Here is a 1,119,757-nt window from a genome sequence, read left to right as displayed (position 1 = left end):
AAATAGGTGTTAAGCACCTACCTACTTTGTGTCAAAGACTCTAATACACAAAGACCCATGTGACCCACTCGCTGCTCTCCATGGATCTCCTTTCCAAGAAAGAGAGGAAGAGAGATGCACATGGAGGGAGAGAAGGGTGTTAGGGTTCCTTTGGTGCCGAGATGGTGTGGGCCCCGTCCAGTGGGGACAAAGAAAGAGAGTAGTCAGTACCTCCCTGGAGGGCCAGAAAAGGGAGTATTTAAATGAAGCTGTGAGGGGCTGGTAACTGGAGAGAGAGAAAGAGCAGATGCCATCATTGGTGGCAATGAGAGTAAAGACGAGCCATGACGCAGCCTGTGCTGTTAGGGATTGGGATGATGGGGGTAGCTGCCCATGAGTTGAGGTGTGGGGGATGGCCAGAGGCAGACAAAGAGGGGGGCTGCTCCACAAGGCAGAGGGGTTTGGACTGTTGATCCTGCACTTGGGGTACCACTCAAAGGTTGTAAGCTGGCAGGGGCAGAAGGGTTGTGCCTCAGAGTAGCCTTTTCAAATTGTCTGTGGTCAAGAACCATAGGACTCCAGAACAGCAGAGAGAGGGGGAGAGGAAGAGAGGGAGGTGCTGAGGACTCTTCACCTTGCGTACATGGTGCTTTCACTATAGAAAAGGCTGTGAGGTTTTAAACTAAGGCCCATAGAGGTTCTCTGCTGATTGAGATCTGGTAGACCTCCCCAGGTGTCTTACGTGGTCTCTTGAGCACAGCCCAGGTGAGGTGATTAGATCTGCCAAAGCCTGGTAAAACCAAAACCAACCAAACAACAAACATATACTGTGTTTTCCCGAAAATAAGACCTACCCAGACAAGCAGCTCTAATGCATCTTTTGGAGCAAAAATTAATATAAGACCTGGTCTTATTTTACTATAAGGCGGATCTAATATAATATAATATAATATAATATAGTATAGTATAGTATAATACAGTATAATATAATATAATATAATATAATATAATATAATATAATATAATATAATATAATATAATATTATATTATATTATATTATATTATATTTTATTACATATTACATTATATTACATTATATTACATTATAATACAATACCTGGTATAATATAATACTGAGTCTTATATTAATTTTTGCTCCAAAAGACGCCTTAGAGCTGATTGCCCGGCTAGGTCTTATTTTCGGGGAAATGTGGTAGAAGAGAAGGGTAGTACCTGATCGTTTTAAAATAAGCATATCCCAAACTGTCACAATAAAGAGCAAGATGAGTTGAGAGCAAACAAGTTTCACCTAAGTAACAGGACCTTTTGTCAATTTCACTTTGCATTCAAATATAAAATATACTACATAAAGAAAAAGAAAAGCAGTGAAACAAATATACCTAAATAGAAATACTAAATTAGCTGGCAAGTCACTCTCCTTAAAAATTGGGTTAATTGTCTTTTTGCCCTTTGGAACATGTATACTTCACAAAGGTACTTTAAAAAAAAAAAAAAAAGATACTTTTTGAAATGAGATTTTGGCCACTACCTGTTTATTAATTTCTGTGTGTGTAGCCCAGTTATCAATACCACAAGGTGAATAAATATCAGTAAGGGTTAGAAAGATGAGGTTGGCAGATCCAAGGAAAGAAGCTCTCCTCTAATGAAATATGTGAACTTCTCTGACCTTACGAGCCCTTCCTCACTAAAAAAGAAACTCATCATTAATCACCCAGGACTCTGGTGTAATAAACACTGTCTGTCCCTTCAGTTCTGTGAGATGCCAGACACTGTCAACACTTCTCCTGCAGGGACCATTCAGGTACCATTTCCCATAGAGATAGATTTTCGGCTTCACGTTTACATTCCTGTCTGTTGATTGCCTTATAAGAAAATTAATTTGCTTTTTAATTTTTAATTTTTTAATTTTTTTTAATTTTAATAAAAACTTACTGTTTTTCTCATGTTAGCAATCCAATCACTTTGCAAATGTATTAACTATTTATTAAGTTACTGAAGTTTGAATGTGGGAGATGCTGTGCTTGAGAAAGCCTGATATCCTCCAAGTAATTCCTGGCATTCTCCATAGGTGTTTTGTGGAAAAAAAAGAAAGGAAGGGTTTGATTATTGAATGAGTTTATTAACTATCAAAATAAACAAAAATATATGAATATGTACAACAAAACCTCCCATCACTTTTAACACACTTTTGGATGATGTGAACCCATTCCTAGAGGAAAGGTCACTTTTTCCCAACTTACCAGACTGCACAATATTATTATTCTTATTATTCCAGAACCACCCATTAATAAATCAAGGAATACGAACATTATGCAGGAGATGGTTCGGGAAATGCTAATCTAAATGCTAATCTAATGCTAAAGCCCTAAAATGAAAAGTGGCAGAATCAAGGCTCTGGGGTTAAATGTCCTGGCTGAGATCAAGGAGTAGGAGCCAAGCTAAGACGAGAACACCGGTCTCCTGATGCCAGACTGGGCTGTTTCTGCTTTCCCTGTGCCTTGAAGGATTATTCGCCCAAATCTCTTCCACCACCTTCAGTAGACTGCATGTGTGTATTCAGTCAGCATTGAGGCAAGCTGTGAGGAAAGAGCATGTGTGTGTGTGTGTGTGTGTGTTCATACATGCATATACACCAGAGCCCCACAGGGCATCAAGGCCCACTTCACACAAGACCCAGGACATGCACTGGAGCCAAGAAGCAGGTGTGGGAACAGCAGACTGACAGCCGCAGTGGGTTCAGAGGCCCCTTGTTTGCAGTCCGCATTAACCTTGGGCTGTTGCAAAGGCCAGAGCTTGGCTTGCATTTGAGATTTGAAGCGCTGACATTCAAGAAGCTCCAAAGCCAATGAACCTGAGTGAGTCAATAATTAAACCACGAAGAAAAAGCCAGTGTTGAAAAAAACGTTAGCGACCGGGTGTAAATTCCAGAAAGTCAGGCTGTTGAGAAATAATCTGGCCTTTACCTGTCCCCTGTGGCTGTTCTGGGCACCAGAACATGTCCAGAAGAACAGGACTGAGCCGTCCTGTGTTTGTGACCTTAGGATGGTGAGACAGGTACAGACCTTTGGGGCTACGGTGTACCGTCAGGACAAGTAGGGAAATAATGTGTTGATCGGAGTTACGATTGGTTGTTGGAGACACTGACATCCAATTGCTTGCATTTCAACCTCAGCTCTGTCACTCACTCACTAGGTGGCTGATCTGGGTCCGTCATTTATTTCTTTGTGCTCTGACTCCTGTGTGTTACATCTGTATTACGTGAATAGTGATTTACTACATCAGAGATGTGCTGTGAGAATTGGAGTGACATCATTTCCGATGCTAGAAACAGAGCCTGGCAGCTAGGAAGTGCTCGAAAAGTGTTTCTGCATTTATGCTGTTGTTGTTATTCTGGGGCCTATGTGCCTTGAGGTTAAAATAAAAAATAGGGCCTTTGGAATCAGACATACCTGTAACCTCAACTTACACGGTTGAATCCCAACTCTAGCTTACTAGCCCTGAGACCAGAGCATGTGTACAACTTAACCTCTCTGAGCCTCAGTTCCCTTATCTGTAAAACGGTGGGGGGAAATAGTGTCTATTCTGGGACTTAAAGAATGAAGGAGGGTTTCTAACCTGCACTTAAGTCATCCATAGAAGCAGCTCTGTTTATCTCTGAGGTTTCTCCTAGCTCAAACCTTGATGCATTCCTTAAACTCCACTATGAGGCCACCCTCAGGGCATTGAAAGGCTTTTCATCATCAAGAGAACTGGTCCTAAAATTGTTCCCTCAAGGACATGCAAGAAAGGAAAAGAAGGTGCAGTGTGTGTGTGTTTTTTCTGATCCCAGGTAGAAAGAGCCCAAGGAAATATTTCTTGGACACATTCTGGATGATTTTGGATAGAAACAGAAAAAGAAATAGAGGAAATGCGTGTGCACAACTGATGTTCTGTGGAAAGAGAAAGGACAAGCAAGGAGCAAAGAAGGGAGGGTGGCAGATAAGCTGAATCTACATTTGGGTATAGACCCTGGCCAATGTTCAATCAAGAGTGAGCACCAGCCAAAAACATGGGTTGTAGCTGGCAAATGTCCCAGATCATTCTGTAGAATGAGGGCCCACGAGTGGGAAAATGCTGCTTGATAGATGAATTGGATTGTGAATAAAATGCTGCCTTCCAGGCACCAGCCTTTGAATTACCCTGATATGTTGATTTAATTCAGATCCTTGATGTTTCCTGAACATTGACTTCTTAACCTTAATTGTCTTCTGATTTATTGGTTGATCGCTGGGCTTTTTATGTTTCCTTGGTAGAAGTTTAAACCTTGCTTCCCAGAAAGATCCTATAATCTGGGGCAGATCTTAGGGCAGCCAAGTTCGATTCATAGATGCTAATCGAGCCTATCAACATGAGTTTAGTGTCCCTGAAGGTTTAGCCCAGTGCCTGCCCGGTGAAGAGGAAAGCCACTTATTGGCACTGCACGTAAGAAGTCCTGGTGAATTAGTAAAATCTTCCCCCATTTCCAGAGGAACAGCGTTCAAGTTCCAGAAAGTTCAGTGGCATGGTACACCTTTAAGCTTGAGGGCTGTATGCTCTCCCAATTCTTGAGTCTGGGATTAAGCACACAGCGTCACAAAACCTCCCATAGTCCTAAAACAAATCCCTCTTCCCACCACAGCCAGGACTGCATTCAGCCCTCCGGCCAACACTAGTTTGGAAAGAGCAAGAGGAAAAATAGCTCCATTATTCCTCTCCTTGCAAAGGAAACTGACAGTCACAATGGATGACATAAAACACTGAGACAGGCTCATATGTTAAGAGTATCAACACAAACTTCACCCTCAGAGGTCCTGATTTCAAGCTGCATCCCATTCACTCCAAGCCAGCTTCTGTTCGCACTGCAGAGGAAACAAGAGAAAGCCCACAAGACGAGCTTTGTAATAAGGTGTCTGCCTCTGCAGAGAAAATAATGTCATTTTATCGTCCATCTTGTAGGGATAATAATCAGGAAGCCCCCAGATACCAAAGCCCAGAAGGGTGAGCATCAGGAATTTAATCCTAACAGCATAATACCACCAGTATATACACTCCTCACAGCACCTTGCACCTCCTCTATCTGCTATGCTCTGCAATGTTCCCCTGAGGTGGGCGGAGCTAAGTATGATTAGCCCCATTTAACAGGTGGCACAACGTTTCAAAAGAGGACTCTTATTGGCTGTCAACATAGAAAGCTGTCTTGCTGTCATTCTTAACAAAGTAGACAAAGGCAAGCATCATAAATCTTTGTAGGTGGATGTGGCTTCGCCCAGTCTCCTCCTGCTGGCCTGAGGGCCCTGGCCATGACTGCACTCAGGAATTAGAGCTGTCAGCTGACATTTGTTTACCGCTTCAGGATGCGATATTATTGGACACTTTTCATAAAATATCTTCAGTTATCCCAGCTCTCTTGGTAATAGGCACTATTATCCCAATAATTTTTTCCAGTTTTATTGAGATATAATTGACATATAACTTTGTATTTGTTTAAGGTGTACAACATAATGATTTGATATGTGCCTATATTATCACGTGATTGCCATGATACATTTACTTAACATCCTTAATCTCACAGTTACAACTTTTTTTTTCTAATGAGAACTTTGAAGATCTAGTCTCTTCGCAACTTTCAAATCTACAATACAGTATTGTTAACTATAGTTGCCATACTGTGCGTACCGCAGCTCTCTTCCAATTTTAAAGGTAAAGATATTGAGCCTCCAGAAATGAATAATCTGTCTAAGATCAAGTGCCTGAATCTGAACTTGAATCCAAATCTGTCTGATGTCAAAGTTGGTGCCTTTTCTCCTCTATGAAGGTGCTGATTTGAACAGCTCATTTCTTCCGCAATTTTCAATTACAGTGCCTGTGAGCCACCCTGCCCCTCCCCTGGCGGGCTGTTCCTCTCACCTCTGCTGTCTTGGTCTGGAAGTTGAGCACAGAGCTGAATGCTACCTTAATAACTCCATGAAAGAACTCGCATGGGCATTCTGGCTCTTAAAGGACCCTACGCAAATCTGAATTTGCTTCCCATTGCTATCCAAGAGGTCAACTCCAGGCTCTTCAGTATTTTTCTGCCTGGAACTATATTCCTGGAAATGTCCCGTTTTTCACTTTATTCCTAAGCGTTTCCTATTTGTTTGGCCCGTTGTTCTAGGATGACATCAAAGGAGCTGCCTTACTTGAATCAAATTCAATATGCTATTGGCAGTGCCGATTAGAAGTTTGACTCACTTGTGTCTCAATCCACACTCTTAAAACAAAATGGTAGTTAGTGAAAATTTCTGAGTAGAATTATCATCCATAGTTTCAAGGACGGTTTAATCAAGTTTGGTCCATGGAGATGATTACAGAGGTATATGATTCTACTCTGTAGAGTAGGGTGATATGTTTTTGTGTGGAACAAATGTGCTATTTTGAGTCCTTGGTGGTAAAGCTGCTGGTTTTCCTGTAAGAATTTGGAAAGAAAGTATTCCAGACTCTAAGTGCTAGCAACTGATCCACACTGATACAAAATCACAAATGGTTCTTTTATAGAGAGTCTCTGAGGGAAACAAAACATGGTTTAGGTTCAAGAAAACTCACTTGATGCAATTCAATATTCCTTATTTTTTTCTTGACACCATCTACTGTCCATATATTGGCTGGCAGGGAGGAAATATGTGACAGTCTTGTTTCTCTATTTATGTATTTCATGTAATAGGCTTATAGCTAGAGGAGTTCCTTTTGGTTACTAAATTTGTATTTCTGCAAACCTCTGTGGATGTGAATTTGGGGTAAGGGGCCTTCAGAGTTCATTCACTGAGCAGAGGCTGATCCAGGACCCCTCTGTGCCCCCTCTGTGGGCACTGTGGTTAGAGCAGTGGCCTCACGTTTTGTTCTCACAAAGGTAACATTTTGTTCTCACAAAGCTTACATTCTGGTCTCGGTGGTCTCAGACGACAGCAACGCAATAGGTCTCTAATATAACCTGAAATATCAGTAAATGCTGAGGAGAGACCAAAACAAGTTCAGAAGATGTGGAGTATAGAGACTCTGGGATGTAGGTTGACTGGCTGTGTTTTCATACTAATGCCAGGACATGTATTTTGTAAACTGATTGCTAAAATGAGACTCAGGAAACAGGATTTTGTTCAGTGAACTGTTTTCAGGGCTCAGCATTATTCGATTACAACTTACATCTCATGACAAACTGTGCTTTCGTAAGGTTGAACTGAGGAACTTTTACTAGAATTTGTATTAAAAGAACCAATTTCATAGATCATAGATCACAGAATCTCAAAGTTAAGGGGGACCTTAGCGGTCACCCATCCCCAAGTAGCTTCTCTGATTTGCAAATACCTTCTGTCACAATCCTCTGCTAAGAAACAATTCTAGTTGCCAGAAACTTCTTACTGTCTGAGACAACCAAGTCTGCTTCTGAGCAGCCCCAAGCCTCCCTGTCTGTCATCTTCCCTGACAAGCAGGAATGTAGAAAGGAATCTCCAAAAGCCTTTTTCCTTTTTGTCAAACATGGAGGCAGCTTACCTGGAATGAACCCATAGAAGCTTCCAGCAAGAAGACAGGCACTCTCTACTCCTGCTGCCTGTTTAAGAAACAACTTCCTGTTCTCTAGATTATGTATGTGTAGCAGGTAGAAATGTTGCAAAGCCTGGTTCTAGGCAAATAGCAAGGGCCCTGGATGTGAAAGCAGGAAAGACCACTTTTCTAGGCCTGTATGGGTACAGCCTCTGCAAACCATTTATACACCCGTAAAATGACAGGCTTGTGTTAGACCACTGGTTCTCAAAGTGGGGTCCCCAGACCAATAGCCTGGCAAATTCCAGGCCTCATTCTGAACCTACCGAATCAGAACCTGTGGGGTTGGGGACCAGAGATCTGTGTTTTAACAAGCCCCCCCAGACTCTGACACACACTCAAGCTTGAGAAACCCTGTTCTGGGTGATCTTTAAGTCTCAATTCCAGCTATAACATGCTGTGTGAATCCCCAAGGCAGGGCAATGAAAACGGGGCAGCCTACTTACCCTCAGTGTCACCATAATCTCTCAGGTTCCAGTGACTTCTCTCTCTCTTTCTCTCTCTCTCTCTCTCTCTCTCTCTCTCTCTCTCTCTCTCTCTCTCTCTCTTTCCCCCGTCTTCTATCTTCTCTCTCTCTCTCTCTCTCTCTCTCTCTCTCTCTCTCTCTCTCTCTCTCTTTCCCCCGTCTTCTATCTTCTCTCTCTCTCTCTCTCTCTCTCTCTCTCTCTCTCTCTCTCTCTCTCTCTCTCTGAGCCAAGCTGCAAAGCCATCGGCTTCATGAGGTGACTCTAACTCCCAGGACATGTGCCTCCCTCAAAAAATCTATATCCAGTCTTACATGGAATCAATGCTTAGTCACCTTGTATCCAAGCAAATTGAATAAAGCTGGGAGCTCGAGCAAACCTGCTTATTTATCTCATGACAAGGGAAACAACTTTCAGTTCTGCAAGACTTGACACCTTTGTCAATAAAATCTGCAGATTGCACAATATAGAGTTGTTTTAGAATTCATCTTTCTGACAATAACAGGACTTTCCCAGGAGAAGAGCATCCAGGGGTTATTATGGCAGCCAACCTTTGCCCCACAACCACCCACTGCCTTGCCCATGTTCACACTTTACATCGGTACCATTCAGTGAATTTACATCAGAGAAGAATAAGGAAAGAATTTGAAAGCACATGCTCCCTCTTGATTGCTTTTTTTCCCTACATCTAAAGAAGGCAACCAGATATCATTTTTTTAAAAGAAGTACTTCAGTTTCATAGCTGATTAGCCTACAATAAGGTCGAAGTTGTGCTTTGTTTCTAATTAGCAATAAAAACAACAGGGTATTACGTCTGCAGTTGCTTCGTTGTAGCATCTTTCCAAGATTTTCTATCCACGCTGTTCAAAAGTGCCATATACATTGGAAATGTGCATTTGTATTCAAAGCAGGCTTATTGTCGGAAGCACAGAAAAAGATCCCCATAAAGCGGAAGTTTGGGGAAGGTGGGGTGGAGTTGAGGGTAGTAAAAGCCCCTCAATTGCTTGATTGTGTGAACTGAGGTTGCTGGTAGAACATACCATCATTTGCGGTTTCACAGCTCTGGAATAAATGACACTTCCAATAACATTATCCGATACAGGTGTAAAATATACAAATTGGGTGAGGAAATGGTAGCATCATTGAAATGCATAAAAGCAAAAAGCCTAGGAAGCAAGCATATGGCAAGGAGCTGGCCTGGGGAGGCAGGGGACGCCGGCTGGGGCTCCATCCACACACCTCCGCCTTCTAGAGCAGTTGCCTCAGGGGGGCTGGAGCACGAGCTCCATCCTTCCACATCTAATTTGGATAATTCTGTGATTATTATATCATTTAGGGTATTCCCTGCATAGAGCCTTTTTTTTTCTTTATTCATGGCTCTGATTTGCCGGGCTTCTTTTTTCTATCAACTCTTCTGAGTTTTCCATGAGTTGTGCAAAAGCATATTAAAGCACCAGTGCAACTTTTTGATTGTATCCATACCGGTAAAATAAATTTAGAGAGCAGTAAAATAAATTGTTATCCATGTAGATAATTATAGAAACCGAAAGTGCTCTGTTTTATGTGTTTCCCCCATAGCTGAATATTTGACACGACCTCGTATTTTATCTCTGTTTCTAGTCGGTCATATGAAATCTACTTTCAAAAGGCTTTGGAAATGAATGTGGCATTGTGGGGGCACCCACAGCTTTAGTGAGGAGGTAGGGGCTCCACTACCAGTTTCCTCTGCAAACGCAGTCCGTGCCCTGAGGTCACCTGTGCTCCTGCACCTGACTTTAGAAATGGACACCAAGATCGTGAGCAATTAAGGACATGCCCAAGGTCATGGGATGGCTTAATTTCAGCCATGACTGTAGTTGTAATTACAATATGTGAGCCCTCTGAAGAGCTATTGGGAACCCCTGTCTGATATTTCCTGTGGACCCTCAGCCTTGTAGGGAATTTATTAGGTGGGAGCTGGGCCTATTGAGTAAATCCGGATTAGGGACACTGAAAAATGAGGAAAGGATAACCATGAAGGGAGCCATTTTAATTTACAAAATCATAGGATGGAATGCTTTTGTGCATATCAAAATAAACATGGGGTTGGGGTATGAAATCATTTTTTTAAATAGTAAGTAATTGTTAAAGGCTTTATAAGTGTTAGGTGCTATTCTAAGTGTTTTATATGCATAATCTCATTTCTCCATTGATCAGCCCTAATAAATAGATACTACCATTATCCCCATTATACAGATCAGGGAAATGAGGCCCAAAGAGGTGAGGTAGATTTCCAAGGACATAGAGCTCACAGGAAGTAGAACAAAGAATTGTCCCAAGCCATCCTGATTCCAGAGTCCATGCTCTTCACCACTGTACCATAGCCCTTCTGGTCGGAGGAGGTTTGCATGTCTTAATTTTAATCCCTCACAGTGTAGGAGAAGTCCTGTTCCTCTCGCCAAGTAACACCAGATATGGCCATGTCAGCTTGAGTGACTTCCTCCAAGGTTGATGACAACTCTAAGCCATTGGGCTGGTTCAATAACCCCCTGCTTTTCACCCTTTTCCCATGGATTCTGATGGTATGAAACTGGAGGAAGAACGACGACAGCAAACCCCTGTTTGCTACCTGCTTTTGCACCTATCTTTTCCAAATTTCAGTTTTGTCATTTGTCAGAAAAGATGACTGTTCCCTCCCTGCCTGTCTTATCAAAGCTACAGAGTCACAAGACCATATATAACTACAATGACGTACAATGACAAGATGTTGTCATTGTGATTATGGTTCGGATTATGCACCGTACTGGTGTGGTGTAGATTAAATGAAATCCTGCATCTAAAGAACTTTGCTCTAAGAGTGCCTGGCACATAGTAGGCTGGTTATTACATTTCTAATGATTATTATTCACATTACTAATGTACCCTGCCATGATTTGAAGTTTACATAGAAGGCTCAGTCCGTGCTCAATTATCAGAGACTGCTCAGAGCCTCTGAAATAAGCAGTGGGTACTACTGTTCTCATTTTTAGATAACTTCTAACTTTTTTAGAGTCTCACATTGCCCATATTTTACTTCTTAGAGCTATGCTATTCTGTTGTCTCTCTTTTAAATGGCCCAGACAACCTCTCATGTAATGACATAACAGTAATAATAGTAATTCTGTCTTAATGCTCTTATTAACGTTGACTGTTTTAAGCTGTAGAATCCATTAAGGAGCACAGTTGCATTTCTTTTGTAAGAATCTTACACAGGCCACAGTTACTCATGTGATGTTTCTTTTTCTTCTCCTAAATGGTCTTCATTTAAATCTACAGTACAACGGTTCTGTTTTTACAGTGTCTAGGTACCAGTCTGTGCGTTTGTCAGTACTCACTCTGTAATCCATCATTTAGTAACTGCAGAGTTACTTTTAATCAGCTTTTAGGACTATGGATTCTCCATTTTTTTGTTTTTAGTGTTCAACCGTTAACCAGCTATGCTGTCCTAAGTACAATGATTGCCTTGCAGATTTACAATGATGGCCAGAGAGATCCTGCAGGGAAAGCTAACATAAGATTTTCTGTTTTAAAAACAATATTTGAAGCATTGAACTAGAGTATACAATACTCCATTAGAGATTTGTTGCCAGAGGAAAAGAACAGGCAATTTCTAAGCTTTTGGTTTTAAAGTGAGGAAGCAAAAATATGCATTGCGCCACACAGTATCCAAGGAACAACTGTAAAGTGATATTTTTCTTCGAGTGTGCACAACCAAACATCTTTTCCCAAACATCTCCTCAGGATGTCATTGTGTCACTTTATCTTAGAGACACGTTCATAGACTAACATATTCAAAGGTCCTTCTGCAGAGCAGCCCTCAGAGTGACTTTGTTGACCGCTCTCTAGTCATACGTGATATTTGAGCTATACAGGAATAAGGTGGCTTTTAAACGCCGAGCCTCATGAAACCACTGGCACCCAAACCTCTCAAATGAGGATTGCCCTCTGCCCAGCAACGGCTCGTCAACACAGATTCTCGAGCCTCCACTCAAAAAGTATTAGAGCTCTCTTGGAATGTTTTTCAAAGCCCTGTCACATTTTTTTTTTTGACTGTCTGAAATATCTTTGTCTTTGGAAGGAAGATGTGATTTATGGACACAGTCAAATGACTTAGAGCCACATCTGGCGGGGAGGTCAAGATGGGTAATGTTAGTTCAGAATTACCCATTTTAGATAGGACTGCTATCCGGGTTTTCTGAGAGCTGACTGGTTGGTTCTCTCAGTGAAGATCAAACAGTTGATTATTCTTAAACTTGGAGTAGAAAAATACACATAATTAAAACAAACTTATTATTGATAACCTCAGTTTCTATTCCCATTTACTACTGCCTTTCAGCAGAGTCGCATATGTGGGCATGTGTGTGTGGATTCTATGTAAATAGGCAAATCGATCTCTGGTTAGACAAACAGATATGCATAAATATAGCTATATATACTGTTTCTCATGGGATATTTTTCACTCTCTTTTCCCAGACATAGCTTCCAGAATTCTCCTATAAATGTGAACCTTTTTCATTGTTGATATTCCTCTAAGATAAGCAATTCTTAACCTTTTTTTTTTTTAAGGTTACATACTTATTTTAGAATCTGCTAAACAATATAGACCCTTTTATAGAAAAAATAGAAGTGTATATAATTTATGTGATTTGTCAAGGAGGGGACATAGATACTATATTGAATAGTTTTGTTTTATGGTTTAGAAAGAAAAATGGCTTAAAATTACATATCATAGGATGTATTTATAGAAATGAGTTAAACATTCCTTTTCAAAAAGAAGCTGCAATTTATTTATTGTATAGCACCTTTAGTTAATTAACTGAATTTCAGATTGCCTGAATCAGGCTAAGAAAAAAAATAAGTGATGATAATAAAGGAGAGAAATTAATGGGTCGTTTTGTATTAACATTTGCAATTAAAATCACAAACAAAAATATTTCTATTTTCAAGACATAATAGACAACATATACTTTAAAACTCTTCTGATACAAACCCTTTAAAAACTGAATAAAGTGTAAAAGACATATTTTTAAATGCATATCCAGGTGTGCATGTGGTGATAGGGTCTTAGAAACTAAGACACATAAGGACTTAAAAAGATCAGATGGGATCTTAAAATTCGTAATCAAGAAATAGCCTGGTTATAAGACATACACCTAAATATAGGTATATGAAAACATATAACTGAAAATGAAGGCATGAGAAAAAAAATATACCAGACAAATAGTAATAGAAAAGTGGTATACTGATATATTAATATAAGCCAAAATAGCCTTTAGTGATTTTTCCCTAAAAAAGGTTATGGCATTCAATGGGTTATAACATAACCTTAATGATATATTGTTCAGTTGAACACTGTAACTTGTGTGTACATAATAACATAGGTTAAGACTACATAAAGCAAAGATGACAAAAGGAGAAACATTGATCTCTGAATGGTACATTTCAATCAAACTTCCTCAATAATGGATCAAGCAAACAAAAACAGATTGAGTAAAGGTATAGGAAATTGGAGAAAACAACTTGTATCTCTCATTTAGTAAACATACATAAACGCCACATCCAACTAACAGAAAATACAGCAAAACATACCTAGCACAATAATGAAAATTGATGACATACTGGGCCATAGGGCACATCTAACAAATTTCAAAGAATCAATATCATAGAGGTCATATACTCTAACAAATGGCAATTAGAATAAAATGCAATAACAAAAGGATCACTTGAAAAACCTCAAATTAATGGAATTTGGGAAATATACTTCTAATTAACTCATGGGACAATAAATTTATAATTGAATATTAGTGAAAATATTGCATATGAAAACTTGTAGCATGTGGCTAGGTTGATTCTTGGTGAGAAATTTATAAATTTAAAGATTTCGATTAGAAAATATGACAGACAAAAAAAAGAAAGGTTTATTGTGCACCTTAAGAGATTAGAAGTTATTTTTTAATGATTAAACCTAAACAAAGCAGAAGAAAGGAAATCATAAAGATAAAAGCAGAAATAAATAAACACAAAACAGATTAACAGTTATACAGATACAAGACACAGGGTCAACTAAGCCAGTCATTTGTTCAAAAAAGACTAATCAAACTAATGAATTTGTGGTAAGAAAATCAAGAGGGGAAGGGAAGAATAGAAGGGAAAGGAAGAAAATAGAGGAAGAAGGAAACACGTAAAACCATATTATGGAGGGTATACAAACTATAAATGCAGTTGAGATAAAAATATTAATACTTAGATGGCAACATATTTGAAAACTTAGATGAAACAGACCCAGTTTTAGAAAGAATATAACTCACCAAAAATCGATTCAAGAAGGAATAGAAAACCCAATTTTTCCTTTAATGATTAAACAAATTAAATCAATAGTTTAAAATCTTCTCAATAAAACCCAGTCCAAAAGATTTTCAGTTTGTTCTACCAAGAATTCCATTCTTACACAAACTTGTCCATAGCATAGAAGAAGGAACTCTCTTCAAGTTGCAGCCTAGATTACTATCAGACAAACACAGAATGAGAAAAAGAAATCACTAAGTCAATAATAGACCAATTTCACCCATAAACATAGATATAAAAATTCCAAACAAAATAATAGCAAACCTAGCCTAGCAGTGTATTTAAAAGAATATGTTCTGACCAATCTTGATTTAACTCAGAAATACAATTTTGATTTGATGTTAGAAAATATATTAATATAATTCCCCATATTAACAGAACAAAGGAGAATAGCCAGATGATTATCTCGATTGATGCAGAAGTCATTCGATAAAAGTCAACATTCATTTATGATAACAGCTCTTGGCAAACTAAGAATAGAAAGAATCTCCCTCATCCTGATAAAGGATATCAAGAAAAACCCTTCAATAGGCATCATCTGTAACAGTGAAACATTAAAAACCTCCCCTTTAATATCAGGAGCAAGGCAAGGATGCCCACTGTCACCACTTTTATTCAAAGTTGCATTAAAGGTCTCCGCCAACAAGATAAGGAAAGTCAGAGAAATAAAAGGTAAGGTTTGGAAAAGTAGAAATAGAACTGACATTATAGGCTTATGATATTATTACATTGAAATCCAGAGAGAATATATGAACAAGTTATCAAAATTAATAAAAATATAAGACTGAGAGTTATGAAATAAATATGGAAAAGCCTTTTTGATGTATATTTCAATTTGTCACTGGTATATAGAAACGCAGATTTATTATAACAAAAGTAATATGGTACCTAGAAATAAATCTAACGATATAAATATGTGTGTGATTTTATTTTTAAAAAGGAGACTTATTGAAGTATATTAAAAAATGAAATTAGGAAAGATAGGTATTGATGGATAGATAGACTCATTATCATGAAGGTACCAAATTTTTTTCACATTGATCCATAGATTTAACAGAATTCCACAGTTTCCATAAGCAGATATTTTTGAACTTGGATAACTCTAAAACTCACATATGGTAGGTACAGGAATACGTAATGTACTCCTAAAGAAGAAAAGTAGAGAAACTTACCCTACCAGATATTAAGATACACAGACCCAATTTCAGATAGATTATATAATTAAATGTGATAGGCAAAACTTTAAACTTTTAGAAAACACTTTGTGATCTCAATACAGGAAAGTGTTTCTTAAAGCAAAAAGTGCAAACTATAAAGAATTTGTAAAGCTATCTTAATAATTAATGTTTATCAAAAGACATTATAAAACTGATAACCTATCAACTGGGAAAATATTTGCATTTTATATAACCAAAAAAGAACTCCTACCATTTAATAAGAAAAAGACAAGCAACCTGATTAAAGAAAAAACAAAACCTGGATAAAAGACATGAAAAGGCATTTCACATAAGAGGACACAAGAAATATTGTTAACCTCACTTATAATCAGGAAAGCGCAAATTAAAGCCGCATGTAAAAGATTGGCAACAATTAAAATCTGATAATACCAAGGGTGGGAAAAGTTGTATAGCACTGATAGTGGGAGTGTATACCCTGGTAGTGAGAATATCAGTTGGCACCGTCATTTGGAAAACAGTTTGGCATTCTATAGTGAAATTAAAGATTTTAATACTCTTTCTTAATCCTCTACATCTTAATACTCTGCGTTCCATTCCTAGGTATCTACTCTAGGGTAACTCTTGCACCCGCATGCATAGAAAATAAATATCAGAGTATTCACAGGGCACTTTTCTTCTGTAATAACTAAACACTGGACACAACTTGGCTGTGCCTTGACAGGAAATGGATCAATAAATTGCCGGATATTCATACAAAGGAATGCTATGAGCAAAAAAAAAAAAAAAAAGAAAGTGAATGAGCCAGCCACATCTACACATGTGGCAGTACTGACCAAGAAAAACGTGTAACTATTTCTATAAAGTTCAAAAGTATGAAAAAATAAATAATAGGGATGGATACCAGGGGTGCCAAAAAAAGTATACACATTTTAAGAGCTGTTATCTATGTATTACTTTTCGAAGTGGAATTGAATGACAGTAGCAACGTGTAGTATGACGTCTGCTCAAAAGATGGCGTTCATCCAATGACAGCATCATTTGATGATTGCAGTAGTGATGTTAGCATCACCATGCAACAGACAGGACAATCAAAGAAAACGGAGGAAGCACGGTTATTGTTTGAGGAGCGCAAGACCATTATGGAGTCGTATTTGAAATTCGAGAACATTATGGAAGTATAACGATAATGGAGGCATGAGTATGCAACAGAACCTCCAACACGCCCAACAATTGTACACATTCGTGGTAAGTTTGAGACGTGTAGCACTGTGTGTGAGAGAGTTCTCACACAGCAAGTCCTGCTTCTTAGGCTCTGGTGTTGGAACAGCTTACAGGCTCACCACAGAAGTCTACCAAACAGTGTTCGCCATACTCAGAAGTGTCTGGACGCTGATGGTGACCACGTTGAACACCTCTTGTAATTGCAGAAGTCAAATGTGATTTGTATTCATCTTTTGTCGTCGGTTGTATATTGAGTATTACAATTTTAATACAGTTTTTTTCCTTTCTTAAAATGTGTCTACCTTTTTTTGGCACCCTCTGTATCTGATAAAACTGCAAAGAAGAGTAGGTTGAGCAAGGTTGCCTACGTGTTTTGGAACATTGCACCAGGACATCCAGCCAAGAGGGTGATGGAGGTAAAATCTAGTTCTTTAAAGCTACTCCCAAACCTTTTACCCTGGTGTGAGCAGTGCATCTCTACTTGAAGGAAAGGGGAGCTTTTTCAAATTTACTCAAAGGAACCATGTTGGGGGTGGAGGTAACACACATGGGAGTGTCAAAAGTATTGGGAACATTCTATGTCTTCAGCTGGGTGGTAGTTTCTAACTGTACATGTTATTTGTAAGGGGATATATGAAGAATGCATTCTTTAGATATATATATACACATATCTATATACACAACATACATAGATAATTACACATATAATGTATGTAGCTTAAATAATATATGTATGGCATCTGCACATTCTATGTGCTTTGTATGTAGGAAATGTGATATATCTTACAATTTTAAAAATTTGCAAAAAGCATGTGGCATTAAGTTTTCTTAACGTGGCTATCAACTAATTTAAAAAGGAGTAAATAATAAATTTCCTATGGCCAATCACTATTTCTCTTAGGCAAATAGTATATATTTTATGTTATATATTTGTATCACCTTGCCAAATGATTTTGACTGATCTTTGTCAGGAAAATGACTTTTCCCAACTTTGAGAAATTAAAACTCAACAGGCCTGTAGTCAGATTTGAATGAGGCTACTCCAAAAACCCAAAAGAGTTTGTATTATTAAACACAGGTACCTCCTATTCTTGTTACCTTTGTTAGCCTCTCTCTCTCTCTCTTTCTCTCTCTCTCTCTCTCTCTCTCTCTCTCTCTCTCTCTCTCTCTCTCTCTCTCTCTCTCCCTCCCTCTATCTCCCCTAACCACCGCAAAATATATATTATATATATATATATATATATATATATATATATATATATATATAAAATGAATGAGGCTGCAGAGAATGGCATCTTTAAATAAAGCATGATGGCCAGCATGGATTTTACCTGGACAGTGAAAAGCTTCCCAAAACAATCTCTCAGGGCATTAGAGACACTGGAATCTGCTCGCCCTGGCCCAGAGTCTCAGTAAAGTGGGGCTATCAGTGTACAAAATACTCAGAACCTGTGGAGGAGAGGGACTTCCTGTGTGGAGTTCAGGGGTCTGGACTGAGCCCAGCTTCTCTCCCGGGTTTCATTCAGCTCTACACTCACCTCTGGGTGGTGTCTGTATGTGTGTCTGCACCACAGTGAAGAGGGGAAGCACGGCTGCCTCTGCCTTCACTCGGTCAAGCGCTAGTACTTCTACCCGTGAAGATAAAATGGTTGCACTGACTCTAAGACTCCTTCCCATCTATATTCAACTTTATAATTTCCAAAGGGTTTCCACATGTGTTATCCCATTTGAGCTTCCAGGCCCTGCTGTGAGAAAGGGAGAGAACAGCAGATGTTAACATTCCACGTCATAAGATGGAGAACCTCAAGTCCCGAGATGTGAAATGACTCTTGTCAAGTCAGGTGGGTCTTCTGGCTCCTCCTCCAATACTCTTCATTTTCATTCCACAGAGGATTGGATTAAGGCACACACAAAAGAGAAGAGAGAGGCAAAGGGGGAAAAGACAAGGGACCGGTTGAAGAAAAGGAACATAGGTAAAGGACAAAATGGCAGACACTCCTGTGCAAAACCAGTGGGAGCAAATAGGGGCAGGCCTCCACCTACGGATACACCCAGAGTGTTCTCTTCAAGCCCCATCACTCACTAGAGGAGAGCAGATTAGAATGAGGGGCACCATTTGCCAAATGGATCGTGGTGTAATCACGAATGAGCAGGCCCGCTTGAGGGTGAGGCTGAGAATTGAAATTTAGGTCTACCCGTTCCAGGACCTTCTCTTTGTTCTCTTCTTTTCTTGCAACCCCCATCAAGCAAGCAGCTTCTGCCCTGTGATACTGGCTGATCATCCACCTGTCTAGATAGGCTTCCCTCGGACAATGTGGACCTCACTCATAGCCACCATGACATCAAGATGGGCATAGGTCTTCCCAGAAGCCCTGCCAGCCCAGGACCCCACTCTCCAGCAACCACACATACCTTCCACTGTTGGAACACACCCAGGCCTTACGCTTGGCCTCTTTGCCAGTTGGCTCCCAGCTCCAATCCTTAAGTACGGCAGCCCATTCATTACCAGTGTGGTGCTGAGTATTCCTGTAGAACTCTTTTGCAAAGTTCTTGCCAAACCCTGGAAAGATGCAATTGAAGACAACAAACAGTCTCCCCTTAGGTGGAGGTCACTATACAGTGGTACAGTTCTTGGAATCTAAAGATTGAGGTTTTTTAACTAACCATTTGATCTCCATTGCCTTAGTGTAAATTGGAAATGGATACCATATCTTTAATGCTAATTAGGCATTGCATTACTTAGTCTTCCAGGCCTCATGTAAATAACAATTAGCAATAATTTAGCAGTTGTACATGCTGGCATCTTCTAAGCCATACTATTGTATACCATTCCAAATTCCTTTGCATTAATTAGGATCATAAGCCAATCAGTACTAATTAGGAAGAAAATAAGTATAATAATAAATGCAACAAAATTAGGGATTTGTATCTGGTCGGTAGTTCCTTCCCTCTGCAGTTCATCAAATAGTCTTAATGCGTAGGAACTTCTCGTAATTGAAACTAATTATGAGGTTTCCCCTGCTACTCTGAGCCTCATGTTCAAATCCCACGAAGCTCATTAAATAAGTAACAAAACTGGAATCTTTAACACATATTGTAACTTGGATCATGTTAATTAGCACCACACGCAAAAGGCAGCAAGAGGCCGTTTAGCAGCCCCTGCTCTAGTTAAAGGAAAGGGAGATTGGGATCTTTACAGTTCTTCAGGGCTTTTAAGAAGCCAGGCCAGTGGTGGGTGGGCACTGTGATGAGAAAGTCTGTGTGGTATTTCATGGGCACACAGGGGACTTGGAATCTGGGGCTAAGCTACACCATGACTGGGACATTTCCAGCAGTCCCAGCTGTGTATGGAAAACATGTAAGTGTGATGGTGGTGGCCCAGTTACAATCTCCCGTTACTCCAGGAACTTGCCCCACACTTGACTCTTCCATGGCTACCTCTCCCTTACTTTGGGCCAGGTGTAGAGCTTTTCTCTTAAAGGTTGAGTGGTGAGCATGAAGGACCCCAGAGTATTCACTTGCCCTACACAGACTAAATCATATACACATAAACCCATGTGTCTGTTTCCAGGCAAACATATGTACCACTCAGTAGACATATTGACTGTATTCTCAGCTTCCAGCGCTGATCTAAACGACTGCCGTTCCCTTTCCGTGTACTGCTAGATCTGTAGATGACTCTCGAGTCCTCATGGGAAGATGCGTACAAGTGCACGCACCCTCCGTAGTGTCTTTTACCCTCCTGTCCAAGCACTGAAGCACTCTGAAGTCAAGCACTGGCGATAATGCTGGGAAGAGTCAGATACAGGGAGGTAAACCCACAGGGATGTTGGTTTATGGTATACCTACCTACAGTACCAGGACTCCATAACAATATCATTTACTGCTGTTTTATGGGAAGCAGTTCTAAAATAACCCTAACAGAAAACACTTGTGACTCTACCACTATGACTTGTCAATTTGGTGGCTTAATGAGACAAAAGACAGGACAAGAGATTTCCAGGCAACCAGCTTTACCAGAGCTAATGATGTCTTAAGCTGTTAATGTTAACTTTATACATTTGGGGATAGAATCTTCTAGTTCTTACGTAATAAACAATTAATAACTCTGAGCATCCTTCTAGCTGCCACTAAGCCGTCACTCCTAAATAAAGCAGCTCTTACTATGTATTCTAGCTCATCAAAATCATTTCTATGTCCTTTTTTTTAATTTTACTCCCATAGCTCTAGTTATTGATATGAGATCTACTTAGGTGTGGTTCCAAGTTGTTTGATGAGAATCTTCAGGCAAGTCTGGTCTCCAGAACCAGACTCTCAGTTATGCGAGAGCAGGAGTCCTCACATGTCATACTCTATCTGAGCCCTGCAATGGCTGCCACAGGCTACACACCACAAGTTTCCAGTAAGTTCTGATCCATTCATGAAGTAAGCATTTAAAAGAGCACCCAGAGCTCAGCATCAGAATGACACTTTGCAAGGACAAAAATACAGTTTTGATTATTCTTATAGCATTCTCAGTATTTTTAATGTTATATCCTGTGAGTGGGAAGGAAAGTGCAGTCTTGATATTATCTACTAAATAATAACCTGAAAAGAACTCTGGGACATGTGCAGTGTGCCTTGTGCAGCCATGTCACCTGCATTATTTTATCAGATATTAATGGATCGTGAATCTGGGGCTTTGTCTACACAGAGGCATAATGGTATAGAAAGTTAGAACAGCCTCATGAAAAGCACTCTTACTCCATAGTAAAAGGGAAACTAATAATTATTGCTAAAATTAGCTGACCTGGTGAATCCGTGGCATACTAGGTGATTCAATTTGTCTGTGTATGCACAGCCCCCAACATGACACACAAGTATTTTCGATGACATAATTCTGCACCAGGTAATGCTGAATAATTGACAATGAAAGTAATAACAGCTACGCCCTTCCACTAGTAGTTTACCGTCTAGAGGTTTTCTTATCAAGAGCTTGTGACTGACTATAAATTAAATATAGCCAAATTAAAATGTTTAACCAAGAGACAGATAAAAAGCAAAACACAACAAGCTTGTTAGTCTTTCTTTTTTTAACCAGACGTTATAGTTCCCAATATTCTTTTGTCCATAGTCCAGTGTTACCTTATATGACAGTGACCTGTCGCATGCCTGCCTCCCCTACTAGTGCTAGACTCTGGCTCCCTTGCTGCCATGAAGACCAGCAATGGTCCTCAGTGTTTAAGCAAAAGGAATCCGATTTGGCTTAAGAACGCCTAGGCTGGGCTTCTAAGCCAAAACCCCCATTCCCAGTAGAGGATGAAACAGGAGGCTGGTCTTGGTTATAAGGGAACCAGTGTATACATTTGGACTTGGACAGACAAAAACACACGTGGGTGAGTAGAATCAAGTCATTAGGCAGAGGCATAACTGAGAACAAGGCTCAGGGACAGAGCAGGAGCTGCTATGACCAGCCAGGACGCTGGGCAGCCCCTCTGTTGCCCTGAGGTCTTTTGTTCGTGCTCCTGACAGACAACAGGGTCCAGGGTTGGGGGGCTGAGGTCGCTGTGAAGGGGCAGGTCAGGGGTTAGGGGGAGGAATAGAGACTACAGTTACAGAGAATCCTGTGGGTCATTACAGAGCCCCATGTCTGTTCAAAATTTGTCTAAATTTTACAAAGATAGTTTTAAAATTAAAACTATACGTGTGTGTTTTAGGCTTAATAGGGAAACCCCCCAGACTTGTACAGCGTGACGTCTTATGATTTTTTCATTGTCAAAAATAAAGAAAAAGCAGAGAAGTTGTATAGGAATTTAATGAAGACCTTAAAACAGTAACTAAGATTTTGCGAAAAATCTACATCACTAGATCTGGGGTCCACTATTGAAAATGCATATAACACACACACACGAGGAAAACTAGACAGTGTGCACGCTACAGTTTTATCCACTTAAATGTGGTGCTGCTGAGTTACAAACACAGCATGAGCAGCAAAGATGAGGCCAGGCGGTCCTGAAGGACCCCAACAAAATGGAGGTTGCAGTGGTCCACGGTTTCCTTACTACTTTGCAGATGTAGGATGCTTCTTTAGAAACATGTGCGTCTGTTCATTCATTCATTCATTCATTCACTCTCCATGTGCTAAGCACCTCCTCTGAATCTAGCACTACACTGAGTGGTCCAGCTGCAGAGGACAGCAGTGCAGCCGGAGGGTCACCTATGAACTGGGGGAGTCGGACTGATTTGGGTTCGAGTCTCAGCTCTTCCACTTGCAGTGTAAGACATTTGTGGGAAGTTGCCTTGCCACTCAAAGCCTCAATTCCCCCATCTATAAAATGAGGACAGTATTAAGTCCTGCCTCATTCAGTGTCATCAGATTAAATCCAATGATGACGGAAAACCTCTTGGGCCAGCAGCACATAGTACGAAGTAAGTGCGCAGAAGTGTTAGTTGTTTTTGTTATTGCTTTTAAATGTCGGTATTCTCAGTGAGTAGAAAGCCAAGGGAAGCAAATGTTGGCTCACAGTAAGAGCTTTCTAACAGTGAGAGCCGTCCACGCAGGCTGGGCCGCTCGAGCAGGTGGTTGAGCCTTTCATCTCATCTCTGCCGTCCTTAGAGCAGAGCTTAGAGTCCCCATCTGTCCGGTGGAAGGGACTCCTCCTTGAGGCAAAAGCTGGCACAGATGTGCTTTCCAGACTTTTCCAACCTGCAATCCTGATCGTGTCATTCTCCAAGGGACTTGCAGCGGAACAGGAAACAACATTTTGACTGCACCTTGTCTCCCTGCCGGCTGCTAGTTGCTTTTCAGATGCATTCTAATTTGAGCTTTGCAAAAGCCCTGCAATGAAGAGAACATTCCTCTCCTTTTGCAGTGCTGGAAACTGAGGCTTAACAGGGCCAAGTAACATCTCCAAAATGGCACAACCAGGACAAGGTAGAAGAGATCCATGCTCTTTCATTCACTTCACTGCCTTCACTCGCAAGTTAAAATTCTTCCGAGAATCATCAGAAAAGTTGTCCAAGACAGAATAAAATCAGGAGGTATTTTGTCGCTGCAGAGGTAGAGGGAAACGCTCCTGTTTCAATCTCTAGATCTTGTGATTATCCAAAGCCCATGCAAAAAAAACAAAAAAAAAAAAAAAACCTGCCTAAAAATACCTTAGATCCAACAAGTCTGAAAAGCTCCCTCAGAAAATCTTCCCTTCCTCACATTGATCTCTTTAAAAAAAAAAAAAAAAAAAAAAAAGCTGCTCCATCATCTAGCTACACTGATGAAAGACAAGCCCAAACTGAACATTCCAGAAATTCGCTATAGAATTCCATCTTTCAGATCTGGGATCAGAAGAGGGCAAGGGGGTGGAAGGGGTGGTGGAGGGTGAGAGTTGAGGAGAAATTTTTTTTTTTTTTTTTTTTTTTTTTTGTCAAGAGGAACAGATTACATTCTTGAATCCTTTGCCATGTTATAAACAAGACTAAGCACACAGCATTCCTTCCGAAGCACATGGCCCTATTTTTAAAACACAGGTCTGGTCTCTCCTGGAACTCAGTGTTTGTCTCAATACTGTTCTTCCTATTCACTTAGGATTTGTTATAATTCGGTGCTATTAGTAATGGTGGCCAGGAATGGAACAGTTCTTTCATTCATCTTCTCTCCCTCCATACCCTCCATCTTTTGTAATTATGTGTTTAAGCCTGTAAACGTTTCCTAGGATGGTGCCCAATTTTAAGCGCTGCTTGTTATTACCTTGTGTGGGTGGTTTCACCCTGCTACCTGTAGCCTCCAGTTTTTGCTGGCGTGTTGTGGTTGCCTTCTCCAAAGTACTCAGACCTCAGCAGACACCTTACCTGAGGAGATATTACTGAGCTCCTTTCCCTTTCATGGGAAGGTGTTGGTTCTTTTCACTTTTTCAGGACATTTTAAAGGAGGTCCATTGAAAAAATGATCCTCAAGGGACAGTGGAAACTTGGCTGAAGACAAGCACACTGGGGACCTTCCCTCTTCACTATTTCTTTGGGGATTGGTAGTTAAGGACTTGGGTGGTTGGGGTGAGTGGATGGGTACCTTGGTGTATAAGAGATACTAGTATTGAGTAATTTCATGTATCCATTTAATAAATATACTGATATGTACTGACCCAAAAGAATAGGTCCTTGTCTCAAGAGGACATTGTATCACATTCTACAAAGCTGCCATTGCTCAAAGAATTTTTGGAATATTTCTGGGATGGCCTCTAGAGACTTTGGTGCCTATTCTTTTACATATTCTCAAGTAGGGAAAAATCTTCATCCTCTGTCCACAGCACTTGTGAATCAGTATATTTTTTAGTTCTCAAATCGATGGTTATTACCAGATGCTGAGACTGCCTTTGTTGCTTGGCTCGCAGTCCGGTTCTGATGGTGCCACACTTGGAGCCACATTGGGGCAAAGGCGGTGGCACTGGGATGCAGATTTGCATCCATGAAAACTCCCTTCCATTTCGACCCATGTATGTGTGTCAGTCCAGACCTACTCAGTGGGCCATCGTCCTATGCAAGCAGCAGAATTACACTGGTGGTCTGCACAGCCGAGCACCATCCTGAGCCCGTTCCGTGGGCAATGTCTGTTCTGGGCACAGCTTCAGAGCAGGTGCTTCTCACTGTAAATACGTGAGGAAGACCACCTACATCCTCACTGTCAAACCATCCCCATCTGAGTCCAAAGGGCCCCTTCCCCCTTAGATGCCCTGGGAATAGCGATGTGATGAAAAACAGAGACAGCAGTAATCTGAAAGTCACGTCTTCTAACTCTGTAGAAGACATTTAGTTGCACAGGGACCCAAATATCGATTGATGTTAGCCATCTATCATGGTGGCTTTCTTTTCAAATTAAGGATCAGTGACCTTTCTTAAAGTTGTGCTCTATGATTTGGGTATGGATAGTCTTTTGGTAAATTATATCTCACTAGAGCAGCGGTTCTCGCCTTGGGGCAGTCTTGTCCCCCAGTAGACATTGGGCAATGTCTGGAAACATTTTTTACTGTAACACTATGTGTATGTGTGTGTGGAGGAGGATGGGTGTGGTTGGGGGGAGGGCGTCATACTGTCATCTAGTGAGTAGAGACCAGGGACACTGCTAAAAATCCTACAAGTCATAGGACCGCTTACCTCAAACCCTCCCCCCCCAAAAAAAAAAAATCACAGAATTTTCTGAACCAAATGTCAAGAGTTCTGAACTTGAGAAGCCATATAACCAAACAAGTCTCATCTGATGAAATCAAGGCAGCCCATGGCATAAGCGTCAACATAGCCCTGACAAGCCTCTTCCTGTGGTTCTCTTAAGCTCATACCATGCAAATAGGAACGCTCCAAGTCAATGCTGCCCTTGGCATCCCAAGTTCATCCTTTCTGCACCCATGTGCGGTGTGAGCATTGCCCTTGTTTTACCCTGGGCACGGCACATCCTATCATAGGTACTGTGCGGAAGACACACACGTCCTCTGGCCATGCTTTTGTGATCTTCACTTTCTGTTGTGTAACCAGATGCCTGTTATAGAATCAAAGAATATTAGAAGTAAAAAGGATCTCCAGGTTTTCTTACCTGTGAGGAAACAGACATCTCAAGAATTCAGGTAATGCTTTGGATAGATAGAAATGGAGCCACGGAGGAACTGGGTCACGGGAGATCTAACCTGGTGCTTATCTCACCACCTCATTTCTACCACACTTTCTTGTCGGCGTGAAAAGCCGCAGCCCCAGGTCGATTGTACCAAGCTTGTAACAGATTTCCTTACATGCCCAGGCAATGAAATCACGGGGCCCACTCAGGGTGAGAGCACATTTCTCTCTGTTGCTGGACCCTGCAGAGTCTCTGAACTGTAAAGCTCAATTCCCTGACTTTGCTGCTGAGATTAGAGAACGGTTTTCTTCCTTCAGTTCACACGCCATGTCATTTTTAAAACACCATTAATTGACACTGGGAACAATCCTGATAAGCTTCCTCATCATCAGAGTCAGGAAACGCATCGGGAATACAGCTGATGGAAGGACAAAGGAATGTCATGGTTACGATTGTTATTTTTAAAGGAGAAGCTCAGTGATTTGCAAAGTACTGTAAGGGTTTTGCCACAATATCTTAGTGAAGGAATGAAACCAATGTTGTGACAAGACAGACACCAACCATCATCACTACAGGAAGAAAACAATTCTATAGTAAGAATGTACCACCACCTCAGTATACTCATTAGTCATATTTTGTTTTCCTTGGAATTTACTAACACAAAAATCTTGATGGTCAACCCTTTGAAAATTCCCCAAATTAAGGTGCTTTTCAACACAATCTTAGTCTTACAATAGAGTAAGTGAAAGCAGGTATAATAGTGATATTTCTGATGGGAAAACTGAGCAGAGGAATATTCAGCCCACCAGCCGGGAGGTGGGCCCGGTCTAAGATGTGGCCTCTAATTAGAGTTCCAGTCATGGGGTCAACAGAGTTTTCCAAGTGAGAAAGAACTTCTAGGTCACTCAGACCAGCTTATAGAAAGTGCACAGTGGATTTGGGTTCAGGACTTTATAAAAAAAAAGAAGAGGTGTGAAATCAAACTCAGGGAAAGAGATGAAGCACTCTAACAGTGGTCGGAGGGGCTAGAATGCAAACTCACTTGAAGACACCAAATCAGGGAATAAGCTTTAAAAACTATCTGAGGTCTGACTTGAGCCCTCCCATCTCCATGAAGTTGTAAAACTCTCTTCATCCTATTTCTCCCTTTCCTCACCACTCTGATTAATATATAACTGTTTCTACTAACTCTCCCTTTTATTGTTCTTTGTAGGTTTATTCAGTGTCTCCACAACTGCCTTAATTTGCCAGGGCTGCCATAGCAAGGTCCCAGAAGCTGGAGAGCTTAAGCAGCAGACATGTATTCTTTCATAATTCTGAAGGGTAGAAGTCCAAGATCGAGGTGTTGGCAGAATTGGTTCCTTCTGACAGCCATGAGGGAGAATCTGTTCCATGCCTCTCCTTGCTTCTGGGGGCTTCGTGGCGCACTTTGGTATTCCTTGACTTTTATACACATCACGGTGATCTCTCTGCCTTCATGTACCAGGACCTTCGCCCGTGTGCATGTCCATCCCAAATATCCCCTTTTGATAAGGACACGAGTCATGCTAGATTAAAAGGGCAGCTCAGGATTCCATCTCAAGGAAGTGGTAAAGCAGAACGTGAGAGCCTGCCCCTCTCCCAAAAGGAAACGGCAGCTTGTGGAGGGTCAAAGAGCAGAGACTTTGGAGTTTGCTAGACTAGGCAGCTTCTTCTAGCTCCACCTGTTTACCAGCTCTGACCTTAGGCAAAATATTTGAGATATCTAAGCCTCAGTTTTCTCCTCAGAGAAATGGGGATAGTAATGTACACCTCAAGATACAAAAGAGGAAGCAAAATGAAATCCCCAGATTTCCGGGTACTCTTTCTTCCAGTTAAAGACAAGGTTCTGACTGCCCTATAAGCTAGAAATAGCAGCTTCTACCTCCCATCGTGGGCCCTGTGATCAGCATGGCGACAGCCAGGTGGAGAAGAGGAATCCAGGCTCAGGTTGGGTTTGGAGCCCCCCTATGTTAACAAGAGCTCTGACAGCAGAGCAGAAAAAGCAAGGTGGCAGAACAGCTCATCTCCTTGGCTATAGGGGCAGAATGTGGTACCTCCCCCAGAGCCCACTTCTACAGATGAGAAAATGGAGAGGACTGGAAGGCAGTTGCCACCTTGCACGGTGGTGGCAACACTCATTTTAATGAGGGCTCCTCAGAAGTCATGTTCTCAGAAGGGAGGATGCAAGAAGAGCTGTGTTTCCTCCCGGCCGCCAGCCGTACCTACAGGGCACCAGACGGAGCTGCACTCTCGGCGCTAGGCCCTGCAGCCAACCTCGCAAAATGCTTTTTGGTGTTTGCCAACGGGTCTGCAGCTGCAACAGCAGGTGCTGGCTGCCAGGTTCCCCGTGGCAACCCAGGTGTACGCCAGGTTAGCAGCTCTGCCTAGGAGAAATGGCCTCCATCTCAGACGCAGGTGGCCTGAAGCATGGAGGGGGCTGTGTCCCCCCATGGTGGGAAGATAATGATTGTGCTGGTTTTTATGGGGCACGATATAACCTCAGTGGGTGGTTCAGTAGAGCTGTGGTTTTTAGAGGGCATGGGAGATTGTAACACACTTGGTGGTGTTTCTTGTTGGAGGGATTTTTTTTGTTCTTTTTTTTTTTATCGTCATTCAGCCCGATTCATTATTATTCACAGGTTTCCTCAGGCCCTCGGTTAATACATTTATGACTCTAGGAGAGTATTGCTTCCAGCCACATGATAATTCAAGTTTGTCTTTGTGTGTTTTGTGGAAGTGTTCATATCTAGGATCTTATGTGGGGCTCTTTATGGAATGATGAATGAGATAGATTAGGAATTGCTAACCTGGTCTGGTTGGTAGGTAAACTAAGGCCCAGAGACTCACTTGCTTGGCTGTACACCGTGTGTGTTAGGGAGCAAGGACCACAGTTCAAGTCTTCTGAGTCTTAGGGCCTCATCCTTTCCAATCTACCATGCCATTCATGCCTCCTGCTAGTCCCTGTGTTTTTGTTTCCAGTTGCCAGTGAACTATTTAATCACAAGTCTTTCCCTCCGATCGGCTGTGGGCTATCCTTTGGTACACAGATCAATGCCTGTTAACCACAGTCTCCCACCTCAGAAGCTCTGTCACTGAGCACGACGGGAGGGAGAGAAAAGGGAAAATCCTCCCTGGTAAAAGTATCGCGTCCCCTTCAGGACACCTATCTCCTGCATGCGCTCCCCCTCCTTCCAGCCCACCCCAAAATGTGTATTTGGTCATGAACAGTTCTGCCTCTTGGAGATTCAGGCCAAGTGGGGCCTTTCGGGAGGCTGAACCAGGGCCCGAAATAACTTTGGTTAAAGAGCATCTGGTGCTTTTGCCCCAGCATATCGGTAAATTCACACCCGAATGGGCTGTTTGTTATTTTCTATTTCTTCTCCATTTAGGAGGAAACCTGGCCCTAGAAAATCTATAAAGTTGATAATCCCCAAACTACATCTGTACATCTGTACGCGCGCACGCATGCATACACACACACACACACACACACACACACACACACAAGCACACAAATGCTTTTTTCTATACTTTTTAGGAACTTGACAGTGATATGTGGCAGGACATTTTTTGGCTTAGGCAGATGTTATAATGTGTTTGCATTCCTTAAACAAATAACTAAGTACACACTAAAGCAGCCCAGAAGTTTATAGAAGCACAGTGCTGAGAACGGATGTATCATTAATGGTTCTCGTGGGCGTTACCAACAATCCAGTTTCTAGGACTCCTGCCCCCTCACTTAATTCACAATTAACTGAAAATAATAACAACAGAAGCAATAAAGGAGCAGTTACCATGTGCCAGACATTATGCTAAATACGGTGCATGCGTTACTTATTTCTCACCACAACCGTGTAGAGTTGAGTACTACCGATATTTACAGATGAGAAAATTCAGGCTTGAGGGGGTTAAGTAATTTCTCAAGGTCACAGCTATTATAGCTGGTATAGAGTTGGGCTAGAGCCTGAAGAAAGACAAAGCTCTAATTTGTTTTTTGGCTTTATAGCAAGTTTTTGTTTGTTTGTTTGTTTTTAACCATTTTATTCAGTTATATTTTACTGGTAAATCGTTGTACATAATTCATGTACACAACCTTTGTGTTTGGGGATAAGTGTGCACCATGAAACCACCATGACCGTCCATCACCTCCCAAAGCTTCCTCCCACCACCTTTATTAATATTTTGTTGTTGTTGTTGTAAGAATACTTAACATAGCATTGGCCCTCTTGGAGAATTTTAAGTATACACTACAGTACTATTGGCAGAGCTCTAATTTGAAAAGGCGAATTCCTTTAATAACTGGATGCTGACAGAATTACACACGATATTCAGTAAGAAAACATAATTCATACAATCGAGTCAAATCAATCAATCAAGTAATGTGGATGCTGTGGGGAGGCCACAGAAATACTAATCACAGTTCTAGGATTAGAGATTCCACAGTGTGTTAGGGATAAGGAAGTGACACACAAAGGAAAAAGTCAGTCACCAGTGACGATTCTGAGGTGGCTGGGACAGGACTGGGTTGTTAGAGGTGCAGACTTCTGGTGTAGAAGAGACTTGCTCTCCATCCAGGTGGGCAGGGACATGTGTTGTGACACTAGCATGCACCACAGTGCCACGCACCTAATAAAGGTTTGGTCAATGATGAAACAAATAAACCAGCAAGATCATTTTATTCACGGTCAAGTGCGGGAATTCTCCAAGCCCCAGTCCTGTACTTCAGAGAGTATGGTGCATAATATTTCCATGAGAGCCAGACAAGGAAAGGATGTCTTAGTTGAAATCACCCTACTGCTTCCTTCATCCACAGAGTCTCACTAGAAAAAAATAAAATAAAACAAAAAAATGGAACTAAACAGTATACTCAGTGTCATACTTGATTTATACAAGGTCTGACAATTAAGTTCGCAAACTCATCCTAGAAAAAGTGCCACATCACTCATTGCTGAATATCACTATGGTCACCTTCGAAGTACTCCCCTTGGGAAGCTATGCACCGACGCCAGCACCTAGTCCACCCTTCAAAGCAATTTTGGAACTCTTTTTCTGGAATGGCCATCAGAGCTGTCGTTGTATTCCCTTGATGTCCTGAATGTCATTAGAATGTGTTCCTTTCAATATTTCCTTTATCTGTGGGTAAAGAAAGAAGTCGTTGGGGGCCATATAGGTGAACAGGGAGGGTGTTCCAATACAGTTATTTGTTTACTGGCTAAAAACTCCCTCACAGACAGTGCCGTGTGAGCTGGTGCATGGTAGTGATGCAAGAGCCATGAATTGTTGGCGAAAAGTTCAGGTTGTCTTAATTTTTTTTCACGCAGCCTTTTCAGCACTTCCAAATAGTAAAGTTGGTTAACTGTTTGTCCAGTTGGTAAAAATTCATAATGAATAATCCCTCTGATATCAAAAAAGGTTAGCAACATGGTTGCCACAAGTTCGCAAACTTAATTGTCAGACCTCGTACACAGGTGCAATCTCTTTCTCTCGGGGGCCAAGTCACAATCGGCTGATGAACAGTCAGGTCACAAACCATTCTTTGAGCAGCACTGTTCTAGAGCTGCACACAGTAGGTCGCAGTGCTCCCTAAAACTCCGCTTCCCAGGCGTGGCTGCTCTCAGGGTGCACCAGCCCTGTGTGCTGTCTGAGGAGTCACACTGCCGAGGTCTGAGTGCCACCTCTGCCAAGTTGTATGGCCTTGGACAATCCACTCTTTTGTGTGGAGACCACAGATGGAGATTGTATGAATGAAAGAAAATAGCCTATAAAAAATGTCTAACCCGTAGTAATGCTTTCTACCTGTTAGCTCTTATTGCTGTGGTTGTTGATAATCTTGTTGTTGGAAATGCTTGTCAAGTTCTTTTTTCTTTTTTTTTTCACATTATGATCCCAGAAAATAAATATCGTAGCATAAGATTAAAAAATACAGATCCCAGCTTGTTTTAAGGGACTGAGAGATGGTAGGAAAGTAACCTCTTTTTCATTCTCCAGACTTAATTCAAGGGCAATGGGAAGGTGTAGGGATCAACATGAATCTTTACATGTTAAAATGCACTCGGGAATTGCTTTCACCGGGTATGATAAGACATGCAGACATGAAAACGTTAGTCATAAAGGAAGAAGTTTATACTCACCGATCACTAGACACAGAGGGAACACCACACTGTGTGTCTGGTATGCAAGGCCACACCGAGAAGCACCAGGGCAATAGTCTTTCCTGTGGTTTTCATAGGAAGGACCAGGCAAGGCAGGGCTGGCAGATTTAGGATTGGCTGGTTTGAATCATTTGAGCAGACTGCAGAGTGTAGAGATTGCCCCTAGTTGCCTGGTACCTGGCCCTGGGGTGAAATTAGGACAGTGGGATAGTGGTTCAACCTCTGCAAGCTCCATACAGGAGGTACTTGGTGGATATGGGCCCTGGATTAATTGGTTTGAGCATGAAAGGCATGCTGTCGGGCAGTCATTTGCTATCTCTAGGAATTAGCTAGCTCTGGGATAGACAGTCTCTCTAGGATCAGTAAGGACCCAAATGTCAAAGCACCATAAAATATGAAAAATAAAAAAAACCATGATGAATGCACATGACCTGGCAGGAGTAGGGTTGATAAGAAAAGGCATATGATTGTTTGTATCTAGCTCACAGTCAATTCTGACAGCTTTCAGGTGAAGAAACCCCATGGGTATTTCCACTGTAGAGAGCAGGATTCTGGGGAGGTACCAGCCACAGTGCCGCCACTCTACTACCATCCCCAGTGATCACCCCTTTGGCCTTCGACCCTCCCTCCATGCTTTCGCTTTGATAACTCATTCCATGAGCGGCGCTACGAAAATCCGGTTGCCTCAGCCCAGTGGGAATTTTGCGACACCTGTTTCTAGAGCTGGATCCACTTAGCTACACACAAGTTAGGGCGGTAACTGAGTGTGTTTGAGCAGCAGCCACGTAATGCCCTTGCCCTGTGTCGTCACTCGGCGTGTGTAGTCTGAAGCTCTAAGGGTTGTGGTTGACAGACAAAACTCACCCACCAGGTTTCTCCCTGCTCTGGTTTTAAATTTGCTTTCAGGAAAAGGCAGGTGGTGTCCATGACACTTGGGAATACACTGATGTGTTTAAACAACTTGGTTTCTTCTCAGGTTCTGCCTTAATTCTATCATCCATTCATTCTTTCATTCAACACGCAAATGATGTCTGGCAGAACTTTTTTTGTTGTTTTCTGAATTCCCAGGCAGCATAGCAAAATGAATCACTGAGCTTTGGGACTCAAATTCTCCAAAGTGGGAGGGGCAGGGAAAACCAGCTTCTGCTGTGCGATCAGCAGTCAGAATGTTGGCTGAGGGAGTTAGAGAAGACAGCCGGCAGCCATCCTTTAAGTAACAACTGGACTTCCTACTGTCCATAGCAAGGAGATGGAGATTTAAAGGACTCAAAGGAATTGGTTTCATTCCCTTGTCACCCAGTTAGCTCTGGTCTGCTTCACTGGCTACAGTCTTCCCCTCACTCTGACCCACCATCCTACACTGAAAGAGCAGAGGAGGAGAATGTGCTGATGAATCAGGGCACATCCACCCCATCGCGGGAAAAATAATTCAGGTGTGTCCTCCTGCTGTTGGGTCGGGATAGCATATTTCAATGTCCGCCCATGCCATCAAAGACATGGCTCATAGAGATGGAAATACGTGAACTGGCAGACTTGGTTCAGCTTCCTGTTACCCTCCTGTCTAGTGGCTACATATGAGTTTTCTCCTGGCACACACTCAGGAAACCAAAACATGAAAGGAACCCAGTGTCTAGTTCTTGAGAGCGCCACATAGCCAAGAAACCAGGACTGTATGGCATTGTTTAGTGGTTAAGTCTTTGAAGCCAGCTTGCACGCATTCACATTCTGACTACCACCTGCTAGTTGTAGTAGCAAAGGACAATAACTTGCTTATCCTCACTGTGCCTCCTCTGTTCAATGGGAACAAATATAATGCCCCTCCCTCATAGGCTTGTTGTCAATATGAAATGAGTTAATACATGTAAAGAGCTCGGAGAGTGTCCTAGCATAATATATGCATAATTTAAGTATTTGCTATGACCATTATTATAACTAGCATGCTTGTGAGGTAAAGAGTTTCAGCAACTGGAATGCATGCCTCAAACAACCAGCGGGGAGCCTTCTCTGGCCTTTCCACCTTGCCATCAGGTGTTCCCCGAGTAGTGCCGAGCATGGGGAAGAAGCTCCTGGAAGCTGGACCACCTCCCCACAGGTTTTCCAGGGTTCAGGGCACAGAGAGTAGAAAGAAATGGCTCTGAACCTGGCCAGAACTGAAAAGAAGGAACTGGGTGCTCCCCAACACCCAATACCATGGACAGGTAGTAAGGTGCTGGAATAAAACCAACTTCAGTAGCATCATCTTGGGGGTCTGAGCGACATGGGTGTGTCAGGCCATGTCACCTTTTGGGTCCTAATTCAGAAACCTGCCCTCTCTGCCAGCACTAGGTATTGGTAGCCAATGCCTGGGTTTTGATCGACCTTCACTGCTGTCACCATGACACTTACCTAAGAAGCTAACCTTAATTAATACACATACAGTGCTTAGAAGCACAGCACTCTTACCTTTCCCAAGGCCTTAAAACTTAACAGACTTAACAGACATACAGCTGGTGTTCTTCGGGTGACCATCAGCAGGCTTCTGACCACCGTACCCATGCCCAATGCCTCTTATAATTGTCCAAAGACTCAGAAAGCTTCTGAGGATGTGTAATCAGCCATGCTTGTATGAAGGAAAAGAGGAGTTTTGGACCACACTTCTCACCTGTTAATTTTCCTTTCTCAATGTTTCACACCAACAAGCACCTTTATAATGAAATGCAGTGAGGGAGGAAGTTAGAGGCAAAATTATGCTATTGCAACAATCTTGGGTTGAACAGAGAAAATAATAGATCAGTGGTTCTACGTACGTAGGCCCATAAATGATCTCTTTAACTGAGAGAAAGAAAAGAGATTTGACATTTGGTCATGGGAATATTTTGTCCTTGACTTGGATGTTTTTGTAAGACATTTTATTCATTCAGTCCTCATATTTACCATATGAGAGGAATTCTTACCATTTTACACTTAAGGAAACTGAGGCCCAAAGTCCAACCCACAATCTCCACCCACTAGAGGTGACTTCTTAAAGCAGACGGTTCTACCCAGCATCACTGTAAGATATCAAACAACAAAAGAAAATGCAGCCCAGACGTGATAAAGCTGACCAGCTACTTATTTTGCTTTGTAAAAGCAAATCATTAGCTTGAGCTCTTGCAATTTCCTATGAACCGGGCTAGGGGGGTGGGAGAGATTTTCCCTTACATGTATTATTATAGGGAAGCCCATAATTGAATCTAATTTCTGCAGCTGCCATTAGAAAGCAGGATGGCAGCAGCAGCATCTGGGAAACAACAGAGGCCCATAGAGCAGGGTAGAATGTGCCAGAGTGCAACTGCGAAACCCAAGGTACAGGGCAAAGCCACCTGCCCTAAAGTGGCAGGAGAGTGTGGCCCCCTGCAGCCCCCACCTCCAAAGGCGAGCGGCGCACAGAGTTCCTGTGGAGCAGAACCCCCTGTATCTTTGTTCTCCCTCTGCCACGGCTTGTAAGTATTAGCCTGATGTTGTTTACTTCTTTTCCCAATCTCTCCTAGGAATATGATTCACACGTTTTCAGATTTATTTGAACAAAATGCAATAAATATGCTGCTTCAATTTTAACTGCTGGCCTGTAGCCAGGGTTTTTAATGAATCTGGCCTGTGCTACTGAAGTGTTCCTGGATCTCCAGGGCTCTGGGTACTGTGTGATTACACACACACACACACACACACACACACACACACACACACACCCCTCCCCACCTCCTATTCCCTGGAGGGCCAGTGACTCACAGTCAACTGCAGGTTTTTCAGAGCAGACTGGTTAAAATTAGCAGGAGCCCTTATTGTTCAAGGAGAAGAAGGATTCCTCCATCTCCTTTCACGGCTGCATGGAAATGCCATCTTTTCATTTTTTCCCCCCTTCTGTTGGAATCGCTATACCCACCTCTGAAAGCTGCCATCATCAGCCTTTTTATCTTCCTTTGTTTCCTCACACATGGTCACTAGACCAGGATTAGCCTATGGGAATGGTCATATAAAAACAGCTGGATATTGGGGCTTCATGTGGAGATAAAAGGACTCTGAATAGATTTTCACCACAACCAGTCAGTGCCCCATGCTCTTGAGGCAGGAAGAGGAACATTCCCAAAGGTAGTCCCAGGCATGGCACCTGTTCTCAGAGGAAAATGAGAGATGCCAACAGCAGATCTGAGGCGCCCATCTCCCAGACCCCACCCTCCAGTAAATACAGCCAACAGAGGGTAAAACTGAGGAATCTACAAATGGGTCCCTCTTCGAGACCCCAGCCTCCTCTTTCTACAGGAAGAAGGTCACCAGCACCCCCTCCAGCTGCAGGAACCCGAAACTCAAAAGTTAAGTGCCCATAATGAACACTTAGGGCTATTATTGGTTGGCATCTGGGAACTCCTTAGGAACGAAGGGACTTACAGAGAGGGGTAATTTTAGGGCCTGGGGCATGTTTTCCCACTGGCAACAAAAATGTGGCTCCAGAGACTCCATCTGTCAAGATGGTGGCCAAATGCTGCCTTGTTGCTAGTGAACTCTATCACCTATTTTTCTTCTTTCAAAGAAAAATCCAAGGTCTGATCTCTGCTATTGTTACCCATGATTTTTAGTGATGTCAGGAGCCCCTGTTGCTTTTTCTCTCTTGAAGTTACTATCAAAAGCAAATTATAGCTTGTTCTGCAGGGGGTCTGTCCACCCCACTCTATCCCCATCTCATTTCATCACATCCCCTGATGGGGCCTTCAAAACCATTAAACAAAATTCGCAAAGAAACTTGGAAGTCAGGCACCTGGACAGGCAAATAACGTGAAAGGCCTGGGTACCCTTATGACTAGGGAAGAGGACCAGAATCCAGAGGTCCAGGTGGGAATAGTTTCACCAAAAATACACGGTGGGGCTCCTGAGAGCCTTCATTTCCTCGTCTGTGGAATGACAGAATCCATTAAGTGATCTTTCCAGCCCCTTTATTCGGAAATTCTGAGATCCGGGCAGCAGATGTTGAGTGGTTACTCCCTAACTTTTTTTTCTCCTAGTGATATCTGAGAATAAAGACACAGCTAAACACCTCCTTCTCTGTGTTTCACTTTCTTGAAATGGAATAATAAATGGCTCTTATTTCTGCCATGATTGCTCAAATCATAAAAATCACGCCCCCTTATTTATCATATCCATAGAATTGTGGAATGTTTTCTTATGGAGACTGGAATAAAACACCATCTTGTTTCCACTTCAAGGTAGTATTCGTGGTGTGTATTTAAGTGTGTCTCTCCTATGCCCCTTACAGGCACCGAGGCAGATTCATAAGCACGCCTTGGTGATCACATGATCTCTAGCTAGCCCTTTGCTAGCCCTTTCTCATATGAGAAATACAGAACACAAACTCTGTTCTCAACTTTTTACTTGTCTTCTTGGGAAGGCAAGGTCACCGTGCATAATAATAACAACAGCAACACACGTTGTTAAGAGCCAGGCAGTGTGCTACATACTCAATAGATCTTTATTTCATTTAAGTCTCAGGAAATTCCATAAAGTATTTCTTTTTATTTCCATTCTACCAATGAGGAGTCTAAGGCTTAAATTCATTCATCTGCCCAAAGCTGAGCAGTGATTGAAATGTATCTGACTAATTTTATGAGTTTGAAATGTCGTATAAGCAGTGTTAGCCTGAGTGAGTGTACGCCAGGTGTACAGAGCAGTGATGGAGGTGGGGAGCTCTCTGCAAGGTCAGGGATGTGGAAGTTGTATGTTAGGGAGGTTACCTGGTCCTTGAGTTTATACTGAAGGGAATAAGTAGGAACTAACCCTGGGCAGTGGAGAGGAGGCACTAGTTCAGAGGTGAGAAGGAGAGTAAGGACTCCTGATAGGAGATGTTAAAAGGGACACTGGAAGACCACTGCTTCACCACCCCCTCGGTCTGCTTTAACAACAGGAGAGAGAGCTTCCATTTGCCCAAAACTAGACCCTGGTAACTCTTTACACTGGATGGCCTTCAAGAAAATTCCTGGCTTGACAAAGGGTTGACCTCAGGTAATTTTGATTATTTTTAGAATGGAGCTTATAGAAACAAACACATTCCACTTATTACATAACCAAGGCTGGAAAAACAATGTTTTACTGTCAGTTTTATTACTTGGGAAATGCAATAATTTCCAATTTTGAGAAATACAGTCAGGGAATTATTTTTTAAACTTTTTAAAAAATCCTGTATTGGCTTCATTGGCACTTCTTGTCCACTCCATTTGCTCCCTGAACTCTGGTTTCAGCCTCCTTTCTTTTCTTTGGTAAGCTTAGTTCTCAGGTTCATGTCAAACATGGAAGTTATTTCTTAGCTCTGAGTTCATGGAAATTTTCCAGAGTTGTAGCCTAATTGCACATTCAGTCAGAATTTTTTTTTTTTTCAGCAGGTTTGGCAACTTTTTAATCCCACATTAGGCCATTATCTGCTTGTATCCAGGGCCAACTAGACAAAAGAAACACGCCACTTGCTGACAAGAGTTCTTTTCTTAAGCCTTTGCCTAAGGAAAACCTCTGATTCTTTCTGTCACTTTTTGGAATCCAGACAATAAGGTGTCAGTCTGTATCTCTAGTAGCCATGGGAAAGGAAGACTCCCAGAAAGACTTGGGTTCAAATTCCTGCAAACATTTAATTGTGGTGAGACGCCGAATATGTTTCTTAACATTGCTGTGCCTCATTTTCTTCACATAAATGTGCTTAATATTATCTTCCTCGCGGGGTCGTGGTAAGTTTCGATTAAAAGTGGCACATGTACTTGTTTAGTCTTCAACCAAGGACAGTTAGTAAAGTAACCAAAAGGACATCATTACAAAGTGGCTTCCCTTGTAGGGCAGCTCTAAGGCGTTCCCTCCTGAGTCATTGTTACCGTGAAGTACCCACAACCCTTGGGTGGGACACATGATAGAAACACCCAGACGAGCCTGGACCTGACGGCGTTTCCCAGGCCTTTTCATGTCCGGTAACTACTGCATTTTGTTTCATTTATCTAATAGAAATGAGATCTTTGCTGTCTTCTCAAAATAGAAGTGCTCCCACATTTGGTGCTCAGATTTTCCCTTACAATGGCCAGGTGATTTCCCCCCTGGTTAAGGTCACAGGAAATCTACCTATCCAAAGTGCAGAATCAGGAGGAATTAGGGACCATAAAGAAACTCGAGACAAAAAGAAGTGACATGCCCAAAGTCATAAAGCTAAAGACGAGTGAGCCTGGGAATGCCATCTCCCGAGCCTCTGTGCCCCTACTTCCTCCCATGCAGCTTTCCTTCGGGAATGTAAGTCATGTGTGGAGTCACCGCATGTGAAGATGCTTCTGTCCAGCATGGTGCCAAATATTCCAGTTAACATCAGTATGACGTGGCTGGTTCTCTATTCCGTATTCATCCATGAATGGGGGGGGTGTTTCTGCATTGAACTCATGCCAATGTTCACTATTCCTAACTTCTTCAGTGGTCAGAAATTCAATTTGTATGGCTTGTCTTTCGTTAGGGTGAGAATCATCGCTGCCCTTTCTCAATTATTTTACTAATCCTTGCCCATCTTAACGTCGTGCACCAATGGCATTTTTACCAAGGTCTGCCGCCAAAGTTCCTCTTCGTTATAGATGCTCAGTAGATGTTTGATGAATAAACCAATGAATAAATATATGAATATTCCCAGGATAAATCAGTCCAGCAGCATCTATCATTTGCTGGACTGACTTCAGCTTAAAAATGAAACAAGCCAGGAAATTTCAATTTAGTAAAAGAATTTAGTTTGGGGCCTCTATGCCAATGAACAACTATCTTGACTCCTACTTAACAAATTGTTAGGATGGCAAGGTTTGAAGCTGTAATATGCTTGCCTTCTCCTGGCCATCTCTGTTCTGCTGGTTCACTACCTGCATGTTTTCTACCTGCATGTCTGTCCTCTTGTAGTGGTAAAATGTTCACTCCCAGTTATTGTTCAGTTATTTCCTCTTCTCTCCCCAAACCTCCCATTTCCCCACCCCGTGTTCAGAGCGTCTTTAATAATTTGAGATTAAGCATCAGTAGGAAATTTTGTATTGGGAATAAAGTCCTCCAAAAACTATATCAAATATCCAGGTCATGAAAACAGGAAGAAAGTGTGAAAACCTCAGTATACAAATCCACACTTGTAAAACACACATTGGGTGGGGACTTACCTTCTTGAAAACACATTATAATTTTCTAAAAGTCCTCACCTCCAGCTTCCTCTAAGCAGTGAGCTGTCCAAATGAACAAAACAAGATTTGATTTACAAAAATGATTTGAACATGGGTTTAGGTGTCTTCATGGCAAGATTGACTTACCCATGAGTTTGTCCATCGTGCTGTGAAGGGAACTTCTCATGTGGGGTTTGCCCAGTACAGATTGAGGAAGGGAAAAGGAAATAGAGGAAAAAGGGCAAGTAGGGTTATAAACAGTAGGGCAGACTGGTGAACCATGCGAGATCAAAGGGTCAATTTCTACCCTTGATTTAAAATCATCTTATCTTGGCTGCCTTCTCAGAAACCCACTGGGCACGGCTTTTGTCCCCTGCAATCCAAGTAGTACACATAGAGAACAAACCAGCTCTTTGCCGTGGCTGAGTGTTTGTGTGTCTACAGGGAAATCCTTCATGACGCCCCCTTACTCACATGTGAAACCCCAACTCCTAGCACCATTCCCAGCCTGCCCAGGGCAGGACCCACTGTTACACTTCACCTGCCCGTCACACAGAATTCCTTCCATCCCCAAACATGCCAGTCTGTTTTATGCTTAGTGCCATGCACTTGCTGCTCTCTCTTCCTGGAATTTATTTCATCCCCTTTCAGCCAATACTTCCAAATTATTAGAGAGACCGGAGTGTCACCTACTTGGTGAAGTCCTTCCTGACCCAGTAGGGAAGTCACTCATTCCCCTACCCGCACCCCCACACGTCCCCTCCCCAGTCAGGCTCTTAGGCCTGACTATTGTCTTTATCACAGACTGTTAAAAACTAGTATTTACACGTTTGCCTCCAGCACTCTGAGAATTAAGATTTATGTTTGTGTCCTCACATTTACACCTGGGAGATAGGTACTATTATTAATTTCATTATTGATGAGACAGCCAAAGCACAGAGAGGCTGAATAATTGTCAAGGCTCAAACACCCAGTACCTTGTAGAACTATGATTTGAACACAGGGCACATGGGCTCAGAGCTCACCCTTTGAACTATTTTGAAATGTCCCCCTTCCTTAAAACATGAGCATGCTGGTTACCTTGGCACTTGTACTGTGTTACATATATTAATAGGACTTCTTGTTCTTAGCCATCCAGATCAATTACGGAAGTTTGTATGTGAGTGTTATACCGTTAATAAATTCCATTTTAAACTATTGTTCTAGAATACATGCTAGATAAAATTTCCCCGTGTGGCCCCAGGAGCAATGGAGAGGAATGTGGGTGGTGTTTTTAGCTCAGGGGAGATTGTTATTTTTATTTAAATTTCTTGTTCCTGCATCTTGTTTCTTCAACTAAATTGGTGACTGGCCCAAGACGGGACTGTTTCTTATACCTTAAGGGTCCCCCTAAGGACCTGGAATTGTTGTGTTCACAATAGGCATGGAAACTTTTGCTGACTAAATTAGCACAAGAACAAAACTGCTTCCTGATTGCCAACCACCAAAACTGTCTTGAGAATGTAGCATCATGTTGAATATTCAATAGCTGACCAACTTTCTTACCGCGTTCCCAGCTCTCAGCGAGTTGGAAGTTAGTTGGGAAGGCAGAGATGGAGTGATCACTTGGCCAGCCACCTCTCCTCTCAATCTCCAGCCCTTTAGTCAAGCTTCTGGTAGTCTCCATCCTAATCATCTTGTAGTTATCCGATGTCTCCTGTACTTGTTCCTGGCTGGCTTGTTCTGAGCACATCCTCTGTGCCAGCCAGTGTGCTAAGCATTTTGCAGGTATTATCTCGCTTAATTCCTGTGCTAGCCCTCTGAAGTTGGTGATTTATTAAACCATTTTTTTTCTTAAATAAGGAAACTGAAGCTTCGAGAGGTTAAATAATTTGAACAAGGTGAAATACCTAGTTAAACAACAGAGCTGGGATTTAAACCAGGGGCCTTCTTACTCCAGGGTCACAGCCTTGTCCACCAGTTGAAAACGCCTTTCCTTGTAAGTAAATAGTGCGGTTCTCAATAACTGGCTAACAACATTTGCATTCCAGTTCTCTCTTATGCAGAATGTTTCTGTCTCCATGTCTTTTTTCTCAGGTTTCTCCACTTGAACCCCCCGCCCTTTTGCATAAGGACTAAAAAATTGTACAGATTTTAAAATTCTGAACTAGCATCTTATCCTCACCTCCCTGATTCCATGACCCTGGATAGTTTGAGGCTGTGTTTTTCTGAAATTCGTATTCCTTTTTTTTTTTTTTTTTTAATAATAGAATCCTGCCTCCAGACCCATTTCTTGGGTCTTCCAAATGAAATCCAGAGTGCAGACATCCTTATTCTCTATCTGTCTCAAGATGAGGCTCTTCGTAACTGGACTGACTCCCTGAGAATCTGGGAGTCTAATGCAGTATTCCCTTTACCAGTCCCAAACCTCCCCAATGACTCAGTTTCATTCTCTGATCTCAAGCCCCACCAGGGGCTCCTCATTCCCAGTGTCCACTTCTGGAAATGTCCCTTCACTCTCATCTGGGTGACGGAGAGACCTCCTCTGATGCCCTATTAAAATAGTCCCCTTTTATCTTACATCATAGTATCAGTCTTGCTGCCTGTAACGGCACGTTGTCCATTAGCTCTGTTTGTACACCAATACAATGGTGGTAACCAACACAGGCATTATCCAAACCAAACATCTGGGACCACTTTGGGTCTGAAATTTCCTTAGAGGATGGTTGGGGAAGAAAAAAAATGCACTTTATCCCATTTCTTGAACAGAGGCTTGCATAATCAACCAAGTAGAAAGAAATGTTGAGATGCATTTAACCTCATTAGTTTCAGTAGGACTGGCTCTCCCTAATCCATCAGAATTGAGCTACATTAGTGAAACTCCACTATCTCCCAATCTCATTTACATAATGGATGAGATGTGAAATGAGCCCAATGCAAGGAGTGCCGCCCGGAGGCATCAAAGTTTATCACAATATGTAAGAGTTCTTTTAGATCATTGCATTAAATTTCCACTAACAAGATACCAAATTAATTGTCTGTGTTACTGTACTAGCCCAAAGTCTAGCGAGTAGAGAGTATCAGTGAGGAAGGTAGCTGGGGTTTCAAGGACTGTGAGCGGGGAGGGAAGTGATGAAGGATACCTTAGCTTTCTTCTGCCCCTTTAAGAAATCCTAGGCACCTCTGTAATCTGATGGTGGACTTTGGTTTTATTAGTGAGGTAAGCGAGGATGAGTAAATCAACTGTATCAGACAAGCCTCAGGACATCTAGAAATTGATCATTCTGCCGAAATAAGCACTCTGTGTTTATTAGCTGGGAGTTCATCACTATCACTTCTCCTCATCCAATTCCTAAGAGATTTCAAAGCCATCATCATGGTATTAGCTCGTCTGACTGAACTACTAGAGATAAAGATTAGGAGATCTATCTAATGATGGGTCTGAGTTTGTGTGATTTTTTTTTCTCTTCTATTGCAAAGAAGAGAGCTTTTGTAGCACACAATCTGTGTCTATATATGTATGCCTGCACACAATTACAATGTGCTTGCATTCTGAATTGAAATAGTGGAACGAAGTAGGTGGTTTGAAGAAAGACACCCAGTAAAGCTCTTGAAACAATGCAACTTTCCCATCCCTAAGGAAATAACTACTGAACAGGGGGACGTATGCGAAGCTGATTTCTCTAGCTGACACAGTGTGCCTATACAGTGGGTGACGTGGCACTAAGAAGATTAATTAGATTCCATAACCACATTTATAACCCAACATCCATTCATGGCCAGACTCCTACAGATATGTCTATAAGAGATGAGTACATATCGGACTGATCTCTCACAAACCAGTAAATATGCATTTATCTATTTATGCATATATTTATAGACACACATGCACTTAAGCTCCTGATATCAACCTCTTTTCTCAATGTGGCTTCTAAATAAGCAGTAATCAAAATGCAAATAAGGTGACCCAGTTAGCATCCAGATCTGTATTACCATGCAGATGTGCTCTGTGACTGCTCTAAAGGTAAACAGGAAGACACTATAAAAGGGGCTCATATTAACCAGCATTGACTACTAACCCCTTCCTATTAGGGAGAATCTAGGGAAGACTCTCCCAGAGTCCATGGTCTTAGAGCTGGGATCAAATCTCTCATTTTTGGTTTGATCTGTTTCTAAACTGCTCTGTGAGTGTAGAATGAAAAGCATGTACCGGGAGAGCAAGACTGCTTCCAGGAAGTTTCAGGATGTAACCTGTGTGGGAGAAAGCTACCATGTTGACCTGACACAGTCCCAGAATAAGGCTGGAGTCAGAGGCACAGTTCTGCCATCCTCCCTTGTGTGACACCAGGCAAAGCAAGTTATGCCCCCTTCCTGGGGTTCAGTTGCCCAGGAAGAAGTGTGCTAACTCTGAACTGCCTTGCCATTACTTGGCTGAAGCTTCTCTGTGTTTATCTATTGATGAAGCATGTAACGTGCCTTAGGAACATTACAGTAGCAAATTTTTAAACTACCTGAAAGCCAAGGACATAACAAGAGTATACTTGGTGCATTGTGTTATTAAATTGATTTTAATTACATGTATGCATTGTTTCTTCCCTTGTTGATACCAGTTGAAAATTCCTTTGTTCTGCTTTTTAGAGAACAGGTACCACTCAATTGTCTCTACTTTTTTTTAAACGGGAGCAGTTACATCAGCATTCTACTTAGTTCTGTCTGTCTGCCCTTTGTCCTTCTGTGGCATGTTCACTGTCCACAGACACGTGGCTTGAGGGGAAAGTGGAGCTGAAATCTAGTCCATCCTATTCCATAAGCAGTGGTGATACATTGCACATAGGAAGCCATGCCTTTTTCTGATTTTCTCAATGGTACTCTCTCTTTACTAACACATGGGTCCTTGGTCTCTATCCACCTAGACAGGATGCCTTTTTCTTATTCACCTAAAGATAACTGTTTGAGTAACAGAGGCTCTGCCTTTTGATGATTAAAAAGCACTTTGAGATCTTTTGGTGACTTTAAAAAAAGTTACAGCTACCTTATGCTACACAGAGATTATTAGAATGTAATTCTTAGAAAACAGGAACTTCGACTGTTTTGACCAGTACCGTGTCTCTGGTATGGTAAATGTTCAGAAAATATTTATTGATCTAAGGAATAAGATGGTGCAGCAAAAATAACACTTTTATTGACTTTGGTACAAAAAAATATTATTTCCCAAATCCTAGGAGTATCTCTGGCTTGCTTCACTTTCTTCTGTCACATCTATCCCTCCTATTGCCATGAGTGACAGTCGTGTGCAAACAAGAAAAAATAGCCATGGAAGAATCTGAAAAGATAACCAGTATATTAGAAAGGGAATTATTATCAAGTTTTCAGGAGCAGTTTCCTCTTGTGAAAAATATGTTATTTACCGCTTTACCCAAACGTCAATGTGTTTTAGGAAAGGAAAGAACATCAAGTTGGGTCAAGACGCATGGATTTCAGTACCATTTTTTTTCCCATACACATGATATGAGAGCCTGGGCAAATCATCTAGTCCTCTGTGCCTCAGTTTCCTTATTTGTGAATTCGGACTTTCACCATCTGCCTCTTGTTATCCACAGAGATGCTACAAGAGGCAAATAGCATAAAGCACATCCAAGTTCTTTGCAAGATTAAAAGCCACTGACTGCTCAATATAACATGCCTCTCAGTCCATGCCAAGCCCTGTATTCTACGGAGTAAATGGGATCAGGGAGGTGACTGCAGGAAGCAAGCCTCCCAGGGGTGTCAGCCTCTCCCACTATGCCAGCCTAGGTTTTATCACCAGGAAACATCGGCATTTGCAAATCTTACAATTAAAAAACTAATTAAGGTGTTCAACAAGCCTATATTAATCACATACTGTTTCCTAGATATACTGCTTTCTGCAGTGTATGTTACAAAGTAAATTACCTATGACTCCTGGGGTATGATCCCAATCAGTCTCTCAGGTTAAAGAACCTCGGAGATGAGGACCCAACTAGTTCTTCCCACTTCTTACAAGCTGTGTAATTTTAGATAAGTTATGTGACCTCTCTGAACCTTCATTTTCTCATCTAGAAAAAGGGAGTAGATATTAGCCATCCCACAAAGGACTTTTTGTTTGTTTGTTTGTTTGTTTGTTTTCCCCATAGAGAAAATAAGATGAAGAAGGTAAGTAGCTTTATAATTACTCTAAGGTGAGGCTGGTTTTTATTATCCAAGGTCACAGAGCTCATTAAAGGGATCCTGGGAAAGTCGGCCACCAGAGCCTGCTTTCCTCCGTGACCCCTGTGACCTTGAGCAACCTGGGGAAGAGGTAATTGAACAGCAACTACTACTTCGGAAGAACCGGAATCAAAATATCGAAGCTATTGACTCACCCTTAAGGCAGTAAACAGTGCTTTGGTCTCTGACCTTAGTGCATCCTGGGGCAGTCAATAACCCGGCCGCTAGATGCAGCACCTGCCACTGATTCTGATTTGGGAGTACTTTAACCTTGAACTGAGCTCCAAGTAACCAAGGCAACAGGAAGTGAGCTTCTGCGTTGGAGGAGTAGGAATCCATAAATCAAATCCCTAATGCAAACACGGTGTGCAGGTAGAGGTTTGAGGGGATAAGTGGTCTATGAGAAATTACCTTTGAAAATGAGTGACTGTCCCTCGATACACTGCAGCACAGTTTCAAAGACTTTGAAAAGAATGTATCAATAGAGGTCAACAGGTTATAGCAGAATGTTTTCATATAGGTTTCACTTTTTTTTTTTATTTCCTCTTGGCTCTGTCTTTAATTATGAACAGATGTTGGACCCACAAAGTTATTAGCATTGTTATTTCCTCCTTTAAAATCGTGCTGGCCTCCACCTCAGCAAGCTGCAGTACAATTTGTCCTGTGTTGGGGTTCGGAGATGCTCTGAGCTCAGCGACCAAGTGTGCTCTCCATAAAGCCTGTTTCTGATGTTGGCCTAGGGATCCCTTCCCAGATTAAGGTGTTTTCTTCTTCCCTCACGCCCCAGTGTAAGCAGCTCAGTGGTCCAGTCTGTACGATGCTCTGCGTAGAGCTCAGTTTCTTTATGATCAATCTCCAGCCTTAAAAATTTCCTTCCCATGGAGAGAGAGAATCCGGGCTTGGGCTGGGAGGACACTGTCCAAATGCCCACCACCCTGCCCTCCCCAGTGTGTGTGAGCACTTGGTTCTGAACTGTTTTACGTTTGCCTAGTCATTTGGGTACCTTTCCATGGAGCATCGGCTGCCACCTGGACTGAGGGGAAACAAAGACTTGCAGTGGCCAGCCGGCCTGATGCCCTCGCTCAAGAAGCCTCCCATTCCAGTCTCCTGAGGCCTCTGCTCTCACACAGATTTTGTGGATTACAAGTGCTGTTAGGTTAGCCTTTGTTGAAAACATAGCCAATATTTCTTGCCCGCGTGCGTATACCATTTCTTGGATTGTTTCCATAATCCTTTCAAAACTTGCTAATATCTGAGAAAATGTCAGGGCTTTTTTTTTTTTTTTTTTCAATTTGTTTTCAAATTCATTGGATGGCAGCTAGCAAACAGCCTATAATAGAAAACCCTAAATTATCTAGGGTTTTCAAGACAGCTAAATAGTGACAATCTGAATTAGAGAGTGTTTTAAGTGTCATTTTCTTACTTTTAACGTATTCCGTAACATAAACACTGGAGTAGGAAAGTATGCCCAATAGAGGTATGATCGGATCAACTTTAATGAAGTGATGTGGACTGAGACTAATTTGGATTGTGAACATTTGCATGAAAATGGGTACAACTGAAATGACTTGAAATCAGTTTGTTCCCAAGTGAGAGTTAAATATCCGCCTGCTAATCAGGCTTACGGCTCATTCCCTGAGCATGTCATAATCTGAGCAAAGAATTACCTGCCCAACCTGTGTCCACAGGTACACAGTTGACATATCGGTGAGCTTTTGCAAAGGAGCTGTTAGATCAGATAGCACTCAGACAGTTATAGGTGCAGATGTGATCTGTGGACAGGACGCCAGCGTCCATTTGATGGGAGCGAGGCCGTGGCCCTGTGGAGTTCCGAAAGGGGATGTTCATCAGACTCAGGACTGTGGTCCCCACTTCAGATTTGTTAGCGGCACCTCCGTCTGCCCCAATGCCAGGCTCTGGTAGGCGTCTAGATTTTTCCTAAAGTATGTTTCTTTTCTCAATGGAGAAAGAGTTCAGTACATGTTTGTGGTTTTAAAAGGATGAACAATAAAGCAGGCTAAGGAGTAAAGGTTAAAACTCCCCCTTCCTCACCAGTCTCCCTGGTGCTTTCCTTCCTTGGAGTAAGCACTGCTAACTGTGCGGATGTGTCTCCTTGCGGTGGTTCTGTGCACATTTTACACATGTGTGTGTACTTGCCTATTGCTGGCACACCATATGCATTCGCGGCACTTCCTGGTTTCCAGATGCTTGTGCCTTGCAGTCTTTCTATCACAGAATTTGGTGTGTGTCTACCGCCACTGTCAAAATGCTATGGAATGTAAAATTTTTTTAAAAAGTCTACATGGTATTATTATTCACAGCATCTGGCGCAAGAGGTTCAGAAACAGGGACGGAGAGTAGGAGGAAGGTAGTCGAAAGGAAATGAAAATGTCAACATGGACTTTCTTCCACAGATACCTTTTTTAGGTGCCTGGAAAAGTGACTTCTCAAGGTGTGGTACTAGGGGCCTCTGTGTCCCCAGCAAGAAACATGCTGTCAGCAGACTGGAGTCGTGGTCAGGCGTCAGGCGATGGCCCGGTAGAACAAGATGATGCTAGGTGTAGTGTCTGGCTACTTCAAAACTTCCAGCTCTGACATTAAGAGCTGCGTGGGTGTAGTCACTTCTCTCTTAACCGCTCAGAAATGGGTTGTCTTCATCTGTAAAATTAAGAAAATAGTAACCTCCACACTACATGATTCACAGGGCTGTCATTAGGCCCCGGTGAGCTGTTGTCACAGTGGTGGTAAGATCATGTTACTCTGGGAGAGTACCGCTCAAGTTGGTTGGGGTAGAAAAACAAAGTCAAGAGCTGCCGTGTTTCCCTGAAAATAAGACCTGGCCAGATAATTAGCTTTACTGCGTCTTTTGGAGCAAAAATTAATATAAGACCCAGTATAATATTATGTTATGTTATGTTATGTTATGTTACGTTACGTTACGTTACGTTACGTTACATTACATTATACTGGGTATTGTATTTTGTATTGTATTGTATTGTATTGTATTATATTGTATTGTGAGACCCGATCTTATATTATAGTAAAATGGGACCAGGTCTTATATTAATTTTTGCTCCAAAAGACACATCAGAGCTGATGGTCAGGCTAGGTCTTATTTTGGGGGAAACAGGGTACTGTGATGAAGCCCCATATGTTGTTGTTGCTGCCAGTGAGTGCCGTGTAGCCTATAAGTGAAGAAACTCTGAGCAGGTGACCATTTCACATGGGTTCATTCACCGCCAGCCTCTGGACTTATGCTTGGATGAGTTGGAGAGTCACTTTTTGCAGTGGAGGATGTAGAGAGAGCCCAGAAATCCTCAGTCATGCCAGGGAAGAGCATTGAGCCTTTGCTGGCTGGTTTCGGTTGGGCTTGAGGAAATAGCAGGTTATCATAGTGATAGTAGCAATCACAGGGGCGATAATGAGAAACACTTACCTTGCGTGGACTGTGTGCCAGACACTGTTCTAAGCACTTTGCATAGACTGACCTGTGGGAGCTGCCAGGCACCTCTGCAAGGGTGTTCATCCCATTTGTGCAGTTAAGGAAGCTTAAAGCTTGGAGAGGTTAAGTCACTTGCCCATGATCACACAGCTGGAAAGTAAGAAAGCCTGGATTCAAGCCCAGGAAACAAGGTTCCAGAACATGTTGTACAATTTGTTACATAGTAAATTTCCAGGCCCTTCCCGAGGCACCTCGCAAAAGTCTACCCGGGCTTTTCAGCATCATAAGAACATGACTTACGATGCTTGAGTGCTTACAGACACTCAAAGGCCCTCAGATCAGCTCTCCCTTAGCCTAATGGCTGTTGTTCCACACCAGTCCCCGGTCTCTCATCTGGATCGTCTTCATTTCTCCATCTATGACAACATATGCCTTTCCCTCATCCGTGCTGCTCTAGCATGAGATGAGCTCTAGAAAACCTCTCTTCACTTCTCCCCACATGAATCCCTACCTCCTGAAAACTCCCCAAGCACCTAGGACGGATGACACACATGCCTGCCCGTAGTTGTTGCCCTTTTTTTTTCTTGTTATTTAGTCTTGCCTCGCCAGCTGGATGAGATGAGAAGCCTCACCAAGGTGGGATCCACTTCTCCCCCTCATTCTGCACACAGCGTACAATACTGCCTCTGCCGAGATGGGCTTCTCAATCCCTGGGCGGCAAAGCATGCCACATGAAGGAGTCTACTGTTTCATTAGGCCGATGCCCCGACCCTGCTTCCAGGCTGCCAACCTGGAAAGTCTTCGCCACTCACCTCAGCCACAAAACCAAAACCAGTCATGCTTCTCTTTTTTTTTTTTTTTTTTTGCTTTAAACATTCTAAAATTTCTCATGCCAGAAGGAGGTCAGATCATTTGATGATTTCCTCAAGTCGTTTTCAGCTTTTATGTTGTCTGTCTTCCTGTTCCTTCCAAGTAACTACAGGCTTTGTGGTTCTTGTGTGTTTTTTTAGGGCTGCCAAGTCCCCACTTAAAAGTGGACCAGACGGCAACACATGGTAAGAACGAGGGCTGCATGTCCACCATGATGACCAGGAAGAAGCCAGCTGCAGCTGACAGTGTCGCACTTCCCCCGGCCCCAGTGTTATCTCTCCTTGCTGCGTCTGCAGCAACCTCGGACGCAGGTGAGCACTGTTACAGTGACGGTGGGCATGGAGATGGTCCCCTAGGAATGTGCTGTTGATGGGTAAGAGTGCTCTCTTCAGCCAACCTCCCATAGACACTGAGCATGTGAGCTGTTTCAGCCCTGGACTTTTCAAGTGGGAGGAGGTCTAAGAAAAGAAGGAGATCAGCTAGGAACCTGGACGCAAAAGACCTCTTGAAGAAGCTTTCCAGTTTATTCTAATACTGGTCCAGTGAGGAGCACCAAAATGATAACAGTATCAATTAATCTTTATCGAGCTGTAGTAACTATGAGTCTTCATCCAGGGTCTTATGTGTGTTATCTCATGTTCCTCATAAAAAATCTCTGTGAGGTAAATACTTGTATCTTCATTTCAGAAGACGAAGTCAAGAGTAGAGGAACTTGCCCCAGGAACCTGCGGGCAATCAGGATTCCAATTCAAGACCTACACCCATGCTCCCAACCACTGCATTTCAAACCACCTCCCTTGCTCCCCAGGGTTTGGAGACAGTACTAGAGTTTACCTGAGGCCTTGATTCATTCGACCCCCATGATGTCATGAGTTCCTCAATAGTCACAAGACTTCTCACTGGCAGTTGATGAAATATAAATTTTTTATTCTGACATCCCAAATGCTCTGCCTTCCTCCATTCTCCACATAATCTCTCACCAGCACCCCCTTTGCCACATGCATCCCTACAGCCAGGAAGGTAGGCCTTGGACTTGGCTTAACACCTTTCTTTGAGAACAAGCTCCCTCAATTCCTGTTCACATCTCACCAATCGTCAAGGCCCAGCAGTCACACCTCCTTCCAATACCTGTAGCACCCAATGTCTCTCCCATGGCTTCACACCTGCTCATAGGCTGCATGAGAAATGTCTTCTATTTAACTTTTCCCTCATAACAGAATTAATTGTACATACTTCCAAGGTAGAACCTATGATTTAGGTTCTTGCTCTCTTCATGGCATATGGAACGATGGCCCATTCCATAAATATTTATTGAATTAATGGATTGGTAATTGGTAAGCACATTATAGTATTTAGAAATGCCTATTATGACTAGAAGCCCAAGAAGAGATGCATTACTGATATTCACTCCAAACTCATCTTCTAATTCAGCGGGTTGCTTTGAGCAGAGAACTCAACTTGTCTGCGTACCTACCTCTTTCATGGAAATTATCGGTAATTAGAAAATGAGCTTAATTGAAATAACAGAAAGAAAGAATTGGGAGGATACTTCCTACAGGGAGTGCAGCAAAATATTAGTAGGTGTTTTGTGGTAAAAGATGTTTTCATAGTTAAACGAGTTTAGTGAATGCTGCCTTACACCTGCTTCCTTCCTGCAGGGCTATTTAGAGCCTTCAAATGACCAGTGTTCGTTCTCGGGTTCCAGGAGGGAGACACACAGAATTTCACAATCTTATTTGACCACAAGAACCCATTTTTCTGGAACTAGTTCTTAACATCTCCTTGGAAATGGTATTCCCTCCAGCCATTTGGGAAATCTTGCTCTGAAGGAATGGGATCATCTCTCAAATACGATCATAAATCTTCCCATCTTTGACACGCTAACTGTGAAATGAAAAGGTTTGGGTGGAAGTGCCAGGTAAATAATGCCAGCGATGACTACAAGAAGAGATCAGAGGAGGGAACCTCACAGAGGAATGGGAAAGAAGCCACCCCCAAGGCTTGTTGGATCAACAGCCCCTTGTGGGAGGGCGTGCAGGCAGAGCGAGCGATATGGACAGAGTCCTGGAAATGGGAACTGGTGCCATGCCTGGAACTCAGGGAAGCCATCCCTTGGCTGGAGTGAAAGATTTGGGCCGCAGTCTGCACTACCCACCCAGAAAATTGCTTAGTCGACCTTGTCAGTTAAGCTCTGGAGACCTCCCTTTATGGATTTAGAAATTGGCCTGCATGTTTCTGCCTGTACTTGCCAAGCACAGATATTTCCCAGGGGCAAAAGACAGGTGGTTCCCCATTTTCTTCCCCCTGAACTCTTTCCATTCATTGTAAGAGAACTCATTCTTGGTATCCCCGCCTTCCATGGGCTTGCCTCCTCTATTTGCGTTTCATAATTTACAAATATGCCAAACAGGCACAGAAATGGGTGGGTATTAAACTTTTAAACCTGCCTCTCTGGTAATCAGAGCTGAACCAAAGCTCTCCTGTTTCAGGATGCAGGAATGAGCTATTTATTTTTGGCAGTGCTAAATTGAGACCCTCATGAGAGTTTCAGATTTGGTCCATTTCTGGGTCTCAGGCCGCTGAGCAGAACTTTTGGGGGAAAACAAACGCAAGATCAACCCCAAGTGTTGCAGGCCAGACTTCCTGAGATTCTTCCTGAGATCCCCACAGATACACAGCTTCCCACAGAACCAGAGAGAGATAGCATACCTCAGGCTGGGCGCCTGTCCAATGCCCTATTTCACATGTGATTCAGAGATTTGCCTGAGGTCATACAATTGGACTGGAACCCAATTTCTTCATTTACCTCCTGGTTTCCAGTGAAATCTCACTTCTGTCATAGGCCCAACATTACAAAAAGCAGATTTCTTTCTCTCTAGCTGTGGACTCCACTTCTTTTAGAGACTAGTGAGTGAAACTCATAATTTGGTGGAGTGCATAACTTTAACAATGTCAAGCACACGGTAGGCAGTTAAGTCATTTCTGGGTTCTATTTTATTCAATTGGGTGCTTGTGCATTCATTATTCTTTTTGTTTTCTTATTCATCTCTCCCTGTAAGTGGGGTAATTTAGAATTACTTCTTGCTATATACAGAAATCAACTTATTTTTCAATAGGTCTACATTGTTAAAGAATGGTTTTGAAGACCCAGACAAGCAATGGGGAGCAAGGAAGCCAGTAAAACTTAGTGGCTTATCGAACAAAATTAATTTAAGAAATGTATGGAGATAAACAATACTGAAATAATTCTATTAATTAGAAATCCTTTTCATTTAAAAATAGTGGATGCTGAAGTGTCTAGGCCAGTTCCTAACACATAGTAGATGCTGAGTAAATAATCACTGAGTGAAATGAATGGTTGGGAGGCAGGGGCTGCTGCCGATACAGCACCAAACGTGGTGGGAGGCATCTGAGCAAAGCATGCTCCGTCTTAGAACTGCCTGCAATCACATGGCAAACACTGGACAGACATGTGGTAGGCTGTTGAGAAATAGTTGCCAAATAGATAATCAGTCTATAGTCTTAGCAGTACTTTTTCAAACAGGTGATCTTTGGCAAAAGGAAAAAAGGAAACATTTCCCATTTTATGTTATGAACAGGAGTAATGAAGACGGGTCAGAGGTTTAACAATATGTCTTTTCTAGCTCCTGTGGGGTGTGTGTATGTTTTGTTTAAGACAATTTTTTAGCTTCTCAGAGTCTGGGAGGCATGCTGATTATGAAGTTATTGATTTGGAGGAGGAGGTGGAATCAGATGGCGGGGCAGGGTGGCCAAACTGAGAACATGTCATTGTGTGAATTGCTGGGGGAAAGCGGTAGCCATGGCTGCCATGGTGCTCAAGCAGGTCAGCCCTCGTGATCAAACTGCTCCACAGCTATTGGTCATCTGCAGTCCCCTGGCACTAGAATGAGGTCGGATTCAGGGAGCAGTGCCTCGTCATCATGAGTCATTAGGGCCAATGCAGTCAAAGCTTCAATCAAGTTTGTTCAAAGGGACACATACTTTGAAATAACCTCTATTGCTGTCCCAATAATAATGTAATAACCATATCAGATAATCCAGACCTGAATGGGTCAGGCCAATTTTTCTGATCGTCTCCGTATTAAACTACCTTCTCAGGAGGTCATGCAGGCATAGAGAATTCATGATTTTATACTGAAGCAGACCTCTCCCCCCACTTTGCAGTATTAAGATGAGACTAGACTGCTAAGTAGACTACAGTAAAACTAGACTGCTAAGTAGACTACAGTAAAACACCAAGAAAACAATCTCTAGGGTTCTGCCCCTGAACGTCTAGAGTAGGAATGAGGGAAAAACAAGCAGACATATCCTTCTTGTTTTCTCTCTGTCTCTATCTCTCTGCCTCTCTCTCTCTCTCTCTCTCTCTCTCTCTCTCTCTCTCTCTCTCTCTCTCTCTCTCTCTCTCTCTCTCTCTCTCTCACAGACACACACACACAGTACTCTCTGATCTTAAATCCAAGGAGAAAAAAAGACACATATCAGGGTTGCTATCGCCAAATCTCAACTGCTCAAGGTGTTAGCCCAGTTAGAGATAACAGAGGGAAGCAGAGAGCACAGCACTTAGTTTGTATCTGTTTTGTATCTGGGCTAATCCATTATTCTCTTACACTAGATAATCTGCCTTGTTTAAAACTACCAGAGCCTATGAGTAAGTGAAAACATTTAAATTTCACAAGTCTATTAAATTTTTAGACATTTTTCTCTGAAGACGAGGACTGATATTAGGTAAACCATTTAGTCATTAAGCAAACTGTCAGCCCTATTGGAACTGACTGATGTCTGTAATCAAGATGCAAAATCTTAGACTTGGAAAATGGCCTCTACGAATGAAAGAATGGATGCTTCATTCTAATGGACTCAGAATGAAACCCGGTAGTCTCGTAGCTGGAGCAAAATGATGGTGAAAAGTGCCTTTAACTCCCAAATTCTTGGATCCCGAACTTTTCTCGTAAGCAGCTGCCATCTGTGGAGAGGGGCCCAGAATAATGAAATTATATCCAGGTGCAAAAAGCAAAGAACAGGAATTTAAGAATTATACAATTATTTATTTCACTTGCTTTTTGTCCTGTGTGGAATCATGATCTGAAACTCCTAACCAAAATAACAGGTCACTTCAGCCAAAAGTCTAGTCTTTCAAAAGAACCTAAAGGGAGCAAATAAATGTGCAAGTTAATAGGATTTGGAACATCCAAGGGCCATAAGTATACAAGTTGAAGAAGTCTTAGAATTGTAAAATAAATTCCTACAAGTCCAGACTAATCACTTAAAATATAAAGAAAATACTAAAAATCATCATCATCTAGAGAAAACAAACCTGTATTTTAGAAACAAAGCCTTCAAGTTGTTTGAAAAGTGCTACTTTCGGGCCTGTTTTCAAGCAGCACAGAGTAAGTCTGTTTGCCTAGAGAGCTCTTCTGAAGGTGAGGCTCCTAAAAAGCCCCCTTGTCCTCAGCTGTACACCATGAAGACACCCACAAGGGTTGGAAGCTTCTTTGCTTCCCTGAAGACCCCATCATACCAAAAGCTTTCAGAAAAACCTCCAAAAATTCTTCTGATTTTTGTCCCAAAAGGATGAAATCAGCTCTTCCCTGATTTAATCTGGAAAGCCTAACACAGCTCGGCTGACCCCATAGCTGTGGCTGTAAACATCCAGAGAAGCACCAGACTCTCCAGAATCTGGCTTTTGCCTCTGCTCCAACCCCATCTCCTAGGCAATGTCAATCAGCACCAGACTTTTTTGGAATCCCCACTGTCAGAGTGTAATTTTCAAAAAACTATATACCCACGTCAAAGATCCATAGAACTCTTTGATGAGGAAACCAACATGGAGATAGAGCTGATCCAAAGAACAAGTGGAGGAAAAGAGCATTATAGGAGTGTGGGCATCAGAGAAAGAACACCGAGCAAGATTGTCCTAACAGGCAATAACACCATAATCTCTGAGCTTTTCTACTGGCCAGAAATCATTTGCATCTTTTTCTGGGCAAACACCTACAAGTTATCATATTACCAGGCAGAGTCTGGGCCTTTTAATCAGTAATGGTTAGTGAATCCAACAAGGGTACATTTCCCTGGATAATTAATAATCACTAGGCAGGCCTGTAAAACGATACCCTCGGACTCCAAAAGAACATCCACCCTTCCATTTGTTTCTAAGTTTTGGCTCATTTTTCTTAACACCACACATAGGCCACACAATGCTCTAGTTGAATTCATGTGTTCTTCACTTCAGATCTCCTGCATTGAAATCTCAGGACTGCACTTACCAGCTGGATGATCTCACACCTCAGTGTTTACATCTGTAAAGTGGGGGAAAAGCATACCACCTAGTGTAGAAGATTGTGCTGCAGAATAAATGAGATAATTGTGAAAAATCTTACCAGGGTGCCTGGCACATAGGAAAAGTTCGGCAAATGAATACTATTGTTGCTGCTGCTGCTACTGTTGTTGATATTATTGTTTTTGCTATTTCTACTTCCCACTCTGGAATGTTCCTCCCTCCGCCACCTACCCTTCAAACTATCTGGATGGCTAATTCATGATTATTCTTTAAGACCCAGCATAGCCTCCTTTAATTCTGAGAAGCCCTCCCTTGTCCCCACTTTGAGAACCAGGCCATGGCCAATTTAGATACCACCGCCTCAGAGCTCCATGGCTTCCTCTGAGCCCATAGATCATTGATCTCTACATTTAATAGTGTCTATGTCCGTGCCTGTGTCCCAGCTGGACTGTCCACTCCCCTATTGGCAGACTTTGTTCAACTTTGAAAGCCCAGTCCATAGCACTGAGGTGGGCGAGCAATATACAATCATTAAATGTTGATGAAAATACTTTGAACAAGAGTTTCCTGCACAAAACCATCTGACTCATGAAAAGACATATTCTAGCATTATATCCATTAAAGCTGACAGTCAGTGATGTGACTTTATTTTCCACATCAGCACCAGCAAACAGCAAACCATCCTGGGAATGTTCAGCGTGGGGAAAAATCTGAGAGGGACCTCGTGAGCCTACAGAATCCCTTTTGCAGTCAGGGCAGACCAGCTCCTGGCTAATCCACCAGGATATCCTAGGAGAAGATTATTGTCAAGTGAAAAGAGTCAGCCTATATGGCATGGCATGTGCAGTACCTGGGTGTGGGTTTATTTTGAGAAGGAGGAACTTGTGTCTCCCTTCACTCGGAAGTTCTGTGGGATTTTCAGGATGAGCCACTCAGTGGAAGGCTGGAGATGACATCGGCCTAGACTGTTCTTGATATTATATGTGATTGTCTTGCCTTGTGGTTGGAGTATTGGTTTCCTGAGGGCAGCGACCATTTCCCATTTAGGTTTTGTTTAATTCAATTAAGTACTGAGTCTCACATGACTTCCTGGAAACTTGGGTGATATGGGATGATAAGAAGAGAAGCCAAAGCCCAGAGCACTGCTGTTACACAACCTGTCATCATATTTGGATGTCAAGAACCCCACACAGTGTTGGATACATCGTAGATACTCAATGAACATGTCTAGACTTGATTTATCCAATTTTTTCTCCCCAGAATTCAGATTTTAGGGAAGACGGAAGGTTTAACAACAGGTTTGAGAGTTTGTGTCTGTGAGAAGTTTAACTCGATTTAGCTTCTCAGAATTCTTCCTACAGATTATGCTCCTAACTACCTCTTGCCACAGCCAGACCCTCTTAAAAACAGAGTAATGATAATAATACATTTTATCTTCTTCCCAGTGATAGTATCATTCACACCTCCATTGAAGCCCAGTGGGAGGCTTGGCTGTGAGGTACCATGCTCAGGGGGAGTCAGGTGCGATTATTGTAATGAGGACTCCGGGCTCAGGCGAAATGTGGGAAAGAAAACCTCCCATACGTGAAGCGATTTCTATTAAGATACTCATTTTATATCAAATATTCTTTATAAATGGGAAAGAATGAAAGTAGGCTCATCCAGGTGCAGATTTTATGCAGCCAAGAATGAAAGGGCAGAAATATTTTATGCTCAGTTTTGAGATCATGGTGAGCCTGCCTTGTTCACGGGCTCTTTCCATTTCCAGAAGACTAATTAGATTGTTGGTTTTAATGGTGGCGAGATAATTTAGTGGCAACTGAAAGCAACTGTGTTAATGAGAAGGGGGGACCATGCTTTGGGTTTCCTGTAATTAATGGAGAGTTTTTAAAAAACTTATTGGTTCCAGTGAAGTTGGCATACTGAGCCCAGCTGTTGAGAAGCGGGGCAAGGTCTTTCCTGCTCATTGCTGCAGAAATGGCCTTAGGCAACGTGGCAGAACTGTGTAATGACTGTCATTAAGAATGATCTTTAGTGGTCCAGGCAGGCTGTAGTCAGTCTAAGAGAGAAGAAAGACAGAGAAAGAGGGACAGAGAGAAAGAATGCAGTGGAGAGAGAATACAGTAAGGATTGAGAGACAGATATAACTCAACAGACAGACAGGCAGCAATAACATTCACCATCAGCCCTCTTCATTCTACCTCTGTGAGCTACTAGAGTCATACCAGAGTATCCTCCCAGAAGGTCTCCTTCTCCTGCTGCTTAAACTGGAATTGACTATGTAAGGCTGGATTGGAATAGACTAGAAGGGACAAAATCCTTTTGTGCTGCAGATGAGGAAATTAAGCCCAGAGAGGAGAACTGTATTAAAATACTACCTGGCTAGGAATTAGGAAACCTGGAAACTTTCTGGCTACCACACAAATGTATAGTGGAAACTGGATTTGGATCACTGTTATTGTACATCCTGCAGTAATTATTCATTCCCTTAGGTAAGCCACTGAGTCTAATTGAGACCTCTGAGTCTCGGTTTTCTCATCAGAGAAATGGGAAAAAAATGTCTGCCTTTTAGGCAGTGGTGAGAAAGAAAGGAAATAGCAGATCAAAACACCAATCACATATTCAAAACAATATATCACTTTTATGACTCGTCTTATGTCAAAAATGGAGTCATGTCATGTTACTTGTATGATTCATCATGTTAAGTCATAATTTAGTCATGTTAAGACTCAGGTCATAATATCCATTAACTATCTTTAGAAGTTTTATCCTCACTCCACCCTCCAAATATCATTATCTTACGGCACAAAAGCCCCCTACCCATAAGGGTATTAACTGCTCCATGGAGCTCATCTAACTGGAACTTCTACAACAAGTCTTTGTTAGAAATTGTCAAACATTTTTAAGTACCTGTCACGTTGATACTTGTAAGTATAAGATTAGACCTGCCCTAGGGAAACTTTTACACCATTTGGGAAGGCCTGGTTCCAGAAAATGAGATGACCAAATAATATTTTTTAAATGAATAGATTTAACAATAATCTCAGATACTAACAGAGCAATAATTTAGCAATTGACAAGTCCTTAATTTCCAACTGAAAGGTACTAATGAAATTCAGAGGACAATGAGATGATCTGGAAAGGGAAGAGGTAAGATGGCCTTCTAAGGATGAATCGAGTTCAGTAAGCAGAAAAGCAAGAGAGGTATCATCTCTGAGATAGGCGTGTATGTGTACGTGAAATAATAACAAAAGAGGCTGGAAGAGAGGTGTAGGGTAAGAACATGGTCTTCCTGAAATTCTACAATCAGGTATGGTGACCATTCTGAAGGGCAGTGATAAAATGGCAGTCATGGGCCAATAGCCTGTCCACAGTTGTATTTTGATTGGACTACAGATGGTTATACGTCTTTAAAACATGAATAAGCATCTTGTAAATGTCAGAACATTGACATAATAATCAAGATTTCTGGCTTTTTGAAACTTACACTGTTTCATAACTTTGGGCTCATTGCTACCTAGAAGCAACTGATTGATACAGAATATTTGCCCATTTAGACGAGCCATATTCTCTTCAGTTTCCCAAGTCCTCTCCCATGCCCCTCTACCTTCCTTCGTAATCCAGACAAACTTCACTCATTATATTGTCTGTCTGGCTCCCTGTGGGAAACCATTAAAAGAATTTGAACCAGAGAAAGCAACAGGATCCAAACAATGTACAGGAATTCATCATCTAGCAGAAATAACATGGATAATCTGTAGTAATGTCTTGTGTTATTTAATTACGGAATTTGGGGTTGGAAGAGCCCTTAGAGATTGTGAAATTGAGAGAAATTTGGCACTCTGATGCAGTCAACAATAGAAAATTAACAGGGAAACCCAGGTTTTCTCACTCCTTATCTAGCTCTGTCTTGTTAAGGAAATGTGGTATAAAACTGGCTTTGAAATAGGGCAGCCCTTGCTTGAATTCTTGAGTCCATGTTCTCTTAGATGTGTGCCCTTGGAAAACTAATTCAACCTCTGAGTTCTCAGTTTTCATCTCTGTACTATAGAGATAGGAATGTCCTCATGTGGTTGCTATCATAATTAAATGAGGGAATATGTGAAATGCTGCAGACTGCACTATAGATTCTCCAGAAATGTTGGTTTCTTCCTCTTTCCTTAGTTTCAAATGAAAGCAGGAACGATGCATTCCAGTTACCTTGTATAGTCTATGGTACAGTACAAAGAGTGGATGTTACAAAAATAATCGTCGAGTAAATGAGTGATGGAAAAACCATGTGCACCAGCCCTAGCAAAGAATAAAAGTCCTTTTTCTCCCCTCTCCCCGACTCAGGACTCCTAAAATGTGACATCTGTTATTTTTATGTCATTTGTAACTACTCTGTTGGTTTGTTTCATGAGGTCTGCTTTTGAAGCATACACAGGGAGGGAGCTGGGCTGCTTCCACCTCTGAGTTTCTCACCTGTTGAAGAATCTTCTTCCCCAGGAATTGTTAACATGTTTCCTTGATTCCTCTTTAAACGAAGAGAGACCAAATAGCTGTCATACAACACGAGGAAATGTGAGTTAGGGCTACCAGCGGACAGGTTCAAAAGACAGAGCGAAGGTACTGATGGAGGGAATTTCCACTGTGCACTGACCCCAGCAATGCTTGTGAACACCCTGTGTGGCCTGGACCCAGGGCTTGCCCCATAAAGATGACAGAGTTCAGAACAAAAGAGAGTAAGCCTCATATTAGCTTTAAATTCAGCAGGGGATCCAGACCAGCCTCAAGCAGTGTCCCTGGGTCGCTAGAGTTTCAATGTTCAAAAACACTTCTCTAAAGGACTTTCATGTCCTCTGATACCTGAAAATATTTTGAGATGATTTCCCTTATTTTGAAATCCAGTTTAGTTAGTGCCTAAATAGCCACAATCCTGGTCTTTCTCTCGTGCAAGTTGCCAGAGTTAAGTGATTTGGGCTTACATATGGAAAGTTCATTTTGTTGTGTAATTAATGGGAAGCAGACTTTGGGAAGCTGATGGTCCAGGCCCTTATTTATATGAGAGCATATGTCTGTGTTTTGTTTATGACTCACTCTCTTACTCCACGCATTGTAACTTGGGTTTGTTTATACTAACTTTTCCTAGAATCCCAGCCACATGGTATATGAGCCAATAATTTATGGTCTCTAAAAGGGAAAGATGATGAATGAGCTTTTTCCTGTTAAATTGTCAAATCTTAAATTGAGGAAGGAGTATTTGCTGCCTTGAGTCTGCCCAAGCTTCTATATGGGGGAAAAAAAGAAGGAAAACAATAACTTAAAAAAAAAAAAAACTACTTGTATAGTTCTCAGAACTTGAATGTATAGATATTTGCCAAGAGAGCATATGATCACTCCTCCACAAGAAACCATTATAATTCTGATCCAAATGTTCAGTAATGAAAAGACCATTCATAATGTCTCTGTCTCTCTCTCTCTCTCTGTCTCTGTCTCTCTGTCTCTCTCTTTCTCTCTCTCTCTGTCTCTCTCTCATCCCCCCCTCCCGCACCTCTTGTGCACATTTTTGGTGTTAGATAATTAATATGTAATATATACATGTCTCCGTTATCCAAGGACCCATGGTTTTAATCAATCTACAGGATTAAATGTTCAAGCTGGTTTTCTTAATGGAACTTAATAAGTTCCAAACTTTCTTTTGTCATTGAAACGCCACTTCTCCTACAGAGTGGTTTGGATATCAGTCTATATTTCATGGTACTTCCGTGCTTTTGGTCATAGCTGAGATACTCCCAACAGTTAATGGACCTCTGAGGAGAGTAGGGAACAGCTGAAATATGTGAGGATCCAATTTAATTTATAGTGATTTGGATCCCCTTCCATAAATCCTTCCATATTTCACACACAGACTTTAAAAAATAGATGTTAAGCTTTGGTTTAGGTCAAGTCCCGTAGATTGATTTCAGTTCAAGGAAGTCAGCTGAGTTCTGTGCTGGTCACAGACTTGAATGCCCAGCACATACCTGGCACAAAGCGGGGCTCAATCAATATCTGCTCCAAGATCGAACAAGAAAGGTTAAGACATGGTCTTCATCCCTTAAGAAAATACATTTTAAGAGGAGAGATAAATGTAGATTAATTTTGTCATTTCAGTATGTGACAGACCATGAAGTGTTATCAGAGAGATCCAAGCTACGTAGAGGGGACCAGAAAGATTCATGTTGAAATGAGAGTCCTTAGATGGCTTTTAGGAAGAGAACGGAACTGGAATTTTAAAGAGTGTGTAGAATGTATTGAAATAAAAATATCAATAAAAAGCTTTAAGACGAATTATCAACTGAATTCCAGTGGGAATTTGAAAGCACTGCTACCATACCTACCGTGTTTCCCCAACAAATAAGACCTAACCAGAAAATAAGCCCTAGCATGATTTTTCACGATGATATCCCATGAATATAAACCCTAATGCATCTTTTGGAGCAAAAATTAATATAAGACCCCGTCTTATTTTCGGGGAAACACGGTAGTCTTGTTTGGTTTTGTTTTCGTCTCTTTCTTTCTCACTAAGGCAGGAGAATTGCCTCTAGATGAAAGGAAAATGTAAGACCTTTTTTCCCCAATGCAACATCAGATGCAATATCCTTTTTGACAGAAATAATAGAGTCAGGCACCCACCTGTAGGCTATGCAAAGTTATTGTTTCTGTGGTACATCCATCATCTACTAACCAGACACAAAAATATGTGAAAGTCTAAAGCAATGGCTATACATTGCTTATTGTTTTTATGAAGAATGCAGGGATACCTTGCTATATAAATTTAAAACTTTTTCTTTGAAATGTTCAGTAAAGAGAAAATGAATAGCATTCAGTTGAGTACTTGAATCATGCCCAGAAGGAGTTAAAGGGACAGTCATTAACTTTGAGAGCATTTAAACCCTATAGATATCCCTACATCTGGACACTTGTTGAGAAAACAAAATTAAGATTCAAAACTTTCACAACAGACTAGAACACTAGACTAAAACCAATAAAAATTAAACTTTGCAGATTTAAAAGGAAGGTTTGTATTCAAGCTCAAAAACCAATTTCATATAGCAACGGCCAGTTTCGGTGGCAGTTTATTTGAAAGCATTGAAGGGAGTTAATTGAGCTTCCATTTACTATGAGCCAACAGTTTGTTGGTGCTGCAAAAAAGAAAAAAAAAGTAGCAGGGTTATTGTTTTGTTTTGCTGTTTAATGTAGCCTTATTATTAGACGTGTCGGGCCTTGATCACAGAAATTAATCAACCCAATTTTTCTTCGATAATTACTTCAGACTTGGAAAATCAATTCAATTCTGGGCACCAAAGTTTAAGATGAGATTTGGTAGATGATAAACTCTCCAGAGGAGAGTGATCAAGATGGAATATAGTCTAGAATTCATTTCATTTAAAATATAGATGAAGGAAGGAATCAAGGAGGTCTTACCTAGAACAGAGAAATGACTTGGAGGTGAGTGACTTTTTATAGAATTACATGTATCTAGAAGTAAGGTTCCTGCCAAGAAATTAAGTTAAAAAATTTGTCTGGAAGCACAGAACTGAGGGGTGAAAAGTCAAGACGAGAACCTCATTCTTTTCAGGTCCCAATCAATATGCGTTCTATTAGACTGAGTATTTAAATAAACAAATGCAATTATTAAGACTAGGCAAAAAAAAAAAAAAAAAAAAAAAAAAACATGGCTATCTAACATTTGATGTAATTCTTGAAGTTCAAGTGTGGTCAACCAGGATTTATTTCATCCCAGCCTAAATGTTAAAATTGTAAACATTTTCATAAGAGCATGTTTGTTACATTATTCTTTGTTCTTCCCTGTTCTTCTGGTTTTCGTTTGGGGTTTCAAAATTTAAAAATGAGACAGGAAATCTCTCACAAATATGAATATGATCTCCAATAGGTAGACTATTATATAAGGGGCGGTATTTATGGTTAAGGATACAGCTATGCCATGTTTGAAAGGAAAGACAAAAGAACTATAAAGAGCCTTTTGAGAGGGTGCGACCACCCCCGCCATGTGACCACCTGGCACGCTGTGAGACTCAACAGATGTAGCATTAAACTTTTTGGCATCAGCTACATTTCGATCTAGCCTTTCGCATTGTCTAGTCAGTCTGATGGGTCCAGAGCCACACGCAACATACAAAAGCCAAAGTTGACTGCAACAGACTAGGGCTAAATGGCCCTAGTATTCCTCCGTTTCTGAGAGCAGCCACTCACAATTCACTCTTCTCCAAAAGCCTGGGAAGCCACTCTGACCCTAAGAAGTTTCACCCCGGAAAAATTCCTAGACTTAAAAGACTCTTCTGTAGACCCATCCTGGGTCATTCCTGTTCATGAATACGTACAGTATGTCTTATAGGCAGCTGCAATCTCCTCTGTTGCTAGTTCTCTGATCTCGGAGCTCTTTCCCTTCCCCTAACTTGCCCAGGCCTGCCAAAGTCCTGGTTACCTTCTTTAGAGGTTCCCTGAGCAAACTAGCAGTGCTCTTATTTGGCTCAGGCTCTCTCTGGAGACAAACTACCACTGCCTTTATCTGTCCAAAGTCACCAATGGATTGTCCAAAACCCAGCTCATGAAATGACTGGTATTATTTCCCTGTAGTCAGAGAAGTCAGGGATTCTGAAAATCTAGGGTCCAGGACCTCAGAACTGCCTAAGCAAATAAAGGAGGTGCCTCAAATCCCGTTCCAGAAGATCTCCATGGATAGGACACTCCTCTGACTGCCTTGGATTTGCATGCAATTCAATTAAAGGTGCACTGGGGAATATGAAGATTAATGATATCCAGGCTTTCGTCTCTAGGAGCTTGCAATCTGAAACAATCCAGCAGGAAATATTAATTAAGCATTTACTAGGAAAAAGGAACTGTTCTTTGTCATGAGGGGTAGGAAGAACACATACGATCTGTCTTCAAGAAGCTTTAAGGCTTCTTAAGCCATGCACTCATGTAAAGTAAAGATTTTCTAGGATTAAATATTGACTGGATAAACTCTTCAGGAACTTAGAAAAAGAAAGGAAAAAGAAAGGAAAACTTTAAAGCAGTCCAAATTTTTGATCATGTGGTGATTTCCATAGCATTATTTTGAACAGAATATGCAAATACACATTCAGATGATATGCATTCATCTTTTCAAATATTAAAAAAGTTGAAATAAATACGAGATAAGTAATCTTAAAATAATTTTAAATATCGTTGAACTTTTTATTATTAAGGAAACAAAAGCATTTTCACTGTCATCAACATTTTAGGCTAATTTTAATATTTTTAACGACGTTTTCGGGAGGGCCAAAGTGATTGAGTTTGAACACTTCTTTTTAAAAAATGACTGTGTGTTTTTTTTTTAACACTTGTCATAAAACAGTTGAAGATCTGATCCCGAATTCAGCGTGTTCCAATATGGATGTAGTAGGGTCAAAGGCTGTTTCACATCAATATAGATCCAAAAGGTTTTCCTGATGCACTTTCTAGTGCATCATTTTGCTTAATCCTGTTTTTTTTCAATCCCATCCGTCAATTAACCAAAGGTTTTTGTTGAAATCTGGCTAACCATCTTCCTTCTTAATAATCAAATGCTCTTGCATATCCAAAGGATTGCATTTTCTAATGAATTCAAATCTCTGAAACTGGTTGTTTCGAAATTAACTGTTTCCAAGATTTTTTTCATTTGCAGATTTCAGGGATTTTATAGGTTATAATATATCATTTTCAGCAACAAAATTGCCAAAACAGTGGAACCGAATGGAAGCACCTTTATATGGTGACAAATCCCCCACATCTGCAAACCTGTATTCTAGATGACGGCTTCCAAACTGGAAAGCCACGCTATAGATGACCAGCAGCAGCTCAGATGTGCCCTGCCTGGCAGAGGTCTCACTCACAGAGGCAAGCTGCCATCTTTGTCAAAAGCACTATTAAGGCCACGACTATAGATCAATTTAAATCCTAAGAAAGAATGGAGAAAGTTTGCATGCCAAGGCAAGTTGCTTCACACATCCCATTAAAATATATAAAATGATAAGCAGCATTAGGAAAACAAGAGATCGAAGTACAAAGTAATAATTTTAAAAAAATGCACCATTTGCATGGGAGAACATTGAACAGTTGAGTTCCCTTGAGCTTGTATTTGCTGAGCAAGTACTACGTACCAGATCATGCACTGCTGCAGGAGTGACCTGTGCCAGGGAGAAAAGTCAGGCCTCTGCCTTCGAAGAACCTTCTAACATGGATCAGCAAACAGTGCAGTTCCCACTGCACCTCTCTGCCTGGAGTGAGGCAGATGGTGTTCAGCCGTGGCCATCCTGGAAGGCAACTCAACTCCAGCCAGTTCACCAGTCCCCAATATTATACCGTGTCCCCTTAGGGGTATTCAAACAGCCAGAAAAATTCTAATGAGTCTAGAGATCATTTTGCGTCCCTCTCTGACCCACCCAAAAATTCCTTGTAAAACTAGCCTGTGTCATACACATGGGCAAAGTACAGTCTCCAAACTATTAGTACCTATTCCTTGGTAACCTATGAAACTACACCTTGTTAGCCCTTCTTTTGCTCTGAGCACGCACACTACATCTCTAAAGCCAGTGTGCAAAAAAAGAGTGCTAAGTCCAGTCTTTGATTATCATAAACGATGTGGCTAAATCAACGAATGCTGATGAGCCAATCCTCTGATAACGCGAGTGAAGAGATAGAAAATCTAGATTGAGACCAAAACCAATGGCAGTTTTAAATACAGAGAAGTGTCTAAAAGATGATTTGCATTGCAGAGTTAAGAAATGAATTTGCATTTTTGCCTTGGCCACTCATAATTATTTTTTTAAACTAACAAAGAAAAGGCAAGATATAGGACAATTATAGGAAAGACAGCAAATATGGAATCAATCTTGCTGCAAGAGCCCAGAAATTACTGTCTAATAATGAAACAATTTGAAGAGAGAAAAATCTGAAAACATTTAGAGGGACAGTGCAATCATAAGCAATAAGGAGAAAGATTTGTGAATAGCAAACCCTGCCAAGTCCAAAGTCCTCCCCCCACAGTAGGATTTCAGAATGATTAGATGAAATAAATGTGTAGAAAGTCACCTCACATTTGGCAAGGCAATTGATAATGAGTATAGGAAAGAATTATAACAATCTTTAGAAGGGAACTTTGAGAGCATCTAGTCTAAGGCTCCAATGTCACAGATGAAGAAAAAGAGACCCAGAGAGGATAAGAGGTTCGTCCTTGTCCAACTTGGTTTCCAGCGGCACCTGCGCAAAGCAGAAGCTCCCAGCGCTCTGCTTCTGTCACTCACAGGGATGACAGTCAATCTTGTTTCATCAATGCTTCCACATACCTTCCTTATTATTGTGAAGTCCATCCAGATGATACCATATGATTTCATCTGTAAATATTTGAGTATTTACTTCTAAATGATAGGTACTTTTCAAAAAGCATGATCCCAATGCAATGGTGACACCTCAGAAAATTAACAATAATTGTATATCATGAAATGCCCAGATAGTATACACATTTCCATGAATTCATGAAATATGATCTCTTTGGACAGTTTAGTTAAATTGGTATCCAAATATGATCATCTTTTTTCTTAGGTCTCTTTTAATTTACACTTCCACGCTCTTCCCCTGACAGTCTCTCCTTGCATCTTATTTGTTGTTGAAGACACCAGGTTGTTTGACCAGAGTTTCCCACCGTCTTTGTGTTTTATTGAGTGAATCCCAGTATGTCCTGTATATTTCGAGATGGTTAGGTCTAGGGCTGTACTGCCCAATACGGTAACTATTAGTCGCATGTAGTTATTTAAATTTAAATTTAATTCAATTAGAAATTCACTGTTCTCAGGCACACTAGCCACATCGCAAGTGCTTAGTGGCCTTGTGTCTAGTGGCTACTGTATCTGACAGCACCGATAAAGAACATTTCCACCACTGCAGAAATTTCTATTGGACAGCGCTTCTCTAGAGGCTTAATAAGGTCCCAGGAGATAGCTTTGGAGGGAAGAGATACTTACCTCTCATCCACCCCGTCTTTGGCTCTCAGCTGACTTCGAGCACTCTGGTACCTTTAAACGTCCACACCTGGACATGGAAAATGAAATAAAAATTCAAGGGATCTCTTTTTTTAATTTGCATACACGGCTCACTTAAAAATACGTTTAGTATATACATTTTTATTCAATCTATTTTTTTTTAGATTTAACCATGTTACACTATTTATTTGTAGTTTACTCCTTTTCACAGATGTGTAATATTCCATTGTTTGAATGTATCACAGTTGGTTGATTACCCTTCAATTAACATGTAGGTTTTCAGTCTTCAGAGCTTTAGGGAACATCCTTGTATATCCTTGGCCTCCTGTGACAAACGAGTAATGGAGGCAACCTGGACATGGAGTCACCGGGGCATCGAGCACACCCATCTTCAACTCTAGGAGTTATTTCCCAGTCGCTCTCCAGAATGATTATACCAATTTACACTCCCACCAACAGTGTGCAAGTGTTCCCACTTCCTTACAGCATGACCAACGTTAGGGGGTTTCAGACTTTTAATTTGTACTGATATGGGTTCGTGTACATGCAGTAAAAGTATGAACACAAGCATGAAAATAGAAGGCGATGGAATTGAGAGGGCATCACTGACTTAGCTGAATCTATAATGTTTTCTTTCTTTAAAAAAAAAATAAAGCATCGATGGCACGAAGTTAACATTTATTACATGTGCATGGTGGGTACAAAGGAGTTGGTTATGATATTTTTAGTAGTTCGGTAGGCTTACACTATTCAGAACTAATTTTTATTTCATAATCATTTTTAATGCAAGGGCTTAATAAAAAATAGGCAGCATATAAAGAATTATTGAATATAGTATTATCTAAAAGGTTCCCTAAAGCTCAGTTTGTTTTTGGCATTTGATGCTAAAAAAATACACTGAGAGAGACATTCCATTGGTTGGTTATCATTGCCCCAGATGATCCTGCTCATGGATGTTTCCAGTCAAGCTTTACTTGGTCAAACATTGCCAAACTAATCGCCCAAAGTGATTTACTTTGTAGATGCATGCTCTATTATATATCACAGCATTTTTTTTCCCCTGTGGATGGTATAAACGAAAGAGAGAGTCAACTGTAAATGGGATCTGTATTTGGAATAAGGCCGAAGTTTTGTGGAGTAGTTCTGACTGGTTTTCATTTACTCATAAACTATGTGGACAGGGTAAATTGCTTGGCTCTCACGTGGTGGCCTGCTAACTCTTACTGTCACTCTATTTGCAGTGGTTGTTTTAAAAATCCAAACTAGAACGCTTAGAGAAGAATCTGACTGTAAGGTGACAATGATTAGTGTGCTTCATCAGTCCAGAAACAATTTTTAAATCCTTCCACGTAGAAGGCACCATGCTACGCCCGTGAGGGATAGAAAGACCAGCAAGTGTTGGAACCCTGCATCAGAAAACTTACAATCAAGCAAACTTTTCCTTTTACTGACAGTACAAAAATTTCATTTTTGCAGTCAGAACCACATTCTGGCTTTGTTCTATTTTGATCCTTATAACTGATTTTAAAGATTGTTTCCTAGTTACTCATTGCTCAGTAAGTCTTGCTTTGACCTTTGACCAAAAGCAGTAACATTTTGACCTGTCCTATGGAACTCAGAGATTCTCACTCCACACTGCGAGTGGTGTAAATAACTTCAAATAAAACCCTCTTGCAGATCTGTGTTGGGCACAGCATGAGAGACAAATGGGGTAAAACATGGGAAAGAACAAAGTGGGAGTTTCCAAGAATAAATGAGAGTGGTATCCACATTTTCGGCCTTTTTTCATCATCTCACGATATTTATTCCACTTCTCCACCACTAAGTTGAAAAACTTGGGGCTAACACAACAAACCATGCTGCTAAAATGAAACACATTTCCTTATAGTCCTGAGATATTTGGTAGGGTCAACATCTTCAACCCTACATCTGGGCTTCTTTGGAATTGAGCACTTAGGGGTAGTTATAATAGCAAAGAACTAAATGAGGACATACTTCTTAAGTTTATAAATGGCCAGAGGGAGAGGCCGGTGTAAAGATGGGGCAGCAAAGTATATGTGAGTGCCCGTGTGTGTGTGTGTGTGTGTGTACATGCATATACATGTGTGCCTGCTTGTGAACAACACAAGAAAAAAGAACACCCTAACCGAGGAAAAGTCTGCTACGTCTTGAAGCCATTCACACTTTATGGTGTCTAAACTTTAAAATGAAGCAGTTCTAAAGGCTATTTAGTGGCGGCAGTACGGGACTTCCTGAGACTAGAAGTTTGGCTCATAAACTAGAGGAGCATCTGGTCCCCAGGACATGAAAAGAGCTCTTTGCAAACAATAGCCGGTAGCACAAGTGTAAATGATTCAGAAACGCCTCACTGATATTTCCCTGCAGGTTCCCAGAGGATGAACTAGTTAAGGATGTGATCAAGTGGACATCAGGCAGCTTGACAAGTGCAGAGCATTTGGGGGCAGGGAGGGGGGGATTAGAGAGATGGTGTCATCCCAAATCGAGAGTCCCAGAAAATAATCCTGCCTTCTGCCAGTGGAGGAGGGTTAGGAATAAAATAGTTCAGTTACATATTCCAGTTCAGGTCAAGGCATCTCTTTTTGGAGGTTGACGGTCTATATGAATGACCCAGATGGCTTGATGATGGAGGGCTGCTTGTCATCCTATTCATTCAACATTTTCTACCAGAAGAGCAAGTATAACGTAATGCTACACTGAATCAGATGAAGTGTCAAAGGGCCATAAAAAAATAAAAGCCATAGTACGAGAAACTTATAGTGGGATTCTGACACTGACTCCTGAGGTAGAGCTCCTTACATGGCGAGCCTCAGTTTCCCAATCTTTCAAATGGGAACAAGAGGATTTCACAGGCTTGTTCTGAAGATTGAAATAATATGCATAGAAATGCTTTGTACACAAAAGATATTTAACTGATGTCTAGCATGTTTAATTTTCATTTAAGGAAAGGACGATGATTGGGTGCTAAGTCATATCCATGGCATTAACTCTCCATAATCTTCATAGCCTAATAGAATGCCAGTTGTCACCCACAAGGCTAGGTTTCAGGCGGCTGGCATCCCGTGCTCAGTTTCTTCTGTCTTCCCCTCCTGCAGCCAGCCCCTCGCTGAAGAAACGATTCAAGAGGCGGGAGATCGAAGCCATCCAGTGCGAGGTGCGGAAGATGTGCAACTACACCAAGATCCTGTCCACCAAAAAGAACCTGGATCACGTGAACAAGATCCTGAAGGCCAAGCGGCTGCAGAGACAATCAAAGACAGGCAACAACTTCGTCAAGAAGAGGAGAGGGCGTCCCCGAAAGCAGCCCACCCCGTTCGATGAGGACTCCGGAGACCAAATGCCGGTGCTGGAAAAATGCATCGACCTGCCCAGCAAGAGGGGCCAGAAGCCCAGCCTGAGCCCCCTCGTGCTGGAGCCCGCCGCCAGCCAAGACACCGTCATGGCCACCATCGAGGCGGTCATCCACATGGCGCGGGAGGCGCCGCCCCTGCCCCCGCCGCCGCCCCCGCCCCTCCCGCCGCCGCCCCCGCCCCCGCCGCCGCCCCCGCCTCTGCCCAAGACCCCCCGAGGAGGCGGAAAGAGGAAACACAAACCTCAGCCGCCTGCCCAGCCCCCGCAGCTGCAGTCCCCGCCGCAGCCCCTTCCCCAGGAAGAGGAGGTGAAGGCCAAAAGGCAGAGGAAATCCCGAGGGAGTGAGAGCGATGTCCTTCCCTAGGGTGGGTCTGGGCGTCTGGACCTGGGGCGGGGGGACTGACGCTTTGGAAGTGCAGTGAGCCGGGGTGGGGGCGGAACCCCCGCTGCAGGGACACCGTTGCCCTTCTCTCCAGAAGCTGAGCAGGCAGCATCGGGCCAGATGACGGGTTTGAGCCATCAGTAGTTCTTGGGAAAGCAAAGCAGGGGCGGGGGTCATCTTCAAAAGAAGCGTGTCTGTGCGTTACAGGAGTTCCCAACCAAGCGGCTCTTCGGTAAGGCTAGAGCCTTTACAGGTGAGTTGGAGAAGACCCATCAAGGAGGAGAAAGCTGGTGGCGCTCTCTGACCACCTGACCTCCTACATCCAAGGTGCACCCTCGATTCCATTGCATTTGCTGGCCAGGAAAATTCAAAGGGAAATACCTTCAATTAGGAAACATTCCAAGGGGAGAAAAGCTGCAAATTTCTCAACTGGCTTTGTGGTAACCCACTTCCCATTTAATTGGTTTTTTATTTCTTTTGGGTTTTCAAGCGTGGCTAGGCTTTGGGCCTCCAAATCGTCTTCAAGTGACCTGAATCTTTCCGTTCACGACAGTTTCTCAGATGGACTCCTGTCATGAGAAGGTGGAATTTTAGTGATAGGCAACCTTGGACTTCCATTCATGTTCTTCTGATGCCTCCTCTACCACACATAACACTGGTTGTAGCATTGTGTGTCCCTACTTTTCCTTTGCCCATTATGTACTTCCATATATTTTTTTCATTAACTTACTGGCTGCCTTCTTTTCCTCGATACTCACCTACATAATGTAAACCTTGCCTGTGTTTTAACATTCACCCTTGGCATGCTGTCCCAAGGAACTTGGCTTTGAATCCCACTCATTGCAAAACAGATACTCAGTATTGATAGAGACTTGTTAATGAGTGAGTTAGAGCAGCTGACAATATGTTGACCCAGGTTTCATCCAGGTTATTTTTATACTTAAAACATATCATCAGATATAGGCAGAATAAAATGGTTTTAATACCCCACAGCAAATGACATAACTGACAAATTACCAAAAACTGAGACCCCAGACCCACCAGAAAGATAAGTGTCTGCAATGCCTTGGTATGCTTTTTTTTTTTTTTCATACTACTAACTATCATAGGTCATGGGGAAAAAAGGAAACAAAATGACAATAAAAGTCCATTATCTCTTGGTAATTATTTCTTAAAAGCAAATGGGAGTAAGTGTTCTTATCTGAAAAATAAGTAAATAAACAAAAAGCTCCAAGGGTATCACCACTCCAATGGTATCAAGCCACCTTGGAAATAGTATCCAAATTGTGGTTGCCTTAATAAACTAAAACATTTTTGTACATAATGTAATTATAAATCTATCAGTCTGCATGGATGCAAACTGTGTGTGACAAATCGTCTTTTAAATGGTCAATTTCAACTGTACATTTCTCATCCAAGTTGTACTCTAGCCGTTGGTTTAGCGTGGACAGATATTCCATCCCTATTTTCCATTTCCACAGCCCAAGTAACATGTTAAGAAGACTCAGAATCATGAAGTCATTCCATTGCCGTAGATGTTTTCTAAAACTCACATGTGGAAATTTCAAATAAGTATTTTCAATTTCCTCCCTCCCTCCTCCCTTTACCTTCCCCAAGACATCCAATACCTGGCATGGTAGATGAGAGACACTGAGAGACAAAATTAAGCTTTCTAATGGGAATTAGAATATCTGGTTTACCTCTATGTTAAGTTTCTTTACAGGAAGTTGGGACTGGCTGGAAATTGTATTATTACTTCAGAACGTAACATATTGCCTTTAAAAGAGAGATGGATTTTTGTTGGGACCATAAGAGAATAAGGGATAGGGTATCTATGGGAGTAAATTTAAAAATTCCAAGTTAATATGCTTGCAAACGTCACTGCTCTGTCATGGCACCATCAGGTGGTTGAAATTACGCATGGAGTCACCCTGCTCTGTGCAGTTCGCGGACTGCTCATCATTTGCGGCCCACTAGGTCAGTGGCATTTAATCCTAGCAATATGTAAGTGTAAAGTAACGCATTCTCCTGTACTTTAAAGCATGTATCATAGATACTCAGTTTGTGACCTAGGTTGACCTTTGGCATTTCACATAAGTTGAACAGCAAAATCAAACCTGCCACTTCAATTTGTTCCCAAAGCCATGTCTGAGTGGTTCCAAAGTCACCAGAGAGGAAGTTTTAAATTAGCCCCCATCACCCCACCATTGCTATGAAAGAGCAACCATTTTCATTCCAATTAAGCTGTAAAGGCGTTTCTCTCCTGTTGGAATCTGAGAATCATTTCCTTTCTTTCTTTTGCCCTTCTCCTTTCAGTGTTGTACAGTTTCCCCTACCAAGTCTGTGAGCAGACTAATCTTCCTGCAGAGGAAGCTTCCTCTAAGCACTCTAAGCTTCTTAAAGAAGGACCCGAAGCTTAACTGGCATTCACCTCTAGTAGGTGAGAAATTTCAGATAACTGGAATTTTCAAACCATTGAAAGGTATGCCAGGAGACATACAGCTGAGTTGGAACTTATACGTAAATTCAGTTCCTCAGTTGTCATGTGAGGTAAATGCAAATCCTCCATTTTCAATCCTAAGAATAGGTTGCAAAACAGCAGAGGACCAAAACTGAGGCATACTACACAGCTGTTTGCAGGTCCGGTCACCTGCACGGCTGTCTCTCCACCACCCAGCTCCTCCCTCAGTAGCACGCTTTTTTTTTTCCTTTGCTTTTATAACTCATCTCATTGGTACGACCATCTCCTTATGTTCCATCCGTCACTTTTCCATTAGTGTTCCCTCTCTTCTCTTGGCTCAACAATGGGCCAATCTAGTTTCATATCTTGTTGGTTGGTTAGAGAACCCTGATTGGAGGTCTCCAGCCAGCCAACAGTGCCTTCTGTGGCTGCGTTTTATTTAGAGAAGTTATCCTTTGGGATGCACCAGACTGCATACACAGCTCCACAAAGTGTTTTATTATAAGAGAAATCCCTTGGTTTTCTTTTCTGGAATACTTGCCTTCAGCAAGCAGGAGTGAACCCACTTATAATAGAGGGAGTCCAATTAGGGGTAAGCAAAGGATGAAATCGAGATAATATCAAAAACCTCCTTGAAGGGGATGATGAGTCTCTGATCCACCTCCCTAAGTGGCTGGGGAGCCACTTGCTCTTCAACCCCTCATCTCAAATGAGAGGAACAGAAGTTTAACTTCGTCTGGTGGCATGGCTCTGGCTACAACCCACGGAAGACAGGTCAAAGCAAAAGAGAACATGTTAGGGGCTGGTTTGTGACTTGGCAGGACCAGGCCTCAACAGCCACTGACAGCCCAGAGTAGGTGACTAAGGGCTGACAGAGGATTAGCATGTTTACTTGGCTGCGGTCTGGAGTGGGAGGCCATCTTCAATGGCAGTCAGAATTTGTGTTCTGCACATTGCTGGGTCTATAAATATGATAAGCAGGTGGTGACAGAATTACAGTATAAGGTGATGTACTACATGCAAATCCTAAAGGATTTGGTTTTAGGACTTAAGTAGAAAATTCCGATCTTACAGCTTATTACCCAACAATATTCAGATAATGAGCTTTTGGGGAATATTCTTTTCCCTACCGCTAGGAAGATTTACCTGGGAACTGTCTCAAGTCTATACATATATTTCCAAAGCCTTTAAATGCCAACTGTAGCATGGAGAGAGAGGGGGTGGCAGAAGCCGAAATGCCTCAAAAGCCATTTAAGTGTTATATCGCAGGATTTTCAATCTTCATTATGTAAAAGTAGATAAATATAGACATTAGTCTCAACACTACCCTGTAGCATCACAATGGTCCAAATGCCAGAGCTTACAGATAATGTCATCACAGTGCCTAGAAACTTGAACTGTAATATACCGTAGCATTTTCTTGGTGTTTTTTAAAATTTCCATGATACAAGGCTCCCCCTGCCTCTTGTTTCTTGGAGAGTTCGCCCCACAGATGAGTCTGCCTTCCTCGTTGGTCTCAGTCACTCGGGGAACAGTCTTAGAAGCACATATCAGAAACTTCCTGGATATCTATTGCCTACTTGCCCAGGTATAATAAACACTAAAAGGGGGGGGGGGGGAATTGAAAAGTGCTGCCACTGGTCAACACAAAAGGGCAGTTCCAACCTAGGTTGGTGTCTTTCTTTTTCTTCCTTTTAAAAAAAAATCTATTTCTTAAATAATAATAAATGCACATGATGTGTTAAATATGTATATATATATTTCAAAAGAAAAAAAATGGGGCACAAGATTGTCTTACAAGTCGTGCTGGCTAATTTTTAGTTTGTATTCATAAGTGGTTTTTAAAAGCCTTTTTTAAAGTGTAATTTGCATGTTCTACTTTGATTGTATGTAAACATATTTTAGAACAAAAAAATGTATTTGTATTTTATTGAATATAGAGGCAAGAAAATTGTACATTGTTTGAAATGTTCTTTTTGTAACAGTTTTTATTCATAAAGCATTTTTGTACATTTAAAATGAACATGGACTTGCTGTTATTTGAGGCGTAGATACATCTGGCATGCTTTACTGTCATGCTCCTCCATGGTCTTAGATGTTGGGTTTTAAACATTTTTTCTAAAAGAAAGCTCCATCTTTTTCGCTACCAGATCAGGTTAGCACAGTATAGAGCACTTAACTATTAAAAAAAAAAAAAGTTAATCCTATTCATATGTTATTCATTGTGTGAAATTAAAGACATTCAATTCAGTCTAACACGAGTTGTGAATTCTTTTGTTTTATTTCCCATCTGCTTCACATCACAGCATTTGGGGGTCTTCATTCCCACCAACTGAATAGAGAATCATTGAGAAAATTCTAACCCAACTCTTGCCTTTTCGTATGAATCTGGGACGTACATCGTGGGCACGGTTTGAATCTGATTTACTGGGTTACTGTTCTGAATATATCACACCTGAACATCAAGCATGGTTGATTCAAAGAACCAGTCAGACCTCTGCTGAAAGCAATCAAAATGTATTTGTAAGATGTGGGAGACTCATCCTGTCCTAAATTTTTAGAAGAACATTGTGGGTGAGGATTAAGCTTTCTTACTAATATCCCATGCTGTCAGATACCTGCAAGATGGACCCTTGGCTGCACTTCAAATTGGACTGGGGGTTTATTTAATCAACCACAGAGAGTTCCTGGTGGTCTACTGAAGTTGACCAGTCTGGGCAAGTCCCTAACGGCAATGCCAGGAGTACACAGTCCTTGCTCTGAAGGAATTTACAAGGCCAGCATGTGGAAAATGAACTAGCAGTTCTAAGCAGAATGTGGCAAGTGGCAAAAGAGTGCCAGGGTCTCAGAAGGACGGTGGATCCCCCCAGACCAGATCTTGACTCTTTCGGTTCCAATGGTTAGTTTATATTCGTAAGTGGATTTTAAAAGCCCCTTTTAAAGTGTAACTTGCATATTCTAAGTTGGCCATATGTAAACATACACACATTTCTGTATTTCTTGCCTCCTTTCTTTATCGCATCTTCGGATGTGCCTTTTCCAACCGCCAACAAGGTAAGTAGGAAATGTTCTGCTAACCTCCGCATTCCTAACTGTCAATCCGACACACCATGACATTTATTCTAACTTTCGGTATTTGCAGCACCCGCAGCGGAATAACGGAAGTCGGTGGAATGAATGGATGTCTTCATGAGTAGATTATTAGAGCAGCGTCTGGATGGTCGGAGCACTTGTGCTGAAGGTAGCCTCCTGAGATCCACAGAATTTAGTCAGCAGCTTCTCACAAAGGAAAACTTTCCCTCTTCTCCCCCTCCTCTGCCAACTATCTTGCACTGAACCAGGAGAATTTAAAGCATTATATCATCCTCTTTCTAACTCGGGTTCATGAGACCGTTAGTATTTTAGAAATCAGCAATGAGTTCTGAGAGTGCCCCTAATCTCTTCCCCCCAGCTTTTCAGGCAGAGACAAAGCTGTTGCCTTGAAATGGATAAGCTCAACTTTCAGGGTTTTTAAATCAGTCCAGAGTCACAACGTGCTGACAAACATTCTAAGGAAAGTCTGATGTGTTCACACATGTGGCAGATATGAATCTCAGTCTACAGACAGACAGGAGGAAGGAATATATATATATATTTTAAATTTCTCTGCAGCTCACTTTTATTAATTTTTAAGACCTCATTCCACCAGCATAGCAGAATCTTAAGTTTCAGACCTAGAGAATCCTTTTCTAACCTGGAGGGGAAGGAAGGAGGGGTCATTTAGAAAGCCTTGCTCCAATTTTTTTCCAAATTGCTTCTCTGTGCCCAAGTCCTTCCTATTAGCCTAGTGTCTAGGCATTTAAAACTGAAAAGCCAAAAAAAAAATGTTTTTTTTTATTTTTTATCCCTCTGCTTTCTGCTGTCAGATACATGCCCTGAGGGGATGAACATAAACCAGCCTGGCTGCCTATATGGTGGGGAAGAGACTAGTAGAAGAATGGGCATATAGGAAATCAGTTACCTCTTCAAAAATTTTAACCTGTCACAAATGTGATAGGGAGTGAGGACAATGGGATGTGAAAAGCTAAAGGCTGTACCCAAGGTTAGAAAAGGCTCTTTATAGGTCATACGAGATAATGAGGGGGTGTGAAAGGGATTGGAAAGGTGGCAAACAGTGGTGTGCATTTCTATTGTTTGTAATTAGTAATGGTTTTCACTTTTATGGGTAATGTCAATATCCAGGTTTTTAATTATTATAAAGCTAAGGCAGTAAACTCCTAGAGTGTCATGAGGGCTTTTGTTTCCAGAATTAATTACAGGAAAAACTGGTTCCAAAGTGTTATTCACATTCACATATGCTAAAATTGGGAAGTTATAAATGAGAAATATTCAACCTTCAGTAGAGTTAAAAACCCCACGTATCTCTCATGGTTAAGCTTGATTATTTTAAAACTTTATTCTCTTTTTAGTGGACAGCGCTGCAATAACAGTCAAGATACCCGGGATGTATCCCTGCTTGATCACTAAAGAATTCTATGCCCAGGAGCAAAACTTATTTGAGTCACACGTGACACTCTAAAATGAGAAGTTAAACTTTCAATGATACCTGCAGTTCCTTCCATCCAGGTCGAAGTCTCCAGTCTGTCATTTTTTGTACCTTCCAAACAGGCCTTGTCTTTAGTATCCAACTTCATCCTCCACCATTGTATACAGCCAGTGAAATTTTGGAGTTGTTACCCATAGTCTATCCTATCCTAATATGTTCGAAAGATGTGAAGGTATGGAAGAAGATTTTTTAAAAAACAGAATCATGGGGACACGTAATCAAGTCATTCCTTCCTTCCTTCTTTCACTATCCGCATATTGCCGACTACCAAAAATGCAAGGATGAGCCAGAAAGGCAAGGCCTCCCTGAGCTTTATTCAAGCTAATCTAGATCTCGAACTTGTGCCTCCCATTCTCTGCCTGTCCAAATTCTATTCAAACCCCACCTCCTCCAAGAAGTCTTCCTGGCCATAACCCACAAACCACTCCTTTGGAAATTGTCCTTAACAATTCCACATGTGACAGAGTATTATAATCCAGGGCTGCCATGTAAGGTTGCTCAGGTTCCTCCCTACATAAGGGGACCTGGCTGAGGAAGAAAGTGGGAGCTGAAATCCAGTCTGCACTTTCCTTGTCAAGCTGTTCGCCCTTTGCTGTATGTACTTCAGAAGACCCCTGAGTCCACTCCCAAACTAAACAGTTGGAAGAAAGCAGTGAAACCAGATGTTACTGTTAATTTTATGTATCATTTTGACTGGCGATCGGGTGCCCAGATTAAACACTTTCTGCCTGTGTTTGTGATAGTTTTCCAGATGAGATTAGCATTTGAATCTCTGGACTTAATAGAGAGCCTTCTCCACTGTGTGGGCATCATTCAATGCTTTAAGGACCTGAATAGAACAAGAGATGGAGGAAGGAAAGTGCCCCTTTTTTCCTGCTTCACTGCTGAGCTGGAACATCTCATATCTTCTGCCCTGGGACTGCATTTACACCATCGGCTCCCCTGGTTATCAGACCTTCGGACTTGGACTACTTATATATCCAGCTTTCCTGGGTCTCCAGCTTGCAGAGGACTGATCCTTGGACTTCTCAGCCTCCATAAATCATGTGAGCCAATTCCTATAATTGTTCCACAGATAGCTAGATAAATAGATAATTGATAGATCATTTGCAGAACCTTGAGTAATGCACCAGACAACACAGCCTTGTGCAAATGTGTCAGTTAGATTCAGTGTCACATCTGCATGAATACAATTCACTAAGCTAATAGACAGCTGATGTCCCAAAAGGTCTACTATTTTCCAAAGACTTCGGGACTTTTATTTTGAAATAATTATGGATTCACAGGAGAATGCTAAAAAATATACAAGGAAGTCCAGTGGGACCCTCTCCTAACCGCCTCTCCCCACCCTATCAACATCCCATACAACTGCAGTACAATATCCAAACCAAGAGTAACAGTGAAACAAACCATGGAGCTTATTCAGATTTTACCAGTTACACATAACTCACGTGTGTGTGTATGTGTGTGCGGTTGTGTATGTGTGTAGATCTCTGCAATTTTGTCACACGGATAGCCTTGTGAAACCACCACCACAAGAACGCTACTCAGTCATACCATCACCACAAAGATTTCCCTCTAGCTCACCACCCCTCCCCCTCACCATCCCTAATCCCTAAATCTCTCCATCTGCTCCAGCTCTACAGTTTTCTTATTTCGGGACTATTACACAATAGAATTGTGCAACATGTCGCCTTTTTAAAATGAAGTCTATTTTTAGAACAGTTTTAGATGTACAAAGAGTTGTGAAAATAGTGCAGAGTTCCCATGAACCCTGCAGCAAGCCCAGGTTCCCTTGCTTTTAACATCTTACATTATTATGGTACATTTGTCGTAATTAATAAAACAAGGTTATTACGTTATGAACTGCAGTCCACACTTGATTCAGATGTTTTCAGGTTTTAGCTAATGTCTTTTTTTCTGTTCCAGGAGCCCATCCAGGATACCACATTACACTTAGTCATCACGTCTCCTGAGGCTGCTCTTGGCTGTGACAGTCCCTCAGACTGTCCTTGTTTGTGATGACCTTGACAGTTTTGAGGAGTAGTTGTCAGGGATTTCGTAGAATGTCTCTCTCAGTTAGTTTTGTCTGATGTTTTTCGCTTAAGTTCTTGAAGATGGTCCTAGAGGTAAAGTGTACACCCTGTCAACATGATTCATTGCTATTGATCCCCCGACTGAGGAAGTGTTTGTCCCCTTTCTCTACTGTAAAGGTACTTCTCCCCTCCCACCCCTTTCCATACTTCCTGCTTTGGAAGGAAGTCACTACCCAGAACCCAGAATTAAGAAATGGAGAGTTGTGCTCCCACTTCCTAGGAGGCTGAGTATCTACATAAATGATTTGAAATTCTTATGCACTGGATCTTATTTCTTTTTTATATACTTTTAATTTTGAAATAATTTTAAGTTTACAGAAAAGTTGCAAAAGAATTCTATTGAATTTTTCACCCAGCTTTCTCTAATGTTAACATCTTACATAACCATAGTAGACTTACCAAAAAAATTAACTTTGGTCCAGTCCTATTCCCTACACTACAATCTTTGGATTTCAAATTATTTTTCCAGTAATGTCTTTTTAAATACCTTTTTTGTGGTGAAACATCTATAACATTAAATTTACCAGTTTAACCATATTTACATGCACAGTTCGGTAGTATTGATTCTATGCACACTGTTGTGCCACTAATCTCCACAATTCTTTCATCTTGCGAAACGGAAACTATACTCATTAAACAACTGAATGAACCCTTCCCCCAACCCCTGTAAACCACCATTCTACTTTCTGTTTCTATGAGTTTGACTACTCTAGATACTTCATGTAAGTGGGATCATAAGAATTTGTCTTTTATTCCCATTTATTCATTTAGTCAGGGTTTTATTTATATTGGCTTGGACTCATGGATATTGATTTTACATTTTGGATTATATTCTAATACCACTTGATTTACTTTGTTGCTTACATTATGAGAGTTATATATAGCCTTTGGGAGTTCTTTCAATTGACTCCTGTGTGCCTTTGACATATTCCCATCATGATGTGTGTATACTTCTTGTTTTGTTTTGTTTTTGATAGCACTTTTTTATTTTGTTAGTGTCAGGTGTACAAAACAACATGATGATTAGACATTCACACACCTCACAAAGTGATAACCCCACCAAGTCTACTACCCCTCTGACACCATACATAGTTATTACAATACCTTGACTATACTCCCTATGCTGTACTTTACATCCCATGAATTTATACTTATATTTATATTTATGTTTATATGTAAAATAGTAAATATAAATTATATTTTAAAATGTAAATATTAAAAATACATATTTTAGTTATAGTTGACATACAATATTATTTTATATTAGTTTCAGGTGTACAGTACAGTGGTTAGGCATTTATATAATTTATGAGGTGATCCCCCTGATAAATCTAGTACTCATCTGACACCATACATAGTTTTTACAACATTATTGACTATATACTCCATACTCTATTTCACATCCCCGTGACTATTTTGTGACTACCAATTTGTATTTCCTAATCCCTTCACCTTTCTCACCATGCCCCCCATCCACCCTTCCATCTAGCAACCATCAGTTTGTTCTCTGTATCTATGAGTCTATTTCCGTTTTGTTTGTTTGTTTATTCTGTTATTTAGATTCCACATAAGTGGGATCATATGGTATTCGTCTTTCTCAGTCTGACTTATTTCACTTAACATTATATCCTCTAGGTCCATCCATGTTTCTTGCAAACGATAAGATTTCATTCTTTTTTATGGCAGAGTAATACACCATTGTATAAATGTACCACCTCTTCTTGATCCAGTTGTCTATTAATGAGCATTTTGGTTGTTTCCATATCTTGGCTATTGTGAATAGTGCTGCAGTAAACATAGGGATACATATATTTTTTTGAATTAGTGTTTTGGATTTCTTTGGATAAATATCCAGGAGCGGAATTACTGGGTCATAAGGTGGTTCTATTTTTAATTTTTTAAGGAACCTCCATACTGTTTTCTACAATGGCAGCACCAATTTTCAATCCCACAAATAGAGCACAAGGGTTCCCTTTTCTTCACATGCTCCCCAACACTTACTGTTTGTTGATTTAGTGATAATAGCCATTCTGACAGGAATGAGGTGGTATCTCATTGTGGTTTTTGTTTGCATTTGTCTGATGATTAGTGACTGAGCAACTTTTGATTTGTCTATTGGCCATCTGCATGTCCTCTTTGGAGAAATGTCTGTTCAGGTCCTTTGCCCATTTTTTAATTGGATTGTTTGTTTGTTTGTTGGTATTGAGGTGTATGAGTTTTTTAATAAATTTTGGATATTAACCCCTTATCAGATGTATCATTGGCAAATATCTTCTCACATTCAGTAGAATGTTTTTTTAGTTTTGTTGATGGTTTCCTTTGCTGTGAAAAACCTTTTTAGTTTGATGTAGGCTTATTTCTTTATTTTTTTCTTTTGTTTCCCTTGCCCAAGGAGATATATCAATAAAAATTTTACAAGGGTAACGTCTGAGAGTTTACTTCCTGTATTTTCTTCTAGATGTTTTATGGTCTGGGGTCTTACATTTAAGACTTTAATCCGTTTTGAGTTTATTCTTGTATATGGTGTAAAAAGATGTTCCAATTTCATTTTTTTGCATGTATCTGTCCAGTTTTTCCACCAGTATTTATTAAATAGACTCTCTTTACCCCAGTGTAAATTCTTGCTTTCTTTGTCATAGATTAATCGACCATATACAGATGGATTTATTTCTGGGCTCTCTTTTCTCTTCCATTGATCTATGTGTCTGTTTTTATGCCAATACCATGCTGTTTTGAATACTATGGCCTTGTGTATAATTTGGTATCAGGTAGCATGATACCTCCAGCTTTGTTCTTTCTCTGGATTGCCATGGCTATTTGGGGTCTTTTATGGTTCCATATAAATTTTAGTATCATTTGTTCTATTTCTGTGAAAAAATGTCATTGGTATTTTTATATGGATTGGTTTGAATCCATATATTGCTTTGGGTAATATGGACATTTTCACTATATTCTTTCTATGCATGAGCATGGTATATGCTTCAATTTATTTATATCTTCTTTAATTTCTTCATTGTCTTTTAATTTTCTGAGTACATGTCTTTTACTTCCTTGGTTAATTTTATTTCTAACTATTTTATTTTTTGAGGCAATAATAACTGGGATAGTTTTCATAATTTCTCTTTCTGATAGTTCATTATTGGTGTATAAAAATGCAACCGATTTCTGAATATTAATTTTGTATCCTGCTACTTTACTAAATTCATTTATCAGTTCTAATAATTTTTGGTGAAATTTGTGACGTTCTGTATATATTTTATCATGTCATCTGCAAATAATGACACTTTTACTTCCTCTTTTCCTTTTTTAGATGCCTTTTATTTCTTTTCTTGTCTGATTGCTGGGGCTAGAATTTCCAGTAGTATGTTGAATAAAAGTGGTAAAAGTGGGCATCCTTATCTTGTTTATGATCTTACGGGGAATGCGTTTAGCTTTTCCCCATTGAGTATATTAGCTGTGGGTTTATCATATATGGCCTTTATTATGTTGAGATTTGTTCCCTCTATTCCCACTTTGCTGAGAGTTTTTATCATAAATAGGTGCTGGATTTTGTCAAGTGCTTTTTCTGCATCTACTGATATGACTATATGGTTTTTATTTTTCATTTTATGTAGTGTATCATGTTAATTGATTTGCAGATATTGAGCTAACCTTGCATAGCAGGAATGAATCCCGTTTGATAAGGGTGTATGATCTTTTTAATGTATTGCTGAATTTGGCTTGCTAATATTTTGTTGAGGATTTTTGCATCTATGTTCATCAGGGATATTGACCTATAGTTTTCTTTTTTTGTAATGTCTTTGTCTGCTTTTGGAATCAGGGTAATGGTGGACTCATAAAATGAGCTTGGGAGCCTTCCTTCTTCTTGAATTTTTTGGAATAGCCTGAGAAGGATAGCTGTTAATTCTTTTTCGAATATTTGGTAAAATTCATCTGGTCCAGGATTTTTGTTTGTTGATTACTGATTTGATTTCATTAGTTGTTATTGGTCTGTTCAGATTTTTTGTTTCTTCTTGACTCAGTCTTGGAAGATTGTTTGCTTCTAAGAATTTATCCATTTCTTCCATCTTGTCGTATTTGTTGGCATATAGTTTCTCATAACATTTTTTTTAATTTTTTGTATTTCTGCGGTGTTTGTTTTCATTTATCCTCTTTCATTGCTGATTTCATTTATTTGGGTCCTCTCTTTTTTCTTGATGAGTTTGATTGAAGGTTTGTCAATTTTGTCTATTTTTTCAGAAAAACAGCTTTTGTTTTCATTGATCTTTTTTATTGTATTTTAGCCTCTATTTTATTTATTTCTGCTCTGATCTTTGTTATTTCCTTTTTTGTACTCACTTTGAGCTTTGTTTACTATTTTTGTTCCAGATTGCTTACGTGTAAAATTAGATTGTATATTTGAGATTTTTATTGTTTGTTTAGGTCGGCTGGCATTCATATGAATTTTCCTCTTAACACTGGTTTCACTGTGTCCCACAGATTTTGGGTCTTTGTGTTTTCATTTTTGTTTGTATCAAGGTATCTTTTGAATTTCTTCTTTGACCCATTCATTATTTAGTAACTTGTTATTTAGCCCCCATGTGTTTGTGTGTTTTTCAGTTTTTTCTTGTAATTGATTCCTAGTTTCATACCATTATGATCAGTAAAGACACTTGATATTATTTCAATCTTCTTAAATTTATTGAGACGTGTTTTGTGGCCTAAAATATGGTCTATCTTGGAAAATGTTCCAAGTGCACTTGAAAAGAATGTATATTCTGCTGTTTGGGGGTGAAATGCTCTACAAATATCCATTAAATCCATCTGGTCTAGTGTGTAATTTAAGGCTGCTGTTTCCATGTTGATTTTATTGTCTGGAAGATCTGTCCATTGGTGTCAGTGGGGTGTTAAAGTCCCCTACTATGATTGTGTTATTGTTGATCTGTCTTTATCTGTCAATATTTGTTTTGTGTATTTATGTGCTCCTATGTTGGGGCATAAATGTTTACTGGGGTGATGTCCTCTTGTTGTATTGATCCCTGTATTATCTCTGTCTCTTATTATAAAGTCTGTTTTGTCCATTATAAGTATTGCTACCTTAGCTTTTTTTCTTGTTTCCATTTGCATGAAGTATCTTTTTCCATCCCTTTATTTTCAGTTTATGCATGTCTTTTGATCTAAGGTGGGTCTCTTGAATGGGTCTTGTTTTCTTAGCCACTTAGCTATCCTATGTCTTTTGATTGGAACATTTAATCCATTTGTATTTAAAGTGATTATTGATAGGTACATAGTCATTGCCATTTTATTATTCATATTTTTTATCTTTGTTTTTTTTTTTCCTTTCTTCTGCTTAAAGAAGTCCTTTTAATATTTCTTATAATACTGGTTTGGTGGTATGAATTCCTTTAGTTTTTCTTGTCTGGGAAGCTCTTTATCTCTCCTTCAATTTTAAATAATAGCCTTGCTGGGTATAGCCTTGGTTGTAGGCCCTTGTTTTTCGTCACTTTGAATATTTCCTGCCACTTTTTTCTGGCCTGCACAGTTTCTGTTGAGCAATCAGATTATAGTCTCCTGGGAGCTCCTTTGTAAATAACTAGCTGTCTTTATCTTACTGCTTTTATGTTTCTCTTTGTCTTTAAACTTTGTCATTTTACTACTTATGATGTGTCTTGTAAGCCTCTTTGGGTTCATCTTGTTTAGGACTTTCTGAACTTCCTGGGTTTGTATGTCTATTTCCTTCACCAGGTTAGGGAACTTTTCAATCATTATTTCTTCAAATAGGTTCTCGATCCCTTGCTCCCTCTCTTCTCCTTCTGGTACTCTTATGATGTAAATGTTGTTACACTTGATGTTGTCCCAAACTTCCTTAAATTATGTTCGTTTTTTGTTTTTAATTCTTTTATTCTTTTTGCTGTTCTGATTGGGTGTTTTCTGCTACCTTGTCTTATAAATCGCTGATTTGATCCTCTGCTTCATCTAATCTGCTGTTGATTGCTTCTAGTACACTCTTCACTTTCATTACTGTAGTTTTTTTTTTTTTTTTATTTCTGACTGGTTAGTTTTATGGTTTCTATGTCCTTTATTCATACTATCTCTTTGTTGAAATTCTCACTAAGTTCCTTAAGCATTCTTTTAACCAGTGCTTTAAAGTCTGTCTCTGATAGGTTGGTTAACTCCATTTCATTTAGTTCTATTTCTGGGGTTTCTCCTGTTCCTTTATTTGAAATATGTTTCTTTGTTCTCTCATTCTGGCGGCCGGTCTCTGTTTGCTTCTGTGATGTATTAGGTAGATCTCCTAAGTCTCTCAGCCTATGCTGGGTGGCCTTATCTAGTATGTATTCTATGTGGTCCAGTGGCACAGTCTCCCTGATCTCCTATGTGTGTGTGTTCCTGAAGTGTCCCTTGTGTGTGTTGTGTGTATTCTCCTGTTATAGTTGAACCTAGATTGCTTTTGGCATGTCAGCAGATGGGATTGACTCCCAGGCTGATTGGCTGTGAGGAATGGCTATGCCCACAGTGTATGAACTGCTGTGTGGGGGCTGACCCCTCTAAGTGGGTTTCTCCCCCAAAGGCTTTTGTGCCTATTTAGTCTACCCTTTGTGTATGCTCCTTGTGGGGCTAACCAGGTAGTGCTCTGGTGTGGTCTGAAGCCAGCCGCTGGGTGTGTTGTCTCTGGTATCTGTTGGAAGGGGTTTCTGTGCAGGCCTATTCCAACCTTGCCTATGACTGGCCCCAGGCTACCTGGTAGGAGCTACACAGCTCTACGTAGCTGTTTGCTGCCTGTGTTGGACCTGGAGGCATGTTGGGGTGGTCATGCTGTGAACCGAGGCTGACCGCCAGCAGTATTGGGTTTGGGGCAGCTTAGCAAAAGGCCCAGGGTCCCCTATGCCTGTTGCCACCTGCCCACTACCCATAAGGCTCAGCTGTTGAAAGAGCCTCCTTAGGTGTGCAGGCCAGGCTGATTGACCCAATGTTGAGAGGACCCCTGACAATGCAGCACTAGGTGGATGGGGCAGGGTTCCAGGGAGTTACGGGGTTTGGGTGATGGTTTTTACAAAGTTCATGTAGTTTTGGCTTCTGCATTCGTGTCGGGTTTGCGACCACTTCACCAAAATGCTTTGAGAACACTGCAGCCAACTACTGCTCCCTCAGGCCCACAGGTCTCCAAAAGCAGCCTAAGAGCGCCTGCAGTGAAGGTTGTGGCTTGCTGCTCACCACCAAAAAATCCCCATGCATCCACGGGCCATCTACTGCTGTAAAAGGCTTTTGCAGCTCATGGGCTGGAACCTGTGGCTAAGCAGCTGAGAATGCCTGCAGCAAAGCAACACCAGCTGTGAGGGGCGGGGACTCAGGACGTAACTAAGATGGCGTGTTTGCGCGGATTTTACCAGACCAATGCGGTCTCAGATTCAACCCTTTGGGGGAGGGTACAACACAGAAAAGATGGCCATATGTGAGGCAGGCTCCACACAGGTACATTGCCTGGTCTCTCCAGCCCTCTCTTCAAAGTCACACAACTCAGTCTTTCCCTGTGTCTGTGGTGCTTCTCAAAATGCCACCCCTTCACTGGAGACCAGGTGAGTACTTGCAAATGAGTGAGTCTGCATGCAGTCCCCTTAAGAGGGTGTCTGAGTTTCCAGCCTCCTTCCATCTCGCCAGGATGGAAAGACAGAGTCCTTGCTGATTTTCCTTGCTGATTTTGTGGGAATGCCTCTTCCTGAACGCCAGGGCTGGGGAACCCAGCATGGGGCTGGCATCCCCTGCCTCCTTTGGGGAGACCTCTGCCAAGGAGGGTCCTTCCTGGTGTTCAACCACTATTTGTGGGCTTGGGGTCAGCCCACATCAAGTCTCTGCCTCTCTTACAAGTCTCGATGAGGCCTCTCCCCCAGATCCCCAGTTATAGGGTTTCTTTTAAGCTAGTCTTCAGAAGATTTTTGAGGTTTATTGTTCTATAATTTATTTGTAATTTTGGTGTGATTCTGGGAGGCAGGAGGCATAGTGTTTACCTAATCTGCTATCTTGGACCTTCTCTTGGTAGCACTTTCTTAATTTCTGACACTAGTAGATACTCCAGGCTCATCTTTTATATTTCCTATCCCAGTCTTAGAATCAGTCATTTCTCCAAGAATTCCTAGTTTCTTTTATTGAAGGATGGTACTAGAAACCCATATCTGGGCACTAGGTATGCACATTGCTATTGGTGTATCATTACTTCTTGACCCTATATGTGTATAACAACCTTTGTATGTACACTATATATGAATATTTCTATGTGTGACCATCTCTATCTACATTAAGCTAAACATGAGTCTAAACTGGTATCTCTAACTCTAATACATTACCACATGGATCAATCTAGCTTCCTTCTTCCTTCTTCCTTCTATTGATTATCTGTAACATTCCACTCCATTAGCGCGAAACCTGGCTCTCACCACCTGCCATTCATTTTCTCAGTTGCTTAATTCCAGTATACCAGTATCACAATAGTTGATGTATACTTATCCTTTTCAAATTGGCTTTTTTTCACTTAGCATAATTGCTTTGAGGTTCATACAAGTTGTTGTGTGTATCAACAGTGGGTTTCATTTTATTGCTGAGTAGTATTCTATGGCATGGATATACCAGGGTTTTTCAATTATTCACCCATTGAAGGACACTGTAGTCTCCATTTTGGGGCTTTTACAGATAAATGGACATTCATATATAAGTACCTATATGAAAACAAATTTTAATTTCTCTGGGAAAATTGCCCCAAACTCCAGTTGCTGGGCTGTACAGTAAATCCATTTTTCGTTTTGAATGGAATTGACAAACTATTTTTCAGAGTGGTTATACCATATTACATTCCTAGCAGCACTGTATGAATGATCCAGTTTCTCTGCACTCTTGCCAGCATTTGATGTTATCATTATCTTTCATTTTAGCCCTTCTGATAGTTTCATGGTGATAATGCATTGTAGTTTAAAATTGCATTTCTTGACTAATAATGCTGAACATTTTTTCATGCATTTACTTGCCATCTGTGTATCCCTTTCAGTGGAATGTCTGTGCATGTATTTTCCTCATTTTCTAATTAGATTTTTTAATGTTGAGTTTTGAGGTTTTTTTAAAATATATTTTTCCTAGTCTGTCATTTGTTTTGAGTTTACATTTAAAGTTTTAAAATACATGTGAAACATGAATGTTATTCACATTTTAGCATGAGAAAGAAAGGCTCAACAAGACAAAAAACTCATTTTTTAAATACACAGTTATTAAGGGCATAGCTGAGATTAAAAGTCAGTACATGTTAGCTCTTAGTCAAGTACTTTTCTATAATGGACAATAATTTTGGTGATGTCACCCTTGGCAATGTGTTTCTTTTTCTTGAGGCCAAAGCGTCTTTCAATTAATAATAGACTGTGATTTTGGAAGGAACCCTAGAAAGCTTATAGCTCAAGTCCCTCAATTTGCAACTGATAAAACTGAACACAAGGAAATAAAATGAATCAGCAATACTCACATGGCTTATTAATTAATGGTGGAGCCCAGCCTAAAGCCTGCAGCCTGGACTCTCTGTCTCATACTTTCCCTATTCTACTCCACAAATCTCTCCATTGTTAGCATGCTCATATCCTAAGAGCTTGAGAGGAAGGAAGGATAATGACTTGGGAGCCCAGAAAGGAGTTCTTCACTTTGGAGAGACTGAGGGAAAGTGAAGACCTGCAGCAAAAAACAAGTGGTACCAAAGGAAGAGACGTGGGCACTTCCTGTGACTGAGAAGGGGGGCATTGGAAGTTTCACCAGTGAGAACATGGGGGCTGCTGGTGCCTGTGAATGTTATCACCCAAACCAGATATGTTATTTATTTCCCTGCAGCATCTGTTACAATTTTAATAGAAGTTTTTTTGTGTGCCTAATAGTTTACTCAAAATACTAGAATATATTTCTCTTAAATAAGTGAATCTCCCTCAGTTTAGCAATTGCTATATACTTTCCATTGCTCCCTCACCACCCTACCACCCTCATCCAGCACACACACATCTTGATACAGGATTGGGTGGGGTGGTGATGATGTAGAGTGAGGGAAAGACACTCTGCTTCTCTTTCTGCCAGAGCCAGAGCCACTGACAGGAGAGTGTAGGCTACACATTGATATGTTCTTGGTAATCCAGGAAATGTGCGTGTTTTGAGATAACCATGAAGTTCTCCAAAGGCTGTGAGTCTCAGGGGACATTTTGTTTCATTTTTAAAACCTTATATTGTAAAATTAACAGGTGATGTAGAAACCACACAAAATAGGACTTCATGAATTATTGTAAGGTAAACCTTTTATAAGAGCCACCCAGGTAAAAACAAACAAACAAACAAAACAGAACCTTTCCAGCCACCCTCGACTTGCCCCCTTGTTCCTCATTACAACCCAGCCCAGCCCACCTCCAAAAGTATCCTGACTTTTGCAGTGATCACTTCAGAGAACTTCTTTATGGTTTTATTAGCCAAGTGTACATCCCTAGACAGGAACAATTCATCTTACCCATTTTTTAAACCTGGTGTGGCTTCTAGATTTTTTTGAATCTGCTTGTCTCCCCTCCATCTCTTACCTTTCTTACATGGACCTGTCGGAGAACCTTGGCCATTGGACCTGCAGAGTTACCCACAGTAGGGATGCTGCTGAAGGCTCACCCCTGGTGCAGTTAAACATGTTCCTCTGTCCTCAGAATTCCCTGTACATTGGCAGCTAGATTTAGAACCGGATCCAGAAAGAGCTGGATTCAGCTTTGATCCCTTTGGAAAGATTGTGGGTAGAATTGAATCCATTCATCAAAGAGGTACATAATGTTTGGTTGTCTCTGTAATGTTAACAGCTCATGATACTTAATGCCTAGATCTATTTATTTAGTAGGGATTGAAAAGTGGTGATGTTTAACACTGGCATTACTTTTCAATCGTTAGTTGGCATTCTTTTATAAAGAGATGCTTTTGCTTGTCTCCTCTTTGGTTACCTGTCATGGTACAGTTTTTATTTAAAATGTGAGATAAATATTTGATTCTTTTATTTTCAGGATAATACATTCGTTCCCTAGCACCTTCCAAAGGTGACCAACTAGTCGTTTTTTAAAATATTATTTTGAACTCACAGACTTAACACATATTTGAAGGGTTTTACTCCCTTAATAATTGCAATTATTATCGAGACTGAAGTTCAGATTGCCCCATCTGTGTCCAGTTGGAGTCTCTTCAATCCTCTTTATATAACCCCAGCAGTTTTATATAACTTAATAGGTTTTGATAGCTTCTTGGCTATCAGGTGTGACACGATGTTCTGAGCTCATCTTGTAATTTTTCTGTTCAGACCTTAACCGTGCCATTTTTCTCAGGGCTCTTGTTTTATTATTTTAAGTGAAGAATGATATTTCAAAACCACAATGTGTGTGGTAGGGATAGGTAAATGATGATGGATAGGCTAGATGATGATAGATAGATAGATATAGATAGATAATCTGAAATAAATTTGAATTGGAAATACCAGCATGAACGTGTGTGTATGTGTGTTTACTGATGCATTCAATTCAAATTTATTTCAAATTCCTGGATTTGAATTACAGTAGTGTTTACATATATATATATATATATATATATATATATATATGTATATATATGTATATATATATGTATATATATACATATATATACATGTATATATATGTGTGTGTGTGTGTGTGTGTGTGTGTGTGTATGTCCTTTCTTTCATATCAAGAATCTTAGGGATGTACACATAAGGGCAAAAGAAAAAGAAAACCATAATTATTCATTTTTTTACTCCACATCGTAAATCCAACAGTCTCAGTGAAACAACATTATCATCAGTATGATTTCTGGAAAGAGGGGCAAAATAACATGTGCTTTTCTCTTTCTCTCATTTTTACAGTTGTTCTATATCTACATCTGTCTATTTAGTGCAGGGGTGTCCAAACTGCGGCCCGCGGGCCAACTGCAGCCCGCAGGCCAACTGCGGCCCGCAATCCATTGTTAATTGGCCCACAGCAAATTCCAAAAATATATTTAGTTTACTTAAATAAACCAGGTGAGGCAATACGCACTTCACCTCAAGTGAGTGGCCCGGCTGTTTGTGTATTTTACCGCATATGGCCCTTGGTAAAAATCGTTGAAAAAAGTTTGGACACTTTAGTGCAAGTAACTGTCTATTTAGTGCTTACCACCAGAATTATGTCAATGCCTCCCTCTTCTTTTTGTATCTGAAGCTCACTATTAAGTAAATTCATAAGAAAAGACTCGTGGGAATACAATTGCCTGAGTTTTTGCATGTAAATAAGAGTTGATGCCCTTTATACCTGAAAGTCTGTGGATATAGAATCCTTGGCTCACACCTTCCTCATTTTAAATAGGTTCCACCTAATTATCATCTGGCATGAAATGCTGCTTTAGAAAATCTTAACTGTAATTTAATTTTCTTCTAAGTCACTTGCAGTTTTTCTCTTTAAATCCATTAATTTTACTAGAATATATTTTTGGGTTGGTCAATAATCTCTTTAAATATTTGACAATTTTCAAGGGAAGTTTTCTGAATCACACTTCTTAGTCTTTATTCTGTTTCTTTGCTTTGGTTTTCTTCTTTAGGGATTCCTATTACCTTTAGGGATTTTTTTTTTGCGTAGCTTCAATTTTAGTCACTATATCACGAATTGTTTTTATTTCTTTATTTTACTTCTTTTTGATTTTTAAAATCTTCCTTGATTTAAGCTCTTATTTCTCTTCAGGTATTTTCTGTCATGGTTATTCACTTTTATATTCCTTCTGGTTACATCTTCATTTTTGACATTGTATTTTCATTTATTTTAAATTGTTTCCTGAGTTCTGTAACTTCATTTCTGAGGTTCCTAAGTCTAGTCTATGCTGTTCTTTAATGTCTTTTAGCATTTTCTTAATATCTTTGAGCTCATTTTGAAACAGTACGCTAGAGTTTTGTTTTATGGGCATGTTTCATGGGTACACGAGTATTTTTATTCTTCCTCTTAATTCTCCTCTTCTGTTAATAACTTGTAAAGGATTTAAGGTTGATACCTTTCTGTTTCTAATTTTTATTTGATATTAGTTTTCCTGAACTTTTAGAAAGAGACCAGGTCGAGGATAGTTTTGCTAATTTGGTAGTTCTCCACCTTCTGTTGTTCCTGCGTAGTATTAACAACGTTGGTTTTTTTTCTAAGATTTTCTGACCCTGTTTCCCTCATCCATTTTTATCTGAACTTCTTTCTCCATCCTCTCTATTATCCCTATCCTCTCTATGTCATTCTAAATGACACAAGGATTGGACTATCAACTATATTTTCAAGTAGTCATGCCTACATAATGATATTTCTATCAACAAGACCACATATACGAAAATTGTCCCATAAGATTATAACAGAGCTGAAAAATTCCTAGTGTGTTGTGATGTTGCAGCCCTCATAATATGGTAGCATAGTGCATTACTCACGTGTTTGTGGTGATGCTAGTATAAACAAAACAGCTGTGCCGAAAAAAGCGTTGTATTGTACTGAAGAAAAAAATAACTTTTCTAAATGTAGTGCAGCCTACGTATGCAGTAGTGTACGGTGATGTTCAGGCCTTGACATTCACTTGCCACTTGTGCACTGACTCACCCAGAGCAACTTCCAGTCCGGCAAGCTTCATGCATGGTACCTGCCTTATACAGGGTACCATTTTTTATTTCTTATACTGTATTTTAACTGTCCCTTTTCTGTGTTTAGGTATCTTTAGATACACAAATGTTCGCCATTGTGTTACAATTGCCTACAGTATCTAGTACAGTAATAATCCAGTAACGTGCTTTACAGGTTTGAAGCCTCAGAGCAGCAGGCAGCACCACACGGCCTCGGTGTGCAGTGGGCTAGACCATCTAGGTTTGTGTACATGCACTCCATGATGTTTGCATGATGACAAAGGCACCTAACGACACATTCTCAGAAGGTATCCCCATCATTAAGTGGTGCATGCCTGTGTATTCTTGAAGACTATGTTCCACATGCTGGGGAGATTGTAAGAGGCCTAGAGGCCATCTCTGCTCACAAGTTAAGGTTGCCTCCAACTGTAATTGTGAATTTGGCATGCACAGTGTATGGCCAGAGCATCTGAGGAGTTAAAAGGGAAAAAAGAACCGACTTACTTATAGATAGAACCTTAACGGATGGATGGAGACAGTCTGAGGAGGTGAAGAGGAGGCATCCTTTTTGCGTGTGTTATAAATGGGAGGAAGAAAATACAAGCAGATCTGCTGTGAGAGTTATGCACACAGTACGCTTAGGGAACAGACACAGGAGATCAACCTGTCTGGTGGAGAAGAAAAACAAAAAAACAGTGGAAAGTAGAAGTGAATAAATAGGAAAGGATCATAATGGTAAAAAGAAAAAAACACTGGGGCTGACATTGCTAACCATTTATGATACATTTTAAAAACAATAAACCAGGATTCAAAATTCCAGAGAGATGGGTGTATGGGCCAAGTTTTATATTTTGATTATGTGGTCCCTATAACACTTAGTACCATGCCCATAGAATATTCCCAAATATGCTGATTCAACACAATAAATTACTGTAAGCCTACTCCAAAAAAAAAAAGTCTGTGAGAGCCAGTCTAAATACAGCGGCCATAAAACAGGTGTGGATCCTCATGGAAAGTATATCCAATGATGGCTGACTTAGTTGATATAAAAAATTCACAAACCAGTGTGGCTATGAATGACCATCAGCATAGCTCAATTAAAAAAAAAAGCCCACCGCTTTTTAATAAGTTTGAGATGTTATTTTCAAGAACCACTTACATTTGTGAAGCAAGCGAAGAACAAATGAGTTTAAACTCAAACAGAGGAAAATGTCAGTACTTCATCAATGCTCTTTTTCTCCACCTTCCTCTCCTCTTCTTTCCCATCATAAGTGGGATCCTGTTTCTACTAAACCAGGAGTTGGCAAGCTATGGCCCTTAGGCCACATACAGTCCATTGCTTGTTTTCGGATGACCCATGAGCTAAGCATAGTTTTTAATATATATATATTTACATTTGACATTCATTATTGTTCAGTTTCAGCTTCAGGTGTACAGTGCAGTGATCAGGCATCTACATCATCCCTGAGGTGGTCTCCCTAATGAGACAAGCGTCCATCAGATACCCTACAAAAGCTTTACAACATTATTGATTACATTCCCCAAATTACTTTTCAGAACCCCGTGGCCATCTTGTGGTTACTGACTGTTTTCTAATCCCCTCGCCTTCCCCCTTATCCCAACCCCCCCATCTAACAACCCTCAGTTTTTCCTTTGTCTCCAAAACTGTTTCTGATTAGTTCATTCACTTATTGTTTTCTTTAGATTCCACATATAAGTGAGATCATATGGTATTTGTCTTATTTCACTTAACATGATGTTCTCTAGGTCCATCCATGTTGTTGCAAATGGTAAGATTTCTTTCTTCTTTATGGCTGCATAATACTCCATTATATAAATGTACCACAGTTTCTTAATCCGGTCATCTACCCATGGGCATTTCGGTTGTTTCTATGTCTTGGCTATTGTGTATAGTGCTGCAATAAACATAGGAGTGCATTAAGTTTTTTGAATTAGATTTTGGATTTCTCTGGATAGATACCTAGGAGTGGAACTGCTGGATCATAAAGTAGTTCCATTTTCAGATTTTTGAGATACCTTCATACTGTTTTCCATAGTGGCTGCACCAATCTGCAATCCCACCAACAGTGCACAAGAGTTCCCTTTTCTTCACATCTGTGCCAGCACTTGTTGTTTGTTGATTTATTGATGATAGTCATTTTGACTGGGGTGAGTTGGTATCTCACTGTGGTTTTTATTTGCATTTCTCTCATGGTTAGTGAGGTTGAGCATTTTTTCATATGTCTATTTGCCATCTGTAAGTCCTTTTTAGAAAAATGTCTCTTCATGTCCTCTGCCCATTTTTTAATTGGGTTGATTGTTTTTTTGGAGTTGAGTTGAGTGAGTTTTTTATAAATTTGTGATATTAACCCCTTACCAGATATATCATTGGCAAATATCTTTTCCCATTCAGTGGGGTCCCTTATTGTTTTATTGATGGTTTCCTTTGCTGTGAAAAAACTTTTTAGTTTGATGTAATCCCACATGTTTATTTTTTCTCTTACTTCCCTTGCGCGAGGGGATATATCAGTAAAAATCTTACTCCGGGTAATGTCTGTGAAGTTTCTTCCTATATTTTCTTCTAGGAATTTTATGGTTTCAGATCTTACATTTAAGTCTTTAAGCCATTTTGAATTTATTTTTGTATATGGTGTAAGGAGGTGGTCCAGCTTCATTTTTTGGCATGTGTCTGTCCAGGTTTCCCAGCACCATTTATTGAATAGACTGTCTTTACCCCATCGTACATTCTTGCTTCCATTGTCGTAGATTAAATGGCCATATCGGCATGGATTTATTTCTGGACTCTCTATTCTGTTCCATTGATCTATGTGTCTGTTTTTATGCCAGTACCATGCTGTTGTGATTACTGTAGCCTTGTAGTATAACTTGATGACAGGTATTGTTATACCTCCCACTTTGTTCTTATTTCTCAAGATTGCTGAGGCTATCCTGGGTCTTTTATGGTCCCATATAAATTTTAGGATTATATGTTCTATTTCTGTGAAAAACATAGTTGGTAGTTTGATAGGAATTGCGTTGAATATGTATATTGCCTTAGGCAGTATGGACATTTTAACTATATTAATTCTTCCTATCCATGAACATGGTATGTGTTTCCATCTATTTGTATCTTCTTTCATTTTATTCTTCAGTGTCTTATAATTTTCTGAGTACATATCTTTTACTTCTTTGGTTACATTTATTCCCAGGTATGTTATAGTCTTTGAAGCAATTGTAAATGGGATTTTTAAAAATTTCTTCTTCTGATGTTTTATTATTGGTATATACAAATGCAACTGATTTCTGAATATTAATTTTGTATCCTGCTACTTTACTAAATTCATCTATCATCTCTAATAGTTTCTTGGTGGAGTCTTTAGGGTTCTCTGTATATAGTATCATGTCATCTGCATATCAGTAAAAATGAAAATTTTACTTCCTCCTTACCAATTTGGATGTCTTTTATTTCTTTTTCTTGTCTGATTTCTGTGGCTAGAACTTCCAGCACTATGTTGAATAGAAGTGGAGAAAGTGGGCAACCTTGCCTTCTTCCAGATCTTAAGGGGAATGGTTTTAGCTTTTCCCCATTGAGTATGATGTTAGCTGTGGGTTTATCATATATGGCCTTTATTATATTGAGATATGATCCCTCTATTCCTACTTTCTTAAGGGTTTTTATCATAAATGGCTGCTGGATTTTATCAAATGCTTTTTCTGCATCTATTGATATGATCATGTGATTTTTATTTTCCATTTTGTTAATGTGGTGTATCACATTAATTGATTTGCGGATGTTGAACCACCCTTGCATACCAGGGATGAATCCCACTTGATCATGGTGTATGATCTTTTTAATGTATTGCTGAATTCTGTTCGCAAATATTTTGTTGAGGATTTTTGCATCTATGTTTATTAGAGATATCGGCCTGTAGTTTTCTTTTTTTGTGGTGTCTTTGTCTGCTTTTGGGATCAGGGTGATAGTGGCTTCTTAAAAAGTGTTTGGGAGCATTCCCTCCTTCTGGATTTTTTGGAAGAGCTTGAGGAAAATAGGTGATAAATTTTTTTGAACATTTTGTAAAATTCATCTGTAAAGCCATCTGGTCCAGGGCTTTTGTTTGTTGGGAGATTGTTGATTACTGATTCAATTTCCCTGGTGGTAATCAGTCTATTCAGGTTTTCTGTTTCTTCTTAATTTAGCCTTGGAAAGTTGTATGCCTCTAGAAAATTGTCCATTTCTTCCAGATTATCAAATTTGTTGGCATATAGTTGCTCATAGTAAGATCTTAAAATTTTTTTATATTTCTGCAGTGTCTATTGTCACTTCTCCTCTTTCATTTCTGATTTTATTAATTTGCGTCCTCTCTTTCTCTTTTTTTTTAATGAGTCTGGCTAACAGTTTGTCAATTTTGTTTATCTTCGCTAAGAACCAACTCTTGGATTCATTGATCTTTTGTATTGTTTTCCTGGTTTCTGTTTATTTTATTTCCACTCTGATCTTTATTATCTCCTTCCTTGAACTCCCTTGGGGTTATTTTGCTGTTCTTTTTCCAGATCCCTTAAGTGTGAAGATAAACTATTGATTAGTGATGTTTCTTGTTTCTTTAGGTAGGCTTGCAATGCTATGAATTTCCCTCTCAGGACTGCTTTCGCGTCATCCCATAAAGTTTGGGTCGTCGTGTTTTCATTTTTGTTTGTCTCGAGATATCTTTTGATTTCTTCCTTGATCTTCTGGTTGACCCATTCATTATTTAGTAACATGTTATTCAGCCTCCATGAATTGGTGTGTCTTCCAGTTTTTTTTCCTGTAGTTCATTTCTAATTTCATAGTACTGTGGTCAGAGAAGACAATTGGTATGATTTCAATTTTCTTAAATTTATCAAGACTTGTTTTGTGGCCTACCATATGGTCTATCTTGGAAAATATTCCATGTGCGCTTGATAAGAACGTGTATTCTGCAGCATTGGGGTGAAATGCTCTGAAAATATCGATTAAATACAACTGGTCCAATGTGTAATTGAAGGCTGTTGTTTCCATATTGATTTTCTGTCTGGAAGACCTGTCCCTTGTTGTCAGAGGTGTGTTAAAGTCCCCTACTATGATAGTGTTACTGTTGATATCTGTCTTTATGTCAGTCAATACCTGTTTTATATATTTAGGTGCTCCTATGTTGGGTGCATAGATGTTTACTAGGGTTATGTCCTCTTGTCGGATCGATCCCTTTATATAGTGCCTATCTTTGTCTTTTAATATGTTCTTCATTTTAAAGTCTATTTTGTCAGATATAAGTATTGCAACTCCAGTTTTTTCTCATTTCCATTTGCATGAAATATCTTACTCCAACCCTTCACTTTCACCCTTTGAGTGTCTTTTGATCTGAGGTGAGTCTCTGTATACAGCATATACAAGGGTTTTGCTTTCTTATCCACTCAGCCACCCTATGTCTCTTGATTGGAGCATTTAAGCCATTTACATTCAAAGTGGTTATTGATAGGTACATAGTTATTGCCATTTTTAAATTTGTAGTTAGATTGTTTTCATCTTTCTTTTATTTACAGAAGTCCTTTTAGTATTTCTTGCAATGCTGGCTTGGTGGTAATAAATTCCGTTAGCTTATTCTTTTCTGGGAAGCTCTTTATATCTCCATCAACTTTTAATGATAGCCTTGCTGGATAAAGCAATCTAGGTTGTAGGCCTTTGTTTTCCATCACTTTGAGTATCTCCTGCCACTCCCTCCTGGCCTTCAATGTTTCTGTAGAAAAGTCATTTGATAGTCTTATGGGAGTTCCCTTGTATGTAACCCTCTGTCTTTCTCTTGCTGCTTTTAGCATTCTCTCTTTGTCTTTAACCTTTGCCGTTTTAACTATAATGTGTCTTGGTGTGGACCTGTTTGGGTTTATCCTGGTTGGAACTCTCTGCACTTCCTGGGCTTGTATGTTGGTTTCCTTCATCAGGTTAGGGAAGTTTTTGGACATTATTACTTCAAATATGTTCTCAATCCCTTGCTTCCTCTCTTCACCTCCGGGTATTTCTATGATGCGCATGTAGTTGCACTTAATGTATCCCAGAGGTTTCTTAAACCATCTTCATTGTTTTTTATTCTTTTTGCTTTCTGTTGTTCTGTTTGGGTGATCTCTGCTAACTTGTCTTCTAAGTCGCTGATTCGATCCTCTGCTTCATCTAACCTGCTGTTAATTCCTTCAAGTGAGTTCTTTATTTCAGTAATTGTGTTCTTTATTTCTAACTGGTTATTCATTATGATTTCTCTATCCTTCTTTATGTCATCTCTAAGCTCCTTAAACATTGTTATCATCAGTGTTCTGAACTCTGTCTCTGATAGGTTGGTTACCTCTGTTTCATTTGGTTCCACTTCTGGAAGTTTCTTCTGTTCTTTTATTTGGGACATGTTTCTTTGTTTCTCCATTCTGGCTGACTCTCTGTGTTTGCTTCATTGTATTAGGTAGATCCCCTAGAGCTCTTAGTTCTTGCTGGGTTATCTTATGTAGTATGTGTCCTTTATATTTGACTTGCACTACTTTGTTCTTCTCCTCTGCGTGTGCTCCAAAGGTGACTCTTGTGTTGTGTATACTGTCCTGTTAAAGATCTTGAATTGCTTTTCGCTTGTGAGTAGGTGGGGTTAACTCCTAGGCTGACTAGTTGTGAGACTTGGCTCTGCCCACCGCAGAGTGTTCTGTTGCGTGAGGGTTGACCACTTAAATGTGGTTCGGCCTCTGTGGGCTCTTGTGCCTGTAGAGAGTTCCCTCTGTGTGTGTGACTTGTAGGTCAAACCTGGTAGTACTCTGGTTTGGTCTGGAGTTGGCCTCTGGGTGTGTTGAATTTTATGCCTCTTAAGCTGGGCCGTGGTGTAGGGCATTTCAGAACAAAGCAAATCACCAAGCATAACAACAACAACAAAGAAAAAAATTAAATACATTCACATGTAAGAACAACCAATATTCCCCACTCAACACAGGCAAAGATATCAAAGATATAAAGACAAAACAAAACAAAACAACAACAACAACAAAAATAGCAGTGCCAGTCTTGGCTGAAGCCCACCAAGTAGTCTCCAGGTTGTCCTCTGCTGTACCAAAGAGTCTTTTGTGTATTGTGCAGGCACAGCCGGTCACCTGGTGCCCAGAGTGACGTTGGGACTGCAGATTTAGATGCGTGGGGCTGAGGGGTCTGGATGGTAGTATCTACAAAGTCAGTGCAGTTTCTGCCCTTGCCTGCACATATGTGAACCGAGAGTAGCACCATCAGCCCTGTGTCCAGTTCTTCTGAGTCTTAGGGCACTTCTGTGTGTGTGTGTGTGTGTGTGTGGTGCGGGCAGGAGATTTCTGAGCTGCTGAAAGCCGGGAGCTGCATCTGCCACTTACTGCTGATCCCTGGGAGTGCCTCCCCAGTTGTAATTGCCCCGCCCTAGGCAGACCAGAAAGGATGGTGGCTGGGGATGGGGGCAGTCTTCTCTCTCCCAGCCCAGCCATGTCACACTCTTCCCGCAGGCCAGAAAAGGTGGTGGCTGGGGGTGGAGGAGTCTCTTCTTTCCTAGCCCAGCAAAAATCACAATTTTCCCAGCCTCTTCCCTTGGTCAGAGCTGCACACCTGTCTTCCCAGAACCTGAGCACTGAGGATTGTCTGTAATCTGACACTACTCCTCAGTCAGGGGCCAGTTTAAGTCTCTGGAAGGGCAGGGGTAGGATTGGAAGAGCGGGGGGAGGGGCCCAGGTATGAAGTTTGTGTCCTTTGTCCTACCTAGAGCCCAACTGGCTGCCCCCTCAGCAGGAGAGATCAGCTGTGGGACGTAGGGAAAGAGCCCACCTCCTGGCTTTTGTGTTCTGTCCTAGGATCCCCTGCGTCTCTGCAGCTGCGGATGCGGGCTGCGTTTCCACCATCGCAGATGTGGGCCGCATCTCCACAGACACAGATGCGGGCCGTGTCTCTGCTCCGCTCCTGTCCCTCTTCCCCTGCTCGCCCAATTTGCCCACCTCAAGTAATCCTTGCATGAGTGTCTTAGCTGTTCCGCGTGATGAGCAGAGAGTCCGTTGATGGGTTATAGATGTCCCGTTTGTGATAAGATCCGGAGGAGAACTCAAAAAGTGCACCCTGCTGCCGCCATTCCTATCTAGTTTTTAACATTTTGAAATGGGTTGGAAAAAAATTTTTTAAAGACGAATCATATTCCATGTCCCATGAAAGTTACATGAAATTCAAATATCAATGTCCATCTGTAAAGTTTTATTAGAATACAGCCCCACTCATTCATGTTGTCTGTGGCTTCATTCCCACTACCACAGAGTTGAGTAGTTACAACAGAGAACATACAGCCCGCACAGACTGCAATGTTTACTATCTGACCCTTCAAGAAAAAAAAAATGAGCTAGCCCCAGGAATAGACTAATTTGACAGTTGGTCCCAGGAAGTTAAAACACAGATCGTGTGCACATGATTCAGTTCATTAGGAAATTGGCCTGGCAGCATTTTACTCAGCGCCTCAGAGGGAATAATAATCCTCACTGCATTTGTGTAACTCCCCACCAGTCACTTTCATCCCATTCCTCAGTGTCCCTCAACCACTGGAGCTTTGAGTTTTTTGCTTAAGCTGTAGTTATTAGGACTGTTCTTACTAACCCCTTGATGTTTCCATTATATCCTGGTTTCCAGCACAGTTAAAGCCTCCTGGCCCCTGGACTCCCATCCTGTGTGGTACCAAATGAAAACAGTTTCCCCTCTGCCCCCTGGAGTATTTAGGCACTGAAGCCAGGCAGTCGATTCCTGATTAATGATGAACTGTCTCCCATTTTTATCAGTGGTTGGAGTGTCTGCTCCAGTCGAAGGTGAGCACCTCAGGGGCAGAGCTGTGTTGAGCATTTTGGTGTGTTCTTCCTACACAATGCCGGTCACAGCCCCTTAGCAGGTGATCCGTATGTGTTTGTTGATTGACTAATTGACCGAATGATTGAGCAGCTGACCCAGTGAGGTAGAAGCCTGAGGCAACAGAGGAGCAATCAGAAAGTTCTTCGTAGGAACACTGCGCCTCAGGCAGAGTTTGTTTTCTTTGTGCTCTTTCTCCTTCGAGTTCCTCTGGGTTCACTGGTTTTGAATAACATTTGAGAAGGAGAGAAGATGGTGCAACTGAACCAAAGCAACTCGCCTCCATCTGCCTTCAATTCTCAGACTGGGAAAACATTTCCATAAGGCCTGGTGCATGAGAACCTGATGCAGTGACAGAACGTTCTGTCTCCCTCTTGTTCCACGAGCAGCGTGCCGAGTTTCTGCAGGCTCATAAATCCTGAGGGCCTTTTCCAGCCCCAGTGCTCGGGCCACTGGCCCCCATTCTTGGAAATGAATGCTTTGAACCCCCCATCAAAAGAGAACATTGTGTTTCTGCATATCCAGGCCCACTGTGGGTTGATTTCTCCCGGTGCAAGTAGGCTGGGCTGGCCTGCTAGGTCAGATGTGCTTTCTGCTTCCTAAGCTCCTGCCCTTCGGAAATATGTAGGAACACACCATTGCCCAACGCTGTTCAGTTTGAGTGAAGTATTGTTATGAATTCATCAAATTAAAATTTCCAGGAAGTGACCCAGGGGCTAATTCAGCATGGCAGCTCACAGAGGGGAAGTATGGAAAACCAGTGCACAGAAGAGGGACCAGGTCAGACCTGAGGAATCTGCAGCAGGCCACAGGCAGTCATCTTCCTGCTTTGGGGAATCTCCCCTAGCTGCCACGGAGGAGAAAATCTGGTGTCCATCCTGGAGGTGGAAGGAGGGAGGAGGGAGGAAAAACGTAAAAATCATCCAGGTTCAGATACATATGAGCCACAGCTCAGCCCAGCACCATGTCCCACATCCCCCACCACCCCCAGGCGGCTCTTGTGTCTTGGTGCTGTGTTTTCTTCTGCTTCTTTCCCCATCAAGATCTGCAGTGTTCCTGGCCACATCTGGAGCCTTTAGTGTTTGGCAATACATTAAACAAGACATGTCGTAGAGTACTGTGTGCTGGCTCGAAGGCAGAGCACTGGATGTGAGAACTTGGGCAAGCAATACCTGTACTTCCCTCTTCTGTAAAATGAGAGACTGTGATGCCTGCCTGCTGGTGTTATTGTGAGAGTGACATAGACAATGGCTGTGGAAGTGCTTTTTTATTAACCACTATACACATAGAAAACATTATTAGATTGCCTGGCAATGCTATAGGAGCGCTACTGTTTTACTTCTTCCTATAACTACACGTCCTGCTGATACTCCCGGTAATACCAAGCAAAAGTCTGGATGACTAGGGTGAAGAATCTGGAAACCACATCATACCTGAGAGGAATGGTTGAATAAACCAGCTGGAGTTAGCCCAGCAGAAATCTCAGTGGGAAAATAACTGTCTTCAAAAATCTGAAGGTTTTCCATGTAGAAAAGGATGCAGGCTTGTTCTGAGTCCCTCCCGTGAAAAGACCACAGCGCAGAATTACCAGGAGATATATTTTATTACAGGACAAGAATTTGCTCTTAATATAATCATCAAACAATGCAAAATGCCATCTTGGGACACAGTGAAGACAGTGTCCTTGGAAATGTTGACGTGGGGAGAGATGAACATCTATACAGACTCTCCAGTCCTTCATCCATGAGTTTCTTTATGCCACAGTGTCTTCTGCTGACCCACTGAATGCCAGGCAGTGCTTCAGGAAAGGGGTCTGCCACAGCGAACAAGACCAACCCCTGCTCTCTTGGACTTTACATTAGGTCACAGCACCAGGTGGCAGTTGGATACTATGTCACAGCAGCCTTTTCCTGTTACTTCTCTCATTCTGATTCTTTTAAAATCCTATGATTTCACAGGTATACCATTGAGTGGGCAGAGAGGACAATCAGCCTGTTTCTGCCCTGCCTGTACAGGCTCCTCTGGCCTGGCAGGAAATGGCCCTGGCTGTAGAGAGGGTAGTAAAGGAGCCTCCAGATTCCCTGGGAATCCCTTTTCCTAACTGAGCGACTGCCCTTGGCTGAGGATGCCCTGTTCTCCCCTACTGAGTTTCAGGCGGTGGTTCTCTGGGGAGCTGGATTTCCAGGAGAGTCGTCAAAGAAGAATCCCTGGAGGATGATGGACCCCAAGCCACCAAGACCTCTTAGAAGCTTCTGCAAGGTGAGCAACAAGGTTGTTGCACTTGGGCAAGTGTGATGGCAAACTGGATGAAATAGTCCTCCCCTGCCTAAAATACATCTCCTCTCACCCTGAAGACAGTCTGCAATTCCTCAGGCAGCCTCTCTTAAAATGCCAATATTCCTGACGGGTAGCAGTACGACCTGCATTCAAGTAGTTAGCAATTCCTAAAGATTCACCCTCGGAGAATCTCACCTGGCCATTGCCACCTCCCTTTGCATCACCCCTGCTCTCCATACGTTGTCTAAGCAGCTGCAATACCTTCTGGCTGGGCTCCCTACCTCCCGTTGATCCTCATGCCCATCCATGTGTCAAGACTCCGTGACAGTGGTCCTTCTCAAAAGCCTGTGCCACTCCCCAATTAACTTTCAGTGGTGTTGCTGAGATCATGGTCTTTAAAACAGAAGTACACATGCCCTTGGACTCTGGGAAGGCGATGCTAGAACTTTTATAGATAGATTTTTCTAAAAAGCGAGAGAAATTAATCTGTACTGAAAGAACTAATATAGAGAACAAAAGGGGTTTCTTATCCAGTCCTTATGTCAGGCTGTCAGGGGCCACTTAGGATATTTACCAGGCAAGGAGGTGGCTCACAGGAGTTGGCGATGGCACCCTCTGGGCATCCATCTGCATTACCACTGAGATAGGTGCCGGTAAGTGGGTTGGAAGTTATGCTGTCCAAACTATCGAAACCAGTCTCCACAGATTGACAACTGACTTAACAGTTTACTACCTAAGGAAAAAAACAATTCTGCTGATTGCAAACAATTCTAATCATGCAGACGGGAGCAAACAACAGGGTAAGACAAGGCTGACAGCTCCCTGTGTTTGTCATCAGCCTCGTGACAAAATAACCTAAGCAATGACAGTTACCTAAAGAGAGCCAATAAGCAGGCTAAATCATGGTTTAAGTGCTTAATTCAGAAGTCTACCAGAAACATGCTCACACCCAACACAATTAACAATAGACCACACCCTACAAATATGGGCAGCCTTGAAACATAATGTGATAATATTATGACATTAGCAACATATTTAATACCCAAGCAGTCACCCTTTTGTAAAACAAAAGCAGATAAATCAGAATATGAGCTAATAAAAGTTGTTGAATGTGAGGACGGAGGCGGTAAGAGAATGGGGCTAAGGTGGGGCAGAACTTCTCCGTTTATATGTTTTTCAAATCATGGAGATTTTGAAACAATGTAATGATTAACTATTTCAAAATATTAAATGAGGAAATTAGCTTTGAATACATGATGTCAAACTATAATTCTTTAGCAAAATGTAGAGTCATGTGATAGGTCCAGCTCTTTGCAAAATTACACTAAAATTCATTACAATGTATAGAAATATCTTTCATATTTTCGTAAAAAATAAGAGTACAATTGAACATGTATAAAATATAGATACAAATGAAGATAGATACATTGGAGCTACATGCCCAAAATGGTTTTGCAAAACAGTTATGTGCAAACAGATGTTTGATGATAACTGGGCTCAAGGGTCATGTCCAAACCTTCAGGGCTGCTCTTCTATACCTTCCCAGCCTGTGGTTCTTCTCTTCCCCCATGAATGCTAATGTGCTAATCACACTCTGGTCCACTTTCACCTACAACCTGCAGCAACGTGTCCAGGAAACCAACCCCTTTTCTACAATCCAGGAAACCAGCTTGTGGTAAATCAGACTTGCAGAAAGCCAGAGTGCTATCTCCAGTGATAATCCAGGAAGCTAAACAATAAATTAGGTAAAATTTGGCCCCAAATATCCCCAGGACTTGTTCATTGACAGCATCTCCAATTTTTGTCTCTACTCCCAACATAGGACCAACTAGAGAAAGCCAAATATGCCCTGCTAACCACTCACATAGGAGGCCAGGCTTCTAGTTAGCCCACCTACAGCTTCCCAATGCCAACAGCCTCCAAACAGGATACACCTGAAGCTTGCCTTCCCTTTGTCCCACTCTAAAGCTTTCCCACTCCTCTGCCTGCTTTTGAGTCTCTACTAAAATGCAAGTGTCGGTGGCTGACTCCCTCACTATAGCTGCTCAGAATAAATAGCCTTTGTTTTTCTCATTTGGTTTATCTTCATTTATTTCCATCCCCGACATGGGTTTCCCAGGTGTCCAAACCTGACATTACACGCTGCCTCAGATGCCTGTGTTGCTCCTCTCCCTTAGTCTTCCCATTGCACTGGGAGTAAAAGCTGTTCTCTTTACCCACCTAGGCCCCCACCATCCTCTCCCTCCCTACTTCCTGCTGTTCTCCTCCTATAAAAACCACTCTCCAGCCACACGCAAATGTGTTCAACTGGTCCTGGTTCTGGGGCCTTCACATGCTATTCCTTTGCCTGGAATAGTTTGCCCACCTCCACTCCTACTCCTTTCCCAGTTACCATTCAATGTCAGCTTTCTAAAAAGGACTTGCTTACATATACCCTTCCTCCCGTATGCACACTACCTAAATTGGTTTCCCCTCTTATAGCACTTAGGAATTTTATTCGTAGTATATACATTTTTATAATTTATAACTAAACATTTAGTTCAGATATTTATATGTGTAATACCTGTTTTCCCCCATTAGAGTGGAAGCTCCATGAGAGTAGGGACTAGGTTTATTTTTCTTCCATCAGTATGTAGTCATAACATAGCCTAGTGCTTGGCACAAAATAGATACTTGATAGCCATGTGTTGAATGAAGGAATGAGCACTGAAATCATAGTCATGCTATAAGATCCATGACTGCTATCCCTCCCTTTCTGGAGTGTTTCCCAACACCCCCAACAGAATGTGAGCCTTTTCCTCTACTCCCAGAATGCCTTGCACATGTTTTTATTTCAGCACATGGAGTTCTGTTGTAGTTATTGATGTGGATCTGCCTTTACCTCTAGCCTAGGACCTGTTTATTAAGTCCAGAAACATTTATGTGTTCTACAGCCTAGTGTAATGTCTGCCGCAAATGGATGTAAGCTGTGCTAACGCATTGAATTCATGACTGAGTGTTATATGTCATTGCAAACATTTTTATCAAAGGACTTTCTCTCTAGACAAGGAAGTTACAGAATCGAGGGAAAGACCTGGAAATGGCAGCAGTGGGTAAGGGTGGGGGGAGGGATTGGCAGAGGGAGAATGTAAGTGAATTGGAGGTAAACAGCATACGTGGTTTCATATTTCAGAGAATAGAAAGACCCTGGACTCCGAGAGACCTGGATTCAGTCTTGTTCTGCCATTTCTTGGTGGTGCTACCTCGAGAAGGTAACTTACATTATCACTCATGACCACAGCATTCTTTTCTGTGAGATGGACACGAGAGACTTACTGCATATTCTTGCAGTAAACATTAAAAAACATAATGCATGAAAAATGGTTTTTTAATTTAATTGACTCTAGGATGTAGGTAATGCTCCATAAATGTTAACTATGTTATTATTATATAATACAAACTAATTTATATTTTTGACCAGGTTTGTCTGTGAGCAAAATTTACAAAATGCTACTATTCAAATGACTGAGGGAATTAAAGATTATCCTGAACTGGATAGTCAATGCAGAATTTGCACGTGAGGTGTGATTGGTGGTGGAGAACGATATATACGACGGAGATGTATGCCATTACATTTATACAACCACATGAAAAATGTCCAAAGTTTCTATCCATTCATCTATCCTCTTTCGCTTCCTTCCTTCCCTTCTTCTTTCCTTCTTCCTCCCTTCCTTCCTTTTTTCCTTTCCTCTTTTTTTTTTATTTCTTTCTAATTTTTTCTTTCCTTGTTTCTTCTTCCTTTCAGTTAGGACCAGAAGAAGCAAGAGCACTGCTTAGGTGAGGAGAGAAGCAAAAGTCTAGCATTCATAGATCATATTTCTTCAAGTGCTTGAAGCTCAGTTCCTAAATGAAACCCGGAGACATAAGGGCCACAGATGGGTGAAATGGTGGTTTGAGATATCCAGGGGGAGTGGAGTTTGGTACTTTTTGGTACTTTACAAAAGAATTAAATACAGTAATAACTGAGGGAAGCAGTTGGATCAGAAGAAATCATTTGCTGAGCAATTTCAAAACCAGAAAATGCTTACAATGCAAACCACAAAATGAAGACAATCTCAAAGGTTAATGAAAACCTGAAACAATAGACAAAGGAAATGAAGAATTGTAACAGAGTCCTCCTCCCAAATCTATTAAGCAGTCGTACCAACAACTTTCCAAACGGGGAATGCTATCCAGCTCCATTTATTCTGAAATAGGACAAGATGTTAAGATATAATAATGCCTCCGTGACTTCTCTCTTCGCTAGACAAAGAGTAGACACTAGTCCCTCCTAACATCGCTGAGATAGCCTGGCTCATGCAGTTCAGCCTGGAAGGTGTCTGATGAGGATCTGTTGAATGCATTACAATCCCTGGGTCTAGCCAGTCAAAAAAGTCAGGCTTTTACTAAGAGCCAGGGAGAAAAGGAGTAGAAAAACTGCGTGGTAGGTCTAGGGCAGAGCCAAAAATACTGGTTCAGGGAAGGCATTTAGACAAAGTCAAAACTTCAACACTCATAGGAGTGACAATTAAATTTAAAGAGTAGTGACAGGGAGCTTGAAAAAGTCAAACTGCGTAGTATGTTCTGGATTGACAGGAGAGAATGCCGCACAGTAGGGATCACAAGGTCAAGATTCAGGGATTCAGAAGTGTGACCAAGTCTGAAAAAGAAGAGTACATCCATCCCTGAGAACAGGGATGGAGGCATGGGCCTGGTAGGAGGAGTGAGTTGTCTGTATACGGTTAGGACTCATACATCATAGGTGATGAGCCTACTTCTGTCAGAATGCATTCTTAAAACAGTGCCATGTTCCTTGTTGTGGACTTTGGCAGTGAATGCCTGAAAATTAAGAACTGTGACTTCCTGCCAGTGCCTTTTCCAGTGCCCTTTGAGAAGCCACTGACCTACATACAAGAACTGAGAAAAGAACTAGTTCCCATGATACTAAATAGCCAGGAGAGGAAGACCACTGGACAGTTGTCAGGAGACCTGGTCAGGGCCCAACTCCATACCCAATTCATGTGTGGCCTTGAATCACCTAGACTCTGTGTTTTAGTTTACTCACAAAGAAGATGGCCTTAAAGTGTCTTATAACTTGCTCCTAGGGTTATTGTGGAACCCACATGAGATCCTATTTGTAAACCTGAAAGCACTGTCCAGACATCATGACTCATTATTTTGATGTGACAGAGGGCATCTAAGATTTAAAACCATTACTTAGGGCATCAGCCAGCACCATCCTAAAATTGTACCTTTTTTTTTTTCCCCTAAGGAAGAACTAAGGTTTGTTGTTTTTGGTTTATTTTGTTTTATTTTTCTCTTCAAAGTCTTTAACTTTCTCCTTGGGCACTTATGGTTGGCTGGATCTAAGCCTGGCATGCTCATTCTTTTCTTTACCTGGCACATGCTTTCAGATGCTTTGATGTCAGACCTTTCGGTTAGCATCTCCAGCACAGGTTGCATTTACCTGCTTGTCTTCCAACCTGTCAGGATATCAGGATATTTTGGAGTTGTCATTAGAGCATAACCCAAGCAACCTGGACTCTGTTTTCTCTAAAATATAAGCTTAGTTGACTGTGAAGGCGGATGGAGGGCAATTCTGCAGAAAAAGGGAATTAGCCCATTTGGGTGCCAGGTTGTGGAGATCTCCTGTGCTTTGGGTAAATTGATTTTCAATGGAAACATCACCTCTGTCTGTTCCTTTTTTGCTGCCAGCACACAAAAGAACTGCTGAGTTACGAGAAATGATTGCAAAGTTTGGCCTGTGGTTTTCCCCAAACACGTAAGCATCTATGAGCAGAAACAGACTCTGGTGGGGCAAACTCAGTTGCAACCTAATTATAGATGTGCCCTTTCATGCTTTTTGTCTCTTCTACCTCGATAACCATTGTTCTCTCTCCTTATGGGCCTTCAAATTTTGTTTTCAGAAAAGAGTCTATTATCACTAATTAAGCCTTGTAGTAAAGTATGATGCAATGAGCCCAAACAATGAATAAGAGGCACAGGTTCAGTCCTGAGTCTCCCAGTGTGCATTTGAGTGCCATCAGTGCCATCTGGGATGTCCAGCTGCTTCTGGTGCCCACAAAGTGAGGGATAATCATACTACTTGCCATATATACTTGTGAGGGTCAAATAAAATTAAGAAGGCACTTTGAGAAATGAAAAGTTACAGAGATTTAGATGGGGTTTTATTATTGCTATTAGTAGTAGTATTTGTATTGGTAATAGCAGCAGTAGTATCATTGGTAGTTATTGTCTTTACAGAATCCCAGAATCTCGGTATCCGAAAGGACCAATTTCTTACCACGTACAATAACACTGTATTACTTGTTAACTTCATTATCATAGTTACAGTTTTATGGGCTTGGGCTTCTTCTACTCTATTTTCTCTAGGGCGTTCACTGAAGTATAATGAACGTCTTTCTGTCCTCTTCTGTGTCTCCCCCATCCATACTTGCTCTTAAGAAATGAGCTGATCTCAGTCAATAAACTCAATGGTAGATGTAGTAGAATAAGGATTCTAAACCTAGAGAAGAAAAAAAGTGAAAAAGAAGGAAAGAGACCAAGAAGGAGAAGGTGAGCCTACTCCCAGACTTAGAAATTTGTGGGGAGAGGGGAGAAGAGAGAAAGACTGTGTTTTATGTCTCCCGTGGGCCTCTTCCTCCACTTCTCGAGGCCAGAAGCCGTTTGGCCAGTGGTCAATTTCATGGCTGGGTTTGACTTCCGCACTCTGGGAAAAGGCAGCTCTTATGAAAGTCCCGACAGGATTTGGATAAAGGTAATTCTGTAATTCAGGGTCCATCTCTGTGTCATTTTACACAATTAATTACTTCCTCCACATTTGCTTTAGGATGCTATTTTCAGAGGAGAGAGAGACACAGGAAGCACTAAGCCTCCCTGGGCTGAATGGATGGACTACGTCCTGGTGATCAAAATTAATTTCTGAGTTATTTCCTGAAATGATATTTTGATACCTGGGTCATATGTTAGCTTTATGGCACTCCTCTATGGCACTCCTTTATGGCAATCCACACTGCAGATATGCAATAGGATGTTATTCACAAAGAGGTAACATGGCAGTTCATTGCTGCTGGTCCAACTGCATGAGGTAAATGTTTAAAAACATCCGATTTACTTAAATGCCAAATGCAAAATGGTTGGTTTACTTTTTAGTTGGGAAGATCTTTTGTAGCATCATTGCTCCAGAGTCTGTTGTCTATAGCAGAGCCTTCGTAAGGCTCAGCTGAGAATCAGAATTCCCTATCACAGGGCTAGAGGCGTTCCAAGGGATATTTTTTTTCCAGATATCAGCCTCTGGAAAAACATTATTATCTCCAAGTTCCTGGGGGGCAACTAAGGCGCAGAAGTTTGAGTGAGTTAGGCACAATCATGCACGGATAGGTGGTGGCCAACGGGCTCACACCCAGGGCTTCATCCTAAGTAGAAAGCTGCCTCTAAGTATCATCCATAATCATTCAGGACTACTGTGGCAGGGAACAATGAAATATTCTTTATCCTGGGCTTGAGAACGACCTAGAAATCAGTCTCCCTTGACTTCCCCATTATAACTGTTAGTGTTTTCTCTTCACACATTGGGCCAGCTCTATGAGTTGGTAGAATAGGAAACTATTAACAGGATGTGAACAGCCCTACTCAGCCCTCCAGGACCTCCAACGCTTGAAATACCTTCACCCAGGGTCCACATCTCTCTTTCTTCGTTAAATCAGAACACTGAAAATACAAATCTTTGTATGGCATCATGCTATCTTGATTAAGAGAACAGGTCCCTATTTAGGAACCCCCAGGACCAACTGGCTATGTCACCTACCAGCTGTGTGTCCTGGGGCAATTATTTACATATTATGATCTAGTTTGCTTCTTTGAAAAACAGTAGTACAACACCTATCATATGGAGATAGTAACTGATTAAATGAGATCATATGGTCCCACAACATAGAACAGATACATGGATTCCATTGTACCAACATGAAGAAATACAGCCCTCTTTGGTTCCGTCCCCCAGATCAGCTTTTGAAAAACCGTACCAACAAGAAGCTAATATGGATTCCAGGAACTAGTAACAATCACAGGGAGGAATCCTTGGGAAACTTGTGTATTGGGAGATGCCTGGCTACACGGGGCAAGGTGACATCTGCTCTGGCCTCTCCCGGCGTTAGCATAACTTTGGGACAATCATTGTCTGCACTTTTGTGCCATGAACTTGCAGTAAGAGCCCAGGCCACCAGGGGAGGTCAAAAGTCTTGCTGGGTGAGTAACTGAAAAACAGGTGCAAGAAGCTGGTTGTTCTCAGGCATTCAATACCACCTTCGCCATCTTTCTTGTAGGCTCTCAGCTGGTGTATTCATTTTCTACTGCTGCCGTAACAAATTCAGCAGTCATTTCTGTATGTCAGTTTCTGGGTACAGCATGCCTCATTCAGGCCCTCTGTTTAGTCTCCCTAGGCTGAAATTAAAATGTCAGCAAGTCTGTGTACCTTTCTCAGGCCTTGGCCAAAGTCAGTTCCTTGCAGTTTGGGCCCTGAGGTCTCTGTTTTCTTGCTGGCTGTCATCCAGAGGCTGGTCTTCGCTCCTAGAACCCACCTGTATTTCTTCTCATGCTTTCCTATGGCCTCTTCTAGCAATAATGGGTTGAGGCTTTCTCATGCTTTAAATTTATCTAATGTCTTTTTCTGCTGCATCGCTCTCACTTCAGCCAGAGAAAGTTATTTGCTTTTAAGGGCTCATGGGATTAGGTTGTGCTCACCTGACTAATCCACAATAGTCTCCCTATCTGAAGGTCTGTAACCTTAATTACATCTGCAAAGTCCCTCTTGCCATGTAACATGACATAGTCACATGTTCCAGGGATTAGGGCATGGACATCTTGGGGGGGAGAATTCTGCCTACAGCAGCTGGCATGTATATAGGCATATTTTTTCAGCACGAAGAGCTGTTCTATCACCTGCTCATAGTTAATCCCTTCACCTGTGTGTGGATTCTTTCTCTCTTGCCCTTATCCATCAGTTATTTCCTCTTATGCCTGTATTTTTGAACTGTTTCCCCACAGTTCATTTCTCAAAGGCTGTAAGTATTTCCTACCTTCCCCCATCTTTTAAAACCCACTTTTAATCCTTGACTCCTGAATCTTTTTTTTTTTCATATTCTCCAAATAACATTCTTCACCCATCTCTACCGTTGTTCATCTATTCATTTCTTAGTCACCATAACAAGGCTTTTGGTCCCCAACAGCCCAAGGAAATTTCTTCAGCAAATGTCATCTGTGACTTCCTAACTTTCTAACCCAAATGAATACAAATCCATGATTATCTTATGTAATCTCTTTTTTTACATTTGATGTTATCCATGACACCTTTTTCCTCAAATGTTCTCATCTCTTTGTTTCAATCTCCTCCCTATTTCCAGGTTTCTCGCATTCCTCTGGCCACTCATGGACTTCTCTTGTCCACCCAATGCTTTAAATGCAGGAGTTCTTTTTGAGGTCATCTTTTCTTTTCACCTCACATTCTCTCCTTAGGCAATCACAGCCATTTCTGAAATCTCAGTTGCCATCAGTATGATTTTTATCTTTATTATGAACCCAAGCTTCTAAATTGAATTCCACATGCTTTGATCAAACCACCTGCTGGATATTTCCACTTGAATTCAAGACTTTTTCCCCAAATTTCCTCCTCTCTCAGTTATATACCTATCCATTTTTGTTAAAGGAGAGAGAGAGAGAGAGAGAGAGAGAGAGAGAGAGAGAGAGAGAGAGATCATCTGTGATTCCTATTTCATTAACTCTCGACATGAAATCAGGGACCAAGTCCTATCCAGTATTTTCCACTTCCTTATCATCTATCACATCTCAAGACCCTTCTACCCCATTGCCATGCCTTTATATTAGTTACTATTTATTGAGTTCCTTTATGTGAGCTATGGTGTTAAACTCTTTAAAAGTTATTTCAGTTTATATTCACAACAGTCTTAGAAGGTAGATAACATTATTTCTATTTTACAGCTGAAGAAACTTAGGCATGGCTAAGCTAAGTGACCTGGCATGGGTCACATTTCTTCTAAGTAGCATTCCGGGTCAATCTGGTTCATAAATCAATGCTCTTTCAAATGCATTGTTCCAATTTACTATTTTGGCTCTTAGTATCCTTCATATGGACTCCTGCAAAGTTTTTCTGACTAGTGTCCCTACAACTCTCCTTGTCCTCTGCTAATCCCTCCTCCATACCTGCAATTGCAGAGTATCTATAAAATAAAATTTCAATCATGTCACCGCCTGTCTTAAAAGCTGGTATTGGATGGCCTTTGCCACCCTAAGATAATTCTTACCTCTTAAATCTCCTTTGTGATCTGCTTTTGTCTCCAACTTCTTTTCTTGTTTTATCCCATCTACTCCACACATCAAGCTTCTAGCAACTCCCAAACTTGTTTTCCTGTTTTGCACTGCACCCTCTACTTGGGGTCTCCTTTCCTCCCTTGTATTTTGGAGAACCTCTCACCACCATGCAATATAATTCAGCTCAACTTTCTCATGGAAACTTTCAGCCTCCCAGAAAAATATTCTAGGCTTTCCCCCCAAAAAATGCAATTACATGTTCTGTTTTTGTGTGTGTGCGTCTACCATGCCCTGTACATTCTTCTTTGGTTGAGCTCAACCTTGCTGAACTTTTTTTTTTTTTGCTTATTTGCATGTCTTCCTCCTTCTACAAGAGCTATGAGTTCCATGGATCAAAGAACACAGATTATTTGTATTTATAGTCTTAATGCAGTGCGTCTCACATTTGAGGATTCAATGATTGTTAAATGCTTGGATTCGTGAAAGACAGAGACTTGAAGGCCAGACTAAACAGTCTGGATTTTATTCCCTAGACAGAAAGGAAAAAGAAAATAGACATTGAACTTTGGGGGGCATTTGTTTGCTTGTTTTTGAGCAAGAGAGTGTGGTGCCCAAGGCCGATGTAACTGGCAGCAATGTGTAAGAGGGACAGCAATGGGGAGAGCGAGGCACCGTGGAACCTTTACTGGGCCAATTCTACAGGCCAGGTAAGAGATGAAGATGAGGTGGAAGGGGTCACTGCCAATGGCATTCAACAAATGAAAAATGAAAGCATCATAATGATTGTGTAGTAATACTCTCTTTTCATGTGACACATCCACAGGCGGAGGACATGGAAAAATCAAAGGAAAGTGTCAAAAGTGATTTCATAATGCGTTTGGATTTTGGAAACGGTGGGTGGATTGGGGGAAGGGGGAGTTTATCATGTCTTTTATACAAGTCATAAATATTCATGGCACCGACTGAAACTAAAGGCAACAGCCAGAGTGTTTATTTAGATTTTATGGTCCATTTATTGTCTCATATTCTCCCAGTCAAAGATAATTATTTCTTAATTAATCATACGTAAACAGTCTATATCCTTTGCAGAACTGGCTACTTAAAATAACATTTATCATAGCAATTGGTCCCATATACTGAACTACAAATCACCCACTTTGGGCTGGTTTTGCTCTAATTGACTCCTGATCATTTTTGTGTTTCTGATGGTTTGTGGGGAGGAAAGGAGTTAAGAAGAGGCCAAAGAATGAATAACATGTGGAATTATTCATTCTTCTTGTTATTTCCTTTCAGAGAAAATGTCCGAGGATTGAAAGAAAAGAAACCTTTGTGAGTAGATATATTAGCAATTTGTCTTAGAGTTGGTCAAAATGTGATTTTATTTCATCTACAAGAAAGATTCCATCAGGAATTTGCTTAACAGAGCACAGAATATTTTTAGGGTACTAAAAATACTCTGTATGATACTATGATGGATACATGTTATACAGTTGTGAAAACTCATAAAATGTACAAGACCAAGAGTGAACCCTAATGTAATCTATGACTTTGGGTGATTATGATTTGTCAATGTAGGTTCATCAGTTGTAACATGTACCATTTTGGTGTGGATGCTGATAATAGAAGAGGCTATGAATGTGGACGTATGTTGGAAATCTCCGTACTTTCCTTTTAATGGTGCTCTGACTCTAAAACTGCTCTGAAAAATAGTCTTAAAAAAGTTTGCTGAAGAAGAATGGCTACCATCCTATTTAGTCTTGTGGGGGTAATATTTACAAATGACCCAAAACTGTAGAACTGGACCAGTGCCCATCTTGGTATGGATTCTGTCATCCTGGAAAGAGTACCGAGTGTTTCATCTTCCTGGATTCCCAAGTAAAGATACAATGATAGCACTTTGGCACTGAATGAAAGAACATCTCATCATTCTGTCTAGTGGTTCCTCAGTTTATTTAGAAAGTGCGGATCAGCTTTCTCTATCTCCTGTGGACCATAGCTGATTGACATACAACACAAAACATTTAAATGAGGATGTAGAGAGCCCAATCACCTGGGAACAGTTAGTTGTTGCCTGGAAAAATCTAGAGTACTTTATCCTAGAATCTAAGTGATCCCAGTCCTATATGATGAATGTTAAGTCTAAACAACAACAGGTTCAGCCTTCATATTGATCCTTCTTTCTCCTTGAGAGCAAGAACGCTGTCTCCATCACTGTGCCCATTTTACAGATGAAGAAACTGAGGCATTGAGAAGGTTAATGACTTAACCCAAGTCTGCACAGCTAGTATGTGCAAGTGCTTAAACACATGTACATCAACTGAGATTGAACTGAATTGTGGGCTCAAAGATGAACTGAGACAGAGTCTCAGTAGTGTTGCTTGTAGTGCCTTAGATGTGAGGTGATTCCTCTCTCTCAGCACATCATTGAAATAAAAGTTAAGAACAGTCATTCTCTGGGCCTTTTCTACTGCCAGCAAATCCCTGGAGATTAACTGGCATTTACTGTGCCATTGGGACAGGTTTCATGGCCAAGCCCACTGTTCCCAGTGAAACCTTCTGTATGTCTCCTTCAAATGAAGACTTGTAGGAAAATCTGCATTCTCTCTCCTCTCCTTGGCCCTCTCCTTTGTATTTTTCCTGTCCACGTCTAACCTGTGGATAATTCTGAGGAGAGGAAACATGTCTTCTTCATGTTTATTTTTCTGACCCCTTTATACAAAGCAGACACACAATACACACATGGTAACATTAAAAAATTGGAAAGTTTGATGAATTCTTTCAGAGCACTAAATTCTCACTTAATTGTACAAACAAAACTTTGTAAACCATCCAGTCTAATTTTCCTCTCACTTAGAGATGAGGAAAGTGGAGTCCACTGGAGGGAACTGATCCATTGCCAGGTGGCTAAATTACAGGAACCTAGAAATTAGGCTAATATGAACTATTCTTCCTTCTTTCTCTACCTCTCCTTGCACTTCCTTTCTTCCTTCCTCTCCGCCCTCCCAATAGTCATGTGTCTGATGCTGTTTTAAGCGACTTATTTATTTACTATCTTTGAAACTTTGTATTCCTTAGTAACCTATTTCTATTTCCCCCACCTCCTCGCCCTTGGAAACCATTTTCCTACTCTCTGTTTCTGAGTTTGACTCCCCCCCCCACACACACATACAAGTGATGTCATGCAGTATCTGTCTTTCTCTATCTGGTTTATTTCACTTAGTATAATGCCCTCAAGGTACATCCATGTTGTTGCAAATGGCAGGATTTCTTTCTTTCTCATAGTTGAATAATGTTCCATTTTGTGTGTGTGTGGAGGGGGGCGTGTACCATGTTTCTCCGAAAATAAGACCCGGTCTTATATTAAGGTTTGCTCCAAAAGATGCGTTAGGGCTTATGTTCACGGGAATGTCATCCTGGAAAATCATGCTAGGGCTTATTTTCCGGTTAGGTCTTATTTGGGGGGAAACATGGTATTATGCTTTCTTTATCCACTCATCCATTGATGGAGACTTGGTTGTTTCCATATGTTGGCTATTGTGAACAATGCTGGAGTGTAGAGATGTGTCTTTGATATCCTGTTTCCATTTCGTTTGTTTATATACCCAGACATAGGATTGTTGGATCATATGGTAGTTTTTAATTTTCTGAGGAATCTCCATACTGTTTTCCATAGTGGCTGCACCTATTTATATTCCCACTAACAATGCACAAGGGTTTTCTTTTCTGTATATCCTTTTTTTTCTTTTAAGACTAAAAAGCATTTATTTCAGCCAAAAGAACTGCAGCCTGGGAGACACAGATTTAGGTAGCAACCTAAATGGTGTACCACTAAGCCAAAAGGAAGGCTGCCTGTTATAGAAGAGAAAGTTCCCACCTAGGTTCCCAATTAGGTCCATTTTATATAAGTGAGATATCCAAATTTCTGCAGTTCTGACTGGTCCAAATAATGTGGTGCTGATTAGTTGGCATGTGCCCTGATTATTCATTATGAAGCAGTTCTTTTTTAAAAAAATATTTTTTGTTTTTCAACTATAGTTGACATGCAATGTTATATTCGTTTCAGGTATACAACAGTGATTCAACATTTATATAACTTATGAAGTGATCACCCTGATAGATCTAGCACCCATCTGACACTATACATAGTTACTACAATATTACTGACTGTATTCCTTATGCTATACTTTACAACCCCATGACTGTTTCGTAACTACCAATTTGTACTTCTTAATCCCTTCCAATTTCACCCCCCTAACCCACTCCCATCTATAACCATCAAAATGTCCTCTATAACTATGAGTCTGTTTCCCTTTTTTTGTTGTTCATTTATTATTTAGATATGTAAGTGAAATTGTATGGCATTTGTCTTTCTCTGTCTCACTTACTCCATTCAGCACAGTACCCTCCAGATCAGGGGTGCCCAAACTGCGGCCCACGGGCCAACTGCGGCCCGCAATCCATTTTTTATTGGCCCGCAGCAAATTCCAAAAATATATTTAGTTTACTTAAATAAACCAGGTGAGGCAATACATACTTCACCTCGAGTGAGTGGCCTGGCTGTTTGTGTATTTTACTGCATATGGCCCTTGGTAAAATACGTTGAAAAAAGTTTGGACACCCCTGCTTTAGATCCATCCATGTTGTTGCAGATGGCAAGATTTCATTCTTTTTTTAAGGCAGAGTAATACTCCATATATACCACCTCTTCTTTATCCATTCATTCATTGATGGACACCCCTGTTGCCTCCATATCTTGGCCATTGTAAACAATGCTGCAATGAATGTATGGAGGCACACATCCCCTTGAAGTAGCGTTTTGAGTTTCTTTGAATAAATACCCAAAACTGCGGTTACTGTGTCCTTCTTGGTCTCTTGTTATAGCCTTTGTTTTAAAGTCTATTTTGTCTGATATCTCTACCACAGCTGTTTTGTATCTCTACCACAGCTGTTTTGTTCATTTCCATTTTCAAGAAGTATCTTTTTCTATTCCTTTACTTCCTGTCTCTGTGTGTCTTTTGATCTGAAGTCTCAGCCCTGTGCTGCCGTGGTAACTAACATAGAGTCCCCGAGTAAAAGGACAGATTCCGTGTCATCAGCAGGTGGCCTGGGGAGGTACTTTGGCACCCTGTCAGCCTTTTGCCTGATGGTGTTAACCTTACTTAGTGATTTTTGCCTGAATCAGTATTTCACAGGGAGTATGACTTGTAGGCAGCATATGTAAGGGTGTTATTTTCTTATCCATTCAGCCACTGTATGTCTTTTGTTTGGAGAATCTAATCAATTTACATGGAAAGTAATTGTTGATAGAAATGTAGTTAATGCCATTGTATTATTCATATTCTTGATTTTTTATTTTATTTTTTTTTTGTCTTAAGTAAGTCCCTCTAAAATTCCTTGTAATACTGGTTTGGTGGTGATGAACTCCTTTTGCTTTTTCTTGTCTGAGAAGCTCTTTATCTATCCTTTAATTCTAAATGATTGCTTTGCTGGGTAGAGTAATCTTGGTTGTAGGTCTTTTTCATTACTTTGAATATTTTCTGCCAATCCCTTCTGACCTGCAAAGTTTCTGTTGAGAAATCAGCTGACAGTCTTTTGGGAGCTCCCTTGTAGGTAACTAACTGCTTTTCTCTTGCCACTTTTAAGATTCCCTCTGTCTTTAACCTTTGACATTTCAATTATGATGTGTCTTGGTGTGGGCCTCTTTGGGTTCATTGTGTTTGGGACTCTCAGCACTTCCTGGGCTTGTATGTCTATTTCTCTCACCAAGTTAGGGAAGTTTTCAGTCATTATTTCTTCAAATAGGTTTTCCATTTCTTGCTCTCTTCTCCTTCTGGTCCCCCTATAATGCAAATATTGGTACACTTGATGTTGTCACCAAGGCCCCTTAAACTTTCCTCATTTTTTTGGATTATTTTTTCTTTTTGCTTGTCTGATTGAGTTTTCTGTTATATTATCTACTAAATCACTGATTCCTCATTTTTTTCCTCATTTTTTTGGATTATTTTTTTCTTTTTGCTGTTCTTATTGTTTCCTGCTACATTATCTACTAAATCACAGATTCATTCCTCTGTTTCATCTAATCTACTGTTTATTCCCTCTAATGTATTCTTTTCTTTTACAGTTATTTTATCCTTCATTTCTGAGACTGGTTCTTTTTCATGTTTTCTAGCTCCATTTTTATGTTCCCTATCTCTTTGTTAAAATTCTTCCTGAGATCACTGAGCATCCTCATAACCAGTGTTTTGAACTCTGAATGTGATAGATTGCTTGTCTCCATTTTTCATTCTTTTTCTGGAGCTTTGTTCTAATCTTTCATTTGGGACATGTTTCTTGTGTCTCTATTTTGGCTGTCTCCCTGTGTTTGTTTCTATGTATTAGGTAGAGTTGCTATGTCTCCCAGTCTTAGTAGAGTGGCCTTATGTAGTAGACGTCTTGTGGGACCCAGTGGCACAGTCTCCCTGATCATTTGTGTCAGGTGTGTCCCTTGTGTGGGTTGTATGTTACCTCCTGTTGTAGTTGAGCCTTAGTTGCTGCTTACATGTCAACAGGAGAGCTTGACCCTCGGGCTGATTGGTTGTAAGGACTGGTCGTGACTACAGTGGAGGGGCTGTCATGCAAAAGCTGACCCTATGGAGTAGGATTTGCTTTAGAAGGTTTCTGATGCCCACTCAGTTCTGCCCTTTGGGTGTGTCATCTGTGGAGGAAGCTAGCTGTCACTCTGGCATGGTCTAAAACTGACCAGGTATGTCAGCTCTAGGGCCTCCTGGGAGCGAACCTGCTGTAGGTTAGTTCAGCTGATGCATGTGCCCTGCCCAGGACCACCCAGAATGAGCCAAAAAGCAATGTGAAGATGGTTGCCACCTATGCTGGGCTTGGAGGTGCCTGGAGAGGCTAAGACTCAAACTCTGGCCAGCTGTTGCCAATGCCAGGCTTGGGCTGCTTAGCAAGAGGTTTGAGGCATGCTGAGGCCAGATGATGCTTGTTTGGGGTTTGTGAACCTTTGAGAGATTTTAGAAAAGTTCATGGCATGAGCCAAAACAGGTTGTTTGTATGGAAAAGCCACTGGAAGTGGCTTGGGTGGGTCCACAAGTTAAGTGCAGCAGTGTCTCAAGGTATCACAGGGTGGAGCAAACAGTGTTAGCGAACCTGATGGAGACTCAGATATGGCAGCTGCCTGCATCTGCACACTGGGAGTAGAAAGGGCTCCATAAAACAACAATGGCTCTTGTCAGCACTTCTCTCTGGCAGAAAGGTGCCCCTCCATCCGTTGCTCTGCAGACAATTCCGTTCCTCCCCGTATGTTCCTGATGCCTTTCAAGATATTGCCCCAGTACTAGAGCTCAGAGTGAGTGAGTCCTTCAGCAAGCAAGTCCCTGCATGTGCCTTTTAACAGGTCTCCTGGGACTCCAGCAACCCTCTAGCCACAACCACTGCTGGTTTTCACAGCCAGGAGTTGTGGGGACTTCTCTTCCCAGCAGTGAATTCCTAGGCACTGAATTCCAGTGTGGGGCCTGGACCCCTTGGTCCTCAGTGGGGACCTCTGCAGCTGATATCTCTCCTGATTTTTAACTACCATACATGGGTGTGGGGCCAGCCTGTTCTGTGTCTCTACCTCTCCTTCTGGTACCCCTTCTTCTGTATGTCCTTAGTTATAGGACTTCTGTTCAGCTAGAATTCAGGAAATTCTCAATGATGGTTTTTCTGTAGTTTAGTGTAATTTTGAGGTGGTTGTGGGAGGAGGCAAGCACATTATTTATCTACTCTGCCATCTTTAGCAGAAAAATTTCTGTTTTTTCCATATCTTTGCCAACACTTGTTAGTTTTTGTCTTTTCGATGATAGTCATTATAACAGGTGTGAGGTGATATCTCATTGTGGTTTTGATTTACTTTTCCCTGACGATTAGTGATTTTGAGCACAGTTTCATATACCTGTTGGCCATTTGCTTGTCTTCTTTGGAGAAAAGTTTATTTGATTTCAGTGTCCTGTTTTTAGTTACGTTGTTTGGTGTGTGTTTTTAGTTTTGTTTTTTGTTTTGCTATTGAATTGTATGAGTTTTTATATATTTTTTATATTAACCCCTTGCAAATATTTTCTCCCATTCCATCAGTTGCATTTTCATTTTGTTTATGGTTTCCTTTTCTGTGCAGATGCTTTTCAGTTTGATGTAATTCCTCTTGCTTATTTTTGTCTTTCTCACCTTTGCTTTTGTTGTCAAATCCAAAAAAATCATTGCCAACACCAATGTCAAGAAGCTTAACTGTATGTTTTCTTATAGGAGTTTTATAATTTCAGGTCTTATGTTTAAATTTTTAATCCACTTTGAATTGATTTCTATATGTGGTGTAAGATAGGGGTCCAGTTTCATTCTTTTGCATGTGGCTGTCCAGTTTTACCAACACCATTTATTAAAGAGATTCTCTTTTTTCTATTGTATATTCTTGGCTCCTTTTTGGTAAAATAATTGATCATATATGCATGTGTTTATTTCAGAGCTCTCTATTCTGCTCCATTGATCTATGTGTTTGTTTTTATTCCAGTACCATACTCTATTGATTACTATAGCTTTGTAGTATAATTTGAAAACAGGAAGTGTGATGTCCACACATATAGTTAGGCCTCATAATAACTTTGTAAACAGAATATTTTGCCCCCACATTATAGATTTAAAAACTAAATGTTTACAAATGTTAGGAAACCCACCCAAGGCACATAGATAGTAGCTTATATGTCTGATGCCAAATTCTGTGTTTTTGCCTTGTCTACTACAAGAATTATGTGACTTCATGAAAGAGAAACCTTTTGTATTGATATGGAAACATCATGAAAATATACTGATAAAAAGATAACAAAGATATACAGAAAAGAGCATAGAGTATGTTTAGAAAAAAAGGAAGGAAAAATATATATGTCATTGGCTTACATATGGCAAAATATTTGCAAGAATGAACAGTAAATTAATCTCAGGAGTTACTCGTTGAGAGAAATGGAAATTGGGCAAACAGGGCAAGGGTGGGAGATTTCTGGTTGTGTTTTTAAAATACATTTTAATATTTGAAACATGCATGTGGATTATCTCTCAAATATTTTAAAATTTGAAACAAGGTTTAGAGAGTATAAGACTTTTTGTCTTCGCTGTTTTGACGTTGGGCATTTTAACATGGTTTTAAATATACAGCTTTTTCAACTGTGTAATTGCATGTCAGACACACTCCATTCCATTCCTGAGCCATGCCAAATTCAAACCAGTACAGAAGCCTGAGGATTACATCCAGAGCTTCTGCTTTTACCAAAAGAACTTGAGAAATTTGAGAGTCATTATGATGCTGATTCCTCAGCCTTTGGCTGTCTTGCTACCACAATGTCTCAGGCTAGCCATGCCACGTTGAAATAATCACATTCTGTGGCCAGTTCTTCGGTTTATGTGCTCATATTCTTGAGTTTTCCTCTTGACCAAAAGTAGATTTGTATCTCCAGAGTAAATTCACATTATCTAGGTTTACAAAACTTGGAATATAAAACACTGAGCCAGCTTAGTAATTTATAATAATAACAGAAAAGCCAACACATTCTTTCCCTGAGGACAAAGACACATGGCAATGCAACCTGTATTAACAGATTGTTTGATCCATATGTCATGACAACAGGGGGATGTGCTCTGTGGTGGTGAGTGGTAGGTAATGCTGATGCTGCCTTCTCTGCAGTAGAAACACCCCGGCCACCAGGACCTCGTAGGTTATTTTCTCTCCCCTGGCTACGGCTCGAATGGGCACCACCAGTATCGGGCCCTGGGACTCCACCTTCTTATGCTTCTGATAGACACATTCTCTCTCTCGAGACAGGTTAAAATATTCATCCTGGTTCATTTTGACCTGGTGACTGTTTAGCTCTTTAAGATGAATCCACATGGTTTAGTTCTAATCACTAATTTGTTGAATTACGTGAATCTACAATGGTCAGTCTCATGTCCCTTAATCGACTATTTTAGAGGCTCTTCCTTGTCAACTCCATGCTACACCTGCCACAAACAGTTTACAGAATCTTATGTCTCACTCCGCCAGCTTTTTAAGTCTCCTCATTTACTGTCCCTGGGGGCTGGCCAGTGGAAAGAGGTGGCCAGCTAAAAATACTCAAGTCTGATACCTGTCATCCAATCATAATGCCTTTTTTTCCTTCAGGCTGGAAAACTATATTTTCAGTACCTCTGTTTACAGGGGAAAGAAATGACCGTATGTCTGTGTTAGGGCTGCACAGTTGTGTAAGAGTGAGTAGACAGTCACAGTGAGTGTCAGAGGGGGCATGGGGATAACCTCTAAGGCAGCTCCCTAGGAGGGGAGGTGGAGTGACTGTGAAGCTTAGCTATTGGACGGTGGCAAAAGAGGTACCTACAGACTTGGACAACTTCACCGTTTTGCAAAGAGGCGATGCTAGAAGAGAAAATCCAAGGGGATCTACAATTTGCAAGTCAATCCTCACTCCTTGCAAGGTTGCTCTGCTAGGGTAGGTCACTGGCATTTTTTTAAAAGACGCAAATTTTTTGAACAGATAATGTAGCCAAAGTCAAAAGTATAGGAAAGTGTATGGCAGTGCCAGTCCATGAACTGTTTGCTTCTGGTACATGACAGAAAGTCAGAGTAAGAATTAAAGAGTTAGGAACTTTAATAGCAATGTGACATTGTCAACCAAGCATGAAACAAGTGAACTCCTCTCCAAGAAAAGGGAAGAGATCAGTTCGGATGTTGTTTGACTCAGATGGTGAGTCACACACAGAGTAGGCGGCACGAAAACATGCGCCACAGGCCCACGTACTGGTCTGCGATGGGTGAGAGAACAAATATTGGTGCCTCCCCCAACAGGTAGTTTGGAAAGCACTGATGTAATGAAAAGTCTTCCTTCTGTTTCTATTCTTCAGCCATCCAGCTCCATCCTGAAAGCAATGGAAGGTATTGGTCCCTTGGTGTCCTTGCACGATTCACAAACATGTGTATATGTGTGGGTAGGAGGGTTGCACACACACACACATGGTAGCATACTGAATGTTTTACCACTTGCTTTACATTTAATAATATAACTTGAAGATTATTTTCCTCATTTTTTTAAACAGGTGCAGAATAGTTATTTGTATGGAGGCATATCGTTTATTTAACCACGTCTCTAATTTGCTATAAGTTAATGTTACAATGAATAATTTCATATATATTTCATGTCACACTTGCAAATAACGTATTTGGCATTGAATAGCCATGAGTATTTAAAAGCAGGGGGCAGCATAGTATGCACATAGTAGGCATTTACTAAATGCTTGCTAAAATAAGTAAAAAATGCAAAAACTGGTAGAGCTTCTGAGGGGAGTGAGCAGACAAGCTGTGAGAGCTTTAGTGCAGGGAGGAGTTGGCCTCCTGGGCTGGGGAATACAGAAACGGTGGGACAATTCACAGAGTGCTCAGTGCCACTTCTGCCCTTCTTTGTGAGAGGGCAAGAAAGGGGCAGAACTGGGCCCCAAACTCAGGCCCCTCCTATCCCACCTTCCTGCCTGTAGACTCCACCTGGCATGGTCTGCTCCTTCCTCTCTGTTAAACGACATTGTGCTCATTCATTACCTATTTATTTGACTTCCATCTTTCCTTTTAGCACCTATTAGCACCAGGGGACAGACTGAAAAAGCAGAGCAAGCTCAGGCTTTGGTGTAGACAGAAGGTTCTGACTTCAATACCATCTCTAGCTGTGTGCCTTAGGCGAGTTGCTTAACCTCCCCAGTTCTTGTGTTTTACATGCAGGCTGTAGTGTGTCCTCGCTGAGTGGGGAAGAGATGAAATGAGCTGGCCCACGTGCTGCTCCTGTCTTGGTGCCTGGGATGTAGCCAGCGCTCAAGGAATTTGAATCCCCCACTCTTCCTTGTTACCAACGTAGGCACTCTATAGATGCTCTCAGAACTGAATCTAATGACATGAAACACCACAGTACATTTCTGTGCCTCTTCCCCAGGTAGGTCGCTGCACTCTGTCCTCTTTATGTCTCCAAGATGCATTTGCTCCCAACTCTTAGAGGCTCCATTAGAATGAGAAAAGCACAAGGAGCTGATTTCCCCCCAAGGAGAAATAGGCAAGACATCAAAGAAAAGTGAGACTTGCTATTCTAGGAGTTCAGTGAGAAACACAGTCATTAGAGCCAAGGCCTGCTGCACAGAAGACAGGCCGAAGTGCGAGAACGGTTTGGATCCAATGACCTGAAGTGCGTGCTCCCATCTCTTTGCTGCATTCTTACATGACCTTAATAAATGCCAGCTTAGCTGCCGAAGGTACACGCAGTGCACTGCACAGAAGGAACTGAACCAGTTTTAAGCTCAGTGTTGATACCTCCAAAAGGGCAGAGTGGGAGGGAATCACCCTAGCGAAAAGGCAACTGTTGCGACGTGGCCAATTCGAGTTGTTTTCTGGGAGATTTGTTCAGGGTGTGGGCTGATGGTGCTTGGTCAGCTGAGGGCTCCTGTTATACATAGCCGGTGAGCTCTTTAGCCCAAGTGCACACAGATATTCACAATAGGCACTTAAATAGCACTTGTTGGACGAATAGCAAATGTGTCTGTACAATCTCCTGTAGGATTAATTAGCAGTTTCCTGGCCATTGGTGTGATATCCTTATTGCTCAGCAACAGTCCACCATAGGTCAGAAACCTGCCTAATGACCATTACTGAATAGAAGTGGAAGCTAGGACTCTCTGCCTTTTGTTATAAACAATTTAACTCCTTCTACCTCTCATGAAATGCGTATTTTTGAAATTTAAGATGCACTTACACCCTTAAAGGAAGGCATTTTGTTTTACCTTGAATACTGAGAACTATCCAGCTCCTCAGGCCAATAGGGGGGCATGATCTCTGTGTTAGTCTTTTGGTGACTAACCAAAACGATTACCCGTGTAATACAAATGTCAAAGTTCCTAATACCAGTATGCGAGGTTGGACAATTAAGTTCTCAAACTTTCCACCATGGAAGTCCTTGGCTCTTGAAAGGAGCTGCTAAAATAGGATGATCTACGAGTGAAGAAGAGGATTTGGCCTCTCCAGGAGGACAAGACAGAGATCACAGTAACGCTAAACTTTTCAACTGAGCCCTAGATCATCATCCATCCATCCCTCCATCCATCCCTCCATCCATCCACCCATCCATCCATCCATCCATCCATCCACTCAGTCATTTAACACATATGAAACATCTGCTATATGCCAGAAAGTGTGCTAAGGAATGAAGGGTGAAAAGGTCCTGGTCCCTGACTTCAAGCTTCTAGACATGAGCATCCTCACCAAGAGCCATCCCTATGTGCTCCATGAATGACAGAAGGCTGTCTGAATTCAGCGCAAGGAATGAACGATAAGGCAAGAGAAGGCCTAACTGATGATGGATATAAGAACAGCTATTCCCCTCCAGACTTTTGTGAAGGTACAAGATTGCTGGGCCCTCTCCTCTTATGTACAATAACACTGAGCAGAGAATGCTTACCTGATTCATTCCTGGTGATTCCTGCCTCTCAAGCCAAGGACTCTGCTTCAGTAATGCCTAGCATTTGGTCAACTCCCGGACCATAGAAATCATATCTTCCAGAAGGCCAAGGTAATTATAAATGCGTAATTAATAGATGCCTCTCTGGCTTGTTATAGCTTTGGTATCATCTTTATTAGGTTGCATGGGTGTAGAGTAGAACCAGGAGACTTGTAGAAATGACACTTACCACACTACCTGTCATTTCCTCTGCATTCATACCTATCTCCTAGAGAACCTCTTGCTTAAGACTCAGTCCCAAGTACCAGGGGGTCCACAAGCCTGACCATAGATGCCTGCACCAGGCCCAACTTGGACAATCCCTGTCTCTCCTCAGGATTAGAAAACAATGAATTCATGGATTAAATAGATCAATTGAATCAGTCTTCAGTGCTTCCACTAGAAGGCCGTGTACACTCAGGGTTGTGGCCTCTTTGGAGGCTGCCCTGGTTTACGTGATGGGTACATAAGTAAAGAAGCTCATCTGTGATAGAGAAAGATGCAGCAGAGATAAGAAACCCTCATAACTCTCTAGGTCTTATGACACCCCATCATGATGGCAGCCACTGGATTCAGAGGTATATGTGTATCTTTATAACTCCCTTTCCTAAATTTAGGCTGGTGTGGGTGGACTCCTAATAATTCTAAGCAAAGGAAAACTGACTAATATAAAGAGAATAAAGATCTAGGTCCTTATTAGGTATAAGTCAAGATGAAAGTCTATTTAGAGGAAAAGCATAAAATGTAGAGGTCAGAATGCATCAGTCTGTGAAAATCCAATAATCCAATGAAAACAGGGAAAGCTATCGCATCGACAGCAGCTTCTAGCTTCCAGACTTTTTGAATCGAATGCATTTGGTCCATTTCTGCTTCCCTGAGGACCTTTTTGGCATCAAATCCTTGAGTTGTCTTCATCTATGGCTATCCCAGGGGTCATCAAGTCTCTGTGACTTTATAGCCGCACTATTCAATGGAACTTTCTGTGATGATGAAAATATTTGATAGCTGTGCTGATGACAAGGAAGCTGATGAATAGTCACAGCCACGTGTGACTATTGAACCCTTGAAATGTGGCTGGCATGATTAAGGAATTACATTTTTAATGGTGTTTCATTTTAATGAATGTAAATGTAAATAGTCACGTGTCACTCTAGTAACTATTAATACTATATTGGATAGAGTAGCTCTGGAATAGAGTACAAAATCCCAATAATTTTTGCTATCTGCATGCTATATCCTACCCTGTTTCCCTGAAAATAAGATCTAGCTGGACAATCAGCTCTAATGTATCTTTTGGAGCAAAAATTAATATAAGACCTGGTATTATATTATATTATATTATATTATATTATATTAAAGTCCCGGACTTATATTAAAATGAGACTGGATATTATATTAATTTTTGCTGCAAAAGACGCATTAGAGCTGATAGTCCGGCTAGGTCTTATTTTCGGGGAAACATGGTACTCTAATAGCCACCTAACAGTTCCTCATGCTTCATCTTTGTGCTCCTAAGGTCATTCTTCACAGAGCTGCTGGAGAGATCTTTAAAAATACAAATCAGAATGAATTTCTGTTCTATGTTTATATTTAAATTTGGAATGAAATCTAAACTTCTGTAGTCTGCAAGGTCTTACTTGATCAGGTACTTATCTACCTTTCCCTCCTTATCTCTTCTCAACACGCCAACCACTCTGTCTCATATCCACATCCTTTCAGCCTCAAATACTCCAAGGTCACCATCAGCTCAGAATCTTGATTTAATGTCTTTTCTACTTGGAATATTTTCTCTGAAATCTTGCAGTAGCTGGCTTTTTCTCATCATTCAGACCTCAGTTCATGTGTCATCTTCTCAGAGAGATCTTTCCTGGCCACCTTGGCTAAAAAAAATTTCTGCAGTGGTGCAATGGATCCCTCCTTTTTATTTTTTTACCCTGTTTCATTTTCATTCATGGGACTTACCACTTTTTAAATTTATTTCATGTGTATTTATCAATCTGTGCATTCATCCATCCATCCATCCATCTAACCATCCATCCATTCATCCATCCATTATTTACCTCTGTATCCCCCGCTCCCCACAAAAACGTAAGCCCTTAAAACAGGAGGATTTGTCTGTCTTAGTCACTGCTGAAGCCCCAGAGCCTAGAACGTTGCCTGGCACATAATAGATATTCAAAAATACTGGTTGATGGATAGAATGCCTGCCCACTCAGGGTTTGGAATCCTCAGGTGTGACCCTCCCAAGGCTCCCTTCCCAGCCCAGCACAGGACCCACTGGGAAGATCCCGATACGTGAGAAACTGAGCTCCTGACCTTTGTCCCAGCCTAACTCCTCTGCAGTTGTCTCCATGCCTGGTAGTGATAGCATCATGCAGGTAACTGTCCAGGTCCAACATATCAGTGTCATCTCTGGCTCCTCGCTTCCTCTCATTTTGCATCATATTGGGCAGCAAGTCCTGTTGTTCCAAATGACCACCTCTCACTACCTGTCCTGCTACCTCCTGATCTAAACCACTATCGTGTCTTCATCTTTTGCTGAAATTAAAGTAGGTCTCTCCTAACATCCCATACTTATGACCTTGGACTCCTCATCCTAACCCTAATAGAATAAATCTGTTAAATCAAATCATGTCACTCATTTGCTCAAATCCCTACAGTACCTTCTCATTTTACTCAGAGGAAAAGCTAAAGTTTACTTTGACCCACAAGGCCCTACACCATCCAACATCATCTCTCTGAACTCAACCTTAACAAAGCTCCTTCTTCCTCTCTCCTCTTACACCACACTGGCCTCCTGGAGCAATCAAAATGCCAGGTACACCCCACCTTGGGCATTTTCCCTGTGCTGCCTTTTTTAACTGTAAGCTTCTATGCAAGCCATCAGTATTCCCATCCCACTTTATTTTTCACCATAGCCCTTTACATCAATAATACACTACATAGTTTTACATTTGTGTTGCTTATTTTTCATCTGTTCCCCCCAGCATGTAGACTCTGTGAGGTCAGGGACTTTTGCTTGCTTTTTTGTTTAATTCACGGCTGTATCTCCTATACCTAGAACAGTGCTACAAAAGAAGAGTTCAATTGAGATTGGTTGAATGAATGGTAAAATGAATGACACATGACAGCCAGAAATTTAACTGGTTAAGGTGATTTAACATATTAAGCGAGATTTAATATTATAGATAAAGTGAATTGATTTTCTACACAGATGAAGGTCACCTAAATAAGTGCTAAAGGATCAACTTACTCAGAGACTTAGGTCCCAAAGTCTTGAGGTCACTGAGAGACCAAGTTGATTGATCCAATTATTCAATTTCAGAGCAGAATATTCTCCTTAATCATAGTCACTTAGCACTGATGACCTTTCAGACCCCCTTGACTAACATATAATATGGCAGTCAGCTAGCCACAAATGCAAGAAGGAGAAAGTAAATAAGTCAAAAAAGTGAACTAAAAATCTTTTCTGTCAGGATCTTATTGTTAGCCTTGTTTATAAACAGCAGGCACCTTAGAACTGCTTGCCACCATAGGAGATGACACAGGGGGTCAGAAAGAATCAAAAGGGATGTTGAGAAAATGTGTATTTTGCTCCAGGATTGGAATGGTATTCAGACTACTCCATTCCAAGAAAACTGCCCCTGGAAGTGAAGGTAGAGCTGCCAACACCTCAGTAAGGTATGGGTCACTGTCAAGAAGAGAGAGAAAATGCAAGCTGGACTCAGAGCTGCACCGCTCGCTTTTCATAACACTGCAACACCTACCCTCAGGCTTCTTAGATGAAGCTAACAATAAAGCAAGCAATAGTGGCGCGATGTCTTCCATATAAAAATAATAAATCAAGGACATGGAAAGGCTAACTAGTTTAGTTTCATGAAATCCGCCTAGTGTATATAGTAGAGAAGGCCAGAAAAACTACTCATTCACATCTCTGAATCCCCAAATATCTAACTCATATCCAGAAGCTCCAATGAATGGAAGCATTCATATTTTGGTCACTAAATGTATATTGAGTATCTATTTTGTGCAAGGATCTATACTAGAGATTGGACCTAGAAGAACAGAGAAGGGACACGAGTCTGGTCCAACTCAATAAATAGTCCAACATGTAAATAGTAAAGGAAGGGTGACAGTTCCTGCAGTTGATCGCTTATGCTAGAGCCGTCTTATCTGAAGAGTGGTTTCTAAAACCCAAAAACATGATTGGAAATCAAAATTATCTTGAAATCCCTGATGAAACACCACACTGAGGACCAATTTTACCACTTCTCAAGAAGTCCAACTCAGCCAGTTTTTCCACCACAGAGCTAGCTGTTCCTTGGCTAAGCCCCAGAGAAGAGCTTGACTTTTGTTTAGGGGTCATGTAGAATACAAAATACAAATCTTCAAACAGCAAAATCCCAGTCAACATGAAAAGATTCTCGCAGAAGAAAGATCTCAAACTGAGACCAGATTGAGACAGAACACTCATTAAGTGGGATGGACTACAAAATCACCAAATTAAGTAGCTTAATGTTATCTCTCTCCCTCCCTCCCTCCCTCCCTCCATATAGTTGAATATTAGTAAGTCTAAATGCCTGAATAAAATAACTGGCACAGCAAGTTAGCAAAAGTCCTTGTGTCAGTTACAGATGACACAATAAAATTAGAGATTTGAGGATAGTTTAATAAAAAACAGCAACTCTATTTTCAAAAATGTGAGCAGGGTGTAGTGAACTGTGATAGATAGTGCGAGATCGTGAATCTAGTGACAGAAGTTGTGTTACTACCTCCCATCCTAAAAGAATGAGGGGATGGTAGTAGTTATAGAAGCATAAGGGGAGAGAAGGTTGACAGCACTCCTGATAGAAACCATGGTTGTTAAGTTGGAGTATGCAACCAACCTAGGTGCTCAATAAGGAAAGGTGCTAGGGGAGTAAATAACCCCCACCTTCTCACCACTCTCAGTCTACTGCTTCTTTGCAAGATTCCCCATTAACATAATCAATGAGAAAGCAGAGAGCCAGAGACCCTGTTGATATAGTCCATATGGCTCAGTCTTCTGGGATGCTGAAGAAGGCGGATGGTTAATCAGGAGAGGCAAATGGAAGCTAACCAGCACCATTCTGCCAGAGAGTAAGTAATTCCTTCAGGTCAGTACCAGCAATATCTTAGTCATCGTCACATTCCACTGAACAATGGTCACATAATAAATGATTAATTTTACAAATTTATTAATACTTTCCCTCCCTTTCCTCTCTGCTCTTTTGTCTCCAAGACCTCAGGCCAAAAGTGAAGATGGCATTGTCAGCCGACTGTGGGCAGCTGGGGATTACCTAATAAGGACAGTGTTGTGCCCTTCTTCACCCCTCACCATGGTATTGGTGGTGTGAGTGGAGAACATTCTAGAGCAGGATTCCCTCTTGTAAAGGCTCCATGTGCCTTGCCCTTATGCAGTTGGCCTGGAGGCTGAGAACAGGGAGGGTGGAGTGTTTCTTTTTCTGGGGATGCTTCCAAGCCATTTTGTGGAGCATCAGCAACTTTAATTTGGGTCATGACCAAAGTTTGAGAACCAAGCTATTCAGTGAACTTCTTTTTAAGAGTTTGAAAAGCAAAAAAAGAAAAAAGAAACCACTGTTTTTCAAGTGACCAAAATTGTTGTCAGAAGCATTTCAGATTTGAATCATACTCATGAGAAAAATGTGGCAGAGGAGAACTTCATATCTGTTCCTTCAATTAGTACTTAACTATCAAGTGCCCTTGTACCAAAACCAATCAACTAGAGAGGACATTAAAGAACGAATAGACATAGTTTAAAGGCTAAAACCAATAATGATTTGTTTTTTGTCCTCAAGGCCCCTCCCAAAAATTCAATGTCTCAAAAACAAGTCAATCCTGCTCTAAGGAGGTCGTCTTGCTCTAGTTGGAGTTTTTGTTTCTTACAGACCTTTCATATGATTGTTGATGGTCTTTTAACCACAAGCAGCTGGGATCTCACTATTTGTTCATATTTCTCTGGACACATTTGCACAACAAGAGAATGTGTATTGGAATCTTCAGGCTTGAAGGTCCTGGAGAGGTCATCTGGTTTGTCCTCCGTAGTTTTTTGTACTCAGCCTTTCCTATACTACTTGATAGGAATCTTCCTGAGGTGAGGACCCTGAAGAAGAGAAATTCTCCTCTCTTACAATTTGCCTTATCTTGCTGTAAGAAAGCAAGCTGCTCTCTTTGAATCTTGCCTGTTCAGAATTAAAAATGGAAAGCACAATAGTTTAATACATTTTATGACCTTCATGTTTTATTAAATTTCATAAAGGCATTCCATCCAAAAGAGGGTCAGATTTTAAATTAAGGCTCTACAACAAATATTTAAACTCAGTTTTAATAAAAAAGTTACTGTGTATTCATGCAATTGCAATAATCAATAGAAGGCTGTGGTATTGAAATTTTAAAAGGGTAATAGATACTGTAAATGGATAATAATGTTTAACAGGACACTGAATTTTATATTTATTTGGCCTATTATGTACATTTTGAAAATTTATGGAACAATGGCAATAGTTTTTTAGGTACAAGTTCTTCACACATAGAAGGGGCATAATAAATAGTGATGGAAATAATGCGTGTATTATATGGGTGAAAACTATCTTCAAACTTTACACTCTGTTTTGTTAAGCGGACTAATACATTTTAATTAATTCAATGTAACCAAATTTCGTAGAGTGTATAATTTGTTGTAGCATTGCAACAAGCCTTGAAGGAGTTATGTGAAATGTTCATGCATTCTTAAGGAATTATGGAAATTCTAAGGAACTATGTAAAATGTTCATGCATCCTTAAGGAAGTAAGCATTGAGATGGAGAAGCACGATCTATACAGACATAAAACATTGAGAGAACAAGAAAAAAAGAGATACCGGGCTCTGTTCCAGCTCTCAGGGGAGCTGGAATGGTTGGCTAAGACTTTATGAAGGAGGTAAAATTGAGGCAGCTCTGTATAACTTCCAAAAGGGCATATAATCTCTCCCATTTTATCATAACAAGCATTTAAAGATTGTCAAAGGATTTGCCAAATAGTCTCCGTTTCTCAGTAAGGCAACATATAAAGTCTATTTTAAAAAAGTTAAACTCCCCCCTCCATATCAATATTTCTCTCTATTGAGAATTTCCCCTTAGTTCTATTTCCAGAAGTTTTACTATATGGTGCCTAGATGTTTTTGTATTTTCACACTTAGGGCTGTCTGAGCTTTTTACTCTGTGAGTTGGTGTCTTTCATTAATATTGGAAAGATTTTGGCTATTTTCCCCCCAAATATTGTTTTACACCTAGTCTTTCTCTTTTCCACTCCTAGTACTGCAATTACATATATATTAGATAGTTTAATTCATCTCACACATTTCTTTCTGTTCTATTATTTTTATTGTTTTTCTTTCCCTTGCTTCAGTTTGAGTATTTTCTAACAATGTCTCTTTAGCTTCAGTAATCCAATCTTCGGTTGTGTCCTGTCTGCTGTTTAACCCACCCAAATTCAGATACTGTCTTTTGTATTTCTAGACTGTTCATTTAATTACTTTTAAAACTAGAGTCTAATTCTCTGTTGAAAGATATTATCTTGATATCCATTTCATACATTTCCCCCCATTTTCTTTCTTCCTTCCTTCCTTCCTTCCTTCCTTCCTTCCTTCCTTCCTTCCTTCCTTCCTTCCTTTCTTTCTATTAGTTTCAGGTGTACAAAGCAACATAATGAGTAGACATTTACATTGCTCCCAAAGTGATAACATCCCAAAGTCTGCCACCCCTCTGACATTGTACACAGGTATTACAATACCATTGACTATATTCCTTATGCTGTAATTTACATCCTGTGAATATATATATATATATAGTTGTATAGTAAATATATATATTTATAAACACATACATTTATATATGCATTTATAAATATATATAAACATATATTTAATTATAGTTGATATTCAATATTATTTTATATTAGTTTCAGGTGTATAGAGCAGCGGTTAGGTGTTTATATAATCTATAAAGTGATCTCCCCAATAAGTCCAGTACCCATCTGACACCCTACACAGTCTTTACAATGTTATTGGTTATATTTTTCATACTATATTTCACATCTCCGTGACTGTTTTGTGACTACCAATTTATACTTTCCAATCTCTTCACCTTCTCCCCCATTCCCCAACTGCCCTCCTATTTAACAACCATTAGTTTCCCCCCTATTTTCTTTAACATAATTTTGGAAGTGTTTGTCTATTAATTCCAACATCTAGATTGTCTGTGGATTTGCAACCACAGACAACCATTAGTTTCCCCCCTATTTTCTTTAACATAATTTTGGAAGTGTTTGTCTATTAATTCCAACATCTAGATTGTCTGTGGATTTGCTTCTGTTAACTGTCTCATATCTCTATTGTCAGTCACTTTTTTCTGTTTCATTTTATGTCTTTAGTAAATAATGTAGTAAATTTTAGTAGTATGCTGGACATTTAAAATAATGTTTTATGGAGGTTTGGAATAATGTTATCTTCTATAAGGAATTGAGTTTTATTCTGTTAGGTGGTTAAATTACTACTGAACCCCCTCCATTCTTTTAAGGCTTGGCAAAAGATTTCTTAAAGCAGATCAATTTCAGTTTTTGTTGTTGTTGTTTTTTCTTCTCCTTGTTATAAGGGCATGGTTCTTCTACAATGTGGCCTCCTTAGGATTTCTAATTCTCCAAGGTGTTTCCCAAAGTACCTTCACTCTGGCTGTCCCCTATGGGATCTCTGTAACCCCTGATCGTCTCTCAACCTCTCAGCATCTTCTATCTTCTAAGCTTCCTATATCTCATGTTGCAAGTTCATAGGCCAGGAGTTGGCCTGAGAGCTGAAGGATATTTCCAGACAAATTTTTGAAATACTCCCTCTGTCACCCTGCTCCAAAATCCCAGTTACATTAGCATTACCCAGATTCTGATTTTACTTTCTTTGTCAAGATCACTATTCTTTGCTTGGGCTTCTCTTCCCTGCATCAGAGCCCAGGAAATATCCTCAAGGAGAAAGTCTGAGTGGATGTGGGAATCATCTCCTATGCCTTTATTCTCTTAAGGAAAACAACATTTCATTTAGTTGCTCCTCAATATGTGCAAATATTTATTTCTGATGATTTATCCAGGCTTTATAGTTATTTGGTGGGGAGGTAAATCTAACATCAGTTACTCTGTCATGGCTAGAGTCTCCCTACTAAAGAAGATTCAAGGTCATATATATATACATGCATAATATTCTAGTTTACTTGTGTACCACACACCACATATGTATGTATATATGTGTGTACATGCACACAGTTTGCTTGTGTTTGTAGATATATACGTATGTGAATGCATGTATATATCTATATCTATTTCACTATATCTATATCTATATCTGTATCCATATCTATATCTAGTCTATCTATGTATTTATATATATCAGACATTACAAGTTTACTTGTACATATACACATATATGACTGTCGACACACACACACAAACACACACGTATATGATGGAGGTTTAATTCATACACCCAGAATTGGCTGTGGGTCACTTGAAGGTAGAGGTTTCTTTCCGCACTCTCAGATAGTCTATTAGAGATTTATTTGGTTAATTGAAGATTCTTGTGAGGATTAATTCACTAATCATTGACTCCTTACTGTGGATTCCTTGAAATAGGCTCTCCTTCTGACAAAGTCTCACCAGGGTAAATGCTAGACCTAGCATTCCAGAACAGGTCTCCAGATGTCTCAGCCAATGCTCTTTGCACTACATCAAATTGTCTGTCTGAAAAAAAAATAGTCTTTTTCTGGTATTCCTCACTCACTCCCCAGGAGACACAGCTCCTTGCTGCACTGAGTAGTGGCTACTAATCGAGATGTTCTGAGTGGGTCCCTGGAGACTCAAGTCTTGTCTCTCTGCTTTGGTGTCAGGCACAAGCCTTAGCAAGCTTTCTTTTCATTCTTTCCAAAAACAAAAGTAGCTATTGCTCACTCAAGCAGGGGAAGAACAAAAAGTAGAACTAACATTTAGAAAGAAGAAAAGGCCGGAATAAAGCAAAAGTGAATGGCAGTCCTGGGCTACTTGTCAAGTCAGAGGCTTCTATTTTTGATGTCCCCCCATGCCCGCTATGTCTAATTTCATCACTGTCATGGTAGATTCCAGAGCTCCTTTATTGGGCTTCTCATTCTCACCCTCAATTCCCAGTTCTCAATTTGAGGTGACAATGATGATATGCTAAAAGTAACTCCCCTTGGAGACACTTGCATTTTAACAAGGGGTCTAAACCTTGAACTAACAAAACAAAACTCAAAGAATGGTATTTCTAGAATTTGAGAGTAAGGGGCACGGAGATGATTGGGCTAGGGCTTGGGTGGGCAGAAACATCTGTGTGCACACCTGAAGTCACGCCCCAGAGTTAGATGAGGAATTGAGAATACAAGGTTGCAAAAATCCCAACATTCTGCCCTTGGCACCTTGGAGATGAGACTATTACCAAGCCCATAGTGAAGCAGTATTACACAGAGACTTTATGAAAGTAAAAGAAAATGCAACTCCCTGAAGTCCTCTTTCTTTTGAGATTTTTTTTTTAAGGCAGAGAAAAATAAGTGTCCTGATCAAAGTTTCGTTTAACAAAGCTGTTTATTGATCCTAAAAAGCTGTGCATGGTAACCAAACCCATTCCTCATGGAGCAATCAGATATACTTTTTAAAATGTAAATGATGGCACTCCTCTTTGCAGCTTAACGTCTTCCAGTGTCTTCCCATTACAGTAGTACCTCGGTTTTCCAACGTCTCCGTTGACGAACATTTCTGTTTACCAACGCCATAAACCCGGGAAGTAAATTCTTCAGTTTCCAAACACACCTCGGAAGTTGAACATGTCACGCAGCTTCCACTGAGTGCAAGATCCTGCAGCCTAACTGTCGGATGTTTTTGAATGTTTCAGAATTCCTACGGTCTTCCGGAATGGATAATGTTCGAAAACCGAGGTACCACTGTATATGGAGTCTGGACTCTCAGTCCCTCTGTAATCGGGTCTCGTCTCCTTTTCCCTCTCCAAGCTGGAGCCACACTGACCTTCTGTTTCCTGAAGAAGCCCATCTTATTCCTGCCTTGGGACCTTTTCACTTTTTGTTTTTAGTGTCTGAACAGCTCTTCCCTGAGGTCTTTGTTCCTTCTTGTCATTCAATACTCAGTTCCAATGTCTTGTCGTAAGAGTTTCCATGACCCATCACACTACACTGCATTCCTAAGCTGCATTTTTCTTCAGCAATGACTCACGTGTTTGTGGTCTGAGCCTTCCCTTCCCCACGAGAATGCTGTCTTTGAGGGCAGCGACCATTTTTGTCCTGTTCACCACTGTATGTTTGACTGCCAGAAACCCTCAGGGCAGGTTTCCAGTAGAGTATCTTCAACTGAGGAATTAATGAATCAGTGAACAAATAGTTAACTCTGGTATGTTTACAATGGAATCCATGAATCCATTTCATTCATGGATTCATTGAATGCCTAAACCGAGAAGCCCACAGAAAGCCTTTAGTTTGATTTCCACTTAATGTAGCTCCTACCCCATCACAGGAGAGGAATGTACTGATAAAATGTCAGACTTTGCTATTGAACTTCTCTGGGTCCAAGTTCACATTGGTAGAGTGACCTCAGGTAATAACTTTTGTAAGCTCTGAATTGCTCACTTGTACATTAGGGAAATAAAGTCTTCTGAGAGATATTGTAGGGATTGATATAATCTTTCTAAAACTGCCCTGTATACTGACATGGAATAAACCTTCAATAAATATGAGGTACTACAATTGCAAGAATAATGTTTATTGTGATGACCTTATAAGTAAAAGAATAAGTTCTGTGCAGTAAATTTTATGAATATCCAACACCATTACTCTTTTTACATTTTAGTATAAAATAAAACTTCAAGTATCCAAACACCCTGGCACAATTCATATCAATGCTAATGTAACTTTTATTTTTACAATATTTTATGTTTTGCAAACCATTTTCAGAGATAGTCTCTCATTTGATGATTCAGAGCTGCTCATTCACTGAATAATGTAAAGCTGTCGCACTATTTTGTAATAAGAGTTACCTGTATTCCAGTTCAAGAACCAGCTGCATTTTGAACTCTTCAGTTTTAATGTTTTGTTTGGCCAAGTCAGCTTTCCTAGGCCAGAAAGTACAGGGCCAATTTGTTCTCTTGAAAGCTCAAATATTAAAGGTAAAGAGGAAAAGTCTTTATCTTAAAAAGGCAGCTTGGAGGTGTCAGTTAAATTCGCTGCCACCCACAGATGCTTAACCTGGAGAAATCAGAAATAATGGAGGATTAAAGATTATGCGCCTACAGTAATTTTGGAAAATGAAGGAGTCCCTCAGGTAGAAACATGATTCATTAGCCCCAAACTTTTCAAGTTACAGCCTATAAATATTTGAAGTGTTTCACTTCTAAGGAGGCAAAGGAGTTATTCAACCCAGTACAAGGAGAGGTGACGAGGAGTAATGGGATGACATTAACAAAGAGAACATTTCCTCAATAGGGAGAACAGGTAATGCAAAGTCTTCACTTAAAATGGAGACTCCTCCATTTAGAAGAGTTTAAACAAGATGGCGCTTTATGGCTGGAGCGGATGACTGACTTCCATTTTAAGTTCCTGTGGCTAGTGACCTGCACAGAGTACACGGAGTGATTTTAATGGTTCATTCAGCACCTTTTAAACTGGTTTAAAAAAAAAAAGAAAAAGATCAAAATAAGAAATGTTGATGATTCTCTGGCATGTTGGCATCCACTTCTGCTGTTTTTTTTTTTTTTTTTTTTTAATACAGCACTGCATGACGATTATACTTCTTTTTGCCACTGCTGTCTGTTCATTTGCTGGTTCTTAATGATAACTAAAGGAAGGAAAAATACAATAGGTGAGTGCAGGTGGGGGAAGGAAGTAGGAAGGTGGATATTAAACTGACTCTCATGCACACTGGCGCATATAAATGCTGCCCTGAATGGCGAGCAACAAGGCTACTATCCCTATTCCTACATGTGGACTTCTTTCCAGTTTCCTTTCCTGAATCTTTGCCAGTAATCCTGCCTTTTCTATTATTAAATACAAGGAGATAAGAAAACAAATATTAATAATAGAGGACCAGGGTCAAGATATTTCTGTCCTCTAATTTATCAATCTTGAAGTTGATTATGAGCTTTTCAAATATTTAGATGAAGTAAATGCAGTTTAAAAATATATTGTATAATTCCACTTACATGAGATACCCTAAACTAGGCAAATTCTTGGAAACACAAAGTGTAATAGAGGTTACATGGGCTGGGGAGAGAGGAAATGGAGACTATTATAGAGTTTCTGTTTGGGATTATGACAAAATTCTGATGATAGATAGTTGTGATGGTTGCACAATATCTACGTGTATTTAAGGCCACTGAATTGTACACCTAAAAATGGCTAACATGGTCAATTTTATGTTATACGTGTCTCACCACAATAAAAAGTTATTTTTTAAAAAACTTCAAAACCTGAAGTCATTAATTTTGACTGATTTGCTAGCTACCAGAAATTTTTTTTTTAAGAAAAGTTTGTTTTTCAAACTCTTTAGACATCAAAATCATTCCCTAATCCCCCTTTTCCCCATTGCCACCATGAATAACTTTCTAAAATTTAAAGTAAACATAAAGATTACACTGTAATATTTATTGTGGCCACATATTGATTTTAAATTCATGGTATATTATAATTGATGATAAGGTAAAATTCATTCATTTACTAATTCATGCACCAAATATTGAAGCACTTTATGGACAAGATTTAATTCTAGGTTGTAAAATAATTAATGGTAGTTTGTGCTAAGATATTAGTGATATTAGTCTCTACTCTTAATGAGATTAATATCTATTAGGAAAAACAGGACATGTATACCAACAATTGAAAAAAATGTATAATGATACATGTATAAAGATATTGCAATTGTATTGAAATTAATATCTTACATTTGGCTAAATTCTACCGTTCGGCCAACATATTTGCATGAAAGGAGGCAAATTTGTTTTAATAGTGAATCTTCATGAAATATTGGAATTTTATCCAGGCCATAGAAAATGGCAATTATATCTATTCCCATTTTATAGATTATATAGACTTTATTTGTATAGACTATGTACAATTCAACAATTTTAAAGGATTATAGATGTTATAGTTTGAAAGGGAACCTTGGGATTTGAAATCAGACCTAGATTTAATTGCTAACTGTACTGATTACAACTGTGTAATTAAGGGCAACTTGACTACTCGGACTTTCAGTGTTATTTCCCAGAAAATGGAGGCAGTAGCTCCCTTATGCTCAGGTATTGACGACTGAGGTAACATATGTAAAGTACTTGGATATATAGTAAGTCCTCAATAAGTATTAGTTTCTTCTCTAGTTGTGGTTGTTGTAGCTTGTGTTATTATAACATAATGCTGATTGAATCCATGATTTACTTGGTGTGATCAGGTCTGGCACACCACTTCCAATTTTAACATTTTTCCTATCTGAAAATATAATTTGGCTCTCAGTGATCTGTGTTTGATGAATCCTTTTTCTGGTGTGTTTTCCAGGAACATGGCTCGATGAAAAACAAGGACTGTCTTATATGAGTGTGTGTGAATACATATGTACATATATAAAATATCTATTTGTACTATTTTCAAGTACTTTAAGTAATGCAGTCTAGTGTTTAGCAAAGTATTAGAGAATAGGGTTCCTACCAGATGTGTTTGAATGACTGGCTATCAATCATTTGTAATTAGCACACAGTATGTAAATTTATGCAACTTAAGTGTGTGAAAACAATTTATTCTTGTAAGTAGATTAAATTGTCCTTTTTACAATCCTATTTACATTGGTAATTTATTTAGCAGATCCTCATTTCATTGAGGGTAAACTTTACCCCTGCCCAAGTTCAAATTCTCTCATTTTGGCTAAGTGCCATCTAAATTCATGAGCTTATATTGCACTAAGAATAATAAAATAAAATAAAAGGTGGAGTACCAAATTCCATCAGTCAAGTGCTGGCTGTCAGTGACAGGAAATTGGCACACACACAAGGCCCCCTGACCAGATGGTAGACATCTGTGCTTTTCTCATCAGCAGGGCCAGGTCAACTGTGTACCCTCCACAGATAGGCCTCAAAGAGTCAGGGCCCCATAGGTGGAGGGCACCTCAGGGCTGTTAAAATATTTGGGTTATGAATAGCAACGAGGAAACTGACACCTTGGGATGTCTTGAACTTTTTAAGACATTATGTCATAGAACTTAGGACAGGAGCCAAGTTTTATCTCCTTGAGAGTTTGCAAGAGGGGGTTAGAATCTGCATGTTCAGAATGTAGGAAAACATACAGAGGAGCAATCCTACAGCAGAACATTCTATTAGAAAGTGTTCTGGGAGGGAGTCCTGAGGACTTTGGCTCTAACCCGATGTGAGAAATTGGGCTACTTCATAGGCTGGGTCTCCATTTCTCTGTGCAAAGTGGAAAATATACTTTTTGCTTCCGCTACCTCCTAGGGAGAGTTTGATGGTCCCATGAGCTGGAGGATGTGAATGTCCTTCTTGATTCCAGAGACAACTGAAGAAATCATTGTACCACAATTGACTTAATTCCCTTCATTCACTTAATTCCCAGTCATCCTTCACGACAAAATTAAGGATTTTGTCCTCCATGACAACCACCCCAGTTCTTGCCATTCAGGCTATGCTTTCCAAATCTGAAGTGCTAACAGGGCCTTATACTGTGCTTGACTCCACTCTGAAATGCTAAGGGATTTGAGAGCAGGAGCGTGTCTTCTCATCCTCTTTCACAGGAAGATGCTAAATAAAATGTGTTAACTGATTCATAGCTCTGACATTTCCACTCATATTCACAGCCCACTAGGCTGCAGTACTTTTCCCTCAAATCTCTGGCTGAAATCCTGTTAAAAGGACAAGCAGGATATTTTCATTCTGGGGCTTTGTCAGTAAGTGTCAGTCCCACCGATGCCCACAGATGAATCCCTGCCTCTTCTGTTTTGTGAAAGTGCAGGGACTTCATCAACAGCCTCTTGCACTCTGAGCAAGTCACTGACCCTCAAACACATGCAAATCTGACTCTCTTGAAAGACTGTCGCTATTAAATTTTCCTCAGCAATAACGGTAGCAAAGAGAGGAAGAGATGAGAGAGAGACAGAGACAGAGAGAGACACAGAGAAACAGAGAGATATGATGCAGAAAAGCACAATAGAATTAGACATCGTCCCTGGCTTTGAGGAGTTTCTCCATAAAGAAAGACAAGAGAACCACTAAGACCCTGTGGATTCAAAATATACTGAAATAACTGCCTGCAGAAAGACAAAATGGAAAGATTAAGCAATCAGATTCTATGAAGCTAGGAAGGATCTACAATGCCTGAAAATTGTGGTGACTGTCTTTGGGAAATCTAAGAAATTAATTTATTTTCATGAAGTCATGCCTCAGAGTCATTTCTCACGTTAAGTTATTACATTCCAGCTTTTGCTTGAGGATGTCCAAAGGCCTTCCATTGTCTAGAGGATAATCTCTCCCCATAGCCCTGGCTGGCAGTCAAGGTTTTTCAAAACCTCGTCCCAGTCAGTCCTTCTAACTATTCTTACAGCAAGCTCTCCCTTTAATGTCTCAGATCACTAATTATCTACCTACCATTCATTGGTTGTGTGTGTGTGTTCTTTGGTAATATTAAGATTTTACTTTTTTTCAGAGCAGTTTTAGGTTCACAGCAAAATTGAGAGGAAGGTACGGAGAATTCCCGTATATCTCCTGCTCCCACACATGCATAGCCTCCTCCGTTTTCAACATTCCTCACCAGAAGGTACGTTTGTTACAACTGAGGAACCTACGTTGACACGTCATCAGCCAAAGTCCATAGTGAACATTGTGTTTCACTCCGGTGTAGTATTTCTATTGGTTTGGACAGACATATAATGATAGTTATTCATTACTACAGTATCATATAGAGTATCTTCACTGCCCTGAAAATCCTCTGCGTTGTGCCTCTGCGTTATTCATTTTTCTGCGTTATTCATTTTTTTCCCTAACCTCTGGCAACCATTGATCTTTTCAGTATCTCCATAGTTTAGAATGTCATAGTTAGTATTATACGGTGTGTATAGCCTTTTCAGATTATCTCCTTTCACTTAGTATTATCCATGTCGGTTACCTCTCGGGCTTTTCGTGGATTGGTAGCTCATTTATCTTTAGCATTAAACAATATTCCATTTCTAGATGTACTACAGCTTACTTATCTGTTCACCTACTGAGAGATATCTTGATTGCTTTCAAATTTTGGCAATTATGAATAAACCTGCCATAAACATCCATGTGCAGATATTTGTGTTGCTAAGTTTTCGACTCCTTTGGGTAATACCAAGAGGCATAACTGCAGTATCATTTGGTAAGATTGTGTTTAGCTTTGTAAGAAACCTCCACATTGTCTTCCAAAGTGGCTGTACCATTTTACATTTCCACCAGCAATGAATGAGAGTTCCTGTTACTCCACATCCTCACCAGCGCTTATTATTGTCAGTGTTCCAGATTTTGGTCATTTTACTAAGTGTGTAATGATATCTCATTGTTGTTTTAATTTTTCGTCTTTTAATAAGTGTTTGCCTCATCTCCTCAAACAGATCGTAAGCTGTGGGACAAATGAGACTTTATTTTATAATACTTTTTTTTTCCTGTCCACTACAACAGAGCTGTTATTAAATGGACACTTAAACATGCTACTTGAATGAGTGAACAAGAATAAATCAAATATGTCTTTACCTGCTAGTCCTAGTATTTACCCAGATGTAATGCAACTAAGATAAGGGAGGAGCGAGGTGGTAGATGACGGTAAAGGGGATCAAATATATGGTGATGGAAGGAGAACTGACTCTGGGTGGTGAACACACGATGGGATTTATAGATGATGTGATACAGAATTGTACACCTGAAACCTATGTAGTTTTACTAACAATTGTCACCCCAATAAACCTTAATGAAGAAAAATAAATTAAAAAAAAGAAAAAGATGTGTAGAAACATTATGGGGTGGTGGGTGAACCATTGGTGTAGTCAGCTGTCATTTTTCTAAATTTTAGCAAAATATAAAATGAGGTAACTTAAATCAAGAGTTGGTGCGTGTATTATTTGTGTTCAGAGAATTTCATGCAACTTCTCTCAAAGCTGCCCTTTTTCCTCTCCTGTCATGTAAGCCATGACTTATTTCCACAAAAAGAGAAAAATACTGCTGTGACCCACGGGCCTTAACTAGAGTGAACAAATAATTGATCTCCTAAGCTGGAACAATTTTGAGAATGAAAGGGGATGATAATAAAAATTACACCAGATAAACTGGCAGAAGCCAACACTGTCCTAGATATCTTTTCTGCATCATAGACCCCTTGGAGAAAGGATGGAAACTATAGTTTCTTTCTCCAGAAAGATTTTACCTTAAGTTACAGGCTATCCTCATCAGTTATTGTCTGTCCCAATTCACTGATTAAGAATCCCTGATTCACACTATTTCATGTGCTTCTGAGTGTGTTGCTCCTTTAGTAAAACTCACAGCTCACATAAGAGGGTTAATATGATCTTCAACGGCCTCTAAATTAAACCAGAAAACCACAATACATAGATGTTATTTGCTGTAGCTGATACATGTTTTCAACTACAATGTCTATAAAGTCTATCTACAGAGAAAACCTTACTTTCTATAGCTGCATGTTCAAGTGGGAGACATGTTCCCATTTAGAAAACCATAGTTGAATATTTTTCTATCTCTAAGAGCATAGTAATTACTTTTGAAATAGATCCATATTTTTCAGTGCTTTCAAAACCAATCCTAAGCCCTTTTCCTTGAACTCCTGTGGGCGTCCTTCACACCCACTTATTGTCACCTAACCTGTTACAGTGTCTGAGGGAGCTTGGTTACTGTACCGCATCACGCCAGTAGGTGCCGCTGTAACATGCTAGGCTTCCCTGGGAAAAGAGTTCTTCAACTTTGTCTTTTTTGGTGATTTCCAATTTTCAGCAATGAGATTGTAAGAATAACCCCATTACAAAGTCTCAAACAAGACTTTGTCTGTTTGCATTCTATTCATTCTGTCCCTTCGATTTTCTAAGCACGATGAGCAATGTGCAAGCATGTACATGGGATGAGAAGCATCACAGTATGCAGACACACACGCATTTTTGAAAGACTATGTCTTCAGGACGATTTTTAAAAATAATACATTAAAAAAAATCTAACATCACTACAATCTCATGGTACAAAATTTGAAATCACAAAAAAGCAGAAAGTAGAAAATGCTTTTCAATCACCTCTAATTCTACCATCCAGAGATAACCACTAATAACATGGTTTTTCTATTTATTTTCTTATGTAAAGTATACACATAAACAAAGTGTTTAGAGAGATATATACACATAATAGCCTGCTTGTCTTTTGTTCAACTCATATAAAAGTATAGAAACTTTCCAAAAATCTAGAACGTAGAGTCAGAAAAGGCTTTCATGATCTCATTCTGGTTTAATATTATTACATTACAGATGAAGAAATTTAGACATCTGTTTTGTGCCCCCTTTTTTATTTTAAATGAATAGACAAAAAGCCTATATTTTCATAAGTAAGTTATTTATTGATGTGTAATCTCAAATTTAGATGTCATTGAATAATTCAATAAACCTATATAGACTCTCTACTGTAAGTACAGTTATGCTTTTTTGAATAGTACTTAAGAGGTAACAAGGAAAATTTTGGTGTATTATTTCTTGAAATCTCCAGCATCTGGGAAATACCATAATTGTTATAATCCCCATTTTAGACATTAGAGAATTGAGGTCTCAACAGGTCAAACATGCCAAAATCATACCGGCGGTAAATGTATGAGTTGAAACTTGAAATTGAACGCTCTGATTTCAAACCCCTTGTTGTTTTTAGTATAGTATTCTAATCCAAGTAGTAAAATTTATAAAATAGAGTCAATCATTAAGCCATCTTACAGTTTTGTTGAAGAGACAAGATATATTCAGACAGACAAATAAAAAAATAGCTAGAATTTATTGACTAGTCACTAGGGGCTGAACACTGTGCTAAAGAACTTTCCTGCATTATCTGATTTGATCCTTAACCTCTGAAGTAGGAACTGTTTCCCCCATTTTATATATGATAAAACTGAGGCTTAGAGAGCTCAAATGATAAATCAATTAAACAATAGGTTCCAGTCCCAGGCCACTGGACCACAAAATCAATATGCTGTATAATGATCAAAATACCATGAATCATCTTCACTTAACAAGTATAGTTCTGGTTTTGCCATTACATATGACATCGTCCCCAATGCTGGGAGTTGTGGGAAGAAGTTTCACAGATGTTGTAGAGTGTTAGGCTATTGATAGTCAAGGAGGGACTTAAACTGGACTTTGCTATTGAGTAGCACACGTGGATGGAGGTAGAGCAAGACTAGAACTGTTGTCATTGCATATGAGGGCAAGAGCAAGAGAAAGGTAGAAATGAGAAAGAATGTGGTATTTATGGGAACAGTACAGCAACCCTACAGCCAAAATCCTCAACTCACAATGTGAATAAGTGTTGAGAATCAGATCAGGAAGGGCCAGGAATACCTGGATGAAGAATTGAGGGTCACTGAAGATTTTTGAGTATGAGTCTGACAGTAGTGTGCCACTGAGGAGGTGTGCCTGGAAGGGGAGGACATCTAGGTTGATATAACTGGCATCGAGTAGAAGCAGCTGTCAGGAGCCTCTCCTTAAAAGCTCATCTTCGGTTTTGCCTACAGAGATAAGGAAAAGAATCATTGCTGCCCATGGTTCTGTTGGGGCTACAGCCCGGGGCAAGTTTGGAAAAAAATAAATGTCAGTCTGATTTATTCTGGTGAGACGCAAAAAAAGTATAAACTGTGCTTTGCTTCAGCAGTGTGAATTTTAGGATTCACATTTCAATTGTTCTCAAGACTGGCTGCACATTAAGAGTGTACCTGGGGCACTTGTCAAAAGCACAGATGCTCTGGATTCACCCCTGGAAACTCTGATTTAGTTTCCCTAGGGAGGAGTCCAAGCTTTAGGAATTTTGAAAGCCCTCAGATTGTTCTATTGTGCAGCAATGGGTCAAGAACCATAGCTGCAACGGAGGAAGTGAAAGCTAGTGTTGTGTATCTTTCCTTATAGTCTCCAAGCAAAATTCTGCTTGTCAAATCTATTGTTTAAACCCAAGCATCTTGTCTCTTATAGCCAGAATGTGCTCAAGTGTGAGTGTGTCTTTGGATATTTTCTTCTACATTCCTGTATAACTTTGCTGCACAGCCCAAGAGAATGAATGGGAAAATTTAATTTTCCTCTCAGATTTTTTTTTTCTCCCCTTGACAACTACTTGTCCTATGTCTGTCAAATATTAGTGACAGGGGCTGATCTTACATGTGAACTTACATCCAGACCTACCTTTCTGGTTCATCTTCTTATTTTCCCTCCACTAACTCTCCCTACTCATCCAACAGCTGCCATGTTCTTAGCAATTGATGCCCAATGCAAGTAAGACATTCTGTTCTCAAAAAGCCTTGGGCTGCATCATTCTTTAGGGCTCAGCCAAGGCATGTCTTATCTCCTCTATGAGTCTCCCCCATCCTGAGAACTTATTTTTTCTCACTTATTTATACCTACGACATGAAAAGTGCCTTGAGGCAAGAAGCTTTTTGTATGTGTCTTATCTCTTTCCCTCAAATTGCAATACCTGAGGTACTAGTCTGTCCTGTTCATAGCACATGCACAGTGAACCTTCTGGAAGTCTTCTATGATAAATTTCTCCCCACATTTACCACTCTTTAACTTGGCTTTCGAGTTCTGATACTTAGGTCATACCATACTCTCTCTCTTTTGTTCATTTTATCAATGTTTCTCTTCTGCTCATTCTAATTGGAGTTTATGATTTATGGCTTGCAGCTTGTTCTGAGACAGCCTCCACAGGTTTTTGGACCCCTCTTCTTAGGGTGGGACTTGGAAATTTGTGTATTTCTTATAGCTTGTACCGTGTTTTCCCCCAAATAAGACCTAACTGGAAAATAAACCCTAGCATGATTTTTCAGGATGACATCCCCTGAACATAAGCCCTAATACGTCTTTTGGAGCAAAAGTTAATATAAGTTCTGGTCCTATTTTCGGGGAAACACGGTGGATGGTTTTGATTGTTAGCCAAGTTTGGAAAGAATTTTCTAGAGCAACATTTTAAATTTCTTTTGTTACAGTGCATAGTAAATAATACATTTTCACACTGGCTCAACACCCCTCATACCCATAACTAAAACCAATATGTACCTACCTTTAAGATATGTGAAGTATTATATTTTTTACCCTATTTTATTTCATTAAAAATGACAACCTTACAATTCTCTACTGGGTTGCAACCCTTAGTTTGAAAAATACTCTTCTAGAACCTAGCACAGAGTTACTCACATAGGTACTTGAAAAATGCTAGTGGTATTGATTTATATCTTTTTATTTTAGACCTAGAGAGTGTTTTTTACTTAAAAATTTTCCCTATCCCATTTCTCTCTCTTTTAAACTAAATTATGCATATAAGCCACTTCCCTGAACTGCTTACTCCATTCCAGCTCTTTAAATCTTCAGAAGTCATGGTGCTTCCAAGAGGCATTTCTTAGGAGAACCTCATCCTTGATCCAGCCCTTAAGGACAAGAGACTGGTCCCTTTCAACACAAAAGAAGCTTAGCATACATCTTGGTTAGTAGGTCTTCTTTGGTGGACTTTAGCCTTCTAGGGTACACAGACCTTGCCTGCCTCTATTTTTATTTCAAGAAGTGGCAATACTGCTGAATGCCATTTGCTTATTCAATACATAGTTGTTGAGTGTTTATCTTGCACCTGTTAACTTGGTCTATGTGTAATGAAACTTGACATCAATTTATTCAGGCAGAGACCTCTTAATATACCGAGCTGTCACTTCTAGCTTTCCAGTTTAAAGACAAGATGGTTGACATTCACACCAAGATGGATTGTGTCACCTTTTCTCCAAAGTGAGAAAGGAAGGGACAGGAGCTAAGCCAAAGGTAATCAATGATACTGGAGTGGATTCGTTCTTCTCTTTTGTTTTGGTAATTGCTGAATCAGGCCCTAAAAATAACGGACCAAATAATTTAATCACAGAGTTAGAGCTATGAAGAGCCCTCTCAAATTTTAATTCAGTATTAATTAGACCAAGAGAGGTGCTAAGAGCACCTTTCAGAGCTTGAAAGTCTCTCAGTTACTTGGTGGAAAGCACCTCTCCATGTGAAAGTTAGATTTCACACGGATGCTGCCCAGAGAAAAGGTCGAGATTTAAAAATTGGTTTCTGAGTAATATAACATAATGTACTCTGCATGAAATTCATAGGGTTAAATTTGGGCTTCCCATTTAAAATGTTCCATTTTAGGTATGTAGGTTATGTTAGGGTACATCATGACCACATTACAGAAACTGCGTAGAGAAATAATAATCGTTAAGAAACAGAGAGGACATCTTTAGGCCTAAAGGCTGATTTTTATCACAGTGAGATATAGTTAAATTTAGAGGACCATATTTCATATACATATGTACACACATATATACATACAGATATGTGTCTGTGTACATAATATATATAAATCTATACATACATATATTATCAGTATAAAAATATGTATATATTTGTGTGTGTGTGTGTGTGTGTGTATTTAGCAAGACTAGCCAACACCATTAAAGAGGTCCAAATTCTATTGGGCAAGTGTAGTAGCGTCAGGAGAAAGAATTGACTCCTTTGAACTGACTATTGATATTTGAGGCTGATAACTTCTTTGAATGAGTTAGATTAAATAATTGCTTGAAGATCATAAGATACAATTTCCTTTTGATTTTTATAAATTTGCTTTGCAGATTTCTTTTCATTCATCCAACAATAATTTATTGAGTACTCATGATATGTCAGGCAAAATGCCAGGTTCCTGACATTAAGAAGCTCTCAATCTAGTGAGAAAGCATGTAAACTAAAAGGTTTTTTGAATAAGTTTCAATAGAAAACATAATAGGAGCCTTCTCCACTGATGTAATTCAAACCAGTATTTTATTTGTTGAGAAAATTAAAGAGAAGAACTGTAAAAAAAAACACACTAAATGCTATAAATATATATTTTGCTTAAAATGATAATTAATTAACTAATTTTAATTTAAGACCAAGAATTTTTTCATATGCATTCAATGATTGAAGTTTCACGTGGTCTTTCTTTCGTAAATAATGCATTATATATAATCCCCCACTTTATTTTTCTTTTTGTTTTGAAAAAGAGTGAAAGTTTAAAATGCCTGCATCAAAACAATGTGAGTCCTGAACACCTCTGGAATTTTATGTATTTTACCCTATTCTTCTATAATTTTTCACCCATCCCTAACTTGACTTGCTTTTATCGAGTCTTTCCAAACAAATAAACTTAATTTTCACAGAAACAACAACCTCTTCTTTTTCACATATTTTATCAGTTTAAATAATATATGCTTTAATTGCATAATTACAACTAAAACTTCAACTGTCTCAAAGAAACTGAGGAACAAGCAAGTGGACTCTTGGGAAGCGAGCCACTCAAATACTAGTGGGAACAAAATATGAGTGTACTAGACAGCAGAGTACCAGCCTCACACATTCAGTGTGCCCTATCAGCTGTTTTATAGAAGAAGAAAAACCCAGGCTAATGTGAAAAATTAATTATGTGAAAAGTCAAGAGAATTCCTCATGTTGTAAGTAGGTTTTATAATTGAGAGGTGAGCAAACTGGAGCAGAGGCCCACAGGAAAAAGTGTCTAAGTGGCTGGGGAAGTTAGAGGTATCACAGAGGTGATGGCATTTAAACTGGATCTTGGGGCTTGAGTAGGAGTTTTGTACATGAAGAAAAGAGCAAAGGATATTTCAGCCAGAGGAAACAGCTTGTACAAATACACAGAGACAAAAAGGATATGGACGTTGGAGGCGGGATTGGGAGTTGAAGGTTATTGCAGCACAGGATTCAAGGGGTAGAAAAGAGAATGAGAAAGTTGATTGATAGAATGAGGTAGATTGTAGAGGGGCATGCTAGTTAATTAGAGATGTAAAAAATAACTTAGAATACATGATTTATTAATTTGTAAAAGTAGGCAGGATACTCATTAGGTATCTACTAAATGAATGCAAAGGAAAACAGCTGAATTCCTATTATTGTGCGTGATATCACTTTTGACAGAATAACCAGGTCAAGGTTAAATCTTGCCTACAATGTAAAAATATAAAAAAGACGGTTTGTCTTCCAAGAACACTTGAAGTAAATACTTGTTATGTGAAAAAGACTTGTGTGTCTCACAACTCAACATAAAGAAAAACAATCCAACTAGAAAATGAGCAAAAACATGCATAGATAGTACACTGAAGAGAATACAAAGATGGCAAAAAGACACATGAAAAGATGTTCAACATTATTTTCTAGTAGAGAAATACAAATTTCAACCATAATGAGATACCACGACACTCCTATCAGAATGGCTAAAATGTGAAATTATGGTAAGGAAAAATGGTGGCAAGGATGCTAAGAAACTGGATTACTCACACCTCACTGAAAGGAATGTGAAATGATTCAGCTACTTTAGAAAATAGTATCTTTCAGAATTGAAAATCTACTTAACATACAACCCAGAAATTTCAGTCTTGAGTATTTATTCCAGAAAAATGAAGACTTGTTTTTATGCAGGATCATGACACAAATGTTCATAGAAACTTTATTTGTAATAACAGCCAACTGGAAACTACTCAGATGTCCTTCAACAGGTGCTTAGTTAAATAAACTGTGGCAATCTATGCCATGGACTACTAATCACCAATAAGAAAGAAAAATACTATTGGTACACACAAAACTTAGGTGAACCTTATGGGAATTATGCTGAAAGAAAACATCTCAAAAGGATATATAATGTGTGATTCCATTTATGTAACGTATGTGTGATAACATAATTGTGGAGATAGAGAGCAGATGAGTGATTTCCAGGGAATAAGGGTGTTGAGGGGAGCGTGAAAAGGGTAGGCATGGCTATTAAGGGATAGCATAAGAGAAATCTTTGTGGTAATGGTGCAGTTGAATATCTTGATTGTACTGGTAATTATGCAAGGCTACAAAAGTGATAATGTATTATAGAACTATACACAGCCCCCCACATAAATGAATGCATATTTAATTGCTTAAATTTTAATATAAATGAGTGCACATATAACTGGTGAAATCTGAATAAACTGTATGGATTATGCTAATGTCAAATTTCTAAATTTAATAATGTACTAGAATTAGGTAAGATGTAAAGATTGGGGGAGGATGGAAGAACGGTGCACTCGACTTCCCTGTACATTTTCTTGCAGCTTCCTGTAAATCTAATTATTATAAAAGAAAAGGTTTTTTAAAACTTGATATGTGTAGGTGTTAAAATTTTGATACGTTCAATCCATGGTGCCAAGTATCAATGTTCAGCCATGTCTGTCACTTGGTCATAGCCTCTATGTTGGTAATTCTTTGCTAGGGTGTGGAAAATCTATTAAGGAATCAAGTTTAGGCCCAAAGCCACAACACATGTGATAGATATATCTGTTATCTTGACTAAGTGATAGGCTTTGTGATGACTGGCTTCACAACTTCTGACATATCTTGTGTAGAATAGGTCTTGGCAAGAGCGAATTGTTCATGGGAAACGCATATTGATTATATTGAGTGATATCTGCCATATGTTCAACCTCAGCATATTAATGCATCTTTTCTTTAGGGAAGGGAACATAATATATAGCACATTCCAAAACCAACTAACTGAAACCTAAATGATATCTCTCTAATCAATATCATACTGAAAGCAAGAAAATCACTTTATGTGAATATATTTGAAATTAAGAATATTCTAAAGTCATTTCTAAGTAGTTTTATTCCCCATGCAAACTGTTAGAGCGATCTTCATTTGCAGGCCTGCAGGGTGGGGTTTCAGAATTGTTATGGAAATGCTATCTTTTACCTACTTCCCCCCCACACACTTTTTTTTTTTTTGATGCCTAAACTTAAATATCCCAAGACAATGTTTTTCCTTTCTGATGCAGAAATCAGACATACTGCAAGTCCCCCTAGAGGGGGAATAAATGATGACTTAAATTTCTCTTAAGGGTTAGGTTACTGGTATGAGGCACTTTGATGATTACAGGTTTGATTAGAAAAGCTAAGGGTCACTTGAAAAGAGGGCAGGGATATAGCTTCTGAAGAGAGGGGCCAAACATGAAAATGGGAGATGGCAACTATGGCTCCCAGCAGGCTCAAGAGACAGACTAGTTGGGTTTAAATTCAAGTTCCAGTGCTTGTTAGCTCTGCCATGTTTCTTCCTTTTAAAACAGGTATATTCATAGTAACTACCTCATGGAGTAGTCATAAAAAGTACACAAACCCAGAGCCAGGTCATAGGGGCCCACAGTCCATGGTAGCTGGAGGTAGTGGGAACAGTGATAGCTGTAGGAGTGACAGATCCCAAATCCACACAGTACGTCTTTCATGTACTCTACATTTTCTACCTTGTCTCTCAGCCATCGGAAGGACTATACAGATTGCAGACCCTGTGCTCCTACAAGTGCCACAATTCTACCCAATATTTAGAAAAATCTTTCCAACTCAGTTATAATTTCCTAAAGAGCAACAACTTCTTGTTTTGGTTTTGAACATTTCTGGCAGGGTATAGTGTGCTACCTACAGTGAATAAGTGATCCATAAATATTTGTTGACAATCAGAAAGAAAGCAGATTATCATAGCGGTTGTCTGAGTCCATGAAACAGAAACCTACTAAAGCCAGTTTATCAAAAAGATACAGACGTGAGTACAACCCAATTGTGAGACAAGCATTGGGTTTTATGCTCAGGACCTGGGAAGTTGTCAAGCAGCCAGCCATTCTTTCTCCACTTCTCTGAGACAGTTTCTCTCTACACTTCCACTTATGTCTTTCAGTCTCCTTTGTGCATTAGAACAGCTAGCTGCAAGACTCGTGGATTCCGTTCCCCATAATGTTGGCTTGAGTGTGGCTTTGGTTCCCTGGCACCAACTCCAACTTGGAAGAGTGGCAGTGTAGTGTCTAACATTTTCTGACTGGCTCCATCTCCATACTTTAATTCCATTCTCCTGCGAGACTAAATATGCCTGACTCACCTCAACCAGGTATTCATCTCTGGTTCAATGAACTGTGACAAGGAATGAGGTCATGTAGTTTGAATGCTTTCCCTGTTGGACGGTGGGTATAGCAGCTTCTCAACAAGAAAAACTTCACAGGGAGAGTATAATGGATATCTGTAGAACATGGATCAATAATTTCAGATTATTTTTTTCCTCCAGAAAGAACTATCAAAGGAATTTTCAAATTGAATATGAGTGCAATTTGCTAAGTAACTTCCAGGATAGATCTTGAGATTGACCCGTCTTTAGATTCAAGTTATGAGGGCCATCCTCATGTGTGTGCAGAGTAAGTGCTCTCCTGAAATTTGGGAATTCAAGGCTGGCTGGAAAAGACCTTTCTTCAAGAACTTGACTTTTGATAGGCCCATTGCCCTTGGATGATTTAAATGTAATGCTGCTGCTATTTCTGTCTCAAATGGACAATGGATGTGCATTTTCCCTGCCATAGGTGAAGATTCACCCTGGTAATGGAGCGCTTCTGCCATCTGAGTTACCAAGGCAAAGTGGCCAGCTATGAGCCTGCCACAGCCCTAAGGCGCCACCATGTCGTGGGTCCTGACTTTGCATTCAGTTCCCTTGGTCTTGTCTCAGCCTCTGGTGCCTCAGCTGCTCTCTGCAGCACATTAAAGACTTGCTGTCTCTATTAGCCACCAATAATGCACTAATACATTTGTTCTCCTATTACCTCGGACACTAATTTGGTGGAATTGGATAGTGACAGCACATTGATGTTGTTGAAGTTAATGACCCAGCAATTTACAAGTTAAGTCACATTAGTAGTCAAATTGATTGTAATCATTGTTTCACTGAGCAGAATCTGAGTTAAGTACAGTATGTTGTGCTCTGTCCTTCACCACCCCATTAACGGGGAAAAAGAGGTGATCGGAATCTTCGCCTTTCATACCTTCCCTCATGTTTCTGCAGTGAGTATGTCGGATCTTCTACTTTATCTTACGTCTTTAACAGAAAGATGCTAAGTACACAGGGAAAGAAAGGAATTTTAGTTTACACGCTTACAAATTCAACTAAGCCAATCAAATAATTATGATTATATTTTTTCTTCTTTTATTGGATATCTACTCTTTTCCTGGTCTTGTAATTTTTGCTAGGGGCTCCAGGACAAATTATAAGACCTGGTTTCTGCCATGAAAGAGCTTACGTTCAAATAAGAATCACGCATCTGATGATAAGACAGTAGAAGACCTTCTGTGCAATTCCCAATCGATGGAATAATCACTTCGGAGGGGGAGAGGCGGAAGTAGACAGGAAGACTGCAATAATGGAGATGGAATTTCAGATGAGGATTAAAATATCTCTAACAAACATTTTAATAAATATCAGTGATTAAGTCTTCATCCTTTAATTTATAGTTAGAAATTATATTTATCTCTTATAGTTGTATAATTCTGGCAAATTATTAAATATTGTTTTCCTCCTTTACTAAATGGGGATAATATTGTTGCTCTCATACGAAGTCCGACAATTAAGTTCGTGAACTCACCCTAGAAATAGTGCTACATACCTCATTGCTGAATATCACTATGGTCACCTTCAAAGTACTCCCCTTGGGAAGCTATGCACTGAGGCCAGAACCTGGTCCACCCTTCAAAGCAGTTGTGGAACTCTTTCTCTGGACTGGCCATCAGAGCTGGCATCGTATTACCTGTGAGGTCCTGAATGTCATCACAATGTCTTCCTTTCAATATTTCCCTTGTCTTCAGATAGAGAAAGAAGTCACTGGGGGCCAGATCAGGTGAGTAGGGAGGGTGTTCCAATACAGTTATTTGTTTTCTGGCTACAAACTCCCTCACAGACAGTGTCGTGTGAGCTGGTGCATTGTCGTGATGCAACAGCCATGAATTGTTGGTAAAAAGTTCAGGTCGTTTAACTTTTTCACGTAGCCTTTTCAGCACTTCCAAATAGTAAACTTGGTTAACTGTTTGTCCAGTTGGTACAAATTCATAATGAATAATCCCTCTGATGTCAAAAAAAGGTTAGCAACATAGTGGCAATAAGTTTGCGAACTTAATTGTGAGACCCCGAATGTCTTTGATAAGATAAGAATGATCAAAGAGGACCCAAATGAAACTTCCTGGCAGGATTTTGGTATATAATACATATTTCGATAGAAGCTATTTGATTCCACATCTGATTTAACTTTTTTAAGAAAATTAAAAGCTACTGGAAGCCAAGATGGAAATAAGGTGACTAGTCAGACTTAGAAATATCATTTGGGTTATAAATAAACAAGATGTATCCCTGAAATGATCTGTACTGTGTGTGTGCACATTGTACGTGTATGTGTGTCCACATATGGCCATGTATGCAAATTAACTCTAAAGGAATTGGAAAGGGAGAAGTTCTAGAACTGTTTTAAGAGTCAGTAGACTAGCCTGGTAGCATGTGAGTGGGGGAGGGATTGCTGAGGAACCATGTGGTACAACTTCTGAATTTCACAGGTTATGAAACTACAACCAGAAGAGGGGAAAAAGTGGCTTGCTCCATGACACACAATGAGGTAAGCACAAAATGTGGATGAGAACACTGGTGAACTAGCTCCTAGAAAAATGTTCCTTCCACTAATTCGAGACCGTAAGGTCTCTCTTGAGAAGGACAATACTGATTATCCCGTTTGGCCTGTCTTCAGGGTGGTTAGTCTCATTTCGTCTTGTTTATCGATCCTTTAAGAAACCCTTTCTCTCCTCTGGTTACTATTTTTATTCTTTAATTTTTCTGAAAAAGAGGACCTCCTCACATGCTGGCCTGTGCTCATCTGAGCCTATAGCCCTTACTTTGCCTGCTAGTTATATTGCAAGTGGCCTTGACTGCAGCAGATGAAGTGTCCTGATCTGGGCTGAGAACCCATTGTGCCACCAATGCCGGTCAGGTGACTTTCTTCATCTGGAGCTGTCCAATCACAAAGCATCCCCATGTCTTCACAGGAGAAATCTTAGGGTCTTGAATTAGTGGAAAGAACATTTTCCTAGGATTTACTCCATCGGGGTTCTAATCCACATTTTGTGCTTACCTAAATAAAAAATAATGTTTGATGTTTCCTCATTTGAACCCCCTGCTTTTGGGCTGATAGAGAGACGGGCCTGCAGAAAGCCCTTCTTGCGACTGGGATGTTTGCCAGGTTTGCAAGCCCTAGAATCCTTTAACTAATGCCAACGAAACAGTTGAAAGCAAAAGAAGAGAGAACAATATCAAAATAATAATTAATAATAGTAGTAATAATAATAATACATGGGTTCCTTCAAGTCCAGATAAGCCAGAGGAAGGGCATGTCAGCCACTTGTGGTGTGATATATTGTGGGAATGCAACCGCCCACTCTTGACCAACATCATACACCAATTTAAAATATAAAACATGCTTCACTGACGGGGGCAGCCATGTTCTAGCAAAATGGAACGGCAAAATTACCCCATGGTACACTTTTCTATTACGTATCTCATCGTAATTTAAAGTTGTTGGGATACTGAGTTTTCCCTAATCTTTTCTTGATCTCCTTCGGGTATTCTTGTGGGCTGGGATTCAAACTGTCTTAGGTTACTGTGGTATCATGGTGATGTGGCCAAAAAGGACCAATAATATCACGTTCAAGAATGCTGGAGATATATGGAGGAAGATAGTCAGGAAATCACAGTTGAATATATGTGGAGAAAGGTTTGGCACCAAAGGAGGATATCAGGTAATGTGGAGTCAGCAGGATAACAGAAATGGTGTCCCTACGAGTGACAGGAACGGACAGGGAGAGTGGATCACCAGGCTCAGCATTTAGAGACAGAGAAAGTCAGATGGGCAAAGTCAGAAATAGATTCAGGAGGCCTTAGAACTCTTCAGACGTTAAGCTTGATTTCAGAGCACAAGGAAAGTGGGGGTTCAGAGAGGACAGGGTACATGCCAAAGCCATGCTAAGGTATGGCAGGTTAAAAACGTTAATTCTAAGATGCTGGAGTAAGCTGTCATATGCCCATATAGTGCCCTGTGTTTTTTTCTTTCAATCTAGTGATGAAATCACTCTCTCAAAGAATCATCTGCTCTCCTATGTACATCCCAGCATTATTTACAACAGTAAGGGCATGGAAACAACGTAAATGTCCATCGATGAATGAATTGAAGAAAATGTGGCATATATGTACACAATGAAATATTATTCCGCCGTAGAAAAGAAGGAAATCCTGATGTTTGTGATAACATAAATGGAACTTGAGGGCATTATGCTAAGTGAAATTAATCAGCGAAAGACAAGTACTCTAGGATCTCACTTATATGTGCAATCTAAAGACATAAAACTCATAGAAACAGAGAGTAGAAAAGTGGTTGCCAGACACTGAGGGGGGAGGGAAATGGGCAGATATTGGTCAAGGGATACAAACTTTCAGTTCTAAGATGCGTAAATTCTGGGGACTGAATGTACAGTTTGGTGACTATAGTTAATAACGTATACTTGAAAGTTACAGTGAAAACAGAGCTGTAACAACAACAAAATGGTAATTATGTGAGGTGAGGGGATGTGTTAACTAACCTTATGGTGGTAAACATTTTTCAGTGTATATGTATCAAATCATCACGTACATCTTAAACTCACACAGTGTTATACGTCAATTACATTGCAATAAATCTGGAAAAAGAAAACATATTCAAACCTGAAGAAAGTAAACAATGTGTATGCAAAGAATATATGAATATATATAGTCTCCAATTGTGGAGTGTGATACTCGATATGTATCTATTAGATCTAGGTCATTATCCTTACTAATATTTTATCATCTGGTGTCTTATTACAGAGAAAGATGTGTTGAAATGTTCCACATCTCTAATGATGTACCTGTCAATTTTGCCTTACAGTATTGTCAAAATTTTGCTTTATGTCATCTCAGGCTATACTGTTGAACACAAAATGAATTTAGGATTTTTAGACATCTTCTTGGTCAGTGGAATCTTTCATCATTAAATTGTGACTGACTTTATTTCTAATAATACCCTTTGTCTTGTAGTCTATTGTATTTACTATCAATATTGCTATCTCAACTTTCTTTTGGTTAGTAATTGCCTGACATATCTTTTCTCCCTTTATATCATCAATCTTTCTATATCTTTATTAAGATTCATCTGTTGTAGTAGTAACTAGGTTTAGTATTTATAAAACATGCTGATAATCTTTGTCTTTTAACTAGAGAGTTTCGTATACCTACAATTATTGTCACTACTGATAAATTTGGACTTATTTATATCACCTGATCATCATGGGCTTCTATTTGTTTTTCCTTTTCTTCAGTTTTTTTCTCCTTTCTTGCCTTCTGTTAGATTGATTTTTTCATTTTTCTTCCTTTGTTATTTTTTTTGTAATACTTGTAAACTTTCTGGCGTGTGTGTGTGTGTGTGTGTGTGTGTGTGTGTGTGTGTGTCTTACGTTTTCTTTATGCTTTGTTCTATTGATGAACAACTAACTACATTGTTTTGCTCTCTATATAATTTTGTGTATCCTTGATTTTCTGTCTCCTTCTTCTACTGATTACTCTCTAACTATAGTTGTATATTTGTTTATTTCCCCTTTCAGTTCTATCAATTACTGCCCTATGTATTGTGAAGCTTTGTTTTAAGCTGCATATACTTTTAAGCTTAACTATTTTGGGTCAATTGATCACCTGAAGATTATGTAACATCCTTCTTTACCTCTAGTAATTTACCTTGTTTTAAATCTACTTTTTCTAATATTAATATTAGCTGCTCTAGTTTTCTTTTGATTTATTTGTATGATATATCTTTCTACATGCGTTTACTTTTAATCTATGTACATATTTATATTAAAGATGTGTTTTTTTATAGACTAAATATTTTTGGACCTTGCTTTTTTATCTAGTATTATAATCTCTGACATTTAATTGGTGTGTGTACAACATTTATATTTAATGTAATTATCAGTATGCTTGGATTTAATATACACTTTGCTAGTTGCTTTTAATTTGCTCCTTCCTTCTGCTTTTATTTATTTTTTTTGTTCTTTTTGGATTAACTGAGTATTATTTATGATTCCACTTTATCTTTACTATCAGCTTATTGTTTACACCTCTTTTTAAAGTTTTGTTTTAGCAATTACCCTAGGATTAACAATATACATATTTAATTAGACACAGCCTGCTTTCAAATGATACTATACCACTTCATGTGTAGCATAAGCACATTACAACACCATATTTCCAATTCTTCCCTCCCATCTGTTATATTTACCATGCCTTATACTATTATGTATTTCTTATGGAGTACATCTGCTGGTAATGATTTTTCTGTTTTCATTTGTCTGAAAAACACTTTATTTTCTTTTTATTTGTGAAAGTTCTTTTTATACTGGTAGAGGACTCTGTGTTGACTTCATGTTTAGCACTTTAAAATTATTTTCTATTGTCTTCTGGCTCAGATAATTGTTGATGCATAATCTGCTATAGTTCTTATATATTTTTTCCTCTATGTACTGTGGCATTTGCTTTCTCTGGCTCCCTTCATGGTTTTCTCTTTATTTTTGATTTTCAGCAGTTCAATATGATGCATATATGTGTTTTTATTTTGGGTGTATGTATTTATCCTGATTGGTCTTCTCTGAACTTGGAATTGGGATCTGGTTGCTTTCATTTATTTTGGAAAATTCGTAGTCATTATGTCTTTCAATTGTTTTCTTTTTCCCTTCTTTCCCTGTTCTTCTTCTGAGATTTCAATTATGTGTATGTAAATTATTTGACATTGAGCCACAGCTCTTGGATGCTCTATTTTGCCTATTTTCTTTTTTTCATTTTTATTTTTTTCTGTTTTAGTTTGAGTATTTTTTTGGTGACTTATCATCAAGTTCACTGATTTTTCTCCCCCCTGTGTGGATTCTTCTTCTGAGTCCATCAAAGACATTCTTTATCTCTTTTATCTATTTCTATCATTTTCATTTGATCCTCTCTTATAGTTCCCATTTTTCTGTCTGTTCTGTATTTATCTCCTGTACCTTCATATGTGTTCTCCACTTTTTCCACTGAAGTGTTAGCATATTGATTATAGGTACTTAAAATTTTTGAACTGATAGTTGAAGCATGTGGATTATATTTGAGTCTGGTTTTTTGACTGCTTTTTCTCCTTATACTGTGTTGTCTGAGTTCTTGCTTCATAATTTTTGTTGAAAGCTAGGTATTTTGAGTAGGACGGTAGAGACTAAGACAAATAGTATTTTTTTTATTAGAAATGGGTATGCATTTTCCTTTATTATACCTTCAGTAGTAGTCGTGGGGGGTGTTAAATCAATCTGGTTTGGAGTTGAGCTGGGTTTTGTTCTTGCTATGTTTACTCTTGGTCTACCACAGGCTTCAAATTCCTCTAGCATTACCTTGTACATAGGAGAAGGACTCATTTTGCTAAGCTATTTTTCCAATGTCTGATTCACCATTAGCATTGGGTCTTCTCTGTAGGCCTGAGACTTACAGATATGTTCCTGAAATTAACTCTGGATGTTCTTGACCCTCCCTTCCCCATAAACTGCTGTTATTTGTTACTCACTACTTGCTAGCCTGGTTGAGGGCAGGGGGAGCTGGTGGGCATTTTCTACTGTCCTGGGTCAGCCTCATTTAGGCGGATGCTTTGTCCATGGGTCTCATGTATGGAGGAGACTTCTCCATGATCCTCTCTCTCTCTCAATGGTATGGGATCTCTATTGTTCTGGATACAGGATGTTTTTCTGTCCCACTCTTTTCTCTAGGGATAGAGGTTTTTTTCTGCTCTTTCCCCTCAGCCATGATGTGTCTTCACTTGTACCTTGTACTTTGAGAGTTACTGGGCTTTATACTATTCTCCTAGCCTTTTATTCTGTAGGAGAGACAGAGGAGCCGAACCCATGTGGGACTTTTTGTCTTTCCTACAGTTGCTGCTACTCCTTTCTTCCAGTCCTGCACCACCTGTACCACATGGGAAGCTTTCTGTACTATCTTACCTTCCCTCAACTCTCTTGTGAGTGTCCAGTGTGCTCCATGAGACCAATCCTGAGAGTGGATACCAATTCCCTTTGTGTCTGTGGCTCGTAGTGCTTCTATATTCTCTCAGTATGCCATACTTAGCCTTCAGCAGCTGTTAAAAATTTTACCTGAGTACTTCTTTCCAGCTTGTATGATGCTCATCGCCTGGCTCAGATGTACTTGTGGCTTATCTCTCTTTGGAGAACTTCCTTTTTCATAGGTTTCAGGCTTGTCAGTTGTCCTACAATCCTGGCTTTCTAATGGCTTTAAGAAAAACTGTATTTTCATAGATTATCTAGCTTTTTCTTGTTCTTAAGGTGAGGATGTTTTTTTTATTTTTCTGTGTTTTCTATATCCTACACAGAAGCCAGCTATTTTTTTCTGTTGTTATTTAATTTGCTAACCTTCTTTTTATGGTGTTCCCTGGAGATATGTGAAAAAGATTTTTAATATTTTCAGACATAGATATAGTAAAATCAGTTGTTATAGTATTTCTGTGATATTTATAAAACATGAAATCTTTGTGACTATATTTTTGCTGTCTGTTGTTTCTACTGCTTTATGAACATATTCACTTATTTGTGTCCCTGCTTGTCATAACTATAGGCTGTTCATTTCACTTGAACATTTGTTTGTGGAAGTCCCCCAGGTCTTAGAATGAAGATATTTTCCTTCCGAAAAAGCTTGTATTTCTTTCGCTGCGTCTTTAGTTTTTAAAGTAAATTGATTACATTAAATCAATTCATGAATGGTTTGAGGTTTCTTTGATCATATTGGGGAGTCAAGGGTGGGATGTACACCCATCCATATGACCACCATCTTGGGATTGGACTGCATCTCTCTCTCCTTTCTGTCCTTCTCACCCCCCGCTCCCCACTCCTTTCCTTTGTTCTCATTAATAACAAGATAATTACCCTCCAGTTTTGGTAAGGGAAGCTGTCAGGATGAAACACTCTAGAAAGACTCACTCATACTGACACATAGAGACATAGAAATATGGGAGCACTTGAATTCAACGAATCAATCCTTTATCATAAAATACCATGCTCTCGCAGCAGAATATTAAAGGAGATAGTCTGTGGAAGAAAGAAGGACTCCACCAAGGGACCCTACAATCTCTGTTGTTACCTGTCTCTCTTACACAGATACTTGCCTGTCTCTCTTACACAGACAAGTAACAGCTGGCCCTGAAGGCCCATTTGCTACAAAATAGACTATAGGAAGAAAATTACTGGATGCTGGATCAACAACTCACTAGGTGGTCTAAGAACCCCAGGGTAGAAATCTGGGCAGAGACAGCATTATCACTTTGTTTGAGGGCTAGGCTGGGAATTTCAATTGGCAAGAATTCATTCTACAGAGAAGGTCACTGAGACCTGTCCTGAGTCCATTTTCCTGGAGCCAATCAGTGGTTTCCTGGGGTTTTCTGCATGCTGACCACTGAAGCTGTTTTTCAGTAAGCCTACTCTCATATCCTTCACAGGCCTTCAGCAAAGATCAATTTGTAAGAAATTGATCTTAAACATTTTTTTGACATAAAAAGTTATACCTCTCTGGCTCTCCCTAAGCCAGACAGAGTTCAGAGTTTATCAAAATCAATAAAATTTAAGTAAAGAAATATCTTTACAGCCTAGCAAATCAGGAACATAAACAAAAGCCAGCTTTGTCCACTTCCTACCTTTTAGTAGATGAGAACTTCAAGGCCAAAAATTATCTTTTTGTTGCTCAGACTTGAGGACTCCAGGAGTAATCTTTGAAATTCACATCTTGGCTTTGTTTCGATTTGTTATGATCTTGAAGCAAATACAAACAAACAAAAAACAGCTTTGCTCCTGTGTTCCTTTAGGTGACTCTGCCTATTTTTCCCCCCACCATTCATAGAACAGACAAACAGCCAAATATTTCCCAGAAAATTTATCCCTGAAAGTTGTAATGTGACCCTAGCCCAGTGTTAGCCCTGTGCTACACACTTTGATGCTAAAAAAAAAAGGCAGTACAAAGATTATTTTTATTTATTTAGAAGGGATTGTTCAGTTTAGAAGGGACTTAAGGTAGCTTACCAGGATATGCAAAATATAGCAAAATGGCAGAAAGAAAGAAAGAAAAAGAAAGAAAGAAAGAAAGAAAGAAAGGAAAGAGAGAGAGAGAGAGAGAGAGAGAGAGAGAGAGAGAGAGAGAGGAAGAAAGAAAGAAAGAAAGAAAGAAAGAAAGAAAGAAAGAAAGAGAGAGAGAAAGAAAGAAAGAAATGTTAAATAGAGTCAAATATTCCGCAAATACTACCTATGATTTTGCCACAAATTTGGTTATAAAATACAATTTATTGTTCCTTAAAAAGGAAAATCTGGTGTATTATCCAAATTATATAGTATCTTATCAGGTAAAAAAACAGATGTATTGTTCAGGAAACCTAGAATTGTCGTAATACTAACATCAGCTAGGAAGATCTCTCATGGATCATCATAAAGAGAACCCTGAGTAAAAGCATAAACAACATTTTTAGAAAACAATTTAGGTAGTGACATAGCACATGGTCCTTGGAAATTTTTCTTGTGGGGCCCCTCAACATTGAACAATGCCATTGCACAAAAGCATAATCGATATAAATAATACTATAGTGGACAAAACAGTATACAATGGGAGTCCTGGGCATTAAAGAGTGTTTCTGTGTTTGGGGAGATTATAGTAGAATGAATTCATGGAAGACACATGCATGAAGATGAATGTTTGGACAAATAAAATGATGATGTTGGAAATAAATATTTTATACGCATTTGAAGTCTTCTAAATATATTGAGTAGATGCATGGGAGATACAAGTTCTCCTAATAACTCTAAGTTCCTTGAGAGCTAGTATGATAAGACTTTGTATCCTTAACAAAGTGTCTAAGATATAGTAAATGCTTAATAAGTAGTAGTCATTGAATTAAGCCACAGAGGTAGAAGTGTACATGGGAGGCACAGAGAATAGTGAGAAGACCGGCCTGGCTGAAAAGGACTCTTGTTGGAGAGAAGTTCAAGACTCTCTTCTTTCAGGAGACTTTTCTTGGCTATGCGTCTTCAAACTGAGTTAATCACTTCTCCTACAAAGCTATTTCTCTACTTACTATAAGCTCCTACCAGAGAATATCCCCTTTCATTACAATTATTTGCTTACTGGTCTGTGCCCCCTCTCCTTCTCTACTGCCAGGCCAGGAGATCCTTCGATACAAGGGTTCAAGATTTTGCACTATTGTATCCCAAGTCTAAATTTTCAATTCATGTTTAATGAATTTAATTAATAGGGATATTAGGGCTGATTATTTGACGGTCCTAAAGGAGTTTGAACTCCATCCTGTAAGAAGACTGTTTTACAGAAAAGAAATTAAGTCTCTTGAACAAGTGAGTTAAATAGAAAACTTTTCCAGGAATATTAGTTATAAGAACAAAGGCCTGGAATGAGAAGGGCCAGGATATCATCATAAATAAACACAAACCTAAGACGGTTGTCCCAGCAGGTAATTTTTCACATCCAAATAGCTCATGCAGATGAAGCTTTGAGATAAAGTTTTGCTTAAATTATATTTCTTCCTTTCCTTATCACACAAAAGATTTTCCCAAGTCCAAAAATAAATGTCTTTCCTAGGTGTATTCACATATCTTTAATATCTTTGGGGGAAAACCATAAAAAGACAATGAAAAAGGCAGTACTGAGAACTGATGTGAAATTTGTCTCTTTTGAAGGGAATGAGAATAAAAGGGAAGTCGCATCTCTGAGAGACTGAGAAAGTTGAGATTTTTCCTACTACACTACTAGCACTGTGGAGTCACTTAACGTTTCTGAGTGTCCATTTTCTTATTCCATTAAAGTACGGATAATAATATTTTTCACACCTTTGTCATGGGGCCATTGTGGTCAGGTTCTCTGTCTTATGCCCTGACACTTAGCACAATATCAATGATCAATAAATACGTGTTCGAAGAATGGATCAATTATATCATGAATATTACAGTGTTGTGACACGGCTACATACCCCAGGAATTGACATTATTATAAAAAATAAACCTTCTTATATTTGTGCCATTCCATTTGGAACCTCAGCCACACAGAGGCAGTTTTTGCTCATGTCCTGTGGCTCTCTGGGACATAGCTGATTGTGGGGTGGGGGCAGAGAGTGTTGGTCATGAAGAAATGGCAAGACACTTTGTTTAGCTCTGGAAGAGCTAGTGTCTTGGAAGATATCTACAAATCCTGGTCATTTCTGTAGAGGATTCTGGATTCCACCCTGCTTGTCAGAGGCTTCTGTGTCAACAGCCGGAACGGATGTGTGTCTAATTTTAACTCAAGTGGAGCAGACATTTATTTTGGGAAGACAGGATCCTATTGTGAATGGCTGCAATTGCCTGTGGGCTGGGTCAGAACTGAAATTTTTCATCATCTTTCTTAGCTGGTGGGAAAGATTTTATTGAATTTTCACCTGGCCATGATATGATCTCTTCCTCTAACTTTCTAACGGATGATTAGGAGAATTTATTTTTAACTTCACATCTTGGCTTATCTGTTGCACACTTCTTGGAGTCTATCTGGTTTAGCCTTCATATATATCTGCAGGAACGTTCAGGCAGTAACCTTTTATGGCATTTTGGGGACGACATTTCCTTCAAGATACAACAACTGTAATGAGAAGAAGGATCACTGAACTGATAGATAGACCAGGAATCCATTCCCAGATCTCTACTTACTAGAAGGATAACTTAAAGCACCTCAGACATAAGACCTGCTAAGAGCTTCTATTCTTTTATAAAATACATATTTATATATAATAATGGTGCTTTTCTCGACTCCATAAATATGCCTGTAACTTAGGTTGTTCATCTTAACATCTAAATCTTTCAAAACATATGTCAGTTATTTTTCTTGGAATCACTAAGGCCTGATTTGACAATCATTCTTCATGTCTTCTTATACTGCTTTAAAGATGGAATTGGGCATGGGAAAAGAAAAAGGTAAAGGAAATTTCTCAAGAATGCCTTCAAGAGTGGGCTGCTTCTATTTGGGAGTTAGTGACATCAAATACCCCAAGTAGGACAGAGTTACCTCTTTGTAGGGAGTTGGTGGCCATGGATGAGTCCAGATTGGTGTTTTTCCAAGAGCATGTGACTACATGCTTTTCTCAAGACCAGGCGCTATTACAGAGGTACTTACAGGATCATTCTGAGAAGCATTCCATTCAAGTTGAGGAATGTTTACTGGAGTGTATTTTATACCTGAGCATATGGAATATACTGCTGGAATTACTATTAGGAACGATCCTTCCTCTCAAGAAGTTCACAGTGGACTATGGGTATGTGATAGAGACGCAAGAAATAATCAGAAAACAATGATAGTGTATAATAAAACCTAAGTGGAACGCAACTCAAGTAGGGTGGCAGAAAGATCAATGGGAATGTCTGAAATGTCAACTCAGATTTCACTAGCGTTGTCGACTTCAAAAAATCATTTTGTTTTTCTGGGCCTCCCTTATTTCAACTTTTAAAGGAGGGATGGTATAGTATATTAGTCAAGTGTGAGTCCTGGACTCACACGGACCTAGAGTCTCTACCAGTAACTAGCCCGTAAATGTGTTTTTAGTGGATTAAAAGAATACTTCCTTTCCTTCGGGAAGGGACGTGCAAGGGATGGAACTTAAGGGATGAGTGGAGTTCAGATGAGCACATATCTGAGTGTTGGAGAAAATCATCGAGAGGGTGTGACCACCAGCTGGCTCGAGAGCTGGGCCCGGGCAACCAGAGGCTCCTCAACCATTCTAATGTGTTATTGAGAACACCTGGATGGTTCCAGCAGCTCCTCATCCACTCCATTGTGTTACTGGAAGCACCTGGATGGTTCACGTGAAAACAGTCCATTAAGGCCTCCACACAAACTTTGAAGCTTCTGGCAGATGGGTGTGGAGATCTACTCATTCTGCAGCAGCCATGACCAGCCTCATGGTAAGTTCCCTTGTTTATTAAAACTGCCGTCTCCCAGTGTGGAGTAGCCTGCGTCTTTCTCCTCACCGATCTATCTTTACTCAACTCTGTGTATAGGAGCCAGTTTGGGAACCACCACTGGGATAACATTCCTGGTCAGAGGAACTCCATTAACACTGGAATAAATGTAGCATATGAAAGAAAAGCAAATGAGCAAATTTTCTTTTTTGTAATAATAGGAACTTCATGTTGGGAGAGCCCAGAGGAGGGCATGAGTATTCTGATGCTGCAGGGTATATTTAGGCATGAAAAAAGAATTGTGAGAAGAGCACTGTTGCTAAAACATTCAGATTACCCATTTCAAGTTCTCAGGCTAACATATGTGTTCTGCCAGAAAAGAAATGTTACCTAGAATGCAAAGGTGCTCTATGATTTCCTAATGAGACAGATGGCTGATGTTACTCTATTCTCATCCCTTTGTGTGTGTGTTGGGCGTGGGGGTCTGCATTTTCTCTCCGGCAGATTTTAGGAATTTCTCTTCCCTTTGGTTTTCTGAAATTTTACAGGCTATGTATCTAGGTATGTTGTAGTTTTCTTATTCTTCTCAGGTTTTCAAATTCTTATAACTCAAAGATTCATGTGTGTTTTTTTCTTAGTTTGGCGACATATTCAGGCATTATTTCTTTAAATATTACCTCCTCGGTTTTTTTCTTCTGATGGCTGTTTCTAAAACTCAGATGGATTTGGAATTTCTGGTTCAAGTTTCCTTATCACTTAATATTTGTCTCATATTTCCTCTTTCCCTTCTATATGAATTCAACTTAACATTTAGCTTGTTTGTTACCATTCAGCTACCTTCGTTTATTTTTTTTTTTGAACCATTATATTTTTCATTTTAAAATCTCTGGTTCTTTGTCATAGTTGCCTACCCTTGTTTCATAATCTCCTATCTTTGTTTTATAGCTTTTTTTTCAGGAATGTCACTATCTCCCTAAAGATATTTAAATATATTATATTAAAAGCTTTTCAGATTACTCTGTTATCTGTTTCCTGTTATAGTGTTAGCTTTCTTCAGATTATTGTTGGTTGTTGGTTAAATGCTTGTCTTCAAGAAAATTTTTCCACATGACTTTCTCACACGTTTTCTTGTTTTTCTTTTCTTTTCTTTTCTTTTTTTTTTTTATTAAAGTTTATTGGGGTGACAATTGTTAGTAAAGTTACATATAGGTTTCAGGTATATAATTTAGTAATACATCATCTGTGTAGCACATTATGTGTTCACTACCCAGAGTCAGTTCTCCTTCCATCACCATATATTTCATCCATTTTACCCTCATCTACCACCCCTTCCCCGCTTACCCTCTGGAAACCATTAAATTATTGTCTGTGTCTATGAGTTTTTGTTTCTGTATTTCTTTGTCTTGTTCCTTTTTTGTTTTCAGTTTTATATCCCACATATCAGTGAAATCGTATGGTTCTCGACTTTTGTTGTCTGACTTATTTCCCTTAGCATAATAATCTCAAGATCTATCCATATTGTTGCGAATGGCACTATTTCATTTTTCTTATGGCAGAATAGTATTTCATTGTATATATATATACCACAACTCCTTTATCCAATCATCTATCGAAGGACACATACATTTTCATTATCCCTGAGAGTCTCCTTCTGCGGTGACAAACAGCAGGTGTCTGTCCTCATTATCACCATGGCAGTGACTCCTCCTGGCTGTCTATATTTCTCTTTAGCGATATTTTTGTTGTTTTTGAGGATGGCTTTGTGGTAGCTGATTTCCTTCTTATATCTGAGATGGTTTGGTACAAGGTGTGGAGATTTTTATGAAGTGCGCAGTCCACTTTCTTAAAATCAGACATATAAAAGTACCTCTTTCTAAGATCTCCTATAGGTCTACAATTCTATAATTCTTTAAGTTCCTCAAGGTATCTATCTACCTGTTGAAAAAAAAAATATAGGTTCTAAATCTTCTCTTTGTTTTTTTCATTTCTTAAAAAGGTCGAATATTTCCGCACAAAACTGAAACCATGTTTAATTTTTCATATGATCTAGAACCTCACTATCCAATATGATAGCAACTAGCTACATGTGGCTATTTAAATTAAACTAGTTAAAATAAAATAAAACTAAAAATTCAGTTTTTTAGTAATACTAGCCACACTTTAAGTACTCAGTAGCCACACACGGTTAGCAGATAGGACGGTGCAAACATAGAACATTTTCATCATCACACAAATTTCTGTTGGACAGCATACTTATTTAAAGCTTTGAAATTCCAGTGATATCAATGGAATCTGTCTTTACAAATATATGTATTTATATTTATGTGGGTGTGTAATTTCACAGATAATTCTGAGTTTCTTTAGTGAACAATATTGACTATGACTAGCAAACCACAGAATTTAGTTCTGTGACATATTGAATATATTTATTTAGACACTTTAGCTAAAATCCTATCCATGTAAATAGACTATGAGTTCTTCACTGGTAGAATTCCAACTGGAGTAGTCCCAATTATACTGCTATAAATGCCTTGTATTTATCTGTCTTGATATATGAGGAATCAGGATCGATCAGAGTAATTTTAAGACTTACATATTCCATCTTTTGGGAGTAGAAGTAACAACTACATATATTATTCATTTATGTCTGAATAAGAAAACCACTTACATAAAGATAATGCATTCATTTGCTGGGGCTGCCACAACAAAATACCAATATGAGTGCCTTAGAACATAGAAATATTTTTGTTCAAAATTCTGGAAGCTAGAAGTCCAAGATCAAGGTGCTGGCAGGGTTGGTTTCCTCTGAGACCTCTCTTCTTGGCCTGCTGATGGCCACTCTGCTGATGTCTCTTCACATGGTCTTTTCTCTGTGTGCATCCCTGGTGTCCCTCAGTGGGTCCAAATTTCCTCTTTTTATAAGGACAGCAGTCATATTAAATTAGGGCCCATCCTAAGGACCTCATTTTGACTTAATCACTATTTGAGGCTCCATCTCCAAATAGTCATGCCCATAACATATGATATCTACAGAATTGAAAAAATATTATGTACTAGGTGTACCACTCCTGATGTACTAGAAGGCTCGTACATCCTGGTAAATGTAATTCTTTGTATACTTGAGGGACAGGTAGAAAGTTTCAGTGGTTTCACAATGTTGTTTCCTTGTAATTGAAGTCTATTGGGAATTAGTACTTGTTTTTCCCACTAATGAGTTGGCATTAGAGCCAGGGAGTAAATATTCCTTCCAAAATCATGGAAAAGGCTTGAGAGTCATCTTGGGCTTGTCATTAAATTTCTTGGAATGTCAGTGTCTTCCAGTATAAAATGGAAATAATCCGAACTACCTTATAATGATGTTTTCAGAATTAAAGCCTTTAAAACCACCTAGCATCATCAATCCTATTTCATAGTTCATACTTTGTAAATATATTTTGGAAAGGGAGGAAACTGAATCTTCCAGACAACCTATATTTTTTAAAAAAAGAAAGAAAATCATCTAGAATGTTGTTTTTCCCTTTCTGATAAAATTTAAATGTTCAGTGTACGTAGTAAGATCCATGTAATTAAATATTCCAGTTAGATGAACTTTAGCTTAGTAAGGTTTAATGGAAATTCAGGAGAATTAGGATGAAATATTTCTCTTCACCAGAAGACATATTTCTCTTCACCAGAAGATTGGTGGTGATCCCTGCACAAAATTCTTGGGCTAGTTGAGTAAGGGCCTAGGGGAAGTGTCTAGTTTGAAAAGACCACTATTCCTGACAGTTTTCCCTTGGGAGAGTCCCTGTGCTCTTACAGTCCAAGAGAGGGCTCCCTGTAGGAATTTGCTCCATTATGTGTTTTTTCAATTAATTACATAAGTCCAAGAAATAACTGAGAGAAGAACACAAATACTTTTGAATTAAAAGGAAACACAATACAACCTCCCATCCACTGGAATTATCCTTTCTCTTACACCTTCAGGAGTCTCAGCATCTTGAACTCACTATCTGACAACACACTTCTTTCTGTTCTGGGTCTCATTGTTAAGAATTCCTACCATACGTTGAGAAAAAAAGTCTCTTCTAATCTTGGAAGCATTTGTAACATCTCGTAGCCCAGTCTTAAAAACACTGTTTAAGCCACATGTATGAACTAGAAAGAGAACAAACGCTTGGATTTCATGACAGCATTTATGTTCCACTGACAGCCGTTATAAAATGCTGCTCTGAGGACTTTCCCTGCAGTTCACAATGGGACCATCCCATTGTGAATTGAGTCATTAAAGGTGTGTGGGTGAGTGGGTGATGCCAACCTCATGGAGAGCTGGCTAAATGATTAATGGCCTTGGCTTCTGATTTTAGAGCTTCCCATTAATTACAAGGGATTGAGATTTTTTCATGAAGACTCTGTTATAGCTTCTCCTGTCACCTCTTTACCTCCTTTTAAAGTGAGTAACATGAACATTTTTAATTTTAGAGTGTGGAAACCATTCCTTATCATTTCCTTTTGAAAATTTCTGGACCAAATCACTCTAAAAGCACAGATCTTAATCTTATCTGAAGAGTTCTGGAATGAGAAGAAAACGGTTAAAATGGCAACAAATGTACTTCTGCAGCTCTACCTGTGGAGTCATTGCTTTTACCATGAGCCACTTCAAGGACAGTGTTCATAGAAATCTTAACAAAACAAGAATGTCAGTTATCACCAGAGTTATTAAAATACTGAAGAAGCGCGTATTTGCCATCATTGTCTCTTTACCATGGGTGGATAAAAAGTTAGATGAGATGAGAGCATGATGGAGAGGAACCAGCCCCAAAATACGGGTCAGGAAATCTGGGTTCGACTTCTGGCTCTGAAACGAATTAGTTGTGTTGCACTTAACTCTTATTCACCTCAGTTTTCTCATCAGAATAACAAGTGAGAAATATAGATAAAGTCATGTGAAGAACATGGAAAAATCTATATAAATATTAGTCAAATTCTAATTTAACCCCCATTCACTTCTTGTCAGGATTGTCCTTTTGAACTCCTGGATTTTAACCATATTGTGCAAAATTGAGGTGGAAAGTAGCATCACGAGGGGGAAAAGATTTGGAATCATAAATTCCTAGGTTCAAATTCTTGCTTTACCTATGTAATCTTAAATAAGTTACTTCACTTAATGCAATTTTCTTTATAAGATTATTAGAAGGATGAAAAAGATAACATATTTAAAGTAACTACACGGTACCTGGCACCTAACAGATACTGAATATTATGAATACGTAAACACCTCTGCTCCCTCCTTCTACCTCCTTTTGTTCCTCCCTTCATCCCATAAAAATCACTTAATCTCCAACCAGCCAGTATGGAGCATGTGTTAGGCGATGGAAGAGGTGGAGTAAGCAGTAGATTTGGCTGGATCCAGAGAATCAGCTGGGCAGGAAAACAGTCTACAGTGATCTTGGCCCGTTTGTTAAAGGACAAGAATTCTGTGAAGAATTTATTCTCTTTTTCATCACAGAGCCCTGATAGGTCCCGTCTACAAAAACAATGGAGGAGGAGAAGGAAAAAGGGCAGGGAAAGATCCTTGATCTTAAAAGTTTCTACAATTGCTTTCCTATAACATCTCATTTCCCAGGCCAGGACACTGGGCTGAAAATAAACAGTCAACCTCTCTGAGTTACTGGGAAAAATGCTTAAAAGTTGCATTTTTGACTTGTAATTCCAATAGCAACTGGGAAAATTTCAGATTCTATTAGCATGTAACCACACTGAAGGCTCCGTTATTCTCAAAATGGATTTACTTAGAAACTATTCCCTGTAGTATTTCTCTAGTATGCGTAGGTCACAAATACTCAAGGTCATTCCTGCCAATCCAGCAAGCCAAGTTGAAGTTTATCCTGGTGACTATTAATCTCAGACTCCTTGGAGTGGACAGGGTGAGGTCCTAATTAGACAGGTACCTGGAAGGTTCAGGGTACCTTGAAGGTTCCAGGTCATGTGAAGAGCCCCGTGTGGTAAGTTCTCAGCCCTGGATGCTAGTCCAGACCACACCATGATTTGTGTGGGACCTTAGGCAAGTCTTTTGAGCTTTCAAGGACTTGATTCTTGAGCTTTAAAATATAGATAATGATCATTACACCTCTTTGCCTCACAATAATATGATGAAGATTAATGCAGATTATAGGTGATTATAGGTGTGAAAGTGTTGGATAAAAACAAAATGCTATGATTATCTTTAATAATAGTCTTCTGAAGTCTTGCCATAACTGTCCTGGGGCTCTAATCCATGAGACCACTTTATAATGAGGACGTTTGGGAATTTCACTAACCAAATTTCCTTGGATGCCTTTCAAATTGGACCAGAATCATAGCACTACACAGTGTTAGAGATGGAACATATTGTAATACATTTAGTCCAAACTTCTCATTTTACAGATGAAGAAAAGGAGTCCTAGAGAAAGAAAGGGACTTGCCTCAGGTCATCCAACTACAAAATGGAAGAGATGGTGCAGGAGCCCACTGGCTCTATATACCTTATCCACTGAATGCTTCTTTTACATAGAGAGTGCATAAATCGAATCTATTTCTTCCCTTCATCACTGCCACAGATATAGCTTGATCCTTCCTCATTTCTTACCTGAAGTCTCATAATAGTTCTTCCTAGCTTTCAATTTGTCAGGGCAATCTCATTCTACTTCCTGCCACTGTGAGCTTTTTCAAGTACAGATCTGATCGTAACACACACACACACACACACACACACACACACTCATACACTATAATACACTCACCATTTAAGTTCTTTAAAGCTTCTCCATTATCTTCAATATAAAGTTAAAATTTCTTAAAAATAGGAAATAAAATACAGAGGATGCCAAAAAATGTATATACATTTTAAGAAAGGAAAACACTGTATTAAAATTGTAATACTCAATATATAGTGGTAACAAAGGATGAATACACACAAGTCATGTTTGACTTCTGCAATCATAAAAGGTGCATCAGCGTAATTTTAATATGTTTTTTTTTCCTTTCTTAACATGTGTATACAGTTTTTTGGGACCCTGTGTATTCTAGGATCAGCCATTCTTCGACCTTACCTCCAAAGTCCCTTTCACAAGGACTTTACCCTCCAAACCTCCTGACCTGCTTGCCTGTTTGGCAAGTGCTTTATGCTTTCTCTTCCTCCCTTCAAGTAGAGTGATCTTCCCTCTACTTGAAGCCCTGTTTTTCCATATCTTGATAAGGCAAATCCCTCCTAGTCACCCATCCTGTATCTTCCCCTCCACTCCCATGCCCCCCAGCTACAGGTGCATTATTCTCACCCCAGACACACATTTATCGTAACATTTCCAGACTGTGGGAGTTGGAAAATGGAGATGAGACCTGGCATAAATGACCTTTAAAGTCTGTGCCAACCTCAAACTTCTATCATTCTATGCAATCATTGAGGAATGGAGCTTCAGGGGAGACTTCTCATGAATAGAGGATAGAGGAGTTTACGTGAAAGAGAACGATGTATCAATTTTAAATTGTCAGTATGTTGTTTTACAAGACACTTAAAGCTGTCTGTACCCAAGTTATGTTATAATATTTCTAATAGGCAGGGCTCATTTCTTTCTAATTCTTGACTCTTACTCCCTCCTTGTCCCCACACCTCGTGCCCAAACAGGACTCTCTGTATGCAGAAATGTGGTATCACAATTAGGTATATTTGTCTTAAAACAGACCAAAGAAAAATTGCTACCCTGTCACTTCTGCTGCATTCAAGGAATTCTCCCATCCTCTCTCCCCTTCTCTCCTTTCTCCTCTCTCTCTCCTTTCCTCTTCCCCCTCTTTCTCCAGGTAGTATCTCAGGGGAAGACGTAGGGAGGATGTAGGAAGCATGCTCCACATCACTCAGAAGGAACTGTTCAGCTGTCTTTAGTAACTCTATGCATTCTAGACTGAGTGAAGAAAACTAGTTTTACAACAGGATTCAGTAAGTATAGCATAACCCTACAGATTTATGTCTATACTGTTCTAAGGCGTCGTTCTTCGATGTCATTAAAACCCATGAAGCAGGTGAAGACCAATGTGATTGTAGTTACTTGCCAGATAGGAAAACTGAAACTAAGAGGATTTAAGGTACATGCCCCCGGAGAAATGCTGGGATTGAAAGCCAGCGCCCTGACTCCCTATTCTGTGATTGCCAAGGCCAAAGTTCTGCCACAGATGGAGAGGGCTGAGCCTCAATTCTGGTCACTTTCTGACCAATATTTTGGTAAGGGAGGAGTCCACTACCCTAAATAATACAAAATGGTTGAACACCTGACACCTGGACACTGGACAGATGAGATTGATGTCAGTTTATTAGTAACAGACCCACAGTCTGGTGGCGGAGGGGCGGGCGAGGGGAGGGACAGGGGAGACTACGCTGCACACCACATGGGAGTTGCTTTTGGGATCCAGTAAAGAATCAGAGATTGGAGGAAGCAGGATTCGTAGTAACACGTGGGTGAGGTGACCATTGTTCCTGCAGGAGGATGTGATTTGAACAGTCTTGTTTGAACAGTTCTGCAGGCTGTCAGGGAGGTGAAGTCATTGGTCTGAGGACCGAAAGTGGGGTAGCTGGTCCAGCTGATAGGGGAACTAGCTAGGTGGGGAGGCTTTCTGCTGGATGGGGGACAGATGTGAAGAGAGTAAAGGCACTCACAGTTAGGCTTTGTGCCCCTGTGGGGCTCAGATATGTCAAGGCAACACATGAAATTTTCGGTCTTACAAAATTATAGGTCATGTAGCTCCCCTTGCCTGTGCTCATTGCATCTGCTCTACATAAAATGCTCTTATTCACTGGCACTTTCATTAGGGCTCCCACCAAGATTTTCTCTCTCACACAAGTGACTGTTCATAAAAGAATCCTGTCAAGGAGCTGGCCTGTCCCTTGATGGCCCAGTAGATAAAGAGGCCTGACATTAATTTATTTGCCTAATGAATAACATGGTAAAATCTTGGTTTGATAAGTACACCACTTACACCAAGGCCTTTCATTCACATTCAGCATGGTAAAATGGACACCCCTGTAGAAACGAACTGAACCTTGTTGGTGTCTGGGATAATGAACAATGTCAGCACACTTCAGAGATTAAAGAGCCACACCAAAGGGAAGTGGCAGCAGAAGAAATTAGCTGTGCTTACTGGAGACAATGGCTAACGCAAGAGGTCACCGTGGCTTCTTGTGGTTGGACCATGTTCCCCACTTCCGGCACCATGATGTACAAATACCACCCTCTAGTTTTTCTTTCTTTAAAGCCTATGGGTTTGAATCTAAAGATTCCATTAAAAACCCCTGATTTTCAAGAATGTTCATGTGGAATGAGCTTCACAGCTTCACAGCAGATCACAAGACTAAAATTATAGCTTGATTTCCAAACAGGTTTGCAGTTACTAGTAGGGTTATGTTAGGGCCCCTACTCCAAACTTCCCAGTAGTGATCAGGGGTATGATCAGTGGGGCTAGATGGAAATATGAGATGCCTGTGTGCTGTCTCCCTAAAGATGTTGCCTCTGCACGAAAATGTGCAAAGACTAAGTCATTGTAGTAGCCCTATTAAGTGGCACCTGAAGGCACAGTCTTTTCTGGTTTTGTTTTTGCTACACTGCAATGGGCAAATGCAATTTTGGACTTACACAGTAGGAAAGTGCTGGTCTAAGGGAACCATGGCTTAATGCCCAATTAAGTGCTTTTCATCCTTGGCTGTGCATGAGAATGATCTGTGGGTGCTTCTGTTCTTTTTTTGCTATTTTTTTCCTTTTATTAAAAATGCAGGTACCTGGGCTTCTCCTATTTCTGCTGAATCAAAATTTCCAGAGCAGAGGCTTACCACCGACTTCACATGTGATTCTCATGCACAGCCAGGGTTGAGAACCCCTCATACCTTTGCATAGGAAGAATTTGGCCGAGACTACACATCCAGGAAAGCCATGAGTTCAGATAGGGGACCAGTTAATATGGAGGAGAGCACATGGATCCAGAAGAGAGAAAGCAAAGGTGGTCAAAGTCACTAGGAAAGAAAATGAAATCCAAAGTCAAGCAATAAAAAGGCAGCTGGAATGAGGAGGACAATAAGAATGGCTTTAGAGGAGAACATGGCTATGAACTTTATTCTAGTTAAGGCCTGTTTTCCCTTAGCCCTAGTTTTATGTTCCATACTGTGGTGGAGTCAGGGCTCACAGAAGACAATTTGGAGTTGTTGCTGGAGTGTGGGATGGCATTTGGACAGATTCTGATTCCACGGAAGCCCAAGAGTGGGAGGGGTGATAGGATGGGGTTTGTCACAGTAAATTCTGCAGAGTGACACATAGATTCCAAATAAAGTAAATTTAAAAATTAATGAATGCATGAATGAGTATGTACAATATCCATCCATTTTGGTAAGTGTTGTTGACGCAATTCGCTACTTTTATTAGTAAATAACTTATGACAAAATTTTACTAGGGGGATGCAAAGAAGTAAATATTACTGCACTATCCTCAGTGGATTTAACATCTGGCTTTGACTCACATACTAATTATACTAAAGGGAGGGGGGATATCAGTATGGGTTGAATTCTTCTTTTATTGGCCCTCCACCTGCTCCTACCCTCTGAAGATATCAAACAACTTCTAGTTTTCTAATATGCCAGACAGTTTCACATCATCTACCTTTACTGATGCAGCTCGCTCTGTGTGAACTAACCCTCATTCTCCATCGCTATCTGGCAATGCCTTCGCTTCGTTCAAGATCCATTTCAGTGTCAGCCCTTCTTTAAATCTTTCTCCCCCTCCAGCTGTCTTCAGAGAAATGATGCTTTCTCATTTGTAAGTCTGTCTTCTTGAATGAGCCCATTTTGTTATGACTATTAGAAGATTCGCCATTGAACCAGGTCATTATTTTTACCCATTACCTGGAGTGGCCTCCTTTCTGGTTCTACAAGGAAATGGGAAAGAAACACACAGAATGGTTACAAGAATGCCTTCTTGTTTTGCTCTTGTGTAAAATGTTCACTGTACAAGCAGAGGAGAAATACCGAGAAATGTTAAGGCCATTTCATAGTAGTGAAGAAAAATCAGAATTGGACTGAATGAATGGCCGGCACAAGACTTGATTTTTTTAGCTCTTGAAGTGAGGTCCCTTCACTAACTTATTATCATGACAGCAAATATCTTTCTATGACTTTTTTTTCTGATTGTAATTATATATGGTACTATTGACTTAGTTAATATTTACTGAGTGCTGCCTGTGCCAGGAAATATTCTAGGTGTTTTCCATGTATTAGCCCATGTTAACCACGCAACATAGGTCTTTTTGCAGCTAAAGATGCTGAGGGTCAAAGCAACATGGGCAGGAATGAGCAGAGATGGGCTTCAAATCTATGCTTTCTGGTTCTGGAGCCTACGCACTTAACCATTATGCAGACTCTAAGTTCTAAAGCTGGGAGAGCTCTCAGCAGACCAGGACAAGTTGGTCACTCTAGCTGTGCTCCAGGACCAGGGCATCTGCTGCGAGGTCTTGAGGGCTATGTTAGTTTCCCAGCACTGCCATAAGAAAGTACCAAAAACTGGGTGGCTGTAACAACAGAAATGTATTGTCTCACAATTGGGTTGCTTAGAAGTCTGAAATCGAGGTGTTGACAAGGCCATGCTTTCTCTGAAGATGCTAGGGAAAGATCTGTCCCAGGTCTCTCTCCTTGGCTTATAGGTGGCCATCTTCATGTTTACTTGGTGTTCTCGTTGTATATGTGTCTGTTTCCTATTTCCTCTTTTTTTTTAAGGGCCCCAGTAATATTAGGTTAGGGTCCACCCTAATTTTTTTTTTTTTTAAGCAAACAAATAACAGAAAAACAGCACCTTTAGGCTCCACATCAGGCCAATTAAATAAGAATTTTGATGGTGGGCCAAAGCATTGGAAAAAATTTTAAAGCTCCTCAGGTTATTCTAATATATAGCCAGGGCTGAGAATCACTGAGCTCTCTGAGCTGAGGACCCTGCAAGAAGCAAGATCAGGAGGAAGAAAGTTAGGGGAGAAGGTAAGACACATGCGAGGCAAAGCCAAGGTCAAGGGACCCCATCAATAGCCAAATCTGTAACTGAGGCTTGGCATGTGGCACAGGATGACAGAGGAAGGTGACACAGGGTCAGGCAAAGAGAAAATGGACAAAAGCAGGGTGCAGACTTGGGCCCAGCTCTTCGGTCTTCCAGTCCTGGTCAGAGTGGCTTCCTGGATGAGAAATGGAGAGTAGCTTACCAATGGCCAAATGCAGGGGCTAGATTTGCTCAAGCACCTCTCAGAGGCACCTTCTCACCCTATGCTGCTGTCTTTTATTCACATTGCACATTCAGCCAGAATGTAGCTACCTGCACGCTCACGTTCACCTCCTTTTCAGTGGATATATGGCATTTGAAAATCCAGATTTGTAAAATGGATGCATTAAATGATATTTACTTCATCAAATGATTCACAGTGGGACACATTTAAAAGGTGAGGTTCCCCTGGGCCAACTGATTGTATTTAGCAGAAATTATTTCACACAATAATTTTCCAAAAGCACATCTCAATTGTGAACGAAGTTTCAGGAGACAATATTCCTTGTTTTTCTGACACTTAGCCGTTTTGAACTTAGACACATAATTTACCTCTCTTGGACTCAGTTTACTCATTTACAAAAGAAGAATCCCACCAGTCATGATGAATTCAATATTTTAAGGTAATCAGAGAGTATTGTGAAAGTAATTAGAAAATGCTAAATGTTTTAACAAAATATAATATTTATGGAAGTCATCAATAACCCTAAAAATGAACTTGAGGAAATCTCATGGTTCCATTGACATTAGATATGACATTAGATATGACATCATGATATTAGATATAAGATGGAGACACTGCATAATCAATGGTTTGAGGGAGGATTCTTAAGGGTATGTACACTGTTCCAAATCAGAAAGTAGATTTCCTACAGGGAAGGAGCAAACAAGAGCTCAGGGAAGAATGTTGAAGCTAGAGAGGTGACTGCAGGCATATCCAGTCACTTCTAGAATTGACAAGCAACGCAGGCGGCTAGCATTTTGCAGAACATAGGAAGGCAAGCCAGGGCTCCAGAAACTCAAGTTCACATTGAAGTTGGGGCATTTGCTGATGGAAAGACTAAACATTTAATAATAAGGGCCCCGGAATGCAAAACAAAAAGTCAGCAGAGTGAAGAAAAGCTGCAATGAGTTAGCAGAAATGGGACATGGCAGAGGAGCGTTGCAGGTTGTCCCAGAGCAAAGGGCAGTGTTATTGGATGTTTTATTAAAAGATTATTAACACGTCCTTTATGGGGATGAGCTAGGAGCTAATATTAGAACCCTGCTGGACAGTATTTATAGCTAATTATTCATAAGCTTAAGACAATTTGTAATGAAAAAATATACCTCTTATTAAGTCTGTTTTTGACCCTTCTTGTCGCCCAAATAATAAAATCTTATAAATAATATCTCTGAGTCCTTTTATATACAGAATGGTCCTGCCTAACTCTTTGAGGCAAGCTTCAGATACCCTGGTGGATATAGCAATGACCAGCATCCTTACAAAATGCTATCTAATAGAGGCTTATTTGGGTCTGGTCAGCATGCACATTACACACCCATGCCCTTTCCCTCCTCCCTTACCCATACCTTCCCCTGAGCACTCCTAGGGGAAGTTATAAATTGATGACCAGACAGATTTTCACTTCTCTCTCTTCCTATCCATCCTCAGCAGCAAGATATATGCACACACAGTAGTTCCCACAGCCAGAAGGTTAAGCAGATGCAAAGTGCAAACAAAGCATGTGGAAGGTGTGATGAGATGGCCACATCTGAAGAAGTCATGTTTTATGCCAAGCCAGTTGGGAATACATTTTTATAAAGAGAAGGAGGGGTTATAATGTGGCAAGCATTATTAGCCTAAAGGAAAACATTGAGGTCTGCTTTCAGCAGTCTTGGGTCAAGACTGGCTAATCATTCTTTTATGAGTCTGGCTACTTCTCCTCCTGTATCTTTTATATTTTTATATCAAGCTAGACTGAGCCACATCTGGGAATTTCAGTGGATAACTGCATTTCTTCAGTGAGTTGCATGGGAGGTAAAATAGGCAACTGATAGTATTGCTCTCGAGAACATAGTACTTCAAATTCCTGAAATAGTAAAGCAGGTTGAACGGTTACGGCTAAGGTCACAATCTGGGTCAGCTGGAAACAGATCTTTTGGAATACAGAGCATTTGATGATACATATGTCTAGAAAATGTCTAACATTACAGCGGGAGTCAAGGTAAATGAATTGTCAGAATAACTCCCCCCCTGTTTCTTCAAGCAGCAGAGAATACATGTTTTGGAAGGTCTGTAGTGGGCTTGCCTAAGAACTTGAAAATATTGTGCAAAGGAATCTAAAAGCGGGTTTGGTATGATGGCTCTGGCTTGGGTCGATTCCTCTTACTAGCGTTGGAACACATTCTAAAGAACATCAAACCCCTGTTATCATGCTCCTATTTGAGAAGAAGATTTCCCTCAATATGAAGGTGATAGAATTTATGATCTGACTCACAGTACACGTGACCAGGTAGTCTATATTTGCTTTCTTTCACCTCGTAAACTGCGTTTTGAAATGTGCTAAGCTGTAACGCAAACATTGCTCAACATAAGCACATGGTCATGAAGATCTTTCTGGCCCTAGCCCAGATTCTATTCCTGAGTTTAAGTGGCTGGACCTAGTATAGATGCCGATCTGCTCTGATAACCACAGACTGAGATCAAATTCCAGTTTCACGGCTCACCAGGCTCATGCACTGGGCAGTTAACATAAGTTTCCCAAGCCCTGTTTGCATCGCAGTTGCTGCAAGAACAATGCCAACATTCCATAACAACTGGGAAGAATAAAGAAGTTAATGCATATAGGCACCCAGTATGGAGACTCATTCTCCATACTGGCCATTCAACACATGGTCAATAAATGCTACTCCTGTTTCCCCTAGATGATATGTAGTTACTTACTCCTGTTCTCTGAGGCCCCTGGCCTGCATCTTGTCCCCAAGCTGGTTTGGCTAAAGACCCAAAGAGGGCAGTGCCAGCCTTTCTGACTCTTGGGGTTTAGTCGCCCTATGGTCTGGCTTCATAATCCTCTTGATGTGGTAAAATAGGCTAGTGGAAGGAACTCCAGGTTGCCCACGAGGGTCCTCAAGGGGATGTTATGGTCAGTGAGGAAAAACTCAGCTAACCACAGCTGGCCCTGCATTCTGATAATGACACAGAGAACATCCATATTTCCATTTCCTACTGCTCCACAAAAAGAGGTTATTGCTTTAATCAGCCGCTTAATACGAGTATGTTTTATGTTGACAATGTGGATGTAGTGACTTTCAAACACGGTTTCTTTTTTACTGCACACCATTTACTACTGAATGACGTTACCGTCCTTGTGAGTGCTAACGTGCAATTGAGGCAGCGTCAAGCCTCAGTGCAGCCCTGGATGTCAGTTTCTCCCAAAAGCCAGCAAGCATGCCTCGCACAACCAGTGAACTGACCACAACCACTAGAAGGTGAAGCAGGCATTTGGGAGCTAAGGCTTTCCTCCTAAAAACTCCAAACAGGAAAGCACAGACAACACAGAGCGGACATATTTATTTGACTTGGACTGCGTCAAGCATCGGGGCTGCACACGGCTTCAGTGTATGCTTTCCCTCATCACCACGTTTAGAGAGGCAGTGAGGCATAGTTATTAAATCTAATCCCTATTTTCCAGATTATACCAGTCTGTGAATGAACTATTCGGTGGTGGTTTCTGACTCAGGAACTCCCCCAGTGAAATTGGGGGATCCTCGGCCATCTGTCCCCAAGACTTACCTTTCTATCAAGAGCCCCAGAAAATTCACTTTCCCACCTTCCTTCCAGGCAGTAACTCTGCTGCTCTTCTGATGACTTCAGAGCTGGTGCTTGTTCCCAGGGTTTCCAGTTGTCTGATTTTGGACCAGATAGGATGTTATTTGAGCTCTCTGCGTGGGAAACAAATGGAGACACTACTCAAATATGAAGTGAGACATAGCATTTGTTGTTTCCCAGTGAAGTTCTGCAATGGTGGGTCACAAACTCACCTGAGCTCGTATTTTCTGTGCAGGCCTCCTCCACATGTCACTGGGCTGCCTTGCCATTTGTATGATTATGTATGAGTCTGGAGCAGGCCTCATTGCATGTCCACCTCTACGGAGTGTGACCAGCTCAACAAACAGCCAGCTTGTTGAATAGCTTGTTCAATAGCCCCATCTTGATGTCGCTTCATATCGGCAACTTCGTATTAATGCTGACATTCGCTTTTATAATCCTATGGTTGGTGACAGTGTCATCCTTGTCAAGCTTGATCGTTCTTCTTTCTTGCAACTTTCTTTTAAAGTAACACCATACTTGGCGAAAAGATGAGTTGTTTCACTTTTAATTTATTTCCTAAATTTCTCAGGGAGGGGCTAATATGATTTGTAGTATGAAACTTGTGTTTATTGTAAAAGCAGACTATGTACCAGTTTGTGTAGCCAATAGAATGTGGGTTCTGCAGCAAGACATTTGGATTTGAATTCTGGCTGAACCACATGCTACCTTTGCATCTATGAGCAAGGTGTTGACTTATTGATGCCTTAGTTTCCTCATGTGTAAGATGGAACTAATAAGAGTAGTGCCCACCTTTTATAGTTTTGTGTAGATTAAATTCAACCACAAACAAAAATGTTTCGAACAGTACCAGGCATACAAGAAGCACTCAGTGAATGTTAGCCTATAATAAAGTTTTTGAGATGTACTTATATTTGAAGAATAGCTCTTACACACGAGTCTTTACATCTTGGTAAAAGTGACTTCCTTTTGAAAATTTGCCATATTGCGATCTAAGTGCTAAGAATATGGCTGATCATGAGAAATCTTCTTTTGATGAAGCATTCCAATCAGGGTATTGTTTTGGTGGATAAAAAGAGCTCTCTTTTTATGAAACAGTCAATGCCTTGAACAGGATGTCACAGCTGATGACAGAACAGCCCTAAAAATATTCTTTTTTAAAAAAAATGGGTTTTCAGCATAAAACGATGCTCCAAATTTATTAAAACTTACTAGATATTTTAATTCCTGTGTCAAATGTTGTATAAAGGTGTGTTTATGACCTTGGTTCATGGGGCCGAATTAACTGAGGACAGAGGTGGTGCCTACTTTATTTATTGCTCTCTATGGGCCATAGCTCAGTGCCAGCCACGTAATAGCAGCCCCATGAATATCTGTTGACTAGATAGATATAAAACTACTGAAGGTTTCACAGTTTGAGTCACTAAGAAATTAACCATATGGGTTGTTGTTTATATACATTTCTCTTATTTCAACATTCTGGGGAAAAAGGAAAAACAAAAAAAACCACAAGAGCTTTGAAACAAAATGGCTTTGATAAAAAGCCATGTGATTTAAAGTCAATTATTTGCCACCAGGTAGATTGTTGATGATAAACCTCCCAGGTGAAGTATAATAAATATTTTTAATTTGACCATGTTTAACCTCGCAGCATATGGAATTTTTATTCAATTAAGTTGGTGCAAAAGTAATTGCGGTTTTTGCAGTTATTTTTAACCTTTGAAACCGCAATTACTTTTGTACCAGCCTAATATTTGGTGACCAAATATATTCTGACATTGAGACCTGTGATTGCCACATGTCATCCTACACATCTGACTCCATCATTGACGCGAGAGCCAACCCCAACCTACCTGCTCCTCACCCAGTCCTCTCCATTCCCTTGATGATTCATATCTTTTCTAAGGTTTCTCCCACTGTTGTCACCTCCAGTGCTCTTCCATGAGGCTAAAATCACAGTTACCTTAGATTTTAACAGTGGCCTTAGCCTAATAATACCTCTTTCATGTGCCTCTCAATCCATTTATGACAAGTTACCCTGAGGTTGGTTGAATACAATGAGACACGGAGAAGTTCTATTCCAGATTATTTCTTCCCTACCACAGTTAGCCTGTGTCCCTGGAATAATCTAGGGTGTGTTTGCTCCCTTTTGTCATAGTTGCTTCTCCATGTTGAATACTGTCCAGGGAGAGAAGGGCAGCCATAATCCCTTGCTCACCAAAGTCTCAGGCATGGGGTCCAGCATTTGGGCAGCACCACCTATCCATTGTTTCTTCCCAAAAGAACCCTCAGGCTGTCAGGATACTACAACTCCAGAGGCACACCCTGTCTCTGCTCTTAGCACAGGGAATAGTTTTATCTTGGAACCTTGCCAACAGCAAAAACATGACCTAAAAAGGACTAAGCACCTCAAGAGAGCTACAAATATAATGCTGCCTGGAGTTAAAGGAGAGGGAGAGGGAGAGAGACAATTTCTGGCTGGGCTGATGAGGACAGCCTTTTAAAAAACGTGGTAGCTGAAGGTGGTTCTTGAAGAACGAACTTCAAAAGGGTAGAAATAAAAGACTTTGGGAACGTTTTTGAGTCATGGCTCTGTCCTTCTGCCACAGAGTATTGTTGAATAGACCTGAGGTTCATCTTTTCTTCATACTTAAAGTGATAGTGACACACCAGATTTCTAGAGCCCCTTTATTCTACAACTTCACAAACCAGGAACTCTATGAATGGGCAGGATTTAGAAAGGCAGAGATAGTGAGCATTACAGACAGAGGCAGAAGAGCAAGCAAAGTCTCAAGCTATGTTTGAGAAATGATGAGTAATCTATGGAAAAACTAAGATTTGAAAGGGAGAGGACAGATTCAGCATAGGAATGAAGTTAAAGGAATTTAATTTGAGGAGAGAAGTGGATCAATGGTGCTGATATTCTGGGGAAGGGATACACAATACTGAATGTTACCATATGGACATAAAAGAAACTTACTAGCTTATGAGACTTTTCAAACACATCAGGAAGTTTTGTGCCCTCAAAATGGAGCTGGTAGGTTAAGAAAAATGAGGACACAATTGGCAAGCTGAAAATTCAGCTTTGTAAGTGATCTTATAGTACTTTTCAGTTCACTAGAAATGATGAGATTAACTTAAATTTTTCATTGTCACTGATAACACTGATCAACTGTTGGGGACCTCAATTTTAATTTTCATTGAGTCCCATCCAATTTCTTTGTGGGTGTGGGCTAATGTGGAATGATTATATTATCTTAGCTTGAGGAAGAGTCATTCTGTGATTTAATAATTGGGATCAAGTACATGGAATGTGAAGGAGTCTCAGAGGAATCAGGCAATTATGAAATGATAAAAAGTGTCATTGGGGGTAGGAAGAGATCCAAAATGTCTAGCATCCAGTTCTGTTTCTCTGAAAATCAGATGGATACAAACACTCAAAATGTTGGCTAATAATGTAAGTGCACATAGAATGGTTCAAATGAAGTTCTACAGGACTTCTAGAATGAAAGAGGGAACTCTGGTCAAAAGAAGGATTACTAAAGTTAGCAAATAAAAATACAAAATATCCAATTAAATTTGAATTTCAGATAAACAATAATTTTTAGCATAGGCACATTCCAAATATTGCATGGAAGATACTTATGCTAAAACATTATTCGTTGTTTATCTGAAATTCAGATTTAAGTGGATGTAGTGAATTTTATCAGGCAACTTTATTTTTTAAAAAGTTTACTTTATCTTATTGCCTGACGGATGTGAAACCTTTAGAGAGAATGGGACTTCAGAGGAAAGAGGAAGTATACAATTTTTAAAAAAGGCCATCATTTGCAATGATGGTGAATAAAACAGGTAGTCTAGAATGTAGAGCTTATGTAGAAGAGAAAGGCGGGCCAGCAGGAATTCACCGTTCTAATTACATGGAAATTTAAAACTGACAGCTCCAATGACCTCTGAATTGAAGATATAAAAGTTAGGTAGATATGATCTTCATTTTTTATAAATAAAAGTTCATGGGCAATTAATACTGGAAGAAATCTTAATAGTCATCTCTCCCTTCATTTACAGAAGAAGAAAGCACAGCCCAAATTCAGAGGTCTGAGACCAGAACCTTGATCACTTAATTCTCAGGCAATATTCTTTCCACTTCACCATCCTACTTCATTTTTCCTAGTTCTCAAATGAACTAGTAGTTCCAAACCAACAGTGGACCCAAACCAACATTCTATTTAGTCATGGTGGTGAAAGCTAAGTAATGCAATTCTTTGCTAAGTTCCATAAATCATAAATCACCTCAAACAACTTTGGAAACCTTCCTTGGGTGATCAGATTTCTCTAGGGTATAACTCCTTTTAATAGCCCTCAGTGGGGCAAAATGCTACTGACGTCCTAAAAAGTTTAGAGAGGCAGTTTTCCATCAGAGTTCTGGTAGTTGTTATTTTCCACAGAAAACTAAATTCTCCACACGCTGATTTGTGCCAGAAAATAATCTTCCATGTGTATCAATGTCGTAAGCACTGATTGGCTTGGGTTGAGCATGTAAATAAGTCTTGACTTCACTGGAAGAATAATTCCCTTAGTTACTTCATTTCCTCTCCAACCTTTGTGTTACACTTTCCTCAGGGATCCTCATGCTACGCTGGCTCTGAAGATTTACCTCAGGTGACCTCGCAAGCATGGCCTTTCCCTTTCCTAAGCCAACCAATGTGTTCAGCCATCATCAAAGTAATTTATAGAAAAGAGCCCAATGATTCATCAAGTTAATTCAGTGTTTCCTATTTAGGAGAGATGATGTTTATTAGAAACCAGTGTCATTAACAAAGTAAAATAATGAAGAGTCTAAGTGGAAATGTCATCTCAGAAGTCACCAAGGATCTGGGGTTCCTGTTTTATTTAAATGTTTATGGATATTGGTGGCAATTGGAGTTTTCCTGGCAATCCTGAGCTGTGTCTTCTGGATTATTATGTACCTTCTCTGTATAATCAGTAGGTCATAGAAATTCATGCATTCACTCACTCATTCATTGATGTACTGTTTTTGGTATCTTCCTCTTGCAAGGAAAGAATATTATGGTGGCTTTATTCAAAGTTATAGTTGGGGAGGGGTGGTGCTTAGAAATTGTTTATTCTCTTGATCTTATTTTGTATATTAGGAAACAGAAAGAGAAGTGGCTTTCCCTAAAGTTACCACTTGTGAGCAAATCTGTAACAAAATCCTAGTTCTCCTTTCTTCCAATTCTGACTCACCCATAGATCTCCTGAACCCTAATGGGAAAGACTTCATAAAATGTAATCATTATAATTGTATCAACAATACAAAACAGCTACTGAAGATTACAGCTGGTATTTGGAACTTTCACTATTAAATAAACACTAAATTGGTTCTATCAAACTGTCAAATGCTCTCTCCTAATTTAGGATGAGTAAAAGCATGGGGAGCAATGGATTAATGTCACACTGCTTCTAACAGGGCAAAATGGAAGCCACATACTGCCATTGTTAAGATGCTAATGGGACAGATGACTGACAGGTAGTGAGTTCTCTGTCAGCAAAAGTGTTAAACAACTAGATGATCCTTGGGCATGAAAGCTGCGTAAGGAATTTTGAAATGGGGGAAGGTGGAGCTGGATGATATTTTGAATGTTTCATCCATCTCTAAGATTTTATAATTAAGCTTAGGAAGTCTTAAAGAAAAGCCCCTATCTAGTCATTTACGTCAAGCAGCAATGAGAATAACAATAGTGGTGAAGTATTATATAAGATGACCAGTAGCAGTACTGGCTCAAATATGGAAGGCCAATATCAGTTTACATGTTCCCCATTTATCGACATGCAGATGAGAGTTGAAGTGTCAAGAGTAGAGATTGTCTTTATAACAAAAAAAAAAAAGGAGAAATCAAGGCAAAAACCTCATGGATGGGAGGAGGAAGATGACTCTGCAAAATATTCTGATATTTAAAACTGGTAGGTATGCTATGAGCCCAGCTGTTTGGGAGCTGGAGGGCTGGCGAAGAGACCAATGCCTTTGGGTGGTGGCAGGTGGGAAGATTCAGAACGTGACTTGCAACATGAAGCAAAGGTGCAGGACCACAAATAATTGTCTATTATTTTTAATTAGTGATGAGTACCATTTAAGTGTAAGTTTTCTTTAAATGCTTGGGAACTAAATTTATGGACCTGTTTGACAGCCCCTATGGTCCTTCAGAGAATCGCAGTGTGATGAAACGAACAAAGGGTCCTGACTCATTCCCCTATTTTACAGAAGAGGAAACTGAGCCCAAGAATAGTTCAACTCGGCTCAGGACACATAGCTAATAACTGACAGAACTTAGATTAAAATCAAAGTCTCCTGTTTTTACTTTGATTGGGTTGGTGGTCATATTTCAAACCATTGTCTGAGTTTCACTTTAAAGAATATTAAGGAGTAAGCCATTACCACCTATGAGTGTCTATTATATGTCAATTCTTACATTTGACTATGCTTCCTCCACACCTTGAGCAGCCCCTGAACTGGGCTTACCAATTCTATTTTTAAAGCACAGGGTGGATCAGATAGGTACACCTAGGGAATGAGGGTTTTTTGTTTGTTTGTTTGTTTTTTCCTGGCAGTGAGTAGGTCACAGTAGAGCTCGCCCTCCATGTCAGTATCTCTATCAAGAATGACACTCTACCTTCCTCCTAGCGATGACAGAGTCCTAGCCATTTGTCTTCTTTACAGTGGATTTCCAGGTAACTGACAGGTGGTTGTAAGAGTAATTCCTCCTGGACAATTTCCCCAAAACCTATTCTTTGCTCTACCATTTTCCTAAACACTATCTTGAGAGTAATTGTTCTAGGGGGACCATTCGAGGAAGGTTACACATAGTCTCTCATTTGCACACTTCTTTTAGACCAGGGAAGAAATAAAACTATAAGTGGAGAGAGTCTGCCAGAATCACCATTTTTAAAAAAGTGAGAGTGTGAATGTCAGTCATAAATTATCATTCCTCTCTGCTTCTTTCCATACCTAGTACTAGTTTTACGTACTCCTTCTACACATACACATGCTCAACATATTTATTAATAGGGAATTCAGGCAAAAGTGGGCCCTGACCAAAAACATAAAAATTGTATGCCAGAATGGTGTGCTAAAAATTACAGAAGGGGAGGGTTGCATGTTTAAAATATCTGAGAAAAAGAACAATCCAATAGATGGAGGGTTTATGCATATGAACAGGCAGTGAACAGAAATGGAAATGCATTTTATATGCTTTTATATGAAAAGATGCACAACTCATACATAATAAGAGAAATGGAAATTAAAATTACACTGTGATCCCATTTTTTTACTTATCAGATTGGCAAAAATCCAAAAGATCAGAAAACATATCCTGTTGGCAAGGCTGTGGGGAAACAGACCCTTTTTGTACAGTGCTGGTAGGAATTTGTATTAGTAAAACCCCAATGGAGGGCCATTGGTGATATCTGTCAAAATTACAAACGCAAATCTGCTTTGACCCAGTAATACTACTTCTGGGAATTTACCCACAGACATACTTGCACAGGTACTAAATGATACACCTACAAGGTTCTTCATTTCAGCCTTGTTTGTAATAGTAAAAGATTAGAAATAAAACACTAGTCTGCCAACGAGTGCCTTTAAAATAAATCATTGTATATCTATACAATGGCATAATATACAGTTTTGTAAAAGAAGGGAGCTCTAGATACTGATATGAAAAGATCCCCAAGAGATATTAAAGAAAAGGAAGGGGAAAACAGTCATAATATACATTACATTTGATGATTCAGTAAATGAGGGTGAGGGAACAATAATATAAAACAACAATAACTCTGAAAGACTTGTGAAAGACTGATAGCTTTTGTCGCCTGTGGCAGAACCAAGGTCTTTGTGTGATAACGAGGCAGGTGGGAAAGGCAGGATGTGCCTCTTCACTTAATACTATTTGACTTTTGTGACTTATGGAACCATCATGCTCAATGGAAAACAAGACCACAGACCTGAATTCTTGAATAGGCTGTTTTCTAAGGTGACAGGCAGGAAGGGATAAGATTTGGGTTCAGTAAGTCGTGCCACAAGCTGTTCAACGTGATGGGTTACAACGTTGTGAAATATTTTGTGGTGTTGACTTACAGTTGGGCCACGGGGTTAGCAACCTTGATGAGCCTGCTGTAAAGGGTGCTGACAGTATCCTTTGAAAGGTATCACACTCTCTGAACACTGTTTGTTCAGAGGAGTAAAACATTAAGGGTCTTTTCAGTTTGCTGAGTCCTTAATTGTCAGTCTATGTGACAAGTCGTTCTGTCTGTTATGAGGAGCAGATCTCTTTTTCAAGTACCTGGTTTAAATAAATAAAAAATTATAACTGTAGCATAAAGTAGTCTCTGGCTAACAGCCTTCTGTTACCTTCCTTCATTCATAGGAAGGAACAGAAAATATAATTTATTTTAGCTCCTGGGGAAATGGTGGCAACAAGCCTGGAAAGAGAACAATCTTGCCCACTTAAAGTAAAAATCATAGCGAATACTCACTGTGTGTTCCTAAGTGCTAGGTACTGACAGAGGTACTTTGCAAATATTAATTCATTTAATGCTTATAATCACAACGTGTGATAAATAATATTTGATCCCCATTTTGCAGATGGAGAAGCTGGGCACAAAGAACTTGCTTACGTTTCCTTAGCTAGGGAAGAAGCAGAGCTGGGATTTGAACCTAGCTACTCTTAACTCCAGAGACCATGTGATCCTTCTGTCACATCAGCACCACTCTAACCCCCCATCCCGACTCCCACCTTTGTTAATTCAGAAGCACGGGATTTGCAGCGTAGAGAAAACTGCCACGCAGTAGGTGCTGATTGTCCAGTCTGGGTTTTCTCCTTCACTTCCTCTTCTTCCCAACTAGTGCTTCCATTTGGATATCTACTCACAGATGGAAAACCCCAGAATATCATTTTTACAATCTTAGCTAGAAAAATGGGAAACGTGCCTAAAGGTGACAAAATTTCTTATTTGATTCGATATGTTGACCATTACTGCTTCTGGAAACCTGTACTTCCTTCAGTCACTTACACACACACTCTCCTGATTTTCTTCCTACATTGTGGACTACTCTCAGCTGGACTGGTTTGCTGGCTCATTCTCCTCCCTCAGCCAATAAATATGGAGTTCCACAAGGTTCAGTCCTACCCCACTTCTCTATGCACGTTAATTCCTCTTCCTTGGAGATCTCATGGACATCCATAGCATTGATTACTGTCTAGTCATCAAACACTCACAAATTTCACAGATTCAGCCCAAACCATTATTTTGAACTCCAGATTTGTATCTAGAGCCCTCTTGACATTGTTATTTAGATGACTCAACAGCTTCTCAAACATCAATATTATAAAAAATATTCTCATGCTTTTTCTTTCTAAACCTATTTTTAAAACTCATATCAGCCAAAAACTCTACCATCCAGCCAAGTTGTACAAGCCAGGATCTAAGAGCTCTCCTTGACCCTTCTTTCTCCTTCTACCCCATTCTTCCATCAAGTTCTGTCGCTTTGCTTTGCATATCTATCTTCAATCAATCCACCTTCATCCCTACACTAGGATCTACACTTCTACCCTACACTTCTACCCTACCCATCCCTACACTTCTACCCTGGCAGAAGCCACCCATCCTCTCTTAACCAGGCAACTAAAATAGACGGTTCTTGGGTTTACTGTGACTATAATGGGTCATCTAATTCATTTTCTACTCTCCAATCAGGACAATCTTCTGAAGAGCAATTCTAGCATATCACTACACTTTTTAAAACCTGGTTAGTGACATCCCATTTCTTTTAGAATAAGATCCATGTGCTCAATAAGACCTGTGGTCCTTACTTGAGCACGCCCTAGCTACTTTTCTAGAACATGGTGTCACACACTCCCCCTTGCACATTGTGTTCCAGCCGCAGGATTTCTGTCATTCCTACATTGGTGTATTTACATGTATCTCTTTCTCCATTTGGAATGTTCTTCTGCCAATTCTTTGAACAGCTCCAATTCACCTTTAGATGTCAGTTCCATGGAGAATTCTTCCTTGATCGCTACCTCTATTGGATTTATTTCTGCTCTGAAACATTTGTTCACCTCGTTACTCTTTCTCCTCACAGTATTTGCATATTTACAATTATGTATTATCAATCTTATTTGTGCTTCTTGAGGGATGATATAAAGTATGTTTTGTCTTATCCCCAGTGCTTACAGTAGACATACAATTCATAGTTATTAAACGTGTGTCTGCATGAATGAATAAACGTGTGAGTGAAAAGGGAAGACCCCAAGTAAAGATGTCGATGAAAGCAGAGTAAGACCATGGTATCAAGACATCCGCTAGTGTTTCGTGTATTTAATCTCTTCATACTATCAAAGCCCAAGTGGAAGAAGATAAAGAAGCACCATGTTAGAAAAAAATTTCTTCTAGATACTGAGAATTGCAGCCCAATGTTCAGCTGCAAACCTAAGAGAGATTTCACCCACACCCAAGAGGGCAGAGAGGAACCCAAGCAACGAGCCTGACTGTGGCAAACAGAGTTTCTAGCTCCACTTCTTCTCTTCCAGGAAGAAGAAATGATTCATCTATTATTGAGATCCATAAAAAAAAAAAACACCAAGAAAAACTTAAACTAATAACAAGAGTCCATATCAAAATGTAATAAAAGTGAATTGCTATGAGAAATCATTTAATATGGAAAGCAGAAGAAAATTCGAAAACACTTTTGCATTGTGAGAAGAAAACAATAGGAGCTTGTCTACATAAAATAATTGAAAGTCATATGGGGAGAGAAAGTAATGAGTTGAAAACATCAGTAGATGAGGAGAAAGAGGTGAATAAAATAAAGAACAACTGTAAGAAAACCAAAAACAGTAGCAGAATTAAAGTCTACAGTATCAGCATTAAAAAACAAGGAAGACATAATGGAAAATTAAACCAGAGATTAGAGCACAAACCTGAGATGTTTTACCATAATATGAAGCAAAAGCAAAGTAAATTATTAAAAAAGAGAAGTATAAATGCCTCTGAATAAATAAATAACTCAGAATTATAGACATTCTTTAGGAAGGAGGTAGAATAATTGGAACGGGATTGATAGTCAAATACGCAACCATATAACAGCTAACTTTTATCAAGCCCTTTCTTTGGTCTGGTATGTGTGAAAGCATCTTTTTACATAATAAGCACATCCTAATGCTTTACAAAGAGTGGTGCAATGTTTATCTCTGTTTTGCAAATGAGGAAACCTGGGCACCTAGAGATGACGGAGTTCGAACAAGGTTTCACAACTCACTCATGAGAGAGCTTTGATGCATACCTGGGTATTTGAGCCCAGGACCTGTACTCCTAATTACTATGATTAATTAAAAACATTTTTGAACTGAAGGAAATGATCATGTAAACAGCAGGGATTAATGATTTTCCCAGTAAAATCTATAATTAGAATGCTGCAACAAGTTTATAACCAAAGAACTTTATAAAATAGACAGTTGCTAGGTACAGATGTCAACTGGGGCTTTTCTGCCCCTGACAGAGCTAAGCAAACCATCTTCAATCTCCATTTCCCTTGCATGAGAAGGTTTGAGGCCTTCCTAAGTGATTTCTGAAAATCCCCAGGGAGCTTACCTTCGCTTTAGCCTCTCAGCCTCCTTCTTCTGCCTTTCCAGGCATTGTTCCACCTTTGCTAATCTGTGTGCTAGACCCAACCCCTCCATCAGTTTTCACAGAGCTACATGTCACAACCTAACTCCAACTCATCTAGTCGCGTCCATGAGTTTAGAGACTTCAGAAAGATCCTAAGGAACCATTGAAGAGTACCAGGTAAGCTCGTAGGTCATCTTGCTGGCTCTTGCTTCCCTTTCTCCCTGCCCTCTCCTCCCATCTCTCTCCTCTCTCCCCACCTTTCCCTCATGCATACCAGTCTAACCAGCTTTCTTTACCATAGAAACATGCCCTTGGGGTCTCACCTCCTGGCCCTAGCAGTTTATCAATGTTCTTTTTGAAAAGGAAAAGAAAAACTGAAAGCTTTCCTGTGAATAATGTTTTTCCACTTTGCACATAACAATCAAGATCTTTTAAAAATTTTATTATTAATATAATCCAGCTGACATCAGACCTCACCTTTGTATGACTGATTACCAAAAGACAGCACACATCAAGCATATAAGATGATTTCGTTTTTGTTTAAAGAGTATGCTTCATGTTAATTTAAACAAATATATTTGTATTTCATAAATGAAAGGAATAAAGAATAATTATTAGGCATATAAGAACTCAGAAAATGCACTACAACTCAAGTATTGTGTTTTGAACAAAAATCACTAGGACATATAAGACATTAATTAAAATTAAGAGCTCACAAATAAGAGGCAGCATAACAGAGTTACTGAAAACATGGGCTTGGCGCCTCACCGCCTGGATTTCAAATCCTGGCTCTGTTGACAACTAGGCATGTGACTGTGGACAAGTTATTACCTTTGTGTCTCTGTTTATTGATCTATAAAATGGAGATGATAACACTCCTCTCATAGGGCTATTATGAGGATTAGATGAATCCTTATTCTAATCTGCTTAGAATCCTGGGTACCCACGAATCACAATGTACTTATTTGCTAAATGTACTAACGGATGTAGAAGTTGACATATAAAAGATTGACAATGAACATTAAACATAGAATTCACTTAAACATAGAATTAAAACTACACAATTCTTGTAAATGTGGTCACTTAACATTAATGTAAATGTCAAAGACTTTGAAAGATGAGCTATGTATTATAAAAAGAATAGTGATTTATGAACAAGTTGCGTAAAATTCCAATTTATATTTTCAAGGAAGAAAGAGTGTCACGACAGGGCTCTATGACCAAGCTAAGTCCCTTCCTTTGTATAGAGAGGACTCAAGAGAGTCTGTTCTATTCTCGATTTTAAGTTACAGAAATAGCAATTAAAACTTAGTAAAATTATGGTTTTGAAAAACTGAAGGATATTCATTAATAGGATTCAAAACAGGCTATAATCCTTTCAAGTCTCTGGAGCATATAATACCAAACAACATACGTGTATATTCCATATAGCAAAATAGAGACAATAAAAGAAAGATGACAGAAGTGTAATAAACAGAAAATGGGAAGCAATGTGCTATTTGTGGCCCTTTGGTTACAAATTCAGACACTCTTGGGTTTCCTAAGATGAGAATGGGCCTAGGAGAAATAGTTCAGCAGACCTGATAGTGACCTGGAATGTCATTCAGTTGTCGGCCGCTTGTGCCCTGCTTCCCACCCCAGTGCCCCAATCAGGCCATCTGCTGTCCTCTCAGCGTCCCCAGATGTCACCGACTAGCTGCTTTCATCTTTTCCTTTCCTTCTCAGGACTTCTGCACAGGATCTGTGTGTTTTCAGGGGTTTGTACCTCTCTCTTGATTGCCGATTCTCTCTGTCTTATTTTCAAACTCCAGTAAGGTTCGAATGAGTGATTGGGCTGTCCAGTTGTTACTCTGTATAGGGTGCCGTGCTGAGCCCAGCCATTTCATAAGTCCTATTACCTATTCGCATTCCCATTCCTGTTCTTATACCTAGTCCTATTCCTGGTCCTATTACCTTTGCTCAGCAGAGGTACAAAGCCTCAGGAAGGAAATGTGGGAGGAGTAGGTCTCATGGCTTCTCAGAAAGGTAGTGTTACTCAAAGAATTATTGCAGTCTTTTTAGTTACTCTAAAGGGGGCCCAAACAAGACTGAGAGTGAGTGTAAATTATCATAACCCCTCTTTTATTTAAAAAAACTCTGTTTGTAAAATTCCAAGTATATGCTCTTTATAAGCAAAACAGCTTTCAAAAAAATAAAAAGAGAACCGTGTCAAGCATAAAAAAAATGGCAATATTAATTTCAAATAAAATACAATAAAAAATGCACAAAATAAGATAATGGGTCATTTTTAATTTATAAATACTGTCATCTGAAAAAGAGATTTACATAACCAATTAATATCAAAATATATTTAAAGCCCATGTGAGATACGAAAAGAAATTTACAGAAAAACAGTATACTTTAATATATCTGTGTCACTGGTACATAAAGTAGACCAATTACGAATTTTGAATATAATAATTTATGAGGTTGCATTAATATATATTAAACAAGAATTTATTTTTTAACGAAGCAATTTCCATAAAAATCCCTTGGGTTTGAAAGGAAATCAAAACTATAATTATAAACTTGTTAGGAAGTACCTAAAACAGGAGCAGTATTTATCAAATATATGGTTTGTGGCCAAAACAGAATCATTGGACAAATTCAGTCTATTATATGCTTTTTAAAAAAAATCAATAAGGAATGAGAGTAATGAATGAAGCAGCTAACTTAATAAGCTGCTAACACACTAACCTAGAAATAAAGGGAGTAAGAGTATATATGAAATTTAAGAGTTAATGAATTATGAAATATAAAATTAAATAAACAGAATTTTAAATATAATATCTGGTACATCTGGGGGTAAAATCTCAATAAAAAATGACTTGGAAAATCTAATTTTAAAAGATAAAACATTGAAAGAGTAATATAAAAATAGGTACAATCAAGAAAAAGTAGACAAATTTGGACTTCATGAAAATTTAAAAAATTTGAACATCAAAATATAATATCAGCAGAGTAAAAAGACAATCCGAAGAAAGGGAGAAATATTTGCAAATCACACATCTTATAAGGCATTAATATGAAGAATAGAGAGAGAACTCCTAAAAGTCAACAATAACAACCAAAAAAAAAAAAGCCCCAATTGAAAAATGGGCAAAGGATTTAAATAGACATTTCTTCAAAGAAGATATGTAAATAACCAATGAGTACATGAGAAGATGCTCAACGTCATTAATCATAAGGGCAATGCAAATCAAAACCACAATGAGATACCACCTCACACCTATTAGGATGGCCACAATTTAAAAAGAAAGAAAGAAAGAAAAACAAGATCAGGATCTGGACAAATTGGAACCCTTGTGCATTGTTGGTGAGGATATAAAATGTTATAGCCACTGTGGCAGACAGTATGGTGATTCCTCAAAAAATTAAAAAGAGAATTGTCATATGAGTCAGCAATTTCATTTCTGGATATATACTCGTAAAAATAAATAAACCCAAGGCCTTGAAGAGATATTTGTACACCCATGTTTGTAGAGTATTATTTACAATAGCTAAAACATGGAAGCAACCCAAGTATTCATTGACAGATAAATGGAAAAGTCAAATGTCGTATATATGTACATACAATGAAATATTATTCAGCTTTAAAAATGAAGGTAATTCTGACATATACTACAACATGGATGAACCTAAAGGAGAATTTGCTAAGTAATAAGTCAGTCACAAAAAGACAGCACTGTATGATTCCACTTATATGAAGTACTTAGAGCGGTCAAAATCATATGAAAGCAAAATGCTGGTTTCCAGGGGCTTGGTGAGAGGGAAGTGGAAAATTATTGCTTAATGGTTATAAAGTTTCAGTTTTATAAGACAAAAAGGGGAATGGAGATGGATAGTGGTGATGATTGCACAACATTATGAATGTGTTTAGTACCACTGAACTGTACATTTAAAAATGGTTTAGATAATACATTTTGTGTTATATGTATTTTACAGCAATAAAAAAAGATACATACTACTTTTAAAGTAACATACTGCTATACAAGCTCCACTGGAGGTAAATTTGAAATTCTCAAAGAAATGGGTAGTTTCCAAAGAAAGGGGAAAAGAAAATATACTTTTCCACATTGATTTAAAGAGAAGAAAAATAATTAAATAAAATGTCCTCAAAGACTCCAGCTGACTTGAAAGATATGTTATTTCAAACTTTGAAAGGATAGATAATTCTCTCGCTGTAGCAGATCACAGAAAAAGATGGAAAGTATTTAGCAAGAAAATTAAGTTAAAAAGTACTAAAGCCAACAAGAATATTTGATAATATAGGAAATACATATAAAAATCATGATCTTTCCTATATTCCAAGAAAGATTAGATAGAAAATATCGTTTTAAAAAACCAATTATATTTAAGGATATAAAAAATACAAAAAGGTATAAAGCAAGAAAAAACACAGAAATATACAAAGTAGCCAAGTATATAACATGCTAATTACATGAAGATAAAAAAGTTTACTGAAAGGTATAAAATATGACTTAATATATAAAAAATATGCTATGTTTATATATAGAAAAACTAAATATTATAAATATGATAGTGCAAAGGCAACTAAATGGAGAAAGGTTATCTTTATTTTTTTCAAAATATGAGGCTGGAACAATTAGATATTCATAGGCAAAAAAAAGAAAAGAAACAAAGAAAAAAATAACTTCAATGAATACTTTTCATCAATTACAAATATTAACTCCAAATAAATGGATCATAAATTTAAATGTAAAACCAAAACCTATAAAACTTATAGAAGGAAATATAGGGGAAAATCTTTAGAGATTTTTAGTATGAGCTCCTACATATAAAGAACCTGAAAGTAATCACTCTCTTCATTACAACAGGAAAAGCTGGACAAACTGAATGTCAAGCACTTTTCTTGGACCCCTCAGAGAACAGCAGTTGCAGGGTCAATTGCTACCTGAATATCTGTGGAGGCACATCCCAAGGGTTACAGCTGAGATGTAATTAACCGACGCACGAGCTACTGGAGCTATGAACTGGTAGGAACGCTTAAATGGTCATTTTGATGAATTGTTGAAAGCTGCCAGTGAACTAGGGTGAGAGTAAGAAACTCCCAGGGGGAGTCCTCACATTTCTGTGAACTTCCTATCCAGAAATTCTACCAGGTTTTCATGGTAAAGCTCTGAGAAAGATCCTCTCATGACTCTCTCAATCCCCTCTAGCTGAAACTTTACATAACCCCAGGACTCAGACTTAAGCCCAGATATTCCTTAACATGAATAGTTCCTCAATCACTTTCTCTGCAGTCACTTATGAGAAGCTTTTAGAGTGTTTCAGAAATCACAGCTGCCTACCACAGCACTCCCTGGGGTTGCCATTCCAGTGAATCCCTGTTGTAGAGGACTTGGATTGCTCTTAAAGTTCACTCACCCAGGGGCATTCTGCATCCTCTTTTATCATAAAATGTTTTAGTCTTCCTTAGCAACAGTGGCAAAAACAAGAAAAGTCTAAGCCGTGACCCCTACGGGCCAGTAAGAGGACCAGAAGAGATTGAGAACAGTTCTGTGGTTGACAACGTTGATCAAAGTTTAACTGGGGTCTTCCAATGCTTATGACTATGTATGCAACCCAAATTTAAATATAATCTTCAAGAAAGGGGTGGAAGCAATGCCAAACCAAATAAGATTAATGTCTGCCACCAACCTCAATAGAATGGAACTAGCAATTAGTCTTCAATTAAATTGTGGAACAATGAAGATTTTTATTTTGGGGATCTAGAGTTGTGAGCTGAGATTTATTATACATTCCCTAGGATGCTCTTCTTAAATAAATAATACTGTCGTTTAGTGGATGCTGGGAGGAGTTAGTCTTGGAACCATGGTATTGGGAGATTCCTAGATCAACTAGGACTTTTCTGTCACCAGTAGGTGACTGCCAAGAGCCCCAAAGAAGAAGATAGGGTCACCTGATGTTGCCCCTGCAGATAAACATGTAGGACTTAGGACAAAAGTAGGATTTCCAGATTACTCCTTCCGAATCTTTAATACCCCTCTTCCGCAATCTCTGCTTCCAGAAAAAATAAAAAATAAAAAGTTGTTTTGGTGATAGGAGGATTTTCTCCTTAGAGAATATTGTGAAAAATGTTTACTTTTGTGAAAATATATCCTTTAGAGTCAAGCTTGAATCATCTCATGCCAGTAGATATTATTAAATCAATAAAGTTTCCTAAGGATTCTGAGACAGAGTAGGCTACATTTTTTTTCTACATTACAATGAGACTTGAGGGCATCTGTGACTACTGTAGGAAGTGTCCTGTCAGTGCTAATAGGGGGTATTTCCTGCTTCATCAAAGATAGGTGTAGGCCATAAGCAGTTGCTTCACTCCAGGGTCCTTTCTTCTCACGCCAAGTGAATCTTCAGAGTCCTCTCCATGGATAGGTGAGGCTTAGGTCAGAGTTCATACATATCCCAGGGAACATCAGTTGTCCTGTTGGAAGGGTATAATTTAGAAGGTAGGAGTAATTAAACATTTGGGTGTCGCTACAATCTAGAGGTTCTTATACACCAGATAGGCTGTTGAGCTGGAGATGGCAGAAAATGGGGAGTCAGTGGTGGTGGACCAAGAGTATAATTTGAGGGAGGTATAAGAGAGGTAAAACTTAGTAAGCAACCAAAAGTAGTGTTATAGCTTTCCATGAATCTTATCTGCCAATGCTCACAGGTGAGAATTTACTGAATCTTTGGTCGTCTTCTCAGTGACGATTACCACTAATTCATCCTGACCACTGATCCTGATCCAACTTATATTCTATAAGTTAGGTTACCATCTTGTAATTGGGTTACCATCTTTTCCTGCTACGTTTAATTCCCTGCTTTGGCAAACAACCTGCAGGTGTGGGTTCTCTAAGACTATCTAGCATGTTCCTAGAACTTCCTGCTTTTGTCCCTGCATTCCAGCTACTTGTCATAGGCCCTAGATGCTGCCTTATCTAGACAAGTGTTGTCTACCATCAGATCTTCCGATACCAAATTCCTGTCTACCTGAACATATTTCCTTTCATCTCTTCCCAAATTTTCTTGCTCCTAAAAATTGCCTAGAACTTGGCTTACAGCCAGCCTCTGGTCTGGAGCCTCTCTGATTGCTGGCCCTGTGCCAAGGGTTTGCTTTGTCACCTGGACTTGAAATGTTTGCTTCTTTTCCCAGTCAGTCCTTCCTGGGATGGAGTGTGAAGACACCCAGGCCTGAGGTTCCCAAACATACAGACATCAAATAAGAGCCAGGAATCAAAGGTCATTTGAACAACTGAGAGTTTAGGACACTCCATAGTGTCAGAAGGCATAACAAAGGCAAGGTTGGAAGTGAGGAATGACTTCTGACAATAGTATGTAAAAGAGCAGCTGAAAGTGGAAATGTCTCTGCCTCCAGGCGTCCTATGAGATGATTCCACAGTTTTTGAGCTCTGTTCCATGCAAGGCAGTATGCTAGGTCTTTAAGTGCTTTCTTTTAGGGTTGGAATTTGTGACTCAGTTTTAAGGGCAAGCGCCAACCCATAATTCTGAGGTAGAAAGAGTTGAGTTACATAAGAAATGGGTAAGTAGATGAACCTGGATGTGGTATGGGATAAAAGATACTGACAAATATTACAGAGGGCAAGAAACATGCTGGAAGGTTACATGCTCAGGTTTTATAGTCAGAAAACTTGAGTTCAAATCCAGACTCAACAACTATGATCCCTATAACTCTGAGCAAAATTCTTGGGCTCAGTTTCCTTTTAGACTGAATGACAATAATAATACAAGCTGCCTCAGAGTGTTGTTGTGAGAATTGAATGCAATAATGCAGAAAAGCACTTGGAAATGTCCCCGGCACATTACTATTCGACAGTAAATGTTATCTTTCTTGTTGATAGAAAATAAATCTGTATGCCAAATGCCAAAGAACAGATATATATGTTTGGGGATAAATAGAGTTATTGTAGGTAGAGGATTGGGGCAGGAGAGGAGCATGAGTAAGACCCTGGATCTTATACTCCAGCTGTGAGACATTGGCTGTATTATTTAACCTCTGAACCTGACTTCCTACACCTTTAAGGCATGTGTGTTTCATGTATTTGGTGAGATAAAGCATGTAAAGTGTTTAAAGCAAGTGTTCTTCAAGAGGTAAAAATTGTTTTTCCAATTTATGTGAAGTGAAATAAGCCAGCCACAGAAAGAAATACTGGCATCATTCCATGATATTAGGTATATAAAATAGGCAAATTCATAGAATCAGAGCGGAATGATGGTCGCCAGGAGCTGGCGGGGTGGTGTGGTGGAGAATTCCTAAATCAATGGGCATAAAATCTCAGGTAAGCAAGATAAGTAAGTTCCAGAGATCTGCTGTTCAACGGTGCACCTGGAGTCAGCAATAACGTATTGTACACTTAAAATTTCATTAAGAGGGTAGATCTCATGTTACGTGTTCTTACCACAATAAAATAAAATTTAATAAAGAAAGAAAATGACACCAGAAAAAAAAAGAAGAGGTAATAATTGCCATTAATAGAAGCATTAATTTAGGAATAAGGAGCTGAGGACCTTTGACTAGTGGTGAGACTGGAGGAAAAATCACAAATGCAACAAATAAAGGGAGAGCCAAGTGTGTGTGTGTAGGTAAGTGCCATCCTTTAGTTCACATTTAGACAAGAACTCCACCCCCTATCCTTAAGGAATTTCCTCAGGAATGTCACCTCCTGGCCCCAAAGGTCCCTCAAGCACAAAGGCTGAGGTGATGGCCCTGGTTTTCCCCAAGATACAGCTGATGCTGGGGTCCTTAGCAGGGCCCAGGTTTATAATATGAATCTGAACATCTGGAACAGCTCTGCAGGTGAGATAAGAATAATTTGTAATTAGCACATCCCCTGTTTAGCAGCATTATTTGCATACAAAGTGGCTTTTATAATTGCTTGGGAACCATTTGTTGACCTTTCTTCTTCAGCAGGCTAAACATTTTTCTTGTTTACACAATAATTTTCTCTGCAAACTCTTCCTTTCGATCTTGCTTGGAGAAGCAGCAAATCAGACTACAAAAGTTGCAAATCCCTGGTAGGGGACAGACAAATAAATGAGTGTTGTCACTGCATGTTGAAATTGACAGACCTCAAGGGGCACAGGGCTCCAAATGCTGATTCAGACTCCCGGGGTACGTATTAAGCATATGGTTTCCTGGCCCCTGTCGTAGGCTGAATATAACAGAACCGTAGGTGGGTCTAGTAGTATGCACTTTTAACAGCTGTCCCAGGTTATTAGTGTAAGCAGTTGGGTTTGGGAATCAGCATTTCAGGTAGTAACCTGAATCTCTTTGGAATTTCTGCCCCTGAATCAATGAACAAGTTGATCAACTGGTCGAACTCCTGACTTGAGATAGCGATGGGAGGTGGCAGTGTCATAAAGTGCCCCAGAATCCACGTTTCCCTTTCCCTAGGCCAGTGTCTTCCCATCATCTCCAGCTCAGTGAGAACCAGACATCTTCTTACCACTTCATTGACACAAAGGAAGTCTGCCCTGCCCACCTAGCTTGTATAAAACATCTACTAAGAGTCAGGCACTCTCACACAACCTTCAAGATATCATTTAATTCATCAGTCAAAAACAAAGGTATTGTTATTATTCAAGTTTTACAGATAATGAGAAAACTAACACTCAAAAGTGGTCATTAATTTGCCCAAGGCCTCATCGCAAAGAACTGCAGAGCCAGGATTACAAGCCAGGTAGATGTATTTTCTGCTGTTCTGTGTGACCTTTTTTAGAAGGGAAATGCATCACGTTCCCCTTGCTCCATTGTAGGGCATTTTTGGCTTTTGCTGACATGAAACAGAGAGAATGTCCTCTTGCACTGAGAGACTCACAGCTCAATGGTGAGACAGGAGGGCAGCCCCTCTGCTCTCCCAGCTGGCAGCCAGTTCCACCTCCTCTGAGATTCCCTCCCTTTGGCTTATTTCTCTCCAAGGTACATTCTATATGAGATTCCTGTCCGATCCTAATCCTCTCAAACGATAGACCAAGCTTTTTGTAGGCAGGGCTTGTGACCTCTCTGGAGTCATGCTCATCCCACTTCCCCCCTGAAAACACCAGGATACCAAGCTTGACCCATGGTCTCACTCACACTTTGCAGGCAGTAAAGATGCCTTCTGGGAAAGGATAAATATAATGAAAGCATATGAATTAAGGATTCTCAGAGCTGAACCAGAGACATGATTCAACATAAGGTGTCCCCTGACCTGTCAGCCTTTCTTTTCCAGGGATCCCAGAAGAATAAGAGTGCCAAAGGAGGAAATTATACAAAATTTACACAACTGTTTCAGAATACCTTAAGTAGTGAGACATTTCTAAGTTGTGTCCCAAAAGAAATTGTATACATTTTAAGTACTCAATTGAATGATGTATGCTGGTCTTCCTGCTCACATCTGGCTGTTTCTTGTGGACCTCAGTCAGGGGCCTCCTTTGTCTCCATGAATCGAGTCTTTTAGGGTACAATTCCAGGACTTTGTTCAAACACATGAAATTCTGAGAGCTTGTCCATACTAGTGGCACGAGACCTGGAGCTTCAAGCATACTCATAGAGTTCACCCACTTACTTGCGTAATTTAGCTAATGATTAGGAGAAACCAGATAGAAATAAGGTGAAAAACCCATGAATGGATCTGAAAACCACATATTTCCTCTGGGGAAAATGGGAATGTTTGTTCTGGACAGAGAGGAGACCTGAGAGAATTTAGGGCATCTGCCTTGGTACAACTGATGAACTGTCATGAAGAAGAGGGAATAGGCCTAAAGGAGGAAGTATTTCTGTGTATATAAATAAAAAAACTTGCCTATAGAGGAATCCAACTCATTGAGGTATCCATAGGATAAGACTTTGAAATTTTCCAGTCTCAGCTTTCAACTGTTCTTCATTGAACCCCTTCTTCCTACATGGTAGTATTAGACATCTTGTCCTAATTCTAGAAATATTTTTTTTAGTTAGTGAAATTTACATTAGTAATTTTTTCCCTCTCCTCTCCTCTTCTCCCCTCTCCTCCCCTCTCCTCTCCTCTCCTCTCCTCTCCCCTCCTCTCCTCTCCTCTCCTTTTTTCTCCTCTCCTCTCCTCTCCTCTTATCCTCTTCCCTCTCTTCCCCTCCCTTCTTTTCTCTGCAGTGCTCTACTGTCCTCTGCTTCCTTCGCTTTCCTCCTCTGCTGCCTTCTTCTCCTCCTCCTTCTTCTTCAGTTTACTTGAAGATGTGGTATGAGGCATACATTTAAAACATTTTCTACTTTTATTGAACTGCCAATATTTAAATAATACAATTTGATACATTTTGACATTTATATATCCATTAAACTCACGACAATCAAGATACTGAACATATTCATCATCCCCAAAAGTTTGCTGGTGTTCCCTTGCAATCTGTCTCTTCCGTGATCATTTATCCTCTCACCCTGTCTCAGGCAATCAGTGATCAGTTTTCTGTCACTATGCATTAATTTGCATTTCTTAGTATTTCATTTAAATAGAATTATACAGTATGAATTCTTTTTTGCCTAGCTCCTTTCACTCAACGTACTTATTTTGAGATTCATCCATGTTGTAATGTGTACCAAAGGTTTATTCCTTTTATGGCTGTGTAGTATGCCATTGTATGGATAGCCCACTATTTGTTTATCCATTTCTTGTTGATGGACATATGGTTGTTTCCAGTTCTTGAATATTACAAATAGAGCTGCTACGAGTATCCATGAGCGAATTTTTATGTAAACATGTTTTTATTTCCCTTAGATAAATATTTAGGATTAGAATGGCTGGATCATATAGTAGGTGTTTTTAACTTCCTAAAAAACACTAAACTCTTTTTAAAGTTTCTTGTATCATTTAACATCCATAGGAATGTACATGATGTCCAGTTTCTTCACATATTTGTTAACACTTGGTATGGTCAGTCTGTTAAATTTTACCCATTCTAACAGGTATCTGTTATGGCTTTTATTTTCCTTTTCCTAATTAAAATATTTTATGTGTTTATTTTGTATTTGTTCATCTTCTTTGATTGAATGTCTGTTGAAATATTTTGCTTATATCTCTATTGGGTTGCTTGTTATTTTATTACATTTAGAGAGTTCTTTATATATTCTGGACATGTCTTTTATCAGATATAAAATTTGTCAATATTTTCTCCTTGTCCGTGAGTTGCTTTTTCACTCCCTTAATAGTAGCTCTTGAAGAGCATCATACTTAAATTTGAGAAAGTCCAATTTATTTGTTTCTTCTTTTTATAAATCATGATTTTGGTACATATCTAAGAAATTGTTGTCTAAGCCAGGTACACAAAATTTTCCTCCAGTTTTCTTCTCGAAGTTTTATTGTTTTAGGAATTACATTCAGTCTATAATCCATTTTGAGTTCATATTTGCATATAGTGTTAGTAGGAATCTAAGTTTATTTTTATGCATGTGTGTGTGTAATTGTTCAAGTACCTTTTGCAGGAAACGTTGTCTTTCTACACTGAATTTTGCACCTTTGTAGAAAAGTTTTTCATATATGTGGTGATCTGTTTCTGGACTCTATTCTGCTCATTGGGATATTTGTCTATTTTTATGCCAACAGAATACTGCTTTAATTGCTGTAGCTTTCTGATAGGCTTCATGTCGGGTAGTGTTAGCTATTGGACTTCTTTTCTTCTTTTTTAATATATAGGTTCTATATATTTCCATAAGAATTTAAGAATCTGTTTGTTACTATCTACCAAAATACCTGCTGAGAATTTCACTGGAATTGCATTGGATCTAGAGATGAATTTGAGAAAAATTGTCCCCTTGACAATGTTGTCTTTCTCGTGGCCACATTTATTTAGGCTTTCTTTAATTCCTCTCGGTAATATTATATAGGTTTTAATGTATTTATTTTGCATAATTCTTTCAAATTTCCCCTCCATATTTCATATTTTCTGATGCTATTTTAAGTAGTGCTTTTTAAATTTCCGTTTGCAATTTTTATTTGATAGTATATAGAAATAAAGTTGATGTCTGTATATTGATTTTATATTCTACAAACTTGTTCCACCCTCTTATTAGTTATAGTAGCTTTTTTGTGTGTAAATTCCATCAGACTTTCTCCAGAAATTATCATAGCATCAGTGACTAAAGACAATTTTTATTCTTCCTTTTCAATCTAAAAGACTTTATTTCTTCTTTTTGCCTGATTATACTGCCTAGAACCTGCAGTACAATGTTGAGTAGAAGTGATGAGAGCAAACTTGCTTTATTCCTGTTCTTAAGGGGAAAGCATCCAGTCTTTGACCAGTAAGTATAAAGTTAGCTGTTTTTATAGATGGCCTATATCAAATTAAAAAAAAAGAAGTCTCCTTTTATTCTTTGTGAGAATTGTTATTATGAATGGATATTGGATTTTGTTAAAGGCTTTTTCTGAAATGATCATGAAATCATTTGGGGGACGTCATCATGTGGGGACGTCATCAAAATGGCGGCGTGAGGTAAGCCTCTGGAAATCTCCCCTGGAATTTACAACTAATTGAACAACTGTCACTCCACAAAGGACTCACTGAACAGCAGACAGACAAGATGAAAAGGCCCACTACTGAATTCACCTCCAGGTGGGTGAATCGCGTGAGCAGGGAAGGAGGGAAGGGAGAAGTGAGAGATGGAGCCACGCAGGCACAGGACGCAGACCTAGCTCAGTGCTCTGAGCTCGCTGCATCCCGGAACTACCGCAGCTGCGGGAGAGGGAAGAACTCGGACTGCTAGGGCTCCGCTTACGGCCTACAGGGCTGAGGGGGCAGCATATAACACGGCTGAACCCAACACTCATGACAGAGACCTCGGAGCAAAGACTGAGAGAAGAAGACTGAAAACGATGGTTTAAGCCCTCACTGATGAGCGGAGAACAGAAGCCTTAGGCACTGAGACTAGCCGCTCCCTTCCTACCTTCCCAGAGCTCGCCCCACACCCGTCTGCCCAGTGCTAGAAGAGATAAAGTAGCAGTGTCAGATCAAAAGGACAGGATATTTGCTATTCTGAGAACTGTGGACTGCAGAGACAGATTCGCAGCCCAACTAGTTCCGGCAAAGGGGAGGGAGCTGTGGAAGCAGGACCAGCTGTGGTGGTGTTCAACGCCATTACTCTGGGCCACCTCTCACAACTCATCCCGCCCCTGGCCCCACCTATCTGGGCGGATTCCTGCAGGAGTAAACAGAACTGCTGAAACATATGGGCTCTGAATCTGGTGCAGGAAGAGCTTTGGAACTTCAAAAGCTCTCTGCATCCCCACCCGGATGCAGTGACCTATGACCCAGGTGAACTGTTAACAGAGGAGAAGCCTGCCTTCCAGGGAATCCCCGCATTGTGTGAGAAGCTGGAATACTGCAGAGAAATCATAACACTCCAGTGTGAGAGACAAAAAAAGGCTGCAGTCAGAGAGAAAATAAAACATTCTACCAACACGTATTGGAAAACAAAATAAAGACCTCTTCTTATCAACCTGTTGCAGAACCCACTTCTGTAGATGTCTAGGAAGATAAATAATAAATCATTAATTGCCATGAGTAACCAAGGCAACAACTAAGAAAGAAAGTGAAAAGTATCCAGGAAATGAACTTAAAGGTATAAAAATATGTGACTTAAATGACAGAAAATTCAAGATTGCAGTTCTGAAAAAACTCAACGAGATGCAAGAAAACACAGACAGGCAGTTTAATGAACTCAGAAACACAATCAAAGAACACCATGAGCATTTTACGAAATAGATTGAAATTTTAAAAAAGAGCCAAATAGAATTTCTGGAGATTAAGAATTCAATAGAAGAAATGCAGAATGAAACAGCCAGTTTAGGTAGTAGAGTTGACCAGATGGAGGAAAGAATCAGTGACATTGAAGATAGAAACCTGGAAATGACATGGATGGAAGAAGAAAGAGACTTGAGACTTAAAAGAAATGAAAGAACTCTACAAGAACTTTCTGACTCTATCAGAAAGAGCAATATAAGAATAATGGGCATACCATAAGGAGAAGACAGCAGAAGGGAACAAAGAGTATATTCAAACAAATAGTCAATGAGAAATTCCCAAACTTGTGGAAAGAACTGGATCCTCGAATCTAAGAAGCAAATAGGACACCTAATTACCTCAACCCCAACAGGCCTTCTCCAAGGCACATTGTATTGAAGCTGTCAAAAATCAATGCCAAAGAAAGAATCCTCAAGGCAGCCAGGGAAAAGAAGGCGGTAACCTACAAAGGAAAGCCCATTAGATTATCATCAGATTTCTCATCAGAAACTCTATAAGCCAGTAGAGAGTGGAACCAAATATTCAAACTATTGAAAGAGAAAAATTATGAGCCAAGAATAATATATCCAGCAAAGAAATGCTTTAGATATGAAGGAAGAATAAAGACCTTTCCAGACATACAGAAGCTGAGGGAATTTTTTAATACACAACCTGCACTACAAGAAATACTAAACGAGGCTATTCAACCAGCATCAACAGGAACAACTTGTGGCAACCAAAACATTAAAAGGGGGAGAGTAAAGGCCTGAACTGCAATATGGGAATGGAGATAGTAAGCATGCTAAATAAAATGGAATACTCTAAATATCAAACTTTCTTTAATGGTAACCACTCAAAAAAATCCAGAACTGAAATATATACTGTAATAAAAGAAGAAACAGAGGGAAACATCATAGAATACCACCACACAGAAATAATAGACAACAAAAAGGCAAAGAAACAATGGAGACACAGTCTTACCAGAAAACTAAAGATAGAATGACAGGGAATCCTCATGTATCAATAATCACCCTAAATGTAAATGCACTGAACTCACCAATGAAAAGGCACCGAGTAGCAGATTGGATCAAAAAACTAAACCCAACCACATGCTGTCTCCAAGAGACACATCTCAGCTACAAGGACAAGCATAGACCCAAAGTTAAAGGGTGGAAATTGACACTCCAAGCAAATGGTATCCAGAGAAAACCAGATGTAGCTATATAGATATCAGATGAAACAAATTTCAGGGTGAAAAAGGTAACAAGAGACAAAGATGGACATTTCATAATGGTAAAGATGATTATACAACAAGAAGATATAACAGTCATCAATATTTATGCCCCCAATCAGGGAGCACCAAAATGTACCAAGCAACTACAAACAGAAATAAAGGGAGAAATTGACCAAAATACAATTATACTAGGGGACCTAAACATATTATTGACAGCTATGGATAGATCATCCTAACAGAAAATAAATAATGAAATAGCAGCCCTAAATGACACATTAGATGAAATGGACATAATTGACTTTTATAGAGCACTTCATTCTAAAACATCAGACTATACATTTTTTTTCTAGTGTACATGGAACATTCTCAAGGATAAATCATATATTGGGACATAAAACTAGCCTCAGCAAATTTAAGAAGACTGAAATCATACCAAGCATATTCTCTGATCACAAGGCTTTGAAATTGGATATCAACTGCAAAAAGAAAGCAGGAAAAAACAAAAATACATGGAGATTAAACAACATACTTTTAAAGAATGACTGGGTCAAAGAAGAAATTAGAACAAAAGAACAAGACAAACAAATGAGATACAAAAACTCATAGACACAGATAATAGTTTAATGGTTACCAGAGGGTAAGGAGGGAGGGGGGTTGGAGATGAGGGTAAGGGGGATCAAATATATGGTGATGGAAGGAGAACTGACTCTGGGTGGTGAACACACAATGGTATTTATAGATGACGTAATACAGAATTGTACACCTGAAATCTATGTAACTTTACTAACAATTCTCACCCCAATAAATTTCAATTAAAAAAATAGAAAAGAAATGATCATGTGGATTATTTTTTTTTATTTGTTTAGATTTTAGTTTACTATTTCTTTTTGTTGTTGTTTTTTTAACATGGTAAATTACACTGATTTTCAAATGTTAAACTAACCTTGCATTCCCAGGGTAAACCCCACTTAATCACAAAGTCTGTCCTTTTTATATATTGTGAGATTTAATGTGCTAAATTTGTGTTATAATTTTTCATGTGTGTATGTAAGGGATTTGGATATGTAGTTTTTTTTTCCCTTGTAAAGTATCTCTGTGCTATGTCTTGCGTATATTCCAAATCTTTATGCATAATATTCTTGGCCATCTCCCTACCTGACACAGATATGAATAAACAGGGAAGGAGTAAACCCCCTTCACTAACACTGTACTTCCCTAAAGTCTCACCTTTTCCTGAATCATCTTCCCACTGGGTCTGAGGAGGGAAAGAACAGGTGGTGGCTTATTGAGGGGGAACCATCTGTGGCCTCTAATAAAGCCCTGGAAAGAGGGGTCTAGCTGCAACATTTCACAGTGAGTGGGTCTTTGACCTTAGTCATAATCCAGGGCAACAGGAAAAGCCTCCAAAAAAATCTGGGTTCAGACGTTACAGCGAAAGATCTTATCAAATATTCCAAAGAACTTCTTACTGATTACAAGGTCACTGAAAAGGTTGAAACAGATACTGGATGATCTGGGAATAAGCAACTGTTATCTGTGATGTGGGAAAAGTAGTTTCTATATCAAAGTCATAAATTCAATATAGCTGTTCCTATCTAACATCATTTTTAAAAAATGAATTGATAGAATAGGATAGGACCTATATTATCAAGTATACCACATACAGTAGAATTTCCTGACACTTTTGTTTCATTCTCATTCACTTCCTGTCTCAATCACATATATGTTCATGTTGCAGTGTAAAATGGAGTTCTTATTGTAGAATTTTGAAGCTGCTGAGTTAAAGGACTTTCATGCTGAGAAGCTGTGATTCTCTAAAGTGGCAGGAGAGCTTCTGCAGTAAGATAAGTTTCCTAGCTATTACTGATAGTCCTGATAGTTAAGGTACTAACTGATAGTTAAGGTACTATTGAGCAAGATTTCTTAAAACAGACTGCTACCTTTGCAAAACAATGAAGAAAAATGACAATCTGAGTATAGACAGCTTGAGGGTGCTCTGTGCCCCAGCTCACTCCACCCACTCTGAGAGTTTGATTCAGAGGAATGGAGCAGAGCTGGTGTCTCCTCTCCACAGAGGTGTGGGGCCACATGACTTGCTACAAAGCAACCAGGCAACACAGGAGAGTTAATTCTCCTGTGCCTTCTAGGTTGTCAGCACTGTTCTCAAACTGTGTTTCAGCCCCTGAAACAAGCGGCTGCTCTCAGGAGGCTCTCCATTAACTTGCCAAACAGAACTAACTCACAGATCAAGGGCTCAGCAGCATATAACATCAGTACCAAAGGAGTTCAGAGGCAACCCAGAAGGGATAAACAGGTGGGGAAGGCTTCTCTGAGGTAGAGTGGACTCATCATGAAGGATGGATTAGCTTCAGAAACCCAGAGGAAAAGATAGGGACATTCCAGAGTCAGAAGACAATAGTTCATGGATTTGAATGTGTCACACAGGTTTTGTCTTCCATCGTGTACACACTCCAGAAAAATAAAACAGCCTATTATGTGCTCCAACTAATTCTCTAATCTGTGTGTTAGTCCAATGCCACGAAGAGTGAGGTTTTCATTATATCTAAATGCATGACCACATATTAGATGACTGATTACCTTTCTCATGCAGCTATTCTTCTCTAAAATGTGTGGCATGTAGCAATGACTTAGTTCTGTAAGGAGCTGCTTGGTAAACTCAAGGTCTTCCACCTACTTTCAAATTTTGTCCATTTGTAGAAAAAAGTGAGACTCACTAAAAGAAGTAAGAGACATAGCTATGAGCCAATAACAATCCACCCAGCAGGCTCCATACACAAGGAAAATATCCAGGGTCATAGAGAGGTCAGGGTGAGGACCAATATGTCAGGGGAGGCATCCTGGAAGAGGTTGATGTTTATGTTTGTGGCACTCTTATGGGTCCTATCTGGCCAACCCTTCTCAGCAGTGACTCAGCAAATTGATTTCAGAGGCAGCCTCTGGGCACTTCCATGCCGCTGATGGGTTTATAATGAAAATGCTGACGCACTGCTAAGTTGCACTGGGACTGTTGAGCAGCACTACAGAATTGAGTGCGTCATTTCCCTCTGAACAATGTGTCTCATTCATTGCTTGAAGTGTGACCATTCATGTTGAAAATGAAATTCCTCAGAGTGATCTGCTTGGGGAAATTATTCAGAGCTAGTCACTTAAAGATCTTGCTATCTTTTGTGGTCCTCAATTAAAGCTCACAAGAACCTCTCCAGGGTGAGTAGGTGCCAATCTAGGCGTTGAGAGAAGAAAAAGGGATGAAAACGCAAAGCTTGCATGAACTTTCAAAAGTCATCTTTAAGGACTCCAGGGAGCAGCTAACATTGATTACAACTAAAACACCTAGAATAAAAGAAAGAACCATGGACTTGGAATTAGGAAACCTTTTCACTAGTCCTGATTATGTCCATAGCTACCTGGGTGCATTTGCGTAATTCAGAGATTTTTAGACATAGAAGGAATAACGTAGCTTAAACTTTTTTTTTTTTTTTTTTTTTGCAAAAAATAGAAAACATAAGGCATACAAAAAAAAATCTAATAATAATACCTGGTTTCCATCACCCCTGATTAATAAGCTGGAATATTTTACTATGTTTGTTTTGTCTCTTTTTAAATATACAAATAACTAATATGTTATGGATAAAAGAAGGCTTCTTGTACCCCTCACCCAATATGCAACCACTACCATGAGTTTGATGAGTATGTTTCTTTTACTCTGTTTAAAACATTCTATAGAGTTGGCTACATATATGTATATGTGCATTACAATATTTTATTAGGGATTTTACATTTTTACATAATAGCCTTTGATGCTATGTACAAAATATTATTCTGAGACTTACATCTCAATCTACATTTGGTTTTATTTCTACCACCTTATTTGTGTGTTCTTTTCATGTTACTTTTGCTTTACTTCTCTTTTTCCCTTTATTAGCAGTCTTTATTGGATTGATATCATTTTCATTTTTGCTCTTTTCCCACTTATACTGGATTTTAAGTTATGTATTTTATTTCTATTCTTTTAGTAGTTCCCCTCAAATTTTCAATATACATATTCCATTACTAATTTTTTAACAAAATAGAAGGAAGAACCTTAGTGTACCTCATTACTCCTTAGATTTCCTCACTCCCATTGTCCATGCTACTACTGTCTAGAATTTTCAATTCCAATATGTTTTAAACACAAAAGTGTATTTTTCTTTAATATTTACAATAAACATCTATGTATTTTTATCATCACTGTATCCAGTTTCGTTGCTCTCCAACTTTCTTGAATCTTACTCCTAACATCTTTTTTTGTTTTTGCTTTTTTTAAGTTTCAGGGGTACAAAACAACAAACCAATGCAATAGTTAGACATTTACACCCCTCACAAAGTGATAACCACTCCCCATCTACTACCCCTCTGACACTGTATGTGTCTATTAAAATTTTATTGACTATATTCCCTATGCTGTACTCCACATCCTGTGACTATATATAATATGTATATACTTATACATATTATATATTTACATATATATTTATATATACATATATACATATTTTTAATTATAGTTAACATTCAATATTATTCAACTTCAGCTTCAGGCGTATAGCACAGTGCTCAGGAATCTACACAATCTATAAAGTGATTCCCCCTGGTAAGTCCAGTGCCCATCTGGCACCATACATAATGTTTACAACATTATTGATTCTATTCCCCAAACTGTATTTCACATCCCTGTGACTATATTGTGACTACCAATTTGTACTTTCTATTCCCTTTGCCTTCTCCCCCATCTCCACCCCTCTCCCATCTAGCAACCATCAGTCCACTCCTAACTTCTGAATTTGTTTTCCTTGTTGATAAATTATATCCTTTAATAGTTCTTACAGTGAGGATCTGATAGTAATAAACTTATTCCTTAAATGTCTGGAGATGTCTTCATTTTACATTTACTCTTGAAGGCATAACATTCTACATTCACAATTATTTTCCCACAGCACTTTAAACTAGTTCTTTCATTAATGAAAAAATGAGGTGTCAACCAGACCGCTGTTCTTCTTAGGTAATTTGTCTCCTCTTATTGGGTTTTACAGTCTTCTCTCCACAGCAGTGTCTATGTGTGGATATATTTTTATTTCTCCTGCTGCACGCACAGTGGGTTTCCCTAATCTGAAGGATTCTGTCTCTCTAATTTGGGAAAATTTCAGCCATTATGTAACTCTTTTAGACTCTCTCCCTTATTCTTTATATGTATTTTTCTTCTGAAATTCTTATTAGATAGGCTGGTACTTCTCAGGCTCCATGCCAATTTCTCTTTGGTTTTTCTATCACTTTGTCTTTCTGTTTTCATCCTAGGAAATTTTCTCAGTTCTATCTCTTGTGTTGCAAATTCACTGATTGTGTTAGCCAAATATTTAGCTCAATATCATATTTCCTAGTCCCCTCCTTTATTTATTTAAGGATTTCAAAGATATTAATTGTTTAAATGTCCTTTTTCCATTATTTCTATTACCTTGAATGAGAATTCTCCCATTTCTTTCACTTACTCATCTCTTGAGTAGTCGCCTCCTGTGACCCTTTCGTGGAAGGCCATTTTATGATTGCCCATGTCTCTTGGTGTCTGGACCCCCAAGAGGCCTTATGTTAGCAGTTCAGCTCCATTCTCAGTGCCCTTACCTACAATAGCCTGGGAACCAGGCTCATGTGTGACTCTTGACTTAGGCCATAGGCTTTGGGAAAGCATCATGTTTCTAGAAGCCACCTGGGCTGACAAGAGGGGATGTTCCAATCTCTGTGCAGTGTAGTCTGAGCCCAGTTTGACATCCATACATTCCCATTTTAGGGCCCCAGCTGGATCATTTACATACATTACATAGGTAATCTCATCCCTTCTGCATTTCTTTTGGTCGTTTGATTTTTGGGGGTGATATTTAGTGTATTTTGGTATCAATTTTTAAATAAATAAATGCATTATATTCTGTGTGTTTGGCATTTGAAGAGTATATTATACATAAACTGTCCTCTATCATGAAAGTACCCTTCTTTTTTCAGATAGGGAAACTAATCCCCAGGAAAGTGAGATAGCTTTCCCAAGCCACAACCTACTTATTGCCAATACACGCATACCTCGGAGATATTATAGGTTCAGTTCCAGAACACTGCGATAAAGTGAATATTGCAGTAAAGCAAGTCACACAAAATTTTGCATTTCCCAGTGCATATAAAAGTGATGTTTACACTATACTGTAGTCTATTAAGTGTGCAATAGCAGATTACTTTAATTAAAAAAACACTTTATTGCTAAAAAATGCTAACGATATCTGAGCCTGTTGGAAAAATGGTACCAATAGATTTGCTCAACTCCTGATTGCCACAAACATTCATTTTGTAAAAAATTTAATATCTGCAAAATATAATAAAATGAAGCCCAATAAAAGTGCTTCTATGTACAGGTGTGCCTGTACCTAGATTATGAAGCACTGCTTCTCTGCCTTAAACGCACTGTACATTGTCTCTTCACCTCAAGATTTTTGATGTTCAAAATGAGAATGTAATGCCTACCTTGCCTGTCTCAATTTTCTACTGAGAATTGCAGGAATTGACATTGCAAATAAATTTGAAAGCATTTTGAAAATAAAAAGCTTAGTTTCTCATTAGCATTATCATTTTTAAAGTTCTATTGTGCTGGAGACTATAAGTGATGTCAATATTTACTTTCATTGCTAAGAAATTAGTTCTGATTTTTTCTACTGTAGAATTTGCTTTTTTCATATACCTTTTCTACCCTCAAAGTCATTTTTGATGTTAAATAAATAAGATCTCTTAGATAGAAGGGAATGTACTAGCATCAACTCACAGAGACTGAAGAATAAATTCATTTTCATACATTCAACAAACATTCGTTGAATACCAATGTATCCATGCACCTAAGTTTTACCTGGGATACAATAAGTACATCATTATTATTTTTTTTAAATTTATTGTGGTGGCATTATTATTTTTTGTTTTTAAGAAACATTTTTTATTTTAGATTTATAAAAAACTTTAGATGTATAGAAAAACTGCTAAGGTAGAATTCCCTTGTACCCTACCCCATTTTCCTCTATCATTAACATCTTACAATTTACGGTAGCTTTGTCACAATTAATGAACCAATACTGACACATTTTTATACTTTATTCAGATGTTCTTAGTTCTTACTTGTTTCTCTCCTAGGATCCCATCCAAGGTATTATATTACATTTAGTCATCATGTTTCCTTAGGCTCCTCTTGCCTGTAAGAAAAAGTCAGACTTTCCATTGGTTTTAAGGGCCACTGGTCAGATATTTGGGAGAATGTTCCTCAAATGGGATTTGTCAGTTTTTCTCATAATTAGAATGGAGTTATGGCTGTTTTGAGGCAGATCACAGAGGTGAAGTGCCAGTCTCATCACTTCTTATCAAGGGTATATGCTATCCAGAGACATCGTTTTGTATGTTTGAGGTGATGTTTGTAAGGTTTATCAACTGGAAAGTTTCTTTGTTCCCCTTGTTCATACTGTATGGAATCCCTTTGGAAGAAATTCACAATGGGCAGCCTACACTTAGAGAGTGGGGCATTGTTTTCCACTTCCTTGAGGGCTGATTATCTACATCAGTTATTTGAAATTGTTCTGCTTGGCAATTTGTCTGTTCTCCTGTTTATGTATTTATGTATGTATGTATATATGTATGTATGTATGTATATATGTATGTATGTATGTATTTATTTACGCATTCACTCACTCACTTATATCAATATGTATTTGAAGGGGTTCAGAACATGCCACCTCAAAATACACCACTTTGACATATTGATTATTTTGACCTGAAGACACTTGAGAAACAACAGATGCAGAGACAGCTCTCTGACCTCCCTTTGTCTATCTAAAACCAGGTTCTAAAATTTCCCATAAGAAAGGTGCCCTCTCTGTACCTGGATGAGAAGAACATTCTTATCATCAGAGACTGACGTTTGATTTCGACGTGGACCTGTAAAAACAAACCTACTGAAATAACCTCGACCTTCCATTAGTTTCTGCCATCTATTTCCTAGTCACTATCTTAGAATTTGGTACCTCTAATTCAAACCACCTTCGTCTTATTACATTCTCACAATTTATGGTTCTTTGTTCAAAAAGGTATGTAAATATTGGGGCCTACTGGCTTCTTCAGATCTTCAATTTCTTTCTGAAGACTCCTGTGTACATGTAAAGATAGTAAATAAAATTTCTGTGAACATCTCCAGTTAATCTGTCTTATGTCAGTTTAATTCTTAGCCCCAGCCTCAAAACATCAGACAGTAGAAGGAAGTTTTCCCTCCCCTGCTGACTCATGGATATTTATTTTATTTTACTACTTTATTTATTTTGTTGTCCAAATTGTTTCAGCTTTGGCTATTGGGAGCTCTTGCCTCTTGTATTTCTTTGACATTCCTGCTACGTGTGTGTGTGTGTGTGTTTGTGTGTGTGTGTGTATTTGAACACTTTCTTACTTTTTGGTGCTGCAAGATTCTCTAGGCTTATCTTATATATTTCCTGCCCCAGTCCCAGAATCAGCTATTTCTCCAAGGAACACGTGTTCCTTTTAATAATGAGAGTATTGACTAAAACAAAATGTTGCATTGAATCCAACATGACTAGAAATTTTTTTTATCATTCATTCTCACTTATAAAATATTTTGTACTTGTTTTGTCAGTCGCACAGAAATGCTGAGAACAGGGTCAAAGAGCTTCAGAAAACCATTAGATTTCTTTGAGAGGGATGACTTTCAAAATGGGGATGTACAACTTCTGGAGAAAAATAGGAAATTCCACAAAGATAATAGATAACTTCACCTTCACTTGCCAAGTGAGACTACACACATCTTCTAAACATGGGTTTGATATTGAATTATCAAATGGAAATTTGTTAAATGCCAAGAAAATTAACATGGAAAATGTACTAAATTTTAAGAAATAGAATTCCTTCTCTTTAGTCAAAACCGAGGGCAATACCTCAGAGGTTATTAATAAGCTATTGTTGCTGGTTTAAACAAAGAAACTAAGATGTTTATTATTCCAATGTATCTGTTTATGTGTGCTTAGACTCTAAAGCCTAATTTTATTTGCAAGTTTCCCCAACAGAATAGTAGATAGATATAGCAAAAGCCCAAAGGACAGCACACTGAGCCTTTGGAAAACTAGTTTCATTTCCAAAAGCAAGGCAGAGACATTGAAGCTTAAAGGGAGTAGATCCTTAGGATAAAGTCATAGCTAATGTAAGGTTTTCAGAATAAAATGTAAGATTTCAGGGAAGTCTAGGGACCAATTATGTGATGTTCAAAGGAAACAGTGAATACTACTGAGCTTTAGTTTTTACCCTATGCTTAAGGCAAATATGTGCGAATCATTCTACCAGACACTGGGGAATAAGAGTTTATTTTTGTTGCTTTTTGTGATAATGATAATGAAGAGGAGGAGAATGACATGCAGATGACGGTTCTAGGTGCCTGAGTTCTAATTTGCTTTAGTTCAGAAGTAATCATAGTGATGTCACTTGACTTTGGTCTGGTTCTCTCTTGAACAGAAAGGGACCAGATCCTATGGGAAGGTTTCTTTTGACCTTTTCTTTGTACCTGCCTGTCCTTCCTCAATTCTGTGATATAGTATGCGCATGTACCAACCTCCAAGATAGCAAATTAGTTTCTCAAATGGAGTTTTCCATCCTGGGAAGGCCAGGTGTACAAGCCCTCCTTATCTCCCATCAGCTCAAAGACAAAAATGTCTTATGAATATAAGATTTGTAAAAATTTAACCTCCCAGTAATGTGTAAAGAAAAAAAAATAAATAGGAGGAAGCAATGTGGTGGGGGGAGACCAAGCAGAACTAGAGTGGCTACAGAAAGAATGATCTTCCAGTGGTTTCCACTGGGGCCCCTGAGATGGGTTGTCTGGCTACTTAATAAGAAGCAAATTCTCCAATGGGAAAACAACCCAGTACTCACGTAACACTTGACCATCGAAGGAGAACGGGATGCTAATGAGAGCAGTCCAAGGGGAGGGACTTCAAAACCAAATCCCCTAGAATGACAGACCCACATTAGAGCTCAGGCACTGAAAAAGAGTGAGGAAGGACTGAGGGAGCCAGCATAGCAAACACCTGGACCCCCAAGTGTCCTCCATGTTGACTGTCTTCTCTGCTTTGATCACCTGAGAAGGATCCCAATTTCTTATTCAAAGTTGTCTCTTTGGCGACATTGGCTACTCTTCTCAAAACTGTCATTTCAAGGCTCAAGAGGAACTGAGGGGTAAGGTATAACTCTTTCTTTGACTTTGTCACCTTCTGCTAACAATTGGAAATTCTTTTCTACTTGTTCATGGGTGGGGGAAATGATGGATTTCTAAACTTTTTTTCTTTTCCTCTTCACCCACCAAAATGAAAATGCAATGTTGTATATGTGTGTATATATATGTACATATCGTTTTCCTAGTATTAAAATATTTGATACTTGTTAGCCAATAATATAGATGATTTGAAAGCCTTTTGAAAATGGGATCCTATTTTTGATACCATGGAATGATATAGCTATGATTTCACAAAGAGCATCTTTCAATTAGTTTATTTTCAACCCTCTTCCACGCCTCAACTCCAATCCCAATTTAGATTACAGTGTTAAAAAAATCATCATAAAATGTAGCCTTGTACAAGGAGATGATCTAATTATTCAGCCTTGCTGTACCAGCCTAATAAATTATGCAGTTTTTCCCGCAGTACTTCACCTGAGAGAATGAATGTGACAAATACTATAGCGCATGAATTCTCCAGCCAGCCTGTGTAGGTGCCAGAGCAGAGAGTGTTTAGTGGCATGCTCTGAGAATTGGTTTTACAGAGCTTGAAGAGTGAATGTTAACAATTCTCCTATTTTATTTTTTTTTTGATTGGAGTTGAGAATATGCTTTGTACTGAAGGGGCTTTTATGCCCATAGGATATACTATATGTGATAATTATTGCATATTGAATAATGTTCAAACAAGGGCATGCTATCACCTAATTATTTGCATATTATTCTAGAGTGGTAATAAAAAAGCTAGACAGACTACCCCCCCTCCCCAACAGTGTAAGGGAGTTTGAAACAAATGAATGTCAGCCTGTTGAGGCTCCTGTCAGTAGAACTAGAGGGCATATTTCCTGCTCTATCTGTGCACAGAGAAGGAAGTTCCAAAATTTATTCCAACTAGTTGGGCTCACTGAATGGCTGTTAAATGGAAACCTTCTGGTCTACCTGATGGTTTGTGCTACCTTCACCATGGTGTGATTGTAGAACTAACATATGTGTCTCCCTGTTAACTGTGCAACCTTCTAACTGGCCTGATGGAGAATTGGAGTTTGATGTCCTTTGAGAACATTGTACTGTAGTGTGTTCAGATTCTGAACAAGGGCGGGTTTAAAGGCAGTGATGGTGAGCGTGTATTCTTATTTTGTCTTATCAATAACACTCTCAAAAGTGAAGCAGGTATTGTAAATTATTATGGCTAAAAAGCTGAATGCAATTTGCATTCACAATAAAAGAAAGATAGTGAATGAATCATTGCCTTATATTCAGGCTAACTGGCTGATGTCAAGGAAATTTTTATTGGGCATATAAGCCATGCTTTTATATCAGTGAGCCAAATCCAATTAATATACTTTCATAAAGTAAAAGCAACTTCCAATTTTTAAATCTCCACTCGAGGTTTAAAAAAGGAAACTTTCTAGGTAATGTACCTAGCCAACTGCTGTCCAGAAACACCCCATCTGCCTTACATTCCATGTATGTAAATTTGCATGAAGAAAGAATGTCATGATTTTAGGAAGAATGGGAAGTCGGGGGTAGTTTGTTGAGAGAGGAAATATCTGTCTTTGGTAGCAGCTCTCTTAGTTTTGCTTAGAATACCTAGATAGGAGTTATAGGTTTTGAGGTACATTTATGGCCCTCACCATGATGTGGAACTAGGTGAGAAGACTGGGCTGCCACTTCTTGGTGCAAAGCATGAGGACCACTCTGTTTCAAGATCCTTTCCTCCTGCACCTGCACTTCCCAGCATCCCAGCATCCCAGCAGCAGTGGGGCCTAGACCTTTCCCTGCAGAACCAGCTGTTAGGCAGCACAGAGGGCCAGAGATCAGCATGACCATTCATCCGCTGATGGATGATACCTTCCAATCAGCGGGCCAAAGGTGGTTTAGATATGTTGTGTACAAGTACAGGTTGCATGAACTTTGAACCAGTGACTCTGAAGGACAGGCTAAAATGTTCTTTTATCAATTACCTAACAGAGGATCTTCAAAGATTTCATGTAGTGACTTGCAAAAACATTTTATTATAGTCAACTCTAAAGTATCTGGGAGTGGAAGGAGCCCAAAGAGCTGGACATCAGCATTTGTTGAATAGAGCGATGTCATGAGGACTGTCAGGAGTTAAACACAGAAAGAGGGAAAAGATCATTGCCGTTGCGGTGCTTATGAGGCCTTGATGGAAAAGAGATCGAGTAGGTGCAATTCACCGACATACAACTCAAGTACTTTGCTGCTTGCATCGAAGCTAAAATCCTGTCAGTAGGAAACCAATTCTGTAAGTTTAGAGATCTTCTCAATATTTCACATGTTAAAAAGGTGATGATCCTGTAGATCAACATGGAGCACTTCAGAGAGTACAGCCTTCGAGAGTAGATTTCTGGCTGGACACATTCATCCTTTTAATCACCAAATAGAGAGTGAGCACTTCACATATATGAATCCCTGAGATCAGCAAAGGAATCTGCTTTGGAACCTCCAGGACACGGGAAGAGGAGCATGGAAAAAGAGGGAGGGACTTCCGAAGGGAGAAGAGGGAGAGAAGATGAGCAATGGTTCCGGTCATGGGTTCTGATTTAGAGTTTTGCTTGAAACAGAAGGATCTCCAGTAGAGTGTGAGGTGGAGCAATGATTTGGAGAGGCTGGTGGGAAGAGAAATGCCATGAAAATAGAGGAGCAAAATATGCCTTTTATCTGCACATGTGAGAGAGTAGTCATTCAAAGCAGAATTGATCTTTATATTGCAATTTAGAAGATAATTATTTTAATAGACCAGATGAGAATAAGAATAAGTTCTGACCACCCCCCAAAAATGTCCCCTGTAGCTCTTGTGTAGCTTGTTAGCCACTGGAGAACACACTTTCCTGAGAGGCTATGTGATGTGAGGGCGTTTGATTAAATAAGCTCCAACAATGACCCTTCAGGAAAATTAGTACACACACACACACACACACACACACAGAGAGAGAGAGAGAGAGAGAGAGAGAGAGAGAGAGAGAGAGAGAGAGAGACACAGAGAGAGAGAGAGAGAGAGAGAGAGAGAGAGACTTAATTTAAAAAGGAGTGTTGCCTTTAATCCACCAAGGCTAGCCTTAATGTCCAATAAGTTGTAAACAATTTTATTGCATTTCATTTCAGGTTGAAAGTTCTATGATTATATTTATATAGGCCTTTCTTGTTTATAATTGTGTGTCTATGGCAATTCACTTATTATTTCCTAAGGGGTATTACTTTCCCTGACCTTGTATGTTTTAAAGAAGGCTGAAATATTACACTTTAAAGACAAAAGTAATTGGAGCAATTGAGTACCATAAGCAGCTGCTATGCAGGTGCTGGTTTAGGGACTTTTGTGACTCAGACCTCCTAAAGGGGGGTTGCACGTACATTCAGCTAAGAATACCCAGAGGTTACAGACTTGATTCATTATCAGATCAATAGTCTGCAAACTGTGAATATGCAGGAAAACTAAGTCTGTTGGCTTTTCAATCCATTGTGGAAATAAGGGTCTTTATGTGGACTCCGAGAGCGTTCTGGTCCAGTGAGTCAATAATTCCCATCATATCATAGAAAATGTGTTGCCCCTATAGGCTGTGGAATGCCTGGGGAATGTTCTTCAGCAATCAAGTATCCTGCATAGTAGATTATGCATTAACTTTATAGCCCGCGCTGGGACCTAACTGGTAAATAATGCACATTCAGGTACATTGTACCTATTAGTGTCTAACTGTATGCTCTTGAGAAAATGGCAAGGCTTTACAAGCATTTCAAGCAGACTCGGAGAGGAGAGAAGGATAAATAGTCACTCTGGTCAAAGATTCATGTGACTTTTTCCGATGTGAATATTTCCACACTCTCACTGGAAGATGGGAGAAAAGGAAAAGATGGAAGCATGAAGGAAAGAAGGAAGGAAGGAAGGAAGAGTGGGAGGGAGGAGGGGAGGGAAGAAGGAAAAAAGGAAGGAATAAAATTAAACCTGATGGTGTGTGTGTGTGTGTGTGTGTGTGTGTGTGTGTGTGTGTGTGTGTTTGAGTAGTTGAAAGTCCAAGGTTGAAATCAACATCTAAAATTGAAAGTTTAGCCATAATACTTGATTGGGTTACTAACAATGCCTTGAGCAGCAGTCTTCAAACAATAAAGAGAAGAAATTTTTGTTAAGAAATTGACTCTGATGTATGACAATATGAACAGTTAGAAGTGGAACACACAGCAATCATATAGACATAAGAGAAATCACACGTTTCATGATGGAAGTTATCCTAGGGCTGTTGGAAACACTTCTATTATGGCCTAACACCAACCAACCAACCAGAAAAACCTGGAGATGCCTATAATGTTTCTTTAATAATAACTAACACTTGCAGAGCCCCTTATAATTTACGAGACATTTTACAGCAATTACCACAGTTAATTCCCACAATAACCCTGTGAGTTTAAATATTAGAATTCCTATTTTACAGCTGAGGGAACTACTGCCCAGGGAGGGTAAGTGGTTTTTGCCAAGGTCATGCAGGGGTCAGCCATAAAACCAGTACCGAAAGCCAGATCTTTTGACTATAGATTGTTCCACTATCTCAGTCTCCCTGCCTTCATATTCATTGATCCCTTTCCCATTACTTCTATAAGATAGAGATGGAACTAGCTGAAGGGAAGAGTACATGCTTGACATAGCCCATTGCCACCTAAAGCTGCTCTTAAAACCAACACAAAATTTGGGTTTGGATGTCTAGAATTTCTATATATATGTATTTAAAGACAGATTTTATACACACACACACAATTTCTAATATCTATAATAATAAAGGTTTGTTGCCATAGTTAAAATTTTAAAAATAATAAAACCACATGAGTTGCTGAGTGTCAGTTCATAAAATGTGACTCTGCTTGTGGATATTGATTTTGGAGAGACATAAGATGGGGGATGAAGGTAGTGCAGGTGGACAGCTAGAGTCATTACAGCTTCCTGGTCTAAGACATGGGCCAGGTGCTGTGAGGGAGCTCATGATGAGCAGGTGCAATCTATTGAGAAACATACTTGCACATGTGGAACAAAGAGGAGAACACAAATGAGGGGAAGGTGAGAAAGTATGTGCCCTGTTTAGCAATCAGAGAGTGAGCCAGTGGATTAAACCAAAGGGTTCGCCCTTGGAGAGCAGTGGAGAAAGAACCTGGAGAGAGAGAGAGATTGAAACACCAGACTGAGAAGCTGGATTTTATACTGAGCACAGTGGAGCAGCATGCTTAGCGACAGAGTGTGGGGAGGGCATAGTGAACGTGTATTTAGGGAAGGCAAATGTAGTAGGAACAGAGTGAATCAATCAGACAGGAAAAACTGTGGATTGGAGCGACCTGTTACAAAGATATGGTAGTATTCTGAGATGACATAGTATGAACATAGAAATGCCAATAAAAGTCAATTGTTATCATTATTATTTACACTATTATTATATATAAGAAGCATTCCAGAACTCTTTCTGAATTCCTTTGAGATGCATTATCCAAAATAGGTTTTGAGGGATACTGGTGCTTCTGCATATCAACAGGTACCCATGATCAAAATGCATGGAATTTATGGGGGTAACAATAGCTGCCTTGCACAGCTATCAGGAAGGTTAAATGAGAAAGCATATGAAAAGGCCTGGCACATTCAACAGAAACTAGTCTCCTTCCTCCAACATGATTTCCATTTATTGCAATATTTCCCGACCTATATCTATAACTATATCAACCCATATCTTTATAACCTAACATATAGGTCTGTATGTGTGTGCACATATATATGTATGTATGTGTATATGTGTATATTCACACACACACACACACACACACACACACACACACACACACACACACGGGGTCTGACAATTAAGTTTGCGAACTCATCCGAGAAAAAGTGCAACATAACTCACTGCTGGATATCACTAAGGTCACCTTCAAAGAACTCCCCTTGGGAAGCTATGCATTAATGCCAGCGCCTAGTCCACCCTTCCAAGCAATTTTGGACTCTTTCTGGAATGGCCAATCAGAGCTGTCATCATATTACCCTTGATGTTTTGAATGTCATCAAAATGTCTTCCTTTCAGTATTTCCTTTATCTTTGGGGAAAGAAAGAAGTCATGGGGGGCCAGATCAGGTGAGCAGGGAGGGTGTTCCAATAGATTTAATTGTTTACTGGCTACAAACTCCCTCACAGACAGTGCCGTGTGAGCTGGTGCATTGTTGTGATGCAAGAGCCATGAATTGTTGGCGAACAGTTCAGGTCGTCTAACTTTTTCACGCAGCCTTTTCAGCACTTCCAAATAGTAAACTTGGTTAACTGTTTGTCCAGTTGGTACAAATTCATAATGAAGAATCCCTCTGATATCAAAAAAGGTTAGCAACATCGTTGCAACGAGTTCATGAACATAATTGTCCGCCCTTGTATTCATCCCCACATTTGTAATCATGCTCAGAAGAACACATACATGTCATTCCAGGTACACCGACAATGCAGGAACACCCACGTATACTCACCTTAGTCCCTATGGCACTCCCTATAGGACCTTGCCTACAGAAATCTGACAGCCGGCCCTGGCCCTCAGTTCTGCCTTGGTAGCAGTCCTATGGGTGCCACAGATGGATCCTGGTGCCACCTAGTGGGGAATCCCACTGTCTGCCCCATAGTGCCTCCTTGTGCTGACTCCGGCCATTGCCCCAACTCATCATTTTACAGGCTGCTTCCTTCATCATAAGAAACAACAGGGCTAAGTGAGCTCCTCTGTCTTTCCATTTAGGCTCTTTCCAGTTTTCCTTCTGGGTGTTTCTGGATATGAGTACATGTCATTGAAATAGTCCCACCTCTACCTACAGACAAGGAAAAGGCTTGGAAGACCTCAGTCCACTGTGCCAACCGGACGTGAATGACCGTGAGTACATAAATCATTTCTAAGTCCGTACGTGCAGGATCTAGAAGGAAAACTCTACATCCTCTAAGGAAAGCTTTCTCTGTTTGCTACATTTAAGAATACTTTACACAGGTGTAATTCTTTCTTTAGGTCAATAAGAACTTGGGCTCACCGAAAGATGTCACAGGCCAATGGTTTCAAAGAGATGAGATGGTTTTGGTCTTCCTTTGTCTGGGAAGAAAGCCATATTGGTTATAGATATTGTTACTACTAAACATCAATTAACCTATGGAATTCAATCCTCATTTTCTTTAGCTAGTGGATTTAATGCACCAGAAAGGTTAATAATAGTGGAGAACAAAACAGGCCATTGGAGCTGTGTGTATATAGCCAATTTATGTTGCAAGTTCTTTAATCCGATCAGAATTTTAAAGGTGACTGAGAAACATGGTAGTGGATGAATGGAAGAGTAAAGCACAGGTTCAAATCTTGCTGCTTGATTAATTAGGCCAAAGAACTAGTAAATGTTATTAAAAATCCCTTGAATCACTGTCAGCGCTCCACTGAAGTAATCAGTTAAACTAATCATCCTATTCTGGTTGTCCATATAACAACAAAGCATGTACAAGTTGGGCGTGGGATTATCAATATGTGGTTCCCACTTGCTCTTCCCTTTGCCCCAGAGCCCAGAGACATTTGGATTTTTTTCCCCCTGCTTCATGTCAGATAGACCAATACTAGTGCTGAGAATGTTAGCTATACATTCAATACAAATAGAAGAGCCTCTCCCTAAGGGTTCCCCACCTCCATGATACAAGAAAGATGTAAATAGAGAAAGGATAAATAAGAGTGGCAGAGAAAGGCAAGACGAGGTTCACTGCTGGGATGGATTTGGCCTGAGTTTTCTACTACTAAGTTAATAAGTCAAATCTTGTGGAAGAAGACAGGAATTCAGACCAGAGGTAAGTAGATTGTTGGACTCTCTTTGTGTACATAAATGAAAATTGTATGAATTTGCTCAACCTGACTCATATTATGAAAACAACTCATTTGAAAGGGTTGGGTTTGTTTTGGCAGAGGTTGAATGCCCCAGTTTGCCTTCCTGCTCCTTTGTTTCAGGGGCAAGTGACGCTCATGAGACCTATCTTGCGGGAAATCAGCATCTGAGTCTCTGGGCTGGGGAGATAGAGAAGTAGGAAATGAAAGCACCATGTTTTTATTATGCTTGAAGTTACTTATTTGCAAAGAGGTTCTTCATCAACCGAATCTATCTGTTACTCTGTGTATGGCCTCTCTGTTCTGCTGCCTTTGTTGCAATGTTACATTTTGTATCTAATATTTCTTGCTACTGTTTAGAAATCATTGTGACTACATCGCTCTTTATCGATAATGTTATGTAGTGCAATCCATCACCATGCTGGACGTTGGGGCAGGGAGAAGGGCGTTACTTTGTCTCTCACTTGGTGCTCAGACAGCTCTCTCATTGATTTCTTGGCTCGCGCCTTGGTTAGATGATGATTTGCACTTTTCCTGTATTGTGTTTATCCAGATTATGTTTCAGATGTGTCTACAACATATCATCATTAACAACAAACATTTATTGAATACTTGTGGGTTGTGGATCAGGCTCCAGGCTAGGTGCTGAGGATAATAAGAGGAATTTAATGTTATCATTACTCTGGAGAATTTTATTACCTATTAGGCTATGTTTGTTAAAAGAGAGAGAGAGAGAGAGAGAGAGAGAGAGAGAGAGAGAGAGAGAGAGAGAGAGAGAGAGAGACACCTAACAGCTTATGCCCAGTGAGTGCTACAGGCAAAAAATGCTCTTGGAGTTCAGAGAAGAGAGTGATTGGTAGGGACTGCACTGGTCAGGGGAGGCTTTATGAAATGTGAGTGGCTTCTTAAAAGATGAGAAGGATATTTTTATGGGATACTGAATATAGTGAGTTTCTGAATACCATTGTGCCCGATTTTAAAAAAAAAAAAGTAATGCCTATGCCTTTAAACTACAATTGCCTTACTAATTATTTTTGAGCTTAAGACAGAGAATCAGGGGCCACCCGTTGGCTCATTGGTTGTAGCATGGTACTAATAACATCATGGTTGCCGGTTCGATCCCTGCCTGGGCCACTGTGAGCTACGCCCTCCTTAAAAAGAAAAAAAAGAAAGACAGACAGAGGATCAATGTTCACCTGCTCTCCACAGTGCTTTTTGCACAGTTCTGTTGTTAATAGCCTCACACATCTCATCATACACGTCAAGGAAAAGCCAGCCAGTCCTTTAGCTTTCTCATTAAGCCTTCCCCGGCCCAGTTGCCAACTTTTCAGGCAGTCTTTTGCTTTGTCTAAAATTTCTCCCTGACTAGAAGCTCCAATCAGAAAAAAATGTATATTCAGTGACTTCTTAAAACAAAGTGGATTTTAACATAAGGGAATAGGAAAGAAACAAAAAAGTGACTTACTTGTGAAAGTTGCCTCACTGAATCTTCCAGAGAATGCAAGTTTGACCCTGGAGAGGATATTAGTCCCCCAAGGGAAATATCCATTTATGAGAAGTTCCAGGATTTTTCTCTATAAGAGAGAGATGTTCAAACATTTCTGAAGGTTGAAAACTTTGCTTATTACTTTTGCAGGACTTTGCTGGTCCAGATAGATATTTACCTCAGCTTATTGACAGAAAATTTGGCAGAAAGACTGTCTATGAACAGCAGTATTAATATTCTAAGGACTAAGCCCTGTGAATTTCCTAATACCAGTTCTTTTTTCCAGAACTCTCTCTGTGATTTCTCTTACGTTATTCTTTTTTATTTTAAATTTCTCTGTTTTATCATTTATTTTGGCTTGGTGGAATGAGAGGCAAGAAAGAAATGAAATCCATATTTTCTTCCTGTCGTTTCTTCACACAGCATGTATTTAGGGGTACCTATTGCATACATGGCAGATAGGATTCCACAGATCTCTAGGAGACTACATGCTGCTTGATGTGGTAAACATGTGAAAAGTGATGAATATTTACATACTCTAAATTACATGGGTCAAAAAAAAAAGAAAAGAAAAGAACAAATTTCTTTTCTATACCTGTTCTCAGTCCTACCAATAATGGTAGGGTGGATTTAAAATTCCCAATTAAAGGCAATTCAATATTTTTCATTTTAGAATAGTTTCTTATGTATAATTTGGTCTAATTTGGACACTCTTTAGTGAATCTGAAGTCTAAATGCTTGATCGGGGATATGTTCCCCTTTCACAAGAAGCATCTCTGAGTCCCTTCCCAAGATGGTTGGGTGTTTGCAGGGAAAGTGGCCATGCCCTCTGGCGATAAGGTGGGCTGCCTTCTATGCTCTCCTACCTCCTATCCACCAGAGTGAGGTTGGTCTGGTCGGGTTGCTGAACACTTTATGCCAGTATCTTCCCACATGGCTAATCTCACCTGGGTTCGTTTGTTTGTTTGTTTGTTTGTTTCTGTGGGTAGCGTGCTGTTGCTCACACCATCAAAATATATAGGCATCAAATAAATCTGTGTTGGAGAGATCCCAGCTTTTTTTATCCTACTCATCTAACCCAGTGTTACAGGGTCTCAGCTCCTGTGTGTCCACAGAGAATTCAAGGGAATTTGAGGGAGCCCTGCAGAAAGTACACACGTCATCTGGAATCACAGCTGTCTGTCTCAGACACATTTAAGACTTCTAGGCATCTTGGGTATAGAGGGGCAGAGAAGCAGAATGGGTGTTCTAGAAAACCTCAGGTTGCAGAGTCTAGTGTGTCAACAAGCTAACTTTCCACCTTCGGTCTAGGCCCAAGAAAAGCCAGGCCTTGGATTCTCAGGGAACCTGACTGTATTCTTACCCTGGGGGCATACACACAAAACCCTTATCCTCTTCCTTGCCTGGGAATGCTTTCTCCTGTCTTACCTAGCGGGAACTTCCCTATTATTTCTATTCTCTGCACTATGAGTTAGGGTAAAATTCTACCACTGAGTTTGCCAGGTTTGGCTTCTTATCTGAATTGGGGAGATATTGGAATTTCAAAACTCCTTTCTCTCTTCACCAAGCCTGGCTTTCAAAACCTGTTTGCACTATGGACTCAAAAGCCTATTTCCCCCCTTTGCTTTCATTCCTATTTTAACAATTTGAATCATTCCCAAAGCAATGATGCCTGTAACCAAATAGGGGGAACACATGAAAATACAGAAAAATATGTATCAGCCATGTTACAATGTCTACCTAAAACTATAGAGAGAAAGGACAAGGATCTAGATAGTTACTAGAGTACAATTGTAGTAAGAGTTCAAAAGCTGGACCACAGTGGGTTAGAACACTCAGGGATAGCTTCTCATGGATAGTGGGCCTTGATCTGGGTCTCAAGGGTGAAAGAATTCGGGTAGATATGAAGAAGAGGAAATGGATCCTCAATCGGGTTTATTATCTTCTTCCCCATATTCCCAGAGTTCTGTATTTATAACTCATGCACATTTCAATACAGGTTTTATTGTCTTCAAGTTACTCATGGGAGCGTCTTCCTGTAAGACATGGATAAACACACTTTGTATTTGTATCTATAGTATTAGTCAGCCTTGTGCGTGTATACATGAGGCCTTCGGTATTTAAAATTTAACAACGTGTTACAAGATTAGGCTTTTAAATTCTTTTCCCCTTAGCTCTCCCTTTCAAACTGCTGTGTTGCTTTACCCCTGTATTAAAAAAAAAAAAAAAATCAAAAAACAAATCTGAATATTTTATACTCTTAAAATACCAGTTTCTCAAATTCTCTTTTATCTTCTTAATATCCCACCATTTTGTCTATGGGATTACATACGACAGTCACCTCAAGTTATCAAATATTTTTATTGAGGTAAAATATGCATAACATGAAATTTACCATTTTAACGATTTTTAAGTATGCAGTTCAGTGGCTTTAAATATATTCACATTGTTGTGCAACCATCACCACCTTCCAACTCCAGAATTTTTCATCTTCCAAAACTGAAACTCTGTACTCATTATATAATAACTCCCCATTTTCCCCATTCTCCCACACCCCTGGCAAACACCATTCTACTCTCTGTGTCTATAAATTTGATTACTATATGTGCCTCAGATGAGTGGAATCATATAGTATTTGTCCTTTTGTGTCTAGCTTATTTCATTTTGCATAATATCTTTAAGCCTCATCCCTGTGGTAGCACGTGTCAGAATTTCATTCCTTCTTAAAGCTGAATAATATTTCATTATATGTATAGGCCATATTTTGTTTCTCTATCACCTTAAGTTTGTGGTGAAGATAAAGTGCTCATTACTATTTAGTGGGCATCTACATACAGCTCTGAGTATTTTTTGATGACTTGATCCTCTTTAGTTCTGATATATTTGACTATTTTACTCAAGGGCTTACCGTATGGTCCTTTCCATAAAGAATATGCCATGGGTGACCACCAGAAATAGCACTTCCTCTAAGGCAGTTAATAGCAGTTTTAAGGTCAAGTAACTTGGATTTTTAAAAGAAAAATAAAAATGTTTTTATTTTATGCTTTAAGTTTTCTTCTGGAAGTCATTGAAATGGCTGGAGACATCAAACTGATGTTTCCCAGACCACTAATTCTAAAAGAGCCTTTCCACAGAAGGGTATGTGAGGTCAAATCAATTTGTGAGTGTAGCTGCCAGTGGCACCTCTTGTAAGTTCTCATGGTACGTAAGCATTGAAAAAAGTCTCTGAGAAGTCTTGCTGCTTTATTAAGAATGCTTATTTTATCCAGCATTTCCAAGCACATATAAACTCAGAATCATTTCACCTGTTATTTTGGTAATACTTTGAAATATTTTGTATTAAAAGAAGGTAAACATCTTCAAGAGGATGACAAAAACGAGAGCCTCAGAGCCTTGAGCTGAGTGGATTATGACACAGAGACAAATGCAAGTTCCTCTAGTGTCCCACAATTAGGACAAAGCCACTTAAAGTCATAGTCAAAGAATTCACGTGTTATTTGTTTACAATAATATTCTTTAGCTAAACTGAAGAACTTATGTCCATACAAAGAACATTGTAGTAAACATAGATGTGGTAAATAATTACATTTTTGTCTGTGGAAGACATAGCAATGCTATTTAAATAAATAAATAAAGTTTATTGAAATAAAAGGTTGTTTAAATCAAATTTTTTCTTATATTCCTTTGATCTGTGAAGCAATTAATAAGTAAAAGCAGGTAAGCTCTTTGTGAGAAACATGTTCATCACACACACACTAAAAAATGGTTTTAGCCATGATTTCCCAGAATGGTAGAATCTAGTGAGTGAGACGAAGTGTAAGGTGGAAGGAGATTGTCAAAGCCTCGATTGTCGAAGCAGGGTCTATGTGAGACTCAGGGCAAAGGATGCATTTGAAAACAGTGCAAGGACAGCTAAAAAAAAAATTGTCTGTTTTCACACTTCTGAGAACCTCAAATACTGGTTGCTGAAGACTTTTCACAGCTTAGTAAATGTCTCATTGTTTTTAACCTCTGTTTTCTGCATTTTCCTGAGTAAACACCTTTAGTTTACTTTTAAACAAGCAAGGAGGTTACTGAGAGACAAGGAGGCAGGAAAATACATTCAGAAGCTATATTTTAGAAAGGAGAGCATCGCTGCGATGAAATGAGTAAACAGGCAGAAGCATAGAAGGACTGCAGGGGGGTGGAAAATAACTAACGCGCAACATCAAGTGTACATAGACCATGCAGCTATTAGAGGTTTAAGATGTTGTCCCCTAGGCTGACACTTGTAAAGGGTTAAGACTGAATCCTAGCTCAATGATAGATGTTCTATAAGAAACTAAGTTCTTGTGCTTTGTTTTCTGACCACAAGTATGCATGCAGTAGGTATTTGGTGAATTAATGGTGGTCTAACTTAGACTTCAGATAATATTATTAGACAGAAAAGAAGAAGGAGAAGGAGAGGAAAAGGAAAAGGAAGGGGAAGGGGAAGAAGGAAGAGGAGGAGGAGGAGGAGGAGGAGGAGGAGGAGGGGAAGAAGAAGAAGAGGAAGAGGAAGAGGAAGAGGAAGAGGAAGAGGAAGAAGAAGAAGAAGAAGAAGAAGAAGAAGAAGAAGAAGAAGAAGAATGAATAGATGGATGAAAAGGATCTTTATCAGGTAAAGTCATTCATAATAGAGCTAGGAAATACCTACTCCTTACAGTAAGCAAGTAACTGATTTGGAAGTTGAAGAAATGCCCCAAGAAAGAAATGTCATCCACTCATGTTTAAAGCAAGTCATAGGTCGTAGTTGAGTGACCACCTTCAGTGGGTGTCTCTTGCAAGAGTTTGTCTGAGGTAAATTGCATTGAGAAAGAAATGTCAAGTCTTGTGGGCAATCACAGTTAACTCGATAAGTATTACTCACAGTGTGAATGTCAGTTTTCTCATTGCTCTGCCTTAGGTTTCTGGATTCTTTTAAGGGGAAAAGTTGTTTATTGAACAAAATGTCCCAGGTAGCCATTAATTCATCAAACTGAGGCAGAATTTTAAACTTACCTGATTTAGGCTTGACATGGGTCCAAAAGTGAGTGGGTTCATGGGTCAGCCTGTCTACATCCCTGTTGTCACAGGCCTTGGACCTTGGGAAAGGACTTGTCACAGGCCTTGGGCCTTAGGAAAAGACATAAAACTGTTTGGGGTAGAATCACAATGACATCTGCTGAAGATATTTGACAGCCTATACTCATGCTCTTTGATTTGTAAGACTTAGAGACAGATCTCTACCTAATTTGAACAGAAAAAGAGGAATATTGAGGTCTATAAATTTGCTAGGGCTGTCATAACAAAGTACCACAGACTGGGTGGCTTAAACAACAGAAAGGTATTTTCTCACAGTTCTGGAGGCTGGAAGTCCAAGATCAAGGTGTTGGCAGGTTTGGTTTCTTCTGAGGCCTCTCTTTTTGGCGTACAGGTGGCTGTGTTCTCTCTGTGTCCTCATATGGTCTTTCCTCTGTGCTTGCTCATCTCTGGGGTCTCTTAATGTGTCCAATTTTTTTTTCTTATAAAGACACAAGTTGTGTTGGATTAGAGGCCTCCTGGATGCATTCATTTTAACTTAATCACCTCTTCAAAGATCCCTATCATAAAATATAATCACATACTGAGGTACTGTTGATTAGGTTTTCAACATGTGAATTTGCAGGATTGGGGGTGAGGGAGCACAATTCAGCCCACAATAGGCTTGTTTGATCAAACCATCTAACTGGCAAGATGAGAGCTAGATTGGGAAGACCAGGGATTAAACGTGCACAAGATGTTTACAAGATGACACACTTTGATTGGTCAAGATTCAGCCAGTGCCCACTTCCAGATTAGTCACTGCAGCCAGGAAGGCAGACCTCATCTGGAACATGTTTCAGGAGTGAGCGGGATGGGGAGGAGGAGCAGTTCTCCCATTGAACCTTACCTTGAGGGGAGGTGTGACCCAAACAGATACCCCAATGTGTCTTTTGCAGGGTCAAACAGTCATGGAAGCCAAAACATTTCAATGCAATATAATGACAGCTCTAAATAGTGATCTAATCTAACTTTCAGCAGGAAAATGCAGAGTCCTAGGGCATCATTTGGTGGGAATACCCAACAGAGTTTTTGTTATTTGGAGAGGTGAGGGATGGTTAATGAAGACTTCACATTGATAATGAACTTAAAGGGAATTCCTAGGAGGAGAAGGCTGGTCAAGTGAAGTGAGGTGTGGAGAAGATGTGCAAAACGCTGGTATGGGAGCTTTTAGGGGGACTGTAGGTATTTCAACAGAGTAGAGTAGAATGTAAAAGCTGAGGATGGAGAACTCATGTCTTCAAAATAGGCAGAGATTGGAAGGTTCCCAGTGGGTGTATTTTTTACTGTTTCTCAAGGCAACAACAAAGTTCAGAACTTCCATTAAACTAAAGACATAAAGGGAAAGGAGAGAAAAATGGAAAGCGTAATTTGGTGTGGGTTCTCTTATAAAGCTTAACATTTCCCATAGCCTGTGTGGAGAAATACTAGTCTGACATTAACCGTGACTCTGGACTGGGAACATCTCCTCTTTGGTTCTCAGTTTACTCATTTATTTCAAACGAAATATTTTGGACCGTCTGAACTTTTAAGACCCCACTAGGTCAGTTGGTTGCTACTTATCTTTCTGTCCAACAAATATGTAGCTTGAAAACTGGTTATCAACTCCATCTGGCCTCCGTACTGACCTCTGTTTTGGAATGCAAAGATCTGTATTTGGCACAGGTCCTTGTGCATGAAAAACTGCAGACTAATCATCCAGGCTTAAATGTGAACAATGGAATATTAGTGCAAAGTCCCCATACTGAAATTGACATGTGAGAAATCCAGACAGTTCTGATTTAAGCATTCAGAAGGAGAGGGGTGTTTGGACTGCAGTAATGAGAGAAGCTTCACGAATGGGTGGGATTTCAACTGTAAGCTGTAAGGATTGTTGTAATTAATGTAGACAAAGACAGGGAAAGAGGGGCTTTTCAGGGAAAAGGGGGTTGGGCACCAGCTGGAGTGGAGTGTGCATGAGAGAACAGAGGTGAGAAAGGGAAGTTTATCCCAGAGAGAGACACTCAGGCCTGCAGCATTCACCTACTGCCCTTCTGAATATCACTGCACACTATCTCTTTTAAATATTCCAGACCATTTTTATACCATTGTTTGACACTTCTTTTGTCACCTGCTGGGGATCAACCTCCCAAGAAGTTGCTCCTACTCATGGGAGGCAGCGACTTAGAGTCGTACTTCCACAGTGCAAGATGGTCTCCTGCTTTGTCAGCCCTGCATTCCCCCTGGACACTCAGCTGAGGTCACTGAAAACCCTTGCCTTCCCTCTCAGTCCCATACAGGCCCTAGCCAACCCATTTAGACTAACATTACATGAGGGGCATGTGAGGGCTGCCATCTCTATGACCACAGCCCTCGTCACTGACAATCATGACTAACATGACTAGGGGCCAAGTTGTGCTAAAGACTTTTACAGTTACTCTTTTATTTAATCCTTCCAGGAGTGCTATGAGATGGGTTCTATGTTATTATCTCCCTGTATTCAAGGGAGAAAATACTGCTTAGGGATGTTCAGTGACCTGCCTAAGGTCACACAGGTGGGAACTGGTGGAGCTGGGACTTAGACCCTGGCCGCTCCCTGCAGATGACTCACAGTCACCGGGCTTGTTCGGTCACAAAGGATGGACATTCAGGATGGGGAACAACCCTCCCAGGGTGGCAGGGGTCACTTGCCATTACACAGAATATCCAAACCTTAGTTAATTGATGTGGGATATCTGCTGTTTCTTCCTCTATGGAATATTTGGTTGGTGGCTATGCTGGGGCATAGTCTGGAAGATTTGGGGGTAGAGTTGGGCTCTAAAGAAAATACAGAAAGTTTGCTAGATAAAAGAGGAAGAACATCTGTATTTCAAGTGTGGAATTTTCATGGAACAAGTATGGAGGTGGACATTATTGTGGAAAAATGAGGACCCCAAGAGGCACTGAGTTGGAGCATGGATCTGGAGTCAGGTAAAGTTGAGTTCCAACCTTGAACTTACCAAATCTATGGGCAAGGCACAACTTCTGTGAACCTCAGTTTCCTATTAGGTAAAGTCGTGCTATTAGAAAAGTTATGGTAAAGATTGTTCTTTTAAAAACATTAAATTCTGGAACAGTGCCAAGCAAAACAGTGCTGAACTACCATTTCAATTAATGGTTGCTATATTTTATAATTGCTTTTGTGATTGAGGAGTGAAATCTTAACCGGCTCCCTAGGCACAAAATGATCACTCCTACCTGGAAACTTCCACTTACCATCTCATTGATACCCCTTCAACCTTTGTCGGTTCACCTGTGTTGCTATTTCATTGACAAATACTTATTTAATCCCTATCAGATATCAAGCACTGTGGAGACAAAGACAAATAAAAGAAGATCCTCTGATAGTTGCTTTAGCATACACACTCACACACACACACACACACACACACACACACACACATCTTGTCTCCCGTCTAGAATATAAAAAAAAAAGTCTTTATCACTGTTCTGCATGCTGGGGAAAACCAAGTATGTATAGTCAAAAATCCTGGTTTTGCTAATTGGTAGTTGAGGAGGAATCCCAACCCCAGACAGGCTCTTATTTCCAACGATTTTCGTGTGTGTGTGTGTGTGTGTGTGTGTGTGTGTGTGTGTGTGTGTGTTGGTGGGATCAGCCATCTGGATTAGTCTTCCGTGACCTGTTCCCACTAGGAGTCTTTACATAGGAGGCAGCCACTTTCTTTTCCATTGACCAGAGGGCACACAGATGCCCCCTCGCAGCTCCCAGAAGGGCTCTGAGAATAAGCTGGCCCTGAGGTCCACAGGCGGGAGGTCATCTACTGTGGTCAGAGCCTGAGGCTGGGTTTCGGAGGCTGGAGGATCCCCAAGGCTCCATGGGGCAACTCTAGGGAAATAGGCCTTTGTGAAATGCTCCTTTGATGAGAAGCATAATATAAATACAAATTGTTATTATGTCAGCTTCTGAGGAGCCACTTCAATCCATTTGGGCACCTTTGATTTTATTCTCCAATTGCTTTCCTCCTTTAAAAAAACTTAATAAGAGCATGTTTTATCTGGCCTCCAGGGAGTAATTTATTTATTTAAAGTAATAATAAAGTTTCAGCGTAATCCCTGGTTCCCAAGGGGGAAGGAGACTCTTTGAACGACTTAGTTTTCCCATCCTTGAAGTGCCAGGGAGACCAAGCCGCTGCTGGCTGCTGCGGTGGTGTCCTGGAGCCCACTGCCATGGCAACGGCCAAAGCCTCTCGGGCCACTGGGAAACAGGGGCATGGAAAATGGGCTCATAACTCTCTTCTTTCCCTCTCTCTGCAACAAGTTTCCCCTTCAAGGAAAACATGGGGTGAAGTGGGATGAGGCCCCGGATCAGCCTGAGGAGCCTCCTAGCAACTGAGAGAGCTCATCACCAGTCCAGCTCGGGCTCCGGGGGGTGGGGGGGTAAGCCTACACAGAGAGCAGGTCTAGGAAGATGGGCGGGGCGACTACTCTGGACTCTTCCCAGCGCAGACTCAGATGTGGGGCTCGGAGAGGTGGAAGAGTGGACCCAGCCTAGGGACATGGGAAGAGTTCAGCGATCTCAGACTCCAGCACGTGCTGAGGGATGAGAAGTGCCCCTCTACGAAGAAAACCACTGTTATTTGAGGCTTATCTGCCAGCCAGTGTTTTAAGTATTTCATGTGCATCATCTCATTTAACATTCATATGAAGCACGTGCCACTGTGGTTCCTACATTAGGGATAAGTAAAATGAAGCTTATGAAATTTAGGTAACGTGCCCAATGACACTTATTAAAGTCAGTTAACTTTCCCAAGGTCAGACAGTTAGGAATTGATAGACTTGGGATGCAAAACTAACGCTGATTCTAGAAGCCAAGTTTATAACTATATATATACATCGCCTCTCACGTTGGATTGCTTAGAGAAGGCTCATGAGAGTGGTTATATCAGTTAAGAACACTTTTATTGCAAGTAATAATAATAATCACTGCTTGCAGTGACTTAAATAAATAGGAGTTGTTTTTTCTTTCCTAATAAGAGCCTGGAGGTATGCGCCAGCAGATACACCTGCAACAGGTCCGTGTGACGGAGGCAGTTTCCTTGCCCTTTGTCTCATGGGCATCACCTTCTTGTCACAAGAAGGCCGTACACCTCCACACATCACATCTGTATTCAAGGCGGGAAGATAAAAAGGAGAAAGGTTGGTGCCAGCACTGTCTGTCTCCTTCCTACAGGAAAAAAGAATGCTTTTCCCGACCAACCTCACCCCAACGAAAGCAGACTTCGTATGTGTCATTGACAAGAAAGGGGTCACACAGCCTCCACTAGCTGGAAGGAAGGCAGAGGAAAGCAAGAATTTGTCTTTCCTCTTCCTACATTGCAAGGGCAGGAGAAGCTTTATGCAACCTCTGCACAGCTAAAATGTGCCCTGGGTATTGGATGGTCAGAGAGAGGGGAAAGGTACCAGAGAGGAAAGATGAAGTATAAGAATAGTGAGGCAGAACTAGGTCTGGATCCCAATTTTGCATGGAGAATTGATGGGAGCATAGACTGGAAAGCCAATTGAGACCTGGATTGTAGTGGAATTTAAATATCAACCCCGAAAGCCAAATTTCATCTTTATAGGCGTGTACTCTTGTTTCTATACACCCACCAGCCACATTCTCTTGCTCCATGTTTTAACAATATGCATGTGTTAATTACTTTAATTTGCTAAATTTCAAAGAACTTGCTGCGAAGCTTGGGGCTGAATTCCACTGTAGGAAAAATGTTCTAGGTTCATATAAGAATAGATTCTGTGTGCTCCGTTTAAAGTCGATTATATTACTTTCAATAAATAATGGGAATATTCTTCCTTTTCTATTTCCATTTTCTCATTGGGAATGTCCCTTCTATAAGACGAGAGAATCTGCCATTGATTAGAGGAATTAAGACTAAGAGACAATGACAATAGGGGTCATGTTAGGTGACAGGATATGGTGTGATTTATTATTATTACAAAATTTTCTTTCAAGTTGAATTGTATTTTGGTAAAAAGAAAAGAAAAAATGTTTAGGGTCATTGAAAAAAATATATACGGTCAAGTTACCATAACAGTGGTTCTAATAGAGAAACGGGTGAGTCTTAAATGTAATTGTCAGAAACTTTTATAGAGGTGGCACTCTTACCAGCAGGCTTGGGGGTGCACTTGGGGAGCCCTCTCTTGACTACACCTTTATGTGGACATTTTCTCCCCCTCCTGCCACCAGTTGAGGCCCTCTGTGGCTTTTTGGTTTCTTTCAACCTCTCTAGGACTATTCTAGACTTTTGTTGACATAGAGGTGATGCCAGCGCACTGCCACAAACGGGCCCTCAGTGTCCCCCTTCAAAGTTGATGTCTTCTCCTCCCAGTGCAGGGAAGGATGGGGAGGGAAAGGTCCTCTTCTACAACCTGCGGGGTAACCGAAAGTCCAGAGTGTCTCTCACTGGGTCCCCTGTTGAGCTCTTCCCTGGCATCAGGCTGCCTTCCACTTTAATCACACCTGTGTGTAAACTGCCACCCTTCGCCACCTTTCTTAGAAGAAAGCTAATGGGGTTCAGCACTCTGGGTTCAGACCCTTAATGGGTGCTTTGGGAGACTGCAGGGAGACACCGCAGTGTACATAGCCCAGCTCAGCTATGGCCTCACCCCTTCAATATCCAGCATGCCTGTCATATGACTGTCCACGGTCAGGCAGCCCTGGAGCCTGTGACCCAGCCCACCTCTCCGGTGCTTTCCATGGCTGAGAGCAGGTTTCACTGGCCAACTGGCCGTCCCAGCACATCCATCCCCTCACCACCATCACCACGTCTCCCAGGGCAGAACTCACAGAAACTACTGAGATCTGGTGTCCTCAGACTCTCTCCAGTTTTGGTTGCACATACACATTTTCCTATTCCTCTGCAATGTGCATTATTGCCCTAGAGTTTGTTTGTTTTTGTGTTTTTTTTTTCCAGACAGCAGACAGGGCATACATCTCCAATAAAAGAAGTTTAGGAATGTGTGACTTGATCCAAATGTGCATGTATCTATCGCTTTCTTCTCTAATAAACCTCTATGCTGTGTAAGGCCCTACAGTAGGTCATGGGGACACACATGGATAGAATCCAGTTACTGCCTTCCAGAGGATTAGAAGTCATGAGTTAATAACTAAGGAGTTAAATGTTGAGGAAAACTTCAGAATTGGAGAAGCAAATAACATATATAGCTCTCCTGAGAGTCAAGCCAGCAATATCCTCTCCACATTATAGGTTTTATAAACTATGTGCTTCCTACCTACTGCCTTCTAACTCTTGCTTTCTTGGTGGATCAAGGGAAGGCCAGTTGAGTTCTGCCATGTCACTCCTCCACTTAGGAACCTTCTGTAGCTCCCATCTACCTACACATTAGAACCTGAGTACCTGTCATTGCCAGACCTTCATGTTTATTTTGAACCCCCCTTTCCAACTTGTACCTACCAATACACCCTCTGCCACTCTACATGATGTCTTGCTTAGGATCCCTCCTGTGTGTCATGAAAATTTGTATAAAGAAAGGACAATCTAAGTGCCTCTGAAGAGAAACAACATTAAGCTATGACTGGGCCATATGTGTCCAGGAGCACTCGCACTGAGCTCACAGTTTCTTTGGGCTTGCTGGGTTGAGTTTTGTAAGTGCCTCATTGCCTTATTGCCTCCCAAGGATGTCTTTATTTTTCTGGGTTTATACTCAAGTACTCTTCACTTTCTACTCCACCTTCTGTCCCCACCTAAAGCATTTGCCACTGGTCACAGTGCTTTTATGTAGAAAAGTGGAATTGTTTCTCATCTCCACACACTTTTCTGTGCTTTTATTGAACAAGTGTTGACTTTAGAGCTACCTGTCAGAAAAGCGAGAAATAAATTTGTTAAGAGATGCAGGCTTAACATTAGATAAAGAAAAGCCACCTGAACTACTCATTGTCTAGACTGCTTATGGAATTCTAAGCATCATCAGAGGTAATTTCTGCACATTGTACTTCTAATCAGTATTCTCCCTGTTTGAAAAAAATGAAGTACTGATTACTAAATTCCTTTATCTGCCCAATATTATTAGATTATTCAAGAAGCCAAATGGAATGGTAGATGTAATCCTGGGCCGACTATCTGGGCCTTGGCCATCGAAGATCATTGCTTGAGAGCAATCTCCAAAGTACCTGGTGGAGTTGCCAGGTAGGACAACATCTCCTACTCTGTGAGGAAGGAACAAATTTTGGAAGATGACCATTTCTCTCGGACTATATAAAGTCTAGAGTATTAAATACTCTTTTTCAGTAGATTTACTTATTAAGCATCTTTGCCCACACATGGATGGCATTCTATGACTAAAAACGCTCTAAAGCTACAGATTTTATAAGACACCATCTATAAATCACATTGTGTGTTCACCACCCAGAGTCATATGACAGAATTGAACACCTGAAATCTTTGTAACTTTACTAACAATTGTCACCTCAATAAATTGTAATTAAAAAAACACCAAAAACTACAGATTTTATTCTAACCTCTTTATTTCACATTTGAGAAACTGAAACCCTGAGTGGTTAAGTGTCTTCAAAAATATACAGTTTTGGAGGAAAATCTATGGTGACGGCAATTATTTAAGCGGGAGATGGATATTATACATTAGTGCTACTGTCCTTGTAACTATTTTCATTTGTCATTCCTTTCTTTTGGCGTCCCTTCTGTGTTTGCAGCACAAAGCAAGCATGCTTTGTCCCTGACATTCCTTAGGGAACCAAGTTTTATTCTCTGCTTCTTGTTGTGAAACTACCTGCCTAGAAGTCAACCCAGAGTTTCTGGAACCAAACTCTATTTCTAATGGAATGAATCTTTTATATAGCAATTCCTTGTCTTTATTATTTGGCTTTCCCTTTCGCATTTCAAAATGCATTTTTTAAAAAAAATCAAATGCCTTATTTGATCTTTATACCATCCCAGTGAGACAGATAAAGCAAGTGTTAGTAAGGCACATTACATATAGTAGCAAAATACCTGTAAAAGTAGAACTAATTTTTTTAACAAGAGAATTTCATTGTATAGGTGAGTACAGCAAGTCACTTTGGAACCTTTCAAGTTTGTCTCTTTCCTGAACAAACAGGTGGGCCCTCCTTATTAGAAAGACGTAAAGTGAGTAAGCCTTTGCTTCCTTTCAATACCCTGTAGTATGCTTAGATCAGGGCTGTCCAAACTTTTGTCAACGTTTTTCACCAAGGGCCATATGCGGTAAAATACACAAACAGCCAGGCCACACACTCGAGGTGAAGTACGTATTGCCTCACCTGGTTGATTTAAGTAAACTAAATAAATTTTTGGAATTTGCTGCGGGCCGATTAACAATGGATTGCGGGCTGCAGTTTGGACACCCCTGGCTTAGATGAAGAAGAGATGAGTACGTTGGCCTAGGTGCCAAGGGGTTCGCTGGGAAGCAAGGGAGACTCAGATTCTAATCATCCTCTTCTAGATCGTCTGTGATAGATTGGGATAGGTCAACTGATATTTGTTGGTAAGAAAAAAAATTTAAACATTCTAGAACTATTTGTCTGGTCTCGACCAAAGGACCTGGAAGTCTTGGCGTAGAGAACCCAGAAAGAGTGCTGCTGGGCTGAGACGTTCAACCACTGACAGCTGTAATTAGGGAGTCACAAGTAAGGAGACCCACTGCAGCCCATAACAGGATCTGGACCAGAGAAGACATCATTTCAACTTTTAAAAGAACACAGGGGACAGTGGGGTGTGGGACCCTTTTCCATGGCAGCACCTGTGGCAATAGTAGAAACAAAGGCAGCTCAGCTGGGGACCATTAATGGACATTTCAGGATCCCAAGGTCTCTCTCCAGACATTTAGAATGAAGACCGGCCCACGGGCAGAAATTCTTGAGTAATTAAAGAAAGAGACACCTCAGGAGGTAGACACCAGAATCCCTGCTGATAAGGAACGTGCAGGATCTCCAGGAAGATGTCTCTGACTACCTGTAGATGAGGGACAGCTGAGGTGAGATGTAGGATCTAGGTGAAGGTCAAGTGCAGCCCAGGCCCCTAACCTCCTTTCCCAGCACATTGCTAGCTCTCCGGTTGGCACAGTGCACTCAGTTTACTTCTAATGACTCTGCCTTAACCACGCTCCCCATTTCTCATGCCTAGGAGTGGAAATGTGACCTTGCAGTAGTGGCAAATCATAAATCCTGCCAGGCCTTTGTCCTGCTCATGGGTTGGCTGTTGCTCATCTGATTGTTCATATTGTTAGGGACAGTTCTCGGAAACCATTAGATGTATCATCTAAGGTCCCTTAAACATAGCCCTGGGATGCTGAGAGCTCCCGACCTGCTTGTGGAGTCTGGAGGGAAAAGATGATTCTTCTTCTCCAGCCCCTTCCCTGACAGTGAGACCTGGGGCACCTTAAGATTTCAGCAGAGTCTGAGGGGCCCCCGAGAGTGCATCGTCCTGGCTCCTGCAGACTTCCATTGTGGTTATTAGTATGCATAATAATGGCAGTTTAGTTCTTTTCCCTTGAAGATAGCTTTTAAATTTGCTCTGTTGGCCTCTTGATGAAATAGCTTCATGCATATTAATGACATCTTTTATTTACTGAGCAGCACCATTAAGCACTTTGAAATACCAGATTCCACCCAAGGTCTCCCGGGAGACAAGCCAATATCTGTAGACTTATTGGATGAATGGGAAACTGAGGAAACAAACCCAAAAGAAAAGCTCAGTAACTTCCTAAAAACAACACAGAAAGTCCCTTAACGACATATGCTGTCGGCTAACAGGTGGTTCTGGTCTTGATGGGGTAGCATTATGTTGGGCTTCTTGCATGTCCCTTCATTCTAAAAACAGGCTTTTGTGGAGCCCTTGCTATGTGTATAGCACGTATGGGGCATGGAGTGCAGAGGAAGGTGAATATAAGACTCAGAAGACACAAGAGGCACACGGAAAGACATACTCTGTTCAAGGAACAGCCAAGTCCCTGGTTATCCTGAGAGAGAGGTCAGAGAAGAGAAAGCAATGTCTGAAAGGTAAACTGTCACCAGACTGTTACAGAATTTGAGAGATTGCTACCCCCAAATGCCCATGTTTCTTGACTCCACATACAGGAGTGCAGCCATTAAAAAAAAATGAGTTTGCTACAGATGGCTTGGAAATGGTATCCATGACATAGTGCAAAATGGGGAAAAAATGCTGCAGCCCCATGATTTCATGTTTATTAACTGTATGTGTATATGTTTATGGGATTATATCCGTACACTATCCATGTAGACAAATAGATGAAGATAGGTAGGTAGACAGATGACAGGAGGTGAGAGAGAGAGTGAGAGAGCAAGAGAGACAACTAAGAAAAGTAGGAAGAATTTACATGCAACTAATGGCAATAGGAAGAGAGGGGTGGAAAGGATCACATTCTTAGTTTTTATGTCACATAGTATTTTAAGTCAAATTAGGAGTGATTTCTTTGCGTTTTAGTATTTTAAAAGTGAAATGTTCAAAAGTAAATACCTAAGAGGCATGGTCCCCACCCTCAAGGACCTTAAGACCCAGGAATGCAGGCAAAGAAGCATTAACCTCATGATCAGAAAGAATACAATAAAGGCACTAGTCGTAGTCAAGGAGTGTTTTCTTGAAAAGGTCAGTATGAGATACAATGGTCACATGTTGAAGAAAATTATATTGAAAAAAGTTTCCCACCAGGAATATTGACTAAGGACTTCATTCTTTCGTCTCTAGAAGGGTAGCTACCAGAGAATTGCCTCTTTGGGCTCTGGGGTGGCTTCACTCAGCTCCACCCACCTCAGGAGGAAACCACGAGCCAGCCCTAGAGCTCTCCAAGTTTGAAAAGGGTTGCACCTGCCCTTTCTAGGCCCTTTTTCCAATCCTACAACCACTGCCCATCTGTCTGGAAGGACGACTAGAGGTGAGTGAGGGCTGATCTGAGGGAAGATTTTGGTGGCTTCACTGATTTAAATGTTCCCTGGAACTCTCAGCATTTCTTGACATGAGTCACAACCAAATTACAGGTAACGTCACAGAAATTAACTCTGTGCTGTGTGTGTATGAATCACACAAGGGCCCGAAAGGTGGCAAAACTGTAGGTTGAGGGAGGGCAGCTAAGCTGACGCTCTGTGCATGGTGTGGGCTGTATATGAATAGTGGCTCCTGCTGCTGATGGAAACCCTACCCTTCTGGGCAGAGACACATGTCATCTTTGTAAAAGTTCTAAGTAAAAAATCGCATGCAGGGGAGGATGTAGAAAGGGCACAGAAGGATACCTTATTCTGACAGGACAACCTAAGATGGTTTCAATGGGGAGGAAACACACTAATTAGTAAAGGATTGGATTTTGATCAGCAGAGAAAGTAGGAAGGATATTCTAGAAGAAGAAATGCCGAAGTACCCAACATTCAAGTAACAGCTAACCCTTAAACAGCCTTTATTCTATGTTCTTCACATATAGTGAATGAATTAATCTTTAAAATGATCCAGTGAGATAGGTGCTATTCATATACCCATTTTGCAGATGAGAAAGCTGAGGCACAGAAAAATTGAGTGGTTTTCCTAGGATCCCGAAGGAAATAAATTGTACAACTGGGATTCAAACCGAGGGAATTTGACTCTAGGGTCTACTTCTTGACCTCTCGGAACTTTTTAGTAAGTAGAAACATAATGGAGTCCAGGTAAAGTTGTGGTGGGAAACATGGAAGGTAAATAGTGCTGGTACCCAGAGCAGCTCCTCCCTGAGATGGCTGGAACAGAGGCAGTAACCTTAAAAGGTAAGATGGTGCTGCGATGTGGCTGCCCTTGGATGCTGAGGAGAGGTTCGGGAACTTACTCTGAAGGAGCAGGAAGCCACTGGACATGTTTTTAGAAGACTACTCACATACTCTGATGGTTGTCTTAGAAAAATATCTCTAGCGAGGACAGGAGAGGTGAAGGACTGAAGATTTGGAGGCCAGTTACATAGGAGAAGCTGAGCACCTGAATTTGAGTCGTCTCCACGAGAGGAGACAGAGGAAGGTGAGGGTCCTTTGTAGAAGAGAAATGGCTTTCCGTCTGTTTCCACCTCACTGCTGGGTCCCTGGTAGGATGCGAAGGTGCCAGGCTGTAAACAGGTGACAACCAGTAGCATTGGTTGTCAATAGCATTGTCTTCAAGCAGTTCCCTGGCCTACTTTAGGCCTCAGTTGACTTATTTGATTGGGAAAACAATCCTGCCTCATCCACACCCTCTTTCTCCAGCTTTGAGGTTAGAAAATGGTTCTGTGTCCCATGTGTCTAAGGAAGTATTTCAGAGAACCTCATAGCCCAGCTGGTGCAACTTCAGCTTTTCCTGGTACAGGTTCTGTGGGGACGCAACTCAGATAATTTGCTGGTGGGTGGGGGTTGGGATGTGGGGGATTTGGGGGTGGGGAGGTAAGGGGTGAGGGGTTGGGGGGTTGAAAGCAGATGACGCCCAGGCCCAGGCCCAGGCCCAGACCCAGTTTTGCTCTGTTCCATTTGTAATGTCCTCACACTGTAAATTGCAGACATTATAGCCAGGCACTGTTTTTATGGCTTCCTTTCATCCTGAAATGTTCCCGTGCTACATTTTCATGTAACTTATGCACCTCGAATGTTGTAAAAACTGCCGTAAAAGTCAATATAAATGCAATAATGTCACGTCAGTCAAAGGCAGCGGAGCAGCCCTTTTGAGCAAACAATTGGGAAACCAGAGGGAAAACTCAATTGCTCCATGTTGCAAATTGATTAAAGATATGAATCAGAAAATTAAAGGGCTTTTGGAGTTTAGGTTATTACTAACTGCTTTACTTTATGGAGCAATTACTTTGATTCTATCTTGAGTCCAGTAAAGTGACTGCCGGCATATGGCGAGATGGGGCCCTGTGTCTTTCTTATTAATGTGAATTACTCAAGATCAGGCTAAATGATTGCATATGTGCATCTTAGCCATGCGAGTTCATTTCTTAAGCACCGTATTTAAAATTATAAAGAAATAATTTATAGCCAGAGTCACATCTCCATTAGACATTCTTCTCAAACCTACACGTTCTTCTCATCAGCCAGGAGGACCGATCCTGTGTTCCAAGAGCAAGAGGTTGCGACAGTCCCCTGCGTGGTTAGTTTGTATTTCTGAGGCTATGCTGGAAGCTCAGGGAGGCCTGGGGTATTGTCACCAGGGGTTGATTTGTGCTACCACCAGGTTCAGCTTGTTGGGTGCTGAAATGTCATGCTCTCCTGATTGTCTCAGTACGTACAAGTCTGTCATTAGACAGCCATTCCTCTAGAACCTAAACCTTTTGGTACTAAGCTTCTTGTATAAGTATCATAGGATCAAATAAACTTGAGCACAGAAAAAAAAACCCTTAGCAATAATTAATATGGCTCTTTGGGCCTTGGCGGCCAGGAAGCTAAGAGCTAAATTTAATATTTAGTTGTAGTAATTACCCCGTGCTGAATTCCTGGCCTAGTGTGGGGCCAGGCACATGTAGTGGGTGCTCAGTGAAGGATGGCTGAGTAAAAAAATGAGAGATAATAACTAATAACTAGTTATGTTTATTATTGCTTCCGGTGAGTGCGAGTTTGCAGGTATGCTAAGTGCCTCTAAACATGGCTGAAATTAATTTTCACAATAGTCTTCTCAGCTATTTTCATGACCGTTTTACAGATAAGGAAGTAGGCTCATGGAGGTAATGTGACTTGCCCATATTCTCCCAGCTTGGATTTGAAGCCAGGTCTCTATGACCTCAGAACCAGCACTCTGGGTTACTGCCTGATCACGTGGGGGGGTGGGGGTGGGACAAAAGTAGGACGCTCATACGGGCTTGAAATTAAGGGAAGTAAGATTGCCCTGAGAGTTAATTTGGAAATATGTGGCATATTACAATGGATATTATCTGTCTCCTTATAGCGAGGAAAGTTTTCATATGAATAGATCTTGATTATAAGTGGATTAAAAGTTCCAAGACATCTTTGGGGAAAATGGATCAGAAGGAGTGTTGTTCAGCAGTAGAAGCACTGACCAAATGAGAATCACGGAGGCTGGTGTGGGTAGTACCCACCCAGCAGCATCTAAGAGACTGTGTGCTATGGCATGGGCTTTGCCCATCAAAATTCTATTGGTATCTGAATCTAAAACCATCAACTGTCAAAATCCCCTTGTTCTGATCCCAGAACCAAGCAACCTCACCAGTCAACCTTCTGGTCTGGTTTTGGCATGCCAGGTATGTCTGTCTACAGGCAGGAATGTGCTGGCTGTACCCAATCTGATTGGCACAGGAGTTACGGTATTGGGGGTAAACTAATTAATGAGCAGTCTGACTTATGCAGTGCCTATGAGGTTAACTGGAGACCGTTCCTCACTAGCCTATTCATTCTTGGATGCTGAGCAAACTAGCTTTCTGAGTCTGCAAGCCTGGGAGGCTGATTCTGGACTGCAAAGTTCACAAGGTTAGGAAGGCAAGCCTGGGTGTCCCTTCCTCGACACTCAGCTTCACCTTTATTCAAATTCTTACAAATTATTCTGTCTGCTGTCTTCAGGAATGATCATGAATCTCCTCATCGCTACAGTCATGGGCTATGTAACGATGGGGATATGTTCTGAGAAATGCATCATTGGACAATTTTGTCCTTGTGTGAACATCATAGAGTGCACCACACAGAGCTACATGGTCTAGCCTACTACACGCCACGGCTATGTGGGATAGCCATTGCTCATAGACGACAAGCCTGTACAGCATGTTACTGTACAAAACAACACGAGATTGAATCAAGCACAAGAGAAAATGGTGCCATCAAGAGACGTGGTAAACACAAGGTGTAGGAGGCTTCTGCTGACATGACACAACCTACTGTTTTGCAGCAAACTACTTTTTATTAATCGAAAGAATATACTCTAAAAGAATGATAAAAGGGATAGTATCGTAAATACATAAACCAGTAACAGTTGTTTATTATCATTATCAAGTGTTACGTACTGTGCGTACTTGTATGTGGGGTACTGCGATACGACCGCCCGATCAGCAGGTTTGTTTATACCAGCATTACCCCAAATACATGAGTGATATGTCATGCTCTGACATTGGAATAGCTACGATGTCACTAGGTGGTAAGATATTTTCAGGTCCGTTGTAATCTTATGGGACCACCATCATCGATGTGGCCTCTCTTTGACCGAAACACCATTATATGGCACATGACTGTATTTTCTTTGTTTGGCCTGAGATGTGCCTTATAAATAAGTTATTTCAAATGCTTTTTGTTTTAAAAGCAAGTAGCTTTGAAACAAACATAAACCTACAGATATGCCGAGATGAGAAAAGCTCGAATCAGCAAGCTCATTTTCAGGGGAGAGGGAGAGGGACCATAGAACACCCTGCTGTGATCAGGGTCCTGACAGAGAAGGGTGCAGAGGAGTTACAGTGGGGAAAAGCAGACAACAAATAGGAGAGACAGTGCCAAGCACTGTCTCTAAAATCTTGCCAAAGGAAGACCCAATTGTCCTGCATCTACCATCCTACCCACCCATTCATTCATCCCCGCCAACCGCCAACTAACACTTGCTAAGAATCAGTCATGTGCCAGAAACTGTTGTGCCTGGGGACATAGACGGCAGTTAATGGTGCTATTAACAAGGCAATTCAACTCTCTTCTTGCTAAATTTTTGATGCCAGGTCGTACTCATCACACAATGATGAAAAGGGTATTTTAGGCACCTGACACATCTCCACTCAGCGCCGCTCTCAAACTCCAGAGACCCCGTACATCCTAGCCACTCCTGTGTCTTCTCTCCGCAGGGGACCAAGAGCACTGCAACAGGCAGAAGAATAAACTTCTATGTAAATTTCCCAGCTTGGTGGGAAAAGGGTTTGAAGTTCAGGATCTGGGGATTCTTGGAGATCCTCAAATGATTTCTTAGCCCCTGATGGCCTGTGGGTATCACCAGCTCTAAGAATATAGCTGGAGATATCCCCCAGGCCCTCATGGCAGCTGGATTCTAAGGCTTCACAGTGTCCTCTGTGCTACAGGAACGGTACACTCTTGTCCTTTTTCATCATCTCCAGGACCCTTGCCTTACCTTTCCTTCCTCCGGCCCCATAATTACCTCATCTCTTTAATTTACCAGAGCTTTGTCCAGAATAATTTCATCAAGGATGATCTCAAGAGAAACCAATGCTGTTGGACATGTGGGAACTCAGGAAGCTTGTAGAGTGTCTTGTCTTCATGCCTCTGGATTGCTTGCACATTCTGACTTGGCCTTTATTTGGTGGCTGCTGAAGGGGTGGGTAGAGTACAGATGAAGGGGAGGGGTGTTTTCAGTAAATAGAACTGGTTTGCTCTGTGAAGAGTCTTAGGGTGGAGAAGAGGTCATTTCCACACAATTTCATTCATCATTCCTTCATAAGCTACTTACTCATTCGTTTATCATCATCCACTCCTAATATCCATTCATTCCTTTACTTAGTAAGTTTCGTTGAACACCTCTTCTACTCAGCTATAAGCTGGTGGAATCGTCAAGCTCTTAGATTTGGTATATGTTATGCAAGAGCTTATACCCCCCATTTTGCTTTTAAAAATAATTTTGTGTTTTTTTCTTCTGTAATAGTTACTTATTTTTGAAGTCTGTCATAACATTTCTGCATAGATTCTTATGGTATGGTGTTAGGGACTGAAATTCAAAGGTTAAAGCCCTCACTCCCAATAGGACTGAATTTGTAGACATGGACTTTAGGAAGGTAATAACGCTTAAATGAGGCCATAAAGATGGGGTGCTGATCCAACACGACTGGTGTCCTTATTTAAAAAAAAAAAAAGGAAGACACCAGAAGTGCACTTGTGCATAGAGGAAAGGTCATGTGACCACACAGAGAGAAGGTGGCCGACTACAAGCCATGGAGAGAGGCCTACTGGCATCTGGATCTTGGACTCATAGCCTCCAGAACTGTGAAAAAAAACACCTTTCTATTGTCTAAGGCCACCCAGTCAGTGCCATCTTATTTTGGCTGCCCAAGCCCACTAATACCTAGCATGCTCCTAGGTAATAAGAAACACAATATTAAATAATACATATTTTATATAACATATTGGTATTAGCAGCTTACGGTAATATACCATCACAAGTATTTTTTATAGGATTACCTCATTTTGAACCTCTCACTCACATCATAAAGTGGAAATGACTATTGCTACTATCCCCATTTGTGGATGAGGGAGCTGAGGCTCAACAGAGATAAAGGGGCTTGTTCAAGATGACCCAGTCAGAAGGAAAAGAAACTGGAGTTTGAACTCTTTGCATCACAAAGGATGGTCTTCCCTGCAGCGACAGGAAGCAACATGTGATGCAACCCAAAAATGATTTTCAGAACATCAGATTAACAGAACGTCAAGTAAAACGTATAGGTGTTTCCCATTCTGACCCCACGCCCTTCTGATTTAAGTAAGCCCCATATAAAAATCTGTATTCAAACACAAAGTAAATTCTAAGGCTATGTCAACACTTTAAGCAGAACTATCACTCTTTATAAAGGGTTTTCCAAACAGTAAACTCCCCCAGTTCATTTACAATTTGATTCTTTCTTTCGAACGATTGATTTACATGTACTTTCCATAAATACATATGTTGCATTAAAAGATATAAGTGTACCACAATCAAGCGAGCAGTGCTGAAGAGATACGGATAAGAAGAGTAGGAACAGATGTCCCCCTTGGATGGGTCGTGGAGGCCTGCGACCTGTGTCCTGAACACTCCAGCTGCTAGTATCAGCTACTTACTTATATTAAGACTTAAATATGAGCAAGGAGTTTGCTTTACAAATATTTGTGGATTTCTCTGAGAAACATGTGCAACATTGTCTACCCTTCCTACCTACCTTCCTTCTTCTAGAAATACTCCTCTTTCCTCTTCCTTTAATGCGTTCACATGGGAGCAGCCATTTCTGAACAGATTCTCTCCTGAATAGACGAAAGCCTATTAGAGAACCTCATTCTGATGGCTCCGGTTGGTTATTCTGGTCATGTGTGCCTGACTTCCATTAACCTGCTAAAACCTTTCCTTGGCATTTTTTTTAATTTGAAATAGAAAAGAGAAGAAACTCTCCAGTGATGTGATATGAGGCAGAGGAGTTATAGGCAACTTTGTAAAGAACAATTATAAAGAAACCAGTCTCTGATGGGAGAGAATGGAGCTGTCTCACACAGAAGCACAGAGGAGAGGGGGAGAGAAAAAGGAAGGTGGTAGAATTATAATTCCAGATTCCAAGTATCCCTGAGACCCAGGACACCTATGCCCTTCCAGCAACCACGTGAGCAGAGAAGTGCCCTTTGTGTCTAAACTCACAATGAATAAAAGACCCTGTGATATTGTGATTTATAATGAGAAATATATATTTGGTCTTCACTCAGTTTCTGGTACAGAGCTCCTCCAGCCCTTGGAATTTCCTAAGTGATAAGAGAGATAAAGGTGTGTTAATATTAATAACAAACCACTTTCAACCACACCACAGTTTGTGTTAATAAGATAACTTTTGGAAGCACCTAAGGATGGGGGCTAGTTGCCAGGGGAACCAACCATATGATTAGAGAGTTAAAATTTCAGTCCCACTCCTCTGACCTCTGGGCAGAGGAAAAGGGCTGGAGGTTTAATCAGTTACCAATGACCAATGATTTAATCATGCCTATGTAATGAAGTCCCCATAAAACCCACAACAATGGGTTTCAGAGAGCTTCCAGCCTGGAGAACATGTGGATGTGCTGCAAGAGTGCTGTGCTCAGAGAGCTCGGGATCTCCATGCCCCTTCCCACTTACCTTGCCTTTGCCCTCTGCATCCTTTCCATCTAGCTATTCCTGAGTGATATCCATTTATAATAAACTGGTAATCTAATCAATAGAATCCTCTCTGAGTTCTGCAAGCTTCTCTAACAAATTAATCAAACCTGAGGAGAAGGTAATGGGAACCTTTAGTCTACAGCTGGTCTATCAGTAATATACAATCTGGACTTGTAGTTGGTGTCTGAAGTTGGTGGGGAGGACCGTCTTACAGAACCGAGCCCTTCACCTGTGGGATCTGACCCTGTCTCCAAGTAGATAGTGTCAGAATTGAGTTAGTTACTTGGTGGCATTGGAGACCACTTTCTGTCAATGAGAGTCAGGGGGTGGGAGTAGGGACGTGGATCAAATACTGCAGGCCGGTCTGAACTTGTGCAGTAAATGCTCAGCTAGCAGGGATCACCACATAGAAAAGGAAGGGGGAAAAGAGGGAAATGACAAAAGGGAAACATCTTCTTCCAGTTTTGACAAGAATAAACTTTGCCTTAGAGAAGAAAGCGCCTCCAACACAGAAAAATGTCTTCACTATTGTCAAACCTGTTTTGTCCTACCATAGCCAATAGTGGATGCTTTGACTTGACTTTTATTTCTTCTCCTTGAGACTTTCTGAAGCCCGTGGAGGCACAAATCTCTTCAGAAAGACCCTGATCTGCTGGATCACGGGATTTTAACTTTATTATTCTCATCCCAGGGCAAAACGGAAGGACTAGGCCTGTTCCCTCCAGGGATCTCAGCACTCATAAGACCCCTTAACCATAGAATGAGGGACTGAAAAATTGGTTGAGCTTGTTCAAACAAAGTCTCAGTTTCCCGACAAGCAATTGAAACTTGGGGTTATGTGTTGAGGTAGATTTCAGACTCTTTTAATGGCATTCAGAGACATGGTTCTCCAACCAATTGGCATTCAGGAAATGTTCATCAGTTCTGACAGCCACAAGTTCCACCCTGGCCAATTTTAGCTCCTATGACTGGAAATGACTTAGATGTTTGAAATTCTGTAAAATACAGGCTAGTTTTGAAATGGAGCCGCAGAATGACAATGGTATTCTGGCTTAGCTCTTAGGCAATTTAGGTCAAAATTCTCTCATTTCTGAATAAGGGAAAGCTTCCTTGAAAGGGCTGGTGATAAATTTTCAATAAATCTGCTGGGTGGCAGGAAATGAAAGAAGAATTTTTTAAATGATTTATGAACCTGAGTGAAATGATATTTTCATTGCTGTCCACTTTCCATAATTTTTCTCTTTTAAATTTCCTTTAGTGTCTTTTTAAGGAAATAGAAGAAAGGATCCAGCATCCTTTGGGGGGTTGCCTCCAAAACAGTCAGCACAGGACTGCATATATGCAGGTGCCCATACATGTATGGAAGTCACCTTCACTTGAGAGCAACTGGTAACTGTTTATATAAGTGTGTTTGCTGCAGTATCAACAGTGGAGAATGTTTTCCATAAGTACAGTTTTGAGATCACAGTTTCCTTCTTCAAGAACTTTTCTAAAAACCATATATATATATATATGTATATATATAACTTTATTTTTAACTAGGGCGGGAAAGTGACTTTCTTAATTAATTCATTTATTTATTTGTTCATTCCTTTGCTCACTCATTCACTCTTTTTCTATTAACTGATATTTGACTTGGCTACACCCCTGTCATCCCCGGCGAGGACACTAGGGTGCTAGTCCGCACCCCAGCCTTATTTCGGATCCGCCCGGCACGCACATGCAAAGGGTAGGGTGGCCTTGGCTGCATGTGCGTGCACAGGTGCTTAACATGCATTGATCCAGTACGTACTTCGTTTGGGTTTGTGCGACTTGCCTCCCAAGCATTCCTTCTTTCAATTGTCTCAAAAATCCTTGCAGCAAATATGATCAAACTCGTTTGAGAGACGATATAACCGGGCTCAGGGAGGTTAGGTGAGTCGCCTTCGTGTCAGAGAAAGGCAGAGCGGTCGGGTGTAGCCTCCTGAAAACCAATCACCTGGACTATTTATCTCCTTGTAGGTCCAAATAATGGTCTCTCGCCTTCCTCCCAGCTACAGCGCTCTGCAACAGTAACTTTCATAACTACTTCAGAAGATGTGGAGTTTATCCCACAAATCGGAGACATTGACTAAATATAAAATAGGCCTAATAACCAGCAGAGAAAAAGAAGGCTCCTCACTAAGGCCAGATCCTGGATTTGAAATTGAAGATAATGGAATACAAACCCACATGCAGGAATTCAGTGTGATTTACCAATAAGCCCTGGTAACTCCACTGAAGGTGTGGTCACTTGAAAGAAACAGGCGATTAAAATCAGCAATAGGCATTTAAGTGGCTCCTCATGCGTCTCTATGAGAATATTTTTCTGCTCAGCGCAGTAGCCCCAGTTTGATCTCAGGTTTTAGGTCAAGGATACCATTGACAGACATCCACACATGCATGCAAACACTGGAGGGTACATTTTCGTTCGTCCTCATTTGATTTTTAATGTTGCTTTTCTTCCATTACCACTATAAGTTGTTTTATTATCACACACAGCCTAACTCTTTTCTCTCATTATTTTTTCCCCCTTCTTTTCTAATCTCTCTTTGTTTTTTTCCTCGCATTCCTTTGCCCTAATTTTGCCATTACTCTTGTATTTATTTTTTTTCTCCATCCTTCTGGCTGAACTCATTTTCCCTTCTTCCTAGCTTCTTGATGTCCTTCCTATTTCTCTTGTCTCCAAAGTACTGATGGGATAGATAGGATTACGTCAGGACTAGATATGGTTAGGTCAGGCCTTTCCATGGGAAACCCAGTAGATGGTGCTGGTCTGGGATTGATAAATGGTCCAGGAGGTTAAAAGGGCTGATTCTCTTGTACTTATCACAGAAATCTTGTCCTACCACTAAATCCTCTGGCTACTTGCTGTTTTGGCTCTGGGACATCTTGGTGGGGAAAAGAACTGTTATCTGTATAGGTCTGTTTCCCGGAACTGACAGTCAGTTGTGAACATTATAGAAAACTTTGAAGCTGAGATGCCTGAGGCAAGTTAACTGGGAAAATGTGCAGGCCCCACCAGGAATAATATCCTCAGCTCTTCCAAGTTAGTGGAAGGCTGTAGAGAGAGGTTTCTCCTGAGGTTTCACAGAAGATTAAGAGAAACAAGTTGTCATCTCCTTTGGAGTTGAGGTTTCCATTCCTCTCTCTCTGTCTCTCTCTCTCTCTCTCTCTCTCTCTCTCTCTCTCTCTCTCTCTCTCTCTGTCTCTCTCTCTCTCTCTCTGTCTCTCTGTCACGTACACATACACCCTCCCCATTTATGCAGCTGTGTGCCAGCTTCTGAGTCTTGGTGGCACCACCACCTCTCTTCCCTAAAACGCAGACAGGTTTCCTGACACTGACCTTGAATTCCAACTAGGCTTCTTTTCCAAAAAAGATGTCATTGTCACTCTCATTATCATTTCCCACAACACTGTCAAGGTTGGTGAATTTGGGGCCCCATGGGGTCAATGGTTTGGGGGTTTCAGTGATGCTGGGGCACCCTCTCTGCATCTCCCCTACCCTGCCTATGGGCACCTCTGTGTCCCAGACACCTAAACTCCCACCTGATTCTCAAAGCACATATTGTCACCACGGATACATGAGAGGTGGGTGACTCTTGTGTGGTTTCATGGTTTGTGACTATTAGAACTGGAGATACTGGAAAAATTGAGCTTTCTGGTTTTTCTTCCAGAAAGACAAGCCAGGTGGGGAGGGAGTAGTTATGGGAAGGGATAAAAATTAAATAAATATGCAGAAAAATTAGAGAGGTAGAGGGGAAGAGGGAGAAGGAGAGGAAGAAGGAGAGGGGGGGGGGAAGGGAGAAAGGGAAAGGTAGAAAAGAGAGGGAGATTAAGGTACAGAAATTACTGGGCTAGAAAGTGAGCTGCACTGATAGGATGTTGTCTGGTATCATCTTTGCTTTACTGGTCTCCAGTTGGGCAGTACCGGGTCAGTCACTTAGCCAATCTGAATGTCCATTTCTTTCTCCTGTTGCCTCACATTCACCTTTCCCTTTCCCTTAAATGTTGGTGTTTCACAGAATTCTGTCTTCATACATCCTCTCTTCTCATCCTTCAAATTCTCAAATTCTCTCTGGTACATCTTACCAACTCCTTTTTGTACATCCTTTTGTTCCTGTTCTAGCATTTCTGATAAAAACCCATACGCAGGTGCAGACAATAAAATGTGCATACATCGGCATAGAGTATGCCTTCAGGAACTTTTCGCTACTTATTAAAAATTGGGCTGCTGGAATAGACAAGTCTGGGTGTCACTTATATAAACTACCGTGGGAGTGATGGTTCCTGCAGATTTGCCAGGTAGTGGATCAATACGTAAAGTGAATGTACAGGAGGAAGTAACCCTGTGGTCATAGCAAACAATTGGAACCGCCTGAATATCCATCACGTAGGAAACTGGTAACTAAGTTATGGTACTTTCATACCATGAAATAAAATGCAGACGTTAAAAGTGTTGCATTATAACAATACAAGCGCCTGGAATCAAAAAGGTCAACAAAGTATTGGTGAAAATGTGGAGAACTGGAACTCTCACAAACTGCTCATGGGAATGGAAAAATAGCACATTCATGGTTCTGCAGTTTCTTTAAAAGATAACCATACATCTAACGCATGATTCTGATACTCTACTTGTCCAGCACTAAAGGAAATTTTGTTTCAGTAGGACTGTGGTATGGGCCTTACATCTGAATTTTGACAAATCTCACCATGTGTTTCTGTTGTACATTCTTGATTAACAGACACTGTCCTTCACCTAAAAGTTGTATCATAGCACCTTGCATATTGTGGTCCAATCACTGTGTATAGAGAAAGAATCAAAAGCAGATTGATACGGTGAGGGAAACGAGGGTTGGGGTCAAGACTTTGGGCCAAGTTTTGCCTCTGCCAGTAACTAGCCAATGATCCGAACACAATTGCTTACCATTTTAGGACGTCAGTTTTCTTTCTATAAATGAAGGGTGGGAAAGGCAGGTAGACCAACTATCTTTTAAATCTCTTCAGCTCTATCATTCTAGGAAGGAGTGTTTGTGACTCACAATATAAAAGATTACAAGATCATACATTGTGAAATCGGGTTGAGAAAACCTCATAATTCAGTCATAGACATTAGGAAAAAGTCTTACTCAGAGATTTTCCACTGTACTCAAGGAACTCAAACTATCCTCCCTGTCAGGAGAGGACTATTGCTTTGCAAATGCATTCTAATTCACAGGATGGATAGTGTATTAATTTCCTAGACTGCCATAACAAAGAACCACAGACTAGGTGGCTTAAAGAACAGAAATTTCTTTTCTCATGATTGAGAAAGCTAGAAGTCCAAGATCAAGGTGTCAGTAGGTTCAGTTTCTTCTGAGGCCAATCTCCTTGGTTTATAGTTGGCCACCTTCTCCCTGTGTCTTCATCTGGTCTTCCCTCTGTATGTGTTTGTGTCCTAATTCCCTCTTATAAGGACACTAGTCGTATTGATTGAGGACCTCGCTAATGACCTCATTTTAACTTAATCACCTTTTTAAAGACACTGTCTTCAGAGGTATTGGGGCTTAGGGCTTCAACATATGAATTTGAGGAGAAAACATATAAACCTGTACCAAGTAGTGAATAGAATATACAAATGGCAGCCTCCACCTAACTATGAGGTCAGAGACTTCCCTGGTCAGGAGCTTGAAGAAACAGCGAAGCATTAGCTTACAGAACATTAATGTTATATGTTGAAACCCTAACCTCCATTAAAATCAAAGTTATATATTGTCACTTAAGGATTTATCTTGGTGCTAATATACTTATAGCATGTTTGAGATGGAATTCTTTTCACAGATAAGAGAGCTCAATGGAGGGAGGGCAAAAGGAATTAGAAAGTAGGATTGGCTTCAAGTTTCCTCATATTGCATATTTAAATATAATTTTTGAACATTTCTATAGATAAGCTAAACTAAGGAGAGTCATTCAAAAAGGGTGAGAGATGGGGTGGTCAAGAAGTAAATCTGTGGTTGATGAAATGAAAAAGGCTGTGTTCTTTTACCCTACCACTTGCTACTGCTTCAGTTCCTAATACCTTCCTTTAACCCCAAATGCTCAGACATGAGTGTCAGAATCATCTGGAGAACTTGTTAAAACCAGACTGTTGGGCCACACATCCAGAGTTTCTGCTTCCACAGGTTGGAGTGTGGCCCAAAAATCTGCACTGCTAAGGAGCTTTCCGGTGATTCTTAGGCTGCCGGCTGGAGGGCCACACTTTGAGAACCTTTGCTCTAATACAGTATGATAAGAGAAACATCCCGCTGGACCAGTATTGAGAAGCAGGAAAGAGCAAGTGTGGAGATGAGAGGAACAATGGAGGGAGGACAGAATGCAGACCAAGAAGCAATTCAGAGAGATCCATGGATTTGGAGAAATGAGTAGATTACTTTTATAAAATATTCTTCAAGTATTTGCTGTTTGAATTACGCTGGGTGCTTTGAAAACAGACATTCATTATAACTTTTAAAGTCAAATCACTGCAAAAAATATCTTAATATAAAAGCACAGAACCCAGACACTTTAAAATTTGGTGCACACGCATGCTGTTCCATCAGCAGCTGTTAGAAGGATAATTAAGGATTAAATTTTCACTTAATCATTTTCAGATATGAATATACTTTCTCTCTCCCTCACTCCCACCCCAACCCATTTGAAAAATGGAACTGAACCTCTAGCTCCAGGTCTTATCCGTAGAGAACAAATAGATTTACTTCAATTTCGTAAACTCATTAAAGTGATTTAAGAAATAGTTGATTTAATTTTTATTCCCTAAATTAAATTTTCATAATGAATTGTTTCTATCAGAGTTCTCATGTGCCTGAATGGGTAAGAAAATCCTATTCCACGCCTAAAAGAAATCTGGGCAAATCTTATCTTCTTTGATTTCGAATCTTGGTGGAAATTGGTGGAAGTGGGCACTCGGGGAAATGAGGAGGTTTTGTAGCAGAATCACAAAATGGAACACCAGAAGGGACCCTGTACGTCATACCATCCCACACTTCATTCTACAGGTGGGAACTCCAAGGTCCTGGGAGCAATCCTTGTGTACAAGGTCACTAAGCCAGGCAGTGTATGTATTTCCTGAGACTATAACCCAGGTTGTCTTACGTAGAACCCTGGAGCTGTTAGCTGGGTACATTGTCCTTACCTTCCTGGTTTCAACTCAACATCCTGAGACTTTGGGGAGAGAGAGAGAAACATGGAAGAATTTGTAAGCAACTTGAAGATAGGCCCTCGTATGTGTCACTCACTCAGCATTTCCTGCACAGAGCCAGTGACCAAACACATAGTAGGCCACACACATATTTTAATCAACTAAGCTGAGATGCTTAAAATTTGGAAAGGGGCCCTGAGGGGAGGAGAAGAGAAATGCAAATATAAACCATCCAACTACACAATTTGGCCAAGATTTTGTTTCCATGTGCTGTGAAATACTAGACCTCAATTTTAATGTTTTGAAGGCCTGAAGGTAGCTGACTGGGTTTTGCTTTTTCTCCGGAAATAATCCACACCAGTTTGTCACTCCCTTTGAAGAAAGAAATACCCCTATTTGAGGCTTTATTCTACCAATCCAGGTGAAAATATGGGCAGGTCTTGAGCTGTCTGCAGGAGTCTGGGTTTCAGTTCTGCTGAAGGCTGAGGTAGGCCAAGTTCTTGCTCTCCATGGCTGCCCCAAGGAAGCTGATGATTCTGGCAGGCTTGAGCCAGACCTTGCCAAACCGTAAGGAAGGGCTTCCCACTGCTTCCCCAGGGCAGGCCTGGGCAGCCGCCCACATTCGCACCAATTGTTTCCAGCTGTGTGGTGCCATGCTGGCCAAGTCTCCTCCATTAGTGAAGGAAAAACAGGGGTTCCTTAAAAGTGCCTGAAAAGGGGTACTCTCACCTCTGCTTCTCCTCTTTGCCACCTTAGTCATTTTGCTGATTTTCTCCCCGCTTCCATTCCCCATTTCTTTCCTTCTCCCTGTTTTCCCCATTCCTTCTCCTCTTTTCATCTTTATGACTCTCCTTTCTCCTTTCCATTTCCCTCTCACACAGTGCCACCCTTTCTCTTTTTCCGCTTTTCGACTCTCCCCTTCTATCGGCCCATCCTTTCTCCCTCTCCGTGGCACCCTTTATCACTCCGTTTTCTCTTCCCATCCCTGGCGATATCACCTCTAGCATCATACCAGAACTAAGCTACAGTCCTCCTTTAAAGTAAGAGGTCTTGGTTTTGCACAGCTGCAAGCAGAATTGAGCAAGACGGTACTTAACAACATGGTCTTTTTTGGCCAAAAAGGAAGAGGGTGCTTGTGTGTGTTTAGTAGCTTTGTCTGGGCTTTCATTGTCCAGCATTCAAGAGCAGATCCTTAATTTGCAGGAGAATCACAGCCGAATAGTCAATTTGCTTTAAAAGACTCTTGATTTAAGCCTTCAGAGAGCTCTACCTCTAGCCGTGGTTTTGGAAAGTGATTGCCTGTCATCTCAAAATGTTAGAGTAAACAGCGGGTCTGCTCAACATCATATGTTTATTTTCCACAGTGGCATTTGCTAGGTCACGTGGTGACCATTTAATTTCCACAACTGACATTCCACAGGTCTGAGATTTCGTTCCTTTGGAAGAATTTCAAATACTTGTGGTTTTAACCAAGATGAAAAAATATATATATTTAAAAGAGAAACACATATGCCCCCAGCCCCCAACCCCCTTTCAGTGGTGTCCCTAAGCAGCGTCTCACGGGCAGATCCTCTGCCCTTCAACTCTCAGATGCTTGCAGATGCAGAGAGGGTAGGAAGGCCGAGATGCTTGATTTTCAGAGATCTTCTAAAACTAAGCCCTTCCAATAGACTCCAACCTTTCATACTTGGGCATTTATTTCGCTTTGATTCCTAATGCCTGGTTTGGTTTCACCCACTGAATAGCTGGGAAACGGTGATCTCCTGCGTTTCAGGATTCTTTGTGCTAGAGGAGCCTGGACAGATGCAAACCCTACTCCTCCGGACCCTTGATTTTCCTCGGTAATGAGACTGGTGGTAACCTCTATCGAAAATTCCCTCGTCAGATGTCAGACAGTAGAGAACAGACGAATACATTCTTATTGAAAGATTTGGATTGTTGATCTCTCACTGGGAGTTAAAATAAAGGAACATAAATAGTTAGATAAACTGTGGCTGCTAAGGAATGAGGTGTCAAAGACAGGACCAGACCGAAGCCACATCATGGAAAAAAAATAAGATTACATCACCGCCATTTCAATAACCCCTTCAAGCTCTTTGAATTCCAGTGGAACTTGGCACCTTTTTACGATCTTCCAGCTGCCTAGAGAGCTCACTATAGGTTTGCTCTGCTAGGGGTGAAAATGGTTTTCTACCTCTGCCTCTCTTTCTCTGTGACTCTTACAAGTCTGTTGTTTCATTTCCTCTGAGGCTGTCCTCTGCTAGGGAACTGATAAACTCCATCGTCTAAAGGAATCTTAAAGGATCACGCTTCTGTGTTGCTCCTCTGGTTTAATAATTTCATTTTAGCAAAGACAAACTTACCACTGGTGGAACTATTAAGACACACAGTAGAAAGTTCAAATCCAACAGGAAACTTTCTATCACCAGTTGACGACTCAAATAAGAACCTACAGGTTAACAGCTTTTACTTCTCAAAACTACTTTTCTTTACTATCTAGGGAAAGAGGAAAGTGTGAAATCACAGGTATAACATGAATTAGGACTTTGGGACATCAGCACTGGAAAGGCCCTAAATGAAAGGCCGCCCAAATATCACCTATATACTGCAGTGTCCCTCAAAGCCTGGGGCTGTGGGTTTGTCAGTCCCATAGAATGGCTATATGTCCTTTTACATGAGCCCCAGTGTTGGTGTTGCTTTTAGATTCCATGCTTTAATGTAGAAAAATTATATGTGTTTATACACCTAGAGACAATATCAGAAATTACACTTTGCAGATTCTCCTAGCTTCTTTCCTGAGACCTCCACCAAAGTGCTGCTAAAAGGCACATCTTCTACAAAGGTGGCATGTGGTAAAGGTGAATCTGTGCGGAGACTGCAATGATAGCACATTTTCAAAAAGCTGGAAGGTGAACATTGAGCTAATCCCAGCATCTGGGCACATTAACCCGAAAATTGCCCCATAACATGGCAATTCGACTTAGGAAATTAATTGTTCCAGGGATGATGGAAGCTGAAGAGGTTTAGATAAATTCACACATAATAGGCTGAGTTAAGTAGTCTAGGAAATTAATCCTAACTTTTGTGTTTGCCAATGGATGAGGTATATGTGTTCTTCAACACATTCCTTGTGGCCTTTTGTCATTTGTGACACTGAAAATGACACAATATGAAACGCTCTCTCTCTCTCTTTAATAAAATTGCAGGTTATAACTGTTGCCAGAGAGAAAAGTCAATTATTTCAGTCATTTTTAATCTATCAAATAAAGAACTAATAATTACATAAAAATATACCAACCACGTATTTGACAACTTTTAAAAAAAATCACTCACAATACCATTGACATTTCCAATTGACTTCCTTTTGCTATGAAGTCCTTGACTGAGCTTAAAATATTTATAAATTGGAGATTTTCCCCATTTTCTTTAGCCCCTTGGAGTAAGTTCCTTGCAATATGCTCTGGGGAGGAAGTCTGAGATCGCTGGCGTTATGTAGAAGGCAGGGACCCCATGCCAAGTATGTTTAGATAACCGAGGTTGGTTCACGTGAAATGTCTTGCTATAAGAATTTATCTTGTTTCCATGTCCGTGTGTATGTTGACAGACAAAATGCAGCAATTCCCTCATATTTGAACCACAAAACCCCTCTGTGAGGATTATCCAGTGGGACCCATATCCTCTGAACACACTTTGGAAAACACTACTGTAATAATAATAGTAATAACAACAATAGTGACAATTGCCACAATTGTAACTAGTATTTACTGAGCACATACCATATGCCAAGTATTGGTTATAGTACTTGACATGTATCTTAATCCACCATCTTAGGATAGGTACAATTATAAGATTCAAGGCAAAAAAGAGCATAAATAGCTTATCCAAGGTCACCTGCTGTCACATTTGGGAGGTCTGATTTGAACAAGGCTGACAGAAGAACTCACACTCTTCCCTCTCCCACTCCTTCTACCACTCTTCTGTGACAGGAGGTTGATAATGGTTGAAGAACATAGTGGCCAAAACCTGAATCTCACTGGGCTAGGAGCTTGGGTGCCTAAGAGGGGCCTGCGTCTTGTGTATCTCCCTTTATTGCAGTCTAATTAAAGAGTTATCAGGAATTCTAAGTAGAAGTGTATGGTCCATATTATTATTTCCTGAGGCATTTAAACTTCTGAAATCCTAGCATCATTGCAGAGTCCGCTGCAGCACACAATTTGATCCCCTATTTTATTGGCTTTCCCATGGATTCAGCTGTGTAAGTCTGGACAAGGTATACAAGTTTGTCTTCTCAACTGGACTTTCAGCTTCTCTGAGCAAGGACCTTGTCTAATGCTTCTTGCTGATGTAATAAATGCAAATCATATTCATCAATTGACTTGAATGGCCATGTTAATAACTACCCTTTTATTTATTGCTATAAAATCTGTTTTTGAATAACAGCATCAGCATGGCACTTTGCAGTTTGTAAATGCTTTGACAAGTGGTGAATTCCTTGGTTCCCATGACGACTCCGTGAGGGAGATGTGAGTTGTCTCTCCCCTTTCTAAAGATGATCAGCTATGTGATTTGATCGAAGTCATAGTGGAGGGTTTAAAGGTGGTGGAAATGGGACTCCATGTAGGTTCTTTGAATCCAGACCGTGAGCTTCCCTCAGTTCCTTTGGTCTTCATGTCACTAAAAATAAGTGGAACGTCTCATTTAAGAGTCGCCCTTCTCTTTGGAGTGTACCCCTCCACACATGTACCTCACGGGTAGGTGCATCTCACCCTACATTGCCACACATTCCCACACATTCTCTTCTTGAAATAGAAACCAGTGGTTTGGGCCTGGTAAAGAAAGAAAAGAGGGGAGATTTGGAGGATTTTAGTGCTAGTGTTTTATCTTCTCCTTTCCCTCTCCCAGAGGATGAAGAAGAACCTCTATTATTTTGGGACACTTTCTAGGTTGAGGAGAATAACAAAGTTCTTGGGATCATCAAAATTTCCACTATTGAGTCATAGAGGCCACACAGAAGAAAACAATATGTTGGAGAGAAATAACAACCAGAGGTGGGAGTTGGGGAAGGCAGCATTTGGATAATTCTTGAGTAACATTGCTTGCTGTCTGCAAAAATGAAAGAAGTCTACAGTGTGTCCCATATGTATGGGACTTCATTTTATACAAATGGAACCAAACGAATGATCATGACGATAGCAACAGACCCATGATTCCAACTTGGCTGCCTCATGTGTGGCTAGAAATAACTTAAAAGTATATAAATGGAAGGAACACAAAGAGAAGGAAAGGTGAAGAGTAAAGATAAGAGTGATTCATAAATTGAAAGATGATATATTTTTTTCTACGGAAAAATGCATTCAGTAAGGAAACAAGTACATCGTCAAGGGCACCAAAGGAGCATTGCACGTTAGATACTGAAAATGGAAACACTGAGAAGAATGTGGCCAAAATGCTCAATGAGGAGGGTACTATTTTATTTCTTTAGCAATTGCCAAGCATTGAAGCTCACGTTGACTTCAAAGATGTATTCTTGGAAACAGAAACAAAAGAACATAAAGAGATAATCTGGGAAAGTGGAGGGCAGGATTCTTTTTTCCTCCCAGACAAGAGAGAAGAGAAGGGCAGAGCACAGTCAAACATTGAGTGTCAGGAGTGCTATTTCTGAGTTCGTCTTCTCAGATGTGGTGCTGACAGAATGACTTTGGGTGAAGGGGGATGGGAGGAAGAGATGTCAAAACGCTAATGACTCCCACAGCAAACTCTGACAGAGTTCAAGAAAGACCAGTTCTAGCACTAGAGAATTTTCTATTTTCCAAGTTTGTTTAAATATACACAGATGACAAGTTGGCCTAAGGCAAAATTGTGAAGTAAGAGGATATTGGCTTTAGGGCCTTATTAATCAATCAATCATCAGGTATTTATTGAGCACCAGCTCTGCACAAGGCATCATGCTGGGAAAGGCTGAAGCACAAGGCATTCATATCTCTGCCCTCAAACAAGCTACTGTTTAGTTAGGAAGGGGCAAGTTTCTATACCCAGAGGAGTTATATAGTATTCTGAATAATGTCATGAAGCATCAGGAAAAACGATCTTGAGGTAATGTTAAGAGCAAACACTATATAGCATTACCAAGTTGCAAGGCAACTTTTAAAAGCTTTATAAATATTAACTACTTTAATCCTTACAACAACCTTATGATGTAGGTTCGGTCACTACCCTCATTTCATAGCCGAGGAAATTACAACACAACTAGTAAGCAGTGGCATTAGGACGGGAACCAGGCCATATAAACCCAGAGCCTGCGGCCCTAGCCACTATACAGGCTGCCTCTCATAAAACACTACTACGTACGATGAAAAGTAAGTGAATTAGACAGGCAATAAATGCAGTGGTCATTCTGAGTAAGGCGATCCCTCTGTCATTGCTTTGGTCCAGTCTCTCTCTAAATCCTTTGAGCCTAACTAAAAATAGTCCTGTGTGAGGGAGGGAGGAAAGGTCACTATTTATGCTCATTTCTACAGTAGAAATGATTGAACACCTCTCTCAAGGTCATATCACCAAAAACAACAATGTGTTGAAGCCAGAACTAGACTTGAGCTCTCCTTACTAGTTTTCAGAGCTTCCAGTTCTGAGGGGAGCTGTACTACTTTGTCTTCTAGGGCACACGGCCCAATCTCATGTACTTTGCATCTTACCATCTTTCTTTCCTTCCACAACATTAAATCAACATGGTGCTCCATGCTGGACAACACAGAGTGGATGGGACCAAAGCAATACCAGCATGAGCCAGAAAGAGTGATCAACCCCTGAAACAGTTGTTTGTTTTAAACGTTTTACTTTTCAAATAATTTTAGACTTACAGAAAGAGTTGCTAAACTCGTACAAAGGACTCCCATATATGCTTCACCCAGTTTTCCCCAATGTTCAAATCTTGCATAACCATAGCACAAATACCAGAGCTAAGAGATTCACATTAGTACAATATTATTCAATAACCTATATAACTTGTATAGGTGTCACCAGTTTTTCCAATTATGTCCTTTTTCTGTTCCAGAAGTAGTTCCCATCACTCCTGAATCTCCTCCAGTCTATGACAGTTCCAGTCTTTCTTTGTCATTTATGGCCTTGAACCTTTTGAAGAGGACTGGTGATTAATTGTGTAGAATGTCCTTCAGTCTAGGGTTATTTTATGTTTTCTCATGGTTTAATTATGGTTATTCATTTTTGGTTAATACACACACACACACCCACACACACACGTATATATACCAAGGAAGCAATGTGTTCTCCTCAGGGTCGGTCAGGTGTTACGTGATGTTGATATATCTACTTACTTTTGATATTAACCTTTATCAGTTGGTTAAGTTGGTGTTTGATGACTAACTCCACTGTGAAGTTCTATTATTTCTTCTCTTTGAAATTTATATACATATCAGGGAAGTATATCTGAAGAGCATACGAATATCCTGTTTCTCCTCAAACTTTCCCCCACTAATTTTAGCATGCCCTGGGAGAATCTTGCAGGGTAACAATTCTCAGGTCGTGTTTTAATGACGATTTTTCCATTTCCCAGATTTTTCGACATTTTTAAGTAAAATTATTCTAGAAGGAAAACCTGTTCTTTCTTCCACACTTATTTATACAAATTTTTATGTGTATTAGCATTGATTTTATCCTGTTGTTCCAGATGTTGGTCATGGAGAGCTTTTTCAGGTTGGTTCCAGTGCTATTTTGACACATCCTTATCCTTGTTAAAGCACTTCCTTACTTTATGGCACCACAATAAGCTCTCTGACCTAGGTTTGGAATCAAAAGGCTTCTCCAGGAAGCCCCAACTCCTTTTATTAGAGAATGGCATTTAGAAACCAAGATCTGGGCACTAGGTGTGCTCATTGCTACCACAGTGGCACTGCCTTTATGTCTTCTCAACAGAGCTTGCAAATATGTGAATGGATATTAGCCCACGTGTCTATATCTATTTTTATATCTTTGTATATGCATATATATTAACAAGCCATGAGTTCAGACTCATACCTTTGATTCTTTTCCAACACCAAAGGGTTCATTTTAGCCTTTGTCTTTCCTTATTTGTAATTTCATTTTCCAACTGTGACAAAGAACAAATTTCCCAACAGATGTTTTTAGGTTTTTCTAACCTGACTCTCATTATCTACAATATATTCACTTATTTGTTCTAAACTAGGCCACATATAAGGCAGTTTCAGAATTACTAATCCACACCCTTTGGAGAAACCAATTTGCTAACTATTAATATATCACAGTATTTATATAGAGTTCTTTTTGTCTTTTGCCTAGTATGGTTTGGGGGGTTTTGAAAAAGCAAAATGCACATTTAGCTCTTAGTTGTACTGTTCTCTGTGTGGGTTACATCTCTCCTGGAGCATTACGTTCTAGAAATTTCACTTGAAGAGTGATACCAGCAAAATAGAGAGCATCCAAAAGAGGATGGCCAAAGTGGTGAGTTTAGAAGCAAGGCATTCTCTATCCAGTGAGCAAACTGTCTCCTTGCACCCATCCTTATATTCATCCAACCATCACCACTCCATCCATCCATTAAAAAAAGGTTTATTTGCTGCGTATAACACATGACCTATGAGCTACAAAGTGGTGGGATTATTGAGGCTAGATTAGAAGTTGGAGTGAGGCCATGACAATTTTCCTCAAGCTTGTGTAGGTCTTTCATGTAGGATAAGAATCAGACATTTTCTGACTAGCTCCACAGAGCCACGCCAAGACCAATGAGTAGAATTTACAGTGAAGCGAATTTCTATTAAATGTAAGGAAGAAACGTCTAATTCTCAGAATGGTCATAATTAAGCAAAAGAATAGTTTCAAGATCAGGTTGTTCATTTTTTTCTGGCCATAATACTATGAAAAGCTCACTAGGAAGTAGAAGTCATCAGCTGGTATGTGGTTATTCCCTGGGTACCAAATACCCTTCACAGACGTACCGCCAAATTATACGTATAAGCTATGTGTACACTTTTTTACAACTGAGGATCCCTAATTTCATAGCTATGGCTGTCAGGCTGAATGCTGAGCTGAGTGATTGGAGTAATTCTTGCTATAGTTCAGGGGCAAGGAATGTGGTGCATGATCAAATACTATGTGAGAACATTACCTTGTGAGTTAATGAGATAGAAGTTTGAGCAGTGACCAGGTCTTCTCAGACATGATACAAACTTGAAGGGTAACCAGGCAAACTGTGTACATTTATGTGGATACTTTCATGGGCACTGGGTGATTCTCTAATTATGGGCACTGGGATGCCTGTATGGGTACTGGCAATCGTCTTTCTCTCACTGACAGCTTGTTTAGGAACATTTAGTATTTAGTCTTCTGGTACAATTTTTAACTATTCAATTCTGTCTGAAAAATTCTGACAACATGTACAGACACAGGCCTGTCCTACAGGGTCACTTTTTCAAACATTAGATAGGTCGTTGTGTTTGTTATAGGAGCTCTATTAAGATTTGATCCTCTGCATCCAGCTGGCAGTCGACAGAACTGAGAACCAGACTCTGCCTCCTCAGACCTCTTAGTCTCTCTTCTAACACACCTCATTTGATAATGCTACACCCTTCTGTGACCTATCACCCGTCTCTTGTTATCCTCACTGTATTCTTCCTGGCCCCAATTGCATGAAGATAATATGTACCATTCCACTGTGCTAGATTTCATTTTAGACTCATAGCAGCCATTGTTGGGATAACTAGGTACGTTTAGGGGCGGGGGCGGCGAGCTAATCTGTGCACCTACTATGCAACAGTGCTAGGCACTGGGATACAACCATGAGCTGGACATGTTTTGATTCAAAGACCATCACAGCTGTTTCCGAAGTACTCCACACCCTGTGAGTTACACTGTAACTCTTTATTCAACATAGAGGACATCCCTGGGCAGAAATGTGATCATCATTTTTAGGGGAGATACATAGGAAAGGAACCAAAGGGTGAAGGTCAAGGGAGATGAGATATCTGGAACACTGGGCCAACCATATCAAGGCGATGGAAAACAAAGGTACTAGGAGACGTGGCTTGACAAACGGTGAAATGGGGCTGTGAAAGGCAGTAAGAGGTGGAGCTATAAAAGTTGAATGCTGGAAAAAGCTTTCTGAGGTGTGGAATGCTTAGACTGCAAAGGTGTTTCCTAGTGGCTGTGATGGAAACTGGGTCCCTAGAAGCATTCAAGACTAGACTAATCAGACACTAAAAAGACAAGTTGTACAGAGCAGTTTGGCATGGACTGAAGGGTGGGCCTCTTTTGTGTTCTTCAATTTCAAGTCCATGACTATACAAATTTCACTTTCTCAGGACTTTTGGTTTTTAAAATTCTAGCAAACAAAGCCCAATGCCCACAATGTACCACTTGACCATAAAATATCTTGCTTTTGTCTCTATTTGTTTCATGCTCATTAGTCTTACTCTCCCACATCCCAAACTCCATAATCTCCCGGGAAGGGAGAGTATCGTGAAGTTTTCTTTTATAACTCCCATAGTAGCTAGAACAAAATTGAAGCAACTACCAAGTGCTCAATAAACATGTATTGATAAAGTATGCACTTATTTAATACAAATATATGGTTAAGCCCTATGCTGGGAGCTGGGCAATATAAAAGTGTCTTTTCCTCAAGGTGTGAGAAAATTGGAGGGAAAAATCCACAAGTAGTTAAATGTCCATATAAAAGTTAAATAGAAATGCTAAGCGCTAATACATAATAAAACTATGTAATATAAAAGGGATCAAAAGCAATCTCGGATATAAGCTAAATAAATGGTACAATATGATAGGTACAACTGCCATAAGATCATTGTTTCATAAACAGTTGAATTCAAAATGACAGAACATTTTATCTTATCTAAAGTGAAAATCAATTCTTCTATTTTTTTTTCCTCCTTTGTCCTGCTGTCTCCTTGGAAGAGTGCAATGATTATGGGCAGTCTAAATGGGGGGTATGTGAAGGATTTGGAAGCACGTATATATAGTTGTGAGCAGTTGGTCCAGCCTCAGGGGACATCAAGCAGATAGTACCAGGTACAGATTCCTGGCATTTCATCTGATTGGGTAGGCATGGGTAGAAAGTGGGTCAGGCTGGCCAAAGGTCGAGCCCCACACAACAGGTAAGATTGGATGGTCAAGAAGAGACCATGAAAGTAATTGGAGAGGTTCAGAGTCCAGCAGATTAGAGCGGCAGAAGTCATAGGACCAGAGTGGGGCACCAACGAGAGTTCTGGTCTGGGAGGACAGGCTCTTCATCCTCACTTTGTCGCACTTTAGACTGCACATGTATGTACACAAAATGGCATGAGAGGGGGCTGAGGTCACTATTAATGATCATTGACAGAGGAGGGTAAGTCCTGCTTCCAGAAAGAAATCTGAATGAGCCAAGTAGAGTTTCCAGGCAGTAATTCCCACTCGTCCTCGGGAATTTTTTTCACTTTTTCATTCCCGAATGTGGAGAAAAGTTGGTCAGGAAATCGGGAAAATTGTCTCCTTGAACCTAGGTGGTTGGTAGTATCGGCCATCACTTTGTGGAAATGATTCATCATGGAGAACAGAAAACAGTTTATGTCTCCGAATTAGGGAATGGGAAAGTGAAAAAAATTACTGAGAATGGGCAGGAATTCCCTCCTGGAAACACTAGAGCCAAGCTTTACAGTGCCAAATCAAGATAAAACTTTGAGAAGGATCTGAACCTGATTCCCACGGGTCTGCCCCTTCATTTCCATTACTAGGGTCCTTATTACCCAAAAGTAGAAGAGGTGAACAGGATTTCAGGTATGCTGGAAAGGTTCTTCTCACTCATTTGTGGCTGATGCCTAAGGGTCTTTTTTTGGTATAAGACTTTGTTTTAAAACAGAGCTCTACTCTATAGAAGAACCCAATAAGGTTTTAGATGCTTTTCTACATCAGTGAGAGTGTTCTTCAAAGTTGTCTGTATGGGGCTGAAAGTACAGGGCAAGTATTGATGGATGGGGAGTGTAACCTGATGGTACCTGATGGTATGTCTGTGACTAGGGCAGTGGGATGCTGTGATTAGTCAGGTTCTAGTCACATCCCTGTCCATGAAATTGGGGATAAATTCAAGGGGGGACTATTGTACTATGCACACCAATGAAATAGGTGGGGACAGTATTTCCCAGGGGGAAAAGAGAGTTTCTCCAGCCCCATCACCCTCCCTGTATAGGGAAGACCCCACTTTCAGGTAAAGAAGGCTATCGAGACTTCTGCTTGAAAATTAAGCTGCATTTGCAGGGCCTAGCCAAGTCATCAGAGCAATGGGAAAATTAGTTCTTTTCAGATCTTTTCAGGGCTTCCCAAAGGAAATGCCTCTGTTGTGTAAACATCGTATGTATGTATGTATGTATGTATGTATGTATGTATGTATGTATGTATGATTGTATATGTGTTGGAGTGACATTGGTTAATAATATTATATAGGTTTCAAGTGTACAATTCTATAATACATCATCTATGTATTACATTGTGTGTTCACCATTCAAAGTCATATCTTCTTCCATCATCATAAATTTGATCCCCTTTTACCATTTTCTATCTCCCCTCTCCTCCCTTTCTCTCTGGTAACCACTAAACTGTTATCTGTGTCTATGAGTTTTTGTTTGTTTGTCTTGTTCATTTGTTGGTTTCAGTGTTACATCCCACATATGAGTGAAATCAGATGGCTCTCAACTTTTCCTGTCTTACTCATTTCATTCAGCATGATAATCTCAAGATCCATCCATGTTGTTGCAAATGGCAGTATATCACCTTTCCTTAGGCTGAGTAATATTCCATTGTATATGGGTACTACATCTTTATCCAATCATCTATCAAAGGACACTTCATTGTATTACTATAAACATCTCCGTGGTTGGGCCAGTCCAGTTTCAGATCTCTCTACTAATGGTTGTTTTTCCCTTTTCCCTTGAGAGATGATTTAGAGTTTGAAGGACCATCCTAGCCTAGGTCCTAGAAAAACCAGGAAATACAGGCTGATGGTTAATTGCAATTCACGACGTTATGAAAAACATGCAGCAACTGACTGAAAAGTGACTTTAAAAGTATCTGCAAAACATGCAAAAATCACCTAAGCCAGCAACAATATTCTTTCTAGGTGAGCCTAGACATTAAACAAACTACACTAAAGAATTTCTCAGGAATCTTACAATTGCAATCTTGGAATTAGGTCAATATAATAGACCCAATCAGCTTAAATGAAAAGGTGATTTCTTTGATTCATTTAACTGAAATTTCTAAGAGTTTCAAGCTCAGATGGATCAAGGAGTTCTAACAACATCATCAGAGTGTTTTTCTCCCTTCCTATATACTGCTTTTCTATGCATTGATTTCATTCTCAGTGGCTCCATCCATTGTAGAAGTAAAATGATTATCCAGCAGTTCCAAGCTTAGATCCCAGTAGCTGTAAGTTCAGCAGGAAAGAGGGAAGGCCTCTATTACAGTAGCCCCAGCAGAAGTCTTATGACTACCTCAAAGGGTCTGACTGGGTCACATTCTCTTCCCTGAACCTATGTCTGTGACTAGGGCAGTGGGATGCTGTGATTAGTCAGGTTCTAGTCACATCCCTGTCCATGAAATTGGGGATAAATTCAAGGGGGGACTATTGTACTATGCACACCAATGAAATAGGTGGGGACAGTATTTCCCAGGGGGAAAAGAGAGTTTCCTCTTTAGCAGATCTAGACGGATTTGGTGGTATGCTGCAATAAAATGGTCAAACACCACTATACTCTTGATTCAACTTTTTCTCTAACAATGTGTGTGGGGTAGAGTGGAGGGGAACGGATGGCAAAGAGAAGGAAGATAGGCACAAAAAGGTGATCAGAGTGACTAGGTCTCCAAAGAAATGTCTGATAAATCTATAAAGAAAGTATTATTAACAAGGAGCTGGGAGGCAAGAGGTAGGCCAAGTAGAACGAGCCAGATTTAGTGTGTTGGTACAGATCGTCCTTTGGGTAAAACAAAATCCTCTTTCCTTTTGGAAATTAAAGCATAACTGTGACTTCTGCAAGATGCTTTTCTTCTCTGGGCTTGGTGTAATCTGTAAAATAGCATGGGAGCATGAAGAGGATTTAGATCAACTGAACACTAAGCTTCCATTATGCTATAAATTTATATCATATTTTATGTTTAATGAACTTTATTTAATTTGAAGTATAATTCCAAGACAGGACTAATGAGGATTACATAATACAAGAAATATCTAATTTAAGAAATGTAATATAATTCACTACTACTTCCTTATATTTTTGGATCCCATTTATGTGATAATGGCCTGCCAGAGGTCCCTCGTATTGGTGATAGCACAACTAGCTGACCAACAGTGGCACCCACAACTCTGAGACATTCTGTATAGCCCTCAGGGTGAAGGCCAAAGTGAATTGATCAGTTGTGATCCGGCTGTATATTTTCACCTATATTGACCTTTCCCTAGGTCAATTCAGGCAAGAGGTATGTTGTTCTTATTAGTAAGATTAACAACTGACTTAAAAAGAAAATTTTAGTCTGTTACTTGCTTAAATAGCAGAAGTTAAACAATTTGCTAAACTAAAGTCCTTTTCCCTCTTTGGGGTTAAATGGTGCCTTAACCATTATTTTCAATGGATAAGAGTCAGCGATAGATCTTTCATTACATTCCTTCATAGTTGTAGTCCAAGCTTTCATAAAATCCAGGTTTTCCAAATGTTTGATATCTCCACAATTGTGATGAAACATTTTGTTAAACTGTCTTTGTTCTTTAAGTCATCCACAGAGTAGCAAATCCGTGCTCTAGCACATCCATATTTTTTCAGGGCAGGATATTGCCAGTCAGCAGATTTCTATGGTGAGACTACCACAGCCCGAAAAAGTTGGGTAAATGTCCTCAGATCCAAATTTACAGTTTGTTCTGTAGTAGTATTTCAGGCCTTGTCCATGGGAGTCTGGCTCGTTTAATTCTCTGTGACTTCCTTGATAACTCTCTTGTCCTCTTGACCACCATTTACTTCTTGTTGAAGCACATCCCAGGCTCCTTTGAGAATGTTATTCTTGGTGTGTTTCTCAAGTACAGCTCTTCCAAGACTAGTTTTCCCAGACTTGATTCTCCATCTGATGAATACATTTGAAGGTCTCTGCCGGGGAAAAGCTATAGAGGTGCATTAACTGACTTCTCTTTTAAGCAGCTTCCTTGGTTACAATCTTTCTTTTTCTAACACGAAAATTATGTTTTTCTGCAATACTTTGTTTAAACGAAATGATTATAGAAGTTAGGGCCTGGAAAAGTGTGGCTGTGGGTAGAGACAAGTAAAGCATTATTTTTCATGTTTCACAGAATATGTCGTAGTTGTTCCACATTTTCAGTGACTTTATTATTGGATGAAAGTGAGTAACGATGAAAGAGTATGTGCAGGAAAGAAATAAATAACAGGAAGAAGAAACAAATACTTCTAAATTTTCTCCTATGTTCTTTTTAAAAAATATATCTCCAGTTCCTTGGAAATTGCGGAAATAGTCAAGAAGTGTCATATTAGCTCAGCTCCTATAAGATAAAAGCTCGTATGCATACATATCTAATATTGGACACATATAGGGTAAACTCAAGTACTAAATGAGTTGTTGAATAAAAGTAATGGGGTAGGTAGATTTATAACCATGAGATAGTGTAAAGATAGCAGGGTATAAAAGAAAGTGTATGAGATTGAGATACCATAATTGCTTCTTCTTTTAAATTGTGGGTAATGGTACCTATATGCTAAGGGCTATTGTGAGAGATAAATGAGATAATATATGTAAAGAACTTAAAGGCTCTATTAGGTGCTCAGAAAGAGTGATTTTTCTCTAGAGGCACTATGCTTGCAGTTCTGCTTTCTACCACCAGGTGGAAGTAGTATTATTAAAGATAGTAATAGATTCAATCATTTATTAGTGATTACTTGTTTATTATTTGCAGATAAAAATCCTCATCTTCATTGAGCCGACATTTCAATGGGGAAGATAAACAAACTTTTATAAAAAATAAATAAATGCTAAATATGTAGGCTTTTGATAAGAGTTAAGAAAAAATAATAAAACAGGAAAGAACAGAAAGAATGAAGAAGAAAGGTGCTGTTTTTGACAGCGGAGCCAGGGAAGGCTTTGTGAAGATAACATTTAAGCAGAGATCTGAATCAAGACAGAGAATGGGCTGTGGCATATATCTGAGAGAAGAGTGATTTAGACAGTTGTAATAGTAAGTGTGAAGGCCCTGAGGCCTGGTGTCTGGGAAGAGTGAGGAGACCAGTGGGTAGACATTTGGGCAGATCACTCAGAGCCTTCTAGGCCATGGTAAGGCAATATTTCACAGTGTGCATACTTCATTTATTCATCCCTTTAGAAAGTTCAATACCACGCGTAGGTCAGGAACCGTGCTGATGAATCCAAAAGGATAAGATAATTTACAAAGACCAGATAGAAATGTACTCTAAAACTTTCAATGGAATTACATGGTTATTGGAACAGAACTATGCACCAAGAGCAGAGAGCGCATAGAAGAGTTCTGAAGTCTGAGGAAACCAAGACAGGCTTTCAGGAGATGTGCTCTGAGAAGCAAATAATGAGTAAGATTTTTCTAGGCAGACAAAGACACGGGGAGTAAGTCAGGTAGAATAAACATGCCAGGTTATAGCAGCACAACATTAGGGAGCATGACAAGTTCAGAAACTTGGTATCTAAAGATAGATACCAATGGTGTCTAAAGATAGAGAAAGCCCACAATCCAGCCCATGACTTTTTTAAAAAAATATTGTTGTATTCAACAAGCATGTATTAAACATTACCTACCTAGGTGAACATTGAGTTAGAATACCATTTGGAACAATTTTAAAATAAATTATATTCCTGGACACAGGATTGGTACCATCTGATTAATAACTAAATTATCATCAGGGACTCCTAAATTAAACTTTAGTTTACTGGTGTACAACCTACAATGCAAAGCTGAAACACTGTGCCAGTGTTCAGGACAACCAACCAACAGCCTGAAGGCTGGTAGCTAGACCTGACCTCCCATTTTGCCCCTGGCTGCTTCTATCAGTGATATAACTTATAAAAATAATATTTTTATAAATATTATTATATATTATATTATAGCATTGTTATGTCTGTTATGTCATTGTTGTAATATATATATACATATATTATATTATTAGTATCATTGTTGATGTTAACAATAATCTTTGGCCTTTACTTTTTTTATTCTCTCCCACTAGTTTAAAATTGCCATAAAATTGAATACAAATACACCATTTTCCTCAAAATCTCACTTCAGCCATCTAGTCATCTCAGGAAAAAAGGATGCTCTAGTTAACTTTATAAAAGCCAATGGTGCACCACCCGAATTTCCCTCCTGGATTAGAAATAAATAACATCTAGCATCTTATAATTGCCAGCTCTGCCATGTATTAGCTGTGCAATCTTGGATACATAACCATATTGTATGAATCTGACAAGTCAATGATTGTAAGATTCATCCTTACTTCCGATACATTTAGATGTAAACAAAAAAAAAAGAGGGGAAAAAAAGAAGCTGACACTGATTTTAAGATGGCATATCCATTCCAGAATGTTAAAATGGGGAAAAAATGTATTTGTTTTAAAATCTATGAACTACAGCCTCAGTTTTTCTAAGCCTCAGTCTTTACCCAATAAGGTTCTAAAAATAAATGAGGTAGTACATTGAACACAGGACCTGCACACAAAGGTGTGCAGAGGGTCCCAAAAGACCCCACCCTTTTTATTCTTTTTTTAAAGGGGCTTCCTTTTGCCCACCTTCTGAAAATATTTAACATTTACATGAAGAGTCTGACATTATGGATTTCTCCCAAAGTAAAACCTGGTCTCCTACCTCCTCTCTAGCCATGTCAGAACTGGCTGCTATGATGGTTCACGCATAGGCGGCCTTCATCTGTGAGGTCAAACTCAGATGGTAATGTGTTCCTCAAACACACCTAAGTTCTGTGATACCCATTGGGATTCTACTGTTTAGTGAACACATGGTAATTTACGAAGGGCTTTCTCTAGGAGCTTCCCATTGAAACCACAGCCCACGAGATGAATCAATGGCTTCCTTATAGAGTATGAACTTTCCTGTTACTAATTCAGTGTTTTATCTGCGTGTCTGGTGGGAAAACGTCAGACAGTATAATGTTAAGAGTATGCCTGGCCTTTGCTCAGTTGGTGCCAATAGCACCCCAATTGTCTCCAAACGTTGTCGAATGTCTCCTGGGGGAGGCAAAATCGCCCTCGTGAAGAACTGCTGTGTTAGAGAATTAAAAGTAGCAATGCTGACTCTTGCTGGACACCTGGCTTAGACAGGAAATAGGAACAGCGGCTCACCCCCCTCACAGGACTACTATGATGGACACAGGAGAGGAGCTCATAAAATGCTGGACACATATCATCATTCTTCTTCTCCTCCCCAAAACTGGAGAGTGCTCATTGCTTGTTTTGCTTTTCTAAACAGTGTGGTTACTGACTGATGCTTACCAGTGCACATTCACTATAGACGAAGTCTGATGTGAGACAGGTATGTTATCTCACCATAGCCCCAAAAGACAGGCAACATACATACCTATTTCACAGATGGGAAACAAAACTATAGAGATGATAAGTAACTTGACGGAGGCCACATATAGGTGAGTCGTGGAGCTGAGACCTGAAGCAGGCATTCTGGCCCTCGAGCCCGGCTCTGATCCATTCTGCAGGCCATGTGGAAGATCTTCTCCTCAGCAAACATCTACCAACCATCCATCCAGTGGGCCAAGTCCCACGCTGGGCGCCTGGTGATGAAAAGAGGACATGATGTCAGCAATAGCAGATTGCCTGAGAATTTTAGGGTAATGATGAAGGAGCAATAGGAAGGCCTTGAAACTTACCTACGATATTTTTTAGTAGAAACAGGTCACTTGAAACATTTCTGATGAATTTATGTGCAGAGGTGAAGTTTCCTCACACTAGCCAGGCCCCTCTCATATGTCATTGTGACGGCTTGCCGTTAAAAAATGGATGAATTTAGTCAAGCAGCCTTCCTTTGATTGTCAAGCTGTTGGAAAGCAGTGACTTGCCTGTATTTTTCTCTTTCGAACTGTTTTAGAGTGATCTACGTGTAGTTTTAGTGTGACCTTCTAACACTGACGGTTTGGGGGAGGGGAGAAGCATAGTGTATATGGTTTCAGTTCTGTCTTACGCCATGAACAGAGGCACCCAGCAGTGCAGACGAGATTTATCCCTTTGCCAGAGAGTCCAAGTCTCTTCCATGATTACTTTCACCAAGCAGCTGACCATTTTTGAGGCTTTTTGCTGTGGTGCAAGGTTCTGAATAAAAAACAAAGAGGTTTTAGACATGCAGCCTCTGCCTGCCCTCAAGGAGCTTACCATGTGTGTTCTAAAAACACACATACACTTAAACATATACATACATACATACATACATACATACATACATACGTGATAATAGAAGCTGTCCTTGAGTATGAACCCATGAGACGTTGACAGACATGCTGTGAGTAATCTCAGCACTATGGACATTTGAGGCTGGATAATTCTTTGTTGTGCAGGGCTATGCAGTACATTGAGGATGTTTAATAGCATCTCTGGTCTTTACTGACTAGACACCAAGGGCACCTCTCCTCCTGCCCTTGTGACAACCAAGAATGCCCGCAGACATTGTCAGATGTCCCCTAGGGGACAAAATCACTCCTGGTTAAGAGGCTCTGATTTAGATGCAACAAGCCTGCTATTCATGCTGTGTGTTTTTTATTCCACAAACCAGGACACTGAGGCTGCAAGAGAGTAACTGACTTGCCCAGGAGCACAGCAGTGAGGGGCAAGAGCAAGACCTGAGTGGAACCTTCTTGGCTCCAAGTGGTGTTGTAGCCACATCGCCTGCTGGATGTGAAGGGCCCAGGGTTCATACTCGGGGAGATCAGCATCAGGACCCCGCATCCACCTGAGAGGTTGGACACGTGGGGGAAGGGGCCTCAGCACAGATAGGCGGGATCAGAGAGGAGCGCAGGACAGCCCAGCTTCATGGGTGTCCAAGGGTTTGAGGTGCCGAGGACAAGCTGGAAGGGGAAGGGGGTGGTTTGGTCCACGATGGTTTAGTTGCAGCTACACAGTTCAGGAGTAATGCCATTGAGCATTTAACTCTACATGGGGGTCCCTGTCTCACAGGCCACAGGTTACATGTAGTGCTTTTCTACCCCTCCAGGCTCTAGTTTCCCTTCTGGGTCACATTGCTACGGGTCGTGGCAAAGAAACACTCTCGGTATAGTCGCCTCTGCTTGAGGTCCTCTCTCTGCCCCTCAGCCCTCGTGGGAGGCATTTGTGACGAGGGATTCCCCTCCCGGAGCACTAAGCAGGCCTGCCAGGTCCACAAATGGCGAAGAGAAATAAAGCACTGGGATGTGACGCTTGTCTCCACTGAGGTCTGGCTTTTGGCCTCTGCTTTTCCTCCTTAATAATCCCAAAGAGGCAGACGTGGTAAAGGCAATTCTGCCCTTCTCACCTCACCCCGCCACCAGCCTCCCTATCTGTTGTGCCCTTATCTTCATATCCTCTTTCTGCCCTCCCTCTGCTTTGAAAAGAATTCCTGTGCAGGCTTGTCAATCTGTCACGGGGGTCTCCAGCCCCCCCAACCCCTCATGCCCCCACCACCCAGCTCCTCCTTGGCTCTGCCCTGAACATCAGCCTGTGTCTGTCAAAACACTGACAGTGCTTCTCCCCGCTCGGAGAGCATCAGATCCCATCTGTACCGCAAACAGTCTCCCAGGTTTATTTTGCCTATCACTTCCGAACACTTGCTATTTAAATTCCAAATCATTTTTCTGGGGGTTAACAGTGTCCCTGCTATTCTTGGAGTTTACTCACTGCATGTCCAACTCAGCCACCTTATTTGTGTGCTCCTCCACTTGTATACGTACACACTTGCACACATGCACGGCCCATGCAGACACACGAATAATGTCTTGCCCACACCATCATTACTGTAAGCATCAGCCAGGTTATCGTCAGTCTGTATGTTACACGAACAACATGGCTGAGATCATTCCTGCTCTCAAAGACCGTTTGAATTATATGCAGGGGGAAAAAGAAATACGAATAGTTGAGATATTTTCTGTTTGTTTCTTCAGGCCCTTTCCAATCAAAATTTACTTATGTCACTCTGTCAGTGGAAATATGTCAAGAATGTCTGTCATCATTCTCTTTTGCCTCTCTTACATGCTGGGGGGAATTTAGAAGTTTTCTTGGTAAATAGGACGTACTCCTCACTTTCTCTACTTCTGAGAAGAAACAAGATCACTTGATGGCAGGAAAGGGAACGTGATCCGGTCCCTTTCAGACTCAGGACTTCCTCATGGGTGTGACATCTTTCTGTCAATATTAAACACTTCAAAGATCCAGTGATACTGATAGACAACCAAGAGGATGAAATAGAGAAGGAGAAAACAGTCTTGGCTGTAGGATCAGAAGTTGATCTTGTTCCCCAGAACCCCGGCAAGTGGCTTGGCTTCTGAGCTGGTCAAGCTCAGACACCGGCCTGCCGCTCCCAGCATCCCTGACCTGGCCTCTGCTTGCTGCCTGCTCCTCCCTGCCAGTAGCTGCTCCCCTACTAGACGTAAGTCTTCCTCCTTGAATCTGTGCCTGGAACTCCGAGTCCTGACCAGCTCCATGTTGGTGCAGCTCACACCCCTGTGACAGTGAGGGCCTTTGGGTCAAGGAGTTGGCACCACTAGACTAAAGCAGACAGAATGAGATGCGGAGCTATTATCCCCCAGGGTTTTGATTTCAGAGATGGGGTTGGAGAGCTGGTGCTGGCTCCAGAAGAGAAATTCATCCAGCCGCTTTCAGTAAAGCCTGGCTTGGAATGGCCTGTGGGGGCGTCCACTGTGAGTGAGAGAAGACCCAGCAACCGGAGTGCTTCTGTTAGGAGTCATGAAGTGCTTAAGAGTTACTTGAACTCCAAAGTAACTCCATAATGTATTTTCTTCGAGTCTAGAATTATTCCAAGGCTCAGAGGAATGTCCCTGATTGACTGTGGGCTCAGCTGTAGATACAATCTAAGTTGTATACCCTTCCATCACACCAACACTCTCCCAATTTTTGCAAATCATGTGCCTTTCCTGCCCTCTCATAAATGCCAACCAAAGGGTCTGCTTTCAAAGAATCATCTCATTGAAGACACAGGATTGTCCAAAGATAATGGCCTTTTGCCAGAGGGAAGTGACAAGGTCCAGGCTCATCCATCTCGGGGTATCTGCATATCTAGGAGACACCTGCCCTAGACAGTGAGGCGAACTGTAAAGGTGGGATTTCAAAATACAATAAGGCATCTCCCTGGTTAGCATGCTCTGGGCAGGGTCAGTTTACACTAGTTGTGTATTCTGCCTTCTTTTAGTTTCCCTTCATTTGTTCTCTCCTTGCTTCCTTCTACTCTTTCTTCCTTCCTTCCTTCCTTCTTTCCTTCCTTCCTTCCTTCCTTCCTTCCTTCCTTCCCTCCTTCTTTCATTGCTTTCCTTTCCTTTCCTTTCCTTTCCTTTCCTTTCCTTTCCTTTCCTTTCCTTTCCTTTCCTTTCCTTTCCTTTCCTTTCCTTTCCTTTCCTTTATTTTCTTAATTTCCTCTGTATGCATTTCTATGAGTGCCACTTGTGATTTTTATTAGATACCAAAAGAGTATAAAAACCTTTATAAAATGTATGTAGGCTGTGAACACTAGAAACACAATCAACACTCACGTACCCATCACTGAGTAAGAGAAATAGAATATAGTCACAACTTGAAACCCCTGTTTTTTTCTCTTCACTCCCCCATCACTACTAGCCATCACCTAGACATGGTATGTACCTGACTTGTGATTCTCACAGACCATTGAAACCATTGTAAACCTCAGGGTCCCCAGACATTGAGTCATGTAAGGAAAATTTCCCTCCAGTTTTGAAAAGATCACAGGAAAGAAGTTTCTGAACACTTCCAATCTTATTATTAATAAAAGAGAGAGCTATTAAAAACTAACGTATCATCATCCAACCTCATCCAAAAGAAGCCTGCAAATCAGTAACACAGCCCATGATTATGAAGCGACTTACTATGTGTGAAATAGTTTCCAATGTTATTAAATCTGGCATATATAGCACTGCCTTTTCTCTGACTTCTAGGATCTGTGTTCAACAGGTTTCTGTTATATGTTTTCTTCTTCCTCTTTCAATTCTGAGTTCAATAATAGTTTGTTAGAACTTTCGCTCATGTGAGGTCTCTTTTATATTTAGAGATGTCCTGCATGGTGGATTCGTGTCCTATGCTTGTTCAAAACTTGGAAACCATATGAAATCATTCAAAATTCATGTAGGGAGCCACTACCACATGTGACTATTGAGCGTTTGAAATGTCCAGATTCAGATGTGTTGCAAGGGTAAGAGGCACCCTGGGTTTCAAAGACGTAGTGAAAAAAGACATGTGAATGATCTCACTCAACCTGGTAATACTGATTGCATGTTGAAATAATAATATTTTGGATATATTGAGTACAATAAAATACATTATTAAACTTAATTGTACACATTTCTTTTATTTTTTTTAATACGGCTACTAGAAAATTTAAAATAGCCTATGGGGTCCACATATCATGACTTGTGTTGTATTTCTATCGGACGTTGTGTCTTAGAATATCAGGCAAGACAGGATACAATCAAGCACTGCATTGTATTATACAAGCTATCGGTACATGGTAGGTTCTTGGCCTTTTGCCCTCAAATTCATTGCTTGCCCAATTCTCACTTTGTTCTGTGTCATGGGGTGGGGCTGCTTCTTGCAAGATTCTGTTTTCAACGTTTCTATGACATCTGGCTTTTGCCTGGATTTGGACAATGGAAAGTACTATTGGGAAGAGAGAGGATGGGAGGAAAGGAGACACCAGTGTTACTCCCCTCTGCTCCGGGTAGTGTTTTGGCAAGTATTGCATCACTTCTATGCTCCAGGTTCCTACTAGACAGACCCCTCATGGCTCCGATTCCCACCAGGTAGAGGGTTACCTGGACCCTGCTCTCTGCTAACCTTCTCTCTTTTCTTCCAGCCGAAAGAGAGAGGCTTCCTGCTGTTTGAATCAGAGCCTCCTCACCCACACTTGGCTTTTCATCTCTTGTATCACTTGTATCACAAATTCCCTCTGTTTCTCTTTTGCTGGTTGGGTACTGACGGATACAAAACTCAAAATAAAGGGAGAGCTCGGCCATCAATAGAGGAGATGATGATGTACAAACGAGGGTCTGAGGGTCAGAAGACTCATAAAAGTGAACAAGTGCATCTTTTAGACTAGAAGTGAGTGACTTAAATGAGAATGGTAGGGGAAGGGGAAGAGGGAAAGGGAAAGAAAAATTCAGGGGAGGGGACTAGCCCAGGGAAAGCCTCGAACGTGGGAGTTTGCAGCATCTGTTCAGAAGATAGGAAATAAACCACCTGACGGGATGGAAAGGGTTTTTTGTTTTTTCAATAAGCTTTTAATTCTAAAATAATTTTAGTCATCTAAGGTTTGAAGAAAAGCTGCACAGATATTATAGAGATGTCTTATATACCCCTCATCCAGTTTCTCCTCATATTAACACTTTACATAACTACAGTACCTTGGAAGATTTATTTTACATGTGGGTGATAAGTTCTATTAGTAGAATGGAAGCAGGTTATAGAGAATCTACATTCGTTTCCAAATTTTAGAATTTGAAGGGGTCTTAGAGACATTTTATAAGAGAAGAAACCCGTGCCTAGGAGAGCTCAGTGACTTGTATTCATTCACTAAATATGAACTACAATCCATGCGCTTGATTAAAGTGGTAAACTAAGGATCACTCAGCTCATTTGTGGAAGAATTGAGAGTAGAGCTAACTGCTTCTTCCTGGCAACCCTGGGATTATTCCATCAGCCGCTATGTTATCCTTGGGTCAGAAGGACTTCCTACTGACAAGAGGGAACCACAGAGTTTCGTGCATGACGTTTCTTAGGACATGGGTCTGTGCAGGTCTCTTCTTTGGGGCACATGTTGGGCTACCAATTGAGGGAATCAGCCGCTGTCTCACATTTCCTCAGAGCAGCAATTCTCAACCTTGGCTGCCCATTAGAATCACAAGGGGAGCTAGAAAAATGTCAGTGCCTACATCCCAGCTTCTCACCATTGATCTAGTTTGGAGCCTGATAATTAGTATCTTTATCAAATTCCCCAGGTATTTCTAACATGTGGCCAGAGTTGAGAACCAGACCTAGAATGTGGCACCTCTAGAAGGTGGCACCTTGTGTGGCTTAACAATGTCCCCAGCTATTGGGGTGCTGGCAGCTAATCCAAAAGTAAATTTTCATATGTACTATATTTAGTCAGGAGCCCTTCCACGATGGGTCTTGCAAACTTCCTCTGAAACATTCAAGTTCTCATCTGGGCACTTCCCATTTGACTTTACCATTGTTAACACACAAGTTTCAGCTCTTTACCATGGCCCATTATTTCCATATTTGTTCATATAATCTCATAACCTTGATTGGATGCTCAGAGCTGTTGGGATTCAGAAATGTGCCAACGTTTTGAATGAGGTTTTCCCGCCTCCAGTCTCTACATTCAGTGCTATTTGTGCCCCCACTTCCACACATGCCCAAACTCCCATCACACTGTAGTCTCTTTTCTGTCCTTTATTGAAACTTAACCTATAATTTCTCACTTATGCTTAATTCCAAATTTTAGAATTGAAGAACTTACTGATGGCAAAAAGAGACTATTTTTGCCCGTATTTTAGAGAAGATTGAGGGAAGGTGCTCTAATTTTAGGTTGGGTGTTGCCCGTGCATATCTCATACCTCTTCTTTTCCCTCTCAAAAGTTGAGACTGAGAGGGTTTTGTGATCATAAATCCTTCTTTGTTTTTATCGGCATTCATGGTTCTAATGTACTGATGACTGTGCGTGTGTGTGTGTGTGTGTGTGTGTACATACACACACATGTGCACATGTTCTGATCTACAACACACAGTACCTGTATGTGCTCATAGACGTTATGGAAATGATGGAAAGGCTGTGCCAATCTTGCAAACACAGAGCATGCATTATTCTAAGACTCTGGCTTTCCAAATGGGAACCTGTAAAAACAGCTGATAGATTTATGTTCATGTATTAAACAGGCCAACCCAGCCCCAGTGTAAAATCAGGGTGACAACTGAATACATCACTATTCCCGGCAGCTACCTGGGTGCACTCATTACCCAGAGGAAAATGGGCCAGGCTTGTTCATTAGAGCTCCTTTCTCCTAAGGAGAGCCATTTACACGCTGTGTCATTTAAAACAAACAAACCAACCCCACAGAGATTTAAAAGAAACCAGAAAGACCTTTTCCTTTATAGCCTCTGGAAGGTGGTACACGGTACTCCTGTTTGCCTGTATCTGAGCTGGATGACGGATCACTGCACACCTGCTCAGAAGAGGGAATGGTTTCTTGTGGAAGGGGGGGTTACCTGTCGACATTAATTAGAAAGATGTAGAAGCTGGTAAATATTTTTGGGAACTATTACTGTATCTTGCACGAACTGATTGTCTCCTATGTCACCTCAGAGGAACAAAGGGACTGATTCTTGTGAATCTCACATACAGGTCAGGGCTCTACAGGTGAGCTATCTCACAGACACTTGGAGAGCAATGACTTGTGGTCCATAATAAGGGAGCTCATCGTTAGACCATGGGGGTGTTCATAGGGGCAGGGGAAGAAGGGCTTCTCTTCCGGACTTCCCTGCCTGCAGCTTTACTGTCTCAAATTCTGACACGGTGGAATTTCAGGGAGAAACGTAGATGCCACAGGGTGGTCGTGAGGATCAAAAGATGGCTCCTTGTGCTCTGTGTGGTCTGTCCTCCAATGCCCCCACTTCACCAGCTGTTCCAGACTTGCACCTTCCCTTTCTGACCCTTTGGCTCCTTGTCTGGACTTTCTTCTTCCTGCCATGGCCCTCCTTGCTCTGATGAAGCACTTGGGCAGTGCCTCCTGCTTTGACCATGGTTCACACACCACAAATTTACTGTCCTTCTGGCCTGACATTGGCAGCCATGGATGAACATGGTCTTCCCAAGCCCCACAGGACTCACACTGGCAATGCTAGCCCCAGCCAACCTTCTCCTGAGGGGGCACTGGACAGCCCCCATACACCATCCTTCCTGGTCCTGAACTCTGCTAACATCAGGGTAACTGCCCTCCAGTCCTAGCTCCCTTTGCCTCTTGCCCAGAGGCTCTCTCGGCAAGTTGTATCAATTCTATGTGCTTCCATGTCTCCTCTCTAAACAGGGCACTACAGGAGCAACCACCTACGCTACAGAAATTGTTCACAGGGTTTCTGTGAGGTAAAAATGAGGAGGAGAAGGCAAATGAACCCTGCAGATACAAAGCTCTTCACTGGAGCAAATGATGGCATTTGTTGGTTCTGTCCCTCCTCCTTCTGAGGCATGTTTGCGTGGGTTCCTCGTGAACTTAGGAGAAGGGTGAGTTGTGAAAAAACTAAACCAAACTGTGTGATCCTCCCAATGGTTATATGATCCTTCCTGTGCATCGGGCTCAGTTCTGCGTGTTAATATGAGAACTCCATCCCCTCAGACCCATGAACAAGTAGATGTCATGCCAGGCTCTCTGCTCCACCCCCAGTAGGGCAGAGGAGGTGGGAGTGAGGAGAAGAACACATATACATGGCGGGGTAGTGTACCAGCCCTGACTGAGGCTGGGTCCCTGGGCCGGAGCCCACACCTCCAGACGCCTCTCTTCTGGTGCCAGGGTAGCTTCTGGCAAAAGGTGGTGCACATGTGATATCCTCAACCACAGTCTCTAGCTTCTCTATGTTGTATGAGTTGACAGACACATGGCATATGCTGAACCCCCCAACAGACCAAGTGTTTGAGAGGCTAAATCTCATGTCCACTTGGGAGCTCCAGAACTGAGGACAATAATATTTCCCTCCTCATAACAATTGTGAATGCCAGCTAAGAGCATTCCTAAGTAACTGGCACAGTATCATCCTGCAAGTTTAGCCAACCTGTACTTTTTCTCTTCTAAACTTTTGAACGTGTCTTTCCCAGTCCCCTCCTGCCCCCTACCTCTCACCTCCAAGGGGATATGTGGAGACTGAGGACTGGGGGTGTCCCCAATCCTACTTGTGGCTCCTGTGGGGATGAACCTACCTACACAAAGTGAGAGAACATTCCATCAACTCAGCTAAATGCAAATAAGAGTCCTGGGGCTCACTAACGCGGATCCTATTGGCGGTGCAGGCCCAAGCCCTGAGCGAGCAGGTGCCTAGGACACCTGCAGGTCATTCTCAGCCACCTCAACAAGAACCCGATCTTTCTTCTTTGGGGAATGTTTCCAGTGACCCGGTACACTGCTCATCATTTGTTTAATCATTGCATCTTTCTCTCTTTCATTACATTCTATTGCTTAATGTCTTACCACATTTTAAAATAATTTTCACCTTTTCTGTTCACCTGGTTGATAAGCCCAACAAAGAGGACAGCAAGGATGCTATTGGAGTCTTAAGCAAAGGGGAACCAACACCTACCACCAACCTCCAGTCACCTCCAAAGTGATCCTTCAGGTTCCCTTGGGGATTTAGTTAAAATGCCCTGATTAAGTACCCTGGGGAATCCTGTGACACAGAAATCAACCCATCAGTATAACAGGGTTACGGTCCTATTTTTTTAACCCCTACAAAGCTGATAAACTCTACTGAACCACGAGACACTGTTCTTTACCTGCTCCTCATCCCCTGGCCAGGACACCTAGGAGTCCTGCTCCAGGGACAACTTGGCTAAATTTCTGGAATATAATCTGCATCTTCAAATGAAAACTCCTCCAGCAATGGATTCTTGATAATAACTTTGACAGGCCTTCAACTGCCAAAATCCCATCTGTGGCTGATCTTCCCGCTTCCCATCAACCTTTCAAAGTTTTCACCGCACTATTTTAAGCTCACATTGTTCCATTTCTCCTGAGATTTCTGGGCTTTCTGTGGCTATGAGCTTCTCAGAGGCATCTGCTCGGGTTCTGTTCATGGCTGATGCTAGGAGATGCTTCAGGGGGCAGAGAGGAGGGGAACCAGTTCTGCCCAGTGCAGGGAAAAGAATATTAGCTGGGGGGTTAGGAGATGTGGGTCCTAGAACTGCTCTGTCCCACACAGAACCAGCAGCCCCCTGTGGCTACGAAGCACTCGCAATGTGGCCGGTCTGAATTGAGATCTGCTGTAAGTGTAAATTCCACATGGTGTTTCAAAGACTTCACACAAAAGTAAAGGAATATTAAAAACTCATTGATAGATTTTTATTATTGACTACACGTTGCAATGATACTATCTGGGATATATCAAGTGAAGTAAAGCATATTATTAATTTCATCTGTATATTTTTACTTTTTCAGTGTGGCTGCTGGGAAATTTTAAGTTTTACATGTGGCTGGCATTATGTTTCTATGAGACAGTGCTGCTCTAGACAAATCTGTACAACTTCCCTAATTGGTAAAATTAAGTGCGTTAGAAACCACCTCTAGCCATCAGTCCTGCCTTCAGGCAGCAAATACTGGGGATGAAAACGTAGGACACGGAAACATAAAAACAGTCATTAATGACATAAAGTCAGATGTCATTAACTGCCAAAATAGTTTTTCTCACAATGCAGGATGTATACAGCTGAATCGGTGCAAGAGCACTTCAAATGGGGAAACTATTTCTAGCAGGGAGTACAGTGACAATAAAACAAAGCGGAGGCTAGTATTTCTCATCCTCCGGTCATATGATAACAATGGGGAATGATGACTCAGCATGGGTGAGGGAAAGGTGTTTCCGGTAACAGAAAGTGCCTCTGAGTCGTTATCTTTTCCTCTAAGAATATTTTTCCAACTTTTTCTCCAAACCTCCCACTGTGGGAAGCTAGTGAAGATGTGAGCCTCGCTAAGGCAAGGGTGGATTATATTAGAGGAGTCCAGCAGTGACAGACAGTAAAGGTAGGAGGCATCTTTCACTACTCAAAGGGAGGGAGAAAGTAGTGGTTGGGTACCACTCCCTGTCACAATGGGTAACTCACCAGTCTGCAATGTGTCCTTACCCGCTCCCCTGCCACTAGGCACAAATGCTCCCTCAGCAAATGTGACTGTGGCATCTCATGAAGCTTGTGTAGGAGTTGTAGTGATGAATCAATTGAACTGTCACACTAGTCTGGGTTCCTTTGGGGGCAGCTGGGGGGAAACTTTGGAGAAAACGAGGAACTGGCCAATGTCCTCTCTCTCCTTCAAAGTTCTCCTCCCAGCTAATTCAGGAAATAACGTCTCAGAGGTTCGCATCTTGGTTTGTGTGGTGTTTTTAAATCCTTTCTAAATGGGTAAGAAGGCAATTCTTCTCAGTCGTTTGCTTTGTGCAGCCCTCCCTTTTCCTGGCAGAGACAGTGTATGCACTCTATTAGAGCATTTTTTTTTTTCTACATATAATGGCACCAATTAAATTACCTTGCAGCCCGACCTTAATCTGGCAGGAATGATTATTCCATGAAACAGTTAGGGCTCTAATTGACATGAAGTGCCTGCAAAATATGTCTTTTGCAGCAACCCCTGTCAAAGTCACATTGATATGCTAATCCCTATAGCTGGCAGAATCACTTCATAAAGAGAGACATTGAAAATTGAATTATTTCAATTTCAGTACCTAGGAATCTAGTGATCTGTCTGTATATGTAACTAAGTAGGTGCAATGCTTTATATGGGTAAACAGCTGTACTAGGGCGTTGCCATGGAAACTGCTTGACTCATGGCAGTTGTGTTAGTGATGAAGTCATTAGCAGTGTGAAATGTACTTTGAGGTTGTCAAGTGTAACACTCCAGGAATATTTCAACGGTATTAGTGGAGCCTTTTCATTTACATAATTTAGGCTTTCACACATGATCTCATTATGGTGCAAGAAAGGAATGGATTGTGGGGGCAATTGTACCCAGACCAGATAAATCTCCATTATACCATTCAATTGTTATTCTTTATCCTGAAATAGAGCCCCCCAAATAAGTCTTCTGAGAAATTGATAACTCCCTTGGAACAATGACTTCAAGAGACTCTGTTGGTGGTGGAATGGGCTAGATTAGCCTAGAAACCATTGAGGATATTGGGGTGGTTTCTCTCCAGATGCATCAGTTATTTTGGTTCTGATGTTTTATTAGCCCTATAAATTAGGAAATAACATTTGAAAGTCATAAGATTTTTTTTTTAATTAAATTAATTGGGGTGACAATTGTTAGTAAATTTACATAGATTTCAGGTGTACAATTCTGTATTACATCATCTACAAATCCCATTGTGTGTTCACCACCCAGAGTCAGTTCTCCTTCCATCACCATATATTTGATCCCCCTTACCCTCATCTCCCTTCCCCCACCCCTTTACCCTCTGGTAACCACTAAACTATTGTCTGTGTCTATGAGTTTTTCTGAAAGTCATAAGATTTATTTTTTAACTAATATCCAAGTGAGTGTTGCCCTCTTTCATGTACATTCCCAGTGGGCCCTTCATGATCCCAGTGATGATGTGATGTGGGCATTAGTGGATTTCCATCTTGGAAATCATCCTTCAAGTCCATTTACAACCTCTGTTGCTTGCCCCCACTACCCCAAATATGACTCCACTTCCTCCCAGCTCTCCAGAGTCAGTTCTGAACGATTTCTGGCTGTTTCACAAAATTAGATTACCCTGAATCAGGCTCTGAACACTCTTCCAAAAGGAGAATTCTAAACATATTTTAAGCAGTGATTACATTATTAGAGTAACCAGACAGCTTCCCACGGAGAATTTTTTTGACATGCAAAACACTTAGATGTGTGTTTAGGCTTATGTGTTTATAGCTACACCTGAATTTTTAGTTCAGTATTCTAATTTTTTCATCCATCCATCCATCCATCCACTCATTCACATATTTATTCACCAAATAATGAATATTTATAAAGTATACTAAGAAGTGTTCTAGGTGGTGGGGATAAAGTTGTAAACATAATAGACACAGTCCCTGTCTTCGTGAAGCTTAACCTAATAGTGAAGATATGTAGTCACACACACACACATGCACACACGCGCGCACACACACACACACACACACACACACAAACAGGTACACACGAGGTTCGACAATGAGTTCTCAAACTCATCCTAGAAAAAGTGCTACATATCTCATTGCTGAATATCACTATAGTCACCTTCGAAGTACTCCCCTTGGGAAGGTATGCACAACTCCAGCGCCTAGTCCACCCTTCAAAGCAATTTTGGAACTGTTTCTGGAATGGCCATCAGAGCTGTTGTACTACACTTGATGTCCTGAATGTCATCAAAATATCTTCATTTCAATATTTCCTTTATCTTCAAGTAAAGACAGAAGTCATTGGGGGCCAGATCAGGTGAATAGGGAGGATATTCCAATACAGTTATTTGTTTGCTGGCTAAAATCTCCTTCATACACAGTGCGGTGTGAGCTGGTGCATTGCCGTGATGCAAGAGCCATGAATTGTTGGCAAAAGCTCGTTCAGCTTGTTTTCATCTAACTTTTTACGCATCATTTTCAATACTTCCAAATAGTAAACTTGGTTAACTGTTTGTCTAGTTGGTGCAAATTCATAATGAATAATCCCTCTGATATCAAAGAAGGTTAGCAATGTCGTTGCAACAAGTTCGCAAAGTTAATTGTCAGATCTTGTGTGTACACACGTGCATGCATGCAATTATATGCAAAAATATATATGCAACTATAAGAAGCAGAAATGATGAGAGACACGAAAGGGAGATACCTACTTTAGATTGAAGGGATCGAGCAAGGCCCTCTGGAGAAATACCATTTAAGCTGAGACTGGTGGGAGGAGGATGAGCTAGGGAGTTTAGAGGAAGTACATTTCACACAGAAGGAGAAAAACTATGTGAGACACTGAGGCCAGAGGAGTTTGCTGGGATGAAGGAATTTAAAGATAGTGATAGAGATCAAGGGATAAGTTCACCCTGGACCTCACCGTGGGAGGAGAAAATGGAAAGGGTCACAGCGTTTACCATATCCAGGCAAGTGGTGAGATATCAAAGAATGCTATCCACAGAGGACCAATGTGGAAATCTCCACATTTTCCAGAAATTTAAATATTTGTCGAAATCTCAAATAGCCAGGCATTTTAATTCCCGCTTTTCATTTGTAAATATTGAGTCGTCAAGCAGGTATTAGAAATTTACTCAAGGAAGTAACTTCCAGGCTATGCCATAGAGTATATTCTAATGTATTTTTCTTCCATTGACTTCTAAATACAGTTAGTTTCTCATGAAATCTCCCAGCACTTTGCATGTCCTTTGCCAATGCAAGCTATAAATTAATATTAGTGTTCCTATTGCTGTCCCAATTAAATTGTAAGATGTTTAAGGCCAGGAATAAGCTGTAGTTTGGTTTGCAAACCTTCAATTATCTCTTAGAACTATACTCCATAGATATTGCCAAAGTTTCTGGAAGGAGTATAGGAAGGGAAACTAATATGCACCATGGCATTCCTTGGCCCTATACAATTCCTAAGTGCCTACTAAAATAATTGTTTTCTGCATTAGAATTTTGCAAATGTTAATAGAACTAACTGGAAAATGATTTCCGAGGTCAAATATATTTGGCTACCTAATATAACACCTTCGTGAAGATATACAGTACATACTAGTATCTTACAACCCTGGAAGCCTGCTTTAAAAATCATACTTGACCTTTTTTTAACCCTAAATTTACGAGTTCAGTGGATCATGGACCTCCCTCCACTTCCCACTCCATTTTTGGCCAAAGATATCTCAGCATCCATGAAATGTAATTTGGAGAACCGAGTTCATTTTCAGGCTTTTACAAAACGTTGAAATATGCATATGTGGTTTTGGTTTTTTTTTAGTTTTTGAAAGTGTAGAACTTCCTTTAGATAGAGTGGATTCTTAATGAACTATAAAATTTATTCTTTAATTCCATCACTCACTGGTCAAACATATATCGATTACCTGCAATGGACGGTAGTGTGCCAAGAACTCGTAGTTCAAGGGAAGCAGCTAATAAGAAATCCTGGTCTTGCAGAGCAATGTCGTAGGTGGTGATGGAGCTTGTCCCAAGACCAGTCCTGGGACAGAGGTACAAGCCCCTCCCATTCTGTTTTGGCCCAATGAAAGATAGTGATATATGCCAATGATGGGTCATTTCTCAATTTGATTCCACATTGTCCATTCATTCACCATCCCCTCTACATGTTCCTTAACATACATTTTAAATCATATTTATTGAGAGTAGGGGACTAACTCTGTAAAGTACAGCTGCTCACAGCCCTCTAAGTCCCCCAGTGCTCCACTTACAGCGGCAGTGACAATTGTGACCATGATAGACATGATTACGGGCTGTCATACGGCTGCCCAAGCTCATCATCAAGAAGCTGTCCATCCTCTTCACAGCCTGTAGCGTCCTACATGTGAAAAGAAGAACGAGGAACAAGCCTGTTAAAAACATTTTCCTAGGTGTATTTCCTGAGAAAAGGTCAGGGCACAGTCACTGCTGGATAAGAATCAGCACATTTCTCGGAAGCGATCCCAATCCTTTCCATCAGTCCTCCCAGCGAGGCATGTCATGTTCTGTCCATTTTTACAGGCCTTATCTCTCCGCCGCCTGCCTTTTTGCCTGGATAACTGATTTCTGCACTATCAATCGCATTGGCTATGGGAACTATCTGAAGGACCACAGAAGTGGGCAAAACACCAGGTTTACACTTTTCCTCTCTTGTGTCCTTTATCATAGAAACACTTCCTTAGATCTTGATTTTAGCTCTACAACCATGGGCTACTGAGTTAATCTCTGTGCCCATCTGCGGAATGGGAATAGCAACTATTGCTGACCCCAAGGGGCTACTATGACATAAGTAAGATAACAGAAGGATGACACGGGCAGAGGGGCGGGGGGAGTATCCTAACACTAGGTAAGTACTTAAAAAAATATAAGCTATTTTTTACTCTTATTATTTCTTAACACGATCAGAGGCAGGTTTAGAATTAATTTTGAAAGTCTTAACTCCTATTTGAATTAAACAAGACTTCAGTGAGCACTAGACATGGGTTTCAGCAAATATTGGTTAACTACCAATGATGTGCAAGGCTTTGCTCAGGCTCTGAAGAAATAGAGGTAAACAGGATAGAATCCTGCCTCTAAAAGGAAGAATTGTGAAGAACTAAGAGTTCACTAAGTGTTCAGTCCTGTGCTAGGGCCTGGAACGGGGTGGGACAGGGACACACATAGGCAAAAACAATCCTTGTCTTCCAAGGGTCTTATAACTTTGCTGCTATACAGAGTTATTAGCTTTGTAGTAAGTAAAGTTGGGATAAAATTAGATGCCCAGTCGATGGAAGTATTTCTGTAGCATCAAGTAGAGAAACGAGAGGTGGAGCTGACCTGGCTACATCTATCATGTAGGAGATCATTTGGTATCTCAGCCAGAGTCTTCGTCATCTCACCTTCCAGATGGCCACCCCAAACTGCATTTTACTGTTGGGTCCATCAATTACAAGCAACCGTATTCCCCTCTAGGCGCTTCAACTAGTTCTCTAGGCCCATTGATAGAAGTAGATGTTCCCCAGACTCTGTTTTCAGGGGGGGGGAAGGGAGCGTAGTTTCTGAAAGTGGTGGTTTCCATTTCCCCAGTTTAGGGAGAAATGTAAGGCAACTTCTTTTCTGACTGTATTTTTCCCAGGGTAACCATCATAAAAGTGTCCATCTCTGTTGGCTGAGGTATTTTTCTCCTTTTCAGATATCCTATTGTTCTTTTCATGTTTATTGTTTCCTTTATGCCTCTTTGATAGCTTCTTTTTGAGACCTTGTAAGATATTTTGATACTGAGTAAGGAAGGCAGATGTGAGGCCCTGATATTATTCTGCCTCTTATTTTGATTTAAAGTTACATGCTTCCCTATGGAAGGAAACAATAAAAATACAATGCTGGAAGAATGAAAGAATGTGGGAAGATGAATAGAAACCTGTTTGATTGAAGAAAGAAAGAAGAATGATATTAAGCATAACAATCAATGTAAGAGATCATGAGTGACATTTAGATAGTCTATTAACCTGATAATAATTGCCTTGTTTGAAGACTGTATTTCTTGAAGGTGCAGCAACTATTGAAAGACGGTCTAAAACTGTGGTTTCTCTCGATATGTTGTCTAATTTTGTATAATCACCATCTTTTATGCATTAATTTCAGTTTAGCTTTGCAATTGGGGTAAACGGAAGAGCTGGCATCAAATCAGGCCATATTTGATTAGCATTCCTTGACAGGATTCTTATCAGGGATGGCATTTTGAATCTCTCCTCCTCTGAGGAAAAATGTTGTGTGAGAGGTTTTGTTGGTAATTGTGAGCAGGGTAGTACATCAGGCCAGGACGCTCCTTGTAGAAGTTACCTTCAGTGGAAGAGACAGCAGGGTTCGAGGAGGGCTTAGTTCTAATTACCTGCTAGTGATGGATTTGGGACAGGTCAGTGAAGTTACCTGAGTGTCAGTTGCATAATCTATAAAATGAGAGGGATGTTAGCAAGTCTATTGATCTGACAGGATTATTTAGAGGATCCAATGGAATGACGTACGTGAAGGTACATTTTATAAACTTTAAACTGCTAAGTAAGTGTTAGTGTCAGTCCCTGAGTGACCAGAGGCACCGCTCCCTGTTGGACAAACAGCTCCATCTTGGCTAGTTTTCTTCAAGGTCCAGGTTAGGTGTTCCTGTGAACAGAAGGTGTTCAATCCATGGGACTGCCCGAATGGCCTGGCTACCCGGCATGGGCATAACCCTGAAGGAGAATTTACAATCACCACTTAGGACACAGATAAAATGTGACAAGCACTCATTCAAAAGGTCAAAATAAGTTCACTTTGAACACAAAGAGGCATTTTGTACTCTAGGCCTGTGTCTCCATTTTAAAAATAAGTAGAAAAATCCTTCAAAGATGAATTTACTTAATCAAGCCACAGTTGGAGCCATGAAAACCCTATCATCGTAATATAATATCTTCTGAGAATTTATTAGTCTTAACCAGACGTACACATCATTTCTTTTATTCCTCACATCATTCTCTATAAAGTAGCAAGAGAGATCATTGAAAATTTAGGAAAATGTGTTCTAGACCCATTTGTCTGAGGAGACATCCCAGCAACTGGTGCAGCAGCATTGGGAAAACGGGTCATCCAGGGCAGTGCTTTTTGATGTTACTTAGAGGCAAAGCAAATGAAATACCCATTTATTTAAAGTGGTTCATTTGTTTTGCTTTCCCCATGATACAAATATGACAGTTTAGCCTGCAAAAATCAACTGCATACCCAGGTAGCCCCTCTCCAAGGTCAACAGCAAGAACAAGTGTGTTCATACCTGTTTACTCTCTACTAATCAAATCATTTCCAAAAAAAAATTTCGTTTTCCTGAGACCCCTTTAGCCACTTCCAATTCCCCAGCCCTTGGCCCTTGTAGCTTCATTTTTCTTCCTCTTGTTTAGATAGGAAATCTGATCAAAGACCGTCTGTCTTCTGGCTTTCAACAGGGGTTAGCACGTGTCAGAATGTGATTCATGTTTGATTGTATGTTAACATTATTTTAATTATGAAAAACTGAAATTTACATAAAAATACCCAATTTAAATATCTCCCAAAGTCAGTCTCCCATGTGGTTCCCTGGGAGAGAAGAAAGGGGAATTCTCTGACCTATTTCAATGTGAAGAGTGGGAAATCGTATACATCCAAAGACCAGGTTTCCTTGCGGTTTAATACGAAAATGACATCTTTCTCATTCTCAACTAAGAAACAATTCTCCAAGTTTTTGTGTTTTGTGTTTTGAGCTGAGTTACTTAACCCATTGGTTGAAGAGCCAGTATTTAGCCATGAAAAAAATGCAGAGTAACTGATAAAACTCATCACAAGCCTTCTGGCTAGTAGAATTATTTTGTCTTGCAAATTAGTTTCTTTGACACATTAGAAATTCAGGAAGAGATGTGGCATTCAGCCTGGGTTCTGAATAGATAATGTGCATGTGAGATAGCTCAGGTCCTAATATATAACTCCGTGGAGTACCTTGGAGTGCTACTGGCTATGCTGATAACTTCATGTTGCCACCAATAAATGAGGGTCCCTTTCTCTTTAGAGGGTTTCCAGCATTCCGGGCAAATGTCAAATGTTCTATGTAAGAAGCAGGGTACTAGGAAGCAACTCTCAGCATGCCATGCTGACTGTTGTCTTCTTGGGGGTCTCTACTGTTGTTATGATGTAGATAACTTACAGGAAAAGCTAGGGGTATTCATGCACCACACACACACACACACACACACACACACACACACACACCCTACTTTAAAATGTAGCTGAAGAAAAAGTCAGCAACATGAAGGTCCCCTCTACTACCCCTTTCTCTTTTCAAGTCCAGGCCTAAGAGAGTCAGTTTCCAATACTTATGTCTTTGGCCCATCTTCTGTGGCTGTCCCAGTGGCTACTAATGCTTGAGGCTGGCATAAAGATGTGCAGGGGATGGCTTCCTGATTTTTAAATTGTTTCTACTTATTTGGATGGTACTTAGATTTGTAGTTTCACCTCTTTGGCAGCAAGAAAAATAGCTACTCAGCCTTAATTAATGTCCCTTTGAAGGCCAGACCATGAGATCAGCCCTAGGTTTGTCCTGGGCACACTTCAGAAGAGAGGGCTATGGCATGAAAGGAAAGAACAAGACCATTCTATCTGGCCTCCTTTTGTTTCTCTCATTGCTGTCCTTGTTGTCAGTATCCAGTGGACGTTTTCTGAGGACTTGCAGTCTTCTGTGCATTATAGGTTTACCTTCCCCTTCCATTTTTCAACATAACTAGTGAGTTAGGAACTGTTGTATCTTTATTTTACAGTTGAGGGCACTGAGAAGCACAGAGAGGTTAAGTAACTTCCTCAAGTTTGCACAGCTAACTATACAGCAGGGCCTGCTGTATCTGTCACTAGCTCCCTGTAACGGATCAATATACTGTTCTACTGAACCCTCCCAAATTGAAGTCATAAGAAGCCACATAATTTCCCATTTAAGCTGAAATTAATGATACTGTGTTGTAGACATTCATTCACTTAATCAGGAAAATTTCCGTCACTGCTATCTTAGTCTATTTGGGCTGCTATACCAAAATATCACAGACAAGGTAGCTTATAAACAACAGAAATTTATTGCTCACAGTTCTCGAGGCTGAGAAGGCCACAGTTGATCAAAGTGTAAGGGAGGCAAAATAATTTCCCTCCACCCTTCTGACGTCTTAGTTGAGACTCCTGTAATACAAGACAGATGACCAAGAGAAAAACAAACAGAAGTACATCAACATGTAATATCTGGGACGTACCAGGGAAAAACGAGTAACTCTCCAAGATGGCTTAGAATTTAGGTTTAAATTCCATCTTTATAGAGAAAGGAGAGGGAGGATGTAGGCAACTTAGGGGAGAGTAAATGATTTTTAGGAAAGATGAATGGACCCTTAAAAGAAGAGATGGTTGGTATGATAATTTGTGACCAAGTTTATCTGGTTGCTAAGGGTTAGAATAAGTAGATAATTGGTCTATATTCCTGGTTATAGGCAGTTGCATGTCATAGAATTACCAGATATCCATACTGGTGGGAACCTTACAGACCAGCTTCTCCAATGACGCCATTCAATAGATGAGGACATTGGAGCCCAAAGAGGGACAGTGACTCTCCAAATTCTCTCAGAAAGTTATGTACTGAGATCACAATTTTCCTTGTCTGAGCCTCTTGTCTCCTTTCCCACCACAACACCTAATCCTTCCAAGATGCCTGGCCACCTAACATCTTTAGGGACAGACCTTCTTTATTTCTTCTTTCATTATCCATTCTTTGGTTTTATCAAGTCCTGGATTAGGATCTTCTTTTTATAGCCAACAGAAACTCAGCTTCTATTACCGAAAGAAAAATAATATTTATTATAAACTCATATTTTCATCCTGGTATAAGCTGCTATGAGAAATCCAAGATGTTTTAGATGTCGTCTTTCCTTATAAAATGTACATGGTTACATTTTATGTACATAGCGAGAAGATAGAACACATGCATGAAAATTGTTAACAAAAATATAAAGCTGTAGGTGATAATGTCCACACTGTGTTAACTGGCCAAATAATTCCTCAGAAAGGCCCTTTCTGTAGAGTCAGAACTGCGTAACTGTGGATAAAAACCAATGTTTTGTGTCAGATGACAAAACCATGGTCCAATGTAACTATGGATCAAGATATTTCCACAAAAATATCCAAGGATGGAGATCTGGGGAGAGACAAGGCCCCTATGATGGACATTTCTGGAGACAGCCACCAATACTGGCTACTGCTCTTCTCCCTGTGGCATTTATATAGCCTTGACTTCTGTCCAAGTTGTACCAAGAGAGGAGACACCTCTGCCCTCTTCCCCAGTCCCATGTGTTCTTTATATTGATGGGTCTGGAATGTCACATTATCATTCACCGCAGAACCGTCTTGGTAAATTAGTTTATAGGCTAGTTAAATAGTTGAAATACACAGTATTACTTTAATAAATATATCTGTTCTCAGTATGTTATCATTGTTTCTTTTTTCTTCCATTTGGCAAAAGATCAGTTGTGCAGCTAAAATCTATGTAACTTTACTAACAATTATCACCCCAATAAACTTTCATTAAAAAACAAAGATTCAAGCTCTATACCAAGAAGATAGTCTGCAATACTAATATTTGAGTGAGGTTCAGATATCACCCCCATCAACGATACATCATCACCAACCACTTGTGATGTGATCCAAACGTGTTAAATACACGTTGTCCTTGAAAGCCTTCCTCATACTTGTGGCAATAGACAAGGTGGCCCTATCTATTAAAAGATACTGATGACATACCAGTTGCACTATTATAATTGTAATTTAAAATGTGCGTTCTTTAAACAATTTGGGGGAAAATGCTGAATATTGAAGAAATCCAACTCTTTAGAACTTGGGATGCCTTTTCTTTCTCTTCCCCATTTTTTTCAGATTGTACAAAACACATTGATTACACTGGAATAGTATTCTCTCCAGAGAGCTGTTTCAGCTCAGCAAGCATGGTTTCACCTGCTCTCCATTATTCTACTTCCTGTGCTGGGCCTTTGGCCCTCTCTGTATATCCCTTTGGTCTATGGGGTAGGTGTGTCTAATTGGGCTACTGACCAGATTCCAAGCCCAGTGAGGGCAGGACCTGTGTCTTATACAGATACTCTTTGACTTACAATGGGGTTAGATCCTGATAAACTCATCATAAGTTGAAAATATTGTAAGTCATGTGCATTTAATATGCCTAACCTACTGAACATCATAGCTTAGCATAGTCTACCTTACTCATGCTCAAACACTTACATTTAGCCTACAGTTGGGCAAAATCATGTAACACAAAGCTTATTTTGTAATGAAATGTTGAATATCTCATGTAATTTATTATGCATGTTGCTTTCACACCGTGGTAAAGTTGAACCACCGTAAATTGGACACCATCTGTATTTGTATTCTTCCTGCCCTTCCTGCATCTAGCACAGTATACTGGCAAACCACAGACGTTTTAGAAGATATGATGATTAATTAATAACTGAAATGTTTTTCTAATTACTTGACATTACTTGACTCATGGAAAAGATTACCCAGAGATCCCATTATTCAGGGTTTTACTTTTTTCTGCACATGAAAATTTAATTGAATGATCAAGAATAGAGTTTTCTTATTCCTATGGGCCACTGACCCCTGGGAAGACTGAACAGTCATTGCAAGGGGATTTCAATGGCACGTGTACATAAATATTTCCCTGACAAACTCATTACAAAAGTACAAATATTATCATTTGGAGGGTATGCAAACATTTTTGGTTGGTTTATAAGGACCTTTACATTAAAGAAATACTAGGAATCAATCTAGGAACTGTAAGGACAAAATGAGCCCCTTCTTCTAGGTTTCTCATGGTATAGGGGTTAAAGATGGTGAAATGAAGTCAGCCAACGAGACCACTGGTTCCTGTTTGTGAATCGGGCCTGCTTTGTGTTGTGGCCAGCAATGTAGTTTTATGTTTTTTTGTTCCTGTATTTCTCAGCTGTTCCCAAAGAGGGAGAAACAGGACTGAGCTTAAACAGAAGCTGAAATGAGGTATTCTGAGTGGCAGAGGGAAGCTCAAAGGTCCTTCCAATTATGCCATTTCCCCCTTGCATTTAGATTAAGGCTTTGGATCTTGTTAGAATCAAACCCTACAGGGTAGGTGGTCTATGTGTTCGGAGGGAATGATCATTCTTCAAGCAATGAGTGGGAGATCTATAGCTGATGATGGGGGGGCGGGGAGGGCAAGAGAGGAGATGAAATTCCGAGCGCTGAGGAAAAAACAGTAACCTCACTGCGCAGTGCTACCCCTAGACCCTTGAGATGTAGATAACACTCAGGATATGCTCCCGATCTGGATTCAACTGCTACAAAGGAGGACTCAGAGGCTCATGAAGTTCAAGAACCACCTGTGAGTAAAGGTTGCTGCTCCCTATTTCACTTAGAAACTTGGGTTAATTCTCCATTAGCACATTGATCATGTCTACCATGAACCAAATGATGCTTTGTTAGAGACTGTAGACATGTTTCCTTGCCCTGTGGAGTCTGTAAGAGACTGAGAGGCAGAAACTAGCCCTGAGCCCTGGGAATCAATCCACAAAGAGTGATCTCAGTCAAATGCAAAGTGAGTGCTTCCAACCTGACCTGTGACAGGGGTTGGGAAAGAGGCTGATCAGCTTGAGATAGAAGTGGTCCTGGGAGAGATGAGACTTGGTACAGATACAAAGAGCTAATAGGGATGAGGTGCCAAAGCATTTTAAAAGCAGCAACAAGGTCTAGGTGATGGTAGGAAAGAGCGTCGTTCTTGGAAAGATAGTATACGGTGCTCAGTGAACATCTTTGTTAGGAAGGAGTCTGAGGTTCCTGAGCCTCCTTTGGAAAACCCAAAGGTGAGTCAGGCCAGTAAACTGTTCAACGTCATCATCACTTCCCAGCTGAATGTGTCCTTCAAAGGTTACAGAATTTTGAAATTTTAATCTTTTTTTTAATTAAAGTTTATTTGGGTGACAGTGATTAGTGAAGTTCAAGTATACAATTCTGTAATATATCATCTATATATCACATTGTATGTTCACTGTCCAGAGTCAGTTCTCCTTCCCATTCCCCTGCCCCCTTAGCCTCTGGTAACCACTAAACTATTGTCTGTGTCTATGAATTTTTGTTTCCTTCCTTGTTTGTCTTGTTCCTTTATTGCTTTCAGCTTTATATCCCACATATATCAGTGAAATCATATGGTTCTTGACTTTTTCTGTCTGACTTGTTTCGCTTAGCATAATAATCTCAAGATCCATCCAAGTTGTCACAAATGGCACTATTTCATCTTTTCTTACTGCCGAATAGTATTCCATTGTGTATATGACAATTAAGTTGGCGAACTTGTTGAAACGATGTTACTAACCTTTTTTGATATCAGAGGGATTATTCATTATGAATTTGTACCAACTGGAGAAACAATTAACCAAGTTTACTATTTAGAAGTGCTGAAAAGGCTAGTGAAAAAGTTAGACAACCTGAACTTTTCACCACCAATCCATGGCTCTTGCCTCACAACAATGCACCAGCTCACACAGCACTGTCTGTGAGGAGTTTTTAGCCAGTAAACAAATAACTGTATTGAAACACTCTCCCTACTCACCTGATCTGGCCCCCACTGACTTCTTTCTTATTTTTTAAAATTAAGGTTTATAGGGGTGACAATTGTTAGTAAAGTTACATAGATTTCTGGTGTACAGTTCTGTAATACATTATCTATATCTCACATTGTTCACCACCCAGAGTCAGTTCTCTGACTTCTTTCTTTATGTGATGCTAAAGAAAATATTGAAAGAAAGACATTTTGGTGACATTCAGGACATTAAGGGTAATACAACGACTGCTCTGATGGCCACTCCAGAAAAAGAGTTCCAAAATTGCTTTGAAGAGTGGACTAGGCACTGAGGTCAGTTCATAGCTTCCCAAGGGGACTACTTAGAAGGTAACCATAATGATCGGCAATGAGTTACATAGCACTTTTTCTAGGGTGAGTTCGCGAACTTAATGGTCCTACCACATCTTCTTTAGCCAATCATCTATCAAAGGACACTTTGGTTGTTTCCATGTCATGGCCACCGTAAATAAAGCTGCAATGAACATCGGAGCACATATATCGAAATCTTAATCTTGACCTGCATTTGAATGTCCTCTAGTCTGACCTCTACCTGTGGTAGAACTCTTCACCCCAGGACTCAAAAGAGCCTCTGCTGGAATTCTTCCAGTGACCAAGAGTTCACTGCTTCCTGAGGTTCTTGCTTCTTTCAGGTTGGGTTTCATTATTAAAACACTCTGCCCATAACTTTCTGATTGTCTTGTCGTGTTCTTTCCCCACCCTGCTTCACAATCTCCCTCCAACCCACAGTGCATTTCTCCAGACCCACCTGACTTATCACACTTCTACCCACTACTTGAAATTTAGAACTCTAAATTAGACTTGTTTCTCTGCCTAAGTCCAGCTTAGGGCTTCTTTTTATAATAATTGCTATGTGAAGCAAAGATGATTTTTTTCTGCCAGATTTCTCCCCAGCCTTATTATTGTTCGGAAACCATAAAACTGAAAACTGCATTTTTATGACTCCAAATGACCTTCAGAATTCCAGACACAGCTGACTCCTGCTTGGCTATAATACTTTGGCTCATTAATTTCAGAGAAGATACTCCGATTTATACTTTTATTAAGTTTCTGAGGATTTTTAATACTGTGTTTCTAAATATGATGAACTTCTCACCACCTAATTTTAATTAGGGAGCATATTAAATCCTCAATTAATGCCTGCAGTAATGCATAATTAATATCCAATAACATTTTATCAGGATCCTTTCAGGGAGGAGGGGACTGGGGCAGTCGGGAGCCTTGGTTCTCACTGACCAGTGGGGTAAACATATCTGCCTCTCAGTCTCCTTTTGCCCAATAGAGTAGAGTTTGCTATGAGGTATTAGTCAGGAACAATTAACACTTCTCATTATTAGCTTCTCCACTAGAATGAGCTGGGAGTATTGCACGAGGCATAGCATAGATTTTCTGAACAAGTCAGTCTGAAGCACATATACCTTAAAGGTATTTTATTTCCTCTTTTCATCTATAATCCATTTCCTCATGCATAGGAGTATCATGCATTAGTGCAAGTGTTTGCACACGTTTTCTGTAAAGGGTCACGTAGTCAATATTTTAGGCCATGCAGGTCTCTGTCCCAGCCACTTGATTCTGCCCTTATAGCACAAAAGCAACCACAGACAATACACAGATGGATAGGTGTAGGTATGTTTCAATAAAATTTATTTATGGACACCGAAATCTACATTCCATGTAATTGTCACATATCAAGCAATACTGTTATTAAATTTTTTCAACCATGTGAAAAATGTAAAAACCATTCTTAGCTCATGATTTGGCCAATGGCCATAGTTTCCAAGCCCTGCTTGAATGGAAAGAGTCCAGAACTGAGGTCAGGCGTCCTGGAATCTTGGTCCAGCTCTGCCACTAGGTCACCGCGGGACTCACAGGAAAGCCACTGCACCCTCTTGTGAACCAGTTTCTTTATTTATAAAACAATGGGTTGGCCTGGGTGGTAGGTAAGATCTTCTTCTGAGGATGAGTGATTCCTTCCACAGCAGCAACTTGCTCAGGTACTCTGTCTAAAGGCTCCCAGAACCATCTATTCACATTTCCCTCTTGCTCCTTAAAGCAGTCCTTCTCCTCTCCCACCAGAAGGCTAATTCGAAGGAGAAAAACAGTAGCCAGGCCATCAGAAGTGCCCAAGGCTCAGGTTCTGCAGTTTGGGAGACAACAGCTTCATTCTGACCTTAGTTGCAACAGGAAAGATTTCTCTCTCTGCTCTCTTTGGAACCTTCATTCTCTTGAGAGCTTTATAATCTTCCTCTAGAAAACTCATTCAGGAAGGGCTAACTACTCAGAGAAGTCCACAGAATTCTGATGCAAACGACGTGGCTATAGAATGGAGAACATGCTTCTCCTTCCACGGGCTCGCCCTCTGCTATATTCAAGCCACCAAAGGGGGCTGAACTCCCTCCAGCCTCCCAGTTTGGCTCTTGTCCCTGCAACAGGCAGACCTGTCCCTTCATCATATTCTCTTTCCTATAAAAACCCACCCTCAAGATAAGGACTTAACTTGGTCATACATGTTGAGATTAGAAAAATTGTTGAAAACATATAACACTGGGGAAAGCTGGAGGAATTTAATCATTATAAAAGCCAACACTTAATGGGTCCTTACTATCTGCTAAAAAGGTGTGGAGACATACATGAGAGTGTGTGTGTGTGTCCCACCTAAAATCCCCCCTTTTGCAGATGAAGAAATCAAGACTTAAAGAATTTTAGTAACTTACCCGAGGTCACCATCTATGAAGTGGCAGAACCGGGATTTGAACCCAAGTAGCCTGACTTTAGAGCTGCCATTCTTAGATTACACTGTCTCTGTAATAGTAAAATTGGGAGAATCAGTAAAGTGAAAGAAGAAATGTTTTTGGAAGAGCTTGCCTGAATGCCGCATCATACGCCTGTGTCTCTGGGTGAGGTTGTGTCTCTAGTCACATGCTTTCCTTCCCTTATTCACAATTTGCTAAAGAGGGAAGGTACTTGTACTGGAATCTGGGAGGCGCTTTTCCTTAGAGCTGTTGGTTCTTTCTACCTCCCTCGCTTCCTCACAGGTTGCCTTGCCATTCCCAGCAGGATGATTTCATCCAGATGGCCAAATAACTTCTTTATAAAAATAATTGGTTAACTAACGCTAATATTTATGATTTATACTCAGAATTTTCTTTCCCCCCTCTTTTGTACATAGCAAAAACATAACACTTGAAAATGCCACCAGGGCCATCTGTTGTTTCCTATCAGTTCTTGACGTCATTTGAGTCGCTTGGTTATTTTAAGGTTTCCATAACCATGACTGCAACATGGAGGCATTTCCGAGAGTGTTAGGACCACTGAACAAGAGACTCAGGCTTGCAATGAACCCAGAGGTCACCTACTTCTCCTTTTCCTGCTCTCCAAGTTGTTTTGTTTGTTTGTTTGTTTGGCTTTTTTTTTCTTTTTGTCTGACAGGTAGAGTTCAGCTTAAGTTTTGGAGTTTCCTGATCCAGTGGTTGTGAGATGTGTTTTTCAGGAAGTTCTTCCTTCCTCTACATGCCAATGAATTCTCCTCTCTGAAGCGTCTGCCCATTTGTCCCCATCCTACCCTCTGAACCTACACAGAATGAGGTGCTTGACAGAAGCAGACGTTCCAAAACTTAAAAACCTTGGGCCGGCCCGGTGGCTCAGGTGGTTAGAGCTCCATGCTCCTAACTCCGAAGGCTGCCGGTTCGATTCCCACATGGGCCAGTGGGCTCTCAAAAAAAAAATAATAATAAATAAATAAATAAATAAATACACCAAAACTTAAAAACCCTGCTCGTGTCAGTTTGGAGGCTTCCTGATCCCACCACGAGCATCTTGAACTCCTTGCATGCCCCTCATATGATTTGGTATTGATTATGCTCACCGTCTTAATCTTTCTCCCCATTAGTCTCCCGGGCTCCTTTTAATGTGGGTGACCGTTACTCTCAGAAGCACTTTCAGAACTATATCACATTTAGTCGTCATAACCACCCTGTATATAGGAAGCACATTATAATCCCCATAGTACAGACAGAGCAACTGATACCAAAAGGGATGAAATGATGTGTAGCATCAATGCCTGACTTTGTTATAACCCAATGAAGACTTGCCTCTTGCCCACTGCCCTTTTCTCTGGAGCGTGTTATCTGCTCAGGGCATAGCATCTTCTAATGGAGGTACTCACAGCATTTGTCTCTGTTTTACTTTTATTTTTTGTATTTTTGCTCATTTTGAAATGAAATACCTCAAACATACTAAAGCTACATAATGAATAACTTAATGAACATCCTGGTAGCTACTACACAATTTAAGAAATAAAAGATTACAGATAATACCTTGTGTACCTTTGGTAATCACCCCCTTCCCATGTCCTTCCTTTTACCCCAGAAGTAACCATTATTCTAAATTTGATGCTCATCATTCTCCATTTTTATATCGGTCCCTACACAATTCATAGTATCATTCTGCTTTTTATTAAACTTCATATAAATGTTATTCATAGATAGTAAATTGATGTTTTCTTTCACTCAACGTTTTGGTTTTGAGACTCATCCACATTGATATAGGGGACTAGAATTCATGGTTTATTTGTTTGTTCTTAATGCCCAAATTCTCCCTTCAATGGATATTCTATTTATTTACCCGTTCTACTATTGGGGAACATTTTTGCCATTGCAACAAGATTTCAACGCATATGGTAATTGTCTCCCTGAGTCCACGTTTGTCTAGGGTTTGCTTCAAAATGGAAGTACTAGGTCATAGGTTACTCATACATGCATCTCCAGCTTTACTAAATATTGCCACACTGGTCTCCAAATTTGCTGTGTCTGCCCAGTAGCAGTGGCTGAAGGACTCCCTGGTGCTGCCTCTTCATCCACAGTTAGTATCATACTTTGTCAGCCTGAAAGGTACGACTACCATTATTTTGTCTAATTTATGTTAAACTGCAGAAGACTAAACTTCAGTAAAGTTAACTGGCCTGACTGAGCCACACAGGTCCGAATTAGAATGCAAGTTCCTTGGCAGGAGTTAGAATTTGGTCTGCTGCTATCAGCCATTAGTCAGTGTTTCCTAGGTGTTGGTTTATGAAGAAGACTGTCCTAGGTATCATGAGACATTCATAGGAAATAAATTTGCATTTGTTAATGCTGATGAAGGCAATGGGCAGGTACAATGGGTTTGCGATTTGGACTTTTGTTGCTTTGAGGGATATAAATGGCACATGTACCATGTCAGACTGTATAACAGCAAGACATGTGATCATGTGGTTCTATGGGAGTGGACGTGGTCCATACCCCCAAGGAGCCTGTCACTGAATAGTAGAGCAAGTGGAGACCACAAGCAGTAGCCCAGATGGAGGGTAAAGAGTGTTTTTGGGGTTCAAGTCATAGAAATGGAAAGTCATCCCAACGTTGAACATGTGCTCAGAGATGTGCCCTGCTGACCTGTGGGGGTCAAGAAGGCACAGAGAAGCTGGGCAAGGACATGAAGACTTACTAGCCAGGGAGGATGAGGCAGATATGGAAAATCAAGACAAGTAAGCTAATGCAGAGAGAAGCAGGAAGAAGCAGGGAGGTCTAGCAGGCTGAAGGCCAGTGGGTCTATCAGAGCAATTCTACTGAGAGAGTGTATAGGCACATAGCACAGGGAAGGCGGCATTTCCCTTGACATTGTGTGTTGGCTTCGAGAGGCCCAAATAAATGGCTACTGACTTAATCCCAACAATAGCCCACAAGCTCACAGGTGGACCTACACAAATTTTTATTGTGAGTCTGCCAGCTTCAGACACTTGGGAGGTACTGAGAAAGACTCAGTCCTTGCCTGAGATTTGGTATCTAATCAGAGAGCAAGAATAAGGAAAGTAAGAAGGAATTTCAGTCTTTGTACACACATATATTAAAAAGTAGAAGTAAAAATAGGGTTGGGAGTAGCAGCACCAAAAGTGGAAGCAAAGAACCAGTTGTGGGGAGCCTTGAATGCCGAGCAAAGAAACTGAAATATCATCCAATCTAGTGTCAGTGTACTTTACAGTACCTGTTATATTCTAGCCATTAAACACTCTAAATACTCATTTAATCTCATTTAATCTTCTCAATTACCCTATCAGATAGGTCTACTTTTATTCTCATTTCATAGATGAGGGAACTGGGCACAGAGAGGTTAGGAGACTTGCCCCAAATCTCCCAACTACATAATGGCAGAGCCAGGCTCTGGACATACACAGGTGGCTACAGCGTCTGGGCTCCTAACCACTATGCTATATTCCCATTATATGGGAATTCCCATTATATGAGGTTTGATTCATAGATTTAAAAAGAAGTTCCAAATGCCTGGTCCCATCACTGGGCATTCAGATTGCACATGTTGAAATACCAAGCAATTCCCTGGGTAATTCTGATATGCACACATCTTGGTTGTCACTGCTGTCAGTCATTGGGGTTCACTTGGGTTTCTGATAAGCTCAGCAACATCTCCAAGGTTGAAAGTTTGAGCAAGGAAGCGTCACCAGCAAAACAGTATTTTAGCAGGATTGATCTGGCAGATGTGCTTGGCAGGGACTAAGAAAGTCCACAGAGTGGAGGTGGGGAGAGTGTAGCAGACTGTTCAGAGGCCAAGTCATGGGAGAGAGGAAGGGCTGGGCCAGAAAAAAGGAACAGAAGCAAAATAAGCCATTGATGCCAGAGATGAGCGAGGACTATCTAAAGAGAGTTGTGGGTACCTTCAAGATGGGAAGGCTTACAGAGTGACAAAGTCCTCGTGCCACTGAGTCTACCATAGTCGTTAACATAAGGACTGTAGTTCCCATCGCTGCTCACTCAATGACAAACCGTGTGACTATGGGCAAGTTACTTAACCTTTCTGTGCGTTGCTTGGTTCATTTATAGAACAAAAATAATGACAGCACCTCTCTCATTGGGTGATTAATACACATTTAATGCTTAGAGCGGTGTTTTGCTCACAATATGTGCTCAATAAATGCTAGCTCTATTATTTTTATTGGCAGGAGAAGGGAAGTTGCTATGTGAGCACTGTGAGACATGAACTAAGAGTTAGGGGGTTTGGTCTTAGAGGCAACAAGATCTCTGATCCTACTACAGGCTACCTTCAGACTAGAAATAAAAATAACCCAAAACTTCGCTTTTTTTCAAAATGACAGTGGTTTCATCTTCAATGAAAATGATGCTAATTACTGGGTATTGACCCAAGATGAATTTCTCTTTGATGAACTACATACGGCTCTTCAGAAAACCTACCAAATCATCTCAAATACCAGGAAGTGTGGGGTAATGCAGCAAATTGGGGGAAAATGTGTATCAGAAAAAATTATCGCTACAAAAATATTTTCAGTAAGTTTGTTCCCTTCATAAATAGTGTGAATGGAATGCCTCAGCAATCAGCTAAAAGCCCCATCTTCGCTGTGGGCTAATTGCTCGTCTGGTTAGTGTAGAATTTAATTTGTGCTATTGTGCAGGCAAGGCTGAGAGCGTGAAATAAACAATGTGTGTTAATTTCACGTTTTGCAGTCTACTTAGCCAAGGAGAAAGCTTCGGCTCCTGTCGGGCCTCACCCCACCCCCTCCCAGCTTCTCATCTTAGAGCCTGCAGACTGCAGAGGATGGGATATTTGCTGAGTGCAGGTGTGAGGTTCTTGCTCCAAGACCAAAGTCACTGGAATACTGGTTGACCTGGGCATTGGTGCTGACCAAGACACACACGGTGCTCCCTCGACCTTCACCTCATGCCCAAGCCTGGTGCCGACTTCTTTCTTCCAAGACAAATGGGCACCTGCAGGTTCCAGGCAACTAGCTTTGTGTTCTCAGGTTTGAAGATGCCCCTGGCCTCCTGTACGGCACCTTTACTGGGGCAAACAGAGCTATCAAGTTGCATATATCCATAGTGAATAGATTAATTTGATGAGCTGACAGGATTCTTTTCTGTTTAGGGCAGCAGAGGTAGCCTTATGAAGAAATAGCTGCGGGATCACTTTCAGGCTGGTGCTTCGGGGAGCCTGAGAGGGCGTCCCTCCTACCTGCCTCCCTCCCTGGTCCACTCTAGGAATCGGAGGAATCAGAGCTGGAGCATTGGCAGTAAGCTGCTCCCACCTCCTTGCTCTATGGATGAAGGCCCTGAGGCCCCAGAGAAGTGACTTGCTGAGGGTCAGAGAGACCATCAGTAGTTTGACGAGGTTAGAAATCAAGGACCCCGTTGTCCTTCTCGTACTCGTTCTGCTACACCCTTTCTCATCAGGTCTATAAAGTGAACCAAATTATCTTCTTGGTAGCTAATATGTGAGCAGAGCCAGTCGGCCTGAGTTCAAAAATTGGTTCTAGCTAGGGAACATTGCACATACTAATTGTGCCACAAGGATAGCAATAGCACACACTTCATAAGGTTATTACGAGTCTCAAGCTATTTGATACACGTCAAGTGCTTAGAACAGTGCCTGGCAGAATGGAAGTGCTTGGTAAACATTAGCTATTGTTAGTGTTATTATTTGGGATATTCTGAGCTTCCAACCTGTTCTTGTTGTAAGATTATTTGTGTGTGTGCGTGATTAGATACTCCTATCCTCCCAGAAAGTGGGAGTTCTGTTCCCTTGCCTTCACTTTTGCATCTCTCTTGCTTTTATTGTTAAAAATCCAAGTGGACATTCTAGTACTTGGAAATATCTGAGGTCCGCTTTTAATTGAGAGACGAGCAGAAGAACTGAGGTCGTTGACGCAAATCCTTGTGATGGCAGGAAACTTGTTTCATTTATCTCTATCTTCCCAGCGACCATCACAGGCCTGACACACAGAACATCGTGAATATGTGCCGAGCCACCAGGGAGTCCAATGGGAGAAGTAAGATGTGGTTGTCAAAGCTGCAGAGGCCAGAGAACCAAGTAGGGGGGAAAAAATCACCTTACCTTTCTGGCCTTCCTGGATCATGGGGATAACTGGTTATTTCATTTCAGAAAAAAGCAAGATCAGTCTTGCTTTAACCATGAAAGTGTGTGGTAGAGCCACCTTCCCTTGCCTAGGAGACATTGCTGTATGTACTCTAAGTGGGGCCTCCATAAATATCATTATGCCCCTGCCTTGGACTGACTACTACACCAAACACTGAAGATACAAAGATAGTGCCAATCCTCAGGGAGGCCACAGTGCCCATAAGTATGGGTGATAATCATGGAATGCAACTTGACATTGAAGCAACATCCGACAGTTTACAAATCACAGTGTTGACTAGTTCTATCCTGTAAGTAAGGACACTAGGACTATGGGGGAGTGAGGGACTTGCTCAAGGTCACATAGCAGGGCTTTGACTGCAGGTCTCTGAACTTGAAGTCTTCTCTTCCCTCCACCTCACTGATCTTTCCCTCCATGACATGAGTCGTATTTGGTCTGACAAACTTGCCCCACTGACTGCTGGCAATGGCAAAAAAAAAAAAGAAAAAGAAAAAGAAAAAAAAAATTATGATAGTACAAGATGGAGCTATGTAACCTGAAGAGAAAAAGAACAAAAATGTTTCCACAATGTCGTGATTGTGGAGTGGGAGCTTAGGGAACATTAATACTATCAATAAAGCAACCGATAGTCATGGAGCACTTACTGCCTGCAAGACCCTGGGCTGCAGTTATGGGAGGAGGCCCAGTGATGAGTAAGTCGCCGTCCCTGCCGTCTGGTGTATCACAAACTCCAGGAGACGATAAATGAGTATCTACAAAAGAAAACTTCATGTTGGTATGTGGTAGCTGCTACCTGAGTTATATGGACTGGATGAGGCTTTGAATTAGTGAGGAGGTGAGAGTCTGCAAAGGCAGGGCTGATTTTAAGCACGCAAGAAGGGAACCAGAGAAAAGGTGACCCTGGGAAGCACATCACTGGCTGCCTGACAGTAAGAGAAACTGTATCTGCTGCAAAAAGGAGTAATCGGGGACAGCTTCTGGAAACAGGGAAACCCACAGGGGCCTCAAGGAGGAAGAAGTTGAATGGTTGAAGGAGAAGGACGTAGGACAAAGGATTCCAGACAATAGGAGTGTCAAGCCCAAAGGTACCAGAAAAGCTAGGACAGCATCAGTCTGTCCCCAACTGTAGTCTAACTGGAAAGGTTTTCTGGATCTAATGACAGACAGACGTTGATACTCAAAGATGGAGAAGATGGTTGCTTAGTGTTCCGTGCAGCAGAAGAAGGAGGAGAAGGGAAGGGGAGCTTAGAATGAATATACTGCCAGGGGACTCTCTCCATGACTCCGCTTATCTGGCCAGCACTCACAAATTAGACAATGAGCCACAGGTTGAAACTTATTAGACAAGTAGAACAAGAGAGTAGGAATATTCCTGCCTTGGTGGAACCAAGAAGTCCCCTCTCTAATCATATCTTCCTAGCTTAGAACCATCCCATGGCCCTGTTGTACATGATTACTCCTAGCCTGGGGCTTGAGGGTTCCCTGAAAGCTGGTGTGTTGGCAGTAAGGATGGGAGAGGAAATGCCCTGGGCTTAGCATGTGGCTCCACTTCTGTCTGCACTCCTGGTTATTTCTGACATTATCCACAGCTTCAATCTGAGCTCAGCCTCTTGCTTTGTTGTCCATTTCCGCCTTTCGATCATGGCGGGGGCTACTGGGACACATGAAAATCAGGCTCACAGTTTATCTTCCTAAACAGGGGGTCCTGGGCTATCAGAGTCCTACCTGGGGAGCTTTGCTTTCATTTGTATCTCCCCCTCCCCAACCTCTGTGGGAGCTAGGAAGACCATAAATGGTATACATTATTTCCTTTTTGATTAGGTGAATAAATAACTTGAATGAGATGCGCCTCTTTGGAGGGTGATGCTGGCAGGCTTCCAGGAGTGGGAGGCAGCTGGCTCTGAGCGCAGAGGAGGTGGCAACAAAGGCCTGAGAGACAGACACACCATGGGTAGGCATGGGATCCTGCCTAGCCCTATAGAGGACCGGCGAGAAACATTTAGGGAAATAATTTGCTCCTTCCCCATCCCTGAGAGGGAAGGTTTAGGTTTGGATTGCCTTTCCAAGCATTGGGACATCTGTCCCGGCCTGCTGTCCACCTGAGGGACAAGCTTCAGCTGGGAGGAATGGGCATAGGCTCAGGGCAGCTGATTGTGCTACCCAAGTGAGCCGGTCTGTGGAAAAGTTCTCCACCCATGATAGGTATCACTTCTAAGTAAAGCCTGTAGACCCTGTACAACATCTCCACATGTGCAGGGGATGGGGACATTGGTGCATGGAATGCATTCACTGGCCTTTGATCCAGGCTTCTCTTTACTGCTTTCTAAATTTGAAGTGTGAATCTCAGTTGGGATCGTCTGCCCTTCCCCAACCCAAGAGACACCGCCGGCCACCTGCACTCCCAAAGTGGCCCTGTTCCACCCGAGGGCTGTGGCGAGCTCTGGTCCTAAGCACCTGTGATGCTCTATAGCAAGGGGGCAAAATAAAGTGGGGAGAAGGGACATGTGAGACTCTAAGGGATTCAAATACAAGCCCCACCCCAAGTGCTAGACTCGAGATTCGCTACTGTGAAAACGGGGCGGGGGAGGGGAGGGGTGACAACCTGGAGTATAAATACTAACATTGAAGGCAGCTAGAATAGGCTTTTTAGTGCAAAATTGGGTTTCCTAGCTGGTTACTGAGCTACCACTAGACAGCTATTCTTTAGAGTTAATTCATGGTGACTTCAGGAATCCCCGGTTAAAACATCCTTAGGATGGGAAATACATTGATCAAATTTCCATCATCAATGGCTTATTTAGTTACAGAATAATTGATGACTATCCTTTAGATAAAGTCTGCAGGGCCCAAGGAAATAGATGAGGGCATAAAACAATTTGCTACCATTTATGGAGCCCATTAGGAACCAAGGAGAACACTGGATTCTTCATGTACGTCTTCTCATTTAATCCTCAGGATTTGAACCTAGGTTTGTGTGGTGACAGCCACTACACCCTTTCTACTATTCCAGCTACTTCTGTCTGAATGGGCTGTTGGGGAAATGAGATTTTTGGGGGAAACGCCAGACCTGGAGAACCTCTGAGGAAGCTTCTCTGAGTATCCAGGCACCTAAGGTGTAAGTAAGGGTAGTGCAAACCAGTAATGTCCCAGATTTGGCTCTGGTCAGCCTGCAGTCCAGGTGTGCCCTGTGACCCCATACCTCGTGCTCCTGGTCCTGGGCAGGGCTTCCTGAGGCTTTGAGTATCAATTAGTACCAGTCAGCCTGCTGGCTTCCAAGGATACCCCTTAGAGTTCCAGGAAAGGCCAAATGCCCAGCCAGATTCTGAGCCACGTGAGGAAGATGAGGAAGATGTCCAAGGAACTGGAGACTCGGACTCTTAAGTTGAAGGGTGCAGAGCCTGCATTGCTATCTCCATGCCCCCTCCTCACTCCTGCCACCGGAGTCCTCTGCTGGCTTCCATGTGGGAGAAGACCTCTCAGCCATATGGTTCTACCCACCTTTGACCCTGACCTCCAGTGTCTCCAGGGGCTCCCACTACTCTTTATAACCACTGGCTCCAATCATCTCCTTGTCCATGGTAAATCCCCTCTAGCTTTGAGGTTCAGCCCAAAGATGGCCTTCTTAATGAAGCATAACCCAATATCTCACGCTTCTGAGTTGCCCCAGCACAGGAGTTTTGCACCCTGTTGTACATATGAGTCCTCCCCTCTAGACAAGAGGTCCCTTAAAGGTAGCGTCTGTGACTTTCCTACCATCTACCACAGCATCTGGCATAACCGCTCTTACGGGACAATCTCCCTGACCTCTCCTCCACCCCCCAACCTTGGTTGCTTATGCATTCTCTGTACTCACCACATAACACCACTCACATATGTGGCATGATGGGGATGGTCTGTTTATTTGTCGGCACCTCCCATGGTCCCTAGTACCAGAAGAACTGGACCCATGACCATCTTGTCCATCAGCTAATCACTAATGCCCGGCTCATTTCTGACATCTAGGAGGTATTCCATACATTTATGTTGAATGAATAAATGAATAATGAATGAGTCCATCTGTGCTTCTGAAGACCAATTGGATTATAGATTCTCCCAGGTTTTCCCAGAAGTCTTATCCCAGTAAACATCTTGTCTCAATCCAAGACCCTGTGAGTCACACTCTTGCAACTGCCCACAGTCCCAATCTCATCAAACTGTACTTCCTTCAGTCACTGCTCTGGGGATAGTAGTTGTAGATAAATAGCTTCAGTAAAATGTATGTTGTTCTTTTTTTTCCAGTAGCTCTGAGTTTTTTTCCTTTGCTCTAATACAAACAGAACATTAATGACTAATGGACTTTTTCCTATTAAGCACAAGGAGAGAAAGAGGAACATACTTTATCCTGTGGTTGGTTTGCTGCTCTGCAAAACTGGGAAATCTGTGGGTGATGTGTTGGAAAAAGCTTTCTTCCCAAGAGTTAAGATACCAAGCTCCACTCTTAAATTGCTATGAAACCTTGGGCAAATTCACCCAAATGGTCTAGTTTCCTAGTTTCAAGTGCTGATTTCTATGTACTATCCCTTTTTTTCTAGTCTATTTTTTTCTAGACTATTTTCTAGTCTGTTTAATAATCGTTGCAGAAATATGAAAAACTGCTTCCATAAGTACAGTCTTTTAAACACATGTGAAACATATTGATGTGCTCTATAGCTTATATCTTGGACCTGTGAAGTAAGTGGGGTAGTGAAATTGTTCTTAATAAGAGTTTGGATTAGATGATCTCAAATATTTGGCATAGCTTTCGGTTTCTGAGAAGTTTGCATTATAAAATGTGTGTCCTTTGATCCTTATGCAGGATAGAATCCCTTCCCCAAGTTGGGACCATGTACCTCAATCACATGAGTCACAGAATACAAACTCATTCACATGGGAGGGAAAAAAAATAACCCAAAGGGGCTTATTCTCCAAAGACATGACCCCTAGTGGAGAAATTTCACACAGTAGTGAAGGACTGTGTTATTGGCAAGAGTGCTTCCTTCTTCCTGTCAGTCACAGACAGGCTGCTGATTTCTTGCAGTGTATCAGGCTCCCCTCGACTGTGGTCCAGTGACACTGGGACTGGACCTTTTGAGCCTGGCAGGAACCATAGAAGGGATCAGGGCTGAGATGTTCTGGACTTTCAGTTGAGTCCCAGTTAAGGACTCAGCTCGAGTACTTTCAGCCATGTTACATCAATTGCCATCATAAGGTAAGAAAGGGAGGCTGATTCGTTAGACTAATTTTGAAATGTAAGGCTTAGAGAAGTGAGGTGGCTGGCCCAAGGAACCACCAAAATTCAGTGGTCAGGACACATGGTTATACCTCCCACTCACTGTCAGGAGAGAAAGCTGCCTTCTCACCTACAAGTGCCTTTTGAACTTTGATTCAAAAGAATGTGCATGAATATTGCATCACCAGTGTTCATGGGCTTGAACTGAGGCGAAACCATGTGATTTTTTTATATGGAAAGAATTCTGGTCAGGAAGACAGTGAACCAGGGTTCTTGCTGCAGTCCTACTTGGAGAATTGCATAAAACAATTTGCATACAACAATTAGTTCAGAGAAGTGATGCTCACCATTTAGTTTGAGGACCAATGGCGTCCAACTCATCTGGGTTTGTGTCCATAAAGGTGAATCCCTAGTCTCCCCCTAAGACATGTGGGCTTGGGATTTTAAAGTGTGGGCATGGAAATCAGCACTTGAAACAAGCTCACCAGAAAGGCTTGTGAAGCATATTGAGGCTCAGTAGCTCCAGGACCAGATGACCTCCGAGCTTCCATCCAGAGATATCATTTCAGGATTTTACCAATATAACTACTGCAAGATCCACAAGGAATAATAGCTCGGAGGAAAACTGTACTTTTAGCCTCCTGAGTTTTCATTTCCCACCTGTGTGTGCCAGTTCTATGTAGAAAGTAATGCATTTGAAAAAGCTAGTACATTTGAGGGGTGTGGGGGCACTAGTCTCATCCTGAGGTTCCCTTTAGGCTGTTCTGCAGCACGAATTCCTTAATGGTGGGGTGAGAGGGGAAGAAAACCTGCTTTGAGAGAAAGGGAGAGCCCCTATAAACAGCAGTCCTGGAATTATCCTCCAGCTCCTGCACTATTATAAAGAAAAGCTGACACAGCAGAGTCCAGGGGAAGCTGACTGTCTGCAGAGCACTAATCACTGAGGCAGCCAGGCTAGATGCAAAGAGAACATTTTCACAAACAGCACCTGTACGAGCCGTCATCTGCTATTTTTAGAGCTACTGCAAAAAGCAGAGGGACATTTGGAGAGACTCCCAAAGGGCACCAGGCAGGAAGAAGTTTGAAAGTCTTTGGCATATTCTCTCTGGCTGATTTTATACTGCCCTACCAATTGAGTCATTGAAAACCTGGCCAGGCTGACTTTTTCTTTTGTTTCGTTTGTTGTGTTTTGTGGATGAGGATGAGGTGGAGACATGGAGGTAAATGAGCAAGAAAGGATAAGCAGCGTCTTTCTGATCCATTGGTGATGTTTTAGATGGCAGAACACATTTTTAAAAGTTTAGATGATTTTGATTCCAGAAAAGAGAAGAACAGTCTGTTTGTTCTTCAGGGCTTATTCTGGAGCAGCTCAAAGTAGGAATAAATGGCAAATACTTTGATTGCATTCATTTTATCCAGCTACAAAAAATGTCCTCTTTGTTGGGATAATCACACCTTACATTTGTAGGTAGAATAAATTATATAGTTTAGTGCTGGACATGTATTGGCCATTTGGAGAGACTATCACCTCGGCACGTCAACTCTTATTTCCAAATAAGAAATGATGGCAAACACTAATTGAGGGCATAAAGAAACATTTTCAAAGGCAGGCCCATTGGCAATTGGCTAAAGACATCAATTCTGCTCAGAAAAGTAGAATGGGACTTCTGTAACATGTTTTGACATGGAATTTCCCATCAAGCAAACATAATCGATCTGATAAATGTTGCGCATTTGTTTGACCTTTCAGGTAGATTCATAACACTTCAGGTCAGAAAATGTTATTTTCTGATCTACCCTCTCCTCTTCTCCCATTTGCAATTGGGAAATTCTCCTCTTTCTTTTTCAGCCTCTCAAGGAATATTGGGTTGAGCTATAATAAGATACCTGGTGCAGTCCTCTCTTATTATGGATGAGCAAAAGAGCCTTCCTCAAGTCTACTTTGCAAGCTCACACAGCTATTTGTTTGCAGAGTTGGCTTGGAACTCTGGTCTCCTGACTCCTAGCCTTGTGCTTTTTTCTATTACATCAAAAAACCTGAGACTCCTAGAGTTGGAAGGACATTAAAAGTCATCCAACTTAACCAGTTATCCTCAATGTTTGAATAGATAAACTAAAGATCACACAGACTTTTTTCTAATAATTGGGTTGAGACACAAAATTGGACAACACAGATGAATGCCAAGTTGAGACAATTTTCTTTTGGTCCTGCTTGATATAAATACAAAACAAACAAATAAAAATACCACCTAGCTGCATCTGAATGCATACTGGCCTTGAGGTGTGTAATTCAGAACTTGTGGACCTCCCAAGAGTATTTTCACAGGGTAAGCAAATTGTGATGGGAACCAAGCTGTGATTTTACTGCATGAATACAATATATATTCCTTAATACATTCTAACTAATGCAAAAACTTTGAGACTATTGAAACAATCACCTCGGTGAACTGATTATTAACAGAATTGCAAAATAACAAATTTTGCTCTTTTCTAATGTCCATTCAACTTCCCAAGGATCTTCCTATTTCTTGGGTCAGACTTCTCCCTAGAAGCCACACCTTGTGTTAAATGTCACCCTTTAGAGTTTTGCTTAGCCAGCTGCCATGTCCTCCCTTAAAGCATTTGCCCATCAAAATGTAATAAGTTTGGAAAACGCAAAGGGAAGAGGAGAGGTGACTTAGTCCATGTGGTCTGCTACAACAAAATACCTCTGGCTTGTAAATAATAGAAGTTTATTTCTCACAGTTCTGGAGGCTGGGAAGTCCGAGGTCAAGGCACTGACAGATTCAGTGTCTGGTGAGAGCCTGTTTTCTGGTCCATCATGGCTGTCTTTACACTGTGTCCTCACATAGCAGATCTCCCAGGTCTCTTTTCTAAAGGCACTAATCCCATTCACGAGGGCTCCGCCCTGAGAACCTAATCATCTTCCAAAGACTCCACTTCCTGATACCAATGCATTGGAGATTAAGTTTCAATATATGAGTTTTGAGGAGACATGGTCAGTCTATAGCTAACAGGACATGGACGTTTAAGAAGTACCAATTCTTAAATCTAACCATATTTTTCTCTCCTCCTTCTGATTGTGTTTGCTTCCATTATGGCTTTTTCAAGAAGTTCTGCTTGGTATTACATTGAACTCTAGAAAATGGTCATTTTTGTAGGTCAAAAACAGTCAAATATCAGCAATTTAATATGATTCAACTTAGTGTCATTGAGTCCTTGTGTGCTCGTGACTGAGATGCCCCCACAGCATCTAAATACTTCCTTTTGCACAGTGATGTTGTTATGCAGCCACCCAGGTAAATTAAGGTTCTCATCTCAAAGGATTTGTTTGGCAAGACCGGTTCCAAACACCAGTATACAGCCTGACCTCTCCCTCCACTTCCCATGGAGGGAGAAAGGAAAGGAAAGGGGAAAGGAAAGGAAAGGAAAGGAAAGGAAAGGAAAGGGGAAGGGGAAGGGGAAGGGGAAGGGGAAGGGGAAGGGGAAGGGGAAGGGGAAGGGGAAGGGGAAGGGGAAGGGGAAGGGGAAGGGGAAGGGGAAGGGGAAGGGAAGGGAAGGGAAGGGAAGGGAAGGGAAGGGAAGGGAAGGGAAGGGAAAGGAAAGGAAGTCAGGAAAGTTGGAGCCTTTTGAACTCCATCCTGGCCACATCACATTAGACTCTCTCAGCTTTTGCAGGACATGGCCCAGCTTCACCCCCCTCCCCATCCCAAGCTGTTACTCTATTCCAAGAAACTCCAGCAAGTCTTGGAACAAAAACTGGCAGCAAATGAAATTCCCTGTCTGGCCTGAGAATAGAATGCAATTAGCCAGGGAAGGTTGTGAAATTTGTTTTTAAACACTACGAATATTTTATCTCCTGACCCTCACCTCCACGACATTCCCCTTCCAGACATCCCCCCCCAAAACCCCTTCACGAGGGGTCTTTGCAAAGTAACACATGACCTTTAGATTGAGACATTCTCTGTTGCAATACGGTGGAATATGTTTCAACACGGTAACTTGAGATCTATTTACTAAACTGTTTGGCACATTCAGCACGTCCTGGGGGAATTGCTGGCGGGACCCGCGGTGTGTTTTTCACTCTTCTCTGATGCATTACCAGACATAAGGTCATCCCAGTCTAGCAGAGATGGGTGCTGCACAGGGCTCATTACCTCGCAGCAAGCCAGCCAGATGAGGCTTTGGGATGTTTTCTCTTCATCATTCAAGCATGAAAGGAAACTGTCAGCCTCCACTTGCTCTTAAAACAATGAAAATTTAGGTGACAGCTCTCTCATTAGCTCAATGGAGATGAAGGTTTCTAGGCAAAGACTATCCTCCTTTGTAACATACTAACCAACTCTACCTCAAGATAATTCTAGAAGCCAAAGCGTGGGGATGTGTTTCAGCTTCTGGGGGCAGGGTGATGACAATAAAATGACACACACACTTCTTCTGTAAAACCAGAAAATTTCAGAATACACAGCCTCTTTACTGGGAAAAAATGGGTAGATTTTAGATAGATCCAGGCTTTCCATGGCTCACCATTCCTGGGAAATGGACACATGTCTGGGGCTGTCCTCTTGACTTATATACGGTCACATTACCAGAAAACAAACAAGGATATTATTACACTGGTAAATGCTCCCCAAGGAGAAACGCAAGCAAAAGTGCCAAGTGCGGATCCTATTCCCTAAGATTTACCATCGCAGAATTTTTTTTTTAGCTGTTTTCTGTTTCTTTTTTTTTTAAATTAAATTTATTGGGGTGACAATTGTTAGTAAATTTACATAGATTTCAGGTGTACAATTCTGTATTACATCATCTATAAATCCCACTGTGTGTTCACCACCCAGAGTCAGTTCTCCTTCCATCACCATATATTTGATCCCCCTTACCCTCATCACCCACCCGCTACCCCCTTACCCTCTGGTAACCACTAAATTATTGTCTGTGTCTATGAGTTTTTGTTTCTCATTTGTTTGTCTTGTTCTTTTGTTGTTTTTGGTTTATATACCACATATCAGTGAAATCATAGGGTTCTCTGCTTTTTCTGTCTGATTTATTTCACTTAGCATTATATTCTCAAGATCCATCCATGTTGTCACAAATGTTCCTATATCATCTTTCCTTAACGCCGAATAGCATTCCATTGTGTATATATACCACAACTTCTTTATCCATTCATCTATCGAAGGACATTTTGGTTGTTTCCATGTCTTGGCCACCGTAAACAAAGCTGCAATGAACATTGGAGTACACGTGTCTCTATAGAGAAATGCTTTCAGATTTTTTGGGTAGATACCCAGGAGAGCGATTGCTGGGTCATATGGTAATTCTATTCGTAATTTCTTGAGGAACCTCCACACTGCCTTCCATAGCGGCTGCACCAGTCTGCATTCCCACCAACAGTGTATCAGGGTGCAGAATTTCTAATCTACGAGGGTTTGGTTAATATTTGATGAACCACTTGTGTAATACACAGAATTATGGGAGCCCTAATAATTGCCTACATGTGTATGGCACCATATTCTAGAACACGCGTATCATTATTTTCTTATTGTATCCATATAAGAGCCGTGTTTAATGATCTTAGTAGGTATTCTGTCTTTGTTTGTTATAAAGTTTTGGGAATATTAGAACTGAAAGTGACCTTAGCTGTACTTTTGATCAGTGGACACTAACCAGGGGTGCATACTGAATCATCAGGAAAATGGTTTTCAAAATCCATGTGTATGTGCCACCTTCCCTGCTCCCCAAGTTCTTGATACACTGTCCCCCCCCTCCCATACACACACGTAGAGTCAGAACCAGTAAGTGGGGATGAGATCGCAGACAAATGCTTTTTAGAACATTCTCCAAAGCACACTGGTATACACCATTGTTTCAGACCGGCCCCTCCTATGATCACTGGGGAAGTTGCGGATGAAAACAGCGCCATGATTGACCCAGCGGCACTCATGATGGTGGAGTCTGCATGCTTTCCCAGACCTCCTGACACTTAGTTGGGTGGACTTTCTTTCACACTTTCCTACCATCTTTCCAAATTAAAGAGAAGGCTGCCAACCTGGTGTTATTTGTTTTAAACCATTTTTTTTGCTTCTTGCTAGCCAGAAAGAAAAATGATAAGAAGTGCTGTGTCCAAAGTATACCTGATGTTAGTAAAGTTCCAAGACCCACATTTGTCTCTTAGAAGTGTTTCCACCTGAATGCATATTCCTCCCAGGTTTCACCCTCCATTCCAAGATTTGGCTCTGAGCCTCATGAATAGTGATTACCCTCTTTTTCTTGGTGACACTTCATTTTGATTCCCTGCACCTTCCCCAAACCGCAGAAGCATTCCACTGAATTTTAGGATCGTATCATCAATAACCTAAAATATATGAGAAAGCACTGATGAGAAGAAGAGAAAAGATGCTAGGTAGCAAATGACTTATGTTGGGGAGAGGAGAAAAAGTGTTTCTCTCCCCAGTTTTCTGCAGGAGGGGCTCTTCGAATTGTTCAGAGCCAAGACCCTTGGTCGCTCCCATTTCATTAGTGAGCGGGTTACTGCGTGAAAGGATAAAGCTCTAGTTCAGGTGCTTCCTGAGCCTGAGTGCTAAGAAATGAAAGCAGACCTTTCGACTAGGCATGCCTCTTTCATATTGCAATTTAGATAAGCAGACCCAAGGCAGGCTCTACAGATTTCCTACTCTCAATTCCTGCTCAGTGTGCAGGAAACCTCATTAGGAAATTCCTGATGGAGGAAGAAATGAAGGGCTACTCAGTCTTACTCTTAACCAAAGATGCTCCATCCAAAATGTCCCTGATTTGAATAAGGATCTAAGCATCACAATTTTCTATGATGAGTAGTTCCACCTACATGGCAGCAGCCATAGTGTAATTAATGTATTGCTTTACCTCCAAAGATTATATATTTGTTTTTCAAGTAATGACAATCTGCAAGCCAATAGGCCAACCACTTTGTTTTTTTTTTTTTTATTCTGGTAAAATATACAAAACATAAAATTTATCATTTTAACCATTTTTAGGTGTACAATTCAGTGGCATTAAGTACATTCACAATATTGTGAAACTATTACCACAATCCTTTTTCAGAAGGTTTTCATCAGCCCAAACAAAAGTTCTGTCCCCATTAAACAGTAACCTTCCATTCCCTCTTTCTCCCTTTCCTCATTTCCTGGTAACTTTTATTCTACTTTCTGTCTCTATGAATCTTCCTACTCTAGGAACTGCATATAAGTGAAATTATACAACATTTGTCCTTTTGAGACTGGTTTACTTCACTTACTGTAGTGTTTTCAAGGTTCATCCATGTTGCAATGTGTGTCAGAATGTCATTTTTAAAGGCTGAGTAATATTCCATTGCATGCATGTACCACATTGTGTTTATCCATTCATCAGTGGCAATTTTAGCATGGCATCAGTTGGGTGGCATGCATATTCACCTAACTAAGCTGTGGGGGTAGGGATGAGGGAAGAAAGTGAGAAAGATTGGTAATTTCTTAGGGACCTCTGAATGAGGCTTCATGAACCAGAAATATTATGGTGTTCACATTTTTATGAATGAAAAGTGTGGACAGACATGATTTGACAAATATCACGTTTGTACAGGGGTAACTGAAGAGAATGTTGAAAACAGACTTTCTAGAAAATTAAGTAGGTGTGGTCACCATAGCTTCCTATAAGCAACTGAGAAAAACAAAATGGGGGAAATGTTGCTTCATAAGGATGTCTCCCCTTCTTAAACAGAGGTTTAGAACTCTCTGTCCACTGCCCTCCTCTCTCCTCATTTTGATTTACTCTATGAAAGTGAGTGTCTTCTCTTCCGGAAGGTGCTTGTGTCTGCATAGCAGGAAGGGAGTGCAGCCTGGAGACCCCAGGAGGAAAGTCTTAGAAGCAGCTTGTGGCCCAAAGAGGCTGTCAGTGTCATCTTTCAACTTCTTAGGCCCTCTATCCTGTTATCACCAAGCATCAACCACAGGATCGGGGCGGAAAAGATGGGCAAAGCTTTACAAAGCAGCATAAGACTCAAATCAGCACTATCAGAAACTTTTTGGGGCTTGAGTGGGATTGAAGTTATGTTTTGATATATATCACTGTTTTGGGGCTCAGACAAGACAATTTAGTATTGAGAGTCCTGAAGTCAGGTAACTCCTTCAAGAGCTGTGTCAACTTCTTGGAGGGGTATTTAGACATCATGAAGTTGGTAGCAAAACAAAAGGTTTACATGAGCATGGACCAAGAATAAATCCCCAGAAAAATCTTCCTCCTCTTGTTTTACCCTAACTGGTGGATTTCATGTTATGTAAGAAGCACACACTTAACACTAAAGATGGGAAACTGCTGAGGGTGATGGTGGAGCATTGGGGGATGGGCCAATTGGTTTTATCAAAAAGCAAAGGAATTATGAAAAGTGCATTGCTAGTCCTGCTATTTTTCTTATACTACTTTACAAACCCAAACAAACTTGAAAAAAAGTATGTGGGCAAAAGCAAACCTTAAACCATTTTTGCGAATCCCACCCTAGCTTTCACATTTCTCCAGTGAAGCTTCCATTCCTTTATTCAGATTCCAAAAGTAGAGATAATTTGTTCCAAATGTTTCCGAAGCCTACCAGCAGAAGGGTTTAACGATTTTTCCAGAGCTGGAGAAAACTGTGAAATCGTGTACACTCTAATGGAGCATTCAAAGTGGGAAAAAAGAGACAAGCAAGGGGAAAGAAAGGGAAAAGGAATGTTTTGATGATCTACGTGTTTATTTTGTTACAGTTATGGCTCTTTGACAATGTCTGAGGAGACATGTTGATTGCCAATGTCTTATTTCCTTTGGCAAGGTAACATTTCTTCTGTATTATGGAGCCAATTATGATGGAGAAATTGCCCGTACAATTATACATTTCTTGCAAGATGGTGAGCAAGCTCATTTCAAAGCGACCACTTGGGAACCCTTGTGGATGATGTGTGTTTGTACATTAGTGGCACCCAAGCATCTAAAATGACCCCATCCTTTCTTCCTAACAGATTTTTAGATAACTCCGAATTTGCAGATGACAACTCCCTCTACTAATAGAAAAGACTGTGTCTGAATGTAGCTTCCATTTCAAAACACATTTGGGCACTGAGGGCCAAAGCTGGTGACTGACAGCTGGAGTAACTTCTAAGGACAGGCAAGCTTCAGTGGGCTTCAGTGGGACTGGAAGGAAAAGCTTTTTTCACTTTGCTAGACTGTTACCAGACTGTACTGTCATCCAATAGTTTAGTATGTGTACGCCTCATCCCCACTGTGATAGTCTAAGTTCCTACCAGTCTGGAAGTGAATCTTCCTCTTCTTTGTAACTCCCACAGTGCATAGCACAGGACTTGACCAGCAATAGATGTTAATTTGGGGAAAATGTAGATAGAATGGCACGTGCGACACACTTTAGCTCATTAAATTTACATAGAACAAAAGAAAACTTAGATAAACTCAGATTTCAAGACATCATGGTTTGCAATATAATAAGGAATATAACTTATTGTAGATATCATTATTGTTATCATTGTCACTGTTTATTGAGGTTATACTCTGTACTAGGCACAGTGACAAGTGCTTTACATATATAATCTCCCTGTATCTTAGTAACAACTCTACAAAGAGGAAATGACTATCTCATTTGAAAAGGAGGAAACTGAGGCTCAAATAATTAAATAACTTTGGATTCCAGTGGCTGAAGTTGGATCAGATCGAGGTTGATTGATGAGTCTTTGGGTATGCGCTGAAACCTTGAAAGTAAACAGAGCTGATATCATAGCCAGCTCACTCACTGGGGTCAAGCAAAGGACTAGGGAGCCCAAAGCTATGATTGTGACTCTCCGTGTTTGTGTTGCATCAAGACAAACTCTTTTTTGGCTTTCAACCACACCCTTAAGCCAGGCCAGCTGGATTTGAAATTGTGCAATTGGTCATAGGCAAAAGAGTGTGGGTGGCTTGGGGAAAATTCATCACTAGGCTTGAAGCTGCATTTCAGAGCACATGGTCTTCTAATGGAAGGCTGGGAAAACATTTGCGTGCATGAGTGATGATGGTTCATGGCTGCCAGGGTCTAAGGAGGAATGGACATAGAATGTTAGCCATGACCCCTGTCTTTGAGTGATGGGGGATTTACTACGTAAGGCAGAATGCCCACCCATCCTGAGTAGGACATAAGAACACAGATATGGGCCTTATGAATGAGCGCATATACCCTTTTCAAGCTCTGTACACAGATGTGAGGTCTTGGATGTGATGTAGCCAGGCAAGTCTTTTCTTTTCCACTCACAGTCATTATTTACCACTCACTCTCAGACCCCTAAGATCCTTCCTCCCAATTGTATGAAGCCTTGTGTTGGAGAAAAAGATCATTGGGTTTGAAATAAGAAGACCAAGGCTCAAATCTTTCACTGTCACTCACTAGCTAGAGAAACTATCTGAGTCTTCATTTCTTGAGTTAGAAGTTTGAGATAACCTCTGCCTTCCTGAACTTACGTGATTATTGAGAAGATAAAATTATATACAACACACATCCAAAAACATGGAAGTGCTTCACGCATTTTCAAAGACTCGATGTAAGTGATAGCCATTGTGATATATCATAAAACTCAAGGAACATAAGAAATATGTAACTAGCTAAAATTATTGCTGAGTATTTCTGTGTCCAAAATTCTATTAGACATTTGGATGAAATAACCAGACACATACATGATATATTACCATTAGGCAGCTTGTACTATTTTAGAGAAGGTAAAACCAGCAAGTGTAATAGGTTTACTAGACAAGCTGGACTGAGTAGGGTATAAGAAGGAACCAAATTAATTTCTTCTTGCCACTAGTTTTCCCCATCCTTGGTGATATCTAAGAGCCCATAGTCCCCCAAGTCATTTTTAGGTATCAACAGTCTCAGTTTCCGATATTAGAATGTTAGGTCAAAAGTAGTGAAAAATTCCACCCCACCAGAGCTCAGGAAGAAATCAGAGAGGGGGCATAATCTGTTTTATATCTTTTCCTCATTCTACGTTCTTCCTGATAGAATCTCTTTCTGTACTTCCCCACCCCAAGATTGGCTCCAATAAGGAAAGAAAATTTGAGGGGGAAAAGAGGCAAAAATCACAACTTTTAGTATCAAGTTCTTTCATTCTACCATGTTGGACCCTTTTTGTGCAGGTGAACAAATACTGGCTCTTTCTCTCATGGGGCACTTTTGTGGGTTCTTTGTTGACCTTCTCCTCTTAAGGAATTGTTTCTAGGTGACTGCCTCTTCTACCTGAACAACGTTGAATCTTCCTTTTAGTTCAAGCTGCTGGTGGAAAACTTCATGTCAAATCCTTCTGTGGTGGCTTCCTCATTTAGGCAAGCAAAATTCCTGAGAAGGCAGGGTCCCTTCAAAAGGGCTACAGCTAGCTACCTTCTGCAGAGCCTACTGGCCTTTTCTCTAGTCCACAGGGAATACTTGGAAGCCAGCACAATCCTTACTCCTTCCTCAGTCACCACAGGCTGCTGCAACCTTTGGACATTTTTGGATGACAATCAGACCCCAGGCTCTCAGTCCTTCAAAATCCAGGAGTCCATCTCTCTGATACTTTTCTAGAAGCCCTTTGCCTTAATTGAAAAGTCGAGGGAGAGCAGTCATAGCCCCCCGAAACTCTCTCTACAGAAATTCATTCTCCCCAACTTTCTCCCTCATGAAGCCCCATCTTATATGTAGAGGAAGGAGGAATAATGGACTATGGGCAGCAGAACCGGTGTTTGGCCACAGTATTTGTTTCCTAGAGTTGCCGTAACAAATTAACGCAAACAGGGTGGCTTAAAACAACAGAAATTTATTCTCTCACAGTTCTGGAGGATAGAAGTCTGAAAACAAGATGTCACCAGAGTTTGTTCCTTGTGGATGCCCTGAGGGAGAATCTGTTCCATACCTCTTTCCTAGCGTCTGGTAGTTCTCATCAACACTTGACGTTCTTTGGCTTGTAGATACATCACTCCAGTTTCCACCCCATCTTTACGTGGCCTTTCCTCTGTGTGTCATCTCCTTTTCTTGTAAGGACACCAGTCATTCATTGGATTTAGCCACCCCTCTTCCCCAATCCAATATGGCTTCTTCTTAACTTGATTACATCTGCAAAGACCTTATTTCTAAATAAAGTCCCATCTACCAGTACCCGGGATTAAGACTCCATCATTATCTTTTTGGATGACACAGTTCAACCCACAATAGCCACCTTCCTAGCAACCACTACATAGATGTCCAGATAACCCTCTTTAGAATATATGGACACCTAATTCCCTTTGTACTCAAAGTTGGGGCCCAAGTGAAATAAGATCTAAAATAAAGTCTCCTTAATATCCCCTTAAACAGACAGAAAATATATATATATATATATATATATATCCCCCATGTACCATCACTCACTTTGAACAATTATCAGCATTCTGGAGTTCTTGTTTCATCTATTTCCCCCCACACAAAACACAAAAACAAACAAAATCTTTCTTTTTTTGGAGTGTTGTAAAGTACATCACAGACAATATCCTTTATTTACAAATGAGAAGTGATCTATTCTAATCATTAGAGTTCAGCCTATATTTGGACCTTCTGCTGTGATGGATGGGGTTAATAGTGATGCACATTTTCTCTGCCCATGGGTGTAGTGGATGGGTCTGGAGAACTTGGATATTTGTAGAGGATGAATCCTTAACCTTGGAAATCCATGTCTACTCTCTCCTCTCTTCTAAAGCTTCTCCTCTTGAAGCTAAGGGCAACCATAACATTCCAGTGAACGCATGAAGTGGAGTTACTTTTGTTTCATCCTGTTAATCTACTCCTTGGCAGTCAACTCCATGTTTCAAATATATAATAAGCGTCCACTAATAATCAAGGACCTGGATGAATGCTGTAGAAACTTCTCACAAGGGGTTTCAAGATAGTGGAAGGGAGGAAATAAGACAAATATATAACCGTAACTCAAGGAGAATAAAAAACTCCTAGAGGTATAAAAAATTGCAAGGCTGAGTCAAAGACTTTACTCAGGTTGACAAGTGCTATCCTGGTCTGCAGAGAAGTTTCTGGAATTATGGTTCCTACATGAAGTCCACAGTTTAAACTTGAATAAAAGTACTGGCAGCAATTTGGATAATGCAATTTTATGTGAGAAGAACAGCCTAAAGGGTCAGGAGTGGGGAGATGTGCAGGGTGATTTTCCCAGCCATGTTTCTCAGGACTCAGACCACCTTAGGGAGCAAATGCAGCCATTTACATCCTGACTATTAGACTTGCCATTTCAAAGTGCTTTCCTCAAGAATTCATAAAAATGCAGCTGGGGTGAACGGGCTGAAACCTCCTGAGCTACCCAGGGTCTGGTAATTTATCATTCAGCAAGGCTTTTCTCTAACTCAATTTCGGCTTTTTTCTCTTTGTTAATAATAGAGTGTTTAGGGCAGTTTGTGGTTTCAGGTTATCTCCTTCCTCAGCCAAATTATACTCCCAAATGCATCAATATCTTCTGGGGAATCATATCCATTGACAGAAGAAATTATTTGCCTTCTCAGAGGATCCATTGGAGTGGCCTGGAACTGAGAGATGAAAATATTTAGATAGTGAGGTAGGAAAGAAAAAAAACACACACACGTTACTTTTAGCAGTGGCTATATGCTGTAATAGTCCCCAATGACTAAATGTCTCTACGAGTGACTATATAGGAGTCTCTGTAGTAGGAAAGAAGTATTTGGCAATGAGCTATAAGGCAGGAAAAGGCCTATCTGAAAGGCATTTGTTAAGGCGTTTTCTCAAAATCCAATGAATAGTTTAATGCCATTTATTTTGTATTGATGGTGTAATTTGTATCCTACAATATACATAGAAAACAACAAAAGATCTGTCACAGCACTGGTCTTGAGAAAAAAAATCATGGACTTAGTAAATTGCTATCACTTCAAGCCACGAATCTTTACTGAAACCTCTCAAGGAGCAACGCACTGTGCTAGGGACACTGGGAAGTTCAAGGCGTATGAACTCCTGCTTCATGTCTAAAGGAGCCCATGCAACCCACAGACTGTCAGTCCTTAATATGCCTTTTTAAGAAAGAGTAATGCTTGACTGACTGTGTGTCTTCCAGACAAGAGGATCTGGACTCTATTCATTAATGTAGTAAGTGTTTATTGGGTACCAGGCACTGAGCTACATATTAGCCCACCCTGCACGGACACCTATTAATAATATTTGAAAAATCGTTCTTTAACTTGGCAAAAGGGTCTGTTGAGTTGACTTGAGCCCAGTTTTAAGTTGAGAAGTATGTTGTATAGAGTCTATCATGCCTGGCAGTATGTGATACAAAACAAAGATACATAACAGGTTCTCACATAAGTCTCAGTTTCTTCTTACAAAAACTAATCATTTAAGATACTGAGAATATTTCTGGTCTTTTCCACATCCTATTCCCTTGCTTCTGTCCCTTGAGGCCTGGTCAATGCTGCATTGTTTACTTCGTTATTTATAAGTAGTCAGTGCTATCATAGAAGAGCTAATATAAAAACTGAATCGCAGTTATCGCCCTTTATTGTACATGTAAGCCTGTGTATTAGGAATCCAGAAAGCGATTGCATTTTGTTTCTCCTATTGAATGAGAATTTTTTGTTAATCCTTTGTTGGAAACATTTTGAACACCAGCCAGTAGAATTTGGGTGCATAGGGGATATTTAGGGAATGAGATAAGATAGCCACATATTCCAGGTCCTTGAGGACAGCCCCATATATTACCCCCCCCTTTTTTTTTTTAACTTCTTGCAACTTCTTTCATGATAGCGGCAGTTACCAAACTCACACTGCACATACTGAAGACTATGAAACGAAGTGAGCATTTGGGTTATAATATCACACAATGTACTTAATTCTGTGGTTTTATCTTGGTCTGTAACCTCACTGAACTTTAGAAACCATCTTTGAATGACCCCTTTCGATGACTTCTCTCACTGAGAACCCATCTGGCCTTGATCTCTCTTTTTTTCTATCTATAAAATAGGAGAAAGAAAAAAAATTTGCTCCTCCACCTAATGGGGGTATTGTGAGGAACAAATGAGTTAATACCTTCGAAGAGCAGAGAGCATTGAGGAGATGGGGCAGAATTAGCACTCAGTAAACAGTGAGCTCCACTCACCACAGACTAGATGCTTCTCCCACCCTGCTAGCTGAGGGGACTGCTCTGAGGAGCCTGAATTCCACCACTTTGCTCAGCCTCTCACTTCCTGGTAAATACTCGCCTCCTGCCTTCACACACCAGTGTTCCCACAAGAATTTGAGTGAATAAGTGTGTAGTATTTATTTATTTATCTATTTATTTATTTATATAGCTTTATTGATACGTAATTGATAGACAATAAATGGCATTTATATAAAGTATACAATTTGATAAGTTTTGACAAATGCATGCACCCTTGAAACTATCACCACAGCCAAGATTGTGAATTACCCCCCAAAATTACCTCATGCCCCTTATAATCTCTCCTTTCCCTCCCCCCTACTCCATTCAACCACTAATTTGCTTTCTGTGGCCATAGGTTACTTTGAGTTCTCTAAAGTTTGACATAAATGGGATTATACATTGTGGACCCCTTTTTTGGTTTGTTTTGTCTGGCTTTTTGCACGTAGCCTAATTATTCTGAGTTTTGTCGACTGGCAAAAAATAACTCTCCAGATAAATTCACAAGAAAAACGGTGGGAAAAGGAAAAAGAAACAAAAACTACCACCGCAGTGCGGGAACACGCACTTCCAACCCGGGGCTCCAAGCAGCTGCCCAAGTGAAGGAAGAAAAATAATAACCCTGGTTCCAAGATGACTATTCTATTTATTAGCATCTCTCCCCTTGAAGTTACCACAAAGTTCAACAGAAAGTCAGGGCTAGAGAGCCAATAAGGGGACCCAGCTCCACCCACAGTCCTCCCAGCTCCATGGTTGGGCATCCCAAGATGTCAGTTCCCTTTATCAGTTTCACCCACAATGTTGTGTGTATAAATTAGATATCCTTTTGAGGACATTATTTAGAAGGTAGATGCATTGGTTACAGCAGAGGAAGGAGGCATAAAAACTGTTGTATTCAAATACAAGAATGCAAAGCATTTTACATTCTGAGTGCAACCACTAATGTTTGCACAACCAAAATCATTCACTGAAGCCAATAAAGTATTGGTGTCAGTAAAGATGACCCTCAGTCATCAAGAAAGGATCACGTTATGGTTAGGATTCCCTGTTTAAGAAGACACGAAACGCAGAATATGCTTGGTAGAAATGTCCTCCAAAATAGCTAGAATTATTTTGAGTTTGGAAGTCTAAAGAAGTCATCCTAAGCTACCTGGAAAAGTTGCCGCCCCAGAATTCCCCAAGGGTTCTTAGCAGCCAAGGTTTTCTTGCACTTCACTTGCAGGTTTCCTCTTCCAGCCAGGAAAGGAGGAGCCTCTCCTTGACTCATTGAATAAATAAATGGCGCTTTTTAGAGGAAGGTGCTAAACTATCCTGGCTCCCCAGCCAGAACAGGTAGATGAAGGCCTGGGCTTCCACAGCATCTTTGCAAGCTTAATGGGGCGATAACGAGGAGAAAATGGCTTAATCTGTGTTTTGGCCTCCTTCTTGCCAAGCTGGTTGGAATGAGAGAGGCTGTAACTTTAGAAAACCTAGTCATAAAATAGGTTTTTGAACATGGCTGTTTTTGGCAGGGATAGAGAGACCCTAAAGGATCAAGTGCCTGCCAGCTTCAGTTTTGAAAATGGACCAATTAATTACAAAAGTGAGGGGTAGCAGAGGAGATACGACATACACCACCTGGACAGCCCGCTTGGTAAGGAAAACAGATTTAAAAGAAGCAAATCCAAAAGAAAACAAAAAGGCATTTGAACTGTGAAAATGTCCTCTGGGTAGTAGCCTAACTCAATATATTAGGCCGGTGCAAAAGTAATTGCGGTTTAAAAGGTTAAAAATAATTGCAAAAACCGCAGTTACTTTGGCACCAACCTCATAAAAGGTGAGGCAGAGACCCTTAAAAAATGGAGCTTTCCAGAGGAAGCAGCAGGGGACCCTTATTAACATCAGCCTGCCATGGTTAATAATTCTACATTGGGCAGGAGGTTGGGTCAGCTGATCTCTAAGGTCCCTTTCTCACTCTGAGATTCTAAGATGCTGATATTTATAGCACAATATTCAGAACCTATAAATCGACTGCTCTCGGAAGGTGTGCCTTATAATGTCTCTTTTATTTCATTAGTTTTCCCCCTGGATCTTGCCTCCTTCCCTCTGTTGCCTCCTTGCCAATAGAGCAGGAAGAATGTATTCATAGATCCCAGAGTAACATCTGGAGGATAAGCATTGGCCTCCAGCCCTGGACAGATGTTCTGGGACTATTCCTTTGGCCCAATATTTTACATGGAAATATAACAATAATCGTCTATGGTGACTCCCAGGTTCTTCCACCACCAAATCTAAACCCACAGCCCACTAACCGGCCTCCACCTTGACTCACAGTCCAAATACATAGAGGCTCAAAGCTTGGTGGTTCAGGTCCTTAAGTATAAAGTTGACTGGCCAGGAAGTATTTACTGAACATACTGTGTGTGCTTACCTTTGGGTCAGGCATTAAAGGGGCTGCCAGGGAAGGAGAATACATCTCTACTCCCAGGATGTTTATAAAATATATGCACATAGAAATAGAGAAAGAAACCTTTTTAAAAATGTGTAAGTTGGGTGTCCAGCTCTAAGTGGAATAAGAGTTTAGAACAGGAATTCAAAAGGACTAAAGTAGTCAGGAGACCCTTTGTCTGTGAGGGGCACTTAAAGTGGGCTTGAAGGCTGTGAACAAATTGGGAAGGGACATGGGATGTAGGGAAAATCTATAGGAATAAACAACACACAATGGGGCATAGGACTCCTTGCAAACTGACCCATGTCTGTTATTGTTATTTTGGGTCCGTACTGGTAGCCTCCGAAGTTAGAAGTAGGAGAGGGCTATAGGTCTGTTTCCCTAACTTGTTTTCAGGTTGTAATTTACCAAGTAGTCAGGCTTCTGTGGAGTCTCAGTTCTCTCTCTCTTTCTCTCTTTCTCTCTCTCGCTCTCTCTCTGTCTCTCTCTCTCTCTCTCTCACACACACACACACACACACACGCACACACACACGAGTTTATTAACAGACAGGTTTGAAAACAATCATACAACCTGCGCTATAAGCAACATAGGTCCTGTTCCTTTGTCCTTCTATGAAAACATGCACTGAAACAGATGCAGCATATTCAGGTGGCAGGGTTCCAGTAAACCTAGTCTGGTAAGCAAAGACCCATTTGGATTCCTAACCCCAGGGACACCATTCCAAACTGAAGAGAAAATTGCTCTTGCTAGATTCTTATGCCTTATTTGTGCAATGGTAAGACTGCTTGTAAAACAATGCAAAATATCTCACATTTCTAAACATCAATGAAAAAGAATGGTATCTAACATCCGTTGTTCTAATTAACAAAGCCACTGGTCATAAAAAGAAATAAAGAAAGCTGAAGGTTGGAAGTAGGTGCCTCTAGAGTTATGGTTTCTGATTAGAGTCTTTCAAATGCTAACTAACCACCTCTGGAGTGTGTACTCCTGATTAAGGACTACAAATGTTAATCAATCACCTCTAGGGTGCAGATTAAAATTAACACACACATACATACACACATTATGCTGTCTATGCTAATGTATTTTGAAGTAAATTACAGATAATATAAATAGATGGAAAAGAACATGGCATTGGTTGTGGATGGTGAAAGGACCATCAGCTGAGTCATTGATGTTGAGAAGAAAGGAAAGAACAGGTTGTGTAGACCATTTTTGGCAGATTGGTGATGCGTTGAATTCCAGATGGAGTAGGTTTGATGAGGTAGTCTATGGATAGGGTGACTGTATAATTTATCAACCAAAGAGGGGACACTTTAGAGAGTAAAATGAGGCACTATTAGTAATAACATCAGAAAAATAGATGTAAACTGGTTCTGTCCCAGGCAAACCAAGACATATGGTCAACCTAGCTATGGTCATTGCATGAAAGCATGAAGACCTGATGAAAGTTGCGTTCTATGAAGATTCATCCATCAGATACCTCTTCTCTGGCTTACCTGGGCACAGCAAAATTTCCTTGGGGTGACCTGGTAGGTCAGAGGGACTACATGGATAAGAAAATTCCTCTCATTGATTAGTTATCTCATATTTGGTCATCTGCAGACAGTGTGGTGTCCTACCTTCTCAGATCGGCATTTCTGGAACATGTTCCTAATATTCATGGTAACTTTATAGAACAGAACTACTGCGAATAACAAGAATTACCTGTATTACAAAAAAAAAAATTAAATGAATGTAACTGTGAACAATTGCTGGTGCTATAAGGTTAGGGTGACCAGGTGAGACTTTGCTGGGAGAAAGAGGCTTAAACTGAAACTTCAACGACAAGGATGGGGAAACCAGAGGAAGAGTGTTCTGGGCAATAGCCACATGAGGGAGACCCTCCTGAAAGGAGAGTTTTAATTTGAGAACAAAGGGGCACAGTGAGATTTACATTTGAAGATCACTTTGGCTGAAATGTGAAGAACACTTTTGGAAGCAATCAGAGTGAATGCAGGGAGCCTTAGAGATGGTTATTGCTAATGTCCTTTAGAAAGATGGTGTTTATTTGTACCAGAGTGTTGATGAGCAGGATGGAGAGAAGCAATTATTCAAGACATGCTTAGGAGGCAAACTGGGCAGAACTTGATGATAAATGGAATCTGGAAAGGCAACCAAGAATTGATCAAACAGAACCAAAACAGACTCATAGATACAGAGAACAAACTGATGGTTGCCAGAGGGGAGAGGAGTTGGGGAACTGGGTGAAAAAAGGTGAAGGGATTAAGAAACACAAATTGTTAGTTAAAAAATAGTCATGGGGATGTAAAGCACCGCATAAAGAATATAGTCAATAATGTTGCAACAACCATGTATAGTTCTAGGTAGGTAGGTAGTAGGCGAATCTGGGGATCACTGCATAAATTCTATAAATGTCTAACCACTATACTGTATACCTGAAACTAACATAATATTGAAAGTCAACTGTATCTGAAAAAAAAAATTAACAAAAAAAAGAATTGATTCTAATTTCAAAGACCTTCCCATGACAATGCATTCCAATGACTGGAGATTCTCTGATGCTCAAGCTTTGTCCTTAGGAGAAATAGAGAACTTCCAGACTTACTTTAAGATACAGAAATAGTTCTAGAGCAAAAACCTTTCAACCTATCAACCTTTCTAAGTAGCTAGAGGCCATTGAATCACCCTTTAATCAGCCTTTCTTTGAGACCTGAATCACAAACCCTACACCATTCCATAATCTCTGAAGCTCTACTGAGCTACCAAGTCTGGCAGTAACTGGGAGCCAAAACAATGGACACAGAACCTAAATCGGGGCAGAGGGTAGTGAGCCCAATCATAAGATGACTGCCATTCCTTCCCGAGCTAGTCCTATTGGATGTTTTCCTTTAGTGCTGCTGAAAACCTTTGTCTGTCTTTGATTCTATTGCTTCTTCTCATAAGCAAAGCCTTAACCCAACTCCAAGGGAAAGCCCCCCAAAGCTACCCACATTTATTGAAGTTTGTTTAATAACAGTCTCTCTTCCTGCTCTGAGAATCCACATTTGAAATGAGACTCACAGCGGAGGTGGGTCTTTTTTATTTGGGTTATATTCCACTTGTCAGTATGTTGGTTCAGGTGGTCCAAAGAGAATCAGTAACCCTGGGTTACGCTCCCTTTTTAATCCAAACCCTCCCATGGCAGTTCTGATTTCTCTCGTGTCACCTTACTATTCCTTTCTCCAGTGACCCTCGCTCTGCTGCTGTGACACATGGAGCATTTGCAGCACCGAGCAGAACACCATTCAGTGTCTCCTCCATCCAATTAAAATGTTTTACTATCTTTCCTTTTTATCTCGCCTTTGTAATTGGATTCCCAGTTTCTCAATTTTCATGGCAGCAAAGGGAGGGAGAAAATGATGGCAAGTATCTGATAAAAATAAAATGCTATGATTTAATTTCTGCTGAAAGGATTCTCTTGCCTTTATGAGGCTTTTGAAAGGGTTCCGGAGTCCCTGACCCAGTCAGATGGTGGCCCTGTGATTCCTTCTGGGTATTCAAAGGGTCTTAGAAATTTCAGGTATCAGGAGATCAGAAAAATCTAAAATCCCTGTCTATCTGAACTGCATGGAGAATCAGGAAGGAACAATTTGTGAGGCGATGACAAGACTAGATTTTGTGTGACAGCAATATCTGATTTATATGAGACCTCAGGCATGCTGAAACTATAGTCTCTGGGGTGGGCCTAGGGACGTCCTATAAGGCTATGCTCTCCTAAGAAAACAAACATTCATGATGAAATTTGTGTGTGGAATAAGCTACAATTTGCTGGCCCAGTAAGTTTCACAAGCTGTAATTTTCCAATTTTGTTCTTAGGATGAAGAGGGTCAATGTATGTGAAAGCACTCTATGTAATTCTCTAGTCAAAATTGGACACTGTCTGTATTATTGCTATTACTATTATTACTATTACTATTACTATGCCCCATAGTGCCTGGTAGTCTCCTACATATATTTTTTACTAAATAAATATACACTGATCAATTCACTGAGACATTACCTAGTCCAGATGCACTCCAACATCAACTCTCTAACACCAACTAGGTGTCCAATAATTCATATCAATTCAGTTCTGACACCAACTACTCTGAGTCATCAGACACCCATAAGTTAAGGGCTCAGTCTGACAAGACTGCCCTCACTTTAGATGCCAGCCACATATGTTGGGTGTCATATCACAAAGCACTTTGGCCATCTACAAATCTGGGGCTTACCATAACTCCTTCAGATGTGAGAATGCACTAGAACAACACACAGTACTCAGGAAAGCTCTGTATTTATAATCACCAGTTTATTATAAAGGATACATGTGAACATAGGGTGAGATCTAGAAGAATCCCAATAAGCAGATAGTTTTGAGGCAAGGGGGGAAAGGCAAATCCCAGAAATGTTGTCAAGAGGATGGGGCCAGTAGGTAGTTTTATTCTGTGAAGACCCAGAGAGTTTGAGAAACAGAAAAAGTTGCCTGAGCAGGAGGTGAATGCCATAATAATAACTCCAAAGAAAAACTCTATATCTACTCTGCTCATTCCTACAAAGGGTAGAATTGGTTCTTGTGCTTATTCACTCACTTAAAAATACATTATTGAGAACCAGTCTATGCCAAGAACTTTGATAGGTACCAGAGGATGTAGATTTTTTTTAAAAAAGGAAGAGTCTCTGCCCTCCAGTGATGACTCTTCACACACCCAATGGACACGTATTTAGGAGAGAAGCGCACGTCATATCTCGTCACATACATGATGACCTCCACTTCTCTACAAAACCACGGCTCTGATGATTTTCCTTTTATTATCTTGCTCTTTCTAGTTCTTGGGCAACCTTTTCTACCAACCATCTCTCTGGACTTAACTTATGAGACTGACCCATATGTATCATTTAGGTCATTTATTTGCACTGCTCTATACCATTCCATAGTAGGACCATTCCAGTTTATTTACTCAGTCTCCTCTGACAGTCCTGTTTTATACTATGCAATTCACATGTGAGTCTCCTTTACCTCACTGTGGGTGTTTATCTAGGGAAAATATTTATGAGAGGAATCGCAGGACTATAGGAAATGTGCATCTTCAACTTTACTGGATAATGCCAAGCTGCTCTCCAAACTGGTGGGACCACTTTTCACTGTCATTAACAGTAAGTGTAAGTTCCCATTGCTCTGAATTCTTGCCACCACTTAGAATTGTCAGATCTTAAGATATTTGTCAATATCATTAGTGAGAAATTGTATTTCACTAAGTTTAATTTGCACTTCCCTGATAATAAGAGTAGAACTTGTATTTACACATTTATTGTGTTTTGTATCTTCTCTTTTGTGAATTGCCTAGTCACATGTTTCTGTTGGGTTGTCTTGTCTTATTCACTTTTGCTAGTTTAGAAAAATATGTCCTGAATATCAATCTTTTGTTGGCTTGATGAGTTGCAGATATTTTCTCTGAGTCTGAATTTTCTTTTAATGATATCTTCTTAATGGCATCTTTTGATAAACAGGGCTTTTAAAATTTAATATGAATTAACCAATATTGAAAAATCCTACCCACCTAAATTCATGATGACATTTTCTTTTTAAAAAGTTTTCCTTTTTATATTTATATCTTTAATGTATTTGAGAGTGATTTGTGTTCATATATGAAGTAGGGATCCAATATCCGATTTTATTATTTTTTTTCCATATGGATAAACAGCTGTCTCCACACCAAATGTAGGACAATCCATCCTTCCCTTGTGAATCTGTAGGGTCACCTCTGTCACAGGTCAGGAATCTAGAAAGGAAAAGGGCCTGTTTCTGGTTCAGTATCCTGTTCCCCATGTATCCTTGTGCAAATACCACACTGTCATAGTGGCAAAGTTATAGTTATATAGCTTTACAATAAGCCTTGATTCTGGGAAGTACATCCCACCTTATTCTGATTCTTCAGTCCTCTTGAATCTTTAGTTTAGTCTTTTTTCTTTATCTACTTTAAGTTCCACTTACCGTCTACTCAATTTTCAAGACTTAGTATAAACTTCAAAACAGCTTCAAAGCCTTTCCACGACAGACCATTCAGAATTATTGCATTCAACCCCATGTTCCTCTTTCAAGGTCCACCCTGGGTCTCAGACCATTGTCCTGTGTGCCCCAGCTCACTTGCCCCACGGTCACATAGCTGTGAGCTCCCTACAAAACACAAGTCTCATCTCTGCATTCTAGAGCCCCTCATACCGAGTGGGAAGCACATAATGGGCACTAGGTAGATTTCATGAGTTGAAGCCCTCTGCCATCCAACATACTGTCTGTGATCTGCGCTAACACACCATCCAGGGCACTAAAACAATGTCCCCTGCAGAAATTTTCCCAGCTCTCCCACCAGGTCTGGGATCCACTGGCCCAGGGTGGATGATATGATTTCAGTCAGTAATTCTGATTTATGAGACGTGTATGGAAATGACTTTACAAAGTTCAAAGTGTGCATAGACAGTGTTTAGTCCTCTTACACATTTATGCCCATGTAAATAAAATTTTAGGTATCTCAAAAGCCTCACATGTAGCTCATCTCACTTGGTCTAGATGACAAGCGATCCAAATACTCAAGTGGCAACCTCAGTTCTCCCACTAACCCCCTCATTCCTCTTTTTCTCTAGACCTCAGTTTCTCCTATGCTATAAAATAAACATATCGTACCGGATCAGCCGCAAGGTCACTTCTAGCTCAAACGCCCTATGATCATGGTTTTCGCTGTTCCTCCTAAAGCTTCAGTTCTACTCTTCTAACTTGACAGCTCTGTACCTTTACTGTTTGATCTGGAACAGAAAAATGTTAAACTCAATAAAGTCATGTTTAGTTCCAAAATGCTGTATTCTACGTGCTTTATAACCAACCTGGAGATGGATAATACAGTAACAGTCGGTTCCAAAATTGAAACCCAAGGCCCAGAGGGGTTGAGTGGCGTGCTCATAATCCCACTGTAGGAAGTAGAAAAGCCGAGACTGATAGCTCAGTCTCTAGAAGTTGAGTTGAGGCATCTGTTTCCTTGCATTCAGACCCGTTGTGTGGCTCTATCTTCCTTTTACCTGACCAGACCAAGAATGGTTTTACCCTTGACTTTGAATTCAATAGCAATTGACTGAAATGCTAGGAATGTCCAAGGTTTTGACTTGTGTCCGGCTCCTGATGGACTCCAGTGTTGGTGATGAGCCTATTGTTGACTCAAAAGAAAGAGTTGGACTTGCGATATGATCCATGCTCGAATTGAGATAGTTTATAATGTGATTTCCCCATGTTCTGCCCAATTTCTCTATGCTCATTTTGCTTTCTTGGTTTTAAAAGGTGCTTCATATTCCCTTTGGACAAAGATTATATTTGGAAGGGCTATCAGTTCACTGGGAAGTTTTGCTTGATCAGAAACACATGACTCAGACTAAGGATGATATCAAGCAGGAGAAAAGCCACATAGTGGGGAGTACGTAAATAGGTTCCAAGGCAGATCTAGTATGCTTTGCAGCCACTCAAGAACATTGCAGTATAGCAAAAGTGGCATATTTGGGCCCGTTGTCCATGTTGCAGGGATAGAAACTGATTCTGTTGTTTATTAAAAAGTGGCTGACAATCCCGTTTCTCCCTGTTCTGTGTTTTTATTGGCTGGCCAGGTTCCAATCTCCTCCTGGGGATTGATACAAATATATCAATGGGCCTCCTGGGCGGTAGACCAGCACATCCGTTCCAGAATACTGCAAAGGTCAAGCAGAGACAGGCGGCAACAGTTGTCCACAGGTTGCCCTGGGCATTTCGATTCTGACACACCATGTAGTGAATGCAGTAAGAATAGGGAGAGTGCACAAACATAACCTCTCTTGGTTACAGCACTTTCCTCTCCTGGGCATTTCCCCAAATGTTTCTTTTGAATTATCCAAGGTACTGTCATCTCCAGATTGTAAAAAATTAAAAGGCAAGAAGTGGAACATAGAGGAAGATTAAGAGAACTAACTAGGCATAACTTAGCTAAGTGAAAATGCCAGGAGACCTCAAAGCCTTCTCTAAGTATTTCATGTGCAGCGGTAACTTGACAAAAATCAACATCTAAATGCATCAATGACAGGAAACAATGATGTTTACAGTAGTATAAGAAGTCAGAAGTCATCGAAAAAGAAGCAATATTATCAACTGTTTATTAAGCATCTACTACATGTCCCACCCTATGCGGGACACCAAGAAAAGATTTAACACAAAAGCAAAATAAGTTACAGCACTAGCTCTAAAGGACAACAGAGCTAAAAAGACAAAACACATACCCTGGAACAGAGTTAGGGGAGTAGACAATCTGCTAAAAGAGTTCAAAGCCAAGAGAGAGCCCTAGGAGCTAAGGTGGCCAAATCATCGGAGAAATGTGTGAGAAACGGGCTTCGAGTATTTTCAAAGGGAGTAAGTGTTACTAAAACCAACCTGGATAAAGTCCCCGAATCATGATGTGTGTCACTGAGATGCACTGAACATTTGCTATTTCTGATTTCTCTGATTCCCAAGAATGCCCCCGTAGCTCAGATAGGGTTGGTTATAAAACAAACACACTCATGGTTCAAGGTCATGGGGAGAGCACCTTCATTACCGTGAGGGAAACTCCTCAGGAAGAGGCTGCAGTTCGATCTCTGGATGGCAAGACCAGCACAGCTCTGCATGCTTGATAATTAGGAAGCTCTGTTTAATTCTAAATATCTGGGCCATAATCGATCGTGGGAACATGAGGGCTGTGTGGCTGAACTGGTTTATGTGATGGGTCACACATTAGGTACCTAATTGATGTGGCTTCTTGGGATGTGGCAGGCTGCTGACGCACACCACTTTCCTATTACTAGGCTTAATGGTTCATCTTTTGATTTCTGCCTCACTCGCAGCACAGTGTTATTTAAATAAGACCCTATTAGGAAATTTATTTATCACAAGGAAAAGATTTGTCCAGGGGGGAGAAAAATCTACTGAGACACTACAGTTCCCTTTTCAAAGGTGCCTTAATAAAAAAGACAATAGCAATATTTTTACTGTTGAGGTCGATACAATTATAGGATAGGAGAAAGCAAGAAGCAAAAAATATAAATTTCACACTCAGTGACCTAGTAATTTGTCAGTCATTTTCTGCATTAAACCTAATGTGTCCTCTGGGACTGGGGCAGACTATCAGAGAAATAGCATTCTTGGCCTTGCCACATTCTCGATTCCATGCCGTCCCCTCCTTTATTCTCCTCCCTTCCTGGTCTTATCCTTTATGTGTTTCAGTGTCTTTGTCTTCTCAGTTCCCATGGCTTTCTGGTGAGAGTTTTCTTTAGACTTTTATTCTGATACCGATTGCTGGAAAAATAATCTCCACTTTACCTACCAAATGAATATTTTGTGTTTCTCTATTAGAAGAAAAAGGCCTAATATGGCATGATAGAAAGATATTGACATTGCCAATTTGACTTTGCCAGTCATAGGAAAAGAGGGAAATTCTTTCCTTCCTGTGTCTCCAGCCCAAATAATCTCTAATTTTTTTCTACAATAGCCTTTTCCCACTACACTTATGTACTTTTCATCCTGCAATGAATGCCCACTGTGTTTCCAGACAAGTAATGGGTTGGCGAAGTACAGAAAAAGGGAGGAGGGAAATTGTTTCCTTCAGGAGCTTACAATCTATGTGAGGAGATGAGACACACATGGAACATAAAACTATGAAGGACACAGAGTAGGTTGGGGCTGCAGATGTGAGGAAGGGAGCACTGTGACAACTGTATCCAGATGTTAGAAGGACTGTGATATTTGGAAATGAGGAGTAGTTGTACTGTAGGGGCACTGGGGAACAGGAATGAGATCAAAGCATGGTATCATTAGGGAGACAGATCTTAGGTCAACATAAGGAAACCGCCTCAATCCATTAAACAGTGTCATCTGGCAAAAGAAGTGAATATCTATGAGGAACCCATGGGCAGGACTACATGGGGTAGCTGCTGGACAGGGCATGAGACTGGCCCAATCAAGCCTGAAGTTCTCTGATGTGACAGATATGTACTTTAGGGGTCTGTGGAAGGTATATATTTGTGAGGGCTTTAGTCACCAGGAAAGATTTCAAAGAAAAGGTAAAAACTAAGTTAGGCCCTATGTAAGAGCTGAACTGGCTATGAAGACATGGGCAGATGCTTCTAGAGAAGGAACAACAAACATTCAACCTGCACCCACACCCCCACACTTGCGAATAATTTCTTATAGTTTTCTGTCTCTCCTTCTCTCTTTTAAGCAAAGAGAGAGAGAGAGAGAGTAGTTCATGACAGATTCGTCCATCCCACAAAGAAAAAGAAAAGGCACAAGAAGTAGAACGAATTTCAAAGTTGATGCCTTTATTGTTTTCTTTTTATGTCTTTTCATTCCTTCTATTTTTCTTAGTTTTCTTTAGTCTTTTATTCTGATACCGATTGCTGGAAAAATAATCTCCACTTTACCTAACCACTTTATCTCCACTTTATCTTCCAAATCAATTTATTGAGGATCTAGGCACTGGACTCAGTGCTAGAGATACAGTGATGTGCAAAGACAGATATGGCCCCGTGCCCTCATGGAGCTTATAGCCTCTCAGTGGAGAGAAACATTAGCCAAGTAATGTCTCAGATATATATTTACAAATGAAAATACAGGGAGCAAAGAGAGCAGGCAAGAGAAAACCCCAATCTAGGCTGCAGAGGAGACAGAACAGGCTTCCCTGAAGGACGAATAGTTGATCTGAGTTCCAAGGTTGAGGGATGATAAGGTGAAAGGGTGTGGCAGTAAAGAGTTTCAAGAGGTGGAGAGAGGAGGAATAAATAATACCAGGAGGAGGAAACAACAAAAACAAAAGCAGGAGGAAGAGCTACATATGTTCTATGAAACACCTACATAGTACACATTTAGAATGATAGAAAACAGACATGTTAGGCTCATGATTTGTGACCGAGAACACAGGGAACAAATGGGAGTAAACTGGTAAAATGCAGGAACCTACATTTTCTGTAAATAGTACAGTCCTGATTTTGTACAACCCTTTGAAAAGATGAAGCTTAGCATTCATTTTATAAATCAGATTTTTTCCAGAAAATATTTATGATTAGGATTTATGTGACCTGTTTTAGCCCAGTTCTCCTACAGGTCCAGGCAGACTTACAGATTTAAATTGCAATGATCTTATAATTAATTATCCATGCATGTATTATTCCTATTGACCTGGGCCCACAATGATTGTTTTCTTTCTACCACATGATTAAGTCTTAACAGGACAGGAAGGAGAACGCACATTAGGTATGGGGCTGGGAACAAAGAAGGTGGTTATATTTGAGAGTCTAAATATGGTAGGCATGCATGAAGGCTGTTACTGGTGGTTTTCTCCTTGCTACCTTCCAAGACTAAATATAGGTCCCTGGATTATCTAGTCTTTGGTATTAGTCTACCTATGGCTGCTTAAGCTGGCTTTGTTCTGAAATCTTAGAGATTTATGTTAAACAGACAGATTAATGAGTTGCTAATTGTTTTCTCCTTTCTGCAATTAAAAAGCTTTTTAACAAGATAAATGGGGACTCTTCCAAGAAAGGCATAATAGATGGAGATGACGGGAACTATTTGTGCTCAGTTGGTCTCCTTCCATATTGAGGAAGAGGAAGCACTCTTGGCTTTATCTTTAAAACATTGAAGGTGCTCACGTTAAATTTTTGGAGGGGGTAGCATTGAGGTAAGGTATAAAGTGAATGACTAATTGTTCTCTTTAGCATCAATATTAAGTAAATATAAAGACAAATTGCCTGTGCTATAACTAGTAGAACTCGCTGATTCAAGCTTATCTAAGCTATTGATGTTCTCTGCTCACCAGTCCAACTTGTTAGCATTCTATTTGCCTAATCAATAGGCTTCAAACATCCCCAGTGAATCAATCAGCAAAGCTTCTAGACATTTGGAGCAGGCTGATTTCTGAAGAACCTTTAGAAATATTCAAAGTCTGGCTTACTTCTGACAACAAAGGTAGCTGTAATTCATTCTTCCACTCACCATTTTAACCCATCTTGAGTAATGTTTACCGTGTGGCCAATGCTAGAAAGAAACCATGTCAAGGATAGTGTTGACTTGAGGTTCCCAGTTCAGTGGCACAAACAAACATGGAAGGATGTCCTTGGATCTGAGAGGGGTGTCCTAACCCTACCTGGTGGAGTCAGAGAGACATCCCCAGAGCTGGTGGCACTTGGTTATCTCCTAGGATCAGGTTGTCAATTCCCTGGTAAAACCACTGCTTTGGTAAAAGATGATTTCCACAGAAATGGCCAGATGAGGTGAAATTAGGAAAATGATGAAGTTTTCATAATTTTATGCTGTGTGCTACTCACCCAACACCTCCCTCCCCATATGCCCTGTTGGTTCTGCCATTCCACAAAGTGGCTGAACCTCCAAATTATCTCTGGTTTACCCATCTCAAAATCCCCAAGGAATTTCAGCTGCGTGTACTGAGAAGAATCAACTAAGAAAACTGACTCAAGGGTGTCAGTAACTGATCATGCCCAAATTTTTTTTAAAAGATATATAATATCCTCAATGGATCATATATTGGTGGAACTGAAGAAAGACAATATCATAGAAATAACCCCTGAGGCTGATCTGCCTTTGAAACAGGCTCCTTCACCTCCTGGTTCTATGGCCTGGGGAAGAGAGATGCTCCTGGATTCCTACATCAATCTCTTTGAACCCAAATGTCCTAGTCTATAACATGAGGATGATCATACCCCTCCCTTGCAGAGAGACAATATACACAAAAGCACAGGACCTAGAACATAGTAGGTGTTCAATGAAGAACAACATTTATGACGCTGATAATGGTTCTAATCCTAAGCAAAGTGTAAGAGACTATCTTTTTCTGGCTGCCAGTGTGGATTGGAGAGGGGAGGTATTTTGGGATAGAGAGCACAAAGACCCCTGAGCCACGTTCACACAGTCAGGGCCTCCATAAGACTTATCCTGGCTTCAGACAAAATACCTGGGTACCACACCTCTAAGCATTATTGTCTGAATGCTCCATCTCAGGGCACTGGGTGGGCTGGCCAATGAGCTGGCCAGCTAGGGCTGCTGGGGAACAGTCAAGGCAGGATGATCATCCAAAGAAATGAGAAATAAAGAGACCAGGAAGAGTAAATCCCACCCAGGTGCTAGGGAGGAGAGCTGACTGCAGGAGCCAGAGCAGACCAGAAGATGGAGATTGAGACGTAGTTGGGATAGGAGTCCAGGAGCAGTCTAGGACAGCTGTGAATGCCTGAGGGTTTTTGTGACAGCTCTGATGGGTGGTGGTCAGGGCTTTGTGGACATGTTAGATTTCAGACCACGTTACAGTGCATGAAACCACAGCTGTGCTCAGTGTATGGTGACCTTTGGTGTTCAAAAGTACCAGAAGGATTGATTCTATGGATCCTTGTGTGTCCCTTGCTTTTTTCAAGTTTCAGTTTATAAATCTGTACAATAGGAATGTATAGGAATCACACTGGAAGGTTTTAGAGCTTTTACTGGCCCTAAGTGAGATAATGGCTATGGAACACCTTTGTTTCTTATCACAGAAGACTATTATTGAGATGTGATTATTTTCAGGAATCATGACTATAGAGTGGGTGCTGGTTAAACAGCAAGGCCCATTCAAGACTTTTATCCTATTTGCGTAATTTCTCTAGAGTGTGATAGTATCCCACTTAGAGATGTCTTGGAAGAAGCTTGTCAGATCAGCATAGACAGTGACAAATTGAACTAATGAGATGTGGGTCATAGTCAGAAAGGATGTGGAAAGTGGTTGAATCTGAGACCAGACAACTGGCTCTCCTTAAGGTCATAGCTGGGGGAAACAAAATGTAGGCCAAAAGTCAGTGCACAAGGAGATCAAGATACGGATTAAGAGTGGTGTAATAACTAGTGGTCTTAATCAGTAGTCCTCAAACCTGGCTGACTATTACTGGAAATAGCTGGGAACTTTAACAAAAATACAGACCTACTAAGTCAGAATCTCTGGATGACGTTTGAGCAAATGTTTTTAAAAGTTCCCTAAGTGAAAAGGATGATCAACCAGACAGGTGTGGAGAGCAGGGGTCTGTGCCAAGTCTTGGGGCCAGGTGCAAGAAGCCATCAGCCCTGCAGGATCAAGCACCTGGGAGCCTGGGGCCTGGCAGTTAGCTGGACCATGACAGGGACACCGAGCACTGGAACGTAACAAAGAGAGAAGCTTCACTGACCTGTAGCTTTTGTTTATTTGCTTAAATCCAGAAATGTAGGTTCTAGATTTCTACATTTCAGGATGTTGGAGAGGCTGGATCTGGGGCATGAGGAGAGGGGGAAACTACAGTTAGGAAAGGGGCCTGGAGGAGTGGCTCAGGGTCAAAGTGAAGATAAGTAGGTTTTCTCTTCTCAGACCTCTCCTGAGACGGGGGGCTTGGAACATTTTTTTTTCTCCCACTGCTATCAGGGTAAGAGCGTAAGAGGGAAATAATGGTTGAATGACAAGAAAAGGGTGAAAAATTAGAGTGTGTGGATCTGGTTATCCTCCCCTTCACCCCATCCTTCCTCCACAGCTATAATCAGAGGAGTGAGGTGCCCCAAAGAGAGGGATGGTCCCAGAGCTCACATTCTCAGGAGTGTAAGGAAGAGACAGGATTGGGGAGCTGATTGGATCCCTGGAGAAGCTGTTTGCACAGCTTGGTGAAAGGCGTGGTCCCTGCCACATCTCAGGAGACTTCTAGAAAGCCCCCCAGCTCTCAGACATGCAGCTTTTGGTAACCACAACACACACACACACACACACACACACACACACACACAAAGCCTTCTTGGAGACACAGCAAAGTTTGTGATGAGCAGGCAAGAGATGTTGTCATGTGGGAGACCCTGTTTGCTGCACCATTTGTTGTGCAGAAGACCCTGCTCGCTGCGCCATTTGTCATGTGAGGCGGCCTGCAGGGTCTCTGCTCCCACTCCCCACTTAAGAACACAGGATATGGCTAGGTCAAAAAGGAACACCCACGGAGCCATAGGTAGGGGAGTCATACAACTATAGTCTCACTGGAGGCTGGATTTACACGGCCTGCAACCTGCTGTCCGCTTCTCTGCCTGCCAACTGACCGACTGACCAACCAACGCAGCCACCGAAGTCATATCAGTGGTTAATTAGCAAACTGGTTACAGCTGACGGCCAACCAGCCACAGCTGATGTCCATCTACTACCCGAGCCAGCACCTTTCCATGTGAGGCCGAGAGCCTGGAAACTGCTCTCTGGGACTGAGTCCCCACAGATGTGTGATTCCCCAATCAAGTTAATTGATTGTGCATATCTTTAGTTTAAGAAAAAAATTAAAAATAAACTCTCTGAAGGAGAGGGACAGAGAGAGAGAAAGAGAGAGAGAGAGAAATTTGTTTATCTATCCTTTGTCCTAATGAAGTTCCAAAATGGTGATTCCACATTAAATTTTCCAAATATTTGCCAGAGGGTCCGAGTTGCAATGAATGGGGTGCTTCAGAAATGGAAGAAACACGAGAAATGAGCTTTGTCTCCTGGCTAAGGCCTCAGTGCTCCTCCAGGCCACTCCCATGGGACTGCTCCTGGAAGCAGTGCCAGCAGAGGTCCAGATGAAGCTCTGTGAAGTGAGTGTGTTGGTAAGGATCCTCAAAGCCCCAGTGGCCCACCCGTGGAACATAATAAAACATTGTGTCATAAATCATGACTTGTTCCAAGGAACCTTTCTTTCCCTATAATTAAATGTGTAATGTGTAACCGAGATGACACAACACAGAGAAAGGAGCATGAATTTTGAATACAGGATCCAAATCTGACTTCTAACACTTCTAGTTATATGGCCTTGGGAATGTCCATACACATCGGGAAACATGGAATGGCCACAAGGATGCCTATACCTGCCGTGTGCAGTTTTGGAGACACTCAGAGGAGAGAACGTGCATGATGGCACTTTTTACAGGATTTTCAATAGAGCAGGTATCAGCAATAGTCTCCAGTGTGGCGCTAACTCAGATCTGTCTGGGATTCCTTCCCGTTTATCAGCCAGTTATTTGTATTTCCCTCAAGTCCCCCGAATTGTTGCACACGGATGGCCATGGTGGGATGTATGGAAAAGTGATGTGTGAGCTGAAAGGGCAGCATTTGGATAGATGACCAGACTGGGATTCCAGGCACGAGCTAAAGGGAGGCCTCTTTATAGGGTTGGTTTGAGCTGAAATGGAAGAGTGGGCAGACAGGGAAGATAACCTGGGAAGACAGGTGGAAGTCAGATTGTGAATCAGAGATAGGAGGCAGCAGACCCTCACTTCTAGCATTGCTTCCAAAGCGGCTCCCCAGAGCAATGGCCCCGGAACCTCCTCCTTCCTCTTTCCCTGCCTCACTGCATCACTCTGTTAATGTCTAATCCTTTGGTGCAAGTACCTGTGAGACAGAAAGCCCCAGCGCCTGAGCCTCCCTTCCCTGGAAGGAGAGAAAGAATGAGCCTCCCTGGACAGGCCCCGGGCTGCATGCCTTCATGCCCTCAGCTCCCCAGGGTGCACCTCTGTGATCAGGTGCTTATCTCCAGGTGTTCGCCTGAAGGGAGGTCATGAAAAATCAACACCAATCAGGGCAGTTTCCTTGGAAGCTGAAATTATCGCACAGACATCTCGGAGCAGGTGCAGGGCTATTTTGGGCCAGCAATCACTGTGTGCAGAGGGAGCATTGCCCCTCCTCACAAGAAGGCAGCAGCCGAGAGAGAGCCAATTATGGCGAGCTGCTTCCAGCTCCTTCTGTCTACATCGCTGAATGCAGCACAGCGTCCTGGCGTGGATTTCTGCTGCCCGATCACTGGCCAGGGCATCTCTCTAGTGGATGAAATGGTAGGGACTTGGCTTCTTGGTCTGAAAAAAGAGCTTCCTTTACCTCCAGGATAAAGTTCACATCTCCTAGCTTGGAATTCAAAGCCTCCTGTGTCCAAACTCAGATGCAGTCTCTACACAGAATCTTTGTCCAGACCCCTCTCATGCTCTTTGCCACCCCAGAACCTCCAGTCCCATCTGCACATACCTGCATTTTAACTCAGACAGGCTGAACTTGCCTCTGGACCTCTGCCCAAGCTACCCTCCATCTCCTCTCTTCCCAGTTAACTCTCTGTTTGATTTTCCTTTTCTTCAGGTTCCCCTTCTCCAACAAAGTGCACTTCCTCCTCTGACAGTCAACCCAATCCACACTCATCTCTCCCCTTTCTGCCCTGCCATTGTTGGAACCACAGAACTCAATGGTGCCTCTATGAGCACTCTGCAATTGGCAATGACGGCTTCCTGGGTGTATTATACACGCCCCTGAACAACAGAAAACGACTCAAGCGTCTTTTACTTCTTTGGGTCCCCCCACAGTATCTGGGACTAAAGTCTAGGCACTGAATAACTTACTAATTCAATTCTTTTCTCTCTAATTCATAAACCTTTTGCAGAGTCCGTCTCATCTCTCCTTGCCCCTTGCAACCTCCTCTAACCACTCATGTCATCGATGCTTGTTAAATTCATGGGTAACATCTTGGAGTTTAGGAATGCACTGTTTTCTAAAAGCTTCTGGCAGGTTTGTCTTGTGTCTCCAAACAGTCTATTTCTGGGACAGGGGTCATAGCTTATGTACTTCCTCATCCCCTGTTCTGTGCCCCAGTAACACAGAAAGTGGGTGTTTAGCTGGCGATCTGGTTTGCAAAGAAGGGAAACACTTGCATTGTAAACTGATTTATTAAAATGTATGCCCACCATTTTTGTCTTTTAGAAGCAAACAATCTAAAAATATGCCACAGAACGAAGGGCACATAGACAATTGAAAAGACAAGAAGTAGGAGCAGACAGAATCTAAAAATATCAGGGTTCTGAACAAAAAAGGGAGGTTTGATAATGTTACATGTTGAAAACTTGTCCAAAGCAGATCTCTCTGTCCCTCTGTCTCTCTGTCTCTCTGTCTCTCTCTCTCTCTTTCTCTCTCTCTCTCTCTGTCTCTCTCTGTCTCTCTCTGTCTCTCTCTCTCCCTCTCCCCCACCCCTAATTTCTTTACTTCTTTTCTCTGTCTACTTCCTTTCTTCAATATTTAAACCTTTAAAAAGTCAAACCAGAATCCAATGGACAGAAAGCAACCATGTCTGTCACTGCTTGTTCTCTTCCCCTACACTGGGTAGCACTGGGTAGTCACTCCTGTGGGATCCCTTAGATGAAAGTCTTCTCTCTTTCCTCTGATAGCATTTTGTGTCCTCCTGATGCAGCACTGATGAAGTTGCCCTGGATTACAGGCATTACGTGTGAGGTCTCCATCCCTGACTAGAATATAAACCCCTCAGTAGAAGGGGTCTCACTCACCACTGTAGCCACAGACCACGGTGCAAAGTTTTGGTATAAGCAGGTGGCCTTTAGCTAAAGCAATGAGTGGGCTATTATTTGAAAACATGATTCTTTCCAGGGGTTGACAGCCCATGGACACACTGTTATTAATAACCGTATTTTGGTCCCACACAGCTCCCACCTACACAACCAGACAGTCTGTCACACATTGACTCGATCTGAATCAGGAATGAAGGAAAGGGACACCTCTATAATTTTATCAAATGGAATCTCAGACAGGCCCTAATATAAAAAACAGATGGGACAGGTTAAAACATCTGGGTTTGGCAGAAGCTGCCTTGCTGTACACAGAAGCCTTAAAGCTACAAAGGGGCTGCCGGGCTCTGTGCCTGGACCCCAAGGGCCATCACAGGAGTAACAACCAGAGCAAACCAAGCATGGCCCTGGCAGCCCTTTTCCCCCAACTCAGGGCTGCTCTGCCTTTCCCCGCTTCATAGTCTGGGGTCCTATATAGGATTTTGTCTGAAGAAAGTCTTTCAATAATTAGAAGGGGGGGAACCCTAGGTTGCAACAAAGTTTCCTAACCATTGCTCTACGGAACAAAATGTCACTGTTCATGCCCACATTTTCCCCAGGAGCACCCCTTGACTGCTGTCCCCAAAACTGCCTTAGATCGCTGACCACTAGACAGTAGAATTTGAGCAGGGAGACATGGCTCTGAACTGCCTTCTGCCGATCAGAGGAACCATGAAAGTCGACTTTCCCCCTGCTCTCCTAAAGGCTTCAGGAACTTTCTGCACCCCACCCCCTTCCAAGCCTTCTTATATGAGTAGATGCTCTTCATTATCAGGAGTGAATATCTGAATGTGAGCGTCAGCAAGGTGCTTAGAGAGACTAACTCCAGACTAACTCCCTCATCTTAGAGATGAAGAAATCCACATAAATTACAGACAAAGAGGCTCACCCACACTCACATTGTTGGATGCTGGCTGGAGAGACTCCAGCCAGGGTCTTTGCATATTTAACTAATTTAAAACATCACACTTAAAAAAAAAATGGAAATGGGGAAATCAGAGAATTTCGGGTATCAGCCACTTCCGGATAGGGCTGTATTGTGTCCACCGCAGGGAGAGCATGGTTCTCTTGAAATTGGACTACACTCATGTATCACCACTCACTCTACCTGTGTGCAAGGCCAGCAATGCAGAAACTTATTTTTTCTTAACAGCTTCTCATAGTTTCAGCCAAGTGAGAATGGTCTGGAACTCTAAGACAAATATTTAACTCCCATCTTCCCCAGTTTCCCTGCCTCAAGTAGGTGTTAGACGGCCATGCTGGAGCTGCTCCCCCAAGCTAGGGACAGAGCTGCTATGGGGACCCGAGCTCTCTGTGTGGCACCAGCCTGACAGCATCCGTGCGAACGGAATCTGCCCAGACTGGCACTTGTCTGTCTGCTGACACCCGTTCCTGCCTCCCTTTGCCTGGCGCCTCTCCCCTCAAGCCTCCCCCTCCCAATCAAAAGAGTTGTATTTCCCAACCCCATTTCACAGCTATATTGTTTTATACGGCCCCTCCAAGATAGTGAATAGTCCCTATTTATCGCTTCCATTTTTTGAAAACTCCAGCTGCTCCTCTGAAACCATCCAAATCTAATTAACCACATAAGCTGGAGTTAGGGAGAGTAGCTCACTTTCGGGTCCTTAGCATACTCATTCAGGCCTTCTTTCAATATGGGCACAAAACCAGGAATTTCTAATAATTGTATCTATGGGCCTGGAAGAAAAAAAAAAAAGAAAAGAAAAGAAAAGAAAAAGAAAGAAAGAAAGCTGCTAATAAGTAGGTCTGTGAAAGGAGGGAGATCAGCACCTCGCATGAACTTGGCAGCCTGGCCCGGAGAAAGTTGGAGACAATGCCACTGGGGGATCTAAAAAGCTTAGCCTCCTGACTGAAATCTTGTGAGAACGTACCCCGGCTGTGAATAGAGATCGGAGCCTCAGCTCTAAATTGTCCCAGCTCAGACTCATTGAAATGTCTTCTCACAGAATTAGAAAAGAAGAGGGCCAGAAAAGTTTGTAGAATATCAATGAGGCCGGGGTTAGAAGGGGAAGATGGAGAAACTCTGAGGTTTATTCCTGAATGCCATGGATTAAATCAAAAGGAGCACGTTGGGTCTTTGCCAGGTGGCCCTGACAAGTGGGGACTCTGCCATTTGGGGAGCTGTCAGGGGTAGAGGCTACCTGGCATGAGCCACTTCCTGGGGTGTCGTGCTGGGCATGCGGGCCTTGGGATGTCACCTACTCAGTCCTCAGACAAGAAGAGAGACTCAGAAGGGGAAGAGGCGTCGGCATGCTCCCCTCTTCCCAGGCTCCCTTGCTCTCTCTTTGCTGCCTCTCCACAGCGGCCTGCTCACCACTACAGTCCCCTCACTCTGCCGAAAGAGGCCATGGAGAAGTAAATATCTGGACCCACTCTCCCACACCCATTTCAAACACTAGGACTTCCTTAAAGCCGTCTCCATTCTTCGCCTTAGTCCCTGCCCACCTCTGCCCTGCAAACCCCTTTGTCTTCCCCTGCTTCTGCCGCTCTTTGAACCACTCCCATAACTGGTCAGCCCCGGCCTCCTAATGCACGTTTTGGACATTTTATTTTCTGCTGTAAATGGCTGATTCCAGAGGTCTGGTGCTGCATCCTATACTTCTGGTAATTCCTATGCTGAGGAGGTAATTCATAAATGTCATTTAAATAGACACATGGCTAACCCAAGCTGAGCCTGGAATTCAGGCTTCCTAACTCTTAAAATAACTCAAAATTTCACGGCACTGTGCTTGAAGAGCTTGAAGACTCTTCCCCCTGGCTGGTTGGGTTACGTATTTTGGTCATCGTGGGGGCAAACATGAAAGAAGAACACGAGAGTTAACTGTTTTGTAGTAGTGGTATGTGGAAGGTGGAAAAACGGTAGCAAGCATTAGTTAGTTTATACAGGAACACACATGCATGTGTGTGTACTTGGGTTATATATGGGTGTGTGGATACAAAGGCATACATCTCCATACATATAAGAAAGGGAGTGCATGTGTTTATAACAGAGCAATTACAACAGAGCGAGAAAATGGTGTTCTTCTGGAAAGCAGTCAACAGTCTCTCATTGTAAAGAAAAAGAATTGTAGGTTTTTAACAAGCAGCATGGATTAGGCAATGCACAATTTTAGACTAGCACTTGGCATCTAGAAAGCATGAGATGTTTTGTTCATTTTTATTATCATTGCTGTCTCAGGTCGTTTTTCCAGGAGTGGGAATGGGTTGTCTCTTATGAATAGGAATTCACTCAGGGGGCCTCACTAGCGAGCTTCTATTGAAAAGAACTAAAGCACATTCTCTAGTCACATCTTTGCACTTGGTGACAGTGATCTGAAGCCCAGTTGTAGCCCCACATGTTGAAGAGTGACAGAACTGGAACAGAGTGAATTACAAGCTGTTTCAGGACGTAGAATCCTTTCAAATGAAATCAGAGCCAGGTAAATAAGTCAAGAGGGCCCTCTCTGATTAAATGAGGAGTACAGAGGTCCTCTCTCCTTCCTCCTCCCTCCTCTCTCTCTCCTCCCACCCCTCAAAACCCTGCAGGCGCAAGGGGGCTCTCGGATTTCCTAAGGTCCCAGCTCAGAGAAACACTATGCAGAGTTCCATATGTCCCCTCTGCTTTCCTCTAGTGTCCCAGCTTTACAGAGTTAGAGCTGGGAATTCTGGGTGCAGGCCCCAATTCTGCCTCTTTCTAGCTGGGTGGTCTTATGAGATCATTCCCCTAGAGTAATCTTAGTTATTGTGCCTAGAAAATGATTATTAGAGGTACTTCTTACTTTATGTACAAAAAAGTGTGCATCTCTGCTGTTTCTTATGTAGCTTGAAAAACCCCAAACACAAAGTGGAACATATAACAGTGTGACTTACTGGTATTGGCAGTCTTCTTTGCTACTTTTATTATTTCGAGAGGCAACAAAGGATTAGAGACTTTCACTATTGTGCCCAGTGTCACAAAGGTCCCAGGTCACCGAGAGCTCTTACCTCAGTGTTCATCCCCTGTCTCATTTGGGTGACATTCTTGGTGAAGAAGAGCACCTGTCTTTTGGTGGGTATGATCACGGACTCTAGACCCAGAGGATGAGTTCGAGTCACAGCTCTACCATCTGGCTTATAATGAGCACTGTATGCGTTAGCTACTGTTATTATTATTTTTTCCTATTATTGTTGTTGTTGCTTCTGATTGCTTTTTCCAAGACTGAATGGGCTCTCTCTTGTACACTCAGCACACATAAATTCTCCAATTAGGGCTGCAACTCGGGCTCGATTATTCTGTAAGCAGACAAGTACACACACCCAAGCAAAGCACGGCATCCCTCCCCCAAAAAAGAAAAAAAAAAATCCAACTTCAGTAAACTTAGTTTTGTATTCAGAAAATTCCACCAGCGGGGGTAGAGTGAGCATAACTATGTTTTAGTGTTTCTTTTCTAAAGGACTTACCATGAAGCACAGTGTGCCCGGGCGAAGAGAACAGAGTACAGCTTCCTCCCCATCAGGAATCTGAACCCAGCGCCTTGGCTTTCTCAGCCTCGCTCCTCAGGCTCCCTGCAATCACCAGCCACTTCCACAGCATCCTTTCTGGGCTTAATCCTCATCTTTCTTCAGGGGCTTCCTTCCTAGACTCCTTCCACATTTGTTCTCCTCCCCTTCGGTCTCCAATCTCCTCTCTAGCATGGGCTGATTGAATCAGCCACAGAAAAGCAATGTGATGAGTGTGGTCAGTCTCTGAGTTCTGTCCAGCCAGGTTTTACCAGGTAGGTAAGCCATGTATGCCAATCCCAGAGACAAAGGCACCAATGTAATTCATGCCGAGGACCCCTCTGTCACCACCCCATCTACAGCCAAGGCAGTCTGAAATATGCAAGGTAGATCTCAGCAAATTGTGAGCTAAAGAGAGTTCTATCACTTTCTGCCTTTCTCTTCAGAATCCTCCTTATTTCATGAGTACCTTCCCCTCTCCCACCACCCAGAAGCTAACCACTAACTGTCCTTTGGCCGCCATGCATAACTAGCTGCAGCGTGCTGCCCAGAGCATACCTCCACCCACCAGGACCTGAGATTGGATCTCTGTCTCTATTTCCCCACTTCCACATGTACCTGGTGTGTGTCTCTCATTATTGAGAGAAAGGGCTCAGCTGGTATCTGGTGGAGTAGTTATTGATACAAAAGCCTTTGTGACGACTGATAGATTCCATGCGCTTCATCCAAGTGGTGTGCACACTTCAGGATAGAACACAGTTTATATGTAAAGGTAGAATATCAGGCCAATACCCGGCCAGTGGGAGGGCAAACGAAGGACAAAGGCTGGGACTTGTAGGTATCCTTTCAAATCACACAGCATGCTGAGGTCTTGCATGGGGAGCAGAGAGTAAAATCTGTCAGAATTGTAGTTTCGTTTGGCCGAGGGGCAAGGAACCAGGTATCCAGCAGCGTGTAAACGAAGAAAGGTATTTCTTTCACTGGAAATGTTCACATGTTTTATATTTTGGATTTGTAGCTTTGGGATTTCCACTTTGGGATGAGAGGAATGTGACAAATATGAGGGACTTGAGAGATGTTATGCTTCACCCTCTTCATTTCACAAATGACAGAACAACATCCACGAAGGAAAGGTGACTTGATCAAAGTCCCACAGCGAGCTGGTGACCTATGAGTCTGGGGAAAAAAATACCAAGATTTCACAAATGTCGAATGAAACAAGGATTTCTATAAGTTATGAGAAGAATGATGTCCCTTGGGTCAATATATCCTTCTCTTTGATTTTTGGGTTCTTAGAACCAGCCGAATCTGATACGCCCAAGAACAAACAAAAACTGCATATAAGGAATGACCATCTTGGATGTGAGAGTGATCTGATAGAGACCTCTGTCACCCCATTGATTGCCAGGGTTGATTCGGCTGATCTGACTGGCTAGGCAGGTGGCCCTTTCCTCCCTCACTGCTCCATGTGTGTCCCTCCAAAACATACATGCTTGGTCGCAGAAGACAACCTTCCCCAATAGAGCAGGCCTATTCTTTAGACAAGGGTATATGATTAGCTGTGCTTCCCTGCTAGACCATCTAAACAAGCTCTCAAGGTCCTTTTGTAGGAAACAGAGTAGTCAAGCTTCCACGACTCCAGACACATCCAAATCAGGTACTGCATGTAGCAATCTGCCTTTCTTAACATAATAGTAATAATAATAACAGTTAAAATAACTAATTTTTAAAAATGAAAACAGAAAAGAATTACCATCTATTTTAAATGACAAATTGACCAATCAGTGAACAAGTAGGCTGAAACATCCTGTCTACCTGTGGTTTGATCTTTGAGAGACCTTGTGACTCTCCCAGTGGTGTGGCTGGAGCTGGCTCACACGAAGCCAATTGTGCTTATCTTTCCCGAAATCTAATTTCAGTAACTTCACATTGGTGGCTTGAAATTGGCCATGATGGAAGTATTTACACCAGGGAAATGAGCAAGTGCTACAAATCAGAGCTTTGTGTTGTTGTTGAGGGGATCCACTGGCTTCCTCTGTTCTCAGGGCCCCTGCTTACGAGTTGAGGGACGGTAATCAGAGCAAAGAGGCAGCTCTTTATCTAGGGAAAGGGAAACTGAAGGCTGACTGCACTTTTTGATTAATCAAAGGCAAATCTGGAGCTTGCTGATTGACCCCTTGGATTTTGGATTGGAAACTTCTGGGTGGTTGTGTTCCCTCAGTTCCCATTGGTGCTCTGTGCACCGTTGTTCCCTATTCTTACTGTGGAGATGGATGCAGGAGGACAGATACATTCTTTCAAGCACATTTAACTTGGAAAAGATGGAGGAACACAGTCTGATGCTGTTCACCTGAATAAAGGACACTAAAGAAGTTCTGCAGGTCGTATGGGCAGTGCTAGTGAGCAAGGCTCCCCAAAGACTGATATCCCCACTCATATAACTATTCATTTCCTTTGAATGTCTACTATGGCTGTTACTGTTGAGTTTCATGATTTTAGAATATATAGAAGCATGAGTCAAGGGTGGGAGTGTGAGAGGGAAAAGAGAAGACTGAAAATAACAGTCTCATGTCCTTGCAGACAAAGAGCTAAGACACCTTGTTTCCTTAGTTTCGTTGTTAGCTTTTCCCTGGGTGTAAGTCAGAGACTGAGAGGTAGGTGGGGTTGACGATTGTTTCCATGGCAAGATTTAAGGAAGAACTCATAGACTGTTTCCCATCACATAAAGCATATGACTTTAAAATGCCATTTCCCTTGTTAAGCATTTGGGAAGTTGGGTTTATTATCTCCATTTAACAATCCATAAAACTGCGCAAATGTCAAACCCAGAAAGGATTGGTTCCTCCAGTGTTGCGGTCAGAGAGGAAAAGTCATGTGAACAAGGGAGAGATAGAAAGAGCAAATCTAAGGAGCTTATGACAAATCTCAGCTTCTCCATAATTTTGCTTTGATTTGGATTAACTCCTTGCTCCTCTCACACCAATGAGAAATCAGTCCTAGTAGACACTTGGAAGGTTCCAAATAATGTTAATAGCCAACAAATACCACAGACCTTAATCATCCTACTGCATTCAATCTTTCTTAAAATGTTTGGTCATTCAACATTAGAACGCCAGGCCTTTAGAAGTGATGAATTCCCGTCACCTGCAGCCAAGAAGAAGCTGAGCCACAACTTGGGTTGTTAGGATGTTGTAATGGGGGCTCCTGAATTGAGTGAGTGATGGCAACCCGTCCACCTGGGAGAGGCTAAGATTCTCCCTTTGGTGAAAGTAATTATTCTGTATGGGTGTCAGTCAACATGGAAAAAACAAAGAAATAGTAGCACTGCTCACCTTTCCCTCTCTGCATCCCCTCCCCTTCTTCCCCACCATTGAAGAAGGAATTAGGCCTCATTACCTAGAGCAGAAGGATGGGGGCAATTCAATCTTTGATGAACACTCAGTTTACAGCTTTCTCTTCCAGTATTCTTCTACCTACACACTCCTCTCTGGTGCTAAACAATAAGGGCACTTGATCTCTTGTTACTTAGGAATTTGTTTCTCAAACTAATTCATACATATGATTTAATGTGACATCCAACCCAGGCACATGTGCATTTTAAAGGAGGTCATTAGGAAAATGTAAAGCTTAATTCAAAGAAATATCATACATTTAATGGCTCAAGGATCCAAGGTTGATATTTTATTTATGGATGGGTTGGCTGAAGGATAGTGTCCCAGTGGAGGTGTAAGCTAACATTAATTTATATAATGTTATTATATACATACATATATGTGTGTATATATATGTATATAATTACATACATAAATGTTTTATGATAAGAGCATTGTTCTAGTGCATTGTTCATAGTGCTTTCATTTAATCTCTTTAACAATAAAAGCAAAGCTAGTGCATAAACCCTCTAAAGATCTAGTCCGTATCAAGTCCAAGACTCCTGGTAACAAGTTCAGAATTATTTCTACTATGTTATAGCTGTTTCCCAGGGAAGTTATCAGAAATGTCAAAAATATATATTGGTACATTTTTCCCCCAGGGGTACTCCTGGACCTTCGCTGAAACGCTATGGACTGAAACCTGTAGTGACTCTAGGCAAAGCCATCTCCTCTCATCAGCACCGGGGGGGGGGGGGGGGGGGGGGTTGAACTGATGCTTTCTCCATCTTTTCCTTCCCTATTCCTGGCATCCAATCTTGCCCTATATCAGAGAGGACTTTGCTAGAAAACACATAGAGGATAGCAGTAGGGTTAATTGCTCGTGAAAAAGGTATTTTAAGGCTGAATACATGGGAGAAACCCAAGGTCCCACATTTTTAACCCCTACTTCAACCACCCCCCAAAAAACCCTGTTTTGTTTTTCCTGGAATCCGCCAGATATCTCAAGGAGAATCAGCCACAGGGAAAGCTGCAGGCAGGCTGGAGGACTGAGGGCTGGTGAGGAAGCGAATCCAGACAACTATCATCTGCTCCGTGGGAGAAGAGGCTGGGGAGCTTGGAGGCCTGTTTTTCCCTTAACAGATGCAAGAAAAGAGCCAGAAAAGGTCAGAGATAAATGCAGTCCTCACTTTGTTCTGCATATTCAAAAGAGCTTCTCTAAAGAAAGACCCAAAATATATGTGTTCACTCAACCTTTTCCTGTTAGGCACAGGGTTCCAGATACGGAAATGACAGGGTAACTACCAATGAAATTTGGGCAGGTCTGAGCAATAGCAGCTCTTTTGAGCAGGACCCCCAAAAGAGTGTATTTCATGCAGGACCCATCAATCTGGCTGGAAAAAGGGAAGCTTAGAAACAGTATATTATATCTTGAAAAATCACTCCCACAAGGGAACAGAAAGTTCACAGGGAGAATGCCAGGAAGGGGAAGGAGAGAGAGACTGGAACACTGTCATCAGAAGCGCCTGGAATTGGAAAAAGTCCAAGACCTCATCATGGCTGACAACCCCGCGCATAATCAGAAATTCCTTTCAATTATGTGGGAAAAGTCTCTTTGCACTGTCAACCCAGATGCCCCACTAAAGAAATAGCATGAAATGAGTCTCGGGGACATGTCAGCATGGAAGCAAGATCCAATTGCCAATGGTTTGGTTGGGGAAAGACCAGCCAGAGAGATGGGGCTGATAGGAAAATCTCTGGTCCCAAAGCAAAACAGTAACCCCAGAGGTAAAGGGACTCTGTCCCATGGTTTGGCAGTGTAGATAACCATTTTTTCAATGTTAATCAAAAATCTTTACTCCTGTAGTCCTGAAATATCTTTTCTGCCTCAGTTTCCACAATCAAGGAAATAGCCTTTTCAACCATACTTCCCACTTTGTACTTCTGTTCACCAAACCAGACTATCTACCATTCCCCAAACATGCCTGGACCTTTCATACTCCTTAGATCAGGTGTTTCTTCTACCAAGAATCCCATCTGACTCTTAGCAAACCTTGTTGTACTTAAAAAAACATCCTTCATGTTGTGTTCAATTACAATTAGTAGACTCTGTCCTACGACACTTTTCACCCTCATAATACCTAGTCCCACATTATATTAGTCTCAGTTAATAACGTTAATAATAAAAAATAATAGCTCATATTTATTAAGCTTCATCACCATGCTTCACCCATTTAATCCTTACATAATCTATTGAATAAATAAAGAGTGGTGTTATTTAATTCTTTTTTTGCAGAGAAATAAACTGAAATTTAGCTAGGTAAAATTATTTATGGGCAGTGGCTGGATACAAACCTCAGTCCTTTTGACTTGAGATGCTCTGCTTTTCTTTCTCCTTTAATGTTTGCTTACTATCTCTCTACTGAGGAAGAATTGATGCATGCCCATTTTGCAGACCTAGCCCAGAGAAGAGGTTTGAAAAGCTCATTGTAATGATTGATGCCTTAGTGTACAACCATTTTCTTTACTCAATGCATATTTTCCAAATACTAAACTCTCCACTGCTTGCTTTACGAGTAAATTCATTGATGAGTATAAATAATGGAATGAATTTTCAAAAGGACATGGGACAGGGTTATCTGGTACAGAATTAACAAATGTTCTTGAAAAGAATTGGAAAGGTATCACCTTCTTAGATAAGATCGTGATTGGGAACTAGAGATTCTAAAATTAAATGCTATAATGGTTAAATGGTATGATGGTAAAATTAAATGTCATGATGATTACTTCTACCAGGTAACAAAACCTGTATATTATAATTGTACAGTCACAGCCTGTTAGATAGGGCTCCAAAAACATCTAGTGTAGCTCCTTTATGTCATAGATGAGAAATCTAAGGTGTAGACCGAGGCTAGACCTTGTTCTTGGTCATTTATGTAGTTTGTGTCAGAGCTGGAATCAAGTGTGAAGACTTGAAAAGACCAGCCCACAAGAGAGACATGGAACACTGGAAATGTCTAGTGCTTCTCAAATTTTAGTGTGGATACAAATCAACTCGGGGTCATATTAACATGCAAATTCTGATTCAGTAGGCCCAGGTTGGGGGGGTGGCTCCATTTCTAACAGTCTCCTGGTGACACACTGAGAATGGTCCATGGACTACACATTAGGTAGCAAGAATCCAATCTAGACTACCACTACCCAATAGAAATACAATGGGAGCCACCTATCATTTAAACTATTTCAGTACTCACATTTTAAAATGTAAGAAAGGGCTAACATTAATTATTAATTTTAATAGCATCATTTATTTAATCTAATATGTATATAATATTATTTTGACATATAATCAATATAAAACATAATTATATATTCAACATTTTTTTTTGTTCTAAGTCTTTGAAATCAGTATGTAGTTTAAATATACAGCACAACTTAGACTACTCATGGTTCAAATGCTCTGTAGACACATGTGGTGAATGGCTACCAAATTAGAGAGAACAGCTCAGACTATACACTTCTGTCTGTCTCATCTTGTAGTCTTGAAACCCAACTAGACCAGCTCTTTCCTCAGAATAGGGCTCTGCTCTGTCATGTGTCCCTATGACATCCTGCCCAGGTCTGGGCACATATACGTACAATACGTACAATGAAGACTTATTAAATGGTTGCTTTTTGCTCTGACCTCTTACAGAGAGAAAAGAGCCTTTCCCACCATCTTCATACATTTAAATTATTCTGCTAGGGGCTCTCTAGTTCCTGCATTGAGTATGACATTAGATTATCAAGTTTCGTTCTGCTTCCAAGAGTCTATGATTTTATCCTTTCCAACACTAGCTGCAGTCATTGTCCTAGATACCCTCTCAGCCTCCTCTTTTTCTTTATCACAAACAGTTCCTACATCCCTCCCTCATTTTCCCTCTTAAAAACTCATTAATCACCTTCACACTCCCTCTGGAGCCAACTTCAGGCAATTTTCAGATTTTGAGGCTTAAGTGGAACACTGGAGTCTAATAGAGGACAATTGGGGGCACTAAATCAGATGCTCCTGTTTCTACATGCCCTCTTGTGTTTATATACGGCCCTGAGAAAAATGGCCCATGGTTAAAGTATGAAGTGCCTCTGGAAGAGTAGAGTGCAGGGTTAAGTGCACAGGCTCTGGGATCAGACAGCCTGTGATCAAATACCGTTCAGCAGGGGAGCATATGTCAAGTCTCTAAACTTCAGTGTTTCCAGTAGCTATGAGCTTAAATGAGACAATCCAAGTAAAGAACTTAAGAGGGTGTCTCTACATAACAGTGCTCAATATGTGGCAGGTGACTATTAAAGTTGGTGTTTTTTGAATTTCAAGGAAGGTTACCTGAACTTCATTGCATGACTCAGCCAGAAGAAAGGCTGTGGCTCAAAAGAACTGAGTATATTTTGGGTTGTGCCTAACTTAGAGCAAAACTATTTCTCTTTCACATTAGACATTTGATCACTCTAATCTCAAGGGCTTCTAATTCACTCCTTGTCTTAAAATCCTGTTGCTGGATTCCTTCTCATCACCTCACTACCCAGCACTCACTGGTGACCATTACCTGGCTCTTTAAGAACCTTGTAAAGTGCTGGTCATCTCAGAGAGCACCTGAGTGAGGTTTTTGTCTCCTTGCTGCCCAAAGCCACCCTCACGCAGTTTGCAAATAGACAACTTCTCCCCTGGAAGAAAGAACAAATAGTTCCTAATTGGCAATCTGCATAATGAGTGATGCATCTATGCAAATATAACATTTAGAATAATCTATTAATATCTCAACTGTGATATCTGTGGGCCACCACTTCCCATGCTAAAGAGCCAGAGCCAAATATTTTCTGACTCCTGTTGAGGTGAGAAGAGAGATTGACAAGCTGCTATCTTCTTAGGGTTCCAATTAGAAATCTGGAGACCACCAGGGTTAGAAAAGATCTCAGAAGCTGTTCAGTTCCTACCTCAAACCACTTCTCACATTAAGGATAAGGAGTCAAGCCCAGAGAGGCATGGAGACTCCCAGGGTTCCTGTACTGTTGGTGAATGAACCAAGGTCAAAAACCAGTGTCAGACTCCAGCCTCAGCCCTCCCAGAGAGGCCAACACATGTCTCTTTTGCTGATTGGGCTTTTGCTGCTATAAAATGCAGCCTTCTATGTGGAATTATCTAGTTCTCCATCACCTGCCTTCCTTCTCTCTTGATTAAACTCCTCTTGCTGATCTGGATTTCTAATCTAGAGAAGCAGCTCCTAGGATGGCAGGACAAACAACAGGGAGACTCACACAAAAGCATCTGGTCCCAAATAAGGAGGCTGTGGGTGCTAACCAAAAGATACAACCCTTGGGTTGGGCTGAGCCCCTTTGCTCTTGAAGTAGAGAATATCTGCAACACACACACACACACACACACACACACACACACACACACACAAACCCTCAGATTTACATGGGTAATACTACTAAACCATCAGCATTGGGGGAATGCAGGACCGGCTCTGTGAACAATCCATGACCATATTTCCTTAACCCCTTCCTTGTATGCCATGCTCTCCAGCCAGTCTTAGGCAGTCCCACCATTTCTGTCATGCCCCGCCCGCCCCTTCCCTAGAGGCAACAGTGGCTCCTTCTGTCACCCAAATATCTAACAAGCAGCTGTGCATGTCCACATACCTGCTGGCCAGGGAAGGGTAAGAAACTGTAGCTGGGGACAGAGCAATCAGTTAATCGGGCAATTAACCATTGCCCAAGTTGGAAGAGTCACGGTGTAGGTCTAAGAGGTTTGGGCTACATTCTGGCATAAATACTAATAAACCGTAAGTTCTTGATCTTTCTTTACGGCACAGGGCAAACAGTTCCTCCTCTCTGATTCTTTCTCTGGACTTGACCTCACTTCTTAGGTTTAATTAACAGCCCTTCCTCCTGCTCCACCTTGTACAAACCACCGTTTTACTCTGTACAATGCACATTTTGTTGAGCTGTTCACATGCCTCTCTTCCAAGCTAGATTGTGAATCTCTTTGTCTCCCGAAGTCCTGAGCATGTTGCACAAGGTCTGTCCCCAATAAATGCTCAGCAAATGTTTGACAAATGACAGAATGAGTAAATGAAGTCATAAAAACCTCTTCAGATTTCAATTTCCGCATCAGGAAAAATGAGGTAGTTGGACTTTCTTGAGTTAATTCTATGACTCTAAAATATTATGGAGCACCTGCTGTGTGTTCAAATTCTGCTAAGGGTTACTGAGAAGCAAGGTAAGTATGAAACTTGCTCCTAGCTCTCACGTGTCTAGTTGGAAAGACAAACACAGTCAGAACAGAAAATCATTCCAGGTTAAACTGGTTGGTTTTAGTTGATACAACAGAGGTTCAGAAAAAAGACAGAACTGTACCAGATAAAGCATTAAAGGATGTGCTCGATGGCCTCGTGGTAGGTTGGTGGGCACAAGGTGGGAGCATTCCAAGAAGAGATGATTGTAGGAGCCATGGCATGGCTTTGGGGGTCGGCGTAGAAGCCAGTTATCTACAGAAAAGGAATGGCAACCTCAGGAGGTACAGACCCTGATTTCTGACTGTCGAATCAATAAAAGACAATTACAACTAGATTTGGGTTCTTTTCTCTTCCTCATACCTTTAGCCACTCACTGTATACATACTTCTTCCTAAAAATAGGTTCTTGTATTTCTATTTTCATAAAACATGCTGTCACACATGCTATCCCCTCAAACTGTTCCTTTACCTCCAAACACCTTTGAAATGTGGCTTACGTCACGGCCTCCACTGCTGGAATCGCCCCATGTAACCTGGCTGCTCCTTCACCATGTTCTGACACTATTTTCAAAGGCCTCCAAAACACCTATCATTGCCAAATCCCAAAGCTGTTTCTTATTCCTGGTCCTCCTGGATGTCTGACACTATTTAATCAATTGGCCACCAGTCTACCTCTTTCAAAATGTCTCCTCTGCTTTCTGTGACTTGCTCAACATTGTCTTTTTCATCACAGAAACTCACTATCTTTTTTTTACTGCCTTCTTTTCTTCCCCAAATGCAGGTATTCCCCTCAAACCACTGAGGGCCCCTACTCTCATCCCTTGATGGTTACCTCTCTTCATATAGTATCGGCTTCTACCCAGATGGCTTGTAAATCCCTGATACTAGCACTAACCCCTATCCCAAGCTTTGGACCTTAGCTTCCAACCACCAATTAATCTCTCAGCCCGGAGTCCCAGCAACACCTCAAAACCAATATCTAAAACCCAGCTCTTCTTATTTTCTCTTAACCCAGCTCTTTGCCTCACCTCCATTTCTTCCTTTTCCCCTCCCCTTCCAAACCACATTTATTCCAAAGCTTAAATTAAGCCTTGTACATTCTCCCTCCTTGGTTTCAGAGTCATCCTCTTCTTTCCATTTTACATGCCATCCCTTTTCTGTGGGGTGTTCTCTACATGCCCTGTCACTCTCACTTCCAATCTGTACAAAACTGCCAGACGCCTCTTTTCTGTCTGTGACTCTAATTATTTCTTCACTGTAGATGAAAGCCTTCTGTAAGTCTCCATTACTTACCAAACTTAAACTAAACCCTTGGTCTGGGCATTCTAGCCTCTGTCTTCTACAGCTCCGTCTTCCAGCTTTTCCTTCTACCACTACCCACTCAACCTCCCAGTTACAGGGATCTTTCCAAAGGTATCCCACAAATTCCCATCTCTATGGCTTTCTCAAGATCATTTGTCTTCCTGAAAGATGCCACTCCCCACAATTACCATAAAAATTGCGTATCCTTCAAAATTACTGTGAAATTGCCATTTCCTTCTTGAACCCAGAAATTAGTGTAATCTCTCTCTCTTTGTTTCTCCCCCAGGCACTTAGATATTTTACTTTGAATTTACAGTTATTTACCTATGGGCTCCAAACTAGACAGTGACCTCCTAAGGCTACAGGCTAGGTCTGAGTTGTTTCTGAATTATCCAGCTTATTTAGCACAGTGCCTTAAAAGCTCTCATTAAGAAGTGAATTGAATTGAACTGAACTGAACTCAATGGAATTACTGGTAAAGAGGTCTGAAAACAGTTCCGTTTATTTTTCATCTCCAGAGTAAAATTTTTGGAGAACTACTTCTTGAGAAGAATCTGTGAGCTACACCACAGTTAACATTAGAATTGAACTTGGATAGCCATCACCGATCTCCAGTAAAAACTGACTTCAAAGACTTCTGGAAGTAGTTTTTCCTTTAAAACTATGAGCTAACATGATAGAGGCAGGTAATTCAGTAGAAAGTGTTTGGGGTTAATTTATCCCTGCATATGCAACTACATTTATGGGCCAACATTTTACTGGTGTTCTTTGGGATGTAGAAAATTAGATTATGACATAGTTCCTGTCCTCGAGTTTAAGATTGTAATAGAACTCTATGAGAAGAGAATCCATGTCTGTTTTATTTACCAAGGTACCCATAGAACCTGGAAAATATAAGTGTGAAATACAGTTTTATTGAATGAATCTAATGAGGAGAAAAAGATGACCGAAGAGTTAATTAAATTAAAAACCAAGGTAGCAAATGATCGCATGAAAAACACAAAATAGAAAAGTGACTGCATCTTATGAACTCTTGAATTTCCCACCCCACCCTCACCCCTATAAAGTCTAGTACTGTGTCTGGAACAATTCAGATGTGCATGTTAGAGACGGAACAACCACAGGTGTCATGAAAAACAAACTTCCACCTGGTATAGGATCTGCTCTCAGTTGTCTTTGACAAAATATCCTCCAGGTTCTACTTAAATTACCTCAAGAATAGTAAGTCCACTGACATCTCCACGTTAAAAAGACAATTTCCATATTGAGCCAAAAGCTGACTTCTTATAAATCCACCCACTGGTCCTAATTCTGCCTCCAAAGTAATATAGTGAAAGCCTATTTTCTCTTTGATGTCATGGCCTTTCCTATGTTTGAGGACCGCTATCATGATGCCACCAGTTCAATTCTCCAGGCTAACTGCCCCTGCCCGTATTCCCTCAACCATTCTGCCTAAGACCTTGTTTCAAAGCCACTCTTCATCATCATTATCCTCCTCGGAAAGTGTTACAAGTACCCACTGATTCTCTAAAATGTGATTCCTACCTGCTGTATCTGAGCTGTTTACCTTCTATAATCCAAGCCCCATCTACCTCTTAATGAGGTCTAGGAGCACACCAAATTTTACCAAAGCTTCATCATTTGTTCACACTAAGTGTATAATTACGTAAAAACTCCATTTTAGGTAAAATCCTCCTGACCAAGTTTCCCATCTTCGAATTTTGCTGTTATCATCGGACTTGACAATGGCAAAAAAAAAAAAAAAATGTTACGCATGTACTCCATTTTATGCATAGATTTATAGGAGTGATATGGGATAAGGAAAGCTCTCCAAAAATTACGGACCATATGTAAACCACTTTCCATCTCACCTGCCAAATGGCACAGTAATGCCCATCCCACCTTCTTCATTACAATAATATAAGGCTCAAATAAGATAGTTAGATTCAAAAGGAATTTGAAATTTTGAAATAGAGACTGAAGTAGAAATTATTAAGATGATTCATTCTCCTTAAACCGCAGTGCCTTGCACCTATCTCCTGGTGGCTGCCACTGCACTTTTGGGGCCTCTCTCCTATGGTTAGCCTTGTTCAGTACTATAGTACCCTGGAAAGAACAAAGGGCTAGATACTACAAGGTCAGTCCCTATTAACTGTGTGACCATGGCATCCCATTTAACCTTATGGAAATTGTCAATATCCTTCAGCCAAAGACCCCCAGGAACACATTTGTAGTTGAACATGTTGGGTTTCTTACTCGTTGCAGCAAAGAAGACTGCACATCATGGAGAATCATGGGTCATCTCAGAAATAGGGTGTGGAAAGGACCTATTATTATAGAATTTGGGCCTTGGCTGGGAGATTTGAAAACAGGACCCAAGGAAATAAAGGCTTACACTAGATCGGATGCTGTCAGAAAGTGGAGAAAAGTCTATGATTGGGTATCTTAGTAAATCTTCTCTACAATAAGAATAAGAATAAATCTATAAATGGTAAAGAAGTCACTCATTTTACCCCAAAGAGGGAGGTGTTAAGTATTTGTGAGTGGCATGGTGGCCTGATTTTTGTCTATATTTAGACAAAATTATGATGTGTCCTTGCTTTGTCTTATTTTATCATGTCTCAGAATAATCTTGTCTGAAGTTAGTATTTTTTCTGTTCAACAGGAGAATAACATGACATAACTGTGAGTGCTAGACCAGCTTTCAGATATCAGGGGCTGCTCTTCTTTTCTTTCTAAACATTAATTTTAACTATTGTTAACCTCCTTGAATCTCAGTTACCCCATCTAGAAAACAAAACTAACTCTTAGCCTTGTGGCCAGATCAAAAGAGGTAATATTTGTAAAAATGCTTTGGCAACTCGGCAGTTGTCTGATGTATACGAAGCTGCCTTTCTCATCTCTGGTATCCAGGATCTATAACCTATAGACACTGAGATTTCCTGAGCCCTGTTAGGTCCTCACCCCTTGGGAGAAAAAAATCTTACCTATAGCTTCATAGCTTGAGTCCTCTGGGGAAACTGCTCTTGAACTCTTCTGATTAACCTCTTTCCACAGATGAAGTCAACCAGTTTTCCGCATTTGTTAGACACTTAATTATCTCCTCCCCCAGCGAGAGCCTAGTTCTCTGCTAGAGCAAAACATAGAAGGCCTGACTCCATCTTCCCACATAATGTAGTTTGATAATGACACTTACTGTACGAGATGTGATCAAACAGTATGGTGAATGTTTAAATTAAAAAAAAAAAATTACTACAGTAAAAGACACATTGCCATTAACCCCCCTAAAAATACTCCTCCTCACTTCAAGCACACTTATTTCATCGTTCTTGCCACTTTCTGAAGCAGTTCTGGAAGTCCTCTTTCATGAGTGTCTTTAGTTGCGCTGTCATGGCTGGCTCGATGTCCTGAGTCCTTTTGACTTTGAAGAAGAGCCAGAAGTCACATGGTGCTAGATCCTGTGAATAAGGTGGCTAAGAATACACTGTAATGTTTTTATTTGACACAAATTGCCATATACCAGAAGCCATGAGTGACACAGAGTGTTGTCATGATGGAGGATGATTTACACACACTTTAAAACACACCTTCTCTCAACACACTTTCTCACACCCGACTGACCGCGCCGAACAAATTGAAACTTGTCACACACTGTTACTAAGGTTTGATACGCTGCTTCCCATGTTGAAGTTCCCTACCTTTCCATTGGATGGCACTCGGCAGCAGCATTCACCGTATTTTGTGATCACAACAGAAAAGCTCCATGTCATGCCTCACTTGTGGTACAGCAATTTCTGTCAAATAAAAACATGACTGTGTGTCCTCACCCACCTTATTCACTGGATCTGGCACTGTGAGACTTCTGGCTCTTCCCCAAAGTCAAAATGATTCAGGACATCAAGGCAGCCATGACAGCACAACTGAAGACACTCAGGAAAGAAAACTTCCAGAATCCCTTCAGAAAGTGGCAAGAACGATGGGATAAGTGTATTCAAAGCAAGGAGGGGAGGGTTTTTTTTAGAGGGATTAATGGCACTGTGTCTTTTACTGTAATAAATTTTTATGTAAACATTTATCATATTTTTCTATCACACCTCATACATTTGGTTAATAAATAATTGTACTCTTCAAACCAAAATATCATTGGATGTTAGATTTGGAAGACACAACATATTTTTGACCGAGCCTCTTATTTTATAGTTGAGGAAATTAAGGATCAGAAAAGGAAAGACCTCCTGAGTTTAGTTTTCTGTGGTCTTTTGACCACAGTCATCCCAAACTGTGTAAGCCACAAAGATACAAGACTGAATTTCGTAATTCCCTTTGCTTTTAGATCCTGACCTGAGTCAATTGAGGGCTTCAACACTTGAGTCAAAATTTTATTTTTTTTCTTCTTCAATGTGTCTTGGGCATAGCTCTTAGGGATCCAATAATATGGACTATAAACTCGTTAAGGGACAGATTGGCTAGAGAGAAATTGTGATTTCAACTCAATTCAAGTAACATTTGGGAGTGATACTTGTGCTAGATGCTGAAAATATAGAAAACAATTAAACACAAGCTCTCCCTCCAGAGAGCTTGTATTTTTACAGAAAAGATAATACATGGCAGAATGTATTGAGTAGTATAAAGGGTGTCAAGGACAGTGGGGTTTAGTTCTACCTGAAGGTATAGGGGAAGACTGTGCAAAACAGGCATTTAGGCTTGAGTTAATCTATATGACTTGGTCTGCAATACACCCAGCTGCCATATTATGTCTCCCAGATTCTCCACAATGCTTGACTCTCTCCACACCACTTTTGCTACCTGGAAACTAAATGATTACCTACCCTCCTTGTTAGAAAGAACCGTATACCCCTATGGGTCAGAGTGAGCTTAAGTTAGGTGTCATTAGTCCCTGAAATATTTGTATTTTAGGCCTAATTTATATAAAGAACTTATGAAAGTTCTAGGCACTTGGTAGGCACTTCTTATATACTTCCGATTGATTAGATAACACCAGTATTTTTAGATGTCTCTCTTTATACTTCGTGTAGTTCTTTTGAAAAGAGCTGCTAGATCCCCATTTGTTCTATGACCATAGCAGTCTTGCACAATATATGGTCAAGGAAGAGTTTATTTTAGAACTGCAAAAAAGCTTTCAGATTGTCCATTCCAGGGATGGCAAACAATTTTAGTATCCGTAGAAAGCTTTATTTGGTTGATAATGATTGTTTCAAATAGTACTGAGAAAGATTTTGAGTCTCATTCAGTAGGAAAGAAGATCCTGATCTATTAATACTATGTGCTGTGGGCATAGGCTGCCTTGTTTCATTTGTTCTACACATGTACCTTCTCTGATGTATTCCAATGCCTGCATTTTACAGAAGATCAAATTAAAAACTAGAGAGGGAAAGTGACTTACCCAAGATCACACAATGGGTTAGTGAGAAAAGTAGGACCTAGACCCAGGTCTCCTGATTCCAAATATATTGCTTTTCCCATAATCCCATGCAGCTTGCAGAAGCACCTGGGAAGTTCTATGCAGGCTGTCTGTGGAAAATAAAGGAAATTGACCCATTATATACTAAAACAGCTCAGCTCAAGGTGGAAAACACAGTGACCATATTGGAACCTCCTTCAGCCAAGGCACTTCAAAACTCCATCCAGCTCATTGAATCTCAGAGGCTGAGACTGGAAATGGGCTTAGCCAGTGTAAGAGTCTTTTGTACAGCTTCCCTGATGGTCTAAAACAAAATTTTGATATAGGCAAGGTTTATATTTGTTACACTTTCCTCTTCCTTGCCTTCTCGTCTTCTGCTGATCTTCCTGGGACTCCTTTCACAGGCTTCAAACCTTCATGGTTTTCAAACTACAGTATTCAAACTTTCATGATGCTCTTGGTCCAATGTCACCTTCAACCTTGCCCCAAGTTGTTCCATAATTTAGAATGTCTGAACACTGTCCCCCCTTAGTGCTATTGAAGAACACTCTGAAAAATGTCCATGGGTGGCTGCCCTAAGCTGCTTTCCTGGGCTTCTTTATCTTCTCTACTTCTGGACCCATCTACTCCCTCCCTTTTTCTTCCTGCAGGCCCCAAAGGGGCCTCTGACACTGAGGGGTTTGAGAAGCATGAGTGAGGTTAATCTGAGATTCACGTGCAGGATGGACTTGAGAAGGACCAATATCAAGAGTAAATCCCCAGAAAACGAACAAAAGTTTAGGGAGCCAAGGAATGTCTCTGGGTTGAGTAGAGGGGAAGAGAACTGTTCTTATATCCAAGACATGCTAGATAGCATAGGTACTACACAGGGAAACAGAGATTGGACATAAATTACATTTGTTTGAAAATAAGAGAGCTAAGATTAGAAGCCTTTGCACTGTCTGTTAAGCCACTGGGACCTAACCCGCTGCACTAAAAGGAGGAATAAAGCTTGAGGGAGACATATAGACCCTCTCCTCTGCGGGCTGTGACATGCTGGCTTCACCTCCAGCAGGTGATTTCACATCAAAGTGAAGAGGAGCATGGACCTTCCCAGGACCAGCCTGGGAATCCATGAACAAGTCTTCTTGTTATAAAGTGAATGGATCAAACCTTTGCTTTCTAAAGGGCTTCACGGTTGTTAATGTTTTCTGTGTTCTTCAGTGGAAATCAGCCCACAGACTTCATAAAGGAAACATTCCTCATTTTCATGGGGCTGCAGAGGATGCCCCAGAGATACCCCCAACCTGCTTTGGCTTGTCTCTGAATAAAGGGATGGATTTAGGATTGACTGTTAGGCACTGCTGCCCTCTGCTGGGTGGTATGTAGCCAACTGCCCCCACAAAGTGTTCTGTCCACCCCCAGCTGCCTAGCTGCTACTTATATACACCCCATCTTGCATTTCATGTTCAAATGGAAAACCACAAGGAAACTGAGGACCCAGAAATTGTGTGTATATGTGTGTGTTTGGGGGAAAGTGGCCTGTGGGTATAAACACAAATGGCAGTTGTCCTCAATTAGGTGAAAGCTCCTCTATGACTTGACCTTAACCAAGGTCTCACTCAACTGAAAAAGCATTCGCTGGTAACCAGCATGATGGCATCTTCAAGCAAAGATGACCTGGGGGCTTTCAAACTTCACCTGCCTTTTGTTATAGATGAGCTAAAACACAGAAGCAAAATGGGAATAATTGGATGGCAGGGGAACATCAGGATATTATAATTGTTCTCCTTGGAGATGAAAGGGGAAGCTGAAAAACATCTGCATGCTGAAATCTGCTCCAATGTGCTAAGTGGGCCAAGAAAACCTGCAACCACGAAGTGGGGCTAATTTACTGCTCTAATCACCAGCATCCAATCTGAAGCCAGGCATTATCTTAAAGTACACACCAGTTCCAGGTGGTGCACAGCAAATGTTTGATTAGTGCTACCAAATTCCCTGCAACTTGATAACGTTTCCGAGTGCACAGGAATCACGGGGCTGCACACCGATGGAGCTGGGGTGCTCCTGGCTCCGCTGCAAGCTGTTAGCCTTTGGGTCACAATCTTCCTAAGAAACACAGCCAGCCCGTCTTCCCAGGGTGCTGAGACAGCAAGTTTAAACAGGAGAAAGAAAGAAAGAGAGAAAGAGAGAGAGAAACCCGGCAAAGAGGTAGAATCAGTAGATGTGGAAGAGCCAGATTCTTTCCAGTGAGGCTTGAAAATGGAATAGAGAGAATATGGGACTAAAAACTCATATAGTAGCCAATATGTTCCAGGTGCCGGATATTTTTTATCTCATTCGTCCTCATGTCATGGTACATAGTTACTATCACTAGCTCCCTGTTTTGCCGATGAGACAACTGAGATGCAGATACTTTAAGTGACTCGCCTAAAATATCTTAGCTAGAAAATTATGGAGCCATCATTTGAACCCAGGACTGACTTAAAAGCCTTCTAAGTAAATAGCTCTGAAGAAACAGGGGTTCCAGTGAGGTAACACAGATGTTAAGGTGTCCTAGAGGTTACCTAGAAAAACAAGAGGAGGAATGTAGATCAGTCAGCGGCTTCAGAAAAGATGGAAATGAACAGACTCGAGGCAGCTGTGGCCACAATTAAGCTCCTGCCATGTGCCCAGGACTGTGTTAGGTGCTGTGGGTGAAGCAGAAGCCACAAGGGCTGCCCCCAAGGAGCTCAGAGCTCGGGGTCTATTTGAGAGATTGGCCCAGAAATGAGAGGTGCTATGGGATTCCAAGTTGAGAACTGCACGGACAAAGAAGGATGACCAGATGATCAGCAGAGAGAAGAGCATAATCCAAATAGTAGAGGCGAAAGTGATGGTGGTGAGTGGTTCTGGGGTAAATTCAGAGGCCCAGATAAGAAGTTACATCTGTCTAGCTGGAATTACTTCAGAATTGCAGCTGGAAACTACCTCTGGCTGGCTTTTAAAACCCCAACCAAAGGGTCAAATGTCTCATGAAAATTTCATATCCAACACCCATAGATGGGAAAACTGAAGGGAGGGCCTGGGTAGAGTGAGGATTGGTGACAAGGAAATCAATTTTCATGACACCTGTCATTAGAACTGGTTCTTTCAGTGTCTTCTAGAATTAAGACCTCAAGAGGGTCTTGGAGAACCCGAGCCAACCAGTCTTGTAGTGCGAAGGCACACAGCCCCCCCTAAAGGTCCCAAGCATCGCCTCTGTACCTGGATTCCCCATGAGCGCTTACCTAGCTGGGTCCCTTCTGGAAAGGCTTGCTTCCTGCTCAGTAGCAGTGGGCACAGCTGCATTAACAGATTAACTGAGTCTTGCTACCACAAAACTCTAGATTCACCCTCCAATCATCTACCAAGACGCCTTTTAGAAGCAGAACGTCACTGTGGTTGACAATACAGACTCCGAGCTCAGGCTGGTGTTGGAACGATACCAACTGGCCATGGGACCTTGAATATGTTACTTGACTTCGCAAAGCCTTGGTTTCCTCAACTGTAGAATCGGAATGATGATAGTACCTACCTCCCAAGGACATTGTACACATTGATGGCAATAGTGCGTGCAAACCACTTAGCACATAACCAGATCCGTAGTGAGCATGTGTCGTAAATAGCCGCTTGTTTCGTAGTATGATTGTGATTCAATCTGAATTATTTTCTGTGAGCCTTCTGTGAATGTTAACTCTCTCCCTCCAGACCTGGGTTCAAACTGTTTCTGGAATGCTGTTGTCTGAATTCTTCTTTTTCTCCAAACTGGGCCCAGCCCAGTGACCCCTGTGTTCATTTGGGCCTTCACTGATACTCTACGTATTAAGGAATCTCTCTCCATACGAATTTTGTTATATCTCCCTTATACCTTTCTTCCTTATAGTACAGTCACTTATGGCCATGTCCCATTTCTGTCTTACGAGGATAAGCTCCCTGTCTCAATCAAAATAGGCTAGGCTAGGCCGCAGCACCAAATGACCCCCAATCTCAAAGCTTTCAAACAGTAAAGGCTTTTGTCGCACTTGTGCCCCTTGTCAGTCATCTAAAGGGCTCTGCTCACGACAGTCACTCAGAGGCCAGGCTAATGGAGCAGTCACCATCTCATACTCTGCTGGTCACCATGCACAAAGAAAACGACATGACTGGACCTAGAGAACATTATACTAAGTGAAATAAGTCAGACTGAGAAAGACAAATACTATATGATCTCACTTATATGTGGAATCTAAAGAACAGAGCATGAAGAAATGAGCAAACAAAACAGAATAGACTCAGAGATACAGAGAAAAAACCGATGGTTGCTAGATGGGAGGGATTTGGAGGATGGGGAAGAAGGTGAAGGGATTAGAAAGTACAAGTTGGTAGTTATAAAATAGTCACGGGGAGGTGAAATACGGAATGAGGGTTATAATCAATAATATTGTAAAGATTATGTAAGGTGTCAGATGGGCACTGGACTTACCCGGGGAGTCACTTCATGGGCTGTGTGGATACCTGAGCACTGTGCCGTGCACCTGAGGCTGAAGTAGAAGAGTACTGAGTGTCAGCTGTAATCATATGTACAGAGGGAGCCAAAAATGTATACACATTTGAAGAAAGGAAACAAGTGTATTAATTGTAATACTCAATGTATACCGGTAACAAAAGATGAATACAAGTCAGGTTTGACTTCTGCAATTACAAGAGGTGCTCAAAGTGGTTACGGCAAACTACTGTTTGAGTATAGATAATGACTCTTAAAATGTGTATACATTTTTTTGGCATCCCCAATATATATATTACATTATATATATATTACATCCCATGAATATATATATATGCTGTATTTTATATCCCATGAGTATATATATGTATATGTATGTATTATATTTATGTGTGTGTATATATACATATAAACATATGTATATATATATATATATATATATATATATATATATATATATATATTCATGGGATGTAAAGTACAGAATAGGGAATATAGTCAACGGTATTGTAATAACTGTGTACAATGTCAGAGGGGTAGTAGATTGGGGGGTTAGCACTTGGTGAGGAGTGTAAATGTCTATTACATTGCTTTGTACATCTGAAACTAATAAAAAAAAAGAAAAAGAATAAAGAAAAGAAAGCTCTGGAAGGTCTCACACCAGCCCTGATTGCACCCGCCTGGAAGTGACACACATGACTTCTTACCAAATTAGTTCTAGCCCTGCCCCCAAGACAACCATACCAGTGCCTCCTCACCCCCAAGGTGAGGAGAACCATGTATTGGTGAGCATGAATGAGCACTACCACATTCCTGAAAAGCAAAGGCAATCTCTAATCTCACTTTGCACCCCCACATACATTTACCCAGAAGTGTGCCTTATACATAGTAAGTGCACAGGAGACATTTTTGAGTGAATAACTGAATGAAAATATTTGTTGGCAATTATGTTATGTCTCCCAATAAAGATCAAAGCCTTAGATCAAAAATCTCTTAATGCCTGTATGTAGAAATTTCAGATATCCTCAAGGCAAGTCAGAAGGGGTGGTATTTGGGTAGAGGACACAATTTTGTTTCCCTCCTATTCACACAATGTGTTTTTTAATGTAAAAAAGTGTATGAATTATGATGACAATGAGTAACTCAGAAGGATTAATTGCCCTCAGGAAATTGATTCACCCATGAGATAGTGTTTACACATGACTTAGCTGGAAGACAACCCACAGCTACTTAGAAAATGCATTGAAGTCCATACACAGTGTGTCCATGGGAGGAAGTGACAAATAAATGAGTCCTGTTTGAGGTCAGGTTATATGGGAAAAGGTCATTCTTAACCTAAAATTTAAAAGCAATGTGCAGCTTGGGAAGGCTCAAAGGATGAAAGTCCTGGATCTTCTAAAGCTTACCTTGTTCATATCTCAAAAAAAACGTGAACCTGAAATGAGGCCTTACTTTATCACAGGTGGAGAATAGTTTCACTCCTTAACTCTTGACAATAGGAGATATTATAATTATTTCAGAGCTTCTTCCATTCCTTCCTGGCAGCTGGGGTCCCTCTGGCCATTTTCCTTCAGTGCCCCCAGGCTGGGAATACCTGGGGTGAAATTTTTATATACCGGAGGTACAAAAAAAAAAAAGTATACACATAACTTGTATTCATCTTTTGTTATCGGTATGTATTGAGTATTACAATTTTAATAGTTCGTTCCCCTTTCTGAACATGTATATACTTTTTTTGGCACCCTCTGTATATGTAGATACAGAATCTCAAACCCTGCATTTCCAACAACCCCCTTTAGATTCCCCAAGAGGACATTTAAAAAATGGAAATTTCACCTATGTTTCTCATCCCAGATGCTAGCTAGCAAGAAGAGCATCTTGGCCCTTGCCTGGAGAAGAGGTACAAATCGCAAGCTCCTCCATTGTGATCTGGGAATATAGAGGAGATGTAAAGGCCACAGGTGCACATGAATAAACATTTACATGAGATAGAGCTATAAAGCCAAGGGATCCTTATGTATCCAAATGTAGGTTAGCTCCTTCAGAGGAGGCATGCCGGTGTTCTAGAAGCATCTAATGAGGATTAAAACAATATTGACTAAACACTTAAGGGAAGACAGAAGTCAAATATTCATGTATATAACTATGTGCATATAGACACACAGTTATCTGGCATGCATGAAAACAAGAGTTAAACCTTTGAAAGGTAAAACCTTTTGATTTCCAATAATTTGGATAGAAGTCTTTCTGAAACACAGGACACAAGTGTGAGCCCTTGTGTATAGAAGAAACTGATGGGCCTGAAGCTATTTGCTGGTGATAAAGATCGTCTTTCTGACCAATTATTGGCTGGCTGTGGAAGCTTATAGCTTGAGTGGTGCAACAGAATGGGTGCTAACTCCAGGGCAGGCTTGCAACTGATTTTCTTGACTAAATTTTGATATTGGTTTGATGCTTTATCATTTTTCTTTCTTATAAATATGGACTACAGATTCCATCTTCTTATTTCTTGAACCATGGAACATAGCTCTGTGTCTCCAAACGTAATGGTCAGACCAGTGAACTGAGCTTTTCCAAAAGGATTGTCTCATTTTTCATCAAGTCACACTATTCCACCTATTCAAGGACTGACTGACCATTTTTTGCAGAATAAAAAGCATTTTTCTTGAAGCTACTCTCAGGGTCCCAAAGCAACTTCAACCAGCGTTCTGTTTCCCTTGGATTAAGTTAATGGGTAAACATTGCACAATTGTGACCTTTTGTTACGAACGGTTTCTCAAACAGATGTTCACCTACAGAATTAAAAGCTGCTTTATAGTTGAGGAAATTTGTTTTCAGGTGCCAGAGGGCAAGACAAGCCTTAGGCAAAATAAGAAAATTGGCAAAGTTTGGCATACGTTGCTTAATGGCTCTCTCCTTTCTCTCCTTTTTCCTGAGCCCAGTGCCCCACGCTCACCCCCATTCTAAAAGATCTGTATATTAGATCCCACATTCATTCTAGTAGAAATGTTGACCTTGCTAAAAGACCTTGCGTCTTGACAGATATTCAAACGTCAGGCTAAAGGATCATTGTGGCATACAAAAGGTCCTTCAGTGTTTGGGAGAGAATTTGAGAGGAGGAAAGGGACTTGCCATGGCTCCTAGAGCTGCAGAACACAGGTGGTCCCTCAGTTTTCCTATATACGAGGCTACAGGCAGGAGAAGCGTGACATGCGGTCTGGGAGGAAACCGAGTTCTGGGGCAGGCACTGACAGTCCAGGTGGTGCTCAAGAGGGACGTCTGGTTGTCCTGCTTCCTCTGTTCCCACCTGCTGTCGTCTCACTGGACTTCATGAGGCAAGTCGTGAGTAATCTCAGGCAGTATCTCTTCGCTGCCTAATGTGCATGGAGGCCTCCAAGAATGGAATGATCACGTCATCTTTCAGTTGACCAACCTTCACGGAGGGGGTGGTGCTCCATTATACTATGTGCCCTACACCCTTATCAGTGAATTCATTCATTAAGTCATTAAACAAATGTTCCCTGAGCGTCTACTAAGTGCCCGGCACTTCTCCAGTAGTGAGCAGAGACAAAAATCCTACTCTATTATTACATATTATTATCTGAGAGAAATAGTACAGCGTACAAATAAAATGGGGTATATACAGAATGTCAGGGAAAGGGGTTAGGATGTGAATCAAATGAGGGGTGTGATTTTAGCGGGGGTGGTGGGGTCTGAAAGACCTAAAGAAAGTGATATCAGCTGCTACCTGCCATGAATGGCCACTGGGACCAGGCACTACACAGATCCCCTTTCACACAGCTCATTGAACTCTCACAGTAACCTGGTAAGACAGTCAACATTGCTATGTCTGTTTCACAAACGAGGGAAGCAACATTCAAAGGCTAAATACCTTAGCAGGACACACAGAAAGGAGTGAAAGTAGGAACCACCACCCAAGGCCTTTTGGCCCCCTCAGGGAACCTCAGGACACACTCTCACAACTTCCCTAACCCCAACACACACACACATGCTTTTCACCTGTACTTGCTGGTTTTGTACGTTTTATCTAAGTATTTAATATTGTTTGATTTATATAAACTCTTGTTGCTAAATGTTTAGAAGGAGGAGAATTGGGAGGGAAAAAAAAAAAACAAAAACAGAGTTGACTGGTCCCAAGGAAAGCTTGGGCCAATGAAAACCTTGTTGCTTCACAGCACAGTATGGTCATCAACATGCAGAATGGTGACCGGCAGTTCACCGTAAAATGTCAGAATACATTTAATAGCTCTGTTTAAGATGGACCAGAGTAGAATAACATATTTTTAAGAGATTTCCCCTAAAATGGTCATTGCATACGGTATTTGCTTTAACTGGCACCATGCTTACATAAAAAATTTGCTTAGATCTAAAATGCTGAAGTAAGGTATCATTTTGTATGACTATATACTTTATATCTGAACCGTGGAACATATGTCCACACCTTTATATGCAAATATGTATGTATATAGTTTTTCTATCTCACTCTGAAATAAAAATAGACAATTAGAAATTCCAGTTTTTATTCAAATTGGATTAAACATTTTCTTTAGAATGGAGCACATTTCCTTTCTAACAATGTGACTCACCTTACTTTGTTTTTTAAGCAGTGAATTCTTCGTAAAAGAAGATCAAACATGAAAGAGTTTCCCTCATCAGCTCCTTTAGCATTCTTTCAACAAAAACACTTGACTGGATGGATATTTTTTCCTCTCTCAATGTCTCCCCTTATACCTATGTGATAATATTGTTTAATATCAATTTTATATGTTGATACATTTTAAGGCTATTTCTTAGGCATAGTATCTTAAACTATATTTAAAATAACTTAAAAGAGTCTATGAAGACCCAGACTCCTAAACATGCCTTGCCCCTTTCTGCCAGCTCATGCCTAAAATTTTGCCAGTAATTGATTGACTCCTTTGATGGAAGCTTTGTCCTCTGCAGCATAAATTTATGACATGTAAGCACTCCTGGGAGAGGTGACACGTTACTGGCTTTAATGGAAAAGCACGTGCCCATTCATTTTTCTCCATAGAAAAGGCTGTAACAATAGGTTGGCCCTGTGTAGCATGGAAGCCCAAGTCTGGAACAAGACAACTGTCAGAAACTTTTGAAGGTCTGCTGGCCCAACAGGGTGGGAGAGAGTTTGAAGTTCTTGAGAGTAACAGAAACATTAGGAGTGGGCCCAGCTCATTCACTCTCATTCAGCCTCCTCCAAGTTGTCTGAGGAAGCTCCCAGCTTGCTCTCTTCTCCACCCCTTTTTGCATGGCTCTGGCCTGCTTTGTAGGCTGGATGCTCAATACTCACCATTTTCTTGTCAGTTATTCATATCAAAGTGGAAGCCAATACTCACTATGTTCTCACGACCCGCCACACACCTTACAAGCAGTATGACCCTATTAAATCCTCCTCAAAGCTTTCCATGGTATTATCATCCTTGCTTTACAGAAGAGAAAACAGATACCAGGGTCGCACCATTAGTAAGTGATGAGTGTGGGGTCCAGACTCAGTTCTAAATGGCTCCAGGCTCTTAGAACTCCACACTTGTCTCTCAAAGGGTCTCAACTCATTCAAGTTTGCCTACTTAGGGCAACTCAGTATTTTATCGGTTGCTTTCTTAAAGAAACCATGAACGTTATGCACATTAAATACTTTTTTGTGCTGTGATGCAATGATATTTTCACTGGTCCTAGTTGATGGGGCCAATCAACTGTAAACTGAAAATTCTTGTGTCTCCTTCTTCTCATTGTTCTGCTATGTACCGGGCTGCCAGGAGTCACTTTGCATTGTCATCAGTTTGCTACTTTGGACATCCCCATTCCTCTTAATTGACTTCATATCATCTCTTATGTTGCTGGAAATCAAGGAATTGGGCTCTTTAAACTTGTTTGTAGATCAAAAGTAAAGAGACACTGAACCAAGTTCTCAGCCTTCATTACAAATAAACATGAGATCTATAGCATCCTTTGCAACTTACGGTGTTTTGGTGATTTCAAATTTAGAATCACAAACTGTCCAAGTAGAAATTACTTTTAAGACATAATTTTCTTTTATAGTGGTGATCCTAACAGGTAGGACATATGTCTCATTATGGTTTTAATTTGCATTTTCCTGATGATCAGTAATGTTGAGCAAGTTTTCACATACCTGGTAGCCATTATATGTCTTCTTTAGAAAAATGTCTAAGTCCTTTGCCCATTTTTTATTCAGGTTATTTGCTTTTTGTTCTTGAGTTGTAGGAATTCCTTATGTATTTTGGATACTAACTCCTTATCAGTTTGCAAATATTTTCTCCCATTCCATAAGCTGCTTCTGTTGATTGTTTCCTTTGCGGAAATTGCAACCCTTGTGCACTGTTAATGAGAATCTAAAATGGTGCCACCACTATGGAAAACAGTATGGAGGGTCCTCAAAAAAATTAAAGATAAAACTACTATATGATCCAGCAATGTCACTTCCAGATATTTATTTTAAAATTTTGAAATCAGGATCTCAAAGAAATATTTGCACTTCATGTTCATTGCAGCTAAGAGATAAAAACAACCTAGATGTCTATCAACGGATGAATGGGTTTTTAAAATGTGATACACACGTACAATGGAATATTATTCAGACTTAAATATGAAACAAATCTTGTTATATGCTACAACATTGATAAAACTTGAGGACATTAGGCGAGGTGAATTAAGCCAGTCACAGGACAAAAATTTATGATTCTGCTTATAGGAGGTATCTAAAGTAGTCAAACTCATAGAAGAAGAAAGTAGAATAGTGGTTGCCAGGGCTGCGGGGAGGAGGAATGGGAAGTTGTTCTTCAATGGGGTACAGAGTTTTAGTCATGCAAGATGAAAAAGTTCTAGAAGTCTATACAACGATGTGCATATAGTTAACAATCCTGTCATACATACTTAAGAATTTGTAAAAGTATATTTCATGTGATGTGTTTTCACCACAATGAAAGAAAGAGAGAGGGGGAAGGGAGAAAAGGAAGAGAGGGGAGGGAAGGCTCTTCTTTTACTGATGAAAACACCGAGGCTTGAAAAGTAGGTAGCTTTCTAAAATCACAAAGCTAGTTATAGAAAGAACTGGACCTGAGCCTACACACTGAGAGATCTACTGTGTGTGCGGGGATTGCTGCCTCCCTTAGCCCTCGTTCCTCCTGCAGGGCCCTCAGGGAGAAACCCAAGAGCTGAGAGCTCAGATGCATCAAATCTGGAGCTGGAAAGGACATGTAGCCACAGCCATTTGAATCCAACCCGCTGCCTGATGGAGAAATGTCACCTAAAACATCTCTGACAGCCAATCCACCAACTTCTGCCTAAATAAATTGATGAGCTGCTCATCATTGGCATGGAGCTCACTTCATGTCGAACAGCGATTATTTGTAGGAAATTATTTCTTATGTGAAACTGCAGTCTAATCCTTATATCGTCCATTCATTTATTCCAGGCTTACTTTATGGATTCCCAGGGAAGAAATTGTTCCTTTTCTTCCATATGGAAAGCTTTCAAATATTTGAAGACAGCTAAATTATGTCCCTATACATCTTCTCCCCAAGTTGGGTTGGATCTCTCAAGCCACAGGGCAGATGTGATGTGGTTTCCAGATCTCTTATCACCCTAACCATTCTGATCACTTTCTGCCACCTAAATGCTAGTTTGTTCAGGCTCATCTTCAAGTAGTGCTCTCAGCACTAAACATGCCGTTTTAGATTTGATCAAACCTATGTATTCATCCCCATCTTTGTCTGGATACTGTGCTAATTGCAGGACCTAAGGGAACAATAGATGTTTGGCAAGCATATCCCACAACCTGGATATGAAGCATTTCTGGCCAAATAAATCATTCCTTAATCTTTTTTCACTTAACTTCTGGCAAGTCAGTTTAGCTACATTCCAGTTGTGCAGTTGTTTTGTTGTTGTTGTTATTGTTGTTTTAAGTGTAGATCTTTACATTAATCCTTATTAAGTTTTATTTTATTCTCCATCTATCTCTTATACAGAGAACGTTTTGTCCTCCAGTAGCTCTCCTTATCAGATCTGTGTTATTTTATAATCCTTCTTTCCATCCTTCATCCAAGCCATTGATAAAACTGCTGATCACATGTTAAGGGCAGAGTCCTGTGGAACTCTACTAGAGACTTTTCTCCGTCTTTATATCCATCTGTTAATGAATCCTCCGTCAATTATTTACTCAGATACATATTCATACAATACCATCATTCATGTTGTTCCTCCTGCTTGTCCAAACACTCTCACAAATTTTCCAAACTTGTCCAAACACTCTCACAAATTTTCAGAATCCCTTCTTTTGTCTTTTACTTTCTATTTTTTATTTTATCCTTATTTATCCATTTAGTTCGTTCGTTAGTTGTAGGGCCAGGGGAATGTGAAGGTAAAGAATATATCTCTAGAGTCGGCCTGCTTAACGTGAATCCTGGCTTTATCATTTACTAGCTGTGGGACCTTGGGCAAGTGAGTGAATCCCTCTACGCCAAAATTTCCCCGTCTATAAATAAGAGATAACAATAGGATTTAACCTCTTCAAAAAGACATTTGAAAAATTGAATATATATACTTAGTTCATTGCCTGTCCCATGATAGGACCTCAAGAATTAGCAATGATGACGATGATGATGGTGGCATATAAATAAATCACCTAATTGAAAGTATTTAATACTTTTGACATTAATCTTTGCAGGAGGGTTAGGAAGTAACATTTATTGAAGGCCTTCTGTATGCTAGGAGGTTACATATATAACTTTGGTCAATATTCCCACAAAAAAAGAGGTAATATTCTATGTATGGAATCCATTTTATATATAGGAAAGTTGAGGACCATAGAGATTAAAAGAACAGGGCAAGACCCATGTAGATACGATAACAGAACCAGTATTCTGAAGCTTCTGCCCTCCCCATCAATCAATGTCCTTCCTGCTTCTCTGCATTGAGTGTGTGTCTGAAACCAAGGCTGGATGTTAATTTCTGACCTAAATCAGACGATGAAAACGGCAGTTCTTGAGGGAAATAGATGACTGGGTCTTTCACAAGCTATCTCTGGGATTAGACCAACATAATCTGATCATTAAGCAGTAGGATTGAATGGATGGACTTTCAGCATTAAACAATAGTATACTCAAAAGAATTGGAAACAGAGACTTGAACAGATATCTGTACACCCATGTACACAGTAGCATTACTCACAATAGCTAAAAGCTGGAAACAACCCACATATTCATTGACAGATGAATGGATAAACGAAAGTCAGTATTGTCTATACACACAATAGAATATTATTCAGCCTTGAAAAGGAAGGAAATTCTGACACATGCTACAACATGAATGAACCTTGAGGACAGTATGCGAATGAAATAATCCAAACACAAAAGAACAAATATTGCATAATTCCACTTATATGAGGTACCTGAGTAGTCAAACTCATACAACAGAAGAAGAATGGTGGTTGCCAGGGGGTAGAGAGGCAGAGGGGAGTTATTGTTTAATGGGTTCAGAGTTTCAGTAGGGGATGATGAAAGTGTTCTGGAGATGGACAGATCGTATAGCAATGTAAGTGCATTTAATGACTAAACTGTACTTTTAAAAATGTATAACATTTTATCAGATATTTTACCACAATAAGATGTATTTACACAGCCAAAAAATAGAATCTTATAATTACTTATTAGATGCTAAATCCCATCTCATTTAATCCTCACAATAATCTCAAGAAGTAGGTCTTATTATTGCTCTCCGTTTTGAGATGAGGGCCCTGAGGCAGAAAGAGGTTAAGAAACTGACCCATTTTCACATAGCCAGTAAGGGCTGGAGTCAGGATCTGAACCCAAGCACTCTAGCTTCTGAGTATATGCTCTCACCCTCAGAGCTAAAATTGGCAAAGCAAACTGCCATTCCAGGCATGAAGGAGAAACGTGGGATTTAGGCAGCTGGGAGCATTCCCTGAGCCAGGGTTGAGATCCACCGGGAAGCAGGTGTGGGCCCCGGAGCCCAGCTGTACAGGTTGTGAGGACCTTAGTTGGCAGAAAGGGAGCTGGCTGACCCACAGCCCTTGAGGCCACCACCACACTTCTCTGAGAGGCAGAGTTTGGAGTTTATCTCCAGTTCTGAACACCTTACCAGAGCCTCCTAAATATCCCAGGCATGGGAGATGCAGCTGGGGTTCATTGTTGACCAGGCTGTATGGGAGAAATACCACTTCCATGGCTTCTGCCACTTTTTGGCACAGAAGGACTTGGGAGGTTTCCTGGTGGTGGCTGACTTTTGTTATTTCTTTTTGTTATTCTATTCGATGGGGTTGTAAGTAAAGAGGAAGCATATATATTTTGATAGGACTTTTTTCCATTTGCCTCTATTTTTTCTACTTTTTCTACTTTTTCTTCATTCGCTGCCACCCACACACTCCCAACCATGCAGGAAGACAACTGGTGAGATTCTGTTTGGAGTTAAAAGGGTTCTGATTATGCAACTACTCCTGCAGAGGAATCTGCAATGAGAGTTGGTGGCGAGAGTCAAGTGACAAATCCACCCCATCGACACCCTCCTTCTTCTTTTCTTTCTCCTCATTCTCATCGATGTTGGGCACCGCCCCAAAGGTCCTGCAGACCTGAGGCAATGGACTGCTTGTCACCATTCACAGCCATATCAGTCAGTGGCAATTTGCGTTGCAAGAAGCTTGTCACTAGCAACAGCTGACGTATGAAAGTTTAGGGTAAGTCTTAAAAAATGTAGTGTAATTTGAAACAAGTTCAAAGTTAACCAAAAAAAAAGTTGCAAGAATAGTACAAGGAGATTTCATATGCTCTTCATCCAGAGACCCCCATCAAGTTGCACCAAATGCTCCAATGATGCTTTTTATAGCAAAGGGGATCCGTCCAGGATGTTGGATTACATCAGTTATCACATTTCTCTAGTTTCCCTTTTTCGGGAACAATCCTGCAGCCTTTCCTTGTGTCTCACGCTCTTGAACTTTTTGAAGATTACAGGGCAGTCATTTTACAGGATGTCTCTTAACTAGGGTTGGTCCAATCTTTCCTTATGATTAGACCCAGGTTATACATTTGGGGCAGGAAATCCCCACATTAACGCTGTGTTCTTCTCATTGGCATTCTTTCAGGTGGCATGTAATGTCGGTTTGTCCCAATCATGTTGATAATATGATCACTTGATTAAGTTATCACTATAAAGTTATTCCACTATAAAGTTACTTTTTCCCTTTTGTACTTAATAAGTATTCTGTGTGGAGAAATTTTGAGACAACGTAAAGATCTGTTTCATTAGCCTACTCTCAACCTCTAGTTTTGGCATTCATTGATATTTCTTGCCTGAGTTAATGGTTACTATGACGATTGCCAAATGGAGACTTTCTAATTCCATCATTCCTTCTACATTTATTAGTTGGCGTTCTCCTATAAGGAAGAGCTTTATTTTCTCCCCGTGTTATTATTCGTTTATTTAGATCAATGTTGACTCATGGATTTTTATTTTAGTCAATGGATCATAATTTATATCATTATTCATTTGGACTCCAGCTTTGTCCTAGATTTGGCCAGCAGCAACCCCTTTCAAACTGGCTCCTGTGACTTTTCCATTTAGCCGTATCATTCTCTGAGCAATTCATCTGAACTGGACTTTCCTTGGCCCAGACCTGACATCAGCCATTTATCCAAGGATGCCTTGTTATTTTTAGTGGAGAACGGTGTTAAAAACTAAGATATAGGTACTAGATGTGCTCAAACCTACTGGAGTATTGCTTCTCTGAAGACATTTCCATAGTCAGCACTTATCCCTACCTCCGTCAGGTCTTGACTCAAATATTTTCATGGACCTTCTCTGCCTACCCTATTTAAAATTGCAAACCTTGACATCGTACCCAGCCACAGTCACCCTTCTCCCCTGCTTTAATTTTCCCCTATCACTTATCATCACATAATACTATATATTTTTATGCATTTACTGTATTATGTCCCCCACCCCGCAAATAAAACATTGGCTCCATGAGGGTAAACATTATTCTAGGAAACCAAAAGAGATTTTTTAAAAAATCCTTGGTCTCATTAATCAATGTGAAAAATATATAGAAATTATCCAGGAAAAAGGTCAAGGCAGAATATGTGTAATGACCCGAAACTTAGGAAAGCCACAACCATGCAGGAATGGGCAGGAAGCTAAGGCTGAGGCTGATGGTTGAGGAAGGGAGAGTAGGGTAAATTAGCGCAGAGTAGCCAGCTGAGCCTATACCAGCCAGGGCTCTGTGTCAACAAAATAATTTGGTGCATTTCCTTATAAGTGAAATAGGAAACCCCTGTAGGGTTTTAAATACAGGAGAGACCTAGTCTACCTTATATTTTTCAAAGATCTCATTGGTTACTTAATAGAGGAATAATTATGTGATGGCAAGATTTTTAACAGAGATACTTATAGGGAGGTCATTGCAGTGGCCCAAGAGAGATGATGGCATAGGATGATGGCAGTAGACGTAATGGTAGAAGATTTAGGAAACAGACTCCCTCAGACTACTGGTGATGGAATAGTTGTAATGGGTGAGGGAGAAGGAAATGTCAGTAATGATCCCCAGGTTATAGTTTCAAGAATAGTGAATTGATTCTGGACCTGTCTGGCTTCAGAGCCTGTCATCGTAACTGCTATGACATCCCCAGATGGCTAGAGACAGAGAGTAGGCTTTGCAGGTGAATATTTGGATTAAGAGTTGCTTTATAAAATCTGCCCACACTTCCCTACCTGCCAGGGAGCCAAATCCCCCTCTCATCACAGAAGTGATTCGGTAGGCCCTCAACACCTACGACAGAGACTTACAGCCCCTTTGGAGGTCTTAGCAGAGACCTAGGAGCTGGCAAAGGAACCCCCATCAAAACCCAAGAACCAGGAATCACATTTCAGCCTTCCCATCCAACACCCCTCCCTTCCTTTCCTCCCGCAAAAATGTTTCTCTTTGTAATTGTCTATAAAAGATTATTGTCTGTATTTTATTTAATTATTCCGTATGAAGTAATTATGAGAGAATAATCAGCCAGTTCACCGATAATAGACGTTTCATAAAAGAACACAAAAGACGCTAATAAAGGCAGAGCCAGCCCTCACTGCTGTCATTATTAGTTTCTCTGCATCTTTAATTTTCATACATTTTTATTGTTTGCCTGAAATTAATTGTCCATTTCTTTCCCCAATCAGGTTTATTGCAAGCGGGCTACTTTTAGATAGCTTTACCAATGGTGTGTTTATCTGATGAATGTCCCAATCGACCTTGTCAGTATTGCAATATCTATTTAGGAGACTAGAAGGAAAAGAATCACAGAATCAATATGTCTTGGTAGGCTAAAGGACCTTCCAAAAATTTAGCCACTCCCCACCCCCTCACCCCACCCAACATCCTCATTTGACAAACCAAGAATCTGAATCATTGAGAGGAATTTGCACAGCTTGTTGGTGGCAGTGCTGAGACCAGAACCTGAATCTCTTGGGTGAATCTCGAATGGGGAAGAGCTATATAACAGGAACTAACTGACCTAATGTGAGACGTAACTTTCTACCCTAGGTGAGAAATATTTCAGAGGACGGTGCCTCGGGCTTCATCACGTTCCTGCACACTAGTAAGAAGGGTCTTCCTTCTACTTCACTTCCTAAAAAATTTTTATTATGAGAAAGACATTTCAGTATCACCTAACAGGATGTATGAAGAGTAATCTGCTAGGGGTGCCATGATGAAATACCACAGAGGAGGTGGACTAAACAACAGACATTTATTTTCTCACACTTCTGGAGGTTGGAAGTCCAAGAGCAGGGTGCCGGCAGATTTGCTCTCTGTGAGGCCTCTCTCCTTGGCTTACAGACAGCTACCTTCTCACTGTGTCCTCACATGGCCTTTCTTCTGTATGTGCCTGGGGGCCAGGGATCTCTGGTGTCTCTTCTTCTTGTAAGAACACTGGTCCTATTGGTTTAGCACCCTACTCTTATGACCTTATTTAACCTTAATGACCTTAAAGGCCCTGTCTCCAAATACAGTCATTGGGGGTTAGGGCTTCAACATACAAAAGGGAGGAGGGCGGTAGGGGAACATAATTCAGTCCATAACACAGGATAATAATTACCACAGAATCTCATTTTTTTGTTGTTTTCCTTTTAAGCTTGTAATGGTAGTAATTGTTTGGAGGCAACAGTAGCACTCTGTAGCTGTGGGCCACGGACACAGTGGTGTTTCTCAGACCCTTGAGATGGGTCACCCCGGAGCCCTCTGCATTCCTCTTCACTGCTCCTCATGTGAGCTGGCTGTAGGGCCAGTGCAGTGCATGCAGACTGGGCATGAAAACGAGCAGGAGCCAACTGGATATGCCACAGCCTAGTTCACGGCCTCAGCTTTATTCACCCTACACTCTGGGTAGGGACCATGTTTTATCTAGTCTCTTCTGTATCCCCAGTGTCAGAAACAGATTCTGGCACAGAGTAACTACTCAGTCAGAGATGAATGAATGAATGAATGATTCTTATGAGTCAGATTTCATCACCAGACTCCTCTGCTTAAAATGGTGCAGTGGCTCCCAGCACCTGGAAGGTGAAGGCCATTGAGGACTTCCAAGGCTGGACCTACTCCACCCCTTCAGCCTCAGCACTTCCCACTTTGGCACTGGCCCTTTTCTCCTGATATCCCCATCCAGGCTAAGCTTCCTGCAGTTTTCATGTTCTTCCAAACATCTATGGCTTTGCTCATTCTGCTCCTGCTGCCTGGAAGGATCCCTCCTTTATCTGGCTGGCTGAGCTTACCCTCAGGACTCCTTCACCTCCTCTCAGTTTAAGAGGTTCTCTCCTTTTCTGGGCTCCTACCTGGACTCTTACTCCAGGGTTCTATGTGTCCCGTAACTTGTCTGTCTACCTCTTTAGGTCTGAGGTAAATCCTTCATCTGTGTCTTCTTACTGTCTAGCACAGTGCTTAGTCCCCAGGGATTGATTAGCCTAATTAATTATGACATTAGTGTTTGTATTATGTGACAAGAAGACTAGGTTTCTATTTCCTTAATCAAAAGCCAGTGCTGTACACACTTACATGAGAAAGATTATCGTCTTGGGAGTGCAGAAAATTTGGCTGATTCCTAACTTTCCTCCTTTCCTTCCTTCTTCCCATCAATGGGGAGATGTCTCCCTTATGTTGCTTCACACCTGCTGGAATGGGAAGCTTGATGGACATGTAACACAGTAATTCCCAAATCTGTCAGAATCTCCTGGGAAACATGATTACATATCCCCAGGCCACACTCCCCATTTCTAGTGAATCAGTCTCTCCAGGGAAGACCCCATGTGTTTCAGAGATCAGCCAGGTGTAACCACTGGAATCATGGAAGTAAAACCGAAATTGGGGTTTCTAACTGGTCTGGCCACCGATGAGCTGTCTCCTTGGTGAGATCATTCAACTCTTAGATTTTAACCTTGTCTTCTATACATGGAAAGGGTGCAAATGGACTAGTGTTTGTCAATCTTGTTTTCTTAGCAATGCAACAAAATCTTGTGTGATACATAAAATAGAAAAAAGCAGGTGGTAATGGTAAAGATGGAGAGGACTTCCCACTCAGCCTCTTTCTCAATTCCATGAGCATTGTCCTGAGAAATTCCCAGAGCACTTCCATATGGGAGTCCCAGGACTCTCAAGCATATAATTTGATAAATCCTGGACCAGAAAATCTATGTCTCTGCCAACCATAGCATTTTGGGACTCCATGGTAACAATGTGCTTACCTGGAGATGAGCCCTCAGGCCACTTTCTAGACAGCCTGGGAAGTTACAGAACATCCCCCAGTGCAGGAGAGCCATTGAGAACATGCAGGGAACAGCTCCAAGCAAAAAGGCAGAACACCTGGGGCCAGCTCTGGAGCTCTGAGATGCAAAAGGTGCTGGGAAAAGAACATGGGTGAGCAGAACACATCAGTGAGGTCTAAAGCCAGGAGAGGTACAAGTAGCAAAGGGTTGAAGTAGAAGAAGAATCCAGGGCATCCAAGAAGAATGCTCATAAATCTCAGTAAGAAATCGAGTTGTGCTTATTGCTGAAACAGAGGTTCATTATCAGGATTTGGCTCATCTAATTCTCCTAGATGAAGGTACATATAACCCTACTAAATCCTTAGGACTCTATGGTTCTGTTTCAGAATAGTATCCTATACAGAGAAATAAAATGTAATGACCTAAGCCAGTTAAAAAAATCTAATCTATATGGGTATCTTCGAGGTCCAAATTGTAACACAAAGCCAGCCACGCTTCTCTGAAATCCCCTTTTTCTCGCCTCTCCGGTTCTTTTCCATCTCCATTGTTACGATCTTTTCATTTTGGAAGTTCCTCATTTTTCACTGTATTTTCCTGACTCCACCCAATAGCCAGATGAACACCTCCTTGTCTGGCAAGGATCTTGACCAGTTTTCAAACATGTGTGTCTTCACCACCTGGCTCCATGTTCACACATGTAACTCGGTCTCGTTCCTGAATTTCTCTCCTTTCAGTTGAATCCACTCCATGATTTTAACCTCACTGCTATTTTAAAACAAGTGCTTTCAAATGGTGTCCTAGCACAGACTTCTTTCTTGATGCTGAGCTTTGCTGTTGGACTCTGCTTGGTTTGGACCTGCCCTTTCCTCTCAACCCCCTTCCCCCATCTCCTATTCTGACACTGAGCAGACCAACCCAGGCCCTTGAAAAAAACTCCTGATAGATGAGGCTTAAGAGGGGCAGAACCAAGTACCAGTTTTCCTTACTTCTCACTCCAAAGACTCTTCTCATTGCAAGGAGTTGTTATGAGATAGTGTATATGAGAGCCAAAGGTCCTATTTCCACAGTACCTCAACCACTGGTTACAAAGTAAAACATTTGCCCCCACCTAACACACAGCAATGCTTGCCTGATCTTAACTTTTTCAAATTCTGCATTCTGTAGCTGATGCAAGACATAGACCTGGCCCCTTCTTCTATCTCAGCCAACATATCACACACATCGGGTGGCCTTCAAAAGGGCAACTGCAAGCTCTAATACATGGGCCTGCTTGGAGGAAATCAGCCACAGAAACAAATCTTGCCATTTCAGCTCACATAATAAGCAACTGCAATTACGAACCTCCCCACGTCGCTTGCTTAATTATTACCTAGGTCAGGTTGAAATACGTTTGGTGGAAATTGAGCTGCCTTTCTTTGAGCTGAGGCACAAAGGCTTTACTCTTCCCTGTTAATATCATTGCTAGGGAAATCAAGCTGGCATGTGTTTTCAGTAACCACCACTGAGACCATTTTTCTCTCTCTGGGGTAATTCTGGGAAAGAAAAGCATTCAAAATATTATATTTGCCATCCCCTAGCACATTCACGTCATGTAGCACCTACAATTAATGAGTGGTACTTGTGAGGATGTGAGTCATTACAGCAAAGCATTTAATTCCATTCTTCTCCAACGCGCTGATTTAATCCACCCTGAGTTAAACTAGAGCTGTAATGCACCTTCCCTGAACAGAGCTCCATGACATAACATGGTGTGTCCGAATGACAGCAATTTTGCATGTGTACATAGCGGCTTCCAGGCTAGGATCTCCAAGAGTTGCTTTACACGTGGTAATTGATGGCACCTCTAAGCGTTACATTAAACATTTAATTGAACAGTTAAATGTGGATTAATTAGGCCATTAATTAATACAGCGGGGAAGTCTGTAATTCTTATCTGCGGACCACAGAGAGGATTTCCCCACACCATGTATTTGAAACTCCATCATGAAAATTCAAAACTGTGAAGCTGTTGGAAGTGGTGGCAGGAAAGAGTGCAATGGGAGTAGAAACAACATAAGGCTGGCAGGAAAAAGACCCAGACTTTGGAGACGTGAGTTCAAGACCAGGCTCTACTGCTAATGAGCTGTATGACTTTGTATAAATCACTTTACCTCTCTGGGACTTGATTTCCTTGCTGAAAAATAAAGGATGTACAACATTATTCCTAAGATTTATTTAACCATGTATCAGTGAAATCATAAACCAAAAACAACAAAAGAACAAGACAAACAAATGAGAGACAAAAACTCATAGACACAGACAATAGTTTAGTGGTTACCAAAGGGTAAGGGGGGTGGGGGGTGGGAGATGAGGGGAAGGGGGATCAAACATATGGTGATGGAAGGAGAACTGACTCTGGGTGGTGAGCACACAATGGGATTTATAGATGATGTAATACAGAATTGTACACCTGAAATCTATGTGATTTCACTAACAATTGTCACCCCAATAAATTTAAAAAAAAAGATTTATTTAACCAATCCTCTGAGTCTGTGAATTTAACCAAATGGACTCTGAGTGTGACCCAGTTGCTCAGCTATTGAAGAATCTATTGACTTCTGCTCATCAAACATTTGGCTCAGAGCTCCAGCACCTCTAGTTACAGCCCACCAAGGGCAGGTAGAGGAGCGCTGAACTTGAATTCACGAGTCCTACTTTTCATTCTGCTGCTAGAGATGCAATTCTGGAAGTCAACAAATACATCCAGTTCTCCATTCCTCATTCTTAAAATGTAAAGATAAGTATCTATTGAGAGGAGTTGTTATGAGATAGTGTATACGAGAGCCAAAAAGTATGATGTATACATGAGCAACTATTTTTCTTTTTGTTATCGTCACCCAGGGCCACGGATCGCTGATTCTGGCAGTCACATCAGGGCTTACGGGCACTCCTTCATCTCTTCACTTCTTTTTCCTTCTTTTTCCCCTACCTTGTTGTTCATTCTTGAGTTCTTTTTTTCCTAAATAGAGAGCAAACTATTTATTATCAAGCTTTTTGTTACCCATAATTCTTCACTCAACAAGCCCTTTTATTATTGTGGTCATGCAAATGAACTAGAAAAGAAAATCCTAAAGTTCCATATGGCAGCATCGCCTCTTCTAAAATAAACCGACCTTACTGCACTTGAAGGCACACTTTCCTCCCATCCATCCAGCCCTTTTCCAGAGGAGTGTTTTCAGGATTCTTCTTAGATTCACATGAAGAAACACAAAAATTATGGAAAGATGGTGGTACATTCTAGAGAGGTTACTTAACTTTAAGTAAACTTCATAAACTTTCATGGTCAGGTCATCTGAGATGGTCTCTGTATGAATCTGTGAAGCATATAATCAAAAGATTAAATTACATTCAAGGACATTTTCTTACTAAATAAGCATTATTGTATTACCTCATAGGATATATATGAATTCTCTTAACCAAAATATTTTTACTACATTAAATAACTTATTAACTTATTCAAAAAGTATTTGTTGGCTACGTACTATACGCCAGGTAATATGGTGAAGAATATACTTATATATATGAATATATTTCTCTCTATATATTATATATGCATTTGATCCTTAGTCACAAATTCTGTATTTGTTAATTCAGCTGCTCACTAAAATGTATTTGTAACCCCCAAATCAATACTCATATTGCTTTCACAGTCATTCAAGAACACGTTCAGGTTGAGTTCCCCAACTCGTACACTCCCAAGCTGAAATCGAAATGATGTTCTTCTGCTTTCTAATTTCAGCTCACACTTCAGACAAGTGCCCTTTATTGCCATTTATTTAGTGCCGCATAGTTTCTACATTTTTGTGCTTTTTGTTGATGATTTTGCTGTTTAAAATGCCCCCCCAAAAATGGCAAAGTGCGTTCTAGTGTTCCTAAGTACAGGACAGCTGTGATGTGCCTTACAGAAAAAAAATATATCTGTTAGCCTCTTGCAGGCACGAGTTAGTGTTATTGACTACGAATTCTATGTTAACGAAATAACAACATATATATTATATATGAGTTATCTTTGAACAGAAACACACATAAAACAAGATGATGTATTGATTGGTTGACAAAAATGTTGTGACCAAATGCTCTCAGGAACCTAATGCTGTATTTCCCCTAGGAGCAATGACTCGGTATTCACTAATTCAGTGTTTGCAGCAACTTTATAGAACATAACTCCTGCAAATAACGGAAACTGACTGTATATACATGTGTGTCTAATTGAGTTAAGTACTGGACACGGACTATAGCGGAGTATAATTAGCAAATTTATCCAGTACTTTTCTATTTTGCCTGTTGATCTCACCAGAAGTTGCTAATTTAAATGAGCACTTCCACTTTTATTAGGATAAATGGAAACTAGTCAGCTCAGCCTCAGGAAACAAAGGACTCAGCCTTCAAAACCAAATTTCATTGTTAAAAGCTTTAATCAAGGAAAATGTACAACAGAAGCCAAGTGAAGGGGGTGCTCGTGGTCCATCTTTATGAGCATAAACCAAGTTTGAGTCTTCCCAATAGCACACAGATTCAATTCCCCACACCTACAATACAAATTATGTCATCTCTATTCTCTCGTAGATGATCCATGCACTCCATGGCAAACATTTACTCAGGGGTTTAGTAGATCTCAGGTAACACAGGTGACATGTAGTCCTGTTAAGATTATCGCAATGTGATGGGCTGATAGGGAAATATGGGAGGACCATGGAGGAGAACTCAGCCTGGGTGAAGGGTGAAGGTCAGTAAAGGCTGCCCAGAGAATAACATGCTGGAACTGAGAGATGAGGACCAGTTAGCACGGTGGCCAGGGTGGAATCCCCAGGAGCAACGGACCACAGCTCTTACTCTGTGCAAGGCCCTAGAACAGGCCTGCTGGTGACACAAAGATGATTGAGTCTGCATCCTCAAAGGCCAGTTTCTCAAGAAAGCTTTCTGGGGAGACACCTCCCCTCTATGCACACATAAACTCCCAGCCAAGACTAAGTCTGGGTCCTCCCGCAGGACTCTTTTCTCCTGCATCCTGCCACTTATTTATCTAGCATCTGCATCCCCAAATGGAGTGTATACCTCTAAAAGCAGGGGCCAGGTGTTTTTGTTGTTGTTGTTCCTTATTGCATCTCCCACTGCCTTAAGCCTCTCCTGGCGCCAACAGCTGAACAACTGAATGAAGGTTGCAGAGTGAAGCCAAGATCTCATTCCTAGGGTGACAGCTTTCTTAGAAGATTTGGCAAGGTCACAATATTGGGGGGGGGGGTTCTTTTTATACGAAACAATGTGTTATCCTGGAAAATCAGTGTACTCTATAGGCATTTTTATTCATCACGCTCTAGGCTTTGTGTTGCTTAACTCTTTGACCTAGTAATGAGTAAATTAGCAGTAACCAGAACTAAAAAGAGAGTAAACAGAAAGTTTCGAGCCCTCTACCTTATACTTCTAAATGCAACCTTTGGTGCCAGAAGCTTGGCCCATGTTCTCAGCTCAGATTGGAGACGGCCCACGTGGGCAGGGGTTTGGGTGTCTTCTTTTATAATCTCTTACTTCCAGATTTGAGTTTGAGGATCAGGTCAGAATCCCATCCCCAGAGGAAGTATTTGCTTCTCCTTAGTCCCCTTAAATTTCCTCGCCATGAAGACCTCTTCTCTCTGGGTATGAGAAGTAAGATAAAGGACCCTCAGGTGGTACAGAAGTCATAGTATGCGTCACATGTGATGGTCAAGATCAAGATGGCCGGGATGGCCAACCCTGAGATGTCAGAAGATGCTATAGGGCTTCGTAGCCAGGAGGCCTCGCCCCTCTCTTCTTTCTCACGTCTTTGATGTAGGATTCTTAAACTCAAATGCTCATGTGGTCAGGCAGGTAATGTAGGTGGAGCTGGCCAGGTAGAAGCATGGCAAACACTGTAGCTACTACTCAACGCCACATAAGAATTTGGAATCGGTGTTGCCAAATCTTCTGATTTTTTTTTCAAAAGAAAGCAGAAATCTGGCATTCTACTCTCAATCTGTCAGATTTTTGTTGTTGTTGTTGTTGTTGTTGTTTTTCTGAAATGCCTTTTGTCAATCATTAGAGAGAAGATAAAGATAAATAGAACTGTGTGCCCATGTAAAAGAGCTTAAAGCCCAGGAGAGACTAAAGCTCATGCATAAAACGATCATTATACACAGTAGCTTATGTTATCTACAGAGAAAAAGTGTGAGAAGTTTTATTAGGCAATTTTGTTGATGAGAATCCCTACCCTTTAGCAACAAGAAACTCAACTGTTTCTGCCACCCCAGAAAAGGAAAGCTTTTCTGCCAACAGGGCCTCTTTGATGAGCTCATGGAGTTATAGACCTGCTCATAGAATTGGGTTGCAATATGGTAAGAAGGGAAACGAAGGTTGTTGTATCAAATCCGTGACTGAGTTAAATATGTTCAAACAACAGTACTGTGCTAGCATTCTTTGGCTCCCTTTCCTTTTCCTTTTTCCTCACCTGGTCCCAAGTCCCTGAATTCCAGTAAGGCTTTCTTTCCTCTCCTTGCTTAAGAAAGAGCAATAAGAATTTTAAGATAATAGCAACAGTTTAGATTCAAAATTCCTGTGCCTTTACAAAACTTGGCTGCTTTTTCCCAACAATATCATTGGGCAAGTTGATTAGAGATTCACTGTTTCTGCCAATGCTCAGCCAAAGCAGTTAATATGTGGGGTTCTAGAGCAACAGCTCAGGACCCCAGATCCACTCACTCCTCATATTAGCTGTGTGACTTTGGACAAGATGCTTAACTCGGTCCTAAGCCACTGTTTTCTCATTTACAAATAAGGTAATAATAGTGTCTACATCTGAGGTGTTTTGTAAGGATCAAATGAGATCATACATGTAACTTTATATGAGTGAAAAATCCTACAGGTAATCTGACAGAATACGGTAAGAAAGGAGACCATGTGTAGGTCTATATGTGAAGCACAGAGATCTGTGCTTGGCACAAAGAAGTCTTCAATTAAAGAAAGTCAATATCATTATGAAGTAGGGGCATGAATACTTCCTTGCTGTGAAGTATTGTGAGAATAAGGGTACATCTGCATAATTTCCAATTCACTGCAAATGAAGCAAATCACTGTAGGCAAACCCACATTTAGTATTATGTGGGCAGGAGACAAGCTTTGGCCTGGCCAACAGAAGAATGTGCCACTTAGGCCAGCAGTTTTGGCCCCAGTGCAGCATTGCAGGACCAAGCTGCAATACAATACATGAGTCCAACCCCACACCACACTGTTTGGTTATCAGTTGGAAAGTGGCCCTAGTTAAATAATAAACAATGGAAGACTCAGAATTTTTCAAGATTTTTAGAATTGTAGAATAATGACTGAGGACAAAAGAGTCTCCTAAGGGAAACCAACAATTTAAGAGGAAGGAAATTCCTTCCTCTCTCTCATCACTCTCTTCTCTCTTCCTACCTGTCTATCCATGTATCCATGGGAAATGAATCAGAACATTTGGACATATATGCAATTCACTTCTTCAGAGGAAAGTTCATCCGCTGCAAAATTGTATTATTGCATCAATTCCTCAAGGATATAATGGGCCTTTCAATATGCCAGGCACTGTTCTAGGCACTGAAGATACAATAATTGGAAAATACAGTCCATATCCTCAAAGATCTCATATTCTTGGAGATGAGATGATCTTTGTAAAATCCCAGCCTTCTCTTTTCTCCTTCTGGTGTTCCTCCCATCCTAAGTGTGCAGCGTGTTCACCTGCTCTCAGCAAAGAGTCTGATCAACTTCTTTGCACAAAAGTATGCATGGCTACATTGCACTAAAGTCTACATGTTCCACCTCTTTAAATCACAAGGATGTCTGTTTTTTTTTTATAGGAAGATGATATGTCTTAAGCCAGAAAGGTTATCTCAAATGATAGAATTATAAGCATTCTTGAAAAGGCAGGTAGAGTGAATTTTTATATATTGGGTATACACTTGCTGACTCTGAGGTGAGCCAGCTATTTGGCTACCAGATATGTCTTGGTCAGGATTCTCCTTGGTTTGTTGTATAGGCTTAGGGAAGCCCCATATCTTGTAGATACTCATTTTCACAGACTACTGGATGAACTGAAGCTTTGGCTCAGAATTGAGGCCCAGGGACACAGGGTGTGTTTCTATCATTATTCTGTCCAATCGTATACAACCAAGTGCGTCTGGCATTACCCCAACAAATGTGTAGCTTCTTGCACTTTTTGGAATTCCCTGATATGTGTGCATACTCTAAGATTTGATCACATACTGAATTTGCCCATCAAAGCTGTCTAATTGCATCATCTCCAGAGTAGATGGCAGTAAGTCAAATATCAGTCTTAATTTGAACTAGACCATTAACATATTAGACTTTTCTGCCATTCTAGATAACTTCAGAGCAAATGGCTCTCACATTCCAAAGTGGTAAAGAATCACCACTTGAAAGGGTTCAACTCTTCCCCAATTTTTATTTAGAAAACTGATAATGGTTGAAATAAGCCATAGGGGGTCAAAGAGCCAGGTGGCTAAGGGAGCTTATACTTAGATGAGAAAAGCTTTGCTGCCTGCTGGTTTAATAGGCTGCCCTTATTTCTAACAGGGCTTGAGTGGAGCTGAAATCGAGGCTGAGAGACCATATCAGAGCAATCTTAACACTGAAGCACCTGACATTGGGTCTGTGGGGGATATTTCATCATTGTCTGCTTGACCTTTGGCCCCTTAGACTTACAGCCCATCATTTCTGGGAAGTAGCAACTAAAAAAGCCATTTGTTCCCCATCGAATGTCCCTGTCCTGATGTGCTGTCAACACATTAGCTGTTTGCATTGCTAACTGTGCCAAGGGAAAACAATTGATGCTGGCAAACTTGAATTTCTAACCACCTCTTTTATGTTTGTCACTCCTGGTGCTAATGATGACCTATATTCTCTACCATAATGATTATCTTAAAAGTCTTTTTTGGCTTTGAAGAGAGCGTTTGAGTCCTAAGTGCCTTGTATTGTGAAAGAATATAATATGGAGAGGTCTATTATCTTAGAATTCATTTGCCCATTCTTTCCTTTTTTTTCTTTCTTTTTTTTTTTTTTTTTGAGGCAATGCTGTAAATTAAACTGCTTGAGTTGGCTTTGTAGGTTTCTTTTTTCTTTCCCTTTTTTTTTTTTTTTTTGCATACACAGCAAGGATAACTACACCTCAGATTTATGAGCATTGTGAACAGGTTGCCATAGCAACCACTCTGGCTGCTCTACACCAAATAACCTTGTCATGTGAGCGTTTATCACAGGAACATCAAGGACTGGATTGCACTGTACGCTCTTTGGCTAAACAGCAGGATTTTTCTGAATAATAATTGGTCGTGGCCTTTTATTCCACCAGTCAGAGTTAATCATCCTCGGAATCTGAAATTAACCATAATGCATTCAAGGCGCAGAGTACAGCCATTCAAAAATTCTTCTTTGGAGAAAGAAAACTTTCCAATGATCTTTGCTCTTTGTTGTACATAGCCATTGTTGTTATTATTGTTGTCATTACTATTGGGAAGGCTTAAGGAGAGAAGGAAGAGAATTTGGGAATGACAGAACTCATTATCATGATAGAAGTAAAATGGGCGTTTAACTAGCCTATTATTTATGAGAAGTAAAAGATATATTAAATTGTCATCAGAATCAGTAGTTTTTTTTGTTTTTTTCCCCCTCTCAAATCACCTTTACAGGACATTTCATCATTTGAATGGATTTTACTAGGTGAAATTATTTTCCATAGATTCATATTTTACTACACACCCAGAAATTTCAGTGTGCCTCTGATGTATCATATTAGGAGGGGAAAATGAATGGGGTGTAAAGGATCAGTGAGCTGTCTCCGTGCCTACACAGCATGCCATGTGTACGCACACACAGGCGCTTGTGTGCATGTACACGAACCCACGAGGTGGACCCCAGAAAGAAAATAATTACACCACAGGGATATAGCTGGCTCTCTGTCACAGGCAATTATGTTAGAGCTGGGGGGGGGCAGTTAAAAAAATGTCGGAATTGTGATTATTCATCAACAGAGAGGTTTTCTGGTCCATGAAGGGCTGTCACTTAAAATCCTACTAGGGAAGGGGTCAAACTTCAGCAAATTCACCCAATTGTAGTTTTCTTGGGTTCTTTACCACTCCTGTTTTCTGTGACTCTCTTTCCTACCCCTTCTCTTTGCACTTCCCTAGTCCCAGAGCCTTATTTCTTACAGGTCTTCTCCCATCATTACTGTTGATAATCATCACACCTTAAGTGTAGCCTCACACAACAATAGTTGTACTTTAAAAACTGAACATTGAATCTCAAAGGGAAGGATTTAAAAATATGTAAAGAATGGTTGTTTTTTAAAGATGGATTGAAGGAGGGAAGAACATTGTTTAAATGCCCCTTGAATTATGCTTCCTGGGTAGCCCCCTACTCCACCACCTTCTATGACTCTTTTATGAGAAAGACCTGCAGTTGGTCCAATCAAATAAAGTTAAATGATTGGATTTGGACATTAAAAGTAGCTTAGTGGGCAGTTTTTAAACGAAGCTATTCAGGGAAATGGCACTGTCCATCCCAAGTCACATCCTTGCTCTTGGCTTTTTTGCAGTTCTCCCTTGGAAATAAATGTATACATAGTGCAGGCAGTCAGCTGAGCTTTGGAAAAACAAGAACATAACAGCAGTAGTGGGAACACAGTAATTCATTTATTCATCAACCATATCTTAAGTTCTTTCTAAATGCCTAGGACACTGCTAGTTGCTGTGAGGGAAACAGCCATGAATGAGACCTGATTCCTATTCTCCAGGCACTTACCAGCTCAGAGGGGAGATAAATATATACAGAACCTAGAGAGCAACTGCACTATTGAAAGAATAACCAATCTCTTGTAAGTGAGTGGCATAAAAGTCTGGAGTAGACAACCGCCACAGGCATTGTCACGGGGTGGGGCTCCTCTAGTTTATGGTGCTAGAACTGCTGGACTCCAACGAAAGCTGGTGATTGGAAAGAGAGCATTCCAGGAGTAAAAGCAAGAGGCACAGAAGTGTTTGGTGTGGTCTGAGAATGGCCATTTCTTTCACATCCATGAGGAGTGGGTAGAGATACGACTGAAAAGTACCTTCAAGCTAGATTTGAAGCCTGGTCACCAGGTTCACTTAAGTGTCATCCTAAGATGCTTGAACATTTATTTGAATGGCTTTAAAGAGTCATGTCAGGTTCTTAAGCAGAATATTGATCTGATCAAAGCTGCAGGAAAATTTAAATGAGACCGAGGTGAGGAGGAGGAGGAAGGAAGACATTTTAGAAGTCATTCCATCTCTTGGAGAGGTGGATTTTCCTCAAGTCCCTGTTCGACAAGGCTTTTCTCCTTATTTTACCTCTGAGGAAAAAGAGGAGGCGTTTCCTTTCTGATGGTGGTTTTGAGCTGCTATGATAAAGGTGGGCAGACCGAACCCTGTGGTGCTAGCATCAGAACCATGGCTTAGCAGTTAAGTAGGAGAATACTTAGGAAAATGCACCTGCTCACATTTGAGCTGATCAGGCTGAAATGCGGGAATGTTGTGGATAGGAAAGCTGTGATCAATATTGCTGATCAGAGTCCAGTAAGCTATGACCAATCTGCCCGTGAGCATTGTTGCTCTTCGGCCCAAGACTGCTATGATTAGATACGAACAAAAGAATCACACGCTAGATGGTGGAGAACCCTCACAGAACTGTGTCTGATGCCCGGGGCTCATGAAACACACCTTGACCTGGATGATCCCTGGGGTTTCTCATGGCTCCCTCTGACTCTTTTGGGGGTGGGGGGGGGCTTATGACATGTGTAGATGAGAGGATCCAAGTGTGAATAAAAAGGTAAATGATTCTCTCCGTGATGCCCCTTCACTGTGCCTTGCTCTTGGCCATCAAACCATGGAGCAGATTTGTTTCCTGTTGTCATTCTGTCCTTTGTACTCTCAGAAGAGTGGGCGTTCTTCCTGCTATTAGTGCTCAATATTAGGTTCTCCCTGGTTTGAAACAGCAGCTCCGTGTGAGAAATTCTGTGTTATCTAACGCTGCATATCGAAGTGCTCCACGACGTCATGTCTTATAGCAATAACAGTTTCTGAGGGTCATAAATTCAGGAGTAGCTTGGCTAGGCAGTTCCAGCTTGGCGTCTCTCCCGAGTTTTCAGTCACATGTCAGTGAGGGCCACCGTCACCTGAAGATTTGACTAGAGCTGGAAGATCTGCTTCCAAGGTGGTCACTCACATGGCTGGCAAGTTTGTGTTGGCTGCTGTTGAAAGTCCTGATTTCTTCAGCACAGGGCTACTTGCATATCCTCACAGCATAGTAGTTGGCTTCCCCCGGTGTAAGTAATAGAAGATAGCAAGCCGGAAGCCCTTATGACCTGTCTTGTAAGTCACGCACCATCACGGGATATAGTCTATTGGCCGCACAGAACAGCCTGATTGGGTAGAGGAGGGGATTACACAGGCTGTGACTCTAGGAGATAAAGATCATTAGGAGGTTTCTTGGAGGTTGTACCTTTGCACCTCACAAGTAGATGTGTGAGGTGCTGCATTCAAAAGAGAAACTGCCTTGTTTCTGCTCAAAAACTCTGGGGAAATTTTTACCTGTGCTAAGGTTGAGTGGCGCTCATTGGAGAACTGCTTTAATCTGACACAATCTGGAATTATGATTAATAATGGACCAAGTTACTACAAACATACATAAAATAGGAAGCTTTTTCATTTTACCCTAAACTTACACATGCATACACACTTATTTACCAATCCTCTCAGGGAGAACCAATATTTTTTCTTTGAATAAGTGTCTTTTAATTAAAGTTCTGCACCATTTTTCCTACTCTTTTCCAGAACACATAATTTACATTATCTAGTTTTGGTTTCTTTAAAGTAAAGCAAGAAACTAAAATGTGTTTTCCAAGTAATCTGAACGCAGAATTCATCAAGACCTTTATGATCTTTGCTAATTTCTTAGAGCCGTCCTATCCACAATCAATTCAATATCAATTCTTTTTTTTTCAACTTCTCATTTGATTGACTCTTCCCAAAGCAATCACCTTGGTTTTTGTTAAAACAACTCACTGCATTCATATTTCACAGTTTTGTATAACATTTAAACAAATTACAACTACAACCAGCATAAAAAGGTTTAAGAACAAACAATTGATTTGTGGGAAGCATACAGTGTAACAGGAAGGAGCATAGTGCACTGGGCTTCTAGAAAGGAATGTCCAGCCCCAAAAGTTCATCAGAATGTCTTGAAGAGAGGATGGATAGCATCAATTGAGTGGTCATATGTTAAGACAATGTTTATGGTCAATTTTTTTATTTACTTGAATTTCCTTAAAAATATGCTTTGAAATGACTGATTTTTGTGCTCCTTTGTCAAAAATCAAATCTGTGAAAAATAATTGAACTGTTCATGTAGCTGATCAGATAATCATAGACTACCAATGAACTCACAATGTTCATTTCACCAAGCCTGTAGGAGAGGCCTGCTGAAGACCTCAAGGAATAGGAAGATAATTGCTTAACAGTTAATTATGTTTGGTTCTAAACCTTAGGTTGACAATTCAGATTAGCTTCTAATCCAGTGCTAAATGGTAATGCCCAGGCAATGAGTGCATCAGCACCAGTCAGGGTAGGCTTCCTGGAAGAGATGGTCATGACTTTTTCCTTGAATAGGATGAGACATCCAATGGGACAGGAGGTCTTACCACAGAAGTGAGAATGAGTGGTGCCCATAAGAACATTTGTGGAAGTAATGAGGAGAACTTGAAGAGAAACTGCAAGTGTGATCTCAGAGGCCAAAGAGACCCAGGAGTTTTCATTTACTGTTTGTAACAGGGAGCCATGATAGGATTATGAGCAGGGGAGTAGCATGACTAAATGGAGTATTTGAGAACTATCAGACTGGCAAAAGGATACTGGGTAGATCCAACTGGGAAGAAGCTAGAATCAGAGCCAGTTTGCAGGGGCTGTTAGAGTGGCTTAGAAGTAGTGTGTAGACAGGTCCTGACAAATTATTGTGGGTCCAGCGATTTCACTAGAAAAACATAACTGAATTTGGGAGCCATGTAACGGGGGAGATAAGTAGAAGAAATGCAAGTTTGAGTCTAGGGAGATGGGAGAAATAGTTGGTGCTCATTGGTGCCACTGACATAGTTTGAAATTTTGGGGAAGGGAGCCAGTGTAAGGAAATGATGAATGGAGATTTAGGCTGAATGGGAGATGGGAGGGGCAGTCTGAAGGGGGCCAGGTAAAAGGTTAGAGACACAGGAGGACTGGACCCAGGGCCAGGAAACAGAACCCATCGCATAAATTCAAGAACCATCCACAGAGCAGCCTGTGAGAGGCCCCGAAAGTGGGCAGGTCAAACCTCCATGGAGAGTCCTGCAGAGAGAGGACAAACCAATGTCAAGATGACATTTAGCCCAACCCCCTGCTGCATCCACTGAGCCAGAGCTCTTTATGACAGAAGAGGTGACTAGAGGTCCTACTCTCTAAGATCTTACAGCCTAAGCTTCCTGTTTTTCATTCTCTGTTCTCCCCATTTGGGAGACTTGTTCTCTGTCTTTCCTTTCTGGTTCTCCATTTAGATAATAGGCAATTAGACTTTGTATAAACATATCCTTAGGTTCGGTCTGATTTTTATTTTACTGCCATGTGTAGACTGAGCCTCGTTCCCCCTAGTCTCTCATTTCTGCCCTTTCCTTGCTCTCCCCTCCTAACTTTTCTACTGATTCTATTATCTTAAAATCTGTCCTTGTTAAGAATGGGAAGCCCTCCATTAGGACCCACACTCCATTGTGTCACACATCATTTAAATACCTTTATCACTTTCCCACTGGGAAAAACAGTAATTGATGATATTTCCATTTATCTTCACTTTCTATGCTCCATTTGGGGGAAAAATGATGGTTTCAAAGAGCTCATTATTTATTTCCCACCAGGCTCAAGCTGGATCCCAGCACCGTCCTTACAGGGACCCAGACTTTCCTCTATCCCATAATGTTTTACGAGCAGTTTTACAATCCAGACACTGTATTATCATGTCCTTCTGAAGATGGTTATGTGAATTGTCAGCAAACAGGAGCTGAAAGACAGGATAATCTGCCACTGCTTGACAATTGGTTCAAGTTCACCCTGGTGAGAGCCCTTTGCCTCAGAGCTTCTGTGGGGTGGAGCCACTGCAGTGGAGCAGGGTGACCACTAATGTTTAAAAGGCTGTCATGTTCAATGACAGTGTACATAATCTGAGACACTGCTTTGGAACATTCTTATTGCAGGATTCCTTCGTGAGCATCTAGGCTTTTCCCATCCATGTTAGGAATGAAGAAACTGGAGCTGAGACATGAGATGTGATCACCACATACAGTGACCACCTCAGGACTGGAACCTGAACTTGCTGACAATCAGGAAAAAAAGAAAAAGAAAAAAAAAATCTCCTTAAAGAATTGTTTTGCTAAATACATCACAAATATGACACCCGGCCTGTCTATTCAACTGTCCTGTGTGGAAATGAAAACCCACAGATATGACATGCAGTAATTCTAATTTGCTGTTTTACGTTGAGAAAACAAAGTGAGTCCTTCCTGGTAATTGGCCTGCCTTCCCCTTATCCCCAGAGTTGGGACTCAAGTGCTCCACTTTCTTTGCCTCATTTCACCCAAGATTTATGGAGTTGAGGTGGAGTTTTTTTCCATTTCTTATTTCTCACTTTTGTTTTTCTACAAGAGAGAGAAATAACTGAAGCTGAGTGGAAAAGCTTCTTTCCCTTGTTTTGGGGACATGTTAACCAATGCCACTCTTGGGGCTGGCTTTCAGAGACATGCTTCCCATAGGCAGAGGGAGGAAGGGCACAGATTTACAGATTTCACAAAACAGCATCAATTTTGATTCAAGTTGAACCCTGGGCAGATGGATTTCCTATAATACAAGGGAGTTGGAAAGTACAATGTTTAAAAGGCCTGAGGTGACATGCAGTTAAAAAGATACTGGACTTGGACCCAGGTTCTGGTTCTGACTTTGTAACCAAATAGCTGCGTGACCTTTCTGAGCCTCCATATTCTCATGTATAAGATGAGGGAATTTGTTTTGTAAATGCGGAGACCCTTTCCAGCTCTAACATTCTGGGATTCTATGGAGACTTTGCATCCGGGAGATGGTGAACGATGATTGCAAGGAACACGGCCGGAAGGGGAATGCAAAGGAAAGGCTAATGGGAAACACATGGTGTAGATGACTAGAGGCAGGAAGCAAGGGAGTAGGATCGGCAGGCCCAGGGGCTCCCCATAAAGGCTTCACTTCTCCAACAGCAAACTGTTTCCAAACTCACAGCTGTGCGCAGCCATGAGGACTCGAACACCCATAACTTACTTTTTCATTGCTCATCAGAGAAGAGCAATTCATAATCATCTCTGTTGACTTTGAAAACACCCTTGTGAAGCAAACAGATTCTATTATCCTGCGTTTACATATGAGATAACAGAGGCTCCGGGAAGGTAGAAGACGTTGTTTACGGGCTGAGTTGGACAATACCCAGAATTTCCTAGGTCCCACTCACAGGCCTTTTCCAACTCAGCTTTCTACAGCAACCACTTGTATTTCTACAGAGATTCTTACTTTTTAAAAGTGTGTTCAAAGGCTGTTGCCTCATTTTTATCCCACCATGACCCTGTCCGTTGGGAGTACTAGGGGCTATTTCTCCTGTTTTAGAGATGATGAAACTGAGACTCAGAAAAATTGAGTTTCCTTTTCAACAAACCCTCATGGAGCACTTACAACCCACCAAGCACGACCCGGACAGGGCTGCCTAATGGCAAGGACAACTTTGATCTCCCAGCGTCTTGAACACATATCCAGGGCCCTTTAGAAGCTATGATTCTTTATGTGAAAACGAAAGCTCTCAAAAGAAGCCCCCAAATGCAGCATGGACACAACGGCCCTGCAATGATATTATCTGGGCCTCCATCACCCACTCTTATTTTAAGACCCACACTTAAGATGGACGGCCAACCCCAGATTTAATGACTTGGGACATACAGCGGACCCTTCAACAACGTGAGCATTAGGGGTGCCAACAACCCACACAGTTGAAAACTCACATAAAACTTTTGACTCCCCCAAACTTTACTACTAATAGCCTATTGTTGGGCAGAAGCCTTACCAATCACATTAACTGTCAAATAACACATATTTTGTATGTTACATCTATTACGTACTTTAGCGTATTCTCATACTAAAGGAAACCAGAGAAAACAAAATGTTATTCAGAAAACCCTAAGGAAGAGAAAATACATTGACAGTATTTATTGGAAAAAAAAATCTACTTTTAAGTGAAGCCATACAATTCAAACCCATGTGGTTGAGGGGTCAACTGTTACATGATAATTCCTAGAGATGTGGTAGGGCAATAATAAAAGTTGATGAGGACACGAGACCCAGACTTCAACTCTGGTTTGAAATAGGCAAAGCATGTACCAGTGCTTTCCAGTATTCCAGTACTCTCTCTTCTGTACTTTCTCAGCACCACAATTCCATAGCCTCCTCCATCCTACACTTGTATCTTTGGTTCAGTTCCTGCTAATTCCCACTGATGGATCCCCAGCCATCAATGGAATAAGCTGTGAAAGAATAGAGGCTAGATGGTCAGCCCTTAAAGGTGACTTAGAAAGAAATGTATGTCCTGGGAGAGGGCACTGAGATTCTCTCCGCCACTAAAAGCATACAAAATAGACTCACTGGGAGTACTGCAACTGCCTTCTGATTACATGGCCTCTCCTAGAATTTGGTCCTTCAGTCAGGCACTCAAATATACTAGTAAGTTATCCAGAACTTTCTACTTGACAAACATTGCATTAGCCTTCTACAGATCCTCAAAGCAATCTGTTTCCACATTTGCCTTTAAGTTTTTTGAATAGGTAGGTAACACAGCCCTGGTGTATTTTTTTTCAGTTAGGAAGGCAGGATTTTATTTGTCTGCAACACTGTGCGCTATCCCTCCACAACATAAATGGTGCTTGTCACCTATGATCACCCAGGATGCATTTTGAGCCTCTGAAAGTGGAGTCAAGTTTATACTGAGCCACCCACTTGTGTAGTCCTTTGTGATTACGAGAGAGTAAGTCCCTGGGAACAAAAGGGCAATCTGCGTCCAGGAAAGAGAAACAGGCCAACTCTCCTGCTTCCTCCTGCCTCCAGTTCTATTCTTCCCTTTGGTACCACCTCTCTCCCCGATGACCCCTCCTAACCAGCAGCAATCCAGCAGTCAAGACCCTACTCAAGTCCCCCCTTTTCTGATTCTTTGCAAACCATCCCATCCCTCTTGGACCTCTCTCTTTCCTGCGCTACCACAACCCATCTTTCTATTCTTCAATGAGTGCCACTTGTCATTATTATCCTCGAATTGCTCACTGACTTGTCAAGGGTGTAATCATGACTTTTCAGCTGGAGTGTAGGCTCCCTGAAGGCAGAGGACATAACTTCCTTCAACTCTGTTGCTCACTGTGGTTTACATTAGCTCATCACAGGGAATATGTTAGTTGGTTTAAAAAATGACTTCCAAGTGGAACACACCCCGATTTAGCCCTGACAACACAAAGCAGTGCTGAGTGAGGGAACATATATATACTCTGTGGAATAACAGCCCTTGAACAAGATTGGGCATTTTCTAAAAGAAGCATAGTGCTGTCCCAGGGTCCTGGCTCTGCCCCAGGGAACTAGCATTGGTCACACATGTTTGTGTGAGGAAGCCCCATCTTTGCTGATTCTAGACCACCCATCACAACAGCAGGAAATCTATCCGTCTGCTATCCTCCCTCAGGGAATGGCTGCATTGCAACCATCTCGTTTCACCTCTTAAGATGCCAAATGTATTCATTCATTCTTCAACACAGAGTTGGGGAAATATTAGTATTGGCTGAGTTGAGACGGTGGGTCATTTTACCCAGCTAATAGTGACCGAGTTATTTCAAAATACCTACTGAGGGACATAAGTAGCATGGAAATGGACACCCCACCCCCTTCCACTGGAAGATTGTGGGAGTGATTCTTTTCATTTGTCATGGGGGAAACCAAACCCCTCATCTGGCATTCACTTCATTTTTCTTCATGGTAAAAGCTGTTGACTTCTCCTATTAGTAGGATTAGAGAAAGAAACACTGGCCTGGAAATCAGGAGGCCTGGCTTTTCACCTGGATCCATGCCCAAGACCTCCTTCCTCTGGTTCTTTCCATGAGACCACACCACTTGCACACCTGCCTGTCACTTAGTACCAAGTGATGGGTTCATTTGGGTGACATGTTTCTTTTGAAGACCACCCAGAAGTTCCCGCTGGTACTCATGGTTTCTATTTAACATTATTGGCAGTGGTGAGACCAACCTCTGAAGTACACAGTGTGTGTGCAGAAAGGTGACAAGGTTCTACCAGTAGGGTTTGAAAACCAAGTTTTCTCCCAACGCATCCACTAATCCACATGTGACCAGGAAAGCCCCTTCAGTCTCTGTATTTGTTCCTCTGTCTGTAAGTTGGAAATAATGATGCAGATAACCCCCACCGAAGGGTTTCCTCCAGGGCTCTTGTGAGAATTAAATAGGATTCGAAATATGGCCATATTTTAGAAGCAAAATGATGTGGAGAAATTGATGTTCCTTCGACCATCATCATGTGTGGTGCCAAGAGAACAGTGCAGGCAGGAGATCTGACATCGGGTTCTAGCTTGGCCACTGAATATGTGATCTTAGGCAAGTCGTAGGATCTCTCCAGGTCCCACTTGTCTCCTTTGCCAAATGGGAATTAAAATAGCTGCCTTACCTTTCACACAAGAGTGCAGTGAAGATCTGAAATAATGTGTATGAAAGAGCATTGACAAGTATACAACACTCTATTCAAGTAAGAAAAAGTTCACTATTTTCAGCAACTCTATCTGGATTGAAGTCCATTGATTCCATGTAAGAAACCCACTCTCCGAAGATGGAGTCCCAGAGGGAGAGATTATATGTAAATTACCCAGCTACTACACCTGCATTTCTTCTGAAAGATATGTCATTCAACACAAAGAGCACCAGCCTGGGAATTAAAGATAGAAGCTAGACATTTACAAGGAAAACTCACAACACAGCCAGTCCCTTGGGATAGCATATATTTTAGCAGTATTATATCCAGCTCAAATAAAACAACACCTTTCAAGGGCGGAGTGTCACTTCTTCGGATTGTTGGATAGAAATGATCCATGTTTAAGAAGCTATAAAATGGTGACCACAGACCATAACTTTAAAATAAAAAACCTGCTTTGCAGAATTGTAACTGCAGAAATTGTACACAATATTGGAGGTGTAGAGGAGAGATGGTAGTAACTTGAATATAAAGCAGAGAACAGCGCTGACAGTGGGTGCCACCAAATCACAGGAGAGGGAGACACCTGAGGCCTGGAGATGGAGCTGTCGCTACAAGCTGCAGGTCATGGGAGCCCCCAGAGCACATCCCCCAAGCTGGTCCTGAAACATGGGTTATAATTGGAAAAGCAGAGATGGGGGGCAATGCCAAGGTGACATGGTGGGTCAGGCGAGGGAGGTGAGCAGAAGGGAATCGCAGGTTTAGTGACATAATGGACCAATCCCTGAGATGACACTCACAAAAGACCCTGCCCCACTTACCACCCCAAGTCAGAAGAAGACAATCTAAATAAAACTTCCATTTGGGTCCTGTTTAATAAATACAAAACATGTTGAAATGCAGTTTCTCTGAAGTCATTCAGGATGATGACTGGTGGTTCCTGATGAATAGTGGTTCATCATTGATGATGAATTGGTGATGAAGTGTTCAGCTCCCAACTTGTCCCCTACTGTTGCTTCTAGATTTATGGGAAGAAATGGGTAGCTCTTGCTCTTATGGGAGGAACCCATGTCCTTTGCTTACAAACACTCACACCACTCCCTCACAAGTACCTGGTGGAGAAGAGGACTGAGTAGCAGGGGCATCACTGAGCAAGAATGAGAGAGAGTCCAGCAGTCGAAGGCAAAGTGTGCCCTCTTATATGTTTGGAGAAACAGTGGCCCTGACCACAGATGAAGTTCTGTAATGAAGGACGAGGAAAAACAGAGACAAAGACATTACAGTTCTGAATTTCTTATCAGGAAGAGATGTTCACAATGGATCCTTAAATTAAAAATTCCCTTATAAAACAATACATCCCGGGTGTTTTTATTTTCTTGAACAAGAAAAACACTTATTAGATGAATAAACACAGTTACATTTTCAAAGGCCGGGTGTTTGCGGGGGGCTCGTGCTCCTAACAAGACCCTGCCTGTGACAACAGCCTGGCTGTGCCTAAGCGTGGAAAGCCACTCTTTGTGAGGCATCATTGAAGAGGTGTGGACCTGTCTGCAATACTCGGGGAGAAGCATCTCACCTGCCCACTCTCAGAGGGTTCCATTGGGAAATCTAGCTAGCTCATCACTCTGTCCCCTCTTGTCAAATCTCTGTGATGTGGGCTGCCGGAAGCTCCCAGGAGCCCCACTCATAATCAGAGAGGCCTCTACAGCCAAGCCAAGTTTAGAATAGGATTAACCCATCCATTTCAGCCTCCCACATATAGTCTAGTCTTGGACAAGAGTCCAGAGAGGAAGGAAGACAGAGTGCTTGAGTTTGATCCTCCAAGTCAAGCTATCTCTTCGGGCACTTGAAGGTCTCTTTCTGTGACCCCCTGGACTTGCTAAGCTCTGATCACAAGGAGAGGACCCACCATTGTGCCAGGTCTAGTGAAGGTTTGTGATTGAGGAACCTCACCCTCTTCCCTCCAGAAGTTCCTTTAGTCACTCCCCAAAGAATTAGAGGTGCTCACTGAAAGAGGACCAGGTTGCTTGGCCCACTGATTTTTTTAAGTCTTTGTGGACACTCGGTAATCTGCCTTACTTAACTGACTCTGCTATCTCCTGTTTCTTCGCTCACCCAGCCTCTGTTCTCAGAACACTTGTATGTTAAGTGATTTGGGTGTAGGATGGACCTTGCTTTGCAACTTTGTCTCTCTTCAAATGTTTAATCAGTTCTGCAATGGAGAGTTGCAACTTTGGAAAACGTCTTAGAAGCCATTTGCTCAAGCACCATTTTTGCAGATGGAGAAAAGAGTCCATTGGGGAAGAGTTCAATACCTTCCCCCAAACCACAATCGCTGGTTAGTAGCAGAGCTGGAACAAAAGACGGTTTTCCAAATTTTTCATCCCATGTTCTTTCTACCACTTCATTCTAGCAGTTATATTTGTTGAGCATTTGCTACAAGGGGTTAGAGAAAAGTATACGACATGGCCCCTACCCTCAAGGCTATAAATCTAATTGAATAGACAAAACATATACAAGGGAAACAAGAGGGTTATTATGATAACCCAAGTAACACTGACCAAAGGATTTCAGAGAAGGGAGAGGGCCATATGGATTGGAGTCATTGGAATGGATACCCTGTGGAAGGCAACTAGAACATCAGTAAGAAAATGAAGAGAGAAGCTTGAGAAGGCTAGTTGGAAAGCCAACTTAACCGAGACATAGAGGACTTGCCGAGGTGGGTGGGTTTCACATGGTGGTAAGAAGGGCGTCCGCTCACTGTCTACCAAGACAGGGAGATTGACAGATAGGAGAGCTGACAGGTGGAAGGGGCACCCGGAGAGATCTGTGAGGTCGTGCTCACTCTCAGCTCCATGTTGAATGACACTTCTCTGCCTGGATGCGATGACTTTTTTGAAGGGGGAGGAAACAGGCAGGGAGAGTATTTAGGGCCAGACATATGATATGAAGAATTTGGAGAAGGATGAACAAGGAAGCAGAAGATCTTACATAATCTACTTTAGATTTCTTACTTTGTATTTGGAAATAATCATATAATATTTCATTTGGGTTAATAATTAGACAAGGCTTAATGTTGTCTAGGCAGAGGTCTCATTTGTGCTAAAGCCAGGCAGTGATGAATAGATTCTCTTCTCAAGAGATATCTGGAGACAGTCTATTTTGAAAGAATTAAGATGTTGTGTGTGTGTGTGTGTGTGTGTGTGTGTGTGTGTGTGTGTAACATACCTAGCAACTGAATGAGTGTGTGCTGCATGTGTACTCGTATGTTTGTGTGAAATGTCTGATTAGTGGATGAATCCTGGTCCATTACTAACTCGTTTAGTCACCTTGGCTAATTTGGTAAACCTCTCTGTGCCTTAGTTTCTTCACAATGAGATGAAGTTAATGACACTTACCTTGCAGGATTGTCTAAAGAAGTAAATAAAATTAAAAACACCTCACGTAGTGCCTAGCACATATTATGCACCCAAATAATGTTAGTTCTCTTCCCTCTTTGCTAGCTATAGTCACCTAGCAAAGAGCAACACTCTGGGGGGAATTGGGCATGGGGGCAGAGAAGGTGGGAAGGGAGGGCGCTATGCTGGCTCAGTTGGAAACTGGAAATCATGGGAAAGCAAGGGGGCCATAATGTGTGTACTGTGTCCTCCAGGGAAAGAAAACAGTACCACAGGTCAGTGAATATGGTCTAGAGCGGATGGCCTATTATCATCACTTGCTCCTTGGTGCCCAGGTCTGGGCTTTGAAGAAGCCCAAGGTAATCAGTGTACAGTGAGGAGTCATTGCATAAGATGAAGGAAATGGGAAGCGTGATGCTAGGGAGAGGAAGAAACAAGCTGCCCTGGATAGAGCTCTGAGCCCTTAGAGGGTTCTTATCCTTCCAGCAGAGTCTCTTTTGTGAGGTTGCTTGACAATAGAAGGCAGCACAATGCTCGTAAATGAGTCCACACAACCTCTGGTTTATGCAGTCAGAGAGGGAGGTGAAAACTGAGCACAAAGCTTTGCTGTTGAATATCACTCTGCCAGCAAGACAATGCTTCGTTTGAATATTTGTTCTTAGTCACTATTTGTTTTTATTCTGAACAGCCATTAACCTCCTACTATGTCTCCGTCTTTTATAATAAAAATAGCAGTGTTAGAAAAGATAACAACACTCCCAGCACGGCCCCCTCCCCACGCAGTGTTCTGCATGGTAATGAAAGAATGAAAACGCCAGGCACCCCTGTGTCCAAACTAAAGCCACAGGGGCAGGCAGGACCCAGACGACGACGGAAAGAGGCTTCTGATGTAGCTTTTAGGAAACTGCCACTATGAAACCTTCCTCCAAAGGAAGTAGCAAGAAGAATTAAGAGGGGATGAATTAACAAGTGACCTGGAATACTCAGTCCCCAATCACACCCTCACTCGAAATACACAGATTTTTGCAACCCAGAGAGTCAGCTGGGGACATGCATCCTAACCCAGCGGGGCTGACTTCTGTGCTGGAAAGAGCCAGCATGATCGAGGGGAGGCAGAGCCCAAGAGAAGTCACCCACTCCAGTTCCTCTGCTGTCCCCTAACACCCCATCCCTGACCTTAGCTCCTGAATTTGGCCTCGAGAGTCGGCTGTGATTCCCGCGCTGTTCCTTGCAAAGGACTACATCTACCCAGCATTTTAGTCTCCCCAGCACAGGGTCCTGTGGAGGCTCGGCGCAGCCTGGTGGATATCTGATCCCAAGACGGAATTTAATGACATAGCCTCAGTGACCAAGTGTCTATTGGGTTGACCTAGAACCATGAAGTCCAACCTTAGGGGCAAGAGGTTGTCTAAGATGTTGATTCCCTTCTATTAGCAAATAAATCCATTTGCACACTTCCTAATGACTCTCATTTGTCACCACAGCAGATTTTTCTAAAGGATCACCTCCTTCCTCTTCTCCTCTAACCTCGCCTCATCCGCCCTTCACTCTCTGGGAATGTGCTCCATCAACTTTTCTCGTTACCTCTTCAAAATAAATCTTTATCTCCCCCGGTATTATATCCTTCTCGATATGTTTGAGATGGACATGGGCTTGAGTCCTGGCCTCAACACTTATTAGCTAAGGAACCACAGGCAGGATCCTAACCTAAGCAAGTCTCAGTTTCCCCAGATGTACAATGCCCCCTTCAAGTGTTGGTATGAGGGTTAAATGAAATAATGCCTGCAAAGAGCATAAAGTGGTGTCCATAACCGAGAGTATGCAATATATATTATCTTATAATTAATATAATTGTATTATCATTATTGTTAGCCCAACAGAACTATTTGCTTTCCCTTCAGTGTAATCTCAGCTTGCCTATGTCTATTCCTTTGTCTTCACTATTCTCTTATTTCCATAGGCCTTCTTCTATGATGAATATAAAAGCCTCAATCATTTTTAAAAGTCATATCAAGTGCACATATCTTGCTCTGATTCTCTAAACAGGCATGTTCATTTTGGCATGTGAAACTCTAGATGCTTCATCCTATTCTGGCGGCATTTACCTTATTTTATCACACTTCTCCACCTTGTACCTGATGCTGGGTTAAAAGGATCCGAAAGGCTGGGAATATGCCATGTCCAGCCCCTGAGATGAGATCAATAAGGGTTTGTTGAGTTGCATTACCTTAAAGTTTCCTGACACCTGTATTTGGGTTTGGGAAGAAGAAATTTAATTTGTGTCTGATGCAAACCCAGAAGTGCGTGTTGTTTAAGGTCACATGATATTCCAACCCTGAAGAATGTTGAGACCAAGGATGTGGAATGGGGGTGGAGGTCCCGAAAGGCCAATGAGGGTGACCACAGCTCAAAAAGAAAAGAAAGTGTAACTTTTCCTCCTCTGAGAGAGGGGAGGTTGGAAGGGACACGGGTCAGTCTAGCTAACTTCTCACTGCCTTGGGTTCACTCCATTGCTCATGATACTTCTTCCTCAATCCCAGATGGTCCTCTCCGCCCAACAATCCTCATGTCCATCTCTGAGGGACATTCCTGGGTATTGGGGACCACCCATTAACCCTCTTATTTCTTCCTTCTCCGAATCACAGGTGATCCGATAGTCTGAACTTTCCCCGCTTAACTTTGTAGGTTGTCTCATATTGTTCTTTCTCTAACGCATGAGCTCTCAGGGACAGACACCATGTCTCCGCTTCCTTTACTTGATTCATGGTGGATCCTTAGAAGCATTTGTTCTCAGGCTGATGGACTGACAGTCCCTCTTACAAATCTCTCCTTAATGATATGGAGAGATTTTTTCAGTCTGATGAGACTCTGAGATGTCAACTGTTAACAGGTAAAGGAAAAAAAGTATAAGATCTATTTTATATTTTATGGACTAAAAGGTCTGAAAGTTTAATTCAATTTAATCAGGAAACTGTTGTTGTTGTTGTTGTTATTTGTACAAGTTTAAACAGGTTTAGTCCATTAAATTGTTTAATGTAGTAGCAATGATGGAAATCTGGGATTTGGGGAACCAAACCAAGAGCAAGGAAAAACCCACGAGCCAGGGCAGTCCTTAGAATCACTACATTGTGAGTGGGTTTACTAACTGGCAGCCTGGAGGCAATCTATTTTATTAAGAGATTGAAAAATAGTTTAAAAAACCAGCATGTGAAGATTTCAATCAGAAATAGATGGGCACTTTTTAAACTGCAATTGGTTTCTAAAGAATGGGCAAGATAGAGGTGAATAGCTATCAAAACGTGGGTTGGGAAAAAAAAGAAGCAAATTGCCACCTACTTGAAGTGAATAGCTCTTGTAATGTAATGGCTTTTAAACTTTAAAATTGTTTTGTATTATGACATACATAACAGTGGAAATCTGGGTTGAGAGTGTTTATTGGTTTTTTTCCAAAGGAAGATTGCCTGTTTGGTATTTGAATAATAATCTCCATATAAAAATATGGTAATGTAATTATGCTAACTAGTATTTTCTGTAATTCAAGACTCTGTTTATAATAATATATCATATTTTGCAGTCAGGTAGGAATCCATTTGTCCCCTCCACCTGCGCCCAGAGATAGGAAGAGGAACTTTAATATACAGTTTTCTGCAATCTGGTCCTCTCTGGAGTTAGCGTTTTCTGAAAGTGAAACAATAAATCTTACCAGAAATACCTTCATTTACCACATGCCGCCAAGTGGAGATGAGGCTGATTCTTTGAAATTTTGCAGATAAACTTGCTTTGACCAAACTCACGGATGGAAACATTCTAGTGTGAGAATATTAGCCAAACTCAAAGGCAAAGGAAGTGAGAGAGTTTCTAAATTACTTTGGAGAAAAAAGATTGGTCAATTACATCTGTTATTACACAATGTGTTACTGACAAATTTATACATAAAAAATGAGTACTTCACCAGCTTGTACTATCACACCACCCACACAAGAAAATGCAAATTGCAAAGTTGTGAATGGGTCTGCACTTGACTGAGTCCTCTTTTAATTTGGCTTTGTACGAAGACAATTCGGATAAGGTTAGTCCACTGTTCTTACTTTTATGTTGAGGACATTAGCAATGGTGGAGCCCCTGGGACTTTCCAGTGCAAGAAAGTTAATCCTTCATCAACAAGACAAATAGCAACAAGTGTTGGAGAGGCTGTGGAGAAAAAGGAACCCTCGTACACTGTTGGTGGGAATGCAGACTGGTGCAGCCGCTATGGAAGGCAGTGTGGAGGTTCCTCAAGAAATTACGAATAGAATTACCATATGACCCAGCAATCGCTCTCCTGGGTATCTACACAAAAAATTTGAAAGCATTTCTCTATAGAGACACGTGTACTCCAATGTTCATTGCAGCTTTGTTTACGGTGGCCAAGACATGGAAACAACCAAAATGTCCTTTGATAGACGAATGGATAAAGAAGTTGTGGTATATATACACAATGGAATACTATTCGGCGTTAAGGAAAGATGATATAGGAACATTTGTGACAACATGGATGGATCTTGAGAGTATAATGCTAAGCGAAATAAGTCAGACAGAAAAAGCAGAGAACCCTATAATTTCACTGATATGTGGTATATAACCCAAAAACAAGACAAACAAATGAGAAACAAAAACTCATAGACACAGACAATAGTGTAGTGGTTACCAGAGGGTAAGGGGGGTGGGGCGAGGGGGATCAAATATATGGTGATGGAAGGAGAACTGACTCTGGGTGGTGAATACACAATGGGATTTATAGATGATGTAATACAGAATTGTACACCTGAAATTATGTAATTTTATTAACAATTGTCACCCCAATAAATAAATTTAAATTAAAAAAAAAGAAAGTTAATCCTGAAAATACTGATTAATGGAATAACAGCAACCCATTAGGTAGTGATTAGTGGCTTGTCCCAGGGTTCTGTGTCAACCTACTCAGGTAGATAGCCTCAATAACTAGGATGAGGGTACAGAAAGCTACAGTTGAAGTAAAAGTGGTGAATATATTGGGAAGTATGTTGCAATGTAAACTGGTCTCTATGGCTAGTACAATGGGTCAAATTTAACCTGTTAAAATTTATAAGGCTCAGTATAAGTTCCTATGTATATATGTGTCAAAACCTCACAACCAAAGAAGCACATCATAGGGAGGATGAGACTAAACATCAGCTTATAACATGCTAAAGAAGCTTAAAAAGCATTGGGGTTCTATTCATAGAGATATCATGTGGAGAAAGAAGGAGGTGATTGCCCCTCACTGAACATAGCACACTTGGAATTTTATGTTAAATTTGGGGGCTCTACCTCTTAATAAAGTTGATAAATTGGAATAAAATGCCCATAATGGTAAATGAGTACTGGTTGAAAGAGATAAAGCTGTATATGTTTAAAAAAAAAAAAAAAACTCTATTTTCAAATATGCTTGGGGCAATCAGGTCAATGAGAAACTGGACTTCTTCTGGTTCACTCCAGAAAGCAGATGCAGTTCCTGGAACAGCTGGATCTATAGACTACCATCTCCTTCCTCTAATGAACCCCAAGCCATTTGTTTTTGTTTTTGTTTTGTCAGCTTTACTGGAGTATAATTAACAAATAAAAATTGACCCACAAGCCCCCTGTATCTCTTTGCAGTGCTCCTGAGAATATTTCTATCGAGGAAATAGTGAGGGCAGCAATGATGATACTCCCTTTGCAGAGGGGAGAGCTGGGAAGAAGGGGGATTTAGGGGAAGATCAAGGAAATATTACATCAATCTTTATAGGAACAGAGAGAGACAAGCCCTTCCAAACAGTCTTCATTGCCCTCCCTCCATCACTCTTTCCTCCTCTTCTCTCCCCCCCAGAACTTCACCTTACAGTTTTTGCCTTTGCGTACAGAAGTCTTGAAAATAACACACTGACCAGAAGTGTGTTGATTCAAACCTCTTGTAGCACCTGCTTACCTTTCTATTTTTGTTCAATCACAGTGACAGGTGATTTGAGGTGATGATAAATCCATGCATTTAAAGCCTTGATTGCCTGAATAAATAGGTTGGATAGCTTCTGTAATTGGATAATTAAAGCAAAATGGAGATGCCAGTGGGGCCAGGTACTGAGAAAATCAAGGTGGCTGCAGATTTCATTTTGGAAAAGTCAAAACCCAAACTGTAGTAGTAGAGCAGGTAAAACCAAAAGGTATTCACAGCAAAAATTGGAGCAGAGGTGGGGTGGGGGGGACTTCATTTAATTAAACTGAGACATACATAGAATGGAAAGATACACTCAAACATCTTTGCATATTTTCTCCCAAAGCATGTTAATCCCCTGCTCGGGATTCCAGGACGGGTCAGGGAGGAGACAACAGAGCGTGGAATCCTCTTCTAAATAAGTGCTTACCACTAGGGGACCCTCCCTTACCCTTCACGTTCAGGGGCACATGTACACATGCACACTCATAATCCTTCTGCTCTGCCCTTTCTTTTCATCTTCTTTCCACTTCTTTCCCAATCTTATTGCCCTTTAAGCATGGTCCTTGAGAACTGTAGTCAGACTCCAAAGTCTGTAAGAAGTCAGCAGAGAGAGCACCCACTAAGGTACAGCTGATACCATCACACCCCAAGGGAACAGAAAAGAGAGCAGAGACTTAGGGCTGGCTCCTCCCTGTTTCCAGATGGTGGAAACGTCCCTCAGGGAGACTGAGCCTTTCATCCAGGACTCCATTGCCAGACAAGAAAGTTATTTTCTCTCCCTGCTGATAGTCAGAGGCGCTCTTCTCAAGGAGCCAGGCATACCCACCATCACTGGACCACTGTGAGGGACCCCACTCCCTTCAAGACTCCCATCTGGGAGCTGGCACATGTGCTCTGGACCCTAGCTGTCCCCTTCTCATGTGACCCCTGTCTGTCTTTTCCCCATGCATACCAACCTTCCCTGGAGATCCGTAAATGCTTACCATGCAAAAAGAGCTTGATCAGCACACCTCCAACCTTCCCAGCATCAGCAGGGGCATTGCACCTGTGTGTCAAGCACTCACCGTGTCACACACTGTGCTAAGCACATCATCAATAATAGATTAGGCCCCCAAACCACCCGGTTGTTTCCCATGTTAAGGAGCTTCTTAGCAGGTAATAATTCAGTAGAAGGAGAATTCACACCCAGACCTGAGAACAAAACCCATGCTTTTAACCTATGTGAGACTGCCTTCCAAAGGTGTCTTGGGTTATAATTGCCCTTATACTTCTGACTTCCTAACGCCCTACTATCTTCAGTCATGCATCCAACAGAACACTTATTGGACACTTACTATATACAAGAGACTGTGCTGGGCGCTGCTACAAAAGTGAGTAGCAGCCTGATAGAAGCCTCAAGGACATGGAAAGACAAAGAGAAAGACTTCCAATAAGTATACAGCGCAGTAAGTTCTTTGCCTATGGTTGGTGCATAATGCGAATTTGATTAAATGAAATCACTTGAATTAAACCTCCAAAATCACTTCTCTGAGAGTAGGAAGCAAATCAGCATTCTCTGCATGACTGGCTGAGACAGGTCAAGGAGAGTGGCAGGGCAGGGGAGGGGAAGACTTCTATTGCTATTGAAATCACAAGGCACAAAGAAATATGCATGACCCCACCGCTAAGACAATTCCCCTCCTATTATCTGTATCTACACATATGAACTAGTTTGACAGAGTCCAGGTGCACGTTGATAGGCTCCGTGTATGTGTTCATGAGTGTGTGTGTGCAAGAGAAGGAGATTTTTGTATAAGACTGATTGTTTAAGGTGATTTAGAATAGCCAAAGCAACTGTTTAAATGAAACCATCCGGCCGGAGGCTACACAATACCCTTTCCATTCAAGCAAGCTTGAATGGCATCCCTCAGATTAAAAACCAAGAATAAAGATATCTTAATGATCTAGCAAGAGAGTTAAAGGGTCATGTCTGGCCTATGATAGGAAAATGAGCAGGAAGACCAGCTTCTGATGCCTAGAAGGTAATCTAGTGCCAACAAACTTACCTGGCTAAGAATTCAGCACGGAGTTATGAGGGGAACACATACATTTTATTATTGCCCATTACTGACCAGGCACTGGGCACTTTCTGTACAACGCCTCCTTTAATTTTCCCAGTGACCCTATGTAACCCCAATGTTGGGACCTCTAGCATCTCAATGTTGGGGGAAGACATTGCAGACCTCGCATTGAAACCCAGGCAAAGGTGCTTGGTTTCCTTGTCAGGTTCCAGCATCTCATGAACTTGAGTCAAAATAAGGGATTTGCTGTTCAACACAGTGTTCATTAAAGACACACTGAAGTAAGGAAAAGAGTGATTCTCGTGCTGTCGGCGTTTTCTGGGATATTTTCCTTGGGTTCGCTCTTTGACAAAACGTCAAATTGCAGCTATTCCTGGAGCATCTACAGTGTACTTGGTTCTGTGGTCAGTCCTGGGATGCAGGGATGATCAGGGCCTACCTGGTTCCTGTTCTTGTGATGTTTAGATTGCAACGAGGAAGAGGTGTTAACGCCATCATGACATATAATCAGCTAAATCCTTATCAACTGGTCTCTGCTCTGCCGTGCTGAGGAAAGATGCAGGAAAGAGTTGTGCCTTCACTTGACGCAGAGTTCCAAAGGAGATAGCACTTTATCCACACTAGCAAGTGTTGGGGAACGGGAGAGCGGCACAGGAGTCGCAATGTGGGGGAACCCAAAAGAGAAGAGACAGTCTCGGGACAGAAGTGACACCAGCTCACCCTTTACACCTTAGGTCTCCCCTCTCAGGCTCTGCCCTACAAGGACTAATCCTTGGAGACTGTGCTTTGTTCTCATAAGCAAGACTTTACCAGGGAGTAATTCAGCTTTGGAAAGCTGGTTTCAGTGCCCAGCAACTGCTTTAACTTAATGTTTTCCTTCTCAATGAATTGCTTTGGCATTATGTAAGCCCCGTCATAATATTGTGGTTCACAGGAAGCTAAAGAGTGACCTTTGTAAGTTGATCAAATCATAAAACTAATGAAAATGGATGGCTGGGGCTTCCAAAGGGGCATGAATTTAAGCCTCCTCTAGGCAGTTCAGCCCAAGCTTCTTTCCATGCAAACACAGCTTTAAGGAACCTTTTTTCCAAAGGCTTTCTTTCCTTTCATTAATTCATGCCAGGCTGAACTAAATCCAGAAGTGTTTCTCTGTAGCTTTTGCTGATACGTACACTGAATTCCATATGGTTTTCCGCTAACACCCTATCCACCCCCAACCCCCACACCCAGCAAGGTCCGTCAATGCGCATTCACTCTAAGCCCATAACAGCAGAATTGAGGTGATTCCAGCAGCAACTCCAGACCTGGGTTTCCTGTCACTCCTCACCAGCTGAACTGTTCCAGCTTATTGGAAATGAAAAAAGTTCTCTGGGCACCAGACCACATGGTCACTTCAGCAATTAAGTAGGAGGTGAAACTAGTCAGCCTGATAAATGGGAGGTGAACCTACAAGAGGACGGAGTCTGAGATCACAGCCAAGACAGTGCTTTTCCTATGTGATGGGCAGAATTCTGAGTGAGACCCACCTAAGTGGAGTCCAGGCTGTATCACTGACTCGTTGTGTGACATTTGGCAAAGTAGCCTATGGAAGCCTTCCTCCACTTTGTCATGTGTAAATGAGGAGTGTAATGGAAACTACATCCAAGATAAAGCCCTTGGATCAGCCCAGGACATAGAGACATTGGGCAATCAAGGACAATAGTTGTCGTTGTTGTTGTTACTTGGAGTCCTAGATGAGAATCTGCTACTAGTCGAGAACAATGGCCACCTTGAGTCCTTAGGTCCCCAGCCAGTTTTGCCCTGAGACTGGGATATTGATTCTTGCTTTATCCTGAACAATAAACAGCTTCCTGTCTGAGATCAACCAAGGCTGCCTTCTCGGTGCCGCTGTGTTTTCATCTGATATTGACCTACTTCCTTGCTTCTGGTCCCCTGCTTTGCCTGGCCTCAGGGCTAAACTCTTGGTTTGTAACCATCCTCACGCTTCTGATGCTCTAGACTGTCTCTTCTGATGGGCAGCATTGCCCTCATCCACGATGATGCCAACATTCTAGCCCAACAGGTTGGAAAAATAGCAGGGTCCCTTTTCTCAAATACAGTTTTACATAATTTCTCAGCTTGGGAAATGCTGAGAAGAAGATCTTTCTTGCAGAGATTCCAAGGATAAGTCTGCAAGTACCCTCCTGCTGAGGGCACTAGATTCCAGTGATTTGGAAATGGAATCAAATGCAAACTGGTGTCCATTTTGCTACCCTGGGGCTCCCCTTTTCTCCATCCAGTCAAAACCCTGATGGGGGGAGGGGTGCTTCATCTCTGCTAAGGCAGGACCGCCGTGGATTTTGGCTTCAGGACAGGTGGTGGGATAAGGCTTCTAAGGGTGGACCACTAGTGCTTAGTGCTGAATGGACGGTAAGATGAGTAAGCCCTGGAGGAATCTGGTCTGTTTGGCTTCAGTAAAAGAGCCAAGTTCAACCTTCAGATATGTGTGTGCTTGAAGGCTTCATGGATGGATACCAGGTGGCAAGAGGGCCCTCTGAGCACAGAGACCAGGAATAAAGGAGCATTTTAGTTTTAAATTTGACTTTCCTTCCCACTCCAGGTAAATTTAGAAATGTACCCTCTCAGAAACAGTATGAAAGTATGCACTGTATTTGGGGGCCTCAAATGCATTCCAAGGGCTAAATAAAAATAATAAAAGAAAATGAGAAGATTGAAGTGAGAAAATTTACTTTCCAATGCTAGCTCTAGGCATTTGATTTGGGATTCTGTCAATTGCTGAAAACAGAGAAGAGTGGTGAACTCAAAGGATACCCCTCAGCGTGATGGGGCTGGGCTGGGAGGCCTGGCTGCCCTGTCCCAGGCTGAGAGAGAAGGTAAATCACATCTGGCTTGTCATGGAGACAAAATTGGTCTTTTGTATACTTTACCAGCACTGGCTCCCAAACAAAAGCAGCAGAGCGTGAAGAACTAAATTTAAATCCTGGCACTGCCCCTTTACCACCTGTATAACCTTAGGCAAGTTATTGAACTTCTCTGAGCCTCAGCTTCTTTGTAAGATGAAGACAACAGTTCTCAAAGTCTTTGGATGGGTTTGCTAGGGCTGCCGTAATGAAGTACCGTCGACTGGGTGGTTTAAACAGATACGTATTGTCTCATAGTTCTGGAGCTATAAGTCTGACACAAAGGAGTCAGCAGGTTCGGTTCCTTCCAGGATGTGAAGAAGTCTCTGTTCCATGCCTCCCAGGTAGCTTCTGGTGGTTTATGGCAATCTTTGGCAGTCCTCCGCATACAGAAATATCTTTACCTTCCTCTTCACATGGCATTCTCTGTATGTGTCTGTGTGTCCGAATTTCCCCCTTTTATAAGGACAACAGTCATGCTGGAGTAGGGGGTCCACCCTACTTAACTAGTTAGCTCTGCAACAACCCTATTTCCAAATAAGTCACATTCTGAGGTACTAGGGGTTAGGACTTCAGCCTATGATCTTTTTGGGTGGCACTGGAGGGGGATGGACAGTTCACCCCATAACAACATTGTAATAAGAATTAAAAAGTGCAACATCTACATAAACTTCTTGACAGAGTATCCACTGCAAAGTATTCAGTAACGGAAGCTATCGCTATTATTTTTTGTTAAATTTTCATTGACTAGAGAATTATCTTTAGCTAAGCCACATGACTGGAAAAAAAAATCACCTCCCATACACATGGATGATGTCATCTAAATTACCCAGGGCATGTGGAACAGATGACGTAGGGGGGTGCTAGGCTGTAGGAGATTTTAGGCTCTGTCTACACAATGTCAATATATGGGCCAGCCATCTCGGCAAATGTATCGTTATTTTGAAAATAATACTATAGGAAAATCTCTTTACTCCAAAATCTAAATTCCCTGAAATGTAACCAAGAGATTCATCCTAACTGAATTACCAGTCACATAGTTCTCACCTTGAAAGAAGTAATAAGGCATTCCTACTCTTTGCTTGAAACACAGGGCTAGGGAAGGAGGAAGAAGAGATCTTTCCAGGGTCTGAGCTCTGTAGAAAGGCACCAGGTCTGGTGAACAGCGGGAAATTTCTGGGAATGTGCCTGGAGTGTGGGACACCTGGAAAAGTCAGAGGGACCCACTGAGAGGAACTGAAAGCACAGCAGAGTGATCACCACGCATTTTGCAAATTTGCCTCTATTATAAACAGAGGGGGTTTGTCTCCTGTGTGAAACTGTCAGCAATTTATCTGAAGGCAGGCTTGGAAGCAGGTGCTGTAGAACCGCAGTCCCTGAGCCGGGGTTTTCTGTGGCATTAGCAGCAGTCATGGTGATAGGACAAGTGGACAGCCAGGATCTGGAAATCCAGAGGCTGAGGTGCTGCGCCCTGCTCTGCAGCAACCTTGCTGTGCGAACTTGGAAAAGATTCTTCCTCTCCATGGACCTCAGTGGCCTCATCTATAAAATGAGTGTCAAGAAGACCTCCTCTCCATGGACCCTACTGGTCCAATGATATTCTGATCCTGGCTCAGGCCCAAACCCAAAGCCAGAAAGAAATTTTGCTGCAACATGAGTGTCGTGAAGAAATAATGCTGTCCTCAGCTTAGGTTGCTTTCTGGCTGCATTGCTGTTGTGCTTGGAAGGGAGAAAAAAGAAGGAAAAATCCTCTGCCTATATTTAAAAAGGAGGGAGAGCAAAGTGTCATGTGATGGGAAGCGGGGATCAGGCTTGTTCATGCCCACCTTGGATGCATGGAAAGGTATTTTCTCCAAACAGTGTAAATGAATACGACAAATGAGGCTATTTGATTAAACAGGATGAAACTGGCGAGCCAATGTTCTCTATGTTTTATTTTGTCTAATAGCTGTAATCAGAAATCATGCCGTCATCTTTTCAAAGTGAGAACCAGTGATGTAGCGAGGTTCGCAGGTAGTTGTGTATCTGCAGCTCCTTTGAAGACCCCACGTCTCTCCTGGAGCCTACAAGAGATTGAGAACCTGGAGAGGTCTCTGAGAGCAAAATAATCGGATCACTTTGTCGATTCAGTGAACAGTCCATTGGTTCAATTTCCTTTTGTAGATTTAGATGAGATAGCCAGTAACTAGTACAGGGGCCAGCACCAGTCAACATGCTTCAAAAATATTTATTAAAATGAATTAATCAACGAGGGAATGGAACAATGAGGGAATACATGAATAATGAATGAGAACCTTGTAGGTAAGGGGGGAAATGTACAGATGAACTTTTAGCTCTTTGTATCAAATAGTTCAGTATAGTTTGTGATAGGACACAAGAGACATTTGTGATGTAGGATCCAACTGTTTATTAGTGATAAAAACAAAGACGTCTACTAGTGAGCCCTAGTTCTTTTCCTCATTTACTGTGTAAACTTGTGGAAGTGGCTCAACCTATCTGTGCTTCAGTTTCTTGTTTAATTTTTGTCCCCATCTCTAAAATGAAGAGAATAACAGTACCAACCTAGATCATAGCAATGATGGGAAGACAGAATGAGATAACACGTGGGAACACAAATCACACTTCGTGGCCCAAGAAGCTACAGATTATGTTAGATGAGAATGGATTTGGCTGGGTGTGGGTACCACAGGTGTACTAGGTGGTTTGCATTATAGCATGATTTCAAAAGCTGGTTGAGGCCCTTCTGTCCCAAATATCCCACTGACCTGCAGTATGCCTCAAATTCCTATTCTTAGAATTCCCTTTAGGCTAAAGAAATGCCCAAAAAAGTCCCATAACGATATAAGTCACGTGATATAAGTTCAGCCATTAACCACACCTTATTTCCCAAATGTCAGTCTACCTTCAAAAGACAGGGCAGTATACATAGTCGTTAAAGCCTCAGCTTTGGAGTCCCTCAGTTCAAATCTAGGCTATGCTGTTTACTTAGGCAAGTTATTGAACATCTCTGAATCTCAGTGTTCTCAACTGTAAATGGCTAATAATGTGTACTTCTTGGTGTTACTATGGAGATGACATGAGATAATGTACATGAAACTCTTTGCATACATCATTCATACTCCGTGATTATTGGAGTGATTATTATTAATATGATTTTTCTCCCATTGAAGATGTTCATAGGAACATTGTTATGAACTGAATGTTTTGACCCCCTAAAATTTATATGTTGCCCCCAAAATTTGTATGTTGAAGCCCTAATTCCCAATGTGGTGGTATTAGGAGGCAGGGTCATTGAGAGGTAATTAGCTATAGATGAAGTCGTGATGGTAGACCACCCATAATGGAATTAGTGCCCTTATAAAAAGAAAGAAAAACTCTACCTTTCTTCCTGTTGGAGAAAAGTGTCTCCTGTACCGTTTGCAGTTACCTTGCTCATTAGGCGAGTCCTGGAAGAGGAGGTGAAAGAAATGCCCTAGCTACTGACAGTTTCCCAAGGAGTCCCGAGCATCCAGGAAGGAAAAGTTCTTCCACTCTAAGTCTGGAGGGGCAAAAGTGACAGCAACACTCACCCCGCTTAGGTCCCCATGGAAGTTTAAGTCCAGACTGAGGAGAACAAACTGCTGATCCACACACTGGGAAAGAGCAGTTCCTGGCCTCGTCACAGTGATCTGTCTTATTCCTTTGTCCGTGAGCTCAGCTGGTTTTTAGTGGTTGGGCCTGGGTGATGAACTGAAAAATAATAATAACAAAAATAAAAAATATCATTTTCTTAAAAATTTAAAACAAATAAAAATAAAAAGAGGAGAGGCCAGAGCGCGCGCTCTCTCTCCCTCTCTCTCTCTCTCTCTCTCTTCTCTCTCTCTCTCTCCCTCTCCCTTTCCTTCTCTCTCTCTCTCTCTCTCTCTCTCTCTCTCTCTCTCTCCCTCTCTCTCTCTCTCTCTCTCTCTCTCTCTCTCCTCTCTCTCTCTCTCTCTCTCTCTCTCTCTCCCTCCTCTCTCTCTCTCTCTCTCTCTCTCTCCCTCCCTCTCTCTCTCTCTCTCTCTCTCTCCTCCCTCTCCCTCCCTCCCTCCCTCCCTCTCCCTCCCTCCCTCCCTCCCTCTCTCTCTCTCTCTCTCTCTCTCTCTCTCTCTCTCTCTCCCTCTCTCTCCATTATGTGTGGACATAGTGACAAGGTGTCCATCTACAAACCAGGAAGACAACCCTCACCAAGAACCCAACCATGCTGGTATCCTAATCTCAGACTTGAATCTTCCAGAACTGTGAGAAACCAATGCCTGCTGTTTATCACTCAGTCTGTGGCATTTTGTTATAGCAGCCCAAGTTGATACAAACATGAAAGGCCATTGTCACAGATTTCCAATAATATTTAGTGCTGTAGCAGCATTATTGAAACAAGTGTCGGCTCCCTTAATAATCACTTTGAAGGATTCCCCTCATCTTCACGTAGCCCCTTTTTCACTTTACAGAATCAGTGTACCCTTGACTGGTCCACACTAGAGGTGAATGCTGCTGGAATGCACAGAGGATTAGGGAAGGTCGATTGAAAGAGGTAGGCTTTAAATGGGGTTCAGAGAGATTAATAGGATGAAATGGGAAATGGGGAGGGAGAAGAGTTCACTCCTGCTCCCTTGTGACAGTCACCATTTTCATGAGGCCCTGGTTTCCTGTCTCCCCCTTCTCTCCCTCCCCGCCTTGCTCCCCATCTTCCACCCCCACCTTGTGCTAAAGGGAGTCAAGGAGAGAGATTTCTCCCTTCCTTCAGAAACCTTTGTTGCTCCGGAAGCTGTGAGGTTGCTCAGTACATCTTGTTGTCGAATCCAGGGTTAGTCACTTCCCCTGGGAGATGCCAAGTTTCAAGGAAGAAGTACCAAGACAGAGAACAAAACAGCTCATGAATTTCAGTCTTTTGCTCATTGTACAGATTATTTTTCTTTTGACTGAACCCTTGCCTTGCCTCTTTGCCCCAAGGTGGAATCAAGGATTCCACAGAGTCTGCATATCCAAATATTCCACCTGTATTTTTCCACTGGGGAAGGTGGGAGTCAGGAGAGGAGAAGAAAACACACACAAAACAAATAAATGCAGTACCATAGTTGGGTTGCAGCAGAGAAAAGGGTTAAATGGAGATTTTCTTCTCATATCTTATTGAGATCATTTTATGGCTCTGATCTCAAGGGAAAACGAGCAGTTTGCACATTTACTGTTTCCTATCAGTCAACCATCTGTAGACACCACCTTTCACAAGGAGCTTATACATTAACTGGTCACTTTATCATCGTAATATATTCGAAAAATCAAAAACCAGCTGTTACAAAGCTATAAACTGGAAACTTTATTCCATATTGTTTATCATTACTTTAGTATTTGGAGATTCATAATGCACGGACATGGAGATCTATCTGTATTGCCAAAGAGGCCGAAGTTTATTTCCCTAATAATATGTAAATGGGGCCTTTATACTAGATAATGAATAATCACTTTAGATTAAAGGCTGAATTTTCTTTTAGTGGTACTGGCAGTGCAGCCTTTTGCATGCAGTTAATAATTAATTTAAAGAATTACCACTTCAGTGAGCCCTGCTTACATTATTTATTAAGTGTAATTAAAGTATTTATTAGTCAAGTAATAAATGAGGGACAACCCCCAGCACCTTAACAGTGTTGTAAAATAATCAGAGACTATGTTTGTCTGCAAAGCAAGACTGAGTGTGGCTCAAGTGTGTTAATAGATTATTCATGATCGTTCGGAGTGTTAGCGGTGTACTTCAACAATGGGTAGAGTTTTGGCATGCCCACCTGCTCCCATCACTTGGTTTATTCTACAGAAAATTAGTGCCTCGGCTTATTCACATTGTTTATTTGTGTGTATTGACTTAGAAGCAAAATAAAGAGGATTTCTTAGTTCAAGCTAACACCTTCTGTCTGCCATGTTGCTTGCAGCTCAAAATGGCTGATCCAGTATTGCCATCTTGGAATTTTTTGGAAGGGCTGATTTGGAAAGCATTACCTATAATTAAGATGCAATTCATTGTCCAAACCAGGACAATTTTGAAAACAAAGGAGGATGTTATTAATAATAATATGTAAATTGAAAGGGTTCTAGGCAAGGTAGGACAGAATCTCCAAAAATTAGCATGGCCTTTGTCCATTTAGTTGAGTTGCTTTTACCAAGCTGTGGATATGAGAATCTGCCTTTACTCCTGACTGCCACTCACCATATAAGCTTGTACATAAAACCCTGGCCCTCTTCCTTTCTTCAGTTTCCAGAAATCTTTCCTGGATCCTCCAATCACAAATGGTCACACTCTCCTCTAACTCCCACCACATTGTTTACACCTCTGTTGATGCATATCTCAGTCGCTTGCAACATCCTCATTTCTGCATTTATTTGTGGATCTTCTCCATGAAGAGAATGTGAACTCTCTGAGGAAAGAGACAGACTGTGCTTGTAGATTTTCAGTTCTCCCAATATTCTCGTCTTGGTGCCTCACTAAAAGTAGGTACATAGTAAACATTTACCAAGTAGATTTTATAGTTGGGAAACCCCCATCCCTTGTCTTTCTCATCAGCAGAGAGGGAAAAATGATACTGACCAGAATCCATAACTGAGCAGATGGGCCTGTGGCATGGACATAAGCAGAGGAAGGTGTGGCCAGCAGGTCACCATTCCAAGGGACATTCAGGTCTGCCATGGAAATCACTTGAGAGTGGGATTACTTACAAATGAATGAACAAGTCTCAAGGTCCACTCTCGTCAGACCAGGGCTTTATTGGCCCTCGACTATCATGCTCAGCCTCTATTCTCTGAGTCCTTTATCTGGAAAGTTCTCCATCCTACACTCTAAAAACAAGGGAAGAAAACCTACCAAAATGTATACGGGTTAAAAGACTTTCCTCAGGTTGCCAGATGATTGGTGCATCTCTGCAAATCCCGCCTCTTCCTCTATATGGATGCCACCTACCTCATGGTCTGCCTCTTCTCTGAAGACTTCCGCCCACCTCTCTGACCATTTCAAAGTCCACATTGTCCATACCTCTCATTTTGACCCTTTACGTCCTTGGGTTATACTGCTCCATACACACTAACCTCTGGCTCTCCAGGAAAGGGTAATGCAGTCTCCTTTTCCTACATTTCCTCCACTGTGCTGGGCACACAGTAAGTGCTCCTCACATGAAGAAAGGAGAACCAGATCTCACCCAGTTTTCCCTTAACCCTTTCTCTCCTGTCTGCCCGCCTCCACCCTCACTCACTTCCCAGAATCCCACTGGAAAGGTATTGTCACTTATCAAAAGATATGACCATATCTGAAAGGAGAGGAAGTGCTGTGAGGTCAAAGGTAAAGGGGCTGAGAGGCATTTCAAAAAGCAAACCCAAAGAATCAAACTTTATGTTTAATAATAGTCAGCATGACTGGCTCCAAACTTGTGGGCTTATAAATGGATTTGTCTTCTGGCCTCTTGACAGAGCTGTTCCTAGGCGACCGGCAGGTCGGCTGTATATCATGTGCGCTCTGGCCTCGTGCTGTGGCAGCCTGCTCCTGACCTCTTAATCAAGCCAAGTGCTGGGGCACAGAGAGGAGATATGTGATCACTTATGGAAACACCCAGCTGGCATCGGTCCCACAAACCATCTGCCTGTCTCGCTATGGTCAGACTGACTGTCTGCTAATGCCCCCTTCTCCTATGAGCCATTTAAATATTTCCCCAGTCTTTTCTTTCTTTCTTTCTTTCTTTCTTTCTTTCTTTCTTTCTTTCTTTCTTTCTTTCTTTCTTTCTTTCTTTCTTTCTTTCTTTCTTTCTCTCTCTCTTTCTTTCTCTCTCTCTCTCTCTCTCTCTCTCTCTCTCTCTCTCTCTCTCTCTCTCCCTCCCTCCCTCCCTCCCTCCCTCCCTCCCTCCCTCCCTCCCTCCCTCCCTCCCTCTCTCTCTCTTTCTTTCTTTCTTTCTTTCTTTCTTTCTTTCTTTCTTTCTTTCTTTCTTTTTTTAAGTAGCAAACAAATAGCATTATTGGATGTACTCTGCTTGGCTGAAGCTGTGATTCACAAAGTTGGAAACCACTCCAAGACGGAGTCAGACAGTACATGCTCTGCTTGGTTGGGGAGAGGTCCAAACTGCTGATTTAGCCTCATTTGATCTTTGATATTTTATTTATCTATAAATTTGACACGGCCCTGTTAGGAAACATCTTGCTGTTGTGCATTTTCCCATCCTTTTTGTATTTCCAAAGGGAAGAGGCCTTTGCTGTAGTTGAAACCCAGGGTCACCATTTCTGCTTGGCCTTGTCAGGAGGTAATCAGTGTGAAGACAATACAACTTGAGAACTATATGCAGCTGGTAGCAGCAAAGATGGGAGAGGAGTAATACAGGTTTGACATAATTCTGCTTGGCTCTTCCTTGCTTACCAAAGCCAGTAATGGATCACGAATACAAAGCAGTGAACAGAACCAGATGAAGCAGAGGTGGGACCCATGCCTATCATCATTGTTCCATGCAACTAGGATTGAATGAGTACCACTGGGGAGGCCAGCATCATGCTCTCTGAACAGAAAATGCAGAACCCCTATATCTGCAAGTTAACACTCTGACAGTTGATTAATCGGTCAATCAACAAGTCAATATTGACTGTACCCTCTATGCCGTCTTAGTTTGAGTTTCCCCCAGAATCCGCCCCTGAGATAAGGATGTGAGTGCAAACCATTTACTTGAGAATAGCAGGTACAGCAGGAGAGAAGTAGGACAAGTAGTACATGGAAGAAAACGCAGTGACCAAAGGGCACATCACTTATTTAGCCAGCTGCTGCTGTGGACCAGTAGAGACTAATTCTCTAGGAAATGGTATAAAACACATGGCTCAGAACCATTTCAAGGGGTGAGGGAGCTGGTGTGCTTATCTACCCACTTCCAAGAGTCATAGGTTTGAGGGCTACTGCTAGGGGGTGATCATTCTTTGAAACTCTGGCCTGCCATATACGCAAAGAACAAGTTTTCCCCTACTGAAAGTGAAGGAGGGAGAAACTTCAAGCACAGAGATACAGAACTGGCTGTTGTAAACTCACTGGAGCCCACTGAAGACTGAGAAAAATAGGAGTTCTGGGGAAGGAACAATAACTATCCAACCATTGGGAGAATCCCACGAAAAAAGTTAGGATTAAACTAGGACTTGAAGAGTTAGTAGGATTGGGATTATGGAAAGGAAGGGAAGAAGGATTGGAATATATAAAATTGATTTATTCCCCAAACTGGGTATAAAAGTCAACTGAAAAAATAAATAATCAAATTGATGCCAATGAACTCTTCCTTCCTATTCATGTTCACATAATCATCTTGGAGATAGTTTACCAATAAACCATTTTTGTTTAAGTTTCTTGGCTTCTCAATTCAACAGTCAAAGAGATTTAGATCAAATGACTTCTAAGCTTCTTCCTTATCAGAGATTTTTTTAAAAATCATGGGTCATCAATAAACTATTCAAGGTGTCAAATGCAATCTATTTTAAAAGATCATTTTGCTGGTTACATGAGTAATTACCTCCTGATTTATCTGTTTGCCCATTAAACAACTCAAACCTCAGTTACCCAGAATACTTTAGGATTTGGGTAGGAGAGCGTACTCATGTATATAAAGGGAGGGCACTGCAGAGATGTCTGCTCACTTGTCCCTTTGACAGAGGGCTGGATACAGGCGTAAGAGATGTCTTTGGCTGCCAGTTGACCCTCAATGGGAGGCAAGACAGTTCTTGGGTTTAGCTGAGAGCTCAGACTCAGACTCAGTTGGGTTTGAATGCCAACTTTGTGACTTCACACAATTTGACCCTTGTAGGACTCAGTTTGTTCATCTTTAAAATGGAGTTAATATCATCTACTGTTAGAGCTGTTGTAAGGATAAAGTTAAAAGGGACAGTGCCTGTAAAGTGTGTAGCCTAGGGTCTGAGACACTAACAATCCAATGTATGATGATGATGATGAAAAACAAATGTGTTTTTAAAAAAAGACACCAAATACATTTTTTGCAATCATCAAAGGATACATGCCCCTCTGGTTTCAACACTTCTTATTACTTGAGTTTATGTACTATGTACTAAATTCATTGTATTAGTTTACACCATGTGTGAATGATATGGGAATTTGGTATGTCTGCCTGGGTACCTTGCATAATACATTTTAAGCTAGGACAAATAATGCAACATAAAAGGAATTGAAGTTTAAGCTAATACTATGGAAATAAAGGGTGTTTTTCTAATTGACATTAATTTCATGTATTGATTATTTTTCTTGGCATTTACATTTTTCTCTCTAAGACCACAAACTAGAAAAACACCATGCTTCTTTGTGAGAGTTTCTCCCCGACAGCTACTCCGCAGTGCTGGCAGCCAGTCACAAGTCAAGGCCAAGAGGGGCTGAGAGGCTGACAAGACAAGGGCAAGGTCAGCCATGTTAAAAATGGCTACCGAGCAAGGGGTCAGAGCTATGAAGCTAGCAAAGGTCCGAGATGGGTCTGAGGAATTCTTCCTGCAGCATCAGGCATCATCGGAGATCAGGTCTCAAATGAAGGGCAGCATCTTTCTCCTTTGTAGTGGTCAAGAGAGGCCCTCTGCAGCAATTGCTTGGAGGGCAGCCTGACCCAAGGTCACCATATACTTACGGGCCAACCCTGGACAGTTCAGAGAGCAAGCGGAGGAATGATTAATCACTGCTCTGAGACAACTGGTGAAACCAGGACTGGCCCAGGCAACCCAGGACCCGCAGTCTCCCAGCCCTATGGGTTCTTTTTTCCTTTTCACTTAGAATCAGACCCCTCTACTCAGCTCCTTCCTGTCTGGGAAGCCCAGCCCTCTATTCTAAGTTCCCACGAGCTGTCCCAAAAGCTCCCTGTCACCCTGTTTCTCTCCCTTAGGGATAGATGTCAGGAGCTTCTCTCTGCCTCTAGATACTCCCATTGCTCTCCAGTCCCCCCAACTCTGGGCCAGACCTAGGGTGGGGAGACCTAGGGACGGGAGCAGAACCTCAGTCCCAAAATTGAAGGAGGTGGTGAAAAGCTCAGAAATCAAGGCAAATCATAGTTCGATACAATGTGTTTTTTTTAATAATCAAAATTAGTGCAAAAAAATTTAGAAATGAGCAAAATTACCAACTTTTTAAATAAAGAAAGGATCGGTAGCAGTGCTGTGCCAAACCATGTTGGAGCCTGAAGCAAAAGGAAAAACCAGTAATGCTGATCTTGTCTTTAGTTTAAGATCTTGGTGTTTCACTCACTATGGCATTAATTTTCATTTTTCTTAAATATTGCATTACAATAATAGTTATTTTGATCACCAAGTTTTTTGGCACCTCCTTCAATTTTGTGCCTGTGACTCGTGCCTCACTTGCCTCACCCTAATCCTAGCCCTGAATTCTGTGTCTACAGTAATCGCTGTCATTCGCGCGGCACTTGGTGGGAACGTAGCCTTGGGCTAAGCGCTTCGCTTGTTTAGCTCATACACTCTCTGCATGAAGTAGAGACTCTATCACCCACATTTGCCTTCACAATGCTCCCTTAGGTAAACTTGCCCTCTTCGTCATCCAAAATTCCCAAGTCAAGTTCCACGTTTTTTTAGAATAAAAAAAAAAAAAGCTGAAAGCTGAAAAGACCTATGGAAACATTTTCATCCTCAGTTTTCCTTTTTTACATGAGAATCCTAATGTCTGTTGGAGTGGTTAAGTGACAGGCTCGGGGTCACACAGCTGCTTGGGACTGGCATCCATTCATTCCTTCACTCACCAAAAGTTTATTTTATCCTCTGTTGTAGACGCTGAGAATAGAGTGAGAAACAAGAGATAATGTCCCTGCTCTCATGGAGCTTATATTCTAGTGGGGGAAGGCAGTTAATAAACAAACACAGAAACACACATACGTATATCAGATAAGGATAAGAACTATGAAAAAATGAAGCAAGGTGAGGGAGAAACAGAGTGATGGAGTGAGATATGGTGTTTTTATTGTGTATAAGATGGTCATGAAGGGATTTCTGATAAGGCGGCTTTGAGCAAATAATGAAATGAAGGAAAGAGGAAGTTATGTGGATGGGATAGGGGTGGTGGGAGCTCATTCTAGGGCAAGATTTCCGCACTCTGACACTATTGACATTTGGGGCTGGATAATTCTTTACTGTGTGTGTGTTGGGGGTGGGGCGGGTTAACTTGTGCTCTGTAGGATGTTTAGCAGCTTCCCTGGCCTCTGTTTTCCTAATACCAGTAGTACCCCCTTCCAAGCTATAACAACCAAACATGTCCCCAAACATTGCCAAATGCCCCATGGGGGTAAAATTGTCCCCAGTTAGAACATTGGGTCTAGGTAGAGTAAGAGGCAAGTGCAAAGGCTTTGAGTTAAGTCGGGCTTCCCACAGCTCAGAGCAGCACCGTCTGCAGCGCGTCAGTTCCAGCCAGCCCTGAGCACTCAGCAGTCAGCGACCTCAGACACAGTGCTTGTCTCTGATTCGTTCCGTCCTAGACCTTGGCCCCCTTTCACCTTCAAGACTGAAAGCTCCCTGAGGGCAGGTGCTCTGCCTTCACTCCCCTGTGTCCTGCAAAGGACAGGGTTCCATGTACAGTGGCTGTGTGCCTGCACACTCCTGTCTGCCACTCCGTGGTGGAAATGCTGTCCACAGACTCAGGGCCCGGGACCACTGTGTCTCCAAGCCATAGTCCCGCCCATTCTCCCATGAGTCACCCTCTCCACATATTTAAAGGTGTGCAGCTTTCACAAAGGGACAGCATGTGATGAAAGTTCACCTTCCACTCAATTAACCTTGAGAGAGAAGGGTTGTTGTCTTTTTTGTTTTTTTCTTTTTCTTCCCCAAGAGACTTTTTTTTTTTTTTTTTTTTTTGATGACCTTTTTGAAGCATCTTATTTTCTGGGCAAAAAGCCAAATGATACACTCTCTTCCCAGCTGCAGGGCTGTTGCAGATTTTCAAAGCTGAGGTAAAGACAGCCTTGAAATAAATGCAAGGTGGGCAGTGGGGTTGGAGAAACGTGAGGAAATGCCTTATTATTACAACCAAGATGAGCCTGCAGGGATGAAGCCTTCATGGAGCACGAGCCTGCAGGACCCATGAGATGCAGGGGCCTGGACACAGGGCTGCCAGGCACTCCCCCCCAATTAGGGAGTGCACATGAATACAAATTTTAAAACATCAATTCTACTTTGGGTGAAGGTTGAATATTAATAAGTCATAACAAAGCCCATTTTGCACAGTGCTTCGCAATAACCGAAGAGGTGTTTTTTCCCCCACATATTCAATCCCTTTGAGTCTCAGATTCAACTATCAAATAAGATTGGATCTCATTTAAGACTGGAGTAGTAGAGAAGAATAAATAGCAATAGTCCTTTTCCAATGGATTTGTTAGACAATGGTACCCAAAAGCCTCCGTACCCCTCCCTAGGTGTGCAGTGGATTTAGAGAGGAACAGCATGTGCCTCCTTTCCCACTTCCCCCATCAGGGTCTCCAAAGTCAACTGTGTATATGTGCAGAGTGGAAAATAGGAGAAAGCACCCAAGCTAGTTCAATTGCCTCATGGGGCTTCACCGTTGGCAGCTCTGGTGGCAAAGGGAGTTTCATGAAAGTGGCCTAGTTTGCTTCACATCGCAGTTTTGCCCCCATCTTTCTGAGGCCCAGAGGCAGTTGGGAAACTTCTAGAACCCTACAAGCATTGTGTGGAAGCAGCAGGCTAGAGAGTCACTGGCTGGTGGCTCGCTTCCAAGGACCAGGTTGTTGTGACTGGGAGTCAGGAAGGTTTTGAAAGTGAAAAAGGCAGAAGAGCCTATGGTCAAATGCACAGTCTCAGGAACTGGACTGCCTGGGTTCCAGCTCTGGCTTTGACACTTACCATCTGCAAGACCTTGACCAAGTGAACTTACTTCACTGTGCCTCCATTTTCCTATCTGTAAAATGGTAAGATGATGAGAGTAGCTGCCTTCTAGGGGTGGGAGGAGAAGGGGTGTCCTGGATTCACATGTTCTCCAATAGGGAGCTGAGTATTACAAATCAGGAATTGCTGAGAGATGTGGTAGGGAAGCAGAGGACATGCATGTGCCAGGTGTCCTGGGAGAACGGTGTTGAGAGAAGTGTCAGGGAGCTGATAGGACACTGAGGCTTTGCTCTGGATGTGAAGGAATTAGGAAGAGCCTACAATGGGGATTTCAGGCTTCAAGAGATACCTGCCTGGGGGAGGCACTGCTGTCTAACATCTGCCCTCCTGCAGCCCCCAGGGGGAGGCCCTCAGGCTGGGAACTGAGCAGCACAAAACAACTTTCTGGAACAAGTTAGCGGCAATGCGAACTAATGTAAAGGCATCTCTTAAATCCCTGTTCCTATCATTAGTCTCCATTTGCTGTCACAGGATGAAGGACCAGTGATTTGTGTTCCATGAAATGTTCTTCCCGGAACATTAGGAAAGGGGAATTGACATCATAGCAAAACCCAGGGTAGCCACATGCCTTCTGGGCAGGGAACCGCACTCTGTGGGTGACACTAAGGAAGAGAAGCCCTTCCCTTTGAGCTGTGGGGGCTCCACACCCCCAAATCTCTTCATCCCCCTCCCCCCAGTAGAAGAGTCATCTTTTCTTCCTGACATTGCGTTTGAAATGATCAACTAGCCATGCATTGATTTCAACAACACTTCTGCTGGCCCATCAGCCATTCCCACATCCGTGAATCAAGTTAGAATGGGAAGAAAGCTTCGAATATTTCTAGTCCAGCCTCCTCTTTTTGCAGAATAAGAAGCTGTGACCCAGAGATTTTTAACTTGCCCAAGAGCACATTTATTAGCCAAGGGACAGACTCTGAGCCCCAACGTCCTCATAGGCTTGTGTAGCTGTGACAGCAGAGTCGGGGTAATGTCATGTCACCCCAAAGTCTGGGTTGTATGTGAAGTGACACTGCCTCACGATCTTTCATGGTTCTGGTAAAGTTAAAAAAATCTTCAAAACCTTTGGTGCGAGTGAATTTACTGATGTATAGAAAACTATACGTTGGGGTACAAATGGCAGTAAAATCGGACATTTATAACGAGGTGCTCCCCATATAGTGGGGGAGGGTCCAAGATGGCAGCCAGGGGGTTTGGGTGCAGGTTGACTTTTGGAGATCCCTCAGTTTCTCAGTGCAGCCCATCTGCTGAGTGATCCTCTAAGAGCAATTGTTAAATCCATACTCCTTCCAGCAATGAAAAGAGCATCAGCTCAGGTAGGAGAAGCTAACCTGCCATTCAATTCCCCAGGGTACCCCTCTCCCAAGCTCCAAGCAAATGAGTGTCTTTTGGTGGATAGTAAGAGAGCCATCTTGTCAGCTCCAAAGCCAGTGGCTGCCAGTGACTGGGCATTCTCTGGACTTCACCTTCACAGGACTTCGGTGTATCTGACCTCCACTTGCTCCAGAGGATAAACACTCTGTCCTCATGATGTCTTCACCTCCCTTCTCCAGAGAAACTTGTTTCCCTTTTAGAGAGCTTCCCCTTTGACCGCACTGAGGGCTATCTTGTGATGACCAGTGTGTCTTCTCTGCCTCAAACAAGCTGTGTGACCTTGAGTGTGTCACCTCCCAGCTGGGCCTCACATCCCTCAACTGTGAAAAGAGGGAGGTGAGGGGCTGGACTAAAAGTACATGGAAGTCCAGGACTACCACTTGCAACCTTTTATTCCCAGGACTGCACCCAGTGTCTGGTACATGAGGCTGATCAGAAAACGTTCAGAAATCCAGGAAATATATGGCCCCTTGCAGTTCTGACATTTGGAGACTGGATTTGAAAGGAAGGTAGAAGCTTTCACGCTATGACCACTCTCATTGCAGTGGATGGCTTTCATCGTGGCTTTGCAGGAGGAGCTCCCCATTAGAAGAACCTATAAATGTATGTGACGACCTATGCAGACTCAGCCTTAAGATAACTGAACTTGAAGAACTCAGCAGAGGCCTGGAGACGGCTGCATTCAGCCCCCGGCAACTTCAGCCTGTCTTTTACTGCATCTCCTTCGTCTCTCCCTTAGCTGTTTCCTACCAGGCACCCAGTGCCTTCATATGCTCCTACCCAAGTTCATCCTCTTTGGTCAGTAATTCTGGCTTCTATATTCTTCCAAATTCCTTTGATACTCAACACTGCTCTCTAAGACAGAACCCCTGGGTTCTGAGGGCTTGGGAGGCCATTTTCATGAAGATATGAGGACACGTATTACCTTCTTAAGCATATTCTTATCTGACAGGAAACAATGCTGCCTTAAACCAATGATGGTTCCAACATGGCGCATTTCACGCAGCCATGTTCAAAAGTCCAGTAGGAAAGAAAAGGTAGAAACTGAGGATATCACTGAGGGCACTTCACAAACCACATGCTAACTTTTTGCCTGTTTTTCCCATCACCGCCTCTGTGCTATACCCTCCTGTTAAAGTCTTCCTGTTGGGGTCCTGTCCCCACCTGTAAACACTGGGGTTGCCCACTCTACCTTGAGATAGAGCCAGCCCAGATTTTGTGATTCAGGAAAACTTCATGACTCTTCCTGAAAGCCCTCTGTGATAGGAGAATTTTCCTTTGGCGAACATTCCAACTTAGGGGAAAATAAGATGGAAAGTCTAGGCTGTGACAAAGCTAAGAAAGCCCTAAGGAAGATATCTCAGACCAACACCAGCGATTATATACTGAATAAAGAAAATATCAATAACATTTCACATATCTTAAATTAGTAATAATGGGTACTAAGGAGTTCTGTGCTATTAATTCCATTTACCATCCCTCCCTCCCTAGAAACTTTTCAGTCTCCCTCCCCTGTAGCTTTAATGAGATACTTGTAAATTCATTTTGCTTTGTTGCAGAAAATATCACCCTAAGAAGCATTTGGAATGTGTGGGCCTGGTCCTTGGGTGTCTTTAAGATTTTATTGGCTCCTGCCTCCTGGGTCTTTCTGTGTGACTTGGAAGATGGAAAGAGAAAAGGCTTTGGCTCGCCTTCATTTCACTTATTTGGAGGCCAAATGGATAGCCTCTCAAACCCTTTTTCAATACCCAGTGTTGTAGGTCCTGAATACCTGCCCCAATCGTTCCTACCAGATTTCACCTCCCACCTTCCTCACAAAGGCTGTCTGAGATGAACGTTACTTTCCGCAATTTGTCTTTACTGCCCCACAAAATCCTTCCCTCTCTTTCATCCGCTTGGCCCTTATTTTCTATTACCAACTCTACCCTTCCCACATTCTTCTGTTTCTTATTATTCCTGACACTGGCAACCTGCTGGTCCCAGGGACTCGTGGTTGCTGAGCAGACATGCAGAGAGAAATCAGAGTTTGCTAGAAGTTTTTATTGCATTGGGGGAACTTGCACAGTGGAGGGCATTATTGTGGTCACTTCTCAGAGAAGCTCCTTTGCATTAAGGGACATTGGAGAAAGTGAGAGTGAATCTGAGTGACAGGGTCATCTCCAGGAGTCACCTAGCTTGGGTGTAATTGAGCAATTTATAACGAGAATTGCATTTCTCTTTCTTCCACCCCTGCTAGGAGCAGCATTTTTAGCCATACTTCATTAGCACCAGTCTAATCTTTTATTTTTTAGGATCTAGCCTAATGTATTTTTGGCCCTAGAACCTATCCTTCAACTGTGCTAGGAAGCCTCATACAGATATTTGAAATTGAAGTGTCTCATATAATTTTGGCTCTGTAAAGACAGAGCTCTGAAGCAAAGTGTATGTTTGTAGTCAGAGCCAGCCTCATGTTTAGGCAGAATTCACCAGTGCCTGTGATACAACAAGAAGAACAATGAAAAGACCTTCGAATTCCACCCAAACTCATCTCTCTCACCAGTGCCTGAAATTATGTCATTTGAGAGTAAGAATATACTTGGCTAGGTAATATTTACTCACCTCCAACGTTTTTTTAAAAGACAAAAATCTAAAAGGAATTGTGATCTATCGGTTCTTCATAATTGCTATGAATTAATGTTAGACTACTTCCCTCCTTGGGATGGTCTGCAGGGACAGGGGACACTGGGATCATTCCTGGTGGGAATTACAAAGGGAACATGGAGTGGGAAGAATGCAGAGGCTAGATGAGAAAGTGCACCAAACAGACTTCCCAGTGTCCCCAGGCACCTGTCTTACCTGCAAGAAACGTGGCCCTCTCAAAGCACCCAAAAGCATGGCGTTATCATTAAAAGAGTGACAAATCCCAAGCAAAACAAATCAATGTTTCTGTTTTCATAAATCCGTAGAAAACAACGTTTCTTTTTTCCCTCTTCAGCCATTTCCAACACGGGCAAATATGTTCACACGACTCCGTAAATCTGGAGTCTGTTGAACTATAGGGAATTTCCTCTTCAACTGTCCCCCATAACAACATCGAAAGGGAAAATAAAACCTCAGCACCAAAGGCATAGACTTTTAGAGCCAGCGGACTCGCTGAAAGGGGTCCTGGTTTCCACGGAGTCAGTCCTTGGCAGGCCGCGTTCTGCATTCTGAGTGGATGAGGGTCTAGCACGGCCAGTAAATCCCCCAGTTTTCGGGTGCCCTTGTGAAGCTGCCACGCAGGAGGTATGTATTGTCCACCAGAGCCTGAGGGTTCCAAGATAGAGGATTGGAAACTGAACCGCGGAAGAGCACAGTCAGGGACGCTGTTCTGTTTCAGTGACTGGTGCAGGTAATGGAAACTTATCCCATTAATAAGGATGGAAACATTCTGGAGTTTCAAGTATTTAGTAGGAAAGCTTTCAGAATGGTAGTGTGTACTTCTTGAGAGCAGTATCGGGGAAAAGATTTGGAAGCAGGTGGCTTAACATTTGAATCCCAATCCTACACTTACAATGTGAATAAATCTGCAGAGGTTTTTGTGGGGGGTTTTATTTGTGGTTCACATCTTTGAACTTTCATTTCCCTCACCTGCAAAGTGGGATAATACCTAATTCGCAGATTTTTGTGAAAGATCAATGGAAGCACATTGCAAACTGCTTGTCACCGACTAAGTACTCAATATAAGCTCTCCCTTATTATAGTTGACACCATTATGACTATTTCTCCTCTTTTAAATCAAAACATGCTGCACATGCATCAACTTTTTGTTTTTCTCAGGGTGATTATATTTGATAAACGTTTATTTTTATAATGTGCTGCAACGCACAATGCCCTTGGGAGCCCAGGTAGGACACAGGCAGATTCAACCCCCACCCTCCCAAATAAGCAGTCCCATCTGCCACTATTACATAAAAACTCTGCTGTCTCTTCCTTCCCGTGAGACATGGATCATGAATTCACTGCAGGAAGTCTCTAATCTGGGTTCCCAGTCAGCTGGGCAAACGAGAAGGCAGGCAGGTAGACTGATGAAGAACAGGGATGAGCCTTGTGGTTAGAAAGCCTGAATTCAGCCCCCGCTCCCTCTTTTGCCAGCCGTGTGGCCTTGGCGTCCCTAAGCCTCAGTGAGGGAAACAGAGGGCAACGGTGGCCCTCACGTCACAGGGTGGCAGTGAGGATTAAGGGAGACCATGCATGCAAAGACTCCAACAGCATCTGGAGCCGTGGAGAGGCGCAATCAATGAGCTTTCATCATTAAACGGGCAATGCATTCTCAAAGGCCACAGGAAACAGCCAAGGCCATTCAGTCTGCCACTTTGCACTTGACCCCATAGTGAGGCATGGTTTGGTCATCGCCAGGTTTGGAAGGTGTTCCATAGCCCTTCAGTTATCCTGCTTGCCTACTTCCATTTCCTCGTGGGGTTTTCTGCATGTTGAGTGAGGCAGCACCACAGTGCATACAGGTAAATTCCTACTGTCACTAAGCCCCCTGAGAACGCAGGTCTCCGAGGGAGAGCATGTGGCACACAGCACCATGGACACACTCGGTACGGGGTACCCTGCCCTGTAATGAACCCATGACAGATGGCCAGCCCTCAGCCAAAGGCTGGGTAAATGTGAGTAAGCACGTTATGACAGAGTTTTGCTTCAGTAGTGATTTTAAAAGCCTCCATGCTCAGAAGCAACTGAAAAGGCTCAAATGAGCCCAAGGTGATAGGCCTGGCCTGCCCTTTTCTCAATATGTCTGATTTCCAGAGTGTTTCATGAGGCTAATAGACTGGTTGGAAGGATATATTTTTAAATAAATAAGATATGGGAAGACGTTGAAATTCTAACATCTAATAGCCAAGTGACCTGGGCAGAAAAATCATGTGTCCTCCTGAAAGATGAGTTTCCTCCCTTATTAAAGGACAATAACTCTACCATGCCTTCCTAGCAGGGGCATTGGGGTATACTTTATCAGGTCCTGAAACCTGAGTTCCTGTCTGGCCTTTCCTACCAACTAGCTGGCTGACTCCCAGTAACTTTCTCAGCTTCTCTGAACTGTAGATTCCCAGTTCCAAAATGAGGAGCTTGGCACAAGTATCTCCCAAGTCCCTATGAGCTCCGAAATCCCATTGGCTTCTGAGAGACAGTCAGGTCATAGCTGTGTCTCAGTTTACCAAGCTGCACACCATCCTATAAACATAAGGTCAGTTTCCAGCCTGGTGGTACGAGGCACACTGCCAACTTTCGGTGAAGTCGTGTGGATGAGTCAGTGATAATATTTCAAATAAGGTAGATTTCAAATGCTACCCTTTAAAAAGAAACAAAAGAAATTAAAAATTGAGATATATGCAGTGTTGAAGAGTGTGTGTGTGTGTGTGTGTGTGTGTGTGTGTGTGTGTTGGGGGTGCTCTGTGCAATTTACAATTTCCATTTTTTGATGCTCATACCTCACTTCTGTGAACTGCTAGAAAGGCTGGGGTGGGGGACATTTGCAAATCTGCCCAATGTCAGTTCCACCCGTAGAGCAGTCCATCTCCTTTGGAGTATGTGTGACCTTTGCAGGTTGTCACATCCTGGGCATGGCACCAAGCAGTCCTCCAAGGGGGCTGGCGTGGCAGAGCAGGCCCTGAGCCACGGGGCGGTGCAAACAGCAGTTTCTGGGCCCCGTGCCAACCTCCAGATAATTGCCAGCAGCGGGAGAGAGGTGGTTGAGGTTGGCAGAGCCTGTCTCTGACAGATAGATGGTCCCCTTTTCACTAGTGCAGAATCATGGCAGCGAGAAGGAATGCTGGGGAGCCAAAAGGCATAAGGAGGGAGGGAGAAGAAAGAAGGCAGGAGGAGAGAAGGGAGAGTCAAAATGAGAGCAACAGACGGAAACAGAAAATGAAGGGATAGCTAGAGAAATGACGGAAAAGAAAAAGATGGGGATCATAGAGCTATCAGCTAAAGAGAGAGAAAAAAAAACAGATATGTAGAATGAGAAAGATGGAGGTAAGCCAGAGACAGAGAGAGAAATGTGGAAACAAAAGGAGAGGAAGAGAACACCCTCTCTGTCTTAGAGCATTGGCCCATTGTAAGCCTCTGGAGCTATTTAGGGGTTCAGTAAGAGAAGTAGCACCTCCAGAGTCAACTGCATATATGTGCAGAAGGGAGAATAGCAAAAACCACCCAAACCAGCTCCATTTCCTCATGGAGGCTCATTGTTGGTAGCTCTGGTGGCAAAGGGAGTTTCATCAAAGAAGCCAAGCTCACTTTGCATCCTGGTTTTGGCCCACCTGTCCCCGTCCCAGGCAGGGCAGTGAATGGGAGGCAAGTTCATGGTAGGGCTAACCTTTTCGCCCCTTCCCTCCTCCTCTGGCCCAGGAGATGGGGCAGCTGTGGTACGGGGTGGACTCTAACAGCTGCTTGGCTGGCTGCGGTGGGAGGAGGCCATACAGCAAGGACCCTTGAAGAGGGTAGATGTGTGGGAAGCCACATGCTAGGTATGAAATAGAGGTAATTGTCAGGCTGTACATATCTGAGGCTTCACTGGACGGGAAATAGAAAAAAAATAATGTCCTCTTGGCTTTGTAGGTACCTGTGACTTATCAATAACATCCACCGCCCACATCTATTAAGCCCCTAATTTTGTGCCAAGCGTTGGGCTAAGCACTTTGCATAAGCCATGTATTTTATCAGCCATACCCCGATGAAGCCTGTAGTTTTATTAGCCGCCTTTGCAGAGAAGCCATGCAGCCTGATTCCATGGGCTTTTCCCAATTGGGCCAGAGTTTACCATTTTATACCGATGTGTACAGATTCAGTCATGTATGATAACAGTCATCAGATAGCCATTTCATGTGAGACTGTGCTAGGACCTGGTTGGCGGGAAAGTGTGGTAGTAGGTGGCGGAGAAGAGTGGGGCAGATGGAAAAGATGAGGGACCAAGGCACAGAGAGACAGGAGCACTGCACCCACGGAGGCCGGAGTCTACTGGGGAGAGAAGGCGTGTGCGTCTGCAGCTCTTATCAATACGGTGGCTGAAGGTGAAGGCTGAGGTTTGTTATAAGGCTCCACGAGAGCACGCCACTCTTACTCAGTGGGAGGGACCGACCAACCACATAGCGTGAGTTCCAGCTGAGCCAGGCCTTGAGGCATGAGTTCAAAATGTGAGATTGTGAAGTGCAGAGAGAAGGTGACTTTCAGATGGATGGAACTGCCCAAGCAAAGGCACAGAGGCTGCAGAAATATAAGTAGGCCACAGTCAGATTAACTTATCTCCTACTTCCCATTAGAAGGCTCTTTGAACAGGTAGGGAGTAATGAGGGACAGAGCTAGACAAGTAGGTTGAAGTGAGACGGAGAGGGTTAAATTCAGGATGCAGTAGGTAGTGACTGAAGAGGTCTGAGCAAAAGACGTCTCAGCCCTCTCATGGCCCTGTGAATGAATGAATGGCCACCATTCACTGATTCTTTTATTCAGTCAATATTTATCGTGCACCCACTGTGTGCCTGGCCCTGGCCAGACAGATGGGCGCGTCAGTGAACAAAGCAGGCAGAGTTCCCTGCCTCATAGAGCTATAATTCTTGCAGGGACGCTTGCATTTTATGCCTTACCTACCAATGATGAGACAGTATCCAAAGGGTCCGGACTTTTAGAGTTCGCAAGCAAGCAGGAATCAACCCCCTAGGAGCACTCAGTGTTGCTGGGCAGCCAAGGGACAGCACCAGGGCGTTTGGCACCTGTGATGGGAGATGTCACAGATCAAAGGGTCATACTGGCTTAAACAGTGAAATGTGATTTATGGGTTCATGTAGCCAAACTCCTGAAAAACCAGGGATAGGATCTGGCCTTATAAATAACTAGAACTTGGGGTTTTAATGCCATCCATCCCTCAGTCTTCATTTATGTTTCTCTGGATGTTATGTCATTTCCTTAAATTGGCTGTTTTGAGGATTTGCCATTGGCCCCCACGGCGTCACATCCTGACAGTTCAATAGCCACATGGGAAAGTTGGCCTCCTCTGTCCAGCTCCTCTTTGCAACCTCTAGGGAAGGACTCTGGCTGGCCTTGCTTGGGTCATATGCCCACCCTTCAGGCCAATCTGATAGCCAAGGAAATGAGTTTCTTTTTTTTTTTTTAACATTTTTTAAATTAGTTTCAGGTGCACAAAACAATGTAATTGTTAGACATTTATCACTTATATCCCTCACACTGTGAACCCCCCGTCCCCATCCACTACCCCTCTGACATCTCACAGAGCCATTACATTTCCACTGTCTCTTTTCCTAATGCTGTACTCCACTTCTTGTAACTATATACATATATATAATTTCTATGATGTACCCCGGGTGGGTTACCTGCTCCAGTGCATGGCTAGGAGAGACAGAGGGAGAACAAAAATAATAGATATCTGAAACTAGGATTGTGACAACTTAAAACCCACTTTAGTTAATGGACAATTATGCAAAGTGGTGACCCCAGCATTTCTCCAAAATGCATAATAAAAGGTCACTCCTACTCAATTATGCCTGGGGCATAGATATTACTCTCCTCACTCCACCCCCACAAATAACACAAAATGATACCATTGAACATTTTAGACAAAGAAAAAAATAGTATGATGGAGCTCTCCTAAGAGGAAGGTAAAGTAGATTATTTTAAAGATACAATGGTAGGGGTGTGGGGCGAGTGGGGGTCATTTAAAAACAAAACCAGGTACCAGCAAGTCCCAGAACTCACCAGAGTGGCATTGGCAGAGGCTTCTCCTGTCTGGGATCCCAGAGTATCAAAGCAGGACCGCCACTTCCTCTGCCAGCCACCACCCCCACCTCCCAGCAGGATTGGGAAACTTGGTCAGGAACAGTGCCTTCAGCTAGAGGCTCTTCATTAGCTGAGAAGCCCAGCCCTGCAGGAAATCCCTAGCGAGGAACAAGAACAATTTGAAAGGACGCAGGAGGCATTAAGCCAGAATGGTTCTCCAGGGGGTGGCGGAGCTAAGTGGAAACTCAAGCGAAGAGAACGGAAGGGGGACCAAGTGGGGCCATCATTCAGGAAAGAAAAAGAATGCTTACCATCAGGGGAGAGGGCAGCGTCTTCACTAGGAGGGGGAAATCAAAAGCAAAATAAAGAGAAATTTTAACAGAAATCAATGTTTTAAAAACACACGTTCTTTCTTCCTGAGACAAGTTCTAAAAACTTAGAGAGGAGACAGAGCTCGCTCTGATGTAAAGAATATTGGACGAGAACCAGAAGCTGGGGGTCTGGCCACCTTTAAACCAGTGATGCACGGACTTTGTTTCCCCATTTGTAAAACGAGCTGACAATTCCTGCCTGTACACAACACAGTAGCATGTGAGAGTCCACTGAGATTATGAACAGAAAGACAGTTTTTAAAACATTAAGCAACACTATTGTGATTAATTAGGTTAGGTGAATAATTAGAAAATGACAGAAATTGGGTCACCATAATGCTGGAAGGCAGGAGGCAGTGAAAGAGACCACTTAAAGCTTAGGACTCAGGTGAGCTGGCATCCTGCTCAGTGACATAAATGGAAGCGAAAGACTCTATGGTTTTTGAAAAGCACATATGATTGTTGAGCACCTACTATATTCTCCCTTGCGAGGTGCCGAGGATAATGTAGAAGACACACAAGGTAGCATTCCTAAGGCTTACTGTCTATCAAATGAGATAAGCATGCACCAATAAGTGCATGAATTATGATAAAAAGCAAGGCTGGGATGTTGATAATAAAAGTTAAAAGAGCTCAGAGTACAGCTCCATGGGCTGGTGGACCAGGGAGGGGTGCTCCTGCAGTTGCTCTTGAAGCAGGACTGGGTTAGGGAAGCAGAGAAAAGGGGAGAGAGAGAGAACCTGAGGAATGTAATTGAGTACAGGTCCGGAAGGCCATAGTGAAGCATGTGTGTATGACATGGTGGGTGAGATGGCCAGTGTGGATAGAACAGTGTAAGATGGGAGTGAGGGACGATTATTTTGGAAAGGGCATTAGGTCCAGTTACAAAAAGTCTTAACCTTAGGTGAAGGGATTGATCACAAAGGAAAGGGAGCCCACCGGAGACTTTGGAGCAAAGGAGATGGCTTGGCCAAGTGGTGCTTCTGGAAGGCGGCTTGCAGGCACCGGGTGCTGAATCAATAGGAGAAGTTGAGGCCGGTGGCAAAATACTCAGTTTTCTTTTGATGAGCTCAGGAACGCGGGGGACGACAGTCAGGTGCAGAGCGATTGAAAAATACTAGGAAAAGAGATGGCAGGACTAGTATCTAATTTCATGTGGGGAGTGAGGGATGATATGGAATAAAGAACTGGCTTAGCTACAGGGAGGTGTAAGCATGTACTAACTGTGTCCTGTGAGGGGCGGGGTTAGAGGCAAAGGAGGTTTCCCAGAAAAGTGGCATGTTCATGAAGTCTTAAAGGTTACGTCCACCTGCTGTCAGAGGGAGTAAAGAACATCCGGAGAGAAGAAACAGCATTAGACAAGACAAAGGCAAGAAGGTGTGGAAAAGAGACACCACCACCCCATCCCACGCCCAGTGGTGTGGATGTCTCTGAACACATGTAGAGGGGGAGAAGGCTGGAGAACTAGGCAGGGGCCAGGTCACCCAGGAACTTGAACTTTATGCAGCAGGAATGGGAAGCTATAGAAGGTTTTATAGCAAGGAAGAGACACTGTCAGATTTTCATGTAGCTGTTTATGCAAATTGAGAGAGTTGAAACATATTGATAATCCCAAAATGAAGTGTAATATGACTCTGAAAGCATTCTCTGATTACTTTGAACTGAGGAAATTGTGTTAGTCTCTTACCATTCCTACGTCTCTGCCTTTATTTTTGTACGTACTGCCTTTTAGCTTAATAAATGTTACTGCTATATTTTTTGGTGCATAAATGCTTATATTTAGAGCATCATTGTAGTGTGCAATCAAGTTCCCATCTTCGCATCATTTACTGTTTTGTGCCCTGAATTCAACCTTGTCTGTTACGTGTGTGTGATATTCAAGTTTTCGCTTTTATTTTTGTTTTGTTTGCTTTTGCTGATTAGGTCTTTGCCCATCTGTTTCATTTTCAACTTTCCAGTCATTTTGTTTTGGGCCTCCTGTACATAGCACTGGTGTTTCTGCTTTAGAATTTAAATTGAAAATCTATTTCTTTTGACTAATACATTTTTACTTTTATATTTTTAATATGATAGATATGCTTATCATATTTGGTCTTATCATAGGCTTTCTGCTTTGATTTCACTTTATGGCCTATGATTTCTTTGTTTTGTTAATTTGGTATATGTGTGGGTTCATAGTGATAGTTTAGAAAACTTTAAAATTTTTTGTTCTTTAAGTGGTTACCTTCATAATATTAAATATAGTATAGTTAATCCTCTATATCCTTAGTAGCTGTTGACTTGTCAGCTCCACAAGATGATAAAATTTACATACTTCTTCTCCCACCTCTCATTTTCTTATTTTACCCATTTTTAGTTGATGGTGATGATAGTGATAGGATGATAATAATTCTGCTAATCTTAACTTTATAATTTTTAATATGCATCTTTTTGCTATTACTTGGTGCATTAGCCCTAAGTGGTAACTTTTGTCTCTTGGCTACCTGTCACCTTCTCTCTCCCCTCACCTTCCAAATTTGGTTAGTTTCCGTGTTTTTCATGTTATTATAGTTCATTACAATTTACATTATTTCCTCTAACCATAATTGCAACAGGTTTGGGTTTTTTTCTTACTCCAAAAACAAATTGTTAAAAAAATTTCTGCCACACTTTCTCTATTCTCTACTTGTTGGTTAAACTTCAGCCTCTAGTTTAGTCTAGACAAGATCCTTGTCTTTTGTACTTGAACAAATCATTTGTACTTGAACAAATGTTTGAGTATAACATTTTTAAAATGTTTTCTATTTAATTCTTAATGAAGTTTTTAGCATGACATGGTGCTGCAGAAAACTCTGAAGCCAACCAAATTTTTCCTCCTTAGAAGAGAAACTTCGGTTTGGCTTGGTTTTATATTATCTGTTTTGTGTTTTTGTTTGGATGGTAAAAGAGTCTTTCTCTACCTTTTGGACTGATACTTCTGTATCAACTTATTCTGAGACCATTTATGTTTTGGTTTTGGTATGGTTTGGTTTGGTGTTGCTTTAAATGTAGATTTAAATATCTTATTTCTGAAAAATGTTTTGTAATTATATTTTTCCAAATACATTTTCTATTCTATTTTTTTCAATACTCTTCATCAAGTACTGCCAGGTCTATTTACACATATGTACAGGTCTACAGGGCCTATTTTATCTTCGATAGCTATCATGTTCTTTTTCTAATAATTTCTAACTGTTCATTTTCATTTTGTTTTGCTCATTTTATCAATCCTGTTCTTAAGCCGACTGTTAGATTTTGAACGATGTCTGTTTACCTTGTTGTTGCTTCGGATGGCTCCCTAATTTTTGTGACGACGTTATGTTTCTCCCGCACTTCTCTCTGGAGCTCTGCTAGCTTTTTTATTTTTTTTCATCTCTTTCAGTTGTCTTGACATTTCTTCCTTGAGCTCTTATTTTGTATAAGTGATCTTTTTCATTAAGGTTCTGTTGTTGTTGTTGTTTGTCTATGCGCATTTGCTTGGCAGTTTCCTTTAGCTCTATGGCAACACAATCTGGTTACATGTTCTTTGTCAATTTGTTTTCTCTAATCATTACCTTCTTTTCTTGCAACATCTTCGCAGAGCTCTTCTGATGGTTTCTTTTTTATTCTGACTCATATTTGACTGAGATAAGCTTGTCCTTAACCAGCTTTTTTGCAAAACATTTACGGGGTTGGGGCCAGGACATGATTCCATCCAGCAGAGAATCTCTTTTATTTACAGAGATGCATCTTAGAATACACATACATGTGTGTACATATTAATTTAGCTTTGTCTTCTCCCCCAGAAGAAAGAAGAGGTAGGCAGTTGCAAGACAGATTAGTATTGAACCTATCTTCTCCATTCTGCCTCCTCAATAGACTACTTACTGCAGAGATGGCATGCCTAGGTATATTCTTGTTTATACCACCTCCTCTGCTTCTAGTGAAGCCAGGCAGAGTCCAAGAAGGTTCTCACAGACAATCCATTCACTGTAGACGAGTTCTTCCCCGAAAGATGGCATTGGTTCTGCCTTCTTTGATGAACTCTATACTCTGCAGCTTTGTTTGAGGTATGTGGCAACAGACATCTTTTAATATCTACCTGCCTCTGTTTAGAACTTCATTGCATTCGGCAGCCTTTTCTCAACAAACATGATGTTTGCATTTCTGGTTTTCATTTCTCTTGTTGTTTTGGAATGAATTCACAAAGAAGTGAGCAGGGTTGTCTTAACACTGCTATCTTAAAAGTAGCAGTTCCTTTTAGAAGGTTGTGAACCCCTGTCTTGCTTCCTATGTATCTCCAGCACTTAATACTATATCTGGGAAAAAGAAGATGCTCAATAAATACTTGTTAAATAAAATGAACAAATAAAAGAATGAACAATTCTCAAATGTAATAGTTGAGACATAGCTGCATTTAAGGCCTCTCTTCAAAAGAACTTCAGCAACTAATTCTCCTGGTTCCTCCTTAAAACAGCGTAACAAGGCATATTTCCCAGGCTGTTTCTCATGTTTCAGAGATCTCCTACTCACTGTTCTCCCATCGTTCATTATAGTTTCCTAGCATATCCTGCTGTCACTCACTGTCTCAGCCAAGTCAGAGAATCTAGTACACATGAAGCAGGTAATACTACAGAAACACCTTATATGGAGGGGGCCGGGAGTGGGGATTTCTTTCTAGTCTGGTGTCTAGCTTCAGTTTTTATGGATGCATTTTGAATTTGTTTCTCCTTGGCTTACTTCTGAAATCGAAAAAGCTCTGTATTTTCTTTACCGTAAATCTTCAGAAAACTAAAGGCAGAACGGAATCATTCTGTTTGGGTAAGGAATAGAGATCATTGCTCACATTTCCCATAGCAATGGGTCCCCAGGTCGCTCAATGGTCAGGACTCCGTCCAGATGCAGCCAGGAGGAAGGGTTCTTTGAGAATTGGAACACCACAAGATATGGCTACTCTTTTCAGCCCTTGTGAATTTCCTGGGGGTCTTCAGGGTGGCTGTAATCCAAGAAAAGTTCAGCTGGCTTGTCAGTAGAGATACTGAGTCCAGATTTCTTTCTGGTTTCCCTTTCAAAAGAGAGGAGCCTTTGACTCAAGGAATGTACTTCTGAAGTCCCTTAGAACAAGAAATATGACACAGACTATTCTTATGCCTTCCATGTGGAACATAGTAGGCACTTGAAAAGTATATGTATTAATTTTGATTTTCCTTAGGTCTGCAGGTAAAACCAAAAACTGTCCTACTCACTCAAACCACTTCAGTGTCTAATCCCAGACAAAATGCCTCATTCCTTTTAGAGCTCGTCAGTGGATGATTTCTGTGATTTTTTTTCCTTCGTCTCGAGTCTCTCAGACTCCTCCAACTTGCTCATGCTCTGTACACTTCTCACTGCTGAGCTGACTGCAATTACTTGCCCATACCGCCTGTGTCAGTAGACATGGAGTCCACAGACGTGCTGACTGCCCATGAATGTCCATGCCAGCCTGCAAGACTAAGATGGATAGGACCGCAGGAAAGAGAGGGCCTGAGAGACACACTACAGCCCATGTTAGTATTCCTAGCATAAGCACGATGACCAGCCATCTCTGCCCACAGCCAGGAGTACCAATGTTTTCTTCCAGACATCCATCGGTATGACCCCTAGAGTCCACATGACCAAAGCAGAACTCCTTCTTACCTGCCTAAAAACCTATGTCTTCCGCCCAGCCCTGCCTTGGGGACCTGGATGGGATTTCAGTGGGGGCACCAAGCATCCAGGTCTGTCTGAAACAGTCCCAATTTATGTCTAGTGCCCTGTCCAATTAGGCATTTGTCCCAGTCAAAAGTGATTTTGTATGATAAATTATATGGTTTCCCTCGTTTAACTTATTGCTTAATTTTCAAAATACCCGCAGCATGAGTCGGAATGCTCCGGGTTATAAGAAACGTTCTTCTCTTCTTCCTATCTTGTAGAAGATTAGGATTCACCAAGGGAATGAGGTAGACAGGGATCTGAAGTTCAGGCACACAAATGACCTAGAGCAGGTGATTGGGAAAAAGTTGACACTACCAGGGTGGCCAGAGAGGCTCAGAGAAATTTGCGTGAGGCTTCACGGAAAAACTTATCCCAGAGATTGGGGGCTGGACTCCAGGCTCAGGGGAGATATTCTGTGATAATACAATCTCCAGGTAAAAAAGACAAGCATTTATGGAGGATAGGCATTTTTTCGGGCCCCCTTTCCTCCCTCTTTGTGTCTGTACATTTCAGCCAATAATGCACCAGCGATTTCCCTCTGTTATTTCATTTATGGCAATAACTTTGGGTCTTATGTCTGGCCATAATGGTGATCTATGTATGCCATCTACAGTGGGCATGGATAATGAATCCTATTTTATTTCTTAATTAAGAATTTGAAAGTACCGCAAATTACTGCAATTAACATGGATTTTCTTCCTCATTTATTTACTTATTTAGATGCCTGAAATTGTACCCTTAGCTTAAACCAACTACAGGGTTCAGAGCCTGTTAAAATATATAGCATTCATTAAAATATTTATTTTTCCCCAACAGTGAAGCTGCAATTTGGAAATGCTGGTGCAATATATGCAAAATGTTTCCCCAAAAATATATCTATTGAATTCAGTCCATCCATCTTGGTAATTTAAAAAGTTGAATCTATTGACAATTCTTTGTGACCGAAATAAGCAAAGATTTTCAAAAGAGCCTGTTGTTATTTTGACTTTAACCAGTATTGTTTCCCTTTTCAAAGTCCTTGGGGATATGAGCATTATCATATTTTCAGAAGCTCAATGCTCACTAAAAGATAATAGCAAGTTGAGGGTGGCTGAAGTCATCTCACTGATTTCAAAACAATAGTACTTTGAATAAACTGTTCAGCATCAAATTATCTAGTAGTTTTGAACATTCAACCTTAGTCTTCATTCTTGGGTTTTCGTATTTGTATTTGGTTTTGTTTGTAACTGGTTTGCATGGAGACACAGCTCAAGACAGAGTAGTTGAAATTAACCAAAAATATGTTTCAGAAACACAGACCCTTTTTTGTGGGCCAGTAGCCACTGGCAACTACAGTCAGCAGGGTTGCAAATATGTACAATCCTACCAGAAAGCAACTAGGAAATGGCATCTCAAAAGCCTTCAAAGATGCAAACCCTTTGGAATCCAGCTATTCCATTTCAAGGAATTTATCCTTAGGAAAGAATGAAGGATGTGTACCAAGATTTAGCTACAATAGCATTCATGGCAGCCCTCTTTAAAACAGCAAAACAAATAAAATGAAACACCAAAATGTACAGCTATAGCAGATTGAGTAAATCGTGGTATAACCTTACATTGGAATGATAAACAGCTATTAAAAACCGTGTGGTTATCTATGGCTACGTTATCCCAAGGCTTAGCATCTTAAAACAACAAACATGTTATCTCAGAGTTAGGAGTCTGTGGGCGTGGCTGAGCTTGGACCTCTAACTCAGGGCCTCTCATAGGCGATAGTCAAGGTGATAGAATCATCTCAAGGCTTATCTTAGAGAGGATTTGCTTTCAGGCTCATTTAAGTGGTTGTTGGCAGGATTCAGTCCTCCGGGAATATTGGTTGGAGACCTCCTTCAGTTTCTTGCCTCAGTTCCACTGCCCTTTCCTCAGTTCCCTTTCTATAGGGTACCTCATAGCATAGCAGTTGACTTTATCACAGAAAGCAAGCCAGAGAGCAGAAGAGGTTGAGCGAGAGAGCCACCAGACTTTTTCTGTAACCCAGTCTCAGGACTGACAGCTCATCACCCTTGCAATATACTATTGGTTAGAAGTCAGGGGGCCAGCCCACATTCCAGGAGAGTGAATTACACAATGATCAGGACACAAGAAGGCAGGGATCATTGGGAACCATCTTAGAAGCCATCTACCACACAGTTGAAGTTTGACAAAAAATATTCATAACATCTTATTCAATGAAAGAAAAGCAGGTCACAAAAAGTATGTGCAGTATGACCCCAGTTTTGTTAACTAAAAACAGTAGAAAAATATACATCCATATATACATAAATATTCATGAAACAATCTGTAAGGATTACATGGGTTAACAGTGGTTATACCTGGATGGTGGCATGACAGATGAGTTTTATGTCTTATTTCCTAATCTGTATTTTCTATTTTTTCTAAAATGAACATGTATTGTTTACTGTTTTTTAAAAAAGTGAATGTTATTAAATTTAAAAAAGCAAATTAAATCTTCTATATTTATTATTTCTGATCTCCATTGTCTATCTTTACAGGACTACTTCTTGCTTACAACTTGAAGTCAACTAAATAGAAGTTCACAACACCTTTTGTAGAATCCCTCGATCCCACTGTGACCAAGGAAATCGTAAGTAAGTTCTAGAACTGGTCACTGTGTTTGTGTCTTCTAAAACAACTATCACCAAAAATGCTACCGCAGAAAACTAACATTATTTTTCCTTCAGAGATCGTGAGGACCACATGGGAACTATGATTGACCTGAGAGAACTGGGTCCCATGATAGTATTTTTCCCCTTGAGCCAGTGTCTTCCCAGCTCTATTCTGGTTATTTACAGACCACAAGCTAGCACGATCACGTGGCCAACTTCTCTGCAAAATTCCAAAGGGATAGGTTCTATTTATTCGTCAAAAATAGATGAACAGATCTGACACTGCTGAATATATTTGAAAGTTTGAAAAAGGAGAGGGGCTGGAGAGTGAGAAGATAAAGTCATTAATAATCCCCACACTTCATTAGCTTTCCTGCCTCATGCCACCAGGAGGGTCTGAATTGGGATGTCGCTGGTTCAGGGATGAAATAACTTCTCCAGCAATGTAAATGTTATCTTAAGGTCACTTACTGATGAAAACTACTGTTTTGCCAAACATAGATTTTTGGTTGTTTGACAAGCAGACAGCTGCTCTGACCAATATAGAACACGACGGAAGCTGCTGAGGATGGATGAGCTGGTATTCCTGGGGTTTCCAAGATGGCAGGGAATTAGAATGAGGGAAGGGATTAGAAACCATATTCAATGGTTTCCAAGATGGCAGGGGATTAGAACCAGGTCGGAAATACTGGTGGTCTCTTTCCACTGGCATCTATAGTACAATAGCTCGTGTAAGAGATAACACTCAAGTCTTGCTGGTTTATTGTTACCAAACCAAAAAGTGTCCACCCACTTCATGTTCAGCAGAGCCAAACACTAAACACCAAGTTTTGCAGTGGAGAAATTAAAAGAATTTTTTGGCAGGGCACCAAGACAGGAGAACAGCAAGCTAGCACTCAAAATCTGAACTCCCAGGTGGTTTTTAATCAAGGGTTTTTAAAGACAGAGATTGAGGGTCAAGGGTGAGGTGTCAAGGGTTAGTTCTGGTATAAGCTTCGATGGTTTTCTTTAGTCTGATTAATTCTCTTCCCGACGTCATCTTGTCTGGTGTTTTCGTCAGTATGGTGGGGTGATTTAACCAGGTTGTGGAACCAAGATTCTGCAAAATATCTCATAATAGTGCATCAGTGATGTCATCTTTAAAGCAAAAGGCAGAAACTAAACATCTAGTGACCTTTGTTATTGTTTAAGCTATCATTATTTTGTGTTTAACTAGCTACATTTTTCTGTTACCTCAAGGAAAATGTACTTTTAAAACTTTTTTTTCTGGAATTTGCTTTACAGGCAGGTTTCTAGGACATGACTAACCTACTTTCTTAATCTTTGACTATAAGCTATGTGACAAGCAAAGCAACTGAAACATTTAGTTAAAGCCTGTACCTATATCTCTGGACTCTATGATCTAATACCTAAACATGTTTACTGTTACTGTTAGCTGCCAGTTTATTAACGGTAGATCACTTTTCTCTCATATAAGGTCCAGACAGGTGTTTGTCTAAATGGTGATTCAGAAGTCTAGGTGCCTCCTACCTGTGGCTCCGCCATTGTATAGGGCCTCTGAGTTTTGTGCTGAATTTTCTGCATCCACTTGGTTGACAAGGAAAGAGAAAGTGAAGATGGCACACCCACTTCCTCTCCACCATGGCCTACCACTGACACATATCACATCCTATTGGAGAGAACTGGTAACATGGGCCTCGCCTTGATGAAAGAGGCCTTGCGTTAGTCCCTGTCTGGCAGTCACTTCCCCAACAATGCCACTCTGGGCTGGGGGGAAATACAACATAGGCTTAGTAAAGAAAAAGCATAGTGTTAGAAAGTCCTTGCTGAGGAAGTTCTTAGTGGGCATTTAGACATCGATCAAAGAGCAAGAATTAATGGACTTATCAATGACTCTGAGTGACGAATCATTCTGTCCTATTGGAAGACACTTCTAATATTAACCTTCTCGTGGTTAAGGCAACAAGCCACTGAGAACAAGGCTTTAAAGGCTCAGTGCTGTTCTATACTGGAAGTGCTAGGTGTGCCTGCCAATGCTGAAAATCCACAAAATCCACAACCCATCCCCCCCCCACCTTAGTTTCTTATTGAGTAAAATAACAAGAATAGAATCTACCTCTTAGGGTTGGTATACCCAAAGAAATACTCACAATACACATTATCTCAACACATGAGTGACGTCTCCACAAGTATCCACATATGATGGATAATCTCAGAAATGCCTTACAGCAGTACCACAGTCTCTGATTCTTGTAATATCGTTGTTATTATTAGGCTACAATGATGATAATTAGCGCTACCACCAATAATAAAATCATAACACCTTTTCTTTACAGTGTTTTACATTTAGGTATTTGACTCTCATGACACCCTTATAAAGTGGAAAGGACACTCACTATTATCACACCCATTTCATAGGTGAGAGAACTGAGCCTCATGAAGGCTAAGTGACTATATTATAGCCCAGTCAGAGTCACCACTTGGCTCTCAAATCGAGGTCTCTGAACTCGAAATGATACTACTACACCAAATGGAAAATGAAATCTTATTGGAAGAAACGGAATCATTGAGCAGACTTAGTCTCATCCTGTCATTGTTCAGATGAGTTCGGGATGCCTTTGAGGATTGTTCCTTTTTATACCACTGGCCTCAGTTTGTCTTATCTCGTTCAAGATTAGTCAATCTAATTGCACCTGGGTCAAGGTGTGGGAAGAAGGGCAAGTAGTGTTGGTGATATAATTTGACAGAGGCCGTTCTGTACAGGGTTCCTGGAAATTGCTCCAAGGAACATGAGTGGAGCCCCAGGAAGGAGGAAAAGGGGACAATTTTTCTCCACTTTGACACATTTGGGGACATCACTGGTCAGCATCACCAACCTTAGTGAGTGGAGTGACGGGAATCCACTTCTAGGGTTTTCTTTGACCTCCATTCAACTCTTTATCCTCTTCCCAGCTAAATTTAATGACTAATTCTTTAGTGACTTTACCCTTGCCATTGATAGCAAAAAAAGAACTGTTTCCGGTAGCCTCAGGTTTGCAGTATAGTCTTTGGAGACCATATTTGACTCTGCGTTGGCTGACTCCAACTGCCAGTAGCAGTGAACTATAGTGGACATGGATCTCCATGTAGAAAGCAGCCCCCAGACCCAGACATACTGCTGACTGTTGTGTTGACACGAGGGTCATTTATATCCTTTAGATTGCAATGTCTTCATCTGTCAAATCAGGTGGATGATGCCTACCCTCTCTACCTCCCCCACTTTCTTGTGGAAATCCTGAGACCTTGGGGCTCAAACAAGTCAGTAGACAGAAAGTGCTTTGAGAAGCATAACATGCTACATAAATGTAGCAGAGAATCATCAGGATCACTGTGCTATTGCCATTATTATTTTGTGGTCAGCTCAGCTTTTCTTAACACAGAGCAGTTAATGAAGTGGCAACTGTATTGGTTTCTCACTAGGAGGGAGAAGGGGCCAAATGAGGCTCTATTTTTATCTCATTTTAGTGTCCAATTTCTTTTCTTTTTTTTTTCACAACAGCTATGACTAGTGGGTTTATAAGTATTTTAATCACAGTGGCATTTCATTATGCTTACCCCTAACAAAAATCAGGCTAAGGACAATTTGTTTTAAATCCTAAAAATGGTGGATTTCCCTAAAGGCTGAATTAACTTTCACGAGCTGCCAGAATACTGCTATCTTTGATCTCACTTCTAAGCTTGGTGCCTACAACTTTTAACAAATTATTTTCCACGTAACCAAAAATAATTTTTTTTAATTGTACCTGCAGGTCTACTCGTAGAGAAAAAAAAAAGTGTCAAAATCCATTAGTCATCAGGCTTTGGCTCATAAATTGTCCACCAGCTGAGATGCATTTTTCCTAGGGCCATGAGGAATTATGGGAATAGGAAATTTAGAAATCGACATAAAGACAGACCAGAAGAACCAGGCAGATAAATACAAAGAATGTCACTCCTGAGCCTGGTACATGGCCAATTTATTGCTTCCTGCAGAATCTCACATAGGTTTGCTTCAGTATCATCATCAAAAAGACAAGGGAACACCTGTCTTATTAGAAGGAAAAGATGAATGTTGCAAAGTAAAGAGTCTAGTCAAGTTGGAAGAGGTTTAGCAAGCATATGGCCCAAAATAACCATTTTATAGATAAGGAAACTAAGGCTCACACAAATGAAGGGAACATCCAAGGTCATACAAATGAACAAATATTAAGGTAACCCCTAAGGAGAGTATACTAATTTTCTATTGTTGTAACAAATTACCACACTTTTAGTGCCTTAAAGCAACACATTTATTATCTTACCTTTCTGTAGGTCAGAGGTCTTACATGGCTCTCATTGGGCTAAAATCAAAGTGCATTCGTTTCTAGAGACTCTGGGAGAATCCATTTCCTTGCCCTTCCCAGCTTTTAGAAGCTGCCTGCATTCCTTAGCTCATGGCTCTTTCCTCCATCTTCAAAGTCAACAATACAGCATCTCTCTGATCTTTTTTCCTGTAGTCACATCTTTGACCACAGCCAGGAAAAGTTTTCTGCTTTTACGTACCAATGTGATGAGATGTTGTCTACTTGAATCATCCAGGATAATCTCCCTATCTCAAGGTCAATAACCTTAATCACATCTGCAAAGTCTCTTTAACCATTATTGGTAACAGATTCACCAGTTCTGGGAGATTAGGGAGTGGACATCTTTGGATAGGATGGCATTATTCTGCCTACCACAGGGAATAGGAACTTACACAGAAAGAAGATGCTGAGTCAATATAGAGTTGATTGGTTGGGATACCTGTGGCAGGTTAGGGTCTCCAGGAATCTGACTCTAGATAGACTTGTGTGTTGGAAGTAAGCGTGTTCTCAGGATCACCTCCTGCAGGGGAAGGGAAGGAGGTTGGAATGGCCAGAGGGAAGAGCTGGGCTACTGGGTTGTCATAAAACCTCAGCTGAATGGGACTGGCCCATCAGAGTTGTCATGAGGGGCTGGGCCTTTAAACTTGTTTCCCTCTAATTGTTATGACCGCAGAAGCAGTCACAGGGTGTGGGCTGCCCCAAGAAGGGGTTGTGACGTGAGGCAAGTCAGCTTTCTTCTGACAAGGACAACTCCAGTAGCAGGAGAATTTTTCCTTCACTCATGAAGGAGGATCTAAATACACAAAGCTTCTACTAGAGTACTACCTTTCCCTAAGTTTCATGTCCACATTTGAAAAAATAATAATAACAAAGTTAGCTGTAGTCTGTTTGGAATGATACCTGACTGACAAATTTCACAAAGGGGTCCGAGACTCAGAACTTACAAGTTAGAAGGAAAAGAGTCATGTACTTTATCAGTAGTGTAAAGGTAGACAAGACAAGGTCTGTAAGGAGAGTCAGACCTTTGATGTTTCATGAACATGGGAGCAAGAGCAGGCAAGCGTCACAAGGAGATAAGGGAATGAGACTGGGTCAGATATATCATGGACCCTAGAGGAAAAAACAGGCAGATCGTGAGTTCTGGGGACTAAGATCCAATCCCAGGTCAAAAATCCAAGACTCTATGCAAACCACAGCTAAAAACGAACATTGGCAGAGGCTATAGGCAGGGGTGGTAATGCTGCTATTGGCTTAGAAGGATTCCAGCAACTTCTAGCAGAGACTGGTGGTCAAAACAGTAGAGCCCATCATCAGTTGTGGAGGTAGCTAGAGAACAGATAAGAAATCCTGTTTTAATGGAACTGAAGAAAGGGCAAGAACCTAATTACCAAGGAAAAGGGCATGCTCTATTAGTTTATGCAGGTGGGCTACAGTCTCGTGTCATCTGGCCCATGACTGTCATTTGGCCCAAGCCCAAGTCTGATTTTGGCACAGGAGTAAAAGATGCTCCAGTTATCTGAGTAGTGCGAGGTTATTCCATATGCTCACTCCAAGGGAAGCCCTTTCACAGAACGTCAGGGCTGACCTTAATGTTCATTTTAATGGAATGGTGTCTGTGAGGAGGGTACAAAGAATGATTTGTTCCTAACCTTGAACCCCTGAGGCTCTCAGTCTCTCCAGTCAGTGCTGAACCCATTCGCTGCACCAGAGCTGCTCTGCTAGTTGTCCAAACAGACATCATGGATTCCCAACCACCTCCATTTCACACATCCAGCTGCAAAGTCTAAAGGAAATGGTATTTCAGAAAGGGACTTCTTATATCTTCTAGAAGACTGTGTAGACACTATAGTGGGTCAACCATACTTACAGACTAAAATGGATTTGATTCTTCTACATGCCTTGATTCAAGTGGAGAGAACAAAGCATTTCAACACAGTAAACATCATTGCCTTCCTGAAGGTCCTTTCTCACATGTAAATAGCAGCAAGAATACTAATAATAACGCCTTCTGACTCTTATAAGGCTTCACATTTTACCAAGCACTTCCATCTACATTATTTCTGGTGAATAAGGTAGTACTACTCGGGGCTGGGGGATTATTATGCCTGTTGTACAGATAAATAAATTGAGGTTCAAAGAGTTTGAGTGACTTACCTTAAGTCACAAAGTTAGAGTCTGAAATTGGACCCAGGCCTATGAATTCAAGTTGCTTCTAATACATTATCATGAAAAGTCCACCCCAGTAGAAGACCTTTGTGTTTTACACCCCTGGAAGTTTGGGAGAAAAGAGAATCAAGAAGCCTAGAGAAAACAGAAAGCTGAGGGAAAAAAATAGTCTGACTTGCACATTTTGTCTTAGGTCAGTCCTCAGGTTATTGTTTTTAAGTCATTTTTTTTACTTTGCCTCAGTGTTTTTAACTCACCAGAGCATTCTCATGCCCTTATCCCATTTGATCCACCCAGAAATCCTGTGAGGTAGACGAAGCACGTCTGACAGAGGAGGCACTAGAGAGAGGTTAGATGACTCATCCAAGAACAGACAACCACTTGGTGGTAGAATTGGAGCTGGAACCCAAATCTTTGGAATAGGTCTGGGGAGGGAGAAAAGTACCTGCTGAAAAGGATAGGAAGGAAGCATTAGAAGATTAATCAAAAATTATATACATTTCACAACATGTAAATCAAACCATGATGCTGTACACGTAAACTTATAGAGTGACATGTGGCTATTATATCTCAATAAAACTGGGCAAAAATAAATTACCACAGATATCAAAACAGTGTGATAGAGGTATAAGAATACAGAGACTGATGGAATAAACTAGAAAGTCTAGGGAAAAACCCATGCATTTTTTTGGAAATTTGGTACATGGCAGGGGTAATTAAAAATAAATAGGCAAAGCACAGACTATTGGATATGTAGTGCCATAACAATTGACTCTCCGTATTGGAAAATTAATGTTAGAGCTCTGTCTCACACACAAAGCAACACAAAATATTGCAAATGAACTCCAGATGGATTTAAGGCTAAAAGCTAAAAAAATAAAATAAAATAAACTTTTAAACTATTAGAAGAAAACTCAGGAAGATATTTTTATATCTAATCAGGAAAGAAGTTCTTAAGATGTAATACAGAATTGTACACCTGAAATCTCTGTAAATGTATTAACAATTGTCATCCCAATAAATTTAATAAAATAAAAAAAGATTCAAAACAAGCACCAAAGAAAAAGATGAATTAGATTACATTAAAATTGAAGATGTCTGTATGACCAACAATACCATGAACAGAGCAAAAAGAGCAGTGAGAGATTTGCAGGAGGATTTGACCAACAAAGGATTAATATCTAAAATATGTGGGGAGGGAAGAACTACAAAAGCCAACAGCCCGATGGCAAAACAGGCAAAACATAAAAATAGACAGTTCACAGAAGTGTAAATCAAAATAGTCTATAATAATATGAAAGTTGTCCTACCTCATTAATAATCAAGGAAATGCCAATTAAAGCAAAAAGATACCATTTCACATCCATCCAATTGTCAAAAACGAAATGGTTCGATGATGCCAAGTTTTTTGTGTGAAAGGGACATTGCCATTCTGGAGGGAGTACACATTGTTTTAGCCCCTTTTGAGAGCAATTGGGAAATATCTTACACATGTGAAGAAATGCTTCACAATTAGTTTTACATCTAGATGTATGCCCTAGAAAAACTCACTCCTATGTATAATATGACATGTAAAAGGATGTTTATTATTGCATTCTTTGCAATATTGAAATTTTGGAAACAATCTAAATGCTTATCAACAGGGCAACGGAAAAGCAATGTACATTTCAGAGCAGTGAGCCTCGGTGAGCTAGACGCATGTATCGAGAAGGATGATTTTGGAAAATCCAAGCTGAATGAGAAGAATCAAATCATATTAACATACCATTTACATGCACATTTAAAACATACAAAACAATATTGTCTGTCACTTTTGGATTCAAACATATGTGTGGTAAAATCATAAAAACACAGATCTTGCAAGCACAGGAGAATGAATTCTCAGAGGAAGAAGTAGAACAGGCTCAACGACAGCTCAAACAGGGTTGAACTGAACCTAAAATGTTTTATTTCTTTAATTAAAAAAACTAACACAAATTGAGCAAGATGTTAACATTATAACATTTTGTGCTGTGGATATTGGGTGTTTGATATAATAAACAATTCAGGAAAGAAAAAGTTATTCACCAGCAACCTCTATCCTCAGTGGAAACGAGAAGGCAGTGGGGAGCATGAGTCTGCAGGACACAGAGCTAATGGCTTTGAAAATTATTTTGGCTTTGGATTCCAGCTCATGCACACCCACCGAGACAGTTTCACACATGGGACCAGAGGGATCATGAAAGAAGCATTGCCAAGCAAGATAGTCAAGGCACACAGGGGTTCCCGGCCAACCCCAGCTCTGCCAGAGCATCAAAAACAGCATTCTGTGGCTAGGAATAAGGACAGGAATAACAAAGGTATAAATACAATAGGAGGGTACTTCTCCCAACTTAAAAGAATTCAGAGTAAACCAGTCTGGAGCTAATATGGTGGCTGCACAATGTCTCTAGGATTCAGGATCTTTCCATCTTTCTGCTCTACCATCCCGAGTGTATGAGTTTCATCAAGAAGATCACTTCATTATCCGAGATGGTCACTGCAGCATCAAGCCATCCAGGTGGCAAGCAGGAAGAAGTAGGGGTGGAAGGGCAAAACGGTTCCTATCAGCTCTCTATGCCCCTCTAATATTATTTTTTTCCTGAAGTCCTTAACTCACATGGACATTTTATTGGCAGTTCCTAACCCCAAGGGAGGCTAGGAAATGTTTTCTTTAATTCATTCAGCCCAGCTGAAAAGTTGGGTGTCCTACTGCTAGGGAAGAAGTGGGAATGGCTCACTCGTTAACAGCTAGCAGTGGTTGCCACGGCCAGTAGAAATTCATCATGTACTTTATGAAGATATTGCTTTCCTATCCACTCAAGAAGGAGTATAGACTAGATGATGGTTCCTTATTGGAGCCAATCACCTTTGCTGTTCATCACTTCACACTTTGGTCAAACTTCTACTTGGGACAGTTATACTTGAAGCCCCTGTCTGCCCATTTGCCTCCCACCACCCCATGGATAGGTCTGAATTGAGCTGTTAACCTTTTTCTCCCTCCATAGTTCTGGTTCCTCATTTATGCTTTACACTCCCTACTCATGAGGCATTGCAATTCATCTTCCATGTTCACCAACTGCTAGAAACACCCAAATTTACCTTTCTAACTTACCTCTTCCAAGGACCCTTTCCTGGTTTGTGGCGTCCTCCTCTGAGACCATCGTATTGTCCATTGTCACTCAGAGAATCAGATACTTTTATTGAGGATAGGCCTTAGATTATCGGGCCCAATGATTCGCAACTTTTTTTTCAGAGCCCTTTCTTCAAGTAAAAATTTATGTGAAACCCCATGATAATGTATAAAATGAATAAAATGGTGGGGCAGGTAGAGGAACCTCGAGCCTTTTCAGAAAGAACATAATCTGAAAAGAGGATATCTTGAATCAAGACATTGTTTCCCAAGGACAGAATTGAATTGTCCCTGGTCATACAGCTCATAACAACAACAGTAATAATAACCGCATTAGCTAACACTAACCCTCCATGCCAAGCACCAGTCTGAGGGCTTTACATAAATTAATTCAACGTGCAATAACTCAAAGTCATTCAGGTAATCAAGGGCAGAGCCGGGATTTGAACTAGGTGCCCTGACTGCAGAGGCTGTACTTGGAACCATTATGTTATAAGCAGTAAACCACAGAGTCTGAATAAGAATTCTAGCCTTCTGACTCCTAGGCCAAATTCTCCTTGAATTGCTTTATACTAGTTTATTGGTTATAGATTCTGGGTGTATCTTCTTACCTTTACTTTTCTCTGTACCTCATATCTATTTTCCCCCTGCATACATTAGGCATTTGATGAGGATTTTTGACAAAATAGCTAGGCTCAGTGTATAAAGTCCAGGTAGTCTTCACAGGAGAAGTTGATGGGATTTTTGACTTAGCCCAGTGAGGCCATTGCCTAAGAACTAAATGGAAACATCAAGACACATCCTTGGTCACCTGAATAGAAAGCCATGTTTCCTCCAAATTATGTCTACAGAGAGAAAAAGAGAAACTCAGGCAAATGTTCTGTGCATCTTTTGAGTCAAGCTCTGACAAGGCAGAAAGTGGGTATATCTTGTCATTGTCCTATACTTCTTTCTGTAGAGTGGTGGTATTGGATGTCCATCCAGGGACTAGAAAGGACAGAGCTGGGCCCGGCCATATCCACTCTTCCATCTGGGAAGTTGAACTCTGCAGGAGAAATCACTCACTCCCCAAGTCAGTGCCGCTGTACATTCACCCTCATGGCTGGCTGTGCTTCCTCAGGTTCATAGACACTCATCATCAACCCTGCCAGAAAGTGAACGAACTGCTCCTTGCTCTTCTTTCAGATACCAACATCATCTACCCATTTGACCAAGCCAAAATTTGGGGGTCATCTCTGACTTCTCTTTCTCCCTCCCTACCAGCATTGATACAGTCACTAAATCCTATCGTTGCTCTTCCCTCCATATTTCTCCAATCTGTCCACTGCCCTCCTTCCATCTTGGCTTTAATTTGTTTCCAAGCTAACACTCTCCAATCCCTTCTTGGCAGAACAAAACCAGAGCTTTCAAAAACAGAATTGGGTCATGTCACACACATACCTTTTCTTAATGGTTCTCTATAAACTTTGGGATAAAGTCAAAGCTCCTAAAATGAAAAGCCAGGTCCTTCAATATCTGGCCACCACTTTTCTCCCAACTGTACCTTTTATGCCCTGGATTGCATATTCCAGGCGCCCTCAGATCTTGGCTATCACAAAATGCATCATGAGCTCCCTAAATTGTGAGCCTTTGCACGTGCTGTTTCCTCTGTCTGATGCCCTCCCTGTCCCCACCTCTCCATCACTATTTGTCAAGTACACGAGGGAGTTTGGGTGTAGGGAGATCCAGAAGAAAATGAAAGACAGTCAGAAGAAAGAGGGATACAAATGATAAAAAGAGAAGCCAGGAATGTGGAAAGAGGAGGAAAGTTTGACCAAAGTAGGAAAAAAATTTTTTTTCAAAGGCAGAGCCTTGTCTCTAAGACCTCAGTTTCTATTTTAAACAAAACTGGAGGGTATAAACTTCACTTAACTGATCCCCAGTATGGAACTATAGAACTCAGAATGCCACCTAGTCACCTGGTGACTTACAGAACAGAGCAAGGACTTGAAGGCTTGAGGACAGGTCAGAGGAGCAGTGATTAAAGTCAAGGCTGAGTCTCGGCTCTACCTTGGGATTCCATAGATGTGCCTTTCTGCTGGGACAGAGACGACCTTGTCATCTTACTGAAGTGAGTCATTTCCACTTTGCTGGTCCTCTCCACAACACCTAGGGAAAGACACACTCATTAATAAGTTGTCTCCAGCTCTTGAGGGATTTTGATCACGTGTGCATGATGACTCATAGAGATGCCAATGAAATGCAGGACTGAACTGGTAGGATAATTCATATCTTTAATGTAGCAGCCGAGAGCCCAGAGAAAGGAGAGGAAAGTACATGCAATGCCTACAATGTGAGACCAAGCCTCATTCTCCCAGAACCCGAGGAAGTTCTAGCTCACAAGTCTGATCATGCTGAGGTCTTGAAGACCACCCAAAGGCATTTCGGCAACTGATCTGAGCAAAGGCTAGGTGAAGCCCTGTGTGGCAACACCAGCTTCTGGAGGGGCGGCGCTTCGTGCCCATTAATGTAATGATCCATTTCCAAACCAGACAGTTGAAGTGGGAAAGGTGAATGATCGGAGACCATTCCCATCCTCAAGGCCAACCTGACCCCTAATAGTAGCAGCAGATGCGAACAAACCCAGTTCTTCACACATATAATTTATTCAGGGCTCACAACCCTCTTTGAGAGGAGAAGTATTACCCTTATTATTCAAAAAAGGTTGGAAACTCAAAAAAGTTAAGTGACATTCCCAAGGTCATCAATATGGAGGCAGAGCCTGAACATAAACCCACCATGAATATCAGCAAAGCCCATATCCTCTCCTACACTTCTCTTCCTTTCAAAAATCAAAAGGTTATCAGCATTGTAATGGCTTCAGGGGCTAGCTCACCTTAGAGGTGGTAGAAGTGAGGTATATGGTGGATAATGATAGCAGCAGAAGGTGAACCTGGATTTCTTGGCTCCCATTTCAGCTCTTTCTTTACTATAATTCACTGCTTCCTGGACTTTAGCAAGTAGTAACCTAATTGCCAAATTCATTCAACAATTTATTTAACAAATATATAGTGAGCCCTTATCAAGGGCCAGACACTGTGTGAAACCAGTGGGATACCCCAGGTTAAAAACAGACATATCTCTGTTCCCATAGAGGTCACATTCAACTGAAAAGACAAACATATACAAAATAATTCATCGTGGTGCGGGGGGTGATAAAACAGAGTGAAGGTGGCAGAGAGCAGTTGTCCAGAGAAGAGGATATTATTTTTTAAAGGATGGTCAGGGAAGGCTTCTCTGTTGACACTTTGAGCTTCCCCAGCAAAATCCTTTCCAACCTAACCTACATCTTACTCATGCCCAAAGCATAGCATTGGGCTAACAATGAGCAGGTGAGACACACAGAAGAGTAGACAAGGGGTCCCCAGGAAAGAAGGGGAATTTGAAAGTAAGCCCCAGCACTGCCACAGCCCTGCCATGGGACAGTCCTCACAAGTAGGGAGGACAGCCACCATCTAGCTTGGGGAGCAGAATCCCAGAGCAAATGGCCCAATGACTCACAACATAAGGAATATATTATATCCTGAAAATCTGATAACAGCCAGCCTTCAAACACCTTCTGAACACCCTCCTCTGATTAGAAAGGGAAGCTGGAGGTAAATATAATACCTGGAGAATTTTAGTGGGGGAAACAGGCCTTTAGGTATACTTTAGCATCTCATTGAAAATGCTTCCCTCAGAGACTTGGGAGGTTATATCTCCAGGAAAGGCACTAAAAGTAAAATAAGAAGACTCTGATTGCACCTGAGGAACAATATGCTAGTCTGTGCCTGTCCAAGGCCCAGAGAAAAAGCTTTAAACAGAAATTGCCAAGACAATCTATTTTATAACTACAGAGTAATATATCTATACACTGTGTAGTGCAAGTTTTCTGAAAAGGTTTAGCAATCAAATAAATCAACAACAAAGAAAACCAAATACATTACCCCAATATCTTTCTGTATTTTACTACTGAAATGACCCCCAGGAGAAATCTGTGAAGCTGGGGACTCGAGGGGAGGCCATAGAGAACGGCTGGCTGGAGAAGCCTCGGGACAGGTTTAGTGCTAGATGCTAGGAAATGGAGAGACATAGAACAAGTTAGGAAGGGCAGTGAGAAGCTGCCAGATGCTGAGAGCCAAGAGGCCTTGTGCCTGCAGGTGACAGGAATAGCCCAACTGGGTGGCATAGCTTGCTGCTTGTTGTAAGTGCCATAAGTCATGCTGTAGATGAAATTGACAGGAAATGTGCGAGAAACTAACACATTCTGTGTATGCTCATCTCTCCCACCCATTACCACTCCTGCTTCAGGAGAGTCTCAAATGTATTTTAAAGTGAACCCTCCATCTCAGCTGAGTATTCATCCTGGACTATCTCCTAATTAGGCCCTTCGTTCTCATCTGGTCTCTCCCCTTCAATTAGAGTCTTCCTCAACAAACACATCATCTTCCATTTTTAAGGGAAATGAAAAAAGGGAGAGAGAACTTTCCTTGGTCCTGCTTTCCCCCTAAACTTGTATTCCATCTCTCCACTTTCCTGAATTTCCGGACTTTAAAGAAGTACTTCCATACTCATGGCCTTCCCTTCCTCACCTCTATCTTCTTTAATACCTCCCGGTCTTCTTTCTATTTCCATAATTCCACAAAAACTTTTCTAACTGTCAGAAATACCAACTTATCCAAGCCTTTAGTCTTGGCAGCATTTGTCTCTGTGTAACTGTTGCCTGGACCCAACGTCTTAAAACGTTCTCCTGCTTTGGCCTACATGACCCTGTTCCCCTGGTCTCCCCCAAAGCCTTTTCACCTCCTTCCAAGTCCAAAGACCCCCATCACCACCTTAGTCCCTCACTGGGGAGAAGAGACCAGAATCATCTAACCTACTGGATGTTTTGAGGTCACATAGTCTTTAGAAAATCTGATGAAAGTTTTAAAGTCTCTCCCCAAAATATGGTTTATATATACATATGTCTGCATGTACATATATAAACATTATTTCAGGGGAGGCTCGCAGATTCCCCAAATTAAGAGCCTCTGTCCCAGAGAATAGCCTTGTGTACAAACTGTAATTATGATATCACGTGGCTTTTCCCTGTTGCTTTTAAACCACAAGTTTCTCGTAAGTTCATAGCTGTAATAGAGTAAAGCCCTTTATCAGAAGGCAGGAGCCCAGAGTTCTCATCCCAGTTTCCACACCTTTAAGACTTGAACAAGTCACCTCTCTAAACCAAAGTCAGTTCCTCTGTAAAAACGGGTATTATAATTTCTTCTCTGCCGCATAGTGTTGTACAGATCCAAGGCGATCAGAAATTTGGAAACGTTTTGTAAATTTCAAAGCACTACAAAAATGACTACCATTAAAATCATTGGTTAATATCCTTAGAGGTGGATTTGAATCCTATTTTGGGCACCGTGTACTTGACTAGGGTTTGTTTCCCAGTTTGTAAACTGGAGATGATAATAGCTATTCTAGCTACCTCAGAGAACTCATGTATCAAAGCAAATAACAAATGTGGAGCGATTTTGCAACTCAGCAAGACTGAGGTGCCTGCCATTTCTCGTCCTCTTCTTTGTCTCTCTCCATGTGCATTAATTGAGCTCTGTGAGCCCCACAGAGTGAGACTGCACTCAAGAGCCCCACCGCGCCCAATGATGGAGAATTCTTACGAAATAGCTCTAGAATCAAATTATACTCCAGTGAATTAATCATGGCTAATGTCATTATAAGAAGCAGCAAATAAATTGACAATCATTGGCTACATATTATTTTTCAAAAAGGGGCATGGAGAGAAAGAATAGAGTATGTGAGAAAGATTATCCTTTGTAGAAATAATCATGCCTCCTGGCCACTTGGCCTATACTTGAACCCTTCCCAAAGAACCCTAGAGTCTCTTTGGTACACTGAGTTGCCATAAAATACTTTCGGACCTGAAATTCTGCCTTACCCTGATGCATGAGTGTTCGTAGCCTCTAGTACGTGTGCATAGGTTTCCAGTTCCCCTTGAAGGACCTTGGCTACTGGAACCATTGTGCCTTCCTTGTTCCCAGGCCTTTCTTCTGTGCTCCACTGTGCCCTGCTCACATCCAGAGCGGCAGGGGTCAGGGATGGATGCAAACTATCAAGCTTAATGTGGATCCATCTCACCCTTTTCACCAAGTGCTATCTGCTTTCAGAAAGAGATGGGATTCCCATGGTGCTGTGGGAAGGGAGAGATTAGCTATTATCTGGTGAGGACAAGCCAGGTTGCTGTGAGAATCAGATAACACAACAAGAAGCATTTCTCAACGGTCTAGACCTAAAAGGGATAGAACTGGCCCTTCATTGCAGAAGTGAGAAGGGATGAGTATGTTGGGCTCTAAGTGCAGAAGAATAAGGAAATGAAAGGGAGGATAACATTTATTGAGCCAAGGACATTATCGACGTTATTTCATTCAATTTACTCAACATTACCCTCTGGCACAGATTTAGTGTCCCATTTTTATCTACAAGGAACCTTGAGGTCAGAAAGGCTAAAACTTGCTCAAAAAAAATAAAATAAAATAAAATAAAGCATAGCTACGATGAAAAAAAAAAAAACTTGCTCAAGATCACACAGAGTAAAGAACAGAGGGACTCCACATGCTAGGCTATTTTCATTGTAGAAAACTGGCTCACCAAAGGCATCAGAGGTCATTCCAAAGACTGGACACACCCAGAAAAAGACAAAGAGTGATTCTCCAGTTTTGTCCTGTCCACAGACATCCCTCTTGATAAAGGACCTTTGATTATTATGTGATAGATAAATACTATAGTTGAGTAAAGAGACTGCAATCTGATACTTGTGTCTGCCATTCACCAGTTTTATAAATGTAACTCAGTCCCTTAAGCTTATCTATAAAATAAACATAACATTATCTCTCTGGGAAATGTGTAAGTTGTTGTATAGTTCTAATGCAATGATATTTGTGAACATGCTTTGTCTTCTGCTGTGTCCTCACCAGGTAGAAAAGGTGGCATTGCCTTCATTCACAGGACTGCTAGGAAAGACTACATCCTTGGCATAGACATGAAAAGGGCTGTAGAGGTCCCGGGTCACTGGATAAGGATGAAGCAGGAGCCCAGAATGCTGCTGAGGTCTGATAATTAGTTACAAGGTCAGAGCAGGACTGGCAGTGACAAGGGTCCTCACATGGGCTGCTTAATAATTTCCTAGGATCAGAGGGGTCCTAGAGTCTTGGCCAACGCTAAGTCTATCTATGGTGGGTCAAGTGGTTTCTGCCCTGGGGAAATGAGAGTCACAGGGAAGCAATCTGGCATGTCATTGCAGCAGGCTAGAGCAAGAATATCAGGAGGGATGATCTCCTACTCTGCTTTTTTCCCCTTAGCCCTGGATATGATGTCTTGGTTTTATGGCTCTAGAGAAAAGTATAGGCTATAAAATGCTAGAGGGAATGGATTCTATCTTATATGTTATTGGATTTCCCATAGAACCTAGGCAAGCATGGAGCTCAGATAAGTGGTCCATAAAGATAGGACGCTGTGCCATTCGTCTGTGAGTTCCCACAGCTAACTTTTCCCATAATGAACTTTTGAGTCAGGCAGAAGACCCTGGAAAGCTTATTAAACAGGCAGATTCCCAAGTTTCAATCCTAGAGATTCATATTCATGAGGCAAAGGTGGAGCAGAAAGATGCTATGACAAACTCCCCAGGTGTTCCAGTGCAGCTGAGTTGGGAAGAAAAACTTTGAGAAACCCTCTGATAGTCTGTTGTTTCACATACCATATTGTACTGAAATGATCTGTTTATGGGTCTAACTTTCCCCACCAGATCATAAGCTTCTCTAGGACAAGGACTGTACCTTCTTATCCTTCTACCCCAGAGTCTAGCAGATCACCTGGCACACGGTAGGTGTTGGGTTGAGCTCACCAAATCTGGAAGCTGACCCATAAAATATATCCCATTCCCATGAGAATAGTTTCATGTCTGGGGTGTGTGTTGTTGACGCGGGTCACTGAATCCCCATATCTCATAAATATGGGCAATAATACTGAATCATAGAAGGAATGCTAGAGTGATGGAGCTGAAAAGTACCGAAATGCATTCTGCAACATCCATAAGACAAGGACACAGCTCTGGATCTTGGCAGTCCCTCAGATATGTAAGGCTATGCTCTGAGAAACATTTGCTTAAAGATGATTGCACCAAAGTAATAACAGTGTACCTTACACTCATTTTGTAGATGAGGCCTAAGACTCTGGAGGTTGCATCACGAATCAGTGTGAGACCCAGAACTCCGACCCAGGTCTCTGGATTTCCAATGCAGTACTTCCTTAAACCCACAAGATTCTGAGAAAGATCTGGGTTTTGGTTTTTTAAAGAATGATCAATAAAACCTTTTCCTTTTTTAATGCCTCCATGCTTGTTACAGGGACGTTTACCACAAGGAGCAGAAGGCATCTTTTTAAAGTTCCTTGGATAGCTTTTACCCGGGAGCTAGGCCATGGAAAGCCTTCCCCAAAGCTCCTCAAAATTCTAAGAAACAAAATTAGAGCCAATTAAATGTGTAATCACTGTTGATTGTGGCAAGCATGCTTCTTTTAGGTCATAATTATGATGCAGGGGTGTGATAGTGTTTGTGACATATGATAGTGTTGTATATGTTTTTAGGATATTGGGACCTTTGTCTTGGCCTGGGTTTATTACTTATGCCTATAACCTATAAGTTTTATAGGATTGGAGGATGGGCTGCAGTGGATTTCAGGAAACAAGCTCTATGAGGGGTGTCTCCATATTACACACATTAACCAACATTAACCAATATGGGATTACCTTGTGCTCTGTACTCACTAAGGGACTTCCTTCTACAGGGCCACATTTCTTCCCAGCCAAATGCTTAGCAAATCACATTCATGTAACTAATGCAATGTCTGATTCTTGTGTATCCTCCATCCCTTTTCCGTTCCTTGTGTTTTTGGGTTGTTTGTCACTGTAACCCTCCTGTCTTAATGTTCATCTGACTCCCTAGGTATTCCTGCTACTATGTCAGGTTCCCTGTGAGATGCATTCCTCTTAGTTCTCAATTTCATCTCCACACTTTCCGTTATACAAAGTCCCATACACTTTTTCTTGACAACTCGAGTTAAAATGCTAAATTACAGAACAGGGCAGGCAGAACCCGTTGGTAGTAAATCCAATGAGAGAGGTTGTGCCCCTTCCTTCCTGGCCCACTTGTGCTAATGATTTGAAAATAAATTTCTCTGATAGCTCACCTGATAATCTGATGCAGTGTAATCAGCCTCATGTATTCAGAATAATCCATGGATTTCCCCATCAAAAACCCTTCTCTCATGATGTTCCACATACCCCTGGGAAATGGGTAACACAAGAGAGGACCGTGTCCATTTTGCAGGGTTCTGAAGTGAAGGATCGAGGATCAACCTGACTTACCCAGAGTTAGTAATACAGTCCCTGTGAGAACCATAGCTTCCTGTGTCCTGGTCTAATGATGGTTAGTGTTTATTTCTCTCCGATCACTCTCTTGCTGTAACTAAAATGTACTCACAGGTTGGCTGATGTGTCCTCAGTAGGATGGAAGGGAAGGAGGAGGAAATCTTTGTTTTTATGTCCTGGAATGTTTCAATGGTTCCAGCTGTGGCTACAGTTCATGACTGCGGGGATTTTTTTGCTTGTTTATTTTCTTTTGAAAGATTCTATCTTGATTCCAGCAAACTTTCCAGCAAACAGTACTTTGAGGCAGCTGGGGAAGGGAGGGCTGTTTCTTCCCTGTCATATGTCTTTAAAATAACACAAAGGGAGAGGCAAGCCCTCAGGGTCCTCTTGAGGTATCAACGATAGTATAATGAATTGGCTAATCGTAAACCATCCACTCCTGAGTTCTGTGCGATATGGTAATGAATTGCCAATGAGCCAGCTCACCAGACTGCAGCCATATGGTGAGGGATGAGACCCTGGCACATTGTAGCCATACTGTGGGTTGGTCTGCGTAATTGTTTCCATCCAGGACCTTCCCATCTCTATGGCTGCTAATTAACGTCCTGTTTAAGCTGCTGTTTTCAAAACTAATCATTTGTTTGTTTTATGTGAATAGGTCTTTCTCTTATCTGGCTAGTAAGAGTGACCATTAAGAAATTAAAATGTGTTTGCATTCACATAAAAATATTTCAGTTTCACACCTTGCACTACCCAGTGTGTACGCAGGCTTAGCAGCACTGGCCTATAGTATCAACTAGATGCAGGAGTTTATTGAACCCAACAAATGACCGTCTTTCCCTACAGAAAGTGCGAATGAGGATTCAGTGCGTTAATTTCTCTATTGTCCTTCCTGTCTGTGGGACATTACCCTAGTTGGACCTTGAGCTATAAAATGTGGATTTTCTTAGAATAGTGATGATAATAAAAATAATTAGAAGAAGACTTCATGTTTTAGAGTAAGGCCAAACATACACTCTCTGTTGGCTCAAGGAAATGGTGACCTTTTGGAAAACAAGAATGTTTCCTTCCTGTTCCTCTGCTGTTTCCTTGCCTCTTTCATTGGTTTCCTTAGTTGTTACCCAGGTGAGGCTAGAAAGAGTGTTTGGAGAAAAACAAAACAAAACAGAGCTACTCTGGGAAGACAGGGGAATGAGAAGCACTACCAGTCAACAGTAAGGCCAATTAGAAAGGAATAATTTTATTAAGGATTTAGGAGAGCAGTGGGCTGAGGGAAGCTACCACCCGTGTGCTCCCTGCATACTTCAGGATGAATCCAGTGTCGTAAGACCCCCCACCATCATCACTAAGGCACAGGAGGGAGATTGACCATTTTGTTCCCCCATATGCATCTTTCTGGCAGCCTTTTCCCCACTAAGATTTCCTGTTACTCCTGTAAACGGATAGCCTTTTATAACAACATTGAAGAATCCCAGAAAATGGAGGCAAAGAGGAAAGAAAAATGGAGGCGAGGATGGGCACAGGGTGATACTCCCTGAGACTGCTCCTGGGTCCCTCTTACAGGACTTCTTACAGGACACAGTGGGAATAATCACTCTGTCTCACAACTCCCTGATTCTTCCCTACATCCACATACAGCACCCCAGAAACAGCCAACGTGTTAATTGCAAGGTCAGGGCAGTGTCTTACGTGGCATCTGGGACGTGGTATCATGCAAACAGATTTCCATATGTGGTCCCTTCCAGTAGTCCTCAGCCCCCAGCACCCACACCATGTGAGAACGCGGCTTCTTGGGAGAGGCTGACATTTTAATTGGAAGCATCTGTTGCCTTTTCTGTTATTTTTGGCCAGGTTTGGTTTATTTGTATGAGCCGATGTTTATGTACAGATCCACCTACGTGTTTCACAGGAGGCGGGCTGCAAAGCCTAGCCTTGCCTCCTCTCTCATTTTCTTCTCAAGGAGCCAACTGGGCTGTGTGACAGGGCCACTTGCCTTCACCCCAGTCAGTTCTCTGCTGGGTTTCTCTCAGCCGAATTGGGGGTGGGGAGGGCCAAACAGAGACCAGAAAATCACCTTCTTGGGAAAATAGAGGGAGACACACCCACCTCCTCCAACTCCTAACAAAGGAAGGTCTGTCAGCCTTCAGGCAGTGGCTCAGACTGTGGCAGAACCTCTCCCACCCCTGGGCCCTGCTGGGTTCTCCTCCCAGCTCTGACTCATCTACTAACTGAGGCCACCATCTTCAAGTCTCCCACAAGCCTTGTTCTCCTCAGCCTCCACTACCTTGCCCTTCACTTTCTGCTCACTCAGAAAGCCCACCCTTCTTCTCTCCATCAAAACCCCAATGGCCTCCACAGAGCCTCCCTACGGCTGGCAAACTGGCCTGTTCATACACCCAGCAGCGCTACTCTCAGTCAGGAATCAGTGTGCACTATGGTTTTGCTGTATTCCAAGCTGCAGTGGGTTAAATAGTGGCATGAAGATTAAGGTTTAAAAGAAGAGGAAAAGATATTTACAGGAAAGCCAAGAGAAGATTGTGACTGCATTTCAGGTCATCGAGGGGACAGAAAAGGAAAAAAAAAATAGAATGGAAAAGTTAAGACTAAGAAGGCCAGGTCCCCTCGTATTGTCAATCTTCTCTGTGGGGTCCTCACCCCTGCCTCCTTAGATTGGTCGCAAAGGAGTTGTCGAGGCCCAAAATCTCTGAGAAGTTCTGTTAAGATAAATTCTCTTTGTAGAGCTGTCTGACTTGGGAACCCGTGCAGTTGCTTGTCCTGGAATACAGAGAATTGTGGGTCGTGAGCTGGGCCTCTCCTGTACAGAGAAATGAGTGATACTCCTTCAATAGCAGAAGTAGAGGAGGCCTTACAGAGGATCAGATCTGTCCTCCACTTAACAGAGACGTAATCGAAAGCCTGAGAGGCGAGGTTGTCCAAAATCCCATAGCTAGTTCACGGTAGAGCTGAGCCCAGAGCATTTCTCCCTCACTTGTTATACTTCTTAAGTTCCTACCTTACTCCTGTCTTTGATGAGTGACTTTGGTGAGACTTAACCATTCTGAGCTGCAGGGTTCTTTTCTGTAAAATTAGGGTGCATGGAAGATAACATTTTTGAAGACTTCTTATAGAATATCAAGTGTTGATTACAATGAGTCTCACCTTTAAAGCTGACACATTCTGCAGTTTGCTGTAGTTGTTAAAATCCCCATGTTAGAGGGGAGAGAAATAAGTCTCTGAGATTAAGCAAATTCCTTAAGATCATGAAGAGCATAGCGTTGGAATTTGAATCCTGATCCCAATGGTTTATCCAGTGCCCTGCAGCTGTCCTTAGAGGAAAATGAGTGGAACTCATGACCAAGCTCACCCACAATCCCAGGCCCCTTCATGCTGCTCCTGCCAGTGGAAGCAGGGAGCTGCCCCCTGCCCCGAGACCTGGGCACCAATGGAGTGCAGAAGCAGGTTGCCATGCCCACAAGAGAGCAGCCTAGCCCCCTCTTTCATAGAATCTCACAACAGCACATTTGCTTTTGTCTGCCGGTCAGGGTCCTGGCTCCAAGAGTGAGCCAGATCAGTGAACCAGCTGCAGAATGAAGAAGCATTTAGCCACACTCCCCACACTCAGATGTCTGCCCCTCCAAGAAAGAGGCATCAAGATGCCTAAAGCCCCTCTCAAAACAGCCAAAGGACGCCCCAAAGTCAAAAGAGAAACTTATTTACAGAGCTGACAGCTCACTAGCTTGTTCTCATCCTTCTTGTGCAGCACGGCAGCCTTTCTACTGGCATTTGCAAAGGCCATTCCCCCCACTTTGGATTCAGGACACTTCCCCACCAGCCCATGCTCAGAGCTAACTGCCCTTTCAGATATTTCTTTGGACACACGCTCACTCACACACATGTATACGAAGTCTGTTATTTTTAATAAAACTTTTTTCCCCTGTTCTCTCCCAGAAATGCAGTAGAGTCCTCTGCAAGGCAGAGGCCAAGAAGACAGCCACCCACACCATATGATATTACAGACAGTAGAATGGCCCCTATTCCTACTTCATGTATTAACTTCCCTTCAATCATTTACTGGCTCATTTTCTGGCCTTCACAGAGATCATTACCTGGGCCATTTTGGCACTTGACACATAGTTGGCACTTGTTTCTATCCAAAGTAGCACTTTGGATAGAAAGTAGCACTTTATAACGTATAGCCTTCTGTTCTTGTTTAACTGTTTCCTGAGTGAGGAACTTTTCTCAATTAGGATGTAGCTTCTATGGGACAGAAACTGTATTTGGGGCAGTGGACCTCTGAAACTCTGGGATTTATATAGCAATTTAAAAACTCTTTTCAGACTCTCATCTATCACTCACAGCAGTGGACCCTTTCACGGTGACGTTTCCCTGGAAGACCTTTGTGCACCAAGTCAATTCTTATCCCTCTTTTAAGGTCCACTTCAAATATTTTCTTTACAGTATCTCTGGTGCCATGCCCTATTCCAAGTAGAATCAGTAACCCCCTTCCTGGGTTCACTCCCACGGCCCATTATACACATCTTTATTATTGCCTGATCACAGTGGTTCATGTTTATCTGTTAAATATCTGTATGTCTCTCCATCCCAAAGGTGAGCACCAGAAAAGGTAGGTAAGTGCCAAAACTAGGAAGAGCTTCCAAGACAATCTGGCATCTCAGTTATATGTGCTTGAGGAGAAGGAAGTTGGAAGTAGGTAGGAAAGGAAGGGAAGACTAATCCAAGTGTCCCAACTTCTTCCAGTAAAAAATCTTCCATTTGTGTCAAGTCCTGCCCCCAGGAAGGGATCTCTTATAAAAAAACACTGCCTTGGAAGAAGACTATAGATTTCAAGAGGTGTGACGCTATCACACAGGGGTCAGACCGCTGTCTGAATATCAGTGTTGAGTTTGGTAGGCAGAGCACCACTGTGGGAAATGCCCAGGGGATGCCCAGTGTCTGAAGACAGGTAGGTTGTGGCGTGAAGGCACTGAGTCATCAGTTTACTCATAGGAAGAGGGAGGTAGAAAAATGGGCTCTCAGCTCTCAGGGGGAGAGCTTAGCAAAAGCCCAGCCAAGCAAACTGAAGTTTCAGATGCTGTTCCAACTCCAAAGGGGCATTAGGAGGCTGGGTAGGTAAACCAAGGCAGGAGCCCAGATGTATGTAAGGAGCACAGTTCAGGGGAAAGATAAATTCTTGCAGTCTATGTACCAGTGCCCATGGAATGTCCCTGGGCACCACATTAATTCCACTTTTATCAGATAATGAAGGCAAGTTTCCCATATGAATTCTTGTCCTTGTCAGGTATAGCTCGGGAATTGAGGACCACCACGGAGAGAATGGGGAAGAGGGAAGCAAGCCAGATGGGGAGATTCCGCAGTCACGGGGAAGGGTCCTTTCTTATCTTATACCCCCCACATTGAGCAAACTTCCTGATCCATACCAGTCAGGGGAAATTTGTTGGAGTGCAGTTTAGGAGTGAGAGAGGTTGCCAGACACCTTTCCATCATTTTGGCAGGTAACTTCGAGATTTCCTGGCCAGGCCCTGCTTACTGGAACCCTTTGTCCAGTGCCATGGAGAAAATGCAATTCCCCCTCTGCACTATTGCTCATTACCAAGAAAAATGACGGCTTGATAGTCTTCCAGCAAGAGAGAACAATCTATTTCATTTGGAAGTTTGGCAATTGATTAGGGCAATAGATTTTCTTCAGGGCAGCCTCTCTGGGAGAGTCTGGCTCGGGCACAAGATTTACATACATCAGGCTCACTCTGCCTTCAAAATTTGTCTCAGAGGATGAGATCACAAGGCCATTACTGGAGTGAGTGGAGGGCTGGAAGGGTGGGGTGGCAGAGCGGAATTCCCAGACATCATTTCTCAACATTGAGGGCCAATGTCTTGTTCAGAATGCTTTCAAGTACTTTTCTGACAGTAACTTTTGGGTGCACATTGCCAAGGGCCTGTGTGCTCTGGGCTGTGATCAAAGCATGTGCTTCTTTGGAGGCCTCTGCCCACCAAGCTTCAGTGCAGATCAGTCCTGGGGACACCATTAGCCGGTGTGCCCCACTGGAGAGGTGCCCAGTGATGGCTACACTACTCCACGCTGCACCACAGCCCCGGTGAAGTGATAGCCTGAGAGTGTATAGTAAGTCTTCCCTTCATGTCATTGATAGGTTCTGCAACTTGAAGCGAAATCTTGCCATAGACTAATTGATATAAACAAGAATTAAGTGCCTATAGTATTTCATCAATGTGATAATGAAATAATGTTGAACGAAATGTTACGCAAGAGCCTGCTGAGGCCATTGTAGAGGTTAGTGGCCCAGCTCTTCGCGAACACGTGGTCCCTATGTGAAGCTCTTCCTAATCTTATATACCACCCCTCTCCCAACCTTTACTTCTAACTTTCTCTGTGCGTCTCTGCGTCCAAACCTGCTCTAGGAAAAACTTTCAGACCTGTCATTTTCTCCCCTCCCCCAGTGGAAACATAAATCATTATGTTCTTTTTCCCAGAAGAATCTTCACTTTAAGCCTTAATCACTAACAGTCTGATTTCCAGCATCATTGTTTTGATAAGCTAAAGGGGCATAGGGGGGAATGCATACCACAGACAAAGCATATTTTATAATACCATTGTGTAATGATACAGCCTTTGTTTGCATCACACCACCATCCTCTACATTAGTTAGGGCCCATAGTCAACTTTGTATTTGAGTGCTATACAAAAATTAAATACATTTAATTATTATAACAGCACTTTGAGTTTAGCCCCAAATATAAAAGATTGAAGGGTAAAAGTGTTTAGATCTTACTTACATATATGTAGAGAATTGATGGGTGCCTTGGGCCTAGATTGCCTGGCCCCAGATGTCTGATCATTCTCAACGACTCATATGTGTACAGTCAGGACAGACACAAAGGCATCTCTCTGGGGTGGTCTGAAAGCATGAGACATTCATCTGGTCTGTGCCATTCTCACTATACCTACTCAGACCCATGATGGAAAAAGTTTCTCTCTTGAATAGCTGAGGTGGGCCCAATTTCCATAGGGACCTTATAGACTAAGAGAACTTCTCTACCCCGTTCTCTGCCCAACACACCCAGTGGTCTGCCTGGAATGGTGAAAAACTGTAACCCTTGGTGTCGCTTTTTGGATAAGCATTCTACTACTTCTATCCTACAGCAACTAGTTTCATCTCTACAATTTAAAAAGTTGATTCTAATCAGACTAATAGCATCAGCCACAGGTGGAAAAAACAATTTCCCCCAAAGATGATGCCAGGGAGGTAAATATCTATATTGATAAAATGTGAATCTGGTCTTGTCGATGAACTTGCCACGTTAGAAAAGTGCTTTGGGGAGAGGCCTAAGGTGGACATTCCTATATTATTTTTTGAGCAAATGGTAACACTGGGAGCTGTACTGGTCAATCAGCAGGTGTTACTGCAAAACATTATTGCACGTTGGAATAACGTTATTGCAATGATGGAAAGGTGTCTGGACGTACAAGGATAGATTCTATGAGAAATATAAAGATGAATAAAGCCCAACCCATGACCTCGAGATTTAGGTGGGAACCCACCCATGAAATAACTATTGCAAACACCCCATTGCTTACATAGCACTGGTGTGGCTACTAATATCTCCATTAATATCCATTAAAATGTTCATTGATATATTAATAAATGCATTTATTCTACCCATTATGACTACCTTCTATCCTCTGTTCCCCAGTTTATCAAAAATAGACTTTCAAGCATCAGATTCAGTGATTCCCTTGAAACCCAATGAGAAAACAATAAGAACCCCATTAAGCATCATGGCAGCTTTCACCCACGATAGGTTGAGGGGGGGGCCTGTTGGCTGAACAAGATTAGCACTCCATTCACAGCTGTGTTAAAGTACCTGTGTTGTGTGCGCGCCACCACAACAGTGCCTGGCACTAAGCAATTTGTCAATAAATATTTGTTTGATGAGTGAATGATTGATTGAAAATGGAAGAATTTTCAAGTACTCTTGATACAACTACAGATTCTGAATATTACGATTTTTAAAGTAACTGCCTCATCATCCTAACTGTAGCGTCACTGGGTCAAAATCAATTTCAAGGAGCGATTATGGAGAGTGTGGACAGAGTGTACATTTTGTATCCAAAGACCTGGGTACGAAGCTTGATGAATACTAACTAGCCAGGTTGGCCTTGGGAGGTTCCTTTCGTCTTTCTGAGCCTCTGTTTCTTTATGAAGTAGACTGGGAGATGGAGTAAAAACTGAATCCAGAGGGAGAACAGAGGAAGAGATGAAGCAAGAACATCCCAGGCAACATTCAGGTGCTCTCCACAGCTCAGCCCCCACGGATGGCACACACCTGGGGCTTGGGAGGGCAGGCCTGGGCAAAGGCACAAGCAGGGGAGGTCATGAGGTTGGAAACACTGCGCATCACAGGAAATGGGACCCAGAGAAAGGACTTCAGACAGACTGTTCTTGGAAATAAAGCCGGGCGTGTTCTGTATTCCTCTCCTGTAAGGTAACCTAAGAATGAGCAGCCTCACACACCCACGCCACCCTGGTAACTGTAGGAATTCCTCATTATCAAAAATCAAAGCTGATAGGCAGTGTGAGATCTTATATAAGTAATTGAGTTAACCACTGATATTTCCCCCTAAATCCCCTTTCGGAAGATTGTCTTCATGAAACTTAATACTTGGGCTTTTGGGGCATGGGGAATTTACTATACCAGGTATAAGGCTGTGTCAATGCTGGGATCAGAGAGGAGAACATTAAATTAAACTCATCCATTAGTAGTGAATTTCCATTTTTTTTCTTTATTTCCTTTCCCTCTGTCCACTACTTTCCTTCCTTCTTTTCTTCTTTCTTTTCTTTCTTTCAGCCGAAAGCCAGGCAATATTTAAAACTGGGAAGTTCACTGGGGCAATACTTTGGAAACCTTAACCTTCATTCTCCTCCCAAGTTTGCCACTAAACTAAGTGTGATCCTGACAAGGTCACTTTATTTCTCTGGCCCTCGGTGTCCTCATTTGTAAATGAAGGCTCTGAACAGATCAGTGATTTTCAAAGACTGCCTTAGGGTGCAGAGTTGGGGAGAGAAAGATCAGAGACAGGATTTCCATCCCTCTCTACCTACGCTCCTCAATTGAGGAGCCTCGTTTCTTATCTCTTTCACACGGGTTGGGGGGTGGGGGAAGACTCCATAATAGTTCTTTTCAAAAGCACAAATTGTTCCCTTTGCTTTTAAACATGAAATATTAGAAACCTGCTGGGCTAGTTAATCTTGAAGGTCCTTTCCTACTTTAGGGTTATAGGTTTCTACTACTTATTGAGTTTCTGTCATGTGAAAGACCTTGTGCTCAATGTAAAGGCAGGAGAAGTGTAAGACAGAGCCCATGGCTCCGAGATGAATCATGGAGGTTAAAATAGTGTTGGGGGCACCAACGGACAATGGGCTCTGAAAAGAAAGAGATCATGGAGGGCTGTAGTGAGCAGAGAAAGCTTCACAGAGGGGTGTATGGAACTTGAGTCAAGCCTTGAACGATGAGTCAAGCCTAGAAGAGAAGGGGGAGTACATTGCAGACTGGGAGGCTGTCCTCTCTCTCTACTGTCCTCACAGCATGTCATCTATGATCTGGCAGAGTGGCACGGAGGTGAGCAAGACAGGCAGTGTTCCTGCTCTCTTGGAACTTACCATTTGGGGAGAAGTGGACAGCTCACCACAGGACAGAGTGGGCTCAGAGACCAGCTCCATTTGATGGATTTGATGGTGATGACAGAGCCTTTCCCACGAATTCTTCTGACTCTAGTTAGCTTGGGGCAGGCCGCCTGAGTCAGCAGCAGGGCGGACCAAATGACCTCCCCAAGTAACTTCTCATGAGGCACAGCCCTGGCTGATTTGGTTTGGCTGGGATTCTGAGACATTCCAATATCTGCCCAGAGGGCAGGCCCTTGCCCCATTCAGACTGACCTCAGCCTTTCCTCTCCCAATAGATAATTATGTCTTCAGGTCTCTGAAGCAGCTGCGTGTGGGTAACCCTTGTGTGGGGAAACCCTGGAAGTGGCATGCCATTTTCTGATGGGAATTAAAGGGTCTGGGGAGCCAAAAGACTTCTCAGCAGGAAAGTTTATTATCCTTTTAATTGTGGCATTAAACCTCAGACTAACATTACATGAACATTCATGCTGCTGTCCAACGTGTGGAATGAGCTTCTTCTGATGGGCTTTATCATGTCCAGGGCCAGTCCAACCCAGAGGTGAGGATGGCCACCAGTTCTTGGCTAGGCATGGTAAATCCTGGAACTCGAGGAACTCCATATCCTGACCTTCCTCCTGGCGCTTTCTCGCCTGTTGACTGAGACCTGACATTCTACCTTTGGGATTTGGGGCAGTTGACTAAAGTCTTCAATCCCTCTTTTCCCTGGAGGGGAATATTAGTCAGGTTCATAGGGGTGTAAAAAAATGGAAGTTCACTGGTTGCAGAGAACAGTTAGAAAGCAAGCAGCTTGCTCAACAGGACAGCTGCTGTAAGAATAATATGCTTCACTGCAACTCTTGTAGACGATCATTATACTGGAATATCCAAATTAATACTGTATCTTAACTTTGGCATCTTCAGTTAGATTTCTTAACTCTAAAATAATAATTATTATTATTAATAATAAGTACAACATCTAGATTCAACCTGCTTTCTACTCTAGTATATAGAATAAGGAATAAGATGCATAATATATTTCCCCAATTGCAATCCCATGCTTTAAAAGAGCTCTTACCTGCCAAAGCATAGATCACAGCTCTGGTTTATTGCAGCATTTCTGAGACATCTTTGAGATATTCCATCTCATTTAATAGCTGATACAAATTGGATCCTGTTCACCGTGTGCTATACTCTTTAGCTTTCATACTTTATTAAATACTGTGATTTTTAAAAAAGATACTATTTATTTTAAAAGATTACACATCCATTGTATGCATGTACCTGTTGTTAAACGCCAGCAAAACTCCTCTATGACAGCATTTGTATTTGGTCATTTGTTCATTCATTCAATCTATTTAGCAACTGTCAAGTATAGTTCCAGACTACCAATCACTGGTAAGAAGAAAAGATCCCAGGCCACACTTACAGTCTGAAGGTAAAATAGACATATTAGTAAGTACAACAGCACTTTAACTGCTCGGATTCAGTAGTGACAGAGAGAAGCCAAAGGAAAGGACTCTAACTTCCTGGGGCGTCAGGAAGAGAGCTTCGAGGAATGGTTCTGAACTCAGCCACTGATAGCCAAGGGATTAAGACATTGTGACCAGAGCTCACCTTCCTCTGTGTGTTCACAAAAAGATGGATAGTCTAGAGGACTAGAGTTGAAATTATTTTCTAGTCCTTTTCTTAGGAGAAAAAAAACAGGCAGATCTCAGGTTTCTAGGCATCTCTTCCATAGAATGCCACCTTAGCTCCTTCTCCCTGGAGAGCAAAGTCAAGGGCAGGCAAGCTGCACAGGTGTCAGGGAAATGAGATATGTCCACCATGCTTCTGGTAAGCTAAGAGCCCCAGCTGGCAGGGCGCCAACCCAGTGGCATGCAAGCAGTATAATACACAATCTAAATGCAAATTTGGGGGTCTGTTTGGGGAATCAATTAACAAGACGCATATACATCCATTTACAAAATAGCTGTGTGTGAGAGTATCCCCACATCGTAATTGGAAACCTACAATAATACCAGGAGGAGTAATTGTTAAAAAGTCTTCTCCAAAAAGCTAAGAATAATATAAAAAATGTTGTCCATCTACAGAGTTATACCCTTAGGGAAGCACAGCAGAACACGCTAACAAGCAACTGAATGCATGTATAAATGAAATGAAATCCACGAAGTCAAGAAAGGGGCACAGACTGAAAAAATCTCCCTTGCAGATGAGCTACCCCTGAGCCAGGCATAGTTCCATGTGGTCACTTCTTGTGGTAGATGGAATGGTCTGAGGCTGGGCACGACCCTCAGGGGAAATTATCTGCCCATTCACAGAGTCCCCAGTGTTATTTTGATCTTGGATCATCCTCTCCCACTTCCACACCCCCATGCCCACACGTGAACACATGAGAGCACACATACACATACCTCACTCGCTCATCCTCCTGGGGGAATCCCAGACACATCATTCGCTGTGAGCTGTTAGCTGGGGAACAGTTCCCGGCAGAGAACTAATTGGAATAAGAGGACAGAGGTCAAGACAAAGGAGGTGAAGAGAGTTTATAAACCACAACCTGAGCACTTCACATTCAAAAAGGTGCCAAGCCAAGTATCTTCTAGCTAATGACGCTAAGAAATTAATTTAAAGGTTCAGAGAGAGCCGACCACACCCTTGCTCTGGGACCTGGGGCTGTGAGAACACTTTGGGTTCTACTCTAAGGTGAGGTGTCTGGGTAAAGCCCGAGTCAGATGGAGTCCTGAGCTAGCAACTAACAGGCTGCTGCTACCAGGCACCTGGCAGTAGCATGAAGCTACTCTCCCAGCTCCTCTGGGCTTTAGCAGACTTTTGCATACATGGATAGGAGGTAACAGCTATTGCTACCTTCACACACAGAAAACCACACCTATGGATGCTCAGAGCTCTGTGGGTCAAAGGGCATGCCATGTGTATGCCGCTTCGTTTAATTTCCCAGAGGGTAGGAACCATATTTGATATGTCCATGGAGACGAAAATGGTGCTTTTAAATGTAATCTTGGAATAAGTCATTCAATCCTGCTGGACTCTGCTCAGCACTACTTCCTCCATTTGTGTGAATAATTGAGACAAGGTTGTGGCAGAAGCAAAGCCCATTACCAGATAGGCATTGAGTCCCTACCAGCTGTAAAGCTCGAAATAAAACCTCAAAACTCCCTCCAAAAATATGAGCGTTCTACATGTGATTGTTGACAGATGACCTGATAGAGATCTAGGGTTACGGGTCAGTGGGCATGCCTTGAACATACGCTTCGTATCCATCACAGTGCCTGGAACAATACTTCTACATAGGAATAGATTTAGGAGATTTTCTGTGAGTGCCAGGGATGGTGTCTTGTGAAACCCAAGAATGGAAGCATGGACCAAGGAGAAGCGAGGAGTTGTAAAAGAGAAGGGAGGATATTCCCGAATGGGATGCCCCACATGGGACAAAAAGGCTCTTATTTTTACATATTTCCTTGCCAGTTTGGAGAAGGGAACCGGTGCCTTCTAATGGAATTTGTCTACCAGGTTTATTCTGTTTGCCCACCCTAAAGGGATTAACAAACCCATTCTTCTGTATCAGATCTGTTCCGTTTGTCCGGCAAAAGGAATTTTACAAGATAATTTATTAACCTCAAGGTGCTGTTACATTTTGTCCTGGAATGAAGGAGTTATTTCAGAACCTGAAGTTTCAGGACACAGCTGTCTTTTGTTTATTTTACCGGGGACCTTCCTGTCTAACTAACAACATGTTAACTAACCTGTTGCAATAGTACTAAGAACTACATTACCACCATTTGAATGACTGATTTAAGAATTCAAAATTGCATTTCTTTCTGGTTTTCTATTAAAATTTAGGAAATAACTTTACATGTAAAATGAGTTAGATCTTTCTGAAAAGTGTTTCTCTGGGAGTTTATATCCTAAAAGAGGTGTGGCACACGGATGAGAAGCAGAGTGGTGTCTTGGGGAGTCCATGAAATTTCAGCATCAGGAAACTTGGATTCTAACAACATCAAGTTGTGTGACCTGGGGCAATTCACTTAACCTCTGGGAACTTCCATTTCCTCCCTCCTCAGTAAGCTTAGAGGTCACAATTTACCTAATTTGCAAGAGATTGTGAAAAGATCAGGGGAAAGGCTTACTACACGGCAAAGCCCTGAGCAAATATAAACTGTTATTATCATGATTATTCCTACTGTAGGAGGCCTGCATTCCGTTCTTTTGAATGACAAAGATGATTTTCCTAAGCCAGCAATGAGCACTTCCTCCAGCAGTACAGGTGATGGTGTGCCCACCTAACTTTCCACCTCCTCTGATACCCTCTGGCATCTGAACAACTGACCCAGGCAAGTGTGATGTCTACACCAACAGGCCCACCTGTGGGCTGGACCCACACCTCCCATCACCCCAGCTCTTGATCAGGTGACCTGTCAACAATCATGTGTAGACACCTATATTTTTGAGTCCCCGTATTTCTTTTATTGACATATAACATTATTTTATTTTCAGGTATACAACATTATGATTTGATATTTGTGTATATTGTGAAATGATCACCACAGAAAGTCTAGCTGACATCCATTCCCATACCATAGTTACATAATTTTTTTTCTTGCGATGAAGACTTTTAAGATCTACTCTCTTAGCAACTTTCAAATATATAATACAGTATTATTAATTCTCACTGTGCTGTACATTACATCCCCAAGACATTAATTTTATAACTAGAAGTTTGTACCTTTGATCCCTTTCACCTATTTCACCCACCACCCCGTCTCTGCCTCTGGCAACCACCAATCTGTTCTCTATATCAATGAGCTTGAGGTGTTTTTGTTTTGTTTTGTTTTGTTTTTATTAGTTTCAGGTGTACAAAACAATGTAATAGTTAGACATTTATCATTTATACCCCTCACAAAGTGATAATATCTCCAGAGCTTGAGGTGTTTTTTTTTTATTTTGTTTGTTTGTTTGTATGTTTAGATTCCACATACTATAAGTGAGATTATATGGTATTTGCCTTCCTCTGTCTGACTAACTTCACTTCACATAATGGCCTCAAGGTCTATCCATGTTGTCACAAATGGCAGGATTTCCTTCTCTTTATGGCTAAGTAGTATTCTAGCAGACGATTAGATAGATGATAGATAGATAGATAGATAGATAGATAGATAGATAGATAGATAGATAGATTAGATAGATTAGATAGATAGAAGATAGATAGATAGACGATGATGGATAGATAGATAGATAGATAGATAGATAGATAGATAGATTAGATAGATAGAAGATAGATAGATAGACGATGATGGATAGATAGATAGATAGATAGATAGATAGATAGATAGATAGATAGATAGACAGATAGATAGATGGATAGATGGATAGAAAGATAGATAGACAATAAAAGAAAGAAAGAAAGAAAGAAAGGAAGGAAGGAAGGAAGGAAGGAAGGAAGGAAGGAAGGAAGGAAGGAAGGAAGGAAGGAAGGAAAAGAAAAGAAAGAAAATAGATAGACCTTCTTTATTCATGTATCAACAGACACTTAGGTTATCTTCGCTATTGTAAACAATGCTGCAATGAACGTAGGTGTGCATATGGCTTTTTAAAGTTTTGTTTTGTTTCCTTCAGGTAAATACCCAGAAGCAGAATTGCTAGGTTATAAGGTAGTTCCATTTTTAATTTTTTGGGGAACCTCCAAACTGTTTTTCACAGTGGCTGCACTAATTCACAATCCCACCAATGGTGCACAAGGTTTCCCTTTTCTCCACATCCTCACCAACACTTGTTATTTCTAAGTCCCCATATTTTTTAAGGGAGTTTTGAGGTTTTCACTGGGGTGTGACCCCTGGTAGGGACTCAATGCCTATTTGATGATGGGCTTTGTATCGGCAATGATTGAGTCTGGATTTTCCACACTGAGGGAAGGAGTAGTGCTAGACAGAATCCAGCAGAGTTAAGTGGCTCATTCTGAGATTATAGTAAAGGCATCTTTTACCATCTTTGTCCCCAGCATTGCGCCAAGTACACTTGGGGATACAGAAGACTCACCCATAGAGAGTGCCCAGAGTAGGGACAGAGAAGCACAATGACAGACCCACAGTGACAAGGTAGTGATGTATGTATGATGCAGCTCAGGGACCAGAGAGTAGCCGAGGGAGAGGGTCAGAAACACTTGGAAGGTTGGGAGAAGCAGGAAACGGAGGGGACCTTTAAGACAAGAATAGTAGAGCACAGAAGAGGAAGCCTATTTTGTTTTTTCTTTTCTGTTTCTTCTTTTTAACTTATCTTTCAAGGAGAACAGATTTACATATGAGATTATGTCTGACTCAAGTGATCTTCAGAATTCACTGTATTCCCTAAACCAGCAAGTTGCAAAATTTAATGTGCACCAGAACCAGTGGGTGTGTCCAAACTGTAGATTCCTACAGAATTAGAATCTCTGGGGTTGGCCCCCCAAATCTGCATTTGTACCAAACAGCCAGGTGATTCTGGGGACTGAGGGAGGCAGCAGTGGGCGTGAGCACGCTGAGGATGAGGGGGTGGGCGCATCACCAGGAGGCAAGAGCATTTACTCAGAGCCCTATGGGGAAACGGACCTTACGTTTACTCATTCAGTAGGCATCTTATTTGGGGGCAACTTGTTGTGAAGGAAAGATGCTAGACTGGGAGTCAAGAGATGCAGGTTCCAATCCTGCCTTGACTATTTGCCCTCTGAGTTATGTAAAAGCCATCCTGTACCTCTGCCGACCCTCAGTTTGCACCTCTTTATTACTGAAGGTAACAATCCCCCTCACGGGGAGTGTGTTTTATTCACTTAGTGTCCTCACTGTGAAATACAACCCCCCATCCTCCATTGTGGATTTCAGGTACTAAAGCACCTGCAGAAAAATAAAGTGTCTTAGGAACACTGGCATCGTGTTATGGGTATGTGGTGTTCTGAAAGGGAAGCATTTCTTAGCTTTCACCTTGTTATCCAAAGCAGCTGAGCCCTAGAAGCATAAACACTAAGAGCCCAGGAGAAAATGTCTAGCCGGCAGGGATAAAGTCGCGAAGGAGCCCGGGCACGCTTGTCTTTCACATTTCAGACCAGGGTACGTTTCAGCCCTGGCCGTGTCAGGGGCAGCACCTTTTCAGCAGCATCCCTCAGTCCCTGTCTCTCATGGCGATGGCCCCCAGCTCCGGGCAGGAACCGTCCTACATAACTCATTCCCCGGAGTGACAAAGGCTACCAAGCACACTTAATTCCGCGCCGACAGTTCCCGGGGAAACAAGCCTCATTCTCCGTCGTCCTCTAAAAGAAGCTGATGGTTTTGGGAATAGGACTTTCTTCAGGAAATTCCATTTGTGTATTCATTCATTCATTCTAGACCACAAATATTCTTTTTTTTTCTTTTCATTGGACTTATTGCTACTGCTGTTGGTGTCGTTTGCTGCTTGATGATATTGTTTCTTTGCTTGCTTGCTTTCTTCAGGCTCTCATCTGATTTCTCAATTCTGATTGACATGTGGGTCATTGGAAAATCATATTACTCAACAGCTACACTCCATTACCTTGGGCAACAGAAGTCACAGGACATTTTTAAGGACACCTGGTTTAGACGATCTCAATTGCTTGGGGTTCCCCATTGCTGCTAAATTCCAATGCAGGGCGTGCCACACCTTTGTATATATGTTGTGAAAAATCTGGTCTATTTAGGGGTCAAGCCTGGAGCAGTCCAGGTATCTTTACAGGACTCCACAGATGTCTGCAACAGGTTGTGGTCTACACAGACCACTAAGGTAATGGGAACTCAGGGGTCCCCACTTTCCAAACTGGGGAGGATTGTAGCTAATACTCAGTTTAAGAAAGGGATTAAATAAATAAAGAGGGGTAAATGCCAAGAAAGTCCCTCCAAGTTCCCTTACTACACTGGGTCCTGGGTTGGGGTATCCCAGCGCAGACACCCAACAGTGTAGGTACACATCAAGAAGACAGGTCACTCAGGGCAGCCAGAACCCCTTGGTGGCCACCATTCTCTTCCGCCACCAAATTCTCCCTGTCTTTAGAAACCCTGTTCAAATGATGCATCCTGCCTGTGTGACCCACTTTAACCTGCATCAGCCTCTGTCCTGCCAGGGCAGATTGCCCGGACCTTTGTGGATGTTGTTCCACTTTTCCTGGAGTATCTGGGTCTCTAGTCACATCAGTGAAGCACTTACTCAACTCTAAGCCTTTTGTGCAGATCTTATCACTGAATCCTTACATCTATCCAATGATGAAGGTTTTGTTATCTTCATTTTGCCGATGAGAGATGCGTAGATGTTAAGTACCTTCCCCAAAGATACACAATCTGTAGGGGGGAAGTGGGAATTTAGCCTCCAGGTTGATTACAAAACTGGAGCTTTTTATAATACACCGCACTGCACCTAACACCTGTCTTTCCTGGCCTTGGGAAGATTGGCAGTATCAAATACAAAGTGCCTGGGATGCAGTCTGTCAATTTGTAGGTGCTCAATAAATGATTCTTATCGTGAATGCTCTCAGCCTTGGACGGTGGGTCTCCATTGTTTACAAATCTGTCTTCCTCTTGAACCTTAACAGAGAGTATGTTTTATTCACTTAGTGTCCTCAACACCCCCAGAAAGAGCTTTGTATTCATGAGGTCCTCAATAAATTTCTGTTGAATCACATCGCCTTGTATTGAACTCAGCTGGGCCTTGAAGACCTGGCAGGGTTTGAATAGGGTGGGAAGAAGAGAAGACCAAGGCAGTAAGAGGGATGTGGCCTTGACCCAGTGTGGGACCAGTGCAGCTGGCACCAGAGATGAAAAGTTGGACAAGACCTCGAGGAAGCTCAGAGCAGCCTGATGACTCAGGGCAGACAAAGGACACTGACCTCAGCCCCTCTTCCACCCACCGGCGGTCAGCAGGCAGCATATGTATATGAAACTTTCTTCTTCCCTTTAGTTCAGGGCTCATTTAAGAGAGTAGACGAGGGACATTTTGGTCACAAGAACGAAGACCCACAAATGAAAAACACGCAAGCATAGACCTCACGCTCCTAAGCCCTTAAATGACTCACCTGCCTTCTCTGGCCCCTGTCGTCCCATCTATAAACTGAGACGTCAGAACCATGGCCCTGCCAGCTGCTGCATTCTGTGACTCTGTGACTAAATGAAGCTTAAACCTCAGAGCGCCTTTCCTTACAACTCTGTACAATCTTTGCTGTACAATAGGACCAATTTGCATTCCATCAGGTGGTAACAAACACTGACTCTGCCCAGATAGGTGTCAGTCAAGAGGAAGAGAAAATACAAGCCCCTGTCCTCAAGGAATCTAAATAGAGTATGGAAACTCTACTCTCACCTCCTCGTCCCTCTCTCCCAGGGTCAGGTGGATTGTGCTCCTGAAACCACTGGGGAAGAGCTAGGCCATGGGCGCTCAATGTTCATTTGCAGGCTCCAAGTTTAGCTGCCCTCAGTTGTAGCTGGACGGCCCCAGCAGCACTTTCCTCTGAACCCTGGACAGCATGTGAGGTTGGAGAGAGGCATGCCAGATGGGGCCCCAGCCAGGGTCTCACACAGGGGCTGCCAGGGCTTGACCCAGGTTATGACAGGTGAGGGTAGCTGGGCTCACAGGCCAAGGGAACAAATGGCCCCGGTGGTTCTCTCTGAAGGCATTCTCCCTGTACCCGGTCCTTCCTACACTGGAAGATACCCACCCAATTGGCTTTCTAGCTGGTTCTCCAGGATGGCAAAGGCATTCCCGGCCCAGAGTCATCAAGAAGGCCTTTCAAAGACAGGAGCGGTGACCCTTAGCTTCCACATCCACAGGTCAGTCTGTCTTCAGTCTTACCTACTGAAATGTTCTTGGGAATGTACAGGCCAGTTCTGAGATTCCATGGGAAATACCTGAGTCTGGACATTTTGCCTGCTCCTGGACACCGCTTCAGATGCTTCCTGCCTCTCTAGTCTGCAGCTCTACCCTCCTCCCCAACCTTGCACGCTATGCTTCTTCTAGATAACAACTCCCTCCAGTCGTGTTTCTTCTCTGAGAGTCCCTGTCATATCCACTGTGATGACCTACCCCTCCTCTATCTACCCCTGCAACCCCCGTTCAGCAGGGTACCTGGCCATTGGCGGGACTCAGTAAATATTTGTTTAATAAACAAATGAATGAATGAATGTAGAACATTCAAAATAGATGGAACAGATGACTGAGAAGCTCAGGGGCTATGTCCAGCTTTGCCCTAATTATCAGAGAGCTCTGGTTCGTCTCTGTCTCACCCTGTTCCCTCCCCACCAGGTCCAGGCTTCATATACTTAAGTCAAGACACCAACCAACTCCTCTTACATTAGGACAACTTTTCATACTTCCAAGCAACGACCACAGCCATTATCCCATTTGAGGCTGCAGTGTGCAGTGAAAATAGCACAAGACCTGGGCTGGAATCCTAGCTCCTGCCACTTACCAAGCCTCATGCCTTGAGCAAGTTATTTAACCTCTTTGAAGTCTAGTCCCTCATATATAAAACAGAGATAATATTTACTTCAAAGTGCAGTTGTCAGGATCAAATGAGAAAAAGCGTCCAAGTGCCTGCCCCAGATATGGGTGCCTACGGGTCCCTATACTTTCCCTGAGAGTCAGAGGGTAGGCACGATCACCCCACCCCATCGTCACTACCAATTAACAGATTGAGAATCCAAAGATGAGAGAGCCAGGGAATGCCTTGCCCAAATATGTAGCAGAACCAGGAAAAGAACCTGACCTCAGATTCTGTCTGTTTACCCCATTTGGTTTCCCAGAAACTCCCAGGGCCGCAGCACATGCCATGGGGTCATGCCGTCTGGCTTGGAGCAGCGCAGAGCATCTAAGAAACAGTTTCTGGTACAAGGGCTGCCACCCATGGGGTGTATTTGGGCAAACCACCGGACTCATTTATCTGAACTTCAGAATTTTTTGTGTTTCAAACTGAGAGCAGGGGACCTAGGCCTAGTACACAGGATGTTTTCAGTGATACAGTGAAAAGATACATGTAAAATGTTTGAAGTAATGGAAGTTACCAGAAGTCTGCAGCATGGTGAATGTCATTTCTCCTCCTCCGAAAGTTGGAAGTCTTTTCCCCATATGTACCTTGTCCCACCCCTTAGCCCAGCCTTGAGAGGAGAGGCCTCTGCCCTTTTCCCTGACCTTGACACTGGGGAGGTTTCTGGTAGGACTGACTCAGGAGACTTACAGCATCCACACATCTTCTGACCGCATGTCATCACCAAAGATAAAGTAATTTGGAAATTCCAAGACAGACAATTGTGTGTGTGTGTGTGTGTGTGTGTGTGTGTGTGTGTGTGTGTGTGTATGGCCTTATTATCAGGTGACATGCCATAAAGTATCCTCCCTTCTATCCTTGCGCATATTTTACACTCTTTCTCCAACCTACCTGCGAGTTCTTTAAATGTGGTTTCTATTGGGAATGAAGCAAACAGAACAACTTGCAGTTAATCATAGAAATGAAACAAGGCCCTCATGGGATCAACCCTGGCATCTCACCTCCTCGTCCCTCTCTCCCAGGGTCAGGTGGATTGTGCTTGCAATGAATGACCGATTATAGTCTCACTGGTACAGTCTACCATGCGTGTCTTGAGAAATATTCCTTCTACCACTTCCAAGCTCCCTACGGGTACACAGCTTAGATATTCCTGGGCTCCATTTGCCTTTATTACTGGCCATTAACTCCTTTGACTTGGACTGAACATGTGCCAAAGCCCTTGGCCCAGACACAGAAATAGCTTTTATTAAACACTACTGATGAAAATATGCTTATATCACCCATGATAATTTCAAAATACTCACAAACTTAACCGACCTATTTGCTGTGCATTCCAATTAGTGTTTTATAAATCTGCTCAAGAATTATTTTCACATTTAGATAAGACTCCTAAGGCCAGGAGTATATATTCTGATAGTGTACTCGATGAACTATGGGCCATGAAAACAGCCAGTGCAGCAGTTACTCTAAATTTCCAATTGTATGAATTCAAATTAATGACAGATGTACCATTTTTAGCACAATTGGTGGCAGCCATTTTGCTTCTAGATGTTTGCTGAAACACGATGGACTTCAAGGTACATCTCGGGACTCTTTGATCTTGCAAAAGCCTCATCAAAATCAACCCACTAGTTCAAAGGGTATTTGTAAGCAAAAAGGGGTAAATGTTAAAAATGTTACATGGTCAATAAAAGCATCAATTTATGTTGTTAAATAAAGAAAGAAGGCATAAGGTATTGAAATGTTCTTCTCCATATGAGAAACAGTTTTAGAAAAAATGAACTGATATTGCAGCTGTAAGTGTTTGGGTTGTGCAGGGAGGGTCTTCAGTGTAGCATATCTTAGCCGGCACAACCATTCTCTTCCCAACAGTGACCTCTCATGGTTTACAGTCACTGGGATTTCCTGTCCAGCTGAAGGGAATAAAAAATCCTTTCTGCTGGCGTAATCTGAGAGAACGGTATGTGACAAAGCCAGTAGTCACTGTCAGAGTGCTTTGACACTGCAACAAAATATTAATTCCTAATTCTGGTGCCTAATTGGGAGGCGGTTTCTTCTAACCAACAGGTTCCTACTGTCAGATATCCCTACCAATCAGTAGACCCAGACTAACTATGCTTGGCACTGTGGGGACAACAGGAAAAAGAATCACTTGATATTTAGGTTGAGTAGCTTGTAATTTACTTGGAAAGATAAAGAAACTAACCAGAAAATCCAATAAATGGAAAGCACTAGGGCTAAACTAGCACTTCAGATAAGAAGCCATGTTGGAGTGAACTTAAGAGGTCAGCAAAGAGTCATAGAGTGATAATATTAGAGAATTGTGCTAAAAGAGGGGGGGAGGTGGGTAGAATATCTGATTTAGTTGTAACAGAAAGTTCATGCAGAAGAGGAAGGGGAAATAAACACATTGTGGACAGGCAGAATGGAGTGAAATTGCAAAGGTGTTATAGGCCAGGCTAAGGGGTTGGGGTTTTACCTTTCTCAATCTTTTATGATAATCTGGAGCAGGGACTTTATAAGCAAGGAGGGAACTGCTGCGAAATTCACCACGACCCCACACAGAACACAAATAGAAGATATGTAATTAAAGGAGGAGGAATTGGGCAGGAAGAAGGTTCTTAAAATCAGAATAATAGATGCTGGATGGATAACAACGGAAAGTTATAAACATAAAATGTCAGAGCGGCAAGGATCTCGGGATAATCTACCAAAACCTTCATTTTAGAGATGAGGAAACTAAGGCCCAGAGAGGGGCATGTCTGCCCCAAGGCCACACAGCTAGTAAATGACAGAGCTCAGATTTTCTAGTATCTGTTCACAAGACTCCTCCAGGAAGACAAAGCTGTCCTGGGGTGGCAGATCTATTGATGTTCTAATAGGCAATAGCACCCTGAGTCCTTAGATGGGCACCTCTCAGCTAATGAGACAACTCGGGCAAATCCAAGACTTGAAATGATTAGAAATACAGTCACCTTTACGATCCCATTTTTCATATCTAACATCTTGACATCACACACCCCCTTCGATGTTTTATTTGTTGTAGATGATTTGGTCAAAAATAGCTTAAGAGGAAAACATGACGAAAAGGTCCCCGTGTAAAACTATTGTTAGCAACAGAATTACATAAATTACCCAATTCATACTTTAATCTAGTCAATTTTTTTGCTAGAAGAAAGACAACCTTTAGAAAAAAATATATAAATCTACATATTTCTTACAGTTGCATGAGACCATCTGCCCTAATATAAAAATGTCATTCTATTGCTGTATTTTCACCTAGTTGGACCTAGAGTTTTATTTTTCCATCTCACACTGTCAGCTTTATTACTTCCTAATGCCAGTAGCTCTCATAACCCTCTTTTAGTTCTGATTCTCCATATCTAATCTTCTATAGGTCTTGGCAATCATCTATGATTAACATGTTGGAACTACGTGTTCCAACACATAGACAATAAAGTGCTGCGTGAGAGCCTAAGAAGAAAGAAAGGTACATGGACTTTACTTCTAACAAAAATCCTCTGGGGAGCTGTTTTAGTTGTTCAGATGGTTTTTGTACTTGCATGTGGGGTCCAAGGTCCAAGTTGCTACTAGTGTGGCCTCTGAATAAATGAGCTACTGAAATATCATTTTGATGTTATTCTTGGTAAGATACAGCATTCAGGTTAACTGCAGCCAAAGAAGCCCCAAGAACCCTACTACATAAAAGTTTCTACAAAACTAGAACAATTTCAAGTTCAACTGTGTGCTTTGAAAACTGGGGCCCTACTCATTTTATGTGATCAATTTCAAAGTCTGTGTGAATGAATGCATTTGATTATTGCATCATTCCTAGTGGGAGAGAGCTCACTAGAAATCGCGCTCCTTTTGTTTAGAGGCCAAGGTAGAGACTGGTTTTCAGGAGAGGTCAAATGACGCCAACTGGTGAGCTGGAGCAGTGAATAATCTCACCCAGGGGTTTGCATTGGAGGCCTACTTTTTCTAATGACTAAATCTGGCTCAGCAGTTTATAAAACCAAACACGCCAGACTAAGAATCCAAATCAGGAAGAAGGCAGAAAAAAAGAAACACCCTTGTTTAGGGTTGTGAGTTATCATGGACTTTGGGGCTTCACATCAAGGGAAGAGAGAGGTGTAGTGAAATGGCGGTGTTGCTCAGGGAGGCACGTTGAGTCTTCGCAAGCAAAGCTGCTCATTGGAGCTGGGAGAGACCTTAAGAGTTCATCTTGCTTGCACTCCCTCTACAAATTCCACTCTCCACCCCTCCTCACTGCAGATTATTTTCCTTACAAAATCTCACTGAAGTTTGAGGGGTGACAAGTCTTAGGAATAGGGAGCTAGATGAGGCCCAAAGACTAACTAGTTCAATGTCCTGGAGAGTTCTGTTGACTTGCCCGGGATGGCAAAGCTAGTTAGCAGCTGGTTCGTAACTAAAACTAGAGCCCAGAGGTTTTTCCATCATACTGTGTGTTTTAGTCAGGATGCCAGCATGGTCGAGTTCTTGGTAAAAGCCCTCTTCCTCTTGTGCCCTCACATAGCAGAGAGACAAACATCTCTCTTTTGTCTCTTCTTATAAAGGCACGAATCTCAATCATGGGGCTCCACCTCATGACCCAAAAGCCTCACCTCCCAATATTATCACATTGGGGGTTAGGATTTCAGCATACAAATTTTAGGGACCCACAGACCTTTGTAACACCACGTAATATGGCTTTAAGAGCTTCTTCATTTTATTTCACTACAAACACTTAAGATGAAAGTTTTGTAAACTTAGTCCTTTAAATAATAATAATAATAATAATAATAATAATAATAATAATAATAAATGTGTACTCTTAAAATAATAGTATGTCAAGTCTCAAAGGAGCTTTAGAGTTTATCTGGTCCAACACTCACATTTTATAGCTACTTGTTCAAGGTCAAGCAAGGGATAAGTTGAGCCTTCATGGAGGCTGTGAGACCTGGGCAAAGTGTTGAAAATGGAGCAGGAGTATATAAAATGATAGATTTAGGAACCTCAGAGATCAACATTCCTTCCTTGCATGAGATGAAGGGTGACCCTGAAATTAGATAAAGGAACTGGCTAGTTAATTGTAGAGCTGGCTCCTAAACCCTGGCACCTTTATTCTCAGCCTCATATGCTGTTCACTGCATCACAGGACATCTTTGCAGCCATTGATGGAAAGAAAAAATATATCTTGCAATCATTAGCATATGGTAAAATCTGAGTTCACTGGGATTCTCAGGAAATGAGGCATTCTGGTTAAATGAATTAGCTCGTTAATGAGCCCCAAGGTCTGTTCCGTGTCTGTAAGTCTTGCCCACTCTCCCATCTGCTATGATATCTGATCCCTCACAAAGAGGCAACCAGAAAGCTCTTCCTGTTTCTGCTCTGATGTTTGGAAATCTTTCCAAAATGTCAGATTCCCATTTTCTTCTTATGTTCAGTCTAGTCTAGGAAGCATCACTGAGCCTTTGTTTGCTGATGAAGGACCTCGCTAGCACTATGTAACTCTTGCTATTAATGACGAGGCTGAAATTATTTTATACACTTCTATTATTTCTGACAACTTTTCCAACTTGCACTGAATGTGACAAATAGACAAAGATGTTGTTGAAAATAGAGTTTGTTTCTACCTTTTTCTAATCTGAAGTATCCTCATATGTACTGGGAATAAAAGTTAACAAATTAAGGTTCGTAGAGTTCCCACGGCACGCAGGCTCAGTTCCTCAGTGACATTCTCCTCGACTCCTCCTCACCACCCAGAAGATCTATATTTCCATCTTCATTTTGCAGATGAAGACTCTGAGCCTTAGGGAGATTAAATAACTGACCCAAGATTGTACAAATAAAGAGTGATGGGGCTCTGAGTCCATGGTTAACCATGGACTGTTTGACTTTGAACAAAAACCTCAAGGTTAACAGTTCGATATGGAGGCAAAATGCAAATGTTTGATGGTTCTTTATCTTTTGGGGGGTCGCTCTTCCTGCCTGGGCTTCAGTTTCCTCATCTGTAAAATAGGAAAAAGAAAGAAGTGAGCCAGGTCCCCCGCACCCCCACTTACTAAACAGGCCTTATCCACCAGCTTAAGTACCTTTCCTTTACCATAGTTGGACTTGGAACTATAGACAATAAAGGAGACAGATCTGTTTCTTGTCATCGGAGGACATTTAATCAGAGAGACAACATGGCAATGAATGAGCAAGTCAAGAACACGGAACATGGATAAGCTGGACTATCTACATTTTCTGAAGCCAATAGATTACACATTAAATGCGAGTAAAGAAGCCTGGTGCTCCAGACTTTAACCTTCCAATACAGGGGTGCTAAGAGCATTGACTTCCTTCTTCTTAAGCTGTCCAAAAGGGCTTCTTAGAAGACATGAGATTCATTTATTATGTGTGAGAGAGAAAACACCGTGGAGAGAACCGAAGGTGATGTGTCCTAATGGTCTGTTAGTGCTAAGAGAAGCCTCTGAGGCAAGAGTGAGATGGGCTTGAAGAAGGCATAAAGTGTGTGTTATTAGGTTGGTGCAAAAGTAATTGTGGTTTAAAGGTTAAAAATAATTGCAAAAGCTGCAATTACTTTTGCACCAACCTAATAGTTTTCTGGGGCAGCCATAACAAAATACCACAAACTAAGTAGCTGAAAACAACAGAAATTTATTCTTTCAGAGTTTTGTAAGCTAAACATCTGAAACCAAAGTGTCGACAGGGTTGCTTTCTTCTGAGCGCTCTGAGAGAGAATCTGTTCCATGCCTTTTTCCTACCTTCTGGTGATGGCTAGCAATCCTTGGCATTCCTTGCCTTGTAGACATATCACTTCCATCTCTGCCTCTGTCCTCACATGGTGTTTCTCCCTGTGTGTCTCTGTCTTCTTCTTAAGAGGACAATCAGTATGACCTCATCTTAATTACATTTACCACAATCCTATTTCCAAATAAGGTTACATTCTAAGGTACTAAGTGGTTGAGACTTCAACGTATTTTTGGGGAGGACACAATTCAACACCACGACAAAGTGAGAAAAGCAGAGGCTAGATATCAATTGCAGCAGAAGACCAAGGAAGTAAAACTATCCAGGTTTGCTGGATATTTGGGCTTCCTGGATGGGCATAGGCAGATCAATTAAATACATTCCCTGAGCCCTGGTCTCATCAGGAACTGTCGGTTGATTCTATGGGTGGGACATCCTCTCATGCCATCAAAGACCTTACAGTCTGGATCTTGCAAGGAGAGGAGCAATTCAGACCATAATACAAGGGCACTCATAGGGTGGTCTTTCCTTCCTCCCTTCACTACCGCTGTTCTGCCCTCCGGCCATCTAACCCTCCCTACCATCCTCTCTCCTTTCCTTCTATCATTCCTTCCTTCATTTCTTTCTTTTTTCAACAAATATTTATTGATTATCACTATGTGACAGGCACATAGTTCTAGGTGCTCTGTCCTAAGTGCTGGAGATACCACAATAAATAAAATAGAAAACAGCAACAAAAATCTTCCTGCTCTCATGGAGCTTGCACACTAGGACAGATGGACAATAAGCAGTAAGCATAATAAATAAGTTGTATAATACTTTTGAAGGTTTTTAGTGCTTTATAAAAGGGGATGGGGGAGCAGAGTAGCGAGGCCTGGGCGATCAGGGGGGTTGAGCTGCCAATTTTTTTCAGAGCGTCATGATGTGACTTATATTTGAGTGGGATCACTGGCTGCTGGGTAGAGAATAGACTGCAGTGTATTGGCCATCTGTATGTCCTCTTGGGAGAAATGTCTGTTCAGATTTGCTCATTTTTTGACTATGCTCTACACCTGAAACTAATGTAATACTGAATGTCAACTTTAATTGAAAAATAAAAATAAATAAATTTTAAAAAAATGAATAGACTGGAGTGCGCATGGGCAGGGACAAAAAGCAGATAGGAGACCATAGCTCACATCCAGGTAAGAGTTTCCACCAACTGGGATTGGCAGGGCTGCGGAGGAAGCAGGTTGAGAGAATGATCAGGAGTTCAGTTTGGAATGTAGGTCTGAGGTGTAAAGGAGACAGTTGGATATGCAATTCCGGAGTTCAGCAGAGGGGTCTGAGCTGGGAATTTGATGTCACCAACATATAAATGGCATTTGTGTTAATTATCTGTCACTGTGTAGCATATTATTCCAAAACTTAGCAACCTAAAATAACTTTCATTTACCCACTCAGTTTTTAAGGTCAGGAATTTGGGAGAAGCTTCATAAGATTGCAGTCGCGCTGTTGGCCAGGGCTGCAGTTGTTGCGAGGCTCAACTGGGTCCAAGACTGTCACCTAATTGTTGACAGCTTTCAGTTCCCTGGTCTGTGGGCCTCCCTGCAGTGTTGCTCTCACAGCATGGCAGCTGGCTTCCCCAGGAGCAAGTAATTCAGGAGAAAAAGAGAGAGGAAAAAAGACAGAAGCTGCAGTCTTTTTTATAACCTAATCTCGGAAGTGACATACCTCACTTCTGCCTTTTGCTATTAGTTGCAAATACCAACCCTGGTACAATGTGGAAGGTATAGGATATGAATACCAGGAGGTGGTGATTATTGGGGTTCATCTCAGAAACTGGTTCCCTTATTATTTAAGGCCGTGAGACAGGAGGAGATCACCAAAGATCCCCCTTCCTTCCTTTCTTCCTTCTTTCCTTTTATCCTTTTTCCTTTCCTTCCTATCCTCTTTTTTGTCCTCCATCTCCCCCTTCCTGCCACATTGTTGTTACCATCTATGGGACAGGCCTGTGTAAGACCACTGGGGTCAGAGACAACTTAAACGTAGTCTTTGTTTCTGAGGAGCTCTTGGGGATGGTGTGGCAGCCAGATAAACAAATAACCATACTCAGTGCCATAGTGTTTCAAAGCTAGATAGACAACGTGCTCTGGAAGCCCAGAGGAAGAAGCAATGGACTCTAGGAAGATGTGCGAATTCAAGGAAACTTCACTGCAGAATATAGGAGCCGTTCAAACATAACCATTAGGGTCTAGAAAAACCAGAAACTGTTTCAGGGAGATAGTTAGGTACCAGGAATAAGAGAACCATGGTATTTATGGGGAAGGTGAAACTAAGGACTCTCCTCCTCCACCCCTGCTGCTTCCTGGCCTTGGGCTCTGTCTGTAAGGAGAGGTTACTCTCTGGTTCTAGAAACCTTTCTGCCAAAGCATGGATGCTCAGTGCCATCAGAGTTGGCACCTTGCAGGCCTGGCTGAAGGAGTGTCCGAGGCCAAGCGCTGGGTGCACCTCACACAGGTGGGAACTGCAATGGCATGATCTCAGAGCTTAGGATGAGATCAAATCCAGACCCTGTCTCTATCCCCAGGCAGCTAGCCCTGCTGGAGCCCAGCCAGGCAGCCCCATCGATCCCAGTCCATGCAGGAGAGCCTTTGAAATACGACTGCCTCTTCCTGGGCCTGCTCCCCATGCCCCCATGGTGTCATTTCCAAATCCATTACATTCCAATGGCTTTGGGATCTTTTAATTACATGTGACGAAGCTTTGCCATTGCTGGAATTAGACGGCCTGTGTTGACGATTTATAGGCCTCAGCTTTCACGCAAGCAGGGTCATAAATAACATGAAATGGGCCCTTCAGTATTAAAAACTTCAGAGCTACCCACTAAGCCATGACAGAAAGAAAAAAAAAATGAAAGGGTAAAAAAAAATAAAATAAAAACAGTAATGTCTGTGTCTCATGTGTTTAAAATACTGTATGTGAAACAGGGAATGTCAAAAATACGGGGTGCTGAGCAATAGGCAACTCATAAAATTTTATCTCTGGTATGAGGATTTCCAACCATATAATGAGGGTTTTCCTTTTCTTTTTTTCCTCTTTCTTTTTTTTTTCTTTTTTAATCCTGGGCAATTCATGCCTGATGAGGTGACTGAGAGGGCAGGTGGGCTGGCTCACCCATTTTGCTTCCCAAGATTTAATGGCAGGGTAAGCACTGCAGGATGAAGCAACCACAGCCCCCAGCTGTCCCGTACTCTCCTCCTGGACCCCTTGACCAGCCTTCTTCCCTTCCTCAGACTTTTGCTCATCCTGGTTTCTATAATTGGGATGACTGCCCCACTTTCCAACCACATTTTCTGACCTACCCCAATGCCCAGAGACTTCCTTCGACCTCACATGGCACCTGCGCCAAACATACCACAATCAGATCAGTCAAATGCTGGCTTGAGTTGTTACCAAGCTAGTGGGGCTCATAGGCCTTCTCTGTCATGGCAGAGTGGAGGCTCCTTGAGGGCCATGGCTGCATGTCTTTCTGCCTTTCTTTTCTATCTTAGCACCTGGCACAGAGCTGAGCATGCAGCAGAAACTTCACAAAGACTTGCCCTGGAGATTAAGAAGCCAAGAATCAGGAATTCAGTTGGGTTCCAATCCCGAAAGCAAGAAATCACATGTGAGAGAGGATGACGAGAGGAAAGGCTGTTTCCTTTGGATTGGGAGGAACACAAGCTCAGGATACCTCAAGCGCAGTGGGGCTTCCTCACAGCGCAACAATACAAATGGGACTCTAAGAGCACTGGGATCCAAGGCGTTCTGGAGGCAGGGATGTTTTGTGCCCCTCAGCAGCAGGAGTGTTTGGTCCTCTTGCCAGTGTTCTGCCTTTCCCATGATTCATCTGTATGTGTATGTGTCCCTAGCTGCTCCCACTACCCACCAGCCTGATCCCTATTCTGAGATCAGACTGGCCCACTAAAGTTACATTGCCCCTCTAGGCAAATCTCTCAAACCAGGACCCCCTCCTAGGTACCTGATCAACCTAAAAATAAATTGCCCCTGGCTCAGGTACCCACTGTGGTCTAATCATCCATCTGTAACAGACAGGCTTATAGGCGCCAGCTTAACTGCTCAGATAAAGGAATGGACAAAACTCGTGCCTAGCAGGATGCTGAGGAAGGACAGGCTTTCTTGGGGCATCAAATACAGAATTGTTTAAAGAAGAGTTTTAACTTGATTTGAACCTTAAAAGTTGGTCCAAGTGTAAGTAGGTAGAGGTAACTCTAGCACTGAGAGAGTCTCAGAGCCAGACCTAGCACTGTCTAATGGCCATTGGACAACAAAGCCTTATGGATAAGATAAGACCTAGATTTGTCAAATCTGAAAGAAGGGAGAGAATTGGCAGAAGGCACTGAGGTAGATGAGAGTGTGTGGGTTCACTGGGTTATCTACTTGCCTATGTCTGAGGATTCTTCATGCAACAAAATCTCTATATGGACCGAATCACGGATGCCACATTTACTGCTGTGTTCCCAGCTTAACACACAGTCTACACAACATAGGTACTTATTTGTTCAATGGATTAATAATGTTGAAAGACAGAGACCTCTCCCGACAGCAAGTTAATTTCTTTGACAGACTTTATGAGGTCCATCTATGCTAGGGACTGGTTAGATGAAAGAGAAAAGGGTCTTTAGTTTTGGGTCCCTCAGGTGTCAACAGTCACAAAGCCTAGGTCTCTTGCCTGAAATAGCCTTCAGGGTTATTACAAAAGTATTTCGCTGCTTAATGATAACTTTCTAATCTCTGTAGGATGAAATTCCCACAGGTCATGGCTGAGAACTGCAGTTAGTGGCTTTGGAAGTCCTAATAGATCCCAGAGTGATGGGCAGGGTCAAAATATTGTCATCGTGGAGAAGAGTCTGAAGGATGGGCAAGGAGAAAGCAGAGAATCAGGCTAACCCAGCAATGCCAATGTCTCAGGTGCAAATAGTATTAGAATGGAATTTGGTGCAAAAGTGAAGAAACGGGGAAGTTCAATTTAAGATGCAGGAAGTAAGGTGTAACAGGAAGCTCCTGGGTGACTTGTGTGTTGTCGTTCCTTCCTGGACTTTCTACAGTAGGTAAACTATAACAGAATCCATCAAGATGCATCTTGTTTCATACAAGGAAAAAAAAAGCATTCTTGAAATATGAAATAAAAACTGAAATAAAAACATAACTGACTTATGTTACTACATCTCATAGACTCGGTGAGGTACGGTCTAGCAGATCTGAAGATACGTTCGAGGTTTAGGTCAAATCTCTTACTTTATAGATGAAGTATATGAAACTGGGAGAGTCCATAATGAAAGCAAAAATGTGACAATGAGATTTCTGTATTAGAGGGAGGGTGGGCTACTCAGCATCAGTCATTTGCCCTCAGGGACTAGACATGACCTTGGACCCTTAGGCTTAGTTATTTAATATTCAATGTTATTTCATATTTCTATTTAATATTTAATTATTTTACATTTATTATTTAGTATTTTTATTTAAATGTACCCACTTTTTTAAAAAAATTAGACTTACCCTGATAATATCCATAGTATCAGGATTTTACAAAAATGATAGAGAGACAGAGAGACAGAGAGGCAGAGAGAGAGAGAGATAAATAGATGGATATCAATACATACACATGTATATATATGTATGTATATATACATGTATATATAATATCTATATTATATTATAAAATATCATATTATTATTCATTTTATATTATACATAACTGAAAATAAAAATGAATTTATAAACATTAAAATATTAAATATTCATCCATAGATGGCCTAAAATTCTCTTGCATATCACTAGTGGTATATGTTAGCCCTTCGGAAAGTACTAGACTAGATGAGTTTTATAACATTTTAAGATTCTCTGATTTCTGAAAACAAGTTTAGTTTTGTGAGTATTGCCCTACCTGGAACAGTTTCCTTTTTTCTCTCTACCGTCCTAAATCATGGCACTGCTCAAATCTCACCTGCCCCATAAAGGCTTCTGTACAGGAAAGAGCTAACGTCATCTTCAGGAAGGTTAGCCCTTGGCTGGTGCCTGGGAACTCGGATTTTTGTAATGTTCCCACCATGTCCTAACTGATCAGTATGGCTCCTTATGCCTAAACTGTGTGTACAAACAATGCCATTTATGTTGAATAACTGCTTCCTTCTGGGAATCTGCTAGGCAGAGGGAGCCTATGTGACCAGCCCCCAGTAAAAGCCCTGGGTCCTGCGTCTCTAATGAGCGTCCCTGGTAGACAATACTTCACATGTGTTGTCACAATTCAGTGCTGGAGGAATTAAGCACGTCCTGCATGACTCCACGTAGAGAGGATTCTTGGAAATGTGTTCCCGGTTTCCTCCAGACTACTCCGTATGCCTGTTCCTTTTGCTGCTTTTGCTTTGTGTCTTTTCGCTGTAATAACTTTTAGCCATGAGTACAACTATATGCTTAGTCCTGAACCACATGACCACTGAACCCCACTGAACTCCTTCTTCCATGACCATTCCATCCTACAATTCTCTTTCTATTTTGAGTCCCTTAAGGAAGTTGGATATAAACATAATCATGCAACTCTGCCCCTTGTTTTGTCAATTAATATATCACTAGTAATATATGATGTCTCTCTTCCCCCTCATTAATAAGCTGCTATAAAATCAAGGATTATTTCTTATATGACTTTGACTGGTATTTGTGTTTGTGCCTAATAATGTCCTATTCATTAGTATTGTTATAAGTTTCTTTTTTTAAAAGAATACAAAACAAATTAAAAATGAATACAATATGTGGTTATTGTAAAAATAACTTGGAAAATACAGAGAAGCAAAAAAAATATATTAAAATCATCTATGATGCCCTACCCAGAAATAACCATTTTAACCACTTGGTTATATATCCTTTTAGTTCTCTTGCTATCCGTAAGTAGCTTTTAAAAAATTATATGGTGTTTGTTAGTTTCCTTTTTTCACTTACTACATCATGAACATGTGTCCATGTGATTACGTTTATCAATTCTGTCATTTTAATAGTTACATAATAGTAACTCATTACATGTCTCAGACTGGTGACTCTCAGCAAAACGCTACCTATAGACGTGCTTTTCTTGTGTGTGCAGCATAGTATTGACCTAGCCAATATTTATAAATAATATGTTAGAATTAGCTGTTAGCAACTGTATATTGGGAGACTTCACATAAAAGGCGATTATTTTCTGCTTTTTTTAAAAAAATGGTAACACTACAATCCCATTGGGCCGCATGGATGGAGTTGAGTTGAAGCTGCCCTCTCTGAATGGAGTTTGTGCTCTGTCTTTGCCTCAGTCCCCACCATGCCCTATGGATTCCCTAAAACTGAGGCTGAGGATCAGTCACTATTTATCGTGCTCTTGAGCTGATTTTGCTACTATCAAAAGAGAAGTGAAATATGTCTCGTACTCTTCCATCTATCAAAAGCTAGACCAAATGAGACAAAGTTTGTTTCAACAAAATGGTAGAGAACATACTTCTGCAGTCCCCAAACTGTGTGCCAAGGAAGTCCAATGCACCACAGAGAATCCACAAGAGCACTGAGGATATTTATAATTATCAAGACACTATCAATTATCACACTATGATACTCAGTACTGTCAAATATTGCACAAACCACCAGCTGAGGGAGTTCAAAGTTTCAACATTAGATCATACTACATATGATATTGTCATATTTTTGCAAAGCTGGGTTTTCATTGGTTTCTGTGTTAAGCAGAAAATACCATACAAAAATCAACATAGAACAGGAAATGAGGGTGAACATATCCAATCTGATTCCAAGGTTTGACTAGGGGTACAGTGCCCAACAGGTGCATACTTCCCGTTGGTAAATAATTATGATTATTTAAGAATGAAATACAAATATTAGTTTTTCTTTCCATGTATGTGTTATATTTTTTCAAACAGCTACTAAGTTGTTAGGACATAAATACTTATTAGTGTACTGGGACCTACATATTTACACCTAACTCTGAGGCATTTATTTTGGCCTAGGGGTGCTGTAAAAAAAATTATTACTGAGACAAAGTTTGACAACCTTTGGTATATTCTTTGTAGAGCTAATGATACTGTGCAGACTGGTTTCACTCTAGCCTGACTAGTCTCAGTTCATACGGAAATGGCCGTGGAGCTGGTACTTCCTGTCTTAGGCACATCTGACACCTGCCCCTCTTCCTCAGATATTTAGATTGCTTTTTACTGTGTAATAAACAAAGAGGAGCATCTTCATAGCAAATGTTCTCATGTAGTCAAGATTATGTTGTTAGAATAAGCTCCTAGAAGAATTGCTGAGACAACGTTCATTAAACTTTTAAGGTTTCAAAGATCACTTGGATTGACTCGGCTCCATTGGAGAATCCTCAAGACACAGAAAACTGCCTCACACACAAGTAGTACTGAACACACGGGAACTGAGTTGAATCGAGTCGAATCGCATCAAGGAGAATCAAATCAAATTGAATATCTAAAAGCCCTGGGCCAAGCTTTCACTTTTGTTACCTAAAGTTGCCTCCATCTCTGGCACAGGTTCTGAAAGTAGTGGTCAACATCACTGGGACAGGAGAGCCCCTGCTATGGAAAGGAAGCTTCTGGACAGGTTTTTCTACAAAAAAAATCTTCTCTGAACTCTGAAACACCAAAGAGCTGAAGAGTTAAGTCTGGCTTTGATGCCACACTAATTTCAAATCTACCACTGACTAGTTGTTGACTTTGGGCACATAAACTTCTGTGCCTCAGTTTCCTCATCTGTATAATGAGAATAATAATAGAACCTGCAGGTTGTGATGGAGAAAAAAATGAGATAATCTATGTAAATTCTTTGCATAGGGTCTTGCATAGTAAATTCTTTGCATGTTAAGCTCTCACGGATAGTCAATTTCACTTGTTCTCTTGGATGCATTTGGAAGTCCTCAAAGCAAGATCCACCTAGATTTCCATTCCTTCCCAAAGGCTGGCTGCTCTTGCTGCTAGCTGACAGCCTCGGGAAGACATACCAGACCATGCCCAGCCTTCTCAACCCTGGAACTAATCCATTTCCTATCTCGATCTCTGAACGCTTTGGAGCCAACCTGAGTAGGAGGCACTGTCTAACACCTTTCTGATTAGGACACAGGCCAGGAGATCCAGGGCTCTTTTTTGACCTTGGTGGAGGCCGCTACCAAAACAACCAGTTCTTAGTAGTTACAAAACCATGAATACTGCCATCGGAGCATAGCAAAAGCAAAAAGAAAAGAACAATCTTTGTTGATTTTGGTTTAAGGAGCAGGAAGGATTTCTTTCTGATCTCCGTCATGTTTAGACACCCAGCTTTGAAAACGAGAAGGCCAGATCACCCACCTTTAACATGTTCTCCTCCCAGGGAGAATTTCCTCAGAGACATTGAAGTCCTGACTTTGTGTCCCTGCAATTCCCCATGCCCATGCCCAATGCCCCTTCCCTCCAATCCCCTCCTAGTCTGTCTCATCCTACAGCGACTCCTCCCCTTGGGTATCTTCAGAATAAAGAATAAACTAAGCTGCCCTGGAATAAACTAAGCCCCCACAGATGCCTGAGTTGTACAGCCTATGTTGTAACTGAGAGAGCACTTAGCATGGAACCCAAGAGCTGCATTTGAGTCCTTCTCCTGCCCCTTTGTGGGCCTTCTGGTGACAGACTTGACTCTCAGATTTCTCACCTTTAAAATGGGAACGATAACGTCTATGAGATGATAAAGGGAGATAACCTCCATGAAAATGCCTTGGAAAATACATATATAACAGTGAGGGATATTAATCAAGAAAAAATGTTGACGCCTACTGTGTGTCGATTGGGCCTGGGAAGATTTCCTGTCGAAGAGGGATTTTGGAGAATAGCAGGCTGCATAGCAGATGGTTAATGGGGAAGTCTGTGAGGGCCAGAGGCCCTGGATAAGGAGGAAGGATGAGGGCTGTCCTAGGGCAGACAGAGGAGGCTAAGACTGAAAGGTGGACAAGGGAGGGTAGGATTCAAATAAGACTTTGTAACCCAGAAAAGGGGGTCTTTTCCAACGAATCAGTTATTCAAAATATTGTTATGGAGAGCCTTCCAAGGGGTCTCAACCTGGGGCCAACTTGATTTCAGGTGTCAGGGAACTCTCTCATCTGTGGTAGACAGGGTTGCCAAAATAAAAACAAGCCAAGAATGATCTAAGACAGCAGTGGATGTAGGGACAGCTGAGGGACAGCTGTCCAGGGGGAGCTCCAAGGAGAAGTAGGCCTGACATGAGCTGTCATCCTGGGCTCAAGGCTAAGAATGGGGGTGGGAGGGTGGGGCCTGAGGCTGCCCAGAAGGACTTGGTGCCACACCCCCACCACTGCATTAGCTTTTCCCAATCGCATATGAACAAGATTTCCTTCAGTGAGGGGCAAGACCCTAAAGGAAATGATCACAGAAAAAAATGATTTTTGATCAGGGAGAAGAGTAGTAGAGGAAGTAGGTAAAGAATCATAAATGTGAGAGCTAGATGGGGTCAGTTCACTTCCATTGCAGAGCCCATACTGTACGGAAGCTGAAACTTAGATGGGTGATGTCATTTAACCTAGAAGTGGAAGGCAGATCTCCAGGCCCATCATTTAATGATCTTTTGGATTCTTGACGGTGACCTAGATGGAGGCAGGGCATAGGATGTCAGGCTACGGGGACAGGCCTGGAGGCCATGCTGGGACATTTGCCGTGGGTATTATAAAGACCCTATGTACCTAAACTAAAGTGAAAAGGGACACCAGACAGTAGAAAGAGAGCAGCACTCTTGATCATCCCACAGTAGTGCCATAGTTTGGCCTCTGCTCGTCTTCCTGCCCGTGCTACCAATTGCCTCTGCTTCATGCCAGGATTATGTGTTGCTGTTTGAGTGAAGTAAAGGACCAACAGCTGGAAATGTGACAGCAACAGGCTCCTTCACCATCGTTACATCAGGGTAGTTAAAAAAAAAAATAGGTCCATTGTTGCTCTGCCCTCAATGGATATCTGGAACCAATAAACTTGAGTATCTATCATGAAGGGCTAGGATGTGCTGGGTTCACAATTTATTCAAATAACTGACATTCAGATGTTCTACACACACAGAGCCAGCCAAGCTATGTGAAGCATTTGGGGACAAGGCTGGAGTAGCTGCCTTCTCAAACCCCGCACACCACCTCCACGTGGCCTCGCCTCTGCTTTCCCCAGACAGGAGACAGCTTGTTCCAGAGACACTTGTGAACATGAAAAGGGAGAGGGAAGGAAGCAGAGGGGAAGAAATCTCTTCTACCTCACAGCTTTCCATCTATACCCCAGTGGCGCATGGGTAATTTGTTATGCCTAATGAGCAAGCACCGCCTTATGTGAAGGCAAAAATGCCAGTGGGATGAGAAGGCAAGTTGCTATGGGAGACCAAGGGACCCCACTGAAGTTTGTACAGCCTGGCGAGGGAGTTTTCGCAAAAGGAAGGAGCAGCTGTCTCTTTCCATCAGGGTAATTTGCCCTTGCATTTGTGCTGAGTGCTTTTTCTATGTTTTGAGGCTCTTTTTCAATGAATTGTTATAGTTGAGCTTTATAGCCACTCAGTGAAGTAGGTGAGACTGGTGTTATTTTCCCAGTTTTTCAGATGAACAGACTGAGGCTCAGAATGTTAAAGAAATTGTCCAAAGCCATGTAGGTAAGAGATGGATATATCTCCGGCTGCCTAGCTTCCAAATATTCTTCCATGTATGTCTTGTATTTTAAAAGGGACACCCCACTGGACTGACATAAGGGGAGCTTGAGAGAGATTAGCTACATCAAACCCTATAGAAAGATGGAAATGAACGACATAAGGTGAAACAAGGGAAGTTCCGCTTCCTAGAGGAGGACAAACTCATAGAACTCATTATCAAAGAGAAAGTTAGAAAAATGCATGGATTGCCATTGGAAGAAATGACCAGGGAAACCTGGAAGGGGAGACCTCAAGCCAAGCCGAGTGGGGCCCGCTCCCTGTCCTCTCTACCTTTCCCTGCCGACCTCTCAGCACTGCCCACTTCTCCTACCCCCCAGCCACACGGAATCACGGCTGCTCCCTGAATGCACCAGACTCTTCCCACTTCTGTGCCTTTGTGCATCAGAACTTCAAATCCAAAAATCAAACATTTTAAATGTTGCAATGAGTTTATTGCTCCCTCCTCTGAAATCACATTGAAATCCTGGCATGTCCCCCCATCTATCTCTTCCACTAGATTGTGAGCTTTCTGAAGGTAGATTCTGATTTACTCATCACTCGATCACCAGTACCTGCCAAACGGCCTGGCACTTATTAGGATCCTAATTAATTATTAGTTGAATGCTTCCTTCATCAATACCATCTTAATTTCAATCAAAATCATTCACTGGGTATCTCCTTGAGCTGGTCATTATGCAGGCAATGGGGTGTGAGTTACTATTTCTACACTCTAGAGCTTGTGAAAACCTTTGGCAAAGCAGAAAGAATGTGTGCACTATTTGATTTTGGACAATTGAATTGGCATTATAGGAATTCAATTGTGGAGAAAATCTCAGCTGTTTTAGGATCTGAGGAGCCTTGAAGGCAGAAAAGGGGTCAGAGGACATTCCAAGACTTCATTGAGAGCACTTCAAGGCTGGGTTTCATGGGAGCTGCAGGATCAATGACACAGTCCCAGGTCACAGAGGTACAAAGCCAACACACTAAGGCAAACAGAAGAACCTGTAAGACTATGTGCTAAGGAGATGTCCATTTCTGCCATGGAGAGGTCAGAAAAGTGGGGGCTCGAGTAACCAGGAAGGCTTTGTGGATGAAATGACATGCACTGGGCTTTGGATTATAGTTAGATATAGAAAGACAGACATTCCTAGAAGAAGGAACAATCATGGGCATAGAATCAATAATTAATCAATGTAGCTTAGAACAAGCAACAAGTAGTTCTAAATCTATCTTCTACCCCTAGGACAGGTTCTGCCGTAGGCAAAAAAGCCATGAAGACATGATACCTTCCTTTGTACCAAGACACTGATTTTTTTTTTTTAATACGGAGAATTTAAAAAAAAAAAGAACTCCAGATGGATTTTAACCACAGTGGGGAATTGGGCGGTGTGATGGCAGATGGCTATTTCAGCTGTACATGGGTAAAAATAATTTCAACTCCCTAATACCCAAGACTGCTCTGAACTTGTGAAAACCTCTGAAGGAAAAGCTGCAGTGTGATGCTCAAAGCACAGAGCTGCAGCAGATGGGGTCCAAGGGCTTGGAGCTTACCAATGAGAAAATATCTACCACTGTTGGAACAACAGTGCCCAGACCATTTGGAGAAGGCCCCCTTCCCACCAGATTCTGTCAGGGCTAACTCTCCATTGCAGCCCAGTCTGAAGAAAGTTCTCTGGCATTTCTTTCTCTATGTTGGGAAGGAGCGAAAGGGAGATGAGTTAATGTGAGGGCTGGTGTGAGGGCTGTGAGTTGTAGACATGGCGGAAGCAGAAACTATCCAGAGGAGATAGTGGTGAGTGTGTGCCCGTGAGAGGAAAGGTGGCCGCCAGAGGGGCTAGTGATAACTGTGAAAGCTGACACTTCTGGGTGTCTGATGGCTGCAGATGTTGCCAGACTGGCTTTACTATGGCAGGCTGGGTTTTCCCACATTGGCTGTCATCTAAACTACACTACAGAGATGGAAGAGAGGACCTATGTGGAAGTTCACTTTTTCCATCAACCTGCTGCCTTCTGGAACATTGATCTTTGTCACACTCCCCTGTAGAAGATACAACAATGACCACAGGAGTGAGGGAGTCGGCAGCACCAGGCCTTCGGGAAGTCTGGTGCCCGAGAGCAGACAGGGATAAGTAGGTAATGACCAGGAGGGACATGTGTCTACATCCCCTAGGAGATTACATTCCAGAGGAATCATGTAGACCAACACTGTGACAGGAGCTGTTGGCTGGTTGGTCTCTGGTCCAAGACCCAGCAGATGGAAGGTGCAGGTGGGAGACGCTGAGTGGTTTCTGACCCTAAGCAGAGGCAGTGCTTTCTGCTTGTCCAAAAGGCCCTAGTGCTTACAGACCACATTCATTTTAGACCCTATGGATTTGGCTGGGCAGCATGCTGAGTGCCCTTTAGCTAGAGAATGATATACATCACAAAAACACAACCGAAGGAAGGGGACACGCTGTGACATCAGGACAAACAGAGATCTGGAAAGGAATGATATACTCGTATCCCATCCAGTTTGGCCTCCTTACTTAAGGGTGGCAGGATGAGGAGAGCAGGGCCAGGGGTTTATATACAGAAGTGATTCTCAATGACAAACACAACAGAACGGTCTCTCCAAATGGATTAAATGGACCCCACGCTCAGAACCAATTCCAGGGAGAAGCAAAGGACAGAATCTAGTTTAGAGCTTGGACCATGGACTGGACTAAGGCTCAGAAAAGAAAAACAAGAATGTGGTTTTCTTCACAGATGATCAGGGCAAGGAAGAGAAACATTGGCAAAGGATACTTTTGCTTTATTGGTTCAGAAAGATACTCGAATAGCTAATTTTGTTTACCTGTGTGGGAGAAAGGAGGTTGGGGACCTGAGGTGAGGGTGACTGCCTACCAAGCCAGCTCCCATATGACCAGGGTCTGTGTCCAGTTCGTTCTTATCAACCACCTGAGTCCTGCTCTTCCTCTCATCATCCTTGTCTATCATGTCCGGGTGGACCTAACTCCTCCAGGGAGTCTCATGTGATCACTCAGCCGCTTGTCAATCTCATTTCTTCATTCCATCCCCATGGCAACTACAGACGCTTTCCCATTGATGCCTTCTCTCCTTGATTTCCCCGCCTTTGGTCAAGAGATCAACCACCAGCAGGAGGCATTGCCTTCTGCCCCCAAATGGCAGCTACGAGGATGATTGGGGACAGAGGAGGCCACCAGGTGAATAAGTAGAAACTCAGCGGTAAAGTGGGTTGTGGGGTCAGCTGCCTCCTAAGGCCAAGAATGGGCAGAACTGAAGCTATCCAACATGGGAAGTCAGGAAAGAGGCAGCAGGGGTGGCTGGGGCTTCCAGGCCAGCTCTGGAGGGGAAGCAGGGCCTTACATGACCTGTGCAGAAAGGTTGGGGTGGGGGGACTTCAAATAGGTGAGGAAAGGGGATCACGGTCACAGATTTGAAAATTGGGATTTTTCTCAAGGGCCCCTGTGATTACAGTAAGTATTATGTAGTATTCTTAAGAGGGTTTGACATTAATTTGCATCTCACATCTCTTTTCATAATAGAATCAAATGCTTAGATTTTGAGATTTTTCTAGACAAATTCCTTCATTGTGTAAATTTGAAAATAAGACCAAGGGAAGGGAAATAATTTGTTAGCCACAGATCTGAAACCTGTAGAGGGCTCCCAGTACCAGGCTCTTGTTCATATATGCCCTTTATTATTAGCCCATCCCTTCCTTGGGCTTGAAAGATGCAACAGAGGAGAGTGAAATGGACCGAAGCAAACGTTCCATGGAATTCCATCATGTCAGAAAGGCCAGGGACACCCTCTCCATGTTACGAATGAGCCATTGATTCTGGCACCCTTACCACAAGGCAGGGAAGGGAGTGAAGATGGGCTCCTCTCCTCCCAGCATATAGGTGGTTCCTCCCCTCCTTTCTTAGTCCCCATGTGCCCATCACACACTCTGGATTCAGCAGTGGACACCCCAGACAAAGTTCCGATTCTCAAGGAACTGATATTCTGGTGGGGAGACACAGACAAATACAAATCAGCATGAAGTTAGGTGATGTTGGATGCTGTGGGGAAAAGAAAGCAGGGAAGGGGGATCAGAAGTGCTGGGGACAGATGGTAACTGTGTGAGAGGAGGTGGGGAGGGAAAGTGGCATAGATGAGGTGACATGTGAGCAACAGTCTGGAAGAAGGAAGGAGACTGGCCATCAGAACACCTGAGACAGGTGCATTACCAGCAGAAGGGAGCAGCAAGTGCAAAAGCTGTGAGAGGGTAGCTTGCCCAGCATGTCTGAGAAGCAGTTGGGAGCTGGGGGCTGTGGTGAAATGAGCAAAGGGGAGAATAATAGCAGATGAGGCGAATGAGGGAGCCATGGCAGGGAGTTGGCTTTGTCTTAGAGCAAGATGACCACCATGGGAGGGTTTAAGCTTAGGAGGAACTGACATCCTAAAAGGGCCACCTAGCTGCAGTGTTGGGGAAGGGACATAGGGAAAAGCAAGAAGAAGAGTGCTCAGGTGATAGCAGTAACTGGGGTGAAAGGTGATGATCGAAGGAGTAGGCCAGGGGCTCTCAAACTCCTCAGCTCAAAGACCCCATTTTTTGTATTAAATAATCTCCCCGCATGATAAGTTACCATTTTAGTATCTGTTGATTGAGCAAACACTTAATGTCTATATTGCTCAAAGAATCCACAGTGTTTACATTGCAACAGCATTTACATATATTTGAAAAACAGTCGGACAGGGATGCATGCAAGTTGCATTGTGTATTAGGTCTGCAGACTGCACGTTCAGTGACTAGGTGGTTTTCAGCCCCCCTCCCCCACTGTGGCCCATAAATAGGCCACCAAAACTTTGCATCTGTCACCTTTCCCATTACATTGGCCAGCCTAAGCCCTGTTTCCTCATACCTCTCTGCTAGAAGGCTCTAAGAAACTCGTGTGGGCTAGTGTGTCAACGGGCAATGATGATAACTGAGCAGGGATTCGTAACTTGGAATTGACCCATGCTGAGATTTGAAAGATCCAAGAACAGCCCAAAACTGTAGGCGAAATTCATGTGAGTGTATGCAATATGAGGTCAACTTTCATTAGATTCTCAAGGGGCCCTGACTACGAAAAAGAAAGAGAGAGGGACCCATACGTTTAATGAATTATCCCCCCCAGATACTATATATGTTTTAACAAGGACTTTCAATGCTTGACCCCAAACATTGAGCACCAGATGGGGAGTGGCTGGGGGAAGACAGACATTTTGAATCCATCAGGCTTGATTTCACTCCAAGTGGAAAGACCCACACAATCTATAGACAAAAAAAGTAACATCTCTTATTCCAGAAAGACAGCTGTCTTTCCCTCCTAAAGTAGGTCTTGGACCCTGCCCCTGATATGCTCATTAAAAATTTGTGGAATGAAAAAAAAAAAAACCAACAACCAACCAACCAACCAAACAAACAAACAAACAAAACGCTATACGAGGGTCCAATCTGAGAAATAACAGAAGGGCAAGGCCATTCCAAAGGAACACATTTATTGGGAGAAATAAATAAATAAATCATCCAAAGCCTATATGCTGCCTTCGGATAAATCATGCTTGATTTGAAGGTCAAGAGCATCACAATGCCCCGCTTCACCGAGGTGCACGAAGGCTGAGGCTTGTGGTCTGGTAGAAGAATTTGCAGGGTGTAATTATGCACCCCTTCGAGGTCCCACCGCCTTCCACATGATGTGAAACAATGTGTCACAGTCCGGAACAGTCAGAGCAGTAATTTACAAGAGTCAGCAATTCTGCAGGGCAGGTAGGCCGTATTTCAAAACGGGAAAAGGAGTTGGGGGGGGACGATGGGGTGGGGGACTAGCTGATCAATTTACAAAGATCCTGTTTCTCTGCCACTCTGTTGACCTTTCAGGCAAGACCTAATGCCAATTAGCTCAGTTATAAAGTCCATAATTCTTGTGGGGCAGGCCGTGTGTAGCACATGATCATTTTACAACGTTTGCCCTAATTTGCAGCCCCCAAACATGGACTCCTGGGGCTGCAAGGTGGGGGTAGGGAGAGTTTGCTGGCAAGCAGTGGGAGCAGCTGGAAGGGATCACAGAGCACAATTACTGTCTGCGCATGGCCACATCTGGAAAACAGCTCCGTGCTGGCTTTAAAACAGTATTAATGAAGAATGGAACCTTGTGCTGGGAAAGACGGGGTTGGGGGGGAGGGGGTGATGGGAGGAAATAAGAGTGGGGCACCCTTCTGCCCAACTTGGTGGGGATGAAAAGACAACAAAGAGAACAGCAGGCAGGGTATAAGGCCAAATCCAGGGAGAAGAGGGTGTTGACAAGAGAGAGGCCCCAAAAAGATGCAGTTCCTTTAGCAAGAGGTCTCTACGCCTCCTCCTTTTGCCATCTTCAAAGCTGGGCGCCCATGCAGGATGGGCCCTCAATGCTTGCACAGAAATTTGTCTATGGTGTGAGATTTTAGTGGTATCTGGTAGATTCCCAACTAAAAGAATATACCCCACCATTACCTAAATTCTACCACTAAACATTCAGTCCTTTTGTCAAGGGGTCCCTTTCTCCTGAGATGGGTCTAACGTACAGATGCTATTCTTTTTTGGATACCAGGCACATAGTAGTTGCTCAATAAACATTTGTTGGCAAGAAGTGAATAAGTCATTTTTTAACTATGGCAAGGAGTTGAATAAGTCATTTGGTAACTATGACCATATGAATTCATATCTCTTATTTCTTAGCTGTAAGTGTGACGCTAGACCAGTGACTCTCCGTTGTGAGCGCAAAGGGACAGGGTGCCATGTCTTTCCAAGGGGTGCATCAGATTCAGAGGAGAAGGTAGTATTCGTGGTTGGAGAAAGAATATTCAATAGTATAATATAATTATATATTTGGAAAACCAAATAGTCTGCCCCTAATACAAAAGACTTCCCTAACACAATCTACAGAAAGAAATGCTCAACAGAATCTTCCTAGCTGGTGAGGATTCATAAACTGACCTTCGAATTCAGAATGGGCACTTCCCATCCCACCAAAAATCAGAGCATCTCTAGATCTCCCAAGGAGGGAGGGGAATTTATTTTTTCATGAGTGGAAAAAGGCTGAGAAACTCTGAGTAGATGGATTTGAGGCCTCGAGCTCCAGTGTTCTCCATTTGTCAGTTTAATGTTCCAGCTGTTCCAGTCCCCAAGGACTAGGTACCCTTAAGGGGACAGCAAGGACAAACTGCTGCGAAAACAGGAAGTCAGAGAGGTATAAACACACTTCCCCACCCTGCTCTGTGCCTATTTCTCTGCCTGCCCAACATTGCATCTTTCGGCATTGCTTAGTGGTGTGGAGGGTATGGCCCACTTACGCATGTTTTAGTGTTTGCCTAAAAACCCTGGAGACTGTAGACCTATAGATGTAGAGAGCCTTATCCAGTGTCTCTGACAGAGTACCCTTCAGCCTCTGTTTAGATATCTCCCATAGAGCAAAGAAACTAAGCCCATCAAGTAGACCTGAGTTCAAGTCCTGCCTCGGCCATCTACCCACTAAGAGTCTTGGGGCGATTTACTTAATCCTTCTATGTCTTGGTATCCTTTTCTGCCAAATGAAGATAATGGTCTCCACCTCATGGGATTATCGTGAGGCTTAAATGAGATAATACACATTGCTATGATTTCCCGGCTGCTTGAAATCCTAAATGTCTATTTATGCAACACAGTTTATATTTATTTACATATGACCATATATGTAACTCATGTATAGGCAGATTCAGGACGGGCTGAGCATGCGTGCCAAAAATGATGTAGGCAGTTGTTTCTGCTAGGAGTTGAGCCCTCACGTGAAGCACCCATAGAGGGAATGTTTGTGTCACTTTCCCTTCTTCTGAGAGCACACTACTCTCACACACTATTGCCAATATTAAGTATAAAAAGTTTGTGCATATGAGAATTCTTTAGAATACTCTTACCAAAAGAAAGCATTCCCAACATGTTTGAAATAAACTCAAATAATGTATCTACAAACCTGAGGACAGCCAGCTTTCTGCTACAATGCAAGAGAGCATCAGGCCCCATGCATGGTAACGCTCTGGAAATAGTAAGAAATACTAGCACCGGCAGCTCCTTTGCTTCTGGTACAGTCCTTAACTGTTAAGAAACCAGTATCCTCTAAAGTCTTAGCCCCTGTGGAACCACTACCCACAGAGCTGAACCCCTCACCCAGGTGATAATTCATCACATATTTGACAAGTACTATTTTGTACCGGCAAAATTCCTATTTTGTGTCACTCTCAACCCCTATCACTTTCCCCGTGCTTCTCATTTCCCCTTCCCTGACAGTTCCTATAGTAGGTTCCCTCTAGCCCCTGCCACCCTGGTCTGGACATGCCAGTGTCTCTCTTTAGAAGCGGGTAAGGGCCAGCCCTGTGGCTCAGGTGGTTGGAGCGCCCTGCTCCTAATGGCGAGGTCGCCAGTTCAATTCCCACATGGGCCAGTGAGCTGCACCCTCTACAGCTAAGATTGTGAACAACAGCTCTCCCTGGAGCTGGGCTGCCGTGAGCAGCCAGAGGTTGGTGTGAGTGGCCGACCAGCGACTGGTGACTGACTGCCTCACTGGGGGGGAGCACAAGGCTCCTAATACCAGCATGGGCCAGGGAGCTGTGTCCTACACAACTAGACTGAGAAACAACGGCTTGAACTAGAGTGGGGGGCGGGGGCAGGAAGGCAGAAGAGGAGGCAGGGGGGTGAATGCTCAGGCCAGGCTGCCCAGCCCCATGCGTGTGTCTAAATTTGCATGTACTTTCCTGCCAGCGCTGTCACGTTGCTGGCTCAGGTACTATGGTGATGCACTCCTGAAGTTCTTAAGGAAAGGACATTTGAAAATAAGCTGGAGCAGCGGGGTTTGACTCAAACTCTCCTCTCATCCCCCCTCCCCGCCCCAAATGTCCCCAACATGATTTCTCAGGGTCCCAAGTCCCTGCTTCTCTAGACTTTGATTATGGTCATGGGAAGTTCTTGCTTTCATAAGACACATCAGAGATCTTACACATCGGGCTTGGGTGTATGATGAGCGTCCCCTCCAGGACGGCTTTGTCCCCAACTTTTGTCTATTCTGTCTGGAAAGCTTTCTCTCTGAAGAGAAAGAAGCCGAGCAGTAGCTTTTTGCCCACTTAATTAATCTTGCCTAGAGGCTCTTCACACTCCTAAGGCAGGTTAGGCACCTAGGGGAGACCATCCCTAGACCCACATGAGTGTGGACCCCTGGGGACGCCCTCCCCCACAACTCCCTGTAAATGAATAGATTCACCCCATGCCGGAGGATTTGGGTATTGCTATGAGTGACACAGGCATGGGACATTCTGATTGTCCCTGACCCAGCACAAGGTGGATACTCATAGATATTCAGAAACGCTTCAGGTATGAGGATTTGCGTCATTATGGATAATTCCCACACTTGGCCTCATCTCATACAATCCCTCCTTTCCAGCTACTCTGTGAATTCAATTTTCCCCAGCACTCTTACCCTCTTGCTTCCGTATCTCTCCTTTTCCTTTGCCAGTCCCAATGTCCAGTGGGACAGCACTGGCTGTCCTCAAAGCTCAGTTCCAGTGCCACCTCCTCTGTGAATCGCTGAGGACCTTCCCCAGAAGCGAACTCACACTCTCAGAACAGCCATGCGTTGTGTCACGAGTCTGCCCCTGCCTGTGAACCTCATCTATCCCACCCCACCACAATGGAATGGCAGGCACTTGAGTCCCAGGCACAATGCAGAGAAGGTGGACGTGAGAAAGGAATGGTGCTGAGGAAGACAGTCTCTGGGAGACCACACTGGGCTGTGGGTTTGTTTCTCAGGAGCGGAAGGAAAGTGGTTAGGGACTGAGGTGTAGAGCAGAGAAGAAATCACAAAAACAGCATCACCACAGCGGGATCGCACAGGTACTGCATGTGCAATAGGGACTAATAATAATTCTAGCCTCACTGGGGTGGGCTGGGGGGAAATATGGAGGTGGGAGCTGAAGCCAGGTGGCAGTCACCTGTTAATGCTTATACCTTGGCTAGCATGAGAAGTTTTAATTCCCCACAAGTGTCCATTTGGCCACAGATACCAAGGCACAAGGTGTTACTTGGTTACGAAGGACTCTATCTTCCCAACCAGTCATCAAATATTTTGGGGTTCCCTATGTTCCTTATGTGCCCAGCACTGTGTTCAGTGGATTAAGGGACACAAAGAAACATAATTAGTGCCTTCAGAGAGCTTATAGTGTAAAAGAAAAGGTGAGACACTGAAACAGCCACAATGCCAAGCGGAGAATGCTAAGTCGGAGCATGGGGCGTAAGGTAGAGGCACTGACCGTCCTTCACAAGGTTAGGAATGGAGAGTGGTAAAGACCAAAATGTCTAGTTGAAGTTGAAACACTTAATCCAGTGGTAAGATAAATAAAATTTGAGTGGGACCCTGAGGAAAGCACCGAGCGGGCTAAAAAGAGAAAAGAAATAAGACAGCACGTTGAAATGGGTTCGTGTGTTCACCTCCGCTCAGTAGAGAGGAGGTTCATGCAAGGCAGCCAAAGTGGGAGAAAACACCAGGGAGACCATGTGGCCAGTTTGTAGAAAGCTTCAGTGTCTAAAGAGGATATTCAGGTTTTATTTTCCAGGGAAGTAGGAAGTCAGGCATGTCAAATAGATAAAGCCCTCTGGTGTAAAACACGGATGGCCCTTACATTCTCCTCCAAAGTATTTATTTCCATTCTGGATTTGTATCAGTTTCTTCCCCAATTACCTTTACAATTATCTCTTTACCTTCTAAACATGTGGTTAGAGAACTCTGTATGCCATTTGATCAGATTACTAACATCCAAGGGACTGCTTTGTTCCCCATGGCCCACTTGGAGTGGACTCAATTTGGAGCTGTTATTGGGGTGCTAGAACCCGCAGGACCCTCCATTAGCCGTAAGTACCAGGTATCAGCCCAAGGGCTCTCCCCTGGAGAATTGGGTGCTTGACCAAGCTCTTGAGCCTTTGGGCAATAAGGGATCAATCACATCAAGGCTGTGGAGCAGAGGCTTCCTGGATGTGGCCCCAAATCCCCACTCAGTGTCTTTTTCTAGATACTGCCTCTGCCCACAAGTCCACAGCCTGGGCCTCTGGACCACCAGTGAGCATATGCCCCCTCCCCAGCTCATTTCTTCGTCCATTCACTCACTCATTCATTTGCCTATTCATTCCGATTGGCCTCTATTATATTAGCCACAGTGACGGCATATATTTGTATAACACTCAAGGGTTGATAAACCCTTTTACATTCATTTAAACCTCAGCAGCCCAGCAAAGTTATAGCATTCCTTTTCTAAAAATAGGGAATCTAAGTCTCAGGGAGACTTAATGGCTTTGTCCAAAGCCAAAAGGTTCATACCTGGCCATTCCTACACCATAAACATCACCCCATCCTTGCCCCCAGGACCTTCTCTCTATCCTGGGCTCCCCCACTACCAGCTCCTTTCCACCATAAACTTCAGGGTTTAGCCCAGTTACCTCTTCTACCCCATTATGGACTCCAATTCTGTCTCCTGAGACTTCTCCCCCCATAGGACTGGCTGAGAAGTAGGGTGCAGATCCCTGATGTCCAACCCTCGCCCACCTTCCTGGCTGCCTCTGAAATAATCAACACCCTTAGGATCTTATCCAGAGGCCCTACAAAGGAAGCAGAAGTGAAACAAACAATGTTAAGAAACCCTGGCTAGAGTTAACTTTGATCTTCTCTGGAATGAGAATGAAACTCAGCCTCGGGTTTTGAGCCGTCTTCTCCAATATCTTCTTGTAGGGAGCCTCCACGCTCTGCTCTGTCTTTCAGACCTGGAGGTGCATTCCTGTTTGCCCCTGTCCCTCTCCAGGAAGGCTCTTTTTTACCCCAACTCTGGAAATTCTGAGCAATGTATTGTAAGCCATCAGACTCACGGATAGACTCTGCTATTCTCATCCTCCAGTGTAACACAGAAAAAGTCAACTTAGGTCCATCCTGGACAGATACAAAAATAAAGCATTGTCCTTGTCACCAAGATATAACCCACAGTGTGCAGTTAAAGCCAAAACAAGCAGTACAGATAAGAGGATTGCAGGGGGAATAGAAAGTGAGGCTAGAATGGGGAGTCACAGCGGTGGTGGCTGGGCCAGGCAGAAGGGTTACACGATGGACTGTGAGCTGTAAAAGCAGAGCTGCTGGGGGGTATCCCAGGTGGGGAACAGATCAGAAATCAGCAGAGTGTGTTCTGGGGCAGTGAGGAGGCTGGCCAAGATGAATCAAAGGGCAAAGTGCCTGTGTGGGAACTTCGCTTTCATCCTACACACAGCAGAAAGCCCCTGGGCTTGACTCAGCAGTCATACTTTCCTTTTCCTATTCCCTATAGTCCAGCTTAGTCTGGGGACGCTCCCTGGGGAGAGCAACAGCAAAATCGATGGCTGGTTTGTCTACTTCTAGGGCTGCTGGCTCAGGCCAGGTATTCTAGGGGCCAGGCCTAAAGGTGATATCTATCACTCCCATCCACCTGCCCACTTCCCCGGCCAGACTGAGGCCACATGGCTGCACCTCACTGCTGGGGAGGCTGGGAAATGGGGTCCAGGGGTGGGCCAGGAGGAGGGGCAGCCCACTGGGTGGGTATCCTGCCAGTCTCCACCCCACGGATACTCATGTATTCACCAAGCAGAATTAGCAAATGTTTACAGTCTCTTGTTTGCTTCAGATTTTTGTTATGAGAAGAAAAAAACGTACAGAAGAAATTAAAGAGTTTTATGTCCCATTCCCCATTCCTTTTACTCTTTCTCCAGAGGCAACCCCTGGCAAGAACTGCATGTATTTTGTTCTCACCCTGTTTCACACATGGATATATTCCTGTAGATCCATAAAACACTATGTAGCATTGGTTTATGTGGCATTGAATCTTCATAAATTGTATCTTAACAAACAGCATTTCTGTTTGGGGAGTCTATACATATTGATAATTCACTTCCATTTCCTTTATTTAACATGCTCTCGAGCATGTCATCATATTCCATATTCTCTTCATCCGTTCCCCACTGATGGACACGTAGCTCACATCTTTATTTATTTATTTATTTATTTATTTATTTATTTATTTATTTATTTATTAATCTATTGGTTCTATGAAAACTATGCTGCACTGAAATCGTGTTCCTATTTCCTAAAGCACACATTCTCTTTTTGTGGAGATAATGTTGAGACTCTCCATTCCAATCCGAATACAATTATTAAGCCTCTATCGCATGCAGGACACCAAACTAAATACAGTGAATAATGCAAAAAAATACATCCGGTGGCTGTCCTGCCTTGGAGGAACTTGCAGTCTAGACAGGGATAAGCCTGTTAGAAGCCTGCATGTTATAAGCTTACTACAGTGCCTAGACAGCCCATTGCAATGAAGAGATAACGTGCAGTTCACTCAAAACATAGGAGTTGAGGGCAGTGAGATTGAATGGAAAATGTACATGGATATGGATTTTATCAAGAAAGCTTTCTTAAAAGAGCTTGATCTTGATAGGGGCCTCAAAGTGAAATATAAGATTTAAGTGCTCCGTGGTAAGTGTTCGATGAACAGGAAAGAGGGCATTCCTGGCAAGGGAACAGCAGGACTAAGCGTGGAATGTGCGATGTCTAATCTGGCTGAAGCGCCTGACTGAGATGAGCTGGGAGCCATTCTTCCATTTTCAAATTTGAGCTCAGCCCCACTTTCGGGACGATGTCCACGTGGCCTGTTGCCCTGGGCAGCTAGCCCAGTGGTATTTTTCCATTACCCTGAGCAGAGAAGAAGTTCACTCACTTGTTGATAGCAATGTGACCATTCAAGGAGAAAACAATTAGGCATGCTGACCTCTGGCCCCTCTAGAGGAGGGAGGGAAGGAAAAAATTCTCCCCAGGGGGAAGGGGCCGGGTGGGAAACATCCAAGAGGGTAATTGGTAAATATTATTGTTTCATTCCATGTTCGCCTGCTCTGCTCGGGTCTCTCTGCAAGTGGTACGTTTAAATCACACTGTCTGACTTTGGCAGGTTTAATTGAGTCGCCACTGAAAAAGAAATTATCCCTGTGCTATTAATTTTTATAGTTCCTTGGGGCTTTTAAAAAGTGTTTGGATTTTCTAGGTCTTTGAAAATGAAAACATTAAATTTTATTAAAAGGAAATGCAGGAGGACTGGCAGGACCCAGCCAGGCCCTGACGAGACACTTGGTGGAAAGGTTTGGGCCCTCACAAGCAGCGTGACAAACGTTTGGCCCTTTGTGGAATTAGAGTCAGGTGGTCTCCAAGGATGCTTGATGTCAGCCAGGCCCACAGTCCACACTGGTTCATGGCAAGCGCCCTTTTCAGCCACCCTGACCCTGTGCCCACATCCAAACCCTCTGCTGGCAGACACAGGCTAAGGGAGCTCCTTGCAGGGCCCAGGGCTACACAGGGCAGACACAGCTTGTGGGAGCCAGAGGCTTTCACAATTTAGGGGCCTTCTTAAAGAAAAAGAATTCCAAGTACAAAATTATGTTTGAAAGTGAACTTGTATTTAGAAAGAGAAAAGAAATCACAACTAATTATAAATTTTCAAAAGCTGACATGTTCCACAGGCACCACAAAATTTAGAATAACTATCTGACACTCATCCAATAGTACTTTTCATATGTATGTATATATATTTGGCTACAAACTCTTTCCTCATCTCTTTAAAGGACTATCATTTTTCTCAATGTCATTTTCATAAAGAGAATATGAAGATAACTCAGTCTTTCCTCTAATAAGTTGATCTCATTTTGTATTTTATTATTCACCATTTGAAAAAGTTTCTTTCCATCTCACAATTCATCACCGGTAATGCCGTGTGAGTTTTCAGGATCGCTACCAACCTTGGGAAAGCTCTGTCACGTGTCTATCATATATGAGCTATGAGATTCCAGGGTATTTCAACCTCTCTTTTCAGTGACAAATCTAAAATACTCTTTGAATTTATGAAACTTACTAACCAGATTGTCATCGATGTCCTCATTGTAGTGGCGGATAATGAGTTTTATGTTATCTCCGTCAATGTCAGTATTTCCTGTCAAGTCAGCAAGACATTTAAACATGGGGACTCTGATAAATTCTGTGTCGGTAATTCCCGTCAAAAAGGAAACAAAATGAAAGGCGCATTTATAATTGCATTACTTTGCATGATCGAGTATATTCCTGACAAGAGAGAACTTTCATTTCTGACTAGGCGGTGATGAGAACAGAATCCTCCATTTAGAATTTCACATACCTGATGTGGAGGCATTCCCCACCAACTAGCCTCTGGCTCTGTATGTTTTATACCTTATTTCTCTTTCACTCTCCTTCTGCTTCCAGTGCTGGGCACCATAGAACATGTTTGTTCAGGTCTCCTTACAACTTCCGGTGGCCCTTCATGGCATGACGTGGAGGGTGTCTGTCTGTACAGGGGTCAGCAGTGCAGCCTTTGCTACACCGTGACAGCTAACGATAAGTGAATTTCACAGGGAAGTGACTAAACACCATGTAAATAGGGTACATCCCACTAAACCTAAACCAAACACACACCCCATTCAACTGCCCCTTAGTTCGTTTCCAAAGTGGCCATTCTGATGCACACTATGAAAGATCTGGGGAAAGGACCTTGAACTTGGAGCTGTCAGGGAATTAACTATGTCTGTGGAGACATAAAAACAGCACAGAACTGCATGCAACCCAAACATGAGAAGGAAATTGAAGGGAGATGTTGTGTGGGGTTGCCATTGAGGTTCAGACAAGCAGGAGATCAGGGTGAGACAGGAAGGCCCAGGAAAGCAGGAGATGGAACTTGAACTGAGTATGATTCAGATGGCTGGAGGGAGCACACCTGAGTTCACGTGTGTGTGTGTATGTATGTGTATGTGTTGTGTGCATGTACGTGTGAGCACGTGTAGGGAGGAAGTAAAGAGATCAGCATAAAGTCTGCAGGAAAAATGGCCTAACATAATGGTAGACATCATGGTGACCAATGAGGCAGATGCTGAGTCCCAGAAAGATGAGGCAACTAGCGCTAAAAAAAAGTTCCACAGTTGGTCACTGGCAGAACACAGCCATCGCCAGGTCTCCTGCCACTATGACCGAGATGATGTCCACCACACCACAAACAACCTTCCGTTTCTCTCCAGGGCTGTATCAGTGCACCCTGACCTGATTCTCCATGGGTGGAGCACCCTTCCAGGAGCAGGAAGGAATGCAAATGAACCTGACGTCATCCTCCTTCCTCTTCTGGGGGTCACTCTGTTGCTATAAATCACCCAGCCAGTGCTGACTCAGGAGAGAAAGAACTTGCCTTTCACCTTGACGCCTCAGTTCCAACACTGTCCCCATTTAAACCCACAAAACCCTGGGTGTCAGGCAGGGAGATGAATTCAGGGGAGTTGTGTCTTTTGCTTTAATGGCAGAGTTATGGCAGTTTGCTCAGTGCTTCCTCAAGGAAAAAAAGTAGGATGGGTCATTTCTGTCCCAGAAGTAAGAATTCTAGATGGTTTATGCATTATATCAGGTGAGATAATAAGAATGTGGAATAGCCCAAACATCAGTTCAGGTAGAAAACCAAGGAATAATAATAGTAACTTTGGATTTCTGGCCCTGGCATTTAGTAGTCTCACTTTTATAATGGCAATTTTCTGATCATGCCCATTTTACAGACAAGGAAACTGAGGTTTAGAGAAGTTAAGGAGTTTGCCCAAGTCACACAGGTAGAAGTAGCAAGGCCAAATTTTAGATTCAGAAAGTCTGACTTCAGAGCTTGTGTCTTAAGTTGTAACCACTGTGACCTACTGCCTGTAATGGAAGAAAGTGGGATCATTCTCCCATACACACAGAACCTTAACCAGGTACCTTAAAACATAGGACCATTTAAAAACTCTGTAAATAGAAAGCTGAGGGCAGCCCTCTCTCTGCTGTCACCCCCAACACACACACACACACACACACACACACACACACACGCACACACGCACACACACACACCACACGTCCACATTGTTGCTTTCCTGACCTGGTCCACACTTCCTTCTTTGTGACTGTCCCCTCACCAACAATTAAGGCTTCAGCCAGTTAGTTGCTGATCTTTGACTCCTGTTTCATCTCCACATGGACCTTCAAGACTTACAGCTTCTGCCTCTGAATATTTCAGTGCATTAAAGGAGGAGTCTCGGGGGTGTGAGATTGTGTCTTTATTAACAGATAACTGCAGGGTGGTATAGGCTGAAAAACGCTTCCAGCTTTGCTCAGTAGGTCAGGTTTATGAGAGGTGCTGAGGAACCCTGCAGGGTAATGTGAAAAGTTTTAAAAATGTGTGTGTGCACGTGTGTGTGTGTGCACGTGTGTGTGTGTGTGTGTCTGTGTGTGTGTGTGTGTTTAAGATATTTCCAAGTGAACACTAAAGTTGCAGCCTTATGTGGTCAATGGGAGTCTGGTAATTTATCTGGGTTGAGTATTTGAGGAAATCTAGAAGCAAAGCACTCTATCATCCTGTCTCATTTTATAACTGAGTGGTACACATAGCGTGTGTGTGTGTGTGTGTGTGTGTGTGTGTGTGTGTGTATGCACACGCCACTCACAAGGAGAGAAAAGACCAGACAGTTAGCCTAACAATAGGCTGAAGGGCACCAGTTCCAAATTTTCTTCCTACTCTGTTTACCATTGTTCATGCCAAGAAGTAAAAGCCAATGCCCCCTCCCAGACTGAAGTCATAAATCTCAGGCTTGTGGGAACAGGGCCCACCCTTCCCCAGCAGAGACACACAGAGTGTGGAAACTTCCACTGGGCTGTGGTTGACCTCCCTACCTCTAAGTTCTTGCATCTTAAAGGGACCCCAGCTGGCCAAGAGAGAGCAAACTGACTAGAAATCCCGGATCCGTCAGCCAGTTTTGAGCCATTGTCTTTGAACACAGGGAAGCTTCACTGTCTTAGTCAATACCGAGGAGGCCTTACAACTTGGGGAGGTGTCAGAGTGTTTCTTAAATCCCGAAGCCTAAGGTTGTTTTCACTCTCATTCTGAAAGAGCTAACGTCTGTCTGGTGATCAGCCGAGGGAGTGTGTGACCTGTGGGGAAATGTGAGGGAGGCAGACTCCTGGTCATCAGCTACCCTGCCGTAAACAAGCCGCCCGCCTCTCTGAGCCTCCACTTTTGCTGACCACGTCACTGGCGCATTGTTGGGTTCAAAGTCAAAATGGCTAGTTGCCTCAACAAAGGGCCTGTAAAAAGATTTACAAGAACAGGCAAATGCAATCAATTTTATGAATAACAGACCCACCACGGGATCTTCAGGAGATGACCATGAAGGTGTGGAGAAGGGCAGCCATGATCTCTCAGAACCTGCTCCTTAATATCACAGGGCTTGGCATAGGCTGGTCTTTCCCGTGTTCTTACGCTCGATTCACGGCATCGGAACCTTCATGGTCCTTCATGAACCTTCATGTCCTTATCCCCTCATCCACACACTCATGGAAGTGCCCAATATTGGAGGGACTGAACCACTCAAAATGGCAGCTTCTATGTCCTGGTCATTACAAGCAGCCTCCTTTCTGTGTCTTACTACTTGTTCCTCACTTCCCTATGATCCTTCACTTTCACTGCCACCTCCAGCAGTGCCTTGCTCCTTCACCCACTCCCTGCCTGGTCTGCCCCATGAGCTTTGTGGCCTGTGGCTGTGGGACTGGGCTAATTGGGGAGCCCTATGGGTACAGCCAGCACGTGGCTATCTCGTGCCTGGTACTGCAGCTGCCCCATATGGCACCTCCGCCAGAGAAGCAGGAGGCTCAGTTTGGCCTTGCCTTCAGAGACCCAGCTGTCTGACTGGAAGAGCACGGTTGTCATTATACATTGGCTACATATTTATAGTCCTTCCCCATTCAAGGCACATGGTAAGATTACACTTCCTGCTCATTGTGGTAAATGAGCATGCGAATGATTCTGGTCAATGAGTTGTGAGCAAAAGTGTCATGTCACTTCCAAGCCAGGCCATCTAATTGCTGAGTCAAGACTTCTCATGAGGACCAACTGCTGCTTCAAGAAGGCAGCTCCTTTGTCAGCCGGAGTCCCTGAAGGACAATGTAGAGCAGAGCCCAACCCCAGCCCCCACTGCCCATGTCAGACATTTAGTATGAGCAAGAAATAAACCTACGTTGTCTTAATCCACAGAGATTTGAGGGTTGTTACTGCAGCACAACCTAAACTACCCTGACTAATACACAGACACAAAGCATATAGGTCTTGGACAAGATGAGAATAATACAGGGCTGTGGATGGTCATGTTCTGAACGTTATGAAATTGGTGGTAAACACTGGATGCAGTAAAAGAGGAATTTATTGTAAGCTAACACGGTCTACAAGAACTTCTAGGAATCTGAATAGGATTTAAATTATGTTGATGGGAGTGGGAGGAAATGTCCACCTCTCCCATTTCTCCCTAAACATTAGATACTGATTCCAGCCTAAATTGCGCTTTCAGGATCTTATTAGTTAGGAGGGCATCAGACTTCAGTTGTACCCCTCAGGATCCCCTCCCCTCAGCCCAACTGCCTCTCAACACACTCCTTCAATCTTCTATTTATTTCTATCTTCACTCACACTTACCTCCAGTCTGAGAAAATACAGTGCCCTCTTCTTATCCAAATCCAATTCACTCCACCACTGTCAGAGACCTCACTCCCTCAGTGATTCCCCTTTCCCCTCTGGTGTTTATTCCTTCTTCTCCACTGGTTCCTTATCAACAGCCTGTAAATGCTCTCAAATGCCTCCCTTTTGAAATAAAAATCATCTCTTAACCTGAAATCAAACTCTTTAGTCTAAATGATTCATTAATGCCTATTCATGCCAATTCTATACTTCCTCCTTACAAAATAAAATTACAGATTTAGGAATCAGATGCTATAAAAAGCAACTCAGGGTATATTTAATCCAGATTTCAGATCTCACCCCTGGCTGGTGTTAGCCATCTTACAACGTAGTATCTAGGAAATCAATATTCTATGAAATAGCAATTTCAAGAGGAAAGTTCACCCTGGCTGACTGCATATGGGCAATTAGGTATACTATAGTGACAGTGGACCTGATTTACTGTGAAATGCTCATGCCATTATGGTAAAATAATTTGGCTCATTAAGTAACGTATCTGCCAAGAGTGTTGGTCCACACCAATTGGACAGTGAACGACAGAGACCTGGGCTGGAAGGCAGGAGTCCTGGGTCCCCAACCCAGCTGTCAATTAACCAGTTGTACAACCTGGAGCCCGTTACATTCTTTCTTCAGGCTTCAGTTTGCAGCCCACCCACCTCCACCCTTAGTCAAAAGAGTTTGATTGAAAGCCCTGCAATGGCCTTTAAAATTGCAACATTAGTTGATTCCCTCTCATCATTCTTTTCTGTGCTAAATTATAGTGTTGTCAAGAATGAAGAAAGAATTAGAACTGTATCAATTTTTTCCAGATAAGCAGAGGAAAAGTGTCTTTCATCCTATAGCAAGTGTGTGCCATTGAGGACGACCAGCTGATGAGGGCTGCTGTGTGGTTAGCATCTCTTAACAGAGAGGAAGTACAGAAAGAGCACAGCCCTCTGTCCTCATCCCAGCAACACCCCTTATTAGCTCTGGGATCTAGAACCTGTCATGTAACCACGCGAGGATACTCTTTGGCTCTAAAATTCCATGACATCTTACATAGTCTTGAAGACCAAATTGGCAGTCTGTGCAAACCCTCACCCCACCCTTACCTTGAAATGAAGTTCTTGTTGTATCATATGGTTGACACTTAACCCGAATGGTGGATTTTAAGGCACCATGGTCCTTTAAAAAACGCTCCAGAGGTCCTTTCTCCCATCACCCAAAGCAAACTACCTGGGCAACCTCCTATTTTAAGACTGTCCCTTCCTACGTGTACCCAAATACTGGGGTCTAAGAGCAACCTGACAGTAAGACAACCGGTTGGAGAATCCATCACTTGCAGGCACTGAGTCTACTGTCTCCTGATACACAGTCCATTACTAACTTGGAATTAGAAAATTCTTGAAAATTGTAGCCATCGTTTACGTTGGCACAATAGGTTGAAGTCTTCAAGCAGTGTGACTTGCATCATTTTCTATGATCCTCACAAGACTCTCGCTCTGAGTTCTTGCATCTGGGCCCATGTGTCTTTGGCAGTTACCTCGGCAGCGCAGGGGGGGCGGGGCGGGAAGGGGGGGCCTGGACCAGGCACCACCTCCTGGAGCACCAAGTAAAGCTAAGAGTGTGAGGCAGGGGCAGAGAGGGTGTCAAGGAATTTGAAGTTGCCAGTAATGTTTATTTGTTTATGTTTAACAACCACAGATAAATTACGGAGTTTATTGTGTCTCCCTCACTAGAATAGAAACAACAGGAAACTGGAATCTTTTTATTGTTTTTGTTGCTTGTTGAGTTCCAAATGCCTAGAGTAATGCCATCCACACAGTAGATACTCAGTAAAATTTTACAGGTCAATGAATACACATCATGTGTGAATTTTTAAGCTAAAATTTGAGAGTTGGGGAAATGATGTCATGTAAGGCATGTCACTTTAAACTCTAATCCTAGATTTCTTAAACGTGTATCAGTTCATGTGCCCATGCCTTTGGGACACTTCCTGAAGACTGGAAACTAAGATATGATTTACCCCACTTCACAGAGGAGAAAGCAGAGCTGTAGATAAATAAAGAACATACTCAAGAATACACAACCTAAAATAATGGAGGTCAGGACTAGAACACATGTCCATTTGACAATCATTTCTTTAATAAATTCTATGTGTTGGGTATTGGGTTAATTGCACTTTTAAACACAATGGAGCCAGAGAGGCTTTTTGCTCCCTGCTGGCTTTCTTCCTGGCAGCCCTGCTCTCTTTTTTCTTGAAAGCTGTCCATACCCTAGCCTGGCCCTGGGTGTTCCTTTCCTTCAAGATACTATGCCACAAAGCCCTCCATTTTCTTTTCAGGCACTGACATCAAGCTTGCTGTGTTCTTTTTCAATCCCAATGATTTTACTGGTACTTTCTATGGGGCTACAGAGGGGAGTATAAAAACATAAACATGTGACCGGTTATAAAGTCTAAGAAATCAGACAGTGTGTTGACAGTTATGTTCCTGATCTGTAGTTTCTGACTCCTTCCTGGGCATTATGCAGAAGTCTTCAGATGCTTGCACTCAGAGTCTTTTCCACTGCTCCTTTCCACCAGACCTTATGTTTTCTTTTCTGCATCCATATTTTTTAACATGCCCTCCAAGACCACTCATGTACGCCAGAGTCCCCAGCCTGCCAAGACCATGGCAATCTGCTTCATTATTTGAAGATCCACAAAACTCAGAGACAACTGATGTGTGAAACAACAGAAACATTTCCTCATTGAGCAGAATATGTTACAAGTTGTTGGGGCTAGTTGCAAATTATCTGAGACCTACAATTATATCTTCTGGACACTCTGGGGCAGGCGTTCACAACCTTGGCTGCATATCAGAATCATCAGGGGAGCTTTTAAAATGTAACGGCACACGGGCCCCACCCTGGAACAATTAAATCAAAATCTCCAAAGGAGGGTCCAGATATGGATTTTTTAAAGCTCCCCAGTGATTCTAACATGTAGCCAGGATTGAGAACTATTGCTATGATGAGCTTGCTTCCTTTCCTCTGGGGTACTGAAACTTGATGTCAGGCTAGTCTTTAAAGCGATTAGGAGTTAATTAATACATAGGCATTTAGATTGGCTTCATTGAATCAGCCAAGGCAGTTCCCAAGATAAGTTTCAAGGGTTCCGGCCTCAGACTTCTGTCTTCTTTCCTGAAAACATGTGATCAGATGCCTCCAAACACATCGCCAAGTGAATATCCCACTGACTTTGGAGAAATCTAAACCAATGACCTCTTATATTAGTTTTCTCACTCAGAATTTCCGAAGTCCTTTGCCTACTATCAAGATCCTCAACACCTGGTCCAACACCCTTTTCAAACTTCCTTCCACACACACATATCCCTCAACCCATAGCCAGCTGCTGGTAGTTGCTCACTGTCCCCCTCTGCAACCCCATTTTAGTCTGCTTATTGAATCCCGGCATTCACCTACCTAGGCTGACCACAAAGGCCCTTCCCCTCTATCATCTATCATCTCTAGTGGTCTATCTTTAAGTCTCAACTCAAAATCCTTCTTTGATATGCTTCTCTGTGTAACCACTCCAGCTCTCAGAAGCTGCTTCTTTTTCTGAGTTTATTGTTCATTGCACAGACCATTTATTCAGACACTTCTAATACACTGTATGGACAAGTGTGTGTGTGTGTGTGTGCATTCCCCCAATGGACTGTAACACCTGTGGTAGAAACCAAGTTTTCCTTATTGTGTGATCCATCGTAAAATAATGAGAATCCTGGACTCCCTTGAGAATCCTGAGAGGTTCAAAAAAAATCCCACGAGGGTGTGCATGCAATGAATTATTTGATCTTTAGAACAACCTTATGAAGTGTCATTGTCATTTTCACTGTGTCACCAGTTGAAAGAAACTAAAAGGAGAACGGTTCAACTTTATCCCCAAAGATGCCAAGGCAGACAGAAAAACTGGAACGAGGAAAGTAAGACTCAGAGTGAGTCATATAGCCTTTTAATAATAGAGCCAGAGCTAAAACTCAGGGTCTACACTGCCAGCTCAGTATTCTTTCAACCCACAGAGTGGTTCTCAAACTTTCACATGCATCAGAATCACCAACAGGGCTTGTTCAAATAGTAGATCTGTCCCGGCCCTGATAATTGCATTATTAACAAATTCCAGGTAGTGCTGTTGGTAGAGGCCCAGTACCAGCAGTACACCCTGGGGTCCTTTTGAGGACCACTGTTCTCATACAAGTTGTGTCCTAAAAGAAAAAGGATAGAAACAGTGATCTCAGGCCTATTAGAAGAGCTGTTAGAAAAACAAACCAAAGTCATATGGAAATAATAAGAAATAATAAATGACTAAACCTATTTATTTCAACATATGCTTGTCTATAAGAGTAATTTGTTATAAATTACAAATAAAAACTCAAATATGTAATAAAGAAATCATTCTTGTTAAGACTTCAAGCCAAAATATCAATATGGTCAAAGGGGTTGAAATAAATTCAGGCATGATAGATGCATAACAGATTAGAAATAATCCAATGGAATGATTAAAAAAAAAAAAAAAGGCAGGAGAGCATGGAAGCCAGACCACCAGAGCTCTTTGCAAATTCCTTTACGTGGGACGGCGTTTGGCAGCAAATCAATTGATCCCTCCACCCATTTGCCTATTACTTAATCAATGGGTCTTTGCTGCATATCAACTTTATACCATTAAGCACTGCTGGCCAATGAACAGAATATAAAAGTGGCGCAACAGAGAAATAGACCATCTAGTTTCAAATACACAATCTACAATGAAAAACATTTGGAAAGCAATGTTACAATTTTGTTAAAATTTACTAGTAATGATAGTATAGGACATAGAAATTAGGAAACTCAAGTTCAGTGTGAGTTGGGATAGGAAAAACATATATCTTCATAACCCAGGAATTGGTACATGCCAGGGTTTCATTGAATGATACATGCCAGATTAGTCACTGAATGAATGAATCAATGAATAAACAAAGTTTAAGAAGTTCAACTTGAACTAGAGCCTTAAAAGTGCGTAGGATTTGGATGGATGGAGAGCAAGAGGAATGGTACTGGAGACAGAATAAATGTCATGAGCAAATTGAGAGGGAGGAATCTGCTCAGTGTGTGTGTGTGTGTGTGTGTGTGTGTGTGTGTGTGTGTGTGCAGTGGAGGGGGTTAGGGAGGAGCAGTGAAGAGGTTTATGTTCACATACAGAAGCTTCATGGAGGAGAAAAGGATAGTGGTGAGAGGTAGGTTTAGGATAGTAGATTGGGTCCAGAATGCCCCACAGTTATTCAGGACTCTTCTAATAAAGAAGTAGCTATTGCTGACTCTTGAGCTGAGAAGGTTTGTGAGAGACATTAAAGTTAAAAGCAATACCATCCTACAAATACTATCCTACCCTCAAGGAAGAAAGCTGGAAAAAGGCTGAACTCACTGCAGCTGATACAACAGACCAAAGGCACATTCTACCTGTGCCCCATACACAGACCCTCTCCTGACATTTGCAGGCCCAGGATAGGAGTCCATATGGAGGCCCATATGTGCTTTATGGCTACATATGCAAGAGTTATAAACCAAGATAGCAAATGTCAAATACAGTATGTTCCCTCTTGCTCCACTGACAGATATACTTTTATATCAACTGGAAAACCAAGTTTGAATTTGGAATTCTCAAAATTCTCAGCTTTCTGTACTGAAGCTGGAGGCCTGGGCATGTATGAGTTCCAGCCTCTGGCCTAACCTCTCTTCTCTTCCCACCCTTAGCTCCACCCCCCGTTTAAGGGCCTTCTGCTCATGCATGTGAACGTCCCAGACCACGTGTCCCAGTGACTCCACAGCCTCCTGTAAATGGCCACTACTTGGTCACTCCTCAAGTTTTGGGGTGTGCACAGCACAAGTGTGGTCCATCCTGAAAAGGATGAATCAAGAAAGAGGCTTATGCAGCCCCTAGAAGTGGGCTTGGAGCCATTTGGTCAGGGAATTATAGATCCCAGGTACCCAGGTGATGTGTAGAAGAGGACAATGGGCTCCAAATGACCACGTCTTCTTGGTCCCATGGTGTCTTGCCCATGTGGAAAGTGTGGCTAGAGGAGGGTCAGAGTAGGTAGCCAGGGTCAGGGGCTGCTCTCACCTGGGTCTAAAGGTGATTCAGCCTCTGAACCACTGTGAGTCTGGATTCTACTATCACAACCCACGGCAGTCTCTCTCTTCACACTCCTGTCATTCTCTCCAGGTGAGAAGTTTCTCCCTTCCACCTCACGATGGAAGGATCACTAAATCAAAATGCCAGCCTGTGTTCTCAGATCCCATTGATGGAAAGCTCAGTCTATGGGGAGCCATGCCAAAGAAAGCACTCTGCAGGGGTCTCCCCCCGCAGAGATTGTAGTTCATCCTTCAGGAGTCCCCTCCCCCACTACTCCGCCAGGACTGCGAAGTAGGGCTCCAGGAGCACATCTCATCACTTCCTTTTTAATCTCCACGTTAGCACTTGTGCCTTTCTTCAAGTGCTCCAAGGTAATTTTAAAGAATACTTCATTTTGCTTTCATTTCGCTCTGGCCTGGCCTTCCTATAAATCAGGGCTGAGGCAGAACTTGAGAGGACTGGGCTAATCACGACTTCAATCTTGAGAAATGTTTAAATATAAATCAAAATAGTTGAAGCCTCTCCAGATCTTCAATTTTCTTTGAAAGGCTAGTTTGTCTTGTTTTCTTTCCCCCCCCCTTCTTTTTTTTTTTTCTGTTTGGCCGTGCTGAGCTCTGAGTTTTATCTTGGTGCCCTAGGAATATTTCTAAGTAGTTTTAGATGTTTCCTTTGAGGCACTGCACCAAGCCATACAAAAGGGATATTGCTGGGGTGGGGTGGAGGCCATCTGCTGCATTCTGCTAGCACTGGAGAAATTTCCAATTTCAAAAATTAAATGATCCTAAAAAGGCGTAAGCAGTGATTTGGCAGTCAAAGGGAAGAGGAAGAAAATCAGCAGAACTGTAATTTTGATCTCCCCGCCTCTTTCAGACGCCTATGACTCTGTAACAAGCCATCCTAACAGTGCTACAACACAGTAGTCATTGAATATGATGACCTCTCATGGTTTGGGGGTTGACTGGCAGTTCTTGCTTGGGGTCTTCCATGAGGTTGCAGTCAGAAGGTGGCTGGAGCAGGGGTCTTCTTGAAGGCTTGCTCACGTAGCTGGTACCTGGGCTGAGAGGTTGCAACAGCCACGGTTCCTTGGGTATCTGCCTCCCTCTCTATGTGGTCTCTCCCTGTGGTGCCTCCAGCATGGTGACATGATGGGTTCAAATGTCTTATATGGTGCTTTCAAATATAGGTTTTATTATTGTGCAGGTGTGGTGAGGCCGATGGATCAGGAGACAATTGTCATTGAAAAGATAGATTGGTATACTCACAGAACCCAAGAGGAGGGGAAGGCTATGCAAAGGAGTGCTTGGGGAAGTACCAACGTTGGTCAGGGAGAGGGGAGGAGTGGAATGTAGACAAGAGCCTTCACTGAATTTCTGTGGGAAGGGACAGGTGAGGCAGAGTACACAACCTTAGGACTGGCTAGATTGGAAAATTTCAGTGGGCTCTGGGGCTTAGGGCTGTCCTTAGGTGCCTGGTATGAGCAGGTAGATAGTGGCCTTGATGGGAGAGCACAATGATGGAGGCAGTTGGGGGTGTGGCTCTGTATTGGTTAGATTGCATATGAATGATGCACTCCCTAAGGAGTTTTTTTGCTACCTCCAGGAATTAGCTAGTTCTGGGCGGGGCAATCCCTCCAGAGTCAGCAAGGCCCCAGATGTCAAAGCATCAAAATACAGAAAATAAAAAAACATGGTTAATTCACATGGTGGCTCAAGGCTCCAAAGGCACGTGTCCAAAGCTACAGAGCCAGGCAGAAACTGTTATTGCCTTTTATGAGCTAGCTTCAGAAGTCATGCAGTATCACTTGTCACTTTTTATTTGTAAGAAGCAGTCACTAAATCCAGCCCATAATCAAGAGTAAGGGAATCAGACTCAGCCTTTTGATGGAAGGAGTGGCAAAGAATTTGTGAACATGTTTTAAAACCAGCACCCTTCCCACAATAGTCTCCACAACCAGTCATTAATGACTTATGGGCCTCTTTCCCCATCCCTTATAATCCAGAAGCCTTAGACTCGGAAAGCTGCTAAATCCAGTTGCTCTTCTATTAGGACCATGTTTCTCCAGCTAAAATCCTAGACACGGGGGTGAGGTCAAAATAATCCTCAGGACTTTCTTAAATGGCAGGGGCTGAGTGGAAGAGTCGTGATCCCAATACTGTGAATTATAGAAACCTGCCAGTGAAGCTCGTCACTTGGTCAGTGTACATGTGCCAGAAACTCCCAGTACACGTCCAACTTCAAGGATGAAGTAGAGAAAGTGGGAAACCAGTTCTGCCCTCTAGTTACATCACTCCAGTGGGAGAGAAAAGTCATGAGACACTCAATGCAAGACATGGAGTTCAGAGAAATGATCAACTGGTCTTTGGGAAGGAATGAGGGATGGCTTCATGGAGAACGTGGACCTTAAAGGATTCCTTCTGACATTGTCCCAAGTGGAGGCACTTTCATGGTTAACTCACTGTCTTTCCCAGGTCTGCAAGTCTCTTTAGCCATGTGGACCAAACCTCCAGATTTGTCCCCCCCACACACAAAAATGCTCTTCCCTTCCCCTGAACCATATCGTTCTCCTCCCTAGAAAGCTGTTCCCTTTCTCCTTCACCCATTAAAATCTTGCCCTGCTTTTCACTCCACTTTCTCTGTGACCACTTTTCTGACACCTCCCAATTGACCAACTCCATCTCTATCACACCCTTAGGACCTAACTCATCATTTGCATGTCACCCTCATCATTTACATCACACCCTTAGGACCTAACTCATCACATAACTCATCATTTACATGTCACCATGTACCTGTCACCATTTTTATGTTGTTTGCTTTACGTTATTTCAAACTGGGTGATCTGTTTTCCCCTCACTAAACTGAGGTTATTGTAGACCATATAACTGCTTGCCCTGAATGCTGCAGATTGTCTCAAGACCAAGTCTATGTGCACAGTAGCTATTCCATGTATATTTTGGGAGCATCTGAGTGATGGTATAAGTGTAGTGCTCATCAAACTGTGTCCCTCAGAAGCTATGCTATTCAGAGAAGAGCCAATGAGGAAGAAAGGTACAGAGTTCTAGGGCCCTGTGCCAGCTTCTTATGACTGGTTTTCCATATTGGGATTTCATATAATTTTGCTTGAAGAAAGGACTCTGTGACCAACCAACTATTGTAAACCACTGTTATTATGAAAACGGCATTGACCTAGGAAATGAAGTTTTGATTCATCAAGCCTCTGATTCCTCACTTAAAAAATGGGAATCACTGCCATTCCTGTCCTACTTCTCTCACAGGGAGTGTATCAGTTAGCTAGTGCTGCATAATAAACCACCCAAACTTAGAGGCTTAAAAATAGTTATATTTAGCTCATGAACTGAACATTGGCTAGAGGCTGGCTAGTCTAGGGTGGCCTTGGCTCATGTGTCTTTTGGCATCTGGAAGGTTAACTATGGTTGGCTTTGCTAAGCTTGCTCACACATCAGACGTCTTGACTGGGATGAATCAGCTGACTCAGTGGTGTACCTGGGGTCTCTCATCCTCCAGCAGACTGGCTTAGACTTATTCACAAGCAGTTACAGGGCTCAAGCAGAGACAGCAGAGGCTGCAAGTTCTTTGGAGCTTCTATAACTAGCACCATGTCACATGTTCTACTGGTCAAAGCAATTCAGGAGGCCAGCCCAGATCCAAGGGAAATACATTTCACTTCTTGGTGGGAATAGCTCTTTGTAAAGGGCATAGACACGTAGAGAGCTAGAAAATCAGGGCCAATTTTACAATCTACACAGGAAGCTCATGAAGATCAAATGAGATCACACTTGTAGAGGTCTTTGAAAAAACATACAACATAATGCAAGGAATACATATTATCAGGGGAGGGGTTCTTTTTCTCATCAATAAGATTGGGATGGTATTGATTCTCTAAGATCCATTCAGGTGTTGATGTTAACAGGGCTGTATAGAGAACGGATAACTTGCTTTCCCTTCCTTAAATTGTTTTGTAAGTTATAGTTACTCTGAAATGTTTTTGGATTATGTTTCTTTCTAAAAGAAAGGGAAGAAACCTGCTTTCATAGTTTAATGCTCTATCGTTTCTAGGCATGTCATTACCATGCATTAAGCTTCCGCATCAGCAGCAGGGGAGCACTGAGTCTAGGGATGGGCTGAGCACTAGTTTGGCACCAGCCCTACAACAGTCACTAAGGCTGCAATGACAAAAATAGAAGACCCATCCTTGCCCTCAGGATGCTCATAGATTAGTGGGGGGAACACAGGGCAAAGTACTGGAGGTATGAACTGACACCTGTAGGAAACACAAAGAGAGCATCTGGTTTTGTTGAGGAAATCAGAAAAGCCTTCACAGCAAAAGTAAACTGAGTGCTAGAGAAAAAGAGAGTGTATGCACTCTCTGCACCCTGCAGAGAATCCAGAGGAAGGTATACCAGATGGAGGGAACGGCAGGTGCAAGAGCACAGAGTTGAGAAAGGGAACGGGAGGGAGGCCTTGAAACCAGAGTAGGTGATGAGTATGACAGAGGGAGTGTTAGGATATTGATGTTGGAGAAATAGACTTGGGCAGATTGTGTAAAGAGGCTGCAATACTTCAATCCACAGTCATGTGATCAAACCTGGAAGAAACAAGACAACATGAACTGGAACCATCGCAGGGCCAGTGGGGATGCCAAGGAAGTACCATGTGCAGAAGCCAGTTAAAGGGAGATGCAATAAACGTGGTGGTTTGAAAGTGTAAAGGATCTGTCTCATTTCCAATCTGAGAGACAGAATGGCTAGAAAGCCACCATTTGCTGAGACTGGGAGAACAAGAGGAAGAGACACAGAGTTCCACTTGGAGTTTGTTGACCTTGGAGCACCTGTAATGGAGATGCCCCGTAGGCAGTTGAGAGTACGAGTTTCGATCTCTCAGGGCACTCTCCAGGGGAGGTAATGACTAAGCCCATGGGGTAGGAGTACAAAGAAGGTCATCCTAGCAACACACTGGAAAAAGCGCAGAGGGCCCATGAGGAATTGGTTGACTACATCATGGTACAGCATTCAATGGAGTACTACGCAGCCCTTAAGATAACGACAGAGGTCTGCATGTGTTATTTGCAGTACATATAAAATATACATATATTATACATCATATAAACACACACAGAAAGAAGGCTGAGAGGATCTTACCAGAAGGTTAGACAGTTGGTGTCTCTCTTGGTGGGATTACGAATGATTTATACGTATTTTCTCTTTTCTTATCCATACTACGCAATTTTTTGATGATGAGCGTGGGTTGCTTCTGTAACAAAAGTGCCAGAATATGAAAAGAAGAAATATGAGCATTGTCAGCAAATCTATCTCAGTTAAAGTCACTGGAGTAGAAGACACTGGGGAAGAATAGGCAGACAGATGGAGGTGAGGAAGGCAGAGAGCACACCAGCCTCTAAGGAAAGTATGGAAGGATGCAGATATTCTAGAGGACCCTTAGAAGGCTCAGCCTTACGGGACAGGTTAGCCGGAAAGGAAATGCTGCCTCAGCGCCCCCAGAGAAAATAGTCTGATAGAGAAGGAAAGAGAATCAGTACATCTAATTCTCATTGAGGGCTCACCATGAGCCAGCCCCGTTCTAATTGTTTTGTATGTATTAACTCCTCTAATCCTCACGGCAGCCTTATATTGCCAGTCGTGTTATGAGCCCCATTTCACAGATGAGAAAAGTGGGGCCCAGGGCGGTTGTATAACTTGCTCAAGGTCACAAAACTAGTAAGAGGCAAAGCCAAGATTCACACTGAGACTGTCCGGAGAGGCCATGGACTCAGCACTGTGCTGTGTGAACTCCCGTGACAAAGGACATGGCCCATGGGGCTGGGAGCAGAAAATAAACCTGTGGTCGGGCCGTGCAGACACAGAACAGCCTGGGACAACACAGAGACAGATGTCTGAGAGTGAAGCATCGGGGACTCAGGAAGCGATGACCAAGAGAGGAGAGGCCTCCTTCAAAAGTGGTGGTGGAAGGAAAGAGAGAGAAGACTGTAATTTCAGGGGAACGATGGGCAAGTTACTGACCTTTAGGATAAGAGAAGCAGTATCAATGGAGGTCAAGAGAAGGACTAAAGGCAGAAGAGGGGATAATCAGGCACCACCAAGCTGGGAAGGAGGCAGGAGGCTGGGCTCTTCTGCAGGGCAGATGGAAAGAGGGGAAGCCTTGGAAAGCAGAGAGGCCAGCAGGCCAGGGAGAAAGACAGAATCCATGGCCTTGGGGAGGAGAAGGGAAATGAGAGTGTCCTACTTTCTCCTGGCAGTGCCATCCTGCACTGTGCAGGGAGGGTGGAATTGGTGTGGGGGTGGGGCATGAAACGAGCAGTGAGTGTTAAGAATGGGCACATGGGAAGTAAGGGAGTAGAGAACAGAGAGCAGAAGGGCTGCGGCCCAGCAGGGTGGGCATGGGCTAGCCTCCCCCACGGAACTTCGCACCCTAGGGCAGGGCTTCAGGGCCAAAGGACAGGCATGGGATGACATAGGAGCAAAGGGTCCAGGGTCCTAAAGAGAGGCCCTCTGGGATGACCAGCCTCAGGATCCAAAGTAAGTACGGAGGCCATAGAGCAGAAAGGGTCCAGAGCCCTGAGGGGACAAGAGAGGGAGCTGAGAAGTAGCACCGCTAAAGAGCAGGCCTCCTAAGAGGAGGGGAGAGCCAGAGGTTGAAGGAGAAGAGAGCATTACCAAGCTCATTGAGTGGCGGCCAAAAGCAACACCAACATCAAAGACTGAGTCAGAGAGACCGGGTTTCAATATTGCCTCTGCCATATACCTAGGGCAAGGGGTATGTACTCTCAGCCTGTTTTCTCCCCTACAAAATGGACAACATAATAACAGGCACATATGCAGTCAGTGTTGGCCATTTAGTTGTTCCTAAGCAGCCTTTGAGTCCTGAGCAAGCCTCGGGGACCGTCATTCAGTCTAGTCTCCCAGCAGCACAAAGACAACCGTGGTCTCAGATGTTTCTGGTCCCCCAGAGAAGCTGCCCTCATTTCCCCACCTTGTGATCAGCCTGGGAAATGAGACTTCCTATCCGCAACCCCCCAGGGTTTTCAGACACCTCCGGGGTTCCTCTGCCTCCCACAGCCGCGAGGCCCGTGGGACAGCGCTACTTATCAGAAATGTCTTTCCTCCCTGAGACATCTGCCTCTTTCTGAGTATCTACAGCCTCCTTCCACCTTCCAGCTCCAAGCAGAGTAAGTCAACCATTTGGCCACCCGACAGCCCTTAAAGTGTTTGTAAACATCTACCACCGCATCTACCCACTACCCCAGTCTCTCCTTCCTTTTTATTTTTAACTGAACATATTCAGTTCCAAACAGACCCATGTCCAATTTTTCCTGCTTATGTGTTTGTTAGAGAAATAGCTTGAGGGGAACATCGCTGGAACTACCACAGGGACACTTAATCCATTAACACCTGCTCACCAAATGCAAGACCTGTGGGACACCTCAGTGGCACCGACTCCACGACTCCACGGTTGTTTACAAAGCCCAATAGATAACTCCTGTTATCTTCCCATCTTATAGACAAAGCAGGTGAGGCTGCCAAAGGGCTGAAATAATGCTCCCAGTGTCATGCATGCATTCCTCGGAGGGCAGCCGTCCAGGTCTGCTCCTCCCCCTATGGGACCCTTGCACTGCCAGTCGTACTGCCTGTCTTGGAAGACAAGATGCTAACGAGAGGAACCAAGAGACGACTTACAGCAAGTATCTGTAGACACGCAGGGCACATGCGGGCTAGAGACTAAGGGGAAATTTCACAAAGAAAAGAGAATTGTCAGTCTTGAAGGAATTGAGGGGCAGAAAGGAAGCTGGAGGTGTCTCTGGAGCTGTGGTGAGAGCAGGTGGTCAAATCATCCAAGTGAGGTGAAGGGAGGTCTTGGGGGCAGCCTGGAGGGTAGACAGAGAAAAGTGAAGCTGGAAAAATGAAGCTGAGGCCAGCTCAGGAGAGCCTCACTCACCCAGGAAGTGCAACCCGTGGTCTGCCTTAAGAAGCCACTGGTAGCTCTAGGGCAGAGGGGAAAAAAAAGAAAAGAAAAGAAAAGAAAGACAAAAGCTGTCATTTAGAAGCACTTTCTGGCAGAGGTGGGCAGAGTGACCCAAAGAGTCAGCTACCGATGAAAATGGAAACCATCAAAAAGAACATGCAAGACACCATCCGGTTCAAAATGCCTTTGCTCTTGACACACTGGTTTCTGAAGCCGCAAGAACCCCCAGCCACAGGAAGGTGATGAAAGGAAGGGCTCACCCTGGGTACCTGGTCCACGCAGCTGAGCCTCACTTCTGGCATCTAAACTGTGTGATCTCTGATCTCAGAATGGTGAGACGGCCCCTGACAAATTAGGGAGGAAATGATATTGGGCCCGAGATGCTAGGAAAAAGTGTAAACCCTTATACCTCTGGGTTAGGAATTCCCTACTTCATGTCTTAGTATTGTCAGTTACGTCAAAGCAAGGGGATAAAGAACAGAGGTGAGAAAGCTTTTTGTTTTCCGTTACGCTCTACTGACCGTTGTGATATTGACCAAAGCCCCATCAACAACAATAAATGCATTTAGGGTTTATGAGGACTATTCTAGTCACATGTTAAAAACTTAAGAAGAGAAAACATGAAATAATTAACAACTGTAATGAACATTGGAACACAACATTTAGTCCCATTTGCTCATTTTCGAGATAAGGAAACTGAGGTCCAGAGACGGGATGATTTTCCCAGGTCACACAGCCAACCTCTGGTCACGTGCTCTTTCCACCACCTTTGTTGTAAAGTCACTGTACCACGCCCACTCTGCCGCTGGCACCAATGGCAGAGATATTATTTCATCCCCACTCTGCATCTCCAATGAAACACACCCCTGGAAATGCCAAAGTTACCCACCCCCTTAGAAACATTCCCAATGATGAAATGGAGCCCCCCAGCCTCCACACATGGAGTTTCTGAATCTGTCTCCCTCCTAGCCCTTCTGGGGTCCAGTCTGATCTCCTCAACACCCACCTGTGTCTGGTGCTGAAAGCCTTGTCTTCTGCATGGAATCCCTGACCCCTGGGAGATGGGGCTTTGATGGTTAAACACTTGACATTCCAATTTTCATCCTTAGGAAGAGATGTTGGGGGGGAAGGGAGAAAGAAGGAGAACATGTGCATAAGGCTGTTTAGTATGTTATACAGACTTCCTTTTTGTATTCCAAAATCCTCTTTCAGTCTCATCTAACGTTACTCCCCCTCCCAGGCTCCAGTGCTGTGGCAACGCCATTCCACCTGGAATGACCTTTCCCAGAGTCTCTCCTGACAAACTCCTATTCATCCTTAAAGGCCCAGTTCCAATTGCCCTTCCAATGGCCTCTCTGAAGCCTTTCCTGCCTCTGCTTCTCTCCCCTGTCCAGGCACTGCACGCTGACTTATTCAGTGGACCCCACCTTCACCACTGCCACAGGAATTTACCCCAACTTCTGTTCTCACAGCTGTTATTCCCATTAGATCTTGCGTGCTCCAAGAGCTGGATTGTGATTAGTCATATTCATTATAGATCTCCATGGTCTAAAATAGTACCTTCTATTGCAGTACTTAGTCAACGGCTGTAGGTGAATGAAATAATACAGGCCCTAGAAGAAAGAGACACAGAAAAGCACAAAAAACTCCCACACTCAACCTGCACACCCAGAAAAGAAATTGGGGGAAGCACAATTTCTAGAGTAGAACTGAGAAATTTAATGTGAAGAGTAGGGTATCGGTAAACCAGCTCTTAAAAAAAAAAAAAAAAAATCCCACTTTGTAGCACTTGCCCATGCCCAATTTCCATGGTGCAGAAACTTCCTCCATGGCTGATTTCAAGCTACCAACATGACCTCACTAAACACAGAATTGGGACGAAGGGTACCCACTTGGCTCTCATGAGCTGGTATAGGCAAGGCCTAGCACACCACTGAATGCAAGCCACACATGTAATTTTAAATTTTCTAGTAGTCCCATTTGTAAAAAGAAACAGTCAGCATTAACCTTAACATTTTAGTTCAGCCATGCAAAATAATACTTCAACATCTAATCTTTATAAAAGATTCTGAATGAGATGTTTCGCGTTCTTAGTTTCATAGTAAGTCCTTGAAATGCTAGTGTGCGTTTTATACGGCAGCACAGCTCCATTTTGGACTCGCTGCATGTAGCTGGTAGCTACCGATACTGGACAGCACAGATCTAGAATCAGAATCAGAGCCACACAGAGACACGATGTGGCCATCCTGTCGTTTCTAGGATTTTGTCAATGATGACAATTTTTAAAATGGTGTTGCCTCCTTACAATTTCAAGCAGAAACAATGCTTGTCCCCTGGGCTAGATTAATTTAAGAGGAAGCCAGAGCTGTTCCACCTTCCCCGGACCTCACGCCAGCCATACGCCTGCTCCGTCAGGATCACAGATTCTTTCCAGCTTTCAGTGTGTGAGATGGAAGGCAGCAAATGCACACCCAGCTACACTTTTCCCCCCATCCCACATGCCAATTTAGCCACAGGAATTGCCCCCTTCCCAGACCGGCTCCTCCCTTCATGTGACTGCCGGAGGGTATATGGGAACACAGATAATGAAGCTTGATGTTGCAAAAGCTGGATGTGAATGGAAGGTGTTCAGAAACGTACCTGTTGATTGGCCACAGAGATGGGCTGCCACACAGAAGCCTCAGAGAGGAGAATGTAAGACCTCTGTTTTTGAAAGGAGGGTTCCGCCATCCCATAGTAGTGACGCAGGCATGGGACATAACAGGTTCCGGCTGTGTGACCTTCAGAAAAAATCCTAATCTATGTAGGTTGATGTATGCTTCCGTAATCTGACATTGAGGATCTGGCAGTAGGCTTCTGAATACAGAACAAAATTATGTTTATGAAAATGTATTTTTATGGGGAAAATGTTAAGTGCTGGACTATTGAGATGCACAGAGTGGAAATAGGAAAACCTGAGTTCTTTGCTTGGTTCTGTCAGATGTAGGCTATGGACAAGTCATTTAACCTCTCTGGGCCTTTTCCTGGTGTAAGTTAGAGCATATCGTCCTCTATTCACACCCTCCCATGGCTTCCCGTCTTCCCCAGCACCAAACCAAACCCACCCCTCCCTGACACCATCTCCTTCCCTTTCCGCTTGCTCTAGACTCCGGCCATTCCAACTTTTTTGTGGTTCTACTTCTCACCCAAATGACACCTTTCAGTGGGGCATTTCCTGCCTTTCCTATTTAAACCATAACCTCCTCCCCTTGTTTACTTTTTTCATAGTAATTCTCACCTCCTAGCATAATAGGCTCCCAATTCCTGGGAGGGCTGGGGCCCAGGCTAGAAGTCAACCACTCAGGGGGGCTGCTCAGGGGACTCCAGCTTTTCAGGGCAGTTGGCCTGGGATGGCTTCTGAAGTCCCTTCTAAGCCTGATATTCAACAATTTTATGCACAGGGAACTTGGCATTGGGTTCCCTCCCTTGGAAACCAGAAAGAGTTTCTCCTGCCCATGTGGCTGGAGGCATTCTCCCCAATGATGTCTTCTCAAGGGAGGATATCTAAAAGTCTTTCATCCCCCACGGATGGAATGAGGAGAAATTGCTTTAAATCATGTGACCTGCATAGGACCTGTGAAAGGCTGTCTATATTGTGAGTTTGGAGGTGAAGTTCTGTTGCCAGAGGGTGTTCTAGAAACTTCTCTCTAGGTGATCCCTAAGGAAAAGGTGGATACCCATAGACCTCCGTGCTGCAGATAAAGCAGTGTGGAGGCAGGGGGATGGACTTCATGACCTCTCCAAGTTCCCGCCAGTCCATTCTAGCTATAATTCTATGATAAAATCATTAGAAGGCCCCGAGGTGATTTAGCCTCATTTCTCCCACTCTGGTGATTGAACACGTTTTTTTAAACCCTATAAACCGTAAACCATAATTCCTTTACAGCAGAGGGAAAGACAGGACAGTCATGCACAGTTTGGAGCAAGGGAGTTGTGGGGAGAGGTTAAAGGGAGAAGAAGGTTTGTTTAGATTGTGGTTGTCTTTTTTCATTTGGGGTTGTTGGGGGGGGGTTGTTAAATGTGAAGTTTGATGACTGAACAAAAGCAGAGCGAAGGAGAAAAAGAATGTGGAAAAATTCAAACCTGCAGTTTTCTGATACACAGAAGGGAAACCCAAACTCTGCTCATTACGGCACATATTTATGGCTGATCATAACATGAAATTACAACTCCACAGCCTCAGTCAGGACTGTAGAGTTCTTCCCATGTGCTTCCAATTAAGAGCGTTTGAAGTTGCCCTGGATATTTATTTGTAGGGGATTTACTGCACAGAACGATTAAAGTTTGTTCTTGTTAGGAGTTTGGGGCTAGTTTTGGGGGTGGGGAGATGGAAAGGAGGAGAGTTAGCTGGAGAGAGAGAGAAAGGGGGGCTGCCAAGGTACCCTGAATGAATACCTGTATATGTTTGAAACTGCACACAAACACACACACAAGGACCCTTTGTTTTCAACATGGTGAGGGTCCAACATCTCTGACTGTGATTTTGTTTATAGGAAATCCTTTCTAATGCACGTTTAGTGTTTCCATATGGAAATCTCCTAGGACATTTCCCCCGCCACCACCCTCCCCCCTCCCCTCTTTTTATTTGGATAAGGCAAGAGAATAGGGACTGTACATTCCAAAGATTCATAGTCATTCCGGATCAAATTCAATGGATTTTGGCAAGAGTTGAAAAACCCAGATGCAGGGCTTCAGCCTCCCGCTGAGCCGCCTCCAGCTGCGAGTGTCTGGTGGAGGCACTTTGTAAAATCATGAAAACCCTATTAAATTCATGAAATATGATATACTGTTGTTTCAGACTAACTTTCCATTGAACTATCCATGAAGAGAGAATTTGGTTAACTTGCTAAAGAAGAGGGAAGTGGCACGGCTGGGGCAGGGTGTTGAGGCGGGAGGCGCTATTGAGGAAAGAAGTGCTGGGAATTCTTAAGAGGTTGTAAATGTCTGTGTCTGGGTATGAGGGCTCCTTCAGACCCCAACAGCACCAGGCTTTCTCAAGGTCTGACTCTTCTTAAGAAAGGAGGTGGTCACCATGATTCTTCTCCCTATCAATCTACTGAAGATACAGTGACCAGTTAGCTGCTAGCGTGATTTGTTTCAGAGGACAAGAGACCCCGGCAATCCCGAAGCATATCTAGGGTCCACCCCTTGTTTTATAGCTGAGTGTCCAAGGGCAGAGGGAGAAAGAGAATGACTCACGGAAGTTCCAGGAAATTGGAAAACCCAGAGCTCCTGAATCCCAGTTTAATCTTTCCACCAAAGCATGCCACTTCCCTGGATACACAAAGCAGACCCCTTCACTGGGCACTGTTGCTCTCTACCTCCGATCAGAGCTGCTGACGACACTGTTTTTTGCAGGAGCTCGTAGGCCCAGATGCCCCCCAGGCTATGAAGTGGTCCACCCTGAAGAAGCTGGACACTCTGAGTTCATTTCCTATTGGACTATAATTCAGATCATAAAATGATTGCATGTTTATTTTCAAACAGAACAGGGTGAGGACTCCCCGGAGATAAATTGGTTTTGTTCTCTGGAAACCGCCACAGGCCCTGAGCAATTGGAGGAGCTCAGGTGTGTGCGTGTGCCGCGTCTGCCTCACAGGAAGCCAAGTGGGGTGCTCTGTCCCCATACTCTTGGCACTCTAGGAATCCAAAGTGCAGACTCCTGGAATGGAAAGGCACACAGAACATAGTGACCCACCTGTCATCCATGCAGTGGTCCCTGAAACAGGAAGGGCACACTCTAGCAAACAACAACACCTCTGACCCAGCTGCCAGGGGCAGCTTCCCGCATGGAAATTGATTGGAATAAAAGCTGACGTTGATTGAGTGTTTACTTACAGTGTGCTCAGACACTGTTCTAAGAGTTTGACATGAATTAAATCATTTAATCCTAACAACACTATGATGTAATGATGCTATTATCCCCCTTTGCAGATGAGAAAACTGAGGCAAGTTGCCCAAGGTCTCATAATCAATTAAGATCACATAACTGACATAAATGACTGAGCCGGTATTTGATCCTCTGCAGCCAGGCTCCAGCAACTGAGCTCTCACACTGTCCACCGTCCCCCCACCCCCCAGCCATCCCACTTCACACAGACCTAAATACCAATTGCAGACACGGAGGTCTGTAATTCTCCTGATTCTCACTCCCCTTGGAAGTGTACTCTTTAAATTAAACATTCCACATTCTCTCCTTACCCTTTTGATATGCAAATACCCCTGAGTGTGGTAATGCATTAAGTCACTAATACTCTAAGCCAGGGTTTCTCAAGGGGAAATGGGCGTATAAATTCCCTACCTATCTTGTTGAAATACAGCTTCATTCAGTAGGTCAGTGGAGGAGGCTGAGATTCTGCCTTTCTAATGAGCTCTCAGGTACTGCTGGGCCATGGAGCACACCTTGAGTAACAAGCATCTAGGCTATTTACCTGATTGCTTTCCTCCACCAAACGAGGCACCCACAAGAAGTCACACTTACAAGAAGGCAGCTGGGAGAGTCAAAGACATTTCATCCATTTCACAGCAGTGGCGCAGACTAGCCCTCCTGCTACCCAGTGGTAGAACCACTAGATTTCCAAGCTGCGAGGCTCAGGCACTGGGAGACCTGGGGAAGGTGCAGAGCCTTTGGGACCATGAGAAGCCCTTTGATTCAAATTCTTTGTAGCCAGGCGCCACAGCAACAGAGAGTCTAGTACCTCTACCTCCCTGGCAGGGACAGTAATGAGTAATCACTGGGTCAGGAACTGTCAACACCAATGCTTCTCTCACACCCTGGAGGGAAGAACCTGCTAACCCAGAGGAACTGGCCCAGTGTGACAGTTTCTCCCTCTTGTTGGCAAGTTTGGGCAGAACTTCCTGATTCCATCTGACATGTAAAATGAGAGGGTTGCACTAGATAATCTTTCAATCCCTCCTCTCCTTCCCATCCTAATCTATGAGCCTATAAAAGCCTGTACAGTAAATAAAAATTCAGCCCATCATCTGCATGTCTAAATCTCCTGATGTCCTATTGCCAACACCACACATCAGGATATCAGATAGAAGCAGTTTCCTCTCCAGCTGGAGGCTGGGCACCATAAACAGCTCTCACATGAACCTGGGCGCCCCATGCCCAGTCTGCATCTTGGGAAGCAGATGCGGGAGGTTGATCTCCCACAATCACCAAGAATGCTGCCCGAGAGCCGAGACTAGAAGGCGGGAGCCTTGTCCCCAGGGCTGTGCTCACAGCCAAAACACACCATCTTGTGCTCCTCCTAGCTCTGAAGGCCTTGCACAGCCAAGAGCAACAGGCACTTGAGCACAGGAAGGGGCAGGGCAGCGCTTGACCCCTGACCTCCTCTGTCTGGCTTTCTCTGGCAAGGGGAGGCAAAGCACTGCGGCAGGGGCGCCCCGTAGACAGCTGGTCCACCATAGCTGGGCTTACATCCTAGCTCCCCCAGATCTGGGTTAGACTTTCAACCTCTGTGGACTTTCAACGTTTACTGCGAGCCATTCCTTGACAGGGCTAAGCACAGAGCACGTGCGCAATAAGGTGAAGCTGTTCCTCTGAGAGGATGGTTGGTATTAATCAGACGCTCCCCCAATCTGTGTTCTGATCTGACGGAGTCCAAGGGGACCCTTGGAACATGCATTGCCCAACAACGAAAGATCCGGGGTTCTAGACCAGCACTGTCCAGCAGAAATATAATGCTAGCCATCAGTGTGTGTCACTTGTGTCATTTTTTAGTAAAAAAAAAAGTTTTAAAAAATGGGAGTGTATTACATTTAAAATATTAAAAGTAACAGGCCCTGTTAATTGTAATCATTTATTTAATTTAGCCTAATAAATCCAAAATAGTATCATTTCAACAGGTAATCAGCATTAAGATTAGTAAGGATATATTTTACATCCTTTTTTTGTACTAAGTCTCTGAAATTCAGTGTGCGTTTTACATTAAGAGCATATCTCAGTTTGGACCAGCCATATCTCAAGTGCTCAGTGACCACGTGCGGCTAGTGACAACTGTACCAAAAAGTGCAGTGATAGAACAGAAGACACCAATGGGCAACACGCCCATAGTGGCAACAAATCTGGCTGGGGGGTGGGTAGGGTTTAGTCCTTCTGTCATCTCCAACGCCTCCCCTGCCCAGCCATCCCTAATAATACTATTAATCACACTAAATCCTAAGAGTAATGTTCTTAGGTGTGATGACGAGGCATTTCCTTAATCTTATGTAAAGGGTATTCTGTATTGTTTTTACTGATCGTTAGTGTCTGAGCTAGGTAAAGACTGTGGGCTTGCTATACACACACAACTTTAAGACATTAACACCACCCCCTTCCAGCTGGACTGTTGCCCCTAAGCTCCCTCAATAAACAAATTTTGGGAACTCTGACTGATCGATGGAAAATGCATTGGGCAGTACCAAAAGCACCTGCAGGAGGAGTTTCAACAAATAAGTGTTCAGTGCTGTTTATTTTAAAAATGTGATTTACATGAGGACCTGGGCTCCCAGAGCATAGGGTGCGGGTAGGAAGGCTGTGTGGGTGATGGGTTGAGAACACAGAGTGAGGGCCTCATGGGGCAGAGCGGAGGGTTAATGCATAAGACATGGCATATTTGCTGCTAGAGAAGAGCTTTGGAAAACACCGCGGTACAAACTATAGATGACTCAGGCATGGGGTACCAGGGAGAGGGCACAAGGATGCAGGATGTTGGGAGCTGTGCTATAGCAATGGGGAATTTAAGTGTAAGACTTGTCACAGAGTATTGGACATTCCATTCAAGGTTCAAGGGAACCAGCACATGGGGTGAAGGAAAAGCAGCATTTGAACAATTTGTGGCCCCCTCCAGACAGAGAATGGCATTGCAGGTTTTTACCATGAGCTTCATGACTTGCCTCGTTTATCACTAGGATTGCAAGGTCCCACTTGTCCCTCTCTTCCTCCCTGACACTCTCCTCTCCCCCTTCTCCTGGACCTATTGTTGCCTCTGTTAACAGAAGCTGTCAGGACACAGGGGCAGACCAGGGGACAGTGGGGTCGCTGATAGCAGGCCTATCACAACTCTTGGCACCTTCTGAGTCTCTTCCTTATAAAATTTGGGATAATATTTACTAGCCTGATAGACTGAAGTCTGAACCAGATGTCTTCTAGCTCTCAATTCTGTAATTCTAGGAAACAAGCCAAGAACTCTACAGCCTAAGTCTCACTACCCAAGTAAAACTCTTACACATGGACTTCACGGCTCACCTCTCACTCTGATTCCACTGCCCTCAGTGGTGGTCCCCCCCCATCAGAACAGGCTCCTTCTAGGCAACCGTCCATCATCCCTCCCCAGGCCCCTCACACACAAACACACATGTGTACACAGAGATACACAAACATAGACACACACAGAGATACACGCAGGCCGATATACACACACAGGCATGCACACACATACACACACACACACACACACAAAAGAAAACTTTCTCCCACCTTTTTGAGACCTTACCCCCACTCCAGAAATGAATGCTTTTTCCCCCAAAACCTTCCCTCTTTTCAAACCCTACCCAGACTTGTCATCTTCCATGAAACCTTTCTTCATTAATCACCCCAAAATCTGACCACCTCATTTTTTCAACCATATCAACAGTTTTACCTACTTGCACAACCACCTTTTAGAACTATTTATTTCCTTGCATAGTAAAAATAATAGTATGCTATACACCCTTTCAATGTGCTTGCGTATCTAGTAGAGTACTGTGTTTCCCCGAAAATAAGACCTAACCGGACAGTCAGCTCTAATGCGTCTTTTGGAGCGAAAATTAATATAAGACCCAATATTATATTATATCATATTATATCATATCATATCATATCATATCATATTATATTACATAAGACCTGGTCTTATATTATACAATATTATATAAGACCCAGTCTTATTTTACTATTAAATTTTTGCTGCAAAAGACGCATTAGAGCTGATTGTTCAGCTAGGTCTTATTTTGGGGGAAACACAGTACCAAGCATAATGTTATGCAAAAAGCAGGAGCTCGTTAAATATGAACTGAAAAAATCAACTCCACAACGTCTCTATGAGGAATTAACGAGTTAACATTTATTTAGCATTTGACAATGTGGCCAGCACCGTGATAAGTACTTTCCATGCAATATCTCATTTCATCAATACCTCTATTAGGTAGGTATTATAGGTTTAAAAAAAAAAAGCTGTGGCATAGAAGGTGCTAGAACATAAGGCAGTCTGATTTAAAAACCCCACACTTTTGCCACTGTACCAAACTATCTTTCCATTTAACCACTAACTAAATTAAAGCTCTCAAGCGTTAAGTGAATTCCCTGAAGTCATGTGGTTGAGATTAGAAACCGGGCTCTCTCAGCTGAGCCTCACTGCCTCTTTCAAGCTTTACCGTTGGGTTGTCCCTTCCAAGGTAGAGACAAAGAGTATAAAGCCAGGCAGAGCCTCAGTTTCCCCTTCTGCAAAAAGAAAGTAGTAATAATTACCTAGCAGAGTTGCTGTGAGGCTAAGGACCCAAAAGGACTCTCACATTTCCCAGCATGGAATTCCAGGTTCCATGTATTCAGTTAGGGCCCGTCTCCAGCCGCTTCTCTTCCTTCCAGCCTCCCTCCCTCCCACACTCTGCATCTTGCAGGCAGCCGCCCTGCTCCATTCACCTGACTCCGTCCTCGGGAGCCAGCATCAGCCTGAGCAGGCTGCCCCAGCATACTCAGAAAGGAGGGTTTTGCCCCCCGACACTCATGAAGACAGTGCACACATGGGATCACGGGCCTGTGTTGCTCATGCTTGTTGGAGTGCTCCTGCTGGGCAGTGCAGATTTCATCCAAGAAAAAGAAAACCACTGCTGTGGATGGGAGGAAAGCATCTGCTCTGGGAGAAGCCCCTCACCCCTGCCGACCCTGGTTCACAAGGACCCTCTGCTCTCCAGCACCCCTTTAAATTCTCCCTATGCACCCCAGCTGCACTCTCCTGCCTCACCATGGTGGCATGAGGCTAAATTAATTAATGTCGATAAACCATGTAGAAATAAATGTTTGGCTTGCCAAGTGCTCTCGATAAGTTTGAAATAGTATTGGAAGCATTGGAATTTGGCACAGCTACCTGGAACAAAATTGATCTCACCCACAGGACTTCTGAGATTGATTTTGGTTAATGCAGGCAAGTGCAGATAGAGCAGCATCTTCATTTAAAAATATACTGGCTATGTTTCAAACCCTTACTGGGGAGTAGGGAGATATGAGAATTAAAAGGGAAAGAAAGATGCCAGAACGGGCCTTCTCCCTTGACGTGTTAAACGCAAAGGGAATTGTCCGGGAGTTGGATAAGGGAAAGAGGCTCACTGATACAGTGAGGCACGCTGGGTAGATTAGTTTGGGTCTCTCGGGGAGGCAGGGATTAGTCGGACTATTGCAGTTGTTTGTGTTTACATGTGTGTACACAAGGTGAACAGGCATGCCTTTCTCTGTATCTTTGCTACCTGCTACTCCACAAGTCTCTTGATAAAGGAGGCAGGGAAAGGGGCATTGTCATCTAAGGAGTGACACGGCTGGAGGAAACCAAGAGGCCTGTTCCAGGCAAGGGTTTGGGCGTGTTTCCCTTCATAGCTGGTGTATCAGTCAGGGGTCAACCAGAAAAGTAGGAGAGCTAGATAGATGATGGGTAGATGATGATAGACAGATAGATAGATAACAGATAGATAGATAGATAGATAGATAGATAGATAGATAGATAGATAGATAGATAGATAGATAGATATAGAGATATACATAGATTGATTTATTGCAAGGACTTGGCTTATGTGATTGTAGAGGTTGACTTGGCAAATCCAAAATCCGTAGAGAATTTTCGGGCATGAACTAAAGCTACTGCCCACAGGTAGAATTTCATTATTCTCAGGAAAGCCTCAGTTCTGCTTTTTAAGGCCTTTCAACTGATTAAATCAGGCCCACCCAAGGTCATATAGGATACTCTCCCTTTCTTAAAGTTAATTGATTATGGACTTTAATCACATCTACAAAGTACCTTCACACTTAGATTATTGTTTGATTGCATAATGGGGGACTGTGGTCCAGCCAAGCTGACGCATTAAACAGACCGTCCCAGCTGCTCCGCTCTCCCTGCCACTCAGCCCCCACCTCCTCCTCTGTCAGACCCATCTTGCACCTCCTGAAGTCTCCCCTTCTCAAGTGGCTCTCTAGTGTCCCTGTCCCCAGGAATGGCCTGCCAACCAATCCCATCTAGAATTCACACAGGTCTCCAAGATAGATTGTATGTCTTTTCACTATTCACCAATTCTCAAGCGAGTTCTTGAAATGGCCTCCTTGCTTCCTTCCCTGCCTTCAAATCCACACTACCAAGAGAGTGTAACTATTCCTAAGCTCTGCAGCTAGGTGAACCTTTTCAGGGCTAAGATGGCTGTCCACAGGCTACATGGTGAACTGTGCACTCCTCACCTGCCGACCTTACACTCTCACCTGTCATCTTACCCTCTTTGCTGCAACCATCCTAGAACTGACCCCACTGGCTCAGTCCTCAGCTCCAAGGCCCATGCTCTCCACTGACCCTCGCCCATGTCTTGCCTCTCCACCTCTTCCTCCCCATGGAACACTAGCTTGTAGCATGCTGCTCTTCGGGTATGGAAAGCCCTTTCTCTGGGCTCTCTCAGCACCCCGTCTTCCCTCCATTGGGACACTCATCACTCTGCAGCATAACTACCTGGCTTCTTTCTGTCCTCACCACAAACTGAAGAGCATCTCTATGCCCCCCCCCCGACCTCAGTGCCCATCCCAACATCCATCTGGCTCACAATGTGTATTCTACAAATGTTGGCTGAATCAATGGACAAGACATTGACATTGACCAGAAGCAGTATCCTGGCCCCTCCATTGCATCTCCAGCTCTTTGAGCAGTGCTTCTCACTTTCTTCCTCTTCCCATAGTGCCATCTGAAATTTATTGGGGTGGGGAGTGATTTTTTTTCTTCTCCCTCTGCCTCCCCTGTCAATTTGAAAACTGTTTTGAGCAATAATAGTTCCACGATAATTTATGGTATACAAAAGTTATGGCCTGAGACAGTAGGGCCAGTTTCGGGAACTGAAAAAGTACAGATGGCTTCAGCCAGGAGGGTAAAGTTGGGGGGGGGCTGTGGAAAGGGAGGCTCCATACCGGTCTGAGTAGCACCATCCACCTGGAAGGCTGCAGGGAGCCTCAGCAGGATTCTCAGCAGAGGAAGGACAGGTTCCAGTTATATCCTAGAAATACCTTCCCTTGGCAACATGAGGACAGGTGGGGAGACCAGCTACATGGGTATTTCCGGAAAGCACTTGAAAAAAAGATGAGGGATAGAACTAGGCTGGACCCCCCATGAGACAAGGAGGAATCAACAGAGTTTGAGAATGCAAATCTGGGATGAAAAAAAAAAACCTGCCCATACAAGCAGATGTTCAGACATTTTTAAAGAATAAATTCTTTTATAGTCCCCACTTTTTATCTGTTTGTGCAACAAATACTATTTGAACATGTGATTTGCTATGGGTCTAGCAATAAGACAGTGAATGAGACACGGTCCCTGCCCTGGGGGGCTTCATCTCTGTGGGAAAGATGGACAGAAAACAAATGGAATATGTTAGAGTGTCTGGTGGTGGTGATTGTGCCGAGGAAAGTGGGGTAGGGGTGTGACAGTGGAGAGGTGGCTGGAGAATGCTTTTCTGAGAAGGAGCCATGACTAACCAATGGAGGATATTGTAAGCAGAGGGAATGTCATGTGCAAAGGTCCTAGCAGGAGTGGGTTTGACATGCTCAAGGCAAGGGAGGAGTTGAGGGGGAGGAGATGACATCAGAGAATAGCCAGAGGCCTACAGAAGGAGCCAGATCATGGAGGCCAAGTAAGCAACAGAAGAGCTTTGGCTTGTGTCTGAGTGAGCTGGCCAGTCACTGGAGGGGTCTTGAACAGGGGAGGAACTTGTGCTATGTATTCAAAAGACCACTCAGGCTGCTCAGGCGAGGCCGAAGGCAGGCACAGCAGGAATCAGAGAGACTGGTCGTGGTCCAGAGGCTACTCACATAACCCAGGAGAGAGGGTGGTGCCTGAGGCTCGACTACCTAGCAGTGAAGGTGATGAGAAAAGCCAATTCCCGATGTAATTTAGAGGTGGAACTAACAGGAGTTACTCGTGCATTGGGGTTGTGGAGTGTAAGAGAAAGAGGGGCCTGAGTAACTGGGTGTCTTAGTCAGTTCAGGCTGCTATACCATAAACTGGGTGGCTTGTAAACAACAAACATTTAGTTCTGACAGCTTTGGAGGCTAGAAGTCCAAGATCATGGCTCCATCAGATTGAGTGTCTGGTGAAAACCCACTTCCTGGTTCATAGACGGCCATCTTTACGATGTGTCCTCACAAGGCAGAAGGGGCAATGGACCTTTCTAGGGTCTCTTTTAGAAGAGTACTAATCCCAGTATGAGGGGTCCACCTTCATGACCAAATCACCTCCCACAGGTTCCACCTTCAGATACCATCACATTAGGGATTAGGATTTCAACGTATGAATTTGGAGGGTGGGGAGACACAAACATTCAGCCTACAGCAGTGAGTGACAGTCTCTTTTACTGAGATTGGGGAGACTTGCGGGCTGATCAGGTTTGGGGAGGTACAAGCCAATCAATACACACCCAACCAGAGATACCCCACACAGCTGGCATTTTACAAAATGGAACCTTCTATAAATAGGCCAGCCACACAATTACATAGCAACTATGACTCAGGCACGTCATGGAGATTCTGAGGTCTGGAACATCCTCAAGTGCCTTCTGATCAAAACTCACTCCACAGGGGTTTACTGTTCAGTGTGGATTTGTCCACCGAGTTGATCTCTGTCACTCCTTACCCATCATAACATTTTACTCAGAACCCCCTCTTCCCTGTTTGAAATGATCGCTCTGCAAAGTGATAGACAAAAAGACATTTGAGACACAAAGGGGGTGGGGAAGAAGAGGGGGGTGAAGTCTCAGCATCATCATTGGGTAGGGCTGACTCAGGGGGCTGCCCACCTCACCCTCACGTTTCTCCCATGGCTCTCTTGAGTGATCTGTATTGGCAGGGCCACATTATGACTTGTGGGGGCCCATGGCACTTGATTTTCATAGGTCCCTTCCTCCATAAAAATATATTAAAAATGATATTTTATGACTGCATTGGTATCTAGATGAATGTAATGCAGGCTAGATTATATGCAATTTTTTTCTTTTGATTTTAAAAGATATTAAAGCACCTTTGTGGGCCCTTAAAAGCATCATGGGCTCTAGGTGCTTTGCCCGCTATGCCCAATGGAAAGTCGCCCTGTGTATATAGGAAGGAGAAGAAGGTGGGTCTGGAGTAGCAATGGCTATCAGTAAACCCGGGCCCTTGTCCTGACTCCTGAACAATAAGCCATGAGACCTGTGGTCAGTCTCTCCACGTCTCAAGATCTCTGCCTCCTCCTCTTTTCAAGGAGGGGCGGGGCTAAATCATCTCTCAGCTACCTTCCAGCAATAACTCCCCAAGAGTCTACCTGATGCATTCAGACCTCAAGCTTCATTTTTAACTCTCCTACCCCAAGGGAAGGCTCTTCCCCCAACTACAATATTAAACTTGTTTTCTTTTTCTGGATCTCCTTCTCTCATCAAATCATGTGCTGGTGTGTGCAGCCACTGATTTCCAAAAAGCGGCCATAAAACCATAATGAGTACAGAGATACCAACGTGAAAATGACAGAGAGAAAGCCATAAACACTCAAATAAATATATAAATATAAACGAGTCCATAAACCAAAAACCCTGGAGGTATTTTAAATGCATAATGTAGCATTTATATCTCTTACTTTGCACAGCAGAACTTTCAAAGGAAATTCATTTAATTCTATTGCTCACACCCTTAACCGCCATCCAGGAGTAATCGCTAATAACCAGCCTCCCTCCTGATCGAGAGTTCATTTCAGAAGCTCGTTCTTGAATTCATTATCATGCTGGAAATGAGCTGAATCGCAGCAGATGTGACCACATGACATCCCCCTGCTCCCTTCCACTTGGGTTCAGCGAGATGCCTGCCACAGCTCAGGCCCTGACCTGCTCTGATTATTGCAAAAGTCGTTACCTCTCAATACCTGGCCCGAGTTTAAGAAGCATGTAAGGAGTTAGCTAGAGAGCAGATTATTCTCTTTGCTATCATGGGCTTGATGGGCAGAGGGACACCCCACCCACATGGAGCGTGACTGTGGCCCTCCCTCTCCTAAGAGCCCATGTGGATGAGAGTACACTGAGTGCTGGCTAACACCAGGCCTTGTTCTGAGCACTTGCAGGTGCTTACTCTTCGAGTCCTCCTCAGAGCCCTGAAGCAAATTCAGAGCCAGCTACAGAATTTGTTGGCCCAGTGCAAAATGAAAATGGGGCGCCCTTGTTCAAAAAGCAGGAGGAAAGTACAGTTAAAGTTACTAAATTATAAGACTTCTTAATTTTTCTTTGGGTGGTTTTTTCCTCTCCCTCTCCTGGTGCCCCACGCCCCACAACTCACACACACACACACAGTCTCACTTCTTTGACTTGCCATGGTGTTTTTATCTGCTATTTAGTGTTGAACTTTCTGGGGCACAAGGATATCTGCCAGGTGAGTGTAGATAGATTCTCTACAGGTACCCACGGGCCCCACCCTGAGACTTAGTGCATTCACAAAAGACCCACTGACTGCCAGGTTCCCCTCCCATTAGCCATCAGAGAGACTCCTCGTGCCCCAACCTGAGTGGAGGAGTTGAGCCTGGCATCACCCCTTCCCACAGGCCCTCTGCCCCAACCAGCTTTGAGTAGATGACCATCAAGGGGTTGCAAAATCTGCTCCAGGGTGCACTCGGTACCCAGAATGAACCAAGATGCTGCTCGGTGCTTCGCCCAACCCTGACCCTCCCCATATCTGTGCACAGAGGGTAGCAGCAGTGTTAGGTGAGGGGCTTGGAGGGAGAGGCTGGGCAGGGCCATGGGCACCAAGAGGGAGGGAGTAGGTCAAGAACAGGGAGAGGCAGTGGGGGCCAGAACTGAGTGTGAGCCAAGGATCCCAGACTTCCTCATTCATGATCCATTGTCCTATCAGACCTCACTGAATAATTAAAGATATTGGAATTGTTAAGAACTTCAAGATGGCAATTGTAGAGCACTAAACCCCAAGCCTGGATCCCTTTTAAGAACAGGCCATATGCAGTTGTACTGGTCTATTGCCCGTGACGCCCACCCTGGATAGATGTTACCACCGTCTTCATTTTGTAGATGGGAGACCTCAGGCCCAGTAATTTGCCCAAGGTCATGATGCTGGAAAGTGGGGGAAGGGGTGGGGACATTAAGACTGAAACTCAGTCACCTGGCTCCAGAGTCTCCTTTATCACTTCATGTGTACCTTATTCCACCAAACCTGACTGCCTCCCCTCAGAGATGTCAGCAGAAGACCATGTGGGCTGGTGGAAAAGGCAGAAGAGAGTATAGTATACACCCCAACCTGCCCCATCCTGCTGACTCAGCCACCAATTGGCTGTGTGATCTTGGGCAAGTCACTTAGTTTCCTGAGCTTTAGCCCAATCTGCCACATGGAGGCACTGTGACGAACATACAAAACATGGGGTCATAAATGTACATTTATATAGAAGCACCAGTGTCACCTAACATATAGAAGGTGAGTAGAAAAGCCATCTCCTCCTTTTCCAGGCTTTTCCCCACCTCTCTCTAGGCAACTGATCTCGGCCCCAAATGAAAGGTTGGTCTTTCCTTGAGACTCTCAGTTCCTTTCAAGAGATCAGAAGACACAAAAAAATCACTCAGATTCTGCCAAAGAATTCTCCTTTAGGATCAGCTTTTTGTTTCTTGAGGCCAAACAGCTTGTACTTCCTTGTTGTAAAATGCAGACACTCGAGTGCTTTCTCCAGAGCAAAAATTGGTTGACACTCCCCATTGATGGATTCAAACATTTTGACTGAACTCGTTCAAATGCCCGTCAGTTTAGTCAATTGATGTCATATCAAATATCTGTCAGCACAACCAGCCAACTCAATTAGACACCTGGCCTTTTTAGTTTGCTAAACTTGTTATTTCCAAAAAATAAAAATAAAAAAAAACAAGATAAAAATAACCTATCCATTTAGTTAGCAACTGACTAATAACTTCTATCAAAAAAAGTACATTTTTGTCAAACGACTGATTTTTTTTCACTGGATCTACTAAATCACTCCGTTGTGTGTTGGGAGGCAGCTATTGAACAAATGTGTCAGCTTGCTGAACAAGCAGGGAGGTGAATGTCAGAAAAAAAAATCATCAAAAAGATTACATCAAATGGCCACTGCTCCATCATCTACAATAACAAGGAGCAATGGAATTTTATAAAATGTACAACCAGTAATCCCTAATCACAACAGTTCAGTGTCTTGAAGAGCATTTTTCTCTTCTTTCTAGAAATTCGCCTCCCTGTCTTTTGTTTGTCCATAATTGATAAGACAATAGGTGTAATTATCCAGAGAGTGCTGTGATTTGTATCCCAGATCGCCTATCCCCAAGCCGATGGCAGGGTCCCTGAAAACTGAGGGCTGACTGTATCGGGGTCCTTTGAATGTTGTATTATACTGAATTAATTCTGAAAGGTGTAATTACTACCCAAGTCGAAGATCGTGATAAATTTAGGTCTATGTTAGCGACCGGGTTAAGATCAGGTTCTTTCTTTGTTAAAAGTAGAACTATTAAAGCTGGCCTTTGGTATTCTCCTTCGCCGCCTTCACTCTTTCCCCAAGCCTCAGCAGCAGACCACCTCCTCTTCCACCCCCTCCCAGGATGCCCAGACCCCTAACACTGTCCCATAACTCTCCCCACAGGTGGAACCATTTAATAAACCAAGTCCCACGAAGGGATCTTTGACTCAATGTGCTAACTCTTTCCAGCGGTGCTTGTTTTTCTAAAGAGAATACAGGAAGAGGTCTGTGTTTAGCTCCAAAGAGTGAATCACTAATGGTATAATTTCAGATGCCAGGTAACTGGAGAGTGTCCAAGAGTCAGCAGATGTGGTTTTCACAAAATCAGGTACTATGAAGAGTCATCGTGCTTAGAGCATCAGAACATACCCACTCTTGAATGTATTCCTCTAGAATTAAGTGACCCATTTGTGTCCGATTCAAATTTTCCACTGGTCAGATTTTCTCCTGGTCACAGGAATTTCTGCAACGGGATTAAGCGAATTATTTATTGCTTGTCACTCACCACCTACAATTCACTTTTCCAGTTTCCCTCTGTTGCCTACACAGTGCCCCTTTGTCAATCCCTGCCATTTATCGACTGTGTTCTGATGGCCAGGGTAAACAAATTACTTCCAGAATGACTGTGGCACGCAGAGGGCATTGCTTGCTGGGTTCTAAATGATGGAACTGGTGTGTGATCCAATTGGTCCTAATGTCAGGGGGGCAATTCACCATTATGGGGGAGCAGGTTGCCATAACCCATCCTATCGGTGACATAATTTTCTATGGTACATAATACTTACCTTTTTTCTTTTATTCTGAGTAAAGATCGAAGCATTAAATGATTTTGATAAATATCCAGATCAAATGATTTTGCAGATGAAATACTCTGAATTTTAAAAACTGCTTCTTTAAAGCCCACTGAAAATATACTGCAAAGTAACAGCCCTGCTTCATAAATGTATTAGAAGCATCAATCACCAAGGAGTCCACCTTCTTGCATCAGGGCCAGAGGACATATACTCGCTCTAGGGCAAGTCCTTGCACAGTCTAGACCCAAGTCTATGCCTAGCTTAGTGGTCTCCAAATTCCATTATTGTGTGATTCTACCCGAAAAATATTTTTGAGCAGGCACCCCAATATGTTTGTTTAGTTACAAATTATATAATGTACTTACAACAGCCAATATGTCAAAGTACAATACACATTAGATGCAGGTCATCTTTACCAACAGCAAATGTAAATTTTTTTTAAAGTAGACTTCATAACTTTGACTTTTTTTTGGCTTAAACTTCACCATGCTAATTAGGTCGTCATTGTCTTTACTTCCTAATGCAGCTGGTGATGAGCTCATCATCAGAACTGAGGAAGTGATAGCCCCACCACTTTCTTGGGATTCATCTGGGCTTATATTAGTGAACCTTTCTTTATCATCTGAAGCCTCTTTGCAGGAGTCTTATTAATCCACTTGTCCATTTTGTACAACTCTTTTTGCACCATGGGAGTTGCACTCTTTGCCAGGACGATAGTAATAATTTTAAAACAATACAAAAAAAAAAAAGAAGACACTTATCCAGGAAGTCTGGCTCCAGCGCTTGCACAGGCAGCCACCAACCTCTTCGCTTTGTCATACTGACCCTCACAGAGTACACAAGGTCCATACGTGACATGTGACAACTTGAAAGGTAATCTGAGCCAGGATACCTTGTGTTAAATGGTGGCAAAGCTTGATTTCCTTCTTAATTTTTAGAGAAAAATATACGTAGAAGTTCTAAGACTTGCTACCCTCACCCCAGTGGATTGTCTTATGTACCCCTCAGGATGATTGCTGCATTTTGGGAACCACTGGTTCTCGTTCACCTTAAAATACAGCCTCTTCTGGAGAGGAGGGTAGGGAGGCCCACTGAGACCAAATCAGGCTTAATCTCCTGTCCCGGAGTTTTGACATCCTGGGGCCACTGGAAAGCATTAAAGAGTCTGAAAGTAGAGAGGATAAGACCTAATTTTCATTCTCACAAGATTCTGGATGCACCAAGGGACACACACAGTTATACAGGAGAAGTGATAAGGGTCTGACTGAGTTAAGATGACAGCCTTTAAAATGGACAGAAGTGGGCAGAAGATTCACAAGATAGTAAAGATTTGGTTATTAATTAAACTTGCCCAAGGTTAAACAGCTGGTAGGCAGCAAAGCTAAATTTAGACCCCAGGTCTCCTCACTCCCAACATAGTGATTTTTCTTCTGATTTGCCATGTCAGAGAACACCTGGTCCCTCTGTTTTATGCTCCCCCAGGGAGATTGGTGATCAGGAGCTGAGCCCAGACAGCAGCCTGCAGTTTCCAGCTGGGTGATGAAGGAAGGCAACAGGAAAGGAAAAGCACTGCCTTCTCCAGATGTATTTATCTTTGCGGGATCCATGAGGGGCTCCATGAGAATCTGTTTTCTGGATATTGAATCCCATATTGAAATAACACACTTCCCAGTGACAACAAACAGACACTCCAAGTAACTATTCATTCCAGTCCAGGCCTTAATAAAAACCATAATCCATCCAGCTGAAGGGCAGACAGTTGGTAGGAAGGTACCAACTTGGGGAAAAGACAAACAGGTTTTTGTAATCACTCCCACGAGAGAGCCTGCATCTTTCCTCTGGGCTGTTTGAAATCCTTCTTCCTTTATGCTAAAAAGTTACCTCCCCCCAAAATTTCTTTCTAATTACCCCTTCCTTCTTGTTTCCCCTGTCCCAATCTCCTAACACTGGTTCCTTTCTTACAGCACCTATTGTCCAGGGTTCAGTATAGAAAACAGAAACCACTACAGGTATTTTAAACAGAAAAGAATTTAATACAGGGTTTTAGGGGCTTACAAACTTTGGGGCAGAGTTGTAGGAGGGAGTGCTCTAGGTCAGAGCAGAAATGACTCCTGGAACACTATAAAACTGATCTGCCGTAGGAGCCATGTTTCTGAAGCCATCCCTGAAACTATTCAGTCCAAGAACTCACCACTGTACTCCAGGAAGTAGGAAGCCAGAATCAAGAAGTCACTGTAGTGACTGCCTCTCAAATCCCACAAAGCTGGTGGCTGAGCTTTGAATGACAGAAAACATCATATGTTCATGACTTTATTCTCATGAGAAAACAGCTGAAAAAGCAAGACTTCTGCTCCACTTCCACCTTCTCAATTTAGCCTAAATGCCTCAAATGGACAAAGCCTGATTTTCTTCTAAAATCTTACCTGTGAGGGATGCTGAGAAATTTGACTTTTCACTTTCTAGCCTCTTGAGTATAGTAAGGTCCCCTTACTATAGAAGGAGGATTGAGCAAGCCAAGCTGCAGGTTCCACCATGGGAGTTTTCCAAATAATGCATCCTACATTGTTTTTATGTGTCTAACCATCCCTCAGTTCCTCAGGACAGGGATCATGTATTTCACATCCTTCAGGCTACAAGCCTTGCAGAGGAGAGATCCTTGCAGAGCACAGCCAAATAATGAAACGATGGAGCACCTTAACTCTTTCAGTACTTGCTTACTTTACTTTCTGATTCTGTTCCTGCATTTCAGTGTTGTCTCCTCAGTAAAACTCCTAGAAGGTTTATTGGTTAGTACTTCTCAGTACTAACAGTTTATTGGTTAGCAATATTGGTTAGTATTTCTCAGGTATGTCCCCAGAGAGTGAGCCACAGGGCTGGGTACATACATTCCTCAGGTAGTGGGTTGTATTTCAAAACTGATCCCCAGTCAGAGGTTTTTCCCCAAGAGACATTTCTGCCCCACGACGCTCAACCAATAGGAAACTAATTTCCTGAAAAAGTGGGAGGTCACTGGATCTTCCTTACATGCCCTTTCATCCCATTTTGGCAGCAGACTACCTCCAAATTGGTAAGCCAGTGCCCTATACACTGTTCTACATGTTTTCTATGAAGATTAAATAAGGTAACATACGTAGATAACAGTACCTACCACATAATAAGCATTCAATAAATATTGGTTTCTATTTTACCCGCCCCCAAATAATCTTTTCCTCCCTCCATAAAAAAAAAAAAAAAAAAAAGTGCCTTTCTGGATTCCTGCTAAGAGACTGGCCAATCAGATTTTTGAAGAGATATTAATGGCTAATGCATTATTAACCCATTGAAGTGTAACAAATTGCTCCAAATTTAACAGTTTAAAACAACAATAAACTTTTATTTTCCTTACATTGTCTTTGGCCAGGAATCCAGGAGCAGTATAACGGGGTCATTCTGGCTTAGGGTCTCTAGTGAGATAGCAATCAAGATGTCAGCCAGGGCTGCTGTCATCTGAAGGTCTGACTGGGGCTGCAGGATCCGGTCTCCACATGGCTCACTCATGCAGCCGACACGTTCATGCTGGTTGTTGGCAAGAGGTCTCAGTTCCTCTCCAGGAGGAACTCCTAAGCCTGCTTCAGTGTCATCATGACACGGCAGCAGTTTTCCTCAGAGCCAGTGACCCAATAGTTCAAGGTTGAAGTGGCAGTGTCTTTGATAACCTAGCCTCAGAAGTTGCAGGCCATCATTTCTCCAATGCCCTCCTGGTTTCACAGGTCAGCTCTGTGAGAACCAGGCAGCAAGGATCACGGAGGGCCACTTTGGAGGCTGGCTGCCACGCCTAATATAGTAGCTCTTCCAGTGACTGTCATAGTGATTTGGGAGAGATTTTGAATGTCTCAGTGCAAATGTGTGAGGTATCCTTTGAGATGCTTTAGTCTTTGTCAACATTTAGCTCTGGGGTGCATTCGTTAGACATTCAGGAAATATGTGAAGAATAACTTCATCCTTTGAGCAATATGTAAGCATTCCCAAACATGGAGCAACTCGGGATCTTGGGCCCTTGCTTTTAAGTATATATGTATATGAATTACGTGTATGTGTGTGTGATAAAACATTACCCACAAAATGAAGTGCAACAAAGAACTTAGGAATGTATACACTATGATTTAAAGTAGTGATGATTACTGAATTCCTTTATATGTAGAATATATATCTTACAAGTATATAAATATATATTCTACATATAAATATTCTTTCTTCTCTCAATAGATATAGAAAAACATGACAAAACATGTGAATTACAATTAAATAGAATGAAATAATATAAACTTTAACAAACCAAAAATAAATAATAAAATTAATAAAATTGATAAAAATATAAGAAAACCAATTTCCTATTTTTCTTAGTGAGGATACTAAGAAATAGCAATACTACCTAAATATAAAACCTGGAATTTTTAAAAAGTACTAAGTTCTTCATTTTTTTCCAAATAACTTTTTGGTTTTCTTAGCCTTAAAGGATTATAGAAACTAAAAATATTTCCCATGATGAATAAACGTTTATCTGAAGTTTAGCGGTTTCTTTAGTCTCACTTTAATTCATTTTCCTTTTGTTAAAGTCATGTAAAATTAAATACAGTACTTTTGATTTAAAAATAATTGCTCATAAGGCATGATCCTGTTTTTAGAAAATTCTTTTTGTCTGTCCATTTCTCCTGCTGCTTGTGGATACGTATGAGCAGAAAGGATAGTTCTCCAATGTTTATGATGGCCATTTCTGCATTTGGAAACAGTAATAAGTTTATGTTCTCTTCCTATACTTTTCAGTAGTTAAAGTTTTCACAATGAATATATACATTTTTATGAACATGATAATGAGGGACTTAAAATATAAAGAATATTACTATTTGGTGGGCTATATTGTCATTTCTTTTTTTCATCATATCCTCCCAATGCTTAAATCTTAGAGCCTCAGAAGTCCTTGAGGATGTTATAGATGGGTCCTCAGTTTGTAGAGGTGTACTTTACACGCTTCTTATCATAGTGGTCAGAGTGCAGATTAATGCAGCAAAGAAAATGGGTTCAGGTACCCAAATGAGCTATTTGTCTTCTCCCAAAGCTGGGACCCCTGTCTACACACCTAACCAGAGCTGGACCTCTTGCAGAAACAAATCACTGATCAAATCACTGATCAGGCTTCCCTCCAGGAATTTTGATCAAATCCCACTTTTTGGTTCATAGCTGTGTGCATCAGCATGAATTAGGAACATTACCAGAAAAAAAAAAAAAGCAACACAATTGATATGTGACAGGCAAGGCCCCAGGAGAAGAGGGATGTAGTTAATCTGAAAAGCAGAAACAGAACATGGGACCCTTTAACCACCAATTCAAAGATCTCTTAAAATTTGATCTTAGGAAAGTGATGATAGTAAAAATCTTTCTACCGAGAGGCAAGTTTTTGGTTTTCATGACGTTTTTCATCCTTGGTCTATGAGGGTTTTTCACTGAGTACTCTGAGTGGGACAATCCCTTGTCATAAAGACTTGTCCTACATATTGCAGGATATTTAGTCTCCCTGGCCTTCATCCAATAAATACTAGTGGTGTCCCTCAGACTTTGGGACAACCAAAAGAGTCTCCCCTCATTTCCACCTCCATTCCATTCACTCCTTCCCCACAATGGGAACCAGGGCAGTTCCAACCCTGGGCACGTATAGTTTGCCTTCTGGTTTCCATTAGGACAAAAAGAGTTTTTTCTTGCTCACTGTTGAATCTCCCGTGACTGGCACACCGTAGGTACTCAACAAACACTTTTGAATGAATGAACACTATACAATACAGGATTTATTATGGAGATGGCGCTATTGGTGTTTTAGGAAAATTAATACTTTTAAATATTTACATCATAAAAATCCACTCGCATTAAATCCCTGGTAGTTGGAGCCTTTAGAGTTTGTGAACAATGCCAGAAAAGACAGGACAGAGACACAAGGGGACACATGTTGACATCCACTGCATGCAGGCCAGGACACTAGGCCGTCTGCATGTGGCCTTATGAGGTAGTGATCACCATCCTGCTTCACAGATGGGGAGGAATCTGTGCCCAGCGTGGCACCGTGGTAAATGGCAGAGCTGGGATTTGGCTGGATTCCCAAGTCCAGAATGTTTGTGTTCCACTCTCTGTGACCATCCCAGTGGGGATTGCTCGTCAACACTCACCCTCATTTCAGATGCTCTCGAGAAAACGTCTTCAGAGAGTTCACAACAAGCTGAATTTATTTTCTAGGGCTATCCAGACAAATTCCATGTCTTGGCTGTATATATATCCACATACATATATACATAGCCTACTTATCTCTCCCATTACCTCAGTCAAGCTGCAGGGGTCAGAGGACAGCCATCTTGGCAAATGCCTATAGCCGTTTCCAAAATCCATACATTCCTTAATACTCAAGAGATGAACCCCAAGTGGTACTGGGGGATCTGAAGAAAGCTCATTTTGCCAATCTGGTTAGGTGTGAGGGAGGAGACAGGGCAGGATAGAGCTGGAACTGTTAAATTCCCGTCCCCACAGCCTGGTTTCCTTCTCAGATGGCGGGTCCAGGGGCCGACTGTCTCTAACTCCAGATGATGTGCAGGAGCCACGTACAGGGCAATGAAGAAGCATCCCAGCTCTTCTCGGGGAAAATGGTTGCTCTGTCGTCCCAGGTTTCCCGGAAGAGGGGAGCAGGAGGGGGAAGCCTCGCCAGGAATCTGTTGTCCCCTTCAGAGCAGGGACAATGACTCAGAATCCATCTGTCTCCCCGGCTCCATCGCCTCTTCACCTGGTTTTGCTTCCCTCTCAGCACATCCTACCACGGGCACTTCAACTTCTCCTACTGTGCTGAGTCTTTCTTTTCTCTTCTCTTCTCATTTACTACTTTTCTCCTGATTCTTCCTCCGTCTTCCTTGTGTCCGTCTATATATAATTCCCCAACCCTTCCACTTTTTCTTTCCTTTCTGCAAATCCCAACTCTATTTCTCTCCTCACTGCCTTCACAAAATGTCCCTCTCTACTCCCAACATGGTTTTCTCTGTTCTCTCCTTTGATAGTGCCCCAACTTATCGTTAGATTACTGGTGGTTTTTACTAGTGCTCTCCATTCCTGCGTTCCCCCACCCCCACCCCCAGCATGTCCCACTGAAGTTCATAGCAAGTCTGCATGAGGGCGCCACAACCAAAGCTTCCTAACTTTGACTCAGTCCAACATGGGTCCATGCGGTCTGTCCTCCTGGGGCGGGGAAATTGCCCCCCCATCTACCTCCTCTTTATGGTCTTGTATGAGTTTACAAGGAAGGCAAAGGTGAGGATTTGATTTAGATTTCAACAGCGGAATGAGCCTCCATTTCCATAGATGGTACTTTTTAGTTTTGAAATTGTGCATACCCTACAACTAGCTTCCTCCGGAGCATGCCATTGCTACGACCTTGAGCAGGGTGTGTGGGAAGCAGTGATTTAGATTTGACAGACGGAGACACGCTGGAAAAGACTGGGGTGTTTGCCACCTCCTTTCATCTGGAGGTAGAGGATGTAAACGGTATTTAATTAAAGTCATAAATCTAGCTTTTGTTTCATTTTGGTTTTGCTGTTTCCTAACTCTAATCTGGTCTTGCTTGTTTACTGAATGCTTTGACCACTAAGTAAAAGTTCTGAAATGAATGAAGATTATTTCCAGCCCTTCTCCCACCATGCCCCCCTCCCTTCTTGTAGCTCTGCCTACCCACAGCCCACCTCTCAGCAACAGCACTGCCCAGTTAGACCCCTACTCCTGGGCTTCTCAGACCTGCATGGGCAGAGGAACCACCACCAGGTCTTGTCCAAATGCAGATTCTACTTCTGGGGGTGGGGCCAACAGCTGGTATTTAGAAATGTAGCTGATCTGCCCCTTGAATTGGAAGGGAGTAAATTGGGTGTAGCAGGAATAGACAAACTGATAGACAAAGATCTAGGCCAGTGCTTCCCAGTCTGGGCCACACATTAGCCTCACCGGGGAGCTTTGAACAATGCAGTGACCTGCTTGTACCCCAGACCACTTCTGTCAAAACCTCTGGAGAAGGAGCCCAGGCAGCAGCATTTTTTAAGGCTCCCTAGATACCGACGACTGTGTGCTCTCAGGGTGGAGGATCTCTGCTGTCTGCTTCAAAGGCAGGGCCATCCACATCCGGCTGAAGGGAAAGAGGAAAGTGCTCTGGAAACATTACTGGCCCAGTCCGCTTTCCACCAAGTCAAGCCAAAAGAGTGGCTCGGGTTCATCATGTGCAGAAAATGGATTATAGGAGGCCAGTTTTAAGACAAGGTGACTTGGGAAAAGCCAATGTCTGTGACGACTCCTGAGCACGTGACAGCACCCTGAGAAGCGCCATCTAAAGGCCCGGAGGGTGCGGCACGCGGGATGCTAGGGAGGAGAACCCAGCCCCGGTGGCTCTTGGGCTGATGCTTAAAAAAGACCTGAGATTGAATGCCAGCCCATTAAGTACCTCCCATGACCCCCATCCGACACCACCCTCATCCCCTCTAAACATCCCACTCTGTCTGCAGAAGGTCTTTAGTAGAGTTTTACCTCAATAGGAGACTCCAGGGACAGTGCCTGCAAGGATCTGTCCCAGTGTCCACACCCTCCCAAGGACAACCCTGCCTCCCCACTCTAATCAGTGTCACTTTTAGAAAATAAACTTCTATGCAGAGAGAAAAAAAATTATCAAGGTTTTGTTGACAAAAAGAAGGTAGCTCAAGAGCCTAAAGGACGTGTCAGACTAAGTCTGCGGAGAGGTCAAGTGCTAAACAACTACATCCCTGCCAAAGGAAGGATGGAGATACATGCCAGCCCAGGTGACACACCAGAGCCCAGCTTTTTACCATAGTCCAGTTCCCCAAAGGAGGCATGTGTTAGTACACACTAAATCCAAAGACCAAAAACCTAAATTACATACAGCCAGGCCCCAGGGAGAATCAAACACCTGCCAGCCCCTGGGCTCTGCATGAGAGGAGGGACAGCCTTCAGGAAGAATCCAGGACCCATAGCTGTTGGGGACAGAGCCCAAGTCTGACTATTAGGAGGCTGAGTTAGTCCCAGCTCCTGTGTCTACTCCCTGGGTGACTTCAGGCAGGTACCCTCACTTGCCTAGGCCTATGATACAAGAAGAATAGCATCCCCCGATCTCCCTCCCCCATCATGGGATTGGTCGAGGAAACAAATGCAATTATAGAAAGGAAAGTGCTTTGTAAAGTATGAAACATTAGGTACGTGAAGGTTCACAGTAGTGCACAATTTGCAGAGTTCATAGTGTGTGTGTCTGTGCGTGAGAATGCATGTGTCTGTGAGTGTGTGTGCCTGTATGAATGTGTGCATGAGTGCATATGTGTGAGTGTGTGGATGATAGCGTGTGCATGCACGTGTGTGTGTGTGACTACTGTACTGTGAAACAGATCCCAACCACCACACAGGCCGTAGGCCGGGTAAGAGTGCCCTGGGTGGTCAGGCAGGCGCCATGATGACAGGGCTGGGCATGAGGGCAGCATTAGGGTAGATAATAGAGAACAACTTACATGGAAGCCAAACCGAGCCTGAGGTAGCTGTGGGGCCGGTGGAGGCTGCCTGCCCAGAACGAGCTCACATGCTCCAGAGAACCTAGAAATCAGTTTAGGCACAGGTGGAGTCCCCCAACCCCAGGGGCAGAACCATGGGAGAGCGAGAACTGTGGCTACCTCCAGTGCTGTTTAACTTTCCCCCCAAGCAGCCCCCACTTATGGGGAGACTGGACACATTGCCCCCAGGTGGTATGGGGACACACCTGAAGCAGCTGCCTACAGACTCAAAATGTCTTCCCAGAAATTTTTGTTTTAAAAATAAAAAGGTTTGCATTCTACTCTTTTATAAGCCCTGTTTACTTAAATATACAACTAATATTCTATATTTTCTCCCTATCAGGTACAATTAGCATTCCAGAACGCTGGGTGTCACCACGCTCCAAGCCTGGGCCACCTTCAGGGGTAGCGTGCCCAGTTCCAGCCCAAGCCACTCAGACATGGACACTTCAGAAGCTTTCTGAGCCATGGCATGACCAAGTAGTGATTTAAGATAATTTGTCCATCACCAGTGGTGAGGTAGAGAGGAAATGGGGAGCCTGAAGTTGGGGAGATCAGCTGGGAGCTGGCCTGGACAGAGGAGGGCCTGACCCAGAGGGAGAAAATAGACGGATCCTGACAGAGGCCCTGAAGGCAGATGTGATGGGTTAGTAATTGCTGTTGTTGGGAGGTGGTGAGCCAGTGGCTCACTATATGGCACCTCAAAGGCTCATCCCAATTTAAAAGTGTCTGCAGAGAAGGGTGTGTTGCGCCCCTCCAAATGTCCCTCCAAACACAAGCTAATAGCTAAGGAGGAGATCACAGGAGGTCTGGCCTCTATCCTCCACCCCACTAGGCTCCCAAGCTGAAGGACAGAACTCCCCTGCCAGGCCTGGTTAGGTTTCCAGCTGGCCTTGAGGAGAACCCAGAAAGATACAGGCGTGCTGGCCACCAGTCGTCTCTAACCCAAAAGCCTGCAGATGGCCCAGGGGAGGTTGTGCTTCCTCCTGACTCCCGACCTACCCGGCCTGACCCTCTGGCCCCAGTGAATCAGGCTCCTCTCAGGCCACATCAGACTCATTGTCTGGAGCTGCCAAGAATAGCTCTTAGCCACCACTAACAAGAGACAGCACTCAGCCAACCTCTTGCACAACCCAGCCCTGAGAGGGGACCTCTCACCTTAGCCCAGCTGCCAGCCAGGCCCCCTTCCTCTGTGCCCTTGCCCGATCTGTCTAGTGACCAGGCCTCTCCTGGCTTCAGCCCCTCCCTGGCCTCCCTGTGTGATTCAGCAGCCCATGCACCTACTCTGTCCCCATTCCAGCATTCACTTAGCCCTGCACAGCTGATCTCTCCCGTTCAGCAGCTGTCCATCCGGTTCAGGGACTAGCAGAGCCCCTGGCCCAGGGACGCGGCCTACTCAGCAAGGTTCTGGAGGGTGATACCTCTGCCTTTGATCCTGCTGTCACCATGATTCAGTAGCAGGATGGCAGAGAGTCTGGGGGCTTTGTCTGGTGAGCCAAAGTGAAGGGAAATCGCGAAGTCTGCCCAAGAAAAAGGGAGGCTTAGTGAAGATCAATTTCTGAATGGCTCTCAGGTGGAGACGGGCTTCCATAGGTCCTGTGCTGATATGGGCAGAACTGGGAACAGCCATGGGTACGAGTCCCAGGGACCCGATGTCAGCTCCGCAGATCCAAGGCTTGCTTTCTTTTTTTTTTTTTAATTTTTTTTTAATTTATTAGTTTCAGGTGTACAAGACAAGGTAATACTTAGATGTTCATCATTTATATCCCTCACACTGTGAGCCCCCCTCCCCCCATCCACTATCCCTCCGACCTCACACCGAGCCATCACATTATATATATAAAATTATAGTTGGCATTCATTATTGTTGAGCTTCTGGTGTACAAGGCTTTCTTGTAATCAGAGCTGTTCACAAAGAGAACAGCCTGCCCCATAGGGTCATGGGACTCCAGTCAACAGTCAGAAGCATAAAAGATAGATTCCGTCCCTGTTTGAAAGAGGACAAAGAACGTCCCTTTTGGTCCTTAGGTTGCAGAAGTTTTTGGAAAACTCTCCTTTTCTATCATTGCATCAGTTGCAAAGCCCTGGGCAAAATTAATCAATTCAACAAATATTTTGGAGAACCTGCTGGTCACTTTTCCTTCTACCAAGCTGCTGTGGCCTCAATAACTCAGCTGATTGGAAGATGACATCAATTAGACCCTTTTAGATTCCCCTCCAGATGACAAGTTTGCTGGTATACTTCAACCCAATAAGCTATCGGGAGAGAGAGAGCTTTGACTCTGCACTAATTCACAGCAACAACTCCAGAAACCCCTCTAATCACAGCCCCTTTCCACCCATGACAGCAGGAACGTGCCACACAGGGCAGTCTCCCCACATTGGCATGGGCACATTGTTTCAGGAACAGATAGTCTTTTAGAGAAAAGAGCCTTGAGAAGCGTTTAAAAATTACTACAATAGCGTCAGAGCCATGTTTTCTAAACATTGGAAGAAGAGTTGGGGTCCAACTGCAGGAACTGAGAACTCTTCACTGTCTGGCTTCAGATGCCCTAGCTTTGTTTTTTATTGCCTGCTGACACCCCTCTCCACACTCCAGCAGGGTCCACAACTGGGATTTCCTGGCACAAACTGTGTATTTTCTCAGGCATTTCCTTGGCCTGGAGTGTGCGCTCCCCCCAGCCCCACCCTCTTCCTGACATGAAAGCCGGGGTCCTGTCTCTCCAACCTGGGAGGTTAGGCTGCTCTGTGCTGCTATAGCTGCCCCTTGCTTCCCCTTGGCCATTGCATGTCCCCTCTGCACTGAATGTCTGTTCACACCTCTCTCCCTGCCACTCTCTGCAGGCAGGGCCTGGGCCTCTCAGTTCTGCTCCTTTTGGGGTAGACCAAGGGCACACAGTAGGTACTCAACACAGTATTCTTACAAGAAGGATGGAGGAGCCAGTTGTTTTGGGAGTCCCCTTGCAGGAACTTCTAAATCCTGGCCTTTTGGAGAGATGTGGGACTGATCCAAACAGCCCTTTCTGTCCACATTTCTGAAGGAGACGAGGAGGTGTGGGCAGCCAAGGAGAGCATGAGCACGCCAAGCAGATAATTATGTGTTCTTGGAAGTGGGTTTAATGGACTGGCTCAGAGCTGAGCTGGGAAGGGACTCTGAGGCCTGCTGCCTTCAGACGGGACGTGGCTCGGGCAGGGATTTCACCGTCCAGTTCTAACAAGTGGCTGACGCCTTATGGAAACTTTGGAAAAGCGTTCTGTTTGGGACCAGCCAGCTTGTACTTCATCTGGTTGCTCTAGCCATCTTTCCTTTCAATTTGGGAGCACAAGAAGAGGGGAAGCTAAAAATCACTGAGCTCCAACTATGTGCCAAGAACCAAGTCAGCAATTTCACTGTCCCAAGAATCCTACATTGCCCTATAAAAGGGGGGGAACGGAAGCCCACACAGTCCCTACTGGCAGAGAAAAGGGTGAGGCTGGGCATCTGAGCTGCCACAGCCTGTGCTCTTTCCAGAGCGACCTTCTCTTTACAAGGCCGTTTTCGCCGCACGTCTCAGCCCTACCCCCAAAGCCAAAATTCCCCCATTTGAACAGGATAAACATTCCCATGGCAAAGGAACATTGTGTTCCCCAGAGGAGATGCAATCACGTTGTTCGTGCCGAGGCTATGCAGGCTTATGAAATAGAACACTGGGCTGAGAGCCTGGACCCAGCTCAAGGCAGACATCCCTCCCCTGCATCCCCCCAGCTATACCCCACAAGGCAGCTGGAGTAACAGGAGGAGAGCAGGGAGGGAAGTGGGTTTAATCTTGACTCTGCAGCAAGCCACCAATTTTTCTGGGTCTCTGCTTCCTTGTCCATCACAAGGTGGAGAGCTTGCTTCAGAAAGTGTGGAAAATGTGAGAAACGATGCTTGTTTTGCTTTCCTGCACCTTGATTTCTCCATCTGTAGTTGGGACTATTGTCTGCATACAGGAGGGAATCAAAGGTGGAAAAGGAAGTGCCTTTTTGGAAGGGACTTTGGAGGGTACGTTCTTTGCGTAATGATTCATCCTCTCTGTAATAAGTTAAACATATATTGAAGGCTTGTTATAAGTCAGTCTTTCTGCTGGGCTGTGCAAATACAGAAATCAACAAGGTAACAGGCCCTGTTCTTAAAGGGCTCATAATGTTTACGTACACGTTTCATCAAGAGAAATCTAAAAATGTTTGAAATTTCATAGTTAGAAAATAATTCCTATAGATACCCATCCTCAACTGCCACCTATCACTTAAAAAAAAAAAAAAAAAAACACCATTTTTCCTTGATTAGATAATATACATTGTTTTTATATTTTCACATTTCTGAAATCAGGGTGCATCCTACAATCTTGATTGGCAGCGTTTTCTTCTTTCTTGGTGATACACAAAATCATGATACATCTTACAGTTGATAACATCTTAGATTCAGTGAAATACATTTGGTAAAACGTTATCATTTTTCAACTGGACTTTTAATGAATTTCGCAGCCACTGAATTTAACACAAGGTATTTCCAGAACACTTTAGTTCATCCAGACGTATGGTGTGTCTAGGTATCTAATTGCTCCTCGCTTTTCATCTCTGTGTCTTGGAAGGGATTTTCTACAAAGATCCGGCATGCTGTTTCACCTCTTGACCACCAGAGGGAGAAAGCTCATGGAGAGGGACAGGTTTTCAGGCTCCTTGGCTTTTGCTCTCTCAAACCTTTCCTGCATGCCCCCTCTCGAGCAGTCTGAAACTCCCTGAAACTCCACCTGCAGGGAAAGAATAGAGGAAAAGGCCCCTTCCAGAACAATGGCAGCCTCATTATGATGTTTGCAGACCCATGCTAAAAATCAGCTGTGGTTTAAATGAGCTCTTTCTGAGAATCAGGAGAGGTGCTAGACATGGTAGAGTTCTGCCTCCAAAATGTAGGGCTCTTGGGCAGCCCCACACCATTCTTAAACCATTCAAGACTCATGAGACCCCCGTGATTTGTAAAGCTCTCCAGTGAAGTGTTCCCACTCTAGCAGTTACCTGTAGCTTTCTGCCATTCCTTCCATCTACCTTCCCTCTTTCGTTCCTTTCTTCCCTCCTTCCTTCCCTCATTTAACTCTTTATTTATTGGACACCTATGATGTGCGAGGAGCTGAGAATTCAGCAGTCAACAGAGCATAGAAAGTCACTGTCCTCATGCGTCTTAAGTTCCGGTGTGAGGGATGGAGGTTAGATACTATTCAGATAAATATACAAATAAATAAATCATTGCATAGTGCAAAAAAAATGCTATAAGGAAAAATACTGGGTCCCCTGAGAGCATGTGACAAGAGAACATAGTGGGGGCTGGGAGGGGGAGGATCTGGGAAGGTTTCTCTGAGACAAAGCCTGAAGGAAGGGTAGGAGTTACCCAGGTAAAGAGTGAGGGAGAGGCCTTCCGGGCAGATGAACCAGCATTTGCAGAGGCCCTGAGATGCAAAAGTACTCAACACCTGCTAGGCACTAAAAAGAGGCCAGTGTGGAGCCCAGAGACGAGAGCCAAGAGAGGCACAAGATGGACTGAAGCGTAACGGGAACTCGCTGACGCCGACCCTAGCGCACCATGTTAGAGGCATATTTTTTCATCTGTAGCCACTGAAGAGATTTAAGCAAGGAACTGACATAAGTGGATTTGAGTGTTAATATGACAACTCTGGTCTCCCTGTAAGCACGGCTCAGAGAAGAAATCTGAGAAGAAATGAGGTGTCTAATTGGGAGTTACCAGAGAAGTGGTAAGAGGTGAGGGCAGTTAAATGGTAGCATTGGATGTTGAGGTGTATTTTCGAGATAGAATTACTGGATTTGGAGAATGGAGGAGAAGGGAATATTAAGTTTGACTCCTGAGATTTTTGAAGGAACAGCTTGAAAAGGGGAGAGGACTCGTCCTGGGATGTGCACCTTGGAGAGAAGAAAACAGGACCTGGGAAGGGAGTTATGAGTTGCTTCAGTATATTCATTTTAAGCTACTCCTGGAACATCCACATGCAAGGGTAAAGCAGAGAGCTAAGTCTGAGTCCAGTGCTCAAAACTGGGAGGGAAATATTAGATTTTGGAGTCACAGGCATACAGATGGAAACACAAATCATGGCAAGAGCTGAGTTCCCCTGGATAGGAGCATCAATGAAAAGAAAATGGCCCAGAACAAAGCTCTGCAGAAAGCGTGTATTACAGGAGGAGCCAGCCAAGGAGAGTGTGAAGGAGCAGCCAGAGAGAGGCTTGAGTATAAAAGCTAAAGGGAAGACAGTGTGTCTAGCGGGACGCTCACTCCAAGGAACTCCAGTGAGCAGTCTAGTGACATGGGGACTGAAGCACGTTTGGATTTACCAACATGGAGGTCTTACAAGAAGGGCAGTAGTGATAGAAACCAGAAAAATACCAACAGTTTATTTGAGGATGGCAAGCATAAGTTTAAAGTGAAAGTAGCCTACCCAGTTATGCAATATTTCTCTAGCAATGTTCAGTTGCTTGATGAAAGCATGGAAAAGAGGGAGAGTTGGGTTAACCTGGCTGGGATTTCCATACACAATAATGAGGGAGAGAGTGAGGAGTGAGCGAGTTGAAAGAGGGAAAAGGGCATGAAATTTAAGTTGGTTCAGGAGGGAAGGAGAGATAGGGAACTGGTGAAGCTAAGGGATAGGACGAATCCAGATGACAGGGCCGTGTCAAAGCACATACTTGAGCAGGTGAGCTGGAAGTCCAGGAGGTGGTGACCAGAGGAGAGAATCAGACTTTTGAGACTTCACAGTTTGTATGATATCAAGTCCATGTGGTGATTATAGAAATTTGTGGCTGAAAAGAAGAGGTAGGTCGACTCCCTGGAGATGAGGAAAATAAGGATCTGCCACGTCAGAGAAGAGTAAGGAGTTAATGTCAATGAGGCCTGGACATGGAAGTTGCTGAAAATTATTGGAGTGGAGGTGAAGATAACTATTAGGAGCCCCTAAAATCTCACCGAATGAGAGAGTGGCCAGAAGTCAGCAGCACAGCAGCAAGCAGTTAGAAAGGTGGTATACACCTCAAACAAGAGGGGTTTCTACACAGGCAAGGTACATGGTGGTCTGGAAGCAACAGCAAGGAACAAGAATTCCTCTCATTGGGAGCAGAAGAGGAAATAGCCCAGGGAAATGGTACTGATGCAGGTGTAGAAAGAGGGACATCATCCCCTTTGGAAAAGAACTCTGCAATCCTTTCGCAATGTCTGCGATTGTGAGTATAAGTAGTGCTAGCACCCATGCTAGGGCTCAGCAATCACTGTCCTAAGATATACTGTCCTGCAACTTGGGGAGGCAGCATGGAGCGATGGGGAATCTGATAGATCATCTTGAGAAGAGGTTGTGTATAGGTCCAAAACCACCTCTCCACAAAACAATAGCGTAAGAAGATATAACTGATCTGGAAGAGGCTAAAGAAGAATGGCTAAGATAGATGACTGAATGGGAAGGAGAAAAGTATAGCACTACCATGGGACAGCCAGAATAAACCAGGAAACTGAGGACTTGGGCAGAAGTTGCTCCAAAAACAAATCATGGCATAAAACCTGGCCCTAGGGCTTGAGGGAAAATGAGTCTCACACAGAGCGGGAAGGATGTCCAGACTTGTGCACATGGATTCCAATAGATTATACTAGAGCTTCTTACTGTTCCTGGAGAAGGAAAAAGGAGAAGGAGCTAGAAAGAGCCCTAAGAGCAGAAGAGAGAGAAGGGAGACTGGAGGTCAACTGTACATAATATAGGCTCCATAGCAGTTAAGAAAACAAGTTTCTCATAGATGTCCACTCAGTTGGAAAACCCAAATCTACGTGTATGTATCAAGGGGAAAACATATGTACAGCTAACTACCACAATAAGATAGGAAAAGTAACAATATGAAAGGTAGAAAAACTATATCAGTGATCAGAAAGAAAAGAGCGACATCTATTCTAACTGGATGGTCAGGAAAATCTTCACAGTGGAAATGGACTGTCTTCTGTACTTGGAAGAATGGGGGGATTTTGAAAGATAAAGGTCACATGGGTGGAGGAGTGGCCCCAGGCCTTTCTGGCAGCACAAGCTACTGGGACAGTAAGTCCCGTGTGTGTCAGGACAGACCTTGTGCTACCTGAGGCCAAGTCTCTCTGGGTCCGATCCTGACCCAGCTGTTCTTTTCTTTCCTTTCACCAGTTGCATGAGCAATGAGCAGCCACCCCCTGAAGGAGATGTCTGAAACTCACAGCAGCCCTCTCCTGGCAGAGCCTCTTTCCAACAGATACAAACTCTATGAGTCAGAGTTTACCAGCCCTAGCTGGCCCTCCAGCCCCCAGGATACACACCCGGCCCTGCCCCTCCTGGAAATGCCTGAAGAAAAGGTGAGGAATGTCCATCCATCCCACGATGTTTCCTACGTGTGTGTGTTGGTGGGGGTGGGGGAAGGCGAGGGGGTGAAAGATGCAGCTTTCTCCCCTATGCAAAGCATGTGTTATATAATGCCTGGAAGGACCACTGCCCAGGAAGATTCTGCCCCTCGTCAATACGTGGTCACACCCATGATGGGTCCTACTTGGCCTAAGAAAGAAAATATGGCTGAGTGTGCAACATGATTTTAAGGACAAATAGGGAATGCACATACTCATCATACACCAGTCTTTCAATCAGTCTCCAGAATCTTTCCCCTTAGACTTGCCTCCTTGAATTACCTGTTGTCTCCAAAAACAATGCCTTCAATCAAATGTCGATCTTTAGCACTCCCTGAACACAGTGGCCCAGAGGGAACCTGGCTATAGCTACTGATACAGGGGAGAGGGATCCAAGCTAACAACAACAAACCCTGGGAAGAGGGGAGAATCTGATTTCCAGAATTGTCACAGTATATTATTTAAAACATCCAGTTTTCAACAAACAATTATGACACATGCTAAGAAACAAGAAAGCATGGAATGAGGGAAATAAAGCAGTCAATATAAACTGTCCCTGAGGAAGCCCAGACATTGGACTTACTAGAAGATTTATTTAAAACACCTTAAACATGATGAAGGAACAACAGCAGCAAAACATGTCTACAGAACTATAGCAAAGTATGAGAAGTATGAGGGCAATTTCTCACAAAATGAAGAATATCAATAAGGAGGACATTATAAAAAAGAAACAAGTAGAAATTCTGAAGTTAAAAAGTATAATAGAAATGAAAAAAAAAATTGTTAGAGGAGCTCAACAGCAGATTGGAGCCGTCAGAAGAAAGAATCAGAAAGTGTAAATACAAGTCAATTGTTTTTTTGTCTAATGGCTTTTCTGAACTAATTTCCAGAAAGTCTGTATTCTTTGTCATTTGTACCACAAATGTCTCTGCTTGGTTAGCCTCACGGTCCGCTAATGATTGGACACAGATTTTCTTAGATTCCTGGAGTCAATACGCCTCCCATTCTTTATTGAAGGGATCTGTGTGCATGTTAGGGTATATTTTCAACAATGGCCCAGGCAGTTTTCAACTCCACCCTAGCCTTCACTTCCTGCTTGCATAGAGACTCAAACTCAGCCAGCTGAGAGGTTAAGAACTTGTCAGTTCTCTCTTGAGCATGCACCCTGTCCTAGGCATGTGCCAGACTTACAAATGCATGAGGCCTCCTACAGTCCCAGGAATCTGTCCAAGCTTTTTAAAACCCCTTTTGACCATCTCATTCCCCAATTTTCCTTTTACTCTTTTGGATTAGCCTATTGCTTCTCCAACCACCTTAGGCACATTTTTTTTTCAGTGTTCTCACTGCTTTTATGGAGGAGAGAATTTGTGGAGGTCCTTACTCCACCATTTTCACTGATATCCTCAAGACATTTAAGATTTGATGCAGGAAGGAGGTTGGAGAAATCTGTATACCATCGATGTACAATAAAAATATAATGGGAGCCACATATGTAAGTTTCAATTTGTATGAACCACAGTTTTAAAAAGTAAAAAGAAGTAGATGAAACTAATTTTAACAATATATTTTATTTAGCCTAATTTTATCAATATATAATATTATTTCAATATATAATCAATATAAAGTATCATTGAGATAGTTTACACATTCTTTTTTTATACCATGTCTTCAAAATTCACTTAGAGCACATCTCAATTCAGACTAGCCACATTTCAAGAGCTCAATAGCTACACGTCCCATTGGCTTCTATGCTGGACAGCAGAACTTTAGAGCAAGGAGTCCTGACTAAGCAGTCCACAGAGAGAATTGAGGTCAGTATGACTTTAGATGAGGAAGATAATTTATCTTTATTTTCACTACCCTCCAGTGAACTTCAGCTTTTACTTCAGTTATAAATACAGTCAATGAAAAGCAGTTATATTAGTAGTACCTGGATTTTTGTCATTGTCACAAGTTGGGTTCCCCTAGGAAGCTGACTTGGAGATGGAAATTTGCACGTAAGAAGTTTACTGGGGAATGCCATTGAGACCAATAGTTGTAGAGAAGTAAGGCAACAGGATTAGGCAGAAAACGTTGAGCGGAGATACAATCACAATAAAGACCTCAGCTGATCCTATGGTGAGCCATGGAGCTGGAATGGCTCTACAGAGTCGTCCTGAGTTGGAGTGAAGAGGCTCCATATATTCACTCATCACTACTTTGAAATTATAGTAGGTGTTGGATCTGTTGCACCTATATGTGTATTGCCATCATTTTAGATATTGTGATCATTGCATTTCAAAATAATGGGTTTTCTTTGTAATCCTATTTATTTTATTCATTTACAAACAGTATTCTGGAAAGAAGTCCATAGGCTTTCCAAACTGCCAAAAAGGGATCCATGGCACAAAGGGTTAAGACACCCTGCTGTGAAGGATGTATAGTAATCCTGGGAAGAGCAGGCACTCTAGGTAGCATTAGACAATGGATATGTGTCTTATGATGGTTTATATTAAAAAAAAACAAAAAACTGACAACCTTCTTTATCCCCAAACGTCCCTGCTCTCAAAATTCTATATTATTTGATATTTTGTCATGGCTTCTCCTGAAAGGATCTCCGGTCCTCCAACGAAGAAAGCCACATTGTGAAAATCGAAAAACCCACTGAAAAGAGTAAAAGAAGAGAAAGCGGAGCAGCCCACCGGGGCTCTGCAGGCCAGGGGGGCATCAGTCTCTTTCAAGCCGTGGGCTACCTCACAGGCGAGATGAAGGAGTGCAGGAGCTGGCTGAAAGGTAGGCAAATGCCCTCGGGGAAGAAGCAGCCAGGCCAGGCCAGGGAGATAGCCCTCCTTCGGGCATGGACTGAGAAAGCTACCCGTTCACTCACTCATGGTGAGGGCTCCCACAGTTGGGGTGCTCCAGCCCTGAGTTGACTTTGGGTGGGCATAATGTACCCTACTAACCTGGAATTCCCATAGTTTCAGAATCAGATGCGTTTCTCTAAGTTTAGTTCTTTGCAAATTCTTCATTTCTATGGAATAGATATATGACAACCATTTAGCAAAATATAAACCATTTTCCAAACAAGCTGAATGGTCATTCCTTCACTTTTCCATAACCATTTATTACGTGCCAAGAAAACATTGGCACCACCCTCCCCAATGTTCTGGGGTTCTTTCCTTAGTCTTCCTTCTCCTCATTTCCCTAAACTAAAGGCTCCAACAAACGCCCCTCACCTCCCTGTCCCCACGTGCCCCTACCCGTACAGGCTGTCCTGGGAACCAAAGCAGAGAATGAGGCAGAATGTTATGTCCCCTCTTCTAGATCTTGCTAACCCCTGAGTCCTGACTCAATACTGTCGTTCACAGCTGAGCTAAAATGATTTTTTTTCCCAGCTTCATTTCTCCAGACTACTTTCTTTGCTACTCAGATACGAGCCCTCAACTGGGTAATACAGCACTACACAAAAAGAGTTTCCTTCCCGCTCCACCCTTTCCCTTGGACCAATAAAGTACCCTTGGAATGGTCCTGGGACTTCCTTGCCAGCAAGCCAATGGCTGGGATGGCATTAAATTGGTCTCAGCACAGTGCCTCAGTCTGTAAGTCAAAACTAACACCTACTGCAGACTGATGGCTGGGCCACTCAGAGATGGGCTAGGTGCCAGGCCAAATGAGGGAAAATATCCTGGCTCAGGCATCCCTGTCTTTGTTGCCACGCCAACCAGTGGTCCCGCAGGGAAGCACCGGATAGACCCTGCTGATGGCTCTGCCTGTCTTTTCAGATAAGCCGCTGGCCCTCCAGTTCACAGACTGGGTCCTGAGGGGGACTGCTCAGGTGATGTTTGTCAACAACCCTCTCAGTGGATTCATCATCTTCATAGGACTTCTGATCCAGAATCCCTGGTGGACGATTGCTGGGGCCCTGGGGACAGTGGTCTCGACCTTAACTGCCCTCGCCTTGAGCCAGGACAGGTGGGTCCCTCTTTATGTTGGTCTTGGGTCTTGGGGCAGACCAGTTTAGAGGTGTTTACTCGAGTGGTCCGCCAACCTTCTCCTATCAGCCAGCCCAAGGTCTCCTGAGTATCAACTTTGAACAGGTCCATGGAGGTTTTTACAGAATTAAACTACTATGCTCACAGCAAATGAAAGCACCAGGCTCCATTTGACTATGGAACCTTCTAGAAACACTCCCTCGAAGGCAGGTGCAGAGGAACACTTAAGCAATTCTTCACTCGTGGAACTTACAATATAGCTGAGAGGGATAAGACTAACAGGCAAGAAATGTCTCCAAATAATACAAGACAGTATGTAATGGAGAGTTCGGAGATGGCAGACATCACTAAGTGTTGGGAAGATTACAGAGGGCAGTCTTTGAGCTAGAAACAGTGGATATGGGAGAGAAGAAATTGTACAAAATTGTAACAATTTTGTATTGTTACAAAATCCAGTAACAATAACTAACATTTTATAGAACTGGACTGTTTCCTCCGACTTTACCATATGTTATTCCAGTAATTCCCAAACTTTCTTGACAGCCAGAATCAATCCCCTGGGGTGATTGTCAAGGAAAGTAACTTCTCAGTCCCACCCACTGCCCCTCCCCACAGAGATATTGTGATGCAGTGGATGTAGAAGGGCATGTTTTAAATAAGATCCTTCTGGGTGCTTCTAAAGGTCAGAGAAGTTTGGGAATGCCCATAGTTTTAGTGTTTTCTTTTGTTTTGTTTTCCATTTGGGAGTCACCAACCCAACTGTGGATCATAAACTAATTGTCAACATCATTTTTAAAAATTAAAATAATAGAATAAAAACATTAAAGTAATCCATATGGAGTACATATAAATATTATGTTGTGAAATTTCTGTTTCGTTCATGTTGGTGCATGTGTATGTGTGATTCTTACCACCACCTCACAAGGCAGACAGTGAAGGTAAGATGGTAAGAGGGTGCACATTTTGCATGTGAGAAAAAGGAGACTGGGAGGGTAAGTTGGTCACCTAAGGTGCCACAGCCAGGGGGTGGCAGGGCTTGAGTTTAGACGTGTGGCCTGCATATTCTAGGCTGACAGTCAGTGTTCTGTCTGTCAAGTGGAAAGATAGGCAACATGGCCAGTTGTCCCATGGTAAACCGGGAGTAACGAGAGTTATCAAAGTTGGTTGTGTTCCAAACAACATCGCACTCTTCCAGGTCTACCTGACATTCTGGATTCCACTGAGGCAAATGCATGGGTCAACTTGTCTCCATGGAAAGCTGCTCATGTATCTCTAAGGTGGTCTTGGGTGACCACTGTGATTCTAGCTAGCTGGGCGGCCATCAGTGGTCAGATAGATGAGAAGCTGAATTGTTTTGGGTGCAGGTCTGGTGGGTGAGATGAGAACTGGGCTCCAGCTGAGATTTTGTATCGCTCTTTCAATCAGTGGGTTCCCAATTCCTTGCTCCCACTTGCTGATAATTGTATGGGCAGCTGGCCTAGAATTGCCCTCCTGACAGGATCAACTCTTGTCTTACTGCCTCATAAACATTTGCTAAAGCTCACTGGGCATAAACCATGTCCAGCCCATGCCTCCTTAGCTTTCTGACCTCGGGCAGGCACTTCCCCTCTCTACCCCGTTGTCCTCATCTGTACGATCCATGGTTCACCTTTTAAAAGCTCACATCACTTCCTGCTCTGACAGTCTGATTCTCTGATTTTCTTCCTGACCATAATCTATTGATAAACGCGCTAAGCCATTCAGTCACTTCACAGACTACAGTATTATCAGGGGAGACAAGTGCCAAGCCTGCCTAATCCTCAGAAAGATATTGATTAACAACTTAAGACAAATTCGCATCAGATAAAAACCCAACCCCTCAATTTGGTTTCCAAAGCCTTCTCTGATGGTCCCACCCTACCTGCCACTCAACATCACACTTGTTCCCAGTTGAGCACTGTGCTTCTGCCTATCTAATCCTATCATTCCTTAAATCCCTCATCCTCTAAAACGCCAACCCCAATTGCCCCAGTGTACTCTGATCCTTGCTTTCTCTCTGAACAACCACAGAACACGACCCATTACTAGACTGAACTGTGTTCTAATCACTTTCTGAGTCTTCTCTCCCTGGCTGTTTGACGCATGTTCAGGACGAGAAGTCCAGTGCAAATGTTCCATAATCCACTCTAGTGCCTAGAAAAAATGTGAGCTTCATTGCTGATAGGTCAGTACTATGTTCTATACCACTGGCTCAAAGCTGTAGGCACCCTGCTCTCCATTCATACACACACAGCCTTCCAAAGAGCCATGACTTCACTCTCCGCCATGAACCACTGACACAGCTGCATATCCTAGTCAAAACTCCCTCACCCCACCACCACCCCACCTCCAGCACTCCACGCCCACTACCCCACCCCCACTAGACTGGAGACTGTACTTTCCAGATAGTAGCTCAAGCTCAGTAACACTGACGTGGCAGGGTCCTGATGGCATGTGATTCTAATGAAGATCTTTTTCACATTGGGGTTGAACCTAATTTTATATTTTTGATGGTCAGAGCAGGGACACCAATGGGAAACTACAGAGAAAAAGCAAACACACTTTTAAAAAAAATGATTTTCTCAAAACACGGGTGTCTGCTCCTCAGGTAGTTACTATGGTCCCAAGGGGATTCTGAACCCCAATGGTCTTCCCTGTAGCCTGATTCCTTCCCAGGCCCTTGGCTGTCTGCAGCTGCCCAATATCTTCCTGGCCTCGATCCCCACCCAGCCCCATCTCTTACACACACACACACACACACACACACACACACACACGTGCATACTCGTGCACACACAACTTCCCGGTGTCATATCTCAGGTTTCCATTAGATTTCCCTCTAGACGTAGCAATTTGAAACTCCCATAAGAAGCAGAGCTTAGACACAGAGAAGACAAAAGTGCATAATTTAATTCTAGATGAACAAAGGTAACTAAGGGGTGTGTGTGTGTGTGTGTGTGTGTGTGTGTGTGGGTGTGTGTGTGTGTGATCTAGGAAGGTGTTGGCAGATATGTGACTGCCCAACATTCACCGAATAAACTGACTTGTTCTTGCGAGCAGCAGGAGGGAGGGACCACGAAATTCAAACACAGAGTAACTCTGTGTCCCCCCAGGTCGGCCATTGCCTCAGGACTCCATGGGTACAACGGGATGCTGGTGGGACTGCTGATGGCCGTGTTCTCCGAGAAGTTAGACTACTACTGGTGGCTTCTGTTTCCTGTGACCTTCACAGCCATGGCCTGGTGAGACCTCGTTTCTGCTCACAGACCCACAGGGTCCCAACATGATGATGTCTTACCTGGGTGGGGACATGCCCTGTCATGGGGCCCAGTGTCTTCATAGGCAGACTGTTTGTCTCAAAAGACACGGTGGAAGTCCATGACATCCCCTGCAACCCAAGAGGGTCGCTTTTGAATTCAGAATGGCAGGGACCCTTTAAGGCAGCAAAGCACCACATGTTTTTTATTGTGCTGATATTCTTCCTTGAATGATAGGCTTCATGAGAAAGACAAATATTTATGGAATATTTCCTACATGCACAGTGCTAAGTAAGCTAGGGCTACCGTGTTTCCCTGAAAAGAAGACCTAGCAGGACCATCAGCTCGAATGCGTCTTTTGGAGCAAAAATTAATATAAGACCGGGTCTAATATTATATTATATAAAACCCGGTCTTATATTATAGTAAAATAAGACCGGGTCTTACATTAATTTTTGCTCCAAAAGACTCATTAGAGCTGATGGTACGGCTAGGTTTTATTTTCAGGGAAACACGATATTATTGTCGCCAATTTACAGAAGGAAAGACCGAGGCATGCAGAGGTTAATAACTTGTCCCCTGGTCAGACTCTGTAAAAGTCCTTGATGCTGCCATTCTGAACCCAGAACCCGCATTATTAAACTCCAGGCCATATGGGAACCATCGATCCTGTGGCCTAACCAAGACCCAAAAGCTGAAAACTGGCTTGTGAGAGAGGCAGAGAGCTTTCTTGGAACAGAACATCTATATCTAAAGCAGAGAGTCTCTGAGAAGCATCAGCTGAGACGTTGTTGTGCGATCACCTCCTTTTGCAGAAGGAATAAACAAGCAAGATGGAAGGATCGTGAGAACAAACATTCACTGGCCTTTTATTCATATGAGCCTTAGCTCACTTGAATTTGTAGCAGGTCTGTCGTGTCTGAGGGGTCCCTGTGGCATGGCCATGTTACACAGTGACAGGAAGCCGTGGTCCCCATCCCCTGGGCTCACCTCCCCTCAGACATGCTGACTGATTTTTAACATCTCTAAGAAGTAAATGTCTTTCTTTGGTTTCAAAGTCTGGAGTTATTAAAAGTAGTTAGTTTAATTTAGTTTAAGTATTATTCCATTACTTTTTACTAGTGCCTGCAAATAAATTACTACATTAAGCATTCTGGGCAATTTATGTTTCTTCTTAGGGTTTCTTTCTTTCTTTATGTGTCAGGACAAACCAAAATAGTCATTTCTGTGGGGATTTCCTTAATGTCCCCCACAAGCCCCCATCCCCAACCCCCATGCGAGGAGTAGGAGAACTTGTCTTCATTTGCATACATTTGGTTTATAACTACATAGCTGAAGCCCAGGGCACAGCTCCTCAGCCACAATGCACTGGGTGATGGTTTGTCTCCAGGGCTCCCACCCCCACCCACTTCCCAATTTTAAAGACTAAACACCATGGAGCACCCTATTCTGGGCTGAGCTCTGTGCTACGACTTTAATCGTTCACGAATCTCATGTAGTCCTTGAAATCCAACCCACAGGGTAAGTATTGGTAGTGTTTCTTTCCAGGTTTATCCAACAAACAAATATTTGCTGAGTGCCTGCTATGTGCAGGCACTATTCTAGATGCTGGGGGGCCATTGTGAACAAGCGAAGGTCTCTATCCCCTTAGAGCTTACATTCTTCTTGGCAAAGACAGATCATTTCATGATGTGATAAGTACTCTGAGGAAAGAAAAATGGGGCAAATGGGACAGGGAGTGATTCCAGACACGGGTGGTCAGGAAGGTCACTTTGCAGAGGGGACATTTGACCTAGGTTATAAGAAGGCATCTGCCATCTGAAGATCTGGGTGAAGGAAGCTGCAGGCAGAAGCAGCAGCATGTGCAAAGACCCCACCTGGAGAAGTGTGATGAGTTCAGGAAATAAGACCAGTGGGGCACAAGCCCTGAACGGAGGAGGAGTGGTAGGAAGTGAGGGCAGAGGTGGACAAGGGCAGACCCTGTACACCTTGAAGATCCAATAAGCCCCTTGATTTTGATTACAACTCTGATGAGAAGCAGTGAAAGGGTTTTAAGCAGAGGAGTGATAAGATATGGTTTAAATTTAAATAAAGCACTCCGCTGGCAGTGTAGAGAATGGATTTTCACTGGAGCAAGAGTGGAAGCTGGCGGTGTAGTTAGGAGTGTGTGGCAATAACCCACGAGGGATGAGAGTGGTTTGGACTGGGCTGATATCCAGGAAGGTGGTGAGAAATGGTTGGGCTTGGGTATGTTTTAAGGGAGGTAGAGGCAACAGGATTTCCTGAGAGGCTGTGAAATGGGATAAGGGTGAGGAAAGAAGACACAGATACTCCTATAATTTGCTGAGCTCCTGGATTGATAGAGAAGACCAAAAAAAAAAAGAAAAAATTTAAAACAAAAAACAGGTTGGTGGCAGGAGACAGGATGCAAATTGAGGGTTCTGTTTGGACATATTACACTTCAGAATTCCAAGCAGAGATGTTGAGTACGTTACTGTATGTGCAAATCTGGAATTTAGTGATACCATCAAGATTTGAAGGCAGAAGCATATAGAAGATATTTTTTGTCCATGAGACTAAAGATATTACCCAGAAAGAGAAGGTTAAAAAGAGAGAAGGAGAGAACCCAAGAGAGAGCCATAGGATCTTCTAATATTTAGATATCTGGCAGAAGAGGGGAAGAACCACTGAAGGAGAGTTGAGAAGTAGCAGCTGGAAAAGCAGAAAGAAAACTAAGAATGTGCAGTGGTGTGGCAGCCCAGACGGAAGGCTCCAATGTCAAATGAAGGGGGCAGGGAATGACCATGGCTTTGGCAAAATAGATGTCATTGATGAACTGGACAAGAGCCATCTCCATGGCATGGGGAGAACACATACCTGATTAGAGTGGGTTTAGGAAAGAATGGGAGTAGAATGATGGGCGATAGCAAAGTTAGACAATACTTTTGAGGAGTATTGCTGTGAAAGGAAGCAGAGAAATGGGGCAACAGCACGAGCAGACATCGGATTAAAGGAGGAGCATTTTTAAAGATAGAAGATCCTAGAATATGTTTGTATACTTATGAGAATGACCCAGAGAAAAAGGGGAGATTGAAGCTGCAGGAGAAAGGGAAGAGAATTGCAGGAGTGATGATGTCCTTGAGATAGACTGAGTCCCAAAGCACAGGGAAAATAACTGGCCTGATAAAGGAACAGGGATACTTCCATTATATGAAAAAGGCAGACAGACAGAGTATGTGGGAACAAGGCAGTCAGAGTGTGGGTCTGACGGTTGGAAAAATGAAGTAGTTTTCATCTTGTCACTTCTATTTTCTTGAAGTAAAGCAAAGAGGTTAGCTGACACTGAAAGGGACGCAGATGTGAAGATTTTAGGAGAAAGGAAAAAAGGTGATATAATTGTCTCAGCAAGTTAGAGTTAATTTGCTAGAGATGTGTAGTAGGGTTTTCAGGCAGTCTTAAATGGCCAGTTGAAATTCGTGGTCACTAATAAAAGTAGACCAATCAACCAGATCATGTGATTTCATGTTTTGTCCTTCAGCTCACTGAGTATGGAAGAAGTAGGGTATTAGGTGTCTAGGGTGTTTGATCCCTTCAGAAGAAAACCAGCTAAGGGAGATGAACTACCTACTATTGCTCAGTCAGCCTGTAAGCGTAAGCATTAGGATTTGCACCCAGCTCCATCTGTCTCCAGAATTTATGCTCTTCCCAAGGAAGAGATCCAGGAGAAAGAGAACACACACAACCCAAGGTTTCATTTTCACATGGTGCTTCTCCGAGTAGCTCAAAGTACTTTAGCTGAATCCAAGCTTGTGTATTACCTATGTGCCACAGCTGACGCCTCCTAAAAGGTCAGATTTCTAAAATCTGCTATTGATATGTGACATTTTGTAAGAATTACATTTTGTTTCGTTTTCTTGGTTTAAGAAACAAGGAAATATTTCAATTATTTTATAAAGTTGCTATTCAAAACCAGTTACAATGATTTGAAAATTTGTTGCTCAAAGGTACAGCCTTAACCACCTTGTTCCCAATCCCAGATCAATGGATCACAGAGTTCAGCAGAGCCAGGAATGTCTGTGCCGAGGAGAGGGGATGTTGGATGGCACAAAGCTAGTGAGACTGTGTAAACCTAAGAATAATCACAGCAATAAACCCTTTGTCTCTTCCATCTTCAGCCCAATTCTTTCTAGTGCCTTGAATTCCATCTTCAGCAAGTGGGACCTCCCGGTCTTCACACTGCCCTTCAACATCGCGGTGACCCTGTACCTGGCAGCCACGGGCCACTACAACCTCTTCTTCCCCACGACACTGGTGGAGCCCGTGTCTTCAGTGCCCAACATCACCTGGACAGAGATTGAAGTGCCCTTGGTAAGTTACCCAGTGGCAGATGAGTTGGGAGCCCCTGATCCTACCGCGGGCATCTCGCTAACAGGTGCATTACCCAGGCTCTCAGCTTCTCTAGACGCATCTCCATTAGATGATGGGTCTTAGTGGAGAAGAGGACAGGAAAGGGAGGCTGCCACCGCCATGTGTTCTTTCAACAAAACTTTAGTGAAGACCTACTGTGTGCCAGGCACTGTATCAGACAATGGGAATACATGGGGACAACCACACACCCCTGCTTTCAGGAGGCTTACCCTCAACACAGAAAAATATATAATAAATAAGAGTAGAGGTAAGTGTTAAGTTGACAATACAGAATGGTGGGATTGAGAGGAAAATATTACATAAAATGGATAGTTGGATGAAGGGGCAAGACACTAAAATAAAAGTTTAAAATTAGGGTTTTAAAGCTATTATCAATAACAGATTGGGTGAATTTTCATGTGCTTTCCATATCAATGGTTCTCAAGCGGGGGTGCTTTTGCCCTCCTGGGGATAGTAGGCAATATCTGCAGACATATTTTAGTTGTCATGACTACAGTGTGGGGGTGCCACTGGTATCTAGTGCGTAGATGCCAGGGGTGCTGCTAAAGATTCTACAGTGTACGGGGCAGGCCCCTCCCCATAACAAAGAACTGTCCAGTCCAAAATGTCAGGAATGCCAAACTTGAGAAACCCTGCTTTATATCCTACTAGCAGAAGCCACACAAATGTACTTATTATTTATTCTACTGATCTGTAGACATCAGAGATAAAGGGATATTATACAAACTGAATGTAAGATTCAATATATAGAACTGTAAAAGTTTGGTCATGTTAACGAACCTAGAGATAGCTAACAGCTAACACTAAAGCAAGTTTAATACGTATCAGATGCTGTTCCAAGACCTTAACTTATTAATTCATTTAACCCTCATTATAGCTCCATATTGTAAGTACTATCATTATCCCCATTTTAGAGATGAGAAAACTAAGGCACAGAGAAGGGTACTTGCCCAAGGTCAAACTGCAGCTAGTGCCTGAGCTTAAAACCAGGCGGCCTGACCCAATACCCAAGCTTTGAACCACCACCCCCTTAGTCCATGGCAGGGCCTGCACCCCACTATTAGGTACCTTTACATGTTGGAATGTTCTTTACATTCCTCAGAACGCTCCCTCTATTTTTCACCCATTGGTTCTAGCTATCCTCTAGCTGTCCTCTAGCTGTCCTCTGAATCTAGCATGATTCAGAATACTATTTCCATGATCTCCTTTTGAATATTTGACAACATAACCCAAATCCTCAAATATCATTCATGCAATCTGATTTCCGAGCCCTCACCTCTCAGCCGTGCCCGTTGTCTAGATGCGCTTACACCTCAGTGTGGCCCTGCTGCTGGGTGCTCAGTCCCAGGGCCACCGCTCTGGAGTGGGGTGGACAGCGCAGGTCCTCCAGGGACAGGCACCCTGTAAACCTAAACCTATCAGAAAAGGAAAGTCTCCCCTGCTCCTAACGGCAAACGCTATTGCCAATAGCACAAACCCTTTTGACGTTTTTTGTCTTTTTAAAGTTTTGTCTGGGGCTGATGCTGCAGTGGGATTGGAGACAGGGCGAGGGTCTAAATCCAAGAAATTAGAGAAGACAGAGCCCTGCATTGAAGGGAAAGCCCACAGTCTCCACTGGAAGATGGCTGGGGTAGGAGCAAGGACAAAACTCTGACTTTAATACAATAGTCAATGATCAGCCGTCTGGAAATTAGGCACACACTGCCTTTGGGGCACAGACCCTTTGTCGCCGATCCCTACCCGTGAGACATGGTCCGAGTGACAGCGGCAGTGACAGACGGCATTGCCAGAGAGAAAGGCACCCCAGCCATCTTGCCCTGTGGGGCTGTCCAGTCCCGCCCTGAGAGGACCAGAGTGGAGAGGGCCACAGAGCAGAGGTGTCTCATGCTCATTTTCAAAATCAACAAGTAGTAAGTGGTAGGACCCAAATCAGCACCCCCTGAGGCCCAAGCTCCCCCTCTGAACCCCCTACCCCAACACCACTCTGACAACAGGCTCCTTCTCTTCCACAATACCCAGATCTGAGTTTTGAAGAATCAAGGCCATTTCCCTCTTTCTCTTGAACACAATGAGGGGAGTGACGTCCTTTTCGTTGAACCCTCCTATTGTTACTTGAGGCTTATCCAGAGTATGAGGAGCCTGGTACTCAGTAAATTTCCACTGCACACCTGGCTGCCTTCACTCCGGGGTGTCGGCCGTGGCCCAGAGAGCAGTGTGGAGGGGGCGGGCGAGCCGCCCCAGAGCCACACTTCATCAGCTAAAATATGGATCCCTGTGGAGGAAGCTTCATTCTAAACCCAGGCTCCATTCCAAGGCAGCTTGTTCCCTCATTCCTCTCATTCTTGACTGCTTGGGCTTAAAAACCTGTGTTCCCAGATGGGAAGGTGGGAGTTGGATTCCCCTCAGCGGCCTGCATTCCTCAGACTTTGGGAAGTTGTGGAATATTTATTGAGTAGATTTCCAGCCTGTTCCCCACACTTAAGCTGAGTTCCCTGGACTGGTGCAAAGTATTTTCTGGGTTCCTTTAAATAAGACAGAGCCCCCACCCTGCCATTCCTTGTATTAATTTATCGGCTCTAGCCCCAAGATTGCTTGGTTAATAAAAGGCCTCCCATTCGGAGACAAGAGTGGACAAAGCTTAAAATCTCTCTGGCACTCCTCAGACAAAGAAATCGGATTAATTTCAGAGTCCAGTCAAGGTAGAAAGCACAAAAGTTCATCAAAGGGAGGGGCAGTTAACTCCCAATATCTACAGCAGATTATTTCTAACTAATCTATCAGTCCCCAAACTCTGTTGCTCATTAGAATCCCCTGAGGCACCAGTCATGATCCATACCAGTTAAATCAGAATATCTGGGCATCAACATTTTTTTTTATAGATCTTTAGATGATTCCAATGTATACAAAGTTTGGAAACCACTGAGCTAATCAATACATAGTTATGAAGTGCCTATGATGTACCCAGCCATAAAGAAGCCATGTCCTCAAAAAGGTCATATGACCTGGTAATAGAAAAAAGAGTTTGCAGAATTTTAAAGCTGCTAGATCATCTGCTAAAGCAGCCTCCTCACGTTACAGAGGAGAGTACCTGAGTCCAGAATGAGGAGGTGACACACCTATGGACACACAAGGACCTTGTGCAGAGCCCCCCTGAAAGCGGAACCCTTGACCCTCAGGCCAGGGCTGTCCATACCCTGCCAATCTTCCTCCTTCACTTTTTGCCCTCAAGGACAGCCAAAATGTGGATAATTCAGCTTGAGCACAAAAAGGCCATCTGATATCATGGCCAATTAATCATCTCCAATTCCAACATGACCAAATAAAGTTCAGGCTCAGGCACGGTTGGGCTCCATGCTCTTCTCCAGCTGTTCTTCACATTACCTTCCTTCAATGCTAAGCACTCCTTGAAGCAGAGCAAGTGCCTCCTCTCCTTCCTGGAGCCCCGTAACCCCCAAGACAGCACTGAATGTGCAGCAGCCACCAACAGACCAGGGGTTCAAGCTCAGAGGCTGTAGCCTGAGTTTGGCCACCAATGAGCTGGGTGACCTTTGGTCAATCATCCATCAGAATGGCCTAGAATATTTCCAATATTCCTGGAATATTTCTAGGATTTCAGAAGGTCTAGAGGAGTCCCCTAGTGCCTTGAAACCCCCCAATGGCAGTCTAGACAGGAGGTATCCCCTCAAAGCAGAAGCCACGTGTCGCTCCTAAGCTCCCTGCCTGGCCTCTGTGTTGGGGTGGCCCTGCTTGGCTTTGCATGAGGGATGCCCAGATGCCTGCCAGGTGGTGAAGTGAGGAGCTATTTGTTCCAGCTCATGCCCTCCCGTCTTCTCGCACACGCTGGAGGGCACAGCCACCGCCCCATTCCACTCCATTACCTGCCCCACCACCCTAGGAATGGCTCAGTGCTGGCCCTGAGGCCTGGTGTCTGCATGATCAGCCCACACCCCAGTAACCTGGATTCTGTTGATTTTGCAGCTGCTACAAGCCATCCCTGTCGGGGTCGGCCAGGTGTACGGCTGTGACAATCCCTGGACGGGCGGTGTGTTCCTGGTGGCTCTGTTCATCTGCTCACCACTCATCTGCTTGCATGCAGCCATTGGCTCCATCGTGGGGATGCTGGCAGGTAGGACAGGGCCCCTCTCAGTGGGGACAATTTTCCTGAGGTCAGTCTCACCCGCACACAGCAAATATTCCAGACTTACTGTCTTCACTGGAATTTTTAAGCACTATCAGGGTTAGGGACTTACTTTTCCCTTTCCTGACTCTCCAAAGGCAGCAGATTTTAGTAGCAGGACATGTGGAGAGGTGCAAGAGAGATGAAGATAGGTTGGCCTGCAAACTGAGCCCCTAGGAAATGAAGCGGGTGAGAGAAAAGAGTGAGGGACAGTAGCAGACTAAGCTGGGGCATAAGTGACCCAACACTTTGAAATTTAGAGTAAGCGAGAAGAAAAAATTTCTGCAAAAATTGGATTGCCATTTGAAAATGTGATTTAATATTTCTGCATATATGTATATGTATGTACATACATTTATATAAGCATATGCAAATACAGAGTCAGAAATTAGAGTTGGGGGAATTGGGAACAGGAGCCTGTTGACTTACTTCAGTATTTTTCAAAAATGTTTTGGAAGCAGAACTTTAAAAAAAAATTATTTGGAAATAATTTCAAACATCAAAAAAAATTACAAAAATGAAGGTAGCACAAGAGGCCCCTATAAATTCTTTACCCAGATTCACCTATTGTTCACATCCTACCCCATTTGTTGTATCATTTCTCTATCTCCATATACCTACATGTGTACAGACATGCTTTTTCTCCACCTATTTGAAGGAGAATGTTTTCATTTGATATCTTTCTTGCTAAAAATGCCGCTGCTCTGGCCTGTGGAGTTGGGAGGGGCTGGAGTCCCACCAGCCCGGCCTCCCACCACCCTGGAAGTACCCATAGCTCTGTGTAAAATCTTTAAAAAACAGTTTGGAAACCACCGCTGTCTTCCCACTGGTGGTTTCCGAAGACCAGACACCATTGGTAGAGGCTCCTTTGATGGCTAGGGTAGTGGGTGTGAGGGGAACGGCTGGAGTGAGGCCACCACGAGTCCTGGCACCAGCCACGAGGTGGCCTTTGGGCCGAGGCTCAGAACCAGCCAGAAACACCACACCTTGTCCCACAGCCCTGACCGTGGCCACGCCCTTCGAGGTCATCTACATGGGTCTCTGGAGCTACAACTGCGTCCTGTCCTGCATCGCCGTCGGGGGCATGTTCTACGCGCTCACCTGGCAGACCCACCTGCTGGCCCTCATCTGTGGTGGGTATTTAAGGAAGCTGACAACTAAGTCACTCTGCTATTCTTTCCTCCCCTCTGACCTTGGTGACATGAAATTCATGGTGACCACTCATCAGAACTGAGCAGCAGTCATAGCAGAACCAGTGGCCTGGGTCTTTAACAGCTGGGGGACTTGAGTTTCCTCCTCTGTCTTATGGAGTCACAGCCACTATTATGGTTATTATATTCACACCATGTTGGAAAATTTACGCAGAGGTCACACATGCACTTCCTCGTATGCTAGTGGCAGCATTCCTGCTCTCAGTAACCCCTCATTCAACAACTATTAATATCTGTAGGGCACCACTAAGTGCCAGTTCCTAGGCAAGGCATGAACCATACAGTGGTGACCACATCCTCATGAAGACATGGTCTAATGGAAGAGAAACCATGGCACAGTAATTGAGGTTGTAATGTCTAAAAAGACCTTTGGGAAGATCTAGTGAGATGGTGTATCTAGGAGCAGTGAGATCTAAGAAAATTGTAACATAGCTCTGTAGAAGCTTGAATTCTATAGAGTCAACAGAGAATGCTGTGTCCTCTATTGACACAGAAATTGGTCACAGGCCTTATTGTATCTGCACCCAGCCCCACATCCTGTGCTTGTAGACATAGGAACTAACTCAATCCTCCCAAGATGACTACCAGGCAGAGATTGTCAGCCCCACTTTAGAGATGAGGAAATGAGACCCAGAGGGGTTAACCAAACTGCCCTAGAGCCTAGCTATAAATGGCAGAAGCGAGATTCAAAACCCCACTCCCATGTTTCCACCAGCCTTCCTGTCTTAGAGTTGCTCATATTCTCTGGAAATAGCAAGACTTTAATAAGCAAACTAGAGACAAGTAAAAGGCAGAATAGCATCCAGAAGAGCTTTTCTTTTGTTTTTTCCCCCTCCCCATTTAAGTGCAGAAACTCAAAGTAACTTCCATGCCTCTTGTATCCCCTTCAGCAGCCAGTACAAGGGTGAACAGGGAGACAGTGCGCTCCATAAATATTTGTTAAGTCCAAAGTGCCAGGTATTTTGAAGTTCAGACTGTAACTGCCTCAGCCTTCAAAGAAGTGCCAGATTCCTGTGGCTAGAACCATCTGAGAAGGCTTCAGAGGGAGGCTGGGGTTCATCTCAACACTTTCAGGGTGGGATTGGATAGGCAAAGAGAGAAAGAAGGTGTTCGGAACAGAAAAACAGAAAGAGTGAATGAGCCGGGAGAGAAGGAGCTTATCCAGACGCACCAGGGGTGTGGCAGAGCTCCCCTAACTTTCCTGAGGGCTTCCATCCTGTGCTGGAACCCAGATACCTGGCTCATAGGGATGAGCTCAGGGACCCAATAAGGTCCAGCTCTAATGGGACTTGGTGAGGGTCCAACAGTATCACAGTCACTCAGAATCTTGGACAGGAGGGACCTTATCTGGAGCCCATCTAGTCTGACTCCTCACCCTCCAGAAAGGTAATTATCCAGCCATTCAGCCTATTCTAGAGCATTCCCAAGGTCAATGTGGACAAGCGAAATATGCTTTGTGACCCCCGACTCTATGCAAGGCTACCAAGGAAGTAGGAGGGGGAAAAAGGATATATAAGCTTTACTCTCTGCCCTCAGAGAATGCGCAGTCTGGTGGGAGACAGGCCACTCCTACCTGCAAAGATAACTGATAACGTCAGGCACACAGGCCTGTTGTCAGGATGTGGTGTAGACACTGAGGCTGATGGAGACAGGGTGGGACCCCCGCTGGTGGGGAAGGGTGGGGGCGGGCCCTGAGAAGCTGACTCGATGGTCCTTGTTCCTCCACAGCCCTGTTCTGTGCATACATGGGAGCAGCCCTCTCCAACATAATGGCGGTGGTAAGTTTGGATTCTCCTGAAGACCATGCGTTTCCCAGCTAGGGCTTCAGCACGTTTGGAGCCTTGTGGGAGAATCCTGAGAAGGTTATGGTAGCTGGTGCTCCACACAATACCTTTGTCAGGCTTTATACAGGGTTTGTACAGAAAAGGACTGGCAATTATACATGTGCCTCTGAAGTGTGAGTGGTGTGTGTGTGTGTGTGTGTGTGTGTGTGTGTGTGTGTGTGTGTGTGAAAGAGGGAGTGATATAACCAGCAGTGGAGAACTTGGATGGACAGAGAGAAGTACTCGTGGGAGTACTCCTGAATGTGGGAGATCATCAATTCTTAGGCCAATTTTCAGCCCTGTCAATTAAGAGATTCTGATCGTGGGCAAAGGTGACAGCACCTCAAATTCCTAGACCAACGACTCATATGTTATGAGTCCAGACACCAATGCCGTCACTAGGGGAGGACCTCCATCCTCAACCCCTACCTTCTTCCCCAGAGTCCCTGGAGCCTGGGAACATTTTCAGACCCCGGTGCTTTTGTTTCCAGGTTGGTGTGCCACCAGGCACCTGGGCCTTCTGCCTCTCCACTCTCATCTTCCTGCTCCTGACAACCAACAACCCCGCCATCTACAGGCTCCCCCTCAGCAAAGTCACCTACCCAGAGGCCAACCGCATCTACTACCTGACAGTGAAAAGCAGTGAAGAAGAGAAAGCCCCCAGCGGTGACTAGCCAAGTTCCAGGCAGACATACTCTTTGCCTGGAACTAATGTCTGCTCCCTGTTATCTCAGTTCTGGGTCAATCAGCTGCAGTGCTCACCTTTGCCTCTCCTTGCACCGTGTGGGACCAAACGCACCTGTAACTCTCTTTCCTGGTGGTGGTTTTCTCTCCGTCCCCAAATCACCATAACTATCTATCGTGTAACATTAGAGAAAGTTGGTAATGAGCTTGCTGGATTTAGAAGTAAAGCATGTGTGTTAAATGCCATCGACTTCAAACAGAAACATTATTTGTATTTTAGTCTTTGGGGAAGGTGGTTAAGAGATCATCTTCTTGGCATGCTTAACTAAATAATAGATGCTGTAAAATTGAACTTGTTGAGTGGTGCGTAGGCAGACACAGATTGGGTGAAAATTCAGGGGACACGTGCAAAGAATTGAAGGTGCCATAGTGCACAGAACTAATGGCTGATGGGCGCATCCAGCTTTATATAAAAGAGAAGAATTTCACGGTGATAGTCAAAACAGAGACAACTAGGGCACTGAGCGTGTCTAAATAGGGAGACTCAAGCATTCAGTAAAGGGCAAGATGCTATTCCATAGCAGGAAGGAAATCATTACTTAAAATCCTATGTATGACTTTTATTATGAAGGATAAGCATTTCTCAGTGTAGCTCAAACCAGCAAATTTGAGCTGAAGTTTCAGTTGAGGAAAGTACCTGAGCTCGGTGTGTGAAAAGCTGAGGAAATTGATTTAGTTGTCCTAGTTCCTTGTGGGTGTTGGAGGCTCTATGAGGTCTGTGCTACTTAAATGATTAGCCTTGTCTGTCGAAGGACAAATAATTATCCATGAATTTCATAATTTGGTTTCCCGATTAATATAGTCATTAGCTTGCATTCAGTCTTTAGTTATATATAGATCAGGGGTTGACAAACTTTTTCAGAAAGGGTAAGATATTTTCGGCTCCCGAGGCCATACAGTCTCTTTTGCAATTGTAGCGGAAAACACCCTTACACAATATGTAAACAAATAAACCTGGTTGTGTTCCAATAAGACTTTATTAAACAGACAGCAAGCTAGATTTGGCCTCCAAGCAGTGGTTTGCCAGAGCCTATTATGCATGATCACCATAATAATAATTAGGAGCTGATGGGCAGTGGGCAGGCCCAGAGAACACTACCGGCTTCTTTACAACAGACATAGCCACAAAGCCATTTATATGCTGGGTGATAGTGTGAAGTTTCTTAGGATGTGGAGGGGACTCAAATAAGATGAATATGACCAGAGTCAGGAATATCGGCCCTGAGGTTCTCAGAAAATTGACAGGCCCAGTGATGTGCACTCGGGGTGCAGTTTTAAACTGTCCCTCCTTCTACATAAAAGTCTAGGGAAAACCCCTAAGGCTCACCATCCTCAGTCCCCTCATTCTGATTTTCCCTCTGCCACCAGGTACACCACCAGGAGAGGAATAAAAAACTATGACCCTTCAGGGCAGGAGTTTCCAGCAGAAAGAGCAGGGAGGCTTATAGCATCTCAGAGATGGAAGGGAGTGTGAAGGCCAGGTGGTCCCCCTAATCTATGACGCACAAATGCCTCCATAGGGGAGATGGGGACTTCAGTTCCCACCAGGCTTCCAGATGGAGCCCACCAGGCTCCCAGATGGAGCTCAATTACCCAAAATGGAGGGGAGACCCCCAAGGTATTCTAACAAGAGATACTAGAACCAGAGATAACTCCGCAAATGGCCCTAGGAGATCCTAGGATCCTAGGAGATCCTCTCTCCTCTCCATTAAGCCCTCTCTTGAACCAAGAACTGGTTCTGATGGCAACTGTCTTTTACTGGATTTCCAGGAGAGGAAAACTAGTTGGATGTGAAAATTTTCAGCTCATTTGGACATCGTTATCTTTCCCCTTCTCTTCCCACCCCACTTCATAGTTTGTCACTTACAAGGTACCACCTTGGTCACAGGGATCTGGTTTTTGGGTATTTCTTCTCTGAACTTCCCATTTTAACCCCCCTAAGAATTAAAAGTTAACCGTATTGTAAGCTGCCAAACTAATTTGAAGATAAATGGATAAAAGCTAAGTAGTCGGGAAAAGGAAAAACTATGTCCTGCAAGTCTAGAAAAACCACAGGACCCCCGAAATTCTATAACACACTATGATCAACATGGCCAGATATTTATGTAGAAATAGAAAAACAAATTATCAACTAGTTTGATAATAAGAAATGCCTGGATAAAGTATTATTAATCACTAAATTAATTTGCCGAAAGAAGTCATACAGGAGTGATAATTGTTTTTAAAATCATCTCTTTGGGCTAAGATGCAAAAAATTGATGGTATTTCCCAAATGCAGTTAAGCCAGCTCCTTCTGGAGGCAGAACAAATCTCATTAAGCCAGGCTGGTGGGCAGATGCTGTGTCTCTATCGTGGGCATGGATAAGTGTGGGGCAGGAGTGAAAATCCCCACCCCTCTAAGAAAAGTCTGCCCAGTGCAAATGACTCTGTCCACAGGCCATGGACAGATACCCACATGTCCTCGGAAGTAGCCCAAATAGTCTAATGGGACAGGACAGATTTCCCAAGTGATCTTACCCCACCTTCACTAGCACTTCCCCATCTCACTGACCCTAAATGAGTAGCAGGAAAGCTCTAAACTTACAGATTCTTACCACCAGCATGAGGTTGCATGGGGCCGGCCACCAGGAGGGAAAGAGAAGAGTTTTAGGGCCCACATCTCAGCTTTTTCCACTATCACCCCAAACTACTAGCAGTAGCTCTTGGTTGTATAAATGGTAGTTGAACATACGTATTTATGGATAAACATTAATAATCAATCATTAAAGAGAGTAGGAATGTAAGTGTGGGTTTGGGGAGAAGGAGGCTTTAGAGGAGACACTGTCTTAATTCTTTTTTTCTATCATACACACCCCTCTCCACTGTCCCATCCCCAAATTTTCTCATCTCCTCTCCCTTTGGTCTCACCATCCCCCCTCTTTTCATCTTCTCTCCTACACTAAAAAGTTCCATGGTCAGCATGAAACAGTGCTGTCCTGTTGCAATTTTAAATGATCAACCTCGAGTTACCTTTCCAATTTCTTCCATGATAATCGACATAGTCAAGTTTTCTACTTCTTCTTGGTCAAACTTGAGAGTTTGTTTCCTGGGAAATAATCCATTTTCTTTAGTTTTAAATTTTTTGTTGCCATAGAGTTAGTCATAATATTCTCACAATAATTTCAGTCTCTTCTGCGTTTGTGGCTTTGTCTCCTGTGTAATTTCTCATCTTATGTAATTTTGCTCTCTCTTTTCCTTAATCAGGTTTGTGAGAGGTTCATCTATTTTATTAGCTTGGTCAAAGAAGCAGTTTGAAATTTATTTGTCCTTTCTATTATACTTGTTTTGTTTTGTTTTCTATTTTACTGGTTTTTTTGTTCTGTTTTCTTGTGGTTCAAATGTTCTTTTCCTGTTTTAAAATTGATGTAAAGTTTCTTCATTTTAGATCTCTCTTTTTTAGCAACAAAGGCATTTAAGACTATTATTTTTCCCCTGAGTACAGCTTTAGCTGTGTAGGTTTTGGAATAAAGTATTCTACTTTCATCAGTTTTTAAATAGTTCGTAATTTTAGTCTTAATTTCTCTTTGACCCAAGAATTTTTTAAGAATGTATTTCTTAATTTCTAATAGGATCTTTTGATATTTTTAACTTTCTTTATCTAGTTTAATTGGATTATAAACAGAGAATATGACCTGTAAAATCTCTATTCTAAAACTTTATAAATTTTTCTTTGTAGCCTAGTACTTGATTGATTTTGGACACATAAAATGCAAAATTTTTATTTGAAGAAAATACATATTAAATTGATTGATTAATTGCATCATTCAATTCTTCTATGTATTTATTTTTTGTCAATGGGATCTTAATTCTGATAAGGGTTTATTAAAATTCAACTGTAATTGTATGTATGGTTTTATTAAACTCTTTGTATTTCTAAAATTTTTGTCTCTTATGTAGCTGCTATATTTTTTATGCCTATTGACTATCATTGATTCTTCATAAATTTTATCTTTCACTGTTACAAACTACCACTTTTATCCTTGTTAGTGCTTTTAACCTCATTCCAACATATCTGACATTAATGTTGCCACACCTACTTTCTTCCAGTATTTTCCTGTCCCTTTGTTTTAACTTTTATGATTTTCTTTTAACTTTATCATTTTGATTTAACTATAGTTCTTAAAAATAACATAAAACGATGTTTTGGTTTCATAAGATAATCCAACCTCTTCATATTTTGTGTAACAGTCAATAAATATGCTTGTTTTATTTCTTCCACTTTATTGTTTACTATTTATTTTTCATTACTGCTTTTGCTTTTTCACTTCTTCATTTTGCACTTTAATCGTGTTACTATCTTTTTCTTTCTTCCCTTTTCTTATTTGGAAGGTTTGTTATTCTTTTCCATTCCACTAGTCGTTCCTACCTCTTTCCCAATACTCATAATCAAAAGTATATTTCTCTATTATTATATAAAAACAAGATGCCAAATAGTTTAGCCTGGCAAGATACCCCATTTCTCCAGTGCTCCTTCCTCACACTGAAGAATGAAAACCTTTATAATACTTTCACAATTCTCTTTCCCAGTCCCGCACGCCGTCCCTAACACATTTTTACTTCTCCAGGGTCATCCACCCTCAGATTTTGCTAAGATCATTTATCATTTTTAATTTTTTCCCTTGCAATAGCCCTTTTTTTCCCCCAAGAATTCTTCTTAACCCCTATATCACACATTCCCAGTAATTCTATCATTGTCCATTTGGAGTTTACTATTTATATTGGACCTTACCTTTTAGCACTCTTTCCTATATTCTTCACCTTCCCCTGTTTTGTGATGTTTGTTGTGATTCATTAATTCCCTGTTTAGGACTCTTTCTTGACTATTCAAATAATATATGAAAGAATACAGGTGACATGTTCTCTGACTGCATGTCCACGGTTTCTTTCTCCTAGTGAATAAATGACATTTTGGCTCAGGATGTGGTCTGTGGGCTGCAACTTTTCTCTTCAGTTGTCTGTAGCTGTTGTGCTTTCATTTTCTGGCTGCCAAGTGTCTCTGGCTTCTCATCCTTTTCCCTTTGTAAACAACCTGTTCTTTCTTTCTAGAAGGTTGTATGATTTTCTCCTATCCATATGTCAGGTCTGCTTGATCCCCGATCCAAGTTGTTCATCTCTCTCACAATTTTTGCCATTTGTATTTTTGCTCTGCTTTGAGATATTTCCTCCGTTTTATCTTCTAGGCCACTGATTCACATCCCAACAGTAATGTTTCTTTCCTTCACATCAACAGATAAATTGAATTTTTTAATTCATAAGTAATGTTTTTCATTTCAGAATATCTTTGGCATGGGGGCCAAAATTTAATTTCCATGTGTCTTTAAATTATTTTTTCATTGTTGTCTATCTCCACTTGCTCCAGAAATCAAATATAGCTTCTGGTAACTTGTGTTGCCAAATTCCTGCCTACTCCCCTTATTCCATGACTGATGAGCCCATATTGGTTGGTTGCTTAGGGACACTTGCCAACTTTCATGAGCCAAGCCCCTAGGAACTCTGCCTTGTGGCGTGACCTCATTCACTCATTCATCCAGAAGACATTGTATGAGGAACTTTTAATATGTTACTCAGGCCCCCATTTGACAACAAACCAGGAAAGAATCAGACCAGTTCCTGCCTTCAAGGAATTCATTTTATGGGGATTTGCCTGGCCAGGTGAATAGTCTCACCTGAGGTGAAAATGAGGATCACACCACACATTGCCTGAGCCACATAAGTTCGCAGCATCAGTTTCATTGCTTTGAACGAACTATCTGGTTGTGTTGGTCATCTGTTAAGGAAAAGTATCCAGCATGATTTTAAGGGATCCAGGAAATTGCTGTCCCTCTTCTCCTTTATCTTGCCATTACCTCCCACCCAAACATTCCCAGCCATCTCTTCAGTTTTAGGCTTTGAACCTGTTAAAACATAAACAGTCCTGGGAAGGTAACATAGTAAGCATGATTAATCATTTGTATCTTAGGTTGAAGGAATCATTTCTGAGAATTGGTTGAAAGGAAAAGGAAGGGAAAAGTACGAAGAAAACAAATGGGTAGCACATTTTAAGAGAGTCTTTGGCGTGCTGGGATGAGGCTAAGCTGGGTGAATAAGGTATGGAGCCCCCTCGTCTTGTCAGGAATGATAACAAAGGCTCTGTATTTGGCTTAGAGAAAAGAAGAAATGCCTGGGACTGGGACTGTCTGCAGTATGACACAGCACATGTGGGAGAAGAAGTCAACTTACTCAACATTACGTCAGAGCATAGAACAAGGACCACTATGAGGGAGTGATTAGCAGGCAGATTTTGCATCAGTGGAGAGGGGTGCTTTTTCACAATGAAAGTTGCCTAAGAAATGGCTGTTCTGTGCACCCCTGAGTTCCCTGGTCTGGCAGTGCAGGAGTATGAACTGAAAGCCTGTTGCAGATGCTTGCTTTCGGTGGGGGTAGACCAGATGACCACTGTAAACTTTCTCTTCCAACTGCAAGTTTCTGTGATTCTGTGGCCCCAAGTGCATGCAGAGGAATGAGGAGGAGGTATCACTGAGGTGGCAAAAAGTTAAGAACATAAAGATCAAATGTACCAAAAATATACAATTGTTGCCTTTACAGCTTTTCCTAGAGCTTAACCAGTTCGCTATTTGGTCGGTTTACCAAAATGGTCAACATGGTTGCTGTGTGGATGCAGGCTAAGAAAGAACAACACTCAACTGTACCGTGTCCTGGACCTTCTCCTCCCTCTCACTCTGCCCTCTCAGGGGGCTCTTCCCCTGGCCAGTCCTCCAAGATCTGCCCATCGAGGAACTTGATCTTCCTGGCCTGTATCTGTGGCTACATCAAAGCCATGCGCTTCCTCTAGGAAGCACAAACAAATTGAAGCACATGGCTTTGTTTTCTTGGGTCATAAAGGTTGTGAGAGCCTGGGGACAGCTATAATCTAAAACCAGGTAGGGGTTGGTAGTTTCAGTGTGGCTATGATTTCTACTCAATAAAACACAGTCTCATTTGGCAACTTTATTTTTTTTATTTATTTATTAGTTTCAGGTGTACAAGACAAGGTAATACTTAGACGTTCATCATTTATATCCCTCACACTGTGAACCCCCCTCCCCCCATCCACTATCCCTCCGACCTCACACTGAATCATCACATTATATATATATAAAATTATAGTTGGCATTCATTAATGTTTAGCTTCTGGTGTACAATGCCATGATCAGGTATCCACAGTATCCCTGAGGTGGTCTCCCAAATAGGACGCATGTCCATCGGATACCCAACAATATCTTTACAACATTATTGAATACCTTCCCCAAATTAATTTTCAAAAAAACCCTGAGGCCATCTTGTGGTTACCAGCTGCTTCCAAATCCCTTCGCCTTTCCCCTTATCCCCAACCCCCCCACACACCCATCTAACAACTCTCGGTTTTTTCTTTGTGTCCCCAAAACTGTTTCTGATTAGTTCATTCACATAGTCTTTTCTTTAGATTCCATATATAAGTGAGATCATATGGTACTTGTCTTTCTCTTTCTGACTTATTTCACTTAACATAATGTTCTCTAGATCCATCCATGTTGCTGCAAATGATAAGATTTCTTTCTTCTTTATGGCTGCGTAGTACTCCATTGTATAAATGTACCACAGCTTCTTAATCCAGTCATCTACCGATGGGCATTTCGGTTGTTTCCATATCTTGGCTATTGTGTAAAGTGCTGCAATAAACATAGGAGTGCATACAGATTTTTGAATTGGAGTTTTGGATTTCTCCGGGTAGATGCCTAGGAGTGGAATTACTGGATCATAGGGTAGTTCCATTTTCAGATTCCTGAGATACCTCCATACTGTTTTCCATAGTGGCTGCACTAATCTGCAATCCCACCAACAGTGCACTAGCGTTCCCTTTTCTTCATTTGGCAACTTTAAAGGCCTTCACTTTTTATGGGAGATTTTTTTAACTTGCTTGGCTTTTTCTGACTCTTGCCATTCAGAGAAGATAGATGAATTCATAGGGAATCCTTCTGTTCCTAATGGAACTAGATTTCCGAGGTCCCAAGGAGGGAGGTCAGGAGATTGCCAAAAAAGTCCCTAAACTCTGTGAATTGATAGCTAGGAGTCCCTAGCCTACTCCTACAGCTGCACAGGCTGCTGGAACAGAATGGAGTAAAGGAAGTATTAATAGCCCGATGGAGAATTTTTAGCTCTGCTTACATTTGTTCCTCATGAACTCTGGCCTTTTCCTCTGGAGGCATCTGAATTCTCCAAGTTTAGTGGTCAATGTAGCCTCCTCTCTCTGTGAGGTTGAAAATGTCGAGTTGAAGAGAGCCATAAGCTTTGTGAAGACAACTTAGTGCTGAAGTGAATTCTGATTGACGGAGCCTTCAAGAAAATAACCTGTAGGTATAGACAGATGTCCTGGGAGCTGTTGGTATCTGAGCTGCCATCTTCAATAAGACCTCGCAGAGACAAGATTCCATTTTGGTCTTCTACTTTCCAGGAGGGCGCTTAATTGCCCCAGCCTGTGTCTAGTGTGTGTGACTAATACTCAATACACTGTGAAGCACCACGGTTCCACTTGGTTCATTGAAGAACATGTGAACTTCCTGGATGGCTCCTCGGGAGTAGTCATTTTCTGTCTTTTCAAATTGGTGACATATTATCCATAGGTAGTATCATCCCCCTGTTACTTTTGGCATGGATGCTTTGGGGAATACAGTGAGGGAACTGCAAACAGTTCAGGAGCCCTCAGGAGAGGCTAGAGCAAGAGGGCAATGGATGGGTATCCAGGGCTGAGCCAAGAGACCAGCCAGCTGGGAGACAAGGAAAAACGTCATCAGCAGACAGCCATGAGTTTGGAATTTGTAACATCAAGGGCAGTTCCCCTGTGCAGGGAATTGGTCTGCAGTCAGTTCCCCACCTGTCCCTGGTATTTGGGGCCTGCCAGTTTCCTCTCCCCCCCACCCCTTACCCACAACCCCCACTTTTGTTTGCTTTCCTTCTTCTGAAGGCCCTGCGTGATCAGGATCCCTCTTTGGCAGTTTCAAAACACCTGGCACAGTGCTTAGGGGGGCTTTGACGTCAGTGGAGAGTTTGTCTATTCAGGTGTAGCTAATTTCCTCAGTGTGGGGTTCTGTTTCTGAACCTGGGTAAGCCAACTCACACCCTGTCACAGAATGGAGGGGGGAGGGGGAAGGAGAGAAGGGTACACAAGCCTGGGAGGGGGTGATGCTTGACCCATTATACCACAAAGCCAAACAAAACATGTTTGGATTGGGCCCCCTTCCCCAAACTCCAGCCTGCCAGACACCATGGCCTTATGGGACTTGGGAGGGCTGGCTTCCCTACTATATAGAGCTCAGCGTCATTTCTGGCGTTGTGGGTCAGGTCATACCCTTCTTACTCTGAGAGGGTCCCATGGTGAGTCCCCAGAGCTTCAGATAGTAGAAGTCAGAAGGAGGAAAGGTCTGAAAACTTCCACAGAACCAGAAAGACGGCATCTCGTATTGGGCTGCACAGAAATTTCCATCAAGATGCTGATGGCAGTACTGTTCCCCAGCCTGTGCCCTGCCTGTATGGGGAACTGAGTGAGTGTACTGAGGTTGAAAGGCAAATTGACCCCCTGAGGAGACAACACTTAGATGATCGCTTTAAAGGCAAATACTGGATCGAGAATTCTAATGAGAGGCATAAGTGGATGATAATGCCTGAAGGAGGACGGGAAAGCTACTGCTAGACAGTCCCCAGCTCTGCCCCTTTAAAGAAAACCTGCCTGTTCAAACCAGGTCAGGGAACCATGGTAGCCAGAGCCAGGATTCCCCAGGGAATTTAGGAAGTAATCTTTTGTCAGGAAGGCCGGAGTGAGCGTGTGCAAGCTACAGAAAGAGCATTTGTCTTTTCCTCTCCCTCCTCCTCCATGGTACCCTTCCTCACCCAGAAGACATTGTGCCAGGCTTAGAGTTAGGAAATGAAAAGGGAATTTACAGAAAGCCAGCAAGAGGATGGGCTGGAGGGCTCCAGGAAGTGAAGGAGTTTGGGTTTAGGGAGAAGTCTAACGCCTGGAGTGGAGGACGAGAGACACCTCCCAATCAGAAAGAAGCTTCTTCCCAAATCCCAATGGTCTAGAGTCCTGCGCAGGACATCAAGAAGAGTCCAGGTAAGAGGTCCTGGGGGAGAGAAATGGGTCAGGCAGATCCCCTCGTCAACAGGGCCATCTGACTTTTCAAAGGAAGAAAAAAGGGAAAAGCTGATCTTTTGCTGTTCCTTGCTTGTGTTGAGCTGTCTTATCTGGGGAAGGCCAGTCCTGGTCTGGGGAACTTTACTAACAACTCCAAAGAGAGTTTAGATTCTGGAAGCTTTAAACTGGAAGAACTCTTTTTTTATCATTCAATCCCCTCACTTTATAGATGAGGAAACCACAGCTTGTCCGGGTGATAAAAGAGCCTGGACAAAGGTGTCCTAACTCACAGCCCTGAGCTCTTCTTGCTCACCTGGTGATGGATCCAGGTTAATCCATCATCCCTCAAATCCCTTTACCACCATTCCTGCCCTCTGGATGAGTCTTCATATTGTCTGTCATCCTTTCCACAATTCTGTAACCCACAGCTATAACATGAGTATGGTTCCTATGGCAGCACCTGTTGAGCTGTGGGATGCTAATGAGGTAAATTTGAAAACCTTCTCCCAGGAGTCTGCTGCTTCCAGGATGGTGGCACTAGTCCAGGCCTTTTCGCCTCTCTCCTCAGGTCTTGACCCCATCTACAGACATGCCGATAGAACTAGACCATCTCGGTATCCACAAACATCTTAACATCCCAGCTTAACAGCCTGTCTTCTTGGTGCCCCTCTCTCCTTCAAGGTCATCTTAGATTACTGTAGACATATTCTGTGTAGCTACAGAGAGTGGATGTTTCTGGAAGACATATAGCTCTACCATAAGGAACAACATTCCAGGATATTGATGTTATCTGAACAGAGAATGGATAACCTTGGAAGGTATGTGATCTCCTCCAAAACTGGCACCAAACAATACGAGTCTTGGTGACCTTGCTGAGGGAAGACTATACTGTGAGACTCGGGAGTACCCGTGGCCAGGCTTTTGCCTGCTATCAATACCCTGGCCTTGGTATACCCCTCCTCTCAAGCTTGTGCAGCATCCACACCTTCCTTTAAGGTTAGTGGGGGGAAAATAAGTTTACTCTCAAGTGCCAACTCTGACTAATTGGCATTGATTTCTGGAGCATTGTGTTAAGAAGGATTCTGAGGCTGAATTGAAACTTACTGGGAAAATGCTATAATCAATTAGCTATGTTTGCCGTAGAGAGGGGTGGAGAGAAAGGGGAGTATGGAAATGTTGCCACAAGAGAAGAAGCTGGTGTACCAGCTTTCCTTGATCTTTCCTTGATCTTTCATTGGGTGTCACAAATGTAATGATATCCAGGTGGACTTTTGTTTTTTTTGTTTTGGTAACTTTTGTTACTCCTTTTAGGATATGAAATAATTCATAACTTTTTAAAATAAAAAATGTCACAAGTCCATTGATATCATTTGGGAAATCTCCAACTGTCCGTAAAACATTTACGTTGCAGGAGTAAAGAATAAAAACCTGGCTCCATAACTGACTAGATGTGTGGCCTCAGGTAAGCCACTTCTCTCTGGGCCTCAGTTTCCTTCTGTGAATGCAGAGACTCACAGGTCACTTGGTCAAGGATCGAGCATTCCAAGTAGTTTCACTGGATTGGAAAGGATTTCCTAACTTTTCATGTGTATGGTAACTATCAATCTAAAACTTCACCAGGGCCCTAACTTCGAAAGATATAGTCTAGAGTCTTCTGCAAATGCAATGGGAATTCAAAGCATGGAATGATTCAGATGGACAAATAAGCCAAGAATGGCTTCCTGGAGGAAGTAGAATATAAACCAGAACTTGATGGATGTATAGAAATTAGGCGAGAAGAGGAAGAAAGCACAGAGGGCCAGTGATAAGGCCAGAGTGCTGAGGCAGGAAGTTAGTCATATTGAGGAATATCTGGAAAGCCAGGTGGAGGAGTTTGACCATTATATTCTGGGCAATAGAGAGCCATGTAGATTATTGACTAAGAGTCACATAATGAGATGGTCTAGTGGTTGAAAGACAGAATGGATTGAAAGTGGGGAGATCAAAATCAGGGAGACTGACAATATAGACATGCAGTTCTGAGGGTGTGGGCTGGGGTGGGAACAGGGGGAACAGAAGGCAAAGTCATTCTGGCGACCGATCAGACAGGCGTTATCCCAGTTACAGAGAGTCTACTCCGACCGTTGCACTCTTTTTTATCACGAGGTATCTTGAAGTTAAATGAGGTACCAACTCATTTATGCTTATTAATGTCTTCTCCATGGAGTGAACCAAAGTCACCAAAAACAAAGCAAAGCTACACAAAACAAAATCTAGGCGAGTCCATTAACCAAATACCGGTCGTCAATTGTGTGGGGAGGAGAAGAGTTTAAAGCATTTACTATGAGGATGAAGTCTCGCTTATCAGGATTACAGTGGCTCATACCTTCTCTACAAATTGACTAATGCAAAAATTGGGAATTCCCAATCATTTATCTCAAGTGTTCCAATGAAATTGGCCTTCATTTTTACTCTGTGCGTCCCCCTCACAACTCACCTCCCAGTGCAGATATATTAGGAAGGCTCAGGAAGACTTTGGGGTTTTTCTTGAATCCCCCAAAGGAAAGAGGAATGGATTTTAGAGTACCTCATTAGGCTATTACATTCAAAAGCTGAGTCGAACTGACAGACCAAAAATAAATCCCTAATGAGAAGGAAAGTTTAAGGAAATAAATCTTAGACTGTAAGGGAAGAGACAGGATCGGTCTGTGTACTAGTTACTCCTGGCTCTGCCAATAGCTATCTGAACTCCACTAAGTCATTTCATTTCTCTAGGCCTCAGTTTTCCCATCTGTAAAATGAGAGAGCTAGACTGGATAATCTCAAAAGCCTTTCCAATTCTAACATTCAATGCCTCTGATAGTTTAGAGAATGATCTTTGAAAATGTCAATGAAACACAACTTCACAGAAAAAGATACCATCCCATTTACCACCCATAGGCATTCATATCACACACACACACACACACACACACACACACACACACACAGAGTAGCCCTGGAAATGACAAGTCATAGTACAAAGCTCAACTTCTGCGTGGGGAAACATAGGCCCAAATTGCGGCCTGTGTAATCATGTAGATAGAACTGGATATAGAAAAAAAATCAAATCACATACAATGTGTCACTTCAAAACAAGTCATGCTGGCATAGTAGCTAGGAAATTGCCTTGTGATGTGCGGGTATGTCCACAAACAGTAGGCTGGAGGAACATGGGACCCAGTGATCTGGGAAGGGATGACAAATGGGTCTTAATGGTAGGCCCCAGATGTTCCATGTGTTGTGATATATGGACAGCGTTGACCCACCTCCAGGAGACAGTGAAACCTATTCAAAACTTGAGAAAGAACTTGTGGAAAGTATATAGGCATGGACCTGTTTGAGTAAAGATTGATTTTCAGGAAGATTAACTAAATCATTTTTCCTCTTCTGAGAGATGTCATATATGATTTGGATTTGGTTTTGTTCCCCTCGAAATTGCAGTAAGCTTCAAAATTGTATTTGACAGGTGGGCTCTTCTACAAAAATTTTTTGACTACTGATATCTGAACGGTTGGCATTTCTGCATGTTAGAAGTCAGTAGAGGTGTGGGATACTAACGCTCCAGAAAAAGCTCTTCCAGACAAATCATGATGGCTCGTAACTATTTTTTCCTTCTCCGAATCAATGGAAGAAAAGCATCGTTGGACACTTGCCTATTAAAACATGGGTGGTGGCAATCCTCGAGGGCAGGGACCGTGCCCCTGAAATGGTCCTGAACGGCCCCCAGTGTGAAGTTACATGCACTGGGACACTTAAAAAGCTTGTTAGAGTAGGAGAGGGCAGTAGTTTTTACACCACGCAGGCATGCCAAGGAGTTACTCAACTCTAACGTTTACCCACAGGTTATCGAGGACTTTGTTAACCTATAAAAGATTCTCACCTTTATTTGAATATTAATCAAGCATTTAACATTTATGATGAGATTTATTATTTTTAAAAAAATAGTTCAATACCCTGAAATACCCAATGATTATTCGTTATACCATGCAGAAATTAAAATGTGTAATACAATTATCCCTCATTAATTTATTCAACAAATGCTTCTGAGTGCCGACAGCATACCAGGCTCATGCTAGGTGCTCCAAGTGCCAAGGCAAACTGGTATAACCCTGGCTGTCAATGACCTTCACAATGACTTGTGAAGGTGACAGACAAAAGCACATAATTGATACTTGGTAAGGGAAGAGTCAATGCTGGAAAATGTAAAATGCCAGGCATGCACTGAGATAAGGAGCCATTGTGCTTGGAGCAGAGGGGCATGCGCCATCCAAGAGAAGTGGCCTCCCTGAGCAGGTACACAGTGTGTAAGCACTGCAAAGTTATTTTCCAGAGCATTTTGCAGGCATTCTCTCATCTTCATAACAACATGAGAAAGAAATGACAGGTATCCCTTCGAAATATCTGTCATCATTCCATAGGTTGGGTTTGCAAAGTCAGCCCTGCGGGGTCTGTGGATTTCTTTCTGGGAGCCATGCCTGCAAGGAAGGAAACTGTCAATGCATAAAGAATTACATGACTTGGAAAACGCCATGCAAAAATGAGTGACTTCCGGTTCCCAGCCAGGGTTATTGTGTCTGTCTCCTTTCCCCACATCAATGCACCATCTGATGGATGTGCTCATGATATTCTTGAAATTGCCTTTATCCTTTATGAAACTTGTGACAATTGGTCCCAAAAGTGGCAGTAAATTGTTATTACCTTAGCTTTAAGTTTTTTCACAGCCTCAGGAAATGTGTTACTTTATCTCTGATCTTCGTGGTATCTTCTCCCACCGTTCATTCTCAACCCTTGGCCAGCATATCTTGAGGAGCTTTTGCCCAACCTGCGTGGTCTGCAGCCTGGCATTCCATTATTAGCTACACGAAGCCCAGAACCGACACCATGTCAGACCATACTTGGTGCCACCTCCCAACTGACCCCAAACAAGGACAAAAAAATGTTTGCAAAGGAAAGAGAGATGCCCTTTGTTTTTGTCCTTTGTGACTGGGACATCAGCTCTAAGAATTCATAGTAGTATGGGCCTGCACAGCTAGAGCGTGAATGGTGAGCCAGGCCTTCTGCAGCCACCTACAGAGCAGTGAATTGGGAGTCAGGAGACCTGGCTGCATTTCCCGGCTCTGCCATGATGAATGAGTGCGTGGTTTGGGCAGTTGGTTTCTCTGGATATAGGAGGTATGATCTTGAAGCTCCATACAGTTCTGAATCTATGATGCTAAGATCAGAACATTGCTCTGTCCAGGGGGTGTCTGGGGCAGCCCACACTTGGACTATGGAGTACAAGGAGCAACGGGAAATTGCTCCTGGGAGAGGTGCCCTTCCTGCCAGGTAGCTATGCACTGGGGATGAGTGCTATGGGAAAACCCCTCTTTGTCAGGTGATGCGATGACTCCCCTTGGTCCTTGTCCCCCTGCATGAACCCCATCTGCAGAGGTGTCCCAGGATGGAATGATATTCCAGATCTCTGAAGCACATGGTCAAGAGGTCTTCTCCTGCCTAAGGAGTTATGGTGACCCCAGACAGAATGCTGAAAAGGAGCTTCTCCCCATCCTGAGCCTGGAGAGAAGGGACATGGTCACATGTTTTACCTTCCAATCTGAGGGTGTAGACGAACCCCTCTCCTTGCTCATGCATGTCCCATACACTCTAAGGTTGTCGGCCGTAATATATTCTGGGCTTTGCTCAAGTCATTTCTACAAGAGCAATGCAATCTAGACCAGTGCTTTCAAACTTTGATGTGCACACAAGTCAGCTGGGGAATCTTGTTAAAAAACAGATTCCACTTTGGTCAGTCTGGGATGGGGCCTGAGAGTCTGCATTTTGAACAAGCCCCCTTTAAAGTCAGTGAAACTGGTCTACAAACAAGACTCTTGGCAGCAAAGATGCAGAAAAAGGATGGAGGGCTGAGAGTCACGTGGCTTGCTGTTGATAGGCTGCCTCAGAAATCATTCAGAGCCCTCGCTTCCCATCTTTTGGAGATAACAATGCCTACCCTATCCGTTTCTTTTTCTTGTTTTTAAGATAAGTGTTTATTTTATTTATTTTTAGTGGTATTCAACTACCTCAGTACATTAACTCATGTAATGAGCTTAAAAATAAAAATAATGCTGCTTGAACAGTACCTCTAGAGATACTGACTGAATTGGTCTGCCTATCCTATCAGTTTGAAGGTATCATTAAAAGGGCCGAGTAAGTTAACTTAGAAAGTATGCAACACAGTGTGAGTATTCACTGCTGTTCCAGACAACCACTAGACCACCTAACTGTAATGTGCACTGGAACCCCAAGCAGAAAGTGTTAAAACTGCACACCTCGGGACCAACAAATATTCTAATGGACCTGGGGTGGGCATGGCAGCATGCATTTTAACAAGCCTCCAAGGTGGTTTGGTTCTGTCTGTTCTCAGACCACACTTTGAGAAACCCTGTCCCAAGTGATAAGTGCTCTGCTCTCCCCAGGTGTGGAAATTTAAAATAATAAGGTATGTACAGCAGAGGGTTTCTGGTAGCTGATCACAGATTCAGGACTCTGACCACCCCATCAATTGGTGCTCGTCAAACTTTAATGTGCACAGAAATGACTCAGAGCACCTGATGAAATATGGATTCTGATTCCATTAATTAGGTGGTAACTGAGATTCTGCATGTCTAACAAGCTCCCAGATGATGCTGGTCTGGGAACCACACTTTGAGTAGCAAGAACGTAGATCAGTGGTTCTCAGCTCAAGTTGTCCATTAAAGCCATCTTTTCAATGCTATGGGTGTTAGAAAACAACTTTAATATTTTAATTTGGTCTGGGGTGAGGTTTGGCATTTTTAAAACAGCCAGGTGATTCTAATGGGGAGCCAGCTTTGAGGCCCCCCCCTACACACACACACACACACACACACACACACACACACACACATGCACACTCCCTGCCACAGATGGAGGCCAAAGCTCTGGCTGAGGAACGGGAACAGGCAGGCAGCTAGGATCCACCACCCATACCAGTCCAAAGTCCGGTGAAGTGGGTCTTAGAGTAGTTCCTTGCTGGAGAAATAAGGCCGACTGGCTCATCTGTCTCTTGATATGATAGGTGTGTGTGATATGGTTTCTGTGAGGAAAGGAATTGGAAGTTTTAGCAGAAAGAATGGAGAAGCTGGATGTTTCACGCAGACACTGAGACAATTATTATTGCAGCTTTGGACAACACCACTTTCTTTTCCAGCTTGTGCATGTGATTTTCCCCTCGCTCTCTGCTTGGCTCACACGGGGTGGGGACAAGCATGGGACACTGACCTGTTTCATTTTCCCTGACTAGGTGGTGGTGGGGCGCAACCAGCTGAGACGAGCCCCAAGGCCGATGAGGGCGCAGAGGCCGTGCTCCCCAAGCCCAGGAGCGTGTTCCACATCGAGTGGTCATCCATTCGGAGGAGGAGCAAAGGTGTGTGTTTCCTTCCCCTCACTCTCGGGTCCTTGATTTACTCATCTCTAAAATGGGGAGAATGGCGGTACCTACTTCACAGGGTGCTGGGGAGAGCCACTCTTATGAATCAGGCTCGTTCTTATTACAGCTGATCTCTGACCACCGCCACAGGTCCCAGTGTCCAGACTCTCCCTGGGCGGGAGCCTGGAGCTGGGACAGGCAGCAGGTGCTGTAAGTCTAGGCCAGGAGATCTCACAGGTGGCTGTACATTAGAATCACCTGCATCCCATCCCAGGAGACTCTAATTCTGGAGAGAGGCCTGGGCGGGCTTAAAGATCTTTAAAAGCTCTCCGTGAGATTCCATTTGCTGCCAAGATATAAACCACTGATCTAGAAGGATAAAGATGAAAAGTTCTCGCCTACAGCAGTGGTGGAAATGCCAAGACCAAGGGAACAAGTAGAGAGGCATGGAGGGGAGGGAGCTCCCAAAGCCCAAGACAGGGGTGGGGACAGGGGGGTCTAACAGGCAGTCAAAGCTGAGCAGGTCGGGGAGCCAGAAACTTGGATTTAGAAGCTGAGGACATGTTGTAGCAATCAGGGAGGAGTGGGGCAGGGGCCTGGGGGGCGGGGTCTCCCCAACTAACTGCAAGGTTGGAGCAGCCTCATGGAGAGCCAGGGCAGAGGGGCAATCTAATTTTCCCCCCAAACCCCATAGACGGGAGTCAACTTACCCAACTTGCCCAGCTGGCGAAGGGCACTGTACGAGATAAAACTGATTCCCCGATTAATGTCCTTTTCACAACATCACATGCTTCCCAGACGATGCATTAGTCACTTTCTAGCTCCAATTTATCTGAGCTTCATTGTTTCATACCCAAAGTAGCCAACCAGAGAAACAGACCTGGAGTGATACAGAAAAACATCATACAAGGTTGAGAGGGCATCAAGATATCTCAAGGGCCCCTCTAGCCCAGAAGTTTGTGTGTCAGGTGCCCCGGGCATGGTGTGGAAGAGAGCATGGCTTACCTCAAAAGGTTAACAATCTCCCTCCAAACATCCTCCTAAGATAACAGTTTGGGGCTGGGGTAGGGGGAGGCCTAGCAGATAGCCCTGTGCAAAGGAGCCAGAGATGGAGGTTGGTGGCAATTGCTGAAGAGATGGCAAGGAAAGGGGAGCTTCAGACAGAAAGAGCAAGTCCATTGGGATATCGCACATACTGGCCTCTAAGTCTACAGGATTCCTCTTTGCTTCCTACTCTTCCTTTCAAAGCTTCCAAAATTAATTGTTTCTCCTGCATAGTGTAACTTCCCAACCACACTGGTGCTTGCAGTCCCTGCTCCCTCAAAAGTGGGAACACGGTGACTTCAATGCATTTCTTCTGGAGCTTAGTTACCCTGAAGACTCACGTAGAAGACTGGGAACAGCCAATCCAGTCTGAATACTATACCGGGCATTCCAGAGTCCAGCCTGCCATTCTCATATTTGACCACGAGAGGGAACCAGAGCATCAAGACCAAAACTTCCAAGGGCCATAACTTCTTTCAGGATGTATAAAATCCTACTAAAATTGATTATCTTTAAAAATAAATTGTCTGGTAATGATTAAAAATATGTTTAGAGCCACTTTGAAAGAGTTTTCTAGAATTACAAGGACATGCCAAAATCAATTTCAAATAATGGATATCACTTGTCAATCCAACCAGGCATTGCTACTAAAATACCTAAAATTCCTCAACTAAAAAAGAGACCCAAACAGCCCAAGGTCATCCAGTTGGGAAGAGTCATAATGAAATGCAAACAGATCTTGCATGGCTCAACATCTTAATACTTTATGAGCAATAGTATCCAAGTTCCTTTCTTTGCAAACCTACGCATTCTTCCTGTCGTGTAGGAGAAAGAACCCTGGATTTGGGGATCATGGGCAACTCACTGTTTCCTCATCTAAAAAATATAGGGGTTGAGATAAATCAGAGCTTGTTAACGAAAAGTAAGCTGAATTTTTGGACTCCCTAAATTCTGTGAAATGTCCTGTTTACATGAGGAAGTGCAGTTTTTCCCAAAAGGAGAGCCCAAATTGATTCATAACCAATAAAAGAAAAAAGGGTCCTTACAGCTGCAAGATGCAATGGTTCTGGCTTCCTCAAATGGAACAAGGAACACAGATATTCCAACACTACCCTTGCAAGAGATTTGCAGCTAGGTGCCAGGGGAGAGGTATCCTAAGTGATATTCTTTCCTTCCAACTTCAGTGTTTGGAAAAAGCGAACAGCAGGAGAAACAAACCAAGGACCCTTTTCCTTATCAATACCGGAAGCCCACGGTCGAGTTGCTGGTGAGTAATGAGTGGCCCGAACGAAGGGCAGCACCCCACAGTCACAGAGCCTGTGGCAGATCGGGGACCTGAGGTCTGGAAAAGGTGTTCTCTACTTTAAGCAAACTTTTCTTGACTTCCTATTTCTACAAGCATAATTATCTGGGATAAAAATGTCTATTTTTCACAGTTTACTTTATAAAGTTTCATATCCCTTTTATTTGAACTCTTTATTATCCATCTTTCTCTAAATCCAGCATTTAAGCATTTAGGTAACAAACCAGTGCCAATTTTCAAAAAATAGAATCTTTACATGTTTAATTTTATGGACAGTTACACTTTAAAGACTAGACATGCTGGGCAAGGGAGAAATACTTTATTCTGGAAAGAGTCTGGTGTAGTGGAAATAACAGTTCAAAATAAAACAAAGAATCTAAAGCTCTGTGGTGAAATCCCAATTCTACTGTTTGATTTTGACCTCTAGAAATGAGAACATCCCCGTGCCTGAGCCCTCATCTACAGAGTGAGAATAAAGATATTGTCTTGTTGTATTTCAAGGTCATTGCTCATATGAACTGAGGTAACATGATAAACAAAGCAAAAGATAGTCTAGTCTATGGAAACATAGAGATGATTAAATAGAAATTTCACTAGATATCAAATGAAAATCTTACCTTGCTCCCCAAATGAGCACAAACACTACTTTTCAGTGTCAGAAGCACAGCATGTGGGAGCTTCTTTCCTCTCTCTTGTCCCCGGACAGGATCTGGACACCATGGAGGAGAGCTCTGAGATAAAGGCAGAAAGGAGCATCTCCAAGACTTCCTGGATTCAGAATTCCATGGCGGCCAGTGGGAAAAGGATCAGCAAAGCCCTCAGTTACATCACAGGAGAGATGAAGGAGTGTGGAGAGGGGCTTAAAGGTAAAGGTTCTGTAAGAGCAGCGTCTGACCCTACCCCTAGAGAGGTCACCTCCGATCATCCCCTGGGAAACTCTTGGCCACGGTTTCCCATAGACTAGACTGAGTTCTGTTTCTATGGTCTCTCAAAGAGGGGAGTTTTTCTGTTAGGACAGACATGCAGTCCCTTGGGATGTATGTGCAATGCATGTAAGTATGTGGGCTCTCACTGCTGAACATAACAGTCATGCTTTCTCAAGTAGCCCATCAGAGTGTTGCAGTCAGGCATTTTAGCACTGGATTCTAGAGCTGGCATCCTAGAAAAACATGCCTGCCTATAGATGTCTCCCAGGACAATTGTGTCTACTATTCCAGTAGGTTCTCTTTAGCAATCACCCCAGAGCTCAGGCCATGAGGGTTTGACACCCTCTATGCAGCAAGAGAGTTCTCCTTCCGGATCCATCTTCTCGAAAATGCATGTCACTCTCATGGGGGCACAGATAGCTCAGGGTATCCATCTGCTTGAAAAACAACCTAAAGACCACAACCAGCTGGCAGCGGACCTGAAGAGTTTTCTAGGCAGTCAAATGCCCTCTTGGTTTCTTGATTTACCCTCTTCTGTGGCAGGTGACAGTGGGGGCTGGCTCCCTGTGAACGCCTTTGGGGTGCACGGCTTCCCTCCCGCCCTCCGCCTGCCCACGGGGGCCTGGTCCAGGGCTGTCCCACCTGAGCTCTGACTGACTGCCTCCCGGTTCCGTTTCAGACAAGTCCCCAGTGTTCCAGTTCCTCGACTGGGTCCTCCGGGGCATGTCTCAGGTGATGTTTGTGAACAATCCCATCAGTGGCGTCCTCATCGTCTTCGGCCTCTTTATCCAGAACCCCTGGTGGGCCATCTCGGGCTGCTTGGGTACTATCGTGTCCACGCTGACAGCCCTCCTCCTGAGTCAGGACAAGTAAGTTCCAGGAGACCAAGGTCCAAGCATGTGGCCAGAGGTCACTCCCAGGGGGCACCATTCACCATCTCCTCATCCCTTCATTGCTTGAGTCCCAGCTCAGAAACCCCTCAGAATAGGGACACTTATAATTAAAAACAGCAATTCCTTGATTGCTTTGTCACAACGACACATTGTCTGGGGAAATGTGAAGCGGGACCGTCTGGTTGAAGCTGTGTGTTATCAGGTCCCAGTTGAGAAAAATCTGATTCAGAAGGCAAATCAAGAGGGCAGCGCCCCTACATTGGGCCTTAGGGAGCCCCTACTTCCCAACCCTCCTCTCTCCCCCCAGGTCGGCCATCGCGGCAGGACTTCACGGCTACAACGGAGTGCTCGTGGGGCTGCTGATGGCCGTGTTCTCGGACAAAGGTGACTACTACTGGTGGCTTTTGCTCCCTGTCATCATTATGTCCATGTCTTGGTAAGTTTACTTCTAAGGCAGATCCAGGTGCAGATCCGGGGCTGCCCACCTTTTCATCCCAATTCCATGACGGTCTGTCTAAACTCGAGTTTAAAGTCGCATTTACTTAGCTTGCACATCAGAAACTTCCCCTGGAAATCATTACTAACGTCATCCAGTGTCAGCACCCTGTTAGGTGACCTATCGACAGTATCTCACTACCCAGAATCCTTTACTTTTCTTTTTTTCAGATCTAATGGGTTTCTGGTCCTGCCCAACCAGGATATAGGGAAAGGAACTAAGGTGCACATAGGTTACGAGCCACACCACAGGGTCCTGTCAGTTTCTGGAAACTTTCACATTCTTCCTGCTGCCACCCCTCCATACACTTTGCTCCATCCCTAGGATCCCTGACCAAACCGGGACAACTTCCCAATGTAGGCTGAAGGCCAGGGCACTGGGCAGAGCCCTCAGAGTGCCAGGCCTCAGCTCCTTCACCTCCAGAAATTGCAGGACACTCTAGCCAGGAGGCTACTCAACAAACATTTGTTGAATGAATGACTGTGATTCCCTCTCTGTCACCACCAACCCCTGTCTCCCTCGCCCCCCGCCCCCGCCCCAGCCCTTTCTCTCTCATGTCCGGATGTGGAGCGATATGACTTTTTAAGCAAGTTCTGTGACTCCTTGCCTCGGGACTTCCCCAGAAAGCCCTCCTTCTGAAGCTGAGTCTGGGCATCTGCCTTGTCACTGTACCAGGCACAGGGAGGAGACCCAGGGAAAGAGCCTCTCAGGGCCAATTAGGGTCAGAGAGGGTTCCCATCAGGCTGATGGTCTCCAGGAAGACACAGAGAACATCCTACTGATGCTCAGTCTGGTGTTAGGGTCAGAGGCTTGTTTAACAGCGCCTCTTGTGCTTCTGCCATCAGCCCCATCCTCTCCAGTGCCCTGGGCACCATCTTCAGCAAGTGGGACCTCCCAGTCTTCACACTGCCCTTCAACATCACAGTGACCCTGTACCTGGCAGCCACGGGCCATTACAACCTCTTCTTCCCCACGATGCTGCTGCAGCCTGCGTCCTCCGTGCCCAACATCACCTGGTCGGAGGTCCAAGTGCCCTTGGTAGGTATTGTGGAAGGTGGAAGGATGGCATTTACTTATTTTACACATCAGAAACATCCACAGGTGACAACTCCTATTAACAGTTTTATAATGCAAGGCACTCTACATACAGTGTGTCACTAGCCACCATTCCTTTCTTCTCTCTAAGAGCTTTAAGGGCCATTTCTGATGCCACCCAGTCCCAGCACAGAGGAAGAAACTGAGGTCAACTTGAGACACTAATTAGTGAAGAGCAAAGTCAAGACCAGAACTCTGGCCTCCTGTCTGCTAAACCCGGGTTCTTTCTTTTTTCCTTTTTTCTTTTTTTAAAGTCTTTTCGATGCTTGATTCCAGTTTTAATCCAGCGTATGCTGTGTACGTTCTTTCATTCTGTCTCCTTGAATCATTAATGGTGTACACATCACACTACCATCTATTGGCTTAGGGCGTTTCTCATCGAGCCTCCGGAGTTGACACCATTCACTCTCTGAGGCATGCTCACAATTGCAAGCACAGGTGTGCCTCCATTAAGAAATGTATGTCTAACAGGGCTTTTCAAGTTCTTACAAGGACTCTGTATATCATGCTGGTCTCTGGCAGTCTGCCAAGATAATTAATAAGAAGCTACACTAAAAGCATTTAATCAGCATGGAGAAACGTGCCCATTCACCTCCTTGTCTGAGTGGACACGTTTTCTCGGAGCCCCCGCCTCTTTCCGTTACACTGAACAACCCCACAGGTTGGGCTCACTCTGAAACTTCGTTATTGGCAATTCATCATCTAACCACAAAGCCACTTGTACTTGTTGAAAGAACTTTCAGAAATAATGTTGCCTAGTGTCTCTTCGCATTTCCTAGTTTGCAACAGCATGGCATAGTGGAGAGAGCCCTGCCTTTGCACTAAAAAGCATCATTGTTTAGGAAGAGAAATAATCGTGTTAGCCCCATTAGTGTGTGTGTGTGTGTGTGTGTGTGTGTGTCTGTGTGTCTGTGTGTCTGTGTGTCTATGTACACCTTCATGAGCCAGAGGAGAGAAAGTGTGCCACGTTGGCAGTTCACTCCTGAGGCGTCCCTTCCAGGGTATTTACCCCATCAATAGCTTTGGAAGGCAAAATCGCTCTAGTTGGTATGCTGTGGAGTGAAGATGTTAGAAATGACAAGTTTAAGACATTTTGCCTTCTCCGTGCCATTTTTAATGGAAAAGATATCTAGGAATTTTTGCGGAAATGGAAAACTATTGGGGAGTCCTGTACAAATACTTCAGAACCCCCGAAGTCCCAAGAAAGAAAAATTCAATTTTCAGTGGTTGTTCTTTAAGAAATAACTTTCTGGTCAATTGAATGGATTATGGTAACGATTAATATGTTTTGTCTTCTGACCATTATAATTAGAGCCTGGAGTTTTGTGGAAACAAGTGGTAAATGTCAGGAAAGGATCTAAAACTCCCAATAACGTTGAGGCCCCATGAGCAACTCTGCTCTTCTGGCCACTGGAGAGCCCCCTGGAAGGGGGGACCACCAAGGGACTAAACTGCCCAGCACCACTGACTCTCTGTAAGACTTTCTCGTCTGTCCCCTTTCCCCCCACATGGCGATGCCAAAGCCCCTTCTGTTCCTGGGGTCACAGGAGACTGAGCCAGGAGGGTTGGCCAAGCAGGGCCACCCATGGGCTCCTGCAGTGTCCTCCTGTCTCTGCACACCCCCAGGGGTCAGGGTCCTCTCAGAGGACGTGGGCTGAGAAAAGAACTGTCTCATCATAATACATACACACGCCAGCCCCAGGACTCTGCTTCTCCTTAGCTGACTGCCCGAGGGATGAGATGAACCCCAGGGTATCCCAGCATGGCCCAGAGCATCCTCCCTTAAACACTTTCCCAGCTCAGAGGCCAGTGGCCAAAATTCCCAAACTGGGGAATTGATTCCAGTTGATTCCAGCCTGCATGCCCAGGAGCCTTTTCGCAAATTCCAGAGCACGTGCGCAAGTGCCCACAGGTCCTGGATGCTGGTCTCATCAAACCCTTCATCCTGCAGAGGAGACCCTCCCACCTCTCAGATACATTGATGCAAGCAGGGTGCTCACCTATCAGTCACCATGTGATGGTTTGTCAATCAAAAGAGTAGTTGCAACGATACTACTTCTGTAGGGCGCTCCTGTGAACATTGGTGCGTCAGTTACACACACGGGACTAAAGTGATCACAGCCCACACATGGTGTTCTTGGAAACACAGAGGACCACTTTCCCATCTCCTGGTTAGCCTTCTAGTCATCCTTTTAGCTTAAAAAAAAAGTTACAAGAGACTGTTGAAGCCCCAACTATGATCAGACAACTATTACTTTTCTAATGAAGAATGCCCTCATTTGAAAGGTTTTCCGTTTCTCTTGACTAGGAGTTTAGTGGCTTACACTCATGTTTCTGAATCAAGGAAACTTAACATCCTAACCCCTCACTGTTCTAAGAACTCAAGACTAAAACAATAAAACTCGTGTCCCTTTTAGAGGTAACCTATTCCAATAAAAATATCCTGGAAACCTGTTGCAAAAGGTTTGTGGGGAGGGCTTGGCACCAAATCTTTTACAGCCACTTAAAGTCTTTATTCTTTTATTTTTTGTATGTTTCTCTTCATAATTGTGTGTGGTCCCATTGCACCAACAGCTTTTGAGAGCCATCCCTGTTGGAATCGGCCAAGTGTATGGCTGCGATAACCCCTGGACGGGAGGCATTTTCCTCGTAGCTTTGTTCATATCTTCACCTCTTATTTGTTTGCACGCTGCGATTGGATCCACCATGGGGATGCTAGCAGGTCAGTGTCATCTCTTCTCCTTCATTAATGGGCCATAAGGATGTTAGTGCCTGGGGCCAGCTTCAAAGAAAATGGTGACATGTGTCTTCAGTGCTCTACCTGCATATTTCTATAAACGTCCCCTCCTTCCGTTGTTCGTACTATGTTTTTTGTATTTTGAGTGCCAGTGCCCGCATGCTCCCATGAGCAAAAGCTGCCCTCAAGAAAGGCTTTGGTGTTAGTCAGTTACACCTTAGTATAAATTTAAAGTTTGGGAGGGGTTTCTTCTAGACATGTTTCTATTTTAAGTCTTGTATATTTAATGGTGATAAGAAGGAAGTGTTCCCTATTAGTGAACATTAAGATATCAATGAAAAGGGAAGTCCTTCTTTATGGCCAGGGTGGGACCACCTCTGGACTGGTTAAATCAGACTTCAGAGTTCTTACTCCAAGGGTCTCTTCTACCCAGCTTCACCACTAATATTCACATGGCTCTATGGCCATTTGTATCCTTTAGATGTTTTTTAACTGAATAAAATCAGAAGTCCTTTTTCATAAATGCCTAAGGGAAAAACTAGTCTGGGCGGTGAGGACCATGGTGGGTTTCAGGGCCGGCAGGGGAGCCCCAGGAGACCCCAAACCCAGTACCCATGCCTGCCTTCTCTCACAGCGCTCACTATCGCAACTCCCTTTGACTCCATCTACTTCGGCCTGTGTGGCTTCAACAGCACGCTAGCCTGCATCGCAATTGGAGGCATGTTCTATGTCATCACCTGGCAGACACACCTCCTCGCCATCACGTGCGGTAGGTACCGCCAGGGGAATTCCCTTTCCACCAAAAAAGATGGCTGTGTCTATCCCCACAAGGAAAACCACCCTCTGAAAACTACTGATCCTTCAAAGATAAATGACAGGATCGTTTGCTTTATGAAAGGACTTTTATTCAAAACTGATTTGGAATGGTTGCTTAGTGATGAATACATTAAAAACTATTTTCACTGGATGCAAAGTGTTCAGCCACAGGCAGACATATCTTTTTAAGATGGTAGGTGTTTGGTAGTTGTTCGTGGGCTGTGATTGCTACTTCCTGGCTGGTGATTGAAACTAAATGACTGAGCAACTCTTTTGCAAATTAATCTTTAGATTTGGAGTTGGGTGATTTATGACAGACACAGCAATTAATCTTAAGCACCCAAAAATTGACCATGGACCTTCAAATAGTGCTCACGTTGTAGGATGCGGTCGGGATTACTACCAGCTGGGCACTCAGTAACTCTCTAATAAAAGTTGGCTGTGTTAACTTCCTAGGGACAATTGGGACGCACTTAGTCAAGAAATTAAAGGTTCAGAAGCAAAGCCCAATTACACTGGCCCATTTTCACAGACCCTCACCTTTCGCTGGCTCTTGGCTTTTCCCAATAGCCAAGCCTGGTCATACCTTCCCCTTGCAGAGCCTAGAAGATGAGGCAGTGGGTGTATTTGGTCTTCCTCAAGCTTACAGAATGCTGCTCCTCCCTGAAAACCCATATTATGTTCATAACTTGTGATGAAATATACCAACAGGGAGTTCTGGGATTCACTTGCCTTGGCTGTATAGTAAAGTTTTCATTTATGGTTTGTGCTGCTAAATATTCCTTTGCTAGAATGCAAAGTGGTGGCACACAAGAGAATAGTAACAGCTCAATTTTGGCCCTTTTTAACCAAGTTCATCTGCTGTTTTAGCTGTGCCGGCATTTGCGTGGAATTTAACACTTTTCTAAGCTGCCAAGCAATGGAAACAGAACTTTTTTTTTTTTAACCTGAGAGATAGCATTTGTTGCATAAAATTTATGGGGAGAGAATAAATAGACAAAGCTTAAAGTAATGTTAGTCACTTGACTATTTCTTGGTTCTTTTCCAGCACTGTTTGCAGCCTACCTGGGTGCTGCCCTGGCTAACATGTTTTCTGTGGTGAGTTCACGTGGGCTGAGAACGTGCCACAACACCCTTTCTGGTGTTCTCTTAGTTCCCCAAAGTCAACACAGAACCCTTCCTCCAGGAAGCCTTCCCCAGTTCATCCTTCTTGTCTCAAAGCACACTCATCGCCCCAGCGCCTGCTAGACAAAAGGAGCTGCTCCTCAAAAGTTTAAATGTCAAGTGTTGGTCAATCAGATCCCATCATCAGTGGGCCAGCAGAGCTCATTGTAGAAGGGACAATTGGAAGAGAATTGTCTTATACATCAAACTCCTTTCTGATTGAACCCTAGCTCTATCATCCTCTACAACTAGTCTAAAGTCTTTATTCTTTAATTTTTTGTATGTTTATAGATCCTCAGCCCAACTAGCTTGTGGGCCAATGTACATCTTCGTTTGTCCTGTAGCAACTAGCAGAGAAAGAGGAGGTCATGATGGAAGGCTTCAGGGAAAACAGGGAACCAAGCCTGAGAGAAGCCAGATCTCGTGGGTATGGGCATGCGCAGCAGTCTAAGAACCCCTCTTCTGTCTGAACCCCAGTGTAGGCTGGTGTGTCAGGTCAGCAGGCACCACATGGTCCGCCCCAGCTCCCTCCTACACTGAAAGGGTCCCAGGCCCCAGTGTAGAGTGCTCAGGGCTCAGTCTGCAGTCAGTGCCTTCCCCTTTTTGGATAAGGGTTCAAGAGCACATGTCACATTCTCAATCAGGAAAAGTCCTGTTGGTCTTGCGGGTAGAGATGGAGGTAGGCATTCTACTCACACCTGTCTAAATCCCTCATTAGTGAAACTGGGCGGTTTGAACTTAGCATGGGAAGAAATTTTCTAAGTAATAGAATTGGCCTTCCATGATCCCATCCCATGTCCCCCAATGGACTAAGTCACTTCTCTGAGCCCCATCAAATCTTGTACATGCCTCTCCTCCAATGCATGACATACAGTACATGATGACTTCAATACACAGCAGTCCTCTTCCACGTTCAGCTTGCACGTTCCTTCAGAACAGAGACCTAGTCATGTTCTTATCTTTATCTCTATTACCTATTACAGCACCCAGCATGTGGCACGTGCTCAAGAAATGCTGAATGAATGAAATCCTAAGGTAGTGAGTCCCATCGTGAGGAACATTAGAGCTGGCTCTGAACAGCCAACCATCAGAAACACTGACGGGGGCAAAGAAGGTGGAGTATAGCCTCTGAGGGTCCTATGTCCTCTTGGGCTTTCCCATCTCTTCTTGCGCCCATCCATTCACCCAATCACCTACCCAATAAACACATGTCATGCGCCTTCCTTAGACACAGTCCTGGAAGAGATGCCAAACAGCAGGCTTTGGTTCTTGATCCCAGGCATTTACAGGGTGACTGATTCTTTCCTCTGTTGCAGAGAAGTTAAAGGTTATGCCACTCAATTCAAACATTTTTCGAAACAAAATCAAGTTCAGTTTCTGTGTGCCTACTATGTGTAAGACACCATTCTGACCACTCTCAGAGATATAAAAACGCGCAGGCTATTAACTCACTCTGGAGGAATTTCCAGTCTCCTTGAGGAGACACAAATGTTGAGTGACATTTATGCGATCATCCAAGACCTCCATAGAAGAGAGCACTCGGGAGCTGCCCTTTTTTGCCTTATAACTGACCCATGTCTGTGCAGCACCATGGCTTCAACAATGTCTCCCTCTGCTTGACAATAGTAACCACGAACTGAGGACCATTTATTGAGTACTTAGTATGCTCTAGGCATCAACTCTGAGTAGATGTTTTTATCCACATTTTACTAAATTGAGGAACTAAGTCTTGGAAAGATGAAAGGACTGCAACAAGGTGATCAGAGCTGAGATTGGGGTCTGGGTCTGTGGAGCCCCCGCCCACTTCCTTCCCACTGTAGGACTCGTAGGGGAGGCTTCCCAAAATACCCTGTGCAGTCTTTGCAGGGCTTGGAGAAGACTCTCTGAGTGGAGTTCATCATGGGTATTCCTTACGGCTGCAGTTCTGGCACGAGGCGGTCATTGTTCTTCCCCACGTCCCTTCCAACAGCACCATCTTTGAACACACACGTGGCTGGCATTCTTACCCCCATGCTATTACCCAAGGCTTTTACTGGTTATACTAAAATGATGTTTAGGAGAGAGGGGGCGTGATTTGATCTGCCTCACAGCTGAATTTGCAGGCTCTGTGTTACCAAGCTATCCATTCAAGTTATCTCAAAGGAAGAGTGGTAAGGGGTATTTAAAATAAAGAACAGGTCAACATTATGAAAAAGGGAACTGAGAGTGGGAGAGAGAGCCCTTGAGAAGAGAGATAGTTACTCTCCAACTTCAGTTCTTGGGACTAGGATGTCACATCTCTTCCTCTCTCCATATGTCTGCTCTATTTCCCTGTGTCTGTGATGGGTTTCTGCTGCTGCACACAGCCCCCAAATGGCCACCCAACATTGCCTGGATCTCTAGTCCTTTCAGATCAAGAGCCTGTGGACACGATCTCTGTGTCTCTGAGGCCAAATTCTCAAGAGAAGGATTCTATTCCCAGATCTCCTGCCTATGGGAAGCTGTATTTGATTCAGGTGCTTGCCTCCCGTCCAATCAGCTATAACCAAAGAGTAAAGGCCTTGAACTACAAAATGACTGCCAAAGCTATTCCTTCAACAGGGGCTATGGGACAAGGATGGCCATAGTTCCTTGAGCTGAAGGTATAGGCTGGCCAGATGACCCAAAACAAAACATGTCTCGTCCATAAAGGCATATTATAATAGGATTCCAATGGCTGCATTTTAAAGCATATGTGTTTGCCTGTTACATTGTAGACTGACAACCCCTGAGATGACTTTATTTATATTTGTTATAAATTATTATTTTTATCAATGCCCATGAAGCATCCCCTTCTCTACTCAGGGCTGGAGGTGTTTGGTAAGGGCCAATGAAACAGGCGCAAGCACCTGATATAACCAAGGCTTCTCTTGTGTTCCCCTTTCCCCCCAGTTTGGATTACCACCCTGTACCTGGCCCTTCTGCCTCTCGGCGCTGACCTTCCTGCTCCTGACAACCAACAACCCCGCCATCTATAAGCTTCCACTCAGCAAAGTCACCTACCCAGAAGCCAACCGTATCTATTACCTGTCCCAGGAGAAAAACAGAAGACCATCAACCATAACAAAGTACCAAGCCTACGACGTCTCCTAAGTTGCCCTTTCCAAAACGTGTCACTGTAAATTCAGCCTGCGGCAGGCTGTGCACGTCCCCAAGCTGAAGGCCACTTAAGCTCGCCTCCTGCCTGTTCTATGATTCTCACCCAATCAAGCCTACACCTTAGTTATTCTCAGTCACAGGGAAATATGTATGTAGTCACCATTCAGGAACCTCTCTGTTCTAAGACGCACGACAGTTATCAAGGATATGATTAGTTTAGACTTTGCACAGCTCACTCCATAAGAGATTCCTTTGAGGGGAATGTTCCCTCTTCTACAAAATAAGCCACATCCCTAAAGAGAATTCACCAAGAAGGGGACAGAGTTTGGTAACATGTTCACCGCACTCAATCATTTAATGTAGTAATGCACAGTGTCAGGGAATATATATTAGTCTAGAAGGTAAAAGGGCTGATTCTGGCCCAGCTGTGACACTAATTAGCTTCTGCCTGCTGGGTGTCATTGTTTTCATGACAGGGAAGAGACTCTCTGGTCCCTTCTACCTCAGAAGTATTGATTCATCTCTCTCTCCTGTAAACTGACGAAATCAGCATGACCAACAAGTAATTACTTTGAGTTAAGCAAGAGATGGAAGGTTGCCAGGAGAAGAGGCAGAACAATTTTAATGATCTATGGAGATTTATTCTTCAGTCATGAGAAGATGTTCTCTAGACATGGGGTTAGGAACCTAATTCACTGGAAATGCCAACGTGCCTTCCTTTATGTAACAGAAATATTTCCGGAAATGTCATAAGATGAAAACTAATCTATTTCAACATTCAAATCATATTTTAAACAAGTGTGCTCCCTTTTGTAATAATCATAAGCATAGTCTCATTAAACTGTTAAGTTTGCAACTTGGTATCAGGGTTTTCTTAACATGCAGCTCACCTGTATTGTCCACACATTGACCACTTGAGGGGTTTTCCCCAGACAAGCGTGTGTCCACAAAGAGATGAAGATGGATTGAAAATTCTCAGAAGAGGGTTTACAAAGGTGATTGTACAGAAATGATAGAGGTTGTCTTCTGCTTGAGTGAAAGTGCAGGTTGTCAACAAGCCATCTCACTTTTTAGGAAATAGTGCTTTTATTCTCGCAATCCAAAATTACAAATGCAGCTCCTTTTGTTATTTTAATTACTCAGGTTATAGCATTAAGCTCATAAATCACAGGACCGCTTTATGGGAAGCTGTGTGGCTCAGCCCTCCAACCTGTCCCCCAGAGGACAGTTGATGAACCTCTTATGGCACCTCCATGGGACCTCTTATAGCCCCCCATCTCATATACTTCTGATTTAGCATCATGGGGTGAAGACAAAATATGGGGATATAGAAAGGAGGCAAGGGGGAGGGGACAGACTCTCTGTAAATGCAGCTTTAAGGAAAGAATTATATTTGACCAAAATCCATCATATAGAAAAAGCTGGTTTCTACTTTTTTTTTTTTCTCTGTCTCCCCTGACATCCAGGTTATGTTCTGCCAGCCCAGACCACTGGGCTGCGTATTTCTCTTCCAGATCATATCTAGCCAGTTATGACTTCTCCAGGAAAACGGAACACTTCTCGCTGGAAACAAATTCCCCATGTAGGAAAGGGGAGCGAGTCACACTCCCGAGGCTACCTCTGAGTCTGTGGTCACACCTTGAGGCCAAGAAGGTCTCAGACTGTATTTTAATGATGATGGAGTTACGGCCCTCTGAGGATTAAGCATCCAGGAATTTCACCAGAAGGCTGTTTATGCTCACAGCTCACTCAGCTGCCCCAGAACCTCTAAGTGATGACATAGAACTATTAAAATACCACTTTTCATGCATTTTCCATCAAAGTGTTATAATCTGGTTTCATTAAGAGCAGGAACCCCTCCTCGTGCGTGCCTTTCTAACTAGTGACCATTAACATATCCCTTTAGCTCTTCTAAGCATTTCAATATCCTCACCTACAAAGCAAATTGAGTTGGCCCAGTATAACAAGCAAGATGGAAATAGATGGGATGAAAGAATTTCACGTATGAAAATGTCCAATGTCCACAGGAATCTATTCCAGCATTTCTGTTATCAGAAGAAAGAGGGAGCCAGCTCGTGCCAGCTTCTGAGAGATGATTGGGCACGTGAGCACATCTCTCCCAAGGTCACATTCAGTGATATCACATGGATAGTTTGAAATTGGCTGTTGTGGGAGTATTTACGCCACAGAAATTGGCAAACTACGGATCTGGGCTCTTTTTACCCCCCAGACAGCCAGCTTACCAGCATACCACTGTTCAGTCAATTTGGTGGGAAGAAAAGAGGACAGTTGCACAGAGTCTCAGAGACTAGGGCCAAAATATTCAGTCCAGCAATCCTACATGGATGCCATTGCACATACAAAAGGCACTTGTAAAAAAAACAAAAATGTTCTCAGGTATGAAAGGACCTCTGAAGATTTACACACAGAGCCCTACACTGAAAACACTCTAAGTGGAAGTATCCAAACAAGAAGAAAAATGTATCTAAGAAATACTACAAGGGATACAAGAATACCATAGGATGATCAAATGCCTTAATAATGTTTATTGTTTATTAGGACCCAGGAGGAGGGAATAGAAGAAATACACCTATGACAACCAAGAACTGGATATTAAATGATAGTGGAGATGAGAGGTGTGGACAAAAGAGGCAGAAAAGCTTTTTAAAGTACTTAGCTTGTACAAGAATTGATAAGTCTTGAAAAACCACAGGGAGAAATAAACATGGGGGATAAGGGCAACCACCATGAGAACAAAATTAGAAACATAAATTTTGAACCAGATGAAAATTCTCTTTCCAATGGAAAACAGAAAAAGAGATAATTATTCTAGGAAGTCACCAAAAAAAGTAAGTACAAAAAAAACCCAAAAAACCAAAAAAAAAAAAAAAAAAACCCAAAAAACCAGAAGGCAGAAATTGGTCATAATATGATAGTAACTGACCAAAAAATATTAACTATTAAGTTTACCACTAGAAGACAGAGATGCATGGGGTTGTACTTTTTCAAAAAGAGCTAACAATTTGCTGTTTACAAGAAACGCATTTAAGCAGAAAGACAAAATGGTTAAACACAAAGATGCAATTAGATATAGTAACAATATGGACCAAAAGAAAGCTAGGGTATCAACTATAATATCCCAAAAAATAAAATTTAAGGCAAAAAAGATTAAGAACAAATAACGATGTAAATGGAACAGTAGTAAAAGAGTACATAATCATCATATACACACATTTGTACTGAACCATCAGCCTCAAAATACATCAAGCAACAACTGACTGAACTTCAGGAAAAAAATAAACAAATCAATCATTGTAGCTAAGATTTTATCAAAACCTCAGAAACCTGATACGTCAAGAGAACCAAAAATGATCAGAGATATCGGGGATCTAAACAAATAATTAATAAGTGTGAACTATTATATACATTTAGGATTCTAAACCCTCCCACTAAATACCACCCCCACACACACACAAAAAAAAAAACAGAACACACATTCCTTTTTTTTCCTTTAAAGTTTATTGGGGCGACAATTGTTAGTAAAGTAACATAGATTTCGGGTGTACGATTCTGTAATACATTATATATCTCTCACATTGTGTGTTCACCACCCAGGATCAGTTCTCTTTCCATCACCATATATTAAACCCCATTTACCCTCTTTTAGAGCAACACACATTCTTTTTAAGCACCCATAGAACATTTACAAAATAGACCATGTATTATTCCATCAAGCAAGCTTGGGGTCCTCATGCAATGCTGGTGGAAAGTTGACTGGTACAGTCATTTGGAGAACAGGTCCTCCATATTTAGTCACGATAAATATAAACGCCCCCTGCGACCCAGAACTTTCCTTCCAGACTATACGTACTCCCTGCGCCCGTGGGGCCACTAGGAAGGCTGTTGACCACAGCATGCAGAGAGCTGAAGGAGAACACAGAGGCCCAGTGAGTGGGACACACTGTAGAATCCTCCCCACCAGGTAGACACTCAGTACTACACGTATAGCAATGTGGCTAGGTCTTAAAAACCTCATGCTGGGGTAAAAATAAGAAAATGATTTTTATAATTAATCCGTTTGCATGAATTAAAAATGCAATTACACAAGTCAATTTTGCAAGCATATTTTGCAAGCACACAAACAAAAAAGTTTGGAATCCCTCCAGCATTCCATACCTTGGAATGCTGGAGGAAAAAGAGTCTAAAAATGAAAAGATAGACACACCATACATTCAAGAGAGGGGCCTTTCATAGAGCAACAAAGATAATATGCAGAGACCAAACCACATGGTTTGGTCAACTGTCTGTCCCCCAAATAAAATGTCTAATGGGTGGGGCATAGTGTATGCCCTGCTCAGCCCCTTCAGAGCCTCTTGCTGTCCGTGTCAAGAATTGGGGCAGGATCCATCTGCAAAACCCATGCTGGATTCTGCCTCCAGAAACATTTATAAGCATTCCAGCCACACTACAAAGTGTTACATACATACTTTTACAAAAAGTTTCCGTACTCTGTCTCCAAATTGGATGACCATTTTAATCCCTAGAGTAACATAGTGGTGAATACATGTATTTATGGTGCTTTAGAATGTTTTAAAATCTCTGATGAAATGTGGAAATAAGGAGACATTTGTTATTAAGATTGCGGAAAGGTGGGAAAGAAAAGACTTTCCGGAACATAAAAGATGCAGGAATTGAGGCTATAAACTGAGCTCAGAACGAGCAGGGACCTGAGACAAAGATAAGGTCACATAACCTCCTAACAGCCACGAAACCTGTGAGGTTGGTGCAAAAGTAATTGCCGTTTAAAGGTTAAAAATAATTGCAAACGCCACAATTACTTTTGTTTTTTACCACAATTACTTTTGCACCAACCTAATAATTGGTGAGTTCAAAGAGGGGTAGCGTGGAAAGGTCCCAGCTTTGAAGCGAGATGAACCTGGTGGAATCCAGCCCTTCTCTGTTACTTACTGGCAGCGGGCTTGATCTCTCAGAGCTTACATCTTCTCATCTACAAAACGAGGGTCATACCCACCTGGGAGCAGTGGTGATGTGCAGGTTAAACAGGAACCCCAGGAACATAACTAGCCCATACCAGGGCCCATCGGCGTTGGAGCGATGGAGAAGTGCACCCTTCTGCCCACAATTCCCACGCAGTCCCAGTGACCAGAAACACCCAGGACAGCCTGGGCATCGTCTCATGAGTTTTCTTTAAAATGGGGGTATCCTGGATCAGAGGGGCCAGATGAGAACCTTTTTTAGGTTTAAGATGTTCAGGAAAGAACTCGCTGGCCATCCAAGTGGGGATACACTAAGACAGCCCCTCATTTCCCCATTTGACCTATCCCCCTTCCTTCCTCTTCATACTTCACCAGAGCAGAGCACCAACTGTTTTAGGAAGCTTCCTCAAAATGAACTCTCCGAGGGCTCCTGTCTTCTCAATCACTGCAATGATTACCATGGAGTGTCCTGCACAATTGTTCTCCATTTCAATGATATGGGTCTTTTCTCTCCAATTAGATCGCAAACCCTGGGCAGACAGTGGTTGTAATATACACACCCACACATACACCCCCATGCATACATACATACACATACATACACACATGCTATATAGTACACAGGAGTATGTGCATGCACATCCAGATATACACATATTTGTGTACACATGCATTTACACATTCATACATATGTATAGATACACTGCATACATCCACACGTATCAGTACATCAGTACTACATAGACACACGGTTGTTTTTGTCTCTTTCCTTCATAGAACTAGCTCACTAATGGGCACATAGTAGCCCTGGGAAATGACTAATTGAGTAATAGAAACACCCTTCCATCCCCATTGTCTCCCTCTACAGAGCCCATTCACTCATCCTGGCTGGAACTTGAGATCTGGTTCACACACAACCACATACACATAATAGACACACACTCTCAGGCAGGCCAGCTAACTGAATCTTGCCTCCCAAACTCCTGCCTGTAGCCTCCTCCTAACATATGTTCCTGGAATAGTGTTCAGGGAATGAACTCTTCAGAAAGGACACACCATCTAACCCTAAGCATTTCATCCTTTTTATGGATAACTTTGCGTCTCTACATGTGTCCTTGGTCACCATCCTTTCCTTGGTTGATGACCAAGAACCTCCATGTTTGGGACCCTGTGGGAACAGAGCCAGGAGTGCAGTTTCCAGGCTCTCAGCCTCACGTGGAAAGGTGCTGGCTCAGGTAGTAAGTGGCCATCAACTGTGATTGGATGGCCATCAGCTGTAACCAGTGAGCCATTGGCCACTAATATAACTGCCATGGCTACGCTAGCAGAAAAATGGGGGCTAGCAAGAAGATGGTGGCTGAGCCTGCAAGCAGCAGGGTGAGGGTAGTGGATCGTGTGGCTCCTGCTTCCTGTGTCTCCAATCCAGCTGCCAGCGAGACTATAGTGATATGACTCCCCTGCCTATGGCTCCGTGGGTGTTCTTTTTTGGCCTCACCATATCCTGCGCTCTTATGTGGGGAACGGGACCAAAGACCCTGCAGGCCGCCCCGCACAACAAATGGCGCAATGAGCAGGGTCCCCCGCACAACAGACCCAAATCGTGTAATGGTCTCAGGTGAGGCAGGTAGATGGTAGAATAGTAATTCTCAAACTTGAGCATGCATCAGAATCACCTAGAAAGCTTGTTAAACAGATTTCCTGGGCCGCATCCCCAGAGTTTCTGATTCAGGAGGCGTGGCGAAGGGCCTGAGAATTTGCATTTCTCACAAGTTCCCAGGTGATGTTGATGCTGGTGGTCCAGGGAACACACTCTGAGAACCGCTGGTACAAACATAGACATGGGATGCTGCTTCCGGTCATCCCTTCCCCCTTCTTTGCATGTTGGAATGCACTGGTTTGCAAATTCTTGTGCATATAAAAATCATCTGTAGTGCTTACTGAAACAGATCCCTGGGGCTCAACTTCAAAGATTTTTATGTGGTAGCTATGGGTAGAGCTAAGAATCTGAGCTTCTAACAAACTCTTAGATTATATGGATGCTGCTGGATCAAGCTCCAGAGCATGAGATCGTTGCATAGTGGCGCTTAGTCCTGGCTCAAGTAGAATCAACTGATTCTAATACCCAGGCTGTATCCCAGGTCAATTAAGTCAGCACTGGGCCTGGGAACAGGTATTTTTTAAGCACCAGGTGTGATTCCAAGGGGCAGCCAGGGTTGAAAACAACTACAATGTCTGTTTTCTGGGCCCCAACCTGTCTCCAATCAAAGTCACTCTTACAAACTGTTAAACCCTCGCCACGCTCAGTCCCCAGATAAATTTTGACAAGGAGCAGTGGGCCTGACATGAGTACAATGAGAAGCACAGGGCGTCTGGAGGCAGGAGGCACAGAGAACCCTCAAAAGTAAAATGTGCCTCTTTCTCAGTGTTGGGCCCCAGTCCTCCACCCCAAAGGAGACTTGATAAAGAAAAATAAAACCACTAACAGGAAACATCTGGCTTAGTAGGCTGAGCAGATGAGCAGGGTTTCTCATTGGACCCGGAAGCCTGCTGATTGGGCAGCCTTGGCCCTGGAGGGGAAGAATAAAACAGTGTTGTGAGCAGCACCTCCGCCCAAGCTGCTTTCAGTTTGGAGTTTGTCTCCCTGACCCCGTGGGCACGGGCAGCGCTGGCCTAGTGGAGAGACGTGGCTACAGGTAAGAAGCTGCATGTGTGCTATGTGCGCAGGTACAGGATGGGGAATAAAGGCTGTCCCGGTGTGGGGAATAGAGAGTGGGAGGGGTGGAGAGGCAGAGACAGAAAGTGGAAAGGCAGGTAGGCAGGTGGTGCAAATAGAAAGGGAACTCCATCAAGACTTACAGGCAGAAAGCCCTGACCAGGTAGACATCTAAGAGGTAAAGGAGATGGAGAAAAGCAGCATACAGAGTAACACACAGAGCAAGTGCTGGGAGGTCCTCTAACTGGAAGAGGGCAAACAACACGTGGGTTTTGGTGGTGAGACAAGGCTCCACCCCTCTGTGAACTGCCTGGTGGGGCCAGGATTGGACAGGGACAGGTGGTGGTTCTCACTCCTCTCCTCACCACTTGCCTCTTGAGGATTCATTCTGAGTCAGGAGGACCCACGAGAATGTTGGAGAGAAACTGTCATCTATAGAGTGGCCTGAGGAGACGTGGCAAGAAGGGTCTGCACGTTCCTTCCTCGTTACCACAGCAGTCACCCAAATGGCTCAGAGAGCAGCCTGTGAGGGCCACTGTTTCTTGAAGAAAACTGTAGTTTTAACGTAAAAGGAGATGTTGACCGTACAATTTAACCATTTTATATTGTCTGGTATCATTTGTTTCATCTGGGTGGTGGGTCTTATTTCCTAAATGAGGTGGCGATTTCTGAGGCCAGGGTCCTCATCTTATAATTATGTGGACACAACATACTGTTGGACCCAAGCACATTGCTAAGCACAGGCTCTCCTTGCTGCTTGATTCAGTGAAGGCTGGGACGCTTAGGACTGTTATTTGAAGAAGGAAAGGGGGAGCCGGATGGGCTTCCATGGAGAGAGGGAAAGAGTGACTAAGTGTTAAGTGGCGAGAGTTGGGGATATCATAGAGCCAATTCCAGTCCCAGCTCTTAGCCTGGCTGTTTCCACTCCGTGACTTTGATCATGTCTATTTCCTCATCTATGAAATGGGAGTAATAATAGCAACTGACTCATGGGTTCGTTGGGAGGATCAAATGAACTAAACTGTGATGCTTCCCACACTTTAACGTGCACACAGATCTCCCGACGATCTTGTATTCTGTGTCAGTTGGTCCCAGGTGAGGTTTGAGGTGCTGTAATTTACAAGTTTTCAAGTGATCAGCAGGTTGCTGGTCTCCAGGCCACCGTTTATGGAGACGATGAGTGGTCCCCAGGCCAGCGGCATCAGCGTCACCTAGCAACTTGTTAGACATACAATTTCTCTGGCCAAACCCGGATCTACTGAACCAGAGACCCTGGGGGTGGGGCTGAGCCACCTGTTTCAACAAGCCCATCAGGGAATTCTGATGCAGGTGGAGTTGAAGAACTACTAAGCTCAGCACCGTACTTTCCTTTCAATCATACAAGTACTGACTTAATTTCCTATTGGGTGTCTAAATCTGTGCTAAGAAGTGTGGTGGGAGCCAAGGCCCTGTCATGCCTCGTAGCCTCAAGAAGCTTGGAATTTAGTTCAAGGAGTCCCAGCTACTGTGTATATAAGGGGCACGGAGCATGCAGGGGGTGCTGCTTATTTTTCAAATGTAGATTTATGGTTTTCTGCCACTACCACCCCTAAGGGACTTCAATTCAGTAAGTCTGGATTTTTACAGCAGAAGTCCAGCTTTTTATGACCCTTCTTCTATGATCTAGGACTACACTCTGACAAACAGTGATTTAGAAGGTGAGAGATGACTAAGACCAGAAAACTCACTGGAAAATAACCAGGTGCCAAATTGTATGATGCAGACCCTTGTGTGCTCTACACAGCTTTTGGAAGGGGGAGAAGTTTCTAAGACATGGCAAGCTAAGCAGAGTCCCTTAGGTCGCATGCAGTGTCAAGGTGTACGATCAGGTGAGATGGATATGGCCATAGCAGGCACTCTATCTCCATTAAATCACACAAATCCTACAGAGCTTATCATCTCATTCCCATTTTACAGATCAAATGCCCAAGGATCTAATAAGTTAGGTGACATATTCACAGATCCCAGCTCGTAAACCTCATAACCAGAATTTATACCCAAACCCCATGGCTGTCCCTGGAAGCTCTTGAGCAAGGGTGGGACTTGAGGACAGTGACAATTTGGGAATATTACTTCATTAAAGACAGGCAATACAAGTTGGAGACTGATGTGAGTAACCAGCCTGGACTACTAAGTGACGACTGGCCAAGGGAATTAAACAAGAGAGGCTCAGAACTATTGAACATCATTAAGTGACGTGGAGATCTGCAGGGGACAATCATGACAAGGGCAGGAAACCTCAGTGGTGTGAACAAAGTGTCAGACATAAAGTCCAAAGATCTCGATCCACGTGCCATTTCTTTCTAATAGTGACTCTGAGCACAATGTTTTCTGTCCTTGAACCTGTCCGACCAGACAAGGTCGGAAAATTAAGTTTGCAAACTCATCCTAGGAAAAGTGCTACATACGTCATTGCTGAATATCATTACAGTCACCTTCGAAGTACTCCCCTTGGGAAGCTATGCACTGATGCCAGGACCTAGTCCACCCTTCAAAGCAATTTTGGAATTCTTTTTCTGGAATGGCCATCAGAGCTGTCATCGTATTACCCTTGATGTTCTGAATATCATCAAAATGTCTTCCTTTCAATGTTTCCTTTATCTTCAGTTAAAGAAAGAAGTCATTGGGGGCCAGATCAGGTGAGTAGGGAGGGTATTCCAATACAGTTATTTGTTTACTGGCTAAAAACTCCCTCACAGACAGTGCCGTGTGAGCTGGTGCATTGTCGTGATGCAAGAGCCATGAATTGTTGGTGAAAAGTTCAGGCCGGCTAACTTTTTTACGCAGCCTTTTCAGCACTTCCAAATATTAATAATAAACTTGGTTAATGGTTTGTTCAGTCCATGCAAATTCATAATGAATAATCCCTTTGATATCAAAAAAGGTTGGCAACATCCTTGCAACAAGTTTGCGAACTTAATTGTCTGATCTCTTAAAATGGAGATTATCATTCTTGCTCTGCCTTCCTCGGAGCTTGCCGTGAGAATCACATGTGTTTAAATGTTCTGAAAACTGTAAAATGAGATAGTGTTCATACTCTCAGCTAAGCTGCCTTAAATGTTATTGGACACATTAGTAGACTTAGTCCAAAGAAAATGTTTTCCCAGTCTTTTCACCGGGAATATATTTTTATGTCCTTATCACCATTTCAGCTCAGACAGCCAGCAGCTCTTCTTTCAGTCTGAAAACTCAATTTAAAAATAAAGATGCTTTTTAATACATAATTCTCAAGATCTTTCCACTGGCTCTATAAAGGAAGGAACTTTTAGGATTTTTTTTATAATACTTTTATTGAGGTATAACTCACATACCATATAATTGACTCACTTAAAGCATGCAATACATGGTTTTTAGAATATCCACAGAATGATGTAAGGGTCACGATCATCAATTTTAGAACATTTTCATCACTCCAAAAAGAAACCCTATACCTACTGGCCGTCACTCCCTTCTTCACTCCAACCCATCCAGCCCTTGGTAAATCTACTTTCTCTATAGATTTGCCTATTCTGGACATTTCATATATATGGAACCATATAATACGTGATCTTTTGTGACTAGCTTCTTTTACTTAGCATAATATTTTCAAGGTTCACCACGCTGTAGCATGGATTAATATTTCATTTTTTATTGCTGAATAATATTCCATTGTATTGTGATACCACGTTTTCTTTATCCATCAGTGAATGGATATTTGGATTGTTTCCACTTTAGGGCTATGGTGAATAATAGTACTATGAACATCAATATATAAGTTTTCGTGTGTTTTATTAATTTCACTTAGATCTATATATAGGAGTGGAATTACTGAGCTTTATGGTAACTATATGTTTAACTTTTGGGGAGACTGTCAGACTGTTTTCCAAAATGGCTGCACCATTTTACATTGCCACCAGCAGGAATGTATGCGAGTCTTAATTTTCTTCACTTGTTCATCAACAGTTATATTATCCATCTTCTTCTTTTTTTTTTTTTAATTAATTTTATTGGGGTGACAATTGTTAGTAAATTTACATAGATTTCAGGTGTACAATTCTGTATTACATCGTCTATAAATCCCATTGTGTGTTCACCACCCGGAGTCAGTTCTCCTTCCATCACCATATATTTGATCCCCTTTACCCTCATCACCCACCCCCCACCCCCTTACCCTCTGGTAACCACTAAATTATTGTCTGTGTCTATGAGTTTTTGTTTCTCATTTGTTTGTCTTGTTCTTTTTGGTTTATATACCACATATCAGTGAAATCATAGGGTTCTCTGCTTTTTCTGTCTATTATCCATCTTCTTTGATTCTAGCTCTCCTAGTGGGTATGCAGTGGTATCCCATTATGATTTTGGTTTGCATTTTCTTGACAGCTAACGATGTTGAGCATATTTTATGTCCGTATTGGCCATGTATACATATATCTTCTTTGGAGACACATTTATTCATATATTTTTCCCATTGTTTAAAATTAGGTTGTTTGTCTTTTTATTATTGTGTTGTAAGAGTATTTTACATATACCGAATACAAGTTCTTTATCAGATATATAATGTGAAAATATTTTCTATCACTCCATGGGTTGTCTTTTCACTTTCTCGATGATGTCCTCTGAAATATAAAAATTTTTAATTTTGATTTATCCTTTTTTTTCTTTTGTTGATTGGCTTTTGCGTCATATCTAAGAAACCATTGCCTTAATCCAAGGTAACAAAAACTTTTCTAAGAGTTCACAGCCCTCAAGAGTTTTAATCCTTATATTTAGGTCTTTGATTCATTTTGAGTTAGTTTTTGTATGCAATGTGAGGTAGGATCCTCAGTTTTTTGCATGTGAATATCCAGTTGTCCCAGGACCATTTATTGAAAAGACTATTTTTCCCACTTATAGGGAAACTTTTTTCAGAACCCAGAAAATAATTAATATACAGTCCTATTGTTCTAGGGTAATAGTTCCCAAACTGGTCTATCATGAACCGTAATAAACGTGTAACTGGAAAAAAAGAAAAAGAAAAAAGTCACATGATTAACAAGATCCAGGTACATTAAGTTACATAAAGTTAAACATCTTTCTTTATTGTAGATTTTTCCAGACGTTAGTGCCAAGGTGCTTTAATGAACCTCTCATTCTTACTTTATCAGAGAAGGCTCTTTATGTTGGCCACATAGCAGCATCTCTAGAAGCACATTTCCAAGGAACTCGGGTTTTGAATTCACTCTTTTAAAGGGATGAACTCATTCATTTGAATTCTGTTAAGATGTTTTAAGTTTGCTCTTTGAGAATTAAGCACAAACATGGTTGGAGTTTGTGTGTTTTACAGAGCTGCACCTTTTATCGTTAAGCAGGTCAGAGTAGAAATGACAATAGCCTGTGAATTCCTCTGGATTCCTTTTGGCAACTGGTTTGGGACCCACATTTTTAGTTTACTGTTGAAGCACCCATTTTTTTAAGTTAAATGTTAATATTAAACAGTAATTGTTTTTTGAAAGTGTGGTCCAAGAACCACCTGCAAACAAACCACTTGGGTGTGGTTTTAAAATGCAGATCCCTGGGGCCCCTTCACATCTAATCATCAGAAACTCTGAAGCTGGAACCCAGATGCTGCACTTTCAAGCTCCCCCTGATTCCTGTGCACACTCAAGGGTGAGAATTGCTATTTATCCTACAATTAAGGGAGAGAGCCAAGTTGTTTGTAGAGATATGGGGGTCAGAGGCTGACAGGTACCTAGGATGGATCCGCCTTTTCCTGCACCTTCTTTCCTTCCCCTTCTTTCCCATCTCCACTGTCTACTTCTGTGTTTTGCCTGTTGACACATCCTGAGCATACAATCGCCTAATTTAGGCAGACCAGTGCTTTGGGGCTTGTGATACCTACACATTGTCACTAGAGGGCGCCAAAGTATCTCCAAAAGCTTGAGCAAATCTCCTTTTCTCTCCTTCTCCACCGCTAGCGCTCTGCACAGGCCTGTCCCCCACCTCCCCGACTCTCTAAAAGATATCAGGTCACATAGGAGTGCATAGCTACTAAGAAAAGCACTTAATTTTGAGGCCTGGGGAATTTGCTTAATGGCTCTGAGCCCAAGTTTCTCATCCTAACAAGGAAATAACACAAATATGTTAGTGTCGTTCTTTTAATGGTTAAGTGAGAGAATAGAGGTAAAGCTGCTTGATTAGCTCCTAGCTACTATATTATTTTACCATAAGGGAGTGGTTTGCATTGCTAGGAAACCAGAAACCTTGAATTGCAAATATAAATTTAAAAATTTTTTTATTAATAAATTGTCAACAAATTTAAGGTCAGTCTTGGTTGTCTGCCCTCTATCTCCTTAGAAACCTTTTCATCTCTTCTATAGTATTTTTATCTAAACCTTGTAATTTTGCCTGCAGCACAGCTCATGGCCCCTGTCATGAGCAGAAGAGAGCAGGTTAGCTTAGGAGAGCCTCCCTCCTACAAAGCAGCTCAGCTCCAAGCTCACACTCACTGGGTTTCTTCCCTCAGGCTGTGCTAGGTTGTAAAAGATAGGTGTCATTCAGATGTCGTCTCCTAATTAATTGTGCTGTAATTAGCATAATAACGCCTTCTGTGGAGACAATTGTTGCGGTAGAGGAGCTAGTGGTGGAAGACGTAGATGCAGAGGCCGAGGTGGAAGCAGTAGAGGTGATGGAAGGTGGTGAGCTTGATGGTGGAGGTGGGGGTGGAAGTGATACAGGTGGTTGTGAAGCTGGTGAGGGGGGAGGCTGAAGGAGGTAGGGAGGTGGTGGTGGTGATGGTAGAGGCGCCCGTGGAAGTGGTGGTGAAGGTGGTGGGGGGAGTGGTAAAGGAGGTAGGAAAATGGTGGTCGACTCTCAGCAGCGGCAGAGAGTCCACCTGCCTAAAGGATAAATCCCAAACTCCTGAGCTTGACAAAGTGATTCATGATCCAGCTGCTGCTTACTTCTTTAGCTTCAGTTTTCATGAGCCACGCACACATACTCACACATACTCAGACACACACGCGCAATCACTAACCTCTTCCACATTAGGATAGCTGCTGAGCCTCAGACCCAATGCACCTTAATTTTAGTCTGTCTTTGTTCATACTATTCTTGTCATCACTTGCGTCCATTTTCCACCAGAAATACTCCTATTCAGTCTTCACTACCCAGTTGAAATGTCACTAGCGTCTTTTGTGAGGGTGTCTCTGATTCTCAAGGCAAAGTCGTTTCCTTTCTCTACACTTCTATGGTATTTTGTGCATACCTGAACTCGAACATTTTTAATCTAGCTTATAACAGGCTGATGGGGACTCCAAGGATCCCTTTACACTTAACCAAAAACTCTGGTCCAATGCCCTCAAGCCAGCAGTCACTCCCTTACAGTTTTGAATGCCTACTATGAGGTCGAGTGGCAGAGCTCAGACAGCCTGAAACAAATCTATTTTTAACATATATCCAGAAAAGTGAAAAAAAATCCTAAGTGAACACTTCATAAATAAATTTCCAATAAATAAACATACTCACGTGACCATCACCCAGATCAGGAAACAGAATATGACCAGCATCCAAAAGCCCCACAACAATTGTATTTAAAAATGCTTTATAACTATTTAAACTTAGGATTTTTAAAATGAGCTATCAAATTTCAAATACGTGACTAGTTACTAGCTTTTCAAAGACATCTTAGAAGTTACAGAAGCCAAATGCCCCTTGAGGAAGTCACTCTGAGGTTCTGGAGACACTGTGTTCTATTCCTGAGCAAAACTGATGCCCTCAGCTCACCCTGGACCCACAGTCGGCACATTGGAGCCTCGGAGCTGAGCCAGAATCTGGCGAGGCTGGTACGCGACCTAATTGAGTGAAACCACTACTGATGTTTGGAGAACAAAGTCATGGTGAATATAGGCACATTCCAGGCAGGAGTTAATAGAAGTGAGATGGAGAACGACTATTATTCGTTCCTTCTAACTCTGTGTTGGTCTCTTTGGTGGGGACTTCTCGTATACTATCCCAATGGAGTCATCTCCATCTTTAAAAAGAGGAAGCTGAGGAAAGCTAACAGGGCTTGGAGAACATCTACATATTATGATGCTTAGAAGCCCGAGAACCAGGATTTCAATCCATCTGGCTCCCAAGAACATCTTTCTAGAAGGAACAGCATAGGCAAAGTCCCTGGAGTGGTTATAAGGACAGTTTGTCAAGGGTGCTTCTACTCTGGGGAAACTGACACACCCATGTAACAGCCTCTTGAGGAGCAATGAGAGTTAAATATGGAAGGGGAGGGCAGCTCCTCATTACAGAGGGAAGGTCCTACACACATGTGGAGGAGCTTTAATGGGGGGCTTCTTCCATTGGTCCCAATTTTGGCTTTGCCCCTCCTGCCCTTCCATATCTTCCATCTGTGATGGTTAAGAATTCGTGGTGGGGATTTGGTGCATGCATGTGTGATGTCTTGATATCTATTTTTCTTCTGCATTTATGCAGATGCCTTGATGTTTTGTGTGGGTGTGTTTGGTAGTCCCTGCTGCCCTAGTATTTTTCATTAGAGAGAATGTACTTGCTCTATTATTAACGTATCACCTGGGCTCCCAGTATCACACATTTGGGATGGCACCCTAACCTTGTGACCTAACGTGCTTACAGGAGCAGCACAAGCCCAGCAGCCCACATGAGGTGATAGGACCAAAAGCTGACGTGTATGTGCAAAGATTCTAGCACATTCCTCCTTTATCTTGAGAGCTCCCTCTGTTCCAGGAAAGAGTACTGGGCAGCACGTTTCCTACCACCCCCTCAGGCTGACCTTCAAGTCCCTTCCCTAGGGCCTGCCCAGGTGCCTCAATGCCCTCTGCTATTGGCAGCTGTTGTGTCAAAGGCACCACGCGCCCTGGAGGCAGTTGGCTGGGCTGGTGCCTCACTCTGCCACTCACCAGCCTGGGAGAGTTCACCTCGCCAACTCTCTGCGTCTTCAGATTTCAAAGGAAAGATGATGCCACCTGAAGGGACTGAGGAGCATCTGCCCTCCATCCCCCGAGAGACAAATCATGGCTGGCAGAGGCCCATGGAGGGTTCTAGTGCAGGCGCTGCTGCCTAGACTTCTAAGGAGTGCCTCTGCTCACCCCTCCACCTCCTGCTGCCTCCTAACAGGGACCAAAGCTACTTCTAATTGCTCCCCTACCGTCCCAGAAGACACGCCCATGTTCTTATCTTCCCTGTCACTTCTGGGTAAACAGTCCCAAATTCAGTGTCTCCAGCCCTGAATCCTTGCCCAGACAGGAGTCCTTCATCTCCAACTGTGTCCTGGGCATTTCCACCTGCCCATCCAGACACCTCGAATACAGTGTCACAACCTTTCCTCCATGACCTTTATTCTACTTCATATTGTCATTTCATAATTTTTAGTGAAGTGTACTCATTATAAGTATACAGCCTAGTGAATTTTCACAAACAAACACAACTCAGGTAACCAGCAAGCATCCTGTCAAGACGCAGAACACTATCGCCACCCCAGAAGTCCCCCTGGTGCCCCCTTTCAATGGTGATTCATATCCTGGTTTCTCTCAGTCTAGCCTGTTTTTGAACTTCGTATCAATGAAGTATTGTGTCTGGCTTCTTTAGCTCAACATTGTAATTTGCATTCATACTATTGCATGGCATTGTAGGTCATCCATTCTCTTGTGGTGCCAATAAATAATTTTTTATCCACTCTACTGTTGATAGATGGTTAGATTTCCCACTTAGAGCTGTTACGAGTAGCCCTGACTTGAATGCTATGATGTATGTCTTTTGGTGTGATTGTATACATGCATTTCTTTTATATGCATACATTCTTAGGAAAACACTGCTGGGCTGTAGGGTGTGCCGATATCACTCTCGTAGATACTGCCAGACAGTTTTCTGAAGTGGGCATCTCCACGTCCGTTTCCACCAGCAGTGTATGTGAGTTCTGGTTGCTCCACCTCCTCACCAACACTTGGTGCCCTTTTTGATTCTCCTGTCCTTCACCCCATGCCTAGCGGGATCTCTTTTTCCTCCCCAACACTCTCATGCAGCCTTTCCCCTTGGGACTGCCCTGCTGTAGGCACCGTGAGCGGACCTCCCTGCTTTGGTCTTCAAACCACCCCATGAACCACTCTCAGATAATCTCCCTAAATGCTGCTGTCATCGTCACACTGCTCTATCCACAGAATTTCAATCGCTCCTGATCACCAGGGACTTTCGAGCTATAGCTGTTTATTTATCTGGCTTGTAGACACACTGCAAACCTAATCAGTGGTCTGCCGTCCTCGTCTTTTCTTCAGGTCTCAGTGCTGCCTTTCTAGTTCCCACCTGTCATTTTCCAATGCCTCATCCCTTCCTGTAAGTCTCAGACATCAACTTGTTTGGCAAGAAAACTGTCTTCTTTGTTAGCAGAGCTATAAGAAGCCCCCAAGCTGGGCAGAGCCTTCAGAGTCTTTCTAACACTGTCACTTCCAGAGAAGCTCCAAGTTATTGAGAACTTCCAAAACAATACTAGTGACTTGCCAAGTGTCTCATGACTTTCCTAAAGGGACAACAATCGCTTCTTATTTGCTGGTAGCATTTATTTGATCTGAAAGCAGGCAGAGCTTTGGATTTTAACTGGATGGAGAGAAGAGGGGGTAACAAACAGAAATTTCAAGTTGACTCTGCTTTTCAAACTGCTTCTTAGTGAGAGAAGCACCTTCCTCAGCTATAGTTTTCAAGCGTCTGCCACATTTAAGGAGGTTTTGACTAGTGGAAAGTGTTTGAAACTTCCTATCATTACAGAGAAATAGACACATGGGAAATAGAAAGCAGGTAAATTTTGCTTACTCCTTTCAAATATTAGAAGGCAAGTAAAACTTGTGTTTAATGTTTGCTTGCAGTTCATTATAGTTATTATTTGAATGTATATATACTTTATACAAGGGACCCCAATATACTCAACCCCACATTGTCCATATTTAAAGCTGAGAGCATAATTTTGCTCTTTTTAAATGGCCATAGAGGTTCGTAGTTCCATCTTTTCTTTTATACTATAGTATTTTTCTTCCCTATACTTTCTTTGATGCTGATTTTTGGTAGGGGCTCAATGCCTGGTTGGTGTACCGTATCACCAGGAAGCAAAATCAAAGGGTTGTCAATTGAGACGTCGTATGCACACATGAAGAAGCATTGCTTTCCTTGGGAACCCAAGTGGGGGCTGGATTGATGGGCCATGACTCACAACACACACCCTCCAGTGCAATCACAAAGCTGTTCACAGCCCACAAATATACCATGCTCCTCTCCACTGACACTAACGTTTCTTCCTGAAAGGCTGTTCCCTCTTTTCCTGCCTGCACTACATCCTATTCAAATGTTAATTAAGGGCCTTAAGATGCCCATTTCTTCAGTAAAGCCTTGTCTGCCTACTCCAGACACCACTGATAGTACCCAAACTCTTTTAGCGCTAAATTGTGTGGGCTATAGAAAGTACAGTTCCACCCAGGGTGTTTTAGCTTTGGGCCAAAGGAGTTGTATACCAGCGTGGGGTGGGGGGAATCATTGCAGGGGTCCTAGGGTCAAAAGGCCAAGGAATCCATGATGGAGAACCAAGGGGTGGAGCTCACCCAGGAAAGCACTTAGGAAAATCCCCGAGTCCCTGGTGCGGGAGTTGCTCCTGCAATACAGGGAGTGTCCGTCCTGTGGGTGGGCAGGAGGCAGAGGCCTCTGACTAGATCATAGGATCCACTGCCAGACTCCCTGGGCAGGAGGAGGCCTGCCCCTGTACGTGCAAGCAGCAACCTTTCGTGATCTGCGATAATCTGTCCTGATGACTGAGGGCTGTAAGGCACCACCAAGCCTACGTAATGCCATTAGCTCTGTGCTGAGGGTGGGACCTGCTGGGGTGGCTTGATGGAATCTAATGGGATGATGACGCTTTGCCTAGAGCACTGCCACCGGCCGATGTGTGACAGTGTGCTCCACGCTGCCAACTGGAATGCAATTATGACTCACTTGGACTCACCATGGTGTCTCCAACCAAGACACTGGAATTTGCACGCTGTCACCACTCCAAGGGCATGAATCCATCCCTTTTCACTAAGTCTCAAGGAAAGGAATGCTTGAGAGTGTTGCTTTTCAAATTTTAATGTGCATGCAAACCTCCCGGGGATCTGGTTTAAATGCAATTTATGGTTATGAAGGGCGAGGATGTTAATGGCGCACCCTTAGAGTACATTTGTGCAGTGTACAACCTGCACACCTTCAGGTTGTGGACACCAGAGACCTACATGATGGGCCTTACCCTGTCCTGCATTTAATTTAAAGGCTGGAAAGAATGTGATGCGTGTGGTCATCTGATAAAAGTCCGAGGTGGGATGGAGTTTCCCTCGCCCTTCTGCCATGTGCAAGAGAACCACTAGCTATTAAATAGAGTTGAACAATTGCACAACTGCGTTTAAGAGCTAAAAATGGAGGCACCGCAGTGCCTCCTGGCATCACCTGTCTCCATCGTGCCTTGGCAAGGGCAGGCGGTAGAGGTCTGAGAGAGACATTTGAGAAAGAGATTTGTGTGCCTGCTTGGCTCTTGGCTCCACAGCTAGGGAATTCTTACCACAAAGGGTGCCCCCTCCACCCCACCACCACCACCCACCACCGAGTGGCTTTCTGGGTCAGTGGGAGTTTGGACTGTCATCTGGTGCCTTTTTGTCTGACTGTTTACCAAACTAAACGTTGTGGGCTCAGAACACACTGCCGAGAAACACTCTGTTCCAGACTCGCTGTCTTTGCTTCTGTCTTTATGGGGGTTCAGAGGACAGAAAGAGAAGAATGAGAATGTTTTTTCTTTAGCACATTCTCTTCCGTTTAGAAAAGGGCTGCTCAGGATGCAGGATGCAGAAGAGCCCTCTGCAGCAGTTCTCTCCTGTAGAATCCCTGAGTGAGGGCCCTGCCCAGCTGCATTTGTGACACAAATGATTCGTAAAGTGAAACTGCTTATAGCTAGGTCACTATCAAGCAGCAATCAGAGTGAAACAGAGTTGGGATGATTTCTGAGTCAAACAATACGTAGTTAGAAAGATTGACAAGTGCAAGACATTGTAGAAAATATTAAAATCATGTCATTATCCATAGTTTTGTTCCCCCTTCTTCCCCTTGTCTTCCCCTACTTCTTATCTCCTCTTACAAATATTTTATGAACTTCCTCAAAACCTCTCTGGAAAGAAAGAGATCTGTTATGAATATAGAGGCATATTAGATTCTGACTTTGCCATCCAAGATCTTCCAGCCTAGGTGGGCCTTCGCAAAAAATAAATAAATAAATAAATAAAAAATAATAGATAATGCCAGAGTTGTTGCAGTCCCCATATGCAATGAGGAATATGGACATAAATTGCTTTCAGCTCCCAGGAGTGCAAACATGGAGAGGAGTCAGCTGGGAAAGCCAAATAGAGGAGGAACGAAAGCTGGGTATGAATGTGGAGAGAGTGGGTAGGGAGAGAGGAGAGAGAACTTTCTAGGGGCCAAAAATTTATGGAGAAGCTCCAAAAGGAGAAAAGCTCTACATATATTCTCTTGTGATTGAGCCAGACAGAGCGGTGGAAGATGAGTTCAGAGAATAAGGAAAGTGGAGAGACACACAAGGAGAAGCACTGGGAAACACTCAGGGGAGACAGAACGGAAAACAACGTCAGGGATTAAACACTAGGGAAATGATACTCTGTAAATGATACCAGGAGGTGCTGGAGAAAGAACTGAGAAAAAGTCATTGAATTGTGCATTTAGGACTGTTTTAAAATACCAAAGAATCCATGTATGCACTCTTTATTGGGTGCCCAATTGTCCCTCTGATCTCCAGCGTGGGAGCTCTTTCTAAAGCCACAGCAACTTGGCAGCAGCAGACCCTGGCATTTTGCGATCTTGCAGTATAAAAACTTGGTGAGTTTGATCACCCAACTACCTCGTTCAGGGTTCTTGCCGAATACTTGTCTCCCTGCTCATAACTATATGCCTTCTGATGTCAGAGCCAGAAAAAAGCTTTTCCCCTGGCTCACGCTGGGAGAAGGGACCCTTACAGCAATCCTCAAGGACAAACCAACACTGACTGAGAGATGCAGATGTCAAAATGGTGGCACCTCTTTTGTCAAGTCCATAGCTTTACATGCATCAGTGCCAGACTTCACCATGACCTTATGAAGGAAGTAAACTTACCCCATTTCACAATGAGGAATCTAATATTCAGAGAGGGTGAGTAACATACCTAAAGAGAGCTTAGGCAAGGGACACAGGTAGTAAGGAAAAAGGTCGGTTTCAAACTCAGGTCTGTCTAACTCAGAATCCCACATACTTCACACTGCCTTGTACCATGTACAAGGCTGTATTTTGTGAGCAGCACATAAGGTTTGATGAGGTGTGGCTTTATAGGGACCAGGAGAGGCCAGGGAGGAAGGGTGGGGGAGGAGATTGTTCTGCCAAGAAAACTTGAGACTTAATACATACCCTCAGCCCCTGACCAGGGCCACTGAAGCAGAAGGCTTCATGGGTGTTGAGGTGACTTCAGGACAAGGTCTATAAATATGTGTTGGTGGTGGTTTGTGCTGGTTTCAGCTTATCAATAACCAGTGTTGTGGCTAGACCCTTGTGGTGGTTGTAACAGTCGCAAGACACCCTTCAACAATAACCATGAGGAAACTTTGATAAATATTTATTACCCACAGGACCTGGAAATTACACAGCCTACCTGGGGAGGTTGTGGGTAGAGAGACAGAATGCGCATTTGCATGGCTCTGGAGTTCTGCTTTTCCTGGGGTTTAGGGTCGGGACCTAGGTTTTCTTGAGCTTTCTCTTTTTGACCTTGAAAAAGAATATACCTGTCAAAAAGACTCCTTGTGGTTAACTGGGCCCAAATTTATAATCAGAGTTAGCAGCCATTCTTTACCAGGGGCCTCTCTCACACAAGCATGTCAGGGAAAAGCCACAGACTGGGCTGCCAAGCCTCCGGCACTGTGTTGCTGCCGCTGAGCCAACTCTTATAAAGGAGTTTTTTGAATCGTTTTTGGACCAATGGGCTGAGACCTGCCACGTCCAAGCAGAGTTTGCAACTATATCCTCATTGGCATCTTCACCGACCAATCAGGATGTGCAATTCCGACCCATCAGGACGATGCTATGGGGACCAATCAGACGGTGCAAATTTGGATTTCTCATTTGCACAGAGTGAATGATCAACCATTTGTGCAATTCTTATCATTGAATGACTATCATTATGATTATTATTACTCTGAAGGATTGTAGCCCACTCGCATAAGGAACTTATAGAAACAGTCATGTGATTCCTTTCATTCCTATACTAGGCCTTCAAATAATCCTCTTCTGATTCATTTTTCTCTTTTAGGGTAACCCTAGGAGTTTTTCTCCTTAGGAAAAAAAAATGTTGGAGGGAGATATGCCTGAATCTCAAAATTCTAATCTTGGTCTCCCTCTCAGGACACACACACACACACACACACACACACACACACACACACACACACCTGGAGGCCAGGAGTCCCCAAGAAGAAACCCTGTGGTTTGGCGGGTGTCCAGGGGGTGGAGCCAGAGAGTTGCCAGCACTTTGCTGACCACTGACAAGGGCTATCAGCTCATCCAGGTGGGCAGGAGGCCAGAGGAACGACTGATGAGCTCTGCACAGTTTTCTGTGGGTTTGGGGTTTTTTCTTCTTAATCCTGTGTTCATGAAGTGCACCTGAGTTAGAGTTCTACCGTAACAGAACATGCCACAATACTGACAGGAAGAATGAGGAAGAAATGGATTTTTCACTTGAATTTTACATTCCTCTGCTATGGAATGTTTGCTTCTGGACTTTTAAACGGCAGCAGAATTTGTCCTGAGGTTCTCTTGTAGATGGAAGGACATTCCAGGGAAACACTTATATTAATATTTTTGTTCTCACTGGGGGAAAAGGTAGCTGGGTTCCCAGAAAACAAATTGTCTATCTCTTGTTCTCCCCACCCTCGCACCACACCCCTTGGGACCTTGCTGGATTCTTACACCTGTGCAGAAGCTGTGTCAAGTCTAAGAGAAAAAACTTCCCCCGGGAACAGCCACTTAGCTCCAGAGTCTATTGCATAGCAACCTGCCCGTTGGTTTTTTATTTGTTTTTCATTTTTATGGTTCCAATCATTGGGGGTTTTTTTCCCGCCTTTTTTTCTTTTCCCCTTAGTTTCAGGTGTACAAAACAATGTAATAGTTAGACACTTACGCCCCTTGGTTTTTAAAGTGACACTCTGTTGATCCTTTTCAGTTACAAATCTTCCAAAAAATATTTCAGGGTGAGGGTAGGAGCGACAGGAGACAGCATAAATCAGAAAAAGATGAATTTGAGTAGGATTATCACTGGTCAAAGACCTCGGAACAACATGAAAAGGATGGAAAGCTGTTAGCACCGAATCAGGAACAGAGAGAAAGAAAGAGACATCAGGTAGAGGACAGGGGACCAGTTTCTCAGCAATGCTTTGGCACTGGTGCCTGAAGTGGGAGGAGAGAGCCAAGTGCACGGATATGCAGAGTGGGGTTCTGAGTATAAAACTGTTAGGTGCCTCCCTCCCAGCACTGCCTCCTCCTAAACACCCTCCCTTTCAGCAGAGCCCAGCCGGCCTTTATCAGCCAGTGCCTTCTGCCACCAGGAAGCCAGCTGCAGTGTGAGTACCCCCCTCATTTCTCTTCATTTCCAACTGTTCATGGTTGGGGTGGGGGGGCTTGTCTTCTTTAATTTTTGTTCTTTTTCCCTTTTCTTTTTTTTGTTTTTGTTTTTGTTTTGTTTTTTGTTTTAATGGAGAAATGTTTCAGATGGTCGGAACTAAGCAGAAGCAGCAAAGTCAGCGTTCTGGGAGATTAGAAAGCAATTTCCCAAAAGCCACAGGCTTCTTCCTGGAAGCTTGAAAGTGATGTCTTTGTTTATGATTTCTGAGGCAGGGTGGGAGCAGCACCTGACCTCTGTGTGGAAGAGGGTTTTCAACAAGGTGTCTACTGGACGTGCTAAACGACTCTGAGTTCTTCAACACTGTACAGGAGTTTCAGGTTGTGTTCTTTAAATTATTAAGTAAACCTGGAGACATATCAATATGACTCCAAAAAAAGGGGGGTACTGTCCATGGCTCTTTCCTACTGTGGTTTTGTGGATGTTTCTGTGTGTGCTGTCATGCTGAAGGGAGTGTGCTCACCCATCAGGAGAACTCATCAGGCACACTGGCAGCGCAAATTTGCCAGGTTCTTTGTAGCTGTACTTTCTAATGTGGAATTCAGACCTCAAGGCTTCTAGGAGTGGTGTGTTCCGAGGAGAGAAGTATTTTAATTAGGAGACAAGAATAACTGACAGCGTTTTGTTTCTGATTACAGCTTTAAAGAAAACTGAACATCTCCCACTATTTAAAACAAAAACTACCTAAAATAAAGATTGTTGTAAGTACCAAATAAATGTCAGTCTCAAAAATCTCTTTAATAGGATGGAGCATGAATGTTTAAATGCTTTCTTCTATATCCATGTCCAAAACTTTGCATTATTTTTTAAAGTGATACAGACATACTCATTTTATTGCACTATTCTTTATTGTATATTATGGGATTTTTTTTTTTTTTTTTTTTTACAAAGTGAACATAAACTCTCCACCAGAAAATAGATTAAATAAACTCGCCAAAGGCTCAGATCATTGTTAGCATTTTTTAGCAATAAAATATTTTTAATCAAGGTGTGTAGTTTGTTTTTAGACATAATGCTATTGCACATTTAATAGACTACAGTATGATAGAAACATAATTTCTGTAGGCCCTAGGAACCCAAAAATTCATGTGACTTGCTTTATTGTGATAATCATTTTATTGCAGTGGTCTGGAGTTAAACCAGCAGTATCTATGAGGTACTTCTAGAAGTATCTATATACTTGAGACGTAGAAAATTGAAGACTTTCAGGTCTCTCCAATTATACTAATTTCTAATACATGCTGACAATACAATGGGTTTTATTTTGTTCAATAAAATAGGAAATGTGGGTTGAATTGACATTTTGATATTGCCTTGTATTAAAATGATGGGCATTGTTTTGTTTCAATAGTGATCTGGGCTATTAAAAGTATTTTCTGACTCCTGCCAAAAAGCAGCTTCCAGATAATCTAGGGATGTTAAGTTCAGCACACATAGGCCTTGTTATGGATGTGTCAGTAATACGGGAAAATGAGGCTTACTTTGAGACACAGGAAAATGTTTCTTTGTCAGAGCAGTCACTGCTTCCAGAAAGGGCACAGGGTGAAACTGGGGATGGCCAAATCCTTTGTCGTACGCATAGTTCAACCCCCTTCTCAGACTTCTTTCAAGGCAACCATGGAGACAGCCTGTGTTCAGTGTATCACTGAGACCTAGCACCTACTGCAGACTGCATTCAGAAGCTGCTCATACACTGTTGACTTGACTAGAATCTTGGGCAGCATTAATGTGCTCCCGACTGGAAGACAGAGCCACCAGGGCTTACCAATTCCATAGGGCTGACTGCTGAGGGAACTTGCAAAGTTCCCACTCTGAACCTCAGTTTTCTATAAAATGAAGGCTTGAACTATGTGCTCTCTAACACGCCACCTAGCTCTCAGTTTTTTCTGTCTCTATGAAAATACTGATGTTAATTTAAGTTCAAGGATGTGGTTCTCCAAGATGTGTGTGATTTGGGGGAAAGGCAGGAACCATGCAGGAGCAGAAGCAGTAAACATATACTCTGAGGAAATGTGACAATCCTACTTGTCTCTTTCTTCTTTCTTCCTCTTTTCTTTCTTTTTCTTTTTTAACTGTGTGTAAGATGAGAGTCTTACCATTGGGCTTCTTAAGGTTGTTCTTTATCAAACAAAAATTTAGATAACCCACAGACACATCATTTTTGTACTTACCTAGCTAGATAGTTTAACCACAGATACACACACATACACAATTTTTTCTAAGACATGACAGTAATATTTTCCAAAATTGTGGATTGTTCTGAGTCACTCTAGTAAAGTGTAAGTTCTCAGGTTTCAAACCATGCCAGTAGAAAAAAGTAAAAATTAAATAAAAGGGGGAGAAAAGAATAAATACCACATACACAACTTTTCTGGAATTTCTGAAGGAAGAATTATATCTTTGGATGCAATGGAAGTTTTAAAAACTTGGTCCAGAAAAATCACATGGCACACATCTTGGTTTAGATGCTGGATTGAGCTGCAGAGTTTTGATAACCACGAAAAAAGCTAGAAAAAAGTAGTCTGGGGTTTTTTACTTATCCTGCTTCTCTTTCATTAGGTTTCATTCTTTTGTTTTCTTGTCCTGTTTTTTTTTTGTTGTTGTTGTTGTTGTTGATATTTAATGGCCTGCTTCATTGGACTTGAGAAGTTTGAGCATCAGTAGAAGGTCCCCAATCCATTACTTTGTATCGCCCTCCCGATTAGGATGTGTGGGTTCTTAAAGTTCCCTAAAGAAATACATCCACCCATCCCAGTATGTGGATACTGGAGAGACAAATGGCAATGAGCCTTCTTTCTGTTGGGCTAGAGATTCAAACCAAAAAAGTTCAGTCTTTGTTTCACTTTGAGTAGCTCCACAGGGAACTCAGGTCATTCAGGTTTCAAGTCACGTAAGGCCAGTTGTAATACCAAGCTTCGTATCTGTATCTCCAAAATCTCTGCAGTGACAGTATATTTAAATCCCTCTAAAATAAATAAACATAGGCTGGAAATTTTGAGAACATGAATTTGTTCACCCTGGAACAACCCATATACCTAGTTATTGCTTTACTTAATGGAAAATGCCACTTTAATGTCTTCATTCAATGCTGCCTCTGTAGAAGCTGATTTGCTCACTTAAAACAACTCTAGGCGGTTATACCTGAGCTTGTCATTCTGGGCTGAAGCCTGATGATTCTGATAAGTTGGCATGGCTTTGAAAATGAGTCACGACAGCTGAGGAAGGGGTTAATCAACCAATATTTCAGTTATGAGATTTAAAGAGGAAGATATTTGAAAATAAATGATAGCTACCATCTAGATTATGAAATAAAAGGCAATTTTTTCATAATTATTTAATAATTCAGTTTTACATGTTTAACTGTGGGGCCTGTGAGCTTCATATAGACTTAGCTTTGGCTCCTGACCACCAGCAGTTTTCAATTTAAGAATGTCTTAATGCAGAGGTGCAGGAGGAGTCTCATAAATGCTAACGTCTAACATGATTTTGCCAAGACAAAATGAGCTTAGTGTAGAATGCGTTCCATAAATATCTTCTACTTAGTGTCATGATGAAAGGTTCCCCATTGTTTAAAAGCAAGGCAGTTAGTTAAGCAGTAAAATAAAACAATTAAAGTGCAATTGTTACTTAATAAAAAGTCAGTTACTCCCATTGATTTCCATACTACAATTAATAGAAGGCAGAACTAAAGGGAGGATTGAAAAAAGAAAAGGTTTAGCTTTAAGTTAGCTTTATTATCCAATAATAGCTATTTGTTGGTTATGGTGAATGGAGGATGATGGGGCCAAAAATAGCTATGAAAACCTCTTATTCACAGTTACTGACAGCATGGCCTAGTGAGGTAAGCTGGGTTTTTGTGCAGGGACTTGGGGTATTTCCCTGGTCCTTTCTTAAGTGCCTGTGGCTTCAACATTCCACAATTATGCATTCTAGGGTCTGATGGTTTTGGCGTTCCCCTACTTCACAATCACCTGGCTGTGCTCTTGGCTTTTCTTGCATGCTCAGCGTGCCATTGTCTTTCTCCCTTTGCCTACCTCTGGGATTATATCGTTGGTGTTCTTCTTTTGTGTCTACCATGGTCACCATGAGACCATTTTTGTCTACAGAGCACCCTACTGGTGATGCTGGTGCTATTACACACTTAAGAGCAGTGAAGAGTCTCATAGTGAAGACAAGTCATGGTTATGTTGTTAGTATTTTCCTGAAGCATGTTTACTAAAATCATGCCCTATACATTCTTATGCTGTACAACTCTTAGATTACAACTCTTTGGTTTTCAACAGCTTGATCTACTTCCACCTTTCCCAGTTTCTACACCTATGTGTAATGTTATTTTTGCCTATTTAAAAACATTTAAATAACGAATTCCAAAAATAAAGAAGACTTGAGGGGACCCTGGAAGTGGCTGGCAGGGCGCGCACGGGCGGGGCACCAACGTTCCGTCATTTCGCGTGGGAGGGAGCGCGCGCCCAGCGCGGTGGAGCCTCCAGGGGACCCCGAGCCCGCTGGAGGTGAGCATGGCAAAGCAGGAACCCACAGCTGAGCAGCTGGCGCAGGCTGCAGCCACAACGAGGAGGGTGAGCAGTCGGTCAACTACAAGCCCCCGGCCCAGAAGACCATCCAGGAGATCCAGGAGCTGGACAAGGACGACGCGAGCCTGCGCAAGTTCACGGAGGCCCTGCTGGGCCAGGGGGCAGTCTCAGCCGACCCCAGCGTCCCCAGCGTTGTTGTGACCCGCCTGACCCAGGTGTGTCGCTAGACCTGACAGGAGACCAGGAGAGCTTCACGAAGCAGTCATTTGTGCTGAAGGAGCGTGTGGAGTACCGATAAAGATCTCTTTCCCGGTGAACAGAGAGGTCGTGTCCAGCACAACATGCGTCCAGCACACATACCGGAAAGGCGTCAAGACCGACTACGTGGTGGGAGCTTTGGGCCCCGGGCGGAGGAATACGAGTTCCTGACCCCCATGGAGGAGGCACCCAAGGGCATGCTGGCTCGTGGCCCCCACAACATCAAGGCCTGCTACACAGACACCGACAAAACTGACCATCTGTCCTGGGAGGGAACCTCACCATCACAAAGGAGTGGAAGGACTGAGCCCAGCCTGGGAGGCAGGCAGGGCTGGCGATGGACGGAGGGATGTTCGCGCCCCACCCAACGCCATACCAAAGTCCTGACAGAGCCCCTTGCCCACGCTGCTGTGTTTCCCCCGGGGCTGCCTCCTGGCCCTTCCCAGCGCGTAGGCCCCAGCCTCCGGGGTGGTCTAGTGTCACTGCTGCTTCAGCCTGTGCTGTGGGGCAGAGAGGCCACAGCCCAGGGCTCCGCCTCCCCGCTGGTCCCTCTAGGTCCCCCGTCTCCCCACCTGTTCTAATCCTATCTGAGGCCCTGGCTTTTCCAAGGGAGTGGCGCATTGAATGGGGTCTCAGGGGTGCTTAGGTCCCCCAAGGCCTTTTCAGTTGCCCTCATTCTCCTCATCTCCCCCTGTGGGGTCGGGGTAGGGTGCACAATGCAGGGCCTCGTGGGTAGGTCATCCTCCAGCTGTCACCCCTCCCTGGTCAGTTCATCTGTCGCTGTCATTGTCTAACCATGATGCCTTAACATTCAGAATGTGTCCTGGGCCCGTCACTAACCTCTAGCCCTGTGACTGCACGAGCATGTGGTCTCCCCAGTCCCTGCCCCACCCGCAGTCCCGGTGGCCCAGGGTAGTGGGACACTGCTGCTGCTGTTGCTCCCTGGCCTGCCAGGGCCTGGCCAGCCCCCTCCCCCTTCCCCAGCCAGGGCTGCGGGGACAGCTGTAGGGGCTTGGGGGACGCCAAAATGTCAAAACTCAAGTTGCCTCCAGTCCCATCTGGGACGCTGGGAGTCCTCACGCCTCTGCCTTGTCTGTCCCAGTGAGCAGCACCCACACCCAGAGGCCATGGCCCCAATAGAGAGCTCTTGGCAGACAAAGCCAGCAGCTGAGCCTTGCTTGTCCCACCTGGGCCCACCAGCCTGGAGTGGCATGCCTGGCCTCCACATGTGCCGTCCTCTGAGCCCACTGGCTTGCCGTCTCTGCCCATAGGCTTGGTGCCACCATCCCCTGCAGACCTTCCCCATAGCCAGCCAGGACAACCCTGGGACCAAACGTGCACAGTCAGAGCTGTCCCCTCCCATCCCGGTCGGGCCTGGGCTGGACCGTACAGAAGGCTATCCCTGCTTCTCCTTTTCTGACCAGGAAGTAAACTTCCCTGAAGGAAAAAAAAAAAAAGAATATCTGAGGCAGTTGCCTGATACCGTGTTTCCCCGAAAATAAGACATAGTGGACCATCAGCACTAATGCGTCTTTTGGAGCAAAAATTAGTATAAGATCCGGTCTGATATTATATCATATTTTTTCTCCAAAAGATGGATTAGAGCTGGTATGAGGACATATTCAAGCAATCTGCCTTGGAGAGTGTGTATGAAGGGCTCTTAGACTGTGTTGACACAAACAAACTGTTTTTTAAATTTTTCTTCCCTTTCAGACTTTTAAAAAAACATAAAACCTTGTTTTGTAAAAAATAATTTAAAAGCCTGCTTATCTTGGAAAGTGGCCAATTGATCTGCATTAGTGTCATTTTGTAACCTGATGCCTGGCTCCCTTAATTGACAACATAAAGCTTAATCATGCGATGTTAGATCTTTCTGAGGTATTATTTGACCCACTGTGTTGAAATGAACTGCTTTTCCATTTTTTCCACTAGGCTGAATGAGATCTCTGAGTGCAGGTGCTCGTAAATGCATGTTGAATTAGAAACTGAAATTTATGAAATTAAAAACCAGCACCTTCTTGGGGTAGCATTAATGATAGTCATGGCAAAAGTAGCATGGAATTTGGGTTTGGACCATAAGTTCCATGACTATATTTCAAGAGGAAAATGGTGCTTTCTTAGTACAGTGGGATGTTATGGTCCAGATGAAGTGTCTTTAAACTCATCCTCTGTAGCTACTATGACCAGGCCCGATGCTGGACAGTCTGGAATATTAGGGTATTCATGAGCTCTGTTGTTTCCTCAAGGTGCCAGAGGGAGAGCTAGGCATGGAGGATAGCCCCACTATCGTTAAAGTAGACCGGGGTGAAAGCCAGATTTCACCGTGTCGAGGGAGAAGGTGTCTCCCCAAAGCACTTGGCTATGTCACCGGTGATATGAGAGAATATACCAACTGGATTAAAGGTATTTATACTTCCATTCTTTGCAGACGTGGGACAAATGGCTTTGGGAGAAATGGTTGGCTGGTTCTTCCACTCATAGCTTTAGTTATATTCACCTACTTTCTATCTCTTTCCTCTCCATGTTTTAACTTTTTATCTTCTAACTTGGAAGACTCTTCAAACCTTTTTTTTTAATATAAATTTTATTGGGGAATATTGGGGAACAGTGTGTTTCTCCAGGGCCCATCAGCTCCAAGTCACTGTCCTTCAATCTAGTTGTGGAGGGCACAGCTCAGCTCCAAGTCCAATCGCCATTTTCAATCTTCAGTTGCAGGGGGCACAGCCCACCGTCCCATGCGGGAATTGAACTGGCAACCTTGTTGTTGAGAGTTCACGCTCTAACTAACTGAGACATCCGGCCACCCCTCTGGAAGCTCAGCAGCAGCTCATTGTCTTCAGTCTAGTTGTGGAGGGTGCAGCTCACCAGCCCATGTGGGACTCGAACCGGCAAGCCCGTTGTTCAGTGCTCACACTCTAACCAAATGAACCATCAGGCTGCCCCTCAAATTTTTTTCTGGAGACAGCACTCTGAGCCAGGGCCCTGCTCATATCAGAGGAAGGCAACTGGCTCCATCTTATAGTGTCAGTACTTAAAATCTGAAATTTTACTATTGCTGATTCATTTATTTGGCTTAAGAGTGTGTACTTGTAAGCATGGTAAATAAGTACATTTGAGGCTTTTCCAGAACTTAGGTTCTCGTAGGGACAATGTGGGTTGAGCATAAAGAATCTGGATGCCACTCAAGGGAAAAAGGGTTAGAGAAAAAAAAGCTTCAAAGAATATAACAAAAAACAAATTTCACTTTCATCAGAGGGGATTTTGATGGTTCTGCTCCAGGGGGCCCTAACCTTGGGAAGGGGCACCATTTACCTTGCCGCTTCCTTAGCTCTGCCTGTCTCATATCTTCCAGACAAACCCCAGGTGCTCCAGTTCATCGACTGGGTTCTTCGTGGCATATCCCAAGTGGTGTTTGTCAATAACCCCATCAGTGGAATCCTGATTCTGGTGGGACTCCTGATCCAGAGCCCCTGGTTGGCTCTCAATGGCTATGTGGCCACAGTGGTCTCCACCATGACAGCCCTGTTGCTCAGTCAGGACAGGTAAGCACATTCATCCAAGCCTGCTCTTCTCATTTCTAAGAACACAGGAGCCAACCAGTGACTTTGAGCAGTACTAACAAAACCCCACCCTTCCCAGAGAAACAACCTTTATTCCACAGAACATTTTATATTTGCTTTTAGTGAAAGGTCAGAGTATCATTTATAACCTCTTATTCATGGTACCTGAATAAGTGGCCAGTCTGAATAATGCCAGACTCTCATGGCAGTGTATGAGCTGCCAGTTACCTTAGCTCAGGTAACTAGAGCTAAGCTGTAAATGATTCCCAGGAGTTGTTCTAAAGGGATCTTTAATAGTGATCAATTATTTCTTATCAGCATTTTGTTTGAGCAAAAATGTGTGAGTTCATGAAAAGTCTTATTGACTTACCGATCCCCATTATATTTTGTTTCCATGATTTGATTAGTAAATCCATTCTTCATAGACAGTATAAAGGTTAGTTCAGCTTCTAGAGAGATGAGTAACCACAAATTCCAAGTTAGCGAGTTCTGACTTAAGTAGTGTTAGTCTATCTTCTGAACTATGCTGTCAGGTTAGAAATAGCGTGTACTTTATAGACTGATCTGTCATTGAAGAAGTGATGAGCTGACTCCCACCAGGGATGTAGAAGGCTTCTGACTAACCAGTTCCTTCAGGGAGGCTGCCAGTCTTCCAAGTGTGCAGGAACAATGCATAATCCCCAGTGGATTGTCCTTACAGAATTAAGCTCGCGTAACTCTTACTGTGAATTGCCTAAGGAGATTCATCTGGGGAGAGTCAGCACTGCTGTTTCCCTTCAGGTCCGAGGAGCCTCATTTGTTCTCTGTAGAGAGTGCTTGTGTATCTTAGGTTAAACCCTATTCCAGTGCACGTCAAGAAATGGTCATTCCACTTTGGAGGTATGGTCCAGGACTGTAGCATACCAAATATTCCTTCGTTGCTTTGCTCCAGTGAAAGTTGACCCATTTTCCTTATCAGGTGAAAGACAAGCCATATTCCCGTGTGCTCATTTTCAAATCTCTTTTTATTTTCCTCAGTCCTAAGACTGCATTAAAATAGCAATCCTCTGCTTTAAGTGAATACACATCTTCTTGTTGCTTTCATCATGGCATTCCATAATTTGTAGACATTGCCATTAAATGTGTTGATCAAACTCCAGCATTAATTCTGACAGTCAGTTGTTGAGAGGATAAGTCTTTGCGTTAGCTTTCCGCTGGCCTCGTGTATAGACCCAGTTTCTGAAGCGCATTGTCACTTGCTGGTTAAACCAGTACAAATTGCATCACAACCCACATCGCCCGAAGTATTCTTTAGGGTAGACAAAGGATTTTTAACCAGGGAGTCCCACCTCTAATGTTCTCTCCACGAAGTGACGTCATCTTGCTGTTGCACTGGTGCCTGCTGCTCTGGTTAAAAACAAGCCAAGAAAAAGCTCTCACGCCATCCTCTACCCTGCAGTGAGGCTCACTGGCTGTATCACCTCCCCTTCAGGCCCTGCATTCAACCTCACGCACTCACTTCATCATTTTCACACCCATGGCCCCTGTGAACTTTGACCTTAAATGCCAGGCCCTTCATTGTGCTAGATGTTGCCAACTCTCAGAGCCCTTAGGAGCCTGGCTTGTCAACCTTGCGGCTCATTCTATAAAAATTGTTCCATTTCTCACTTGGTGCTTCTCATTCCCAATTATGTCATAGGAACCATTTTGGCCAGGAGTAGAAACTTATCGATAAGACAACTTTTAGAGGTGAGGTTAAATGCTGAGAAGCAAAAAAAAGAACCCAAGAAAAAATTAGGTGCTAAATATGCACCTAATTATATGGAGTGTCTTGCCAAATAAAAGATAAGAAATTGTTTTTCTTTACAATAACTTGGAAATACATATTTGGAGACAACAAAATGGAAGCACAGGAAGATGAAAATATATGCTAAGTTGGAAGATGAATGTTTATAAGATCAAAGACACTATGAAAGTGAATTTACATTTCAAGAATCTTACATCTCTTACCAAGAAAATCACACTTCGGAAACAGTTTCATCTGAAAGCTCTCTTCAAGTCAGAGGCCGTTAATGATTTAAAAGAAATAATAACTTCCCAAAGGAAAGGCTAAAAGGAAGCAGAACCAGTTGCCTTGCGGGTTTTCCTTTCTCTCCTAGATGCTGGAATTATATCTTTAGCTGTGATGCCCCTGTAGGGGGTTGTTCTATATGCACGTTTGTATTTTTCTTATGTCTATTCTATTTTGTCATGTTTTTATTAGTATTTGGCATCTATAGACTTTGAAATAAATTTCTATATATAATCTCATTCTCTAATGTGACTATGATCTGGAATGTACACGTACAAGTGTCACGTATGTGCAAGTCCAGCCAGTGTCCACCGGGAAATGTCCAAGCTGTGTGCCTCTCACCCACAGGTCAGCAATTGCAGCGGGGCTCCACGGCTACAACGCCACCCTGGTGGGAATACTCATGGCTGTGTTTTCACAGAAGGGAGACTATTTCTGGTGGCTCTTATTCCCCGTATCTGTTATGTCCATGACTTGGTAAGTTGGATCTGATTTTTAAATTGCCTTTTAAAAATGTATGGGGGGGGAGGAGGGAATGGGGAGTTACTGTTTAATGGGTACAGAGTTTCAGTTTTGCAAGATGAAACATGTTCCATGAATAAATGGTGGTAGTGGTTGTACAACGACATGAATAAATTCATTGCCACTGAACTGCACACTTTAAAATGGTTAAATGGTCAACTTTATTTATGTTTATAACACTCCTTTTAGAAAAATTATTTTCTAAAATTTAGATTTGGGTTATGTCTATTGGAAACAGGAAGTATTAAAAGACACTGCTGCAGATGGCCCTCCATACACACCTTTCCCCTGCCCCCAAGATTCTGATCTAATTGGTCTTGGTTAGGGATGTTGCCTGGCCATTGGGAGATTGAAAGGCTCCCACGGGGGTCTAAAGTACAACCAAAATTAGAACCACTCTCTACATCAGTTGGTCTTTAACCTGCAGGTTGAAACACAGACTGCTGCTCCCTCCCCCAGGGTTTCTGATTCATTCCATCTTGGGTGGGATCTGAGAATTTGCATTTCTAACAAGTTCCCAAGTAATGCTGATATGGCTGACCCAGGGATCCCACTTTGAGAACCACTGTGCCTCTGTGAAGTCCCCTGCCCCATTCCCTTTGAAAACATTCTTTACTAAGGAATGACATCAGCACCATGGCAGAGTGACAAAAAAATTCTTTACTGAATTCAAAATCTTTTTTTTCAAAAAAAATTTTTTTTAACCTGAATTCTCCAAACTAGTTTCTATTTGACACTGTCTTAAACCATTTCTTGGGAGCAAACATTTCCTTCTTCTTATAGCATATTTAGAATATAAAACACTAATATCCACACAAGTGAGAAGAATAGCCCACTATGGACAGTGTCTGCAGGAAGGCCGCCCACCCTGGCTGCACGCGCAGGTGTATGGAAGGGAACCTGTCAGCAGCCAACCTGCTCAGGAGGTAACTTACGGCCTGCTCTAAAGAACAGGCTCAAGGACAGGAGGTGTTGCCTGTGGGTGTTCACCACACCCCCTTCCACAATCCAAGAAATTCAGAATTCTGATCTTAAAGTCATGGCTCTTTGAATGAGTCGACAAATGAGCGCGCCAAAGGGGCCCAGAGACCACCTACTCCGATTCCCCAGCTTACAGACAAGGAAACAGGAATAGTGCCGTGCCCAAGCTCACACAGTGCATCCACTGCTCCAGGACTTAAAACTTTGCCCCACTGAGTTTAAGACCTTTTTCCTCCAGCCAACACCACCTGCATCCTCCCTTGGACAATTGTTTCTCTTTTACAAAAATAGATACACTGCAGACTGGTGGAAATGATAGACAGGTTGAAGATCATGGTTGCCTCTGGTGGGGAGGGAGGGACATGCGAGTAAGATCAAGCGCATTACACAGGGGGCTTTAGCTGCGTAGACAGTGTTTTATTTCAAATGTCTTAAATACTTCCAAATGTTTTAGAAACCTAGATTTATAGCTCACTGTGAGCAACCCCAGAGTATAATTTTTCAAACGTCAAATAGACTAGGAGTTAATTTTTGACTTGATGTAAGAATTATTTTCTCTATAACAGGATTTATCCCAAGTGTGTTTGGATTTTGAAGAGTTGTTTGTTTATGAGCTGGTTCATTTTTTTTTTTTCTGTGAAAAGTTTTTCATCATAGCACTTCAGGGACGTACTTGTGAGATCTCCGTAGTTCGTACAGAGATTTGGTTTGTCAACATGGCTTGTCACATGCGTATTCTTCCATTCTGATCTGCTGTTGTTTTTAGTCCACTTTTCACAAGTGCATTGAGCTCCATATTCTGCAAATGGGACCTCCCTGTCTTCACCCTGCCTTTCAACATGGTGTTGTCCATGTACCTTTCCGCCACGGGATGTTACAGTCCATTCTTCCCAAGCAAAGTCATCAAACCTATAAGCTCCGTTCCCAATGTCACCTGGCCCGAACTCAGTGGCCTACAGGTAAGGTACACTGTCTCCTCACCTTCCCTCCAGGCTCTGGAAGACACCCAGTGTCCTCCTGGGCATCAGAGACTTACAGAGACTCAGCTCCAGGGAAGCCTTGCTCTCTTTGTCTTGTCAGCTAAAGCATTGTTTCTACTCCAAAGCTTTGGGCTCTAAGGGAGTTTTTTAAATGACTATTTGGTCAGAGCTAACTGTTCCCTCTCTTCTCCTAAGATCTGCAGTGCTAACTCCAAAGTATAGCTCCACTGGAAGTCAGAAATGCTGCTGCAAAATTGGCCGTTGATGGGTTAGTTGGAGTGTAGTGCTGCTAACACCAGGGATTCAATCCCTGCATGGGCCACTGTGAGCTACACCCTCTTTAAAAGGGTCAACTACGTCATTGTAGCATGAAAGTAATACGTAACCAATGACCATAGCTGTTTCCCAATTGAAAAAAAAAAAAGAGTTACTAAATAAGAGATGATTTTTTAAAAAATGGCCCTTGTTGGGGTGGGTGTGATGGGGGCCAGCCATTGAGGTAGGCGCCTCCAGCCTAGGACTAAGTCCTCCATGACCTCCTTCCTCCAATCCAAAGAACTTGCTGCTTACTGTTATATCTCAGCATAGAACCTCTCTGTTCTGCTTTTGCTTATGGTCAATCTCATGAACATGTAAAATAATTCAGGGTTCTCAAGCTTTGGTAGGCATCAGAAACATGGTTTATAAAATGTCAATACAAGCACCTTGTCATAATCTCTGGGGATATGGTCTGGGAATCTTTATTAACAAGCTCCCCCAGTAATTGCAATGTGGGCCAGAGTGTGAGAACTGCTCTTTACAGATGTTCATAGAGAGAATGCCATTTTTAAAACCTAGTTAACCCAAGTCCAGTTCCAGCTCTTCCTATTGTTTTTAATAATCAGGAAACCAAATTAAGGTTTCTTGCTTATTAAAAACAAGAGAACACTTGAAAACAGAAGAAAACCAAAGAAACGTTACCTTTTCTAACGGGCAAAAGACTGGTTTTCCCACTACCAGGTTATAAAATACCTTCCGCTGTCCTCTTTGCTGAGAGATCAAAACATGTGAGGAGCTCAAGTAGTCTTCTCTTTAGCTTCTTGCCCAGAAAATGAATGGGAGTATTTGGGAACAACTCAGAAGGAAAACCAAAAATTTGTTATAACTCCCCATGGAAAATTACTATAAAATAGTATTCATTGATCTGTCTAAAACTGTACTGTCCAATACAGTAGCTATTAGCTCCCATGTGGCTATTTTAATTTAAATGTAAAATTAATTTAAATGAATATTTACACTTTCGTCCCTTAGCCTCACAAGCCACATTTCAGGAGCTCAATAGCCATATGTGTTGGACAGCACAGATACAGAATATTCCATCACCAAAAGCTCTATTGGACAGTGTTGATCTGGGCAAGTGAGGATCTTGTCTTTCTCCTCCTTCTGAACTACCACCCCAACATTAGCACACTTCTTTCCCATCTCACCCAACTCCCCACCTCCCCAGTGACCTGAAAGAGAGTTCGGCTGGACGTGCCATGTCAAATTCCCTAGTCTAGAAGAAACAGGAAATGATCGTGTGTAAATATGATGATGCAGAATGGCTGGAAGAACTTAGGCCCCTCTGAGGGTAGACTCAAACTCACAGGATGGTCCTATGCACTGAGCAAGAACCAAGCCAGCATCTGGAAGCCAGCATTAGATGCAGCTGAATGCATGAAGGGAGAGGACCCTTCCTCGTGCCAAAGCGGGGCCTCCCTTTATCAGAGTCACTGCCTCCCAAAGGTCGTTGCCAAAAAGGTCCATATATGACCTGGAGAAGGTAGAAGGAGCAAGATAGGAGGTGGGAAGGCATCTTTCAATAAATGCTGTTGGTCTAAAAGGAACTAACATGGCTAACTGTGCCTATCCTGACCCTACCAGAAGCATTGTTATAAAGAATTATCATTTTTATCACTCGAATGAAACCTTGTACCTTCCTGAGAGCTGCCATTCTGTGAACACATTAGCTGACTTCAGGTCTCAGCCAGAAATAGAATTGTGACATTTACATGTATTCTTGTGTTTTGAGGACTGACTATTGTTGATAACTGTAATAAGCTAAGGTTGAACTTGGTTTAAATTAATACATGTTCTCATTAACAAAGGAAGTGTAAATAGGGTCCTAATTCTCAAACCTGCCGATAATTGCTTCTGAACGGAGGCTAAGACAACCTGACTTCAGGTCTCTGGCCCTAGCCTTAACCACCAAATTGCATGGGAGTGAGCATCTCTCTCTGGACTGTAGAGATGCTTGGATGGATTGCACCCGGCACTGATGGACAGTTGAAAACAATAGACGTGTAAGCTGTGGTCCTTGCCATCCTTACTGGGAAGTGTGGCAGAGCCTCACAGTGGGGGCAGTGATGCCACACTGGGAGCTTATCAGCTACCAAGGCCCAGTGTCAGCACAAAGAGGAGAGCCAGTGAGTAAGGGGGAGTTTGGAGAAGGCAGGCTCCACGTGCACCAGCAATGGGCTGGTGTATCTCTGGGGATAAAGCAGAAAAATGACTGAGATGTTTCTGGAAAGAGAGAGAGAGAATTTTTTAAATTAGTAACACTGATCTTGAAAGATAAGATATGCTAAAGAATATTACTTTGTATATGTTTGCGGGTGTCCTATAGGTTTCTGTCTAATTGTTTTAATGTCTTTATTTCCTAAATCATTTTTGCAGTTATTGAAATCCCTGCCTGTGGGTGTTGGTCAAATATATGGTTGTTACAATCCATGGACAGGGGGCATTTTCTTATGCGCCATCCTACTGTCCTCCCCCCTCATGTGTCTGCACGCTGCCATCGGATCGTTGCTGGGGATGATAGCAGGTAAGCAGAAGATGGGTTACCAAGTATTGAGCACCTCCTCTGCCCCATGCATTGTCTCAAGCATCTTCTAGACTCCAGACCTTTTCTTGAGGTTCCCTCTTTCCTAAATGGTCCCCAAAGGGGCCATTGGGAATTCTCAGATGCTTCTACCACCCCCAGGCTCCTTCCAGATCATCCTGCCTTTTATCCGCAGCTTTGACTCCTCCTGTCTTACCTAACAGCTCTCAGTATTTCGGCTCCTTTTGAGGACATCTACTTTGGATTGTGGGGTTTCAACAGCTCTCTGGCCTGCATCGCAGTTGGAGGGATGTTCATGGCACTCACCTGGCAAACCCACCTCCTGGCACTCGCCTGCGGTGAGTATCCAGTTATCTGTGGGAGGGTAGCTTGTGACCCCGGGATCAAAATCCAGGACAAACAGTAAGAGAGGACTGTGTGAGAACCTAGGGCCAGCGTTCAAGTGCAGGGCCCCTGCTATCTAAGCGTGTGACCAGGAGAAGTGACATCCCCTCTCTGCAAGTATTCAAGTCAGCTCTGCCTCTCTCAGTGGTTATGGAGACAACAGGGGAGCCTGGGGCATTGTTACCCATTTTACAATAAGTGTATGTTAGGGGATAGGAACTCAACTTGTCCTGTGTTCTTCATGCGAATCATTTGATCCAAGAAACTCAAAGAAAATAGCCCCAAGCTAAATACAGAGCCATTTCCCCTGATGAATCAGGTAGGATTCCATGCGGTCCTTTGAGAATCACATTAATCCAACTGTCCTCAGACTTGAGTGTACCTCAAATTACCTGGAAGGCTTGTTAAAATGCAGATTGCTGGGCCCATCTCCACACCCAGATTCGCTGTTAGCAGTGGAGGAAGGAGTTTGCATTTCTAACCAAATGCCAACTAGGGCTGGTGCTATTGCTCTGGGGGTGGCATTTTGAGAACTGTTGTATTCATCCTTCTGACTCCAGTATTCTAGTGCCGACCCAGCCTGTAGGCACTAGAAGGGGTTCTGGAGATCTCCATCCATCCTTCTCATTTTACTGTCGGGGTACTAAGTCTAGGAAGATAAAGTGGTGTGCTGAAAAGCATGCAGTCAATTAGGGGTAAATGTAAACGCAGACTCTAACAACCTCCAGAGTTATGCACATTACACTACTCTGCTTCCCTTTAGTAGCTTTCATGCATTAGTTAAAAACATGCCTCTAGTGACTTGGATTTGAAAAGCTAATGGATTTCTCAAGTCATTCTAAGGGGATGCTTATTTTCCCATAGCGTCTGTGTCCCTAATTCAATACAAGTAAGAGCATTTAACATAATGTGCTAGAGTGAAGGAAATGACACTCCCTGAGGGACAAAGGAGTGGAAGGATAGTGAAATGTGCAGAAATTACTTCTAATCTAATGGAAATATTTCTCTAGAGTCAGTTTATCACAGATTAATTAATCCATGGTATCTAAACCATTATTAAAATGGTGGACCACATATCAGACAGGATTTAGAATGGATCCTTACATTGGGCAAGAGGTGGGAGGGGACCACGGATTTCTAAGGCCTCATTCAATTTTGATTTTCCAAAGCTGTAGCAAGATTAACAAAACTCAAGTTACTGTGGTTTTGCCACTTATATGTCATTTTGCCAATTTCTTTGTCGTTACACAGCTATTTCATCTAATAGCCCTGTCAAAACGTTTTGCTCATTTTCCCATATTTGCTCACAAGCTTAGGGCAAAAGAGAAAGCTACAGACAGATTATATGGCCACCTGAGCTCAGCTGGGTTAGAATCTTTATTCTGAGGTTAGTTTGAGGTTTCACACCTTCATTTGGAGTGCATATCTTTGTTTTTCTGGGTTGGCAGTAGCAGCAAATACATATTAAATACTTGTGATACCACCCAGATAGTACTGGGAAGAGCTAGTGATTTAGAAGCTTTATATCCCAGGTAGTTCCTGCACACAGAGTGTTATAGTCAAGGGCAGAAGCTGAGAGAGAGAGAGACAGAGAGACAGAGAGAGAGGGGGGGGGGGAGAACCCAAGGGAGACTGTACCGTGTTTACAGCTGAACCAGGAGACATCTACAGTACAAGATTCTTGGGTGAACGTTACAGTTCAGAATCACCAAGAAGCACCTCCTAGAGAAGGTGACATTTCTATAAGTCCTAAAAACTAAGAGGAGGATGTCTAGTTGTTGGGGAGGATGGTGTGGACCAGCATGGGGACAGCCTGAGCACATCCTTAAAGCTCAAGCAGAATGTTTTGGTCACAAGAGTAGTTGATGAGGTCTTGATAGACCATGGAAAGGGAAGAAGCCAAAGGCATTTGCAAATGTATTTCCCCAAAGCGGGAATATCTTCATTATTTTCTTTATTATAGAAGTAGTACAGCCTTATTGTACAAGAAAAAAACAAACAAAAATTCAATCAGTATGGAATAGTATAAAGCAGATGGTGCTAAATCTCCATCCTACTCCCTGGATAGAACTTTTTTGCCTCCCTCTTATAAGGACTTTGTGATTACATTGGGCCCACTTGAATAATCCAGGATAATCTCCCCATCTCAAGATTTTTAACTTAATCTCCTCTACAAAGTCCCTTTTGCCATGTAAGGTAACATAGTCACAGGTTCTGGGAATTAGGACATGGACATCTTTGGGGACCTTTATTCTGGGGACCATTTGGAGACTATGCCAACCTTTCTTTGGGTAGATTAGATTTTGTTTACTAATTTAGTATAATCGTTAAGGCAATATATTGATCAGTCAAGAGCCCAGACACTGGTGCCAAAATCCAAGCTCTGCCAATTTTAATTTCAGTAGATGCCAAAATCACCCCACAAGGCCATACCAGTTTCCCCTGCCACCGACAGCATGTAAGAGTGCCCATTTCATCCACACTGAGTCCTATAAGTGTTTTTCATCTTTGGACATAAAATTTTAAGACAGACCTCCAACCCCTCTTGTTAAGCAAATCTCACAGGTAAAATGCCACAGCAAGTTTCAGCTTGCCCACATCACCTTGATACTGCCAAACTAAAAACCAACCACGTCAGCCAAGGTAAATAAATGACGGATGTTTATTACAGAGGTGCTCTTTTATTGGTTCATGTGGCTTTATCAGGAGGAAAACTTGGGAAATTCTGGTAGAACTTGGCAATGCTGCCTTCTCTGCCTCTAAACCAGAAACTGCTTAGGATAAGGAATTCCTCACTTTCATCATGTTATAAGTGCAAACTGTAAACACATTTTTGTATCTCTTCCTCATGATTGGGTTATCATAGTAGGACTCACGCATGGTGGTCTGTTGGGAGAGACATTGTCTGTGATGAGCAGAAATCCAGTCTTCCCTTCAGCGCTCCAGGGGCTTTTCTCTCCCTCGGCTACTCAGAGCCCTGTCAGGGTCATCACCTTCAAACCATGGTGTGCAGGATTTCACCTCTGATGAAGGCTTTTCCAGTCCAACTCAGCAAGGCTTGTTGATGGGCAGCTGCCATTAGATAGTCTGATAATCTTACTGTGGAGGGAAAATCTGTGTGAAGTTGGAGATCAGTTTGAAACAGCATAATAGTATGAGACTTGAGTGCCAAGATTATGCCTTGGAAGGTATTTATAGGAGAGAAATAGCAATAAGGTCTCAGGTGCTCAGAGGAAGTGTCATGAAAGAGATAGTACTCAAGAGAGCAGGGCCTGTGAATATTTGTTGAATGAATGAGAAAATGAGTGAATGAATGAATGAATGGAAGAAATAGAGGGAAAAAATAATGAAATTATCGAAACCAAGCACAGAAACCCTTCCCCTGCAAGCTGTAACACGCTTCTGCTCAGAGCTGTATATCTTAATCCCATGGTGACAGGGGTGAGTTTACAGCTATTGTTTGTGGAAATACATGATTTCATTTGAGATGCATCACCTCCCTGTAAAGTATGTCTCCAAGTTGCCCTTTTATAGATAATGAAGCTAGATTCTGAGAAGTTCAGTGATTTTCTGTACAACAAACAAAATGGCAGAGCTGGAATTTGAAGCCCAGTTTCCAAAAACAAGCTTTTCCCACTAGTATGAGACAATGGAGATGTGAAAGAATTAGGTCTCCTGTTAAAGAAAAATATACCAAGATAGAAAGACAAAATATTGACAAAAGGATGGGAATGAGGGATCACAGAGTCCTCCCCACCATTTCCTGCCCCGCCCCCCAAGGTAGCCAATAAGATTTCTCACCGCACAGAAGGACTAGATAGTGAGTAAGCCTAACAGTGAGTGCTGGTGGCCCAAGTGCCATGTGAAGGTCATTCTTCAGGCTGTCTCCTGGAGTCCCCTCTGCAACCACAACTGAGGAATTAGTGAGCCCCTACTTAAGATCTTTGTTTTTGTTGTTTTACATTGGAAGTCACACATACACTCCAATTACCTATTCTAAGATTCATGCTCACTCAAAGTAAATTTTAAAGTAGCATGTTTATTCGTTGACGACCTGTATGCCAGTATTAATGGTATTTGGAAAAATGTTATTCGGGGAGGAATCCTAAGTTAGTATTCAGTTTCTGCTGATATCTGAGTAACTACCTTCTTATCTTTTAATACCATGATTGTTTTGTAACTGAATTCTAACGTTTATATAAGAATCCCAGATGCAGTGAAATTGTATAGAAACCATGCTATCTCAAGAAACATTCGTAAGTTTCCTTTTAATTCAACTACGTTTGGATAAAATAATAGAGAACTTTATTAGCCATGGAAGACCTTCTCCGTAAGTATCAGCAATAGCAACAAGACAGTAACTGCAGAAGAGCCACCTTCCTTGAGTCCTTACTGTGTGCTAAGCCCAAGCATTGTCTCCTTTTATGCTCACACCAGCTCATGAGAGAAGTAACCCTATTACCTCCTTTGTACAAGCGAGGAAATGGAGGCTTAGAACAGAGGCCACCAAGATCCTAAGTGGTGGAGTCTGGATTCAAACCCAGAGATGCTGACTCTAAGCTCATACTTGTAACTAGGGTGCTGGGCTAGCTGACAAAATGCGGAAGTTTGCATTCCAGGGGATTTATACATTTCATTTCCTGTAATGAAATGACACCTACCAAGCATTGTTCTTTCTTCTTTTTTTGTAGCCCTGTTCACTGCCTACCTTGGAGGCAGCATGGCACACCTGATGGCTGTGGTGAGTTTGCTGTGATCTTGCTTTGTCATCAGCATGATTGATCAGTTTTCAATGATATGGAAACTGAAGTCCACACGGGTGGTGTCCCATGGCAGGATCCGTGACTGTGACAACCACCACTTGCCCTTCTCCTGCACCTGCTGTCCTCACTCACCTTCCGGCATCACAGTAAACTTTATTCCAAACTACAATCACCAACTTAGGTTGTATAACATATTATCAAGTTCATACTCTAAATCTGAATGCCAAGAAGTTGACTTTAGGATATCTTTTACTTGAACAGAAAGCCAGGACTGTGTAGTAGTTGAGAAAGCAGGAAAGGGAAGAAAAGGATAACTGGCTAAAGACTCAGATTTTTTTAAATTAAATCAATAGTTTTTCATATCCCTTCTCTTTATTTAAATCTCCCATCAGTCATCAGTACAACTTATTCAGACCCATGTCCTGGCTGACTTATTTAATAGACAAACTCATTACCCATTAAGTACCTCCTGTCATTCTCTCTTTCCTTTTCAGGATTGTCCTGCCCTTTGACCTTCTTTTTCCTACCCCCCTGAGGAGCCCATCATCCTCTGACTGTTCCAGGATCCCTACCTCCCGGTGCCCCGAATGTTTTTCTCTCTTCTGCACCCACCATTTCAAATGATGTAGGGCCAGTTTCTGATAGCTCAATCCATGTTGACGTGGTCATGGCTACTAATGGGTCAAGATAGTACTTAGCCCTCTCCACAGCAACCTAGAAAGTTTATCTTGGAGTGTCCTCTGGGACAATAGCTTTCTGGTGGAAAGTCAATGTGACATTACAGGCATGACAGGGAGTACATTAGAGCATTGTGGGGCCTTTTGCATCCCAACAAAGATTCACAGACATCAGTCCATGGACCAGAATTGGGCAGGCTACACAACAGAGTCAGCTGGGGAGACCTTGAAGAACACAGATCCTTGGGCCCCGTTCTTTGGCATTTCTGATACAGTGGATCTGGAATGGAATGTGGGCATCTGTGTTTTTTAACCCTCCCATCAGATGAGTCTGACATACGGTCAAGTTTGGGTACCATCACACTCGGGGTGTCCATACATAGAGCCAGACCTTACCACGTGTATAGTGTATGCTCAGAGTTACGAGTTTCCAGAGATAGCACAGAAGAAAGACTTACCCACAAGGAGCTTAGAGTCTATTTGGGAAACAGAGTGAGATAAAGTAAAGCAGGTGAAGTCTAATACTAGTGTGGGTAGAAGTCAAGTAGGGTGAGGTCACCGTGGGCTGAACTAATCAAAGAAGGCCTTTCGAGTATGATGAGTGGTCAAGAGCCATTGGTAGTTTGCTAAGTATCATCTCTGTGTGCCAAGTATCATCTTTGCACATCTGTTGTACGAGTGAGGGGAAGGGAACCATACATACGATAGAAACAAAACTGGCCACCCTGAAGAAAGGATGATGACATTTCAGTTGCTAGATGGCCTAAGATCTTAGCCTCAGTCTCTGTGGGCATAAGCAGAGTCCAGAGCAATGGCCCCAGTGGTTCATCCCCCTGGGCAGAATGAGAATAGAGTGAAGGGTAATTCTCTGTGCAGATTAGCTTTCCGACAGGATCTCAAAAGTGAGTGTGGCTTGTCTCTTCCTCAGGTTGGATTGCCAGCTGGTACCTGGCCCTTCTGTTTGGCCACACTACTCTTCCTCTTGGTGACCACGAAAAACCCCAACATCTACAGAATGCCCCTCAGTAAAGTCACTTATCCTGAAGAAAACCGCATCTTCTACCTACAAGCCAGGAAAAGGATGGTTGAAAGCCCTCTGTGAGAGCAGCCCCCACCACAGCCATGGTCACAAGTCATTCTTGACTACCTGCCCCGCTTAATTTCCAAGGTCTTGGCACACTGTTGTTTTTCACTAGTAACCACTTTTCTACTGCCTCATCAGCAATGTGTTCTTATGCTCATTTTGTAGTTTTCTTTTAAACTTCAGGAATATCCCTCAACATGAGACAGACACATCCAGAAGATGTGCTCTGGCTATGGAATTGTAACCCCTCATGGGGCAATGGAACTGTAATATATTTATAAAGCCAAAATGCTCCAGCAGAAAGAGGAAGTGAGAGTGGAGCTAATTATTGGTATGTATTGATATTTTGGGCATTTGGTTGGTTCAATGACGTTAACAGTATTAAAAATTAAGCTCTATAAATCAACAAAGACTTAAGGGAATGGAATTCACAGTCACCAAATCGAAGTCAACCCAGAATTCTTAGATAAGCAGTTTGGCCCGTGAACATCAATGCAAGTCACACGTCACAGCTGTGATCAACACTGCAGGGGTGCAGGCTGATCGCTGAGCTTGTTCCTGTCCCCTCAGCAGGATGGCCTCAATGCTGTCATCGTGTGGGTGACATTCACTTACAGGAGATAGCTGGATTTTTTCAGGCTGTCAGAGATGCATTAGGAGAAAGGATTTTTGTCAGTCCAAGTTATTCTGTATTGTCACTGCTCTTGGAGATTACAAAGGATTTTTCAGGTAGAGGTTATTATCTTGTTCTTATGGAAATGGATTTGTCTTCAATGTGATAAAATAAGAGGAGTTCCTGGCTTAACCAGGTCCTAGATATTAAAGAAAATTTACGTTTTTAAAAAATACTCAGCACAGCTATTTTTACTTTAATCCCTAAATTGATTTTGTATATGCTACAAATGCATAGAGTTAAGTCAACATCCCAGGGCCTTTGAAAGTCACCTTTTCAATTCATTTGATGATGTCTTATATGTTATAAAGACTAAAAGTTAAGGTCAGATTGCTTCTGGGTGTTTAGAAGTTTTTGAATTGCTAACTTTAAAAAAATCATTATTTTTTGAACATGCACAATATTCTCAGTCAGAAACCAATGGTATTTGAACCACCAAAAAATAATATAGATAAAGGATTTTCTTTTATGCTTAATTTAAATTTATCAGTTCTATAAGGATTCTATAACCAAATGTGCTGAAGATGCCAGTGGAAAATTCTGCCCATCACCTTCCACCTCAGTATGTATCGATTCAATATTCTGGAGGATGCAGAAAGTAAAACTGTGGAATCCTAAAGGTTTTTTTCCTCTTTGGGTTTGCAGGGTTCAGTGCAGAATATACAGTTTACTGAGTGAATAAACTTAAAAAGGGAAGTAAACTTACAAATATTTTAGGAAGAAGCTCACTTCTTCCTTTTCTCAGGAAAATAAACATTGTTCCAATTTTAAAACCCTATGACCAAAGCCTTTTGAAACCAAGAACTTGCAGCTGTCATAGAGGCATGTGTATATTCCTGTGGAAAAACTAAATCTTCAGTGTTTGAACTGAAATCTCCCTTGTTAGACAATTTGTGAAATAAGATTTGGGGGGAAAACTAAAAAGCAAGCATAACCAAAGATAACCAGGCATGAAGAACCTGGGCGGTGGTTGGGTGAACCAGAGGCCTCTGAAATGTCTCCAAGTTGTTCTTCAGAATGAAGTTCTGTGTAATGTGCTAATTATATACCTTCTCCCCTGTGCTCAGACAGACTTGTAAATAGGAACATTTTAAAGCTTTGTACATTGTTTAATTTAAATGGTTTTAATTTTCTCAAGCTATTTTTTGTTACTAAACATTGTCCTAAAATTGAGTATTTTATAAGTTTTCTTAGGGAGCACTTAATATTTTTTTCTATTGTCTCTATAACACATTTCTATGTAAGAATACAAATAAATTATTCTCACAACAGAGTTTTGTGTAAATTTTGTTTAGAAGTCATATATGTCTTTTATGGCTATCATGTATATTAATAATCACATGTATGAGTATGTATTGCTTGTATCTTGAGGTGCTACCATGTTTCCCCGAAAGTAAGACTTAGCTAGACAATCAGTTGCAATGCGTCTTTTGGAGCAAAAATTAATATAAGACCTGGTATTATATTATTATATTGTGTTATATTTATTATATTATTATATTATTATTATTATATTATATTATATTATATTATACCCAGTCTTAAGACTGGGTCTTATATTAATTTTTGCTCCAAAAGACGCATTAGAGCTGATGGTCGGGCTAGTCTTATTTTCGAGGAAACACCGTAGACTCCTATTCCTTTCTTACGCATGGTAATAGTACCAGATGTATTTGAGCAAAGCCTGTTCAATTTCAGATTTATGGGTCCATCCCCTGGGAAAACCTCTCAACTATCATTGTTCTCCTTACTCAGGTATGAAAATAGATTACTGAGGACAGTTACAGATGTTAAGGGCATGCTCCTAACACTAGAGATGAATATGCTGAAAGTCAGATTCTATGCATTTCCAGACAGGTCCTGGGCACTCCATCAGCGTTGACACTGGGCCATGGCACGCCTCAGGGGTCAGCTCTCTAGGACAAGCCACATGGTTGGTGCTTGTCTCTGCCACCCAAACACTTCTCTTTCACTTCCTTTTATCCATGGTTAGAGTACTTGAAAGAAAACATGGTAAGAATGGAAATTTACTCCAAGTTTCAAAAGCAGACCAAACCGGAAACAAAAGGAGGCCCCAATGGATTGATCCCATTGTAGTGCCCTCTGTCAAAACAAAGCCTCTCCTACCTATTGTTTCAAGATAATAAATTTACAAGAATGATCTCATCATTAAAGGTCCCCTTTGGTCTGAGGCAGAAAACAGAGAATGTTTTGACGCTCTTCTGCTAAAGACTCCAGACACTGGATACCTCTAGGAGTTACAGGTGCCAATTTGCTTGTTTCCCATGAGCCCTGATTAGTATGAATACATTGAGATAGAAGGTTAAGTTCCATGAAAGATGAAGAATTTCTAAGGGGGCTTCTTACAGACAATCTTGCAAAAATATTTTTGTGGTGGTTAAGAATAGAACTAGGTTTTGTGCACATGAATGTTTCAGCCTTCCCCCTTATCTAACAACTTCCTTCCAAAAGATTCCAAAATCTTTAGAGTTAAAGGTCCTTCTTGGACCTGCACTGACAACCCCACAGACCATCAGAACGTTTGTAGCTTCCAGGCTACAGAGTTGTATTTGCTCCAACAATCAGCAATGCAGATCCTGAAGGAATCTAAACAAATACAGTAAATAATAGATTTTCAAAGAAGTGAATATAAGTCCTATAAGAGTCTGCTTTCATAGCTCTTAAAATTGAACTATAAAATACATACAATAGATCAAAGCAGATCCGTGCAAAAGAAAAGATTGTTCCCAGGTCTGACCTTAACCTTATTAAGTATTAACCACGTCGATGTTGACATACTCGTACCTGAAGCAAGTGTTAGGTCTGATGTGGTAGCAAATTAACCACTGAAGCTTAGGATTTGGAAGCAAACATTGGTGGGGGGTGTTCAGCACTGGGGTGGTGGCCTAGGAACAGGTGTCAGGGGAGATCTCTGTGGTGGAAACGGGCGTGCTGGGGTATCATAGTTTAGTAAATTTAATCATTTAGATCAAGCAGCTCATGCCCCTTGTCTGGTCCTGTACTCACAAGCTATACAGCTTTCAGTGTAGATTTGCCTTCTATGGGGAAAAAATGTACTTGTCGATACTCATGAGTTTCTGATCCTCGATAGTTACATTTTTCATTTTAATTAATATTTTAATTTGATACATAAGTCTTTTAAAGTTTTATTTGTCACTAAAAGCCCAATCACCCATGATTTTCCAAATAAAAGTTAAATTTCTGAGGCTACAAAAGTGGGTGAGATGGGGAGTAGTCAAAAAAAGCCTCCACAAGAACCTGACATTTAGGCTGAGACCTAAATAATAGACCAGAGATGGGCAGATGGAGGAGGCCGTGTTCTTGGTGGAGGGAACCTCGTGGATAAAGGCCTTAAGACAAGAAGGAGATTGGTGCTTTCAAGGAGCAAGAGAAGATTGATGTAGCTGGAGTACGGTGAGTGGATGATCATTGGTGTGGACTTGAGAGACTAATTAGAAGTCCATTGCCGTACTGTGGGAAAGAGGTGGTTGGCATGGACTCCAGGGGTGGCAAGGAGATTAGAGGGAAGTTTATGGGTGTGAGAGACAGGAAGTGGAATCCTCAGTCCTTGGTGATGGATGGATGTAGGAAGTGAGGGAGAGGGAGGTATGAAGGATGATTTCCTGATTTCTAGATTGGGCAATAAGGTGGGTGATGCTACTCAATGAATGGGAGCACTGAAGAGTCACTTCTCATGTTATACATTCTCCCTGGCCAATTCCATTTTTCTCAAGCTTCAATCCACACCCTATGTTCAACTGTCTACAGGAACTATTCAAAAAGCACCTCCTCAATTTTAACACATCCAGGACTAATTTCATCTTCAATTATTATGTTGTCCCTCTCATGTTGACTCATGAGGAAAGGTCGCACCCTCTAACCAACCACATAAGCCAGAAATAGTGTGCTATCATTGACTTCATTCTCTCACCTCTAGGCAATAGTCCCATTCTAGAGATTCTACCTCCTTGGTAGTCCCCATGCATTCATTAATTAGCCAAATATTTGTTGAATAAGTATTTATTACATGACGGAACTGGGACTGCAATAGTGAACCAGAAGTCATGAACCTTGCTCTCACCGAAACTTGATGAGGTGAACTGACAAGTAAAGGAGTAAATGGGGTAATGTGGTGATGAGCATGAGTAAGAGGTAGCCAGGCGATAAGACTGAAGGAAGAGTATTCCAGTGACTTCTTCCTTCTAAGAAACTCATCGCCCAGAATACTTTCATTTATGTCTTTTCAGCAGAACTGGGTCACATGGCTCTTCCTGGCTGCAAAGTAGTCTAGGAAAGCATGCATCTGGTATTGTCAGCCTCTATTGTAGCAGGTGACTTTGCCATATTGTAGCAAAAGCAGGATAAAGGGCTATTGAACAAGCAGCCAACACGTTTGCACAGTGGTATATAGCACCACTATACAGTCCTTATGTGTCCAGGCCACAATGGACAGAACCACGTAGTGACAGACAAGACTGTCTATTGTGAGATTCACAAAGAAGGCTGGGACAGAGACCTAGACCAAGAACTTTTACACAGAAATACTTTGTGGAGTACTTGCTGGACTATTCCCAGAGTGCTTTAGAATACCCCAGCCTCATACAAGGTTTTGTAGCCTCTGACTAACAAGATTCTGAGCAAAGGGTGAGATAGCCAGTGATAATGATCAGAGCAAGGAAAGCTCAGGGTCAATTCATGTTCTAATTAGTCCTCTTGATCTAATACTTAAAGCCTCTGAATCATTCCATGTTGGAAGGCCCCAGTGAAAATAGTTGAGTTTCAATTTAGTTCCAGCTCAGTGAAGCAGTAAAAACAAGTGTCCAACACTTTCTGCTTCATGGTTCCAAATAAACAACGAGAAAGCCAGTTTCCTGTTTGGGTTGGGTCCATTGGATGCTAGCCCATAAAGGTTTTGAATTATATCACGGTGACATGCAAGGACTTGAAAGAGGTGAACTGAAGCACAGACGAAAGCTGGCACAGTGCCAGGAAACCTGGCTAAAGTTAAGTTCCTCAGACTACAAGAAACAATGGCAGCTAGGACATGAGTCAGTGACCCACGACCAAGCATGTCTTGGGACAAGAGCACACACAGGCAGACCACAGGAGTAGCCGATCCAACAGAGAGGTACATGCTTCTCCTGGGGAACTCCTGCAGTGTCCATAGCTGTCCCATTTGTCCCACCTCTGACTTTCACATTCCTCATGAACAGTCTCCTGTCAACTGCAGCCCTGTCCATCACGGCCCATCACAGGGCCCTCAAAGGCTCCAAGACTCAGGCCCCTGCGAGCCTGAGGAGCCCCTTCCTCAGCATCCTGGACCTGCTTGGTCAGCACCCTTGCCAGACCAATTGTTAAAGTTTTAGAATGTCCCCCTGGTACACTTTTGGTCAAACGATCCAATGCAGACACACTTTGCATGCCTAAAGCTGGTTGTAATTTAATGCAAAGCATTATTTCTTTCCAGATTGCAAGGTAGGGTCTCAGGACCCAGGACACATTGTTATGTGTATAAGGGGTTTGCATGCACTTGGATTGAGGATTGGCCCAGTCACGCCTGGATCAGGTCAGACCAATGACACCTGCATAACCTGAGAGGTACCAAGGCCCTGAGATTCCTTCACCAGAAGCCCCCATAGAACCTACAATTTCTCCTTTGAATTCCCAGTACAAGGACATTATGCAATGACAGCAGCAACTCATTAAGATCTCAGATATTAAAATCCTGGTGGAACTAGTTTACCTGGTCTCTTCCCATCTGACAGTTGGCAAGAGCAAATCCCATAGGAAAGGGATTCTAGAAAGATTACTTTTTATGGGCAAATCCAAAGAAGGCAGTCATCCAGAACTAGGGCAGTGGTCATGCAAAGGGCAGGAAAGAGGAGGAGGAAGGACATACAAGAGGAAACCAAGCACAATGCTTGATTAAAACACATTTCCTGCTGAGCACATCACAGTGGAGAGAGAATCCAGGAGACATGAACCAAAGGGTCCAATCAGGTATGTGCCTGTGCCAACAGGGCAGTCTGTGGGTCTCTGTGGGTTAAGTAGCAGCTTCCCTCCTTCATTTAGAATGTGGTTACTTCCTCTTTCCATAACCTTTCAATCCAGCTTGCCTGCCAAATGGCCACTTGTTTTTTGTTTTATCTTTCCAACATACTTCCCACCTTCTTCTGGTAACAGCACATCACTTTCCTTAAGGGATCTGCCTCTTCCCCATCCACCGGGTTCTCTTGGGGCTACCAGCCTCAATAGCTACTCCCAGGCACAGCAGAGTCAAGTGGCCAATCACAGTACTCCAATTCCCTGGCCACAGAGATTGGCCCAAGGAATAACCACACTGAGCCAATCAGATTCTGCCCTGCAGGAATTTGAAATCTGAGCAGACATCCCAGGATAGAAGGAAACTGGAGCTGGGTCTGACAACAGTGATCTGGAGGAAGGCCATGAAACACTCAAAGCCTTCCTGGCTTCTTCCACCACTCCACCCCATATTACTTTCATGTAGTGAACTACCCCCATATCTTTCCAATAAACTCAACTGGTATTTAAATGAGCCGGAATCTTTCTGTTGCAACCAATAATCAAAACTGATACAGAATATTGCAAGTGACATACATAGAATAGGCTGAACCAAGATGAGGTGGGAGCTAAGGGAGGACCCCTACCTTGCCGGGCTAGGAATCTGATAGTCCTTGCTACATAGGGTTAAAATATTCACTGTTAACTGCTGTACATTGTACTCCAACCCATGTATCCCATGGCTAAAGTGTTAGTAGACTTAACAGGAAAATGTCAGAATATTGGAATACTATGGCTAAATTTTTTGCTTACATTAAAGCAGGATGTATGTTGAGATTCTCTTTCTGCCTGTGGCAAAGGCAACAGACACCTGGGGGTTGAATAACTGTGCACTCTGCCTGTGCAGTGAAGCTATTGTCTCTCGGCTCCAAATGTACTTTACTCTGCTCCACGATGCTGGGCTGAGACTCTACAACCCACGTTTCTCCTTTGCTTGTTGACTTCTGTTAACAGGGTGGGCAAGCGGAAGCTGAGAGGCAGGATGAGGGAAAAAGGATTTGCTGCTTTCAGCAGTTTCTTGTCACTTTCCCCTAACCTGACCCATCACGGTCCCTCAGGGGTCGCTTCCTCAAATGAGTTTTGTCCCTGCATTAAAATTAATGTCCTGACTAAGCAGCAGCTACCTGGGAAGATGAAGAGAAATGGGAAAGTCTGATCCCCAGGCCTTTCCTAGACATATTCTATTATAAATTCACTCCTTGCCAAAAAAGGTTAGCAATTCCTGGTCATGATTCTGTGTCACTTACTGGGGAACAGCCCAGGATGGAGGCAGTACTGGCTTTTAACCCAGGCAAGAAGGACCTTGTCCTGTGCCCCCATGCTTTAAAACGTCCTAATCTGACCTCCCTGTGGCCATGCCTTCCACATGGGATAAGGAGCCCTGGGGCCCAGAGGTAATGCCCACCTAAAGCCTGGGACCCCCATTCTAAACAATGCTTTGAAAACCCAAGATCCCAGAATGCCCTGCCCAAATGTCCCAGAGCCTGCTTTCTAAGGGAGGACCCTGAATCATTGCTCCCAGTGAATACTGTGCTTCAGGTTACACTCCATGGTGCTGCTGAGAGATGGCTGATGGCGGTGAGGGTGAACAAAGCTTCACCCACTGAATGTGCCATGAGTTGTCCATATGTGTATATGAGGCCCCACTATGCAGGACAGAGCCAAGTGGGAAGAAAAAGAGGAGGGCGGACCAGGGACCTCTTTGTGCTCTTGCCTCCGCCCCCTAAATGTTAAAGGAGGGCCTGACAGGAAGTAAATCAGCTCTGGTCCCTGGATGTAAGACGAAGGCCAGAAAAAGCCATTAAGCTGAGATCTGGGGACATGAGCTAAGAGATAGAACTGCAAGTCTAGAGTCCAGATTTAAACATCATGGCTTACTGAGCAATAAAGCTCCCCTAAATGTAATCAGTGAGAGTTTTATTAAGTTTTATTGCCAAAGACGCTTTAGGCTGGACGAGCACGAGCTTCTGATTGTCAACTCCAAGGTAAACCCAGGCCCCAGAGCCCATGCCAGGAAGGAGTGGACCTCAAGGCCCAGCCCCGACAGCAAAATCCTGCCCAGTGGCCCTCAGGTGAGGCTCCAGCAAGCAGAGCACAGGGACGCCACAGTGGCTGACAGTGGACTCACCCACGGACGAACAGTGAATCGACAAACACGTCTGCCTGCTTACTCACTGTTCCTGACCAGCAGGATACGCCATCCTTTGGGCTAGTAGCTGTCATCTCCTGTTCCCTTTCCTCTTTTTTAAATAGCAATTTTTGTTGTTATCCTGACCTTCCCCAACAATGGTAATACATTAGGTGTGTTGGGGTGGCACAATTATCCCTTTCAAGGTTATCAGGAGCACAACAAGCCCTAAGGCGGAGGGGCATGTGATAGACTTCTGCTTATCTCCCAAGCAGATGGAGTTATGAGCTATGTGGTTTTATCTTAAACAGGGACATTTTTGAAATTGTGTATATAGTTGTGTATGTGGGAGAGGGTGTGTGAGCTGGGCAGCAAAGTGACTGTTTTCTTTGTCCAGTCTGTGCCCACCTCCCACCCCTCACCCTCTGTCTAGTCTGTGCCCACCTCCCACCCCTCACAGTCCTTGAACATCTGACTGCAGAGGGAGGCCCGTGAGCCAGGTTAGAACAACCACTGTACTTTACCACAGTAATTGATTCAGGAAGTTCACGTGACAGCAACTGCCAATCTCAAGTTGTCTTGCTGGAGCTGGTGGGAAAGAGCTCCTTTCTTTCTTGGTGACACAAGAAACTGTGAGTCCAAGGCTGTCAGTGGCCCTGTTCTCCACTGTGTAGGGAAAGACCATCCAGAATAAGACAGCGCGAGGCAATTGGGAAAGACAGACTGTTCTAAAAGGCTGAGTCTCTGGTTCCAGTACCTGTGGTCCCCATAAATTTCCTGATTCCTGTGTGTCTTCTTCACCTGTCAATATTGTTAGCTTCCTCATCCTTCTTTCTAAGCTAGTATAGAAAGTATAGAGGTCTCTTTCACCTAAGAACCCCCCAACTAATCAACCAACCTCGGACATTTGAGTTGAAATCTCTTAAATCATGGCTCTTCACAATACTTTCTCATTCTGTTTGTATGTCCTTGCCAACCACATCAATTCTATTGAGGGTTATTTTCAATAGTTTGTATTTCGAAAGAAAAATAGAAAATGGAACCAATTAAAATAAAATATGACTACAAGTCAATAAAATGATCCAGGAGAGCATACGAAAAGAGAAGATCAACAGGGGATCCTGGAGAAAAGCAGCCTCTAAACAGCAATAAAATAAAAAGTCTGAGATGAAGTAATCAGAGAGATGGGAGGAAAACCAAGAGAGTGGGTACCACAGAACGCAAAGGAAGAATGAATTTCGAGAAGAAAGGAATGCTCAAAGTGGTTAGTGCTTCCGAAAGTTGCCTATGAGATTTCACAACAAGGAGATCCCTGATATTGTTGGTGTGGTGGGAGAAAAGCTGGAGAGTCTTGGATTTAGGAGAGAATGGGAGGTAGGAAGTGGAGGCGGTGAGTTGGAGAACCTTTGCTACTTTATAAAGAGTTAAATCAATTAATTAATTTTTAAAAAAAGAGGGCAGCAACCAGAGCTGGATGGAGATGGGAGGTGATTATTTTAAAGATGGGAAATACTGGGGATAATTGAAATGTCTTAGCTTTTTTTGAGTCCTCATACGTGATCTCATTTGAACCTTATATTAGGTTGGTACAAAAGTCATTGCAGTTTTAAAGGTCAAAAAAAAAAATTGCAAAAACCGCAATGACTTGTGCACCAACCTAATAATAACCTCATGAGAAAGTTTTCCCTTTCTAGAGATGAGAAAACTGGAACTTGAGCTAAATGACCATTAGAAGTACAGGGGGAATAGTTGCTGGGGTTTGGAAGAGGAGACACAGCCCTTCCTGTCTCCCTATACTCCCACTCCATAATCCTAGAAGTGAGAGGCAGGGAGGAGTGGAAAGAAAGAAGGAAAAAAGGACTGGGAAGGAAGACTCATGCTCCCTAAATCTCTGTGCTGCGAGGAACTGTAGACAATTTATGTACTTTATCTCCTTTAATCAAACCCACCAACCCTCTAAAATAGGGACCATTAGAGAGTTTCATTGTCCTGATGGCAAAGAGCCCGAGGTTGAGAAAGGTTATAACTTTACCAGTTCACACAGGCACTAAGTGACAGCATCTGGATTTGAACTTGGGTCTGCAGATGTTGAGGGGGTCTGTTCTCATCACTTCCAATGAGCCTTCATCTCAGGCTCTCGGGCCCTCTCCTCCAGCAACTGCTACCTAGTCCCCTCCACACCCCCGCGTCATGTTGCTATGAGCATTGCTTTCATTCCAGTCTACGCACTCTCAAACCCCAAGACCCCCATGTCTCACACCAGGGGCAGCAGGGGGAGGAGATATGCCTGGAGGAAGGAAAACTGAAGGATAACACACCAGGTCCTTCCCTTTTACTCAAGGAGAAGTCATTTAAAGGGGATTTTTATATTAAAAATAAACATGGAAACATTGTTGAGTGGAACACAAAAAAATCACATGAATTTCTGAGATAAAACATGAGACCTCTACAAAATGTCTTGCTTGCGGTTGCCCCTTTACATTCCAACCGGCTCATGTTTAGAATATATCAGAAGAAAACTATTAAAAACAACTGGCAAACAGGATAAAAGGCTTAGGATGGAATTTCAGAAATTCCCGTCTGTCCCACTCACCTTCCAGGCCTAACTAACCCTCTGTCCCACAAGAGCCTTACTTGATACCGCCTGTAATGCAGGGACTCAGCTCCCGCTCCCTGCACAAGAATGCAGGACATGGTGAGGCCAAAAAGGAACACCCACGGAGCCATAGATAGGGGAGCCATACCTCACTGGTGGCTGGGTTGGAGACACAGGAAGCAGGATCCACACAATCCGCCATTCGCCCTCAGCCATCCACTTCTCTGCCAACCAACCCCTTGCTAACAGCAATCCTCACTTGCTGGTTCAGCTACGGCAGTTATATCAGAGGCTAATGGCTAACTGGTTACAGCTGATGGCCAATGAGTCACAGCTGACGGCCGTCTACTACCTGAGGCAGCACCTTTCCACGTGAGGCCGAGAGCCTGGAAACTGCTCTCTGGGGCTCTGTCCCCACACCCCCGCTACATCCCTTCAGTTTCCTCCCTCGTCTCATTTGCTTTCCATACACCATGGAATGTCCTCTTCTTCTACTCATCCATCTGAAACATGCTCCCCTTGCACAAAGTCTGCCAAAGTCTGCTAGGATTGCAGTACCTCCACTCTGCTAAGCTCCTGTACTAAGCCTGCCCTTGTCGCAGCTACCATGCATTGTTCTACTATCCATCTGTGGTGTGGGGCTTGTCTCACTAAGCTGCTTGACAATAAGGACTGCATCTGCTCCATCTTTGTGCCTCCACACATAGAGCAAATTATCTTCCTAAATGGAGATCAGGCAGTGCTTCTCTGAGAATCTGCTATTAACTCATCTGCTGCGATGTTTGGACAGTCATGTCCAAATATTCATATCCAAATGAATATTTCCATCCACTGACTGTGGAGTTCAAGTTTACCCCACGAGCCCAAAAAAACTTTTCCCTCTACTGTGGAGTTCGAGTATATATGCATAAAATAGTCAAAATATCAACTTTTTGGTTTTTGTGGAATTTTACACATTTTTTTAAAAAACTTGAAATCAACACAGTGAAAGGGTTAGAGATGCATTCTCTTGGGTTAAAATGTTGCCTTCTTTAGGAACCTTCTTTAAAATGAATTTTAGTATAAATTTGGGGCAACCAATTTCTTTCTTTTATAGACGGCTGAAAGCAGAGCACTGAGAGGGTAGGATACTTAAGGGAGAGGTCACAAAAAGTATCACCTAGTGTGCCTCTACTAGAAGCAGAAGTCGGATATGCGCTCTGGATAGACATGGGATTAGAACTTTGAACAATGAAGGGACATGAGCAGAAAAATTCATCAGAAAGTGCTGTATAGATAGTTTGAGGGTGCTGTTGTAGAGGTCAGTGAGAGGTAAGAACAGGAGGAAAACATTCTTTTTATTGATTTTTCCCTTGTTCCAGTCAGCATAAAGGATCAAAGAAGTTATTGGGTTAATGCCCAAATCGGTACTTCTAATCCTAGTTAAACCCATGAGATTTCAAAAACAGGCAGCATTGTCTAACTTACTTAATTGCTTCCTTGTTGGGGAGCCTTCCATGGCAAGTGCAAAATCTGCCAAGAGGAAAGGAAAACCTAAGCCACAGAGAGATTAACACCCCTCCAGGAGCACGGAAATATTGTCCCCGCTTTCAGAAACACACCCCCAGGCCATGCTGAGGCAGTGCGACCCCAGGCAGCATGGCTGAGGGAGAAGCAGCAGTCAATCAAGGTCCTGGATCCTGCGTGTGGCCTCTGGCTGCCTGCCCTCCTGGGAAAAAGGTTGTTGAATAGGGATGGGGCAGAGGCTGCTGCTTGGCAAGCATGGCATCTATCCTGCACCTCCTTTGCCTTTGTCCTTTCCGCTATAGAGCCTAGAACAGCTAAATCTTCACTTTCCCAATCTCCTTCCCTCTTAGAGTGGTCTTATGATACAGTTCTGGCCAGTGAGACATAATCAGAAGTTTGGTGAGAGGGTCCTGGGAAAGCTTTTTCCCTGATGAAAGAGATAGGTGGGGCTGGCCCTGATTCCAGTCTTGAATGTGAAGGTGTTGCCTGCGGTTGGAGCAGCCATTTTGTGGAGACATGCAGGAGGGAAAGGACCAGAAAAATCTCTGACACTGACCCTGACTTAGCTGTCTTCTTAGGTGAAGAAAATAGACCACTATTTGTGATGACGTTTTCTATAATTTGTAAATGAAACACTCTTAACCAATGTAGGGAGATTTTAAATGCCAGGACCCAGCCTCAGAGCAAAATCATCTCTGGCTTTAGAATAAAAACATAAACAAAGAACCAATGTTAATCAAATCTTCTGTGAGCCCAGCACTCAGCTAGTTGGCATTGTGGGAATCACCAAGGTAGCAGGCATCAAAAGCACTCAAACCTAACTGAGAGATACGATTCATACAAATAAAATTTTGTTATCAAATGTTAGAAAAGCCTTTAAAATAATCTACTCATTTTTGACATTTTTTTCCTCCATGGGACCCTCCCAACACAACATCATACAGAAATTCAATGTACAAAACATAAAACCTGCTTCATTTTCAGAAGAATTGGAACCTAAAAACCTGCCCAATTGGTATCTTCCATGTCTTTTATGGTACATGGTTGAAAATGTCAGATCTAGCACCACATTTGATTTGACAACTGAGGAAACTGGGGTCTCCCTGGCAGAATGGAAGCAGCTTGTTCTCAGGAATGTAATAGGTTTGCCATGGTGCCTGAACGAAGTCCACGTCACCAGGACCATTTTCAGGACCGTCTTCTCATAGAGGTCAAATGAGGGCAGTAGAACACTGAATGGTAAATCGCACTGTGGCCGCAGTGATTAGTACAGGGGACCAAAGAAAACAGAAACCGATATGAGCAGAAGCAGCCAAGGCAAGCTTCACAGAGGAAGTGGGGCTTGAGTGAGGTTGTGAATTATCAATAAAAAAAATAGACTGGTGATTCCATTGCCCCCCAAGGGATGTTTGGCAATGTCTAGGGACGTTTGGGGATGTCACAGCTCAGGGGTAGTATCTCATGGGTAGAAGTGAAGGGTGCTGCTAAAAGTTCTAAAATGCACAGGACAGTCCCCCACAAGAAAGGGTTATCCAGCCCAAAATGTCAACTGTGCTAAAGCTGAGAAACCCTGGAATAGATGGAAAGAATGGAGAGAAAGTCCAGGCAGAGGGAATGATGTGAGCAAATGCACAGAGGTAGAAAGGAACAATGAGGTCCTTGAGAACAGAGACGGTCTTCTTCTCTGTATCCCCAACACACATCAATCGCTGCCAGAGGGGTAAGTGAATGAACACTGGCCGTCCTTGAATTCTACGCTGGCTCTTTGACAGCAACGTCCTCTGCTCAGAAAATAGAAAGAAGTCAGCCCCGTTGATACTTCTTTTCCTGATTTTTCCTGCCCCTCTTCTTCCTCATCCCAAATCTTCAGAGAAAGTAGCTTTTCCCTTACCCAATTACTCATTCTTCTAAATTCCCTTACATTCTTACACCCAGCATGCTCTCCATATGCACCAAACTTGCTATATGCTGTCAGCGTGCAGAGTCTCAGGAATTAGAGATTGTGCCAGCCCTCACCTTCCCTGAGCAGGCAGGTGCAGATGCTGTCAGCCCTTCAGCTCAATAAACAACACATTCAGGAAACAGCAAAGGATTAAATAACCGTCAGAGCATCCGAAGCCAAAACACTGTCACAGCCTGTCCTTGTCTTGATTTTCCCACTCCCACTCCTTTTTCAGGCCTCACTACCTGCAAGATCTCTCTGTCTCTCTTGTTACTTTACTCTTTATCAAAACGCTATCTGGGTGGCCAGATGGATCAGTCAGTGAGAGCGCGAGCTCTGAACAACAGTGTTGCCGGCTAGATTCCCACATGGAACAGTGAGCTGGGCCCTCCACAACTAGACTGAAGACAACGAGCTGCAGCTGAGCTGCCAGAGGGGTGGCCAGATGGTTCAGTTGGTCAGAGCGCGAGCTCTTAACAACAAGGATGCCGGTTCTATTCCTGCATGGGATGGTGGGCTGTGCCCCCTGCAACTAAAGATTGAAAACGGCGACTGGACTTGGAGCTGAGCTGCGCCCTCCACAACTAGATTGAAGGACAATGACTTGGAGCTGATGGGCCTTGGAGAAACACACTGTTCCCCAATATTCCCCAATAAAATTTTTAAAAAGAATGCTTTCATAAGACCTGCTATCAGTCACTGAAACCTCAGCCTAGACTAGCTCCAAGGAATAGCTCCAAGGGGCTACAATCTCTTATCTCTGGTTCCAGAAGAAAACAAGTAAAAATTTGTCCTCCACAAAATTTATTTCAGTCTCTAAGGCTTAGGAGAGGTTGGAATGTTTATGATGGGGTGTGGTTGTGGGGGGTTCCTCCCTGGGATTCCTGAGATAACTGAGTGTTATCACCTCATCATAGAAGCCCAGCTCTGACTCTATCAGATCAAGTATCCCCATTCCTCAAATGAGCAATAACAGATCCAAAAGGCTAAGTAACTTGTTCAGGGTCACATAATTAAGTGCCAAAACCAGTATTTAAATCCAGATCTGTTCCACCCAAAAGACTGTGACCATAACACTCCTAAGCCAGAGGAATGGGAAGTAGCACCAAAGAGTATAAAAGTGTGCGTCTAGAAATCTATTCAGCTGAGTAGACCTGGCATGTCGGTGAGAGTTAAATGGAACGACAAAAGTGAGCTCATGCTAGAAGTACACACACAGCCAGATCGAAGGCCTGGAATTCCTTTCCCTAAGAGACATCATAAACCCAGAGGCAGCAAGCTGGGTGATGGGGATGAGGGAGGGGCCTTCAGAAGAATTCACATTCTGCTGAAATCAGAGTACCTGGAAAGGTATTGCCTGGCCTCTCTGGTGATTTTAAGTTAGAAAAGAGTGGAAAACAGTATGGAGGATTCTCAAAAAGTTAAAAATAGGACTATCATGTGATCCACGATAGTTCTAGTTCTACTTCTGGGAATATATCCAAAGGAAATGAAACACTACCTGAAAAGGATATCTGCACCCCCAGGTTCACTGCAACATTATTTACAAGACACGGAAACAACTTAGATGGATGAATGGATAAAGAATGGATAACTATTCCATTGTACACATATACAATGGCATATTATTCAACCATGGGAAATCCTACCATTTGTGACAACGTGAATGGACCCTGAAGGCATTATGCTACATGAAGTAAGTGAGACAGAGAAAGACAAGTATTGTAGAATCTCACTTACAAATATAAGTGGACTCTAAAGAAAAAGAAAAAAACTCAGACTAAGATACCAGGTTTATGGTTAATATAGGTAGAGGGTTGGGGAGGGAGGATTGGAGATAGATGGTCAAAAGGCACAAACTTCCAGTTATAAGATAACTAAGTGCTGAAGATGTAATGTATAATATGGTGACTGTAGTTAACACTACTTTGATATGACATATAGGAAAGTTGTTCAGAGAGTAGATCCTAAGAGTTCTCATCACAAAGAGAATTTTTTTCTTTTTATTGTATATATAGGATGATGGAAGCAAATCTGTGCTAATCATTTCACTATATATGTAAATCAAAGATGTTGTGCCTCTTAAACATACACAGTGAAGGCTGTCAATTATTTATCAATAGAACTGGAAGAAGAAAAAAGTAAGAAAGGGAGAGGAAGGGAGGGAGGGAGGGAGGAAAGGAAGGAGAGAGAGAGAGCGAGAGATTGAAAGAGAGAAAGGAAGGAAGGAAGGAAGGAAGGAAGGAAGGAAGGAAGGAAGGAAGGAAGGAAGGAAGGAAGGAAGGAAGGAAGGAAGGAAGGAAGGCCATAACAAGAGGAAGTTATATCTGAGCAGAATGAAAGAACTAGCAGAGGCATGAAAATGAGAGGAACCTTGGGAGACAGTTAAAGAGGTTTTAAAATATTTTAAAATACCATGGATATATATATATATATAATGTGTATGATATATATATATATATATATATATATATATATATACACAAAAAAATATTAACAACATTTTTTCTTTGTATGCAGGAATTATATTATTTTACATCATTTTATTATTTTTCTCTTTTGACCATGTCTGGATTTTTATGTTTTTTATATTAAGTATACATTTTTATAATCACATATATATGTAATTATATATATGTATAAATTAATGATCATAAAATCCCAAAAATGGAAGTAGGGAATTTAAAAGTTTAGACTGAAATTCTGTGAGTAGTGTAAAAATATCCAAAATCCAGAAAGAATAAGATTTATAAAAACTGCTAAGGACTCTAGATGGTTGGGGAAAGCAGAAAAGCAAAGCACATGGCCTGGAGCAGGTGCTACGATGTTAAGAACTAAGAGAGAAAGCAGAACTCATCAACACCTATTTTTGCATACATTTTCTCCACCAAAAAAAAATTATCCTCAAGTTGGAAAAGGCCAAATAGACACCACAAATGAGGAATTCAAACCTAACATGGTCTATTAATGAGGACTCTGGATGCGAGTGACATAAACTCAACTCAGGTCAGCTGATAAAGAGGAGGGAGGGGATGGTGGGGAGGGTGGCTGATGCTGCTAGGAGGAAAGCTGACGCTGGTCTCAGAGTTAAAAGAATCACAGGATGTGGGACTCCTGGCCTGGAATGATAGAGCGATCATGAAATGCACAGGAAACTACAAAAAAGTAATTTGGGGAAGCAATAAAAAGTTTCTGGATATTATTAATAAAAATATGATTGTTGGGCAGGCCCGGTGGCTCAGGTGGTTGGAGCGTCTTGCTCCCAAAGCCAAGGTCACCAGTTCGATTCCTACATGGGCCAGTGAGCTGTGCCCTCTACAGCTAAGATTGTGAACAACAGCTCTCCCTGGAGCTGGGCTGCCATGAGTGTTGCGTCCCGCGCAACAAGGGCAGTGAGGAGGCGAGAAGGGGCGGTTTGGGTTAAGTTTTTAAGAAAGAAACAAACAGAGACTTAATGCTGTTAAATTTCTCCGAAGGCCAGGGGTCTCTCAGTCTCAGAGGACTGGAGCTCTGAACAAAGCCGACTGGAGGCTTTTATTGATAAGTATACAAGCGAGTAGCAGTGTTTTTGGCACGGTTTGTGAGACTCACTTATCACGTTATAGAAACACCCCAAGCCAATTATTTTAACCTTCAAACAGCCGAAGCACAAGTTCTCATGATGTCTTACCTAAGGTCTGTACCTTCTCAGGGTCAAGTCTCTCATATTGTAACAGCTCCGTAGAGATAAGTAGAGAGGACTGATCTTTGTTGTCCTCATGACTTCTCTCACAAACAGCTGCAAGGGAAAAGCCAGGGCTGGCAATAGACTTTCCCAGGCAGGGGGAAGGGGAGGCAAGGCCCCTTCCCTTATTCTTTTAAGGTAGCTCATTAGGGGTCCCCACTCGGTTCCGCCTGGCTTAGGTTGTATCTCCCGTGAGATATCTTACCCGTCTTTGGCTGCAAACCATCTTTTGGGGACCAAACAGAGAGACATAAGGTGTAAACACAAGGATGGAACAGAGTCCCAGAAAGGCACAATCTCACAGACTCTTCTTTCCTTAAGGAAAGACATGGAGGGACAGTTGGCTAGGCTGTTGTGCGACTACAATGAGCAGCTGGAGGCTTGCGTGAGCTGCTGTGGGCTACCCTGTGATTCCATGAGCATCACAGTGGGGTACCCTGTGGTACCCTGTGATGCCTGGTGGCCAGCATGAGTGGCCAGCAGTCAGTGTGAGTGGCTGGCAGCCAGTGTGAGCTGCCAGCAGCAGTTGAGAGTTGGGGTGAGCTGCCGTGAGCGGCCCACCAGCGATTGGTGACCGACTGCCTCAGCTGGGAGGAGGGCAAGGCTCATAATATCAGCACGGGCCAGGGAGCTGTGTCCTACACAACTAGACTGAGAAACTATGGCTTGAATCGGAGTGAGGAGTGGGGGAGGGAGAAGTCCAGCATGTATTACAGGAATTCTAGAACAAGAAAACAGAAAGTTATCAATGAAATAATTCAAGAAAATTTCCCAGAATTGAAGGATATAGTTTCCAGACTGAATGGGCCTACCAAACACTCAAAGTGATACATGATAATCGATCCACAATAGGGCACATAATTCAGGACACTGAGGACAAAGAGAAGACACATGGGATGGGGGTGGGAAGGTGTGAAACAGGTTACTCACAAAGTGCCAACAATCAAAATGGCGTCAGGATTCTCAGAAGCTGGAATATAATGGAGGAATGCCTTCATCATTATGGAAAAAAAAATGACTAGAATTCTCTTTTCAGTTATATTATTAACTAAGTGCCAAGGTAAACATATGTCCATATGAGAAATTTTAAAATAATTTACCCTTTGTGCACCCTTTCTCCAACAGCTGCTGAGAGATGTAAACCAAGAGCGCAAAGGATTGAAGCAAAAAAGAGGAAGACATGGAAGCCAGGAAACTGGTGAAGAGAAACTGCTAGATAATTGTGAAGGGAGCTATCAAGATAACAGCTGTAGACCAAGCTAGGCGAGCAATCAGTTCCAAACCAAAAAAGAAAAAAAGGGAAAACTACACACAGACAAATATATATATATATTTGGTACCAAAAAAATGTATATACATTTTAAGAAAGGAAAACTGTATTAAAATTGTAATAGTCAATATATACCGATAACAAAAGATGAATACAAATTACATTTGACATCTGCAGTTATAAGAGGTGGTCAAAGTGGTTACCATCAGCTTCCAGACACTTCTGATTACAGCGAACTACTGCTTGAGCAACGTTGACCAAAGTGGCCACTTGTATACATTGTTTTTGGCACACCTGGTATATATACATGTGTATGTGTCTATATATGTATGTAATCATATTTTTGCAGCTGTTATGTGTTTGCAGGAGATTCAATGTTCAAGGATATTCAATTAAAAGTGGTTTTCTTCAAGGCAGTAGAGCAGTTGCATTGTCTCCATTCAGGGAAATCCTGTCCCCAGGGCCGTACAGCCTGGACCTTGGAGTTGGGACAGAAACAGTAGTTTTGGAAAGTCTCTGCCTACATAAAAATTATGACAAAGTATGGCAAATCAAAACCACAGTGAGATATCACTTCAAACCTGTTAGAACAGCTGGTATCTAAAAGACAAGTGATATCTAGTGTTGCTGAGAACGTGAAGAAAAGAGGACCTTTTTGCATTGGTGGTGGGAATGGAAAACAACTTGGAGTTTCCTCAAAAAATTAAAACTAGAGCTACCATTTGATCATGCAATTCCCCTTCTGGGTATATATTGAAAGGAAATTAAATTACTGTCTTGAAGAGATCCCTATTCCCATGTCCACTGCAGCATTATTCACCATAGCAAAGACATGGAAACAACCTAAGTGTCCACTGATAAATGAATGGATATGTAGATACAGACATAGATAGATTAGATATAGATATAGATGATGTAGATACAGATATAGATAGATGATAGATAGATAGAGATAGAGATATACCAGGGGTGCCAAAAAATGTACTCATTTTAAGAGAGGTTATCTATGTATTACTTTCAAAGTTGAATTGAATTATGGTAGCAATGTGCAGTACGACGTTCACTCCAAAGATGGTATTAATCAAATGAATGCTAGCGTCATTCATTGTATTACAATTTTAATACAGTTTTTCCTTTCTTAAAATGTGTATACATTTTTTGGCATCGTCTGTAGATAGATAGATGGCATCGATACTGATGATATAGATACAGACAGACATATATTCAGCCATAAAAAATATAAGGAAATCCTACTATTTGTGACAACACAGAAGGACCTGGAGTACATTATGCTAAGTGAAATAAGTCAGAGAAAGACAAACACTGTATGGTCTCACTTACATATGGAATCTGAAAAAAAAAAACCTCATAGAAACAGAGAATAGATTGGTGGCTGCTGAGAGTGAGAGGTGGGGGTTGGGGAACGTAGGGGAAGATGATCAAAGGGTATAAACTTCAGTTATAAGATGAATAAGGTCTATGGACATAACGAACAGCCTGGTGATTATAGTTAACAACACTGTACTGTATATTTAAATGTTGCTGAGAGAGTAGATTTTAAAAGTTCTTACCACACACACACAAAAATTGTAACTATGGAAGGGGATGGATGTGTTAACTAACATTATTGTTGTAATCATTTTGTAATATGTACATATATAAAATCACTACATTGTACATCTTAAACTTACAGAGTGTTATATGTAAATTATATCTTAAATTATATCTAGAAAATAAAGAATTATGACAAGATCTGTCCTTACAGAGACACAGACTTGAGCAAACACCCTTCAGCCACCTGTTGGCCACCATCCCAGTGGCAGGTGACCCAGGCAATGAGGCAAAACCACAACCAAACCAAAATTGAAGCAACCCCACCACCTGCTCAGCCCTGACTCCCAAACCCCTAGGAAGCATTCAGCTGCACGTTCTCTCCCCTGTTCTTGGATGTCCTGTGGTATGTGGCAAGAGCCTGGGTATGAGAGGCCAGACAACCTGGGTCTACACCTCCCTCTGCCTCTCCCCACCTGTGTGCCCTCAGGCAAATTCCGTCTCTGAGTCTTTGTTTCTTTGTCCATAAAATGGGAATGTCACCATCTCAGGGATATTGTGAGGATTAGATTAGCGTACATATGAAACACTCACAACAAAGTTGGCACTTACTAAAGAATTGTTGATTCTCCTGTGATCATTAAAATCGTCATCATTTTTGGGACAGCCTCCAGGATTGGCCTTAATGGGTGGAACAGGAAGTGTAACTTTCCTTGCGATGAAAGCAACATCAGGGTTTTTCCAGCTTGCAAAGGACCTCTCAAAATAACCTGGATTTCTATCAAGTGCTGATGGGAATATAAACTGGTACAATCTTTGGGGAAGTCAAGAGGTGGAATATAAAAACTGACTTAAGAATGGGCCTGAAGCTCACATCATGGGACAAAAGGAATGGAGGCTGGGAAAGGCTCAGCCTACCTAAGATGAAGGGAAACCAGTCCTTCTAGTTGTCCCACTCCTGGGAATCCGAGCTAAAGGACTTGTGTACCAACATGTTCATTTCAGATTTATTTATAATAACTTAAAAGTGGAAACACTTCAAATATCCAAAAAAATAGGCCCATTTGTTGAGTAAAATAGACATACTTCAGATACAATGTTTTGCAGCCATTTAAAATGATGCTCGCAGAGTTTTCGTGTTATAGAAAAAATCCTATGGGTGTAGGATTAATCTTTAAAAGCAGTTTAGAAAAGAGTATGTACAATTTGGTGTCAACTATATAAGGAAAAAGTGGATGTGAAAAGAAAGGATGGAAAGATAATTTGCCAAAACATTACCAGTAGGTAGTAAGTATATGGATGATTTCCTTTGATCATTTTATCAGTTTTCTCTATGTTCCACATTTTTACAATGGGCATGCTGTACCATGATGACTCGAGAGAAATAGCAAAAAATTAAAAATTAAAAAAAAATGCCAGTAAGAGATTTCATTGAGCAGCAGCTGCATGTTTTTGGTTGGAGGTCCTATCTCTTGGCAAATGTGTGAGCCCTGTCACCCTCTGATCTTGGCATTCCATCCTTCTGCATTGCCATTTCTGCCTGGGGGAAAGATGCAGCCATCAAACTGGGCCGTCCAGGAATCAGGCAAAGACCCCTGACATCCCAAAGCAAGGAGCTCCTTGGCTGCAGACAGGAGCAGCTTCAAGCTGAGGCCAAACACCCTCAGAGAATCCACTGCTCTGGTCAGGGAAAGGCTCTTAGAGATAGTGTTAATAGTTGTTTAAAAGGAGGGGAATTGAATTGGGAGAAAATCAGATAGGTGAACATTTTTTTTAAGGGAGTGAAATGATTCCAAAGCATCATTCTCTTGCATTTTAAAGTTCGATAGAAGGTGCTGGTGAGCATCAACTTGACAGTTAATAAACAGGAGACCACAAGCAGAGGACCTATACAAACATGGAGAGAAGGATGCTTCAGGCAAAAAGGGGTCACCAATGAGCTGAGTGAAATCTGTAACATGCTATGTAACTCTACTAACAATTGTCACCCCAATAAACTTTAATTTAAAAAAAAGAAGAAGAAGAAAGAAAAGGGACAGGATTGCACAAAATGAATACCAGATATCTCCAATGTTCAAAATAAATAATTCACAATTGTTAAAAAAAAAAATCTGTAACATGGAACTGACAACATTTGTCCTAAACACCCTCTACCATCCCTGTCAGTTTGACTCCCTTGCTTTAACTCTTCCCCTCTCCCACTGCTTTAATTCACCTAGAGTCCCTCCCCTGGTGAATGCTGGTAAGGTAGAGAGGTGCTTCCTTGAAGATTCATGGAACCAGAAGTGTCTTTCAATTGCATCTAATCCATGACCATAGTTTCATAGAGAAGAAAAGGATGGTTATTTTATGGAGCCCTTCCAACTGTCCCCAAAGCTCTTAAGTCACAGAGGACCAAAGCTATAGCAAATGCTGGCACTGATCTTGGAGATTCGCATCCTTCCCAGCTACTCCCAAACATCTCACCCACCCCAGTACCCATGAAAGGGAGGAGGAGCTAACTAAGCAGAACCCAGTAGTTCCTGATGCCTCTAATATTTCCCCATGTGTCCTAGCAACTCCCCTCACCTTCTACCCCAATCCCGCTCTGCGTGACTAAATGACTTAATACAAGTTGCATTTATTTGTTCATTTCTAATCACATCCTAGGATCTTATGCCCTCTTGATGGTAAATAAAAAGGAACAGAAGATACCTCCTAATGACCTGGAAAATCAAGTTTATACCTTTCCCAAATCAGAATCAATTTGCTCTAAATCTAGTCATGTCAGAACCATGTATTAGTAGAGGACCTGCCCACTTGGCCATTTCCCCCAGTCTCGTAAAGCATGGTGAGTCACTCTGAAGGGCAGGGTTAGCACATGATGAGTCAGCATCTCCTGTTTATGTACATAATCATTACTTTGTCTTCAGAAAAAAAGAATCGTCTATTGATAGACTAAACATTGCAATTTGAAAAGCTTTAACAAAAATTCTCTTTCTCAAAAGACATCACCAGGCTTTTGTAGTATCTAAAAACCCATCATTTGAGAAATTTCTGAGCAATGACGTTTTATAGAGCATTTGATGAGGACAGAATAGTATTTTACTAAATGATAGTCAGTACATCTCAGTGGTTAAGAAGCCAGTTTCTGGATTGAGTTCTACTTCTGGTAAGGTAAGAAAGCTCTTACTGTACCGACCTTCCTAAAGATAACAACTATAAACTCTGGACCAAAAACCTACCTGAAGGCCCGGGAGAGTGTACCAAAAGCAGACCAATTCTAAGGGGTAGATGATACTTGGAAGAAGGGAATAGTTTGGGGTAAGCCTCCTGTTTTTATGACTTCTAGCCTGAGAGCAAACTGTAATCAGGTAGCTAAAACTGATAGAAAACCTACTATCTTTCTGACCTGAAGACGCAGGGGACAGAGTTTGGGGCCATCATAAAGGAGAGAGACAGAGCAAATTCGAGCTTTCATGTGTAAACTCTGCCCAAATTTCTGCCTGACCCCTAACCATACATATGCAGGACAGATTTTAAGGATGAGACAACTAAGAATAAGGCAACTGAACTGAAATTTGCAATTAAGACCAACCAAGGTAATTATTTGCTAAAGCAAAAATTCATAACTCTTTGAAGGAATACAACAGATCCAGTCTTCACAACATCACAAACACAATATCTGGGGTGCAATCCAGAATTTCCCGACATATGAAGAAATGGGAAAATGGGACCCATTCTCAATAGAAAAGACATTCAACAAAACCCAAGCTCAAGATGACACAGATATTGAAATTAGCAGAATATGATTTTAAAGCAGCAATTCTGACTATATGAATGATGTAAAGGAAAATGTGCTTATAATGATGAAAATATAGTAAATCTCAGCAGATAAATAAAAACTATTTCTAAAAAAAGAATCAATGGAAATTCTATAACTGAAAAACACAATATCTAAGTTTTAAATTAATTAAATGAACTTAACAACTGAAAGGAGAAAACACAGGAAAGAGGCAGTGAATCTAAAAAGAGATCAACGTAAAATATCCAATCTGAAGAACATAGACAAAAATGATACAGCCTGTAGATAATATCAGAAATTCTAACATTCATGTAATTGGTGCTTAGAAGAGAAGAGTGGAAATGGGACAGGAAAACATTATTTGAAAAAATAAAAGCCAAAAAAATACCCAAATTTGATGAAAGACATAAATTTACAGACCTAAGAATCTCAGCAAACCTCAAGCAGGTTACATAAAAGAAAACCATACTTAGGCACATTAAAGTCAAACTGCCAAAAAACAATGATAAAGAGAATGTCTTGAAAGCACACAGAGAAAAGCAACATATTACAAAGAGGGCAATAATGATTCAAAAGACTGCTGTTTCCGCCAATGGAGGACAGAAAATAGTGGTGTTAGTGGTGAGGGGGAACCTATCAGCCCAGAATTCTATACTCAACAAAAAATATCCATCAAGTATGATGGCAAAATAAAGATGTTTCAGATACATGAAAACTAAAAGAATTTGTCACCAGCAGACCTGCACCACAAGAAATGCTAAAAAAAAAGTTCATTAGTCTGAAGAGAAATGATACCAGATGAAAACATAGATATTTAGGAAAAAATAAGGAACATCAAAAATGGTAAATGTCTGTTAAATATAAAAGACTCTTCCATCTTAATTTTATTCAAACATATATGATTATTCAACCCAAAATTATTATAACACTGTCTTGTATTTATAACATGTAGATGTCATTTGTCATATACAGGAAATGTTATATGTCAGATGTCATATAAAGAAAATGGGGGAATAATTGGACCTATATGATTGCAAGGTTTCTATATTTATGTCAGGTGGGATGACATTAACTCTAATTAGACTGTGAAAAATTAAGAATGGCTGGATTAAGAAACTGTGGTACATTTATACAATGGAGTATAACGCAGCTATAAGAAGAAAGAAATCTTATCATTTGCAACAACATGGATGGATCTAGAGAACATTATGTTAAGTGAAATAAGTCAGAAAGAGAAAGACAAGTACCATATGATCTCACTTATATGTGAAATCTAAAGAAAAGAATAAGTGAATGAACTAATCAGAAATAGTTTTGGGGACAAAAAGGAAAAACTGAGAGTTGTTAGATGGGCGGGGGGGGGGGGGTGGGATAAGGGGAAAGGTGAAGGGATTAGGAAACAGTTGGTAACCACAAGATGGCCTCAGGGTTTTTGAAAATTAATTTGGGGAACGTAATCAATAATGTTGTAAAGATTTTATTGGGTATCCGATGGACACGTGTCCCATTTGGGAGACCACCTCAGGGATACTGTGGATGCCTGATCATGGCATTGTACACCAGAAGCTAAACATTAATGAATGCCAACTATAATTTTAATGTGATGGCTCGGTGCGAGGTCGGAGGGATAGTGGATGGGGGGAGGGGGGTTCACAGTGTGAGGGATATCAATGATGAACGTCTAAGTATTACCCTGTCTTGTACACCTGAAACTAATAAATTAAAAAAAAGAAAAAGCATTGTGGTGCTGGAGATGTAATAATAAATGAGATAGCTTCTGTCAGCTGAATAAAAAACAACCTTGAGGGGAAAGGAAACAAGTTAAAGAGTTTTTTTTTTTTTTTTTTTTTTTTTTTTTTGTTGAGAGCCCACTGGCCCATGTGGGAATCGAACCGGCAGCCTTCAGAGTTAGGAGCATGGAGCTCTAACCGCCTGCACCACCGGGCCGGCCCTAAAGAGTTTATTAAAGACGATAAATAGCATCTTCTTCAAACCAATAAATGGCATCATAATTGTTAAAGCAGCACCTGGGGGGGGGGGGAATACAATAATATATAACAAAAATAGGAACATATAAACTAAAATGGAATTCTAAAACAATGTTCAAATAATAATTTTTAAAAGGCACTAAATGCAACGTGGTATGGGTTGATTCCTGCAAAAGAATAAAGTATATTTGTGTAGAAACAAGTGAAATTCAAATAAAGTCTGGTGCATAGTTGATAGTAATGTACAAGGCTGTCTTCTTAGTTTTGACAAATGTGTCATGATAATGAAAGATACTAATGTTAGAGGGATTTGGGTGAGGGATATACAGGAACTCTCTGTATTATCTTGGCAAGTTTTTTGTATGTCTAAACTTATTCAAAAATAAAGCGATTATTTTTTTTTAAGATAGGAAAGAAGAAAACAGAAGAATAAAAATCAGAGGGGGCAAACCAAAAACAAATAATAAAATGATATGTCTAAATACAACTATATCAATAATTACACTAAATATTAATCAACAAAATCCAATAAAAAGGCAGATATTGCTAGAATTGATTAAAAACAAAAGTAAGACCTATATATGCTGTGAATAAGAGACACGCTTTAAATATAAAGAAACAGATTGGTTGAAAGTTAATGGAAGCAGAAGTATATATCATGTAAAACATATATATTTTTTTAATCAGAGAATTCAAGAGGGTGGCCAGAGATAAAGAGAGGCATTTTATGGTGCTAAAAGCGTCAGTGAGGGAAACATTCAATCCAATATGTGTACAAAGCTAATAACAGAACTTCAGGATAAATGAAGCAAACAGTGATAGAACTAAAAGAGGAAGTAGACAATTCTACAACCATAGATTATTATAGAGTTTTGGAAATTTTTAGCACCCCTCTCAGCATTTGTTAGAAAAGTTAAGAGAAAAATTCAGAAGACATAGATGATCTGAACAACACTACCAACTACCTTTTTCATCTATAAAATGGAAATAATAATAAACCCACTGTGTAGAGCTGCTGCAAGAATTAAACAAATAAATCGGCCCAGCCCAGGTACATAGTAAATCCTAAATAGTTATTAGCGAGTATGAACTGCTTACCTGGACAGGGAAAACGTAATAGCTCAAATGAGTCTTAATTAGCATGGATTATTTTGCCAAATTACTTAGCATTGGTTTAGTGGACAGTGGACCCTTAAAGTGATGAATATTCAGGAAAATTTATTTTTATCATGAAATTCTTTTATCCAAATGGGGAGGGAAATGTAAACAGTACAGAAAAGTAAAAAAATTAAAATTACAGTCTCCTTCCTTTTCTTTCCTCTACCATCACTTCTCTTTCTGTATTAGTTATCTGTGACGACATAAATTACACAGGACTTAATGGCTTAACTGAACAAACATTTATTTTACAGCTTCTATGAGTCAGGAATTCAGGAGTGGCTTAGCTGAGGGGTTTGGGCTCTGAATGTTTCATGAGACTGCTGCTAAAATTTATCCAGTGTCGCAGTTACCTGAAGGCATGACTGGCCCTAAAGGCTTCTGAGTTGTTTTGCTCGCATGGCTCTTGGCAGGAGCCTTGGGTTGTCACAGGCTGGTGGCAAGTGGGCTCAGTTCTTTGCCACATGGGCCTTTCCATCGTGCTGCTTGAGTGTCCTTAAACCAGACAGCTATGGGAGATAGGGGGTGCTGTCTGAGCAGCTGGGAAGGGAGAGCAGGAAGAGGGGTGAGGATTTGGGGAGCACTGAGGATGCAGAAAAGAGCTAGATGTCTAAAATACACAATGGCATTTCTACAAGCAATTGTGTTGTTTTCCAAACAACTAAAACTAATAATGAACACTTATCCAGGTCCTCAGAGGATCTGTTTTAATTAACAGAAGATGTGTTTATTAATTGGCTCACCAAATGTTTTTAAAGTGCTTGAAATCATTTTGACCTCTCATCGGTATCTATTTTCTGCTATTACTTTCTGTCCAACTCTTGAACTCGTACTGGGTTTTAATCAGAATTCAAATCTGGGTGTATTCCCCACAAGTGAGACTCTCAAAATAAAAAGATGATACCGCACCTTTCTGAAAATCCATTGTATTCTTACTAGTTGCCGGACACTGGCCCTTATCCCTTGTAAACCTCGCTCTGTTGTCCTTGCAGCAACAGCATGAAGAGGCCATTATCATCCACATCTTACACGTGATCACAAGGGTGGAGGTGGGGAAATGACACAGAAAGCTACAAATAGCTGGGTTTCTCAGAGAAGAGGAAATGGAAAGAAGTCCTGGAAAGGAATGACTAGCCCTCCGCCTTCATTCAGAACTAGCAAGATGTGGCCTCACTGACCCTGATCAAACGACTTAGGACACCCAAGCTTTCTGTTCCTCTTCGCAGCCTAAGTGTAGTGCAAGCTGGTGTCCCACTGGCTCACCCCACGCGGGAGCCCCTCCTGTCCTGTCTCAGGGAACGGCCTGGAAGCCTCTAGGCAGAGACACGAGTTGACCTCCTGGCTTCCTGGTCACACAAACTTGGGCCTGTTGAACTGGGGCATCACCTGACCCAGCTAGGGGTAGGCAGGACATGAGCAGGTGCTAAAAACAAGAAAATCATATCAGCCTATGACCCTGTGCCCTCTAACTGGAAATTCCCACAGGTTCCTTCTGCCATTACTCCTTGCTGCTCCATTTCTACCCACTGCTGCGTCTACGGTTTACAGCGTGGTTCCACTGACCTAGGCCAGCTGGGGAGTCAGGAGGGGGTTCACTTTCAACAGATTAAACCTGACTACGAGTGTCAGGCGGCAGACGGGGGCCCTAACGCTCACCAGAAACAATCCTGTTTCATGTTCCAACCCCTCTTTACCTTCCCCCAGACATTCACACAGGGCAGTGCAGTTGTGCAGCTTGTATGGTAGACAAACTTACCGAGTACAAGGAGCACAGTGGCCCCTGATCTGCATACTCTCATTGTGTCCTCAGCTATGATGACGCCAGCCTCAACCTACAGCTCACCCTCAGAGACCTATGCACATACATCCTAACCCTTTCAGCGACTCCTGAGAAAACCGAGGTCAAGGAACTCAGAAGAAAAGGACCAAATCCTGCCTTCCATAACTGGGACTACCAAGGCGTTCGCCAATCCTCCACTGACCCATTCCCCAGTATTCATATGTAGATCCATGAAGCTTTTACCTCATTTTGCCAGGAAATTCATAGTGTGGGATATTTCTAGAAGAATGACCACATGTCTGGTTTGCCCAGGACATCCCCAGTTTATGACTCGTGTACTGGTCATCCCGATGGTTTAGTATTTGTCCCAGACAGAAGTGTCCCAGTTTGGACAGTAAATTATACAATCATCCTACTTATAAGCCACAACAAATGGACCAGCCCAGAGAGACTGGGAGAACACAGCATCAGCCTATTGTCCAATAACACAAACACCCAGAACCATTGAATTAAGCAGATACTAATGTAAATGTGTGCATATATAACATATATATGTATATGTGTATTATATGTTGTATATGTGTGTGTACATATATCTCCATATACATACATAGCTCATTATTGAGTGTTAGACCCTCCTCAACCTGCCAGCCTCTGGATTTAGAGTTCTATGGGCCTTACCTCATTTACTGCCTAAAGTAGTCCTCACAGTGACACTTACATCAGAATCTCCAAGAATCTGGTTAAAACACAGATTTCTGGAGTGACTATGACTCCCACACCTGGTTCCTTTACATGAGGCTTGTGCTTCCCATATTCCAGGCTTCAAAAGAGGACCACAATGATACCCAACTTCAGCCTTGAAGGCATTAACAATGCCTGGGGGGTGGGGGGTGGGGGATGGCAGAGCAACAATATGAAGGAATCTGGATCCCTGAGGCCACCTGCCAACTTATCTCAACCTTGGGACAGGATATGAGAGAGAAATCATGTTCTAGTTTTTAACCCATTGTATTTGGGAGTCTCTCTCTCTCTCTCTCTCTCTCTCTCTCTCTTTCTCTCTCTCTCTCAACAGCTTAGCCTTTATTCTAACTAAAACACCTCCCTCTATCCAAGGATTGGCTCATCTTGCCAGCCCTTCACCTGGTGGCTGTTCTGTCCAGCTTTCTGACAATCTCCTTGCAACAGACACCAAAATTCTGCTCTTGTAGCAGGTTATTTCAATCAGCCATTTAATGTTCTGACATTTTGCTTGTCTACATTGATTTGCTTTGTACTTTTACTGCTTCTCATTTGTGCTGCTTAGAAATGTAACCAAAGTCAATAATAACTACATTTTGGAGACAATTGGTCTCCATCAATAATCACATCAAAATCGGTATGGCCACAGTCAAATAGCTTCACCAAAATGACCCCATTCGAAGAGCTTGCTCTCTTCTGTGCAACAGCTAGTAGGTTCCCTGGAAGCAAACCCTGAGGAAAGGATTTGAGTACAGGTAGTTTATTTAGGAGGTGACCTCTGGAAGCAAGAGTTGGGGGTCATGGAAGCTGGAGTGGAGTAGCAACCTGTGTGGGTCCTTGGTTGGGGGACATTAACTCTATAAACTTCCAGGCCGCTCTACACTTGAGCAGAGAGGGCTCTGGTGGCCAGAGCAAGCCCCCAGGAAAGGAGCCACAGGTTCTTGCCAAGGGAATACCAGTGGGGCACTGAGCATATCTGCTACAGGGAGGGTACAGAACTTCACCAAAGGGTGAAACCTATTTTAACAGCTGGTGAGTCAAAAAGCTTCAGATACATTGGTAAGACTGAGACATGTAAGCCAGGAGGAAGGGTGAGACCTGTGTCGTCTGGAATTGTACAATGCCAAGGAGCTAAAGGGAGTTTGGGAAGAACAGTGCGTGATGACCCAAATTCAACAAGAGTCGTCAGAGTCCCCATAGGATGGTGCTTTCTGCCGCAGGGATTCCAGATTCCTCGGCAGGGCCTGGCAAGGCAGGAAGAATGTCTATAGATGCAGCCTGTCGCGGAGCCAGAGCTGGGTCCGGAGACAGAGAGGGCCAAGAAACAGGATCTGAAGGGACTGAAACCGCCACCAGAGAGAGCAGTGATGCAGTGTGGGTCTACCTAGGCACTGAGCATCTTGCCCTGCCACGTATGAAAAGGATCCACCGCTGAATCATGGGACCTAGAAGCTGGAGACAATAAGAGGGAGCGTGAAGAGGGGCTTTGTGGAATTGTCGAGGCAGAGAAGTCTGCGGGCAGCTGAACAAAGAGGTCTGGCTCTTGAGGCTCATCGCTGAGTTGGAGATGAGTGTTCAGGAGACGCTGAGGACACGCAAGGGCTAGGCGGGGGACAGACAGGGAACAGGTCAGGTAGGTGGACAGTAGGGGTATCTGGTCACCATTGAAGGGAGAAAGTGGCCAAGAAACTGCTCCACAGTTGGGTCAACTGCTCAGCGTACAAATATGTGCCCTGTATATATATCCTTGATCAGGCACTGGGGACCCAGCCCAAGCTTTGGGAACAGCAGATCCCAATGAGCTGCTTCGCCTCCCAGACAAAAAAACTTCTACTCCATTTATTTATCCTCCCTGAAGACGCTTGTAAACCAGAGCTCAGCGCATGCGCTCAGCTTCCTGGCTGCCAAGGGCGCTCTCAATTCCAGGGCCTGGGAGGGATGCTTTCCCTCGACAAATATTTAGTTATCTATTGTCATAAGAGAAGCGCTGGGGGCTGGAGGGAGTGGTTCCTAAGCCAGTGAGCAGCCAAGGGGCAGAAGATCCACCTCCCAAGGCTTTCCATCCCCACCACCACTTCCCCAGGCCCAGGCCTCAAGCAGCATCCCAGGTTGGCCTTCATAACCAAGGCTGCAGAATACCCAAAGTTCAACATCCTTGGAACTCAGATTTGGAGCAAGAATCTGTGCACTGAAGGGCACCTCAGAGACAGACAAAGCAAATGAGGTCCAGAAGGAAGCGACTTGGCCAAGTCACTGTCACTTAAGGTCAGTTCGGGAAAGCTCGAGTTTCCTGGCTCTCAGGGCTGAACTTTGGGAAACGGTTCTTACCTGCTATTGGAGAAACGATAAACCATTACTAATGCACTCTCTTAGGAGCATAATCAGAGCATAATAATTAAAATGCAAAATGTGCATGCCCTATGACCCAGAGATCCCACTTCTGGGGGTTATCTGATGAACATGTAAGTACTAAAGACAAAGATATGTGTGCCCAGATTCCTCATGCAGCTTCACTTGTAATTTCAACAGCCATGAACAGGGTGATTAAATACATTAGGCTACATAAAAAAAAAAATATCCTGTGGGATACTATGGAGATATTTGAAAGAATGGGATAAGTCCGCAACTAATGAAAGGATGTCCCGGATTCAACGTTTGGAGGAAAGAAGCAAGTTGCAGTTGAGTGTGTGCCATGTGATAGGGTCCCGGGCAGCTGGAGCTGAGCTGGCACCCTGCTCTGGCACCCAGCTGGGAGATGGGGAAGTACTCCAGCCAAGAACAGAAAACCCTTCCTTTTTCTCTGAGGATTCTGGGACCCCAGGGCCTGACCTGCCTCTTCTCCAGTGTGGCCAGGCCACCAGAGAGAACCCTCCTTGGGGCAGGTACCAGGGAGGGCACAGCCTCCTAAGTGGGGCCGGGACGGCTTGTCCCCCTCTGAGAGTCTGAGAGGGAACAGGGGGATGAGCAGGTAATGGGCAGGCCAAGAACTGGGCTTGGCCACCAGCATTCCCTCCACCATCTAGATAGGAAGAGCGACATTGCTAAGGTTACCTCTGCATGGGGCAACGGGGCTCGCGTCCAGTGCATTAACAGAAAAGGGGTCTGACCAGCAAACAGTCCAAATCCAATGCGGTCCAGTAGGCAGAGCAAAAAGTGTCAGTCCCACAAGAGTCTGCCCACTAAGCATCCAGGGGTCACCCCTTCTCCTCCGCCAGGGTCCTGACTTCCATCTACTATTCCACCAGCACCCCCAGGATAGGGGTAGGGGGTTCTTAGCTGCCGCTGCTACAAGTGTGGGTCAGGGATGAGCAGCAGCACCAGGCTCTGGGTCCAAAGCTCCATTTTAACAGGATTCTCCAGGTGATTCTTAATGATCAGCAGAGTCCGAGAGTGCAGTTCTAGGACCCCAGGCCTTCTGGGGGGCTCTGGTCATGACACTGAATCCTCTGCAGATAAGTCTTTTCCTTGCAAGTATTGACAACTTTCCACGGCCACACTTCGAAGAGTTATTATGTTGGCAGGCTCCTCCCCTCTCTCTCTTTCACCAATTTGTCACAACCCTTCTCCAGAAAGGGGTGGAAAAGGGGAGAGAAGTAGCGGGTGGAGGGACAGGAAACCTATCCTGGCACACCAAAATTGTAGGAAGATAAAGAGGAAGGGAAGGGAAGAGGGATGGAGGGAAGGAGGGAAGGAAGGAGGAAGGGCAGCATAAGCACAGCAAGCAATTTGTTGAAAGGGACTAGTGGCCACAGGAAAGGGTCCTGCTCTTCCCCATCTACGTCTCTGTTTCCTGTCCAGAAAAATCATCCAAGTGGTTCCCCTCTTGGTTTTCCACATGACTAAACCCCACGGGTCTCTAATCATACCTCAGGCTTCCTGGCTGCCTCTCCCCAGTTACTTCAGCGCCTGCAGAGCCCGGCAGGGGTGCAGACCTGGGCACACCACCCACCCCTTGCCACCGTCCTTCCCCCCACACCCACACTAAGGAGGGTTCTCACTGGTGGCCTGGCTGAATGTGGGGGCTAGCCAGGCACTCACAACATGGAAGCGTCCGTCCGACTCCTGGCCTGCTTGCTGTGCGTCCTCCCGATGGGTGAGTCTCCCACTCTTCTCTCTGGCCCGTGCTTAGAACAGAATAGATGCTCACAAAACCCTACGTCGTCTTCTCTCCTTGAACTTGGAGCAGCCAGGTTTTTCCAGACCCTCCAAGACTATGGAGGAGGAAGAGCTGCACTTTGGGAGGCTGAAGTTCAAGTCTGGTCTTCCCCTTGGGCTCCCAGGGATTGAGGCAGTCCCCTAACTTCTCTGGGCCTCTGTGTCCCATCTGTAGAGAAGCCACCTGGGCCATGTATTTCTATAAGGATCCAGGGAGATCATAGGCAAGGTGAATAGACTTTGGGTGTTGCTGTCATCCGAGTATTTTTGTCTTGATGTGTGGGCACAGACCCGAGGAGAAGGGAAGAGAGCACACGGTGGTTTGGGGTAAGGGTGGGGATGATTTGACATGGGGAGTGGGGCAAGTGACAGAAGGTACCCTGACCACCCAACAGGAACCCCAAAAGGTGAGTGGGAACTCTTTGTGGCAGGCTGAAGTAACAATATCCTTGGTCACTTAGCTCAGTGAGTTAACGTCTCTGGGAACAGTGTGTCTCAAAGGATCGTCACTGTCCATCAGAATCCCAGGGGAAGGGACACTTGTTAAAAGGGAGCTCCTTGGGCTCCACCCTAGACCTGCGGAATCACAATGTCAGGCAGCAGAGCCCAGGAATCTGCATTTGCAACTATTGTCCTGGGTGATTCTGATGGTTGGTGCAGTTGAGGGCAACAGGATAAAGGACAGAGACCGTCCTCTGAGCCCCAGCCTCTGTGCGGCCTCAGTCTCTTCCTCGACCCCAGCCTGAGATGTCCCGCCCGTGACTGCTCCTGGACTCAGCCTCCATGTACACAGCCACTGGCTGTCCCGTGCAGCCTGCAGACATCCCATGCTGCAAAAGCCAACATTCCTCCACAGGTTCCTGTCTCCACGACTGGATAATAAACTCCCACTCCTTTGGTTCCTTTCCTTCCTCTCTAGCATTCACACAGAACCGAGTCCAGGCAGAGTCTGGGTTGGATAGTAACAGGAAGTGCCCACTAGCTCTTACGAAGTGCTGACACTTCAGTTAGTAACTCACATGAGCCTCAGAACCCATGAGAAATGAACTGTTCTACCCCCTTTTCACAGGTGAGGAAACTGAGGCACAGAGAGGTTCAGAGTGGTGCAGGGTGGAGATGAGGTTTGAACCCGGGTGTGTGTGGCTCTAGAAGGGACCCCTCCTCACAGTCTGCTGTCCTGTGCGGAGTCCTGTGGTGGGGGCTGATGGGGAAGGGGCTTTCTTCTCCCAAGTTGACCTAACTCAGCCATCTTTCTGTGGTCATTTAGGGTCGGGTCCCACTTAGAAGGGTAGAGGCTGGAGGCGGTGACCCTGCCCAGACCTGAGGCAGCTAGGAAAGCAGTTCCGGATGTGAGTTTACATCAGACATGACTTTGAATCCTGGCTCTGCTATTTCCTAGCTGTGTGGCCCTGGGAAGGTTGCCTAACTTCTCTGAACCTCTGTAAAGTGGGGTCCCTGCCACCTCCTGGTGGTGTTTGAAGAATAATTAGATCATGGGTGAAAGGCCACCAGCACAGTTCCTGGTGCTCAGTGGTTGTGCAATAAATGGTAGGGAAATGCTGAAGTCACACAGCTTCAAGAGAAGCGAGATATGGGGTGTCTTTGTTTCGTTTTTCTTTTTTTTTTCTTCCTCCTGCTGAGGGTCAGCTGCTATGAATCCATTAAAGACAAAAAGATTTAGAGGAAGCATGAGCAGTCACATGTTTAAGAACAAAACCTTCCCCACACAAATGCTCCAACTGTGTGTTGGGATTACCCAGAAGGCCCAGCCACACATGTGAGCCCGTCTGTGGCAGAGACCTTTTCATACTGGCTGTTGCTTCACTGCTAAAACCCAGACGTCTGTCACTAGGGTGAGCAGGGTCCCACTTTCTTAAACCCCTCTTGTGCGGCTCACCTGTGAGCCTCTCCATAGGGCAGAAGGACTGGGCAGGAGGTCCCTGACCTAGGCAGGAGGAATTTGTCCTGGGAAACCCTCGTTCCACTTGCTGTGCCCTCCTCCTTCAAACTGGTATCACCCACCTCCAGCACCCAGTGTTCTGAGCCGCCCCTCATCTCCCAGAGTCTCCATACACTCTTCCTTGTCTTTCCCCTCTGCCTCCCTCTAAATCTGCTTTTAGAAAGCAGGAGGTGCCAGGGAACATGGGAGATGGGCAAACAGGAGTCTGGCAGCTCCGGCCATGTGAGTGACCTTGGAAAAGTCCTCCATCTGTCCACAAATCTCTGATAAGCAGGGGTAGCCATCACAGTAGCTGTGATCCCCAAGGACTTCTGTGTCAGGCCTTTGACGAGCAGTTCATTTACTCTTCACCACAACCTGAAAAGTGAGAACACTTGTCCCTGTTTCAGGGAGGGCAAGTGACTTTCTGGGATGTCACAGCATGGATGTGAACTGGTGTCTCCTGAGTGCAGCCTACCCTTTTTACAACCTACATGCAGTGGTGGTGAGCCTGGGGCAAAGCTTGGTGCTCAGAGGAATTTACTTGACTAGCTCTGAACCACTGCAGAAAAAGAAACCTAAAAGGCCAGACAAATCGCAGCAGTCACCCGAGGGCGTGGAGGTACAGAGAAAAAGGACAAAAAAGTCCGGGAGGAGGTAGGCTGCTGTCATGGGTCCAGAGGAAATGGGAGGGTTTAGGGAGCCAGAACACTCATGGTGGCTTAGACCAAGAAGTCCTACCCAGGGAGGAGGAGGAGTGAAGGGGGGCAGGGTCCCGTGAGGAGGCCAGGGGCGCAGGGGCAGGGACAGGCTAAATCGGAACTCTGAAGGGCAGTGCCCTGTGGTGACACTGCCCCAGGATAGGGTCAGCCTGTGGCTCCGCTTCTCTGTCAGCTCAGGTGAGCCAGTCCGCTTTCAAGTGGCCAGAGAGGCGAGGGTTAAAGGGAAGCTGGCAGCACTCTGGAGGCAGAAGGAGATCAGCAGGCCCTGCACTCACATGTCCCTGACCTCATCTCTTCCCTAGAACCTTCTAGACATGGTTCACACTGAAGGATGGGATTTCCGTTTCCCCTCCCTCCTCTCCCCTCTGGACTCCACCCCTTTCTCATCTTTTCTCCACTGATAACCTATCGGGACAGAAAGAAGAACTTCCAGGAGCAAACTGAATGGCAGGAGGGAATTGGAAGAAATACAAAGTTCCCCAGCTCAACCCACACACCTCACTGATGAGGTTTGGTGGGCAAGACAAACATATCTCCGTGCCCCCCAAATGCCTTCTCCTGACCTCCCAGGTGCCACCCTGCCTGAAAGGCCACCACTGGACTCACTCCCTGAGGACACCTGTTAACATGCCCATTGTTCCCCAGGAGGGTAGCCACCCATCATAGTTGGCTCATCAGATTGGCTGCCTGTCAACTAGTAAGTCAGCCATCCTGGCAGCAGCCCTGCAGACCTGGGGGTGGGGGGGACGCAGGGACCCAGCTCTGGGTGCCCCGAGGCTATCCCTCCAGAGATCCACGGAGACTGCCCACCTGGCATCATCCTTCCCCCCCAACAAAGTCCCTAACATGTTTCCTCCAGAAAACTGCCCCATCCAGCCCACCCAGCTGTCTACTCCTTGAGAAAGTGGGCACTCTGGGAGGGAACCGCTATTGGCCCCTGTCCCACCACGACCGCCTCTCGGTCATTTTCCTGTGTCTGATCCACGGACAGCGACTGACCCACATTCTGTGATGCGACCGATAAACAGTTTTCTCCATCGTCAACATAAGCACCGTTAGCACAGAACACACTGCAAGTGGACTACAGGGAGGCTCCCAGGCATATTTCCATTTTCCTCCCCACCAAGAAACTGGTACATCTTCGCTCAGCTTCTGCCAAAACCAAGGTTTCTATTTCTGATCCATCCAGATGCTGCTTCTGCCCATCCAGGTTCTGTAGATAGGCTTCTGTCTCCCACGAATTCTTGTCCCCCCCGGCACCACTGGCTCAGGGCTTTGGGATAATACATCCAGGAGAGTCAACTACACCTTAGCTGAGTCGTGATGACGATGACGCAGGAGCTGGTGCCCAGGGCTGTGGCCCCCGCCCTTCCCTGCTGAGCACCAGTCACCACGAGGGGTAGTGGGGAGAGTTTGGTAAATGGCTGCATGGGACCATCAAGGCATGGATGCTTCTTTCCCAGGAGCTGAGTTTTCTGGGTAGTTAATGGCTTTTTTAAGTACCTGAAAGTCTTTTAATTTAGATAGACTTATTTCTAAAATGCTTTATGGACTTCCTTGCTATTTGTATCCAAATATCATTTTCAGAATAGACTTTTAGACTGAAAAGTGACCTTAGTAAACATCTAGAAACAGCATTTCATGGCTGAGCCCACAGAGGCTAGAGAGCTAAGAGGACTTAAGTCCCAAAGTCAGGGTCAGTCCAGCCAGGGCTAGAGCCCCAGACAGACCCCTGATCCTTCATCTGGGGCCCATGCCTCCCACAGCAGTGAACCTTTCCAAGGCAACTTGGGTCGTGGCGGTGAGCTTCTGTTCTACCCTCCTGCTACAGCAGTGTTGTGCTGCCGGAAGACCCTCTGCCCTTTATCCTTCTATAACTGCTGGCTTTTGTACTGTACTTTTCTCATGTCCATCCAGAACTGTCTTTTCATTCATTGTACTGGACCTTTCCTCCCCGTCAGTTGTCATTTCTGGCTGCTTTCAGTGAGCTTACAAACAGCATCCACTTTCCAGCTTTTCACTTTGTATTTCCCCAGCTGAGAAGCTAATCAAACAAATTCATTGAATTGTGGATAGATAAAAAGCAAACAGTAGCTGAGCGATGGCCAGACTGTAAACATGGCAAGGAGGGCCATGTCACTGTGATTGTATCCCCAATACTCTGCTCAATATCTAGCACACAATAGACCCTCAATAACTGTCTATTGAGTGACTATATATGTAAATAAATGACCAGGTATCAGGTGAGTGAAGGGCAAGGACTGGGCTATTTATTTTTTCTCACCTGGTCTAAGATGCCAAAGCGAGCTGCAAAAGGTGCCAGCTCAGGGTAGCAATGTTTTAACCTGCTGTAGCGTCACCCTGGTTATACGCCCAGAGCACTTCTCTGCCACCCGTCAGCTCTCCCCGCCCTACCCCCATCCATCCCTCCTCCTCTGCAGGGCTAGTGGAAGAAGGGAAGGAACAGGCATTGAGCCTCTGCTGGGTGTCAGGTACTGTGATCTACATATGTGATTTCATTCAATCCTCAGTCCTATGAGGAAGGTATTATGGTCCCCTTTTAGCCACAGAGGAACCTGAGACCTGGGACATTAAGTAAGAAACTTGTCCAAACATCTCACAGTAAGTGAATGAGCCGAAAAGAGTGCCAGACACACATTGGGTGCTCAGTACAAGTCTGATAAAAGAAATGACCTCAAGTGAGATTGTCCCCCGGATCCAGCTGTGCCAAACCTGGAATACTTTCCACCATGCCCTGTGGCCCACCATTGAGAGGAGGTATTTCGGCCTCTGAATATGGGCCTCCTGTTGACCCCAGGAGTTTGACTGACCGGAGACAAGGAGATTAGAGACCCTACAAAAAGGGGCTGTGGTTCCCATTCAGAAGTTGTCCCTGCCCGTCCTAAGAAAGGAGCTGCCAGAAGAAATGGTAAATGTCACAGGATGTTGAGAGCTTGGATTCCTGCCAAAGCAAATGCATTTGCTCCCTGTACAATCCCTTCTGACCTTGAGTGTCTGGGACGAAGGGGGTGGGGGATTAGAGACTCATTCAAAAAAGTCTCTGTGTGAGAGGGAGTCTGTTCTACAGGTAAACAGGAAACAGTTTCCCACCCCCCACTCTGCAAAGAGCCAAGATGGTGACACTTGGTGAAAGGGCCTCTGTGTGCCTGCTGTACTCCTACAGCAAAACCCCCAGGGAAGGAGGGGCCCTGGCCTACCATCTGCATCGCACTTCAGGATGATTCCAAAGGCTAACAACCTCAGGCACATAGAGTAGGGGACAAAGGAAGAATGTGAACCACCGAGGGTCAAGCCTTGGCTCTGCTTCCGGTTGGTCAAATGATCTGGTCAAGTCATTTGTGCTCCCTGAGCTCCAGGTCCACCTTCTCTAAAAAGGGGATAATGACAATCCCTCCTGGGGTTCTCATGCATATGAAATGAGATGTGGTATACCTCTAAGGAGCCCCCAAAGCACTGTGGACTCTGTCCCCCTACAACCTGTCTGCTAATGTCCCCACGTCCCGATGTTGCCTTGCTGTCCCTTTGCCTAGAATGCCTTCAGTCCACCTCAAGGTTTAGAAACATCCCACTTCTTTCTCAAGGCTCTGCTGAAATGGTGTCTCCTCTCTCATGGGTCCTCCCCTCCCTGCCTGCGCGATGCCTCTTGCCCCACCCCACCAGCCACCCAGGTCACCCTCCCTTCTGCTCTGTCCTAGCAATCCCATTCAGCATTCCTTACACATATTCCTATGTGGCTGGGCAATAACAACACAAATATGACTACACAAACGTGGCCCCTGCCCTCCCAGAGTTTCTGGGTACCTGAGTGACACACAGTTCACAGGTAATACCCATAAGAAGGAAGTACCTCTGCCAGCCCTGGGGCACAGGAGAGTGGCACCAGGCCCAGGCTTGGGGCCCAAGGAAGGCCTTCCGCTGCAGGCAGGCTCAGAGGAGATCTGGGGACAGCAAGGAGGAAGCTGGTGAGTGAAATGGGCCAAGAACCATGTTCAGACAGAGGGAACATTGTATCCCTCATTAAAGCACCTGGCAGGCCAGAGTGTAATGATGTGTTCCCAGATCTGTTTCCCTTTCTGACCTGTGAGGTCCAGCAGGCTGGTAGTTACTCTGTTGATCTTTATAACCCCTGCTGGTATCTCCTAGTCTGATAAATGTTTGCTAATTGATGCATGCATAATAGCAAACAATACCTAGGAAATCTGGATTCTGTGAGATGCAAGAGGTCAGAGGGGGCTGAAGTTACAGAGGGTGGGAAGTGCTGGGAAACTGAGGCAGGGACTAAGCCTCAAGAGCACGGAGATGCTCTCTGCCACTGGGAGTGCTGACTGAACCAGCAAAACCTTCAGAAAGCGTCCTGCAAATTTGAAACGAGGCCTTTTGATTATTAACGATTGAGCAAACAATATCTTTACTAGAGTAAATATCTCTTTACTAGAGATAAATATCAAGCCCTCCATTTGGGTTCAAAAGCATAATTCCACTTGTCCGGAAGAAAAGAGATTGGATTAGAAGCAGATTGTGTGGAAAAAGAACTTGCGGTTTTACTGGACTGCAAGCTCAGTACAAAACGAGGTTGTACACGAGGCCCGGATCATACAACCCGATTCGTCCCCACTCTGTCGGTCCAGCACACCTGGAGCCCCAGGTCAGGACACGACACCGCAGGGAGAGGACAGAGCAGGCCGTGAGGCTGGGGAGGGGCAGGGACTTCCCCTTCTCGGGGACTGGGCCTTCCGCCAGAGAAGGGGAGACTTAATGGGTCCGGGATGGCCATGATGGGATACCGGGAGTGCCGCCATGGGTAGGGGAGCACATGCTCCAAAGAGCAGTGGTGGTCATGTGGGGGGTGGTGACATCAGTTCTGCGCCCGGAGGAATGTCCTGACCTGTAGATTATTCATCGATGGGACGGGCTCCCTGGAGGATGGTCTGCCAGCAGGGGGCTGAGAGGATGCCTGCCCAGGGCATGAGTCCGGATATCCCAAAGAGCAAAGAGCACTACACTTGGAGTCAAAAAAGCTGGGTTTCTCTCAACGTCTGCCTGTGACTCTGGGCCTTCATTTTTTCTCATCTGTAACAGTATCTGCCCTGCTTTTCTCCCCTGGGTGTTTTGAAGGTCATGTGACACGATGTATGTGAAAGATGTAAATGGCAACACCCTTTGGAAACACAAGGAATGCTACATGATTCCCTCTAAATGTCCTTTTCAGGAACTGCACCTGGGCCCTAGCTGGTAAGCCTGCCCTCCCTCCTTGGGGAGGCACCACCCCTGGCCTGGTCCTCTAAGGAGCAGCACTGACACCCACCCACCCACCAGGCTCAACCCTCCCTCAGCTACAGGGCGTTAGTGCTTCACCAGCCCTCTGTAAGCTGGAGGCAGAGCGCAGGTTCGGGACCTTAGCTCAACTGTACTTCAGAGCCTCACAACACAAGAGGTGAGGAAACTGAGTCCAGCGGTGCTTGCAGAGAGCAAGGAGGCAAGATAATGACCCACCACACTTGGCCTCTCAGCTCCCTGTCTGGGCAGTAACGTGATGGGAAGCCCACTTGGGCTGACTTGGATTCTAGAGGCATTTCATCCATCAGCTCAACACATTAGCTTCAAAACATGCCATTCCCTCCGGAGTCTACTTCCCCTCGACGAATGAGACTGTTGGTTTCCAGGCCTTCAGTGAACCGGAGTGCCAGCCCTGGAACCAGGCTGCCCTGAGTATGAATGCCATCTTTGTTTCATCCTACCTGTTCCTAGCTGTGCGATCTCAAGCAATGACTCAACCTTCCTGTGCCTCAGTTTCTTAACATGTAACCCGGGGCAAACTATGTTTACCTCTAGGATCATTTGTGAGAACTAAAAGAGATACCACCAGGAACATGCTCAACACAGAGGTGCACAGTAAGTGCTTTTATTATTCTCACCATCTTGGAGGTCTGGGGATCGTCCTGTCACCACGGGATGCCAGGACTTTTCTGCAACAGGGCAGGCGATCGTCACTGGGCCTGTAGGTGAGGTGGGTCCACCCCCCAGGCCGAGGCAAATAGTCCCGGGAAGATGGGGAAGGCCCAGGGACCCGGTCGGCCTGGGAGTCAGGGTCCCGGGACATGCCCCTGGAGTCACGGGTGGGTTTCCGGGCCCACGGGGGTCCCTGCGGCTGACGCGGCCCGCCGTCCCGGTCCCGCCCGCAGGCGCCCCGACGCAGCGCTGGTCCATGCAGCTGCCCGCGGAGGTGAGCGCGCCGGCGGGGGCGGCGGCCGTGCTGCCCTGCACCTTCACGCACCCGCACCGCCACTACGACGGGCCGCTGACGGCCATCTGGCGCGCGCGCGAGCCGTTCGCGGGCCCGCAGGTGTTCCGGTGCGCGGCGGCGCGGGGCAGCGAGCTCTGCCGGACGGCGCTCAGCCTGCACGGCCGCTTCGGCCTCCTGGGCAACCCGCGCCGCAACGACCTCTCGCTGCGCGTGGAGCGCCTCGCGCTGGCCGACCACGGCCGCTACTTCTGCCGCGTCGAGTTCGCGGGGGACGTCCACGACCGCTACGAGAGTCGCCAGGGCGTGTGGCTGCGCGTGACGGGTGAGAGCGGCGGGGCGCGGGGCTGCGGGGGGCGCCGCACCTGTCCTTCCTCCCGCGCTCAGGCCCCGCTCGGGATTCTCGGGGGCCCGACGCGCGCCCGCCGCGGGGATCCCACGGGGAGCGACGCACACCCCGTTCTCCAGAGCGGGGCCGGGGCCGGGGGGCGTCACACCTGGGGGGACTGGTGGGCCACCCGGGAACTGGTCAGCAATGCGGAATCCGGGCCTGGGGAGGGCTGGGCAGCCGGAGCCCAGGGAGGGGGTCGTCGTGAAGCGCCAGACAGTGCGAGTGCCCAGTGGCTCGCAGTCCAGAGACACAAACGAACGAATAACGACCTAAGTACGGCGCGGGCTGCGAGGGCGAGCGCCGTGCGCACGGAAGGCCGGCCGTGGCCGTGCTCAGGGGGCCAAGCACGTGCCCGACGCTTTGCTGAGCCCTGAGGTGTCAAGAGAGGGGAACCGGGAGCTCCGTCCCCGGAGGAGTGGTTCCCAGCCCGGGCTGTGCATTGGAAATCACCTGTAGAGCTTTTAAAAATCCTGGGTTCCCTGCTCTGGGTGGCCCCGGAGTTCTCGGCTGGAGTCTGGCTCCACCAAGAATTTCCCCTGTGCCCCGAGGCCGGCTGGACTGTCACTCTGAGTGCATTTCAGTTTCTTCCCGGGGTCGGCAGCTCCCTCACACAAGGAGGGAGCCCAGGGATTCCGTGAATCAGGCTCAACTCTAGCCCTCGGTGGGGTGGTCTGCTTGTGCGAGGTGCGAGTAAACGCCAGCAGCAGGCCGCCCCCAGCCCTGCGCTACCACGATAATAACGGCCGTGTGGTGAGCATTTGCTGTGGGCCAAGCTGTAGCCCAAGCACCCACACCTATTAACTGGCCACATCTTCTCACCAACCCCATAAGGTGCGTGACCCCCATTTTACACGTGGAGAAACAGGCAGAGAACAGCAGAGTAGTTTGCCCAAGACCACACCTGTACTGGGATCCGGGCAAGCTGGCAGGAGAGCCCACCCCCGCCTTTCCGGGGACCCCCCCCAACCTCCCCCAACGTGCTCGGCGACTAAAGGGGACAGGGAGGGGTACCCTTCGTCCTCGCCGCTCTCTGACTGCAGCTCCTCGTCTCCCCTCCCCCACCATGGCCCGCCGCCCGCAGCTGCCCCGCGGATCGTCAACATCTCGGTGCTGCCCGGCCCCGCGCATGCCTTCCGCGCACTCTGCACGGCCGAAGGGGAGCCGCCGCCCGCCCTCGCCTGGTCCGGCCCGGCCCTGAGCAACGGCTCGGCAGCCGTGGCGGGCCCGGGTCAGGGTGACGGCCAGAAGGTGACCGCAGAGCTGCCCGCGCTGGCCCACGATGGCCGCTACACGTGTACTGCCTCCAACAGCCTGGGCCGCGCCGAGGCCAGCGTCTACCTGTTCCGTTTCCACGGGGCCTCCGGGGCCTCGGCCAACGCCCTCCTGCTGGGCGCAATTGGCCTCAAGGCGCTGCTGCTGCTGGGCGTGCTGGCCGCCCTGGCCTCCCGCCGCCGCCCAGGTGGGTGCCCCCCGACCAGGGCAGGGGCGAGTGGAGGGGTGGGGCGGGGCTCCTTTTAGGTAAGGCTTTCTGGTCGACCACCTGGCGTGACACAACCAAAACATCCTTTTTGTGCCCACGCACCATCTCCCTTTCGTCTCCCTGCATCAAGCCCAGAAAGTGGGAACCAGCTCGAGCCCATTTTACAATCAGGAAGCTGAGGACAGCGAGGTTAAGGAACTTATCTGTAGCCTAAAATCACGGAGATAGACACTCTGTCCCTGGAGCCTGCCCTTTACTGCCACCCCAGAAAGGACTCCCCGTGAACTGTGACCACACAGAAGGCACCAGGCTTTCCCAGATGGCACCATTCCATTAGTCACAACACGCATCTGGAGGACCTACTACATGCTGTGTAGGTGCTAGGAATAGAGATGAATAAGACACGGTTCCCTCCCCCTGAATGGGATACTGAGGAGTAAGCAGGTAATTGCAATGTCACTTCATAGAGGCACTATCCTAGTGCCTGGGTACTGAGAAAGCCCAAGATATGTATGCCTCAGTCTGGTGGGCATATAAACGGGGGTCCACCCTGTCCGTATAAAAGGAAGGCTTTACACAAGTAAGGTGAGAGTGAAATGAAAAACTGTAAGTAGGCAGGAGCTAAGAAAACAAGGAGCTGGTGGTACTGCCAGCAGAGGGAACAGCATGTACAGAAGTGTGGAAGCGTCAACCAGCAGAATGTCTCCAGAAAGCTGCTGTGTGCCCCACACTACTCTCTGGGCTAGATGGGAAATTTGTTCTATGCCCTAGACAGGGGGCTTCCCAGAATCTCTCAGACCACCCAGGGCAGTAGCACACTCTCAGAATGAAATCCAGTTTTTCAAAAATTGCCCTGGCTGCCACCTTTGCCAGTATGAGGCCCAGACAGTAAATGCTGGGAGTGGGGTGAAGAGGGCAGGTCAGCGTGGCCTGCTCTGGCCCGAGAAGGTGGACTGAGGGAGGGGGGCTTTGGAAGGCTCCCCTCCCAGGTCTGGGAGGGCCTACACCTGACCAGCTCTCTTGCTGGTTCTTCAGACTCACCACACATTCTGTATGCGGGATCCTCTGATGGACCGCTCCTCACTCCACCCTTCTCCTGGGAAACTCCCGGCATCGTTCAGGCCATTTCTTCATATCCTGATAGTTTGCTGTTTGCTGCACGTTCCCTTCAGACCACTCTCCACAGTTGGTTGGGGTGGAAAGCTGGGACTGGAGCATGGAAGCTACCATGGAGATTCATGTTCTCTCTCTCTCTCCCTCTCCCTCTCCTTCTCCCTTTCTCTTTCTCCCTCCTTCCCTCCCTCCCTCTTTTCCTCCCTCACACAGAGCACCCAGTCACCCAGGACAACCCACCACGGTAAGTGAGCTGCCTCAACCCCATCGCACGCCACCCAGCTCTAGTCCCGGGGCTGGTGGCACGAGGAGAAAGAGTAAGCAAAGGGCCAGTACTGACCAGGGCCTAGGCCCTACCTGCAGCCTCCCAAAGGCCCGCTCCTTCAGTCCACCAAGCCCTTCTTGGGCCAGACCAGCCATGATGACCTGATCTTCCCACCCACCTCCACCCCACCCCCAGGATTTTATGTCTGGACCTCACACTGACATCTCTCCCAGATCTACCTGGTGTCCTGATGCTGAAGGGGCATTTTCTGTGTGTCTATCTTACCTCAGCACCTAGATGTGCTTCCTCAAGTTTGTGTTTCTTCTTATAGTGCCCAGTGTTCTAGAACAGGCAGACACACACAAGTCACCTCAAGACCTACATTCTCCCAGACACCCTGCGGAAGGCTTTGCAAAGAAAGTCATTAGAGGTTCTTAAGGCTTAGATGGGGGGCCCAGGGACCCTGCTAGGAAGTCATTGACCATCCCATCCGTGTCTCCCTCCTCTCAGTGTCTGTCCAAATGAAGCCCGTGTTGAAGAAGAAATAATCCAATTTAGACCCTGGGCAGTCTGTCCAGGATGCTTGGGGCTAGGGAGTTGGGATAGGAAGAGCACAGCCTTCCAAGGCCCATTACACACGCCCAGCTCGGCTCCCATGACTCCGCTCCACCTGTGTCCGGAGGGGTGGAAAAGCCATGCTGCCAGCCCAGGTTATCCCCTACATTCTCAAACACCTGTGCAATGTTTCTTTCCTTTGCTAATTTACTACCCCATCAAGGCACTAAGTCAGAAACTTGACTGTTCAAATAGTTATTGAGTACCTACTATGTACCAGGCACATATATTTTGGATGCTAAAGATACAGCAAAAATACCCAACCTCAAGAACTCACATTTTAGTATGGAGAATTTTAATAAAACGTAAAATCATCTTGGATTTTAAATAAGAGCTGTGAAGGAAATGGACAAGGCGATGAAGTAGAGCTCCAGGGTAGGGCGGTGGCCGGTGGTAGGGCTGTCACTACTTTAGATCAGGGCGTCCTCTATGAGGACACCACATTGAGGAGACCTGCAGTTGGAGCTCGGAGGGGCTGGCAAGGGTAGTGGAGGCAATCCAGGAGGAAAAGGCAAGTTGAAAGGCTCAAGGGAGACCCAGAAAGCGGGCAGTGAGAGCTGGCAGGCTGCAGGATTTATTCTGAGTGCAATGGGAAGTCACTGCATGGTTGTAAGCAGACAAGTGGCCCTATCCAAACAAGCAGGGAACAGAAGGCTTGTGAGAAAGCTGTTGGCCAAGGCTGAGGCTGTCATGGCTGCCTGGATAAAGGTGGCAGGAGTGGAGGCAAGGAGACGGGGTAGACAGAAAGCAGGGCAGGCCAGAGGACTGGATGGGCAGCATGAGCGAGGGAGGGAGCCAGGATGCCCAGGTTTGGAGCTGGAATCCTGGGTGCCCCTTACTGAGATGAAGCTGAGAAGAGAAGGCAGGAGAGGTGGGGAGGGTCATAACACATTTATGTGTGAGATGCCTGTTCAGATGTCCCCAAAGTCAGGAGAGCAGTTGGAGCTCAGGCAGCCAGGTCTGGGAATATAGGTCTGGAGGTCAGGGACACAGAGGTGGTTTTTGAAGCCACAGACAAGATCCTTTTAAGAAGATAGACTCTGCAATCTGGGATGCTGTCACAAGTTCCACAAGTTCTGCCACTGCCCTGCCTCCAACCTTCCATTAGTCTCCAGCCTCTTTTGGACCTAGGTCCCAATGCCTATCTCGTCTCTCCTTCCTGCCCCTTGCTGGGCCGTGGTTTGGGCAGTCAGGGGACCCCCTCCTGGATTGGGTGGTCAGTCAATTTTCTCCCGTCCACAGGCCCCAGGCTCAGGAGTCCAATTATGAAAATTTGAACCAGATCAGCCCCAGAACCCACCGGCAACCACATGTTCACCATGAGGACCCCCTCAGCCAGCAGCATCCACTTGTCCACCACCAGGAGAGAAAGCCGTAAGGCTTGCCAGAGACAGCCCTTCCTGGATCCCAGGCACCTTGGCTGCCCCAGCTGGGCCACCCCCTGGGGGTCAGGACACCACTCACAGGGGCTCGATGGTCTCCTACATGAACACATGTCTTGGAGACCCAGTGACATTATATCAATGGGGCTGGCCAGCATTTTGAAAGTGTGTATTGTGTGTGCCCACACCAGTATGAAACTTCTGGAAAAGCCCCTCTCATCTTTTCTCACGTAGAACACCATAGTAAAGCAGGCAGGACACTGGAAGGGTCTCGACGCCCAAGCTCCGTCGTGACTCGGTCACTGATTTGTTGTGTGAACCAAGACCCTTTTTGTCACTTCTCTAGGTCATAGTGCATCCACTGTTGAACATGGACAATAATGTTCTTCCCTCCTGGCTGGTAGGACTATCACGATCTGGGGATGAAGGGACCTTGGGAAGTACCACGCCATCTACAGACGTGAGGGGCGGTACAGGCTTCTCCTTGCACAGCGACCTTGAGAGCGCTTGGACAAGTATGGCACTCACACCAGCCTCACTAAGAATGAAGGTTTGAAAACGCACATGGGGCTGGGCCTTGGGGCTGCAGCTGTGCAAACCTGTGGTCTCAGGAACTTCAAATCAGCAGTGCCCATCCCCTGGGGTATCCTCTGTGACTATCCCACAGTCTACCCACCTCTGACCCCATCAGCTGCTCTACACTGCCTTAGGGCTTCCTGGAAACAGAAGCGGCACCCCTGGGAAAAGGAAACAAAACACCCATCATCTCAAAGCATCTGGAATCCACCCTCCTCAAGGCTGGGAAACTTCAGGGGAAGTCTGGACTGCAGCGTCCCCAGGGATAAAGCAGCTGCAGCTCTGACCTCTCTCTCTATGACCTGCATTCTCCTAGGATGTGCAAAGTCCAAAAACTCCGGCAGTTTCACCCCGTTTCCCTGCCAGGCTGACTTTACGGCGTGGTTCCTTTCGTATTTGCACCTCAGTGTGAACTTGCTGGTTATTTTAGCTCCTGCAGTGTGTGGGGGCAGGAAGGGGAGCGGGAGGTGTGCTTGGAATCCGGCAAGCTAGCAAGAGGAAAAAGCCAGAGATAGGAGGTAGAACTGAAGAGGCAATGGGGATGAACTTTCTTTCCTTCAGAACCTTCCAAAAGCTAGAATGGTAACCTAGAGTAGGCACAGGGTCCTCTCTGATGCTTTCCTCGGGAGATGTCCTGAAGATGGAGGGATCGTTACAAGTTAATAAGCAAGACAGTGGGTTAAGAGGTCCCCTTCCTCACCAGAGCCTTTACCAAACCAAGTGGGTGCTGGTGGCTCATGGTTAACTGGGGATCCATCCAGGAGCCTGTCTGAACTGTTAAAAGGTCAGAGGAGTTGGCGTGTGTACCTCTTTGTAGGGAATACTTTGGAGCACCTCAAGGGAGAGTCCTGTATCATCAGAGAAGTAGTGAAGGACACAGGGAAGCTCTGTCTGGTCTTGGAGGCCAGTTTCACAGCCAAGAGCAACAGTGATCAAAATTATTTCTCATGTATGTTTGATGCTAGGAATTGGGTCAAGTGTTTGGGAATGCAAAAAGTGAGTAAGGCGTGTGAATCAGTCAGGCTGGGCTAGGTTACGCTGCAATAACAAACAAACCCCAACATCGCAATGGCTGGAACTATTAGGGTTTATTCTGGTAAAAGAAACGTGCCCATCACAGATTGGCAGGGGGGCTTGGTTCATTGTACTTCCTCAGGGATCCACCATCTCTAATGTTGTGGATTGCTGGGTTGGAGATAAAAAGAATGCTCTAGAGGGTCTCCCATTTTTTATCTTAGTTCATTGGCCAGAACTAGCCACATGCCCCACTCACCCTCAAGGAGCTGGGCAGTGCAACCCTACATTGTACCTCGAAGGAGGAAAGCCAAAAGCATTTGGCAACAGCCCTGAGGACTCCACTGTAAGACCAGTAAGTGGAAAATCATGTAAGGAAAACAGTATGCTGGGGGTGCGATGGGAGCACATAAAAAGGGTGACTGACCCAGTCTTGGGAAGGTTTCCTAGAGGAGGAGACATGGAGATGGTATATGTTGGCCATGCAAATGGGGGAAAATGGAAGGCGGGAGGTAGGAAAGAAGGGTAAGCAGAAAGGACAGTCTGAGCAAAGGCCAGGAGCTCAGACACACGGTGTTTAAGCAACTGAAAGTTCTGGAGCATGGGGGTAGCGGCAGGATGTGGCCAGAGCTAAGGAAGCAGCGGTCAGAGGCTCCTGCACAGTGGAGAGAGCTGCCCCCACAGCCAGGAGGAGCAGAAGGTAGCAGACACCCGACAGGCTGAGCATGGGGCCGGCACCCTATACTGCCCAGCATGGCTACGCGCACCCGTCTGACCACGGCACCTGCTCCAGCCCCACAATGCTCTTTGGCTGGGTTTCCACCTTGGAACCTTGGGCACTCTGAGGTGCATCAGGAATACCTGGGGAGCTTGCTCACATCCCCATGCTGAGCACTCCCTGGACCTCCTGAATCACAGGCTTTGAGGGAGGGGCTGGGATTTTAAAAGAATTCTCCAGGTGATTTTTGCCCCTAACTTTATAGTTAGGATCGTTTTCAAACACACAGGCACACAGAGCTGAAAAAGCTAGATGATGACTCAGGTACCCACCACCTACATTCAACAGTTACTAACGTTTTGCCAGATTTGCTTAAGGAATGTGTGCGTGTATTTGGCTGAACCATTTGCAAATAAGCTTCGGACATCACAGTACTTCACCCCTAAATACCTGTGTCACCTGAGAACACGAGCATTCTCCCCCATAACCTCAATGCCATTATCGCATCTGAGAATACTAACAGTTCATCGCCATCACCTTACAGCCCACATTCATACTTCCCCGGTGGTGCCTCTTCCTGTGCTATTTGCACTTGACGTTAGGGCTTCCTGGAAACAGAAGCAGCAGCATTCCTCTGATGGGGGGGTCCCAGACACATGATGGGCCACAGGGAGCATGCTGAGGAGCACAGCAGAGGGTCCCTCTGGCACTCCCTCTGACAAACTGTTCACAGTGCACAGGCGGCCTCCTGCTTGGTCTCCAGATAAAGCAGCTGCTCTAGGGGCAGAAGGGGAGGGGACTGCCCTTGACCATCACCAGGCCGTGAAGCCTGGCGCTCTCACTAAGCAGCTCGGGTGGAACAGAGCCCTCATCCTCCTTAACTGACACTCAAAGCACGCAGTCTCTATAGGTGGTAAGCAGGGGTCAGAGCCATGGGCAACAGGATCAGTCAGCACAGTGTCATGGGGCCCCGGAGTCATGGAGAGAAGTGACCTTGGAGACCTGGTGTTTTTCAGACAGGACGTCCCAGTGTGGCACAGGTGCAAAGCCATAGCCTTCTCTTCCCGACGGTGCAGTGATCTGTGAACATGAGTCTGACTGTTCATTCCCAGAGGGGCTTCTGAAAACCCACAGGCTTCCCTCCACTCTCGGTTGCTCACCGGCCTGCTGGAGGTGGGTAGCAAGAGGAAGAAGCAACTGCCCAGGTGCATGCTCAGCTCCACCAAGAAGAGCCCAACACGCTTTCCCGGCCCTCCAGGAGCTAATGTAAGGGTGAAACTAACACGGTAACACTAATAAGCTCCGTTTTAAATCAAGATGTTGCGACATGAAAAGAAATTGTCCAAGAGATAATCTACACTGAAGGTAGGCCCTGCCCTGGGATGGAAATGGCACTCAGTGGAGCTGTTTTCACACATACCCCCTTCCCAGACTGGATGACAAGGTCCCTACCTTCAAGACGGAGGGACCTTAGAGACCAAGAGTTAGGGGACCTGGGCCTGTTCCACCTCCGGCCCTGGCTACACAGGACCAGTCCCACCCCCTCCACAATAACCGCTCCTCACATTCCTGGGGCCCCTTGTGATCCTCAAAGCACCTTCCCCTCCATAATCTCAGGTAATTCTCACTGAAACCTCGGGAGACAGACAAGGCTTCAATTATCCTCACTTTAAAATGAGGGAAAAGTCTCAGGGAGGAAAGTGATCTGGCCGGCTTCACACGTTTTGACGCTCCCACCATACTTTGGCCCACTCAAGATGTATGTTAACAAATGTTAATGAAAATGAACTCTAAGGAAGAAGTCCTTAGTATTCCAATGCTGAGGTGATTTCCGGAGCAGACCATGGCCCAGCTCAGGTTACACTGCCCTCCCGACAGCTCTGCGCCCAGAGGCACCCCACTCCCACCCAGAACTCCTGGGGTGGGAGCCTTTGTGCAGTTGCACATCCCTCCTACCAAGGTCACACCCACATTCAGACCCTCAGGTCTCACCTGAGCCCGCTGGGATCACCAGGTGGCCTCTTGTCTATGCTTGACTCTTAAACCCCCACGTTTTAAATTCTCTTTGAAAACTAGGGGCCTTGCCCATTGTGCTGAAGTGTTACAGAACATAAATTCTACCCACTACAAGCTTTCTAATTTCACATTTTTCTTAGTGTGATTTCTGGTTCAAAAGACCTGTCAACCAACTTGACAAAAACGAGACATGTCCACGGCGTCTCCATTAAATTTGACTCTAGTTTACTTGCAGACATTTACTTAACCCATTCTCATTTCCCTCTGTTCCTTGTCATTATACGAAAACTTGTCCTTTGTAGAAGCATGTAAAATGCTGGACAGTGAATAAGAAGTGAACATGACAAATTTAATGACCAAAACCAGTTGTGGTTTTAAAAGGCCACACTAGACATGTGGGAAGGTGAAGAATGGAACGCACTTAAGAAGTATAATATTTGGTGGCACATCAGTGATTTTAAACCATGGAAATAAAAACAAGTCCTAACCCTCAGTTTTAAAAAAAAAAAAAAGTTACAGTAAACAACATTCCTTAGTGATTTCATTATCCCAAAACAGGATCAGTTGTGCAATTTCATTTTTTTCAAGTTATTATCATCAGAAATCAGGAACCTGTTCAGACTGGAGGACACTTCAACGCCAGCTTCTACAAAACGCATGATGCTTCCAGAAGCTGTGAGTGTCACCGTGGACCAGGACGAGGTCAATATTAGGGCTGGCTGTAAACCAAGAACGTCACCCAGCTTGACCTAGATGCAAAAGGAAGATCACAGCAGGGAGTTCTGTATTTTTTTAAGCAACATGCTTATTTCCAACATTATACTCTCCGTTTTGCTTCGTAAGACAACTGAACAGAAAAAATCCAGCTACTACCTCAAAATAAACTGTCAAGTTGGTCCAAAATGAAAAGCAAGCATTTTAAAAGAAATGCAAAGCGCCTTATTGTTACATCCGTCACGTAGATAGGTGAGAAGAGTCTGGCAGCAACAGCTGTTAAACCGAGGTCTGGAGTTGGCACTAACTGAAGTGCAGCTCCAGGCCACAGTTGCTGAGGGCCAATGCCACCCAACGCCAGGGAAGCGACCTTCGCTGCTTGGCTCACACTAGCGTGACCAACCCTCGGCAGAGCAGTGACCAGGCTGAGGGCACACTCTCAGCATCTGCGGGTGAGTAACACCTTACATTTGTGCCTTCGGTGCCTTGTCTGTCTCACCTGAGCCCTGGCCCTGCTAATCCCTGGCATAGCCCTCTCAGAATAACAGGCTATTTGGGGCACTTTTCCTGAAGTGCAGCCGTTAGACGTAGGCGATGGGGCAGAGGGGCTGAGGACTAACTAAAGGCACTGGGGATTTCGCCGGAAGAGGACTGAGGAGGGCGGGCGGCGAGGTCAGAGGTATGCTGAGGGCTGAGTGTCTGGAGGTCTGTCTGGACAGCTAGGAGAGCAGCTGCAGCCTGGCCCGCTCCAGGAGAGCCACGACCTAAGTTTCCAGGAGGCCAGTTTTGGCTTAGCATAAAGCAAACTGCAAACTGAGCTGCCCGATGGCTGCCTGGGCTGCCCAGCAGCTGCGGGCCAACCTGCCACAGGAAAGGGAAGAGGAGAGGCTGGAAGGTTGGGGCTGAGGATCCAAGCGGAGTGAGACGAGGGGGGAAGAAGGGGGCTGGCACGAAATGAGCTTTATTGCCCCTGCTGACGTGAAGTCATCATTCCATGACATCTGCTTCCTGATCCAGAAGGAATCATTCATTTTCAGATTAAAAATCCCATGGAAAACTGTGTGTCACCTTCATTCAAAAGAAAGGGCATGAACTTGAACAATGTGGACACACTGATTTTGGTGACCGACTGGAGGGAACGGGGTTGCACTTGGTTCAAGTGAGGGGAGGCTGCTCTGGGGGGTTTCGTTTTCTGGACTGGGCTTCTCCCACCTCAGAGACTGAGAGCCAGGCACAACCCCGAGGAGGCAGACATGACTGGACCAACAAACTGATCACCAAACTGGGAAATGACTCGTGCCTGGGGGCTAAGGTCCACTGCACGCCCAGAAGCTTCGGGAACATGTACGGCTGGGTCCTGGCTTCCCTGTCAGGCTGAGCAGACCCATCGGCAGGCCCTCCTTCCCGCCCCCACTCAGCGTCTGTACCTCCCAGCTTTCCGCTGCGTCCACTTGTTAGAGTAAGGTGGGGAAGCCGGGAGATGGATGCGCGGAGAGATCAAGTGTGCCTGTGACAGTCCTGTGTACGCAGAGTGGGGAGGGACGAGTGGAGAAGCAGAAGAGGTGCTTTTCCTGGAGACCAGGAAGATGTTGGACAGCCCTATTTGAAGCGGATGCACTGTTGGCCACGCGTGGGAAAAGTCTGCACGAGTTCACCTTCAACACTGCTCAGCAGGGGTGGCCTGGGTCTTGCTGATCCCGGCGTCCATGCAGCACCTGTGGCCCTGTGCTCTCCGGAGGCCGACGACTTTTGTCAGCAAAGGCTCGGCATTCCTGAAAGCCAACGGTCACGCTGGTCTCTTCATTCCCAGGAGGCTACAGCAGCACTGCCATCTTCTGAACTGTGTCTTTAAAGCACTATCTTAGCCCAGAGCCTCTCAGAGGAACCTATGCAGTGAGTAAAGCTTCTGTTGTTAAGCATGAAGGACCTAACGAGGAAGCGCTATGACCAACCATCTCTGATAATCAAGATACACAATTAAATAATGTAGATGATATCAGGCATAAAAATCTGCGTCAATTTTAACAACTGAAAAACCTTACACAATAGTGTGACACCCCTAAAAATTGGTTCTCACCAGCTATAACCGAAGATTGATTTTATTTATCAGTTTTTACAGACCAAATACATTATAAATATTATAAACCTTCTAAAATTAACAGATTAATCATAATTTCCTTTAAAATGTACATACTGTCACTCAAAAATTTCACATTCTAGGATATCAATAATTACATCCTCTTCAAAGAGAACAGCACACAAAATACTTCCTGTCATAAAATGTTTGCTAGCAAATCAGCTTTTAAACTGTCCGCAGCTTCTAGAATTTTCTTATACACAGCACAGGGAAGATGAGTGATTTTGAAAATGGAGAGAAGCAAAAACAAGGACAGCTTTGAAATGTGCCTGTCTGAGATGAGATGGCCGCTGTGTGGCCCACAGAACTTGGAGGCTGAACAAGGATGATCTTTATCAGACCATGTCTGCGAGGCAGACTTGTTCTGTCCAACTAAGAAGTTCAAAATTAAGAACAGCTCCTACACACTTCCAAAGTCCAGGGAAGCATCCAAAGGATATCTGAAAAGAGATTACCATTCCCTTAACCTGTATCCCCACCCCTGCTAAAAATTCTCAGTGCCTGTCCAGACGTTTTAGGTAAATACCCTTGGGCTATAGATAACCCATAAACAAAAGACTCATTATGCAAGTTGGACAAACAAAATCAAGTTTAAGCCAACAGAATTATGAGTATGATGACAGAAGTCAACTTGCTAATTCCTGGAGGAAGTGACAAGAGCAAGAAGATGGCAACAGAATAAGGCAATGTCACAGACAGGCTTTGGTAACGAATGAACTGTTAACAGAAGGCACATGGCTATTGAAAAAAAGCCAAATTCAGTGAAGTCTCCGGACCTGACCTAGTTTCCACAGACCAGTCTTTCAGTAGGTTTGCTAGCTTCATCTGAGTTTGAAAATGGAGTGAAGAAACAAAGAACCAAGTTCATTCGTTCTCTCCCTCTCCCTCTCCTTCCACCTCCCCTCTCTCTTTCCCTCTCTCTCTCTCTCTCTGTCTCTCTCTGTCTCTCTCTCTGTCTCTCCAGCAGGGCCTTCAGTTAGATAACTGGTATCTATCAAGAGTTGCAAACTTAGATGTCTACAGAGGCCAAGTAAGTGATATGAATGAGGGAACGGGCTGGGACAGGACGAAAGGGAATGTATGTCTACACTGCACCAGCGAGAGCAAGCCCTGTTCACACTCTCCACCCAGGTGGACCAAACGAAACACATCTGCACAGTATGCTCATCACACACTGTCAGTGTGCCCGCCCCCCCCACTTAGACTGATGGCTTCTTATCCATGAGGACGGAAATGGATTTGTCACCATCTCTGCTGTCCACTATAACCAGGATCAAGTGGTCACGTTTTAGACAATGACTCACTTAAATTCAGCATTCTTACCTCTCTCCTGAGAGAAACAACACAATACTTCTAAGTTGATGTTCTTCCACATTTGAAAAATGCAGAAATTTTCAAAGCTCGTTTTACTTTGATCCTTCAAAGTAAATGGGGTTCAAAAGTAAGGGTTCTACATGATTCCAAAAGTAGTTAGATACGGAACAGGAGTCTTGACATTGAACTAAAACAGAAGACAGAAGTGGAGACGTACAAAGAACCCCATCCTGGGGTCTTGTGAGATGACTGGGATATGGGATATTCAGCAACTGTGAACAGCTCGTCCCCAAGTAGAACTTTTTAAGTTTCTCTTATTGGAGGGACAAAAAAACTGAAAAGTCCCCAGAAAGTTTTAAGAGCTAAGAAAACACACACATACACACACACATACACATGTGCACATGCCCAACAGAATTATCTAGCGTCTCTGGCTTGTGTCTCAGTCAACTACCTCATTGGCCAAACTGAGCTCCGCAGCGGAACTGAGCAGTTACCTGTGCAACAGCAAAGTCAGATGTAAACATAAATAACAACGGGTTTTTCAAGAGGCTCGGTGTCACTATCGTATGTTGTCCAAATAATGCACTTCTGGATAGAGACGGTTAACAAGAAGGGCCAGGAAGCTCTTCCCATCTTGGAGACAATGGCCAGGAAGGTTTATAAACTGCATGGCTTGCGATATCTGATCCTGGTAGTCAACATACTGCTTACTTGATGTCAAGGATTCCAGCGCATTCAGAGCCTAAAAGACATGGAAGGAAAGGGTTAACCACCTAGCCGCATGGACTGTGATTCCAGCAGGTGTAGCACAGTGGCTCTTAGCATCTGGGACAAGCGCGGTCCCCGGGGGAGCCTACGGAAGTGGAATTAGACGTCTCAGAGGCAGGCAAGCAAGAGGCCAGCAACCCATGCATGTGGGGTGTTCGCCACCTTCTCCACCCCGCCTTCCCGCTTCCTGGCCTGGGCTACTTCCCAGCCCCTCCCCACACACGGCCACTGCTGTGGCCAGGCTGGCCTGACTGCCGTGTCCTCCTGTCCCCAGGACCCGCAGTGGAGCATCTGCTGCCTCTCTTCCTGGAGCCCGAACCGGAAACCACAGGCACCAGCTGCCTGTGAGGCCTGTTTCATTTACTGTTGGGCTTGTTCTTAGGTTACATGATAACGTCATATTAAATTGTCTGACCGAATGAAGTTCAAAAGAAACCAGTGGCTAAGCGCTGCTGAGGGTAAGCAATAAGGTCGTTCTATCAGCCAACAAGCATAAAGTAGAGATCAAGCGCCTGCAGCTTCTGCCCAACAGAAACGACAATGATATATATTCCCATGCCTCTCTTCAAGAATAAATAAACAAAACACTTTTAATTCCATAATTCAGAGTGGGGGAAGAAAAGAGGAAAGAATGTAATGAGAAATCAAATAAAAAAATCGGAACAATGATTCTTGGGGGTGGGGAGTTTTATTTTCCAACTATGCAAGTCCACCTACCCCCAGAATTCTGAGTGTGAGCTGTGAAGTACCCCATTCCTGCCCCTGTCATTTATTGTGACCACTGAACTACACAATACAGATTACAAGACGGAATTTGCTTGGCTCAGTGAACAAGGAGGGAGAAGATTTTTTTGAAGACGGTGAACTGGCAGCTTAAAAATAAATTGCCAGGGAGTTGAAGACAGAAGTCTTAGGGTTGAAAATGTTTAAACAAGTAAAGGGATTTTGGTACTAGGCTAACTGCTGTGTGAACAGAGTTCAATCTAAGAACAGGAATCGATGGGGACAAGCACTCCTATTAACCATAGTGTGTGTGTGTGTGTGTGTGTGTGTGTGTGTGTGTCCCCGTGCACGCCCTGTTTCCCTGAAAATAAGACGTAGCCGGACAATCAGCTCTAATGCATCTTTTGGAGCAAAAATATAAAACCCGATCTTATTTTACTGTAAGACCCGGTCTTATATGACGTAAGACCGGGTCTTATATTAATTTTTGCTCCAAAAGACGCATCAGAGCTGATGGTCCGGCTAGGTCTTACTTTCGGGGAAACAGGGTGCATATATATCTATATACACACATAAAACAAAGGCGCGATTGAAAGTTAATACATCAGCTTGTGTGAACGTGCCAACGGTAAGAGGACGAAACGTGTGTCTAATTGCAGCAATAAACATTCAGGGAATGGTGTGGCATGAAGTAATTGCACATTCTATGGTTATTTCAATTTTTTTTTTTGCGAATTTCTTCAGAGATTATTGCAGAAATTGGATGAAGACGATCTGGGGGAAGTGTGGCTTGTTTTGGACGATGTAAGCCTCCACAGAAACCCAGGAAGTACGTGACCTTGTTGGTTAGACAAGACATACTTTATTATTTCTACCACCATACTCTCCAATGATGAACCCCACTGAAAAAGTTTTTCCAAAAATTAAGTTCTGTGCAAGAAACATTTTGGCAGATCCATCAAACTGTGAACATTTAGTAGACTTTATTAATCATTGTTGCAACTATTACTCCTAGAGATTGTCATCATTATTTTATGAATATGTATGTATATGAAATTACCATAAGCAGTGGCAGGAGAACTATTATAAATGAAGCTATAAGTAAATAAGTATTTCTAATGTTAAATAAGTATTTTATGTTTATTATTAATTAGATGCAATGAAATGTTTAATTTTAACAATAACTTAATATTGGATTTATTTTTATTACGAAGATTAAGAACATTTTTGTGAAAAAATTTGATGTGCAAAAGGATGAACTTGATTTGCAAAAAGGTGAATTTGATTTGCAAAAGGGTGAATTTGGAGTGCAAAACCTGTACTGCTTGACCTTTGACCTTAATAATCACGATATCAGCCTGTAGGTGGCTGGCTGAGACATTATAAAGCTGCAGTAAAAGAAGAGCTAAGGGGGCTAAGTGTTTACCATTTACAGAGAGCACTGCAGAGTGGCAAGAGTGTGAAGCCCGGAGCCAGACTGGCCAAGTGAATCCTGGATTCCAGCCCCAGCACTTATTAGCTGTTTAATTTGGGACAAATCTTTGTATCTCCATTTCCTCATCCATAAAACCAGGATAATAAAAGTTCCTTTGTTATGAGAATTAAATGAGTTAAAACTTTAACTCATCAGCACCAAGTGAGTTAAAATTTGGAACAGTGCCTGGGCACATGGTAAGCACTCAAGAACACCAGCTATTTCACATTTGGTACTCCTTTGTATCTGGGCAGCCTGTTTACAGGTGAAAAGTTACAGGAATGGAAGCATGTGGACTTCTGCCTTTTTAGAACACACTGTAATTTCTCACAGCTACCATTTTGTTCACGTTAGGTTATTCCAACATCAGCTAACAGCAGTCAACCTCCAGACTCACAAGAACCATTTCCTTGGTTTCTAATTAAAACTGAGCTAACCACCATCATTCGCAACTGTGGCCTCATCTTCAATGCCAGTCCCCAGCTCCCAGCACGTGGCATGTCAGCGCATAGTCACATTCAGCAGAACCAAATTCAATCCCAGACTGGCTTGCCTACGGCCTCACTTCTACAATGGCAGTAATAGTGCTCTAGGTAAGTACCTTTACACGACATGGTTTAAAATCTGAGGCAGGCACAGGCGGCACCCATTTTCCAGGTAGTGACACACTAAAGGACATGCTATGCTACCGCAGATCATCGTGTCATCATGTGTAGACCAGCTGTCACCTCCCCTCCGCCCAGGGAGGGCCTGGTGGAAAACTGCTACCCCTTCATTGTAAAGCTGTTTGTACTGACCTGCTGAGCTTTGGGGGTAAGATATAACTCAGAGCCAGGCTTCAAACGGATCTGGTCCTCGGCCGGAACCTGAACTGAAAGGAAGGCAGCCATGCTTCGGGCAATCACTCGGAACCTTGGGAGGTGTTAGGGGGAGGTCAGAAGAAGGAAATGACTATTAAAGTAAGCATTTTAAAGTAAATACCATATTTTCTGTGAAAAAAAGACTCACACATTCCCAGACCTATTGTTGTTTTCAGCCTCTTCGGGAAAATCTTAACTAGCATGAAGTAGGAGCCTCAATCTTCCCTTCCATTATTAATGCCCAAACAATGCGAGCATCATTCAGACTCATGAATGAAAGTGTTGGCAAAGATGTAGAATAACTGGAACTCTCAGACATTGCTGGTGCGAACGTAAAAACCGGTGCAGGTGCTGTGAAAACGCTTGGCAGGCCCTCAGTAAGTTAAACAGTAACGATATGACCCTACAATCCCACTCCTGGATATATACGCAAGAGCACTGAATAGAGGTGTTCTAATAAGAACTTGTAAACGAATTTCATAGCAGTACTATTCATGATAGCCAAAAGATTGAAAAAAACACCCAAATACCTATCAACTGATGAGCAGAGAAACAAAATATGGTATATCCACACAATGGCCTAGTATTCAGTCCTAAAAAGGAATGAAGTACTGATACATGCTAATATATGGATGAGCCTTGAAACTATGCTATGGGAGAGAAGTCAGATACGCAGAGGCCACATATATGATTCCATTTATATGAAATATCCAGAAGAGGATACACACAGTCAGAAAGTCAATTAGTGGTTTCCAGAGACCTGGCGGGGGGAGGCTGGGGAGTGACTGCTTAATATGGGGTTTCTTTTTGGGGTGATGAAAATGTTCTGGAACTAGATAATAGTGATGGTTGCAACAACACTGCGAATGTGCTAAATGTCGCTGAACTGTATGTCTTAAAATGGTTACCATGATACATTTTATGTTATGTGTATTTTACCCCAATTTACGTGAATCAGAATCACACAGTCCTGATAAATTCGACCATAAGCAAACAAACATGATGTTAACTGGTCAGAACGAGGTGGCTCCCAACGTTACAACAGGATGGGCTATTCCACAAGGATGATTCCATCAGAATGGTATGGAAACTCTTTTCAACACTGGTAAGGGCTTTAAACGAACACCAGGATGCAAATAAATATTACGAGGTAAAATGGGAAGCTGATGGCAAATTCTTTCATGCCTTGGAATTTCTAGCAACAAAAATCTAGACTTATTTCTCATTGCTTATCCTTTTTACCAATTCACTTTAACTCAGCTTCACCTCATGTTCCTAGGAGACTGAGTCCCCCCTGGCACCTGACAGCCTGACAGAGCACAGGCAGTGGGGGCAGCTGACTGGGGTATTTCGGCCTCACCCTGCACACCACCACTGGCTCCAAGGCAAAAAGAAATCAGCAGTGTGGCCAGGTTACAAAGTCAAAATACAACAAGAGATACTACTCAAAACACGTTCTACGAACACAAAGACAAAGTTGTTTTAAATGAGAAAAAATAAACGTTTTTTAAAATATAAAGAAGTGATCAAGCTCTGTTTTGTTTTTTTTTTCCTTAATCTTTGGGGGGAAACCTAGCCACATCAAAAACCTACTGAAGTATCACAATACCTAGGTAGGTGCAGACACTGAAGCCCATTTAGAAGAGTGGTGGCAGGTGCTTCCTTACCTGTTAGACAGGGGCGATTTCCGGCCAAACCCAATCGCCCCCAGAATCCCGGAGCTGAGCCGCTCCTCGGCCAGCAGGCTCTGCCTGCTCTGAAGCATGAGCAGAATTCGAATGACAGATTCTGTCAAGACCGAGTCATTCTGCTCTGTCTGAATCAGGGACAGCTGCAGGACTTGGTGCCACCACAAAAACAGCTTTGCCTCTTCCTGCACAGACCTGGGGGGCGAGGCCCAGGAGGAAAATAAAATTAGAAGTGGGGTTTTTTCTATTCCCATTTAACTGGAAGTCTACATTTGAGTTTTAAGTACAAGGGGCATTTAGTGCTTTTAAAGCTTAGGCTAACAGGTAACAATTTATTGAACTCTTATTACATGCCAGACACTGTGTGTCACGTAGCTTCCAGTTCTTTCACTTAGTCCTCTTAACAGCCCTGTAAATATTGTTACGGCTACTGAACTGATAAGGTGCTTCAAAATGCCTGTTTTAGGAAATAAAAAGCCAGCTCAGAAAATTAGCCCACGCTAGTCAAAATCTTTCTGAAACAAGGGTCACTGCGCCTCACAGCCTTGTTTGTTCCTCTGTGTCCCTTGGTTCTGTGTACTTCAGTGAACACTGACTTCAGCCCTACATTCCACTCTTTCCAAACCCAGTGGGTCTGACACGGCAGCCAGGGGGCCAACACACCTTGGATACACCTGCTCCAGCCACTTGCTTAAGAGGAGCAGAACTTTCATTTCGTTCCTTAGCGTCTGTTCGCTGTTTAAACACTGCAGCAAGTAGACATAAAGAGTCAAGTAACTGCCAAGGGACAGGCACTCCTGCAGAAATTCTTCTATGGTGAGCTCAGGGACTTGAAGGGACACGAGGATGGGGCCCCATCCTAAATTCTGATTGAGGGAGCCTACGGAAAAAACACACCGAAAGAAGACAGTAAAGTAAAAGCCAGCTTCAAATTATTTAACTGGTCTAATGAATCTCTTCACTTGACGCTGCCTGTCAGGGAAACTGCCCGCGTCGGCCCCAGATGCCCCGGAAGTGAAATGTGCCTCGCAGCGCAGACTGGAGAGCCCTCAGGCTAAATGCCTGTGCCCTGGCTAGCCACGTAGACGGTTAAGAAATCAGGACCGAGTGCTGCAGTTTTGTCAATCACCTTTGTCATTATATTATGATCGTGAAATCACATGTAGACACTCCCTGTCCCAGTCATCTAAAAGTTTTAACTTTAATTCCATTTATAAGTATATTATGACTACTTGGCGCTTTTCCAAGAGACATTATTATTACTCTATCCATTTCACAAACTGAGGAACACGATGTTGATTTTAATAACATTACAAACACAGTTAGAGCATATCCCAGTGGTTCTCACTTCTTCGCGGGAACGAGGGTGGGGTGACATGGTGACATGCACAGCACCTCCCACATGGATTCATGGATTGTCAAGAAAGGGCAGAACCCAGGTGCTTCCTGACGTTCTTGCTAACCCCCTTCTTCCTCTCCTGCTGTGTACGCTATGACGTGTGCCTGCATGTCACGGTTCAGAAGCATCTCCTGAGCAACTCTTCTTAACAAGCCACGTTGTTTCCAGAATGTGAGAGTTCAGAGATAGAGAATAAGGAAGGTCAGGGTGGTGGGGTATGTGTGTGGGGGGGGTCTTGGCGAGGGAGCTTGACCTCTTCGTAATAGTTTAAAAGATGTGACAAGAAGTAATAAAAGACTCTGAAAACTCAATTGAACAAGTGACAAAAAAACAGAGAAAATGAATATGGTGGGTCATTACTCTATAGACTCTGGCTTACAGCCTTTATTTTAGGAACTATGACACGATTTGCCATCATAAAAGGGATGGTCTATACTCCAAAACCAGTGTCCAGTGAACGAGACGTTCCCTCCCTTGAACTATGATTGTACCGACAGACACGGGTCACAGGCTCTCATGCTAATGGCAGACCCTTATGAAAATGACAGGCTACATTCTTGAAACAACAGCATCTAGAGAGCATGAGCTGACCGTCCCCTTACCTTCTTTGAAGTAGGCCGTGATGCAGGCTTCCGTGGCCTCCGCCATGTGGCGGACAGAAGCCAGGCTCTGGCAGGCGGCCGTGAGGAGCGGCAGCACCGCCAGCCCCTGCACTTTCTGCTCGACCCAGGCGCGGACGCTGCCCCGGAGGAACTCTGCCGTCGGCACAGTCGCGTTGTTCATCATCATCAGGACTTCCATAAAGAGGCTGCTGAGGGCCATGTGGCGGGTCTGGCTGTCCATGTCTGCAGGGGACACAGACACACACGCGTGACAGGGTGCCGGAATGGCGATAGGCATGGGATCAAGGGAACAACAGGGCTTTAGTCCTAGCTGCTCTCCGGGCCCATTTTACAATTCTGTGCCTGATCTCAAGGGACCAGAAGGAAGACTCTGGATGGTACGCAGCTTTTCAGGACAGGATGTGGCACCTAAGCACTTTGTAAGAGCAAAGTAGGAACGACTACAAGATCCCTGGTTACAGCAGGGTGGCCGAGCAATACTTATTAAACAGGCAGATCAAGCGGCATGAAAGAGTGACTTATTTATCAGAACGTGCTTAATTATTCGTTATTGCCCAACCTTTGCTCATTTGGAAAACCAAATACACAGATCTCAGTTGTCATTTCGTAAACTAATTAGACACAGTACCTCCACGCTCACCACTGCCAAAGCTGCCAATTCTACACAGAACAGTTGCTGTTTAAAATGAAATATAAAAAGGAGGAGGAAAAACCTTTTTAAAGGCTCCTAAGAGCAGCTTTCATTTTTTTTAAATAAGAAAAACAGACACGTGAGTAATATAAATGGGTCTTTCCAAAACATTAAGATGTGAAAAGAGGACACTACACAACAAAAAAAGCCAATTCGTTTTACAGGAAAAGTGCAAATGAGTTGGTTACTAAGGTAGGTTCTTTTACATTCTTTTTTTACAAAAACAAAATCCATTTCATTGAGAGTGTGTGGAGAAGCTATTCAACAGGTATTAGTAGGTTGGTGCAAAAGTAATTGCGGTTCTTGTAATTATTTTTAACCTTTTAAACTGCAATTACTTTTGCACAAACCTAATATAATTTTCCCCAACTATTTCTAGCTCTGCGAGTTGGGTGCTTTTTTTTTAAATGGAATGGTGTGTGGCTTTGTCACACCAAGGCTTCAGTATTTGTCAATGTGGGTAGGGAGGTCTTATTACTCATCACACCCACGAGACCAAATTCACCCACTTGTACGGCATTAAATCAACCCTAACTCAATGTCATTATAAGACCTACTTATTGTCAAGCAAGGACTTCAAAGGCTTATCTCTGAATTTCAGCTGGCTAGTAATTTAAATTTTAATATTCTTTTTAATTGTGACTCATGGGAACAAAACATGACTACAAAGGCCTCCAAACAGATTTCAGCTTCTCCCCTTCCTATTAATCACAACACAGCCAACAAGTGTTTCTTAAAAAAATCAGATCTGATCCCATCATTCTTCTGATTAAGACCTTTCTAGAGCACCCGTCTCTCCTTTGCCTGGTCAGCTGTTACTCAACCTTCATGTCCCAATCACATGATCAACTCTACGTTTCTCCAGTATTGCCTGTAATTTTTCTTTCCTTTTTTTTTTTTTTTTTTTTGTTAACATTCACTGAGTATTGTGACTTGCCAAGTTGGTGCTACATCTTAGGTCCATTATCTCATTGCAGACTTACAATGTCTACATGAAACAGGTACGTCATTCTCCACATGCCCATTACATCCAGCTGTGCTGTCAGACCTCCTACGGGCGTACTGATTTTCTGTCTACTTGGTCTACCAATTACTGTGACACGTGTGTCAAAATCTCTCACTGTGAGTGAATTGGACATTTCTCTTCCTAGTTCTTTATGCATCTGCTACTGTGCTATTAGGTACAAATAAACTGAGAATTATTGTATCTGCCTGGTGAACTGAACCTTTTATCAATTTCCAATGACTCTCTTTTATCTTTACTAATGTGTCTTATTTCTTATTTATTTTTGTCATGCAACTTCAGGGAAGGAAAACACACTGGAGATCATTTGGCTCTGTAATGCTTTCTGCCTTACAGTCCTATCTGTCTAATATTAGTACAGCTATGCCAGCTTTCTATTTTAATATTTGCCTGATATGGTTGCCTTATGGAAAGCTTTCTACAACCTATGTTTTAGATGTACTTCTCACAAACAACTTAAAGAAGGATGATGTTTATTAATCCAGTATGACAATATCTATCTTGTAACCTGAACATAGGTCCATTTACAGTTAACTGATATATTTGAATTTTACCATCATATCTTGGTTGGTTTCTCACCTTCTCCACACTTTTCTTGCCATCTTTGGATTAAACAAATTTTAGCCATTCCTTTTTATCTGACTCTACTACCTGAGAAATTATATATCTTATTTCTATTCTTTTGGTGAATTTCTTAGAATTTTTTTTAATATTCACATTTTATCAAGGTGTAAATTTAATCAACTTCTTGACCCTCTCAAACAATACTAAAACCTTAGAATGTTTTTAACTCAACCTCTTTCCTAACATACCTACTCTGCTCATATAATTTAATTTTAGCTTTGCTTTTTAAACCCCTAAATGTATGATTATTGTAGTTTTATATGGGCATTTTTTGTTTACATTTTTCCACTTTCTCTGCTTATTATTTTTTCTTGCAATTCAAGCTTTATACTTGGGATCACTCGACTTCTACCTAAAGAACATGCTTTAGCATTTCCTCCAGTGATGTCTACTGAGACGAACTCCCTCTGTTCCAATGAAAATCTTTACTTCATCCTCTTCCTTGGAAGATGGTTTTTCCATCTTCTGTTTACCATTCTGGGTTATCAGTCATTTCCTCACAGCGTTGTGTTGTTACTGAGAAACAGGCTCTTAGCATAAATGTTCTTCCTCTGTAGGTAACCTGTCTCTCCTTCCTGGATGCAGAACTTGTTTCTTTGTGCCCAGTGCTTCCGTAGTCTCACTATGTGTGTACAGTGTGCGTTTCTTTCTATTTATCCTGCTTCGGATTTGCTGGGTTTACTGAATCTAAGGATTGTTGTCTTCATCAGCCCTAGAAAGTTCTCAGCCTTGCTATCTCTTCAGTTACTACCTCTCCCTAAATCTGTATCTCCTCTCCTTCTGGAATTCTGATGAGATGATTAGCTGTGTGTTAAATCTTCTCAGTCTATCCTCTATGCCCCTTAAACTCTCTTTTATATTTTTCCTCTGTCTGTTCCACATTCTGGGTATTTCCTTCAGATTTATTTTCCAGTTTACAAGTTTTCTCTTCAGATAGGTTGAATCTGCTGTTAAACTTTTCCATTAAATTTTTATTACAATTTTTATATTTTATAGAAATTTTCTGTTTTTCATTTCATAGCTGATTATCTCTCACAGCTGTGATTTCTACAATCCCTTGTTCCTTAAAGATATCTTTCAAACCTCTCTTATTTCATCAAATACAGTGGTACCTCAGTTTTCGAAGGTAATCTGTTCTAGAGCACCGTTCGAGTTCTGAAATGTTCGAAAACAGCCGACAGCTAGGCCTCAGGATCTTGCACTCAGCGGAAGCCACGTGACATGTTCGACTTCCGAGGCATGTTGGAAAACCGAAGCATTTACTTCTGAGTTTATGGTGTTCGTAAACCAAAATGTTTGTCAACGGAGATGTTCGAAAACCAAGGTACTACTGTATATTAAAATATTTTTTTGTTTACTATGTTAATTATGCCAATATCTAAAGTCTTCATATGTCTGACTCTGTTGACTGTTGTTCTTTGCTGACTCACTCGTGATGCCTTATTTCCTTGTATGTTTTATGACCTTTTTCCTTTTTTTTTATTGTGGGTTAAGATTCCTTGGAACTCTGAGGACTGAGTTGAAGATGGGTTTCTCCAAAACGGATCTGTGGCTGTTTTCTGCCAGACACCTGGCGGCACTGCCAACGCAGAACTACTTTAATTTCTCAGGTTGAGGGATTTGGGGGGCAATCTAGGTAGTATGAGTTCTTACTGCAAACCCACATGAGGACCAGCTTGTACTTACTAATTTTCAAAAGAGGTGTCTTTGTCCCCACCACATAGACTTCTGATCCAACAGCAAGGTCAAACAGGAAATTGTCTTTGCTTTCCTCCCTGAAAGGCAGGTTGACTTCTAGCTCTTCCTTACACTGAGGATGCCATCCTATGGGGTTATCAGTCGTCTAACTTAGCCCTCAGTCCAGTTAACCTCACACCAGCATCTGACAGCATCAACCCCTCCGCAGGTTCTTAATGCTCATGCCTCCCCCCAGTGCTGAGATAACACAGCGTCTGTAGGGTCTCGTCATCTCTCTGACCAGCGCTTCTCTGGAAACAGGAATGACTGACTGTGTCACAACCATCTTCCCGGTGTCACGACCATGTCTTATGCACAGCAGAAGTTCATTTACTGAATAAATACATGACCTCCCAGTGGTCACTTACCGTGTGGGTTAAAGACAATGATATCATCTAAGAGCTTAGACATTTCCTGTTCTAGGACTGCTAAGGTGATTTTTCCATTTTGTTCCAGGTTGCTGAGGAATTGAACCATCTGATGAATGAATGCTCGGCATTTTGGAACTGCATCCTGACAATAAAAAAAGGATAATTCAAACCAATCCATGCAAGCAGTGTTAACCGAGTATTCCCTAGGAGCACGGCACTGACTGCTTTGGTGGGGAGTGGAGAGGACAGAGCAGGAAGCCACACGAAGGAGTATCGAAGGGCCTATCTCCAGGGATCTGCGGATCTGCGGTAACACTTAGACTAGAACCTATGTTCCCTGAAATTCCGGTAGAACACACTTCCTTTTTTACCACATTAATAACAACATTAACCACACACTAATTACTTGCCAAGAACATTTCCAAAAACCTTTATGTTCATTATCTACTTTAATCCTCACAACACCACTTTGAGGCAAGGTATAGTTTCAATTCGGGTCAGAACGGCAGTGGTCCCCAGGGTCAGAGTTGGGGACCTGAGTTTTTCAGACCTCAAACTCATTCATGCTCCTAACTTCCCTGCCATTCTGGTGCCAATGGCATTCAGATCACTAAACCAAACAGCCCACTGATGGCCCGTAATCCTATTGGCCTCCTGTTAGCATGTGACACTGCTAGTAAATACTTACTAGAGATAAATAAAACTAAAAGATCCTAGAGGCCAAAATACGAGTACACGTGATAGACATCCTCCCACTTTCTCAGTAGCACTTATGCCATTACCAGTCCTGAAGAACACTCTCTGCCTTCTAAAGCACTCACTCAACTTACAAGATGCTTCTGGCTGTCCGTAGGAACAGAAAGGCCTGCAGTCACTTTTAGGAGCTTCACGATTAATTCAGCAGAAGATTCCTTTGCCAGGAGGATGGATGGCTGATAATGGCTGCTGAAATAACTTAGCACACTCTGGTATGACACAAAATCCACAAGATGCCATGAAAGTGAGCTTGTCTGTCCAAGGAGACTAAGTAGAGGTGAATCCTAAAAACGAAACACATATTCCTTTAGTTCCAAATCTCCTGTTTTTCCAGAAATACGTATCTCTAATTCACCTACAAAGTGACCTGTGATGAGCATAGAATAGTTAAGATGTCAAATAAATATATCTACTCAAGTTAGGAGTACCAGTGAAAGTAATAAGCAAAGTCTTGGCAAAAACACATTAAAATTTGTAAGTATTGAGAACCCAATTTTCAAAGGAACTCTCTGATCTGGTGTTACAACTAGCAATTCATGACATGTAAAATAAAACTGATTTTTATATTATGACTCAATGTGGTTCCCTTCATAATCCATGATTCGATTATGACCTACCCAAGAAAATCAGGCATCTAGTTAAAAAGACACATCCCGCATGCCAAGCATATATTCACACATATAGAGACATTAGAGAGACAACTAACAAATGACAACTTCATAGAAAGTGAGGCTCCAGGGACGCCTTGCCAAGTTTTATCACAGACTCTCCACACTTACTGTTTGGTCTACCAGTTGGTCTTCCTTTGCCAATAAAATCATCATGAAAAGGAGGCAGACAATCATGCTCCGGGTCTCTGGGTGGGGACTGGGACTCCAGGCATCGGAGAGGACACTGACCCAATTGACTTCACAGAGGACAGACCCCAAAAATAAGAAGCAGCTCTTGGGGCTTCCTCGTTCCACCTACAAGGAAACAAATTAAAGCCAGCGTTTTGCTTTAAGCTGTCTATGTATCTTGAAAACGTATTAAATCCATGTTTACTAAATTATATTTTTTAAAATCCACTTTTTCCCCCAGATTGTAAAAGAATCTTCCATAATCCTAGCCCCCAGAGGTTTAGACTTAACATTTATAATATCTTTCCTTCCATGCTCAGTGCACGTGTACATTTTTCAGCTTGTTTGGAGTTCATTGCTTATTCCACTAATTCCTAGCAGGAGAGAAATGAGCTTCCCTGGCTCCAAACAGGGTGATAAATCCCTGCCACAGTTAGTCACTGGTGCTGAAGGACGCATATCACAGTCCTGAGATGTGCTGGGACAGGACAAAGGTAGAGATTGACTAGTCAGTAGTTCCCAAAGTGAGTGTGTATCAGAACCATCTGGAAGACTTGCTAAAACACAGATTGTGGGGCATCGCCCCTAGAATTTTTCAATTCCTGCATCTAGAGTGGGTGCAGAAATGTGCATTTCTAACAAGTCCCCAGGTGGTAAGGATGCTTCTGGCCTTGGAATCATACTTTGAGACCCACTCTATTAGTATATATACTTTTACACTGCCTTTCTAGTGTAATGTTATGTTATAAAAAATATCTCTGTATCAGTACCCTTCCTAATTTCTGATAACTACATAATATTTAACTAAATCCTATTTTAAATTATTAGGGATTGGGGGCGTGGCATATGTATTATAAAGTGTATGATCAATGTCAAAGTTATCTTTTATAAGCTTATTTCAAGTTTGTTTAAAAGAAAACATGGCTAGCTATAAAGTTCTCCTTTCAAAATGAAGGTTAAAAGACTCTATCCCATTGATAACATCACAATCAGTGGAATTTGGTGATTCGTGTCCTCCCATCACTAACATCATTATACCATGCTAACTACTTATTCATTTTCCTTTTAGAAAACGATTCTTAATCATCCTTTATCATCTGTTCTCTATGCTCACCCTCAACACCCTCAAAAGATAAACTTTAGTATGCCAACAAGACACCCAGAACTACAGGTTCCAGCTCCTGGGCAGCTCAGGGTCTTCTATCATGAGACTAAAACTCCTAGAAACATAGTCTACAGCTTCCTTTAGAGACACTGCACTAGTTAGTCTGTCACATCAGGAAGGCTGCTCTCTTCCTTAAATGCTGTCTTAGAGCTCTTCAAACAAACATTCCCTTCCATATTCATACTAGTGATGAATATCTACTTAGTGCCTGTCTCCTGGACCAAACCTCGCTACAAAATCACGCTTAACCTTGGATTTCACTAAGACAACTGTCCTCAGCTTTCCTTAGAGCTCCAGAGGAGTGGCTGACAAGGGCAGCCCTGGGTGGAGTCTCCATTAGAAGCACCAAAAAACTACAGTACCTTTTACTACTTGTCATAAATAATCGTGTGTCTGTAGTAATTAAAGCACTTAAGGTGCCTCAATAACAAATGTGACATTCAGAGGAAACACAAAAGAACTTATAACCATGAACAAATAAACTGAAACAATCATACAAAGCTAAGATTATACAGGGGTGTTTTTTTTGTTAAATAGAAACTTAATCAGAACAACAAAAATGCCTGACTGGTATGTGACACTACTGATTTGTTTGCAACAGTTGCTTCTACTACAAAGACTCTTTACACACTTAGTGGCACTTCCCAAGCCATCTCAGGTCTTTACACGACTCCGATGCATCAGAGTGTTACACGCACTGGTGTCTCCTACAACCTCATGACTCCCTTGCACAACGGCTTAGAGAAACTAACAGCTTGAGCACCAATTTACGTTTTGCTTTAATAGAACATTCAACAAGAAGTCGTTCTAATGATACTATCCAAGGATAAGATGCAGCCACAGAAACACCGAGAAGTGCATAACAAAGTCATTAAACCATGTCCTCACAGGACAGTATTACTCAAGTCTAGGGAACGGCTGCCATATTAGAGACAAAGTCTTTCTCTGGGATTTAACTATGGCCAATGTTTTCCAGTCACCTTCCGACACCATGAAATGATTTCCACAGGACGCTGCGTTACACAAATGCCATGTGGGCAACACAGAGAGTGGACACAGTCCACACACAGCAACTGTGCGTAAAACCGCCAGTGAAGGGAGCACAGGTTGCTGCCCGGAAGCCAAATCACTCCAGGCTGAGGAGAGTGGACGGCTTACTTTGAAGAAGGCCTCCATGAGCGTCTGGTCAGGATGCAGGTCCCCCCACGGCAGTTTCCGGTAGGCACTATGAAAAGCGTACAGAATGAACTCGGGCATTTTGGGTGCGGTACATGCTTCACAGTAATACATCAGCTGTAACCGAAGGGCTCCTTCGTCACCTGGCAACAGCTTATCTAAAATTGAAAAAGAGAATACAGCTCAAGACCTTTTGGGTTATCTTTAACAATAATAATAATAATAATAATAACTAACAAAAAACACAAATTTGAACTGAAAGTCTAAAACCTAAGGTTCTCAATAGTTAGTGTACAATTTCAAAGCTTTTCACATGCCAGGAGCGGGAGGGGCTGATGATGGCAGATTAATAATAAAAAATGGCACTTTTCTCACTGGGGTAACTAGAATGAGCAGCTGGTGTGTGGGAGATAGCAGGGGTAATCAGCTTTTCTTCAAGACTTCTAAATATTTAGCTTTTTAACTCATACACACTTCCACAACCTCAACCAATTTTAGGCATCCCTTTAGTCAGCAATCTGGATCACTCGGCATTATCCTCACAATAATCAACTGCTTTATTGCTTCAGGAGCTAATGGCAATATAAGGGATTTGGTCTAAAACAAATGATTTCAGCCTTTCCGGTTCTATGCAAAGGAATGGAGCATAGTCAAAGAAGAGAGCACCACACACAGCAACAGAAGCCTGACGGTGTTTCTCAACATTCACTTTTCAAAAACGACCAATGAGTACCAACACACGGTACCAGTCGATTTATCATTTCCAACGTTCCTGTGTCCTCGATGGCCAGTACTTGCTTTCTCCTACAGCATGAAACATTAACACATGCTTTTAACAACCTGTTAAGAGCAGGCTGAAGGGTAGCATTTGTTTAAATACGGATAAAAGATACTTTTGTTTAGATGAGGATGGATACGTAGACGATGTCCAGGAGGTAATCCCTTAGAACAACACTGAGCTTCCAGTCCCAGCCCAGACACAAATTCTGTGACCTCACATAAATTCATTTTGCTTTTCAGGTCCTTGTTTTTTCCATCAATAAAAAGAAAGTTGGATCAATGTTCTCACTAAAAGGCTATAATTTAATCCTTCTTCATCTTGTTTTGCATAATTCTTGCTTCCTCGCTCTGATATTATACCCTCCAGTTCCTAAGCCACCTTCTTATTTTATATACGCAGGCAAGAGCCTGTGAGAGGGCTTGCCCCTTATCCTATGAAATTAAATATATAGCCTTTGTGACTATAATTTGATACTCCAATATTTTTCTCACCAATAAATATATTTTGGATGGTAAAAAGCAGCTAAAAGAATCTGCCTTCTAAAAAAAAGAGAGAGTTATTAGAATTTCATGTGTTACTCATTGAACCAATATTTATCAAACAGATACTGAGAATAAGGCACTGATAATGTATCAGTATGTTTATCGTCTGTAACAAGTATACCACTGGTGGGGGAGGTGGGCATGGGGGGAAGGCAGAGGGTATATGAACTCTGTACGTTCTGCTCAATTCTGTCTAAAACTACTCTAAAAAAAACTAAAGACATACATACATATATATATGTATACGTGTATATACATATATATATACATATATATATATATATATCAGGAGTGTCAAAAAAGTGTATACACATTTTAAGAGATGTTATCTATGCTCAAGCATTAGTTCATCGTCATCAGAAGTGTCTGGGTGCTGACGGTAACCACTTTGAGCACCTCTTGTAACTGCAGACGTCAAACGTGACTTGTATTCATCTTTCGTTATCGGTATACAATAACCGATATTTGTAATATTCAGTATTACAATTTTCATATAGAATATTTAATATAAGAAAGTTTTCCTTTCTTAAAACGTGTGTCCATTTTTTGGCATCCTCTGTATATATGCACACACACAAAAATACCGGACGATGTACTGTTACGTCTATGACTAAGCCCCACACAAGCACGTGGCAGCTATGGAGATGCTCTCAGGTCTCCCTTTCAGCGGAACTTGCTGATCCAGCTGCAGCACCTGCAGGGGCCCCTACAGGGGCCCCTGCAGTGCCTGAGTCAAGCCACACACTGTCCCAGGCAGCCCTCGGCCAACAAGTGTGCACAGCCCGGGACACTTCTGCCCCACACAATGCCCCTCAGTGAGGAATCTGCACTGGAACCCCCTGTTGGGCTGGCCATTACTTTCTCACAACTGGACCACAGGCTGAGGCTCTTCCTTCCCACTCTCCTTTCACAGGTATCACACCTGTGCGGGGCTCTGAAGACGTTCCTTGCCGACTGCTGCTCATCTCTCTCTTACTGAACGGCACATGGAGACGGAAGACAAGAACCTCTAAGGGCCATGCTCTCTCTGATAGGGCAGATTAGTGGGGAAAAGGAAACTTCACCTGGACTCGGAGTTGGGGAGGGGAGAAAGTTTACTGTGATAACTGAGGGCTCCCTGCAAGCTGAGCTTGGACTTTGATTTCGCAGGTAAGTGTGTGGTGTGAGAAACCCCAAGCCAAGGAATTATGTGGTTCCAATTGGCAGCAAATGCAGATTTTCTCTGGAGATACACACCCTCCTCCTAATCTTTACAGAATTTGTCTAGGTAGTATCTCTCTAAATATGGGCTCAGACTACAAAATTACAAAGTACACAGGAAACAAGCTTCTAAGAATAAGAGTCCAAAGGAATATCTATCAGCAGCATAAGCCACTCCCCAACGGAAACTTCAGATAATGGAATTATTGCATATAGATCATAAAAGAAAGTAAGCGTGTTTAAACATTTTAAGGAAATAAAAACTGGAACTTAAACAAGAGGAAGAAGTAAGATGCTATCAAAAAGGATCAGGGTAGATTTTAAAACAAAAATAACTTCCAGAAATTAAAATGGGAAATTCAGTGAATGTTTTTTAAAGTAGGTTAGACATGGCTATAGCTAGAGAGACTGAGTAAACTGGAAAAGAGACCTCAATAATTGACCCAAAAGGAAGCACAAAAAGATAGAAAACATGAAAAAGAAGTCAGAGTCATAGAAAACAGAATGAGGTTCCACATGGGGGACAGACAACATCTGAAAGAGAAAGGCTGCATATTTTCCATAACTGATGAAACTCCAAACTACCTTACAAATCAGAAGTGACAAACTTTACACTAAATAATTGCATGAGCGGTTTTTCTTTGGTCAAAGATGACTGCCTACCTACGAAAATAAAATTAAATAAAGTGGGAAAGCAGAGGCGAAAGAGTAACTGCACGATTTTGGGAAAAGGTGAGAACCAACAGGGGACGTGACGTAGGTAACAGCTTCCTACCTTTAAAGCTCTCGTGCAGTGAGGCGATGCAGTCCGTGAACAGCTGCACCGTGCTAGAGGCAGCCACAGCATCGCTCTCCAGCCAGGGGTAAAGTCGTTGGCTGCTTGAAACACAGGAAACACGCGCTCAGAAGTGACAGTACCGTGATTCAATGACTCCAGGTCCCAGAGTCTAGGGCTGGCCAGAGTCACAGCAAACTGCGCTATGCAGCCCGCACACATATTTAGACCACGGTAAATTCCTGGAGATGATTTGTAGCTTGCAATATCAACCATATAGTTTCATTTACTTTCCTTCCTAACCTGTATTCCAACACGAGTAAGTTTCAGAAGTGTGCTACCTAAACTATCAAATTAACATCTTTTCACATCCAATTTATACCCTTGAAGCCATCCCTTGTGCACCTCGGTTACGTTCCGAATGCCTGAGAAACATACCATCAGGTAGCTTCAACAGTAAGAAGGGCAGGGAAGGAGGGAGAGGGGTAGGGGAAAGGGGAGACGGAAAGGAAAGGAGAGGGGAAGTGGGAGAGGGAGGGGAGGGAGGAAAAAAGAAAATTTCTTGTAACCAAAAGATGCCCAAAAACGAACGGATAGGAAATAACCAAAGAATAAACTCTTTATATGAAAATTTTAGTTCCTGAATCTGGTCCTTAAAGTTCACTATCAAAATAAACTCCATTAATTCTTCCTAGAAATCAAAAGGCAGACTACCTTATGGTCAGCAGTCAAACAGTCACTACAAAATCCTGAAGCTTGCAGATTGTTTACGAATAGCCCTCTAGCAAAAGCAAAGATCCAGAACCTTTTCTATTTTCCTCAAGAAGCTCCTGAAACAGCATGGGTTAACGCAAAAAGTCCTGACAAGGGAGTTAAAAGCCCTAGCAGTGAAAACACCTTAAATACAGTGATGTCCAGCACTATTGTCATGTTAAAAAAATTCTCATTAAGGTCACCTGGCTTTTATTTATATGCTTTTGGGGGCCACAAGACTCCTAAGGAGTCATTCGGACAGCCCCACCTCTGTCCTAGATGCTCCTGAAATAATGCTTTCATTTAATTGCGGAGTCCATGTTAAAAGGGTAATTCCCACCACTAATCTGGAAGCCAACTTAACTCCAAACAGTGAGATACTGGATAAGATCAAGTTGGTCTCATATTTTTAGTGTCATACTATGCAAACCTAATTAAGGAGAGCGGTATCCGTTTTTCTGAAATTAAGTACCGAAACTCATTCAACTTCTTTATTGTAGAAAACTGGAAACGAATGTCCAGTTTTGTTTTAAAATTAATATCAAGATAATACCTCTGATCAGCCAGACTAACAATTCCACAAACAGAAAATGTCTTCCGTTTCTTTCGTAAAGGAGTATTTTCTAAATTTAAATATGGCCTTACACCTAAAAAAATTAAACCTGTGAATGCATCTCTTGTACCAAAACACCATCAGAATTTTAAGTCTATAAATTTCAAAGGAATTTGAGTATCTGAAAAGTGATTTACCTTTCATTGTCCTCTAAAACCAGGATCCATGGCTTAAAGAGCTGGATAATGACTGAATGTAGGGATCTCAGCACTAAAAGAAAGCAAAATTTTTACAGATGAGAAACAAGTGTATCCTTTGTCAATACCACTGATAACATTATATTAGAAAATCTACTGATTGTCTATATACCCATAAAATATGTTGATATAAAAACAACATTTACTTAAAGAGAGAGAGAGAAAGAAAGAGAAGGTCTAAGATGGCAGCTTAGAAGCCAGACCCAAAAGAATTAAAAAAAAAAAAAAAAAAGTTCAATGTAAGTATGTTTATGTTTTCATTTGCCACAATGGAATGTCTTGAATTGAAAACTTTTATTACAAAATATGTTTATAACATTTTTATAAATATTATAATTTTATAACGTACATTTTTTTTAAAGATAAACGCTTAAATATTCAGGACACTTTCCTGAGCAAGATAAATAATCGGATGAAAGAAGTGGATTGAAAGCTATCTCTCTGTAGTCCGTCCGCCCTACAAAGGAGGGGCAGAGACAAGCTGAAGCAAGCATGTTGTCTACATGAACACATATTTGGGTTCACACCTATGCTATATATTTTCCATTTCCTCTGCTTGACACTCAGCTATATTATCGTTTTATCGCAAAGATCTAAATCTCTTAATGTGTGTATTCAAGTCACTTCTGAGGGAAGGTCAGACATCCAGCTCCGTGTGGCACTAATGGCGTATTACCTGTTTTGCTATTGGCAGATGGGTCTTGGGCCAAGCAGGCCGTTTCTGAATCAAGCATCCTTTTCACAAGATAGCCCAAGAGTGTCTTCATACCATCCATGTAAGGACTCCATTTTGAGAATAAACCAAAACTTTTAAAGTCCAACGTGGATAACCGAAGCTTATAAAAAAAGTTTGAGAGCCACTGTATAGTCTCCATTACCTAGAAGAGAATGACTGGTTACAAAATGCTTACTGAAAGTCTCCTTTCAGTAGTGTCCATTCACTGTGAGGGAAGGCTTTGACTCTGCAAGAGTTGCAAAGATATACAGCACGTGAAAAGTAAACCAACAGACTTCTAAAGCAGAGGAACCATTCTTTCAAATAAATTTTCACGTGGACCCATGCTGAACCCTAACCAAAGGGCCAGTGGTATAAGTTTAAGGAGCAGGTGAGGTAAGGTGTGGAAGGCGTAGGCCCAGGCTGCTCTGGAAGAGATGAGCAAGAATCAGACTGAGGTGTGAGAGGAAGGCAATCCAGACAAAGGGGGAGTAGGAGAGAAGTGACTGACAAAAACAAACACAGGGCTCTTGAAGATAATGCACAAAAAAGCAGCTTTTTAGATATAAAGTTTAAGTGTGTTCCAACTGGTTAAATAGCAAAGGAAATTGAAAAGAAATGCAGAGACAAAAACGTCAGACACCAAAAGCTACACACCTGCTTGTCTGACAAGAGAGCATCCGGGGAGCTTTGAAGCGCCGCGCTCTCGGCAGAAGGTGCCCCTTGCTGGCCGTTTGGGGCACAGCAGCCCAGGGCTCTCAGCGTGGCTTTCCAACACTCAGGGCTCAGCAGCTGCTCAGCAGAACCTTACAGGGCAGGGACAGAGGACAGAAAGTCAGCATCTCTTACAAACTAAAAATTTTAACTTGAATCAAAGAACATATGTATTTTACAAAGGAATGAATATTAAATAAAAATCCCAAACAAATTCATCTGTGAGGAAACCAAAGTAAAGAGAACTTATTAAAAGAACTATCTACCCAAATGCCTGACTTTCCTTGTTCCTGTTAATCCTGCTTTGCTTGGAGAGAACACAGCTGGAGCCATGTGAGCTGGAATCTGGGAGAGAAATCCCACCTATCAGACCTTTACTGGGGAATGAACGGTAAGGAGCCATTTTCCTGGCTGGATGATGTGAGAGAAATAACGGTGACAAGACAAGAGACTGGGTGCAGACTCAGTGACAGCATGTAGGTCTCTTCAGAAGGAGTTTTATACTTACCCCGAAAACTCCATTCCCACAATGGACTAAAGCAACACAGACACAGCGTGTAAAACTAGAGACTACCAGCCAGCCAGCACTCTGCTACTTACAAACTTCACATCCCAGAGGACAGGAATAATATCTCTCAGGTCCTTTCCACCCAGAGGTGGCCTGAGGATCAAACAGGGTAACAGAGGCTCATAGGAGCAGGTCTGAGGGGAAGGACGAGGTCAGCTGAACTATACCGAGTATGAGATGTTCAGGGGACAGGGGAGTGCCAGTGTCCAACTGCTACTGTGATCTGGGTATCAGGGCAGAGGTCTGGGATCAAGCTATAGGTGGGGGAGTCGTGCACACCTAGAAGATGGCAGCGAAGACAGGGCAAATGACAGGCTCACCCAGGGCGAATGGAGAGAGCAGAGGAGCATGGGATGGACCCCTAGGAAGACCAACATGGTGGCCAGGGAACGGTGCGAAATCAGGAGGCTGGAGGCCGTGGAATCTGACAGAGGTGGGACTGTTATTATTATGCTTTTAACTTAATTACTTCTCCTGAGAAGTATAAATTTTCTGCTCTGTGCAAGTCAATGCTTGCCTACACAAACAGTTTATAATTTCTTTAAAAGATTTCAGGGGGAAAAACACAACATATACTTGATCATATTTTGAAAATTTGGAACAAAAATCAGCTACGCAAATGTGCATCAAAAATTATACAAATACACTTCCCTATCACTGTTCTCTACCTACCCTCCAATATCCCTCTGCAGGAAACAGTGAAAGGTTGAGGTGCTTTGAAAATGAGACCACCCATTGCCGTACAAGTATTTTTAAAGTAGTCCGATACATAAGATCATTAACTTATACATTAAACAATTTCCACTAAATAACACAAAGATTTGGCATAAAGCAAAATTTAGTTTTGCATTACATCTATAAACAGTATCAAGTTTTCATGAAAAAGTAAATTCGATATCATTTTTCAAGTTTCGATAAAATCCCTGCCTAGTGAAATTCCAAAAATAAGAAAGCCTACATCCTTTATTTCTCCTCTGATCTCCACACTCCAATGGAAAATTACAGGATGGGAACAGAAACGGTGGGAATGTGGAAAATACTGTAATGCTGCTCTTTCCCTTGACAAATATAAATACAGTCAAAAAAATTAGGGGGAAAATAGAACAAAATGTACCTTCTATTTGAACGACGCATAGAAAAAGCAACTTATTTCTCTTACTAAATCTGTAGTTGGCAGAAGAAGCAGGCTCACTTCCATCCCACCCCATTCAAGACAGCTGCTAAGTCAAGGGAAAGAGATGGACACACACCTGTGGCCTCCAACACGAGTGCCCGTTCTAACATTTAGGACAATAAATGACCATTTTTACAGGTAGCAACCTTTGGGCGACTGTTCATGGAGTACTTCAGGTAAGAATCAGTCACTCTAGCGTCCGGCACGCTTGTATTATTTTTACATGTTTGGATGATATCCGTAGAATGGTACGTGTGATACGAAAATTCTCTGCGATCTAATCAGTCACAATTAAAAGACACTCACTTTGCATCAGCAGCCTGAGGATGTCACTGTACTGGTCAGGGAACTGGTAGAGAAGAAGGTAAGTCCAGTGCTTACAGAAGAGATTAAACGGCATCAAAATATCTTCATCCGGTTCAAGGCCCCAGGCAGTAAGCGCCAAATGAATGGACTCCAGGAGCCTGGTGCGGTCAGACAGGGGAGGCTTAGTGGAGTTTAACCAGTGCTTAAGATCGAACTGAAAAGGAAAGAAACAACAAGCACCTTTATTGACACTAGAAAATTAACTGAAGGAGAGCAAAGTCTGTGCAAATTTAGTTTAAAAGTCATAGATTACCTAGCCTTTAAATTTTCATAAAGATTTAAACTACAGTTTGTAAACAAGTACCTAAAAGAATCTGGGCAGCTCAGTAATCGATGGGTGCCATTATGCCTCCATCACTTCTTCACTCTCAGACAGCAAAGTTTTCTAAGCTCCGCACGCTTTTTTGCAATTTAAAAATCTTGTTGGTAAGTTTTCCCTAAAAGACAAGGCTCAGAACGTTGCAGTTCTCTTTCACTGGTCACAGTGCCACACACAAGCTGGCACTTCGCAAAACTGTCTCCATCTAACGGCCACGTTTCGGAGTCTGCGTCAGTCACCTCAGTGAATAAAAACTCAGTGGGTTGATAACACCTTCCAGAACCCCTATAAGACATGTTCTCTCCCTCGTTACAGATTGAGATCAGTCTCTAGGCCCTGAAAAATTACCAGGTTTTATGACTCATAGATGTCACAGAAATACAATTGAAGGCGAAAGAGCTACAGCTCCAAAACTCGCAACCAGTTAAGTAAATTCACTGCCTTGGTCTGAGTTAACATTCTACGTGGAATGAGGACAAAGGCAATTTGCTTAGATCTGGCTTTTTCCAAATATGAGAAACTTGGACATATTATATCTCATTTATCAAACACAAGTTAGGCATAAATTCAGGATAAATTCAAAAGAAGGATGTACTAAATTACTATTATGAATATTTCAGAACTGTACTTAGTCTTTAAAGAGCGTTTGGGAGTTAGGTCCTTGTTATAGTGGAATAAGACTGTCCCTCACAACACAACCGACACTCCCACAAGAGGAAGCTGTGGGATCAGGCTGCTTAAAGACCACAGAAAATGTGCAAGGGGCCTGTGAGCCTGCGATCTGCCTGGAAACAGAACCCCAGAGAGCTTTTCGTTTCTATGGTGTGGGCGACAGCCAGCGTTTCTGCACTTCAATGGTAACGTCAGGACTGGGTCATATCTCACCTTGGTCAGCAGCATGAAAATTATGTCACTGTTGTCCTCACTTAGAAGCTTCACCACTTTTTCATAGAGTTGTATGAACTCTGCGGGTGCAGCATTGGGAGTGAAGAAAGGAGACAAAAGAGAGCACAGCCTTCTATTCTTCAGAATGGTCTCAAGTACCTTTCTGCATTCTGATTTAGTGCCACTGATGAACACCTTGAAACAATAAAAGGGGAAAATGTCACCAAATTCTCCATTCCCCAACCTTTACTTAAGCAACCACGTTTTAAGAGGTAGTAATATGAGGCAAATAGAATTTTTTCTACATGAAAACACGAAACAATCACAAGAAATCTAAAATCAACATAGATGAACCTATGATTTCCATTGTAGGTGATATTAAAAATTATGGATAATCCGGGGAGCATTTGAGATCTTGCTCCCCAGCATATGTCATCAGTTCGGCTCAAATAAACTTAATAAAAATTCTCAAAAAAAAATTATGGATAATCCATTAATTTAATTTGGACAGCCCATATGTAGAAAATTCTCAACTATACTACAAAAATTTTAAAAGATTAAAATATTGGGGTAATTTGAATCCAGAAATTTGCAATGTACCTACCATAATTATTAAGTACCCTAAGTGATTCTGCATTCTGTCAAGAAAACAAAACTTCTAGGTTATAGATTTTATTGAAATGTGGTTTTGATACATTTTGAAAGCTAAATTTAACTAATAGTCAGGAAAACTTCACATTTGTTTTAACTTGGTTCCAATGTTTAAAAGTACTAGAATATAAGTGAATATTTTTTTAAAATCTTAGGGTCAGGAAGGCTTTGATAAACTTGACCACAGGCAGAAATAACAAAGGACAAGACTGACAGATTTAAATTGATAAAAATTTTAACTTCTATAAGGCAAAAAGCATCATAAAATTAAAGAAAAGTAACAAAGTAGAAAAATTATTACACATTCCAGATACCAGGTTAATAGTCAGAGGAGCTCTTTCAAAACAATCAAAAAAAACCAAGAAACTCTCCAACAGAAAATGTAAAAGGACAATAACCAGCAAATCACACAGACACAAATACTAAGTGGCCAAAACATGTGAAAAGTCATTCAACTTAACAAATACTAAAAGAAATACAACTTAAAATAATAATAAAGTACCACTTCCCCTATTAGATTAGCAAGACTTAAAAAGAATGATCATTCGTATTGTAGGTTACAATATGGAAAATAATAAACTCAAACCCTGCAATGACAGTGTAAATAGGTACAAACTTCCCAGGAGGGCAGTGTGACACAATACATCAACTGCTAGTCCCTTTGACATTGCAATCATACTTCTAAGAAATTATCCTAGAGAAAAAAGAGTCCAACACGTTCACAAAGCTGTGTAAGATTATTTAGCTCTGGCTTACTGTAGCAAAACAAACAAACACCTAAATACCCATTCAGAGGGCTTTACAATGTATCTGTACCACTGAACACTACATATTAAATACCATAATACCGGTCTGTATTTATTAACACAAAATAATGTCTAAAAGATGTGTTTGAATGAAAAAAATCAGGTTACAAAATAACACCCCCCGTTTTGAGTGTGTATCTATGTCTATCCATCTAGTTATCTGTATGTAGAGATGATACATCGATTTCACATATACACGCATATATTAATACAGATCCATACACGAGACAAATCATAATGAAATGCTAGCTGCGTAACCAGTATCTCCAGGTAGTTAGGATTCTAAGAAATGTTTCTTTATACTTTCTGTACTGTCCACATTGCTTATAAGTATACATCAATTTTATAATCAGAAAAAACTATTTTAAAAAATATATTTTAATATCTGCGCCGCATCACCTCCTTATAAACATCTAATAAATAAGTACTCAATCAATTGAATTTGGGTTCCAGGACATAGTTAATTAGGGTTTACATATTTACCAACAAGTGGCTTTCCTTTCCCAATCTGCATGGATACACTGCCCTTGCTCTTGTTAAATATCTATATTTATTTTAACAATGAGTCAAATAAAGTTACGGAGAATGGCAACGGGGAGGCAGCAGTGGGAGGTGAAGCGAGCGCTGAACATTGGGTCAGCAAGACCCGGGACCAGTCTCAGCTCCAGCACTCAACAGCTGCAATTCTTTAGGCAAGTCACGTAAGCTTTGAGAGCCCAGTTTTCTCATCTTTAAGATGAGAATGATATCAATCAGAGAGTCGCCATGAGGATGAAATAAAATAATGAATTGGAAAGCATTTTATAAGCGATAAAGAGCTTCAATGATGGTGTTGCTAACACCACCAACAGCATATGATAGAATCTGATGTCTCCCCAGAGGCTTTCAAATATGAGTAATTTATTATCGCTTCTAGGAGAAGCAAAATCCTATGCCAACAATTCTAATCGCATCTTCAGAAGCCAGTAATTCAAAGGGGCTTCTGACTTAGGTTAAGACTCTGAACCTACAATATAAGTCTGAAGTCAACCCTGACTATATCTAACGAAGACACTGTAGGGACTCATTATATCGGAAAAAGGCGACCAGCACAGAATATCCTTACCTGTCCCAAAATCTCAATGCATGAAGTAAAGAACTGCCTTGTGGGAGGATGACGCTGGGTCTCGTCGCTGACATAATCCACAACAGTAAAAAAGAGGCTAATGCCAACCTTCTGAACACCAGGGGTGGGCTGCAACTTGTAGGCATTCACTAAGGCCCTGCAGGAAAATGCAGGTGAAGACTATTGGTTTACAGTATGAGAATCCAGACCCATGAGTGTTTCTTTGATACTCTACATTCCTCAGGCAATATTCTTTAGAGTCTTCAGTGCCCCATACAAATGTCACGTTAGAAATATTTCATGGGATATCTTCCGACTTGACCCAACACCTTATTTTCAATACATAAAAATGATTTTATCCCTCCTGGGGGAAAAAAAGAAAATCAGCTGTCTTATAAGGGCTAATTAACATTCTCACCCTTATTAAAATTTTTCACATTTCATATGTAATTCATAATTTATTATTTAACTTCATGTATTTCTTATATAATACATCTTTTTAAAAACAAGCATCCTGATTCTCTAAACTTTAAAACCCAAAATAGTGACTTAAATTGAGGATAAAGATTTCTGTATAGAATAAGATCCTAGAATAAAGGAATCGCTTCTAATTCTCACACTTTTTTGAGTTCCTTTACTAGTAAAAGAAACATCAACCCCTTGTTTACCTTATCTCCTCCTCCTTCCCAGGCCCCCCATCCAACCCACAAAAGGACTCAGTGTCCCCTCCACACCACCATCCCAATCCACTGGGGGATTAGCTGCTGTTACTAGAATGTGGAGTCATCTTCAAGTAAAAGGCAGAGGCCACCTCCCCTCTCCCAAGCCATGTCCTGTTGGCTTTGGGAAGAAAGAGGATGGTGGGAGTAAGCCAGGAGCTCCAAAAGAAAATCACAATGGACAAATGCAAGTCGGCAACGGTACCTGAGAGCCCTAATGCCCCTGAGTGAGTCCACGCAAACGTTGCCAATAATCTAAGTTGACAGTGATGACTTCCTAGGTAAACGTGACTTTGATATAAAACTTAAGCACCAAATCTCTCCACGACTGAATTTCCATGTACTGTATCATTTCGTAATTCAGGGGTGTGCGAACTTATTCTATAGAGTCAGATAATAAATATTTTATGCTTTATGGGCCATAAATTGTTACAACTACTCAGTTCTGCCATTGCAGCATAAAAGTCATAGACATTAATAAATGGGCACAGCTGTGTTCCGATAAAACTTTACTTATAAAAATGGGTGACAGGGCAGATGTGCACCCCCCAAATGGCCAATGTGCCGTTTCCTGTGCTAACTTAATTAGTGGGTATCTGGAGGTAGTAATGTATGATTACTATCAATAATAACCAGGGTATTTTCAAGTATAATGCCCTTCAAAACTTACGTAATCAAATTTTCTGCATGCACAGCAGCTTCCACAACATTGAGTGGTGGTGGTTTAGCAGCTTCTGCTTCCAATTGCTTCACTTCTTTTCTCAAAGCATGAAGCTGTTGGCTTACTGCTTCATTCTTATGCATACCTTCAAACTAACAAAAATGAAAGCGGTCAACAGATGTTTTCTGTCCCTACATGCTTCTAAATCAGATATTTTATTACATATACAGTGGGCATATGACAAACAGACTATTATTACAATTAATACTGTAACTCAAAACTCTCAATTGAACCTGCCAGGGCTGGGAAAAAATGATCAAAAAAACTACTCAAGAGTCTCAGGTTTTTCATCAAGAATCAAACTTGAAGTCGTGTATTGTTGGTTCAGACTTCTGAAGGCTATGCTCTATGTCACTTACATTTCAACGCCCCAATCCTCAAGGTCTTCCCACAGGCCTTTCCTACAGCACATCAAGCTCCTCCTCTGTTGATCACCGCCCCCGCCCCCAAAGCCTTAAAACCCCATGTCGTCCCAACCCCACGGCACGTGTGATTCATTCAACTCGAAACACTCAGGCTGCACATCTCATAGATGCCCAGCATTAAAAAAATGAGGACACAGATGCTATTAATAAAACATTTGCCACTTTGAAAGGAAAAAAAGACATATAAAGCAAACAACAAAATAAGATAAAATATGGGGAATGCCCAATCAATTGCATGCCTGGGAAAGAACCATTGATCAATTCAGTGGTGCCTGAAAGCTGGTCTTTGACAAAATTTTTATTGGTTCTCAGTAAAGATGTGAAAAATAAGGAGAATTTATTGAGCTTCTCAAAAAAAAAAAAAAAAAAACCCGAAATTTATTTCAATTTAAAAGACTATACTTTAAGATTATGTCTTTCCTACTTGAGGGGGTTGTTAACATTCCTTTCTCTAATTAATTGATGTCAAATGACTTATGAAGCTGCTTTGTTTGTGTATATTTAATGTCCTTTTTTGGATGTGGAAGGATGCAGAGAATATCCTCGGCCCAGATTGCAACACAAAGACAGAACCAATGTGGTAGGTGTGGGGACAGGAAGATAGAGGGACAGAGACGAGGAGCCTGGCCAAGATGATGGAGGGTGGGGGAGTCGGGGCTGAAGAGCAGGGTGCAATCAGAGAGGGGAGCAGGGAGTCCAGTCTTGGACAGGCCTTTCAAGCAGACTAGAGAACCTACACGTACCTTGCAGGCATGGCAGAGAATGCTTACTAGACCAGCACATTTAGAGGGCAGGAGTTTGAAATCCTACCGTCTCCTTAGATGGTTTTCCACATCACATGGGTGGACAGCAGGACATATGTTTTCCTTTGTATGCACCTGCCTAAACCCAGTCTTCAGCCACCACTGCAATGATTATGGAATCCTTTCTTTGTAAATAATGTAAACATTTAATTCACAAACTTATTTAACCAAGGTCTTCAGGTCCCTGTCAAGGTTATCATCATAAATTCCAAATCAAAAGCTCCTGAAGGGCAACAATCCTATTTGTTTTCTCTGCACAGCACCCTAGCGCAGCACAGCTCTGATAGGCACTGAGCACCTACTTTTATGATCATAATGATAACTTTCTTCTGTAAAAGGGACCATCGTTGTTCCTTTTAAAAAAAAATCTTTACAAAGCTTCTTGTTTTAAAGAAAAAAGTAGGGGGCAGCCAGATGGCTCAGTTGATTAGAGCACGAGCTCTCAACAACAAGGCTGCCGATTCAATTCCCGCATGGGACGGTGGGCTGCGCCCCCTGCAACTAGATTGAAAATGGCGACTGGACTTGGAGCTGAGCTGCGCGCTCCCCAACTAGATTGAAGGACAACGACTTGGAGCTGATGGGCCCTGGAGAAATACGCTGTTCCCCAAAATTCCCCAATAAAAATTTTAAAAAGAAAAAAATAAGCTGTTCGTATGAATCAAAAGCCATGAAAGTGACTAGCCAAGAATATATGTTAGCAATAATTGTTTACTTTTTACTCATGGAGAAATGAAAGATAAAAAATTACTTCCATTAAACCACATACTGAATCAATACAAATATTAAATTTCAAATCTTCCAAATAACAGACCAATGTTTAAGAGCCTAAAATGTAATGAGGAGTATGTGCAGTCAGTTTTTTTGCCCATATGTCACTAACTACAACTAGACTAGGTCTTTGAGAGTCACAGCCCTTGGCTGTCCTGGAGAGAAACACCCAAACAGAGAGTCAAAGAAAGAAGTGCAAACACAGAGAAGAGAGAAAGAACAAGGTTCACTCGACTGGGAAATGCAGAGAGGAGATCAAAACCACTTTGTAACTTGAACTTTAAAACTGCCACCCCATGTTGTAGAAACTACTAAATGCTGAAGAATAAAAGAAAACCAATTAGTGTAGGAAAGTTTGGACATTCACCAAAAACATCCTCAAATTCTCATTATTTCCTAATCTACTTATTTTTGTTCATTTTTCCCACCAGTGTTCAAAGTTTTCTTATCTTACTAGGATGGGGGTGGGAGAGGTTGAATGACTCAGAGCATAATCACAAGAAGTTGTTGACAATAGAACAAAGCAGCATGGTGGAAGCCCCTCCACTTGAGTCACTGCAAGTGGACAAAGATGTAAAAGTTGGACACAGCAGGTCCTTCAGCAAGTTTTTACAATAATGTGAGGCCCTCAGTGGGTCTTTTCCATCTTTCATTTCTAGGAATGAACACATTTTTCACATGACAATAAATCAATTCTGGGTCCAGCAAACATGCCCCACAATACCGAAATACAACACAAGGAACCCAATTATAAATCACCCCATTTCCTCAGGGAATATCACGGAATTATTAAAGGCTTCTACTAGGAGAGGCAACCACAGAAGAAGCACGTCTCAATTCTCATAAAATATATTTTGCTTTTGTATACCCCAAACAAGCTACACATAGTTCAAACACTTGCAGATGGTTGGAAATTTCCAGGGCTTTCCCTCCCAGAAAAATTCTAGTAAACAATAAAATATTTCCATGATATAATTTGAAATCTTCGTAAATAAGCCATTAAAATCATATTAAAACACATTTGTGTACTTTAATTTTAACATTTATATTTAAAATATAAAATCATTTCCCATGAAGTTGATTTTTAAAATTCCATGAATTCTCTAATCACTGATGACATTCCACATCAAATTTCCTAACTTTAGATGCATACACGTGTTATTTTATCAAAATAAATTTTAAAGGTAATGAAAAATACAAATATAAGAGTTATTTCTGAGAAGACATTTTAGAGAAAACAGTGTCCTAAGGAGATTGATGAAGAATATATTCAAACTGTTAAAGTGTGGGTTAGCACAAAACAAAGAGAAATGTTTGAAAGACAACCAAGAGTCAGTAAAATATATTTTTCCCAATTTCTCAAAGCTAACAAAAAAGAGGAGCTATTTTTGTGCAAATGTAGTCAGGCAGCAGGTAGTGCCCATCTCTAAGGGTTTCTTTCCGGGCTCAGGGAACCCTGAATTCACGTGCAGAAGGAGTGAGGTGCAGTGATTAAGAGGCATGTGCTCTGTCGCCAGACTGCCTAGACCTTTCTGGTTTTACCACTCACTGGCTGCGTCGCCCTGGATATGTAACTTAACCTCTCTATGCCTCTATTGCTTCACCTGGAAAAGGCAGATAACAAAAACCTTATCGGGTTATGGTGAGAATAAAATAAATGAGTTCTGCAAAATGTTCAGACAAGTGCCCGGCATAAAGGAAGTGCTATGACGTGCTGCCTAAGGCTGAACTTCCATTCTGAAGTCCTTATGAAGTCACAGATCCAACTTAACTCTATTTTTCGAACTCAAGAAAGTGATGCTAGAGGCAGCTGAATATTCACTCAGATTGTTGCACGTCTCTCCTTTTGCCTGTTGGCAGGCTCCACTCAACTGATCTGCTTTCCACAGGCCCTGTTTGTCTTCAGGGGCTCCCCACTGTCCGCGGCACACAGCCAGAGCTCCCAAGTGATCGGCCGTTCCACGTGACAGCCAACCTTCCGGTGTGGATTCCCACCACCACTTCCAAAAACAACTTGAAACAGACTGATCTAGCCACGCTCCCTAAAAGAAGTCCTGATCACGCCATTCTCACATTCCTTCTCACTGAACGGAAACTATCAGTATCACAATCTTTTAAAGATCGATCAGGTTAAGGCCCTCTCCCTAAGAATCTTCTCAGTGCTTCTGAATTTTCTTTAAATCTCTGTTTTATAGGACTCATCAGCGCGTATGGAAATATGTGATTAGCGTGTGTCTTCAGGCCCTACAAACCCTATTAAATGCTTCAGGACATGGATCATCCACTATATGCTTCTTTCAGTCTTTCTCGATGACATGCCAATTACTAGGGACTCAGTTTAAATTCTCGGAATGATGAGGAAATGTAAACATTCTTACCTGAACTGTTACAACTGCCGCTCCTTGGCATTTCTTACCACTGCTGCCTCTGCACTCCAGATGCAGTGTGGTCTGTTCTTCTCGGTTAACATACTGTTTGGGCATTGTATCCAACAGCTCACCATCCAGGGCAACCTGTTGAGATTCCCGAAGAACCGCAGTTCTGAAAAACATCATCAGGAGGTAAAAGAATGTCTTAGGAAAGGTTTCACGATAAGTGATAAAGGCTCCCAGCTGCCCCCCTGCCTGCATTAGAGCACAGTGAGACACAAGTATTCACAGTAACAAGACCAAAGGTGTGTGTGCCAAGACTTATCCAAATCCTCTCCCTGGCAGCCAGGCTAACCAGAAAGTTAAGGAAGGAAGGAAAAGTGGGACAACTTTTTAGCCAGAAATAAAGCTCCATTTAGAATCTATGTGATACCAATAACGGTTTTTAAATGGACGCCTAAACATACAAGAACAAGTGAGAATTTCATCCTAATTCAACTACCTGAAGGAGTGCCTTATTGTAAGTGCCATTGATTTCTTAGGTATTAGTAACTCCAACTGAATTGTCAAAAATAGAGAAAGCTAATTATTTACATGGGTCTCAATACTGTTCTAATTGTAGTTATTATTTTGTTGACGTGAAGGTGAACACGTGTATGTGTGTGTTGTGTACACACACAACACACACACAATGAACGCCTGCACTAAAAACAGCCAAGGAAATAAAGGCCAGTAAGAGATTCTTCTTTTACTTTATAAAACAGACTTCCTCCACACGCACTCCTTCTCACAAGATGGCAAGCTAGAATCAAACCGTTATACATTTCAACAGTTGGTCATTCTGTATCTCTTGTGAACTCAGAACACTAAATGACTTTCCTGCACTTGGGTCAAGCGCCGGTGCCAATTTTGAAAAGAATATGAAGAGTTAGAAAACAAAGCCGTGACAAAAGGATATAAACCTCATTTCATACCCTTTAAACACTATCTTTCCATTATTAGAGGGTCTTCTCAGAAGAAGCATAATAAACAGTTAGCAGGCACTGCTGATGCTCAGAAATGCCACCATAGGAAACATGCAAAATTTATGTCCATAGAAGCATCATCTATAATTCCAATGTGAAATTAAAAGACTTGTTACAACTTGGTAAATGAAAATAACCGTCTGGGCCAGTCTCGTCAAATCACCCTCCTGGTGGGAAAGCTGATGAGGAAGCCCTCTCAGGTACTAAATCACCTCGGCTGTCAAGGCAGCAAGCGTGCAAGCACGATCCCGAAGGTCTCATGGCCTTACCTGGCCTGCTGTTGCAACAGATGCAGGTCTGTGCGCACCAGCTGGGTGGTGCCCTTCTGACTCAGGAGTACGGCAGAGGAAATAACTGGCACAGGAGGCTTCACTGGGTGCAGGACAAGGGGTGGTTGGGGATCCTCGTGCTTCCGCAAGTTACTTAAAACCCTCTCTTTGGCTGAAAGAAAATAAAGTCATATTTACTAAGTAATGGCTACCATTACGTAGTAACGTACTCAAGTGGGTGCAACGCCCTGGCCTGTTACTTTCATAAAGAATGTTGGAGATCTACAGAATAGTTACTTAAACCACCAGAGGCCTAAATAAATAAAATTAATATCTTTCATGGCTTGTAAGTTTTGAAGGAGCACCTACAGGCCTAATAATATCCTACCAGGAGCTGGGAAATCAGGAACATGTAGTATGATTAACTATGATTAAGACTTTTCGAGGCTAGGAATTCTATTTAAAGATCTTAAATTATTACCCTAGATAGCCTTGCATGGTGTATGAAGGTGTTTGGACTTATACTAGTACAAAGGGGATTTAGTGAACAGCTCTAAGCTAGCTTGAGAAAGGTGGCAGCTATCACCAGACAATGGATTGGGGGAATGGGGCAAATAGCCCAGTTAAGTTTAATGCAATCACTCAGATAAACTTCATAGGAATAGGAGAAAGAGGAATGAGCAGTATATAGAACACAGATGAGTGAAAAATTTTAAATTAGGCCAAGGTTTAAACAGGAGGGCTGAGAGTAGTAGAGTTAAAATGAATAAAGACATGGGCACAAACTCCTATTATGTTTATGTAGTCATATAATCATTCATTCCTTCATTTACTTATTCATTCACTCAATAAATGATTTATGGAGTCCAAATAAGAAATCAGGAGCCATATAAGAAAAATTAAGGTAAATCTATACCATCCAACTTTACACTAGATTGCATTTGGTCTCATATTGGTCAATCCAAGTTAAATGTTTCTATTTCTACACCTAGTACAGAACTGAATACCTACTTCCATTAAACGCCCATCTTCCTCTCTCTTTACTGCACTATACACATACCACAAGGCAGGCAGGGGCTGAAGAGCATGAAAAAAGCTGCCACATACTTGATTCTTTTAAACAAAAAGATAACAGGGCATGAGAGAGGTCAAGGGAATTTCAAGTCAATAAGTCAAGTCAACAAATACTTAAGGGACTACTATGAATTTCCGATTTCATTCCAGGTGTGGCATTTAATTTTCTATTCTTGTTAAGAAAAAGTAAAGAAGATTTAATAGCCATGACTTGACTTGGCAAATGGAGACTTGTATTGTTTGCACCTCAAACAGATGGAATTTAACATTCAAAACAGGTCAAGTACAGGACCATCTGTTATGCTGGGGTTTTTCCGCTAGAACTACCACTCTTTGCACAGAATGTAACAAAGTTAGGCATTCATCACTGGATAAGACTCCCGATGATGTCCAGCTTTCTTTCAAGCAACATTTTAGGCCCTGACTCTGAAGAAAAACTGGAGGCTCTTTTTCAAATTCAGTAACACTTATCTTGCAAGAAAAACCATAGATAATATTTTAAATACAAAATAAAAGAAAAATTCTGAGCATATTTAACTGTAATCACCACTCTGGAGCACAAGTGACAAAAATTACGAAGCCAACAAGACAAATTTAATTCAAGAAAAAGAAGGTGGTGTCACAATGACCTGTGAAGTACTGCTAAAATTTTTCCTACAATTACAAGTTAGATGTAATCATCGTCTAACCTGCTATCTTCTGAGAAAAACCTGAAACTTGTTATTTAAAAATCTAGGTTTTAATTTTATTTAGAATGGCAACCTGTACTGATCAGCAGAGACGAGATAAATAAGGGATGATGAGCAGGGTCCCCAGAGCCAGGTGGCTCTGCTACATACCAGCTTTGTGAGGTGGGCAAGTTACCCCACCACCTTACAACTCAGGTTCTTTATCTGCTCAACGGGGATAAGCCTCCTACGGTTGTTGGGAGGACAGAGTTAATGCACGTCAAGTATTGGGACAGGGCCTGGACCCAACTAAAGGCTTAATAAGTTACCAGCCTAACTCCAGAGAAAACAATCAGCCTTCTGGGGCAGTGCTGAGGCAACGTGAAAGCACTAGGATGGGAAGACATGAACAGAGACGCGTTCAACAGCTTCCAGATCTATACACATATTTCTTCTTCTCACTTAAAAAGCTTTCAGGAACAGAAAATGAGAATCAATATGGTTGGGCTGAAGACAACTTTTATATCTTCCCCTATACAACTTTCTATATTGTTTAAAAATTTTTTTCAATGAGCATATATAATTTCTATAATTGGTGGGAGGAAAAACTATTATTATTTCAAAGGAAAAAGCAAGGAGAAAGGTTTTGGAGGGCAAAAAGCCTTAGGTGAGACTGTCCAGCACCTTCATTTCACAGACGAGTGAATTAAAGCCGAGAGGTTCCTATTTTTCTCAGATTGTACAGCTAACTAGTTGGTTAGTGGCAGAGCTGGAACAAGAAGGTATTTTTGCTGTGGGGACAGAGCCCCAGAGAGCAGTTTCCAGGCTCTCGGCCTCACATGGAAAGGTGCTGGCTCGGGTAGTAGATGGCCATCGGCTGTGACTAATTGACCGTCAGCTGTAACCAGTTAGCCATTGGCTACTGACATAACCGCGGCGGCTGCACTGGGGAGTCAAGAGTCGAGTCAGTGAGTCGGTTGGTTGGCAGACAGAGAAGTGGACAGCAGGTTGTAGGTCGTGTGACTCCAGCCACCAGTGAGACTATAATGCCACCAGTGAGACTATAGTGGTGTGACTCCCCTACCTATGGCTCCATGGGTGTTCCTTTTTGGCCTCACCATGTCCTGCGTTCTTATGTGGGGAGCGAGACCAGAGACCCCGCAGGCTGCCCCACACGACAAATGGCAGAGCAAGCAGGGTATCCCGCACGACAAATGGCGCAGCGAGCAAGGTCACCAGCACAACAAATGGCACAGCAAGCAGGGTATGGCGCCAGCCAAACCTCTCCAAGGGATGGTGGAGCAGTTTGTGCGTGTGAAAACGCAGTCTCGGGAAGTCCATGAGGAGCCGTGCCAGAGATAGGGAGAGCAGTCTACCTGGGAGATACATGACCCCTAGGTGAATTGGTGGTCCTCTCGAGCCTCCGGATGGCATGCCGCCCCGTTGGCCATAGAGGGCATTACCGGCTTTTTGGTGGGCTGGTACTATAGGCTCCGAGGGTTGTGGACATCTTACACCGAGGCCTCCACCCACTCAGACCCCTGGCACGGCGAGCAAGATTCCGGCCAGGTAGGAATGGAGTCTGACTCCGGGCAGGAGGATGTGTGGCCTCCACACAGTGTGTGGTGTCCGGTGGCCACTGTTCTCAGGAGTTGGACCCCCAAGGAGAGGTGGGAGGACATAGACGGCTCTCCAGCCAGCATGGAGAGAGCCCTGCAGGCTCTGGCTGAGAGGTTGCCAGAGGAGGAGAAGGCTATAGCCGGCCACATGGGCTGGATGTTCCTCAGCGCCTTGAGTCTCAACACGGAAAATGCGCTTAATGAAATGGCCCAGGTGCCGGACCACGTGTCCTGGTTGGCAGCGCTGGAAGCTCGGGTCCGCCTGTTAGAAGAGGGGCCCCACAGTGGAGACTCTGAGGCAGAGGCGGAGGAAGCGAGTGGAGACGATGTAGCTCCCAACCCCCAAGCCCCACCAATCTTGAAGCAAAGGGTAAAACATGAGCAACCTTTGGGCCCCGGGGGCATTGCTGCCGGCAACCCAGCTGCGACTGAGTTCACAACCTACACCCCTTAAATTCCAAAAAGGAACACCCACGGAGCCATAGGTAAGGGAGTCATACCACCATAGTCTCGCTGGAGGCTGGAGTCACACGACCTGCAACCTGCTGTCCGCTTGTCTGCCTGCCAACCCACCGACTCACTGACTCGACTCTCAGCTCACCAACCTGAGCAGTCACGGCAGTTGTATCAGTGGCTAATGGCTAACCGGCTACAGCTGACGGCCAACCAGCCACAGCTGACGGCCATCTTCTACCCGAGCCAGCACCCCTCCACATGAGGCCCAGAGCCTGGAAACTGCTCTCTGGAACTCTGTCCACATATTCCACCCTTACAGGGTCTCGCCTTACAATTTACGTGACAAGCATCTTCTGCGAGGGTCCCTGTGTCATATTAGCCTACAGGCACCTACGGACGCAAAGAAACAGTAGTCTTAGGAACCAACAATGGCAAATCCCTTCCATCTGGGATGGATATCTATCCCTACACACACAGCCTACTTCTCTATACCTTAAATGTTGTCATTCCTCAGGTTTCCACCTTCTTCATCTAAATATTCTGTTTCCCAAACCCGCATTTCCTACACTGCCTCATTCCTGAATTCTAGACCTGTATAGCCCCTCCCTACCAACTCTTTGACAGAGGGTTCTCTTTGAAGCACTCACATAAGAATACAGGACAAAAAGCTAGCACTTCTAGCGGGACTAGAGGCCCTGCAGGCTGCCCCGCACGACAAATGGAGCAGCGGGCAGGGTCTCCCACATGACACTTGCCTTTCTGTGAATCACTTCCGTGCTCTATTACTCTACATGTTTGAAGATTATATTTACAATTTTATTATGTGTCTTACATTTTAAAAATATATTTCGTAATTTAAACTAGTAAGTGACCCCAAATATTGTTTTCTGTTATTTTTTGTTGTAAAATATGTCTCCAACTTTCTAGGTTAAACAAGTTTTTGTGGCCTGGCACAGAAAACTAACTGATAATTCATAAAATTCTTTCTCTAGAAAAAAGCCCTGTGAGAAACAACCAACTTAGAAACATTGGAAATATGATCCATTTGTATAGTAAGAGTTCCAGAAACAGGGGAAAAGAGTTTATAAAAGAAAAAGACTTCTGAATTTTAAAACTGCAAATCCAAAATAATTAAAGTTGCACTTTACACATTGTAAGTTAACTGAAATGTCTTTTTTAAGCAGCACAGAGAACATGAAACACAAACATAATCAGTCACTTTCTCGTCTCCTTTTCAGCAAGGTAGAACCATCTGACTCAGTTTGGGCAAATGAGATGTAACTGGAAAGTGTGTGAGTAGCTTCTTCTAAGAGTCCAGGAGAGGGAGGTTCCCCTTCCTGCTGAGTGAAATGTGAATATGACAACGTAAGCTTAAGCAGCCACCTTGGGCCATAAGTGAATGTCACGAGTGAGAACAGTGGGGCAGCAAGATAGGATCAGGGTCCTCGAAGGCTTTCAGGTCATGTAGCTACTGCTATGAAATGCCTGCCTCCAGACTGCTTTTATATGACAAAATAGAAATATTTTATTTAAACCATTACTACTGTGGAGTTTTCTCTCACTCATAACCTAGCCTAACCCTAAGTGGCAGATAAGTTAACTGATGATTTCCTAAAAAAGCACCTCTCACTGAAGGAACACACTATGCACACCTTCACCCTCAAAGGCTCTGATTCATTCATTCATTCATTCATTCAAAGGGGCCGACGCTCATGTGACTCACCCAAAAAAGGATCAGTAAAGTCCAGCTGCACTGACAAACTATAGGGTGTGGAATGGGACTCAAGCTTGGCCTGCAGCCACAGACCAATGGATTCCTGACACTCGTAATGTATGCGCTCCATGTTCAAATACTCCATCCACAGATCCTACAATAGAACCACAGGATTAACTTTCAGAGATGAATCATATATTTGCATATAAAACTACATATTTAACTATAAAGTGAAGGAGTAAGTTTCAACATGAGGTAGTCCACTTCAAGTTTCCAGCATTAGAATGAATCACATTCAAAACGGATACTCTTAGCCCAAGTCTCATATGTGCCATGATCAGAAAAAATAATTTTAACAGCCCCACTAAATGTATATTTACTACTAAGCTAAAAAACTTGTAAGACAGGAAAGTAGCAGAAATTTTAAAGAGATAAAAAAATAAATGTAATGAATAATTGAATCTCAATTACATCAAGCCTTAGATCCCAAAAACAATTTAAAGAAAACACAGGGCACAGAAAAACATATTAAATTACGCCACAAAGACAGTCAGCAAAATCAAGACTGTGGAGAAACTACAAACAAACTATTAGTTTCTTCAAAAAATAAACTGCAAGGGAAAAAAGGATAAGGGGAAGACCTATAGATTAAATACATTTATAAGAGCTATCAACCAATCACAAAATGTGGATCCTGACTCAAATTGTAATTAAGTAAAAACAAAACTTTCATGACATTTATAAGAATTGGAAATTTGAATACTGAATAGCTATTGGATATTAAGAAACTATTGTTCATGTTTTTCAGATGTAAATGCTGCTGGATTATGTTATTTTTTTTAATCATCATCTTTTAAAATCATTATATATCAAATGCTCTCTAGGATTAGCTCCAAGATAATATGGTGGAAAGCGTGGATGGACTATACATGAAACTAGACACATGGTATATGAGGGGAGGAGGAGAACAGCATGTCCATTATATTATTCTATTTTCTATATGATTGAATTTTTCATGGTAAAAGCTGAAATAAGTAAATAAAGTGAGAAAAAACAGAACTAGTATTCTTTTCCCACACTCCAGTGAACTCTTCTACATATTCTGACTATGTATTTCACTTTGGTGATCATTACATATTAGAATGGTGGACTGACTTTAATGAGAAAAAAAAAGTCTGCACTGTACACCTGAAGCTGAAACTGAATAATAATGAATGTCAACTATAATTTTATATATTTATATTTACAAGAAGTGGAGTACAGCATTAGGAATAGAGACAGTAAAAATGTAATGGCTGTGTGCGATGTCAGAGGGGTAGTGGATGGGGGGAGGAGGGTTATCACAGTGAGGGATATAAATGATAAATGTCTAAAAAAAAAAAAGTCAACCATCAATAAACACTACAAACTACTTCAAACAGTAATAGATGATCCAATGTAGACTATGGTTTTCCTTTTTTCTGATTTTAAGTGTGCTAAAGAATTCTTCTAAATCTAAAAATCAATTAGTACACTGCCATGAAGTCCTAAATCATTTCCAAACTAACCATGGCATAAAGCATTCCAGACTCAGGAGGAACTCCAAATTCATCCTGATCACAGGCCTGCATCCCAGATGCACCAAACTGATCAAGATGCTATACCAGACCCTCCTCAGTGTGTTGACAGAGGCTAACAATTAGAGAAGAATACTGAGATTAACGATGGGTAAGGAGAAATGTCTCAGAAACCGTAAAGGACAACTCTGAGACTGAATTACAGATCTAAAATAGGAGCTATAAAATCAAATGGCAAGCAAAGACTTAAAAGAAAAAGCAATTAATTCTGTAGATGCTGGGTAGCCGAGATAAAGAGCACAGAACCAAGAAAGCTATGATTAATTTCTTTAAAAACTCGCAAAGTACCTACTCCATGAAAAACCTTGGATAAGGCCTTGGTGTGTGAAGCATAAAGAAGAGATGAGAATGGAACAGCAGTCAAAGGATCTCAGGACACCATGATCACTTCTTTATTTTTCTTATTTCTCTATCCCTACACACACAGCCTACTTCTCTATACCTTAAATGTTGTCATTCCTCAGGTTTCCACCTTCTTCATCTAAATATTCTGTTTCCCAAACCCGCATTTCCTACACTGCCTCATTCCTGAATTCTAGACCTGTATAGCCCCTCCCCACCAACTCTTTGACAGAGGGTTCTCTTTGAAGCCCCTTGGCACTTCCAGTATTTCCTATTTTTGTAAACAGAATCTCCAGCTGCCCAAGCTGGAAATTTGGGAGTCCCTGTGTATCTAATCAGTCCTCCGACTGTATCAATCCTACTGCATATCTAAAAATCCTATTGATCTTGATTCTTCCTCAATATATTTTTAATTCATCCATTTATTTAACCACATCTGCTATTTGAACAGCTCTCCAAAGACTTCAGAGCAAAATCCAAATGTTTCAGAAAGGTATATATGGCCCTTAGAGATCTGACCCTTGGTCCCCTCTCTGGTTTCACTGGCCCTCTTCGGCAGCTATGTTCCCACCTGCACCTTTCTGAATATGCCATCCCCTCTCACCTGCCATGTCTTTGTACACGCTGGTCTTCCTGCTGGTAACGTCCGCTCTGCTATTCTCCATCACCACGCCTTTCCTTTCAACCTGACCAACGCCTGCCCATTTGTCCTTCAGGGCTTAGCTCAAAGGTTGCCACTCCAGACCCAATGTGAATCAAGGGTTGTTCCTTTACATTTCCACAGCTACCCTGTGCATTCTACGCTCACAGTCTATCACCAGATTCATCATTGTTTAGCTCCCCCATTTGAGAGTAAGCTTCTTGAAGGCAGAGGCCTTGTCAGGCTTCTTTTTGTATCTTTGGCATACAATACCTAACACCTTAAAGGCATTTAATAAATACTTATGGAAGGAAGAAAAGGAAAGAAGAAAGAAAGAACAGAGAAAGGAAAGACAGGAAGAAAATAGAAGAAAATCGGGTCGGCTCAGTGGCTTAGGCGGTTGGAGCTCCATGCTCCTAACGCCGAAGGCTGCAAATTCGATTCCCACATGGGCCAATGGGCTCTCAACCACAAGGTTGCCAGTTCAACTCCTCGAGTCCCGCAAGGGACCATGGGCTGTGCCCTCTGCAACTAAGAATGGCAACTGGACCTATAGCTGAGCTGCGCCCCCCACAACTAAGATTGAAAGGACAACAACTTGACTTGGAAAAGTCCTGGAAGTACACACTGTTCCCCAATAAAGTCTTGTTCCCTTTCCCCAATAAAATCTTTTAAAAAAATAGAAGAAAATCAAAGACACCTATTCGAGACGATATACTACATCTAATGTGAAAACAGGTAGGTTTAAAGATCCAAATTGGGTGTCCAGTTAGTTCAGTTGGTTAGCTACTAACACCAAGGTTGTCGGTTTGATCCCCCACGTGGGCCACTTTGAGCTGTGCCCTCTTTAAAAAAATAAAAAAGATCCAAATTAAACTTCAAGTGTTAGAAGTTCCTGAATCCTACCCACGTTGGGGTCAATGCCCAGTAGAATTCAGTCCCTAGAAAAAAGGAATTGGAATAGGAGAGAGAGGCAGAGTCGTGTGCGCGCACACACACGCTTACAGAAAACTTGGAAGTTCTGGCCTAAAAACAGACTACAGACATCTTTGGTTGCCAGCTTAGACTGTGTGAAGGTTAGAATTGAGGATCTCCAGAAGAGTAACCAAAACTGTGAGATCCACATCACAGTTTCGTAGGTCATCTCCAAAGCCAAAGTTGGGCTTCTGATCTACTTCATTAACTATATAACGTAGGGAAGGTTAAAAGCCTATAGAACGTAGGGACGCTAATAAATTCTTACACCATACTTTTTATGGGAGTAGAGATAACTACTTAAAAGTGTTCAGCTTCTAACAATTTAAAATAAGAAAGAATACAAAAAGTCTGAGGAAGGTTATGTTTACGAGGTTGTACAAAGTCTTAGAGCTGAGTTCCAAGCCTTCAGGTGAGACCATAGTGGGCCTGGAGATTCAAAAGGGAATATTTCTCTTTATTCACTTATATACTGACAAAATCCAGAAACAATGGCCACTCAAGGGAGCCCATTTCCATACTGACAAGTGGTTTTTCCCATTAGATTATGGAAGTGACCAATTCAAATTACAGTCAGATATACTACAAGAGACATTGCCATAGTGTCACCTGCTGATTCTGCATCACTTTGGCTAGCCTGTGAATGTCATAATGCTTTGGTAGAGAAGGGATATAGGTATCTCCTTTTTGAAAAGTCTCATCTTCTAGCCATAATATATATACATTGAAGAGCCTAAAAGAAAAAAAAAACAGAATTGTATAAAACATAAACAGATGTGCAGGCAACTGAAGTTTCTTAATCTCTAGGAACACTGGCACCACTACATGAAAGTAAAGAAAGCACATAATACAGAAATAGTTTCCAACCACCACCACCCTCCGGAGAAGCTCATGGGCCAGTGATTAAACTATGATGCAATGATTGCTAAAACAAAAGGTGTGAAAAAAAGGGCTCTGAGAACTTACTATTAAAGCAGGCTTAAGTACAGTAAACAGGAAAAAAAAAAAAACTAAAGAAGGTGATTTTAACACAGACCCAGGGAAAGAATTTGGAGCCATTCTTTCCTGAGCAATCCAGTCACAGTGAGCCTTAGTGCTTTGAAAAGTTTAAATAACATTCAAATAAATATATTTTATATCTTTCAGAGAAAACATTAAAAGTCATTTTCAACTTATGCCCTGGAAGAACCTGCCAGCTTTAGGCTCAATGATGATCTCCTCCTTCAAAAGGTCATGAATGTGGGCACCCTATTTTTGTTAAGGAACAGAACCAAACCAGGTTTAAAAAAAAAAACAAAAAACTCAATTTTCCAGTAAAAACTTAAAAAGTTTTTATGTTTCCTTTGTTCTTATTTTGTTTTGTTTTTACAAGAAACACAGTCCATTTGGCTAAGATCACTTTTATTTTAAGCAGCTGTTTGCAGCACCAGGTGCTGGAGTAGGCTACAGCCACACGAATGACTTGGGTGGAGGTGGCATGACTTGGCTTTGCTCAATAAAGTGGAAAATTACCTCCTTCACCTCCGGGGTAGTTGGTGCAAGAAGAGAGACAGGGAGAGGGTTCTGCGGCTCTTAAAGGGAAGAGGCTGTAACTGATCTCTCTTCGAGCTTCTGATTCAATTAGGTGGCCGCTTTACCAACACACCCAGAGGGAGGGGGATTTAAGAGAGGCAGAAGGGAATAGCAAAGATTTTCTTGGCTGAGCTAAAGGTTCAAAGACAAAGCCTTCCCCCTGGTTAAGCCTGGTTAAAAATAAGTTTTCCTTCAAGCAAGCAAGACAAGGGGGAAAATCATGCTGGAGGCTGAGACAGAACCTAAGGGCTTGGAGGTCAGGCCCAAAGCCTCCGTGCAGGCTTAAAACACTGGGTGTCCTCACCAAGACATTTTGCATTCAGGGCTAATTATGAAGAGCCAGTTTTATTAAGTCTTATTTATAAGACTAATATCTGGTTTATAGCAAGCTTATAAATCAAAGTTGAAGGACTAGTGTGAAAGGACCCAAACTTAGAGTTCTCAATCTTCTGGGGATCCCAGTATTGTGCCTGATTTTAGAAGCAGTTTTGGGAGACTCCTAGATCCTACCCTAATCCAGGTGGATCCTAGAATCCCCTACAAGCTCTATGAACCCCCACTTTAGGAACCCTGCCTTGCTCATTTGTTTCTTGTAGAGAACTATCCTGCAAGGCTTTACTCGTTGTTTACATGCTCTAACCGATTATTTGCGTTTGTTTCTGTTTTTACGTGAAAGAGGACATCAGCCCTCTGGTGTAAAATCTTTCACTCAGACTCCAGGTACTCAACAGAGGTATATCCATATTGCTGATTCATTTCTCACGAGGAACATAAAAGAGAAACGTTACAAGATGTAAACCTATAGTCAAAACTGCTGTCATATTCAATCTAACAAAAAAAAATAACAGTTAAGCAGTTTATAACACAAATAACTGCTCCAGCACAGTACCTGTGCTGCAAACAACAATGTAAATGAATAAACAACCACGTGTCACCTCACAAGCTCCGCATGCAGCTCTGGGGAAGTCAGGTACCCAGCGGTGCCAGCCGGGCTCACTGGTGGCCCTGCGCTGCCCTCTGCTGGCACACGGAGGGCCTTGCTGGCAGCGTGATGGAAGTCAGCCACCTCAGTCAGGCGTCTCTTCATTTCTTTCAACAAATGGATATGAGCAGGGCTATGGAAAAACCTTCTTCCAATACAACCATCTATAGGTAACCTTAAAAAATACAAGCACAGATTACAAGAAGATCAACACAAGACAGTCTTCCTATATGACACAAAACCGCAATGAAGTCACTTTACTGTAGTTGTGCATATACCCCATGAAATGAATTCATATTATTTCTGTCTCAGTGGTTACCATGAGGCTCCAACAAGATGGCATACATGAAAGTCGTTCTTAAAAAAATGAAATGCTATGAAAATTCAAGATATTATCACCATTTAGAGGTACAGAATACAGAGTCTCTGCTCTTGAACAACTTGCATCTGGTAGAAAACAGAAGTGACAAAGAATTAACAAATTGACATCCATGTTTCAAGAGAGTAAGGGTGAGCTAGGAATTGAGCTGGAGCTAGAGCTCAATAGTCAGTAACAATGGACAGTTCCAGCTGGCCAGAGGCCCTTCAGACCCAAGGAATATGTTGGACTCCACCTGGCACAGCCCAAGGGCTGCCATACACAGCATGGCCTTAGCCCACTCCTGCTCGATCCATCACAAGTCCCCTTGAACGAGCCCCATGATGGTCACACAAGCAGCCTGTCTGGGGCAGTTTCTCTCCCTTTACATCTCCAGAGGTACTATGCTAAGCCTTGCTGGGTTCCAGGGTGTTTTGTTCACGATGCTGCATGTAGCAAATGGTAAAAGAGAGTCGCCACAAGATACCCTGAACTCAAAAGGGCTCTAGTCTAAGAAACATGAAACAAGGAGGGAGGGAGACTCCCAGCTGGAGGATTCTGACACCCATCACAGTGCCAACACATGGAGCAGCAGAGCAGTGAGAAGGTGGGAGTGGATTCAGAAACTTACAACACCGGGTACCATACCCATATTGTGGTCCAGGCCGATGAAGATACAGGAGGAAGAACTTCTGCCAAATGAGCGGCAGAAGAGGGTGATCAGAAGGTGTGACGAGAGCCTGGTGGGCCCAACGATAAATCAGCAGCCTCTGGAGAGATGGGACGATGGGGAGCTTCAGCTGGGCCTGGGCTTTCTACAAAAGGCAGGGCGGGGGGGGGGGGGCGCTTTAAGCAACCAGTAAATGAACACAGTTGCAAACAGTTTGCTCTTTCGGAATGATCCAAATAAAATGCCAAGCATTCTTCAATTTAGTAAGAAAAAAAAAGTCCAGTAAAACTTACTTCTTCAACCCACCAGCTACCACTTTAACCTCCTTGGCAACAAGACATATGGGGTAGCTTTTCTTCTGTCAAAACATTTCACAGACCCCAGAAGTGGAATGGACCTTAAATGTCACCTAGTCTAATCTCATTTCCATGCCTTTGCATGTAAAACACTACAATGCAAGAAAGTAGAATGATATGAAAGCCAAAAGCAAAGATTACTGTCAAATTTTATCACTCTTTTGAAAATTTTAGATTTTAAAAGGAATTTTAAGAATTATAAATCCCTTGACAAGCTCTGAAACCCAAAGCAAAGCCTATACTATGGGGTCTTAAAAGAGAAGCTCTTTAATTCTAAAGCCTTATTCCAGTCTTTCTCACACTTAAGTGAGCCTAAGGATCAGTTAGAAAGTTTTTAAAAATAAATTCCTGGTGCCACGCCAGACTCAGAAGAAACTCAGAATCTCAGAAGTCAGGGTCCAAGAATCTGATTTTTAAGCAGCTCTCCAGGGAGTTCTGATGCACGTGGGACACACTGGAAACTGCTTTAAAACAACAGCAATCCCCGTCACACATGCAATGAACACAGCCTTCAGTAATGAGGTGTTAAATGAACCTTGGGAAGGGAGCATACACTTCAATGACACTATTCTCATCGTTGGTTTTGTTACTGTGCTTTCCAAACATTCTCAACAAAACAAAACACAGGAGCTCAAAAGCTACAGGTGAACCTTTCAGCATCAAAGCATAAACCACTTTCTCCCACTCAAACGCAGAACTGCTATTTGCACCTTCAGAGCTTGGTCAGGGGTGAAAGCAGAGTTTATAACCAATTCCCCTTCAACAACTCTTCGGAGCTGAGAGTCTTCTTCAAAGATAGATTCCATGTTCAGGACTGTCCATGCAAACCAGACCTAAAAGGACACCAAGTAAAGGTGAGGAGAGTGAGCGTTTGCTCACACAGACAAAATACATCCTGATATTCCACAAACTGACATCTCTCCTATCACAGCTCTCAGTCGACAAATATTTACAGTTTCAAAAATTAACACATAGTTTTCATACCTGTCTATATTCTTATCAGAGTTATAAATTAAGATAAATAGATCACTGAAAAATGTTAAATTCCTTTGGAAAGGCTACTTTAGTAAAAGACGATGCTTGTTCATGTAACAATATTTAGTGGGTAGTTTCTGCATGCTTCAGGGCCAGAAACGAGGGCCAGACACGACCTGTGCCCTTAAGAAGTTTTCCATCTATTAGAAGAGACAAGACTAACACGGGGGGTGCCAAAAACAATGTCTACAAGTGGACACTTTGGTCACCGTTGCTCAAGCAGTAGTTCGCTGTGATCAGAAGTGTCTGGACACTGATGGTAACCACTTTGAGCACCTCTTGTAATTGCAGACATCAAACATGACTTGTATTCATCTTTTGTTATCAGTATATATTGAGTATTACAATTTTAATAGTTTTTTCCTTTCTTAAAATGTGTATACTTTTTTTGCACCCTCTGTACATAAGTAACCAAAATGTGGAGTCAGAACTAGTGACTACTGAATCGGGTAAAGTGCTGTGGGAAGCCAGAGGACAGAGGGCAGGACCAGAGAAGGCAGGTGTATCCAAGAAGGCTCCACATAGAAACTGGAGGTGAAGGCACGCCAAAGATGTGTGTCGTGACAGCAAGGAGTTGGCTTCAGCTGGATCACAAGAGGTCAAAGCAGGGGGTAAGCCCGTGATACAAGTAGGAAGGCTGCTTCTATTGGTTTAAGTGATGAAACAGGGACGTAATTCAACACCAAGTCTGAGAGGTGGAAACAGTGATGAAAATAACGCTGCTGATGATCAGGATGGAAACAATAACAGCCTAGGGAGCCCCGATTCTGTCCTAAGCGCTGTTCTGATGCTTTATATAGCAGTGCCGTTGTTATTCCCTCTGACAGAAGAGGAAACTGAGGACCAACTGGGAAGCAGGCTGCCCAAGGCACAGCGCCAGCAAATGGCAGAACTGAGGGGACTCTGGCTTCAGCGTCCCCTTCCTAACCACTCTGCCATGGGGCTGGGCAGGCCGTGCAGTCCAGCAGCCTGGGTCTGACCACGAGATGTCTGATCCTGAGCCAGCCACTCACTCCAGTAAACCTCAGTTAGCCTCTCTGCAAAACAGGAATAGCAACAGCGCAACCGCAGCAGAGGGCTGCTGTGAGGGTGAAATGAAACAGCATTCTGCTCCGTAGTGAGAGCTACCTAAATGCTAGTTGTTTTAGGCCATTAATAATGTACTAGAAAGAGTGACGGCAAGGTAACAAAGGGTCCTGAGAGGGTTTCCTACCTGAGTGGGAGTGGCTGAGCCCTCCACGAAGGAAGGAGTGACGTTGCCTGCCACGATCCAGCTCGCCAAGGAAGAGAGCAGACCCCGGTCACAGTGGTAACCCAAAGCGTTCTACACGGGGGAGAGGGTGTGGAGCAAAGAGAGCAGGCTTTAAACAAAAGCTTAGCAGTGACCTTTTCAAGAATATCAGCAATTATCTTACCACACACGAAAAGATTCTGGTTAAGACACGGATTTCAATAATTAGTCCACCAGCAGTGACGTTCCCCAGCAGTGTATTACAGAGAAATGTAACGAGCAGCTCCTCCTGGGTGAGTGTGTGTGTGTGGGGAGGGGGGTATCATCTCCTTTGGCTTTATGGGGTTCTGCACTAGCAGACTATGGTTACTGAAATACAATAAGACACCGTTAAGGCATAGTGTTTTGTTTGGGTTTTTTTTTTAAGTGTACTCGGTGACCGCAGAGAAGTACTGAGAACTGTGCTTTTGGGGGAACTTTTTAGAAGGCTACTATCTAGCCACTGACTGGAAGATAACCTCTCTACCAGGCTTACCTTATGTTGCTGGTAGAGTAATTTCTGCACACAGTCTTCCTGCATCAGTTGAAAAGCTGTCTTACACAAGTGATCCATGAGGAAGAGGATGGGCTCTTCTCGGTACCAAAGATGTTGGCTTATTAGAGCCTGAACCCAGAACTCCAGTACGGCAACGGGGCCCACTTCATTGGGCTGCGTGCTTACAGACACATGGGCCTGTGGAGAAAGGGTTCAGGTGAGGGGAAAAGTAACAGCCTCCCATTTTGAAAACACTAACAAAATTATACCTACTGCACGACAAAAGCCAAATCTGGGGATTTTCTTAGCCAAACGCATGGTGCCAAGCGCTCTGAAATGACCAACACACCAATGTGCTGGCACTAGGGGTGTTTGACTGGAAAGGTGGGCAAGAGTGTATTTAGGGGCTTACAAGGGCCCTGACCTGGATCATGCTGTTGAGAAGCTTCACGTTGTCCCCACGGCTGGCTCCAGTCAGGTGCTGTGCCACCTTGTGGGTGACCTGCTGCGTGACACCCTGAGGGACGCCACTGTCCAAGTGCAGGAACAGGAGGAGGTAGGACAAAAACCTGCCAAGCACACAGGACAACACATTTATCTTCTAATCAAAGCCAACAGAATTTCCAACCACTAATTACTTAGGAGAAAACAGAAAAATTTAATGTGGTCCCATTTTTAGACCAAAGCTCTGTTTTATTTAGGGATTCGGATAAATCTTCAGGAATTTCAGGAGAATGAAGCTTTCCAATTTCATGTGGGTTCTGAGGAATTCTGTCTACCTGGGGAAGTATAGTGAACAGACCCCAAGGCACACACACACATGAAAGTTAAAGAGCACTGGAGAAAAAGCTGTCCTGACATCAGAGAAAAGGCTGCCCCCCCAAAGGGTCCCAACATCCCCTCTACACTCCTAACTTATGCACACAAAAGCTGAGATGTTTATAAAATATTCCGCCATCTTTTCTTGGGTGCCAACTTCACGAGGTGGCTTACAAGGCACCAAGGGGGACAGCACAGAATGAAGTCATGTCCGTGCCCTCAGTTCCCGGGGCACACCAGGCTCCCTCCTGTCTCAGGGCCTTGCGTCTGTGGGTTTCCTGCCTGAAACACTCCCCCACACCTAACCTGGCACACTCCTACTCATCCCTCTGATGTCTTCTGCAATGTCTCTTCCTCGGAGAACACTTCCTGATCCTCTCCTGCCACCTAAAATACATCTAACCATTAACCTCTCTCACAGCACCCCACTGCTTTCCTTCATGGTCCCTCACGCTGGTAACTGCCTCCTGAGGACGTGATCACTTCCTAGGTGTCTGAGGGCGATGCCCGCCAGGCCTGCTTTGCTCACCACTGTACAGACGGTGGCAGCACACAATGGGAATCAATAAGCGGTGGTTACTGGTGAGTGAAGGCACTTCCCACTTCCCAGGAGAAACAATATAGGCCAAACCTCACACTAATATAAAGGAAAAGATTACAGAAAAGGTACCCATAAAGTGCTGTAAGAGTTCAGAGGACAGAGCTAGTGCAGGCGTTAGAGGGAGGTGGCGGAGGTACAGAGGGGAAGCATTTGAAACAGCGCCTAGAAAGACTCATCATTACTCAAAATCTAGTAATTAGAGGAACAAGATATAGACAATTCAATCTAATTTTAAAATATCTTTTAAAAGTCATGAAAATCTAAAGAGAATTTATTAAAATTGTGCCAGGCACAGTACTGTATATTACTTAATCCTTACATCCAGCATGGGAGATGATATTATCCCATTACACAAATGAAGACATGAGGTTCTGCAGAGTTAAGGAACTCATTTGTGTCCACACATGAGTAGAGTAATGGAGTGGGGACATAAACTCCTACCTGAAAACCATGTGCTAACCAAAACACAAGTGTTCCCAGACTTGCCTGGTGTCCAGAGTGCTGATTTAAAAAAAATACAGGGGGCACTAGGCTCGATCCCATTCCTACTAAAGTAGACTCGTCCAGTGAAGAGCCTGGGAGGCCATATTTACCGTGTTTCTCCGAAAATAAGCCCTAGCCTTACCATGAGGTCTAATGTGTCTTTTGTAGCAAAAATTAACATAAGACCCGTCTTGTATTATATAAGAGCCAGTATTATGTTATGTTATATTATACTATATATTATTACCCAGTCTTATAGTAAAATAAGACTGGGTCTTATATTAATTTTTCCTCCAAAAGATGCATTAGAGCTGATGGTCCGGCTAGGTCTGATTTTCGGGGAAACAGGTAACAAGCTCTCCCGGGTGATTCTCATCACCAGGCAAGTTGGAGAGACACTCCTTGAAGTGACACACACTGGGAAAACTGTCATGTCCCCTCGTGCCCTTGAACACACTGCCTGTCCCCACCACAGGGCCCCTCCACGTCGGGCTCACCTCCCGGGCGAGGCCCCAGCCTCCCTTGCTCCCCGCACAGATAGTTCTCCTCACCTCGAGGCCCTCACTTATGCTCTTCCCCAGCCTGGCCACCTCCTCTCAGCTCCCTACCGATATTGAAAAAGCCTGCCTTGCCCTGTCCTCTCCACTGGCCCACGGCCTACATGCACCTCCAAGCTCCATTAGAAACGCACCTCTCCCAGAAAGACATGTTCTCGGGCCCTCTGTTGCTTCTGCCCACAGAGCGTCCTCTCTCTCCCTTCTGCTAACCGTACATCCTCTCATAAAGGGAACTGTCCTTCCTCCACACCATAGAGCTCTGGGAAGGAAGGGCTCTCAATACAGAACCCTTATACACCCTCGTCTCAGGGCTGGACATTCCCAGAGGACAGTCATAGGCTCAGGGAGAGCAGATGACTAAGTCAGACCAATTGGGCATCATTATAAGGAGCAATAATGAAGAAAAACATTTGCCTTTCCCATGGGAAACTAGGATGATGCCTGGTTCTCTCGATAGCCATGGACTTTTGCTTCCCTCAAAAAAGTACACCTGCAGGAAGGCCTGAAAGAGAGAGAGGGCCAAGGAATCTTCGAGGGAGAATAAACAGAGAGAAAGAGAAATACTAACCCAGGGTCTGTCAACTTTGGCAATACTGACATTTTGGCCTGGCTAATTCTTTACTGTGGGGGCTCCCTTGTGCACGGTAGGATGTTTAGCACTATCCCTGACTTCTGCCCACTAGATGTCAGTAGCGACCTCCTCCAACCCCAGCCCCTAAACCAACACCTTCCTCTCACCCTGCCAGGGTGTGACAACCAAAATCACCTCCAGACATCACCAAATATTCCTGACAGTTAAAAGCACCCCGGTGGAGAACCACCACTTTAGACTGACCTGATGATATCTTGAGCCTTTTTTTCCCCCAATCACAGGAGCCAATATATTCCCCTGGTGAAACGAGTGTGCACTAGGTTTTCATCATGTGCAATTTAAGCACCTTGATTAATACTCCCTCATCCTTAATTCTCTTCCTCCCCAAGCAGCTATTTCTTTTATCATAAATTCCATATGCTTTTACCACATAATTAATGCAAGTGCAACCTATATACCACAGCATAGTGTGGCCAATATTTTGCTTCATTATTCTGTAATTACTTCAAAAGTCTTATTCTCCCAAGATTAAAAATGCCTCATGTGATGAACACCTTTCTATGTATCTTATCTGTGTGTAATATTTGCAGATCTTCACACTGCAGGCCATTATCAATCACACGGCAAAGTCATTTGCTGCTTGATGTCAGAAGCACTATTCCCCGAGTTTCATGGAAACAACTGCGCCTTCAAATACTAATAAGCTGTAAGCAATCCAAAATTAAATTTAAGAGGAAAAGAACTATCTTCATCATAATAAAACTAGAAATCATTACTAGAATCATTTTCCTCCACCTGCATTCTCAACTGCGCAGGAAATTTTCTGCCTCATAAAAAATACACACTGAAATATCATTCCCTATTTTCCTTGAGAAACCAGAAGACATGGTCATGTGTACTCACTGAGCTGTTCTCTACTTACTGCTCGTTCTTCAGAAGGTAATACTGGCAAGGGTAGAACAAAGGCAGAATCTTATCCAGGACATGGACCACTGTTCTCAAATGCCTCGACTGGACCAGAATTCCCAACAGAGGGATGCCTTCTGCACAGAACTTCTCAATGCTATGCAAAAAAGAAAAAGGCAGTCAGCATACAAGGGAGCCAGTTCATAAAATGATGTTCTTCCAATGAGCTGTCAGCCTACATGCAACCAGGATTATCCTAGGTCTCCAAAACACTTTTGCTTACCCAACCTTCATGCAGAAACATTAGATTACAACTCTGGAAGTACAAAGGAACTTAATGGTTCATTGTTATTTTCATTTTACAGATGATAAAGGTGAAGTATCATGCCCAAATTCATATAATTTCCTAGTGTGGAGTCCAAATGAGAACCCAGGTTTGCAAAATTCTAGTCCAGAGCGCTTGTCACCACCCCATTTTGTTCCTCTAATGCTGCTTCTTCTGAGAGTCAAAGGGTTCTCGCTGTCTGCTAGTCCCACAAGGTATTACAGCAAAGAGAAGATCCAAAAGGGAGCTCAATCTGACAGTACAAACTGGCAAAAAGTCTTCTGAAACCAATCTGGCATAAACGTTTACTTATTTTTTTTACTCCAGAGAATCTATCCTCAGGAAATAATCTCCATTACAGAAAAAAATATGTAAATATGCACTTTTTGGGAATTATTTATAATTAATTGCAAACTCTGAGACAGAAATGACTTACATAAATTTTGAGAAAATCCATTCAATGAGAATATTATTACATGGTTTTAAAATAATGCATATGATGGCCAAGGGCAACATTGAAAAATACTTCTGCTATAATAATACTGGGGGAAAAAACATAAAATTTTATACTTCTGACTACAACTAGTAGTAAAGATTTATATGGGGGGTGGGAAATACACAGGGATGATGTCACACCAAAATGCTTTTTGTTGCAGTTGTATTAGCGAGTGGCTTTTTCTCCATTTTCCAAATTCTATAATTCAGTGATATTGCTATAATTCTAGGTGGAAAAAATCATTTCAAAAAATAAAAATAACAGTGCAAAGATTATGACATGAGGGAAATGTTTACAATATTAAAAGTAAAAAACGGCTGGTTCGGTAGCTCAAGTGGTTGATGAGCCATGCTCCTAACGCCGAGGTCACCGGTTCGATTCCCACATGGGCCAGTGAGCTGCACCCTCTACAGCTAAAATTGTGAACAACAGCTCTCTCTGGAGCTGGATTGCTGTGAGCAACCGGAGGTTGGCATGAGCTGCCGCGGGCTGCTGTGTGCTGCCATGAGTGGCCGGTGGCCAGAGTGAGTGGCCAGCAGCCAGCGTGAGCAGCGAGCAGCCGGCAAGAACTGCCATGAGCTGCTGTGAGCAGCCGACCCGACCGACAACCGGTGACTGACGGCCTCAGCTGGGAGGAGCGCAAGGCTCATAACACCAGCCTGGGCCAGGGAGCTGTGCCCTACACAACTAGACTGAGCTTGAACTGGAGTGGGGGGTGGGGGGGAACGTGCAAGGGGGAGGAAAAACAGTGAAAAACAAAGGATATATATAAAATTATACATATAACTCTAAAAAAGATCAAAGGAAAAATTACAGAAAAATAACCAAAAAAAAAAAAATGTTGTATTAGGGTGGAAAGATTCCGAGTAATTTTTTTGACTACTGTCCTCTGAATTATCTGTGATGTTATATTCATATGTACAACTTATGTTACTGCATACTCTATCTCAAACCTGAAGAGCATTCATAAAATTGCCTTAAGCCAATTCTAGTATATATATATATACATATATATGTGTGTGTGTGTGTGTATATATATATATATATATATATATATATATATATCCCAGATGATCACAGTGGAGTTTTCACTCTCGAGTTCAGCCCTGAACCTTTATGCTCACCCTCACTCCCGTTCAGGATACAGTAATTAGAACTAAAATATTTATCTTTAGAGAGGACCTGGAGCATGTCAGTGAATACAGAGTTGCAGACGCAAAACCGATACAAGAAATTAGAGAAATCATGAAACAAGTTCAGAGCACTACATTCAAAGAATCCACAGACACTGTTCTAAGCATGTTTATGTATTATAACTCACTAGAGCTTCAAAAAGCCAATGCTATTATTAGTTCCATCTTAAAAATGAGGGACCTGAGACACAGGAAACAGTGAATGACACTAGAACTACTGGAGACAATGTAGAGTGCCTTCCGAAAGGCCTATATAACATCTCTCCTCTTCCTAGCAGATCAACTCTAGCCTGTCATTTGGCCTTCAAATGTGTCCATAACTTGGCCCTACTGACCTAGCTGATTAGCTCCATTCACCAACATGAATCACGGGACTCAGTCGGGAGTGTTTCTTCCTCCTCTCCTACTCCCTCAGACACCTGGTGCTCCTTCCCACACTCATTCAATCAAATACCTACTAAGCACAAGTTCGGGCGACACAAAGATAAATGAGATAGTGCCCCTACCTGGAAGGAGCACGCAGTCCACAAGGAGAGGGGGACACAAACTGACACTACAGTACAGTGAGGGTGCTGCTCAGAATCCACACACACTGCGGGGGTTGGGGGGGGTGGCCCTTGGGGTGACTCTCCAACACTGGGCACCGATCCCCTGGAGAAGTGAGTGCCACCACTCTGCACCTGAGCCTAGGACGCCTTCTCTAACACTCCTCTGCAAAGCTTAGCTCCTCCATGGAGGTAACCCGCTCTAATGATGCTCCGTCCTTTAAATTCTTCCTGCTCATACTGAGCGGTTCTCAGTCTAGGCTGTGCATTAGGTCACCTGGAGCACTGGCCCCAGGCCAATGAGATCAGGATTAGAGCAGTTACCTCTTCCCTGAACTGGTATTTTTTAGAATCACTCCAAACGTGACTTAAACAGCAGCAGAGTTCAGAGCCACTACTCTGTACACACCAACCAGGCCTTGAGTGTATCTTTGGTACTGCCAATTATTTTATGTCTACCATCTCCACTAAGCTTTCAACAACCTGAAGGTAACTACCTAACACCTCCACGTCTCTCCTACTTGGTAGCACAAAGCTGAACACTAACGGCTGGTAGGATAACTGGCATCCCACTGAAAAGATACTTAATGTGGAACAAGTTACTGAAATCAGGATGATGAAAAGGTCGTACAGTGGGTCTAAAACACAAGAATCAGAAAGCATAGGTCAGAGGTTTTATTAAAAAAAAAAAAAAAAGGTGAGACTAGAAAAAATAGCATATCAGAGGAAGATAATCTTAAAGAAAAAGACTTTTAACACTTTTAACCACCTAAGAATTCATTCCTTCCTTCCGTTACTTACTGCACCAGATACAGTCTTCACCTCTAAGGCTAAAGTGGCAACACAAACACAGTTCTGGGTCGTAACCTCAGAGAAGATCCCTACAGACAACTCCAATACAGTGTGATAAATATTCCAGTGGAAGAAACACAGGCAGCTATGGGCTCATGCCAGAGAGGCATGTGGCCTCATCAGGCATTTCATTCCCCTGGGCACATTGTCCTTCAATTGGAATTGGAGTTAGGCTGCCATCACTTTAAAATTCAGTACATATGACCACTTACATTGATCATTAATCTGAGGAAGAAAGCGTATCTACTGCTGACATGAACATTCCACTCTGGGCGACACGTGTAACTCTCCTCATTATGTAACCCAGTGATTCTTCTGGTACAAATCTGTCTTGTATGAATTTGGGCAGCATTTCCCCTTGATCAGCTATTCATCAGGCTTATGATTTGGCCCTGATTCCCCCTAGCCAGGTTTGATGGGGGCCTCAGACCTTGGCATGTGACAGATGAGATTCCACAATCACTGACTACAGGATTCAGCGACCCTAGAGGTTCGGCTCCAACAATGTACCTGTGGCCCAGGGCCGTCATAGCTAAGGCCAGGTAACAGCCAATGGGCATGCCTGCCTTAACAGCCTTCAGGAGAGGATGAAACGTGGGTGACTCTGTCATGTCAGGCACAGTGCTGGAGAAGGGGACAGTTGGACGATTCTGCTGCATTCCGTAGTCATTTTTGTGCAATTTCAACCTCAAGATCAAGTTCCAGGCCCACTGGTTAAATGAGGTCTCAGGTGTCTCTCCGTATCGAACAATACTGGCCAAATATGAAACCTGAAACAATTATTTATTTTAAACCACATTAGTCACGTACACATTAAGTCAGCAGGCTCACCCATCCATCTCCTTTTGTGATCGATGCCCTCGAAAGTGAGAACATGTTACTCAGTGGCACTCGGTGTTTGTGACACTAAATCAAAAAGTCATTTCTCACAGTGACTACTTCTGCTTACTTGCTAGTCAAGGTGAGTCAACTCAACCAAAAGAGTCATAATATAAAAGTTGCTACACAACAATGGTGTGCTGGTAAATAAATTTAATAACTAGCTGGAGTGCAGGGAGCTCATTTATAACGTTTGCCAATTTTGGTGGTGCAAAAAACTCCCACCATGGTCAATTTCAACCTACTAACAGGTTAACAACCCGGCTTGCAAAGTTTCTGACATTTTCCTGGGCCAGTATAAGCCAGCTCCAGCACACCACTGTAGCTCAACTCTAATTCCACAATATTAAAATAGTCACATATAGACTACTTCTTAAAGAAAAATCTTTATCCAACCATAGAACTGAATTTCAATATATTAAATTGCCAGAAATGTTATTAGGAAACCTGAGGGTAAACACTGTAACTTTATCCACCCAAGCCATTTATAATAAAGACATAAGTCCTCAATATGTAAGAGAAGGAAATACCTGCTTCATACTTTCAGAAAGAAGCCCAGCATATGGCTTCTGTGAAAGGTATTTCTGGTATGCTTCGAGAATCATTAAAGCCACTTCAGCATGGACTGCTTGATCCAGATGAAGGGTATCCTATTAAAGAGAAAAATAACCACAAAGATACGATCTTGAGATATATGTATATCTGAACCAAAAGACTAGGCAGAATAGTAAAAGGGATGTTGGACACAGAAACTAAATTTTCCAAAAATCACATCCCCTAACAATAAAGTTTTAAAATGACAATATGAAAAAAAAATGGCCAGCCTGGTGGCTCAGGCGGTTGGAGCTCCATGCTCCTAACTCTGAAGGCTGCTGGTTCGATTCCCACATGGGCCAGTGGGCTCTCAACCACAAGGTTGCCAGTTCAATTCCTCGACTCCCACAAGGGATGGTGGGCAGCGCCCCTCACAACTAGAAACGGCAACTGCACCTGGAGCTGAGCTGCGCCTTCCACAACTAAGACTGAAAGGACAACGACTTGACTTGGAAAAAAGTCCTGGAAGTACACATTGTTCCCCAATAAAGTCCTGTTCCCCTTCCTCAATAAAATCTTAAAAAAAAAAAACTTGGGGGGAGGGAGATGAGGGTAAAGGGGATCAAATATATGGTGATGGAAGGAGAACTGACTCTGGGTGGTGAACACACAATGGGATTTATAGATGATGTAATAGAGAATTGTACACCTGAAATTATGTAATTTCATTAACAATTGTCACCCCAATAAATTAAAAAAAACACAAACTGATATCTTAAAGAACCATTTCACTGCACCCAGATAGGTATGGACCTGAGTCATCCCAGACCCAAGCCATAAAATGTATCCTTGAAGGTAACCCCCTTCCCCACTCTAGAATCTCTTCAAGACTTTGGGTTATAAGTTTAAGGACATTGCCACAAAAGAGGAAGATGTTTAATTATTATAAAACAGGAAGATACTTAATATTTAAGTCTATAGTCCCTTTTTTTGTTCTACCATCATTGAAAATATAAAAAAATATTCAACAACACAGGTAAAAATATTCCTTCAGGAACCTGAAGTTCTGTCAAATTTCCTATCCAGTCTTCCTCTGAAGAAGTGCATTCCTTATCCCTCTCATAAAAGATGACTTTTCTAGCTCTAACAAAGGAGCAAGGAGACTCTCACAGCAGAGTCTTCATGCAGCTCTCTGGGAGAGAGGCGCCTGGGGTTCTGTTCACAAGCAGAGACCAGCCCCTGCAGCCTCACCCACCAGCATGTGAGAGAGAGAAGTCCCACATGGTCAGGGACACCATGGGGGAAAAGCTCCCTGGCTTCAGTTTCCTCCTCTGTACAGGGGTCATAGCCATGCAAACCACACACGATGGCTGCCTGGCCTCAATGACTTGCTCAGAACAAAAGCTGGCACACAGTTGGAGAGGACTGAGTTCTCTCTCATTTTCCCTTTAAAATCTTTAAATATTTTGATCAAGGAGCCAACTAAAGCCTAGGGTAAAGAGGCAGGAATGGTTTAACAGTCAAAATCACTTGACCTGACATCTTTAGAGACATGACAGGTAGCAAGCCCTTAATAATAATAAACTATTAATGAAACTATCACCACTGAGTACTTCACATGTGCCAAAAACTTCACATGTGTTTTAACTTGTTGAATCCTTACAACAACCCTATGAAGCAAGCTCATCAATACTGATGCTTACAGAAGAGCAACTGAGGCCCAGAGAGTTCAGGAAGCTTGGTCAGAGTCACACAGCCAGCAGGTGACACAGCTGGGATCCGAACCCAGGCAGGCTGGCTCAGAGCTCAGGCTCTTAACCAATGCACAGTGCTTCAGAAGACAAATCTGGCAATGATATGCAAGACAAAACCCAGGAGAGGCAATTAAGAAGAACTGCAGTAAAGAGCCAGAGATAAAACAACAGATCTATAAAGAAATCATCTATAAAATGAAGAACTCTGGGTGTGGAACAATTTATCTTCATTTAGAAGATGCTCACTCTGCAAAACAGAATTAAAGAGAAGATCCTAAACTCTGACACAGCTAAAAGAATTTGCAGACTTTGCAAATGATACTCAAAAATGTTGATGTTTTGAGAAAACGTTTCTTTGAAACTGATGAATGTAGAACCACCAGTCTCTAGGGAATGGTTTTAACACATACCTGTTCACCAAATCCCCAATTCAGTCCTTCTAGAATAACACAGGCCAATTTGTTCTTCACCATTGTCAGGTTATAATTCAACAGCCAATCCCGAATCACAGCTATCTCAGAGGAAGAAGGTCGCCAAAGATACAAAGGCAATTCTTTAAACAAGTATAAAGAGACCTTATTAAAAAGAAAATAATAATAATTAAAATTAAAAGTTAGGGAATACCCTATATTACTACAATACTACATTATGAACTGCTTGCAAAACTTTTTCTCCAAAAAAAGGTGGAGTTTTGTTTGATTTTTAGACAAATGAAATGGACAATCAAATCAAATGAACACTGAAACTAATGATACACCAAAGGCACATTTTGCAATACTTTACAAAGGTCAATCTTTTTTCAATATGTACATTGGTATACTTCTGTTTAGAAAAACTACCATACTAAGATCCAAATTTAAAGTCATGACAAATCAGGGGTAGGTAATTCATTTTACAAAAAGAGCACTTTAAATAATTATTTCTTCTATGTTATTTAAAAAGATATTTCTATTAACTTCAACACACTCTAGGGAGGAGGAGCAAGGAGTGGATGGAGATCAAAATGAAACAAGATCAACCATGAGCTGGTAATTGTTGAAACTGGATGTCAGATACACAGCAATTCACCATACTTCTCTACTTTTCTATCTATATGAGAGATTCTATAATAAATTTAAAATCCTGTTTACAAGAATTCTATAGCGCCACTTTTTAAATAACATATCCATGTATGCAAATTAAGATAAATCTAGTTTCATTTAATACAGTTTCCTTTAAGGGAGACTGATCAGAAGAGCTATTCATTTATAATCTCTAGAAAAATGCTATGGAATGGAAATACAATGCAAGTCACAAAAGTAATTTTAATTTTTGTAATAGTCACGTATTTTAAAAGTCAAAAGAAACAAATAAAATTAATTTAATCATATATTTTGATTCAGTATGTCCAAAATATTATTTCAACATGTAACTATTACAAAAATTATTGGTATGTTACATTTTTTGTTCACATTAAGTCTTCAAAACACAGTGAATACTTTATACTTATAATGATTCTCAATTTGGGCTCGCTACATTTCAGGGGCTCTACAGTTACATGTATTAGACAACACAAGTCTACAACATACATACCAGCATTTTTCAGGTTCCTACATAGGACACAAAACAAAATGTGAAAGAACAGTAGAAAGAATGAATTTTAAAGAGATCTTTCCTTTTCTTTCTGTGTGTATATTTGTATGTATATTTAGTTAAGTTTTCATGAGGATTTATTAATAAAAGTCTTGAATATTCTGAATAAAATAGTAAAATAGTTATTTTAAAAAAATCCTCCTTTATCTGGTATCTGACAGAAAGAGCAAAATGATGGTACTAAATCAATGAGTATAGTAATGAGATCTGGAGAGAAAAGTACCTATCCCAGCTACATAAAATAATGGTATAGCATGTATCTGCCCACCAAGAATGAAAGGAGGCTATCAGGAAAGACCCCATGTACATTAAAAGGCTAACAAGGGAATATTACCAACAACTCTGTGCCAATAAATTCAACTAGTTAGATGAAATGAAAAAAAAAAAAAATTATTTCTTTGGGCCAGCCCGGTGGCTCAGGTGGTTAGAGCTCCATGCTCCTAACTCCGAAGGCTGCCGGTTCGATTCCCACATGGGCCAATGGACTCTCAACCACAAGGTTGCCAGTTCAATCCCTTGAGTCCTGCAAGGGATGGTGGGTTCTGCCCTCTGCAACTAAAATTGAACACGGCACCTTGAGCTGAGCTGCCGCTGAGCTCCCAGATGGCTCAGTTGGTTGGAGTGCATCCTCTCAACCACAAGGTTGCCAGTTCGACTCCCACAGGGGAGGGTGGGCTTTGCCCCCTGCAACTAGCAACGGCAACTGGACCTGGAGCTGAGCTGCGCCCTCCACAACTAAGACTGAAAGGACAACAACTTGACTTGGAAAAAAAGTCCTGGAAGTACACACTGTTCCCCAATAAAGTCCTGTTCCCCTTCCCCAATAAAATCTTTAAAAAAAAAAAAAATTGATGATGGTGATGGTTGTACATATGTGAATGTACTGAAAATCATTGACTTGTATACTCTAAATACGTAATTGTATGATATATGAATTATATCTCAATAAAGCTATTACTAAAAACTACATAAAGATTATAAAAGTGATAGTGACAAATGAGAGTAGTCTATACCCTTCTTGCTCAACTTAAATTACTGCTTTTAATTTTGCTTTTAACTGATTTAAAAGTGCCTTGTTTCTTAATCAACGTTGTTTCTTCCAAGTACAAAATATAAGAATTATGAAAGCCAAACAAAATTATGAAATAAAAACGGTTAATAAACGGTAGGCTTTATAGTGAATTATTTAAAGGAGAAACCTGTTATTGGAGGAGGCAGAAAGGTCACTTTGAGGAGATTAAAGAAAAGCAATCACAGCTTTTTATAAGCATCAGCTAATCCCAAGTAGGCATAATGAATGGCACAGAGCCTGGGACACAATAAATGTTCTCTTCATCCTGTTGTGCCGATGACTCACTCCCAATATCCTTGCTTTTTTCCTATTGTTCCATTACTCCGGGATTCAAATGGAAAAAAGGCAAAACAAACAAACAAATAAACAAAATCAGTGCTTACCATTCCAACCTGGTCAATGGTGTCTTGAACTCTATCCAAAAGGATAGAAATTATCTCAGGGTGAACAGCAGTGATGGCCCCTAAAAGCTCTCGACCAACCTTTGAAAAAGTCTCTCTGGTAGACAGGGTGACATAAGATACCTAAAAGTGGGAGGGAGTGGCGAGAGAGTACTTTTAATACCAATTACCAGTCAAAATTCATTTCCATAATTTATTTAGGACGTTTTCAAGTAAAGCAGAAAGAATCTCACATTGAGTCTCAGTTCACACTGGGTTCAGAAAGATGTCAGAACTTCAGAGAACAAAGTGTCTACCCTGAGGCTGGAAGGTGGGAGGAGAGGGAATCAAGGGAAAGGCAACTACTATGTAACAATGACTTCAAGTGCTGGATGCGGAAAGTACATCCCAAGGTAGCAATAAAATAATCCCTTCTGTGTCAAAACTTTCCTAATTTGAGAAAATCACTAAAATGATGAGAATCAGAATGCATTTCACGGAAATACCTGTCTATTCCTACAAAATAAGATCCCCAACTACAAGAGCATCTAAAATATCAGCATTTACCAACTCCTCTTGAACAATGTCTTCCAAGATACAGGCTACAATCCATTGATGCCAATGCCCAACATTTTTTAATACAATGGAATAGAACAGAAAAATAACAGTAAAGTAAAATAGAATAGAAAAATGTGAGTGCATCCCGTAAGATTAAGTATTGCTTCAATTCACGCATGTGCTTACACATGTACACACACAGTTTCAGAAGGTAACATAGAATGTAATTTTTACTATGAATACTGGTCAGAATACTTGAAGAGCACATTATTATTCAAGAGCATAAATATTACTTTAGCAATGGATCCGGAGAATGCCAAGATCCATTGTAAAAGAAATGCAATTTTATGTATGTGAAAATATACCTTCTTTCCCCCTCAATTTTTTCACACCATGAAGATAGTCTGGAATTCCAGATCCATCCAGGCTTTAACCTCATGCATGGTTACAAAGTAGAAGTATCAGAACAGCTTCATAGAGTATTTGATCCTGGAAAAGAACTCATCCAGTTCTGTCGTTCTCAAACTGGAGTGCTGGGTGGAGGATGATAAGCTCTGAGAATCTTCTTCAAACACAATTTTACCTGAGTTTACTTGACTATTTTGGAGAAAATATTTTTTATGAAGATAAATAGATAAATGATAGCCTAAATTGAAAACGGGCATGTTTTTTTTTGTAATACACACAAAACTCCAATGAATGTTTTGGCAACCATTTTGGGTTATGTCCCTAGATATCTACGGGTCCAAAATGTACTCTCCTCCACTGCTAAGGGACGGCTCAGCGGAAAAGGATCTCATCCCAGCCTGTCATTTTAGAGATGAAGAAACTGAAGCCCAGAGTGCTAAGGCATCTTTTCTGATGTGAGATGGGCAATTAATAGCCGATTTAAAACAAACCCAGGCCTTCTAACTCTAGATTCAGTATTCTTTCCACCATTTCATTTAAACATTTCACGTGACTGGCAGGGTCGGAGGGGAAGGAGGAGACGAGAACAGACAGTATAAAAACTGAGTGTCAGGCTGTGCCAGACTGTCTACTTCTTACCAAAACTCAGTATCAAATGTGAAGAGATAGGAGGGGGAAATGGAATGGGTATGATTCATATTTTCAATACCCCCTATAGCGAAATCATGTTCCTCTCATTCTCTCTCTCCTCCCGTGCGTGGAGTCACGTTTTTTAAAAAAAGCAGTCCCCAAAGAATCGATAGGTGGACAATCCAAAAGAAAATGTTTTTCAGCTGACTTCTAAAACTTCATATTCTAACCTCATATATCTCCAGAACGATAATTTTTATGAAGGCTTCATCCACATCTGTTCTTCTGGCCTGAGCCATCTGAGCAAATGTCGTCAGAAGGCAAATCTCTTCCGAGCTATTCATGGAAGAAAGGCACTTCGCAAAGTTCACAAAATGTTCTGGATCTGTAAGAAAATTAAAATGGGGAAAGAATAAATATATATCACTTTACTCTTCCAGAGAAAAAGAAGATATAAAACTAAAAGACGTTTAGAAATATTTAAAGATACAAAAGCTCTTTCTGGAGTTACACAGTGTTCCTGGGTCTTTCCCGTGTATGCAGGAGATATGCATTATTAAACTTTAACTTCTTTCTTGCTAAAAGAAAAAAGGAAAAAAAACACTCTGTGTTCCAGAATGGATTTCTACAAACATCAGAAAGAAGTCTGGGCCAGATAAAACTCCAGCTCTAAATATAATGTAGCCTCAGAGGCAACATTTAACATCTCCAAGCCTGTTTCCTCATCTGTCTCAAAAGGATATTTAAGATTAAATGCCATGTCATTGGTGAAGTGCTCTGTCAACTGCAAAGCACTACTACTGTCACTAGGGAGACATCTTCCAAGGCACACTTGAAGCTACTTGGTAATTGTCAGGCACATGAGTGACAACCTACTGACGAAAACTGGTAAGACTGGCAAACTATCAGCACAAACATGGCATTCCGAACAAGAGAGATTTGATTATAAAATTTAGGGCAAAAAATTAAAACGATGAATGAAATACTGGGACACACAGTATATATGTTTTGCCAGTTTCTCAGAGGATACCACATGACATTTTGTTACTAGGGGACAGTACTGACAAACAGCTTTGCAACACATGCCAGAAAACTAAATACTGCAAAGGCAAGTTGTATGCAGGGAGGAAAAAAAGAGTCTGTTAGAAAACATATTTTCTGATGGAACTTTTCACAGCAAGAAGGCAACAAGCCAACAATTCTTTTCCTGTGTGTACGAACTTGAGAAATCAAAGGCAGTGAAGCAAATTTCCTGGATTGTCAGAATAACTCCATGGGGCACTGACCAAGTCAACTTTCATTTCCCATCCCGACTGCGTTTGTCATAGGAATGACTGTCCAAAGGATAACGAAAATTGGAATTATCATTCTAATAAGCCAAATCCGTTTTATTGAATTTCAAAATGATCCCACCAGTACCCAGAGTAAAAACATCCTCTCTTAGTCCTTCTAAAAGTAAAGAGAAGAAAGCAATGAAGACAACAGACACGCAGGTAAGCAAAGATGGACGCGGCCTGGTTCGGCACGGCTGTACCTTGAAGACGCTTCTTGCACTCAGCGGGCGGGAGGGCAGTGCAGAGCTTCCCCAGATCCCCGCTCTCCGCCTGGTGCATGAGGTAGAAGAGCTTCCAGAGCATCTGGACCGACAGCGTCCCGAAGGGCATTTCCGACATAAACAGCCAAATGCCAAGTCTGCATGATTTAAAAAAGCAGGAATCATTTTATGTCCGTCAACTTCACCACACTAAGAAAGCAGATAAAACTTCAGCTCTAACGGGAAAGAAAAAAAATTCTTAAATCCCACTATAGCAATTTTTCTAACATGCTTCAGGCATAAACACCTCGAAGATGGATAACGACAACAGGAATGCACATAAAGCTCTGGGTCTGTGCCAGGCACTGTTCTAATCACGTCATGTATATAGCATCTCATCCCATCCTCACGAAAACCAAGGCAAGTACTGTTATCGATATTATCCCCAGTTCATACGTGAGGTTAAGGCACAGAGAGGGTGGTAGTAGGAGGCAGAGCTGGGTTTTGAACCAAAGAGCCTTTTAAGACGTGGGTGACGGACAGGCTGCATGGCTGTGGATGTAAGGGCCTGCGCCCGCATACAGGCGCACACGTAGTAGATGGGAGGGGACTTGAACGCCCTCCAGGGACTCCTCAGTCATCACCAAGTGAAGTTCAAGCTCCTTGGCCCGGCGTTCAAAGGCCTCCACAACCTAGCTCAGACCCATGTGTCCAACCAGAGCCCTCTGTGCACTCAGAACGAGGCCACTCCTGGACAAGCCTGGACAGAACCACCAGCCTCCAAGCCCCATCGCTCCATTTGTGAAGCCCTCCTCTGACTTCCTCCTCAGCACTATTATAGAATCCCATCCACGCCCGACCTGGGCACTATCATTCCCTGTACCAGTGGTTCTCACACAGCAATAGGCCGCAGAAAAATCACCCGCAGACTTCGTAGGAAATGCAGGCTCCTGTTCTCTGAAAGCCTGCCTACCAAGATCCTGGTTTTGTGGGTCACAGCTGGGGCCCAAGGATGTGCACTATTTACAGTCACCCCAGGCAACTCAGGCTCATGTGGTCCTCAAACCACACAGTGAGCAGCAGCTCAGGGTACTGTGATTTATGTACACATGCTAACCACAACCATTTGAGAGCAGAAAGCAGGTTCTGTTCACCTTTGTATAGAGCAGTATGTAACCCAGAGTCCCGGTACCCAGACCAGTATCTCGAAAACAGTCAACACTCAAATGCGGGTTAAATTTTTATGCTATGTGAATTTTATCTCAAAAAATCCTACATAAAACAGGGAGGCATGCAAAAATTGTTGCCATATTTCAGGCAAAACTACTAATTGGCCAATTAAAAATAAATAAAGCTTATTAAGAGAAAAAGACAAAGAAGCAGTGCTTGCCTAACCCACGTCTATGAGCCATCAGGCCACTTATGGTCTGAACCACCAGCTAAACTCCTAAGCAAAAGTTGAAGAAACTTCTCTAAGTTTAGGTGAGCCAGGCTTCTATCTTAATAAATAATTATTGTAACATTTCTCATGGCGCCTGACACTCTTGTATAACGGATCCCAAAACAATCAGGGAAAATTGTAGAGGCCTTAAAAGTAATGTCACAAGCAAGTGCGTATGTCTGGCTACGAAATTCCCTATATGGCAGACACGTAGTAAGTCTGGCTTAGGTTTCTGCTATCTGTCATTTGGTTTTGGTTTGTCTTCTAGGTTGCGGGGGGATAGTTACTGTCAGAAATTTCCTTTGGAGTGCCAAAAAAATTTAAATTTCATGGCCTGAAATACGTAACTTCTCATATAATTTCTTCCCTAAAATAAATTTCCTAAAATAAATTACATTCAAGAACAATAGTTCTCAATATTTTAAAGTTTAAAACAGTTATTATCTTTGTTAATTACAAATATAATGTTACAGGCTGGCTCACAGCTCAGAATACAAAAGCTAGTAAGCAACCGAGCTGAGAGTTTTGCCTCAGCGAAACAGCACAAAAACCAGTGACAGGAGATCGGAGCTGGAAGACTCTTCCCCAGGAGCAGGCCAGCTTCAGGGGACAGGTGCTCCTGCACTGACCCCCGGGCAGGATCCTGAACAGGGTTTAGTGCACCTCGTAAGACCTCCAAATTTATGGACAGTATAGAATGTGTAACAAATGTAATGTAAAGATAAATTCCTAGGCCCAAGTTCTATTTATCTTAGACCCATGCCTTCGGAGTACTTAAAAGTGGTTAAAACTTAGTCAAGGAGTCCTCATCTCTCACTAAGGAAGCAGTTATTCTGTTCCGTCTGAAACCACAAAAGAATCACCATTTACCTGTGAAAAATCCTTTATGGTTTAAAAAGTATTTCCACATGTTACCACATTTGATCCTTGTAACACATGCAGAGGTCGATGAATAGCTAGTATCACGCTCATCATTTCCACTCTATAAATGAAGAAAGTGGGGCCACAATATAGACTCAAAGGCACTACATGCCATACAATTGATAAGGGGCTAAGGCTCCGAGGCAAAGGCGTACGGACAGCTCAGAAGGGAAAGGTGCGGGACAGCTGTCAGTTCACGAGTGGAGCTGAGTGGGGTAGGAGGCGGGCCCTCCTCTCCTAGCGGAGGGCACAGGCTACGGCAGAACCCGCTCTGACACTTGGACAGAAGCTCGGAGTGCAGGGTGCGCTGCTGGGCCCGCCTCTGCCGCAGATGTAACCTAGGCGTAGGAAGCAGCAAAGCGCGTGATCAGAACACAGCATTTGCATAGCCAAGACGGGGGGCCAAGACCCATGACCGTCCTGGACCTGGAAACCCTCGCAGTAGCACAACTTGAACAATCAAGTCAGCAAATCATTTGTACCGTGCACTGAGCACCTATTATGCCTCACTGTAGGCACCAGAGATGGGTATGAAACAGAATTCATCCCCTGCTCAAGGCGACCCCCAAAAGTTCAGGGGTGACAAAACTGAGATATCAGAATCCAGTTGTTTAAAGATTAAAAGAAACCTGAAAGAATCATTTCAGTCAACACTACAGATAAGGAAACTAAAAGCCCATGAATTTGCCAAAGATAAGGAATAGATGAAATACACCAAGACATTACTATAAGAGCTCTTCTTCAGCCAATACTTTCACGTCAATCTTTCTCACTAGCCAGAGAGCCATTTCTCAACAATTATCATCATACCTCTTACCTTTTGGCTTTCAGCACATGCAGGACAGCTCTCAAAAACAGCTCATCAAACTCAACCTGTAGTTTCTCCACAGAGTAGGGCTCCAGGGCCACGCCCAAGCCTCGGTTGTGGCTCACATACTGTGCCCAGTGGTCACTCACATAACCAAGGGTCATCCTGAGCGTGAGGAAACACAACACAGCACTCTTCATTAACGAGCTCAGTATCGGCAGCTTTGCATTGTATTTGAAGCACAAATTTATTTCAACACATGTTTATTGAACACCTACTATCTTCTAGGTTCTGAAGGAAACTCATTGGAGAGGAGGGAACCCTACCTACCCTCATGGAGCTTACTTACATTTAGTGGAGGGCAAACAGACAATAAAGAAAATAAAGTAAACTATATAATCTGTCATGTGGCCGTATGTGACATTGAGAAAAGAAAATAGGAGAGGGGAATAACGTTTTTCTGGAGGGGAATTGGTCGGGAGCAGGGAAAGTCCTCACTGAAGAGGTACATGTGCGTAAAGACGGGAAGAAGTCACAGGGGTATCTAAGTGAAGATAATCCTGGTCGAAGAAACACCAGTGTGAAAGCTCCAAGGTGTGTTCGACATGTTGGAAAAGCAGCAAGGCAGCTCGTGTGCTAAAGCCAAATGTGTGAGACAGAGACTGGCTGGAGAGGAAATGAGAAAAGTACCAGGAAACCAGACCATAAAGGGCCCTAGAGGCCACTAACAGACTTTGGCCTTTACTCTGCAAGCGACTGGGGGCGGAGTGACATGAGCTGACTCACCATTCACAGAGAACACTGGCTGTTGTGAGAATAAGCAGGGACAGGAGTGAAGGGCGAACAAGGGCAAAAGCAGGAAAATAACTAAGGAGGCTACTGTGATACTCAGAGAAAAACAACCGACAACGAACCAGGGTGGTCACAGTGAAGTTGGTGAGAAACTGGGTTCTGGAAACAGCATGTTTCACTGATGCAAAAGGACACACATCTTTCACACTTTAATCTCTGCAACTGGAATGGATGTTAAAACTGATGGCATGCTATAATTTGGCAGCATTTTTTCTTTCTTAATGGCACATAACATACATCTTCAGATTGGTAGTACCTGAGTTTTGATAAAAGATGGTGTTTTGAAGGTAAAGAGGGGTGGACGGTGGCTCAGTTGGTTAGAGCATGAGCTCTGGGCAACAGGGCTGCCAGTTCGATTCCCACATGGGCCAGAGAGCTGCACCCCCTGCAACTAGAATGTAGACAACGAGCTGCCACTGAGCTCCCAGGCGGCTGGATGGCTCAGTTGGTTGGAGCGTGTGCTCTCAACCACAAGGTTGCCGGTTCGACTCCTGCAAGGGATGGTGGGCTGTGCCCCCTGCAACTAAGACTGAACAACGGGCAATTGGACTTGGAGCTGAGCTGCGCCCTCCACAACTAGACTGAAGGACAACGACTTGGAGCTGATGGGGTCCTGGGAAAAACACACTGTTTCCCAATAAAGTCCTGGAAATACACACTTTTCCCCAATAAAGCCCTGTTCCCCTTCCCCAATTAGATATTTTTTAAAAAGATGGTAGAGAGATGATAGAGTTAGCTATTAGATGGGATGTGGGGTGTAAAAAAGAAAGTCAGGGATGACAGCAGATGTTTTGGACTGAGCAACCAGAAGAATAAAAGTTGCCACTTAGTGAAATTGGGAAGACTGTGGAAGGAGCAGGTTGGGAGGTGAAAAGAGTGAGTTCGCTTTGGGAATATTAAATTTCAATGTTCATGAGCCGTCCAAGTGGAGGTGCTAAGTTGGCAGCTAGATATACAATCTTATGAGAAGGTATGGGCTGGAAATATAAATCTGAGAATTGTAACAGTGCTTGTATGATATTTAAAGACATGAGAATAGATGACATCCCAAGAAGCAATTTTGGATAAAGAGAGGAGATCCAGGGACTGAGCCCTGAAGTCTTCTAACGTTAAGAAGTTTGGGAGGTGAGCATGAAATGACCAAGGAAGCAGAAAATGAACCACCAGTCAAATGGAGGAGAAACCAGGAGACTGTGGTATCCTGGAAACCAAGCAAAGAAAATGTTTTAAGGAGAAAGTAATCAATTACGAAAAAGGCTGCTGTGTGAACTATGTGAGAAACATAAAACAGGATGCAGACTTAGAAATGGCCATGGGATTAGTAGCACAAAGTTCATTAGTAACCTTCATTCTTCAGAGATGTTTGGGTAATGTTGGGGGAAAAGCCTGCTTGTGGAGAGTTCTAGCGAGAATGGAGAGAAAACACTGGAAGCTACAGCTGACCTGAGGAGAGGGACCTTGTGGGAAACTGTCCTACAACTGGAAGCTATGAAAAGAATCTGTGATAAAGAAAAGTAAGCAGATGGAAAACAAAGAAAGAATAATCATAATATGCCACAATAATTAGTTGCAAATATTTACATAGAAATAACAAGGTAAAGAGTGAATATTGATCTTAAAACAATACAAATGTCTTTCCTACAGTTATTGTAAGAATAAAATGAGAAGGCATAGTCCTGGCACATATAAGCACTTAATCCACACAAACACCCTGCATGTCAGCCCAAGGATCGATTTTACCTTACTTACCAAGCAGAATCAGAAAATGAATATCGGGACTTCTGATAATAAATAGATAGGCTTTTAGCTCTTAAAAAACTACTCTCCAAGTCACCAACCCTCCATCTCATTTCTATTACACTCTACTGAAGGCCTTCTCTAGACCTTGAAAGTGACCCCCAGCCTTTGAGGGCATACTATAATCATTTACCTGGCTTTGTAAAGCTGATGGATACAAATCTAAAATAAATTAATTAAAATCAATTTTGTTTTAGAAACAAAAATGGGGAGAACTTTTATATTTTCTTGGAGGGAAGAGAGATTGGAAGAAATAATAATGTATTTATATGCTGTAGGGAATAACCTAGCAAGATAAAAAAAAAAAAAAAAAGAACTTGATGCAGCAAAGAGGATATAAAATTAATTCAATGAAAAGCAGTCTCAAAATTTATATTTAATAATAGAAGCATAAACCTATTTTTCACTCAAATAAATGATAATGCTTTCCCAATTTCAATACAGTAGTTGTTGATGAAATCTTTGCGACTTTCTTTAAAAAGCATCTAACAGAAACTGGAAAAAGAATGAGAGAAAAAAACAGGGAAACAATGACACAAAATAGCTATTGCTGATTTCCCATAGCTAAGTGACAATCCCCAGGGAAAAGCCAGGCGGTAGAAGAAAAGAGAGAGTGAAGGAAGTGAAGAGAGCCTGCATTTTCCTTGACCAGGTTCAGTTTATCTGGCTAAGCTCAACTCAGCAGCTGCTCTGAGGATCCTGATTCCAGGACCAATTATCTAGTAAACCAGTTAAATTTGAGATAATTAAATATTCTGACTGGAAGCATTTACAGAATTCCCAACAGGTAACTGATAAGAAAAAAAAATTCTTACTTTTATGATAAATAAGACCGGAAGTATACACCTCAATGCCCATCATCCCAATTATGCAGTATCTGTGTCTGACCATTGTGGAAGCAAATAGAAACAATGCACCAACAGCAGTATTACCTGATCATATAACCAATTCGCTTCACAAACTGCCTATAGCGTGCTCTATTAAAGGTTTCTAACCCCACAGCCAGAAGTTCCACTAATGAGTTAGCAAAGGCAAAAATTTTCATCATCTCTTGAGGTCTTGTGGTTTCAGGTACATAATCACCTGGAAGTTAAAATCAGAGAAAAGGGAAAAATTATAATTACTAAGGAAAAACAACAAAGGCTACAGCAGAGATCCCTCAATGAGGAAACAAAGCCAAGATGGAGAAGAATTAACAATCCCCTCTGGCTCGTATGTCAATGTGAATTGGGAAACCTGAGACAAAGTACAAAATTAAAAGTTCATTCAAGCTGGGCCATGTGCTAGCTAGTCACCCTTTTTGCACCGAAGCACTAAGTAGGAAATTACAAGCACAAGAGAAAAAAAAGAAGCCTCATCAAAGTGTGATGCAGTTAGCTCTGGAGGGTACAGCCAGGCAAAGGGGAACCTGAACTAGGAGCCCACACAAGGTGTAAGACTTGATGCTGAGTTCCTGTGTTTGAGCTTGCCACTAACACGTTTTACATATGACAAAAGACATTAAGTCTACCTTTTGCCTTAAACCCAAGAAGATGTTGAAAGAGTTCATGAAATGGGAACTGTGATAAAAGGATAACCAAGTCATCTTCATTAAGGAGAATCCAACTGGTCTCAGGGTCTTCATCCTAAAGAGAAAAATGCAAAAGCACGTCAGCTGATTTGATGAGATCACACTTTGGACCAGAGTTACAGGAGCCAAATTATCACAGGTCTCAATCATACGCATGTGGTATTCTCATGAGTCTTCCAGGATTGAACATTTAAGATCCAGGACAGAGATTTATAATTATCAGTTCCAGAGATGGGCTGCAAATCCTCTGAAACTGCGATTACAATTTTATGTAATGTCTAGGTCATGTCCGTTCTTCAATGGCTAAAACCGGTCTTACTAAATTTCCATCCCAAAGATGTTTTAAAAAATTCCTCTAGAGTGGGGATCTTATTATAAAGTTAATGCTTTGACAACATCAGTGAAAGCACCATTACTAGAGTCCAAGTTATTTTAGCTACACGTCTCTGGCTCTAAAACCCAGGTTTACTGTTGTACTCAACAGATTTATCAAGAAGCAATTAGCATTTGCTTTGGATGACTGAAGTTCTGTAACCAATCAGTGCTGTTAAAAGCAGAATAAAAACAACAGCCGTCATACAGGGGAACCTTCGGGGGGTTTTGTTTGCCCAGAATTTTATGATGACATAAAAGACAATCCTAACATAAAGTTTACATAATATGTAAACATTTCCCGGTTCCAAATTCTTCTACCTCAACAGGGAGATATTCTAGAAAAGGGTGAAAGCATAGCACATGGCTTAGAGCACAGGTTCTAGAGTCTCCAACATTTAATGACTATGTGATTTGGAACAAATTCCTTCACCCCTATACCTCAGCTTCCTCATCTGTAAAATGGGATCACAATAGTATCCCACTGCCTCATGGGATTGTTGAGAGAATTAAATGAGATGATATGTGGAAAGTGCTTGGAACAATACTTGGCACATAATAAAAAGCTCAAAAATGATTAATCAAAATAATACAGGCATGACGAGTTACCTCTTCTCCTCCCTCATCAACTAGTGTCCACGACCCAGACGCAGGCCCCGGGGAGGATGGCTTCCATTCACTGGGCTTCATGTGGCACAGGAACTCTGCTCGATTTCTAAAGGACAAACGAAATCACTCCAATCACAAACACAGAAAGTCCACACACGTGCGTTCTGGATCGTCTACTCACCCTGAAGAAGAGTCAGACATTGACCCAATCTTCAAATGGTTTAAATTAGCAAACAAGAAATAAGAACTGACTAAAACTCAAGGAGACCAAAATGTCACTAATTTTAGTACAGAGACCACAACCATTCTGAATTAGTAATGGTGAGTAATTGCAGAAAAGTAGTTATGCTAGCACCGCTCCTGCGCACAGTGGGACCTCAGTGGGACATATGAACAGTGGGACCTCAGTAGGACATATGAACTGCTGCAGTACGTTAACTCTAACCAGGCTTGCAGAATGTTGCCAGGTAGGTGCTTTACTGCATAGAAAAGGATAGCCCGCAAGTAATACAGAAGCTTGTTTAGGGCAAAAAAGTACATATAAACGCCAAAAAAAAAAAAAAAAATTTAAGTCATATCCTATCTACCCTGTATCCAGGCAGTGAGACAGAGGAATCGGGAATTCCTGCCAGTCTTTCACAAAGGGTTGGCTGAACCTGATGAGTAGGTGTAACGAGAAGCTTCTTCTCTTAGATCACAACTCGGTTCTCAGTCCTCTGTTCCTTCCTCTTTAGTCTGACCCTGAAAATTCATCGATTCCTTCCTTTAACCAGGAACTTTCTTCCAGGACTTCCAGCTCTGCAACTCCTATGCTGCCTTTTCAACTGAAGGAGCTCCAATTCTTAAGCGCTAAATGTGTCCAACTGTATGCCTCGATGACTGCAAATTTTCCTCCTTACAAAACAGCTCCCTTCTGTCTTTTCTGTCTCCTAGGGCTGCCAATACCTTCTGGGTTACTCGGACTCAGAAGTCTATAAAGTTATGTCCGAACCACTCCTTTCCCACATTTGCTTTATTTAGTCAACTGCTGAATCCTTTCCTGGGAAGATGACCTTTAGGGTCCTTCTTTGTCTTTCTCATTACCATGACCCCAACTCGGCGCGGAGGCAGACAGACTTCCTGGGGCTGAAAGCCAATGGTGGTAACTGTTCAGGTCACCCAGACAGAGACTCTGCCTCCTCCCCCTGTTAAGGATGTGCCCTCCTGATGATGGGTTGGGTTCCAGTCAGGAGAGCCAGATGTCTGTAATTGTAATTAAGCAGAAGCACACATTGTGCCTCCAGTTAAGCCTAAACTTCCTTAAAAACAACTTTTAACCTTGTTCAAAAACCCTCAGTTGCTCAAAGGCCAGAGCATATAAAATCTAGATCCCTGTGTCTTAACGTCAAGGCCTTCTATAACCCAACTCCACTAGTTATTCACCTTTACTACCATCTCCCACACACCCTGCATTCCAGCCAAGCTGACCACCTACCTGTCCCCTGGACAGCGGTCCTCACCAATACTTTGGGCCACTGCTCACTGTTCTCCCCACCTACAGTACCTCTACGCCTTCTTATTGCAATCTGTTCCATCCTTCTACTTGGAAACCTCTCTGACTACTCCCCTCTACTTTCTTTATTCTCCTTACTGCATCAATCATACCGTGTTTCCCCGAAAATAAGACCTAGCCGGACCATCAGCTCTAATGCATCTTTTGGAGCAAAAATTAATGTAAGATATATATTAATTTCCTATATTAATTTTTGCTCCAAAAGACACATTAGAACTGATGGTCCGGCTAGGTCTCATTTTTCAGGGAAACACGGTAGTTTCACAATTCAGTATTTAAATCTCAGTGGCTTTTTGTGTTTTTTTCATATGCCACTAAATCTGTTCCTCTCAGGACTCAGGAACAGGTAATTTTTTTTGTCTCCCCACAGCACCTTTCACAATGACATATGTGACAGGAGAGGCAAAACCACTAAAAGTGGGACCCAAAAAGGTTAATACATAAGCAGTTAATAGGGTCACTTTGGGACAAAGGATATGAAACCCAAAGAAAATCTGCAATGTTCTGGAATGCTCACACTTCCCTTAGCAGTACTTTGGATCTGGGGAACTTAAGAAGCCAATAATTGTTCTATAGAGAGAAGCATTTCAAGTTCTATTTCAAAAAGCTCTTCCACACTTACTTGACAGGAGACATTAGCAGGGCAAGAGACTGCATAAAATGAAAGACCCCTGATGGGTTATTCAACACTTTGATCTGAAATCAGAAAAGGAAAATGCATACTGTAGAAAGCCAACAACCCAGTATCCATAATCTTAGTTCACCAGCATTCTGACAAAGGGAGCTATTAAGAAAACAATGATGGAACCGGCACCTAATCCACAAGAAAACACAGCTCCTGGGTTACTTGGCAGTAGTGATTCAGCTGTACTCAAAGGGCAGAGGTAGCTGAGCAGTTTACATCAACTACCTGTAACAATATGAGACACGGGGCAATAGCACTATTTTAGTCCAAAAATAATAAAAAAATAAAATAAAATAAAAGGTAACGTGGAGAAGTTGGACTTGGCATACAGTTGGGTTCTCCCCATCTGAGTGGTTGCAATGAATGACAAAACAACCCAAGGCAAGCAGCAGAGAGCAGAATCTATACACTATATAACCAACACCTAAATTGACTGTATGAGAGTTGATCACACAGACCTGAATTTCTGCTGAATTAAAGAACATTAAGGTGCTGGTCGTTTCTATTATACCTGTACCAACTGTGGCGTGAGGTGGATTAATTTAAAGAAGTTGTACTGGGTATTACAGAAAAAAGTCCTGCGAGCCTTCCCACACATAAATTTTACAGAATTAAATACTATTGAACCTACCAAGCCAGATACAACTGAACTTTTGCAATTCTATGTTAATTTCAACAATTAGGGGTAGCCCACGAAGTTTCAGCATAAAAACTCCTACAAATACATACTGGATATATTTTTAAGAGTCTAATTTTAAATACCAATATTTTTAAGTAGCTTTTTTTTTTTTAAAGCAATTTCTTCAGGAAAACTGTTCAACAAAATCTCCCTCTCATCTATCCCTCAAAACCTGGAGGCTATTCATCATACCTGGATGAAAGGAACAGCCCATTTACTAACACCAGCTGGGCATCGAAGAATATGGTTTAGAAGGAAGAAGTGATCTCCAGGACAGCCAACTCTTTGTAACACTGACACCTGAAAAACAAAGGACATGCAATTTCACTATTTAAAAAGAAGAATGTATCTAGAGGTTTAGTGAAATCACTTATCCAATGTTTAAATACATGTGATCTTTCAAAAGAGTAACCAAACATAAAACATACTACTGACTGTTGAGTTCCTACCACAGACGTACACAGAGGCCTATGAATCTATGAGTAATATGATAACAGATATCTTCAGTAGTTTCTCTGCACACCCAGTTTTCACATCTGGCAAAGGACAAATTGCTAACGTTCCTGGCCATACGTGAATAAGATAGAATTCAAGTAATCTATTCTGTTTGCAATTGTTTCTCAAATCCAAATAAATATGCTTAGAATGTCACCTCATATTTAAGAACTCTAGTATGAATCTAAAAAAAAGCATACAAGACAGCCGCACTGAGAAACATAACCAACAAATAACCCATCCCTGTAACATACCTTTCCTACTTTTCTGATATCTTTCTTTTTCGCCTTAAAAAAATTTTTTTAAGTATGACTAAGTGCAACATTAAACCTAAGACGACAAAAAGAAATGATGTGGGAAAATTTTAGATGAGATACCTATATTCTGAATATGCATCTAATCTTAAATTTAGCATGCTTCCCACATTTCCATCTCCTCCTATGTTGAAGCCAGAGATCATTCAACATAAAGCTTATCAGAGAGAAAAGTCCTTTGTGCTTAACAATGCACTCGGTAAATGTAATTTATTTCCACGTCATGATCCAAGACAATGTCACTAACTCATTAAATGAAACTGTTGAAGAAAAACAATAAGAAGAATTCTTAAGTTACCAGGGAAATAAAAGAAAGCCTGCCGTGTCTATTTCTGTTCCCTTACCAATTTCTGCAGCCAGAGAAGAATATCATCCTGGAACTGGGCATCTTCACTAACTCTCCGGGTGAACAGGAACAAGACACTGATGCACTCCTTTAGCTGACACAGATCAGAGGGAATGCTTTCTGCCTGTTTAGAAGCTGTAAATTAAAGACAGAGTTAAATGAATCCCACATAAATGGTGCTTGGGGGTGGGGAGGGAATATTTATTATCTTCACTTTTAAAAAGAACTTCAAAGTATTTACTTTAGATAAAAACCCAAGGAGAAAAGTTGCATCAAATTATTTGAATTTCTACTAGATATGTAAACCAAGAGTATTTAACTTTGTGAAGTACTTCAAAGCAAGGGAAAATTAACTTCATCAGATTTTTTATTTAAAAATCAGCAGATCTCTGGCCCAGCCCCAGCTCTTTGATTAGTTATGAAAACAGTGGAGGGCGGGGGAAGGATATTTTTACTTTAAACAACCCTAGTCTCTTTCCCAGAAATAAAAATTACTTGATTCAATTATAATAGCATAATACTTTACACATAATACAGTAAGCCTTACTTTCTTAAAACCCAAAATAAAATGAAAAATTCAGAACATGACAGATCCTCTGGTGAAAATGAAGTACAATAAAAACAGCCTAACTGGACAAGCAAAAATAAAGTACAAGAGACAGAGGATGAAAAACTTTTCTGATGATCAGTTCCACAATCAAAAACTGTCTGGACTCGACTTGGTAACAAGCACATAACTTAGGACAGCAAGGGCCATTAATGACGAAGAGCGAACTTTTTTGGCTTCCTAGAGAAGCAGAGAATGACAGCCATAGGGAAGGCAGATCTGGCAGTGGAAACCTCTAGAAAGGTTGTTAAGGCAGGTCTCAATCCTATACTAGGGAGGTAAGGTACAACAGCCAGCACACATGGTACCTTGTAACACCAGGTACAATCAATTCAACTAGATGGTACCCCTCAATTCTTTTTGCGTTTCAGACTACAAGAAAGAGTGAGGCTTTCATTACGTACGTACCTTGGCCTTGCTGTTGAATCGCTAAAGATCTCAGAACAGCCGAACTATTGAGCAATGCATAGATGTAAGACTCCACTTGCAACCTTGAGAGCACAGAAGTGTAAGAGTGCAGAACCAGCGTTTGGTGGAGGTGCTCAGATTTGGCATCAAACAGCTTCTTTAGCTCCCCCAGCACATTTTCACTCATCTCTACTCTTTGGTAGCGATGATAGCCTGAAACTTTCACTTGATCTGCACAGATACCCTAGCAGTGGAAAATATGAAACCAGTTACTCTTTGCATTTGAAATGATCCGGCAGCAGGTCTATGACACACCGGCTTCTGTACCATCTTCAAACGCTTATAAATCACGGTGAGGGGACAACAGTACCACATAGAGAACAATAAAGCAAATATATAATCAGGTGCCAAGGAGTATACTGCCAATCACCAATGCATCACAAGTTCAGAGAAGAAAAACCCTAAGAAGTAGGTGGGGAAAGGTACAAGAAAATAATAGAGCTTGACCCTAAGACTCATGATGGATGATCTTACCTTCTACTTAACAAACATCAATGTGATATCCCTTCAACTTGAAGGGACCTCAAAATACCTCTGTACCTACCCTCATCATTCTGTGATTCTGCTCAAAAGAAAGATCCCCCCCTTCCAATACTAACACTGCCAGCTGTGTTCTCGATTCTAGCCTCTCTTCTTCAGTATCTCCAAATGTTTCCCTCTTCACAGACTCCTTTCTATCTACAAAGAGAAATACACGTCTCCCAATGAAAGAGGATTAGAGCTGGGGAAAATCGCGTGTTTCTTCCTGCTACCTCTTCCAGCTTTCCTTCAATACCAAGGTTGCCGAGGGTGGCCTTCTCTTCCCTGCCATCCTGCCCAGGCCACTATGAAATGGCTTTCCTGATGGTCACCGAGGTCTTCCCTGTTTCCTCATCTCCCCTTAACCTTGCTCCATGATCATCCTCTCCTTGACACTCTCTACCACTGGATGTTCCTGTCATTATGCCCAAGGTCACAAACAGAAAGGTCCACGGGCTGAATCTGACCTGAAGGCATGACTTCTTGGCCTCTACTGAGTGTATGTGTGGAATTAGTTGCCAGCATTTATAGCTCAAGACCCCGCACATGAAAACCCAGACTTCTAGCTTCTCTTGGGAACTCCTGAGGTGTGGCAATGCTGGACCAATACAACCTCACAACAATAATCAGCTAGGACGCAAGAGCAGCGGCCCCCACTGGACCAGGCAGGAGCTTCCCCAGGGACCACCGTCCCTCTCAGCCTGCTTCACTTCTCCAGTTACCTGCGTGGCCCCTGCAGGCACCGGATTTTGATTCCTACACTGTACTACTCTGAGCTAAGACAGGGTCCGAGTGGGTATAAAGAGCAGACCCCAGACTTGGACGGCATCACAGGAACAGTAGCTCCCCAGGCTCCTGGGAGCTTTACACAACATGAGTCAAAATACCTGTACAGACAACTGTTCCTCCTTAAAGTGCCACAGTCGACTTTTAGCATTTTGGCAATCAGATGTCAGAGCAAGAAGCTCAGCTTCAGCTAGAAGCAGCTGCTTCCTACACCGTGAGTAGTTCAAAAGCAACTCATAGAATTCATGCCTGTCCTGATGAGCCAGGCTGTCAAATTCCTCTAAGTATGACTCAACATTTTCCAGCCATGAACCAGGCTCAAAGATCTTGAGCTGTTCTTTAGTAAATGGTACCAGCTCCGGCTGAGATGGGAGCTCCGGGTAGAGTCGCTCATTACGCAGCAAGGGTTTCACCGCCACCAAAGCTGGCACTTCTCCAGCAATTTCCGCTGGCAACGGGGGATATAGTTTTTTCACTTTAGGTGGCTGAAAAATGTCCGTAGCCTCACAAGAACTCTGCAAGCCAACATTTTGTAGCACCTCTGAAGACAGACCCAAGGCTTGTTTGTCTTCTTTGCTATGTTGAGCTTCTCTGACCTGTAAGTTTTCCACTTCCTGCTGAGTATAAGAAAAACTAGATTGCAGTGTGCTTCCAGAAGGTCCGCATTGTACCAATTTACTTTCTTCCACTTCCGTCAAGTTCTTGGGGATTTCTACTTTGGTTCCAACATTGTCTCCAGGGTCAAACTTCAGTTTGACTGCATCGACCCCAACACTGGCTCTGACCTCCTCCCCTTCCTTCAGGGTCTCTGTGTCACAGGTCAGGGACCCTTCATTATTTATAGTTAGGGAAGTGAGTGATACATCAAACATTTCACTCTCGTTTTGTCCACTGGCATCATTCTGGAGCTGGGAATCAGATAACACCTGCAGATGGTCTCCTCTGAATTCACAAGCTGGAGTAGGTATTTCCAGCTCTCTGGAGGTTTTTGGAAGGGAGACTTCATCAGACTCTTTGCTCTGAAGATTTTCATATTTCTTCTTTTCCTAAAATCAAGATTGATACTGTGAAATAACTTACAGCAATAACCAAAATTCAATGAGGAATTTAAAAACTGTATATAAAAATCCAACTTTTCTCATTTAACAAAGGGAATCTGTATTCACTTCATAAATAACGTCTCGTATTTCGTATTATTCAATTTTAAAAATGTTGAATTTGGAGATTCACTACTCTAATCCCAACAGAGAAAGACATCATAATAAGCAGCAAATTATGATTCAAGAATGGAAAAGACAAATCTTAATTAGGTCATTCTCCATTCTGCTAGAGGTTAAGTGCAAAAGAAGTCTCCAAGTATCTTAAACTTCAATAGGTTTGTCTTCATTATTTTGACAAATTCACTTCAAAACTTAGGCAGAAAAAGAACAACTTGAGCAATAAAATAAATAACTATATGGTAATACCGCATTATAACCCACAGCATAAAATAAATATCCACAAGCCCATACTGACATAAGAAATGAACAAATAAATGAATTTTTAAAATGGGTAAGAAGTGGCAACTCTTCCTTACAGAGGAATTCCAATTAATAAATGTAGACAGAATGAGGAAAATAGAAAAATCGCCAGTACAACACCATAGTAATGACTGCCACATGCAAGATCTACTGATCCATGCTCAAGAGTAAATGTAAATTTAAGCAAAAACAGGATATTTGCATAGTCTCTAAATATTCTAAAGATTTGCCTTAGTATCTTCTAAATATCTCTAAACATCTTCTAAATATTCGATAATTACAAAGGGTAAGTTTCAGTGGGGAATCCTGGCACACAATGCCTTACTTAGCCAAGTGACAAAGGTTACTAGCACTGGTAATACATCCCCATTTGACATTCTGAGAAGGCCTATTACCTTTTCAGTATCCTTTGCAATAATGTATAACCTCATTCTAATCATGAGAAAACACCAGGACAAAGCCCAAATTAAGAGACAGTCTACAATAACTTAAGTGTAGGTCATGAAAACAAAAAGACTAAGGAGTCCAAATTTATGTCCAAAAAAAAAAAAAGACAAAAAAAAAGTTAACTATTAAAAACTAAAATAAAATAATGGTTTAAAAATATATATATATGTACATATGTATATTGGGTATTAACACAAACTAGATACATAGGAAAATAAAATAAATAAAAAAGAAAAAATTACAGAAAAACTACTTAAAATTGTTACATTCAAAAAAAGAAAATGGCTGAAATCACTCAAATACTTCCTTTTCACTATGAAATTTTAAGGAAAGCAAATGTAACAGTTACACATGTTATTAGTGATTTTGAATTATGCTGCCAGCAAATATTCAGGGAAAAAAAGTTGACAAATAGTCAAAAAGTTAGGGCATTTGTGTACCTAATATTAGGAAGAAACGATTAACGATTTTGAAATGGACTCTGTGGTCAGCTTGTTGGTAATGAACATGGTTACCTAACATTTGCAAGTGGTAGTGATTCAAGAGGTAATGTACCCCTCCAAAATTACTTTAATCCACACTGTGACCTGTGAATGTCAAATTCAGAGATTAGCCACATAATTCATACAAACCAGTTTCTCAAACTGCCTAAAATCATGAATAACAGAAAAGCATTATATGAGTGTTTACAAGAAAATGAAAAAGTAGGTCCAATTACACTACAATGATGTTTAGCACACTTGCTATAATAAATAGGTTTCTCAGATTGGAAGGTCAGAAAGAGAAAATTCTGAAAGGCCAATGGTTACCACAGTGAGAGAAATGCTGGTATATCGGTCAGGGCTGAGGCCAAATGTTAGTGAGTTGAACAATAAGAAAGTGAAATTAAGAAAACAATTTCATTTATAATAGCACAAAAATAAAATTATGAACACTTAGGGATAAATTTCACAAAAGAAGTAGAAAACTTGCAACTCTGAAAATTATAAAAAAATTACTAAAAGAAATTAAAGACGTAATAAACGGAAAGGCATACCATGTTCATGGATCGGATCACAACATTGTTAAGAGGGCAATAGTCCTCACATTGATCTACAAATTCAACACAATCCATATCAAAATTCTAGCTGACTTTTTTGCAGAAATTGGTGTGATGATAACAAAAACACAAGGACCCAGAATAGACAAAATAATCTTGAAAAAGATGAACAAAGTTGGAGAACTCAGTTTCAAATTCAATTTCAAAACTTACTACAACAGTACCACTGCAGTAATGAATAAAGTATGGTTCTAGTATATGAATAGACAAATAGATCAATGGAACAGATTTGAGAATCCAGAAATAAACCCTTCTTTTTAAGGTGAACTGATTTTTAACAAGAGTGCCAAGATAATTCAAACAGAGAAAGAATAGTCTTCAAAAAATGGTGCTGAACAACTGGATAGCCAAAGAATGAACCTCTACTTGATATCATATACAAAAATTAATTTAAGAAAGATCATACATCTAATGTAATAAAATGTTAAAACTCTTAAAACAAAGAAGTCTTGATAAAGATGAACTGGGACTTTAAGGAAATTGATCAAGCTGGGAGGTCTGTGGGCGGAACTGGGATCTTTGAGCTCTATGGTCCTAACTTTCTTTTTATAAAACTCTATGCAGCCAGTTGGCTCAGTTGGTTAGAGCATAGAGCTCACAACACCAAGGTTGCCACATGGGCCAGTGAGCTGCACCCTCCACAACTAGACTGAAAACAACTTGACTTGGAGCTGATGGGTCCTGGAAAAAAACACTGTTCCCCAATAAACAATATTCCCCAATAAAAATTAAAATATATATATATATGTGTATATATATATATATATATATATATATATATATTAAAAAACAAAAACTATGGTTCTAATTTCCTATCTCCCTGCCTATACATATATCATCCATCTTGGCATATGGTCAGAATGTGTACTGGCTTGTCAAGTCTGCACATTCTCATGCTGTTGCAGTATTTTTTCGTTTTCCCGAATAAATCCTTTTGTGATGGACTACCTAGTCAGTGTTACTGTTCAGTCAACAGTCTTCATGATCTTGGGTTAGGCAAAGCCTTCCTAAGACACAAAACGAAAAGCACAAGTGACAAATATATAGACAGAAAGATAAAATAAACTTTATAAACAAGACTTCATAACTAACCTAGTTGCAGTTTCAGGCTCTCCCAGAATTTTAAACCAATCTGTCTGGAATTTCCTCAACAATAGTAAAATAATCTGCCTGATAAGACCCCAGCCTTCCCCTAATGGAAGGTGTTCTTGCCTGAAATAATCCACACTTAATTTCATAGTCCCACCCTCTTTCTGCCTATAAAACTTTCCATTTTGTACAATGGAAGGGTCAGAAGACCCTTCTAGTTGCTAGATGAAATGCTGCTCGATTCATGAATTGCTTAATAAAGCCTATTAGATCTTCAAATTTACTGAGTTAAGCTTTGTTTTTTAACAGAACTCTTCTAACTCAGTAATAGAGATAAATAAGTCAACCTAAAAACAGGTAAAGGAACTGAATAGACATTTCTCAAAGAAGATATACAGGGCCCGCCTGGTGGCTCAGGTGGTTAGAGTGCCGTGCTCCTAACACCGAGGTCCCAGGTTAGATTCCCCCATGGGCCAGTGAGCTGCGCCCTCTCCAGCTAAGATTGTGAACAACAGCTCTCCCGGGACTGGGCTGCCGTGAGCAGCCGGAGGTCGGCATGGGCTACCTTGAGCGGCCAGCATGAGCAGCCGGCAGCCGGAGTGAGCTGCTGTGAGCAGCCCACGACGAGCAGCGACCGACTGCCTCAGTCAGGTGGAGCGCAAGGCGCATAATACCAACATGGGCCAGGGAGCTGTGTCCTACACAACTGGACTGAGAAACAAGGGCTTGAACCAGAGTGGGATGAGGAAAGGTGGAAGTAGGGGGAAAAAATGACACACAACAAGATGCTCAACATCATTAGCCATTAGAGAAGTGGTGGCAAGAATGTAGAGAAATTAGAACCCCCATACACTGCTCCTGGAAAGGTGACATGATGTAGGCACTATGGAAAACAGCTTGACCAATACTAAAAACCACTGAATTATACATTTTAAATAGACGAATAGTAATAGTGCATGGATTATATCTCAATAAAGCTGTTAAAAACAAAAATGAGAGATTTAAAAAACAGTGAGCTGAGAAATAAAGAACGGTAAGGAAGTAGAGACAAGAAAGTGGAATAGGAGAAAATTTATAGTTCTCTTTTCTGAAACTCTAAGCGACCCCTGGGGGCGCTAAATGCTCACTAGAAGACAGCTGGAAACAGGCACATGATGGGCCACGTGATCAAGGGCACAGCAAACATCCACGTCTCCTCCACCCCACAGGCCACTCCCTGCCACTCCCTGCTTCCTCTCCAGCCCGTCCCTCAGGCAGTTTTTAAACTCTCTTTGTCCCATCTCAACCCACTCCTACCACACCTCACCACTTCCTCTCTCCCCACTGCAGGATTGTCCTTGCAATTTCAAATTCTCCTGCCTCTGCTAAACAAAATGAAGTCTCCAGCTGCTACTCCCAACCTTGCAGACCCACTTCCAGCACATCTACCTTCCTAGGAATAGTAATAACCATAATAGCAAGATAATGTGGTTAATCAATTAAAGAATTTTTTAAACCTTCCAGCCCCACCACGGAAGAATATGTAAGCCTCTGGGCTTTTATTTCCCGTGGGAAAAGTACTCCATGCTTTCCCATGGTTTCAAAAGTAGAACCAAAGAAAACTCTCTACCAGTGCAGTTCAGGAAGTTAGGGAAGTTAGGAAGAGGAATTAACCTGGAGTTGCCCCAGGGAAGAAGGTGGGGGGAAAAGGAGAGAGAAGCTGGTGGTTTGATTCCTAGAACGGACTAGCCAGATCAGGGCGAGCTAGAGGGAGGGGAGCTGGACAACTGTTTGAGCAGGTGACAAAGGCCTCACCCTGCCCACTCACAGATCCCTAGATGGGGACAGGACTTCTGGACTTCTGGGATTCCTATAAGGAGGGAAAGGGGGTTTGTTGTGACCTTCAGCAAGGTCATGGTCTCACGAGCAGTGGGGACTTCCCAATGGCTCACTTCACTTTTCCAAAGCACAGAATAGGGGAGCAGGTCCTGGATGTTTCCAGGCCTCCAGCCTCTGCCCCACCACCAGTTCATCCCGTTCATTATAAGATGGGTCACCCTAAAACACTGCTCTGAACACCATAAAAACAGTCTCAGCAGTCTCGGTTCTCCACTTAATGAAAGCCTGACTCTTAACTCTGGCTTTCTGCGCCTTTGTTAACCCAGTTATGACCCAGCCCCAAGACAAATCTTCACCCGGCACACCAACTCTTTCACATATGCTTTACTCTAAACTCCAGCAATACGGACTTGGCATCCGGCTTTGGTCACATGCTACCACGTATGGTTATTTATGTTCTGTTCCCCCTAAAAAACCGTATCTTGAGGCCCTCTTTGGATCTAATCTGCCTCTGATTTCTGACGCTGTGTTCAATAAGTACTTCTTGAGACAACAGTGATGACCTATAATTCACAAGAGTTGAGTACCAACTGCATGCTAAGGTTTGTCCTAGGTACTGGAATCCTAAAATGAAGAAATTATTGAATTATCCAAAAAATATTTATACTTACCATATGCTCCAGCACATTTAGAAGTTTCTTTGTATATGCCTCTCAGAAACCAGAAGGAATATCCAATGAATTCAGAGGAAACTGAACTCTTATGCCAAAATCTAAATCTAGTCTTAAAATACAAAATCGCATTTGAAAATAAAAAAGCCAGCTTCCAATTACTTTACCTACTTGAGTTAGAGATAAAGGTATAGAACATATTGTATACATAATAATCATTACAGATCACAAAATAAAATTGGAACAGAACTCCACGCATATCAAGTCCCATGCAAAAATTAGTACTTACAAACTATTTTAGGCAAAAGACATGCTTCTTACAACTAAAAATGGCCAAGAAATTAAGAAGAATCTCTATGTCTTTATTTTTTATCCCCACATAACTTACAAACAGGTAGAGAACCAATTTTAAAATAATTCCATCGGAGAAAAAAATGACAAAGTAATTACATAAAAATAAGAGTTAATACACATAGAAAAACATACTTAACTATTCATTACAGTAAATATGCCCTGAGGTGTTGGGACATGCGTGGGGAAGAAACCTGAAGCATACACGACAAACTGCTACCAACAGCTCCAGAGGATGCAGTTCAGAGGATTTCTGGGTTGTACATTTCTGTGCGTGTATACGCTCAATAGAGACTTACTTTTTTAAAGCAACAAGCACTTTTGTAATCAGAAAAAAAACAAGAATTTTTTTTTTTTTTAAGTTCTGGAAAACAAATGGGAACTTTCCATTCGTCACTCACAGTTCTTTCCCTTGAAACTGTATTGTGAAAAAATTACAACTCTTCTCCTTACTTAAAAATAATGGTGAGCTGCTTCTTCATGAATGATGAAGGTCGTTTTACACATTCTGTAGAATACTTTCATGGGATTATTTTAATTAACGGTTTCTAGAAATGTAGACATCCTCCTCTTCCAGGTACAGGGAGAGAAACACCCTTACAAAGTGGATGCCCCTTACAAATAGAAATGTCCTTTTACAAAGGGTAGCTTCTACTTTGTTTTCAGAGCTTCTCCCATGCCTGCTGTTTCTTAAAATTAACCATAAAACTAAAAATAATCAGTATCTCGAAGAGTTATGTTTTGGGGTGCCAAAGTCGGCTCCCCTTAAATATCTAAGACTTTTTTTTCAAAATTAGCATATCCAAAACTGAAACTGCCCCCCAAAGCCTGTCCCACCTACCAGTTTCTCTACCTCAGAGTCACCTGGACCATTTTCTCTCACAGCCCACATCCAAATCATCAGCAATTCCTGGTTCTGCCTTACTCCCCAGACTTCCAACACTTCTTACCACCTTTGCTCCTACAACTCTGGTCCAAGCCACTGTGGACCAAAAAAAGGGGGGTAGAGGGGTTTTAAGGAAAGTAATCTCACAGAATGGTCTGACTGCTAATTTCCTAACTGGACAGATTAAGGTGGGTGGTCATGCCCCAGGCATGTAACTTTTTAATGAAAGGTTTCCCTTTGTCTTAAACCAGCCCTGTCCACTGTTTCAGTGCATGTAGATTAACGCACCTTTGAAATAAACCCTAACCTCCCTCTGTGCGTGTACTCTTCCTACTTAAGTTCAAATGCATAAAAGAAGCTGCAACACTGTTACTCTCCGGAGCATGTCATCAGTTTGGCTCAAGTAAACTCCTATAAAAATTCTCTACAGGTCTGGACGTTTCTTACGACCAGACCGCCATCACCTCTTGCTTGGATCACTGCGATAGTCTCCTGGATGGTCTGTCTGCTTCTACTCTTGCCCCTTTAGTCTATTCTCAGCAAAGCTCACACGGCGATCCTTTAAAGCATAACTCAGATCACATCACTCTTCTGCTCAAAACTCTGAGTTGATTCCACATTTCACTCAGAGTAAAAATCCTTACAATGGTCCACAAGGCCACTGACCTGGGCCAGTGTTCCCTGACTTTATCCCAACCACTCCCCTCCCTCGCTCCATCCTAACCACACAGCAGTTCCTAGGACGGGCATGCCACTGACTTAGGGCATTTGCCCCAGATGTTCCCTCAGCCTGGAACACGTCTCCCCAATATCCACAGCTCCAACATCTCTTTCGTGTCTTTACATAAATGGCACCTTTCCTGACTACCTGGACCACTTATTTAAAATTGCAACCCATCCTAATTATCTCACCAGTACTCCCCACTCTTTACCCTGTTTTCTTTTTTCCATAGCACTAACCATCTTCTAACATGATATATTTTATTTATTTGTATGGGTTTTTTTGGTTTTTTGTCTTCTCCCTCTAGAATGTAACCTCCATGAAGGACAGGTCCTTTGTTTATTCTTCTGCTATTTCCCAAGTGCCTAAAACAGTTTCTGGGACACAGTAGGTGATCAAGGATGAATGTTTCATCAAAAATGAATGCATCTTAGGAGGCACAAAAGGAGCTAAGTAATAATATACACATCCCCCAATTTCACTCCTATAACCACTCAGAGTAGGGAGGGACTAAGAGGTAGAAATCACCTAGGCAACGGAGCAGCCCGGGATGGGGATTTAAGGATCCTTCTGTTATCAGCTTTCTGGGCCATATCTCAGTCTACCTTTAGCAATTACCACATGCTCTCACTGTTGAGTTGCTGGCATGCAGAATTTAATATTAACCATAAAAATACTTTCCATGACTATAAAACACACCTTCGACAGAGTAAGTCCAATCTGAAAATCGACTGTTCTTAACCCATAATCTACCAAGATCAATAAAGTCAGGATCCTCTGAGTTGGGAAATATTTTAACAAAAGAGAATATTAAACAAATGAACATGTTATTAGGATTACCTCTTAGACATCAGGTGACAACCACAACCTAACAATGTGAGTTCATCTACCAGATGATTAACACTGAAGAATGTAGGTCAGCTGCTGGATAAAATCCACAAGCCACTCAACCCATCCAAAGGCCACTGCATGTGACACTACTCACTTCCTAAACTGAGCCTTGGAACTACTTCGTGGCTTTGTAAATAGTTGCCAAATTATACCACAGATGATGAAGGTTTCATTAATGTAGGGCTTCGCAATCAATGCCAAACCATAGCCAGCACTAAGAAATGAATTTATTTACTCTAAAAGAATGACTGGTCTAAGTTGAAAAGTACGAGTTGCCTTGCAGGTATTTGTGGACTTCTCCCGTTTGTTTTCTCATACGACCCAGAGGAAATTTACCAGAGTAAATTCTTGTGAGGGACAAAGCCTGGAAATATTCTTCAATACTGATCTTTACTCCTTCGTTCAACAATTACTATCAAGTGCCTCCAAGGACTGTGAAAGGTACTGGAAACAAGACAGGTCCCTCCACTGAGTTGAGTTTAAGGGAGAAGAGAGAAGCTGACAAAGTAACTCCACGTGAGATGAGTGACACAGAGGTGCAGAGTGCCACTGACTGGTGGGGGGGGGATGGGGGTTGACCTGAGGTTGAGGAGAAAGAAGCCAGATCACTGAGGGTCCTGAGTCCATGCTAAGGACTTTACAGACTCTAGCCTCTGGGCTACTGGAAACTTTTGTAAGGTTTTAAGGAGAGTAATAAGTTCTTTGTTTTTAAAACTATCAATTCAGCTTTAGTTTTGAGAATGGGCAGCAAGAATGAATTTGGAGAGACCAATTAGCAAGAAATCTTCCTTGAAGGATGGTGGTGGTAGTTAGGAAGGAGAGAAATGGGTTGTTAGGATGGAGAGAAATAATCAAGAGAATATTTAGGAAATATAATTGGTAAGAGTTAGTGGCTGATTAGATTTGCAGGGTGAGAAAAAGTGTATGTTAAGGATTTCTGGTTTGGCCAAAGACTTCTAAAATAAAGACCTCTTCGTAAATTTTAATAGCTAAAAAATAAATGAACGTATGCTTATGTAGGAAAGTTGCCTGAAATGTGTCAATAAAATGAGCAATTGGTTTTTCATGATGATTCAAACGTTTAAGGTTTTTAACTTTATTTCAGAAATTCTGTTCTAAACAAAATAACTTGACTGAGAATCCTCTTGTTCTTAAGTATTTATAACATTCTATCTATAGATAGATACATATATATGAAACAATTATTAAGCAAGTAAATTGAGACTTCAAATTTTGGGCTTTAACTTGAGTTCTCTCACTAACTGCATGACTTTAGGCTAACCATGTAACTTATCTAGGCTTTAGTTTCATCGTGCACTTGAAAAAAACTCGAGACTAAGAATTAAGATTCTTCAAATATATGGTGATGGAAGGAGAACTGACTCTGGGTGGTGAACACACAATGGGATTTGTTGATGATGTGATACGGAATTGTACACCTGAAATTATGTAATTTCATTAACAATTGTCACCCCAATAAATAAATTAAAAAAAAAAAAGAATTAAGATTCTGCCTTCTACAGACTGATGCTTACATGTTGGGCATTATTGTACTCCAGGTTCGGGGGCCTTAGGCATGGCTGACCAGTGGCTTTTTTCTTCCTCCTCTGTCCTGATAGCTCTTTACCAGGCCAAAACAATGCAAAAGCATTTCTCTTAAAAAATGTTTCTGAAATTAGGTAGCAAAAGGACTTTCTCCCCAAAAAGTCACACCTCAAAGACACAGATACACCTAACTCCATTAGAGCTTTTGTAAAAGGCATAATGAAAAGGAGTCACCGAAGTCATTTACAGCTTATCGTACATATACTACCTTTGAACACTGGTCCCCTGTGAAAGCCTTGTTCCCAGGAGAAAATCAGCTTTGAGTGTCATTTTTAAGTTACACCTGCTCTGGAACATTACCCACTTGTAGGCGTGGAAATTTCCTGTACTTGTAATGCCATCCTCGCAATTTCCTTAATGTAAATTCAGTTTCAGGTAAGCCAAAGTTATCTAGGTCCAGACATCCAAGGGTAGCATTTAATCTGTTCACCGTAAAATAAATGTCATTTCAGAAAATCATACGTAATAAAAACAGAGACTGCCCCTAAAACACAAAAATCAACCTAAAAACACACCAACATCACGTGTCAGTCTGATCCAGGAAACCCAGAAAATTCAAGTCTGTCCCTATTGTGAGTCGCCCTGGTTTAACTTCTGGACGTTCCTGCCCTCGTGGTGAACAACCAGGATAATAAGAAATAAACAGCCACCACCACCGTCACCTTGAATGCTAAACGTGAAGAGACACATCTCCTGCAGTGAACTTTCTGCCCGTCGCTATCCGCAAAGCGCGGCCAAAGGACACGTTCTCCGCGCCAAGGAGAGAAAATGCACGAAAATGTCCCCAGATTATAAAGGGGGAAAGAGACAGAGTCAAAGACGAGGCTGGGAGAAGTTGCTTCCCGGCAGGGATCCAGACCCAGGTGAGGAAAGTCAAGACGGGAAGAGCCCAGCGAGGTCAAAGATGGAAAATTAAAAACAAGGGATCGTGACAAAGTCCGGGGAACGTGGAGGAGAAGCAGAGAACAGGGCTGGAGTCTGTGGGTGGTGGGAACAAATGGGGGGGCGGGGAGGGCAGAGGACGCGGAGGGCTCGGGGGATGGGAGAGCTGGGGGCAGAGGCCCGGGAGCGGAAAGGGGAGGCACAGCGCACCCTCCAGGGCCTCGGGGAGAAGGGTGTCGGAGCGGGGCGGCATCCTCACCTTGGTTTTAGTCCGGCTGGCCTTGGCCGGGCGAGCGGGTCTCACCGCCTCAGCCATAGACCCTACGGCGTCCCCGTCGCCGTTTGTTTTTGTCAAACCCTTGCGCTCCCCACCTGTCCAGTTCCTCCCTCCCGACTGTCACATGACCGACCCTCCACCACTCCGCGAGCAGAGGCGGCAGCGCGGAGCGCCTACGGGCTGCGGCGTAGGACAAACCACGCCGGGAGGCCGTCTCACTGGACGGTGGTGGCCCCGCCCCTTCCGTCAGGCCCCGCCCCCTGGCCCCGGCGCGCTGGGCCCCGCGGGCTCCGCCCGGGAGGCGGATCCCGCCCGCTGTGAGCGCCTGGGCGGCGGCGCGCCGGGCTGGCAGGTCGCGTCAGTCTCCCCGGCTCTGCTGAGCCGCGCGCGGTTTGGACCCCGGGTGCGCTGTCACCCCTCACCCACGTTGGCTTCAAGGAGTCCGAGGAGAGGTGTTTGTCAATCGGTCTCGTTTTAACTTGCAGATCACCAGCTCCAGGTAGCCTAATTCTCTGCTTTGCGCGCAAGGAAACAACCTGGATGTTCCTCGACATGTCGCTTCAGGTTCCTTTTCTGTAGAGAGGAATAACGATGCTTGCCTTTCCGCGTGCAATGAAGATTAAATAGGCTAATCGTGACAGGTGCCGGGTAGCCGCAGGCATGTCAGTAGGTGGTAGTTATTGTCGTTACTGTGCAAGTTTCCAGGCGGAAGACGTCTGCCCCGAAGAAGAGAGGGGGGAAAAGCAGCAAGACAAAAATCCATGGAAAATACTCGTAGTATAGATTTTACACACCTTCATTGAAAAATTCCAGATGTGAAAAACGTGGCACCATTTCCCTTCCTCAGCTCGGCAGTTTCTTTCCTTCCAGAGCCCTTAGTACCTCTTAAAATAGTACTGAGTTGTTTCTGTGTTTGTGTCTGTCCGTCTGGCTAGAATGTAAAGTCCTCACGGGCAAGGATCTTTGTTTTGTTCCTTGAGGCATCCCAAGGGCCTCTAGGACACTGGCCAACACATAGTAGATGCTCAATAAATACTTGACGAAGCGAATGAATTAATGAATGAGTGTGAATTGTTTTGCCTGATGGTGGGGTGAGATATTGATGGAGTGTATGGGAGGAAAATAATAGATTATGCACCCTCTGGTAGCAAACCCTAGAATGAAAAATAGAGGAGTGTGCCATGAGAAATGAAAAGGACTTCAGAGATGCAGCCTGCATAGTGTCTTGGTGAAGAGCTCATTAAACATATAAAATAGTTTCGCGTATTTCGCTAGTATTTCCTCTGGTCTGGAAAACTCTCTGACCTCTACCAATTCAAATCCCTTTGGCCTCCAGAGTTTCTTAAGTGCTAGTCACTGCTTACAAAACAGAGCTGGCCCTACCTTCACTTCCCGTGCTTTACAGCTTAGTTGGGAAGCAGACACAATGCGTAGATAAAGTGCAATAAATATATCACAGTCTATAGGGAAAAGGAGGCGTACTTTATAAGCTGAATTTGTTAGACCTTAGTAGAATAGTGTAAGTACTTAGGTTTATTGGTCAGTCAGTTCAGGCAATAGAAGAAATCAAAACATTCAATACTGAAGTTTTAAATGCTTGAAGACGGCCCACCTGGTGGCTCAGGTGGTTGGAGAGCTGTGCTCCTAACACCAGGGTTGCCGGTTCCATTCCCACGTGGGCCGGTGAGCTGCACCCTCTACAGCTAAGATTGTAAACAAGGGCTCTCTCTGGAGCTGGACTGCCGGCCGTGGTCAATATTAAAAGTTATTTTTAAAAAATGCTTGAAGAAATTTAAGTCATATGTGGGACTGGTTGTTTATCAAAGTTTGGTTTATTGATTTTGAGTTGACCGAATGTTACAGTTCCCCCTTCAAAGTGGTTATTCAAATGTATAAAATTTATAAATAGGATGTTGAAATTTATGAAAATAACTTGAAGACTTAAATTTTAAAATGTGTATAACTTGAATAAATTGAAGATTATTTTTTAAATAATTAATTTAAAAGATTAATTTTAAAAAGCAATGACAAATGTCTTTTCTATATATAAACGCTTTCTGCAGTAACTAAAAAAATTCACATTGACAGCAAGCAGGGTTAATTACTAATCTAATTAGCAGTGAGTAGTTTGCTAGTACTGATCCTTGGGTAGTAATAATCACCATTTCCTGAGCTCTGACTATCAGCCAGAAACTGTTCTGAGTATTTTTCACTATTAACTCATTTGATTCTCATAACAACCCTACATAGTCAATAATTTTATTGTACTCATTTTATAGGTTTGGACTAAGACTCAGAGAGGTTGAATTATTTGCCTAAGGTCACACAGCTAGTCGTGGAGCTAGGATTTGAACCAATGCAGTTGTATAGTATAAATGGACTTTTAAGGTAGGAAGCCAGGCCTAGTTCTCTCCATGTTTACAGTACTCTAAACTTATACACTGGGGCCAAGATGAATATATCAGAAATATTTTATTTAGAAGATACTTGATTATTCACAATAGTCACAATGTTGACTATTGGCTATTAGGTTCATTTTTTCCTTCAAAAATTCTATAATTCTATTTAAATTATAATATTCTTAAATGTTTCTGCAAACATATGATAAAAAGTTAACACTCCTCTCCCTAGAGTTAACCATTATTAACTGTGCAGTGTGATCATTTCAGATTTTTTTCTACCCATATACAAATATCACACTCTGAAATACTCAGTGTCTATGTATGGTATTACCTGTGGCCTTTTAATTCATAAATCTATTTCCTTATAAGGATACAGAACTCTCCTTCATTTTGAACTTAATTAATTAAATATTCCCTAACTTTGTTTAAACAGACTCCTAATGGCCATTAAGTCATTTCCAGTTTTTCCATTAATAAAAACAATGCTTACAAGTAACTATACTTCTATATTTTTGTGCATGTGTACTTCTATGAGATAGATGTCTAGATGTGAAATTGTTAATCAGAGAGACATTATTATTTTCAGTTTTAGTGAATAGTTACCAAATTTTCCTCCAATGGGTTATATTGATTTTCACTGCAGCCTTAAGAATTTAAAATAATTTTTAATTTTAGAAAAATCTCAATCAATTAAAAACAAGTACAAGGCTTTCAGGATAGGAGTATAATTCACATATTATATTATGACATTCGAAAATGTAATATGATCATAAGTCAGCCAGCATCTGAAACAGTGCTTGTCATAACCGGTTCAGTGAAAGCTGCTGAATTCAAGAAGGAGCTCAGGGTGGACCTTTCTTAAACTTGCTCACAAAAATAGATTCCAGAGTCTCTGTTGCCATCTGGTGGCAATTCCCCATTGGTGAAACCTCTCACACGATTTCCAAGGTCTTCATTCTACAGTTCATTACTTCCTGTGCATGATTCTGTACGAGGCATTAATTATTTCATTATTCATAAGTACCAAATGTATTTTTAAATTATAAAATAATCAGGTTACAATTATTTCAGTTTCTTGAGACAATTAGCTGGCTGTGAAAGTAATTATTTACCAAAAATGTCCAGCCTATATTTTTAAAGACTCTTGTATAGACCGGGTCTCTTCTATTATTAGACTTTTGCTTCCACAGGAAGCAAACATATAAAACTTGTCTTTTTTCTATCATTTCTCCTCTCACAATCTTCCCCACTAAAAATAAAAAAGATTAAATGAGTCATAGAAACAGTTATTGGCACCCCCAAAGCATCAGACTCTGCTGGTGTCCCACTCATATCCCCTGGGTACTTATCTCTGAGTATGCAGACCCAAATCCTAATGACTAGCACCTCTTAGCTTCAAGCTCTCTTTGGCCACATGTATGACAGGCTGAAAGTGCCAGGGAAAGAATTCACTGTCCTGAACTAAACAGCAACCAGTGACAGATGGAAGTTGGCATATAAATACAGTTATGGGTTGAATTGTATCCCCCAAAACTTATATGTTGAACTCCTACCCCCCAGTACTTCAGAATGGGATGTTATTTGGAAATAGGGTCTTTACTGAGGTAATTAAGTCAAAATAAGGTCATAAGGGTGGGCCCTCATCTACTATGACTGGTGCCTTATAAAAGGGAAATCCCGCTTTTACATAGAAACACACCCAGAGGAAGACAGTCATCCACAGGCAAGGAGAAAAGTCTAGAACAGATCGTTCCTCCACACCTCCCAGAAGGAACCAACACTGCCAACCCCCGGAGTTGGACTTCTAGCCTCCACAACTGTGAGACAATAAGTTTCTATTATTTAAGCCACCCAGTGTGTGGTACCTAGTGGCTTAAATAATTAGCTTTAGCAAACTAATACAAATACCCAGCTCCCTCACCTGCTGGGTGGGAGAACTCTGAGATATGCGTTCTGTGCTATTTCTCAGAGTCCCTAGGGGGACTTATCTTGTTTCCCGCAGTGGCAATTTGCTTAATAACACACTCTTTATTCACTTCCTTCTCTTCCCTTGTTCATTTCCCATTTTACTACTTGTGTCCACCAGATTCGTCTCCTAAATAAACTACTTCATCTCAAATCCTTATCTCCGGGCCTCCTTCTGGGGTAACCCAAGCTAAGAAAGTATCAGAAATGGTACTCAGATATCAGGATGGGGTTCTGGAATTAGATGCCTTCCCAGACACATGGTAACAAGTGTCTCACTGCTTATGGAAGTGGAATGGTGAGAAACTCTGAGGTGAAGCATACAATTATTGGAGGCCTCATCTGTGGTGAATTAGGGTAAGATTCAGGGGGAAGGCTTATGCAGTATCACTAGCATTTGAAAGATATGGAGTCAATGATGGTTGTTATCAACTGCTATTGACACACTGAAGAAAACTACAAGCTCAAGTCACTAGGGACTAACAAAGCCAGAAAGCTTCTATGGCAGCATTTAAAGAGATACGCTTTGCAATATTGTAAAGGAAACACGAACATGAAATAATGTTGCTACTAAACTATTGTAGCTTTCTGCAGACCCACTGAGTCAGGCCAGCACATCAGCAATCCATCAAACAAGACAATGAAAATGGTACATTCTGGATCAGATCGGGCAAATCCATAAAACCAAGTGCATCACACACAAAAGCAATGCAAACACCTCCATCACCTTCCTTTGTTACACTTATGACTCTCCTTCAGCTCATGTCTGTGGCCTCATAGGAGGTTTCCTTCAACCCAACTGATGAAGAAGAGCAAACAAACTCAGGCTTGGTTCAAGAATAGGTCAGCTCTATATGTTAATTGTAGTTAGTCTGTGGACAGTTGGCACACTACAGCCCCACTTAGGAGTGACTGCGAAAAACCGTGGAGAAGAAAAATATCCCCAGTGGGTAGTGCACCGATTAACACAGCTGGTCATCCACCTGGGGTGAAGGGAGGAGTAGCCCAAGGAAAGTATACGCATAGACTCCTGGGCACATGACTTGTTTGGTTGATCAGGGAACAATATTAGAAGACTGAAGAGCTATGAGGGCAAAGAAAGGAGCAACTAACCTGGCGGGCGTAGGTGATTACCATGAGGAACAACAAATGAACAGGCAACAAATATGCAAATCTTAACATCTCCTATCAGTGCCCACAAGACAGTGGGCAAATTCAGGAGGTGTGGAACAACCAGGTGGTTAGGATGACTCATCCAATGGAGTCCAGCCAGCCTCTGTCCTTGGCCACCCCTGTGCGTGATCCTCAGCAGGCTCATGAACAGAGCAGCCGTGGTGGCAGGGATGAAAGAAACTCTACAGGGGCCCCCATTCACCAGACCTGATCTCGTGGCTACCGCTAGATGTCTGACCAATTCGCCCCAGAGGTTGAAGCTGAGCCCTAAATACATATGTTACTATCCCTCAAGGAAACCCACGAGCTACTTGGTGGCAAATTGATTACATCAAACTCCTTCCACTCTGGAAGGGGCAGAGATTCATCTCTATTGGGACTGACTACAAGAATAGATTTTCCTTTTCTGCCGAAAGTGCCTTGGCCAGCAACACTATCCAAAGGCTGATAGAATGATGTGTCATTATGAAATTTCATATAACATTACCTTAGACCAGTGCTTATTGAATTGTTTTTCATTACCACTCCCCTAAGGAGCCATTTATTTACCTATTTACCTATTTATTTATTTATTTTTCAATTGCAGTTGACATTCAATATGATTTTATATTAGTTTCAGGTGTATAGGCGTACAGCATAGTGGTCAGACATTTATATGTTTACGAAGCAATCCCCTCCATTAGTCTAGTACCCACTTGGCACCACATACATACTTATTACAATATTACTAACTATATTCCCTATGCCGTACTTTACATCCTCATGACTATTTTTTAATTACCAATCTGTTCTTCTTAATCCCTTCACCTTTTTCACCCCACCCTCCAAGCCCCCGCCCCATCTGGCAACCCTGTTTGTTCTCTGTATCTATGAGTCTGTTTTGTTTGTTCATTTATTTTGTTCTTTAGATTCCACATATAAGTGAAATCATATGGTATTTGTCTTCCTCTGACTTATTTCACTTAGCATAATACCCTCTAACTCCCCCCATGTTGCAACAATGGTAAGATTTCATTCTTTTTTATGGCTGTGTAATATTCCATTGTATATATGTACTTAGATTTACGGGCACTTAGATTGCTACCGTATCTTGGCTGTTGTAAATAATGCTGCAGTGAACATATGGATGGACATCTTTCAAATTCAAGTTTTGGATTTCTTTGGATTAGTGCCCAGAAGTGGAATTGCTGGGTCATAAGGTAATTCTATTTTTCATTTTTTGAGGAACCTCCATACTGTTTTCCATAGTGGCTACACCAATTTGCAATCCCACCAACAGTGCACAAGGGTTTCCTTTTCTACACATCCTCACCAAGATTTGTTGTTTGTTGATTTACTGATGTAGTCACTTTGACAAGTGTGAGGTGTTATCTCATTGTAGTTTTAATTTGCATTTCTCTGATGATTAGTGACATTAAGCATCTTTTCATGTCTATTGGCCATGTGTATGTCCTCTTTGGAAAAATGTCTATTCAGGTCCTCTGGCCTTTTTTTAATTGGATTGTTTGGGTTTTTTGGTGTTGAGTTACATGAGTTCCTTATAAATTTTGGATATTAACCCCCATGGAGCCTTTTTAGACATTTTTTTCCTAATTGCCACTCCCACGAAATTCTAATACCATTATGTTTATGCACTGTATATCTGTGCTTTATATGTAAAAAGAGTGAGATTTGTTTTGTCAACCAAAAACCAATTTTCACCCCTTTGAGAATCATGGTGTCCTTGTTGAGAACTCATGCCTTACACCAAGAGCTTCACTTTACAGTGAAGGTGGTACAACAACGTGCAACAGTCCATGGGCTCCACTTTGTCTACTATAAACCAGTGCAACTAGAAGCTGTAGCCCTGATAGAATATTGCAGTGGCCTCTTAAAGGTACAGCAACTTGAGAATATCTTGCACAATTGGAGAACTGGTCTTAAAGATGAATTATAGGGTGCTAACATGGCCACAATGTGTTCTGGCTTCACTAGGTAAGAAAACACAAATCTGAAAGCCAAGGGAAATAGTAAGAGTGGCCTCTGTCACCAGAGCTTACATTGACCCACTTGGGGAACTTGTGTTCCCATCCCTTCAACATTAGGCTCTGCTGGACTAGAGCACCTGATTCCAGGAAGCTGGCAAGGGATACATCTACCAGGGAACATAGAAAGGGTTCCATTAAAACTATGGCTGATGCCTGGTCATTTGAGGGTCCACATACCAGTAGACCAGCAAGAAAAAGTAACTCTCCCAGCAGGAGTAGGTGATTACCATGAGGAAAGGGGGCAGCAAGGGCTACTTGGGACTGAGTTTCACTGTTCTGCCTCTTGGTGTTGCCATGCCTGGTGATAAACATAAATTGACAATTTCAGCAAACAGGGTCTGACAAGGGCTTGATAACCAGGGGTTAAGACACCTTAGGGATGAGGGTCTGGGTTACGCTACCTGTCAAGCAACCTAGACAAGCAGAAGACTAGCCAATGGTGAAGGGAATCTAGAATGTGGGTGTATTAGCTTGCTAGGGCTGCCATAGCAAAATACCACCGGCTGGTGGCTGAAATAATCAGAATTAATTTTCTCATAGTTCTGGACACTAGAAGTCTAAGGTCAAGGTGCTGGCCTGGTTAGTTTCCTCTGAGGGCTCTCTCCTTAGCTTGCAGATGGTCGCCTCTTAGATGCCTCTTCACATGGTCGTCCCTTTGTGCACACTCACCCCTGGTGTCTCCTCCTCTTCCTGTAAGGATACCAGTCAGGCTGGATTAGGGCCCCCACCCCAATAGCCTTACTTCAACTTAATTACCTTTTTAAAGGCCTTACCTCCAAAACCAGTTCCACTCTGAGGTGCTGAGGGTTGGGACTTCAACATATGAATTTGGGTGGACACAATTCATTCCTTAACGGGGTGGTGGAGAAAAGAGATAATGAATATCAATGATGAACTCATCTGTAGCAACAGGGACGATAGCTTGTCCTACTACACTTCCTGGTGTGTGTGTGTATGTGTTGGAAAGGGGGACTTGAAGAAATAGTGACAGGATGGAGTAAAATTCATGTGAGCACAGGGGAATCGGAGCCAGGCAGGTGTCAGCACGGTCAGTGCCCCATCCAAATCCCCTTAGTATCTATTATTTCTTCTACACACCAGCCACACTATCTCCCACAAATCTCCAAAAGGCTTAGGCTCCAGTTGCCCGCTGTGGTAACTTGCTTGATCATGCAGGCTTTTTTGTTTTCCTTCTCTTCCTTGGCTTACTTCCCCACTTCCGTCCTGGTGCTTTCTGGGATCACCCCCCAGAAAAAGTACCGGCACTCAAATCCTTATCTCAGTGTCTGCTTATGGTGGAACCCAAATTAAAACACCAACAGTCTACAGAGGAGCTCATATTTACTAAATTTAACATATATACTTATTTGACTAGCTTTGCTTCCTTTACACTCCTTATTTCTCTCTCAACTGGTTCTTTCTCTAACTGAGTTTTCTTCTAGGCTACTGATTCTTTCATGTTTACTACTATGTGTCAGGTGATAGGGCGACCACAGGAAAAAAGATAGAGAAGGTCCCTGCTTTCATGGAGGTTACAGTCTAGAAGGGAAGCCAGACCTTGAACAACTAATTTCAAAAGAATCGTGTAATAACAAGGAAAATGTGGGAGGGATGAAAGATACAACAGTGGGATCCAACCTAGTCTGGAGGAAGGGAAAGTGCGTCCTTGAGGAATTGACCCTGCAGCTGGCACCAGAATTAAGTGGCATGGCACCCGACTCTGCTTGGCTTCCCTCACCAGCAGTGTGTCCTTCTGTAGTCTAACAAAAGCTAATGTGACAAGGGGTCAAATAGCACTTGGGAGAGAGATACGGTTAACACCAAAATGCAAAATAAATCCCAAATCACCAAGAAACTTTATTTCATATCAAACTGAAAGAGCAATAAAATAAAAATATTTTCAATTCATAAAACACTTTTACATCAATCACACTAACAAGAGAGAAAAGTGACATCCCTGAGGAATTGCTGACAATAAATAAAGTACTTAAAAATAGAATGCTCTGAGTTTGAAGGAAAATTTCCTGAGCCTATTCAATTTGGGGAAGTCAATGGCCCTTTGCAAACTTCAGTTTCTCAAAAGGATGTCCAACTGATGCAATTTTCCTGTCCTGACAAGAAGCTGTCACTTTCAGTGGTGCCTTACATTAAAAGAGGGGAAATAATCTTCTTTCAATCAATTTGTCCATAGTTCTGGGAAAGTTAATGCATAGCGCAGAAGAGGAAAATATCTGCTCTTTGTGGTAACAGAATTTTACAACATAAGTACCAGTGTTATTTTATTTTACACGCATTTTATTATTTTATTTTGTGACAGGGCTATTTTAACTTGTCATGAACTACGATGAACCGTCTTCTCACAGTGTGTGAATGTTGTACAAAAAGTATATAACCTCCCTGTTCTTTGTGGGTGACCAAAGGAAGACCTCAATTTTTGTGAAAGGGTAAGATCAACACTTTAAAGATTCCAGGATCCAGCAAGATTCTCTGAGACCCAGGACTGAGAACTGGCTTTATAACTCTAAATTTCTCTTCATGAATAGAGTCTAAATATTTCAAAAAATAGAGTCATATTTCATTGATTCCAGGAGATATGTATATATACATATATATATATATATATTTTTTTTTTTTTTAACACACTTTAGCATCTCAAATTTAAATGGGCATGGCCATTAACTGTCACAAGTTAATTGTCAACTCTCCCCCACCCAACTTTCTTAGCGGTGTAGAAAATAATGGCGTATTTTACAATCAATGTTTCTTAGATTAAATTAAATATGGTGCTCTGTAGTTCAGTACACAGAGTGAGCCATATAAAAATAAATCTGACATTTAAACCCTGGTAATTTTCCCAATTGAGTAGATGCCAGCAAAAACATTGGCAGCTTAAATTTCAACATGAGCCTCACAGCCTCAGGGAAGGTTAGCAGAATTGTGATGTCAGATACACTAGCAGTCTCTTCTGGTTCTGTACCCAATCAGCTGAGACAACAGTAAGAAAATTGATTTCACACCTCTGGGCCTCATTTCCTCATCTGTAAAATGAGCAAGTACAATCAGATGGCCTCTAAGTCTTCCAGCCAAAAAGGAAGGTAATTTTAAATCTTGCACCACTGAGAATATGTGTTGCTGTGGAAAATCCATAGCACGCTGCCCCAAAGCCAAAGAAGCTTCTTATGCAGGTCGATGGCTCAGACTCCTTTGCAGCCATCCCTGCCCCCCATGCCCTGAGTCAAGTCTCCAAATCCAGAGAATGTCCTGGATCAAGAAGAAAACACGGTTCTTTCACAACTTTAGTAACCAATTAGGAAAGGATCATTCTTCAGTCTGGGGCAATTTGTAAATTTGTTTTAGAAACTGCAGAGCTCAACTAGCTTAAGTTAAACTAAATGTCTACCATAAATTTAAAATATCAAAAAATTACAGCAAGTATTCATTTCAAAGTCTTCAGGATTGACATAATTTCTACAGATTCTGCTGTTCTGAGTGCCTCCTTCCATGCCATAGAAACACCAGCCAGAAAAAGATTTGTTTTCTGAAAGAAAATAACAAAGAAATTTCATTTGAATCAATCATTCATGTCAGCGGCCAGCTCCAACACTGAGATTTTATCCAATGAGGATAAGTGTGTTTGGCCAAGGAAAACATAGGGTGAGAAATAAGTATTCCAAGTGATGGAAAGTGGAATATGATGAGAATAGCATTGCTCTCTGGTAAATAATACATGGATTTATATTTTTTGATACACATATTTTTAAATTCAAAAGTTGTAATCTGTGTCTACCTAAGTATGTTAGAATGAAGAACAGAAATAGCAGCTAAAATCAACAACTGCAGAACAAATCGCAAATTCCTAAACCTTCCTATTTAAATTCAATTCCAAATGTTTGTTCAAACTATTTTAAGTGCTGTGATAAGCTGCTTCACTAAGTTACTAAGGTAGACTCCCTTCTTTAAAATTCTCTTAAATTCAGATCATGGCATTGTACACCAGAAGCTAAACATTAATGAATGCCAACTATAATTTTATATATATAATGTGATGGTTCAGTGTGAGGTCGGAGGGATAGTGGATGGGGGGAGGGGGGTTCACAGTGTGAGGGATATAAATGATGAACGTCTAAGTATTACCTTGTCTTGTACACCTGAAACTAATAAATTAAAAAAAAAAAAAGAAAAAAAAGAAAAAAAAATTCTCTTAAATTCAGTCAATTATACCAGTATATGTTGAATTCCTATCATTGCGCTGGTGCAGACACTAATGAACACCGATGAAATGATATAACTTGACTAAATGGGTTGGTATTAGCATCTTGCATTCAAACAGCAGATTCCTGGGCTCTGAGGAACTAGAGTTGCTGGTTCAAATGCAATTATTGAGCCACTCGAATATAAGCTGTATGCAAACTGGTGAGGCCAAGAAAGAAAGATGTAAAAAATAAACAGAAATAAAAACTCTTGGAGCTGCCCGTGCTCTAGCCATAGCCATCATCTACACGGTGCTCCAGAGAGTGGTTTCACCTTTGAATCCCAGGTCACTGATTCCCAGGTTCTGCTCTACATCTAATATGGGCCTTGTCTCTTTCCATGAGAAAGATGGGGACTTATGAAATGAAGAAGAAATGATGACTGGTCGTAAAGGCCATGCACATTGGAAAGTTAGATATAGTTCGAGTATGGGGTAGGGTATGTCTTCAATTGTCCATTATCTTTTACAGCAAATTTCCTTAAATAGTAACCACACTTCTTAAGCAATGTAAAAACTTACGTTTAAATCTAAATAATACTAGCTGATTATTTCTATCTAATCAAGACACTACGACTCCCCTCCTAGTTAGCTAATTGGCTATAAGTCACAAAGCAGGTGTTTTCAGAGGGCGGAAGACAAGCAATGTTTGATGTCCTCACTTCTAAGCACTTTTTCGTTGTATAGAACACTGAAGGAAAAGCACATGCACATCACAGCCTCAGGAAAGGTTAGAAGAGCCCTGGTAAAACCTGTTTTGTTTCATAAGTGACAGCAAATGTCAGAAACACCAGACCAGGAAGGGTAGGAGAGAGGCCGTTCCAGTTCCTTTATGCCTTCCTGCATCCCACCCACCTCTCCGATCACCCCCAGGAAAACACTAAGGTCAGAAATATGCAACAGGATCAACTCTTTAAAAACAGTTTTTAATTAAAGAATAAATATGTATTGCAAGCAAATTAGAACATGTGGGCAAACAAAAAGAAAATCAATTACCTGTTTGGGATTATATCTTTTCGGACCTTTCCTTTGCTCATATATGCATATGGCATCATAGCCCAAGATAGGCCCATTTGGGTTAAAAGAATTGTACTTTATGAAGAGTTTCATTTAGCATTGCTATTTGTGGCTTCAGAATCATTCCTAAGCATTAGTGAAGACTGATACTGACTTGGGGCATGTTCCAAGCCCTGGAATGCCAAAGAGTAAGAGTCATCTTTGCAGCCATGGTTGGCTTAGTAGTTCTGGTCTAGGAATCCTTGTGGTTTGCTAGTTCAGGATTATCATGTGATGCCTTTGCATGTTTGGTGACTATAGTAGCATTTGCCTTATTTTTATTGACTTCCTTTTACTTGACTTTTCCCCTTTTGAAAATGAAGGAGTAAGGATGAGGTGTATTTCATTTGTGAGCATTGCTTTACGTGTAGATGAGTAATAGCCATGAAAGAACTTAATGAGAGCAAGACAAAGAGTGGTAGAATAACTAATGAAGGGAAAATACCCTCATTCAGATACGGAGACCACTGGAGTGGTCTCCAGTCTCCTTTCAGTAGTGGGATCCAGAGAAGACATCCTGCAAGAACACCACATCCACCAGTGAGTGTGCCAGCCTGCTACAAGACATTACTTTCAGTGGTGTTATAAAGAGGAGTCAAAGACTTCAAAAATACAATCACCAATCTAAATGCAACTTGATAACATGAAAATTAAAGGCTCTTACCACTGATGTTACTGGTAGATCAAACTGTAGTTATCAACCAACGAATAATCTGGGTCATCTGCAAAGGGCAGAACACAGAGCAACATGAAGCCAACATTCTCCCATGGGCTAAGATAAGATCTTAGCCCTTTCAAATCAAAGCATTCCACTCAAAGATTCTAGTGACTTCCCTTTTGTAAGAAGGAATTATACCTGGCCACAAAACCTACCAGTGGTAGTCATAACTATAACTCAGAGAATATTCTGCAAAATCACTATGGTGATTTCTTTGCCCTTTTTTATCCATGCCCAGAGAGCACCAGCCCCAGTAAAGTCATCTTCAAAAATGGACAAAAATAAGTCCCACATTATCAAGTGGCAATTATAAGGCAACAAGAAAAAAAGATCATTTAAATCCTTATATTGTTCAAAGATATAATTTCAGCCACTAAATTGTTTTCCAGTCATTAAATTGTTGCTAAGCTGCTAAACGCAGCATTAGTTGTTTCTTCCCTCTTTCCCTTGATAGGCATATCTTTCTTTTATTCAAATAATAGATATTTGCTGAGCACCTACTGTGTGCTCAGTGCTGGATTAGGAATTGTGAATGATACAGGAAAAAAACCAAGTGCCTGCCCTCAAGAATCTCATAATTATCCAAGGAATATAACTAACAACAACAACAAAATGCTAAAATGTGTGGTTCTCCCAGCGGTATCGGAGTTCAGAGAAAAAAAGAGACCAGTTATTAGTGAAAGATCCAATTATGGGCCACGTACAAAACATATAATATTAAGTTACATGGTTCTAGATATCTGTGCTTCCTATAAATTATATTTCTGTGCAATCCAAAGGAAACCATATCTCAGTTCTGCTGTTCTTATGGCCCAAGTTGAAATAATCTCTTAAGTAACACTGCCTTATACGAAGTTTGTTTTGGTACGCCAGGAAATAAGTTCTCTTGGATAAGCTATAAAATAGAGCACCAATTACCAAATTGCACTCTGTGACACACAGGATTATAGAAAGATTCTAATATAGACTTGTTCTCTCGGAAATTTGATTCTATTTATTCCTCTCTTTCCCTTTATTTCAAAATTCTAGCTACTCAAACCTTAAAGAAAACCTGACATAAGCATTTCCAAAGATATTTCTTGGTGACCTACCTGGTAAACTTTTAGGAACTGGGAGAGGTCCCCTCCTGTAAGAAATGAACACCAAAGTCTTTCAGAGACGTTCTGGTTTTTCCTAAGTTTCTACTTCACACACCAAACATATTACACTCTAATCAGGTCTGGTTTCTGCTTTGGGGAGGTCAAGAAAAATTCAAATGAAGAGAAAAGTCTGCAGCACCGACCTTCTGGAAGCTAAGTTGCAGACATACTGTGAAGCTGAGGAGCGGAATGCACAGTGGTCAGCAGCACAGAGCCCTCACCCCGCGGCCCAGACTGGCAGAATGAACACCTTAGCTGTGTGGCCAAGATTCCCTGATTTCCTTGTCCAGCGTCATCTTCACATGTAAAATGGGAAATACAAGCAGCTCCTACCTCACTGTGAGGATTAAAGGAGCTATGTGGACTGTTTTGAACAGTGCCTGGCATTCTTAAATATTGGTGAGGATCATGCCGTGCCCTCTCCCAAACACTCCATTATCTTTTTCAAAACCGCTTCAAGATGACTGTATATGAAACTAAGGTTTCTTTTCTCAGGATCCTTTATATCAAGGGCAGCAAATGTCTCTGTGAATGATTCAGGCTTTGCTGGCCACATACCATTTCTGTCACAAGTCTACTTTAATGCAAAAGCAGCCACAGATGAGTATGGTCATGTGCCAAGAAAACTTTATATAGAAACACTGAAATTTAAATTTTATGTCATTTTCACATGTCACAAAATAGTATCCCTTCCATTTGTTATTCAACCATTAAAAAAAATGTAAAAACTATTCTTAACTCACAGGCCCTACCAAAACAGGCAGGTCAAATTTGACTGATGAGGCGGGGCAGAATTTGCTGACTCCTGCACTGTACAGGCTGTAAGAAAGGTACGGGATTCATGCATGAAGAAAAATAATCACAGCCAACTATGATATTGTCCTCCTTGGACTATGACAAGTAAAATTCATTTCACATTTATCCTAAAAATGCTTTTTCCAAAACTCTAGCAACCTCACTAAGCAAATGCAGTAGACATGATCCACTTCTAATGTCTTACGACACTAATGATAAAAAAAGTTTATTAAAAATATTTTTTTCATGTGAAAGGAAGCTGGTCATTACCTTGCCAAGTTAGGCCCTGTAGCCTTTCCAGGTGGGGCTGCATTCTTCTGGGGGCAGTAGAAATTCTCATACATGATGGGTGCTACAGAAATCATCAAGAAACAATACATGAGGAGGCAGGTGTCTTCCTTTCTCAATGACATGTGACAAGAAAGACTAATAAAATTGCTTAAATAAACCCCCAAGCCCTCTGTTCTATTCACCTGGTGGAGTCTGTCCAGTTTTTCGTTGATTCACAAAGTACTCAATGTCCTTCTCAATGCTGCACATTTCTAAACTCTTACGGACTTGTTCATACATCTAACAAAAAGAAGATATATCAAGGTAGAGGGATTTCCATCAAAATTGTGATATGGCTTACCGTGTTTCCCCGAAAATAAGACCAAGTCTGACCATCAGCTCTAATGCGTCTTTTGGAGCAAAAATTAATATAAGACCCAGTATTATATTATATTATATTATATTATATTATATTATATTATATTATATTATAAGACCCAGTCTTATATTACATAAGACCCGGTCTCATATTATATTAAAATAAGACTGGGTTTTATATTAAGTTTTGCTCCAAGAGATGCATTAGAGCTGATGGTCCAGTTAGGTCTTATTTTCAGGGAAACATGGTATTAAAACAGGAGGCTTGATGAATGGCTGACTCATTTCCAAATTTTGTTTTAAAAATATTTCTTTTTAAATACTCATGGAACAATGAATATAGATAACAAGTCCCATGACTCAAGAATAATGCCACACACAAATGCAAACAAACTTATTTAACTTGGAGGAAAGTTCTTCCATTCAGTGCTACAGGTCTTCTGCGTATTTAATTGCTCTTCTAAAGTAAATGTCTCTTCTAAGTGAGGGTGGCTATTTCTTAGCAACGAAGGTTGTGATAACTTGATTCAGGTCCCTCTGAGATCTGGGAAGCCCATAAGGATTGCTGTGCACAAGTTAAACCTGGATAATGGTCCTGGAAATGCCATTAAAGTAAATCCTGAGCCCTGGTGTGCCTGGGCACGGGTCAGTCTGCTAGTATTTGGTGCTGACCTGGAGTGACCCTTTGGGACTCACATTCATGCTGTGACACCTCTGTCTTTCACAAATTAAACTGTATTTGGGTCTCCCTTCTCTGCTCTCCTGTCCTAAATTTGAATTTCTTTAAGAGAAAATCATGGCAACAAAGTGGACCAAGAGTCAAGCAGGTTAGATGTTTATCTGGATCCTTCTATCAACTCACAATGTGGCCCAGGGCAAATCACTGTACCTCTCTGGGCCTCAGATGAGGGGGCTGAACTAATAAATGTCTACAGTTCTTTCCACTCTAATGAATCCTGCATGGATGTCTCTGACTTACGTCATCGCTTGTGACACATTGTTTCGACAGCTGATTCACGTGTAACCACAAGGCATTCCGAAAGAAGTTTATTCGTGCATATTCTTGAGCCTCAAACACCTGCAGAAACACAACTACATGTACATACATATACAGAGAAAACGGCCATTTGTCTAGACTGGCTATGACTTAAGAAACATTTCAACCCTCAATTATCTGTAAGCTTATTGTCCCATTTAGGGTACTACCCCCACCACCGAGAAAACTCATAAACTCTTGTAGCAGGCAAAGAATGCAAATGAATTCTAATATAGTATTAACACAAACTGGATTGATTATAATTCTGAAGGTAAGAGGCTATGATGAACCCAGACACCCATGCAATGTGTGTAACCTGAATTCCAGCTCATATTTCCAGCTGCTTAAGATGCGTCTCCACCTGGGCAACCTTCCGGAGCCTCAGACTGAAAATCTGCCCCCTATACACATACCAATGAATGAATTCAATTGGCATGATGGTCATATTTGTTGATGCTAGTTAAAGAGTACATGAGGGTCCTTGCACTTCTCTTCTATTTTTGTGTATGTTTGAAATTTTCCTTAATAAAAAAGTTGGTTTTTTTTTAAAGTCACTGCCAGAACAATACTTTTTGATTCTTTTTTTTTTTTTAAAGAAACTATTGGCTTTTTTATTTTTTATTTTTTATTTATTTTTTTGTTTTTTGTTGAGAGCCCACTGGCCCATGTGGGAATCGAACCCACAGCCAGCCCCCAATACTTTTTGAAATATAAACAAATATCAACTTTTGGAAAACCAAGCTATTCTATAAAATAGATACTATACTATTCAACAGTGAATGGTACATATTAATGTATTTTTAAAATATTGAATACAACACTATTATATTTTAAAACTTTTTATAAAGTAAAACTTCAAACATATACAAGAGTAGACAGAAGAGTATAATGTACCTCTCACCAGTATAAACATTTATCAACTCACAACCAAATCTGTTCTGCCGATATCCCTACCAACTCACCTACTTCCTGGAGTATTTTGAAACAAATACATTATTTCACCTGTAAATATTTTACTATTTATATAGAATTATATTTTAGTATCTATATATTTCTTTATAGTATATAAATACTAAAATTTACATTATTTTTATTATAGAATATTTCACATAGAATCATGAGAGCAATAAATTCCATGTACCAACAACCTAGCTTTGTCAAAAATGTTGGCCATATTTGTTTCAGCTTCTGTTAAAGCCCCTGTGTGCTTTTCCCAATCTGCATCACTTTCCTCCTTTCCATAGATAACCATTATCCTAAGTTTTATCATTTTCATGCAGGTTTTTATAATACCATTGTTTCTCTGAAAATAAGACCTAGCCGGACCATCAGCTCTAATGCATCTTTTGGAGCAAAAATTAATATAAGACACAGTCTTATTTTAATACAAGACTGGGTATAATATAATATAATACCTGGTCTTATTTCAATATAAGACTGGGTCTTTATAATAATATAATGTAATATAACATAACATAACATAATATAATAATATAATACCGGGTCTTATAGTAATTTTTGCTCCAAAAGATACATTAGAGCTAATGGTCCGGCTAGGTCTTATTTTCGGGAAAACATAGTATGTACATATCCATTAGATGTATACCGCGTTGCTTTGCATGTTCTTAAACCTAATAAAAATGGCTTTATTCCAGGCTTTTCCATGAGAATGTAAAGTTAATGAAGTAAAGCAGAAAAGAGGGTTTTATGTAGAAGGGGGAGAGTGAACCACAGTATCAGATAGTAAAGACCGGTCAAATAAGAGTAGAAACTGCCAAGGCCTGATGGACCTCACACCAACGGGATCACTGGGTCCTCACAAAGAGCCGCTGCAGGGACGCAAACCCAAGACACAGCAGGCTGGGACACACAGGAGCAATGAGAATGTGGAGACAGCTCCTTCAAGAAGCCTGGCCAGGAAGAGAGGAGAGGGTAGCAGACGGGAAGCAACAGACTGCTGCGGGTAGGTTTTAAAGCCCGGAATGAGCTGAGTTTGTGTAAGTAATAGAAGTTCACATGAAAGGGAGCTATGCACAAGCCAGCTGGATGGGATCCTGTCCCCAGGGAGAAGATCTCAATAGGGTGGGAACAGTCCTTTTTCTACTATAACAGGAGAAAAGGTGAGGAGTGGAGTGTGTAGATCAGTGGTTCTCATGCTTGAATTCGCAGCAGAGTAACCTGGAGGGCTTATTAAGACGGGTTACTGGACCCACTCGCAGAGTTTCAGATTCAATAGGTCTGGAGTTGGTTTGAGACTATGAATCTCTAAGGGGTTCCCAGGCAATGCTGATGCTACACAGGTCCTGGGACTTCACTTTGAGAACCAGTGGTAAGAAAACGTGTAGACAGAGTGACCGAAACTTCAGGAAATTTCCAGCTTATGTCTTATTTTCTCTGGGAAATTGTTAAGTGAGGTTGTGGGGACAAAACCCCAAAAAACAGTTTCCAGGCTCTCGGCCTCACATAGAAAGGTGCTGGCTCGGGTAGTAAATGGCCATCAACTGTGATCAGATGCCAGCAGCTGTGGCTAGTTGGCCGTCAGCTGTAACCCGTAGGCCATTGGCCACTAATATAACTGCTGTGGCTACGCTAGCAGAGAAGGAAAGGAATGGGGGCTAGCGAGAAGATGGTGGCTGGCAAGCGCGGACTGCTGTTAGGCAGATTATGTAGATCCTGCTTCCTGTGTCTCCAGCCCAGCCGCCAGCGAGAATATATTGGTTTGACTCCCCTATCTATGGCTCCGTGGGTGTTCCTGTTTAGCCTTACCGTGTCCTGCGTTTTTGGGCGGGGAGTGGGAGCTGAGACCCTGCACGACAAATGGCGCAGCGAGCAGGGTCCCCCGTGTGACACATGGCGTAGTCGGCAGGATACGGTGCTGGCGAGAGCTTTCCGAGGGGCAGTGGAGCAGTTTGTGCGTATGAAAGCTCAGTCTGAGGAAGACCAGGAGGAGCAGCTGCCGGAGAGCTCGGTCCCCGTGGAGGGGTGGGAAGACATGGACGGTTCCCCAACCAGCAGAGGCCGGAGAAAGCGGAGAAAGCGAAGGTTGTTGCCGCCCTGTGGGCTGGGAACTGCTTGCTGAGGCAGCCCGGATGCAGGACTTTTAGTCCCAGGAGGAAACGCTTGCTGAGTCCTCCGTGGGAGATGAGGGTGAGGTCAAGGTCATCCCTCACCCCCAGGACAGCCCTGGCGAATGACTATGGACTATGGGGAATTGCCTTCTATCCCTAATTTAATGGACGCTTGACTGTTTGGGAACATACCATCATGTAGTGGGACTGGTTGATGTTTGCTTTTGTGTCTTGACTGGCCGCCATTGATAATATGTAAGCACCTTGATGTGAGCCGCTGTTGTTCCAGCACAGTACCCCGAGAGGCCCAGAGAGAGAGTGGCAGTGCCCTGAGGCCCTGGCTGTGTCCAGGAAGTCTGGCTGTGTCCAGAGAGTGGCAGTGCCCTGAGAGCCCTGGCTGTGTCCAGGAAGTCTGGCTGTGTCCAGAGAGAGTGGCAGTGCCCTGAGAGGCCCTGGCTGTGTCCAGGAAGTCTGGCTGTGTCCAGAGAGAGTGGCAGTGCCCTGAGAAACTCTGGCTGTGCCCGGGGAGACTGGTGGTACCCTAAGAAGCCCAGGAAGTCTGGCTGTGCCCAGAAGTACTGTGGTGGTGCCCTGAGAAAACCTGGCTGTGCCTGGGGAAACAGGTGGTACCCTAAGAAGTCCAGGATGTCTGGCTGTGCCCAGAAGTACTGGGGTGGTGCCCTGAGAAACCCTGGCTGTGCCCGGGGAGACTGGTGGTACCTTAAGAAGCCCAGGAAGTCTGGCTGTGCCCAGAAGTACTGGTGGTGCCCTGAGAAACCCTGGCTGTGCCCAGAGAGCCTGGCTGTGTTCAGGATAGTGCATTCACCTCCAGGCTCCTTGCACAGGGCCCCTCGCAGAAGACGCTTGTCGCGTAGATTGTGAGGCGAGACCCTGTAGGGGTGGAGTGTGGGGACAAAACCCCAAAAAACAGTTTCCAGGCTCTCGGCCTCACATAGAAAGGTGCTGGCTCGGGTAGTAAATGGCCATCAACTGTGATCAGATGCCAGCAGCTGTGGCTAGTTGGCCGTCAGCTGTAACCCGTAGGCCATTGGCCACTAATATAACTGCTGTGGCTACGCTAGCAGAGAAGGAAAGGAATGGGGGCTAGCGAGAAGATGGTGGCTGGCAAGCGCGGACTGCTGTTAGGCAGATTATGTAGATCCTGCTTCCTGTGTCTCCAGCCCAGCCGCCAGCGAGAATATATTGGTTTGACTCCCCTATCTATGGCTCCGTGGGTGTTCCTGTTTAGCCTTACCGTGTCCTGCGTTTTTGGGCGGGGAGTGGGAGCTGAGACCCTGCATGACAGAGGTCATGGGCTGAATATGAATGGAGGCAATGGTGAAAGCATAGGTGTGAAAAGGGTAAAAAATTCTAAAGCCTGCTCATCTTCTGTCTGATTTTCCTTATCACATACTAAGTACATGTGAGGTTCTCGAAAGGTACTTACTTAACCATTAATTGATTCATTTGTTTCATGCTTGCTAGCCAAACATTAGCAGAAGGTCTTGAAAAGAGTTGGAAAGCATGGTCAGCGTGGGGAGGAGGCAGAAGATGAGGTTTGGGGGAAAACATTCCAGTTCCCGCCATCCTACATTTAAATTCCTGATTTCTAATCTGCCCTCAAGCAATTCTATCAGAATTGAGGGGTATCATAAACGGGGCAAAGCATCTCTACAAAAGTAGACTCTACAACTTCCAGGAGGCAGACCCACCGCCTCCTGAGCAGTTTCCGGTTCCGATTACCTCGCAGGCCTTGATGTGCTCGCTCTGCCACTCTTCTCGGATCTTATCCAGCGTGTTGATGTGCTGTATGTAAGCCTTGTCTGCAATGGAGGGGAGAGGCCTGGCTTCAGAAACCCGACAGGAGAGCAGCTCGCAGACCCACCCCTCAGGCTCATGCCGATGGCGGTGAGCTCACAAGGCTCCTCGGAGCTCTGAACGTTGGAAGGCCATAATTACATCTCTCACCCTTATAAGGTATTTGTGAAATAAGCACTGAACCAAGCAATTAGCAAGAAATGATCCAAGAAAGGAGAAGAGAAAGCATACAAGGAACCTCAACCAGAGTTTTCTTTGCCTAATTCGGCCTCAAAAGCTTCCACCCCTTTCCGTTTTCAGGAAAAGTATCCAATGAAGGAAGTATGTAGAGAGGAGAACTACCTTGAACCCTAAAGAGGCACCAAGTTACTTTAGTTTTGGGCTTAGAGACTTCTTAAGTAACCACAGTCAAGACAGGCTTATTTCCTAGAGGAGACTCTGCGGATTAGAAACCTTTGTATACACCTGGTTTGGATCTTATATTTTGATGATGACAAGGCCTCGCCACTTGGCTGTTTCTTTCACAGCAGATAAGAGTTATCAGGGCTGCAATTGGCTTTTAAGGCAGATGTTCCAATAAATCAGAGTCAGCATCCACCCGATTGATTGCATAGCAGCTGTCACATGACCCGCCCCCCCACCACCACCACCAGGCAATTACATGTAAGGCAACCAGAATAAGCAGGCAGTGGCCAGAAACTGCTGCCTCCTTTGTTTCCTCCCACTTTCCCTTCCCTCCCTCCTTTTTTCCCTGCCTTTCTCCCTGATTCTCTCTTCTGATAGCTTGTTAATCCTGCTGTATAGCCATCTATTCTTTACTGGAAGTTCCATGAAACTATCCTTCTCAGACAGATTTAGGACAGTGTAGACCCCACCACAATCCTCCCCTATCCCTGGGAGCAGCCCGCTCACCCGAGTCTTCTGCTGCTGTCTTTGAAGTCGCCAGTTTCACAAAAAGCTGTGGGGAGAAAACAGAACAAGAGATCAGGAATGCTGGGCCAGGATTCTATGGGCAGAAGAGACCTAAAAGCAATTACTATGAAGAGACAAGTGCTAGTCCAAGACTTCCCTATGTTTCACTCATGAGCAAATCATTCAACTTGCTCTCTAATCTTATTGCCATAGGAAAACATCCATCAAGCAGCTTACCCTATGTCTTTCTAGAGACATAGCCCTGCCCTCTGGTTGTTGGCAATCTTATATCCCGATTTTATAAAATTAAATTTCTAACATACCCAAGCAGGAGGCAGCCTGGCTACAAAGAATACATATGTTGAGTTCTCAAGGGGGGAAAAAAAATCAGAACCCCTCCCCCACTTCTTATCACCCCTCTCCCTCCCCTATGGCCTCCTTTCTCTAGCTCTTCCAGAACCCCAAAATTGTGACAAGGGTTTCTCTGATTTGGAAGATCCTAATAGCCTAACGGGAGATATTGCCAGGAGCTTAGGGTGCAGATCCATTTATAATTAAGATTATTAATTGGCTTTAGCTCGATGTAGCAAATCTCAGATTTTTCAGGCAGCCAGCCCTCCCAGGTACCTTTTCTTGTTGCTTTGAGTTTACCACATTGGCACTTCGGTGGACAGCCTGCTCTGCGTCATCTTTGTCTCGGCATTTCTGCTCATAGTTCTTCTTTGCCTTAGTGGTTATGGGCCAAAAGAGGACCACAATAGGTGAGCATAACATAACCCTGAGAAACAGCCACCCTAACCTGCCAAACCCAGCCAAAACCAGGGCACCCTGAATAGGGCTGTGACCAGCCCTAGAATGTGACCACTCAGAGGGCAGATGCTCTTTCTTATCTATCTTTGGAAGATCTGTCTAGCCCTTTTCCAAATTATGTATGTAGTGGCAACCTGATCAAGGGAATAATGACTCCTATTTGGTAAACAAAGTTATAAGCTTTAAAAACTGACTAGAACAAAAGATGGAACTTCAGATGGGTAAAATCAAAATATATGTGTAATATAAAATATGTAATCCAACACTCATACACCGTTCATAACCTAGATGCAATCACCTGGCCATAGTACTTATAATTATGCTTCAATATTCTAATGTGCCTCACATAACATGTGGCTGTGGTATCAACCCCATCATTTCTGTTGTTTAAAGATGGTCATGTTCTTTTTTTATTTAAAATATTCTGTTTTAGCTAGTTTAAAAGTAGGTCAGAGTCTATCCGGTACTACCATTACTACCAGTGGTAGGGAAACAATTGACACACCATAGGTAGTGAATCAAATAATTTTCTGTTTCAACTGTTGAAGCAAACATTTAATTTGCTTAAACAAAGCAAAGCTATGAGTCAGTTAGCTAATAAGTAAAAACGGTGACCAAAAGGAAGTGCTACACTAAGAAGAAGACTCTTGCAGAAATGGTTTGTGCTCGTCAAATATTTCATATGCTACTACATTTCTCAGCATCCCCTGCAGTTCAGATAGGGTTAACCTTTCAGTAAACCATCTTATAATTCTCACTGCATGCTACACACACACAGAAATAAAAGTTTGTAATTTTTCCCCCCTTCTTCGGCTTCCCCCCCCCACTCCAGTTCAAGCCGTTGTTTCTCAGTCTAGTTGTGCAGGACACAGCTCCCTGGCCCATGCTGGTATTATGAGCCTTGCGCTCCCCCCCACCCCGGCTGAGGTAGTCAGTCGCCAGTAAGCTACTGGCCACTCACATTGGCCACCGGCCACTCCTGGCAGCCCACGCCAGCCCACGCCGACCTCAGGCTGCTCACCAAAGACCAGTTCCAGGGAGAGCTGTTGTTCACAGTCTTAGCTGTAGAGGGCGCAGCTCACTGGCCCATGTGGGAATCAAACCGGTGACCTTGGCATTAGGAGCACAGCGCTCCAACCACCTGAGCCACCTGACTGCCCCAGTAATTTTTCATTATTACAAGCATGTAAGATAGTCATGCCACAATTCTTTTCTTTTGCAACAATATTTTATAGACATTTGTCTGAATCAAGTATGTTCTCTATAGCTGAACACTTTTAAGGGTTGTAAACACACACACAAGCCATAATTTTCTTAACCAACTCTAAGGTGGACATTTACTTTGGTTCCCATTTTTTATAACGAAAATACTCTGATTTTATTTTGGGTAGTGTAAATTTATCTACACGTGTCAAATTCCTAGAAGTGTAATTATTTAGTAAAAGAATATGTACACATCAGACTTCCTTCCAAAATGGCTGTGCCAATTTATACTCCTTACAAAAGTATCTGTTTCCTCACACTCTCACCAATACCAAATATGACAATATTTTTAAACTTTTCTAATAGTAGAGGTGAGAATGTTAGAATACTGTTATTTTATTTGTATTTATTTCATTACTATTAAGGTGGTATGTCCTTTCTACATCATGTCTTTTACCTACTTTTTTGTTGGACCATTCTCTATTTTAATTAGTTTGGTTTTTTTTTATTTTAATTAGTTTTTAAGAGCTCAGTCTATACTAGGAACACTAATTGGCTGTAAGTTATATAAGTTACAAATATTTTCCCCCATTTGTCATATGTCTTGAAACCATGTATAAGATGATGTTTTTCTTTTGCTCTAATGAAGTCTTAAATGTTAATGTTGTCAGTGATCAAGTTTTCTCTATCCTGCATTATTTTTTAATATAACATATTAAGCATTTTTCCTCTGTTGCTACATAGTCCTCATAATCATATTTTAAAGGTCACAAAATGTATTTAATCTTTCTCCATTATTTGGTCACTAAATCATTTATATTTTTCATTATAAGTAGTGTACAAGTTCATGCTTTTATTTCTCTTATTTTGAATGATTTCCTACAGGTAGAGCCTTGGATTCTTAGCGTAAGATTAATGGGATATAATCTTATTCATGGCTCTAAACACATATGGCAAAATACTTCTTTGGAAGGTTATGTGAGCTTCTGGGAAGAGGGAGTAAATGTACTTTTACGTCTTCCTTCATACAACTATAATTAAAAACCCTGGATGTTATGTATAAAACAAACATAAGAATACTGAAAGATGGATAGAAGAAGGCAGAGTGACAAGTGACCTTGGTCTCAGAAGAGTGACCTAGAAGTTAGCTCCTTGGGTATTCTTTTTGCCTCAGGTATCACAGACTGAGGGCCAAAGAAGCAAGCAACCAAGAAAGGCTAATGGGCACAGACCAAAAAAATAAATAAATAAAAATTAAAAAAATAAAGCCCAATAGAAACTAGCTCTCTCTGCCCAAACACCAGAAAAGGGGCAGCCTAGCAAGACAGAAACCTTTAGAAAATAACCATTCTACTTCAGCTAAACACCACACATCCAGCAAAGACTATCTAGGGAGTCTAGACCTCCACCCTCACCAAGCTGTAAGGAGGTGCCCAGCTCCCATGCCCAGGTGGTATCAGAGAAGGACAAAGAGGAAACTGGGACTTCCATTTGCACCAGGAAGTAACAAAGCCCCACACACAGTGCCAGTGGAAATCATGTGGGAAACCTGGACTTCTACCCCTACCTGGCAATAATGAGTCACACCCCCTCCCTGCCGGAGTGGTGTCAGCAAAGGTCTAGAACATTAACTACTTCCCAGTAGTAACAAAGCCACACATACCCTGTGGCGTCAGCAGAGGCCAAGGGTGGAACCTGGACTTTTTCCCCCTAAAAGGTTTAAATAAGAGGGTTTAAATAAGATCCAGAGTCTTGTAACATAATACCGAAATGTCCAAAATCAATCAAATATCATTTATCCTACCATGAACCAGGAAGATCTCAAAGTAGATGAAAAAGACCATCAGTAGGTGCCAACATCAAGACAACAGATACATTAGAAATACCAGACAGATTTTAAACCAGTCATCATAAAAATATTCAATGAGCAATTATAAACACACTTGAAAAAAATGAAAAAAAATAGTGTCTTGTCAAATAAATAGAAAAGGTCAGAAATTAAATAGAATACATAAAGAACCAAATGAAAATTTTAGAACTAAAAAATATAACTGAAATTAAAAACTCAATTGATGGGCTTAAGAAGAGAATGGAAGAGATAGGAGAAAGAATTGGTGAACTGGACGATAGAACAATATAAATTACCTAATCTGAACAGCAAAGAGAAAATAGGTGGGAAAAAAGCGAACAGAGCCACAGGAAACTTTGACACCATAAAAAAAGATCTAACACTCACATCCTTGGAATCCTAGGAGAGGAGGTTGGGCTGAAAAAGTACTCAAAGAAGTAATTTCCAAAATTTCTTTCCAAATTTGGCAAAAGATAGATTAAAAAGCTGATTCAAACTCCAAATAAGATAAACTTGACAAATCCATAACAAGACCCATACGTGGTGAGTTTTTGAAAACTGAAAACAAAGGGGGAAAAAATCAATTTGAATGATGGCAGATTTCTTATCAGAAACTATGGAGGGTCCTGAGGAAGTGGCATATCATTTTTCAAATACCGAAAGAACTGTCAACACACAATTCTATATCTAGTGAAAATATCCTTTAAGAATGAAGGCGAAATCAAGACATTCTTAGATGAAGAAAAACTAAGAGTATTTGTCACTAGCAGCCCTATCCTGAAGAACATCTAAAGGAAGTTATCTACAAAAAAGGAAATTATAAAAGAAGAAACCTTGGAACATTAGAAGGAAAAAAGAGCACAGTAAGCAAAAAATGGGTAAACACAATAGTCTTTTTCCTCTTAAGTTTTCTAAATTATTTTTGACAGTTGAAGCAAAATTGTAATGCTTATATAGCTCTAAACGAGGAAGAGTAAATAGTTAAGAAAATTATATTTCAATAAGGCTTTCTCTTTAATTGAGAGAAAACTTGCCCCAGATTGTTCAAAACATAAAAGGTCTGGGAAGTGAAGTGAAACTAATAAAACTAAGTTAAGAAAAAAAGTAGAGTACATTATCCATATTGAAAAAAGAGGTCTGGGAGCAATCAAATATCAACCAACACTATTTCTGCATTACACTGATAGCATTCTCTATTTATCAATTGCTTTTGAGGTGATCTACATCAGAGGAAAAAAAATGACAGAGAAAAGATTGTGAATTGCCATCAACATTGGTGACATTTTCTTTTTTTGACCAGGTTACCAAATATGTCATAATCAGAATATCATGATGACACTTCTGTACAAAGATGGAGTCATAGATGTTCCAATAATTCCTCTTCACTATATCCAGAGTTAACAGATTCATGAAAAGGTAGGGTGAGATCCCTAGCAAACTGCCTTAGCGTGGTCTTGTTAAGAATTTTTTTTTATAAAGTAGTTAAAGGAAAGAAGGCTTTTACAACTAGCAGTTATCTTAAAAGAGGAAGGGGTCACTCAATAAAATGGGTTAAGAAATCAAGATTCAGAATACTCACAGGAGGAAAGCTCAAATCCCACAAGATAAATGGTATCATATGGTATATACTCGTATAATATTGTGTCTTGGCCTGAAATATTTAAATTGACTTGGTATACTTTCCCAGGTTACCAGATAGATAACATCATTGTATTTCCACTATCTAGTTTCATCCTCAATATTTCCACGGCCTTAAAAAGAAAGAAAGTCAAACCACTAAAAAAAAAAATCACTGCACTAATAAATAACATTGTTGAAATGTTATTTAAGGAGGAATACACTCATACATCACAGGATTTCAGAAAAAGGCAATAAAGTGAAACTCACATCCATGGTTTTCTTGAATTGTAAGCTCTTTTGTTTATGGACAGCATCCATTATAAGCTCTGTCTGTGAAGAGAGCACAGGTGCTATTAATAATAAAAACAGAAATTATTGTTAATACCAGCTTATCTTGAAGGCTAAGTGTTCCAGATGGATTGTCTCATTTAGTCCTCAGACAACCCAGAAGATAGGTGAACTGTTTATTATTGCAATTTCACAAGTGAGGAAACTGCAGTAAAGAGAAGCTGAACAATTTGCTCAGAGTTTTATGGCTAGTTAATGGTGGGGTCCACCTTTGAACTTGGGCAGCCAATATTGAAAATTATTGATCAACTTGGAACAGTGTCTTCAGCAAATCTGTTATCAATGAACTTTGGTTTCAAAAAGGGATTTTTAAACTTTTGTTAAAGTGCCATTTAGATTTTAAAGCAGGTCTTTGTTCTGTAAGCTTAGGTCAACACAGTTAAATTAGGGACTTACAAATATTCACTTCTGTAGCATCCATCCAATGGTACACCCTTAAACAGCAAGGAGCCAAGGCAGTATGAAGGGAACAAATGTTTATAGGACAGCTAAAATTAGAAGCTGTTTTCCTACTCTTTATCTAATCCAGGAAATGTAAGCTATTCTGTCAAGTTCATTCGGGAGCAATTTCTTTGTTGTGGCTGTGACATTAATACATTTATTAGTCAAGGTAATAGAACTAATAATAAAAATGTACCTCTCAGACATAAAAATCCTCGTTCCCATTTATCAAGCATTATTATGTACTAAGCAGTTGTCATCCATCACAACGACTGTAAGTATTTTCTTGACAGTAAACTGAGGTGGATTAATTTACCAAAGTAAACACTCAGCAATTAGTAGAGTTGGGATTTGAGCCCAGGAACCCGATTTTGATGCCCTTGTTCCTAATCATTACCCTAAACTACCACAATCCTCGTTGTAGCTCTATAAAAGCAAATGGGTACATCAAAGGCCAAGAGATGCAATAATTCAAAATAAGCTAGGACATTACATTGCTCTTGTGCAAAATGATATAATGCAAAATAATTATATTGAAGATGAAATTCAAATGTGGCTTCTCATTTGGAAAATTAAGTTTCTGTCTATTACTATAACACACAAATATAGATTTTCAAACTATCTGGATAGGATATTTGGAATGGTCTCACTTTGAAGATGAGCTTTGTGGAATACATGAAATTCCCTTGGGGGGCCCCCAGGGGCCCTCAGAGAACTGAGGACTCATCTTCCAGCCCAGCTGAAAGGGAGGGACAAAGAAGTAGCCAAGCACCCACTAATGTGAAAACACCATTGACCTAGAGAACAGACAGGGCTCCAACACCCTTGCCATCGCAGACAGGGAGCTGTGTGGTGCACATGAGCCCATGTGCCTCTGCCAGTAGAAGGAGCTGGGCTTATTTATTTAATAATGGTTCTTGATTTTTCCCAGGCTCCCAGGCAGATCAGTTAGCAATGTTGCTCTAGTCCATGGTCCTTTCTACTCCAAACAGACACACTGCCATTCTTCCAGTTTGGGAGCTGCTACTATTTTATAGTTTCCGGCCCAAGCCAGACCTGCTTATCCCTGAGTTCTACGTAACACCTGCTTCAAATACTTCTCTGATGGCTACAAAGTTCTACTATGAGCCAACCCTTTCCACTTCATGTCATTCCTCTCTCTGGCATCTGTAGAATTCCTGGCATCTGTAGGTGGGCAGGATCCTAGAGATCAGCAGTCCTACTCTCTAACCTGACAGGCGTGACCCCTGGGTCCCAAGAGGTGATGGTTATAGGCTCTGCTCAAGGCCACTCAGCGACCCCAAGTCCTGCTCTGTCTGCTACACCACCTCGATTTAAGTCTCCTCATGTCCATGTTCACTGATAGGGTGACCCCACTCATGGCGGCCCCAGTAAGTCAAGGGTTCTCTTTCAGGTGTCCGTGGGGAAATCCTTCTTTTAGGACTCAGACTTTCTGCTGAGACCAAATCCAATGAAAATTTGATTGTTTTGTTATTGACAACTCACAGTAATGCAAAACACAATCATCTCTGCTATAGGGTGGGGACAAGAGAAAAGGTGAAAAGGAAGACGAAATTTATAAATGACCAAAATGACCCTGCAGTAAATTACTGAAATAGCTGCTTAGTGGTCTGTCTACCCACACTCAGACTTTATTCTGAAAACTAGAAGCATTGCTCTGTAACAAAGCAGGTGCCTCTCCACAGGCAGGACAAAATTCTGCCCTGATCATCCCAATCTTAGCGGAGATGGTAAAACCACATGGGCATCAGAGGAGAGAGAAACTTGACCCTGTGCTGGCCCTGTCAGACTTAGGCCTGGGCTGGGGAAGAAAGACGTCAAGCCTCCTAGGAATGGCTCCACAGACTCTCCCCCCCTGCCAACCCCCAGCAGTGACAGCCTCTTCTCTCACAGCCTTCACCTACACTGCCTTTCACCTTAGCTTCAAGGTCACTTCCTCCAGCAGACCTCCTTAGACCCATAGATTAGGTTAGGTGTCCCCACTGTATGTTCAGGTGGCACCTTATCCTGCCCTACCATTTAAGACTCATCATTTGTCATGATCGTCATGTCATGTCCGTCTCTCTTGCTATGCTCTATACTCAGTGAGGAAAGGATGCCCACGTCCCTATTGTTCACCACCCTCAGATAATGTTAGTTGTGTAAGAGAGTACACCATAAACTTCTGTCTGACCAGCCCTTCTACCCGCATCTCCCTGCCCCCGTTTACTAAAAGAAACCAACTTGATGGCTTTCCTTAATAAATGGAAGTGGCTTCATTTCCAAGAAGCGAAAGACCAAGAAAGGCATGCAGGGTTTGACCACTGAAAATGAGAAGTTAGCATTGACACATTTTCCTCCAAAGTTTGAATTTTTTTTAAGAAAAAAGTATGGTCATACGGAAGTGGTACAATCCAGAGTTCATTGTGACACAGGTAATTACAAATATATTAATAAACTTCGCAAAAGCCAAGAAGGCCTTTTCCTGCTGCTGAGAGCACAGTATGTAGGGTGGATAGGATGACAGTGGTGGGTTGAGCAGAAGCTGCTCTATTGCCTGACAGAACTCAGAACATCTTCTTCTAGCTATGAAAATTGCTCTTTGTAACTTGTTGGGAAGGGAAGTTTGTGCAGCCTTGCAACATTAACAAAACTCTCTCTGAAATGACTAGGGCTACTCAGGTCACTTGAAAACGTGAGGAAATGACCTTCCTCTCCTCTTCGTGGAAATTGTGTATGCATAGATCCTGGTTGTCTAAGGCATTTTGTTTCAAAAATTGTGATTCCTCTAAAGAGTTGGGCAGGGCCGGCACATTCAGCCAAAAATAGTTTGACCATCCAATGAGTGGGTGTAATATACATATTATTTCTGCTCTGAAAAATACTTTGGGTCAGATGGACCCCTCAGACCTGGCACATGAAGCTTGAATTTATGTGAAGGAATATTGACTGGTATTCCTTAAATGTTAGTTTCCACCCTTCCATCCTAGTAAGTGGCACAGCTATAAGAGCTTTTCATGAAATGACAACAGAGGTCAGGCAGTCAGGATCTTAATATGCTGCCACTCATTCCAAATGCCAAGTGGCCACCAAGAGCTGGAAGAACCACAGGTAAAGTTGCATTTGGTCGCCAACATTTATTGAGACCGTCCCTGCGTTGAGCATTGGCCTGGCTACCAAAACCAAGGCTACATTAAAGTACGGGTAGCATCAACCTTAACTGCTGGCTGTTAATTGGCTACACACACTAAAAACAATGACCTTGGGACAATAAAAAGTCAGGATGAAGAAAGGTTTCCAAAAAGTCCATGCAGAGCTGTCTATGGAGACCTGAGTGGAAATCTTTGGATGCCAGATAGGGAAGAGCTTGTCCCCCATGTGAAACTGAGTTCCAACCTTGGAGACAAAATAAAACAAAAACTCTGGGAGGGTCCTACTTGGCTTCCAGGCCACCCTGAATATATAAGTCTTTTAGGAACAAAATAGCAGGGAGTCAGAATAGTGGCTGGTCTCGTCAAAGTAACACTTGATCCTTCTAACTTCCCAATGTTCGCCAGTTTTATTAACTTGCTCACTCCCATCTCCTTCCACGTAGTTGGCCAGAGCAAATCCCATCAGTGAAAAAAGAACCTATGCACATCTGCTTAGAGCACAAAAAGAATTTGGTTTCTCAGGGCCTCATTTTCCCTATTTGTCAAATAGGGAGGCTGGAGTACATTATGGTTTCGAAAGAGAATGTGAGCCTCCTCCATTTCTTACCCGTCCCTTCGTGCCTTGTCCAGAAGGAGTGTGGTCTGGGAGCCCACCAGCTTGGATGTGCTAGATTCTATTGAAGAAAGAGGGATTCCCCTTTCGGTCAGTTTCAATAGTGGCAGCAGATATGAAAAGAAGAGAAAAGCAGGCTGGACCCCTGAATCCTGCCAGAATTAAAATAGAACTTGCCTGGGGTGTAAGTGGGCACAGAGGCATAACGGTCTAGACTGAGTCCCCTGATAAATGGTTCCTACATGGTTCCCTAATAAATGATCTCGTAGGTTCAAAGAAGAGCATGGTTGCAAGAAGGCGGGAGCCGCGACAAGGAGTTTAATGAAAAAGCAAGCCTGGAGTTTTCTGCCAGAAGAAAAGCAACATCTTAACACATATGCAAACCCAACCTTTTTCCGTTGCAGCTTTTGCTTTTCCCTGAATTCTTCTATCTTCCTGGCCTCTTCTCTTAGAGTCTGTGCAAGCTGAATATGACACTGTGCCACATTGTCTACTTCTGCAGAAAGAATTTAAAAAGAAACAATAAACAAGAGCTACATATCTGAATTCAAATACACAAAACTGTACAAAATTTAAATATATATATAAAATATGGAGCAAATGGTTAAATTAACTGACTGCATTTGGTCATCAACATTTTTTGAGACTGTCCATGTGCCCTGGCTACCAAGATCAAGGCTAGCAAATCTTTAGCTTAACCTCCTACCACTAATTGTTACTAACCTAGTGTATGCCCAGGGTCAGCAAGAAGCTCATGGAGTTTTCATGCTAAAAGACACGCTACAATTGAAAATTTGACCTCATTTCTTATTAGATGGCCTCTAAAGATCTCTCACATCTCATATGCCTGAACATTTTTAAGAAAGTCATACCCCAAAATTTTGGCTGCCAATATTTATCTCTGGATAGAAAGATTATTATTGAATTTTTCCCCTTAGTTTCTAAGATCTTTGCAATGAGCATAGCTTACCTCTACAATAGAAAAACTAAAAATTTTATCTTATTTGTTTTGAGAAAATAAATTGAAATATGGCATTAAAGCTAGAAAGATGAATAGATCTTATCTAAGAAAAATTTTAAGCTTGTGTGTGTCAAAATAATCTGAACAAGGTTAGAAGATACCTGACAAATTGGAAAATATTTGAAATTTATATAACAAAGAGTAAATAGCTATATTAAAAGAGTTTCCACAAAGCAAATCTATCTATCTATCTATCTATCTATCTATCTATCTATCTATCTATCTATCTATCTAAAACAATATTAAAAAGTTGGTTAAAGAACATGAAATTTTAAAAAGATTGCTAAATGGCCAATAAAGATTTGAAAATATATGCAGCCATAAAACTATTGAAAAATGCAAAACTTTAAAACTCAAAAATGAATCATTTTTTACCTTTCAGTTTGGCAAAATTTTAAAGTATGAAAATTTGTGGTATTAGCGAGCCTGTGGGAAAACAGCACTGTTGATGGGGGGAAAATCCATATAACCTTTCTGGAAGAAACTTGGCGTTTTGTAGAATCAAATATTTTAAATCTAAAAGAATGAGGTAGATCCATATGAACTGAAATGGAAAGATGTCTATGCTACATTTTTAAATGAAAAAGCAAATTGTAGAGAGGTATGTATAATCTCATTTATATAAAAACTCACTCATATCTGTACATGTGTGTATGTCTGCACAGAGAGAAAGAGAGAAAGAGACTGAGAATTGTAAATGCATAAAAAAAGGTCTGGAAAGATATATACCAAATTGCTAGCATGATTATAAATTGACATTTTTCATTTTAAAAACAATTTAAAACCATATGCCCCACTGGATAGATTCTGAAGCACTGCCATGGTATAATCGTATTCAGTTATATGAATAGATATACATGTATGTATGTGTGTGTTGTGTAAAAACATTGGAGGCATATTCACCAATAACCGCTCAGCAGTAAGAAGAGAAAATTCAGATATGTACTATCTTCTTCATAGTTAGTTGTCTCACTTTAATTTTTAATACACATATTTATTATTTTAATTAAAAAATGAAACCACTTGTTGGGAAAAAAGAAAACAAGGAACGGCAAATAGGTATGCTTAGGAGACCCAGCCTATGCTGAAGTCCCACTGGGCCACCATGGTTGGCCTTGCAGTGCATAAAAGAAATATGAAAAGATACTGTGCATATACCTTGAGAAGTGTATTCATTGATGGGTTAAAGAGAGAAGAGGACACCTTCGATGGAAAAGTTAAAATGAATATTTATTTAGCTAACCTTTACAAAGGTCTAGAACCACTCAATTGGCTATAGAAACACTTTAAGCACATGTACATACTATGCTTTGGTAAAATCCTTAGTTTGGAAGCAGCAAGTATTCTGAAGAATCGAAAATCCTAAAGGCAGCTTCTCAGTAACAGGCCTGGGGAATATTAGAACTGGACAGGATCCCCTGAAGACCAAAGTGCCAGGGTCTCATCCTAGACTTCAAGTGTGAGAACTATTGCTCTAAGGAAGGCAAATGCATGTCTTGATACGCAGGTGTGGAGGGTTCTCCGGCTCATTCTGACTCTACAGAGCTATTTCTCATCTTAGGAGTGGCTTTAACTTTTTTTCACCCAATATGAGATGGGTGAAATTAAAACCCACCTTCAGTGACAGACACAGAGCTTAACAAGGACAGCATATACATTTTGAGTCACTTACGCTGCTTGAAGACATCAAGGGCCCGCTTCAGGGTGCTAAAAAACAAGCACATGTATAATTTCAGTTCTGGAAACTAGCTGTACAATCTTATTATAATGCCATTGCATGCTTCTCTCTGCCCACATCTTAACGTAGAGCCTATGGACTCATCTTTGCCCATGAGCTTGAGAAAACAGCAAAAGATCAAGACTTCTCCAGTCCAGTCTCCTCTTTCTTACTCTCTCAACCAAAATGTATGGCACAAGTATCATACATTTTTCTCTCTGTCCATCTGGGTAGATGCCAAAATTCTTCATGCTTCATTTGTCCAATGGTAATACAGGAGTTATAGTCCCTTTCTCATAAGAAGACCAGTCATTCTTTAAAGTATGGTCATTAGAAATACGGAGACAAGCTCATAAAGGAAGGGTTCAAACTCTGGCTCCTGATCACCTGTTTTTACATCCATTCATCAAGCATCACATACTTATTGAGCATCAAGTATGGGCCAGACATTGTGTTAGATGTTGGTGAGTCAATGGTACCAGACACACCTCAGAGTCTAACGGAGGAGACAGACATGAAACACATTGTATTAGTGTTCTATCGCTGAATAACAAACTACCACAAAGTGAGCAACTTAAAACAACACACATTGATTATGCCACAGTTTCTGTGGAGAAAGCCATGACACATTTTTGATACCTTCTCTCAATCTTCCCCTTCCCCTCTCTTACTGCCCACGGTTCTTCCTCCCATAGACTTCCCCCTTGGCCATGGTTTTAGGTCTCTTCCATCCTTCCTTAATTAAACCTCTTTCTGAGGTGAATTGGCCCTGGGAATCTATTTTTAAATTAAATTTATTACGGTCACCATGGGTGGTAAAATTACATAGGTTTCAAATGTACAATTCTGTAATACATCATCTATAAATCCCATTGTGTGTTCACCACCCAGAGTTAGTTCTCCTTCCATCACCATACATTTGACCTCCTTTACCCTCTTCTACCATCCCCCCACCTCCCTTACACTCTGGTAACCACTAAACTTCTGTTTGTGTCTATGAGTTTTTGTTTCTTTGTCACGTTCCTTTGTTGCTTTCAGTTTTATATCCCACATGTGAGTGAAGTCATATGGTTCTCGACTTTTTCCTTCTGCCTTATTTCACTTAGCATAATAATTTCTTTTTTTTTTTTTAATTGAGGAAGGGGAACAGGACTTTATTGGGGAACAGTGTGTACTTCCAGGACTTTTTCCAAGTCAAGTTGTTGTCCTTTCAATCTTAGTTGTGGAGGGTGCTGTTCAGCTTCAAGTTGTTGTCCTTTTAGTCTTAATTGTGGCGGGAGCAACTCAGCTCCAGGTCTAGTTGCCATTGCTAGTTGCAGGGGGCGCAGCCCACCATCCCTTGCGGGACTTGAGGAATCGAACTGGCAACCTTGTGGTTGAAAGCCCGCGCTCCAACCAACTGAGCCATCCAGTAGGCAGCTCAGCTCAAGGTTCCGTATTCAATCTTAGTTGCAGGAGGCAGAGCCCACAGTCCCTTAAGAGCCCATCATCTCTTGTGGGACTCAGGGACTCAGGGAGTTGAACCGGCAACCTTGTGGTTGAGAGCCCACTGGCCCATGTGGGAATCGAACCGGCAGCCTTTGGAGTTAGGAGCACGGAGCTCTAACCGCCTGAGCCACCGGGCCGGCCCCAGCATAATAATTTCAAGATCCATCCATGTTGTCACAAACGGCAGTATTTCATCTTTTCTTATGGCAGAATAGTATTCCAGTGTGTATGTAAGAGTATACCACATCTTCTTTATCCAATCATCTATCGAAGGACACTTTGGTTGTTTCCATATGTTGGCCACTGGCCAACAGATATATGAAAAAATGCCCTCGGAATTTTCTTGCTCATTGCTGCCTTCATGGAAGCAAATCTCACTGGACTCACTCCAACCACTCAAGTAGGAATGGGACTTTGTGAATTCATGCTCCCCTAGCCATAAGAACATAGGATCATGGATCATTTTCTGTATCTATGTGGCAAGTTCTGCTATTTTGCAAAGTAAAAACCTTTCTGTTTTCCAATTGGCCCCTTCTTTTAGCTATTTCACTATTTTTTAAGGATTTGAGTCAGTTTAATATAGCTAAAAATGGGTAATGCCATCTTTAAAATAATAATTCCTAGAACATCATTGCAAACATTAACCTTACAGGAATTTGGGAATTGGATAGAGTAAAAAGCTGTCCCTGATTCTGCGTCCTAACTTAGCCTGAAAATTTTTGTCCTCCGAATTACTTTCACATAAAAATTGCATTCACATAAAAATGCTTTTGGCAAATCTACATAAAGATGAAGTCCTACAGTGTTTCTCTAAAGTTCACGTGGACTAATTTATTAGTCACTTCCTTGGTATCTTCAGCATCATTCAATGGAAAATTGTTTTTCATTAGAATTTAATATTAAAATACGCTGATTACTTGTAAGGAAATTTGTATTTTATCAGATAGCTATTTCACTTGTCCCACTTTGTCTATTTATTCCTAAACAAAGGGTTCTTACTTCTCCCTTCCTTTTCTCACACAAACATTTCCAATTATTACAAATATATCAAGCAGAAAAACGTAACTGCGCATTTTCCATACACTTTACCCATTTTAGGATACAAATTTTCAAGGAACACAGTTCACTGGAAAAGTGTCCACATCCAAACAAACGCATCAATGGTCCAGAAAAATGAATGAGTATCACTGAAGAGAGGACTTATTACTGGAATTAGTGAGAAACAAAGGTGGGTTTGGCAGCAGATACAACAGGAAGGCTGGCCCTATTGCGAGTCATGGAGTTGAAATCCAGGTTTACAGATAAGTAGTCTGTTCAGGGTCTTAAATTTCTCTCCCATTTTAAGTGACTGAATGATGGCCCACTACAGGATTAGCCCCAATATCCCTTTAGTTTGTCATTAGCTTTTTTGCCTCACGTCATCACTTAATTGTTTCCCCTGTTCAGGACATGATGACCATCAGGGGATAGAATCTAAGCTTTGAGGGTGGTAGCAACAACCTCCATCTCCTCTTCTGCCTAGTGTTCTCCTTTACTGTGCAAAAAAAATAATCTATCACCCTTTTAATAAGCACTTTCTCCTTAAACCCTAACAAGACCCCTCAGAGGCCAGAGTCTCTCAATGTGGCTAATGAGGTGAAAATTCCTCCCTCGCCCATGGATAAGCAGTCATGCACTCTCATCTAAGGCACCTTCCTAAAGATCATCCTGGAGATGACAAAAACAGAAGTCACCTATTTCACTTCCCCCTTGATAATGAAGTCCCCAGGTCTCATATCCTGTTCTGTCTTCTTGCTCTGAGGTATACTCTTAGAAGGAAAACAGACTGGCTTTTATCACAGAACAGAAGCGAATGGTGCTGGAGTCTCTCTATGAATTTACTAGGTTACAATTCAAATGTGTAAGAATATAAGAAATACCATTTTTGGATCAGACTCATTCTGCTAAACAGCTTTTCCAAGAAGTGCTTTGTGAGAGAATATGGGTCTTTCCATCAGATCCCTCAAAAATGTTTGGATATTTTCCCAAACGGCTTATGCTTTTTTTAAATAAAGAATAAGAATTGCGTGGGGTTTTTCGTTGGTTGGTTTGTTTTTAATCAGCTGACCCACTAATCTTCCTTGAAATTTTCTAAACCCTCCTGGAATGACAGTGCAACTTATTCAAGTCTGTACAGTTTTTACCAGTGAACATGTAAATGTTTTACATATTCAAAAAATAAAACTAAATCAAACAGGGAAAAGAAAACCACCCTTAAACTTTAAAACAAACTGAAATGAACATAAACTAGTATGAAATGGGTTATCTAACCACGCAGAGAAAATAAATATTTTAAGTGACATTAGAACACAGTGTTCTCATGTGAACAATAAGAGCAAAAGGAACTGCAAAGAAACGTTAAACTTCATTCAGAAGTTTTATTGTTATTAGCAATGTTGATATTATTATTTTAAAACATTTTAATATATATTATATAAAGCAAATAATTATGTTAATATTGTCAGAAAGCAAGATTTTCAGCGCAAAAGGAAATAAGAATAAAATTAAGGAAGCTAAGTAAAATCCTGTAAAGTTAAATTAGGATCGGAAATATCAATATGAACTCATGCTTTTAAAATGTATCCCCTGAAAGGATCTAGAAACAGGAACATCCCTATGACAATGACCCAGGTAGAACTCAGAGTTTCATCTCTCAATACAGTTAATCACTAAAAGGAACCAAGAATACTTTGAGAAAGTCTCAAAATTACATTAAGAAAATATGGCAAAGGTGAATAATCATTAAATTTAGGTGATGGGTTGGCTCTTTGTGGTTGTCTTTTTACTCTTCAGTGTATTTTAAAATTTTTCATTCACAGCATCGAAAGTAAGATATGATCAATAAATCAATAAATAAATTCTCCTCGGATCAATGTTCTGTGTCTGAGGATAATACATTTTCAGGCTTATGTACCCTTTAGTATTTTAAATATCTTCCAACGTTTCCTCCTTTTCAATACTCCAGTATTTTGCAGTCTGGGAGGTGCATGCCCGTGAGTGTGTGCGTGCACGAGTTCAAGTCACAAGGGAAGAGGAAGGGCAATGTCATGTCTGCCCCCATTCTCACCTCTGAGAGGACACAGACCTCGGGGCACCTAGGCCGCTGTCGGCAGCACAGCCAAAGCAGTATGCAGGTCACTATGGGATGTGATTGCATCTACAGCAGCTTACAAAGGTCTGCCTGAACTTTCTCCCAAGCCTCCTTAAACACGTTTGTTGTGGAGAAGGAAAGTCCACTGCAAAATGAAAATGTGGGACCCCTTGTTTATAAATGATTAAGAATTTCAAAATGGTGATGGCGAAGAACATTAAACGAATTATGAAGGCTAAGAGTAGGTTCCTGTCTGCCTGTCCATGAAGCCAGGAATGATGGAAGAATAAATAATTGTGAGACAGAAATCTCACATTGGTGGAGAACTATAAAATGGTGTGAAAGACAGTCTCTCACAGTTATTACGAACTGTGTGTGTGTGTGTGTGTGTGTGTGTGTGTGTGTGTGTAGAAGTCCCTCTATTAAATTTCTAGTATAAAATTATATATAATATAATCCTACTATGAAAAAATATATGTAGTAAAGGACTTCAAGGAAAATTTAGAAAATATTAATAACAGGTTGTGGCTTCAAAGTTTGTTTTAACCTTCTTTCTATTTTCCTATATTTGTCACACCTGGAAATAAGACAAAACATTAAAAACTGTTTTCACCCAGCACTCTTTGCCCACTAGCCAGCTCTGCCTGCTGAAGTGGTAGGGGCTCCAGGCAGTATCAGCCAACCTGGAAACCAGAAAGAAACATGGCACCTACTTGATCTCAGACTGTCCACATGGCTTCTTCCTAGAAAGGCTGAGCAGATCTTTGCCATATTTCTCTTCAATTGATGCTCTAGGGGAACAGAAGAAAGGGTTATAAGTCCTTCTCAGGGCTGACACTCACTGAAGACACACGGCACTCCCCTTGCAGACAAAATTGCAGCTTTCACAGTAGAAGCTCAGATATAACACCAGTCTCTAAAATGCAAAACTCCCTCTACATAACAGGGAAGAATTGTAAAAAGACCAGTGGCCTTCATCTCTAAAGTGGTTTTCTATAGGTACTAGTCCCTAGGACGACATTACAGCAAAACCAAGCATGGCCCCCTAACCAGCACAGGCTACTACATTACAGACTAAATTTGCAAAACTATGATCCAAGGAGCCATATATATATATAATACATATATATATATATATATATATATATATATGTATTATATGTATAATATATATAATATATAGCCGTGTTTCCCCAAAAGTAAGACCAGGTCTTCCATTAATTTTTGCTCCAAAAGACGCATTAGGGCTTATGTTCAGGGGATGTCATCCTGAAAAATCATGCTAGGACTTATTTTCCCGTTAGGTCTTATTTTCGGAGAAACATGATACATATAATATATATAATATAATATATATATATGTATATATAATATGTATATTATATACATATATAATATGTGTGTATGTGTGTTTCGTTAGTGAAGGGAGAGTTCCATCAAATGCACTTAGACCCACCCCTCCTCCCATCTTCTCTGAGAGTACCCTTTCATACAGTTTGGGGAATATAATCAATAATATTGTAAAGATTTTGTAGGGGGTCAGATGGGCATTTGTCTTATTAGGGAGACCACTTCATGGACGGTGTAGTTGTCTGACTACTGCACTGTACACCTAAAGCTGAATATTATGGAATGTCAACTACAATTAATATATATATGAATATATATATGAATATATATGTGTATATGGTCACGGGATATGGAGTACAGCATAGAGAAAAGAGTCAATGGAATTGTAACAGCTATATACGATATCAGAGGGGTAGTAAATTGGGGGAGGAGGGTTATCACTTTGTGAGGGGTATACATGTCTAACTATTCTATTGTTTTGTAGACCTGAAACTAATAATAAAAAAAAGTACCCTTTCATCATCCTATAGAGTTCCTCATTCACAGTCAATTCAAATATATAACTGAATTGTACCAAAGAGGGGAATTTATAAACTCTGCAGTCAGTGTGTCTCATGAAGGCAACTGATCATTATTTGGTGTAGCATGAATAAGTCTGTTAACACACTAAATATAACCCTTTCATCCCCCCTTTTCCCTCTCCCCTTTACCCTTTGTCACCATATCCCGGCCCTAGCCTTGTCTAAACCATTCTATCAGGTGACGGGATTTTAGTCATGTCTACCCCACTTTCTTCAAATTAAGAAAAAAAATACACAAGTAATAAATGAATACATTCTCACTGCAAGAGATTCAAACAATATGAAATTGCATGGACTAAAACATGAAAGTCTCCCTTCATGCTCTTGCCCAACCCGACCTCTGTCCCCAGGGGTAACCACTGTTAAGCTTAATAGGGATCTCGCCAGAGCTTTCTCTCTGCATTTACATATCTTTATCTCACATATACATAACTTTTAGATCATTCCATTCTTTGCTGTTCTGTTTTCCACCTATTAACATATCATATAGTACTTTCCTTATCAGTAATGCAAAACCATGTTCATAACACGGAGTTTTCATGGTTCAGGGTCCCCCTATTTGTTTCAGTTTTTACTACCAAAATAAAGGTAAAGCAACATCCTTGGACAGATATCCATGGGCATCTCTGAGAGTGTTTCTTCAAGACTGAACTTCTGAGAAAGTGGGTTTTGCTGAAAAAGAGGGATATGCATTTTAAATTTTGGAAAATAGTGTCAAATGGCCCTCCAATAAAGCCCTTTCAATTTATACTTCCACAAGTATATAAGCGTTCCCATTCCCAGAAACCCTCACCCACACTGGATATTAACAATCTTTTTAAATTGTTACCAGTCTGGGGAAAGAGGTAAAAAAACAAAACAAAACAAAAAAAGGATCTAATTTAATTTGCATTTCCCTGATTTCTAGTGTGCTTGTGCATTATTTTCTATTTATTGGACATCTGTAGCTCTACCCTAAGTTACCTGTCCATACCATCCCAATTTTTAAATTGTGTTTTGCATTTTTCCTATTATTTGGTATTAGTTCTTTATGTTATGAATATTAATACTTATTCTTCCATATGTTACAAAGTTTCTCCCATTCTGTCATTTGTCTTTTCTAAATAATGACTTTATCTATTTTATTAAGATAATATGTGCTCATTATTTTAAAGAACTAGCTCAAAAGAAAAATGTAAAGAACAAAGGAACCAACTGTCCCAAATTCCACAAACTGAAAATAATTATTATTCGGAACTTTCACATGGCTCACCATGTTTGCGGGATACTGGATTGCAATCCTTTCCCCACCTCCCCAGTAAATACTTTTTGGTAACGAAAAAATAAAAATAAAAATAAATAATTAGTATTAACATTTGGTGATGATTGTATTGTACATTTCTTTATGCAGGTTTACAGATAAAATGGACAGATAAGTAAGGCATAAATCATTGTAAAGGAATGAGACCATACTCTACATGGTTGTTTTTTTTTAAAAAAAATAGGCTATTAAACTTGATTTTACTTGAATTTCATAGAAGAAAAGGAAACTGAAGTGAAACTGAAGGAATTACTGAATTTCAAGTAATTGTTTCTTTGCCACAGGAAAAATTAACGGAAGTTAAAAAAAAAAGTTTATGAAAGTAAGAGGATTGAGACATTAAGATATTTAACTATTTCTTTCAGTTTTAGACAGTGTTAGATGTGTGACAGCACACTGTGAAAGGATCAGATGGTGAGCACTGTTGTATTTCCACTTCCTCTACGTAGTTTTCTACATTTTTATTTAATCTGTATTTATAACACATTCTGTTCTCCAATCATAATTCCTCCTGGTTGCTTAGTCTTAACTATTTATTTAAATGGGTTTGATGTTCACCATCAGCTCCATTACCACTGCTTATCCATCTCTAAGATTTGTGTTTTGGTTCATTTCTCGGTTGACTGAATTTCATCACTTTGTGTGTGGTCTTTCGCCAAAATGGCTCTGGGGCAGGAGGGAGCGATCAGTATTTCCTGAATTCTTTCATACTTGAGACCATTTATCTGTAGCCTTGATATCTGAGTGACAATCTTCCTGGTGTAATGAATGTTCTTAAACTTTCTCTCAGAACTCTGCTGAGGTTTTTCCACTAGTATCTGTTCTTGTAGAGAAGCTGGGCCATGCTGGTTCCCTGCTGCCCATTCCTGTATAGGCACCTTGTGTTGTGTTTTGTTTTTCCTTCCTGGATACCTGAAGAGTTCTTTCTTCAATTCAATAACTTAACCAGGCTGTATGTTAATGTTGATTCTTATGTAATCATAATCAATACTGATTACTCTCTACCAAGCTTTCCTAGTTTATGGTGTGTCCTTCACAGCTATGTAGTTCTTCATTTCATAAAAATTTTCCTGGATTATACCTCTGAATATTTTTACTGTTTCCTTTGGTAAATCTTGTAGTTGGGATCAGTTACCCAGATGTTGGACTGGTTTTGTCTATCTGTTCTTGTGTTATGAGCCGTGGTTCTTTGGCTCCTTTTGACTTCATATTTCCTCTTTCCCCTCCCCTCCCCCCCTTTTCCCTCCCTCTCTGCCACCCTCCCTTTTGTTGGTCAAGGTATTTTTGCATGGTTGTGGTGTCATTTGGGTTCATCTTGCTCTGGGTACCATGGGAACCTTATCTATTTGCTCTGAGACTATGAAAGTGCATTCTCCTTCATGCCCTTCTGATCTTATATCATACTTCCCTTCAGTACCACAGTTTGAGCAAGAATCCTGTTTTTTCTTGAGCCTTTACTCTTGGATTCTATTTCTAAAATGTTTGCCAGCTCCTAGTAATGTAAAGTGAAATGCACCTGAAAGTGACTCTAATTGTAAGAAAGGATGCAGTTTAACTCCCTAGAAACTACAGTATTTCTACCTTTCTGAATCTCTGTTCACAATACAGTAGTCTCCCCCTTCTCCCCAGGGAGCTCCAATATCCCCAGTGGACGCCTGAAACCATGGATAGTATCAAATCCTATATATACAATATGTTTTTTCTTATATGTACATACCTTTCCACTTAAAGGAAGCACTTTATGGCTTCTTTCTGGCATATTTGAATTGCCACCATCACTACTCTTGCACTTTGGGGCCATTATCAAGTAAAAACACGGTTACTTGAACACAAGTACTGTGGTGCCATTATAGTCAATCTGATAACCGAGATGGTTGCTAAGCAACTAACAGGCAGGGAATGTATACAGCATGGATATGCTGGACAAAGGGATAATTCATGTCCCAGGCTCCTGGGATGGAGCAGGACAGTGTGAGATTTCATCACTCTACTCAGAACAGCGTGCAATATAAAATTTATAAACTGTTTATTTCTGGAATTTTCTATCTCATATTTTTGGACTGTGGTTGACCATGGGCAAACGAAACTGCAGAAAGCATAACCACAGATAAGGGGGGGCTGGATTAGTATATCTACATAAAAATTTATGACACTCTACAATGAACATTTAATATTTTTACATGTAAAAAGATGTTAAGGCCATTTTCCCTAAAATATACATATGAGTATATTTAAAATGTGCACGTATTTTCTCCTTTCAGGATTATATTCATTAAGACTTCTTGGGCCGGCCGGATGGCTCAGTTGGTTAGAGCACGATCTCTCAATAACAAGGTTGCCGGTTCAACTGCCGCATGGGATGGTGAGCTGTGCCCCCTGCAACTAAAGATTGAAAACGGCGACTGGACTTGGAGCTGAGCTGTGCCCTCCACAACTAGATTTAAGGACAACGACTTGGAGCTGATGGGCCCTGAAGAAACACTGTTCCCCAATATTCCCCAATTTAAAAAAAAAGTCTCCTTAGAGTGGAGGGTGGCTGGGTGGAGGGGAGGGAAGAAGGATTAAACAACTAAATAAATAAAAATGATTTAAAAAAAAAAAAAAAGACTTCTCAGTAATCTTGTGTGGTTTCCAGGAAGAGAAATTACTGAATCCCTTTCTTATGAGATGAAGGTACCATGAATCGGAACAAACCATAGACATCATCTGAGCCCCATGGAAAGTCCTAGAACTTGGGGAGCAATGAGTCCCAGTAAGCACAACGGTGTGCTCTTTGGAGAAAGCAGGGGCTTTAATGGAGGTGAAACTGCAGCGTCATCTTCATAAAATCAGGGGAACAACCATGAAATTGAGAAGATATTTCCCCCAGCAATTGGAAAAGTAGTGGAGTCTAGGGACCTGTAACCAATGAAGGAATCTAGGACTTCGCAAAAATTACCCTAGAAGAGGTAAGCCTTTACCTAGATCGCCCTTCTACCGTCTATCCAAATTTTCCCTCTCATCTGTTCATCAATTTGTCATTTATTAAACATTGACTATGTGCCAGGCATTATATTAGGAGAATATGGAGATGACTGAAACAGGAGAGCTGCCTAGAGGAGCTCATAATCCGGTGAGGGGAGAGATGTAAACCAATACTTTCGTTCACCACCAGGTAACGAGGGCCATGATGAAAATGTACAAAACAGTAGAGGAAACAGAAGAGGGAATACTATTCCTCTAAGCATTTAGCTGCCTACACTTCCTTCACAAAGCCCTCCCTGAAAACTCCAGCTCACATTTACCCCTCCCCTATTCAAACTCCCACACCAGGCATAATCCATGTGCCATTTCCCCTTCAGTGACCCACAGCAAATGCTGTCAGATCTGGCCTTTTCCATCAGGTCTGCATTCCCTCAGGATGAGCCTCAACCCAGTGCTCCAGGCAGCCCCAAGATCAGAGTGGGTGTGTAAGAGGAAATCCTTTTGCTATAAAACCTGACACTTAGATATCTTGCTCATTTTTGCTGTATATGCCAAGCACAGTACCTTGCCTGAATTATCAATTCTTTGAAAACGACAATGTTGTTAGATCCAGAGGGGAGCTTATAGAACATCTAACACAACCCCTTTGTTTTACAGAGGAGGAAACTGAGAAAGGTGTAGGCCCTTGATTAGTACCACCACTGGCTACTGAGGAAGCCAGGAACAGAAGACTCAAGTGTCTGGCCTCTCATCCTAGTACTCTACTTCCCTTGTAGATCTCAGCTTCTAGCCCATTCTATTGGGTACATGTTAATGTCATGGGTTGAATTATATCCCCCTCCTTCCAAAAAAAGTTAAAGTCCTTACCCCCAGTATTTCAGAATATGACTTTATTTGGAAATTGGATCATTGCAGATGTAATTAGTTGAGTTTACACTGGAGTAGGTTGGACCTTTAATCCAATATGGATGGTGTCCTTATAAGAATATGGTAGGAAGACACAAAAGAAGAATGTCACACAAAAGAAGAACGTCATGTGACAATGGAAGAAGAGATTGGAGTTAGCAGCTGCAAACCAAAGAGCACCAAGGATTTCCAGCAACACTAGAAACTAAGAAAAAGACATGGAATAGACTCTCTCCTAGAGCTTTCATGAGAGCATAATCTTACAGACATCTTGATTGTGGATTTCTGTCCTCTAGCTTAAGAGAATAAGTTTATGTTGTTTCAAGCCACCCAGATTGTGGCAATTTATTACGACAGCCCTTGGAAATTCATGCAGTACACAGTGGCTTGACTGTAACTTGACCACAGGATGCTAATGTCTAAGGAAATCTGTCATTCCCACCCTGGCAATCTGTCCTTCTTAAGCCCATTCTGAGAGATAGCTGACCCATTGTGAGAATCCCAGAATGAGAGCTGTAACCAGGGCAAGCTGACCTCACCCTAAAAAGGAACCCTGGGATGCACAGGAGCTCCTGGGAAGAGCACAGAGTCCCAAGGCACTGGGGCTGGGGCCCCCAGTCTGTAGGTATAGCTGTTAACCTACAAATGGTGCAGAATTCCAGGCATAAAAGTGCTATAACATGCTTCGTTCCTCCCTATTCAGGACTGTGTTGCAACACCCTATTAAGAAGCTGACCTGGCCACCAAGTTCCTGGAGAAACCCCCTTTTAGAGAATATACCCAGTCATCTTAGGAGACCATTAAGTAAAGTGGGAAAAACAATTAGACATGGGGTTAATAGAAGTCCTGGCTCCATTACTTATGTCTTTTGTAATCCTGGTAAGTCATTGAAACCCTTACTAAATCTCACATTTCTTATCTGTAAAATGGAGCTAATGATATGTTCCCTACCTACCTTTTAGGGTTAATGTAACAATATTAACAATGGGGACCCTTTATCCACCACTTACTGTTTACCAGGTAGGGTATGAGGCATACTGGAGTGGTTAACCGCACAAATCCAGGGGCCAATTTTCCTAAGTTTGAAACCAGATCCATCCCTGATTACCTGTCTGACCTTAGGCAAGTCACATCACCTCCCTGAACCTCAGTTTCTTCAATTGTAAAATAGGGACGATAAAACTTGCCATACAGGGTTTTTATGAGAATTAAATGAGCTATAACATATGCAAAATACATAGTAGCTTGCTTGTATCGAGCACACCTTCAATAAATGGCAATTGTGAATAATTCACACTTAATCACCCCCCAGCTATCCTCTGCAGTATGATTACCCTCATTTTCATATTTCTCATTTACTGCTTATAGCAAGAGCTCAGTATTGAATGTCTGACCCCACCTGAGGCTTGGGCTACCAGGGACACGATAGGTTCATTTTAATTGTTACCCTGTGGATGACCTCAGACTGGACTGTTTGGTAGACTGCTTCCTTTAAAGAAAAAAAAAGAGGAAAATTTCACCTGGACTTTATTTATTTTTTATTTTTTTAAGGAGGGCTCAGCTCACAGTGGTCCATGCGGGATCAAAATGGCTACCTTGGTGCCACCAGCACCACGCTCTAACCAACTGAGCTAACCAGCCACCCTGACCTGGACTTTAAAGGATGAGGAGAATTTACTTAGGCATCAAGGACAAAGGACATTCCAGGTGGAGAAATAATGGAGTAAAGATGTACAGGCAGAGACACCCAAACTATGCTTCCTAATAAACCAGTCTGGCTGGAACAGAGAGAGTAGTGTAATGAGTGAGAATGTATGAAACAGAAGAAAAGGGAGAGGGAGAGAAGGTCTCTGTGCTGGAAACAAACTCATCCTATCCTTCGGCCCAGAGTTGATGAGTCATATAAATACAGGGTCTGAGTGAGACCTTTGGAGCTGTTCTAGATTCTGTCACTTTCTAGGTTCCCAGGTAAATTATTTATGCCACCTCATTTAAAAAGCTACAGTTCCATGCAAAGACAATGGAAATAATAATACCTCACGCAGTTGATGTGCGTCCAAGGGGAATATTTCAAAGGAATGTATAAACCTCAATGTTACAGTAATAGAGGTACTGAGACAAAGCTCCTAGCACTGCACATAGCAAATGCTTCACATGTGGCTGTTATTATGCAGCTACTCAGATGTTGATACGATTGTCATCATCTTTCTCATCATGCCTCTCTAGCTGGTAGAAGGGTAAACTAGGCAAATTTGCAATTTGCTGATGGATGGTTTGTTACTCTGTTTTGTTACTTACTTGCTGTGTTACAATAAGTCATCCAGGACTTCCTGGGGACTGATCAGCTACAGAGCATGTGCCAAGACATGGCCCAGGGATCAGCAACACAGATGAAAGACAGGGAGCATTCCTGCCCACTCCAGAGCAGCGTGTGACACTACACCTTGCATTGGGGTGACTGTTCTGTCCATCCTCAAATGAGTGTAAATGGATTGACTGCAATCTATCAGGGTATAAGCAAGGAAAAGGATACTTCCTACTTTCCATAATGGAGGTAAAAATGTGGCATGGAGGGTCATAGTCCTGGATTCCATCCAGGGGACAGTGGCAGAGGGTGTTCACCCTGGAGGTACAGTATCTGTCCCTTCCCTTGTTCCCGGGCAGGTTAAGTTACCAGAAATTCCAGAGAGTACCATGGTAGGACTTTGACACTTTGGGTGGGTTTGTCCCAAAACTAGGATATAAGGCATATTTAGACACATAACATAAAATTTTTATAAATGTATGTGTATCACACTTGATGAACTCAAAATAATAAACAATTGTGACAGACTGCTGTTATCTTTGCCCATGTTTGTATGTGTTTTGCCTCTAGCCCATATGAACATGCCAGGGTTCCACATGAAATTTACGGCAGTTCAGTAAAATAATGCTCAAGACCCAAGGAGGACATGTTAGCAACATCAGACTATGGCCCAGACTCAACAGACCAAGTTCCAGGTCCCACCAGCACCCCACCCTCCTCAGAGCAAGAGGAAAGGCTGGACCCCCCAAAACCTGAAGAGGATGGTACTTCACATGTATCATCCCTGAACAGGACATAGTGAGGGAATGCATACTCTCTCCTCAGTGCTCCTTCAGGCAAGCACACTGCCAGGAAAGGAACACCAAAGTCCAGGCAGGCTGCTTGCTCAGGTGCCCCACATACCCACGCTCAGGGCATACATACATATCTGACACTCTGACCTGATGCCAGCAGATTCTTCCTCAAAATCAGAGCACATGGGACTGGTTTTTTTTACTCTGAAACTCCCGGAGAAAAATGACCATATACTAGAAATACAGTATAAATATTAATCCTTTTTAATGTACATGTATTTTTTTTCCTCTTTCCCATACATTTTTGTGAAACATTGTAAAAGTGAGGTCTTAGCTTTTGGGTTCTATTTGGACTTGTGTTTTTCAAACTGTGGGTCATAACCCACTTGGGAACTATAAAGCAATTCAATGGGTCATGACTAGCACTTTTTAATTGAAGAGAACTGCATAAATTATAGGATAGTAATGTTTTGTTAAACTTTTGTTTTATGCATGTGTGTACTGGGTGACAGTGTAAAATTTCTTTTTCTTTTTTTTACTTTTTCCCCCCTTTCTACCGCCTCCCCCCCAACTCCAGCTCATGCCATTGTTTCTCAGTCTAGTTGTGTAGGACACAGCTCCTTGACCCAAGCTGGGATTAGGAGCCTTGCGCTCCCCCCGGGCTGAGGCAGTCGGTCACTGGTCGCCCACTCACAGCAGCTCATGGCAGCTCTCGCCAGCTGCCAGTCACTCACGCTGGCTGCTGCCCACTCACGCTGGCCACCGGCCGCTCATGGCAGCCCAGCTCCAGGGAGGGTGTTGCTCATAATCTTAGCTGTAGAGGGCGCAGCTCACCGGCCCATGTGGGAATCGAACTGGCAACCTCGGCGTTAGGGGCACTGTGCTCCAACCACCGGAGCCACCAGGCTGGCCCCTACTTTTTATTTTAATTAAAGTTTATTGGGGTGACAACGGTTAGTAAAGTTACATAGGTTTCATGTGGTAAAATGTATTTCTACTGAGGGTTACATTAAAAAAAAATATGAACACTGCTGATTTATACCACCATCCCTTTGTGCCAGGGGACCCTTGGATGGTCCTGACTGGGTAGTGGAAGCTTCGGCCATTAACCAACACCTCCTTCATGGATGTATGGCAACGCTCTCCATTCCCAGGAGAAAAATATACAAAAGCCCTAACAAAAGCCCTAACTGGAGGGACACAAAAGCAAGGGGTGTCCTGTGCCTCTATCCCCTGCCTAGTCATGGACCACTTGATTGCTTGCTACTTTGACAGAGCTCTGTTGAAAAAAGGAGGAAGCCTGCCTCCAGTGCCCACCAAGAGAAAGGAAAGTTGTAACTTGATGTCACCACCTTCAACCATCTTGTGTAGAAGAGAGAGGCTGGTCCCTCAGGGGAGGAAAGGAAAGTTGTAACTTGATGTCACCACCTTCAACCATCTTGTGTAGAAGAGAGAGGCTGGTCCCTCAGTGACCAGCTCCACGGAGCCTAACAGTGGACAGACCTCTCTCTGTCCACGCCTCCTAAGATGCACAGAGTGACCTTCGAATCAGTTCAAGGAGAGAGGCCACCCCATCCAAGGGCAGCTACCTGTGTGAGCTCGCTGTGACTTAATGTTCTCTTGAGTAGAAAATAAGGAGACTTGACTGAAAATACTTTGATGTCTGCATCTCCAAAATATGACTCTCTCACTCACTGCCTGACAAACAGGACCTGTTAATTATTTTGGGATCCACCAACGGAGTGCATCTTTGGCCAAAAATTCCCCTAAAGCAACTCCTTTATCCAGAATCACTGGGAAATGAAGTATTCTGGATGAATAAGATTTCCACAAAATGAACTCACACCATTAAGTATAGAATTTTTTAAAAAAATACATCTTATCCATTAAAAAATAAATAAAAGGGGGAAAAAATCCTCTGAACCAAGCCAGCTCTCCCTACCACCAAGCTCTGCTTCCCTCTGGAGTGCTATGATGTGTCCTGTATTTTTGTCACTGCTCCCTGACCCCCAGTGGTCTCTGAGGCAGGCTCTGCCCCACCGCCCTCCACCACATGGGTCATTCTCATTCTCATCTCCAAGTTTGCTGTTCCGCCACAGATATCTGGATACCTCCACCTGTCAAATCCACCTCACCCACCAAGGGCCACCTCAAGAATCTCCTCCTCCATGAAGCCCACCCCACCCCCTTTTTTGGCCAGTGCTCCACAATCTCCCTCTCCCGTGAGGTCTTTCAGTGCCACGGGTATCACACAACTTAATGTTTTGTTATATTTTGTTTGCTGCTTCATTCATACATCTTATCTCTCCAACTGGTTTCTAAGAACTTTAGGACAAAGATACCATTTATTGCTTGGGGATTGTTCCATAACGTACAGCAAAGGGTCTTATGAACCATTAAACACAAACAAGAAACAGTGACTTGTTCCTTGTTTGTATGGGAGCATTTTGTCCTCCCCTCCTGTCTTCGGAGAGGAAACAGCATGTACCTTTCTTTTAAAAAGTCTTCAAACTCTTTGCAGTTCTTGCGGCCATTGTTCAGGTGCTGGATTATGCTGTCATAGCCAACAGTGCTGAGGATGTCTGGACTCTGGTGAAAAAAACGAGAGTGTGTCAGACCAGGAACAGTGTAGACAGCAGCCTCGAGGCCTGAAGCGATGGGGGAAGCTGGCAATGGGAAGTTCCTGAAACGCGTCATATGTGACCAAAACGAACAAAATAGAAGAAGTAAGAATGCAAAGAGCTGTGGAAGAGTTTCTAAAATTATGAAACTGAAGGACCACAAAACAGGAAGGAAGTGACAGAGGATTGAGAGGCACATGGATGAAGGAGCTGACCTGGCTCAGGCCCAGTCTGGGCCCCAACCTGGGCGCTACATCAGTCCAGGACTGAGAACAGGAATTGGGCACGCACTCCAGGCTTCTGCAGAGTGCTTCTTCATGCTGCTGCATGGGAACTCACTCACACTACAGGCCCCTTTTAACCAGAGACTATACAATGTTCGCTTTGTCCTTAAACATGTCACAAAACTTGACCATGACGTCTCTTCCCATAGCCAATAAGCCCCATCTGAGGGTAGAAGGTATGGCTGCAAAGGCCAAGCAGCCTTGAGCCAGGAGCCAGGCCCCAGGAGTGGGAGAGGGAAGCTGGCTTTCCATGGGGAAACACAGAGGGGAGCCCACCAGCCAGCATGCTCTGCATAGGTCTCTGGGCCCAATTTGTGGAAAAGGAATTTTTTTTAAATTTTAAATTAGCAGTGTGTTCCTATTTTATTCTACTATGTGCTCTGAGGTTGGAGGAAGTTGCCTAAGTCTCTCGAAGCTGGTTGGAGCGCTGTGTTCCTAACGCCGAGTTCGATTCCCACATGGGCCAGTGAGCTGTGCCCTCTAAACCCTGGCCAACCGATGCCTGGCGACTGACTGCCTCAGCAGGAGGGGAGGGGGGTTCAGGCTGCCTCTGAAAGTGCCCTGTTCTGGGAGATCTGAGCTCCCTCACTCCCAACCCAGCCAAGGCAGACCATCCCTTCCCAGCCCCCAGTCTGCAGAGGGAGGAGTGGCTGGCTGTTCAGTAGTGGTGGGGGACACCAGAAGGTACCTCTCTACCAGAAAAAGCAGGATTCCTCTCTTCCCTATGTTGCCACTTGTCATGGCCTGGCTGAGCAGACAGTGGTCCCAAAGAAACCCGGCAGGACCAAGGTCTGAGCCCGATTTCAACATGGGATTCGTTAACTAAACTGGCTGTAACTCACTGCAGTTTTAAAACAATTATTATAATAAATTTTACCCTTGGGCATATAGATAAATCGAAGTTAGAAATACATTTAATTCCATGGGTTCTGGCTGTGGTTTGAGCATAAAGGAAAGCCTTGGGAAACCTAAAGAAATAGCGCTCACCAAAGTTTCACTTCCCCACCCACCCCTCCATACACATTCTTCTGTCCCAGCAGGTAGGCTGCTTACTGCCCCCCAAAATGCAGTGCTCAGTGACAACTCTAAAACAATGTTTATATTACCCCCTCCAAATCCAGCCCCGCCAACCCCAACTTTTCTGGAAGCCTTCTCCAAGTAGCCCCAATGCTCCCTCCTCTGGGTTCTCCAAATGCTCAGCTCCTGAATTTGCTGTTTGGTGTCCCCCATGTGAGTAGCCTTGCTGTCCCAGGCCTACTTCAAGTGACTGTGGCTTCTTCCTTGTCTTGGACCACTCCTGCACACGTACCTCCCAAAAAAAATTCAGCTTAACTACAGTAAACTTCTCGAGGATAGAAATGCCCAGCGTGTTCTCAGCCAGATGTGTTAGAAGAGAACAATGAAAACAAAGACTCCTGAGTGAATGAATAGGTCCAGAGGGTCAATATCAATGATGGTTTATAGAAAGAAGTGCGTTGCTCTTCCCAGAAGAAAGACACTTGGGTTCTTTGTTTTATGATACTCATTTGGAAAAGGTGGTTTCCTTTTTCATAATTTAGGGTGCAGACATTCTTTGAGCTAGACAGGGAAGGTGAGCTAGACCAAGGTTTCCTAGAAACAAACCAAATCACCAGGCCTCCTGGCTGCCAGCCTTAAAAAATCAGAATTGTTGCTTCAGAGGACTGACGGGGCTACAGAGGCAACAAAGACAAGAAATCCCCAAGAGAAAACAAAGAGTGCCCAAGGCCAAGTTCAAAGTTGTGGAGGACTTGGCCTGGAAACTCCTTCCTACGTTAGTCACAGAGCATGGGTGGTAACCTCTGACTGGCAGAAGTCAAAACAGGAGGGCCAAGTAGGAAAGAATGCTCCGTGAGCACCAAGATGGCATTATAGATCTGCCATCAGAAGTGAGTATGCCAAACCATAAACCCCGTGTCTTTGGCTTGGTAATCAGAGCCCTCTACACATTATATCTTACTTCTCTTCCACAGCTTTTTTCTCCCCTGTCCTCCAAATAAGCAGTGTACATTTCTACTCCAGGACCTTTGCACAGGCTTTTCCCTCCGACAATGGGAACGGCATCTCCTCTTCATTTAAATCTCACCTCTGCTCAGGGCCAGTTCAAATCCCATTTCCTGTCTGAAGTCTTCCTCAAATAATTCACCCTATACTCTCTTCTCCTTCTTCTGAATGCCTGGAGTGTTTTATGCCTGTTCCTCTCATTTGGCTCTTATTATGTATTATCTTGTGTCATTAGTGAACATCTTTTAAAAAATTAGTTAACTTCTTAAAAAGTCTCGGGATTATACTCAACCTTTATCACCCACAGTCATTTCTACCTTAATGGTGCTTGAGAAATATCTGTTAACTGTATACCAACTACAGACAAGAAACTGAAAAGGTTGCAGAGCCAGCATAAGACAGAGTTCTTGCAACCAGGGAGCCTATTATTCATTTAGGGATTCAGTAAAAAATAGGTACATAAAACAAAGGTGTATGCACAAGGAAAATTAGAGACTAAAACAGTATATAAGATATAACAAATGAGGTAGAAAAGAGAGAATGAGCCAGGGTCATCAGAAAAGAAAAGAAGTAAGATTTAAATTGAGTCTTTTAAAATGACTGGGATTCACCCAAGAAATCAGAAAATATTTCAAACCAATTGATAGTGAAGAAAACAACACATCAAAATCTGTGAGATGCAGCAAAACAGCGCTTATATCATATGGAAGTTTATAGCTCTACATGCTTACATTAGAAAAGAAAAAAAGGTTTTAAAAATAGTGACTTTATAGAGCTGGAAAAGGAAAACGAATTAAACCTATTGTATGTACAAGGGAGGAAATAAAAATAGAGAAACACAACAAAATAGAAATGGACACACAATAGAGAAAGTAAATGAAAAAAAAGTTGGTCATTTGGAAAGATTAATAAAATGGATAAACCCATATCCAAGTTGATCAAAAAACAAGAGAGTAAAAAAAAAAAAAAAAAAAAAAAAAAACAAGAGAGTGAGGAAAAAGAAAACACAAAATACCAATGTCCTCAATCTGACAAAAGGCATCTACAAAAAATCTACAGCTACCAATCTACTTAATGGTGAAAGACTGAACACTTTCCTCCTAATAAGGTAGAAATAGGCAAGAAATAAGGTGAGAAAAAGAAATCAAGGGCCTATACCGGAGGTGCCAAAAAAATGTATATACATGACTTGTATTCATCTTTTATTATCGGTATATATTGAGTATTACAATTTTAATACAGGTTTTTCCTTTCTTAAAACGTGTGTACATTTTTTTGGCACCCTCTGTATATTGGAAAGAGAAAAGTAAAACTGCTTTTACTTGAAGACAGAATTAATGTATACATAGAAAATCTTAGGGAATTTACCAAAAAAAATTACTAGAACTAATAAATAAATTTTACAAGGTCCACATACAAAAATCAATTGTATTTCTATATACCAGTGGCAAAATAATAAATAATAATAATTAGAAATCATTTACAATGGCATAAAATATACAAAATATTCAGGAATGAATACTTAAGAGGTTATACAAGAGTTCTTCACTGAAAATTACAAAGCATTGCAGAAAGAAATGAAAGACCTCATAAAAGTAGATATATACCATGTTTGTGGATTGAAAGAGTAAATATTATTAAAATGTTGATTTTCTTCAAATTGATCTATAGATTCAACAAAATGCCATCCAACTCCCAAAAGTCTTTTCTGTAGAAATTTGCAAGTTAGCCTAAAATTTATGTGGAGTTACAAAGAACCTAGAATAGGCAAAATGATTTTTTAAAGAGAACAAACCTGGAGTATTCACACCACCTGATTTCAAATTTTTCTACAAAGTTACAGTAATCAAAACAGTACGGTACTAACCTCAGGGTAGATAAATATACCAATGGCACAGAACAGAAACTAGAAATAGACTCACTTATCAATACTTTCAACAAAGATGCCGAAATGATTCAATGGGAAAATGGTTATAGTCTTTTCAGCAAATGGTCCTGGAACAACTACATAAACCTTTGGGAGAAAAGAGCTTCTACTCATTCTTCACACTATACACAAAAATTAATTTGAGATGAATCACAGACTCAAATGTAAAACTAAAATACACAAATAAACTTTTCAGAAGAAAAAATAAGAAAATACCTTTGAGCACTTAAGGTATTTCTAGGACACCAAAAATATGAACTCCAAAGAAAACTTAAAAATTAGACTTCATCAAAATTAAAAACCCTGCTCATCAAAAGAAATTGTTAAGAAAATTAAATGGCAAGCCACAGGCTGGGAGAAAATATTCATAATACATATATTTGTCAAAGGACTTGTATCCAGAATATTTACATAACTCCAGCAAATTAGTAATAAAAATATAAGCAACCCAATAAAACTGAGAATAATACTTGAACTTCATAAACACTTTATAAAAAGATACTTCATAAAAGATATTCCTTTGACCAAAAAGTTCATGAACAGTCACTTAACAAGACAGGAAAGTCACAATGATGTCTACTTCATGCCCACTAGAACAGCCAAAATTAAAAAGTCAACATTGAATGTAGGTGAGGAGGTTGAACTATCAGAACTCACGCACTACTGATGGGAGTGTAAAACTGGTACCATCATTTTGAAAAATGGCGATTTCTCAAAAAGTGAAACACACACACCTCAAGTTCTATTACTAAGCATTTATTTTAACCCAGTGAAATGAAAACATGTCCACAAAAAGATTTGTACAAGAATGTTCATAGGAGTTTTATTCACTGTAGCCAAAAACTGGAAACAATCCAAATTTCTAGCCATCGATGAACGATAAACAATTTGTGGTATATTCATACAATAGGATACTAATCAGCAATAAAAAAATAAAGAACTGATATATGAAAAAACATGCATGCATCTCAAAAACATTATACTAGTGAAAGATGTGACACACAAAAAGTATTTACTGTATGATCCCATTTATATGAAATTCTAGAATAGGCAAGCAGTTCTAGGACAAATTTTTATGGTAAAAAAAAAAAAATCATAAGAACAGTGGTTGCCTGAGTCTGGGAGACACTGAGGGTGGATGGGAAGGGGCCATGAGTGAACTTCCTAAAATATGGAAATGCAGACACCCATGTGACCTACTTTCCTATCAAGATCTTTCTATAAAGGTGTGGACTGTACAGATGTATGCAGTTTGCAAAACTCATTGATCTATGCGTTTTATCTTATATAAATTATACCCCCCAAAAAACGAAGAGGGAAAAAAAAGCTGATTAGAATTCAGAGGAATAATGAATGGGACGGAGGCCACCACTAGAAGGAATAAGAGAAGCTAAGACATGGAAATGGATCTAGTCTTGGAGTCCTGGGAGAGGCAGGAAATGAAAAAAGGTGAGCTGGCCCAAGCCCCTACCTAGCAAACCTCCCAAAGACCCAGTACGTAAGGTTTAAAAACGCTTAAATTATAAAGAGGTTAAATAAAGAGCATTCACGTTTGAATCAATGGATCTGTACTTTAACCGTTAAGCCACTTAACATTTTTTAAGACCAAAAAAAAAAAAAAAAAAAAAAAAAAAGGCCAGATCCAGTAGTGAGCACATCGGTGACACACCCGGCAGATGTGTGAGCCAAAGAATAATAAAAAAGGTCTCGTCTTGAGCACGCCCACGGGCAGCTCAGACCAGGTGGGGTGTGGGTTCAGAGAAGGAGAAGTGTACGTGGGCTGCCTGCCAGCTTCCTCACCCTAGCTCTAATGCTCGAGGCGGGTTTCACCCACTCAGTCAGAGCGCACAGACCGCTCCTTCCTGCCCAGCCTGGAGCCCTGGGTTCCCTGCTGAAGAAGTCCCTGAGAACTTGTGTCCAGGACCCCTTTCCGCCACACGGCCTGTGGCAGAAGGTGTAGAGGCAGAGGGGAAGCACAGGACCCGCAGCCTCCATTGGAATTACAGGTGCTGCCAGCAGACCATCCCCACACCTGCTTCTGGGCTGCACCTCATACCCACCCCGTCATGATGTCTGCTACATAGAGTTTCTCCAGACATGGGCTCCAAGGACCACCTATGCCAGAATCACCTTGGTAAACATGCAGACCCCCGAGATCCCACCCAGACTTGCTGATTCTGAACCTGGGGTGGAGAAATCTCCTCTTGTTACACTCCTTCCAAGTGACCATAATACCATTTGAGAACCGCTGCCACAGGAATTACGTGGTTCCTGCCTAGAGGAGCCGGCTGCAGGAAGAAAGCAGGACACAGGCACATGGAACTAGAGAACACAGCAGAATGGGGCAGTGAGGGAATGGCTGCTAGGAAAGGGCAAGAGAGAAGAGGGCAGAGAAGATTCTCCATGGTTTGCGTTGAATTTTTAAACCTCTGATTCTGAGTAAAACATGCAAATTTTCATTGATGCCTTTTGGAAGCACAGAGCCCCACTAGAACGGGAAAGGGACGCACTGACTTTGCATATCATATGCACAGGTTGTGTTTGACTCCTGGGCATACGATGCGTAAGTGTGTTGCACTTTGCATTAAAGCATCATAAAGTGCCCCATAAACACAGTGAGACAAGAGCAATTTCCATGTTTTACAGCTAGAAAAAAATAAGATACTAAAAAGACATGTTCTCCTTATTACTGCTTCCAACCACAGTGAAAGAACTCAACTCTCAACCAATAATACTATCCAAATCTCTGTTATTTATGAAAAGCTACATGGCAACAGTAGACTTGGAATAAAGACCGAGGGCTTCATTTTACCTCCCTATGCTCTCAACCTTGATCTTTCTTTCCTACCTCTTTCACCCAGAGAGGTAAAACCAAGGATCAAACTCACCTTGTCTGCAAATTAATTATTGTTCATTAATATTAACAATTAGGTCTAATACACGTTGAATATTTGCGGTATTCCAAACAACATACCAAGTATTTTACATGAAATATCTTGTTTAATTCTTATAACAAAGGTATCATTATTTTCTTCATTTTATTGGGCAGGAAACTAAGGATCAAAATCTGTATTCTGAGACAGACTAAATTCTACATTCTTAAACCACTCAACCACACAGCTTCTCTTATTGGAGGACAAAGACCACATCTCGCTTTTTGTCAGTCCATTTTCCTGCGATTTAAAATGGGACACGGGGGCAGCCAGTTAGCTCAGTTGGTTAGAGCACAGTGCTCTTAACAAAACAGTTGCCAGTTCAATCCCCACATGGGCCACTGTGAGCTGCACCCTCCACAACTGGATTGAAACAACTACTCGACTTGGAGCTGATGGGTTCTGGAAAAACACACTTAACATAAATAAAAGTTTTATTTTACAAAAAGAATGGTACACACCCAGGATTTAAGCCAGACTAGGTTTGAGTCCTAATTCTGCCACACCCAAGCTATGCAATTTTGAGTTAATAGCTCAATCTCTCTTAATGCTAACTAACTAGATTGTAAAATGGGGATTGCTGGAAGGATAAAATGAGACCGCGTGCTTTGAGTTGGTGAAATGCTTCAAAAACTAAAGGAATTAAGGAAGACACATTCGAAATTTTCAAGACCAGGCCACAAAAGCAAAAAGGCCTATGTGTTTAGACCATGGGAATCTCTTCATTGAAAGCAGACAACAGTGAAATAAATGTAGCCTGTTAGCTACTCAAAAAATATGTATGTTGTCATCTGTGGAAGCAGCTGGAAATGTGTCAGAGATACCTCAGCAAGGGATAAGGAAACTGCCAGCAGTGTTTTCAGCCACGTTTACCTAAGCCTAAAGTCAAACTCACTACAATGGTTGTGTCCTTAAGCCTTCTCTGTGGATTGTGAAGGCAAGAATGAAACCCCAGCGCAGGTCCCACTCCAGCCTGTTCTACGAGTCCAGTGTGCCTTCTCACCTGCTATAGGCCCCACTCAGACACCACAGCTCTGTCTAGCCTGGATCCACATTTGACATTTGCACATGTCTAAATGTCCCTCCTGCCAAGTCAGCAGGTAAACTAAAAAGGCAACTCTACTCCACTGAAAATATATTAAGTGAAAGTAAAACCTGAGAAAGTAACTGTGTAATTCAACACTCTGTTAGAAAAAAACAACGACCAGAAGGATATGCACCAAAATGATGAAATTCTCTTCTTAGAATGTTTCTGTGTTTTCTAAATATTCTATAATACACTTCTATTCCTTTTTTAATCTGACGTCTTTCTCCCTACCTCCATCCTTTAAAGATAGCAAAGTGAAGTATTTTCTTTCTCCCTCATTTGTGCCCAGGCCCCACTAAAACAACAAAAGACCCATAGCAACCACAGAAAATAGGGATGGGCCCAATGAAGAAGATGGAGATTTGTAGGGATTTCTGTAACAGAAAAAGCAGATGGGACTAGAGGGACAGAGGTTGGAAGCCAGTATTTCAACCCACGCGAAACAGAAGAAATTCCACAAACTTTCCCAACAAAGCCCTAGAAAACACTGAGCTCCAATCAGTAAGGGCTGAAACTGAAGCTGTCATGGACACATGGGGAGGGTGTTTGTAGGACACCGGGAGCTCGGCCAGTACCTTGCCCCACTCCGGGTAGAAACACAGCTGCTGATTCTGACATTTGTGCCAAAGCCGCAGTTGGTGAGGACTCCACCCTGCAGCAGGCCCCTGGCCAGAACATGAAGACCAGAACCGTCCCTAGGCACCGCCAAAGCTCCCACAGTGAAAACTGGAAGAAAAAACCAATTCTGCCCAGTTCTGCCCGTTCACTTCCAGGATAACACCTTTCCCATTTTCTCACTCCAAACAGAGGCAAAAGATCAGAAATTGTCATTATTTCTCGAAGACACCAGAATCTACTTAGGAAACCAGAGATATCAAATAAAAAGCTAGGAAGTTAATTAATTTTTTTTAAGTAGTAGCTTTCTTATATGTCAATAACTATTAAAAGTGCAATTTAAAATACAAAGTCCTATTCACAGTGCCAAGAAAACTTATAAAATAGGACTAAGCCTTTTTGAAAGAAAACGATCAAATATACGGTGATGGAAAGAGAACTGACTCTGGGTGGTGAACACACAATGTGATATATAGATGATGTATTATAGAATTGTACATCTGAAATCTATGTAACTTTACCAACAATTGTCACCCCAATAAACTTTAATTTAAAAAAGAAAGAAAATTATAAAACATTACCAAAAAACAGAATGATCTCAATACATTTAGAAATACATCCTAGTCCAAGATGGGAAAATCCAGTGTTGGAAAGACTCCATTGTCCCCAAATAAATCTATAAAGCTAAAATTATTTCAATCAAAATCAAAGTATATGTAATTAAGTATATGTATATATTTATAAATGTTAGCAAAAACCCTGAAACCATACAAATACTGGAAGTAAACATTCAAAAAAGGCTTTGTAACTATGACTTAAAATGTATACAAGTATACAAGTGGACACTTTGGTCAACGTTGCTCAAGCAGTAGTTTGCTGTAATCAGAAGTGTCTGGACGCTGATGGTAACCACTTTGAGCACCTCTTGTAATTGCAGAAGTCAAACGTAACTTGTATTCATCTTTTATTGGTATATATTGAGTATTACAATTTTAATAGTTTTTTCCTCTCTTAAAATGTGTATGCATTTTTTTGGCACCCTCTGTATATATACTTCATGTTTAAAGCAGTATCTTACTTAAAGGAAGAACACGAGAGGCATTTGCAGTAGTTGGGGAACAAGGCAAGAATGGCCTTATCTCTACTACTTTATACTAGAGGTATTAAACAATGCAGTTTGAGAAGCTAAATCAATTAGAAGCCTAAGAGTTGGAAAATAAATAAAACAATCTCTACTTGCAGATGATATAATACAAATGGAAAGATATTCTTTGTTCTTAGATAGGATGATTCAATGTCATTGAAATGTCAGTTCTTAGTTAATTTATAAATGTAATGCTACCTCAATAAGAATACCAACAAATTATTTTTTATGTAGCTAAACAAAGTTCAAAGGAAAAACATGAAATGCAAAAATAGCCAGGAAAATACTAGAAAGAAAAGTTATGAGGGGAAGGCAGCCCTACCAGACATTTAAACACATTATAATTCCTCCATAACTAAAACAGTGCAGTACTGGTACATAAATTTTCAAACAGACCAGTAGAATAGAATATAAAAGTCCAGAAATAGACCCAAGTAGGTATGGAAATTTAATATATACTAAAAGTAGCATCTCACATCACTGGGGGAAAAATGGACTGTTTCTTAAGTGGTGCTGGAACAACTGTTAGCCATGTAGAAAATGATAAAAAAAAGATCCAAGCTCCACACCATACACAAGAGTAAATCCGATAAATGGATCAGAGAACTAAATGTAAAAACATGAAAGGTGATCACTTTGTAAGGTATATAAATGTCTAACCACTATTTTGTACACATGAAACTAACATTGTACATCAACTGCAATTGAAAAATAAATGTTTTTTAAATGTTTTAAAATTTTCAAAAGTGAAAGGTAAAAATCTAAAACAAAACAAAAAACCCTGAAACCATACAAATACTAGAAGTAAACATTCAAAAAAGGCTTTGTAACTATGACTTAAAATCAAAATGCAATACAGGAAAAGAGTCATAAATTTGACCACCTAAGAATAAAAACTTTTTCATAGTAAAAATAATAAAAACACAAAAAGACAACTGACAAAGAGAAAATACTTGCAACAAAATCACAGCTAATATCCCTAATATATAAATAATGCTTTAAAATTGATGAGAAAGGACCAAAACAGAAAGAGAGATATGAACAGATGATTGTGTGTATCCATTCCCTAAATATATAGAAAAATATACAGCCTTACCCATGAAAAAGAGAAAGGCAAATGGAAACTTAACTGAGATGTCATATCTCACCCGTCAGAATGGCAAAATTAACTATGACAACAGATTTGCTGGCCGACCGTGGGAAGCAGCCACTCTCCTATATTGCTGGTGACAACGAAAATTGGTTCAAATTTTAGGAGAGAGAATTCAGCAGTATCTAACCAAACCACATGTCTTTACTTCCTGGTCCAGTTATCCCACTTGTAGGAACTTCCCACTTCTTATCCCGAAGATACATCTCCAACAAAACCAAATACATATGCACAGGTTTTTCATGGCAGTGCTGTTTGTAGTTGAAAACTTTTGGAAACTACCTAAATACTCATACACAAGGGAGTGTTTGATAAACTACGGCACGTCCATACAATGGAGTTCTGTGCACCAATTAAAAAAAAAAAAAGGAAGGATTTCCAGTCTGTATTTTACAGTGGAAAAAAGAGCAAAGGGCAAAAGAGAAATGGCTGTGTGGCCATGAAGTCTGGAAATACAGGCAAATATACATGTAATAAATGACTGATTGCTATTTACGTTACAAAACATGTTCAATGACATCATATGATATGTTTACTGTGTTGTCCTTGATTAGCACTGCATAGAGGAATGCATTCAGCAGAACTGCTACAAACATGGCCCATTAATGCAGCATTTCCATCAACCCCTGCCCATGCATCTTTGATGCACTGCTCCCAGTGCTTCATGTTTTTGCTTTTCATTGAATAAACCTATGTCACTAGTTTGCCCCAGAAGTAATCAAAGTTCCACTTCTAAAATATAAAACAACAATACACACGCTTTCAGCCTTTGGTCATTCTGTGTAGTATAGTATACCATACAGTATAGTATACTACCTTTTGTATAAGACAGAAGAGAAAATATATATTTATCTGCTTACTTGTGCAAAAAGAATAAAGCAGAAAGTAATGAAATCAGTAACTTACAAAGGGTAGGTGGGATCAGAGTGGACACGATAGGAAGTGGAATGGAACGGGGGCAGAAGGGATGGGGGACAGTGATGCCTCTCTAGGCACACTTTTTTGAGTTGTTCTAACTTGAAATCATGTTAGTATTTTACATAGTGGAAAATACTAGAAAGTAATATGCAAAGATGGGGGAACCTCTTTACATATTTGTGGATATGGAATACAAAATATATGGTGATGGAAAGAGAACTGACTCTGGGTGGTGAACACACAATGTGATATATATATGATGTATTACAGAATTATACACCTGAATTCTATGTAACTTTACTAACAATTGTCACCCCAATAAATTTTAATTTAAAAAAATGGAATACAAACAAAAATGAATGAACCTAACCTCATTGCAAATTTAAAAAAATAAATAAATAAATAAATAAATAAATAAACAAACCACACTGAAGGAGAGGAATGGAGAACTAACCCAAGTAACTTTTGTACAGTCTTGACTGTATCCTTTCAGCCTAAGACAAAAAGAAGTACACATATTAAACTCTAGTTTGTTTTCCACAATGGTATGGGTTAGCAATTCTGAAACAACTTTCTCTGTATCTTTGGACTGCATAAAGGACTAAATATATTGTGGATAATCGGACTCAGGTTTCTCTTAGAAAAGGGAGGAGGGTCAGGCTAGACCTGGCTCACTCCAGTAACTGAGAACCAGTTGTACACTTCTCTTCCTAACTCCTTGTTCAGTGATGTCAAGTTGGTGGCTTGAAACTGGCCATGGAGAGTTTTTACACCATGGAAATTGGCAAATGCTGCAATCAGAGTTTTAAAACCACTGGAGAGCGGTTGTTAAACATTTAGCAGCACACCACTGGAAGGGATGGGAAAATATAACAAGTGGGAGAAGGGTGGAATGACCCTGCGGCGTTGGAATGGAATTGGAAGTATCATTACGCGCACGTCTATTTCCTCATTCTGTCAGTTGAGAGACTCTAGAAACAATGACATCCGAGTGGCAACGACCATAGCTAGAGCACAAAGATCGGTTTCTAAACACAATTCTCTACTAAAAGGAACCAGGGTTCTTTGGAGGAATGGCAGATTCCAGGACTGGGGCAGAGAAATTATCTATTAAGCCTGCAACATCTTGTGCCAGAAAACAAAGAATGATGGGGAGATGTCAAAAGAACAGAAGAACTCAGACACAGGATACAGTTAAAGGGGCTCCCCACTGTCCAAATCTAGGACAATTTGAGCATCCAGATGAAAAATGATGGTACCCTTTTATAATCCATTGCATAAAATAAGAATCCATGAATCCATACAAAGAGGGGGAGGCTCTCTCTTACAGCAGGATACCAACTGTATTATTATATAGGTAGAATTAGAAAATCGCCGTACAAAGATTTGTACATGAATGTCCACAGCAGCTTTATTTGTAATAGCCAAAAATGTCCATCGACAGGTCCATGGATGAACAATTATATGTCCATAAAGTGGAATATTATTCAGTAATTTAAAAGAACAAACTATTCATCACACCGCATAAATGAATCTCAAAATAATTATGATAAATGAAAGAAGCCAGGCCAAAAAAGAAGAGTAAATACTTCCTGTGTTTCAGTTAAATTCTAGAAAATGTAGCTGATCTATAGTGATAGAAAACACATGATGAGGTAAGAGGGATTTCAAAAGGGCAAGAGGAAACTTTTGGGGTGATGGGTGTGTTTGATACCATAATTGTGGTGATGGTTTCATCCGTGATATACGCATGTCAAAACCTATTAAACTGTATACTTTAAACGTGGGCAGTTTATTATGTCAATTATTCTTCAATAAACTTGCTAAAAACTTTTAATCCCAATTTGGCAACCATTCTAGTAGTAACTGATTCAGGCAAGAATCATCAACGGATGTTAAAACTAATGGATGAAAGTTTAAGGAGAGTGGTATGTTTACATAGTGTCGAAGTATTTTCCCTTAAATTACCTATTAATTACAAAGAGGAAAGCAGTAATCTTACAGTGGACACACCTAGAAAACACCACTGTGGTATTAAGTGCTAAGTACCAGGTGTTTTTAACACCTAACACTGTGGCCTACGCTGAATAATGGCCCCCTAACTATGTCCGTGACCCAATCCCCAGAACCTGTGAATATGTTTCCCTACATGACAAAAAGATTTTGAAATGGGGAAGTTATCTTGGATTATCCAGGATAATCACAGGGTTTCTTATAAGAAGGAGGCAGGAGAGTCAGAGTAGGAAATGTGATGGATAGTAGGTGGAGGGAGGGAGGGAGAAAGGGAGGGAGAGATGGAGATATATATATATGAAACTAACACAGCCACCTTAACCAAAGGATCAAAATTAACACCACCAGAAACAGGGCAAATAAACATCATGATTCCCCCCCCCTGATATTGAGAATTATACAGATCATTTCTGTGAAATTCCTGCCCAAAATGCACAGTCTGAATCTAATCATAAGGAAACAGGTAAGCTCAAATTAAGGGCATTGTACAAAGCAACTGTCATGTACTCTGCAAAAACATCAGTCATAAGTACAAAGAAAGATTGAGAAACTCTTTCGATTAAATGAGACTGAAGATACTTGACAACTAAATGCAACACAGAATCTTAGATCAAAAATGTTTTCTTCTTTTGCTATCAAGGACATTACTGGGGAAATTTAAGTAGAGTCTATATATTTTTTAATAGTTTTTAAATATATGATTATGTGAGAAAATATCCTTATATTTAGGAAATATATAATGAAGTATTTGTGGATAAAGGGAAATCACACCTGCAACTTTACTTTTAATTGGGTCAAAAAATAAATGTGTGATATATATATATTATATTATATTATATTATATATATAATATATAATATATTTATAAATATATAAATATTTATAAGATGTCTATGTTCTAATCCCCAGAATCTGAATATGTTTCCTAACATAATAAAAAAGGTATTTACAAAAAAAAAAAAAAAAGGTATTTACAGACATAATAGTGAAACTGTGAAGTTAAGGATCTTGATGGTGTGTGTGTGTGTGTGTGTGTGTGTGTGTGTGTGTGTGTGTGTAGAGAGAGAGAAAACAAATGTTCACATTTGAGGAATCTAAGTAAAAAGTTATATAGAAATTCTTTGTATTATTTTATAATTTTTCTGTTAATTTAAAATTACTTTTTTAAGTTAAAAAGATTAAAATTCACCATAACAAGAAACACGCTAAACAAAGTAAAAAGACAAATTACAAATTGAGAAGAGCAGCAATATTTAATCAAGGATTAATGTGCATAACAAACACCTAAAATCAATCACATAAAGATGAACAATCACTTTTTTTCAAATAGGTAAACGATATAACCAGGCAGTGCTCTTAAAAATGAAAAACAAATGTCCAATAAGCACTTTTTAAAAGAGAATAAACATTATTAATAACCAAAGAATGCAATCAAACAAAAAATAATTTTTCATGCATCAGATTGGGGAAAATTGAAAATATTCAACATTAGCAAGGAAATAGGGAAACAGTGTCATATTCTATTACGGAACTATACATTGGTACATTTTTAGAGGGCAAATTAGCAATAGTCATTAAAATTTTAAATGTGTATAGTCTTTGACTAGTAGGAGCTCATCATCGTATAGAAATAACTATACAGCTCTGAAAAGATACACACACAAAGGGAACATAATGACAAAGAATTGGAAACAACAATAAAGATTGCTTAAATAAGTTGTGACAACTGAAAAGATATTAGAAAAAAGCAGACATGCATAGTAACACAAAATAATACAATATATTTTTACAAGAAAAAAGTTAGTTGCATAGATGAGTCCATAAGTGAACCCATATTTTTAAGAAAATGAATATATATACAATATATATTACATATTTATAGATATATAAATACTTATAAAGATGTCTATGTCTATATAATTGCAAAGATGGAAGTTTGGATAGGCGCACACTGTACGTTTACTAGTGGCACCCTCTATTTCTGAACTGTTTGGATTCCTGTAACAAACTTGGATATGAAACTAGAAACAACTTCACATTTTACTAAATAGAGATTAATTTACATTATGTATGGTGAGATCATGGCTTTGTGAAAGATGATCATCCCTGTACATTTAACGTAGAAAGCATAAGATTTAGAACATCTCAATGTTCTCCATGTTGGCTAATGTTCAACGTTACCCATCTAACCTGGAACATGATCCAATTCCCTCTCTCTCTCTCTGTCTCTCTGTCATTCCCCACCACCACCACCACCACAAACTCAGGGACATGAGAGGTTCGATTTGCAAAGCCATTGGGAAAGAAAAATCTAAGGATTGAAGTGGGTGTTTTAATTCCCAAGGAATTAGACCAGCCCTGAGAACAGTGCTAAGACTTTTCCAGTTAATAAAAACAAGCTGAAGGTCTGTAGGTTACCCCTAAGAAGTGCATGTCTGTACTTTTCACGGGGTAAAATCAGTGATATGTCAATGCCCAGAAATACAGACCCAAAAGTCCTCCTCCTGATCCATGGCGTCCCCTGGAGAATCTTCCAGACATGCCCAAGACATTTCCCAGGCCTGGAGAGAATAGCAAGTGCCAGAAAAAGGCTGCACCCAAAACCTTTGAAGTAGGTCTTCAAATATGGGACCAAGGGAACAACAGAGTGAGACTCCCAACCCAGTGGTCCAGACAGCAAAGCCAAGAAGGCAAGCCAGATCAAGCACCAAACATGGTCACTAGTGTCAAAAGCAAATATAGAATTGGGACCCAGGAACCCCAGGGGAATGCCCAAAGTTACTGCACCAGCTGACTTGTATTCCCTCTCACTCCAGGTGCAAGGTTTGAGCCCAATCCATAAAAACTCCCAGCAGCCTCTGACACCCTCCATGTCACATCCCCACTGCGATACAATTTTGAAGGCCTTTAATCTCTATTTATCCTTCTGGTTGACCCTCTAGGCAAACCAATGTCCGATAATGTCGCAGATACTCAGAGAAGAACAAATCTGGAAGTCTTAGGCATATAACTGTGAAGACTCTCAAGAGCCATCTCCCTGCAGAAGTAATGGCTAGGATGCATTTCAAAGCTGCTAACTGGGAAACCTCAACTTAACTCCGTATCCCATACTCAAGTAATTCAGATATTCAATTGCTAGAATTTTTTATCTGAAGCAAAGAAATTGCAAGTTAATATAAAATAATGGCTGTAAATGAAAATAACTTTTTCTAAGGTAAAATCTGGCTTCATTCATGCCTATTCAATTTCTTCCATCTTATCTATCTCCATTTGTGAAACCTGAATGTGTAAATCAGGAGAGTCGTCAAAAAAAAAAAATTCTCTGGACTTAGATTCTCCAAGGTAAAAGTGGACTTATGATTTGTCACAAATTGTGAATCAAAAATGAATCAGGGTTAATTATCAATTGATCAGAAAGTACAATTAATCAGACTATCCCATTCCCGAAACATTCTATGTAATCAAAGAGTCTATTTACTTTCCTACTGTGTTGTAGCCTTGGAATGCTAGTATTTTAGAGAACATCTTAGAGCTCAACCATGTAATTAATTTCCATCCTTTAACCAATGAAGGAACTGAGGCCTAAGTTGCAATTTAAACAGTCATTATATTTCTGACATGAATAAAAATACATAAATGCAAAAAGGGTTACTCTACCAACAACATTCAAAACAAATTCAATAATCTCCAAATTTGCACATCAGGCAGATTAACTTTGATTCTGAGGAATAACACCAGCTAATCCATTTTTTCATTCCAGGAATTACTCATCCTCCATGTCTCAATGATTCAACCTTCCCTGATCCCTGAAATAGTGTGTAACTCCTGTTTCTACTTGTTCCTACTGACTCTCTATAAAACTGACAATGTATGTTGTCCTTAAGGGGTTTTTCCAAAGTTTGATTTAAATTTAGTTAAGTTTTTAGATTTAGGTGAGTTATAGTTTTACCACTGCCATTTCACTGAGGCCAGCCCCAAGTTCAGTATACTTGGGGTTTTCTGGAATTCCTGTCTGATTTTTGGAAATGAGAATGTTTTGATATTCAAATTTCAGACTTACACGTGTCTCGAATGTCAGGATTTTAGATGGAAATAGAAAGTATTTGTCTAGTACATGTTCATCTGGGTCCACTGCCTTTTCTCCTTCTCTAACTTGCTAATTTCTTACCCAGCTTGATCCAATGAACTTATTGCAAGGGCAGAGGGGCGGCCAGTTAGCTCAGTTGGTTAGAGCGCGTGCTCTTAACAACAAGGTTGCTGGTTCGATTCCCACGTGGGCCAGTGAGCTGCACCTTCCACTACTAAATTGAAGAGAAACAACTTGAGCTGAACTGCTGCTGAGCTCTTGGAGCTGAGCTGCGCCCTCCACAACTAGATTGAAGGACAACAACTTGACTTAGAGCTGATGTCCCGGAAGAAACACATTTACCCAATAAAAATTTTTTAAAAAAAAGCTTTAAAAAAAAATCTTGCATAAATTTTGAGCAGAGTGGATATTCAGGCATCTTAGATGTGAAACACATGTTAAAATGACATTCAACTGAGCTAGACCAATAAATCAGATTCATCAAAACTAAACTGAATTGAAAACTTAGGTCCCCACAAACCTACACATGTGTGTTTTTAGCAGTTTTATTCTTAATTGTCCCAAATTGGAAGCAACAAAGATGTCTTTCAATAGGTAAATGGACAAACTGTGGTATGTATATCCATAGTAAGGAATATTATTCAGCAATAAGAAGAAATGAACTATCCAGTCACAAAAAAAATGGGAGAATCTTAAATACATATTGCTAAACGAAAGAAATCCACCTGAAAAGGCTACATACTGTATGATTTCAACTATATGACATTCCAGAAAAAGCAAAACTATGGAAACAATAAAAAGGTCAGTGGTCGCTGGGGGTTCAGGAGGAGGGAAGGAGGAATAGGGGATTTTTCAGGTCAGTGAAACTATTTTGTATGATACGGTAATGGTACCCTGTTTCCCCAAAAATAAGACCTAGCTGGACAATCAGCTCTAATGCGTCTTTTGGAGCAAAAATTAATATAAGACTCGGTTATATTATATTAATTTATGTTAATTTATGTTAACTTATGTTAACTTATGTTAATTTGTGATGTGATGTGATGTATTATATTATATATTAGTCATGCAGGGTCTCTGGTACCGCACCTCGCACAAGAATGCAGGACATGGTAAGGCCTAAAAGGAACAACCTAGCCATAGATAGGGGAGTCATACCACTATATTTTCGATGACAGCTGGTTGAGACACAAAAGCAAACATCGCCAGTACTCCAACCAGGGGTCTTCCTGCACCCCAGTCTTGCTGGTGACAGGGCGAGACACAGGAAGTAGGATCCACATGATCTGCAATCTGCTAACCCCACTTGCTGCACACTTGCTAACCCCTCTTGCTAGCCACAATCCGCCATCCACTTCTCTGCCAACCAACCAACCCCCCAGCGTAGCCATGGCAGTTATATTAGTGGCTAATAGCTTACTGGTTACAGTTGATGGCCATCCGATTACCAAGCCAGCACTTTTCCACGTGAGGCCAAGAGCCTGGATATTGCTCTCTGGGACTCTGTCCCCACTATTATATTATATTACATTATATTATATTATATTATATTACCCAGTATTATATTATATCATATTATGTCATATCATATCATATTATGTTATATAAGACCTGGTATTATATTATATTAGACACGGTCTTATATTATAGTAAAATAAGACCCGTTCTTATATTAATTTTTGCTCCAAAAGATGCATTAGAGCTGACTGTCCGGCTAGGTCTTCTTTTCGGGGAAACATGGTAGACACATGATATTATGCATTTGTCAAAACCCATAGAAAACAAAGAATCAATCTTAATGTAAAGTATGGACTTTAGCTAATAATATTGTACCCATATTGGTGCAGTAATTGTAACAAATGTACCACACTAATGCAAGACATTAATAATGAGGGAAACTGAGGCAGGGAGTAATATGGGAATTCTGTACTTTTGTTCAACTTTTCTGTAAACCTAAAACTGCTCTAAATAACAAAACCTATTATTTGTTTTTAATTGTTGAAACTACCATCAGTAACACAGCATGCTTTAGCTCTCTAGGTAATTACTGTTAATAGAAACAAGTTTTTAGTGACTTGATCATTTTAGCAAATTGGCTTTTGCCAACCTGATTTTCAGCAATTTGGCCTGCCTTCTGCTGAAGCCACATGGGATCTTTCTCTTCCCTTCCCCCAGCCACCTGCAAGCCTCGCTGGATCTTACCCTTCACATCTCAGCTCTCATCGTACGTGAATATGGAAGGGAGAATAATAACCACCTCCCCCAAGACATCCAAGTCATAATCCCTAGAACTTGTGAATATGTTATCTTATATGGCAAAAGGAACTTTGTTGATGTGATTAAATTAAGGACCTTGAGATGAAGACATTATCCAGCTGGACCCAATGTTAATCACAAGAGTCCTTAAAAGGGAGAAGCAGAGTGATGTGATCGCTGGGTTTGAAGATGAAAGAGGGCCACGGGCCAAGAAATGCAGGCAGTCTCTAGAAGAAAGAAAAGGCAGGGAGTGGATTCTCCTCTTGAACATCCAGAGGGAACACAGCATACAGACAACCTTGATTTTAGTCCAATGAGATCTGTAACATCCAGAACTGTAAGATTACAAATTCGTGTTGTTGTAGGCCACTTCATTTGTGGCAATTTGTTACAGCAGCTATAGGAAACGCATATCCTCTATTTCCTTCGCTAGTCACCAAGTTCCTTAATTGTATGGCGTATATCTATTTGGCCACTGTGAAGCTCCCCAAATCTCATGTCATGTGTAGCATAGAGTCAGTACTCAGTAAATATTTGTCAAAGGCAGGACTTCTCACCCCAAACCGGATAGGTATCATTGTCCTAATGTTAACAGATGCGGACACAGAGACTCAGAGAGGTGACACCATTGGCCCAAAGTCACACAGCAATAACATAGCTGAGCAGGGATTTAAAACCAGGTACATCCAGTGCCAAAGCCTGTGCCCTTAAAAAAGAGGATAATAATTACACGAGGATAATACCATGTAATTAGCATCGTTACAGAAGCATAGAGATCGCTGTGGGAAATGGAGGAGAAGCAGCACTGCCAGTGCTGGTAAGATGAGACCTCACAGAAGGGAATATTCTGGAAGACTTCAGGAGGAATTTTCTAGGTGGAAAAGCAGGATGTAAGTGTTATTTTTTTCAGATAAATTGAAATTGTTTTGTCTGTTGGGTAAAAGGTAGGACATATGGGGATGGAAGTTTAAGGGAAGAGAAAATAAGAGTTTAGAACCATCAATGGAAGGTAGTTTGGCGTAAGTGGTGCCTAGAACAAGTTCCCTCTGGGTGTAGAGTACTGAGGCAGACAGGCTCTTTGAAGTCGACTTTCCCTTTCTTCCTCTGAAGCTTGGTGTATCTGAATGAAATGCCTGAACCTGTGCCTTCAGCTGGCCACGCTGTCATAGGATAAAATCAGTGCTTAACTAGTCCAGAACGATTCCAAACTTTTGTCTAGTATAAATAATGCTGCCATGTGCACCTTACTACATAAGCACTTTTTCCATATTTGGAATATGTCCTTGCCAGAAGAGGTGTTACCATGCCAACGCCTGTGATTATAAAGGCTAATACCACATGCAGCCAAATTCTTTCCAAAATAACTCTACAGTTTACCCTGTCACAGGCAATGACTCGAGTGCTCATTTCCCTGCACCTTCTCCAGAGGAAGGCACTGCACTTATATATATATATTACATATTTATATATATGTAAAATAGTATTGTATATCATATATACTATATATTTTTATGTATTACATATATATTTTAATTTGCTAAATTTGATAGATGAAAAATGTAATCTCAGTGCTGTTTTAATTTGGATGTTTTAATTATTAGCGAGGTTGAACATTTTCCATATTTTTACAATATTTTCACTTTTAGAATCTCATTTGTGAATTGGAAAGGTCATTTTTTTTAAAAGGATAGTTTATTGAAAGCAAAGGGTCAGAGCTCCCGCGAGGGAGGGGGTCCTGAATGGGGGTGCCCAGTGACTAAGGCAAAAGCTCTTACTTTTATACCTTCCCTTGCCTGCTTGGGGAAGGGGGCTGGCACCTTCTAATGGAATTCATCTATCAGGTTTGTCCTGCTTGCCCACTCTAAAGAGATTAACAAACCCATTCCTATCTATCAGATCTGCTCCTTTGTCTGGCCAAAAGTGATTTATGAGATAATTTATTAACCTCGAGGCCCATTCTCATATCTTTGTCCTGGAGTGAAGGAGACATTCCAGAACCTGGAGTTTCAGGATATGGCTGCCTTTTGCTTATTCCACCAGGGACCTTCCTGCCTGCCTAACGACATGCTAACTAACCTGTCTCAATCCCCCCTCTGAAGATGTAACCCTAACTGCCATTAGGGAATAGGGGCAATAACTGCTCTGGCTACTTCAGGCTGAGGAAGGGCGTAGAGAGAGGCCCGCAGCTAGGGCTTGGGAAAGATCATTTTTAAAACAGAATAAGGTGAAAGGTAGAGAAAGCAGGCATAAACAAGTACAAGTTTCTCCTAGAAGGGAAAAGCTGATCTTTTCTGGCTGCTCTCTCTCACTGAATAAGTACCTCCCTGAGCTTTGGGGGTGGGGGGGGAGCTTCCTCACCAGCATAGCTGCTCGAGAAGCCCCAGGCACACCTTCCCCTCTTCCTTCTCTCTCTGCAGCAGAGCTGTGCTTAGTGGTCAGGACCCCTTCTGTCAACCAGCAGCTCCAGTGGCCCTGGAGCAGCTGGGAGGGCAGGAAATCCCAAGACTGTGCTGAGTCCACTTTTTTATGTCCAGGTGTTCCCTCAGCAACGGGGGGCCCATAGCTAGTTGGGGTATCTGCAAGGATTTCCTGTGCAAAAGAGTTCCCTCAGCTCCCCTCTCCTGTCTCTCCCTGCCCACCCAGAGCCCGGGCCTCCCTTCTTCTATGAACCACCCTTCTCCACAGTGCTCAGCATTCCCAAAAGACTCCTTCCTCCAGGGCCAGCAGTAAGATGAGGCAAAAAACACAGAGCGATGGAAGTGCATGTCTTTCTTTAAAATTTTGTTCATGGGGGGAGGAGGGTTGCATTAATTTTGATTTTTTAAAAATATTGCACAAAAGTGTTATCTTGATTACTAAAGGTTTTGTGTGTTTTTTCCCCTTGGGCACGCCTCTAAATTTTATCCCCAAACCCAGTGGCTGACTGTAGTCCTGACCCTGCCTTCCTCCCACTCAGCAGAGACCCCTCTCTCTACCAAGAACCCTCTCTCAGTCACATTAGGGTGTGTGGGGACAGAACCCCAGAAAGCAGTTTCCAGGCTCTCGGCCTCACGTAGAAAGGTGCTGGCTTGGGTAGTAAATGGCCCTCAACTGTGATCAGATGGCCATCAGCTGTGGCTAGTTGGCCGTCAGCTGTAACCTGTAAGCCATTGGCCACTAATATAACTGCTGTGGCTACGCTAGCAGAGAAGATGGGGGCTAGCAAGAGCGGAGTGCAGAGAGGTGGATGCCGCCAGCGATTATATAGTGATATGACTCCCCTACTTATGGCTCCGTGGGTGTTCCTTTTTTGCCTCTCCATGTCCTGCGTTCTTCTGTGGGGAGCGGGACAGGAGGCCCCGCCGTAAGCCCTGCACGACAGGGTGCAAATGATTTCACCACTACATTTCTTCCAGAGGCACTTAGAACTTTTTTTTTTAATTTACAGAATACCTGATTCTTCTGTGAATACTTCAGCAAAAAAACAACATCAAAATCACCCGTAATCGGTCGGCCTGGTGGCTCAGACGGTTAGAGCTCCATGCTCCTAACTCCTAAGGCTCCCGGTTCGATTCCCACATGGGCCAGTGGGCTCTCAACCACAAGGTTACCTGTTCAACTCCTCGAGTCCCGCAAGGGATGGTGGGCAGCGTCCCCTGCAAATAGCAACGGCAACTGAACCTGGAGCTGAGCTGCGCCCTCCACAACTAAGACTGAAAGGACAACAACGTGACTTGGAAAAAAAATCCTGGAAGTACACACTGTTCCCCCAATAAAGTCCTGTTCCCCTTCCCCAATAAAATCTTTTTAAAAAATCACCCATAATCTAGAAAACCAAAGATAACTGCCATTCATATGCTTATAAAAAATACAAAAGTGCTGAGATGGGGCTAGGGGTGGCTCTTGAACCTGCTCTTCCTAACCAGGATCGTAAATATGCTTCCTCAGCAGCTTAGATGGACAAGCTGTAGAAGTATGGGTGGGTAGGATTACGTATGCCTGGAAAACCCTCTAGACAATGACTCTGTAATTTACCCCGGGAGGTTGGGATTTGAGGTGCTGAGGCAGAGCCTTTGATGTTATGTGCTTTTTTGCTCTATAAGCGTCTGAATCATATTGCTATTACACAATGAACATGTGTTACATTCGTGCTTTTTTAAAGTACCAATAAAAATCAAAAACAAATGACCCTGAGTTTTCTGGAAATTAATTTGGGGAACTTATTCAATAATGTTGTAGGGGTTTTGTTGGGTATCCGATGGGCATGCGTCCTATTTGGGAGACCACCTCAGGGATGGTGTGGATGCCTGATCGTGGCGTTGTGCACCAGAGGCTAAACATTAATGAATGCCAACTATAATTTTATGTGTGTGATGTGATGGCTGGGTGTGAGGTCGGAGGGATGGTGGGTGGGGGGAGGGGGGTTCACAGTGTGAGGGATGTAGATGGTGGGCGTCTAAGTATTACCTTGTCTTGTACACCTGAAACTAATAAAAAAATAAAAATAAAAATAAAACAAATGACCCATGGTATCCACAAGTGGTCCTTTCTGCTCACAGGCCTCGCAGGGAGGAGAGGTCACCATGAGAGGGTTGGTCTTGTCCACAGCATATGTGGGAGCTGGGGGGGGGGGTCTTCCCTGGATTTGAATCTCCCCCCCAGCCAGGTGGAGCATCCTAAAGGTAAAGCCTTGGCCTTGGCACAGGGAGATGGCCACATGCCTGTACCACGGCCCCTTCCCTGCAGGTTGGTCCATGTCTCGCTAGGGTTGTTACTTTTATTCTAGTCTGAACAGGCATAATTGTTCTTCTTTTAATGATTTAAAAGAAAAAACTTTTTTAATTCTTCACTTTTAAAGTTGCACAGATTTTATTGTAGAAAAATTGAAAAGTAAAATAAGGAGAAAAAAAAAGGAATTCTGTTTTTCCTACCACATGAAATCCCAGAGAAAACAATAGCTAACATTTTGCTGTACAATCGCCAGATATTTTCCTAACAACATATGACTATGGCTTTGTATTTTTTAAATAAAAATGAGGTCTTATTTTATAAATTGGTTTGTAACTTTTTAAACCTCATATATTATAAATGTCTTTCCTGGTGGTTGTTTTAAATCATTATCATAAGGACTAGAAACTATACTTCATTTGTTCTAACAATTCCTTAAAATGTTTAGGGTGATTTCCCCTCATCATTTTCATTCATTATCTCAATTTTTAAAATTAATTTAACTGCAATAAAACCTACAATTCTGACGTACTAATGCTTTCCTGACAATTCTACCTCCTTAACACAACTGTAGTCAGTTTTATCAGCTAGAAAACATTACGGTCCTAGGATTGTGCTGCCCAGATATTATTATCCTCATTGCACAACAGGAAGTTCAAGCCCAGAATCGTTCGCTGTGTGGCTTTGGGCAAGGCACCCACGTAGTCTGAGGTGGAGTGGGATATAGACCCCAAGTGATACATACTTGGTCTGACAATTAAGTTCATGAACTCATCCTAGAAAAAGTGCTACATACCTCACTGATGAATATCACAGCGACCGTCTTATACACTTAGCCTCTCCGGGGTCCCCGGTCTTTCCAGGCTTCTAACTTCCCCATCTGAAACCCCTCCCACAGGACTTTGGTCTAGTGCTTCTAGCTGGCGGAAGCAGCTACACTGAGGCCCTGGGGCCTTTCAGTGTAGTTTCTGCAAAAGGGACCATGTGACTCACAGGCACATGCCATGATCTGAAGCCCACTACTCCCTTTCACTCAGAGCTGAGGACACCTAAGAGGAACACCAGGTTCACTCATAGGCAGACTCCCCGGCCACACTGCCCAGGAAAGGGTAGTACCAGCCTGGGTCAGCCAGGGAGAGACCCGCCAGGTAAGACAGTGGCCCTGGTCCGAGGCTGGTCGGAATCAGGCCAACCACTCTTAGGAGCAGGAATTATGTGGGAATCCTGATTAAACGGGTAGGTGCTAACATAGGACAGGGCAATGAGGAAGCTTGAGCGGGGCATAGATGGCCCACAGGACTGGTCAACTGCCCAGATGTGGCCATCAACAGAAGTGCTGACCAAGGCCTGAAGTAAATACCTGTTATTCCAGAGAACTTTGGTCTTTTTCAACCCCCAGTTCAGGACCTGGATCTTTGGGGATGGAGGAAGCTTAGTGTATACATTTGATAACAACGGATTATATCCTCAGGGCAGATTCCAAAAGGCAGAGCAACCACACCCTGGAGCAGTGTAGGTAGAGATGTAGACACCTGTATTTCTAGGGATCTCAGACATTTGTGGCCACTTATGAACTCATCGCTTCAAGCAGCTATTCTTTAAATAGAAAATGTAATGTTCCATGAGGAGTAGAGACTCAGCACTGCAGGGTAAGAGCGGAGATGAAAGACCCTGGTGACCATTTTTTCAGCGTGTCACCTTGCGTCCATCACTCAACAAAACTCAGTCCAACCTTCAGTCCTCAGGCCAGGTTTCAACCTCTCAGAGGGCTGCAAGACTATCCACTGTTTTCACTCAAGCAAGGCCTTCTGGTGGGGTTGGGGGTCTCAGTCCCCCTCCCCTCAACAGCTTATTCGAGTATTCCAGTGCCATGCCATGCCATATTCTCCCTTGAGGTGTTCTGGGCACACAGATCTCCCCATCTTATCGCATGCCCAGTGCTGTCTTAGCACTTTTTAAGAACTGATCCCCCATAGCACCTGCCCCAGAATCTTGCTCTCATAACCCTGTCCTTTTAGTGTGAGGAGAGGAGCTTAACCTGTTTCTTCTGATTAGTGTCCTGCACGTGTGTTTGCCCCTTAACAAGAGCATAGGCCCTCTGAGGGCAGAAGTCAATCTTCTTCTGACTTTTGAGAGCCACACAGATCTCTGGCTCCACAAACATCAGAACACCTAAGGGTTTGGACACGAAGACAATTAAACAGTGAGCAAAACTTGGACCCTAGAGAAACGCAAAGAAAACATAATTCAGTGTTTATGAAGCTTTCGGTGCAGGGAGGAGTTTTAAACCTTGGTGTGTAATAGATGAAATCATAAAAGATGAGCTCAACAAACTTGACTGTATAAAGTATTTCCAAAATACATATACATATTTAAGTATAATTATCATTTTACAGATGAGGATATGAAGCTCAGGAAGGTTGAGTCATGTAAACAAGGGCACATCCCTCAGTTTGAAAGGAGAAGAGCCGGGATGCCAGAGGACATAGTCAATAATATTATAGTAACTATCTATGGTGTCAGATGGGTACGAGACTTATTGGGGGATCACTGCATAAGCACATAAATGTCTGACCACTCGTTAGACATTTAGATAGCATACACATATCCTCTGTTCTCAGAACTGTGTCAAGATCCAGGAACACAGAGGTAAATGAGACAGAAGTTGACCATAGCCTAATAAGGAAGACAGGCAAGGAAACATGATTACATATAGAGTGATAAGTGCAGTTAGAAATATGCAGCGGACTTTCAGAAAAAGTCCCTAACCCAGACCTAGAGGCAGGAGTAGAGGTCAATGCAAAGGCTTAAAGATGTAGGCCAAGGAACCATCCCCACACCCCCAATCCCCAATCCCCTTGGAGTGGAGTGGAACAAGTAGTTTCATGTGGCTGCGGTTCATAGTGGGAATGTTGAGGGTGAGAGTTATGGGTCAGCCATCCTCTGTCGTTACAACTTTTCTTATTCTTTATTCTCCTCTCTCTCTCTCTCTCTCTCTCTAAATCTCTCTCTAAATCTCTCTCTCTCTCTCTCTCTCTCTCTTCCCCCCCTTCCCTTCCTCCCTCTCCCTCTCCTAAAATATAGTTGTAAAAACAGTGCGATATCAATGAGATAAGTAGAACTTTTAGTCCCATTCTTGGGTGTTTGTGTTTTTTTTAATTTAAAAAAATTTTTTTTCTATTACAGTTGACATTCAATATTATATTAGTTTCAGGTGTAAAGCAGAGTGGTGAGACATTCATATAACTTACAAAGTGATTCCCCTCATAAGTCTAGTACTCTTTTGACACCATACATAGTTATTACAATCTTATTAACTATATTCTTTATGCTGTACTTGACATCCCTGTCATGAGGGGGTTAAAAAAGCACTTGAAACTGGGATCTACCCCCATAAGAAAATTGTAGTATGTTTCAAAAATTAATAGTTCTCTGTGAAAAAATATTTAAGATCATTGCAGCCTTTGAAAACAAAAGATAGAGTAAATATAGCATTTAAATATCTACGAATAGTCTTTTGTTTTACTTTCACAAATATTTAGCTGTGATAATTTCTGTTAAAAAAGAAAGACTTCAGTTGGTTTCTAATCCACTGATACAATCCAGCATGACCTGGGCAACAGTCATCTGTGAACAGTGAGCTCTAACACTCACTGTTCCCAAAGATACATAATGATGAATGTTATGGATTTGCGCATTGGGGTTTAAAATTGCCTTGTGCTACCCTTATACATATAAACAGTGTAAAGAGTTTAAGATGAGAACATTAAGGCTGATGAGAAAAGCTTTCCTCTTCTCCTGAACAACAAGCTGGATCAGATATGCAGAAGTTTCCTTCTTGACCCTTGTCTAACCTTCAGCCCAAAATGCACAAAGCTTCAAAGATAAAGCAAATCCCAGAAAGCAGCCTTAATGAAACCCAACAATCTACTGAGTCTTTGAGAAATCTGATTTTCCTACTTTCCTCAAACACATGCTACTGGGAAAGGAGAAGCTGATGACTCAGAGGCGAGTTACAAGGCCTTGTTGGAGGTGGTAAGACTCATAGCCAGCTATTCGAAAGCAGGTGTCCGAAGTATCTGGTTTCCTGCTGCCCGACTTTTCTGGAGTGAGAGCATACGGTTCTGCCATCTTCATGGATTTTTAAAATATATTAAGAGTTTTTAAATTCCTGGCAACAATGTCTTAATTAACATCCTCACTTATTTAGGTAGAAATTTTTAACAGTTTGATCTTTTTAAAAATGACAATGGCATTCTATGAAGCTAACCAACAGCTCCTCTAATTTAAAGCTCATTTTTGTTAAAGCTGGAGATTTCTAGTGTAGGCAAGGAAAGAAAAATGTCAGCCATTTCCTACTCAAGATGAACTTTTCATTAATATGAAATTTAGATGATATTTATTTTTCCTACAACAAAATATGTACAAAAATGGACATTTTGGTTACATTTAGGGGACAGCAAATGAGAATTATAAACTATTAATGGCAAAATTATCCACTAGTCCAAATAAAGATACTTTGCATACTGTATATATTTGGATATAACCAGTATTTTGCTTTGATTGGCTGATATACATGCTTTCACCAGAAAATCCATACATTAACATGCATCTATACATACTTATACCAAGTTTTACACACACCAAAATCTTTTTGACTTTAAAATGAACTTGAACTATATGCATGTATCTATGCAGGTGCTGTGTATAATTTTAGGCCTTTCCATAATCGGTACGTGAGACACCAAACGTTGAACTCTGCACTCACTATGTAGGTCCAATCTGTAAATAAACCCTCTGACTTATGAAAAAGAAAAAATTCTGATAAAGGTGAATAATACCCCATCCCCCACCCCCCCAAAAAAATGCAACTAGAAAGTCCAGGAAAAACAAGAATGAGGATCTAATTATAACATACTACTTAGCTTTGAAATCAATAATCTTTATATGCTGTGACAACATAAATAGTAATTACATTGTTTTTCATTATAAGTCTTTTGGAAATATTTGGATTTTTAAAGCATATGCTTGCATTGCCTGATTTTTTTTTTCTTTTTTCTTTTTTTTTCTTGGTTTAGGATTTATTTATTTATTTATTTATTTATTTATTTATTTATTTATTTATTTTTAAGGAGGGCACAGCTCACAGTGGCCCATGTGGGGATCAAACTGACTACCTTGGTGTCATTAGTACCATGCTCTAACCAGCTGAGCTAACCAGTCACCCTTATTACCTGATTTTTTTAAGTTTGTTAATTCTCCTCAGCCAAAAACCCTCTACACCTTTCTATTCAGATTTTGTTTTATATATCTCAATAAGAACTTCTTATTTTCCTTAAAAGATGGGTCCTATGCTTCTCATTAAATTTTTAAAAGGATGAAACAAGAAAAGAGGATTTTGATCATTATTTTAAAGATAGATCCTACTGGCTGCTCTAGAAAGAATAAATTGGAGATGTAAGTACAATCGCCAATGGTTTTGCCTTTCATTTGCCACTAACGCCACATAATACGAAATAGTCCTAGTGGTGTGTTTCTAGGGGTCAGTTTCCAACAGAGAGTATTAAAAAAAGCAACAGCCTAAACATTGTACAAAATAGCACATGGGGTCAGCATGAAGGGTCTGTGTGATAACCTGTTTTCTTCTTTGTTCATTTAAGAAAAAAAATGGAGCCTCCCCCACTGTGTAGAGAAAAGTCACAGAGCAAAGCTGGACGCAGCACCAACCAGCTCAAGCTCTGGTAAAGCCCCGAAATGACAAGATTCCAAAACCAGTCAAAGGTTTAGAGCAGAGGGATAGCCCAGGGGGCACTAAGCAAGTTCAGACAGTCCCAAGCCTTCCCCCAGGCAGAGCAGAGAGGCTCTTCTCTTTGCAGGTGCAGGGAGCTGGGACCAGGGCTTAGGAAGCTGGTCTGAACCTAGAGCCTTGAGGATCAGGAAGGCTGGGTCAAAATAGGACCAGAGGACGTACAGGGACAGGTTGCGCTTCACACCCCAGTGAGGAATGTAGGAGTCTCCTGGGGAGGGAGGACATCTGCCTCTTCTGGAGCAGGTCCTACAGTCACCTGTGCCTGTCCACATCTGAAAGACACTTGTGTTTGTCATGTGTCTGATCATGCTACAGAGTGTGATTTTTCCTCTACTGTGGCCCAACCATTTCCCTGCAGCTCTGGAAAGCACAGCCATGGTCACTGTCTGTCTGATTCTGACAAGGTACCATCCACATTAAACAAGACAAATTCAGCACCACTTAACCACACGGCCACAAAGGAGGTGTGCGTAGGGAAGGGTGAAGAGAGACAACACACCGGTGTGCTTCGTGTCAGGCAAACTCAGATTTTGTTTTATCTATCTCAATAAGTTGGGGCTGATCCCAGTTTCAAAGAACACTGTATATTCTATTCCCCTCCTCAAACAGATCCACCAAACTTTTCCTTTACATAAGCATTTCTATGTAAGCACTTGAATAAGATTGTTTATGATATATGTGCTGATTCATACCTTTTCAGGAACATCTAGCTAATTTGACCATGGGCCCCTCAACTTCCACGGAACGTTCCCTCTCTTGGGCCTGTGGTTGTTCTTTCCTTGTTGTAGCCCTATATCTCTGCCTCTTTCTCTGCCCCCTCTCTCCTCCTGCCAAAACACAGGCATTCACCGAGAATGCTTCTTTGGGGACTGCTTACCCCTTCATTCTTTCTCCTCAATTGAGTGACTGTCACCTACTTCTTTTAATTGTCACCTCTGTGCTGATAACAGCTGACAATCAACAACTGCTTATTATATGCCAGGCACTGTACTAAGCTCTGATTTCATCCTCAAAACAATCCTGTGGAGTAGACACTGTTATTATCCCCATTTTCATACATGGGAAAAACTGAAGCTTGTGGGAATTGAAGCAACTAACTGCCCAGCGAGTAAGGGACAGACCCAGGATTCGAATCCAGGCAGTCTACCTCAGAGCCTCTGCTGGTAACTCATGCCACTGCTCTACTTCATGCTGTTCTGTGCACTCCCTCCCCTGGACACCCTTTCCAAAGGGCTGGGGTCATCCACCAGCCCTTCAGACCCAGAATGTTGACCACCGGACATCAGAGAGCACTCACTGACATGTTTGCACTGTTTATTAAAATACTTCCAAACCCTGCCACCTGTCCCTTCACCAGACATCCATCCAAGACTTTCCCACATCCAGCAACCCAAGCATGGTGCTGGGGGCTTTAGGATACTGTGCCTTGGTTCTCACTGGTGCTACACTTGTGGTAAAATATTGTTACTGTCGTTTCTGCCTCCTCCTCCCTCTCTCTCCAGATACCAGTTCCTCCTCCTAACTAACTTCCTTATTTCTGGGGCCCATACCTCCTTCTCCAGTTTACTTTACAGGAGCCCTCCTTTCCTCTTCCCTACTGCTCACCTTCAATTGGTGGCCTCATGTCGTGGCTTTGAACTCTTGTACCCTCTGCCATTCCTCCCATCTGTCTCTTCCTTTGTCCCTCCCTATGGTCTCCACCCTGGAACAGATCCCTTTTATCCCCGGCCCAGTTTCTTTGGCCCCTGGTGGACTCGCCCTACGCCCTGCCCCATCTTCCTCCAAATCCTTGAGGCTAGGCATTCAAGGCCAAAGCCTCACTTTCTCATGAGAAATCTACCTGCTAAGCAAGGTGGTGGTCTTACTCTGCAAATGCCCCCTCCATTAGAGCTCTTTATACAGAGAAGGTATTTCATGAATATGTATTAAATTCAGTCAACTGATTCCTGCTTGTTTGCAAAGTTTCCTACCTTACCCTATCGCAACACTTTCATCCTTGAAACATGAAAATCATTGTCATCCCCTCAGTGCTCACAACAACCTTGCCTCCCTACTGCCTGAGAGGGTGAAAGCCTAACAGGCAGCCGCTGAGATCCCCAACAGTTTCCCTGCTGCCCCTCTTCTCCCAAGTCCTGGCTGACTATCCCATCCACCTGACTCTTCAGCATCCAATGCAAAGCACTATGGCAGTTGCTGGGAGCTCAGCTGATGGTGATACCCAGGGCCCATCCTCCAGGAGCTCATGATTGGAGCTGGAGGAGAAAGACATATTTATATGAAGGTCCAGTGGTGACCTACCAACTTCCTCTGGCACTGCCACAGAAGACAGACATGCAGACAGCTATGCTGGGACACTTACTCAGCACGACCCTCCTGAAGGCACTCACTGAGCATTTGGTCCAAGCAGTCCTGCTCTACTATTTAACAGCTCTAGGGCCTTGGCAATGTTGCTTAATCTCTCTGCCACTCAGTTTCCTCACCTATAAAATGGGATGGGGAGTAAGCTAGCTCATGAGGTAGTTGTGAGGCATAAATGAGTGGTGTGTGTAAAGCATTTAGAATGAGCTTTCCACAGAGTCTGTGCTCAGTAATATTGGCTATTAATTGTTTTTATTATTTGACATAAAATGTCACAGGAAATTAGAGATGGGAGATACCCTTTGCAAACTATCTCAGAATCTCAGATACCTTTTGAAAATATAAGCCCAAAAAGTTCTCACTCTCCAAACCATCACACAACCTCTAAATCCCAACCCAGGCTTCATTTCTTCATTTCTGCCCCCTTCCTACTTCCCGCACGCACATATGTATCAGGAGCAGCTGGGGGGCTGCCTTACTGTGGCCTGGGAGCCCCTGAGGATGGAGACTGCAGCTCTCAACCATCACACGTCCTATTGGCCTTACAGATCCATTTTACTCATTCAACAACTATTTGCCAAGCCCCCATTATGTGTCAGCCTGTGCAAGGTGCAGTGGCATTGAAAGCCAACACAGTACCTGTCCACAAGATGCTCACGTGTTTGTAGGTCCCCAAATTCAAAAGCATAAACTAACAAATGCTATGAAGGAACTGAATGTGCACCAGGTGAGCCGGTGATTGGGGCCTATGTGGCTCAATCAGGAAAGGCTTCCCGGAAGAGGTGACATCTGGGTTGAGATCTGAAGACTAGGGGTCACACTTTGGGGGTAGGGAGGGGAGGCACGTCTCTCTGTGCTGCTTTTTCCCACAATGTTTGTCATGGGACCTAAAAGTCCCATATTCTATCTGAAGAATTCCCAGGTCTCCTCACAGGGCTAGCTATGATATCATTCACTCTCTGTGAATCTCTGCAGCTCTGTATTCTATAGGTGGGCAGTGCCCCAGGAGAACCTCAAAAACTGCAGGAAAGGGGACTTCAAAAGGCAGGACATAAACTGTCCCTGAGGCCACATTGCCAGGTTTCTCCACCCAGCAGCCCCCGATGGGGGACAGGGACCTGCCAGGCAACTGTGAAGCTAAATGCAGAGCATGCAGGGTCCCAAGGAAGGAGTTGGAGCCACTTGGCAGCTGTCGGTCAACTCTGAGGTGTGCTGACTGCCTGCTGCTGCCTCAAAGGGATGAGGGCAGTTCTCCCAGCTCCTGCCTCAGCCGGTCCTACCCAGATTGGATGGCTCCACCAGCCCTAGGGTCTCACATATGTCATCCTGGGCTGGGGTCAAGGCCTGGGGGGGGGGCGGGGGCGTCTCAGGAAACAGGGCTGCCGTGTGAGACAAGCTTTTGCAAGAGAAGCGCTCTAGGGTCTGCAGGGGAAAGTCGGGCGCTAACCGGGCTCTGACAGGCTGTACGTTTCTGCGGACCTGGAAACAACCATCCCTTGAGGGTGACTGCCGCTGTCAGCCCCGCGAAGCTCACCCAGGTTGTCCCACATGCGCGCACCGCGCAGCCCCTGGGGTCTCCGGCTACTGTCCCCGACCGCGTCGCTCCTCCCTCGGGGTCTCGCTTTCCTCATCCGCGTCCGCTGCAGCGCTCGCCCCGAGCAGCGGGACCCGGTCCCCACGGCCGCGCAGCCCCCGCTGGCCCCGCGCCCCGCGATCGGCCGCGCTCCCCCCCGACTTACCCAGAAGTTCGTCTTGAACAGGGAGCCCGTCATGGCCGCGCGTCCGCGGGCGCAGAGCAGAGCGCGCGCCGGGAGGCCGTGCAGTCGCCGCGCTGGCCCCGCTGCCCAGCTCCGGCCCTGCCCCGCCGGCCCGAAGGCCCGCCCCCGGGTGCTAAACCACGCCCACTCCGACGGCCGCGTGGGTGCGCTCCGCCCCCTTCCCGGCGGGGACCTGGAGGCCCGACCGCCGCTCCCACTCGCAAGCCGGTTTAAAGCCCCACGGCGTCCGCCCACGGCCATTTAGTGGCCCTCGGTCCCCCCTCCTCTTCAGGAGGCCTCGGAGAATCGGAAGGAAAAGTCTCCGGGATACGGCTCCGTTCCTGCCCTCAGCCCCATCCTCCCTCGACCGAATTCCTCGGAGAGATCCAGGCTCAGCGAGGTGATGGAGGGCACCCGCCTGATCAGAAGGTAGCCGCGTGGATCGGCTGTCAGCTCCGTAAAGCCGAGGACTGACGATACCAGCGGCCACGTGAGGTGGAGACGCTTGAGCGAGCCGCGTCCACGACCCCAGGTGCGCTGGCTTCAGAGCAGCCTCGGCCACGTGTTAGTCTAAAAGTCATAAACAAATCATTCACACTTTCCCCCTTGACTCTAAGTCCCTTAGAAGGGTCTTTACAGAGTGTCCAGGAGCTCAGCCCTGAAAGATAGTTTGCCAGCTCTAATTTCCCATTCTCAGAACCCAAAACCCTTTTCTACCAATCCCACTCCAGCTGTAGGAGCCCTGAGCTTCCTTCCTCTCCCTCCATTCTCTCATAACAGTAACACCCTCATAAACATAACCCCGGGGCAAGTTGGACTCATCCCTGCTTTGTAGTAATATGGCACTCTGGGCCCTGAGCCCAAACTGAAGCCCAGAGAGGCTGACTGACTTGCCCAAGATCACAGAGTACTTAAGGGATGAAGAGCTGGTTTAGAGTTCTGCCCTTCTAAACTGGGTCAGTCAGGGCCAAAGACACATCACTCCTAGGGCAGATGTACTCGAGGAGGACAGGATGAAGGTGAAAGGTACCAAGATTGAGTGCTCATGCCCAACTCACATCCCAAGGCATTTGCCTATTGAACAGGATCTAATTCAGTCCAGAGATAGTGAAAGATCAATTGTTGGGGGGCATTTGAAGGACAACTAAAATATTCTGCCTGGTAATGTCACGCCCAGTCTCCCTGGGATGCAATTTCATCAGTGGAGTTGTCCGCAACCACAATGATGGAGCTGTGGCCTCCACCCACTGGGTCACTCCAAGGGCATGCGTCCTTTCATCTGGTTGTTCATCTCTTTGGAAAGCAGTGAAGTTAGAAGGAAGACTGACAGCACCATCAGGAGGCAGCAGAGGCCGTGGAGGGCACCAGGACAGGCTAAATGGCAAGGGGCCTAAGAAATAGTGCCAACTGGGGAAATGAAAGAAGCTGAAGGGCCAAAGGCAGGACCAAAACTTTTCCTGGACGTTTTGAAGATTTAAAACAAATAATTTAGATACAATTCTAATTGCCTAAATTTTAATTTTATACATATATATGTATAAAGTCTTAGGAAGTCTTACAAGCTCTCATGTTACATTGTGCCTTCTTTTCTAGGGTTAGGCCCCAAATATACCTGAATTTTAATTCTCTTCCACCACCTGGTGGCAAGAGTACAAATTGCAAATGGTTGATCACGCAGCTGGAAAATATTATTCATCCCTCAAACATTTATTAAACTCATCACCTGGACAGGTGTTGCAAGTAAAAAGACAAGCAAAATGTGTACTATAGCCAAGGGTCTATAACAAAGTTGAGACATTCCACCAACAAAGTTAAATAACAGTACTACACCAATTATAAAATAATGAAATTTAATGATCACTACATTTAAGATAACCACTTAATATTTTGGCATAATCTCTTCCAATAATATACATTTGCATGGTTAAGTTCTTAATATACACAAAATTTTGAGTTGCTTTTTAACAAATTTCAGAAGCATTTTCTAAAGTCCTTATAAATATATCTTTCATCACACAGTACTACTGGCCAGACACTTTTTTTTTTTTTTTTAAAGATTTTATTGGGGAAGTTGTACAGGACTTTTGGGGAACAGTGTGTACTTCCAGGACTTTTTTCCAAATCAAGTTGTTGTCCTTTCAATTTTAGTGTGGAGGGCGCAGTTCAGCTCCAGGTCCAGTTGCCGTTGCTAGTTGCACGGGGCACAGCCCACCATCCCTTGCGGGAGTCTAAATCGACAACCTTGTGGTTGAGAGCCCGTGCTCCAACCACCTGAGCCATCTGGGAGCTCAGCGGCAGCTCAGCTCAAGGTGCCGTGTTCAATCTTAGTTGCAGGGGGCAAGGCCCACCATCCCTTGCGGGACTCGAGGAATTGAACTGGCAACCTTGTGGTTGAGAGCCCACTGGCCCATGTGGGAATCGAACAGGCAGCCTTCGTAGTTAGGAGCACGAAGCTCTAACCACCTGAGCCACCGGGATGGCCCTGGGCCAGACACTTTTGCATGTAAAATTGAAAATCATTGTGAAGTAAAAATTTGGGCATGTCAGTAAAGTTTTAAATGTACCTACCTATCTTTTGACCCAATATTTCCATGTCAAAGAATTTACCCTCCAAATATATTCTTCCATGTGCAAAGTGAGAGGTTATTCTAGCAAGATTTGAAACTGTATGTCCATCCATCAATTACCTGAATATATTGTGATATATCTATACAATAAAATCATATTCTAGCATAAAAAAATGAGGAAGATCTTTGTTGATATGGAACAATCATAGATATATTATTAAGTGGGGGGAAAACCATGTAAAACAAGCTGCCATTTGGGTGAGGAGGAAAAAGAATAGACATACACACATTTTAAATGGTTCCCTCTGAGGAGAGGGTGGGGCTGAGGGACATAGGAGGGAGGGAGACCTAATTTTCACTTCATGCCTTTTTGGGCCTCTGACTTTGGACTGTGTAAGTTTATTAAAAACTTGGAAAAATTAAAAAAGAAACTTCAGCATCGTTTTTAATTTTTGCATAATTTCCCATCAAGTGGACATGATATACTGATACTTTCTTAGCATTTCCCTAATGCTTTTAGAAATATTACTATGATAAGTACCTTTTATATAATCTTTGTTAAAATACCTCCTAGTTGACATTACAGAAATGGCAGCATAAGGGATGCTTCTTGAAATCTCCCCTGGAAGTTACCACAAATTGAACACCTGTAATTCAACAAAGGATTCTCTGCTCATCACACAGGAACAGCTAAGCGACACACATGACAAATTACCTGAAGGTTTTTAGTAAATACCCTTTTAGCAGGTTAAGCAAGTTCCTTTTTGCTGCTGCTTGGTTAAGCGGCTTTAACATGAATGGGTGCCATTTTGGTTGCTTTTTCTGCATTTAATGAGTATATGGATTTCTCTCCTTTAATCTGTTAAGGTTAAGAATCCGTAGGTTTTCTAATGTTAAATAAACCATGCATCCCCATAAAAAAAATTTTTTTAAAAACACCTCATAGTTGAATTACAGGTCAAATAATATAAACCTTTTTAAGGTTCTTGAAATACATTGCCAAATTATTTTCCAGAAAAGTTGTATCCATCTATAGTTTCAGCAGTGGAGGAAGCGGAAATTTCCCCAGAGGGAATTAGGGATCTTTGCACTGAAATGGAATAAATGGATCATGGGTGACAAAAATAACCAACGCCTACTACAATCACATTTCCTTTCATGCTTTTGAAAACCTGGTATCTACCTCTTTCTTCCCACTGCCAATCCAACCTCCTACTGATTGTATCAGGTTACTCTTCTTAATCTTTCATCCTTAAAACACTGCTTTCTTCGTGTCTCTCCTCTCCTCACAAAACCACCAACTTTCCCTATTGCCCATTTAGAATCAAGTACCACCTGCCTCTGCCTGACCTTTCCCATCTCACTCAACAGTTTCCTCCCCACCCCTCAGTCAGGTTCCTCTGTCCTGCCACCCTATTTTTGCGGGTGCTTTGCAGGCTATCTGGGTCTTACTTCCTCCTGCTCAGTTTTCACGTCCTCTCCCCTTCCCCACCTTTTCCAGCCTTCAGTGTCTTCTCACTTCTTGAATTTCTAGAACTTGTCTTTAGCACAGCCCTTAATATATGACATATCTTTGTTTTCTCTAATTTCTGTTCCCTCTTAGGTATCTTACCTCTCCGACTCCAAAGCACCTTAAGATAAGGGTATTCTCCCCCATATTTTCATGGATGAGACAATGGAGCCAGCCACAGAATTCAGTGAACTCTTTCTGATCCTCAACAGAAATACTGATTTTTATTTCAGTTTCCATAGTCTAATCCCTCCCTTCCAGGAAGCAGAAGCAAATCTAGCAGAGGTACTGTCCAAGTATCTAAAGCAAGATAGGATTCCAGAACCAGGACCTGGCCAAGCGGAAGCCATGATCTGGAAAAGGGCAGGAGAAAGCTGTGTTAGGAGGTTTGCCAAGTCAATGTCAAAGGTAGAGGCTGGATTTTGTCACTAAGGTTAGAAGCTGAGTAGATTGAGGAATGGAGCAGAGAGTCAGGACAGGACAGGAATAGAATATACAGGAAAAACGTTCAGGAGGAGGCATCAATGCCCAGAGATTAGCTGTGTAGTGGTTGAGGTCTGCCAACTAAGCACGGGTTAGTTGGAGTGGGTACCATCAAAATTTGAATTTTTGTTAAGTGAAAGTCAGTGAGGTAAGGGACTCAAAGGATCCATTTCTGGTCAAAGTAGTTTAAAGACTGGGAAAACTTGGCTATATTCTGTCACAAAACACAGCCTACTGTATGTGGGGGACTTTGTTTCATCAAAATCTGTTAAGAGTGAACAGTAAGCCACAGGAGAGGAAATCTGTGACACATTTGTCCTACACAGGACAAATATACAGAGAACTCGTAAAACAAAACAAAACTGTTTCTAGGGCTCGGGAAGGAAATATATAAGGTAAGCCAGGAGCATCTTGTAGTGCCAGAAAGCACACATATATGAGGTGTGATCAAACAATACGGTGAATGTTTAAAAAAATTAATTGGGGCGGCCGGATGGCTCAGTTGGTTAGAGCGCAAGCTCTTAACAGGGTTGCCGGTTTGATTTTCACATGGGCCAGTGAGCTGCACCCTCCACAACTAGATTGAAGGGCAACGAGACTTGGAACTGATGGGCCCTGGAGAAACACAGTTCCCCAATATTCCCCAATAAAAATTTTAAAAATTTATTACAGTAAAAGATACATTGCCATTAATCCCCCTCAAAATACTCCCCCTCGCTTTGAACACTTATCCCGTCATTCTTGCCACTTTCTGGAGTTCTGGAAGTCTTCTTTCGTGTCTTTAGTTGCACTGTCGTAGCTGCCTCATGGCTGCCTTGATGTTCTGAAATTATTTTGACTTTGGGGAAGAGCCAGAATTCGAATGGTGCCAGATCCGGTGAGTAAGGACACCCTGTAATGTTGACAGAAATTGCCACATACCAGAAGTGATGTGTGACACGGAGTGCTGTCATGATTTACGGCACACTTTAAACACACCTCTCAACCATAACTCACACCTGACTGCACCGAACAAGTTGAAACTTGTCACACTGTTACTGAAGTTCCATACGCAGCTTCCCATATTGAAGATCCCTGCCTTTCTGTTGGATGGCACTTGGCAGCAGCATTCACCATGTTGTGATCACAACGGAAACGCTCCATGTCACACACCACTTCTGCTACGGCATTTTCTGTCAAATAAAAACATTACGGTGTGTCCTCATCCACCTTATTCACCAGATCTGGCACCGTGCGACTTCTGGCTCTTCCCCAAAGTCAAAATGACCACGAAAGGTCACCGTTTTGAATTGATTCAGGACATTGGGGCAGCCACGACAATATGACTAGACACTCATGAAAGAGGACTTCCAGAACTGCTTCAGAAAGTGGCAAGAAAGATAGGATGTGTTTGAAGCAAGGGGGGAATATTTTGAGGGGGGATTAATGGCAATGTGTCTTTTACTGTAACTTTTAAAATTTTTAAACATTCACCATATTTTTATCACACTTCGTATATACACACACATACACGCACGCACACACAAAATTGGGGCACAGGAGCCAACTGAAAGAGCCCCCCATGGCCAAAGCTGGAACAATTTGAAAAACAAAAGCAGTACTATTTGATTTGAGATCTCAAATTCAATTTGTAAGATGTTCTACAGGACTAGTTGTCTCCTCAAAAAATTCAGTCATGGAAAACAAACAAGACCAATGGGATATCATAAATTGAAATTAAAATAGATTTAAGAATTGAAATAGACAAATGAAATGTAATATGTAAACTTTGGTTGGATTCTGGTGTTAAAAATTCTGTTGTGCAAGATGATAGGGAGCTCTTTGGGGAAATTTCAATGGACTGCCTGCAAGATATTGAATCAATGTTAATTTTCTCACTAACCACTCACCAGTGATAAGCTATACAAAAAAACACATTTTGACAGCCATTTGGCTGTCACACAAGAGGACCATTAGGCAGAGTATATTAGGCACGCCTAGTGAGAACAGCCTGTGAGGTCTCCCATCTCACCAGTCTGAGTGATTAATAAAAAATAACATTTAAATCTCAGAATGTTTCTCTTGGTTCGCTGCTGCAATACAATGAGCTGGGCTCTGGCTCAGCAAAACTACCTGCACAAAACACAGGTGTCATGGCAAGGTTAAGCAGGGAGGAGCCATTTAACAAATGTAGCTGAAAAATTGAATATGCATATGGAAAAGGAAAATAGATTTCTGACCTCCACACAAAAACCTAACTCCAGATCGATTGTGATGGTCTTACGTGTCAACTTTGCTAAGCTATGGTATCCAGTTTTTGGTCAAACAGCAGTCCAGACATTGCTCTGAGGCATTTTTTAGACATGATTAACACCTTAAAATTTTTATCAGTAGACTTTTGAGTAAAGCAGCTTATTCCCCATAACGTGAGTGGGTCCCATCCGGAAAAACCTTGGTAGACCTCAGGGTTTTTCAAGAGAAAAAGCCTGTTTCTAGGGCTCGGGAAGGAAAGAGAAAAAACCTGAGGTCTACCAAGGAAGAATTCTGCCTCCAGGCCCAACTCTTCCCTGGGTCTCCAACCTGCCCACCTGCCCTTTCTGACTTGCTAGCCCCCACAATCTCTCTCCACATCCTGTTATATTTCTCTGGAGAATTCTAATATAACACAGGTTAAGGTCTTAAGACAAAAGCAAACCTTTAACATTTAGTATAAAATATGTCTTTCGTCACTAAAGATTTCCTAAATAAAAACGAAAATGCCTTAACTAACTGGATTACATTATAATTAAAAGCTGTTTTATGAAGTTATGTTAAACAAGCTACAGGACAGGATACTGACAAGTGTGCATAATTCTATTCATTCTGGTATTTCCTTTCTCAGTTTTTGTCCCAATCTTTCAAGCTTCCTTTACTACTTTTTTCATTTCCTTGAGAATTTTAGTTGTATTTGTTCTCTTGCCTATAGTACCTCTTTGTGCAGATGAGTCTTCTGGGCAGAAGCCAGATACTTCCAACATTATCAAATGTGAACTTTACCCAGTTTATGAATTTCTTGTTAATCACAAACCACTCTAGAATCCTGCAAAGAACTCAGCAGTGAATTAGCTAAGCTCGCTGATTGTAATAACAGTCAAGTAAAATAAGCTAAGAAAGCATGTTTACCAATTCCTCAAAATAATCTGGGTGTGTTTTTTTTTAAAGAATCACTCAAACTACAGAAAACCACCAAGCAATACGGAACCTTTATTTTTAATGTGATTTCTGTACATCTGGAGTATGAGAATAATCCTTTTACAAATGGAACTGATTACTAAAAGAAACAATGACAAAACCAAACTGGTATTTGATGTGAATCCATAGGAGTTTAAGCTTCAAATCCAGCCAAGAAGTTTGTTACAATCTCTTTCAGCTTTGCATCCGACTGTTCTGAGATCTTTCCATCAGCCCTATTTGGAAATGACAGCAGATCATCAGTTCTGACCCAGACAAAAATTCAACCACTAGCCTAACTACAAAAGAATTTTAACAAGACTTTGTATCTTAAAACTTACAAAAAAGAAGCCATCAATTGTGTTCATACCTGATAGTGCCCAATAGGGTTTGGTGTTGGCTGATCACATGAGACAAGAAAGCATTCTCGAACTTTGTGATCTTGCTGGGCTCCAGTTTATCAAGATAGCCCCTTACACCAGCATAAATAACAGCCACTTGTTCTTCAATAGCCATGGGAGCTGAAAAGAAAGAAAAGAATGCCAAGTGAGTTGTTAAATAAATGCCATGTCACCAAAGTAAGAAACTTACTTTTTCCTCCAGTTAATGACATTTCTCTACATAGCCCCTATTCTCACTTTCGTAGTGAGAAACTCCTTCCTACCTCCTTCCCCAGGCAAGTTGTTTTCTTGCAAGACCTGAAGTGTAGTATTGGGGTATATTCCATAAGCACTGTTTACCATTTGACAGTGTTTACATTGTTTGGATATAAATAATTTGCTGAACTTTTATATTGATAAGCTAAATAAGTTCTAAATTTGCCAAATTCCACACTCATGGAGTAGGGAGGGGAGGAGACGGGACATCTAATAGGTCTTAATTACCAAAAGAAAGGTATTAAATATATTTAGTAAAGTTTTCCCAGTTTTTAAGTTTGTAGCATTTACACTTACATTTAAATGTTTTTAAATAAATTATTTAATTTATTTAAAATAAACAAAACAGGCATCAACTGCATTCAAAGGGCAGAGCCTCTGATGAAAGAGAAGAGCATTTACAACAGTTTGTACGGAGCTGTGATAGTCCCAGGCCTAACATACAGTAGGAGCTTGACCAAATGAAAAGAGCAACTCACAATACTGTCCTTGCTTCAGCAACTCCGTCAGACGCACACCACGACTCAAGAGTTGTTGAGTGGCAGCATCAAGATCAGAACCAAACTGAGCAAAAGCAGCAACCTCACGATACTGAGCCAATTCCAGCTTCATGGTACCTGCCACCTGAAATACAGAAAAGGTTAACTCAGACAATACAAAAATACTTAATGACACAGCACCATACAAATACACACTGAGTTTAACCTAATGATACCCCTCCCTGACAACGTAATGCAAATTACCTGCTTCATGGCCCTGGTTTGGGCAGCAGACCCAACACGGGACACAGACAAACCAACGTTAATGGCAGGGCGGATGCCTTTGTAGAACAATTCTGTTTCCAAGAAGATCTGCAACGTAAGAATATACATGCTGGCAAATGTAAAGAAATCAAGCATTTAAAATTAAGACACTGTGCTTCAAAAAAACTGAAGCCTAAAAACTCTGAGGAAGAATGCTAAGTGACTTCTTATGGCAGAGCCCCTCAAATCTTCCCCAACCCCAAATCAACCTACATATTCCATTGCTGAGATTAGGACATGTGTGTGACATGGGGAAGAAGTAGGTAACATTTTATTAAAATATATACAGGTAAAGTAATACAACCTCTGGGATTTGCTCAAAATTATCTAGGGGAAAGAACAGTGGTGGGTACAAGTGAAGCCAAGACTGAAATGCACTGTATATACCATGAATTGATAAATGGGTGAGAGATGCATGGGGTTTCACTATACTGTTCGCCTTTCATGTACATTTGAAATGTTCCATAATAAAAAGTAAAAAGGCTTTTAACAAATCATTCATAATCACTAGTCTCCACCAATACCTTGGAATCAACCTAAGCTTTTATACTTATTTTAATCATAAAAATACCTGTCCATCAGTGATAGAAATGACGTTTGTTGGAATGTAAGCAGACACATCACCAGCTTGTGTTTCTATGACTGGTAAAGCAGTCAAGGAGCCACCACCAAAAGAATCGTTCATTTTGGCTGCTCTCTCTAGCAGACGGGAGTGGAGGTAGAACACATCCCCAGGATAGGCCTCACGACCAGGGGGTCGGCGAAGCAGCAGAGACATCTGACGGTAAGCAACAGCCTATAATACAGAAAAGGGTTGTGAAATTCGCCTGTTAGACAGAAGTTATAATACATTTGTCAACTTCCACTGTGGTACAAATGTACAAACAGATCCTAAAAATACATTTCCTTTGACCTGTTTGGATAAGTCGTCATAGATGATCAAAGCATGTTTGCCATTATCCCTAAAATATTCTCCCATAGAACAGCCAGAATAAGGAGCCAGGTACTGAAGTGGGGCAGCATCAGAAGCAGTAGCTGAAACCACAATGGTGTACTTCATGGCATCTGAGAAGAAAACAGATTTTAGGTTTTACAAAGTTGTCAATATGGTTTTTAAATTAGAAGTGACTATAATAAAAATTATGAGTGCTTTACTACGAAGTGATTTACTATCAAGATTAACCAGAGCCTAATATTGTATGTCAACGGTAATTGAAAAATAAATTTTTAAAAGATAAACCAGAACCAAATAGCTTCTATTTGAAAGAAACTGATAAAACCTTAAAATTTATTGTTTTATGCTATTTTTTCTTGTTTTGTTTTACTTGATTGTATTAGTAGAAAGACCAGTTCATTAGGGAGTAATTAAAATCAGTCTTCATTAAGCAGATGCTATCCTAAGACTGACAGCTATAGGACTCCCAGATGACAGCAATGGAACTGAAGTTCTTTAATACCTGCATCTGTCAGTCTCTTCACCAACTGAGCAACAGTGGATCTCTTCTGACCAATAGCAACATAGATACAGTACAGCTTCTTCTTTTCATCAGTTCCTTCATTGAAACGTTTCTGGTTAATGATTGTGTCAATAGCAATTGATGTTTTGCTTTAAAAAGAAAGTAAACACAAATCTTACTAAATAAACACTTCAAAGGATTTCCCAATTAAAATTTCACTACTATGACTGATCTGCACTATCACATTCTACTCTCCCATTCCAAGCCTAAAATGTAATCTTTCCCTAGAGCAATTTTAGCTAGAACTTTTAATAAGCTATTGAGTCTTTACCCAGTCTGTCGGTCACCGATAATTAGCTCACGCTGACCACGACCAATCGGCACCAAGCTATCCACAGCCTTAATGCCAGTCTGCATTGGTTCCCGCACAGAGATTCTAGGAATGATCCCAGGTGCTTTCAGGCCAACTCGCCTACGGGTCTTGGAACCAATTGGACCCTGTTAATAAAAAGGAAGCCAGAACAATCAGCTTTGATGTTTGTTAGAAGCTATAACCACATCTAATAAATGATAAACTCACCTTGCCATCAATGGCATTTCCAAGGGCATCTACTACACGACCCAACAGCTCCTCACCAACTGGAACGTCGACAATGGCTCCTGTTCGCTTCACAATATCTCCTTCCTTAATTAGTTTATCATTTCCAAACACGACAACACCCACATTGTCAGGTTCCAAGTTCAGAGACATACCCTACATGGAAGACACATTGAACACCAATGAAGCCTAAGGGGCTTTTCTTCCTATATGCTAATACTACATGATATGAAAATAGGGAGAGGAAAAAGCAGTATTGTCCTTTAGGTCTGGGTTTACTCGTGTTTCTCCAATAAACAATCTTCTTTGGTTAAGACTTTTAGAATAGTAACATGTTCCCTTAAATAATCTTAAGAGTAACATTATAAACCCATCAAGCTCCGTATCACATCCGTAGAGAACTCAAAGCAAAGAAATTGAACAGGTTAAGCTTTTTCCAATCATTTCCTTTGGTTATTACATCTTTTGATCTTTGAGATTCTCCGTACACAGTTCAATTATTTAATCAGAACCTCTACTTGTCAGGTTAGTAGAAAGTGAAATTAAAAGCTACCCAATAAAGAACAAATTTTCAATATAACAGTACTGGGTCACCTCTCATGACAATTGTATTTCAAAATAGTAAGATTTTAGGTCCCTAAATCATGACTGAAACAAAAAGGCCATTCCAGGATCTGAGTCTGGTCAGTAATGAAAGCTCTGGAGAAGAACTTAGAATAAACAGAAGAATATCATTGGAGGTACAAAATCTTTAAAATCTCTGATGTTCAACATTAAGTCACTAACCACGTATGGCTTCTTAAATTTCAATTATCCTTTAGTCATGTTTTACAGGCTCAACGGTCTCATATGTATAGTTACCATATTAAACAGGACAGATACAGAATATTTCCATTATTAAAGATAGTTCTATTGGACAGTGCGCATCAAGACTCTTAAAAGCTAAAAGGAAACTCAAGAGTTCACCTATCACAGCCTAACCTTTCAAAGATACATAAGATATATACACTGAAGATAAAAAGCTTAAATTTTTACCCAAGGTTTTACAGATACTGATAGAATTTTTGGCTCTATAATTAGTCTTCCACATTAAGTGGCTCTTTTTCCACACCCAGACACTAACAAGACCAAAACTCTTTTCCCCTAGCTATGGGCTTAGTGGATAATCCCGCTGCTCCTGGACCATCCAGATTATGGGGCTCTGTCTTCCTCAGAGAACCCATGATCCTACAACTTTTATTTCTCATCCCACTAGCCCATTAGGCTCAACCTAACAAAAAGAAGTGGACTTATATCGCCAGAGAGCTTCTGATAGCTACACCACGAATTCACCTCTAAATAACAGATCTACTTTTACTAGAAATACAAAGTCAATGACTTTCAGCTGTCCACCAGAAATGAATTTTGTTGAAGTTATCAAATGCTTTTGTATAAGACGATCTTAACAGCTACAAAGAACAGACTCAAACTTCTTAGAATTTGGGTAAAGGTTTACTAAAGTGTATGTTTAGGAACTAGTGGATATAACCTATATGTAAATCAGTCAGTCCCTAGAATAAAAACTTGGTTAACCAAGACCCTTAAATTTATTCTTTTCACAACATATAACAATGACCAAAATCCCCTCCTCCCAAAACTCTGAAGCAGATTGAGATTTTTAAGTTAAAAAAAAAACTGGACACAATCTCTGATTTACTAAATGAATGAAGACGCCAATCCTAAAACAGCAAAATTTCACTTTATAATTTACCTTTAAGCCTGAAGAAAACTCTACCATTTCTTCTGCTTGAACATTCCTCAGCCCATGTACACGGGCAATACCGTCACCAATACTTAAGACGCGCCCAGTCTCTTCAAGGTCAACAGAGGTATCAGCTCCAAGAATGCGTTCCTCAAGAATAGAGGACACCTCGGCAGTGCCTATTGAGAGGACAACTCTATTACAAAAATTATCTGGTCCCAAAATCTTTTCAAAACCCATTTCCCCCAACAATAAAAACTATAGTTTCGTGATCATAATAATCAAACTACAATTCTAAACTGTAACATATATGCTTCTATTCAAAAGCTTGATACCTACTACTTTGACAGTGAACCCAAGTGACTGAAAGAAAACTTCACAAGATAAATGTAAACCAAATAAGCAAATAAAATCAAAATAAATATTTTCTACCTTCTACTCCTTTGGTTCCTATGCTTCCCTCTCTACTTCTCTACCAAATTTGCAAAGTGAAAATTCATAGATTAGCAGCTATTGCCTTTGAGCAATACCCTTAAAATAAATATTTTCTATCTTCTACTATGGTTGCTATGCGTTATCTTCCCACTTCGCTACCATTCATAGATTAGCAGCTACTGCCTTTGAAAAACAGAGGTAAAAAGTGCTCCTTTTTTTCTCATGTGTTTTAGGAAAGGGGAAAAAAAAAAATCAAAGATCAGAAAGAGAGCCCCCCATCTGACATGTGTACGTTCTATTTGCAGCCAAGGGAACATTATCAGAACAAAGAAGCTGTACTAACATCAAAAGAGAAATATATATAATAAATGTAGTTCATTTCACTAGAACAAGCAAATCTACTGACAGGGCTAACAGGTACATTATAGGTTAAGAATCTGACATTCTGTAATAACTAACATTGAGAAAAAATTAACAAATGGGGGAGAAAACTGCAACAACTATGTAACTTATTTTTCGTTTAATGAGAAGATAGTAAGTGTGGTGTAGACTTAGAAATAATTACTTACCAGTCTTCTGAAGACGAGTGTTGGTGGCATGGAGGTTCCTTGCAGCAATGAAAGATGATCCCAAAGCATTTTTGGAGACCTAGATCAAGTATATTTTTAAAAATCAGATTTTAAAAAGAGACTTTATAAAACTGGCAAGCTTAAATGCAGGCTTAATTGATCGCGTTATCAGTAAAAAAATTATATTCAATATATTTTTGAGGAAATACCTTTTGATATATGTGAAGATCTATTACACAGTTCCTGATACATTGTAAGTACTCACAACAGGTAACAAGTATCTTTCCCTTTATTAGATCAGATACTATTATTTTCACTTTAGATGTCATTCAACCGAGTTGTGGAAACTGTCAGTAAGATAAACTGTTTCCTAAAAGGGGCAAATCTCACTAGATTTCCTATTTAAAAAAAACAAAAGCAAAACACCAATCAAACAAAAACCCTGCGGATGTTGGAATCTGATTAGAAACTAAGAGGTTTGGCATATGCGACTTGTTTTTTTATACTGCCTTCAACAAAACCTGCCAACAATCTGAATTTTGAATTGTAATACTTTTTTTTTAATACTTTTGAATGTTAATACCCCTCCTTCGAATTTTAATGCTGTGTCCATCCTGAAGCTTCTAGAGGATCAGGATGAAAAGCACTAAAAACGCTTTGTTTTGCCGACGGAAATCCAAGCTGCCACCCGCGGTTGTCAGGGCGGTAAAATGGTCAGTGCGCTACGACCCCTTTTCAAACAGGGACTAGTTTTAGGACGGGAGGGGGGGGGGAGTAAACGTCCAAGCGTTTCCACGGGGCTTCAGGGCTACGTCAAGTCCCAGGGCGATTCAGCCACCAAGGGCATTAACTTCCCCCAAGAATTTCCCCACCGACGCTCTGTTGTCCTCGAGCTCGCAATCGCGGTCTCAGCAACGCCTCGGGACGATCGGAAAAGCTGTCCAACGACCACCAAGCCGTCTCCTGCCGGCGGACGGGGACGGGTCCGGAGCCAGCTGCACGGCGGTCGACGGGTCAGTCACAGGAAAGGCACGTCAGCCGTGCGCGGTGTTGTCCCCGCCGCTCCGGCACCCGGCACCCGGCACCAGGAGACGGACTCCCGAAGGACCCCGAAAGCCACCCCCACGTACCGCTGTCCGCGGAAGGCCTCCCGCAGAGGCGACAAGCCGGGGCCTGCTGACCTTCGCACAATGGCCGGCTCCCCAGCTCGCTGTGACCTTCAGCAAGCGAGTCGCGGGCAATCCGCGGCCCGGCCCCGCCGTTCCGACGCAGGCCTCCGACACCCACCGGCGCCCGGACCCTGACCTTCCCCCGAGGCCCCCGCGGGCCGCGCTCGGCAGAAGACAGGGAGCCTCCCGAGGCCCCAGCTCTGCACCGCATCAAGGTCACCGGCTCCCGCCCACCGCTCCGCACCGTCCCGCACGGATGACGAGCGAAAGGGCGCTGCGGCCGCCAGCCCGGCACCGCCGGCCAGCGCTGCAAGATGGCGGCGCGCGGCACAGCCCCTCACCCTCCTTGCAGAAGCTCCCGAGCTAGCTAGCGCACGGTCACCCACAGCCTGCACCCCACCGGGCCACCTCCCTCCCGCCGCTCGTCTGCGCTCACCAGCCCGGCCCGCCGAGGGAGGGTGCGGGCCACGGCCGCGGCGACGCGCACGGACAGCATCTTTGCAGCTTCTCCTCGGGTGACTCCTCTGCAGCCGCAGCCTCCGACTGACTGGGACAAAATGGCCGAGTGGCGAGGAAGGTCAAGGCAGCCTGCCCGCCTGACCCGGAAGTACCGCCCCTAGCTGTCACCTCCGGACGCAAATCTCCTTTCCGCGGGGAGTGGGGTGGTTACTTTTTCTTAAAGAATCATTTTCAGATTTAAACTTCAAAATGACTGATTAGACCTTTGCCAGCTTCAGCCCAGACATTCGTTACACATTTACTTTGGTCTTTCCGGTCGACCTTGTGGTTGCCCAGGGTGACCACGTGGGTAGCGGCCCCCCGCTGCCAAGCGGGTCCCAGGCTCTGTCTGGGGTGTGAGATGTTGGTGTCATCCGGTCCCGAGGCCAGGCTGGCTACACTGTGAGGCGGGTGGATGGTGTCCGGTCCGAGGCTACAGCTGTTGAACTTTGGTGCCCGAGCAACAGTTAACAGTTACCTCGTGTCCAACACCGAGCGTTTTCTGCCCAGCTCGGCCCTACCCCAAACCCTCTGAGTCGAAAATTTGGGGCTATCCGAACTTTGACAAGCACCCATACCGATAGGCACTCAAGTTGGAACATCGCAGTTCTTTTAGAATCGACCTAAAAGAAGTCTGTCTGAGAATTAGAGCAGATTGTTTAAAAATTGTAACAGGCACGAGGAGCACCAAGTAGAGTGGTTGCCAACCCTACTTTGAAGAATGGTCCAGAATGGTCCCGAGCCAGACTGCACTAAAGCTCGTTTTTCTCTGTCAGCAACTAGTTTCATGACAGTAGACTCTATTTTTCCAGGAGACTCTATTTTTCCATTGGGAGTAGAACGGAATGGTTAAAATAACGTTCTATGGCTACCCACTAAGATTGGAGCGGGACTTTTTTCTCAGAATTTTGGTGATACTTAGATGTGTACAGAATTTGGGGGGATGGTGGGTATTTTGTAATAGTGGAGACTATTAACGTTGCCTTGTAACTCTTCTGAGAAACATCTTCCAGCTTCATCCACCAAATCCTGGTTTACACCCAAAATCTTAAGTGGGGTCATATGACTATCTGGGTTAGAAAGGTCATCTCCTAAAACATAGCTTGCAAATGTATGGTTCGCAATCCCTTTCTTTAATATTCTACTTTTTCAAAGTGCGCCATGGGTGAGTAAATATGACAATCCTCCCGGGAATCTGGTGGGACTAGGAAACAAATTGGTTTACAAAAAGAACAAAATTGCAGGGATATTTTGTGAAATTTGTAGTGATTATTAAAGTGGACAAGGGGCATAAAGATAACTTTTTCCCCCACACTCGGAGGCTGTCCCAACTTACATGAAATTTGGTTACTAAGCAGAGATATATTTGAAACAAAAAGAATCAGAAAGCTATACAATATGGTATTGGCTAGTTAATAAAATTCCTTTGTAAAGAAAGGGTTAATCATTTAAAATATGCGTATGGCTTAGAAAATTATTTGGTGCTAAATCTGATCCACAATTTGACAATTCAACTACAAATTACAACAAATTGAGTACATAGTCCACTTTTCCTAATGTAACAGTACACTACAGCGGGTTTCGGACAACAGAGTGGTATAACCTGAGGACACTGAAAACCCATTTGGAGCCAGAACACTGTGGTCAGGTTCCAACTCTACTTCCTTATCTTGGTCGAGTCATTTAATGTGCACGTGTGTCGTTTTAATGTGAAAATAGGTAAAATAATGTGAGTCCATCTATTTTTACAGGGTCCCTGTAAGAATGAAACAAAAATAGGAAAACACATAGAAAACGAGACATTGCTGTAGCAATATAAAGAACCTCTTGCAGTATTAACTAGAGTGATGGAGGGAAGAGAGAACTTTAGGGAAGGCAAGAAATGAATGGAAGAATGGCTCAGTGGCCAGTGACAGTGCCAGCACTTGGATACTGTCAATCATTTTAAAACAGTCTGCGCACATTTAGCTCTTTGCTAATGGAAACTAACAGATAAGATTAAGGTTTCCGCAGTTTATATTGCCAGGGTAAACAAACAAACAAAAGTTGTTAATGCACTCAGTGTGGAAGAAACAAATAATCTGCTTTCCAAAAAACAAGTTTTGGGTACTTTTTAAGACAAGTGATTCAAGTGAGAAATAAAAATACGAGAAAGAAAACACAGCCTGGTTCTAAGCAGCTCTACTTTTGATCCTGTAGATTATACCATGGAAAGTGGAGGGGGGTTGGCCCGGTGGCTCAGGCGGTTAGAGCTCCATGCTCCTAACTCCTAAGGCTCCCGGTTCGATTCCCACATGGGCCAGTGGGCTCTCAACCACAAGGTTGCCCGTTCAATTCCTCAAGTCCTGCAAGGGATGGTGGGCTCTGTCCCCTGCAACTAGCAATTGGCAACTGGACCTGGAGCAGAGCTGCGCCCTCCACAACTAAGATTGAAAGGACAACAACTTGACTTGGAAAAGTCCTGGAAGTACACACTGTTCCCCCAATAAAGTCCTGTTCCCCTTCCCCAATAGAATCTTAAATAAAAAAAAAAAGAAAAAGAAAGAAAGAAAGTGGAGGGACAGGCCAAGTGGCAAGCAAGGAGAGACTTGCAGTGCTGGAGCCTTGGAACTGTCTTGTCTAAGGGTTTAGCAGCCTGGAGTCCTAGTAAAAACTACAACTCCCAGAAATCCCGGGCCCCAAGGGGAAGGGACCAACGGTGTGTGGGCGGGGCCTTCAGAAAGAGCCGGGCACTTGTCTCGGGAGGAGCTTCCCCAGAAGTGGCGGGAGCAGCAGCTATGGAAGTGCTGGAGAAAGACGCACAGGTAGGTGATGGGGCTGGACCAGACATTTTTCGGCCTCCTAGAAGCGGCGTCTGTGCCACGCCCGCCCCGCCGGCGGATTTCATGGGCTCACCACATTTACTTTTTCCCTCGCCCTGCTCCGCTGGTCCATCTTTAGTCCCGCCTTCAGGAGCTGCGATCCCCATTCTGATCGGGAAACGGCGTTTCCCTTCCTTCCTGGGACTTTCCTTGCTTGCACTCGGATTTGGAGAGGTGTTGTGGAGTCCCCTGCTACAAAATCCCTCCTGGCACACTGACGTAGGTCTTCTGAACCCAAACCTACCATCCAGCCAAACCTCGCTGTTCATGCTGATTCCTACTGGAATTTTCACACCTGACCTGCTTCCACCGCCCGCATCCCAAACTCTAGGAGCCTCTGCGGGCTTGTGACACTTACGGGGCTTATGGTGTGTTGGAGACAACTCTTTTTTCAGAGTTTGTACGTATTATAATGCGTTAGCACTTGCATATTCAGCTTTAAAATTATTTGAGTGTTGCAAATTGTTGGCTTGTACTGCTTTTGTAGCTTTGGGAAAGGACGGATTATGTTCTGGTTATTTCTTTGTGCTTGATCACTTTTTATTTCCCTGACACCTGGTCTCTAGCTCTTTAAAGACAAGTGAGGATGTGAAGTAGGAAGCCAGAATATTCATAGAGAGCGTTTTGTTTGCTTTTGATCACTTTGTTATATTTGCTTCGAGCCATTACAATACACAAGACTTGTAATACTTGTCTTCCTTTTAATGGCTAGGTTGCTGCATGGTTGAAAAAAGTATTTGGAGATCATCCCATTCCAAAATATGAGGTGAATCCACGGACCACAGAGATTTTACATCACCTTTCAGAACGCAACAGGGTCCGGGACACAGATGTTCACCTGGTAATAGACGACTTGAAACAGAAAGCAAGTGAATATGAATCAGAAGGTGAGATTAATTCCAGAGTTTTGAATGAGATAATAACTAGAAGTAACCAAATTTTATAACACTAATGTGTACAAGGTTAGTTTAGTGTAGACTGCTTGTTAGTTTTGCTTTATTTTACCCAGATTTATCTTTCTGTTGTACTAAATAAATCAATAAATTTCATCATAGTGTATATTTTACTGGTACTCTGATAGAACAGTAAGCCCTGAAACATGAATCTAAACTTATTACCCTGACATACAAGATGCCTGTGGTTTCTATTATTTTTTTTTTATTTTTTACTGGAGAATATTGGGGAACAGTGTGTTTCTCCAGGGTCCATCAGCTCCAAGTCCAGTTGCCATTTTCAATCTTAGTTGCAGGGGGCGCAGCCTGCCATGCCATGCAGGAATTGAACTGGCAACCTAGAGAGTCTGCGCTCTAAGCAACTGAGCCATCCGGCTACCCCGTGGTTTTTCATTTCTCTATCTTTGCTTTAGTTATAATGTTATATAGTTATAGTTATAATGAGCCATCAGGATACCTGAGGTGGCAGCCATGAACTGTGAGACTTGAATACCTCACTCTATCACTATGTATTCATGGGATTGCATTAGAATTTTCTGTTGTGCATATGTAGTTTGAAAAAGTGCATTTAAGACACCTATTGTTTTTATACTACAAACCACAACAAAAGAGTGATAAAAATCTTTTTATGGATGGAATATACAAAAGGAAGTAAGACCTACATTTGGTTTATGTTTAACCACGTGTATGGCAGGAATTATATACAATATTTTGAAAAATTACAATTGTAATTCTATTGCATATATGCTTTTTTCCAATTTTAAAAATTACAGTACATAAAGTAGACTTTTTGTTTTGGTGTGTTGTTTTAACACACATGGATTCTGGAATTCACTCCCACAATCAGGATGTCATCCCCCCAACCTCCTCTGTAATGCTCCTTTGTAGTCATACTCTCCTGTGTGTGCTTTTAAAATTGTTTTATTTTTTAAATGATTTTATTTTTGTAGTTATTAAAATGCAATATGGAGGAAGAAGCTTTGGATTCAGAAAAATCTTCTAAGAGCTTTCTTTTTGCCTATAATATCCTATAGCACAAAAATCTAAAGATTTTCGAAGTAAGATTTTTGTGATCTTAAGTACCTTTTAGGGTGACACATGTTAAATAGCAAATGTTTCTATTAATATATACAAATTTTGACACGATTTTCCATATTTAAGTATGGAGAACAGCCCTGCCTCCATTGATATTTGTTAACATTCCATGTCATGGACTTTAATCATTACTCCTCTGTTCTAAGTTTTCCCTTCTTTTAGACAGTGAAGCTATCCAGCAGAAAACAGAAAATTTGTGGGACCTTGTAACAAGTCTGGATTCATATGTACTGTTAAGGAGGCCTTGCTTCCTCAATTTGTAACTAAATTCTGAGTAGTGATGCCATATTGCTGTTCGGACTTGATTGACTTTTGAGCTCAAAGTCATTTTTCAGATGCAGTGTTTATTTATATACAGTACAATTCTTTGCAGCACATGAGATTGGAACATTTTAGAAATTATTTTCAGGAATTGAGAGAGGATGTAAAAGTTTTGTTTGAAGACTTTTTAATCATGACCAATACAGATGAAACTATTGAAACCCTTCTTCATGCTGCCATTTTCTTCATTTGAGGAGAAAAACGAAAAGAAATTGCCCCGGCTAGAATCTCCAATAAAAAGTTGAATAGATGTGGCAAGTGTGGACATTCCCTCCCGATCTCAGAGGGAAAGCATCCGGTTTTCACCATTAATGTTGGCTGTGGGTTTTCATGTAGATGCCATTTATCAACTTGGGGAAGTTTTCTCTTCCTAGTTTGCTGAGTGCCTTTACCATGAAAGGGCTTTGGATTTTGCCAAATGCTTTTTCTGTGTCTATTGAGATGATTGTGTGACTTTTGTTTTTCTGTTATGGTCATGTATTACATTAATTAAATTTCAGATGTTGAACCAATGTTTATCCTTAAGATAAAACCACATCCTTATAGTGTGTAATTTTTTTCTAGGTTGCTAGATTCAGTTTGCTAGTATTTTGTGGAGAACTTTTGCATTCATATTTATAAGAGGTATTGGTCTATAGTTTTCTTTCCTTGTGATGTCTAAGTCTGGTTTTGGTATCAGGATAATACTGGCCTCGTTGAAAGAATTGAGAAGTTTTCCCTCCATTTTTTTTTTTTTAAAGCTAGATATTTGAAGATGAAAGAAATCATCGAAAGAATCAGAACCCTCTCCCCCCAAAATTAGTACAATAATAGGGATGGGAAGAGTTGGTGAAGAATTAGCATTAATTCTTCTTTGTGTATTGGTAGAATTCAGTGGTAAAACCATCTGGGTCTGACCTTTTCTTTGTGGGTAGTTTTTTTATTAGTAATTAAATCTCTTCACTATTATAGGTCTATTCAGATTATAGGTCTATTCAGATTATCTATTTGTTCTTGAATTAGTTTCAGTAGTTTGTGTCCTTTTTGAAATTTGTCCATTTCATCTAAGTTATCTAAATTGTTGGGTACAGTTGTTCATAGACTTCTTTAGAATCCTTTTTATTAAGTAGATAAGTCAGTGGGATCCTCTCATTTCTGATTCTAGTAATTTGAGTCTCTCTTTTCTTCTTACTCAATCTAGCTTTTGGTTTCATTGATTTTTCTCTATTGCTTTTTCTTCGTTTTGTTTTTTGTTTTTTTATTTTTTTAAAGATTTTATTGGGGAACAGTGTGTACTTCCAGGACTTTTTTCCAAGTCAAGTTGTTGTCCTTTCAATCTTAGTTGTGGAGGGTGCTGTTCAGCTTCAAGTTGTTGTCCTTTCAGTCTTAGTTGTGGATGGCGCAGCTCAGCTCCAGGTCTCTATTGCTTTTTTATTCCCTATTTCACTAATTTTCACTCTAATCTTTATTATTTCCTTTCTTTGGCTTGGTTTAAGTTTAGCCTGCTCTTCTTAGTTTTAAGGTGGAATGATAGGCTGTTGACTTGAGATCTTTCTTTTTTCTTTTCTTTTTTTAAAGAATAACATTTTTTTTCTCTTTAAACTTTTAAGTGTGTTTTTCCAGGACCAGGCAGTTCCAAGTCGAGTAGTTGTTTCAATCTGGTTGTGGAGGGCGCAGCTCACAGTGGGGATCGAACCGTGTTGTTAATAGCACCGCGCTCTTGGTTGGTTAGCTCTAACCAACTGAGCTAACCGGCAGTCCCTCTTTCTTCTTTCTTAATACAGGAACTACAACTAAATTTTCTTCTAAGCACTACTTTTGATGCATCGCATAAGTTTTGATATGTTGTGTCTTCATTTTCATTCATCTTAAAGTATTTTCTAATTTTCCTTTTGATTTCTTCTTGACCCATTGGTTATGAGGAATGTGTTGTTTAATTCCACATATTTATTTATCAGTTTTCTAAGTTTTTTTTCTAATTTCATTCCATTGTGATCAGGGAATACTTTGTATTATTTCGATCCTTTTAAATTTATTGAGGTTTTTTTTTTTTTATAGTTTAGCTTAAAGCTATATCCTGGAGAATGTTCCATATCCACTTGAGAAGAATGTATATATACTGTTCTTGTTGAGTGGAGTGTTTTAAAAGTGTCTGTTATGTTACTTGGTTTTACTGTTTAGGTCTTCTAGTTCCTTGTCGATATTCTACCTTTTTATCTGGACGTAACCCCATCATAAGTCAAGGCGTATCTGTACTTGCGTATGTCCACAGTGACTGTGGAATGACATTGGTTTTGGTAGGACTGTCTTGCTCTTTCACTGACCACACCTAGCTGTAAAATTTTACTAATTGACAGCTAATTATTTTCAACAAAGCCCCAGGGCACAAATTGCTCTATAAGTTAATCCAATCAAATTCTGGCACCATTAAGGAACAGTTTCTGAAGTCAGTGTTTGATATTTGTTCTGACCAAAGGATGGCTCCTCCTAGATTTCTTATTTTCTGGTTCTTCCATGTGAAGTAGGTGGCCTGCAGTTTAACCTGTATCACGAACCTTCTCCCAATTGCCTTTTACTACAACTTCCACTGTTTTTTAGGGTGTTCTTAGGCTTGAACTTCTGCACGCTCTGTTGCAAATGGAGTCAGTTCCTTTGAGAAGACATTGGGAGCTATCTGTATTATGGCTTGCTTCTTCCTCTGGAAAAATTCTGAGCCAGGGCTCTGGAGCTGGGTGTAGAGACAATGGCAAGCTTTTCGCTGAGTGACACCCCCAATGTAGATGCTGAGTGCTTGGTGGAGAGAGAGTACAGCAGCGTAAGGTCCTCTTGGTGTGCCTTTCTTGGTGTGAAACCACCATCTCATGAGCTTGTGTAAGAGCCATTAGAGCCCCAGTATTCTCTGTGCCTCACCCAAGGTAGAGCTATCATTCCAAGAGCAGTGGCTGGAGGGAGGAAGAGAACCCATCCCACCTAACCACATTCGCCTAGGACTTAGCTCAGCAACAGATAGCTGGTGGCAGGATGAGAAACATTGAAGTCCTGTTCCTCCTGGAAAAAGAGCCAAACTTAAAGTTCAGAAGACAACATCCTGTATATTTTCGTGACCTTGGATTTGGCAATGGTTTGTTAGCTACGATTCTAAAAGCACAAACAGCAAAATAAAAAGTAGGTAAATTGAACATCATCAAAATTAAAAAACTTTTTCTCTCAAGGACACCATTAAGTAAATGAAAAGACAACCGACAGAATGGGAGAATATATTTGCAAATCATATGTCTGATAAGGGACTTGATGTATCTACAACATATAAAGAACTCTTACATCTCAATAATAAAAAGACAAATAACCCAATTAAAAGTGGGTAAGGGATATGAATATACATTTCTTCTAAGAAGATATATAAATGGTCAGAAAGCATGGCATTGTTACCCGTTAGGGAAATGCAAATCAAAAACCACAATTCCATTTCACACCTACAAGGAGGGCTATAATCAAAAAGACTGATATTCAGGTCTTGAGTTATCATTTCATTGATCGTCATTCAGTTCTGTGAATGACCACTGTACAAAAAAAAAAAAAAGACAATCACAACTGTTGGTGAAGATGTGGAGAAATTGGGATCCTTATACACTTCTGGTAGGAATGTAAAATCATACAGTTGTTTTTGGAAACAGTCTAATTCCTTTTGTTCTAGATATCTTGCTTAATTTTGATAACTGACCATTTGGTCTGCCTTTTTAAACTCTTCCCATACTTTGAGTTCCCACTCTTGCATTTTAAATTCACCAATAAAGTGTGAGCTATATAAACTATATAAACTATATAACCAGCTGTTCTGCTCCTAGGTATATATTCAAGAGAAAGGAAAACACATGTATATAAAAACCTGTACATGGATGTTTATATCAACATTATTAATAATAGCCAAAATGTGGAAGCAATCCAAATGTCCATCAGTGGATGAATGGAGAAATAAAATGTGGTAGATTCATCCAATGGAATATTATTTTTTTTTTTTTAAAGATTTTATTGGGGAAGGGGAACAGAACTTTATTGGGGAACAGTGTGTACTTCCAGGACTTTTTTCCAAGTGTTGTCCTTTCAATCTTAGTTGTGGAGGGTGCCGTTCAGCTTCAAGTTGTTGTCCTTTCAGTCTTAGTTGTGGAGGGCGCAGCTCAGCTCCAAGTCCAGTTGCCGTTACTAGTTGCAGGGGGCACAGCCCACCATCCCTTGCGGGAGTCGAACCGGCAACCGTGTGGTTGAGAGGATGCGCTCCAACCAACTGAGCCATTCGCGAGCTCAACGGCAGCTCAGCTCAAGGTGCCGTGTTCAATCTTAGTTGCAGGGGCGCTCCCCACCATCCCTTGCGGTAGTCAAGGAATTGAACTGGCAACCTTGTGGTTGAGAGCCCACTGGCCCATGTGGGAATCGAACCGACAGCCTTCGGAGTTAGGAGCACGGAGCTCTAACCGCCTGAGCCACCGGGCCGGCCCAATGGAATATTACTCATCCATAAAAAGGAACGAAGTACTGATACCTGCTGTAACATTTATGAGCCTTGAAACCATTCTGCTAAGTAAGAGAAGCCAGTCACAAAGGACCACGTATTGTATGATACCATTTATATGAAATGTCCATAATAAGCAGTGGGTAGAGACAGAATGTAGATTAGTAGTTGCTAGGGCTTCATGAGTTGGTTAATCGGAAAATGATGACTGAGGAACATGAGGTTTCTTTTTGGGGTGTTGAAATGTTCTAAAATTAGTTGTGTTGATGAGTGCACATGTCTGAATATACTAAAAGCCATTGAATTACGTACTTTAGGTGGATGGGTTATATGATATGTGAGAGATTTTAATTAAGCTGTAAAAAGTTAAAATAAAAGCTAAGCAAACATCATAGTCACCATAGAACTCTTATGTCTTTTCAGCCAAGCATCTTCAAGAGCTTCTCATGGAGAGTGTGAATTTTTCCCCAGCCAGTCTCTCTAGCACTGGTTCTAGGTATCTGAACGCTTTGGTCGACAGTGCAGTGGCCCTTGAAACAAAGGATACCTCACTGGCTAGGTAATTCTTGTGACAGTTTTAATTCTGCAATCATATATGCTATAAGGTCTTGACCCAAAGACTTATTTCTCAGGGTAATTCTGTGTAGAAAATGAACAGTAAATGCCAAAACACTGAATTTAGTTAACTCCTTATCTTTGCTAGTAGGTATAATTAGTTTAGATTAACTTGGTCTTGGTTACATTTTGGTGTTTTGTTCTTCCAGGATTAGGTTTGTGAAGACTGGTTCTCATGTATATTTGGAAATGGATTAGGTATCACTTACATTGTTCCCTATAAATGGACAATAAGAAAAGCAGCAGGCTAAATCATCCGGTTCAGTATAGTGAATTTTAGTCATGTCCCTACCCTATTGGGTAGAGTAGGTTAAGGACCTTTATTCTTTGTGACAGGCATTTCACCTGTATGAGGACATTATTCTTCCAACAACCCGAAGAGGAAAGTGTAGCTCAGGAGAGATGTGTTAAATAACTCCTCCAAGCTAGTAAATGGCAGAGTTAGGATTCAAACCCGGTCTGATTCCGAAGTCCATCTGACTATCACTGGCGAACATGTCTTAGCTAGGATGACCACTGTAGCTTACAATCAGAGGACCGTTCAGATAGTCTGCTTCATTGCCAATTTAAGGGATTAGAATTTTTCTATATGCTCCAGAGTAGTGTTTCAGGTATACGAGGTCGGACAATTAAGTTGGTGAACTTACCCTAGAAAAAGCGCTACATACCTCTTTGCTGAATATCACTATGGTCACCTTCGAAGTACTCCCCTTGGGAAGCTGTGTGCTGATGCCAGCACCTAGTCCACCCTTCAAAGCAATTTTGGAACTCTTTCTGGAATGGCCATCAGAGTTGTCATCGTATTACACTTGATATTCTGAATGTCATCAAAATATCTTCCTTTCAATATTTCCTTTATCTTTGGTAAGAAAGCAGTCATTGGGGGCCAGATCAGGTGAGTAGGGTGTTCCAATACAGTTATTTGTTTACTGGCTAAAAACTCCCTCACAGACAGTGCTGTGTGAGCTGGTGCATTGTCGTGATGCAAGAGCCATGAATTGTTGGTGAGAAGTTCAGGTCGTTTAACTTTTTCACGCAGCCTTTTCAGCACTTCCAAATAGTACACTTGGTTAACTGTTTGTCCAGTTGGTACAAATTCATAATGAATAATCCCTCTGATACCAGAAAAGGTTAGCAACATTGTTGCAACAAGTTCTCGAACTTAATTGTCTGAACTCATAAAAACATGTAGGTTGTATGGCCGCAGACATCTAGACTTAAGTTCAGCAGAGAACAAGTACCAGTTATGTGCTAGATGTATACATATTTATATATACATGCCACTGGGGAAGCAGAGATGAATAGGATAATAACTGCAAGCAAGGACAGTCTCTGCTCATGGCCAAATAAAGGAGGTGGACATGTAAAACTATAACACAGCTGCAATCTACAAGAACATACAAGCTGTAGCCAGGAAGCACAGAGAAACGGAGAGTGAATTCCAGGATGAGCGTAAATCTCACTTGAGTTTTGAAGGACAAATGGAAATTTGCCAGCTGAAGAAGGGTTTGCCAGGCAATGGGAACAGCATGTGCAAAATGCATAGAGGTATGAAACAGTGTGGTTATGGAAGAATCCACATACAGATAAAATTGTTGTGAGAAATGAGGAATGATTGTAATTGTTGCCCTTAATGTCCATGTATGTGACCTGATTCTTTTTTCAGTTTTATCCCTGCAGTGAATGATTTGACCTCTGATCTTTTTCGTACCAAATCTAAGAATGAAGAAATCAAGCTTGAATTGGCAAAACTTGAAAAAAATCTTACTGCAACTTTAGTGTTAGAAAAATGTCTACGAGAGTAAGTAATTGAGTTGGAAGAGGTGATAGTTTTTATTATAATAACAAAAGTAAGACATTGTCAGATTTAGTTTTAAGTCAATAGATATGATTTAAAACAACACATTAAGAAATGGGGTCCATAAAATGTTTTTTTACCTAGAATATTACTTGGGTGGAAGTGGAGAAGGGTGGTTGGGTACACACTTTCTCACCATTTACTTCATATAATTTCCTACTTTATTCCTTTCTACAACTAACCTGGGTTTTATAATTTTCAGAATGTATGTAAATTTTTTTAACTTATAAACTACAGTGCAACTAAAAGTACATTATATTTTGTTGCCCTGTTTTACTAGAGCTCTGGTGTGCCTTTCGATGCTCCAGACCTTCTTTAGGTCCCTGTTGCCCCAGAGATTAGATGCCGTGGGTCAGGATTATGTATAGGCACAAGTAATTTGGTGGGGTGTAAATTATTGGACAAATATTTAGTATGTATATGCAAGGTACTGTGTCACATGATATCTAGGAGGGAGGCCTTTGGGACCTCCATAATTCAAATTGGCTTCAGGATATATTAAATCACTTTTTTGAGCATCAGGTTTACTTTCCCCAAGAGTAATTCACATTAGATTAATCTTAAAATTATGTAGTATTTCTTAAGAAAAATCCCACCTAACGACATGGAGGGGAAGAGGACCTGGAGATATGCCTGGTAGCTACTCTGGTATATAAAATTTATGGTAGAAAATCCAGCAAGTATGTTATCTACTCCATATCTACAGCAAGTATGTTACCTACTTCCTTTTTAAAAAAAAGGAAGTTTTTTTTTTTTTTTTTTTAACTTTTATTTATTTTAAGTGTGTTTTTCCAGGACCCATCAGCTCCAAGTGAATTAATTGTTTCAATCTAGTTGTGGAGGGCTCACAGTGGCCCATGTGGTAATCGAACCGGCAACTTGGTTGTTAAGAGCACCCAACTGAGCTAATTGGCCACCCCTGTTATCTACTCTTGACATATACAGAATTGAATCCAAAAAGCAGTACAGTTTCTTTTTTATAATAATTTCACTGAGGAGAAGAAAATGTTTTTAAACTTTACTTTTGAAAGGGATCTCAAGAAGGCAGAAGTGCATCTGTGTACGGAAAGGGCCAGAGTTGATAATCGTCTTCAGAACATGGACTTCCTAAAAGCAAAATCAGAGGAGTTCAGATTTGGAATCAGAGCTGCAGAGGTATGTGTGCAGCACGAAATATAGTTGGCTCTCTTCAGACTTCTTTTTGGCTTTCATCCTCATAAGGTAGTGTTACTATTCCCTTTGTACAGATAAGGGAACTACAGAGAAGATAGTTAATTTGCCCAAGGTTACATAGCCACTTGGCAGCAGATTTAAACACGGGCAGCCAGGCCCATCTTGTCACAAGTCTGTGACTGTGGAAATGATTCACGTGCAACACAGTCACTTAGATGCATGTGTGGTTGTACATCTATGATTTGTAGCTTCTCTGCACTGGGATATATGTTGAAAATTTGTCATGATGGGCACTTTGAAAATAATTTTCTTAACGAGACCCACTGTTCTGTGATTGTAGGAGAAACTTTCAGCCAGAGGCATGGATGCTTCTCTGTCTCATCAATCACTGGTAGCACTTTCAGAGGTGAGCTGATTTTAACCCAATTTAACTTTCTTTAAAATCTGCTTTTTCGTTTCTTTTTATAGAGCTTTATTCACTATGGACCTGATTTTCTTTACTAAACTCTGTACTCTACATTCACCAGTATTTATATCTGTATTTCTTGTTTAGCTATATATGTCCTCACATTTATTTCGTTTTTTTAAATTTATTACTATATGCTAGAAACTCTTTGGAGTCAATACGTTATTGATTTATTTATTGAATTTATTGAAAGACGATGTACTAACCATTAGGTCTTCCCTCGTCCTTCTTTCGGGGTACAGTAAAAATGCCGGCCCCCAAACTCCTGTGGCATGCAATTCTGGGTTTTTAGGTTGATTAGGGTTTTATCTATTTTGGTGGGAGAGGGAGTAACATGTGGTTTTGTTTTACTTTATTATTAAGGTTTTTTTGGTACTTTGATTTTGGGAATCTAAAGTTGACAGTTAATAAATATGTACTTGAGACTCTAGTTGTTCCCTTAAATTCTGATTCCTCTTAATTGCTTTGTTTTGTGTTTCTAGGCAGCATACTTAAATCCTATTCTTAATAAATGGTGGTACAGCTTTCCCATTTTAAGCATCTTATAAGGATTGTTTCCTTTGGAAGTGACTGTGTGTATCCGTTTATCTTTGAAGCTCTTTATTTGATACATTATTTAAATATCCTAATGTGAATGCTTTACCACCTTTCATTTCAGAAATTGGCAGTATTTAGTTGCATTGTGATATCTCTTATCATTCTGTGACTCTGTGTTTTTCACCCCCAGAAACTGGCAGAACTAAAACGACAGACTGTACCTTTGAAGAAAAAATTGGAGTCCTATTTAGATTTAATGCCGGTAACTATTTTTATGAATTAAAAAATAAAGTCATCTCCTCCAACCTTTTCCAAAGGCCTTAAATGATCATGAAATTAGTGAGTTCATGAAATTAGTGAGTTCATGCTTAAGGATTTAAAGTCCAAGCCGAATTTCACTGGATACACTCTTCTGTAATTGTTTTTGCCTTTTGAAAAGCATTGTTGCATTTTTTTCACCTTGATTCCTAATTGAGGCAATATAATCTTTCTTTGTTTTCCTTTAAAAGAATCCGTCTCTTGCTCAAGTGAAAATTGAAGAAGCAAAGCGAGAATTAGTAAGTTCCATTTTTTTCTTCCGGTTTTAAAAAAAGAAATAAAATAAATGCTGAGATAGCTGAAGCCCCCTTCCTCCTCCTGTCCTTCCTCCTCACAGGTAAACCTCAGCCCCAAAGTCACTGTGTAGTGTTCATGTGTATCTGTTAATACTTTTTTTGGCACGTGTATTTATTTTTTTCCATAAAAGGTACATAGTGTCTTTTATGTCTTTTAAAATTTTGTTTAGATTTTCCTGGGTGAAAAGAGGAGAGGGTGGTGAGACATAGAATATTCTAGGCTAAAGAAATTGGCAAATGCACAAGAGCTGAAAAATGGAGAACTTTTCCGAGATTTGGCAAGTGATGAGGTCCAGCTGCCTAGGAGTATGCAATGGGAGATAGAGCTGAAAAAGGTCAATTGGTTTATGATGTAAGGGGCATTTAATATAAAGAGAATGGAGTCTGTAGGGGACCACTGAAAGTTGCTATGTGTTTCCTTTTTTTTTAAGCCAAATAGAAATATGAGTGAAGCTATGCTTTTTGATCAGGTCAGTTCTTTTGGTAGATGATTCTGTAACCAATGTACAGGGTGAATAGGAGGAGGGAGAAAGAAAACTGCAGCAACCAGTTGACGTATTTAGGACAATGAGAAGTAATGAGGACAGTGGCAGTGAGAATGGAATAGAGGTGATAGGAGAGATACTATGGAAGTACATTATTTAAGGAGTAAAGGTCAGAAAGATTTACTTGTGTATCATTACACTGATTCATTTCTCTGAAGGGTTTTTCTTCCCGTTTATTAGAATCGAGTCTGAAAACTTTTGGGTTTTGGGAAAGGGGAGAGATGTAAAAGCAAGGGAATGTCTCAAAGCATATTTAATATTTGTAATGGTATTTTTAAAGTTCTGTTTTAGTATTTTTCTTTTTTGCTTTTCTTATTTTAAATAACATTAGAAGTTAGAGCACCTGTTTTATGTCGTTCTTTGTGGTATTTCAGATGTTTCTTTCTTCCTTAGGATACCATTGAAGCCGAACTTACAAGGAAAGTAGACATGCTGGAACTGTGACCAGAACCAAAGTAAATTAAATAGGACTTTACAGAATTATTTCCTCTTGGCATTCCTTAGTAACTTAATTTCTGTGTTCTTAGATGAGATAATAATATCATTATTGATAGGATAGTTGTTTCTAATTATGTGTTGCATTTTTGTGCCCAATACATCGTTTTCATATTAAAAAATGTTAGTTTTCTATATTGCTGGTGGCTAATTGTCCTTCAGTAGCTCAATTAAGTAAACATTATGACAGTTGTCATGCAGTCACTTGTTAGGTCAGCTAAGTGAAAAGAAAGAAAAGATTCTATAACTCCAGTTATGTTTTTCCCATTCTTGCGTCTCCTGGGGTTTGCTTTCGTTCTTTCTGACCAGCTCACCTGCCTGCCTCCAGATGGTAATGTATGCAGGAATTTAGTTTGTGAAAAAGGTGGCCTTTTAAATCAGCAGTAGAGAAATGGATAATTCAACACATGGTTCTAAATCCATACTTCATACCTTATGTCAGGAGAGTTTCAAAGATTCAAAGATTTAAATATTTTTTTTAAAGGTAGTACCAGGAGGTACCCAAGGACAGCTAGATGTCCACACACCAAAAGAGTAGAGCTGGACCTTCACCTCACACTGTGTATAAATACTAACTCAGTGAATCAAAGCCCTCAATATAACAGCTAAAACTATAAAACTGTCAGTAGAAAAGATAAAGATAAATCTCCATGAGCTTGGCTTTGGCAAAGGATTCTTAGATATGACACCAAAAGCACAAGCAGCAAAAGAAAACGTAGATAAATTGGATTTCATGAAGCTTAAAAATTATTGTGTTTTAAAGGACACCATAAGAAAGTGAATAGACAGTCCACAGAATGGGGGGAAATATTTACAAATCATATATCTGATAAGGGACTCGTATCCAGAATCTAAAAACGTTTACAACTCAATAATAAAAGGCAAATAACTCAATTTAAAAATGTGTAAGGGATTTGAATAGTCATTTTCCCAATGAAGATACGCAGATGCCCAATAAGCAGATGAAAAGATTTTTGACATCATTAGTTATTCGGGAAATGAAAATCAAAACCAGAATGAGATACTACCTCATACCCAGTAAGATAACTAGAATAAAAGAAACAGATAATAGTCAGTGTCAGCGAGGATGTGAAGAAATTGGAACCCTCGTACACTAATAATAGGAACGTAAAATGGTGCAGTTGCTTTGGAAAACAGTTTGGCAGGCTCTCAAGTGATTAAACATTAGAGTTACCATGTAACCCAGCAATTCAACCACTAGGTATATAACACCCAAGAGAAATGAAAGCACACGTCCACACAAAAACTTATACATGAATGTTTACAGCTGCATTCATAACAGCCCAAATGTCTGTCAACTGATGAATGAATAAGCAAAACATGGCATATCCACACAGTGGGATATTATTTAGCGATAGAAAGGAATGAAGTACTGATACTGTTCCAATATGGATGAATTTTGAAATCATTATGCCAAGTGAAAGAAGCCAATCACAAAAGATCATGTGTTACAGGATTTCATTCATATGAAATGTCCAGATGGAGAGCAAATTGGTTGGTTACGGCTAGGGGGATGAGGGATGGGGGTGATAGGTGAAGGATACAGAGTTCTTTGAGGTAAGGTTGCACATGTTTGTGAATGTATTGAAAACCATTGAATTATACACTTCAAAAGGGTGAATTTTATGGTATGTAAATTATATCAATCAAGCTGTTGAAGAAGAGGTATGCCGATGAACAGGAAGAGGTAGAAATGTTTTTATTAAAAGATGAAGTTACTGAAGTGAGCATCCATCCCAGGAAGTTAGGAAAAGAAGAGCAAAATATGTAAACCCAAAGAAGCAAGCAGGAAGAAATAATGAAGATAAGAGCAAAATTAATGAAACAGAAAATACATTGGAGAGGATCCACAAAGCCAAAAGTTGGTTCTTTAAAAAAAAACTAGGGAATTTGCCGTGTCATCTAAATTTTTAAATATGTAGATAATAGTGTTTTTATTAATATTCTCTAGTCCAGAATCTAAAGTGAATCCCCTTTGGTTATTTGTTCCAACAAAATTTGGGGTTAAAAAAAAAGTTCTGGCCTACAAAGCCAAAAAACCTGGGTCCAGAGAGCAAAGAGAAGGGGAATAGATTGTGGAGGAGTCGAGCAACAGCTCAGGCTGACTTTCTGTTTGCCTTGATGTGCCAGGAAGGGTGTGGAGTGGCGAAACAAACATCTAAGGCTGTTCAGAGTTAAACCTTTTTGCTCTACTACCATTCCTAGGTCTCTAACCTGCATATTTCCTGGAAACATCAAAATATATGCACATGTGAGGGCGGGGTGTGAGGGGCCCTCTCTTTTTGTCTCCAGTTCTGACCCCTGGACTTCATGTCTGCAGAGAACCACTGTTTCGCCCCTAAATACTTCTGCATTTGTCTTCTAAGAACAGAGTCTCAGCTGATCATAGTAACATGATCAAATTCAGGAAATTTAACATTGATTAAATATTATCTAATATATAGTCCATACTCATATTTCTCCAATTGTCTCATAATGTGCTTCATGACAATTGTTTTTCTAATCCAGGATCAACGTTTGGTGTAGTTGGGTCTATGTTAAACCAATTTTTGATACCTGGTTTTGACCATTTTGTTTTTACTGTTTCATTAGACCCCCGTTTCTAAGTCTATGAAACTTCCCCCCCCCGCCCCCCGCCAGTTCAACTGTCTGAGCTAGTCCAGCCCGGGAGGCACAAACCTAGGAATGTTTTGAGGTCCAAGCCATGAAGGGTCACTGTCCTCTGCCCAACGTTCTGCCCTGTGAGAGGGGCAGTACTGTCAACAGATTGCCTTTGTCTGTACTAAGTTAAGACCTCAGGCCCTAGCCAGGGGCTCACAGTTACCAGCAGAATGGGGTTAGCTTCCACACCCCGGGAAGCATGTGAATGAAGCTGGATACTGGGTAAGAAGTGCAGCAGGAATGAAAAGACGTGCCTCACCAAAATGCATCGGAAGCTATTTTAAGAGGAGGCTGAGGATTGTGTGTGGACGTCCTTGGAGCCTGTTTGGTTGCCAGGGGACCTTTCTCCTGTGCATTATCCCAGGAGCACGTGACAGGTGGCTCACCATAGCCTGTCTGTGACCCTGTGCCTGGGCTGTTTATATCCGGCTTTGATGAGACACCCTCCCACAGAGGCCACTCTGCCAGCTTTATTTAGTACCACGGTGCCCGGACCACTTCTGATCTCAGCCCAGCTTCCTCGCACGTGGTGCAGGTATATATTTTTCATTTTATCTTCAGTGCCCAGCTCTCACATTTACAGTTTTCTCTAAATTCTGCAGCAGCCATTGTGGGCTGACAGCCTGCCTCCACTGCATTGGGAGAGAGACGTGCTCTGTCTGCCTCCAGGATCCAGAGTTTCTAAAGCATGTTCAGACACTGAGCATGAAACGTGGCTCTTACATTACTTAGCAGTGTGACTATAAAGCCATCACGTAAACTCGCAGGCGTCAAGTGGACACAGTAGTTGCTTTATCTCCCTTATCGCTCATTCATTCATCTACTTATTATTTATTAAATACTGTATGTTAGGTAGTGGGGCCACAAAAATAAATAAGAATTTCCCCTCAATCTCAAAGTCAGTTTATAAATTTACAGAATATCGGACTGGAAAGGACTGTCCATTCCCATTTTAGTTTTATAGATGAGAAAACCGAGGCCCAAAGAAGTGAAATGACTGTCGCACTCAGCCACTGACTGAGTTAGCCTTTACCTGCAGGCTGAGGGTGCCCGAGTTCCTAAAAAAGAAAAAAAAGTCTTTAATCCCCCCCACCTCCAAAACTCCAAACTACTTTTAACCACAAAGGTAATATCTGTTTATTGTAAATAATTGCAACAATTCAAAAGTATGTAAAATTTGAAAATCTAAACTCTTTCCTACCCCATTCCCAGTTCTCCTCCCCAAGAGTAACTAGTATCATTAGAGTGAATCCTTCTAGACAACTATGCACATTCAACATTTACACATATTTTTATATTTTTAACACTGGAGTATTTCAACACGTAGAAATACACGTTATACTTCATGACATTCAGATGGTCTCCAAAATATTTTTGAAACATCAAAAATTATCAGATATTCCCATCCCATTAGAGTTGTGCAATTAGTATCCATGATTGAGAAAACATGCAATAACAAAAAGCTAATATGAATTCAGAAATTAACACCATTTTTATATGAATTTATTCATCAAAACAGCATCTACAAATACTTGAAAATTATCATGTTATGTGTGAGACATGATACATACTCAGCCAATAGATTTTCTTGTGTGTATATTATATAGGTTCTGGATCCTTCTTGGTAAGTGTCCCTGTTTCATCCCCTGTTTGTTGGGGACCACTGCTTTATTGCTGCTAAGGCTCGTTAGCACCAGTTTGTAATACTGAATGCCCTCTACTGGCCCGCAGATCCCTCTGGTCATTGTATCAGTTTTGAACTGCATTTAGCTGCATATGACAAAAACAAAAATGTGGCTTAAACAAAAGAGATGTTTATCTTTGTTTCATATAAAATGCCAGAAGCAGGCAGTCCAGAGTGGAGATGGGGACCTTCACGGTCATTAGGGACTACAGTTCCTTCTTTGTGGTCCACTTTGTTTTAGCACTGGTTTCTATCCACATGTCACCTCATAGTCACATGTTGGCTGCTGGCAACACCAGCTTTCAAGTCCATGTCACTTTGGACAACCCCAGCTGCCAGGGGGACTGGAAAATGTAGTATTTTCATGGGCACGTTGCACAGAGTAGAAGTGGGGTTCTGTTAGTTAAGGAAGAATGGAAGGCAGGATTAACAAGTGAGTAACTGGACGTTCCCCACCCCAGTAGAAATCCTTTTACCTTCCAGTCCTGAATTTTCTCTTTTAGCTTCCGTTTCTGTTCTTTGTGAAAATAAGATTTTCCTTTTTCTTGAGTATCAATTGTGTAAGTTTAGATTTTCCTTCTTTTTATTCAGCTTTTGCCACATCTTTCTGCCTCTTTTTCTTTTTTATTCTAACAGCTCAGTTTTTCTTTCTCTTCCAATATGAGATGTTGGACTCCCTTCTAGTTGTATTTTTAAAGTAACTTTTAAAAATATTTGCTTCATATTCTAGCGTTATGTGTCTCATCATCTCTAGGTTTACAAGTGTATTTGCTTACGTAACTTTTTTTGAAGTAGAGCACACATTGCAAAATTATAAGGGTGTAACTTGATGCATTTTTGCAAAGTGAACATACCTACCAGTATGATCATCGCCCAAATTAGGAGACAGACGCTGATATGGATAGATATGTCTGTATATCAATATCTATATATCTATATCTATCTCCAAGAGACTATCTTCCATATGCCACCTCCCTGTCATTACTCTCCCAAAAGTAATGAAAATCCCGACTTCTATCCCATAGATTGATTTACCCTACTTTAGAACTTTATTTAGATGAAATCATACAGTGTGTACTCTTATGTGTCTAGCTGTTTTCACACGATATTCATTACCTAATTGAGATTTGTGTACAGTGTGGCATGTAGCAGAAGTTTGTTTACTTTGATTGCTTTGGAGCAGTGAGTCTCAACATGGAGGGGTTCAGATTTAAGCCCCCCAGGAGTCATTTAGCAACCTCTGGAGACATTTTTAGCTGACACAGCTAAGGGAGTGCTACTGTCATCTAGTGGTAAAGACCAGAGGTGCTGTTAAATATCCCACAAGTCACAGATCAGCCCTTCGCAACAAAGAATTACTTAGTCCAAAATGTCAAGTATGGCGTACTTTAGAATACTTATTTTATTTATCCATTCTACTGTTGATGGACGTTTGTATTGCTTCCATTGACGTTCTTATGAATAAAGAACCTAATGCTATGTACATTCTCATACATGCCTTTTGGTGCGCATGTGTATTCATTTATGTGAAGTATGTACCTAGGACTAAAATTGCTGGTACATTTAAATTTAGAATTCACTGCCAAAATGTTTTCTAAAATGATTGTATTAATTTACACTCCTTACCAGCTGTGGGTGAAGTTCCAGTTGCTCCACATCTTCATAAATCCCTGGTGTTGTCAATAAAAATATTTTTTAAGTCATTTTGTGGCTGTCAGTGGTATTCCATTTGCAGTTTTTTGTTTTTGTTTTTTTAATTTTATTGGGTAGTGTGTGACATATCGTCACCTTGGCCTTATTCTATTGGTTAGAAGCAAGGCACAGGCCCCGCCCAACACTCAAAGGTGGATCACATAAGGGTGTGAGCACCAGGAGGCAGGGATCATGGGAACCACCCTAAGAGTCTGTCCCCCACACATCATTTCTACTGGGAAGTCACTCCTCCATCTTAACACTGTTCATCTGAAAGTAACGTGTATTTTCCCTGTGGCCGCTTTTAAGATTGCTTTTTAATCCGTGGTTTTCAGCAATTTTATGAGGTTCTAGGTATGTTTTTCTTTGAACTTCTCTTGAGTTCATAAAACTTCTTGTATTAGTGGGTTGATATTTTTCATCTATTTGGGAAAGTTCAGCCATTATAGCTTCAAGTATTGCTTCCGCTCCATTCTCTCCTCCCTTTCTGGTACTCCCAATTACCTAGATGTTAGACTTTCTCGCTGTGTCCCATATATCTCTTATTTTCTTTTCTGTATTTTCCATCCTTTTTCTCCTTCAATTGTTTTTCCATCTTTTTTCTCTCCTTCAGTCCGGATATTTTTACGTGTCGGAAGCCATAGAAATCCCCAGGCCTTGCCTAGGCAGAACTTCCTGGTCACAAAACCCAAAGCCCGCGCGCGCCAAACCCAGAGCCCGCGCGCGCCAAACCCAGAGCCTGCCCATTTCCTTGTACCTCATATGGCATCGCCCTGTCCTAGCCTATCAGCCCGCGACAAGTACCTCGCCACCCTATGACATAGCATATCCCACCCCCATCTGACATAGCTATATATATAACCCGCCATTGTAATAAAATTTTGAGGCTTGATCAGATCCCTGTCTTGCCTCCATTCTTCGCGTCTCCTGTCTCCCCTTTTTTTTTTCATCCTCAACAGGTTTCTTCCCCTCGTCCCACGTTGCATTGTCCTGCCGGTCGGGACATTTTGGCGCCCAACGTGGGGCCCGAGGTACGAAGATTCTATGAGGACACCTACTCTGGAAACCGCCGCGGCCCCCCCCCCTCCCTGAGCCTCCACGGGCTGGCTTCTTTCGAGCCCACGCAGTTTTCACTCGTGGGACAAGACTCGAGGGCCTCCCCGGCGCGAGTGTGGCTTGTTTCGAGCCCGTAAGGGACAAGACTCGACAGCCCCCTCGGCAGTAAAAAGGCTCGTTTGGAGTTCACGAGGTATTCACCCGTAAGAAAAGACTCCAAGTTTGCCCGACGTTGGAGTAGCCGCCCAGCGAAGGACGAGAGATTGGTGAGTAGGTGATTGACATGGGACAGGAGTTGAGTTCACATGAACTCTTCCTTAAGGGTATTAAGGAATCTCTCAAGATGCGGAGAGTTAAGGCTAGAAAAAAAGATTTACGTGAGTTTTTCAGTTTTGTCTCTGATATCTGCCCCTGGTTCCCCCAAGAAGGAACGATTGATCAAAAATATTGGAAGAGAGTTGGAGACTGTTTTAATGATTACTATCGGGTTTTTGGACCCAACAAGGTCCCTGTATCGGCATTCTCATATTGGAATCTGATTAATGATATCCTAAAAATACATTCCTCAGACCCAGATGTTAGAGAGATCTTACAGACAGGGGAAACAGTCCTAAAAGAGAGTTCCCGCCCCCCTTCTGTCTGCCAATCTGTTTCAATAGACATGCCAGAGGAACCTAAAAAACAAGCTGATAATCAGGAAGCCTCTGCCTTAGAGAATCACCCATTAAAAGACCCCCCTAAAATCTACCCTTCCCTTTTGGCCTTTAATAATCAGGACCAGCTCTCCCCAAGAGACCAGATAGATTTAGAGGAACAAGCTGCCCGCTATAATAAAAAAGAAGATCCCTGGGGCCTTGCCGCGCCAACCTTGCGCGCCCCTTCACAAAAAATACATACCCCTCCCCCTTATGTCCCCCCTCAGGAACTCCCAACATTCTATGACCCAGTCTTAAACCCAAACCCACCCCTATTCCCTCAAGACACCCTAGTTCAAAACACCCCGTCCTTAACCGATCCCATTAGGCAGGCAAAAATATCTTTAACCCAAGAAATTTCTTCTCTTAGAGAGACACTCCAACAAAAACGCGAACATATGCAACTCCTAAAGGAGCTGCATGCCCTTGAAAAAGAACTTAAAACCTTAATGCCTAACCAAAACCCTGAAAAACCTCAAAAAGGCCCAATACTTAATAAAAAGACCCTAATGACCTTTCCAGTTACCCGCAGCTTCTCGGTTAGTGCAGGAACAATTAGCGGCAGGACATATAGAACCAACTACTTCGCCATGGAATACACCCATTTTTGTTATTAAAAAGAAGTCTGGGTCTTGGCGCCTCCTTCAGGATCTCAGAGAAATTAATAAAACCATGTTCTCCATGGGAGCCCTCCAACCAGGCCTCCCTTCCCCGACAGCTATCCCAGCTAACTATCACAAGATTATTATAGACCTTAAAGATTGTTTCTTTACCATTCCTTTACACCCCCTGGACAGAGAGCGTTTCGCATTTAGCCTGCCTGTAACCAACTTCAAGGGTCCTATGCAGCGCTTTCAGTGGAAAGTCCTCCCACAAGGCATGGCCAATAGTCCCACCCTATGCCAAAAATTTGTGGCACAAGCTGTGGATCCTGTTAGAACACAATGGCCCACTATTTATATTATTCATTATATGGACGATATCCTTCTAGCAGGAAAGACCACCACAGAGGTACTCCAATGCTGCCAACACTTAACTCACAATCTTACCACTTATGGACTCCAACTTGCCCCCAATAAGATCCAGCTCAAAGACCCCTACTACTATCTGGGATTTGAGCTACATAATCAGTCCATAACCACCCAAATTTGTACTGGCTCAGACAACCAAACTTATCTCACAGCCATGTTATTGAGACGTAGGTCCGCCACATTCGGAGGCGATTGGGACTCCACCTCCCTCTCTGACAATAACAAATATAGTCAGGCGGGCTGCAGTGGTACAATTGGAAATAAAGTCTGTTGGCCAACTAAAATGCCTGTCCACATTTCAGATGGCGGAGGGCCAAATGACATATTAAAAGAGACTCTTGTCACTGAGCACATTCAAAAAATACTCCACCACCTATTCCCCCCTTTAACTTACCACCCCTTGGCTCTCCCAAAATCCCGGGATATGGATTTAGACACACAAACCAACAACATTCTCGAATCCACCTTCTGGGCCTTAAATCATTCCAACCCTTCTCTTGCCCAGGACTGCTGGCTTTGCATGACTATGGGAACTCCCATACCTACTGCAATCCCCTCCAATATCACAGTAAACACACAAATCTCTAACTGTTCCCGTCTCTCCCTTCCTCTTAGAGTTCAACCTGTAGGATTTAATACCCCCCCCTGCTATCAGGGACGATTTCAAAACAACACTTTTGATGTAGATCTAGGGTTTGTCACTTTTACTAACTGTTCTGACATCATTCAAGTTAACGGAACCTTGTGTTCTAGCCCTGGACAAGTTTTCATATGTGGGAACAGCCTCGCTTACACCACGTTACCCACCAACTGGACTGGACTTTGTGTCTCAGCTAGTCTCCTCCCTGATATCTCTATTATCCCAGGAGACACACCTGTCCCTCTCCCCAGCCTAGAATTTGCCACCGGGCGCCACAAGCGTGCTATTACAGCCATTCCCTTACTCGTAGGGCTAGGAATTACTGCTGGAATAGCCTCGGGTACCGCGGGAGTAGGTGTTGCAGTCCAGTCCTACAATAAACTATCACGCCAGCTGATAGATGATGTCCAAACACTTTCTGGGACCATCAATGATCTCCAAGATCAGATTGACTCTTTAGCTGAAGTAGTCTTACAAAACCGTCGAGGCCTAGATCTTCTCACTGCAGAACAGGGAGGTATCTGCTTAGCTTTACAGGAACGCTGCTGCTTCTATGCTAACAAGTCTGGGATCGTCCGAGACAAGATCAAAAAACTACAAGAGGATCTAGTAAAAAGACGCAAAGAACTCTTCGAAAACCCACTCTGGACGGGTCTCAACGGACTTCTCCCCTACCTGCTCCCCACCCTTGGCCCCCTCCTATGCATCCTTCTCTTAATAGCCTTCGGGCCATGGGCTTTTAGGCGCATTACTGACCTCATTAAAAACCAAATCGATGCTGTTTTGGCCAAACCAATCCAAATCCATTATCAGCGGCTAGCAACAAGGGACGGCCTCGAAGAAGGCTATCTTGGCTTCCTCCCCACGGGGACGACATAATACTAAGGGTATGTCTACTCCCCCCACGAGTTGGGGAGGGGTATGGGCACCGAGGTGAGTGCAAAGCAAAGCATTTGCAAGGAAAGGGCTCGACTCACAACGGTCGGCTCCCTTTAACTTTCCTGAGAACATACCTGGTTTGCATAGAGGTTGGTATCAAAAAATCTCTACCTCTCCTCCACAAAAGATACCCAAAACCATCCAATAACGAGCTCTGCTCGTTGGAGGAACCAGGCCTCTGTTCCCTCACTCGGTCAAGGCCCACCTCCTTAAAACAAACAAAAAGGGAGGAGATGTCGGAAGCCATAGAAATCCCCAGGCCTTGCCTAGGCAGAACTTCCTGGTCACAAAACCCAAAGCCCGCGCGCGCCAAACCCAGAGCCCGCGCGCGCCAAACCCAGAGCCTGCCCATTTCCTTGTACCTCATATGGCATCGCCCTGTCCTAGCCTATCAGCCCGCGACAAGTACCTCGCCACCCTATGACATAGCATATCCCACCCCCATCTGACATAGCTATATATATAACCCGCCATTGTAATAAAATTTTGAGGCTTGATCAGATCCCTGTCTTGCCTCCATTCTTCGCGTCTCCTGTCTCCCCTTTTTTTTTCATCCTCAACAGGTTTCTTCCCCTCGTCCCACGTTGCATTGTCCTGCCGGTCGGGACATTTACGGACCTATCTTCCAGATCACTAATCTTGTTCTGGTTAATGTGCTGTTTGTACATCTACCGTATTGTATTCTTAAGTTCAGTTATTGTGTTTTTTCAATTTATACTTTCCATTTTATATATATACACATATAAATATATATGTTTATATACGTATATGTTTATATAACATATGTGTGTGTGTATATATGTATATATATATACATATATATACATACATACTGTCATGTGGGGTGTCATGCGAGGTCTCAGCTCCCGCTCCCCACATAAGAACGCAGGACAAAAAGGAACACCCACGGAGCCATAGATAGGGGAGTCGTACCACTATATTCTTGCTGGCAGCTAGGTTGGAGACACAGGAAGCAGGAGCCACACTGTCCATTCTAACTGCAATCAGCGCTTGCCAGCCACCATCTTCTCCCTAGCCCCCATTTTCTGCTGGCGAAGCCACGGCAGTTATATTAGTGGCCAATGACTCACTGGTTACAGCTGATGGCCATCCAATCACAGTTGATGACTGTTTTACTACCTGAGCCAGCACCTTTCCACGTGAGGCCGAGAGCCTGGAAACTGCACTCCTGGCTCTTCCCCACCCCCCCACTCCCCCCCACCCCCACACACGCAGGTTTATCTCCCCAACACTATGAGAATGCTAGTTTCTGGACTCAGTCCTCTACCTCTTGACCTGTACTACTTACAAATGGAAGAGCGCTTTAAGGAGAAAAAAAAAATCAGGCTGTTGAGTAAGGAGAAAAAACAATTCAGGCTGTTGAGTTCACTTCTTTGAGCTTCCTTTCTTTCTGGGATCTTGGCATCTCAAGTTCTGACTTGCTTTGATTGTCCAAAACTCCAGATTTTTTTTTCCCAGCCCAGTGAGACCAGCAAAACTTTGCTCAGATTCCCACTTCTTGGCACCATTTCACTCAGCTTTTCAGCTTCCCTGTCACACACCACTTATGATTCAGCACATTCCTCATAGGGGAAAGAGACTCAGCATCTAGAGTTTCCCTTCTCTCTGGAATCTTGGCTCCTCTAGTGCTGCCTGCCTGTGTGACTCTCCAATGCCTTCACACAGAATCTTCTTTTTTCATTTTTCTAGCCTTTCTAGTTGTTCTCAGAAAGAGAAGTAATCCACCCATATAGCCCCACATTTATACTTTATAACACGGTTTTCTCTGTACCACCCCACCTGGTCTGAAGTTTACCACTTCAGTCCACCTCCTTTTATAGGAAGTAAATGTCATCTCACCACCCTGCTTTCCATCAGACAGATATTTATAACTTACAGACCTCAGCAACGCTGTGGACATATAAAGTGCAAACACTATAATTCATCTTTCATCTCCCCCTTTTATTATTCACGTGAGAAGCAGGCAACAAGCACATCCATTCAATTCGACACGAGGTAGATGAAAACCTAGTGGGAAGACCTTTAAACCTTTGGCTCATCCTAATAAAATCATTGTCCAAGAAAGAAATTCTGGAAGGGAGCAGCAGTATCTATTTGGAATACAATGGCTTTCTCAGGAAAAGTTAGGAAGGGGGGTATGATGGGAGGCCTCTAAGATGGCCCCCAATGACCCCTGCCTTCTAGTATCCTCTTCTTTGTCTACACCCCTCACCTTCAGTGTGGGCTGAGCTTACTGACTTCCTTCTAACAAATAGAACACATGGGACATAGTTAAACGAAAACTTTTTTTGCTATTTACCTGGAATTCAAATGTAACTGGGCATCTTGTATTTTTATTTGCTAAACGGGCAACCAGTGTGTGCTCTTCGCTGATGGTGTCTCTAAATGAGAATTCCAATTGCGAGCAGCCATGTTGCGGTTATCTTCACAAGGGGAGTCACAGCTTTGAGTGGAAACAATGGAAAGAAATTAAATTTTGAACCCAGCTGCTTACTGAATTCTGTTATCATTCTAATATGCTTTCAGTTAATTCTCTTGCATTTCCACGTATGTAATTATTTCACATGCAAAAAAATGATTTATTTCCTCCTTATCAATTTTAGTTCTTCTAATTTTTTCCCCCAAGAGGTGTTATCATATTATGGAAATACCCATGTAGGAATGGTGGCAAACAGTAAATATTTTAATCATTATTTCTGTGCATCAAATTACCCCCAAACAGGCATAAAAGCATCACGGATTTTGTGGGTGAAAAATCTGGACAGGGCACAGGGGACATGACTTACTTTGCTCCTTACTATCTGGTGCCTCAAACTGGGAAGATTTAAAGGCTGGAGAAGATTCAACAGCTGAGAGGTAGAGTTGTCAGGAGTTGTCTTCACTCACATGTCAGGCAGTTTTTGCTGGCTGTTGGCTGGAGTCTCCGGCTATCGGCCTCTGGGTATAACACTTACACGTGACCCCTCTGAGTGGTCTCTCCATGATGGCTGGTTTGGGCTTCTTTCTAACAGGGTGGCTGGCTTTTAAGAATGAACATCTCAACAGAGCAAGGCAGAAGTGTGTAGCATTTTCATGATCTAACCTTAAAAGTCACAAAGCAGGGCCGGCCCGGTGGGTCAGGTGGTTGGAGCTCCGTGCTCCTAAACACCTAAGGCTGCCAGTTCGATTCCCACATGGGCAAGTGGGCTCTCAACCACAAGGTTGCCAGTTAGATTCCCGCAAGGGATGGTGGGCTGCGCCCCCTGCAACTAACAACGGCAACTGGACCTGGAGCTGAATGGCGCCCTCCACAACTATGATTGAAAGGACAACAATTTGACTTGGAAAAAATCCTGGAAGTACACACTGTTCCCCAATAAAAGTCCTGTTCCCCTTAAAAAAAAATACTTTAAGAAAAAAAAGTCACAAAGCATCTATCACTTCCATCATATCAACTGAAGCAGTCACAAAACTCTACCCACGGAATCAAGATAAAGGGACATAGATTCCCCACCCAGTGGGTGGATTCGGATTGTCAGGATTACATTCTAAGAAGAGCATGTGGGATGGGAGATATCATCTTTGGAAAGGTGGCCACATTTGGAAAATACAATCTGCCAAAGAAACCCTTTGTTGGGCTCCTGAGTTGAGTGGAAATTCTTCCACGAACAGGGTTTTAAACTTTAAGCCTGGTTTCAGATTTATTACTTTATCATGTCAAGGAAGTCGTTCTATTCCGATTTTACTGAGTTAAAAAAAAAAATACTAGATGGTGAAATGTTTCAAATGCCTTTTTAGCATGTAGGAAGACACAGCAAAATAAGGTAGGTTGTGGTTCCCTTTGAGGCATGCCTGCAGTCCATCCATTCATTCACTAAATATTTCGAACACTTACTGTGTGCCAGACAGTCCGCTATGCACTAGGAGGAAACATTGGGCCAAAAGAAGTGGTTCCCAGCCCTCCTGACGTTTATAGCCAGATTGAGCCAGATCCAGTTAACTACCTAAAGTCTGCTTTTTTGTGCCAACAAACTCAGAAAGGCGGTGTTACCTCCCACCCCGCCAAACAAACTGGGTAACCTGATCCAGCAACTCTCTCATTCCTGCGACATGGAATCACTTGACTAGATGGTGTTTGAAGGGCATGGAGTATTTACATATATAATTTTAGCCACCAGAGGGCGGTCATATTTAAAAAATACTTTCAGAGGGGGAAAAAAAAAAAAAAGGACAAACGCATTCCCCGAAAGGCTATCCCTGGGGTCTGGGGCCAGAGTCAGACCACCTGGTGGGATTCACTCCATTTCAGGCACAGACTAGTACCCAAACACTCCCACTTCAAGCCTAGGAATTACACCACGTTATCGCGAGGCTTTGGTCCTTTGAATGGAGGATGATGTCATATTGCCTGACTGGGCCATAATGAAATAGATCAGAGGGTCTCCCAGACCAAACATTTCAGAGGAAGTTAACTGCACAGGAACCCCGAGAGGTGGTGGGAAGTTCCTAGCACCCTTCAAATCCTCACTGAAGAGAGTCACTCAGCGAGCATTCAGTGAGCACTGCCTCTATTCAACAACCAGCTCTGCACTGGGCAGGAGGAAACTAGGCTTGCTCTGGCTACAGAGAGGCTTCACTTGCACAACGTGAGAAAGCAGCAAGGACAGCCTTGAGCCAGTGTCCCAGCAGGCTGCCCCTGCCCTCCGTTTCAGGTAAAGCCTACTGAGGCCACCTAAACTCCAGCTTCACTAGACGCAGCATGCAGCCACTCCCCAGGGGGGCCTGCCAGCGTCAGTGTGTTCCAGGACCCCCAGCCCATCTCGCTCTTCTCCCGAGCCTAGGGTGAGGGATCTATTTCCAGTTTTCGTTTTGTTTTGATCTGGTTTTGTTTTGTTTTGTTTTTGCTTGTCCAGAGTGTATTGTCAAAGCCCCATACCTCTTTCCCAAGCTGAGGCTTGAGCTGCTTCTGGAACACAAGAAAGACACAAGCAAGAAAGACATCCAGGCTCTTTCATTCCCCATCCTCTCCCTCCTCCCCACATCAACGAACACAGAGCCCACTTGAAGGAGAAGAAGGAAAATGGTTACTATCTCAAAAATATCCTTCTTCCACTGGGTTGTCAGGATGCCCAGACTTAGCCCAGGTCTTGTTGTAGGGCAAGCACTCAACGAGTGGTAGGTGTCATATGTCCACAGTCCCTTCCTGAAATTTCCAAAGCCCCCAGAGCTCTAAAAAGCCAAAGGTCTTCCATAATTTATTTGGCAAAACCTACTCTGACCTGAATTCATTTGGTGGCAAACCTCATCTGAACCACCATGCAGCTAATAGCTTGGGTGAGTACTCTAACATATTTCACTGATTACAGGGTGCTTTCCAGACTCCACTGCAGGTGTTCGGAGTCTGTGGTGTAAGTACCTGATTGTCTTCTAAATCTGGAACATTCTGAATCCTGAAACATAGCTGGCCCCTGGGACCCATTTCTATATGAAATCTAAGTTCTATGTCTTATCGCTGCTGCGTATGTGAGATGTGGTAGAGAAACCCTAGCATGGCCCTAGGAGTGATATCTCCTGCATTATTCGTGCTCCACATAATCCCCTCCCTTGGAGTGTGGGCAGGACCTGTGACTTGCTTCTAACTCATAGAACATGGCAAAGATGAAGAGATTTGGAAGATGTAAGTAAGATCTCAAATCAGTTGATTTTTATTTAATCAAAAGGGAGATTATCCTGGGTGGGCCTGACTTAATCAGGGAAAAGCCTTAAGAGAGGGACTGGGTCCTCCCTGAGGTCAAAGATTCTCAACTGTTGGCTTGGAAGTAGTTGCCACGCTGTGAGCGGGCCTGTGGAGAGAGTTATTTGGCAAGGAACTGTGCGCAGCCTTTAGTCGCTGAGGGCATACCACTAACCACTAGCAAGGAAATTGGGGACATCAGTCCTGCAACCGTGAGAATGTGAATTTTGCCAACAGCCTGAAGGAGCTTGGAAGCAGACCTTTCCCTATTTGAGCCTCTGATGAGATGGCAGCCCCAGCTGATATTTCGATTTCAGCCTGGCGAAACCCTGGAACAGGAGACCCAATCAAGCCAAGGTCAGACTCCTGACCTATGAAAACTGAGATAATAAGTGTGTGTTGTTTTAATCCAGCAGACTGTGGTCATTGGTTAAGCAACATAGTGAACTAGTACATTACAAACATCTCGTACCCTCCCTGGGCTCCAGTGGCTCATCTGTAAATTGGGGAGATGGTCAGATTAAGTGGCACCTAGGAGTCTTTTCAGCTCTAACTTTTGGAGACTCTCTGGATGAGGCAGATGCTGGGTGATTTGGTGTTGAGAGAAGGGAGAATGGTTCTGTAGTGGGTGAGAAGATGCAGGGCTGGGGGCTGTGAGTGCCGAGGAGATGTACGGTTGAGGCAGCTGGTGCACAGGCAGAGAAAAGTGCAGACAGCTGAGGAGTCACCCTGAGTCCTCGATGACCCATCTGCCAGGCTGGACGCTGACCACAGCTGGCACTGTTCCTGGCTGCAGAGGCGATCAGCTTTCAAAAGCAGGAAAAACAAGCATCCTCTTTTCCCTGCTCTGTAAGGGAGACTGTAAGGAAAGCTTTACCACAGTGGGCCCCCGCCCCCATCTCTGCCAGTTTAGGAGGGGGCAAAGGGTCCATTCTCAGCAATCTTAACCTTGAGACACCTATAGCTGGTGACCTCAGGAACTAACCTGGGAAACTCATGGGAAGCTGAGTCAGGGAGACTATCAGGTTTCCTGTGAGCTCTTGGTAAACTTCTGAAGAGGGTTGTGCTTCTGTGTTCTCCCTCCAGGCCGATCTGCCACTCTCCCTGCTTTCCACAGCCCTGCTGCCTGTCGCAGGGGCCTCAGCCCGCCAAGACTTCCCAGAGATGCAGCATCAGATTGCTGCCTTCCTCCCCCAAATGCTCCCTGAGACACAGCTGACACTCTCATTCTACTGGCTGGAGCAATTGTCCCTTATTAAATTCCTTGGGGGATGATCTCATTAAGTCTTGTTATGGGTCACTTCTATTTCAGGGAGAATAAATTTGTTGGAATCTTTCTATGGGCAGCTAGTTAATTGAAACCTGAAGTAGGGGTTGGGAGGAGGGGTAGGCTTGGGTGGGGTGGTAGAGAAAGTTCAAAAGGGTGGGGAGTAGGACTGGCTGAGTAAGGAGCTGGGAGCTGGTTGAAAGGAGGAGGCAAAGGGGTCCATATGAGGGGGGCTGATAAGGGGGAAGATACAGGCTGTGGAGGTGGGGGGAGAGTCAAAACAAGTGTCCAACTGCAGCCTGATCTGCTGAGATAGCCTCCTAGCTGCCTCCTAGGCCTCCGTGCCCAACCCTGCCAGACATGTGAGTCCAGACCAGCATGAAGTGATAAGGGTCTAGGCCAAGACGTGGCAACAGAGATGGGAAAGAAGGAGATAGGAAAGAACTTGGAAACAAATTTGATATAGAGGTGGAGGAGAGGGAAGATCCCAGCATGACCTTAAAAAGATCCCTGGAGAATAAGGAGAGGTGCCAGAGTACAGGCCCCGCAGGGGCTTCAGATCAATGGCTCCCGTTCATGGCTCCATTGTTTGAAGAATCCTTCATCCACTTCCGAAAACATGACATTTCCTGTTTCCAGTCTTCTGGCTCTTCATACATTCATGCATGCACGCATGCACGCATGTGTACAGCTCACATGAATTAAATACCTACTGTGGATTAGACCCTATGCTAAACACTGGGGAACACAATTATAAACAAATACACTTAAACCCAGCAACTTAAGTTCCATTCAGAGCAGTTAGCTCTGAATCTCTTTTATTTCAAGTCCTTTTTCAAATGGCTGTGCTGGTCTTCAGGATAGGTAGGTCCTACAGAGAAGATAAGATGGAAGAACGTTTTGTTTTGGGGACCTTAAAGTCAAATGAACTTGGGACATTTGATAGGGTTGAAAGACAGGTGACCACTAACTAATTGTGTGGCCCTTGGCTGGTCTCTTAAAACCCTAGCCCCGGATTCTTTGGTCTGTAAGAAAGAACAGAGTAGGTGATTTCTGAAAACTCGTGTATCTTTCTTTCTATGGTTTGTTTTATGGATATGAAAGTGCTTTGGAAAGTTTGATTTCTGCATAAGTGTACGGTAGCCCTTTATTTCAGAAAACAATAATAATGTGAATACTCAAGAGTACACGTGGGGCATGACATAGAACCTCTTATCGTACTCCTGTGTTTCCTTGGGGAGGGGGCCGCATTTGAGCCACACTCCGGGACACTCAGGCCTCTCGCCTGGGAAAAAAAGATCTATCTGAACGGAAAGTCTGAGGGAAGGAACTGAGCATGCTCTGCTAAGACCTGCTGGGTATTTGTTACAGGCTGAACTGTGTTCCCCCCAAATTTATATGTTGAAGCCCTCCATACCTCAGAATGTGACTGTATTTGGATATAACGGCATTTAGAGAGGTAATGAAGTTAAAATGGGTTGGTGAGGATGGACCCTAATCCACTATGACTTCTAATAAGAGGCTAGGGCACACACTACACAGACTGAAGGGCGACCATGTGGAGACACAGTAGGAAGGAGGCCATCTGTAAACCAAGGAGAGAGGCCTCAGAAACCCAATCTGCTGATACATCGATCTCAGACTTCCAGCCTCCACAACTGTGAGAACATACCTTTCTGTTGTTTAAGCCACTCTGTCTGTGGTACTTTGTTACGGCAGCCCTAGTGAACCCGTACAATACTCTCCTAGGGACTTGAGAACTAATATCATACTCTCTTTAGGACTTGCCTGCGTACAGAGGGGGTACATTCTGGGCTGTTCATCATATAGCAAACCTGCTTTTGGGGTCAAGGCTGAGGTTGTCCAGGTCTGTCTGCAACTGGGTGTATGTCTACAGTGGCCGTGACATACTAGAAAGTCCAGGGGGACTGCATGTTTTTTGCATTGTGTCCTCCAATCTAGCTTTTATCTACCATGAAGTTGACATTTAAATGTTCACCTATTTCCTGTGTCTTCTCAATTGGTTTCAAATTTGAGGCAAAGAAGAGAGAGGGTTATTTATTGTACCTCCACTCCCACCCCAGCAAGGAAAAAAGAGAAAACGATCACAGCACAAGTTACAAATATGTTCTCCTGGGGGATTTGGTTCTTTCTTCTAACCCTCCTTCTCACTGTTGCCCTCACCACTCCCAAATGAGCTGTCTACCTCCAGGCCCACTTGTTCCCTGGAGAGTGGCTTGGCTCTTCAATTCCACTGTGACGTCTCCGTAGAATGCCTTTCCTCTTCTATGCTGCAGAATTGTCTTCATTCTCAAAGTCTTGGCTCAGAAGTCTCCTCCTAGGTGAGCATTCTCTGGGGCCCAAGCCAAGTTTTCAGCTTCCTTGTTTCAGCTTCCGTGTCTCTGGGTACATAGTTTCATCATGTTGTCATGTAGTCCTGATGTTAGATGACGTCATGTCTGTCTTCCCCAGTAGGACAGACTAGTTTGAGCACTGCACCTGGAAGAACTTCCTCTGGTCACATCTGTGTCCCCAGTTCTGGCATGAAGCTTGGCTCCAAAGTAGGTGTCCATAAAGAGCTGGAGAATGAATGAGTGACAGGATGACGTTTTGACATACTAATTTGTGTGTTTCTCATAGTATTGCACCCACCCCGTCCATTTCAAATGGACTGCCAGTTGGGTAATTCCTTGTCTCAGGGATTAGGGCTTGATGAAAAGCAGAAGAAGCCTGAGAGGTCAATGACTCTTCCTGTCCTTAGAAAAAGTAACTCTAAACTCACTGGGTTTCATGTGTATTGTGGGGGAAGGAAAGGGGAAAGGAGGAAAGATGGTCTTGGAGAGAGAGGAAATCATGAGGTCCTGAAAGGAGAGAGAGGTGCAGGTGCCCTCAGCCCTGCACAGCCATCCATGATGGAGGTGGGCAGTCCACTTTCGTGGGTTTGGAGACCTTGGGGATCCCAGCCTTGGCAAAAATTTCTGCTCCCCATACCTGACATGAAAACAGTGTCCAGCTACTGCCCACTACCGGGCTTTGGAAAAATGACATGTCTGTGTGGATGGAAGACTAGACCCCCACCCCCCGTAACTTTCCAGACACTTGGATTCTGGGGGTCCTGGGTGGGGAAGGGAAATGAGACTTCAGCAATGACTGATGTGGACTTTCCTGCTGGGGGTGGGTGTGCTTAGAGTAGACGTTAAATTGATTTACAGGACATAAAAAAGTGATATTTCTTGCATACTTGAGTTGGAGGATTTGGTTATCATCCAGTACAAACGAATTCTAGATCCTTTGTTTAGACCCCAAAACGTTGCTCCTCCTCCCCCTCTTCTGTCCCAGAAATTTCGCCAAGGCCTGAACTGACCCAGAGCTCACTTCATCCTCCCCTCACATGGTGCTTAGAATGTGGCGTTTGGTGTTTTCTCATTCTCTAGACTGTGTGGTAATGTGTCCTCACATTACCTCCTGGGTTAGCTCCTGAAGGGGAATCCTTCACCTGGTGGGTGTTTCCTGCCAGAGACTAAAGGCCCCAGTAAAGAAAGTTCTATTGTTCCCTCAGTGAGGACGAGAGTGGAGCAGCTGCTCAAGGTCAAGTTGTACCTACCGGAGGGAGAGACACCCTAGGGAGGCTGAAGACAAAGCCACCGGGGAAATGAGTCCAGGTGGGATGGAGGGGGGGGGGGAGGGAGGGCTGTGCAGGGATGGGAAAGATACCTCCAGCCAGAACCAGGCCTCCCTCCGGAGAATAATGTGCCCACGAAGAACAGGATGTCAATCGCTCTCTCTCTCTCAGACCTGACTAGTGTGGGGGTTCAGAACCAGTTACCCCAAGATGTGCCAGTCTGGCAGGCAGATTATTCAAGCTGAAAACAAACAAGGCTCAGGAAGAAACTGACCTCTCCCCTTAATGCCTAAAAGAATTTAGACAAAGCTTGCTCCAGGAAGGGCGCTATCATCACAGATGACCATACTTTAACACGAACTGGGTGTGATCAGTTCACTGGGGAGGAACCTAGCACTGCCCCGTTTGACCAAAGTGCTCTGTGTATCTCTTGTTTCACCTCCCTGTGAATTGCCTTACTTCCCCCTCCATAGTTCTGAATGACTATACATAATTTTGCCTTACTGTCTTTGGAATTTTCATGCTTATGTGAATTGGCTGGGTGCACGTATTAAAACTTGATTTTCTCCTGTTAGTCTGCCGTTTGTCATTTGAATTATTCAATCAGTCAGAAGAACTAAGAGGGAAAAGGGAAGGTTACCCCATCCCCGGTCCTAGTCACCTGTACCCCAACTAAGACTTCATAGAAACTGCGAATCTCTCTCCTCTCTCCTGTCCTGCTACCCTCCTCTACCTCAATAATGCGGAGACCAAAGCTCCCAAGAACAGTGTCCTGATGGAATCTCTGACTCCCTCACACTTGGTTCAGCCCGGGGCACACTGTCTCTAAGGTAAATCTGGGAGGAGAATATGTTGAAAGGAGAACAGAGCAGCGATGAGAAGAGGGAAAGCCCAGTGGGGACTGGTGAGGAAAGAGGAGAACTGTGGCTTTAGGTTCCCCCCAAAACAGAGTCGGAGACGAGAGTTTGCCCATAGGCAGTCGATTTTGGGGAGTACCCTACAAACAGGAGGGAGGGACTTGGAAGAACCGTTCAGAGAAGGAAGGGGAGCCATTTTCAGGGTGCCTGCGCTACTAAGTTATTCTCCATGGACGCCACCTGGGGCGTGGTCCTGATGTTTGCCTCTGAGGAGCCCTGCTGCACAGGCTACAGAATTGTCCACCCGAGGGACAGAAGTGGGATGTTTATCTACCAGTTCTCACCCCCCTCCCGCCTCCGTTGGCCAAGGGTCACCCTGGGTGGTGTTCATTTCTCATCTCTTCCAGGTTTGACCGTCAATCCCAGTGTGCCAGGAGGGAAGCCCCCGGCAGGTGACATCAGCACACAGCTGGAGTGAAAATGTAGACCAAGAAGATGTGAACTGGGGCACAGTACAAGAGAGGAACGTGAAGAAAAAGATGTAGCAAAGGAAAGGAGAGAGGAAGGGAAACAGGCCAGTGATGGGAAGGGGGAGACGAGACAAATATAAACAGTCCCTGTTTTGGAGAGAGGTGTGTGTAGGGCAGAGGCAGCCCTTTAGCAGCTGGGGTCCTTCTGCAGAGCTCCTGGGACTGGCTGGGGTGAGCCCTCAGTGTCACTGTCTTTCTGCCTCTAGATGCTGGCAGGCTTACGCACAGGGACAGGGTAGCCTTGGCAGTGACCGCACAACCCCACCCCCTGTAGCCCCGGGCAAGCTCTTCTGGGCCTCCCAGGAAGATAAGCTGTCTCCTCAGTGTTCCTGGCTCTTTCATTTCAACAACGTGGACTTGGGGTTTTGGGGCACCTGATTGTACAACAGGATCATGACCCGCCAGAATGGAAGTGAGCTTTCCTACAGTCCTTGTGGCAATGGCAAAAACATCTGGGTTTTGGGTGTCCTCCCCTGAGCCCTGATGTTGGGTGGATTTGAGAAGACAGGCTTTGAAGCTTCTGAAGTTTAAGTGGAAATCTTGGGAAAAGAAGGACCTTTTGCCCTTCTGGTGACTTGAAGCACTCATGGCAGAAACCACAAGCAGAATTAAAAGCCAGAGCAGCTCCACGAATCACTTTTCTCCAAAACGTAAAATTAGTAAAAAGATATCCTTTTTCTGCAAAATAAGAGGATGATCCCTAAGGCCTCTTCTTGGCCTGATGGTTACTCATGGTGGCCAGTAAATGACAAGTTCCTCAAGAGGAGGGGAGCCTTTTGGAAGTTGCTTGGGGTGCTGCTATCCCGGGGGCGTACTTGCTTGGCAGGTGGAAGCCCTCCCAGCCTCCTGTTCCCAAAGCAGTTCTGTAAATCTCTGCTCTGTCTTTCTTCTAGGGGACCCCGGCCTGCTTCCCCAAAGCCTGGTGCCTTTGCACTAACTCCTCCAGAGTGGGGTCACATGAGATGCTCTACTTCCTTTAATTTGAGGTCGCTTTGGCTGCTGTCAATCTACTGAAGTCCTTTGATGAACGTTTGTATTGTTCTCATGCCCAGAGCCTTTTTCAAATGATCAGCACATTATAAAACACAATAGCACGTCCAATTCCCCATCCCCCCAACACACACACATAATGGTATCGCTGTTTCCCAGATACGTATGTAGAGTAGTGAAAAGAGTCTGCGATTGGAGACAGCAGAGCAAGGTCTGGTCCTGACGTTCCCATGTAGTGCTGGTGACCTTGGGAAGTCATTCATTCATTCATTCATTCATTCATTCATTCATTCAGCATTTATTCCAAATCTCCTTGTGTCATCCTATGACCCCTGCAAAATGTTAACAATACCCACCCTCATTGCTTTTCAGGACTGTTTAAAGGAGCTAATGAAATCATACTGTGACACTTCAAGGTAAACTCGATAGGAATGTTATGTTGTTATTAATCACCAAAAAGATACAATTGCAGGGTTGTGAGATGAAGGCTCAAACCATAGCACTTGATGTATCAACCTGTTTGAGAAAAACACCTATTCCAGGCCCTCCCGTGCCGTGCCATGCACTCAAGCTGGACTTGGCTCGGACACCTTTCTCTTCAACCTTGTCTTCGGATCCCCTGTTCTTTATCCAAGACGCTGGTCGAAAACCTCCTCTTCCACAGTCCTTCTTGCTCTTGGGATTTCATTTCTCCCTCTCTCATGTCTCTTTCTCTGTTTTGGAGATTTCCGTGTTCCACCTGTGAACTATTGCGATTTATTTCCAGATAGAGCCCTGTTGTTGTGGAAAGCGGGTTTTTGGTTTTCACCACAGGAAGGAAGTCAAGGACACACTGAATAAACCAAGAAAGCAGTGAATTTATCAAAAGAAAAGAGGATAGTGCACCCCCGCAATGGTGGGAGTGGGCAGGCCAGAAGAGCAACTGCGCCATAGAATAAAGAGGCTTAGGCATTTACTAGCATGAGGGCACAACATATTTAAGATTTAGGGGTGACATTATAGGTAGTCCCAGGCTGGTCTTTGCTGACCACTCCTTCCTGTGGGGAGGAGGGATTTTTGTCCTTATTTGGCTCAGGTCAGAAGTGTCATGGTGGCACAAGGGGTGGAGATTTTCCCTGCCCATAATGCTGATAATATTATAATCCATTACAACAAACTAAAGTTCACCTTGAGTGACAAGATGGCATCCTGGGTCTGCTCTCAGCCACTGAAGTCTAGTTCTGGCCGGTCTGGTAGCTGCACCTTTTCTTAAGAATGACCTCATCTCCTCCTTCCTTTGTCTCCCCTTACCTCTTCCTTCCTCGCCCTTTTCTCCCCATGGCCCTATTCTTTCTGCCTACGGTAACATGGTTCCTAGACAGACAGTAGTGTTTTTGTGAGAGGTGAATGTGTTCTCTTCCAGGAACCCTGCCTCTGCCCCTTTAGCTCATGTGACCTTGGTCAGGTGTATTGTCTTCTCCAAGCCTCAGTTTCCTCCTCTGTACAACCTGCCTACCCTTGATGACTGTTGTGAAGATAAAATGAAATACCATATGTCAAGGGCCTAACACAGCACACCTTGTGTTTAATGGGCTGGCTTTCAGTAGATGTCTTTTGAATGAAATCGAACGTCATGCATACTTTGTTGGGCCCTTCTAACACGTGGGAGGTGGCCACTTACTATGTGCCAATGAGGAATCTTGGGATGATCCCCACCCCGTAATATTTTCCCCACCCAGGATTTGGTACCTGAAATGTCACCAGAAAAGTTAATTCCTCCTTCCTCCTCAGATGCACTCCTTTATGTTTCAGTACCACTGGGAGAGGCAAAGCAATCCACTCTACCTTCCAGAGTCCTGGATGATGGCAGCATTGACTGCCAAGGAAAAAGGTGGACATGGTCACAGGGAAGGAGGAGTCTGAAGTGAGATTTGGCCTGGGACTGATCTTGCTTAATGTAACATGTTTATTTAAATCGAATATAACGTATTTATTTAAAGCCCAAAATTTTAGGATCCTGTGTGTTGTTGTTTTTTCCAGACACCAGTTTTCCAACAACTGGGTGTCCAACAATTCAGTTCAATTCTGACACTAACTACTTAGAGGTAGCGGAGACCCCACAGATTGAGGGCTCAGTTTCACAATACTGTCCCACTTCAGATGCCAGCCACGGGTGGGGCCCCCAGGCTATCCACACCTATTCTCTGCAGACTATAAATTCTGGGGTTCCCATGATTCCTCCTCAAGTTTGATCATTTGCTAGAATTACTCACAGAACTCAGGTAAGCAATTTACTTATTATTGCTGGTTTATTAGAAAGAATGCAACTCAGGAACAGTCAAATGGAAGAGAAACAGAGGAGAGAGGGAGTAGCACAGAGCTTCTATGCCCTCTCTGGGCGAGCCACTTTCCCAGCATCTCAACGTGTTCACCAACCTGAAAACTCTCCAAACCCCATAATTTAGGGGTTTTTATTGAGGTTTCATTCTGTAGACATGATTAATGAAATCACTGGCCATGCATGATTGAACTCAATCTCCAGCCCCTCTCCCCTTCCCAGAAGGGAGAGTGGGGATGAAAGTTCCAACTCTCTTATCTTGAGGTTGGTTCCTCTGGTGACCAACCCTCATCCTGAAGTTACCTAGGGGCCCACCAAGAGTCACCTCATTAGCATAAATGTTGGTAGAGTTGAAAGCAGTTTCTTAAGAATAACAAAAGACACTCCAATCACTCAGGAAATGACAAGGGTTTTGGGAGCTCTGTGGCAGGAACAGAGGACAAAGACTACATATCTATATCTATATCTATAATTATACCACAGATTCTCTGATGTTGTTCGTCCCTAAATATCAGTTTTCGGAACTTGAGGGGGGAAGGTGAGGACAGGGACGTTCTGTATAAAGATGGTGTTTCACTTGCTCTGAGCCCTTAGGGTCCTTGAGTTGTTTCTTCCAAATCACAGTATGTCTTTGGAATGTGTCCATAGGGAAGTTCTCTAGGGAAGTTCTCTAGGGCTGCAGGCCCTTCGCTTCTTTTCTATGCTTTCCTTTCTTTCTGCTCTTTCAGCAGTCCTCAGTTTTAGTTTTTCCCCTCCCAGAGCTCCACCTGCCTCGGAGTGTGGTCAGCCTAGGGTCAATGCTTTCCTTTCTCCCCAGGTTGTCAGTGGGCCAGGGAGGGACTGCTTTCTGCTGGTCTTGACCACAACACTCAGTGGAACTCTAGGTGAGAACACGTCACACCTGCTTCCCTATTAGTACTTTAAAAATGAAGCCCAGACTCCTTACACTCCCATTCAGCCCCCCACCTCCCTTCTGGCCTTCTCTCTCCTCTGCTGTCCAGCCATAAGCCTTGCTCTTGGGTTGTTCAGCCTCCAAACACCCCCAGGGCGTTTCCACCTCTTGCCCCCTTTCCCTTCTCTCCAGGTCAGCTTCTCTACACACTTGTTCCTTCAGTCACGTCTGTTTGTTGAATGTGTCTTATCTGCCAGGTCTTGTGCTAGACATCAGGAGGGCTAGGAAGAAGGATGGTATAAGCTCTGCCTTCAAGGCTCTGACTCTTTGCCTCCTTTTTAACAACCGTCAGGCAGGTTCCAGGGCCTGTGAGGCACGCCGCAATTGCCCTTCTCCCAGCGCTCACCTATTTGGCACCTGCACTACTTCCTCGTTTTGACATCCTTCCAGGTTTCTGTGTCTCCCCACCTAGGTGCTTAAGCGGACTTCCTCCATTCACATCTGTGTACCGCAGGGCAGAACAACCCGGGTCCTATGATCTGGGGTGTCAGACGGATGAGAAAAAAGAATACGCACAACAGGTACTCAGGAGGGCCAATGCTGGGAAGGGAACAAACTATGCTGTGATGGGCTGTGGGCGTGCTAGTTTAAATGGGGTGTCAGAGGAGCCCCCACCTCTCCTACCCCGGAGGTCCCCCGAGGTCTGATGCTGTGTCATACAGAGCTATTTTTTGCATTGAAAGATGAAAGACCAATAATACATACTTGTTGAAAAATTTTAAGCTGTCCTTTGCTTTTATTTCTAGTTCTTTTTTTTTTTTGCTTTTTCTATTATTTTTATTTTTTAAAAATTTATTGGGGTGATAATTGTTAGTGAAATTACATAGATTTCAGGTGTACACTTCTGTATTACATCATCTATAAATCCCACTGTGTGTTCACCACCCAGAGTCAGTTTTCCTTCCATCACCATATATTTGATCCCCTATTTCTAGTTCTTATTAGAAATTATAGGCTTCACATAGAGAAGGGGTGTCAGAGGGATCACGTGGCTGGAAAGAACTTGCAGCCCAAGATGGAAGAGCTTGGATTATCCACCCCAGAGAATGGAGGGAGCTGAGGGAGGCGTCTCTCACTCACCCTTGTTGTGTCGTTGGAATTAACCACTGTTCCTTCGCAAAAGGTGAAGGAATTCACAGACTCAACCTGAAATGAGGAGAACAAGGAAAGTTTTACTGAAGGTCGGGCAGACAGAGACTGTCCGTGTTTAAAGAAGACAGCTGTCCTGGGTAGTAAGGAGAGAAACACCGGCGGTGGGGGAAGGGGTTGCAAGGGGCAGAGTCTTAGAAAACTGCACCTTACTTTAGGTTAGCTTTTTCTTCTATAGGAGAGGGTAGGTAAATTTCCTTACAGCAGGAGATGTGATATATACTCTGAGGGCATTTGATTGGCATATGTTGGTTATATAATTAGTTTTCTTTCTGTGCATGCTGTTACCCATTTCTTACAGAAAAACCCGCAGGGTAGGGGGCAAGCTTTAACGTTCATTTTATTTTCATTGTATTATAATGAGGCTAGAGTTCAAATAACGGACAGGTTCCAGCAGTTTGTGTAGGCATCAAGAACCAACTGTCTCTGGTTAGGGTCTTATCTGTTTTTTCTAAGGGTATTTGGACATCTTGATTTATTTCTAGGGGATGAGCCTGGGCAGTTCCTGGGGAGGGGATACAGGCCTGCACAGTCTTTCTTCAGGCTCACTTTTATTAACCCTTTTTCTGCCTCACCAACCCTCAGCCACCACCTGGCTCCACGTGCATGACATCCTTCTGCCCTGCTCTGTTCTGGTTCCACATGAACTTGTTGCTCTTGAAAAATGACTCAGTCGAGATGGCAGTGCCACTGTACCGACCAGTGTGAGTCTGTGCCTGTTGGAGGTGCTGGCTTGGAGTGTCGCCATCAGAACAGTGGTCCTTTTTATAGAGTGTTTTCTAAGCCAAGAGTTGTGCTGAGAGCTTTACACATATGACTCCTTTCACCCTCACTCCTCACAAGATCCTACAAGGTAGTGTGGATAAAAAAGGGGCCACATACTAGACATGATGAGCTCAGGGGAGGCCAGCATGGTGGCCCTACAAATTCGGAGACTGAAAGTAACCACAGAGAATGGTGTGAACATAACAATTCCTAACTAAGAGCAGATCATGGCGGGTAGTCACATCCTTGGCCGGTAGCTTCCTTGACAAAGGTCAATGTTTACCTTAAGTCAGCTTGTCTATTTGTCTTTTTTGCATCTAAGATAGCATCCTTGGAATGTCAGAGTACTTCCTTCTTCGGGACCCCTGAGGGCACAACCGACCAGCACCGGAGCAGAGAGACTATAGAACCCCTCACTGTTACCTTGTACCCGGAATACCATCTCTCTGTGCTGTAAAGTGTGAATTATTAACTATCCTGTACCCACCAAAGTAAAAGAAGTATGCGTCTCTCCGTTTTACTTTTTATCCAATCCCAGAGATTTCCCTGCTCTGCTTTCTCCCACCCCCTTAACTCTTTTGCTGTGTTAATTGATTTCAAGGTTTTTTTTCAAAATGTGTCAGAATTCCAAAAATAAACAAAAAGTTGATATTTTGACTATTTCATGCATTTAATAATAACAATTTGAGCTGCTTTGTGTATAAATGACATTCTTTTTATGTGTAAAAATTTCGGATATATTCACTCCGATATATCTGACCATCGCGGCAATTAATCTACTCCCAATGGATTTCCTGTGACCCTTCTTATGTGTCCTCCTTTGATTCTAATGTATAAAATAAGCTGCAAAACAGCCATTCTCCAGAGCATTTTCTTAATCTGTTGAGATTGTGCTTCCCGGCAATTGTCATCATTTTGGCTCACGTAAACTCATTTAAGTTCTCTTCAGGTGTGGACATTTCTTCCGCCAACAGTAGTAGTATCATGGGTCACCTGTGTTTGACACGGGAGAACGCTGAGGCTCTGCGAGGTTACAGAAGTGAGGCAGAACCAGATCCAAACTCAGATCTGTTGGACTCCAGAGTCCCTGGTCCTGATGACCAGGTCACCTTCTGCTATTTGGAATCCTTAGAAGGCTCTGGGTGGCCTTTCATATGGAGACGTAATTAAATTCTGTGGAATAACGGATGCTCTGAGGCCAAGCAGGTAATGTTAACTCTGGAAAAGGTGACTTGTCTGAGCATACGTAGCCATCTCAGTGCAGAGAGGTTCATCCGTGCCTCCATCCCCAATTCAACTGCCTTATAGTAACCTGCTCCATCAGGAGGGAACAGAGTATACAGAATAGTCAAAGCAGAGGCAACACACACTGATGCTACTGGTTAGTTCACCACTTCTAATAGCATCTGCTGCAGGCCCAGCCCTATTCCAGGTGCATCAGATGCAAACAATGATGCTGATGGGTTTGGCCCTGGCCTGTAGGGCTTAGGACAGAAGTTGAGAGAACCACTGATATGATTCAGTAGTAACACTGCAGAGAGGCCAAGGGGTAGACATGTTTATAGGACAATGTCTGTGAGCAGAGTATTCTTAATAGAAATTTCTGTAGAGGCAATGGGATGGAGGGAGCTGGTAGGGGTGCTGGTGATATGGGTGGTGTCTGGGCTGGGCTGATTTTATGGAGATGGGATTTCAGGAGTTGGGAGAGCTGAGTATGTGATGCACAGGAGATTCTAGGAGATAAATCTAAGGCAGCAGTAGGATCAACTCCTCAGCCCTTCATGCTCCTATAGAGAGGAAGAAGAAAGCAATTGCCTTGTTGGCAATCTAAATATGGCAGTAATAGGGATAATAGTAATTAGGATATCAAATGCTCTAGCCTCCAAAAATATGTAGAGTCCACTCACTGTTGGGAATTGACTTGCTATCTAACAGGAAAAGGAGCCAAGATGGTACCCCAGTAGTCAGGGTCCTACTTCAGTATCTCTACCGTATTGACCAGATAAGACTGTCAAGGAGTTATTTTAAAACTGAATGTAGGGTGGCCGTAGCTCAGTTGGTTAGAGCGGGAGCTTGGAACAACAGGGTTTCCGGTTCAATTCCCGCATGGGACGGTGGGCTGCACCCCTGCAAATAAAGATTGAAAATGGCATCTGGACTTGGAGCTGAGCTGCGCCCTCCACAACTAGATTGAAGGACAACGACTGGAACTGATGGGCCCTGGAGAAACACACTGTTCCCCAATAAAATTAAAAAACAACAGCAAAAACAAAAACTGAATGTATTAGTCCACATTAATTCATTCGTTCCAAGACTGACAGCTATGATCTTAGTAATTCTTTTCTCTTTTTCTCCTGAAAGAGCTTAGGCTCTTGTCACTATCGCACAGGCTCTCAAATTCCTTGAGGACTAAAGTAGCAGGGAAATATATGAATAAGTGAACGAATGAGCGAAATAACCTACATAGACACAATGTTTAGATGGTAGACATATGATCTCAGTTAATTTCACAGAGGCAGTTGGTGGTGGTGGCTGAGAAAGCAGGCTCTAGAGTTGGGCTGTCTGCGTGGTCATCTAGTCTTGCCACTTACTGACGTGTGACCTTGGGCAGGTCACTTTACGACTTTGTGTCTCATTTGCACTTTTGTCATTTGGGGCTAATAATACCACCAAACTCATAGGTTTGTTGAGAGGATTAAATAAATGAATCCATTTACATGCATAGTACAGTGCCTGGCACATAGGAGGCATTCAATGAAAGTTAGCTATTACTATACAATTATTTTATCAATTTACTTACGTAGTCCGGGATGGAAAACTCCCGTGCTCGTAGGCAGTCAGCATAAATGGGTGCACTGGGGGGAGCTGAAGGGCCTGATTTAAAAAGGGGAGACTGATTTTAAGGGCTGAGTGGCGCCAGCGCTGTGATTTTTCAGAATCTCCTCTTGGGGGGTGTCACCCCAGGTCCCCGCATGGCTCCTGAAAAGGTCAAGACTTTTAACATTTTCTTCCCAAGCCCTTATTTATTTACCTATTTATTGATTGATTGATTGATTTATCGAAACCCTGCTTTTAGAGAGCACAGCCTCTTGAGCAGCGAGGTTTGCTCGCAGCACCTCATCTTCCAGCCTTCGGAGGCCCTGCACCCCACCAAGTGGCGTGTGCCCATCTCACCTTCCCACCGGGTCCTGGTCCAGCACGTTTCCCCAGACCCTAGGCCTCCAGGAAGGGCCTCGAAAAGTCATAGAGTGCACCGGTGTGTCACCCTTCCCAAGGTGAACTGCCAGTCAGGGGAGTGACTCTGCAGAGGCGGAATCTGGGGCGTCTGCGACGCGCGCCGGGGCGGAGCGGGGTGTCCCTGGCCGACCCCGTCTCACCAGCAGGTGGCGGTCTATCCGCGAGGCCCGCCAGGTCCCATTCCAGAAACTTACGGGAGGTGGATGCCATCGCACGGGTGGCACGGCCGAGTCTCCCAGAGCCAAGCGGTGGGCGTCCGCGAAAAAGTGAGGAGAGAAGGCTGCGCACCCCTGATGGAGTGACTCAAGCATTCGGACACGACGAGCTTCATCCGGGAAGGCTTCAGGGAGGGTGAGTACTGAGCAGCGCCCGGGAAAGGGAGCGCCGTCCTTTTCTCAGGGCAGTGTCCTTGGCTTGCACTGACTGGCTTTCTGACCCTGGAGAAAGGTCTTTCTGGAACGGAGCTGCCCGATCAGCAGGAGGCAGCGCGGGAAAGAAGCCCGGGAAGCCAGCCGGTGCCCGCACGCCGGGCGCCCTGGAGTGAGAGGGGCGCCGGGTCCCTCCGCCAGGAGGCGCTGTGGGGCTTTCCATCGGCCTCCGTCTCCAGCCCCTAGAGGCTCTCGCCGCAGCGGCCGCTCTAGCTGACTCGGTGCGGGCTCGGTGGTTCCGGGCGGAAGTGAGGCGCCGAGCGGAACGGCCTCTGGTGACATTTTCTCCGGGCGGCGCGGACGAGTGAAGGGACTTGGCGGTGGAGGCTGCGGAGGCGGCGAGATTCCCTGTAGCCTCAGCGGGGCTCTGACCGCGACGCTCTGCTCGCCGCTGCGGCTCGTGCGGAGGAGGAGAAGGCGACGGGCGCCGTCGCGTCCCGAGTGACCGCGGCTGGGAGAGTCCCGGCCCGGGGGTCGGTGCGTGCCCCGACGGGGCGCGCGGAGCCGGCGCGGGGCGCAGGTGAGGCGGGAAGGGGCGCCGGGCCGCGGCCTGGCTGGGGCGCTCCGCGGGCCCCGGGCTGCTGCTCGCGGAGGGTCGGGGGGCGCGGGGGCGCTGCGGGCCGCGGGGAGGCTGTGCGCGCCGGGCGCGGGCGCGGGGACGGGCGGCGCGCGGGGTGACGCCGGTGCCCCTCCGTCCTCCGGCCCGGCCGGGGCCCCGTGGCCCCCGCACCGCTGGGACCCGGGCGCGGCCGCAGGGTGCGGGGCGCGCGGGGAGCGGCTCGGGCCCGGAGCCGCGGTCGGGACGGGGCGCTCCCAGCGCGGTCGGTCGCCGGCCGCCTCCGGTCGCGGGCGGGACGCGTGCAGCCTCCGCAGTGGCCGCGTCTGGCCGGGTGGTCAGCCTCACTCGGAAAGCCGGCGAGGAGGCGGACGGACGCACGCCCGCGCCCGGGTCGCCGGCGTCGCGGACTCTCCCGGCCCGGCCCCTCGGCCCCTCGGCCCCCGCGGCGCCGCGGCCGCGTGTGTGTCGTGGGAGCGGCCGCCCCGACGCGACCGCGGTGGAGCCGCCGAGCCGCGTGGCCGCGCGCTGGCCCTGCTCGCCGGAGCCTCGGCCCTTGCTGAGCCCCGTCTAGCAGGCCGCGAGGCCCGCCGAGCGTGCGGGGTCGGGCCGCCCCGCGTTCCGGGCGCCCCCGGCGGCCTGGCGTCGGCGGCACGTGCTGCCCCCGCTCGGAGCCGCTCCGCTTCTCCCGGGCGCTTTGAGGCCGCGCTCTGTTAACTTTTCAGTGTCGCCTTGCTGCTGCTGGCAGCCTGGATTCCTCCCGCAAGCAACGCCTTTTGGTCTAACAAGCATGTTTAGAGGCCTCCACTGGGTGGTTACGACCTGATGTCCTGGGGAGCCACAAAGCGAACCGACTTTCGGTAGGAAGTGTACTATTTTGGCGCAGGAAGCTGCCTAATGCGATGCCTAGTTGAGTGCTATCTGCTCAGTACATACACAGTTGTGAATTCAACTTGAATTGAGAAAACTAGGATGGAATCGACTGTATTGATCGGTGTGCTCCTTTAAAAAGAGCCTCCGTGAAATTTCATGCAGTTCCATTAAATGAGAATTGAAAATGTTTTTAGACATTTCTAGACCAGGTTCCTTCAGACTGCTCCTAAATACCACTTGCAATCTTAACGCTTCAAACCATGTCTTCTTTGTAATGTTAAGATATAGGTGTAAACTTCGCAAACACTACGAAAGGCAGGGAGAAACTTCAAGGTGGTTATACCTAGGCATCAGCTAAATGTGATTGCTTAATGGAAAAGTTTTGTTTCCTGACATCTTTTTGTGAAAAAGGGGACGGACTAGGTTTTGGAACTACAAACTTGTTCCCTTGTTAGCACCATATTAAGTTCACAGTGTAGACATTCCTCACTAATTCAGTTTATATTCTTAAATGCGTTTATGAAAGAGCAAGTGTCATAATACTTTGTTTTATAGTCTTCATGATTTATCCAAGACCCATATATTAAGATAGGTTCAGCTTTAGATTCTAATTTAATGCAGTTCTGTTAGAACTTAGTGCTCAATGTATGTCCTTCAAAGGTTTCTATTTTTATTGATACCTTAAGTCTCCTTACTGTATGAGGAGTAACTTTTGGGGGCTTCTGTAGTCACTCATTATTCAAGGGGTTCTTTGGCTGGGATCTTCAATCTTACGGTTTTGTTTTGGTGTATGCATGAGTAGACTTGATGTATGGGTAATAAGGATTTTTTTTTTTTTTTAAGTTTGGAACTGTTATGCATTAGAGACCCAAACTCTACCTTTGTAACTTTGGTAAATCATCTTCGACCTTTGTAATTTTTCTGCATGTAACTAGGAACATATTTACTGAGTTGACAATACTTGAGAAAGCTTCTAAAAGATGAAAAATAACTATGATGTGCTTTCTTTTGAACCACACTGATTTCAGTATTCTCTATTATTTTATGAAAGAGTTTGGGGCCAAATGAAGTTTCTTGGGTAGCTGTAATTATAGGGTATAAATGAAATAGATGTATGAGTTAGTAACTGAGTAAAAAGCTATGAGACTATAGAAAGGGGTAAGAGCTATTGAGAAACCTTTGGGAAAATACAGACAACAAAACATTCAGGTGGAACCTCTTTATTCTCACCACACTAATTTGTTGATTGCTTACTGTGTGCCAGTAGAGCTCTCGTTGCTAGAGCTGTAGTGGTGAGTAAGATTGACAAATTTCCTGATGCCAAAGGAACTTACACATTTAAACCTGAGATTTGAGATGGATTTCCAGGTGGGCATTCCAGGCTCTTGAACAGCTTATGCAAAGTCATGAGTATCCCTGATCTCGAATGTTTAAGTGTGGCCAGTGCCTTGAGTTTACCGAGAGGATGTGTAGGGTAAGAGGAAGGTAGGGCCAAGTTGTGAAGGTACAGTATCTTAGTCTGCTAATGAGTTAGTTACTTTACTATGTCTTTTTTGGCGGGGGGCGGGACCTCAGGTGGAATATAAAAGATGAGATAGGCATTCCTTTTGAAATATTTTTCTTTAGCCTTCAGTTCAGTAACTAGAATTTTATTGATTTTATTTATTTTGGATTGATTCTTGATCATCAGACTAATTCCATAGTTATTCTTCTTTAGTTGTCAGTTCTAGTCTTAAATTTAAATTCGACTGTTGTCATGAAACTTTGAAATCCTTAGCCTTTATCTTTAATTGTGCCTACTTTCCTTACTTTTTCAGGACTCATGATTGAATTTAAGGGAAATAAACAGTATTTTCTGCTTCTGTGTGGGCAGCTTCTCTCAGCAGAAGTGGGGTTGATGATGTTCAGTCAGTTTTCACACGCAGCCTTCCCGTCTTTGGTAAAGAGAGGCGCAGGGTGAAACTAAAAAAGCATCTTGCTTGTTTTGTTCTCTTTTGTATTCCTAAACTGCTAGGGAGGAAATGTGTATGTTATATATATTTATCATAACATTAGTAGTAGCTGATAATGGTAAATATGATTTCTAAATTCTGTAAAATAACTCGGGTGATTCAGATTTGATGGTTGTCTTATTTAGGATTTGTGGCTTTAATTTACAGTGTTCAAATTTTGTTTATTCTCTTTCATGTCTTTATTCAAAACAGGGACCTCATTCCTCTTTGCTCAGATTCTGACTTGACTTTATTTAATTTTAAAACTACACGGGTGAGTATTTTCTAGTTAAGATTAATCAAAAGTAGAAACCTATCTGCAGAATTATTTGTATGTGGGGTGTTAATACCTGGTTAAATAGTAAATCCATTTACTGACCACTTAGGTGCCAGGTGGGGATGGATACGAAGATAAAAGAAATCATTTCTGCTCAAGGATTTCAAATGTAGCGAACCAGATGATTTCTAAGTTTCTTTCCTGTGGAGAAGAAAAGTACACTGTAGGAGAAAAGTAGACTGTATAACAAAACAACTATAGTATGGCGTTAGTCTTTTCCTTTATAAGATCACTTAAAATAAGGTATTGGAAAGTAGTATTTTTCTTAAATGGGTCGTTAAGCTTAAAAGAAATTGATTGGCGTCTTGAATGCTCTTTTTGTACTACCAGTTCATTTACAAAATACTTGTTACTCTGCCTGGAATTCAAGTCCATGTATTAGTAAATTAGTTTTGATTGTTTCAAGAGGAACAAAATTAAATCTGTTAAAACTTATATAAGCCGTTCCCATGAATGCGGATAAACTAGGATTGTGCGTAGGTAATCTAGAAATCAGAAGTTTTCATTAACGTGATTAACGTTAGGGAAACAAGATACTTACGGAAGGGATCACAAGTTGTTTTTCACTGAGTTGTCTGGTTTAAACAAATAGCTTTTATGATGTCCAGAGTCAGCATTTTGTTAGGTGCCTTATAATTAGAGAAAGGTATTGTTGGGGAGAGGGAAGTTGGGTGTGGACTAAAACTCTAGGAAAACAGGACTGTTTTCCTTTCTGCATTAAGAACAAAAACCTCATGTGGTTAAGATTTTAAGCAGTATCCTGTCTGCCTTAGTTTTAACCTAGATAGAAGCATAGTTTATTCTTAAATCAACATTTCATCATCAAGGGTTTCCCATTTTTTTCCGCTGCAATCCACTAAACAATTTGCTCTGAGCCTTAGGGCATGGATAGTGGATAGGTTTTTGGCAGTATGGATCTTGGGGACCTTAGGTCCTAGCATGTGGTAACTCATCTTTATGTGTCCTGTTTTCTGAAGGAGATAGACAATAGGAAGTGGCCAGAGCAGAAATCTTTAGATTAATTCTGATTTACACTGGTGGCACTTTTGAGTACTTAGATGGTTTCTCATTAGCCACGGTGCATTCTTTGCATTGGGTAACTTCCTTGGTTTCTTACTTGATGCCGGTGTATTCCCAGTCCTGGTGATGGGCCAGATGCATGTCAGTAGCGGTAGTATCTGCTACATGAAGTGATTTGAGCAGCCATTATCACTCTTGGCCTATTTATAGAGCTTATATCAGTGGAGAAAACCTTGGCTAGCAAGCAAGCAACGCTACTCTCTTCCCGTGGTTGCAATCTCACAATTTATATTTCAGTTCTGGGTAGGCCAGATAGTCAGCTGCATTAATTTTTAGAGTGCCTTTTTGGTATTCCATCCTTTTAGCACTCTAGTTTCTTAGTAAACTTCACTCTTGAAGGAAAAAAACAAAAACTGAAAAATAGCAATAATTTCTTAATATGATATTTGGTGTTCAGATTTCTCTATTATCTCGTAAATGCAGTTATTCAGATCAAGAGTCAAATAAGGTCTACATTGTTTTGTAATCTGTAGGTTCCCCTTCCATTTCTTTTCCCTGGCAAATTATTTGTTGAAGATACAGAAATTTTCCTGAAGTTTGAATTTGCCAGCTACATTCTTGTGGTGGTTTTAAACATGTTCCTCTGTCCCCTGGGTTTCTTATTAATTGATATTAGGTTTAGAGGCTTGATCAGATTCGGTTTCTATGAGGTATGTTCTCTCTTTCTTTGTTTTTCTTTTCTTTTTTTTTTTTTTTTACTTTGAGCAAAAATGCTTTATAGATGCTATTGAGTACTTCCATCAGGAGGCACGTAGTGTTTGGTTCTCTGTGATGTTAGCAGCTGTTGATGCTTATTGCTTAGCTCCATTAATTTATCACTCATAATTCCTCATTCTGAATGGCTTTCATCATTCCCAGTTCTGAGTCTTTTATACTGTATCTTGTTTATAGTGTCTTCAACCTCATCCTTTTGAGAGAGCTAAAGGAAGGGAAAGGAAGGGAAAAGTTGCTGTGGAGAAAAGGGCCATTTCCACTGTATTGTAATTCTGTAGTATATTTACTTTAATCGTCATCATTGGTTCCTGCAATATCCACGTTATCCATGCTATAACTTCTCAATGGAAAAACTAACCCCAAATCCTGACACATAATGGAAAGACGTCCTTAGACAGCAAAATTTGTTTTGCAGTATTAGTGCTTATTTGAGATAAGAGTGATGTTGTCATTAAATTAGTGCTTCTATGTAAAAATTAGAAAAGTGGTTAATTTTTCTATTTCAGAAGATTTGGGAACATCACTGTTAATAGACGTAATGGAATCTCTTCCTAGACCCGAACATCTGGAGAGAGGGGACTTCATTTTCTTTTTTAGTAAGATGCTCTCTACCTCTTCAGTTTTATAGTGTCTGGTTTTTGCTTCTTTATGCAGGAGTATGCCATGATTTTATAACACAGTATTCTAATATAAGGAAACAACTTTGCTAGGCTATTGACAGTTGTGTCAGTTTTTGCTTATGTTTTTATATGGAAAGGTAAAAGGAGAGTTACTCTATCAGAAATCTTGTTGATTCTTTATAGTGGAACACTTTTTTGCATACAAGTCAGTAGTGCTAAGTTTTAAGCAAACAAGGCATTTCATTAGTGGTCTTGGTGATTTTTAAAAATGATTTTCATCAATTCAACAAATATTTATTAAATATTGTGTGTTAGAAACTGAGTGAACTGAAGATGATTAACGTAATCCCTGCTTCCAAAGGAGATTGTAATATAATGAGTTTGAGGGGGGTGAGTGAAAACATTTACACAAATACCTTTTTTTTTTTCTCATAATGTGCTATTTCCCTCCTTCCCCACGTATGAGGCTAACTCTTAAGTTTTTGGACTTAAATTTTCTCAGCCATTGCTGTGTGTGTGTTTGCTTTTGTTTGCTTTAAAAATCATCCTCTTACAGCAGTGTATTTGTGTGTCACAGAAAAATCAGGTAGTAATCGTTAGATTCTAATTTTTTTGGATGATTGCTAGTATTGTGATAATTCCCCAACGTTAGATTGTCACAATATCTATTCTAATATCCAACTTGTCTAACTGTAGAGGCACTTTATAATTTTTCTGTGACAGTTGCCAACACCAGCAGGAAGTAGGCACACAATACTGTTTGAAAGCCCTGCTTCATTCTAGTTTTATCTTCATGGGTTGCAATTTGTCTTTTGGTTCTGGTCTCCTGTTCTTGTTTATATTTAAAAAACAAAGCCAAGCAAAACTTCAAAACACCTTACCTTTTTTTTTAAGTTTCTGCGTGTAGAGTAGCCAAAGTTTGACAGAGTTTAAGAGGGTAGTTTTAAAGACCTACAACTGATTGCCATGGATTTTGTTTTTTTAACCTTGGTCCCAGTGATTTACTTACTACTTTAGTTAGTTACTATGACTTTAAAAACTGAGTTAGCAATAGATGCAAGCTGTAATCTGTTTTCTATTATAACTGTCTCGGAGGCAGAAACTTCTAAGGTTAGCGACATTCCTGTTGGTGGTATCTGGACTTTTTTTTTTTTACAAGTCCCATCCATATAAGAAGTAGCTGTTTTTACAACAACTTGAAAAGCGGCCCGTTGCTTTGACATGTAGTGCTAGGGGAGTGCACCCTTTTTGACTCAGAGTCAGTAATAAACATGCCTGGTGGAATGTTTAAGCTGTAAGCCAGCTAACAATTTTTGGATTTTGAAGCTAAATCTATTAAAAAAATAACTTAAAAAAATGTGTTTATACTAGATTGTTGAGGCTATTTAAACTGCAACTCTCTTGCTTATTGATAACTCCTTCCCTTTTTATATGGCATAGTTTTTAACTTTCATTGATTAACCATTTGGTGTGCCTTGGGCATAATTTAAAGGAAGCACACTATGGAAAACTATAATCTTCTAATATAAAGATAACAAAGAAATGGTGGTTATGTGGTTTCTGTAAAATGAATCAAAACAACGGATGTTTTGTTTTTAGGGAAAATTATCAAAGGAGCAGTCTTGTTTACCTTCTTAAGTGTAAAATGTAAATATGCCTTGATTTATACAAAAGATGTGTTCCTGTAGATTTGTGGGCAAAACCCAATTTTAAATATCAAACTTCAAATACATTAGGAAAACTTATTTTAAAGGGGTCTGTTTCAAAATCTTATCTTTTAAATGTATAACCTAATTTAACTTTTGTAAAGATCCAGACGTTCAGAACTTTTATTTTGGTTAGAGAAGGCTGCTTGTGTAGCATGATTTAGTCTTAGGTTAAGAAGCAGGTTGGAAATTCAGAAACTGTTCTAAATATATCTGTCTTAATCTATCTAAATATATCTTGGCCACTGACCTACATATTCTTTTCTTAGAAATGGGGATTATACATTTCAGGTTAACTATGAGCAATAATTAATAAATAATTAAAATGTTCCGAAAACCTAAATAGAGTTGTTTAGATTCTGCGTATCTTTTAAATGACAGTTTTTAAAAAATCCTACAAATCTGTAATAAAAATTCATCAATTAAAAAAAATCACTAGTGACTAAAGCATTCTTTTAGTGGGTTTTTCAAATGAAATTGCCTATATCTTTTTGCTTTTTAAAATATCCCTTGAAACTGTCTGAAAACATTGAGGTCTTGGATAATTCATGGTTGGATGTTTATGCTGTGTCTAAAATTGATCAGCAGAGCCCCTTGGAGGCATTAGTTTTGCAGTACTGAGAGGCAAAGGCCGAGGTGTAATGCAGATTGTTCTCGTGTTGCCCTTTTCATGAAGTCAAGTAGAGCCATTAACTGGAGTGGTTTTCTGTATGCTGTGACCCGGGCTCCTATGAAAATGTTTATGCAGAAGATGACTGTACCATATATACACATATATATAGTAGCTCCATATGCATTTATTAAAAAGAAAAAATGAGATTTAATAGGTTCATTTAACTGTAAGAAGTCCACTGTGCAACTGGCCTGTGGCCTAGTTGGATCTAGGAACTCATTTGCTATCATCTGGGCATTATTTTTCTTTCTTTGTGTTCTGGCTCTGTACTGCTTTTCTTTGTGGCTTCATTTTCAGCAGGGCTTTCATCTCATGAGGTTAAAAGTTGGCCTCAAGCAGCTTCAAGTTAACAAATTTCCTCAGCATTAAAATACTACTACTATTGCTACGGCTACTGCTAGACTTTATTTTTTAGAGCAGTTTCAGGTTTGCAGAAACAGCAGAAAGTACAGAGAGTTTCTATATGCACCCCTCAGTTTTCTCCATTAACTTCTTACATTAGTTTGTTACATTTGTTACAATCGATGAGCTAATGTTGCTACAGTACTCAAGTCTCAGTTCACATTAGGGGGCACTTTTTGTGTTGAAAAACAAATACTGTGTTGAATAATACTGAATAACAGTTCTGTGGGTTTGACAAATACTATCCATTGTTACACTATCTGACTACATAGTTTCACTGCCCTACTTGACACCTTCCTTTCTTCGCCCCCATGTTTACTCAATGATCTCTCAGATTCATTCACATTTCTTTTTTGCCATTACCATCAGTCCAGAGCTACCATAATTTTTTTTGCCTTGCCTTCAAATTGTTATACTGACATTTTCTCTTGTCTTTTCCATCCAGTCTCCATTATGCAACCTGGGTGGTCTTTTTGAAGTACAAGTCAGCTAGCTTAAATCTATGAGGTGTGATCAAATAATACAGTGAATGTTTAAATTAAAAAATTATTACAATAAAAGGCATATTGCCATTAATCCCTCTCAAAATACTCACCCTCGCTTTGAATGCACTTATCCCATCGTTCTTGCCACTTTCTGAAGCAGTTCTGGAAGTCCTCTTTTGTGTCTTTAGTTGTGCTGTCACAGCTGCCTCGATGTCCTGAATCATTTTGACTTTGGGGAAGAGCCAGAGGTCGCATGGTGCAAGATCCAGTGAATAAGATGGATGAGGACACACTGTCATGTTTTTATTTGACAGAAACTGCTGTACAGAAGCATATTTTTTTATCACACCTCATATGTTTCCCTCCTTTCTTTGAAACAATGGGTTTCTATTAACTCCTCAGGGCCGCCTTCCTAGACGTCCTAGGTTGTGTTACAGTTTAATTCCTTTCATGGTGCCAACATATGTTCTCTCTACTGGATTTACCACATAAATACATTTCATATTTACTTGTGTGATTATTCACTTGTGTGTTTATCCGATTGTCTCTTACTCAGACTGTAAGCTTTATTGGGAAGGTACAGTATATTTTCCGGTGCCTGGCACAGGGAGCTGATACTAGGTATTCAGTGAGCGTGTTAAATGCATGAATGAATCCAGGTGACTTTGGTTGTAGAGAAGTGACGTGTTAATTCCGTGGTGGCTTAAAGAGAAGAGGAAGAGGAAAGAATTATAAAGATTTTTAAAATACTGTTTATTTATTTGACTTTGTGCTCATTGTGTATTAGGTGCTTTAAATGTATTACTCATTTCCTCCTAGCAGCGACTAAAGTTTTACAACGAAGGAAACCGAGGTTTAGAGAACGTCAATAATTAGTGGACCATAGCACTTCAAATGCCCTTTCTTCTCTAGCTTTAGGACTCGTGTTTTGTGAACTTTTGTTTTCATTTTTGAAAGATGTTGGATCACTGTATCTCATGGCTACCACCATATTGTGTTAGTGCTGAGAGTGGCATTGATGAAAACTGACTCACAGCAGTTTTTGTGTTTGCAGGATTATTGTCTTTGTTAAAATAGACCTTTCATCTAAATCTAATAATCTTTAAGTGATCTCAGATGAAACTTTGAAATCCCTTCTTGGATTTTGAGTCCAGTGCCTCTGACCTTTCTTGTTTCTTTTGATTTTCCTCATGTCTCTCGTTATAGAATATAGCTTTGAGATTTGTAGGAGCCCTTTTTTACTCTTATTTTTATTAATTGAAATTATTCTTACCTTTACAAGCCCAGTTAAATTGTTACCCTCTTTATATAGACACTGTTTTCTAGTTCTGATCTTGTGAATGTCTAGAGTTCTTTATATCTGCCGTAGTACTACTTACCCATTTCTGTCCTACTTACACTCATCCAAATTTGTGTGAGCTGCTTACTGTCTTTGACTGCCCTGGAACACTTAAATAGCAGGTCTTCAACATACTTGTTTTTGATTGTACTCTAGTGCGAGTACTGTGATTTATTCATTTTTGTAATCACAAACCTAGCATGTTGCCTGACACAATAGTTATTTGATTAAAAATATCTTCTGTCCTAGTCTGTCTTTTAAAAATAGTTTTAGTATTTTGAAGAGTTTAAGCAGAGGTACAAGATTAGATTTTCATTTTTAAATGAAAACAATTTGGGTTGCAATTGTAGTGATCAGGAGTGGATGTGGGGAGACCACTAATGTTTTAATGTAGTCTAGGCAGTGGGTATTGGTAGCTCGGACTAGGTAGGCAGTAGAGAAATGGAAAGACTTGAATGATATTTGGGTGGCCGGATTGATAGGACTTGGTGATGGAATGGGATTTGGGGCAGTATGGTTTTGGATATGGTAATGATACCAAATTAATTGCGCATTAATTGCTTGCTAGGGGCAGGACAGATTTGGCTATTTTAGCACCTTAAATTGGCAGTATCTTTGAGATACTGTAAATAGAATGTCAAGGAGACAGCTGATTGGGTTTGGAGATCTTTGGAAGAGCCTTTGGGATAGAGGTATGAATTTGGGCGCTAGGGATATGGATGATATTACCTTGAAGTAAAATAAAAGAGAGCCCAGGACTGAGCCGTGAAGAACTAAATTTAAAGAGATAAGAAGAGTCAACTAAGGAGATATAAGTTGGTTGAATTGGAAAGGAAGGGGGCAAAGCCAGAATAGTGTAATGGTATAGAAGTCCAAGGAAGGGTATTTTTGGGAAAGGGGAGGCATGATTAACAGTATTAGATACTGCTGGGAGGTAAGGAGTGAGGACTGAAAAACTCTTGGGTTTGGTGATGTGAGGTAATGTTAGTCTTAGCAAAACTTTAGGTGGAATAATAGGAATAGAAACTAGATTGCGTTGGGTTAAGCAGTGGAAGGTAAGGAACTAGAAGTGCTGACAGTTCTTAAAGTTTGGCAGTTGCAGTGAAAGTAGAGCAGGAAAGACGGATGCTTTTTGTTTTTGTCTTTTTTAAAGGAGAGACTTGGACATACTTTTTAAACTTTTCATTCTCTTGACAGTGTCTTTGGCAGAGCTGAAGTGTTTAATTTTAATAAAGTCTACTTACCATTTTTTTCTTTCGTGGATCATGCTTTTGGTGGTGTATGTGTATTTATAAACTCGTCGTCATACCTAAGTTCAGCTAAATTTTTATTTTTTTTCACCTAGAAGCTTTACAGTTTTTCATTTTACACGCATGTCCATAGCCACTTTGAGTTAATTTTTGTGAAAGGTGATAAGTAAGGTATATGTTTAGTTTACTTTTTTTTTTCATGTGGATGTCCAGTTGTTTCAGCACCGTTTGTTGAGGAGACCTTTTCTCCATTGAATTGCTTTTGCTCTTTTGTCAGAGGTCAATTTACTGTTTGTGTGGGGCTGTTTCTGGGCTCTCCATTTCAGTTCAGTCGACCTGTCTATCTGTTCTTTGCCTCATATTATACTGTCTTGAGTACTGTAGCTTTGTAGTAAGTCTTTACGTTGGGGAGTGTCAAGTCCTCCAAACTTCAGTATTGTGTTGACAATTCTGAATCTTTTGCCTTTCCATGTAAACTAGGATCCTTATGCCACTATCTACAGAATAGCTTGTTGGGATTTTGATTGGGAATATGTTGAATCTGTGGATCAAATTGGGAAGAATTGACATTTCAACGATAGTGAGTCTCCCAGGAGTGGCCAGATGGCTCAGTTGGTTGGAGCGCGAGCTCTTAGCAACCGGTTGCTGGTTTGATTCCCATGTGGGCCAGTGAGCTGCGCTCTCCACAACTAGATTGAAGACAACCAGCTGCCAGAGGGGCGGCCGGATGACTCAGCTGGTTAGAGCACGGGCTCAACAACAAGGTTGCCGGTTCAATTCCCACATGGGATGGTGGGCTGTGCCCCCTGCAACTAAGATTGAAAATGGTGACTGGACTTGGAGCTGAGCTGCGCCCTCCACAGCTAGACTGAAGGACAACGACTTGGAGCTGATGGGCACTGGAAGAACATACTGTTCCCTAATATTCCCCAATAAAAATTAAAAAACCAAAAAGCAAAAACAAAACAATGAGTCTTCCAAACCATGAAAATAGAGTATCCCCCCATTATTTATATCACCTTGAAGGTTAAGAACAGGGAGAATTGATCTATGGTGATAAAAGTCAGAATAACGGTTACTTTTGGGGCGGCGGGTAATGACTAGAAGGTGGCATGAAGGCTTTGGATTTGGGGAATGTTTTGTATCTGTGTGCTCATTACATGGATATGTTCATTTAAAAAAAGTCCATTAAGTTGCACACTAATGATGTATACACTTCTTTATGGTAATATTTCAATCAAATGGTCCTTAAAAAAGAATAAAACTTAGAGGATAGAATCTATTTTGATTTGAAGAGCAGAGAATTCAGTACCCAAGTTTGTTTTATGGTGAGTGGTCTAACACCCACTTACTACTACTTTTGAAAATTTGTGGGTATAGATTTTTTGGGCAGGCGAAAGGAAGTGGGTAAAGAATTTAAATATTAAAAATAAGAGCAGACACATGAAAAGTTGATCTTTAGTGTGTTTCTTGGGACCTTTTTTATGTTGAATATATATGTTGGTCACGGATAATAGAATATTTAGTATTAACTTTAAATAAAATTAAGGACTACAGTAGACTGAGTCTTGGGAAAAAAAACTATATCATCAATTCTTTTTGAAACAGCATTCTCTCAAGGAAGGTTGGTATAAACCTTATTACTTGGTATTTGAAGCTAGATTAAATAAAACAGAAGTTGTCCTATTGGACCATCCTGCATTGCAAGGGAATAGACAGGATTACCTGGAAGTCTTCTTTTTTAAACTTAAATTTCTGTGATGGTAAAATATTATAGCCTCTTCTCTAGTGGGAAAAAACATTCTTGTTTTGTTAGCAAAACATTGACCCTCTTTAAAGTTGCTTTTCTGTCTAAATATAAAGTCATAATTAGTTCAGAATATTGTTTTGTGCAAGAGAGAAAGTTGGAATTCATGAGTTATCTAATACTGTGGTTTGTACCTGTAAAGAATCAGTATAAGATAACTGATTCATATAGATCATGTTTGAGGTTTTAGCTGCTAGTATTTCTTACAGTTCCATGGTGGTGATAGGAAATAAACATGCAGGAGTGCTAGCAATTAGAATGCCCCATTTTACATGACTGTGGAGCAAAAACTTGCCTAGAAGCAGTTTCATTTAACGGGCTGTGCTTGTGTCAGCTTGTGGTTTCAACGGAAAAGTGCCTGTAGCAACAGTAAACTTGTAACAGCAAATGACTTCAGTTTGCATTTGTCACATCAGGAAAGACAATACAGTTTCAGTTTATTCATTCATTTTGTGTCAGTTAAAGGATGGTTAATGATGGTTGTTTCTCACAAGGGGTAAAATTGAAAGTCATAAAAGGCAAGTCTTCCTTGTGTTGAATGCTTAATGACTGTACATGCCGTGTTGAAACGCTCAGGAGGGCTCCCTGTACGGTTAGTCTTAGCTAAGACTCTATTAGTCATGGTTCTTTCTCACAATTCTAAGTCTATAGGAAGTTGTTAAACATCTAAGAATATATTGCTAGAAGGAAGACTTTCTTCTTGTGTGTGTGTTTTATGGATATCTTTTTTTTTCCTCGAAGAATTATTTCTTACCTACCAGTTTATACACCAAAGTTTGCTGCTTTTCATACACTGGTTTGCTGCTCCTGCATTTTTTTATTTTTATTTTTATTTTTTTGTAAAGTCTCTTCTCTGTTCACTCTATGTTTTTTCCCTGGATGAACTGATATATTCAGCTGCCACCTCTACTTGATGATGTCCAAATCTGTATTTCTTTTCTTTGAGACCTGTGTTCCTATGAGCATTATCTAGTTCATACCAAAGTTGATTATTTCTCTTTTTACTCTTCCTGTAGTCCATATCTTAATTGGGATTACCCTCTATCCAATTGCATATGCCAATAACCACTCAAGGAGTGGAGTGTCTATATATAATTTGTGTGGGTGAGTTTGGTTGATAATGTTCAACTCTTCTATATTCTTGCTGATTTTCAGTCTAGTTTTATCCATGTAGAATAAGGAATTGAAATTGATTAGTGTTGAATTATCTCTGTCCTTTCCATTCTGTTAGTTTTGCTTCATGTATTCTGAGACCGTTAAGTGCATATATTTTATATGTAGATGTATGTGTGTAATTTGTATATTTTCCTGATATGTTAACCTTTGTATCATTATGAAGTGTCCCTCTTTGTGTATAGTAAAATTGTCTGATATTGATATAGACATTTCAGCTTTCCTGTAGTTGCTCTTTGCATAATATATCTTTTTCCTTTCTTTTATTTCAACTTGTATTTCTTTGTTGAATCTAAGGTGTGTCTGTTTAAAGTGCCTACTGGTGTATCTTTTTTATTTTTTTAAAGATTTTATTGGGGAAGGGGAACAGGACTTTATTGGGAAACAGTGTGTACTTCCAGGCCTTTTTTCCAAGTCAAGTTGTTGTCCTTTCAATCTTAGTTGTGGAGGGTGCCATTCAGCTTCAAGTTGTTGTCCTTTCAGTCTTAGTTGTGGAGGGCGCAGCTCTGCTCCAGGTCCAGTTGCCGTTGCTAGTTGCAGGGGGCACTGCCCACCATCCCTTGCGGGAGTTGAACTGGCAACCTTGTGGTTGAGAGGACGCATTCCAACCAACTGAGCCATCTGGGAACTCAAGGTGCCGTGTTCAATCTTAGTTGCAGGGGGCGCAGCCCACCATCCCTTGCGGGACTTGAGGAATTAAACTGGCAACCTTGTGGTTGAGAGCCCACTGGCCCATGTGGGACTCGAACCGGCAGCCTTTGGAGTTAGAGCATGGAGCTCCAACTGCCTGAGCCACTGGGCTGGCCCCAGGTGTATCTTTTTTATCCAACCTGATAAAAATCTCTGCCTTTTGATTAGAGTATTTAGGCCATTCACGTTTAATGTAATTATTACTATAGTTGGATTTACATTTGCCATTTTGTTATTTATTTTCTAACGTTTCTTTTTTGTTATTTCTCCGTATCTCCTTTACTGCCTTAGGAACGGGTTAAATTGTATTTTTTGTTATTTTCTTAGTGGTTGCTCTAGGGATTACATCTGTATCTTTACCACAGTCTTCTTAAATTAATACTTTCAATAAAATATAGAAACATTGCTGCAGGATTGGAGAGCTTGCTCTCCTCTCTCACTTTTATGCTATTGTTTTAATATATGTAGCATCTATTTATATTACAAACCTAGCAATACAATTTTATAATTACCGTGTTTCCCCGAAAGTAAGACCTAGCCGGACAATCAGCTCTAATGCGTCTTTTGGAGTAAAAATTAACATAAGACCCTTACTATAAGACGAGGTTTTCTATGATATATGATATGATACGATATGATATGATACCAGGCCTTATATTAATTTTTGCTGCAAAAGACACATTAGAGCTGATTGTCCGGCTAGGTTTTATTTTCGGGAGACACGGTAGACGGTCCTTCCGATACTGCCCATTCATTCTGTGAACTTTCCCATAATGATTTCGTTACCCACCCTACCTCAGCCAACTTACTTTCATAGTCATATTCTAACCAAATGCTTCTCAAACTATCTGTTGTGAAGTATCAGTATATTTTTATTTTCAGTGGTAGATTTTCTGGGTAAAATACAGTCAAAATCAATTACTAGGAAATTGAAATGCGGTTTGGTTGTCACAACAATATCAAATTGCTGTAAGTTTCTAATCAATTACTCTTAATACACCTCTCATTGCAAACAGTCATTCCGGGAATAGCACTTTGAGTAGCACCATTTTAGATCTTGTCAGTTACCAATAACTGCAACCCTCCCCTCATCTCAGTTTCATTTCTAGTGCCCTTGGATTACCACCTTCTATCTTTCCAGCTCCCTCTATGAATATAGTACCGACTGCACTGGGTTGTCCATTCCATTGGTCCTACCACATTTCACTGCTTGGTACCTTCTTGATGTGACATTAAAATCATTTCCTCACACACACTCTTGCTTCTTTCTTGCTTTGTTCTCCTTGCTTGGCAAAACTACAGTTCTGGTTAAATCCAATTTCTACCTCCTTTGCCCTTGGACTTACTATGCAGTTGAACTTGAAAGGAGAAAAACGTAACCATAGGTACCAGTCTCACTTTAATTTTAAGTTCATGGCTATAACCCTTTAAGTGGGCCCTTATTATTGTCTGGAAATCATATACTATACTTCTAGTATGTTCCCCTTCGCACTACTGTTTCACACCTGATCAGCCACTCCACCATCCTCATTCTTAACATTCTTAACGTTGCTTTCTACTTCCTCGAGAAGAAACTTGCAGTGAGAAGAAAACTTCCACAGATTCCCATTATGCTTATTGGGCGATGCAAGAGTAGAATGACACCTTTTGCCTCGATAATAATTTTTGCCTTAAGGTACGTTTTGGCCATTAATCATTGTGTTAAATCAGCTGGGGGGGGATTTATATAATTTTATTTTCCTTTAAAGCTTTATATGCTCTTATGTATGGGGGATTGGCATTAAACAACAGTTACTTAGCTACAATTATACAAAGTGTTGTGAAGGAAAATAGATGTGTAAAATATTTATAACAGGGATCTTATTCATCTTCACAGTTCCAGAGGCTACCCCAAGGAAGTAATATTTATTCTGATATCAGCAAGAGTACCAGCAAGAGGGCAGGCACAAAATGAGTTAAAGGTCAAAGATCTGAAAAAAACTGTTTATGTGACATTCTTTGTAGCTGGAGAGAACTAGGGTGTGAGTGGCCCTTTGATGAAACTGGAACCCTGGACAGATTTTGGGCAGGGGAGAGCAAGCACAGCCCCTCCCGCTCCTCTTAAGTTTGTGTCAATGATCCTTCCGGAGTTTGGAAATGGAATTATTGTTAATTGTTCTTTTTGACTGTTTTATTCTCTATCACAAATGTTATAACCCTTTTCCATTTTTCACAAACCCCAATCCATCTCCTTCCTTTTCACCTTGTATTAAGCTTTGCTGACCAAGAAGGAAGTCTGATATGAAATAAACTCTCTTCTGATTTTCACAGTAGCCTCATTCAGCCTTGTACTTTTTACTTCCCTGCCTCCTCAGAGGGGGCAGTATATTACTTTCTTTCCATGGTTTAACTCTTCCACCTGTCCTCATCTTCTGTCTTAATTAGAGTACAGGACTAATAGAACAAATGTTGCACTTTCATTGTCCAGAATTAACAACTGATTTTAAAACTTAATGCATATAAACCCTTTTAAAGGGGAAAGAAAAACATCAGATAAAATTCAAGTTGCCTTTAACTATCCTCTTGGTCACCGCCCCCCACCCCATAGGACATGTAAAAAATATTTTCTATATATACGGAGTCTAAAAATAAATCTTTCTCATATAAATATGTCATTTGCCTTGTAAAAATATTGTTCTACCTGCTGTATGGAGAATTGGTGGGTTGGTAGGAGCAAGACTAAATACGGAGAGACGACATGGTTGTCAATCATTCCTTTGAAAAATAAATGGTGGAGATTGTGTGTAGAGTGGTTGACAATAGAGATGAAGAATAGTGGGCAGGCTAGAAATCTAAGGAGGTAGGATTGATAGGAATTAGTGAATGATGGGATGCAGTGAATACAGGAGAAGGCATTATCAGAGATAACCCTCAAGTTTTTGACATGAGCAGCTGAGATCATAGTGATGCTATTTCTGAGCCTGGGGAAAGCAGGAGAAGGAGCCGAGGGGGATAGTTCAGAGATGAGTATGGGACACGAAGAGCTGGCGGTGCCCTTGTGAAATCTAAATGGAGATGACTAGTCCAGAGAAAGTCTGAGATGAGTAACAAAATTACTCATACAGGGATGGTATTGGAATCTCTGGGTGTAGAAGAGGTCACTTTGGTGGGTGAGTGAGGACCCAGCCCTAGGACTAACTGCTGAGATTTGGTAGAGGAAGTTAAACCTGCAAAGTAGCCTGAGAAGGAGCAGCAAGAATAGGAAATCTGGGAGCCAAAGAAACAGTAGGTTAAGGAGGAGAGGGAATGGTTGGGCCTAGAATGCTGCTTAGGCATTAAGTGAGATGAGAGCCAGCTTGTGTCTGTTGGATTTAGAGATATGGGGGTCTTTACTGACCCCGGTAAGGACTGTTCTGCTGGTTTAATAGAAGCAGATACCGTGTTTCCCTGAAAATAAGACCGGGTCTCTTATTAATTTTTGCTCCAAAAGACACATTGGGGTTTATGTTCAGGGATGTCATCCTGAAAAATCATGCTAGGGCTTATTTTCTGGTTCGGTCTTATTTTCGGGGAAACACGGTATCAGATGGGACTGGGTTGGACAGGGAATGTGAGCGGTAAGGAAATAGAGGCGCGGTTGTTTAGACAACTCTCTTAATAAAGTCGGCTTTGAAAGAAGCGAGTGTGGTACCTGGAGGGGGACATGAGATGTGGAGGTAGGAGGGGGAGGTGGGAGGAGATGGGAGGCAGAAGGAGAATTTAAAAAAATGAATAAATGGACGAATGACTGAATGGACGGTCCAGTTGAGTGTGAGATGTTGAGGAGTGCCAAGGAATAGTGAGTAATGTGGGGTTCCAGGGAGCTGAGCCGGGGACGAGCTGGTGTAGCCACATAGAAGAGGATTGCCCGTAGATTAGAGGGAAGAAGAGCATGGAGGAAGTGCTGTTCTAATAGGATAAATGCTATGTTTTGCATGTTTAGTATTTCACTGTACATTCTCTGTGAACAGTAAACCAGAGGGTTGAGAGCCTTTTATCCCATTTATAAGATCAAACTCCCATTTGATAATTTTGTCATTTTCTATTGCTGTCTACTTTGGACTACCTCTACCAGAAGTCCACATCCCCCCTCCCCAAACCAATATATGCAGTAAATAATCTGGTTGTTTGGGAAGATTAATCTGTACATATGACATCTTTTCCCCTGTTGTGGGGACTTCATTTTTATTCCACTTCAGGGTTTTGTCAGAGCTTCTATTTCCACTTCCTGTGGTTTATTTTCCCTTGTGTTTTATGAATTAGAACAAAATTCCACTATAGGGGGAAATTCTAGTAATATTCACTTGACCATATTTGACCCGAATAGTGGTTGGTGTCATGAGCAGAAGAAGCACAACTCCTTTTTCTTCATGAGACTTTTCAGTAGACTTCTACGTGAGAGTGGATTTTTAAATATATAATACTTGTATGCAATACAAAATTCAAGAGGTACAAAACCAGGTACAGTAAAGTCTTTGATTCCTATTCCCTCATTCACTATTTCATTGCCAAGGTAGCTGGTGTTAACATTTTCTTAAGTATCTTCCTGGAGAGTCTGCATCTACAGACAAACTCATTTATAAATATAATTTTGTTCTTTTTTGACACAAATGGTATATAAAGTACCTTTTTTGTTCATCTAACATATATTGAAAGTTGCTCCATATTAGTATATAAAGAACTTTTTATTCTTTACGGCCATTCTTGTGTGGACATACACACGATAAGCTATTTGTTTGTGTCCCATTTATGGTTGATGCCAGTATTTGTGATTGATTTGGGCATATGTATGTGGGTTTGACTGCAATACTGGTTGCTTTTTGAGGCAGCAGAAGTCATAAATCTCGATAAGCACTTAAGTTTAAGGAACTTGAAATGAAAGATAATCGTTTGATGTGTCATATTGAAAGACATTGATATTGCCATGTTTTCTTAGAAGGAAAAACAAGTCAAGATTCATTTGTGCTACCCACACTATTTACAGAAGAAGCAAGAGTTTTATGATTATTTTAATAAATTTACTTTTCAACCCAGTGTTATATTATGTAGTTTGAAAGGTCCAGTTCTTCTGCTTTCAGAAGTTAATTTGAGATTGCGATGCTTGTACTTTATGGCTGGCATTCATTTCACTTGAGTATATTTCTCAGGTATTTCAGCTTTAAGAAAAAGCTTTATTCCAGAATATAAACTTCATTCGCTACAGAAGAATCAACTCTCATTTTTATTCAGTTAGAAAATCTTGGTTTATTCCTCGTATCTGGGGGTATTTCCTATCTGCAAATATTTTATTTCCTGTTTGTTTTGCCAGCATGCTTCATTTATGACACCAGCAGTTTGATGGTTTCACTTTTACTCCCTCTGTTGGCTTTCAGAGGTGTTACGTTCCTTTTGTAATGGTGTTAGGAATAACATTTATGCTTATTTTCATTTAACTCAAAAATTAGTAACGATACAAATATGCTTATGAAATAGGCTATATACATGGGGTTGTTTAAAATTAATAACTGTTTCTAGTGGTTATGAATGTTCTGGTTTTCATGAATGTGATAAGGAAACTTCATTCAAATGTCTGTTTTATCAGCAGCTGAGAACAGGGCCATGAAAAACAAAAAACAGGTATGTAGAAAATTCATATTTATGCTAAGCAAAAAAGTAGGCATGGCATGATAGATCAATCAGAGGATTTTTGAAACATTTTTATTGGGGAATATTGGGGAACAGTGTGTTTCTCCAGGGCCCATCAGCTCCAAGTCATTGTCCTTCAGTCTAGTTGTGGAGGGCGCAGCTCAGCTCCAAGTCCAGTCGCCGTTTTCAATCTTTAGTTGCAGGGGGCGCAGCCCACCGTCCCATGCGGGAATTGAACCAGCAACCTTGTTGTTGAGAGCTCGTGCTCTAACCAACTGAGCCATCCGGACGCCCCAATCAAAGGATTTTTCAGATATTTTCTAGTTGCTGCCTACCTCATAGTGAACCATCAGGTAGCTCGGAGTGAAGTGATGTCTTATTGTACCTGCCCAGCATGCTGCTTAGCGTAACGTTTGTGTCGGTGTGTGACCCGTGGGCCATCATGAGAATTGCCTTCTTTAACTTCCCATGTAGAGTGAGGTAATAATTGCCCTGCACATTCTTAACATCCTCTTGAAAACTACCAGTTAATGAAGCTTGCACTGTATAGGTCACAACTCTTGTGGTTAAAGATTATGTCCTGTTTCTCCATGATTTAGTGGGATTACAGCACACACAGTGGGGTAGGGCTGTTGGGTCCTAAAGTTAACCTCAAGGTGGAAAATGTGTGTAGGGTATTTTCTCTTAAACCCCTTAAGTCATTTGGAGAATAGAGTGTCCTAGGTTTTCTAAGTTCACAAAATAGTTGCTCTGTATTTGGTGGCTGCTGTTTATGAAATAAAACATATGGTTAAACACTAGATTCACATTCAGCATGATGAGAGGAACGTGGGAAGTAGGAAGGCCTGAGGGAATAATAAATTCAGGCCTTTCGTCGTAATGCCCTCGAGAGCAGCTCTTACTGAGAGGAAGAGCGGGCAGGTTTGATGCATGTAATTGCTTTGGTTGCTTATTTGCCAAAAACACCTCCCATAGTTGAAGTTTTGTGTGTTTTTTTTAAACATAAAGGTACATTTGATGCTACTCCACTGTAACTCTGCCCCACGCCCCCTTTCTTTGATGATTTGAGTGTAAAATTAATCATTCCAGTTAACTTGTTTTCTAGAGCATTTTTAAAGCCTTCTTTGTCATTTATATTAAAGTCAAAACGTACATATTAACTATGTCAGAATTTTGAGGGTCCATTTCTTAAACACATTTAATTAAGTTTTACAGTCGAAAACCCTTGTTTGGTTGCTTTCTGGCCTTGCGGGTTCAGGAATAGAGGATTCATATTGTGCCATTTTTGGTAGCTGTGTATGCTAGTATTTTGATAGTACTAAATCTTTTGAATTTGACTGTCAATGAATATATGAAGATACATATATTTTAAAGGCCTGTATGTTGATAACTTTTGCCACCCCCTTAGAAAGGTAAGCATATTGTGTTTATGAAAGAATTTGCCATTTCTGTTAATTGATTTTGTGTGTTTTTGTACAGGTTACTCTCCTGTGGCATCTTTGACATAGTTTCCTAGACTGCTCCATGATTTAACTCGAAAGTCTGAAATGAAGATGGAGGAGGCAGTTGGAAAAGTCGAAGAACTCATTGAGTCGGAAGTTCCACCGAAAACGTCCGAACAAGAGACAGCTAAGGAGGAAGAGGGATCTGTAGAACTGGAATCTCACGTTCAGAAAGATGGTGTAGTAGACTCTACAGTTCTGTCTTCAATGCCCTGCTTATTGATGGAACTGAGAAGGGACTCTTCTGAGTCTCAGTTAGCGTCCACAGAGAGTGACAAGCCGACAAGTGGCCGAGTTTATGAGAGTGACTCCTCTAATCACTGCATGCTTTCCCCTTCCTCTAGTGGTCACCTGGCTGATTCCGATACGTTGTCTTCTGCAGAAGAGAACGAACCCTCCCAGGCAGAAACTGCGGTAGAAGGAGACCCTTCTGGAGTGTCTGGTGCCACAGTTGGGCGCAAGTCTCGGCGGTCCCGCTCTGAAAGTGAAACATCCACTATGGCTGCCAAGAAAAACCGGCAATCCAGTGATAAACAGAACGGCCGAGTTGCCAAGGTTAAAGGTCACCGGAGCCAAAAGCACAAGGAGAGAATCAGGCTACTGAGGCAGAAACGGGAGGCTGCTGCGCGTAAGAAATACAACCTGTTGCAGGACAGTAGTACCAGTGACAGTGACCTGACTTGTGACTCAAGCACGAGCTCGTCAGATGATGATGAAGAGGTTTCAGGGAGCAGCAAGACAATCACTGCAGAGATACCAGGTAGAGGATGTTTTTTAAACTGACTCTTGAGCACCTGATGGCATTTCTCAGCTGTCAGGCTCAGTTAGATGAGTGACACTTGAAAAAATCCAGGAGACCTGCAGCTCTGTAAATTTGAAGACTGCAGTGTATTAACAAGACATGGCCAATTTAAAAAACCTGTTCTGAGGTTTCCAGTGCACTTTAGCACATCAGCAAAAAGAATATTTAAATGGTTAATGATAGGGACAAGATTATCTTTAAGTAATGGAGTTTTCCACACACCTCTTTCTCCGTAACACAGGACCTGAACCCCATCATTGCCTTTTTAGCACCGCTCAGATTCAGTACTCACTGTCCAGCGTTATTACTAAGTACACTGTCCTCAGGAATCGGCACCTTGCTGTATTATATAGCCGCTGCACTCGAGCTTCTGGTGTCTGAAATAACATGTTCTATCCTTTGTTAACATTTTCTAATAACTGTTCCTCCTAAAACAATAGTTTTACGTGTTTTTCCTCGATTCAGTGCATGATAAGCTAATTATCCTTGGTGCACATTTTTCTATTTAAGTGGTCACTCTCATTGAAAATAATGTTTTTGCAAAATTTCCCCCTTACTCCCAAAGCTTTAGAAAGTTTGATAGAAATCTGCTTGTTCCAGCATTATTGGTATAGGGTTTAATTTATTAAATGTTTGACACTATCTCTTTCTCCATGTTATCACATCTGGTATTGTGCATGATAAAGGAAGTCTTTGGATTTCATAGTGGAAGAAAGATGAGATCTGAACAGTTCCTAATTGGTGAATTCTCATTATTGAAGAGACTCTTAGGATTAGGAACATTCTGTAAACTAGATGGCCCTTAATAGGTCATGACAGCATTGTTTATTGCTACTTTAAAGAGGGAAGTTTTGGTTTTCAGTTTTATGGGTGACTATGTTTTTTCCTCCTAGTTTTCTGAAAGGTTTTTGTTTTTACATATGCAGACAGCATATCGCTGACATACCAAGAATATTTCAAGAAAAAGAATATTGATTAATTAAACCTCTAACTAATCAAAACTGATATAAACTCAAAACAAGAATGATGGGTTTTAAAGCACTTTATAAGTCTTCAACTTCTAATAAAAGTCTCATCATATAGTATATTAAATATAAGTTTTTAACAGTTAAAAGAAAGGCTTACTGTTTTAATATCTACTGAATTCTTATGGTTGTTCCTTAAAATTAACGGGGAGGGGATTTAATTGAAGCTCATCAGTTAAGTGCATGAAAGAAGCAGACTTTGGGGTTGTTCTAAGGCAGGTTCTACATATATTTCAGTTTTACATTTAATATTTTTAAGAAAACTTAATACCTCTAAAATTGTTTGTTTATTCTTATGTTCTGTTCTAATCTTAATCATGATGGATCTCTTGATACAGTGCTTAATTACACTCACTGAAGAGATCTTTATGTAACCACCCCAATACTTTGCCTTTTTATGGGAAGGAAGAAGGTAGGTGAACAAAATTCTCTTTGAAGATAGACCCCATTGTAGAGGTGGCATGAGAAATGTGTTCACGGGCGCTGTTCATTTGGCTCACATAGGTTAGATGTGCTTTGTTTATATTTTACAAACCTCTTTGCTAATTGACTACCTTGACCAGTGTTTAAAACTTTTAAACCACCAGTGGTCTGTTTCTTGTCTATTCGGAACTGAATACTTACCAAAACACCAAAGTAAATTATTAGTATCTGTAAATTTTAGTTTCTAAAATTTATTTTGTTCACATGATGTAGTAAGCTTGTGGCTTTTGAAAATATGTCGAGTTTTCTAAGGTCATCACGGAGAATAAAGTGGTAGGTAAAGGTGCAGGGTCGCTGTATGTGACTGCCTCGGTTGTGCCCTGTACAGTTTTAGGAGGTGCTGTTCACATGAGACAGGTATAAATGGTCTTTCCTGCAGTTATGCAAAGCAGCAAAGATGGAACAGCCTACATTTAAATATCAGGAAGTTCATTTCAACTGTGCATATTGTTACCCCGGAAAAACTGTGACCTTGTGCATTTTAATACAACAGTTTATTTGTACCTCAGTTTCCTGAGTCACATTATGACTATGGAGAAGGGGGATACACTCAGCCTTCTATAGCAAGGGCAGTTGTGGAAAGTTGTGGAAATTGTACAGATAGGATAAATTATGAACTGACTTGAGTGCAACAACATGGACACTCAGGCGAACCTTAGACTGGACGTGCCTGACAGAATCTCTGGGATGTTGAAATCTGAGTCCAGCTGTTTACACAGAATGAAACCAAGAGGATTCTGCTATACTGAGATTCTTGCTCTATTCTTTCATCAAGGTCATCTAATTTAATAGTTCAGAAAATGCTTCGTTTATAAGCTTTTGTTTGGCAGCAGCTTCAACATAGAAGGAATCATGCTAAGTGTTCTCTTATGCCAAATAATTTAACAATTAATGCTTTTTCTTTTAAGAGGGAAAATAATGATGCAGACTTATGCATGATAATGCTTAATAATTGAGTTTGATATCTGGGCAACAGATTTTTATGAAGACTTTTTTTTAGTTAACAGTTAACTGGAAAGCAGCTTAGTATGCCTACTAGATCGTTCCGTCCTTGAAGTTTTTGAAAATGTATTACTGTTTTAAGAATTTGTTTGGAGGCATACCAAGATAATTCTGGCAGTTCGTTCATTCTGGGGACTTGGAGATGAGCAAAAATGGAATATGTTATAGTGACTATTAATGTGAAAGTACTGTGTGATGGTCTTGAGTATTCAAGGCTCTTATCAGATGTCTCATTTATCTTATAGATGATCTTGCTGTACTGTTAATCACTCTTTGCAGTTTTATGATGGGAGCATTATTTCTCCTGGACGGGACATGTCTCTGTAAAAATCACTTTGAGACTAGATCTGTAAAGTCTGCTCTTTCAGGGAATTTTGATTTTAGTGAATATGAATAATGGACATCAGATTTCATTCAGTTCAAGAAATTCTCTGAACAGACTAACTTACGTGCATTAGTTTACATGGGCAGCAGGGAAAGGTTTTTTAGGAAGTGTTGTTTTTCATAAAGATTTAGCCTGGAGTAAACCTTAGGGTAGCTGAATCTTGTTTTGGCTAAAATGACCTGCTTTAATGTGTTTTAATAGTCACCATATAAATAAATGCCTAGTTAGACAGGTTCCAAAAGTAGTAACCACCTTGGTAGGTAAGGGTCAGTTGTCTTGGCTGATTTGTATTTAGAAAATCTAACTGGTCTATTTTGGAGAATGTCAGGGAGGCTGTTGAGGACAGCGGTGTGAGATCACCTGAGTTCCCAAACTGTGTGGCCAGAACTGCTTAGCCCCACTCACGCCGGATGTCACCACCCGTTATTCATCATAACACGTTTATGCACTGAAATGCATTGTGACATTGCCTCACAGTTTTTCTGTGGTAGAGACTTATGCTTGTGATCAATTTACTCTTGCTTGAAAATTTTAAAAAACAGAAGGTTTTAAGTAATAAATCCTTTGTAGAAATTTTTGAAAATAGAAAAATGTGAAGTAGATTAAAATCACCCATAATCCTGTTTTCTGTAACATTTGAATATGCTGCCTTCCATAATATAACAAAATTTGTCATACTATGTATACGTACTTCTGTTTTTCTTTTCCTCTTGACATTGCACTCTGAGCATTCAACCAAAACAATATTCTCCATAAAATTTATTATTTTTTAAAAAATAATTTAGCTAACTGTAACATAACTTCCCTAACGTTGGTCCTTTGGGGCTGTTTTTAGTTTTTGCTATTATGGGAAAGGGTGTGAACACTTTCAGCCCTTGACACATACTGCCACATTGCTTTTAAAGAATATATTTAGTTTATTCCACCTAAGAGCTTGAGGGTTTGGTGCACTTTATTCTTGCTGAGTATTTATTTTAAAAAAATTGCTGATTCGATACAAGAATTGTATCTTTGCATTAATTTGCGTTTCTTTGATCACTAGTGAAGTTGAAAAATCATGTTTGTCCATTTGTATTCTTGTAAACAATCTTATGTTCTTTGCCCGTTTTCCTCCTGCCACATTTGTTTTATGATTTGTGAAGGTTCTTAGCCTATTTATTGGGGATTGAATTACTTGGAAAAAAATATTAACTTAAGCAGTGGGGGACTCATGGTAGAAGACCCCAAACCCACACTGGGAATACCATGACCTTTTTCCTAGACTGAGTATGAAGTGGCTAAAAGCCCACATTTCCATTTTAAGCCTTTTATAATCTGGTTGTATTTTAGTAGCTATTTAGGAGACCCACTAAATACATTGGTAACAAAACACTGAGACAGAGTAATCAGGTGAAAACTGCTTATTTTCAGCTTAGTAAATGCAAACAAGGCAGGTAAAACCCATGCAGTTTTCAGTGTGGCTATATAATAGAATCACTTGGGGAGCAATTAAGATTTATGATGTCCAGGCACCACTCCAGACCAATTAAATCAGAATCTCTGGGTCTGACCTAGGCACCAGCATTCCCCCACCCCCCCAGCTTTTTGGTGATATAATTGACATATAACATTGTAAGTATAAGGTGTAAAACGTGATGATTGATTACTTGGTAGATATTTGTATTGTGAAATGATTACCACAATAATGTTAGTTAACACATTCATCATTTCACATAGTTGTAATTTGTGTGTATTAAGAACTTTTAAGATCTGCTGTCCTAGCAACTTTCATATATCCAGTATTGGTAACTACAGTCACCATGCTGTACATTACATCCCCAGGACTTACTCATCTTATAACTGGAAGTTTGTGCCCTTTGATCACCTTCTCCCATCCTCTCCAACCCACACCCCTCCACCCCTGCCCACCACCAATTTGCTGTTTCTGTGAGTTCGGTTTGATTAGATTCGACATTGTACGTGAAATCATACAGTCTTTGTCTTTTTCTGTCTGACTTATTTCACTTAGCATAAAGGCATCAGCATTTTTAAAGCTCCCCCAATGGTGACAGTGAGTAGCCAGAGCAAAGAACTGATATTTTAAGTCTCCCATAGCTAAATATCATCGTGAAACTGGTCGTCTGGTTCAGTTAAGTTGTGTTAGTGCTGGTGGGTATCAAGATCTAAACAGTGGAGTCTAGTTTTTAAAAATCTTATCAATTATAAAAACCACAGTGTAGCTTTATATTAATTAACAAGCATGAGCACTTTTTCCTTTTATTCCATTTAAGTGATTCTTTTAAAAGCATGCGTTGTTTAAATGTGGTTTTCTCTATGCTACAATGTCTGGATAGTGTTACCTTAAGTTTAGAAGCTTTGATATCTTACTGATGGCTGTCCTTCTGCAATCTTGAATGTTAAAGCAACAAGGTATTATTTTCGGCCTGCTTTTCCTAACTTATTTCCTGAAGTTGAGTGCCTATATTAACTTTGTATATGCAAAAGCATAAGCTTTGCTTTCGATACAATTCTTTTTCTCAAAGTAGGATACATCTTAGTATTAATAAAAGAACCTATGTGTGTTTAAGGTGAGAATATGGTCCCTGTTTTCTTTTTAATACACTTTATTTCTTAGAGCTTATTTTTTAGGTTCACAGCAAAATTGAGCGGAAGGTATAAATATTTTCCATATACCTCCTGCCTTCACACATGCGCAGCCCCCCCACTGTCAGCATCACGCACCAGAGGGGGACATTTGTTACAATCGATGAACCTGCATTGACACATCATTGTCACCCAGAGTCCATAGTTTACATTAGGGTTCACTCTTGGGGTTGAACATCCTATGGGTTTTGACAAATGTCTAATTGGTCCCTGTTTTTAAGATCTCAAAATATCTTGCTTATCAGTGTTTATTGCTGGTAGTCATCTTTATGAGGCTGAAACTTACCTCACTGTCCCCAGCATAAGCATTTTTATACTATTTTCTGAATTGAGCTTTTAAGTACACATTTTTAATTGTTTGTTGAAAAATAAGCAATGCCAGAATCTGAAACAAATCAAAGTAGCCGTCTGATTGCCTGTGCTATACCCAGCAGTTAAAATGGGAAACTGTGTAAAGAAAGTTTAATATTCTTTAAATTCCATTTAATCTTTCCATAAGCTAAATATACCACACTCTGGGGAAAGGTACTTCCTTCTTGAGGAAGTTTACATATAAACAAATTTTTTTAAAAACATGAAGAAAGGCTGGAGTAATCGGGAAAAGTAGTAAGATGAGGTTAGAGGGAAGGTTGGTAACAAACTTCATGACGTTTTTATTTACTAGATAAAATGGTGCTAAAAATTTGTCCCATGCTTTTAGTCATTGAAATAAGGTGGCATAACTGGTTAAACAGTTCTCATTGTCTAGGAGAAACACTTAATACTGAGACCTGGTAAATTTTTCTTTTACATCTTCATAAAAAACCACTATTAAGGTAAAGTGAACCATATTTTCAGAAATATCTGGGGTTAATTACAATTGAGCGTTTCATAGGGCTGTTTTTAATAAGACTTCTTGATATATAAGATGGTATAAGGCCAAGATTGATTCCCTCAATCATTCGTTTATTTAGCAAATAGTTGAGCACCTACTATGCAGCATTGGGAAGGCAACAGTGAGTGAAAAATCCCTGCCCTCAGTAACTTACTTTTTTGAGGAGACTAAATGAATTATCATATGCTATCGTGGTTCCCCGAAAATAAGACCTAGCTGGACCATCAGCTCTAATACGTCTTTTGGAGCAAAACTTAACATAAGACCTGGTCTTATTTTAATATAAGACCCGGTCTTTTTAAAATATAAGACCCGGTCTTATATTAATTTTTGCTCCAAAAGACACATTAGAGCTGATGGTCCTGCTAGATCTTATTTTCGGGGAAACGGTATCAGCTAGGAATATGCACTATGAATAATAATAAAGCAGGATATAAGAGATGAAGACCAGGGGTGAGATAGAAAAGCCATTTTAGATAGTATAGTCAAGTGGTCTGAGGAGGTAACATTTTTAATAGCTCCCTGAAAAAATGAAGAGTTTAGTATAATTAGTTTTTTTAGAGACCCAAACTGTATGGGACCCAAACCAAAGATAATCTGGCCTCGTTCAAGGATGAAACAGGATATGTAGGGGAGCATATTCTAAACTGAAATCCTATGAAACTACTGTTCTACTGGATAGTAATAGCTGTACATTATGTGCACATTTGGAACGTGTTGGATCATGTGGAAACAGGTTTCTTTATTGCAGGACAACTCAGCCATTGATTTGCTCTCCAGAGGGGTGGGTAGCATATCCCAAACTTGTGTATATCCTTTATGTGGTTTCCATAAGGAATTTTTTAAAACTTGAAACGAGTGTTTGGTAAGACTCAGCTGAGAATTATTGTATACTGATTTATTATGGGCCAGCTGCCAAAATGACACTTAGAATTTTAAAGTCAAAGCAATAAAAGTATTGGAGGATACAGTGGTTCTCAACCAAGGCTGTACATTCCAATCACCTGGGGAGCTTAAAACAAAACAAACTTATAATGCCTTGGAGCCCACCTAGGTTTTGGTATTTGTTAAACCACTCCTTGTTTTTATGTGTTAGCTAAGGTTGAAAACCACTGTCATAGATTAATAGTTACTTGTATTGTAACAGAATATGTGTTGCCAGGCAGATATATTGAAGCTATGAAAAATGGTGGTTATGTTAGTTGGAATTACTTTAGTTTGGTTAGTTAATTTAAGTGTTGCTTATCACTGCTCTATTTATATGGCTGTTAGTAATGCTTATGCTATTTTCCTGAATAAGCATGTCTTAATAAAAATACTATTTTCTGAATTAATGATGTTTTATCAAATGGCCTGCCTCAATGTCTTTAAAGCTGACTTCAGTCGTGCTGGGGGATCTGAAGGAACGCCCAGGGAAATTCCAGGATTACTGGACAGGGGTGCTGTGTGTGATAGGAACCACATAGGCAGTTTCCTAGAAGAGGCCATGAGCTGTTTTTCCCAGATGCAGAGGCAGACAGAGGAGACGCTCTGCGTGTGGATGGAAAAAGTTAACTGACCTTGACACTGGCGAAGAGAACAATCCGCTGCTGGAACCCAGGGAACTTAAAATGCAGCTAGTTGGCCAAAGCATTTCCCCTATCGCCCAATCAGGTGCTTACATGCAGATGCCTGATTTCCAAGAACTGCCACAGCAGCCCTTTGATTTCTTATGTGACTTGCTGGAGTGTTGACAGTACATTAGAATTCCCAAAGACTTGTAACAGTTTTTCAGTTAACTTGGCTGAGAATGGGAATATTTCAGAACAACCTTTGAATCTATCACAAAATTGTCTTAACTATCTGCTTTTTGGATTGTGTAAGAAAGAATTTGTTTTTGCCCATTGTAAGTTTCTTTTGATTTTTAAAAAGTATAATAGTAAGCAATTTCTTTTTAAAAAGTTAGAAATTCAGAACAAAGCAGAATTTGACAAATCTTAGCTTGAGTTTTGTTACGTATGGTTGGAATGTAGAACCATATTTATATGATAACTAGGAATGATCCTTATTTTATGTTTTTTTCATGCCAAAAATATAAATAAGGTATAAAATAGGGAATCGTAGTGAATCCAAATAGGTGAGTAGTTAATTCTTTGAGAATCTTTTAGCATTTATTTTCTACAAACACTGTTGACTTGTTTCTGATTCCGATAGGGGGAATCACATAATTAATCCCACTCTGAAGATCATGAATGAATGTACTGCATGAACATTTTTATGTCATTCTTCCATATGTCATTTAATGAACTAGTTTGTTGCTAGTCTTCCATGAATTATAATATTAAGTAGCATTTGTATGCAGGAAGAATGAATTAATTTTTGAGCAATTACTTACTCTGTACGTACTATGCAAGATACTGTAGGGAAAGCAGATTAGACTGGAGTTTGATATCATGCATGAGAACAAGTCTTTCATTGTTACATAGATGATCTTGAGCTCTATCTTAAAGTTCAGTGCCTGAGGTAATAGCCTGACAGATATCATCCAGTGAAATTGTCCAGTACCTGATATAAAGGTACCTGTTGAGGAAACAGATGAAATGATCACTCTATTAAGGGTATGTATTGAATGGGTTTTTAAGTGACTCGTGACTACGTGTATTAGCTAATGTACTACTAATTTAATTTTGTTTTCAATCCCTGGACTGAAAATAAATGGTCTTTGGCATGGTAAAGGGCCCAAGGAGTATGTCAAAGGGAAGATAATGTCGCAGGATTGAAAGTCTTGCAACATGATATCTGTATGTGCGGCCCAGGATTGGGAGATACTGGCATTTTACCTTTTCTGCGTTGGTAGGAATATTGTGAGAAACAGCTAAATTAGGGTGAAATTTTTCAATAGGAATATGTAACTTTGCTAACACTACCTTTTTTAAAAAAATTGTGCTTTGTACAAATAAAAAATTATTAGTCTTTCCCTTCAAATTTATAACAATTTCTAAACATGAAAAAAGTTAAATATTTTAATATCTAATGAAGTTGCAACTTAGGGAAAATATCTAATTCTGTGTTTTATAAGACAAAGGATAGGTGGTATGTTTGGAGTTTCATATATAAACAATCAAGAACTTTATTTTAATAATTTACCAATAATTTTACTCAGAAAAACTGTCACCACTTTTTTTTACTCAGTTCTATATCCACATACTTGCAACTTGTAAACTAACTATAATAGACTGAGCCCATTTTTTTTTTTTCTTTTCTAGATTTGAACTGAAAAATAACTATGTTATTTGGTGTTTTCTTTTTTAGAACTTGATGTATGAGCATTGGAAGTTAACTTGGGGGGGGGGGAAGGCTTGTTAATATGCTCAGTTCTCATTTAGGAATATATGTATGAATTGATGAAAAAGACCAGAAGTGTCGTCTTTATTGTGTAATGACTGTCAGATTTCCTGAACATAATTTGACAAATAGGGCTTGTCACCAGTAAGGTTTGAGCACCAATGCAACTTATGATAAATTTCTTCACATATGCTAAACTCTTACATAATGTTAGTATGACTTTTCACCATAAAATATAGGAGTTTATTGTAATTGATGGATTTTTCTCAGAAATAATAGTGCAACACTTGTAAACTACTTCAGCTAATCTTTTTAAAAAATTAAGTTTTGTGTCAATGGAAAGAGCATAGTGGTTTTGGATGACTGACCAAATTTGAACTAATCCTATAATCTTTGCTTGAAGTTGAGATGTTTTCAGGGAAGTTTGTTCTGTCTTCAACTTTTTACTGGGTGCACAGATTTTACTAGACATGGAATTTTAGACATAAGAAAATATTAATTTCAGCATGTTAACATGATACTTTTCTATGCATGTATTGAAGCAGTTTTGCTTCAAGCACTTTTTTGTTTCTTGATTTAATATTTGATATATGTATAAGCATGTTCTGAAATGCTTTTTATTTTTAAAATAGAAAATACGAATTCATCTGTTAAGAATAACACATAAACAAATAATTCCTAGTATTGACAGGATATATTCTGATTGTTGTTATTAGGTAACAGTAAGAAGTCTGGAGATTTTTCTGTTTTGTTTCTATGAAAAATTTCATTGGAATGGAATTATCAAAGACTTTATTTTATTGAGGTACTATTGACTTACAGCATTATATTATTTTCAGGCATACAACATAATGATTCAGTATTTGTATGTATTGTGAGCATTATTTGTGTGTATTGTGAGTTGACTACAGTAAGTCTAGTTTATATCTGTCACAACACCTAGTTACAGAATTTTTTTTTGTGATGAGAACTTTTCAGATTTACTCTATTAGCAACATTCAAGTATACAGTATGGTATTATTAACTATAATCACCATGCATCCTTACATCCCCATGGCTTAATTTATTTTATAACTGGAAGTTTGTATCTTTTGACTCCCTTCACCCATAAACCCTCAACTCCTCACGCCCTGCCCTCTACCTCTGGCAACCACCAATCTATGAATTTGGTTTTTGTTTTTTTAGATTTCATATCATCTATGAGATGATATGGCACTTGTCTTTGTTTTAGCATAATACCCTCAAGGTTCATCCATGTTGTCGCAAGAATCCATTTTTTATGGCTGCCATGAAAAAGAATGGACATATATATATATATATTCGAATAGCTCGAATATATATATATAAAACTCCATTTTCTTTATCCATTAATCCATTCGGACACTTATTTCCATGCTTTGGCTGTTGTGAATAATGCTGCAGTGAACATGGGGATATCTTTTCAATTTAGTGTTTTCATTTTCTTTGGATAAATACCCAGAAGTTGAATTGCTGGATCACATAGCAGCTCTATTTTTAATTTTTTGAGGAACCGCTATACTGTTTTCCATAGCGGCTGCACCGATTTACACAAGGGTTCAAACATAAGTTTTAATAATTGATATTCAAGGTAATAACATTTTGAATATTTAGAAGATATTAAACACTAATAATTTGGGGAAGCCTTTCTACATAATTTTGGATAAAGATTAGAGGGGTTTTGGTAAAAAGAAAGGGAATACCAGAATATATTGATTTAATTCATAGAATATATGCCAAAATACTAAAATTTATTTTAAAGTAAAATTTGATATGTTGGGGTTTGGAGAGTTTTGTAGCAGAAACATATAGTTTTATCCTGATTTTCAGTTTCTCACAGGGCCTTGAAAATATGTTGCTGTCTTAAGGATAGTTTTGAAAAACAATGTTTTTATGAGTTGTGCTTTAAATGATTACACCTTTTCAGGTTGCATAGTTTTAAAATTCCTCTTTCAACAAGTTTGTTTTTGTATTATGGACATGTAAAGAAGCATCAAGTATTTGTAAGTAGTTTTAATACTACTTTTTTTTTTAACTGCTGTTGTGGATTATTGAATGCTTTTACTGAGGCAAAATCTGTATTCCTAAGATTATAAGTAGTACTTACAAGTACTAATACTAAGAAGTGGGAATTACTTTTTGTATTGGATGGTGACATTTTCATGTAGGTATTGTTTTAGAAGTGCCTAGTGGTCTTTCCTCAATTTACCTTGAATTCCCTTAATTTTCCTTGAGTTTTAAAAGCATGAGGAGTGTATTCTGTTTAGACTCTTGTAGTCTATAAAGGGCTAATGCTGGAAAGAAACTTCTTTCAACCTGTAGCATTAATCAAGACATGGTTGAAATGCTGTTTATTTAAGAATAAAATTCTATATCTGGATTATTGCATTTCTCTAATATATGCATGTAGAATTTAGCTGCTGGTATTTAAAAGAAGGCGTCATCCCCTCACTAAAGGTAAATGTGTTTTCTGATAATCTGTCTGTAGATTGCTTTCTGTCTAGTTTGTGTTAATTCAGTGTTCTAGGACATTAGATACCTAATCATTTTAAGCGAATTTAACCGACAGATTCGACTGATCTGGTTATTTGAGCCGCTTATTAGGTAATTGTAATTCATAATTATATTGATGCATATTTGTGTGCATTATTAAAATTAAGTGGAATAAAAGCCCAAATAAAATTTTAATTTAGAACACAACGCAGTGAAATTAAAATCTTAAAATTTAAAAAAAAAGATTTAGTATTTTGCATGAAGTGTTTTTTTCCCCCACATAGAAGTAGAATAAAGGATTCTGTAATTTTGGATCTTCAAGAGAAAGAAAAGCCTGTTTTTTTGGTTACCAATTCAGAGTAATGAGCCTAGTTTCGAGGGTGTGTGTGTGTGTGTGTGTGTGTGTGTACCCACCTTCAGAATTCTGTAATAATTAATTTTGTATGTTTATTGATGTTATATTTGACAACTTTCTGGAGACAGATAACTGCAATAGTGTACAGAGATTTTACTGGATTCAGGTCATTAATATGATACCCATTCATTGAGTCTTAAATATATGTAAGAAAAAATGTTGCCAACGGATAAACCTAGTTAGGGTGATTAAATTAGAGGGAAAAAGTCATTTTATTTATTTTTATTGTCAGTGAAAGTTTTTCGACCTCTTGTTTGTTTCACTAGCAGACTGAGTAAAAGAATATACAACAATTTATTTTGCTTCATTGCTTTTGTCATTCCCTACTGCTATGCAGATTTAATAGCAAGGATCTCTTAATATATCTTAATTTACATAAGATTTATTACTTAAAATTTGTATGCAAGTCTAAATATTAGAAATGAAATCATTTAAATCTTCTTGGTAATGAAAGAAGTGATATAGTGAGTCCTTTTGTTGAGCAAACAGAGCACCCCAGGTTGGTATTACTAATGATTTCCACTTTTAATATCAACTGAATTTGCCTAATGGTACAGTTACATGAAAGTTATACAAGAGATGGCATACAGGCTTTGTTGTTATCATTTGTTTAGAATAACAAATTATAGGCAAGTTATCTTATAGAAGGTGACCTTTTAAGTAATTGTACCCGTTCTGTTTTGTTTGGCTTACACTGTTTTCATTTTCTCCTGTTTGTATTATTTAAATAGTATAGTGAGGGGACAATGAAAATGATTTTGTGGAATGCCACATGGCAGAAAATACAGTATCAAAACAATTTCAGCAAATTTATTAATTATTTATTTATTACTAAATTGTTATATAAAAATTGTTCTCAAAGAAAAATTCTTCTCAAAATCCTCTCCAGAAATGGCATATGTGCCCTCAATCATTGAAGAGATAAGAAATTTGTATTTAAATTTGTCTACAAGAGTCGTTTGAGTATTATGAGTTGCAAACTAGCATGAAGAACTTCGGAGTTTCTATATATACTTTTAATTTTTTTCTTGATTTCTAATTTTAATTCCTCTGAAGTTTAGGAAAGTTAGTGGGGATTGAAACCAAATTGAGTTTACTAGTATTATTGCGTCGATCTTTTTGTATTAAATTATCAGAACATATAATAGAATGAAAGAATAATAATTCACAAAGAAGTGTATTCTTTGGTAACAAAGTCTTATTCCTATTATAACTTTAAGATTTGAGAAGAATGTTATTAAATCACTGTGATATTTATTTTATTGCATTTTCTTTATATCTTTTATCTGACTGTGCATTTGAAATGTAACAACTGACTTAGATAAATAAAAATTTTAAAAAGGAAATGTTTCTCGTTACTCTGTTGAGGACAGTGTTGTTATATTAGTGATTCCCTTCCAGTTAATTCGCAGTGAGTGTTCCTGAGTCAAGAAACCTGCTTTTCCATAATGAAATCAATGGTATTAGCTTGTAGTTAATAAAGCTAATGGTAGAATTTACATATTTGTGGATAATTTTCAGTTTTTTGGTGATCGGTATGTCAAAAAAGAAAATAACAGAATAGCATATTTAACATAAAAGGTCAAGATTCTTTTCCTTGATATGTCCTAAATTATCCTGTTAAAAATTGAGGAATATTTTGAAAATAACAAAGTTTAGACTGCTTTGAGGAGTAATTAAAAAGGTGGAGTGGATGAATCTTTAGCAGGGTACATAGACATGCGGATATAGCCAAAATCCTATCCAGTTTTTGTGTTTTTCTTTTGTGTATGTAGTACAGATATTTGTTTTACTCCCTGTAGACCTGAATCTTCAAAACAGTAGGTCATGGATCTGCCCCTGAAATAGAAAGATAAATTGAAAGATTGTGACCTCTTCCAGTGCCCCGTTTTCTGTATTTTTCTCTCCAACATCCAGATAAATTACGTGAGTCACCTTTTTTGAGTAACTCCTTGATTCAGTTTTCCCAACTATGTAGTTAGTGATGATGGGTTAAAATTAAGTTGTTTTTCTTTTTTGGGATCAACTTTTTAACTACTCTGATGATCTTAAATATTTGCTGTTACCTCTTCTTGGAACCTTTCATAATTAACTCTTCTTCAGTATCATAGGTAACTTCAGGGTGGACAAAATGACCTGTCATTTACCAGTATGATATAAGGACAGATGTAATCCTTAAAACTTTATTCCCACCTTGGAATCTTCATAACACCTACATTTTTAGTAATTGAGATAGGTATGATGAAACAAGTACAAAATAGGCATTGATTCAGTTGTATTTTTAAAAAGACTTCCAAACAAAATTTCAGTGCATATTGCCACATTTCATTTCCATTTTAGGCCTATCTTCTCAGACAGTTTTCTTTTTACTAAAATAGTTTTAAGATATTATCCTGAAGAAAATATACACAATGCAGTTTTTGGTATTTAAAGCTCCTTTTTTTCTAGGTATGACACTTTTTTACATAGATTTTTGTCTTTTTTGGTTGATGTAATTAATCATCTTTTCTAAGAGATGCTTTCAAAATGACTGCTTTCTATTTTTGCAAATTGTTCTATGTATATATTTTTATTATTTGATAGTAATAAAAATACAACAAATATTTTTGTATTTTTTTTCTCATTTGCAAATATAAGTTGTCATCTTGGTAAATATTTTGGTGTGTAATGAAAAAGGTGTTTTTTTCTTGGATAGATTCTCCTAAAATGCAAATTCCCTTCTGCAAACTCTTGAGGTCGGCCTTTTCCCTCAATCCCACACCTCATTTAACCACATGTATTCCCCTCACCTGGCCTCCACAAGCCTTCTTAGACACTTTGGCTAGGTAAGTGCTAAGAATTCTTTCGGATGTAACTTTTTTTTTGGAATCTCACTATCTGGATTGAGGTTGAGTGTGATTTCCACCTTTTCCCGTTTTCTCTTAATGTTGTAGATAATGGCACTGGGCCTGGGCCCCTTAATTACTGGTCTGACAGAGCCTGTATGAGGTCCTTTGGCAGTAACAAGGTAGATTTTTCCTCTCCTAGTGAGGGGTCTTTTGATGTTGGCTGTAGTAGGGAGGAAAGAAGGAATTTTTTTCTGATTTTTATTGTTTATTGCTATAACCATAGAAATGGTTCTTGAAGGGGCAAATAATGTATTGGTTCATTGCCCCACCTTTCCTTGGCCCTAAGACAGCAATAGAGAGGAGTGCCGTTTCCAGATATCTCAGGGATACAAGAGGAATTCCTGTTTCCTAGATCTAGACTTCCTACTGGGAGACAGCATTTGTGTTAGTGGAAGGGCTCTGTAGGCAAGGATGATGCTAAATATGAAATAACCCAAACTGCTCTCTATTTTGCTTTGAAATACTTGTATATGAATGCATCCAAACTGACATTTCAAACAGAAATAAAAACCCAAAAGGCCCATTTGTGATGATCTGGTTAATTCCAGCAACGCATTTCCTTAAGAAGTTAGATGAATCTGTGACCCATATAAGACACCGGCCCAGGCACTGCCTCAAAACTTTCTGCATACTGTGTACAGCAGAGTTTGCATGCAAAGATAAGCAAACAAATAGCGAAGTAGGGCAGGTGCTAATTATAATGGAAAGGTGGGGGGACCAATATTTGAATTCCTGTGTTCTGTGTTATTTCTTCTCTAACCCTCACCATGACCCTGTGGAGAAGCAGTAGGCAGGATTTTAACCCATGTGTTTGCCGCCCAAAATCTATGTGTACTTGCTGTGCTGCTCCCAGTCTCATCTGTACATTCCTGTTCCCTCAACAAGGAGAACAACTGTAATCTGTTCTCTTTCCACCTAACAAGGACTCAAGTTTCTCATCCATAAAATGATTGTGGTAAATTTTGTAATTACCTTGTATAGTTTCAAAATTTTGTGCTTTTGCTTGTCAAATTTGAAAGGAAGGATTTGTCACGGTTAAATGTAGTAAAGGATGTTAGGTTTTGCTTTGTTTTTTTGTTTATGTGATTCAAATTGTTTCCATGAGATTTCTATAGAAGAGAACGTATTTGACAAAGAAAACTAATCTATAAAATTAAACATTTGATGACAACGTTACAGAAGGTGTAAATTTGTAAAAGTATAAATCTCATTGTCAGGAATGTGTGATGACATCTACATTTTGGTATTTGAAAGTTAGAACCTATTTATAGGCTAGGAGGTCAGTAAGAGGGTACAAACCTATTTCTAGCATAAAATGGGTGAGTTGATGTTCTTACATACAAAAAGTAGTCTGTTGATTGCTGGACCTTTAAGTTTTCTTGCCTTGTAATTTGTAACAAGCAGCAGAATTTCAAAATGTTCCAATCAGGCGGAGAAATAGCACTTTGCTTAACCACAGACCAAATCGTTATTAACTAATTGTGTTAAATTTACCTTTATAAGAGTGATACTTTAATTGTAGAAAAACTAGTGAGTTCATTATTATAAATTTTTGTTTTAAGATTTTAATAGTGATCACAGCAGGTAGGAGAATGTGGAGTATAGATAACCTTAAATGTTGTGAAAATGGAATGTGCTTACATTAATGACCATATCATAAATTGGAAATGTTTCCATGTGTAACTTTACTTGAAGTGACTATTTGGATGTTTTTGAAAGTCAGAATAATCTTAGTAGCAGTCCAGTTGTTTAACAGCAGAGGAATAATCAAGTAAGAGGAAGGGCAATATCTCCATGTTTATTCCATCCTGTAATGAATTGACAGAATCATTCTGTCAAGGTGCTGAATTTTTCTGGCTCTTCCTCAGTGGTTTGATTTTTTTTTTTTCTTCAAGAGGTACTTCTTTTAAAAGATTAATAATATTACTACAAGACCTTCCCTGTCTCTTAATTCTGCTATGTAGCATGAGTCACATTTTAAAAGAATATTACAAATTGTCACCATCAGTTAGCTAATATTCACTTAATTCAAAGTCCAAGCCCTGACGCTAAGTGCATTAAACATATCTTACGTAATCTTGGTTTGCTAATAATAAGTGTAAGGTGACCTTGGAATGCAAGGTCCTTAATTGTGGTTTCTTGGAAGACAAAGTTGGAAGGGCAACTATTCCTTTACTTTATTAAAATTTGTATAGTATTGACTTGTCATCGCTTGAATATACTGGAAATGAAAAGTGACAGTGATAATCATTTGTTTTAACTGTTAACTGTAATTAAAATATGAAAATATTACTGTCTTTGTTTATGATGAATACAAAATTTAAGCTAAGCTATAAGGTGTGCTGTTTGGAAATATGGAAGATGCAAGAATGAAGCGAGATAACAAGTTTATGCTTGTATTTCCTACTGATGAAGACTTTCAGACAAGTTATTTCCATGGGTAGGTGCTATCACTCTGCATGTACACATACACTTAATACTTTTTTGCATGATTATACATGTAGGAGTGGTACAATTTTGACTTGACTGTTGACCTGTTGCCTCAATTTGGTAGTTGTGGGGGAGGGATGTGGGGCAAGTGGCCGTGAGTGGTATTAGTGATAAAATTTAAAAATAAACCACTAATTTTTTGTAAACACAAAACACTTAAAAAATAAAGCCTTTTAAAAAAATAGAACATTTGGTCAAATAGTCAATATTGTACTTGATCTTTGTATTTGGACACAAGTATTTGGACATCACATAGTACCTTAATTCCATAACAATCATTTTGAACTCTGACGAGAACTCAATAAATGATACAACTTTTTTCTTTTTTTAGAAAAGAAAAACCTCACACATGAACCAATTTTTTTTTTAATTTTTTTTTTTTTCCATTTGAACTAAAATCCATTACCAACTGATACCAAGGCCACACTGTTGAATTTTATGAACTCGATTTTACCCTTTTGGGGGAATTAGAAATTGTTTTTAAGTAGTCAACTGAAATTGTCATGATCGTCAGAATTTCATGTTGTGACATGTCTGTTCTTTATACAGTGGCATTTAACAATTCATTTGCCTTTACGTTTGGTCATTTTTTTGTTTTAAAAATGTTGCTACGTAAACCTGTGGTTTGGGAACATAGTTTTAATGGATAAATAAATACTCAAGTATGTTCCATGTTTTATTCAGTGACAGTTTACACAATGGATGTTTGTATTAAAACAATGATCTTTCATTGTGTTCTATTTTAGTGATTCATTGGCATATGTATTCCTTCATAGTCAAAATTTCCATAAAATAGGTGTGTTTAATGTTAATTTGTTGGATATTAAAAAATCTTTATGGAAACAAATAATTTGCCTGCATTTCCTAGTTGTTGGGGGGAGAAACAGCATTCCTTTATTTCTGCTTCTAAATTGGTGGTAGTAGTAAGGGATGTGTTTCATACTTGAATGAAAACTATGCTTTTTGCTGTTATGTTAGAAAAAGATTAGATTAGCATTTTAAAGCATGTATGTGTTCTACAAGCATGAACATTGAGTTATTTTAGCATGAATCACTACAGTGTAATTACTTTGGAACTCAGCTGCCCTTTTCCAGCTAGTTAGGGGTTTAGAGGTAGAAGGGAGCTCTTATTTTTCCAGTAAGAACTTTAGTGTCTTCCTCTGAAATAACCCATAAGATAGCGTATCATTACCTTGAGTCTGAGCTGGTTGTCTTTCTCAGGGAAAAGAAAATATAAATATCCCTCACAAGACATCCAAAGCAAAATCCTGAAGATGGATTTTGTGAGTATTGTCTTTTTGTAGAATGTTGTAAAATGAATAACATCCCTGATATTATAAAAGAGCTTTACTGAAAATAGTTAAGTCAGTCAAGTAGAGCTCTTAGTGTTAACCTTATTTCATTAGAAAGTAGGAAAATATATATTTGATTTTCTTCGGAATCTACTGGGGAGTTTTAGTATTAGTTACAAAGAGAAAGAACTAGATTCATTCTCTTAAAAAATATAAATTGAATTTTAATAATTTGCATCTGTTGTTTTCTTTAAAAGATCATTTTCACTTTCTCTGTGGAGTCTTCCCCTTTTTCTTAATCTTTTGCTCTAAGAGTATGACGTCAGTTCAGTGTAACATTGTTCAGTATAGTCTTGTCTTCTGTTCTTCATAACACTCCTTTACCTCCTTTCCAAATGTGTCCCTCATCTTTGTAAGCTTGGGTTATCTTTTCCACTCCCACCCTGTGTACAAAATATTAGATGTCTACAGTGCAGCCTTTCTGATCAGCTAGAATAAGATAAAGGCAACTGGCGTTTAGAGGGCTCTTAGTTTCAGAAGTTTTTTCACCCCACACATTAGATACGAGTATACATTTTCTTTCCTCCCTAGATGGACCTCCAGTTGTAGCTCATTATGATATGTCTGACACCAGCTCTGACCCAGAAGTGGTAAATGTGGACACTTTACTGGCGGCTGCAGTAGTTCAAGAGCACAGTAATTCTGTAGGAGGCCAGGACACAGGAGCTACCTGGAGGACCAGCGGGCTTCTAGAGGAGCTGAATGCGGAGGCAGGTTGGTCTCCCTCCCTTTCCCCTTCTCTAATGGTGTCATGTGCATGTGTCCTGGTAGCTTGTTCCTTGTAGTGGACCCTGCCGAGGAGAGCAGGCTAACCTGAGGCACCTGGCGCTAGGTGATGGCGACTACCCACGCTGCCATGTATAACGAACTGAAAGGAGATTTGGGTAACATGTCATTCATCTTTCCTAATCGGGAGGAAGCAAAAGTGACGATACATGAGACATTAATTATAGGCATAGGTAGATCTCAGTAGGCGTATTTCTTGATTAAAAATGCCTAACATATGTAAAAACCACCCGGATGACCTAATACTCCTCCCCTTTCCCCTTGCCCATCTCCTTTTCTCAGTTGTTTCCCTCAGGTAACTGCACAGCAGCCTTGAAGCTGGGGGAGGGGCTGTTAAACTTGCCCTGTGGGGCTGTTCCTTTGCAGTGCTGCACTTCCTTCTACCTCTCCGTGTGCAGTGTACTGTTACTTCCCCACCATAGTTCTCCTATTTGTCTTTTCTAACTCTTCTCTTTCAGTTTCTGCCTCCATTACCTCGGGGAAACCTCTCCCTGTCTTGCATTACTTAATCTTGGTTCTGTGATGATTCTTAGGAGTGATATTTATTCACTAAAAAACCCATTGCCATTACCTTTGAAAATCTTGCACAGTGAGTCCAAGTTTCCTTCAATATGTTTCTCAAAACTCTTTCAACATTCTTTCTAATTTAAACCTTTTTCTAAAAGTACTAGTACTGAAGTTTTAAAAAAAAAAGGGGAAGAGATTGAGAGACTGCTTATATGGTGTGTATTTTCTTTCTTGTTATGGAAGGATCAGGCTTTCCTAGTTAAATTATAAATTGCATTGGCTTTTATGAGTGAATCTAGTAACTTAATCACTACCTAAAATATATTTATGGGAAATGAGTTTTGTATTACAAAAATAATGAATTATAGTTTAGAACATTTTATATAGAAATGGTTAGGAAATAAAAAAGAAAATAACTCCTTAGATCATTGTCCTTGATTCTTCCTTTCATAATTTTTGATGGAAGTAAATAAAACTCTCTTATTTGTTGAACTTCTAATTGATGTATTATAGCTAATTTTGGAGCCCAGCCTGAATTTAATTTTAACTATGTTTTGACTGCTAACTGCCTGTTTGACCACATTTTGTGTAATATGTGTTTCTAAGTTGTATAATTTGTTCTGTATACTGGCTAGTTTATCTTCATTTTTCATCCGTTGACAAGTAAGTGATCCATTCTATTTCAGTTTTATTTCCCTGTTGCTTTAGTCTTGCCATTAAATGTTGACCACTTTATAGTAAATTTTTGAGAAAAACATGAATAATTAACTTTTTTTTGCTTTTCATATAGCTAATTTTAATATTTGGGCCATATGGAATTGTTAATATCTGACTTTTTGACCTACAACAAACCCAACAATTTCATGTGATTCAACCTAATAATGCCAGGTTTGGGATCTTAAAATATCATTAAGGTTGCCAGCGTTGGAGAAAGCATCACATTTTCAGATTCAAGTAATTGTTAGCTTGATTATTTAAAACATCACTAGCCTTTGTTTGCTTAATTCTATATTTGATTGTCTTTTTGAATTTCAGCCCCACAGAGTTATAAAAAGTATATCACCAATCTTAAGAAATAAAACGTGGCAAAAATATGTGAGGAGGGAAGCACTTGTGGCTTCAACTTTGTTCCTCTTTCTTTTCCCCTTTCTACTCCGAAGCTGTCCTGAATTTGGTATTTGATGTTTAGGATTACTATGTATTTATTTTTTTACTGCATTTGTTACGTATCTGTAAACAAGCATATTTTAATACTAACTGGTATTACATTGAAGTTAATCATTTACAAATTGCTTACTTAGTTCAACAGTTTTTGAGCTATGTTCTTGTTAGTAATTGTGGTTCTAGTTCATTCATTTTTCACTGCTGTTTAGTATTCCACTGTATGAATGACTATATCACAATTGACCTACCCATTCTTTTGGATATCTAAGGTGCTATTCCAAATGACGCTGCCATTAACATTTCTTATACATGTCTTTTGGTACATGTGTGTGACAGTTTCTCTAGGATATAATAGAGAGAACATATGTATCTGTCAGACCATAAATTATGTGTAGATTTTTGTATATCATAGGATGTGGTTATAGCTGTGACGTTTTCTTATAAAGTCATTTATTGGCTCATTCAAAGGCTTTCCCCCTCTAAATTTGGCAATGCAGGTGTGAGTAATAAATAAAACAGTATGCTCGAGTCCCAGTGGCAGTGTCATAGTGGGAACTCATCTTGCAAACTCAAAAGTTCTTAGTGTTGCAACAAAATATTAAAAGAATTTATCCTCAATGGTCAGTTTACAGTTTTGAGATGAACTATTATCTATCAATTGGATGATCATTCTTGTGGCTTGAGTTTAAGATAAATGTTCTAATGATTAATCTGAGTCTTTCTCTCCCTCCCAGCAAAATAAAAACCCAGTCACTAAATAAGACTATTCATGGGTTAATCAGTAGCAGCTTCTCAGACCAGCTCTGCAGCCCTACTCCATTTATCATGTATGAACATAATCATTGGAGATAGAATGCAAAAGAGTTTTTGCTGTTTAGTTTTAGTGGTTTTTGGTTGTTATTTTATTTGGGGAATATTGGGGAGCAGTGTGTTTCTCCAGGGCCCATCAGCTCCAAGTCGTTGTCCTTCGTTCTAGTTGTGGAGGGCGCAGCTCAGCTCCAGTCCAGTTGCTGTTTTCAGTCTTTAGTTGCAGGGGTTGCAGCCCACCATCCCACATGGGAATTGAACCGGCAACCTTGTGGTTGAGAACTCGCGCTCTAACCAGCTGAGCCATCCGGCCGCCCGTCTGGCAGCTCAGCAGCAGCTCGTCGTCTTCAGTCTAGCTGTGGAGGGCGCAGCTCACTGGCCCATGTGGGAATCAAACCGGCGACCCTGTTCAGAGCTCGTGCTCTACTGAGCCATCTGGCCGCCCCTGTTTAGTTTTAGTTTTAACCAAAGCAAAGAGTTGAAATTAGGAAAGCCCCTGGTCAACAAAAGACCTAGACTTTCCATTTCAACTCTGCTATCTGTTCACTTTTTCTTTCTTGATGCTGTCATTGAACAGTATACGTGGCAACACACGGCCTGGTTTTGAACCAGCAGCCACTTACAAACTGTGTGACCTTAGGTAAATTATGTAAAGCCTCAGTTTTCCCTATTTACAAAATGGGAAAAAACAAGTGTCCACCGCAAAAGGTTATTGTTAATCATTAAGTGAAATAACATAATGTGATTAGTACAGGATACAGCACGCAGTAGGCCCTCAGGAGTGCTAACCAACATTATATTAATATATACTGAAGTAGACTGAATAAGGAAGTGATTAATGGACCCAGTCAGTGGGGTTCTAATTTACTGTCCTGCCTTGGAATGAGTTCTCACTGCAGTATTTCTTAAACTTTGCTGAGGCATGGAAATTACCTGAGGTGCTTACAAAAGTTCAGACTCCTAGGTTTCCCCCTAAAGGTTCTATAAGTAGATCTGAAATGGGGTGTGGGAATCTGATTTTTATGATTACCCCCAGGTAACTCTTGCATTGGACATGTTTAGGAAGCTGTACTGATACATCTGAAAATGGCTTAGTTTTTGTATATTGCTAGTAATAGCTCACTATAAATGTAGATGAAGCTAAGAGAAGCAGCAGTCTGACGTTTTCTTGGTGTGGAAGGCTTATAATTGTGGTAAACTAAATTTATTTACAGTTTTTTCCCCCCTGGAAAATTAAACATTTTGAACAAATGATTTCATTTTTCTGTCAGCCTTCTTGTCAAGAAGGTAGGCTATGAACATTTTCCCATTCTTAAAATAGGGATGGTAATCTTGATTTGTCTGTTACACAAGCTTAGTTGTAGCGCAGAGAAACAAATCTTGGGTTTCCTGTTCTCAGCATAGGGCATTTTATAATTGGACCAGCATGGCCATGTTTCTGGGATTAGCACTTTGAAGTCAGTATGCCAGTCCTGTGAAGGAGAGGAAGTTTGGTCACGTTCTTTTTGTTTACCAGCTTCATATGGACCACAAGATTTTAGATTTCTGACCTGCTTTTCCACTTTTTAAAGTTGTTTTTAACATTCTTGTTAAAAAAAAAAACCAAACTAAACACAAGGTAATAATTTGCTTGTTTTAAAGCAAAATGAGTAGGGACTTAAGATATTAACCCGTTTTATAGCTACTACACCACTGTCAGCCAGTATGCAATAATTTCCTTTAATGTGCTGCAAATAGGCCCAGGACTAGTTCTTACCCAGTAGACTTGTGAGTTAAATGTAGTTACGGTATTTCTTTGGAAGACAAAAGAAAATGTCTGCCATGGTACGTTAGTTACTACTTTTTGTGTGCTTCTTTCTGACTTTCATGTTGGAAAGGTTGTAGTGGGAGGACAAAAATTTAGAATTTTCTGATAAAGTGAAGTTATCTTTCCAGCGAGCCACACAGGCAAAGACCTACACAGAGATAGCCAGCTGCCATAGAGCTAAATATAAGTCCTCTGATTTATTTCCAATTTAATGTATGATAATTGTGGCATTTAACACTTTTCCTACAGGGCTTATTCTTGTCCTCGAACAGGAATAGATTACAACCACGGACGGTATTTGAAGAACCTCATAGCATCTTTGGCTTACTTTTGCTTATTCTCTAGGCAGTGCTCTGCCATTGGATTCCTGTGAGGTCATGGCGAGGGGAGGCGGTGGGAATGGCCCAGAGGCCAGAGAATGTCAGACTGCACAGGAGCTCCCAAAGGAATGTGTGACATGGTAAAGAGGGTGACATTGCGAGGAAAGGGCTCATTGTCGTGGCTCGGAATAGACAGAAGGGGGGATGCCTGCCTGGCTATCGGAGAATGCTTTGGTGTCTCTCAAAGAGTGTGGCGTCACATAGATCGGGGTGGGTCAGCTGACTTGTCTGAGTGGCACATTTGATCTAATGGCTCTGACAGGAAATGTGGCAAAATTCCCACACCATTGGTCTAGAGTTAACATTCACTAGAAAGTTTGTATTTAGCCCCCATCAGTTAACCTCATGTCCCTTATTTTATCTTGTACTGAGTTTTTGACTAAGTAAGAAAGAATATTCGCTACAAGAGCAGACCCTGATTTTAGAACATTAAAGAAGTTCTCTATTAAATTCCAGCAGGGTTGGACTACAATATTTGTGGCCAAAGTAGCCTTGCCAAAATGGTTTGGATTGATCTAATAATGTGAAAGCAATGTGTAAAATATTAGTTTCTAGATCCATAATGGATGAATAAAGTTAAAAGAATCTTAAATATCGGTGATGGTTATCTTGCTCTTTTTAAGATTTTATAAAGTTATGAGCAAAAGTAGCATAGTTATTTTTTCATTTCTTCCCCCTTCTTTAAAAAACAAGGCAGAGTGATGATGTTTCCAGGTCTGAAATGAGGCTATGTGGTGGTAGGGTCAGGATGCCGGGCCTAATCAGTGAAGACGGGTTATTCAGAAATGTTGATGACGGAGACATTTCACAGGACATTCCACAAGTTGCAGTTATCAATTAGAACTATGGAGATAGAGCTCGGCACAGAGATACTAAGAATTAACTTACTCTGTCGTGTTCTTGTTGTGTTTTCTTAATCACTGTTGTTTAAAAACATTGAGCAATCAAGGAGGAAGAGTTTGGTTATAGCAACCGTGACTCCTACAATCTGCCCGTTTAGTTTAATTCAGTTGTTTCTTTTGAGCACGGTAAGGCCTGAGGCCCTTGCTGAGAGTCTACCATAGGGCGCTTTAAGGTCTCTTGGGGCTCACTTAGCTCTTTGCTGCTTAGAGAGTAGGCATGGAGAATTTTGCCTTGGTTGTACAGATAATCAGTGAGTAGTCATATAATGAGAACGGGACTTAAAGTGGAGAGAGATGGAGGATAGGGTTTCTCAGGAGAGAGAAACCAAGCCAGATGCTAAAAATGTTTCACGAAGGAGTGAAACTGCCCTGGAATCCATGTCTGAGTGAAAGGGAAACCTCCTGGGACATGCGGGCTGCTGGTGTCGGTCCAGGAGGATGGCGGACGGTCCATGACTGAGGAGCCGCTTCAGAGGACTGCAGGGGAGGTGGCACTTCAGGAGAGTCAGGTTTCCACGAGGAGATGAGGAAAAATTCCTGCAGTTTTCCGTGGAGCTGGCATTCCTGAGGCCAGTGCAAAAGTTGTAGGAAGGTGAGGAGTAAGCAGCTGTGGCAAACACGAGTAGTAACACCGAGTGGAAGAGAAGGTGGGAGACAAAGCGACAGGTCCAGTGGCTTGTGTTTTGTGGATGGCCAAGAGGGTGGAGATACAGTGTTTTACGTCTCATAACCAAGTATTTATTGTAGGAACAAATAGATGAAGTAAGCTTACACCCATACAACCCAAGGCTGCTCTGGTTTCCTCCTACCTTTTCCTAATGCTTGCTCTTTTTCCACTGAGGGCCTTTGTCTGCTTTCCTGCTGTTCCCTCCCCTGCACTGTTCTTCTGCCTCATGGACCCCAGCAGCCGCCCTTCGCGGTCCCCTCCGAGCTTCCCTTCTTTCCCTGCCTGGCACCTGTGAGCCCAGCTGTCCTTTGCCAGCCTCCTCGGCTCCTGGGATCGTCGGCATCCCTGCACACTTGCAGTGTGTATCCACACAGCTCCGCACAGCTGGAGAAAAGCACACGGTTGGGATTCAGGTAGCGTAACCTCCTAATCTGCATCCTCGCCCTGGCGTCAGTGCTGCCCTGTGCCTTTCCTCAGCAGCATTCGTGCCTCACAGTGGCGACTTCACTTTTCTAACCCCCCACCCACACCGGTGCTCTGCAGATGGCCTGGCCACATTCTTCACAGGTCAGCCGTTCCTCAGCTCTCTGTCATCAAACCTGTTTTTGTTCTCTGCCTTTTTTCTAAATGTGGTCTGGTCTCTCCTGTCTTTAAAAACTGCGGACATACACATCCCCCTCACTGAAACCCTTCTTCCGCTCTCAGTACCTCTCTCAGTTCTTCTTTCCCTTTCATTCTTCAGCTTGCTTTGCTGCGTTTGCTTCCACTCCATCACCCCTCTGAAGCTCCTCTTGCCAAGGTCACATGTGGTCATTTTGTCACTGATTCTGATGGGCTCTGCTTAGCCCCTCCCCTTATCAGCCTGCTCTGTTGGGCATTGGTAAGCACTTCTTTCTAGAAATGCTCTTTCCCTGCTGTCCTGGCTTCATACCTTTGGGATTTCTTTCTACCTCTCTTACCTTGGTGAGCACCCCCTCCTCTGTCCATCCCTTAATTACTGGCACTTGTCACAGTCCTGTTTTAGGCCCTCTTCACTCCACTGGGTGACCTGCACCTTCCCACCTATTGCTGAGGACTTACTGCATCTCTCTTTCCTCTCTGGACCTCTGACCTGAGATTTAGGACAGTACCTCCAGCTGCCTGTTGGACATCTCAGAGGCATGCCGTTGTCATGGTCTGAGCAACCACCCTCAGCCATTCATTGGTACACTGAATGCCACTGTAACTACCCAGCTTCCTAAATCAGAAACCTAGACATCACTGTTTACTACTTGTGTTCTTTCCTTTGTCTGATTTCCAACGTTAGTAACCCTCGGTACATTACACACACACAGAGCAGTCCCCATTTTGGTTTCTCTAGTTCAGCCATAATCATTTCTCACCCACGAAACTACAGCAAACTGTTTCCCTTGCCTGTAGTATTCCTTGCCCCTTTTAGTTCCATATCCAAAAGGAACAAAATGGAAACCCAGATCATGTCACTTCTCTGCTTAAATCCTTCTGTGGCTTTCGACTTCTCGAGGTCAAGTCCGGACTCCTTACAATGATCTGACCTCTGCTGGCTGTAAGCCTCATTTCTCATTTCTCTTTACTACCATTACTCCAAATCTCACTGAACTTGAACACCCTAGAGGGCAACACCGTGCTCCTTACGCTGTTTTCCCTCACTTGTGCCTGCTCTTCTCTGACAGCTCAGCTTCTTTGATTATCCTCAAGTCTGGGAAAAGGGCTCCAATGTGCTTCCGCCCCGTCGGAGCAGTTTTCAAGTGCAATGGACTGCTGCAATGGACTGCTTTTTATCTTCCCTGAGTATGTTGTAAGCTCGTCGAGGGCAAACTGTTTATAGCATCTTAACTCCTAGATATTCTGAAATTCATCCTTTTATGCCTTGTTCCCCATAGTATCCCTAGCACTTAGCACGGTGCATATCATAAACAAATGTTTATTGTAGGAACAAATAGGTGATGTAAACTGTTGGACCCACGCAAACCAAGGCTGCTCGAAATACTGAATAGGGACAAAGTGCACGTTTGAAAAAAAGAGAGATTGTCAATTTGTATTCCTCCCTGGAGTTGCAGCACGAACACTGCATGACACCAGTGATAACTACAACACCGAAGTAGAAATTGGATAAAAGACTTGGCCACAAGCAAGGTATTGGGGTCAGAGCAAGAATCTAGGTTTACCAAATCTAGACTTAACTAAACTCCATGAGAGCAGCCCCAGATTGAACAAAACTGGGTTTTGTCTGGTGCATGCCACCTTGTGTGCCTGTAGGGTTCAAAGATGAATACCAATGACTGCCAATGCCACGTAGAACCCCATCTAGATTATTCTTTGATACAGAAGGTTAACAAGCTCATGCAGACTGTAAGAATCACCAGTTGTACCTAGAAACCATTTGAAGCTTTTTCGTCTTCTGTTTTCTCATATTTTCAATTAAAGAAAAGAAGTGAAAATTATATCAAAGAATTGTAAGAGAGGTCCATAGTCATACGTATTCAAACTTGATTCCTTTTCACAGCTTTTACCTAGCACCTACGTATTTTTATAGTGTTATGTGTAATACTTGTATGTGCATACATTTCCCCAACTTTCTACATAGCACTGTAGTGACTGTCTGTGGACATCGTAACATTTTGCTTATTTAAAGTTCTTTCTCCTTAGACTGAATTGTCAGGGGTGGGATTACAGGGTCAGAGGGTGTAAAAGTTGTAAGGCTTTTGCTTTGGGACTACCTATAACTTTCAGAAGGGTTCCACTAAAAGTTGGCAGGAGTATGAAAGTGCAAGGTTTCTCAATGACCTTGAAGCATTGGAATGAGTGAGGTGAAGGAAGGGAGAGTTCTATGTGTAAAATCTTATTGGTGTTGGTTTAGTTTATGTGAGGTGTCACAAAAGATTTTTTTTTTACTATGAAAAAATTCGTATCAGAAGACTATATTTAAATAAAACTACTCTTTACATAGTAAATGAAAATTTGCACCTGCTATAACTCTGTTTATACCATGTTAACTCCTAGATATTCTAAAATTCATCCTTTTCAGTCAGAGCATTCAAGAGCTGGGTACATAGGCTGACTTTTGTCTCCAGTTCGAATTGTTTATAGAGTTGTGTACTTTGATGCCGTCATTAGCTTTTCCTGAGAGAGAATTCTGTGGAAGCTCATGATTTCTGTGATGTTGAAGAACGTGTTTTATTGTACCATGTAATAGACGCTTTGTGAAGACCATTGTGAAAAAGTCCTTACAGCCCTCCGTGCCACAGCTGTTTTACTTTCCAGAGTTATGTGGTTTGTGTCTGTCTAATGAGAACTGTCAGCAACATACAGGTTATGTTTTAGTTGCTCAGAGCAAAAATTGAGATCTTCTCTTTTACTTGTGATTTTGGGTCAGATTTTATCAAATTTAAATTCACTTAGAGAAAATTGTTAAATCTTTCATAGCGCATCCCTGTATAAATATGATATTAATGACTACTTCTATTTATTTCATTTATGCCTTGAGCTTTTTTGGTGGAATTTTGTTCTATTAAATGATAAGCAGTAGAGAACTCCATTGCTGTCTCAGTGGTGACAAAACTGTTATGTGGGTAACTTAAAGACTAATTGAATGCAAAAAGAATTATGGAATAAAATATAGAGTACTATCACAGTTTTTATATACCTATATTTAGATGCACATACTTACCAAAGTACTCCAGGTTTTTTCTCCTAAGGGATAGGAACAGAGTGAGACTTCCACATTGTTTGAACATTCTTTTAGCCATGAGCATGTATTCTGTTTACTTTTTTCTCTTTAACTTTTTGTTTTTTAATAGAGCACTGTCCTGGCTTATTTGCCGTGGGTAACATTTTCACTGTGGCAGGCTCTCATAAGCCCATTCTGTTTCTGTGATTAAACCTGGATGAGATCTGTCAGTGAGTTGTTTCTGCTGCTTGTAAGACAAAATGTGTTGTTTTCCCCCTTCTCTCTCAGGTCATTTGGATCCAGGATTCCTAGCAAGTGATAAGACATCTGCTGGCAATGCACCACTCAATGAAGAAATTAATATTGCCTCTTCAGATAGTGAAGTGGAGATTGTGGGAGTTCAGGAACATGCAAGGTAGGATATTAATTGGAATATTCTGATATTTTAAATTGTGAATTTTATATTAACCAGAAAACAAAAGAGGAGAAAATGATAGGCCTCATGGTATGGCTGGCATGAATGGCGGGAACTGTCTCTCAGCTTCCTTTGGCTTAAGAAACACTTGATTAAACATGATATTAGCTACAAGATGTGTTGCATAAATTGTCTCATATAAAGAACATTTCGACTATATGTGTATGTGAACTAGAACTGATGTTTTTCTTGTCTAGATTGCCTGATAGATTTTTCTCTTAGGGCATAAGTATTATTATATGTTTTCCCTTTTATTCATATTTTCTTGCCTTTCACTTTATTGTGAAATATATTGGGAGCAAACAATTAGGAAATATGCACTTGACATCTTAACCTCTTTTGCTTGTTTCCTAGACCATCTCTCCTTATCTTTCATTAAAACTTGTAAGTTACTATAGTCTGTTGCTAACAAAGTATATTTCTAGTGATGTTCATGTGACTCAGGGATTCTTGTTTCTCCGGATTAAAAAAAAAAGCCAAAAGACATCCAATTAGTTTGTAGTATTATGAAATTAATTTATGAAGTTTGGCATTTTTAAAGTAGAGGTCAGCAAACTATAGCCCATTGGTCAAATCTGGCTTGCTGCTGATTTTGTATGGACCTCGAGCTAAGAATGGTTTTTACATTTTTAATTGGTTGAGGGGAAAATCAAAAGAAGAATGATGTTTTATGACATATGAAAATTATGTGAAATTCAAATGAAATGTATTCACCCATAACTTTAAGTTTTATTGGAACAGAGCCATGCTTGTTCATTTACATAGTCTGTGGTTGTTTTTGCACTCCAGTGGCAGAGTTGAGAAGTTTCAACAGATACCTTCTAGTCCTCAAAAGCCCAAGATATGTACTGTCTAGTCCTTTGCAGAAAAAATTTACTGACTTTTGCTTTAAGATACGTTCCTAAGAATTGGATGCAGCCCTCTCAGAACTATTCCTGAGGAACATTTAACACACTCACATATAGATGGAAAACAAAAATTTAGACTTTGGAAAATCGTATTCTACATAGCAGGCAACTTTTCTCCCGTGTCACAAGCCTTGTTGGGGTTTCCTGATTTCCCCAGTATCTATATTACCTTGCTCTTAAATCTGATTTTACTCTTTGATTAGTAAGGTAATAAAACTTTCACCAGCATTTCTTCTGTTGCTATAAAAGGTAAGACTTTAGGAGTGGAGAGTAGGGGCAAAATACACATGCACTTAAATTGAGGGTGCCTTTTTCTAATGGAAACTGATTACGCGGAGAGCATTTATCAGTTAAACAGTTGGGACTTGAAGGCTGTAGAGTTAAATCATAGTTTAGCCTTCAGAGGGGCCAGTGCTCTGTCAGAACTAGAATTGTCCTAGCAGTTCCTTCTCTATTTATGCCATAAATAGGCCTGCATAACTGCTTCCTTTTCTTCTTTTGTTAATAGTTATTTCCCCTGTTCTTGTGGGAAGGAATTTTCATTCTTTAATCTTTTCTTTATTTCATTCCTTTTTCTTCCTTAATCAAAACCTTTTTCCTATTAAGTTCTGTTCCGTTTTTCTATCTATTCCCTTCCAGCTGACTTACCTATTAGATGAGGAAGATAGAACTCCTGTTTCTTCCTTTACTTCAGCAAATGCCTGCCCTTAGTTTATTTCACCGTTGTTCTTTATAATACAGAAGACATTATTATCCTTTTAAGCCCCATGTCAGGATCTTTCTAGAATATAATAGTACTTTTTATTTTAGGCTCCCTACTATAAAGCTCACCCTGCCTATTGACAGATTAACGTGGGTGAATTATCTTCAGTTGTGTCAGGAGCAGATTATCCATTCACCGACTTCCTCCTGAGTTACATGTCACATGTTAATTCACTGTTTCTCATGTGCTCCTACTTGAGTAGGCAAGAGTAGGTAACAACGTGCGTTGTTTATCTAATCTGACTGCTGAGCCACGTCACTTGGGCCAGTTCTTCGTTCTTCACTGTTTCCTTATGCCTAGAAATGTTATAGTTAGCCACCCTTCTTTTCAGCTTCTTTGTTCAACTTTTCTTCCATCATTAAATCTTTTGCTTCTTTTTGTACAAATATTATTGGTATCTGGAGTTAAAATTATCATTATAGTTCTATTAAAACTTGGAATTTTAAATTCTGAGTCCCTCCTCACCTCGAACGCAAACACACACACACACACAAATTATGTCCCCAGTACACCCTTCTTTGAACTTGTTAGGTTGAACGTACCAAGATTGTCGTTTTACTCTATAGACATGTTCCACTCTTGCACTAAGTCACGTGACTTGGCTACATTTTAAATGACATGCTGTCACATTACTTTCAAGGACTTTTTCTTACAGGCTCTGAAACATAAAGATGTGTTTTATTCTGATCCTTTGGTTTGAATCCTGGGGAAATCCTGTCTTGGAGGTGACAAATCCATTCTGAAATCTCAGTAATGGTTAATATTATCCATACAATGAAATGTAGAGTTGACAGATACTGTTGGAGTACTTTGAATTGACTCTTGTATCCGTTTGAGGGGATTTTTTATTTTGCTTTTTGGGTCTAGGACTGAGTAGAGTCTCACTGGCTATTCTCTGCCTTTCTGAAAAAAATTCCAATAGTTTCTTTAGAAGCCTGATAATCTTTCAAACATTGAGATGAAAATGCTGAGAAGCAGGTGGGGGATAGGTTTTCTTAATGGTTGCTTCAGAATTGCCCCTTTGGCTACCTGTATCTCATCTGGAATTTATTTCTTTTACAGGTCTAGGGTTGCAGTTATGAAGTATTGATGGGCTTCTGGCAGGGTTATCGCTTGGAAAAAGGTTTTAGGTTTTGATCCACATCTTTTTGTTCTAATTTGACTTGCATGCATAGATGTTTTGTTTGGATTTAGCTTTCCTGTTCTTATTTTTTCTTTTAATATTTACCTTGTTGTGGGCTTTCTGGGAGTTTATAAAAACTCAAACGTGGTCCTTGAGTTCTCTTTGGCATTGTGGTTGCTCTGACTTGCGTTGGGTGCCGTTTTTCTGTATTTGGAAGCATTTTGGTTGACCTTTGCACTCAATAATTCTAGTTGTGATGTGTCCTTTTTTTTGATAAAAGTTTTATTTTTCTTGCATGTTAATATCTTTCCCTGCTCTTTTACTTTAGATTTTGATGTGTTTCTTGTAGCCATGGACTAGAAAGCATGCTTTCTGAACTAATGGTTGATTGCATCTTTAATGGCTGCTTTGTATTGCCGTGATGAACTCTTGACCTAAATATTGTCATTTCTAGATATGAATTATTAGACAGTCCAGTTTCACAAGATGTCCTTTGCCAGTGAGATGGAGACTTTTCTAACTTCTCCAGTTCTTCCATGTCACTTAATTTTGCCAGAATTTTTCATTTATGACCTCCGTGCCAATATTTTTCTTCGTCTTTGGTCGTTTTTCCTTCTCTTCTACCAGCCTCATTAGTAATTGCCCTGGGAAGATAAATCCATGTAGTGCAGATCTTTCTGTGACGGAACTGTCACAGCAGCTCCTTCCGTACCTATTCTCTGAAGCTTCTGTGATAACCAGACCCTTCATTTCACTGGACTCCGGTTCTGTGCTCACTGGTGTTAATGTTGGTTCATCCCTCAGGAAAAGAATTGATGCGGGAAGGCTTTTGCATTTAAGACTTGTTGCTTCCAAGAACCAATTGCTAACGCTAATCCTAAAAAAGCAAGGGAGGCAGACGTGTATTTCCCTAAAGACGCAAGGATTCATTTCATCCTGTTAGGAAAAATAAGTAGGAGTGTTATCTAAGAGGTCACCTTCAGGCTCTGTAAATGAGAGCAAAAATTATTAATTTTTAATGTTGTTTTCTTAGACTAGTAAGTTAACTGTATCAAAAGCTGACCAGCAGAGCCTGCCCTCTTTCTGCTCTGTTTTTTTTCCTTCTTGTTTTCCACTGTGAAGTCTCACCTTTATTGGTTTCAGTGTATGGAGAGCAGAAAATTATTATATCAAAAATTATTATTTTTGAAGTGTTGTGGTTTTGTTTGTTTGTTTGAGGAAAGTAAGGCGTAAGCATTTTTTTGGTTGTAAGACTCAAAATATGACTCTAGGTTGTGTTTCATACCTATCGTTCTCATTCATAGGCAAATGTGAGAACAAAGCCTGTATCTTCTAGAATTGGATTGGACCAATTGAAAAGTAGTTGCATATGCTCCCATCCCATATTTTTCATAATGCAGAAAAACAATATGTGAAAATCTGTGCATTATGTTAGTTGCCTTACAAAATTTTGAGCCTCTCACATTTTTCTTTATAAGGCATCTCCATAAGGGTTATAACTGTTGTGGTTCCATTTCCTCCTGCATTTCTTTCTTCTCTGGCATAAGTTATTCTGTAATGTACACCATCTTATAAAATAACTGAAACGTTTCTCTAGCACCTTTTTGTTTACCAGCCTGACCTTTTTTCCCTTGTACTTGAAAAACAAAAAAAAATATGTTAAAAGCCTCTTTCTGTTCTCATCCATCTCCTAGCCATCATTCAAGATGGTTCACATCATTGAGTCATAAAAAAAATTGTGAATGTTTTCTTGGCTTATAATATACACAGAAATGTCATAAATGTACATTTTGATTTTTGCAAACTGTTCATAGTCAAGTAACCACTCAGATCAAAAAATACAACAAAAGTCCCCCGTGAACTGCCTTCTGGTCACATCCTTCCCCCACCATACCCCCTGTAACTTACTATTCTGACTTCTAACAGGGAAGTTTTGCCTGTCCTGTTCAAAATCTTAAAATCACTGATGACCTTAGAAGTCACCTTAGAATCTCCCTTGACAGTCCTGACAGATGGCCCAGCAATTGCTTGAACGTTTAGAAGGTAGTTCCCTCCATTTTGTAATGGCTGTAGCTATGTAGTAAGCATCATCCAAAACTTGCCTTTTGGAAACTGATAAATGGTTCGTATTATGCTCTCGAGAGCACTGTGCAAGGTGGAGTAGCCCTCCCATGGTGATTCTCCCTTCTTTGGGAACTGCCTTTCCAGTGCAGTTAATAGGGGCCTGGAAACTTTTTGACCAAAGATGGAACCATCACATTTTCCAGAGAATCTTAACAATTTGAACTAGGCAAAACAGACGGAGAGGGTTGGGGCTTGAGTCAAATGAATGAGGTTGAGTTGTTCCATCAGCCTTATGTTCTTTGAGGTGCTCCAGTGTCTTTCTAATAAATTCCCCTTGTGCTTGAAGTAGCCCAAGTTGGCTTCTGGTAACTAGAACCATTTGTAACGTAACTACAGAAGTGATCCAATTCAGATAGTTGAAGAAGTGCCTCACTTCCTTCTTCTTCTCTCTCTTCAACCATTCCTCTGTAGTCACCACTGCCTCTGAACATCTCACTCTCATTCTGGACATTTTCTAGAATCTGCTTTGCTGATTTGTTTCAGTGCCCCTCGGGGGAGAGGCAGTGCTCTTTACAGTCAAACACAGTGTAATCTTCAGGTGTAGTCTGAGGACGGCGTAGGTATGTAGTGGAAAATGAACTCCCCAGCGGAGACCAGATTTCGTCCTGATTCTGTGCTTAACTTGCTTAGGACCCTGGCCAGTTGTCTTTTGGCCTTGGTTTTCTCATTTTATTTGAGTAGGTTGGCTCAGATCCCTCTTAAAGCAACTACCTGAAGATTTACCTTGTATTGTATGATTACTTAGGAAGCAGTACAGGGTAATAATTGGGACTAAATACCTATTACTTCAGAGCTGTTTCTAGGAATTCTGCCAAAGATTACAGTGACTCTGTAGCCATTCGTTCCCTGAATTCCTCCTAAATTTTGTAGCCAGCTTTACTTCCAGTAGTACTGTACAGATAAGCCTTTGAACTGTTGAGGAACTTTATATATTTTTAAATTGTTAGTCTGGACCTGTCTTTGTGCTCTGCTGATTCTCGCTGTGTGTACCTGACCTAATTTAATATACAAATTTGTAAAGTGACAGACAACATGACGTGGAGCGCGTTGGACCGGAAGCTGGAGTTCCTTGGCCTGCCATTTTCAAGCAATGCGACCCTAGGCAAATCATGTAACCTCTTTGAATCCTCAGGTTCGCTGTCTGTAGAATAGCTAATAACTTCCACATCTACCTCATAGGTCTGTTGGGAGTGTCAAAGGAGGCAAAACTGCTTAGTAAGCTTAGTATTCTACTGCCATCCATCATCAAAACCATTTCTATAAATGTTGAATGGACTCCTTGGCTGGCAGTCTTCTGTGACTGCAGGATTACTTAATCTGAGTGTACTTAATGGGTTGGACAGATTTGGATTCGGTTGTAGAGTTAATGTCCCTTGATTTCATGCTTTTCACTAGCTAATCTTTGAACATGTGCTAGCCCCTGGGTTAGTAGCTGTTGACCCATGTCTGAACGGGTGATTGGCCTTGGTACTGTAACAAGTCTGCATTCTGCCCCTGCTCTGGCCCTGTGGGATCTGTTTCCCAGCACCTTTCGTGGTACGGGAGTCCTTTTAGCTTTTGTAGGAACAGGGCCTCTTTCCAGGAGCTTAAGGTCCTTGGAACAGTTCTTCAACTGAACCTTACCCTTTGTATTCTAATGATCTTGTCAACTTGGTGGTGCAGCTTGCCTGGAATCAAGGCTGGAATTTTCAAGTGACCCAGCGTCACTCGTTCTATACAGTTGTCAAAACAGCTGCTCAAGATCCACTATGCTAGTTTGTGTGACTAGAACCATGCCGCTTGTCACTTCTCACACATGCTGCCTAGGGACTGGTCAGCATTTTCGATGTGAGGACATAAGTAGCAGTGATGGCGTGAGCTGCCTGCCTGCCGCTTGTTTGAATCAAAACTTAGTGGTTCAGACTGGAGGCCCACAGCCCTGTCGTTTGACTGGAATGTGAAATTCAGTATGTCAGCGTTTCTGAAACAATTCTCTTCCAGCGAACTCTTGGTGAGATTGTCAGCAAGGCAGCTCTGTCCCTCTGCTGGAGTACTTTTAGGGACTCTAAACTGAGTAGTCGTTTCTTTTAGAGAATCTCCTCAGCTGAGCTTTGTTACTTTCACTGAGCTAAAAGCAGGAGTGCTTCTGATGAACCAGCCAAAGGTTTCTGTTGTAACCTTCAGGATGAGGGGAATTGATCCTTACGGATTTTAGAAATTTAATCTATAAAGGGGTGTTACTATTACTGTCTTTGAAGGTATTATTACCAAATACGGCACAGAGCTCATTTTAAGAACAAGTTTCACCTATATTTCTTACTTTTGTTTCATTTGTTCAGACTAAGATGGGCCATCTTAATTTTGCTCTGGGTTTTTATATGGTGCCCTTTCCTGAAGATTCAGAGGTTTGAATGAGTTCAGAGAAACGTCATCTTATCCATTGTCGGTAACAGACCTCGACATAACTCGGTTTCTGAGACAAGACTCTCGATCTTTCTTAGGCTAAACTGAGAGAAGACAGACAGACAGACAGACAGACACAGAGGGAAGAAGGAAGAAAGATATTGGTTGTGGGTTTCATGAACTTGCATAATAGGTTCAACTTAGTAAAAGTATTGATCAGTACTAGTGAAGCTGTATTGCCTTCTATCTTGCCTATGGTACGATCAGCAATGTTTTTCTCTTCATCTCACTTGCAGGTGTGTCCATCCTCGAGGAGGTGTGATTCAGAGCGTTTCTTCGTGGAAGCATGGCGCAGGCACGCAGTATGTTAGCAGCCGGCAAACACAGTCATGGACAGCTGTGACTCCCCAGCAGACGTGGGCTTCCCCTGCCGAAGTTGTTGACCTCACCTTGGATGAGGACAGCAGACGTAAATACCTACTGTAATGCAATGTCACTGTGTTTCCTCTGCACTGCTCCCTTCCACTTCTTCCTCCCCCTTTTTGTGACATGGAAGTTCATTGTCATAGCTTCAGCCTCAGAAGCTGTTTGTGGCATTTGTATAATCAAAACTCATGGAAAATTGCCCCCCCTCTTCTTTTTTTTTTTTAAATTAAAAGAGGTCACTTAGGAAAATAACTTATCACAGAGAAAAGAATTTCTTTTTTCCCTCAGTAGGAATATGAAAATGATGAATTGAATTAGACAAATTCATTTTACTTGGTGACCTTTAATCTTAGGAAACTCTGCCTTTTAGAATACTATTTTAATTACCAGGTGAAATGAATTTCAGTTTTTGAATCTTGTATTTATTTTGCTGTGTAATAAAATTAATATCTAGACTTGACCACTGTCAGCCTACCATTGGCACTCCCACCTTAGGGCATTTGCACACATACCAGTCAGGTCTTTATTGGCACCTAGCAGGCATGTACATTTGGAGACCTGTTCTTAAAAATAGAAGACGGAAGTCTTACTTTCCTTTCAGCTTAAGACTTCTGCCTTCTTTCCTCACTTTGCTCCTGTCTGACTTCCCACAACACAGATAATTGACGTGCCCTTTTGTGTTTATAAATACTGCTGAGGTGACTTACCTGGTCTCCTTGTTGCAATAATTCAGAACTTTCTGGGAAATGTCTCCTTTTGGGGCCCGAGGCATTTTGGATACATACCCACCATGAGGTTTTCTGGGCGTGGGAAGAGAGTATTGAGAGATCGCTAGGAAAATCTCTGTCCCTCAACTTTTTTTCCTAGTTAATTCAAATAACGGCAGAACATAGAAAGCTGTTACTTGGGTAGAATATAAACAGTTGCATGGCTTCCAAGGCTATGGGCACTTGAAAATCTGAAAGTGCCTTCTTTCGTAGCTGGTGTCTCCATGAAGGATGTTCAGCTGTTCAGCACTTGAGCTGAAGTTGACCTGCTGCTCCATTTGGGTATTTTCCTCCTCTACCTTCTAAAAGTGGAAAAACCAAAATAATACCATAAGAAACCAGATGCAAAGCACATTAATGGCACAAGGTTTTACTATCTCAAAGGAATAGCAGAGGGTAATAGGAGCTTCAGGGAATTCAGGAAATGCCAGTGTTGGAGTTTGTGGCATTAGTTACTACCTTTTCTCCTATGATGTGTTGTAGTTACTAGTGAATTATTTTACAAGCAATACCTAGAGTTAGAACACTATGTACTGTGCACAAGGAGGAGTGAAGTAATACTGGCCTCGAAGACCTCACCTTTTGTTTCTTCCACAGTTTTTGTTTGTTTTTGGGGGGCTGGAGGGGTGTCTTGTTTCCCTTTTTATCATACAGTGTTGCTAAAGCTCTTTGCCTCCCTCTCCAACGCCTTGGTGGCTCTTCCTTATCGTAAGAGCATGAGAACCACCGTTTTCAGTTGTCACACAGCGGACACACATACACCAAGTGCCTGTTCTGCATCAGGCACTGTGCAGGGTGGGGGCTGTGGGGCCGCTGAAACGAATGACACCCCTGCGTGCGCATGCGTCAGTGACTGCCTGGCTCCACCTGCCTGGCCTTTTCTTCTGTTGTGGAAAGACTCGTGTATCCCTTTACCGTTCTTCCTGCTGCTTTAGTTCTTCCGTACACCTCTTCCATGGGAATGGATTCCAGCATGCGTTCTGGGATCTTCTCTGATAGCATCTCATTTGATCTGGCCTCTGTTCACCAACTTTTCATTTTCCGTCAAGCTACTTGGAATAGATCAGGCTTTTAAAAGACCATGAACCTCCAGTTGTAGCACCTCATATCTCAGATCTTTCACATGGCCACAGTTTAAACAAAAACCAAAGACCCAGAGGCCAGAGCAAAATAGGAGCTTCTGCACATTCACTACTGGTGTGTTCATGGACCTTCGCGTTTCACTTTAAGATTAATGTATTGAATTTTACTGTTACATGTTGTTTTTGACTTGAATTAAAATTCCAGACAAAGCAGAAATGTACAATTTCTGATCTGTGTTTTCCAGGAAAATCATTGGGAAAAGAATAGATTATGTGACTTGAAGTTTTTGCAGCTTATTTTGTCCCCAGTATCAGGGCAGAGCCCCATTTTAGAGAACGTTTTTGTGTTACCCACTCTTATGTTAACAGTATTGTTTGTCCAGTTCCATGTGGCTGGTGATTTCCCATGTTGTGTTTTCTTTAGCCCCTAATAGTCATCCTTTAAAGAGAATTCTTCTGGTGTACGGTGTGCACTGTGGATTGGAAGCAGAACGAAGTTGTAACCAAGCTCCTCTCTGGCTTTTGCTTTTTTATCTGGTTGCACTTTGCCCTCCTCTCTCCCTGTTCCAGCACCCCAACTACCCGACTTAACCCATCAGAACAGAGATTTAGACATTAAGATGCAAAAAGCGGAGGGGAAGGGATGGAAGAGACACTCAGCTTTTCCCCTACTAGGTTGGAACTTGTCCACCTACTAAGAGTAGAGAGACGGATGTTCCAACTCTTTTCATTGCCGGATCCAGTAGAGCAGTGATGTGGCGTTTGGCAAGGTATTAACGAGAAAATTCTCTGTGGTAAGCAACTCCTGTGATATTGGAAATTTCTTTTAAGTGGATCTTTTTAAACCAAAGTTTTGCATTTGGTAGCGTAAATACTTATGCTTCACAGGACCTCATTTATTCAGAGTAATAATATCTCTGCTAAATGGGACCCTTGGGTCACACATTGGTTTATGGCACTCCTCCCCCCAGTTTGAAACCACAGAGCAGGAACCTAGCTATTGTAGCATCACAACTGCCCTATAACATGTAATTGCTGCTCACCAGTAGTTGTCTTCATGTTGATGGAAGGGGCCAGACTGAATGAACTCCATTATTCTTTACAATTGAGCATCCCATAAACTCTTGTTTTTATGAGTATCAATTGTGAATATGAACTGTCTGATTTGCTAATTTAGTCACTTGTTCATTGTTACTTTTAGCAGATGAGCACCATAGGTAACTTAAAAATGAATGTTGCCTGTTTTTTGTACTGTGTCACAAGGTTGTTTGAAAAAGCTGGGGACACCGTTTTGTCTTTCAGTTTAAACGTTTTTTTTGTTTTAAAGGCAAAGAGCCCCTAATCCCTGTTTTCCAGTATGTGTATGATGTGACTTCCATGTATATATAAAAATGATTGCGCCCTAACCAAACTTCCTCAGATTGTGCACTGTTTGTTTAAAATAATCACGTATTTTAGTTCAATGCTGTTGTATTTTTTTCATTTTATTTAAAACACTACGTACTTATTCTTTTAACAAATTTTAAAGGGTAGTGATCTTTTAAAAAAATCACTGGATAACTAGGAAATATATTTTTTTTGTTTTTTTTGTGTGTGTTTGTTTTTTTTTTAAGAGTACAAAGGTCATTGAGCCTTTTGCTCCTCTTACCGTGAAAATGAATTGTTAGCCATTGTATGGCTAGGAACCAATGCACTTGGTGGTTAACAGATCTGCTGTTGCTGGAGTGTGAGCGTGAACTTGATGCAGTGACGACAAATCATTGCTTAGAGTTAATGTTTTAAAATGTGCAACTCTAGTTTTTAAAACAAAATTTGGTTCTTTACATTCATTATTTAGTTTTTGTTTCCATTTAGTATTTAATGGTCTTTGGAGAAAAAAAATAATAAAACAGAGTGTTATATATATATTTTTTGGTGCAAGATAAGATTTTCTGTTTTTTGAAATAAGTCTGTAGCATAAAGGTTAAACTATTTTAAGATAAAAATAAAATAGAGTGTATTTAAACAATGATAATTTCTGAGGATTTTTTTTCTATGTGCATCAGTTAATTAGAGGTGCCTGGAGCAGCTCCCCAGTTAGCTTTTGGATGTGGATTGATTATATTTTGCTTACAGAGCTTATTGTTATAAGATGCCTGATTTTTCTCAAGCAATAGCTGTGTCCTACTCCCAAAATGCTTTGCAAGTGGCCTTTGGTGTATTAGATCTAGGTAAAAATAGCTTTGCGATAGCTTTCCTGTAGCCCCACCCCCTTTCCGGCTAGGACCAGAGATTTCAAAGAGGGCTGACGTCTCCCTAGTGCTTAGGTACCTTTGTTCCTGGGAACAAAACTCAGCTGACAGTTACTTCCCAGAGGTCAGTGCAGCAGGTAAGATGAAGGGACTGCACACATTTTGCATGTGGTTGAACACTGAAGCACGTGTTTCAAAAATAGCCTGAATAACTTTCCCCTCATTTGGTTCCAGTTTCAGATTTTTCATTTGGTTATCAAAATGATAGGAAATACCATATTAACATCTCGTGACTTCTGTAACTTATCTTCACGTAAAGGACAATGAGGTAACCAGGGAGAGTGCGGCCTATATTCATCAAAACGTCCAGTCCTGGATCTGTGAATGTTCCTCAAGAATGTTCAGTTCTACTCTCACTGGAAGGAGATCTGTTAACAACTAGGAAGGGTACTGTTAACAATTAGGAAATGTTTTCAGGTTTTTGAAATGGTTCTTCTACACACTACCTTATATCTGAGACCTAGACATATTAGTGCAATGGGACACCTCTTTTCTTGGGGTTGAAAAAAATTTTGTTTACCTAAGTCCTTGCTTTTCAAGCCTTTTGCCCTTGGGTGCTGTTTTTAAAGAATAGACAAAGCATGAGTAAGTAAAATAATCTGTGGGTAATACTTAATCTCATTCTGGCTCCCTCCTTCTCTTCTTTGCTAGCTTTTGCCCTTGCTTTCCCTTATTTGAATGTTTCTTCACAGTAGGTGACAGCTATTTGTAACCTTAGTCTCAACAGAAAAATTATAGACGAATCTTTATGAAATATGTAAATACCTCTTCAGCTCTAATTTTGCAGCCAATGTGAATTTCTCTGAGGTTTTATTTTAGTCGCGTCACTGATCTGTGAAGGAGTGATGGTAGGTACGAGTTTCTCTGTTTGCCTGACTCCATGTTTGAGAGCACTGACCCACAGAATCATAGAAGGTCCTGGGCTACCGTGGAGTGTTGGCTGGGAGAACCTGCCTGGAGCAAAGAAGGCAGTGAGCTCAGGAGAAGATGCAGGTGATGATCGTGAACCTCTTGGAGATGCAGAAAGAGCACCCATTGCTCCAGCAGAGGTTATGAGGCTGTGGGCTCAGTTCAGCTGCCCCTATGCTGCTCTGCAGGTGGCAGACCTTCTAGCTGGAGATGGCTTTTGGCATCAGGGATCCCTTTGTGTGATGAGGAGTCACTGTTTTTCTGTCTGCCGAGCCTTGGGGTCCATTGGTGGGGTGCATGTGAGTGAAGGCTGAGAGTGCCGGCTGCAGTGGAGTCCAACCTCTGACAGGAGTGTGGCGGCAGCCGCTGGTGTGATCTCACAGATCCCGGCCTGCTCGTTGGCAACGCCCCTTGCTAGTAAATTATATCGAACTAGCTGCTGCTTCTTTGGTGAAGGAAGATATTTGGTACCAGCTTTTTTCTTTGTACGTTGATAACTGACACCTCAGAGGAATCATTTCAGTTTCTGTCCCATGATTGCTTCATCCTCAGAGTTGGAAGGTAAAGTGTTGTGGCCTGTTGAGCCCTCACTCTTGTTGAGTCTAAAGCAAGCAAGTCTGACTTTAGGATGGATCTCGGCACCTGCAGCGTGAGGGGGAATCACACCAGAGGGTGGGGTGACTAATATATGAAAAGCCTGAACCAGAGGACAGGAGACTCCAGAAAGGTCACCTGACCACTGAGGGATTTGCTTTCTGTACCTGTAAGGTGAAGAATTTCTTAGATTTCTTTTCTGAGGCCAAAAGGTAGGACTGTGTGACTTTAAGAGGTAATTCGTTGTTCCACAGATTCATCGGGCTGCGTAGGCAGGACTTCAGGAGAGCCACTTACTCCAAAACGCTGTTCAAAGAACTACAGTTTTCTCACTTAAGCTTTTGGGAGGCATTGGATGATAACGCCCACAGAGCCTTGAATTTCGACAAACTCTTTATTTTCAAAGACTTGAAAGAATATTTATTTCAGAATTTCCACATGGGGCAGGGTAAGCAGTGGTACAGATTGGTGTCCTGATTGTGCAGATTGGAAGACTGAGAACAGAAGAAGAGCAGCTTATCCAGATTTACATAGCTGGACTTCGCAGGGGAAGATTGTGTTCTGTGGTTCAAATGAGGGCTTTATGCTTGAAGGAAAACAAAACCTCTTTTCTCTACCTGGGTTTTTTGTTGTTCTTTTTGCTGCTGATTCTACTTTGCACTGGCCTGCCTGAGAAGAATTGAAGTCTTCCTGAGAAGATAATGTTTGAAGGGTTGGTTCCCTTTTCTCTCCATCAAGTGGTCATACCTGAGTATGCGTCCCAACTCAGGCTCTGGGATAATCTTGGAAACTTTTTCTGTAGATACTTTTTCTCGTAGATTCCCTCTCTCATAGTTTATGGAGCGGGAAAATACAGATGGCCAATAAACACAGGAAAGATGCTTGGGCCCACTACTACTGTGGAAATGCGTACTTACATGACGCTGGAAGATGGTGTTACATGGAAGATGCTGTTTCTTCCAGGCAGAATCTGATAGGAGTACATTTCAATCCAACAAGGAGGCAGGCCAAGGACAACTTCCTTGTCTTGTGGGAGCATAGTTTGCTACATCTATTTTGGAAAAGGTTGGGATTGTCTAGGAAAGCTGAATATGTTTATACCTTAAGCCACGAACTGAATGTTTCTGTGCGTGCCCCCCCATTCATGTTTTGAAGCTCTACTCCCCAGTGTAATGTTATTTGGAGGTGGGATCCTTGGGAGGCAGTTAAGTTTCGAAGAGGTTGTAAGGGTGGGGCCCCCATGATGAGATTAGTGTTCTTACAACAAGAGAAGTTGAGGTAAGCCTTACGCATGAGAAGGCAGCTGCCTATAAGACAAGGAAGAGGGCTCTCACCTGAATCCAACCATGTTGGCACCTTGCTCCCAGGCTTCCAGCCTCTAGAACTGTGAGAAAAAAATGTTTTAAGCCACCCACTTTACAGTGTTTTGTTATGGCAACGCAAGCTGAGACAGCCCGTGACCCCCCAGTTTCACTCCTTGGGGTAATACCCTTGAGCAATTTTTAAACTGTGACGTGTGCTAGTTTATGTGCTCAAAAATGTTTAGTGTCCTTTTCCTCAGTTTTTGTCTATTTCAACATAGATGTCTATAGGATGGGTAAATAATGTATTATACAATGTTTAGCCACTCACTGTGGAAATTAATGAACTAGAGCTATTTTTATACGCTTACACCAGGTATACCAACATGGATAAATCTTCAACAATGTGGAGTGCAGAAAAGCAAGTTGCAGATTATGTACTACATGATGGGTTTGGATGAAGTTTAAAAAGACAAACCAGTACTACATATTGACAAAGAATAGAGAAATACATGAGAACAATAAACAAATTCAGGGTAAAATTTCTTAAGTCGGGTGGTGGGGACACAGATAAATTTTATTCTTGGTGCCTTTATGTGTATCTTAACTATTTCATAATAAAATCAAATTTTTTCTCTATCTCAAGTAGAAAGAATAAAAGCTCTTTTTGACTTGACAGATTGACATTAGTGGGAATGAGTAGGATCCGAAGCTGACCCCAGCACCTACGGAATATATCACCAAAAGCACAAACATTAGCAAAAAATTAATTCGATAAATTGGACTTCATCAAAATTCATTTTGTGTTTCAAAGGATGCCATCAAAGTGAAAAGACAGCCCACAGAATGGGAGAACATTTTGGAAATCTTTTATCTGATAAGAGACTTGTATCTAGAACATAAAGAACTCTTACAACTCAACAATAAGAAGACAAAACCCCAATTAAAAAATGGCCAAAGGATCTAAATAAACATGTCTCCAAGGAAGACAGACAATTGGTCAAAAAAACATGAAAAAACGCTCAACATCATTAGGCATCAAGGAAATGCAAATCAAAACCACAGTGAGGTACCACTTCATATCTACGAGGATGGCTAGAACAAAAAAGTGAAATAACTAATGTTGGTGATAAGGGTAGAAAAATCAGAACCGTCATACATTGCTGGTAGGAGTGTAAAATGGTGCAGCCACCTTGGAAAACTGACTGTCCCTCAAATGGTTAAACATAGAGTTGTCATATGACTCAGCTGTTTCACTCCTAGGTACACACCCAAAAGAATCGAAATATGTCCACACAAAAACTTATACACAAATTTTTGTAGTAGCATTATTCACAATAGTCAAAAGGTGGTAACAACCCAAAAGTCCATCAACTGATGATTGGATACACAAAATGTGGTGTAACCATACAATTAAGTGTTAATTTGTCCATAAATAGGGATGAAGGACTGATACATGCTACAGCGTGGATGAACCTTGAAAACATGTTAAATGAAAGAAGTCCTTTACAAAAGACCACATATTCTTTCATTTATAGGAAATGTCCAGAATAGAAAAATCTATAGAAACAAAGTAGATTAGTGGATGCCAGGAGCTGGGGGGAGGTGGAAACAGGGAGTGATTGCTAATGGGTAAGAGGTTTCTTTTGGAGGTGAAGAAAATATTCTAAAATTCCATAGGGTGATGCTACACCACTCGGAATATACTAAAAACCACTGAATTATACACTTTAAAGGGGTGAATTTTATGGTATGTGAATTATATATCAATACAGCTGTTATAAAAAATGCCAGTTACCTTTGGAATTGAGGGTACCATGATTTAAGCTGTTAATCTGCGGAAAATGGGTTTAGATAATGGGGGCATAAAGAATAGGAAGTGGCAACCCAGCTATGAAAGGGGACTCAGGAGACCTAGGTGACAGTAATTGAAGATGAGAATGAGCTCTTTCCTCATCGGGTGCGAGTTGCCCTGACCCTGAGGACCCCTCCCCCCTGAGGAGGCCACCGCCTTTCTGTGAGGAGAGATGTGACTTGCTGAGGTTTCTCTGCTGTTCAAACCTGCCACCGGAGGTTCGAGATTATTCAGAAAGAAACCAACCATGGCTCAGCGAAATGTGAATGTTTGCCCTCGGGACAAGGTCAGGACCATAGCCTGTGAGCTCCAGGGACCTGCCCCTGGTTCTGGCCCAGAGAATTTGCAGCCACCCTGAGGTACAATTTCTGACAGTTGACTTCCTGCCAGAGTCGTCCTAACTGCAACGTTTGGGCAGTGAGTCTCTGGGGTGGGGGTAGGGGCGATTTCTTAACTATACCTGCCCCTGTCTCCTGTGAGATTCTGCTGTGAGCTGCTAAACGTCACTCACTTTCTGCGTGTCTCTCCGAGGTGCTGAGGCAGAAGATGTGTTGGGACCTTGGCTGTAGGCAGTACTGGGGAGCACCTCTTTCATCCATTTAGTAATTTGCCACATGCCGAAGTAGCTGGCTCACTTCTACTGATAAGCTCTGGGCTTTTAGCAGAGTACATTCGTTTGCTGTGACATTAAAAAGGTATACCATTAAAAACACGAACTTATCACTCGGCGGTGAAATACTCAAAATCCTTCACAGGCTCTAGCCAGTCAGAGCTAGCGCTGGAATTGGGGCTGGCACGGGCTCCTGTGGCTGGGGTGGGATAACCCCGTCATGGCTGGGCTGTGGGTCCTGGGGGAGCAACCAGGGTGGTCGGGGAGGCGTGCTAGCAGTTCAGGGCTGGGCTGTTTTGCCAACTGGGAGTGAAATATGCCATTATTTTAACAACTGATAGAACCAGAGTAGTGCACCGTCAGAATATCAGTCTTGCATTCACCGAGGCTCTCTGTGCCTCAGGTTCCTCACCCATCCAATGGGGACAGAAGTACCCTCCTTATAGGACTGTCATAAGGAGTCAATGAGGGGAGGAAGCCAAGTCCACGCCATCAGGCTTGCCAGCCCTGCACCAGTCTGTTTGGCTGGCTCAGCCGGGGAAGTGTGTAGACCAAATAAAATTTGTCTGTAGGCTGCTGACAATTTCACAGCAGCGAAGTTAAATCCTTACAACATTCTGGAAACAGAAGTGAAGCACTTTGAAGCAAGCACGCAAGCCACAATTTGGGTATGTGGTACCAGGCCTGGGGTGGTGAAAAAAAGTCCCGGGATCTGGGTTTGAGTCCTGCCTTTGTCGCTAACAAGCTGTGTAAGCCACCAAGGTCACTGACCTCTCTGGATCTCAACCTGCTCATCTATGAAGGGAGGATACTCGCAGGACTACCCCCGGGTGGGGAAAGGGGGACTCACATAAGGTAATAGGGTAGCACAGGATGATTCAAAGCCCTTTCAAAGCAAAGCTGGTGGTAGTGGAAGTAATACATTGGGCCAGACGAGTGTGGAGTGTGGCAAACGAGAGAGCTTATGTTTTGTCTACAGGGCAAAGTCGCATCTCTTACCATCAGAGAGTACAGGCTTGATGTTGCCAGATCGATGGATTTTTCAAAAGAAAATGAAAATTTGGATTTTAAAAATGTAAATGTGAAATTTCTGGATGTGTAGACATTCTTGTGTGGCCATGGTCAGACATGCTGAATATACAGCTTAAACAGACCTGTTGGTACAAGAAGAAAGAAGAATAGAGTAAACCTGGGCAGCCTCTATGTCCCCCACTCTCCACTCCCTGAGTCCTGGCGTGGGATAAAAAGCAGTGAACCTGGGGTGGTTTGGCTCTCCGACCCTCATGCTGTATAGGCCACTGAGACTTTGGAGCTGTATGGGGGGCCATGCATGCCCCCAGGGAGCTGTGGTCACTTGTATCCACGTCTGGTGTATTGCCTGAGTGCATCTCTGGTTAACTAGACAGTCAACGAAAGGGAATGGAGGCCAATTCTTTGTCGTTGGTGTCACCAGCCTGTAACCTGAGCAGTCCTATTTAGCCTAGCTCATCCAGGAAGTGTGTGGGCCAAGTAAAATTTGTCTGCAGTCCTGATTTAGCATGCAGGCTGCCAGTTTGCTACCTCTGCACCATGCAAATTTCACTGGTTAGTGAACACTTGCTGTGTGCTAGGCACTGAGCCAGACCCCAGGGACACGGGACTGGAAGCCAGTCCTCACCCTCAAGTGACTTGCTCAGTCTGGTGTCACAAACCATTGTCACAACGCCCGACAAGCTCCAAGACATCTCAGTGCGGTGAGAACAAACAGAAGGCTCATGTGGCACATGGGAGAAGAGCTCCTGCAGGAGGTGGTGGCTGAGCTAAGTTTGCAGGATGGGGAGGAAGTAGGGGGTCAGAGGAGGTAGAGAGGGGAGGGTGTGGGTGGGTGTCATTCCAGGCGCAAAGCTCAGGTAAAGCATGAAGGTGAGAGAGAGCATAGCTCAACAGAGGAACCATTGTTGGGGGAAAGGAGGTGAGTGCTGGGGAGAACATTGGAGATACAGTGGGCAGCCACACGGCCAAGGGCCTGAACACCCCCGTGACATCCCACGGACACTCCGGGCATTGGTCTCCACCAATAGAACATGGACGTTAGCCTCCAAAGCCCGCATTTAGCGGCAGAAAATGGAGATCTAAATACATAAAAGAAATGATGAATAATGTTGTAAAGATTTTGTTGGGTAAAAAAAAAAAAGAAAGAAATGATGGGAGCATGAGGGTTTGGAGGGGGCGAGTTCATAGCTTTTCCTGGGAAGTAAAATGGGAGGTGAATTAGAGGACAATTGAGATTGGAAGTGGGGGATTTGATTAGGAAGCTTCTGCAGGAATTGAACAGATAAGTGAAGAAGGCTGAATTGGTGGGGGGAAGGAGAAGAGGGAGGTCAGAGTGAAGAAACAAATTTAAGGGGTTGTGTCTTCAGGACTTGGAGGCAGAGTATTGGGGAGCTGGGGGCTGCAGAGCATGGGGGTGAGGAAGAACGAGTCAGGAAGAGTCCCATGTTTTGCATCCACCGAGCAGGAAATGCAGAAAAAGGATCAGGTTTGGAGAATGGAGCCCAGGCTTCTGATGTCTCATGTCACATCCCTCCAAGATGAGGATACGTTACTACCCTTTGTACCTTCTGCCATTAAGGAGACAGTGCTTGGTGAATCTCTGGCTTTGGGACGCAGTCCATGCCATATTTGGAAATACTGCTCCAGCCCATTCATTGAGTGGCTTGGTGCAAGGAGGGGTTCTGCAGGAAGCGCAGGCTACACTCCAGCTGCCCTGCTGCTGGACCATGTGACCCGGCAAGGTCCGCGATGCTGGAGGAATTCGTGACGGATAGGCTGCAGTGTGGAGTCTCTGACAAGCCGCGGTAGGGGAGCTATATCAGGGACCCTATGGGTTTTGGAGCAGAGAGCTATTCACTGTTTGAAAAGCAGCTCCCACCATGCTTTCTTGGGCCCTGACCATGGGACATCAATTGACAAAGACATTAGAATGGCTCATCGTGAGCTGGGTTGTGTACCATTCACCTTATAAATCCCTGCAGGCCCAACAGCAGTCCATTCTAAGATGGAAGTGGCACATCTAGGATTGGCATGAGCAGGGCCAGCGGGCCCAGGTCAGCTGTACAAATAGATGGCACGTGCCTGTTCCCCAGACCTCCAAGGCACAACCCCTCGTGGCATCAGTGACTCTCCCTTAGTTCACACCAAGCATTTCCTTGTGACCAGCTAAGGATAAAAGAAGGCTCCCGGACCTAGTTCCACGAGTTGGGGTTAGCCACAGACTGCTGGTTTCCCTGAAGCCCCAGCCAGGGCAGCCTTGAAAGACTGGTTCGTGGAACCTCTGCCAGTGGACAGAACTTCAAGCTGTGCACCTGATTGTCGGTGTGGTCCAGAGGGGCAGGTATTTTATGAGGATGCGTCCCTTGGGCAGTGGCAAAGGGCCTGGTTGGTTGGTCAGGAACCCGAAAGGAAGACGAAGCGACGCACAGGAGGCCTGGGGAAGGGGTGTGTGGATGATCCTACGGGAGTGGGCGCCATGTGTGTGGGTCTTTATGTTCATGCTAATGCTCGTCACAGATCACCCACCACAGAGGAACTGCTGGACAACAGGACGCCCTCTGGAGGTCAGCCTTGACCTCAGCCATCGCAGGGGTTGCACGATGAGTCTGATGAGGGAATAGGGAAGGCATGGTGACGGATAGAGGCCAGGTGTGCACGCAGCACCATGGGCTCCCTTGAGCCCTTGCCCAGCCGGCTACTTGAGGGAAGCTGATTACATCAGGTCTCTGGTACATTGGAAAGAGCAGTAAAACCTCTTCCTGGGATTAATACCTACTCTAGCGTTAATCCAAGAGTGTACAGAGAGTCTGATTTATCTACATATGATGCCTCGTAACGACGCCTCAGAAAAAGGCCCATTTTATAGCAAAGGAGGTGTGACAATGGGTGAGTGACCAGGGGATCCGTTGGTCCGGTGCATACCAAATTACTGGAAGCAGTGGACCGATAGAATAATGGAATGGCTTATAAAAATCTCAGTGAAGGTCCCAACTCAAAGATTACACTCGAATTGGGTGTTCTCATCCAGAATATTGCTGCTCTATGGCACTTGATGTATCCCCAATTGCTAGAATATGCAGGCCCAGGAATCAAAGGTAGATGTAGGATTGGTCCCTCTCACCATCACTCTCAAGGGGCCACTTGTACCAGGTGAGAAAATGTCTGAAACTCAGGAGATTCACTCAGGAATAAGTCTGGAACTCAGGGCTTCCAAGTCTGGTGATATCAGAGAATAGTTTCTTGGAACAACCATGGCCTGGCAAGGCCATGTCAGCTGAGGGCTCAGACCCCTTAGGAATGTAGGTCTGGGTCACTCCAGGCAAGCAACCTAGACCAGCTGATGATCAGTAACATCTAGAAGAGAAGTGGAGAAAGATAATGATCAGCAAGTTTAGCCTCTAGACCTGCTGCTGCCGTGAGTGGGGTAGTAGCATCTCCCACTGACTCTCCTGTACAAAGTGTTTTCACGAGACTATGGCTGGCCACTACCACGAAGACTCAGCGACTGAATAGACAATGTGGGGCATAAGGGGATCAGAGTGGTGCCGGGGGCAGACTGGATGGACCATTTTGGATGCCCTTCATCACATCCCCTTTGTCAACCTCTGATTTCAGCGGCAGCCGTGGTAGACAGTCCTTGCTAAGCTTGGACACTTGCCGACAGCACCCCCGATTCAAGCCCATGGAGTGCATCGTTCTGATGTCTATTCTAGGGCCTTCTTCAAGAAGCCATGGGAGTCTGTTTGGCTTGCGTGGCTCAAACACAGCCCTGAAGTTAGGGGAGTTAATGACCCTGGGTCAGCTTTCAACAACAGAGGATGAGAACCAGTGAGAACCCCTCCTCACATACGCTAGCCAGGGGATAAATGTACATCTTTTGGTTGGACGATTCTTGGAAGCATTCTGCGTACTTCTCAAGGGATCTCAGTACGCTCTCTTCCATTCCTCACTCCTATTTCCTGAGACCGCCTCCCTATTAAACCACCTGCTCCTGAGTCTTTGTCTCAGGCTCTGCTTGTGGGAGAATCCAAACTAAGACATGGAGGAAGAGGCTGAGTTCACTCTACGCTTGACGGGTCGAAGAGAACAGTGGAAATGGGTGGCAGGCAGTGGCCATGTGACTCTTGGAGATACAGACTTATATATTAGCATAAGGTAGCAGAGAAAACCACAGGCCCAAAGAAAACTTACATGTAAGAGGCTAATGAAAGAGGAGCACCCTTCTAAGGCAGAGGTTCTCATCCAGGGGCCATTTGAAACACCTGAAGACATTTTCAATTGTCACAATGTGGGTGGAGGGGGAGACGGTTGTTGCTACTGACTCCTCGTGGGTAGAAGTCAGGGATGCTGCTGAATGTCCAACAAAGCACGAGTCAGATCCCCATACCAAAGAATTAGCAATCTAAAATGTCGGTATTACTGAGGTTGAGAAATTCTGTTCTAGGAAGATTGCAAAGGAGCCGGGAGTGGTAGGAAGGAAACCAGGAGAGAGTGGTCCTATGAAAACCAGTTTCCCAGAACCAGAAGGCCACACGTCATGCTGCAAAGGGGGCAGGGGACGTAAGAGCCAATAACTGTCCAATTAGTTTAGTGACAAGGACCTTTGTTTAAGCAGTCTCATCAGCAACATGGGGCAGAAGTCAGTTTGGAGTGGGGGAAGGCAGTAAAGACAAGTACAGATTCTTTCCAGGAGCTTTGAGGTGAAGGAAAGGAAGGGGTGTTGGGATTAGCTAGAAGAAACTACAGACTAGAGGAAGAGTTTAAAAAGATACTGGGAAGACAAACATCCCATGATAATCAGCAGGGATACAGGAAAAAAGATGATTGATGGAAGACAGAGCCTAGGGACATCTATGGAAGCAAAACCCAGAGCACTGACTTGGGCAGGTCAGGGCAACTTCTTTCTTCTGAAGCTGGAAGGAGGCAAGCATGTGTGTAGTTATACATACGGTAGGGGAGGGAGCGTAGAGTGTTGAGGGGTTTACCTGGGACCTTTTTGTTCTTTGTGTGTCTTGGAGATGGCTGTCTATAGGGTGTAAGGGGAGAGTGATAGGGTAAGAGGCTTATGATTAATAATTATTTGTAGAGTGATTATATATGGTTGTTTATTATATTGTGATTTGTATGCTCTGTTCCTCCAAAAGTCTCCTTGGAAAGTTTGTCCTTTTTCTTGCCTGGTATATTCCAGAGGAATATACGCATAAGGTTATGCTTATAAGCATAAGGTGAGCATAAGGTTATCATGGAAACTCAGGTTTCCCCTGAAATTCCCCTTCTCTGTGGAATGCTTGTAGAAATCCACAGTTTTCTCCAAGATGGTTATGGACTTGGGGTTTAGGTTTTTGGGGTCACCTCTGCCTCCTGCTTCCTGTGTCTGCACATGCTCTCTCTGTTCTGCCATGGATTTAAACTTGGACATGAAACCTTTTTCATTCTATTATACAAAATAGGGTCTGGGGTCTTGCAGTGCCCACCCTCATGCCATTTTATGAGCACTTTGTTCTTTCTCTTCCTTTCACTGCTCCTCATCTATTTCCCACAAGTTGCCCTCATCTCCAAACCCTTCTTCTCAGCTCTCCTGAGCTCTTCATCCCCAGACAGGTTTATCCAAACCATCACGGTGCACAGAGGACAAGAGAGCTTCCTATCAGACAGATTCATCCTCTGTTAGAAGGCGGTTATGATTAAAACTCGTGAAAATGTGCTTGAAATGCCAGACAACAAATTCAGTCGTTAGGGTTTGGGGAGGGACCTCTAAGATTTATGCCAAAACCCACTGCAGCTACCCACTGTAAACCAGGAAGGCCCACTCTTCAGGGCCATCATCTCACCTTGTAATAATACCTTGTAATAATATCTTGTAAGGTATATTAGCTCTTTCAGGGACAGTGTAGGGATAAGTCAGAAGGCAGAGCAAAGCTAGAGGTGAGTTAGCGGCCCAGCTGGGAAAAGGGTCCCAACCGACTCTCTTCCTGCTGGCCTAGAGAAGTCAGAAGACCCAGCTTCTGGAACTTGTTTCTCTACTTGCCAGCCTTGTGATCTTTGGTATTCTCATCTGCAAAGTGCAGATGCCAAGGGAGGACCAAGGACTTAATGAAACAGGATCTATGAATGCCTGCCTCACAGTAGCTACTTAATATGTTCCAGACACCACTGTCACCTCTGCTTTTGCAACAAGAAAAAGATCCGAGCCTTAACGTTTCTTGCCTGGATGCTCAAGAATCATTAGCTAAACGTTTGGTGACCTCGGACAACTTCTTTCTTCAGTGCTGGTCAATAAGTCGGCAAGTGAGGGTCGAACACCCACACGGTACCTCACCACCCTGGTTTCGGGTTAAGATAAGCAGAACCCAAGTTGCCTTCTAGAGCTTCAGTTCTCCCTGGGGAGATGACATGATTAGACAAAGTGAAGACTGAGTGTGGCGTTAATGACCAGGGCCATATTTCTTTTGGAAATTAAAATGAATTAACTGTTTTTATTTATTTATTTATTTATTGATTGATTGATTGATTGATTGATTGATTGATTGATTGATTGATTTTGATTTTGTCCCAAGAGGAAATTGGTACCTCTGCCCAGACCCACACTCCCAGTCAGGGCGGCTGAGGACTCCCGGTGCAGTGCTGGCGGCGCCCAGCAGGGGGCGGCCTCGCCCTTCTCTGTCCGGGTCCCGGAGGGAGAACGGCCGCTGCACGGCGGTTTGGCGGAGATGCTTTCGCCAAGCTAGAGTCTGGCAGACTTTTTTGACCCAGACCCACAGTTGGACCTGCATTTTCCATCAGTGTAAGTTTACGCACATGTGTATTTTGCTAAGCAGTTCTTACCCTTACTACTTGAGTGCACTCGGATCTATTTCTAGTTTGTTCAGTTCTGCCCGAGATTTGATCATTAAAAAATGCTGCTCACACTCGCCAATAGATGGAGACCTGTGCCCTGAAACCTACTGGGCTAAGCTGGGTGAATGGGGTCGGGGAGATTTGGGGTCACCTAGGAAAGGGCCTTCCGCATAGCGGTTAAAAGTGTGGGCTTGGGAGCCTGGCTACGCGTGGAATCCGGGCTCTGCCCTTTTCTCCGTCTGTGTCCTGGGCGACTTACTCTACCCGCTCTGTGTGCAACACAGCACTGGTTCTGACAGCTCCTTTTGCACTTCTCACTTCGGAACAGGGTTGCTGCAGAATGCTAGTCACCGTGGAAGCCTGCCTGGCATCTCGGATTCATTGATCCAACATGTGTTGACACCTGTCACCACAGATAACAGCAGAAAACTGCGGGGCTGCCCGAGGTGGCCAAGGTGGCCGAGAGGCACACAGTTCCAACAGAGGTGATCGGGGCACAGTGATTAGCACTGGATGCCCTGGGAACAGGTGGACCCCTGAAGGGCTCCTTAGCTCAGCGCTTTAACCCCAAGGTGCAGGATCAGAAACCTGCAGGTGGGCCTGGCTGTTTTAAATAAGCCATCCATGATGCTGCTGCCTGCTCTAATCGGAGAATGGCTTCCATTCGTACTTTACAGTCATCTTGGCACTTTACAGTTATCTTGGGGGACAGGGGGAGACCCGGAACTAATGTAATCACAATGTCTGGGAGCGGCAGGCAAGCGTCAGTAGTTTGGGTTTTTTTTTCAAAATTTTATTGGGAAATATTGGGGAACAGCATTGGGGAACAGCATGTTTTTCCAGGGCCTATCAGCTCCAAGTCAAGTCATTGTCTTTCAGTCTAGTTGTGGAGGGCGCAGCTCAGCTCCAAGTCCAGTCGCCGTTTTCACTGTTTAGTTGCAGGGGCGCAGCCCACCATCCCATGCGGGAATCGAACCTGCAACCCTGGGTTAAGAGCTCGTGCTCTAACCAACTGAGCCATCCGGTCGTCCCTGCATCAGTAGTTTTTAAAGAGATTCTCAGGTGATTCCACTGTGCAGTGAAGTAGGGGGCCTCTGCCCCTACCCAAACCCAGGTGTGGGGCCTTGAGAAAGCTTCCTGGAGGGGGTGTCATATAGTCAGAAACCTTAAATTCATTGGGGGTTTGCAAGTGAGCATGGTCTGGTGGGGGAATGTGCAAGGCGGAGGGGACTGCTGGTGCCCATAGAGGGTTCAAAGGGGCTATAATCTACTGTTGAAGAATTTGGGCTCTGGAGACAAGCCCTCTGGGTGAGAAACCTGTTGCACCCTTACAAGCCACTGTGGCCACAGGCAGGTCATTTAACTTTTCTGTTCCTCGTCCCCGTGGGGTCCCCATGAGAATTAAGCACATGTAAGAGATGTTAGTTATTACTCTTGGAGTTGTAATTATAAATTGAGCTAAAGACCCAGAGATGAACCAGGAAATCTCAGGAGCTTCGTGTGACAAGAGATGACGTTGGAGAGATGGGGACACAACATCACAGAAAGCTTTATCACCGCACTCTGGACCTAACGGCTCTGGGAAGCTACTGGACAGTCTCAGGTGTCGGGGAGCCAGGTGGAGATATGTGTGGAGAATGTGCTCGAGATCAGCAGTGCTGGAGGAGAGCAACCAGGGAGGGGCCTCGTCGCCTTGGGACAGTCAGATGTGCTGGTGGCCCGCCTGGCAGAGGGGTGCTAGAAGGGTGAAATAGGCAGGAGTTGGAGATGAGGAAATGTCTCATTTCTGGGCTGGACAAACTGGGTGGGCCATGTACTGAGTTGGGGCACTCCCCCTCTACACCCAGCGCCAGCCCCAAGTTTTCTCTTTGTTCTGTAGACTGAGGCCCAGTGATGGACGTGATGAGAATGGACGTCACCCCCCAACCCCAACCAAATACTGCCCAGGAACTCATTCCTTGGTTGAAGGCAGTGAAGGCCCATCCAGGCAGGTTCACTTCTTGTCACTTCAGTGTGTCGTAGTTTTTCTTCCTTTCTCCAGGCCTTCGCCCATGCCTCTGTCTTTCCTCCTCATGTACCAGAATCCTGCTTTCAGTCTGTCCCCCATCTCCACTCCAGAGCTCACGTTCCTGAAGCCCTCCTAACCACAGTGACTGTCCTGGGAAGGCCAGCCATCACGGACATGCCATTCAGTCCTGTCATCAGCCTCGCACCTGTGGCAATGGAAGTATAAGCCCCAGGAGGCTGAGGAGGGTCTCCATGCCTCTGCCCCTCCCATGCTTCCTGGCCCAGGGGTTTGCCCAGCAGATGTGGGAGTAAGGCCCCCTGACTGGGTTAGAAGGAAAACACAGAATTTAATTACCAGTCAGGAAGGCCTTGTTGAGAATTAGATTATCAGAATCATCAGCTGGGGCCTCAACCCCTAGGGGCTCAGTGGGAGAGAACAGATGGCAGAGCATTCTCAGTGCCATCCTCGCTGTGTCTCAGAGGGTTGGGTGTATCTCTTTGGTTTCTGTCGTGTGGCCTGTCCTTTATGCTGAGGTGAGGGGTGGAGACAGCTGGGCTGGGTCCTCTGCGCACCCTGCCCAGCCCCATCCAAGGCAACTTCTCCCAGGGCCTGGCGGTGGAGATGTTGGATGCAGTCAGCAGCCAGCGCTGGGTGGGACCAGGGGTCGTGCTCAAGAAAAGCCACTGAGCTGCGAAGGATCCACTGACTGTGCCTATGGCCATGTTAAGGGCTACCCGGGAGGTGCCAGAAGTGTTAAGACGAAAGCCCCAGAAACAACAGGAGAAGGGCTCAAAATGAAGGGCTGGGTTGTGTAACACAGACGCGGGTGCCTGGCGGGTAAGGAAGGTAGTGAGAGGTGGGAATTTGGACCCAGACAGACCCGGGTTTGTTCCCCGGCTGAGAACAGTGAGCAGTGAGGAAGCTGAGCCTCTGTGAACCTCAGTTTCCTCATATGCTAAATGGGGGTGATATAACACCTGTTTTTCAAGTGCTTGAAACTTGACGTATTCCAAAGTGATTGATACATGTGAAGTCTGTGAAGTCATTTAGTGAAGTTCCTGGCACAGAGCAAGCTCTAACAAGTGATAGCTATTACCATTGATTACCATTGCTGCTGTTTTCTTGTGGTTATGTATGATTATAGGAGATCAGGAAAGGGCGAAGCCACGGAATGACCCTGAATGAATGACCTGAGGAGACAGCACCTGTAAAATGGGTTAGAGAAGTGGGCTGTAAGCTGAATGTCACTCAACAGCATTCTAGAATTAGGCAACAGATGGTCTGGGAGCACTTTACAGAGAACCATGCTTGTTCCAGAATTAATTCATTAAATCATGTCAGACCAAACTCGCAGTGATGTAATTACCAAAGGATTTTTTTTTTTTCCATTCACTCAACATATTTGTCGTCAGCATGTTAGGAAGAGCAAAGGCTATCTTAGCAAGGCACTGAACAAAGTTTCCCACACTCTCCATGCGGACAGGAGAGAGAAACATGAGCAGGGTGATGTGGTTAGATCTGGTGTGTAACAATATGAACAGTTTCTCCCCAAGAGCTGGACGAGTGGACCAATATCCACCGGGAGACGTGTCCCTGGTGTCGGGCCATGGGGCTCTAGTCCAGTCATTGAAGAGCCAGAGGGAACACATGGTGGGGAGGGATGGCACAATAGAGTACGTGTTGGCACTTAAGGACTCAGCTAATGAAGGGCCAAAAATAATTAATAGAACAGCAGAGAAGTAATTTTTTCTAATGCGAGTAATATAAGTTCAGGGTAAAAAATTTGGAAAATATGGAAAATCATAAGGAAGTCATTAAAAGACACCTGTAATTTTCCCTGCATGGCACGGTTTAATAGCACGACCAAGAAAAATGATGGTGAGATTTAAGATGGTGAGGAGTTCAGGATTGTTGAACCTAGGAAAGGGTTCACACTACGTCAGTCCTGGAAGACTTGACAGGCTGTTGGGAAGAATGTGAAGGCTCATCCGTACTGTTCACGAGGGCAGAGCTGGAACACGGAGGCTCAGGAGAGGCCAGTCTCAGCTCCCTGAGAATGAATGAGCTTTCCAGGAAGTAATTCCTCCCACCCCAGGGACAGGCTGACTCGGGGAGGCGGGGCTTCCCATTAACTGGGATTATTCAAGCAGAAACTGGTTCTTAGTCACGTTCTTTTCTGAATAGTACCACAGAGCTCCCTCCTTGCTCTGGTTCCTTTCAACTCTAAGATTCACAGAACTAGAGGTGAAGACACAGAGGCAGAAAGAAATGTGTTCAGTTAATGTTACGAGCATGTGGCAAATCGGCGTGCTCTCAATTTTGTGAGAAACATAGTGAAGTATATATTCATTGAAAAGAGATGGCAAGAAAATGAATATTAATGCCTGGGCTGTGGAAGATGCTTTTCACTTTTTGGGCAGTTTTGATTTTTTTTCAAGTTTTTTTGCAACTGACTTATTTTAAAAAATCGAATAAATGTCATTTTACAGTAAAGTAAATGTGTCTCCTGCACATGTGAGGATACTTTCTTTACTGAACAAGGTAGACTAGGGAAGGGATAGGAGGGAGTGTATTCTAGACAGTTACAAGGGGTGGGCTTGATTGTAGAGGCTTTGGAAATTAGGCAGAGCTGTTTAGGTTTTGATGGTCACTCCAGTGGCAGTAAGAATGGCCTTATTTGCTGAACCAAACTCAGGACAGAGAGTTAGAGTCAAGTGGGATTTATTTATGTGGTTTGTGGTCAGTTCGAGGTATAGTTAGCTTGCTGCCAGTCATCCCGGTACAGCAATGGTTGCTGGGGATACGGCCAGAGGTTTGCGTCCCAACATGCACGTGTCCTCTGAAGCAAGACTACAGGACATGTGGGTAGCATAAGAAAAGTAAGGTTTCAAATGATGGAGCCAGAAGCTAGTCTGAGAAACATTCTTTTGACCATCAAATGCATAAAATCAAGAACTTTGGTTCTTATTAATCCTTATTCAAAATGGAAATGCAACCCTATAATTGGCAAAGATTCTCCCCTTGACCAAACTCTAGGTAGGCTCCTCTGAACTCTCTTTTCTACTAGGCCGTGACTTTTGGGTCTTCCATGTTCCTCTCTTCATTGTCCCGTTTTAGCAAGACTCCTGCTAAGTCAGTTTAACCAGAATCCCCCACCCTCCATATCTGATCACCCTCATCTCCTACCTGTCCCTCACCCAGATGACGTCTGATGTCCTTGGCGTTCCTTCAGTGAGAAGCCTGTAGGTCCACTGAGCCAAATACCCCCTTACTCCTGATGTTTCCTCTTAGTAATGTTCTACCCACTGACCCCCAACCCTGCTCCTTCGCTATAAATTTCCACTTTCCCTTATTGTATTAAGCCTGATCTCTCTCCCCTACTACAACCCCCATTGTAGTAGCCCCCCCATAAATTCTTCCTTACTATCTTTAAAAAGCAGCATGGATAAGATTTTTATTTTTTATTTTATTTATTTATTTATTTAATTAGTTTCAGGTGTACAAAACAATGTAATAGTTAGACATTTATCATTTATATCCCTCACAGTGATGTTCCCCCTCCCCCATCCACTACCCCTCTGACATCGCACACAGCCATTACATTTCCACTGTCTCTATTCCTAATGCTGTACTCCACTTCTTGTAAGTATATATGTACATATATATAATTAAATAAAATGTTTTTAACATAACGCACACCATACTTTTTTCTTTTTTAAGTGGGAATCATATGAACTAGAATTTATCAGGATTTTCTTGTATTTCAATTCTGGCTGATTTGAATAAGAAAACGTGAAATGCCCTAAGTTCCTATAGCCCACATACAAAAGAAACGGATACAGATTTCCCCAAGTTTAGCAACAATCTTAAACATTTCCATGACAAAACCCATACTAATTTCTGAACATGAAAATTTTCTAAACTATCCATCATAAAAAACAAATTTATTTTTTATTTATTTATTTGGAGGGTGCCATTCAGCTTCAAGTTGTTGTCCTTTCAGTCTTAGTTGTGGAGGGCGCAGCTCAGCTCCAGGTCCAGTCGCTGTTTTCAGTCTTAGTTGCAGGGGGCACAGCCCACCATCCCTTGCGGGACTCAAGGAGTTGAACTGGCAACCTTGTGGTTGAGAGCCCACTGTGGCCCATGTGGGAATCGAACCGGCAGCCTTCGGAGTTAGGAGCATGGAGCTCTAACTGCCTGAGCCACCTGGCGGCCCTAAAAAACAAATTTAGATCAACCATGTTTGAGGAAAGCCTAGAATATCTTTGTTTTCTCTACAGAAAAAATTATGAAATTGTCCCAAGAAGAGGTAAGCAAAGAGTATGCAACCCCAAAAATATAGAAGAAAAGTATAATGGAGGTGGATTGGGCTATAAATTAATAAAAATGTTGTTTTTCTGCATTTTTGTAATATTTGGTATGTCTTAGCTTTTTAACATTTGTAATTTGCTATGCTTTCTTTTCTCGTTCTAGGTAAATGTTCATGTTTGTACTAATTTTATATTTGTCATCCTGTATTATTTTTGTTACAGAGGCCTACCCCCACGTCCCCCCACCAAAAAAAACACAACAAAACACCAAAAAACCAAACCGCTGTACAAACTTCAGGCCCCTCTGTCCCCTACCCTGCGGATCTGTGACTTGGTCACTGTCTTTCCGCCTTTTCGTGTTTCCTCCCAATCAAGATTGGTGCCCTGACTTTGCACCAGACCTTCCTTCGGGGAGAATGAAAGAGATGAGCCAGTTAATCTCGCCAGCACCTCTCACACCTGCCTGCAGAAGCAAAGCACAGGGCATCTATTACTTCACTGGATCCTTACCGAAAACCATGAGGAAAAAAGCCCCGCTTTTGTGTTATGGAAATGTTCAAATAAGTGTGTGCAAAGTGGGTGGAATAACCACAGCCCTGGCTGCAGGCTAGGCTTGGTGAGGTCCGGTGGCCCTAGGCTAGGCAGTGGAGGAGCCAGAAGTTAAACCTCGGAGTTCCGAGTCCTCTCTCTGTGCTGCCCCCACGTTTCACGGCGCTTGGCAGGTATGGTTATGTGGTCACATTCGAACCCTTCCACCCAGCTGGGAAATGGGCAGAATCTGGCTGGCAGGGAGGGGACAGGCAGCCAGCAGCAGCTTTGGGGCTCCTTTGGAACACAAAATGGGACTGAGGCTGTTTCTCCCAGGGGTCTGATGGGCACAGGTCCCCAGACGTCCAGGCCTGGGGGTGGGGTGGGGGTGGGGCAGCAGCATGACCATTGGGGAACTTTTTCCCTTTATGTGCTGTGCGCTTCATCCCCGCCGATTCTGATACAAGCCGGAATGGGGAGAGGACAGGTGCTTTTTGGAAAATTTCCCAGGCAAATATGATACCCATCCACCTTTGGGATGAGAACTACCACCCAAGGGGCTCATGGGAGTAACCGAGAGCCCAGATCTCACTGCAGAATGGAGCCATCTGTTCCCGGCGGAGGGTGGAGCAGGGGCTGTATATATAGCCGGCCTGGGGGCTAGACTGCCTGGGTGAATCCCCACCTCACCTCCTCACTAGCCACTTGGCCCTGGAAAGTCACTGGACCCTGGAATCTGCCTGCTTGTCTATAGAATGGAAATAATGAAGCCCCTTATCGCGAATGTGATAATGCCCATAAAGCACTTTGCACAGAATTTGACACATGCCACTCCAAAATATTAGCCTCTGCTGTTATTCATCAGCCAAGGGTGAAGAGAAAGGTATATTTTCTTCTCTGAGGCCCAGGCGAGCGGCAGGCTTCTCGCCCTCAGGAGGCCAGATGCCGAAGGCCAGAGTCTTCTCCTGAAATCCAGCCCAGCCTGTATCTCCTTTCAGCTCAGCTGGGATCACCCTCTTTTGTCAGGGGCTGGGGAGACCGGTTTGGGGAACCAGACTCTGGTGTCACCCATCCCCATCCCTTCTGCAGGGAACTAGGGGTTGTCCTGCAGACAGTCTTTCCTTTTCAGCAGGAACAGGTGGGAAGCCTGGAACCAGAGAAGGAAGCTGGGGGAAGGGGTGGGGGATGGCGCCTGGCAGGCGTCTTTGGCACCCTGTGAAGAAGGCAGTTTTTCTCAGGCTTCCCAGCCTCCCCTTTTCTCTCCTCTCTGGTAGCCCAGGTCCCCAAGGTGCTCAGGCCCGACTCTACCCAAGGGCTGGTTTGGGAGAAAAGGGGTGAACTCACTTTCATGGTGTCGAAGACTGAATGCATTTCAGCTAAGACAGGGCAGTGCCTTGTAGTGATTTTCAAATGGCAGCAGAGCTCTTTCTTCAAGTACTCTCACTCAAGTGCTCAGACTGGGGATTGACGGGGAGGGGGGGAAGAGGGGGGAGTTGGTACTCTCCCTGAGGTGCCTCTATGGGCCCCTAGGGCTGGGGAGCTGTATTTGGAGAAGCAAGCTGTTCTACAAGGGAAGGTCTCCTCAGCCACAAGGAGGCTCGCTCCCTACCCCACCCTTTCTGAGGCTAGTCAGGGCAGTCAGCACTTGAACTCAGAGCTCCATCCCCCAACTCCTGCCCGGCCCTTAGCAAGTGGGCAGTGGAGACTAAGGAAGGGCCTTCTTTGCTGCCCACCTGGCCAGGCTGGCTCCTGGCCTGCAGGCCCCTCCTGGATGCACGGACCCAGGGACAAGCCCACAGTGTCCCAAATCCTGGGGTCCATAGCCCTTCTCTGGAAGTTTCTATTCCCTGTTCCTGGGAGCTGAGGGGAAGGGGGCAAAAATGAAGATCTAACTCCAACACTCCTGCCTCCCCTGCCCAGAGATCAGGGATAGACAGGAAGTGCTTTAGAAGTAGCTCCCTAGAGCTCAGATGAGCTGATGACATGAGTTGCCCCCCACCCCCAGCTGCAGTCTCTACTTTCACGCCCTCCTCTCCCCTGCTGTGCTTGCCAGACATCCCCCCCAATCGCCCTTGTCCCCATTTCCAACAAAGGCCAACACCTCTGGAATTAATCCAAGTTTAATTGGATGGACATGGACACACCGCAGCCACAGCAGCTGTTTGGTGAGTGTGGCTAAGAAGCTGGGCCCTGCTGGAGATTAGATTAGACAAATCTAATGTTTGAGGGCCTCGGGGCTGTGCTCTTTCAGATGACTCAAAGCCCGGACCCTCGTAAGTCCTGTGTGCTAGCACCAGCCTCCCTGGCCTCAGATCTGTCAGATGCCCCCCCCCACACACACACACACACAGCAGCAGCAGTCAGAAATAACAGAGTTGATGTACAGGCAGCCGAATGGAGGGGCTTAAAACAGAGTGGAGAGAAAAACATCAGAGAGTGAGATCCATAACACAAGCCATTTACATTAATTAAAGTGATGTGTGGCCCAAACAAGCATGTTTAAAAATATGAATCCTGTTAGGAAGGTGCCTATGGAGAGGAAAGGGAGGGAGAAGGAAGTGGGATCCACAGGAAATAAGAGAAGAAAGAGAGGGTGTGGGAGAGAGAGAGTGAGAGGGTGAAGGGAAAGGGACGAAAGAGGGAGAGAGAAAGAAGGAAGAGAAAGAAGAAATGGGGGAAGGATGGGTGGCTCAGGTGGTTAGGGCACGAGCTCTAGGCAATGAGGCTGCTGGTTTGATTCCCACATGGGCCAGTGAGCTGCGCCCTCCACAACTAGAATGAAGTCAATAAGCTGCTGATGAGCGTCCGGTGGCCAGATGGCTCAGCTGGTTGGAGCTCGTCCTCTCAATCACAAGGTTGCTGGTTCGACTCCCTTCAAGGGATGGTGGGCTGCGCCCCCTCCAACTAGCAACTGCAACTGGACCTGGAGCTGAGCTGCTCCCTCCACAATTAAGATTGAAAGGACAACAATTTGACTTAGAAAAATCCTGGAAGTACGCACTGTTCCTCAATAAAGTCCTGTTCCCCTTCCCCAATAAAATCTTATAAAACAAAAAAGAAGAAGAAATGAAGGAAGAGAGGAGGGAGGGAGGGAAAGAAGGAAGTAAAAGTCTTTACAAACCACCTTTAAATGCTTCTTTTGGAAATAAAGTTTGGATTTACTTTTTTTCCACATAAAACCATAGAGCCTATATAATTTTCAAAAATGGGAAATATGTTGATTAACAATTTCTTAAGTGTATTGGCATAGAATTGACCCTTGGTCATTCACAGAAGGTGAAAGAATTCATAAGGCTCAGAAAAGTAAGGGAGCAAAGAAAGTTTTATTGAACGTTGGGCAGAGAGAGAATGCCCACGGCAGTGTGTAAAGAAGAGGGCCGCTGCAGGTTTCTATTTTACAGAGAAATACTGACAAAAGGAGTCTGGCAGGGCAGAGTCTGATAGGGACAGCTGCACCTAACTTCGGGTTAGCTTTTTCTTACATAGGAAAGGGAGAGTCAGTCAGGCCTGAGGGCTGACATCGCTTCCTGGGGTCTGGTCTGTTTTAAGATAATATTATCTCCGGACTCCAGACTCGGAGGACTCGACCACCACAGCCTGGGGCTTTCGCATCCCCAGTAAAAACTGCAAGGGAGTTGCAAATTGGATTCAGGTGTCTGGGCGCCTGAGGATTAAGAAATTGCCCTTTCCAGGTTGGGATTCTGTTGATTAAATGGATTAATGAGGTATGGGTAGCCTTGAGAAAGGGAACAGAACAGAGTTCTTAAATTAATCGGTGAGGGGAGAAACAAAGAGGAAACAGCTGAATATCAGGATGGATTAAACTGCAAACTAGGTGTAACTACAAGTGGCTAGATAGCGAGCTATGTGGTGAGTTAAACTGCAAACTAGCATTATGTTACTGATTCCCAAATTTCACCCTTACATTAAGGGCATACGTTTTTTGTCTTTTGTCCAAAAGCCATTTCAAGGCTTACAGAAACAAGGACAAAGGACAGATACAACGTTCTTTTTAAAACATAGTTAAATACAGAGAAGTATCTCTCTGGATGCAAGAAGGGAAAGCAGCGTTGGGGAGCTGATCACAGGTGAGTGACCAGTGGCCACACTAGCCCGCGTCAGTGTCATTTGACAGTGCTATTGTGAGATTCAGACTTTGAATTGGTGAAGGTACAGAACGATTGCACAGTGGGACCTGAACCAGGTGAAAAAAAGAAGAAACGAGAGTGGAGAGTCGTGCACGCTGTGCTCTAGAGAGTCATCCTATAATGAGGGAGAGCATTCCTGGAGCCTAAATGACTCTGAAACTGTCCATAGATCACACGTGAACCAATTATTGGAGCCCTCACTGAGCCTTTGCATGGCAGGTTGTGGTCAGGGGCTGTTCATCCAGAAGGCTCCCTGGAGATGAGTGCTGGAAATCAGAGGCACAAAGCCAGAGGCTGACCAGGCTGGGCAGGAGATATTGTCTCTCAGACGGGGAAGGTGGCTGATTTGGGCCCTTTGATGTTTACGGGGACAGGTGAGACCATCCCTCCAGCACAATCCCTTAGTTAGCCTTTCTCAGCACCTTTGAAGGGGCATGAGCCCAAGGGCTGAGGCTGAACGTGGAGCTTGGTGTGGTTCATGCTCTGTGAGGGTGGAACCCCTCCAGAGGCTCCTGTAGGGAAGTGTGTTGAGGACGGTCTGGGGCTTCCTGTTGAGCTGACCAGTCTCCACCGGAAAACGTGCGTACATGTGAGCACGCGCAAATGTGTGCATGTAGGGGGGTGTCAGCATCCAAATTTACCATCGAAGAGAGCCCCAGGTTGCAGTTTTGGTCAATATGAAACATGAGATCCAGGCCGGCAAACCCCAGAACAGGACACGGGAGAGCAGGCTCGGATTGGCAGAGGCCTTGGTTAGCAGGGGCGGGGCCACGGCTCCTCGACTCCATCCAGCAGGGCCCATTAAAGGAAAAGGGCTCAGGGTCCCAAGTACCTGGAGGGATGGCTACCGCCTCCTACAGTGTGAGTGGAAATGACATGTATCACTTCTGGGCTGTGGCTTTTAAGGTGTGGGCATGTCTCCTCCAAGTTCTCTTTCCACCAGGCAGTTGCACACAATAAAACCTTCGGTCAGGGATGGTAGAACCACAAAAGGGAAGGAGCCTGGGAACCTGCATCACTGCATGGAAGAGAGCTGTCCCCTAACCAGGCTTGGACTGTGCCTTGCACCGGGACGTGAGAAATGGATTTCTATTGTGTTTAAGCCTTTCTATATCTGGGATCTGTTGATCACAGCAGTTTACCTGCCCTCATGATACCCCCACCATTCCCAGGCCTGCAGCAGCATTCTCAACTCCCTACCACCTGTTGGGTCTGTTTCAACTTCCGTCTCCATAGCTGCTGAGGACCTTCCTCAATGTGTACACTGTGCTGAGTGCTGGATCCCTGTCTTTTCCTTGAGTTGCTCATACTTCCCACTACCTCCCCAGCTACTCTAAACCCCATTCAACTTTCACAGTCTAGTTCTGACCATGTCTACCTGGAAGCCCTCCCTCACCATTTCAGGCCAGGCCTCTGATAGCTCTGTCCCTCCCTGCCCAGCCATCCATGAGTCCCCTCCCTTTCCTGGCAGAGAGGTGGGGGAGACAGGAATGTGGATTCTCCAGCACGGGATGGCAGGAGTCTCAGCTGGCAGAGGGAAGGCAAGAGCTAATTTTAACAACAAACCCACAGGTTGCAGGCATATGGAGGAAACATGACTCTCAGTAATGGATTACATTTCTCTTGGGTGTTCCTGGGCACATACCCCATGCATGCTCTCTCACTCTCACTCTCGTTCTCTCTCTCTCTCTCTCTCTCTCTCTCTCTCTCTCTCTCACACACACACACACACACACACCGATGTCTTCAGGCCCACAAACAAGACAGTAAGGCCAGATGTGCCTGAAACAGCTGAGCAGTTGGGTCTAAAGCAGGAAAATGCCACATCCACTGCTTCACTAGTCTAACCAACTTGAGTAAGTAAAAGTAGTGGTGGCAGCTGGCAGGCCTTGGCTGACCACAGGCCAGGCAGAACTATGACTCTATGGGAGGACACTGGGATAGCCCAGGAAGCAGGCTCAGTGGGAGGGGTCTGAGCTTGGCCTCCAAGCCTAGGCATCAGAAGGTGCTGGAGAGAGCCCTGGAGCCCAGGCGACCCCCTTCTTTCCCTCGGCCTTTACCCACCTGCTCCTGTTTGCCTTTCTATGTTTTGCAGTTTTGACAGTCAGCTTTCTGAAGGTAACCTCCTCTGTGAAGCCATCCTGGATTCCATCAGGCAGAGAAGTGTCTCCCACCTTTTTCATGTTTCTATTACAATTCTGAGGATGTTGTGTCAAATTCTTCCTTTCTAAACTTGACATCCTCAGATGTAGGATACTTAGTCTCCAGTATGGTGGCTGGCACGGTCGTAATAAAATGATATATCTCTAATATATAAAGAATATTTAAAAACTGAAGGAAAAATATTTAAAACTCTATGGGCAAAGGTATGAACACACCGTTCATACACACAAAACGATAAAAACAGCCGTTAAACATATAAAAATATGTAGAAACATGCCAATTAAAACCACACTGAGACACCGTTTCCCACTCATCAGACTGGCAAAACAGCAGTAGCTTGACAATCACTTTGTTGGTCGGCTGCGGGGAGATAGCCTCACTTCGGCATCACGGGTGGGGCAACAGCACAACCCCACAGACAGTCGTCAACAGTTTAGAAAACTACACGCACCCTTCCACCCAGGAAGCCCGCTGCAGGAACTTACCCTGCAGATGCATCTCAACAATTAATACAGGAGTATGCAGGGCTCGTGGCAGCGTGATTTGTGATTGCAACACACAGGAAATGACCTAAGTGACAAAGCACAAGAGATTGGTTGAATAAACTAGGGCACACCCACCAATGGAATACCGGACAGCTGGGAAGTGAATGAGGAAGAGCTTTGACTGATTGGAAGTGATTTTCAGGATATACCGTACGTGAACAAGCAATGTGCGCAAAAGAGCATGTAGTATTACCTTTTACGTAAGAAAGAAGGGAAAATAAGAAAACATGCATGTATCTGCCTATTTTCCCCCAAATATGCACAGGAAGGAAACTACTGAAACTACTGAAATTGGGGATCTACTGGGGGCGGGCGGGGGAGGGAGGCTGGAGGGAAGACAAATGAGAACACTTCTCTGAAGGTACCTTTTTATTTGGTTTTAACTTTTGGAATTACATCAATATACTATGTAGGAAAAAACGTATTAATTCAACAAGAATGGGGTACTCTAAAATTGAGTTCAAGTGGAAATAAATGAATCCGACTGTATTTCAAATGAATAAAATAACCACACTGAAAGAAAAAAGAAGCAATCCATGTAATGTTTTGAATACAGTACTTTATCCCTCAATATTCAGACTAAGAGAGCCAGAAATAAATCTTGATTGCTTAGAAAGCTTGCCTTTTGCAGTGGTATAAAGAACATTATTGGGGCGATTGACACATTGGAATATAGATTTTAGATCTGAAAAAATTTTATCAATATTACAAATATAAATAATGTTTGCAATGTATCAATTCCCCAAATTTGATAACCATACTATGATTACGTAAAGGAAGATTCTTGTCCTTGGGAAATACATACTGAAGTATTCTTGTAACTTTTCCTAAATAAGTTTGAAATGATTTTGAAATAAAAATTTAAAAAAGAAAAACACAAGCCCTCACATTTCATGCACTTACCATGCAATGGATGCTGTGCTAAGACTTTTCATCCGTTCCCTAATTTACTCCTCAGGACACTGAAATAGGAAGTTTGCCGTTCCCAATCTACTGATGAGGAAACTGGGACTCAGGGAGATCCCATTACTTGCCCAAGGTCATGCTGTCATTATTCTGGGGATAACTTGAAGCCAAGTCTGCCTGACTCTGCAATCTTTTGTCCTTACCCACCACCTCTGCCAAACATTGAATGAATGAAGGACTAAGTGTTCCAGAGAAGACTTTGTCATTTCTCCCTAGACATACCATGGGGGGCTTTCTCTTCTCAGTGCCTCAGTTTCCACACCTTTGAAATAATTCCCTGCCTCCCTGGTGTGTGTAATAGGCTAATGAGGTGACAGCGGCACATGTGGTGTGACAAACAGAAGAGCCATTCTCAGCATGTTCTGGGGGTTGCAGCTTAGCCGGGGAAGGGCACAAGGGACACTGCAGACAGAATGAGGTTTTTCACGAGGATGGTGAGTGGGGTTCCCTGTTGCCAGGGGATGTTCGCAGTGGGTGAGGAGAGGACCACACCGGAGAAGCGAGCGGGGTTGCTGTTGAGTGGGACGGGGCCACTTCCTACTATATAACTTCTGGCCTCCCCTCAGCCCTTCCAGGAGAGCGTCAGCCTTGCTCAGGAAGAGACTGTTTCCATGTGTCCTGTTCATTCCATTTCTTTCTGTTGTCAGAGGAGGGCAGGGATCATTTATCTCATCCTTCAGCAGAATGAAAGAGACGGGTGGGCTGGGCCTAGCTGCTCAGGTACCTTGCTGCTCACCAGTGGGGCTGGGAGGCCAGGTGCAGTGTCTGGGTGAAAGTAGGGAGACACCGGGTACCCATGCCAGGGATGTTCACGTCATGTGTTTGCTGTCAGAGAACCCCTATTGGCTAAACGATAGAGGTACTCCGCTCAGAGCAGGGAGGCTGGACCCCTCCCACCCCGGCCCCCTAAGGGACCTCTGCTCAGTCTCAACTCAACATGAAAGCCACTGCCCTGGTGGCCTCCATCGCCCCTTTCCCTCTTCCAGTTTCCCTTTCGGGCATGCGGCTGCCCTGGACATTGAATTAGCTTAGTTTCTCCTTGAGTGTGGGAGTAGGGTGTCTGGACGTTCACCTTAACACTGGCCCCAACTCAGGGACCTCAACCAGACCTGGGACTTCCTCCTGGCATAAGCCAGGAGGGGACTGGGAGGGAGGGGGCTGCAGAATGGAACAGGACTTACCTGGCTACCTGCTGGGCACAGGAGGATGGAGTGAGATGCTGTGTGTCAACGAGTCTTGGGAGGAGTCTGACCCTTGGGCAGTGTCACCAGGGAATTTGTCTTCCACACGTGAGAGTGAAAGGGGACACTCACTATTAACCACATGGAGTACCTCTCCCCGGCGCAGTGGGAGGAAAGGTAACCTGCCTTTGGAGGATCCATTGGAAATGAAGGTGAGAGGCTCCGAGGTGCCCGTGGGAGTTGGGGGTAGTGGGTACATCCATGGAGTAACCTTGGGACTTGTGGATGTGACATGGTTTGGAACAAGGGCCTTTGCAGACATAATTAAGGATCTTGAGATGAGATTACCCTGATGGGCCCTAATTCCAATGGCAAGGGCCTTGGAGAGACAGAATAAGAGAGAAGACACAGGGACCCCGAGGAGAAGACCAGGTGAAGACACAGGCAGCTATTGCAGTGATGTGGCCACAGGAACACCTGGCGCGACCAGAAGCCGGAAGAGGCAGGAAGGAGTCTGTCCTCAATCCTCTGGTGGGGGTACGCCCTGTTGATCCCATGATCTTGGTCTTAGAACTGTGAGAGAATTAAATTTCTCTTGTTTTAAAATAAAATAAAATAAATAAATAAATAAATATAAAAAAAATTAAAACTGTTGAAGAAAAAAAAAATTTCTCTTGTTTTCAGCCACGAAGTTTATGTAAGTTATCACAGCAGCCCTAGGAAACATGGAGTACCTCTCCCCGGCGCAGTGGGAGGGGCCAGGGGAGCTTCATGGACACCTCTCCCCACGAGCTCTGTCCCGCTCAGGGACTGTTTCCTGAACGGCATTGTTCTCATGCAAGAGGTCACCCAGCACCTCCCACCTCCTGCATCCCCTTGTGGGGGTCAGTCCTGTGCAGGGAGAAGGTAGGGCTCCAGGCCTGAAAGGGTCCCTCTGGGAGCCCTGAGCCACTGGAACCCTTAGGCCGCTGCCCTGGCCCAGGCCCCATGTAGCAGAGAGAGGCCTAATCTGCTCTGTTTGATGGGGCATTTGGCTGGAAAGCAAGGGCAGCAGGATTGGCCTGGAGCCCAATGGAGTTAGACCACCTCTAACCTCCCCATCTGTAGCCTTGTCTCTCCTCCGACGGCAGCCAGCTGTTTCCCCAGAGGCCCCCCACCCCCCTGGCCCTGTCTCCACTCAGCCTGGCCCCTTTCATCACTTTTAAGAGGTCTAATAAACTTGTTCTTTCCTAGGCTTGATCATAGAGCTTCCTCTCCCAGGGCACTTGTAGTTTTAACTGGGAATGAGGGAAGGCTGCCTCAAGTTTAGGAGGAATTTCACATGTTGTATCCAGTCCCTGGAGACTCATTTTAGGACAGAGCCCTCCCACCCCTCCCTACTGCGAGGGGTAGTGTTCCTGTTCCATCACTCTCATCACACTTTCTAACTAATGTCTGAAGTTGCCGCATAAATACGATAGACTCTGTAAAATCCTGCATAGTGGGGGAAAATAATAGTATTTTTCCCACTCACACTAGCATGCCATTTGGATTAGTATAATTTCTATAGACCCTCAAAACCTCTCTCACACATCAAGCCAGAATACTTCCTATTCCCTGATGCGCTTTACCTTAGGCAGCAGCCTTGGATGTTTGAGCCACTCTTCCTGGGGGCGGAGGGAGTCACTTATACGCAGCTGAAGCCACTCTTGGTACTGATGAAGAGGATTTGGAAGGTAGAGAGGAGGAGAAAGGGCATTTAGCAGAGGATTGGCGAGCAATGGCTGGAGGAGAGCCTGGAGAAAGCCAGGTGTGCTGAGCAGGGGCACCTGGTCTGTGTAGGGAAGTCGTGGAGGTAAAGCTGCGCAGGCTGGTGCGAGCCAGACTGCAAGGCGGCCTTCAAGGAACCTGAATGCCACTGGCCTGCTGGCAACCTTCAGGAAGTTACTTCCTCCTGGCCTGGGATTTACTTAGATCATAAGCTTTTAAGAAGGTTGTGGACAGACGTCATGGGGTCTGAGCGCCTCCCTCCAAGTCACATAAGGTGTGCAGCATCTACGTGCATTTTTCTGGAGAGAAGCCCACGACTTCCGTCAGACTCTCCAACAGGTCTGTGGCTCCTGAAGAGTTACAAATCACTGCCCCAGCTGGTTTCAGCAAGAAAGGTCTCTCCTTGACTTCAGGTGAGCTCAAAAGAGCCTTTGGTGTTTTGGGGAGCAGAGGAGTAGACACAGTAAAATTAAGGTTTTTGGTACCAGAAAAAAAAATTTTAATTTGGTAACAAACACCTGTAGAAAATGGGTTTTAAAAAGCTGAAAAGTGCAAAAGAGAAAATGAAAACTTCCCCATAATTATTCCATCCTACTATCATTATGGTAAATATGTATATATAGATATATCTATATGCAATCATGCGCCATGTACATTTCAGTCAAGGACAGACTGCATATACAATCAGTGGTGGTCCCATCAGATGATAAAGCCGCTGCAAATTTTTTATCATCTATTGACATTGTAATTGTCGTAAGGTAGTCGTAGCACAGTGCGTTACTGATATGTTTGTGGTGATGCTGGTAAACTAACTTACCACGCTGCTAGTTATATAAAAGTACTGTATTTACGTTGTGTTGCAGTTGCCGACAGTATTCCGTACAGCAACGTGCTGTATGGACTTGTAGCCCAGGAGCAATCGGCTCCACCAGGTAGCGTAGGCATGTAGGAGGCTAGACCATTTAGGGGGCCTGGTGTACGTGGGCTGGGGGATTTGCTGCAAGTCCCAGCAGAAAGCCACTGGGGGTTTCCAGCCTGGGTAGGCTACCCCTTCCCTGTCTTGGGACCTCCTCGTGGGAGGGGGCCCCCAGGCCCGCAGCTGCTCTGCTTGCTCTGGTGACAGGTGGCCAACTGGGGAGGGTTGGGCTGGGGGTTGGGGAGAGTCCAGAGCCCTGGATCCCAGGACACATGAATGCTGCTCTCTGCGTGGACACCCAAGCCCACTGAGGACCTCAATCAAGGCTTGAGTGTTCAACCTCCCTCCCCTCCTTGCCATCCCTTGAATGGAAGGGAGCTGGCACGGTTTTACAATCAAGTGCAAAGGATTGCAGGGTCCAGTGGCTAGCTGAACCTGGCTTTGCAGAGTTTGGGACTGTAGCCGAGATCCTCCACATCCTGGTTCTGTGACCTCTGGCAAATGACTTAACCTCAGTGCCTGAACGTCCCTATCTGTAACATACAGCACAGTAACAAAGCTCACTCGTGAGGTAGAAGAGGGCTAATTGAGTTAATGTGTCAAGTTCTCCGAACAATGCTGGCACATACTAGGTGTGCAGTAAATGTGAGTGATTATTATTGTTTGCCCATTATCCATGGATATAGTGGCTTAGGCCTCAGCTGCACTGCTCGAATGGTGGAATTGCTGGCATCCACCAACAGGGAACATTTTAGGGACAGGTAGTTCTCAGGGCCTCACTCAAGCTCGTACATTGCAGATAGTTCCAGCCCTAATCAGAAAGGCTTCTGTTCACATTGTGTCTGTGGCTGGAGAAAGGATTTCCGAGAGCATTGATCTTCCTGTCCCCTCTGTGTCCTGTGACCTCTGGGACACATGGATCAGTTTAGAGCAGGGAGACTGGCCTGGTCTTTTGCTTCAATAAGACTGAGCTCAGTGTACTGCTTAACACATGCAGACTGTCTGGGAATGATGTATCTGCTGACAGCAGGCTTGGAATAAGTGTGTGTGTGTGTGTGTGTGTGTGTGAGAGAGAGAGAGAGAGAGAGAGAGAGAGAGAGAGAGAGAGAACTTGATGTCCGTCAAAACTTTGTGCTTCTGTTTCCTTGGTCTCTAGTTGTCACTAGAAATGCCTGTCTAGCTATGGATGACATTTCCAGGCCTCTTTTCTGTCTCCATCTGGGTGGAGCCACGTGACTAGTTCTTGCCAATGGCACTGAGTAGATGTGATGGCTCACTTCCCAGACAAGAAGTGTTGGCCGTTAAGAAGCAGGTGTGCTTTCTCCCTGTTCTCCTTCCTACCTGCCATGGGGAAGTTGGCAGGTTGGCAGGAGCCGGGTCTCTAAATCCCCAGATGGGAAGTGATGCCTGCCTACTAGCTAGAAACAACTACGGCTGTGGACTGAATAACTGTGTCTCCCCAAATTCGTATGTTGAAGTCCTAACCCCAATGTGATGGTGTTAGGAGGTGGGGCCTTTGGGAGGTGATTAGATCATAAGGATGGAGCCCTTGTGAATGAGTTTAGTGCCTTTATACGTAAGAAGAGACAGGAAAGAGATGATCTCTCTCTGCCGTGTGAGCACACCGTGAGGAGATGGTTGTCTGTGAACCAGGAAGTGGGCTCTCACCAGACACCAAATTTGCCATCACTAGATCACGGGATTTCCCAGCTTCCAGAATTGTGAGAAATAGTGTTTGTTGTTTAAGCTGCCCAATCTGTGGTATTTAGTTATAGCAGCCCAAGCTAAGACCCCCACTATTATAAAGAGGGAAATATTCTGAAATGTTTCACGTTTATTTGTTAACAGCATCTAGCATTACTCTAATGTGGAGAAAGATGGGGGTGAGGGAAGGCTTCACAGAGAAGTTAAAACCTGAGCAAGGTTTGAAAGATAAGTAGAAATTGCAGGGGTGGACTCAGGGTGGGAGAAAGAGGAGGGCAGATTTCAGCTCAATATAGGAAAAAAATGTTGAACGGTGACAGTTGGCCCTAGAAAATCTCTGTGACGCAATGAGTTCCTTGGTCCTGGGAGCATATGAGCTGATATTGTCAGGAATGCTACCCTGAGTTGCCATCAGCTCCAAGGTCCCTTCCAGATTCCAGAAGGAAAGGGCGGAGTTCTCCACAGTGTTGCCCAGAGTATCCCACACCTTTCTCCAGGGCTCTCTGAGCCTGGAGCGAGAGCCCACTAATAACTACCCACAATGACCACATTAACTGGGTATGCTGAGAAGCCACCTACAGTTCCCAACGTTATGACCAGGCTGTGTTCCAGAAATCTCCATGTGAGCCAGTTGTTTGGAACTCAGAATGTATTTTCCCATAGAAACCAAGTTATAAATGGCGGTTGGTTTTCCAGGCCATTCTACAAATTTCTATTTAACTCATAATATTCCTGAAGTTTATCATTAACAGTGCAATGTTAACTGCCCTGGGTCAACATTTAAAGTGTGGTTTATATGGGAAAATGCATTTCAGGTTCCAATTTGTAATTCAGATATGCATCTCGCTTTTAAGTAGCAACAGCGGACTGGGGGCTCCATGGAGAGTCTAGGGGGTGGGAAAAGTATTATGGAGACCAAGAACTCCTACTTCTCCCCCAAGGTGGACAGAAGGCTCCATGACCCAGAAGTTCTGAACTGGGGAACAATAGGCCAAGTCTCCATGGTGAGGCAGGGCAGGGGTAGGAATTCAGACACAAATACCTCTCCCCACCTCGTTGGAGCACATAAGTCATGGAGCCTGCACACACTCAATGGCCCTGCTCAGGGAAGTAACTGAACCCTGACCGGTCCAGGCAGGTCCCTGTTTGTAGGCAGCCTATGTGCAGGCCACTTGGTGACCATTGGGCTGGAAGAGTTCTGCCCATCAGGGATGATGGATGGAGGTGTGGAGAGCCAGTCCATTTGGCTGCCTCCAGGATTTGGACTGTGGAATAGAGAGGGACCAGGTCAGCTGGTAGCCAGGGAGGACTGGAATGCAGACACACATTCATCCGTCAGGGTTCCAGGCTGCAAGCAACAGACACTGACTCTGGCTTCACCACAGCCTGTTGAATGGGACAGATCTCTGGCTATAGGGAACATGCTTGGCTTGCGTGTAGGGCAAACCGGAAGTGCTGGAGAGTTCATGCTTCTGGAAGCAGCTCTCAAACTATGATGGATGGGGAATTGATGAGTAAACACCCCAGCTCTCTGAGGCATGTTCTACAGTGTCTCCCAGAGCTCCCCAGCAGGAGCAAACTCCAGCTGCCCTGAGTGGTAACTAACTTGATATAATAGTTATCTATTGCTATGAAACAAACCACCCAAACATTGTGTGGTGTAAAACAATAATGATTAATTATGTCTCATGATTCTATGGGTTCACTGGAGGCTCTTCTGCTGTTTCATCTAGGCTCCTTCATGTAACTATAATACATTCAACTGGAGGATGACCAGGACAGAGGGTCTATAAAAGCCTTGCGTACATATCTGGCAGTTGGCTGGGTGGCTCATTTCCTCTCCATGTGACCCCTCATCCTCCAGCAGGCTAGACCGTCGTCCTTAACAGGAAGCTGCCTCTGGTGGCTTCCCAGTCTGCCCTGGCCTGGTTCAGTTTCAGTCTTCACATTTCCTGACCATCATGTCCACCTTTCTTAAGATGTTTTAGGTGAGTCTTGGTTTCTTTCTACCAAAGGAGACCAACTAACAAAGCCCAAACCCCCATGTACACAGGTACCCATGCTGTTGGGGTTAGTTGTCCTTGTGGGTCTGGAATTGGGACCATAACACCTTCTGTAGAGAGGGGGCGTTTCCTGGGTCCCAGCCATCCCTTACGGAGAGGCTGCCTGCTCTTGGGCAGCCATTTTCACCTTGGCTTCTAACAGACGGCTTCTGTAACCCAGCTTCCACTGGGTTCTGATGAGTATGTTATGCTTCACTTCTGGTGGCTGCCTCGCTTGTTGGTTCATTTGTTCACTCTACAAATTCTTATTGTATATGTTGGAAACATTCACCCTCTTGGGGAGAATCACAGATCCAAAGCTATTAAGTAAGAGCAATTTATATGTTTATAAGTCAGTCAAATCAGACATTGGAACAATTTCCAACTCAGAGCCTTTCAATATTGCTATACTTTAATGAGTATTAAAAGTTAAAGCTATACATATACACATTTTACAAAAGGTAGTACTAAACGGCTTATGACATAGTAAGTGGTAGTTCCCTGCTCCACCTTCTCTCACTACCCCAGTTCTCCTCCTTCAAAGCCACCACGGGACTCCATCACCTATTACTTCTGGAATTTACCCATTTCTATATGTCTGAAGAATATACCTATGTTGTTTGTTGTCCTTTGATTACTTAACTTGAGGCATTATTTGTTGCTTTCTTATTATGATAGATGAGGCTTAGAACTCATACACCAATATCCTCTCTCCTTGTCTTCCCCCATCCTTCCAATATGGTTATTTTATAATTTTTGCTTAAGTCAACATTCAGAGTCTGGTTACTATGCCTATTATGCTTAAAACTTATTCACAGCCAAGCATCGTAATGCATGCTATTGTTTTCTTTTTGCTTTTATTTTTTACAAAGTTAACAATTGCTTTGTGTTTTCATTTGCTTGACTTTCTTTATATCTATTGCACATTCTTCTCACAGTAGGCTTTTCTTTTCTTTTTTGAATTTTTGTGATTTTATGGAGCGAAACTGATGACAATTGCCAGTAAGCAAAATCTGAACGAATCAAGAAACCGCTCTCAGTAGGTTTTTCCATAAGGTCAATCATAGGAGGTGATCTATTAGTTAATTTTTTTCCTGGAGTTGTCCTTCTGGGAAACTTTCATTTTTCTCTAACCTGGACATGCTGTTCTCTCCAGGCCTGCCATCCAGTTGTCATCCTGGGACTTCCTTTTGCTGTCATCTTTAAAATTCTCTTTGCCTTTCTTTTGAGTCGTGGGTCTATGTATCCTGGATCTCATGGCTTTCTCTTCCTCAGTTTATTCCCTTGCTTTGGTAAAGCACATTGTCAGGCGAACAATGTGGGCTGGCAAACAATGGCTGCTCCCGTCTGGACTGACAACTCTCTGGGGCCTCCCTCCGTCATCTTCCATGAAATTCATTTGGCTTTTCACTTGGTTGGATCTCCTGTTTCCTGCATTCCTCTTTCTTGGTTTTAGTGGTGAACACCTTCTAGGAGCTTCCCGAGAAAGGATTTAGAGTGGTAGTCTTTGGAGACTTTGAATGACTGAAAAAACAAAAACAAAGACAAAAACACTGTCCTATGTTGTTGATAATTTCCCTGGATAAAGAATTCTGGGGTGAAAAACATGTTCCTTTAGAAGGATGAGGGCCTTGCCTCATCAGCTTCTCTCCCATTACGGATGCTGAGAGGTTCAAATCCATCGGGATCTCCAGCCCCTCCGATGGGACCTATGCTGTTCTCCTTGGAAGTCTGCAGGGTGTTCTTCTTGTCCTCAATCTTCTGAAAATTCCCGGTGATGTACACAGGAATGGCACTGTTTTCAGCCATGGTGCTGGAAGTGCAGTGGGCTATGTAGTTTTCATGGTACAGAATTATTAAAAAGACTCTGGGACGCAACTCTGGGTTGCCTAGACATGAGCTAGCTGGGCCTCAGGGTCCCCATCTCCTGGTAGGAGGAGCTATACCTAAGCTTAGCTTCCTGCAGGACCAACAGCTTTCTCTCCCCTATTATTTCCCAGTGAGATCCTGGGGGTACATATAGAAATGCCCAGACTCCAAGGTCACCAGATGCTGGGCAACTGGTATTGCCCAACAACTGCAAACATCAGGTCTCCCTGGTGCCCAGTACACTATTATTACCCTCTTAGCAAGGCTGCTTTCCTACAATTGCTTATAAAAGGGAGACCCACAGTGAAGATGGGATCCCTCCACTGGAGCCAGACCCACAGTGTGTCCCAGCGGCACCCTGACCCTAACACACCTCTCTGGAATGATGGGAAATTCAAGAGTTCCCACATCTTGTCTTCATGTCTCGTCTCATAGACCCTGACCTTGTGGTTTTTTACTTATTCCAGGAAAGACTGTTTCTTACTACTTACTGGGAGATGTGGAATTCTCCTTGAATCCTGGGGCATGTCAGAGGTGAAGACCCAGAAGGACCCATGTTTACAATAGCTCTATAACTCATGTTCTTCTGGGTGGGGCACCATTCTTAAATTATTTCGAGAATGATTTAATCATCTCCATTTTCTCTGTCTCTCCGTCTCTCTCTCTCTTATTCTGATGCTAGAGCTCCAGGGTTTTCCTTGCATTTGTGTCTTTGTTCTCCTTTCTGAGAGATTGCCTCAAGTTCATCTTCCAACCCTTCTATTGAGTTTCACATGTCTGCTCTTACGTTTTTGATTTTCAAGAACCTTTTTTTTTGTTGTTCTCTAAATGTTCCTTTTAAAAAATAACATTCTGTTCTTAATATGCAACATCTCTTATTTCTCTGGGGGATATTAATGATCTTTAATTTTTTTCTTCTTCCTGCATAACGTCTGCTGCCTTCAGGTCATTTGGTCTCCATATTAGAGAAGTTTTTCTAGGAAGTCTGGTAACCTTTGGTTGTCTGCTTATAATTAAGTGCAGTGGTGGGTGGGGAGGCACCGAAACGCTGATTGGAAACTCTCAGTGGTGAGGGGGGTACTTTGACTTCGAGCTTCTCTGTACAGTGACCTTGGTGGACCCTTCGCTGGGGAACCTCTGGGTCATGTCTTTATTTAGCTCTTTCCTTTTGAATGGTCAAATGTCCAGAGTTCTTTTCAGATCTTCTGTCTGGAGCGTAAATGTCAGGTGCCAGTGTTGTGGAGGCTGAGTTGGGGAGAAGAACGTGGGGTGAGGGAGCACTAATTAATTCCCTGCTCCAAGACTCTCTGTTTATTTTGCAGAGAATAAGCCTCCAGACCCCCACCCTGATGGAAAAGGGGGCCGATGCCCAGCTGTGGAGTGCTTCTCAAATCTCCTAATTTTCAGCAGCCCCCTTGCTCCCAATTCCAAGGGTACCATTGTGATCAGCTCTTGAGCTGTTGAGAATTCTGCAGTGGAATTGGATCCTTTCTCAGTTTTTCTCCCACTGGCTTAGGATTCAGCTCCCTTGCGGCTGCCCATTTCCAGTTACCCGTTGTCCATTTCCTTTTCAGCCACCCCCAACCCCCCAATTTGTTGCTGCAGTATCCTCTCCTGTCTTTCCTGTCCTTGTGTGTTTATGTCTTAAACATTTTTTTTGTTATTAGTTTTAGTGAATTGTAGAAGGGAGCAAACTCAGGTATGCATGTTCAACCTGCCATCTTTGCCTGCTCTCCCACTTAGTCTACCAAAGGATCAGATCCTTTTACAGGCCTCAGTCCTGCTGACTTCATCTCTCTGTCACCTGGCAGTTAGGCCAGGCCCCCACTGGGCTGCTTCTCGAATTGCTGCAGCTGGAAGGCAGGGACAGGTTCCCTAGGGACAGAGCCCTCCCCCATCCCCCGCCCCCACCCCACTCCAACCCCAGACCTCTCAGAGCCTTGAAGACCTGTAGCTCCTTCACAGAGAGCTAGGAGGGAGGGAAGCATAGGCCGTGGGGTGAGAGGGGTGGAGTCTTGCCAGGCATGGCGGAGGATAACCCAGCCTGGCAGCCTGGGTGGACCCTCCAGTTGCCTACGTGTCCATGTGCTGTGGCTAGCAGGGAGAATGGGCCACACACTGGAAAGACACTGACACTGTTCTTTCTGGTCCTTATTCAAATGCTTGCCTTCTGAAGCTTGCTCATTTGGGGGCCCAGGCTCCTTGGCAGAACTGGGGCTGAGTCTTGTTGGTCAGGTTAACCCCTTTCTGACAACAGTAAATTAGCAGCTCTTGCTCTGGAGTCTTCAGCCCATGTCTCTCCCTGAGGGGCACTGTCGGTGCTTACCCAACAACCATGGCCTCTCTTCCCACCTAACAGAATATTGATGTGTGCGGCTGGTGTCGGGTCATCCCCAGGTGGGTCATGAGCAGTCAAAGCCAGTCACAGCAATCCCATTTTCCTGTATCAAAACCAAACCAGAAAGATATAAGAGGCACGAAGCAGAAAGAAACTAAGCAGGATTACTTCTTATGCCGATGCTACCACTGCGTTCATCAGGATATGTACGGGGCATTGCTATGGCCAGCACTGTGTTAGCAGTTTACATTCAGTCTGCACACCACCCTCTTGTGTAGGTAGTGGTATTATACCCATTATACAGATGAAGAAATTGAGGCTCAGAGAGCTTCCAAAACTTTTCCATGGTAGCACCACTAGTAAGCACTGGATCCTACACACACACTTAATCACTTCCCAGGTACATAGGTAACGAGTATCCCTTTTCCAGCCAAGAATAAGAGCATTTAATTTGGCAGAGATAATAGGAAGAAGGCTGTGTTTGTTCAGTCAGTCAGTCAACCAGCAGCTAATCAGTGAGCAAATGAGCAACTGGTCATCTGTCAGTCAAACAAGCATGGATTCATTTCCTCATTTCACCCTGAGCCAAGAGCGCAGTAGGCTTGGGGTGGTGAGACTGGAGAAGATCCTCTCCCTGCCCTCTGGGCACTCACAGCCCAGACACCAGCAAACAGATGACCGGAGGCCAACGTCACAAGGGCTGCATTGTCATAGGCACAGGTGCCTTGGAACAGAGGATGGCCTGGTTATTTTGACTTAGGAGAAGGGGAGAGAGCTGGAGACTGAAGCTTCACAGCGGAGGGAATATTTTGTGGATTTAAAAGCAAGGCTCAGAAAAACAGTTTGGTGGTTCCTCAAAAAGTTAACATAGAATTGGTATGTGACCCAGCAATTCCTCTCCTAGGTATGTACCCCAAAGAATTGAAAACAGGGACTCAAAAAGATACTTGATTTCATTGTGTTATGGATACCAAGACCGGAAAGAACCAAAGCAGCCCTCAGAGAGTAAGGAAGATCAGCTTTATTATGCCAGCGGGCTCAGCGGGATCCTTCCCAAAGACTGAGCCCCTAGCAAGCTTTTGAGCAGGTTTTTATGGGTAGGGGACTTCCTTGAGTTGGGGAGGGGGTAGGTGTCCTCTGATGATTGGCTCGGGGTGTGGCTTGGAGGGGGTTATGGGGAAGTGGGCTGGGGCTTAGGCTGGGGCTTAGGCTGGGGACCTCTCTCTCCGGGTCACCATTTTAGGTCAGTTTCACGTGGCAGGGAACCATTTTAGCTCAGTTTCTACATCAATTGCAGCATTACTGACAATAACCAAAAGGAGAAAACAACCCAAATGTCCATTTACAGATGACTGAATAAACAAAATTTTGTCTATCCATACAAAGGAATAATATTCAACCCTAAAATGGAGGGAAATTTCTGACATATGCTACACAGGGATGAACCTTGCAGATAGTATTAAGAGAAATAAGCCATCCCGAAAAGGCACATATTATCTGATTCCACTTACGTAAGGTACCTAGAATAGGCAAGTGCATAGAGACAGAAAGTAGATTAGAAGTGCCCAGGGGCTGGGGAGGGGGAATGGGGTGCTTAACGGGTACAGAGTTTCTGTATGAGGTGATAAATTCGGGAAACTAGGGGTGATGGTTAAACAATATTGCGAATGCACTTAAGTTAACATGAAAGTACTTACTAGGAATGTATACTAAAAAGGTCAAAATGGTAAATTTATATTGGACTACAATAAAACAAAACAAAACAAAAAAGTGAGACTCAAGTTTTGCCCAGGTTGAGAATATTTGTATCTTTTGTTAGGAAACATAGAGAAACAAAAATAATACAGACAGGCCTGGGCAGGGAGAAAGCACAACCAATAAAGGGGTTTATGAACACAAGCAAAATAATAGCCCAGGGCTGGTTTAGTCTTTTGCCAGGGGTGAGGAGAGGGTTAGCTGGGGAGGTGTCAATCTGGGAGGACGTCCTGGAAGAGGGGTGAAACAGGAATGGCAAATTCAAAAGCCTTCAGTGGCAGGCAGGTAATGAAATGAGATATGCAAGCCTGGGAAGGGAGTAAAGACCATAGGAAGTGAGGTCAATATGGGGGAGTGAGGCGATTTGATGTAAAATTCAAACACCACAGCTCTGCTGGCTAAACAATCACACACAAAGCCGCCCTGGGACCTCCTGGGGCAGCCAGACTGGCCCGACAGGAAATGGCTGCGGGTCCTCTGCATTCTCACCTCTGGTGATTTCCAGGTGTCTCACGGTAGCTTGCCCCGGGTCTGCACCCCCACCTCTTCCCCACCCCTGGGCTGTGCAGGGACCTGGGATTCACTCTCACAGCCTTATTTAGAAGCTCCTAGAATGAATATGCTGCAGACCGTGGCTAGACACTTCAGATCTCCCTTCAGCCATTACTCATTTAAGGACAAGTCTGCGGGGTCAGATGCCCAACAGGGTGTAAGAATTCCAGGATCAATGAGAGAGTGTTAGAGCAGGCAGGGACTCTGGGGCACATCTGGGTGACCCTCTCCATGTACAGATGTGTAGATGGGTCCCAGAAGGACGGACACATGAGATAAGAGCCCTTTGTCACTTTAAGTATTTTTGCAAAGACTGAGTGACTGGTTGTGAATGAGGCTACAGTGAAGATTTCCTTCCTGAGTCGGGCATGGACTGGGTTTTGTGGACTGTCCCCCCTGGATCTGTGAATCCTTGATGCAAGGCCCCCCCATGAAGCCATTCTCCCCGTGGATGGCAGCTCATTTCCCTCTTCATTCAGTTTGAACACTCCCCATCTGGCTTTGCTTTGGAGCAGTTATTATTGGTAATCAACCATCAATCCAGCCCTAATAATGTAACCTGAACATATTATTCAGAGAAGCCTGGACCACATCTGCCTTGCAAAGGGACATCCCCAGGAGGTCTGGCTGGCCCTGATCTCTTCCCACCTCCCTCTAAGCCTGTTAAGGGATAGTGGCCTGGCCTCTGCCCTAAGCCTTTCCCTCCCCCTTCTCTATCTCCAGGACCAGCCTCTGAAGGCATCTGAAATCCAGCCTTCGGCCGGGCCCAAACCTCAAACTTTTGGGAGTCTGACCCAAGGTGCAGAGACTGCCCAGAGAAGCGGGGACAGGAGACCCAGGGAAGGGGAAAGGGAGAAAAAAGTCTCTGGAGATCAATTCAGCTACCATGGTAAATATGCTAAGGAGGGCTGACCTTGTGCTTCCTGAGCTGTGGGAAGACTCAGCTTCTAGACAGTTGACAGGTCAGAGGGAGCCTCTTGCATAAATTTACTGGTTTGTCCTAAGGCCACATTCTAAACCAGTGAACAAAATGCTTCACTGGTTAAACCATGGAATCCAAAGGAGTGAGGGATGGTGATATTTTAAGGCACTGTGCCTGATTTGGGGAGAAATGTTGAGGGGATGTCGTGGGAAACCTGGGCCCCTCAAGCTCTACTGTTAAGTGAGGCCAGTGTCTCCAGTGAGGTGTGGGGCTGGCCTGGCTTCTGGAGGTTGGGATGGCGAGTCACCTAATGTCTGTGGTGGCACGACCAGGGCTGGGGAACACACGTGGGTGTGAATCTTTACCCTTGACTTGGATAAAGTGACCTAACATCTGTGAGCCTCAATTCCCTCGCCTGTGAAATGGGGACAAGCACAGTCACCAGTCACTGTGCCCATTGCAGGGAGGAATGAGGAGTACCGTGTGAGAAGGACACCAGTGGGAGGCTCTGTAAATGTGAGGCCTCGGGCCCCAAACTCCGCCTCACCTCCACACCGGTCTCCTTCCTCAAGATCTCAGGCCCCGGCTCCAAAAGGATGAATCACCTACTACCAACACAGAGTTCATTGCGGGCCAATGAGACCCTGGCTTGCAAAGTCAGAAAGTCGGCTGAGGATAAAAATGCTGGTCTGAGAATCTGATTTTTTTTTTTAAAGAAACTCCTCCATTCCTGTTGGATTAGACATTTCTTTTGTTCTCCCTCAGCAGGCTCAGAGCACAGAGCCAGCAGAAGTGGGAGTGTTTTAAAAGTCACTCTCTTGCTCAAGAATGCAGAGCGGCTCCCCTTTGCCAATAGACAGGCATGGAGTAGCCACGGGTCTGGCAGCATGCTGGGTACTGGGCATCTGATGAAGAGCAAAGCAGATACCGGGCAGGCTGCCCGAGTGGCTGACAGTCTCAATCTCACAGCTGAGTTTTCCTAGATGGCACCTCGTCAACTGCATGAGATTCACCTGGGACCAGGTGGGGCTTACTAAAATACAGGTTCCTGGGCCCTTGAGTCAGAATCTCAGGGGCTGGCTCCTGAGGATCTACCTTTTAAGTGAGTTCTCCATATGATTCTTATGTGCACTCAAGTATGAGAACCAGCACCTAAGGATGGTGAATCTAGGGATTCCCCTCTGCTCTCCTGTGCATTTCCAGCTCTCACCCACCCCCACCAACCAAAAAGAATGAGGGACCTAAGGAGATAAGATAAGGTCATAATGCCCCCATTGCTTGCAAGGACAGGTGAAGTCATTCATCTGTCACACCCAATTTGTTTGATCTGCCCTAACATTCCGTTGACTACAATTGGGCCACTTCCCCGCTGCTTTCCCCTTCCTCATTGCCTCTTGACACTCAGGAAAGCAGTGCCTTTACTTAGGAACTTACAACTGACACATTTCCATAAACCTGAACAAAGCCTTGTATCATAGCCAACATGTCACCTCTGTCTAGTACCCACGTAGGCAGGAATCAGTGGTCATGTGGTGATTTTACATTTGGCTACACGTAGGAGAAAGTAGGGGAAAGTTGCAAAATATCAATGGTTTCAGTGAGAGAGAAAAAAAAAGAATGCTGAGAAGCTTAAAAAAAAAGAAAGAAAGAAAGAAATTTAATTCTTTTCTATTTTAAGGAAGTCATGGGGAGGGCATCTGGGGCTAATAATGTGGCTATGTGAAATTATCTGGTGTCCAGGCTCTCAAATTTGCTTCTCCACCATCTGCATGAGATTTACTATACATTTTCCACTTTATGGTCCTATATGGCTGCTTCAGCTCCGCCCCATACATCTATCTTCCAGTAGATAAAAAGAAAAAGAAACTGATAAAAAGGAAAAGAAAGGCAGACATCCTCACCTTAAAGAACACTTTTTTGGGAGTCACCCATGAACTTTTGCTCACATCCCATTGGTTAGATCTTTGGCACACAGCTGGCTGCAAAGGAATCTGGGAAATGTAGTCTTTATTCTAGGTGGCCATGTCTAATTAAAAGTCAGAGGTTGTATAATCAAGCAAAAAGGGGAGAACAGAAAATGGGGGCTGCTAGCACTCTGCAGCTCCATTGTAGTCTTCCTCAATCTGAGGCATGTTTTCTATGGTGATGCTTACATTTGATTGATTTATGAATATCTAGGACTACTTCATGTCTACCAAGAACAAACCAGAGAAAATATGGAAGTTAGTAAGAGTTAGAATCAGATCATTACAAAGGGAATGAGAGTAAAACATAACTTTTCAGAGATGAATATAGAAAGGGTGCTAAAAAACCACATTTATACATTTTAAGAAAGGAAAAACACTATTAAAATTGTAATACTCGATATATACTGACAAAAGATGAATACAGTCACGTTTGACTTCTGCAATTACAAGACGTGCTCAAAGTGGTTACCATCAGCGTCCAGACACTTCTGATTATGGCGAACTACTGCTTGACAACGTTGTCCAAAGCGTCCACTTGTATACCTTTATTTGGCACCCCCAGTATATAATCACTTTGGATGTAGGAGCTAGCCCTCAGCTCAATGTGCCGTTCCTAGTCTGACTTTCAACCCCATCCCATGAGGCATCCCCGATTTCCCAGCCCCTATAATCTACCCCCACCCGTTCATTTTGTGCATAGATCACTCTTCCTGATCAGTTCACTCCTCTGCTCAGAAACATCCAGTGCTCCTCTCAGTTTACCAAAACACTCCTAATTTCTTCATCAGGCGTGTGCACACACACACGAGTCTATTCCCATCAAATAAAATCCTTGACTATTTCCTTAACTTACCCTGTGACTTGGCCTCTGTGGGCTTCTGCGTAAGCGGCTATCACCACCACGGGCACACCTTAGCCAGTTTCCACTCGCCCCTGTGGGAGAAGAGCATGCCCTGGCTAGCTGAAGGAGGATGAGAGACATGTGGAGTAGAGCCACTCAGCGACCCACAGATTGGCGTGAGAAGCTGGACTCCCGTAGCTGCCTCTGCGCAGGGGTGGGGCTGGCCCCTGCAAGCCGGTGCAAATAAATGCTTATTGTTGTGTGTCACTGTGATTTTATAACTCTTTCTTATGCAATGTTTTTGTAGCAAGAGCTAGCCTATCCACCTGAATAGATAGACTCTTTCGGCAGCAGTTTAAACAAGATAGGAGCTTATTTCTCTCTCATAAGAAGGTTGTGAAATAGGTAATTGTCCACAGCAGTAGCCATGGGAGGAGCGCTGGAACAGTCTGTGGTCCAGAGCCCTTCGTCCAGCAAAGTAGAGACAATCCGAGGGGGTGAGTGGGCACTGCAATTCAGCCCAAGCTCCTGACCTGGGGCTCTCAGGCATAGGAGGAAGAAGCACCATTTTCTTTTTTTTAAATGTGTTTTTCCAGGGCCCATCATCTCCAAGTCAAGTAGATGTTTCAATCTAGTTGCAGAGGGCGCAGCTCACATGGCCCATGTGGGGACTGGCAACCTTGCTGTTAAGAGCACCACGCTCTAACCAACTGAGCTAACCAGCCACCCGAAGAAGCACCATTTTCTAAGTTGCCCAACCAGAGGAAACATCTTTTTGTGCGCCTGCAGAGGGCAAAAAATGTGTGCCAACTGTCTTGTAAAAATTTCAAATATAAACTCTATTCGTCAGGATTCTCCAGAGAAACAGAACCACTAAGATATGTATATAAATATGTAGAAGATTTATTATAAGGGATTGGCTCACATGATTAAGGAAACTGAGAAGTCCCATGGTCTTCCATCTGCAAGCTGGAGAACCAGGACAGCTGAAGGTAGAGTTCTAGTCCAGACCCAAAGGCCTGAGAACCAGGGGAGCCAGTGGTATAAATCCTAGTCTGAGTGTGAAGGCTGAAGAACTAGGAGCACGATGTCCAAGGGAAGACGAAGATGGATGTCCCAGCTCAAGCAGAGAGAGTGAATTTGCCCTCCCTCTGCCTTTTGTTCTATCCAGGCCCTCAGTAGATTGGATGAGGCCCACCCACAATGGGGACTCGATCTTCTTTACTTTGTCTACCAATTCATTTGCTAACCTCTTCCAGAAAACATCCTCACAGATACTCCCTTTATTCAGATACTCCATGAATCCTCCTTTCAGGAGGCAAGTCATATCCCATTGTCTCTCTTTCGGTGATGGCTATTGTCTAGAACTATTATTTCATTAAGATGCTATTCTCATCTTATCATTCCTTCTTCGTTTATTAGACAGTACTTCCAATACGAGAAACTTCCCTTCACCAAATATTTCTTTATCCCGAAATGGAGTTCACAGAAGGAAAGGCAGGACAATGGCTTGATGTTTCCGATTTACCAGTTACGTGTTTTCCTCTGAGACACAAGGCCTTCCCATTTTCTCAGCCTGTTGGAAATGGGCCCACCCTGTAGAGTTCTCGCCCGCAGTGCCACTTAGACTTCCGTCTGACTCCCCATCATCCTTGGTTATGGGCAACCCCTCTTGAATCCTTCTTATTTTCTTGTGTTTGTGCTCTCACTCCCCGGTGACAGTCAGTCCCTGGGGCTGGGCCACTGCGGCTGCAGGCTGCATTCGTCTCCCCCACCACGTTTGGCGAAGGGCCATTGTGACCCCAGTCAATAGATTCTGATGATTGAAGTGCAGCTGTTTTGCACAGATTTTCAAAGTGTTGTCTACCTGATGCCAACACAACCTAGAGAAGAGCAGGGATTTTGTCATCAGTCTTGGACAATTTTCGATATCAATATGACTCCTGTGGTAGATTTGTTTCCACTTGTTGATTAAAAAGCAGAGGTGGTTGTACCCCAGATCTGAGGTTGAGCTCCGAAGGAGTTTTCGAAACATGCTTCTGGGCTCCAGAAAAACGATGCTCTTAGACACCTTTCTGCAGGTGGTCAGAGGGGAGACAAAAGAGAGTTAGAAATCAAAGTGTGGATGGTGGTTCAAGGTGACAGTCCTGTTTTTACTGCTGTAGAGGGTCATGTTTCTCCACTTTGGATCAGGAAATATAGATTAACCTTCGCCTTTCATTTTTTTATATTTATTCCTGAGTTTTACAATGCTAAGCCTGCAAACATGCTCTTGGTATTGGTTTTGGCAGGGAGTGGGAAGAACACACAAAGAAAAAAACCCAATGAATGAAATATTTCTACAGATCTTTCTATTCTCAAGAATCTGCTTTATTGCACTTTTGTGGGCTTTAACTAATGGGAAGGGGAGTGGAAAACAGTCATCCCTGCACAATGAAAGAAAATGAGAAGTAGGAGCAATACTGGGCCGTGTGCTAAGAAACATGGATTCTAGTTCTAAGTCAGCCCTGAATGGTTGTGACCTTTTCTCCATTTCTGAGCCTCAGTTTCCTCATCTGTAAAACAAGGAGATGAGCAAGACAATAATCAAGTTTCATTCTTGGAGACACCACTGTATTTATGCTTCTAGAATTTTCTTTATTACTTATAGACTTCATAACTATCTTCTCGTTTTATCTTCACAGTAGACCTTTAAGGAAAATCTGACAATATTATCCCCATTAGACAGGTCATGCATTGACATGCATTAGACAGGTCATGCTGAGGAATGGTAGGTGTTTGTCCAAAATTTCATTCAAAGTGAAACTCTTCTCCCTAATCAACATGAACTCCTTGGCGGGAGGCACATGCCTGTGTGTGAATGTTGGTGTATTGGTGAATGTGGGCACCTGTCTGCTGTGTTTCTCTGATGTGTAATTATGAAGGGTACAGTTGGTAGGTAGATTTCTCTAGGTTTACAGCACTGTTCTATTCCTTGATAATTGCTTTTGTCTGACGCATGGTCCATGTCGCGGTATAGTTTACACGAAATGCAAACACTAGGCAATCACAAGTAGTAACAGGAGGGCAAAAAGAAGTGGGTAAGGAGGGATGGACAAGCAAAGGGGAAATAACTAAGGCTAACAGCCAGGTATTTTTCTACGAGTATGTGCTCTATAAGTATTAACTTACTTGGTTCTCACATTAATCCTATGAGGAAGGTTGCTATAATCATGCCCATTTTACAGATATTTAAACCAAGACCTAGAGAAGTTAAATAACTTGTCACAGCTAGTCAGTGGCAGAGCCAGAATGTTAAGCCAGGCAATATGACTTCAGTTTATTCTAATCACTCTGTGGTTCAGGTCAGATTGGGTAGTCATAAGCCTTTATGAACTACTCTTTAACCAAGATTAAAAACAATAACAACAACAACAACAACAATAACAACAAATGCCTACCCAAAGCTAGCAAGGTAGCAGAGGAATTGGCACATTAAATATTGCTGGTAGCATTGATGAGTTCAGTCTTTTTATAAAGCAATACGCGTATGTGGCAAGAACGATAAAGTTTTCCATACTTGTTGATTTAAGAATGCCAATCCTAGAAATTTGTTCTAAGCTTATACGCACAGTTTAACAAAAGCAACAAGCCATAAGCATGAAGAAGTTCACTGTATGATCTGCAATAATGGAAAACTGGGAGCAAATTAAGTGTGTAAGAATAGAGTATAATTAAGTAATTTCACAGTACATTCACTTGTTGGAATACTATGAAAACATTTAAAATGACAATTATGGAAATTTTGTAAAAGGACGGGAAAATGTTAAATTTAAAAAGCATTAAAAATATGTAGACGACGACCATGAATCCGAGGTATGTGCATATTGGCAAAACCTGACATAGAATAGGACAAAAATTCTAATAGTCAGGTGTTTGTTAGGTCTTTTCATTTTGAAGATTTTTATTAGTGGTGGCATTATGTTTATTTGACAGATAATGGAAAAAGGAAAGATCTGGTGGCAGGAATGGGTTGAAATGATCTTCTAGAGTGAGGTTTGGGACAGTTGGGAGGTCTTTCCTGACTGTCTTCCTCCCTGAGTTCTTTGGGGGCAGCTGGAGGTGTTTAATGTGGGGAAGAGGATCCCTGTGTTTGTGAGAGAAAAAGGTGAACTGGGATCCTACCTGCCGGCATCGCTGAATGTGGTAACTGTCTTGGCAAAGCCAGCCTATGGTTTTCCCTTTGCTGTCTTCTCCTTTGCCTCCTCTCACTTCTGTTTGTCATTCTTCAAGTCTCAGCTTAGAAGTCACTTTCTGGAATCAACTGCCCTCCCTACCTCCCACCCACTGGCCTAGGCACCCCTCCTAGGTATCGCCTTCCACCACCCTGTGCTGATGCCCATCTCTGCACCTGGCAGGCTTTATGACCATTGTGTTTACATTTCCGAGGTGCCCTCTGGGCTGCAAGGGTTGGGGTCTCAGGAGGACCTGCATCACTGTCCTATGCCCTGACACAAGTACAACATGTATTCAATGAATGGTCCTCCTTTTCCTTATCTCTAGAAGAATGGCAAGTTGGGTTGGATTAGATTCCTTCCAGTTCCACACACTGTGATTTTACCATCTCGTTTTTTACCCAATTCATTAAATAAAAGAGCCACTGGGTTTTGAAGACAAATCCCGATGCAGGACATGGCCTCTATCTTTCCTCTTGTGGATGCTCTGTCCCCCCCACCCCCAAGCATAGACTGAGGATTGTGCTGAGAGTTTTCATAGCTGGTGGGCTGAGTGTGCAGGAACAATCTTCGCAGTCCACCTGACAACAGGGCTGCAGGGCTTCTGTCTTGCTTGTACCCGGTAGGCCAGACACAGGCCACACGTGACAGCGAGGCTGTGCCTCCACGTGTGACTCTAAGGAACCTGGTAGCCCTGATGTCATATGTGTGCCTGCCTCCTGTGGAAGTGGGCGTGTCTGCACACATGGCTGGTTGTGCTTGTGTCAGAGTGGAACGAATGTGGGTTGAATGACTC

The 1,119,757-nt window shown here is 42.2% G+C and overlaps 8 protein-coding genes and 1 pseudogene across 28 annotated transcripts in view; 6 read left to right on the top strand and 3 right to left on the bottom strand.

Annotated features, from left to right (window-relative positions):
• The window catches only part of SETBP1 (SET binding protein 1), a 352,849-nt gene extending 274,797 nt beyond the window's left edge, over positions 1-78,052 (top strand). For all 3 annotated transcript variants that reach the window (XM_081078692.1, XM_081078693.1, XM_081078694.1), the window contains exons 5-6: positions 51,383-51,553; positions 72,701-78,052. In XM_081078692.1, the coding sequence (XP_080934818.1) occupies positions 51,383-51,553; positions 72,701-73,320 (791 nt within the window). In that variant the 3' untranslated portion in view covers positions 73,321-78,052. The remainder of the gene's footprint in view (positions 1-51,382; positions 51,554-72,700) is intronic.
• Positions 78,053-234,078: 156,026 nt separating this feature from the next.
• Positions 234,079-700,115, top strand: LOC308509890 (urea transporter 2). 8 transcript variants are annotated; one of them, XM_081078407.1, is made up of 21 exons: positions 234,079-234,216; positions 470,867-470,962; positions 599,982-600,166; positions 602,803-602,983; positions 603,973-604,162; positions 607,314-607,442; positions 611,633-611,825; positions 615,864-616,011; positions 617,061-617,195; positions 619,002-619,051; positions 619,588-619,762; positions 637,348-637,470; positions 639,702-639,784; positions 640,527-640,686; positions 641,426-641,615; positions 641,947-642,075; positions 642,981-643,173; positions 645,805-645,952; positions 646,602-646,736; positions 647,832-647,881; positions 650,858-651,918. In XM_081078407.1, the coding sequence occupies exons 3-21, from the start codon at positions 599,993-599,995 to the stop codon at positions 651,056-651,058; spliced, it is 2,787 nt and encodes a 928-aa protein (XP_080934533.1). In that variant the 5' UTR covers positions 234,079-234,216; positions 470,867-470,962; positions 599,982-599,992; the 3' UTR covers positions 651,059-651,918. The 8 variants fall into 8 exon arrangements, with proteins under 8 accessions (XP_080934533.1, XP_080934534.1, XP_080934537.1 ...); XM_081078411.1 differs by lacking the exons at positions 234,079-234,216; positions 470,867-470,962; positions 599,982-600,166; ... (6 more) ...; positions 619,002-619,051; positions 619,588-619,762 and adding exons at positions 629,228-630,005; positions 630,708-630,844; XM_081078409.1 differs by lacking the exons at positions 234,079-234,216; positions 470,867-470,962; positions 599,982-600,166; ... (7 more) ...; positions 619,588-619,762; positions 639,702-639,784 and adding exons at positions 629,228-630,005; positions 630,708-630,844.
• LOC308509891 (rho GDP-dissociation inhibitor 1-like) lies at positions 680,027-680,741 on the top strand (annotated as a pseudogene). Its single transcript has one exon. The product of its transcript is annotated as a rho GDP-dissociation inhibitor 1-like (transcript).
• A 32,565-nt stretch (positions 700,116-732,680) lies between the features above and the next one.
• SIGLEC15 (sialic acid binding Ig like lectin 15) lies at positions 732,681-749,223 on the top strand. Of its 2 annotated transcripts, none has more exons than XM_081078289.1 (6): positions 732,681-733,196; positions 741,773-741,832; positions 742,123-742,506; positions 743,654-744,031; positions 745,379-745,409; positions 747,774-749,223. In XM_081078289.1, the coding sequence occupies exons 1-6, from the start codon at positions 733,145-733,147 to the stop codon at positions 747,778-747,780; spliced, it is 912 nt and encodes a 303-aa protein (XP_080934415.1). In that variant the 5' UTR covers positions 732,681-733,144; the 3' UTR covers positions 747,781-749,223. The 2 variants fall into 2 exon arrangements, with proteins under 2 accessions (XP_080934415.1, XP_080934414.1); XM_081078288.1 differs by having other exon boundaries at positions 732,937-733,196; positions 747,288-748,378.
• A 2,857-nt stretch (positions 749,224-752,080) lies between these two features.
• EPG5 (ectopic P-granules 5 autophagy tethering factor) lies at positions 752,081-850,890 on the bottom strand. Of its 4 annotated transcripts, none has more exons than XR_013995313.1 (45): positions 850,757-850,890; positions 838,619-839,563; positions 837,153-837,396; positions 836,136-836,272; positions 835,175-835,282; positions 834,241-834,314; positions 832,067-832,172; positions 831,026-831,140; positions 830,448-830,598; positions 826,876-827,031; positions 823,697-823,854; positions 822,393-822,547; positions 820,570-820,710; positions 817,893-818,057; positions 815,725-815,844; positions 814,826-815,085; positions 810,921-811,061; positions 807,371-807,515; positions 806,947-807,144; positions 806,394-806,504; positions 804,856-804,978; positions 803,768-803,934; positions 802,715-802,936; positions 800,817-800,940; positions 796,644-796,788; positions 791,104-791,275; positions 789,819-789,981; positions 785,391-785,533; positions 784,002-784,158; positions 781,440-781,634; positions 780,176-780,389; positions 778,071-778,219; positions 777,375-777,576; positions 776,639-776,711; positions 775,136-775,239; positions 771,820-771,995; positions 769,437-769,622; positions 768,732-768,941; positions 767,899-768,043; positions 763,434-763,676; positions 762,096-762,312; positions 761,412-761,627; positions 759,682-759,796; positions 756,414-756,661; positions 752,081-754,351 (listed from the first exon to the last, which is right to left on the bottom strand). XR_013995313.1 is itself a non-coding variant. In XM_081079135.1 (44 exons), exons 1-44 carry the CDS (start codon positions 850,811-850,813, stop codon positions 756,479-756,481), a joined length of 7,731 nt encoding a protein of 2,576 aa, XP_080935261.1. In that variant the 5' UTR covers positions 850,814-850,890; the 3' UTR covers positions 754,534-756,478. The 4 variants fall into 4 exon arrangements, 2 of the variants coding, with proteins under 2 accessions (XP_080935261.1, XP_080935262.1); XR_013995314.1 differs by having other exon boundaries at positions 775,136-775,236; XM_081079135.1 differs by lacking the exon at positions 752,081-754,351 and having other exon boundaries at positions 754,534-756,661.
• Positions 850,891-860,977: 10,087 nt separating this feature from the next.
• PSTPIP2 (proline-serine-threonine phosphatase interacting protein 2) lies at positions 860,978-939,484 on the bottom strand. Its single transcript, XM_081078225.1, has 15 exons — positions 939,043-939,484; positions 903,861-903,961; positions 891,886-891,963; positions 886,510-886,544; positions 884,206-884,312; positions 879,530-879,592; positions 874,408-874,506; positions 873,781-873,826; positions 872,794-872,873; positions 867,926-868,024; positions 866,772-866,868; positions 866,569-866,650; positions 865,456-865,490; positions 864,311-864,368; positions 860,978-861,879 (listed from the first exon to the last, which is right to left on the bottom strand). The coding sequence occupies exons 1-14, from the start codon at positions 939,319-939,321 to the stop codon at positions 864,319-864,321; spliced, it is 1,251 nt and encodes a 416-aa protein (XP_080934351.1). The 5' UTR covers positions 939,322-939,484; the 3' UTR covers positions 860,978-861,879; positions 864,311-864,318.
• A 7,335-nt stretch (positions 939,485-946,819) lies between these two features.
• ATP5F1A (ATP synthase F1 subunit alpha) lies at positions 946,820-955,020 on the bottom strand. Of its 2 annotated transcripts, none has more exons than XM_081078873.1 (12): positions 954,674-955,020; positions 953,069-953,147; positions 952,074-952,243; positions 950,306-950,479; positions 950,057-950,223; positions 949,726-949,874; positions 949,182-949,333; positions 948,840-949,064; positions 948,209-948,316; positions 947,945-948,089; positions 947,180-947,330; positions 946,820-947,045 (listed from the first exon to the last, which is right to left on the bottom strand). In XM_081078873.1, the coding sequence occupies exons 1-12, from the start codon at positions 954,731-954,733 to the stop codon at positions 946,964-946,966; spliced, it is 1,662 nt and encodes a 553-aa protein (XP_080934999.1). In that variant the 5' UTR covers positions 954,734-955,020; the 3' UTR covers positions 946,820-946,963. The 2 variants fall into 2 exon arrangements, with proteins under 2 accessions (XP_080934999.1, XP_080935000.1); XM_081078874.1 differs by lacking the exon at positions 954,674-955,020 and adding an exon at positions 954,199-954,665.
• A 2,438-nt stretch (positions 955,021-957,458) lies between these two features.
• HAUS1 (HAUS augmin like complex subunit 1) lies at positions 957,459-970,890 on the top strand. The gene is made up of 9 exons (XM_081078658.1): positions 957,459-957,539; positions 958,309-958,483; positions 964,875-965,010; positions 966,733-966,867; positions 967,956-968,079; positions 968,438-968,503; positions 969,291-969,362; positions 969,610-969,657; positions 970,653-970,890. Exons 1-9 carry the CDS (start codon positions 957,513-957,515, stop codon positions 970,701-970,703), a joined length of 834 nt encoding a protein of 277 aa, XP_080934784.1. The 5' UTR covers positions 957,459-957,512; the 3' UTR covers positions 970,704-970,890.
• Positions 970,891-1,002,695: 31,805 nt separating this feature from the next.
• Positions 1,002,696-1,068,826, top strand: ARK2N (arkadia (RNF111) N-terminal like PKA signaling regulator 2N). Of its 6 annotated transcripts, none has more exons than XM_081078271.1 (6): positions 1,002,773-1,002,944; positions 1,025,840-1,026,622; positions 1,046,588-1,046,770; positions 1,057,053-1,057,179; positions 1,059,973-1,060,033; positions 1,064,836-1,068,816. In XM_081078271.1, the coding sequence occupies exons 2-5, from the start codon at positions 1,025,908-1,025,910 to the stop codon at positions 1,059,998-1,060,000; spliced, it is 1,053 nt and encodes a 350-aa protein (XP_080934397.1). In that variant the 5' UTR covers positions 1,002,773-1,002,944; positions 1,025,840-1,025,907; the 3' UTR covers positions 1,060,001-1,060,033; positions 1,064,836-1,068,816. The 6 variants fall into 6 exon arrangements, with proteins under 6 accessions (XP_080934399.1, XP_080934397.1, XP_080934395.1 ...); XM_081078270.1 differs by lacking the exon at positions 1,002,773-1,002,944 and adding an exon at positions 1,003,262-1,003,541; XM_081078269.1 differs by lacking the exon at positions 1,059,973-1,060,033 and having other exon boundaries at positions 1,002,786-1,002,944; positions 1,064,836-1,068,826.
• Positions 1,068,827-1,119,757: the final 50,931 nt, after the last annotated feature.

Source organism: Rhinolophus hipposideros, assembly GCF_964194185.1.
Source record: "Rhinolophus hipposideros genome assembly, chromosome: 17".
NCBI lineage: Eukaryota > Metazoa > Chordata > Mammalia > Chiroptera > Rhinolophidae > Rhinolophus > Rhinolophus hipposideros.
This window is presented reverse-complemented; position numbering and strand designations above follow the sequence as displayed.

Coding starts and splice junctions, on each gene's coding strand:
- LOC308509890 (XM_081078407.1), top strand. CDS start 599,993: ATGAGCAGCCACCCCCTGAAGGAGATGTCTGAAACTCACAGCAGCCCT. Junction 617,196..619,001: donor CCTGCTGGCCCTCATCTGTG/GTGGGTATTTAA, acceptor GTTCCTCCACAG/CCCTGTTCTGTGCATACATG. Junction 645,953..646,601: donor CACCATGGGGATGCTAGCAG/GTCAGTGTCATC, acceptor CTTCTCTCACAG/CGCTCACTATCGCAACTCCC.
- SIGLEC15 (XM_081078288.1), top strand. CDS start 733,145: ATGGAAGCGTCCGTCCGACTCCTGGCCTGCTTGCTGTGCGTCCTCCCG. Junction 741,833..742,122: donor GCTCAACACAGAGGTGCACA/GTAAGTGCTTTT, acceptor TCCCGCCCGCAG/GCGCCCCGACGCAGCGCTGG. Junction 744,032..745,378: donor GGCCTCCCGCCGCCGCCCAG/GTGGGTGCCCCC, acceptor TCCCTCACACAG/AGCACCCAGTCACCCAGGAC.
- EPG5 (XM_081079135.1), bottom strand. CDS start 850,813: ATGGCTGAGGCGGTGAGACCCGCTCGCCCGGCCAAGGCCAGCCGGACT. Junction 820,711..822,392: donor TCGTTCTGGAGATATATGAG/GTTAGAATATGA, acceptor TCCCACTTTTAG/GTATCTTATGTCACCCTGTC. Junction 802,937..803,767: donor CGGCCTGGACCACAATATGG/GTATGGTACCCG, acceptor GTATTTTTTAAG/GTTACCTATAGATGGTTGTA.
- PSTPIP2 (XM_081078225.1), bottom strand. CDS start 939,321: ATGGCCGTGGGCGGACGCCGTGGGGCTTTAAACCGGCTTGCGAGTGGG. Junction 886,545..891,885: donor TGTGGACAGTCTGAGATCAA/GTAGGTGCCATG, acceptor CTTGTTTTTTAG/CACCCTGAAGCGGGCCCTTG. Junction 866,869..867,925: donor AATGTGTCACAAGCGATGAC/GTAAGTCAGAGA, acceptor TCTTTTTGTTAG/ATGTATGAACAAGTCCGTAA.
- ATP5F1A (XM_081078873.1), bottom strand. CDS start 954,733: ATGCTGTCCGTGCGCGTCGCCGCGGCCGTGGCCCGCACCCTCCCTCGG. Junction 948,317..948,839: donor TTTCTATCACTGATGGACAG/GTATTTTTATGA, acceptor CTTACGTTGCAG/ATCTTCTTGGAAACAGAATT. Junction 948,090..948,208: donor AAACCAGGGCCATGAAGCAG/GTAATTTGCATT, acceptor TCTGTATTTCAG/GTGGCAGGTACCATGAAGCT.
- HAUS1 (XM_081078658.1), top strand. CDS start 957,513: ATGGAAGTGCTGGAGAAAGACGCACAG. Junction 957,540..958,308: donor TGCTGGAGAAAGACGCACAG/GTAGGTGATGGG, acceptor TTTAATGGCTAG/GTTGCTGCATGGTTGAAAAA. Junction 968,080..968,437: donor TTGGAATCAGAGCTGCAGAG/GTATGTGTGCAG, acceptor CTGTGATTGTAG/GAGAAACTTTCAGCCAGAGG.
- ARK2N (XM_081078269.1), top strand. CDS start 1,025,908: ATGAAGATGGAGGAGGCAGTTGGAAAAGTCGAAGAACTCATTGAGTCG. Junction 1,046,771..1,057,052: donor GGAGCTGAATGCGGAGGCAG/GTTGGTCTCCCT, acceptor CTTCTCTCTCAG/GTCATTTGGATCCAGGATTC. Junction 1,057,180..1,064,835: donor GGAGTTCAGGAACATGCAAG/GTAGGATATTAA, acceptor TCTCACTTGCAG/GTGTGTCCATCCTCGAGGAG.